At 43.4% G+C, this 1153433-nt stretch overlaps 1 protein-coding gene across 1 annotated transcript; it reads right to left on the reverse strand.

Annotated features, from left to right (window-relative positions):
- Window positions 1-22600: 22600 nt before the first annotated feature.
- On the reverse strand, window positions 22601-960825 carry ZNF804B (zinc finger protein 804B). Its single transcript, XM_086941827.1, has 5 exons — window positions 960088-960825; window positions 616925-616954; window positions 260575-260718; window positions 67188-67318; window positions 22601-30242 (listed from the first exon to the last, which is right to left on the reverse strand). Exons 1-5 carry the CDS (start codon window positions 960196-960198, stop codon window positions 26651-26653), a joined length of 4008 nt encoding a protein of 1335 aa, XP_086797953.1. The 5' UTR covers window positions 960199-960825; the 3' UTR covers window positions 22601-26650.
- Between the last annotated feature and the right edge of the window lie 192608 nt (window positions 960826-1153433).

Here is a 1153433-nt window from a genome sequence, read left to right on the forward strand (position 1 = left end):
AGAATACATGGAAGAGGATGCAGTAGTTCGGTCTCTAGATGCCTCCATGGCGTTTGATTATATAGAGTGGCCATACTTATTCGAAGGACTGAAAAGGATGGGATTCGACCTGAAGTTTTTGGGATGGATGAAATTGCTCTATACAGATATACAGGACCAAGTGCGAGTAAACAACTACACATCTCGTGCATTCACGTTAAGAAGGGGCACCGGCACGGCTGTCCTCTGTCCCCATTGATCTTTTCCCTCATGTTGGAACCTTTGGCTGCCTGGGTGCTGCGAGATGTCATGGTAAGGGGCTTGAAATGCGTGGATGGTCAGGAGGCATGAATATCCCTCTATACTGATGATATCTTACTCTATCTTGCCTCCCTCTATAGATCTATTCATAGGGTGCTGAATATGTTCAAAAATGTTGAGAAATACTCTGGCTACGCAATAAACTGGAGTAAGTCGGTGTTGTTCGTGCTCATGGGCCAGGTCCTGCGCCTCTTAGTGGATTGCACGGTTGAGGTGGCCAGGGAGAGCTTCCACTATCTGGGAACATATGTAACTTCGAGTCCCACCATTTTTTATAATCATAATTTAGGCCCCCCTGTTGGCCCGGCTGCGTGCAGGTGTAAAGCATTGGAGGTCTCTACCTCTTTCCTTGGTGGGCAGAGCTGCCCTTTTTAAGATACTGGCCCACCCACATTTTCTATACATTCTTTAGAACTGCCCACACTGAGTCCCAGATGTCTAACTTTCAGGTGTAGAGAGTGAAGTCCGAACGCTGCTATGAGACAGTAGGGCCCCTCGTAAAAAGATTTTTTTTCAAAAGTTGAAATTTTTTAGATGCTGACATTTAACACACATTTGCTGCACACCCATGCAGGATGATATTCTCGGAAACAGACTTTTCATACACTTACACTTCTTCATAAGCACATTATCAGGCCCTTCAACATTCTGTACAAGGAATAAGTTCACTACGCAAAATGCTGTTGTTTGTTGTCTGCTCAGCAACAGCTCTGCAAGGGTAGAATAAACAATAACAGCCAGAATCAAACTTCGCTATGGAGAGTATGGATGATGTTTATTATAATAGGTCTCTGAGCCCCTTGTTTTGGGAGAAGAGCATTTTGCTGGCACTGTTGAGGTCGCCCTATGCCGAAATTCTAGCCCAGCCAGCTAAGCCATGTTAGCATCCTGAGAAGGACGGTAGCCTGCTCTGCATCAAAGACAGGCTCCCAGATGACACATACCCTCAGGTATATTAGGAGTAAGACCACTCTGGGGCATTTTGGCATATCTGCACATGCTCTACATATTAGGATAGGGAACACTGGGTGGGAGATAAATATAATTATATGTATTCATATAATCAATGTAACAGCACAATGGTAGAACTTTTTATTTTCTTTACCATCCTTGAAATGCTGATCACTCTCTTTTGCTTCCTTCTATTAATAATTGTGACAAACATATTACTGCCTCAATAAAAGTTTGAAATGCCAATTTCTGTATTTCTTGTGTTTCCTCTGTGCAGCTCAGAGTTCAGATCAGTTCAGTCAAGCTTTATTCAGCTGCTATATTAAACAGTCATAAAAGTACATAAGTTAAAAGAAAAATACCACATACTATTTACAGTTAAAAGATGAAAAGACACAATACAGTCAATTTACATAGTTCTATTACATTAAAACAAAACTTTTCCTCATATGAAATGCAGCTTTTAAGAACTGGGCCACCCTCCATGCTGTATGCTCATTCTCTAACAGTAAACAATGGTGCATTGCTTCTTGGTACCTCCTAAGGCCCAGATTTCTCAACAAGGGTATAATCCAAGCTTTCCTCAACTCGTAATAAAATTTACAAAATAGGACTAAGTGCATTTTGGATTGAATGGATGTGTTATCACATGGGCAGTGTGAGAAGTTACAAGACCAATCATTCATCTTTGGAAATGTCATCAGCCTATAAATAATACCCAGTCTTAACCTTGTGAAGACTGGGTATTCCGGGAACAACAGATAAGTACTGTTCCATTCCTAGTGTAGTACACAGCAAATAATAATTTCTTACCGTTATTTTAACTGCAGATTCTCCTTATAATCTTTTATTTTTTAAGAACTGCATGCCCTCCTTTTTTAATATTTTTCTTGTAATGTTCTTCATAGAGGATGGGGTGTTAAAATATTCGGGATAACCCAATTTGTTCATGAGGTCATGTATGTACTTAATCCAGGGAATTCTATGTGCCCCGTCCATCTTTAATATATCTTTTAGAATCTCTCTATTCAGGCCCTTCAGGTGCTTACACCAAACTCTATGCCACAAGAGGATTGGCTCTAATTTTACCAGATCTACTATGTGGGGGAGAGGCAGCTTCTTGTGACAATTAAAAGTTGATGTGCTGGACGGGACAGAAAGGATGTACCATATAAAGGCATTTTCAATCTGCTGCAAAGAACTAGTATCCGCAAAACCCCACACCCCAGCCATTCAAATAGCCATAGCGATACATTTGGCTTTAAATATATATAATAGCTCTCAGGACAGTTTCCTATCCAGCTTTCTAGCGAAGGTTGTTAGTGCCGCAGTTGATCTGGTAAAAGCTGTCTTTTTTGTCTGAAATTGCGGCGGTCCAGGAATCTTGATAGTTAAAAAATAAACCTAGGTATAAGAAATTTTTTGTAGTAGCTAACTTTTTCCCATCAATGCACATCTCACGGGTCTTCTGTATCCCTTGCTTGCACCTCATTACGTACGTCTTGGAATTATTAGTTTGAAGTCCAAGGTTGCCCATATATTTACAAAAAACGGCGAGGGATCTCTGGAGGCCATTTTGGGTGCGAGCCATCAATACGGCGTCGTCTGCATAAAGATGTGCGGGAATCGAATGACCGTTCATTTGGGGAACATCTTTGGCCTGCGTCAACTGTGCTTCTCCGATCCCCTTTATGTAATGACTAGCAGCCCGCCCCGGCATTGCCCGGGGGCAGAAGGGGGCTGGGGGCTGCATTTTGAGTATTTGTTTAGTCCCGGCCGGGCCCCCCGCCCTCCCGCCCCGACATTGCCTATACCGCTTCCCGCCCGCCTGCCTCCTGCCCGCCTCCCGCATCCCGCCTCCCGCCTCCCGCCTCTGCCTTCCCTCAGGTTTATTTGTTTAGTACTGGCCGGGCCCCCCGCCCTCCCGCCCCGACATTGCCTATACCGCTGCCCGCCCGCCTGCCTCCGCCTCTGCCTTACCTCAGCCGCGCTCTGGACTTAGCCCCCACTCCCGCGCCCCCGCCCGGACATTGCCCGGACCGCCTCCCGCCTCCCTCCTCGCCTTACCTGAGCCGCTGTGCCACTCCTCGCCGCACGTCACTCCTCACCGCACGTCGCCGCTCGTCACCGCTCCTCCCCGCCTGTCGTCATCACGCAGGTGTAGGTCGCGGTCAGCGCTACGTCGCGGCCGGCGCTTATTTTAGGGGACTACTTTGTTTTTATTCTTAAATTTTTTAATTTAGGTTTATTTTTTATTTTATGCAGCCTATGTCCATCTACACACACTGAGGTTTACAACAATGTATTGGGTGTGTGGATTGGCGCTGTGGTTCACGAGTTTACCTTGCCAAAAGGTTTCTGTTCTCTCTTTATAATAGTAGTATAGATTAAAAAGGAAAGGGGCCAGCACACAACCTTGTCTGACCCCTCTCCTGACTGGGAAGGGTTCACTGCATTCTCCGTACTGACCAAAGTGGATAGTTGCTGAAGCATCAGTGTAGAGGCAGCGTAGAAGAAAAATAATTTGTGAGTCGACTCCCATAGCTTCGAGGAACTCCCAAGCCTATTATGCTTCACTGAATCAAAGGTCACGGTGAGATCGACGAAGGCCAGATAAAGACTGCCCTTTTTTGCTCTGATATATTTACCTATCACTAAGGAAAGATTTGGAGACTGCTCGATTGTACCCAGGCCCTCGCGGAACCCTTATTGTAGGTCTGGTAAAATCATCTTTTCCTCAGCCCAACCTGCTAATCGCTCCAAAATGACCCTCCCTAGTATCTTGACAGTAGAATCAAGGATGGAGATTGGTCGATAGCAGTCTGGGTCTTCCCGATTGCCATTTTTAAATATTGGAATAATAGTAGATTTTTCCCAGGTATATGGGAGAGTAGACCGTATACTGGCATTAAAGACCTGAGTTAATATGGGCCCCCACAGGGTCACATTATGTTTATACAGATCAACTGGTGCTCCATCGGGCCCAGGGGCTTTTCCGCCAATGCTTACTGCCAAGCCCTAGTGATCTCATCCAAAATAATTTCTAGGTCAATATTTTCCCAGTTACTTTGGTTTAAGACTTCCTTGTTGCTACCTGTTATACCCTGATCACTATATAGTTTAAAAAAGTGGGTAATCCTATCTTTTTTAGTAATGGCTATCATCACAGTAGGTCCTGTGCTAGGTGCTAAAAAAGGGGTTCTCAGGACCTTCCAAAAAGTTGTACTATCTTTCATTTCCGCTGCCTTATGTAGTGAGTCCCAAGCCTTGTTACAGAGGGACTGTTTCCTTTGTTTTATAGGCCTCCTGTATTCTAATCTGGCTTGTGTGATATTGGGCAGGTACCTAGGCTTAGTGTGGCGAGCCTTTTTTAGGTTAGAGTAGGCCCTAGTACACCTTGCATTAAACCATCCATAGCGTTTCGGCCTAATATTAAACTGAACTGTCATGAGGTCTCTAACTACCCTGGTAATTACTTCAGAACAGTTCACTATGGATATATCTTGGGCATCCTCACTTAGGCAGGTCTCTATCTCAGCCCTAAACTTCTCTAAAACATTTTTGGTTAACAAGTCTGGTTCAACCCGGGACCACTTTAGTGAAAATCCATTTACTGAGTTCACTTCTACCATTCAATGCCTACAGGAATTTAATCCACACTTTTTCTGGATATGGAAGATGTGTATTAAATCTCAAAATAAGGGGGAAGTGGTCACTTAAAGCGACTTCGCCAACCGCACTACATAGTAATCAGTAAAAAATCAAATGTAGTGGCAGAGCCTCTCCCATTAAATGTGGGCAAAAAAAACACTGCCTGGGTTACTACCAAAAGGGTTAGATCTGTTTCCACAATTTCCTTGGGGAATCAGGGTTGTCATGTTATGAGACTGCACATGTCATCCGGTACCTTGTGAGGTTTATGGTTACAGATGGTAAGCTAGCCAGGACTAAGGTCAACAAATCCTGATGATGTGCACATACTCAGTTATGCATAGTTTAGACGTTTATGTTGTCCAAATGCACAGTCTTACCGAAATAGCATGAACTGCAAGACAGTCTGAAGGTAGGCGCTGACTGGGCTCAATCCACTTATTGTATCCTACTTTGAGCCGGTGTCCCATGACTAGATGTCTGAGATTGATGCTTCGATCTTTTAGGCGCTAGTATTTCCATTCAACTTGAAAAATTGCTTACTCCAGTTGAACTGATTGGATTTTTGGCATTTTTTGGTGTCAGAGAAATTTACTCTGTTTTTCTAAATGGGTGTGGAATTTTTCTTGTGTTGTATTTTCACTCTATTACGGTTTGTGTTCTGCATAGATACTTTACACTTGGCCTAAAAGTTAAGCCTGACTGCTTTTGTGCAACCTGCCGGAGGGTTAAGCAGAGGTTAATTTACTGACGTATGTGGTTTACCCTGACAGGGATTTTGGCTGTGGATTGAGCAAGGTTAATACCCCACTCAGCCAGCGGCCCAATTTGTCATAGCCCCCAGCATATTCACTTGCTTGGTATCCTTCCCATCCCCAGCACTTCTTCTGTGTTCTGTAAAATGTACTGAGGTATCAAGGCTTCTTTAAGGGTAGGTAGGAAACCAAATTTGGAACCTGCTAATGTGTGCAAATCAACTACAATGGGAGGTCTATGCCTAATGAAAACAGAGGATTGTCACATGGCATCAGTTGTCACAGAAGGTTTACTTATCAGGCTTGCCATGCCCACCCAAAATGGGTTACTCTAGAGCTCTGTTAATTATATATTGTATGGAGCCTGGTGGATCTACGTTGGTCTCACTGATAATACGGCTCTTAGATATGCTTTGGTATTTGCATATCCATGTTAAAAATTCTGCACATTGATACATGCAGGGACCCTCCTAAGGAATGATGCAATCTAATTACACCATTGTGAGGTATGGGGGTGCATAATTCTAAATAACTTGTTGGGTGCAGACACATTTTAATCTTACTCAACCTTACAGAAAAACACCAGACTTCCATGCTCATAATTTCAGAGACAGACAACTGATGCATTGCAAACAATGCTACATAGGTGGAAGCATGTTCACTCTCTCTATAACACTGATTATTTCAGACATCATGAAATAGGGAAGCAGTTCAAAACTTTAGTCTAGGCTTGTTTCATAACTCTTCACTTATGGGACTGAACACCACACTGACTTGCAGGATCAATTGACTTTGGAATAACTGGCAGAGGACTGGTCCAGTATGCTTCACACACACACAACTGTGACATAACGGTGGCACAGTTTATATTTACTTATTTCAAAATTCTTCTAGCTTGATAATGGATTCCACATTGAATCCACAGCGCCCAACTATTGCCTGATGACCACTGATGGATATGTGCAAGCCCCAGATGTGACTTCATGAATATTTGATGGCCTTGTTAAAAACTATCAGTTTATTGGCTGGATGAATGGCAGGTGCTTATGACTAATAGTGAAAGCGCTTCCAGATCCTCCCCAAACAGGTCATTCTGCAGGCAACAACTTACATGATCTGTGCCTCATAACATTGGAAGTGTGAAATAACACATATTCTATTCTCGTATTATTCTTAAGTTTGTATTTTATGATTGCATATTTTCCCATTAGAAGGTACCCCTGCTGTTTTACTAATTTTATTGGGACAGAGCTGGAAGATGATCATCACTCAATAGGGCATAGGATGATCACCAAATGCAGGTGATATTGCATAGTTTTCCATAGAAGTGCTAAGTGCAAACCATTCAGGTAGTTTAATCTTTAAATTAGTTGAACCTTGATGTTTTGTGAACACTAAGGACTAACATACTTAATGGACACTTTCAAGTGCAAATGTGCTGGATTGCTATACTATTTTTTAGGAATGTATATGTTTCCCAGATGTAAATTTGGATAAAAGTGGGTGTACCAATTAGTGGAAGAAAGTAACAGAAAGCAGACAATTTAAACAATTAAATTCACCCACAAAGCAACACATAGTGGGACAAGTTAGATGTTTCACAAATCCTAAACAAAAATGTTGCTCCTGTTGCCGCTTGTACGTTTTTGATGCTGATCTAACTCGCCATTATTTGGAAATGCAGGTAAAGTAATGTAAATATTTGTGAGTCTTTTGTAAACAAAACAAAAAAGATTGATATTCAACAGAGCAAGACACATACTCCCAATACAAAATGACTTACTTCCTCTGCAAGGAAAATATGAATTGTTTTATGTAACCCCCTGTCAAGGATAGAGACTTGGATTTTGGGCAACATTTGCATAGTCCGTTCAAGTGACATATATACATTTGCACCCAGACTGTTTCAGAAATGGAAGGAGTGGTCTGAGAATATCGAATCAGAGCTGTTTTATACAGATAGAACTCCAACTCCTCCCCACCAGTCTCCATTACCGAGACTCTTGCTCAGCTAGAGCACCTTGAAGAATAGAAAAGGCTCTTTATAAAACTCTAAAATGAAAAGTAAATAAACTTACAGTTATAGCTCTAAAATATGTACGGGTTATGTTGCTCCTCTTTTTCCTGATCATTTGCTTATCGACCTAAAATAGCACTATGCATTATCTTAAAGTAAGGCACTTTTTACCTGTGTGTCTTTTTTTGATTATGGCCATTGTTACATTCTTAAATGAATGAAAAATAGATACTGTTTAGAGCTGGTCACAGCACCGAGACAGCCTTGCTTAGTGTTACAGAGGACCTCCGTACCATTCTTGACACCGGCAGAACGGCAGCACTGATCCTGTTGGATCTCAGTGCTGCCTTCGACACGGTGTCACACGAGGCCCTCTTGATGAGATTGGAGGAAGCTGGAATCACAGGTACGGCCCTGGGATGGTTTAAAGACTTTCTTGCAAACAGATCCTTTAAAGTCTCAACCCCCCCTTACATCTCTAAAGAGCACAACATCGGACAGGGGGTGCCTCAGGGGTCATCACTGAGCCCCACCCTGTTCAATGTTTACGTCCGACCACTAGCAGAAGTGGTTAAACAGAGTGGTCTGACGTTAGTATCTTACGCAGATGATACCCAGTTGGTGGTAGCTCTCAATGGTAACAACGGTCTGGAGGCCCATCACTTCAAGCAGACCCTTACTGACATCACCAACTGGATGACGGCGAATTTCCTCCAGCTTAATGCGGGGGAAACGGAGATACTGCTTGGGGAAAAATACCGCATCCTAGGGCGAAAATTGGTGGCCTGATACTTTAGGCCAACCTCCCAAGCCCAAGGAATGTGTAAAAAACCTGGGAGTCTGGGTCGACTCAGCATTGAAATTCACTCACCAAACCAAAAAAGTCTGGGGCAGCCGAGCGCTATACAAATCCCAATAACATAACATAACATTACACCACAGATATACATTTGGATTACAATAGTGTTGCTTTTTCTCTTTCTTTGGATTGGTTTTGCAACATGCCCTTTTTACAACATGGAGAAACGCTGCTTAGATCTATCATGCTGTTGCACTGGATTTGCAGACTTTGTGCAATGCTCCCATTCCATGGAAGCATTTAAACAATCAGACATGTTCAAGAAAATACATTGTTTTAAATTTCTGCAATGATTTTAACAGCAAAATTGCTTTTAGATGCACTTTTTTATGGGCTTTTTAGGCAATTTTTTAAGAATACATTTTGGCTTTCATTCTGATAAAACTACTAAAGATCACTGTACTTTGAAGACTTTATAGCTTAAGTGACATATTCTAGCACATGTCTTTATTAAGATTTAGTCGTCTTAGAAATAAGGAATGGGTGTTGTGTGGTTACATAGGCCCCAGGAAAAGAACACCACCATTTTACATGTTCACATTTAAAGTTGACATCTTTTAAACCAGAGAAACCGTAGATAATTGCGGTTCATATAGAACGATTTCATTAATTAATGTAGAAGCTAAGATTCTAGGGAAAATACTTGCCTCACGGCTAGTCACGTTAATCTCCTCCTTAGTTCATCTGGAACAATCTGGCTTTATGCACTCAACATCAGGCGTCTCTACAATGTGCTAGCACATCGAGAATACATGGAAGAGGATGCAGTAGTTCGGTCTCTAGATGCCTCCATGGCGTTTGATTATATAGAGTGGCCATACTTATTCGAAGGACTGAAAAGGATGGGATTCGACCTGAAGTTTTTGGGATGGATGAAATTGCTCTATACAGATATACAGGACCAAGTGCGAGTAAACAACTACACATCTCGTGCATTCACGTTAAGAAGGGGCACCGGCACGGCTGTCCTCTGTCCCCATTGATCTTTTCCCTCATGTTGGAACCTTTGGCTGCCTGGGTGCGGCGAGATGTCATGGTAAGGGGCTTGAAATGCGTGGATGGTCAGGAGGCATGAATATCCCTCTATACTGATGATATCTTACTCTACCTTGCCTCCCTCTATAGATCTATTCATAGGGTGCTGAATATGTTCAAAAATGTTGAGAAATACTCTGGCTACGCAATAAACTGGAGTAAGTCGGTGTTGTTCGTGCTCATGGGCCAGGTCCTGCGTCTCTTAGTGGATTGCACTGTTGAGGTGGCCAGGGAGAGCTTCCACTATCTGGGAACATATGTAACTTCGAGTCCCACCATTTTTTATAATCATAATTTAGGCCCCCCTGTTGGCCCGGCTGCGTGCAGGTGTAAAGCATTGGAGGTCTCTACCTCTTTCCTTGGTGGGCAGAGCTGCCCTTTTTAAGATACTGGCCCACCCACATTTTCTATACATTCTTTAGAACTGCCCACACTGAGTCCCAGATGTCTAACTTTCAGGTGTAGAGAGTGAAGTCCGAACGCTGCTATGAGACAGTAGGGCCCCTCGTAAAAAGATTTTTTTTCAAAAGTTGAAATTTTTTAGATGCTGACATTTAACACACATTTGCTGCACACCCATGCAGGATGATATTCTCGGAAACAGACTTTTCATACACTTACACTTCTTCATAAGCACATTATCAGGCCCTTCAACATTCTGTACAAGGAATAAGTTCACTACGCAAAATGCTGTTGTTTGTTGTCTGCTCAGCAACAGCTCTGCAAGGGTAGAATAAACAATAACAGCCAGAATCAAACTTCGCTATGGAGAGTATGGATGATGTTTATTATAATAGGTCTCTGAGCCCCTTGTTTTGGGAGAAGAGCATTTTGCTGGCACTGTTGAGGTCGCCCTATGCCGAAATTCTAGCCCAGCCAGCTAAGCCATGTTAGCATCCTGAGAAGGACGGTAGCCTGCTCTGCATCAAAGACAGGCTCCCAGATGACACATACCCTCAGGTATATTAGGAGTAAGACCACTCTGGGGCATTTTGGCATATCTGCACATGCTCTGCATATTAGGATAGGGAACACTGGGTGGGAGATAAATATAATTATATGTATTCATATAATCAATGTAACAGCACAATGGTAGAACTTTTTATTTTCTTTACCATCCTTGAAATGCTGATCACTCTCTTTTGCTTCCTTCTATTAATAATTGTGACAAACATATTACTGCCTCAATAAAAGTTTGAAATGCCAATTTCTGTATTTCTTGTGTTTCCTCTGTGCAGCTCAGAGTTCAGATCAGTTCAGTCAAGCTTTATTCAGCTGCTATATTAAACAGTCATAAAAGTACATAAGTTAAAAGAAAAATACCACATACTATTTACAGTTAAAAGATGAAAAGACACAATACAGTCAATTTACATAGTTCTATTACATTAAAACAAAACTTTTCCTCATATGAAATGCAGCTTTCAAGAACTGGGCCACCCTCCATGCTGTATGCTCATTCTCTAACAGTAAACAATGGTGCATTGCTTCTTGGTACCTCCTAAGGCCCAGATTTCTCAACAAGGGTATAATCCAAGCTTTCCTCAACTCGTAATAAAATTTACAAAATAGGACTAAGTGCATTTTGGATTGAATGGATGTGTTATCACATGGGCAGTGTGAGAAGTTACAAGACCAATCATTCATCTTTGGAAATGTCATCAGCCTATAAATAATACCCAGTCTTAACCTTGTGAAGACTGGGTATTCCGGGAACAACAGATAAGTACTGTTCCATTCCTAGTGTAGTACACAGCAAATAATAATTTCTTACCGTTATTTTAACTGCAGATTCTCCTTATAATCTTTTATTTTTTAAGAACTGCATGCCCTCCTTTTTTAATATTTTTCTTGTAATGTTCTTCATAGAGGATGGGGTGTTAAAATATTCGGGATAACCCAATTTGTTCATGAGGTCATGTATGTACTTAATCCAGGGAATTCTATGTGCCCCGTCCATCTTTAATATATCTTTTAGAATCTCTCTATTCAGGCCCTTCAGGTGCTTACACCAAACTCTATGCCACAAGAGGATTGGCTCTAATTTTACCAGATCTACTATGTGGGGGAGAGGCAGCTTCTTGTGACAATTAAAAGTTGATGTGCTGGACGGGACAGAAAGGATGTACCATATAAAGGCATTTTCAATCTGCTGCAAAGAACTAGTATCCGCAAAACCCCACACCCCAGCCATTCAAATAGCCATAGCGATACATTTGGCTTTAAATATATATAATAGCTCTCAGGACAGTTTCCTATCCAGCTTTCTAGCGAAGGTTGTTAGTGCCGCAGTTGATCTGGTAAAAGCTGTCTTTTTTGTCTGAAATTGCGGCGGTCCAGGAATCTTGATAGTTAAAAAATAAACCTAGGTATAAGAAATTTTTTGTAGTAGCTAACTTTTTCCCATCAATGCACATCTCACGGGTCTTCTGTATCCCTTGCTTGCACCTCATTACGTACGTCTTGGAATTATTAGTTTGAAGTCCAAGGTTGCCCATATATTTACAAAAAACGGCGAGGGATCTCTGGAGGCCATTTTGGGTGCGAGCCATCAATACGGCGTTGTCTGCATAAAGATGTGCGGGAATCGAATGACCGTTCATTTGGGGAACATCTTTGGCCTGCGTCAACTGTGCTTCTCCGATCCCCTTTATGTAATGACTAGCAGCCCGCCCCGGCATTGCCCGGGGGCAGAAGGGGGCTGGGGGCTGCATTTTGAGTATTTGTTTAGTCCCGGCCGGGCCCCCCGCCCTCCCGCCCCGACATTGCCTATACCGCTTCCCGCCCGCCTGCCTCCTGCCCGCCTCCCGCATCCCGCCTCCCGCCTCCCGCCTCTGCCTTCCCTCAGGTTTATTTGTTTAGTACTGGCCGGGCCCCCCGCCCTCCCGCCCCAACATTGCCTATACCGCTGCCCGCCCGCCTGCCTCCGCCTCTGCCTTACCTCAGCCGCGCTCTGGACTTAGCCCCCACTCCCGCGCCCCCGCCCGGACATTGCCCGGACCGCCTCCCGCCTCCCTCCTCGCCTTACCTGAGCCGCCGTGCCACTCCTCGCCGCACGTCACTCCTCACCGCACGTCGCCGCTCGTCACCGCTCCTCCCCGCCTGTCGTCATCACGCAGGTGTAGGTCGCGGTCAGCGCTACGTCGCGGCCGGCGCTTATTTTAGGGGACTACTTTGTTTTTATTCTTAAATTTTTTAATTTAGGTTTATTTTTTATTTTATGCAGCCTATGTCCATCTACACACACTGAGGTTTACAACAATGTATTGGGTGTGTGGATTGGCGCTGTGGTTCACGAGTTTACCTTGCCAAAAGGTTTCTGTTCTCTCTTTATAATAGTAGTATAGATTAAAAAGGAAAGGGGCCAGCACACAACCTTGTCTGACCCCTCTCCTGACTGGGAAGGGTTCACTGCATTCTCCGTACTGACCAAAGTGGATAGTTGCTGAAGCATCAGTGTAGAGGCAGCGTAGAAGAAAAATAATTTGTGAGTCGACTCCCATAGCTTCGAGGAACTCCCAAGCCTATTATGCTTCACTGAATCAAAGGTCACGGTGAGATCGACGAAGGCCAGATAAAGACTGCCCTTTTTTGCTCTGATATATTTACCTATCACTAAGGAAAGATTTGGAGACTGCTCGATTGTACCCAGGCCCTCGCGGAACCCTTATTGTAGGTCTGGTAAAATCATCTTTTCCTCAGCCCAACCTGCTAATCGCTCCAAAATGACCCTCCCTAGTATCTTGACAGTAGAATCAAGGATGGAGATTGGTCGATAGCAGTCTGGGTCTTCCCGATTGCCATTTTTAAATATTGGAATAATAGTAGATTTTTCCCAGGTATATGGGAGAGTAGACCGTATACTGGCATTAAAGACCTGAGTTAATATGGGCCCCCACAGGGTCACATTATGTTTATACAGATCAACTGGTGCTCCATCGGGCCCAGGGGCTTTTCCGCCAATGCTTACTGCCAAGCCCTAGTGATCTCATCCAAAATAATTTCTAGGTCAATATTTTCCCAGTTACTTTGGTTTAAGACTTCCTTGTTGCTACCTGTTATACCCTGATCACTATATAGTTTAAAAAAGTGGGTAATCCTATCTTTTTTAGTAATGGCTATCATCACAGTAGGTCCTGTGCTAGGTGCTAAAAAAGGGGTTCTCAGGACCTTCCAAAAAGTTGTACTATCTTTCATTTCCGCTGCCTTATGTAGTGAGTCCCAAGCCTTGTTACAGAGGGACTGTTTCCTTTGTTTTATAGGCCTCCTGTATTCTAATCTGGCTTGTGTGATATTGGGCAGGTACCTAGGCTTAGTGTGGCGAGCCTTTTTTAGGTTAGAGTAGGCCCTAGTACACCTTGCATTAAACCATCCATAGCGTTTCGGCCTAATATTAAACTGAACTGTCATGAGGTCTCTAACTACCCTGGTAATTACTTCAGAACAGTTCACTATGGATATATCTTGGGCATCCTCACTTAGGCAGGTCTCTATCTCAGCCCTAAACTTCTCTAAAACATTTTTGGTTAACAAGTCTGGTTCAACCCGGGACCACTTTAGTGAAAATCCATTTACTGAGTTCACTTCTACCATTCAATGCCTACAGGAATTTAATCCACACTTTTTCTGGATATGGAAGATGTGTATTAAATCTCAAAATAAGGGGGAAGTGGTCACTTAAAGCGACTTCGCCAACCGCACTACATAGTAATCAGTAAAAAATCAAATGTAGTGGCAGAGCCTCTCCCATTAAATGTGGGCAAAAAAAACACTGCCTGGGTTACTACCAAAAGGGTTAGATCTGTTTCCACAATTTCCTTGGGGAATCAGGGTTGTCATGTTATGAGACTGCACATGTCATCCGGTACCTTGTAAGGTTTATGGTTACAGATGGTAAGCTAGCCAGGACTAAGGTCAACAAATCCTGATGATGTGCACATACTCAGTTATGCATAGTTTAGACGTTTATGTTGTCCAAATGCACAGTCTTACCGAAATAGCATGAACTGCAAGACAGTCTGAAGGTAGGCGCTGACTGGGCTCAATCCACTTATTGTATCCTACTTTGAGCCGGTGTCCCATGACTAGATGTCTGAGATTGATGCTTCGATCTTTTAGGCGCTAGTATTTCCATTCAACTTGAAAAATTGCTTACTCCAGTTGAACTGATTGGATTTTTGGCATTTTTTGGTGTCAGAGAAATTTACTCTGTTTTTCTAAATGGGTGTGGAATTTTTCTTGTGTTGTATTTTCACTCTATTACGGTTTGTGTTCTGCATAGATACTTTACACTTGGCCTAAAAGTTAAGCCTGACTGCTTTTGTGCAACCTGCCGGAGGGTTAAGCAGAGGTTAATTTACTGACGTATGTGGTTTACCCTGACAGGGATTTTGGCTGTGGATTGAGCAAGGTTAATACCCCACTCAGCCAGCGGCCCAATTTGTCATAGCCCCCAGCATATTCACTTGCTTGGTATCCTTCCCATCCCCAGCACTTCTTCTGTGTTCTGTAAAATGTACTGAGGTATCAAGGCTTCTTTAAGGGTAGGTAGGAAACCAAATTTGGAACCTGCTAATGTGTGCAAATCAACTACAATGGGAGGTCTATGCCTAATGAAAACAGAGGATTGTCACATGGCATCAGTTGTCACAGAAGGTTTACTTATCAGGCTTGCCATGCCCACCCAAAATGGGTTACTCTAGAGCTCTGTTAATTATATATTGTATGGAGCCTGGTGGATCTACGTTGGTCTCACTGATAATACGGCTCTTAGATATGCTTTGGTATTTGCATATCCATGTTAAAAATTCTGCACATTGATACATGCAGGGACCCTCCTAAGGAATGATGCAATCTAATTACACCATTGTGAGGTATGGGGGTGCATAATTCTAAATAACTTGTTGGGTGCAGACACATTTTAATCTTACTCAACCTTACAGAAAAACACCAGACTTCCATGCTCATAATTTCAGAGACAGACAACTGATGCATTGCAAACAATGCTACATAGGTGGAAGCATGTTCACTCTCTCTATAACACTGATTATTTCAGACATCATGAAATAGGGAAGCAGTTCAAAACTTTAGTCTAGGCTTGTTTCATAACTCTTCACTTATGGGACTGAACACCACACTGACTTGCAGGATCAATTGACTTTGGAATAACTGGCAGAGGACTGGTCCAGTATGCTTCACACACACACAACTGTGACATAACGGTGGCACAGTTTATATTTACTTATTTCAAAATTCTTCTAGCTTGATAATGGATTCCACATTGAATCCACAGCGCCCAACTATTGCCTGATGACCACTGATGGATATGTGCAAGCCCCAGATGTGACTTCATGAATATTTGATGGCCTTGTTAAAAACTATCAGTTTATTGGCTGGATGAATGGCAGGTGCTTATGACTAATAGTGAAAGCGCTTCCAGATCCTCCCCAAACAGGTCATTCTGCAGGCAACAACTTACATGATCTGTGCCTCATAACATTGGAAGTGTGAAATAACACATATTCTATTCTCGTATTATTCTTAAGTTTGTATTTTATGATTGCATATTTTCCCATTAGAAGGTACCCCTGCTGTTTTACTAATTTTATTGGGACAGAGCTGGAAGATGATCATCACTCAATAGGGCATAGGATGATCACCAAATGCAGGTGATATTGCATAGTTTTCCATAGAAGTGCTAAGTGCAAACCATTCAGGTAGTTTAATCTTTAAATTAGTTGAACCTTGATGTTTTGTGAACACTAAGGACTAACATACTTAATGGACACTTTCAAGTGCAAATGTGCTGGATTGCTATACTATTTTTTAGGAATGTATATGTTTCCCAGATGTAAATTTGGATAAAAGTGGGTGTACCAATTAGTGGAAGAAAGTAACAGAAAGCAGACAATTTAAACAATTAAATTCACCCACAAAGCAACACATAGTGGGACAAGTTAGATGTTTCACAAATCCTAAACAAAAATGTTGCTCCTGTTGCCGCTTGTACGTTTTTGATGCTGATCTAACTCGCCATTATTTGGAAATGCAGGTAAAGTAATGTAAATATTTGTGAGTCTTTTGTAAACAAAACAAAAAAGATTGATATTCAACAGAACAAGACACATACTCCCAATACAAAATGACTTACTTCCTCTGCAAGGAAAATATGAATTGTTTTATGTAACCCCCTGTCAAGGATAGAGACTTGGATTTTGGGCAACATTTGCATAGTCCGTTCAAGTGACATATATACATTTGCACCCAGACTGTTTCAGAAATGGAAGGAGTGGTCTGAGAATATCGAATCAGAGCTGTTTTATACAGATAGAACTCCAACTCCTCCCCACCAGTCTCCATTACCGAGACTCTTGCTCAGCTAGAGCACCTTGAAGAATAGAAAAGGCTCTTTATAAAACTCTAAAATGAAAAGTAAATAAACTTACAGTTATAGCTCTAAAATATGTACGGGTTATGTTGCTCCTCTTTTTCCTGATCATTTGCTTATCGACCTAAAATAGCACTATGCATTATCTTAAAGTAAGGCACTTTTTACCTGTGTGTCTTTTTTTGATTATGGCCATTGTTACATTCTTAAATGAATGAAAAATAGATACTGTGACACTGCTTTATTTGTGAAAAACTGTTTATTGCATTAAACTACATTTCCAGGAATTCCTTGGACAACCTATAAAAGCTGCACTCTATATACAACAATCAGTGCAATGATTTCTGTTATAGTATACAAGACTTTATACAGAAAATAGAAAAAGATCTTTCATATAATACATAATAGGAGCCTCTATGCAGTTTAAATATAAACTGAATACTTTATATCATACAGGCTGAAAACTGCATGCGTATGTTACATTTTAAGTGCAATTTCATGAAGGTGTACAAAAGTAATTGAGAATGAATAGTTACTGATAAGACATCCTTTGATTATATTGAAGGAGACCAATGTGAACCGTGAAATGGAAAATATCTGACTAGAAAATCATGTTCATTAGACATGAGGTTAGCAAACAAAACAAACCCATTTAATATGCATTTGAGAGAGTGTAAACTAGTGATAATCATGTTTTGTTATTCAAATGGAATCAAATAATTGGGAATTTAAATGGAACTGCATTTGTGTTCTTTTTGGGGTGACATAACTGACTATACATTGATTTCCATACGAAACTACGTTTTGGAAGTTGTGCATGCATAGAGGTCAACTCGGAAATGCAACAGTGTCTCTACAGTAATTCTGTGCTTTCAAATGTAATTAGGAATTGTTGTAACCATATTTCAATGGAAGTCATATATTGTGTTATTTTGCTTTGGACATTCTACATTAATTAAGGAATCCTGTGCTGTAGGTCAACTTCAACATCTTAAATAAATGGTTTCTCTGTTCTAATATTGCAATATATCTTTTGCAGCAATAATCTGTGGTTAGATGCCAGTCGGACATGATGCTATAGTTAAAATGTAAGAAACATTAAAGGGTGCATTAACAGTGGCCTGTAAAATGCAAACAAAAATATATATTGTCCAGTAAACTTGTGAAAATGTGAGTGACACTATTCACCTAACATGTTATGAGAGCATGGAGGTCTCACTTGGGATCCTAAACTTAAGCATTCAAAAAAGATGTATTTGCTAGGTATGAAAGATATAACTTTAATAACTATGAATTAATTTTGTTGTAAATGTTCTGATATATGCAGACACAAATGTGAGCAAAACAATGAAAGGAAATAAACAAAAAACACAGAGGTATAAATACTTTTACCTTGATTCCTTCCTAACAACCACAGAAAAGAGAGAACTTTGCTGGGAACAGGTTTTAATTTCATATCTTCCTTACTATTTCCTTTGTGTATTATGGTAGAACTCTTTTAACCCTGCCGTACAAGGTAGCTCACTTGATTGTACAGGAAAAACGTCTTCAAACAAAACCATTGCTCCAGTTAGGAAACAGAGGTGAACATCTCAAAAGCAGATTAACAAAGACTGCATAAGACAACTACTATTTTCAACGTTTGTCTATTGATAGACATTGCCTGCAAGAGAGAGAAGAAATACTGATAATACTCTAGGTACATATTTTAAGATCAGATTGTTAGGTTTGCATAGACACAATTTTCACTTTCACATACTGTAACAAACTTGCAGATTCCAGTAGTATACCATGGGCTAGACCATGGTAACACATGAACATAAAAAGAGCACACAATATAGGCTGCTTTGATATGATGATTTCGTATCCAGTCAGTTTAACATGCATAATAAACATAACCTCCCAAGAAACTGACTCATTTCAGTCTTATGTGAGGTGCATGCCTTTTTGTTCATATTTTACCCAATATAGCTTGCTTGTTTCCTTCTCTAATAAATGAATACCTTGTATTTAATTCAAGTGTATTTTCAATACAAGGCTGTAGATAGTAATACTGTACGTAAAATAGGATTTTTAAAAACAAATTAAAATTCAAAAGTTTTTATCTATCAAGTCAGGAGAGGAGTTGGCCTAACGGCTAGGGCGGTCAACCTTGAATCCGGGGAACTGGGTTCGAGTCTCGGCAATGACGCTGAACATCCTGTGATCTTATGCAAATCACTTAATCTCCCCGTGCCTAACAAAGATGAATGTGTCCTCATGTAACACAACTGGTGCTATGTAAAGCGCTCTGATACCAGTACCGAGTCAAGTTTGCGCTACATAAAACTCTGTAAATAAAAAAAGTCTAATTTCTAATTACTATGCTAGAATTGCAATTCAAATCAGGAAAGCAAAGTGTTCAGGGCTGGATAAAGTTGTTCCATGTGGTGTGGAATAGAAATAGTGCCTGTGGCAGTTTCTTATGGAACACTTTTGAGATTATGTTGCACCGGCTTTTGTTTTATGTGTGACCTCAGCAAGTGTATAAACAACTTTTACTATTCAGTAATTTCATGTAAAGGACTGACCACAAGAAAAAAGGCCCTAAAGAAAACTATTGAAGTTACTTGATTTCAGTTTGTGTTTCCAGTTATTCAGGTGACATTAACAATTTTGTTGTATTACATACTGTAAAAAAGTTGTTTTGCACAAGTTGGCAAAATCCTATGCGGTTCTAGTTTTGATCTTTTTATGTAATTAATAATTATTGGTGTTCATCATGTTGTAGCAATAGCAACTTAGAATGTGTTTCAACATATAAGCAGTAATGCCCTGAACATATGCTTGTTGGAAGGAAGTCCTCATGGATGCTTTTTTGCTGGCCACTCTTTCAACAATGAATCAAATATATTAGAAGTAAGGTCCATAACTTGTATTAGTAGTTTGCGACTTTGCCCTTAAAACAGGAAACACACAATGAATAGATTTTATAAGTCTGTATTGACAGCATTGTGCTAATCCTATTCTTAATAAAAAATCTCTTATAAAAATAGATATTTGAGTTGAGCTGATCAAGAGTGGTGATGATGTTGTATATGCACTTTGTATAAAAGGGCAGCTCCCACTTAAACACAGGAACTATCCAGACTTACAAACTGGTGCTTGTAATAGAATATAAACACTGCATTGTTTGAATATTTAAATTTGATTGAGCAGTTTACAAGGCATGCATACAACTTTATTTCAGTCTTACAAGTTTTGGGGATGAAAACTGACATACAATAATCCGAGAGTTGATTTGTAAAAAGGAATATATTTTACTGATTTGCTGATGCAAACTGTTCATACCATCTACCCAATCAATTACTAATGTTGTCATCTGGATTTATGAATGAAGAAAGATATGTTAGTGATACTTTTCCAAAACTTAGAGAATCTTCAATGTAAGATGAAAGCATATTATCAAATGCTACACATTAAGAATGGATGTTTACATGACAAATGCACTTGCAAAGCATTTTGGAGAAGCTGTTAACTGGAATGATGAGGCCCTGAACAAAAAATGCCTAACAAGTACAACAGAAATAGTAATATTAGCATTTCCACAAGCAATCACTCTCACCTGAAGGATAATTACAAGATTCAATAATCTATTTGAATAAAAATATTTTTAGAGGGTATGCATCACCTGCTACTCCTCTAATCACTAATTATTATTATTATGTTTGAGCTTGTAAAGCGCACTGTTACCCGGAGGTTTCCTGGCGCTGTGTAACGCTGGGGAACCCGTCCTGGCTTTCCCTGTGGAAATTCCAGAACATATATGGTGGATGATACGAACTTCATCCATTCTTCCTATTTAATAGTCATTAAACACAGATCTAAAACAGCTTACAGCTTCATCATCGTAATCATATTTAAAAAGTTGTTTACACTAGATTTTTTTAGCTCACTTACCTTTTATCCTTCAATGCTGCTTGGTAGGAATTCAATGTATTCACTACCCATTCTACACCAAATATTCTCATTTATTGCTCTTTAGCGCTGTATGCCAAGTCTGATATCGGAACATCTACGTTAGATGTAATCGCTGAGTTCCAAAATAAATTTGCAGACCACCTAGCCTGAAAATGATTTTTTCAATGCAAATAAGTCAAAGCGAATGAATCAGCAATAACAGTTGTCAAACACCATCCTATTGCAATATTATTGATGATGGACAGAAGAAAAATACACACCAATTCACCTTAAAAAACCATATCAGGATGAGATACCAGCTACATCTCAGATAAAGATTATGAAAAATAGCTATATGATGAAAATCAGTTTCAAAAACTTAATGGCATTGTAAACGCACAACAATTACTGGGAACATCCCATATTTTAAATGAATATGTATTGAAGTTTCATAACATTTCAAATAAACAGGCATTTTACATTTTAAAAGCTGGAAGAAATGGTCATTAGTGAAATAAATGGGAGTGTCCAAACAGTCAACACAGATCCTTAACTAACACTCCAATCAGGAGTTGAAGACATAAATACCCTTTGTCCAACTCATCACCCAAAACAAAGTTCATTCATAATCTGTCTGTTCTGGTATTGAACTGTAACTTTCAGTAGTAATGTTGTTGAGATTCTACATAGGTTATGTTGATTGGTATGGTGCACTAATCATCCAGGTGCTAAGGCAAGGTGCGTGGTCCCAAGGTGCTTACTTGAAGAGTCAAGTCTTCAGCTTCTTGCGGAACTCAGGAAATGAGGAGGAGGCTCTGATGTGTTGATGGAGTTTGTTCGATGTTTTGGGGGCAAATGTAAAATGTAAAACATCTAAAAGTTTGAGCACTAAACTGCAATATCTATATGTGCATCAGAATGGACAGATGCATAATATTTGATTACTTTTATAAATTTGCCTTGGATTTCTCTGTATCATTTGAAAATGTCAATTCTTGATTCTATTGCATCCAAAGATTTAAGTATTTAACTGCACTAGTTCATGCTGAATCATGAAGCAGGGTTCTTAATTTTTCAGAGAAATTAAAGATCTTATGTCTTCTCTGCATAGCACAGACGTGCTTGTATTAGAATGTTTGGTTGAGATGTTTTGCTGGAATTCACTACAGAGCATGATTAATACATTTCTAATCCTTGACAGCATTTGCGCAGTAGCTGGAAATTGCAATTAACCTATGTGCCATTGACTGCTTTACAGAATTCATTGTGTGGCACTAATGGTGTTAAAAATGCAAAACAAGGGTTCTGGTTACACAAAACATTGGCTTTGCATGTGCAAATTGTTATCCTTAAGTGCAGATGGTAAAAATCCAAAGTTTTTGGCCATACGGTTTATGTATCTTTGTTCTGTAACATTTCTTTGTACTTGGTGAAAGAAAATTGAAAATTATGGTCAAAGCACCAAGGCCCCTATATATCTGATACTTTCCTCGTTGACATAGAATGGGCAAAATCTTTTGAAACATCAGTCCCACATTCTTTCTTGATATGAAATGGTGATAATCACTGTGAACAGCATAAATACACAAACATATATTCTGGAATGTGGTGTACCAACAGTTAATGTCCACTTACTTAATTTATCAAGAATAGTATTTCAACATAAAAACACCTGAACCATGAAAAGAGCATACTTGTGTTTGGGTACCTTTACCTTTTCTGATGTTAAATATCAAAACAATTGAAATTAATGTAAGATTCACAAATTTGCATCGTGTTCAGGTCTTCTGCAATGATTTGATGGAAAGTTTGAAGATGCTTTATCTCATTACACTGGGTCAACCCTGACATTACTTTTTCTGATAATTTCAAAAAGGTGCTCTTGTTTGCCTTTAAATTTGACTTAAAACTGAGCTCCCTGAGAGAAACTGTCAGTTCTCTGAAGAATGTTCAACATAAGTGAAAACCACTGAAAAAAGTAAAACAGAATGATTATATTTTATAAGCATGTTCCATTAAATGATTATTTACTTTTAAATTATTCTACTGTTTAGTTTCAGTGGCAGAAGGAATGTCTATTCGATAATTCAACTGAAGAAGTGTTAATATTCACTACAAAATACATGGTATACTATGAATATGTTCAATAAAGCTTTAATAAATGAATAAGCCGCTATACAATTTGATCTGGCCTTTTTTTCTTTCTAAAACATGAATGCAGTTGTTTCTTCATATTTGTATCGACGAGCTTTGCCTGGATCTGTAACGTCAGTTTTCTTTGTCAATGAGCTTTAGAGCATGTATCTTTGCACATTTTTTATAAATTCTATCACACAGTCCCTGCCTCCTATTCCATCACGCTGGTATATTTAAAGTTGGGTCAGAAGTAGCAGTGAACTAATTCTATGCAACCATGCTCTGCTATTGTACTCACTTTCATTTTGATAACCTAATCAAATTCACCTTGATTGTTTTAGCGTTGAGTACTTTTTCATATTTCATTATATTTCCTACCCATAATTTGTGCTGCACTAATATATAATTCACTTGGTATTTGACGTTCAGGAATTGCAAATTGAATAAAAGTTTTAATAGCTGAAGTTGAAACTGTCTACATTGTGCAAGTTATGATTTGCCTTGGAAATTGAGGTATTGATTTCCAAATATGTGACAATATGTATAAGAGGAATGCAGAGAAAAGAGCACAGTCAGTGCTGTAGTTCAATATTATGAAGCTTTTAATACATAAAAAATACATAATTAAAAGGCCTATGATTTTCAATGACCATCACCGCCAGGAAAAACCTGGTGGTAAGTGGCAATGGAAAATGCTTAATTTCCCCTTGCCATGGGCGGAAACTTCTATGGCAAGGAGGGTATAGTTTTCTTTTTTTTCAAAAAACAAATCATTCTTTGGATCTCTATTTTGTTTAAATGGAAGTTTCCCATACTGTTCCATTATGTTGACAGAGCTGTCCATCAAACATGCAGTATATCAGCAGGAACCACTGGGGCTTCTGTCAATGCGGGAAATCTCTGCTAGGCTGACAAAAATTCTTAAATGTGGCAGTGGCACCTCTGTTGGGGCGTCAGAGTAATGTACTTTGTCACCCTAGTGGAGGAACGGGCCTCCCACCAATATAAACTGAGCCCTTAGTTTGTATTCTATTTGAGTCAATAATTGAATGAAAACACAGGTATTTTCACTTTAGTTTAACATTAGTTGATGGCCCTCACTGGATAGATGTGTATTTTCTACACATGAAATCTTTAAATAGTTGTTCAAACACGAAATAGGTATGTAAAATGAAACATGTAAGTCATTCCTGCTCATGGGTGTCTTTTCAACTGATTTATACATGTGTAACAAGTACGTTAGAAGAAACGTGTGCGAGAGAATGCTGTCAAAGAAAAAGCGCTCAAATTCCTGTGCTCATAATCCTTCAATCGAATACTATATGAATTGTAAATTTCAGGTCTAGTGTCAGGAAATTTGAAAGTAAATTTATTCAATTCGCTCTTTCCAGTTAAATGCATTTTCTTCTATTTTGTATCCACTACCTGTGAGCCCAACTGTAAAATATGGGTAGATAGTGTGCATTGCCTTACTTTCAGTAGCACTTACACTTTTATATTTTAGCTATATCATGTATTAACAATTGCATGAACCCCTGTACAAATTAAATTCCTGCTATGCCTATAAGATACTGTATGTTGTGAGAGATTTGTTAGACAAGATGCACATGTAAAAAACATGCATATGTAAATTAAAGAACATAGAGAAAATAATAGGATATTGAATTTGATTTATTATATTTGTTGTGACTGCATTTCTTGCATATGTGTTAACAAACTAGGGAGTTAATGTGACCTAACGAGGTAAACAATGAGCTCTCAATACTTAATTTAATAAAATGATCATGGTTTTAGTTACTGAAATATGTTCTGCTTATTTTAGCAAGTTTGTGGGGAAATATTAGGTCGTACAATTTCATTCTCAGAACTAGTCTTAGCAGGGGCCGGCTCTAGGGTGGTGCAACCAGTGCCACCGCACCAGGTGCTGACTTTCGGGGGGCACCAGGTTTGCAAGTTTATTATGGTTTTTGAGCAACGTCTAGTTCCTTTCCTCCAGCAATTTTCAGGCAACAAAAAAAATGTCAAGATAACTCCTGTAGAGAATGTTCTTCCTGGACAGAGAACCGAGTTTTGTCTAGCTGAGGTTTTGACTCACTATAAAGTAGTGCAGAGGGTTATTATGCCTTTTGCAAAGAACGTTTACCATGCAGATCACAAAGTGCATATAATGTAAATAGGTCAGTGGATTACTGCTTTTAAAAGAGACATTGTTTTCTTACTTGCAATTTATGAACTTTTGTCAAAGAACTTCATGCATACTGCAAAGTATAGATTAGAGCACAGATTAATGTTGCAAAAAGGATTAATATGGGTAAACATTGATTCTTATCATTAAAGAGAACTCCAAACTATGGTATTCCTTTTTAAATTCTGAGTTTGTGCTTCTCTACACCAAGCACTATTAAACTATACTGCTTACCAGCTTGGATACCATTTCACTCCTACACCTTGTAAGTCTCTGCTTTATGTAACATTTCCTATGCACTGATGTATAAAGGTATGATTAATTGTCTCTGTGTAATGTATGTGTGATGCAAAGTGCTCTGACACCCTACACTGGTATGAGTGACGTCATATAACGAAATAAATTAATCTCAGAGAGAATGGTTGTGGTGACCTGGGCACTGTTAAAGGGTGGTGGTGAGGGAATCCATGGTGGAGGTGGTCAATGTGCAGCACCAAAAATAATTGTTGCATCGGGCACCACCAGTGCTAAAGCCGGCCCTAAGTTTGAGTGGGATACAGCCACATTTTTTTCTCAAATGTGGGTATCTCTAGCTGCAGACCAAAGAATACAAACCTGGTTCAAATTATTTAATCACAGGGACATTTTGGCCGGGATTCATCGTCGTAATCTGGAAGAATTTAATCTCTAAACATACTCTTTGAACAAATACAAAATATTTGTTCTACTTTAGGCTTCCTTAAATTTTTAAACAAAAGGTTTATGAGAAAACAGAAACATCATCATGAAATACCATTTCCAACGGTGAAGTCTGAATTACCGGTTGGTAGGTAGAATTGTTTTTAAAACAAGCAAGCTTTTTTCTGAATTAATGCTGATGGTGCTATTGTAATAGCAAAACCAACACATTTCTTTTGTTTTCTGCTCGCATGCCTGTCTATCTTTAACACAATATAATAATTATCAACTAGGTCATTTTATTAAACACCTTCATCTTTCTTTATATGCAAACAGCTGAAAGAGACATTAAAAGGGGATAGATGTGCCAAGGAAAATTATCTGCCCATCTTAATGTTATACCTGTACAGACACATATGTGCAAAATTGTTCTTTGACAATACAAAACACATGTAAATTTCCTTTTTGCTTTTTAAGGAAGTGTTTCTGCAAAGTTCTACCGAATCAAGGTCAATGATGTTTTGACTGGCATGTATCAGGTGTTGGCAAATAGGAAAAAACATTGAGAACACAGTTGAAATGTTCTAATAAATCAAAAGACACTTTCACGTGAGAAATTCACGGTAATGTCCCCACACACAAATACATAAAATACTTTGTTTTAACGTTGACCATTGGCAATTCTTCTCATCTTCCTTGCTGTGGTTGGTTGCTTGACAAGTGATCTTATGAGTCAATTCGTTTATTCTGGTTCCAATCAGAGGGGTTGACTTGGGGCTGAAAGCTGCAGTTCGTGCCCTTGGAAGAGCGGGTGGATTAAAGGATGGAGATGGATAGCAGGGGAGGCTCCTGTGCTAATGTGTGGAGAAAACAAAGTCGGGATCAGAGCTCCATGCGGCAATGCCTGCAGGGTCAGTTGTCCGGGCTGAATGGTGGTAGCGGAAAACAAATGCAGGGGGTGACCAGTGAGGAAGGTAGTGTGTGTCGGAAGAACAGCTGGCGCCAGATGAGAAAATGTAAGGGGTGCGAAGTGTGATTGTGATAGAGGGTGAACATGAGTGAGAGGAAAATGAGCACTGTGGGGATGCATAGAAGCCGTGAGAGCGCATCTCTGCAGGAGGGTGTGGTGAATTGTGGTGATGGAAGTCTGCTGCTGCACAGGGATTGGTTGGAGACCTGGGGCTGTGGAAAAACTAGTTGGTCCATTAACAGGAAATACTTTGAGGTGTTTTGCCAGGAGCTGTGAATGCATATGCTGCTGTGCTTGCATCTGAAGGAACCTATATTGGTCAATTTCATCAGGTGAAAATGGTACAGGTTGCTGGGATGGAGAAGGGGAGGTTGGTTTACTGTACACTTCAAACATGTGCTCCCCATCGCTGTAGTTCTGCATAGACCCATCATAAAAGTAATTTAGCTGCTCTTCCAATGGGCTTGGGTTCATGTTGACATCTTGCAGCTCTAGTCGGATTTGTTCTTCTTTGGTCTCCTGTGTATCAGTCACAACTGAATATCTATTAGATGGCAAAATGCAAGGAAAATCATGTGGGAATGGGTCACGGCTTTCCATAAAAGGCTTCACTTGACTAATTAAGGGTCTCGATTGTTCTTGTATGCCTGCCTGTAGGTCTGCGTCAAGGGCGTGACATTGCCCTCCAATTCGCATTAGGTCTGTAAAATGACATGTGTCATTATCAGTATGCGGCGTCATAGTCACTTTACATTCCTGTGACTCTTCACTTGGCACGTTTTCCTCTGCGCTCTTGCTCTTCATTTCACCATCTTCGCAGTTTATAACGCGTGATGTGTCAACGGCTGATGCTTTCTCAGGCAATGGTAAAACGGATGTGCTTTCAACAGAAGGTGAAAGCTGCACTGTGAAGACACCTTCTGAGTGGTTGCACAGCTCCACTGAACAATCCTCCGAATTTTCTTTCAATGTACTTGTTGCATCAAGCTCTTCCCTAGGATGCATTCTGTCTTCAAGCAGCAATACATTTAGTGACTCTCTCTCTTCCAGCAACGGTTCTCCTGCTGAATTTTCTGATAGACACTTGTTAGAAATTCTGGAATGGGAATCATCGTTGATGGATGTATTTTGTAGTGTTTTGCCCTTTTCTAAATTATTTGGGAGATCCATGTTTGCCTTCAAGCAATAAGCCCTCTCTTTGGAGTAAACATCCGCCATGTTGGGATATGATCTTCTATGATTCGAACTTTCACAGCTACTTCTTTGTCTGGAGTAAGACCTATCACAACTCTGCTCTCTGCTACCTTGGTGTTTGCTTTTTGAAAGTCGAATCTGTGTTTTCCTCCGCTTTGACCGGTGTTTGCTGTGTGAACTTCTATGCCTCGAACTCTTTTTAGACTGTTTGTGCTTTTGTTTTTTAATACACTGTTTGTCTTTGTGTTTCTTTATTCTGTGGCATTTAGTTTGAGAAATGTGGTTGGCTTCTTCCTCAGAAGTCAACATGTGTCTGTGCTTTCGGTGTTTGCATGGGGCTTCTGCACAATGGTTGTGTCTTGTTTTACAACACCATATGAAATGGCTCCTATGACAGAGTTTACTTGATCCGTGGCCAAGGCAGGGGCTGCTGCACCTGGCTGTGGAACTGATTATGGAGCATTCTGAGTAGGTAGAGTGTCTGCTAGATGGTGACCTCTGAGAAAAGGGGAGAGCCCAGTCCTTTGAAATTGAGCATCCATCACCATCATACCCTGAGATTCTGTTATGATTAACTCTAATTAAATCTTCGGTGCAGTCCTTTTGCACACCATTTAAATTCCTAAAACACTGGAACTGTTTTTGTGTAGATGTGCACCGGCATGGGGATCTATTCTCACCTTCTGATTTGCTGATGGCACAGCTGCCCGTTTTAGGTTTTTTCATTGACGTGCTTGAGAGATGGAGGGGAATTTGGTCATTCACGCATTCAATTGAAAACAAGTCACTTAACATGTGTTTTCGCTTCCTTTTGAGGGAATGTATTGCTTCAAAATCACATTTTTCAGAAAATTTGAAATTCGGGCATAATGCAGGCGTGTCCTCGCTCAAAGTTTGCACATTTTCAGTCCAACCCTCTTGATTATCGTTTGTGTTCTGTTCGAAGATCTGCGGAGACAACCTGTTTGAGAAACATTTTGTCTTTGGTTGTGTTGATTGATCATCTTGCTCAGATGAAATGTGCTCATCTTGAGATAATCCTGAGGCTTCATTACCGATTAAGGTCTTAACTTGGAAGGATCCGTCACAATGATCATTACCACTTCCACTGTCTTTCTCACCTGCACTCTTTCGAGACTGTTTAAAATCAAAATACAATGGATTGCAACTGTAGGAAATGGAAGGCTGGGTTTTTGTGAAGAGGACTAGCTCTGTGGGCCACTGAAAGACTGTGTTGCCATCTTTGCTTATAACATTGAGGAATGGCAATCCGTTTGGCTTTACTCCATTCATCGTTGAATCGTTCATAGGAGTGTCCTCGTTTTTGCTTACTGATTCCTCACTCCTGAGATCTGTGGCTGTTTTCAGACTATTGGCACCACATTCCATCTCTGTTTCCTGCCCCTCTGTAGTAGGCTTTTCCTTTGAGCTCTCATCTGAATTGTCCATTAGCAATGTATAGCTGTGCTTGTTGCCGCCGATTTGTTGATTTTGAAAAACCCTAGTTTGGCACTGCAGAGGTTCATTGGTCTCCGAAGACCATCCAGTCACTTTTTCTCCATTTGCATTGTCAGCATCTTCTGCAGAGCCAAATCCAATCAAATCTGAAAGATGCATTTTGGCTTTGAGGTTTGGCATCTGATGGCCCACAGCTAGTTCTGGTGTTTTGTTCAAATAGTCCTTCTCACCGGAGATATCCTTCATGTCTGCTGGGATTTTGATTGGCACAGTGCTGCCAACTTGGACTTCAGGTGTGAGTGGTACGTTATCATGTTTTTTTGCTGGTTCATCAACCAAAAGTGCTTGAGATCGGGAGTTGTCAGCTGCATGCTTTTCTTTCAAGCTCTGTGGTGCTTTTCCATCGGATGCTTCTTCCAAGCTCTCATTGAATACTGATGCAGATGACTCTAGCTTCAACTGGGCTTTTTTAGAAAAACAAAAAGAGACTCCTGCCCTATGATTGACTTTGTCTCCATTCGGGAGGGGCTGTAAAACCTCGCTCCCAACTGCCAATGTAAACTTCTGCTGCTTTTCAGCAATGTTGGCGGGGGCGTTGTGCCCTTCACATGTGACAATAAGTCTAGCACCTTGTCCACTTCCAGCACTGTCTGTGAAAATCCCTGCTTGTAATTGGTTTCCAATTGCAATCCTCGGGGTCTGGAATATTGGCCCTCCTCTGGAGACACTAGGGGAAAAGATAAGGGGGACCACGTTAGTTGAATACATACCAATGAATTCTCAGGATACTGCATAATACATTATGCTACTAAAAGTTTATATGAAACAAGATGTTCCAATATAATTTATCAGTAGGCAATCAATTTACAAGTAAACATATCGCTATGGTGCACAGAACATCAGGTGATAAATGCATAGGTGTGAATGTCTAAAAATGAACATGCAGTAGTGGTGTGTAGGAAAACACTTACGTAGTGTGTTCAGACAGAAGACAAAAACAATGAAGTTTCTCTAACAATCACTAAGATAGGTAGTGGTGGTCTAAAAACCGCACATCCAGTTCTATTTAACAGTACAGAAATGTATACATTTTAATACACAAAACGTCTGAGAATTAAGGTGCCAGTCAAGGTAACAGGATCATCCCACTACCAAGGATGTCTAATCAACAGGTACTAAATACCTGCTATTGAGTGTATACTGAATAACTTGTACCTTGACACTCTTCTATTTTTCGCTATCACCAATTGTGGTGTATTGTAGGGGTGCTTACAGTCAAAAAGGTGAGTTATGAAATAAGAAGGGAGAAGAAAGAAGTAAAGATAAGTCAAAAAGGTGACAAAAATGTGACATTGCAGTTACTTGAAACATAACACAGTATACGGTATATGCATTTGTCAAGACTTGACTGTCAATGAAAGATAAGTTAAGAGAGGTGACAAAAATGTGACATTACAGTTGCTATAAAACATAACACAATGTGCTATTGATGCATTTGTCAAAAAATGACTGTCAAAGAACACCTGAGATGTCTCTGATGGTGTCCGTGCTTGCTCTCACTTGCAGGGTGCAGAGGGCCACTCTCCGAACATTCCTCCCTGAGGGCACGTCTTGCTGTGCCTGGTGCAGTCTATCTCAGCACTTGGGCTTGAGCAGGCAGGCTTTCTCTTCCTGTGGAGCAGTGCTGGGATTCTGTTCATTCTTTGTTCTGAGGCGCCCTTTTTACCGGGGCGGCACTCTCTCTCCCTTTCTGCTGTCTCCATTGCCTCTTAGACCTTGTGTGAAGTGTTGGAGCAGGAAGGCATTTACTGTGAGTGCACCACTGAAGCTGGTGCAGAGTGCCAGTCACCAGGAATCACTGCAGCTGTTGCCTCTCGCAGGTTGGCGCAACAGTGAGGGATCTACAGGTGCATTAGGTCTGGTGCCCCTCTGGCCTTTTCCAGTCTCCTCGCAGAGTGGGGTAGGTGGGTGGTGCTCAGTCAGTGGTGGGGAACGTGGCTGCCACCCATGTTCATCTGTAATGGAGACAGTACACGCATCGGGGCTTATTTGCATCCTTTGCGTGGGCGCAGTACCACGCGTGGCCACTAGATCGCAGGGCAACGTTTCAGTTTACCGGCCCCAATAGTCTTTCCAGTAGGTGGGTGATGCTGCAGCTACACTGACTTTGCTGGTGCCCCAGGAGTTCAGGCAGGCACAGTGCGGGAGGGTGCTTAGGATGCAGACGGAGGCCCACACTGCGCCAGTGAGATAGGATGGCTCCTGTTGTGTTGAGGTCTGCGCCCGGGCTGTGGTGTGCTGAGCATATATCCTTTTTTTTCTAACTGTGCGACTCCCCCGCAGTGGGACCGGCAGTCTCTTAGACCCTGCAAGTGGCAGGGGGGTTGAAGAAGCAGGTACGGGCCACAGTAAGCTCCTTACAGGTGTTGAACATCTTCTGCCTTGGGGGCCTGCTCCTTTCCGCTGCACCTCATGGTTCACTTGAGGCGGGGCTGGGAGGAGTGTGACAGAGCCGCTGGCCTTCTCGCGCAGTGGAGACCTAGGCCTACTAGTGGCAGCACTCTGTTCTTGGCATGTTAAGGGCCGGGTCGGGTGCAGTCTTTGTGCTTTTCCGCTTTGGGTCAGTGCCACTCCTCCTCTTTGCTGCAAGGAGGATGCCAGTCTGGTCGCGCTGGGAGGCTGTGGGGGCACACACAACAGGAAGCGCCACCTGTATCTTTCCTGCATGCGTGGGCGCCGGGAATGCGGTCTCGAGGCCTGCACGTGCGTTTCTGCCAGCAATCTTCTTGTGTAGCCCACGTTGGACTGGGGGTGGGGTGATCCACCAGTAGCGCAGAGTTCACAGTGTATTCTGCTGGGGCAGGCTCAGTCCTGGCTTGTGGGGGCCGTATTGGCAGAGACTGTGACCGATTAACTGCAAGCGTAGGAGTCCACTTGCAAGGGCATGTCAGGAGCGTGCCTCGTGGTGCAATTTGCATACTGCGGCAGGGCGGACTGTCTCCCCTGAAGTTCCCCTTGCAGGGGCTGCCACTTCCCATGCAGGCCACAGGAGCTTTCCTTGCGCTGCGGACTGTGCATGGCTTTGCAGGTGCTATGGACGTGGCTGACTCCACTACAGCTTTTAGCCAAGCTGATTTATTCTTTGCTCACCTGCAGGCACTGCATCTGTTGACCCACAAGGGCACCAGAGGAGCCCTGGGAAGAGGATCATTGTCTTAGCAGCGAGGATCAGCGGTGTGGGTTCCTCAAGCATTTTATGAGTTGCGACACTGTCCTTCCTTTTCCTCGCACTCAGGACATGTTCTGCTGACAGCAGGAGGTGCCCTGGACGGGGGCTAGACTGTCCCCCTTCCAGGTGAAAGAAGGAGCTGCCAGCGCATGCACAGGTGTCGACCCGCTTGTCGCCAATGTGGTGTTGGGCCTCAGGCCCACATGATGGCAATGGACGACAAGGACACCAGGTGGTATAGTGTAGTAACTGGCCACAAGCACGTTCACTCGGGGCCTTTTATTGAGGGGGCCACGTCAATTGTGGCACCAGTGATGGATGGGTGTGGGGTGCAGTGTGTCCAGCCCTCGAGAAGGAGTGGCTGGGATGACAGCTTCCTTCGGGACACTAGTATGTGTCTTGCAGGACACTACATTCACTTTCCTCTGCTAGGAATGCATGGGCATTGTTAGACTTGTCAGCCACAGGGTCTTCTCACAAACTTTCTCCCTTCATCTCTTCTTTTTTTCTAAACCAGTCTTTGTTGACTTTCAGAACTCTCTGCAATTTACCACTGCTAACCAGTCCAATAATGCTTGTACTCTCCCCTTAAAACATGGTAAAAGTGGTGTACGCCCAACTGGCACATTTAATTTACTTGTAAGTTCCTAATAAATTGATACTACATGTACCCAAGTGTGAAGTCAGAATTCAATGAACACTCTTTGATTGAAGATTAATATACTTTATTTATATTTCTAGAAAAGCTCATTACAATGACCTCATCCAGATGATCTCTCCAACCACTCTCTCACTTCTGTACCATTCCAGAAACTCCCTGATACTTGTTGGTTCTACATTCCCCCTGACATCAACCTTACTGACATGAGTTGGATACCACAACTTTTCCTCCTAATAACAACATTAAACAACAGAAGTGTTACGTTCACATTGAAGTGTAGAAATTCCATTATCTAGATTTCATTATATACATAGCATGAAAATGTCATTGTAATTGATAGGAACTATTTAATCAAACTTAATCCTTCAAACAAGAAGGGGCCATTGTAGTGCAAATATCGAGTACAAAGGAATATTAACTGCCTATATCCATACATGGAACAGAACATTTCATGACTCTACTTAGATTCTACATGTTATTATCCTCCATCTTAATTGCATTCTTGAACAATTTCATTACTTTCAAAGATCTATTAAATTTGGAATATTTCGTACTTGATTTTGGAAGTCTTATTTTGACCCAATCTCCCACAGGCACCACTGTTCTCTTAACTCTTTTACGACAATCAAATTCACATTTCCTTTCTATCATCTTGCATTTCTCTCTGTGTTCCACATCACTCTCTGCTTCCCAGTGTAACTTCTCTTCTTCTTAACCTAATACAGGTACATCATACAATTGGGTTACCTTCCCTAAAAGAGGTCAAAAGAAGATCTTCCACTTGAAGAGTGAGGAGTCAATCTGTACACTCTCACTTTCTCCTTTAATTCCTCCATCCAACTTTTGCCACAGACCACTGCACACTGTATGCTTTATTTTAAAACGTTGTTGGGTCGCTCAATCATCCCATTAGTTTCTGGGTGCTACATCCCCATTTTTCTGCTTATGAGTTATTCTTCTTGCTGACAGATATTCCTCCATTTTCTTGAAGTCGATTGGACACAATTATCTGTTGACAAGGACGAGGGAAAACCCTACTGAACAACTCATCCAGAAAACAAATGACATCACTCCTCTCAATTGAATCAACAATTTGAACCTCTGGGCATCTTGAGTACATATTAATGCAAGTCAAGATGTAAAAGTCTGTTAGACCTGGCTCTTTTGGTGTCATTTCCCCTGTCTTTTTGCTTCTGACCTACTGTTGTTGACTATGTGTTGAACTTTGTTTGTGTGGGTTTTAGGACTGGGTATTCTTTCACTGCTGTCCAATGCTAAAGTGCATATGCTTGGTGTCTAAAATGTACTGGTATTTAATTTCTCCCCGATTGGTGATTTGATTTACTGGTAAGTCCCTAGTACAGTGCACTACATGTGCCCAGGATCTGTAAGTCAAATGCTACTAGTGGGCCTGCAGCACTGATTGGGCCACCCACATGAGTAGCCCTTTAAGCATGAACCATGCCTGGCACTGCAGAGCCTGTGTGTACAGTTTTAAAGTGCCCTGTCGACCTGGCTAGTGCACCTGCATTCAAGGCCCAAACCTTCCTTTTTATTACATGTAAGGCAACCCTATGTAAGGCCCTAGGTAACCCCATGGGAAGGGTGCAATGTTTTTAAAAGGTAGGACACATTATTTTCAGTTTTACATGTCCTGGTTGTGCAAAACTGCTAAATTCGTTTTTCACTTCAGCAATTCAACATATCTCCCATAGGTCAGCATGGGAACTTTCTTGTAACACTTTACAAGTGTACCTTCCAATTGGGAACTTATAAAACATTGGTTATTTGGTGTCTCTGGACTCACAATTTAAAAAAACATTTTTAGTGAAGTTGCTTTTTAAATTGCAGGTCTAAAAATGTCACTTTTAGAAAGTTGGCTTTTTCTTATTTGAACCATTCTGTGCCTCAGGTTGTCCCTAGAATACAAGTCTGGGTTGGATGACATATGGGCTTTATGAATTCACTCTATACAATCACACACAGAGGGAGCTGAGGTATGTCTTGCATATCTTTATGGGCACCAGTGAGCTGATAGGTCTTCCTCAGCTAGAGTGGTGGAAGGAGCTGGCACTTGCACCTGAACCGAGCTGTGTCTGTCCCCTCGCAAAGAGCTGCATATCCCCTTGTAGTGTATCTTGAGGCAGGGCCAAGAATGGTAGGGTCTTATGCACAACAAAGACCTTTCTATGAAGTCCCCCTACTTCAAAGGTTAAAATGGGTATAAGTACTGGCAGAGATTTGGGGGGAGGGGGTTCTCCCCTTAAAAAACATTTTTAAAAGAGTGAACAAATGGTGTATTTTCAAGCAAATCTGTGAAAGCAAGAAGGTTATAAGACAATTGTGAAAGTGTGGTAATGACATCAGTGCAGAGATTTCTTATGATAATGATGTAGATAGCTGCATATTCAGTATAACAAAATCATGTTTAAATCACTGTAGAAGAATTTATTTGAAGAGGTTTCCTAGTTTTAGTGTTGTCAAATAATTTAAATAAATGGTAGGCATTAGCACCTGCTATTGTTACTCACTATAAAATTAGCTGATTTTGCTATGTGAAGTATGTGACAATCTTGCTGTGCTTCAGAATGCGTGTAAGGAAATACTGTGGGATGTAAACACATTTCTAACTCAATAAAATTACCTGCAAATAAACTGTATAAGTGTATCTAAAAACAGAGAGTTCATTTTTCTAACTAGCACAGGATGAGCAGCACAGTGATTTAACACTGAGTCATCTGTTATGGTGCTCATGTAAAGCACTCCAAATACCTTAGTGTCGGGTTTGCACTATAAAAAGCTGCAAAAAAGAAAGATTTTTACTGCAATATGAAAGCCTAAGTCTTTAGATATATTGCAGTAGGCACTAATTAAAACATCACGACTTGCAACACATTCACCTCCACTTAAACTTAAAACTCTTTTTTAGAAGATATTCTATAGCATCTTGCAAGTAGGGAGGCCTTACAGAAGCTCTCCCTAGCGAGGGTACTGCTGGGGCTGCGAGCAGCTGAGGAGACAGGAGGAAGCACGAACTTATGCTTACTGATTTTAGGATTTTATAAATACATTTTGGAACGATTTTATTCGTTTTATAAAATCGCCGTTTCTGCATTCTGGGGGCTGTTATAGCAAGGGGAATTGAATAAACAGGCACTCTGACACCCTACACACCTTTACTTTCCTTTAATCGAGCCTCAACCCGCTTTTGTTTCATACTTCACTCGGCGGTGGGCGCCATCTTGAGTGAGGAAGGCAAGGTCAGCGCTCAAGTCGGGCCGGCCTCCCGCCCTCCCACTGTATTTAGACGCGCCTTGTCCAGCGCTCCCCGCCTTACAGAAGCTCTCCCTAGCGAGGGTACTGCTGGGGCTGCGAGCAGCTGAGGAGACAGGAGGAAGCACGAACTTATGCTTACTGATTTTAGGATTTTATAAATACATTTTGGAACGATTTTATTCGTTTTATAAAATCGCCGTTTCTGCATTCTGGGGGCTGTTATAGCAAGGGGAATTGAATAAACAGGCACTCCGACACCCTACACACCTTTACTTTCCTTTAATCGAGCCTCAACCCGCTTTTGTTTCATACTTCACTCGGCGGTGGGCGCCATCTTGAGTGAGGAAGGCGAGGTTAGCGCTCAAGTCGGGCCGGCCTCCCACCCTCCTCCTCCCTATATCATGTGTCATCCGCCCAGACGGCGCAGCAGGCTGGCGCAGCGGGCGCGCCGGAAGCGCGCCGAAGTCGAGCCAAAGTCCAGCCCGTCTGCGCCCGTCCGCGGCCGGACGGGGCGCGGGGCCACAAACCCTGGCAGTTCAGCTCTAAACACCATAAGGTATGGCCGACACGCACTACTTGCTCTACAACCCGACACACCTGTCGACTGCAAACACGCCATGCCTGCCCAGTCAATTATAAAATGCACGAGGTGCCGCTTTGAACCTCTCCCTCTAATCCCAGACACTAACTCAGGCCCTATCATCAAAGCTGCACTATTGAATTGTAGATCCCTACGGAAGCATGCTCTAGAAATCTACCACTTACTAGAGGACCAAAATCTTAATATCCTATTCCTAACTGAAACCTGGCTAGATGATCACTCGGACCCGGATATTATCCAGGCCATGCCCAACGGCTATTCCCTATCTAGATTGGACAGGAAGGACGGCAGAGGAGGCGGCATCGCCATAGCCACAAAAGCTCCTCTAGTCTGTTCCCTAGTACACACTCAGGTTGATCACAGTGAAGCCGGCACCTTCACAATAAACACTAGCCCCAATCATTCGATCTCTGGTATTCTGATATACCGTCCACCAGGTACACTATATGAGTTCACATCGACCCTAATGGAAGCGATTACTCATCTAGCACTGAGGAAATCCAGACTGTTAGTGCTAGGGGATCTCAATGTTCATTTCGAAGATCATTTAGATAAAAACGCTGATGATATCCGATTGGAATTGCAATCTGTTCAGCTTGATCTAAAAAATAAAGAACCTTCTCATCAACGAGGACACTTACTAGACCCCGTTTTTGGAAACTGGCAGGGAGTGCATACTTCTGATCCTATACCCATACCTTGGTCGGACCATGATATTATTCCCATCACAATCCAGCTTGACAGAACGGAGATTGTTCGTCATCAATCCCTGCGATACAAACGAAGAAAATGGAAGAACTTCTCTCTTGATTCATTTAAGCAAATTGTTCATGACGAAGGCCCTCCCAAAGGGGTTGACTGTGAGGCAGCTAATGACAATTTAAACAATATCGTCACTAAGGCCCTGGACATCACAGCCCCAAGTCGCACCCTGTCCAATGCCAGGAGGCTTAAGAAAACTGCTCCTTGGTTTAGCCAAGAATTGCAGGCCATGAAAACGGCCTGTAAGAAACTTGAGAGAGCTTGGCGCCAGAATCTCTGTGCAGATATTAAAATACAATATAAAACAGCACAGAGAGTATATTATAAATCAGTTCATCTGGCCAAAGCAGCGCATTATCACACCCGTATTATGGAAGCAGGCAATTCCTCCAAGGAACTGTTTCTGATATACAAAGAGATATCCATAGTGGACGTGACCTACCCCGCTCACAATGATTCTGTGGAAGCGTGCAATAATATTGCACAGTATTTTGCAGGCAAAATCCATAAAATCTATACTAGTTTCTCTAACCAGACAGATTCGGCCACGGACTTCATAGAAAATGACAAACTTGTAAATACACCTGTATGTTTAAACTCTTTTGTAGTTCCTTCTTATGAAATCTTGTCCAAAATGTGCAACAAAATCAAATCGGGATCTCCTAGAGACCCGGCACCCCCGAAAATTTTAGCTGAAGCCTTTCCTGTATTAGAACCTCATTTTAGGCACTTATTACACACCTCCTTTACTACCTCCTGCCTTCCGGAGGAATGGAAACAGGCAATAGTATTACCCATTAAGAAAAAATCAAACATCAGCATGGACATAATGGACAACCTGCGACCCATATCCCTGCTACCTTATGTGGCCAAGTTAGCAGAGAAAATCGCTAACAGTCAACTTATGGAACATCTTGAGACCCATAATGTTCTCCATAAATCTCAGTCGGGTTTTAGAACTGGCTTCTCTACGGAGACAGCTCTCCTGAGGGCCACTGAAACCTTACGTGAGGGAGCAGATAAGGGAAAGACAATGGCCCTCATCATGCTTGATCTCAGTGCCGCTTTTGACACTGTAGCACACTCCATCCTGCTACAGTGTCTAAATAAAGCGGGAGTTACCAACAAGGCACTGGGGTGGCTGAAATCTTTCTTGATTAACAGGACCTTCCAAGTCCAAAGAGGAACTTTCCTCTCTGACAGGGTGATGCTGGAACAGGGGGTTCCTCAGGGCTCCGCCCTGAGTCCCACCCTGTTCAATCTCTACATGGCCCCTCTGGCAGAAGTGGTGCAGTCGTTCGGCGTGGAGCTTGTCTCCTACGCCGACGACACGCAACTCCTCATATCGCTGACCCATGCTCCTTCTAAGGAAGCTGATAACTTCAACGCCTGTATGTCCAAACTGGCTATGTGGATGAATGAACACTGTCTGAAACTTAATGGGACAAAAACAGAGGTCCTCATTATGGGAGGCAATGAGGTTAAATGGACGACAGAGTGGTGGCCCAGCTGTCTGGGTCCTCTGCCCTCGCCTACACGAGAGGCAAAGAACTTAGGTGTATGGGTGGACAATAAACTGTCCTTTGACAGCCACGTAAAGAAGACTGTTGGCAAGTGTTTTGGGGTGATGAAAACCCTCAACCGCACCCTCGACCTGTTACCCATTAACTCCAGGCGTACCATGACGCAGGCATTAATAACGTCCCGTATTGATTACGGCAATGTACTACTCATGGGGACATCAGTGAAAAACATAAAAAAGCTACAGTTTCTACAAAACTCGGCAGCTCGCCTGGTGCTTAGGCTTCCCCGTCGAGCTCCTTCACGTCCCACTCTAGCAGCCCTCCACTGGCTACCGATCAGTAAGAGGATTGTTTTTAAAGCTATGCTCTGGTGCCATAAAATAATTCATCACAGAGCTCCTGCATATATGTCTGATTTGGTGTCTGTGTATGAACCTAACAGATCTCTTAGATCCAAAGGAATGGGTCTACTCAAAACTACCTGCCCCAAAAAAGCTAAAATGGGTGGCAGATCATTCCGCACCTTAGCTGCCAAGCAATGGAACCTCCTGCCTCTAGATATCAGGCTGGAGAGTAATGAAATCGTATTCAGGAAGAAGCTGAAAACTTGCCTCTTTGCTGTGTGAACTGGTTCCTTCTTCTCTCTTCCTCTGCTGCTGCATTCTCTCTCCATAGCGCGGGGACACACCGGGAGGTGTTACCAAGCGCTCTACAAACTCCTTTAAACTAAACTAAACTAAAGTAGAAAACCATAACAGATGACAGTGTATTCTGTCACTGTGTGCTGCAGATCAAGCTGCATAGCACATCTGGGAGCTCCTTAGCCTGGCCACAAGGCTTGCATCAAAGGCAAGGCTAGGGTCTCCTGGGATTCATCTTTCCAAACGTTTACACTACACTCTGAGGTCATATATACTTCTTTCCATTTGGAGTCTGCTCTGTTACCAGGCCTCTAGTTGATGTCCTGATAAATTCCTTTAATTGTTTGCTTGCACAGGACAGGGGCGGAAAAGGCTGTTTTCCTCAAACCACCAGCCATTTGTCAGGCCATAAACACTGGGCTCAGGGTAAACTACTTTGGAATCTGAAGAATAAATTCCATGTGTTTCATGCACAGCACAACTAGTAGAGTGAAGCAAACAAAGATGCCAGGGCATACAATCACTTTGTTTAACATATCATGATATATCACTGTGAGGAAATGAAACCAGAGAGTGAGAGTCCCATTCATTCATCTGCAAAAACCCCACCACAAATAAATGAACAGAGGCGGCAGCATGATGCTGAAGAAACTCAGTGTGTGACATGTCAGCCCATGTTATATATTAGGTATAGATTTTCCTTGAACGTATTTGGTCCATTAGAGTGGTTTCTAAAAATTCTTTAACTTTCTTTTCTAGCCATCGATACTAATGTTTTGCCAAATAAGCACCACTGAATTACTTAGGGAATGGCCTGACCTATCTTTGCTCTGCTATCAGCACGTTAAGCATTGTAATGTAAACACCTCAGACCAGACATCGTTATCCTATTATGAACACAGAATATTAGTGTGAAGGTGGCGTGGAATTAAATTATCATAACTGAGACAGTCTACCAAGCGTGACACTGCAATTGCAAACTGAAGGCAAGGTAAACTTACAACACATGAACACATTACATAAAAGTGCTCTTTAGCCAATAATGACCACAGCCATAGTAAAAGAAAACAGACTCAATTTGTCAACTGACTGAACTTAGTTTATTTGTGATATATTTCATCTTAGTTATTTAATTATTTTTACACTCCTACTCCAAGTGCTGCTGCCTTGAGGCTGGGCACATAAGTGCTAGAGTGATAGAGGTGATCAGGTCAGAAGGATAATGCCTCTCTCTCTCTAACTACACCTCTTTGCTTCTTCGTTGTGTGTATCGTGCATGCTGTGCCTGACACTGTCTGTGATAGATCAATGTATTGCTACAGAATGTAGAGTCAGTCCAACTTATTTAATGCCGCAGTACCATTTAGCATGAACACTGCCATCCATTACTAGCTGTTCCTACAGCCCTTCATGCCTCACTTGATCACACTTGGTATGTCACTCTACAGGCCATCTCACTGCAATACCTTGGTGGTGGCAATTACAAATGTGCACAAAGTCGCTTCAACAAAGAAACTAAGCAATCAGCATGCCAAAGGCAGAAACAACCTAAGGGCCAATCACTAAATGGTGTCTCTGATTCCAAGTGCTGATGCCTTGAGGCCAGGTCTGGAGCTGGGCATGCGATGTGAGAGTGAGAGAGGTGACAGCTCTGATGATGAGAGGAGGTCAGAAAGAAATAGCATATCTCTCTCTCCTTCACTCCACAGCTTTGCTTCCTCGCTGTGTGCCCAGAGCATGCCCACGGTGACACTGACTCCATGCACTGCAACTGCAATGCTGTGTGCTGGCAATGGCTCAAAGAGTCAAGAGCTAGAGCATGCCCGAACAACGGCAGAGACCAATCACTGCATGGGTATATCATAAAGCCATACAATGAATGGTCATGCATGAGTTCCGAGAGAACCTTCCACCCCAGGTTTTCTCAGAGAGGCTTAGTAACTAACAGCATTTGTGAGAGCCAATACAGAAACTGCTCTCTTACTTTTATGTTATCAACACAGCATGAGAGCTGTGTTGGGATTGGCCTGGACAGGCAAAGGTAGCACTCATTAGGAGACCGGGGGCTGCAGCTATGATTCCCCCGCCTCACTAACTGAGCATGTCAGGGAGGCCTCTAGTGCTCATGTCAGACTTGACGCAGAAATGCCAGACATGTGCACTGCCAAATAGTGAGTAACTGCTGCAACAACCGCACCATCATGTTTACTCTACCCACCTTCCCCAAACATTTAAAACAACTGGCCCGAAGCTGAGAGATTCTGACTGCCACGGCCAGGAAAAATACTTTGTAGTATATTTTACATTTACATTTAATACTGGGGGGGGGCACGACCTGAGGCAAGGGGGGGGGTACAAATAAGAGGGCAACACCGCAAACATCCTATATGAGGAATCTCCCCTGAGTGCTGGGCTTCTGTCACAATATATACTTAGAACACTTCTAGTCTGAGGACTTTCTGCCAGGAAGAGGAGCTGCTGTCCTGCCTGGAGGAACTGCCCCTTTGCTGCTTGATTTGCTGTGCTGGGCTGCTGCCTGCTGCTTTATGTCTGGGTGTGAGAGGTCTGGTATTTACTCTCTACATCCTGCATCTATAGGTTATCCAATTGCTTGTTTGGGCTTACCTCCTTTTACTGAAGTCTCAGGGACAGCAAAGACTTCACCTGCATCTTGCAACCCGCACCAGGGCTCCCCTCCTGTGAGTCCTGCTCTGCGAAATGGTGGCAAATCTAGTCATGGGCCCTTGGAAAACACATTGACCACCAAGTGTCATTTCAGACCCAGAGCAATCCTGCGAAATCGAGTCATCGCCACTAGCCACACCAATGCAGCGGTTCCAGCTCACTGATTCCTAGATGCATCAACCTCAACTTACAAATCAGCCCCAACTTTGCCAAAGCATTGCCGCTGCCTGCATTGAAGCCGTGGTCAATGCTCACAAAGTTCATGATTCAACAACCTCGATTTACAACACAGCCGCGACTTTTTCACAGCACCTCCAAAGAACCGCTGCTACTTGAGTCTCGGACACTGCATCACCAATGTCCATGTTGCACCATCATGACTTCGATGCATTCCTTTCTCTGCATTGCTTCCAACCGATGCAGCACATTCTTCCCAGTGGTTTGACATTGATGCCACGGAACCGACGCACGATGTTCTTAACATCGACATATAATCAATGCTGCGTCGCCTTCAGGAACCAGGGTCATGCACCAGTGACTGATGCATCCCTTCTGTTGCGCATTGCATCGTCCATAAGCATAAACAATGCAACGACTTAGCACCGCCTTCAGGAGCCAACGATTCACCGGAATCTGTGATGCATCACCTCCTCTGCGCACTGCATTGTGAACGATTCTCGATGCATACAAGATACGGTCAGCAGGCCTGTGTGACTCCTGCATCTGGCCTGGCCTCCACTGTGGTCAGGCTTTACTTTAGGATTTGTCCTGGTCAAGCGCAACCAGATACTGACTTCTAAGCACTGCATTTTGTTTTAATCTTGCAAAATTCATATCTTGCCTTATGTATGTTGTATTTTTGTGTTTTTGGTCTTGTTTTATTCAGCGATATATTGGCTATTTTTGTAAACGTGTGTGGCGTACTTTTGGAGTACCTTTGTGGAGTTTTCACTGCGTTACTGTGTGTGTGCATAAATACTTTACACATTGTCTCTTTAGTTTAGCCTGATTACTCTTGCCTAGCGGACACGGGATGAGTGCAGGTAAGCCTTTAGTGTGAACTACACTTAGCCTGACTAGAATGGTGGTCCCTACTTGGACAGGGTGCATACCTCTGCCAACTAAAGACACATTTCTAACATGGTCCACACTAGATATCTATATCAGACCCACAATATCTAGTGCTAATTCTTTCCTGGGGCCAGAAAACAACTTGTGCAGATTCATGGGTAGAGAGTGACATTTCACGATCCTGTCACTACACAAACACTCACTTCAATCTCTCACCTTTTGTCAGGATTCCAGCTGATTGCGCCTGCCGAGAATAATGAATAGCAATGGACTACTACTCCCAGAAAGCTTAGCGAGGAGGTGCGGTTTAAAGGAATCAACGCGCGCGGCCGTGCGTGTGCAATTCCTTGTTTGTTTTGAGCCGGGAGATTGAAGACTCGAGGATCAGTTGTTGGCGGTTCCTGTTCGTGGCTCAGGGAGAGGACTCACCCTGTAGAGACCCGGAACGTTGGAAGCAACTCGCCGCCAGGTAGGGAGAGAAGAGTCGGGTTTGGTCTATCTCTCTGTTTGGATTCAGGACATTCAGAACTTATTTCACGGAGCCTTGCTGTGTCGGTTCATGAGGTAACAAACCTTCTAAAAAGCTCCAGTGTATATTTATTCTCTATACTGAGAGTCGCTTTGGGGAAAACCTGTACTACTCAAGTAACTGAAAGGATATCGGAAGCGTATTGATCCCCCGTGAGGAGCTCTGGTACTTTGGTTTCGTGCTTGTGTTTGTTCTCATGATTACAGCTCATTACTCCAAGGAGGAGGAGCGCTGCACTTTCATTACAAATTCAACAAGGGGTCGCTCATAAACTATTGGAATAGGGCTTTTTAGGTACATGAGCGCTGTTACAAGACATTTCATAGACTACTTACATTTGCTGCTTAACCCACATCAGGGTGTTGTCTGTTGTTAATCAAGTTTTCCAGAGCCGAATAGAGGCCTACATGGTCGTCTCAATCTGGATGTGAACATTTGGGATTTGAGTATTCTTTGGCACAAGGTTCTGCATATCAAGGTATTTAGGAATTAGCAAGACCTAAATTAGAGTAGCAGGGTATATGTGTGGAGTGTATTAATGGTGTCCGCTTATGTGTTACAGAGCCTTTGTTCTGCAGCCCCCTTCCGTCCTTTATCCCCTGCCTGATCTGACTAGAACTCTGTGTCTTAAAGTCAGAGTTCGGAACAATCTGGAAGCGGAACCTTTATAGCATCATCCTGAGCCTGAGGAGATAGAGAAGCCTGACACCTTTCTTTCAATCATCAAATCCATCCCAGGCCATGAACAATCCTCATGGATTCTCTCCTTGGTCTTGGAAATACCTATATGACTTTTGTGCACTCTATTGATAACCTGTTGTCTTAAAACTGTGGAGGAAATCAATCTACTGCCTCGTAATAACAAACCATCCTTGCAACAAAGTTCATCCTTAACATCCTTAAACCAATCTACCTCCTGAATTTTTGCATCTATAACTTCACAAACCTTCCATTCATCTTTGTCAAATCCTCATCAGGAATATTCCTATCATTAGGATTCCTCATCTTCCCATCATTACATAGTCTTTCCTGAAAATTACGAAGAGGAGACTGGGTTTTCTGCAAGCTCCCCTACGCCATGAGGGATATATTAAGTCCCAATATAACTTATATGTCACCTAACCTTAATCTAACTATGGAGGAAGAACAGTCTTCTACTAGCAGTGATTGCTTTAGACAATTTGACAGGCCTCTTCTGCCCAGAGTCACACTGGCCTCTGCTCTCTATCATTTCAGAAGTTATGAATCTGCTCAAAAGAGAGAGTAGGGACCCTGGTAGCATTTTTCTACCACGTTTCAGGGACAAGCTTTCTTCTTTAGCTAAAGACGACACTGGAATTCTGCAGGCCATGACCAATGACCCTCACCTATTGAGTCTTATTGGAAAGCCCTCCATACTTTCAGAAAATATGCATTTAGCCGATCCCATTGATAAGATGGTAGAAAGGGCTCTGAAAGGATCCAAGGTAGGGCTGAATGTGGCTTTGATGTCAGAGAACTATGTTATTTACACCTCCCAGTTGCTAGTCATAGGAATTTTAGGCACTCTCTACAGCATTCAGGAGGGTGAAGCCTTTGTGCAGTTGTTGGGATATTTATCTGACCTGATCTATGATAATTTTTTTGTATGTTTTCTAAAGATGCCCTATAATGGGGATCATTTGTTTAGAGAAGAGGTGTAAGAGGTGCTTAGAAGTCATAAGTACCAGAAGCACGCAACTCTTTTGCAGAAATCTTCCAAGGATAGAAGCTGGAGATCTGAAAACTACAGAAAGAAGAGAACTGATTTAGAATGGATCAAGATTCCAGGCAGGATTTGCACAATCTAATGCCCCTTCATGACAGTCAGGAGGCAAATGTGGTCAGAAACAGGTCTCCAGTCTAGTGCAGGGAGTTGGAGATTGCAGATGGTGCCTCACTTCTTCATTTACAACACAACTGAAGAGACCATCTATTGGACAACTTGGTGCTTCGGATAGTTTTGCAGGGTTATTCCAACGAGGTACCTTCCCAGTTTCCAGATCCCCATTTTGTGAATAGCCCAAGGTCATTGGATCCAGGCAAAAGTGATTTTCTTCAGGAGAGTAGGAGATTATTTGTACATTAGTTGGGAAGAAGGCTATATTTACTGTTTTCTCTCAGGAGTAAGGTATTATCAACCACTGATTTCTCAATTCTTTCATTCCAAGAGTACAATTCAGGATACATACAATACAGCTGGTAATTCCTTTAATCAGAGTAGGATAAGTTTTCTTGCTCTACTGCCTTTTCAGCCATATGGATTTTTCTCTTGAGGTTATACATTGACAGTAGCCTCGACAACCATTGAACCTCAAATAGAGGTTCAAAGCTCAGCCAGGCTGTAGCTATACACATGTGAGCTGGGACATTGCTACTGATAGAACAGAAGTTTCCCTCTTTCACTATTATTATTATGACAAATAAGTAAGAAAATAAGTGTGACAATATTTTACATAAATAACTACAAACAAGTGTTACGCTTCACATTTCTTAAAAATGACAAATTGCAACTCTGATTTAGGTACTGCATATCATATTTACGTTTACTTAATAGATGTGAAATGTTAAAACTTTAATAAGTCTCATCTTGTGATTATAAAATGAGATCATAGAGTGACTAAGGGATTTTACATGCCACATTTAAAAGTTCCATGTGCTAGAAATGAAGAGTACTATATGTTAATGTTAATGTTAATGTTAATGTTAAGCTACATTTGTAAAGCGCACTGACACCGGAGGTTTCCTGGCGCTGTGCAACCTTTACACTAAAAATGACAAAAGAAAAGTGGGTGTTACACGAGTTTTAGATAAAATAACATCTGTGAATTCTTTAATTAAATGTACTTATCACTGTGCCTACTTTAATGACACGTATGAAGAAGAGATTTATATGCATAATTGCCATAAGCGTGTAACAGTGACATTTTTAAACATTTTATGATTACGCTATGGTTGCATGAAAGTATTAATATTTGATTGAAATGTTAATTAATGCATTTAGTTGAGGGATTAATATTATTTGCTGTTCAACGTGAGATTTATATTTTAGTATATTCCATTGTGACAGAACTAGTCTGAAGCTTATAGGCACTTTTAGCAAAGATGCCACTTGTATTCAAACCCTCAAACAGATGCTTGGGGAAAAAAACGATCGCAAACTACTAGAGCATGATCTCACTTACCTTCTGAGTATTTTATTGTTCATCTGACTAAACTGACTAAACTTACAAGGATTAAGGAAGCTACGTAATGTTCTTCATCTAATTTTCCTGAATTGTATACTTTATACCTACTTTATCATCCTCACCCTATCGAAGACGACCAATGGAGCAGAGAAGTCCGACATTTTTGATGATATTTAGGGGTGTTACCCTGGGAACCCATGGAGTGCAATTAGACAGATTTTAGAACTGGACTAGGCTAGCGATTACGCACCTATGATGCAGCACTGAGGCGGACTGCTTGGACATCAAAGCGCAAACCACACTGTGATGTAATACTGCGATCTACATTTGTCTGGTAAGCTAGCATAGTGGAACCTTTTCAGTTGAAATGGTTCACTGACTTCAAGGTTATGGCAACTGACTGAGACAGATCTCCATCTTTAATGAACTGGTAACTTGGAAATATCCGAGCTTTCCCCATGGTTTGTTTGAGGCTCAACTCATTTCCTACCGATCCACATTCTATTGTCACCCAAATCTCGCTCAGCTGAGGAAGAGTTTCCCTTTGTCCTTGGATCTCGCAGAGTTAATATTTGCTGTATTAAACCAGATTATTTTGATTTGAGATCATATGTCATTTATTTAAAATTCTTACATTTGAATAGAGGTTCTGAACTCTGTGATTTAAACTAAACTTTGCTGATTCTGTCTCATTATTTACTTGTGAGTAAATCTTCTAATTGATATACTTTTGTATTCCGAATATTGACTTACCTAAAACTTTGCTTAGTAACAATTTGAGTGTAGCTATTACCTTGTTCATGGTCCTCACTTGGTAATTGGCCACCCTCTGGATATATCCAGTATCTTTCAGCACAAAACAAAATCCACTGGAGGATCAAGAGAGCATGGTGATGGCCAAATGCCAATTGATGAACAATATAACAGATTAGACAAACAGTGGGGAAAGTTCCTGGGCCCAGTGCGTAACACTACAACACTACAAATAAAGAGTATGACTGTCGTTCTGTGCCCCTAGAGCACTCATCATTCCCAAATAACACCAGCTGTGGTGAAATCTCGACATGCACTTTTAGGGCAGCTATTATACAAGTATTGTCCCTTTCTTTGAGTATGTTTAATGAACAATACCTGTTAGCTCCCCCGCCATCAATGACAGAGAGAGTCCAGTCGCTTTACCCAACTAAACATTTTTGTGGGTGTATGGTTAAGACCCCCTTTAATGTGGTACAAGCAGTTACAGTTTGTTTTGGGAGATCTGCTGAGATTAGAAGGTTTCACAGCCTTTTTGTTAATTTTGAACCTGTTAGAAAGGGAGAGAAGCCATCTTCGACTACTTTATCAATATGAGTCAAACTGGTTATTTTGATTGTCTATCAGGGTGGTGTCATGAAAACTCCTTTTTTTTTAGAGACTATTCCAACAGAGACATTGCCACATCCTGGGCTGAGTGGATCAGAGGTCTCTGTGGTGGACATACTCAAGGCTGCAACTTGAGCTTCTCCACCCACATTCATTGAACAAACATGTATAGCTATGACGTAGCTCAGCAGTATGAATAACATTTTTATACTTCTATTTTGAAGGGTGATATATCTTATGGTTAAAGAATTTCTTTTAGTTCTTTTTCTAGCTTTTGAGTAGATGGAGGGATAAATACCTGTAATCCCATGTCTGTCTTTGAGCATTCCAGGTGTACATTTGTTTTATTTCTTTTATTTCACCGTTAATAAGATGTATAATGCCTCAGGATAAAATGAAAGCACAGTAAATACAAGTCTGTAAATAATGCAAAATTACACCCTAATAATAGCAAACATTGGTTTGATGATGAATGCCGGAAAGTAAAGGCCAGTATTAGGAAACAGGAGAGACGCCTTATAGGTAACTTTAGTGATGAAGCGGCATTAGAACTTAGGAAATTAAAGATAAAATATAAGTCAATTATTAGAGATAAAAAAAGGATCTTTAAGGATAAATGTTGGGGGAACCTACTTGAGATAATCGAAGAAAAAAATGTCAAAGGTTTTTGGAAGTTAACACAGGAATGCACGGGAAATGTCCTAGGGACCCTGTAGTGCTCCGTGCCAGAGGACAAGTGGGTGACCTACCAAGAGGAAATTTATGGTAAATAGCCAAGGAGGGAGGGAACAATAGATGACATCTGGCTCGAAATAAGGGAAGAAATAAAAATACGCTTCTCCCCAGACCTAGTTAGAGGTATAATAACTAGGTTAAATCTAACACGGGCAGCGGGCCCAGATAATTTACCAGCTATCATTATAAAAATGAACATAGAATGGTGGGTGGAGTTTTTTTCTAATATGTTCATAGAGATTTTAAACACTGGCAAATTCCCTGATAGATGGAAAGGGGCAATTATTAGGCCAATACATAAAAAAGGCGATGTAAACTCCCCAAAAAACTTTCGCCTAATAAACCTTCTGGACATAGGTGAAAAAGTTTTTTCCAAAGTAATCCTAGGTTTACTAAAGGAGTGGGTGGATGACAAACAGATAGTACCCCCAGAACAGGGGGGTTCAAAGAAGGCCACTCAATGGTCGACCACTGTCTTTCGTCCATTGCACGGAAGTCGATTGATCAGAGGGGTAATTTATTCTGCTGTTTCGTGGACTTACGTGCAGCTTTCGACGTGGTGGACAGGGAGCAGCTGTGGTCAACACTGGTAGGGTACAAAATACAGGGTGACCTGTTAGCCCTAATACAAGCATTGCACACAGAGAATTGGGCACAGATAATTTTGGATGAAGAGGGAGGATTGACTGAGAGAATCCCAATTGGAAACGATCTAAGACAGGGGTGCGTACTCGCCCCCCTATTGTTTGCCCTATTTTTAGCAGACCTACCCCAAAATTAAGAGAGGTTAGAGGGGCGAACCCGAAACTGGGAGGAAACCAGATATTGTGCCTCCTCTATGCCGATGATCTGGTGATTATGGATCAGACGATAGGCCTCCAGAGAAAATTAAATAGGTTTAAAGAATATTGTACAAGTAAAAAATTAGTAGTAAACATGGAGAAGACAAAAATTGTATGCTTTGGAAGGAGGAAATCGAAGTTCTCATGGTACCTTGGCACAGTCTTGCTTGAAAGGGTAACTGACCATAGATATTTGGGAATGTGGTTTTCTGGTACCCTGAAATGGTATACACACTTGCAAGCACTAAAAATGAGGCCAATGGCGTCTGTGAAAGGCCTAAAAAGATTTAATAATACTTACGGTGAAATGTCAGATAGGCCGGTTCTAAAAGCCTACCAAGCAATTGTCTCCCAACAATTTTTCTACAGAGCCGAGGTCCTCTACTTAAGTGGTAAGACCTCCTGGGACAGAGAGGAGGGAAATATACTAAAAAGCCTATTCCTGCTGCCTAAATCATCTATGGTGCAGGAAGCAAGACTAGAGCTGGGAATTACCTCCTGGGCTATAACTGCTTGTATGGACCTTGTACGTTTTTGGCAGCGATTGAGAGCAGGGGAGTTTCTTAATATCTCCCAATGGGCCAAAGAGGAAATAGCCACTAGAGAGCTACCCTGGGCAAAAGAGACTAGAGCGTCAATAAGTAATGCATATGGGGTGCTCGACCTGAAGGTATGCTCGCCGCAAGACCTTATAACTATTGGTAAGAAAGAATTAAGGTTTCAAGGGGCCGATATGTCTCATATCTATGATCGGGAGTACCTTTTACAAAAGACCTCGGTAGCCCACATGTCATTGGTCTGGGAAAGCGACCAACATTTCCCCTATGTGGACCGGCTACCAAGTTATAGCCCAAGCGTGAAGTATTAAAAATGCGAATTGGGATGAACAGAAGTTATGCGAATAACAGGGTTCGAAACCTAATGATAGGATGTAATGGCAAATGTACTTGCACATTAGGCACCAGCTGCGATATTTTACACATTTTACTAGATTGTTTGAGGTTTTTAGACATATGAAAGGAGTTTTTATGTCCTATTTTTAAAAAGTATAAGATTATGAACAGGATGCAAGCCGTTAACCTTTTGGTGGAAAAGAGGAATTTAGATATAGCCTGTGCTTTGGGGAGATATATGAACAAAGTTAAGGTGTTCCTCAAGTGCACAGAGTAAAAACTAAAAAAAGCCCCACCTTAACATTACATAAAGGTGGAACAATTAAGGGATAACAGAAGTACGTGCTGCATGTTGAAGGAGATGATGTATAGGAATGAATTAAGTGATTTTAATAACTCAAATGTCATAATACTCAGATTTTTTTTTTAAAGTTACATTATAAGTACTTTGAGATGTAATATGTTTCGTGATACCGCTGTGTTATGTTTTGTTGTTCATCTTTTTATCAGTATAAGAGGTAAAATGTATTTTTATGGTTGTAACAAACCAAATAAAGTTTCGTTTGACTGACTGTATTAGCTTAGCCATACCTGAGTCACATAAGAAATAGGAGGAGTGTGATGAAGAGGAGGTAATGGTTGGTTTATTTACCGGATGTTGCGTCAGAGTAGAAGAGTTTTATAGGTAACTGCTTTGGGGATATAGATAGCAGAGAAAGGTTGGGAAGGTGTGGTAGGTAGCAGTAATGCTGCCACATTACGTGGTCATGTAGGTAGTGGGATAATAGAGAAAGAATCTTAGTAAGGAAGCTTACAGATAAGTAATTGGTTCAAAAAACAAGGCAAGAGTGATTACACTTGAACTATTTTTTTCGCTTGAAACAAGACACACGAACGTTTTCATATATGAAAATAGATTTACAAAACTTGTTTCAGGAATTTGCTTGGAAAGGCATGGTCAGTGCCTGCTCTCATACATCATGTATAATTAATCTTCATGCACACTACATTTTTGTCTGTGAACGTGGGTAAAATATATAAATTGATCGCAATTAGCATTTTTAATTAAGAGCTTACATTTTTTTTACCCCCTACAGTATACATAATTCAATGCAACATACAGCTGTCTTGTATTTTGAGAGATTAATCAGGTTTGTACTATTTAAAGCAATAATACAGAAAAGAAAATGATTAAGTATTAGCCCTGGGCGTCCGAATCGGCTACGCCCGCGGAGTAGGCGTAGTGTTGCCTCCTACGCATTTTGCGTAGACAGCGTAGCCGGGCAACACTACGCCCACTCCGTGTGCGTAGCCGAGTCGGCCGCCACCCGCCTCCCTCCCGCCCTCCCCTACATACATTATTTAAGCAAAATACCCTAAATAAACAAGTTTAAAGCAGTTACCATGTCCGGGGCTCGTCCGGGGCTCCCTATTGGAATAGCGTCCCGTCATAGACACCAATGCGCATGCGCGGGCGGCCGCGCATGCGCATTTCTCGGGAGAAATGCGCATTTCTCGGGAGAAATGCGCATTTCTCGGGAGAAATGCGCATGCGCGGGCGGCCGCGCATGCGCATTGGTATCTTTGACAGGACGCTATTCCAATAGGGAGCCCCGGACGAGCCCCGGACACGGTAACTGCTTTAAACTTGTTTATTTAGGGTATTTTTCTTAAATAATGTATGTATTGGAGAGTGGGCGGGAGGTGCGTAGTGGGGCTACGCAGAGTGCGGGAGTGGGCGTAGCTTCTTGCCCATTCCGCGTAGCTCCGCTGAGCCCCACTACGCCCACTACGGCCGGGGTTATTAGGTATCATTGTTGTGCATTTGGTGGATAGCATATGTGTCCCATTTTATTAAGTGAGGTGCTTTAGGAATACAAGCACATGATAGGCTTCTCATGCTACCGGATCTGAGATCAAATACTTTTGATAAATACCTTCAGATCATTAAGATAAATGTGCATTTTTTAAATATAAAAATTCAGATAGAAATAAAGTATGTATAAAAGCTTAGTAACATGAGAGTTTTCTTTGGCCTCAACAGGTATATTCAGTATTCTTTAAGGAGCACATTACAAAGGTTGCATATTTGTTTGCTTTTGGAGACATTCTTTCAACTTCCAATTTTGTTTCTGATTTTTAAATTGATTAGTTCTAAAGAAAGACTCACAGACTGTTTTATATTATAAAAGGAGATATGTCTTTGAACTTTGTTAGCACTCTAATAATAAACTACACTCTTTTATTGAACACGTGTACTTCTCTGCTCTTTGGTTACAATTTACAAATACATTTAGCCAACAAGGTTGCACTTAGAATGGTGAATATGATTTATAAGGCAAACTTTACCAGTGGTTCATAAAATAGTATTTGGCCCTAAGAAATGTGTTTACTTTCACATAATATTTTACTTTTGTAGCCAAATAATTTGTGTAAGTCTAATCGATCGAATGGGTATTGAGTGTGTTCACACCCTGAAAGCTACATAAACACCCACAAACTAGCAATTACATGGGTGCCCACAGTAGTATGGATAGGCCCCCATTTTTGATGTGGTCTAAAATGTACCTCTGTCATGAGCAGGTATACTGTTTCCCTTGCAGAAATATATGAAGAAAAATGTAAGTGAAAATAAACTGAGATTTCTTGGCCACTTGGTCGGATCATATGCTCATGAAGTTTATCATCCTTACCACTTCAACAAAATTTAAGGAGGTCAATATGGGTCGAGATATTTCCCTTCAGGCCTGGAATAAAGATGATAATAAGGAACTGACAGAGGCCTTAAAATCTTCTTATCCTGTAGTAACTGGTGAATCAAACGAGGCTGTGGCCAGTTTTTCCAATTGGATAAAAAGACAGCAAATAAACTCGCCCCACTTAGAGTAGTCAAAAACTACAGAAGACTCCCCAAGGCTGGATGGTATTCACTAAAGCTTAGAGAATTAAAAAGAGGCTGTCGAAAACAGGAGAAAGTCTGGAGGGGTAACTACTCCCCAATAGAAAAGACTTATTATAAGTGCCGCATCTTGGAATATAAATCGGGGGTTAAAGCAGAAAAATACTAAATACTTTATGGGAAAAAGCAGATCAGCAAGCAATTCTGCCAGGGAGATTTTTAGAACAGTTCAGTTGCTTTCACATCCTCCTAATGCTAACACTTTGGTATCAATGTAAAACCTATGTGATATTTTAGCTGGATCATTCCAAATTAAAGTGGCGGCTGTCCAAGGGGATTTCAAGGTAGGTCAAAGTTCTAGTCATATCCACAATTCATTGTATTCTCAAAACATAATATTTGCTCTCCAAGGTCACAGTTTTGTACTATTCATGGGTTATGATTAAAAAGTGTTGCAATTGGGTTCCGCCCATTCAATGCACCCAGATCTTTTGTATTTTCAATCACCCGGTTTTTAAATATTCCTGTGGGTTAATCTAACCCTTGGTAATCACATGGAAAATGGACCGCACATGTTTATCGCCAGTGTCCACCTTTAAAAATAGGGCTGCTGCAATGAGGTAAGGGGCACTTGGCTAGTTACAAGTGATCACGTGGGCACACATGTGAGGATTGCATGTTTGAGACTTACGTTTTGCGCAACCAGGTCTGCACACAGGTAGCCTAGTGCAAAGAGGACTCTACTGGGTTAAATACTGAACTGTGGTAGGCCTTTTAATGCTAGTTTACACCACAAGGAAAGTCAGCGTGCTTTATTGTTTTTTCTGCAGTGACTCTTTATTTTACAAATAAGGAAAACTAGAGTGGTTCACTTTCCTTTGGCCTACAAATTCCAGTAACCTATCAAACTGGGGTGGATCATGTGAGCCAAAATCAAATATGCGCATTCTAAGAAGATGATTGCACCGCTTATAGATCCGCCAAGATTGTCATATTTCATTAACTCATTTTCACAACTCAGTCTTTTTTCACCCTGGTAAGCCAAGTTAATTGCATTTCTCTCTAGCAGCAGGAACAAAAGCTGCCTGCACAAATCCAGCGAATAATAGTGCTTCACTAAACACCTGAGGAGGAAAGGGTTGGAGGGTGAAGTAAATGCATCAATTAGCTGTCTCACTGTATGAGGGATAAGTCAGGCAAAGTCCAGTGAGCAAAGGAGTGAGCCCAGACCTCTGGAGCCAACAAAGGAGGAGTTTCTGCTTTGAGGTTCTGATGGTAAAGGCCCTGGCAGTGATGTCAGCGAGGGGCAGAGCTGAGGCCCCTAAAGGAGATGTGACCAGTGTCTCCTGGATGATGCCATTTTGAATTGTCCCAGCATGTTTTACACGAGGGTTCGGACTGGTGGAGAGGTGATATGGCACCCCGAGATTGGCCAGAGGTGCCTGGCTTCTAGAACTCTCTGCCTCCACTTAAAAAGTCTTGCACAAGGGTGAGAGCTTTCTCTTGTTTGTGCTTTTTCCTGGACACTGGAACTGGAGATGGTTGCCATGGCTAACTGGAAGGAAGATTGCTCCTCTGGACTAAAGACTTTGACTAGAGTTGACCCCAGGATCAGTGATTTTCTCCCCAGAACCATGGAGGCTGGTCCCCCTACACTCCCTAAGGACTAATTGGAGGAAGACGTGGACTTCTATGCCAAGGAGGAGAGAAGCACCAGAGGAGAAAGCGGAAAACAAAACTGGTGCCAGGACCAAGGGGAACATCTCCATGTAGCGTTCAAAACCTTAGAGACTAGGAGACCTAAGGAAACTGCTCCACATTGTCAGCGTTCACCACCAGGAGCACAATGAGCCAAATATCATGCAAAATGTCCCAATAGAGTCTGAGATACATATAGAAGGATTTAGCCTTTGACCTGCCAGCAAGGTCTCAGAGAACGTGGACCTTCTCTGAAATGCTGAAAAAACCTGTAGGATGGGCCAGGAGTCAGGACCCGGGTGCATCCACAAGGAGTATCTTATAATATTAACCGTGGAAGGAGGCATGCATGGGGCCCCCACCCTACAGTCCTGGAGAACCAGAGATCCCAATCACTGGGCTAGTTTTAATGTATGTGGTCCCAGGCCGCAAACCCCAGGCCCCACCAATAACAGAGATGCGGGGAGCACTTTCACAGTCTCTTGGAGGACAAGAAGGAGCCCGGGATCATGTCTCTGGGCCCCAGCGATGCAGACAGGAGTAGCAAAGTGGTGTTCCCCTGAGAAGAGCAGGGGGCCTGGGACTAAGCATGGGCTAATTTTGCAAATTTGCATTTCGCGAATTTGCGAATTTGCGAACTCGCAATCCACAAAATTCGCGAATTCGCAGATTTTGTGGCCTTTTTAAATGGGGGGGTCTTCTGTGCAAGTTCAAGTGCCTCTTGTGTGTATATATGGTCAGAGACTGATCAGAGCAGCAGATGAAGAGAAAGAAGCTCCTGGTCACAGGAACAGCACAAGGATTGCGCTCGTGAAAGTCAAGGATACAAAGGCCTCTATCCAGCATCACAGCTGATTTTTTAGGGCAGATTTGGGAAGAAGGCACACCTGCCCAGCCTCGACGACGCTCACAATTGTTTTTGGGCTGATGAATGAGTCACTGAATTTGAGCTTCAACTAGTTCCAGCGACCATGTGTGTGTTACTATGCAATCGTCCCGAAGGGCGCAGGGGTCCCTTGAGTGACCTATCATGGTGGGTAAATTGCGGGAAGACGGTGCACACCGCGAGTGTGTGAGCAGGACCAAACGTGCGGGGCTTCCATGCGAGTTCATGCCTCTTGTGTGTATAAAAGGTCAGAGACCAATCAGGAAGCACTAATAGATAAAATAAAGCAGGTGCTCGAGCACCTGCTTTATTTTATCTATTAGTGCTTCCTGATGAAGCTAACTTAGCTAACTTAGTAACTATTTTAGGATGGCGCTGGCAGCTTGCCGGCGCCATCCTAAAATAGTTACAACTCAAAGCTTGAACTTTTGCCCCCCAAATCTGCTGCTCGCGAATTTTCGGTAAATTTGCGGGAGTTCGATGATTGCGGATTTACCGAAAATCCGCGAAATCCGGGAGCGGAACGGATTTTGCGCCCATGCTTACCTGGGACCCCATCTCTGGGGTCTACAGAAGAGGATTGAGGGAGTGCCTCAGCACTCTCCCAATGGAGGATGTGCAAGTGTCTGAGGGAAGTGGATGGCTACTATGGTGTTAAATACTCTGCCCACAGGAGTGGGCAATGGGTGAACAGCTGCAGACTCCTGTGGGCAGCATAGAAGATGCTGCCTATTTTGGGGAGCTGGCTGGGACAGCCAGGGATGGTCTCTCTGGGCAGCCCCCAGTCTGTTACAGCATCTGGGGTGCCCAGGTTGGACTTGGCTGCCTCAAAAAGCAGAAAGTCTACTAGACACCAGGGGCTGCCCACCATGGGTATAGTTATGCCCACCTCAATAACAGAGATAGTCTTTTGGCCCCCTTGGGGGCATATGGGGGTAATAAACACCAAACACCCCCCTGGAAGGGCAGAAAGCCCACTAAACACTCTTTTTGTTTAAAATAATAATTATAGGGAGTGGGGGCTTCCCATTAAAGGCATGGCTATGACCCGTCCCTAAAACTATAGTAAAAGTGTCACTGCCCCCCCCTGGAGGCCAGATAAGGGTGATTACCCCCAATCTACCTTCTGGGGAAAAGAAATGGTACAAGACAACAGTTAATGTTTTTTCTTTAAATATGAGTGTAGGTGAGGCAAGATGGCGTCCTCTGCAGTGGCTGTGTGAGTAGGCTGTGGACTGCCTCGGTGTAACCTCTCACCTGTGGCCGACTTCACCCATCCAGGCGTGGTGGTTTGCTGTTGCCGTGTCGAGATTCATGGTGGCTGGCATCTGAGGTGTCCTTTGTGGGGAATAACTTTAGCGAGAGTCTTGGGTGGAGAGGCAACACAGCGTCGGGGGAAAAACAGCGTCTTCGGTGGTTTCGCTGACTCGGCAGGGACCTGGAGGAGGAACCACGGAGTGAGAACGGGAAAAAGTGCAGAGCGGAGCGGAAAGTGTGCAGAGGTGAGCGGTGGCCGAATCCCGGCTATTCCTTGGGCTGATTTTTGGCTTTTTTTTATTTTGACCTCGATTCGACCTTATTGGAGTGAGAGACAGAGCTGGGAGATTGCTCCAAAAGGTAGAGGGGCTAAAACTCACGGCGCTGCGGCAAATAATTCTGTCCCTCCGGGGGACTTGACCAGTGGGGCTGGTACTCCTAAGGCTGCCCCGAATTAAAAAAATGGGGCCAAAGAAATACCTGCTCGCTGTGAGGGAATGAATATGTGGGGGTCTGTGGCACAGTCTATGGCAGTAGGCTCGGTGGATATAGTTGGGGGTAACGACCCTGACACTGTGGGACTATTGAATCGATCCCTGCAATCGCCAAGGAATGGGCAACAAGATATCTCTAAAAAAGACTGCGTAGTGCCTGTATCTTCTATAAAAAAGTGGCGTCTAGTGGCAAGGTGGGGGTCTAAGCCCAAGTCAATCAAGTAAGTCCACCCTTGAATCAATCAGACACTTAATGGTTCGGAGGGTAAGAGAGCCCCTGGTTCATTGATGGCAGCGAGTGATGTTGTTATGGGGGATGCCGCTACTAGTACTATATCAAGTAATATTGTGGGGTCATCAACTGCAGACAATGTGGATACTATTATCTTAGAAGGGCAGGTGCAACAATGGCCCCGGTGTGCAGGAAAAGATGAGCGATGTAGATTCTGCTGGGTCAGGTGGAAAATGTTATTCCATGTCGGACCTTTCGACTGTTTCCGGAAATGTTTCAGAGAATGACAACGATGATAAGGGCAATGACAGCCTGAGTGTAGCCGGGGACTGCGGGGATGAGATAGACTCTCACCTAGGTGAGGATGATTCCTCTTTGGAGCAATCTGCAAACCAAGAGACTGTGAGGAAAATACAAGAACATGGGGAACAGATATGAGGATACCTCTGGTCCAGCCTATCTGGAATAGTACACTTGGTATACACTCTGCCCAGTCAGAATCAGCTGTTGGTAACCCTGGTGAGGGCAGTGGTGAGATATCGCTAAATACAATTTATGAAATTATAATGGCCCACAGGGAAGAGACAATGGCAGAAGGCCTACGCACACAGGGGGCAGTGCGTAAATTACAAAATACTAACCATCGAATTGTAAAGTCTTGCGCTGAGATAACTACAAGGGTCGTGGAGGCAGAAGAACGTATTTCCGGGGTAGAAGATTCATTGATAAAACAACAGTCGACCATCATAGAGTTACAAAAGACTAGAGTGGACATTGATTGGAAGATCACAGGTAGGGGAAATAGATCAAGACGTAATAATCTTCGTATTTTGAATGTACCCGAAAAGCGGGAGGGTGAAGATGTGGGACAATTTGTGGTGGAAATGTTTAAAGAGGACTTCCCTGATTTAAAAGACTGGAACTGGGAGACGGAGGTTATTCGTGCACATAGATTCCCCTTTGTTATACGTACAAGAGTGGGTGGGTCTGTTGGAAAGGCACAACCTTGTGCTATTCTAGTTTGTTTGAACAACTATTTGCTGCGCAAAGCATTATACGATCTTGCAAGGCCAGATAAGCGTTGGTCGGGCAAGGGCTGCAAATTTTTTGTGCACCCTGATTTTTGTCCTGCTACAGTGAAGCAAAGGTGGAGATTGCGGCAACTAATAGCTTTTCAGGCTGAAGGAGGGCAGGCCTTTTTACTAAATCCCGCCAAGTTAAAAGTTATCTTTAATGGAAACACTAAGTACTTTACATCAGAGATGGCGCACAAGAATATTGGAATACAATGACAAACGAGTAAGCGACAACACAGGACAAGTTAGAACATCCCTTGTGACTAGTTAGCAGGCCAGCTGTTCCCTTTTTTTGGGGGGGGGTATCTTATTTTACAGCATATTGCTAATATGTGTGCAATATTATGATATGTAGTGGTGTATAGCAGTCATGATGTAGTATATACAGTATAGTAGCTGCTAGGGTTTTTTTGGGAGGAGGGAATGGGAAATGCAAGGTGTAAGGTGCTGTAATTAATCTAGATAGCTAGTTGGTAGTATAAAATAAAAAAGGAGAAAAATATGTGGGCACCAGGGATGAACTGCTGAAGTGTTTTTGTGACGGATGGGCCACGGTGAGGGTTACGGGGGGGGGCAGTACACAAACACTCCCCATTACTGAGGACATGGTCCTTACGCCTCGATTTGGGTGGGGGGTGTCGTTCGGGTTTGGGGGAGAGTGGGGGGATGGAGGGCTTTGGAGGGGTTTGGGGAGAAAAAGAAAAATAAGTCATGAGTACATATTTCTGATTAAGCAACAGGTGAATGTGGCTCAGGGACAAAATGTATGGAGAGTAGATGACGGATAAAGGTATCAGACTGGGCTCTTTGAATGTTAGGGGCCTAAATCACCTCAATAAAAGGCAGCGTGTGGCAAGCGAATTGCAGATGCTTCAGTGTGACTTAATGTGCCTTCAGGAGACTCATGTAGCAACGGCCAAGAGAAAAGTGTTAGCAGAGCTGGGGTATACGGTTTTGATGTGTACTGAACAATCAATTACATCAAGGGCGGTAGTAAGTTTGGCAAAATAACAGATGGTTAGCTCTGGTAGAACATTAGCTGATAAATATGGAAGATGGACCATAGCTGAGTGTATTTTTGGAACGTCAGATTTTACAATATGTTCTTTCAATGGCTCAAATTTTGATGAGACAGCGGTTTTAGAGCTACTTAATGTTGAGCTGGCGCTATGGCCAACACCCCTTATAATTTGTGGTGATTTTAATATTCATCCTGCACCCAACTGTGTTCGCAATCCGAACTACAGGTACACTGGCAAAAAGCCAAAAGAATACAAGGCTTTTCAATTGCTTGTCAAAGCACATGGCCTGGTCGACGCTTGGGCTATGTTAAGGGGAGAAAACCCAGGGTACACTTTTTATTCATGCACGCATCAAAAACTTGTGAGGCTCGATTATTTTTTTTGCTCCGGCTCATCTTTTGAAGGACGCCAAGATACAAGTGTATCCAAAGGTCACTTCAGATCATGGTCCCCTTATATTGACTCTGGCTAGCGTTCAAATAGCCTACAAGCCACGTTGTTTTTCATTTGATAGGAAATTATTATTAGATGAAAAGTTTATTATTCATATGAATAAATGGATTGAACATTTCTTTCGGATTAATCGTGGGAGTGCAGCTGTAGGATATGTGTAGGACGCTTTTAAAGCGGCCTTTAGGGGGGAAGTTATTAGCCATGGTCTGTATAGGCAAAAGAAAGTTAGTAGTATTTTGCAGGCACTGTATCACACACTGAGGCATGCAGAAGAAAAGCTTATGGTGGCTATACATGATGGTGTAAATATCGGAGATTTTGCAACAGAAGTTGCTAGATGCAAGTCCAAAGTAAATCTGCACTGGAGTCAAGAGGCAGCTAAAAAGCATCTAGTGAATCAGCAATTGAACTATGAATATGGAGAGGCAAGTGGTCGATGTTTGGCACAAAAGGTGAGCGTTAAGGAAGCAGCTCAGAGAATTAGTGCAGTTTGTGATTTGAGGGGGAATCGGGTAGAAACGGAGGCGAGGATACTAGAGGTTTTTAAAGATTTTTATGAAGTATTATATTCTGGAGTAGAATATGATCAGCAAAAGTCTGAGCCTCTGTTGCAGCGTTCCTGTGAGCGAAATTTAGATGAGTTGGAGGCGGAGAAGTTAGAGGCACCTATAACTAGGGGTGAACTAGAAAAGGCCATAAATAAATTAGCAAACGGGAAGGCAGCAGGGCCGGATAAAATACCGCTGGAGGTGTATAAAACTTTTTTGGGTGTCCTGCAGGAATATCTGTTGGAAATATGTAGAGAGGCTCAGGCGGGGTCATCTCCGGCAACTTGGGATGATGCAAACATCATTGTTTTCGTGAAAAAAGATAAGCCTCCGGAGATCCCGGCCTCATACCACCCCATATCTCTCTTGAACGCAGATGGCAAAATATATTAAAAAATCCTAGCAACTAGACTTGCGGAGGTAGTAACGCCACTGGTATCAATTCGGCAACATGGTTTTATACCTAAGCGGGGAACAACGAACCATGTCAACAGAGTAATAACACTTCTGGACTACGCGAACTGTAGAGGGGAACCGTTTAGCCCTATTTTATTAGATGCTGAGAAGGCTTTTGATCGTGTTTCTTGGGGGTTTTTGTGGGCGGTAATGCATCAACGGGGGTTCAAACAGCATTTTCTTACTGCTATACAAACACTTTACCGCAAGCCATTGCATAATGGGTCTTGAGTCCAAGACATTTTTAATTTCGCGTGGCACAAGACAAGGATGTCCTTGTTCCCCTTTACTGTTTTCCCTTTATATTGATCCTTTTTTAAAAATGTTATAAGACAGCCCCAAGATAACTTCAGTTAGATTGCAGCAAGATCAATTTCGCTTTCTTGCCTATGCCAATGACGTAGCAGTAGTAACAACAAATCCAGCAATGGTTATGCCTGAAATAGAGCAATTGGCGGTACAGTACGGGGCAGCTTCTGGCTACAAACTGAATTCTACAAAGACACAAATCTTATGCACTAACATACATGCATTTGTGGATCAAAGGGTAGTGGAGGAAGTGGTTTATTTGGGAACAGGATCCGGGTTTGTCTGATGGCCTTGGTTGAATCTAATTGGGGGCGGTTGGTATAAGAGACTCGGAAACAATTGGATCGTTGTGAGTGCCTCCATTTGACTATGGTGGGAAGATGCAATGTTCTTAATATGATGATCTTGCCGAAAATATTATATTTTTTTTGGGCAGTCCCTTTAGAGATCCCGCGAAGTACTCTTGCTCTTTTGCAGTCGATATGTGCCAGATTTATATGGGCTCAGGGCAAGGCACGCAGAGCAATGCGGTTTAAGGCCCTACCTAGGGAACAGGGGGGATGGGCTGTTCCAGATTTTACACTGCACTTTTACGCATGTATGATGCAACATATGAATATACTTTTGACTGGTGTTGAACCAGCAACTAGGGTGGAATCCCCCTCCATCTATCAAATGTTGCTAGGCAGTGATGCCAAAAATTGACTGTTCATTAACGTGGACGGAAGTTACTATAAGCGCACTCGGTTTAAGGTTATTATTGCTGCTTACAAAGTATGGTCAGTTGTTAAAAAAAAGTATGGGGTGGAGAAGATATCTTGGTATACGCCATTAACAGCAACTACTCTTTTTCCATCAGTATTTTCTGACCGGATGATGTGTAAATGGAGGGGCAAAGTTCTGGTAAATGACATGAAATCTTTCGACCAATTAAGTGATCAATTTTATTTACCTCGGGCTGACTTCTTTAAATATTTACAAATTTGTGATTATTTTTTAAAAGCCAGATGGAGAATTCAAGCTAATCCCCTTGTTGAGGCAGTCAGGAAAGGTTCACGGATCGGCTCACGTAATACTTTAATGTTGGATACATTAGATACCGACTTGGAAGCTCAAAATCATAAATGGGACAACTGATTGGGGTGTCAGGGTATCCAACTGGAGACTTCCCTAGAGCTGGCTGGGTGATTATTCATGTCAGCAAATCTGCAAGCCCAACATTTTAAAACAGTGTTCAATTAATATTACATGCAAGCCAAATTGTCTGAGTGGGGTTGTATAAATGGGGCTAAGTGTTTTGGCTGTGGGATCGAAGCTGCTGATATTGTACATGTATTTTATTCATGTAGGCACTTATCCACGTTTACAGGGCATATAGAGACATTTTTGGGCGAGATTTTGGGGGTACCTATACGATTATCTGCCACTCAGGTTCTGTTGGGGATGGAAAAGGGATCAACAGTTGATATCTTACCCATACATTCTGTATATTTGATTTTTATTGCTACTGCCGTTGCAAGGCTCTGTATCGCATCAATGTGGCTACAAAATGACCCCCATCTTTTGAGTTATGAAGGGCAAGATTTCTGTCAACTTTTAATTTGGAATATAGCCTTTATGCCATGAAAGGCAGATGGAAAAGGAAACTAGGTTGCCAGATATGGGGGACAGTTATGAATTATATGGAGGTATAAAAGTATTGTCTTGTGCTTTCATTATATTTCTCTCTCTTAGTTTGAATGATTGCATTGTTGTTTGTCAGATAGTAGCAGCTATAACAAGATTAGCTGTGATTAGTTTTGTAACTATAGGTTACGGATATCTGGGATTAATGTATAATTCTGATATGTAGTACTATGTGTTCTTTTTGCCTTTGCTGTGAACTACTTTTTCTTTGAGAGACATTATGTTATTTGTTAAATATATGAATATATTTGTACTCATGGACTTTAATAAAAAAAACAAAATTGCAAAAAATATGAGTGTAGGTGCTACCCACCATTGGCATAGCCATGCCCCACCCAACAAGAAAGATAGTATTTCTGCCCACTGGGAGGCATATGGGGGTAATAATCACCCCCAATCTGCTCCCTGAAGGCTCCATAAAGCATACTACAAGCCAGGGAATGTTATATTTAAATACAGGGTTGGGGACTGCCCAGCCTGGTCATGACTATGTCTCCACTCCAGGTAAATGCTCCCAATCTGTCCCCCTGGAGGGGGCAGGGAGACCCCTAGAAGCCAGAGCACCTTTAAAAAATATATATTGGGGTGGAGGCTGCCCACCATGGGCAGGCAATGCCTTCACTTACAGCTAAATGAGGCAATAGTCTTTCTGTTCCCTTGTGGGGAAGATTGAGTTCGTTATGCTTGATGTGCCCCCATTGGGGGCAAAAAGCCCAATAGAAGCCAGGTACAGTTTCTTTTCATAAATATAGAGGTGAGGTCTGCCCAGTATGGGCATTGTTATGCTTGCATCCCAAGTAAATTGGGCAACAATCTTTCAGCCTCTTCTGGGTCAGATGGGGTCATTACCCCTGATATGCCCATGGTGAGGGCAGACTCCAGGGAAAGTTTTTCTTTTTTAACTTTAGCACTGGCCCAACATGGGCACTGCAATGCCCCACTCCAACAAGACAATTAGTCTTTATGTCCTCCCTGGGGATCTGTATGGGGTAATTACCCCAATATCTGCCCCCTGGTAGGCAGACAGCCCACTAGAACCCAGGGAGTTGTTTTTTTAAAAAAGGGTGTGGGCTGCCCAGCCTGGGCATGGCTATGCCTTCAGCCTAAGTAAATAGGGAAAGAGTCTTTCTGCCCCTCCTAAGGGGCAGATGGGACAATTGCCCCCAATCTGCCATACCAGAGTAGGGTTGGCTGATAACCCACTAGAAGCTAGGGAACATAGGGCTGTGGTCTGTCCATCATGGGATGGCCATGCCTTCATTCAAAACTAAAGAGGGCAACAGTTTGTATGCCTTGGAGAGGTAGATTGTGGCAATTGGCAACGACTTGTCCATCTGGGGGAGCAGAGAGCCCCATTTCCGTTAGAGTACTAAGTCCACTCACACAAGTAGGGTAGCTCTTATATCCACACAAGTGGGGTGATGCTGAGGGGTAGAAGTTTGTGGATTCCTGAAGTTTCCATCACAGAAATGTAATGAAAATGTTTTGCGGGTATAAAAACCTCATTGATTCCACACAAAGCACACCACCCTGGACTCCCCTAATTGTCTAGTTTTCAAAAGTGTGCAGGCTTGATAGGGTTCCCTGAATGCCGGCTGTGCTAGAGCTGGAAATCCACATATACCCATTTGTAAAACCTTTACCTTGTTGCGTTTTTGGCCGTTGCATGTAGTGGGCACTAGGCCTACCCACATAACTGAGGTACCATTTTTATTGGAAGACTTGGGGGAATGCTGGGTGGGAAGAAGTTTCTGACTTCCTGCAGATTCCAGAACTTTCCAGCAAAGAATTATGAGGAAAATGTCTATTTTTAAGTCAAAGTTTGAGGTTTGCAAAGGATTCTGTGTAAAATAACCTAGTAAGAGCCATTCAAGTCACCCTCATCCTGTATTACCCTAGCAGTCTAGTCTTCAAAAAAGTAAGGTTTCTAGAATTTCCTACTTGTCTGCTTTGCTACGGCCCAAAATCCACAGCTACCCACATTGCAAAAAAAGGGTCCGTTTTGAGTGGACAAATGAGATGTGTCCATGTTGCATTTAGGGCCGTTTCTTGACACGTCTACTAGGCCTACCAACACAAGTGAGGTACTATTTTTATCTACAGACTTAGGCGAATGCTAGGTGGAAGAAAGTTTGCTGCTCTCTGCAGATTTCAGAACTTTCCAAACAGTGTTTTTTTTAAAATCAGTGCAAAAAAGGGTACGTTTTGAGTGGAAAAATATGATTACCCATGTTAGATTTAGGGACGCTTCCTGTTGCATGCACTAGGCCAATCCACACAAGTGGAGAGACAATGATAATATTAATAATAATATGAGAACAAGAAAAACATTATTATTGTTTTTATTATTACTGTCATCATTATTGTTATTGCTATACCATTTGAATCTAACTACGTTCTCCTCAATGTTTAATTTTTTTGACTGGCAGGGAACTATGTATGACAGTATAGACTTCCTAACAACAGAAGAAATGGCATAACATTTCGATGTTAGAACACAATTGTGGGGAAGGATGTGTTAATTTTAGTTCCAGAAACAGACCTTTATTATATAACACCCTTATCAAGCAACACAGCATGGTCCTGACAGAGATAGGTGATAGTAGCAGCGCTGCACTGGATTATCAATGACATATTTACCATTCTGACTGTTTCCGGAGCTCTGCAAGCTGGTGGAGGCGCTTGAGTGCTTTTTCCTGTTTCCTTTCATCTTTCCATGACTTTGAAGCAACATTTCGAGCAAATTCCCTTTGCTTTAATTCTTTTAATCTCTGTATAAAAAAGGAAATCAAGAATATATCATCCAAAAAAGTATACAATAAATATTGACAATTTGAAGGCTTACAAAAGAGAGCATGTCTGTAACCTACTCATGAAATATGAATAAAGGATGATAAAGGGTAGGGGTGGATAGAAGGCGAAAGAAAAGTAGAGATGAAAGGATTTCCCAAATAAGGAAGCATTAAAATGGATATTTGAGCCACATTCACCTCTGAATATAAAACGTTGACCTCTCCGGAGCACCTGTTTCACCATATATATGTATCCAAACATACACTATTCGGCTTTCACAGTCTCAGAAATAGATGTGATTCACGGACCAATATTTTGTAAAGACAAAATAAATCAGTAACGCTTACAGTATTATCTACCTCATTTAGAGTTTGAGAGTTACAATGGTCTAAAGGACCATGATAACTTTTCTAATACTGATGCTTTATCCCCCATTTATGGATATTTGAATTATAGAGGTGCTTTGCTGTTTCTTCATCAATGATGTGGATAAACAATTCCAAATGTGTTTCCCCTTACCATTAGCAAATTGTTGGTTGTAAATGCAAGGCATAAAACTGTAACATCTTGAAGTTACCATGCTACCACATGTGATTACTAATAATTCTTGAAAATCTCTTCTGGAGGTAATACAGAGCGCAAACCTAATTACACATGGATTTTATTAGCGAAGAATATGGAAGAAAGCCTAAGCATGTGAATACCCTATGAGGTACAACACACTTCATATATAGAAGTAGATAGCACTAGTAGTCTAGTAGTCTTAGACACCTGATTTAGAAACACTATTGTGTACACAGCAGTGAATTTGGTGTGCAACACAGCACTTTCCAACTGCAATGCCCCCCAAAAATGATTCAAAATGCATTGGAGCATAGCCAAGAAAATCTAGAAGTTTCTGCATGATCTTCAGGCAGCGTAAATTGTAACTATGGGGGGACAACCACTGCTCTGTGTTTAAGAGCCAGGAAGAACTTGGGATGGCAAATAAAAACTCTGTATAAACAAAAGTCTCAAGTGACCACACTCAGAGTCACTAATGCCACAACATGTTTAGGGCATCTGAGAAGGATTCAGTTGCATTAACAATGGGGACATAAACTCCAATTACCTTACATTAGGTAATTGTCTCAATGAGTCAAATAATTTAAGTGAGACTTAACCTAGAGTGAGTATGTGTGTTAACAGTAAATATACATAATTAATGTATGACAGTAGAATTCTGATGTCACTGACCATGTCATGAGTGATATAATGTGTGGTCATAAGCAGTGCATTGTGAGAGCGCAATTTATAGTTAGCTAAGCTAACTAGAACTGCTGAATTTTGTACGAGTGAAATGTCAGCCCAACTATAACGTCCCTGTAACCTTTGGTTTTTCATTGAATTTCTAAGGTTATTTTATTTCTATTTCCTAACTATAATGTCCCTGTAACCTTTGGATTTTGAAATAGTGGAGCGTTATATAGAAAGGGGTCAGGGCTTTCTACCAGCTCTCAGGAATTCCTCTGTCGGACTTACAGGAGGTACCAGTTGGCTTCTTGGTCCCTCGGGAGTCCAGTAGACTTCATCCTCCAACCAGTAGTGCACCAGGAGCAGTGTTTGTAGAGTGGCCTCTTAGCAATCCTGCTGTGTGGGACTTACTGGAGGTAACAGAGGGGTAGTTAACCCCAGTACCTCCCGTATTTATTTTATTAATTTATTGGATTTGTAAGGCGCTACAGCTACCCATAAAGGGTTTGCTGAAAGTTTCTTGGGTGGGAAAGCCCGCTTTCTCTACCACTCTGCAAACACCCCTCCTAGTGCACTGCTAGTTGGAGGATGAAGTTCCCTTGGCTCTTTAGGGTCAACAGTACATCCCACACAGCAGGATTGCTAAGACCTGGCAGGAGGCCATGCCCCTTTTCTCCACCAATCTGCAACCATGCCTCCTAGTGCACTACTAGTAGGGGGATGTAGTCCCCTTAGCTATTGAGGATACTTTGAGGCCTACGACCCCTCCTGTTACCTCCAGCAAGTCACACACAGTGGGTTTGCTGAGAGGTTTTTGGTGGACAAGCCCCTTTTCTACACCACTCTGCAAACACTGCTCCTGGCACACTACTAGTTAGAAGATAAAGTCCCCTTGGCTCTTGAGGGTCCGTGGGGGCCAACTAGCCCTCCTGTTAGCTCCATTAAGACCCACTCACCTGGATTGCTAAGAGGTAATCAGAGGCCATGCCCGTTTTCTACACTACTCTGCAAATGCACCTCCTGGCGCACTGCTGCTTAGAGGCCGGAGTTCACGTTTGTCCTGAGGCCCTCAGGAGGCAAGGTGACCTCATCCCCCCACCAGCAGTGCACCAAGAGGTGTGTTTACAGAGTGGTGGAGAAAAGGGGTGTGGCCTCTGAGGACCTCTCAGCAATCCCACTGTGTGTTGCTTACTGGAGGTAACAGGAGATCTTATTGGACCCTAAGGAATCTCAGCAGCCAAAGGGACTTCATCACCCAACAAGCAGCCTGCTAACAGGTGTATTTGCAGTGTGATGGAGAAAGGGTGTGGGGCCTCTGGTGAGTTGTTTTTTCTCTGTATTTTAGGGAGGAGAGCCATGCCATGTGCCCCCCCTTCCCTGGAACACATTGTGCCCCAGGGACCCCATCCCACTAAGGCCTGCCTTTTTTATTTTATTCTATTGAAACGGAGAGTGCCAAGCGCCCCCCCCCCCCATGGGCCATTTTTCGACCCAGGAACAACATCCCCTTGGGTCAGTTCCCTTGCTTTTTTTAAAGAAAAAGGGAGGGCGGCCACATCCCCCCCCCCCAGGCACATTTTGGCCCCAGGGACCCAATCCCCCGGGGCCTGGCCACTAGGCTGGGTACCCTGGTCCTAATCCAGTGCACCCACAGCAAATGTTGCAGCCCCTGACATTGCTTTGGGATCCAGGGAGCTGTGGATCCCAAAGCAATGTCTGTTTCCCTGCTCGCTTCACAGTGGGCAGGGAAACACACACTGCTCCACTTTCAGAAAATGAGAGCATTTTTGTTCTCACTTGCTGAAAGCAGAGGGTTTGTTATAACTTGGTCAGAGTGGTGCTCCTGCCAAGCCACTGCAAGCTACAATGTACAGTGGGTGGGCACCCCAGGACATTGCTGGAGATGGCCCTGGGGGATGGTGTTTCCCAGGGCCATCTAGGGCTCCAGGAGGTAGGTCACGTGACCCCCCTCCTTTGTTAAGTAAGCATCAGGAAGGTGGTGGTCCCAGAGCAGGGGGGAAGCAATGAACCCCTTCATAAATCTTCTAGTACCCCGGGGGTTGAAGGTCCCTAGGGCTGCGTTGGGGGGGCAGAGCCCCCATGCATTATTTATTTTAGCCCCAGAGAGGTGGTGGTGTTCGGGGCTGCTGGAGGGCCTTCCCTGCACTGTTTAAAAAAACCAATGATGTATGTGCCCGGGGAGAAGGTCATCCCTGCGGCTGCGGGGGGCTGAGTGGGCCCCCTCATTTACATAGAAAAGTGCCCTGGGGAGATGGCGGTTCTCTGGTTTTGATAAGCCCTGGGAGGAAGGCCCTGTGCACAACCTCCTATATTTATTGTATGCCCCCTGGACCAGGCCCACCTTGTGGTTATATGAAAGCAAGCACTTGCTTTAAAAAAGATCAGGATTTTATAGACATTAAAAATAAAAATGCTGTTATTCCATGGCAGTGTCTTAGGGGGGACCCAAGACCATAGCTTGGGGGTTAGGGTATTCCTACCCTGCCCCATTTTTTTATTTTCTTTATTTTCACATTTGTTTTGGGACTGCACAGCTCATCTTTTTCACGAACGCTTTGCGACCAGAGATATCACTATAATTTTCATCTTAGATTTCTCCAAAGCTACTGAACAGGTTTACACTAAATAAGCAAAAGGCACTTACTTGAACCAACAGCTACCTCCCTGCCCAATTTGTTGCAAGTGTGTAGATGTGATTTAAGGTTGTTATGGAAACTAACATTACCAATTCACCCTTATTCAAACCACAATGTCTCAGTCCCCACTGCATGGATCACAGCCACACTTTCCATGACACAGAACCTACCTTGACAATTTTGGGGGGAAATTTCATGAAGATTGGTCAAAGGAGACCAAAGTTATAGCCAAGACTAACTATAACTACCTACTTTTGACAGCCAATAAGTAATTAATACATATATGTGGAAAATTAGAGAAATTGATGTACATAAACAGCGTTCATTTCCCTTTTCCCGCTCCTCTCCCTGTAAGCACCATGAATACCGTAAAATGTTGACCGCATCGCTCCGCCAGCAAAAGCCCGCGCCCATGTGTATAAGACAGCCATTTTTAGGCACCCTGGCCTTTTGCCAGCTCATTAGAATCACCGGTTTCTCTTCTGAACGTATTCGAACCCCCCCCTCTCTCACATGCATAGACCATGAAACCCTCTCCCTCTGCGCGACCCTGCCCTGAAAGGCAACCCTCCTGCTTGACCCACACAAACCCCCCCATTTCCTCTTGAAGAAGCATCCTTCGCCTCGGATGACATAGCCCTCCCCAGCTGCACCTGACTACCCCCGCTCTCTCATGTACGGGTCATAAGACCTCTCTCTCTGTGCGACTCAGTCCCTGTGCACACCCTGGCTCTTCCCCCCCCCCTCCCCTTCTCCCTCACACGGGCAAGTCATAAACCTTCTTCTTCTGCAAGACCCTGTCCTTGGGAGTCACGGCCGCGCCTGACCAACACCTCCCTTCCTTTCATGAATAACCCCTCTGTTAGTAAACCCTCCCTCCGCGATTGACTGTCCACACATGTCTGAGGTCATCGCCTAAGCCAGGAGATACTGTTTACTGCTTATTGTATGGAATCACTCCTCTTCAAAGGACCAACTATTGATCCTGGCCACGCCACCCCCTGGGCTACGATCAGGCGCACACATCCTAAAAATTGGCGGAACACTCAGCTGCGTAATTACCCTCCCCTCTTATCAGCAGGTCAAGGGTCCCTATTGCGAACATATGTGGGGTAGGATTGACACGAGGATTATGGGGATGTCTTTTCCGTGTTTCACAATGTCATGATTGTAATGTTTTGTAAGGTATAAAAGACGAGGTCTCAGCTCACTTGTTAGAGCACCTCCTGAAAGACACTGTGTTTCGTGTCCGAAATGACAGGCTCTCCTCATGAGTAATAAATCCTGTTCTTGTGACTCCTGCTTCCAGCGCCCGTCTCTTTATTTTGGTACTATTCAGAATGGAAACTAAGAGGCGACTTGCGCCAGCCGCCCGGGCATCGATACTAGTCTGAGCTCGCTTTCAACATATAAATATAGATATATATCCTTATCGACCATAAACACTTGCCCTAACAAAATACCCTTGCCACCTGAACACCCCTACCCACATTATACCCTGATAGACACATGCCACCCAAATACCCCACCTACCCTAAAAATACCCGTGCTACTCAGATCTCCTTACCCACCTTAAACCCTAAAATACCTCTACCACCCAAATACCTCAACCCCCCCCTAAACCCTGAAAACAAAATATTCTTCCCAACCCTAAACCTTTTAAAATACTCTTGCCACTCAATACCCCTACCACCCCAGAACCATGATAAGGCCTTGCTAATCAAACTCCCCTACTAAACCTAAAAATACCCTTGCCACTCAAATACCCTTACCCACTCTAAACCCTAAAAATAACCTTTTAAAACCAAATACCTTTACCCACCCTAAACCTTAAAAACACCCTTGTCACACACATAACCCTCTATCACACTTGCCACCAAAAAAACGTACCCACCCTAAACGTACCCTTATCACCCAAATACCCTTACCACCCTAAACCTTAAAAACACCCTCGCTGCCCAAAAAACCCTTACCCACCCTAAACCCTAAAAATACCCATGCCCCCGAATACTTTGACCCATCATAAACCCTAAAACTCCCTTGCCACCCAAATGCCTCTACCTACCCTAAACACGGATACACCCTTGAAACCCAAATATCCATAACAACCCTAAAAATACACTAGCCAATCAAATACCCTTACCCTACCTAAACCCCCAAAAATACATTTGCCACCCAAATCCCCTACCCACCCTAAACCATCAAAAAATACCCTTGCCACCCCAATACTCAGATGCCACTGTTGGTTAAACACCTTTAATTGGTGTGAGTAGTTCACAGCAATCCAATCGCTTCAGTAGTTCAAAAGCGTCCGTTTCTGCCGGACGCGTTTTGAAGTGTAAAATCTCTTTCTCAAAGACACGGACGTGATGAATGTATGCACGCCATGGATCTTCTTAATTTATGCAGATTAGCCCACCCTGGATGGGCCGCCCGTACCTGACAGAGCGAGACATTCTGGGCCCTGTAGTTCATGGCCGATCGTAAGTCAATCCTGCACCATTTACCACCGCATATTTCAAGCCCACAAATGGGCCTCAGAGCTCCAGGCCCACTCTCAATCCAGTATAGCATAAATTAAAGGTTTTTAACCAACGGTGGCATCTGAGTGATTTCCAAGCAAGGGCAACCTTTTGTAGCAACGATATATATATATATATATATATATATATATATATATATATATATATATATATATATATATATATATATATATATATATATATATATATATATATATATATATATATATATATATATATATATATATATATATATATATATATATATATATATATATATATATATATATATATATATATATATATATATACATATATATATATATATATATACTATATATATATATATATATATATATATATATATATATATATATATATATATATATATATATATATACATACATACATACATATATATATATATATATATATATATATATATATATATATATATATATATATATATATGTATATATATATATATATATATATATATATATATATATATATATATATATATATATATATATATATATTTATTTATTTATTTATTTAACACACAGAGTTGCCTGCTAAGAGAGGACCACACCGGGTAAGTTTTCAATCTTGCAGCTTTTTCTTGAGCGTTGGCAGGGAAAGAACAGACATTGTTGTTGCAAAATAGTCTGGTCGACGCATTTCGTGCATGGATAGCACTTCTTCATGGGGTTCTGGGCTTTGGCAGAGAATGAAGTCGGCAGTTTTTCAGCAGACCTTTTAAAAAGGAGTTTCTCCGCCCATGTGGGCATGGCCACCACTGTGGCCTGATGCTAAACGTAGTGCTGAATCTTCTTCCAGTGAATCACCGTGGTTCAATCCTGCATCCTGCAATTGTTTCCCAAGTGGGTGCGCAAACAGCATGTGCGTTTCTTGAGATGCCACTCACTTCACTCAAACGCACTTCCCTGCCTGCGGTAGAAATGCCGGTTGACACCTCTGCAGGACTGCACACAGCGCAGCGGGGTCACTTGCGGCTCAGGTGGTGCCGCAAATATCAAACACAGAGTTGCCTGCTAATTGCATCACACATTATATCACACATGACATGGTCAGTGACCTCACTGATTACATAATTGATCACATCTTAAATGATATCACTGATTACATCATTCAGTGGGTATGTTTAGCAAATGTTTCTGAAAGTTAAAGATATATTCAAAGCTACTGCACAAGTTAAATTACTATTCTTTTTGTACTATTAATGAGTGAAATTCTCAGTTGCGCTGTGACTATCAGATTGGGGGTGGGTGCATGAGTGGCTGTATATATATATATATATCAAAACAATAACCTTTCATACATTGAGTGATGCATAAAATATAAAAAAAAGAAGCAGGGAACTTTGGGTAGTTCCAAAGTTTAGGTAGAGAGCAGCACCTTTATAGAGCACCCTACAACACCATAGTCACTCTGAAGTTGGTTACCTCAAATGTCTGTTTCTCTAACAACGTACATAAGCATAGGATCAGCACGGTGCCATCCATGTCAAGATAGAAAGGGACAACGTAGTTTGCCATTTTTACAGCAAAGTCTTTAATCATAGGATTAGCACAGTGCCATCAACGCTGAGCTGTAAAAAGATAAAAGCCATTTACCACTCCAGGCACAAGATTACAGCTTTGAACGAGTGAAATACCAACCAATCCAACCTGAAATCTATAAAAGTAACCCCTTGACACGTGTTTTGCTATAATTATAGCTCTTCAGAGAGGTTTAGCTTTGTCCAGACACAAGGGAGCTATAAATATATGTAGGTTATGGTCATTTGTTGCAATTGTTGTAAAGCACAGGAATTTGGCACGTTCACTTACAAAATGTATAAGAAAAATAAGAGCGATTGTAATGGTCAAACATCCTGGAGAGTTTTGGATCACCTTTCTCCTATGTGCCGCTGCATGGTGGATTGACTAAATTGGTAAAGTACATGAGTGGTAAAGAAGCACCCTTTGTAATGAATGTATGATAGTGTTATTGTTTGGTTCCTGCCACGTTGTGAAGGCAGTTTCCAGATAATAGGAGGTTGGCAGGTGGAAGAACTTTATGCACTAAGGAAGGATGTGGAGATACAGAACACGCAAACCGAAGTCGGAGAGTGGGCAAAAAAGATCAGAGTGTGCGTTTCAAACAGTGAAAAAATTAAGCCTGTGGGAAGTGAAAGTATGCTGGTAATGTACAAAGGAGGAGGTGGAGGAAAAGTAAAGGTAAGGCAGAAATGGGAAGGAAGTAAAGTGTTCTTTTGATTGAAGAAGGAAGGAGGAGGTGGAGTGCCTCTTGCTAGTGGTCTAGAAGCAGACAGTATTTTAGATTGAGGGGATAAAAAAGAATGGTCTGTATAGGTTAGTGTGTCTGATACTGAAATGGAGGGGGCGTGGAACAAGGTGGGAATCGGATGAGAAGCATGATGCATAGCAAAGGGTTGAGAGATTTAAAAAAAGGAGCCGGAACTGAGATAGTGGTACATAGTTAACAAGAGGCTGGCAAACAACTATAATAAAGTTACTATTAAGGTCCTGCTGGATAGTGAATTCTTGTATTTCAATACTCAATACTATTGCACTAAACAGTGGCTCAGAAATAGTGAATTCAAGGTTTAGGGTGCAAATGTAGCTGCATAGACATATTCACAGTTCCAAACGCTTTCCTGTGCTATTGTTCCGTTTCACTGTTGATGGGATGACAAATGCTTAGGTGGAGGTGTTCATGCCTCCGCCATTCTCGATGCAACCTGTCTGCCAAACTGCTGCTCTGGTGGGCTGTTACTAAAATGTGGTGGGAGGAATTTCGGCAATGCAATGCCAAGCAAGCTACTATGTTATGGTTGCCTGCTCAGTATGTGTTTTTAAAGAAAGAAACTGCTATAAAGAGGCTTTCCCCCAAAGAACTAAGACTATGGCATTCTGGGGGTGTTCTCCGAGTAACTGAAAGAAGTTGTTTATTTTTCCTGTTTGCAACCACCTTGCCTTTCATAATGGTCATGAACATATAAACTGTGTTCGGAGGCCAAAGATTGGGCCAACAGATGCGACTCCACCGCTGGAAACACAGTGGACGAGTGCAGCCAGTGTAAGCCTTTACCAAATAAACTGTCAAGGAAGGCATGGCAGTGCATATCTGGTTTGTAAACATGATCAAACTGTTATCGATTAGGCTGTGGCCTTATTTTATTACGGAAAAAGAAACTGTAAGAGAACACATTTTTAGTTGGAACTCCCTTGGCAGATTCCAAGCTAACTACTCGAATAACATAATATCAATAAACATCTCTTAGGTCAGCGCCAAGCGACCCAAGATTTGGGTTAATGTGTGCTTTGAGTAGGTTACATTTTGATCAAACTATTATTAGTGAGCTATGAAACAAGTCCCGGTTTAAAAAAGAAATAGTTGGTAGAGGCAAACATCCTCTTTGATTATTGACATCAACATTGATGATTGACTGGCCAATCAAAGGGAAATACAACGGCTGATGGGGAGGGAAAACTCAAAGAAGTCTGCCTGGAAAATGCCTGCCATTGGGGGATTTTTTCATAAAGTTTACTTGCTCTGTTCGTCATTGCTTTGGACCTTTATGTTCTTGATCTCCTATTTATATTGCTGTTTGAGTATCTGCTTCTTCAACAAAATCGAATTTCTCTCTGACCCCTGTTTATGCTCCTCTGTGAGCTCCAACTTGTCATAGATGTGGCTCTGATCACTCTGGCCGCCAACCTGGCTTGTGAATTCTTTCTATCATCAGTTAAAACATACATGTGGAGAAGTGTGGCTCAGGGGTTAGAGGCGGCAGACCCGGAAGCTAAGATCGGCCCTGGACCAGGGTTCAATTCCCCGCCTCGGTGGGTCTTGGGCTCAAAAATTCCACGGACTCGATAATTTTCGCTCTGGTGCCTACTCGACTCACGGGTTCACACTATGCGACACTGGGCAATAGCTTGCTTAATCTCCACAACGGCCCCTCGCGGCGGGATGCCTGGCTTTCACCTTGTGGGTACCCTGCCAGGGTTATCTCACAGGGGAATACCAGGACGGGTTCCCTAAGCAAGCGCTTAGATACCGACCTCGGTCAGTGATTTGCGCTATATAAATACATGTACATTTACATTTACATATACATCAATTTTGAAGGTCTGGACACAATTGCTGCCAGGTTGTTGATTATTGTACCTTTTATGTGCTTAGGTCTGGTCCTCTTTTGTCTCAGCGAGAGCCAGTATCATTTTACATTATACATATTCAACTCTTACCACGTGCAAATGTAAAATTATTTTGTGTTGGTAAACCTGCAAGGACGATCTCTGACAATAGATTTGAGTTTAAAGCTCCATTCTGAACTTCAGAATTAAAATATATAATCTCCCAAAACCTTGAAATACTGACCTATTAAATGGATAGCAGGGAGTACTTTATGGATTTATTGTATGGGATTACTGTATTCTTTTGCATGAAAAGTACACTAATCCTCACTGTCCATTGATCAGTAAGGTGAAATATTAGTGATGCTTCTGAACCTATATATTGGTGTGCCTCAAAGAGGAACTTTAAGGATGAGGTACATTGCCATAAAGCATAGGCAAATTATAATTCAGTTACTCCATATGGATTATTTACCATACATGTCATTGTTTATCAGCACTGTAATGGTTAGGTCAGCGCTTACATATGGTTTATGAGGATGTGCAGCATATGTGAAGAACCCAAAAACCACATTCTTGATTGGTTGGACATATGGTGAATATTTCCCAAAGTTATTCACTCACTGAAGCTAGCTTTATTATTCAGTGATTTTCTTATCCCTCTCAATAAACTTCTCAAAAAGGTTATTAAGAAACCTCATTAGGCCCCAATTGTTGATGTTTTTTTTTACTTAAGACCCCAGCCTTCCTCTAATGCCAGAGCAGGCATCGGATTTGCCTTAGATCCAGATGGCTTATTTTTCGCCAAACAATCGATGTCCAATTTCTATCTGTTTACAGTTAGCCTCTGGCATTGTGTCAGTTCTTCTCAAGTCTATTACTTCTTCTCTGTCTGAGGGATATGTGACAAAGATATGCAAAAAAGATGTGGTATTCCCCATTGAAAAAAGCAAGCATGGACCTCAGGGATCTGAAGACTCTCAAACGAATTATTTTAGGTCCAGTAGTTTTCAAATTGTAAACTTTCTCTAGATGGTATCAGAAGTATGAAAGATATTGGCTAGGATTATCATTTGGTATATACTAATTGGAAATTTCGTGGTATTAACTTGTTGTTTTCTTTGTGGAATCGCCCCTGAGGAGATTCTATGGGCATTATCTACCAAAAGGTACAGTAACAGAACCCATTGCTTCTTACTCAGTGTGGAAGATGAGTAGTTGTGGTTGGAAAGGTCATCAAGGGGTCCTATGTGGTGCAGCGCAAAGATGGCCCACCCTTTATATGTCACGAACAAATCACGGATACTTAACAGATACATGAATGTGAACTTGGCACATGTTTCTTGTGTGGTTTAATGAATTGGTGCACCTGACAGTGTTATTAAAGATTGAATTCACTGTAGGATTAGCGGATACTCATTGTTTGTTTTAGCAAAACTGATTGATATATTAATTGAAGTCTTGATGAAAATAAACCATCCTTACTTAGTAGATAATGTACTTACTTTAAATATTAAATTCGACCTTCATAATGTGTGCTTTCATATTGTGAATAACATTTATTTATTAGAAAATTAAATAGAAACTATCCTCATATATGAAGAATGTGATTTTCCTTAAATAGATAGAGTATGCAATGTGTGCATTAATATTTCATTTATCGAATTTAAATGTAGTTTTTAGCCATACTTTCACAAGATTATTTTAAAAGATTTACCGTACGTTACTTGTAATGTGAATATAATGCACTAGAAACTTATATTCATGTGTGTTGTAATGTGCACACATATATTAAGTTGCACCATTGAGTTAAGGCCTTAATTTGCTCTGACTAGACCTGTGTTTTAAAATACTAAATGAATAATTTGTTTCCATTTTCTGCTAACGTTTCCTGCGGGTATTCACGTGCTCTTTAGTAGGAGAATAGATATATTATAGTACGAGCGATAGAAGAGAGAGGTTGTGAAGAAGACCTTGATAAAAGAACATGAAGACCAATAGCATCAACTGAAAGGCTTATTAAGCAATGTTGCAATTTAACCTGTGCATGAGAAGGAGATGTCATTCCCATGTTCCTCTAATGTTGCAGTTTTGCACATGAGAAACAGACGCGAACAATGGACCCCTGAAGGTGCGTATAAGTGGGTGTTACCTAGAAGACTCTTGTGTGCTATAATTTAGTGTTCACACCATTGGAGGTGAGACCCCTTTTTGACATACCTTCAGAGACTTTCCCCTGAATGCTTAATAACACTCTGAGAGGTTTGAACCTCTATGCTTACTTTGATTCTATACTAAGTGTGGATTCGGCTAACACTTATTCTCTGACCATAGAAGACTCTTAACCGAGCTTCTGAAATGCTGACAACTTCCTTACTTAACCCCTTCGATGCTGATGACGAGCTCAGCTCGTCATCAGCCACGGTGGGCGTGTGCGGATGACGAGCTGAGCTCGTCATATAACGCGGCTTTTAGAAAAAAGCCGCGTAGCGGAAAAATAACCGCCGCAGCGATGCGGTTAATTTTCTCTGCCTACATCTTATTTCCTTTATGGAAATTCTTGATTTTGAGATTCGTTTGGTTTTTAGGGTCATTCCTTTTGCTGGAACTCTACCATAAGTGCTTTAGATGTATCCATGTATAGACATCAAACCTTGCGACTCTTTTCTGAGCAACAGATACTTTTTTTAATCTTTTACATTGTTGTGACTGAATTGCTTGTTTGCCTTACACGGGTCCTCCTACATTTATTTCTCAGGTTGGGACTACCTGTTGGTATTTTGTAATTTTATCGAATGGTGTTAAGAATTGTGTATCTAACTTGATTTTGAATTTGTATTAACCCATCTTAACTCAAGCTACCACAGTCTAGCCAAATGAGTTGCACTGTTAAATTAATTTGATTGATGTCAATAGTTAACTCACATCACCTTGCAGTCAGACAAAAAGGTCCATCAGAGGACCAATGGTAAGCAAGTCGGCCCAGAAACGTCTGCATCATATACAAGAAGGTAATATTGAGATACAACTGCTTATTCATTATAACTATGGTTACAACCACTTATTTACTATAGTGCTTAAATCAAGTTTGATCTAACCATTTTAAATATATGTCATGGATCATAATTTAGCATTTTATATGGGAAAGGGTAATTTGTTAGGCTATGTGTTTAATCAGTGTTTCATTGTATACATTGTTTTACTCATACATTTTAATGTTTTGGTAGTAAACATTCTATTTGCTTCAAGAATCAAACCAGCTATTGCCGCTTGGGTTTATAGAAGCGTGTGTTATGTCACAATAAACCTTGAATGCATCCATTTAAATTCACTGCATTACTCAACAGAACAGACTGCCAGGCGAGTTGAAAGAAGGAGGGGGATTCTATTTTCATTTTAATGCTCATAGGAAGTAGACCTCCAGACTTGCATTCCAGTGCTGTGTAAGACGAACAGACGATGCAGTCTTCAGGAAATGTCCTCGGGTGACACTTGGCATGTCTTAGCTGTCACTGAGAAATGCTTGCTCAGTCGCACACATATTCATGAAGACAAACAGAGGTAGTTTCTATCTGTCAGGGATGCAAAGAACATTATGGAGCTACGGCTATGCCTGAGAACTGATGCCATTTCAGCAATTTGAGAGAAAAGGCGGCAATCTACAAAGATACTGGTATTTTACTAAGAATAGTACACCTGACTGTATTTGGTGCTCTAATGACAGCTGTGCATTTCAAAGGAAATGGATAAAACACAGCACTTACAGGTTCTACAGTGTCTATTTCTCTTTCTCTAGAATATACATTTACAAGGCTAGTATTTATACTTGGGAAATCCACACGTTTAAAAAGGTAGCAATTAGAAATGCAATTCAGAAAGTTATATTGCACTTGTGCCTACATTGTGATTGCCAAAGCATCCCATCAGTGGTGGTGGCGGCTTCCGATATGAAGTGGGGTGGGCTCAGGGTGGCGGGAAACAATAAAATAATTAATAAAAGTACACTAACCTTTCTGCTGCCGGCCTCCGCCTCTGTATACTCTGCTTTCACCCCTCGCCTTAGTGTTCTTCTGCTCCAGGAACTGCAGTCCATGAGCACATGCTTCTAGACTCCACTATGGCCAATCCTAGGGCTTCTTGAGAAGCACTGGGATTGACCTGAGTGGGCTTGTTTTCTGCTCCAAAGGGGACTGGAAGCCTGCGCCTGCTGTTCTCTCCACCTGGCAAACCAGCTCGGGTTGGGGAGATTTTAGCGTGCATGTTGGTTTGGCTGTCCTGAGATGGCTGTCCAGACTGGCATGCACACTGACAGCAGTGCCCTGTGCCCGCCACTCCTGCTGCTGATGGCCCCACCTCTAAGACTCAGCTGACAGCTCAGGCTCCTACCGATAAAATAAAATGATAATAAAGCAGTTTTATTAATTTCTTCATTATCATTTAATTTTAAATTTTGAACTGATGCCTCTAGCAGTGGGGCGATGCCTCTCCGTCAAAATGGAGGAGCTGCCCAGCAGTGTGACCTTTGGTAAGGTCTGGCTTTAGTGCTGGTGGTGCCCTGTTGAACTTTATTGGTTGGCATCGCCCAATGAGTTACTTCTCCACAGATTCCCTCACTTCCACCCTCTAGCCATGCCCATCATCTGTCTATAACCCCTCTTTCTCAGGCATTTCATTTGTTTTGCAGCACCACGCATACCAGTGTAGGGTGTCTGAGCACTTCACATAACACACATTATAAGGAGTCAGTGAAACACATGTGTATAAATCAGTGTATAGGAAATGTTACAAAAAACAAAAATTACTTAATGTGTTGGAGTCACATCGTCTATACTGGTAGACAGTATATTTTGAGGAGTCCATGTTGTGGAGGAGCTCAAATTCAGAATTTAAAACGTAATACAGTGGCTCAGGCTGGCTTTACTATCAAAAGTATCTCTGTGACAAAAGCAGTAGCCCATTGAGCTATCTACATAAACTACAGTTCTGTGATCTGCATGATACACTTTACTTGCAGAAATAGAGAACTTTGGAATCGTGTTTAGATTCAGAGTTCACTATTGCCCTTCATGTACCTTTGATTACCTCCTCTGGTTTCTTTTACTTTAGCCTCCTTAAGTAAATAGTTGATTTTTTTAAGGTTCTAAAAAATGACGAGGAGCCTATGTGCAATTTTTTTCACATTCCTCTGGCTGGCAAGCAGGAATTATTTATTGGAGTATGCCTCAAAGTCTTTTTTCCTTCTGTTGCAGATAACCAGCTATTTAATGTTTGTAAAGCATGTATAAGGTATGTTTTCCAGAGGGTAAAACCATTGGAATAGTTGAATTTGACTACATTTCTTAGACTTCCATCTCCCTTTTTGTTTAGCAATGTGACCTAATACCCCATCTAGGGATACCTTTTTTAGGTAAAGGCTATCCTATCATGTCTTTACCTAGATATATTACATGATGGATTAATCACTTTCTACCTTGCTTTGAGCTCTGACACTCTCTCGATATTACCCTTAACTGGCCACTTTACTCCTACCAAGCATGAATTGAAAATTTCACTTTCAGGTCCACATGTGCTGTACCCTTCATGTGGGGTTTCTATTTACACTAGCACATGCTTAATTATTTAAAGGGTAAATTAAAAATAATATTGGCAATAATCTACAAACAAATCCCATTAAATCTTCTATTCTGGCAGCTTTGGTATGGTATCCGCTTAATATAGTCAGAATTTTTGTCTAGCATAAATAATGCACCCTAAATATTGTCTACAATAATAGAGCCCCATTGAATTTAATTAAAAAAAACTCAAATCTAATGGGAGGACAAGTTTGTGGACTATAATTAGGGCACCACCCACTCCATCTTTTATCACAGTGTGAGGCAGTTCATGTTTTGAAAATCTTTTTTGTGGTATGTAAACTGTCCGCAGATTCCAAGCACTTAAAGACCGACATAGTGAGTATTTGTTTCAGGAGTTCAGTGTTTCTTTCTGAATCTCACCCCTACATTTATTCCCCTCCAATCAACCCAATGACTATAAAAGAGATCCAATCACCCAGCCTATAATTGTCCCAAGCATTCAAGCATGAAAGACAGAAATATCCTTCAGTCTGTATTTTCAAGTGAGATAAGTCATACTAAATATATTCAGTGAACATTATGTCCAAAAATCCCAAGTGGCAACTCTTCTATCCACTGGTGTACTACATGAAAGAGCCTTTTGAAGTGGTTGCTGAAAAGCAGAAGAATTATGAGGAGTGAAGTGTACTCTGACATGCTTGTCATCATAATGCACTTTAGCTCTATAGGCAGAAATTATCTCATAAGTGCTAGAAGAATACAGGATAACTGGAATATAGCTTCACCACTGGTTATAGTCCAGTCCATAGCGTATTCTGCTCTGATTGTAATATCCAGCACAATTGTTTCTTGTTAAATATCATGATACAGACTACACAGGACTGGATGCTTTGCTGTGGCAGTGAACACCAGGAACACACAGTTTCAAACTACAGGGCATGACTAACAGTGCTTGGGACAATTTCATCCTGCTTCCTGTATATGTACTTCTGGCACATTCACTGAAAACCAGTGTATAGATAACTGTTTCACTAGAGAGAATATTGTGACACGATATTATTTAAAACTCCGAACATATGCGGCTTGGCCTATTCAGCAGGCTGGAGCAACAGCAGAGGGGAAATGATAAAAAATATAGAAACGTTTTATCTACCTGCACAGGACCTATGGAATATTCTTTCAACAGAAACCTGCTTATTCATTATTATTTTTAAACTGTGCCCTAATGTTGGTAGAGGTAATCAACACTTTGTGGTCAATGAAAACCAATCGAAGTGGACACCAGATAATTCTGACATCTTTAAAAAAGGTCTTTTATTGCTAGGCTATCAAAAGTGTTAGCAAAAAAGGTAACCAATGACTACTAAATCCATGTTATCACTATATTTCTCATATTGGTAAAACTATAGGCATATTGAAGCTATGCTTCTCCTATGTAGTAGACATATTATGTATAAGAAGTTGATTATTTGGATCTGTAAAATACATCTTTTGTACACTTTGGAAATAGTTTATAGACATTACGGTAGACAAACACTTTGTATTCAGTTCTGTTTTACGGTCTGTAAGTTACTAAAGACAGCCACTAAAAGAACAATTAAGTGTTCACATAAATAAAATCTTTTTTATTCTGTCTTTCTGCAGTTCTGAGCACCTCCTTTCTTGTTTCTCCTCAGAGGGCATCTACCACATTTGATCAGTTTTGGTTTTCACCTAACACTGGTTATTGCAAAGATTGGCTGTTAAAAACTGGTGTTTTTGGTTGAAAGTGGTATGCCACCTGTCCAAGAAGGAACCGTAATTCTAGTCAGGGTAGATCACAACATATCCTACATTATCCTGTGCTCACCCTCTGGTAGCTTGGCACAGAGCAGTTAGGCTTAACTTAAGAGGAAATGTGTAAAGTATTTGTGCAACACTTCATACAACAATACAGTGAAAACACCACAAAAAGACTCCATACCAGATTAGAAAAATAGATTATGATTTCATGAATAAAACAAGACCAAAACAATGAAAATCTGGAGAGCAAGGTTTAGGCCTAGCAAGAGGGTTTACTTGCCAGGTAGACATGGCAGTGTGGCTCAATGATTAGAGCGACAGACCCTGATGGAGAGGTCTAGCCCGGGACCAGGGTTCAATTCCCCGCCTCGGCGGGTCTTGGCTTCAAAAATTCCACAGACCTGATAATTCTCGCCTTGGTGCCTATTCCAATCATGGAGTCCCACTCTGCAACTCTGGGCAATAGCTTGCTTAATCTCCACAACGGCCCCCACAATGCTAAGGATGCCTGGCCTCCCCCTTGGGGGTGCCCAGGAGTGGACGCCTCACAGGGAAAGCCAGGATGGGTTCCACAGCGGTATTCGTACAAGTGCCTTGAGACCCTTGTGGGTGAGTAGTGCGCTATACAAGTATCAATTTACAATTTTTATTTTACAATTTACAAACTGAACACACAGGCTCTACGGGGGCAGGCCTGGAACATTGTTAAGGGGCCACTTATGTGGGGGGCACAATCAGTGCTGCAGGCCAACTATTAGCATTTCATTTATAGGTTCTGGGTACAAGTGGTGCGCTTTACTGGAGACTTTTAAGTACATTAAATATGACAATTGGGGATAAGCCAATGCTACCATGTTTAGGGGAGAGAGCACAAGCACTTTAGCACTGGTCAGCAGTGGTAAAGAGTGCAGTGTCTGAAAACTAGCAAAAATGAGTTCAGAAAAATGAAGGGTGACCAGCAAAAAGTTGTGAGAAGATCACCCTAAGGCTGTCAGGTCTAACAGGGACTTATTCATTTATGGAACTATACTGTAAATCTAATGGGTGCTCTGCTATTAATGTGATGGATTTCACCAGTGGTGCTGGAACAATTTGCAGACTGGGGGAACTGCCATCAATGTTTCATCACTGAAGTCAGAGGGTTTGAGAAAAATTCAAGGGTCACACAAAGAAAAAGTGTGGCAAACGAATCCTGCCTATTCAGCAGGAGAGTCGTAAGGGTGTAGTATGTAGCCGGGGGTATAGTTTGGAACACACAGTCACAAATGCATTAATAAATCATGGTCTGGTAGCATGCTATCATTTAAAAGCAGCACAAACATGAAGTTGTACTGATAAAACCATACCGCGCACAAAAGAATGGGTGAAAACTGAGTTTCAGTGACTATCAGGTGAACATCATTAAGTAAAGTGTCTTGATTTATTTTGATACTAATCAAATCTTTGTTTCCATCACACCTCAGAATAATAACAAATGTGTTTCCTTTGTACTTTTATTACTGCTGATGTACGGTTCATGCACAGATATTCAAATGACATCTATCTCTGAACACAGAGGAATTCAGGTAAGATAAAAACGCATCTTTATTACTCATTCACCTTCTACACTGCAGCGTGGTTATCTTCGGGGTGCTGACGAACCCCCAGCACCCCTACTTCAGGTGCCTATGGACATACCACATAAACCTAATTACAAGTGGATTAAGATACACTGTTCTTTCATCTTCAGGAATTCACCAACTTCAATGCGTTGATGTTTCTATTAACCATATGTCAAACGTATACATTTATTTTAATAGTGAAAATAAAAGGATTAAAGAATGTAAGCTGTGTCTTGAAAACAGATGGATCAGGTAAAAAAATACATTCTGTGTTGACAAAGTGTAAGCATGCCTTTGACAGCACAATATATTGAGGGAGCCTCAGGACCACATTTGTATGGATAAGAGCGCGCAGTAAACCCGGCAGTCCTTGAAAGAAGAAAAAGAATGTTCCTGTTATCAGGTGCACCTACTGATCTTGGAAGGGCATGAATCTACAAGATCTGGATAACACGCTTATCCTGTGAGCGCGCCGCCTGAATTTCAGTAGATTTCAGTTTTTCTGTCAGGCAGCAAAGGTATTTCAATGAACACTGCAGCTGTTGTAGTCACCGCGAAACTTAAAGATGAATCCTAAACTCTGAGCAACATGACCAAAGGGAAAACATTAAATGTGCTTACATGAGTTAAAGCAACTAAGCTACAGCATTGGTATAGTTCAGGAAATACGGAAAGAGCAAAGTACGAATTAAGTTGTAGATCCTACTCAAAGATAATCTTGTATTTAACTTTAAATAAAACACCTATCTGCTATACTTTAATTGAATGAGTGCAAAATATGTGATATGTCCTACTTCAAACATTGAATGCTAACTAACAATAGTTCAATATGCTTCTGTGATGCAAATTCCTTGTAGAAGAACTACATTTTCCCTCTAATCAAACCTCCACAACTAAACATACTGAGAATTTGAGCCCCATTCCAGAAGGATGGTAGCGCACGTAAAATGCTAAATGATCACAAATGGGCCCTTAAGTAGTGAAGAAGGGGAAGCATTGGGACCTAGTGGTCACACTAACGTGTTTATGTTTGGTGATTTAGTGAAATATCTGACTTAGGTAACCAAAAGTCCGCAAATGACCAACTGCAGGATATCTATGAGTGGTTATTTGATGTATCTCTCATACAGCTGAGGTGGTAACTACCACTCAAGACAATGAAAATTTTCGGAATTACGTCAGACGACTGGGATAAAGATCTGGCACCAGCCTGACAACCAGTGGCGTAACGAAAGTTGAGGGGCCCCCCCCTGTCTCGCACACAGAGGGGCCCCGCTCCAGATTTAATCTGGAGCTATTGGGCCTGAGTACTGTGCTGAGGGGGTCCCCTGTAGCCAGTGCCCCCCCCCGCACTGGGCATCCCCAAGGTGAAGACCAGGCATCCCATTGCGGTGAGGCCGTAGTGGAGATTAAGCAAGCTATTGCCCAGAGTTGCAGAGTGTGAACCCATGATTCGAGTGGGCACCGAGGCAAGAATTATCAAGTCCGTGGACATTTTTGAGCTCAAGACCCTGCTGCGTCGAGAATTGAACCCTGGACCCGGGTCTGACCTCTGCATCAGGGTCTGCCTCCTCTAACCAGTGAGCCACACTTCTCCACATATCATGAGGTTTTTAGAATTGAATGTTAATGGTTGGCAAAGGTATGCACCTAAGCAAGGCAGAACCCACCACTCTAGTCATTGTAAGGGCGTTACACAAACGATAACCACTGCTTAGACCCTTGGTAGCGCAATCAAGCCCATCCCAGAGGCAATGTCTAAAGTGTTTGGACAACACCCACTCACACCATTGACACACTAGGCACACCACAAAAAGAGACTCCACACAATGTTATATAACAATATCCATTCTATTACACATAAAAAACATTAGCCCACAATCACAAATCACTTTGCCAACTAGGCAACTTTCAGGACACCACATAGATCATAAATCACTTTGCCCCATGGGAATGGTGATGACATTATAGGTAGTGTAATAAGGTAATTGCTAATAGGTTACACATGTTAGAAACCATCATTTGCACATAGTTCCACCTTACATCAGCTTTTGAAAAATATCAGTACTAGTTATTTTGTTACTGGAAGGCATAAACAAGACAAACTACCAACTTTCATTTGTATATGAATTTCCCATTCCATATCACCGTACTCATGCTGGGTAAAACAGTTGCAAGAAAACCGTGGGGCAGCCCCCTTGCACTGCTACAGATATTTGGGAGATAACTGCTCCCCCACATGTAAGTGCAGCACCATGTAGGCAAACAAAATGGGGGGAGAGGAGACCTCCCTCTGTTCCCTCCTGCATATGCAGACTTAGTGAAGGGCAGCTGCCCACGAAGAACAGGCAGCGCAGCTGCTGTCAGCCAGCGGATGTGGTAAACTTTCCCCGAGATAGGGGGCCTCTGTCGAAGTCTTCCCCCATAAGGTGGCCAGAACACAATGCCCCCAAAGGTCCACAATGGAACTTTGGTCAGCAGTAAAGGGTCTCGCCCTACCCTCGGCATAGCGTAGTCCCTCCTCGAGCTGCTTCAGACCCCAGACAGGACAGGCAGCATGGCAATCCTGGATGCAGCTGCCCATGACCATGCGGTGCAGCTGCTCTAGACAAGGACAGCTTCCCCAAGATGAAAGAGAAAAGCAAGACATGTTCCTTGCTGCTGGTAGTGCAGTGCTCACTGCCTTGGCCCTCGGTCCGGCAGGCGGCGTGGCTCCTCCAGGTGACCCCTTGGGATATGTGGTCATCGAGCTCTATGGAGAGTGGTGGTCGCATTGGCCCGGGCTGGTTCTCGCTGCTACTGCAAACAGCCTAGGTGTCGTCGATGCTTTCCTAGAGACGGGGCCCCACTGAAGGGGGTTATTTACAGTGCAGTCGGTGCTTCACCCGCAATGAGAGCCCGGCGCACTGAGGGGAGTGCCAAGTCCATAAGATGGGCTCTCCACTTGTTAGGGTCCAGCAATCATGCGGGGATAGGTAAAACACTGATCCTCTCCTTGGGAGCAACGTTCATCATCACACAGCGAGCAGTATGAGTCCCAAAAGGGCCCCCAATGCCGAGTAGCCAAACCTGAAGTGTTCCACACACGCTGAACTGCAGAAGAAAGCCACAGATACTGTTTTTCCTTGGCAAGGCTCACAGCCTGCACTTGGCAACTCCTGGCTCCATGGAATAAGGAGAAATTAGCCATATGTGGGGAAAAGGACACAATAAAGTGATCTTCCAAGTTTTTTTTTTTGCTAAAAGGGTCCAGACCTTTGTCTGCTCCAAGTAGGAACAGGCACTGAAGGCTGTCCTACCCAACACAAATCAGGGGCAGCACACCTCACACAGCTTCTCTAGCTCTTCTCCCAGGTAGATCCTTTTTAGATAAAGCACCCATCTTTCCGGAAGTCTTTTATATCCCTGAGACTTCCAACAGGAGGCCAGCACACACACGCCCTCGTAGATTCTTCACAAGTAGGATACCCCAGCAGGGCAAAAAGAGTCAGTCCTTTTCCTCTACCAAAGACAGAAGCAGCAACTGCACGCCAACCCACGGCTCACACAGAAAAGGTAGGGCTCCGCACATCGTCCTTCCGCTCATCTTCTTGGCAAGGTCCTCTTGATTCTTGAAGTAATCTAAAGTCCTGGGGTTTTAGGTCTGATACTTATACCCCAAATTGCCATTGTTCCTCTATGTGACAATGGTCTCTGAACCCAGTCCAATCCAGCCCTGTTCTCCCTGGTGCAGCATGACCACAGGGGGTGGAGACAGCATTGTGAAAAAGAGACATAGATAAATTGAGGTGCAAGCAAAACTCCTCCCAACACTTCACATGCAGACCAGGTCTATTCAGCCAAGTGATGAATCACCCAGCAAAGGCAGAACACACCTCAACCCCCCACCCCACCCCCCACCCAGTTACTGTCTAGAATTAATGCACATCCCCAGATCCTGTCACTCCAAATACCAGACGCTGAATACACAAACAGTCAGAGGCACACAGGATGGTAAAGTAAGAAAAGGCCCATTTTCTTAAAGTGGCGTTTTCAAACACAGAATACAAAAACCCACTTCTCCAAAAGGTGTGTTAATAAAATCTGAGTTCATAGATCCTAAACTCAATTTCTTTATCTCCCCCCTATGGAAAGTTACACATGCAAATTATTGCATGGAAAAGAGCAGTGAACAGACAGGTGAAGCACATTTCATTCACGAGAGATCTTGAAAGACTGCATCACCATCCAAATCTTTCCACACTGGATGCCTCTTACAAAGTGGGAAAAGCACAGCCTTATTTTGAGCAGGCACTATCAGTTCAAACTCGAAAAAGATCACTTATATGAGGCTCCTTGCATTACCCATTGTGGAGTTTAATCAAAGTTGGGCCCGTGTGGACAAATTAGTAGCATGCAGACTTTGTGACTACCATCAGGAATCCTGGTATCATTTGCTGTGTTGCTGCCCAAAGCTAGCCAGTGAGAGGCATCGCTTGGTCATCCAAATCTGCAGAGTTCAGGGCCTCAAGCGATGCAGCGAAATCTCGGACTTGTGTTTTTCGTCTACAGAAAGTCAAATAGCAGCACGGCTGGGGAAATTTACAGACCTAATCCGTGCAGGACTGTCCGCAAACGCTGAGCCGCAGAAACAAATCTGTAGGACTGGAAGCAGGGGAGAGGTGGACACACCTTCGTCTTAAAAATGAACGCACTTTGTTCTAAAACTGTATTGCTAGAATATGATACTATAATGAATGTTTTAGGTCAAATTAGACTGTGGCAATAATCAGGGGTTTTAACCTATTTGGTTTTTAGATAAATATTTTAGAATGTTAGCATATTGTAATGATTTTAATTAATCGAACAATAAAAGCTTTTTCACGTTTCACATGCAAATTGTTACAAAGCAACTCCCATATTAGTCAATGGGACAGATAGCCTTTCATTAGTGAAAAGGGAAATACACAGGATTTCATTATCAGGACATGTCACACACACCAGTACATGCCCTAAGTTTCACATACACTTCACCCTGCCCATGAGGGTACATTGGGCCCACTTTAGAGGTGCCTTACATGTAAAGAAATGTAAAGTTTGGTCCCGGCAAGTGGGAGCCCTTGTCGGGGCAACATGGCAGATTACAACTAAGTATGGGCGGAAAATTTGTTCAGCTCGTGGAATTAGCGAATTGCTGGCAATTTCGCAATCCGCGAATTGCGAGAAATTGCCCAAGAAACCGCAATTCGCGAGTTGGCAGATTTTTTTTTCTGGTTCGTGCTTCAAAAATACAATCTCATGCGCGCGGCATTGACTTACCATGATTCTGTGTTCGCTGATGAGTTTTCCACCCTGTTTGCGTGCACTGCGAGATTTTGGTAGCTGGACGAGCGACGCCGCGATCGCGAACACGTCATTGCGACCCGTAACAGGAAATTGCTAAAGCGAACATGTCATTGCGACCCGAAACAGGAAATTGCAAACGCGAACGCGTCATTGCGATCCGAAACAGGAAACAGGCATCGCGAGCAGGCTGGTTAAGTGGAAACAACATGTTCGCGACCATAGAGACGTCATGCTCAAGTTCTCGTTCTCGAACTGGTAAAAAAATCTCACGAATTCGCAAAAAAAATAACAAGCTCGTGGAATTTGGCGGATTTTTGCGAATCGCAATTACGAATTCGAGCGAATTTGCGTACCGCGAATTCGCAAATTCCACCCATGCTTAATTACAACTGCATGTGCAGACACTGCAGTGGCAGGTCTAAGATATATTTGAAGGGATACTTATGTGGGTGCCACAAGAAGTGCTGCACGCCCACGAGTAGTATTTCATTTACAGGCTCTGGTACACTCCGTGCACTTTACTAGGGACTTACCAGTAAATCAAATATACCAATCATGGATAACCAATCATTTCACAATTTTATACAGAGAGCATATGCACTTATCAGCAGTGGTATAGTACCCAAAATTCTATAGCCAAATAAAACAGGGTCAGAAATATAGGAGTTAAAAGGCAAAAAAGTTTGTGGGCAAATCTGTCAAAAGTGCTAGGTCTAAAAGAGGTCTTACAAACCGGACCAAAGCATGTGGAACTCAGTTTTGGCTCTGCCATTAACCGTCACTCCCTTGACAGGGTTAAACTCTGTCAAATGTTTTATTGTTGTACTTTGCTCATATTTTCATGGTTTTTAACATACATTCCTATTCTCCTAGCTGTATTTAATCCTGATCTGTCGATTCTTGTGCCCCCCATCACCGCCACAAGGCTAAGGTCCTCATTTACAGCATTCCAGAAAGCCTTCAATATTTGATGGAGACCCTCCAAGCTGCATTCTTCCCCTGCCAAGGTGTGCTTTGCAAGGTATGGTCGTCTAGGTCAGCAAATTAGTAATGACCTTCTTACGTGTTGTTAGAGAGCCCTGAACTCATTAGGATCTTTGCATTCTTTTCATACCTAAACATAATCATTACCTAACAGGCCTTCATTACATGGCAGCCCATATGGTATTCTTATTTTTTGATCAAAAACTTTTCTGCTATGTATATTAAGACCAACTTTGACCAAAAATTCACACCATAGCAGGAGGGAGGTGGATTCTCCAGCACCCTAGTTGTTTTGTAGCTTTTTCTCTAAACTTAAAAAGGTGCATTACACTCTGAGCTTTACCTATGCTATTAAAATGGGAGACAAATATGCACTATTGTTACTTGCATATTTGGAGTCTACCTAGGAACGGTTTTCCTGGAGTTCACTACAGCATATATCAAAACGTCTGCCGCCACCCGTTTGCAGTACACAATTGTAATCATTAAACACCAGCAGATGACATTTCCATACCCGCCCAACCAAACCACTGCCATCCTAAATATTTGTAAAATGGTGACTGGAGTGTCTCAATGTCATAAAAGGAGATGGGTTTTATACGAATTGATTATGTGATCTTATTTAACCACAAAGATCCACGCTTAATCTGGCACAGGTCTATTTTCATATAAGGTTTTACATGACCTGGTTTAGAGCACTCCTGAGTGGATAGGATCATAATCCCTGTTGGAAATGGCCCTTTTTGCAGCTCCACAAGCAAACATTTTGCCTTCAACCTGCCTTTTTTTCTGACCTTGTTTTTGTGGGCTTTAGAACTCTGGGCACTTTACCACAGCTGGTCTTTCTCTAAAATTGGGTAACATTGGGTTATCTACAATTGGCATATTTAATGTATTTATAAGTCCATAGTTAAGTGCAATATTTGTGCCCAGGGTCTGGAACTTAAATGCTTCTAAAGGGCATGCAGCACTGATTGTACCACCCACTGCCATAGCCCTTATAACCATGACTCAGGCCCGCCACTGTATAGATTGTGTGTACAGTTTTAAATTGTCATTTCGACCTGACAAGTTAACCCACTTGCCATGCCCAAACCTTCCCATTTATCACATATAAGTCACCCCTAAGGTAGGCCCTAGGTGGCCCTTTGGGCAGGGTCCAGTGCAATTAAAAGGTAGGGCATGTACTTTTGAGTTTTACATGTCCTGGAGTGAGCACAGGTAATTTAGGTTGTGCATCTGACTTACCCTCACTAGAATTGTGGTCCCTACTTGGACAGCGTGCAAACCTCTGCCAACCAGAGACCAGATTTCTAACACTCCCAGTGAAGTTTCACTAGGACATGTTGAACTGATATAAATATGGGCTTCAATATAAGGGAAACATTTATACTTCCTAGCTTTAATATGGCCGCTAAACTAGGACACTGGCATCTGTAGACGTTTCTCTATATCCAGTTGAGTTGACCTCATAACATGTATTGCACTGTGGCGGTAGATCCCACCTCAATAAATATAAATATGAACAAACTGCATCCAGACTCTAACAATCAGGATCCTCAGGGTCAGGCTTGTATTACTCTCTTGACAAAGTGAGTAATAAAAGCTTTGATACCAAGGTTTTTCAGCTATTTGGCCCCTAAGCATGTTTTTTTTGACTGTGGGTTGATGCTGCATAGTTATCTGTTTTCCACTGCAGATTGTGACATTGAGGTCAACCTGCCTGTGCAACCTATGGGGTCAAAAGTGACCCATTTCTATTTTGAATTTAGATGTGTATACGGTGTCAATTACTAAGTCATGCTCTGACCAGCTCTAAAAATTTTAAAAAGCACAGCATATCAAATAATGGTCATGACATATGGACCCGTTTGAGTTGTTTATAATAAACTGTAAATTGGGGGGGGGGTGTTTTCACATGGTAGGTTACACTTATTGGATAAATGATACTATACACAAACTAAAAGTGCATGTCAGTAAAGCTTGCAACACAAGTGCTACAGTGTGCGGTGCATTACGTACTACACAAGGTATGAGGTAATGTTAACAATTTGGCAAAGGCTATCACGTTTATCATCTACAGTGTTTACAGAGCTGAAAAGCTGGGTAATTCTCTGGTTCTTAATCAGCACTTGTATGTGGCTAGAGTAAGAATATGGTTTCTATTTGCACCATTTCAAACCTATGATAAGAATACATAATGGTTGAAAATCAGGTAGTATTGTGGGACTTTGTTGATCTTGACAAATGCTGGATGACTTTTTTGGTAATCAAACACCAGCTGAAACATGTTGTCCTCGGGACACAAAAATCATAAAGTAATCTGTTTACATCCCATTTTAGGTTTTATACATGCCAGAATCAAGTCTGTATGTAGTGGTTTTGGCAGGGGGACCCGAACAGTCAAATACTAGAGAGGAATCTCATCTGCCCTTGAAAAACAAAGTTATAGACTGGCTGACTAAAAACAGACCGCTCCCGGGACACGCTAGTAGTGAAATCTTGCATGTTCGAAGGGTATCTTGGATTGGTCACAGGCCCAAGAACATCCTGGGAGATTGTGTTTTGGTAAATTTTAGGGATGTACGGGCTGTATCTCATATTTGTGATTGGATGCAGCCCAATTCTGGCTCAGTTATACAATCTCTACCACTATTGTATTTTTAACCCCCTGGCCCCACGCGCTGCAGGACAGCTACTGATTTAGACTGGAAGATAGTTGGGTCCTGTGTAGGGGTGGGGGAAAATAGGGGCAGGTATGGAGTAGTCCCTCCACCCTTTGATATTTATACACAAAATAGATACAGCTATCTGGACACGGTTGACTGACTGGAGCACAACAATGAGGATCCCATGGGGTCACTCCTGGGGACAGAGAGGGCAAAACGACGAAATGGGCTAAGAGGGAATCTCCTGACAATTGCAAGCATTAAGAGTAAAGGAGGAAGTTTGGTAAATATAGCTTCCCATGCTTCCCAAACTAATCATCAACCACCTACTGCTATTAGTATCGAACCCTCACCAAAAATACCGCTTGAGCGCTTCCCAAACACAGCAGTTGAAGATAGCCCATCGTGTCCCGTGGTGCTTGGAACAAGATTCCCTGAAGGGGGACAGAAGGAGTCCGCTTTGAGTACTGAGTCAGGGAGAAAGGGAGGCGCACTGAAGATATTATCATGGAACGTGGCAGGTCTGCCTAACAAAATGACTTGCCCTGACTGGGGATCCTTTGTAGACAAAAATGATGTGTGTCTCTTTCAAGAGACATGGGCCCGTGAAGAACATTGCCGGTGGGGGGTTTGCCTCAGTCCACGTCCCGGACTTCTGTGGGGGGAAAGGTCGACCGTCAGGTGGTCTTACTATCTGGGTTGGGATGCACTGCTATGACAGTAACCACCCATTCACAGGATGTCCAATGTGTAGTTCTTACATGGCCTAACTACTTGAAGCTTGCCCTCATTAATGTCTACTCCCCCCCCCGTGACTATAACCAGTGAGTCCAGGACCATTGAGGAGTTGTCTCACTTCTTGCACACCATCCTGAGCAACATTCATCTTTTTAGTGGGGGGCGACTTGAATTGTCACTTTGAGCCCCTAGAGGGCCTGAAGGATGAGGTTTTAGTGGCAGAGGAAGACTATTGGTCCATACCTGTGACCCAGGCTCCATCTCCGAGAGCATGGTCTCCTCTAGCCATACAGATTATGGCTCTTATTTTAAATCATTCCCTATGAGCCTGTAATGGTTGCACTCCCTCTGATACCCCAGCCAAGTGCACCTTTAACAAACCAGGCCAGATGTCACGCCTTGACTATATCCTGGCAGAAACACGCTTATGGCCATTAGTTAGAGATTTTTATGTAATTACGCGAGTGGAGAGTGACCACAATGCCCTAATTTCAGAGCTGGGCCCACTCAACATCAGTGAGAACAGCACCACAGCCCCTGGAGATCCTGATGACAGACTTACTCTCACCATTGACAGGCGTAGAGTTAGATGGCAAGAACTAGTGGAACATCCGGAAGATATTTGGACACTCTAAAGCAGGATTGTCCCCCTGTTTACAGAGGTTGATGTGATAACTACACAACCATTAACCCCTGATTACTCTACAAAGATGCAGGCTCTTCATGTGGATCTAGTATCCAATCCCTCCTAGCCCTTAACCCCGGCCGCTCCCCCAACTGCGTCCAAGCCGCTCCTGGACGCACCCATGGACCGTTCTCCTGCCTCTCCTGCAAATTTAGCGGCACCGACAACATCTCCGCTGCGACCACAACACAGATTCCCGACCCCAACCACCTAGAATGCATCCTTCTCAACACCCGCTCGGTCCACAGGCACGCCATTGACCTTTGGAATCTACTAGACACCATCTCCCCTGACGTCGCCTTCCTAACGGAAACATGGATGAACGCTTCCTCCGCCCCTGACATCGCCATCGCTATCCCTGAAGACTATAAGATCACTCGCAAGGACCGCGCCGACCATACAGGAGGAGGAATCGCTATCGTCCATAAGAAATCTATCCGCATCACCACCAGCTCCGACGCCAACCTCGCTAACTCCGAACACCTTCACTTCCAGATCCACATCGACCCCAAGACCACACTCAGAGGCACCCTCCTCTACAGACCACCAGGACCACGCGCAAAATTCAGTGAAGACATCACGGACTTCATCACCCCACACGCACTCCCCTCCAAAGACTACATCCTTCTGGGAGACCTCAACTTCCACCTTGAAAAGAGCAACGACCGCAACACCGCCACCCTCTTAGACAACCTCGCCAACCTCGGACTTAAACAACTGGTCACTTCCCCCACACACATCGCAGGTCACACTCTCGACCCCATCTTCACCTCCAGCAACCATGTCTCCTTCAGCCACACTACAGATCTCCTCTGGACTGACCACAGCTGCGTTCACTTCACCTACAACAAGCCGAAACCCATCATCCACCTCCAACCAACTCTACAAAGAAACTGGAACAAAATCACCACAGAGCAGATCTCCACATCACTCCTTCAAACCTCCCCAGCCCTCTCTTCTAATGCCAACGAAGCCGCCTCCAACCTCACCCTTTGGTTATCCAACACCGCCGACACCTTAGCACCTCTGAAAAAACGTCAACACAAACTTGGCATCAAGAAGGCTTCATGGTTCAACGACGACCTCAAGAAATCCAAGAAACTGTGCCGCTCCCTTGAAAAGGCCTGGAAAAAAGACCCATCCACCAGCAACAAGGACGCCTTCAAAAGCGCCATCCGTACTCACCACCAACTGATCCGAAAAGCCAAGAAAACAGCATTCAAAGATCGACTTGATAACAACGCCCACAACAGCAAGGAACTTTTCAACATCGTCAAGGAATTTTCCAACCCCTCGGCCAACTCCAACGACATCACCCTCTCTCAAGCCCTCTGCGACTCCCTAGCCTCATTCTTCCACAACAAGATTGCAGACATCCACAACAGCTTCGACAACCAACCCGGAAGCCAACCCACCCCACCATCAACTGACCATCTTCCCCCCGTTAACACCCTTAACGCCTGGAACCCAATCTCCACTGAGGACACCATCCGCCTGATGAACTCCATCCACTCAGGATCCCCCACAGACCCTTGCCCCCACCACATCTTCAACAAAGCAGACTCCGTCATAGCTCCGCACCTCCGAGACGTCATCAACTGCTCCTTCAACTCCGCTACCTTCCCAGAAGATTGGAAACACGCTGAACTCACCGCCCTTCTGAAAAAACCAACAGCAGACCCCACCGAACTCAAAAACTACCGCCCCATCTCGCTTCTTCCATTCCCGGCCAAAGTCATCGAGAAAGCTGTCAACAACCAGCTCGCCGCCTTCCTCGAAGACAACAAATCACTCGACCCCTCACAATCTGGCTTCCGAGCCAAACACAGCACTGAGACCGCCCTCATCGCAGCAACTGACGACATTCGAACTCTACTGGACAATGGAGACACAGTCGCCCTCATCCTCCTCGACCTCTCTGCAGCCTTCGACACAGTCTGCCACAGCACCCTTTTACAACGCCTCAGAAACATCGGAATCCAAGGTAAGGCCCTGGAATGGATCACCTCGTTCCTCGCCGGAAGAACCCAGAGAGTCCGCCTCCCACCATTCAAGTCCGAGGCCTCCGAAATCATCTGCGGCGTACCACAAGGATCCTCACTCAGTCCCACCCTCTTCAACGTATACATGAGCCCCCTCGCGGCCATCGCCCGCCAACACAACCTCAACATCATCTCTTACGCGGATGACACTCAACTGATCCTATCTCTCACCAAGGACCCCAGCACCGCTAAAACTAACCTACACGAAGGAATGAAAGAAGTCGCCGAATGGATGAAACAAAGCCGTCTGAAACTGAACTCAGACAAAACAGAAGTCCTCATCTTAGGTAAATCCCCCTCTGCATGGGACGACTCTTGGTGGCCGGAAGCCCTCGGAAATGCACCCATCCCGACAGACCACGCACGGAACCTTGGCGTCATCCTGGATTCTTCACTCTCAATGAACAGACAAGTCAGCGCTGTATCCTCTTCCTGCTTTAACATTCTTCGCATGCTCAGAAAAACATTTCGCTGGATCCCCCCCGAAACAAGGAAAACAGTCACCCACGCTCTAGTCACGAGCCGACTGGACTACGGAAACACCCTCTACGCAGGTACCACCGCGAAACTCCAGAAGAAACTACAACGAATCCAAAACGCCTCAGCCAGGCTCATATTAGACATCCCACGCAACGAACACATCTCCGGTCACCTTAAAGACCTCCACTGGCTACCCGTCAATAAGAGGATCACTTTCCGACTGCTTACCCACGCACACAAATCACTCTACGACATCGGACCAGATTGCCTCAACTCCCGACTGTCCTTCTACACCCCCTCCCGCCAACTCCGCTCTTCCAGCCAAGCCTTCGCCACTGTACCTCGCATCAACAAGACCACCATGGGAGGCAGATCCTTCTCATACCTGGCTGCCAAGACATGGAACTCACTCCCCGCTTACCTTCGTCTCACCCAGAATCACCTAGCTTTCAGAAAGCAGCTTAAAACGTGGATATTTGACAAATAATCCACCTCCCCTTCCTAAGCGCCTTGAAACCCTCTGGGTGTGTAGTGCGCTATATAAATGTTTTGACTTGACTTGACTTGACTATTTAACCCCCGGGTGACTAAGAAGAACAAAAGGGCTAGACAATGCACCTGGTTTAATGCAGCATGTAGGGCGGCAAAGTCCGAATTAGTACGGGCTTTAAAGGAAAACAACAGTAAACCTGAAATTAAATTCAGGAGAGCGCACTATAAATGGCTGATAAAAATGCGCGAAGGAGCAGTGGGACCATGAGAAGTGGGCTAGCTTATCCACCGCACTAGCAACCAAAGATTCTCAGAAATTTTGGTCAATAGTTAATAATGGCTCGGAAGAACTAAAACCTACAATTGAATCGAATATAGCAGGGGAAGCGGGGGAGACCACTTCCAAGCTCTTTACCGCAGCGTGCACCAGTCAGATGTTCAGGAATTTTTACTGGCATACCCAGCTTTTAATCTACATTCAGAGGCGGAGGCAGATTTTACGCTTACTGAAGTGTGTAATGCAATCTCCAAGCTGGCCCTATGTAAAGCCCCAGGCTTAGACAAACTTCCAGGCGATCTCTTCAGGCACGAACCGAGGATATGGGGTCCATATTTTCAGATTCTTTTTAATGCGGTCCTGAACGGCATGGTGGTGCCCTGTACTCGGCTGGGAGCAGAGATACAGCCCGATTCATGAAACGAAATTGCGCTCGCAAAGGGGCAGATTCTGAGAATCTGGCCCTTTGCGAGTGCGATTTTTGCATTTGGGATTCATCATCCCAAATGCAAAAATCGCTATTTGCGAAATCGCATATTTGCGAGGAATTGGATTTAAGGAATCTCTAATAGAGATTCCTTAAATGCAATTCATCACCCAATTTGAAATTGCGAATTCGCAATATTTGGTCGCAATTTACCATGAAATCTGACTTTGTGGTAAATTGCGAAAAAAGAGTAAAAAGCCCTTTAGTGCATTTTTTTCTTTTGCCTGTTACACACACACATGTCCTTTGGACATGTGTGTGCGCAACACCTGTTTGAATTTGCATTTAAGGGGTGCTACAGGGTGTCCTTTGGACCCCCCTGGCACCCTTTAAATCGCTATCTTATTTGCCTTTTGGCCCATAGGAATGAATGGGGAGTTATTCCTTATTTGCGATTAGCAATTTGCTAATCGCAAATAAGGACTGTGTAGGAATCGCATTTAATTTTGCGATTCCTACATGAATCCCGTTTTGCGAGTCTGTAATAGCGATTCCTTATGAATCACTATTACAGACTCGCAAAACGGGTCTTTGATGAATCTACCTGCTAGTCCCTATCTTTAAAAAGGGTTCTCCTCTGCTCCCAGCCAACTACAGGCCCATCAGCCTTATAGATGTCCCCCAGAAGATTTTTGCCAGGTTAATACTGGACCACTTGCAGGACTGGATGGAGGAGCACACAATCCTTAGTCCGTATCAAGCGGGGTTTAGAAAGAACACCTCCACTATGGACCAAATCTTTCAATTGTCACTACTGTTTTGGAAAACTGTGAGTATAGAAGGTGGCAGCCTCTATATGGTGTTCGTCGACCTCCGCTCGGCTTTTTATCTAGTCCCCCGGGGGCAACTATGGATTGTTCTCCTAGAATTGGGCATACCGGTCCCACTCTTGACCATACTGATAAGGTTACACGAGGCGAATTTCGCCCAAGTCAGATGTGGGAAAAATAGTGCACTGTACGCAAGATTCCCCGTTGGCAGGGGGGTTAGGCAGGGGTGTGTGCTTGCACCTACCCTGTTTTGCCTCTATGTTAACGGGGTAATCTTGCACCTGAATGGAGTGCAGAATGATGATGCCTCAAAGTTGGCAGGCAGCAGGGTTCCTGCGATTATGTTTGCCGACGACACCCTCTTGCTATCTAAGTCCCCAATGGGGATCCAGCGCACATTGGATGGCTTTGAGGAATTTTGCAGAGGAAGGGGTTTGGAGATTAACTCGCTCAAAACCAAGTTCATGATTTTCAACCTCCCCGCAACCACTCGCCCAAATCCTAGTCTAGGTACATCAAGGCTGTAAAGGGTCTTGACTTTTGATTATCTGGGAGTTACCATTAACGAGAATCTGACGAGGGGCCCCCAGCAAATCAAGTCTCAACAAAAATTGGCCCAACTTGTTGGTGGCATCCGGAAGCTATCCAATACTTCCTCTATTAAACCGGTTGGTCCACCATTGGAAGTATATAAAATGCATGCTAGGGGTGCGATTATGTATGGCGGGGAACTTTGGGGATACTCCTGCAGGACTGAAATAATTAAGAAAACAAATTCCTAAGACAGTTGCTAGCGCTACCATCCAGCATTCCACTCCTGCTGTTAAGGCTTGATTTGGGGCTTAGGCCTATTGACGAGGAGCTAGCGCTCAAACCCCTAAGGTTTTGGCGTAGGCTCTGGGTGACACCGGAACTTGCACACTATAGGCAGGAACTTATAGAAATACTAAGCCTTCCTGGAGCAGGGAAGATTCCCTGGCTCAAATTTATAAAGATCAAATGCGCAAGGCTAGGATTATTTGCCCTATGGTCTGACCCAGAGAAAGGTTCCAAAATGATTACTCGAAAAAACCTTACGAAGATTTATTGTGAAAACAAACATGGTGCTGCTTTGTCTGACTCTCTAGTCGGCACTTTGACTGCTTCCTTTTTTAACTGTTAAAGATTTTTATCATTTTGAACAATGTATGGATGAAATTTATCCTACTTTGGCAAGAAAACTGTGTATACAGTGGAGATACAGTGTCCTACCTTTGCGAGCCTTTACTGGTAGGTGGCCATCACCAGCTTTGGAAAATTGTCCTGGGTGTAACTGTGACAGGGAAAATGATCTGCACGTTCTCTTCTTTTGTCCAGCTTACCAAAAGTACAGGAAGTATTGGCTCGTACCCCTTTGTAAGAATCTGGGTTTTTTACACTGTATGTATGCTTTTAGAGTCCTAAAAACAGACACATCCAGACCCATTGTTTTTGCGGTTTCCCAATTCTGGGTAGCAATGTGGCACAAGCGAAGGTTCTTAATTGTCAAAACCTGAATGTGATCATGACACGCAGCCTTTAGAGCTTCGATAAATTGCATTGTTTTTTGACTTTGATAACTTTTTTCTTGCCATACTGCTCCCTTTGGGAAATTCATGGGGAATCTTTGTCTTCTTGGTATATTGATTTAAAATTTCACCCATGAATTTTGAATTTTACTGTTTTGTTTCTTTTATGGCATATTGCCGAAATAAAGGTTTTATGATGATGAAAAGGCATGCATTGTAAACGCATGCGTGAAAATGTCATTCATCCGGTAGTAAAAAAATCCCACATTTGTTTTTCACTTCTACCTCTCTCATAGGAGAACATTGGGTTAACATATTACATTTAATAGGTGCTAACTCTTGATTGGGAACAGGTGAGCATTTCATGTTTGGTATCTGGGAAATTCCAATAAAAAATTCTATTCAATGGTAAAGTCGGATTTTAAGTTACAATTTTGAAAATGCAGAATCCATTTAGTGCCTAAAGACTGTTCCTGGGTCACATGACTGGGTGTAATTGGTAGTAATTCGGACATTGTTTATTCCTTCCAGACAGCCACACAAAAGATGGAGTAGGTGTGCCTGGATGGGCCGCCAACTGACAGGATGGGGGGTGGAGCCGGCATAACACCACATGCAAGTGACTAAGACTGTACTGCCTTCACACAAATAACTTGTCACCACTGCATTGTTGATGCAGCCATCTTGGGGCCAGGAAAGTGGAGGCAAGAAACTTCAAACACTTTAAAGGGAATTCTCTAGAAACTTCTCCTACTTCAAAGTGGGAACCTGATATAAATATTGGACCAACAGAACCAACTCTTCAGTACACATCCTGAAGACTTGGAAGATGTACTGCTGTGCTGTTTTGCTGCTGTCCTCCTTCCTGAGTGAGTAGGACTGAACATTTATCTTGAACCTAGGACCACAAGAGGGACGTCAAGGGCTTATTGGCTGGCCTCATCATCAGAGCCTAAGGGACGGTATACATGCCAGAAACCTTGAATCCAGTACCTTGACTGTGCCAGCTGTGAGCCCTGCCCTCCCAAGGGCTTGACCCTTGGATTTGCTCTGTCAGCCTGAAGTTGCTCTGTCAGCCCAGCTGTGGTCTCATCAGTACCGAAGCAGCACAGTGCATCAGGATCGCTGTGCAATCCTTCCACAATGCAGGACTACACATCGAAGCATCCCCGATGCTCATTAGAATTGCCACTGCAGAATGCCTCCTTGAAGCAGGCCTTCCCATCACAAGGGCCTCATCAATGGTATTAGACCTGGTATCTTATGGCATTATTTCCCTTGTCTTTTAGCTTCTGACCTCCTGTTTTTTTGACAGTTTTTTACTGGTTTTAGAACTCTGATCCCTTTACCTCTGCTGATCAGAGCTAAACTGCAATTGCTCCCTGTGTAAATTGTATTTGTAATTGGTTTATCCATGATTGGCATATTTGATTTAGTAGTAAGTCCCTAGCAAAGTGCACAAGGCATGCCCAGGGCCTGCAAAACAAAAGCTACTAATGGGCCTGCAGCACCCACATGAGTAGCCCTGCAAAAATGTCTCATACCTACCATTGTAGTACTGTTTTAAACAGCCATTTTCACCCACTTGCTAGTCCTGTACCTTCCCTTTAATTACATGTAAGGCATCTGTAAGGTAGGGCAAGTTAGTCCTATAGGTATGGTGCTGTGTTTTTAACAGGTAGGACATGTGCTGTTGTATTTTACATGTGCTATTTGTGAAATTCAGCTAATTTCATTTTTCACTTTTGCAAGGACTATCTCGCCTATAGAGTAACATGGAGATTGCCTTGAAATATATTTTAAGTGTAATTTCCCATTAGGAGCTGATAGGGATTTGGAGTTTGGGTACCTCTGAACTCACAAAAATACATCTTTAGGTGAAGTTTGGTTTTAAATTACGTGTTTGAAAATGCCACTTTTTAAAAGTGCCAATTTTCTTGCATAAACATTATGTGCCTCTGCCTGTCTGTAGAATGTATGTTTGAGTTGGCTGACAGTTGGGCTCTTGTGCATTCACTCTAGACAGTCACGCAAAGGGGCTGAGGTGTGCCTTGCCTATCCTGATGTGCCATCTCCCGGCTAATGGGCATCCTGAGCTAGAGTTGTGTGAAAAATTGTTACTGATACCTGAATGGGGTTGGGGCTGGGCCTGTCTTCACACAAAGCTGTCTCTGCCCCCTGTAGTCTGTCTGGAGCCAGGCCTGGAAAGGCAAAGTCTTGTGAACTACAAAGACTCTCCTTTGAAGTTTGCCTTCTTCAAAGGCAGAACAGGGTATGAGTATTGGACCTCTGACACCCCAAAATCAGAAAACGTCTGGATTGAGGACATTCTAGCATGAAGAAGAGCTAGATGCTCTAGAAGGGACTGCCACTATGCCTGTTGCTTTGTTGTGCTGGCCTGCTGCTTCTCTCTTGGAAATAAAAAGGACTAGACTTGATTTCTATATCCTGCTTCTAAGGTTCTCCAAGGGCTTGTGCGCCGCTTGTTAAGACTTCAACTATTAGTACTTGGGCTCTTCTGTTGAGAGCCCTGACTTGCCGGGTGGTCCAAATTTCAATTCCTGGGCCCTAGAAAGAGTAACCAGGTGAGAAAATCCATGCATCGACTCCCAGCACCTGTTTTCTTGATGCAGCACCTGCCGTGCGGTTGAAAGATCAATGCAGTGCCTGCTTTGTGACTGAAGAATTTATGCCATACCAGCTTTGCAGCTGAGAAACAAATGCAGCATGAGTCCCGAGTACTTTCACCGAAGTCCATGGCACCCGCTCCAACTCTGAGGCAGCACTGGCATCGCGGCTGAGAATCGAAGCAGCACCTGCTTCGTGGCTATGAATATGATGCAGCACCTCCTTCACCATTGATGCAGTGTGTCTGGATTTTCGATGCATCGTCCCTCAACACCAACTCTTAATTGACACTGGGCTGCAGTAAGGAACTGAGGCCATGTGTTGAGAATTTGATGCATCACATCCCCTTCCAGTAAGGAACTGATGCATCACTTGCCCTACCTAGCAGTAAGGAACTGACGCATTACCTTCCTTGTGGAGTAGGAAACTGATGCAGCACTTTGTTTTTTGGTGTCTCACATCCCCTGCGCTGGTTTCATATTTGACGCATCTAAGGTAGTTTGAGCTATAAAGAACGCATCCATTGATTTCTATGGACTAAACTTATGTAATCATTTAAAAGTGATATCTTGAATTGTGTATGTTAGATTTGTGTGTTGTTTTATTCAAATAAATATTGTCTATTTTTTTAACTGATGTGGATGCCTTTTGTAGTATTGTCACTGTATTACTGTGTGTGTAGAAAGAAATGCTTCACACATTCCGCAGAGTTAAGCCTCAATACTCGTGTAAAAAAATATTGTAAATTGATACTTGTATAGCGCACTACTCACCCACAAGGGTCTCAAGGTGCTTGTACGAATACCGCTGTGGAACCCATCCTGGCTTTTCCTGTGAGGCGTCCACTCCTGGGCACCCCCAAGGTGGAGGCCAGGCATTCTTAGCGTAGTGGGGGCCGTTGTGGAGATTAAGCAAGCTATTGCCCAGGTTTGCAGAGTGGGACTCCATGATTGGAATAGGCCCCGAGGCGAGAACTATCAGGTCCGTGGAATTTTGAGCCCAAGACCCACCGAGGCGGGGTATTGAACCCTGGTCCCGGGCTAGACCTCTGCATCAGGGTCTGCCGCTCTAATCATTAAGCCACACTTCTCCAAGCTACCAAGAGGGTTAGAAGGGGTTATCTTAATTATGTGACTTCCTTACCCTGACTAGAGTGAGGGTTCCTACTTAAACAGTGGGAAAACCACTGCCAACTAGAGGCCTCATTTCTAACAGATGGCATCTTCGGAAATGACTTAGGACTCCACATTGCAAGCCCTGACACTTCCCCAGAGCCAGCCGGTGCGCGACGTGTCTTTGACACTGGGCCTTGCATCACAGCCCTTCAGCTTCTTGGGACCACGACTGCATAATGCATCTCCACCCCAGGACCTCGCTTCATCTTGGCTGCACTATGTATCCTCGACGCTGGGCATCTCATCCCTCCACAACAAGGATTTAAGGTACACTTATACCGGGGTGTAACTGGGTCCCTGTAGACGGTGTGCGCCCCATCCCAGTTAGTCTGAACTTGCAACATTGTCTCTGTTTAGCGCCACAAGATAACCAAAGTTTGTGCTTTCTGCTTTACTGCACCATTTTACCATAAAAGTTTAAAAATGCATATCTCTAATTCTGCCAATTAGATTTTTGTCGCTTTGGTGCCGAATATTTTTTTTTATTTTAATCTATTTTTCTAAATTGATGTGACATTTTTCTTGTATTAGGTTTTCACTCGGTGTGCTGTATAAAAACTTCACACATGACTTCTGAGTTAAGTCTGACTGCTTTTGTGACAAGCTGGAAGTGGGGCAAGCATAGGGTAACCTAACAGATTATGGTTGCTGCTTTAGTAGGTTTGCACCCCCTCAACCAATAACACAATTCCCCAAAAAGGGAGATTCAGTAAGTTTAGGAGGTTGCTTCTCTCTTTGACAAGACTTCCTCAAACTTTGCCTTGCTAGGTAGAATTCATACACATTCTAGCAGGTTCCTCAAGTTTACTATAATTAATCAGCAACATACTTTGTAGTCCCTGTGAGATAAGCTGAATATTGGTAAGGTACACCACAGAAAACAAAAAAAGGGATGGACGGGAATGTGCCATTGAACAATCTCACATGGTTGTAATTCATTGTTTTGTTTATTATTTGTAATGCCCTAAGTGTGCCTGGAGTGCCAAAATGTGTCTCTCATACTTCCTGTGAAGCAGGACCAAAGCTACACCTCACTGAAAATGCCTACGTAGGAGGAAACTGGTGTATGGTGGCTTACGTTCCTATCCAGAGGGAACCTGGCCTGCAACTTGGGAATGGACTGTGTTTTTTACTGAAGCAGGACCAAGACTATTTGGCATGTGGCAGGTCTTTGTCTCAAGTGATGTAGTTGGTGAAAAACGATGGGAAAGATTGTGGCTGTGGTCCATCAATAGTCGCTTGATTAATTCAATCATTTGTTCCATTGTGTTTGTTGCAGAATACTAGTTTGAAACACCGGGAGTATCAAGCTGAATATTCACTAATCATTTTTTGACTGAAAATCATATTTCATATCACTCAAAATGTTACTGCTGAATTAATCTTTTATTTTTTAGGTATCATTGTCTCTGACTTTGACAGTATGGATGAAGTAAAACACTTGTTCAAAGTATTCATTGAATCATTTATACTATAAAAAAAAATATATACTTTATGCATTTTGGCCTCTCTTTTATGTACAAATTTAGTTTTCACACAGTTTAATTTGGATTTTGTGTGACTGATTGCTTTCCAGTGAATAATGTTATCGATATATTTTAAATAGATTAACAACACTTAAGGCGTGACGCCTTTGCGTGTGACTGTTTTACATAGTTTTATATTATAAAACGGAAACTTAATGGAACAATAAAAATGACAATCATTCATAGTTAGCCAAAATTATAATAAACTATAGCTGCTTTAAGTTGAACATCTTTTGGTGCCACATGTGATCATAAGCAACAAAAGAAGAAAAACATTAAGTTAAAAAAATATGTAGAAAGGCGTTGCTGTATTGTAAACTGGTCACTGTTAGAGCTATAAATTCAATAAGTTGAGTAAAGCCTAGAAAGGAGTCGATATTTTATAAAAGTTGGTCTCTCAGGAACAGGTTACATATTTTTCTGTTGCTCACTTTAACAAGCCATAGAAGGTTTGTTTTTTTCACTCTCTACAAACATTTTATATTTTCTCCCGGCTGTCGATCTGTTTTGCAACAGTAAACAACCATGAAATATTCCGTATCGAAGGTATAATGAAGTTGCAACAGTGGCAGTTCCTGTGATAATCTTAAAATCTGAATAGAGACTTTGTTTACTGTCTTTTGTAATAAAAACATGAACCAATGACAAGCAAGCCCCTCCTCGCACCAGAGACAAGCATATAGGACATGGTAGTTATTACAGCTTGTTTTATTAAAGCAATAATTTTGTTTATGTACTAATTTTGGTGTTCGAGGAGGGTCACACTGCGTTATCACCTGCAGTAAAGGGATTCTCTAACAGCTTCGTCTTATTCCTAATGTCCTCACCCCAAGAGCATAATTTAGGGAGAGTTGAGAGAAATCAGCCTATTTTACTTTTCTTGGAAAAGGTCACAGTTTCTTCTTGGGACTTGGAAAACCTAACATATGTGACCCCGATCATTTCAAGTGAACGCTACATTTGCATTGAAAAAACGGGACATTGAAGCCACTGAACGCTATTGCTGTGTTAAAAATGCATTTTCTCTCTTAGCTTGTTGTGAAATGACTTCCTTTGTGCATTATAATATTGTAGTGCTCCGTAGGCTGGAATACCCAGAGTCTGCTGCAAGCTGACATATACAGACGAATATACAAATACAATAACATTGCCCGTATCTTTATGTATTTCAATGATTGGAGAATCATATAGCCCCACCGGCCTGGCCGCCAATGACTTGATGAATGCTTGGTACTTGGCAGTAAACCGGAAAAGCATGGAACCTCGAAAGGGGTCTACTTAATTTAGGAATTATGGTGACACCTTGAAGTTAACAGTATTTCGTGCCGGTTCTGCTTTATTATTATAACCCATCTGATACGAATATAAAAAATAACTTTCTGCATTGATGACATCCTTTTGAATCTAAGGTAGACCACTCGCACATAGTTTTTAAATACAGTAAAAGTTATATATTCTTGAAAGAGATGGCATGCTATTCACACACACAGCTTACTTTACCGGGCAGCAAATTAGGAATGTTCTGCCCAGTCAATGTTTCTCCTTTATCTAGGACGAGAGACAAAGAAGGTAAACATGTGTGATGTGAGGTCTTTCATGCATGCCAGACCTGAAGTCAGTGAAGATTTTTTACTGATGGCACCCCCAGGAAGCAGGGTCCGTCTTTGGAAAAATGCCATTAATTAGCACTATATGGTGGCTCTCAACTCTTAGAGGGCATGTAGGGGGTTCTTTCTGTCCAGGAATGCTTTGTTCCATATGGCAGAGCAGAACAGAACTGATGACGGATTAGGTAGCCTTTTATGCAATTCCCTTTTGCATTGGCTCAAATGCAATTGCTTTCATGATGGCCAAGACATTGATGGGTCTGCAGTCTGCATTTCCCGACCTCCAACTGGGTCCTACTGGGTGCATTCCCACATCTGATAAATTGACATTAGACTCCAGGAAAGGGATTATTGCCAGAGGTACAGCCTAGTTCCCCCCCAACCCATTCCAGTACCAGAGGGCATTCATACAACTCTCTGCCCAGTCAAGAGTCAAAACTGTCCATTCATAGCTTTCCAACATCCTGCCCTATGACCCTCATTAACCCCTCACTATCACTAGTTGCTCACGGCAGGTGGGGTGTGGGAGCAGAAAAGACTCAATGTATGGATAGCCACGCAGATAAGGTGTCCCACATCAGTATGGTTGTTACCCATCTTTTAACTCATTTATTATTGTAGAATGCAGAGGAAGAGTTACTGGCCAGAATCAGAAATTTTAGTAGCAATAATTCTGGAACCCTTTACTGTGGAACGCGTATTCAGCCCTGGGTCTCCCCGGGGCTTGGGGGCTCAGAGCACATCTCCCCTTTCGCATTATAAAATTAAGCATCAGGTAGGTGGTTGTCCACGAGGCATAATTAAGCCCAAGGAGGGAAGCCCCGTATGCCCTTTCCTTAAAAAAAAGAAAACCACTGCCCCCGGGACCTAGCCTACACAGGGGCTATTTAATGTAAACGTGAACAGGAAACAACACTTCTTTTTAAAAAAAAGTGTTGCCAATTTGCAGCTCCATCCAGTTTCCGCAGCACAAATTGAATTTAAAAAAGTGGCACTGTCAAGGTCATAGCGGGCCCCCAGGACCACAGTTAGGGGTCAGGGTATGCCTATCCTGCCCGTTTTTCTTTTTTTAAATGCTTTATATGGAACTCAGCTGAAGCACAGTCCCAAGATGGCTTCCAACACTTCCTGGTTGAAGTGTTGCCAGTCAATCAGGATTTGAGCACAGGTACTACTGAATCCTCGGAAGATCCCGTCCTTAAATGGAAATATTTAGATTTCTTTTAATACCTCAAATGCTACTAAAAAGATTTACACCAATTCACAAAAAGGTTGCTTTCTGAACCAATGGCTACTTTCCTGCCACATTTGGTGTTATTCGGTTCAGCAGTTTGGGATTTTGCATAGGAAAATACATTTGGGACTCCCAGTCTTTCTCGGACCCTGCTTGCCGGATCACCCTGAAACTTTCGAGACAGCAGCTGAAGTTTGCGTTGCACTAGTTTTGAACATTTCGTGAGGATTCGTCAAGCGTCACCAAAGTAATCAGCAAAACAGAAAATGCTGTACCTGTGAAAACAAGGTGTGTATATTAATATAAATATCTCCTGTTGCTGGAATCCTTATCCCACAGGGGTGGGAAATAACAGGTATGGACCACAACCAGCTTGGTGGAATATGTGCTTAATTTTAAGATGACCACCTCCGCATGACGCGTATCGACCGGGTCTCCCCGGTCTTGATCACATGGGCAGGCATGTATTTGAATGGTAGCAAATACATCCAGTTATATTTTGGGGTGTGAACCAGAAGGTGTATAGAACTCGTTGCGCAACATTTATATTCGGTGCAATTGCTATATTAGTTTTGAACTCTATAAACTGTATTTAGTTCGTAACAATAGCACATAATTGGTGCCACGGTGCAACATATACAATTGGACATTTAATGTTAGATATAATTTTAACTTGCAGTGAAAATGTGTTCATTTGAATAATGATGAAGTATGAAGCAGTTCTTTATTATGAAATGTTTTCTTAACGTGATATGCACAACATTACAATAGAAGGCACGTCCTATGGATGAGTGAGTAACAAACACAATTCCTTCTCTGTTTCTATGTATCACATTTTAAATTGAACATTGGGAATGGATTACATGACCGTGAAGAAGGAGAAATCTGTAACACGTCATTTATTGCCATTGAAATTAGATATTTTGCAGCACTTTGGGAGTCTATTCATCCTTACTGACTAGAAGGAGTCATTTTGCAATATATATATATATATATATCATGCCAAAGGTTGCCCAGAGATGAAGCCGCACTCCGTGGTAGGGTAGGTAACAACCTTTATTTTGAACAAAGGCTGCTTCTCAATCTGTAATTTTGTCCCTCGGTCTGACGCGTTTCAGGGATTCCTTCCCTTTCTTCAGAGACCACACACGAGCAGCTTCATTGTGTGCGCCTGCACTGTCCTCCGCACACAAATGCAATTTTACAAGTTGGCCTCAGGTGTGCCTTTTAATCAATTACCTTGCGCAATGTGTTCTGGGACCTGCAGTTCATTCTTGCACCTTTTGTCCCTCCGGTGGGTTAGTTGCTCGTGTTATTTAAAGGGACCAATGCTGCAGCCCTCCATTGAGCCTCTGATTGAAAACGCAGCCTGTCTGATGAATTCCTTCCCACGCCGATCGTGAAGGGAAACAGTCTCCCCCACGCAGACACAGTTCATTGAAGAGGCGGTGCGTCGCTTCCACGGCCTGGAACCGCCGTGAGTATTTCATGCCAAAGGTTGCCCAGAGATGAAGCCGCACTCCGTGGTAGGGTAGGTAACAACCTTTATTTTGAACACAGGCTGCTTCTCAATCTGTAATTTTGTCCCTCGGTCTGACGCGTTTCAGGGATTCCTTCCATTTCTTCAGAGACCACACACGAGCAGCTTCATTGTGTGCGCCTGCACTGTCCTCCCCACACAAATGCAATTTTACAAGTTGGCCTCAGGTGTGCCTTTTAATCAATTACCTTGCGCAATGTGTTCTGGGACCTGCAGTTCATTCTTGCACCTTTTGTCCCTCCGGTGGGTTAGTTGCTCGTGTTATTTAAAGGGACGAATGCTGCAGCCCTCCATTGAGCCTCTGATTGAAAACGCAGCCTGTCTGATGAATTCCTTCCCACGCCGATCGTGAAGGGAAACAGTCTCCCCCACGCAGACACAGTTCATTGAAGAGGCGGTGCGTCGCTTCCACGGCCTGGAACCGCCGTGAGTATTTCATGCCAAAGGTTGCCCAGAGATGAAGCCGCACTCCGTGGTAGGGTAGGTAACAACCTTTATTTTGAACACAGGCTGCTTCTCAATCTGTAATTTTGTCCCTCGGTCTGACGCGTTTCAGGGATTCCTTCCCTTTCTTCAGAGACCACACACGAGCAGCTTCATTGTGTGCGCCTGCACTGTCCTCCGCACACAAATGCAATTTTACAAGTTGGCCTCAGGTGTGCCTTTTAATCAATTACCTTGCGCAATGTGTTCTGGGACCTGCAGTTCATTCTTGCACCTTTTGTCCCTCCGGTGGGTTAGTTGCTCGTGTTATTTAAAGGGACCAATGCTGCAGCCCTCCATTGAGCCTCTGATTGAAAACGCAGCCTGTCTGATGAATTCCTTCCCACGCCGATCGTGAAGGGAAACAGTCTCCCCCACGCAGACACAGTTCATTGAAGAGGCGGTGCGTCGCTTCCACGGCCTGGAACCGCCATGAGTATTTCATGCCAAAGGTTGCCCAGAGATGAAGCCGCACTCCGTGGTAGGGTAGGTAACAACCTTTATTTTGAACACAGGCTGCTTCTCAATCTGTAATTTTGTCCCTCGGTCTGACGCGTTTCAGGGATTCCTTCCCTTTCTTCAGAGACCACACACGAGCAGCTTCATTGTGTGCGCCTGCACTGTCCTCCGCACACAAATGCAATTTTACAAGTTGGCCTCAGGTGTGCCTTTTAATCAATTACCTTGCGCAATGTGTTCTGGGACCTGCAGTTCATTCTTGCACCTTTTGTCCCTCCGGTGGGTTAGTTGCTCGTGTTATTTAAAGGGACCAATGCTGCAGCCCTCCATTGAGCCTCTGATTGAAAACGCAGCCTGTCTGATGAATTCCTTCCCACGCCTACCCTACCACGGAGTGCGGCTTCATCTCTGGGCAACCTTTGGCATGAAATACTCACGGCGGTTCCAGGCCGTGGGAGCGACGCACCGCCTCTTCAATGAACTGTGTCTGCGTGGGGGAGACTGTTTCCCTTCACGATCGGCGTGGGAAGGAATTCATCAGACAGGCTGCGTTTTCAATCAGAGGCTCAATGGAGGGCTGCAGCATTGGTCCCTTTAAATAACACGAGCAACTAACCCACCGGAGGGACAAAAGGTGCAAGAATGAACTGCAGGTCCCAGAACACATTGCGCAAGGTAATTGATTAAAAGGCACACCTGAGGCCAACTTGTAAAATTGCATTTGTGTGCGGAGGACAGTGCAGGCGCACACAATGAAGCTGCTCGTGTGTGGTCTCTGAAGAAAGGGAAGGAATCCCTGAAACGCGTCAGACCGAGGGACAAAATTACAGATTGAGAAGCAGCCTGTGTTCAAAATAAAGGTTGTTACCTACCCTACCACGGAGTGCAGCTTCATCTCTGGGCAACCTTTGGCATGAAATACTCACGGCGGTTCCAGGCCGTGGAAGCGACGCACCGCCTCTTCAATGAACTGTGTCTGCGTGGGGGGGACTGTTTCCCTTCACGATCGGCGTGGGAAGGAATTCATCAGACAGGCTGCGTTTTCAATCAGAGGCTCAATGGAGGGCTGCAGCATTGGTCCCTTTAAATAACACGAGCGACTAACCCACCGGAGGGACAAAAGGTGCAAGAATGAACTTCAGGTCCCAGAACACATTGCGCAAGGTAATTGATTAAAAGGCACACCTGAGGCCAACTTGTAAAATTGCATTTGTGTGCGGAGGACAGTGCAGGCGCACACAATGAAGCTGCTCGTGTGTGGTCTCTGAAGAAAGGGAAGGAATCCCTGAAACGCGTCAGACCGAGGGACAAAATTACAGATTGAGAAGCAGCCTGTGTTCAAAATAAAGGTTGTTACCTACCCTACCACGGAGTGCGGCTTCATCTCTGGGCAACCTTTGGCATGATATATATATATATATATATATATATTGTCACAGACAAAACAGGTTTCAGAAATGTTATAGTTAGGCCAACATTTCACTTGTACCTAACCTGTAAAATTCAGCTATTCTACTTAGCTGAGCCAACTATAACTCTATAACCATCTATAATTTGCTGATGACATCACATATTACATCACTCATGACATGGTCAGTGACAACAGTGTTGACATAAGTGATGGGATCATCCAGTGACAGAGTTTTTCTATAAAGTTTAAGAATGGTATATATGCTTACGGCTTCCGCTCCACTGCAATACAGGAACCAACACCACTGGGGGGTCCGCTTTTTAATTTTTAAACTTTATTGCAACATGGTATGGTATAGCATGATGCATCTTGGCAATTACAGCTGCGTTGTTCACAATACCCTCCACATTATATACATTACTTGCTGGCTGTCACCAGTAGGTAGTTATAGTTAGGACCTAGTTTTCATAGGGAATGCGTTTTTTCTTTTGCCATATCTTTGATGCTGTTTGATGAATTTCCCAAACTAATAGCGTGCTCAGGTCAGCTCCTGAGTCCTGGCTTCAAAGTTGCAGGGTGATTTGTCAAGCGGATGCTGAGAAAAAGGGGATCCCAAAATACATTTTCTCCATGCTAATTTCCATAGAAAACTATTGACACAGCTACAGCTCGAACTGCTGAATGGAATTGCACCAAATTTGGCAAAAAGGTAGATCTTGCTTGGTCCAGAGTGCATTCTTTTTGTTAAATGGTGTAAATCTGTTCATTAGTTCCTGAGAAATTAATTTATTTATAAATATTAATATCTTGTGTTCGCGAAGGAACCGCAAACCCTCCCAATCTCGAGCCCAATTGACTGCCAACAGTTCCAACCATGCAGTGTTGGCACCCATCTTGTGACTCGGTTCAACCAAGTCACAAGAAAAAAGGTAAAAACACAAAAAAGGGGGCAGGGTAGAAACACGCAAACCCCCTAGGCCTGCTCAGGGTGTCACACAGGGAGCCTGAGGGGCAAATAAAACGTTTGTTTACAAAGAATTCTGCAGGATTCACGGACCCTACGCAAATCCTGCAGAATTGTTTTTTTAAAAATGCAGCCCTGTCTTCCGTGCTTCATTTTCTTGAAGCCTTGGTTGAGCCAAGTCCTGGGGGCAATGACTGATCAGTATGCCCGGGCCTGTGGGGGGCCCCTGCAGCCCTGAGGACTACCACCTCCCTGGGGCTTTTAAAAAAAATAGCATGGGGGATCCTGCCCCCCTTCGCTTCCCCAGGGACTGCCACCTTCATGGGGCTTTCTTGAATAATGGGTGGGGGGCCTTGTGGCCCCCAAGCCCTAGGGCTTTTATTAAAAATAGCATGGAGGCGCCTGGCACTCATGCTGCCCCAAGGCAGCACAACGATGGAAGGGGGATGCATGGCCCCCTATCAAGGGCCTCTATGGCCCTGGGGACCGCCACCGCCCAGGGCCAACTCCAGCAACATCCCGAGGTGCCCACCCCGGGGACATTGCAGTTTGCTATGGCATGGTAGGAGGACTGCTTCCATCATGCCATAGCAAACATCTGCTTCGCTTCATGGAAGTGAGAACAGTAAAGCTGCTTTTGCGTCCATGAAGTGAAGCAGAATCGATTATGGGCTTGTTAGCAGCTCCCTTTGCCCAAAAGCAATGCCAGCTCCCACAGGAGGTGGGGAACCGGCAGGGACTGTGTGGGCATAGGGGCCCCCCTCGCGGTCCCCAACCAGAGGCCAAGCCTAGAGCGATGGGGCCCCTTCGCAGAAAATGGCCACTCGGCCCCCTTCCTTTTGTTATATATATTTTTTAAATGGCCAGGCCCTGGGGCATTGGGTCCTCAGGGCTAAAATCAGCCTGGGAAGGGGGGCTTCATTACCCCCTTCTTTAGAAAATGTTTTGTTTTTTAATTGCCAAGCCCACAGGGATGGGGTCCCGGGCGAAAATTGGCTTCAGGAGGGGGGCCACGCAGCCCCCTCATTTGAATATTGTACAAAACAATTGAAATGGACATGCCCCAGGGGATGGGGTCCCCGGGGCAAAATCAAACTGGGGAGGAGGGCGCACAGTCCCGCTCCCCGTAAAAAAAATCCTAGCCCCGGGCATGGGGTTCCCGGGGTGCCACATGGCCCCCTCCTTTTAAATATTTTCTTTTTCTTAAATGTCCATTGTTCAGGGAGATGGAGTCCCTGGAGCCCAAAATGTTCAAGGGAAGGAGAGCCACACAGCTCCCATTCCTAAAATGGGCTCCGGGAAGGAATCATTCGCTATCCTGAAAGAACTTTCAAAACCACCAGTACAAGATCATGGACCCCCCTCTGACCCTATAGCCGATCAAGAGAGATGCCAACAACTGGCTAACTTTTTTCAGGACAAAATACAATTAATCCTGGATTCAATTCCCCCCTTGTACCCGAGGGAAGAAACCGTTTCTCCTCATTCGACTTCTCTCACCGGCCTATCCACATGGGGCCAGGTCACCTCAGATGAAGTGCAAACAACGCTTAACTCTATGAAAAGTGGCTCCCCTAGAGACCCGGCTCCTCTTCGGATGCTTAAAGAGGTAGCCCCTTCCATCATCCCCGCCCTCACCCAGTTGATTAATACGTCACTTCAACAGGGAGTTGTGCCCCAGAGTTGGAAGAAGGCAGTGGTAAAGGCCTTATTAAAGAAACCCACTCTGGACCCTGATAACCTGGCAAATTATCGGCCCATTTCCTTACTCCCAGGAGTAAGCAAAATTGCGGAAAAACTCATCAATAAGAAACTCTCAGAGTATTTAGAAGCCAACAACAAGCTAAAAAACTCCCAGACGGGCTTTCGACCAGGACAGGGCACGGACATCGCCCTCCTGGCGGCGGTAGAGGAAGCCAGAACGCTGCTAGATGGTGGAGGATCAGTGGCAGTGATCCTCCTCGACCTTAGTGCAGCGTTCGACACCGTGGACCACCAGCTCCTCATCGAAAGGCTGGCAAAAGTTGGTCTAGAAGGCACAGCCATATCCTGGCTCTCATCCTTCTTGACACAACGATCCTATCAGATCTGGGAGAAAGACGCCCGCTCCTCCGAAATGCCCCTCCAATGTGGTGTGCCTCAGGGCTCCTCCCTGAGCCCTACATTATTTAACATATATATGTCCACATTGGAGGAAGTCATTACCCCTTTCGGAGTGAGTGTCATCAACTACGCTGATGACACCCAATTAGTGGTGTCGTTGTCCCACCCTCAACAACAGAAAGCCGATCTCCTTAACTGCCTCACGCAGGTCCATCACTGGATGAATACATCAGCGCTAAAATTAAACGGGGCAAAAACCGAGGTCCTTGTTCTCGGCCCAAAAGGAACCTCATTTCCGTTGGACATGTGGCCAACATGTCTAGGTCCCCCCCCAGACCCAAAGACAGAGGTAAAAAGCTTGGGTGTCTGGATCGACTCGGAGCTCTCCTTCGCCCCACAAGCAAAAAAGGTCGTAGGGACCTGTTTCGGTCTGCTTAAATCCTTGAGGAAAGTCCTGCCCCTTCTTCCTCCGAAATCGCAAAAACTTTTAGTCCAGGGTCTTATTATATCTAGACTGGACTATAGTAATGCGATCTATTTGGGTGCACCGGAAGCAACATTGACTAAATTGCAGAGGATCCAGAACACCGCTGCTCGGATCATTACCAACACCCCGGCCAGATCTTCGGCCAAGCCTGCCCTCAAACTCCTGCATTGGCTCCCCATAAGGGAGAGAATTAAATTTAAAGCCCTGTGTTTGGTGCACAAAACCCTGAATAACCAAGGCCCTCCAATTCTCCGAAACTTCATTACCCCTTACATAGCCACAAGAACCCTTCGCTCTAATGCAGAAAACCTTATCAATGCCCCAAGGTTTAGGAAAGCACGATCAGGAGGAAGACGGTTCGCGGTTCATGCGGCCCGTCTTTGGAACTCCCTCCCACGAGATCTTCGTCTGGAACCCCACTACCTCCGTTTCAGGAAACGATTAAAAACACATCTTTTCCCCTAGCCCTTATGCTCCTCCCGTTAACTCAGTCCTCAGTCATGTCTCTTAGGTTCCTCAGCGCTGGGATACTTCCGGGTGACTATGCGCTTTATAAAAATAAATAATAATAATAATAATAATAAAAAAGAAAGTGGCAACTCACCGGAGTCCTCGCCCCACCTTGCACCAGTCTGCAAACGCGCCACCTGGTGTGCCCTGGGTTGGGAGATATAGTCCACATCACTGGTGAGTGCCCTTAGGGGTCAACAGGCCCACATTGGTACCTCCAGTAAGCCCCTCATAGTGGGATTGCTGAGAGGTGGTCTGGGGCCAAGCCCCTTTGCAAACGTGCCTCTTGGCCCACTGCTGGTGGGATAATGAGGTCCCTTTGTGTCCTGAGGACTTTAGGACTGAAGTAGACTTCATCCCCTAAGCAGCAGTGTGCCAGGGGGCGTGTTTGCAGAGTGGTATAAAGAGGGGGCGTGGCCTCTGACTACTCTCAGCAATCCAGCTGTGTGGGGTTTACTAGAGGTAACGGGAGAGCTGGTTGGCCCCCAGGGACCCTCAGGAGGCAAGGGAACTTCATCTCACAACTAAGAGCTTGCCAGGAGGTGTGTTTGCAGAGTGGTGGAGAAAGGGGGCATGGCCTGTGTCCACCTCTCAGCAATCCCACTTTGTGGGGATTACTAGAGGAACAGGTAGGCTAGTTGCTCTCTAACGACCCCCAGCAGTAAAGGGGACTTTAATCCCCATCCATGAGGGCACCAGGGAGCGCGTTTGCAGAGTGGTGGGAAAATGGGGCGTGGCCTGCTATGAGAATTTAGCAATATTGCTGCGTGAAATGTACTAGAGGTAATTGGAGGGGTAGTTGACCCCCAATGATGTCCTATGGGGCCAACTGCCTCTGCTGTTACTTCCAGTGAGTCTCACACAGTGGGATTACTAAAAGGACTTTTTCCACCACTCTGCAAATGTGATTGATGGCACACTACTGGTTGGGGGATGAAGTCCTGAGTTTCTTTGGGGTCCAAGAAGCCACGCTGGTACGTCCTGTAAGTCCTAAGCAGTGGAATTCCTGAGCACTGGTTGGAGGCCAAGCCCCCTTTCTCCACCACTCTGCAAACACGACTAGTAGTTAAAGAAGCATTTTCAATGTAATAGGTCTCGCATTTGCGAGTGTTTAAGCTATTGGCATTGTAAATGTAAACATTTTTTACTAATATTTTTTGGAGTGCATGTCCATTGTGTGTAGTGGAAGTATGTGGTATGTTGTGCAGTGAAATTATGTGAATAGAAGTATGTGCTATTTTGTGTATAGGAATTGTGTAAAGTGGGATTATGTGTTATGGAGAATAATTATGTGGTATGGTAGTCTGTATTGTGGAGTGGTAACCTCAGGTTTAGTCTTCCTCATTTTCATAGAAGCTAAACTATAAACTCAATGAGACAAAAAAGAAGGAACCACTGAGGAGAACTTCTGGACCGTCAGAGGTATAAGGGGGGCCACTGGAATTATGTGACTGTTCGGCAGCACCAATTTTTGCATAATTATCCAGTTTCCACATTTCCAACAACTCATCATCTGCTGCATAATCTGCAGATTTGAACAAATCAATTTGTTTCTATCTCAAACGTTACCAAAAATGCAGCGACAAGTGCTACAGCATGGTGGAAGGCCCTTTGCTAAGCTGGAATGGTCACCTGGTACCTATTGCTAAATGTGGGTGGTAAATTGGTACTAATGGTGTGCAAACCCGTCTTGCTTCTTTCTGCCCCTCTCTTGGATATTTCTGCATTTCTCGTGCTTCTTTCTGCACCTTTCTTCCTTATTTCTGCACTTCTCTTGCCTCTTTCTGCACATCTCTTCCACTTTCTGTATCTTCCTTCTTGCTGCACCTCTGTTGCTTCTTTCTGCACCTCTCATGCTTCTTTCTTCTGCACCTCTCTTGCTTCTTCCTGCACTTATCTCTTTCGGCACCCCTCTTCCCTATTTCTGCACGTCTCTTGCTTCTTTCTGTATCTCTCTTGTCTCTTTCTGCACCTATCCTAACTTTCTGCACCTCCCCAGCATCTTTCTGCACCTCTCCTGCCTCCTTATGTGCCCCTTTTTCCTCTTTCTACACCCCTTTCCCCTCTTTCTATACCTCTCTTCCCTTTTTCTGCACCTCTGATGCCGGGTTCTCTCTGCACTTCTCTTGCTTCTTTCTGCACCTCTCTTGCCTCTTTATGAACCTTGCTTGCATCTCTCTGCACTTCCCTTGCTTCGTTCTGCACCTCTCTTGCTTCTTTCTGCACCCCTTTTGCCTCTTTCTGCACCTTTCTTCCCTCTTTCTGCAGCTCTGATGCCTCTTTCTGCACTTCTTCAGCCTCTATATACACATCTCTTGCCTCTTTCTGCACACCTCTTGTTTCTTTCTGTACATCGCTTGCCTCTTCTGCATTCTCTTGCCTCTTTCTGCACCTCGCTTGCCTCTTTCTGCACCCCTGTTCCATCTTTCTGCACCTCTGTTGCTTCTTTCTGCACTTCTCTTACCTCTCCCTGCATTTCTGTTGCTTCTTTCTGTACTTCTCTGAGCTCTTTCTGAATTTCTGTTCCTTCATTCTGTACTTCTCTTGCCTCTTTCTGCACCTCTGTTGCTTCTTTCTGTACTTCTCTAGCTTCTTTATGTATCTCTCTTGCTTCTTTCTGCACCCCTCTTGCCTCTTTCTGCACCCCTATTCCCTTTCTGTACCCCTGTTCCCTCGTTCTGCACCTGTTTCCTCTTTCTGCAACTCTTTTGCTTCTTCCTGCAGTTCTCTGGCCTACTTCTGCACCTCTGTTGCTTCTTTCTGTACCTCTCTTTCTTCTTTCTGCACCCCTCTTGCCTCTTTCTGTACCCCTCTTTCATCTTTCTGTACCTCTCTTCCCTCTTTATGCACCCCTGTTCCCCCTTTTGGCAGCTGTTTCCTCTTAATGCAACTCTTTTGCTTCTTTCTGGAGTGCTCTTGCCTCCTTCTACACCTCTGTTGTTTCTTTCTGTACTTCTCTTGCCTCTTTCTGCACACCTGTTGCCTGTTTCTGTACCTCAATTGCCTCTTTCTGCACCTCTGTTGCCTCTTTATGCACCTTTCTTGCCTATTTCTGCACCTCACTCGCCTCTTTCTGCACTTCTCTCCTTTTTTATACCTATCATCTCTTTTTGCAACTCACGTCTCTCATCACTTCTCTTGCTTCTTTCAGCACCTCTGTTGCTTCTTTCAGCACTTCTCTTGCCTCTTTATGCACTTCCCTTGCCTGTTTCTGTACCTCTCTTCTTCTTTCTAAACCTGTCTTGTTTCTTTCTGTACCTCTTTTGCCTCTTTCTTTACATCGCTTGCCTCTTTCTGTACATCTCTTGCCACTTTCTGCACCCCTCTTGCCTGGTGCTGCACCCCTCTTGCCTCGCTCTGCACCTCCTTCCTCTTTCTGCAGTTCTCTTGCCTCTTTCTGCCCTTCTGTTGCTTCTTTCTTTACTTCACTTCCTTTTGTCTGCATCTCTCACTACTTTCTGCAACCCTTGTGCCTCTTTCTGCATCTCTTTTGCTTCTTTCTGCACTTTTCTTGCCTCTTTCTCACCTTCTCTTGCTTCTTAGTGTACCCTTCTTGATTCTTTCTACACCCCTCGTCCATCTTTCTGCACCTCTCTTGACTTTTTCTGCTCTTCTACTGCCTCTTTCTGATCTTATCTTGCCTCTTTCTGTACATTTCTTACTCCTTCTGCACATTTCTTACTCTTTCTCCCCATCTCTTGTTTTTTTCTGCACTTTTCTGGCTTCTTTTGGTACTTCTCTCACCTCTTTATGTACTCAAATGGTATGTGCTAGCTGTCAAGTTTTAAGGTCTGCATGCTCTCTTGACTGAGGTATATATTTACTTACACATGTATTTTCACGTGTTATGCATCTGAAGATGGTAGCTTAAAAAGGGAGTAGCTTCTCCTGTATGTGGTTAAATCTTCTCACTTCTGCTCAGGCATTCGGTTGCACAGGAGACATGTCTTATGTATATAGGTGTTATAGAGCCCCTCAAATATACTATTGAATACTCCTGTATTATGAGCAGAAAGAAATATACATCTTTTATATACAGTATGCTGTTTGAAGCACAGGTATTCAAATATTTGTATGTTTATTTTCATGCAACATGTCACTAGGTAAAAGCAATGCATATGTTCACAAACTTGGTCAGACTTACAACAGTGATATGGTTAGGGTTGCTGTTTTACCTTTGGTAGGCCTAACAGTCTGAGCAGTCGATGAATAGTGAACCTTCAAGAGAAAAGTGAGGTTTAAGTCCTCTCAGTAGAAGGATTAGTGATTAGGCTACTTTGTATGAGTCTGTGGGCAGGTATAGTCGAAGTAGGCCTCTTTCAGCACCTATGTTGCTTCTTTCTGCACTTCTCTGGTTTGTTTCTGCACCTTTCTTCCTCTTTCTGCATTTTTCTTGCTTCTTTCTGTACCTTTCTTCCACTTTCTGCACATCTCTTGCCTCTTTCTTCACTTCTCTTCCTTCTTTCTCCACCTTTCTTCCTCTTTCTGCATTTTTCTTGCTTCTTTCTGTACCTTCCTTCCAATTTCTGCACCTCTCTTGCCTCTTTCTGCACGTCTCTTGCTTCTTTCTGCACCTTTCTTTCTCTTTCTGTACATGTCCTACCTATGTAAGCATAGTTTGAAATTAGCATTCAAAAAACCTTGGAAATTTACTGAAAAAAACGCAGGTTTCAGGTACGTTATAGTTAGGAATTAGCATTTATAAAAACCTTAGATATTCACTGCAAAAACCACAGGCTTCAGGGATGTTATACTTAGGCCGACATTTCACTCATACAAAACCAGAGGAATTCAGCACCAGAGAAAAACACGGGCAATAACCAAATGACTATAACTCACGCCCTTGCAGCGCACTGAAAATTGTCAAAAGAGTCTTTCTGTTCACCACGTAACAGAATCGTGGAAAGTTCAACGCTTAGCACTGCAGTCCTGGTTTCTATCAGATAGGAACTTAAGAAAGTGCGCGGATATTTCTTACAATCAACAATTTGCTTTGTTACAGATGGTATAAGGAGAGATAAGAATGTTTTTGACGCTACTGCTATGTCTAGCTGTTGTTCCATTGCTAGTTAGACAGATCTTCCCCGACTCAAGGTGGGAACAGATCTCTCATGCTGGACTTTTTCCCTAAGTATAAAAACTTATGTTGAAAACTTTTCACATTTACTGAACTCCTACTGAACTCCTACACAAGTTTGAATCTATGCTAATACCTTCTCTGCCAACAAATCTAACCCCCATTTAGAATCTATGTTTAGAATAGCAAAGGGAAGTTTCTTTGTGGAACACCTATTTGTGACAGTTTGTTTTATTATCATTGTGGCTGTTACTGTTCTGTATCTCATGTTACTATGACTAAAAGTATTGTGACATTTCAGTCTGCAAACTGAATTGCCGCATCTTTTGAACTTTTTTTTAGTTCTACCTATATACTGGATTAACCGGGATTCTAAAATAAACAGATATAATCATCATTATTGATTCCTGGTCGTTCTATTGGAATCACATTGACTTTATAAGTTGGAAAGATATTGTCTTCTTTACAGTGCTTCAAGCCAACTAACAAAGGTCCACACAACCAATGGAGTAATATATGTGACGATTTTGCGAAAAGACTAAGGTGTCACAGCACACCATCAACCTTAACCTGCATCGTTGCCTGAAAGAGAGACAGCCATACCTTCTCTTGCTCATCTAGCTATGCACATGTGTGAGCCATAAACCTCTTCAATGCTTTAGGTAGGAAAGAAAGGCCATATGTGGTGCTTCCACTTCCTTCATTGTCTCAGTGGTATTTTATAAATGTTAATCATGAGCACTACTAATATTAGTCGGCAGATGTTTCCTCTGTGAAAAAGTAACCCAAGCTGTCATGTTATTTCATGAACCATTCTGAAGGTCATTTGTTAAATCATTAAAATAATTAATTCCTACGCTATCTGCAGCTTGCTGCAGCATTTCGTTTTATGCTGTCACTAACTACACATATTGGTTCTTCATTTGTAAAAAGACATCAACATAACAGTTTGATTCATGTGGGCACATTAGATTCAAATCACCACAAATAATGGGATGATACACACACTATGGGAGAGTCACAAATGCATTGATGTGTGTGTGGAGCTGTACCACCAGAGTACTATTTACCCTACTCATAAATACCTTGGTGAAGTGGCCCGAAAAGTCGACAACACTATTAGAAAAAACACAAAGAAGGCAAATCCTTTTTATGTATACTAATTATGAATATTTGATGGATATTCCCATTTTGTTGGTGTGTGAAAAGTTAAACAATTGATATTACAACTAGGGAAAAAAACTGTATGTAAAGCACAACAAATAATTAAAAAGTACAACAACTAATTAAAAAGTACAAGGTTGAGTTTATTTCTAAATGTACATATTCATATTAAAAAGACTCAATTCAAAATCATATGCACTAATTAATTCTAAAAAATCAACAGTCATACATAAATAGCTTATATTAAACAAATTTACACCAATTTATACATAGTAAAACAGTGGCGAAAAATGCATAACATCGACGCGCGTTTCGGCGTTAACAGAACGCCTTCATCAGGAGCCACAATCAATCTGTAAGACATATGCAGAAGAAATTAAAAACATGAAAGGGACATCAAATGACTCCCAACATACAAATCATTGTACATATTTAAACTGTGCTTACATAACAAAAACTCCCTATAGAATGCAGCTGAACCATATAGCTACACAATATTTCCCATTTTGTTCCCATTTTTAAAAGTTTCGGGAACAAATCACACATGCATTTAACAGTAGGTGAAATAGTACTACAGATTTTCTACTTAACATGCTCAAATGCTTTTGTGAGAGCCTTTAAGAATCAGCCTTCTTCTGCTTCAGAATAATGCACTACACAATGCAGCATAGGACTCATTCCAAATGCCAATATAGAACTGAGTGCAAAAACTCCCATGGGAAATAGTGATTGTGCTACATTGTCAGTAATTGCGCCATTTTCCACTTTTGTGCTGGGCAATACTGAATAAAATTTGAAAAATGTAATTGTGCATTACATTAGCTCTCCTTACACTGTTGCATGTGCAATTTTCTCTAGGTATGACATGGAGGTAAAAATCACGGGCAATAACCACATGACAGATATTTCTAATGTTGTCTTCTTTACAGTGCTTCAAGTCAACTAATAAAGGTCCACACAACCAATGGAGTAATATATATGATGATTTTGCGAAAAGACTAAGGTGTCACAGCACACCATCAACGTTAGTTAACCTGCATCGTTGCCTGAATGAGAGACAGCCATACCTTCTCTTGCTCATCTAGCTATGCACATGTGTGAGCCATAAACCTCTTCAATGCTTTAGGTAGGAAAGAAAGGCCATATGTGGTGCTTCCACTTCCTTCATTGTCTCAGTGGTATTTTATACATGTTAATCATGAGCACTACTAATATTAGTCAGCAGATGTTTCCTCTGTGAAAAAGTAACCCAAGCTGTCATGTTATTTCATGAACCATTCTGAAGGTCATTTGTTAAATCATTAAAATAATTAACTCCTACGCTATCTGCAGCTTGCTGCAGCATTTCGTTTTATGTTGTCACTAACTACACATATTGGTTCTTCATTTGTAACGAGACATCAAAATAACAGTTTGATTCATGTGGGCACATTAGATTCAAATCACCACAAATAACGGGATGATACACACACTATGGGAGAGTCACAAATGCATTGATGTGTGTGTGAAGCTGTACCACCAGAGTACTCTTTACCCTACTCATAAATACCTTGGTGAAGGGGCCTGAAAAGTCGACAGCCCTATTAGAAAAAACACAAAGAAGGCAAATCCTTTTCATGTATACTAATTATGAATATTTGATGGATATTCCCATTTTGTTCCCATTTTTTAAATTTCGGGAACAAATCACACATGCATTTAACAGTAGGTGAAATAGTACTACAGATTTTCTACTTAACATGCTCATAAATGCTTTTGTAAGAGCCTTTGTGAATCAGCCTACTTATGCTTCAGAATAATGCACTACAATGCAGCATAGGACTCATTCCAAATGCCAATATGGAACTAAGTGCAAAAACTCCCATGGGAAATAATGATTGTGCTGCATTGTCAGTCATTGCGCCCTTTTCCACTTTTGTGCTGGGCAATACTGAATAAAATTTGAAACATTTAATTGTGCATTACATTAGCTCTCTTTACACTGTTGCATGTGCAATTTTCTCTAGGTATCACATGGAGGAAAAAATCACGGGCAATAACCACATGACTGAGCGCAATTTTCAAGTAACGCTTTATGTGACACTCAAAAAGAGGATGCGTAGTTTACAGAAAAAATGAGTTAGATTTACGGGTTGATATACGGAGTCCTCAGAGGGGCAAAAGCATTTATTCCAACTGCTGTTGTGCAATATGGGGGACTCCGTAAGATGATGATCAACATTATACCTGGAAAAAACCATGCACATTATGATTACTGTAAGCTGAATTCACTGCAGATACAATGGGATTAAAAACAAACCCCGGCTTGTCCATAGTGCGCAGCTCTGTTTCGTCTTTCTTAAATGTATCCAAAAGCTTATTCTCCTGTTTGAGGTGTTCTCACATACTCATTGAATTATGTTTAGCAAAATGCTCCAAGCAGCTTTGGTGTGTCAATCAAGTCAAAATGTGACCATCTTCAACAATCTGATGATTCAGAAAGCATCATCTTCTGTGGATGGGTTGGTGGAGAGAAATAGCATGGAATATCACATACTGCAGTTTTCATCAGAATGCTTTCCTGCACTTACAAGTGAGTCACAGTGCAGAATACATAGTAAGGTGCCAACTGCTAGTGAGAAGTACAAGGCTGATCAATGCACAAAACCTTGTTTTTTCAAGCTGTATGATCATTACTTCACCATTAAACATTTTCCCTAAGTTAATGTTGGTTGATCAAACTAACTGAAATTTACCAACGTAACATTTCTAGTCAACACTGGTATGTTAGAAATGTAATGAAGGAAGCAATGATTTCTGCATGTAATGCCACATTACACCCTCAGGGGTCCTCCTCAGCTCAGTCTTAAAACACGGTGAGGATGCCCCACCCCAGACAGGCTATCCACACTCTAGTCTGTTTTCTATCTTAATAGAAAAAATGTAAAGGCTACTCCCATCCTCCACCATTTCTGTTTAAGTTTCCGTCCAGAATAGGTTAAACAAATGCTGGTGTTATTTATTTAAATATTAAGTTCTACATGAATGTTACACCCCTGATGGTAACTGTGCATGGTATTTAATCACTTATCATTGTGCTGTCAGTGTTTTTTTGTGTGCTCCGCCCACAGCGGAGCTCCTCGCTCATGTGTATGGGTGTATGGGTTTTGTAGGAAGTTTTTTTCAGAGTATGCTGCGGTATGCTGCCTTTGGGCCATTCAGGTGCTAGGCAATTTAGCAGCACTCTGACCTGTGGAAACTTCTAATTAGCAAAGTCACCCACGGGGAAGGGGGCATGCCGTATCTAAAGAAAGCGGGTCTTGTAAAGGTCGGGAGGTGGCTGCTTGGTTACAGGGATAAATAGGAAGTGGCTTTTAGCACTTCTTAGTTCATGGTTATTGTAGTCATGGCCACAGGGTTTCATGATGGAAATGGACTCTCAGGAGGGGTCTCCGGGACCTGCTGGGGGTACAATAGCACAAAAAGGCATGTGCAATCTTTAAAAATAGAGGATTTGTTGCAAATTTCTAAATCAGACCTCCAGTCTATGATTAATCAGGCAGTTGAGGATGCATTAAATGATCCCTATCCCAAAAAACAAGAAGGGGAAACAGATGATGAGGATGTATCCCTTAAAGGAAAATATGACCAAGGAAATGTTTTTTCAACACATTGAGATATATCAGAGAGGTCCTTGATTTTGAGCCTAAAACCGTGACAGAAGATGGTTTATATGCACAGTATAGCGCTTCTTTGGTTGACGGTCTACCGCACCATGATATCATAAAGGAGCTCATAACAAAAGAGTGGAAAGATGTTCTTAGACAAGAGACATCTGCTTGAACAATTTAATAAACAATTTCTTCAGTTTCCAAAATATATTGCTATTTTGATGTGAAATGACCTCAACCTCATCTTTGATACTTGAAGTCTCTAACTTGGCTGATCCAGTTGACAGTAAAGTAGATTCATCTTTGAAACCTTCTTACGCACCATGTACTTTTGGTTTGCCTGGTAGCACATATCCTGCTTATACCTCCCAAGCGCTGTTAAAGGAATTTGAAATGCTACTTGATTGCCTAAAAGGAAAGGCTCCTCCAACTCCAATTCTGGCCCTGAAGGGGATTCTGTCTTAATACTTAACTGATGTGACTGCTTACAAATTTTGGGCAATTGCTTTTGCTTCTGGAGCTACGGTGGCTGGGCGCCAGACTATTTGGATGAAACGTTGGACACTCAAAACTAACCAGAAAACATTAGTCAATAAACTTCTGTTTCTAGGCCCTAAGCTCTTTGGTGGGGAGATACAGGACATGGTCCAATGATCTGCAGAGGAAGAAAACAGCTCAAACCCTTCCGTTTTTTTCAAGAAGAAAGTATTTTTTCACAAAAAGAATGTTCAAGGGCAGTAGGATAACGGTCATCCCTTTTATGGCCTGGCTCAAGGTCGAGGAGCCACATTTACTACAAAATCCCAACCACGGAGACAGGGTGCTCAAGAACCAAGTCAGAAATGACGATCGGGAGGCTTTGGTTCTTTCTTCCTCCGTGGAGAGGTCTGTTTAAGGATCAGTGGGTCCTGTCCATTATTCATGACTGCTATCAGATCCCGTTCCATTGCCATACTCCTCTGTCTTCAGGCCTGCTCCTTTATCATGACATCTTGTGAAAAGAGATGCTATGCTCAGTGGGCTCCAGAAAAAAAGCAGTGGTGCCAGTTCCCATGGATCAAGAGGATTTGAGGTCCTACACAACCCTCTGTTGGGTAAAAAGGTCAGACAGCTCTTTTTGTGCCATACTGAATTTGTACAACCTCAACAAATGTGTAACGTTGGATGCCTTTCAGATGCTGACACTTGAGTGCATCATTCCGTTGATTCAGAAGGCTTTTTTTAGCTACCCTCGGTCTTGAGGATGCATATTTTCATGTACCATCCCACACAGACAGCCAGAAGCTTTTACAGTTTGCAATGGACAGGATACACTGTTTCATTATCTTCACTTCAGTTTGCCGACCTTGCTACAGACTTTCACCAGGGTACTGGCTCCACTTGTGGCAGTTTTACAGCTTAAAAGAGCCTCTCTCTTGCTGTATCTTAATGACTGGTTAATGTGTGTTTCTCTTCTCCATAAGGCTCAGGAAGCAGTGAAGCTGACAATCTACCTTCTGCATAATTTAAGGTTCAAACTGAATCTGACACAATCATATCTAGACCTGGTCCAGTAGCAGCAGCTTATTCATGTAGTTTTCAACACACAGACAGGAGAAGTGTTTCTCTCTCATGACAGGATCAAGTCATCACAGACTAATGATCAGACTTTACGGTCCTTTCCATCGGCACCAGCCAGGTTCAGGATTTACTGGCTGCCGAAGCTCGGTAGAACCCTGGTCATGCCTCCATCTAAAACCTCTGATGAACTATCTTCTGACTTATTGGGATCCAACTTCGGCAACTATGACATTCAAGTCCCATTGTCTCCGGCAATTGTGCAGGAGTTGAGTTGGTGGCTTCACACTCCAAATCTTGAGAAGGGTATCCCTTTTCAGCTGTCTCACCCGGTGCTGTTGACAATAGATGCCAGTTTGTGGGGTTGAGGAGGACCCTCTGGGAGAGAAGGAGGCCGAAGGGCAGTGGGCAGAACCAGACAGACCCCGGTCCTCCAATTGGAGAGAGTGGGCTGCAGTGAGGAAAGCTGTTCACATTTCTGAACCCTAGCTATTTGGGTCAAACTTCGTGCCTTGAACAGACAATCAGATGACAAGGTGCAATTTGAATCGTCAGGGGGGCACAAGCTGTCTTCAATTCTACTCCTTGGCTCGGTTGTTTTGTTCTTGGGCAGAGTTACATCTTGTAGTCTTGAGAGCAGTTAATCTTCAGAGGGGATCACAATTATCATGCCAACAGTCTCAGTTGCAATCTCTCCTTATCAGTCCTGTTCCACCTGTCTCTGCCAGTGTTTCAAAAGCTTTGTAATATTTTCAGGGTGCCCTAAATAGATCCATTTGCTTCCCCTCACAATTTTCTTCTTCCAGTTTTATGCAGAGAAATAAATTGCCCATAGGAAACTGAAAGCATCTGACTCCTACTATTTACTAGGAAACACATGTATTAAGGAGTCTAACACCCCAAACCCCCTTCTGAAGGTACAACCCGGTGCATGCAGTAACACCCCACTCTTTGGTATCTATATTTACTAGGTGCACTATGTACCTCATCATTATCTAGCCTTCTAGTAAAAAAAATAATTTTATAAAGTAAAAGTAAAACTGCACCCTTTATCTGTTATTCGTAAAGTGATGAATAACAACACATTTTTGCAACTCATCTGCACCCGAAGAGCTGTTTCTTCCTTGCGCATTGAATGCTGGAGCAGTGTTCAGATTGTGTTTAAGATGCGGGTGGAGTTAGGGGCATTCGAACAGCAAAGGGTTGCAAGACTCACTGAATAATAGCCATTGAGAGAGGCATGTGATGAATTGATGTTTTAGGGCCTCACTGTGAGTGTGTTTGGACTCAAGAGGGAGTTAATAGCGACAACAATGAGCTAACGGGTAAAAAACGTTCTATAATTGTTGCGGAAACAAATTCCTGCACCAATTTCTGCATCATACTCCGCTTTAACTTATAATCAAAGGTAATTCCCTCAGAGAATTGCCAATTCTTTTTTTGCTGGCAGTTCTCAGGCTAATACCAGACCAATTACCTGCCCATTTGTAATTGCCACTTTAGGGATAATTCCATAGTGATCCAAACGGAGACCAACCACAGTTTTCATTTTGACAAAGCTATGGACTTTTAAACTTGCACTACATCCACGTAACTTACCCCACTATGTTATAATGGTGCACCTAAACTTGCCTCCAGTGGCATGTAAGTTTAGATTGATCAAGGAGAAGCCCTGGATCCTGCTGTAACTGTTTTGTTACCTTAACATCTGGGTTTTTACTTCGTATTAGTTATCTCGATGATCAAGATGTCTATTACTCTGGCAGTCGTCACACTGCATGTTTTTATCAGAGGCCCTTGCTTGGCATGCAAGTTTACAAAGGCAATGGAATGGGTTGTGTTTAGGGGTGAAGAGGGTTTTTAGAGTTCAGGTGTGGTTATGAATCGGGAGTGTGTTAAGGGTTCAGGGATGGGTGGCACTTAGGGTGCGGAGAGGGCTTTCCGGGTTCAGGTACAGGTGGCGCTTCTGTGAGGAAAGGAGGATTGTTTTTTTATAGTACTGGGAAGGTTGGTGCTTCAGGGGCATTGGGGTGGTTAGGGTTTGATGGATAGGTGGCACATAGGGACGAAGAGTGTTTTTATGTTTTAGAGATGGGTGAACGTTACATTTGGAGAGAGTTTTTTAGGTGCAGCAATGAGTGGTGTTTAGGGTGGAGAGTGAAAACTATGGATGTAGTACTCAAAAACATATATTTATTAAATGCTGTAAGAAAGACAATATTTTTTAACACACATAGTCAAATATTGAATTCAACGTAATAACTTGCGTTGTACAGTCAGTTGCACAAAGATTTGTGGTAAAAACCATGAAGTTAAGTAGAGCAAAGTAAAGTTTCCCGAGGTAACAACTGATACACCTTTTATTACAATTGCATGCATTCCTCGCCACAGGGGCAAGGATGAGGCAGTTAACGGAATGAAGAGGTGTACGGGTAACAAGGTCAAATCTGTGAATTAATTTAATCGTGGAACTTTATTGTGATATTTAATTGTGTTTTATCGTCTGGATTCCGATTGGTTTTAATTATTTTGAGTGTTTTTTTTATTGCTTTTGAACTTTATCTTTGCCATCACCTTTAGTCGTCTGGAGTAATAAAAAGGTGACGGAGAAGCACTTTACAACATTTGTAAATAAACTTTAAATAAAAAAAAGCTCTGTATTGGCACCAAAGGGGCCCATCAATTGCTAATTTTTAATTAACTGAACGTAATTGCCAGATAAATAAAGCCTAGAAAATTCACCTGTTCATTCGCACGATATTTATTAAGAGATTAAATATTTATACACACACACATTCTGTAACATTATAACTTGAAACACATTCCGAATTTATCTCTTTCGACCCACCTACTCACAAAGAAGATGATCTTGGGTTTTAAAGAGATTCTTTTTTTAGAAACACATTTGTTGTAGTTCGGCATTCACTAAATGTGGACTAATTGTTTGAAAACATGTCTGCTGACAGTAGGACGACAATATGTAGTTTTATATTCGCAACATTTAAGCAATCGCCCTATGGGAGGGGGCTTTGGGGAGGGGAAACAGCAGGACTGTCTGCTAGCAGCGCGCAATCCGAAATACAGCTTTTGCTATGGTCTCTGGGAAAAGTACATCGCCATAGCAACTGAAATTCTGCAAATAACCAAAAACGTTTGATATATAGTTTTAAACTGTAAAAATGCAGTCCACTGAAAGAACTATGCCTCTTTAGTCAATAAAAAGGTAAAATGTTTCCCATTTTAGCCAGACACATTTTTCCACCCTCACACCTGTCCTCCCAGAGTCTTGATCTATCATGAGGGTGTTCATTCCATAAATTACTGTGTACAGAGGGAACAGCGTCTGAGCAAAGTAACTAGGAGCTATAAAAATGTCTCCTGGGTTTTGTTCTGGCTAGTGACAAGCTATGACGCACTCGAGTTGCCAGTGGTGGTGATGACCTTTCGTCAGTAAAATGTTGGCATGGATGGAAATGAACCGTCTGTTGGTGTAAATACACTAATGCACGGCAAGCAATAATGCCTCTTGACATAGGATCTGGGTGTTCAGTTCATAACTGTGTGAAGTGTTGTCATGATACCTGAGACCGGCTGGTAATTGCTGGCAGCGAGCAACCACCCACTTTCTTTACATGCAGTGGGAACACGTTGTCGGCTGAATGGAACACAGGAGGTATAATTAAAAGTGCTTGTAAAGGTTTATCGCTTTAGAAAAGAGGTAGGCACGCTGAGAAGGCGTGCGTTCGGCTGTATCTGACATGGGCAATGAACATTGCAGTCAACTACATTTCGTTTTCCAAAGTGCAATACAAACAACCAGTTCTCTTGAACTTTGGAGGACACTAGGAAATCATGTTGACTGAAGGAGGATTGCTTTTTTTTACTGTCAAGATAGAAAAAAGCTGTCCATCCTCCTGTAGATGGGATGGAGTTATGCACTAAATATGCTTTATTTTAAAACATCCAAGGCAAACCATGTAGCTGTAGTAACCTCTTCATCCCCCTTTCCGTCCCATTGCTTATCAAGGAGGAGCGTGTCTACGGTACAGAAACTTTTATCTAGCAAAGCCAACATATTTCCCCCAATATGGCCTGCCGACCCGGCCCAACATGCATAAAAGGGGAAGTGCGTCACACACACATCCTGAATACCGGAACAAAAAAAACACAAATCAATCGCCCAAACAGAAACAGGGAGGGAGGGACTGGCTCAGGAAGGGAACAGGAAGACCAGGACTTTGATTAAGGAAGCTTACTGGTCAGTAACGGGGCATTCCCACAGGGAGTAGCTTGGAAGAGTGGGGGGCATGTGGGCGGGGTGAGTTTCCAAGATCCCAACAATCACGCTCTCATATCATGGGAAGATAAATTATTTGAGAAGCAGAGCACAAGGGGGCTTATGGGGCAGTGGGAACGGATAGCAAAGTAGATTGTTAGGGTTACTTAACCCCTTAATTGCTGCCGTCGGCCAATGGCCGACGGCAGCACTACCTGCCCAGTGCTGCCGTCGGCCATTGGCCAACAGCGCCCCACCCACGCACGAAAATGCCCGCACCGTGGCGGAATTACCGTTAAGAGACGATGAATTGTAAAATAACCAATAGCTGTAAGAAAGTCAAGACGAAGTGGAGAGTAAGAGTGTGTGAGTGTATATATGTTTTTGTCTGTGTGCACGTAAAAATCCTAGGTGAAATCCGATAGCCACCTCACCATACCCAACTGAAAACACCTATACCCAACTATTTACAAGAGAATAACATTTTTAGGGGAGGTGCAACATCCCAAACACCCCCCACTGAAGCTACACCCCTGCTAGTTCTTCATAAGTACTGTTTAAATATTATTCAGTGTACAGTAACCAGTGTAAATATTTAGTAATCAAGCATTAATTAAGATTTTACCAAGAGCTGGTCAACAGAAAGCCCTGAAAAGCAACAGAAGTGCAGGCCAGCACTGAGAAGACCTACTAAAGTGCTTTGAATCTGAAATTTAGAAAACGGCAAGTTCAATTCCAACAAAAAAGAGCCACTTCCTTCTTCTACCTCAATGTTTTTTTCTTACTTCCTACAATTCACAATATTCAAATCCCGCAAAGCGCTTAATCTAGCTGCTAAATTAAAAGCCCCCTGCTCTCACATAAATCCATGCTCTACTGTGTACCCTAACTCCCCCTGCACCTGGTATAAAAGATATAATAAAAACTTTCCACAGATCTGGAATCATATCTGACACTATAAAGTATGCTCTTATCATCCCACTTTTGAAAAATTCAAATCAAATGCAGACCCACAAATCTATTTTAATTAGTCTTTAAGCAACTCTTTGTTTTGAGTAGGATCTCCCAAAAAAGAGAAGATGTAACAGTTCCAAGTACTTGCAGTTATGCCACCTCCTCTACAGCTGCCAGTCAGCATTCTTTCCCTCTAAGGGGTGCAGAATAGCCATAATTGACATAATTGAGAATAACCTCATCTCAAATAATATATTGTATAAAAGAACATCCACACTACTTGTTGTGTTTATAGTGCCTGGGGACGGGGGGGATTGGGGGTGCCGCCGAGCTCTTTGCCGGGGACGGTTTTTGGCCGATATTGGTATAGGGCCGATATTGCAGCTATGCTGCAAAAATGGCCCTGTAACAAAAATGGCCCCCAGGGGCCCGAAACCAGCCCCCACCCGTGCAGCGCACCGGGGTTTCCCGGTGCCCGCTATGACCAGTCCGGCCATGTAAAGAATACATTACTGTTGACTTTGTGATCCCGTTCTCTGGGTTTCACAATTGAGCAGGAATAGGGGACATACACTATTCTGAATCAAATCTTTTCTCTCCAAATGCAGTCAAAAATGTCAACATCTACACCTCATGGCAGGACGTCTCAAATAGTATCAAGGAATTTCAAAAAGTATGCAGGTGAAAACCAAATTAATTTTGACTAGAAACCAACCCAAACTAAAGTCCTGAAATCACTTTGTGCTTCAACCGTTTCCTTCACCAGATGGAGGAGACCTATATCTACATCTGGGAGCAGGATCATCATATGGGAAGAGAATGAACCTGTCTCACTGCAATTCCACTAGTCGGGAGTTCCCGGTCTCGGACCCCCATCCAGAACCCTTCGGCTAGAGACAATGACATACTATTTGATCTCAAGCAAAGTTTAATTTCACATGTTAAAGTGGTTATAGGGATACATTTTCAGCTTTCCCTACTCTAGACAAAACTGGCATTACACCAAACTGGCCAGTAGGTGGAACTAACCAGAGCCCTCATAATTTTTTGCCTAAACTATTGTAGCATCATTAGCACCACGTTACACAAAAAATCCATTGGTAGACTGAAAAGACTGTAAGTCAGAATGAGACTTTGTCTACATTAGTGGAGCCAAATCAAGCTGACTGAAATCGTTTCACTGGCTACCAGTTGAAAGGTTGATCACGTTTGAATGTCTCCTGCACTATCCAAAACGCCTGCTAGGACAAAGCCCTGTCATGTGTGCCAGGGCTTTTCTGGTAATACATACATTCTCCATGCAAACCAGTCCTGATCGTATGTAGCAAGAGGGGCACTAACTGTTTAAAGAGAGAAGGTGTGAGCTTGGAAAACCAATGTCTAAATGGTGATCCTAACAAGTGTGTGAAAGATTGCCATAGTATTCTAGCTACAGTTTGAGAGTTGTGGTAACAAAATAATAGAAACAAGGCAGAAAAGAATATTCCATTCATGAGTCTGGAGGACTAAATGTGTGTACTGATTAGCACCACAAGTTAGTCAAAAGGAAAATTAATTGCATTTGCTTGCCTCCTGAGCATGTCTTTAACAAATGGATTACTTGTGCAGATACATGAGGCTGTTTGTTAACCCCCAATAGTAGAGAATTATTTGGGAGAATGCTATATTTATTTAAGGATGTGGGAGGGGCAGAAATGTTGACAAAATTACCAGAGGGTGCTATTATTTGATTTTAGACCTGACAGCTTTCAGAGGTGTGCAGAGATAGTTACTTGGCTTGGCAAATGTTAGGTTGGGAGAATACTAATATCTCTGCCTATGGAACCAAGACACTGATAGCATATAGCAAGATGACAGACAGATAGCTAGATAGATAGATAGATAGATAGATAGATAGATAGATAGATAGATAGATAGATAGATAGATAGATAGATAGATAGATAGATAGGTAGATAGATAGATAGATAGTGTTAGACCTGACATCCTTGGCCTGGTAATCCCCCAAACGTTTTGACGTCGCATATCTCCTTCGCTGTATTTGTTTTTTTTTGCTAGCTTTAGGACCAGTACTAAAGTGCTTGTGCTTTCCTATTAAAAGATGGTAAAAGTGGATTATACCTCTTGGTACATTTAATTTACCCATAAGTCCCTATTAGACAATACTACATGTATAAAGGGCTAGTAAATGGAATGCTAGTGAGCCTGCAGCACTCACTATGCCACCCATTAAAGCACTTTTAAACTGCCAATTCGACTGGCAAAATACATTTTTTGTCGGCCATAATCCTTCCTTTTTAGTACATACAAGTCACTACTAAAGAGGCCCTAAAGGCTTATATGCCATGGTGCATTGTATTCAAAAAGCAGAACATGTGGGTTTAAGTTCTTTTCTGTCCTCTTAGTGAATACATCCTGAAGTTGTTTTTACTGCTGTAAAGCCTAGCTCTCGTATTGACTAACACTGGGTTATCTCATTACATTTAATAAGTGATAACTTTTGATTGGGAGCAGATGGAGATATGGCCTTTACACTCTAATTGTAATTTTAAATCATTGTTATTGCTACAGTGGGATTTTAAGACACAATTCTGAAAATACCACTTTTAAAAAGTTGGCTTTTCTTTTCCTGACCAATTGTGTCTTTTACCAATGTCCTGCATCACATGACAGTAAATGGCTCTGCTGTTAATGTTTGTGTATTCTCCCAGACAATGACACAAAAGAGGAGTAAGTGTGGGCGGGATGGTTGGGAGCGGAGTTGTGCTTTACCCCATTTACACTTCAAAGGGCTTGCCTTCAGCAGACACAAAGGAACCAGACTATTCTTTTGTCACCCCAGACTTCTTGGAGCCTTGACAGGGGAAGGAAAGAACATTCGAGAACAAGATTTGGGGGTAGTATAGAGAATCCCTCCACCTTAAAGGCTGGCACCAGGGGAAAATATTTCACCTCCAGAGTCACTCATCAGAGCACTCCTGGACATGTGAATATTAGAGAAAATGGATTGCTGTGCTTCCTAGAGTACTACCCTGCTTCTTGAGGCGTGCCTTGCTCCTCACTGGACTGCCCTGATGTATGTTTTATGTGTTCATGTAGTGAACAACTCACAAATGTGTTTTTCCTTACTGTTAGCCTGATCTCTCCCACTGGATAACATGGAGTTATCTTAAAATGTGTAATATGTGCTAAAGTTCGATTGAAAACAGCTAGGGATGTAAAGTTTGGACTCAAATTAATTGAAATTTATAATCCTCTTTAATGGTAAAGTCGAATTTTAAATCACAATTCTAAAAATTACTCTTTTAGAAAGTTTACATCTTCTTGTCCTAATCATTTGGTGCCTGCTGCCTGTGCCCTGGGTCACAAGACAGTGAATAGTATGGCCGTTACCTTTGCATATTCCTCCCAGACAGTGAGACACAGGGGGACTCGGTGTTAACAGGATGGGGTATCCTGTCTGGGTAGGTGGAGGGGAGCTTCTCTCAGACCCACTTACATTTCAAAAGGACGGTATCCAGCACACATGCAACGGAACCGGGCACCAATATTTTGCCATCCCAGACTTCTTGGAGCCTTGACAGAGGAAGTGAAGAACTTTCAAGAACCAGGTGTGGGAGTAGTAGAGAGAATCCCCAACTTCAAAGGCCGGTACCAGGAGCAAATATTGGACCCCCGGAACCACTCATCAGAGCACTCCTGGACATGTTAACTCTAGAAAAGAAAGATTTCCTTGCTCCCTAGAGGACTACCATGCTTCTGTAGGCCTGCCTTGCTCCCCAAAGGACTGCCCTGATACTAACTGATGACTACCCTGCTGCATGAGGACTCTCCTGCCCTCTCTCTGAGAAGGAAGAGTGGACCTGCTCCCTTCATCCCAGGCTAATCTGAGTGAATCCAAGGGTCCATTGGCTGACCTGTCTGAGATCCAGGGCTCCAGAGCCCTCCCTCTACCTGCCCAGCTAGCCTGTTGTACTGAATCTGCCTGGCCCTGTAATTGATCTGCATCAGTCCTGCTGGTCTCTTCTGGAGTGATTTTCTGATCCCCGGGAGGTGCCTCCTGAGGTCCTGACCCTTGGATGGCATCAGTTGAGCTCCTCCTGTGAATAAAGGAGAAATTCTGTAGTTTTGGGCTCTACGCAACCGTGACCAGGCCCATTCATGCCGTGACTCTGCTGCCTGCACTTACTACCAATGCAAATCTCTGGTGAACCATGACTCACTGCACAACAGCAACCACAAGCAACGACTGGCAATGCACAATCTGCACTTCACGCCACAGCAACGACAGTCACTGGTGAGCCCCAATGTGTAGCTCCAGCAAGGCCATTCCGTTAAGCCCGACCAGCTGTTTGTGCTACATAGATGACAGCCCAGACCACTAGGCCTCCTCTTTTTGCGACATCTTTATCAATGCAATTTCTGAAGATTATATATAGTTGATAAAAAATCATCTGGAATGCTTACTTTACTATTTTGCCTGACCACTTAATTCCCACCTTGAAAGTGAGAACCAACAGCTTGCAAGGCCAAGAGAAGTTACATAAAGTTGTGATCAAGAGTGAGGTTTTGAATTTAGGCTTTTAGCGTCATACCTCTCATGGAAAACGTCTTGTAGAGCTCCTTTTTTTTGGTGGGTAGGGCAGATAAAACAGATATTTGGAGAGGGCTAAAGCAGATGGGTTCTACAGGGGTGAAGATGTAATTTACTGCTTGGCAGGAATAACTCATCCATTTTATGATGGAAATGGGCAGAGCATGTAGTATTATTAGGTTTTTGTGTGAAAGGTATTCTGGAATAGTTCTTACACTAAAGCATATTACGAGAACAGGAGCGATGTGTCACTGCTGCATATCCGGTCCCTGGAAAAAACAAGCATTTTAGTATAGTTCACTGTAGAGTCAATACAAACAGTTGACTGGTTTTAGCCCACAACAGGCCCTGTTTGACTCACTCTTAGTAGAAATAAATCTTTAGGACAGTGACAAAAGAATGCTTCATACTTCGCTGCAGTATAGAATCCCTGCCTCTTTGATAGATGGCTCTAGAGAGAGGTTTCTCAAACTCTCTCTCAAACCTCTGAGGTTGAAAAGCTGGCATAATTACCTGGTGCACTAGGCCAGTGGTTCTTAACCTGTGGTCTGGGGATTCCTGATGTCCATAAGCTCACTCAGGGTGCCCCAACTACTTAAAAATGTAAATAATATTAACAGATGAATGAAGTGCATAGTAACAAATAAGCAAAATATAGCATTGGAAGCATAAAATTAGGGGGCTCATTAGGATTGCGGTTAATCCGCATCCTCCGTGCCCGCAGAAGCCACCGCCGGCCCGGAGGATGCGGATTAACTGCTGCGGTCTGAAAAAAGACCCCCCGCCAGATTAGGATGGCTGGGGGATCTTTTTTCCGTCTGCCGCTTTTCCGCCGCGGTCGCCTTCCGACCGTGGCGGAAAAGCTCTAACATGGCTGGCGGTGTCCATCAGACACCGCCAGACATATTAGGATGTTGGTGAGCCTATGCCTTTCCACGGCGGCATTTCCACCGTTGAAAGGCATACAGACTTTTCTTTAGGGGCCCGTTGCGGGCCCACAGGGGTGAACAGGGGGTGGGGAGTGCACTTGGGGGGTACCTATGGTACCATCCTGCCTTTGCGTGCATGAAGCGGCAGGCACCATGCGGTGCCTGCAGCTTCGTGCACGCAAAGGAAAACATGTTTTTTTAACATTGCGGTGGGTGCTGCTTCAAGCAGCACCCACCCCAATGTTAAATATACAGGATGTGACCACCAGGGTGGCGGTCACATCCTAATCAGCACGGAGGGACCGCCGCTGCCCCTGCGGACGGTCCCTCCTCCTCTGGGGTGGCGGATGGAAGCAGGTCCGTCCGCCATCCTAATAGGCCCCTGAGTTAGTATTCCCAGGTTGATTTGTGGGAGCAAAGCAAGTGCAACAAACAAGATGTAAAATGGATGATGAGTGGACTCAATTGAATTCAGAAAAGCTCCAACCTTCCCATTAATATTACAATGATATGTATTTATGAATTAAATAAACTGCTTAATCATTTATGTATTTGTTTGATTAATGCTTGTGTCTATGTTGTTTTGTATCTTTTTTTTGCAGCTCAACTCTCTGAAAATGATTAGGCTTTGGTCCCCGGCTTCCAGTAATGACTCACTGCGGGTCCCAGGAGTCTAATAATGAGTCAAAGTTTCGGGTCGATAGTGATGGAGCCCTGTTGGATACACCAAGCGGAAGGCCCCTATCAAAATTTTACCTTCACACTTAGAAACTTTTCTGGAGCTTTTTCTTCCAATGGCACTCAGCCGTCCACATCAGGCAGGGTTTCAAGATGGTTCACCGACATGACTTTCCGAGAGGCCCAGTCAAATCCTGGAAGTCCAGAGCTCCTGAGCTTTCAGCAGATGAACCTCAAATCCTGGCTGTCTCAGGGTTGAAGGTAGTCTGCTTTATTTTCGCAGTTTGATCGGTCACCTTATCGGAGTATTTTCCCAGAAGTTCTCCAAAGTTCTTCAAACTTCAGGATATGCTTCCTGAAGATCTCCTTGTAGATTCAAAGTGTCCAAATCACCAATTCAAATGTCTGGGAACTCCTAGGTGGTCTCTGGGATGACTGGATCATAAGTCCTATAATGCACCTTGCCAAATCCTTAAAAGTCCACCGGACACATTCCAGGATGGGGACTCTTGATGGAGATGATGCAGGTGGGCTCTTTTAAGCTGCAGCTTGCAGGGAGTGCACTCTTTAATCCTTCCTGAAGCAAGGCACAGTCCCCGGGCTGTAGTACAGAATTGCGGGGCTGACACAGTTATTGAGAGTGCAAAAGGGTGCAGATTCCAGCAGGGCAGTCCTTTTCCTTGTAGTTTCAGGCAGCATATCTGAGAGACGATGTACCCTCAGATGTTTATTCAGGGCTCTGTGGCAGAAAGCAGCGGGCACCCTTGTATAAAGACGTGCTGAGTGCCACCCAAACGAATAGCAACTTCCTCCAAAGAGTGTATCTTCTTGCCCCACAGAGCACTTTACTTCCAAAATCCAAAATGGATGAATTCTCTTCGGAGGAGGAAGACCTAGCTAAACCAACCTACCTTGCAGCTCATTTCCATTATCTCTCCTCCCCCTGACCTCTGGACATTCCTGTTCTAAACCTGCCATCTGGCTGGGGTACAGGATGTGGGGGTATGTATGCCTGGCATTCCTTACTGCTCTGCAACAGTTTGATTTACCCAGCCCCCTCTTCTGGTCCCATCCTCCCCATGTCCAGAGCTCTCTCCCTCAGATAACCTCTGCTCCTGCTAGGCCACCTATCACCTAATAAAAGCAGCCTGACTAAGCCTCTTAAGGCTGACCGATCAGCAGCGACCACTATAAGTCTGAATGTTTGCTTACAGAAGATAAAGTTCCATAACTTCTCTTTTGTACTGGTTATGATAATTCCAACAGTGGCATGTTGTTGGATTTGTCAATACCAATCTTGCAAGTCCTTGAATTATGTTATACTCCTTTCCTAGCAATATTTATATCTAAATAAAATATTGCAATGTTAGCCTATGCAGTTAAGTATCTACATTAGGAAATACTTAAATGGGTTGGTTTCCCCTCACCAGGGCATATAAAACACATGTTATTACTCCCCTGCTTATAGTCACAATAACCTCCCACCACTGGGTCCCCTAGGAGAGACATTGGGGGGTACCAGATATAAGTTGTAAAAATAAGGTACATTATCACTTTTAAAGGGCCATACTACCAAAGTCGAGTTTGCACACAATTTTAATTTTTAAAAGACAGTCTGCAAGGCCAGTCTACCTTTAAAATGACAGCAGGTGCTGTGCATTTAACACATGCAAGTGCAAGAAATCTGCTGGCGCCTAAAAATCCATGCTTTATTACATACTAGGGATTTATATGTAGTTTAAACCCCCCTAGCCTGATTATTTACCAAGGACTTATAGGGTCTGCCAGTACCAATTGTGAGAATTTACTTTTAAAGACAGGCTGCAAGACAGGACTGCCTTTAAAAGGACATCAGGCACATAGCAGTGCACACATGTAAGTGCAGGAAATCTGCTAGTCCTCTAAACCTCCATGCCCCATTATATACTATGGACTTCTAGATAGATTGCACTCCCTGGCCACATTATCTACTAGGGTCTTTTAGGGTCTGTCATTGCCAATTGTAAGGGCACAGTATTACCAAGCCCAGGGTCAGTCACTTACCACCAGTATCATTCAGCACGATAAATGGTGCGAATAGGGGAAAATGACAACTTTTTCACATCATGAATAAAGAATGTTGGCACTCTAGCTGTTCATTAGAACTCTGTGGTAAAGCCGCAGTGAAACACTGGAGAATCGACTAACAAACTGCTGATGGAAATACATGCTTTACTCAACAGAAAGCCATCTCTCATGGATGAGGAAGATATTTGTGATCTTATTTTTAAAAGCCCTCATTTTGGCTTCTGGAGCACAGTCAGAATTATTTTCATGAGAAAATCACAAGAGAAAAGCATTTTCTCCCACACATGGTGAATCGAATTCCAGAAGAAGATCAGCATTTTCCACGGGTAAAATTTCCCTTAAGACTTAGGATGTTGCAAAAATCTGTTATCACCTTTTCAATAAGCTTCTTTTTGTTTCCTCACATCCAGGAATTTTCTAAAATGCATTAAATGGAATTTAAAAAACGGAAGACCCTTATTTAAAAAAATAGGTGCCCTTCTTGTATCCTTCCACCTATATAGTTCCATGCAACCCATACCATGTAGCAAACAATTTTGTGAATTTCCCCTAAACTATTATGGGCATCATTAACAATAACAATAGCATCCAGGAGGAAGGGCACTACCAGGTATTTATTAACCACAGTGGGGTAGGAACTCAGCTTTGCCTTGGACCTTCTCACTTATCGCTGGTCAATAAATACCTAGGAGTGTCCTCCCACTTTGACAGCTCCATGAGGAATGTTTGCATTGATGTTTTCGTTTCTTTTTTCTTTTTCCAGCTATTTTTCAATAGCTGGATGTAAATCCTTGTGATTCGTTTCTTTTTCTTTATAAACCATTTTCCTTGTTGCCTACCATGGATCACTAAATTAAGTCTGAAAAATTGCCTGCCTTCCAAATTGCTTCAAAGAAAATGGCTTTTCTTCTGTTTCTTGAATCCAAAAACTTAAACAAACACTAGATTTCCAAGTTTAATTAACTCGGACTGATTAAAACTGCCATTGAATATTCTGTAATGTGTGTATTTTTAACCTTTTCTTTTTGTAAATAATGTTTTGTATATCTTTTTGAGTGTGTAATGAGTTTTTGCTTTATTTTTAGCCCTGAAGAAGTCTCATTTATGAGATGAAACGCGTTGGCTAAAAGGAAAAATTTACATGCAATTCTGGATTTTTAATCTGTTGTTGATCATCATGATAAAGAATTGAAAAAGAAGCACCATTCAAGTCCCGGTTTATTATGAGACTCACTTCTTGATTTACTGAGGATACCAGAGACTGCTTAAGACATTTCCTTGATATGTGCTGATTCCATATTTCTTCCATTAATATGTCATTAAAGCTTGAGCAGGTTGGAGGAACTTTCAATATCATTGAAATAAAGTAGTATATATTCAAACTGTCACCTTTCCCTAAAATGTAGGACAAAACATTACTGGTACAACTTCAGATAACTTTGTAATTCTGGTAGGAAACTTGCAACAAAATGTTTTTTTAAACTTGGAACTTTCTGATCTCATCATCACAAAATTCATTACACATATCAAATTGAGTCTTTTAAGATTATATAAAGTCTCAGCCACACATGATAAAAAATCGAACAGCAGCTTTAATTCTCACGGGTTCATGCAAATCACTCTTTTGTTGAGCCTGCCCAATAATGTTAACCAGTCAGAACAAATACACAGTTTATTGTACCAATATAACATCCTTGAAACAATATACTTTTATGAAGAGTTAAATTAAGGTGACAGTAAATTGTTTGATGGCTTAAATAAAATCCCAATGCAATTAAAATTACAACTTACACTTAAGTAACACTATTTTTATTAAATAACTGCATTGTTTGCCATCATTCATTTTGTTTACATTCTCAAATGAAAATTTGGAAGAATCGTATGATGTTTATCTACCACCATTTGACAACGAACACCTGCTGCTATCAAGACTTGAAATGATAGATAGGATTTACATAGGTCCAAAGTAAATCTTATTTTGCAGGTGTAAAACACAAAGTATAGTAAATAATAATGTGTTAGCATGCTAGTGTTTTTCACCATTTACTATATGATCCTCCATTTATAAACCACACTAACCTTTACAAGTATCCCTTCACCCTAACGTTTTGCGTGAGCTAAAGTGTTCTTGTCAAATTTGAGCTCTTCTTAGTAATGTGTGCATTGTAAAATGAGTTCTACTATGATAAATAATTCAATAAGTAAAAACAAGACTGCAAAAATATTCTGCAAATGTACACTTTTATAGCCACCCTTCAAACGTGTTCCATGAAGCCCACAAGGAGTTTGAAGCTACCTAAAACATTAAAAAAGATTACAACAGATAGAATTTATGTGACTAAAGATCTGATATGGAGATCAGCAGACAAGCTGCTCTCTGTCATAAGTACGGCAGATATCCTGTCTGCCGTATTACAAGTGCATTATATCCAATGGCACCTGTAATACAGCAGATAGGATACCCATCACATTGGTGATGGAGTAGCTCGTTGCTGAACTCTAAATCAGACCCTAAGATTTCGGATAAAGCTGCAAATTCCTTGTAGATTAGTAGATTTGAATTCTCAATTGTATTTAAAAATATCTATTTTATAATTGATGGCTACATTTAAATTAAATGTACCTGTTTTCTTTTTTATGGAAATCACTGTCTGCCTACATATACATAGACTCATATCTCAAATTCATGAAACTATAAATGACCGGCTGAGTCACCACTATGGCTTTCCAGGGCCTGCATTCCTTGCTGTCATCGTGATCCCAATGAGGTGCAAAAGTGTGTGGAACCAAGCATTGTGTTATAAGTAGGCAGTTATTTGTGGTATGTTTCCATTAAGATTAGATTAGATTAGATTAAACTACTTATAAAGTGCATGGCTGCCTCAGCATTATTTAATATAGTAGTAGTGGTGCTGGAAACATCAGCTTCTGTTCATTTCTCCCATGCTCAGTCAGATGTATCTTGGTTTCAGTGGCACAGTGACCATGTGACCCATGTCTGGGCATGCCCTTGCAACTTAGGGTGGTGCATGAAACACACAAAAGGTGATGGGAGTAATTCTACCAAAGCGATTGCCAGTGGTTAGATTTATTGCAAGCATTCCTCCAATCACGTTGCATATGCTTCCATAAAATGAAAGCCTACTTGAGGATGCCACAAACGGGATGACTCCTGGATCATGGGCGAAAATAACAGTATGGGGAATGGGGAGAACCGAAAATTGGATAAGGGAGGAATGAAAAAGGAAATGCAGAGAATTAGCATTCAAGAATCAACATTGATATGTAAAAATAAATGTATGGTTTTGGGCAGATTTTTCTTATTAGAATTGATATTAAATCATTTTTTCTTATATTGCTGGGGGTTGCTCCACTGCCTTCAGCCTCCCACAAAAAAAAAGAAATGCTAGGTGGTGCCCCTGTCCCATTCAGAAGCCTCATGAAGTTGCATAAAAAAATATAGTAGAATGTCCTTATTGGGTATTATGTGTCACACCTTTAGGTAGCAGTGAATAATACATAAGCAACTGAAGGGCAGGGAACCACAGTGTCCCAGGTGGGATGCCAGGAACACTGTAAGGTAAAGGGCCCTGGGAGATGGGGTCTCCTGGGCCAATATCTGCTCAGCGGCGAGGCACGTAGCCCCCGCACCTTTTAAAATAAACTCAGGCCTCACGAGCCTCCGGAGAGGTACTTTGCATTCCTTCCTCTTGTATTACAATACGATCCCAGGGGATGTGGTGCCCAGGGCTTTTAGAGGCTTGGTGAGAGGGACCAGATGCCCTTTTCCCTTCAAATGTATATTGACCCCGGGGTATGTGGTCCCAGTATTCTTTACATAGCTTGGGGAGAGGCGCAGCATTCCCACCTCCCCCTTATAATACAGGGTGGGCCCCGGGTGATAAGGTGCCCAGGGCCAAACTCCTCTCAGGGTGGGGGCCTCATGCATGCCTGCTCCCCAAATAGACATATATTTGAACTCCGGGCCCTGACCTGCCCACAAGGTCAGAATAATTTATCAAACTAATGGGGCTGCTGCCATTTTTTTTCTTGCTGATCCCACAGGAGTACCACTGGATTGTGGCAAAAGATAAAAAAACATTTATAATTTTGGCCCAAGCATCTATTTAATTTTTACCTCATGGGGGTCCCTCTGAGACCCCACCCATACAACCTCGCCACAAGGGCTAGGGGGGCAGGGTATCCATAACCTTGCCACTTATATTTTTTTCCTTTAAACATTTTTAGGACCGGGGACTAAGTCCCAGAGTCCCGTAAAGGCTGGCTGTGATCATGTTGCTGGAAGCCAATCGGAGCGCTTACTTCTGCAGGACCCAACTCCTGCAATCTGTGTTAGTAATTCATCTATGTGCTTTTGTTTTTTAAAACATTGTGGCCTCAAAGTGAAACATTCCTTGTTAAATATGAAATCGAATGAGAGTTGCATTTGAAAATTCGTTGTCAGCTAGAAGAGCTTTCCTAACATAGTATCTGAATTTGGAACTAACTGCCATATGCACTGGCGTAACGAAAAGTGAGGGGGCCTCCCTGCACGGTACTTAGAGGGGCCCCCTCTGGGCTCAATCAAGAGCTCTCCTGCCAGAGTGTAGTGTCAAGAGGGCCCCTTGGAGCTAGAGGTCCCCCGCACCGCAGAGGATGCGGGGGCCTGAGTTACGCCCCTGGCCAAATGCAAAACGTAGGTATTGCCCTAGTTTCATTTGTAATAGCTATATATTGTACTGGGACATTAGCATTTAGAACTGACATTTACTTTGAGCAGAGGGACGAGGGGGGTGGGGGGAATTCAAAGAAAACCTTGCCTCAATTATGCATAAATCTAACTTTACTAAGATAAACGCTAAGCCTAAAACTGAATGGATAGACCCTGACCATGTCTGCAGTCACTCCCACAACTCCGTATGCACAATGTGCAACGATAAACTCTTCTTTAGAGGGCAAACTGCATACCAAGGGGGAATGAAATCACTACGTACGAGAGTATTCTTAGTATTCACAATGCCTAAACCTGTAGTGGAATGTATGTGGAATGTTAAGGTGCAAGTTAGTCACTAATGCACGTACTGAGTTTACACACAAGCCCTGTACCAATGTTGTAGAGCCCAGGTAGCATGGGCACGTCCTGGTGCTATTGTTTTTTTTCTCTACATTTTCTAAAATTACATAGAATAGTACAGAAAAGTTGAGGATATACAATATAAGGCGGGCCCACTTGTTATTTTTTTGATTACTCATCATTTAACATGAAGAAAAAAAACCTATGTTTTAAATCCAAGTGGGTAGAATCAGAGCGCGGTATTTACTTCATCCGATAAATACTATCACAATATATGTGCGTCCAGATTCTAATTCAGTGAGTTGGGCTTCTTTTGGTGTCACTCGATAAATTCTTTGGACCAATGATGGACCTAAAAAGGCCTTTATTGTACTTCTGTGTCTCCATAATCTCTTATGGTTTTGGCTACGGGGGATCTGGGAAGAAGTCATAAAATTGAATAATTGTGACCTCATTACTGTTGCGAATAGTTTATTTTGTATCTGTGGAGAATGTCACATGGTCAGGTTCTGAATTACTTGATTATGTGTTATTCTGAAATGAACAGATGAATAATTGTTTAATGGTCATTAGGCAGGAGCAAGCCTGCCCTTGCAAATTGAACGAATTTAATTAGTACTTTGTTACAATCACTCTTTTTGGAATGTGTTCTAAACTAACCACCTGCTCAATCAGCAGCAATCACTCCTCATTGTTAGGGACCAAGCTGCATGTTTCATCCTTTGATTTTGCAGCTCATAATGATGCATTTACTGGTCTTGTTACGTTCATTTTTTATTTTCCTGATTTCAGGCTGCCTTTCCTTATTTGTTAGGACCATTGTTGTAAGGGAAATCAAATGTCAATTTAAATGTGAAGATTATTCTGAATTATGACGACCAAAGTTATTGAGTGTCCGTATTCCGGTTTTGTGTCTAATTCGTACAGTTGATTTTTAATAGCTAGTAACAGTATTTAAATCCTCCTTGATTACTAAGATTTTTGTTTAGGACACATTTGAAAATACTCTTCATACCTATGCCACTTACACCAATTGTATTTAGCTCCCTATTCAGTTCAACAATAAATACACATGTGCCATCGATGACCTACAGCTTCCTTTAGGAATCCTGTATGGGCGGCCACAGAGGGAGCAGACATATCACATGTGGGACACATGTTTTTAAAAGCAGCGCCTTCCCCTTTCATGAAAGCAGGATATGTTAAAAAGTGAGCATTGACGGCTCCTATGGATCTTGGCTGTGCCATTGCCTTCCACAATGCTTTTTTGCATTGTCATGCAAACACATGCATGGCCGTCTATCGCAAAATGGGTTTAAAAATGACCCATTCCAAAATGGACGCCGATTCCCACGTATGCATGTGCACGGGTACTTTGTGATATATTCTCATGCATGCATTGTGATGCATGCATCAAGCCATATGGTGGCCATATTTTACTTCCTGTATCATGTTAGAGTAGTAATTTAAAATTTTGAAATAGTGAAAAATGAAAACAAACAAAAAAAGGAAGTACGTAACTAAAGTAATACAGGAAGTGGGATGGGGAAGACACAGGGAGCATAGGGAAGGAAGAGAAGTTGAAAATGGAGTAAGTACATCTGCAGCAAAAAAAGCCAAGAAGAGAGCACAAAAACAAATACACTACATGGAGTGCTCAATAGCATATATTAAAGAAGAGCATATATTAAAGAAGAGCATCCTCAGGTAAGCAGTGGAAGGATAGAAAAGATCCAATGAAAACACTGTCAGATCAAAATTCTTCTGGGCCTGCCTGGTAAACACACGAATAGGAAGCCATCCACTCAGGAACAAAAATAACTGATTTGACAAAGCCAGCCAGTCATGAGTAAAAGGTTGACCCTGAGCCCACTCTAAGTATATGTTAAATTGAAAAGATTATGCCTTGCTAGCAGACAGTTAAAGCCGTCTATACACAAGGCCTAAATAAAAGTTCGGGAAAACAAGTGCAAGGTCGGGTGTTTACTTTTCATTGAAGACCACCATCCCTACATGCACAGTCATTCACAGTGAGGGCGTTCAAATCGAAATCTAATTGATATTCATTAGGCAGGTCATTATTAGTACAAATTAAGGCAGGTCCCAAAAAGTTAGTCAGCAAATTGCACACATTTTTTGTGATCTCATAAGTACATTTAAGCTTTCCCTGAACACTTCAAATATTTCTCCATGGAGGTATGAATGTTAACGTCACCTATGCTTTGTGATGTGCATGAGAGACGGATCACAGCTTCCATCAATTTTGTGAAAAACGTCTGAACATCCCATGAGTGTATTTGAGCGAAATGAAGAACCTCTGTATCTCAACAGTAAAGTTAGAAAGTAAAAAAGGGGGTGAAAATGCATTTAGCATGTTTTATTTTGTCAAGTTAAAACCCAAGAGCATAGAATCCAGTCTCAAATATGCTGGAACTGAGTGATTCGAAGTAAATTGTGTGTAACCTTCTTCTGCTGAACTACGTCATTGAAAAGGACCAGCAGGTCACATTGTGCTGGGCGGGGTTTCCAAAGCTGCAGGCAGTGAGATTGCATCATGCGTCCAATCAAGTAGCATTATCATTTAGACTAAAGTGCGTGGTATGGAAAGCATGCTTGAATGTTCTGTGCCAGCTAAAGCTGCCGTGTCAGGTAGCTCACAATTGGTGTTCTAGTGAAGATGGATCATTCTACACCACTGCTGTCCCACTTTGCAAAAACGCAATATTGACCCTCACTACAGACAGATGACAAATACTGGCACCGTGAGAGTCTCAAAAGTGCTTTTTGTCATTGCACTTCTAAATATTGTCAATCAGTATGCTGTCTTTCACTTATAGATACAAACCACTTATATAATATTTTATGATGCATGCAAGAAATTCAGCAGGTATGTAGGTGGGTCTAGTCAGATTAAATAACTATGCAGCACTTCTGCATTCCACTGCTATGATACTTCCTGGCTTCACTGCAGTATTTCCTCAATACTGAACATCTCATGCTTAAATCACAGGGTTTTCCCTTTAGTATTGCCAGACAGGATGAGTCTTGAAGTTAAAGAGTTGCCAACAATTTATTATCTTACCATGTATGTTATGAATTTGAACCTTGATGACGAGGAGTATTAATTAATTGGCTAGCAGCAACAGGTTGTGGTTTTGTTAAATATTTCTTAGGAGTGTACCCTATAATGCCCTAGCTTAGTTGCTGTCAGAACCTCTTTTAGAGGGCCACAGAGCAAGTAAGGGTTACTGGGCCCAAAACTTGGGGGTTGGGTATTTTACTCCTGCTCTCCTGCGTCCTGACCTACTATAGGTTCTGAGTAACCGGGATAAGAACTACCCCTTTAGCATTTGACTCAGTGGTAGCATGGTTCTAGCAGTCCAAGGTTTTTCAGTGGACAGCAGGTGCAAGGAATGTAAAGGCTCAAGACTCAAATTTCACAAAGGGACCCCAATTATCTGATTTCCAGTACAATACTTACTTTTGATAAGACAAACCGTATGTTTCACCCATGAGCTCAAACCACCTGAAGCTCAACCTCGACAAGACTGAGCTGGTTCTTGTCGGGGGTCCCTCCAACCCTTGGGACTCCTCCTTTTGGCCTGTCAGCCTTGGCAGACCTCCTTGCCCTGCTAACTGTGCCAAAAGCCTGGGAGTCGTCATTAGCAGTGACCTCTCTATGACACCCCAGATTAGCGCGGTAGTCTCCTCAAGCCATTTCCAACTTAGAAAAATACGGAAAATCTCCCGCCTACTCACTTCCGAGGCCCTCATCCTGGCCCTGCTTGCGCTAGTCATATCGAGGCTTGACTATGCCAATGCGCTTTATGTAGGCCTTCCAGCTTACCAACTCAGGAGGCTTCAGTTGATCCAGAACCAGGCTGCCCGCCTGATTCATTTCCAACCAAGAGATCAACATGTTCGCCCCCTCCTAAAAAGCCTCCACTGGCTTCCGGTAGCCGCCCGCTGTAAATTTAAGCTGGGCTGGATCATCTTCAAATCCCTCGCTGGTCAGGGTCCCCTCTTCATCTCTTCCCTCCTCCACCCCTATGTTCCCTCTCGTACTCTCCGGTCTTCCCAATTAGCCTTGTTATCAGTTCCTAGATACAAGAGGAAGAAACACGGCGGCCTTAAGTTTTCTTTTTTGGCCCCCACTTTTTGGAACTCCCTCCCCCTTCCTCTTAGGTTGTCCACTCCTTATCCTAAATTCAGATCCTCCCTTAAAACTTTTCTTTTCACTGAATCCTACAAATAACTGGCTTTTCTGCTTCCTTATCTGCTCTCTCTATTACAGCGCCAAGAAACCTAACGGTGTTAGTTGCGCTTTAGAAATTTATTTAACATAACATGTAAAGTACAACATAGCACGCTAAGCAATGAACACTTAAAGTGTCTGAGGGCTAGCACGTTAGTGCTGGCATAGACAGTGCCCCACGTGGATCCTTTCCCTCCCGGAGGCGGGCAGTAGTAGCTCACCGGACTGCCCTGTGCGCTCCTCATACCAGATTGCTGGAGGGGGAGGGTTGCGTGGAAGAGGCACGTTGTGGATGAGACTCTTGCGGGGATGAAAAGACCGGACAACAGAACCCCGCACTGGATGTATGTGACTCCCCTTGGTTCGGAGCAGGCTTGGTCTCCCCCATACCGCCTGAGGCAGCGCTGGGAGCTGGAGTTTGATGCTTCGTGAGGGCAGCATCAAGGCACGAACGGGAGTTCAGTGTTTTGTGATAGAAATAATCCTTGTACGATTCAAGCAGTCTCTCCTCCAGCCGGGCTGCAGACATTATTTAGCGAACTCGACCCGAGGTCCCCCCCAGCGACCAGCCTGCCTAGCGGCGGAAGCCACCTACGCCCTCACTGCGCACGGAGGTGCTTAAAGGACAGCCTGAGCCCCGGTGGAGCGGGGGTCCAACTAACTGTTTTCTGCGGGGCAGTCATTGGAGCTGCTGCCCAAATCTTCTTCCCTGCTGTTGCTCGCGCTGGTTTCCTACCATGCCTCAGCCCACAAGACCGCAGTAAGGCGAGCGTGGAGTGGGGAAACTACAGTGACCAGCCTGCCTAGGGGCGGAAGCCACCTCCGCCCTCACCGCGCCCGGAGGCGCTTTAAGGACAGCCGAGCCCCGGTGAGCGGGGGTCCAACTACCTGTTTTCTGCGGGGCAGTCATTGGAGCTGCTGCCCAAATCTACTTCCCTGCTGTTGCTCGCGCTGGTTTCCTCCTGTCGCCTCAGCTCACAAGACCGCAGCAAGGCGAGCGTGGAGTGGGGAAACTACAGCAACCAGCCTGCCTAGTGGCGGAGACCGCCTACGCCCTCACCTCCCCCAGAGGCGCTTAAATGACAGGTGAGTCCCTTATCGCGGGACCGCACGCGGGCCGCGCTGGACTAAGCCCGAGACAAGGGCAGAACCGTCTGTGGCTGTCTGGGGCCGAACGAGGCTGGGCTGGGCCACACCCCCTATACTTCTCTGCAACTATCGATACTGACTGGTATTTACTCTTACTTGCTCCACATTTGTGGGTGCACACCCTTCATTGTTCCTATTCTTTAGCAGTCAAAGCTTGCCCCTACATGCTCAGGCATAGCTAGTAGGGTTCTTTCACTGTGCTATCTGTCACTGTGACTTTTTAAACAACTTGTAGTTTAACTTCTTTTTAACATAAACTGTGGTTTAGCTGGGATTCTCCCCCTTCTTTTCCTCCCATACCATGAGCAACATGGGTAAAAGCAATAAGGCGCTTACCTTGCGTCCCATGACCAGACAGCTAGCTGCCTCGACCCAGCCTTTACCTACCCTCACAGCAACTAACAAAATGCTTCAAAAAACGATTGGAGTCATCTCAACTGCAATTGAAAATACTGAGAGACGACTCTCTCTCACCCCGGTGATCATTCCTTTCCCGCATGGAAACTCAGTTGTGTAGCAAATTACACCTTTGTGGTAAGTTACTATAAAAGAGAAGTTTAGAAATACAGAAAAGTAGTGAACTCAAAAGTGTAAACTAACACTGAAGTGCAGTTTGTGAATCAGGCCTATACGGTAATAATGTGAAAACACAGGAAAATTACCAAAACATTTATAGAAATAGAGTACATTTTAGTAAATAGAATAACACCAAAACAACAAAAATTCAATGAGTAGAACTTAAGATATACATTTTTGAAGTATGAATTTAAAATTACAGCAGAAAGCACAAAGCGCCAACCTGAACAACTGCTCATGCTAGACGGGGTAAAAGGTGGGGCTAACCAAGATGGAGTGCAGCTTGGATACAAGGACCAGGTTTGTCCTGGTAGAAAGTTTGCCTTCTGACCTGGAAACTCAGCGGTGGAGCAACCTGGATCCAACGCAGGCTCTACGATGGTGGATTGTGGTACAGTGAGGTCCTGGTACAGTTGTCTATGAAGGCAGGAATGCACAGAGAGGGATAAGTCTGAAATACATGCCCAGGAAGTCCTTGATGTCCATTGGATGCTGCTCAGCGTCGGTCCTGATGAAGCCCTCTATCGTCAGACTTAAAACGGGGTTATCAAAAGCCAAAAATCTTAGCACAATAAATGGGTGGAACTCATTTGCAATAGCCCCATTGCAAACAATCCCACAGTGCCTGTCTCTATCTAAAATCAAGATGGCAGAAACTTTCTTCCCCTGGGCTGTGCCCATATTCCAAACCTAGAGTTAGGCCAAGGAAAGAAACAACCCCTCCTCTGTGGTCACTCAAAACCAGATCTGAGATCAGCTCCTCTCTCACTGGGACTGGAGCCTGAATTTCTCGGACGCCAAAAGAAAGTTAGGCCTCGGTGTGAGCTACATCTGCCAGTGACGTGTTAAGCATCCTTTGAAGTTATGTAAGGAGCTGTGAATAGACCCAGGCCACCCTTCCAAGGGAAGATCAACCTCTCCCCACAACTAAAGTATGTGCTCATCCCTGGAAGCCAGTCTACACCTCATAAAGAAGCTGTTCAGCTCCCATGTAAGAGTTGGAAGCCCAGGAAAATGGGCTTCTGGAGGCTTTAGGCAGGCAAAAGGTGACTTTTTAAATGTACCTTTTGTAAAATGTGTTATAAATGTGACTTCACTAATGAATTGGGTTTGTAATAAATACTTGAAAAAGTAGAAGAATTACCTTTCTATCTGATTCCTAGGGGGTGATAACAGTATTTAACTTTTGTTAGACCTGTCAGCCTTGGTGTGGTCTACCCCCAAACCTTTTACCTCCTTCCCTCCTGTATGCTGAATTTTGTTTTGTTGACTTTAGGACTTTACCACTGCTAACCAATGCTAAAGGGCTTGTGATCCCTCCATTAAAGATCATAATATGGATTACACCCGATTGGCAATTGAAATTTCAAAGTGGTCCCTAGTCTATGATACTGCATGTGGCCTGGGTCTGTAAATCAAATGCTACCAGTAGACTTGCAACATTATTGTACCAGCCACTTAAGCAGCCATTTAAAACATGCCATAGGCCTGTAGTGCAGTTATAAACTGCCAATTTGACCTGGCAAACTAGACTTTTTGCCACATCTAACCCTTCCTTCTTAATACATATCAGTTACTCCTAAAGTAGGCCATAAGCAGCCTATAGGGAAGGGTGCATTGTATTTTTAATAAGTGATAATATTCGATTGGGAAAAGTTAGGGGTGTTAAGTTTGGACTCAAATCAATACGAATTTAAAATCCTGCCTAATTTAATGGTAAAGTCAAATTTTAAATCACAATTCAGAAAATGGCAATTTTGCAAAGTTACATCTTCTTATCCTAATCATTTTCTGCCTGCTTCCTGTGTCCTGGGTCACATGACTGTGAATAACATGGCAGTTGCCTTTGCGTATTCTTCCTAGATGGTGAGACACAGGGGGACTGGGTGTTAACAGGATGGATCATCCTGTCAGGGTAGGGATCTGCTCCCTGCCTCAGTTACATTTGAATATCTCCACCATGTATGAATATTGTACCTCTTAACCCACCTCTTCAGTACACTCTTGGACATGTGAAAAACTTCATATGGACTGCCTTGTATACCAGAGGAAGGCCCGCTGCCTGAGGTATGCCATGTACCACAGAGGACTGTCCTGCTACCAGAGGACTGCCCTGCTACTGGAGGCCTGACTTGTTCTTAAGAGGACTGACCCTCTGCTTCAGGCCTGCCTTGCTGCTTGAAGGAGAGAGGACCATCTCATTGAACCCAGAACTACCAGAGAGACTCCCAGGGCTAGTTGCCTGGCCTCATGTGTGAGCTAAACGGACATAAGCTCCAGAGACCTTAAACACTGCAATTGGCCTCTGTTGGAGTGAGTCCTAACCCCCAAGTGGTGCCACCAGGTCCTGGCCCTTTGGAAGTGGTTTTAGAAGTGGTGCTCAAATCTAACCCTAAAAGTTGGGACTTAGAAGAAATGTTCACCAGAATGTGCCTGAAAAACCGACAGAAGTCCAGGTCCTGTTAGCCAGCCAATCTGCCCAAGGTGCATCGCTGGTTGGCCTGACTTTTTGATGGCCCCTGTTATGATTCTTCTCAGCAGCGGCAAATCCTGTTCAGCAGAACCTGTGAGCAATGGTATACAGCGTCATTGACCCCTCTTCAGCAACAGCTTGCAACTTCATCCTGCTGGGGGTGTTTGACTACCAAAAAGTTGCCTAAGTCCAAAGATAAAAATCTTCACCGGTCTCAGTGGTGACAGGCGTCCTATCAATGGCGGAGGCCACCTCTTCGGCCCAGAAATCTGCATTCTCTTGTGCAGAACTTTTACCCACCCCGAACGACAGCTACATTGAGACCTTGCTCACAGCTCGCAGGCAATAACTACTCATCAGACCCAGTCCGCTGCCTTACCCCACTGAACTCAACCTCCTCTTGAACTTTTCTTTAAAAGATTTTCTAAGTTTAAAGGTGAGCCAAGACCGGGCCAAGTCCACCTCATGTATCTACAGCATGCTTCATCGGGGTCGGCCTTAACTTTGCACTTTGTCCCAGTCTTGTGCAACTAAATACCTGCATCGATGCTTTGATCTTTTATGCACTATTTTTCACTAAAAACTTTACAAAAATCATAACTGGTTCTATTGATTTAATTTAATTTATTTTTGTGTCATTTTAATTATTAAAATTGTCTCTATTTTCCTGATTGCTGTGGTGATTTTCTTGTGTTGTGTTAATAATGTATTACTGTTTGTGTTCTGCATGAATATTTAAAACATTGCCTCTAAGGTTGGCCTGACGGCTTTTGTTCCAAGCTACCAGAAATTTAAGTACAGGTTAATTTAGTAATTTTGTAGGTTCACCCCGACAATGATAGTGGTTGTTGCTAAAGAATGGTTTCACCCCCTCAACCAATAGCCTAATATCTCAGAAAGTTAATGTTAACTCTCAATGCTTTCTTATGGAACAGCTAACCCTGCTACAGTGAAATTAGCTTGCGTTGCCTTACCACTGTACGTGTATGTTTTACATTATCTTTTACGTGTTGTAATTTTAATTACCATGAACCCAGCATTAATGGACAGCACGGCTTACTAAGCGGGGATTTATTCACATTGAAAAGACATATCAAAGAGGTTATTTTGATAGGTTGATTTTGCAGTTTAAATCTGCAGCAAGGTTACTGTTGATATGTTTTGCATTGTCTCTTTAATGGTGGCACAATATGATCTGCAGCCCACTAGCGTCTTTAACTTACAAGCCTTGGGTATATTTTGCACCATATACGAGTGTCTTATAAGCAACTTAAATTAGCCAATTAGGAGCATAGCTAACTTTAACATGTTTTAGGGTTTTAGGGGTCAAAGCACATGCACTTGGGCCTGGTAAGAAGACCCCCCCCCCCCCCAGTGAACAAAGTAAAAAAAAACAGCAACATTAGTCCAAACAGTGGGGGTGATCTTGCCGAAAAGAGGCATTTTCTTAAACTTATCAAGAGCTGGTCCTTAGGGAAAAGCTTTAGCCTTTACCATGAGTGTGCAAGTGAAAAATAAGAAATTAAATAATGTTAATTGCACAAAAGACTTCCCTAATGGGAACTATGGATGGAGTAAGAGGTTGTTTATTAAAATGGCATGTGCAAAGTCCCAGTTGCCCTTTCTTTTGCAAAGTACATATACCATTTCACATCCTCAGCGTAAAGGATGACATAAATAAACTAGAGGAAAAAAAGATTTCTTTCAACTCCCATACAGAGCAAATATTGGGGGCCCTGCAGCCTACAAGATTAATAAGATTCTAAACATACCACTTGTACATGTTTAAAAGAAGTGTACACAATTCTTCCAATTAAATGTGACGCTTGATCAACATGTCCCTGACCCTCAAAAGAGTAAAACTTATGTTGCCCAAATGACTGGGGGTTTCCCGACACTAATGCAATCTAGAATAATGCTTATATATTGCATGTCATTATACAAGTTATGGAAGGAGTGAGCTTCTTACCGGATTGCATAATATGAATTATATTGATAGTATTGAATAAAACTGGATGGGACTTGAAACCATATGATTAGTAACAACTCTTGGACCTCTATATAGACCGTGGCCAGATTTTAAGAGATGGTTTTTATGCTATCAAACAACAATTGGCATGGAGAATCTGCTTGGGGAAGGCGCATCCGCATATGAACTTCGACTGTTTTAATCCATTTCTCTTGGTTGTAATGGTTTTATTGTGTACTTTTATGGTGTAAACTGAATAAAGTTTTTGACTTGAATTGGACTGACAGGTGCAGACATATGCTTTCACTGTGAGTAAGACACGAGTAATGTGTTTCATTTATTGTTTAATTGGTGTTGGACCCGGCCCTTTGGGCAGGTTCACCCCTAGACTTTTTGCTTTTTCTTAGCCTGTTTCTGGAACCTGGTGTTGGTGATTCTAGGCCTCTGCGCACTTTTTCACTGTGGTACAGTGTAAAGTGCTGGAGCTCTCTGTATGAAGGGTGAGTGACCTGCCCTCCCATAGGAATGAATGGGGAATATGTATGCCCATGGTAGTTTCTGTTGTGTGGGGAGTGCAAGGGCGAGTTTGGTATGTATGAACTCATGAGAATGAATGTTGCAAAATTATATATGCGGCATGACTGTGTCTAGTCTAGAAGTACTACTTTTGGAAGTTGGCATATTTGTGTAAGTTGGTGCTAGCGTGTGATTGGCTGGTGAGTCTGCCCAGGAGTGCCTGGGCCTGCTGGTGGATGGACTATCTGGTTTGAGTAGGACAGGGTCTGCAGGGTCTGCAAGGCCCCGGAGGAGGGGGTCTGAGTCAGCCGTAGATGAAAGGCCCCATCTGCTGTCAAGGATGGGAGGAAAGAGCGTCTGGTGGTGCCGGGCCGTGCCTGCCGCCCACCCTGCTGGCTCTCCATCCTGATGGCCCACTGTCACCTCTGGCCCTGAAGCTGTAAGGAAGACGAAAACCAGAAACATTCCAGTACTCAGGGCCCCTTGCACGAAGACTTCAAAGTACTTCAAAGGCATTTCTGTGTATAAGAAGGGGCTGTGTCTCCCTCCAAGTCGTTCTTGTTCTTGCTCTTGTGGCTGACTTGAATCTACCAGGGGTGGGCGCTGCCCAGCCCCTGGATGCCTGGATTCCTGGACTCCTGGGGGACCCTTCTGCCCTGCCTGGGCTGAAGGGGGGACTTGGCTTTGCCCCCTGGGGAAGCTCTGGGACCTTGGCAGCATGGAGAAGCTGCCTTTTCCTGTGGAGAGCGCTGGTGTTGATTTCTAGCGCCTGGAGGCGCTGTGCTTCCCCCTGAGCGCCTGGGAGCGCTCTGCCTGCTTTCTAGCGCTTTGGAGCGCTTCATTTCCCCCAAGCGCTTGAGTGCGCTTTCTCTGGACTTTCTAGCGCTAGGAGCGATTTGATGCTCGCTTCTAGTGCTGGACACGCTGAGGCTTCTGGCCCGTATTTATTTAATTATTTACGAGTGCCCACCTCGATCTGCTACGTTGAAAACAAACCACGAAGGGGCCGCGACCGGATTGGCCGAGACCCAAGGAGAGACGCGCCCTGATTGGCCGGTGCCCCGGAGAGTCGCGCTCCGGTTGGTCGAGACGCCTGCAGAGGCTCTGGCGTCACTGGGGGCTCGCCGAAGGAGCCGCGATGGGATTGGCCCATCGCTCGTGACCTGCTGGAGATGAGGCGGCGAGGAAGAAAGGTGGCGGCCGGTTAACAGGGCTCCCGTGTGCCGAGGGAGCCCTGCAGCGAGAGAAGAGACTGCCCCCGGGAGCCTGGCTGGCTCCACTCTGCGTCCCGGTCCCGAGACGGGGGACCGGGCCAAGCGAGGAGAGTCTGCGAGGAGCAGGAGCTCCTCCGTGGCCGCCGAGGCCTGCCCCCGCCGCACAGGAGACCCGGTGCGTCTGGGCAGAGGGCCGGGCAGAGTGGGGCAGAAGGGAGGAGGGGCGCCGGGACACGTTGTCGGTGTCCGCCCCCCCCCCCCAGTGGCGCGAGAGCGCGCCTGTTGTCAGTGCGAAGCCACGAGGGCTTCAAGGGCGGCCCCAGTTGGCAGTGGGTCGCCCCAACGTGCGTGAGCCTAGAGAGGCTCAGAGGGGCCATATGATGTTTACGAGCCCGTTTGGCTCCAGAGAGGGCCATACTCGATAGAGGGGGCTTCGGGGCACATTGTCGGTGCTCGTCCCTTCCTGCCTCCGAGTGTGAGGGTTAGAGTCCGGTGAGGCTCATGGGGGCACCATTGTTTTAAGAGCCTGTGTGGCTCCAACGTTTGGCTATTTGCAGTAGCAGAGCCTCTGTGGCTCCAACGTCTGGGGCATGTGCGATATGCCCAGAGCCTGTGTGGCTCCAGCAGTGGCGCAGTTGGCGCCTAAGGGCCAGTGAGGGCCCTGGCGCAGTTTTGTTGTTCCCCAGTTGCCCAGCACTTTGTGGGTAGCTGCCACGTTTAGGCTTTTTGTACTTTGAGACTGGCACCCTGACATTGAGACTCAGGGCGTCTGAGCCCCAACAAGGCCGTTGGCCTAGGGACTGCCACAGGTAGTGGCTTATGTGAGTTTGCGCTGAATGTGATCTCGTGCATCATGCGTTATTCCTGCACCTCTGAAGGTTTTTAGGCCTCATGTGATTTTTGCGCTATTGTATTACTCTGGCACCTCTGAATGTTTTTATGCATTATGTGTCTTTCTTTCATGTGCTTTACTCTTGACACCTCTGGATGTTTCATGCATTATGTGTCTTTCTTTTCATGCGCTGCACCTCTGAATGTTTTAATCATCATGTGTCCTCTTGCGCTGCACCCCTGAATGTATTTTGATTGCATCATGTGCCCTGTCCTTAACACCGCTGAATGTGTAGGTCTATACATCATGTGTTTTCTTTCTTTACTACTCCTCTGAATGTATATTCATGCATCATGGGTAATGTGTTCTGATTTATACCCCTAAGTGTATTTTATTCTTAGGTGGTTGTCCTTTTTAGTACAGGTGGTCCTAGTGAGGTCCTGGTTCCCTGCGTGACATGCTCCTAAGGGGTTTAGGGTTGCGTAGTGTGTACTTACCTGTTCCCAGTAGTTACTGGATGTGATTCATAACTGTTACTTTGTGCTACAGTGATTTTATATTCTTTAGTCTACGTTCTGATAGTATTTCATTTCTACTAAAGTGCTGATTGTGACAGTGGCCCATGTGGCCCTGTCTTGTGAATAATCCCATGTGAATATTGACCGTGCCAATTGGCACCATGTATATGTGTGATTTTATCTGATGTGCTTTGACAATACAAAAGGTAATTTTATAATAACCTTGTGTGGAGTCTCTTTTGTGGTGTGCCTAGTATGTTGTTGCTGTTGTGCGCTGACGCAAATGCTTTACACATTGCCTTCGAGTTTAGCCTGACTGCTTGTGCCAAGCTACCAAGGGGGTGAGCAGAGGTTATCTTGGCGTGTGACTTCCTTGCCCTGACTAGAATGGTGGTTTCTGCCTGGCTTTGGCGTCAGCCTTAGCCTACCAGAAATAGCCAGTTCTAACAATTGGATATACATCCAATTATTCTAGAAACCGTTGCTCATCCCAATACACTATAATATATAATTTTTAATTAATAACCTTGTTTTTTTTTTTAACACAGTCTATTGCATTTAATTTCTCGACTGACCTGAAGACCTCCAGGACAGCAAGTGACACATGTTCTAAATTGAAAGACAGAACTGTGTGCATTGTTCATAATCTAAAGATATGTGAATTGCATACAAAATAATGAGGACAATAGGGTAATTCACTGTCTTTAAAATGAAACTATAATATGTAGGTCCACTACCACTGCGCGAAGTATTGTAGGATGTTGCAAGAATTAGAAGTTGAGCGTCTTCAAATTGTTTCTCAAAATACATAACTGCCCCATCAAGTATTCCAATTTGCAAAAATGAGAAAGTCGGCATGTCAGAAGTAATATAGCTGAATGAATGCACTCAGTAATGCGTTGATGGGTGATGACATGCACAATGTCTTTGTGATTAATGCACCCTACACTCATAAAAATGTGTTTTATACGGTGCTTTAATATAGTACTCTTGCTGCTTGTAAATATCAAGCGTTAGTTACCATTGCTGTATTCAATGTAACATAACAAGAACTTCCGGATGAGCCTTACCTCATACGCCGACGACACCCAATTGGTGATCGCAATTAAGAATGATGGTGAGGAGGTAGCCGCCAGGTTCCAAGAAGGCATGCTTGCCATCAAGGAATGGATGTCTGAGAACTGCTTGCGTCTCAACTCTGATAAAACAGAGGTCATGATCTTTGGAAATCTATCGCCGCAGTGGTCCACTTTTTGGTGGCCGACCCCACTCGGAGCCCCCCCCAGAACCTGTGCAAAAGGTCAGGAATTTAGGAATTATATTCGACGACAATCTTAATTTCTCTAACCATGCCAATCAGGTTGCGTTGTCTGCCTTCTACAAGCTTAAGATCATTAGAAAAATCCTGCCCTATCTTCCTGAGAGTACTAGGAAAACAGTGGTGAGTTCCTTAGTACTCTCATCACTTGATTACTGCAATGGATTATTTGTAAATGCCCAGGCACGGGTGGTGGCCAAACTGCAGCTTATACAAAATGCTGCCGCAAGGCTACTAGCTGGCATTCCTAAGTTTCAGTCCACCAAGCAAGCGATAAGGAACTTCCACTGGTTAACAGTGAGAAATCGCATTAGATTCAAGACCTTGTGTCTCACCTAGAAAGCTCTTAAGGGCCATGGACCAGCATTTCTCAAACAGAAACTCTTCTATTATTTACCTAAAAGATCCTTACGATCTGAACAGAGACATCTACTGGCAGTGCCACGCACTAGGACGGTGACATGGGGCGACAGATGTTTTACCAATGCTGCAGCCAAACTTTGGAACACGCTTCCAAAGGAAATAAAATTGGCACCCTCGCTACTTCAATTCAGAAAACTGGTAAAAACCTGGTTATTTGACCAATAAACTGCTCAGGACAATACTTTTTAAGGTAGATACATGTTCAATCCGAGATTTTCAGCAAAGTCATAGCGCCAAGACACCCACGGGTATATGTTGCGCTTTATACATTTTTAAAATAAATTAATAAATAAATAATATAACATCATCGGAAGGATGACACGCTGACCTGACCTTGCCCAGAGTCTAACTTGTGACTTGAAGCTCAGGCAATTTTCAGGGGCAAGCCGAAGCAGTGAACCATCCCAGGTAACTGAGGAGTAATTAAAGTATAAGATACACTACATTTTGTCACAACATGAAACATTGCATTAATGGTGCCAAAGGTATGTGCGGAAAGTCACATTAAAGCATTACACTTGATCATTAAAAACAAGTCTCTCCTTTCAGCGAAAACACAAATCGGGCATGTCACTCTGAAAAAGACGTATTAAGGAAAAAATAGATGCAATCTGATATGGATTGAAATGTATACCATGCAGAGCTTTGCAATCATGAAGCAGCTCACCACATTTGACAGTGGGAACCCAGGCGTGACGCATAATTATTGCGGACAAGAACAGAGACAGATTAACAGCATCATTTTCTTCATAAAATTTGAGCTTGCGAATGTTCAAACCTTTTAAACTCCCCTCCTGTGATAGTGCATTAGTGCACGCTTATCGCAGCCCCCCCAGTGGATGTCGATGGAGCGCGGGGGGAATGTCATGCCAGCACAATTAAGGAGCATCTCTAGAAAGCCTGAGGTGAAAGGTTTACACAAAAACAACCGATAAACTATTCCAGAAATGACAGCACCTTCAGCATAATGCATATCTTACACTATATTTTTCTTGTCAAAGCACAAATATATTAAGTCTGCAGGTGAAAATGGTCTATCCGTTATTGTGGGTTGAGTGTGGGAAATGAATAATTTTCTACATATTGTACCAGCCAAACGTTCCCTGAGCTGTGCAAGGTTAAACATAAGAAACACGCCAGGACTGGTGTACTTGAGCCGACAGAGGCAAATGTTCCATAAAATACCCCTATGTGACAAACACGTTCCTTCTTGCTCTAGTTCTCCTCAGATCTGAAAATCATACTCGTATATTAACTATCCTAGCAGGGGCGGCTCTAGGGTCATGGTGGCCCTGGGCAGGGAACGTAGGTAGGGGGCCCCGAAAAAGGGGGTCCGGGTGGGGCAGAGCGCGGAGGCCAGTAAAGGGGGGGGGAGGGGTCAGGGTGTTTAGAAGTGGAACTGAGCCGAAGGCTGTCAAATCCCTGCCAGGGGCCGCCACACAAATATGTATCCATCCTCAGAGGATAAATATATTAAGGATATATATTGGTGTGGTGGCCCCTGGGGTTTGGTGGTCCTGTGCAGGTGCACAGCTTGCACATGCCTAAGGCCGGCCCTGATCCTAGTGTTCCGTAAGCTTGTACTAAATGCTTCTGGCTTTCTAAAGGTAAACAGAAAATCATATAGAATGTTTTATTATATGCCGATCAAGGTATTTAGTTTAAATAAGATTTTAATTGATGGCAACTTAGAGTAATGCAGGGTGCATCCCCACAGTGAATTGAGATGTTGATACACCAGTAAAGAGCTCAGGTCACATGAGCAGTTGGGCCAAATGGATACCCCTTGAATCCACCGCACAGAAGGTGGACCATGTTCCGCATTTTGGCTCCTGAACAGGGTTCTTCACTTTAGATGTCCTGTATGTTTTCGGCATATAAAACCCTACTTTTTTGCACTAATTTGATTATTAACTTACACTCTTCATCATCACCGTTACTATTGTATTGAAGAGAATTGGTTGAAACAGGCTCCATCAATTATTATTGTGAAAATGTATACTTTAACGAATACTAACACGTCTTACATTTCTTTGCATGCCAACATGAAATATCCCTTTTGCCACTATAGTCACAACGCAGTAGTAAATCAAGGCTGCTTGCTAGTCCTCCTGCCTTTTTAACTTATATACAAACAGTTCCGCTGAGGAACTCCTGAACATTGTGGTGGACAAAATGATAACCCAAAGGACTTTGGTCCAAATACTATATGCTCAAGATACAGTGCTCCTGGAGACTATTTCCTCCTATAGAAAACTACTGGAAAGAGAACAACATCTCATTTACTACTACCAACCATTGAAGCTTAATTGAATGAACTATAAACAACCAATAATAAGGAAAAAAACAATAAGGATACTCGGCAATAGGCACATCTGAACCCTAACAAAATGTTTGCATGCCAACATAAAGGATCCCTTTTCCCTCTATAGCCACATGCTCCCATTGTTTATTATTCTTCACATCCAGAACTCAAGAGCACATGTTTCCCGTGACACTCCTACTCCCTTTCATATTTTTTGCTCTGGTGGCACTCAAATAAAAGTCTTACTCCAATGAATGCAAAGGCCTAAATATCCAAATTGCAAATACATTAAATGAAAGAAGGGTGCCTAGTTCCCAGTCAGCCACACACTAGATTTGTATTGGATTTGGCGCTCCTTTTGATTTCCTTGGTACATTTTACATTATTCCTGAACCCTATATAACATGTTCTTCTTTTTACCTAAATTGGTTTGAGAAATGCAATTTCCTTTTCCATATTATTAGTTATCTTGTTTTCTTTTCAGTAATAACGAACCACACACATTAGTATCTGATAAAGGCATTTCAGCTTGTGCCGTGGTACTAAGACTCAGCTAAGGATTCCATAAGGAAACTTGTCTAAATAACAGGAATTAGATAATTTTCATTTATTTTCTGGGAGTTCTGCCACAAGTTGTATCTTCCATTGTTTAACAATCCATTTCTCAACAATAGTCATATTGTTGTTTAGGAAATATGAATGGTCATCCTATATGTTGTAACTTTTACTGGACCCTATTTTGCTGGTTTTAGGATTCTGTGCATTCTCCCCTTCTAACCAAAAATAAAGTGCCTCTGCTCCCATATAAACATGGTTAAATTGGCCTAACCTAGACTGGCGTATTTAACTGTCCTCTAAAGCCACCGCACATGGTGCGGCAACAGACCCATGACCTGGGCAGTTCAATATCACTGGTGGACAGCAGCACCAATGGTCCCATCCACTACAGTGGCAGTGAAAACATGGCTTTAAGCCTACAATAGGTAGCCTGACAGAGTGTGTGCACCCTGCTGCCTAGGGCTATCAGATCTACCTTTTGACAGCTATGTGAACGTGATTTTAAGTATTGAATATGTCACCGTTAAGCACGCCTTGCAGCACAGAAAGTAGGGTACATAATATTTAAGGGTGGAATGTGTGTAATATTAAAATGCCATGTTCCCCCAGTGGCTAGTCTCAAAATTACATTATCACGGGCTGGGCTGTAATTGGCACATGGAAAAATCAAAGTATAGATTATACACTGTAATCAATAATGTTTCTTTCATCTGTACCAGCGACAGATTCCATCCTAAGACTTATTTTTCTATTTAATAAAAATCCAATCAAATGGTAAAGTCAGACTTTGGCTCCGGGGACCTCATTCCCCAGGGACCCCATTTCCAGGAGCCCAGCACATTTTTTATGGAAAGAGGGCACTGGTCCCCCCCTCCCTGGGCTGATTTTGGCCCCGAGGACCCCATTCCCTGGGTCCCAGCATATTTAGTGGGAGAGAGGGCCACGTGTCCCCATCCCTGGCCCTAGGGCCCAACATTATACTTATGGGAGAGAGGGAATGCAGCCCCCCTCCCTGGGTCAAATTCGGCCCCAGGGACCACATACCATAGGCCAAGTTGTATTAAAAAAGTTGGGGGGCATGTGGCCACCCTTCTGGGCTGATCTCAGCCCAGAGAACTCCATTCTCCGGGGCTGGTCTAAGTTAACAAGAGGGGGGGCACAGCCTCTCTCCCAAGCCTATATGAGCCCCATACCCTTGGGCAAGGCCAAAAACAGGCTAGTGCCCTTGTGTACCCACAACAGCCTCATTGGAGGCTGTGGGGAGAGCCCCAAGTATCCTGTAGCCCTAGTCGGCTCACCGCATCCAGTAGGAGCCGGCATTGCTTTGGTCTGCAGGGAGCAAATAAACATGTGCTCCCTGTGGGATGGATAAGAATGTAGACCTATTTCCCTGCCAGCATCATGGCAGGCATGGAAACAGATCTGAACTTTGCTCCCAGCTGGCAGGAGCCTCTTTAAAGTTGCTGCAGGCTGGGAGCGGACTTCGTGTTTGCTCTTGCTTAGCGGGGCTTTGAAATTGTTCCTGCCAAGCGAGAACAAACAAAGGTTTCTCTGCCCAAACCAGTGCAGACAGAGAATCCCGGGACATAGCAGGAGCTGGCCCTGGGTGATGGGTTTCCCCGGGATATTAATGGTCACCTGGCCCTCTCCCATTTCAAATTGCGGGAAGTTTCGTGGTGCAATCCTCCTCCTCATTATTGAAATGGGCAAGTCCTGGGGTGATGCGGTCCCGGGGGCCAAATTCGTCCCAGGGTAGAGTGGCGAACTGTGTGCCCCCTCCCCCTTTTAAAACCACAGCTGTGTACTGGGATCCCTTTGGCCAAAATCGGTCCAGGGAGAGGGGACGTGCTGCCCCTTTCCCAAATTATAATCAGCCGGGTATAGGGTCCCCAGGCCAAAATCAACCCAGGATAGGGGCTGTGTGTACCCGCACTATTACCATGGGGAATGAGATCCAAGGGGATCAAATTGGCCCAGAGAGGGGGAACAGGGCACACAGCCGCCCTCCCATAAGTTATAATTGACGGGCCCTGGGTGATGGGATCCCTAGGGATGGAATTGGCCTGGGTAGAAGGGCCACACACGACCCTCTCCCCCCAATTGTAGCTATAATCCCTCCAGGGGCCTATAAAAATCAAGCAACTGTTTTTTTTTGTTTGTTCTTATCATGCCGTGGATTTGCTGATTCTCTGAGGATTTACATTAAAATAAAAAATAAAACATTTTTTGCCCCAAGTGGGGTCAGGGTATTTCTACCATCTCCTCTACTGGGTTGTTTTTTTGCATTTGTTGGGGACTCAGGCTGGCTGCCAGACAAGCATGGCCTGGGGCTTTCACATATAGGAGGCTAATAAAGAGCAGCCTACCTGAGAATTATTTGTGAATGGTCTCAGGTTAATTAGATAAAAACTCTGCTCATACGGATAAAACTGTTGCAGGCCAGTCTTTGTGGGATATGGTGTGACTTTCCAGGAAACACAGGATTCAGAATCTCTACTAAGTCCGGCTGTAAGGACAGTGCTGGATGTCCGGGGCTTCAATCAATCAACCAATCAGGATTTGTAGAGTGCAGCTCCTTGTGGCCTCCTCCACAGTGAACTGGAGTCTTCGCGCCAGCCTTTGAGAAGGGGACTTTTTCAGCAGAGCTAACCTGGTCCTTCCATCTGACCCGCGCTCCATGATGTATGGCCCCAACTTGTGACTTACCCCAGTCTAGCATGAACAGATACCGAGGAGTGGAGCTTTTAGGTGGTATACTCACCGCAGTCTCTGAAATTGCACAGATCTATTTCTACTTTAAATTGTAGTCTATTTTTCTAAATTGGTGTGGGATTCCATTTGTGTTGTATTTTCTCTTAATTATCTGTGTTGAGCGATGCATAAGTATTTTCATATTACCTCCAAGTTGAGGCCAACTGCTGTTCTGCCAAAATACCAGAAGGTTAAGCACAGTTTCATTTAGTGACTTTTTGTGGTTCACCCTGAAAGGGAATGTGTCTGTTGCTGGAGAAGGCTCACACCCCCCTCAACCAACAGCCCAATTACTCCCAATGAGTGATCGAAGAACATATTTATTATATTAGAAACTTAGATTTAAATGTGATGATTGATTACGCTTTTTAGAAATTTTATAAAAATCTTAATGAGATAAAATTGGACTCTGAGGAATAACTGCTTAGGAGGATCCCCAATCGGAAAAACCGAACACTCAAGTGTCCACTGTAACATTATAGGAAATTGTGAAAGTAGTTACATAGGTACCCTATTGTAAAGCCTAGGGAGAAGAAAAGTTTAGTTCTGAGCTCAGAAAAAGGAAAGGGTGAGCAACGCTACTACAGCTGATTATTTAAGAACTATGCAGGTAAACACCATTTGGAAATCAGTAAATTTTATGAAGGTGGAATAGGATATGGGCTGTGCTGTTCTTGGAGGTTAAAGACACCCCTAAACACAGATGTCTAAATGTATTTGAAGTTTTCAGAAAATAAGTTTGCATGGGTGATTTGCCTTTTCGTTGTGCTCAGCCATTGTGTTTAATTCCTGGCAGAAATATATTGGCTAAGATCTACTACATTAAAGAAAACTTGGATTGTTAGGTGCAGGTTTACTTTTATTGTTTCACCTAATATTCAATGAAAACCCCTTTGTTGGATATTTATGATGTTTGCATAATTTATCTGGCTGTTGGAGACAGTCAAGTGATGCAATTCGATAAGGCTAATAGGAACTTTGAAGTTTAGCAAGGAACACTTTTGTATTTACTCACACAATGTAGTACTCTGACATGTTTATTGCACCATTGATGCTTTTAACATGGTTCTAGACAATTTAGAAGGCCTAAAGTGGAACATTGATTGGAAACATGGAGGGATTTTCTAAGGTCCGAGGTTACTGCATCAATTTAGAAAAAAAGTTATCTTACTCAGTGCAATGTTTTTTGTTTGTAGAACTCATGTACGTTAGAGTTTCATTGCCCTGTAGAGGACAACAACTCAAGCAAGTTTTTAAATGGTCACACAAATAAATCCAGGTAGAATGAGGGAAAGAATAGCATAAACACTTGTTAAGTCACAGGAGAAGAAGTAAAGATTTTGGCTTATTTCAAAAGGTCAGAGAGCGAAGATCAAGGGGACGTTTATTCTATTCCTTGGAGCAACTACAATTAAAAAAAAGTCTCAAAAAGAGACAAATTTGATTCTAGAATCTACAGCATCCATTGACCCAGAGACAACAACAATTGCTAAGGGAAGTGAAATTGGAATTTAAAAATTAGTCCATTCCGTTTTCCCTCCCGCCGCACTCCCTCCCTTGTGCTGCTTTGCCGTTGCAGTCCCGCCCACCCTTTAGAACGCCCGCACTGGGGCGGAATTGCTGCCGCAGTTAAGGCGTTAAGAAATGTGTGAGGAATGGAGAATGGCCAGGGCCAAAGATTCGAAAGTTATTTGACATGCCAGCGGTGATTGTTGTTAGTAGGAAAGCTCTGCTCCCATCACTGGCTTCATGCAGGAGATTGGCAGTGGTATTTTGAATCAGCTTGAGCTGTCTGATTATATTTCCAGTAGTCTTGGATAGACAGAATCTACCTTGTTGAGGCAGTACTGAATTAGGGCCATAGCTAAGGGGGTGTGGGTGTTCGGACAACATATTAAAATGGAAATATCGGTTGCTGACATATTGGAGAAAAAATATTGGGTCAAATGTGTGTGTCATTGGTCATAACAATATGTTGGGCAAAATACCAAGTGAATACTAATGCACTTAAAACAATTTTCTTAAAAGAGTTGAGAGTATTGCTTTGGGTGTAATAAGTGATCTTATCAGTGATGTCATAAATGATATCTATTAACGTCATCACTGAGTGCATGACAAGGACAATATTTATGGTTGTTTATCCTAACAACAACTGGCGAGTTGCAACGCTTTTTTTAGGTTTTGCTTTGTAGCTATAGTTTCACTTGTGTTTTTTAAGGGAAAGACATATATGCATCTAAAATGTCTATATGTACTATAGTTATGCCTGTAATGGATAAGAGAGAGAATCACCTGACATCTGCAGTAAGGCATTCTGCGTGACAACCATGGAAAACTAAGAATAGATTTATGGGATAGAACAATGCCTTACAATGTTCGTACAGTGTAAAATCTATTGTCTAGTGCAATGCAATCATCATGCTTTGCATCAACATTAACAACTATCAAATTATGAGTCTCGGGAGCCTTTCCAATTTAAAAGGGGTTAAATTGACCATTTACATGCTAATAGGCATCCACTTGAAAGGGGAGGAAATTAGATTTCATAGCATCCAGCATTTAATGACAAACTCAGCTTATCTTGTCATTACATTTTAAGAAAGTGCTTAGCGTTATATTTCTACAGCTTCCTTAAGTACTAATGATTAAAGGAATCTCATTATTCTCAACAAAACGCGCTGCATGAATACAGCTAATTTATTTGCCCATTCCTTGCCAGCACTAAAGTATCCCCGCATTTACTGTTCAGCAGGTGCACAACATCCTCAATAAAATATATCGAACTTCATAGTCGTGTGCGTCGAAAATAAAGAGTTGTATAAGTTGACATTTAAAATTGGAATGTGTTGCCTGGAGACAAAAACCACTCACCAGGATGTGTTCAGTGGCATTTGATAAATCCGTTTCTGCAACCCAAGCACAGTTTTACTGCTAGCAATTTCTGCTACATACTTGCAAAAAATCTACAAATAACAGCGTTATGGATTAGCAAATCTATTTTACTACAATTTAAAGCATCATTGTGGAAGGTGTTCTAATTGCAAAGTGCAATTATCATTCTAAAATGTGTTTATAGTAGGAGAGAGTTTTTATTGTGAGATGGCTGAGAATTCATACCACAAGTGGGTCATTGCATTCCCTTAACATGAAGAATGCATGATATAGTAGTTCTACAAAATATAAAGGATCTACTATTGCTGTATGCATTCTGTAATTTCGTCAACGTTTTTTATTCCGTTAAAATATATTAACCATTGTATTTGTATTCTGTGCTCTTTATTATGAATAAAAAAAAAGTAACAAAAAAATAAATAAATTAACCATAAGCGTTCCAGAAAAATACAGATACATACGCAGTAAACAGTACGAAATATATAGGAAAACAATTAATTCACATAAAATACATCAGATATTACAATGGAGCAATAGGCTCAAGATCATAACCAGTACCTAAATCACCAAAAACGAAATCTGCAACCCATCCTGGAGGAATATTTCAACCATCAAATGCCCTTCTTGGGTTTACAACTGCAAAAAACATGAACGTTCATCAGACAATCAGTGCATACATAAGAGAGCGGGACGTACTGTGAATCCCCTCCCCCCACCCCCCCCACCAGCCTGGAGAGGCAAAATAAATAGTGCTGTTGTAGTGCTCACAGAGCCTAACTAAATGTATTGTACCTTGTGGAGCCAATGAGTCGCCGGCCCAAAGACCCAGCTTTCTAACATCGTTTCACTTATTGAGGACTGCCAGCACCCTGTGCATTAGGTTCATCCGAAATCTTATCAGCAAAAAACGATGGGAACAATTGCTGAGAGATAACAGGTATGGTTCAATTCCAGGACACATTTTCAAAAGTACATGCCCACGTACAGAAGGCTTGAAGAGTTATTACCTCTCTTCACAAGATAGTGCTGATGGGCCCAAGCCAGGTCAGAGTTTAGAACAGAATTTGAGTATTTAAATTGGCCTGCCAACCCAGCTTGGCAAAGAAATCCATGACCAATTTCAACCAGGGAATAGTCTACTATTTATCTAATGCAATCAATCAAAGGAGCCCTATTTAGCTTGCACTCAGGTCTGATCCCGAGTGCAGAGTCCTGACCAATGGAAGAGTGGACAGAACAACGCATAGGAGCCTCCTACAAAATGTATTTTCTACAGCTTACAAGCTTAGGTGTGCATGGATGGGCTAGATAAAGCCCTTCTTATTAGGGGTGGGTGAAGATTCTGCTTCACCAGCAGGCTTTGTGGAGTTTAGTCCAATCCGCATTCTACTTGGAATGTGGAGCTCTAGCAAAACTTAGGGCTGTGTGGTGGAGTTGTTTCTTGCGCATAGTCGCCAACATTAAGTTGGCAAGCGCAAGCCAGAATTTGCATCCTGTAGCACGATTTTGGATGCTAGAATGCCTCCCCTGCAAGATTTCTCAACAGAGTAGGTCATGGCAGGTCACGACCATTCACATTGAGAAAGCTGCCTCTCGATCACAAAATTCACTCAAGCAGTGCTCTCTGGCATGACACATGTTGCAGTTTGTGCTGATTTTACAGCACGAAACAAGCTCCCAGCACAAAATATCTGCAAGAGGAGCGTGAAGTGCCGAATTCCATCAACTCACAGGTCTACATGGAATCCTACAGAGGTTTTCAGGGTTGGCCAGTGCTTGTGGCGTTTTTCTCCACGGAATTTCTCTGAGGTACAAAAAACCTCCACAAGATTCCTCAAAGTTCCTCAAGCCAGTAAAATCCAGGAGGTCGTGCTGATTTTTAGCGCCAGACGTTTGTTCCGAGTTGCAGAGTCAGCAAGAATGGCACCTTGCAGCGCACCAGAGGGTACTGCTTCTTTCTGCCACTAGAGTAGAATTTCTGCTCGAGCAGCAGTTTTTTCAACGTGAATGATCACAACCTTGTGTTTTTCCAACTGAATGTTGAGTCGTGCCTGCAAAAAAAGTTTTGCCATGTAGCACAGAATTTTCCACCCATCCACTTTTTTTATGCTACTCTGTGAGTTAAGACCACCCCTACTCCTTCCACTTGAATAAGCTGCGTCCTACCTCAACAAAAAGAGCTGCACACCTCCTGTTAGTCTGGAGTTAGGATAGGGAAGGCAGGTTGCCTGGGAACTTCAGAGGGAGTTTCTAGAAGCTTCTCCTACCTTTCATCGGAAGGAACCAGGTATTAATATTGGACTCCAGACAAAAGGCTCTTCAGTATACTTCTGGATCTGTGGATACTCTGCCAGGAAGAAGGACTTCTGTGTTGCTGAAAGGACTGCCACTCTCCTGGACTACTGCCCTGAAGGACTACTGCCCTGGTGTGCTGACTTGCTGCGCTCTTGCCTGTGTGAGAAGGACTAAATCTGCATCAGTTGAATCCAAGACCACCAGAGTGACTACAGAGGCTATCTTGCTGACCTCCTGACTTGAGCCTCAGGGACAGAAGGCTCCAACAACCTTGACAGAAGCATGTGGGCTCTGCCATCTGTGAGAATAACCTTCCAAGTGGTGCCACCCCAGTCGTGGGCCCTTGTAAGTGGCCCTAAGGTGCTCTGCCGGCCTATGTCGATCAGACAGAACCAATGCATCTCATCCATTCTATAGCAAAATCCCAGCAGAACTGGCATATCACCACAGCTGCATGCATCAGAAGTGCTGCTAAGTCCCACATCATATTGCAGCCTGTTGCCCCATTGGAACAGCCACTGAGCAATGAATCGTCAGTGCAGGCCCTCCCACTAATCATCAACATCAGCTTTGATGACAACACCAGACTCAGCATTGCAGCCTTATTATTATTATTATTATGTTTCTTATATAGCGCCAGAATCGACCCCCGAAGGGGTATCTCCGCGCTTGCCTTGGGAACCCGTCCTGGTTTTTCCCTGTGAGATAGCCCCTACAGGGCACCCCCAAGGTGAAAGCCAGGCATCCCGCCGTGGAGGGGCCGTTGTGGAGATTAAGCAAGCTTAATGCCCAGAGTTGCAGAGTGTGAACCCATGATTAGGTCAGGCACCGAAGCGAGAATTATCGAGTCCGTGGACATTTGAGCTCAAGACCCTGCCGCGTCGGGAATTGAACCCTGGTCCCGGGTCTGACCTCTGCTTCAGGGTCTGCCTGCTCTAACCAGTGAGCCACACTTCTCCACAGCCTAGCAGGTCCTCAGAACCTACCCCTCGCCTGACTGTGCAACGCATCTTTGATGCAGATCCTCACTATATTCCACAAACCAGAATTGAAGGTACTTTGTTCAGCGGACCTAGCTGGGTTCCTGTAGCTCACCATGTTCCATTGCAGTTGGCCTGAACTTGAGACTTTGTCCCAGTTCAGTGTGACCAGATACCCACAGCTGGCGTTTTTTACTTTTTAGCACTATTTTCACAGAAGTCTTTGAACTTGCATTTCTCCAGTTCTACTGATTGGATATCAGTACATTTGCTGTTGAATTATTTATTAAAAATAACTCTATTCTTCTGGCTTGCTGTGGGGTCCTGTTTGTGTTGTGTTTTTCACTTCATTACTGTTCGAAGTGTTGCACAAATACTTTCCACATTGCCTCTAAGTTCAGACTTTACACATTGCCTCTAGGTTTTGTGCCAAGCTACCCGGGGCTTGAGCACAGGTTTACTTAGGGTTTGCTTGGGGGTCACCCTGACAAGGATTGTGGTTGCTGCTTGACTAGGGCTCACACTCCAGTTAATCAACAATCCAATTTCTTACAATAATAAATTACAATTGTACAGTATGGAGTTCAAAAGAACCACAAATCTAGTTTGTTCCAAATGGAAAGACACTCTAAATGTACACATCAATTTCAACTAGGAGTAAGATAACACCCCATTATAAGGGTGAATATTAAAGTATTGTTTTTTCTACAGACTTCCCCAAGATACGGGGCAGTCTGTAGAAAAACCAGTATGGTAACAAAGAGAACGCAGTAAGGGTACACTTGAAGCCTGTCCCAAAACCCATGGTGCTACCGCATGCAGCTAACAAACGCTTAACAATCCCATCTAGCTACAGGCCTATCTCCTTGCTGCCTTATCCGGTAAAACATTTGGAGCGGTTAGTTAGCCAAACTTATCACAAGTTTTAGAAAACAATCATTTGCTAAATGAGGGTCAATTTGGGTTTCGTCCCGTACACGGGACAGAAACAGCCATAGTGACAGTGTTAGATTAACTTAGAATGCTAGCTGACACTAGCCAATAGGTAGTACTGATGTTACTGGACATTTCAGCTGCATTCAATACGGTCAATCACAATGTCCTGTTAATGAGACTTATGGATGCTGGAATTAAGGGCATGGCACTGAACTGGTTTCGGTCGTTCCTTTCGGGTAGACAGCAGGTAGTGGCTATTTCACCCTTTGTATCTAAAAGCAGCTTTATTCGGCATGGGGTCCCTCAGGGATGGGCAATAAGCCGGATTCTTTTCAAAATATACCTGCATCCACTTATTCCCATTATTAAGTCCAGTGGAATAGAATTAGTGAATTACGCAGATGAAACACAACTTGTCTTTTCAATGGAAGGGAATCAGGGGGTATCATTGGACAGATTGGATGAGTGTATGCAGAGAACTGCCAATTGGCTTAGGGAAAACTCCTTACAATTTAATGGAGACAAAACTGAAATTGTGTACTGTACACCAAACAAGACAGCTCGCCCACTCTCAGTTGACTTCTGTCCCACCTCCACAGAAAAAACACTAACTAAATCCAAGACAGTGCATAACTTAGGGGTGCTGTTTGACAGCAATCTTCAGCTAAATGTCCAAGTGAATAAAACAGTTGGCACCTGTCTATCTCTACTTAGAGCTGTTTGAAAAATACTCCCATTATTGCCTATGTCCGCCAGGGTACAGGTGGTGAGGAGCGTCATCTTGAGCAGACTAGACTACTGTAACATCAAATTCCCTGATAAAGAAACTTCAAAGAATTTAAATCCCTGAAGAATCTACATTGGGTACCGATTCTGAAGAGAATTCAATTCAAATCACTCTGCATTGTCTTTAAGGTAGCACATTGAATGGGACCTAGACCACTGCAGAGCAAATTTACCTGGTATATGCCATCTAGAAATCTCCGATCAGCAACAGCAAATCTGGTGTGTACATTGAGATTTCGAAAAACCAGGCTTGGAGGCAGAGCATTCAGCTCTGCAGCTTTGCTGTTGTGGAATGAACTCCAGATCGATCTTAGACAGACCAAGAACTTGCTGCACTTTAGAAAAAATGTTGAAAACTTGGCTTTTTCCTAGGGAATAGTGTAACGTAGCTGCAGTTCTAACTATTTTCATTGTGTATGGCTGGACATGCGCACAGCGGAATTCATGGTAATCTCAGCGCCAGGATCCCCGTGGGGTGACAGTGAGCAATATAAGTTTGGCTTACATTACATTGCATTACAATGTATCCTAATTTTCAATTGTGAGCAGCCTTCCCTCACTCCCTCCAGAACACATGGTATACTACCAACAATGACCACATATGGAGTTGCATTGGTGGCAAATATAAAACTGCACCTTCAGGTGTGACACCTAAACCTCTAGAACATAAATCTGAGAAGGCCTGGAGGACATTATCCATGGGGGTGGCCAGGGAGAGAAGGGGGCGGACAGAAACAGGCACATTAGGTGCAAGGTCCACCTGGGTTACAGCAGGGATTTCAACAGAAGAAACAGCCATTGTTTTAGTAGGCAACTCCATGAAGTCACACTTGCTCCCAACAAAGATATGTGAATTAACCCCTACTGCGTAGCATATCTTGTTAGATTTGCCATGCAACAAGACCCCATTAACTGATCAAATAATGTCAGGTTCTATCCGCATAAACACTGCTGTCCTTAGGGTTGCAAGATCCTTTTCAATAGTTAATAATCTTTGTATACATGTATCAAAACAACTGTTAAAAAGTCTTCAAATTTGGCCACCATTTTTTCCACTAACCGCTTGTGCAATTTATTATCCGACTTTCATGGGCTTTCATTGGAAATAGGCCACAACCGGTGGAAGGCCTTACTAGCCTTGTTCGCATCAACCTAGTTTAAGCCCAGCATTTTTTTTCCCGTTTACAAGCGGGAGGATTGGTAGCCGATAACGTCTATGCCCTAATTATAACCACTGGGCTGATACCAGACTGAGGAATGAGGCTGTGAAAATCAAACTCAAAGGAGCTGGTTGAGTGCTATTTGACCGTACTGTTATTAATAAAAGGTCAATTGTAGGGTAAAATGTCTGCATACCCAATTGGGAAGTGATGTGCATGTTCAAGACCAGGTAAAGACAATTCCTCTCCCACAGTGGTAATTTCATCACTGAGGGCACCTACAGCCAAGGTTCAAGAATTCATAATGATGGATTTATTTCCTGACCCTTTCAGGAACCCATTAGAGTTATCAGAGGAGATAAATAAATAATAAATAAATAATAAATAATACGGACTGGGAGAGCTTTGCCGGTTTTCTAGCCACTCCCATTGTTGTTGGACTCCAAGGCACAGGATCCTGGTCGGCATCCAGTGGCAGGAGGAGTGACTGGATGAGGGGCCATAGGGCTTTTTATCACACTCTTTGGCCCTGGAACCAGGAAGCCCTTCGGGGCCAGCAGCAACAGATGGACCAGACTCAAGCACAGCCACAAGCTGATATTCAAGCACAAGCTTTGACAGCACCCCTCTTGTCCTCAACCTCCCAAAATATGGCAGAGAAGTTAATATCTAACCCGGATCTCTCTTTAGTACAGGATGCCGTTGATAAAAACAGGGAGTCTACAATTGAGACTCCGGTGAACCCGGGCTCATTACACCCCCATTTTCAATTCACAGGCACAACTTCAAATAAAACTGCAAATAAGACCTCAAGGAAAGTACCATCAGAGGCTTCATCGGCTCCATTAATTCCTTTGGTACAGTTGGATCCCAAGGCGGGAGGCATGAGAATGAATACCGATGCTTCGTTTGAGAACTCATGCCAAGGCTCAGAGACAAAAGGGATGCACCAGCTAGATATTAGAGATATGTTGAATTTAATCTTAGAAGAGATCCGTGAAATGAAAAAAACACAGCAAATAGAGATTGCTGATTTGCATTTGAGACTTGGGAAAATTGAGGAAACAATGTCTGGGTTCCCGATTAGACTGCAGGAGGCTGAAGCGAGAGTTGCCGTACTAGAGGATCAAATAAATATGGCTATGGGAGAGGCCAAGAGAGCGGCAAAAAAAATAATTCTAGAGAGTAAACTGGAGGAGCTCAAGAATCATTCTCGGAGGTCAAACCTCAGGATCGGCGGGGTTACCAAAGATATTGAAGGCTCACAACTTATCCAATGGGCAAACTCATTCATTAAACAGAAGGTACTGCCAGAGTTTGAGGGTGACCTCACTATTACAAGAGCTCATCGAGTACCGGCACAACACTTTCCTAATTCTACCATTCCCAGAACTATCTTGTTAAGTTTCGCGGACTTCCGGGTCAAGGAGAGAATTCTGTCAAAAGCAATCCAGAAGAGACAATTTGCTGTGACTGAAACCAGTAAATGCTGTATTTTTTCTGACATGACTGCCGCTGCCGCACGGAGGAGGAAATCATTTGTTAAAATTCTCCATCTATTTAAGGCCCGCAGTGCACAAGCATCAATTTCGCAGCAGTTGAAACTGAGAGTTTGGGTGAAAGGGAAGTTTTTTTATGTTTTCAGATGTAAAAGAAGCAATAGCTCTTTTGAAGGAGATCTCGTCAGGGTTGGCAGGGTCTAGCACTGAAATATGGTTATAAATAGTAAATGATGTGTTTTCTTTTTAGCCAGTTAAATTTGGTTGGTTTTGAAAAGGATTGTGGGGGGGGGTTCTGGGGTCAGTCGAGTTAACTCAGAGTGTAATTCCATGACACCCAAGTGGGTAGATAGGAGGGGCGAAATCTGGTTAGGGTGGTTGGTAGGGGTTCTTCCACATTTTAGGGGGGGGTTCTTTTCCGGGGGGCTTGGAGGGCAGGGTGGGTTGGGTCAATTGCAGTAAAAAGAGTAAGAGCAAAAGGTACAGATATTACTTAATGAAAAGCTTAAGTTTATTTAGCGTTTAGAAACCTTGATGGAAACTAACAAATGTAATATCCTATCTGTTAACTCTAATGGAATTTTAAGCAAACAAAAATATGGCGCCCTTATAAAATGGTTGATATCTTTTAATCTCCAAGTGGTGTTCTTTCAGGAGAAGCAGCTAAAGTTAAATGCTCCTAAATAATTTTTACCCAGGTTTTGTTCTCATGCATTTTTTGCATCGGCGGTGTTGGCTTTGAGAGGAGTTGCCATCTATTTTTCGAGATAATTATCTTGAGAATTTTTACAAGTTCAGAGAGATCCACAGGGGTGATGGATATGAGTAGTGGCTAGGCTACATAGGAAAATTTAGAAACAATTGAAACCGAACACCAAAAGAATGATAGAAGCCCTTAAACTTGAATACCAATTAGTAGACCCCTGGCACAATAGTAACCCAGATAAAAAAAATTTTACTTGCTATTCGCATCGTTCCTGAACTGCATCTCAAATTGATTTTTTTCTTATATCTAGATCTCTACAGGTCTCCAAAACAGATAGCGGGTGTAATCCCTTCATAGACCAATAAAAAGTTGAGCTTGAAATTGTATTTGGTGTGGAAAACAGAGAGCGGTCCAGGTGGCAGCTGGACCGCACCCTGATCCAAACTCAGGATTGGGTAGTGGGCTTCAGAAAATGGATCTCAGAATATTTCAAGATTAACGATAATACTGCGGAGCCTTTCTCTGTGTGGGTGGGTTCAAAGCGGCAGCTTGTGACCAGATCATCGCCTATACAGCTGCCCAGGCAAATGATAGGCGGCATAAATTTGCTAAGTTACAAACTGCAGTTGAAAAAGAATATGCCCTTCAGCTCCAGCAGTATCCTAACCAACTTGAGCAGGCGAGAGCGGCTCTGAGAGACTTTTTTGTATTGGAAGAAATTTGCAGTTCCAAAATGTACCAGCAAAATGTGTATGAAGACAGTCAGTTAGTAGGGAAACTATTGACAAACTCAACAAGAGACCGGAGTCAGCAATAATAGTGAAGGTACGGGACCCCCAGACTGGCCAGGAAAAGGTCAACGGTGATAAGATTTCATAGATTTTTTTAGAGCATTTTCACCGTATTTATTCCACAGAGTATTTAGTGGGGGAAGAACTGATCCAGGATTATTTTTCTAATATAGATGTTTCTTAAATTTCAGACAACCGGATCAGTCAATTAGGATTTGATATAAATTCCTCAGAAATATTGGCTTCTATTAAAGTAACAGCTGGGGCAAAAGCATGCGGCCAGGATGGCTTCACCATCGAATTTTATAAAACCTTTTCAAACAAATTACTGACACCCCTGAAAAAACTTTTTAACTATATTAAGCAAGGAGGGTTAGTGCCTGCAACTTTCAAAGAAGCGATAATAGTGTCATTTGTCAAAAAAGAAAAAAATCCTGAGGATGTAAACTCTTATAGGCCCATTAGTCTTTTAAAATCGGATTATAAGATTTTAATGAAAGTATAGGCCAAACGCTTTTTATTTGCTGCCCAGGAGGTAATTCATAGTGATCAGACAGGTTTTATAGCAGGAAGATCTATGGCAGCTAATACTGAGTTTTTAATACAGGCCTTGGACTATTTTAACACCAATTTAACCCCAGCATGTATTTTAATGGTCGATGCTGAAAAAGCATTTGACCTGGTTAATTGGACGACCCTGATTTTTTCCCTCGGCCAATTCGGATTTCCAGCTCAGGTTATCGATATGTTAAGTAATATTTATCAAGGCGCCTCGGCCCAGGTATTAATTAACACAGACCGGGCATGATCGATAAAAATAAACCGAGGGACTAGACAGGGATGTCCACTTTCGCTGCTGCTTGTTACCTTTTTTATAGAGCCCTTAGTAATTAAAATCAGAAATAATGCTGCTATTCAACCCCCTAATTCCACGAATGGCTAAGCTGAAACTTTTCGCGGATGACATCATTCAATATCTGATGCCCAATAAAGAAAATATGGAAAGTATACTGAGGGAATTTAGAGATTTAGAACAAATTGGGGGTTATAAAATAAATCCTAATGAAACAGAGGTCCTTGCCCTCAATGCTGATCTAAATCTTTTTTCATCTTGTTTGTGGGTTCAAGCCTCTAATCAACACCCAGTTAGATATCTTGGCATATATGTAACCAGTCAGTACCATCAGCTATATCACCTGAACTATACAAGAATGAAAAATAAAATTAAGAGACTTTTGTATCAGTGGCTTCTACTACCTCTCTCACTTCTGGGCAGGGTTTCACTAATCAAAATGTCGATATTCCTGCTGTTTATATTTTTATTTAGTTATGTCCCAATAAAGATTAATTCATCCTTTTTTAAAGAAGTGGAAACGATGCTTAGAGGTTTTATCTGGGGGAAAAAAGTATCCAGGGTCAAGCTGTCGGTAGTACAACTATCCACCGACCAGGGGGGCCTTACTCTACCTCATTTAAAAACGTATTATGAGGCTGCCTTTTTAGATAAAGTGGCAGGATTGATGGGATCCAAATGTATTAGAGACAGCTTCTTCTTTGATAAAATGCTACAAGAAATTGGTTCTCAAACTCAAGTGTTTTTAAAAACCTCCAAACTTCCAAAAAAGGTCAGATACAAGACCTTAAGGGAATATTCTTTTAGACTTCAGTCCTTTATCAAAAAGATTGGCTCCTCAGGCGTACAATATCGGAGTTTGAGGGAATGTACCAGCCTAGGTCTCTAATTAAGGACAAGCCAGTTAACGAACTGGGAAAAATGTGGGCTACGGGAGCTAAGACATTCCGTTATTCAAAATAGGATGGTTGGTTGGCAAGAGGTGATGACAAGGGCAAATAACCCTAGGAGACCCATCTTTTCTGAATATCTGCAAGTTGTTCACTTTTTAAAAAATATTAATGGCCTTTTTGAGTCTCCGAATGAATTGGTAGTAGCCCTTTAAGGGGCCAAAATTAATGGCAGAGAAAATTGGTACAGGTTGCTACACCGCCAGAGACAAACTTCTTTGATAGAAAGCCTTCTGGGCAAAATAGACCAAGAGACACAATGCGCTTTTTCAGGTAAGGATTGGGAGACCCTATGCCATCTAGGAAGTAAATCCTTGCACGCGACGAATTTTAAAAGGATGGCATTTCTATCACGCTGGCTCGCTTATTTGACTCCAGAGGCCCTGGCGAAAAGATATCCGGAAGTTGAAAACAAATGTTTCAGATGTCAAGCCAATGGTCAGGGCGGGTGGCACCATATTTTTTTTACTTGTCCACGGTTGGAGCCCTTTTGGGAGGCAATTCTTGCGGATATAGAGCTGGCAATCAGGAAGAGAATTCAGCCTGATGCCTAGTTGACCCTATTCGGTATATGTAAAGATAGAATGATGTTAAATAAGGCTGAGGAAATGTTTGTATTTATATGTTTGTACTGTAGCCCACCCCTTAATCCTTCAGAACAGGAAATCCAGTGAAGCTCCCTCCCACTTAAAGTGGTTCAATAAAGTGAAAAGGACTCGTAATTTTGAAAAGGCATATGCAAGTCGGGTGGGGGCCATTAGGAGATTTGAAAATAATTGGAAGTATTTTGAAAACCTAGAAGAGTTAAAGGGTGGGTGATTTATATTTGATACTGATATTGATACTGATGTTGAAATTGTAGCAGTCTTTGCGATTCAGAACACTAGCACTTTTTCTCTGATGGTTGCACTTTAGAAGCATTAGAACTTTTATGGTTATTGCACTTTGTAATATTTGCACTTTTTTTGCTGCTGCACTTTGTTGCACTTTTTTGCTGCTGCACTTCATCACAGGTTTTTGGACACTGTCTCTTTTTAAACTATTGCTGATGATATTGGCTGCTACAGTTTTATCTTTTTAATCTTGTAATAACAGGAAGAAGGTAATTAATGTTTTTAAAAGGTTTCAATAATTGTGTTTTTGATTTTGATCGCAAAATGTATATCATGTACAAAATGCTCTGCCCAATAAAAATATATTTAAAAAAAGTTGAGCCTGTTCCTTACAGTTAAAAGTGGCTGATCTTACTATGTTACATAAACTTACACTCTGTAACTTTCCTTAACCAAAATGGAGAATGAAAATTTAGCGATAATAAACACTTTTCTGTTCAGAGCTTTGGTGTCTTGCCAGTTTTAACATGGGATTTTTAATCTGAGAGAAGTAAGACATATCCCATATCAAGTGCATTAATTTGAGCATGCCACATTAAATTTGAACCTGGACCCTACAGAAAGCTAATTAAATTATAATACCATCAGGTTAGTAATGTAGTTCTTGCCCTAAGTAGTTGTCCCAGACTTCTCTGAGCTTTTTGAGCTATCTGTGGTTGATGTAATTGAGAAGCTATTCCAGTAGTTACGGTTGGCGTTGTTATGATTCAAGAAATATACATCTACCTTTCCCTAGGATATAATGGTGAATCTTTTTGAGCTGGTGAACCTGTTTGAAAACAGACCGAATATTTGGACTAGTGAGGTCATCATTCCAGTTACAGCCGCTATTCAGCGATATTCCCAGATATTTTTAAATGTTCCTCAAAATGGGTTTCCAAACAAAAAACTGTAGAAGACCCCTAAAATTGTTTATATTGATAGCCTTCATTTTCCCAGCATTAACCTGCAAATCAATATGTTTTATTCTTACCTTCTTTAATTAAAGGTGACCAGTGTTTTTTTCTTAATGCCCTTAATAAGAGTTGATGTTCACATATGTTATCGGTTTAATTATGATCTTTAAAATCTTCAAAGGTTCCTAATTCTGTGCAGGTATTGTTAGGAAACATTAACGCCATTACATTTAGTTACAGAAACCATAACTTGATCCAATGTCATGAAAATCATAACTCTCCTAACAACGGAATTTTGTGTAAACCTGTTTAGTAGTTTTTGAGTTAGGGGCATTTACATTACAAAACGTTGTTTGGTCGGCTTCCAAAAATTAATCACTATTTTGTGTGAACCAGTGATGTCGGCATAAATGGAACAGTGGCGTAAAGAAACTTGAGGGCACCCCCTGCAAGGTATATGGACGGGCCCCCTCTGGACTCAATCAGATGCTCTAAAGCCAGAGTACTGTGCTGAGCCCTGCAGGAGCTGCGCGGGGGGGGGGGGGGGGCTATGTTACGCCACTGATTACTGGAAATAATGAGTGGTGATCCTGCTTTTAGACTGCATGACTAGTGCCTTCTACACTTCTGCCTTTCTCACCACAGTGTGAACAGAAGTAAGGCTACATTTTGCAGTTTCCAGGCAAAAGGGCAATTGCCCTTGAGTATGTAGGCCCATGAGGCAGGTTTTGACACTTGCAGGCCGGTATTCGACCTCCAGGAGTGGTGGTGCATGCTACGGATCAGGCGGCAACTTGAATGAGTTGCTCTGGTTCTAACATTCAGAAGTGAGCAAGCAGCCCCTGCTGCATAATGAATACTTCTTGGGCCCATATTTTTTTCCTTTATGCACGTATTAAGAGTCTTTGTGGTGCTGCCACTATGAATGCCATTGTGTGACGTGCAAGGTATGACTTATTGAAGAGCAGAAATTCGTGCACAAACCTAGAACTTGTGATACTTTTTGAGCCATTGGAATACTGTGTACTAGATCAAGTTACACAATTTCCAAATGTACAAGAATCAGAGTGAACACTTAACACTAAAACGGGGGCTTGGGTGAGCACTGCTTGTAAGAGTAGAGCAACCAGACTGTGTTCCCATCTGCAATGCATGGTGCCCATGCCATCTAGTTTTATAGTTACTCATCTTAAAACCTAGAATCTATGGTTCTAACCCTAGTTTTTGGATTAGCTGTATGACCGTGTGATTCTATCGGAATCCCTTAATGACCTTGTGGTTCGAACTGTAATTATCTTTAGAATAAATTAGGTAAAAAACAACATAATTAGTTTTGTTTTTTAGAGACCCTTTTTACACACACACACACACAAACACACACATCTATTTAATTTGAAAAGTATTACTGTGAAACCATGCATTTTTTCTAATTGTTGTAAAACGTGGTATATTTTGAAACTTTGTAAACATTATTGCCTAACTGGGATTTGACATTACTATTTCCCATTGTTAACATACTCCACAGATGTAATGCACTTTCTAATTTCTAAGTACAAGAAAATAATATTGTATAGTTATTCTACTTTTTGTATGTGTGTTATGTTTGATTTCGTTGCATTTCCTTAACATTATTTTTCCTTCAAAATGTTTCCTCTGTATATAAAGTTATTTATATGTCCATAAAAAAGGAGTTCGTTAAAAAATAAATTTGCATGATTTGGTTTCCTCCTTTGTGTTTCTCAGTTCTCGTTTTTCCATTAATTCACTAGACAGAATGGTTTTCTGTAAGAATGCGATAACCGTATGAGCAGTCTGGATATTTTGCCTCCAAAATGCCTGGCAAACGTTTGCTGAGATCCTTTGTAAGGGCAAGATGGTTCCAGGATTAAACAAGCTTGTCTTCAGAGCACTATGAAAGGAACATTTATTTAAACCCAATCATCATATTATGTATAGACCTATGTATAGCTTGTTCATTTGTTTGGTCAAATGCTATAAGTTAGGGAAAAATTAGTGGCTACGCCTTTGGCTACCGGCCCAAGTTTGATAAGCCATTCGTAAAATTATATCCTAGAAGCCTTGCTGCTAGCAGTTTAACATATTTGGTGTAAGGTGAAAAACAACCCTTTAGTAATAATCCTCAGTAAGTGCTTCCTATATTATTGCACCCAATGTACCAGTCAGGGATAATAGAAAGTAAAGATGTAAGCAAGCATGTTTTGCCCCAATCATTTTGCATGTATGTATGGGTCAAGCTTATCACAAGAGAATATGTTGAGCCAAAATTTAGTTCATATTATAAGTGTCGGCCATAAAATTTCAGATCAAAATGGGTGGCGCTAAAAATTCGTCTAAAAATGGGCGTTGATGTTATATTGCTACTTTAGGCACCATTACCAATATCCAATTACACGGTTTGCTATTATTTAGCATTGCATTTACCAACATGTAGCATAATGGATGTCCAGAAAATACTACTATGTCATAAATAACATGATAAAATGACAAATTTCACATTGATTATTAGCATGAGAAAATAGGCTTGTTTTGCATCGTCAAAGGAGAACAATAATCATGTTATGGTCATGTATTCTAAAATATTCCTTTTTCCAATAAAATCCTGCAAGCATTGTAATGGGATGTGGACCATTCCTAACCAGACATCCTTCTTAGTCTTCAATAAATTACATAAGATCTGAAAATTGCAAGATGCAGGGAGATGAACATTTTTAATATAAAAGTGAATTATTAGTGGTATAAACCACCACTAGTCGAAGCAATAGTATGTAAATAATTGGATGAGTATCTCCCTGCACATTTTTTCACAGGAATTCTTATATATGCTAATTGGAACATCAATATTTATTCTTCTGATAATGAGTTCAAGCTGGGCTTGTTCTACTCCTCACCTTTGACGCGCAAAAGAACCAAAGTAGAACAGCCTCTAATGCTGAACTACTATCAAAGACACTGATTAACTATGAAACACAATTGTCTTAAAAAAGGTCTATAAAATGGATTGTAATAGTCAACTTTTAACTATTTCTTCAAATAACTAACCCAAGAAATCCTCCTGACATTTTGATGAAACAAGGAGGACTAGTTCATATCCCAGTTTATTATTTAAGCAATGATCTTTTTTTATTTTACTGTTCTGTGCTTTTCCTTTTTAGTGTCCATTAAGCCTATAACCACACCATATTAAATGGTCTGATAAGATTCCTTTCCAGTATTAAAATCATTCTTAGATGAATAGGTGACTGAGAGCTTGCCAGGGATTGAACACTCATATCATGCTTGCTTTTTGATTTTGCCTCTCTCTGGGCAGTATAAACACTAGGAGGAGGCCCAGTGTTCACTACAAACACATTATCATCCCACTGAGTGCACAAAATACGTTTGGGTGACTTAAGGACCCTGATTGGACACAAGGGAGAGCTTGATTATAAATGTTCAATGGTGCTCAGTGTATCCATAATATTTTTTAAACAAGAAGACACTTCATTTCAATGTTAAGAATCATCATCGTCAATTTTTTGCAGAAATAAATCTGTAATGTTAACGTGTGAGTAGTTCGACTTCTCTATACCACCCTCTCATTATCCTTTTTGTAGTGGGTCACTTAATCGAACGGGCCCCATGTTGTAAATGTGCTGTGCAAGTAGAACTGGGCGAAACACACATTATGTCGCCCTAAATCATGTAATTTCGGGGAATTTCAAGTTAATTTTGTTACGCAAAATTCCCAAAATGACTCCATAATGCCACTGCATTATTCATGGTGAAAATGTTCCGAACGAGAACTGCTGTTATTCCCAATGCGTTTGTTCAAATATGTCCTTGCTCGCAAACTTGGCATATGGACACATCTTGCACTTAAATGAAATGTGAAATGGCCGAAGTTCATTTCGTGCAATGCGTAATTTTGCATAATTTTTGTGAAATTCTGTATAATTATACCGAAGCAAATGGCCCAAATTTTACACACCACTGGCACTAAGGTTTCAACCATCAGTGGCATAACATTCAGTAAAAATCAGTGGTTAAGAACCACCTCTGGGAGTCACCCCTTAGTTAGTTCAGAGGCTGAAATATGCACTGTAGTCAGTCACACTGTGCAATGTTGGTATGGGCGATTTCATAATAAATGCCACCTCTTTACTATCTCCATAACGGGTTTACTAGACTTAGATGAAAGATGTATTTTACCCCAGTAGCATCTTTGGTCACAGGGGGAACATCCTTTAATTTCCCCTCACTGGATAGTTGTGCCAAATGATGGTAATTTCTCAGTAAAAGCACTATAATCTTTGGATATATGTCTGAATGTATTCTTGTCTGCCAACACCCTGAAGCCTCTTTAACCCTTTCGATGCTGATGACGAGCTCAGCTCGTCATCACCCACGGGTGTTGTGTGCTGATGACGAGCTGAGCTCGTCATAGTGCCACTAAAATGGCATTTTCCAGCACAGGGGGGGGAAAACTGCCAGCAGCCATGTGGTTAAGGGGCACTGAATCCTTAGTGCTCAATAATGATGATTCAATGGGGAGAGATTTACTCATCCCTGGAGATTTTGGTCTGTGGATCCCCGTGTGATGAACTCTTCTCTCCTCCCCCTAAATTTTCTACACCATATACTAGGGACTTGTAGGCAAGTTAAATATGCCAATCAGGGGTACGGCCTTTTAGCCATGTATAAAGGGAGAGCACAGGTTCTAAGTCAAGCATAGAAACAGGGTAAACATTAGAAGGAAATCATTCCAATGAAGGTCATTTTCTGCACCCAGACAATATTTCCACATACAACAGATAAGATCAGACCTTCACTCGGGTAACTTTAGGCAGTTTCAATCCTATTTGCTGGGCCTTCTCCTGACTATCATCTTGTGTAGAGGTGTCTTACCTACAAGTTGTATTGAGCTTCTACTAACAAGACTTTTTACATAACTCTATACATTATTTCTAGTGTTGTGTCTACATTTTTATTAAAAAAATAAAGTCAGCCCTAATGGTGCATATGGTGAATGAAAAAGGGTGGTTGTTTAGGCATATAGACAGTGAAAGTAATAATTCATGAATATATCTAAAATACAGGCCATACTTTTGGTTGTCAATTTTTGTTTAATTCAATACCTGTAAAATAACTACACCGTTGTTTACTTGGATGTTCTCTTTGGCTCCATGTTTGCTAACTCAAACTAGCAAATAACCATTAGAATTGCAACAATTTATTTAATTACCTGCTCCCTTAATTAAAAAAACAATCAAATCAGTTGCTCTCCTAAAAAATAAATCAGTTACAAAGGAAGCAAGAATCTCCAGACAATTAGAGCACCACTGTGGAAAGACTGGCTGTAGCAGCAATTACTGTTTACTTATCTGTCACAAAGGCAAACTGCTTTTGGACAGTTATGTACTTAGGCTATGAGACCATGAAAAACGCCTGATTTTCTGAAAAGGCTATTTCATCTACCCATCTAGGTGTAAGTAACAATTTAGACTGCTGTATTCTAAATTGACAAATGTTAAATATAGATTCAGGAACAACAGAGAGAAATGGTATGGTTTCATACATTGGAGATATTACGTGTGGCAAAGGAATCAAGCCTAAATTGTTAACCAACGTCTTCCTGCGACCTTATCATCATGTATTATGTTGAATTTCTACCTTTCTCTTATGCATGAACTTGCAATGTTATGCAAATGGTATCACTGTATTCCACATTCATGTTTTCCCACTCTTCTGGACGATTGTGTCTATGATAATGGTGGGAAGGCGATGATGATCTTGTTGAAACTATCGACAGCATTTGACACCGTAAACCATGCAATTATGTTACAATCTATGAAGGAAATCAGAATTGAAGGCCCAGCTCTCGCAGATAGAGATCAGTCAGTCACCCTGGGGAATTTTGTATCTGATATAAACCATTCTCACTACTCTGTGGTGTTCCCCAGGGATCATCACTGAGCACTATATTTTTTAATATTTATGTGGCCCTTCTGACAAGGTTGATACTTTCCTTTGGGCTTGCTCAACACAAATTGTCATTTCCATCTTCAATGATGTTGACGAGGCGCCACGCCAATTTAACAACTGCATGGGTGCAGAAGCAGAATGGATGAAAAAAAAATTCATGCTAAATTCTGATAAAACCGAGGTCCTTCTTTTCGGCAAGGACACAACGTTTTAGGACCAATCCTGGTGACCTCAGATGCTTGACCCTCTCCCTATCCTGGCTTCGTCAGTCATGAATCTGTGAAGTATCTTTGACCCTAGTCTTTCTTTTAATGCACAAATCAAAAGCGTATTTCCTCTTCCTATTGTCTGCTGTGCATTTCAAAGAAAGTTCTTCCTTTTTTTTCCATACAAATTGCAGAAAACCATGATCACTGCTTCAGTCCTATCCAGGTTGGACTATTGCAATGCCCTACATTTGGGCAAACACCATTGCTCTTTCAATAAACGTCATGGTCTACAATATGCAGTGGCACAACTCTTAAAAAATATTCCCTAGTTCAAATCAGTCTCAGAGAATATAGTTGAATTCTATTGGCTCTCTGTGAGAAAAAGAGTGATGGTCAAGGCCCTATGTTTGGCAGATAAAACTCTGTATGGCAAAGGTCCAGCATATTTGAAAAGAAAGCTCTTCTGGTACTCCCAGAAGAAGCTTTTGTTTAGCAAACTCGAGGACAATCATTATTGTTAAAATCAGAAGAGAGTGCTGGGGAGGGAGAAGCTTTATTAACATTACATGTCGAATGTGGAACAATTCAACCTACCAGTTTAGAGCTCTGCCTAAACTGTTCAGTTTCAGAAAATATCTGATATTTGGCTGCTCTTCCATGTGGTTTGATTCAGATATAGGCTCTTCCTGGAGGTAAATGTTTAGGTTTCTCTCTGTGCACACCTTAATGTAGCAGACATCAGTGCCAAGATGCCTTTGGCATTCGTGTGCTAAATAAAATATTTCAATATCAATCTCTCTTTTCTCATCTAGTCACAATCAGTTTCCCTAAAGGCTATGGGAAGTGTTTCCATTCACTATATTACCTAATGTGTCTCATTCATCAAAGTATAAATGATATGATCTCTATATATGCCCTTTCCATACCGCTTTCATCCAATATCTGAGCCCATATTTAATGGCGATGCACAATAAAGAATACAGCAACACAGATGTGAGATCATACTCCAGCCTCTCTCTCTCTGACTTCTTTATCTTTTCCTCATGGTTGCAGCCATCAAAGCTTGTGATATAAGAACAAAGTTTCTTCAGGCCAAGACCAAGTATGAATGAGGTCAGACTGAATAATGTGATGATGGGCACTTTATCCAATCTTCTATCACTGGTAGTGGTCCTCTGTTTTATTCACGGAGAGGTAGTGAATTCTAATGTATTTTATGAATGCTTTCAGTTGTATGGAAGGTATGTGAGGGGGACTGGCACTTGATTTATAGAAAGTTCTCCTTAAAATGTTAGAAAATCTTCCAGGTTGAATTTTACTGTAGAAAAGGGGTTTCCTAATACAGGCAGGAACTACATCTCATTTCAGGAACAGTAAGGGGATAGAGAGTGCAAGCTAGTGTAGGATATATAACTTACCACTGGTGTACCCTGATTTTGTTATCCCTAGCTAGGTTTCCCCAGATTACAAATCGCAGCTGAACCAAAGAGAACATCTTTACTTGCTGACATGGGGGGAAACCAAAGTGTTATTCCTAGTCTTTGCTTGTATTCCTGCTTTGAGGTCTTGGCCCAGAATAGTAGGTGGCATTTTCTAGTGTGGTTTGGAGATATAGAGAGGCCCCTGTTTGCCTAAGACAGACTGACTGACCAGCTGGAGACCTGGCTCCTGCCCACTCGTTGCTTAGAGATCATCCGGTGTGTGATGAGAGGAGTACTGGCCTGGTCCCTGCTATTTTAAAGCTTAAATCCTTTCTGAAGTGCTGATCAAGTATTTGGAGAGTGATAGTCCATGTGGACTGAGGAGTCCTGTTGTAGCAATCCATTTCTGAGGCCTGGAATACAGTGGGAAGGGCCCCTGTTAAATCGTGTGCTTGGCAATCTTTTGTAAATGATTTCTTTTTAGAAATTGTTCACATAGCATGTATTAAAGAATGCCTTGTCCCTGGGGACCTGTCGTGAATCTATCATGAAGAACGGATGTTCAACTGGAAATTCTAGTAACTTTTTACATCATCAGAACATAAACCTTCATATTTTCCCCAAAAAAATTTAATTGACTTTTGCATCATACAGCATATACGGGTGATATATACATATTGTACTCAATACAGAGTTGATCAACAATTAGAAGGCATCAGTAAGAGTAAAATGTTCCATTATTTTATGAGTCTTCATTCACCCCAACACAATCATCTTAAGCTAAGAAACTTACATGTCTAAGACTTATCCTCTTTTGCCCATTCCTTGTCCAGTCCTTAGAATCCCCGGAAATTCCTCCAAGCCCCCCATACTTTTTCCCATTATTCTGGGCATCCCGCTCTTGTTATACCATCTACTCAGCTCTCTGACACCATTCCATGTCAGACATTCAATCCCCTATGATCGGGAGTGTTATCTTGCAACATGCCCTGGCTATATTTTGCTTGGCCACTCCAGCTGCCAGTGTCACCAATATGTTCTGATCTTTAGGCCTAGGTTCTTTTCCCAATTTTTCAGTAATAGCTCTTTTGCATTTGTCGGACCTGTGCTAGATGTTACTTGAGTCAACACCTCTGTTATCTGCTTCCAATAGTCTTGGATCAGAGGACAGTCTCAAAAGAAATGGAAAAATGTACCTTCCTGGCAACAAATTTGCAAACATTGTAGGGTCACTGCCTTGTCAGCCCTAAAAGAACTGCCATGGAATTATAGAATCTTTGCAAGATCAGCAATTGGACAAGATGAAATCTAATCCCAATAGCAATTCTTTTTGGCTTTGTATTAGTCTGGTCCATTCCTCATCCTTAATGTCGTCTAGGTCACTCTCTTATATTTATCAATAAATCTGGGGAGTTATTAGGTAACTTCCTATACACCAATTAAATACCTTTGCATGGCATGGGGCCTGGCAAGAGTCGGCCCTCTAGAGGAGTTTATTCTGGCAACCCCGCCTCCACCAAAAGTGGCATCTCGTAGCATGGCCCAGTTGCAGGTATCTGTAATGGGCATTTTCGGTCATGTTGTATTCCTGCCATAGGACCGTAAAGGATAATAAAGCCTGTCCCCTCTATACCTGGCCTAGATGTTCTATCCCAATTAGTTCCCACCTTGAGAAGCCTTTCAGGCCTCCCACCTATTTCAGCAGTTCACTCTGCCACGATAGGGTCTGGTCTGTTAGTTTACTGCACCACCCCAAAACTGTTGCCTACCTTTAGCCACTGACAACCGCCTTGTCATATAGCTAATTATTTTCTATATACTGTGTTAAGTTAGCATGAGCTTATTAAATGTTTAAACGCCATTTTTCCTTTTTGCTTCATTTTTCACACAACACATAATTGTTGTTTTAGCTTTTAACCTAGAAGAGCTCCGTGATCTACTTGAGAAATAATATGTTATTGCTCTGATATAAGTTTTGCTCGGTACACTGTCTGCCCTTGAGTGCTGAAGGCTCCAAGGAGAACTCGACACAGTGTTGTTGTGAGGTCTGATCTTCGCACCTCCATAGACATAACACACATGCTGCTGCCAAAATCTGGCTCTAGGCGGGTTTTATATTGTTGTGCTGAACACACACGTAACACACTTGATGGTGCTTTGCATGCAGAGAGCTGGCGGAAGATGATGTGATCCTCTGCCACTGAGGTTTTGAGATATGGGCCCGCCCTGCTAAAACCCTTCATAGATATAAAATACTATGCTAAATAGGGAGGGTAAGAATTAGGTATTGTTAATTCCTATTCATTACAGCATCTTAGTATGCTGTCACCATTCGCCTTTTATGGACTAGTGACTATGCTGATAACTTTGTGCTTATAATATGTTTGCTTGTATTATATAAGATACTGCGTTTGAGAACCCTGCATTAGTAAATAAATATTTCAAATATGCACGTGTCCTCATTGACTCCACGTTCTGGTTTGAAATGATTATATAGCGAAAGAGTGTTCATGTGTTCCACGATACCTGAGGTAATCTAAGTTCATGTTCTGGTTTGTCTAAATATTGGGAGTTTGTTATGACCAAGGAGACACTGTAGCTAGCTCGGTAAGGGGATTTTGGGTACTGAGGTGAGTTTTGGGCCATCCTAATTCACCGAGGTTCCAGGTCTCTATGCACAGTTCTGTAGGAGAACGGAGTTCCCGCTACATGGCGCCCATACGTTGTTGGCCTTATATCATGACACTGCAGTAGTATATCATTCAATCCGTAACCCCTTCACTGCTGTTTCCGGAAAACGGTGGTGTCGGAAAAAAACTACCTATTTTTGAAATAGGTCTTTTCAAGCTTGATTCTTACTAAAAAGGTTTCCTTGAATTACTACCCAGTTGTGCTGCAAAGTTTCCTTTGTTTTTCAACTTTCCTGTGCTGTCATGGCCTAAGCCGTGGACATACCGCAGCATAGTCGCATTGCGGTGCGAGATCATTTGCAGAATTACAATGTCCCTTTGGAAGGCTTGGCTGTGATAATGGTGGTGAGTGCAGATGCTGCTTACCCTTACAAACTTTTTTATTCGTGGGTGACCTTTCCGGAGGTGGACGCTAATTATCGTGTGTTCCACACATACACTCCCACGGCTGTACTTAATGAGTATACTCCGTACAGAGCACAGCAAGTTCCTATTGAGGTTTGGCAGCATCAAGATTGGTTTGGGGGCGCTCCGGGGTTGGGTCCTTTGTCCATTCCAGGCGCTAGTTGGCCTGTTTTGGCTGGATTTACTCCTCATCCTCTACACGGCAATTGTACCGTAGCTGAACTTCGACGACTACACGTAGTCGCAATTGCCGTGATTAGAGCCTTAGTGCATTACATGGGCCGTAATCTTCCGGGTGGAGCCCCGGGAGGTGAGGCGCTTCCGGCTGGACAGAGTGGTTTGAAACTCAGTCCCGTCATGGTCAATGCCGTAATGGGCAAGAAGCCCCAGGATAAGGATGATTTTCCTTTCTGGCTTGCCGAGAAATTTGACCAGCTGGAAGCTGTATTTCCTAATACGACTCCTGGTGAAAAACACCGGATTCTTACACTTAGTTTGCCGAAAGATTTGGCCCCTGAGCTCGTTGACTGGGAGACCTGGGGTAAGACTTTTGCAGCGGTCTATGCAAGGTGCTACGGCACCCCGTCTATGTCAGTGCTGTCTACGGTCCTTAAACGTGTTCAAGATGATTACGGACCGGAGTCTGCGGTTGAGTTGGGCATGCGCCTGTGTGGCACCTTTTATGTGGTTTGCGATCTCATACTTGCTAATGTCAAGGGGGATGCAGTGAACTTTCAGGTTGCTAATGCTTCCCGATGCCGAGAAACCCCAACAGTTAGCGAAAATTATTGTAGCGGCTTATAAAACCGTGGGTCGCAATAGTAAGGGTCTTAAGCCTTTTTCGGTTAAGGAGAAAAAGCAGCCCCAGGGACAAACTTCGGAAACGGAAGTTCAGCCCAAGTCCAAGAAACAAAATTGGCCTAAAAAACAGAAACAGGGAAAGCAACAGAAAAAACAACAAACACAGGTTTCTCGTCCTGCGTCTCCGTTGCCTGCGCAGTCGGAACGTGTTTATGACTTGCGCGATCTCGCGACGATTAAATCTCCTGAACGATTTCAGGCTTCTGACCAACGCTCTCCTCGTTCCTTTCAGGACTCATCGGCCCGACTACCGGTAGTAGAGGGGGCGGCAGGGGATGGGGTGGCAGAAGGACGTGACCAGCCCAACCCAAAGAAAGGGTGCAGAATGGCAGGAAGGCTCGACATCGAAGAGACCGCAGTTTGCCAAGAAGAAAGTCGCAGCCTTAACAGCGCATCGATATGCCACAGATAGTGAGAATGTGGCTTCGGAATCTGACGTGGGCTCTGACCTTGCTGGACTGCGTTGCGGAGATTACCATAGTGAGAGAGGCCCTGCGTCCACTACTGAAGGTGCAAGCGACTGATACTTATGTTGTGATCGAAACAGCTGATACAAGAGTTGCTCCCCCTGATAGACTTTTTGAAATTGTCCTGTTAATCGAAGGTGACATACAGCGAACCATTAAAGGGGTATTTTGGGAAAATCTTTCGTCTACATATGACATTTTGCTTTTGGAGGCTGACTGGCCCCCACCTTTTGTTCTCGCAGCTCTGCGAGGGGAGGAGGTAATCCTCCCCAGTTTCGCGAACACAGTCTCGAAAGAGGATGCGCTGCATTTTGCAGAAGAGTGGGCTCTAGCTCTAGCGCCGGCTGTGTACCGCAATCAATGTGGTTGGGATAAATTGTCCGCATGCCACGAGATTCCTTTACGGTCTCAGCCACAACCTCAACCTCAATATCCCATATGGCGTGAAGCTAAGGTTTCCGTCGCGGCTATCCTTAAACAATTGGAATATCAAGGTGTAATTGAAACATGTGTGTCACCAATGAATAACCCTCTTTTTACTGTGAACAAGCCAGACGGTTCATATCATTTGTATTGGATTACCGGCATTTAAACTCGCATTGCTGTAACTGTGCAGTACAGAATACTCACGGCTCTGCCCTAGTGAATAGTCTTGTGCGTAAGCGGTTTAAAATTATGCTCGACATTTCCAATGGTTTTTATGCCCATCGATTGGATGGTCTAAGTTCCCAATGGACCTCCTTTACTAGCGGCGGTGTTCAGAAAACAATGTCGGCGTTTGCCTATGGGCTATAAGAACAGTCTCTGGATTTTTACTGCCCGCATAGTCTCTCTTTTGGAGAGAATCAACCCGGATGCTTGTTCGTATGTGGATGACAAATATCTCACAGACGACGAACTTTGGGAGCATCTGTGTCGAGTCAACGGGATCATTTGTACCTTTGGAAACTTAGGTTACAAATTCAACTTTGCAAAATCGCACATTGCAGAGTACACAGTGTTCTTTCTGGGCTACGAGCTCAACAATGAGGGAAAAGGATTAGCTCCTCACTTCCTGGAGAAATGCGCACAACTGCGCGCTCCGACAACACTGAAAAAATTACAATATTTACTGGGGTTCTTGAATTTTGGAAGAACATACATTCCGGAATATGCCCAGCGTATCAAGCCTTTGTATGCTTTGATACAACAATATTTTTTCAAATCATGCTGGCTGCCTGAGCATTCAGCTATTCTGCAATCCTTGCAAGCTGATCTGCTCGCTTTTAATTTCTTACAGACTCGTGATAACCAGACCAACCTGGTGATAAGAATTATCCCTGGGATGGTAGGTTTCACGTACCTGACTTTTAATGAAGAAGACACAGTACCTATTGCTTACAAGTCACACTTGTACCCCTCGGCTGAATTGCGCTTTTCCACTGTGGAGAAAGTTTTGACGGCTGTGCAGATGGCAATTCTTAAGGAACGTGCCCTGTCACAGGGGAAGCGCATGTTGGTTGTTACCCCGAGTCCTGCCTTGGAGCCAGTCACGAAAGACAGTGTACCAAATTCCAAAGCTTTGCACCCTCGGTGGATTCAATGGGCTGCATCTTTGACATCCCAGGATGTCATGTTCATTTTTGACGCCTCAATACGGTCGCAGGAGTACTTTCAGTATGAATTCGTTCATCCGGCTCCTTTAGCAATGCGACCCTTGGAGGATTTCCATTGCATCATTTACACTGATGGTTCGGCGCAGGTTGCGCATGGTTCTAAACATGCCTACGTTTCCGCATGCGCCATTGTGGTCGGTGCCATGGTGAACGATGAGTTCAAGTCCAGTGTCGTGCACACGCAGACGCTAGGGGACTGCACCGCACAATTAGCAGAGCTTCATGCTCTGATGCTTGCATTGGAGTACGCAGATCCTAGTGTGACAACTCTAATCGTAAGTGATTCTTACTACTGTGTCCAGTCTTACAATGAGAACTTGTTCTTTTGGATTCAGAATGACTTTCGTGATTCCAAGGGTAGCACAATAAAACATAAAATGATCTGGGTCCGGGTGGCTGAGCTTAAAGAGCAGTTGCCACTTGTGTTTGTGATTCATACTCTCGATCATCAGCGTGTTGGAGTTCACGCTGTTGGTAACTCGCTTGCTGATGAAGCGGTGAAATCTGCAGTATCAAAATATTTAGTTGCAGCAGTTACGCGGTCCAAAAGTAAAATAGATGACATCTTGGCGGCTGTAGCTGCCACTGAGAAGGGAGGTAAAAATCCTGCTGGGTTCCCTTCGAAGTACACATACCACTTAAGTCCCCATAAGGTTCCTTATGTGAAAATTCCTGATGTTGGGGAACGTTTGATACCCAACTCGGATCGCAGGGCTACCTTGATTACAGCGGCGCATGAAGGTGTAGTGTCTGCGCATGCGGGCGTCTCGGCCACTGTAACTCAGCTACAACAAAGGTTCTGTTGGCGGGGACTGTACAAACAGACGCGCGATTATGTCCTTCACTGTGACATTTGCCAGCAGATAAATCCTTCGATTGCTGCGCGTCCGCCTCAGACACTGTTGTACATATCTAATAAACCACTGGGTTGTGTTTATTTAGATCACTGCGGTCCTTTTTCTTCTGATACTGCGTATAAATACATCTTAGTAGCAGTTGATTCATGCACACGCTTTGTGTGGGTATGGCCCCATCGCAGCGCTGATTCACGGACTGTCATAAGAGATTTGCGGGTCTTTGTAGGAATTTTTGCCTGTGGTACCTTCCATTCGGATCAGGGTCCGGCGTTCCCCTCTAAGGCATATAAGGATGCTATGATTTCATTGGGGGGTCCAAGTCAAGTTTTTGTCTCCGTACAGACCTGAGGGTAATAGTGTAGTGGAGCGAATCAACCGTGACTTAAAGCAATCTTTGACAGCACGAGTTATAGGCACTGGCAGAAACTGGTTGGCCCATCTCAATGGCGTGCAGCGTGCTCTAAATAATCTCCCTAGATGGTCTCTGGGTGGGTGGACCCCGTACGAAATGCTCTTTGGTATCAAGATGTATGTCCCACACCTCGACGGTCTAGACTGCGTGGCCCAAGCCACGGCCTTTGACGTATATGAATATAGCAATGTTTTACAGGATCTACAGAAGACCAGAGACAGTCTTGCTAAGGAACATTTGCCCTCCACATCGGATGATGTGTTGCAGATCTCGGTAGTTGGCTGGCTACCCAAAGTCTGAGAACTGGTTCGAGAGAAGATCGATAACAAGAAAGAATTTGGTCCTTCCTATCGAGCACCGGTTCCCGTTCTTGGAGTGAAGGGCACAAGAACAGTCATTTTACCACCACTTCCAGGTCGTAAGGAAAACAGGTTTATCTCTATTGACAATGTCAAGATACACAGGGTGGCCGATTCTTCATAGTATGACACCGGCAGTCTCCTGTCCTTCGATTGTGAGAAATTCTGTTTTGGCCACTACTTCTAATGCTGAGCCAGGAGTGGCCCTCGAGATGTCTGCTGTTTCCAATCCTTTATTGAATACTTATCCCGTTAATAACATTGATGACCTAGATTATGCCTATCCTGCTGATTTGTCGATGCCTGATTTACAAACACGTTTGGCCACAGAATCCAGATTCTCCTTTGACTCTGTTTCAATGACTTCGAAAAAACCCTCACGTTTTGCAACCTACGCTACGTTATTTAAAAAACATTTTTTGATCCCTCCATGGACATATATTTGGCTGGTACTTTTTTCAGTATACCTTTTTATGTCAATTGGTTTTGTGTTTTATTTTTTCCGTCTGATTGATGGACACTATGTCGAGGAGAGAACATGCATTCAGCATCTTAATGGAACTTTGACCCCCCGTTCCTCGTCACATTCTGCACACAGACTGAAGAGAGACTTGAATTTTGTAAACATCACTGCTTGGCCTGTTCTTGATGGGATTGTGTGGGATGCGGTTAAATTTCAAATCCATGGCCCTACAGAAGTGGTTATTGTCCCTAATGTACTGAGAGTGAACATGGGGGATGTGGTTAAACAACACATACGTTCTGATGGTTTTGATGTTCAGGCCGTAGAATCATTATTCTCTGATTTAAAGTATTATGCTGCCTTTGATGCTGAAGATTTATATTTAGAATCTGCTAATTATGGTGAATTATTTTACTTCCAATATTTTGGTAACCATTTTCTGCATAAAGCGAGTTCCAGAAGGGGTACTGTAATTACACAAAGTGGGAACACTGCCCAGTACCATTACAAGGCAGCTTCAGTACATTTTTGAAATAGTACACTTATTTTACCGACTTTAATCAATCAAGTCCTGAGTCCTTTTATTTTAAGATGACACAAAAGTCCATCTCCAAAGTTAGACTTACCGATACTAAATTGTTGTATTCGTAGTCCTTTCTAGACAAACTAGCTTTAGAGGGCTACGAGTTATGGAAGGAAACCATTGACCTTAAATCGGTTTGGGGTTCTAAAAGTTGGCAGGTACAAGGCACTGAGGCTTTGCACCGTGCATGTCTCATCCCAAATCATATGTTGTTTTTAAATTCTACCATTTTCCAGACAACATGCTTTGGATTGGCTACTTCAAAAAAATTACCCCTTCTATTCCTGATTTGGAAGTATATTCCGGTTGGAATAATTTCACACAGTTTTCCACTCGACAATTGCAAACATTAATGCACAATTCATCCTTTAATGTATCCGGTTTGGATCTGAAGGGTTGGCTGATGTGGCACAGAAGCTCTGATTCTTGCCAACGTCGCTTTTTGGGTTTAACTAAAGGTTTTTCACAAGTCAGGCCTGATCTACGTTTTGATACTGACCATACTGTCACCACTTACTCAGTTGGCAAATTATGTCAGAATTGGCTACAACATTCTACTTTAGCTGCTGTTAAATTACATCTATCCAAGCTGACTGATGATGTGGATTTAATGATTTCATAAAGGGCCCGGCTAGTGGTAGATCTAAAAGATGGATTTATGAGATTTACAATGAAATCTGGAAAACTTCACAGGTTGAGGCTGCTAAGCGCCTAAGGGCAATTGATCAAGCTAATTTGCAAAAGGTGCTTGCAGTTGTCGATAACAGTATTAACATGCTTTCTTCCCGCATTTATACGTTAAATAATATTGTATCTTCTGTTGTTGATATTGTACATGATGAAGTGTCTGTATTATACCATGGTCAAAATCAATTGCGTTCTATTATGCAATTTGCATGGACCCTGCAGACGCTTAAGGCTGGTAGAGTGCCTTGGAATTACATGAATGTTTCCTCCCTCTTTGCCCCATTTAATTTGACTGACAAACAGCGCATGTTTTTTATGCGTGACACGTCCTTTTCCATGTTACACATTGAGAGGTTGGAATCTTTACCTTTCTCTGTAGCTGAGGCCACTGCTGCAACGTGGCTTATCCACGGATTGATCACATTACCATTTGCCTTGTACAAGTTTACTAATTGTATGCGATACATTGCGATAGGGAGATATGAACCATTAGGGAGCTCATTCCTCCATGAGGCATGGTCTCTCCTGTTCACATATAGGTGCCTGAAAGACGAGAATGAAGTGTATCTTAATGGGGAAGAATCTACGGAGTCACCTGACCATTTGTTGATATGCAGGCACATCCAGTTGCATGGTTCCTGTAATCAGGACGGGCCTAATTTAGCTTGTGTATTGAAAGGAACTCCGGTTCCCGCAATTGTTCCCATATTCACATTACTGGCGAATGGTAGGTATTTACTGTTGAATAACAAAGAGTTTTGTGGTTTAATTAAAGGTATCTCTTATGTGGTAACTGTATCAGAACATGTCGTCTGTTGCAAAAACTTTCTGTATCCCCCTGTGCATGGGAATTCATATGTTTCCATCTGGCCGCGCATCCCAACCTTGAAAGCCGAGTTTAATGGTATGAGTAGAATAAGAGCCCTTTTGTCTCAAAAAGAGGTGGCCCTGAGTTCGGCCCGAGAAACATTCGTCCTTCACATAGCTAACACGCGCACAGTGGTGCAGGCGCTTTTAAATACTGATTTACCGTTACATTTCAGTGAGCTGGTTCATCAAATCTTTAATGCCTCCTCCACTTTTTTAAATTAGTTAGCAATGGTCTCGTGACTTCATTCGAGAAAATATTTGGAGTCATCCCTTCCTTCTTTCATTCTATATTTTCAAGTCTGTTTGGTGGCTTCCCTGTTTTGCTGGCATTGGCTGCAGGCGTTTTGGTGATATTTTGTTTTATTAAACATGGATGCCCATCCTGCGTTAGAAGCCGCAGAGCCCCTCCTACCGCTGTTTCGCAACCGGATGCTTGATTACTATGGCACCCTGCCGCTTGCGACTTTAGGCACGGCATTTGGATTATCGTTTCGGTTTTCCTATTTCACATCCCTGAATTCTTTGCTGGTGGGGCCCCCTCTATAGTCGGTGTTCCAACACATGACTTTAGTTTTCACCAAATTGGCGAGATAACCTGAAATCAAGCTGAACTCCTCCAACAGGCTTTCGAGGCGTGGAATGGATATCTCTGGATCGCTAGTGTATACTATAACATCGTCAGCATACAATGCTATTTTACACTGATAGTTTTGTGATTTAAACAGGCTGATGGTATCATCCAACCTAATAGTTTATGCTAAGGGCTTGATGTAAATATTGAATAGGAGAGGGGATAAGGGGCAACCCTGTCTGGTCCCTCTCTGGATGTCAAAACTGGGGGTCAGGGAGCCATTCAGGAGGATCTTCACGAATGCTTCTCGATAACAACTCCTTAGGGTCTGCACAAAAATAGGTCCATACCCATAGCCTCAAGGGCCCCCCAAAGGTATCTCCAACACACCCGGTCGAAGGCCTTAGCAGCATATAAGGCCACTACTGCTAAGGGATCTGCCCTCGTCTCAGCCACATCGATGTTGCCTATCAGTTGTTGTGTCTGCTACTGAATAAATCTCTCTAGCATAAAACCCTTCTGGTCAATACTAATCAGGCTTGGTGCCAATTTCGCTAATCTTCCTGCCAGAATGCTCATAAAGATCTTATAATCGGCATTCATCAGGGAGATCGGATGGTAGGAATCATGCTTCAGTGGGTCCTTTCCTGGCTTCAATATTAAAACGACCCTGGCTTTTAAATTAAATTTAATTATTTTGTCTACTTTTGCCGTGACCCACACCCCCAGATAGACTGCTGATTCTGCTTGCCTTGCATCCTCAAATTCCACGTTCTGCATGTGGACTTCAATAGGTTTATCCCTATTCAGGCTATACCCTAATAGCCTGCCAAACCTTCCTGTTATTTGAGTAATCTCCTCTAGAGCCTCCTCTGGATCTGTTGTTACAATTGACACATCATCAGCGTAAGCCAGACTTTCTGTCTGATACCCCCTGGTGAAAATAGGTTTAATTTTAACTGCCTGGGGCAGCTTCTCCAAGAGCGGATTAATATGTAGAGCGAATAAAATGGGTGTGCAGGGGCACCCCTGCCGGGTTCCACTGGGTATTGAGACCTCCCCTGACTCCTTGCCCATCACGTGTATCCAAGCTTTTGGATCTCAATACATTGCTCTAATCGCTCTTTAAATCCATGACCAAACCCCTTTAGCTCCAAAATCCCCCACAAAAATTCCCATGTTACGCGATCAAACACCTTCTCGGCGTCCAGAAGGATCATGGCCATCTGTCCCCCCGTTTCTGACATAATATCAAACAATGAAATTTCTCTTAGAATATGATCAGTTGTTTGCCTCCCTGGTATGAAACCATGTTGTCACGGGGAGACCAGATGACCAATGACCCTTCCTAACCAAGTCGCCAAGATCTTAGAGTATATTTTTATATCTGTATTGATTAGAGATATTGGTCCATATGACCCTGGGTTGTCTGGAGGTTTCCCCTTTTTTGGAAAGATGACAATTCTGGCTTCTTTCCATGACTCCAGAATGTTTCCATTATGCTGAATCCCCTTAAACACATCTAAGAAGAGGGGTATTATTACCGTACCCAATACTTTGTATAGCTCAAGGGGTATTTGGTCAGGGCCTGGGCCTTTCCTGCAGCGAGGCTCTGTAGTGCTATTTCAGCCTCCTCTTGTGAGATCTCTGGTTCCAGTTCATCTTTTAAATCTTCATTTAAACCCCCCCAAGTCCTCTTTTGTCACAAGCTGTTTAATATCATCTAGTGTAATACTTTCCTCCCTACCACCTTCTTCAGAGTATAATACTTGATAATAGTCTTGAAAGGTTTTAACTATGTCATCAGGGTAAGTATATTTCCTCCCCCCTATTAATAGCTATGATCTGACTCTGCACTGACTTTTGCCTAGTGCTAAGAGCTAGTCTCTCCCCAACTAACTCTCCACTTTCATATGATTTATTGCGGCGGGACTGAAACTCTTCTGCTTATTTTTGTGCAAGCCACCTATTTATCTCTGCCTTAATAGTCTTAGCACCTTACTCTGCGTTGTCTCTCTTCCCTGCCTTATTAAAAGTGTGTGCTCATCCTCTGCTACCTTCAACCTTTGCATTAGTTCTGGACTTTTTACTCTGCGTATTGCTCATGTTCTGGCCACAAAACGAATAGTTTCTCCCCTCACACCTGCCTTAAACTCGTCCCAAACTGTTATTCTCAAGGCACTATGCATATTAATATTAAAATAGTCAATTACCCATTGACTTATATGCTCAATATATTCCCTGTTAACTAGTAGCTTCTTATCGAAAGTCCAATGTCCCCTATTCTTGAAACCATCATAAACTTCCACCCCCAGAACTAATGGATTGTGATCCGATATGACCTTAGGTACGATTGTTAGTTAGCCTTATTAAGGAGGTCTATTGTACAAAAGAAGTAGTCTATCTCAATATATTTCCTATGTGGGAACGAGTAATACGTGCTACCCGAGCTCTGAGGTGTATTTTCAGCTTGCCACATGTCCACTAATCCCTGGCTCATTATAAGTAATGTAAGTGCCCTACATACCTTTGGTTTTTGCCCTTGGTAACTCCTTTGGTTATTAGCACCCGGTAAGGATCTAGAGCAACATTCAAGTCCCCACATAGAATAAGGGGTATAGCCCCTGCTGCCAATTCTACCACAAGATCTTCAGAAATTTGGGGATCATCATAATTTGAACCATAAATCGAACATATAGAAAACCCAATCCTAGCTCAACTATGACTCACCTCCCATGTTTATCTACTGCCTTACGTTTGACAAGGCCCAGTGACGTTCTGGCTAAAATGGCTACCCCTCGGATATTCGATGTTTGTGATGTCGCTGCCATTAGATTATAACCCTTAATCCCCATCAAATGCCTTTTGTGCCAAGGAAGATGGGTCTCTTGAAGACAGATAACGTCAAATGCATGTCATTTTACCAGCTCCCCCAATTTGCCCATTTTAGTTTCATCATTGAGCCCTGCCACATTTATTGAACAGATATTTATTCTCCCCATCTTAGTTTAATTCTACCCGTTCCACCCCTTTCTTCCCCATGGCCCTGTCCTTTTTTCCCCTGTATTCATTCCTCCAGGCTCCTTTGCAGTTTTCAGGGCGGGGACACTCTGTTTTGAGTAACCAGGCGCTTTACAAATGGCTTCTATTCTATTCTATTCTATATGTATTAGTCATCTTTTCCCAATGATTTTCTGCAACATTTTCCCATTTAAGCAACTGCTTTTGTAAGTTACATATCTGTTTTTCAGCTGTACTTCTTCTCTGAGTGTGTTTTTTCCAAAATGTACCTCCTGCCCCCTCCATCCCCCCGCTCCCCTCTCCTCCCCCCCATCCCTCCCCATACCCCCATCCCCTCTGGGAGACACCCAGACATGAATCTGTGTATGATGACTGCTTCGCATCAACACGAGTGCCTGTTTATAACCCATCATTTTATTCAATATATGCTGTGCAACTACAATAAATGGCCTCTTACGATACCTTAAATATATTGCCTTCGAAAGAAAAGAGGTAGAACAAAGTCCAAAACAAGAGAGAGAAAAAACAACAAACCCAGGGAGAGGACACCCAAGAAAAAGATGATAACAAACGCAGTCATTTCTATTTGTAATCTTTTCCGACCCTTCTCATGATGTTAGGCTGTTGAGGTATTCCTTAGCTTTCATCTTGGACAGAAAAATACGGGTTTCCCATTCCAGATAACCTTTAGCTTTGCAGGATTGTTTAAAAAAGCCTGAGCCCTTTTATTTTGGAATGGTTTGATCATCTGCCTTAGCCTCCACTGTCTTTCAACCGTGGTATGACAGAAGTCAGGGCGGACGAAATTTGACACCCCATTCCTAGTACGTTTTGCCTTGGGCCATGCCTTCTCCAACACTGCCTGACATAGCAGGAAGTTACCAAAGTAAACTAATATAGCTTGTGGCAATGACCCTGATCTAGCTGGCTGCTTTTGCACAAAGGGTACCCGATGTGCCCGCTGAATTTCTAATGACCAATTCCAGTTCGTGAGCTCAGGGAGCGATTCTATAAATAGATCAATGACATATCTGGGTACCACTTCTGGGGTGAAATAAACTGAATTAAATAGGCTATGGAGTACCGGGGAAAGTTCATCCAAAAGAAGTTTATGTACTTCGTTGGGGAGAGCATCCAAACCGGCTGCTTTTTTGTTTTTAGACCTCTTTATTTGATCCCTGATCTCTTCGATTGTTATGGGAGCATCCAGAACGTCCCTGGAGGATTCAGTTAAAACGGGTAAAGGTTTATCACTTAGCCAGGAAGATATCATATCCTGGGAGGGGTCCAGATTCTCCCTATACAAATCTGAGTAGAGAGAATGAAGGCATTTTTGCAATTCTTCGGGCTTACTAGATTTTCCACCACTACTATTGATAATAAGTTTATTGATATTATTTTTTGAACAATCAATCCTGGCCTTCCAGGCTAGTATGGCTACAGCTCTTTCCCCATATTCGAAATTTTCCATGCTCCTCACTTGCCATTGTGTCTTACATTTTTTATCCAGCTAGCGCCTATGGTCCTGCCTGGCCTCCTCCAAATATCGTCCTACCTGCTTCAGTTTTTCTGCATTCTCCCGATTGATGTTGCCCCTTTCCAGTTCTAGTTCAGATATCCTACTCTCCCTGGCCTGTAGTTCCAGAGTCTTAGAGGTTATTAGACCTTGTAGCATACCTCTCAAACTGGCTGTATAGGCTTCCCAAACATAGTCTATTGATGTGGAGCCTAGATTAAATGAGAAAAAATTCTAGAGAATCTGTTCTGATAGACTGAAAAATTCCAGGGTACGACAACATTGACCTATTCAATGTCCATCTCATTTGTGGGCTATTGTTGTCCTTGGAATATAAAAACAGAAGGGGGGGCATGATCAGATAAATGGGTACATATATATTGCAAAGGTAATCTAAAATGTCCCTATTAACTAAAACCTAATCTATTCTAGAGGAGTGATGGCATTTCTTGCAATAAAAAGTGAGTCCTTGGGCATCACCCATCTTAGCCCTCCAGAGATCTACCAAGTTTACATTCAATAACAAATTCTTCACAAGCCTGCGTGACCGGCGGGTCCCTATAACATGACTCAAGTTAGATCTAGCTTTAGAAGGATCAAGTCGGACATTAAAATCACCTCCTATAATTAAGAGAGGATTTGCCTTGATCAGTTTATCTTGTAGTTTACCTAAATATGTGGGGTCATCCGTATTTGGACCAAAAAAAGAAGAAAACGTCATCTCCACCCACTCAAAATCCAACAAAGCCATGATCCATCTTCCTGTTTGATTTGTCTGCACAGATTTAATCCTACAAGGAGTCCCTTTCTTCACCAAAATTGCAACCCTGCGACTATTTATTGATTGCTGAGAGAAACAACAACACTGTATCCAGGGAATTTTGAAACAATGATCTGTGACTCAGTTAAGCTCAGGCGAGTCTCCTGCAGAAGACAGACCTGTGCTGGGGAAAGTTCTAAGTTCTTAAAGATCAACCTGTGCCTATGCGGGCATCTCAAGCCATTCAGATTCCAGGAAATAAAACAAATTTTGCACCCCCGTTTTAATATTACTTACCATTAGTATGGGCACCCTTTGCATGAATTATATGGCATTCCTTAAAGAAAAAAGGAGATGAGGAATATTTTTTATTTTTTTCCCTGTCTGCTCCCCAACCTGTGCTCCCCCCCTTCCCCACTCCCCACCATGACCCCTAGCCCCCCCTGCACCCTGCACCCTGAGAAACCCTCCCTTCCAATAGGCAACACCAAATCGGACACCACCCCCTGGGCTTAATTTATTAACATTGAATTGTTAAATGCTTAGGATCTAGAAACCGAGCTCTCAAAAAACCTCTGCTTTCTCCTTTATTTCTTTCCCTACTTCTCGTGTTGTATATTTGCTATAAGGGTATCTACTTCTTACGTTGAACGAATCATGTGCATGTGGTTGTTCCACATCACACTTAGTGTAGCGGGGAACCTCAGTTGGGCCTTGGCCCCTTGACTATTTAGCTCTGCCAACCTCTTCCCTAACTCCCACTGTCTTGTGGCTGTTATGTGAGAAATGTGGGATCTGATGGAAAAAGAGAAGGGCGATAAATCTGAAAATGGGGAAGAAAAATTACCCCTTCCTTTAGAGCGGCAGTCAAAATTAACTCTGATCAGCAATCTTGGCAGCGAGGATGTATTTTTTTCTGGTTAGGGTCTGGACCTGTTCCTCCAGCTATTTAGTCATGGACTGAAGGCCACTGATTTGAGACTCCTCAGTCTTCACTTTATCTACTATTTTCCTGACATCTACCCTTAGCTGATTAACTTCTGTCATGGCTGCATCTAGTTTTGGCTCTATTGTACCTCTCAGGTACCTTACGCCTGCCATTGTTTCTCACAAGGTAGGTTCTTCCTCTGGTTGCACAGTCTTCCGCATTTTGGGAAGTTCCCCCCAAAGGGGGCCATAATCACAGTGTACTTATCAAGTTTATCGGACTGTGTGGGCTTGGCCCAATGATTTCTGACCATTCTGGCTAGAATGCTGGGAGGTACTCAGGGTTCAATACCAGGATGCACTTGATACTGGGCACATTCACCAATTGTCAGTCCTTAAGCAGGCACTTTGCCCATACAGTTTGGTTCGGGGGGCCCAGCTCTTCGAGTCATTTGATCTACAGAGCAGATTGTAATTGCAGATGGCCTGTTGGATCTGTTCACTGCCCCTCGCAGGTGCCGCACTACACCAGGGCCTCCTCGCTCTACCATCCAGCTTTGGTTCTACCACAACGGAGGTAGGCCTCACTCTTATGGATACTTGTGAAGATCAGCAATGCCCACACCCACACATGTGAAACAGTTTGCTGCCAGCCCCGTGCCAAAGTACCACCGCAACCAGGATAATAGTATGTTATATTAAATTAAATTTATGTTATGTTATATTATGTTATGTTATGTTATATTAAATTTATACAGCGCACAGCTACTAAAAGTGTCCCGGCGCTAACTCCAGAAAGAATTAAAAATTATTGATACTCCGATGTCAGTCTAAAACTGCATCGTTTTTAGTTGTTTTTTTTTTTAAAAAAGCAATGGGTCATGGATACTCCTTAGAGCCATCGGTAGTAGGTTTCAAGCCAGGGCGGCTTTGCGGACAAATGAGTTGCCGCCAAGCTTCCGGCGGGTGAACCAAGAATATTGAATTAGCAGCTGATCCGATGATTGCCGGTGCCGGGAGGGTTTATAAAAGGCATATCGCTTCTGCAAATAGCTAGGGCCAATGCCATGTAGAGCACGGTGAGCCATGGAAAGCATTTTAAATTTAATGCGAGACTCCACCGGGAGCCAATGCAGAGTACGTAAATGAATGCAGACACTCTGTCTACGAGGCAATCCCAGTAGCAGTCTGGCGGCTGCATTTTGGAGTACTTGAAGTTTCCTGGTCAAGTAAGCCGGACTGCCAGCCAGCAAGGCGTTAGCTTAATCTAGGTGAGACAGAATCATTGCTCTGACCACCGTCTCCTTAGCGCTCACTGGCAGTAGAGGGAGGAATTTCTTCAAGATTTTAAGGGTCCCAAAACAAGTCCCTGTCAGCTTTTTTATCTGAGAAGAAAAGTTCAAGTACCTGCCCGCTCGTCAGAAAGGAAAGGGCATCCACCCAGTAGGACTTCACCGGAGCTCTTCATTAGTTGCAAATACCATTAGTATGGCTACTGGCATGTTGGTTCCCCGACATGGGCCACCACCCTCACAGAGCCACTATCAAGTGGTAGCCCCCGATGTGGTCACAGGGGGGCCTCTCACCGACAATGAGATCCTGCAAATTGTCTTGGATGGGGCCACAAACCTAATTGGATCCTTCCGGCGGTCTGCTCCAGGCCTCTCCTGGCCCCGGTTGTCCGATGTTCACCCTGCTCACTGTTCCCCACCAGGTGAGTGCAGCATCTACCCCCCCCTACCACACTTTCACTGTTGTTGTCACTAGTGAAACCACTCCTGGCAGTTCACCGTTGCTGGCAGGCCATTTTTGACGTGCTAGCCACTCCCAGGTTCTGCTTCATTTCTGAACTTGCCACTTTTCCCACACTGCCTCAGACACAGCCGGCCCTCGTCTCACCATGGGGGTCTCCAAATAGCAGGATCGTCACCAACTCAGCCCTGGTGGTGTCTGTGATCATTGCTGAGCTTTCTACCACTGGCACTGTACGGATTGGGATGGATTTGAGGAAATAAATCAGTGGCAGCTGCGGAGATAGCTCAGTGTACAGCCATCTTGGTTGGCAGTTGGCCATGCCCTCATGAACCTCCATTTTTGGGCTGGTAAATAGATTCACATAAAATCCATTGCACATTTTTCAAACTGTGAGCAAGCAAAGCTGGGACCTAGTTAATAAAATTGCCTGCTTAGATTCACTGAGTGTTTTGTTGGCTCAGAATGTTTCCTAAATGTAAATGATAATCCTTCACTGAGCCAAACCCCAAGTATTTTATCAGGAGTGTGTCTTTACGGTTAGTCTACACGGGTTGCTTAATTCATCATCTACCTTCTGGAGAAAATGTAAATATGTTTTCATTATTTTTACCTGTCCTATATATTATAACTGTTTTTTTCTTATGGATTTAGATAGGTGGATAATAGAATGTCCGGTAGGTCAAAGATCCCCAAAACCTCTTTCAAACAAAGAGGTAAACTAATTTGTTTGGGGAGAAAGGAAGAAAGAAAGAAAGAAAGAAAGAAAGAAAGAAAGAAAGAAAGAAAGAAAGAAAGAAAGAAAGAAAGAAAGAAAGAAAGAAAGAAAAAGAAAGAAAGAAACCAGCAAACAAATAAACAAAGGAAGAAAGGAAGGAAGAATAAACAACAGATGAGAACAATGAAGCACATAACAAGAAGAAAAACCTAACAGATGTCGTTTTAGAAATGTATGTTGAAAGAAACACATTGCGCAGCATGACGCTTTTACATATAGAAAATCAAAACTATATGTTTTATTAAAACATATGAAAACGAAACCAAGGGTTAAGTGAGGGCTTCTTCCTGCTGGGAGCACAGCCGTGAGTGGGAGGTAGAGAAATCTTAAGAGGAAAGCATTCCGCTAATGAGAACCAATTAACTAAAACAACATGAAAGAAAACAAACCTAAAGTAACTCAATCAACAAAAACACACACTAATACCTACCACAGTCTTATATAATATCTAGTCTTTATTTACCAGCAGGGGGTTATATTTTGAAGCTTAAATTGCCCGTCTTGGCTCACTTTAAAGATGTCCTGCAAGACTGTTGTACATATCAAGGTGTAAATGAATGTTCACTATTAATTTAATGAACAGAAATGTTAAAGGACATGTTCAATTACCAAGTTTTGCTTTCTTGAATTAACTTATGAGAAATGGTAATTCGGTGCATGTATGTTTCAATCCATTCACTTTTCCCCCATACTTTTTATAGAACGCGCATTGCCATGGAAACATGAATTGTATATCATAGCGTAGTACTGACAGCAGAAAAGTGCACTTGGGCGTTCATAATGGAATACAGTTTGTTTTGGGAGAGCCATATGTTTCTGCAGCACAATTTGCTCATTTCCAAGACAGTTTTGTATAATTAAAGCATTTGAAATATTCCTTTATCTGCAAGAGGCGGCCATGTGGAAGAAGCAGTCTCGATTATGTTTCTGCAACCTAAAGACTTTCAAAATAAAGTATAATAACTTGTTTAGGATAAGATAAGTCAAGTGGTTTGGCATGCACAACTCGTAAAATCATAGACCTGTGACAAGAATTCTCCTGGGCTTTCATGTTAGGACCATAACATACCGTTCACCAGGAGAGCACCGGACAGTCATGCAGGACGGTCATACTGCTTCTCTGTGACTCCTACATTAATCACTAGGAAACAGGTGTCCGTAGACACGTACATTGACTTTTCGATAGATACTCCTTCAAAGATATAAGCAGTACTCCCTACTTCTTATGCGTTGCGTAATTTCTGGGCAGAACTAGAGCTTAAAATTGATGTTTAAAAATCAGATGCGATTGATGCAGAGGAGACCTGCAATTAATCACAAAACTAACTTCTGCAATGTGTTATGGAAGGGTAAAATATCTGCAATTTTAGAGGGTGTTGTTTTTTTCTGACATTGATGCTATTAAAACTTTGGGCAGTCAACTTCACTTTGCCGGACTTCTAGTCTGTAATACATCATAGCATGTAATGTATATCCATGAACCTCTTAAACACAAGGAGATGATGGAGGGAACACTGAACCTTTTCAGACTTAGAGCCCCGGCCACAGATCAGGGTTGAATCCATCATCATTCTTCAGTTCACTTTGACACCCCAGTTCAGATCCAGCCATAAGCAAATCAGTTCTGACCCTGTTCCGCATGGGAACAGTAATGTAATGTAAATGTATTGGCATTTATATAGCGCACTACTTACCCGTAGGGTCCCAAGGCGCTTCGACCGCTTCGAAACCCTTCCTGGCTTCCCTGAGAGATGGTCCCTTAATGGGTATCTCCAGGGTGAGACCAGGCATCCCCGGCGGTCTGGTGGGGCCGTTAGTGAAGATGAGGCAAGCTAATGCCCAGAGTTGCCGAGTGTGATCGCTGATCAGAGTGGGCACTGAGGCGAGAGAATTATCGAGTCCGCTGACCCTGGTCCAGAAACCTGCCGCGCCGGGAATCGAACCCTGGTCCCGGGCCGTCCTCTGCTCTCGGGTCTGCCGCCTCTAACCAGCCTAGCCTCTAACCTCTAACCAGTGAGCCACACTACTACTCCAGCCCACACTGCCAAGCCAGGTCTTCACCTGGACCGGAAACAAGCATCCTGGGACCGGTATCAGGGTAACACCCCTCATCAGCCAGGCTAGCTTGAATCCAGTGGGAAAGTGAGCCAAGGACCCACGTCTGGGCATACTCTGCCAACTAAGGGTGAACAAAGCAAACACAAGGAGATGATGGACAGAGCTCTGAAACTTTTCAGATACTCACCCCCAGTCACAGATCTGGGTCGAATCCATCATCATTCTTTAGCTCACTTCGCCACCTCAGTTCAGACCGAGCTATATGCAAATCAGTCTGAACTCTATCCTCATGGGAACAATCCAACCCGAACTGCCAAGCCAGGTCTTCCCTGGACCGGAAGGGAGCATTTTGGAACTGGTTTCGGGGTAACACCCCTCATCAGCCAGGCTAGCTTGAATCCAGTGGCAAAGTGAGGAACAGACCCACGTCTTGGCGTACCCTGCCAACTTAGGGCGAACAAAGCAAACACAAGGAGAGGATGGATGGAGCACTGAAACTTTCATGCACTCGTCCCCAGTCATGGATCTGGGTTGAATCCATCATTGTCGTGTTATAAGGTAGTCCCTATGTTAACTATGGGAAAGATAGGCCCTGTGGTAGTGACAAATGAGTGTAATAACATTTCACTACCAGGACATCTAAAACTTATTAGTACATGTCCAACTTCTTAAACTCACTGCACCCTACCCTTGGGGCTGCCAGGGCCTACCTTTGGGGTGACATAGGTATTAAAAAAGAGGTTTGGGCCTGTCAAGAGACTTGCCAAGTCGAAATGCCTCTCTAAACTGCACACACAGGCTCTGCAGTGGTAGGCCTGAGCCATGTTTGAAGGGCTATGGCAGTGGGTGGCAAAATCAGTGCTCCGGGGCAATTAGTAGCATTTAACTTACAGGGCCTGGGCATGTGTCAGGCCTTTTACTAGGGACTTATAAGTAAATTAGGTAAGCCGATTGGGGATATGCCACGTTTTAAGTAGAGAGCACATGCACTTTAGCATTGGAAAGCAACAGTGAAGTGTTCAGAGTACCAATGCCAACAAAAACTAATTAAGCAAAAAGGAAAGGAGGAAGGCAAAACATTTGGGTGTGACCCTGCAAAAAGGGCAAGGTCCAACACCTGTCCTGCTGTATTAGCCATGTTCCAATTCTTAAACACAGGACTACAGAGTGATTCTATAGGCTGGTTGGCCAGCCTCGTAGTCAGGGACAGAAAAAGCTCCAACCATCTTTCGCCCACACCTGGACCCAGCCTGAGTGAGTCCCAACTCTTCAAGTAGTGCCTGCCTAGTCCTGGACACTAGTAAGTGGAGATCAAGATGCCCAGCTAGCCAACATTCTAAACGTAGAGCTTGGTAATGATGTGGCTAAAACTGATCTGCGAATAGAGAGTAAACCAGAACCAACCTGATTGCCTATCAGTACAAGGTGTAAAACTGGTTGGCCTGAATTTTTCGCAGCTTCTCCGAAGTTCTTCTCCGAAGTAGCAAATCCTGTTAATTGGCACTTTGCATAAGGCATATCCAGCACTGTGATCCCCACATCAGAAAGAGCATCCAGGTGGTTCAGCTGGCAATTGTTTAACTCCAATAAAGAGACTAAGGGGGTCATTAGGATAGCGGACCTGTGTCCGTCCACCACCCCGAGGTAGAGGGACCGTCCGCATGGGCAGCAGCGGTCCCTCCATGCAAATTAGGATGTGACCGCCAACCTGGCGGTCACATCCCGTATCTTTAACCTTGCGGCGGGTGCTGCTTGAAGCAGCACCCGCTACAAGGTTAAAAATGCATGTATTGCATTTACATGCACAAAGCGGCATGTACCGCGCGGTGCCTGCGGCTTTGTTCATGTAAATGCAGGAGGGTACCATAGGTACCACTCATGTGCACCCCCCACCCCCTGACACTCTGGGGGCCCGCAACGGGCCCCCAAACTGAAAAGACCACATGCTTTTCCACGGAAACACATGTTTCCTGCCCCATCCTAATACGGCTGGCGGTGTCTGATAGACACCGCCACCATATTAGAGCTTTTCCGCCATGGTCGGAAGGCGACCGCGGCGGAAAAGCGGCGGACGGTTTTCCCATCCGCCGATGACCCCCCAGCCATCCTAATCTGGCAGGGGGTCTTTGGAGGCACTGCTGCGGTGATTCCGCATCCTCTGGGCCGGCGGTGGTGAAATCACCGCAATCCTAATCGGCCCCATAGTCTGAACATGCAAATCTTCCCTGCAACTTCTTCCAGTGGCTCACCCAACAAAGATGCTTCCTCCTTGGACACGGCCTGCAGCCTTGCCCATCCCAGCTTCTACGTTATGAGGATTTTTGTTGAAATTTGTTTTAAATCCAAAGTTAAGATCTCGAGGCATTTACCCAAACGGAATCTCAGATTGACCACTAAGTTTATGGTGTTTATTCCAAGATTCAAGCGCAAGAGAACGGGTGGTTCCCGTTTTTCCATCCTTGGCCCTACTCTTTGAAAGTTCCTGCCAATGGACATTAGACTGACATCTGAGTACACCAAATTCAGGAAACAACTGAAACATGGTTGTTCACTCTAATCTATTGTTAGTAGTCCTTAGGAAATTTCTCCCTCTCCTTACAGCGCCAAGAGACCTTTGGGTCTACGTGCGCTTAACAAATTCCCTAAAAATAAACATAAGAACCGACTGGGCCCAATCCACGTTTTGTATCCGACCCGGGCTCCATCATAGTCGGCCATATTTTCCAACTTTGACCCAGTCTAGCACGACTAGATGTCAGTGGTTGGCATTTTGATCTTTTGATCTTTTAGGTTCTTTTTATTTTACTTTAACATTTATAAATTCATAACAAGTTCTACTGATTGGATTTTTGTTGTTTTTGTGTCAAATATTTTACTAAAATGTACTCTATTCTCTTAAATTTGTGTTGGCTTTTTTATGCGGTATCCTTTCACTTTATTACGGTTAAATTGCTGCATAAATTCTTTATAGGTTGACTCTAAATTAAGACTGCCTGCATTTATTAAAGCTATCGGACGGTAAAACACAGGTTAATTTAGTGACTTGTTGGATTGGGTGCTGGCAGCGGAAAATGGCAGCCAGTAGTGAGTAACTGGTTGTGAGTCTATGGACTGTGGGTCATGAATGAGAGAGATGAGCCACCCTGGGGAGCAGACTACTGTAGAAGGTGTAGCTATGGGAAATTGCAGGGGGTAGTCAGCAGATTGCACCCACCAATGCATTGGTGCTTCTGAACTGGTCCTTTGCGCCAGGGGGCTACAGAGAGGTCAGGCAGTGTTTCATTCCCTGGGACAATGTGGGAAGGGTCAACGCAGTTAGGAAGCTGCACATCATAGTGGAGAACATGAATCATTGAGCAATGTAGATTGTGCTGTAGTGTTTCCTGACTGGATGACAGCGTTGAGAAACATTCTGAGATGTGCTTCTGCTCGAGTCTCAAATGGGGAGTTAGATGAGCAGGAAGGAATGTTTGGAGTATCTGGAACAATGGAAGTGGTGGGTGAGGAGAAGGTGTTGCTCCACAATTAGTGTCTGTGGGAAAGGAGGGGGCTCTGCGGGGAACTGAAAAGTGAACTTTCAGCCTGAGCAATGTAGATTATGCTGAAGTGTTTCCTGACTAGATGACAGAGTTGAGATACATTGCAGACGTGCTTCTGCTCGAGCCTCAAATGGGGAGTCAAATGAGCAGGAAGGAATGTTTGGAGTATCTGGAACAATTGAAGTGGTGGGTCAGGAAAAGGTGTTGCTCCACAGTTAGTGTCTGAGGGAAAGGAGGGAGCTCTGCGAGGACCGAAAAGTGAAATTTCAGCCTGGGGTCAGTCAGGAGAACCATAACTTGGAGAGTATAGTAGTAGTGCCGGGTTTTGTGGTGAAGTGACAATTGGACTGGGGTGTACAATGAAAGATGCTGTTACTGTTGCTGGTTTCACCAAACAGGCATGGAAAAATATGGACTCTCAGTTGATAATAAAAAAGCATAAGGGCTCGAAGGAAAGGTGTGAGGTCATACAAGCAGAAGAGGATAAATTCCTGCAGGGCCCTCAAAGACCAAATGTAAGACCATCATTTAGTGCTTTTTTCAAAATCAACAATCAAGGTTTACAAAAGGCTGGAACTAGAGATCTGATGGCACTGGGAGCGGGCAAAGAGATAAATGGAAGTATCACTGAGCAGTTTGTGACCAGCGAGGAACGAGAGTGGTCATGGATGAGGGAGGTAGGGTGACTTCAGGTCCCGGCCCATGAAAGCAGGGGAACAGAGGAGGGGTGAGAACCTGCAAAAGATTTGAGGTACTTACCAGCATGCCAGAGAGTGGGATAAGACCTCTGAATTGTGTAATGAAAGCATGAGAGGAAATGGGGGCATCTAAATGAGACAGATGCGCAGGGGGCAACACGAGACAGGGTGAGGAGGATAGTATCCAGCAAGGTATGTTGCTAGAATTATCAGTAGAGATGAAAAAAGTTTTTGTGAACTTAAAAGCAAATCATAGAAGTTTTCAAAGCATGTGCAGCATTTGAGAAAAGGTAGAGTCCCTGGCTGATGGTTCTGAAGCCATTGAAAAGGCAGTTCATCAATTTAGACTACCATGGGGGAACTTGCACTGAGATAAGGTAGTTAAAACAAAGATGAATTGAGATAGGGGAAAAGATGGAGACATTAGAAAAACAATACAAGGAGCAATAACTTAAGAATTGTCAATGTGACAGAAGGAGGATAAGGTGGTGATGTAAAGTCCTTTGTTGTAAGTTTGCAATAATTGCTGGCTTGGACATAGATTTATCAAAGGAGATTTAGAGAGTGCATAGAGATTCTTTTGAGGCCAGTTCTGGTTGGAAGAAAGGCAAGAATATTCTTGTAAACTTCTTAACATATTCAGTGGAACGCGGATACTTGAATCTGATCTTAAATCTGGAGTTTTGAAGACAAAGGATTGCTCTTTCACCATTAGGTCGGATGTATCCAAAGCAAAACAACAAAGGCAATGGTAGTTAGGCAAATAAATCGATGAGCTAAAATCATTAGGAGCAACCGCTAGAGTGAAATTCCCTGCCTTACAAACAATTATACATAATTCCATGCATAACTTTAGGGTGCCAGAAGAAGTGGATCAATGTATGCACAGTTAAAGCAGGAGATAATGTAGTTATGGTTAGGGTGAAGCTCAGTCTTGGAGCAGAAGTATGAAAGATAGTTCCGTAAGGTAGGCTTTAACTCTGATATAAGATATGTCAGAAAAAAAGGGGAGGATTCCCCATTGAGCAGTGGTGGTTGGGAGGAATTGAGAGAGACATCAAGCAGGGAGCATAGGTAAAAAAACTAAAATTAAAATCTTCGTACCACTATGAATTATAGATGTAGGGAGGAAAATAGCAGTTTAATAAATATGCATTGTTGTGAGAGGGATGATTGGTAAGGAAGATAATCTCGCTAGGATGTTGTCAGTCATGACATGGGATGTCCGTGAGTTAAAAGGAAGGCAGTAGCAGCAGATGGTAAGACAATATCTCAAAGATTATAATGCATCAATAATTATCCTTCAAGAGAGACATCTATTGAGGGAGAAAATTACAACATTTTATAAGGAGATGAGGTGGATTGAGTGAGGGATAGGTACTAGTCAGACATGTTGTTCCAAGGGAGAAGCCATTCTGATAAGAAAGATAGAGGGTTAGAGGTTGTGGATTATAGAGATAACACCAGGGGTAGATGAGGATACAAAATACATATTTGACCGTGCAGTGGTGTAAATAAAGATGGAGGTTAGTACGCAGAAAATAGAACTTAGATTGATGTCAGAAATGAACATGTTGTAATATCATGAAGTAACATCAGAATTGAAAAAATGTTTAGAAGAATTTTTTCTTTCAAACATTGGGTAGTACAATGCATATCTAAGAGGTCAGTTGATTTCTATGAATTGCCAGGAAAATAAAAGGAGTAAAGAGAAAATTGAGCAGTTGGTGGGGAAATACTTAGTATACAGAGAGAGTTGAGAGAATGCAGATGACGCAGTCTATATTAGAAGCCCACTTGGAAAAGCAAATATTGAGGCAATGGAAAGTTAGTAAGGCCCGCTCTTTCGAATATGGTAAGAAATGTGAAAAGGTGAAAGCTCCAGGACCAAATAGTCTCCCTTATGAGGTTTATGTAACTTTGAACGAAATAATAGATCCGGTGTGGAACACTTTATTTAGCAGTATTCTAAACTCTTATTGCCTCTCGTATCATGGCAGGATGCTGTTTTTTGTCTAATTTTGAAATCTAACATGCCTCACAATAGGTGCGAGTCATATAGGTCAATTATCACTGCTGAATTGCGACTACAAAGTCTTTGCCGCTATAATGGCAAAGAGATTGGCTAAGTTAGTTGGCAAGCTGGTCCTTGGCGATCAGAAGGGATTGATGCCAGGAAGATACTTGCATGAATCGACTCACTCGCTTATGAAAGTGAGGAATTTGGCTACCTCCAATGCCATATCATTAGCTGTGATCACGTTAGATGCTGCAAAAGCATTTGATCAAGTTAATTGAATACATTTGACAGCGGTATTGAAACACTGAGAACTGGGGATATCTTTTGTAGTGCTATATAGCTTTCCAAGGGTTAAAATTCTGGTTATTAAGAGCTTATCTGATCATTTGAAGATCATGAGAGGAATATGGCTAGGGTGTACGTTATCCCCACTCCTTTTCTAACCTATTTCAGAAACCCACAAAGCCTCAGGTTAAATGCCAGTATTGTACCCTTTAGTAGTTTTAGGCTTATAAAGGAGCTAGCCTTGCATGCAGATGATTTGATTCAATGTACATCAGACCCAGTAAATCATATCTCAAAATACAAAATGAGTTTGTAGTCTTTGGTCAGTTCTCAGGATACCAAGTGAATAAAGATAAAACTGAGATAATGGTGTGAAATCTTAATTGGTAGGGTTGTGATGGGAAATAAGCTATTGAATACTTAGATAACAGAGTATTGAATGATTTAGAGAACTTGGCAGAGTGGCAAATTTAAAGAATGTAAAAGCATGTTGCTTAGATTAAATAAAATCTACCCTTAAAAATGTACAGCCACACTAATCTGATTAAGAATATGACCCTGCCCAGGTTTACCTTTCTTTCTGACAACATTGCGTTAGCCTTCAATGAAAAGGTGTTACCAATGTTTTAGGGGGAAATGAGTAGTTTCATATCGAGTGCCAGAGGTGCCAGTATAGCTTGGAAAAAACATGAAAAGAAGCTGTTCAAAGGGGGTCTGGCCTTACTTAATTGCAGTTATACTGCTGAGCATTTCAATTAAAGAACTGTAGAGTACTGATGGGAACACCTGTTTCAAGTCTGAAAGGGAGACAATGGGAGATCCTTCTGGAGAATTTAACAGAAACATGGTTTCACAACAAATTCAGGTCCTCAGTTTTAAAAAAAATAAAAAAAATTAGCTTCAAGCTCTCCCAAGCAGCAGGCAAGCTGGTGTATGATATAAAAACACTCATGGGTATTACATTCCACTATCGCCAATCTGGGACTCAACAGTGACTCCAGAGTGTTTTATTGATGAGCTGTGTGGTCCCATTAGAAGAGATGTAATCAAGAGCTGGGGGGACTTGCTGAGTGAAAGGAAACCACTTTCGTGGGAACAATAGAGGGAAAGAGCATTTGGCCACTTTTCTGGGATTAAGTACATCCAGATAACTCTGTGCGTCAAGCTGCTCAAGGAGATTCATGCAGAAAGTTCATGAGTGGAAGAGGATCTGCAGGATATTCAGCCTAAAAAGAAAGAAGTCTTTCTTTGGTATTGGAACATGGTGATGACTGCAGACCGAAGGGCAGAGCCACCGTGTGGAGTCTGGGAGCATGACGTACAACAAGGAGCTGGAGGAGATATGGCAAGTATCTTGGAAATTGTTGTATGTTATGGTGAAACCTGCTCCATTGAAAGGAACCATCACTTTACTCTTTATAGAAGCTATTGATCTCCAGCACAATTGTAAATTTAAGAGCACTAATGTGCAAGATGCAGGTTGAAGGGGGCTAATACCATGTACATGTTCCTGGACTGTCCAGGTCTTGTCTTCCATTGGCAAGATGTGAGTACGGTTTTTAATGCAATATTAAAATGAGATCTACAGGTAAGTCCCATCCTGAAATTGTTTGCAATAGATAAAAATGGTTCTTGCTAAAATCAGTAACAATAGAAGTGTGTTACTGTTCTACTTGGTCATATTAGATCAAAAGGAATTCTGAAATAGATGGATACAAGCTGAGCCCCATTCAGTGAGGGAGTGGTTGACAGCTGTTGCTTATGTATGCAGGCTGAACAAAGTGGACATCAACTCCAGAATTGCATTTATTGTGGTAGCCATATGAAGCATGGCAGTGGAGATATAGGGCGAAAAAGGCCAATGATTATACCAAGGCTCTCTCTATAAAGGGTTAGCCCATGTCTATGCATGTGAATGAGAAATTTGTTTAAATGAATCCTACCCAACTGTATCGCACCAGCTTGGGTGTTACCCATGTACCCCCGGTCATTGGCTGTATAAAACATTCTTGGTAATAGGAGGACATCATTCTTTTTACTTTTGTGGTTCACCCTCACAGAGAGAGTGGGTGTTGCTTTAGCAGGGTTAACAGGTCACTCAACGCACAACCACATTTCTCACATTGAGGTGCCTACTGGAACTACAGGAGCCTTTTACTAAATTTACTCCAGTCTTGCTTTTGACAACTGCCTCTGATACTCTTAATCATCAGATCTTGGTATTTTACCTGCAAGGGGTCGCCACCTCATATTGTCCATTAATTCTGCCCATCACTGAAAAAAGTTGAAACTGATCAATGACAAGTTAAATCAAAAGGGCTCAAAAGAACTAAGAGGAAGAAAAGTAGTAATTAAAAAGAAAGTGACATCCACTTGGACAGTTTTCCATCTGCATCTACTCTTTGTTCTGTTAGGGCCTTACATTAGTAACTGGTCAATCAAGTATCCTAGAATTTCTTCTTGCCCTAATCCGGTCTCTAATAAAATATCTAGGACAATAGAGCTAAAAATTCATCCATTACCAGGGGCCAAATGTTGATATAAGATCTAATGGGTGCATCCAAATGTCTTCTTTCACAGTACCAATAATATCTTTCTTAACTAAACCTCTATGATAGAATTTCCTATATGGGCAATGGCTGTCTAAGTAAAAGTCCAAGTGGCAAATGCAGTTCATAACTCCCTACACAAAAACCTAGATTCGAACCAACACCAGGGACCAATATCTTATGGGACTTTAGTAATGGCAGCTATATGTAGGCAGGAAAAGGATCTAATCATGCCTCTTGCTTATAATTCCTCACACTATGGACAACTTAAAAATAGTATTCCTAGTGTTTTGATAGCAGATTTCAAAATTCTAAATTATAAAACCCATTCCTGCTCTAAAAATCAATTGCCCCATACCTACACCTTGTACAAACTTGAGTTATGGGTTGAGGGGGGTAAAACGCTACTCAAGCAGTAACCACAATCCTTGTCCGGGTGAATTGATAAGCAAACCCCAGATCAACTTGTGCTCAACACTCTGGTATATTGGAAAAGAGCAGCCAGGCTCAACTCAGAGGCAATCTGTAAAGTATGTGTGCAACACTTCAAACAACAAAGAAGTAAAAAGAATCCCACGCCAGTTTACAGAATTAAGGTCATTTTTAATAAATAAAACAAGACCAAAACAACAACAATCCAATCATTAGAACTGGAGATATTATAGCCTCATAGCCAGCCATAGCGGGCTATTCCGGCTATTAAAGGCCCGCTGCACCATTAAAGGCCCGAGCTAAGGGCGAGGGACTTTAACAAAGCCGAGGGACTTTAAAAGCCGGTATAGCCGTACTACGAAAGGCTATAAGGCTAGTAGAACATTCTGACACTAGAGGGCAGAATGTTCTAACAAATATGCCATAGCCTTCAGGGAGCGCGAGGGGATTGAAATCCCCTCAGGCTTCCTGAAGTATCTGTTCACAACCAGAGCTGTGAACAAGGAATTATTGGAATGTTGGAGCTTCGGGCTTATACCAGCCATTATAAGCCCGGAGCACTCCATTGTTTTCAATGGAGCTACCAACATTCCAATGCTCTAATCTACTTTAAGATGTCAGCAAAAATAGTGCCACAAAGTGGCAACTGTGGATATATGGTCACATGTGAAAGTAACAAAGTCACAAGCTCAGGACGACCGTGTTGAAGTACATGCCAGCTACATGGATCAAGTTAGGCCTGCTGAACAAAGTACTGTAAATAGTGAATTGCAGAGTATTGTAAAGGCCCGCGTCGGAGATGTGTTCCGCAGCTTAATCAATGACTAAATTCTGAGATGCGTCAAGGGTGCAGCGCTAGATCCATCATTGTCATTGAGGAACCCATCGACCAGGGCTTGCGTTATGAAGTTCAGCATTGAATATGGACTGTGGACGGGGGGTGATGCATCGGTTTCTGGAAGCTGCGATGCAGAGTCCTGTGTCGTCACCAAAGCTGCCATCAACAAGGGATGCAAGGGCCAGGATGTGTCCAGTATGTGTTACACAGCAGAGGTTTCGATGAGACAAGAGGCTGCAATGCTGATCTTTGAGACGGAGGAGATCCATGCAGTGGCAGCAAATCGTTAGTTCTGCCTCGAAGTTCCACGTGCAGCAAAGACTATGCATCGGTTCCGCTGGATCTTTGGAGCCGGGCAGAGCAACTTAGGCCCACTTCCAGTGGTTCAGATCTGGTGTGGTACTACTTAGCATGTTAATTTATAGTCTACTGTGTCCCGTTTGTATTTCCACAATTTCCTTGCATGAATTTCTTTAGCATGCTAATTCAATTTCATGTTGATCGTATCCAGAGTGACATTCCAGGTTTCTGCGTCGTCTTGGTTTCCTAATTGAGTATTTAAGTCATGTATTTCAGATGCCAAATTTTTAATATTTGCGACAATACCTCTATACGCAATAAAATGAGGTCTAAGAACATTTGTTCAGAATCGCGTACCAGCGAAACATGACATTTTTATTGATTTGAAAGAATATTGGTTTCAATGCCATCCATAAACAATGCTGTATGCATTTCACTTTATGGTATTGTATGAGGGCTGTAGCCAAAGCTGTTGGCTAACCTCTTACTTCATAATGTAATCCAAGTGTCTTAGTAATTGAGTAACAGTGCCAGGTGAGGTGTCAAAAGTCCTAGCTTCTTGGAGTAAAGAGCAAATATCTGCTGCCTCTTGCGATGTGTAAGATTTTGTTTCAGCTTTGTTGTCAGTAATGTATGCTATGACCTCAAACAATATGTTTAATGGGTGCTGCACAGTGAACAGAAAAAATATTTAGGGAACCAGAATGGTACAGTACACGTAAAGCTTGCTAGATTATTCAAGATAATCAATATACATGTACTACTCTGTAACGGAGCCTGCCCGTCTGGTTATCCAAAGGCTATCTAAAAACAGAGTGCTCTATCCATGTAAGCCCATAGGCTGCATTAATAAAGTTTGTACAATTCCAATAATAATTTATATAACAAATTAACTCCAATGTATAAAAATGTATAAATCATCATATCAATGTATCATTGATTGCCTTTCAAAACAAGAATGAGGATCCACTCTTGGAGACATTCACACTAGCTATTGTATCAGCAGTTGTATACGCGCTTAATCAATACAATGCTGTGAAGAGGGAAGAGGTGTGGCGCCGCGGTAGGGCGACTGACTCCGGAATCTGGGGACCCCTACCGGCGGCAGATTAGCCCAGCACCATGTGACTCTGGGCAATAGCTTGCTTAATCTTCCCGACGGCCCCCAGCGCCTAGAGACCCTTACGGGTGATTGTGCGCTTTACAAATGTGGATTATATTATTATATAAATCATGAGCTAAATATTAACAAATCCAAAACCATACTAGTTTTAGCACTTTACTGCCAACATTTTCTATAGAAGGGACATCTCTGGATTTTGTATCGGGGTATAGACTTTTGGGTGTAATTTTTTATTCCAGAGGCTCATTTAAGAATCAGTTTGCTGCAATTTTAAACATTAATAATTAATTAATTGTTGTGTTTGCTTCCCTGCGGAATACTTCAAAAGGCCTGTCTCTTCAGCCAATCTTGCAAGTAATGACGGCTCCGTATGGCCCTCCTTTGACATATGGGATTGAAATATTGAGAAGAAAAGCTGACAAAATATAGACGTCATGGTAGGAACTTATCATCGCCTGGTTAACTTACCTCTGCAGGCTTCAGCAGCTCAAAACTGTTTAGAGTTTGGCCTCAGGAAGCAGAGAATATGCAGCCTTGCAGCACATTTGAAATGTTGTTACAAGTTAAAAGTTGATACAAGATCTACGCTTAGAACAACTGTGTTGGAGGCAACAAGTGAAACTAGAAATACTGCAGCACATGAATATTTTAACCTAGCTCTATCCACTTTTAAGGCAGAGAAAGTTGGGTCTAAACCATTTCCCAAACTGCATTCAAAAGACTTATTAATTGAAAAGGCAAAAATGTTTCATCTTCAATAGATAGAGAGGTGTTAGCTTTTAGAGCCAATGCATGGATGGGTATAGGTTCATATGGCCTCTTAGAATTTCCAACATATTTAGCAGGATTTTAAATTCAAAACTAAACTTTTTGCTCTTCCAGCTTAAAGACTTGCAAGTTCATTTTAATTCACGGTCTTGGATGAGATTGTCTAAAGAGACATCATGTTGACTTTGTGATTATTATAGGGAAGACATTTGTCACATTGTTTCCTCCTTTCCAGCCCTAACGGAAGAATGTAAAAGTCAGTTGAGACAGTTTTTTTAATTGGAACATTACAAAAAACATGTCAGCAGGCATTTAAAGCCTGTCTCCAAGGGGAAGATTTGATATTCTGCAAAAACATTTTGAAATGTATGTCCATTGCTGAGTCCAAATTTACAAAGTGTGACCTGTACTCGCCACTGACAGTGTTACATGCTGAGTGTATGAGGCCTATCTACAGTGTGCTCATTTTATTCTGAACAATGAATTTTACTGATATGTATGTTTGAACTTATTAAACAAGATGGTTTTCACTGCAGTTATAATTTAGTCTTATGATGAGGAAAGGATTTTATCAAAAGCACATTGCACTTTTCTGCCTATTTTGCACAAATTGTTGTTTCACCACTAATATTGTTAGTAGTATACTCAAGGCGTTATAGCACTAAGTAAGAGTAATAAGGTTTATGAATTGTAAAAATTGCAGATCAGTGCCCTGCTAATTAGCTCTCACTTTGAAGCTTATGAAAGAATCTTGAGGGTTTTTAACTGTTTTAATATGTTTTTTAAATGCTACTTATTGATAATGTATTATTTGGTGATTACATTGTATTACATTGTACGTTTTAATTAACTGAACAATAAAGTATCATTCACTCACTCAATCAGGATTACTAATTATCAGCAGCATCGCTATACTCATGTTAATTCACCACCTTCTTTTATCCTTCATCTAGATATGAAGAGCTTCTCTCTGGCAATAATGTGTTTTTTTCCCTTAATGATTCAAGCTCTACAAAGAGTTTTATGTTCTGTATTAAATCTAATGGAGAAAGTGGAGGTTGATCTTGCCAACAACGCTGTACTAGAAAGGTTATTGTTCAACAAACTGTGCAAAAAACGCTAGTAAAACGAGCTGAAAATCATTCACTGTACAATAACCCATCTATCACCATAATTTGCAAATGCGCAAAGGAAAAATAAAATAAATTTGCCGTAGGTGAATGAAGACATATAGCCTTGAAAATAGGTGTATAAGCATGCCTGTCATTCTAACATACAAAATGCAGACAATCATCAGATATGTTCCCATTCAGCAAAACTTGAAAACAAACCCTATAAGCAACTCAATCACCTACAGAAGAAATCTTGCAATACTGTCTGCTCCTTAATCAAAGATTTGGACCACAATATTACACAACAGGCTTATGCCCTTCAACAGAAGGTACATAAAGTCAGTAATGATCATGAGAAAAGTCAATAAGTCTTTGCAATTTTCAAACAGTATGGAAAAGCAGCAGTCAAAAAGGAGAATATGGTACATACATCGTAAAATTGGAAAAGGCACAATAAAGGCAAGGCAGGGTACCAAGAAACAATCTTGCTAATATAGGTATACTATCTCTGGCAAATATTTCTCTTCCTCAAATAATTAATGAATATAGCTAAAATGATAATGGGAAATCCTGTGACAACTAGATTCAAATACAAGGGACTAATCCAGCTGACAGTCAAATTTAAATTCAGCAAACCATGTTTGTCTTCATTGAGAGTTCAGCCCATTAATCAATTAGGGATTTTGTAGTTGGCTCGAATGGTCCCATACATGACTCCTTGAACTTTAATGCTATCAAAATTAGTGCACATCCTACATCTCTTCAAGGAGGTATACACTATTGTTTCTTCAAGGGACAGTTTTACTTCTAGTGTTGCTTAAGAAACAGTTTATGTTTACTGAATTTGATTATGAATTTGGTACACTGGCACTTGTCGAAGAAAAGATACAAATACCACATAAAATTACATAAGGGTGAAAAAGATCAGATGTTTGATATCAAACCATCAGACTGTCTCTGCTAATTTCCCAGTCAGCACATTCCATATGCTCATTGATCAAAATCTACATAGGTACCACGGGGGAATGTCAGTAAACCTTTTAAATGGACAAAGAATGTACTTAAGAGAGGCCACACAGTGCATGCACTCTGACCTCTAAAACATGTTAAAAGTAGCATTACTCCTAATCTGCATATTTATCTTTCTTATACATTAATAGTACATGGTGTCAACTATACACAGCGCCTGCAAAGTAAATGTCACTAATAGACTAAAGAAGACATTTTGCCACCAATGGTGTGACAGTTCAAAACATGACTGCATACCTAACATAGTAGCCGCTCGGAGTAGTTTTAAAACTGCAAATTTGACTTGTCAAAATAGCACCATTTGGCAGGTCGAAACCCTCCTTTTCAATAATAATAAGTCAGCCCTAATAGGTTTTAAATGCCCATAAAGCAGGGTGCATAGTAGTTCAAAGAAGGACATGTAAAGGTTTACTGTTAAATATGACCTCACCATGACAAGACCTTAAAAGCTTTTTTCACTGTAGCATGGTTAGCAGTTCCGCAGGAAAGCTTTGGGATTCAAGAATACATTTAATAATGATATCTCTGCTTAGGAAACAGCAACAAAGTTCATTTTGGGACTTTTTAAAATATTTATTACAAGCCTAACTCACAGGTATAATTAGATTAGTCATACATATGTAGAACAATGTACTTTTAAAAGTCAAACTTTACCTTCCTAAAGCTTCTAGAAGCACATTTGCATGAAATTCCAACTATCACTCAGGACCTGAATATCCCCTTGATGAGGTGTGAACTTGTTCTCAGAGATGAGACAAAGACATTGGGTGTGGGGGGTGACTTGTTTGTTTGGCAGACTGACCAATTGGACTGTGCCCAGCATCGTAATTAGATTCAAATGGACCTACCCTGTCATCTACAGAGATATCCAACACCTGGGCCTACCCCATCCCTTGTACCCCTAGTCAGCCAGGCACTAACCCAGGGGGAATAGAAGCTACTCCCAGAACCGATTTCGAGTTATCACAAAGTACAGATAACCAATATTCCTAGCCCCACTTCTAGAAACATTTTGTCACGATGGATTTAGATAGAGAGCAAAACTCTGGGTTAGTTTGCGGAAGGGCACAGAGGAACTGCTACAAAGGTGGGGAGGGTTTCTCTGGGACCATTTTTCCCTATTGGTTGGGGATGAGCCAGGGGTCACATCCACCACAAGCTAGTGCCAGGCACAAATGGGGCAATCCTGGGCTTCAGAACACTACTGTACATGCAGAACAAAGAGGAATGTCTGTTGAGATCTGTGAGGAGGCTTGAAAGGCTGGACTTGCTTCCACTTGTACCCAGGTCAAAGAAGTGAATTCCAAGGGTCAGTGGTACGTCACAGAGAGGGGGGATTTCCAGCTTTGAGGAACCTCGTTACGCTACAGCTTCCTGCCTTGTCCCACTGGCGCAATCCATTCTCCAAAAACGTGAGTAAATCTGAACTTAGAAATCTTTAACGAATGAAGGCAACAAAAGTATCCTGCAGGCAAGGGTCATTCCTATGGTAAGATCTTTAAGTTTCTCTTACTCTGAGCTTTCCCACCAAAGGTCAGCTGCTTCACTGAGGCCTTGTTTGATGGACATCTGGCCTCATGGAGCCCTTCTCAGTCACAGCCTGCTGCTTTTTTCTACTGGGAACTTTTAACTTCGATTTCAGAGACTAATTCTGAAGGTAAAACCTCTGATTAGGACAAACCTGGTTTCAATATGCCTAGGTCCAGGTGAAGCACAACCATATGGCTGCAGTTGTCATTTAATGCTTTTTAGTGCTATTTAACACTTTAGAAATGACTATCTCTGCTTCCTCTTATTTGATTGATATCATTTAGATATGATTATGTTCAGAATATTCACTATTTTTAAAAATTGGTGTAAGATTTGTATTGTGTTGTGTTATTGACATTTTAACTGTTTTTGTACTTGTTGCACAAATTTTCTTAAGTTAACCCCTTCCGTGCTCCCGTCGGCTGTTGGCCGATGGGAGCACTCCCTCCCCAGTGCTGCCGTCGGCCAACGGCCGACGCAGCCCCGCCCACCTTTTAGAACGCCCGCACCACGGCGGAAAAACCGCCGCGGTTAAGGCGTTAAGCATGTCTGCTCTATGCAATAACTAATAGGGGTTCCAGCTGTGGAACGAAACAAGTTGGCTGATGTCCAATTTTTAACTTCAACTACAATAAAAGATATTTTGGATATACTTGGAGCTCACTGACTTTGTTCTGGTGCACCTTCCCTCCTATATAAAGGGGTTGAGCTCATATTCAAAACACTGAAAGCTTTATTGGAACGAACAAGAATCATGATATTTCATGTGGTGGACTACCATCCACCACAACTAGTAATCCATTTCCTCACAATATAGAGGATAGTTTGTATCCTACTTAAATATATGGGGTTATATGTGGACACAACAACGAGAATGTCATTCAGACCGGGAACCCTTGCCAGACGACTCAGATTTTTTTCTTTTTTATCACCAATACCTCTCAAATTATGTGATTATTGACGCAAGTTGGCGGAGCGACGTTGATTGCCTGGTAAATAGTGGATAAACTGGATATGAAAGGTTCCCAATTTTAAAAAGTGATGTTATAAGTGTACCTATTAACACTACTGTTCAGACTAAGGCCTATCATAAGCAAGTAGTGCCTTTGAGTTTTGGTTTAGTATGCTGTTGAATAGTTAGGCCAAGATTCGGTTTTGTTCTTATGTTATGATATTACTCACTTGTTCTTGAGATTTCCATTTTTTTTAAAACGCAAATGCATTTGAGAAAATGGGTAGTTTTAAGAAACAATTTGTGAATTCCTGTACTTCCTTTTCGCATCAGTGACCTGCCTGTCAAATCTCTTGTATCTTACAGTCTTCCTTGAAACTGATTAATGGGTTTATCATGGTAGAATAAATATTTAAAGAGAGTTGTAATGAAGTTTATCACATATGACAGGCAGATTGTTTAACGGTGAAGATGTCATTAAGTTCCAAATATCTATCAAAATTTAAAGTGTAAAGAAATGCAAAACGATTAATAGAACAGTAATCCCACGGAATTCTCCTGTTTTTATGATAAGATTACCAGTTAGAAAGTCTGAATTATCTACGTTTTTTTTAAAGATGTGAACATTCGTGGAACTCGGAGACATACAAAAAGGTATAATTTAAGAGAGTTCTACTTCCATGTGAAAAGTGAGTACTCTGAGCGCAGCGATTGGAGCCGACCATTTAAGAAGCAGAAGCAAACTCGTCAATAAACGAGAATATAGCAAGCTAGTAAAATCTATACACGGATAAGTAAATTAATACAAAGATAAACAAACGTGTATAAATGCTGACTTCATGTCTGACAATGGCAACCTAATGGTAACTATCAGCTAGATTCATGAAAGAAAAATCGTCTCACAAAGGGCCAGATTCTGCGAATCTGGCCCTTTGCGAACCCAATTTTTGCATTTGGGATTCATCATCCCAAATGCAAAAATCGGTAATTGCGAAATCGCATATTTGTGAGGAATTGCATTTAAGGAATCTCTATTTGAGATTCCTTAAATGCAATTCATTTACCATTTTTGATTTGCGAATTCGCTATTTCTGGCCGCTACTTACCGCGAGGTCAAACCTCGTGGTAAATAGCGAAAACTTAGAAAAATGCATTTAAATGCATTTTTCTAAGTTGCATGTTACACACACACATGTCCTTTGGACATAAGTGTGCGCAACACCAATGTAGATTACATTTCAGGGGTGCTACAGGGTGTCCTTTGGACACCCCTGGCACCCTTGAAATCGCATCCTTGTTTGCGATTAGCAAATTGCTAATCGCAAACAAGGAATAACTCCCCATTCATTCCTATGGGCCTTCACAAATAAGGAATGTGTAGGAATCGCAATTTATTTAGCGATTCCTACATGAATCCCGTTTTGCAAGTCCTTAATAGCGATTCCTTAATAATCGCTATTAAGGACTCGCAAAACGGCACTATGATGAATCTAGCATATTTATGTTGTGAGCACCCATGGAAACGATATATCTAACTGGTTTTGTGTGGTAATGTCTTTTTTTCCACAGAATACATTTACTCCTCGGCAACATTGGTTTTGAAGCTCAACGTGTTACAAAAATCAATGGTCATCTTTAATTATTCATCTATGTATTTGTAGAACCCGACTTTTGTCAGGAACAATAACAAAAATAGAAACGACTGAACTACACATTAGCATGAGTGGCTCGAGGGTTCTCTTGAGGCAAGCAGAGTCAGATGTCATGCACAGTTGAACCAGAGGAGCTTTTGGATATACTGCTTGGAACGCTCTCCCGCCACAGCGGGATTTAAACCTTTGCAGTACTTTCAAACTGAAGGGCTCCAGAGTCTTGAGATAGAAAGTAGGGAACAATCACATCGGGGAGAACACTGAACCACTTTATGTCTTGGGGCCAACACTTTGAAATGGATGTACTGATAAAACGATCGTCAGTGAAGAGTATGTTGTTCAGCAGAGTTGTGGTAAAACTTGTTTAGCACACACGGAAATGGAAGACGAACCGCCATATTTTGTACAATGTCCCAGTGACTAGGATAGATGGTCTTACCACATTTGACGTGGAAAAGTATTTGTTGTTCCTTTTATGGTGGGATGCTTTTCCTTAGGAATGAATGAGAAGATGTATTTTATTTTAGTAGACAAGAACAGAAATCAAAGAGTCACTTGGAACCGGCATGTTTATCACCATGTCTTGGCTGACCATGGTGACCAGGTTTTTTCGTCTTAGAAACATGGGTGCGGAGGCTGCCCACGATGCTAGGCAAAGCCCCATGGCCAAGACTGGTCACTTATGACCATTAAGATATTATCCTTGCCACAGTTCAGCTTTAGGAATTGTGAAGCCAGCCAGTCATTGATGGCAATAAGGCATTATTGTAGACAACCCTTACTGTCTGATGATAACATTTTAGTGGCTGAGGAGCGATCCTTAATATTGAAAGTTCAAATAATCTGTCCCCCCAATTGCTGAATATATGGGTTGAATAGAATACATGGGAAGACCGAGTGCTAAGAGGCCGCAGGTAATCAATCAGATGTTATGTAGAACAAAATGGGGGTAGTATAACTGTCTGTTCCTTTTACATTTATAGACCCAGAATCATTACAAGCATCAAGATCATTAGAAGCATCACGATGGCTAATTAAATATATTGAATCAACTATGTTGAACGATGTTCAGAGATCCAGCCGCAGGAACCCTGCCTGCATATCCTGGTCCCTGTAGTCCTCTAACTGATCTACAATTTCAACCAACAAGGCCTCTGTGCCCTGCCTTGTGCTGACACCACCATGTACCACTGCAAGACCCAAAAGATATCCAAATTGTTGACTAGCCCTTTGGCTAAGTTTTGTACAATGATTTTTTGTGCAGATGAAAAAACAGTGGTGAGCTTTTAGTTTTTTGCATGTTGGAATCAAGGTTATGTTTCTTTTTAATCAGCACCACGTCTTCTCTTACAAGTCTCATGGACAATGCCTGAGGCAAAGCAGACATTGTAAACTCATAGATGTGTGAGTTGATGGCAGGCTCCATTGCTTGCAATTATTTCGGAAGGTTGTTGCTTCTTTATCTGTTTTATTTATTTTCAATATGCTTTCTTCTTTCAACTACTTTTTCTGTGCGGTCCTTGCGAGCAAGATGAAGTCAGCGTGGGTTCTCGCTGCTCGGCTGCTCACGCCGGACACAATATGATCGGCTAGCCGCCCCACGCCTCTCAAAGTAATGCCGGTCTGTCACGCACGCTGGGTACAGAGGCTGAATGGAGCACTGATGCTATCTTCCCGTGGAGGGGCCCACTTACAATTGATTTGTGGCTGGCAAAACTTCAATGGAGTAACCCGCATGGCTTTCCTGATTTTAGCTGTCACTCTTGCCGATCCGAAAGTACGAGCAGTCTTTTATTCTATTGCGGCAGCAATACTTTCTTCCCCTCTGGTCACTCCCGCTGTTTTCACTGCTGCCAAACGGATCCTTACGCAGCCGGACCCTACCTTCTCCTAATTTCCAAGGAATCAGACTTGGCAGACTCGACAGGAGTGCTGTTATGTTCCTGAAGGTCCGCCCCCGATGTCCCGAGGGACGGACAAGTTGGTCATGTGACCGCCCTATAATAAAAAGAGGTCGAGCACGTGCGAGGGCGTTCAGATAGAGACGCGCCGACCGAGCAAGCAACTTTATTCCCAGTGTCTGGCTGAGTTTATTCTAGGGCCACGTGTTAGGCCTAGTTAGGGGTTAGATGCCCCTTTTGAGTGTAGGTCCCAGAGAGATCTCCCTAGGGCTCTCCCATCCCCCCGGTATGCCCGACACAACAAGTGCCACGAGCACCCGGGGGGCACGAAGAGGCGCTAAGCTGAAAACACCTGGGGCTTCCAAGGATTCCGTGGCTGCTACCGCTGTCACCGAAGGAGCTTCTAAACCCAGGCCTGAGGTTAGTGCTGATAAAAAACTGTCGGCAAATTATTGGGCAAAACAGGGGGGGGCCTTGCCTAGAGACTCAAAAAATACTGACACTGCACACCCTCCCCCCGCCAAAATCTTCTTGGGCACCAAAAATTTAATACGCCAGCACCAACTCTAAAACGTACGCATCCCCCACTGGGACTACACCCTCAGGGAACTCCAAGCTGGGATTGCAGCAAGAGGGGAGTACAACGGAAAGCAGGCCTAGTGGAACTTTTTCCAGCAGCCCATGATTAATTGCCGCTTAATCCTCTACTGAAGCAACTAAGCCCATAGGGGACCAAGACATCCCCTCCCAGGCCCCTGCCCTAGCTCAACCAGCTATCGACTCAATCCAATCCTAGACTCTCCCTGCAACTCAAACACAGGCACCGGATAAGGGATGTAGTGATGCCAGTCTTACTCCTGATTTGCAGTTGGCAGGGACAAATAATGTCATCCAAAGCTTAGTGGTGGCCCCCGGCTCACAAATTCCCTGGTCTCCCGTCACAGGGTTGGAACACTTCTACTCAGTTTCAGACAGTACACCTACCTCATCCAACGAGGGTGGGTCCGAGGACGCCAGCGAAGGTGATAGCGAGGTCTCTCACAAGGACACAGTCACTGTTCAGCGCCCTAAAAAACCTATAAGTAAGAGTAAGCACCGCAGCCAGCTGAAGTGGGATTACTCTGGTTCTCAGATGACATATCCCCTTGACGAAGACTATCTTAACTCAACTCAGTGGGGAAGTTCAAAAAGCTTGCAGGCAGATACTGAACCCTCTCTAACCTCCATACTAGCCTCCATTAAGTAGTTCCACGAAGAGGTTCGGGCGGATAACCGTGTCGCCAAAAAACGCTGCCAAGAAGTTGCAGGGTGGCTTAAGGCGGCTGAACAAGACTTGTGCTGATATCAGCGACCGGGTCTCCATGGTGGAAGCTCGAACTGAACACCTGGAATCAGAATTCCTGGCCACTAAACAGCAGGAGGAGTCCAACACAGCTTGCATGGTCGACCTGATGTCTAAAATGGAGGAGCAGGAACAACCTCCGCCTGCTTGACTTTCCGGAGGGGAAGGACGCTTTATCGTCAAATTGTTACAAGACTACTTTCCAGATCACCTGGGCTGGGACTGGGACCATGAAGTACCAAGGGCGCTCCATTTTCCTTTCCACCAGAAACGGCAACACAGCAGTGGTAATTTGTCAGGAGGGCAACCAAGGGTATTCCTCGTCTACTTCGGAAACTTCCTGCTTAGACAGATGATATACGACCAGGCTCGCTTCAACTCCAAGAAAGGAGCCAATGGAATAAAACATTTTGCCAAGCCAGACTTCTGTCATCAGACAGTTGAACGAAGATGGCGAATGAGACAATTATTCTCCCCTTTCCAGCGGCAGGAAGCGGAAGTCTACCTCATGAATCCAGCCAGGCTCAAAGTAATCACTAACGGGACCACCAAAGTCTTTCTCTCTGAAATAAAAGCTGGGAAGTATCTGGAGGAGCAGAAGTCCAAAAGAAGCAACAGATAAATATCCTGCTCATTGTGTTGTCAAGTTTAGCTGGATGCCTCCTGACATTGCCTTTTCTGCTTTCTTGCGGTTCTTTCTCTCTTTGTTTTCCTCTTCTGTTCTACATATATTAATGCACAAGGGGCTACTAGCCGTCTTGAAAATATAGTATTGCTTTTTCTTTTTTTTCCGGCCTGGCAGGCAGTCGGGGCTCATGATGATTGCCATCATTCAGGTCTTACCTGATTGCTCGAAGAAGGGGTGGGAGGGTCGGGGGGTGGGGGGACGGGTCAGACACCTTAATAGAAAAGACTGGCACAGAAAATTTAACGACTTGCTTTTTTTGTATTTTTTGCACACACACATCCTTAAAACTTATCCTTTATGGCATTAGACAGGATTGTAGGAGTTTGACTACTTATCGTTTTCATTTTTTTTTCTTATGAATGGCTAATATAGATACATTAAGAATCGTTTCTGTCAACATCAGGGGGCTTAATGATCACTCTAAAAGACAAAGTGTGGCGTTGGGGCTCTGTTCTTTTGGGAGGGACATCAACTGTCTGCAAGAAACCCATATTGAAGGCTCTCAGAAGCACCTACTAGACACCCTGGGGTTCAAAGTCTTGGAGGCTACTACACAGGGCTCTAAAACTAGGGGGGTAGGAACTTTGGCAGAGAGAAGACTTTCTCATACTATAATTGAGTGCCATCTCTCTAATAGCCCCCCTTCACCCTCTGCTCAATCTATGGAAATAACACGGGTGATCCCGGTGTCATTAACCTGGTCTCAGGTGAACTAGTGCACTGGGCCACCCCCATTGTTCTTTGCGGCGACCTTAATTTACATCTGCCTTGCGACTTGGAAACTGACAACAACTGGAAATATAAGGGTAGGAAGCCCTTGGTGTTTCAGGCACTGGCCAATCTTGCACAGGCACATGGATTAAGAGACTCTTGGACCAGACTAAATCCATCCCAGCCCGGTTACACCTTTTTTTCCGCCACACATCACACCCTTGTTAGGCTAGACTACTTTTTCCTTTCATTTTCACTCATTAACAAATGCACTATTGAAATAGCACCACATTTCATGTACAACCATAATCCTCTTATCATTAACATCAAGGGGCTTGGCAAATGTAGGGAGGCTTCTACCTGGAGTTTCAAGAAAGCTCTATTACATGACCCGACGTATCAAACACATATGCAAAGATGGATACAGGAATTTTTAGAAATAAACATTGGCTCGGCTTCCTTAATGACTGTTTGGGACACGTTAAAAGCAGGGATCAGGGGCAGGACCCTTATATTTTCAGTTGATAAAAATAAGAAAGAGAAGCTCCTGATAAGTAATATACAGGGGAAGCTAAAGATAGCCGAAACTACATTAGTCCAATTTATTAAAACGGGACAAGATATCGAGAAAGTTCAGAAAGAAGTAGTTCTGGCCAGAGCTGAAATTGGGGCGATTCTTGCGGAGAAAACTGCCGCAAAGTGGGCAAGTACATGTGAAAAAAATTATGAGTGCAGTGTTAGTATCGGGCACCACTTGGCTGTCAGGACTAGGCAACAGGTCTCCAGCAGCGAGATACATACAATCAAACTCCCATCAGGAAGTGAGACCAATGACTTTGATCTCATATAGAGGGGATTTCAGGATTTCTACTCTAAGCTATATACTGAGGAAAATCATGGTCTTAATGACACACTTGAGAGCGAGATCGCTCGTTACTTTAGTTAGATCGATCTTAAAACACTTACCCCAGACAATAGTGATCTACTAGAATTAACCCTAACTTGGGAGGAGATTCTGGAATCCCTCCCCAGCCTCCCCGATGGGAAAGCCGCCGGCTTGGATGGTATCCCAGTAGAGTTTTATAAGATTTTTTCCCCCCAAATTAAAACAATTTTTACAGAGGTAGTAACTTCTATCTTTAATGGGGCTTTGCCTCCAGCCTCGTGGTCCAAAGCCAGAATAGCAATATTCCCAAAAAAAGACAAATCTCAATTGGAGATGAGCTCTTACAAACCTATCACACTTATTAACTGTGACTCAAAGATCTTTTCCAGGGTACTAGCAATTAGAATTTCCTCCGTGGTCGAGTCTCTAGTATCAGAATGGCAACACAGGTTCATCCCGGAAAAAGGCACAACAGAGCATGTCAGGCAAGCCATTACCCTATTTCATGCGGCACAGGCGGCCGGAGACCCGATGTCATTAACACTCTTGGACGCTGAAAAAGCCTTTGACCGGGTCTCCTGGCAATTTCTGTGGGCCGTCATGAGCAGGATGGGCTTTGAGCCAAAACTCAGACAGGCGGTACAAGCTCTCTATATGAAACCGATGGCCTGTGTCTCCATTAATGGACAAATAACTGGGCTATTCGACATCTCCTGGGGTACCAGGCAGGGGTGCACTTGCTCCCCTTTGCTGTTTGCCCTTTATTTGGACCCCTTCATCAAACAAATTGAAAGAAATCTTAATATCCCCGCAGTCAGTTTCCATGGCAGTAATATTAAAATCATGGCCTACGCTGATGATCTGGCCATTACTTCGCCTAATCCCTCAAATTCCATAGTGGCTTTAGAAACTCAGGCGCAAAAATTTGGAAGGCTGTCTGGCTATGCCTTGAACATAAACAAAACACAAATAATAATGAATAGCCAAATTTATTGGGCTGACTACAGGGTAGTTCCTAAGGCAAAATATCTAGGAGTCTCCATCTTCTCCAACCTGGACGAGATTGTTACAGACATCTTAGCTCCACTTGCCGTACACACCAGGAAGGCATTGAAACAAATTAACAACCTACATCTAACCCTTGTTGGCAGATGTAATCTCATAAAGATGACATACTTTCCCAAACTTCTCTACTTTTTTCATACAATACCCCTGGAATTTCGCAAAGCAAACCTACTGAAATTCCAACAAATATTCACACAGTTTATCTGGGCATACTCCCAACCTAGGAGGGCACTAAGGCAGTTATGTCTACCAAAAGAACGAGGAGGCTGGTCCTTTCCTAACATTACACTATAGTACTGGGCCTCTGTTCTACAGTACAGCTCCGAACTGGTAAGAGAGTCACCTTTCCCCCATATATTTGGGCTTGCCTCGCCTTTCCAACTTCTATTGGGTGAACAGCGCTAGGGCTGTTTACTCCGAGAACGATTCAGAAAAGGGGGTGGTGATGAACAGAGTGTCTGAATTAAGCAGACCACTCTTACCCAGTCCAAAGATCAGGGCTTGATCCATCACCGTTATTTAGCTCACTGCACCATCCCAGCTCATAACCTGGCTATATGCAAATCAGTCTGTCCCTGGCCCAGTGCATCATGGGAACAGGGCAGACCAAACTACCAAGCCAATTCACCGGAAAGGAGACAAGTTTCCGGGGACCGGTTTCTGGCATTTCAGCCGTCGTCGGCCCGGCTTGCTTGAATCCTGATGGTGCAGTGAGCAAGGGACTCATGTCTGAGTATACCCTGCCACACCTATAGTGGCCAAAAACGATTCAGAAAATGGGGTGGTGATGAACAGAGTGTCTGAATTAAGCAGACCACTCTTACCCAGTCCAAAGATCAGGGCTTGATCCATCACCGTTATTTAGCTCACTGCACCATCCCAGCTCAGAAACTAGCTATATGCAAATCAGTCTGTCCCTGGCCCAGTGCATCATGGGAACAGGGCAGACCAAACTACCAAGCCAATTCTTCACCGGAAAGGAGACAAGCTTCCGGGGACCAGTTTCTGGCATTTCAGCCGTCGTCGGCCCGGCTTGCTTGAATCCTGATGGTGCAGTGAGCAAGGGACTCATGTCTGAGTATACCCTGCCACACCTATAGTGGCCAAAAACGATTCAGAAAAGGGGGTGGTGATGAACAGAGTGTCTAAATTAAGCAGATCACTCTTACCCAGTCCAAAGATCAGGGCTTGATCCATCACCGTTATTTAGCTCACTGCACCATCCCAGCTCAGAACCTTGCTATATGCAAATCAGTCTGTCCCTGGCCCAGTGCATCATGGGAACAGGACAGACCAAACTACCAAGCCAATTCTTCACCGGAAAGGAGACAAGCTTCCGGGGACCGGTTTCTGGCATTTCAGCCGTCGTCGGCCCAGCTTCATTCAAGCAAACCGGTCCCCGGAAGCTTGTTTCCTTCCCAGTATAAGAATTGTCTTGGTAGTTTGGTCTGCCCTGTTCCCATGATGCACTGGGCCAGGGTCAGACTAATTTGCATATAGCCAAGTTCTGAGCTGGGATGGTGCAGTGAGCTTAAAAACGGTGATGGATCAAGCCTTGATCTTTGGACTGGGTAAGAGTGGTCTGCTTAATTCAGACACTCTGTTCATCACCACCCCCTTTTCTGAATCGTTTACTCTGAGAGACTTCTTTCGGATATTATAAAAGGGTGAGATTTAAGACGTTAATAAATTCTTTTAAAGTTTTTCGTAGTATCCGCAGAATTTTCGGGCTGGGTAGATTTAACCATTATTCTCCCACTTTCAATAATGACAACCTTCCTGCCATCTTTGGAAGGGCCTATTTTTCAGACTGGCACAAGGCCGGCATTCCGAAATTGGGAGACCTCATTACCAGCGAGGGAGTCATACCCTTCACTGATCTATCAGCCAAATTTAGTCTAAAGAAAGTAGACTACTTTAAATATTTCTCCATTCATGATTTCCTCTCCAGGAAGGTCGGGGTGCCATAGGATTTATGGAAGTAGATCTTCTTAACACACTGCAAAACCCCTTGGCCCCACGAATTGGTCTGCTATACAACATTATAAATAGACAGATCCCCGGATGATCTACAAGCCATAGCAGGCAAATGGTACAGTAAACTTGCTTCCCCCAACAGTGTTTTCTTTAACTCACTCACCTTGTCGCAAAATATTTTACTGGCAGCCAAATTTCAGGCTCAACACTTTAAAACCATTTTTTTTGTACCTTACTCCCAGCAAGATTGCAAAGTGGGGGGCTGGCCAAGGCACTCTTTGCCCTCGCTGCTCGGAATTTGGTGTCAATTCTATTCATATATTTGATACTTGCTTAAAGCTCTCTTCAACACTTAACCGCATACAGGAATTCTTAAGGGAAGTCACCACTCTGCACATAACATTAAATCCCACAATTATTATGCTAGGCACACAGTCAGAAACTTTGCGGGTGAAAGGAGAGGGCTTAATTTTTACCGCAATGGCAGGCTGGAGGATCTGTGTGGCCCCTGCCTGGTTCAACCCAGAGCCCCCTTCATTTTCTCAGAGGCTTGCTGGGCTTGTTGCTACTTATCACTTAGAAACAGCTGTCTATGCCAAAAAGGGACGCAAGGGCCGGAAAAAGGGCCTTGAGATGTGGGAAAAACGTACTTCTTGGCTGAAACAGTCAGAATAATTTTTGTTTACTTTTTTGCCTCCTAATGAGGATTTTTCTCAGTTGAATCTTGGCTCCTCCCAGTAGCTGACTCCTGTTATTTCTTCAAAGTTATGCCATTTCAAACACAGGTCTCTAGATTGTGGATAGACAATGGATTGGTGACGTTACAACGCAGGCTATTACAATGCCTGCTGTTACAACGCGGTTTTTACATCGCATACCATTACAACGCATAGTGCTTTTAAGCGCTGGATAGTGCATTATTTAATTTACTATTCCAACTCCAGTCCCCGTGGATAGTAGGGAAGGTGTTGGATAGTAAATTAAATATATTCCCTATCCTAAAGCGCCCCCCAGCGCAATGCGTTGTAATGGTTTGCGTTGTAATGGTTGCGTTGTAATGGTTGCATTGTAATGGTAGTGCGTTGTAATGAATGCGTTGTAAGTGATGTTTCCCTAGACAATTATTTCCTTTTTCTTATTTTTTTTTCTCTCTCTTTTCTTTTTCTGTTGTGCCTTTATTTCCAATTACACGTAGTTCTCTTTTCACTTGGGGGGTGGGGGGTTGGGGTGGGGGTGGCTCTATTTGATGTGAAGTGTCTGTACTTTCATTTATTTTGGCAAGGGAAAAAAAAATCAACTACTTCTTCTGCAGTGCTGTGAACTTAACCTCTACTTTGGTCTGCATCTTAAAACGTATAAATTAAGTGTCTCTCTGGAGAAAAACAAACTACTGTCCAGTTAATGTTCTGCAATATGTTTTAGTGTTTTGTCTGCTAAGGACTCAAATGTAAAGTGAATTTACTTTTGGAGGTGAAGAAAATATGGTTTATTTGACGGGGGTCTTAAGTCAAAACAATGAGTATGAAAAGTCAAAGATGTTCAAGTTCCACAAGATGACGGTCATGTTGCTCTCCAATCTTCTCAGAGAAAAAACTATTGTGAAATGCAAGGCACTCAATGAGCATTTAGAGCAGAACTTGAAAAGTTTTTCACAACTTCAGACGTGGATTTTTAATTTCTGTCCCCCCTCCAGTCGAATCGTGCCCTGGAATTTGACTCAAGTTCCAGTGTTCTGCCAGACTTCAGTTTGTTTTTTCCATGAAGCTCAGAGGGACAACCTCACTTAGAAATCTAAAATGTATGCTACTGTAGCCACTGGAATTTAGAATCAAACTTACCAAGCTCCAGGCCTAGACATGAAGAGAAATTTTGAATATATTGAATATGAGCTATTTAATATGCCAGAAACCTTAAATAAAGGACAATGTTAGAGTTCACTTATGCCTTTATCATTGCCTGCACAACCATTTTACAGTGTTCCTTACTGATGAATGGAAATGCATGAAGCCATTGACAAATCTGGAAAGAAAATGCTTGAAATACAACCCCAATTTGAGTATTCAAGTTCTTTTCATTTAGTTTTGATTTTCTTTAATATTTTTATTAATTTTATTAAGTGCTAGTCTAACTAGATGATGGTTTCATCACAAGAGTGAACATAGATTTTATCAAACTCGGCATACCAACGGCATGAAATTAATTATCATTATATGTGAGAAGCTTGTCACTAATTGCAGCTTTCCTGAACTTTTCCACATTTTCTCAGATTCGTCACAAAACCATTTGAAAGTTTGTACGAAAGGCAGGAGCCATGAGAGTGAAGAGGACATTTTGCAAAATCTTTGTACCTCATTTGCAACAGATTGAGACATTGTGGACATACTGCCATGGATGTATGTCTAAACGGTATGTGGGAAGGAACTTTGAGAAGTAGCCCAGCTACTTACCATGCAGGGCTTATGGATCAGGTAGACAGTTGGCCCTTTTTAAGTATCAGCCATTTTAGAAAGTTCAAAGCTGGTGCAGATCTTCTGAGGCCAATGATGTGGCGCCAGTGGCATTTTGTCTTCTTTCAAATTTGCATGTAATTTCTGCGAGATTAACCCTTAAACTCCATTCCAGTATTCAATGCATGATAGAGAAACACTAAGGAAGAAAGCAATTTCATCTTGAACCAGTCTTAAGTGGATGATCCCAAGAAGGTAAAGGTGGTGGAAGAATCCTGAAAAGTTTAGTTTTACGTTTTGCTTTTGGTGAATGAATGACAAATCTGAATAAAAAATTACCCAGGAATTTCTGACTAAATTTGATGGAGTGGTGGGAGGGCCGAACAAATGGCATCAGGCCAAGGAAAGTGTCCGATGAGCCCCCTGAGAAGGAAAATCTCAGTTTCTATACCTGCAAAGATAATTGCTAATCCACTACGTTTCACATGGAAGAGACAATCCTTGATGAAATAGCAGTTTTCTAGAATCGTTGGTATAGTGATGTGGATTTGGGTATCATGTAATGACCCCTACTGGTAACAAGCAAGGATGAACTTAAAACCAGTACATTAAATATACCTTTATCCAAAGATAGAATCAATCATCTGGTGTTAGGAATGATGATTGTCCCATATGCCTTTATATAGAGCATGTCATTCTGTCAGAGCAAACCCCGAGCATTTTTTGTTTTTTTTTACCCATTGTGTTAGCAAAAGTTCAGAATTGCTCATGAATATTAAAACAACCAGGACAGTAATCAGATACATATTCAAGCCTATGAAAATCAATTTATACTTGCATGACATAGCAAACACACACACAACAAGAGGATCACCTTCAAGTTCCTAACCCACGCTCCTCACCCACGCTCACAAAGCACTCCATAACTCCGGACCAGCCTACCTGAACAATAGACTCAACTTCTACACCCCCGCCTGCCAGCTCCGCTCCGCCAGTCTCGCCGATGTCCCACAAATTTCAGCATACCAACACCGAAGTCAGATCCTTCTCCTTCCTCACTGCCAAGACCTGGAACACCCTCCCCACCCACCTGCGGCAGACCCAGGACCTGCTCAACTTCAGGAAGCTCCTCAAGACTTGGCTCCTCGAGCAGTAGCAGCAGCCACCCCCCCACAGCGCCTTGAGACCCTCACGGGTAAGTAGTGCGCTTTACAAGTTCTGTGATTGATTGATTGACACACAGAGGGATTGGTTGCATATAAAACAATACCCGCTTTCTTTCAATCACTAAAGGTAGCCAAAATGACATCAATATCATCTGATTTACTGCTGCAAGTTTTTGCTGGATATTGCAAACCTGCCTAGGCATTTCACTTTTTGCATCCTCTTGAAAAAGTGGATATTTATTGTTTTGCATGCTAGGTACATGACCTCATAATGGTTCTGGAAGCCAAGCATGTAGTGTTCATAAGGCCTTATTAAAAGTCTGGCCCAGAAATGAAACCTTGCTCACTTGCTCATCTGCTGTAAATCAGTGTTTGAATGGTGGCAGCAATCAAACTCAGGACTGGTTTATTTATGAACATGCAGCTCCAGATAACTTCTCATCATTTTCTTTTGCATGGTATGTCAATATCCTCTGTGGTTTTGTACGGATTCTAGATATTACATACATGTCATAAAATAATTGGAAAAACAAACACCTGAAGACTGGACCAAATATGTATCTGCCCAGGAATCAAATGAAAGTGACATACTGCATAGGAGAATTCTTGACAAAAGTGAAGAAAATTTTGAGCAACTAATGGAAAGGGGAGACCTCTCGGTCACCCCGAACGTATGGCTGGGTGCCCGACCGCCCGGGAAACCTTTGCAGGCGAGGGGCGTGTCCCCGGCCGGTATGCCCAAAGTGGCGTGTTTGGAGAATGCCCCCGCTGCCTAAGAGGATTGTCCTAACACCCGCCCAGAAGACCGAGCAATTTAGGGCGGGAGTGGGATGCCGCCCAGCCTCCCCGCTGCAAGTTAAAAGGCGCGGGGGTACAGGCAGGCGTCCTCTTGTTCCCGCGCTCTGAAGGCTGCACCACTCATCGCTCGTGAGCCCTCAAGGGAACAAGCAGCAGTTTTTTTAACGTGGTAATCGTTGTTCTTTCTGTTTCAGTCGTCGAGGTGTATCTGGGATCCGAGGAGCTGCTGGAAAACAGGCAGAGAGAAAAGCAGAACGTCGGATATGCCTGGAAAGAAGAATGGGAAGAGCTCCGAGTTGGAATGGATGCTTCGCACACTGGTAAACGAAGTGTCGGCGATGGACAGGAAATTTGGTAAAGTGGACCGATTGGGTCGCAGCTTAGCGGCGCTCCAAAAGAAAGTGGAAGCTCAGGCGGGGCCCTCAGGGAGAACTAAGAGGATTGTGGGGCGTGCTTTGGCAACCGTTACTCCAGGGGGGGACAAGGGGAAAAAGAAGAAATAGAAAGGGGGTCCTAGCGAGGTCCCGGTCCCGATGGAAGTTCCGCTGGTCCCAGTAACCCCAGCGGCCAGACCGGTACCTGCACCGGATAGGGGATTGCCAATCCCTGTGATTATCACACCACTGGATAAGGAACAGGTATCCCCCGAACTGGCGATTCATCTAGCGGCGGTATTACCTTGGTTGAAGAAGGGAGGGGGGGGATCCGCGGCTGCGGAAGATCCAGCTGAGGAGGCCAGGCAAATTATCGACCATCTCAGGCAGGCAAGGGGCTCTGGGGCAGGGAACATGCCTTCTATTCCTCTGCAGGTGGCGAACACAGCCGCGGTCGAGAACCAGAATAAGGCGACGGACAAGACCGGAGGTATGACGGAAAATGGTAAGAGGTCGCCCCCAATAATGGGGGAGGGCGCTGTACCTTAGAGACGGGAATGCCTGGCACAACATGTTCCGATGGCCACGAAAGAGATGGTGTGGGCCAACAAATATATTAATATGTTTTCATTGTTGACGAACAATCGAGAATTAGAGTATGCCAAAACCCAGAAGGAATGGTTACACCCAAGTGAATGGAGGGCCAAAATGGCGGAATTCAGGGTGGAGGAGTCTATGATGAATTGGATTAGGGCTTTTTCTGTGTTTGTGGCAATTATGGATGAGCGAACATCAGAATTGTTGGGAGACCTTGCTAGCTACCAGAGCAGGATCACGGGCTTCCATGAGAAATATGGGGGGGACGCATGGAAAGGGTACAATGTGTCGTTTAGAAAAGCAAAAGAGTTTAATGAATCATTGACTTGGGATTGTTTGGACACTGTATCTTGGCATGCGCAGTTCACGCCAGGCTCGGCGGCAGGAACAGGGTCGAGTGCGAATGGTTTCAGGGCTTTTCAGCAGAAACAGCCGCAGCCCTTTCGACCAGCCCACGGGGGAGAAACTCAGTCGAGATCGGGCGGGAATGGGAACAAGCGAGGGGTATGTTGGGGTTTTAACAAGGGAACGTATAGTAGGCTGCAGGGAACATGCAGGTTCAGGCATGCCTGCGCAGGTTGTGGTAACACCTCCCACCCCGAACCTAGCTGCCGATCCAGAGGCAATGTTACCGGGGGAAAAGGGGATACCAAGCAGGACTGACACAGTGGCTCGGATGACTAAGCAATCGCCTGTGGACATTTTGGCTATGACCCCCTGGCTGAGCAAATACCCTGATCATGTGTCCGCCGGGATCCTGCGGGATGGCTTCTCGTATGGCTTCAGGATCCCGGCGGGTGATTTTCCGGGGGCCCCCTTATGCAGGAACCAACTGTCCGTTACGCACAACCCGACTGTGGTCGCCACAAATATTGCAAAAGAGGTTCGCTTGGGGCGGGTTGCTGGACCGTTTGGTGAAATACCAGCTTCCAATTTTGTGTGTTCCCAATTAGGGGTAGTTCCCAAGAAGGAGCCGGGGGAGTTCAAGCTCATACATAATCTGTCTGCACCAAGGGGGGATTCCGTGAATGAGGCAATCGATGCAGGCATTTGCAGTGTGAGGTATGCATCGTTCGATGACGCAGTGGTCATGTTGAATTGCCTAGGCCCCGGGGCACTGTTAGCAAAATCGGATATTGAATCCGCATTTAGATTACTACCGGTTCATCCCAAGGATCAGCATTTGTTGGGTTTCGCATTCCAGGGAGAGTAATACATGGATATGTGCATGCCGATGGGTTGTTCAATTTCTTGTGCTTACTTTGAAATGTTTAGCTAATTTCTGGAGTGGGCATTCTGGAGGGCCTCAGGGCACCAACATGTGATGCATTATCTCGATGATTTCCTGTTTCTCGGCCCGGCGAGCTCTCAGGACTGTGCACGGGTATTGCAGGAATTTTGCGTGCTCATGCGGGGTTTCGGGGTTCCGTTGGCACCAAGTAAGACAGTGGGGCCAACTACCTCCCTGGAGTTTCTGGGTATTGAACTAGACTCCTTGGAGGGTTGCTTCTGTTTGCCGGCAGAAAAAATCGCCAAATTCAGGGCCTCCTTGCTGCAATGTCTCAGGAACGACAAGGTGACACTGCGTCAACTGCAGCAAACAGTGGGACAGCTGAATTTTGCGCTGAGGGTTATACCGATGGCTCGCCCTTTCTCACGATCCATTGCCCAGGCCATGGTTGGCCTCAAGGAAGGGCACCATCGCACGATTGCATCGTCGGCAGAGGTTCGCCAGGACATGCTCATTTGGCTGGCATTCCTGGCGGATTTCAATGGCCGGGTAGTCTGGAGCAAAGCCCCGGCCTCGTCAGTAGAGTTAGGTTTATGGACTGACTCTACGGGCAGGGTAGGGTTTGGCGCGATCCTTGGTAACCGATGGTCGGCCCAGAAGTGGCCGGCATGGTGGGCGGCAAGTGGCTTGACGAGCAACATTGGTTATTCCCGATTTGGGTAGCATTGTGGGCCTGGCCAGAAGAGTTCCGAAACCACTCGGTGATATTCTGGTCTGATAACATGACTGTGGTGGAATGCATTAACCAGCAGGCAGCACGCTGCAAGTGGATATTGCGATTATTGAAAGAAATTGTGTTGAAATGCTCGGCCCTAAATGTACAATTCAGGGCAAAACATGTGCCAGGAGTACTGAATAACGCAGCTGATGCGCTCTCTCGTTTCAAAATGCAGGCATTCAGGGATTGTTTACCCTCAGCGGAGCTAGTGGCAGCGCCATTTCCCGAAGCACTATGGCAAATCGGCGCTCCGGACTACAAAACCTTGTGGCAGCCAGTTTAGTGCCCAGGACAAGGAAAGCTTATGAAGGGGCAATCCGCTCGTAGTGGCCCTTTTTGGGCCCTGCATGGGAGCATAGATGGGGTCAGGAGGGGTCCTTTACCCAATTTTTAGTGGCACTCCATGAGGAGGGCCGGTCGGCGGCAATCGCCAGTCGGTATAAGGCCGCCATATCGTTTATGGCTCAGCTCCAAGGGATCATGGACCCGACGGACTCCTTTATAGTCAGAAAGGCGCTGCGCGGCTGGCAGCGCCTAGAGGGGCGCAAAAAGGATACCAGGCATCCGATAGGATTTGACAGGTTGACCGCCTTGCTGGCTAAACTAGAGGAGACATGCTCCTCAACTAGAGAGGTTGTCCCGGGCAGCATTTGCACTGGCATTCTATGGGGCCCTGCGGGTAGGCGAACTAGTGGCTGCCAATAAAAGGGATACCGAGGGGGGTCAGCGCAAGGACCACACGCAATTGAGGGGGGATTCCCTGCTGATCATGATTGCCAGGTCAAAGACAGACCAGGAGGCCCAGGGGAGTAGCATTGTGTTGCAGCACGCTCCGGGTAGTCCCTGTTGTCCAGTGATGCACGTTGAGGCCTACCTAAAACAAAGGGTGACAACGTGGGGGGGGGGCCTTGCAGCGGCATACTGACGGCACCCCATTAACAAAGTTTCAGTTCCAAAGGGTGCTGGCGATCACGATTGCAGCCGCGGGCTTGAACCTGAGTGATTTTGGAACTCATTCATTCAGGATAGGGGCCGCTACAGAAGCAACGGCCGGGGGTCTGCAGGCAATGTTAAACAGTTGGGGCGATGGTCTTCAAACTGTTTCAAACGTTACGTGCGGTTGCACATGTTGTAATTTATTGAAGAAGTGCACTCACGCTTGTTGTCTTTTGTTTGGATTACAGTTTCACAAGCCTGTGACGCTGGGCGGAAATTGGGACTGGCCCAGTATCAGCTAACCACCACTTCAGGAGCAAGGAATGGAAGACAAGTGGTCTGGGTCGTGGGCCACTCATACGTGAGACGGGCCGCGGACACATTCAGGGCAGGTGATGCGATTCACACATCTGAGGAATATGGTTTCAAGGTGTCCTTCCATGGGAAGGGCGGCTTGTGTATTGACCAACTGCAATGTTTTGTCGAAGAATTGTTAGGGCGGCACAGGTCACCGCCATCAGTAGTCATAGTGCACATTGGGGGCAATGACTTGGTGAGGTTGGGCAGACGGGCTTTAATAGAACACATACTTTCAGCAGTTAGTTGGTTAGCAAAGACACTCCTGGGGTGCACAATAGCTTGGTCACACATGATTCCGAGGAGGCTATGGAGGGATGGGTGGTCCACGACAGCGTTGAACCATTCGGTAAAGAGGGTCAACAATAAAATGGAGAAATTGTTTTGATCTAACCACCTTCAAAGTATACCTCATGGGTGCATCTGGGGGGACCACTGTTATTCAGACAATGGGGTACACCTGTCCACAGTGGGGAATGACATATTGATAGGAGACATGATAGCTTGGCTAGTGGGATTGAGGAGACATGACCTATAGGAGTTGTGGGGGGGGCCAGATAGTCGGTCAACTATCTGGCCTGTGGCGGTTATGTCATGATCGGTGAGCAGTGATTTCAAGGTCCCTAGTGGGGGCGCCACCCATTATGGATGGGAGCGCCTGGGGGGAGGTGGCCATTAGCCCCTCCCATGGGGGGGTTCGGCACCCATTACGGATGGGATCGCCCACCGGGAGATGGCCATAGACCCCTCCCAGGGGGTGACGGCTATATGCCCCTTCCACAAATTTCCCGGGGGCCGGATATCCGCTGCGGCAGAAGAGAGTGCGGGGAAAGGGGGGGGAGTCCACACTGTCCTTCTTACGGTTACCCCGCACGGGAACTCGGACGACCTTAAGATGGCGCCGAGTGGAAGGGGGCCCCCATGACAAGTGAAGTTACGGTTGGCTACGAGGGTAAAGCCCTCTGCGCATGCGCCACTCACCCGAGAGGGCAGAAATTGGGTGATAGGGATCTGACACCGGTTAAGACCTTGCCGTTGGCCCCTAACGATAGGATGTACAAAATTTGTATGCAATGCATGATGTCATGATGTTAGACTCGGTTAGGAAAATCTTTGCATTAGAGATTTGTTAATGTTAGCCTGGATACCTGTCTTCATCAAGTGTAATGAAAGTTGAATTTTGTACATGTTAAATGAAACGTTTTTAATTTAAAGTTTTAAATTTTGTTTCATATTTTAATAAATACGGCCGGGGGGGTCGCGAGGCCCCCTGCCTTCCAAAAGTTCAAACTGTGTCTGTCTCCTACCATTGGGATTGGTGGTGGAAGGGGTGGCGGGCATCCCGGACCATATGGAAAGGGGAGACCTCTCGGTCACCCCGAACGTATGGCTGGGTGTCCCGACCGCCCGGGAAACCTTTGCAGGTGGGGGCGTGTCCCCGGCCGGTATGCCCAAAGTGGTGTGGTTGGAGAATGCCCCCGCCGCCTAAGAGGGTTGTCCTAACACCCGCCCGGCAGTCCGAGCACTTTTGGGCGGAAGGGGGATGCCGCCCCGCCTCCCCGCCTCCCCGCTGCAAGGTAAAAGGCGCTGGGGTATAGGCAGGCATCCTCTTGTTCCCGCGCTCTGAAGGCTGCACCGCTCGTCGCTCGTGAGCCCTCAAGGGAACAAGCAGCAGTTTTTTGACCCACCCACCAGCCCCTGTTGCAGGAATTTGGGAGTGAACAAAGTGGTGATTTGGAATTGCTTGTGATGCAGAAACGTCTTGTCTAGGCCTTTTTCTCCCATTGTAGATTGATTCCAAGATTGTGTATGCAACTGAATACTTGTCTATAGGCCTTGTTTTCCTTTGTAGAAGTGTAATAAACTGTATGCAATAAAATGGTTTCTCTGTCATAGGACCTTTTTCTCCTTAGTAGCAATGTTTATAGTATGTTGGGTACTATTCTGGGACTTCCGCTCTGCAAGGACAGGGGTAGCAGTGAGGAATATATCTAGCTGTGATATAAATTTTGCATAGGTTTTTTCCCACTAGTAGGTCAGTAACTGTCGTATTTATTTAGTCTTCAGTCGGGCGGTAAGGTCATGATCGGTGAGCAGTGATTTCAAGGTCCCTAGTGGGGGTGCCACCCATTATGGATGGGAGCGCCCGGGGGGAGGTGGCCATTGGCCCCTCCCACGGGGTGGCGGCACCCATTACGGATGGGATCGCCGAGGGGGAGACGGCCATAGGCCCCTCATAGGGGGAAACGGCTATATACCCCTCCCACGAATTTCCCAGGGGCTGGATATCCGCTGCGGCGGAAGAGGGTGCGGGGACAGGGAGGGGTGAGTCCACGCTGTCCTTCTTACGGTTACCCCGCACGGGAACTCGAATGACCTTAAGATGGCACCGAGTGGAAGGGGGCCTCCATGACAAGGGAGGTTACGGTTGGCTACGAGGGTAAAGCCCTCTGCGCATGCGCCACTCACCCAAAAGGGCAGAAATTGGGTGATAGGGATCTGACACTGGTTAAGACCTTGCCGTTGGCCCCTAACGATAGGATGTACAAAATTCGTATGCAATGCATGATGTCATGATGTTAGACTTGGTTAGGAAAATCTTTGTATTAGAGATTTGTTAATTTTAGCCTGGATACCTGTCTTCATCAAGTGTAATGAAAGTTGAATTTTGTACATGTTAAATGAAACGTTTTTAATTTAAAGTTTTAAATTTTGTTTCATATTTTAATAAATATGGCCGGGGGGGTCGCGAGGCCCCCCTGCCGTCCGAAAGTTCAAACTGTGTCTGTCTCCTACCATTGGGATTGGTGGTGGAAGGGGTGGCTGGCATCCCGGACCATATTAGACTTCTAGTATTGGTGTTGTCACAGTTGAAGTGTACTAGGGTGTATTTCTACTTATACTTGGGCTAGTGCTGATTTACATGCACTGCTTTCTTCTTTCCAAAGACTTAGGTATTGTTCTTGATTGCTATGTACAACGTAGATCCTGGAAGCGTCATCAAAGTTGTTACTGCAACTGAATACAGTACTACAGAGGGAGTTCCTCATAGGTCTTTCAGCTGGCCATCAAAATCGATCAGTCTAAGTGCTTGTTGCATCTTGCCTTGAAATTGTATAGAATATACTAATGAGCTGTGAACATGATATAAAATTGATGATAATCCATATGTTTTCCTCTTATGCAAAATGTGAATGCCAGACAAGATAAAACAAGTTATTTGTTAACTATATCAAAGTCAGTAGAGAGGATCAAGGCACGATCATGCCCCTATCTCTTGCAGAAAGCGTGAAGTGTCTTATGTTCAATGATGTGCTTTTGGTGCCATTTCATAGTTTTAAGACTAACTACAGGCCAATAAGAATGTTTTCATATCCCAGAAAGGTGGCAAGTTGAGAAGTTCAGTTGCAATGATTTTGGAGACAGGTGATAGGCTAGAGATCAGCCTTTCACCGTCCAGGATATATAACGATTTTCAGTTTTTATGATGAATTTCGGACAAGGGTGAGGAGTTCACAAATTTAGAGATGATCAAAGTGATTGCTGCCTGGCAGATTGTGAGGTTTATTGTGGTGCAGGGACCTGATGTTAAGATTGTGTGTTTCAATATTTGATGATCTTGTTAGTGGTGTGTTTTATCACAGGAATAAACATGTCAAATACAGACCTGTTGGGGATTGGAACAATGACTTCCAAAGTGTAAGAATACGATCAAAGTTGACTTGTCAGATAATGTTTGAGATCATAAAGATTTTTAGGGGTAGAATGAATAATTTGTCATGCAACCCACTAACCAGGTGTGCTGTGCTGAGTTGGGAGGGGGCTAATGCAGAGCCATATTGTCCTACTTCTCCTGTCATCTCCTTAACTGGTGTTGTAAAGGAGGTGCTTGCATTTGATGCAAAGTCCAGTCTAGCTATCTTAGTAGCTTGGACTTTGCATCAAAACCTATGAGTGTTTATGCTGATTCGCCAAAGTAACACTCCAATAAATCTCCCTTGATGCAATGTGAAGCAAATCAGTGCAAAGGGGTGCTTGAAAATAGGGCATGATTCCTATAAAGAATGCATTGTGTGCTCGAAAGTAAGTACCAATATATCACATTGCTTGGCTTCATGTGAATTGGTTTGGCTTTGCAATGGCTCAAAGCTTTAGTAAATCTGGACCTGGTGATTCCTGAATATTGTTTTCAAAATTATTGCCCCATTTAGTTAATGATACAATTTACATGATAGGGTTTTTTTGTCAATTTTGAAAACAATATGTAGGACAAGATACATAAAAAGACAGTACTTTTGCTTTTTCATGAACCCAGTAGAGTTCTCTGGATGAATTATTGACTAAATTTATGTTGTATACAAGGCAAATATGTTTTGCTCTGGTCATAGTCACTTACAACCTACAGTTCTATGTGTAACGTGGTTCCACACGAGGGAGGCTAATTTATCCTTGTTTTCATGAGAGGAGCTATGTCATTTCCCACGACAGTGATGGCTAGAAGTAGGTGTTCCAGACTCATCTGAAGGAGATAGTCTTTTTTGAGAAATGCTGAGAATTCCATATGCCTCTACATTTTTAAGGTTTTCGACATGTGTATCTGGAAAGATAAAAGATTAGAAAGCTCTTTGGAAGGACGTTTATGAAGGACATGGTCTGGCCATCAAAGAGGTTAGTATTTTGTGACGCAAAGAATTCCAGCTTGAAATAATAGCAGGTTAAGACTGTCACCTGCATCCTAGTGGATTATTGAACAGTTTTGGAAATCATCTGCCTTTGAAGGTAAAGTACCAGTAAATGATAGAGAAGTTCAAAGTGGAGATCACTAATTATGGCAAATTCATCCGTTGGAAATGATACAGCAATTTTTTTTACAAGGATTATAAAAATGTACCTGTTCTGAAGTCCTCAGAGAGAACACATTTTGTTTAGAGTTGGTTGCATTTTAAATGCTAAATAAAAGAGCTGGCATGCAGTGGCGTAACTAGACGTTGCGCCACCCATGGCAGTCACTGCATTTCCCGCCTAGCGGCAGCATGTAGGGTTAAAGGGTGTTGGGGGATGCCGGCGAGTCTTGCAATGGCCACCCTGCATGGCTGCAGGTAAGAGCTGGGAGGAGGCTGCCGCCCCCAACACACAGACAGCCCCCCATTGCTTTGCTATTGCTGGCATGGGTCTGTTAAGACCATCTCAGTAAAAGGATGTTAGCTTTCACTTCAATAAGAATTGTTGTAAAGTAATTTTGAAAACTTCTTATTCACCATCAGGGGCTTAGTTTCATGGTGTGTGTTTGGGGTGTGACACCCCCAAGGCACCCCCAAATAAATGTAATCCTGGCTAGGTAGTTGTGTTCAGAGGCCCCGATTCAGGTCTGCTGTGTCCTAGTCAGTTTTTCCCAAAGCAGTGACCTTTGATGTGTAACAGGAGAGAAAGTGAGACAGATCTCCGTCTAGTGGCTGAATTACAAAATGGGAAACCAGGTCGCCTGAAATCAATGGCAGCTTCCCTGATTGTCCACAATATGGGGATCTGGACAATTATTTTATTTTCACAGAGCCTCCAATTTCTTTATTATCACACATGCGAGCACATTTAAATTCAGGGTTCAGGGTGTGTGCTGTACAAGCACCTCTTATGTTTAATTTATTAGACTACAATGTGGCACCATCTATAATGAAGAACATAGGCAACGTTTAAGGATTACATGACTACTGACTTGCCTCACCCATACACCAACTGCACTGTTGTTGTTGGAGCCTTTAGACTTAGTTCATGTTTGAAAACGATCACTTTTAATAAATGTCTGTCTTTGAATTTCGACTGTATAATGTGTTTATATTTGTTGCATGATATACATGCTAGACATTTTCATAGGTTGGCTCTTGCATAGACTCAGAGCCAAGCCAGATCCTCAGCTCTTCTGGTATGGCCACCACTATTTGCAACTTGGGCTTAGTGCATGGGGCTGTCAGCCACTTGATAAAATGATTTGTAAAAGGCAAGGACTGAATGGTAGAGTTGATATGCACTGATTTGTCAACTTTACCATCAAGGCTTCTCAAACCAGAGGTGAAGAAGTGTGTGCGCAATAAAAATAAACTTTAAAAAAGTAATCCCATTGCAGGGACGGGGGAGCAGAGTTGACTTACACCAATTTGTCAATTTTACCATCAAGGCTTCTCATACCAGAAACGAAGAAGTGTGTGAGCATTGAAAATACATTTTAAAAAAGTAATCCCAGTGCAGGGATTCCAGGCCATTGTGTTATACGTGATCATAGTCAAGAATTTCTAGTGAAAATTACCAGACAGAAGTTAGACCAGGGGCATAGCTTGAAATGGGGGGGCGGGGTTGTTTGGGGTGTGACACCACTCAAATGCATTCTTGGCTTGGTAGTTGGGTCCGGTGGCCCACAGACAGGTTTTCTAAGTCTGTGCCGAATGTTCTCATCATTCTTATTTTGCTCAGAGCTTATTACTTGTTTATTTTTTGGAGCGGAGTTTAACTGTATAAAGGGACTGGTTTATCAAACAATTACTAAGTATACACCCCAAGAAGGACTCCGTGAAAGGGTGCAAATGTACCAGGTTTTTAAATTCACAAACACCGACAATAGTAGGCTTGGAAAGATGTGGCAGTCTGACGTTTTCAGGCCCTTACTGTCAATCAAACACCCAAAAGGTGATGGGATAAGTGCCTGCAAATAGTCTAACCAGTGGCAGAAACTTGGGTAGTATTCCTACCCATCGTTTTTCACATACTCCGCCATTATAGACCAAGACCTACTTAATGCAAATCAGTACTGACCCAGTACCTCATGGAAACAGTCCATCTAGAATCTTAGTCATCTCACTCCTCCACCCTACAGCCCACTACGTTTTTAGATAGGAAATTTGAGACTCACACCTCCGAATCTACCTGACTAAGCTATGCCCCTGTTCCCAAGTTCCATTCACCAACTTGATGTGCAAGATAAAACGTGAATGTACAGGACAAACACATGGATGTACAGGATAAAACTTGAAGGCTTGAATATATATAGTTTGAGGCCGATTGTGCCCATATGCACCTGGCCCTTCTTTCTTTATCAAAGTGTACAGTGAAAGTGCAGCTTGCTTTGCTTATACAGTCCAAGAAAAAATGTATCACTCGCCTTTTCGAAAGTCGGTTTTGAAGCTCAAGAAAGGTTTTTTCATAAATCCTTATGTATTTCCACTTTAAAGGTCATCTTTTTTTATTTCCATTATTATGATTATTTTCCTCTGTATATTGTATTTTTTTTTAGTATTTTAATACTAAAAAATAATAAGACTACTAGTGTTACTATACTATTACTTCTACTACTATGTTAATACTAATACTACTATGAGTACTACCATTACTATACTATTACTACTCATATTAACAAAAAACAATAAAATACGGACTATGAAAAATAACGATTATACTAAGAATAATGGAAATATAAATGAAGGCCTCGGAAGTACAAATAAATAAGGGGTTATGAAAAAATGTAGAAAAGCGCGTTATCACTGTTATTATTAGGATTACTATTATTGTTGCTACTGATACTAATTATAGAAAGGTGCATTTGTACAATAGAGCACATTGCAATAGAATTTTTCAGCATTTAAATAATCATTTATTATATTAACTTTCTGATTGGGATTCATGTAATCAACCGTGGAAACATTTAAAATACAATAACGCCATTCGCGGACTCAATTGCAGGACCTGCAGGTTACTGACAGGTCGGTGTAGTAAACACTGAACCTCCTGAGCTATGTTATTGGCTGCACACGTGTTGAGCTTCTTCTCATAACAGCAAAAGAACAAATCACAATCACATACTTGGCACTTGAATTTTACATTTTTCGTCATAAATAGAATATTTCATGAAGATATGTCTCAAAGTTGTTCTAATGAACTACCGAAGCATCGCAGCCTAATGTGAGATCGACCAACATGCTTCAAAGGCCGGGGTATTTAGTAATGGTTTGAGCAGGTCTTCCCGATTGCTTCACTCCCTTGTGTGTATCCGCCATCTTGTATTTTCATGTAAACAACAACGGGAAACCCGGAAGCAAGATTTAAATGCTAATTGCCGGATATGAATAAATTACCAGAGGCCTGGACGCTGATGAATATGAGTTAACAGATTCCTTCCAGCCTCTTGATGTCAGATCCCCGTATGGAGATCAGGTAGTTGAAAGAGTTGCTGGCTCGCTGAGGGATAGCTCTCTCGGCCTGAACTGATTGATAGCTGGTCTCCCCATTTCAATGCATGAGCATTTGCCGCCAGGAGCACACAGGGCTTATTTCAAAGTGGGAATGTTCTAAGTGACATGTTCTTTATCTCCATTGCCGCCCGGTATTGCCATGAATCACTAATATAGGCACCTCGTGTTCTCTCAATGCCTCTAAGTACTTCTCTCTGCCAACAGACCCCGCCTGACCATTTTGCATAAACACGCTGCTGCAGGCTATTGGAAGTTTAATGTGGGCAATAAAGATTTGGTAAACACAATAATAATTTTCAATATGATTTCCCCAAGGCAACTTTGGCAGAACATGTTTGTGTTTATGAGTAATGCATTGGTCATATGTCTTGATATACAAGAGCAGACCCCTGCCATTAACTGTATTGCTAAAGCAAGAGCCATAAATTCTGCATTTAGCTAGCAGCGGGCAACAGCTAGAATACGTATTAAAAGAGTATGTGAGCAAAAATTTAGAATGATATCACTTTTTCTGATAATGAACAGCCTAACATGGAGTTTAAAGGAAGCGACAAGCAAGATTGGCGGCCTTTCTCTAAATGATTCCTTTTCACCTAGTGTGACTGGCACCTGGGTATTATTTTATGCCAGAAATCTAACCTTTACCACAAATAACATACTGTCGTTTTCACTGTGCCCTCAACATTACTTAGAGTCCTTGCTATTTCAAAGATCAAGCGTGTAACAAGAGCCAATAAGGGGCAATAACCCTCCATTAACACCCCTGTCTCTTTATGAGGTCATGTGTATGAATAACGCCTTTGTGAATGTTAATGATGGAAGTATTGCCGCTGTTGCATAGCAAGAAGAGATATGGTGTTGGCGATGAAGCCCTTCGCTGCGGCCGCCGCTCGTCTTTATTCAGAATGAGCCCAGGGATACCAATGTTCAAGCTTACCTGCTTGTGAGCGTGGTCATAAGAATTGATGTGATTGTCAAACTCCTGATGCTTGTGATACTGCTTGTCACATAATTCACAGTAGAAATTCGCCTTCAAGTCCTCGAGAGCATTCGCTATGGCTTTCTCCTTTTCAGCATACCCCTTGAAAAGAAGAAGAAGATGTTGGTGAGGAGCCCAGAGGATTAATGTGGTTCAGCAAACAAGTCTTAACTAAAGAGGCTAGCTCTATGAATGATGCAATGCATGCAATACTACAGAATGAATGACTGACTGCTGGCCCAATGAAACCACTGGCATTCACAATTCTGCATATGAAACATGTCACGTACAAATGTGAAATAGATCGTGGTTGTGCCTTTTTTCTGGGGGGTTGCAGTACAAGGCTTAATGGTATAAACGTATCCAATGCTGCATTTGAAACATCCCAGAAAATTATTCACTGTAAATATAGCGCCCCCCCAAAAAAAAAAAATCTATTGACATTTGAATACCCATATCTTTTTGGACAGGAGGTTTTTTGGGTTTTTCTTTGTTTTCTTTCTTCTTGACACTGCAATTGTATGATGTACAGGCCCTGGCGTTTTCCACTTAAAAACGCACTTGCATCATTTGCCACACAATCATCATCTGCTCCATAATCTGCAGATTAAAAATAAAATCCTGTCTCAAATGGATTAAAAGTTACTAAAGACTCCGGCGACATGTTACTGTGCAGTCGAAGGTCCTTTTAAAAAACGGACTAGTTCCCTTCCTGTTGCTTGCTGTGTGTTTGTGTGTGTTAAACTGGCCCTAATGAAATGAAACCTTTTCCAAGACAGTGTTAATCTGTGTAGAAGTAGCATAAGGAAGCAATGCTATAACCCTATAAAGTGTCTTTTCCTGCCGCATAATAATTTGCTCAACCCTGCTGCATAACTTTATCTTCTCCGGATGCAGATTACTCGAACAGGCGGGTCCCTTAACGCGCAACTCCTAGCCCTTCTTCGTCCCTTGGCCAGGATCTTTGCTACAAACGAAAAAGATTTAAATACCATTTTAAGGAGAGACATAATGGTGGGCCCAACCCTTCAGAAGGCCCCCAAAACTTCAAGAGGGGGCATTCCGCCCGATGTCAATGAATATCAGTGAGATATAGGAGACCCAGAGGTCTTTCATTTCTCAAATTATGCAGGGGGTGGGGTGAAAGAGGTGAGGCGGGCATTATTTTGTGTTAACATGCTGATTTCAAATATCAGCCTTCATGGACACTTCTCACAACTTTTATAGTTCTGACAAATATTCAAGTAATTGACACTAATATAAGTTGCTTTATAAACACGGCTCTGTGACTACTTAACTAACATCTCGCCTAGTTAAACGGTAAACATCCTTTACAAAGCATGCCATTACCCCACACTTTTTGCCCTGCAAAATCTTTTACAACTCAGGGCTTTACACCACAAACCATTACAACGCATTCCCCAAAGGAATGCCCCGGTGGAGTTAGACTAGTAAATTGCGTTGTAATCTGGAATGCGTTGTAATGGATTGGGTTGTAAAGCCCTGCGTTGTAAAGCATTTTGCAGAGTAGAAAATGCGGGACAATAGCACATGTTGTAAAAGCGTGCAGGGTAAAGTGTCCTATTCAGTTACACTTTACTACTTTAGCAAAACCGGAGCTACAAGCTGGAGAATTCTATATTATTGATAGAAAATGATTGAGCGAAGTGCATGATCTATCTATATATCGATCTATCTATCCATCTATCTATCTATCTATCTATCTATCTATCTATCTATCTATACTGATGAAGATTTCACATTGAGATAGATTACAGATAAACTTCCACTAAAGGCCTCAAATGAAATAAAACAGTGGTTACTGGACGTCTTTCCGGACGTCTTTCTTTTCGATGGGCACCTATATTTTGTGGGTGCAATATATTTTCTGAATCACGTACAAAGAGCACTGAGTTATCGAGATGAATATGCAGCTCAGACATATGAATTGTGCCAAGTGACACTAAAGATGCTCATGGAAGACTTATCAATAGCTTATTCCAGGATGCACTCTGAGTATATAGTTCTACTGGTAGGAAGCACAGTTAGGTGAGGGAGAATGCTTAAACGGTACTCATGAATCTGCAGAAGGAAACTGGTTAACATGATTAATAATGGTGTCTACATGATCCCTCTACGCTATCCATTATTAGCTGATAGCTAACTGCTCTAATACAAGATTTATTGAAAGCACGCACTTTCCATTTTGTATTAGGCTCCAATTTGACTAGAGCTTCATTAAAATGAAGTCCGCTCATCCATGAAACATCACTTCAAAATTAAGTGGAAGAAAAGTCCAATCAAGTGCTATCTGGATGCTAGCGATGACTAGTTAGCCGAAAACAATTGGAATTAAATTGCAGACCATTGGGATCCGAATGAACATGGAAGCAGTTTCTGTTTTTTATTTTTTTTCTCTTTTCCTAACTCTGTTTTTTGCTTTTCTGAAATGTTACACATTTTCTTTCTTTCATTCCTTCTATCTATCTTTATCTCTTCCTTTTCCTTGGTTTATTTTGCCTTCCTATCCACTATCATACCTGCCATCTGGAAGAATTTAGCAAAAACTTTAATTCAGTATTTACTCACAATCAAAAGTATTCTGCTATCGATAGCTGGGTACCATACACAATGCCTGCATGTGGTACTGAATGCCCCTGCAGTTCACTAAGCCAACCTCTGAAATGAGAATGTATTTTCGCCAGTATCATTGCTTGCTGGTACTACAATGCAGGACACGATGGATTCCAATAATATCATAAAACAGGACATGTCTCGTGTGTAGTATGCATTTGTCATGATGCACACAATGTCCTTTCAAGCTAGTAATCTAGCAAACATCCAAGTGCCAATATATGCTAACTCATCAGCCATCCTTCCATCTTCCCATGTTCTGGTTTCTTTTGGGATGTTTTTTCATGTGTTTATATTAAATTAGAACATTGGAATGTTGGGAGCTCCACTGCAGACAATGGAGTGCTCCCGGCTTCTTCGGGCCGGTAAAGGCCCGCAGAGCAACATTCCAATGTTCTACAAAGGCTTCTCGAAGCTCGAGGGGGTTTATAATATCCCCTCGAGCTTCGGGAACCCTTTGTTTAATTTGTAAGAACATTCTGCCCTCTAGTGGCAGAATGTTCTAATAGCCTTATAGCCCTTCCTAGCAGGGCTATACCGGCAATTAAAGTCCTGCTTGCTCGTTAAAGTTCCTCGCCTTCAGCTGGGGCCTTTAAGGATTCAGCGGGCCTGTAATAGCCGGTACGGCGGGCTATAATGCTATAATAATGTTTTTTTGTATTATTTATGAGAAAGCATGCCTTGAAAGGATCTCTTAGAAGAAGGTCGTACCAACTTCACTGATTTATCCTAGAATAATATTAAACATTCTTGGCTGAATACAACTATATTTAGGTCACGGTCTGTGCAGATATGCAAACAAAATATGCTTTTAGAAGGTATGTGATTATCCTGAACTAAACATATCAAACTACTAAGCAGCAACATACTGGTATTTACTTCACGGGTTTTCACCCACACGTTTTGCTCTTAAGTAAAGTATGGAAATATTCTTCAGTCAAAATGTTTCCGTAATAAGGTAAATTGTCCGGTCAAGGCCGAGGGGGCATCCCTTGAAATGGGACTGAACGAGTGAAGCTTGGATTTCTTCTGGGATATATTCGGTTGGCACAATGAAGGGGGGCAGCACCTTTAACTGCATGCTCGCATCTCCATTCAGATACAAAAACAGGACACACCTAATTATGTACCGGATATAGTGCACATTGTTTTTGTGTAGGACACCCGGTGGCAGCTACGGCCAGTCCGGCCCTGCCCATAATCCTTTTAAGATAATTATAACAAAGCCAATCACAGCTATACACTATAAATTATACAGAAGATAAGCATTTCCAGTGGACAGTACTGTTGTCTTTTAACCTTTGAAAGAGTTGTACACTTCTTTGGAAGGCAGGCTGTGTTGTGTCAAAACCTGAGAAAAAAAGAACTCTGAATTGCTCTCTTCTTCCTTGGTCACTCTATATCGCAAGCTCTTTTTTTTCTTCATTTCTTCTTCTAGTCTTTCTAGTGCTCATTCCCTTTATAGAGTCAAATAAAAAAGAAAACTCCAATTAAAATGACGTTACAGGTAAAAGCACTGAAAATCTCCAGCTACAGTAAGGCGCACTAACTAGAAGGCATGACCAAGCCATGTACTGCTCATGACCTCATCCAGGACTTTACTGATGTCACCTCAAGTTATGATACTGACAATGATGACAGTCCATGGACAATGAATAATTTGAGATGCCAAGTTTGTGCATGAGCCTGTATAGGCACACAAGCCACTATGTACATCTCTGAGCCATGGGCCGCGACATTGGATCTTTAGATCACAAAGGGATCCGTTTACAATAAATTCAGATTATAATGTATGGGTATTATTTAGATATAATATTTTAGAACAGCAAATGCACCTGCACCCTTACAAACACACGATTGCACATACGGACACTATGATTGCTCCACAAGTGGGGCGGCGGAGGTACCATTTAGATGAGCCTATGTTAACTTGGGCTGCAGGTGTAACTTGCTTCACTCATGCACAACTTCTGCAGTGCATAATGACAACTGGTGCATGAGAATGGAAGACATTGTGTAACACCAACATTAAATTAATTGTATTACTCAGAAGAGACTGCGCAAAGAGTAGTCAATAACACTCAGCAAACATGTCATTTATACCCACAAAGGTCAAGAATCTCACAAAAGTAGGTTGCTAGTTCACAAGGGTGAAACACATTTTCCCATTCCCACTTATTCCTAAATTAGCCCTTGGAAGAAGATCGACATACTATAAATGCGATAACGTGTTCCAGGAATGTTCAAAATGTATTTTGGCCATATACTTTCAGTTCATGTGTGTTTATGACATAGAATGGTGAGTGACTCTAGGAGATCAACGCTCCTTGTCTTTCTGTCATGTAACAGCGTGGTCGTACGTTTGTTTCTGAGTTGGGTGACCCAATCATTCTTCCTTGCTCCTTACAGTACTACAACATGGTAAAAGTAAGAGAGTAACCTTCAAACAAAACTATGCATTAGTCTACCAAGAAGAAAAATGATCAAAATAATGTTCACAGTTTATTTTAAATGACAGGTTGTTGCATCAGGAAAGTATGTATGCCCAAATTAGGTCTATGCGCAACATGACTGACTGACTGACTGAAATGTTTATAAAGCGCACAAATGCTGCGGTGTCTTGGCGCTGTAATACACAGGAAACAGCAATGGAGCAGTTAAGTCTGGGTGAAAAGCCAGGTTTTCAAGGCCTTCCTAAAGCTCATTTTAGATTTTTGGGCACGTAATAATGGGGGTAGCGAGTTCCATATTTTTGCCGCCTGGTGGGAGAATGATTTTCCTCCCCATCAGGCTCTGCTTATTCTGGGCTGACACACTAGGTCATGATTGGCTGACCTCAGAGTTTGAGAGGGTACCTAATGGGACAGTAGTTTGATGAAGTCGTCAGGTCCCTTACCATGTAAAGACCTATGTACCAAACACAGAGCCTTGAATTGAATACGGCGCCTGATCGGGAGCCAGTGAAGCTCCCGAATGGCTTTGGATGTGGGGTGACGTTTGGGGAGGTTCAGTAGCGCCCTGGCCGCTGCATTCTGAATTGCCTGCCATTAGGTCAGTTGTTTTTCACCTGCTTCCAGGTAGAGGGAATTACAGTAATCAATCCGGGACATTACAAGGGCTCCCAACACTGTCTTTCTTAACGTGATCGGGATGTAGGGTAAGACTTTTCTGAGCACCTTAATACTGTAGAAACAGGACGATGTCAGCTGATTAACCTGGGCCTTACATGAGAGATCCTTATCTAGTAGAAAACCAAGGTTCCTGACCTTGTCTACAGGAAGAGGGCAGGAACCTGCCTCGGGAGGCCACCATAGATCACTCCAGATAGATGATTTATGACCGAACTCTATAATTTTGGTTTTATCCATGTTTAATCTGAGAAAGCTGTGGCTCATCCAATTCTTAACCCCGGCAAGGCAGTTTCTGAAGCGTTTAGCCGTGGCTTCGATGGAATGGGAGATTGACACTACAATTTGAGTGTCATCGGCGTAAGACACCAGTTGTAGATCATAAGATCTGATCAAGGCTGCTAAAGGAGTAACATATAGATTGAATAATGTAGGGGATAGTGCCGAGCCCTGCGGGACCCCGCCCGGAAGGGAAAATTCAGTTGATTGTAATCCATTCCAGATCACTTGATGAGTTCGGGCGCCTAGAAAGGAGGCGACAAGGGCCAGAGCAGTACCGGTGAATCCTAGGGTAGTTAATCTTTTTAGCAGAACAGAGTGGTTTACAGTGTCGAAGACGCTGTAAGGTCTAATAATATCAGGGCCGTCCGACCACCCTCGTCCATGGTCTTACGTATTTTTTCGGTGGCCATGATGAGAGCGGATTCTGTGGAATGAAGGGGTCTAAAACTGTGCTGTGGCGGATCTAACAGCTTCTTTTCATCCACATGTCTCATAATTTCCTAATTCATGGCATTTTCCAAGATCTTATCAGGTAGAGGCAGGCAGGATATGGGACGGTAGTGCTTATGTTCAGAAGGATCAAGAGTTTCCTTCTTAAGAATAGGTCTGATACAGGCCATCTTCCAGCTTTTGGGGAATTCACCTTGATTAATAATCTTATTTATCAGGGGAGTCAACACATTTGCGATGCTCTCTGGAATCATATGTAATACATGGGGGGGCAAGGATCTAGAGGGGAGACAGATTTCATCTGGATGAGTAGATCGCATACTTGCTTCTTCTCTAGTAAAGGAAAACTAGAGAAGCAAGAGGTGGTCAAAGTGGACTGTCCTACGTCATTGGTGGATGTATTTGATACCATAGTGCTGAGCTCATCATACAACATTTGTACTTTAGTTTGAAAAAAAGTGGCAATGCCATTAACAAAGTTCTGATCCGGACTAAAGATTGTGTCCCGGGGGCTTTTGACTAAATGGGCTACAGTTTTGAATAGTTCCCTGGAGGAGTTAGAGGAATTTTGAATCTTATCTGTAAAATAGATAGATTTAGCATGGACAATTATTTGTTTATACTCCTGTAGGACTTTTGTATATTCAAGTTTGTTTTTCTTACTGTAGTCTGAGCGCCACATCCGCTCCACTCGTCGACATTTAATTTTAATTGCTTCCACCTCTGCCGTGTACCATTGAGCGGTGGCGGACCGTTTTCTGTTTTTTTTTACTTCCATTGGGGCCAGTTCATTAACCGCCTCACTGATCCAATTGCTGAAGTTAGTTGCCCAGTCCTCGCTATTTCCACATTCAAAGTCCGGGGAGTTTCTGGCCAATGCCTTAGCTAAGGGGTTTGGTTCAAGCTTTTTCCAGGGGCGGGTTTTTTCAGGAGGCATGAAGTTTCTACGCTGATTTACAACATGATATTTTATATAAAGACAATCACACAGAACTCTTTGTAAACCGCTTTTTTTGCCAATTTCCGCATGCTGCAGATAGAAGTGTTTGGAAAATGACCAGTGATGTCTATTTTGCAAATAATCGCTGGCTCGTTTTGACCTTTGAGGTTTGTGAATGTTCTTCCATGTGTCTTCTAGGGGGCATGCACATCACCTACACTAATACTTGGACTGAGTGTGAAAAAGTGCACTTTAATCCAAGCATGTGAATGATTCTGGAAGATGAGGTGAGGTACCACATCAAGGAAAAATGTAATCCAGGAAGAAAGATGCTGATGTGTTGCTCAAATCTACACCTGAACATAAATGCAACACCTTTTGCTCAGGCAAATCAAACTTTACGTTTGCTCAACTTTGTATATCTGATGCGAAATCACAGATTTTCGTTCACAAACTCGAGATGTGCTTTTCAACAGACATAATGCTCTTATTACTGCCTGATGATCTGTCAGGAGACCTGGCTTTACATGGTGGTCAGTGCCATGGGAGCTATTAAGACAAACTTGAGGAAGTTGCCACTTGTTTGATTTTCACAAACATTTACAATGCGTTTTCTACAACAATCAGAGCCAGCCTAGGATTTCTGGGTCCCTGGGTGAAAGGAAAGATGTGAGGCCCCTCGAATATGCATGCAACATCAGAAGAAGTGACATCACAGACAGAATGAGACATCAAAGGACTTCTTTTGGCATCACTTGAAGAGACCTAGTGTGGATAACAGTAACGTATATAAAAAGATAAATATCCAAATGAAATAAGTCCATCAAGTTTGAGCCTGTATTAAGTGGATTACAATAATCACTTTTGAAGGAAAGGCTAGGTGCAGGTCTCACAAAGATGGATATTCTTACACCTTGTGAACTCACGATTAATCCAGATTAATACATTATACAAATTACCGCGCACAGCAGAAAACAAATTGAACTGTATCACTGGTAAAAATTATGCAACAGGGTTTAGAGAGATGAAGTTGGATTCAGATACATTTTTTCATTTTTATTTGAAAGGTTTCATACACCAGACCTATAGGCGTTGCCAGTGTTTGCTAGTACAGTCAGATAAATGAGTTACAGTATTGACATTGTTGTGAACTGTTACATGTAAAATTGTTTAAATTCTGAAAGTATGTGACAAAGACCTAGAGTATCACAATCGTTCATGTTCTCATCTTCACCACTTTCTTCTGCCACCTCAACCCATATATTTCTAAAGTATTCCATCTACATATTTCACACTTCATCTCTTTCCTCTTCCACACGCTTCACTTTCTCCTTCCACACATTTTCTTGCCTCTGCTTCACTTTACCATTCTCCTCTACGCACACACACGAAACACCCATTCACCTGTGTGTACTGTATTTCCTTTTACCTTTACCTTGTCAGTATTTCAACAGGACCTTTGTTCCTCCTTCATACTCTTTTGAATATAATTACCAGTGCTTCCTTTAGTCTTAACTCCATTGCCCTCGTCGCCAAAATGTGGTACATAAACAAGGATGCGTAGTCCAGGTGTAGAAGTAGATCCCTCTTTATTAGCAAGTAGTAAGGTGGCAGGTTACAGGATAGGAAGTTACAAGGAGAAACCCCACCAGGAGAGAGCTACCAGGTCCTCAGCCTCAGATGACCAACTGACAATCTCAACACAGTGAGGCACACTAACATTCCATGATGTCACAGGACATTCTGATAAAGTGGTAGAGAGGGAAAATACATAGAACCATTTACCACACTCTCAATCATGACCTGTTATACTCACCCACTAACATCCTACACTCACACAGATACCTATAGGCATGATGGTTCAAAGTAAGCACACTATTGGTATGTTGCATGGAAAAACACATAAAAACAAAACCCAGGAAAAATAAATACTCCTAGGGAAGTAAAGTAAACAAGACATGTTAACCGTAAATACCAGAAATCTCACTGGCATGGCTTACATGGATTGCTACACAAGGTTTTACAGTCATTGCTGAGAAATCTATCAATGTTTGCTCTCTAAAGGATATGAAAAAAAGAGCACAATATACACTTTTAAAATCAGATTTTAATTACTGCTGGGCAAGAGAGCCAGAGGAACCTGCTTCACTGAAACCCTAACCCTGGGTTTATGCTGCCACCTTTCTTTGGTTCAGCCCTGCTTTTTTAAAGAATGCTTTTCCCGATCCTTGGCCTTGCAGCCATAATTTAGTGCTATGGGGCTGAGGAGAGCGGGCGCCTCCCCTGGCCCTCACAGTGATGGTAACGGGTGCCATGCTCAAGAAAGGACTCACACCCTTAAACTAGGCCTTATTGCTTCCATTGATAGAGTGGTGCAAGCTCCAGGGCATGGGAGCCCTCTCCTGTGCCTCACAGCGTTGCACTGTAGATTTGAAACCCAGGGCATGAAAAAACATTCAGCAAAATGAAAGCTAGACTAAAGCAAGGAGGGCAGCGTAAAGCCAGGGTCGTGCATGGTTTTCATGAGGGAGGTTCTAAGCAGGCGGGCAACTAGAGCCAAATTTCGGGGGGGGCTGGAAAATATTTCAGGGGGGGGCTAATTCTTCCACCACGGGCAGAATGGCTGCAAGAAGGGGTGAACACACAACAAAAGCCTCATTTACAAGTAAATGGTCTTTTAAAGACCTGTTAAGTACTCGCGTACGGTTGCAATTTGATGCTTGCCAGCACGCGAAGCTGTCTCCCCCCCCGGGCTGACACACACGACGGGGGGGACTGAAGCCCCTTGAGCCCAATGGGTGTTGCGTGCCTGGTTCTAAGGGTCTCAAGTCCGGCAGTAATTAAAATCAGACTTAGAAAGGGATCCTTATCGGCTCTCTATTGATGTCCTTTTCAGGGCAAATTACTGCTTTATGTCCCAACAATGACTTCAAACAACATCAATCTACTCCATGAGCTATGTGGCCAAGAGCAGTGGGTTTTGGCCCCTAGGATCAGTATCCATAGTGTAGTGCAATGCAGCCCAAAGAGTGGGGCCCTCCCTTAGGCTGGCACCACTGGATAATAGCTCCAAGGCTGAGTGAAGGGGTCGCATCCCAGTAACTCACTGTAATGATCCAGTTCTGTTAGGGCCAGGACCGTGGGTGCCACGGCCCTGGGTCTTGAAGCTATAGTGTAGAGGTTTGATGATAAACAGCTTAGCAAGCCCTCCCATGCCAGACTGGTCTGTCTGCTCCCTCCTGCACTGGCACAATTCTCCTTACCCTTATTTACAAGCCTTTGCCTTTGCATATATTTACAATTAGCACTTCACCATTGCTTTGTGAGCTCTGCACAGGGGCCAATCATGATTGGACGAGCAGGTATTCTGAACACCTATGTGACCCACTGGCAGCCACTGTGAGCACCTCAATGACCTTCCAACTCACCCCCAGTGCACTCAAACATGGGCAGGTATAAACACCCACCCACAACCTGAACTCACGCAGATACCTTTGGGTAAAATTAGTCACTGTACGCACAATACACGATTAATATATTTCATTAAAAACTTCATCAAAGCAAAATCCAGAAAAAACGGAAAACTCTTAGGCAAGTAAATTAAGCACAACATGTGCAATGTAAACAGGAGCAGCTTCACTTACATGAGTGACTTGGATTACTCTAATATTTTTCCTAGTCATTTTTTAGATATCTTTGTTTTGCCCTATAGATGGTATCGAAATAAAGAACAATATAGACTTCTTTCAAAGTCAGATTTTATTTACTGCTTGTCCAGAGACCCAGAGGGAGTTTCCTCTCTGAAAGCCTTGACCATGGGTTTATACTGCTTAACTTGCATTGTTTTAACCTTGCCTTTTAACCCCATGCATCCGGCGCACATTTTCGCACAGTTTGGGCGATTTGAATAGTGGGCGGGATTCAACGCCCCCGGACGTCTTCCACACACACACACCATGACGTCGAACAGCCGGGGGCCATCCGAAGCATGCAAGGGGTTAATGAATGCATTACCCTGCCTGGGTCTTGCAGCCATAATGTTATGCTATGAGGCCCAGGAGAGAGTCTACCTCCTTGGGGCTCACAGCGCTGAACATTGCTGTACAGAGATCTGATGGGGGTAAGGGGGTTTCAGGTCTTGGAACCCATTATCCAGGGAATGCCAGGCCTAGGGAAGAGGTTCCATCATCTAGATTTCGTAGCACTACATTATGGTTGTGAATCACAGGGCATGAAAAACATTTTAAAAAACGCAGGGCTAAACCAAAGCAAGTGGTACATAAACCTAGTATCATGGCCTTCAGTGAGACACGTCCCTCAGGGTCTCAGGCCCAGTATGATTGAAAATCTTAGTTTGAAAGGGGGTCTTCTCACTCTTTAGTGATGTCCTTTCAATGGTAAAGCACTGTTGCAAGTATTGTGAGAATGAGAAGACCCCCTGCAGGGAAGCAGTCCTAGACCAACAGGGACTGCCCAAAAGTATATTGGGCAGTCAACACCCCAGCATTTCCTAAACCGATTTAAAATTTCTGTGGATATGACCCAGTGCACTCCCCAGGTAGTCAGTCCTTAACTCCTTTGTACAGCCGTCAGAGTTCTTAAGATGTATTCTACTAACACCCGAAAACGGTTTCAAGGCTTTTACAAATGTCAGGTTTTCCAGTCCCATGTATGATGTGCTACTCCTGTCCAGATTTTTACCTTGAGTACCAGGATTTATAATGTTGTGTTATAATGGAATAACCATGACTACAAGCCCCAAAATGCAAAGAAAAAAACTGGACTGGAGCAGCACATCATGCATGGACCTGGGGAACTTGGCAGGGTTGGATGATTAGTGACCATCAACCAACCTCCGTTTTTAATATGCTTTTGAAAAAAAAATATCCTGTAGCCTTTCCTTTCTCACTCACAAGAATGTCGCAGAGTTATATTTCACTAAATTCTCCCACTTTGTACCCAAGGGAGAGAAAAGTAAACACCAATCTCCTTGTTAAAAGAATAAGCAGTTTGTCTGAAGATATATTGTGAATTGTGACCTCTGCCTTTCAACACATAGCAAATGTGACAAGACAAAACTAAAATTTGAACTCAACTTTATGCTCATGCACTTTGGAACTGAGGCACATTAATTAGCATAGTTGTTTTGGAGTGCTACAGCGACCCCAACATCTCTTTTTTAAGCACCTATGAGTACTCCTCTGTACTGCCTACACCATAAATGTACAGACAAATTACATCCCCAGCTGCGTTTCCTAACTACCACTCGGTATGGACTTTGATACCAATTGTGCCAGGACGTGAAATGATTGTTATACTGCATTGCAGTTTTTTTTTTAACAGTTTATATAGCACAAACTCAGCCCAACATCTCTAGAGTGCTTTACAAGGGCACCAGCTATATTGCAAAAATTCTGAATACTTTTTTTTAAGATATGGGAATTTTATGTGATTGGCCAAGAATCCCAGGATGTTGAACTGACACTAGGTCTTGAATCTCGTTCCCAGTTCCATAGTGTAGCTGTGAGAGGCCAAGGAGAGAGGCTCCCTCCCCTGGGTCTCGCTGTACTACATAATGGCTACAAAGCCCAGGGAAAAGACCACCTGGACCTTGACCCTGATGGAGCGCTGCGAGGGCCAAGGAAGGAGGCCCACCTGCCCTGGGCCTAGCAGCTCTGGAAATTGAATTCAAGGCCCAGGGAAGGGGCACATAACCTGGACCTTGCAGCCTGGTGGAGCACTGCAAGGCCCAGGGAAGAGGGCCCACCTTCCCTGGGCATTGCAGCACTGGATACTGGCAGGAAGATCAACGGAAGGGTGCCCTACACCTGGACGATTTACTCTGATCCAATGCTTCATGGTCCAGGGGTTGAGGATCACCTCCCCTGGGCCTCAAAGCAGTAGCAGGGCACTTTGCAAAGCACTGCCCTTCCATCCCAGTTTGATCTGGCTGCTCCTTCCTCCCATCACCCACCTCTTCTTACCTGTGTCCGGCTGTCCTGAAAACAAAGGGGCCTTCTGTTGCCTGGAAACAGAATACAGCAATGACGCACAAGAATTCACAGCAAGTATTTTAACAAGGTGCCCCTGCCACTGTGAGCCAACATAATTGCTGAACTCACTGCTGGTACGTCCTGTACCCAATCTTTCCCTCCCCCCATGTACCACCAGGAATGCCACCACGCCCAGACCTGTGCGGTCAAGACACCTCACTTAAAAAAATACCCTACTAATGTGATTGGGTAGGGGAGTGGCCCAAGAGGAGCAGGTGGGCTAACTGTGAAAATGTGGGCTTTCACACAGAAGCAGGGCCTCATGTTTTTCAGCTGAACGCTGGGCCCTGGGCAGCTGCCCACACTTTCAAGTGCCTAGAGCTGGCCTTGTCAACAATCACTGTGCTTCTAATATTACGCAACCTGTAAGTATCTGTAAGTGGTGTACAATAATTGCTTTAAAGTTTCCCCAATCAGTCCCATTTTTCAAAGGCTGTAAAGGAAGGAAGCTCTTCAGAACGAAAAAATGTTTTCAAGGAAAAGAACATGTGCTATTGCACATTTAAGCACAGGGTTACCTGACAAAGAAGTCTTAGAAACAGGAATCCTGAGAAACTACCAAAGTCCTAGTTTTCGTTTAGAATGCCTGGGAAATTATGAACCACCAAAATACCAGATTGTTTGTGTACACATGCAAATACGCGGCTTTCTGAATTTCTAGTGATTTCTCAATACTCAAAAGACTAACGTTTAAACTGTGGAACAAGCGCTCCGAAAAGGTAATTTATTCTTTTAAATGCATGCTGGTGTGTGTATTTTACGTATATTGTCTGTGAGTCACACATCATGCCACTATTAGTTATAGTAGGTGTAATTTCTATATATGTGCAAAATACCTAATCCTAATGTGCACTAAGAAGACAAGCGTGAACCAAATTTCCCAGCAATGGCGCTTGCCAACTTTTTTTTAATAGTATTATGAATGATACAAGGTTATACCAGCTTTCTGTTCTACACACGTTTATACATATCCTAATTACTCTCCCGACAGCTGTATTATTTGAAAGAGACCACACTGAGTGAATTTCATCTGTATTATTTCGGCCATTCTGAATAGCTTTGAAAAAGGTGCTAGTTCATAACCGTGCCCTAGAGTGTGATAGGTGACTTAGATAAGGGAGGAGCTCGTGCCTCATTTCCAGAATGCTCATCCTGAGTGCTCCAGATTTTCAGCCCCTGTCTACCACCCTCGGCCAATACGAATGGGATAGCTGATTCGAGGGCGAGAGGGAGGATTGTTTACTAGGGAGTATGTGGTGTACCATAATGTACACTCTGAAATTAGGGGCTATACGGGAGTAAGTAGTAGGCTGTAAAGCAGTGGCATCTAAAGGACATATTTTGGGCCACGTTTGAAAACTAGATATGAATTTTATTGCTCAATTTCTGCTATTTCAAGCACTCTTGAAGGCAAACAATATTGCATATAGAGTAACATTTCAGAAACGGTGTCACACAAAAAGAGATGGAATACGTTTGCTTCAGGCTCCAAAAAATCAAAACGGCGACAGGAGGCAGAGATAGAGAGTGCGAAGCAGAGGTCCGGAGCAAGGTTAAGATAGAGAAACCGAGAGAGGTGAGATAGAGAGAAATAAAGAGAACACGTTCCCAGGGCGCTGCTTGGTAGGCGCGGGACCTGGGCAATTGCCCACTTTGCCGGTGCTTCATAGCGCCTCTGCAGTAAAGCACCGGATTACTCCGGCGGTGCCTCATGTTTTAACTTCTGCCCTAACAATCCAGCCCTCACAATCCAGCTGCTTCCAGGCGCCCAGGTGTGTGAGGGAAACACAGCCTATCTGTGGAGTTACCAGCCCCAGAATTAACACAGGGCTCGCTTCAATGCGCTCTTGGACCAACAAAGCCACGGCGACTGTAGTCATGTCGACATCTACTACGACCAATGAGCGCAGGTTGGCTGCACATATTACCAGGCGCATGTGGATTCCAGACAGAGCCCGTGAACAGCTGTTAAAGATGGAAGCAGACGGGGGAAAAATGATGTATTTTCCTGTCATGTGTACATGAAAAATAATGCAAGGATGATTTGTGTGCTTGAAACCCGTAATGCCGCCTCATTTGCATCGATACAACAGTAATTAAATTCGTATCAATTCAGCTCAAAATTACACAGGACTGTAACAAATGCTGATATATTGTACTCATTTAAAAGGGATGCAGCCATTGTACATGGGGCTGTAAGTGCTTTCACTTAGCAGTTCCTCCCGCTGCTACTCCTCATCGTGAAAATGCAATTAATGGTATCTGACATTTCATTTTCTAATACAAGGAAAATCAATGAAAAATGTCATCTAACGGAGTTTTCTCGAACGGTGTTGGTGACACCTAGTCAATTAGAAATCATTTATTAAATACTTGGACTGCAAGAGATATTTAATAGAGTGTGCGGTCTTTAAAGTTTCGCTGGGCAGCAGATAATAGCTGAAACCTGCTTCAGAAATTGATTGGAGCCGCCGAGAAAACTGGGGTGACCGTCAGGCCAAGTCATGCACGGGCTAGGTGGACAGAAAGAGCGGGATCTTTTACTGTTTATTTTATTTATTTATTTGATTTATATAGCGCGTTATAACCCAGGGGTCTCTAAGCGCTTTGTCAGGATCAACACACCGAGCGCAAAGAAACAGCTGGTCATAAATTACAGGCCACCCCACGCTTGCTGAAAAAGCACTGTTTTTAATTTCTTTAGGAAGGACAACAAATTGGTGTCCTTCCGCAGTTCCATTGGCAACTTGTTCTAAGATGCTGGGAGAGTATAGGAAAAGGCACGACCACCCACAGTGGCCAGTCTACAGCGTGGTTGAGTAAGGAGGGTAGCTTCTGCAGATCGAAGTACCCTACCCGGCCTGTAGAGAGTCAGGCGGGATTTCATATAGCTTGGCGCCTTACCATAAAGGGCTTTGTGCACAATGGACAGCCCTTTAAACATTACCCTCTGCTTAACTGGCAGCCAATGCAGTTCTCGCATACTAAAGTCAACCATCAACTTGGTGGCAAATCAAAGAAATGTTCTTCCATTTTCCTCTTATCCCAGCTGCAGCAGCGGCTCCTCCGCTAAGGCGGAGAAGCGTCGTCTCCAAATCCACAGTGCTCAGACTATTTCTGATGTTGATTTAATGCAACATCAGGATTGACTGCAAGAGATTCTGAGAGCCTGTGCCGGCAGAGCACGGAGCCAGATGGAAGCATCTGAGCCAGATCAGAGCGTGGATGCAGGTACGTTTTTATTTTTCTATTTGTAGTCCATCCCCAGTTCTCCCTCACCTCTTTGCCCAAATACCGGCCTCTACTGCCCCATGGTAACCTCGATGTTAGAAATTGGGTTTCTGGTTGCACAAGGTATGCACCCTGGTCAGGTAGAACCCACCACTCTAGTTTGGATAAGCTAGATACAAAACTGACGTAACCTGTGCTCACCCTCTGGTAGCTTTGTACAGAGCAGGTAGTCTTATAAAAAGAGGTAAAGTGTAAGTATTTGTGCAAAACACAGACCCACAGTAACACAATGAATACACCACAAAAAGGCTCCACACAGGCTTAGAGATATAGCTTGTTATATTTTGATTGAAATTACCCAAAACAATAAAACTCTATTTAGTATTTCCCAAATTATCACCTTACATTCATGAAGTAAACACAGTGCCTAAAACATGGGTCTCACCCTGTGTTCATGACCTATTGGTTCCATTAACTGCTAGAGATCTCTTGGAATCATGTCCTTTCAATCAATCAATCAAGCATTTGTAAAGTGCACTGTTTACCGTGTGGGTCTCAAGGCGCTGGGAGGGTGGGGTGGGGGGGGCGGCGCTGCTACTGCTTGAACAACCTGGTATCGAGGAGTCTCCTGAAGGTCAGTAGGTCCTGGGTCCGCCATACGTCGATGGAGAGGGTGTTCCAGGTCTTGGTGGCGAGGTGGGAGAATGATCTGCCTCCGGCAGACGTTCTTTGTATGCGTGGCACGTTGGCGAGGGCTAGGTCGGTGGAGTGGAGCTGGTGGTTCGGGGTGTAGAAGGTGAGTTGTGTGTTGAGGTGTGCTGATCTGGTGTTGTGGAGAGCCCTGTGAGCATGGGTGAGGAGCTTGAAGGTGATCCTTTTGTTGACGGGGAGCCAGTGCAGGTCTCTCATGTGCTCTGTGATGTGGCTGTGGTAAGGGGTGTCGAGGATGAGGCATGCAGGGGCGTTCTGCATGCGTTGGAGTTGCTTCTGGAGTTTGGCCATGATTCCCGCATAGAGGGCGCTGCCGTAGTCCAGTCTGCTGCTGACAAGGGCCTGCGTGACTGTCCTTCTGGTTTCGGTGGAGATCCATCTGTAGATCTTACGGAGCATGCAGAGGTTGTTGAAGCAGGAAGAAGAGACGGTGTTGACTTGCTGGGTCATTGATAGCGATAAGTCTAGGATAAATCACAGGTTACATGCGTGGCTGGTGGGTGTCCTTTGGACTGTGCCCAAGAACCTCATGTTACAACAAAAAACCTGGAAAACCTTGATATACAGATCATCCACCAACGGCATATGCTGTTAGTGTTTTTAAGTTTTCCAAACCCCTCACCTTATTGGTTACATCTTAGTTCACTTTTGCATTCAGAATTTGTTTGCTTGGTATGAGACTAGGGATACTGAAGGCTAAGTGGCAGCAGGTGTATAAAAGCACTTGAAGCACATTGTGTCATTTCATTTACAACCTATATTTCTTTTGATATTTTTTTGATATTTGAAAAGCTTATTGTTTCACTTAAGTAAAACCATAACAATACATTTTATAAAATCAAGTGCTACAGATGAAACTCTTGGTATTTGCCTACATTCGGTTTCCCTGAATCATAAAACTATCTGTTTCTAGTGCAAATATTTTCTTTTAAAATTCAGTCATTTTATTATAAACAATATACAAGTTTAAAATTAAACAAAAGCATTTGTTGGTCCATGTAAAATATGCCTCCCGATGTTCTAGTGCTATTCTGTGTTATGTTCGGGGGAGCCCTCTACCGCAGAGTCAGCCGTACTATTGCCCTTTTCTGGGCAGGGCACGGGTTACATTTCAGACCATATACATGAGCCAGAAGGAACTTTATTAGTAGGCAATTCAAATGAGTGTCAGTTGGATTTCGGGTTACCATGATCGCCGATCTGCAGGTTCTTATGCCTCGGTCGTTCATTGCTTTTTTTAGGAAGATGCCTCGTGCATGGGCTAAATTCGGGCAAATGCAGACAAGATGTATGAAGTTCTCCTTGCTGCTCCCACAAAGTCTGCAGTCTTTGGGTCCATCGTCGACCCAGGTTGGCTGGTCCATGGTAGATGGAAATATTCCCAAGCGTAACGCCATTAGCTGTTGTTTTCTGTGGACCGGAAATGTAATTGTTAAATATGGAGCTGGAGTGAGTGTTTTATATTTGGATATAACCATCCAGGTGTGTTTTCTTGCGCTGAAAGTGGTTTTGTCAGCTAGAAGTGAATGGAATTTTGCTGATTATTTATGGCTTGCTTAAAGGCCGGGTAGGGCAGATTAGTTTCCTAGAGGTTTCTTGTGCAAGTGTCTGTTAAAGCTTTGTATAGGAATTGATTATATGGGGACTTTGCATCAGTTTTTATTTCATCCCACAAGGCCTTGTGCAGTTCTGAAGCTGCTGTATTCTGTTTTAAACTATACCAATGCTTGATAGTTGCATACTTCCTTCCCAGTGTTTCATTTAGTACTCCAAATTCTAATCTGGTCTGCGCTGGTGAAGCACCCTGGTTGATTATGAAGGTTGATTTGTAGATGGCCGTCTGTACTTTGTTCAGCAGGTCCACGTCTTTCCCATAGAGGGCTATGCTGCCGTATGACAGCATAGGGAACACCTTGGCTTTTATTGTTGCCAGTAGGGGTTTGTATGATGGCCCCTTGAGGTTTTTTGTTAGAGACCTAAAGGCGAACAATAGTGCGTTTGCTCTCTGGACAATGTAGGCTTTTTGCTGCTGGTGATTGTGTCGATTGTCAAAGTAAAAGCCCACGTACTTCTAATTAGGCACTGCTTCTATCATTTTTCCCTCCAATTGGGTATGTTGATTGACTGTCCGTTGTCTGGTGATGAGCATTGTTTTGCTTTTTGTGGTGTTCATCTCCAGGTTGTTATTGGTTATAAATTCCGCAAATCCCTCAAGTGACCATTGAAGGCCGATCTTAGTGAAACTCATCAGTACGACGTCGTCCGCGTAGTATAAATGGGTTAGAGGTAAGGTGCCTAATTTGGATGGATGGGATGAAATCTTGTTGAGACTTGGCGCTAGGTCTGCCATAAAAAGGGTGAAGAGATGAGGGGCCAGAACACAGCCTTGCTTAAGCCCTTTGCTGATTTTTCTTGATAGCCCTGCTCCATCCCCCAATTTTACTTCCATCCATGTGTTGGAATATAGGAGCAGTATTCCTCTGAGTGTTTTCTCCGGAATATTCCAACTGCGCAGTTTCCCCCATAAGATATTTCGATCTATGCTGTCGAAGGCCGCCTTTAGGTCAGTGAAACTGAGATGCAGCTGCTGTTTCCTTCGTAAACATTTGCCGGCTAGCAGTGAGAGTGATAAGATGTTTGTCATTGTCCCGCTCCCTTTCCTGAAGCCTGTTTAATTTGGCGAGATTCTCTTTATGCTATCAGACCAGCTGAACAGATCTTCAAGGAGTAATGATGCATACTACTTCGCATCTACATCCAGGAGAGTGATCAGTCTGTAGTTTGCTGAGGATGTTCTGACTTCTCCTTTGAAGGGAGGTGAAATTATTGAGCCTTGCCAGCTTGATAGAATTTGGTTTTCACTTTCTACCTCATCAAATAGTTTTTTTAATCTTCCACCCCAGAAATCCGGGTCAGATTTAAAACCTATTGGGGGATGCCATTCGGGCCTGGAGCTCCACTACAGAGGCTCTTCCTAAGTATTCTCCTTAAGTCTTCCTCGCATAAACCTGGGTGTCCAAGCGTTCTGCTATCTCATTGCTCTCCATTGATTGTGCATCTTCTTGATAGGACAATGAAGACCGTCGACCCATATCTGGGGGTTGAGTTGCACTGCATTCTTCATTCGGGTATGCTACATCTGTGCAGGGAGTTATATGTTGACCACAGGTTGTGGAGCTATTTATTCTTTGTGAGGCCTTCTTGTTGTTAATTTGTTATTCAGAGCATGTATTGGGCAGATCCTGCGTTCTCTGACCCCACTCTAGGTGTTTTGGAGGTATTACATCCAAGAACCTCGTTATTAATAATGCAACCCAGTCCGCTTCTTGGACATTTGATGTTGTTGGGTTTACAGGATGGTTTAGTCCATTGATGATTCTCCAAAATGCACTTGAGTTGGTGTTCTTTGCCGTGCAGAGTAATTTTGCCCAGTAGTTATCCTTCAGAGTTCTTTTGTATTCCCACATTACCTTTTTATATTTTTTCTTGAGATTTCTATATTTGGGCCCAGTCTTTTGATGACATAGTTGTCTTTTTTAGTGCTCTTGCGTTTTTCCTTATTTCTAGTTTGAGTTTAACCAGACTTTTTGGAAGTGAGATATTGTGGGTTGGGGCCCGTATTTTTTCATGAGAAGTGGACATGATTGTTGTTAACTCTTCCGTGAAGCTCTCCCATTTTCGGATCTGGTTACCTATAGTTGTCTCACTTCCTATTTATATTCCCTGAACTTTTACCTGAAGATCTTCAATGTTGGCCGTTGTCCAATTCAATCGTTTCAGGTTAGTAGAGAAGGAACTTTCTACGAATATCTTAGTGTTACGATGTTTGGTGAGCTTTAAATTGAAGTAGATATGCTGGTATGAATGGTCACTTTTTGATGTGAATTCAATTGAAAAATGCTGAACAAAGGGCAATAATGGAAGGGAGACTGCTGTGTAGTCGAATCTTGATGTAGTCAAGCCTCCGAGATGGGTATACTGTGGCGGATTATCGCTTGGAGTTCTCCTATTAAGGAACCATAGTTCAAGATATTCCAAGGTTGTTACCAGTTGTTGTCCAGCTGGAGCATGACGCTCTGTTTTGAGTTGGTATTGTGGTGTCACGTTCCAGAATTCATTGTCTGCAGCTAGCTTTTCGTCCTCATCTGGTGTATGGATTAATTTCGAGTTGAACACAATATGGGAAGCAGGTAATTTAGCTATTTAACAAGTCTTTTGAACCCGCTATGTCATCTACATTTCAGTTATCATTAGTGTCATCTATCAAGGCAAAAATAGCATTTGATGGTGAAGCTATGGGACTTCTGTGACCTAAGCTATATTGCAGACACTTTAAAGAGCAATTTGTTCCTTCTACACACGTACCTATGTAAGAAAAAATCTGGAGGAAAGGCTCCCATTCCTTACAAATCTTTTGCCGATCAGGGTTAAAAATCTACTAAGCTATGATAGAGGCATTCTTCCATATTTATATTCTGTAATATGCTGGCAAAATAGTCAGATAGACAATACTCATGTGGGATTTCAAAGAGCATTTAATACACGAAATGAAGATAAGTTTGAACATGATAAAAATAACAAGCTCATATAGAATTTAAATAAATCTATGTCCTGACTTTTCTAAAAAGTGGAATATAGCCTCAATTTAGCTCGTAAATAAAAATATTAAATCTAAACCAGTTATAAATCCATTTGACATGAAACATTTAAATTCTAACATCTCAATTCATTCACTGTGGCCAGTTTCGATGTCTGCCAGCCTTGACATAGGGCCTTGCAGCCTTCCCTGGTAAAGTGGACATATGTTTGGAAGTAGTCAAGTGTGTGGCCTACAAATCTTTTTTGTTTTGCCAAAATGTACTTTGGAATCAAAGACTTATTTGAAACCTTGACTCATCAGGAAGCCACTTGTTAAATTAGTAGGATTATTTAAAATATATTAATGTCTTAAATAAGATGGTGATAGATGACAGGATACTTCTAGTTGATTACATGTAGATTTATTGTAGAACACAGCTGAGTACAAACCTCGCCAGCTGACCAGACCATCAACTGACACTGGTAGAACACTCTGATACAGGTTAGAACACTCACAAGTATTCTGGGAGGCTGAGGAGGTGAAACACTAAGGAAGGGCTAATGACTACTGTCAGCCATATTACAAGAAGAATCAATATACAACAATTACCCATAGAAGAATTCCAGTGCCTGTAGCTTGCTGGAGTTTATCTGTATTTCTTTAGCATTTCAGGTGGATGAGATCAATAGCCCCAATATTTAAGGTTTTGTCCCTCAGAAATGAATTTGATTGAATGTTGGGAGCCCAATCTAAAATCTTAACCCCTTCGATGCTCATGACGAGCTCAGCTCGTCATGCAGTACACTGCTTGTGTGCTCATGACGAGCTGAGCTCGTCATGAACAATGGGAATAAATCAGAGTTAGCACAGAGGGGGAATTGCTGCAGCACTGATGGTGTTAATTCTCCGAATTTTCGGAAACAGTGAAAATTAACTTCATATTTAAGACATTACACTGAGAAAAAACATTCTGACTTGGGGTCTTTTAAAAGTCTGTCAGTTCAAGGACCTGAGACTTGTGGGGGCACAGCAGTAGCAGTCCACTCACACAGCTACACTAGTGGTCCGAACGCTGTGTTACAACTTTGGCAGTGTGACCACAATTGCGACACTGCCATGCATATTGCACGTTTCAGGACCACCAGCAGTGTCATGGAGGTTCTTCCTCCATTAAACTACTGGTGGTCATGAAGCAATGGGGTCCCTACCGGGCTCTCTCTTGATCCATTCATGGGGTGCATGCTGGGGGGCACATGTGTGCTCCACTAGGTGCATGCACCCCGGTTCCAGCACGGCATGGACTTCACAGTCCATGCCATACTGGAATGCACTGTGGTGGTGCTGCAGCACTGCCTTTCTAAGGTATACATAGGTGCCTTTCAAAGGCACGGCCGAAAGCCCATCCCACCACTCACCCAACAACAAAAAACTCAGGCAGGCTGTGGCCCTGTTTAATTGTCCTCAAGCTGGGCAGTGGTGAGGAGACCCAATCCAGGACCACAAAAATCATAATTGGGCCCTTGGTCTTCAACATCTTTAAATATGGAATTTTAATATGAATGTACACAGTGAATTAAAAATAATTTATTTTGAAAAATGGCAGTTTTGTTTTTGAAGATTTAACATAGAAATCATGATTTGTGTAGTGTGCATTTGCCCCGTTTTCCAATTCACCACTTAATCACTTTTTTGAGTTCTTGATTCAGAAATGGTAAGAGCTGCAATCAACCAGTCCTTTACAGCTTATCATGGCCATTATTTTAATAATTTGAATCAATTAAAAAAAAAAGAAGATTGAAATTTGTACTGGATTGATTTTTATTCCATTGTCTTCCATTGCCTTCAAATTGTTGTGAGATTCCATAAGTTTAAAACTGGTTTTAAGTGTTTTGTTTTTGGTCGTGCTTGTACATTTAATGGTGTTGAGTCATAAAGTGGGAGTCAACACCAAGGTATATACAGGCGCAGCAGGAAACAGGTAGCAACAAAAATAACTTCCAAAAGTAAATTTATAGTTTATATTATCACCTGCCCATGTAGTCGGAAGTATGTAGGCGTATGTAGCATTAAGCATACACTAAAGAAAAGAATATTATAACACATGAGCCATTACCAAACCCAATAGGAGCTATGTGGTAGCAAAACTCATGGAATTGACACATGGGAGTGACTGGAAAAAAATGTTATGTACTGATCAAGTGAAAGAGAACATTGGTCGCAATGACAAAGGCAGACAATTTTGCTAACTTCAATCCAAATATATTATCAGACTGCGAACTCTCTGGCCAAATGGTCCCAACAACAATAAAGAACTGTTTGTAGACTTGGAATTCAAATCAATAAGTCACCAATAACATCCTTTTGCAACACAATGGGGATGTTACCAGTCAAATATAACAAAAAGATGAACAAAATACTCCATCAGAATAGAAACACTGAGAAGAAGATGAATCTAGGACACAGGTTAAGATTGTAAACCTACTGGAGAGTAAAAGAAGAACTGACAAAATCAACCAATGGGCATGTGGAGTGGGAAACTACAGAGGAGTAAGCACAACAAACAAATGTGTTAAGTGAGAGAGTGAATAGATGAATTCAACAACAGAAGTCATAGGAATCTGAAATAAATGTACACAAAACACTTTGATGGAAACGCATCTGATTTTATTTCATTAAATGTAATTTGACACAAATATATCATTTTACACAACCTCTAAGTTTGCAGGAGCTCTTTTTGAGTATTAAGAGTTGATTTGGGGATATTATATATATAGATATAGATAAATTCACAGAAAATAATAATGGTTAAAGTGATATTGTAGATATATATGGTGATAAGTTCTTAGCTCATGTTACAAATCTTCACTGAAAAAACATAGTGATGTTTTAGTTAGTTGTTGAAATGAGATAAAAATTAACATTTATAAACCACAAAACAACTGATGCTCATGTTTATTCAGCTAATTTTAACTTATGCCTCAGCCATGCACTGCTTATGACCTCACTTACTATATCACTTGTGACATGTTGAATTACATCAATGAAGAAATCACTGATGACACCTAAAATGAATTCACTGAAGACACCATTTAGACATTGTGACAGCATCCTACTGGGTTTGTGGACGAGAACTACTCCAACAAGCTCTCCACATTTCTTCCACTAATCATGTGATAATAGACCTAACCTTTGAGGACATGTGGGAGACATGGAAGATCTGTCCATTTGCCCATATGTGGCGAATGTTACATTCTTTTTATTGGTTTTCACTAGACTAACAAACAAAATGTTTCTATACACAAGATAGGGAACATGGCATTTAAACGAGGGACATATAGAAATGTAATATTAAAATGCACCTACAGTGACAAGGATCTAAAAGCTATTCTCACTGTGGAAAACTGAGTGTCCTATGTGGAAAACTACAGTACTACAGTACAGATTAAAATATTAATCCTGCTAATTTGTATTTGGGACCAGCTAGAGAAATAAGTCAACCACTGTTTTTAATATTTATTAAAAACGAATTTAATGATGGAATTGGAGTTAAGATTTTTTTTTAATGAACTTTTGAAAAGTTGCATTTGTCCAGTCAGACTCCTGAAGACTAATTTGCATAACCCAGTTCTTGATGTTGATGAGGTGTAAAAACTGCTCCCTAAGCAGGAACAATTGCCTGGATACGTGGAAGATATGTGTGCCTTTGCAGAAAGACCAGTTAGGGTAGACTTGGGATTTTGTTTTTACTTGCAAGGGGGAAATGCACTTTCACAAGTAAATGTAAGGTGGGACCGAGTGAAGGCAGCCCAGCCAGGCTGGCAAAAAATCCAGAACTGGTTTTGAGCGACCACAGAGGAGATTGCTGTTTTCATGGGCTACACTTTTGGGTTAGTGCACAGAGTCTACACAAGGAGGAATATTATCCCCATTTTGGATTTTGAAAGTAACTTGTACTGTGGTATTGTTCCCAATAGGGCTACCAGAAACTGCTGGGTAGGGTTGTCTCTGTGAACTTTTACCCAGTGGTTAAGGAGGATTGAGGAGTCATCCAAGCTCTGGCTGGTGCCAGCAATAAATGTTGCATCCTAAGGAACCTGCATCAGAATACTCTGGATCTGTGAAAGAACAGAAGGAGGGCTGCACCACTGTTTGAGACTTGTGAGGAAACTAGTAGGGCAAGACCTGCTCTCAGCTGTACTAAGGATAAAGAAGCTGACCTGAACAACTCAACCTGGACTGGGCTTTGCTGGTGACTTCTGTTGGAGTCAGATTTGACTCCCAGTTGATGTGTCTGCGTTCCAGGGTTCCTTGGCTTTACCTAACTGAACTTCTCCTAATAACTCTGAAGGATTGAGGCTTCTAGACCTCCAGAAGACAGGGACTAACCACCCAAGCCAAGCCCCCAAAGAAAAACCAGTACTGGATTGAAAAAAACAGTTTCTCATACTTGGAGTTTCTCTGCTGTAACAAATCTGTTGCAACAATCTGTCGGCAAGAAGTTGTTAAGCTACGTGAAACTCATCATCAGATACAGCTTGCAACCTTGTTGCAATGGAGGATTCTGAACTCTGAAAAAGAGACTAAGTGTGCTGGTGGGGACTACCTGCCCCATGTGTTTTCTTCATGAGGGGTGGAAGGAAGAGGCCCCAGGAAACATTTGCAACTATTTAGCGCATTCACCGTTCCTGCTGCATGGGACGCTGTGTTGGTGGAGACTACCTGTCCCAGGGCAGAAGGAGAGGGGGGGGACACTGGAGGCTATTTAGTGCATTCCCAATTCCCACATACAATGTCTGATTTTAGTGTACTTCCATTAATTGGTAGTGACCATTATCAGTTAAACATACCTAAAGTCAAATATCTTCCTTACCAAACCTACCAGATTTACTAGGTTAGCCACTATATTGTCTCACAGCAGCAACAGATCGATGAAGTGGGCTAAACTCTCATTTAAATTTAACATCATGGCACAAGTTTACATCACATTCAATCTGATCCTTGATCCCCTGGCCGATAACTCCTTTTTTGGAGTTGCATCAAAGTCAGTTTAGTGTATTGAGGCCAATATGCACAACAGAAAGTCAACCTCTCAACTCCTTAATGTTGAAGACCTCTTATTGGAATAATGCCAACTGCAGGGCGGCTAAGTCCGAATTAATCATGGCTGTTAAGCTGTGTGACATATAGAGGACTAGAGCAACAACAGGAAGGTAGATGGAAATTGTTTTTAAAACCAAAAAGAACTGGACAGATGCCAGCTGTGCCCACCTTGTTAAAGCATCTACATCCAGGAACATTGGAGCTTTCTGGCATATTGTAGCTCTTGGTTGTGTAGATGCTTCAAATCCCCCGAAATGTTATCTCCCCCACACACCTTTGGGAAAAACAATTTGTAAATCTCTACAGTGCACATAAGCCACCTGCTAGGATCCCAAACATTAGAAAGGCTTCACTAGATACAGTATCAAATCATGAGGGCACAATTTTCCATTGGACAAACGTATTGTTCCCCTTTTTCAATTCAGAAGATACATGGAGAGTCCTAAACTGAATGCAACCCAATAAGGCTCCCTGCACCAATAACATACCAGGGTATATCTACAACTCAGGGATATCTGATTGGGCTTCATACATCAACAAACTCTCAAACAGAATTTTAGGAGGAGAATGTATGCCTGACTCTTGGCGGGCACCAGAAGTTGTTCTGATGTACAAAAAGGGTGGCAGAAGTAACCCTGGGAATTATCATCCCATTAGTCTCATTGATAACCTTCAGAAGGTGTTTTGTCCTCAAGTTTTGAAACAATTGCAAAACTAGATAAGTGAAGCTAATATATTACTGCACTTACAAACAGGCTTTCGATATATAGGGTAAGCACAATAGACCAGATATTCCAATTTACTTCAATTTGCTAGAAATATCTCCAGTTAACAAGAGATCATTTGTACATGGCATTTCTAGATCTTAAAATGACATTGATTTGGTTCCAAGGAAATATTTTTAATCCACACTACATCTAATGGGCATGATCCCTGTTTTGTCAAATATTATTGTAATATTGCACAAGCCCAAATATGCCCGAGTGAGGTCAGGATCTCAGGGCGAGTTAACTGACTGTATTCCAATTGTGAGAGGAGTAAGCCAGGGGTTCTTGCTCGCTCTACCTTATTTTTCCTTTAAATTAATGATATAATAATTTTTTTGAATGCCTGCATCCTTAATGCTCCAAGACTGAATTGTGCAGCGGCTTGTTTGTTTGCCTATGACTCACTCAATATCTTGCACCCCTATGGGGTTACAAAATCTTTCAACATAAATTTTCAGATATTTGTGATGGAAGGGGATTGGAGATGAATACTTCCCAATAAAAGTGTGTGATCTTTAACCTTCAAAAATCGTTTGGAGATAGTTTCAAGATGAAGGGATCTATACCGCTGAAAGTGCATAGCTTAGATTTTCTTGGTATTAGGCTCAATAAATCCTCTTCTTGCAATTGCATAAATGTAGCACTATAATGTTACGTGATGCTTCTGCAGTCATTAAAAGACATAACATAGCTACTCCAAGATATGTTACACTGGCCATTAGGATTTATTGAGCCAACGTCCAGAGCACAGCCATGTATGGGGATGAAATATGGGAATATGGGAGAACAAAGGAGCTGACTGTTAAAACAAATGCTTTTCTAAGGATCCTATTTAGCTTACCACAAAGCACCCTTTTAATACGATTTTTTTGCATACAGGGCTCAAACAAAGTTGCCTTAAGACCACTATTATTTTTGGATTAGATTGTGGGCAACACCTGAACTAGAATCTTTCAGAAAAGCTCTAATTGAAGTTTCAGGTATGTAAAATTCACTCTCCTACATAAAATATAGCCTTAAGTCTATAAGTATGGAACCAGTCATGGAATCAAAAGATAGACATTGGGAACTCTGCGCCATGCACAAAGGATTCTAGGGTGAATGTTTTTTTTCTTTCAAAATCAGGCTCCATGTCATGCTACCTCTAGAGCTGTCAGTTGCAGTCCTGCAAATCTTTTTAAACAGGAGACAGCCCATGAAACAATCACTACGTCGACAAAGGTTGGTTTTGTAACCTCCTACTTCCTGCCTCAGAACAATGCAGGGGTCCCGGAGGTGAGAAGGCTGCCAAGAGAGCTCCGATCCCTTAGGGGCTGTTTGAGACTACCCCGGGGGTCCTGTGTGGGGTGGTAGAGACTGTGCAGCTGCTGCTGCCTTGCGTTCCTGGACGCCTGTGGATATTCCTGGACTGCACCCTCCCACCTGGTGGTGGACATAGTTTAAAGGTGAGGGTTGCACCTAGGGATGGGTAGCAGATACCTCAGTCTGGCTTGGGCCCCCCTGGAACAGACATATCACCAAACTGTTGGGCCTTTGTGAGGTACTCTGGATGCCTGGCTGAACACCTTTCCCTTGATGAAAGGGAACTTCAACTGTCTTTTCACTGCCTTACTCCAGAGCACCATAGTCAATTTAGTGCTGCACTATGGGCCCTGAGGCCCACAAGATTGTGCTCTGCGTGTGTTTCTGACCATGCCGTATGCAGGCTTGAAGGGTTTGCTGCTCATGTCCAGCCTCCAGTTAGTGGCTCCGCACCAGCTACCCCTCCTGAACTGCTCCTCCAAAAAGGGGAACTGCGTTAAAACTGTGGCATTTCTGTGTCATCCTCATTATCCCTTTCTCCCTGACCATGAATACCTCATGGACCCGGGTGTGAGGAGGTGTGTATGAGAGCCCTGGAGGAGCGATAGAATATGAAATTGAGGTAGACTGAGGGGAGGGTCCTCCTCGCATCCGCCATTATACTAGATGCTATATCTTGCCGATCCTGTCTTACTGGGTGAGGGAGGACATCTGCCTCTGTTCACACAGGGTTTGGCTGCTTGTGCTGCAGTGGTGCCTAGCAAACAGGCCAGAGAAATAGGGGAGGTAAAAATGGACGTGGTATATATCTCTGCTAAGATTTCCGCGATGCCATTAGCCACATCACTGAGGTTGAGGGTCGCATCTTTATGGTTGAAGATAAGGTTGCTGACCTTAGAACCAAAGTTGCCTGTCGCCTCACTCATTCAAATGAACTCCAAGACTACACAGAGGATGTAGAAAACCACTCAAGATACAATCATTTTCACATAGGCTTTATGGAAGACGCAGAGGGTAACTAAATGGCAGACTTCCTTGAGGAGTGGCTCGTCTTGGTTACCCATTCATAAGCTGGTTTTCAGTGGAACATGTCCATCAGAGCGATTGCCCCAGACCTCCTCTTGGTGTCTAGAGCAGACCCATTTGAGCAGGATTATTTAACTTCAAAGATAGAGACTCAGTGAGGCTTGTGCACACACTTATCTCCACTGTCAGAATTAGAAAACTCCGATCTTTCAAGATTACAATCGGGAGGTCCAGGCCCATCACTGATCTTTTGAATCCATGAAGTCGAAACTTCGGGATCTTCATTTGTCCTACATGTTCCTCTTTCTGACACTCCTCAATGTGATATACAAGGAGAAAACACGTTTTTTGACACCTGAGTTGACATGGGATTGGCCGACCACGGAGATTAATCGTTCAACCTTCTCTCCTCCTCTGCCGACCAACTGGGCTGCCAGAGTAGGCATGGATCACCTCCGGAGATGCAGCCGCACTGGATCTTGATGAAGGAGACACAACCCACAAACTCTATCCTCTTCTCTTCGGCGCTGCCCACACAGCAATGGCGAGCCCTTCCTCGGAGGAAAAGCTTACTTCCTTCTGAGTGGAAGAACAATTGAGTCGTACTTCTTCCCCCATATTTAATCACGGAACCGCTCCCATTGGCCGACACTTGAAACTCTGTTTGATATATATTCAGAATTAAGAGTTGGTCTTGCAAATGCAATTACCACTTTATGAACCTTACAGCCACTCTTGTGGCAGCGAACATCAAACAGTCTTTAACCGATTTCTTGGAGCGGTCCTCCACCCTTATCTCTTTAAAGAACTGGGTATAAGTTATAGGTTGGGGCAATGTTTTGGGGTGACAGATTCTTCTGGGTGAAAGTATGGGCTGGGGGAGTGGGGTTTTGAGGGTGGTTATTGTTGCTTTCTCACAATGCTGACACTGTCTTGCTGTTAGAACTGGGGGTCTTTAGTTGGCAGTGGTAGGTACCACTGTCCAAATAGGGACCCTTGCTTCTAGTCAGGGTAAAGAGGAAACCCTCTGAGATAACCCCTGCTCACCCCCTTGGTAGTTTGGCACAAGCAGTCAAGGCTTATCAAAGGCAATATGTAAAGTATTTGTACTAACACTCACAGTAACAGAGTGAAAACACCACAAACTGACTCCACAACAGTTTACAAAAATAAGGAATTTAGGCCTAGATGTAGGTAATTTTATTTTACCACTTCTTAAAAACCGAATTTTACCGATTCGGTATTTAAGAAGTGGTAAAATAGAGGGGGGGGGATGTAGGTATTACAGAATCGGTAAATACCAAAGCGTTGAGATTCGGTATTTACTGATTCTGTAAATACTGATTCGATAATGGCCATTGATTCCTATTGGCATTGAAGCCCATAGGAATCAATGGGCATTACCGAATCGGTATTTACCGATTCGGTAAATACCGATTCCAGCAAGGGTGCAGGGGGTGTCACTTTGACACCCTCTGTCACCCCAAATACAGGCACGTGTGCCATGTGGCACACAGACATGCCCTAAGGGCATGTCTGTCTGTCACATGGCATAGGTGTGCATGCACACATGTGCATGCGCACCTGGATTCGGTATTTTACCACCCAATTGGATTGGGTGGTAAAATACCGAATCTAAAAGGCCTTTGGGACTCAGAAGAGTCCCACCTACATCTAGAAGTTACCGAATCGGTAAAAATTTACAGATTCGGTAAAATTGGCCCCCTACTTCCCAAAAACCCATTTACCGGTCGGTAACGGCCGAAATCAGCTGTTACCGGCCGGTAAATGGCCACCTACATCTGGCCCTTAATCTAAACTACACAAGACCAAAACAACAAAAAATCCAACATACACAGCTCAAGATTATGGTTTCAAAAGAGTTCTTAAAGTTGCGATAAAATAATCCACAGTTGCGTGAAAAGTTCATAGTTGCGTCACATTTAGCCAACAGTACCTTTAAATGCGACAAAGTTCCAAAACAGAAGCTTATGCAGTGGAAAACAAGCAATACCTCACTTCTGAGACCTTGGGGAGGCGATGCGACAACCCCGCTGGATGTAGCGGGCGTGTTGCAGTGACTCTGGTCTGTATAGGGAGGGATGTAATACCTTGTATGTATTCCGGTGTGGAGGTTCCGTAGTGAAAGAGCTTGCAAAGGCATGATGCGATGATCTTTGGGGCTGCGACGATCTCCGGGGCGACGATGCGCAGACCAGCGGTGATCTTCCTCTTGCAGCTCCTCGATATGATGGCTCTGTGACGACACTCGCAGCGACGTAATGCGGTCCTCAAGCAAGTAGTGCGACGATCTCACCCAGTGACGACAGGCTCTGCGACGATACTCGCAGCAATGGTATTCTTCCAGCACTGGACTGGTATGTCCCGCAAACGAAAAATGCGATGACTCTGGCAGCGGCAACAAGCGCTGCGATGATCTCGGCCTTCGTAGCAGTGGGAATTTCCTTGCACTGACGGGGATTCGCTCCGCAAGCGAGTGATGTGACAAAACTTTCGGAAAGTCTTTAAAAGCTTGGTTTCCAGCTTCCAAACACAGGTACAACTTCCAGAGGCATCACAACTGGCCCAAGCACTCTAGGAAGGACTGAACTCCCTCAGCAGAGTTCAGGGAAGCTGGGGTGAAGTCCTTTTGTTCCTGGGACTTCTTAACAGGGAGCCAGCTCTTCTCGAGCCCTTGGAGATTCCTTCAAGCAAGAGGACACTGCACCAAAAACAAAGTCCTCCCCCTCTCCTTGGCAGCAAAGCAACAGCAGGTCAGTCCAGCAGAGCAACAGCAGGACAGTCTTCCTACTTCAGTTTCAGCTTTCTCCTGGGCAGAGTTTCCTTCTTGATTCCAGGATGATCTAATGTTCTGTAGTCAGGGGTCCTGTACTTATACCCCTAAAAGTCTTTGATCCTTTTGTGCAGGAGGGCTCTGAACCCGGTCTGAACCAGTTCTGGGTATTCCTTTGCACTTTGTTTGCCTGGCCTCTCCTTTCCTTTCAGGGAGAGGGGCAGGGTCATCAGCCGCCCAGCAGGAGGTGGAGCCAGCATTGTGGAAGGCAGGCACAGCCCTATTCAGGCCCAGGTGCTATCCCCTCCCACCACTCAAGATGCAGATGCAGTCATTCAGCCCAGGGCTGAGTCAGCCAGCCTCCTGGGGGTTCCCAGCCTCTGTCACTCTCAAACCAGACAGTCAATTCACAAACAGGCCAAGGCACACAGAAAGGTCAGACAAGAGAACAGCAGCTTTCTAAAAGTGCTGTTCTCAAACACAGGATTTAAAAACAAACTTTCCTAAAAGATGTGTTATTAAATTCTGAGTTCAGGGATACCAGACTTGTATGTCCTATCTTGCTCCTATGGGAAGATATGCTGATAGCCACTGTAGCCAGCATTCCCCATGATAGCCTATGGGACAAGATAGACTTACAATAGTGAAAAAAACAAAAATGGCTGTAATTCACTACCAGAGCATGTCACCTGCACAAGTACATGCTCTACCTTTCACATACACTGCACCCTGCCCAAGGGGGTGCCTTGGGCCTTCCATAGGGGTGACCAATGTGTACAGAAAGGGAAGGGTTAGGCCTGGTCAGTGGGGACACTGGCCAGGAGGACATGGCAATTAACAGACTGCACACAGGCACTGCGGTGGCAGGCCCGGGACACCATTTTAGGGCTACTCATGTGGGTGGCACAATCAGTGCTGCAGGCGGACTAGTAGCATCTGTTATCACCAGCCCTGGCACACTCAGTGCACTTTACTAGGGAGTTCTTGGTGACACAAATATGCCAATCATGGATAACCAATCACAATAATAATTTACACAGGGAGCACTTGCACTTTGACACTGAACAGCAGTGGCAAAGTTCCCAAAGGAACTAAATCAGCAAAAACGAAAACGAGCTCAGCATCAAAAATACAGCAGGTAGATGCAAAAAGAGAGGGGGAAACCACGCCAAAGATGCCAGGTCTAAAACTTGCCATGTTTTATTCCTTTTTATTTTTCTTTCGTGTTGTCACGCAGTCCTAACCCAGCCCATCTTATCATCACCACGTGATGTCGTTACCTTATAAAACAATAAAATTATTCATATAAAAAAGGAAATGATAAGATCGAAAAGAATGTGCTCGTTCTGAAACCACCCATCCTTTTGTGGTGAGATGTGTGCTTGTCTCACTTTTTTACAAAAAGAATATGACACTAGTATGAGCCACTTCCATTTTGAATAGTTTTCATTATTCGAATATTCAGGTGTTCATTCTCACCAATAAAGCCCTGAAGGGGTAATTAAGCAAACAGGAATTCCCTTGGAAAAGAGATTGCTGGTGACAATTTTTTCTTTTTTTTTTTCTCGCACCTTACCCAAGTGGCTTCAATGACATCTTGCCCATTACTGTTCTACAAATACAAATGATACAGTAAATTACAATAAACTTTCAATTTGAACATTGAATAAATGCCTGATGAAAGCATATGTACATCATAATAAAATGAGGAACCTAAAAGATTTTGGCACTGGACCTTTACCTGCTGATTCTTTTTTAATTTTGTTCCTGTCAAGTAGTGTGCTGCAATGAGTGACTATTTTCCATCCTCGCCAAATTTTCCTGAATTTTAAGCATCTCATCTCACCGCGAATGTCACCTCTATCATTTTCTGAGCTAAAGATAGTCCATCTTCAGTAGTTCTCCTGTCTAGTGAGATTACCAATTATCTTTAGGCCACACTCTGTTTACTACAAACAGATGGCACATCATCGTTTCTATTCTGGCTTAAAACTTTTAAGAAATGGAAAAACTTCAAGAGCTTGCTAACAAATTACCTTTGCGTTTTCTTGGATATAGACTGGAAAATCTCTCACATAAATCCGCATTAATTGACTCAACATACCCGCGAGAATACAAAGGAGTTCTAATTTAGCATGACACGTGTGCATTCAACGTTTTCATTTATAGTCTGTTGGGTATGCTGAACTAACCTACATGAAATACAATTAGCTGCCAACTAGTTATAATGAGTATTATTGTATGTTATATGTGAACTCCATTTCGAATTTATTTTTTATTGGATGGTGTCATGACGACTTGTTTAAAGCCATACTGTCATTCAGTATTCTCCCTGTGGTTGAGGGTGTAATATAGAAACAAAAATTAGGGCATGAAATAAAGAACAAACGTGTTACATAAAAAAGGAGAACAAATACATAATTATAATATTTATTAGATTTTGCGTGAATATAGGTTTTGAAAGAAATTTGAAATGATAATTCTACGTGCATTGGTAAAGGCTTTATTGGCTTTTCAATGTACTTGTTACAATACAAATGAAAGCACCAATCAGACTACCCTTGCTATGCAGTGATGTGTGGCAAGTGATTATTTATTGAATCTTTTTGAAAACAAATACAAGCTCAATCAAAAATAAAAATAATGTTACTGCCTCCAGTTTTACAGATCTAAGGTAGTGGTCACTTCTAAAAGCATCATGGCGGCTATCTCGCCATTCGGAGAAGACAACTTGGCAAATATCTTACCTGACAGCCTTATTGGAATTGTATGGTTCTCATATTCATGGGTATAGTATTCTAAGATAACCAGAATGTAACTCCTAAATGTACAAACAGCGTTGTAATGGTAAACCAATGATACACTATGCATAATACCATTCCAAGGAAGCCATCAATTTTAGAAGCAGTGTGAGGTGCTATGCATAGAAATTTCTTGCCTGGTAGCAGTGAGAGATGCTGGTTGTTTTGAGAAGTAAAGGGTCAGCCGAAGAATACTGTTTGAAAAGGTTTCAGGTGTGCTATTTTTGTTTTCTGGATAGGATAGGGCTAGGCAACCTTTGTTAACCATTCTTCTTGTAGCTTTGGTCCTTGCCAAATTGCAGACTTTTAAAGTGAAGCAACACAGATCAGTGACACTCAAGAGAAAGCAAGTCACAACAGAGTTTAGCTACGGGCAACCAATAGGGGGCTAGGTCTGATAAAAATGGCAACATACTAATTATTTTAGGGGGTCAAGACTTTGGCAGAAGGTCTCCTAATCGAAGCTGTAGAGAAGGATTGACTTGTCTTCTTGCAAATTTTTATGTTAGTGTACGTTGTTTCTCTACCCATAAGTTACATTTTTCCTGGTGCAATTTTACCACAAAACTAACTTTTGGCATGCCCTTATAACATTGCCTTAAAAAATCTATTCTGTTTATAGAGTTGCAGAAGTGTTAAAGGAGATAAATAGGCAAATTATGAAACCCTTCTGCAAAAAAATAGATGGTACCATATTGAGAAAGCAACCATCACCAGCTGTGTAGTATGCCTCAGTAGGCATAGTTTAACTGGCTAGATCATAGGGATAGTATTTGATCATGAGGACTGTTTACACATGAAATATTCCCACAAAAGCATATATATATTAACTTCTACAGATATTTTTGTTGCTTGGTCAATGTGGAGAAGAGTATTAGGGGTCCAAAAAGCTGCATTCCACAATCCAATACTGGTAAGGTATTTTAGTCTCATCTAGCACAAAACAGATGGATTGATGTACAATTGGACTGGAAGATAGCATTTTATTCAGACTTAGCACCTTTGAATTGGTTTGGTGTAAATTCGATGTTTTTGACAAAAGCCCAAAGTACATTTTATAGCTATATGGGCGTATAATGCCTGATCCAGTTCCCAAACTAAACTTTGAATTGAACTGCTCACAATCAATTTTGTTTTTGAAGAATTTACCAATTTTGCCTTCATTTGTGATCCTGCAGTTCAAAATCAAGGCAATAGTTTCTTCACTCATTGTGAAAAACATGTTGCTGCAATAATGAAGAGTGAAAGCGCAGAGCCCAGTTCATTGAAGAACAAGGGACTCTCCAAAAAGAACAAACCCTGGAAAATCCAATAGGTCTCGCATTTGAAAGGTGATAATTGATCTTTTGGTTTTAGCAATGATTTTTCCAAAGCTGAACAGCAGAGGCAATGTGAAAATAAAATGCTTGCTGCTGATACTAGACATCAACAAAAAGAAGTCAGATTGGCTAACCACAGAGTGATGACCTATGCAAGCTACTGCATTACCCACATGCACATGCTTGTGTCATGGTGTTGCTGTAGCCTTTGTTTTTTTATTTTTTATTTACCGTTCCAAAATGTTGAAAGTCCAACTTAGAGCAGCATTTTAACATATAAAATGTGTGGCCCAGTAGCAAATTACAGCTTTCGGGTCCTTGAAAAGAAAACAAAAATAGACAGGGAGGGGGCTAAGAAAAAGCTGGGTTGGTGGGCAAGCAACTTAGGAGAAAGTGCCAAGCAACAACACAGGTAGGGGAAGAGGAACAATGGATGAGCTGGTGTGAGATGGGGAAAAAATAAAAAAAAAACGGACAAAAGTTGAGCGAATGGGATGGGGCAGTGAAGTAATGAATAAGCTGGGAGTAGCATAGAGAGTGCAATGGGGATTCTTTGTGGGAGGAAAGCACACAGGAGAGAGCAAGAAAAACCCATCTGGTGCTGAAAGAAAAAGACAAATGTATTTCCCTTAATGTAATCAGTGAAACAACATTGCTAATCTAGTCTGAAACACTGCAAAGTAGCTAAGAGCGAGGGGAGAGACAACACATGAGAAGGAAGGTCAGCCATTGACCACAAAGCAAGCACATGAGTTAGACCAAACACAAACAATCATGAGCGATGGGCTGCCCAAAGCACACCTTACGTATTGATAATTTACACAATTCGATTATATACGGCTAAATATGTCAGTAGGTAAGACATACAAATCAAATAATGCAGCATGAATGAGATTTAAAGGCTGAGCAGTCGAATGGGTCAACACATGGCTGTTAGAGTTTGGTCATAGTGACTTAACAGTGAGAGTTCCTGAAGAGTTCTATGGAAAATGCTGACAGGCGTATGCAACAGAAACATTTTGTTTATTTCTTTAAAAAATAATATTTATTATTACAATAAACTGCCATGTACTGCCACTAGGTTGCTGAGTTGGCCTACATTAGCAGCATCCATTGTTGGTAACCTAGATTCACATCAATACCAGCTTTCCAGGGTTTCTCTAAGGGATATATGTACAAGTAATCTATTTGGCAATCATTTGCCCAGTCAGTAGTTACAATGACAACCTGACCTGGATACAGCTACTGTGCTCCACCGTAGGGCACCTTTGATCAACACAACGATGGATTTCTCCCTGGACAAGGATGTGTAAGTAAAATAGTTAAAAGATGGGGATAACATGTTTGGTGTCACTTTGGCTTGTTTTATGTTGTACTCCAAAGTATGAACGGAAACCATAAAATACACTGGAATATAGTAACAACACCTATTCACTATCTGCTGCACAGGGAAATTAAACGATTTCCAGTATCAAATGAATGTTTTGAATAATTGGTGAAAACAGAAATACAACCCTGGTTTCCAGGTCACCAACCTGACCACATCACCCGGTTGGATCAGTAAAAAGAAATTCTCTACTAGTTCGTTTAATACTTAAACTTTTGCAGAAGAGGTTATTCCAGTACATAAATATACAATCTCAAAATGGGATCTGGTGACATGGAAACATTCAAAATATTTTTGAGACATAACCAATTATTAACTCTCCAGAGATGTTCAGTTTCTAGGCAAAGGTTTAATTGAACAACACTATTTCAAGGCACTATGCTCAAAGACACTTTTATAGTTTGTTGTATTAGCTAAAAGATTTCTATTCATTTAAATGTCTATCTGTGGCTCATCCTGTTTTCGGGTTCATATTATACTTGTATCTTCCCCAAGTGCCATTAAACATGGCATCCGTTTTGCTACTATGCTGTAAGAACTGCTCTGGCTTGAGCAGTAAATACAGGACCAGTTCTTGAGCAAGGCAGTAAATGCAAAGACCTCTGACACCACCAACAGCAGTGGTGATAGGCTGGCCCTAGTATCAGCAAATGTTAAGGAAAAGCCACCTTGGGATCAAACCTCCTTGAGCTGTTCATTAATACATGGAGTTGGGAGAGGCACACCATTGGCATATGTCCCCTGTGAGAAAGGGGATCAGTTGGGGTGGATGGTAGTCCAACACAAGAAATAATGTCAGTATTCTGGTTAGGTCCAGTAAAGGTTTCAGAAATGTATCTGGTAGCTATGGCACAAAGCAGACAGACTTAAGAAAATGTGTAAAGCATTTACAAGTACCCAAACAGTCAAACATTCAACAACATAACACAATGAAAATCCAACTCCAATTTATAAATATGGACGTATTTTAAAGAACAAAAGTATGCCAAATGGACTCAAATCCAATAAGTGGAACCAGATATATTAATGTGTTTAGTATGTACCCAAAACCACAAAGCACCATCAGGAAAATGGTTGTGATAAACCAAAGCAAAGATATGGTCTAAGGCCACCTACGTTGGAGCACACATTCGATACGAGTCCCAGGTAGGTCGTTGTCAAAAAGTTACTTTCGGACTTGGAAAATGTTCAGGAGAAATGTGGGCTTCAATGAGTCATTGGAGGGGCAAGCTGCAAGCAGGATCCAAGTCATGGTTCGAAAACAGCAGGTTGCTGAAGACCAGGGTCCCACTGTAGTGATCAACAAAGGTGGAAAAGCTGTGACTGGGTGAAAATCCATGCACAAGAAGGTTTCAATGTTGAGTGGCTTTGACATGCCATCATTCATAGAGAACACCTCTCCTTTCGTTTGGAATTCAGATCTCCTTCAGGGGATCAAACTAGCAATGTTGATCTGACCTTCAATTGGATGTCTTTTGCTTGTTAGCAGTCACTGTCTTTCACTGGTTCTTCAGAAGAACAGTTGAAAAAAGTGTCTAAGCCTCCATTTTTGCAGGTTGGACAAGATGAGTACAGTGTAGCACTGGCCAAGGTTTCCAGTATCTATGGAGTTGCACTTGGGGATCAGCACTCCAATTGAAGCCACCAGCAGGATTCAGAGCAGGTGCAGTTGGCACTGGTCAGCTGGGTTCTTCAGGAAAGTTGGCGCTTTGTGTCCATGTAGCCTATCAAAAGGTCTGTCAACTGACCACATGGATTCCAATTCTTGGTGCTTGGTACAAGTTGAACAGGTCCAGCCCTTAGGCTTCTACTCACAGTTTTCTGAGATAGGGTATTGGGTGTGCCACATTTTTCCAAATGCCAGATTGGGGTAACTCCAGGCCACTAATGGGGGTAAAAGTTCCCAGGGTTGGTCCTACACACTTTTGCAGCACTTCCTGTGCGTTTTACTGTAAAATATCCCACAGTGCCCTTCTCTTCTATAACCGAGGTAGCAGAGCCTTTCCTTCCTTGTGTAGAGCTTCTGTGTCTACCCTAGAGGTGTGGCAAGGGAAATGACCAACCCCTCCACTGTTGTCACTCAAAACTAGTTCCAAGGGCAGTACCTCTTCATCTGGGATTAATACCTGACTGACTAGCAGGACAGTAGGCCCAGGTGTGAGCTATATCTGCCAATGAGAGAGTAGGCTTCCTTCGCGGTTAAGGGCCAGGGGCACAGCCCAGATGGCATCCTGTCAGGAGAAAGGTCAACCCCTCTTTCTCTGTCTCAGGACTGCAAGCCACTTCACACTTAATCATTGAGATACTCAGCTCCTGGTTGACGATGAACAATGGCAGGAAAACCCATTGCCTCATGCAGGAAAAAACTTTCTGAAAGTATCAATTTTCAAAATAGTAATATAAAATCTGACTTGACCATCACTTGGCATGAACTGACTATTAAAATGAGTCCTTGAATCACTTTTCTAGCTAATGCCATACTGAAGTTAGGGCGTCTAAGGTGTTATAATGTATGCTAAGGCTTTTCCATGGAGAGACAGACTTGCCACAATGAAAATGGGTTTTCACTACCTAGATATGTGAAACCTACATGCATATATTCTACATTTAAAATTCCTATGTTCATTTTGGACCTATCCTAGGAGTGACTTATAAGTATTAAAAGAAAGGTTTAGACTTGGCAAAAGGTTTATTTCACCTGGTTGCAATTTAAAGTTATAAAATTGAACTCCCAACCTGCTCACTTTAGTTGTGGCACAATATGTGCTGCAATGGACTAATGAAATTTAACCTACTGCTCATAGGTACACTTGTGTAACATCTAATAGGGACTTCTAAGTAAATTCAATATGCCAATCATAATTATAGATGCATTGGGGCCAGGTTAGCAGTGCCCAGAGACAACGAACCAGCAGCATCTGTTGAAAAAAGGGGGGGGGGGGGCGGGGGGGAGGTGACTGTACAAAAACAAGCATTTTCTTACATTCCCAATTCAAATGACACAGCAAGAGTAGAATAAAGATGGCATGTCAAATTTACAACTGCAACCTAAAATGCAATGTTGCCTTTCCTACGGGAAGGAAGCAAACAAAAAATCAAAACATAAGAAAACCTATTCAAAAGTTTAACACACATGAAAAGGCTCCAAGCCTAAAATCATACAGTAAACACATTATCTGTTTTTGGGAAATAGAATAATTCACCTTACCAATAAAATGAGGAACTTCTGTGTTATGTACAAAAATCTGGCACCGGATTTTAGAGACACAAAGCAAGTATTTTATAGGTTAGTTCGGGAAGTTAGGCTTGATAAATCAAAATGTTCAAAAGTCTATATCTCAAGTAGTTTTAACCGAATTTAGATGCTTTTTTTGGATCCCAACTCTGGTTTTGCATAAAATATATTTAGCCAAGCGTATTTACCATCCTCTAAAACAAAAAGTAGTTACCCAGTAAGTAAAGAACCTCAGTGCAAACTAAACATGGCATAAAATGGCAACAAATAAATTATGTAAAGTGATGACGTATACACCACTCAATTACATACACGAGTATGCATCACCACACATGTATTCATATGAGTCAATTTTGGAGTGGTAAATTAAAAAAATCCAAAAAATTGCATCAAACCAAAATGACTGATGGCCGGAATGGTGGAGCAAGTTGGGGACAAAAGTTAGGAGGTTACATAACATGAACAAAGGTGAAAGTTTTTTTAAATTCTATTGACAACTCCATAATAAAGACTCATGGTGGTTCAAGAAAAAATAATGATAAGTCTTCCAACAATATAGGCTATGCCATAAAGGGCTTATATCATTGCCAAAGGACTTTCCAATTCATGTGCTTTCTCTACGACCCATATCAAGCTGGTACAGGGGTCTTTGGCCTCTCTTTGTATCCAGTACTCATAGCCCAAGGTTCTAGGCCCTTCTCATTTTTGTAATGACTATTACACTATGACAACCCTTCTCCTCTGGTATCCTCTGAGGATTAAGGGAGGGGAGGGAAGGCAGGAAAGTTCATATACTTCAAAGACACTGCGTAGAAGCTTCTCCCACCTTCTAGAACTGTTGTATAGCATTTTAGGACCCTAGTGTAATTTTCCAGATTCATACCCTTATATAGGTATAATTCACATTACCCTTATACAGGCATAGAAATCATACCCATATTTAGACATAGCTCATGCAATCTAAATATAGGCATAGCTACTTCCACCAGTTCCAAAAAGCCACAACGATTTCTTGGAAAACTCGGCTTCAACAGTCAGGGACGTTTCCTTTCTTGAATATTGATTTGTCCTAGAAATCGTGGCGTTTTCAAAGAACTACCATTCCCTTGGGGTTCTTTGGTGAAGTTATTATGTCCGACATTACGTCAAACCAAGCACCTTCAAGGTATAAATATGCCCACACTTGCCCTAGCAAGGACACAGTGGCTTGGAGCAGATAGACTATCTACTTGCCCGACGCAGGTCGCTACAGCAAGTGCTGAAGGAAGCCGACCCTCCAGCTGACGCACTGACAGAGAGGCTGCTTTTCTCTAGCTGAGAATTTAGCTCCAGTGTTTCCTAGCTTCCCTTGCGGGGTGTTGAGAAATGGAGTCCTGAGACAGAGATACCAGACCTCCTTCATTGTAAACCAAAGTACGGAGCTGATTAGACCCTATGAGAAATCTTGGATAGATTCTTGGCAAAGAAACTAAACCACATTTACTTCTTCCCTCGTACTAGACTTAGGTTAGGTACATCGGGGTAGGCGTATTTTAAAAGCACCAGTTTGAGTACTTTTAGACTTTGTTATTTATGTATGTATTTTATGGCTTAGAAACCATACTATGCTTTTACAGTATTATTTTATAATGCTCTTCTTGCTGTATGCATTATACTTTACAGCCAGTATTACGATTGTAGCAGTTCATTTCTTCTGCATAAGAAAGAAGATTGTTCAATAAATACTTTTATTGAAAACGCCTGTCTCTCTATTTCTCTGCACCTCTGATGAAATGAAGCATGCACGATTGACTGAGTAAAATATCTGTCTATTGTTTCCACGACTCTGAAGATCAGTTTTATTCTTGGGGAAACAAAAGTTGTCATGTTTATGCGGTTGTCAGAAACTAATCCCTTCTTGTGTACTCGAGAAAGTTTCTAGTGACCTCTGAGCTACCTGGCACTCACAATTAAGTCTAATATATTCGACAGAGACCTAGTCGACTCAAGTCCTATGTCACATCTATAGGATATATTATTCCAATGCGCAGAGCCTATTGGGAATATAGGAACTACACTACAGAACCAGAGCACTAGGGTATAAAAGTTGGACCTAAGACACCAACTCTTCAGAACACTCTGACCTGTTGATACCTTGCCAGGAAGAAGGACTCATGTGCTGCTGGAAGGACTGCCACTCTGCTGGACTACTGCTCTGAAAGACTGCTGCCCTGCTGGATTACTGCCCTCTTACCCTGCTACTCTGCGGACTTCTGTCTGGGTATACAGACTAGGTCTTCATCGGGCCCAGGGCCTCCAGAGTGACTCACATGGGTTATTTTGCTGAACACCTGTTCAGAGCCACAGGGACACAAAAGGCTTCTTCCATTTGAACCCGCACCGGTACCCGGTCTCATGGACTGCTGGCCCTCCAAGTGGTGCCCCTCCGGTCTTGGTTCCTTTGAAAAATGTCAAGGTGCCCAGGCAGCCAAAATCAAAAAGTGGGGACACTTTTTGGCTGAAAGTGCTGTGAGAACAGGGAAGAGCCCGGCAAAAACCTCCTCACCTATCCGCCTGAGATGCATCGCCGGTCAGATTGACTTTGCAGCTTCTTCCACTACACTCTTCTTCACAACAGCAAATCCTTTTCAGCTGTCATTCACCAAAGAGGTATTTTACCTCACGGAAATGTGTTCGACTACAGCTTCTGCCTCGTCCTACTGGAGATTTTTGACTTCCAATTTAGGGGTAAGTTTGAATGTAGAAATCTTCATTGGGGGTTCGACCCAAAGCTATCCAACAATGACACTCCCTCCTTGGACATCTCCTGCAACATTGCCCCACTAAACTTTACCTTCTCAGAACATTTTCTTCAAAATTTCTTCTAAATCTGAGGGTAAGCGCTGACCCAGCCCAATCCACTTATTATATCCATACCATGATCCTTCACAGTCGTTCATGCTTTTAGATTTTGAACCAGTATCTAGTGCGAAAGATGTCCACAGTTGGCACTTTGATCTTTGAGGTGCTTGTTTTTACTATAAACCTTAAAAACTCATAATTCCGTATTTACTGATTGGATTTTTGCCATTTTGGTGTAATGTAATTTGTTAAAACTTACTCTATTTTTCTAAATTAGTTTGGAATTTTTTGTGTTATGGTTTCACTTTATTACTGTCTGTGTGCTGCATAAATACTTTGCACATTGCATCTAAGGTAAGGCTGACTGCTTTCTTGTGCCACGCTACCCAGAGTTAAACAAAGGTGGCTTTAGTGACTTTTTGTGGTTCAAGGGATTCTGGCTGTTCCTTTACCAGAGCTCACACTCTAGTCAAACAACAAACCAATTTCTCACAAAGGGTAGTTTAAAAACATATACAATTCTTCATATGCAGGCCTGACAAGGCTTGTTATAGTTATAATGTGAATCATTAGCAAATTATACTTTTAATATTTTGACCGCTGAAACGGCAGCCCATGAATACCTCTAATAAAATTTCATTATGTTTGGTAGGTGAACCAGTACTTTAAAGACACAGCACTGTATTTTGTAGTAAAGGAGAAACTGGTTTGATACATATAAATGCTCCTATGACATAAGAAAATAAAAAGTTACAAAATATGTATTTTAATGAAAGCACAAATCGTGGCGTTAAAAGATATACTTTCTCATTGAGAGCTGCACATGGGGCAGAATTTTATGTAAGTAGTTTGGGTGAATCTGTTTTGATAATATAGACTAATGTAGGTGATTTTACCTCTGTTTTATGATCCATATCATGATGATGTACTTCATTTTCACTCACTAGATCTCAGGGTTTGTGTCCATTTCCATTTCATCTACAGTATACTTTACTATTATTTGCTTAACACCTCCCCTCTCTTTATTCTCCCCTAGTGTATAAATCATAAATTATATGCATGATCAAGATAATACAAAAACAGTTACTTCCAAATGAAATGATTCTGAGGCAGAACTAGACATATTGTTACCTACAGGATCTGTGGCAACTATTTATGTATTTTTATGGGTGTTTCAATCAGGCTTGTGGCCACATTCAATTCGTAGATCACTGTTCGCTTGGTCAACACATTCGAGAGTCCGATCATTTCTACTTTAAATTGGTTATGAATATACAAACATGTTTATGCTTAGGTATTTCACAGTATTTTGGGGTAGACATAAGTTCTAAATTCATTTTCAATTGCTCAAACTAGCATTTTCATGGGAAGTACAACAATTATGAGTGGTATAGGAGCAAACAGGCCCTTGAATGAAGGTAATTTACAGGTTGCATCTGCCACCTCTGACTTGTCCCCTGCTATCTCTGGCACTGCCTTTGCGACCTTTGGCTTCAGATGTCCTAAAGGCAGTGACAGAAACAACAAACATTGGTCTTGCTTATGGGTGAGCTACTGACTTTAGCATAGGGTGGTTATAGTGAAAGAGGAGTGTGGGTGGATGAGGAGAGCAGGACTTTGAAATAAGTGCTATGAAGTGACGAGCCATAGCCATCACAGCACTTTTCTTCCTTCGGTCTGTTGGGAGGGAGGAGGAGAAACAGGGATGGGGTGGGTGGTGGGAGGAGAAGCAAGAGGGGGGTGGGAAGAAATAGGGACTGGAGGTGGGTGGGAGTAGAAGAAATAACATGGAAAGTGAAAAGAAACGAAGAAGAACAGGGGCAGGTGGATAAAGAATAGACCACACTGATATAGGTGGGATGGGAATAAGGAACTCATCGAGGGGCCTGGGAAGGTTAAGAAGAAACTAGGGTGGCAGTACTGAGGAGCCTTCCATTGCTAGTACTGTGATTGAGGCAGGGGAAGAAGAAAGAAAAAATATCTAAAATACTACCTTAATCATTGTAGTAGTAGTAGGACCGAATCCATATGAAACAATGAGTGCTGGATCTGTGTTTCAATGAGAGAATAGGAAGTGACGACTGGCATGTGCTGCACAAGTAAGTACCATTTTACATCCACTGCATGGCAGACTGCTTTAAAGTTTCTGAATAGCACAAGTTTTAAGTACTGCTGCTGAGGCAAGATACTGCTTATTTAAAGTCCATGTGGGTATTTGACTGTGTTCAATACCAACCTCCAAAAATGCTAAGATTTATTCCTATTTGGTGACTTTACCAATATTAATGATCTCTATTTCCTGCCTTTCTTTTTTTGCAAAGAACAATTGTTAATAATGCTGCTGAGACAGGATAACTCCATTTGAGATTCCGGTGGGTGTCTTGTCATCTATCTTTTGTCTTTTTTCTTTGTCAGACAGCCCCCATTGGTATTATCTGTTTGTATAAAATTGCCACATCCACCACTCACTCCGTTAGGTATATATGAGAAAGTAAACGTTGCATCATGTTGCAATTTATTTTGTATTTAAAGGATAAATATAAATAAATAAATTGGTGTGTCAATGGTTTCTAGAATGGTAGTCTGTATTTAACACTGGGTGTATCAAAAGTTATATAAGAGTGTGAGGAGGTGCATCGTATTATCACATGAATGATATCATCAGTGATGTCAAATGAGATATCATCAGTGATGTCATTTGAGATGTCATCAGTGATGTCAGCAGTGATGTCACTGACCATATCTTGAATGATGTAATATGTGGCATCATCAGCAGTGGATGGTGGGTGCGCAAAATCTAGTTAGTACAACTATATAGGAGCAATTTCAATGGTTTTTAAATGCTAATTCCCAACTATATAATGCCCGAAACCTATGGTTTTTTAAGTGTATATATATATATATATATATATATATATATATATATATATATATATATATATATATATATATATATATATATATATATATATATATATATTTATATTTATTTATAAAATAATGAATGGGCCAGGTTTTGCTTTCTATAAAGTATTATTTGCAGAATTTACTGTTGCCTTAGTTTTACATTTCAAGCTGTTGTTCAGTACTTAACAAAGCCGTATTTATCCCTACTGTGGCTTCAAAGTTATTTCTAGTCTTACAAAATACAGCATTATTCTGCGTCTGAGTTACTATGTTATTGCATTGCCTGCACTGTTGTATTCCACTGATAGTGTTGGACACCGAGAGCAGTACATCATTCTTTGCATCTCCTTTCAAAGCCTTAGAAATTGGAGCTGCCTTTAATGGCTGCATCTGTCTGCATAATAAATATGTGCTCATCTGATACTTCTAGACATCAGCCATCTGTGCGATCTGTTCTCACATTTGCAATGTGTCATAATCACTCAACGTCACTCTTCAATGCAAGGAAAGTCATATATTTTACTCATGAACGGTCTTTCTAGTGCAGCATTTTTTTTTTATAAATTCTGTATGAAACATATGTTAATGCCGTAGTAGCTAAATCAGAAGAATACTGCGTGATTATCTATTTAACATTTTTTTTACCTTCCACTGAAATTTGATTTATCTGAATTTCCCTCGATCTGCTTCTGAATATTTCTACATATATCAAGATTCAAAATGAAACCATTTTTAATGATGCACTTATTAAAAATAGAACCGATAACCCTCATAATGAAAATTGGAGTTCTGTGTAAATTATTACAAACAATACATTTTAAAATATTAAAAACATAAAACATAACAACAACAATGTTTCGATTTAAAAAAATGCTTCCCCATCTCACAGATTGGGTATCATTTGACAAATACTAGCCAGTGGATGTACATTCAGTGACGTGTGAAGCCTGGGTTTGTGATATAAATGTATTTCTGTAGTAAGGTTGCTATGAAGAGATTTATTATGGACAAACATTTCGTGGTTCGTAAGTTAATACAAACATCCTGCTTGTTTACAGAGATACAAGACGTGCGTTGTTTCACATTATTCTGGGATGAAATTTCGGGTAATCTCCGCTATGTCAATTTGCATATTTTTATTGAAATTCCACAAGTCACATTTTTTCCGACCAAAGAACTGCTCCCCAGGAAAAATAGGAACATCACCTACATTTATTTATTTTATTATTAGTAATTTTTTTTACATGACGTTCATTTGTAGAGTGCACCAATCACACGTGAGGATATCCAGGCGCTTGATCAGGTAAGTGGTCGTATTATCCACACTGAGTTATTCCATGAAACACTTTGATTTAATAGTCACTACCCTATTGAGCGCCCTGTTTTTAGAAGATGGCTACCCAGCTTTATGTCAAAAGGGAGTGGTGTGTGTTTGGCTGAGTAAATATAAAAAGGTCCTGGATTGAACGTGAGGAAAACAACAATTTGTGCATCACTGGCAGAGCAATAATATGAAAAAACAAATGAGGAGATGATGACATGAAGTGAGATGGTGTAGAGAGAATAAGAGAGACCCTAGAAACGTGTGCGATGCCCACACGAAGAGGTATTGTGGGGATCTATTGGAACCTCAGTCTACGAAGACTGACCAGTAGAAAACGCACTTAACAACTGTCAATGATACCAATGGTTGTCAGGGAACAGAGTTGTTTGAGGTGATCCAGAGTGTTCAAAAGCAGCAGTTATGTGAATAAGAATGAGGGGAAAAAATAGGTGACTGCGATGAGCAGTAAAGTTGGTGATGTTGAAGAGTGGTATTTCCATTGAGTGAAGGGCACAGAAGCCACATTGGAAGAGGTTAAAATGTTTGTTGGCTGAAGGATATAGAGTGAACATTTTGCCATCTGGGCACTCCAATGTCTTAGAGAAGAAGGGAGTTGTGACACTAAACAGTAGTTAGATAGGGAGGAAGGTTCAGCTGGGCTTCTTTTCATAGAGCTAAAACCAGAGCGGATTTGAACCACTGAGTGTAGCTTTCATTAAGGATAGGCTGATTGGGCAGTTATGTTAGTTATAGAAGTACATTGCAGGAAAAAAACTAAGATTTAATAGTTTTTGAGCTGAAAGTGTCAGATGGGACAGAAGATGTGTTAACAGATTTAACAAAGAAAATGAATATGAGTTCTATAGGTAAATTAGGGGATATCATAGAGAGTGGTGGAATTGGGGTGATTGTGGTGACGGGATGAAGGATAAGAGTAGAGGAGCTAGTTGGGTTAAGTTGCCGATCTGCATGAGAGATTTTGGAGAGGGTGCGAGTTGACAAAACAGTGTTTTGAAAGTAGATCACTTTAGCATTGTATATATGCTACAGTGATATAGATCATTGGGGAATTTGGTGTGAGAAGACAGGTCAACAGTGTGAATCTGTTTTTTTCTTTAAATAGTACATTGAGTGAGCGGTATTCAGCACAGTTTGTATTAGGTTGTGGTCAGAAGGACAGGGATTTATTGATGGTTGAGAGAGTAACAGTTTGCAAGTCAAAAGGCTATGACCCAGTGTTTTGCTCTTTTTGTGTTTAGATGTGGAATTACTTAATATTATTGGGAGTGTGCTAGTAGTTTAGAGAAGGAGCTCTTCTGTTAATGGATGGTAAAATTCAGCTTGAAATCCCCAAGTAGAATTATGCGATGGGGGTTCACATGAAAGGTTTTCTCCAGGAGGAGGGATTATCCTCTACTTCTAAAATGAAAGAATAATTAGAAAATTCCGATTATTTTCACAACTATGTCTGATACTTGATAAAACCAACCAAGAGAGTAAGTGTACTTAGATTTAGAAATGATGTGGTGAACATAACTAAATGATGTGGACTTGGCTTTTTAACGCCACTTTTCATGTATGGAGGTAATTCTTAAGAGATTGGTAACTATTGTCACTGCCCTCAGTAAATTTACAAGGCTGGTGGAAATGTCACCCTGAAACTCTAGCTGCAGAAATTTCCAGGTGAAACTGAGGATTTCCCATTGAAATCAGACCCCAAATTACTTTTCTACCAGCAATTCCTCATTTTTCAATGGAACCTAGTTGCACCTCTTGTTATCCCTGTTGACTATGATTCCTCAAGTACCCAATTATTGTTAAAAGGTATAAATCAAGGCAACTCATACCAAGGCCCTCAGTGTGTCCTGGACTGTTGCTGTACTCCCTTAAGATCCTTTACAACACCTAGTACAACCTCGTAATAAGTGCACCAGTAAAGGAAAGCTACAATACTTGAAACATGTGCACTGGATATTGAGCCCCCCTTTCTTGAATAAGCTCCCACTATCAATATGGGGCAGCTATAAACACTTTGGGGCCTCTTCAGAAAAGCAGGAGTATTCTTATATGTACTTTCACATGCAAGTGTAAGGGATAGGTTTAGGAAAATGATCTATGTAATGCTAAGGTGAGAGTTAGGGCCTAGCAAAAACCGAAGGGTAAGGGTAATGAGATAGGTTAGGATAGTTGTAAAGGAAATGAACCATGTTTTACATAGTCTTAGTAGAATTTAGAATAAAAAAGTGAGTTACGATAAGGGCATCTAGGCACTTTTATTGTTCAGGTCCTGGTAGGGGCTTCGTTGTGATAGACCAAGCATTCAAAGTAGTTGTAGTTAAAATTTGAGGTAATAGATCCATTCTCAAGGTAGCTAGTAAATTTGGTTTTCTATATCATGACATAAATCAAAAGAAACACCTGTAGTAGCATTTCGTTTGTTCTCAAAGCGGTAGGGAGCTAAGATTTTCAACATAAAGAGCCTTTGTAGTGACCAGTGTTCACAGCTAACAAGCGTTACCTACGAACTCACTCAAATTTGATATCAGACAGGGCATGAAAAAGAGATGTGATCAGGATTGCTTCTATCTCTGCGTCAGGTGACTGATTTAATTAAGGTATTTAGCAAGAAGGGTCCTAAAAAGGGGCAACAGAGCGTTGTACATAGGTGGTAAAATAAGGTGCATATATTCAATTATAGCTGTGTCAAAAACACAATGCCAGCATAGTGTTTGACTATTGTGGCAAAACATTAGTGCCAACGGGACTTGATACTCGGCATAGTCTGTCTCAATAGCAGTACAGTCTTTATTTATCAAATGATAATCATACTCCCACTGCTGGAAATTGGAGATTTACATCACACATAGGTCAGTTCATACCCTGTGAGATGTTTTGTCACACTGTCAACCAATACTCCACAAACCTAGTTTCAAGCCCTGCCAGCAAATTCGAAGCAAACGGGGGAGCTAAACAAGGGCAGGGTTATGCTAAATTGCCATATTTACATTTTGTTTATTTACAAGACATTTCAGGTAAATTATACAAAATAAGATGCAATTCAGTGAAATGCTGATCCAGTTTAGTTCATTAAACTGTTTTTGATTTTATGGTAAAATCATAAACGGGTATAGCACATACAACAACAATAGATCTAAAAGTAGATAACTACATACATTGCAGCACCAATACATAATACAACCTCCTATGAATTATATCAAAAACTATTTAAAAACAGGTAAAGGAAATAGAGTTAAAAAGACCCATATTATCCCATTAGTAACTAAATTCCTTCATTGCAGACTTATTTGATAATTGTAAAGGACACCGGAAAGAAAACAATAAACAAAGAAACATACTTTTGCTAGCAGCTGTAAATAAAGATATGCAGGTCTGGTTTGCCTAAATTGTGCCAGTCTGAGTTACCTAAAGTGTGCCGGGACCACCGGAGGCCAGACATACTTGTGATGTACGTGGGAAAACATTAGACATACATGTACAATATGCATGGAGTTACAGATCTAAATATTATCGCAACTCCAAACATGCAGATTGGGCTAATATTACCAGGCCTCCGTTGGGAACAAAAGGCGATGAAAAATATCTAGCCTTAAAAATGCCAGAAGATTACTAAAATTCAGGAAGAACCTAGAAACGTGGCTCTTTAGAACTTAACTGTATTCATTTCTTCCCAATAAACATATGTTTCAAGGAGCACCTAGACACCCCAGGGTATTGTTGCGCTTTCTAAAAAAATATATATATGTGTGATCAAGGGAGGGATCTCCCGAAACGCATCATGGCGGCATTGGCAAAAATAAAATAATGCACTAAGAAAAAAGCTTGGGTCTACGCTTGTTTGTACGAGTTTTGGAATTGGAGTAAAGACGAGTTTGGATATATATATATATATATATATATATATATATATATATATATATATATATATATATTCCAAAAATAGCAGTCCCCACATTTGAGAGAGAGCCCGAGGAAACCACCTTGATGTGCATCAGACTTTTATTTTAAATGCAGCCTGCGAACAGAGAAACAGGGGGTGAGCAAATTACACCAAGTGCAGCCAAACGCGTTTCGAGTGTCCTCTTCGTCAGTGGCTGCGAAGGCAATGCAGGGAAACTGATTTGCGGGTGCTTCTGCTCAAAACTTCTCCCGCCCGGTTGGGCGTGGCCGTATGGCCTCCTGGGAGATGTAGTCCACACCATGTAGCAACCTCCGTGGGTACGTGTTTCCCTGAACCCATTGTCCTTCAAAGTACTGGTACATCACCTCAAGTTCTATGTACCGTTTTGTGGCTGGCATTTCCGATGTGGCAACGCATCTTTACTGCATTAATGCGTGTTCAATCTCCTCCGTTAGTAGGCAGAATCATATGATGCCGCCACGGACCCGCTCTTGTGAAGCAGTCGGCTCTCTCTCACGACCTGGGCAGGCCGTTAAACATTCCAAAAATAGCAGTCCCCACATTTGAGAGAGAGCCCGAGGAAACCACCTTGATGTGCATCAGACTTTTATTTTAAATGCAGCCTGCGAACAGAGAAACAGGGGGTGAGCAAATTACACCAAGTGCAGCCAAACGCGTTTCGAGTGTCCTCTTCGTCAGTGGCTGCGAAGGCAATGCAGGGAAACTGATTTGCGGGTGCTTCTGCTCAAAACTTCTCCCGCCCGGTTGGGCGTGGCCGTATGGCCTCCTGGGAGATGTAGTCCACACCATGTAGCAACCTCCGTGGGTACGTGTTTCCCTGAACCCATTGTCCTTCAAAGTACTGGTACATCACCTCAAGTTCTATGTACCGTTTTGTGGCTGGCATTTCCGATGTGGCAACGCATCTTTACTGCATTAATGCGTGTTCAATCTCCTCCGTTAGTAGGCAGAATCATATGATGCCGCCACGGACCCGCTCTTGTGAAGCAGTCGGCTCTCTCTCACGACCTGGGCAGGCCGTTAAACATTCCAAAAATAGCAGTCCCCACATTTGAGAGAGAGCCCGAGGAAACCACCTTGATGTGCATCAGACTTTTATTTTAAATGCAGCCTGCGAACAGAGAAACAGGGGGTGAGCAAATTACACCAAGTGCAGCCAAACGCGTTTCGAGTGTCCTCTTCGTCAGTGGCTGCGAAGGCAATGCAGGGAAACTGATTTGCGGGTGCTTCTGCTCAAAACTTCTCCCGCCCGGTTGGGCGTGGCCGTATGGCCTCCTGGGAGATGTAGTCCACACCATGTAGCAACCTCCGTGGGTACGTGTTTCCCTGAACCCATTGTCCTTCAAAGTACTGGTACATCACCTCAAGTTCTATGTACCGTTTTGTGGCTGGCATTTCCGATGTGGCAACGCATCTTTACTGCATTAATGCGTGTTCAATCTCCTCCGTTAGTAGGCAGAATCATATGATGCCGCCACGGACCCGCTCTTGTGAAGCAGTCGGCTCTCTCTCACGACCTGGGCAGGCCGTTAAACATTCCAAAAATAGCAGTCCCCACATTTGAGAGAGAGCCCGAGGAAACCACCTTGATGTGCATCAGACTTTTATTTTAAATGCAGCCTGCGAACAGAGAAACAGGGGGTGAGCAAATCAGTTTCCCTGCATTGCCTTCGCAGCCACTGACGAAGAGGACACTCGAAACGCGTTTGGCTGCACTTGGTGTAATTTGCTCACCCCCTGTTTCTCTGTTCGCAGGCTGCATTTAAAATAAAAGTCTGATGCACATCAAGGTGGTTTCCTCGGGCTCTCTCTCAAATGTGGGGACTGCTATTTTTGGAATATATATATATATATATATATATATATATATATATATATATATATATATATATATATATATATATATATGATCAAGGGATCAAGGTCCCGAAACGCGTCATGGCGGCGTGTTTGTCTGCACAAGGATGAGAAAATAAAAAGATTTGCAAAATCCTACTGGGTCCGGTTTCGTTGTTATCCTGAGCGTTGTTCTGGAATTCAGCGGAGTTCTTTGCATATATATATATATATATATATATATATATATATATACATATATATGTTGTTGCCTGTTAGAAATGCAGATCTATCATTTGGCAAAAAATGCAGCCTTGCTTCAACTTTTGATGCGAGGCCTCGTTTCACAGTTATATGTTCTCCTTTATAATTGCTCAACTAAACATATAAAATTGCATGAAAAACCCAAGTGATGTGTAACAGCCACTTGCATTCTGGCCAATCAGGATTTTCCTAGGCACTGTGACTGATATTCAAATATGTAATGTGCATAATGGTGTACTTTCTGGAATTTCGCATGACCAGTGTAATCCACAGTTCTAGAATAGTAGAAATTAGGGCTGTATGAGCGAGAATTTGCCCATTCTTAATACTGGTCCAATCGCTGCTTTTTTATAGCAGATAGTTCGAAAATTAGATGTGCACTTTTGATGAACAGTCAACCCAGTCAAAATGTTATGTGGACTGACATATTTTCACTGAACCTTGTGCATTTTACACTTCTTTCAATCAAAAATTACCAATAGAAACAGGGATAACCCTGGGTGACTTCAAAGGTACTAAACACCTGGCTCTTCTGATATAGGCAACAAAAAGGATGCTGCATAAAAGTATATGCCTTTTTAAATGACATCTCAGCATTAGAATAGCCAGTCTGACTCTCCACCCAAGTACCGTCTCTCCTGAGAGTATTTTAGTTCATATCTAATTTGATTTCCCTTAGGAATCCTTAGGGGGCAACAATCTGACAGGCAGTAGGCAGATGAGGTGAGGCTTAGCTTTGTGATAAGAGGCTGTCGTAGGAGGGTCAATCGGTGAGAAAACTTGTTACTGGGTACCTATGATCATTTCATATATGCGACAGTCTCCTAATCAGGAGGACCAATCGCTAAGATGCATCTAACTCGAAATTTGTGTCAAAGTCTCCTGTTTCCAGTAATGTAATTGGCTGCAGGTCTAGGTCCGCTTTTAACCTTCCTTAAGAAACACGGCACAGCGCACAGGGATCCATCAACACAAAACGAGACATTATCGATCTGGATGGAAAGTCTAAGCTTGGGGTCAGCACACTTTAAGCCACATACCTACGATCTCCTTTCTTTCCATCCTTGCATAACCATTTGATCATACTTGCAAATCCCAAAATGTATGGGCAATCCTTCACTTCATGTTTCACAGACACGCCATATCTAGTCACTGGATCAATGCCAGGAACGCCGTATACATTATAGACATATGTGTTTGCTCTATTCCTATGACCCTCAAGGATTAGAACCGTCTTTATAGTGCATATTTACATCTTACTTGCCTTAAACCAGCTTTGCTAAAACGACAATTGGAATCTTGTTGTCATAACATTCAAATGCCAGTCACTCCCATAGCCTCCTGTGCACTCCTTACCAAAGGGCAATGTTTACAGTTCCTGTAATGTCAAAGGCTATCACAGAGATGATGTATACCTAATCAAAGGCTATCTGAGTTCATTCTTGCGCATTTGCTAAATGTGTACTTATTAGCATTGCAAAGTCTGGCCCGCTGTTCAGTTTACAAATTAGCCTGTCTTTGGTGCAGCAAAGATTAAGAATTTAAATCACTTTGTTGAAGTAAAATATGTTCCACTCGCAGCTGCCCTCAAATGAATAAACTATGAAATGTAGTGCTAATTCCATTACGAATACTTGCTGGGAATACATTACCCAGACAGTAATGAGCACTTCTGGTGCAGCCGCGGAGACCCAAGGCTTCCTGAAACAACAATTCAAGGAGGTGATTACAGTTTGATGCTGTTTCATGAGCCCTCCTGGGGCATCAATTAATCCCATGAACTCATCCTATAATGCACTTATTTACCAAAAGGACATGAAATTAATGGCAGTCAGGGGCATTTGAGTCCCAGAAAGATGATTTGGGGCTGTTACTGTCTGTTTAAGAGGGAGTGTGTGGCCCTCGTCAAGTGATGCTTCAGCACAGCAATGCCATAAAACCAGGCTCAAAGTAATATTACATTTTGTTATTTCTCACATTATCTTCTCATTGTTGCTTCTATTTTTGGATTCTTGAAGCTCAATGAAATATGTGTGTGTTACTTTAACGTTGTGAATTTGGTACCATCTGCAACAAAAACAGCATTACATTTCATTTGTAATCAATTTCATTGTTACAAAGTGGATTATACGGCACGTTTTGTTAACGAAGGACGCTCTGCAAGCGTTCCAAGGATTGAATTAGTGAAATCATTAACAAGGACCAGTAAATGATGTTTGAAAGCATCTCTGGCATTACACTCTGAAAGTTAACTATGCGGGGTCAAATGGAAAACTATTGTCTTATGAATGACAGATGAAGGCCACTGACTAATGACAAACGTGTTATTTTCTCCGGGCTTCATGTTTGTTATTCGTGTTTACTGTGCTGAATATAAAAAAGGCAGCGAATTCTTCTGCTACATATTAAAATGCTTTCTATTTACAATGTTAATGGAGGGTAACTCTGGGACAAGTATTTTGTGTGGACTTTCTCACGTTTGGAGAAGAAGGTACACAACTAATTCGTATTTGCCTTCGATTTTAGTGTATTTTATTTGCATTTTCCATTACATTTTCTTTTGTTTGTATTTAACTGCGTTAGGGACTTCACTCTCCAGGTGAAGGTACAATTACATTTGAGGTCTATCAAGAAAGAGCAGTTCAGTTCCACTAACTAGCCCTTGGCAGGATGCTACTCGGAGTTTTACTGATAATTACATGAATTTAGCAGATGAGGCTAGCTCCCATGCGATGGACAAGATGGATGTGGAAATTCGGCCAGAAAGTTAAAAAGCAAGTTGAAGTGGCAGTGGCTTGTGACCTCTGACTGGCCGCTTTAATGATGATGCAAAGCATTTTTTGACTAGACACAGCCCGAGAGGAATACATTTCAGAAAGCAAAGAAAAAAGAATGTTTTAATTCTCATAAAATTTGTCGTGATTAGAGACAGAGCCCAGGGACATGTCTTGGTGTTGGCTGTGCCGAGCTCTTGGGCAGAACTTTGGGGTGCACAACAGCTTCTGCTACAGACTCGGCTTCTTCATCACTCAGCGGCCCACAGCATGCATTAATAAGTAAATGGTATCAACACCTCTGGCCTGTCTTGGCTATATATTCAACACGAACATGGTTCATTAGGTGAACATAATCACTTTTACCCAAACATGGTGTGTTTAATTCCCATCCTCCTTATTGCAAAGTAGCATAGTCCATTCATGGCCAAAACGGGGAACTGAAGCTAACTGACTATCCTGTGTCTCAGCGTGACATATTTACATATCCTGAAGGGGAAGGAGAAGCAGTAGTCTGGGGGGCGACTTCTCCCTTCTCGCCAATCTGCATTCCTCTCATCTTGTCATTGGCAGAGCAGCTAGGAGAGATGCAGTGCCCATTGGTATTGGAGTAGCTAGAACAGCACTGCTACACTTCTGGAAATGTGAGTTATCCCTTTGATCCTTCTATTCTGAGAGCAACAAGGGTAGTATTTGAGCGAGGAATTTCGTTTCTAATTAGCTACCTCAGTACAGCCTCAACAGAAATTTTGAAGTAAACATTTCTTGGGAAGTTTTGGCCCCAGAACAAGGTAAAAATTCACCTATGGCAGATTGAAATAGTCAATAACAATCTTTTTTGCACAATATAGCAAATCTACTTGTCCAGTCGCTTCTCCACAGATGTAAATTTACATCTTCTATGATTAAAAGGTCCAATGACAAAGCTTTGGTTTGGAATTTTCACCTTAAAAATTAAAAAAAACACTGAACGTTTTGATGCTACTTTAAAAGATTATTATGAGACATAAGCCTCCTATTCTTTTGAACAATCTTGGCTCTGAATATACAAGCAACTCTTAAATTGACAAATAAAAACTTCCTAGTTTGCATAATTCAGCACAGTGTGCTTATGTAGGTGCAAATGGCAAGACGCACAGTTCACTCCCACAGAGCCGCAATGCATTGAAATATAGCGAAACAGAGTATAGGGGAAAGGGAGAGACCACCAAAGAATCTCGCTGGGCAGTGAGAAGGCATGTGTTTTTGTCTAAGATGAAAAACAGGCAAATACTTGAATTTACTAGCAATAGCCAGAATTGCGAGGTTGTAGCTTCAGAAAGTTGCTCCTTGGAAGAAATTAAAAGCACAGATATGCAGGAGGACAGCCAGAGAGCTAGGGCATGGAAAGTAACTGTGATCTTCACAAATGATCAATTCAACAGAGGCACAAGAAATGGAATATGAGAAGACAAGAAGAATATGGGGTTAGGATAAATCAGGCATTCAGCGTTGCGATTATTTTACTAAATGCCCATTACCATGTGTGGGGAATGAGGCAATGTCATGCAATAAAAGCAAATTGTAAAATATATATAGCAAATCACTAAAGGAACACTTAACATGACATTTAAAACTGATGAAGGCCTTAGCTTTCTAAGATTCAAAATACTCTGGAAGAGGTTTTAGTTAGAGACCTGCAAAAATTATTTGAACTGAACACGCCACATTGGTGGTCAGTGTGCCACAAACAACAATTCCTGAATATTCAGTACACTAAAGTCATAGAGACAAATATCTGCTGGTGTTTAAAAAATTAAAGTTATGTTAGTAAACGTATGGAGTCTATCTCCACCAATGGTAATTCCATGAACTGTGGACCAAATGGACTTTCAGATTATGGAACGTCTGAACCCAAAGACAAGCTCTCAATTCCTGAACACCTGTATATCTCTAAAGGCATACCCAATAGCTGCGATATTTATGAGTCCTGAATGTGCCATAAAAAGGATGAGTTACACGCAGACATAGTGCTGAAGTGGAGCCAAGTATATAAATTGTCTCTTACCATTTTGCACTTTGGTCACAGGAAATGTGGCTAAGAGTCCAAGTCAGTGTTCTCATCGGTTTTGATATCATATCAAATATCAAATCAAGTATGTACATTGGTATTTTACTAAATGCAGAAGTCAAAGGAAAAAATGAATAATATGGTGGAGAAAGAGAAGGAAATGCTTCCTTCCCAATACCAAGCAGGTGTGTGAAGAAGTTACCAAATACTATTCCTGTTCTTACTGAAACATCGGTGTAAGGGGAAATTTTGTTAACATTGCTGACACGTTTCTTCAACACCCACTGCTATCCTCAATGAGAATTCCTTTTAGGATGTTTACCATGAGCTGATTTATTTTCTCCAGTGCCATCCACTGACCCTGAAGCGCGAGCATGTACTTGTACGTGAAAGTCATTCGTATTATCTTAATGGCCCCCACTTGTGCCTTCTATACAGCCATGATATATTTTCTTTACTGTTTTGTTCCGTGCTGTATAGTAAATAATGTTAAGGTGGCATGCCAACTCCCTGCTTCGATGGCAGTGTGATAGCTTAGTACTATTACATCCTACAAATGTATTGAACTTTTATAGTAACATACATATCAAGAGGAGATACTATGCTTATGACAGGCACAGTCGAACAGGTAATTTCTAATGGATGTGACATTTACACTGTGTGTAAACGTCATAACTTTTTCTAACAGAACACTTTTAGCATCATCTTTGTAGGGAGTGAAGCTGGATTGCAAAGGAACAGAGACTGAAAGTCCTAGGTTGACTCATGTTGCAACTTTACAATTAATGAGGCCCTAAACTACTATGCAACTGCATGAGTCACTTCTACTAAGTTGCAGAGACTACACTGAGATATTTCTTGCTCACCTGAAGGAAAGAGTCAGAGGCTTTTGCTGAAATATGTTTGAGAAATTTACTGTTTCACATTTACTAGGAAATTGATAAATAAACTCCATCAATCTAACTCCCATAATTCGTTTTATTTTCTGTTTGATTCCCCTTCTTTATTCTCCAGGGAATATTATGAAAACCCGACAGTTCATGAACGTGTTATAACACTCTTTAGTTACTCTTTACTAGAAAAATTTAACAATTCATTAAAATAACGAGATGTTGTTTATTGGCTCACATCAAATGTGCCTAGAAATGATGTTCGCTTTAATTCTTTTTTCTTAAACTCTCAAAGTATTTATGAGTAGTTGATATAGGAAAATTTAAAGACATAAAACATTTGCTATTTTAGGCCGTTAAAACGCATATTAATTGCAAAAAGCATACCATAGGAATCCATCTAGTTCCTGCCAAAAGCTGTTTGTTAGGGGTGGTGACATTGTGGAAAAAAAAAGTGTAATTTTTCTATCTTTTGCTATTGAGTGAAATGTTCTTGGCTGTATATTCCATGAACATTGAATGCAAGGACATACCTCACAAAGTCACATGAGATGGCTAGCAATAAGAAGAAAAAACCCACAAAATTCATATATAACAAAACATTTAATGAGATTTCACCCATATGCAAAATCATTCTTTGCTTATTTTAGAGGAGAAGACTGGCAGTGATTTTTCTGGTGGTGCCCAAGGCTGCAGCCCAGCACTGCTTTAATGTAGCACTAGCAGTCAATTCTTGTAATTATAACTCACTGGCCTTGCCACAGAAATGGCAGTTGCAGACCCATACTAGACAATGCTCAGTATCAGAAAGTCTTGACTTTTTTATGTCGAGCCTAGGCAGCGTGCATTTGCTATGTGCAGGACCTGCTGCATCCTATAAAGGACTGTACTCCCACCTACTGCCTTCCCATTGGCTCAGTGCAGTGTTGCTCGTCTTTCATGCTTCTTGAAAGGTTAATGCAGTGATATGTCACTTCCCTTTTTTCGTACATGAGCACCCCCAAGTACAGTTTCCTTCCACTTCGATGTTAGTGTTTTATCAGAGAACAATTTTTCCTGTTTCTGACATGCACGCCTTCTGGTGCAGCTGCTTTGCTTTCGGACCGTTACTGCGTCCAGCCACCATTTTGCTTTGGTGTGAGGCTGCAGGATTCCTCTGTTGCACCAAGACAATTCCAGCAATCGGATGCTGTTTAAAGCCATTTCTAACATGTTAAATGGTATTTTAACCAGGGTTTTTTTTTTACCTTTTCTCTGAAGTGCATATTGCACACCTGATCCAGGAAAGGTACAAACTAAAAATCTCTACGAACTATAACAATGTTTAGGTCTTTCACCAGGGTCAGGTAGGCACGCAATATTCCTTTAAGCCATTAAACTGTGTGGTTATGAGGGAGACCTGGAAGTAGGAAGTCTTTCATCGGCTGTGCTTGTTTCATGTCGCACTTGGTATCTGTGCATGGTATAGGGCTGGCTTTAGCTGAACTGTACCGGGCTCACCTGTCTACAAATATTTACACTTCTTAACTGGAGCTAATGTATGAAAGGTCAGTTCCCTTAATCACAGAGTAAAACAGCTGGGCTAAAAAGTAAGATACATTCTGCTTTTGCGTGTCTATATACTTCTCTGCACTTGTAGGTCTTAAAATAATATCCTGCCTTCTCAGGTACAGGTATTATATGTGCTGGTTGATTATGCAACAGTGCAGAGTTCAGGAAAGAGCGATCATTTGAATTGATTTTGAAATGAAAGATATCTTGTTTGTTGAAGTAACATGTCAATACTTTCACATGGATGTTTGTCAGATGCTTCTGGTCATTGTTTTTGTCCTGTGATGTTCTCCTCCTCACTAGTGTACACTTTACTTTAAATGGCGCCTATCTTCTCCTATTAACTGGCAGTCGCTAAGGGCTCATTGACTAGAGAAACCCCCCCTTACCTAGGTTGGGAAAATCTTTTATGCAGCTATTAGGATGGTACACTTAATAAGTACTCAGAGTGTTGTGTGACTGTGTAGTTTATCAGTCCCGAGGGGCAGAACTGGGTGAGGGAACCCGGATTCGGTCCAGTCACACTTTGGAAGCTTAGAGCTAGAACGCCTACTTGAAACTGGCTTTTTGTTTGTTTGATTTCCTACATATAAAAGAGTTTGAATGCAAAGGACAGAACTCTCAAAACATAGTACCCAAAAATGTTTAAGGCACTGTTAGAAATGGGATTTCTGATTGTCTAAGGGCATGCGCATAAGCCAGGCAGAAACCACCACTCTAGTCAGGGCAAGGGAGTTGCACACTGAAGATAACCCCTGCGTACCCCCTTGGTAGCTTGGCACGAGCAGTCGGGCTTATCCCAGAGGCAATGTGTAAAGCGCTTGCGCAACGCACTCACACAGCAGCGATGCACTAAGCACACCACAAAAGAAGCTCCACACAAGGTTATGTAAAAATAGCCTTTGTATTATCCATAAAACACAATAGAACACATCACATATATACACTGTGCCACCAGGCACTAGGTATTATTTTACAGGGGATTATATACATGACGGGGCCAATCAGGCCACTGTCAGAACCATTAGATCTCACTTAGTAGTGGAAATAAAACAACCAGTAACTACTGGCAGCACAGCACTTAGCATATGCAGAACATTTTAGTCATAACTATCACATCTCACATTTGGAGGAAACAACCAGTAATCTCTGGTAAAGGTACACCTAGAATAAACATATTAGGCAACACCTCCTAATTAGTAACAGTACACTACCATAATCTGGGCACCATAGAAATCAGAAACATCATAGTTGTAGCCAACCCGCAACCACTGGTTGGAGTGTTTAACATCAGCGTAAGGTTCAGCATATTATGCATATCTCCGAATCAATAAATCAGGCCCACCTTAGGCCTAACCAGGACTGCACCATGGGCAACCATATCTCTGGGAGCCCACTGGCCCCCAAGGCACTGTTCCCTAGCAGGGGCCCTATCCAGGGCACGCCGCAATTCCACCTCCACACAAGATTGCCCCCGATATCTCTGAAGTGCGCAGTTGCCTGCGATCATACGGTGCAGCTTCACTTAGGGGGGAAGACGCAAAAGCTGAGAATATCCTTGGGGCTTATTCTGCCCCCAAGAGAGGTCTGCCAATGGCCCTTCAGGGCTGAGAACACGGCAATGCGGCCTGAGGCGAGGACGTTCTGGTCCCCTCACAGGCACTCACCTGCTTCCAGCCATGTCCTTGGTTGGCGGGTCTGAAATGAGCCTTCCGGTTTTCACCCCTGCGGACTCATCACGTTTGAGCACTCCAGGCCTGGAGCTCCCAATAGCTCCATTCTTTCTCATCACACGGCCGCACCCTGGTGGCTCAAAGCAGATGCGAGCCCACGAGGCTCGACTTTCCCATGCTGTCGGGGCCCCACCCACATCCAGGCTATATCTTGAGCACTTCCCTCCTCCCTGACTTCTGGGTCCTTTACCCCGGGGGCTGGTTGCCAGGCAACGCCTTGACCACCAGCGGCCACTCCTGGGTGCGCTATTTTTTCTAGTCACAACCTCCGCATATATTTTTAAAGGAAACTGCCTGCAGGATACAGCACTCGTAAGTACAAAACAACAAAGCAAAACACATGCTCTAGGTCAGAGTGAGCCCACACCTGGGGCTCAGGCCACTGAGGGGCAGGCAGCGATGCCCATGCTACAGAAATGAACCTCTCCTTAAATCAGCCCTGCGCAAGTCCTCTCTTTGGGGAACAGACTCGAGAGTGTAAAGTCCAGATCGCTCCCCACATGCTAAGCTCCAAAATCTTCAGGGGCAAAACTGGGCCCAGGCAGGCCAGCGCACAGGGCCCTCTAGCAGAGGGGGAGCCATTCTGGCGCTTCCTACTAGCACCAAGCAGTCATGCAGGTCCAAGTCAGAACCCAAAAAGCACACGTACATGGGGTCACAGCCCCAATATTTATATTCCTTGTGTCCTTTGTTCTGCCCTAACACAAGGCTTGGGAATCCAGTCACTACTGGTTCTGGGAGGGTACTAAAGCATTTTCTATACAGTGCTCACACCCTCCTTTGTCAGGTTAGGCTCTGGCCCCAGACACGCCTCAGGGGGTTGGCTCCAGCATTGTGCCAGCCAGGCACAGACCTATTCAGGGTCTGGGGCTACTCTGAATATAGATCAGGTTCATTCAGCCTAGCACTGACTCACCCAGCCCCTCTGGAACCACAGCACCTCCCCAGTCCCTGTCACTCCAGAACCAGACTTGCAATACACGTCAGGCAGGCACAAAGACACATAGAACACAGAAATGCCAGCTTCTAAAAGTAGCATTTTTAAAAACTAGTGATAATAAATCTGCATACACCATCACGCAGCATTTATTATTACTATTTCAAACATACTAAACTTGACCACGCTGCAACTCTCATATTAGAAATTACCACTGGACACTTGTCAGGGAATCCACAATGCATTCCTATGAGAGGGCAGCCTCACTGCAGTGAGAAACCAAATTGCTGTTTGCCACTACCAGGCCATGTCACACAATTAAGGTACATGTCCTACCTTTTACCTACAATGCACCCTGCCCATAGATCTAGCTAGGGCCTACCTTAAGGGTGACTGATATGTAGAAAAAGAGGGTCACAGATGTGGCACATACTTTATCTGCCACATCAAAGCTGCTGTAAACTGCACGCACAGACCCTGCAATGGCAGAGGCTTAAAAGGCTTAAAAGGCTACTTTGGTGGGTGGTGCAATCAGCATTGCAAGCCCACCATTAGCGTTGAACTTACTGGCCCTGGGTATCTGAGATACCACTTTACAAAGGACTGACAGGTAAATTAAATACGCCAAGCAGGTGTAGACCAATCTTACCATGTTTACCACAGAGAGCACACACAGAGAGCGCACACATACTTTACACTGGACAGGGGTGCTAAAGTGCCCAGAGTCCTAAAACCACTAACACCAGATCAGAAAAAAGACTAGGAGGGAGGCAAAAAGTTCAGGGATGACCCTGCAAAAAGGGCCAAAAAGGGCCAAGTCCAACAGGCACTATTCGCATATTATGACTGCAATTTAATAACTTGCCTCTCTTTGGTTGCTGCAAACTGTTTAGTGCTTCAGAGGACTTCAAAGCAGCAGAAAGGAAGCATGTTGGCACTGTGTGTGTAAATTCATGCCTGTGTTGTTTTGCAGAAGCATACAAGTAGATCCTGGTAGCAACCATTGAAGCCATAGTGCAGATGAGACCAATATTCCAACTGCGCTGATTTTTTCAATATTTTCTGAAGCATGTACCAGTTTTCAAAGTTTGGCTACAGTGTGAGAATAGTTTCTCATTCACCTGTAAGGGATGTAAATGTGATGCTATATTTGCTACAATTAACCATTGAGGAGCTTACTGCAGAGCCCACCTTCTCGCTCCCTCAGACTCCAACCACACTTATCATCTTTTCCACTCCCCTGCTCTTTTTGATCAAACAATAAGGAAATTTATCCTGATCTGCCTTGCCATTCGGTTCTCCGTTATATTCGCTGAGGCATGTGCCTGGCCCACAAACCTTAAATGTCCAATAATATAACTGCAACCTATAGCTGTAATACTGCGTTCTAGTCCCGTTTGATTACTCTGTAAACAGTGTATCTTTCTTTCCTATAACACCGTCTTCAAATATCACTTACATGAGATAACAGTAATGTGAAGTTACAGTTTGTATTGCATGCCATCCTTTTGCATTTTACTAGTAGATACCTGAGAGGGTTAATGCACAAACAACCAATCTACCTATGATATGCAGTTGACACACTGGAGCCCCTTGGGGCTGGCTCAAACTTTTTTGATTCTGTGCTCAATAAAAACACACATTAAAGTTGAGTACTGTTCCGCTCACTTTTTTTAAACCCTGCAAAGTCATCATGAATTGCCCCCAAATCTCACTGACCAAGCTATGTCCCTGATGCACATTAGCCCACTGTGGACTACCTGTGCACAAAAAACCAATTTTCTATCTTCTTTTCCATCTATCCTCTACTGCTCTCACTCTTATCTATTCACCATGCAACATAATTCCACTGCACAAATACAATACACACTCACATCCCAGACAATTCCACAACTAACGATTCCAATTCATCCCACATAATTTCATTTCAAACCACATATATCTATTCCACTCCAAACCTAAACACATAGGTAAAAAGACATTGTCTACAATGCCAATAGCTATAACTCTCACAAATGCGAGACCTAGTGCATAGCAAATGCTTGTTTTTATTGTCTTTCGACTTGGAGAGACATAACCTAGCCACATTTATGTGGAGGAATGGAGCATATCCATTAATAATCAATAGAATTGTTCCTTGTCTAATACACAACAAATTGCTGTGAGAGTGAAGAGCGGCACAACGTACATTAATCTAACAAAAATTCCTACATCTAAGTTTTTTAAAATGCTTTTTGCTAATCAAACCTTCTTACAACACTGGTCTTTAAAAATCATCATAAAAAGAAACCCAAATAATTTACAGGTAATTCATCGATACAATTTTAAACAGGCATTTAATATTTGACATAGAATGTAATATAAATGGTAATCCACAATTTGGACAAATGACTGTTGATGTGTTTTTTTTATTTGCACTGGCAGTTGGTGCAAATGTCATTTTACACTTGACGGCCTATTGTGTTTTAAGGTGTCAAATATTCATTTCACTGTCTGTTTTCATATTTTCTTTTGTTCATTACAATGCTATCAAAAGTTTGTCATTTTAAAAGGATATCAGTGTTAAGTGAACAACAGTAGGTAAGTAAATAAAGACACAATTGCATTTCAAATTGTGTTATATATTTTTTTGTGGTGCAGTTCTTGTTTTCACCAGATGCCCAAAGTCCATATCTGGTCAAGAAACTAACCACATCGCGCAAACAATACCAGATCAGATGCCAACAACATTGGCAGATGGAAGACAAATAATTGCAAGAATTCTTTCATTTTCCCTTCAGGCAGGTTTAAATACTTCAGGATTTACATTGCACAAGTCTTCCAATGTAGCATTCAAAGTAGAGCTCTTGAAGTGCAACCATTCAGGTGGTAAATACCTGCGACAAGGCCCCTGTGCTCTTTTTGATCTTCTTAGGTCTTGCTCCTTTGGGTTTAGGCTACTCTCATCAGTGTACTCAGTCTTTTCAGATATTGTTTCTGGTACTCAAGTTATTGAAGCACTTCTTAGATTTTTGTTTTTATAGCCCTTTTGCCATTCTCCTTGTTGATTGCTTCTCCTTATTCCAGTGCTCGTTCCCAACCCAGGATCTCGTCTCGCAAAGTCACAATCAAAGCAATGCCTCTTGCTGACTTGATCTCTGCTTCTCTTTCATTAAGGATCTCCAAATTGCTCTGGGTACTTGCACTTGAAGTTCTACCCACAGTTCTTCACTCCTTTCGTCCCCTTCTTGCTGAACTAGCAATGGTGTTGGTGGTCTCTCCAATGGTGGTGCAACCACCAATGCTCTTCACTCAGGATAAAAGGTGCTACTTCTGGCTTGCTCACTCTTTTGGGTGTGAAGCATGAATCCAGTTTGGGACTCCAGCACACTTAACAGCTGTGTGTAGTAAGGATCACCAGAAAAGGGGCCTTCCATCTGAGTTTGAGGCAAGTCTTCCCAACATGCTGCTTGATCATGAGGCAGTCACCAGAAAAGAGGTTGTGACACTGTTCTTGATTCGGATCTTGTATGGTAGCAGAGACCTTATGAGAGACAGATCAGGCTACATCAGCCAGTTCCTTACAATAATCCATGATAATATTGTCAGTAATGCTTAAGAGAGCATTTGCGGGAATAGCAGATAATCTCATTGCCCTGACCATCAATATTTCATGAGGAGATAACCCGGTCTTCCTGTTGGGTGTACTCCAAATACTCATCAGCACCAATGGTAAAGCATCTGGCCATTTCAGAGAGGTGGATGCAGAGACATTGGTCAATGTACACTTGATGATACCATTAATCTGTTCAACAATACCAGAGACTTCTGGTCTGTAATTGCATTGTAATCTTTGGTTGATCTGTAAGCCTGTGTAGATCATCTTCATAATTTCTTTGTTGAAGTGTGTTCCTCTATCTGACTCAAGAGACACTGGCATGCAGACCTGATGATCAATCATGTAATAACAATTTTGCTACATTGATGCTGTCACATCTTCCAGTTGGGTAGGCTTCCACCCATCTTGAGAAGACAGACACTATCACTAGGAGACATCTCAGCCCGTTATTGACAAGCATCTTGATAAAATACATATGCATCCAGTTAAATGGGCCATCTGATCTCCCTTGGTGTGTCAGTGTGACATGTGTCCGTTCGCTTATGTTTAGCTATTGATAAGTTACACACCTATGGCAAACCTCTTCAGCCAGCAACCTGAATCTGCAGTTGTACTAATTCGGTCTGAAAAATCTCACCATTGCACCTCTTTTCAAATGTGTGTATCCATGGTAATATTGTGCAATTGGAAACAACAAGCTGTCTGGTAGTGCCGTTCTCCCATCTGCTGACATCCAGGTATCATCTGCATTTTTCTCACATCCTGCTTTTACTCAACTGTTCTTTTTTGCTTCTGATACATTTTCCTGCATGCACCCTCTTCTGCTCATCCCACGTATCAGTGACTTTCATCAACATGGCAAAAGAACTCTCCTCTTCACATGTGAAACATCCATTAATTGAATAGACTAACAAAGCACAATATCAGCGCATTGGATGGCAATGCAACATCAATTTCTTTTGGCAACTGTAGTGTATCCAGTAGGTTCTTCACATGCATCCCATTTTTGATGGGGGTTCCCGAGGATGTAAGAATGCCTCACTATGACCACAACTGTACAAAATCATGGATAACACTAAACTCATACTGACTCTCATTTGAGCAGTAACACTGCAGGATCATGTAAGAGCAATCAATTCAGCAACCTGGCCAGAGAACACTACTGGAGGCCATGAAGCTTTGACCACATCATTTTTGGTGCACACTGCATATGTTGCTCTGAGTGTGCAATCATTGCCTCTCAAGCATGGGCCATCTACGAATAACACATGATCTGGCTCAATCACAGGTTCATCCTTAATGTCAGGGCAGGGTTTGGTACACAACTCCATGATATCTTGTTCACTTTCCTCACAATTTTCATCATTTCTAGACAATAAAATTGAAGGGTTCAACACTGTGCAACATTTTAAAACAACATTTTTCAGAGGATAAAATATTTTGTCAACCTATTATGGGTCACGTATTGAGTTTTTGTAAACAGCTCCACAGAGTCAGGGACCATGACAGTTAATGGGTATCCCACCACTATATCTCACTCTTTTCCAGACTAATACTAACCGCGGCCACCACTTTAAGGCAACCAGAAGGCCCTGCTGCTACAGGGTCAAGGGTAGTAGAAAAATATGCAATAGGTTTTCGAGATTCACAATGTTTTTGTGTCAAAACCGAGAGACCATGCCCATCTCTTTCACTGCAAAATAGTGTGAACTCTTTTGTATAAACTGTCATTTCTAGTACCTGGCCGCAACACACGTTCCCTGATAACTCTAGGACTGCTTTCATACAATCATCCAAAGAATCAGATAATACACACTTCTGTATCAGTAAAGGCTTTGCCAGCAGGGAAAAGTTTGGTATCCTCTGCTTACAGTAGCCAATCATTCCCCAAAACATTCGGATTTCTTTCTGAGGTTGTGGTGGATTTATCTGCAAGATTGCTTCCACTCTTTCTGGTGATACTTTTCTAGCTCCTTTCACAATGTTGTGCCCAAGATAGTGAACCTTTTTTGACAGTACTTCAGTTTTCCTTGGGACACTTTGTTTCTGTTGTTAGCCAGGTGACTCAAGGGTACAATGGTGTAATTTTTACATACATTCTGTGTCTCCGAGACCACAAGCAAATTATCTATATATTGAATAAGAGTGGATCTGTATCGCATTTCCAAGATCGCTAGATTCCTTTTTAAAATCTGGTTAAAGATAGTTGGAGTCTATGTATACCCTTGTGGGACAAGACACCATGTTATCGTTTTTTTCTTGAAGACAAATAAAATAAAAATTGACTCTCTTCATACAATAGCACCGAGAAGAAAGCCTGAGACAGATGAATAATGATAAACCATTCTGCAGTACACGGAATTTAAAACAGCATGGTGGCTGGATTCAGTACCACAGGACAACCGGTCACTACAATTTCATTTATTGTTCTTACATCTTGAACTATCCTATTGTTACCATTGGGTTTCCGTAAACTTATGATTGGACAGTTACATGCACTTCCAAACAGCTCTGTTCTAACAGTGGACCGGGTAGCACCAGTATCAATTAAAAAATGATATGGGGTGGCTGTAAACCTCTGTATCTACATGTGGGTCACTCTGGTCCACCTCTAAGACTGCACCAAGTACACAATCTTCTTCCTCTCTCAGGTCTCACCATTGAAAATTATCTGAACTGGAACAATCAGTCTCAAATAACAGGAACTGCTGCAAGATATTTCTTCTGGAATTGTGGCATGGCATTTTGAAATTGATTCATATTATTTTTTGTATCCAATTTAAATGCATCTAGGATTCCCTATGCTGACATTTGCATTCTCTGGCCAGGCACATTTTGCATTTGCATACCTTGTGGCATTTGTATATTTCCTTAATGTTTTTCAGGATTATATTGACATTTCCTCTTCCAATGTCCAACTTTATGACCTATGTGACAAGCAGAAATCTTATCCACAGATCCTGTTGCCATAGGAACACCTCTACCTCTTCTGTGTGTCATGGGCATTCGTCCTTGACTTCCTTGAAAACCTTTTTGTGGCATCACAACTCCAAGCATATTTCCTTGGTTCCCTACAAAAGAACGGTTCTAAACCTTTTCTGTGCCAGTTTCATCTGAGCCAACATGATTTTTTCTTTTATATTTTCCTGCTTCATGTCTAACTCCTCTCCAAAATATGTAGCGTATCTCAGGATTTCATCAAGCGACTTATTCTGCCAAAAAAACACGTTTTCGGTTATATCCAAACAGATCTTTGGCTTCAGTTCTAGTACAAACTGAGGCACAAAACGCCTCTTATTCAAATAGTGACACATTGATTACAGATGTATTAAGAAATAAGACTGATTCAAACCAGTATAGAGAATTAAAGAAAAGTGTGTTCCATTCAGAGTATAGCCTCTATTCTAAACTAAGGATCTATACAATCCTAACAAGAACCCATAAAGTGTTCCTTCTGGAAAAGAGCAAGTAGATACATCTATGAAAGTCCTCACGAGAACCTTTTGCAAGCCTTCTTTGTTAGCAGCCTGGTGTCCCATCATACAACGATGAGCTACTCTATGAAATGCCCAGACGTGGGCCCCTTGCTCGCTACACCACCAGATTCAAGTTAGCCTGGCTGATGAGGGGTGAAACCCTGAAACCAGTCCCAAGATGCTTGTTTCTAGTCCATGGAGGAACTGGCCTGGCATTTCCGACTGGGCTGTTCACATGGGGAGCTGGGTCAAGACTGATTTGCATACGGCTGGGTTTAAACTGGAACGGCATGCCGTGCAAAAAAATGAGCTTAACCCAGATCTGTAACTCAGGTGAATGTTTGATTAGTTCAACATTCCGTCCATCATCTTTTCATTTAAATTCTGGTATGTCTTGGTTAGATCACAAAATGTAAGCTGCAGCAAGCATTTTCTTTTCATTAATACACCTGTTAATCTAAATACAGTGAACATTTGGTGTGAGGAAAGATAGTTTAGATTTTTTCAGGCAACAGCAAATTTCACAAAAAGTCAAGACCTAGAATTTAGTTATTATGTTATATCACTATTTTATGAAAAACACTTATTTTCGTAAAGGGATAGGGTAGAATAAAAGAATAATGTGGCCTAGTAAGTAGAGAATTATAGAAATGAAGCTTTCTGCAGAACACAGACAAATGTTTTCACATTTGCCTGTTAAATAAAGGCACATTTTCTAATGTTTAACTTATTATTCATTTTCATGTTAATGTTTAGCGTGTTTCTATATTATTGTGTGAGGAACATTTCATAACATTGTTCAGCTTCCTCATGTGACTTTATGTTGTACATGTGTGTCGGTTCCAGTTCTAATTTTCTGGTGTGCATAGTCCAAATGTGAATCTGCCTACAGCTGTTTACTTACCCAAAAGACTAGAAGTAAATGTTTTTCATACTCCAAAAATCAGCTTGCTGTGGGAATCTCAAAAATTCAAGTTAGGAACTGGAAAAAGACATTTAACTGTCACTGTAATGCTGCAGCTAATCTAGCTTTGGACACACATACCCCCAAGGACAGTGTATAGCGCAGTGGAAAGAGCTTGGTAGAAATTCCCAATTCAAATTCCTCATCTGGGTTAATTGTTATTTCATTTTGGAGTGCAAGCGTGTTTAGGCAGTACTTTTCTTGAAGCACCAAAGAGTGAGGTTATGGCTTCATAGATAATCAAACATTTTAGGAAGCATGTGATGTGTTTCCTGTCTTTTGTCAACATCAAATTGTAGTCCTTGCTCTCATACAGTAGAGCAATTACAAATCAAGAGACTTAGTTTTGATGTGTTAGGCCTGGCATCCTTGGCGTGGTTTTCCTTGACTATTTCGCCTTCTGACCTCCTGTTTTGCTGACTTCGTTTTTGCTGGCTTTAGGACCATGGGCATTGTACCACTACTAACCAGTGCTAAAGTGCATGTGCACTCTGCCTAAAACATAATAACATTGGCTTCTCCACAGTTAGCATATTAAATTTACTAATAAGTCCCATGTAAAGTGCACTATATGTGCCCATGGACTGTAAATTAAATGCTACTAATGGGCCTACAGCTCTGATTGTGCCACCCACTTAAGTGGCCCTTTAAACATCTCTCAGGCCTGCCATTGCAAAACCTGTGTCTGCAGTGTTAAATTACCATGTCGACCTGGAATGTTACCTCTCTTGCCAGATCCCAACCTTCCTTTTTAAAACATATAAGTCACTTCTAAGGTAGGTCCTGGACAGCCAAAGGGCAGGGAGCAGAGAACTTAAAAGCAGGATATATCTTAGGTTTTAGATGTTCTGGTAGTGAAATTTGTTTTTACTACTGCAAGGCCTATCTCTTCCATAGGTTAACATTGGGATTACCTTATTACAGCATATAAAGTGTTATAGAAGAAACGAAATATGAAAACACGGTGCAACAGAAGACAACAGTAGAGAGTGTTATTCAGCTATACATGGTGGACGTCTCAGGAACATCAACTCACCTCAACAATAGCACCTGGGCTCTGCCATCTGAAAGTCTTGCCCTGCCAAGTGATGCCAATCCAGTCCTAGACCTACGGAAGTGTGTCTAAAGTGCTGAAACGTCCATAATCTGCACATCACTGTGGTTGCGTGGCTCAGAACTGGTGCATCTCCCTTGATGCCGATGCATGACCGTTGCTGCCAGGATTGAAGACATCACATCGCTAGCTGTGCAGTTCGACAAAACATTGCCTACATCAGAGGGGTTCAACGAGTGCACATTTCCAAATTGCGTTGCTTGGAACCAACCCACTGCCTGCATCCTAAGGATTCACTCTTATGCATCACCTCAGACTTCTCGTGAGCCCAGATAGCCCCAGTTGGTGCTTTACCTTTTAAGCACTTCAGCTCACTTTATTCTTTAGAAATTAATAAGTCGGGGCGTGGCTTACGCGCCGGCGAGTGATGGCGCTGCCTCCTTGAGCTCCGAGGCGACGCGGGACTCTTCAAAGCTTTCCCGATACTTTCCCCGGTCCCGGAGACCAGCTACACGCATCCCCGGACGGCGGAACATGGTCCCCGTGCGTTGCGAGATGCGGCGGCTATTTTAATTGCCGCTTTTGTCACTTTTTACCGCTTTATCCTCCTCAGCTGTTACGGGACGCGAGCGGCCGCCATTTTGTGCATAGGCCTCACACAGGAATAAGAAGTGAGGAATGGTTTCATTGGGGGCACCACATACCGGGCAGCATGAAGTGTTAGTACTCTTCCACCTGCCCGTCAATGACCGCAAGGGGAGAGATCCTGATCTTAACTGGAAGAATAGTTTCCTGTCTATCGGGACAGTTATACTGTCCCAATACTGCTCTAACACAGGTCTCATTTTAATTTCCATGAATCTACCCCCCATTGTTTCCGCGTGTGTACCCCTCCAGAGCTTGTCTTCTCCATAATCCCAGTATATGGCCTTTATGGTATTTTTACTTGGGAATACTTCCCCAGAAGGGTTTTCCCAAAGATTAGAGAGGCCGAGCTCAGCAAGAACAACCCTGAGCATCTTCAACCATGTTATTTTATGGAAAGTGTCTGATTTAACTAGGGCTAAGAACCCGTCGGCATAGTGTTGGATCTCTGGGGTCGTCCAAAGCCGTCTCCAATAAAGGATAGGCCTTAATCTAGCCCGATCAGTAACCAATCTCCTCCCAAGGTCGAGACCAAGGGGTATTAATGGCACACTCTGGGGCAGACCCGTGATTCCCCTCAGAAACCTATTCTCTGATAATTGCAAATTAGGTAGCCTCTCAAAACCCCATACTTCTGCCCCATACAGGGCTGCCCCTAGAGCTTTAGCGTCATAGACCATAAGGACCGGTTTTATGGGCCTGGTATTTGCTTTCACTTGTTCCACCCGGAGCGCCCCTGTAATCTGCTGATGTCTCAATACCGCCTTTTCAATGTGTCGTGACCAACCTGGCTTACTTGATATCTCCACCCCAAGGTAAGTAAAAACATTTACTACCTCTAGCTCGATGTTATTCAGAGATACCTTTGGTTGGGGTCGGCGCCTTTGGGAAAAAACCATCAGCTTTGTTTTGCTAGCATTGACTTCGAGGCCATGCTCCTTGCAAAACATATCAAATATATTTAGGGCACGCTGAAGTCCAGCTGGGGTTTTGGACACAATTAGGGTGTCGTCAGCGAACATCAGGATCGGGACCCTGATGCCCGCTAGCGAAGGTGCATCCACGCTTGCGTCCAACATCCTGTCCACAATACCATTAATGAACAAGGAGAAGAGCAGGGGTGCCATTGCACATCCCTGGCGTACACCCCGCTCGATAGGAAAATTAACAGTTGATTCCCCGTTCCTCCCCCATTGGACCTTTGCAAAATTGCATTCATGAAGACGCATTATTAAAGTTAACAACTCAAGTGGGACCCCTATCGTTTTCAGAACTGCCCATAGCTTGTTCCTCGGGACCAGGTCGAAGGCAGCCCTCAAGTCTACAAATGCGACATATAGGCTGCCTTCGCCAAGGAGTACCGTACCCCACCGCAACATGGTAAATCGGAATATTTGATCCACCGTGCTGGTTGCGCGCCTAAAGCCTGCCTGATACGGGGAAAGGGCGTTATTCTCATCTACCCAGTCCATGAGCTGATTGCCACCATTCAAAAAGTGGTGGGGAAGATGGTGGTCAATCAGGCTTATTGGCCTGTAGTTGGCCGGGAGTGACCGATCACCTTTCTTATAGATCGGTATAATTATTGCCCCCTTCCATATATCTGGGATTTTAGCCCCTTTAGCTAGAGCATTTCCCAGCAGGGTCACATACTTGGCCCACCGTACCTTGTCGTTTTTAAATAAATCAGAAGGGATCCCATCCAAGCCCGGTGCCTTTCCCCCTTGTAGGGTTGAGATTACCATTTCAGCTTCTTTATTTGAAAACAGGTTTCCATTAAAAAATGCCACTGGGATTGGTTCTAAGGCCACAATATCCCTATTCTCTGCATACTGGGGTTTAAAATACTCAAAGGTAGGTATCAGGGACCCCCTGTTAGGATCTACTCCTGGGTCAGGGAAACAACAATTTTTGAAACGGTATACACCCAGGCAGATTTAAGCTACAAGGAACTGGCTAGTTCGTAACACATTTTAATAACAACATGAGATAACACACAAAAATGATAAAAAACAATTAGTACAACAGACTGTTATGATGTCAAAAATCTATCTTTAATTTCGATACCCTTGATAAAAAAGCATAATAAGTGGTTTAGAAAATGTCTCTGTGTATACATGATGAATATAGTCAGTAAATTAATACATTGATAGTAAATGGCAATTCTGATACATTATTAAAAGCAAAACATAAAAGCGAATTCATTAAAAATTGATTCTAAGAATATTCCTTCAGATTTTGTTATACTTGGGCTGTGTCAACGCGTTTCGACAATCTTTTGTCTTCATCAGGACTTTAGAATGTGCAGCCAATTTTTTCTAAATAAAATAGAACACATTTTAGATAAAAGTATGGTCGACATTTTCTAAGTTACATACAGCAACTCTTGTTTTTTTACTGACCAAAGCTAACCAACAATTTACACAAATTTTTATAACAGTCTGCTGACAATTTTTTATATATATATATCTAATAAACACATGTTAGGCATTAGCTCAAAAAAGAAAAAAGATATCAAAGAGAACATTTTCTTAGCCAGGCTTGTATGATGCATATAAGTGATAGTACAGAATCGTAGAGACCGCAGAATGCATTTATTATCACTATTTATGGTTTTACACAGTAAGTGGGTTTTCCCTAACGACTATTTTGAAAAAAGGGGGGCATTCCTATTGATGAAGCCAAGTTCTAATCTATTCCTATAGTACATAATGGAAATGAACTAAGGAAGTATCTCCCTCTAAATCTTGTATTTGTTGATATATTAAACCTGTTGATTCTGACAATCATAATCTAGTGGCCTATTTTGGTAGCTGCTCGCTATCCATGTATCTAAGTTCTTTATTAGTTCTTTAGTTTCTTCCAGATAATATCTTACCTATGCAGAGAATATCTTACCTATGCAGAGAAAGAATATCGCAATGACCTTCCACTGTACTCTTTTTGAGAAGGTTGTACACGTTTTGATGTTGGAAGAGAGACCACTTCTTTATATTGGATGTGATATCTGTTAAAATTAGAAAAATACATGGTGGTTTGGTGTTTTAGTTTTTAGAATATTTTAGTCTTGAGAGCGGAATCATTATTTAGATTAACCCCTATTCATTTCTTCATCTATGGGTTTTACCTGAGAGAGTGGTGTTAACCTCCGTGAGTGGTGTTAACCTCCGTTACCTTCTTAACAGACTTCAATCAAAAGTATGGCCAGGGGTCGATTTCATTTAGTCGACGGCCATAGAACGGTCCAAATTAATTATTATCAGGTGGTGTTTTCCTGTATGGGAAAAGGGAACTCAAATCTACTTGTGTTTGGACTCATATTATTAAAACACATTCGGGTGGTAATGGCAGATGATCATTCTCATTATCACATTATTTACCTTATCTAGTGAACACGGATGGGCCAGACCGGTTACTACGTGATAAAAAACCGGGAACTGTGGGGTGCTGCGTTTTATACAGAGTATCTTTCAGTATTCCCCGCTCTCTACGTGTTGACGATTAGCGATAGTGTAGAAACGTAATAACATTGGATTCGGCAACTTCAACCCTCCTGAAAATTAAAAAACAAACACTCAATGTATCGTCTCTTAGGCAATGTTAAAGGCGGTTACTGCAGATTTATGCTCGCATCCCTTGGTGATTGTTTACCTTTTATGATCAAATCGACATGGCAATAGAAGACGGATGCGCTTGTTTGGCTTCTAGGTCCCTGTGGGTTGATACGGAGCGGTTCCTTCGTCCGGTAACAATATCGTTAGTCAAAACATTCCAGGTGGTGCAGTGACGACCCGAGATCTAGGGAAGGTATAAGAATATCCTTACTCTCTAGTATAGGGATGGTAAACTTCTAGAGTCTAACGATGGATTCCGCTAAAGCGACTTTTAAAAAACGGGTGATAACTAAGTCTGCAGCGAGTAAAGCAGACAGAGCGCTGACTATGTTTTAGCCCTTACCGTTTTTTTTGGAAAGCAAAAGCGTCGTACGTCTCCTTCCGTCAGAGTTCCAATTCAAAAAATGGAAGATCACAGAAAGTCCTTCTTTCATTGCTCTATATGTACTTCCCAAGAAAGAGGCGGGGTTTGTTTTTAAAGGCATCTCACCTATTTTGTAATCCTACCTGGTTCTAAGTGGGGGTAGGACTAAAGTCTAGAGGGATATTGCTTAGTTACATGCCTAAGAAGGTTAGACAGCCAAACTTATTGTATTGGGGATACAAAAAAGATTATATATTTTATATTATTGCGTTTTCCCAAGGCAGATCCTGGTTGAGCCCCTGTTCAAAAGTTCCAAGGGTGAAGATCCAATAGACCTCACGCTTCTTTCTTATTTCATTTCCACCTTGGTTCTCTTGCACATGGATTTTCTCCAGGATGCGCCATCTCATGTCTTCTGGTTTATGTTTAAACTCTGAGAAATGGTTCACAAGGGGGGCTGTTAGTCGTTTTGTTTTAATTGATGACCTATGTTCTGTAAGTCTTGTTTTAATCATGCGAGACGTTTCCCCGACATAGCCCAAATTGCAGGGGCATATGATCAGATATACCACGTTTTTTGTTTTGCAATTCCATAGCTCTTTGGCCCGAATGGTTGTCGTTTTGAATTGCATATTTTCACCAGTTATGATGCTATCACACGAGTGGCATGATCCGCATCTGGAGGTGCCTTTGACTGCATTTGTTCCAGTAATTGATTTCTGGATGAACGCAGTATTTGGAGTCTTGGGTTTGTGGCGAGAATGGACTAATTGATCCTTTAAGTTTCTGTTCCGTCTGTGCGCGAACATAGGTTTCTGGATTTTTTCCTGATCATCTGTAGTATTTAAAAGATGCCAATTAGAGTTGATTATCTGTCTTATTGTTGAATCCATCGTTGAGTGTTTCGTTATACATACTAGTTTGGGATCATTTTTCTGTTTTTGGGAACTCAGTAGCATATCGCGATCATAGAAACGAGCTCTTTTGTAAGCTGTTCTTACTAGGCGATGTGGATAGCCTCTCTGGATGAATTTTTCTTTCATTTTCACCGCTTGTGCGTCAAAATCTCTGATATTTGTGCAATTTCGTCTGACTCTCAAAAATTGAGAGAAAGGTATACTATCTTTCTGGCATCGTGGATGATAGCTACCGAAATGTAGAAGCGTATTACGTGCAGTTGGCTTTGAATATAGGTCCACTTCAAGGGAGCCCTCATTGTTTTGTATATAGATATCCAAAAACTCAACTTTTGACTCATTTATATGTGCCGTAAAACGCAAGTTGTCGTCAGTTAGGTTCAGCCAAAGCAGAAATTCCTTCAGAGTCTGTTCCCCATCGGTCCATACAAAGAAAATGTCGTCTATGTACCGGTACCAATGGGAAACAGACTCGAAGAACGGTGCCATCTCATTGTAGATGAATCTGCTTTCAAAAAAAATCATATAGATATTGGCTATGGAGGGCGCCATGGAAGCACCCATGCTTACGCCCTTGATTTGTAAAAATAAATCAGTGCCGAATTCAAAGAAGTTTTCTTTTAGTACCATAGTCAGACAATCTCTAATGAAAGTTTTGCAACAAGGAATCTGATGTAGGTCAATAAACCATAAGGTGGCTTCAATGGCTTCTGCTTGAGGTATATTGCTATACAAAGACTCTATGTCTAGTGTCACAAGTAAATCTCTACTCCTATTGAATGGCAGATTCTCCACTCTTTTAATGATGTCACCTGTATCTTTCACATATGATGGAGACAAAGAGATATATGGCCGTAGAACTTGGTCTAAGTACTTTGAAATTGCTTCAAGGGGGGTCCCAATCGTAGAAACAATGGGTCGATAGGGTGGATTTTCTTGATCCTTGTGGATCTTAGGTAATCCATATATGCAAGATGTTTTCCTTTCCGATTTATTCAAAAATTCAAATTCCTTTTTGTTTATGACTCCCTCATTTAACGCTTTTGTTGTTAGTTTGTTTATAGTTTTAACTATTCTTTCTGTGGGGTTTGAGTGGATCCTTTTATAAAACGTGGTATCGTTAAGCATTTTTTGCATATTTTCCTCATAAGTGGTGTAGTCCAAAAGGACTATCCCACCACCCTTGTCACTACTTTTGACTATAATTGTGTTGTCATGCTTTAGTTTTTCAAGGGAGTCGTGCTCATCTTTGGATATATTGTATTTGGGTTTAGGGATGAATTTGAGGGCCTGTTCTAATCTTTTTATGATGACCTTTTCAAAAACAGCTACTTCTGGACCTAATTGTTGTAAAGTAGGGGTAAAACTGGAGGGTAATGATACAATATTGTTACCTACATTGTCCAGTTCTAATGGATCATTCATGTTAAAGAACTTTTTTAGTCTAATTTTTCGTAAAAAGGAATGAATGTCCCGGTAAAGTTCAAAAATATTTACTTGTGCATGGGGGACAAAAGTTAAACCCTTAGATAGGAGGGACACATCTGAAGGTTCAAGGACATGGGAGGATAAATTGAAGATGGGGATCACATCCCGTTCCTCCAATATTGCTTGTTTCTTGTCTCTAGGTATCTCTGAGGTTCCGGGGTATATTGGGCTGGCTGATAATTGCCTCTCGAGTGGTTTTGGAACCTGACTCTCTGGCGGTTCCCTCTCCCTCCTCGGTGGCCTAAAAAAGGACGACGATTGTTTCTTTGTCCATTTCTAGGGTCATATGGTCTATCATCCTGATAACCCATGCCTCCTTCTTCTTCTGAGTCTATTTCTGACCCTGAAGAAACTGAAAAGTTTTGAACTTTATATTGATAAGTCTGTGTCTGATTACCTGAAACTGGATCACAGTTGAAGAAACCTTCCACAATGTAAGGATAAGTTTTTTCAACAGAATAAAACCTTTTATCTTTTGTGAATTTATCTTCTTTTCTTTTTCTTAAATAATCAGAGAAAGATAATATATCTTTTTTAATGGAATCCAGCTGTTTTTCTGCCTCTTCTAAAGTGGTAGATTTTTTTAGGTTATCTTCATGTTGTTATTAAATGTGTTACGAACTAGCCAGTTCCTTGTAGCTTAAATCTGCCTGGGTGTATACCGTTTCAAAAATTGTTTAAAATACTCAACCCATGATGACTCATTAACATTATTGTCTGGGTTGCCAGGGGTGCCACCTCGGCCCCACTTCACAATTTTCCAAAAAGTCTGGAGTCCCCTGTCCCAGAAGCTTCCAGCAACTCCTCCCAGTATTCCTCATCCCACTTTTTCTTGGCCTTGTGAATACTAGCATTGTAGCTTTTCCTGGCTGCACTAATCAAAGCCTTATCTCTCTTTTTGAGTGCCCTACCCAGCTCCAATCTGGCTAACCTACACTGTTTGTTGAACCACCTAGCCATTTTAAGTGGGGCTTTCCTATTTACATTGCTTAGTTTAATGAAATGCGGTTTTATAAGGGAAAAGAACGTATCGTGTATAGCTGTTGTCGAAGAGGAACCAGGTGTTACAGGGTTTACTGCCTCCATGTTGGCAATTGCTTTATCCACCTCCGAGTTTATATTATCCATGGATGCCACATTACCCAACACATAAGGCCATATAACTCTTCGCATATTATTGGCCATAACAGGCACAACTTCACTACACGACTCTGAATTATCAGGCGTGACCCCCCACCAGGAGTGGGTGACACAAAGGGGATTATGATCACTTTCTACTCTACCCTTTATTTCCATGTCGCCTATCCCACACCATAGGTTAAGGCTACAAATGACATAGTCTATTCGACTTTTACTATGACCATTGTCAAATGTACAATTGCCACCCTGATCTCTCTTTGTACTTCCATTAAGGGCCCTCAAGCCATATTCCAAACATAGCGCATTCAGTAGCAATATATCTTTTGTCCACCGTTTAACTGGTGCCAGGTTTAGGTTTGGGACGCCCCATTGGACATCTTCTTCCTGTCCTATCGGGTTTTCTGTGTTTTCCAACGGTTCAAAGGTCCTATTGAGGTCTCCCGCCACAACCACTCTGTTTCCCAGGGACCACGTTTCTAAGGAGGTGGATAGAACCTCTAGGGTGGGGGAGTTCCCAACATTGGCACCCCTGGCATAGATATTGTATATGTCTATTATAACCCCCTTTTCCGATGACACTCTTAACAATTGGATATCCTTGCAACCCAGATCAAGCACTTTTATTTTAACTTGCAAACTTTGCTTGATCCATATTGTTAGACCTCCCATGTGTCTACCCCTTGGGCCTCTACTTGCTGGGATACCAAAGTTTAGATATCCTGGGAGGAATATTGGGTTGCAAGCCCATGTCTCCTGAAACAAACACATTTCAAACATATTGACAAAATCTATCCAATTTTGTGACAGTAATCTGGTACCCAGCCCGCAATATTCCACGAAAAGAACCTCCCCGTGGTATTGCCATTACAAATCCCCACGTCAATGGCAGGCATAGACGGGAGGTTAGTCGGGGGGTTAGTCAAACTTCCACAGTTACCTTCCTCTTCTACGACAGAACCCACACAATTAGCATAATTTCCCTCGATAACCCTCACATTTAATGGAGATCTTGTATTACTCCCCAAAATTTCCCTATACCCCATACTATTCCTCCTCCCATTCTCAATTTCCCCACTGGGGATCACTCCATTTGGACCTGATGCTACATCCCTAGTTGTTTCCGGGGATTTCTCAAATTTGTTTACCCCAACCATGCTGTCCCCAGTATCAATGAGGTCAGCCAATTTCCGTCAACATCCCCACCTTGAATTTCCCAACCCATCATAAGGGTTACAAGCTTGTTTATAACAATCATTTAGGCATGGGAAGGGGACATTAAAAGGGTTGTTCTCTATCTGGGGAAAAAAACAGAATCTTCCTTTCTCATTGTTCCCACCAAGATGAGTGTCCACTGATCTTGGATAGAAAAAAGTGAGATCCACAATACCAATCCCGCCACTACTGATACTCCAGCCTGGTCCTGTGATCAATCCTACCATCCTTGGATCTTGAAAGTTAATTATAATGCACTCACCCCCCAGTTTCTTTGGGGTACATCCTATCCAGTTGACCCTTCTAACCCCAATGATCAGACCATCTACTTCCCCAGGCAGAGGTCTATTAACCCTTATCCAGTACATAACCTTGTTTTTTAGCATCTGGTAGGTTTCTCTTTGTCCTTCTAATAAGGGTGGGACATTAGTAAGGATAGCCACATAGGGATAAGAATCAGGAGTGAGTTGTACTGGAGGTGTTCTAGTTGGGGATTTTGTCACACATAATGTTGGCCGACTTTGTTCTGGAGCAACAGGCCCTAGTGGGAGAGCGTTCTTTAGTTCCATGGGAACCTTATTTTTCTCCGATACTCTATTACCATTGCGTACAGGACCAGCCCTATTTTGGACTTGTGGGACTTGAGATGTACTTGTTCCAACACCTTTTTTACAAGAGTTTCTATCATTGCTTACCAAGGAACCCTGGCAAGTTAGCGAAGCACTTGGTGTTGATTGAATATTATCACTAGCAGGGGTGACACTCTTTGGACGTTCATTACTACTCTTTTCTACAGTGCTATGTGGCTTGGTTTTCCCACGATTGCTGTTGGTTACAGTAATCGGTTTATCACTATTAGTCTTACTACTCTGTCCTTTTCCCCGCTGGTTGGTTACAATACTCACAGCAGAAGGATGTGAGTCAACCGTCAGGGCACCTACATCTCGATCAGCTATTTGCTGGTCATTCCTATTATCACCCAATTTGAGACAAGGCTTAATTAAAGATTTGGTAGAAAAAAAATTGTCTAGACTAGCCTGCTCTAGGTGGTCCAATTGATCAGCTAGTTTCCTAAGTCTATCATCAAAAGGATTCAAAAGGGACCGTATTAATTTTTCCAGCTCTGAGAGGAGTTGTGGCTTCGGTATCGGTGTCCCAGGGGAAATAATAACAATGGGATCAGGACCCAATGTTAATGGTGTCCTAGGTGATGCCATTATTGCGGGATCCAAGCCTGATGGCACAACTTCTCCCTTGTCCGCTGATTGCCCAATTGGGTTATCCCCAGTAGTATTACAGGGTTGTGTGTTTGTCCCTAGTTTCCTATATTTCCTTGGTGGTTTTGGGACCTGACATTTCTTTGTAATTACACTCCTTTTCCTTTTGGGACAAAGTTTCAGTTTCGTGGGATGCACTGAAACGCTGGATTGAGGTGTAGGATGTTGCCCAGTGGGTGGATTAGAAACACTAGGGGGAGTTACAGGGAGCGTAGCAGTAACAGTTTCTAAGGGAAAAGTAACCAATGTCTCATTTGTTAAGAGTGAGAATTGTGGGATATCATGTGCAGTAGGCAACGTGATAGACGATAAAGGGGTGACCAATGCAGGAAAACTTTGGCTTTTACTTCTTTCACCAGGGGTTTTCAAAAGCTCAATGGACAGCCTACGCCCCGCGCGTCTTTCTGCCAGGGCGATTTCCCTATCAATATCCTGGGGCAACCGTTTGAAATATGTATCTAGAGGGCCCATAACAATAGCTTCCCCCTCATTCAGGGAGGGCAGCAAAATAGAGCTACTTGTAGTACAAGCCATTAAAAAAAAACCTTTAGCCCCCTAAATATGTAAGAACACTACACTATACAAATGACTATATAAAAATACCAGGTCGGCAAATGTTAGTGGGATGGCCCAGCCCGGCCTCCTTCGGACCCTGACGGCCACAGACGGTCCCGCCCTTGTCCCGGGCTTCTCCCGGCACGCTCCCGCGCCGCGGTGCTGAGTCCTCCCCTAAATAGGTTAATTAGTGTGGAGAGAAGGGGGCGTGGCAGGCGAGGAAAGCGGCCCGATGGCGGGAGGCGAGGGTAGCCGGGACTTCTGGTACACGAAGTCCGGCCCCTTACGCTCGCAGCCTTGCCTGCTGTTGTTGTTCCTCTCGCAGCCCCTCAATTCCAGCAAATCCTAGTGGCGCTGCGGGATCCGCAAAGCGGGTTCCGCAAGGTCTTAAGTTGAAAGCTCAGGAATCCCTCTGCAACTGCAAAGTCCAGCACAGCGTTAGCGAGGTGAAAAGGTGTCCCGCTGCCTCCAGGTACAGCAACCTTTTTAAATTAATGAATGTGAGGGGGGCGTGGCAGGCAAGGAGAGCGGCCCGATGGCGGGAGGCGAGGGTAGCCTGGACTTCTGGTACACGAAGTCCGGCCCCTTACGCTCGCAGCCTTGCCTGCTGTTGTTGTTCCTCTCGCAGCCCCTCAGTTCCAGCAAATCCTAGTGGCGCTGCGGGACCCGCGAAGCAGGTTCCGCGAGGTCTTAAGTTGAAAGCTCAGGAATCCCTCTGCAACTGCAAAGTCCAGCACAGCGTTAGCGAGGTGAAAAGGTGTTTTGTTTATAGCTTCCACTGACCACACATATTTCTGAAGCATTTTGCTGAATCGAAATATTCAGTTATGCTTTTGTGGGTATTGCTGGACATCAGTTCTAAGTAAGAAACCATGAAAAACAGGTGTCCCATGTAGACAAATGACAACTTTTTTAAATGGTCTTGATCTCCCTTCATTATTTTAATTTGATAAACCTGCAATTTTCTCTTTCTTTCCTACATATTAATAGAAAAGGTTATCAGAACTTTAAAAAATCTCCGAAGGCTTTCCCCTCTGCTGGACCTATATGTTTTAAATCTTGTAGGATGGTCTGTGGGTCACAGTTGTGATTGAAATGTATCGCACATGACCAGATGTGGGCACATGGCATTTCATGCTTCACTAAACTGACATTTTTGTTTCTTGGTAGTCAGACTATAGGGACTAGTGTGTAATACCAACTGGGAGCATCGACGCTTGACATTTCCTGACTATACATATGATTTCAAAGTACATTGTTTCCTCTTCATTGGGACTATATTGAGAGAAATAATGTGTTTGATGTTTAAGAAAATGTGTTATAAATCATGTTCCTAAACTTCACATTCGACAGACCATGGTATTGCAGAGTAACACAATAATGTTATTGTATCTTAAAATACCAATCCAATATTTCATCAGCTCTTGGTTTTCATAAACCTAATTACAGCTAATAATAGGCAAGGAAACATGACCTTTGTAGACACCAATTGATTTAGAACATTTGAAAGAATCGCAAGTCTTTATTTTCAAGGAGATTGGCAGGAATACAGTAAAGAGTGCAGCAAGTTAGAAAGTGTACGTTTGAACACAAGGCTGGTGTGACAGCCCCCCCCCCCCCCCAACCAACAGAATTGCCTATCCTAATTACACCTTTGGGAGGAGGACAGAGAATATTCTAAAATACTGTAATGCATGCAAATCTCTATCGCCAACCCAGATGTGAACGCTGAAATAGTGTTTACAGATTCCAACGATGGAGCACACCTGCTGACATCAACAATAAGTACTGACTGAGCCCATCTAAGCTTCAATGTAAGACAATTCACTCAAACGTCTTCTCAGCAAACCGTCAGTCAGAAGGTGAAAGTTGATGATCAGAAAATAAATAATTTTCTACAACTCTGGTCTTTGACAATCGTAATTGTAGATTATTAGTCTTCCCCAAACCATATGTTGTTTGGAGACTCCCTGGGATGCAGACAATACAGAGAACTTTATCTGCGAAATGGGTCTATATGACCTCACATAGCATGCTGTTACCATGCATGGCTTCACCACACTTGTAATACTACGTGTTAACTTTTATAATGTGTTGCATAATGCCGACAGCCTTTAACTCTGACTTTTGTGGTGTTTAATATATATTCACAAGACACCTTCACAATTGTATATAATCTGAGGAGCAGTTGTGTTGGTTCATGTAAATCACGTGTATATATTCCATCAAAGCTACAAATGGCCAATTGGTTACATCCACCTGAGCATCAAAGGTTACTTTAAGTTGTCCATCATAAAATAGTGCCCTTAGGCACCTATAAATAAATAAACAGTCCAAGTGCCCTGTGTATACAATGTGTAAAGGAATTATAGTTTTCAGGATCCCATAACCCATCACTTGTGTCTTCTGCTGAAGTTAAAATTAATGTGCAAAATATACCATACACAACTGAGAGAGCGCAATTTGAATATAAAGTATATCGTAGCCATATCTAGACGCATATGTTATAAACGCAAGAATGAAACGCATACCGTAATGTAAAATTGACGATTATAGCATAAAGGCTAACTAACGTGATAACATGGTATAGAAAATGTAAATATATTCACGTGTTAAACATGCATTAGATTTAGAAGGCCCGTATACATAATGAGTAAACATAGAAATGTGTAGAAATGCTTAAGAAATGTAGAACGTGCACAGTAGAATTTGTGTACGTGTGTAACTTTATATGGAAAGACGTAGAGAAATGTAACGTGGATAAATGTATAAGAGAACTTACATAACGTTGTAACCAAGGAGAATGCATAAGTTATACTCTACGCAGTCGTATTCTATGTGTTATATATTCTATGTAAAATGTATTCAAGTATAACTAAGACTTTTTGCTAAAATACGAATATATAAATGTATGCCAAAGGTTATACTGGGTAGAGGGGTTTTAGGAATGCTAGAAGAGTTTAGGTCATTTGTGATTGTAACCTGACTGACCAAGAGTTCGAAGGAGCATAGTCAAATGTATGTAATTTAGAGGGCTTGTAAAAGTCGTAAATAGCTTGATGTGGACGTGAGAGCCAAGAAGTCTAGCACTTGTTAGATTTAAGGTGACAATGCCGGACGGAGCTTATTGCTCGAACGTGAGGAGAGACACTTTTGAATGTGAACTATGTTTTGACAAGAGCATTCACAGGATCTAGAAGGTTGAAGAGTTGCAGGTATAAGTTAAAGACTTGTCTAAGTTCATATGACATTTGATCCGAAAGAGTCAGTAAAAGTCGCCAATGAGATGATGAAGATGACAACTAAGGAGAAAGGTCAACTTAAGGAACGACGCAAGGAATGGACCAATGGAAGAAGCAGGAAGCTGACATCATCGGGGAAAGTCCGTGGTGGGCGTCAAGGGGCGTTCCACCCACACTGTGATTGTGTATTTTAGGGACAGCACCCCGGGGAGGAAGTAGCAATTGGCGATCAGGAGAGGGCAATCAGAGAAGGGCGAATTGCTCAGAGCGAAGGCAAGGGTAGATGCCTTGAGCAGATGCGCTGAGAGATCAGAGCGCAAGGGAGCAGTAGGCCGAGGACCCTTAGAGAGAGCGGATGGGTAGGCAGATAGGGTACTGCTTCTGAAACTTAAGATTCCTTTAGAGGCTAAGAGAGTTTGAACTTCTTTGGAAGTCAAACTGCTGACACCTTTTTAGGGAAGAAACTTGCGAAGTAGGGATGTCACGTAGCATAGAGTAGGGACAGTTAACTTGATTATTTTATCTTACTGCAGATGACGCAGAAGGAACCACTTCACATCGAAGCTTAAGTTGCTGATATTGTAACTGATTTTGTATTTTGTATACTTTGAGATTTTATCTTGAGTGGATTGTATTGCATTTAAAATTAACTTTATATAAAACTCTTAAACTTTATCAGTTGTAAGTGGTTCTTCAGAGTGGCGTCAGTTAATGGGGTTTGTCTAACCTATGCGGGGGTTGTCTTTTACTCAATGACAGATACAACTCGGTCCGAAATTGACGAATGAGATAAATTATTAAAATGATCATAATCATAAATTGATATCAAAATCTCATTCCCCGCAGTTGGTAGCAGAGGATGGTTATTTTCTTGAGGAAGACGACCTAGGCCAGGTTAGTTTACCCCAAGGTCCCTAGTCATCGACGACCAGAAGAAGAATTGCAGCTGGAGACGGTGCTGACGATGCGTCGAGAGAAAAGCAGCAGAGTCGGTCGAGAGTGAGTATAAGGGTCATGCGTTGTAAGATTGCGGTGTTTTATGTTGTTCCTGTGTTGTGATGTCAAGCGGAGTTGAATGCCTGTAGTGTGATTGGGGGAAGGTTGTGAGCGCGCGCAACCGGATGAAATCTTATGTCCAGAGGACTTAAGTGGTTCGGGTGTATCGAACACCCAGAGTAATTTGTCTACCATTGAAAGGGGGTCATGAGGTACCATTGATTTCCCGACAGACCGATGATAGGGGGAGCGTATGTGTGAGTGAATGAGTAGCGGACGCTGGTCGTACGTTTACTGTGTGTAAGTAACCTATCAGTTGAGGCAAGTGTCCGACCGTAAGAGGAAAGACGCTGTGCCAGTTGAGGTAGCAATTACAGTTAGACTGTGGCCGTACAGTCAGAGAAAAGTGATCGCTTGGACGGAAGTAGTCATTTTTCAGTGTATGAATGAAAACGCATGTGAGATCGTGAGACGAGTTGAGAAACAAGGGAAGCTGCTGAAGAAGAGAAGCGAGAGTCGTACAGGGATTGGTGGTAGTCATCAAGACGTAAATAAGGAAGAGAATTAGCAAGGATCAAAATGAAGTGTTTCAAGGGTTTAGGAAAAATCTTTAAAAGAAAAAGGAGACATTTATATGCCGGAGAAGAAGCTCCACCAGAAGGCACACCAGCTTATCATATGGCAGTAAATGTAGGCTTACACTCGATACTGTGGATTTCCGAGTGGCATAGGCTAACAGAAGGGCAAAAGGAACTGGCGTTTCCAAGATTCGGAACGTTTAAATTAGATGTGTTGAACCAACTGAAGGCGACGATGCTTTCAATGAGACCTTTACCGAGGCCAACACAATTTGAAGCTCTTGGTGTGTGGTTTAGAACAGCACACGAAAGGGGCGTAAAGAGGCGCCAAGAGAGAGTGAGACGATCAGTAAAGGCAGTACAGGATGCCAAATGGGATGAAGAAGCTAAGAAATGGAGAGTACAAAAGATAGAAGCGGACAAACTGTTCACCATGATAGAGGCTACGGGAGAAAGGAAACCTCTAGAACAAGAAGATGAGGAAAGCGAGTCGGAGGAGGATCTAATAGAGAGGTTATTAACAGATAGACCACCTCCATACAGCGGTGAACTTGCGAGTCCCATATTACCGCAAGCAGACGGAGCTAGGTGGGGGGAATATAAATCGATCCCAGTAACAGAGTGGGACGCTAACAAGACTGAGGAAATACCCCAAACTAGTTCTGAACAGAGAGTGGTGGGAAGATTTGTGGTCCAGAAGGTGCCAGAGACGCAATGCGCTAGGTCGTACCAAATGCCGGACGCCTTGCAGGTTCCGGTTACCATAGGCCCTATTGTGTCAATCTATAACCCAGAAGGGGTTCAGCAGGATGAACAGGCACGATGGGACAGAGAAAGAGCAGAAGTGGAGAATAGGAATGCCACAATGAATCCCCACAGGCAAATACGAGCACCAATAAGTCGGAGTACCCCATTAGATTCTGCAACGGGTCCCAGGATAGAACAGGGAGGTCAAAGAGGGCCAATGGATTTGAGAGGTCCTAAACCGAAGTCTTTTAAGGAGTTAAGGGAATATTTGAAAGAATGGGAAACTGTCGAAGAGGCTCGGGGTAGGAGTTTAGAAACGGGACCTGAGTGGAGAGAAGAGGACAACAGGATTCTCTCTCATTGTGGAGCTGGCGAAAGCAGCCCCGAGTGGGAGAGAGGAAGTCAAGAGAGCAGAAGAGATACTTGTCCTACCAATAGCGGCAATAGGCCAATGTGCGAAGACAGAAGTGCAGGGTGTGGCGAAGTGCCTCGCGTCACCTTCAGTGAAGGGGAACGTAGGACACAGGAGTACCGGAATACCTTTAGGTGCACACACCATGCCCCAGGTGAAGATGTGAGACACTGGAGTCACGGAAACATGGAGAGTCGCGAAGCGTCTCGACATGCATCCGGCGATAGTGGACGGAGTCAGGAGAACATAGGGAGTCGCGAAACGTCTCGCCATCCATCCGGTGATCGCGAAAGAGATCACGGGAACATGGAGGGCCGTGAAGGACCTTATCGTTTATTAAGCGACACCAGACAACAAGCGAGTTACGGTGGGTTAGAACAGAACGGTGGATCCTATCTCACATCTGGAGAAACCGAGCCGAAAAGTCGGAACGTAGGGTTGGGGGACGGAGCATTATTCCACCATACCCCACGTGAAGATGGAAAGGCTTGGGATCTAGAGGGGTGGGAACGAAGAGAAGGAAGGAAGACTCCTCATAACTCACCTGTGCTCAGGCGTAGGGCGCATAGTGGAGGTGAGAGGGATATGAGAGAACAACACAGAACTGAAATGCTGAAAGCTGAAATAAAAGCAAAACGACTTGATGTAATGAGTTTGAAGTCAGATTTGGATGAAATAATTGATGGTACAGTGTCACTAGAGAGATTAGACTTGTATACACCAGATGAAATACTGTTCTTATCCAAGGATATTACTCGTAGAGCGAGGTCAGCTCATGAGAACCTATCTAATTTGGCAAACAGGTACATGGTAGACCTGTCGCGAACTAAGGCTTTACAGAGTAACCACAGGCTAACTTGCACAGATCGGGATCTGGATGAGCGTAGAACGATCGCGCTGAAGGTACACATAAGGGAATTGATTTTAAGTATCAGAATATGGAGAGATCTGGATAGATGGGAGGAAAGATGGTCCAAGAAGGGCTCCGTTAGACGGAGTGTGCTTGGGAAGTCCCAGGACGCAGACTTGATGCGAATGGAAGCCTTCCCTTTGCGAGAAATCGCGAATGGAAGCTACGTTCACGTGCCCTGGAGTAGGGGGGATTTGGCGGCATTTACCAATTCCTTCCCAAAGCTTAGGGATAATCCCGTTGAGTGGTACAAACAGGTAGAAAGATTCGTGAAGATCTCGAAGGTACTGTGGATCGATTTGAACACACTGTTCGATATCGTAGTACCCGGAGATTTGTGGACGGCGTGCAAGCTTAGTGTTGAATGGCCTAATTGTGAGCCCCCGAGAGATACTCGGACAAATGGTCCATCAGTTAGAGTCATGGAAAAATACGAGAGAGTAATAACATGGCTAAAAGAGAAAGTGCCAGTGCAAGACATAGACTGGGTAAAGATAGATCGAACTACTCAGGAGCCGAAGGAGACAGTTCATGAGTTCTATGAGCGATTGCTGAAAGCATTTAAACAGTACAGCGGGTTAGATGTGATGGATCCCAAGGACATAGGACAGTTTGTTTCAAAGTTTGTCCTCGGATTGAGACCAGAAATATGCCTAATGATCCAACAGCATCTGATCTGTTGGCAGAACAAACCTTTAGATGAGATTCTGAGGTATGCAAGATACTGTAGTGACGAGATAGATTCGAAGGCTAAGAAACTCAAGGAAAAGTTAATGCTGGTACAAATGCAAGCAGCTGGAAAGGGTGGACAGCGGCAACAGGGAACAGGAGCGCAATCAAAGAAACAGAATAATCAGAGCAGAGATGAGGAAGAAAGACCGAGACCGAGAATGGATATCGCGACACTGAAAAAGACAACTAGGTGTCATCAGTGTAACGAAGTGGGACATTGGCGACGCGAGTGTCCTTACAATGTTGAGTCAGGGGAATTAGAGCAGGAGGAGGAAGAGGTACAGAACAACGTGGTTAAGGGAGCCGCAGCCCCAAAGGGAAAGTTTATCAAAGGGGGGACTCAGACTCCTCGAGCCCCGTTTCCTCAACCACCTCGCATCTCAAACGGAGGGAAAACCTACAGACAGATGCCATTGTTTGTAGGAGGAGAGGAATGCTACTACGTTGATCCACTTACAGGGCAGCGGGCGAATAGGGAGGAAGATTGTACTCTAGGAGCCGCCTTGGAAGTAGATCAGAGAGGACCATACGTAGAGGCTGAAATAGCGGGATGTCCTACAACCTTTTTGGTGGATACGGGGGCCACTCGATCCACGTTGAGATCCGCGGTAGTCCCAGGTCTGCCAATATCAGGAGAAATGGTTCAGGTGGTAGGAGTCGCGAACAAAAGGATGACAAATCCCCTGACCGAACCAGTGTCAGTAAGGATAGGGAATTACAGTGACGAACATCAGTTTGTGATCTGCGACTCTAGTCCTGTGTGCTTACTAGGGAGAGATTTGCTGTGTAAACTGAACTGCACGATACATTGTACACCAGAAGGAGTAGAAGTGCAGACTAATGACGAGGATGCTGATTTTAAAGTCGTAAACTCCAAGGAGTGTGTGGAACTATATCCTACCATAACAGTGGAGGAGCTTCCACAGGACTTGAGGGAGAAAGTCTCAGCTGAGGTATGGGATTTTACTGGGGAAGAAATAGGATTGATCAAAGGAGTGGAACCGGTAAAAATCTTGGTAAGACCCCATGCTGAGTATCCAAGAACCCCACAATACAAGTTGACTCCAGAGACGGTTGCAGGAATAAAGCCTGTGATCGAATCCATGATTAAACAGGGAATACTAAAGGAGATCGTGGGTAGTCCATGTAACTCCCCGATTATGGGTTTGCAGAAGCCTAGTGGAAAGTACAGAATAGTGCAGGATCTTCTAAAGATTAATAACATTGTTGTCTCATGTTGTCCAGTGGTACCGAATCCATCAGTGATATTATTTCAGATACCGTTCCAAGCTGAATGGTTTACCGTGATAGATTTGTGCCAGGCTTTCTTTTCGATACCGTTAGATGAAGAGAGCCAGTATCTTTTCGCTTTCAAACTGGAAGATCGCGTCTTAACATGGTGTCGTATCCCTCAGGGGTATACAGAAAGCCCGTCGATCTTTAACCAGTTATTGAAACGAAATCTTGAGAGTCTAGTACTGCCCAAGAATTCAGTTCTGGTTCAGTACATAGACGACCTCCTAGTTGCGTCAGAAACGGAGGAAGCTTGCAGAGAAGACACCATCACCTTGTTAAATCACTTGGCCGAGAACGGACACAAGGTGTCTCCAAGTAAATTGCAATATTGTAAGACTGAGGTGCAATACTTGGGCCATAGGATTGAAAAGGGAAAGCGGAAGGTGTCTCCGGACAGAATAGAGGCGATTATGAAAATGAACGCGCCTACGACCCAAAGAGAAGTCAGGATGTTTCTAGGCATGGTTGGTTATTGTCGACAGTGGATAGCAAACTTTTCACTGAAGGCTAAACCGTTATTGCAACTGACGCACAAAGGAGTAAGTGATCCGGTACCATGGGACAAAGATTGTTTGATGGCATTTTTGCAGCTGAGGGAGGACTTATGTCGCGCCCCGGCTTTGGGAATGCCAGATTACACCAAACCTTTTTTGCTTTACTGCTGCGAGAGAGAGGGATGCGCTTTAGCGGTATTAGCTCAGATCCACGGAGATGCGCGCAGGCCAGTGGCGTATTTTTCGGCTACATTAGATCCAGTAGCCGCAGCGTTGCCCGGATGTCTCAAATCCGTAGCTGCAACGGGTGTCAGCATTGAGAGATCGGAGAGTGTAGTAATGGGACACCAGTTAGTGGTGTATGTGCCGCATTCTGTGGAATTGTTAATGACCAGGACCAAGACTCAGCATCTGACGAATAGCAGGCTCACACGCTATGAGCAAGTCATACTGGCTGCCGAGAATGTGACCCTAAAGAGATGCTCTGTCTTGAATCCTGCAACTTTGATGCCACTTCCGAATGAAGTGGACGATGAAAATTGTACAGATCATGACTGCCTCGATGTGACTGAACTATGTACCAAACCAAGACCTGATATCGTAGATGAGCCATTGACAGATCCAGACGAAATTTTCTTCGTTGATGGTTCATGCGTAAGAAACGATGTCGGTCAGCTGAGGGCAGCTTATGCAGTATGCACGATTACCAGAGTTATAGAAGCCGCTTGCCTGGAAGGAGTACACTCCGCACAGGTAGCTGAAATTGTCGCTTTGACTCGTGCTTGCTTAGCAGGCGACAAACTTCGAGTCACCATATACACCGATAGCCAGTATGGTTTCGGGGTAGTTCATGATTACGGGCAGTTATGGTCTCAAAGAGGTTACATGACCTCCTCGGGTTCTCCCATTAGGAATGGAGAATTCGTGAGACTTCTGTTAGAGGCTTTGCAAAAACCTATGGCCATAGCTGTGGTCAAATGTGTTGCGCATACAAAAAATGTTGATTTTGTATCATTAGGAAACAGATATGCTGATGAAGTAGCGCGTTATTGCGCAGAGCAGGGATATTCTCACACTGATGTAAAAGTGGGGGGAATCCAGGAAAGAACTGAATTGACAATGTTACTAGATACTGTAGATACATGGGATGAATTAAGAGCAGTACAAGAAAATGCACCAGATGACGAGAAAAGGAGCTGGGAAACAGCAGGTTGCGGAAAAAGTGAGATGCCGACGGAAGGGCAGTATTACCAAATGAACTTGTTAGTCCAATGGCAAGGAAATTGCATGGATCAGCACATATAGGAAGAGATGCTATGGTGAGAGTATTCAGACAGACGTGGTTCAATCCTAAGTTTAGAGTAGCGGCAGAAGCAGTGTGTCAGCGATGTGCGATCTGTCAGCAACTAAATGTGGGAAAGAGAACACCAGTTAAATTGAGTCACATTGGGAGGTCTGGGGGGCCTTTCAATAGGATGCAGATTGACTTTATAGAAATGCCTCCATGCAACAGACTCAGATACGTTTTAGTGGTTGTCTGCATATTTTCTAGATGGGTTGAGGCTTACCCTACACGTAGGTGCGATACACTTACAGTAGCAAAATTGTTACTTAGAGAGTTGATACCGAGGTTTGGGGTGCCATCCTCTTTGGAATCGGACAGAGGAACTCATTTTAATAGTGAAGTGGTGAAGATGCTCACACCTGATAGAAGAACAGGCCTCTCTCCACACAAAGTGCTAATGGGGAGAGCTATGAGGTTGCCATCGGTTCCGACTGCAGCGCTAGTGAACATCACAGACGATTTGATCTTGGACTACTGCAAGGGACTATCTGATGCCGTTAATTCTGTGTCCCTCCAGGTCCAGGCTGCAGAGGTTCCATCAGTACAGGACTTGTGTCATGACCTGAGTCCAGGAGACTGGGTCCTGGTGAAGAAGCACGTCAGGAAGAACTGCTTAGACGTGCGTTGGCGAGGACCATTTCAAGTCATACTTGTAACGAATACCGCAGTGAAGTGTGGAGGTCTGCCAAACTGGATACATGCCTCACACACCCGAAGAGTGCCAACACCTCCAGAAGAAACAGCTCCTCTCTCGGATGAAAATCCGACGGGAAGCAGAGAAGCCATAGAGGGGGAAAACCAAGCTGGGGAGGTGATCGAAGAAACTGAAACTGTGTTGGAACAGGACGACGAAGGTCAGAACACTAGCGGGACCGAAGTCGCCTCAGGAGAAGAAAGTAATTGGGAGTCCGACACAGATATTGAACAGACTGAGAGTGACCAAGAGACAGGTCCTAGAATAAGGAGCGGAAAGACAAAGTGACGAAGCCAGTTGGCCGGAGAGAAGGAAAAGGCCAAGTACGAAAGAAAAGAAAGAAAGAACTCTTGCCCCGATCGCTGAAGAATCGGATCAGGAGGAAGAAACGACAGACTCGGGAACGGAGAGTCCACGAAGATCGAGAAGGGTACGTGTGCCCTGCAGAAGGTACGCCACCCCAGAGTGGACTTATCTAGCAGATGTATTGGGGACAGAAATCTGGGAGAGTGAAGAGCGTGAAAGTAATCGATCTCGATCCATTTGTGGCAGTGGAGATATGGATGTTGGCACCTGGACTCGAGACTGAGGGGTTACTGACTTTCACACTTCCCATACCCCCACATTTGAGTCAAATTCAAGATCTAGTACTAAAAAGATTACAATTTCCAACAGTTGGTCAGCAAATGTCAGAAGAAGAAGAAAAAGTTATTCGCTTTGAATTATTGATAATTGTTGTGGAAGCTGCAGGTCCGAAAATCATTGTTGATGCATAAAAAGGACTTTTGTATGTATGTTATAAAGAAGGAGATAACCTAGCGCCGAGTGGAAAGAAGAATAAAATTAGGGATTACATTTAGAGGACGGAGAAGGGCTAGGATTGTCTGCTGCTAAGAGAGAAAAGGCATTTTTGTGAAAAAGAGACTTTATAGAAAAAAAAAAAAAGCACTTTAAAGACTAAGAAAGCAACCAAGCAACCAAAGACTGGAAAGGAAACCATTTGCTAGAGAACGAGGTACGCTGTTTGATAACATGGAGAACGGCAACCCAAACAGAAAAGCTAGATGTATAGTAGGTACACTTATAGCAGTAGTGATATTTCTCATAATTACAGTAGTGACAATATCTTACATAATAGGACATGAGAAAGATAAAGAAATAGCGAATGTAAAAACTGTAATGACTTTGAAACCTGCTCTTGTGGGAAAGAAGGAGGAGAGCACTGTTATACGTGAAAAGGCGTTACTTGCAGATGAAGCTCGTAGATTACACGTAGACGAGTCACAGGGAAATTTCAGGTCAAACGCATACGCTAAACTATTATATGAGTATATCGATGCCATGGAGGCCAAAGATTGCTACGTTTGTATGCAATTGCCGGCTTCTGTAGACGAAGGCATTAGATATCACCATCTCCCATTGACTTATGGGATAACATGTAGTTTACTGCTTAGTATATTTTATGGTAGAGAAGGATTTGAGTACTACTTTTCAAATTATGATTCGGTACTGCCTGAAATTCCGAATTATAAGCAAATGAATAAGTGGGACTATTACAAAAAGGAGGATAGACTGGCTAAATTCTTTCTTCCTTGGGATACACTAGATACATCATATGCACGTAGAAATAATCTGACTTGCAAAGTGTCAGAGGTAGAGAAAAGGTTTATAGCACAAGTAGATGACCGATACAGAAGGCAGAAGATTCTAAAAATGGCAGGACAATGGAAAATAGACTGGACAGAAGAAGAGAAGGCACATAAAAGGAAAGGTAGCAATGGTCCAATAGCATTGGATAGAACGCAGAAGGGAAAGTTATGCTTAGCTCGAAGCAAGACGTATTATGAGAGTGAATTTGTAGGTGAAGTTAGTTGCGAGCACTCTTTTAAACTAGAGTACTACACGAAAGATTTTATGAAAGGGATGCAAGCTATTCCGAATGTGTATTTTGTATGTGGGAGAAATGCCTATGTAAAACTACCTGATAATTGGTATGGTTCGTGTTACTTGGCAATTGTCTTTCCCAAAATATATCATGCAAAGGATTTGGCGATAATAGAAGGAAAGGCTTCGACGAGAACGAAAAGGGAAGTAGGAGATGCAGAGGTAGTAGGAGATGTATTTGGAGCGATGTTTCCATTGTTAGGCTTGATCCTCAACGATGTTAAAATTAGAAGGTTAGCGACAGTCATGGATAGATTGTCTGCCAGTACTGCAAGGTCATTAATGTTAGTAGAAGGTGAGATGCAGTCGATCAGAGCAATGGTTTTACAGAACAGACTTGCTTTAGATGTGATATTAGCAAAGGAAGGCGGAGTTTGTAAAGCTTTGAAAGTTCAGGAATGTTGTACTTATATTCCTGATAATTCAAAACCACTTGAGAAAGTCATACGGAACATTACACAGATTCATCAAGAAATTGAAGATTTATCAAAAATAAATGTTTGGGAAAAAGTAGGAAATGGAGTGGGAAAGGTTGGAAGTTGGTTTGCTAATCTTGGCAAAAGTATAGTTTGGTATATTTTAAAGCCTGTATTAATAGTATTAATTTGCATAATTACATTAGTAGGATTAGTAAAATTGTATAAGTGGTATAGGTCGAACCAGTTGCAAAGATCGATGAGAGACCAGGAAAGGAGACTAGCTGTTCTACAAGATCAACAGTATAAAAGTCTGAGAGCACTTGAATCGATAAAAAGAGGAACTGATGTAACTAGTTCTGGATAAAAGATGTATTCAAATTGCTTTTAGTGATGACTCCTAAAAGTCATCAAAGGGGGGAACTGAGAGAGCGCAATTTGAATATAAAGTATATCGTAGCCATATCTAGACGCATATGTTATAAACGCAAGAATGAAACGCATACCGTAATGTAAAATTGACGATTATAGCATAAAGGCTAACTAACGTGATAACATGGTATAGAAAATGTAAATATATTCACGTGTTAAACATGCATTAGATTTAGAAGGCCCGTATACATAATGAGTAAACATAGAAATGTGTAGAAATGCTTAAGAAATGTAGAACGTGCACAGTAGAATTTGTGTACGTGTGTAACTTTATATGGAAAGACGTAGAGAAATGTAACGTGGATAAATGTATAAGAGAACTTACATAACGATGTAACCAAGGAGAATGCATAAGTTATACTCTACGCAGTCGTATTCTATGTGTTATATATTCTATGTAAAATGTATTCAAGTATAACTAAGACTTTTTGCTAAAATACGAATATATAAATGTATGCCAAAGGTTATACTGGGTAGAGGGGTTTTAGGAATGCTAGAAGAGTTTAGGTCATTTGTGATTGTAACCTGACTGACCAAGAGTTCGAAGGAGCATAGTCAAATGTATGTAATTTAGAGGGCTTGTAAAAGTCGTAAATAGCTTGATGTGGACGTGAGAGCCAAGAAGTCTAGCACTTGTTAGATTTAAGGTGACAATGCCGGACGGAGCTTATTGCTCGAACGTGAGGAGAGACACTTTTGAATGTGAACTATGTTTTGACAAGAGCATTCACAGGATCTAGAAGGTTGAAGAGTTGCAGGTATAAGTTAAAGACTTGTCTAAGTTCATATGACATTTGATCCGAAAGAGTCAGTAAAAGTCGCCAATGAGATGATGAAGATGACAACTAAGGAGAAAGGTCAACTTAAGGAACGACGCAAGGAATGGACCAATGGAAGAAGCAGGAAGCTGACATCATCGGGGAAAGTCCGTGGTGGGCGTCAAGGGGCGTTCCACCCACACTGTGATTGTGTATTTTAGGGACAGCACCCCGGGGAGGAAGTAGCAATTGGCGATCAGGAGAGGGCAATCAGAGAAGGGCGAATTGCTCAGAGCGAAGGCAAGGGTAGATGCCTTGAGCAGATGCGCTGAGAGATCAGAGCGCAAGGGAGCAGTAGGCCGAGGACCCTTAGAGAGAGCGGATGGGTAGGCAGATAGGGTACTGCTTCTGAAACTTAAGATTCCTTTAGAGGCTAAGAGAGTTTGAACTTCTTTGGAAGTCAAACTGCTGACACCTTTTTAGGGAAGAAACTTGCGAAGTAGGGATGTCACGTAGCATAGAGTAGGGACAGTTAACTTGATTATTTTATCTTACTGCAGATGACGCAGAAGGAACCACTTCACATCGAAGCTTAAGTTGCTGATATTGTAACTGATTTTGTATTTTGTATACTTTGAGATTTTATCCTGAGTGGATTGTATTGCATTTAAAATTAACTTTATATAAAACTCTTAAACTTTATCAGTTGTAAGTGGTTCTTCAGAGTGGCGTCAGTTAATGGGGTTTGTCTAACCTATGCGGGGGTTGTCTTTTACTCAATGACAGATACAACTCGGTCCGAAATTGACGAATGAGATAAATTATTAAAATGATCATAATCATAAATTGATATCAAAATCTCATTCCCCGCACCCCAGTTCTACATTTTATAGGTATTAATATTGTATTTTCAGAAAGGGATACAGGTCACCTACACCACTTATGAGCACTGCAGCAGGAAAGATACAAAACATAAATTATTGGATTAAGAGTTCTAATCAGATGTGTACAATATACCTAGGGTAGCTAGTGAGAAATAATCTAGTTTGAGTGTAGTCACAGTGCAAGCGGACTTTGATTGGGTCAACTGGGGCATTTCAGTACTAGTGATTTGGGACCCCAGTACCTTGTAAAACCCAAGCTTGACACCAAACATCAATTTTAGTACTTTACTTTTTGGGTAGTGAGGTAGAGCAGTGCAAGGTGTACTCAAGAAGGTACTGCAGGCTTGAAACGAGGAACACAGCAATATATAAAATTGGAGCTAAGAAATCTTTGTCTATTCAGTCCATTTACTTTAAAAATATAACCATACTTTAATATACACACACCCACAACAAAATACGACACACAAAGGCACAAAGACGTGTAAGCTGGCAAAATAGAAATACCAATTAAAACAGCTCTTAAAGGGCGCACCAAAAAACTGCATTGCAAGTCACATATCCTCAGGAAAGATCACAGTTGGCAAATAACCCCCAAATACAATCTAGCCGAATTTCTTTTTTATGTCCCTTGAACCATGCATGCACCAGCAGGAATGTAAAAACAATAAGACCAAATAAAAAAGGCTAATCACTACTAAAAAGTCAGGTATACTGGCTTTGGCAGCGTATTCACAATTACAGTATTAGGTCTACAACATTTGCCAAAACTTCTCAATCAATACTAAAAACCTACCAGCTCTCAGCAGAATTCGATCAAATATCTGCTAATCACAATAGACAAGCCAAACGTACTGGCTTTAATACATCTTTTCATAATTAAAAAAAATAAGGCCTCAAACTTCATGACATTACATATCTTTTTCACACCAGACTTCTCAGCAACTCAACACAGAGGGTCGGAAACCTCAGGATATTACAAACCTGAGCCCTAGGGTGACTTCAGCATTGTCCCAGTTCCACCTTGTCCATGCATTCTTCCTCTTTGGGGACTTAAAGGGACACAAGTTTCTCCCTGAATAGAAGGCTTGTGAGGGTTTGATACTTTTCCAGACAGCCCCAAGAGCAATGGTTAAGTTGTGAGGATGATCCATCTCCCTTGATGATCTACAATTGAAGTATGCAATTATCACTCTCAGAAGACCATATGGGATGAGGCAGAGCAGATGTTGCCATGGTCAGGTTATCGCTGGTTATCTTTCTGCTTTTTAACTATTTGATGCAGCCCACCAGTGTCTTTGATCTGCCAAGGGGGATGTTCCTCAATCCTCCAGACCGGTAATCTCAAAGAGCCAATTGCAGTCATTCTGACTAAGAGAAATAAGCCAATTTATGCAATATATACGAAGGGATCCAAATATGTCCAACTAGATCCCATCTAATGACTCCATAACCAATAATGTATATATAAGACAGGGACTAACACCTGCTATTCATGATGCAATCTAGAATTATATTAAAACCTAGTTTACACACATGGTGACGTTTTTAATGATACTTACCAGAGGAGTATTAAAGAGCACCTGTATTATCTACAATTTGTTCAGAGTATAACGTGGTCAAAGAAAGTATAGGCCTGGCTTATTGTGGAAAATATAGACTCCTCTTGGCCATATAAAGATCCCAAATCCACAGATTGTTAGAAGGACCTCTCCTCCAGTCCCAGAATGGAGGAGGATAACTAAATGAAATCGAACTACACACAAGTTGTCTTCCAAAAACGTGTGACAGCAAAAGAGTGTCCATCAACTTTTGGGACCTTAGTTTCTAAACTGGTACTGTCTCACAAGTTTAGAGAAATCAATTAAACCACATGCTCTGCTCCACTCCCTGCCTCTCCCTAGGTAAGAACAATATCACAAATTTAAAACTCTCCAAAATCTCAGTCACGTAAGACAGCCACACAGCAAACTTGCACAAATGACAAATGTCTTAAATATGTTTGCAGTCTATAACCCCTATGGTACATACGGTATGGCCTAAGAAAATAATTAGTGTGACAGCAGGGAGGACATTTGTGCATCCGTGATGGCCTGTGAAACAATGCAATATAGCACGAGTACCAGAGCCTCGGGTGCTTGGCGATGACCTATCCCTTTTGTAAAGGGCCTGAGATCTGGAATCAGCCCACTTCATGTTCTCTCTTTATCAATAACCCCATATATAATAAATCAGTTATCAAATTATTTCCACTTCTTTTCACTGTATGCTCCTCACACGTCTGGTGATCTCAAAAAAACTCTCAACTGATTGTTCATTCATTGCTTAATAAGTATTAACTGTGGACAAACAGGAAGTCAGTGCAGTCTCCGAGAATACCCTCGTAGTATGGGTAAAACACCAGAGCTGATGAGGGAGCTATTGAAAGCCATGCAAAATAGCATGGGGGTACATGTTTCTAGGGGACAGCAGTCAGCTGCAGATAACCACTTTAGAAGAAGTCAGGTGCAGGTACTCCTGTAGCTACCCGTGAGATACATGGGCTGTGATGCTGGTACCAGAGAGGAATGTCTTGTGTTGTTCTATGTGGATGAACATCAGAATTTGTCCTGGCCGGTGGATGTGATGCAGAACCCAGCTGTCACCATTTTGACATTCAATGAGGCTTCTCGTATCCTGGAAAAAGCTTGACAGCAAGCCTCATTCTTAGTGTAGGATGGCAGTGTACAGCAGCCAGAGATGAATGCTCCACAGCATTAAAAAACGGAGCATCTTCTCTCATTACCCAACATAATAATCCCATTCATTTACAAAGGCAACATATTTTACCAGAACTTGCTGATATCAGTTATCATTCACTTGCTCTCCCACATGGCTGCTAATCAGAAACTGAACATGTTTTAATTTAATTTTCTAAGATGTAGAGCCAGTCCGCTACAGAAATTGATGGGCATGACTAATGTAGTTAATGCACTAGCCAGTCTGATAAATTATTGATAGATTTGCCTACAGTTTAACCTCTTTAACATATGCATATTGCATGGTCACTTTAGAATGCAACTGCATGTCAGGTTACACATAACCTGTTAATATCAAATAATATATTGTACATGAGCAGCATCATTTAGGTGGTACTTCCGTAGTTAAAAAATAAAATAAATAAGAAACAGCAACATGACATTTCTCCCTGAAGAAAGCATTTTTAAAACCAAATTAAAATAGGTAAACAAGCCCAGGGTAGGCCATTTGCTCAAGCGAAAATATCCCATTGTACCATCATTTTATCTACAAAGAGAAATTAGAAAATACTTGAATCAAATAAATGGCCCAGAAATTGAAGGATGTTTCAGAAAGAATTCTCACTTACAAACATATAGTTAATGTTACTATGCATAGAATTTACACACACATACTGTATGATAACATCTTCAACACTAATGTACTACAGATACTCTAATAAACCCAATGCACGTACCTAAAATAAATAATTTGAACTGTAAATTAATTTCTTAAAGCATCAAGTCCAAGATGCAGAATCAATAAACTCAATTCATCTGTACTAGAAATACATATTCGCAAGCTATGATAAAACATGTTAATAGTAGGCAATTATTCATTATTATGCCATAGCCTTTATAGATAGCATAGGACATATCCTCAAGTCAGAGCCTATGCGTGCAGGACCTCTTAGATTGCCTGAGCAATAACTAGCCAGCCCTTGGTAATGCAAATGAGTGGAACTGTAGTAGTTCTAAACACTTTGAGAGTCAACATCAATACAAACTTTGAACAAAGTATCGACTATGTAGAGGGACCCCAACACATCTCAGTAGAAAATGGGTGAACAATGCAATTAATCAATACCATGATTATTACTAATAACAATATTAATAATACAACAGCAGCATCTGCGACAATTTAAAAATTTTTTTAATAATGAAAGGAATTTGAAGGAGAGGAGGAAGTGTAAGAGTGAGAAGAAGAAAAAGAAAAAGAATAAGAAAAATAAGAATTAAAAACAAACTATCACAAATGCCATCAAAAAATACATAATTGTTGACATCACATTTCGCTTCAACATTGACATAATTATTGTTATCATCTGTTTGCGTATGTGTTTATACATACTCAAAGCAATGGGCATTTTGGGTTTGATCCGTAGGTTTGATACCGTGATTATGTGTCATCCTATGCATCGACATGCAATCACAGGACACTGGATGTATTTTGTTTCTGTATTTTATGGTGCTCTCCTGCTTAGTATCCTTATAAAATGTGATTCTATTTATTTATACTGAACAGTACACAGTATGACAATCTTTTGGCAAAACTTTATTTTCAAAGTCATTGTAATTTAAGAGACATCATATTTACAAACAGTATCGCCTGTGGTGCTGGAATGTTATTTTGTTTATTTCACGCGCAGCATGCGTTAAGTAGCTTTGCAAAATATTTGGTTGCAGTAAAAATATAGTTCAGATAAAGTAAAAAAAACTCTGAGGATTTATTTTTCTTTATGTGCCAATCACACGCAGCAAAAATGCACTTCACAGATGTAGGGTATTCACTGATTTCAGCTTCTGGGATCATCCGAGGATGAGAAACAGCTTTAGAGCTTTAAATACTGCATTCCTTGCACAGTGGGGCATATGTCATTAGCAGCTCCCGTAGCATGCACTGTACATCAAAAATAAGTGCAGAAACATTGAAATTCAGGCCATTTAAAAAATGGCATTTCAAAAATATTCTTGGATTTAGGATCTGAAAAATATAACTAAGCTAAAACGAGTGGCATGTAGGTGTGGGCGGAAAATCCGTTTCGCTCGCGGATTTTGCGGATTTTCGGGAAATCCGCAATCCGCGAGATTTGCGAATTTCCCGCAAAATCCGCAAATCCGCGAGCAGCGGATTTTGCTCGCACTGCTCGCACTGTTCGCGTGAGTTCGCGCCCCGCGAATAAGTGCAAAATTGCAGAAATACGATCTTAGCAAAACTGAAAGTAACTACTTACCAGGTTCAAAAGTTCAGGCTCATCATTAGTAGCCATTTCCTGTAGTGCTTCCTGAGGGGCCCCTCCAGAGTTCAGTTGCCAGTTGAAACTATTATGTGACCCTGCTCTGAACCTCAGAATAGTTACACATATGCCACAAAGGTCCTGAATTACAGCTAAGGGAGACAAGCAGGAGCCAGGCTGGAGTTAAAATCCATTAATCAGCCCCTAATTCATTATTGTCAGTTGGGGCAGGGCAGGTGTTGTAACTAATTTTGCAACAATGAAAGCACTTAGCAAGTGCAAAAGATCACTAATCAGGGCGCACTAAGGAAGCAGGTGCCAGCTAAAAAAATATTCTGTGACACATTAATCAGCCCCAAATTAATTCAGGTCACTTGAGGCAGGGAAGGTGTGCTTTGCTTTGCCGAAAATAATGTACACTGGACAACCAGAGGGTGTGGTGATGAAACAGAGGGTGGTATGGGTGGGCCAGAGGGTGGCATGAGTAGTCAGAGAGTGGCAGTGGTGACAGAGAGTGGCAGTGATGAAGAAGAGTGTCCCAAACAGGCTGGACATGTAGAAACAACAAGTTCGCGAAACTTGCGACCCGACAGGTAAGTTCGCAATTTGCGACATTGTACAAAACCCTCGCGAACTGGCAGAAACCCGCGCAAACACACAAAAAAAAAAATCCGCAAATTCGCGGGAATTCGCGGATTTTGCGGATTGCGAATCCGCAAATCCGCAAAATTCGCGAACGCGAGATCCGCAAAATTCGCTCATGCCTAGTGGCATGTAATGGATTGTTAGTTACTTCCTTTTGGGGAATTCCCCCTTAATATCAAATCCTAAAACACCCTCCCAGGGAGGCCCTGGGTGCGACTAGTGTGGCCATGTGAGAAGGATTGCTCCCCAGGCACACAGCGAACAGTACAAAGGTCCCTGCTCACATGAAGGGAGCAGTAGGAACATCAGGCTCATTTGGACAGAAGGGGTATTTTATGTCAAGACAGGAGGCTAGCATTATGCATAATACTTTTTTCCCACTTCTGAGCAGCACCTTTTATTTTTTATTTATTTTTATTTATGCGTTTTTATATAGCGCGGACTTTTATCCGAAGGCGTCAGAGCGCTTCACAATAGGAAAAGAAAATTACAAATGAACAAAATTACAAAAGCAGATGATAAGTTACATGAGGTAAAAGTGACAATTGTGAGCAAACAAAATACATGAGGTAGCAAACAGTGCAATACAGGAGGAAATAGTGACAAGTGTGCAAGTTACAAGAGAAAACAAAGTACAATTAGAGGTATAATACTGCAATATATGCTAGACACTGAGACACAAGAACAAACGTTACGTAGGCAAGGGTGGCACTTGTGCAAGTATCAAAAGCAAACAAAATGTGAGAGGTAGCAAACAGTGTGTTACAGGAGAAAAGTGACGAGTGCAAGTTACAGAAGGGTACCATACACAGGTACAAGGATAATACTGCAATAAATGGTAAACACTCAAACTACCAGAACACACTGGGAAGGCACTTCCATAGTCATGGAGAGTAGTTTTCAGTAATGGGAGGTCTTCCTTCAGATAATAGAGAGGGCATGAATTACATTTAGGAGTGTCTTTGAAGGAGGAGAGCTTTGAGGTCCCTTTTGAAGGCCTGGGAGGAGGCGATAGTCCGGAGCTGAGGCGGAAGTGAGTTCCAAATTTTTACTGCATGGCCTGAAAAGGATTGGGCCATCGATCTTTCCTTCTTGAAAGTGGGAGGTTCAAGCAGTACATTTTCCGCATTATGTGATGGTCTCAAGCCTCCAGACAGCTTCAGCTTGTTCGCCAGGTAGCGAGGAGAGGAGGAGTGCAAGGCTTTGTGAGCAATACAGGCAGTCTTGTAGATAGCTCTAACCTCGATGGGAAGCCAGCGGAGGGTGGATAACATCAGTGTGATGTGGTCGCTTCTTTTGGCCCCATAGATGAAACGAGCTGCTGAATGGAGAACCGATCTAAGGGGGGACAAGTGGGATTTGGGGAGGCCAGTAAGAAGAGAATTGCAGTAGTCCAGTCTGGAGAGGACCAGCGATTGCACCAGGGTTTTAAGGTCCTGCTCCGGGAAAAAGCCACAAACTCCCCAAAGAAGGCGCAGTTGGTATCGAGCAGACTTTGCAATGGAATTGATGTGGGAGATTAGTTTTTTGTCGAGTATGACACCAAGGGATTTTGCGCTGTCGACAATGATGGGTTTATTGGTAAGTAGATTCATCTGATCCATCCATGATTGAACCGGGGGAGGAGAGAGTAAGGAGGAGAGGAGGAGGAATTAGAACACAAGATCCCCCCGAATCGGATATCCTCAGCGCATCATCAACAACTTACAGTAGGGCTGTTTCAGTGCTGCAGTTTTGGATGAAGCCGGACTGACAATTGTCAAGAAGATCATTGTCCTTAATATGATGAGAGAGTTGTTTCGCTACACATCTTTCTGTGATCTTCGCCAGAAAGGGTAGATTAGTGATGGGGCAGAAGTTGTTGAGGTCTTTCGCATCAGCAGTGGGTTTTTTAAGCAGAGGGGTGACCTGCCCAGTTTTGAAGGAGGCAGGAAGGGAGCCTTGACAGAGGGAGAGGTTGACCAGAGTGGTCCAATAGGAAAGGGAATGGGTGTAGTAGTCAATGGCAATGGCACTGGGGATGGGGTCCAGAGAATGGTTGGAGGGCTTTGTTTCGCGGATGCACTTGAGGAGGTCAACTTCAGAGATGGGGATCAAAGTTCTGCCAAATGGTTGAGGATTTGCGCTCCTCTAGAGGGGTAGGATGAGCGACCTGATCCACAAGTGATTTCACTTTTTCATCGAAGAATATAGCGAAATCCGCTGCTTGCTTTGAAGAATCCTCCAACTTGAAGGTTGGGGGGGAGCAGTTAGGAATCTTGATGAGATCGAATAGTTTTTTGGGTCTATTTTTGGCTGAGTCAAGAAGTGTTTTGAAGTGTGATGCTTTCCCAAGGAAGATGAGCTTGTGGTACTTAGATCTTGCTGAGCGAAGCGTGGCCAAATTATCTGTGGAGGGCACTTGCCTCCATTGTTTCTCCAGGAGTCTTAGCTGCTTCCTTTCTTCATGGAGGGATTTGTTGAACCAAGGAGCTGAGGGAGTGGGCCTTATCTTTTTGCTTTTGAGTGGAGCGACATTATTGATTTCGACTGCAAGGACTGTGAGGCATTGGGAGGTGAGATCGTCAACATCTAGGTTCGGGTCTAGCCTTGGAAGTGATAACAAATCTGATTCACAGAGGGGTCCGACATCAATATTTTTCGCATCACGGAACCAGGAGGTATCCCTCTTAGGTTGACCAAGGGTTATAGAGTGTGAAAGGTGAAGAGAGAATGGGAAGAGGAGGTGGTCGGACCAGTCTACTTGGATGGGGGTAGTGATAGAGAGCATGCCTGCTTTAGAAATAAACAGGTCCAGGATTGAGCCCTTAGAGTGTGTTGATTCTGTGCAGTGTTGGATAAGATCGTTTGCAGAGAGGAAGGTGGCCAGCGAGTTCGCCGAAGAGTCATGTGGTGCCTTTAAAAGCTCATGGAATCTTAAAACATCACAATCCAAAAAGAACTTTGGCAAACATAAGTAACATGAGGTCACCATCTTCCTCCTCTTTTGTTTGCTGCTTCTGAGCAGATAAGTATACTTTGAGAATAGCTATTTGATTTTTGAGTTTAGATTTGGTGAATGAAAAAGTACGTTTGAAAACCCAATTTATGGGTGTGTGTTCATTTTGATATAGCTTGATTTAAATTATAGTTTGTGCTAACTTATGGTTTTAATATGTTATAGGATTGAGTTTTGAAAAATAAATGAAAAGGTAAGTGCTTAGAGAAACTTATATTAAATGTTGTGAGGAAAAAGATTGAAGACTTTCTAATAGAGCGATTATTGATATGAACTCAAGTTCACATCGAGTTAATCTTCATTTGAATGTGTTTTTCTTTGAGCAAATTTTTGATGAAATGTAGGCATAAGGAAGATCAAATTTGTTAAATAAAAGGTTTTATTGGTGGAATCGATTTATTTTAAAGGGGATGCCTGCCGCTCGAGCATCTCGCTAGCGAGGCAGTTAGTTTTAAAAATGAGCTTGCGCTTACCGTTTTTTTCCTTTGATGTGAGGGCTCGTGAAAAGAGTGAAGAGAGGCCAATGACGCGTTCACGCTTGAGGCGTGAGCGCTTATTGGTTAGCGATTGGTTTGTTATTTTAAGGAATTAGAGCTTGTACAAGCAAAGGGAGGTTGTTTCTAGAGGAAATAGCTTGTGAAGCTGGTTTCCATAGAAACGGGAATCATCTTTCCCTGTCGAAGGAAAGATCGGTGTGAGAGGTTCATTTTTGAGTTTGAGGAAAACATTTGAAAATAGGGAATATTAAAGAGGATTTCTTTAAAAGTGTGAGAGGTGATTATAAAAATGGAGTCATCAAATGAAGAACAGGAGAACATTATTAGAGATATAATTAATAAGGAAATAAAGGACTCTATTCAAGAGTCAGTGAAACAGGTGTTAGGCAAAAGAAGAAATAATGAAGAAGAAGAGTATTTTTCCATTTCTGAGGAAGAGAATGATAGAGGTCCAGGAGGGAAATGTTTGGCTAAAAAGAAACATTTAGAGAAGGGAAAGGATTTGAGTGGAGTCCAAAGCGGCTCAAGAAAGAAGGGTATCCTGAGTGGAACAAAAGAGAGCCAGTTATTTTCTGGAAGTCGAGGAGATGCATCGGGAGATGCACAGAGTGATGAGGAGTTGGATGAATATATTTTAGACTTGGAATATAAAGATGATTTAGAAGAAGAAAAAGAGGGATGTGTAAAGGAGAAGGAAAAGGATACTGTGGTTGATCCATATGGTGAACTGATATTTAATCCTAAAGAGATCAGACACCCAAGGGGGAAGGATTGGTGGTCCCTTGAACATGTGGCAGATTATATGAAAGCTAGATTGCGAAAGCCACTAGAAATAGAGGAGAGAAATATTATGAGAGCGGAGTGTTCAAGACCCTAATTTTGAGGATAAGATTACGATGACTCAATATATCGATCCTGATTTGATTACTTATCTCTTAAAGTTTGGGAAAGACCCAAGAAAGGGATTAGACCTTTCTTTGAAACAATGTCAAGATAACGTTCTTAATATCCTAGGAGCTTTGGCAACATTTTTTGATGCAGTGGAAGAAGCATATTTGAAAGATAATGATCTGGATCTTTCATTACTGCGAGGTTGGTGCCAGAGGGCTATATGCTTTTCAGGAAATTCAAATGCTAGCATCATTTCTGAAAGGAGAAAGACTATCCTTATGAGGATATATCCAAGATGGGAAATCTGGCATATAGGGTGTCAAGTGAGGAAGCCAAAGGTCTTCTTTTTGGAGATGGGATGGTATAGTCTTTATCGAAGTTTGTCAATAATTTCACAAGTTTAGATAGGGCGCAATTTAATATGCGTAAAGTCTTCAGTCACAACAATAGTTTTTATGGATGGTGCGGTAGAAGGGGCCAATCTGCTGGCCATGGAACTAACTGAGCCCATTACCAAAACCAAGGAGGAAGTTATGGTAGAGGACAGAATAATTGCAACTTCCACAAAGAGGAAGAAGCAGAAATCGTGCAAGTAGAGGAAGAGGACAAGGACAGTCTCAAAATGATGACCAGGGTGAGTATGAAGACTGGTATTTTTTCTATACCGAAAGAAGTAGGAGGAAGATTAAAGTATTTCAAAGAGAAGTGGAAGGAGGTGACAAAGGAGGCTTGGGTCCTAGAAACAGTAGAAGGTTTTTCGAGTAGAGTTTGTATCAGTTCTGAAACAGGAAAAATAACCTATGGAGCTGGGGTTTCAGGAGGATCTAATGTTGATAGTAGAGAACGAGGTTTGTATGATGTTAGAGAAAAATGTGGCTGCCAGCGTAGGAGAGGAAGGGAAAGGCTTTGTAAGTACTCTTTTTCTGGTAGAGAAAAAAGGAAAAGGATGGAGGCCTGTAATAAATTTAAGAAGTCTAAACCAAAATGTGATTTACCAACATTTCAAAATGGAGGGAATTCATTTATTGAGAGATGTTTTACAGGAATAAGATTGGTTGGTGAAGTTGGATCTGAAGGATGCTTACTTCACAATTCCGATTTCAGAGAAGAGTCAGAAATTTCTTCAATTCAGGTGGAAGGGTCAGTTATATCAACTCAAGAGCCTTCCTTTTGGTCTTTCTTCTGTGCCATGGTGTTTTACCAAGTTGATGAGGACTGTAGTGGGTATTTTGAGAGAGAGAGGAATAAGAATGATTGTTTATCTAGACGATATTGTGCTAATGAATCAAGATTTTCTGATTTTGAAAGAGCATTTGAATTTTGTAATGAGTTTTTTACAAGATTTGGGGTTTTTTATAAATTTGGAAAAGACAGTTTTGGAACCTGTGAAGAAGGTGGAATTTTTGGGATTCCCAGTGGACACTGTTTTATGTCAGTTACGTCTTCCAGAGAAGAAGGTGAAGAAGATAAAACAAGAGTTGCAGAAAGTGTTGATCAAAGAAAGAGTGTCTTTGAGGAATCTGCAAAGACAAGAGAAAGGGAATCAAAGCATAAGATGTCAGCACTAGAATCTGGCAAGGATAATTGGTTTGTTGAGTTCATCGATTCTGGCAACTTTTCCTGGTCCTCTCCATTACAGAGCTTTGCAGAGATTTAAGACAAATGGATTGTCAAGAGGTTTGTGGTAAGGAGACATGGTAGATATTTCCATGGAGGCACGAGAGGAATTGATTTGGTTGAAAGAAAACATGGAGGCATGGAATGGAAGGGCGATTTTTGGTGTTTGTCCAGATTTTGTTTTGGAGACGGATGCGAGCAATTTAAGTTGGGGCGCATTTGGTCTTGGGAAAGAGACTGGTGGAGTATGGTCTCTTTCAGAGAAGGAAGGACATATCAACTCTTTGGAAATGAAGGCAGGGTTATTTGCTCTGAAAAGTTTCAAAGACAGTTTGGTAGGAAGATCAGTTCTCTTAAGGATGGACAATGTATCTGCTGTTTCTTACATAAACAGACTGGGTGGTACACGGTCGAGGGACTTGGCAGAATTAGCGAAGGAAATTTGGGAGTTTTGTTCATAATACAAGATTGGGTTGAAAGCAGAATATGTACCAGGTGTCTGGAATGTAATGGCAGATTGAAATTCAAGGAATATGGTGGATTACGGCGATTGGAAGCTGAGAGAGGAACATTTTGTACAGTTGATGAAGAGGATGGGTCCATTGGAAGTGGATCTGTTTACATCGAGATTGACCAATCAGCTAGAGAAGTATGTGAGTTGGAGACCGGATCCAGGTGCAATAGCAGTGGATGCGTTTCAACAAGATTGGACAAGGTGGAAATATTATGCATTCCCTCCGTTTTCAATGATTCAGAGAGTTTTAGTTCAGGTAAGGAAACAGAAATGTCAACTAGTGTTAGTAACCCCTTTTTGGAGGAGTCAAGCTTGGTTTTCTTCTGTGAAGGAACTAGCAGTGTCAGACCTATAGTAATTTGGGCTTTCAGAGGACTTTTGAAGAATGTGGAAGGGGAGGAACATCCTTTGGTGGAATCAGGTTCTCTCAATCTTCTAGTTTGGAGGATATCAGGGGTTCGAGAACATACAGAGGTCTTTCAGGAATGGCTGCAGAGTTATTGATTGATCCGGGGAACAAGGAACAAGAAGAAGGTATAGAGGATCTTGGAGAGTATGGCTTTGTTGGTGCGTGGAAAGGGATTTGGATCCCTTGGAAGCAGATGATGTTCAAGTAGCACATTTTTTAGCTCGTCTTTTTGAAAAGGGTATGTCTTTAAGGACTGTTAATTGCTATAGATTAGCAATTTCAGCCGACCATTCTTTAAGTCATGGAACCTCTATTGGTAGGAGTCCTTTAGTTGTAGGGTCATGAAGGGTAATCGGATGAGAAGGCCACCTGATTCGAAATACAAGTCACTGTGGGACGTGAATTTGGTTCTTAAGTTAATCATGGCCTGGCCTAGTAATACGTTTTTGGATTCTAGGCAGTTATCTTGGAAATTAGCCACGTTATTGTGTCTCATTTATTTTAGAAGGGTTTCTATTGTACGGGCGTTGGAAATTTCTCATAGATTTTACCAACCAAATGGTGTGATGTTTGAAATTTGTAAAAGGACAAAAACTATGTCAACTTCTGTGTTTTACCCACTGTTTGATGACTGTGCAAGTTTGTGTGTAGTTAGATCTTTAAAAGAATATGAGAGTAGAATGTTGAAGAAAAGAGCAGATGGGATAGATCAAGTGTTGATTTCTTATGTAAATCCGTATAACGCAGTTTCAAATGCAACTATTGCTAGATTGGTAAAATGTGCAATGAGAGAGGCTGGCGTAGATGTGAGTAGGTTTACTGCACACTCAATACGCGGAGCAATGGCAAGCGAACTTCACTTGCCATTGCTCCGGAGACCCTCCAGGATATAGCGGCATGGATTAGCAAATTTAGCGGCACAAAAATGGAAATTTAGCGGCACAAATATGGAAATTTAGCGGTAATTTTGCAGCATTTTATTTGGCTTTTTTCTACAGCAAACACAGATTTCTTAGTGGGCACTTTTGTAAAAATTGCTGCATTTTTACAAAAGTGCCGATTTCGCAGCAAACCGCGAAATCCTGGAGGGTCTGATTAGTGGAGAAGTTACAGACGTCAAGCCAGGTGTGCGTTGTGGGGGAGGGAAATCCTTTAAAGAGTAATTTTCTTTCTGGATTTCCCTTCTCTTCTTAAAACGCAAGAGCAGCAACATTGTGGTGTCACCAGGGCTTTAAGCGGAAGCTTTTTCAATATTATATGTAACAAGCCATAGTTGCAAATTATTTATCTTATGCAACTAATAACCATTGACAAAGCCAATAGTCCTGACTTATTGTAGGTATGATGTTACTTGTTGTATCATATATCTGGATGCAATGACAGAAAGAGCAAAATACAAGTCGGGCGGCACACTATGCTAAGCACAGATTTTTAGCGTAAGTGTTTTAAAGCCACGGCCTTAATTACATCGGCACGCCCCTTTGAGAGACCCCCGTATTTTCATCCCACTTAAAGCCCTGTAAATACTCATAATAGAACAACAAGGGTTTTTACCTCACAGAAGGATGTTTTCCACATGGAGAAAAAAGTTATAAAGTCCAATTAATCTGAAGGCATTTTCACAAGCATGATTTTTCACTACATATATATATATTTTTTTTTGCAGAGTTTTATATAGTGTGAACTCGAACTTGACCCGAATCGGGTATCAGAGCGCTTTACATAGCACCAGTTACGTTACACGAGGACACACACTCATTTTTGTTAGGAACGGGGAGATTAAGTGATTTTCCCAGAATCACAGGATGTTTGGCGACATTACCGAGACTCAAACCTAGTTTCCCAGGTCTGAGGTCGAGCGCCCTAGCCACATCGAAGGGAAAGCCTACACCAGCCCCCTATTTGAAGATCTAGTCCAATGGGTCTCAAAAGTAGGCCTACTCCCATTCCATCAAACCGGGTTCTGGGGCGTAGGATCAATGGTAGACACCACTGTGGCCCTCTCGTATATAGCCAATAAAGCAGCCACTCACAAAAGCCTGCCCATTGTTGCCTGTTTCATTGACTACTCTGCTGCCTTTGACAGAGTGGTACGCAACAAACTATGGCAAAAGCTTGAGAACTGTAACATTCCCAACAAACTGCTGAGAGCCATTATGTTACATTACACCAATATAAGGGCCTGTGTAAAGCTGTCTGGCGACACAGCAATTTTAAACATTACAACAGGTCTGAGGGCTCAAACACAGCTGTGAACTAGCCCCTATTGTATTCAATTTGTACACAGCAGACTTGGGCTCGGCACTATCAGGCACTAATTTAGCCACTCAGAGGATAGGACAAAATACAATCTTCTTCATGCAATACGCCGATGACCTTGTCCTTTTAGACCACACCAAAATTGACCTCCAGAAGACACTGAACGTTCTGAAAACATACAATGTCAGGAATGAACACATTGCCAATGCGAGTAAAACTTTGGGGGCTACCCGATAAAATGGGCCAAGACGTGGTGGCTAGGGTCCCAAACGATAGAGCGTATCCAGAGTTACAATTATCCCGGACTATGGTTCAGTGACATGCGAAAATCGACAATACACCTGCAAAAGATTAAGACCAAAGGGAAGATGGCCATACATGCCCTTTGGAAATTGAAAGAACTGTCTTGTCAGACTGAGGACATTAAGAGGGTGATCAGGTCAAAACTCATGCCTACCATCAATTACGAATAAACAAAGTAGAATCCACTCAGAGTGGTAGTGGTCCCTAAAGTGATGGGGAACACACAGTGTTGTTGAAATGCCCCTCACACACCAACAGGCCCCTTGGTGTCATACTTCATCATCGGGGCCTTCGCACCCCTCTACGGGATGCGGCGAGCTACGACTCACGACTACGCAGGAGCACTAAGTAGTGAACTATGTGAGAGGGTGTGTTGCTAAAGAAGAAGTGAGTGAGGTGAGGTGAAAGTGAGTAATTAAAAAATACCTGGCACATAGGTAAAAAATAATTTTATTAAATCCTCGGCTGGTATTATTAAAAAAGTGCAGAGTGGGGTTGTAAATATACGTGTTAGGGTATTACAACCACCTCAAAGTGTCAACATGTTTTGAAGAAAAGAAAAGAAAACCTGTAAAAAGAAAGCACAATAAACACAATGGTCTATAGTTCACAGACTAAGGGAAAAGAACTGATTCTCTTAGTGCAAAAGGGTGAACCCAAAATAAGGTTCAAAGAACCCTGTGAAAATAAAATAAAATAAAATACAGGTTTTCTTTTTTCTTCAAACGCCAATTGGGCGCAACTGAATCCACCTATATATAAACATTGTTAGGTACATTACACATTGTTGTAATTCTTTTTAAACACTTTTACATCTACATGTGAGTAAGGTGAGGATATGTGCTTATCCTTGTCCTGAAGAAGGAGCCTCCGCGCTCCGAAACATGTTGACACTTTGAGGTGGTTGTAATAACCTAACACGTATATTTACAACCCCACTCTGCACTTTTTTAATAATACCAGCCGAGGATTTAATAAAATTATTTTTTACCTACGTGCCAGGTATTTTTTAATTACTCACTTTCACCTCACCTCACTCACTTCTTCTTTAGCAACACACCCTCTCACATAGTTCACTACTTAGTGCTCCTGCGTAGTCGTGAGTCGTAGCACGCCGCATCCCGTAGAGGGGTGCGAAGGCCCCGATGATGAAGCATGACACCAAGGGGCCTGTTGGTGTGTGAGGGGCATTTAAACAACACTGTGTGTTCCCCATCACTTTAGGGACCACTACCACTCTGAGTGGATTCTACTTTGTTTATTCACATTACGAGGGAGACTGAATCCACTGACTCTCTCTCTCCCCCCCTTTTTGTTTGTATCTTACCATCAATTACGCTCAGCAAGCTTGGGGTCAAATTATACAAACTACAACGCACTGGTTACAAGCGTGAATTTCAATTACCCTCCCACAAACGGAATACACAGATCAAATTGGAGTTGGGCCTCGTAATACAAAAACTTGAATGCATGGCCGCATTTTCAAAATACTTTTTCCAGATAACATCACCCCCTGAAAACACTATGAAAGCAGTTCTAAAAATGATTTTCGCAACCGGGAGCAATCCATGGCACAACTACCTAAACACAGATGTAAAGAAGCTACAATGAGCTATAGAAGACTGGGTCCAAAACACAATTCCATACTCTGCCATCAAAAAAGCCATAAAATAGCAACTGAACCAGCTTCCTAGAAGGGCACATATGCTTCATTAACAACATCTTACACAACCCAGACCAGACAACCGTATCTGCATCAAGCATTGAGTAAACGCTGTCTGGAACTAATATTAAGGGCCAGGCTGGTGCCTCTTCCAATAAGAGAACTGAACATCCGCTCCAAATCGCTCACTAACACTGTACATTGTACACAGTGAGACTACAAAAAGGAGTTGCTGTTTCACCTGTCATGCTGCTGCCCAGCATTGCATAGCATCCGCTACATGTTTCTGAGGCCAATCTTTCTACACCACGGCATACGTACTGTTGCAAAGGTGCAACCTCTTTTATTCTCTCTGGAAACCGTGTCACATTGGGCAAAATTCGGCAAATTCACCTACTTGTTGTGGACACTGTTAAAGGATAGGCTTACGAAAATGGCAATCCAAACGGCTGGCACCCCCCTTCCCCACCTGACTAGGGTGTAGCACATAGACTATGTCATAGAGTAACAAGCTATGCATTCATACAGAAGGTGCTTTTATGTACATTTTTTAACTCAATGGTTTTATGATCTGATGCAGAACTGAAGGGGTATGAATTTTTCATATTCTTTTGCTTTCTTCTATGTAGACAAAATTGCTTTTGCATGGGTGTAATTGGGAGTTCACCACACTTTTCCACCAGTTCTCTTGGAAAAGTCAGTGAATTCTAAAAAAATTATAAATCTTTACCCGCAGATTAAATCTAGGGGGACCCAGATGTATTATTTAAAGAAAAAGAAACAAACATGTTCATGGAAAGGGTCAAAAGTCACAGGCAGCACAGATGCAGCAATGGACATCTGGATTTCGCTGGCACTTTTGTAAAAATTGCGGCATGTTTACAAAAGTGCCGATTTTGCGGGCACTTTTGTAAAAATCGCTGAATTTTTACAAAAGTGCCGATTTCGCAGCAAATCGCGAAAAACGCAAAATCCTGGAGGGTCTGGCAAGGTAAGCATGTTAGGAGGTAGATTGGAAGATATTATGAAGGCAGCAGACTCTGCCTCTACTTTTAGAAGATTCTATTCTAAATCAGTAGGGCACGTTTCTAAATGTGTTTTAGAAAAGCTTTAAACATGCATAATGCTAGCCTCCTGTCTTGACATAAAATTGCAATTCTAATAGGTTTACTGTTCTTAGAATCGGGATTTTATTAAAGACAAGGAGCCTAGCATTATCCTTCCCACCCTTCCCTGGGTATGAAAGATTTATGTTTTGGAATTAAAATGTCATGGTTCTTTGGTTGAAAAGTTTTTTACTATAGTAAGAAGAATGTTATATTTATTATATATTTTTTCCTTTTGTAGAGAATTAAGTTTTGGACAATTCTCATTTGGATAAGAAAAAAGAATGTTTGAAGAAGATTTAGAAGAGGCAAACGAAAAGAGGAGGAAGATGGTGGCCTCATGTTACTTATGTTTGTCAAAGTTCTTTCTGGATTGTGATGTTTTAAGATTCCATGAGCTTTTAAAGGTGCTGCTCAGAAGTGGGAAAGAAAAGTATTATGCATAAAGCTAGCTTCCTTGTCTTTGATAAAATCCAGATTCTAAGAACAGTAAATCTATTGGAATCGCAATTGGAGCACACTGCTTCACCTCCCAGCACAGTTCGCCTCTTAGCATCCTGGTAAATGCTGTTTAGTTCAGATGCAGCCAAAGTTGGTGCAGGTTAGTGCTGTAACTCTCTAGACACGTGTTTCTGGATTTTTTCCTTCAACAGTAGAGATAAAAAACTAAATTCTGGGGTTGCTGAGAAAGCTGCTGCAATCTTCTCAAGTCAATGCACCTCTCCCTGGTGCACAGGTGCATATCCAAGGATCATTTGCCCAGCACTGAAGGAGGAAATGACGAGGCAGGCAGAGAGCCTACTCCAGCCGCATTGCTTATGGGCTGCTACTGGTCATCTGGACTGAGCATGCCCCAACTAGGAGTCAAGGGTATCCCCAGCTAAGATCCTGCCAAAGGGATACATCCAAAGGTGGGATGATTGGATATGTAAGATAATTGAGAGAAAACCCCTGGGTAATTGAGCACCTCATAAGGCCAAAAAATCCTTAAGAGGTTTAAGCCTGGAAAGAAGCTTATCTTGCTAGGTGGACGTGATAGTGTAAACTGCAATGGCAGGCCTGAGCCATGGTTAGAGGGTTATTTAAATGCGTGGCACAATGAGTGCTGCATGCCCTCTAGCAGCATTTAATTCACAGGCCCAGGGCACATGCAGTGCACGTTACTAGGGACTCACAAGTATATTAAATGTGCAAATTGGGTATTAGCCAATGTTATCATGTTTAGGGGAGAGAACAGAAGCACGTTAACACTGGTCAGCAGTGGTAAAGTGTGCAGAGTCCTAAAGCCAGCAAATGCGAGTTCAGAAAAATAGAGGAAGACAGGTAAAATGTTGGAGGACGACCACCCTAAGGCTGTCAGGTCTAACACCAGCCCACTGTGCAGTGTGCTTAGAAGCATCCCGCCTCCCTTCTAAGGCAGTTCAGAATTAACTAGAACTTTCCAGAACACTCTTGATTCTCTTTCAAACACTCCCCAATAGGCACAAATTGAATCAGACCATTACAAGCTCTGTCAAAGATTGGGAATCAGCCAATGCATAATATTTGTTCTCACTCTTCCTTCTCGAGAAATGTTATACAATATACATCCTAACCAGGCCCGGCTAAATGTGGAAATACTTTGACATTATATCACAGTACTAGGATGTCATTGTGTTAGAACTGGGGGTCTCTAGTTGGCAGAGGTAGGTACCACTGTCCAAATAGGGACCCTTGCTTCTAGTCAGGACAAGGAGATAACCCTCTCAGATAACCCCTGCTCGCCCTCAAGGTAGCTTGGCCTGAGCAGTCGAGGCTAACCAGAGGCAATGCGTTAAGTATTTGTACCAACACTCACAGTAACACAGTGAAAACACCACAAACTGATTCCACAACAGTTTAGGAAAATAAAGATATTTATTCTAAACTACACAAGACCAAAAACGTCAAAAATCCAACATACACAATGCGAGGTTACGGTTTCAAATGAGTTCTTCAGGTTGTAATCAAAGTTCTTTAAGTTGCGTTAAATTAATCCACAGATGCGTGAAAAGTTCACCGTTGCGTCACGTTTACTCACAGTACCTTTTAGATGCAACAAAGTTCCACAAGCAGGAAGCTGGGGCGGTGGAAACAAGCGATGCGTTACTCCTGAGACCCTGGGGAGGCGATGCGACAGCCCCGCTGCAGCAGCGGGCGTGTTGCGACGAATCCGATCTGTATGGGGAGGACGGCAGCTTGCGTAGGTTCCGGTGCGTAGGTTCCGTGGGAAGTCTGTTCTCGCAAAGGCACGATGCGATGATCTCGTAGGGGCTGCGACGATCTCCGGGGCGACGATGCGCGGTCCAGCGGTGATCCTCTCTCTTGCAGCTCCTCGGAGAGATGCTTCTGCAGCGATGTCTGCAGCGACGTGATGCGGTCCGCAAGCAAGCGGTGCGGCGTTCTCACCCAGACGACAGGCTCTGCGACGACACTCGCAGCGATGTTCGATTTTCCCGCACCGGTCTGGTGCGTCCCGCAAACGAAGGGTGCGACGGCCTCGGCAGCGGTGTCAGGTGCTGCGCCGATCTCGACCTTCGTAGCGGCGGGAAACTTCTCGCACTGTCGGGGATGCGCTCCGCAAGCGAGCGATGCGACACTTTTCAGCTTCACAAGTTTCTCAGCTTAGTCTCAAGCTTCCCAGCTCAGATTCAACTTCTAGAGGCCCCACAACTGGATCAAGCACTCTACGAAGGACAGAACTCTCTCAGCAGGGTTCAGGGAGACTGGGGGTGAAGTCCTTTTGTTCCTGGGACTTCGGAAACAGGGAGCCAGCTCTTCTCAGGCCCTTGGAGATTCCTTACAAGACAGGGGACACAGCTCACAGCAAAGTCCTTCCCCTCTCCTTGGCAGCAAAGCAACAGCAGGTCAGTCCAGCAGAGCAACAGCAGGACAGTCTTCCTTCTTCAGAGTCAGCTTTCTCCTTGGCAGAGGTTCCTTCTTGATTTCCAGGATGATCTAATTTTCTGTTGTCAGGGGTCCTGTACTTATACCCCGAAAGTCTTTGTTCTCTCTGTGCATGTGGGCCCTGAGCCCGGTCTGAACCAGTTCTGGGTGGATCTTGAGCACTTTGTTTTGCTGGCTGCATCTTTCCTTTCAGAGTAAGGGGCAGAGTCCTCAGCCGCCCAGCAGGAGGTGGAGCCAGCATTGTGGCAGGCAGGCGCAGCCCTATTCAGCCCAGGTGCTAACTCCTCCCACCACTCAGGTAGCAATTGCTCCACTCAGCCTAGTGCTGACTCATCCAACCTCTGGGGGGATTCCCCAGCCCCTGTCACTCACAAACCAGACAGTCAATACACAATCAGTCTCAGGCACACAGAAGGGTCAGACAAGAGAACAGCAACTTTCTAAAAGTGCTGTCCTCAAACACAGGATCTAAAAACCACCTTTCCTAAAAGATGCGTTATTAAATTCTGAGTTCAGGGATACTAGATACTTATGTCCTATCTTGTTCCTATGGGAAGAAATGCCGTTAACCACTGTAGCTGGCATCCCCCATGTTAACCTATGGAGCAAGATAGCCTTACAATAGTGAAAACGAAAATGGCTGTAATTCACTACCAGAGCATGGTACCTGCACTAGTACATGCTCTACCTTTCACATACACTGCACCCTGCCCAGGGGGGTACCTTGGGCCTTCCATAGGGATGACTGATGTGCACGAAAAGGGAAGGGTTAGGCCTGGTCAGCGGGGACGCGGACCAGGAGGACATGGCAGTTCTAAACTGCCCGTAGGCGCTGCAGTGGCAGGCCCGAGACACCATTTTAGAGCTACTCCTGTGGGTGGCACAATCAGTGCTGCAGGCCCACTAGTAGTATTTGTCATCACCAGCCCTGGCACACCCAGTGCACTTTACTAGGGACTTCATGGTGATACAAACATGCCAAACATGTATATCCAATCAGAATAACAATTTACATAGGGAGCACTTACACTCTGGCACTGATCAGCAGTGGCAGAGTGTCCAAAGCATCTAAACCAGCAAAAACGAATCCAGCACAGCATCAAAAATACAGGAGGCAGAGGCAAAAAGATAGGGGTAATCACGCCAAAAGATGTCAGGTCTAACACGTGTCCCCTCCAGCTGAAAGTGGGGAGAACTACCCACCCTCTTGGGAGTTCTCTTCACTAAGGCGGAAAAACCTGGACAGACCATCAGCGTTGGCGTGTTCTGTACCGGGGCGGTGTTCCACCGTAAAGTCCATTCCCTGTAGGGAGATGGACCACCTCAACAGTTTTGGATTTTCACCCCTCATGTGCATTAACCACCTGAGGGGCCTGTGGTCGGTCTGCACACGAAAGTGAGTCCCAAACAGGTAGGGCCTCAACTTTTTCAGAGCCCAGACCACGGCAAAAGCCTCCCTTTCAATCGCACTCCACTTCTGTTCCCTGGGGAGTAGCCTCCGACTAATGAAAGCTACTGGCTGGTCTCCATTCTCCTCAGTGGCTTGTGAGAGTACTGCTCCCACACCATGCTCTGAAGCGTCCGTCTGAACTATGAACTCACTGGAAAAGTCAGGTGCCTTGAGCACCGGTGCTGTGCACATCGCAGTCTTCAGGGCCTCAAAAGCAGTTTGGCAGGCGTCAGTCCAGTCAACTCTTTTGGGCAACTTCTTGGAAGTGAGTTCTGTCAAGGGGGCGACAATGGTGCCATATCCCTTGACAAACCGTCGGTAATACCCGGTGAGTCCTAAAAAGGCTCTCACCTCTGTCTGGGTCTTGGGGGGCTCCCAAGCCAGAATGGTATCAATCTTAGCCTGTAGGGGCGCCACCTGGCCGCTCCCCACCTGGTGTCCCAAATACACCACAGATCCCTGCCCTATCTGGCACTTACTGGCCTTGATAGTGAGGCCTGCCTTCTGCAGAGCCTTCAACACTTCGCAGAGGTGTTGCAAGTGTTCTTCCCACGTGGAGCTGAACACAGCAATGTCATCCAGGTATGCGGCGCTGAATTCCTCCAGCCCGGACAGTACCTGGTTAACCAGTCTCTGGAACGTGGCAGGGGCATTCTTCAACCCAAAGGGCATGACACGGAACTGGAAGTGCCCCTCTGGCGTTGAAAATGCTGACCTCTCTTTGGCCCCATCAGTTAAGGCAATCTGCCAGTACCCCGAAGTCAAATCGAACGTACTGAGGTACTTGGCAGCTCCCAACCGATCCACGAGCTCATCAGCTCTGGGGATAGGGTGTGCGTCAGTCTTCGTGACCGCATTGAGCCCACGGTAGTCCACGCAAAACCGGAGTTCCGGCGGGCCACCGGGGGTAGCAGCTTTCTTGGGGACCAAGACCACTGGGCTAGCCCAGGGGCTGCTGGAGGGCTCAATCACCCCTAGCGCCAACATCTTGGAAACCTCTTCCTTGATGCTGGCCCTGACCTTGTCAGCTACCCTGTAAAATTTTTGCTTCACAGGCAGACTGTCTCCAGTGTCCACGTCATGGACGCACCAGTTGGTGACTCCTGGGGTCAGGGAGAACAGAGAGGAGAACTGACCCAACACTTGGCGACAGTCACTCTGCTGTTCTTGGGTCAGGGTGGGCGAGAGGACCACACCATCCACTGACCCATCGTGCTCCTTAACTGCCAGGAGGTCAGGGAGAGGATCACTATCCTCTTCCATTCCTGCATCTGTAGCCATGAGCATGGTTACTTCAGACCTCTCAAAGTGGGGTTTGAGGCGGTTCACGTGCAAAACTCTCAGGGGCTGCCTGGGAGTCTTCAGGTTAACCAGGTAGGTTACCTCACTCTTCCTTTCCACCACCTCGTATGGCCCAGACCACTTGTCCTGGAGCGCGCAAGGCTCCACTGGCGCCATCACCCACACTTTCTGCCCAGGTTGAAATTCGACCAGAGTGGTATTCTGGTCGTACCATCTTTTCATTTCTTCCTGGCTTGCTTCCAGGTTCGCCTGAGCGAGTTTCCTGAAGCGTTGTGTCTGGTTGCGGATGGCCAGCACATAGCTGAACACATCCTGGGGGGTTTTCCCACGGGACTTTTCCCAACCCTCCTTCACCAGCGAGAGAGGTCCTCTGACAGGGTGGCCATACAGGAGTTCGAAGGGACTGAACCCTAAGGACTTCTGAGGCACCTCCCTGTAGGCAAACAAAAGGCATGGCAACAAGACGTCCCACTTACGCCTCATGGGCTCCGCTAGGCCCATAATCATACCTTTCAGGGTCCGGTTGAACCTTTCAACCAACCCGTTTCCTTGAGGATGGTAAGGAGTGGTGAACTTATAAGTTACCCCACACTCCTCCCACAGAGACTTCATGTACCTAGAGATGAAGTTGGTACCCCGGTCGGAGACCACCTCTCTGGGGAACCCCACACGGGAAAAGATCCCCATCAATGCACGGCCCACCACGGGTGCTGTGATTGTCCTGAGAGGGACTGCTTCCGGGTACCGGGTGGCATGGTCCACCAAGACCAGGATGAACCTGTTGCCTAAGGCTGTCTTGGGGTCCAGGGGCCCTACGATATCTATGCCCACCCGCTCGAAAGGGGTGCTCACCACTGGGAAGGGTTGAAGGGGGGCCTTCAACTTCATTCCAGTCTTGCCACTAGCTTGACAGGTTTGGCAAGATCGGCAAAAGGAACCGACGTGCTTCCTCATCTGGGGCCAGTGGAAGTGGGTGACAAGCCGGTTTAGGGTCTTGTCTTGCCCCAGATGTCCTGCAAGAGGCACGTCATGAGCCAGACCCATTAGGAAGTTTCTGAAGCGCTCGGGTACCACCAGCACACGGGCTGCACCGGGCTCAGCAAACTTAGGCTCGCTATAAAGTAGGTCACCTTCCCAGTAAACATAGTGATCTTTGACTGCTCCACCTGCTGCCTGATCTACAGCCTGTTGCCGCAGACCAATGAGGGAAGGGCATTCCTTCTGCTCCCTGCAGAACTCCTCCCTGGAGGGACCACCTTCTTGCTGCCAATGGGTCAGCTCAGGTAGGTCTCCCAGTTCGGCCACCTGTTCCCCTGTAGGCTCCAGGGCATCCCCCTCAGGTTCTGCTTCCTCCTGGACCGTGGGAACGGCTGGGGCTGGTTTCCCGCGCCCTCTGCCTCTTCCTCTCCTGGCAGGTCTCTGGGCCACTGTTTGAGGCTCCAGTTCTGCTGATTCACCCTTACTGGCTGCCATAGCACGCGTGGTCACGCAGATCCACGCAGGCAGACCCAACATCTCCAAGTGAGTTCGGTGTTCTATGTCTTTCCATGGAGAACTCTCCAGGTCGTTGCCTAACAGACAGTCCACAGGCAAGGCATCACTGACAACTACCTCCAAAAGACCAGAGACTCCTCCCCATTCAAAGGAAACCTTCGCTATCTTGCAGAGGCGCACTGAGCTGTCAGCGGCCACTACAGGGCGGAGTACACCAGGGATGATTTGCTCGTCAGACACCCACTGACACCTCACGGATGTCACACTGGCACCGGTGTCTCTCAGAGCCTCAACCTCCCTCCCATTGATGGTCACCTTCTGCCCATATTTCTTAGTGTTAGAGGGCAGTAAGGTTTCCGGGACCATCTCTCGGTCTCCTAGCGAGACAAGGGTCATAACTGCTAGCTCTCCCCAATCACTAGAAACCAAATCCCCACCCAAAGCTACACTAGCTAACGCTGGGGCGGGAGCACCAGTGGGTGCGGGCTTCTTCTTGGGACATTTCGGAGCAATATGGCCCACCTCGTTGCAGTGATAGCAGGTAGGGGGACCCTGGTTATTTCTCTTGTCCCGCCTACCCTTAGAGGGCCATGGCTGTTTAGGCTTGGGGGGTTGGGAATCCTTTTCCTGGGAACTACTTTGGGGCCCTTGCGAGAACTCCTTTTGGTTACCCTTGTCCCCCCCACTCTTTTGCTGGGGACCCTGCCCACCTTTGGCTGTGGTACCCACAATTCCTTTGTGGACCCTGGTACTGGACCAGCGGTCCGCCTCCTTAGCAAGCTCAATGGGGTCTGTCAGCTTGCTGTCTAAAAGATGCTGGCGCAGCTCTGGAACACAAAGACTACTCAAGTGCTCCCAACTGATTAAATGCAACAACCCCTTCAAATCAGTTACTTTACTGCCCTTCATCCAACCTTCCAGTGCACGCGAGTACCCATTCACACACTCCATCCAAGTCTCAGACTCTTTCTTCTTGGAGTTTCTAAACTGCGGTCTGTACTGCTCTGGAGTAAGGCCATACCTGAGACATAAGGCCTCCTTCATATTGGGGTAGGTCATGGCACCTGTCAACTCTAAAGGCTCCAGAGCACTCCTCCCAGACGCCTCAAAATGTTTCCACAGGCCCGCCCCCCAATACTTGTCAGGCACATCATTCATCTTCAATGCAATTTCATACGAAGTGAACCAGGCATAAATATCCTCACTCCTATGGTAATTCTGTACCAGGTCTTTGGGAATATATACTTTACCCCCATGCACTGGCTGCGCGCTGCCACCATTAGAACTGGCATCCACCTCCTTGTTTTTCAGATCCAGCTCTTTTATTCTCAATTCATGATCCAAAAGCAATTTCTTTTCCTCTAGGGCGCGGGCCTCTCTCTTGTCTTCCGCTGCCCTTTCTTTCTCCAACTCCAATTGCCTCAGTTTCATTTTCATGACTTCCAAGTCATATTCTCTTATTCTTTGATTTTCCTGTAACTCTTCTGGGGTGAGGCCCCTACCGGAGTGGTTGCTGCCAGCTCCTGAGCCTACTCTGCCCACTGGCAGATCTGTGCTTTGAAAAGCATTTTCTACATCCACATCATCTTCCTCTTGTGCCTCCCAATGGGCTCTCAAGATTCTCTGTAGCTCCTCCTTTCTGTAGGTGCTTTTTATGGGGCACTCAAACTCAAGGCAGAATTTCTTCAGTTGCTCAACTCTGTATGAACACAAATCTTCAATGCAAAACTCTAATTCTGCTTCTTCTGCCCTCTCACTGGGTGCCTTCCCATTCTGAGACATGATGCTTTTCGAAGAGTTACTCAACAACAGAATTCAAAAACTCAAAAACCAGTAGTATGCGGTGGCGTAATGGTCTGCACTCACTAGTGATGTACACCAATTACTGTGGGTCAAGTACAAATACAAGTTCAAATCCCACCGCCGGACCACCAATGTTAGAACTGGGGTCTCTAGTTGGCAGAGGTAGGTACCACTGTCCAAATAGGGACCCTTGCTTCTAGTCAGGACAAGGAGATAACCCTCTCAGATAACCCCTGCTCGCCCTCAAGGTAGCTTGGCCTGAGCAGTCGAGGCTAACCAGAGGCAATGCGTTAAGTATTTGTACCAACACTCACAGTAACACAGTGAAAACACCACAAACTGATTCCACAACAGTTTAGGAAAATAAAGATATTTATTCTAAACTACACAAGACCAAAAACGTCAAAAATCCAACATACACAATGCGAGGTTACGGTTTCAAATGAGTTCTTCAGGTTGTAATCAAAGTTCTTTAAGTTGCGTTAAATTAATCCACAGATGCGTGAAAAGTTCACCGTTGCGTCACGTTTACTCACAGTACCTTTTAGATGCAACAAAGTTCCACAAGCAGGAAGCTGGGGCGGTGGAAACAAGCGATGCGTTACTCCTGAGACCCTGGGGAGGCGATGCGACAGCCCCGCTGCAGCAGCGGGCGTGTTGCGACGAATCCGATCTGTATGGGGAGGACGGCAGCTTGCGTAGGTTCCGGTGCGTAGGTTCCGTGGGAAGTCTGTTCTCGCAAAGGCACGATGCGATGATCTCGTAGGGGCTGCGACGATCTCCGGGGCGACGATGCGCGGTCCAGCGGTGATCCTCTCTCTTGCAGCTCCTCGGAGAGATGCTTCTGCAGCGATGTCTGCAGCGACGTGATGCGGTCCGCAAGCAAGCGGTGCGGCGTTCTCACCCAGACGACAGGCTCTGCGACGACACTCGCAGCGATGTTCGATTTTCCCGCACCGGTCTGGTGCGTCCCGCAAACGAAGGGTGCGACGGCCTCGGCAGCGGTGTCAGGTGCTGCGCCGATCTCGACCTTCGTAGCGGCGGGAAACTTCTCGCACTGTCGGGGATGCGCTCCGCAAGCGAGCGATGCGACACTTTTCAGCTTCACAAGTTTCTCAGCTTAGTCTCAAGCTTCCCAGCTCAGATTCAACTTCTAGAGGCCCCACAACTGGATCAAGCACTCTACGAAGGACAGAACTCTCTCAGCAGTGTTCAGGGAGACTGGGGGTGAAGTCCTTTTGTTCCTGGGACTTCGGAAACAGGGAGCCAGCTCTTCTCAGGCCCTTGGAGATTCCTTACAAGACAGGGGACACAGCTCACAGCAAAGTCCTTCCCCCCTCCTTGGCAGCAAAGCAACAGCAGGTCAGTCCAGCAGAGCAACAGCAGGATAGTCTTCCTTCTTCAGAGTCAGCTTTCTCCTTGGCAGAGGTTCCTTCTTGATTTCCAGGATGATCTAATTTTCTGTTGTCAGGGGTCCTGTACTTATACCCCGAAAGTCTTTGTTCTCTCTGTGCATGTGGGCCCTGAGCCCGGTCTGAACCAGTTCTGGGTGGATCTTGAGCACTTTGTTTTGCTGGCTGCATCTTTCCTTTCAGAGTGAGGGGCAGAGTCCTCAGCCGCCCAGCAGGAGGTGGAGCCAGCATTGTGGCAGGCAGGCGCAGCCCTATTCAGCCCAGGTGCTAACTCCTCCCACCACTCAGGTAGCAATTGCTCCACTCAGCCTAGTGCTGACTCATCCAACCTCTGGGGGGATTCCCCAGCCCCTGTCACTCACAAACCAGACAGTCAATACACAATCAGTCTCAGGCACACAGAAGGGTCAGACAAGAGAACAGCAACTTTCTAAAAGTGCTGTCCTCAAACACAGGATCTAAAAACCACCTTTCCTAAAAGATGCGTTATTAAATTCTGAGTTCAGGGATACTAGATACTTATGTCCTATCTTGTTCCTATGGGAAGAAATGCCGTTAACCACTGTAGCTGGCATCCCCCATGTTAACCTATGGAGCAAGATAGCCTTACAATAGTGAAAACGAAAATGGCTGTAATTCACTACCAGAGCATGGTACCTGCACTAGTACATGCTCTACCTTTCACATACACTGCACCCTGCCCAGGGGGGTACCTTGGGCCTTCCATAGGGATGACTGATGTGCACGAAAAGGGAAGGGTTAGGCCTGGTCAGCGGGGACGCGGACCAGGAGGACATGGCAGTTCTAAACTGCCCGTAGGCGCTGCAGTGGCAGGCCCGAGACACCATTTTAGAGCTACTCCTGTGGGTGGCACAATCAGTGCTGCAGGCCCACTAGTAGTATTTGTCATCACCAGCCCTGGCACACCCAGTGCACTTTACTAGGGACTTCATGGTGATACAAACATGCCAAACATGTATATCCAATCAGAATAACAATTTACATAGGGAGCACTTACACTCTGGCACTGATCAGCAGTGGCAGAGTGTCCAAAGCATCTAAACCAGCAAAAACGAATCCAGCACAGCATCAAAAATACAGGAGGCAGAGGCAAAAAGATAGGGGTAATCACGCCAAAAGATGTCAGGTCTAACACATTGGTTGGTGTAAAACATCAATGCATTGTACATTCTAAGTTGGCTCAATTGTACAAAGTCACAGGTAGGCCATGTGTGTAACTAGATTATATGGGTGTAGAAAAGGAATATTGTAACACGGTCCAATTCTGTAATCATGAAAAGTAAAGCAACTCTGGTTGCATGAACTAATGTTCATTCAATGTAAACACCCAATCGACCAGCAGGACTGGTCAGCACATCCTTACACCACAGCTCCTAATCTCCAACTGACCAAACCCCGATGATGCTCACTATTATATGGCAGAATCCTTTCACAGCACACTCTTCAAAACTCTAAGACACCACAAGTAATTTCCCAAAAGCCAAATATTTTTGCTTTGGTTTTTGTGTTGCATACAGAAAGTAAATAAAGGCATGCCACTTAATCTCTCTTAAACTGTATTTCAGCAAGTAAAACATTGACTAGCTCAGGGTTTGAAATCTATTCAGCTCCCTGCACACAAATGTGCCCTTGTTCATGTGTCAATCGTTTTCAAGATTGACATAGCTGCTAGATTTAGTAATTGTCTTTGTTTTTATGGCACTGTGATTATTACAAATGTATTTATTTTTTATTTTATAAGATTTTGTCTTCGACATGCTTTCTTTCTGTATTCTTATGTGGTGGGTTGTTACATAGAATACCTCACACACACACACACTTAAAATGATATTTGACTTGCTACTCATGCCAAGCTTCCAAAATATGTGAGTATGAAATCCTTGAAATTTTTGATTAAGGGCACAAGAGCTCGGTCACAGTTCACATCAAGACTGAGACGTCTATCCTCAACATTTTCAAGCCAGAATAACTACACAGGGTAGAAAAGAGTCTTGTGAATGCCATTGGAACCAACACCATTTTAGCTAGAAAAGAAGTACGTATCAAAGAATATACATAATTTGAGATTAAAAAAACGACCTAGGATCTTTGATAAACTTAAAGATGAACAGATTGGTTTAATATGTGCCCCACCTTTACCATTTTTGTTAATGGGATCAATTGTATAATCATAGAGATTAGAATATCATCGGATTTGCTTGTATTTTGTACTTTGCCAATAACAGATGGCTCGCCATACTCAGTGGAGTGAGTAAACTGCCTGCACTGTTCGTGCAAATGGCTAATCGCAATTACATATTCTCAAATTAATGCTGGGCCATAAGACTTATTTATGATTCATCCTTCCTTTGAACAGTACATTTGAATAGCATTTGTTCTATCCATTATGTCTCTTAGGGGGAATAACTTCAAATAATAGTTTCTTCTAGGGTGGAGCATAGGACATCATCAGTTTGCCATTCTCTGTGTTCGAAACGCGTTGGAGAAAGACACGTTTTTGAAATAAAAAGAAAATCTAAACACCAAGAGGAGTGCCGCGATATTATATAATTGTGGGGATTTATATATATATATATATATATATCTCCAAACAAAACTTCTCCAGGGAAGAGAAGAGGCAACAGCAGGAGAATCTTTGGGGGACACCTTTATTCAGCAGACAAACAGCAATGCCAAATGTATTTCGGCATATTCAGCCTTCCTCAGCACCAGCAGTCTTTGTGTGGTGAGCACATCTTCCTCACATTTGTATGTCCCGCCTCAAACTGATGCAATGTAATCAGCTTCGCCCCTATGCTCACCTGTAGCAGTTCACAGAATGCCTGGAAACTGCAACTCCCAGAATACTGTGGGTAGACCTGGTAGGTAATGCAAGGAAGTCAAAAGACTATGCGATAGGCAGGGCATTCCTATGTGAGTGTCACCATACTTCCTGCACGTATGAATGTCAAACAAAGAGCCCCCTCCAGTCCCTAACCACATCACCCCCAGTGCAGGATGCCAATTAGCGGGGGCAGAAACTGAAATCCAAGTCGCCCAGCGAAGCGTTAATGACTCCTACACCGCCTCCATTCCTCCTGCCTCCGAGGGGGGCACTGGCAATCCATAACCACGGAAAAGTAATGATCAGCCGCAGTAGAGTCTCCGGAAAAGCCAGGCCACTTAACGTGGGGGCCTCTTAAGCGCGTCTCGGTCACTGCGCTGAAATATCCAAACAAAACTCCTCCAGGGAAGAGAAGAGGCCACAGCAGGGGAGTCTTTGGGGGACACCTTTATTCAACAGACAAACAGCAATGGGGAATGCATTTCGGCATATTCAGCCTTCCTCAGCACCAGCAGTCTTTGTGTGGTGAGCACCTCTTCCTCACATTTGTATGTCCCGCCTCAAACTGATGCAATGTAATCAGCTCCACCCCTATGCTCACCTGTAGCAGTTCACCGAATGCCTGGAAACTGCAAGTCCCAGAATACTGTGGGTAGACCAGGTAGGTAATGCAAGGAAGTCAAAAGACTATGCGATATGCAGGGCATTCCTATGTGAGTGTCACCATACTTCCTGCACGTATGAATGTCAAACAAAGAGCCCCCTCTGGTCCCCAACCGCATCACCCCCAGTGCAGGATTCCAATTAGCGGGGGCATAAACGGAAATCCAAGTCGCCCAGCAAAGAGTCAATGACTCCTACACCGCCTCCATTCCTCCTGACTCCGAGGGGAGCACTGGCAATCCACAACCATGGAAAAGTAATGATCAGTCGCAGCAGAGTCTCCGTAAAAGCCAGGCCACTTAATGCGGGGGCCTCTTAAGCGTGTCTCCGGTCACCGCACTGAAATATCCAAACAAAACTCCTCCAGGGAAGAGAAGAGGCCACAGCAGGGGAATCTTTGGGGGACACCTTTATTCAGCAGACAAACAGCAATGGCGAATGCATTTCGGCATATTCTGCCTTCCTCAGCGCCAGCAGTCTTTGTGTGCTGAGCACGTCTTCCTCACATTTGTATGTCCCGCCTCAAACTGATGCAATGTAATTAGCTCCGCCGTTATGCTCACCTGTAGCAGTTCACCGAATGCCTGGAAACTGCAAGTCCCAGATTACTATTGGTAGACCAGGTAGGTAATGCAAGGGAAGTCAAAAGACTATGCGATATGCAAGGCATTCCTATGTGAGTGTCACCATACTTCCTGCACGTATGAATGTCAAAGAGCCCCCTCCGGTCCCCAACCACATCACCCCCAGTGCAGGATGCCAATTAGCGGGGGCAGAAATGGAAATCCAAGTCGCCCAGTGAAGAGTCAATGACTCCTACACCACCTCCATTCCTCCTGCCTCCGAGGGGGGCACTGGCAATCCACAACCATGGAAAAGTAATGATCAGCCGCAGCAGAGTCTCCAGAAAAGCCAGGCCACTTAACGGGGGGCCTCTTAAGCACGTTTCCGGTCACCGCGCTGAAATATCCAAACAAAACTCCTCCAGGGAAGAGAAGAGGCCACGGCAGGGGAATCTTTGGGGGACACCTTTATTCAGCAGACAAACAGCAATGGTGAATGCATTTCGGCATATTCAGCCTTCCTCAGCGCCAGCAGTCTTTGTGTGGTGAGCACGTCTTACTCACATTTGTATGTCCCGCCTCAAACTGATGCAATGTAATCATATATAAATGTTTTATAAGCACTTTTAGTTTTTTGATAGAAGTAGCGAAAGCCCTTCAGGCAAATAGAAGAGAGATAGGTACAGACATTGAACCAACTCGGCAAAAAGGCAATACGATGCAAAAAGGCCAAGATACAGCAAAGTATCAACCTCAGAGATTTCTGCAGGTATGTCCTTTGATGTGATTTCAAGATAGGAAACTTTGCTCAGACATGCTGATTTTGTGGTTTACACTTTGAAGGGTATGCTTCTGTTGATCTAACCCTAAAAAACATGCTACATTTTCTCTAGAACTGTCATGTTTAGCAACGTTTATTCCCTTCACCTTGGGTTTCGTTAGCATTTTGAAGTTTCACAAGCTTCTAAAGATAGAAGTTGAGCCTTTGGGTTGGGTGGAGTTGGTAACTAGTCCAGTTAAGAAGCATACTTAGTAAAATATACATTCATGTTGTGATCTTGCATGGAGCTTTTGTACGATGCCCATCATGATGCAGACTCATTTGTGAATATGAAAAAGTCTTTGGTGATTCCATCTCAACAAATTGATTTAATTTATTTTCCATTGGATCTGTAGGTAATTTGAAGAAAATTCGATTATCACAAAGGAGAAAGATGCTCCAATGTGATTGTTGCTGCTTTGTTTATCTTGGCTGTGTAGTTAGCAAGCTGGCATATTCCATTTAAGCCATATGTCGGGACTGCTGCTTTGCAGAAAATTGCACAGAATGTTCATTATCTCAGACAGGAAGTGTCTGACTCCATTCCGGAGTCTGGGAAGCTGTAGAAGAAGTCCCAGATCAGATGGAGCCCTTTAATTGCCAGGCTATTAACAACCACCCAGTAGCTGTTCTTATAATATAATGGAGGTCTGATGTTCTGTAATTCTTGCTGAAGCCATTTTTACATTGGAAAGAAGAGGGGATAGTGGGAGTTGAATTGGCAACTGTACTTCACAGACCTCTTTGAAGGATTATGAACAACTCATGTCCAGTATTCAACATTTCAGCTGTACATCTCTTCTGCTCTCTAAGTATCAACCAATTTGTAGTGTGAAGTCAAACATATGAAGTCTGAGAAGCACATCCTGTCATTTAACTTGTGTTAGGCCTGAACGCCTTAGGGGGACCTTTTCAGGTCTAGAAAGATCTAAACGACTGGAAAGCTGCAGTGTCCTACATGAAAATAAAAGATGCCCTGATGAAAACCTTCACCTTAAACAATCCGGGGTCAGTCCATGAAGGTTGAAACGTGTGGACTTATGTTTTCTGTGAGGCCAAGAGTACCCACAGAAGAAAAGGAACACATAGAAAAGTGCAATGTCTGAACTTGAGTGAACAAGTACAGACGTTAGAGTCTCCGACTATTACTCTGACTCCTGTAGGACCACTAAAATCACAAGGTTTCGAGGATCTAGATAGAAGATGTCCAGTCAAACATACAAAATAACTGTAGGACAAAGGATTTCTTCCCCTCCCCACCTTATTCTATCAATTAAGGTAATATTACATTAAATGTATATGTTTTGTCATGTATTAATTTTGTCTTGAGAACATTAGGATGTACTATATCTGTGACTTGTAAATATTGTAATGTGTGTCTACACTGTTTGTGAAAAACGAAAATGAGGTGTATGTTCCAAATGTGTAATGAGGAAAAAACTCAATGAAAAGAAGAAAGAGTTATTTAAAAAAAACAAAAAAGCTCAGAGTTAATAAATATGACTTCTAATGGTTTTGAGAATATTGTTTGGTTTGTTGTGAGAGAGGTATCTTTTGTTATATTAGTTTGCATATGATTCCAGCCTCTCTTTTTTCCAGAATTTGAAGGACTCCCCTCTTTTTTTGCTCTCCACTTTCAGAAAGTAGGCCTTAACGTACTTTAGCCATTTGGTGCCTCTTGCCTGTCTCTATTCAATCTGGGCTCGGTGACAGCTGGGCTTTGCGTAATCCCTCTGGACAGCCACACACAAAGGGAGCTGAGGTGTGTATTTGTGGGCCTTGCTGGGAGATGGGAGGGAGTAGTAGGACAAAGCCTCACACTTACACATGAACAGGCTGTGTACTGGCCACACACAAAGGCTGCATACCCCACTGTAGTGAGTGTGGATCCAGGATAGGAAGGGAGGACTTCTGTGCACTTCAACGTGATCTTTAAAGTCTCCCCCCCTTTTCAAAGGCACAACTGGTTTTAAGTAATCTACCCCTGACACTGTTATTTCAGTACACATCTGACCTGCCAGGAAGAAGTGCTGTGCTGCTAAAACGACTGCCACTTTGCTGGACTGTTGCTTTGCTGGAGTCTTGCCTTGTTGAGCTGCCCTGTTGGCTGTTGCTCAACTGCGTGTGTGAGAAGGATTTAACCTGCATCACTTGAACCCAGAGTGACTCCAAGAGCATGCTGGTGTCCCCCCTGTTCTAAGTCTCAGGGATATTAAAGACTTCAACTACTTGCATCTGGACTCTACAAACTGTGAGTCTGCCCTGCCAATTGGTGCCACCCCAGTCCTGGACCCTTGAAAGTGAGGCCTAAGGTGTTTCTGCAACTTTAACTCATGATCCTCATCGGAACTGGCAAATCTTCAACTGTGCATGCGTCAGAACCCACACATCTTCGCCTTTGTGTGGATCTGAACTTGTGCATCCTCAATAAAGTGTGTAACGGAGTCGGCGCATCAAACTCAGAACCAGCGCATTGCCTTCAGAATCAGCGCTTCTCCTGCTGCAGGATCAGTAACCACACATCGCCTTTAGTACCAGTATCTTGCACTAAGATCCGACAAATCACTGTCATAGCATGGAGAACCTCAAAGCATCTCACCCACTGACTGGCTCGACACAGATGCAGCGCTTGGACAGCACCTTGCATCTTCTTCGAAGTTGACGCAAGGTACTTCGGTTCAGTGAGCCCATGTGGTTATCTGTGTCTGGGCCGCACTCCATCAGGGTTGACCTGACATTTTGACTTTGCCCCGGTCCAGCATGACTAGATACCCCATTTAAGTGCTTCTAATCACTATTTTACGTTTATTCTTTTAAAAAATCATCTCTCCACTTCTATTTGTTGGATTTTTATAAGTTTGGCTTTGTTTTATTTACAGTATTATTCTCTATTTTTCCAAGCTGCTATGGAGGCTTTTTGTGGTGTTTTTACTGAGTTACTGTTTGAACTGTTGCCTCTTAAGTTAAGCCTGACTGCTCATTGCGAAGCTACCAGAGGGTGAGCACAAAATAATTTAGGGTGTTTTGTGACTTTCACTAAGATTGTTGTTCCTGCTTGGACATACCTCTTCCAATCAGAAAACCAATTTCTAACAACTTATATTGGCTGATTTAAATTCCACAGGACTACAGGACAAATCTTTGAAAAAGAGTGTTTACATTTATTAAATGCATCTGATGATTCCAAGCATATTTGAGTAACTGGATACTTCATACAAGTTTATGAAACATTTTAAAGAAGGTGTAGGTATTTCTCAACGAGAACTCGTTCCACCTCACCTGTGTGTTAAGAATTCCATATTGGACACTGTAATTCAGTCAACTGATACAATTCTTTTTCTTCGAGACTTCTCACAGCAACTAATGTCATTATTACCTCCTTGCAATCTGTTTCCTATAATGTTTTATTTTCCTCTTTGCATTTTGGTCTTCTGAAGGATACCAATGGTTTGTCAGAAGTCAGCGTGATTCATATGGTTGGTTTGACAATAAATGTGGATATATAGTTGTCTCCCAAGGCCTTCTTGGTAAAACCTAATATGCCTATCTGCCTTATTTCCATACATCAAATCTCAGATATGAGAACTATTGAAGATTGTGGGTACACAATCTCATTCCACCTCGAGCAATCTGTTTTTAAGAGAGTGCGAATAATTATTTTACTGCTTCTACCTATTAAGGATTCACTGGTCTATTAAAATGAAACAAATAAGTACCCACATCTTTATTTCAGAAATGTTTGTGCAAGAAATAATAGATCAAAACTAGCAGGTGATTTGTTTGCCATAGCCTAGCTGACCCCCCAATCTTGCTCCATTTATCTTTAATTTTTTCATGTCTCAGAAGATGTCCACATTCGTTGAAATCTATAGCCATTACTGTATTATGTTAGAGAACATAGTAATGTGGGATGCTTTCATATAGTCGAATCTTCTTCCTTATATCACACATATCAGTGCCTATTAGACAGAAGTCGGAGGTAGTTCACAGTATGGGGGATGTAGGTTATGCAATTGCAAGTGATGTTGTAGTCTGCTTTCTGAAATTCAAGATGTATTCCCTTTATGGTATTTATGTTTTGCTTGACTCGTTGGTTTTTACCTGATTCACCCAGGTGCATCGTTAAAACATCTAGAACATGGTTTCATTTTATAGTAGAAAGATACTGTATTCATGTCTAAATGTATTTATTTATGTTAAGATTTGTGTTTCTGCTCATGAACAAAATATATTCACACACACAACTCTTAAGTCACATTAAATGGAAGAAGAAAAAATCAGATTCTACTTGAGAGCATCGTAAATAATTATAAACAGTAAAACAGTCTAGACTTCTGAAAGTAAAGTGGTCTCTGGGGGTGCAGGCGTTTGCATTTTGTCCTTTAATTGGCTTTAACTCGCACGGCCCCTAATCTGTGCCTTTTAGTCTGGTAACACTTGCATTCCTCTGCCTGAGCTAAATGAGCTTGTTACAGCGAAAAGGTGTCGGTGTCATGGATATAAACCACATAATGGCTTATCCCTAGGTAGAACAGAGAAAAGTTAATCAAAGCGAGGCAATCACAAACTCTTACAAGAGGAGATAAAATCAATTGTATTCATGTTTGGATCAGTGGACTTTGCAGCCTGTTGACTCTCTCGCCGACTTTCCTGATTATAACAATTTATATTGCTACTTACTATAAAGCATGCGATCTGTGACACAGCTTCTCCGAGCTAATCCGATAAACCAGTTTCGAAAACAATGTTTTGTTTCCCACGTGTGGTGATTTGGTCACAGCAGGCCTGTTACCGTTTCCAAAACACAGGATTCAATCCTAGTGGGGACCATCAATGTGCAGCGTTAGGCAACAAAGGAGAAGAAAAGCAAGTTTCACACCGAGAGCAATCGACCTAAATTGCAGGAAACTATAAGATCATCGCTACTTCTTTTCGTCTTCTTTAAGGGCGGTTGTAAAAAAAATACTTTGCTTTTCAATGAAAGCTATTGATTGCATCTCCACATAAAAAAGATATAAATAAGCCAGAAATACATTGCATATCATAAGCAATGTAAGCGCATAAAGGACAAATCTTACAAATGCAGAGTGTTATAGGACCAGTTTCAAGTACCTTGACATGAAGGCTTCTCTTTAGAACTGATGGAAGGTGTTGGGTATCTGCCACCGTGATCACTGTGTCTTCCAAATCTAGAGGTAACACAGGCTCTATTTCACCACCAACCTCTAAGGTAGGCAGCTGTGTTCACTGTTCAATATACTTGAGACCGAGCGACATGGCGGCAGGCATGCCAAGCTTCTTCATTTTCACGAAGCTTTCATAAACCTCTTGCATCTGAGTGCACATACAGATTTGTGCAGAGAATCCCTGAGGTACAGTGAACGTGGGACTTTGTTGACCCTAGGTGAGCCGACGTCAATATTAGGTGGTTGCTGTTCCTCGCTGACCTCAAACCAGAGGTGAGAGACAAACCTAATAATTGATTAGATCTTAATAAAGCTATGATTACAAAAAGACTGACTATACAATACAACAAACTGAGGAGAATTTGTTCAGTGCGACAAAGGTAGGAGGGGAAATGGATTTGCGTGAAGTAGCAATTTCTTAATTTGTAATTGATTCTGAAAATATTGTGACATTCCACTTCAGTCATATAAATATGTTCTCAAATATTTTAATTGACATGCATACATTGTATTTTCTCCCTGCTCTTATTAGGCACTGTCAAACAAACTTCAGCTATGGATCTATAATGCTCAACAGTAAATTCATTGTGTTGCAGATTCATTTGTGTATCAGCCTTGAGGTTAAGGCGTTCCAATGTGGTCCTATCATAAGACAGGGCTGCATGTTTTCTACAGTTTCTCCGTTGCAACAGCACAAGGGATTGTGATAAATTTTCAATGTCACCTAAATACCTTGAATCTCACCATGTTAAAGAGTTTCCTTTCATGTGCAGTTGCCAAAGTTTTTATGTTCCATTCATAGACCATATGTGGCTTAGAACATCAAGCCTGTTGGTTCCCCTCCAATATCTTGGGTATCATTTGGTTACCCTCACATCTGGCCATCAGACTAGGAGAAGGAGCAGGTGCTCCATCCATACTTGGTCTCCAAAATTCATAAAGTTCATCAAATAGGTTTCCAGGGCTACTACAATGCAACAAATTTGTGAATCCAGTTTTCCCAGCATGAGTAAATGATTTAGTCATTTGCACAATTCACAGCAAATGTGCTTTCCCTGTGTAAAAACATCACCCATGTAAAATATTGGGTGCCCTCCTTCCACCTAGGAAAGATAAGGGTGTAGCGCAACTTTGCCCATCATTTACACTTCACACATATGTCACGGCTCCATAACAAATACATGACATGAAAGCGGATTTAGCACATCATCCTTCTGTGGCTTAACTATAGTAAAATAAGTTTTTCACTTGGCATTAAAACTAAACTGCATTTACCGTAGAACCAGTGAATGTATTCAAACTGTGTTTAACTGTATTAAACAAGAAATTAATAAACCTCACTGTAAAGGTGAAATTCGACTTCCGTAACATTTACTGTTTAGATGGCTGACTAAAAACTATCCTCATATGTAGAATGTGTTTATTCCAGAAATGACAAAGATGCATGTAATGTGTGCACTAATGTTTCATATATTGCATTAAATGTAGTTCTTAGCCATACTTATACATGATTATCCCAAGGATTTTCGGTATGCCCTATGTAATCTGGATCTAATATACTAGTATTTATATTAGCTTGTGTTTAAATGTGCACACACATATTAAATGTGCACTCTTGCTAATACTTTATGTTGACATTCTAGGCCTATGATTCTTCATGCTGCATAAATGTTGGTTTACATTTTCTACTAACATGACATTTCTTACAGGTATTCGCACTCATTGTTAGTTGAAGAATAGATACATTACTGTACTAGTGATAGAGAGAAAGAGCCTGAAAGAAGAAGATCTTGACAAAAAACATGGCGAGCCAGGGCATTAACTGAAAGTCCTATTCAGCAGTGTTACAACATGGCCTGTGTGTGAGAAGACTATGTCGCTCTTATGTCCTGTGTGGAATCCTTTGCAATGGTTGCCGTCTACAACATGAGAAGTGGCGAAAGACAATGGGCCTCTGATGATGTGTGCATATGGATGTTGCCCAAAAAGACTCTTGTGTGCTATAACTTAGAGCTAACACTGTTGGAGATCAGATCACTTCAGAGACCCTTCAGATTCTTTTCAGATTCGTTGCACATCCATCCAGATTCCATTACCACACTTTACCCTGGATATTGAGAGGGTCAGACCTATATGCTTCCCATGATTCTTTGCTGGGTGTGGATTAGGCTAACACCTATGTCCCTGACCCAAGAAGACACTTGACCGAGCTTCTGAAATGCTGACACCTTCCTACTTATTTTTTTCCTTGCTTACTCCTAATTTCCTTTCTGGAAATTCCTGATGTTTGAGATCCTTATATTTTTTTAACCATCCTTTTAGCTGGGACTTTACTTTAGGTGATTTAGGTTTACCCAATTAATGACAACAGTGCTTAATTTGAGGCAGTGGTTTCTGGTCCTCAGCACTGACACTTAATTATCAACACTGGCATTTATGACAGTGCGCCACACTGTCACTGCCTAGGTTAGAGATGAGCACAACAAAAGATGTTTCATAAATCAATACATCTTAAAAATTACTAATACCTGCCACTAAGTCATTCTCCTAGCTTTGTGGGCCCGGAATAGCATGAATTTGCCACACTTGTAGGAGTCTTATACATTTTCTAGTTGTGTTGGCACTGTAATTGCCAGCGCTGACAGGGGCAATGGGAGGTGCAAGCTGAAGAGGCTTCCAAGAGATGGCCCTGGCACTTATTATTTTACAGATTAAGTATTGATCTTTAGTACAGCATCCACATGCTCAAAATTGCATTTTCCACAAATTGCTACGTCATATGCTTCCATGTATTAAAAATCAGACTCCCCTCCTTCGTATTTTGAGAGAAATTACTTTAAACCTCAAGATCCTAGTAAATAAAGACCCTTCTCACATCTCCCGTTCCCCGCTAAAATATAGGGAAAAGGCCATTAACCTTGAATTGGCCTCTTTTATACACACCAACAACCTACTATATGATAAAATTTAGGTTTAAGGTTAAGTTAAGGTTTAGGTCAGCAATGATTGCTGCCTCAGAAGATCTAAGAGCCTCAGTCAGAATGGGAGGTAAGGCTGCTCTCATTTTATTATATTTATCCACAGCATTCGACATGGTCAATCATGACCTGTTGATTGACCGTCTTTTTGATATAGGCATCAGGAGAACAGCTCTTGCCCTCCTAAAATCTTTTTAATCTAAGAGGAAGCAGTATGTTGCTATGAACGGATTTGTTTCTGATGCTTTCTTCTGCCTTATGGGGAGGCTCAGGGCTCCCCCCTAAGTCCCACTATTTTTAATCTTTATTTCACTCTACTGGCTATGCTCATTAGGTCTTCTGGATTCTGGGTTATCCTGTATGCTGATGACACACAAATTATAGTGTCCAGCAACCTGGACAGTACAGCTACCAAATTTAACAGCTGTATGCAGCAAATTGACAACTGAATGAAAATCAATTGCTCTAAGTTAAACTCAGGGAAAACTGAGGCTCTTCTCCTTGGCAATGACATCTCCATCTGGACTCCCAGTTGCTGGCCACAAGAACTAGGTATGCTGTCAACACTAGCAAAGAAAGTCAGGAATCTGGGATCTCTATTCAACAATAAACTGTTCTTTGAAGAACAGGTCAATGCAGTGACTTCTTCAGCTTTTTTCATCTTGAAGTTTGTTGAGACCACTCTGGCGTTGCCAAAATTGGATTACTTTATTATTTATTAGGAGTTTTATATGGCATGAATAAAACATCTTTGGGGTGACACAGCGCTTTACAGTTAGTGTACAACAGCATGGGCAGAGCACTTAACAGAAAGTGTACACAAACACTATATACACTTAAATAGACATGCACATATGGAAAATAGAGACAGGAGCACAAAGTCTAGCATAAATTCAGGATTAAGCATAATCTTTCATGACAAGAATGAACAAAATAGGCAGGAAGAATTGATCAAGGAGAAACTAAGGGGAATTCATAGTGTGAGAGGAGTTTGTTGGACAGTAACATTTGTACTTCTCGAAGATGGATGCGGATGGGTTACATCTGATCTCAGTACCGAGAAAGTTTCACATTTTGGGGGGAAATTCTGCAGAAAGATCAGGTGTAGGTTTTCTTTTACTTGAATTTGTGTGGCTTATGAACTAGGGAACTAGTACTTCTGAAAAATCTGTTTCCACCACATCAAGTCAAGTAAGATGGGGTATGTGGTGTAGCACTTTGTAACACTTTGTGAGTCAAATGGGTAATTTTGAGATGAATCCTGGCCTTGAAGGGTAGCTATTTCAGTGACTGGAGGCCAGGGGTGATATGATCACTTCTTTTTTACCCAGTGATGAGCCTAGCTGCTGCATTCAGTGTAGCCTTCAGTGGGACACGTGAGGTTTTTGGGAAGGCCCATCAGGGTGGTATGACCGTAGTCTTATTTCGATATAACGGGTGCACCGCAGTTGTGAGGTCTGCAATGTTTTTGAACATGCTGCAAGGACACCTCCATATAAAAGTTTATATTATCTCTTGTAGTACGCTGGTAAAAAAAAACATGGTTTTATTTAAAACCCTGCACATGTCATTTAGTCCGATCTAATTAGTGACTGATAAATTAAGATTGATTTAAGGTGCTAAAGCTTGCATGCATAGTTGTCCATTCAGATTCTATCTGGTTAGGTCAGTTACTGAATGTTATAAGTCTACAAGCCTTATCTCGTTTTCCCAGAATCCTGTAATTTACATTAAATAATGTCAATTTAACAAGCCTGGATTAATATTATACTGGAAAGTCAGGCTTTCCAATTTACAACGTGCACCCTTCCATAATGACAAAGTGAGAAATAATCCAGGGTCTAATACATAAAAAACAGATCTTAACTGTTAGAATTGAGAGTCTCTACTTGACATTGGCTTAGATCCTGTCCAAGGAAGAACCCTTATTCTAGTTAAGGCAAGAGCATTGCACAGCCAAGATAACCTGTGTCACCTCCTTGGTTTCTTGGCACGAGCAGCTAGGATAATCTCAGAGGCAATGTGTAAAGCATTAGTGCAAAGACACACAGTAGCTCAGAGTAAACATTACAAATCAACACCACACCAGTTTAGAAAAATAGCCAATCTTTATCTCAATAGAACAAAGCAAAGCAATAAAACTCCAACATACACAAATCAAGATATCACTTTTAGAAGGCTCAAAACAGTTGTCCTTAGGAAACTATGGATGTGTCACCTATCACAAGGTACCTTGCGTGCATGAAAATCAAAGAGGACAATAATAATAACACTCCAAATGCCCACATTTGCACACAGAAATATAAAGAATATATCTGTAGAAGCGCATAGTATAATATGCTATTTATGACCATTACCGATTTTGAAATGGGGTCATGACTCGCGAGCGGCGAGGCCTTGGAGGTTAATGATGCAGCTCCCTCCCTCCACAGGGGTAATAAACAACATACTGCTCTCTTATCTGGATACATTATTTATTCCAAGGTCTTATCTACACACAGTCTCCAAGTCATATTTAGTTACTAAATCTTTCAAATCACTTTGTTAGCATTAATTTGAATAAATTATACCAAAATTAGGCTATGTGAGACTAGACGAAGGACGGTCAAGGTAAAAACCCAATGTGAGATTAGGCAAACCAGCCAGCCTTTTGAATTTCACAGAAGGAATAATCTATCTTCACACGTATATGGAGCACAATCTCCTCTTGTGTAGAATACTTCAATAATATATACAATATGAGTATTCCTAAAAACACTGTTTAAGCGAAGTTACATATATGACATACAAACGGATCCTTCTGAGATTATCTCGTACACCATCCATGAAAAACTGTAACTTCTCCAAAATGGACTGCTATTGACCTCACATTATGTATAGCAATACATGTTACACCCTCAAAGCAATGCTTAAAATAAAGCCTGCCAACCAAGGAAATAAAGGCATGTAAGGACACCAATGAGATGATAAAAATAATTTTGACTGCATCTGTCACATCATGTGTGAAGTAACGAGCATTCCATTTGGGGGGAGAGTTTTGGGTTTTATGGTAATAAGTCGAATTATGGTTTGTTCAGCCGTCCATAGCCCATCATTTCAGGTGGTTGGTGGCATAATATTGTAATCCAAATGTCAATTTAACTGTAGATTTTCAAGGCAATCCCTGATGTTTTCTTTGTGGGGTTTTCTCACGGCATATCCCCTCTATCTTCTATGGAAACAACCACCTATGTTTGGAATGCTTGTTTGTGTACATAGGGGCATAGCATTTGTAGGCTACATGACATTATATTCACCACTGCCCTGTGCCCAACAACAGACGTCCAAGCCCTACTGTGCCTGGACTTTAGCTAACCACAACAAGGGGTTGGCAGCATGGTACAGGAGTACCCAACCTTCCATGCCTTCAATCCCTGTAGAACATGGCATTTTCTCCAACTGCAGAAAGGGTTGGCTGCAGGGCGTGGCATTGCACCAAATCGGGATGTTCATTAAAATGTGCCCAAAGCTTTTAGTCGTGAGAGGGGGCGGTCAATTGGAATGCCTGCCGTTTCACCTGGATTTGTGACAACATTACTGGCTGCCCAAATGCCACTTCTTGCAGCTTCGCCAAACAGAACTAAAGTTCTAAGAAAAGCAAAAAAAGTGTTTTTAAAGGAAACGGAGACTTAACAACTAGAGACTTTGCATTACAACATTGTGTTCTTTTCAGAGAGCATCACGGTTGTGGAATTCTAATCTGAAAGAAACAGCCCTACTGGATATCTGGCATTATTTGTGCGACCATGAAATTGATTTTATGACTAGCTTACAAGGTCGTGTTCTTAACACATACACACAAGGTTAAATCAGAGGTTTATGACCTGTGGTTTTTCATCTCAAATCCATATTTCGCTTCAGTGTAACATAAATCTTCCACCTGCAAGTGACTATCCTGCCAAAACAGCAAAACATTAAAATACAAAAAAAATGTATATGTGCTTTGAAAGAGAAATTACGTTTCCTGCCTAAACAACAAAACTCCATTATTATATTTACATATTTTAAAATGCATAAGCGGAAAGGTAATGCACTGGGAAATAAATCAACACTGACATTTGACGTGTGCTTAACTGAATGAAAACAGGTGCCAATCATGTGGTAGCTTCTCCATAACAAAGTGCTTTTAGCGGGACTGTGACCACTTGTATACATTTGTACTTCTAGGTTCGATAAAATGATTAAAACACATATATTTAATTAAAATCGAAATAAAAATCTTGCAGCAAATTTAGTTGCAGAAGCATTCAAGACATTTGTTAAATGATTTATACCACAGGCCCGCTATCAATTTTGTGGGGGTGAGTGAAATGATTCTTTTCAATTGCTTTTGCAGGCCATTATCAAATGTTTATGGCCTTATATTAATCCTACAGAATCGTAGGGTGTGAGGAATGGAGGAAACAGCGCCCTCACTGTAAACACAATGAAGAACACCAAAAGTGTTTTCTTACCTTAGTTTGCGTCAAAAGGTATGCAAGACTCGATCTTGTAATTAATGACATTTATTTTGGTACATTAAAGCATTACTATGCATAAATTATGGTCGCTCGGTTGCTATAGTGGGTGGGAGCTTGATCTAGAGTTTTGGAATTGACCAAAGTATTAGAAAGAGTGTCCATTTTGCTCCCCCATAAATCAACCAACAATATGAGCTTCTCTATGTGTTTCTTGACAGCTTCTATCTCACTATGAATATAGGTTTCCATATGCGTTTTAAATTCTCCTGCCATATTTGTGGCCCATAACGGGGGCTCCAATACTAGTGGGCTACTTCCACCAGCTACATTGCCCTCAGTCTGAGCCTTTGGCGCTGATCTCAAGGAAGAGTACACTTGCTCCCACCCCCCCACCCCCTTATGGGCTTTTTGTTTCCTTTGACCTCCTTTCCTAATTGCTCCCTCGTATCAGATTTGTGAACGATTACAGGAGTTGCCCCTTCCAAAGCTGGCATTAGATCAGGAGTATTCGACAAATTTACAATCTGGGACAAATCAGATGCTCCTGTTTCCAAACCATAGGAGAGCATGGAGTTATTGGCGTCAAGGAAAGCCGGCGTTATTTGCGTTCTATCTCGTTAGACACAGCCCCTATTGCCTGCTGTAACATTTTATAGATAGCTGTTGGTTTCGAAATGGGTGTGCGCACAGAAGCTTTATATCGGGTGTTGGGCCTTGCAGGCAGAGGCGGGCTCTCCCCCATGCTTGTGTGATAGCTAGGATTGCTCAGAGCAAGAAAAGGGCAAGGAATGCAATTGATCTCAAGTAATAGGAAAAAGCACGCTCCCTGCAATACTTTGAACACTAATTGTGAGAAGTTGGCCTGGTATATAAAGCTCACTAATTCTAGTGATCACTTTGTACCATGCCAAGCAACCCTTATGATGATTGGTTGTAAGTCAACCTTATAGACCAGTTATCCTAATGGTAACATGGACAAAGCAGTCTTAGGCTAAACTCTGAAAGGCATGTGAAGCCAGCTGTATTACCATACACAACCCCCTTGAATACCAAATGAAAGGACACCACACAGATATATATTGAAAATATATATTGATTTATTAACTAAAAGTATCCCCTGGACTCTTTATGAGCACAGAAGCACAAGCGTTAAACACAAGACAGTTTAAAATACACAAAAGTTGCACAATATGGATGAGCCCTAGGGGCCACCTAAACCATATACTAAGAAAGTGGTATAAGAGATACCAATCTGAACGGAAACAGGCCTAGGGCCTTGGGAATCGCTGGAGCTGTTCGGGACTAGCAGTGACTAAGTCGGGAAAGGCCCGCGGGACTCGGGTGCAGTGTCTAAAGTGCACGCACTCACCAATGCAAAGTCTATGGTGCATAAAAAGTACAAAGTTAGTTAGTTCGGAACCTTCTGAGTGACCTAGAAAGCTGAAACTTGAGACACAGGCCCTAGAGGTGTGTACCAGTGTAGGAACACCGGCGGAGCTGAGTTACCTCACCCACAGGAAGCGGGTGCATAGGGTCGAAGTAGTGTCGGGTTTCGTCACACTGGTCGATGGTGCTTGGAGCTGAAGATGCTGCAGGCGGCTCGATGTGAAGAGTTCCAGTGGATCCAAGGGTGGATCTGAAGATGTGAAGACCTGAAAGCAGAGGGGACAAAGTTCAAAGTCACTAGCCAGTGACCACCGTGGAACCAGATTGGAACCAGGCGATGTCGGGTGCAAACAGGCGTTGAGGTGTAGCTTCGCTCTGCAGCCACGTGGACACCGGGGGTTGAGGACGTCCAGGAGTCGGTCACGAACTGTCCCACGCAGGCTTCTCGCTGATGGCGCTGTCAGCAACTTGATCAAAGCAAACAGGCCTTGGCTAATGCAAGCCACCCAGAAGTCAAAAAAGGCTTAACACTCAGACCAGCAAGGTCAAAGCGGGTGCTCCTTTTCACAGGAGCTAGGGCAAGTCTAGAGCAACCAGACCCGCAGTGTAGATTTTCGGTTTCGTCGCCAAGATGGCCGCTGACCACGTGGCTAGTGGCCGAGATGGCGCATCAAGTGGCACAATGCAAAAGGGCCCCATGCAGATGGTGGAGATGCTGGGGGGCTGATCTTTGGTGCAAGGGCTGCTCGGTGGTGGGGGTTCTCAGTCCCCAAAGCACAACATCGAGGATGCCTCTGGTGCTGCGCAGTCAGCTCTTCGGGTGTCTTCCAAGAAGTCTGGTCCCACATCTCTCGGTGCCTCCACGGGTCCCTTCTTTGCAGGGACTGTGAATCGGGCTGTGAGAAGTCTGGGGGTCTGGGTCTTGTCAGGATTTGGGCTCGGGCTCCGGTGGGAGGCGGCGGCAAAGCAGATGTTGATTCGCTGGTTGGTACCTGTGTTCACAGGGTGGCCACTCCTAGGCCACAAGGGAGATTCTCTTCAGTATTCTGTGCAGCAGAATGTCGAAGTCCAGTCGTCTTCTTCGTGTAAAGTTGATTCAGGATGATCTGCTGTGCAATGGCACTGCTCCCACTCTTATTCCCAATCTGAGGGGTGGATCACCTGCTAGGTCCCTCCTCTGGGTGGGACCAGGAAGGGGGGCGGTTACACCCCCTTTCCTTTGTCCAGCTCCTCGCCAGGCCTGGGTCTGGAAAGTCCCAGAACTGGTTTGGACTGGCTTATGCACGGGGACACCTTGTGTGCCTCGGGCATGTCTCAATCTATTCAGCCCTGTCCTACCCAATACACAAAACCCTGTCTGGGGTGGTGCTCGCACCTCCCAAGGCAGGAAACCCTTTGTCCAAGGCTCCCTCGCTGGAAGGACTCCCAGCAGCAGGAGGTCAGACTTGTGTCTGTGGTGGCAGCATCCATTTTGTGATGCTGAGGCTCTGGTTAACTTTAACCGGGGTTAAGGCTACACACATGTTGTGTCCCTCTAGAAGGGTGGAATGCTATCCCCGTCGACAGAACTGTCGAGGGGATAGTATTCCAATTCGTATGACACCTTACTCGACATGTTTTGATAAAGCCAAACCAAAGATAGCAAATAACCGCGAGGATTATAATTCACTTAAGAGTATATGGTATGGCAATATCCCGGAACAGCTTAGGGAGTGGTTCCCGACAGCTGCAGACAGGCTCAGCTCATGCTAGAGCACCATCTCACATATTTCCAAGCACTCTGCCTCCAGGATTGTTGAGGCCTTCCATAGGAGTGGCTGATAGGAACATATGTGTCCAGTTTAAGGTCAGGTATAGGGATACTATACCTAAGTAAGAGGTGATTACACCAACTTACCCCAGCTGAGTGATCAGCCAGTTGTGTCAAATATGGAGGCCAGGCCAGGGGTGGCACAATACATGCTGCAGCCCCTGGTAGGCCTTGGATGCACCTATGCCCTGGGTACCTAGGGTACACTGTTACAGGGGCCAACAAGGTGAACAAATTCCAATTGTGTTATGCACCAAAGGTACATGGAGTCCATTTTAAGGAGAGAGCAATCAGCCTGGGGCCCTGAATAGCAGGATCCCAGGCCAACTAAGTCAAAAACCAGCTAAACACCAGGCAAAAGGTTTGGGGGTAACCATAGTCAGATATCCACCTTCCTACATAACCCCCCCCCCCCAAACGAAAGAAGATAAGGCTATCCTTGTCCAGGTAAGCCTATATTGCCTAAGTGGCCATATAAGGAAGTACCAGCTCTGGCTTGGTTACCCCCTGTCTCATGGTCCACTAAGTAATCCCTCACCCTAAAGGTATCTGAGGGTCTCCACCAAAGGAAATCTCTACCTGTGGTGTGTCTTTGCAAAGTCAAAGGCTGGTGTTGAGATGGAGTACTGAAGTGAGTTTCCTCTGTAGGGCTCAGCTTCCTCCAATCACTCTCCACCATGTGTGCCTTTCTTTCTCTGACTGAGTTGCACTGTGCTCTCAGGGTCAACCTCTGGCTACCTAATGCTGGAGGCTGAGTCCCTCTGTTTGGCTTACTGGAGGGACAGTTCAGGTTTGGGCCCTTAGGGTCCCAGGTTTGGCTGTGCCCAACAATATCCATCTGGGGGAGGTCCCTAACTAGTTTTAAGGGGGATCCCTCAGGAGTTTTTAAAGTTTGCACCTCACTAGGGCTACTAGTTTCGGTGCCCCTAATCTGTTGATGGGGGTGCTTTATTTGACAGGGGGCCCTTTGGGTCTCACTGTCCTTCTTGTCCTCTGCAGCCCTGGGCTGAGTAAGGCAAGGTAGAGAGGGGCAGGTTACCTGCTCTAGACTAGATCCCACCTGAGAAGGGTCCACTGCCATCAGAGGCTCTGTCAGGCCAGGCCTAACAACCTCTGGGACAGTTCCTTCATCAGGGGTAAGATCAGTTCCCTGAGGAGGCTGATCCTTTCCTAAAGTCTGGTGGGAGGGAGATTTCTCTTCCTCCTCAATGCTCTCAGTTTGGGTGGAGTGATCCATCATTTCAGGCTTCACTACCCATGTATCAGTTTGAGTTTGGGCTGTGGCCATCACAGCCCCTCCAACCTTTTCAGGAGGAGACTCAGTATGGATATGGGCTGTTACTAGTACAGCCCTGCTACTCTTTTCAGGAGGGAAGTTAGCTAAAGATGGGGCTGAGGTTTGCTCAGCCCTCCCAACCTTTTAAGGAAGGACATCTTGGATTGGGGCTGTAGCCATCACAGCCCCACTAACCTTTCCATGGAGATTTACCATTCTAGAATGGGTTTGCTGTTCAACCTCAGCCCAGGCTGAGATTTCCAAATCATTACCCAGTAGGCAATCTACAGGCAAGTTTGCTGACACTGCCACTCTCTTTGGGCCAGTGACACCTCCACAGCTAAGATTGACTACTGCCATGGGATGATTGGTTTCTATGCCATCAATGTTTGTCACCTGATATTTGGCATCAGGTAAAAGTTGCCTTGAGGGGACTAGACATTCAGCCACCATGGTGATGCTAGCCCCTGCGTCTCTGAAGGCCTCAACTTTCAAACCATTGATTAGGGGCTCCTGTCTATACTTGCTCAAAGTGTTTGGGCAAGCAGTGAAATTGGCAAACCCCATGCCAGTCTCATAGACAAGAGTATCTGAGTTAGGGGACCTGGATAGGCCAGAGTCCACCTGTCCTCCAAAAGTAAACCCACCAAAATTCTTGGGGGTGCTCCCACCACCTGGGGGACGACTGCTAACAGTGACAGGAGGTGTTGGAGCCTTACCTGGAGGTATATTCTCTTTATTGCCATTCTTGGGACAACAGCTGTCTGTTTTGTAATGCCCAACCTGTTTACAGGTATGACAATAAGGCTTTTTCTGGGTTGTAGAAGTGTCTTGGGACCCACCCCCATTCTTGGAGTTTTGGGGCCCTGGGGAAGTCTTTTCCTTACTTCTATCCCCATCCTTCTCTTGAGGCTTGGTAGTCTCTTACTTTTGGTCACCACCCTGGTTCTTAGGCCTGATCCTGGTTCGGACCCATTTGTCTGCCCTCCTACCCAATTCTTGTGGGGAGGTCAGATCAGAGTCAACCAGGTGCTGATGTAGAAGCTGATTTTGACAATTACTTAAGATTTGCTCTCTCATAATTAAATTATACAATCCTGTATAGTCAGTAACCTTACTTCCCAGCAACCAGCCCTCCAGAGCCTTAGTGGCACATTCAACAAATTCAGTCCAGTCCTGAGTCTGTGTCTTCTGGGTATCTCTGAACATTAACCTGTGCTGTTCAGTGGTTAAGCCTAACCCATCAATCAGAGCACTCTTCAGGACCAGGTAGTTTCTAGAATCCCCATCACTAACTGTGAGGAGTCTGTCTCAGCCTCTACCTTCAAAGGAGAGCCACAAGATTGCTGCCCACTGCTCCCGAGGGGTCTGCTGTACTCTGCAGGCTCTCTCCGTTGCAGTTATCCATTTGTGGATATCATCCCCAGCTTTGTAGGGGGGCACAATCTTACTCAGGTTTCTGTTATCAAAAGACCAGTCTTTATCCTTATGGATATTGCTGCCACCAGTGGGTTCTATTACCCCACTCTCTCTAGGCTGTCTTGCTCTAGCAAGTTTCTCTTGGGCCTGGGCAACCTCTAATTCTTGTCTCTGGATCCTCAATTCAGCCTCTCTCATTTTGGCCTCATGTTCCCTTCTCTGAGGGCTAGTCATCTCCCTTCTGGAGTGACCATGAGAACCTCTAGAAGCATGGGAGTTGTTAGATTCACCTGAGTGAGTCCTTCTCCTCCTAGGCTTCTGGTTAAGTCCACCTGGGGGTCTGAATGGGTTGTTTCCAGATTCAGTCCCAAATAGGCTTAAGCTAGTCTGGTTCAGTCTACTGACCAGTACCTGACTATTTCTGTCATCATCAGACTCACTGCTCCCCCCTTCTGTCTCTTCTTCCTCTTCCTCCTCCTCATCTACCAGGACTATAGGGACAAGGGCTTCTGCAGTGTCATTCTCAGAAGGATGGCCTCCGTCTGCATTCCCTGTGGGGTCTGCCTTAGAGGTCTTTAGAGTCTCAGACTGGTCTAAGAGCTCTCTAAGGTGGTCTGTAGTAGGGGAAGGCCCTGTCTTCAGACCTCTTAAGACACAAAGCTGTCTTAATTCCTTAAAGGAGAAAATAGCAAATTTGGAAGGTGCCCTTGGAGGGTCACTCTCAACAGGGACATTCCCAGTGGAACCCTCTGCTCCAGACATTGCTCTAGTGTGGGTGGATGTGTTGCAATCTACCTACACTGGTGTTTACCTACTAAACCTATCTAGTAGTTGTAGTCAGGGTGTGCTACTCCCTTTCCTCTACAACAACTAAGTTCAGTAGAACTTAAGTATACTAGTCTTGTTTTATATGTACCTAGCAGGTACCTGTATGATCTTTCAAATGATAATCTCAAAGATTGTTATGGTAAAACAACAGCAAGCTCAGATCCCAATCCGCTGCTCACCAATGTGAGAAGTTGGCCTGGTATATAATGCTCACTAATTCTAGTGATCACTTTGTACCATGCCAAGCAACCCTTATGATGATTGGTTGTAAGTCAACCTTATAGACCAGTTATCCTAGTGGTAACATGGACAAATCAGTCTTAGGCTAAACTCTGAAAGGCATGTGAAGCCAGCTGTATTACCATACACAACCCCCTTGAATACCAAATGAAAAGACACCACACAGATATATATTGAAAATATATATTGGTTTATTAACTAAAAGTATCCCCTGGACTCTTTATGAGCACAGAAGCACAAGCGTTAAACACTAGACAGTTTAAAATACACAAAAGTTGCACAATATGGATGAGCCCTAGGGGCCACCTAAACCATATACTAAGAAAGTGGTATAAGAGATACCAATCTGAAAGGAAACAGGCCTAGGGCCTTGGGAATCGATGGAGCTGTTCGGGACTAGCAGTGACTAAGTCGGGAAAGGCCCGCGGGACTCAGGTGCAGTGTCTAAAGTGCACGCACTCACAAATGCAAAGTCTATGGTGCGTAAAAAGTACAAAGTTAGTTAATTCAGAACCTTCCGAGTGACCTAGAAAGCTGAAACTTGAGACACAGGCCCTAGAGGTGTGTACAAGTGTAGGAACACCGGCGGAGCTGAGTTACCTCACCCACAGGAAGCGGGTGCATAGGGTCGAAGTAGTGTCGGGTTTCGTCACGCTGGTCGATGGTGCTTGGAGCTGAAGATGCTGCAGGCGGCTCGATGTGAAGAGTTCCGGTGGATCCAAGGGTGGATCTCTGAAGATGTGAAGACCTGAAAGCAGAAGGGACAATGTTCAAAGTCACTAGCCAGTGGCCACCGTGGAACCAGATTGGAACCAGGCGATGTTGGGTGCAAACAGGCGTTGAGGTGTAGCTTCTCTCTGCAGCCACGTGGACACCGTGGGTTGAGGATGTCCAGGAGTCGGTCATGAGCTGTCCCACGCAGGCTTCTTGCTGTTGGCGGTGTCGGAAACTTGATCAGAGCAAACAGGCCTTGGCTAATGCGAGCCACGCAGGAGTCAAAAAAGGCTTAACACTCAGACCAGCAAGGTCAGAGCGGGTGCTCCTTTTCACAAGAGCTAGGGCAAGTCTGGAGCAACCAGACCCGCAGTGTAGTTCTTCAGTTTCATCGCCAAGATGGCGGCTGACTACGTGGCTAGTGGCTGGGATGGCGCGTCAAGTGGCACAATGCAAAAGGGCCCCATGCAGATTGTGGAGATGCTGGGGGGCTGATCTTCGGTGCCAAGGCTGCTTGTTGGTAAGGGTTCTCAGTCCCCAAAGCACAACATCGAGGATGCCTCTGGTGCTGCACAGTCAGCTCTTCAGGTGTCTTCCAAGAAGTCCGGTCCCTTGTCTCTCGGTGCCTCCACGGGTCCCTTCTTTGCCGGGACTGTGAATCGGGCTGTGAGAAGTCTGGGGGTCTGGGTCTTGTCAGGCTCTGGGCTCGGGCTCCGGCGGGAGGCGGCGGCAAAGCAGACGTTGATTCGCTGGTTGGTACCTGTGTTCACAGGGTGGCCACTCCTAGGCCACAAGGGAGATTCTCTTCAGTCTTCTATGCAGCAGAATGTCAAAGTCCAGTCGTCTTCTTCATGTAAAGTTGATTCAGGATGATCTGCTGTGCAATGGCACTGCTCCCACTCTTATTCCCAATCTGAGGGGTGGATCACCTGCTAGGTCCCTCCTCTGGGTGGGACCAGGAAGGGGGGCGGTTACACCCCCTTTCCTTTGTCCAGCTCCTCGCCAGGCCTGGGTCTGGAAAGTCCCAGGACCGGTTTGGACTGGCTTATGCACGGGGAAACCTTGTGTGCCCCGGGCATGTCTCAATCTTTTCAGCCCTGTCCTACCCAATACACAAAACCCTGTCTGGGGTGGTGCTCGCACCTCCCAAGGCAGGAAACCCTTTGTCCAAGCCTCCCTCGCTGGAAGGACTCCCAGCAGCAGGAGGTCAGACTTGTGTCTGTGGTGGCAGCATCCATTTTGTGATACTGAGTCTCTGGTTAACTTTAACCGGGGTTAAGGCTACACACATGTCGTGTCCCTCTAGAAGGGTGGAATGCTATCCCCGTCGACAGAACTGTCGAGGGGATAGTATTCCAATTCGTATGACACCTTACTCGACATGTTTTGATAAAGCCAAACCAAAGATAGCAAATAACCGCGAGGATTATAATGCACTTAAGAGTATATGGTATGGCAATATCCCGGAACAGCTTAGGGAGTGGTTCCGACAGCTGCAGACAGGCTCAGCTCATGCTAGAGCACCATCTCACATATTTCCAAGCACTCTGCCTCCAGGATTGTTGAGGCCTTCCATAGGAGTGGCTGATAGGAACATATGTGTCCAGTTTAAGGTCAGGTATAGGGATACTATACCTAAGTAAGAGGTGATTACACCAACTTACCCCAGCTGAGTGATCAGCCAGTTGTGTCAAATATGGAGGCCAGGCCAGGGGTGGCACAATACATGCTGCAGCCCCTGGTAGGCCTTGGATGCACCTATGCCCTGGGTACCTAGGGTACACTGTTACAGGGGCCAACAAGGTGAACCAATTCCAATTGTGTTATGCACCTAAGGTACATGGAGTCCATTTTAAGGAGAGAGCAATCAGCCTGGGGCCCTGAATAGCAGGATCCCAGGCCAACTAAGTCTAAAACCAGCTAAACACCAGGCAAAAAGTTTGGGGGTAACCATAGTCAGATATCCACCTTCCTACACTAATGGCCAAAATCTTTGCTCTTGCTAAACCCCTCAACAGGCTAAAATAAACATCAACAGTTTAGCAATGCTCAAACAGTCACATAGAGACTCACTTTACACAACTTGTCAGAAGGGTGGCCCAGTCTAGTCTCATCCAGTCTCAGACGGGCTCAGACGGGCCCGCGCTGCGGGAAACCTACTCCGCTTAGAAAGCGGCTCCTGGTGCTTGCTGATGGCGTGGTTGACAGGCGCCACAGGAGGGATGCCGGGACTTGGAGTCCTTAGACCCGCGCTGGTGGTGGTGAGTGAGTGTTGCGGTTCCCCAGGACCGTAAGGGCATGTAGAAATGGCAGTGTCCAGGCATGGAACATCTGTAGTTTGACAGGTATACCCAGAAATGGGTGCCACTCTCACTCGTTTGTTTTTGCTTGTTTTCGGCAAGGCAATGTTTTAAGTATACAATTCCAAAAAGTTTAGGATTAAGAAAAGGATCTTTCATAGAAAAGATTTAGGGTATCCAATAATCCTTATGCTAGGGTTTGGATTACGGTTAAGATTAGGTTATGGTTAAGAATATATTTCAAGCATATCTTTTCAAACTTTTGGTTTCAAACTTAAAATCATGAATCAAATGTAAGCAGTATATGCGCATTTACACAGAATTTAATGTGCATTTTTCCTACCATCATTGAGTGAGGAGAAAGAACATAATTTATAAGAGGCACAGCCTTCAGTGGTTAATGATGCACCTCTTTTCCCAGAATAACTGTAATAAATAGCATATTACTCACTGCGCCTCTGCGTACGTGACTTATCCTCACTGCACGTCTGCACACAGGACCTATGCTCACGGCACATCTGCATACATGACTCCTGCCCTGCTGCCTTTCACAGATAAATGAAAGGTGTCTCGCACTATTTTACAGCTCACCTGAATAAACATGGACGTTTTTAATCAGAACCAAAGCACAAGCTTAAATCCATTTTGCTCAATCTAGCCTTGTAATGTAGTGATACTATTTAATTCGACCTTTGCACTGTAGTAACAAGTGAGCGAATCTTCGTTTCTAAATAACGAACTGTTGTAAAATTGCTATTTTCACCGAGGTATATCAAGTACTGTAATTTGTGGTGGCAGCGCTAATCGTCAATCTGTAGGGGATAATGCTCGCCATTATCTGCAGATTACTGACACGACTCACTGTCCGGTCAATACATATTTAAAAGGCCTTCAATCAGTTAATCCCTGACACACTTGTCTTTGAAGCTGATACGCTCCATCATTTCAATGCCTACTTAGGGAGTCCTTAAAGAAATGATTATTGACATGGGCACGCCATAATTCCTTCGGATCCTTTCAACTCTGTCGCGGAGATAGATGTCAAAGACTATTTTCAGAATGAGATTTGTCCCAATGACTCTTCTCTGGAGACATCCTAATGAAACTGCCCAAGGATACTAGTCATGCACATTCAAAAGGTTTTATTTTTTTACCAACAAACTATTCTATTTTCCTTTGAATAGTTTAATAAAATATTATATTTTGCACGAATCGCAGTTCGAGATTGAATATTTTGCTTTCTTTATTTAAAAATCAATGTATTATGATCACTATTCTCAAATATTTGTTGTATTTTCTCTGCAATAGTTTGCACGCAATGCAATTCAAGGCAAGCTGTGTTGTTAAAGACACGTACCATCATCACTGCATCCCAGTGAAACTGGGCTGAACTGAGAATCGAAAGTAGCATGGCAAAAATGTTCTAACCAGCCCACTCCCTCCCTCACACCTCCCCTTGCAGAGTCCATTACCTGTCTCCTTCTCTCTCTAGTATGTCTCCACACACCTGCTGCCAAGGCCGGCTTTAGCGCTGGTGGTGCCCTGTGCGACAATATTTGTTGATGCCCCCCAATGACCACCTTTGCCACTGATTCCCTCACTACCACCCTTTAATGGTGCTCCTTAAGTTTCCATAACCACTCTCTCGCTCAGATGCATTTAATTAGGTTTGTAGCGCCACTCATACCAGTGTAGGGTGTCAGGGCACTTCACAGCATAAGCAAATCATGTGTGTAAATCAGTTATCACAATGTAACATAAGACAGAGGACTAGAAGGTGTAGAAGGCCCGTGTCATCCATACTGGTCTGGAGAAGCACATGATCAGAATTTAAAACATACCAACCATTGTTGGGAGGCACATTTTATAACAGAAATTCCGTTTTTTTTACTACATGAACCCTTTTTACAACATTAGAATAATGAAAGAATGGAGAAAAAAATCACAATGCTCTAATCTATACCTTTCCGTTTGCATGCAGCTCTTAGATGACAGTTTTTACCTCACTGTTCAATATTAGGATTTTAATTTATACACTGCAAGTAACACAAGAATCTGACAAAAGCATTGACCTATTTACATTTTATGCGCTTTGTAATCTGCACGGTACACGTCCTTTGCATCAGGCTTATTAACCCTCTGCGCTACTTTATGGGGAGCCAAAACTTCCACTAGACAAAAACTCCGATCTCACTCTAGGGAGAACATCAATCCCCAGAGCTAACGTGACATTTTTATTGCTGTATGAAAATTGTTGGAGGTGAGGAACGGTGCAGCAGGTGCTTTTAAATCTATAATATACTTGCATTACCCGTGCCCCCCAAAGTCAGCACCCGATGCAGTGGCGCAGATCGCACTGCCCTAGAGCCGGTCTGCTTGCGGCTGTCTTTCTTTTCTCTCGGCACTATGACGCCCGCTAAACAGGCCTACAATGGCTCATGACACCAGCAGACCTGCCAACTCGCACAGCACAAATGTGTCTCACATGACTTTGGGTCCTTTCACCCAGTCACCCGGTGAGGAGCTGAAATCACACAGGGTCAGACAATGTGAGTGGGGAAACTCCTGCTGCGTGTGATTCCAACTCACATTGTGTTCAAGGCTAACACAGATGATGTCGGTCAAGGTTTTACAACCTCTCCAGGACGTCAGAGGCAGCCTTTTGGAGGGGGTGTAGGGGTTACTGTGGCTCACAGGGAGAGACCTGCCCAAAGCCCCACTCTCCCTCTGAAGCACTTTGAACTTCAGAGGTAATTGGACATAAGGTCCCACTCCCTCGTTTGGCCCCGCCTCCTCCCGAGTCCCTCCTCTCACACAGTAAGTTTTATAAGTAAGTTGGCAGGTCTGCATCGGGGCAATGCCTGGAGGAATAAAATGCTAGTCCAGCCCTACTCTGACATATTTCTGTGTGCTGAAAATAATCATACCATTACTTAGTTTCCGACCATAAGTTTTAATTTGACCCCCTTCAAGTAGTCATTTGTTATTATTCGTTGTTCAACGCCAGTCTTCCATTTAATATTGCCCTCCATTTTTTTTTCTGTGGTGTCATCTCTCCCATTGAGGTGTCCGCATCTATCAGGTGCTCCATCTTACAAAAAATTCTATTTTATTCCTGCTCACATCATTTTTGCCAGAAGGCAACCATCTTTGATGACATCAGACACTGTCTCTTTCATATATCCACATCCGTGGATGCTCCCTTGACCAGACAGTGACAAGAGTGCTTTCTACAGGGTGCCTGCAACTGTGAGTAGGGATTGGTGTCATTACAACGCAGGCTATTACAACGCCTGCTGTTACAACGCGGTTTTTACATCGCATACCACTACAACGCATAGTGCTTTTAAGCGCTGGATAGTGATTTATTTAATTTACTATTCCAACTCCAGTCCCCGTGGATAGTAGGGAAGGTGTTGGATAGTAAATTAAATATATTCCCTATCCTAGAGCGCCCCCCAGCGCAATGCGTTGTAATGGTTTGCGTTGTAATGGTTGCGTTGTAATGGTAGTGCGTTGTAATAAATGCGTTGTAAGTGATGTTTCCCGTGAGTAGCGTCTGCTTGGCGGTCGGCTCAGCTTCAGCCGTCCTCGTCAAATAATATATATTATTTTTGTTTGCCGTTACTCACTCCGTAAAGTTCTCTACTTTCTTCATTCCCAAAGGCTCTAATGAGAGGTACGTTTTTATCCTGCCTAATATGCAATACCATGTTTTACACCTTGGCTCACCAGTATTTCTTTGCCATTTCCCACTGGCTTGTCAGCACAGTTTCAGCCTTCCAAGTCAATCAATTTTAATAATAAATGCCTTTACTTATTTGCAGAGGACGAAATGGCCTCCATGTACTTACACCACTCAATATTTTAAATACAGTCAGAAATTGTGACATGCATGTATTTTCCAGTATCTGCTTCTGTTATATAGCCAGATATTTTTGATATATCCAAGTGTGCATGCCTCGGATCCTATTTTTTGCTCATGTGTTTGACACAGTGTGCAGTCTATCTGACCCACTCTACTATATGTCTATATTTCGGGACTTCCGTTCCTTTTTTCATTTCTTCAGATTTGTTCTGTAAAGTGAGCGTCTATATTTAATCATTTACTCAGTTTCCATGTTTTGCTTCCGTGTAGGGCGATGGGTTGTCTTTCTTCACCCTCATGAAGATCACCTTCAAATAAGATTTACAGAGGGGGGAAAAATCTATGTCTATGTACATAATAATGTATATGACTGATTTGTTTTGCATAAATATGTATTAGTTCTAACTGGCTTTGTTGTGTGTGTAAGTTACAAATAGCATTGCCTTCCATCTCTTATGAGCTCTGGCAGAGATACCCTTTGGGATACTTTCATAATGTTTACAGTTTTCACTCATTTCTTACTTTTTCATCTGTTGCTGCTATACGAGATACTCAACGCCATTTGGCTACAGGCATCAGATTGCAAGGCCATAGTTAAGGAAAGTACCATGGTTCCATCTGCTTGTCCTTGAAGATCAGTTTGCAAGAGAATATTTTTTAAACAAGGAAGTTTCACCTGATCAAATTCCCACTTAGACATTTGCTGTTCCTTATTGAAAAAATGTCAAGACTATTGCAATTTAACCAAATGTGTTAAACAAATGATCAAGCCCTGATTTTGACAGACAAAAATCTCCTCATGCAATGGAGAATGCCTTCAAGATGGCCGTTCATTTGATCCCAATTGTCACACACTTGAGGTGAAAGTGTAACCTGTGTGTATCCCAACATTCCTTGGGAGGGATGGGAGTCATTACTGTACATGGCCTTTCTCTTTGTATAGAGCCTCCAACTCTTCTAGCTCCTATTCACCATCTCCTTTACTTTTTTTTTTTAAAACGTTTTTATTCACATTTTGACATTTTAATACAATACATACCCCCCCCCCCGCCACCCCCACCCCCCAGCAGACCAAGGTCAAGAAACAAATTCAGTTGAACCACCTTAAGTATATAAGTTGAAGAAGTAAACTCTCACAGCTCGCAAGATTTGATAACCAAGAAAAACAAAAGGAAAAGAAAAGAATGAAGAAAGAGATTCACACATCTGCTTTCTCCTTAGGGATATTCCCTTGAATATATTTCCCTTAACTGTGGACCTCTATCCAGAGTATCAATGGTTCCCAAATCCTCATCCCTCTTTGTTTTTTTTTTGATCCCTTGTTTTTATATATGGCCATCTCCTTTACAATACAATGATGTGGCAAGCATTCTAACCTATGTCATAAACCAAAAAACAAATTCCATTCTGTGTCTATAGGGAAATGTGTTGAGACATATGGCCCTTTGTGACTACTGGAGCGAACTACTCTTTCACAATTTAACAGGTCTTAGACCTTTAAGCATTTTTGAGGCCGGTTGCTGGTCAGCACGAGTAACCTAGAAATGTTGTGGATTTCCTTCCTTGTGCCCTCAAAAGGACTCCTTTCAGGAGTGCTGAATTCATCGAAACAGTTCGCACAGTTACTTTAATCTATTCAGTCCATCATGTGTCATCTTCTACCTAAACACGTTCTTTTTTTTAAAGAATATTCTCTGTGTCCCCCTCAAAATCCAAGTGTTTCTCTGTATGTCCTTGTAGGAGCCAGCTCATGCAGCTTAAGGTTGGAAGACGTTACTGATTTTGGAATCACTTAACACCAATTTGTGACTTGTAGGCAGTTCAGGAAAACAACATGGCAGGAATGGGAGTAGAGGCATGTTGTATTTTCATAATACGAATATTTAATGAACCATCACAATCAGATAGAAAAACCCAGGCACACAAGACTTACAGAAGCCATCAGGTGATTAGCAAAATCAGTTTTGTATGTGGGGGTTTACATACTAAACTGATGCTACCCCTACAGTTTTTCTGCCATTTAACTACAAACGTAGTTATGACCTTTCCATGGTAGATCTGTCAGGTTGTGAATAAAATGCAATGAAATACCTTGAAAACCCACACAGTCACAACTAAGTTGTTATTTATTATTAACGATTCAAAAAGGGGGTGGTGATGAACAGAGTGTCTGAATTAAGCAGACCTCTCTTACCCAGTCAAGAGATCAGGGCTTGATCCATCACCGTTATTTAGCTCACTGCATCACCCCAGTTCAGAACCTGGCTATATGCAAATTAGTCTGACCCAGTGCCTCATGGGAACAGGGCAGACCAAACTACCAAGCCAATTCTTCACCGGAAAGGAGACAAGCTTCCGGGGACCGGGTTCTGGCATTTCAGCCGTCGTCGGCCCGGCTTGCTTGAATCCTGTTCATCACCACCCCCTTTTCTGAATCGTGATTTATCATTAGGCGTGTACACCGTGTTTTCATGTGTTTCTGTACAAAACATACCCCTAAATATTCAATGAGTAAATGTTAAATCGTCCATGGAAAAGTGCACCGTTATCACCCATTTTCAGTAGTTGGACGTGGGAAAGAATGGCAGATTTTTCACGGAAAAATCAATTTCCACACAAGAGAAAAACAATATACATTTGTAAATGCTTCTATTACCATAACCCTCTAAAAACAGGTTTTCTGTCAAAACTCTTTACACTTAAAATCAAACAGTATTTCCCATTACTGTATGCATGCAAACTCCATAACATGTGGATACCCAATAAATATCAGACAAACAGCCCTCCCACCCAGCGCCTTGATACCCTCGTGGGTGGTTCATTGATTGATTGATTGAGCTGTAAATATTTGTAAAGGTTAGGTGCAGATCGACAAATCTGGAGACTTACATTTTTTTGAATCAGCCACATGTCTGAAGCCACTCTCAGCCCTTTTCATTTGGAATGCAAGCTCTTGTTGTCCTTAATCAAATTCTATGTCCAATAGCATTGTCTTTAATGAGGACCATTTTTATGCAAATGCATATTTCCTCAAAGACGAGGCTTCTAACGATAGATACATTCTTTTCTGTGCAACAGAGAAGCTGGTTTATCCTAATTAAATCGTGACATAGAGGCATGAGAGGCATGCCTGCCAAGAAATAGGCCATAAAATTGTTCTCTCAAGAGAACGATATATCAGGGAAATTAAAGTCAAAGTTGTAGGTGAATTTATTTATACAGGTGGGTGCTTGCAGGTAAGGAAGAAGAACAGCGATGCTATCAAAAGGTGCGATGCACTTTCATTTTATACAACACTATATAAAAGATTACTATCTGTTTCTTTTTGCTTTAAGGGGAATGGAAAACTAATCACATCTTAATTCATCAGGATTGAGGACTTGTTGGATGGTCATGGAAACATTGATCGTACCATTAAGGTCCAGAGTAAGTGCTGGTTGCAGTTCCCTTTGCAGTCAAGCTTCGGGTCATATAAGAGGAGAACCCTTCTATTTCCACTGAATCAAACCAGGCAAAAATAGTAATAATTCCTCAACTTTGGAGGCCTTTCTGAAAGTGGTTGTGGAAGCAAAACGAAGTTTCATTATTTCAAAACATTGCTCTAGGCTTATTTATCAGTTCTTCCACTGGGTGGAAACAGAAGTTCAAAGCCATTAATCTCACTGTTTATTGCTCTTTGTTCTTTCAGCTTAAAAAGACTGATAGACTTACCCGGTTGTTCTTTCATGGCATTTTCTTTTTTTTTTTCAATTTCCTGCTGATGTTGCTATTTACATTTTTCTTTTCAGTGCCTTAATTTGTACAGAGAGAGCTTGATTTAATTAGTCTTGGAAATTAATGCTTCCTTTCGACACAAGCAATTCAACTTAAAATTATGAATTTGTTTTGCCAAATAATTTATTTCTCCCAACTGGCAATTAAATCTATATTTAATAACTTTCCCAAAGAAATACAGCCAGCAGTGCAACTAAAACACTGCTTTCCATAATAGTACTACTGGTGACACCCGAACAAATGGAAATGTAGGCACTTCAGTAATAGTGTACATCCAGGTCACTCCTAAAGCTGTAAAGTAGTTGCAACTTTCTGAAGGATGCAATACCCCTGCAACAAATCCATAGAGCACCTGGTACAAAGGATACATCAGCATTGGAGAATCCAAATATGAAACGCATAAGAAGTTTTTGTCTTCTCTCTGTACTACTACACAATAGATACTCAGCTAATGTATTTAGCTGGCACATTGTCCCTCATTTTCTTCACGGAAAGTAATATGCATTCGTTTTAGTGATACCACTCAATGAAGACAATTGAGTTGTAAAATAGCAGAATTATTATTAATTGTGTTTTGTTGAGCGCAATCTACCCGGAGGCCTCGTAGCGCTGTATTGTCTGAGTTAAGGGTGGGCTAAGATAGCCGAGTTAGATGAAGAGGAGAGTTTTCAGATCCTTCCGGAATTTCAGCAGATTAGATTTGTTGCGAAGAGTATCAGGCAAGGAATTCCAAGCCTTGGAGGCATTCCAAGAGAAGGATCGGCCACTCCATCTGGCCCGTTTGGTTTTATTTATTGTAGCTAGGAAAGCAGTGCTGGATCTCAAGGATCTATGAGGGAGATAAGGGGTCGCCAAGGAGCAGATCATAGACGGGGCGGTCTTCCACATGGCCTTGTGCATAATGCACATAGATTTGAATAGGACTCTGGCCTTAATGGGTAGCCAATGAAGCTTCTTCAAGGCTGCTGTGCCAGATTCTCGCCTGCTAAGGCCTAGGAGGAGGCGGGCAGCTGGTTTTGAGTAGTCTGGAGTTTCCTTGTGGTAGAGATAGGAGCTCCTAGATATAAGGAGTTTCCATAGTCCAAACGGGATAGAATGATGGCTTGCACCATCATTCTGCGTGCTTGGAAGGGCAAAAGTGGCAGCACCTTCCTGAGCATCTGCATCAGGCCAAAGCAGGTGGCGGACAGGACAGTTGCTTGTTGTTTAAAATTTAAATTAGAGTCCAGCCATATGCCCAGGCTTTTTATTTGGGTTTTTGGTTGGGGCGGGTTTCCCATGCATGGGGGCCACTCTAGCATAGGACTAGGGATGAGTGAGTTGCCCAGAATCATGAGCTCTGTTTTCTCAGAAGACAAATAAGATACATAGGAACCCCTACATAAGTGAATGCACAGTCCAGCTGTGTATCAGTGTCCACCAAGATTGGCACCCAACTACAAAAATATTGCCCTGCCTCCAATAGCCCATCGCACCTAATTTATGAGTTGTAGAGAGCGTAGTAATGAACCACTTGGTCACTGTAGGTGAACCCAGTCTCCATATGGGAGGCAGTGATGCTCTCCCCTTGAGGCTGAGAGAGGTTGCTTGACATCTATGAATAACACTTATGTGGGTGGGCTTCTGAAGGCCATTAGGCTCCATTCCAAAGAGAATCCTAGGGAGTGTACTGACTGTGTGGCACACGGTCAGCGCGCCATTCGTGCTGCTCCTTTACATATGCTATATATGTGCACAGTGGTTCCTTTGGATTTATTCAGTTAATGAGAATACCTAAACACATGAATGTAATACTGCAAAATAGAAAAAATACAGAAGCAGATCAAACCAGAATGAAATACAATGACCAAGACAGGCAGATTATAACTTTTGTTTCTGAAGTCACCATATAAGTGAATAAAGGCACAAGGTTCATGTGAGGTGGAGGTGCAGAAAAAAACATAAAATCTAAGTGTATTGACAACATAATATTAGTGAACTTTGTCTATTGTGTTATGATAAGCATTTGCATGGTCAAATCTTTAGGCTTGTGGTATTTATCCAATCAGAGTACAGTCCTATGCATAAAAATGTTAACCATACGAATGCCATTTTGTGCAGGGCCTTCATCGGGATTTATTTATTTATTTATTTATTTTGAAAGTTTTATATAGCGAGGACAAGATCCTTGCAGATATCAGAGCGCTTTACACAGAGAAGTACATGAGCATGGTTAAAACAGATACATCAATAGGTCAAATGATACAAGTAGGTGGCAGCTAAGCCCAAATAGGTGGCTACAAGGCCACACATGTGAGTAATAGAGCAGTTAATACAAAATCAAAAGGGTCAACCAAGTAGTATAGATCGTGCAGAGTACTAACAGATAGTAGTTCAGGTGTATTTAGCCATGAGGATAGCTTTTACTTCATTTTTAAAGAGTGTGGTGGAAGAGATAAGTCTTGTTTCGGGCAGGAGAGAGTTCCAAATCCTGGGCGCCATTCCCGAGAAGGAGCGCTTATATGTTTTTTCCTTCCAGAATCTTCGAGGTTTCAACAGAAGCTTGTTTGAGCCTCTGGTATTTCTAGTTCCTCCAGAGATTGTCAGTTTCTGAGCGAGGTATCTGGGTGAGTTTAGATGTACCGCCTTGTGTGTCAGGCAGGCGATTTTCAGATGAATTCTAGCTTCAAATGGCAGCCAGTTCAGGGATCTCAAGTCCGGGGTAATATGGGAGTATTTTTTTGACCCAGTGATGAGTCTCGCTGCAGCGTTTAGAGAAGCTCTTAGGGGTGCAGTTGTAGTTAGGGGGAGTCCACAGAGGGCGATGCTGCCGTATTCAATTCGAGGTATGACTAGTGCTTGTACTGCGGTTTGGAAGTCCTTGGCTGGGAGGTAGGGTTTAAGTTTCCTCAGAGTGTTGATCTGGAAGTTTGCTCCCTTTGTTGCCTTGCTGATATGTTGCTGCATGTTCAAATTGGTGTCGAGTGTTATGCCTAGTGATTTTGCTGAGTCCACGATGGTGGGTTGGACATTGAGTGCAGTTAGGTCTTTAAGCCAAATTTGAGTGGTGGAGGCCTTCGCTGGAGGTGAGATCAGAAGGAATTCTGTTTTCAGGGCATTGAGTTTGAGATGATTATCGGCCAGCCAGGATTGGGTGCATCTGATCGTTGAGTTCAGGAGCAAGATGTCCTTGGGGGACTGTATTTTGAGATAGAGTTGGGTGTCATCAGCGTACATGTGAAAGTGTACATTGGATGCTTGTAACATGGTGGTGAGAGGTTCCATGACTAGGTTGAATAGAGTTGGGGATAGCGAGGATCCTTGGGGGACACCTAGCGTTACGGGTATTGGCGATGACATCCTGTTGTTGCTCTTGAATTTCTGCGACCTGTTGTGAAGAAAGGAGGTGAACCACTTGAGAACAGTTCCAGATAAGCCCATTCTTGTGTTTAGGAGCTCTAGTAGATTCTCATGTTTAACAGTATCAAATGCTGAGGAGAGATCAAGGAGGATGAGGAGGCAGGTGTCGTTCCGGTCTAGCGTTTGAAGTGCATCGTCAATTATGTGAGTCATAGCCGTTTCTGTACTGTGCCCTGCTCGGAAGCCTGATTGATGCGGGTTGAGAAGATCAAATTGATCAATGTGTTTGGCCAATTGTAGTTGTGCACATTTTTCCAGCAGTTTGGCGAGGGTGGGAATGTTGGTAATGGGACGGTAGTTGTTGAGATCAGAGGGGTCGGCTGTAGGTTTCTTTAGGAGAGGTGTGACCTGACCAACTTTTAGTGAGTCAGGTATGCTCCCCTGTTGGAGAGAGCTGTTGATAATTTTAGTCCAGAGAGGGATATGCAGGGGGGTAAAGTCTTTTACTGCTGCAGCAGGAAGGGGGTCCGTGAGGTGATTGGATGGTTTCAGGGTGCTGAGCAGTTTGCCAATTTCTTCTTCTGAGTATGTGCCAAAGGTTGACCATGAGGCATTGTTTTTTGGTTCAGTGGCTGCTAGGCACTGTGGTTTGGAGTAGAGGCTTGCGTCAATAAGGAGGTCGCTCTTTATGTTGTCAGTTTTTTGGGAAAAGAAAGCAGCGAAGTCTTCGCAGGAAGGCGCCTCACGCGCAGTGATGGATGGTTGGGGTTGATCCTTGGATTGTGATCTGATTAGCTCAACCAGTTTTCTCGGACGGTTTTTTGCTTGGTCGAGCTGGAGGCTGAAGAAGTCTGATTTTGAGCGTTTTATTTTCCTGAAGTAGGCGTTTCTCTTTTCCTTTAGGTCTTTTAGGTTCATTGCTGATGGAGCTGATCTCCAGGTACGCTCTGCCATTCGCATGTCTCGTCTATCTTCATTGAGTCTCCCGTCGTACCATGGTTTCGAGATTTTAGTAGAGGTTCTTTTTAGCTGCAAAGGTGCAGCCTCATTAATTATGGAGGTCATAGCGTTGAGATACTGGTCAGTCAGTGTTTGAACGTTCGAATCGCCTGCCGGTGGCAGTAGGAGATTGCACCTGTTAGGGGGCAGAGAGTCTGGGTTGAGTTTCTTCATGTCTCTTTTCCAGACTTTTGGCTTGGATACTTGAGCCGGGTTAGCTTTAACTTTTTCATTGATGAAGAATGTGACAGTATGATGATCCGACCAGTCACAGGGTTGGATGGAGTCGAGTTGGGTGGATTCCTCTTTGGAGATGACCAGGTCGAGGATAGAGCCTTTCACGTGGGTCGGGCTGTTACATATTTGGGTGAGGTTGAGGGCATCAAGGAAGTTTTTAAGACTATTTACCACCGCATCCTTGCCATCATTCCAGTGGAGGTTGAAGTCACCCAGGTATATTTGGGTGAGCTGCTGTCCAGAATTGTTTGAGATCATATCCATGATTTGTTGAGAAAAGGTGGAGTTGGAGTTATCCCTGGGTGGGCGGTAGATGCTGTGAAGAGAACATATCGGTTTGCCCTCACTGATAATGTCAAGGCAGATGTATTCCCAGGTTGTTGGGGATGGTAGGGAAGTAGAATTGACTTTCTGAACAGTGATGTTATTCCTGTAGATGCAGGCAATTCCACCACCTAATTTGCCTGTTCTGTCTAGCCTGATAATGTGGTAGTTGGGAGGGACCAGAATGTCCATTATAGGTGTCGAGGATTCAGTTAGCCATGTTTCGGTCAGGATGATTAGGTCAAGGTCCGTTAATAATAGTAGATCAGCAATTTCGGCAGAGTGTTTCGAGGCCAATCTACAGTTGAGGAGGGTGCATTTGAGACGAGGTGTGATGCGGGTGGTAGATTTTTCTAGCGAGAGAGGGACTTTTCTGAGGTTATTGGGGATGGAGAATCTGCTGTTTAGTGTGGGGGGTCTAAGGGGATTTGAGTGTATCGTGGGAATGTTGAGGCGTGGGGTGGTTATGTGATTTTGGGGGGCTGGGTCGTAGGAGCGTAGAAGGGTGAGAGTGTCACGGTCAGAAGTAGAGTTGTGGGTGCGACGGGGGCGGTTGTTGCAATTGCTAGCTGGGCGTGAGTTCAGGTTGGGGGAGAGTTGAGTGAGAGAGTTAGTCGGAAGGGTGGGGGAACCGTTGGGCGGGGAGGTGTAGTTGTGTGAGGGGGGGTTGTAGGGGCGACGAGGGAGACGGGGGCAGTTGCTGCGCCTATGTACAGTAGTTGACGCCCGGTTTGGGGCGTGTTGAGTGAGGGAGTCAGCTGGAGGGCAAGGGGACAAGTTGGGAGGGGAGGTGGGTGCTGGGTGCATGGGGTGGGTGGCGAGTAGTTCCTTGATGTTGTGTATGTCTTCTTTAATCTGGGTGAGGGTGGCCATGATGATGTCCATCGTGGGGTAGGTGGTGGAGGTGTGGGCGGTAGTCGGAGGTGAATGGTCGACCAGGGAGTTCGTGTGCAGGTGGGAGCCTGGGCTGGTGTATGAGGAGGTATGCGTTGTGTTAGTGTACGGGAAGGTGTTAGGGAAGGGAGATGTTTTGGGTGGGAGGGGTGTGGATGAGGTAGGGAGGAGGTTGGATGTAAGAGTGAGGGCATTGGTGGTAGGCGGGGGGGTCAGGGTGTATGCTGGGCGACTGAAAGTCGTGGTTGGAGAGCAGGAAGGGTAATGGGGGCTGAGAGTAGGAGGGGAAGTGGGGTAGGGGGTGGTCCTGTTGTGGGGAGGGGGAGTTAAATTAAGAGAGGTGTGTTCTGCGTGGTTGGCTAGGGGGTAATGTGGTCTGAGAGTGGGGAGGGATGAGGCGGGGATTCGTCGCCTTGCGTGTTGTCCTGGTGCTGGACTATGTTAGAAGTGTTGTGTGTGAGATCTGTGCTGTTAGGGGTGAGCGGAGTAGTGATGCCCGTTGTAGGTGTGATAGGAGTGTTGATGATATATGTGGAGGTCTGGGGGTTGGTAAAAAGGGTGGGGGTGTGAGCGGAGTATGTGGAGGAGCGCTCTGTGTCTGTGTTTGAGGCGTGTGTTACAACTGCATGGTGCTGAACTGGGATAGAGTGGTTGTGGGTGAGAGATGGGCGATCAGGAGTGGTAGGTGTGACCCTCATTGAGGGGTATGTGGCTGTGAGGTCATGGTCGGTGGGAATGGAGGGGATACGATTGTTGGACCGCGGATGGGATAGGTGCTCTTTGAAGGTGGGGAACAGGTTGTCTAGCAGTTCCAGGTTCCTGTCTGTGGATTGAGCTAGAATAATCCCGTTATTGTAGATGGTGATGGTGGCTCTGCCTGGAAAGAGTTGGGATGATGTGATGGAGAGAGTTAGGCTGTGGGCGGTTTTCCTGGTGGAGGAGACGGTGAGTAGGGTGAAGAACGCTTTTCTCCATTGCGCTCTACGTCTGGTATGGAATAGGATATCAGTGTACAGGGATCCATTGACCGGTGAGAAGTAGGTGTCAGCAAAGGGCGTTTCAGGGTGTGACCTCAGGAAGTTGTGTTTAAAGCGTTTAGCGGCTTTTTTGGTGAGTGACGGTGGGTAGATGATTTTATATGTGTGATTGCCGATAGGATTGCCGATAGGATCCATGTTGCGAAGATGGTTTAGGAGGGAATGGGGGAGTGTAGTATAGTGGTACACATGTGCGGGAAAACAAGTCCATACATACAGTAGATTACATAGTGCAAGAGTATTACTACTGATCAATCAGCATAGCCCACATGTAATAGTGTGCATAGGAACATATACATACAGTAAGTTATAGAATGCAGGAGTGGCACTAGTGATCAATCAATATAACCAGGATATACGAGTGTGCAGCATAGCAATTACATACGATATAACACATTAGAGCACATCTATAAGGCATTACAAAGTACCAAAGCGAAGTAAAATACTGGGAAAGGGTACAGATACATGTATCAAGTTACATGGCTCAAAAGTGACCCTAAGGGGCAGAGGTACACTAGTGATCCACCAGGGATGAATGGCTCCAGAGTGGCCCTAGGGTGCAGAGGTGACACTCGCGTGCAACCAGAGATATATGGGATAGTAGTGGTGCCTTAGAGGGAAGAGTGAAAATTGATGCAGGTTGAGTAGCTGTGCAATAGTGCAGGATACATTAGTAGTAAATTAAGTATGAGGTAGCAGTCTGTGCAAACAATAATAGGGAGACATTCTTTCATATATGAGGTAGCAATCTGCACTAAACAATGATCAAACTAAAGGTAGAAGTATGATACTATGGTCGTAGGCTGGCATTCTTCCCACAAGCCTAAAACACTATAGTCCAATAGAGACTAGTCTAAAATGGCCGACAATTAGCTCCAATCGAGACAATAGTCCTCTGTTTGTTGCTGTGCAGGCAGGGGAGGTATGGATATTAGTCCTCTGTTGGTTGCTATTACTTTGAGCACAGGGGAGGAGATTCCACTTTCTGTTTAAGTATGCAGAGCTCAAGGATAGCTGGGAGGAATTCTTATCTCTGTGTGGGGGAGTTAAGCTGAGGGGCCACGTGAACAACAGAGGTAAGGGGGGGATTTATTACTACAGTTTTATAGCCCCAGCCATTTTGAACAAAGGAGTTAGATTTTTTTTTTTTTAAAAGAGAGCAGGCGGATGGGAGAAGTAAATACCTTAAGTTTCTGTGATTCTTTAAATATTGCCAGTAGAGTTATACAGAGGCACTGCTTTAGCCCATGATTGGCTCAATCCCTTCCACTTCGTCGATGTGTGTGGCTGTATGTACTGTGTAATCTTGAAACTCAGAAACAGGGCTCCCAGCCTGTATTATTCTGATGAGCAGCTCAACCAATTGCCAGGTATACCCCTTCAGCTCCTGCTAGCTCACTTCACTCACTCGCTCCTATTGAAAGAGTTCGTTTTTGAAGTTGAGCTGTGCTTAGCTCTCGCAGGTCCGCTTTGAGATAAGGTGCCCCCACTGTGTTGGCCAGCAACTAGTGATCAGCGACGCTCTCGGTCCTCCAGTCCGCCAGTATTCCTCTGCTGTGGTGTGGGCGGGAGAGGGGGGGGGTTCCGTCGTCCCGGTGCTGATTTCCGTGTCCCGGTGCTGATTTCCGTGACTTTTGTCTCTGTCGGGATGTGTTCCTTGCTTCATGTACCCTGCTTCATGTAGTGAGAGGGGTCCTGTGTTCCTCCCGTTTTGGTCCTGGTCCCAGCTGTCCGCTCGGATTCCTCTGCTGCGGCGGGAGGTGGGGTAGTGTTTGCAGAAAAACCACACGCTGACTTTTGGTGCAGCAGTGAACTCGGATGCTCGGCTGCTGGGGGAAAGCTTCGAAGAGCTTCGAAAACCACACGCTGATTTTCGGTGCAGCTAGTCCAGGTGCCAGCTCGGATTCCTCTGCTGCGGCGGGAGGTGGGGTAGGGTCCGGTGTTCTTTCTGTTCTAGTCCAGGTGCCAGCTCTGATTCCTCTGTTGCGGCGGGAGGTGGGGGGGAGGGGAGGGGGCTCCGTTGTTCCCGGTGGTCCTCCTACCGATCTCAGGGCTGTGTCCAGCGACCTGTAGGGTGCTCTGTTGAGGTAGCCTCGACCCCCTTGGGTCCCAGAGTATCCGTTGATAGACGAACCCCTAGCTCACGATCCCCTAGTTCCCGATCTCCGCATCTGCCTCTGTTCGGGGGTAGGGGAGGGGTGCGTTCCGGTGTGCGTTCTGTATGTACTGGCTGTGGAGGATATCGGGTGGCGATTACCAGCTTCCCGAGCCTCTCTCAGCCCTCCGCTGTCCTTTGGGCTCCTCTGCTGTGGTGCGGTCCGTTTCCAGCGTTGTTCCGCGTCCCAGGGCTTTCTCAGCTCTCCACAACTTCTCTGTTGTGGAGCTGGCGGGTCACAACAGTGTCCAATCCGTTACTCCTGTAACTCTTATTGCTGGAAGGATCGCTGGCCGCTGCTAACAGGGATATACCCAGTTAAGGGATCCCAAGCGCGGGGAGCTCCTTCGGGACGCTCCTACCAGGTGGCCATCTTCCGCAGTAGATTAGGGATTAGGATAACAAGCACTTTTTAGGAGTTCTCAAAAAAGTGATCTTCTAGCGAAGCAAAATAATCCAAAGCAGGCTGTGTCTCTGGTAATATTTGCACCTTTGGTTCTGTTACGTCTTTCAAGTCAGTTTAAGAAGTGATATTTATCACTGATCATTACTGGATGCAAACGCTGACGTCACCAATAGCTGTGCAACATGCACCGTCCATATGTAGCATACCATAAAAAAAACTACACATTCAATTATAACATTTGTTCAGGTAAAGTTAAGGTATACTTTGCTGCATAGTGCAAGAAATTAGTTACAAATCCTGGAATACCCCGAGAAACAGCTAGAGTGAATTTAGGATTATAAAACAAACCATACAAGCTCCTGAAATGGGCCAGGTAGGGTTCACTTCCATAACGCATGCCCCTACCATACACTGCTCATGCGCTTACATGTGACGTCACTGATGACATATCAAATTGTATAATCTCTACTGCTGGCTATTTCAAATGTGCTGGAGAAAAATATTCCAAAATGCTTAGGTAACCATCTTGAGGCCCTGGAATATGTAGGTTAGGAAGAGGCAGGTTTATGATGCTACAATGATAGAAAAGCTGTGATTACCGCTGTTGTAATAGAGATCGCTGCTGATATTTATAGATCTTGCTATATCTTTCATTTGTTTTGACTGGGTACACCACAAGCGTTTCTTCTGCAGGCTGACTGCAGATGATCTGACAGTTGACATCCTCAGCTGCTACTGCTCTTTTTATTCTCCTCAGAACTCAGGTGGACCCCTTGACTCCTTGCTTGCTTTGGTTAGGTCAGACATGAGTGTTTTTATAATTCAATCTAAGTGGAGGCAAACATTTATGCAATTCTGAAAATTTTCACTCATTTAATATCCACCTAGCTGAGGTTTAAAAAGCTGTAATAAAGGCAGAATGAACTTCAGCACTAGAAGTCTTTATTCCAGCAGTTAGGATTAAGTAATACTTGGGTGGCCCACCACATTCAAGTACATGGCAACATAAGTACCCTAATGGTAAATAAATGCATTAAGTTAGAAATATGGTTTAGCAACTGACATAGCTTGAAATCACTTGCCCCAGAGGTTGAGTCTTTGAATGCTACCTGTCTATTATAATTCCAAGAGTACCTGATGGGAAGTGTAGGAAAGTTCTCATTTTTGCCCTGATCACCCCCATTTTTTGACTTATGCTGATGGTTTTTGATACTGAAAGTGCCCTGGGATTTGCTAACCAGGCTCAGGGCCAGTGATTTGTCCTCTGAAGGTATATGGTAATTGGTATAATTCTAATTGGTCATGACAACAGTCAGAAATTCAATTTCTGTTTGGAAGAGGTATGCAAGCTTTCCAAGTAAGAACCATAGTCCTAGTCAGTGTAAGGCAGAAATGGACTTTCAATTAACCTGTGCTCACCCTCTGGTTGCTTGACACAGAGCAGTCAGGCTTAACTTTGGAGGCAATGTATTAAGTATTTGTGCCATGCATCAAACAATAATACAAAGTGAAAACATCACAAAAAGACTCCATATCAGTTTAGAAAAGTAGAGAGAATAATCATTTTAACAAATAAAACACGACCAAAACAACAAAATCTAATCAGTAGAAGTTCAGATGTGAATGTTTAAAGATTAAATGCAAAAATAGCACTTAGAAGCAATTAGCGCTTAGACTGTTAATTGGTTGCACTGGACCGTGACACAGTCAAAAGTTCAAGCCAACCACGATGGAGCACGGGCAGGATACAGGACCCACGCAGGACATGCTAAGCAAAAGTAACTTGATCCTGGTTGCAATCATTGAGTTGTGTCGGTGAACCCGACGCAGTTGGGGTGATGCACCAAATTGCTCCATGCAACAGCAGTGATGAGTTGATACAGTGAGCGATGCACCGGTTCCGAGGTGCGGAGGCTTTGAATGAGATGCACTGGGTGTCTCCACATGGAGGTGATGTGTAAATCTTTTCCATGCAGTGGTAGGATGCGTCAGGTTTAAAAGGTGATGCTGTGGTTCCAAGTGCAATGGGTTGATCTGGTTCCCACAATGGCAGAAATACGTCTATTCTAATTGAAGCAATGGTGTTGGTGCATGGGTTTTGGCAGGTGTAGCAAGTTAAGCTCACTTCCAAGGGCCTAGGACTGGATTGGCACCACTTGATAGAGCAGGACTTACAGCTGGCAGATTCCAGGTGCTGTTTGCAGGTTGAAGAGAGACGTCTTTGATTTTCTTGAGACTTCAGAAAACCGGTGTCAATCAACTAAGCACTTGAGGATGCTTAAGTTCTGGGATGTACAGATACAGGTCCAGTCCTCACTTCCAGGCAAGAGGGCAGCAGGCCAGCACAACAAAGCTGTTCAGCAAAGTGTCAGTCCTCCAGCAGCACAGCAGACCTTTTTCCTGATAGATTGTCCTAAGTTCCAGAAGTGTTCGTTGTTGGTGTTGTCAAAGGACCAGTACTTATACCAAGTTTGGACTTTGAAGTGGGAGAGACTTCAAAGAGATGCATTTAAAGTACACAAGTCACTTTTTTCCATCCCTGGCTTCAGTATCATTACAGGGGGTATGCAACCCTTTATGTGAGAAAAGGACACCAAACTTGGGGGGTGTATCTCTTCTGAATTGGGAATGACACTTATAAAATGTAGTACAGCAATCCCAAAGTTATCCTAGGGGAGAGATAGGCCGTGCAGAAGTGAAACAAATTGAAGAGTATTTCACTGCCAGGGCCTGTAAAACTCAAAAGTACGTTACCTTTTAAATACACTGCAACCAGCCCATGGGCAGTTTAGAGCCCTCCTTAGGGGTGACTTATATGTAGTAATAAGGAAGGTTTGGGTCTGGCAAGTAGGTTAACTTGCCAGGTCGACATGGCAGTTTGAACCTGCACACACAGGCTCTGCAGTAGCAGGCCTGGGGCATTTTTAAGGGGCTTGTGAAATGGGTGACACAATCAGTGCTGCAGGCCCTAGTAGCATCCAATTTACAGGCCCTGTGCATATGTAGTGCACTTTACAAAAGACTTTTAAGGAATGTGGGTCTCTAGTTGGCAGAGATAGGTACCTTTGTCCAAATAGGGACCCTTGCCTCTAGTCAGGGTATGGGGGATACACACTTTAGATAGCCCCTGCTCACCCCCTGGGTAGCTTGGCATGAGCAGACAGACATTCCAAAGGCAATGTTTAAAGTATTTGTACTCAAAACATTTAGTAATGCAGTGATAACACAACAAATGGACATATCATCAGTCTATACATGTAATATGACTTTAAAAAGGGTTCCAACAACTTGGCCCGTAGAAAGCTATAGATGCGTGATTTCTCTCAAAGCACCTGTAGTTGCTAGAAAATCCACAAGGCCAAACATCGGCAGACATGGGAAGCTTCGAAAAACAAAGATGTGTCAGTTACTAAGTCCATGGGGAGGCGATGCAACAGTTCTGCTGCACTCAGAAGAAGTGATGCGTCAAATCTGGTCTGTAGGGGGAAGTGATGCGTCTATTCCGAGACAGTTAGGGTCCGCGGGTGATAAGTTAGGAAAACTTGCCGCACAGGTACAATAAGTGGAAATCCAGGATGCATGGACAATCGATTTTTCGGCATCGAGAGGCACTGCGTTGGTTTCTATAGCCACAATCCTTCAATGCATTGGTTCTTGTTGCAGCGGCAGGTGCTGCGTCGGTTGTGGCAGCAGCAATGCATGGAAATTCTTCTTGCACAATGGTGCTGCATCAGAAAAACAGCAGCAAGAAGAGCAATGCATCGATTTTCTTGTAGTTGCATTGCTTTTCCAGCTACCAACAGCAGGAGCAACCTCCAGAGGCCCAACACAGTTACAGACACCTCTTGGCAGGTCATGACTCCCAGCAAGGAAATTCAGGCCCACCTGGGGGTGAAGTATTTGTGTCCCTGAGATTTCACAAAAGGAGGCAAGCTCTACTCAAGCCATTGGAGATCTTCATCAAACATGGAGGACACAGTACACCGCAAAGTCTTTGCCTTTTCCCTGGCAGAAATAGCTACTGCAGTCCAACCCCAGACAGCACACATCAAAGGGGCAGTACTCCTCCTCCAGTTTTTACACCTCTTTTCATTCGCTAAGGTTCCTCTTGATTCCAGAAGTAGTCTAAAATTCATGGGTTTCAGTCCTAATACTTGTACCCCAAAATGTCTTTGTTCATTTTTGTGCAAGGGTCTATGAGCCCAGTCCAAACCAGTTATGTCCTCACTGGTGCAGTCTGACCACAGGGGGTGGAGAAAGGATTGTGCAAGGGAGACAGGCGCTTATCAGGTGCAAGGAAATCTCCACCCCCTACTCTAAATGCAGCCAAGCCACATTCAACTCAGCTCTGAGTCATCCAGGAAGGGCCAGGCACATCACAACCCTCCCTCAGTGGCTGTCTACAATGAAAGTACATCCCCAGCCCCTGTCACTCCAAAACCAGATGGTCAATACACAAAGGGGAAGAGGCACACAGAATGGTGAAACAAAAAAAGTCTACTTTCTAAAAGCTGCAAGAAACCAGAAAAAGGTAACACGATGGGGCAATTAGGAATGAATGCAATCAAGGGCACGGTGACAGAGTGAAACGTACAATTACAGGTCACTTCACCGAGAACAGCATTTGTAACAACACAGTAACAAGCACTTGTGAAAGTCTATGAGAAATTCCACCATTTACCACTAATGGCTCCGACAACAAGGAAAGAACGAATACATGATAAGATATGTTTCAAACCAATAGACAGTGTGCTCACAAACCCTCTGATAGCAATATGAGCACTAGGGAGAAGCCTGAGAATTGAGCAATGCATGCGCTTATAAAACTCGGCACATCAAATCATGCAGTCATTGGGACAACGATCACAAAGTGTGGAGAAGGGGTAGGCAATGCATAGATTACTTAAAACATAACCAGATTTTTACAGGTTCAAGTGTAAAGATACCTAATATTGGGTAAATAAATCCTTAGGCGAAATGGAATATCTGGAAAAGAAGACATAAGACTTCAGTGTCCACAAAGAAGGGATGGAGGAATAAGACCCCTGAAATCCCATGCACATTAGGTAAGAAAAAGTAGACCCCAAAGGAGGTCATGTTCAATATTTTTAATCTTCAAACACACACACTGAATTTCCTTCAATTCTCATTTATTCCTTTCACGAATTTTAGAACACTACAATCCTACACTCAGAGCCCCAGCCCTGAGGAAGACCTTCTTAGAAATCCTCCTGGTCCCCAGTACGAAGGTCAAAACGCGTCGGCACCCACACAACTCACTCCCTTTTTCACAGGACTCGGAGTATCAGTAAAAAATTGGGATAACAAAAAGGACCCAGCAAGTTTAGCAAAAATAAGATGTCTAAACTTTGAACAAGGTTTGATGGACACTCTGAGCTTAGGCTTTTATAGGACCGCTCAGTGAAAGAAACCGAGGAATACTAGTTTTATGTATCCTGGTAGAGATATGAAAAAAAGAGTTGGATTACCAGAAAATATGACGTATATCTTTGAATGATTTTGTCTACTTACATAAAAACATACATGTACACTGCGCGCTGGTTTTGAATATTGTTCACGGTTTTCAGTAAAATAGTTATATGAAAATTTATGCATGAAAAGTGTATGTACAAACAGAGCACAAAAAATAATAAATTTTTGTTCTTGTAAAACTGAAGGTAACCCCTTTTTTTAAAAAAAGAGAAAAAGAATATTTGAAGAGAACTAGTCTTGTTGTGCTGTTCATTTTTGTAAAGACAAGTATATGTGGTGTTGTATGTCGACCTTAAGTGTTAAAAATGTTTAGAAGTCAGAGCTATGATTTACTGAAATTGACGTGGGTAAAATAGTTAGACCCATGGTACTAGGTAAATTGTGAATTGATGGTCCCAGAGGTACTACTTTGTTACTTTTTGAGTTTACTTTCTAAAAGTGGCATTTTCAAACAAGGAATTTAAAAACCATCTTTACTAAAAGATGTGTTATTAAATTCTGAGTTCAGAGAGTCTAAACGTTACTGCTCTAGCTTGTCCCAATGGGAAGTTATGCTTGTAAGATGTTACAAAGCATTTCCTATTCTATCTTATGGGGCAAGATAGCCTTTCAATAGTAAAGAACGCATTTTGCAGTATTTCACTATCAGGACATGTCACACACACCTGGACATGTCCTACCTTTCACATACACTACACCCTGCCCAGGGGCGTACCTTGGGCCTACCATAGGGGTGCCTTAACATGTAAGACAATGGAAGGATAGGCCCTGGCAAGTGGGTGCACTTGCCAAGTCGACATGGCAGTTCAAAACTGCACACAGGCACTACAGTAGCAGGTCTGAGATACCTTTTCAGGGCTGCTCAAGTGGGTTGCACAATCAGTGCTGCAGGCCCACTAGTAGTATTTGATTTCCAGGCCCTAGCATACTTCAATGCGCTGTACTAGGGACTTGTCGGTAAATCAAATATGCCAATCAGGGAGAACCAATTGTAACAACAATTTATACAGTGAGCACTTGCACTTTGACACTGATCAGCAGTGACAAAGTGCTCAAAGCATCTAAGCCAGCAAAAAGGAAATCCTGCTCAGCATCAAAAATACAGACGGTAGAGGCAAAAATTCAGGGGAAACCACGCCAAAGATGCCACATCTATGAGGACTTATGGTTAAATTAGATATGCCAATTGTGGATAAGTTAAGGTTACCATGTTTTAAGTACAGAGCACATGTACTGTACCACTGGTAAGCAGTGGAATAGAGCCAAGATTCCTAAGGCCAGCAAAACAAAAGTCAGCACAAACAGGAGGTCTAAAAGGGAAAAGTTAGGGGAAACCATGCCAAGGATGCCAGGTCTAAGAACCTACCTGCACGTTCCTAATATATGGTAGGACATGTAGGATTAGACATTCCAGTGGCCTCCATGCTCTTAAGTGAACCCTGCTGTGGTATATGTTGTCTTGTTAAAGCCATTGTGCCTTAAAGGCTGACTTTAAAGCAAACCTAGACCCAAATTCATTTTTGAAATAAAGAGTTATTCCAAATTACAAAATGATCTTTTTATTACTTATAATTTACCCCTAAGGTATGCCGTAGGTCCCATGAGGGTAGGGTGCATTTTTTTAAATAGCTGAGAGACAATAGATTAATTATAACCATTTCAGGAAAGTAGTTTTAGAACTTACAATCCTGAAGTCACCTAAGGCAGCCCTGTAGCAGTCTCTTCTGATTGGTCAGACTTTCAAAGCCTGAGCCACTCTGCTACCTGAGTAGGTGTGAAGAGTCCTGGGGCTGCAACAATGCAGCCATTAAGTTTAATGAGATGTGCATCCTGGAGAATCCAGGGAGAGGAAGGGGACTGCGGAGATAAGTGGGACTTTAAAGGCAGGAGAACAGATTTCATAGGACCCAGGCCAGAACCCACTTCCTTGATCCCCCACCAGATGGCAGCCCCCCTAATTAGATTAGGAGAAGGGCTAGAAGGCAAGTGTAGTTAGATGTTAGCCACACCTTTGGGATGGGTTACACAGACACACACACCAAGTAGAGATTTTCTCAGTCTGAATCTTGTGAAAACAGTGCATTCTGGGTCATAAATATGACCCACATCACAGGAAGTGGTCATAGCAGAAGGAGGTATTTGCCCCTTCTTGCTAGTCCAGAAAGGAAGAAAAATATGGGAGAGCTGTAGGTGCTCCTCAGATGACTGCCTGGAACATCAGAAGAACTGCTTTACTGGACCCTTGGACTGCACCACTGAAGTCTTGCACTCAAAAGGAATGCACCTGTGAAGTCTCAAGGCTTCACAAAGAAAGGACTGTGCCGGAGTCAAAGGAAGAGGAGTGGACTTGCTGATCAGCAATGGTACAACAAAGCTGGCGGACGAAGCGTGCATACCCAAAGAGAGGATCACCCCAGCTAACCAGTTGGAACTGGATTTTTCCTGGACTTTGCAGGTGCATTGTGACTGAGAGATTAAATCGTAGTCCCAAGGGGCAATCCAGAGTCTCTGAACCCTTGGCTGGTGCTACTGGAAACTTCTCTACCTAAAGGAACCAACAAGGAACAAGATCTGAAAATTGGAAACTTTCTCCCAGATTTTGCTGAAAAGCACCAGGAGATGACCGGCTCGACGTCAAGAGTCAAGCCGCCATTGTGGACTCCTGAATGGACCTGACTGCTGGTTTGCCCGACTAAAAGCTCCGGAGCTCCTCGCCATTGATGTAGAGGACAAAGACATCCAGAGGATCACTGAGGCATTGTGCTTAAGCAGGCTGCCATCAGCGAATAAAACTCCCGTTCCAAGGAGCCCAAGGACCAGAAGTCAAGAGAAAAGCTCCAAGAAAAAGACTAAGTTCAAAGGTAAACTTTTGACTGGGACCTAGCCTTCAACCAATCCGATTCGCATTCCATCGCAATCAGCCTGAAAAGTTGATTTTGTCCTGGTCCATGCGACCAGCTAGCAGTGAGTGTCATGGAGTTTTTTGGCTTTGGAATGCACAATTTTTTATTTCTTCTTAATAAATTCATATCTTTAGTCCCCTAAATTGGATATTTGTGGTTTTGGGATAACTTTAAAGATACAAATATTCTCTATTTTTATAACTTGGTGATGGATTTTTATTGCGTTGTGTCAGTTACTTATTTACTGTTTGGGTGATGTTAAATGCTTTATGAAATCCAGTCTCCTTTGTTAAGACTGACTACTCATTTGCCAAGCTACCAAGGGTTGAGCAGGGATTCACTTATTAAGACTTGACTGGACTGGTTAGTGATTGTTGTATTATTGCTAGCTGAAGGTGAATACCCCACCTACCAATCATCCACTTTCCTGTAAGAAGTTGCTCTCAAGAGCACTGCCAGTGATCTGTGCATTTTCATACCTTAATGTAATTATCTTTAAGGTACTTATATTGCTCAACTCCAGATTGGGCTTGTTTTTTTCCCCTCAAATAAAAGGACCCTACTCCTACTATGCAGGTGAAAAAAGGACTGAATTTAACCCGTTTTGAAATTTGCAGTGACATTTCACGCGCCCCGTCAGTCATCGCCAAGTTAAAGTGTACATTCATCCACTATATACCCAGACTGATGCCAGTCACATCTGTCAAAACCTTGAAGCCATTATTTACCCAGACCATGGAGAAGATTTATTAAAACATGTCATTCAACCCACCACAGCAACCAATATTGATGTGTTGCAATGTATGCAGAGGGAGCGACTAGGCTGCGGCAATCTTCTTAAGTAATGGCCACTTTCAGGCTGGCTAGTGCCACGCAAACACACACACTTACACCTTTTCACCATAATGCAAAGCTGTATGTGTGATGTCTTAGCATAGGTTTTGTACTGGAAGCAAACTAAATGCTCATGCATACTGTAAAGCATTTCCCACTTGATATGTGTGCTGTACACTGAAGCACACAGAAAGTTTGGACAATTTGAAGAAAAAACTTTTCTCCCACTTTGCGCCTGCCTCAATTAGGTATAATTTTGTGCTACACTCTTGGTTGCAATTCCTGTTAGCAATTGCTAGTAGGTAGGGCTTTGTGTGTAAAATAATGGATGGTAGTGTGGGTATGTCTTAGTATGCCTCCTTGATGCAATGTGCAGCAAAGTAGTGCAAAGTGCTACTTGACTTTGCCTCAGACAAATTTCCAGTACAGAAAACAAGACTTTGCACTGGTTTGTGTCACTTTTCACTGCCCCAAAGTGTTGATAAATATGGCCTTGTCTCTTTACTTCTCTGGTGCAAAAGACTGCAGCTCACAGTATTGTAAAAAAATACTACCCTTCAAGCGTCCACCTTTGGTAGAAGCCTGAGTGCCATCCCACATTGATTACTACAATAAGAGCAACATGCTACAAAGACTACATAACCTTGCAGTCAGATTGCACTGAGAATTCAGGTTCCACAATAACATCTCAGTTGCAAGGCCGGCCTTGCATTGCATAAAGGACAAATTATGTTCAAAATTGTTTCTGCCCATTTACAACCCATGGTCGTCATTTCTTCTCAAATGTGTTAACCCTGTGTGTTTCATGGACAAAAAACTAGGTCTGCTTTTTAACTGTGCCAGGTACACTGGAAGATCCTTGAGAATATTGGATCCTCAACTTTGGAATACCCTTCCTTTCAATTTGCTCCATTCATCTACTCGGGTGCACCTAATCATCTATATTCACCCACTACTGCATTCATTAACTCAGTCACATTGCAACTAGCTCCCCACTCACTCACCTTGTCCCACCTACCCACTCACATTACCTTCATCAGGCATTTTCACTTACATTCATTATTTTATGAAAGAATGCATGTTTATCTATGCAATCCCCCAGTTCCAATGACCCACATGCATTTAACTACCAAATTACATTTTCTCACCTGCTAACTTGACACCTCATTCACTAATGAACCTGCTCACCGTACAAAAACAAATAAAAAACTCAGTAATAACAAGTGAGACCTCATGTTCCTGTCAGTGGTTGTTAGGTTGTTAAAAAAGGTACTTTGTGAGTGAAATGGTGAACAGCAATGCCTCATTACACTTCTATTAAAGGAGTATATAACATTTCAGATGCTCACATCCATTTAATTGTATTAAATTACATATTCAGTGCGTACCCATCTCTCTATTTTCAATAATACCGTTGCAATGTTTACTTCTTAGTGCTTGTGTTATGTGTCCTTTTTTTTTAATGGAAAACAGAGTTTTAGAAATACGTTTAAAACTTTAAATTCTTGATTATTTTGAATATTGAAAATGTGTTAACCTTGTAGGCTATGTGGGAATAGGACACGTTACAACACAAACATTTAAAACATATGCCATTACAACGCCTGATTTTTCAACGCATGCCATCACAATGCATTTTAAGAAACTACATTTAGAACGCATTCCATTACAATGCATAACATTACAATGCATACCATTAACACGCATAATACTTTGAGGGCAACAATAGGGTAAGTGTTGGAAAGTGTAGGGGTAAAAATTACTATACCCACTCCAGTGAGGGCAACAGAATGGTAAAATGTTGGATAGTGTAGGGGTAAAAATTACTATTCCCACTCCAATGAGTGCAACAGGAGGGGAAGTGTTGGATAGTGTAGGGTTAAAAATTACTATTCCCCATTACTTACCTTATAATGCCTTGCAAAGGCATGCATTATAGTGACATGTATTCTAATGGTTGGGTTGTAATGGCATGTGATATAAAGGCAGTTGCGTTGTAATGACTGCGTTGTAAATGTAGTGGGCTGTTGTTAGATCTGGCATCCTTGGCGTAGTTTCCCCTGTCTTTTTGCCTCTGCCTCCTGTATTTTTGACGCTGTGCTGGATTTCGTTTTTGCTGGTATAGATCCTTTGGGCACTTTGCCACTGCTGATCAGTGTCAACGTGCAAGTGCTCCCTGTGTAAATTGTTATTGTAAATTGGTTATCTATGATTGGCATATTTGTATCACCAAGAAGTCCCTAGTAAAGTGCACTGAGTGTGCCAGGGCTGGTGATACAAATGCTACTAGTGGGCCTGCAGCACTGTTTGTGCCACCCACAGGAGTAGCCCGAAAATGGTGCCTCAGGCCTGCCACCGCAGTGTCTGTGTGCAGTCTGTGAACTGCCATGTCCTCCTGGTCAGTGTCCCCACTGACCAGGCCTATACCCTTTCTGTGCACAATAGTCACCCCAATGGAAGGCACTAGGTACCCCCTTGGGCAGGGTGCAGTGTATGTTCTCCAATTGTCTGAGGCTTAACTCGGACAAAACCGAGTTCATGACCTTCGGTAAACTCTCCCCGGAATGGTCCTCCATCTGGTGGCCTAACCAGCTGGGCTCTCCCCCTGTCCCAGTAGAAAAAGCCAGAAACCTGGGAGTTATTTTTTAAAGCAAGCTGTCATTCAACCTTCACGTCAATAAGGTTGTGTCATCCGCGTTCTTTATCCTAAAGAAAATTAGGAAATTACTGCCTTACCTCCCTACCTCAGCTGGGAAGACCCTGGTCTCTACCCTAGTGTTTTCTAAAATTTACTACGGGAATGCCCTCTTTCTTAATACTCAGAAACTCGTTCTATCTAAGTTGCAGTCCATACAGAATGCGGCTGCAAGAATCCTTCTTGACATCCCCCGCCGCCAGCCTACTACTCCCGCCATTCGTCATCTGCATTGGCTAAGAGTAGAGGGCCGCATTAAATTCAAGGCCCTCTGCATTGCCTACAAGGCAGTGCACGGCGTTGGACCTAAGTTTCTGACTGAAGCGTCTCAGTTGTATACCCCTAAAAGGCAGCTGAGATCCGCCAACACCTGCCTCCTGCCGGTACCTCGCACGAGAACGGCAACCTGGGGAGACAGGCGTTTCCTGGTTGCTACTCCCAAACTTTGGAACCTTTTGCCACTCATGATTAAAACTGCCCCCAATCTGATGAGCTTTCGTAGGCTCCTAAAGACATGGTTGTTCAACCAGTAAGCTTGCTGTTCGGTCCCTCTAGCCTCCACATGCGCCGAGACACCTTCGGGTATTTGTTTGCGCAATAAAAATCTCGAAAATAAAATAAATAAATAAATATGTGAAAGGTAGAGCATGTACTAGTGCAGGTGACATGCTCTGGTAGTGGATGTCAGCCATTTTCGTTTCTCACTATTGTAAGGCTACCTTGCCCATAGGCTATCATGGGGAATGCTGGCTACAGTGGCTACCAGCATATCTTCCCATGGGAGCAAGGTAGGACATAAAAGTCTGGCATCCCTGAACTCAGAATTCAATAACACATCTTTTAGGAAATGTGTTTTTTAAATTCTGTGTTTGAGAACAGCACTATTAGGAAGTTTTTGTTCTCTTGTCTGAACTTTCTGTGTGCCTTGGCCTGTTTGTGAATTGACTGTCTGGTTTGAGAGTGACAGGGGCTGGGGAGCCCCCAAGAGGTTGGCTGAGTTCGCCCTAGGCTGAATGACTGCATCTGCATCTTGAGGGGTGGGAGGGGATAGCACCTGGGCCTGAATATGGCTGTGCCTGCCTTCCACAATGCTGGCTCCACCTCCTCCTGGACGGCTGACGACCCTGCCCCTCTCTCTGAAAGGAAAGGAGAGGCCAGGAAAACAAAGTGCTCAGTGAACACCCAGAACTGGTTCAGACCGGGCTCAGATCCCTCTTGTACAAAGGGAACAAAGACTTTTAGGGGTATAAGTATAGGACCCCTGACTACAGAAAATTAGATCGTCCTGGAATCAAGAAGGATCCTCTGCCAAGGAGAAAGCTGAAACTGAAGAAGAAAGACTGTCCTGCTGTTGCTCTGCTGGACTGACCTGCTGTTGCTTTGCTGCTATGGAGAGGGGAAGGAATTTGCTCTGTGCTGTCCCCTGGCTTGAAGGAATCACCAAGGGCCTGAGAAGAGCTGGCTCCCTGTTAAGAAGTCCCAGGAACAAAAGGACTCCACCCCCAGCTTCCCTGAACTCTGCTGAGAGAGGTCTGTCCTTCCTAGAGTGCTTGGGCCAGTTGTGGTGCCTCTGGAAGTTGTACCTGTCTTGGGAAGCTGGAAACCAATAATTTAAAGAACTTTCTGCAAAATGTAATGCATTGCTCGCTTGCGGAGTGCCTCCCTGTCAGTGCGAGGAAATTCCCGCCACTACGAACGCCGAGATCGTCGCAGCGCCTGTTGCCGCTGCCAGAGTTGTCGCATCCTTCGTTTGCGGGACGTACAAGTCCAGTGTGAGAAGGTTACCATCGCTGCGAGTATCGTCGCAGAGCCTGATGTCACTGGGTGAGTTCATCATACCGGTTGCTGGCGGACCGCATCACGTCGCTGCGAGAGTTGTCGCAGAGCCATCACATCAAGGGGACACGAGAGGAGAAGACTGCGGCTGAGCCGCGCATCGTCGCCTCACCGGAGATCATCGCTGCGCGAAGATCGTCGCATCGTACCTTTTGCAAGCCGCTTCCACCGAAACCTGTACACCGGAATCCATGCAAGGTATCGCATCCCTCCCCGTACAGACCGGAGTCATCGTAACACGCCCGCTACATCGAGCGGGGTTGTCGCATCGCCTCCCCAAGGTCTCAGGAGTGACGCATCACTTGCTTTTCATTGTTACAGCTTTTCACTTGGAACTTTTGTCGCTTCGTAAGGTACTGTTGGCTAAAACGCGATGCAACTGTGGATTATTGTAACGCAACCTTAAGAACTCTTTTGAAACCATATTCTTGAACTGTGTGTGTTGGATTGTTTGTCGTTTTGGTCTTGTGTTGTTTAGATTAAATACCGTTATTTTTCTAAACTGTTGTGGAGTCAGTTTGTGGTGTTTTCACTGTGTTACTGTCACTGTTGGTACAAATACTTTACACATTGCCTTTGATAAGCCTGACTGCTCGTGCCAAGCTTCCAAGGGGGTGAGCAGGGATTATCTAAAGAGAGGTTCCTCCTTACCCTGACTAGAAGCAAGGATCCCTATTTGGACAGTGGTACCTACCCCTGCCAAATAGAGACCCCCAGTTCTAACAGTTGTATTGACTGCATTGTGATGGTTGTTTCCCACTATGTGGACTATATGCAGAAAACAATACTGAGAAAAGAAGTGTAAGTATTACTGTACTTAAAATGTGCTGTCATAATCAAATCAAATAAAATGAAGTGTACATTTAAGAAAAAACAAAACAACTTTGAATTGCAAAGAAGCCAGCCGTTGTGTTTGTTCATTTTTTTCCTGACACTATGATGTAATGATAATGTAACTTTTTTAATAAATATCTCAAAAATTAATGATAAACAGTAAGTGCAAACACATGATATAAAACTATGGACCTTGATATTTTTGAGTTCGGATGGCTCACAAAGTTCCACGTGCTTGTGAAATCTGAAACCAACCTTAAAAGCCAGCTAGGGTTTCGATACCTGTCGCAAAAGTAGCATATTTATAGGTTTCACATAATCACTGTGTTCCTAAAATGTTATAAAATAACAAAATGTTCAGCATGCACAATCTGCTTGTTACGTTTGCAGTAGAAAAGTGTCCTCTCCTCTCCCATAGCCTTTTAAGATGCATCGGACAGCCTTCATATTGGAAATTTCAAAGGGAGGGGGGCACACAATTTCATTCTAATACTCCAACGAAAAATATCTTCCTTAATGGGGTGAAATCACTTGTGTAAAACCTTTTGGTGAAAGTGGCAGTGGCAGGCTAGAAAGTTTTGCGGGTGGCGGGAGGCCCCCTCAGAGTGGAGTTACAGGAGGGAAACGGTAAAATTAAAAAACTTAACTTGCTCCGCCGGTCCCGCGTCTCTGCTCCTGCTCTCCGAGACACAGAAAGCACAGAAAAGGCTTCTCTGACCAATCACAATTCCGCAATGCAGCGTTGTGATTGGTTTTGGGCATCCTGGTTCAATGCTCAACCAGGGAATGGGGGCCTTTGCTTGTTCTCTTAGCAGGCTGGAATGGAGCCTGCATGGAAAGTGTGCATGACTGGTTTTGGTGACCCGAGCGGTCCGACCAAACAGTCACTGCGGACTTAGGAGTGGGCAAACCACTCCTACCCTGCTTCAAGAGGAGAGCAGCCCCACCCACCTCCCCGCCCGTAAAGCAACAGGAAACATAAAATGATAATAACTCAAAGTTATTATCATTTTATGTTTCCTTTGTAGTGCACTTCTTATAAGCAGAGGGGCGACACTCCTTCGCCATAGCGGAGGAGCCACCCCTGGAAAGTGGGTGAGCAGAGAAAATATTTCTTGCCTAGGGTCATTCTTGAAGATAGTTTCAACATTTTGTTTGTCACTTAAATGCTGTGATTGTTTTTTATGTACGTGCAAGTTAATTGCTCGTCATTGATTTCTTAAATTAGGCGTCTAACATCTGCCTGTTTCAGGCCAAACTATGAGATTACATTGTTCAGTCAACTACATATAGCCACTTTCTACCATGTTTTAGAGTATATTAGCCAAAATTCAGCAAAAGACAATTTGATTGATTTCATTTGCTGGCTGTATGATATCAAACTTTAACAGGTCACGCAGTATTTGCTTCTCATCCTGGTCTCTCTGTGCATTTATTTGGATACTTCATTAGTGCTATGGGATATCACACCAAGGGGGCTACAACTTTCACATTGGATACTGGTGCACAGTAGGACTATTCTACATGAAAACATGGAGAAACAGCAAGCATGCTAAAACAGGAAGTGTTGAACATGATTATTATACAGTGGCGATGGCAATAGCTTCAGCCCAACTGCACCTTTTGCCTTTGTTAGATTTTGCACCTTCGTGAAAGACCTACACATTGGCTAACTTATTCATTCAGAACGGTAAAGTATCTAACAACAACTGCATATTAATTATTCAATAATGATGTATGAATAGTATTATTACAAGTATTATTGGTAGTAGAAGTAGTAGCATTGTATTTAGTAGTTCTGTCTTTATATCAGTAATGGTAGAACTAAACCATGCAAAGTAAATGACTATAGTTATCCAAACATGTATACATTTTTTAATTCTAATTTTGTGGTTATGGCATTGCATCACTCCACTTATAATCCAGTTAGCATGTGAAGTATTTAAGAGAGTCATTCTATTAATGTGCATAGAAAAATTGTACACACCTGAAGTGTGTTGAATTACTTCAAGACCACAAACCTTATCGGACAGTGATGTTATCAATTATGTCATTTAACATGTCGAGCGATGTAATATGTGAGAGCATAAGCAGCATGGTGGTGTGCAAGATATAGTTAGCTCAGTAAACAGCTTTTTAATTTTTCAAAATCAGTTTTTTATAATGTTACAAGGTATAACTAGAACATCCCTAACCTTTTTTAGGTGAGTTTCTGTTTTTCATCATATATAAAATCTTGGTATCTTACCCAACTAGAACGTCACTTTAACCGTTGTTTTCATGTAAATTTTTCAGTTTTTTTAACATAGTAAACTATTATTACCATTCCAATTTGAATTTAGTTTTTTTTAACATAAAGATCTTATTAGCATACCTATTATGTTATTTTCATGTTTTTCCCCAGTGAATTTCTGGGTAATTTTCATCATATTCACCTAACACCTTCGCTGAGCATATTTAGTCCGTGAGTGTGTGAGGGTTGGGGTTGGCTGCAGGTGGCCAGGCCCTTCACCTACTCTCAATGGATGCCCACCAACCACCGGCAATTGACTAACCCCAAGTACACAGCCATTGTCAGTGCACGGCGGGGAGCTGGCCAAAGGGACAACTACCCACCAGACAAGGCCCCTTGAGCTCACAGTGGTACCCTGTGGGGTCCTGTGGTAGTATTTCAGAATATAGTGGGACAGTGCAAGCAATAAAATGTGCAGTGCCCTGGCATGTCGTTTACGCAATGGTACCACAAAAAATAAAACTAAACAGATGGAAAATGTGAGGTAGGTGTCAGTGGATGGATTACACAACTATAAGGGGGGGTGAGTCAACAATGGGGTCCAGCTATGAGGCATAGGGCAAGGATCACCACCCCCCCCCCGCCCCCTTCCACCAGCACCCACCACGGGACGTCAGCAGAGGTTTAGCTTGGTCTGTTGTGCGCTCAACACCCATTTACCCTACCCCACATTTTTTGTTGCTTATTTATTTTGTCACCTTTTGTACTATAAAACCACGCAAGCTTCACTTATTGAAGGTTCTGATGTCTCACAGTAGCTCAACTCCTGTAGGCAAAACCTAAAAAAGGTCCACACACTGGCCTATGATGTCAGCCTTTTGGGAACTGACTGATTGCCCTACAGGCCAGTCCGACCCTGCGCTGCGTCCATGTTGTTTTCAAAACGTGGAAATCACTCAAAAATAGCATAAGAGCGGGACAAGATCCTGAGCAAAAATAAATCCTCTCTAACAGCATTCTGCATTCATTGTGGATTAAATCTGGGAGATTAGGATGAGAGCCTTGTTTTTGGTAGCTACAAAGAACAGCGCGTGAAACGCTGCATTTCCATTAACCGAGCACGAAAAGCTGATTGGCGAAGCAATCGCCCCGTATTTGTCTGCCAGAGACTGGAAACGAATGATTTTAAATTGTTAAATCTTGATTTCAATGTATGAAGACAGCCGATTATCTGAATCGGGGAAGTGACAGCAGGGTCTCGGAATGATAAAGCGGCCCTGATGAATTACAAAGATTAAAAGGAATTAAAAGTGGCAGACACAATTCAGGAAAGGGAAGTCCTCAGCTACTATAATCAAAGGATTACCGCAGACCTTGGTTGTGTGTCCATGTTTGTGTAAACCATTGGATAGAATGCGCAGACATCCCAAAAGTTTTCATTATTAAACAATTATTTTTAGAACATACTATTCTTAAGGACACCTTATCCTGTCGCTGCTGCATTTCAGTCATGTCACAAATATTTCCCTCTGTGAAAATCCCCAGGCCACACCAGATACCACTAAATCAGAGGGCGCAGCTACGTGCTGCTACATTAAATGGCTTTGCACATGTTTAAATGGTGCAATATAAAAAGCAATGAGGAGAGTCGCTAAAAAATATTTATTGTACGTGCTTGTTTTTCTCCATGAACCAATGAACCCTGAACATGCTTAGAATAATATGTTGACAAGTGTTGAATGGTCGAAGGACAAATATATATGTATATATACACACCTCGCAGTATAACTGAAAATACATATGTATACATACTATATTAGCAAAAGCGTTGTTTCATTGCATTCGTGAACTAGTATGCCCTTTGATTTCATATTATAGAACTTTTAGCTTTTTTTCTGATGCCAGAACCAACCATTGCTATGTTATAGATTTATATTTGGGACTACAATCAAATATGAAGCTGTATTTGTACTTTCACTATGAAATAATATTTTCAAAAGTAACGCTTTTGGAACTCCACTTCAGCTGTACTCAACACATTATCTCTTGTTACAATATTTCTTTGCAGTGAACTATGACATATCTGGGTTTAAGGGTCCCGTTATAAGTAAGAAGTCATTGTGCCCTAATAGCGACAACTGAGGACATTCACTCCCGGGGTACTAATACTGCAAACGGGAACCAAGTATCCCTTTAAGGTCTTGATTTCCATGGTAGCAAAGTAGAACAGTGCAAGGCCTTTCAGGGAGGGGCTATTTGCTAGAAACTCAGAGCTCAGCAATGCAACAAGTAACGTTCAATAAATCTATATTCCATGAAATTAGAGTACTGATCGAGGGGGGTGAAACCCTACTCAAGCAGCAACCACAGTCCTTGTCAGGGTGAGGCACAAGCAAAACCCAAATTAACCTATGCTCAAACCTCTGGTAGCTTGGCACAGAGCAGCCATGCTTAACTTAGAGGCAATGTGTGAAGTATTTAATCAGAATTTCACATAGTAACAAAGTAAAAACACTACACAATAAAAACCCTACACCAATTTAGGAAAATAAATCAACATTTAATAAATAAATCAAGATAAAAATGACAATAATCCAATCAGTAGGACCAGAGATATGCAATCTTAAAAAAAATAGTGCCAAACAGCCAAAAACACCGCTCTCACCTATCTGGTTGTGCAAGATCAGGAACAAGCCAAAAGTTAATGCCAACCGTGATGGAGCATGGGCGAAATACAGGGACCAGGTAAGTCCTACTGAAATGTTACCGTCTCATTCTAGCGCAGCATCCCATTCACAGTGGAGGGGGCCACAAGGAGAATGGAAGCATCACGGACGGGCATCACTGTAGCACGAAGATCCTGTTATCATCGTAAACAGGCAGGCCAGAGCTTCAGGGTGGCACTGCCTGTAAGATGACGATTTTGCAGTGTGAAGAGTCAGGTTGACAGAACTTTGCATGGCAAAGAGTGTGAGCATCAAGTTTCTTGGCTGCGAAGAGCCCAAAACTTCAATTTGGCTCCCCTGAGGCCACATCAAGGATCCAGGGCCTGAGGGGCACCACTTGGGTGTACTGAAGACCTAGTATCTGAGGTCCAATATTTAAACCAGGTGCCTCCTTTGAAGTGGGAGAAGCTTCTAGTGGTTTCCCTTTGAAGTGCACGGTTTCCTACCTCCCCAGCCCTGAGTCCAGGCTACCTACAGGGGGTATGCAGCCCTTTGTGCAGAGGCATGGCACAACCTATTCAAGTTTAAGTAGGGCTGTCCCCAGCTTCACCCTTCAATCAAGCCAGTGATGGCCCTCCCAGACACATTTAAGCTTTCTATTGTGTGTAGCTGTCTAAGAAGAATACACAAGGCCCATCTGTCGGCTACACCCAGCCATGTGATCCAGAGACAGGCTGCAGGTACTAAATGGCTAAGGCAGGAAAATGCCCACTTTCTTAAAGTATAAATTACAAAATTGTAATATAAAATCTGACGTTACAATAAGAGAACATTTTTAACTACAGTTCCAAAGACACCAAACATGAACTGGTACCGGTTCTTATTTGGAAGTTACAGCGTATTAAATGTAATAAGATAAATCCAATGTTACCTGATGGGAGAGGTAGGCCTTGCAATAGCGAAAAACGAATTTAAGAGTTTTCACTATCAAGACTTATAAAAATGTTGTCCCACTTTAAAATACACTGCACCCTACCCCCTTAGCTATGCAGGGCCTACCCTAGTGGTGACTTATACGTATTTAAAAGTAAGGGTTAGGCTTGGCAAAAGGTATATTTTGCCAGGTCGAAATGGCAGTTTAAACTGCACATACAGGCTGCAATGGCCAGGGCCGAACTGGGAACGCAAACCAGCCCTAGTAATTAAGTTGGATTGGCTCATGGGGTGGAGTGGGGAGGGTACACTGCTGCTGCGCATATGTTACAGAGTCCCGATATTGCAGCACTGCTGCAAGACAGGCCCGCAGTAACAAAAATGGCCAACACCTGCAATGGCAGGCCTGCGAAACGTTTGGAAGGGTTCTGCAAATGGTGCTACAGGTCTACTAATAACATTCGATTTATTGTCTCTGGGCACATGCAGTACCACTTTACTAGTGACTTATAAGTTAAATATTAAATATGTCAATTGGGTATAAGTAAATGTCACTATGTTTTTAAGGAGGGGGCACATGCAATTTAGCACTGGTCTCATTGGTAAAGTGCGCAGAGTCCTAAGGCCAGCAAAAGTGAGATCAGCAAAAAGGGGAGTAGAAAGGCATACCATTTGGGGGAAGATTACCCTAAGGCAGACCGGTCCTACAAGGAGGGTGAAGACAAAGTGTTTGAGTATAACCATGCAGAAAGCTCGATTTGGAACTTTTGAGGAGTATATGTGCACAAAGCACTGAATATTTTCATTTCTTTTTTCATTGCAACCAGCATTCAACTGTTTCTTCAGGTGCCCTGATCTTTTCTTTACTATGCACTGGTTGCATGGGCTGGTTGAGCAAGACTGTTCTCTCTTACTTTCCCTCGCAGCTGTTCTGAAAGTGAAGGGAGAGGGAGCAGGGGCATGTTCGGCATGGTGTGAAAGGGAACCACTCAACATGCCACTCTGCACAGGTCCAGTGGCTCTGCAGAAAACAAGAATAAGTCAGCTGTTCACCCCCCCATTCTTAGAATTTGTGGGGAAATAGCTAAATGTAGGCTTGCACTAAAAATCATCTGTTTCCCCAGGGGAACCTATTGACACAAAAGCACCCAGGGAAAGAAGGGATACATGGTATTGCATTTTCAGGCAACAGGGGGGGTTCAAAAGTCAAGTCAAGGTCATTGTATCGCGCACAAATCACATCCAAGGAGTCTCATGGCGCTTTCAGATGGCTCTGATGAAAGAAACAGATGGTCTAATTAGCTTTTTGCGAAAAGAGCTGTGTTCTGGAATACTGCGAAGATATAGAGGCATTTTATTCCATAAGGCAGGGGCAAGGAAAGAGAACGCACAACCTCCATTTCTGGAGGTCGATATTCTCCAAGACGTCAGTTGTGACTCATTGCTAGATCTCAATTCTCTTAGAGGCAAATACCATCTTAACTTTGAGACCAGTATTTGGGCCCATTTCAGTATATATGTGTTTGTGGACCAAACATAGGTTTTTAAAGAGAATTCGCTTTTTCACCGGAAGGAAGGGAAGGCTCTTTAAACAAGGGACAAATGGGGTTCTTCGAGGGAGATTGAGAGTTAGCCGGGCTGCGGTGTTCTGAAGGACCTGAAGTCTGTTCAAGAGATGTTAATTTATGGATAAAAGGAGTGCATTCCCATAATCCATTTTGTTTATGATTAGACCCTGGACTAGAGGTTTCCGGGCCTCAACGGGGATCCACTTAAAGAATTTCCTCAGACTACGCATTAGTCCAAAAAAGGTTCCCACAATTTGATTGATTTGGTTTTTCATGGATAATTTATTATCCATGTAAACACCCAGATTCCGGACTGTTCCTTGGGCGTTGGGCAGTTTCCCAGGTTATCTGGCCACCAGTCATTGTTACAGTGTTCTGCAGCTTTACCAATGAGCATAATTTCAGATTTGCTGCCATTTAACTGAGGATGGTTGGTGTTCATCCATTCTTCAACATGGATCAGGCAGTTTTTGAAACGTTGTTTGGTTTCATTTGGATTTGGGCCCAGTGTGACTAAAATCTGGGTGTCATTGGCGTAGGACTGAACATCAAAGCCATAGGCTCTGATCACTCTGGCCAGAGGTGTCATATAGACATTGAAAAGCGTTGTGCTCTGAATTAAACACGGAGGTACACCCATCTTTACAGGTCTTTTATGTGCAACGTTCCTTTCAATCTGGACAGCTGTTGTACGCATCAATAGGTAGCTGGTGAATCATTTTAAGGCAGTACCTCTGACACCAATCTCCCATAGCCGTTAAATTAGGATTCGATGGGAGATGGTGTCAAAGGCTGCCGACAGGTCGAGCAGTACAAAAATAGCTGATTGGTGCTGATCTAGAACCAATCTGATGTTGTCCACAACCCCGACCAGTGCTGTCTATGTACTGTGAGATGCCCTAAAGCCCGATTGCGAAGGGTCCAGGAGTCCTTGATTTTCGAGGTGACTCACGAGCTGTTTGTTAACGAGGAATTCTAGCATTTTTCTGAAATAAGAGAATAGTGAGATGGGCCGATAGTTTAATAAGATGTTAGGATCTGCCGAGGGCTTTTTTAGGCTTGGTCTAATTCTAGCTGCTTTCCATATAGTAGGAAAGTCTGCTTCCGAAAGTTATTTGTTGAAAAGACCGGACAGATGTTCTGTCAATACAGGAGTAAGTATGGAAAAGAGTTTGGGGGTGATTAGATCAGTGGGGGACCAAGATTTTATTTTCAGCCCAGCCAACATGATCACATCACTATCTAATATTTCAAACTCATTTAAAACACATGGCGGGTCAGAAGACAAGTTTGTCAAAGCATCAGACTGCGTAGTATTAGGAAGAGGTGGAAAGGAGAGATGAATGGCAGTTGTTTTGTCCTCAAAAAATTCCGAAAGAGCGTCTGTCCACTCTTGGGAATTCGGTATTTCTAACGAGTTTCTGGAAATAGTGAATTCTTTCAAAATTTGGTAAAGTTCTCTGGAAGAATTTCCGGCTTTGTTCATCCGTTCTGTAAGGAAAGCCCTCTTTGTCGCCTTTATATCTCTCATATATCTGGAGTGCAATATTTTGTATGTTTTCCGGTCGGCCTGATCTTTGCTTTTTCGCAACTTTTTCTCAGCAATTCTGCACATAGACTTACTAGTTTTTAACTGCTCTGAGAACCAAGGGGCAGTTCTAGTCTTACACTTGGCTTTGCTCAGCGTGGCAACTTTGTCGAGTGCTATCTCTATCTCCTTTTCAAAATTTTGTGCTGCTATACTTGCAATCATGGGTGGGGATGCCAAATCAAAATGGAAATATTTAAGAAACGTAGGTGGTGTAATTTTTTTCAAAGGCCTGCGTAATGTGAGCTCGCTTTTTGGTGCTACTTTGGTTTGGGCCATAGAAAAAGTACATTTCAGTATGTTATGATCAGTCCAAAGATAAGCTCAAGGGCTTATCTGGGGCTACTGCACCTGCTGCTGGTAATGGTTATAGTTTCTATGTGAAATATCTCTGGCCTCAATGGGCTAAATTACACAGAAGTTGCTTTGTTGGCACATTTCAACCACCATATGTATGGATTGATTATTGGTTCTCTGGTCTTGCTTAGGATTCTGTTTCACAGCCCCTTTGCACTGCTGCTCCTTCCTTCTCAGCAGTAGTGGGCTGTAAGGCCCAGGGCCTTCTCTCCTACTGAGCCATCTCTTGACCTGAGGTCTTCCACCAAAAGCACGCTTTGGTCTTTAGAGGAAATCCCCCGTCCTACCTGCCTCTCCAAGTACCCCGGAAAACAAGGAAGGCTTGGGTCTATATACTATCTGGCCTAGACCACTCAAATTGAAACAACAAAAATACATTGGCCAGGTAGGTTAATTATGACAACAAAGTCTGGTACCACTTACCCAATTGATCTAAGCGGACACACTTTTCATTTAGTATTTTCTACTCTTTTTTTCTTTTTCCACAGAATTCATTCGTATATGTCAAGAGAACAATACTATTTCAGTAGCAAAAATTCACATAAAGTTACACTTTTCACAACATAAATTGGACAATCACTGTGAATGAAACATATTTACATTTACACAATATATACATAAAACACAGACAAAAATGCCTATTGTCAATCAATGTTTGAGGCACCAGTCCTGATATACAACCTATAGACAAACAAGAGGCACTGAGTATTTTTGCTAGCCTGCTTGTCTGTTTATACTGGAACAATAGCAAGTACTAGGGTCATTAAACAGGTAGAATAATATCCACAATCAAAATCCTGACATGCCCTTCTTGAATCTTTTCCCAGTAGTGTGTCAACGCGTTTCGAACCCACGTATTAATGAGGGGCTCTCCTCAGGACCTGGACTGGAGACTGTCCTGTACTGAAATGTCACTTTTGCAGGGCAACAATGTTCTTTTCCAAGGACACTGTGATACTGTATATCTCAAAGTGGGGGTCTTTACAAATGATTCTTTGCTTGTAATTGAGGTGCCCAGCACTGTTTGCTCGTGAACGGGCGGGAAAGAGAGATTTTTCACACTTTACAGTAAGAGATTTCCTTCGAGGATCCGCTTTGATTCCGGCACTCCGTCTCTCTCCTCGCTACTGACTTTGGCGTCTGACATCAAGTCCAAGTACCCAAGCATTTCTGCCTCTTAAATGGTGCCTGGGTGTACAGCAAGAGCAATGGGAAACTTATCTTCAGCATCCATAAACAGGAGCAGTCAACAGATGTTCAAGGTGACTCCCATTACTTCAGAGTAACCAGCAAGCCACTCTCTGGTACGAGTTGGTACTATGAGCCCTGGAAATAGTGTCTAACAAAAGTATAATAACTGCAAGTTTCTTGACTCCCGACAGGTTCATCCACAGTGTAGAGTCTGTGCTCATTCGCCCCATCTCTTTTCAGATGTTTTTCCATGAGCAGAAGTTTAAAAATGCAAATGGAGAGTTCTCATAGGTAGGAGTCCCTACCCAACCCAGAGACATGTCTCTTATCCACAGCAGACTGGCACTTCCAGGGAGAAGTCCATGGGTTGTTCAACCCCCTTCACAGAATTCTAGGAAGACTCAAGAAGGGAGCTTAAAAGGAAAAGTACTTCTGTCTGAGCCTAGCATCATTTACCCAGGTCTAGGTTGCTCTTTACAAGCTTCAAAGTAAAGCACATTCTGGTGGTCATAGTGAAAACTCTACTTGCTCCCCCTTTGTTCACTTTAACACATTCTTCCAGTGTTTACCAAGGAGATGCACTTAATTATTTTATGGAGATTTTACCCCAGCTCCTTTCCTCTGACAAAAGAAGGCTTGCCTTTTAGAATGGGGTTTTGGATTATTCACTGGTGAGCAGAGTAATTAAACTTAATACAATATGGAAGTGTATAACTTGAATTCCATTAAGGCTGACCATTGGAAATGTGTCTACTTTTTAAAGTATGAAACAGACACGCGCAGAGCCAAAGAGAATTTGTGACTCAGAAATAACTAATCAATAGCTTTTCGACCTCAACCCATAGCTTGTCTGCTGCAGTGATACCTGTGCACATATGGCAGGATGAGTCAAACATTAGCCTTCTTCTTTAAGGCTGAACTTGAATACAGACATTTCCTCATGTTCACAGGTCACAAGGGCATACGGCCAGATTCATCAACGTAAAATCAGCTTGCGAAGGGCCAGATTCTGAGCATCTGGCCCTTTGCGAGCGCAATTTTTGCATTTGGGATTCATCATCCCAAATGCAAAAATCGCTATTAAAGAATTCGCAATTTTGCGAGGAACTGCATTTAAGGAATCTCTATTTGAGATTCCTTAAATGCAATTCATGAAACATTTAAAAATTGCGAATTCGCAATTTTGGGCCGCTATTTACCGCGAAGTCAAACCTCGTGGTAAATAGGGGAAACTTAGAAAAATGCACTTAAGTGCATTTTTCTAAGTTCTATGTTACACATGCACATGTCCTTGGGACATGTGTGTGCATAACACCAGCGTCCAATTTCATTTCAGGGGTGCAACAGGGTGTCCCTTGGACACCCCTGCACCCTTGAAATCGCAAACTCAAACTGCGAATCGCTAATAGCGATTCGCACATTGCTATGTCTTCCCATTCATTCCTATGGGCCTTTAGGCCCATAGGAATGAATGGGGAGTTATTCCTTATTTGCGATTAGCAATTAGCTAATCGCAAATAAGGAAGCTGTAGGAATGGCAAAATAAATTGCGATTTGTACATGAATCCCGTTTTGCGAGTCTGTAATAGCGATTCCTTAATAATCGCTATTACAGACTTGCAAAACGGGACTTTGATGAATCTAGGGGATAGTCTGTTAACTATTCTGTGCAGCACCGGAACTTTGTGAAAAGCTGGGTACCGGAGGTCACACTCACTTAGATTTTAGCATACGCTTAGAGAAAGGAAGATTTCACTAGGATGACTCACTCACAGAGGAGGTCCGAAAACTAGAACCTGAAAACCTTTAAAGTCATCACCTTCCATAGTTGTTTGAAATACATTTGGACTGGTTCTTCCATTTGTATATTTGCCATCAACATAAAAAAAATCACAGTGTTATTTAGCACAGAGAGTACAGCATCTTTAAAAAAAAAAAAAAAAGCAATCCATTGATCTTTGGTCATTGATTGCAGAAGGTGACATTGCAGAAGTGCAGCTTTAACATGCTTGCAAAAAAAAATAACACAAAAAATACAAAAGTGGGTTTGTCAGTTTGACAACAGTGCAGTCTATTATTATAGCATGAAATATTCAATTTCAAGTAAATAACCACAGACGGCTGATATTCAGAACAAAATTGGATTCACACGAGAAACTAAAAGAATAAAGGCGGAGTGAGGCTCGTGTGCTGAACAGGCTGAAGCGGAAAGATTACAATTTCAGAAACTGCTGCATGTGCAAACATCAGGCCAGAGGAACAATAGTGCTGCATCCAAGGGTACAACGATCTTATATGAAGGACACTCGCTGACTGCAGGGTTTATGTACTGTGACAAATCATACAATTAAACTGTTCTTCAAAGAGAAGTATACAAATAGGATGGAACATTTTACCACACATATATCATACTTTACTTTCTGGGCAACACGAAAACTAAGCAAATGCAGATCTCATTTGATGTCATCGCTTCATTTTTGGCACCAATTGGCAATAAAGTTCATGGGATTCTACAGGGCATCCAAACTTTTTTGGACAGCTAAATATGCATGTGGGGGGTTTGAGCCTTTCATTTTCACTGCAAAACTTGAAGCATTGGTATTACTTTATGTCATTTGAATTCAATTAAATGAATTATGTTTCAAAGTCACAATAAGAATTCTGTGGTAGGATTACCTTTTTAATAGAGGCTTTGTATGTTTTTGCTTTTAAGGTACTGGTTATGATAAGGGGCAAATTACAAATAAGATTATTGTTATTATTGTTGGTAGTAGGGTATTTAACGTACCCGCACCAATTTATAAATCGATGCCAATGCATGCCAAATGATATCATTTATATTTTCTACAGCGTGTGGTTTGAGGTAGGGCCTTAATCTGAACTGTAAACATTAATGTGGGATTGCCTATGACTCCCTGGGGCTGGACATGTGGGCATTGATAAGTGTTTAAACCATAAAAAGTTCTGACAACCAACAGGAACAGCAAAACCACCAATATGGAGGGAATCACTCTTTGGAAATGCTGTTTTAGCTCCCAATGTCCTCGATTAATCTAATCCATTTCAAAGAGTCAGATATGGTATTTTATGTGGACAAGCGTGCACAAAACGTCTGTAAATAAATGTGACATTTATGATATCTCACATGAAATCTCTTGTTGCTAGGGGCTAATTTTTCCAGCAGTAGAATAATAACAAGAGTGGTAAGCAAAACTAGAAAGCTCCCCGAAAAGTCTTGAGTGTCTACAGAGTTGATCAATTAAAATGTGATCACCTATTGTTCAACATGTAAACACTCATTGACTACACACCTGATGATTTGCCCGTCATAAGGTTGAATCCCAGCAAGACTCACATAAATGTCCATCCTTATCAGAAGAGCTAATTGAGTCCCAATAAACTGGATAATCTTTAAACTCATTTACTTATTCACGTATTATTAATATTATTACCAATATTATTTCCAACAACTTCGGAAGTCTGGATCCATTCTAACCACTGAAACCCCACTGAGGGTCTGAAGGCTACAGCAGCCCAACATGCTGGGATATTTATGTACCGACCTGAAATCAAGGAAGGATGCAACGTTGCCCTAACTGCTGACTTCCAAACAGCTGTCAAGCTTAAAATTTGTGACCTGAATTATAGAGTCTGACCTTCATAACTGAGCAGTGTGCTGGAGGAACATACCAGAAATATATATTGTTAATCTAGTAAGAGCGGTAATCTTGACACTATTTGTTGTGAAAGTTGGCAGACCAGACATTTCATCAATATCTTGAAGACATCCTGACAAGAAACCAAGCAGAACATTTATATAGCACAATTTGTAGCACCTTCTGAGATGACAGAGTCCCTGCTCATTTCCACAGCCTTGGCTGCTAAAGATATCCATCCATACTTAATGAATATGTTGAAAATGTGTTAGAGCCATAGATGTAGATGGGCTCCAAAAATAAATGTGCATTTGATGGCCTTAATCCTGATTTCTAATGGTATGGTTATCCATTTGATCCCAGGTTTCGTGTTATGAAAAATATGACGTTAATGTGTTTGTAGTAAAAGGTCTTTTTAGTTATATCTGGGAATACCATGATATCACTCGTCAATGGGTTAAATTATTCAGTTGATTTTGTACTCAAAATTTCTTGGGTGAGCTGACCGGTGTTAACCATTTCATCCTGGTTTATTAATGGAGTTCAATTGATTAAGGTGCTTAAACAGTGGTAGTAATCTTTTGCTTTCTCTCAGTCACTGTCATTCCATTAACCTTACCACAGGCAGGCACCTAGATCATAAGGTGAATGAAATGTTTGGAAGAGTGAATTTCAATTTGCATAACATGTGCACATTCTGACATGTTCAGTGCAGCTGGCTCAACTAAAGATAATTTTTGGCACATAAATAGATGCAGGTGACCTCCATGAGAAATGAAAGATTTGGATATATAATGCAGGAACACATGGGTACCCTGTCTATGGCAGTTGTGTTGCTTTCTTGAAATTGCTTTGGATAATTCCTGAAAACAATGATTATAACCGTTCAGAAATTCCTTTGAGAACACTGTCTGAAGATTCAACTGTTACACCAGAAGATTGATCATTCTTCCTTATGGCTCTTGGAGTTTAATTCACCTTCTTAAAGGTGTAGCAACCAAGCATATGGACACACATTTTTGACTGCAGAACTCTAGGGATCCTTCTTGATTGAAAAAAGGCCCACCCACATGCAAGTCAATCCGTTCTTGCTGCAAGGCGCTATTCTCCGCTGGGTATCTTCTGTGAAACAAAACGGAATGATCAATGAAGATCTGTATGTTGAGAATCAAGAAGGCTGCTTCATTCTTACAGCACTATGTTTTTTTCACAAGGTGCTGCAGGAAAATGGCGCTGTGGGACCTGGAACCTATCCATCAGGATGAGCGTGAGCACAGGACAGCGTGCTTAGGAGAAATCTTTCCCTTGAACCCTCTTCAAAAACGTTGGACAGATCCCCGACTCTCAAGAGTATGATCAGAATAAGTTTCAACTTCACTTCATTAATTTCATATATGGCAGTGGGAACCTTTGCATAGATATTCCATCTATCAGATTCATCACTGTGTAATGTATAGTTTTCGGGAATTACAAGCCATGCTGTGGGGTCAAAGGTTCCTAACCACAATCTGTCCTCATTTCAAAATTGTGACAAAGTTTGTATGATTACCCACACAGGTTGCTGTGTTGTAATCTGTCTGGCTGGTGCTCTGCATGATTTTGAGATACTCTCCAGGAGATTTCTTGTCTCTGGAGACCGTAGGCACACACCTAAAATGACAATCATTTTTACAAGACAGCCTACTGTCTGTATGTTCATGGCCATGTCAGAACGGATATTTGGTGGCATATACTTAGTAATCAAGAGATACATACATTTTTACCTGCAAACCAATTTGGGCATTGTCTCCTAGTTATCTGTGATAAAATCTATGTATGTATTATCAATGTATCTTCAATTTCCCTGAAGACTGAAAGATGTGTATTAGAGACGTGTTGATGTACTTATAGGTGAGCGATAATCCAGTATGATAATCTTTCTATATGTAACCCCAAGTTTGAAGAGAGCTGCAAATGGATAGTGATAGACCAGTGAGTATGCTATCTTGCCCCTCTTCTCTTGACGTACTCCCTACACCAGCCATTATAAACCAGGTCCTGTAAGTCAGAATCACAATGCAATCCTTTTCAATGGAGCAAGACTATATCATCTATTTCACCATTCCTGCATCAAGGCATTTTCAGTAGGCTAGTTAGCCTGAGAGAATTTGCATAGAAACATGGACACTGGCCTGGGACAGTTTCACTGCCAAATACCTCAACAAAAGAGATGGGTTATTATTCTACCCCCATAACCTTTGTACAACTCCAGTAAGTAGTGCATGGGTTAGACCACGAACCCGGTGGGCATTATGTTTTTTTTGTTTTTGCAGAGTTTTAGATAGCGTGGTATTGACCCAAATCGGGTATCAGAGCGCTTTACATAGCACCAGTTACATTACATGAGGACACACATTAATTTTTGTTATGCACAGGGTGATTAAGTGATTTGCCCAGAATCACAGGATGTTCATCGTCATTGCCGAGACTGGAACCCAGTTCCCCAGATTCGAGGTCAACCGCCCTAGCTGTTAGGCCAACTTCTCTCCCCATGTTAATTTAGATATCACCATGGTACAAGAATGAGAGTGCACATCATGAAATATTTATTTCCATGGAACTGAACTGTATATATGGAAAATGCATTTGGAATTGACTAAATCCTTCCACAAATTCAAGTTTGAATACGAGTGGACAGTTTGTTTGCTACCAAGTGTCACTGTTTCTGGATATACGGCTTCCATATAGTTGAGAAATCAATTTAATCTTTTAAGGTGCTCAAATACAGAGCGAAGGACTAAACTAGAGACAGTAATAATGACAGTTTCTCTTGAAGGAGAAGGAACGATACTCCATGATATTGGAAATGACTAGCTGTAACTGAGACCTGAAGCTAGATCAGTAATACAGCCTGGTGACCTGAGATTGTGCATAATTCATACTAGAACTAAAGGTTAACTGCCCCACATACTGAAGTGTGTCCCTTTGGCTCTGAGGAGTTGCCCAATATAGGAGACCTACTGCCACTGCTCAGCCCAACCATGGGTCATAAGTCTGCAGAGGTTCTCTACATCACCTTCATTTCTTCTCGGCCAAGGCCCAAAATATTATTACTGCTGAGTCAGCAGGTGAGTGAGGAAAGACCTCAAAATGTCACTGCATAGAAAGCTGGTAAGAAGTGTTAGCCAATGCATATTTCGTCCTCTTTCAAACAGCTCATTATTCTTTGGTTTGTGCATTGCAGGAGATATCGCTGTTTCTGCACTTAACCCCTACAGTGCCAGGTGCTAGTGACTTTGACCACTTCTTCTTGTGACTCAGAATGGTTCCTGAGCATGCATTCTATTTAAAGATGTTCTAACAAAATGGGGTGACCCTGTGTCCCTCAGAACCTGGGTATATGTAATTGACAAACAAACGGTTCTGTCGGGTATAGAAAATTTCTTTGGAATGGGCTGTAAACAACTCCAACACACACAAACAAGCAAAAACTCTCTGATAGTAAAGGTTTTTATATTATTAAAAACAGATAGAAGAAAAAGAATTAAAGTGGGAATTACTTCATTCCACTATATTACAAACAGTTGTTTAAAAATTACGTGAATAGTGACTGTAGTGATTCTGGTGACAAGTGCAACAATTGATTAGTGACACTTATTTACAAAACCATATTATTTACAATAGAATTTCAAACAAAGGACCGGGGGAGTTTGTAAACGATGTTGTTTCTGTCGTTTAAGGGGCCAGTTTTGTATTAGTAAAAGTTCCAAGGAAAATCAGTGGTTAATGTCCATATTCCTGGAGTTCACTTGGCCAAATGTTAGAGCGTCGACGTTTCGACCCTGGATGCGCCCCAGTTGGTGGTCGCGACGGGTCTTTATCAAGACAGGGGGGGGGGGAGGGATCGGTCAAGGCGTGATTACTTCCAGAGGGTAGCCCGATGGTCAACCCTTAGTCTAGTCACATCAGCGATCAATACTCCGCGATGTAGTCAAAAGGCGGTCTGAGATTCCACGCCAACCGAGCTGTTCGTGGGAAAAGCTTTTCCCACGAACAGCTCGGTTGGCGTGGAATCTCAGACCGCCTTTTGACTACATAGCGGAGTATTGATCGCTGATGTGACTAGACTAAGGGTTGTAAATAAGTGTCACTAATCAATTGTTGCACTTGTCACCAGAATCACTACAGTCACTATTCACGTAATTTTTAAACAACTGTTTGTAATATAGTGGAATGAAGTAATTCCCACTTTAATTCTTTTTCTTCTATCTGTTTTTAATAATATAAAAACCTTTACTATCAGAGAGTTTTTGCTTGTTTGTGTGTGTTGGAGTTGTTTACAGCCCATTCCAAAGAAATTTTCTATACCCGACAGAACCGTTTGTTTGTCAATTTAAAGATGTTCAGCACCACCATGACACTCTGCCAGGATCTATATCCCTGCTGTTGCACACTGCAACACCAATGTCATATAAGCAGTTGTTAAAGAACAGCTGAGATGAGTGGACAGACACAGACAGATTACAGAAATCTACATTCAACCCACAGTATTGTACTGCATTAAAATAAAATGCTTTGTAACAGACATGTTTTATTCCATTCCTATTAACACAAAGTAAGATGTGGTAATGGTATTGAATTTTAAGTCTACAAATAATGCTAAAATGTTCACATAAAATAATTCAGATAACTCACTGTTTTTTTTTAAAGAATAATGGGAAATAAGTGAAAAAATGAAGCTCATTAAACATCATTATGTTGTTATTTTAAGGAACTCTTTATTATGTCATTAAGATGTTGATCACATTAACATACAAATTATGTAGTAGATCATATACATGCGGAAATGACACTTCATGGTGCACCGGATCTTTGAAACATTAAAAAGCAATATAAAAGACAATTGATTACAGTAATTACGACAATGAAAGGGAGGCTATTAACCTATAATTTACTTAAAAACCTTCAGATATATCAAACCAACCACATCTCAAATTATTTCAGACTAACTCTGCATGCTACGCTCAATCACAATGGGTTTCAACTTCCACATGAATATTTTAAAAATAGCAGTAATATGTTACTCAAATTATTGAAAGCATCAGATGACTTTCTTTACACAAATGACAGCTTGTTTCTTGTCGTGTAAAGTGCTACTGTGTGTTTGTGCATACGATTGGGGGTTAATGATTTTATATATGTATTCGTGTGTTGTGTACGAATCGGTGACAGGATCTTAAAGCATTTAATATGAATACCGTTCAGTACTTTTAAGACAGTGGGTGCATTTCGCATAGGCCTTCCCCCCTACTAAGTTCGTCTGCTCTTGTGCGAATTCATTAACCACATTTGCAAACAGGCAATGTGTGTGTGTGTATATGAAGCAATGCACATCCTTCCTACCTGCAAAAAGTGTGGAATTCCTTAGAGAAGGCCGTGGGAGAGATTGAAACCTGTGTACAAGAATTGTACAGTAATATCTGCATCTACTGCCCAGCCCCTTCCACAAAAGAAGCCCTGACCCAGTGCAGGAGAGCTCTAGGTGAAGTAAATGGGCAGGTCTTGGACACAGGTGTCTGCTGTCTACCTTGCAGATCCTCCTAAAATACTGGACTACAATCCTCTCCCAGACTTAGAGTTAATTCTCAAAATTTTTACTGATAAAGCCATTGTGAAGACATTAATTTGGTGACCCATGTCCTGGAAGGTACTTGGGGGGCCTTAGCAGGCCTCACTCGCGTATCCATATGGTGCACGAAAGGCGATGAATACTGAAGCAGAGGGCGGTCTGGTTTGTTGCCTTACTATTTAGAAGCCTGGCCCAAGAAAGGTGCTGCTGCCAGCCTAGCCATACTCTCTGCATCCCAGCCTAGCCGTACTCTCTGCATCCCAGCCTAGCCGTACTCTCTGCATCCCAGCCTAGCCGTACTCTCTGCATCCCAGCCTAGCCGTACTCTCTGCATCCCAGCCTAGCCGTACTCTCTGCATCCCAGCCTAGCCGTACTCTCTGCATCCCAGCCTAGCCGTACTCTCTGCATCCCAGCCTAGCCGTACTCTCTGCATCCCAGCCGAGCCGTACTCTCTGCATCCCAGCCTAGCCTTACTCTCTGCATCCCAGCCCACGTGTGATCGAGTCCCTCTGTGCACTGAAAACACGCTAACACATTTAACAGAAAGATCACTGCTTTGCAATGTGTTGGTCCTTGTAGCTTTGTAAGACACCACTAATTGAAAAGATATTTTTATTAATAGATCCTTATCTGTAATTTTCAGAAAATACCATAAGTTGTCAGAAATGTTCCAGTCTGTGAGGGAGTGTCCATACAGGGAATCGTACATAAGAGCTGTCTAGAACATAGACCCATATTACAGCAAAGCACACCATGGTGTACAGACAAAAACAGTAATACCATCCGTACCCTGCAATGGAGCACTGTGGTTTGAGACAGTTTGGGACCAAACAGGATTGGGCATGGGTAAAAGACGTGTGTTGGGGGATAGGGAGCAATAACGCATAACATAACATATGACGATTCAACAAAAGTGTGAGAGTCCAGAAGAAATAACAGGACAATGCAGTGCAATGCAATACTATGCAACACTATGCGGTGGAGTGAAATGCAATGCAATATGTGCCATTCATCATGTCTAGGGGCGGGATATAGTGCACAAAGGTGAGTAGGGGGACTCTAGATGCAAGGGATGATTATAAGGGGAGAAGCGCCTCTTTTGCCTTGGTTACAGCACCAGAAACGGGACTGTGAGCTCCACTGAGGACCCAATACTCAGAAGGAGTCAGGTATAGTGTATCTTTTCAATGTGAAAGTGCATCAAGGGGATCCAAAGGGCCAGGCAGAAAGTGGGGCCATAGGTTGTGCCCCATCAAGGTGTCAGTCTATGCAAGTAGGCCGTTCGTGAAAAAAGGGAGTTGGAGGGAAGCTACAAGCACCGCTGATGGACCTCAGGATACAGGCAACAGCCACATTACTAGTCTTCCTTAGGAATCTGTACCAAGGAAAGATGACCAGAATGCAGATCTTTGCTACAGTAAGCAACGTGGCCAGTAAGCTACTCTTATGGTTAGTAAGAGAGGGAGAGTTCTCCATATCATGTAATATGATTAATTGCCTCAGAAATGGTAATGGTAGGCGTAGGGTCCTGTTAATGGTGGTTTCCACCTCACACCATAACGTCTGGATGTGGGGGCAATCACGGAGCATATGAACTATAGCGCAGTCCTCTTAGTTAAAACTTTATTGTTTATAATGGTGGAGTAGGCTGGCCGCATGAAGTCTGTGTGGGGTCCAATACTAGTTATGGAGTGTCTTGAAGAGAGAGAGTTTAATTTGAAATTCACAAAACTCTTTATCCAGGTCTGCAATCAAAGGCCATCCAGTCAAATTTAGGGTAGTCAACATGTAGAGTCCTCTGCCATGAGTCCCATATCTTAGCAAGTTGTGGTTTTATGTATAAGTGGGATATTTAAATCACACCTCACAATAAACTCCAGTGCATCAATTATCTCTCCAGAGGGGAAATTGCACGGGTCCTGCGGGGTAGCCTCAGTGTGCCCTGCAGACTGTGCCGTAGTTGCTCGTATTTACACCATAGGTATGTGGGGAGCTTGTATTTGTCCTAGAGTGGTTCAAAGGAGTGTAAATCACCCTGCAATATTAGGTGATCTAGAGTCAGTATTCCAGATCTAACGGAAAAGGCCCCAGCATATAGTACTGTTGCCTATCCTAAGTGCATCATTCTTCTAGATAGGTGTGTGGTTATTTTCAATCAAGCGTCAGCCTAAAAAGGTTTATGGGTTCTAAACTAGTACTTCATCATTAAGTGAATTAATACTTTTTTTGTGAGGGAAGGAGAGTTTTGGTGTTTGCAAAGTTACTGCAACCCTAGGCTATCATAGGTGACAAGGCATTCATTATTGACCCATTATGAAGCGTCCCCAATCCTGGCTTGCAACATGGCCAAGTGTGATCAGGCGCTATACGGACAGAGGGGATACCACGTCTGGGCTTCCAATTCCTGTTGTTACTTTCTCCGCGAATCTTGGTGGAGAAGTAAGGAGAGATCTTTAAATACATTACTATTCAATACTTGAAGGTTCCATTGGACATTTTCAGTTTAATTCCTAGCCCAGCTGGACATCCACCCTGTAAGATTGAAATTACCTAAAGACCTCGGTTGCTTATATATTTTAAAATCTTTGATTAGAGACTGCGAAATGGACCGCAACCCTCTGGCTTCCATTACATGACTACATACACAGCCAAGGAGTTGATATACTATTCTTGCCCTGAAGAAGTCCCATCCGGGACGAAACGCGTCGCTGTTCGTTTTTCTTCTGTTGACAAATAAATCATTCAAACAAACCAGTCCTCTGGACATCACTATTTGTGCTCTTGCGATAATTGTGTTGTTTTAGCACACCCTTAATTTATGGTGCACCTGTGCTTTTTTTCATTACATGTTTAAAGTTCTGGCTAGAACTGTCATTGTTATGGCGGGTGTCTTATCGGTGTGCACATAATCCCATCTAAGTGTTTAAATAAGGGGAAAATTACAATAGTGGCAATTTTTGTATCAGGTGCATTTCTATGAAGGTTCTGCCATCTACTATGTACTAATATTCTCTCCAGCGTTTGTTTACAACAGTGGTGTTACGCATTATTTTGCCATGTTCAGTGGCCTTGCAACTGCCTGAAAGATTTGCGCAGAATTAATGGATCCCTCCTTCGTCTTGAAGTATAGGTTACATGGGATTTCAAGAGATGTTTTTCGCTGGGAATTTTGTAATAGGAGATGTTAAGAAGCCAAGGTTTGCGGCTCTAATTCAGCAAACCCCAGTCAATGTTCAAGCTATTTGGTGCATGGTCTGGAAGCGATCCCTTCACATGCTCACATTGCACTACCAGGGGTGTCAACTGATGGAGGACTGGAAATAGCCAGTCATGACTACTTCCAGTGGTCTGGGGATACATACTAGAAATCTTTATCAGACACAAGAAGCAGGTGCCATATGTCAAGAAAGCCCTAGTCATCCATAATATCCCGTAGGATCAACAGGACCCATACGGTCCAGTATAGTGTTGGGGTTCAGGCTTCAGTCACCACCAAGAATAACCCATGTTGGCCCGGTTCAGTGGTGAGTGTGTTAAGTTTAAGGAAAAATCTTCATTTTACACCATTGTGTGCATATGTGAAGCTTATTCCCATTATCCTGTTTCCTATCCTTGGTTTGGCAAGAACATTCTTGTCATCATTAGTCCAAGTCTGCAGCACCATACAGGGCAGTTTTTTTTAATGAAAAGTTCTACTCCGCATTTCCTGTAGCTGCTAACAGACGAGGACCCAGAGGGGTCTAAGTTAGTAGTTTTACAACTGTAAATAACTTTGTCTACAAAGTCTCATATAAGTTTGTCAGCTTTAGGAGCTGGAAGATGGGTTTCCAGCAGGAGGGCCATATAGGCCTATTTAGAGGCCAGTTAGGAGAGGAACTTTTTTCTCTTCACATAATGTGTTAAGCCACTAATGTTCACGTATACAATATTAAGAGACGCGGTCATCAATGTGAGGAAGACTGATAAGGAGATGCAGGTGTACTAGATGAGAAACTCGGATTTGTTTGCTGTAGTGACCCCAGAGATAAGTAGCCCATTGGTTACTACTTTTCACTCCCTTTAACGCCCCTCAATTCAGTATTTAGGTCCCAACACCAGGAACTCAGATTCACCCAAACAAAGAAGGACCAAAGAGGAGTCGAAGAATGCAAAAACCTTGGACTAGCTGTGGACTTAGCGCCAAATCCTGCCTGCATGCTTCTGTCTCCTCAATTGCAAAGGTCCGACTCGTACTGCAGCTGTGCATCATCCAAAAGCCATGGAGAACTGCCAGAATTTCACCAACCCATCAGCATCTACCTTGAAGTGAAGGAGCCACCTCCCTGTAGTCACCGACCACAATTTCCGGTTCACCGATCTGCTGATTACCAGGTCCACTGATGCAGCAGCCACCCAGGAGGAGGTCACCATGCTCCAAGGGGGAACATCCCTTACGACGCAGATGTTACCCCGCAGTACCGTTATAACGCGTATTTTAGAATGCAAGTCGTAACCACGACTTGCGCTGGACGGCGCTAAAGGACAAGGAATAGTAGATTTACTATTCCACCAACACCTTCGCTACTGTACGTAGGCTGGCGTTGCAATAGTAAATTAAACTATTCCTAAGTCTGCACCCCTACAGCGCAAGTCGTGGTAACGACTTGCGTTGTAAAATACGCATTGTAACGGTACGCGTGGTAATACCACGTGTCGTAACAACGTACATCCTGCTCCAGGAGGTCAAATCCGTCTCCCCACCAAGACTGAAGATGCCAGGAACCCCAGGTCAAGGCTTGTTCAGTGTCCAGCCTAGACACCAACACCAGCAAGACCGACCTACTGACCTGGGATGTTGGCACCAGAGAGGCCATCATCGAGAGTGACTGTGCTGTCCTGTTTTGTTTCTATCTCCTGGTTGATCCTAAAAGTGAGAGCCTCCAATGCAAGCGACCTGCCCAACAAAATACTACTGCACCTGAGCTCCACAGTCCGAGTCCAAGCCTACCAAAAGTGCACCCTTGCCTGAGAGAACCTCAAGAACCGGGCCTGCCTTTGGGTTCCAACTCACTTCTCCCCAAATCCCCCTTGCAGCATTTTTCTGCTTACAGGTTTTCTCCATAGACTTCAGCAGTAGGGTCCGAGGATTCCCTTGCGACCAGCACCTCTGCACACGGACACACCAAGGCAGGCAAACCAAAACTGCTGTTGGTTCTAAGCACAATGATCCATAGTTACCTCAAGTCCAGAAGAACTACCCTGGAACTTAATTGCAAGTACCCCTATGCAATGTAGGTTTCTCCTAAAAGATGACATTACCGTGTTAGAGGCTCATGCCTCGGACAGCTATATTTTCAGTGTTTTCTAAAAATAGCCAACACGAAAAAGTGCTTACCTAATCTTGTCGATGTTGGAGTCTAAATTAATATAACATTCTATGTTATTTTTCAAATTGGTGACAGATTTCGAGTGTGTGTGTCTCATTTATTGATTCTATGTGTGAAACAAATGCCTAACACTCCTCTCTGATAAACCTAAGGCTGCTCAACCACATATCACAAATAGAGAACCTTGGGAATGTTAAAACAAGTCCCTGTACACTAATAAGTGACACCTGGACACTCTGCACAGTGCACCATGATGGTCCAAGCCGGACGCTCTAGGTAGCAAAAGGATCGCTCACATAAATCCCACTGTACCCTGCCAGTGGATTCTTAAACGTTTCAACTTCCTTCTGCTTTAGGAGGTTTGTGGCCCAGTTGGGCACAGTTGGACCGCATGCACCCCCGTGGAGATCACAAATCTTCAACCGTAGCCAAAACGCACCCAGAAAACATTTGCCCAAACTGAATGACTGACTCCATAGAAATATGTAGTGCATAGATCATAGTGTATTTATTCTTAATGCAAATCACAAGTAAACATGTCAAAAAGAAAGTCACAAAGTCCTGTATGTTTTTGTGCACATATTGCATTCATGCACCATCCTTTCTGGAAATATACATTTTTTCAAATGTACATATTTTAATGCGAGTTGGGTTTTTGGGCGGGGAAGGGAGGCAAAATATATATTGTTAAATTGAAAGATTCCTTTTTCGTTGCAATTTCATTTCTGTACTGGGGATGTGCATTGTGCGGGGAGGTAAAATAGAGGACACTGGAGAGCATTAATCAAGCATGAAAACTTTCATATTTGATTAAATGTGACCATTTTCTGGAGGGTTTTTCCCCAAAGCATCCTAACCATTTATTGTTTGGTAATTTGGCTCTCCCTTTGGTGTAGATATTTTAGACAATGAGATGTGTCTGGCTAGAGGGCTTTATAGAGTCCACAGTACCTCAACACATGCACACACACAAAAACAACACAGATTAAGGTCCAAAAACCTCTGCAGTTAGCCACATATGGTCACTACCTCAACAATAGTGCCACCAAAAATCCATACTGCTTTCTGTTCGAGTTCGACTTTAGGGGGTCTAACTGTTTTAGTGTTGTGCGAAGCCATCCTTTCCTGGACTTTATTGTAGATTTAACCATTTGTGTCCGTCGTGTCAGTTCCGATAATTAATTTCCTTCGTTTTAGAGTCCTACATTGAAATAACAAACAAATCAGGGCGTAAGGAAAAAGGAACTGTCTCTAAATTGAACATATAAAGCCCCCTAATTTCAAATAGTTTCGATAAACCAATATTTGAAATGGTCAATCCACACAAAACTATACTTTTTATCAATTATTTGGCGTCCACCATTGTGCATGCAGTCCGTATTTTGTTGATTATGCTTTTATACCTGCCATACTTCTATGTAGGCTTAATGGGTATGTTTCGCAAGATACACTTTTGCTAGGTCAGCAGACCTCAACCACCGCTGTACCCAGTTCCAACAGACAATTGCTAAACAGTATGAGATGAAGTTGAAGAACATCCAAGGGTTCTTTGTATCCCCATTCAGAGGCTTCAGGCTGGATACCATGTAGCAGGAAATGAGTACTGCTTCTTGCCCTCTCACAGGAGACGTAAATTGTATCTGGTTTTGAGATTGGGGAAGCTTTCACATTGGAAAGTGAATTCAAATCTTTCCCAAATTGAGATATTACTTTTTTCTAGCTGGTATTGCCTTTTCCAAATCTTGTTTATGTCCATATTCACCATTAATTATAGAATATCACTAATAGGATCTAAAAGGATTTGCAAGTAAATGCATGGTGTAACATAATTTATGCAAAGTCTCATTCTAAACATGCAGCATAAACTTTCCCATGCAGGACACGAATACATCCATAAAAAGATTAAAGCATGACTGGGTAAATACGTGGGAACGTGAGGGAATTTAATGATCACAGCATGAAAAAGACATCACTTATGAAGAGAATGCATTTCATGGACATTTCCAATAAACGTTCTATACCAGAGCAAAGTAAAATGCATAATATCGTTTTCACATCACAGCAAATTCAATATGACTTTCTGTAAAATATAATGTTGTGAATGACAAATGTAATAGTGATTATCTTTTGAAGTATCCCAGTGAACATTGCCTCCTTATTTTAGAACTTATTCCTAAGGTGATCCCCCGCTTGCCCCATTAAACACATCAATCCATAGAAGTACAAGTAAAATTGGATAATTTGTCTTGGATGAGACTGCAAACATCATTTTAATGGTGCAATTACCTACCATGTTAAGATAAATTGAAATCATCAATAATCCCTGGAATAGGCAGAGAGTTGCACTTTATTGAAAGGGAGAGGAAAACATAACTCATCATGCATTTTTTTTTTATTTATAGGTCATTATAAATCCAAAACCTCAAAGGAAGTAATATTACCTTCTCATGCACTTTTTATATTTTGTGTCCATCATTATCAACATTAGTTTCTGTTTGCTGGGATGATCTCGGAGTTTGGCTTAATTAGTTCTTGATAAGCTTTAGTGAAATTCAACTTTGATGAAACACGGACATATTTGTGTAATTGGTGATGTTCAAAAAAAGAAAAGTCTACTTTTTGAAGCATAAACCTGCACATTATTTAATGTCTGCATGTTTCTCTGGTTTGGTATTTCAGTTGAAACATCACAAAGGAACAGAGATTATGAAATGTCCTAGTGCTATTCTTTCTTTCTATTCTACTAGCTCTATTAATTTTACATCTTGCACTGTTCAAGTAGGGAACAAGGATACAATTTGCCCATAAGTTTCAGTCAATTACCCTATATTGCTGACTAAAGTAGTCTCATTATTTTTTGTCAGTAAAGAGCAACATTTTTTAAAGTGAAACCGCATGTATAGTTTCTTTGTTAATGTTTTTCATAATTAAGATCCATATTTAACAATATAACCATAACCCCTAGCTTGTATCAATGGGTTAGTGTTGTTTAGAATCTTGGCCCCTCATCACCTTGGACACTTTGAAACCACTACTGAAATCCATCAAATCAGGCTCCCCACGTGACCCAATTCCAATGAGTGTCATAAATCAGATGGATGATTATTCTTTATCAATCATCACAGAGACACTCAATGCATCCATTCAACTTGCTACAGTCCCAGCGGCATGGAAACATGCCATGGTAAGTCCATTGTTAAAAAAGCTCACTGCCGACCCGGAGGTCTTGGCCAATTATCGCCCGATTTCTCTGCTTCCCGCTTTCTCTAAAATCCTTGAGAAACACATTCATGGTGCTCTCACAACATTCACAGAAAACAACTGTTTACTCCACTCCTCTCAGTCCGGATTTAGGGCAGGGTACTCCACAGAAACTGCCCTTCTTGGAGTAACAGAGAGTATCAGGGAACTCTTAGACGATGGCCAAACTGTTGCACTTATCTTGCTGGACTTAAGTGCGGCCTTCGATACCATTTCTCACTCCAGACTGCTAGCCAGGCTGGGGGAAAATGGTATCGGTGGCGCAGCGCTGGAATGGATAAGGTCATATCTGTCCCATCGCACCTTCCAGATTTCTTCCTCCCAGGCCTGTTCTGACACATTTAACTCCCCCCATGGTGTGCCACAGGGCTCAATTTTGAGTCAGCTGTTTTTTAATCTTTATCTCAGTCCACTTGCCGATCTAGCGGAGAGATCCGGTCTTGCCTTAATGACCTACGCAGATGATTCACAGATTATTTTTTCACTTTCAAAGTCTGACCCTCTAGCTCCATCTGTGCTCAATCAAGGTCTTCAGGAAATCTTCAGCTGGATGTCAAACAACCAGCTGAAGCTTAATGGGGAGAAAACGGAGATCCTCCTACTAGGAAAGAATAAGGACCTCTGGAGTGCCCTCCACTGGCCACCGTCTTTGGGCACTCTTCCTACACCAGCTACCCAGGTCAGAAACCTTGGGGTCTCCATTGACAACTCACTATCCATGAAGCAGCAGGCCAATAAAGTGGCGGGCATTTGTTTTACCATCCTTAAATGGTTGCGTAAAATCTTATGGATGCTGCCTCCTGCCACCCAGAAGACCGTAGTCAATGCTCTTATTACATCTCAGCTTGACTACGGTAACATCCTCTACCTGGGCTCAAACCAAGCAGTGTTAAGACGACTCCAACTTGTCCAAAATTCCGCTGCTAGGTTGCTGTGCAAAATCCCCAGAACAGCAAGGATCTCAAAGCACCTCAGGGACCTGCATTGGCTCAGGGTGGAGTACCGAGTTAGGTTCAAAGCCCTGAGCTACATGTTTAAAATTAAAGCCGGCACTGCTCCCAAATATTTACAAGATATTGCCAGTCCCTACCTTCCTAAACCCAGCCTGCGATCTTTAACTGGAGCGAACTTTGCAGTGCCCAGGTTCAAATTGGCTAGAATTGGAGGAAGATCCTTTTCTTATTTGGGGCCTACCCTTTGGAATTCTCTTCCCCCCCATATCCGCAAGGAAGAACATTTCTCCAGCTTCAGGAAAAGCATTAAGACCTGGCTTTTTGACAAATAACTGTCAGTTTGTCCTCCACTCTTCAAAGGTGCAGCTCAGTATCACAGTCTCACTGCCGGGAAACCCTTTGTGGGTATCTGTGCACCTTACAAATGTAAAAAATAAATAAATAAATAAATAAATTAGTGTGTACAGGGCTTTCTTTGCTGATTCTTTTACTTCAAAGACATCTCACTAAATTGTTGATGTCATTGTATTTTTATGCAATTTACTTTATGCTTCAGCATTTTTGTTTAGTATTTTAATAATATTAGCATACTGTTTTTATAAATTGACAACTCTTTTGCAAAGCAATCTTTAATTCTTGTTAATAGTGATTTTTGATTTGCTTTGCACACTTTCTGGCACTAAACATATGCTATTTCATACATTAATCTAAATGCCATGTCATTACTTTGGCATGATTTGATCAGATCTCATGCTTTTGTTCAGCAAGTTGAGAACAAGGCAGCTAGCTTTTTTAGGCTCAAAGTTCAAAACTTTGAGTCTAAAAAAAAACCTAACTATCAATGGCAGCCCACCCTAATGGGCAGAGGGACGACAACCCCCTCACCTTTTACCCAACAAGAAGAGTGTCTGTTAGGTTGAGCGAAGGCCAGTTTGACAGACAATCTTTCTTTTAAAGTCAGGTAACCAGGAGCTAGACATGTGCTACATTCACACGCTGCTGGCTGCCTAAGCTAAGCTTTGCTGGGTTTAAGATGTAACCCCTCCTGTGGGCTTGACCTCTTCAGTCTGGCAAAGCACCTCAAGGCATTCACCTCATTCCACTCTGATGAGTCAGGCACCTTATGTCAACCAGTGAGGGAAGGCAGCCGTCCTAAACCTCCTGGGACCCTTGAGACAGAGCTGTGAAGGTAAGTGTAAGTTTTGTTTAATGTTTGATGTACGCATGCGTGTATGTATGAAAATTTGGTAGTGAGTTGTGACTGAATATGTGTGAGTGCGTGTGCAGGCGTGTGTGTGCCAATGCATGGGTGTGAGTGAGTATGTATGTGTCCGTGTGTCGCCTACCCATCTCCTTGCCTGCTAAAATTACTGGTCAGCCCTGCTAACTATGCAAAAGATGTCAACCATTTCACTCCGAAATTAAGTTGCATCAATTTGTCAGTGCTTGCTTATTGCAATTATTTGATCTTGGGGTTGTCTGTGTTTTCACCTCGAGGAGAACTGGCAGTTCAGAGTGGACTGTCCCTATCAGAGCAGGAACAAGACTGCTCTGCATAAGGTAGATCTCTGCCTAGAGCAGTGCATTGGTAGAAAACATGGTTTGAAATGGCCCAAGCGATCATAAGTGGCTGAGAATAATTCAAACATACCTTCCATCATTTTGGTATTTCGTGCATTAGGATTTGGTATTGATTGTAAAACCCCTACTTATCTTCAGACAGAACTTTCTAAATATAATGATCTTAACTGACGGCTAAAATCAAGGTTGTTCCAGTGCTGCAATGTGGTACAGTTGGGGTTGATATCATCATATAAATGTTATTTGGATATAAATATAACCATAAAAAGAGCACAAAATCACAATGCATGCATTTCATAAAACTATAAAAATAAACACATTGTTATAAAACCATAAGAGTGGTAAAAGAAGGAAAAACATTATTGATAATGCCTTACTCCTCAAATTCCCCAAGAGCAACAATAAGATTAGTTGGGCCCATAGTTCTTAGATCTCAAAACTGCACATAGAGAGCATGAGACAGCAAATAAAACATGTTCATTCGGTAAGAGCTGCGAGTATATCAGCGCCTTCCTAACTTAAGTGAAATTCAGGGATATCAGGGTTGATGTATTTTCCAGAGGATCTGCACTATATAAATGCAGTTTTGTGCTCCCCAGACCAGCATTATTTTACAGATTTAAGTGACTACTCTAAGCTATGAGGCTGTAGCATACCGACAAAAATGTGATAATAGATTGGACTCTTAAAATAAATATTCTTCATGTGTTTTTTTAGTGTTAGAAATTCCACAAAAGACTCCACACCGGGTTAGACAATAGAGCTTAATTTTACAAATATAACAGGACCAAAAATGACAAATATTCAATAAGTAGAATTTGAGATATACATTTTCAAAGGATAAAATATAAAATTGTGCTTAGAAGCATTAATTGCTTAAATGGGATATCTGGTTGCGCTGAACTAAGACAAATTCAAGAGTTTGGAGCATGGGCCGGATACATAGACCCAGTGAGGCCTACTGAACAAAAGTACCTTAATCCGGATTGTGTTGAGGAAGATGCATGGTGTAGCAAAGCAAGGCATAGGTATTCCCAAAGCAGTTGGGGTGATACGTCAATTTACTCCACGCAACAGCGGTGATGCGTTGGTTCAGAATGCAATGCAGCAGTTCTGAGAAACTGCAGTTTCGAAGGTGATACACAAGGTTTCTCCACACAGTAAAGGTAATGCCTCAATCTTCTCCATGCAGTTGCGGTGATGCAGTGGTTCATAAGTAGTGGTTCGGAATGCGATGCACTGGTCCGGAGTGTGGTGGGCCAATCCTGTTCCCACAGTGGCATTGTTGCATTGATTCTCGTCTCATAGCAGAGGATCTGTTGGTTCTGCTGGATCAAACTCTTAGGTCCAATTTCAAGGACCCAGTACTAGGGTGGCACCACTTGCAGGGCAGACTCGCAGACCGTAAAGCCCAATTGTAGGAGCAGGCTGGCCGAATGTCTTTTATGTCCCTGAGATTTCAGATCTGGCTCTTGGAGTCACTCTCAGATCAAGGGATACAGGCCCACTCCTTCTCACTCAGGTAAGAGAGAACACTAGGCAGCAGGGAATCACATTAAGGAAGGAGTCCAGCAAACAGCAGTCCAACAGAGTGGCAGTTGTTTAGCAGCACAGCAGTTCTTCTTGGCAGACTGGTCACAGGTCCAGAGTGCACTGAAGTCTTGGTGTCAGAGGTCCAGTACGTATGCCAAATTGTGCCTTTGAAGTGGGGGAGACTTCAAAGAAGGGTCTTTGAAGTGCAGAGAGGTCCTCCCTGCCTGCCCTGGCTCCAGGCTCCCTATAGGGGGGGTATGCAGCCCTTTATGTGTGGACAGGACACATCCTATTCAGTTGTAGTGTGGGTCTGTGCCAAGCTCTACCCTCCCAACCTGCCAAGAATGGCCCACCAAGTCATACCTAAGCTCCCTTTGTGTGTGGCTGTCTTGAGGGAATACAAAAAGCCCAGCTGTCATCGTACACAGACTGAAGAGAGAAAAGCATCAGGCACCAAATGGCTAAAGTAAGAAAATTCCAGCTTTCTAAAAGTGGCATTTTCAGAATTGCAATTTAAAATCCAACTTCAACATAAGTTGTGGTTTTAAATCGGGATTCCAGAGACACTGGACTTAAATGTATTATATCTACCTAATTGGAAATTACGCCTATAAAATTTAATAAGGTAAATGCCCATGTTATCCTATGGGAATGATTGGCTTTGCAGTAGTGAAAAACGAATGTAAAATTTTCACTACCAGGTTAAGTCAAACTTAAAAGTATATGTCTTATTTTTTACATACACAGCTCACTGCCATTGTACTGCCCAGTTTTGTATGTTTTCAAAAGGAAGGTTTAACCCTGGCAAGAGATTGAACTTACCAGGTCGAAATTGCAGTGTAAATTGCACATACAGACGCTGCAATGGCAGGCTTGAGACATGGTAAGAGCGTTGCTTAAGTGGGTGGCATAATCAGGGCCCACAAGTACCATTTAACTTACAGGCCCTGGCTCAGGTAGTGCACTTTATTAGGGACATACAAGTAAATTAAATGTGCTTATTGAGTATGAGTCAATAGTACTATGTTGAGAGGAGAAAACACATGTACTCTAGCACTGGTTATCAGTGGTAAAGTGCTCAGAGTCCTAAAGTCAACAAAAACGAGGCTAGATAAAGTGGAGGACGAAGGCATAACATTTTCGGGTGGCCCTGCAGAGGGACATTTTTCAACATTTATGCTGCGAGTTGTATCGCTCAATCATTTGCTTGTCTGGAGTCAAATTAAATAGCAATTTGGAAGTAGGTCCATTGTGTGGGCCAAAAAAGATACATAAGTAAGGGAACAATCCAACACATCTTTAGCCTACATGCTAATGCTTAATAAGAGATATTGGCTGATGACAGTAAAGTAGCCTGTGGCTCAAGAGGCAGTTTTCTCTTGTTTTTCGGAAGTGACAACTTTGAGTCACAGTGCTATCAATATTTCTTTATTTTTAGAACTTGAACGCAATGAATGGTTAAATGTATTGTGATCTGTGAATACAGACTGAAACACTTGTGTTCTCAATGATTAATCATTTTTGCATTAAAGATCTTTAAACATTGTAATATTTTCCTGGAGAAGGAAACATTCAATGCAGGTCTACTGGCAACAGCTATATTGGAAAGGGGCGACCTATCGGTCCCCCCGAACGTATGGTGGAGTACCCCGATCCCCCCGGGAAGCCATTTTGGGCGGGAAGCGCGTCTCCGCTGGTATGCCCGAAGCGGCGTAGCCGGGGCGCGCTTTTTTCCCGCCCAAGAGTGGGTTGTCCTAGACACCGAAGCTGTCCACCACGCCCCTGGAGGCGGGAAGGGGCGGGTTTACGCCCGCCCAGAGAAGAATAAAAGGAGCCACAAGTCAAGGAAGCATCCTCTTGTTCCTGTGCTCTGAAGCTGCACCTCCCCGCTGCACGTGAGCTCGAGACGGAACGAAGAGCCAATTTTGAAATTTGTAATGTCTCTCTTTTCTCTTCTAGCACTGCAAATCGCGTTCAGGATCTTTCACCTACGGGGAAAAATGCCGGGCAAGAGAGTCGCAAAGAAGGTCAGCACCGACCAGATGCTCCGGATGTTGGTGAAAGACATGGCAGAGATGAAGAGAAAAATGGCGGCCAGGGACGGTGCGGGAAGGCCAAAAAGACCCAACCCGACGGAGGCCCCGGCCGGAAGAAGGAAGAGGGCCAGGAATGGGTCAAACGAGGACGAGGTCCCAGTTCCGGGGGCTCCCCCGGTGAGCCCTCCTAGACCAGCGGAGATTCCCGCGCCGGCTCCTGCCGAGGGCCAGCGGATCCCCATTGTGGTTACCCCAGTGGACGAAGGGGACATGCCCCCGGAGTTGGCCGCCCAGTTGGCGGCATGGCTGGGTAATAGCAGCGGGCGTTCCGTGGCTCCGGGGGACACTGCTGAGGAGGCCAAGCAATTAATGAGGCAGTTGCGGCAGTCTAGAGAGGCCGCGAAACCTCCTTGTCCGCTTGTTTCCCCGCAGGCTCCAGTAGAGCAACCCGCAGCTGGCACGAGTTCGGCAGCAACGGCGGTTACAGCTTCTAGCTCAGGTAAGCAGCTAATGCCGATTGCGGGGAAGGGGTCTGTACCCTCGAGAAGGGAGAAATTGGCTCAGCATATCCCGATGGAGGTCAAAGAACGGATATGGGCTGAGAAATACGTAAACATGTTCTCCTTACTAACTGACCATTATGAGATTGAGCATGTGAAAGTTCAGAAGGAACTCATGCATCCGAGCGTTTGGCGCGCAAAAATGGCCGCCTTTAGAGTCGATGAGACGATAGGTAACTGGGGTAGAGCATTTGGCATATTCACTTCAATAATGGGGGAACGGAGACCTGATTTGTTGACCGAGTTACCTGTGTACCAGTCACGTATTATGGAATATTCTCAGACATATGTTGGCAATGAGTGGTTTTGTTATGATAATATTTTTCGTAAGGCTAAAGAGTTTGATACGTGCCTGACGTGGGATTGTTACGACTCCATTTCTTGGCAAAAAATGGAAAAATCAGGCATGTTAAAGGCGCCATTGTTGGGGGGGTGGGGGTGAACCTTCCCGCCAACCATCCGGGGCGCCCTTTCGGACAGGGGCAAGTAATGAGCATCACCCAAGTCCGAACGGCAATACAGGTAAAAAAGGGGTATGCTGGAACTTTAACAGGGGAAAGTGTACAAGGCCCCAGGGGTCATGCAAGTTTAGACATGAATGTGGGGGGTGTGGACAGTCTTCGCATCCCGAGACCATGTGCAGAGCCAAAACGGGTGATAACGGTAGTAGGGCAAGCGCCAAACAGGTCTGACATAGTCCGAGGGGCGGCTTTACCTACACCGGTTGATACCATGGCAATGATTCCTTGGCTCAGCGAATACCCTGATCATGTCTCCGCTGGGGTGCTGCGAGACGGTTTTTCTTACGGTTTCCGCATCCCGGTGGGGAATTTTCAGGGTAAAGCACAGTGTAGGAACCAACTTTCGGTCCTGCATAATACGGCAGTGGTGCAAGCAAAGATTGGGAAAGAAGTAGCCCGGGGTCGGGTGGCAGGACCATTCAACACGCCACCAGTTCCAAATTTTGTTTGGTCGCCATTGGGAGTGGTCCCTAAGAAGGACCCGGGTGAGTTTAGACTGATACATAATTTGTCAGCCCCGAGGGATTTATCAGTTAATGATGCAATAGACCCAGGGCTTTGTTCGGTGCGGTACGCATCCTTCGATAATGCAGTCGCCATGTTGAATTGCCTGGGGCCCGGAGTGCTGATGGCCAAATCTGACATTGAGTCCGCTTTCCGGTTGCTCCCGGTACACCCGGACGATCAGCGTCTCCTGGGCTTCATGTTTCAGGGGCGCTATTACATGGAATCATGTATGCCAATGGGCTGTTCCATATTGTGTGCTTATTTTGAAAAATTCAGTTGTTTTCTGCAATAGGCATTCACAAGGATTACGGGTTTTCAGCATGTCATGCATTATCTAGACGATTTTCTGTTTCTGGGGGCAGCCGGGGACACAGAATGTGCACAGGCTTTAAAAGAATTTTGTGATTTGATGAGACAGTTTGGTGTGCCATTGGCGCCAGGTAAGACTGTGGGGCCCTCAACTTCACTCGAGTTTCTTGGAATAGAGCTCGATTCCGAAGAAGGTTGCTTCCGGTTGGCAGAAGAAAAAGTACGGAAATTCAGGGCTTCGCTTGAAGCATGCATTAGAGAAACTAAGGTGAACTTGCATCAATTGCAGCAGACTGTGGGGCAGTTGAATTTTGCCCTTAGGATAATGCCAATGGCCCGCCCCTTTTCCCGCTCGATTGCACAAGCCATGGTCGGTCTTAAAGAGGGGCATTACCGCACGAGGCTCTCGGCCGAGATTCGCCAGGACATGCGCATTTGGTTGGCATTCCTGGCGGACTTCAATGGTCGGGTTGTCTGGACGAAGCCGGCGGTGTCCTCCGAAGAGTTGGGGCTGTGGACAGATTCGGCGGGGAGTATAGGCTTTGGCGCCATCTTTGGCAATCACTGGTCGGCTCAAACGTGGCCGTCATGGTGGCACGAGGGTGGGCTAACAAGTAACATTGCCTTTCTCGAACTGTTCCCTATTCTGGTGGCTTTGAAAATATGGCCTGAGGGGTTTAGGGATCACTCTGTGGTGTTCTGGTCTGATAACATGACTGTGGTTGAGTGTATCAATAGTCAGGCAGCACGATGCAAATGGATTCTGAGGTTGCTCAAAGAAATTGTTTTATTATGTATGCAATTGAACGTGCTCTTTAGAGCGAGGCATGTGCCAGGGGTGCTGAATCAGGCTGCTGATGCGCTTTCTCGTTTCCGTATGCAGGCCTTCTGGGGTTTTCTGCCCACAGCGGACCCGGTGGCGGCACCATTTCCCGAAGCTCTCTGGTCTCTCGGTGCCCCGAACTACAAAACCTCGTGGGAGAGAGTTTAGCACCCAGGACAAGGAAGGCATATGAAGGGGCGTTCCGTTCCTATTGTTCCTTTTTGGGTTCTGCTAGGGGAGAGCGTTGGGGCCAGGAAGAATTTGTCATAAAGTTTTTACTGTCTTTACGCAGGGCAGGCAAATCGGTGGCCACGGCCCAGAGGCATCGGGCCGCCATTTCCTTCATGGCGCGGGCTCATGGTATCCAGGACCCTACAGCGTCTTTCGTGGTACAGAAAGCGCTGCGTGGGTGGCAACGCCTTGAGGGTCGCAGAGTAGATGAAAGGCACCCGATAGGTCTGGATAGGTTGGCCCTGTTACTGTCCGTACTCCCTGCTACATGTTCATCCCAGTCGGAAACAGTGTTATTCCGGGCCGCTTTTGCATTAGCATTTCATGGGGCTATGCGGGTAAGCGAACTGGTGGCAAAAAATAAGCAGGATACGGGGGTGGACTGTGCCGAGAGCACATTCAAGTAAAGGGGGAGACGATGATTGTCTCGTTTGTCAGGTCCAAGACCGATCAAGGCGCGATCGGGGATAGTGTAGTAGTCCAGCGGATTCCCGGATCTCCCATGTGCCCGGTTGCATGCGTTGAGGAGTATTTGGCGCAGAGGGTGGCATCATGGGGAGGGACCTTGCTGAGGCATGCAGATGCCACCCCACTGACGAGGTTTCAGTTCCAGCGGGTGCTTGCAATGGCAATTTCGGCCCCGGGCCTGAACCCGGGTGAGTTTGGGACTCATTCCTTCCGGATAGGGGCTGCTACAGAGGCTACAGCCAGGGATCTGAGTGTGGTAAAAGTGAAACAGTTGGGGCATTGGTCCTCGAATTGTTACAAAAGGTATGTGCGGTTGCACATGTTGTGAAGCTGATATCATGTACTCACGCTTCTTGTTTTTGTTTGGTTACAGTTTCGCAAACCTACGAGGCGGGGCGGACTGTGCAGTCGGCCCGACACCTGGGAACCAGCGGTCAGAGATCACCGGCTGAGGAAAGAGTGGTGTGGGTCGTGGGCCACTCATACGTGAGGCGTGCCGGGGACGTATTCAAAGCAGGTGACATGATTCACACAGCTGGGGAATACGGGTACAGGGTGACCTTCTACGGAAGGGGCGGGCTCTGTATTGACCAGTTTCAACATTTTCTTGAGGGTTTGTTAGGGCGGACAAGGTCACCGCCAGCTATAATCATAGTACATCTTGGGGGCAATGATTTGGTGACCACTGGTAGACGACTACTTCTCGAGGCGATACCATCCACAGTAAGTTGGTTGGCGAGAAGGGTCCCAGGGTGCACGATTGCATGGTCCCATATGATTCCACAAAAGGTGTGGTGGGGGGCTAATTCAGTGTCCGCTATAAATCATTCTGTGAAAAAGATTAATAACAAGCTTGGTAGACTGTTCCGTACCAGTACTTTGCATTCGATTCCTCATGGTTGTATCAGGGGGGACAATATGTATCTAGAGGATGGGGTCCATTTGTCCCGGGTGGGGAATGCTTTATTCATAGGAGACCTCGTAGCCTGGTTAATGAGTTTGCAACATGACCTTTAGGTAGGAGTTTTTGTGGGGGTCCGGATAGCCGGTCAACTATCCGGCCTGTGGCGGTAAGGTCATGATCGGTGAGCAGTCATTGGAAGATCCCTAGGGGGGGGCGTCACTTATTACGGATGGGAGCGCCCGGGGGGAGGTGGCCATTGGCCCCTCAACGGGGAGGCGGTCCCTTCTAAAGGACGGGACGCATAAAGGAAAGGGAAGGCGGTCAAGGCCCCTCCCTGGATAGGAGGGGCTACGGGCCCCTCCTGGGGATTTCCCGGGGCCAGGACATCTGCGACGGCAGATGTGGTAAGTTGTGTAGGGTGGGGAGGGGGGTCTACGCTACCTTCTAGACACCTCACACGAGTCCTCGGACGACCACGTACATAGCGTCGAGTTAACAGGGGCCCCCGTCAAGACAAGGGAAATTGGTATGGCACATGAGGTGCAGTCCTCTGTGCGGCCGCCCCTCACAAGTGAGGGGGGAGTTCTGGTTTAGGGATTTGACACCGGTTACGACCTTGCCGTTGGCCCTTAACGTTAGGATGTACAATTTCAATTTGAAATGCATTTTGTAAGGATGTTAGTATCGGCTAGGAGAACCTTTGTATTAGATATGTGTTAAGGTTAGCCAAACATCGTAATGTGGATATGAAATTGTACATGATATGAAACTGTTATTTTAATGTTTTGATTTTGTTTCATATTTTAATAAATACGGCCGGGAAGGGTAACTCCCTCCCGCCTTCCAAAAGTTCAGAACTGTTTCCGGTTTCCCAATTCTTGGGGATTGTGTTGAGAGGGGGTGGCGGGTATCTCAGCCATAATATTTGTGCTAGATGGTAACATTCTGAAGTTTGTTTTGCTTTTTACTGGCAACTGTTACTACATCGATTTTTTATAGACAATTTTAGTCCACAATGATGCACTGCTTGCAATAAAGAGCAACACAACGACTTTCTATTAATAATTGTGTCTTCTTTAGAATTTAGGACCCTGCAGGTATAATAGACTTGGTGGAAACTTCAAAAAGGGACACATTGATTGAGACCGAACCTCTTGCAAAGAGAATCTATTCAACATCAGCCGTATTTGCTAATTTTGATAGAACATGTCATTCAAAAAGAGGAGGCGGTGGATAGAATGCTGGATTATTGGCCGATTAATGATGAGAGGGTGTTTGAAATATTATCTAATATCATGACCCTAGGTCAACTTGAACCCACATATAGGATGAATAGTGTGCTAAACAGTTTACCATTATAAACACATGGACTGTGGAACAGTACAAGCACTTTTGGTTGGTTGAGGCACTAACTGTCAAAGTGGAAAAAACTAGTGATGGAACAGCTTGCTAAAAGGCACCAAAAAATAATCACAGTAATACTTTTTTGTACCCGAATTTCTTTGTCAGAACAGTGTCTAACATAAATATTGTGTCCTAAGTAATTTCTACAAAAATATCGCCCGATTGGAATTTCTAACAGAATACATTACATGGTACACTATTCTTGGAAGTTATAATTCGAACCTGGTATTTATGCCAGACTGTATTTCTATACATGATATTCAGACATGCAGCCATGCTACAAGAAGGGAACTCATTGGTGGAACAAAATGGAAAGGGGCGACCACTCGGTCCCCCCGAACGTATGGCAGAGTACCTCGATCCCCCCGGGAAGCCATTTTGGGCGGGAGGCGCGTCTCGGCTGGTATGCCCGAAGCGGCGTAGCCGGGGCGCGCTCTTTCCCGCCCTAGAGTGGGCTGGCCTAGACACTGACGCGGCTGGCCACGCCCTCGGGGCAGGCAGGGGCGGGTTTACGCCCGCCCTGAAGACGGATAAAAAGGGACGCAAGACCAGAAGACATCCTCTTGTTCCTGTGCTCTGAAGCTGCACCCCCTCGCTGCACGTGAGCTCGAGACGGAACGAAGAGCCAATTTTGAGCGTTGTAATCTTTCTTTTGTCTTACAGATACTTTGTCGGAGAAATGCCCAAGAAAGGCGGGAAGAGAATGACGACCGAACAGATGGTTCGGGTTCTCATGAAGGAGATGACTGAGCTGAAGAAGCGGGTGGCGGAGAGAGACGGGGAAGGGGGGCCGGAGCGTCCGTCGGCTGGAGCAGCTCCAGGAGGAAGAGCCAAGAGGCCAAGGAGGGGACCAGCTGGGGGAGACGCCCCGGTTCCCTGTACCCCGCTCGAAGCGCCAACCCCAGTACCGGCCGAGGGGAATCCGATTCCTGTGGTGGTCACCCCGGTGTCCAAGGAGGATATGCCGCCCGAGCTGGCAGCACAACTTGCAGCGTGGTTGGGCGACAGTAGTGAGGGCGCCACGGCTGCCGAGGCCCAGGCGCTAATGAAGCAATTACGCGAGAAACGGGATGCAGCCAAGGTGTCCGCGCCGGCTGCAGTAGTCGACAAGCCACAAGGGACGATTGCGACCGCAGATGCAGCGTCCGGTGCAGGTAAGCGGCCATTGCCGATTGCGAGGGATGAGTCAGCACCCTCTCGTAGAGAAAGGTTGGGTCAACATGTGCCTTTGGCAATTAAGGAGAAGATTTGGGCGGGGGAATATGTGAACATCTTCTCGTTGCTTGTTGATCATTATGAGGTGGAGCATGTTAAGGGTCAGAAAGATCTTATGCATCCGAGTGTTTGGCGGGCAAAAATGGCCGCCTTTAAGGTAAATGAGACTATCGGCAATTGGGGCAATGCATGGGGAATTTTTACGTCGATCTTGGGGGAACGTAGGCCCGAGTTGCTTTCCGAGTTGCCGACCTATCAGTCACGAATCATGGGGTACTCGACATCACACCAGGGTAATCATTGGTTCTGCTATGATAATCTTTTTAGAAAGGCAAAAGAGCATAATAAAAGCTTAACCTGGGATTGTTATGATTCTTTGACATGGGATAAAATGAAGGAGACAGGTATGTTGAAAATGCCATTGGTAGGAAGTAATGTTGGCGAATCCTCCCGCCAATATGGGGGGACGCCCTTTCGGTCAGGTACGAGTACCGACGATTACTCGAGACCTGCCGGCAATACAGGAAAAAGGGGGTTCTGCTTCAATTTCAACAGAGGTAAATGTACCAGGCCCCAGGGGTCGTGTAAATTTAAACATGAATGTAGTAGGTGCGGGTCGTCCCATCCTGAGTCCACGTGCAGAGCCAAAACGGGTGATAACGGGGGGAGAGGAGGCGCCAAACAGGTCTAACGTAGTCCGAGGGGCGCCTTTACCTACCCCGATTGATACCTTGGCGATGATTCCCTGGCTCAGTGAATACCCGGATCGTACTTCTGCTGGGGTGCTGCGGAACGGATTTTCGTATGGTTTCCGCATCCCGGTAGGGGACTTTCAGGGTGTGGAGAAGTGTAAAAATCAACTTTCCGTCCTGCAGCATACGACCGTGGTTCAGGATAAGATCCGGAAAGAGGTTACTCGAGGTCGGGTCGCCGGCCCGTTTAGTATACCCCCGGTACAGGATTTTGTTTGTTCTCCTTTAGGGGTGGTCCCCAAGAAGGACCCAGGTGAGTTCCGACTGATTCATAATTTGTCAGCTCCACGTGGTCTTTCTGTAAACGATGCAATAGATCCGGAAGTGTGTTCGGTGCGGTACGCATCCTTCGATGAGGCCGTAGCCATTTTGAATCGCCTGGGGCCCGGGGCGCTGATGGCGAAGTCAGATATCGAGTCAGCGTTCCGGTTGCTCCCGGTACACCCAGACGACCAGCGTCTCCTAGGTTTCATGTTTCAGGGTTATTATTACATGGATAGGTGTATGCCGATGGGGTGCTCTATATCTTGTGCCTATTTCGAGAAATTCAGTAGTTTTCTACAATGGGTCTTCACAAAGAAGACGGGTTTCCAAAATGTAATGCATTACCTTGATGATTTTCTGTTCCTTGGGGCAGCCGGGGATCTCGAATGTGGCCGGGCCTTGGCCGAATTTTGTGTATTGATGAAGCAGTTTGGTGTGCCATTGGCACCAGGTAAGACGGTGGGTCCTGCGACTTGCCTCGAGTTTCTGGGGATCGAGTTAGACTCCAGAGAGGGTTGTTTTCGTTTGCCAACTGACAAAGTGTGGAAGTTCAGGGCAGCCCTGCAAGTGTGTCTAAATGGATCTAAAGTTACGCTGCATCAATTACAGCAGTTGGTGGGACAGTTGAATTTTGCCCTGAAAGTTATACCGATGGCCCGCCCCTTTTCTCGTTCAATTGCCCAAGCTATGGTCGGCCTAAAGGAGGGCCATCATCGCACAAGATTATCGGCTGAGGTCCGCCAGGACGTGCGTATTTGGTTAGCATTTCTGGCGGACTTTAATGGTCGAGTCATCTGGAACAAACCAGCCGTGTCCTCTGAGGAGCTGGGGCTATGGACAGATTCAGCAGGTAGCATAGGTTTTGGTGCCATCTTCGGCACAAAATGGTCGGCACAAAGGTGGCCGACATGGTGGCATGACAATGGTCTGACAAGTAATATTGCTTTCCTGGAACTTTTCCCCATTTTGGTGGCCCTGAGAACCTGGCCAGAAGGGTTCAAAGATCACTCTGTGGTATTTTGGTCTGACAATATGACCGTGGTCGAGTGCATCAATAGTCAGGCAGCACGATGTAAACTGATTTTAAGACTGCTCAAAGAAATTGTTTTACTGTGTATGCAACTGAATGTGCTATTCAGAGCAAAACATGTCCCAGGGGTAATGAATCAGGCGGCTGATGCACTGTCTCGTTTTCATATGCAGGCTTTTTCGGGTTTCCTTCCCTCAGCGGACCCAGAGCCGGCACCCTTTCCCGAAGCTCTCTGGTCTCTCGGTGCCCCGAACTTCGTCACCTCGTGGGAGAGAGTCTAGCACCAAGGACGAGGAAGGCATATGAAGGGGCGTTTCGGTCCTATTTAGCCTTTTTAGGGACTGATAGAGAGAGGCTTTGGGGCCATGAGGAATGGGTAGTGAATTTTCTGATGTCCTTACGTAGGGCTGGGAAATCAGTGGCTACGGCCCAGAGGCATCGTGCTGCTATTTCCTTTGTTGCCAGGGCCCATAGTATCCAGGACCCGACAGCGTCTTTCGTTGTACAGAAAGCGCTGCGTGGGTGGCAACGCCTTGAGGGTCGCAGAGTAGATGAGAGGCGCCCGATAGGTTTGGATAGGTTGGCCCAGTTGTTGGCTACACTCCCTGCGACATGTTCATCTCAGTTCGAGGCGGTATTGTTCCGAGCCGCTTTTACGCTAGCATTTCACGGGGCGATGCGGTTAAGCGAACTGGTAGCAAGGAACAAACAGGATTTGGCAGGGGGTTTGTGCCGAGAACACGTTCAGATCAGAGGAGAGGCAATGACTATCTCCTTTGTCAGGTCCAAGACCGATCAAGACGGGATGGGTGACTGCATAATCATATGCAGGATTCCCGGGTCCTCCATGTGTCCGGTAAAGTGTTTAGAAGATTACCTAGCACGAAGGGTGGCACTATGGGGGGGGACCTTGTTGAGACACGCGGACGCCACCCCACTGACGAAATTTCAGTTTCAGCGGGTGCTTGCGATGTCAATTGCCGCTGCGGGCTTGAACCCGGGCGAGTTTGGGACCCATTCCTTTCGGATAGGGGCTGCTACGGAAGCTACAGCCAGGGGTCTTAATGTTGAACAAGTGAAACGAGTGGGGCGTTGGTCCTCCAATTGTTATAAGAGGTATGTGCGGTTGCACATGTTGTAAAGCTGTAATGATGTACTCACGCCTCTTGTTTTTGTTTGGTTTTCAGTTGCGCAAGCCTACGAGGCGGGGCGGACTATGCAGTCGACCCAACACCGGGCCAGCGGTCAGACATCACCGGCTGTGGAAAAGGAGGTGTGGGTCGTGGGCCACTCATACGTGAGGCGTGCCGCGGACGTATTCAAAGCAGGTGACATGATTCACGTAGCTGGGGAATACGGGTACAGGGTGTCCTTCTACGGAAGAGGCGGTCTCTGTATTGACCAGTTTCAAGCATATTTTGAGGCTTTGTTAGGGCGGACGAGGTCACCGCCGTCTATAGTCATAGTACATTTAGGGGGCAATGATTTGGTCACCACCGGTAGACGACTTCTCCTGGAGGCAATGCTTTCCACTGTAAGTTGGTTGGCGAGGAGAGTTCCGGGGTGCACAATTGCGTGGTCCCATATGATCCCACGAAAGGTGTGGCGGGGGGCTATTTCTTTTCCTGCTTTGAATCAGTCTGTTAGAAAGCTTAATAACAAAGTGAGTAGGTTGTTCCGTTCCGGGACATTGCATTCTATTCCGCATGGCTGTATTAATGATGACAGTATGTATTCGGGGGATGGTGTGCATTTGTCTCGGGTGGGGAATGAGTTACTCATAGGAGACTTCTTAGCATGGTTAAAAACGTTACAGCATGACCTTTAGGTAGGAGTTTTTTGGGGGGTCCGGATAGCCGGTCAACTATCCGGCCTGTGGCGGTAAGGTCATGATCGGTGAGCAGTAATTGGAAGATCCCTATGAGTGGGCGTCACCCAACACGGATGGGAGCGCTCGGGAGAGGTGGCCTTTGGCCCCTCAACGGGGAGGCGGTCCCTTCTAAGGATGGGCCGCCGGAAGGAAAGGAAAGGCGGTCAAGGCCCCTTCCTGTGTAGGAGGGGTTACAGCCCCCTCCTGGGGAATTTCCCGGGGCCAGTGACGTCTGCGACGGCAGATGTGGTAAGTTGTGTGGGGTTTGGGGGGAGGTCTACGCTACCTTCTAGATACTCACACGAGTCCTCGAACGACCTTTAAGTGGCGTCGAGTTTATTGGGGCCCCCGTCAAGTCAAGGGAAATTGGTAGTTGCACTTGAGGTACGCCTCAGTGCTGTCGCCCCTCCCAAGTGGGGGGGGGTATTTCTGGTTAGGGATCTTGACACCGGTTACGACCTTGCCGTTGGCCCTTAAACGCTAGGATGTACAATTTCAATATTTCAAGAAAATGTTTTGTAGGTTGTTAGTTCGGCTAGGAGAACCTCTGTATTAGAGAATCTGTTAAGGTTAGCCAAACATCGCAATGTGGTAATGAAATTGTACATTAATATGAAACTGTTTAATGTTTTAATTTTTTGTTTTAATAAATACGGCCGGGGAGGGTCACTCCCTCCCTCTTCCAAAAACTTCAAGAACTGTTTCCGGTTTCCCTCTTTTGGGGATTGTGTTGAGAGGGGGTGGCGGGTATCTCAGCCATATGGAAAGGGGCGACCACTCGGTCCCCCCGAACGTATGGCAGAGTACCTCGATCCCCCCGGGAAGCCATTTTGGGCGGGAGGCGCGTCTCGGCTGGTATGCCCGAAGCGGCGTAGCCGGGGCGCGCTCTTTCCCGCCCTAGAGTGGGCTGGCCTAGACACTGACGCGGCTGGCCACGCCCTCGGGGCAGGCAGGGGCGGGTTTACGCCCGCCCTGAAGACGGATAAAAAGGGACGCAAGACCAGAAGACATCCTCTTGTTCCTGTGCTCTGAAGCTGCACCCCCTCGCTGCACGTGAGCTCGAGACGGAACGAAGAGCCAATTTTGACCCACCCACCAGCCCCTGAAGACAGCCAGTTGTTTGTAAATAAAATGGGTCAATAATTCTATTTCGTTTACAGGTTGTGGTATTATCGTGTTGATATTGAGTGTGTAATAAAGTTGGTCGATTTTATGTATGTTTTGTGATTAAAGATATTCGGTTTTTTAGTGTCCATTTATAAGCATGCTTTTTGGTCATAGTGGCCAATGTATTGTTTATTTAGTTAGCATTGTCGTATTTATTTTGGTCGGGCGGTAAGGTCATGATCGGTGAGCAGTAATTGGAAGATCCCTATGAGTGGGCGTCACCCAACACGGATGGGAGCGCTCGGGAGAGGTGGCCTTTGGCCCCTCAACGGGGAGGCGGTCCCTTCTAAGGATGGGCCGCCGGAAGGAAAGGAAAGGCGGTCAAGGCCCCTTCCTGTGTAGGAGGGGTTACAGCCCCCTCCTGGGGAATTTCCCGGGGCCAGTGACGTCTGCGACGGCAGATGTGGTAAGTTGTGTGGGGTTTGGGGGGAGGTCTACGCTACCTTCTAGATACTCACACGAGTCCTCGAACGACCTTTAAGTGGCGTCGAGTTTATTGGGGCCCCCGTCAAGTCAAGGGAAATTGGTAGTTGCACTTGAGGTACGCCTCAGTGCTGTCGCCCCTCCCAAGTGGGGGGGGGTATTTCTGGTTAGGGATCTTGACACCGGTTACGACCTTGCCGTTGGCCCTTAAACGCTAGGATGTACAATTTCAATATTTCAAGAAAATGTTTTGTAGGTTGTTAGTTCGGCTAGGAGAACCTCTGTATTAGAGAATCTGTTAAGGTTAGCCAAACATCGCAATGTGGTAATGAAATTGTACATTAATATGAAACTGTTTAATGTTTTAATTTTTTGTTTTAATAAATACGGCCGGGGAGGGTCACTCCCTCCCTCTTCCAAAAACTTCAAGAACTGTTTCCGGTTTCCCTCTTTTGGGGATTGTGTTGAGAGGGGGTGGCGGGTATCTCAGCCATATAGGATATTGGTGATAGACACGACGTAATTGCAACAGCCGAAAATAAGCATGACTGTGATGTGACAGGAATATAATAAATAGACATAGCACTATTTCCACATATCTTCAAAAGAACACCCCTCAGAGTTGCACGATCCCGATATAGGTTTGGAATATGATGGCATTTACATGCTCCATTGCACTTCAAACAAAACATGCTTCCTATGACAACATTTCTTCACCTTAACTTTTCATTGTTTACCCCAACATTTCTAAAGGAGTGTATGGGCCTAAAGTCGTCTCCTCTTTTGATATGATTATCCAGACCTAACCAATATTACGGAAGTAGTGCCATTAAAAGTTAGGAATACCATTGGCTAGATAAGGAAGTATTTAGATTTGTCTGCAATATAAACTGTCTGCAGTATTTGAAATTACTGGTGAACATTGCAAACTGCTTAATGCTGACACCTCATTGCCCTACAAAAAATATTTGTCATTGATGCCAGATGAAATTTACATAGATATTTTGCATAGCAAATTTACAAATAACCAACAGTTTTTACTCCGGCATGTGTGAGCACACTAGTAGTACAAGTGGCATTAATCATGACAAGACAGGAGACATTCTACCAAGGTGTCATGGACACCAAATCACTGAAATACAGGTGAAGAGATGAACAACCATAAAAACACAAATACAATGATTTAGATATTGTTAAGAAACAAAAGGTAGGCCAAATGAACTTATTTGGAAAAGGATATTCAGTTTTAGCCTGTAGGAAAAACAGAAAGCTAAAGAAATGTCAAAGCAAGCCTTTGGACATCCTAAAAAGGTTTCTAGATTGAAAATGAGCTTAACCAATAAGTCATGCAATCAAATCTGACGGCTGCCATCCTAAGTCTGTACATTCAAATTAAAAAATAATATGTATACACAATTATTTTGTGAAAGCCCTGACAGCCTAAGGAGGTAGTCTCCAAAAATGTTTGGCTTCACCCCTCCTATCTTGCTGAATTCGTTTTATGTTGGCTTAGGACTCTGACCAGTGCCAAAATGCATATGACTTCGCCTTAAATATTGGTAAAATTGGCCTATACTTAATTGGCACATTTATTTGATTGCAAGCACCTGGTAAATGCTACTACATACACTAAGGGGTAGTAAACTAAATGCTGCTACTGGGCCTGAAGCACTCACTGAGCCACCCACTTTTAGTAGCACTTTAAAACATGTCTTAGGCCTGCCACTGCAGCCTGAAGTGCAGTTTTAAACGGCGATTCCAACCTGGCAGATTGAACCTTTTGCCAGGCCTTAACCTTCCTTTTTAATACTTATAAGTCCCCCCTATCATTGCCTAACAGCTCCTAAGGTAGGGTGCATAGTATTTAAAAAGTAGGTCATATGTACTTTAATTTTGCATGTCCTGGCAGTGAAAAACTCCTAAAGTAATTGTTTTACCATGGTAAGACCTATCTCTCCCACTAACTAACACTGGGTTACATTATAACCTTTAATATATGTTACCTTTGGATTAGAAGCAGATAGAGATATGCTGTTTAGAATCAAATTAATTGAAATTTAAAATCCTCTTTAATGGTAAAGTTGGATTTTCATTCACAATTTTGAACACAACTTTAGAATATTGGCATTTTCTAGTCCCAACCACTTGGACCTTCTGCCAGTATAATGGGAAACATGACTGTGAATGGCTCTGCTGATTGCAGCTTTGTATTCCTCTCACATGGCAACACAAAGCTAACTAGATGTGGTAGGATGGACCATCCTGCCAGGATGGCTCAGGGCAGATCTATACATGCCTCACTTGCACTTCAAAAGGATGGCCTCCAGAACACAAAGAGACCTGGCACCAGCCCTTTGTCACCCCCAGACAATTTGGACCCTTGACAGGTGATGGGAATAAGTTTCCAGAACCAGATGTGAAGGTATGACTGGGTATCCCCCCCACTCACAAAGACTGGCACCAGGTATACATTATTTGACGCAGAGAACCACTTGTCAGATCGCATCTGGACCTGTGGAAGATTTAGAAGAAGGACTGCTCTGCCGCTGGAAGGACTACCATGCTGCTTGAAGCACTACTCTGCTGCCTGGTGAATGAAGACGGTACCTCCTCCTTGAACACAGGCACAGCAGTTTTATTCCAAGGGCTATCTAGCTGGCCTACTTTGTGATCTACACAATAAGCGCCAGACACCCTGCAACATACCTGCCTGCTGCTGCTGGTCCCTGCTGGAGTGAGTTATAGCCCCCAGGTGGCTCCTTCCCAGGTCCTGGACCCTTGGTGCAGTGGTTAATTTGTAAACAAATTAAGCAGGAGGCAGCTTCCACCGGCCCATTTCTTCTGTTAGCGCCGCCTAAAACAAAACCACCTACTAACCATGAAAGTACGGGGGGGAAGATGTGGCATATTGGCCAGAGTTGCTGACCTCGGAGCTGGGGAACCAGATTTGATACTCGGAGTGGACCCAGCATCCTGTTATATTTTAGGCACATCACCATAAATTAATATATCCTCAACTGGTGCTCATGAAAAGTGTTGATGTTGGTGAGTCAATGCTGGTGCTGAGCACCAGAAACCACCTGCTCAAACTAAGCAGTGCCTTGGTATGGTGCTAAAGTGGGGTCCTACTACCAAAACCCCAAACCTGGGAATTGGTATTTTTTCCAGCAAACACTGCTCTCAGAACTGACAAGGAATCAAGACCTACCTACCTACAAAGCAATCAACCAAAGGTATAACAGGTAAGACTGACTTTGCCACAGCTCTCACTATGTTTTTCTCTGCAGTAGCAAATCCTCTTCAGCTGAAAATTGGGGCAGCAGAATCCGGCCTTGTGAAGCTCTCTTTGGCTGCAGCCTGCAGCCTCTTCCTGCTGAGTGAATCTGAGCTCCAGAAAAATGTCTAAGCCCAACAGTAGAAGTCTTTACCGTACTCAACAACCACGGGCACCCCATAAAAAATGATAACTCCAGCCTGGAAATCCAGGTTCTCCGATTCAAAGCTTTTCCCACCTTGTTGACGCCCTGAGACCTCTTCCTTTGGCTCTTCCTCAGATACAGTCTGCTGCCTTACACAGCTAAGACGTTACCTTCTCAAGAACTTCTACAATAATTTTTCTAAGGCTCAAGTTAAGCTAAGACTGGGCCCAATCTACCCCTTATATGTGACCACTACTCCATTGTGTTCAGCCTTAACTTCTGACTTTGATCCTGTCTCCCGCAAGCAGATACCTGCAGTAGGCACTTTAAATTTTAGGTGCTAGGTTTCACACAAAAAAAAATCATAACTCGGGTGCTACTGATTTATGTTTTTCATTTTCAGGACATTTTATTTCTTTAACCTTTAGCCAACGTTTCTCAATTGGTTTGGAACATTTTTTCATGTGTTTTCACATTATTACTGTTTCTGTGGCGCATAAATACTTTACATATTGCCTTTTTGCCAAGCTACCAGAGGGGTGAGCATAGGTTAATTTTGTGACTATCTGTTGTTCTCCCTGACAAGGATTGTGGTTGTTACTTGAGTCGGGCTTCTACCCCTCATCCAATACACCACTTTCTTACATTTTGCAACAAATGATTTCTGTCATTTCATTTTGTAGAAGGAGCCATAAAGGTTCAACAGCACTACATCTCAACAATATTGAAAAACTGGGAGAAGCACCACTATAATCCACAAAAATACTGAAAACAGGAAACTATTAATTTGTTGTATATATACCAGTGTAACTTTGTGTTATTGTTGATAAACCACTTGTATATTGAAAGACGGATTCATATAAACAGCCTCATACAATCCACGTTGGAAAGTATAATTTTCATTTTGTCAATGAATATTAAAGTATTTGGGGAAACATACTGGAGCTATTTGTTATCTTTACTTTGCCCAGCAAACAAACTTAGCCACTAACTGCAGTTAATGCATCTTTAATGTATGCATTTTTTTTTACATTTCACAACTTAGGTTATGTGCATTTGCAGTTTAATCTGGCCAGTATTACTGCATTCACCCTGCTTACAGCAAGAAGAATTGCATGGCACCTCCACCTCCAAGCAGGACCTTTAATTTGTTATGGGAACATCAGCTAAAGCTCCTCTTGTAGGTCAGAAAAGGTTGGTGGCACTGGTCACATCACTACTTATTAAATGTGCTGTGTAAGTAAAAGTCATCCTTATCTCCTGCGCATTTATTGTGCCGCCACTTCAGCTCTCTGGCTGGTTAGAAATAGTGCAGGGATTGTTAAAAGGCCAACACTCAATAATACTGCATGGCAAATTTTAGAAAGTGTGTGCACTCTGTGTAATAGAGCACTTCAGTAAGCACTGAGTAATAGGTCTGCCTGACAGATTGTTTGGTAGCAACTACAAAAGCACAGCCAAGGTTGCAGAGGTGACGGCGGCATGAAGACGGAGCAATAAGGAACCGGTAGATGCAAAGCCAAACATTTATCCTCGCCACAAATAACATGCAATCTACGTTTCAGTATCTGAATAAAACATTCATGTTAGTTACTTCACAAAACAGTTTCTTGCTGTTACGTTGTACATCCACATTTAAGATGGAAGAAAAAAGCTTTCTGATTGGCATGATTCCATCTTTTTAAATATGTAATAATTTTTTCTTCTATATGTTTATCATTTGTTAATAGCGGTGGAAAGAATGTGGATACATTGTTTTAAAGTTTTGACATTTTGGATTTATTATAATGCTACGGTAATGTTTCAAAGAAAAATAAACAATGAATTGCACGAGAATTACATTAAAGCAAGATATGTTTCATGTTGTTTCACAAGAGAAGCACATGTATTATGTGAGAAAATGGGTTGTTGGTTGATGGGGGGGTCAAACCTATTCAAGCAACAGCCAGAATCCTTTCCAGGGTAAACCAAAAAAGGTACTAAATTAACCTGTTCCCAGCCCTCTGGTAGCTTTGCACAACAGATGTCAGGCTTAACTTAGAAGCAATATATAAAGTATTTATGCAGCACACAAACCACATTATAATGAAAAAACAACACAAGAAAAATCCCATATCTATTATATGTAAAATGTAATAAATTATTTGACAACAACATGACATCTAATCAGTGGAACCAGAGATATGCAATTTCATATATTTCAGGTAAGTATCGCACCTAAGAGAACAAAGCACCACTAGTGGTTATCTGGTCATGCAAGATTGGGTGAAAGTTACGAGTTCAGGCTGACTAGGATAGAGCCCAGCAAAACCAAAGGGGATGATGGACGGGGTGTTGAACAATGGAAGCACTCATCCCCAGTCAACTGATCTGGGTTTAATCCATCATCATTCTTTAGCTCACTACTCCCCACCCCAGTTCAGACATGGCCATATGCAAGTCATATGTTGCTGGAAATTAGCATGCAGATCTTGTCGCCCCAGGCGATCGCTGTAGCACGAAGCATCTGTGGTAGACCTTCCCACAAACTTTTTGCCTTACTCCTCCATTTTGGGTGCATTTTGTTTTCCTGCTTTGTCAATACAGAGGTTGCATCTCCTGTGGCCATATTCCATTCAGCCTGTGGCTCTGGCTCCCGCGATGTCAAAGAGGCAACCTTCTACAGACCCACTGCAGACAAGGCACAACTAAGTGCAGCACACTTGACAATAGACCTTCTGCATTTTGATTGTATTTCTGGACAAACTGTAACACGCATTGAACATTCTTGAGTGCCCAAATTGATATGAACTTTAGATTGGACTCTGTCTTGCTCATTCTGGATGTTTTGGGACATATGTGCATAGCGCTCTGAACAGTATTGATGCGAATCACATAAGTTGTGATGTGTGTATTACGCGTGTGAAAGGGACAGACACCTGCTGAGAGGTGCTCGAGACATTATGCTTCGTTACATTTTTGTTTTCTATTATGTTATGATTTATCGCTGAATTGATTATTGTTGAATTGCTTGATTGGTCTTATGTGTGTTCGGAGTGCATCCTGCAGGCCCAGTTCAAGAGCGGTTAAGCACATTATATGACAATGAAGGAATCACATCCCAGTTGGGGATCCTAGTGCCTGTCGCTGCCTTGAAATATGTAATGCTGAACCTGAGTCAGAATGAATTATCCCCGTGCGCATCACACTACGTAAGGAGAGTCGATAGCTAAGCAGGCGTCAGGTGATTGCATGAACGTTACATATGACTGTTCACTTTAACACATCAGGTCTCGCTGTAAGTGTGTCACTAATACCTGACTCTTGTCCTTCGCTATTAGAACACACAGCTTGATAGTACACTGACAGGGACCCATTGCACCCCCGAAGAACTGGGTGCCTGACTGGACCAGGCAGCAAGGCGAGCAGTCTCTCCCTGTTCTCTCTTCCAATCCCTCCTTCCTTTTGGCATACCTGCCAAGACTCCTGGGACCCAACTGGAAGTGTTGAGAGATGTGCCCGGAGGTCAAGGGCATTTGTCACCCCTGCAGACGTCCTGCCTTTCAGGTGAGTGGCCTCGACATCTGGGTGCATAATAGGTTAATGCTATGTCCTTTTTGTGTGAGCTGGACCAGTGTCTTTTAATGCAAGTGTTGGAGGTGACACTAGGCTCCTCATCAAGCCAAGATGGTCCATCCTACCAACACTCAGACCCTCTACTGTTATGCTGCCTGGAAGGAATACACAAAAGCCAAATGCCAATTGCATATAGTCATATGATCCAGGATACAGACTGCAAGCTCCAAATGGTTAGGGCAAGCAAATGCCAACTTTCTAAAAGTGGCTTTGCAAAATAGTGACTTGAAATTCTACTTTACCATTACAGAGGTTCTTAAATCCTCAGACACCAACCATGATACTCCTACCAGTTAACAAACAAAAGTTATGACTTATTAAATGTAATCAGGTAGCCCTGTGTTATCCTGTGGCACAGGGTAGGCCTTGCAATAGTGAAAAACGAATAAGAGTTTTTCTTTACTAGGACAAGTAAAACTTAAACCTACATACCTAACTATTTAAATAGAACACACCCTGCCTTATGATCAGTTTAGGTCCTATATTATGGGTGTCATTTTAAAAAAAAAGGAAGGTTTAGGCTTGCAAAAGGTTACATTTGACAAGTTAAAATGGCTGTTTAAAACTGTACCCACAGGCTGCAATGGCAGACCTCAGCCATGTTTAGAAATGCTAAGTAAGTAGTTGGCACAGTAAGTGCTGCAGGCCCACTAGTAAAAGTTAAATGCACTGGTCCTGGTACATGTAAGTACCATTTTTGGGTTAAACCAAATTAACCATATTTTTTAAAGGAGAGAACATAAGCACTTAAGCACTGATTAGCAGTGGTAAAGTGCACAGGTTCCTAAACGCCAACAAAAACGGTTTCAGAAACAGTAGGGATGAAGGTAAACCATTTGGGAGTGACTTTGCATAGAGAGTCAAGTCCAAAATATCACAATTACCAGAATTCACAATAGCAGCCATTGCTGTATTGGCCAAATAATGAGTGTAGTTTAAAACATTTAGAAAAAAGTGCTTTTAGCAAAAAGAAGCATAGTCATTTTAAGAAAATAAACCATCAGTTTGTCTCTTTTTCGGAGTCTGTATAAGTCTGCATTATCCAAAATGAAAGTAAGTAAATGAATACCCTCTCCTCAGTGAAGTAATTTAGCAAAGTAATCCGCTGCCGTGGGCCTTGTTAGATGTGATTCATCAGAGGCTGACTCCCGATTGCCGGTTGAACAACTCTACATGTTAAAGGTTCGTTACGAAAATATTATATTTGTTGTGTGTCATTTCAATATAAATATGGTTGCCTTCTCATGGATTATTTTTTTGTATATTTATATAGCGCAAACTCGACCCAAAGCTATCAGGTATTAAAGCGCTTTACATGAACACCAGCTGCATTACAGACGGACACAGTCATATTTGTTGGGCACGGGGAGATTCAGCGATTTGCCAAGAATCACAGGGTGTTGCGCGTCCCTGCTGAGACTCGGGCACTCGAAGCCAGTTCCCTAGTTTTGAGGTCCACCACTCTAGCCATTAGTCCACATCCTCTCAACATCTAATACTCCCACGAACATGTTCATGTGTGTATACAACGAATCTCTGCGCGTCCCTTGTATGAGCCGTGTACATACTGCTAGTTTAAGACCTCACTGTGGCACTGCCCAGCCAGGGCTGCCCACCAGCGCCCCTCACGTCCCCTCCGGTTTCTGTCATTTCTCCACTGACCGCAGAGCCTGGCACATCACAGGGAAGCTCGTGAAACCGGAAAGGGTATCAGAAATGTTATTAATCAAACCTGGAACAGGTCGGTGGAAAAAACAAATAATTGCCTTTAGGCATTAAAGAACTAATTCCCTTCGCAACTTTCCTGTCAGTTCTGATTTCGCTGACTGCATGTTGATCATATCTGCTAACCCTTGCTTGTCTGACCGGAACACAATTCTCCGAGCCTGAAGCCAATTCTCTGCAAAATAAAACTGTTTGTACCGCGAGAAATAATTTTATAAAGTACACTGCCTTCTGTGCCATCTGTTGCAGTAGTTTTTACTGCGCGTCGACATTCTCTTCATTTCAGGAGGGCACACACGTCAACTACATCCATGCGTAAAAGGGAACATCTCTTTGATGCGCAGCTACAAAGTCTATTGCAAAATGTGGCATTATTTTGCATCATAATGTATTTAAGTGGGTAAAAAGAAAACCACACGTTTGCAGTAAGCCTTGTTCGCTTCTAGACACGGGTATCTCCTTCCCAGATGGTCTCTGGCGCTTCGTGGCCTCTGTTGCCCTCCACTCACAGAAAGATGATGAAATAGAGCTCTGAACCACACCCGAGCTTTCCTCCCTCCAGTCTCATCACCATAAATTAGACGTGAGATTTAAGTGAATCCATGAACGGCTGATGACTAGTGACTTGAAGGCTTAGAAATGTGATCAGTGAACCCCGCTATTCTCTAGGAAGGTGCACACTTGGGCCACCAAGGTTTGCAACAGTCCATAATCTGGAAGGATTTTATAGATTCCCTAAGACAGTAAATGGAAGTCTTTTCCCATGCATTCCAGAGACGCTACTGAATGTAAATGTAAATGTGTTTGCATTTATATAGCGCACTTCTACCCTGAGGTCTCGTAGCGCTGAATTCATACCGCTGTGGAACCCTTCCTGGCTTTCCTGTGAGATGTCCACTCCTGGGCACCCCCAGGGTGAAGCCAGGCATTCAAGCGCTGCTGGGGCCATTGTGGAGATTAAGCAAGCTATTGCCCAGAGTCACATAGTGGGACCCATGATTAGACTAGGCTCCTAGGCGAGAATTATCAGGTCTGGGAGATTGAGTCCAAGAGCCACCGAGGGGGGAATTGAACCCTGGTCCCGGGCCAGGCCTCTGCATCAGGGTCTTGATTTATATTACTCAAATATCAGATTTAAATATATTTCGGAAATTATGAGGTTTAAAAAAAAACACATTTTTGTCATGAATATATACTTTCAAAAAGTTTTGGTCACATAGACTAATTCAACCAACCAAAAGTGTCTAATTTAGTAGCTTGGGCTGCACTTCGGAGAGCTACTTACAGTTAGGTGGAGAGCTACCAGTAGCTCACAAGCTACTTGTTAGAAAAGCCTTCCCTAGACTGTCGAAAAACTTCAGTCCAGCGCCCTGAACAGGTAAAGGCCGGACTATACCCATTCATTTCTGTCACCCTATTCAAGACAGGAGGAGTGATCGGCATTGTACGCCTGGGGCTTGGACATTTTGTAGCTGCCATGACAGAACCAGAAGCCAAATTGCTGAACGGTTTTCTCCCACTGTGCACCTTTTAATGGGCAAGGAGGAATTACTAAAGACCGGGGCTAGGCCTGCATTCTCAACAGGATACAGAGTTTCATTGTTTATGTTTTAGTGCCAGCACACTACAATAATTTTTTCAACAGCACCAATGAATCAGTGTGCATCTACAAAGGTACCTGGCTTGCACCAGGTCAACAGGCCCATTTGAACACTCCATAAATGCTGAGGGACTCCAGTGAATGATCTTCATCGCTGCTGCTGCTGCCTAGTGGACAGCTTTAAACAGCCCTTCTTGAACGATGAAACTTGACTTGTTTTGTTGTTTGATTAATTAAAATCATTACAATATGCATTATTAGATGAATTAAAACATACAATAAAAGAGATAAACACCCTTTTGGGGTCATGGCTGGCACACAAACTCCGATTGTGGGGCCAGATTTCACTTGTCAGCAAGGCCTTGAATACAAAAGATAAGGGTCGGGTAGAAAAAATAAAGTACAGCATCTAGAGACATGACCTTTCTGCATTTTAGGTGTGCTCGCTGACTGAAGGGCTTCCACTTGAACCTGTATAGCCAATGGTGAACATAAACCGATTTTTTAGGCCATTTAGTTACCAGACAGTTAAAATCGTACAGAGTTGTTGGAAACCACCATCCAGGACGATTATAGCTATCAGTCAATGGGCCTTGGGATGGAGAACATTACAGTTATGCTTAGACAATATTCCTTTGCTTATGGTATGAGCGGCATATGGCGTCGCGGTTTTTCCACATAGTGGGATCGCTAGACTAAAAGGCTCCAGGTGGTATATGACAATAGACAAAACGAGGGAGCCCTCTGTCTGCAAGTCAGAGTTAAAAGACAAACCATAATCGGAGCTTAGAAATGCTGGTGCATGTACAGCCAGCCCAACTGGGCTCCCCGGGGGCAAGCCACTCCCAGAGAAGGCCTGGCACTCCCTCCTCCCACCCCTCCCCCTTTCCAGCTGAACAATTTCAGTTTCATTCCAGCTTCTTGGAGGCATGGGTGAGGAACCTCATTACCTTGCAAGACAATTGAACTGAATTCCAGTTTAGAAGACGAATGCTGGGTGGCATAACCTGACTTGCAGAGCTCTTACAGCTTGTCCGAAACGTTTTCGCCTGAGCGTTAAGAGGGCCGGGCACACACAAAGCAGAAGGAGCAAAGTTGCATGAATATAGCCGCATAAGTGGCAGCGGTTACTAGACCAAGACTGCTTCCAGGAGGGAACATGGTCCTTTGATGGAAAAACGCCAAGGTGTATGAGCAGCAGAGCATGTTTTCTGATGGCAGAGAACCGAGAAGTCTGATATTGCTGTGGGCCACAGGCCGCAAAAGATGGCAGATCTGTCCGTTCATGGTGTTTGTGAGCAAATTCAGCCTTATCTAAAGTTCTTGATGAAATTGTGGTTGCTCTGTTGATGATCTGCATAAATGCAGCATATGCCATTGTTGTTTCCCAAGAGACCTCAAGTAGCAAGGCTTTAATTGATTGATGAAGTGCCATGAGATCTTATCGTGGGGCTGATTTTCAATTTCCTGACAGCTCAGGAGGAGATTGTGTCCGGTACAGCAGATCTCAGGCTGCAGCACAATTTACCTAAGGACCCATTCCTTACAGGTTCCAGGTGGTGGAGGCCCAACTCTAGCCTGAAATAAAGATGGTAAATGCTTGATTTCTAGAGCAGTTCGTTATGCACCAGCAACATGGCTGCAGGATGCAGCCAGATGGCAAGGAGAGACAATTCACCTGGTTGCAGCAATGCCTGCTGGCCACTGTGCTGACAGATCATCCTCTGAGTATCCGATTGGGAAATGTCACATCAAGCAGGGTAGCAGTGTCAACAGACTTTGCATCTGGCATTTTACCCAACCGCCCTGAATGAGGGTTATGTTTTTCAAATTGGTGGAGACACTGGCTCACCAGAAGTAAAGAGCTTTGTCAGTGAGTGGTAGGAGAGGATGTGTGGTGGTCACCTTGAGCAAAGCAAAAAAGTTTATAAAATATTACACTACGAATAAATAAACTATTTCATATTTCGAGCAAAGACCTGGCTCTAAATATTTTAAAAAAATACTAAACAATAAACTTGCTCACTTGAAAATTGAACCTGAAATGAATGTACCGAGATTATAGACGAAGTAACTTTTGAACTCTATTTAGTAAATGGAACTATCCTTTGTGAAGCACATTAATGAATTAGTAAATCCACCTCAATAATCATAGACTTTCTACACAAATTGATGGAACCATTTAGCAAAATGAATTTCATTTAATAAACAATATTATCTTTCTTGTCACTAGAAAAAAGGTGCCTAGGTTTAGTACTTGTCAGGCAGGAGGGGGTGTGTTGACATGGAGGTGGGAAGGAAACAGGCTGAAGATCTGGAAGGACATGTACAGGTTGCAGCAACAAATGTAAACCTAACTTGTTAGACTCTTGTTGGGCTGGTTTCAAACATTGTACTTGGCAGCTGCAATGCTTTAGCGACATCCTCGCCTCTTTTCAGGGACCACCATTCCCTCACATGTGCGAAAAAATGGATAAAGCAATATTTCTGGCACTCGTACTTTCGTGTTAATTGAGAGACGGGTTTTCATCCAAGTTCCCTTCGTTATATAAATGAGGTGAACACCAGTGCCAAGGATTTTTATCAATATGCTAAATGTTGAGATAATTCCCAATGCTACATCAAAGCAAACGTGCCTTGTTAGAATAACCGCACTTTCTATGACAGGGGATTACAATGTTACCGCAGCGGGCTATGTCAGTTTAATAAGTTATGCACAGCTTTTTCAGATTCATAATGCCTCGGATAAATTCAGTAATAAGTAAGCCTAAATGTTAAATTAAAGTTGAATGTTCACCTAAAATGCCTCTTAACCAAGGTATTCTGTGTCCGGACACACGTGAGTTACAAGGGCAAAGACCATATTTTTTGTGGACAAAATCTGGCTTTACATTTTGTAGATGAGAAACAATTGTGGCAGTTTATTGACAGTGACATATGGTGTGATCTGCCAGTCCCGAGTTCGAATCCCAGCAACACAAATTGAGCCTTCCATCCTCGTGAGGTCAGTAAATTGAATTGGGTCCAAGTAACATCAGTACTTTACAGCACCTTGAAATGTAAGAGGAGTAGTTTGCAGCGTTATATTTTTTAAAAAATAAGTGGTAAACCCAGCTAACAGCCAAGACCTACAAATCTAGAAGGCGATCTCCTCTGGCCAACTCTTCTAGAGCCTTTGTGTTTTAAAAATGACTTGTGACCACAAAGTGTTACCATATTGGAGTCAGAGAGGATTCTCCAAGCCAGTTATTGACTCCATAAACAAGGTCCCATTCAATAATTGACCCCAGACAATGACAGTTTGATTCTTTGAGAAATAATTTTCTGGCAGTTTTTAATCAAAATTCAACAAAAGATTTGATGGGAAATAAAAGCTATGCAGGGACATTTCTAATGTCGGTCCTGCCATTGTAAAATTAGACTAAAGATTGACGGCAATCTGGCTTCTCCTGAATCACTTATATCAGGGTCCCATCTATACTCGGGGTCCTTTGCTGATTCTTAGGACCTGCTCTCAGTTTGAAAAACAGGAGGACCCACACCATGCTAGAACTTCCCCCTTTCCCTCACCCCCATCCCCTGACACTCTCCAGCAGATATGCGTGGCAACTGGGCCAAACTTGGTCCCCTGGCTCAAGCCCATCTCCTCCATTTCCCGGCTCACCTTGTGGAGAACCCCTAAATGACTAGCAGCGGCCACATAGGAGTCTCTCTCCGTCTTCTGTCACCCTTAGGACTGCAGAGCTCACACTTGGGGTAAAACAAGCAGGTCCCAAACTTACTTTAATTTGGGGCATGATGCTAAAAGAATCTAGCTGTTTTGTGGCCATTTACAAGTCCATCATACCCCAATAAATAACAGCAGTTACTAGACCTGGAAAAGAAAACACTTAACCTTCACAAATTTCTCAAGGTTTATGGATAATTTGATAAACTCCAAAATGTAGTGTCGGTCCAGGGCAGAAGACAGCGAAGAGTCCAAAAAAGAGAACAAGAGAACGCTTACCCCTGGCCCACCCTGCTTAAATCTCAACTGACCGACCAGCTGCCTCTGGCCAACAACCAACCCCGCCTGCCTCCTTCGGCCTCAGCGGCGAACACTGCAGCTTGCTCGGGTTCCTTCTGACCAGCCAGGCAAAAGTTTAAAAAATGCACCAGACACTCAAATTGAGCTCACCCCCCTTCTACACGATGGGCAGATTTCTATCATTAGTGCGACCTGAGGTCTGCTTTCGTGAATGTTTTCAATGACTACAGCAGTTAACCAATCAGCCAAATTCTTGTATTTGAAGGATAGAAATTGCAACAACTTATAACTGATCACACAATGGAATACCATATTAATAAAATATAGGCATTACTAGCAAAACACTGAACCTTACATTTTGCAAAGATAAATGTCAGGCGTACAGACTAAGGGTTGTTTGTGCTCAGGGGAGTAGCATAAATATTGCATTGATACATGCCTCAAGCACAGATTAATGGTTATTGCCCCTCAGGGGAGTGATGTGCATTGTTCCAAGAAGACTAATTAGAAACAGTTGAAAGCACTAGTTAAGTTTAAGATGTTTGAACAGGGGAAACGTGTGTTTGAGGGAGAAGTTTGGAAATCCAGAAGTTTGTAGGAAGGTGGGTGGAGAGCAAAGGTTGTTTTGGAAACAAACTGTACAACCTGTGTTGCCCATAGAATTAAAGAAAAATGTATATTCTAAAAAATAGATACTGTTGTCATCAAATCAATTCATTGACACGTTTTAACTGATCATAATTGGGGCTCCTAGTTTTCCGTTTTTACAGATTTTTACAGATAAATACAGACAGAAAACTATTTATTTTCCTGTCCGTAATTATTTTTATATACAGAAAAAACACAGAAAATAGGCCTTCTTTGGATTATTTTTTCTATTGTCAATCATGAGTGTCAGGTCAGTAGGTGTACAGATTGAGATGTAGGGGAGAAGAAAAAAGACAATAGATTTCCTAATTAAGCGTAATTCAGTGCCGATCTACAGTTATTTATGCTATTTTACAATGCAAGTGTTTTTAGATAATTCTATTGCACTGTATACTGCTGAAATCTTTGGGCATTTAATTGCGAGTATACATTTATCAGTTAAATAAATGTGGAAAAATACCCATTGCAGCTTCATTTATAGAGAAAACACACAAATAAAAAGGAATATATACAGAAAAAAAATTACAGACGGAAATGTCGATAAAATAACCACCAAAAAACCGGGAGCCCCAATCGTAATGTAACTCAAATTTGGAGCATATTTATCAAGACTTGTTGCCACTTTATTGTAAGTGATGCTAAGAGGTTCAAAGTCTTTATAATGAATTGACTTTCAAGTCCAATTCTTGTTTGCACTGGGAAGTTGCCTTTAAAGAAATGTAAATAGAGCTTTGCGCTACTTTGCATACATTTATTCCAAGGTGATGCTTGGGCACTCCAACACTATCACCTAAGGTTTCTGACGCAAAGCCAAATTTACAAAGTTAGACCTGGCTTTGCATCAAAAATAATGCCTCCTTGTGGCAGGTGCAAAGGTGGACACATGTTTAGATTTCTCAATAGATTTCCGTCATTGCGGATGTGCTAATCTGTTCCAATGTGTGAACTGCAAAAAAATGTCTAGCCATAGCATTTTGTATGGTAAGGGTATCCCTGCAGTACAAAGTCTAAGCTAGGCAGAACACACAACTTTGCACTATGATGTAAAGGTGTGTGCATAGCACTAGGCAACCTGCTGGTTTGTGCACCAGCCCAGGAGAAGAAAGCAGCAGCAGGCCAGATGTAGTTAATTTTTGCTCTGAGCTGCTCAATACAATGCAGAGTAGCAACTTTAGCTATTTTTTATGCAAATTAGACAGCAGTTAAAAGGCTAAGGTTAGTCCAACTAAAGTAGACCATGACGGATCACTAGCCAGTAAAACACCGAACACAATGTCAGCTGACTAACTTGAATGGAATATCTGTTTAAATCATCATTACTCAATATTTTTGACTGAACGTCGACACGCTTAGCAAAAGGTTCCTTTCCAAGAGTGGCCATTAATATTTCAAAATAATTAAGCAAGGATTAATTTATGATGCTCTCAACGTGGATCATTTTTATTGCGATCATTACGTGGCAAGGACAGAAGACAGATTGCAATAAACTGATTAATTGCACTACTGGGCGCACTTTTAATCTGCTTTGCCAATGATCTGTTCATTTCTTGTAGCAAAATAAAAATTTAACTACAAATCGTACTTGTTTACTTCGGGCGCTTTAGAAGCAAACATGCTCGCTTCTCAGTGTCACATGACATCAATTTTATGTTCAGTTGTAACTTTTGTTTTGGAATACTTAAAATTACCAAAGAGGAGCAAAACGTTTCTATGGAAACACACCAGAATGTTAGCTCTTCGTCGGCTTCTCTGGAAGAAATATGGACACTTTACATGCTCACCATTTTCTGGTCAGATTAACTTCCCTCATTATGTATTCTAGGTTAGACCTGTCTCATAAGCTTTATGTAAGCGAATCCATTCATAAAGAAACACTAGATACTTCTATAAATACCTAGATGGGACTCAGCTTTGTCAGAGAGATTTGGGGGGGGGGCCTGAATGGAATGCAGGGTGGAGGGGTGAGATGTCCAAGGTTCAGGATGGACGGATTCCCTGAGGAACAGGGTCAGTAATGATATGCATTAGCCTGGCCTCTGTCTGGAGTGGCCCAGTAGGGAAAAAACTATGGACTGCAAAGCTATTACGAGCGATTGCCACTGGTTAGACTATTTGAAAGCACTTATTCCAACACCTTTCAGGTGTTTGATTGCCAACTGGCACAGCTTTCTAAGTCTACTAATGGCAATATTTGTGAATTCCAAAAAGTCGTAAATTTGCAGCCATTCAAGGAATATTTCCCTGGGTGAGGATTTACTACTTTTTTGGTAACCCAGTCACTATATGTATTTAAGATCCCGACCCAAAAAGTTAAATAAATGAATTCCTCTTACTGAAATAAAAAGGACAAGAAAAACCAATGCAGGCATAGAAGACCCGACTCCCGGCTGAACTACCAAACCAACAATGGATTTGAGGGATGTCACACCCCAAGCACACCTGCTGAGCCTCTGCCCCTTCTCATTCTGCCTGGTAGTTCTATCTAGGAACTAATGACTACGGTCATGTACAACATAACAGCCTGGAGAGCCTGCCTCCGATCATGTATTTTGAATGTATTTTCACTGCCTGCACTTTTTTTCAACTCTGCTAAAAAAAATGTTTCAAAAACCTAATGGCAGAGCTTTCAAATCCTTGCAACTGGGCAGCGATCCAAGTGTTTAGTCCTCACCTTTTTCCAATTATTTTACCAAGTGTCTGACAGCCCTGTGTGGTACGTTCAAGTCACAAATACAGGAAGGCACACAGGCATAATTTATAGGGAAAGCAGAGCCAGAGTGAGCTATGGGTATGGATTGGGGTTAAGAGTCTGTACAGGAGCTGAGCCATGTAAACAGTCAGCATGTATATTGTGCAACAAAATGTAAAAATACGATACAATCTTATTAGAATTCAAAAAGTGTATCTCTTTAACATGTGGAAGGATTTCACCTTAGTACATCAGGTTACATGCTGCATAGAGAAACGTATGAAAAATGATGGTTTTTAGAAACATTCTTGGCTTACCCCAAACTACAATGACATTAGTGACCCAAGAGGCAAGTAAGTAGTCAAGTAAGCCATACACATGGCCTAGATTCCAATTATAGATGGAGCAACATTACAGTCTAATAAGTTAAATATAAGAGTTGCTACTAAAGTGCAACATCCTGAACTTAAGTCTTTAAAGCGCACTCATGTAATACCTAAAAAAAATACTGTTAAATAAAATCTGTGCTTAGGATCACACAGTTTGAACAAGCAGGGCAGATGGTATTGATTCCAGGTTATCTGGTTTCACAAAATATAAAATTCAGCCACTAGATCAGTATCTTTCTCTCTTTCTCTATCCCATTTACAACAACGGTCTCTCTGTCGGTCCTTTTTTCATTGTGAGCCATCAATAAAATACAAAGCAGAGACGCTGCTATATGAAGCTCCAAGGAAGATGCACAGCCTTCCACCCGGGGCAACTTTCTTCCCACATGAAACTCTGTTGATCGCTCTGGTGAGAGGACCCCTCCTCCTTCCTTTTAAACTTTGTTTTTGACTTTGCTGCCTCCCGTTCTGTGAACAGCTGCCTTGGTGCCTGTGGTCTTTCTTCCCTGATCCCTAGTCTCCGGTTCGAACTCCTCTGCCCCATCTCCTCATGGACAATGAGGCTATGACTTTGCTGCGGACTGCCTTTCTCCCCCCGGACTTGCTGGCTATGACAGCCCTCTTCCTGGACTTTCGGACTTGGACCTTTGTGCTCTCCGCCATTTTCTTCTTATGACTCGCTTCTTCTTCTACCTTTCTCCTCCGCCATTTTAGCTATCTCTGACCTCCCCCTCTGTCCTAGCGACCTTTCTATTGTCTCTCCTGTTGCCTCTGACACACTCCTCGCTGTCTTACTCGTTACTTTCTGCTTCCCCCTCTCGTTTGTCTCACTTTCCTGCCCTTCTCTGTCCCTCCCTTGGTGCTGTGACTGCATCCCCCCTCCGACTGAATCCCCCCTCCGACCTCACTTTATGGAACTCTGCTTTTCTGTATATAGAGATAACTCTAATCACTAGTATTTGCAGTAGACCTTTGTACTCTCTACCACTCCTGGAGTATATCCATTTGTATCCCTTCCCTATGTACATAGAGATAACTCTACTCACTAGTATATGCAGTATACTTGTGTACTCTGTACCATTCCAATGTGACTCTTAGAGTACATCCATCCGTAGCCCTTCCCTATGTATATAGAGATAACTCTAATCACCAGTCTCTTCTTTGTGTGACTTTACATCTTGTACATTTGCATTTTTTTCTGTTTGTATCTTTTATGTAACACATGTAATCCTTAGTCCTTATGTTTTGCAACTGGTTCTTATGTAAAGCGCTCTGCCACCTTCGGGTAAAGTTGGCGCTATATCAAATCGCATTAAATAAATAAAAATAGAAAAAACAATAGACTCGACTTAGAGCTAAATTTATCACAGAAATGTATTATGCCATTAATACTGAACCTCTCAGGACATGGGTAGTGGAGACAGAGGGTTATGTTGGAGGCAGAAATCTGGAAGACGATCACAAACAAAGAATGTGCAGAAATATTTTTGAGGCCCCGGTTGACTACCTGTAGCAAGTCAATGATGGAGATGCTGGTAAAGATGGCCGCCTATTGATGGTATGCCTCTAGTAGGTTACCAGGTGGAATTCCAACAAAAGTGATCTCTGTTGGACGAATTGAGGAAATTCTGGGTTTCATTCATCCTTTACTAAGACTAACTCTAAGGATTCTGGAAAGATGAGATTGATCATATGCATGGAACAGAATTGTGAAGATTCCCAATATACATCATCTTGGGAGTGATAGACTGACTTTCTTATCCCCTGAAATCAGAAAGGGCATCAGTTCATTCTCATGCCAGGTGCGGCTGGACAAATTATTCTGATTAATTAGGGCAGTACCTACTTATAAAAACTGGTTATACTGAGTATGGGACACAATTTGGAAGGAAAGGTTAGCTGTCAGAGGACACAGCTTTGGGTCACTTTGGAATGTCTTTCTGAACACACTGTTAACAGAAATCACGGCGGGTACATGCAGCAAATTTCTGCAAGTCCTATTCATCCCACCAATGATACACAGGAATCCATTTAGCCAGGATTAGTGCTGACCTACAGATTGATCCAATAATGGGAGCTCATCACTATTTATCAAGTAATTTAGCACCTGCTAGGGAGAGGAGGGAAGGTCTCCATGATGGGAGTTCGGGAAGGTAAGTGATCGGAAAGGTTGTGTAGTTTTGTACTTCTATTATTTTTTTAGCACTTTGCTCCATATAATAAGTTTGAGCAATGCATTCGGCAACTGCTCTTCTGTACAATGCTGTTTATTACATCACTACTGACAATCAACAGTGCCCGCAGGCATTGAGATGTACGCAGGTGTATGTATATTAAAACGAAATCTTAAAATGAATGCTATTTCTCAAATGTATGTTGGCTTTCAGCTACAATAGTACATTTCACCTCATTCAAATACTGTATTTTCTCGGTGGATTGGAAATAATATTGGAAGTAATGTAGTCAAAGTAGTCTTTATTCGGCTTTGCATAAAACCAAAAAAGAAAATGCAATAAAATCAGAATCACAACTACACATTAAAAAAAAACAACAGTTGAAACATTTTAAGGCAACTATACAAGATATACAATGTAAGCACAGTCACAGGTAAACAAGTAGGACTTGATTAAACCTACTTTGTGTGTCTAAGCTAAACAGACTGATGATAAAACCCTAGCTCTGTCTTTCATGGATTTCCAGCACCTAACAGCCACCTTAAAAAGGTGGAATAATATAATATATGGTTGAAATATATATTACCATTACTTTTTTATATTCTGCAGGTTCCATTAAAAAACTAATACAGTTTAGTTCTAATTTTTAAGTTTCAAGTTATGTATGTTCATTTAAAACGAATTGATTTAATATATAATAGATAAAAGAAACGTATGTTAAAAATTATATTGTTTTCATTTTGTTACATTTTTCTTTTAAAATCGGAAACTTGAATTTTATTTTTTTACAAAAGTAAATATTTAGGTTTTTATTCTTAATAACTACTATTCTTCGAACTTTCCAAAATACACTTATTGTAAGTTTGCACATTATTATTTAGAAATAATTTACATAGCTTTTTGCAGAATGTTTTCACACCGTATTTTGTATTAGATTGTTGGTTAAGTTTAGGGTATTTAAGTGATATATTTTTGTAGTAGCTATTTTCAAAATCGATATATATATTAATTTTTTTTCTGTTGATGTTTTTTTAGTAGATAGTGTTGCCATTTATATTGAAGGTATTGAAAGTTGATGTTCTGGCTATCAGTATTCCTACAACAATATTTCTGAACCACAGTATTTATTTGAGAAATATTGAGACATAACTGGGCTTTAAGTGCTAGTTTTGTTATGAAATTTTAGCCTCATCAGTCTCTTAGCACTCTGAGTAAATGTTTAAAAGCACGTACCTCAAGGGAAATTGTAGGCAAATAGGTGTAGTTGAATACAATTAGCTTAGTTGCAATAAAGATATAAATGTATTTATCTGTGAGATTTTGTACAGCACTCTGTCACTCCTAATGTATGTCCTCATTGCAATGACGCCCCATCCTCCCGCCATCTAGGGCATAGGTCAGAATGCTGCATTACAATGCAGTCGGTTGGACTGCTGAGGTGGGGGGAGGACTGCCAACCCAGACAGGATCAAAGATCCCATTGGGATGGCAGTCTGATTCCTAATCTCTACAAAGGAGGGGTGCTGCCTACAAAGTCCCCCCCATAGGGAATAGGATATCCCTTTCCAACTGCCTCTTCATGGCTGTCCGACAACCATGAACAGGCAGCCAGAATGTGATTTTGGCGGCCCCTACCAGGGCCCCATCTCCACTCGGCCTCTGCTATGGGGTCTGGAGGGCACATGTGGTTTCCCCCCAAACATCCATGCGGCAAGCACCACATGGGGCCTGGTACACGGTGCATGAATGTTTAAAAACATGCCTTTTCCAATTGCGCTTGTGCTGTGGCCCTTTTCCAGGCTGCAGCAAAAGCTGTCATTGGAAAAGAAATGTTTCCGACTGCCTTCCCTGCGGTCGTATCGTAATATGGTTTGTGGAGCTGCTACCTGTCGGCCGGTCTCCATCTCCTCCGATCACCATCGCAATGAGCCCGTTTAGTCTCTTGGCACTGAGAGATGGTGCAGTTCAAAGGTGGAAATAAGAGTTAATAGGTCACTGTTAAAAATCCAGGCTTTCAAGGTCTTCCTATATTAAAGTCAGGCACATTAAAACATCCTAATGATTATCGAAATACATTTATAGTGTGAACAGCAGGTTCTAGAAGTAGGAATTTCTAAATGCACAATAGGAAGCACAATACACAATGAAAGCAGTGAAAATCAATATGTTAAAGCAAGCCATTGCTCGTGGTTATGCACTGTATACATAAAGTTGCAAAAGCCAAATATTTAAGAAGACCTGATGTCCTCTTGTCTGCATACTTCAGAATCCAGTTGAAGTTTAATAACATAAAACCAAAGCATATAGCAAAACAACATTTATTCGATGCATATTTATTCAAACCAAGAGTGAAACTCACAAGATACTAGAGTAAAGTAGCAGACAGAATTTTCCCTCTGACAGTTACTGTGCAATAAGTAAGCAGTGTTCAGAACACCCACAGAGTCTCGACAAACACCGACGACACCCTCACCACCCCCAAGCACATGCACTTCCAGATCCACACCGACCCCAACACCACCCTCAGAGGAACACTTATCTACAGACCACCCGGACCCCGACCACAGTTCAGCAAAACAATCGCCGACCTTATCAGCACCCACGCCCTCCTCAGACTACATCCTCCACGGGGACCTGAACTTCCACCTCGAGAACAACAATGACGCCAACTCCACCGCCCTGATCGCCAACCTGGAACACTCTCCCTACCAGCCTACATCGGACCCAGGACCTCCTGGCCTTCAGAAGACGTCTGAAGACCTGGCTCTTCGATCAGTAGCATCCCCCCTTCACAGCGCCTTGAGACCCTCACAGGTAGTAGCACGCTTTACAAATGATATAATTGATTTATTGATTGATAAGGAAAATAAGGGAGAATAGATTGTTTTATAATATTGTTCACTCTAAAAAAATATCTGATCAATATGTGCTTGAGATACAAATAAATGTTCTTAGTGAACACTGGAACTGAGACATAACGACAAGTGCATCTGCTTTTAAGCAAGACAATCTTTCAGTTCTAGGGTTTTTTTTCTAGGATTAGAACATGAGAGGTCTCTTTGGTGATAAAAAACATGCAGTGTTCATTTTAGTGTCGTTCAAACTGATGGGAAGCAAATGCATGTTTAATTGCTGTTTGCAAACATATCTGGGGCACCGAGCAATTATATAGTAGCTGAAACATTTTTCAAGGTGAAAGTAATTAGGTTTTCCTGACCCATGATTCGTCAAGTGTGATATATCTAAAATATCTGTGATGAGTTTTGATTACCACTTTACCCTTTCATATCTGCCTTCTGGATTTGTTGAGAAGAACGCCATGCATCTTACTAAGTCAGCTTTAGAAGTAATCATTTTTAAAAATTTAGAATTAAATTTGTTATTGAAAAGGATATGGCAAACCTTTCTTTCCCTGAAAACTGATAAATATAAAGGCCAAATGTTAAATCACAAGAGATAAATAAACAAATGATGGATGTTAAAAGGCAATAAAGTGCTCTTGTGCATTAAGTAGAGCAAAACAAATTAGTTTCCAAATTACAGTAGCAAACACTGTGGAGCTGATTACAAGTACAGTGGTCCTAAGACCTATGTAACGTTAGTGGTTGTCCAACTGCCACCTCCTCTGCAGTCCGACCACTCGATTACAAGCAATCAACGTCTGGTTTAGACTGACAGGGCAAACACAAGGAGATGATGGACGGAGCGCTGTCAATAGGCAAGAAAAAGGAAAATTTAAAGCCACATCTCCCTGTGACTGGTCTGACTGGTCGTCTTTAACCTCATGATTGGGTGGCAAGTGCGTCTCCAGCATCTCAGTATAGCCCCATGTTTCTTGAGCTGTTGTAGCAAAGCGACCCTGCAATCCCCGGCGACCTAGATTTGGCATTGGTGCCGTATTTGAGCCAGCGGCTGCCAATTTTAAGTTGAACTGTCTCATGCTAGAAGCTTCTCGAATGCAGCCCCAAACTCCTCTGGACCCCTTGGACGGAGCCCCTGACACGACTCCTTGTAGCTGGCACACACTTACTGTGGGATTCCGGGCAATTGCCAGCACCTTGCAGCTATCTCAAGCTGCTGGTCCACTATACAAATGGGGCATTTCTACCCTAGGCCGATCAGTCCGAGTCAACTCTGTCTTTTGCCTTTTGTTCTGCAGTTGACTTCAAACTCTGTCATGACAGAAGATTCAACACAACACCGAGCTGCTGAGCCATTAGTCCATACCAGCCATCTGACCAGAGCCAGCCTAGCACGTACAAGATGTGTGCAAAGGGGAGGGATCACAGATGAATGAACGCAACAACAAGCCATGTGTGCTCCGCCTGCCACATTACTAAGTGATGAGAGCTTTAGAACTATTACTTGTCTCATTATCATAAAGGTGGTAGTCACCTCTGTTCCTACTTTGTGGCATAGCTATATTGAAAATTACTGTAAAGACGCATTCCTTTAATGGAATTCTCCATTATACTGCCATTGGGAATTTAAATATTTTGATTTGGAATAGACACCCCCATTTTCAGTTAGTACAGACCAGCATCACAATGGTCTTTTCCTATAACTCACTAGTGCATTTCCCTTAAAAGGTTTGCCCTGATTGTAATCTGATCTAAGACATGTGTTTTTCAAAGATATACTTAAAACAATAAAAAAGCTTTCTCAATATTACATAGAATTTCTGAGGGGAAATGTTTTGTGTTTTAGTGCAAGGAGCTTGTAGGATCACAATCATCAGTGAATTCTGATAATCACAAGTGACATGGAGGACTAAACTATGTAACAAGGTTTTCAAAAGTATAAAGCAATATTACAAATTCTGCAGCACATTCTCTAACAGTATTTTAATCATTTTGAACTAGAAACCACATTTGGTGAAATCTGCAAAATATGTGGCAAATTATGTGCACATGCTCTATATCATCCATTATGTGGTAAATGCTTGAGTCACAAAATTGCATTAAACTAAGGTAAACAAAACCTAAACATTCTAATCAGTGTCCATTGTTGCCCATACCTTGAACAAATCAACTTTTACAAGACAACTGTTACAAGACAACTGTTCCATAATAAGCATGTCATATGAAATATAACCAACAAGTAAAATGTGTAATCTGCCTCACGGTTTATGATGTTACTAATATACCTTGATAACAGTATTGTTCTTGAGTACTCAGATACAAGTTAACAATGCAATACATAGCGATTATTAGCAACTTTTTCAAGTTAACCACCCCAAAACAACTATGGCAACATATACAAATGCTCATCTTATCATAACCAGAACATATAAATATATAATATATATATATATATATATATATATATATATATATATATATATATATATATATATATATATATATATATATATATATATATATATATATATATATATATATATATGTTGTTCCTTGTTTATTACATCAGCTGACAGCGGGTCACATGGTACTCAGGTACTATTCAAAAATGTCACACTCACCTGATCAGCGCTCATGTGATCAAGGCCACTGTGTTGGCCGAAACGTTGTGCATTATTTAATTCAATAAATCACAATAACTACAACAGCAGAACAGCATATTCCTGAGTCCGTTTTTCTCCACTTGATGCCTGCAAGCGTCTTGGAGCGTAAACTTATATATATATACACACACACACACACACTCTTGCACTTTAATTAGAAATGGGTTTTGACCCACTTACATTTTACTTTTTTGACAGCCCAGTTGTTTGCTGTAAGTCTCTCTGAGTCTCACTCACTTTAATCTCCATTAAAATGGATAGGGAATGCTAATTACCAGCGTATGCCTTTTAAGATAAAGTCAGCTGCTGTGAAGCTAGGGCAAACGTCTTTGTGTGGTTGCATATGAACGCACATACATATATGTGGAGGCTGAGAGACTACCTTGTAACCCAGCCCAGTACGCGTTCACTGATAGCCTGTCAAAGAAGAGATCCATCATTGATTAGTGATGATCTGTACAGGCCTTAAGTGGGAATTCATAGTGTGAGTACATACATTTAGATTAAAAGATTTACTGAAAAGTGTGTGCTTCAGTGTATTGTACATTATGGATGATGTCTGCCCCAAAGTATAGTTTCACCATGATTAGGACTAGAGACTAAGGGCCTCATTAGGATGGCGGTGAATCCGCATCCTCCGGGCCGGCGGAAGCCACCGCTGGCCCGGAAGATGCAGATTCACCGCCGCAGCCACATAAAACACCCAACGCCAGATTAGGATGGCAGTGGGATTGCGGTGGGACCAGCGGCAGACGGCAGGTCCGCCCGCCGCTGATCAGTGGGTTTTGGAGGGCTATTTGGTGGAGGTATCTGCAAGACACCGTCAACCAAATTAGGAAGTATGTGTAGACATGCTTTTCCGCGTTGGTTTTTCCGCCGTGGAAAAGCATGTGGGCCTTTGCTTCTGGGGGGCCCTTGCGGGCCCCCAGGGTGAAGGGAGGGTGGGGGTGCACATGGGGGGTACCTGTGGTACCCCCCTGCATTTGCAGGCACAAAGCGGCAGGCACTGCGCGGTGCCTGCCGCTTTGTGCATGCAAATGCAATGCATGCATTTTTAACATTGCGGCGGGCGCCGCTTGAAGCAGCACCCACCGCAATGTTTAGGATACGGGATGTGATCGCCAGGGTGGCGGTCACATCCTAATTTGCATGGAGGGACCGCCGCTCCCCATGCGGACGGTCCCTCTACCTCGGGGGTGGCGGACGGACGCAGGTCCGTCCGCCATCCTAATGACCCCCTAAGTTGGCGCACCAATTTTATGTTAAACCAGTTTCCAAATACGGATCTGACATTAGACTCCACATATCTGCACTCCTTCTGGTAATGCATAATTTATTATTTATTTCTGATTCAGCTTAGATTATGCATTTGAATCACCCTGCTAGTCTAGGTTCATTACTCTACTGCCCAGCAGGAGGATCTATGTCTTCCATGCACACAAGGGACATTTGACGCTGATCAAACTTGTTGCTGGTTGATACAAGTGTATGTACGGCATTTACATGTGCTAATTACTTTTCACATTGCATCTTGCTTTGGAAGGCTCAATCCCACAAAAACATTGGAATGTAGCCAGACCTCTGTAGACAGTCAAAGGAGGGGCTTATATTTGAAGTTTTGGTTGGATGGGTCTAGGTCACTATATGAGTTAGGGGTGTGGCTCAGACTTTCCACTGAACGCTTGAAGTTAACATGTTGGAAAGTTCCAAAATGCTGAGCAGGAGGGTGTGGTCAGGGGTACCAAGAAGCTATCACCATTCGAGGGTTCAGGATGCCAGAAATAACTACTCCAAAATACACATGTAATATGGATTATTCGTTGGCATTTGATAAATGTAATCAACAAAATCTCTGGGAGAATTTGTGCAACAATGGGCATCAGTTCCACTATCTTACATTTTAATATCCCCCCACGATAAACCTTGGCTACAGTTTAAGCTGATAAACAATGCCTAGTCACCAACGTTTTCCACCGCCAATGGGTTGAAACAGTTATGTATCTTAGTGCCACCACTTTTTTGGCTGAATATTTCAGATGTATAAATATTTTCTACTTTTCCGGAGGGATTGGCTCCCAAGCTAGGAGGTAAACGAATTACTTATTTGGCATAATCTGGTGATAATATTTTATTTTCATTGACCCCATCAGGACTTCAATCACAATTACAGAATTTACAAAAATGTAATATTGAAAAAGACATAAAAGACAACCCCAGTGAAACAAAGTGTATGAACTTTGGGAAAGTCCGAAATATTAAATAAAAGAGAACCCCAAAAAATAAATGACAATATTCTGGAAGAAGTATCGACATACAAATATTTGGGCTTAATGGTTGATCCTAGAGTAAGGTGGATAAGTCCTCTTTCCAACTTAAAAACTAGGGCCGGGACAGTGTCACTCTCAGTTGAAAACAATTCATGATAATCCAAGGAGGATATGCAGTCTGTCAATCTCTAAAGGTGCTGTAAACAAAACTGGTACCTACCTTGTTATATGGAGCATTAGTTCTTCCTGAAAAATCCATTAACAATCTGGATGAAATGTATATTAAAAGAGCTCTGATCTTAAACGAATCTCTGTTCATTGCTTTCCCTCTCCAAAACATGACTGGAACTATCCTTGATATCTATAGTTTTTCATCTCTCAGCAGCAATGTTAAATTACTTTTGCGACTGTGCAACAGTAAACAAAGACTCATTGAGATTTTTTCATTTACAATGAGGTAGCAAACCATCAGGATTTCTGTACTGGGTTGAACTTGGCATCTTTAAATAAAACAATCATGGAAAACAATCTACTGCTGTCTGCAGATCTCATAAAATTTCCCTGCCTGGAGCGGTAGAGTTTAATTAGGCAACCTCTCAGGAGTAACGCAAGAGCAGTGGACTTGTTGACATTACAGAAACATCAACATGCTCACTATGTCAAAGAATCATACTCTGGAATAATACAAGATTATTTAGCCTCAAATCTGAATCTAGGATGCAAGCCAAAATGCACGAGGCTCTGTTTCCTGTTGATACCAATAGCCCAAATTGAGGGGTTGTGAAACAGTAGCTGCTTACACTCACAAGCCTGGCAGTTGTAGAACTATAAAGCAGAGTCAATTGAGCATTTATTACGTTTATGTCTTTGTTTACTAGACATACATAAGAAATATCTAAATAATTAATTGAATTTTTTTCTACAACAGATTGTCAATTTATTTGGAAATTAACTAAAGGTTTAGATTGTGCTTTTTGTCATGTTAAGGAAGTGTGATTGCAATGCTTCTCTTATGGAATATTTGTAGATATATTTGTGATTTTTGAAAATATATATTGAATATATTTAATATTCTGATCAATATTTGAATATATTTTATACAATAACGACATTAATTCATTCATACTCCTGATGGTCAAAGCCCACCACCAAGAGCAAAAAGAATACAAAATGATTCAAATTGGCCCAATGAGCTGTGCGAAAGCAGCAGTTATATGAGACCATCAATTAGTTGAGAAAGTGAAAAAAAAAACCTTATGGGACCTAGAAGAGTTTCGTCCAACCCCCCCCCCCCTCCTTGGAAAGACTCACTGTCCACTTGAATGAGTAGCACCTCCTTCATGGAGTTGTTTAAACCTCCACAGGGAGGGCCGAGCCCACAAGAACATTGCCAAGGGAGAAGCAGAGCACTGTTGCACTTTCCACTCATTCCTGGTTCCTCTAGTGCCCCCAGAAACTGAAGATCTTTCAGCGCCACCATACTCTGCTTGCAGGGAGGGCCAGAACTCCAGGACAATGGCAGTTGTTCTCTCCTGCTCCCTGTGTCCAGTGGGATACACCCGGCACATCAAATCCTGCACTTTTTGTTCATAGATTGGAAAAGAGAATGTGCAATCTCTCACCCTCATGTTATATAGTGTGAGAGGGATGGCAGATTTTCCTATAAATTTCAGAAGTGATCTAAGGTTCTTGGGTTTTAGGTCTAATATTTATTCTCCATTTCCTCTTTGTAGTCTTTGTCGCAAGAGTCTCTGAGCTCAGTAGAAACCAGTTCTATCCTTCCTGGTCCAGTTTCACCACTGGGGGCGGAGACAGCATGGTGCAGAGCAGGCACAGCCTATCCAGGTGCTAATGGAAACTCCTCCCACCTCTCTAAATGCAGAAAGGTCTAATCAGGCTGGCTATGAGTCACCCAGGAAAGGCAGGGCAAACCTCAACCTCCCTTCTGACTGTCTGGGATGAATGCACATCCTCAGCTCCTATCACTCCAAAGTCAGACAGTGAATACACAAACAGGCAAAGGAACACAGGATGGTTAAACAAGAAAATGCTCTTGTTCTAAAATTGGCATTTTCAGGCACACAATTTAAAAAACAATTTACTAAAATATGTGTTATTAAATTCCGAGTTCAGAGAGCCTGAACTCCAAATCTCTAGCTATTCCCAATTGAACGTTACACATGTAAAATGTTAGAGTGCAGCTCCAATGGTAGCCTATGGGACAGTCAGCCTTTCAACGGTGAAAAATGAAATACACAGTATTTCACTATCAGGACATGTAAAACACACAAGTACATCTCCTACCATTCACATACACTACACCTTGCCCATGGGGGTAACTTGTGCCTACCTTAGAGTAAGAAAAGGGAAGGTTAGGGCCTGGCAAGTGGGTGCACTTGCCAGGTTGACATCGCAGTTTAAAGCTACACACAAAAACTGCAGTGCCAGGTCTGAGACACATTTACAGGGCTACTCCTGGGGGGTGGCACAACCAGGGCTTCAAGCCCAATAGTAGCATTTGATTTACAGGGTCTGGCACCATCAGTGAACTTTACTAGGGTCTTACCAGTGATTCAAATATGCCAATCATGGATAACCAATGATAATCATAATTTACACAGCGAGCATATGCACTTTTGCACTGATTAGCAGTGGTAGAGTGCCCAAAGTTCGAAAGCCACCGACAAATGGGTCCAAAACAGGGAGTCAAAAAGCAAAATGTCTGGGGATAAATCTGCTAAAAATGGCAGGTCTAACAGTGGGGTACTAGCCCACACATTCTGAGTAGGCCTTGACAGCTCTGATAACTACCCTGAGAGAATAAACTGCTATAAAGGTATACTTGGCTCCCGGTAGAGTGAGATTGCAGACTTATTCCATGTTAAAGTGGATTCACTTTGAAGCCCTCATTATTGTAGGGCTTCACTCACTGCCATTGGTTTGCATTACTGTCCAATGAAGTTCAAATAACTCTTTGTCAGCATGACATGTTCACCAATCTTGTGAGGCTAACCACGATGTTGTCGACCTGGTAGGTCTTCAGTAGATGGATTATGCCACATTCTGTACAAAGTCCATAATGCATTTCACCTCACTTTTATCCATGTTGCCCAGATGGAGCAAACAGTAACCATGAGCGATTCCACTTCAAATTATTTGTTACCCTCATTCTGCCACAACATGCCTCATCAGAGGAGGCTCTTTTTGCATATTTTATAGCAATTTTAGAGTGCACATTCATCTCCAAAGGAATATCCTGGCATTTAACAACAACCCAGCCTAACTCCATCTGTCCCGAACACACATTCTGTGAGGGAAAAACCAAGTCTTCAGCATGCTACAAAAAGTCAAGAGATCATAAGTCAAGCATAGAAAGAAAGGAAGGGGGGGAACAGAGAAAAGCTGCCATATATTTAAAAGAGTGGCTCCCTATGCTAGATCTCATGATTTTCCTACAGTGTACCAAGCCCTGGCTAGCAGTTCAGAGGGCACATACTGAAAGCAGGTCCGGGATGGGAACCCAAAGCAGACCTGGAAATTTTGTTTGATCAGCCCCCGTTCATGGTGGGCTGATATCTAGTGTGAAGCACTGCAGCTTTTTTTTACTAGGGGTTGATTTGCAGCACCGCTGCAAAACCGACCCCCACCCTTCCAGTCTCCCTGGGAAATGCTGGATGCCTGCTACAGCCAGTCCGGCCCTGTGTGTAAGGCAGATCTACCACGTAAGACCGCTGGTCCAATCTGAAAGTGCTCAGTGTGCATGACAAGGTAGCTTAAAAATGGATCTCTTGCGGACCGGTAACCAATGAAGGGATTTAAACAGGCCAAAACCGAACTCCTAGTGGGAAGATTACAAATCAATCTCGCTGCCGAGATATCTTTATATAAATAATCATGTTAGTATTGATAGAGCAGAGATTTCCCTTAGGAAATTTGTAAAAGACGAGAAAGAAAATGACTGTGACAATACTTCATCTAGATGATGACAAAATGTGTGTTAAGCTTCACGTTTCTAGAGAATGACAAAATGCAACTCTGATTTAGATACTGCATCGTAAAAGCACACAGAATGCTAGAATGAACTTATGTCATGTTTACTTAATAGATGTGAATTATTAAACATCTTAGTAACATTGATCTTATGGGTTGATCATGTGATTAATAACAGAGAAATTCCACTTGCAAAATTAACATTTCCTCTTCTAGAAATAAATAATTATTTAATGTTGTAACATGTACACTGAAAATGACCAAAAAAAATAGGTGCTACGAGGGGGCTAGTTAAGGTTGTTTTTTGTGAATCTTTCTTCAAATAATACCCTTAAATTTATGTGTGCCTTTATCACATATATGCAAAAAGGATTTATATGTACTTTACCTATATATTTGTAACAGTGACCTTTTAAAAATGTTGATGTGTACTCCATACTTAAATGTAACCGTTATCATTTGATTGGAGTGTTTATTAATGCATTTATTTGTGAGATTGATATTATATGTTATTCAACATGAGATCCATATCTTCGCAGAATTTCATTGTGAATGAGCTGTACTTTCAAGTAGTTGTTAATATACTAATTGGACTTTGATACCACCATCCTTTTGTAGGATAAAATGAGTAAGGAATTTTTGATATCAGGTGTAATTTTAATGCACCAGAAAATTAAAAGTATCAAAAAATTGCTCCGGTCAGCACATGGCCAAACCTGCGGCAGCACAGGCAATGCAGCCTTTTACAGATGAACTGACTAGGGAAGAAAGAATGACACTAATGGACCTGGTGAAATGTTCTGTGGAAAAATAAGCAAATGTACAGATTGAAAGTACTGACATTTAAAATACTTGAAATGTCCATATCCCAATGGATCTTCCTCTGGTTCTTTCAACTTTGTTGGTGTTACCAGACTCATTGGTTTGTGCCATAAAATGAATTGTTTCAGCTGTTTCATTCAGTGCAAAGGTACTCCCATTGAAAGAGAATGACATGCACTGCAGCATGCATCATTCACTAGGCTTGTGAAGCAGTAACTAATTATTAGAAATGTATCAAATGTCATAATTGTGAAACTTTCTATGCAAATCTCAGGCAGTACGTTATTAAGTTACATACATGGTCCCAAATTATAGAAAAGCCCAGAAATATTACATTGCTCATGGCCTCACAGACTGACATTAAAAATTGTTTGGTGGTAAATGGTATGAACATCCGGTGCCAGAAACAGACAGCACAAACCATATCCTGCGTAATTCGTAATACAGAGAGTCAACGCCAGCCTTATAATTCCTCAGTGGGCTTTACACGCAAGCTGATAAGTACAAAAATATTGCTGAGTTCAAGTCACTTGATACAGTTCTCTAAATGCTCTCTAAAGAACCAACCACTGGAGTGCAGGCAGGACTAGACCGAAGTCAAAATATTGCAATATCACAAGACCTCAGAACTGTTCACAGATTATGAACCAAGAAGTAGTATATAAATAATGTGTGTGTTGGGAGCAGCTGGGGAACAGCAAGAGTACCACAATGTCTGGCTGCCAATAAAGGTCTGGCAGAGATATCATCCGAGCTAAAAATATTTTAGGAAGTCCATTTCTTAACTCTGGACTCAGCTGTACTCTAAACAGATTTGAATGAATGTAATACTCCAAGTGCTATTAATACAATATCTTCTTTCCTTCTCCAAAAATGAATGACAAGAGACATAGGTCCTCCTTACCTGATTACAGCTACTGTACTTTCCAGCAGTACAGATTTTTTTATTCTGAATTAAAGTTAGTATGGCACACACAGGTATGATGTACTGAAGCAGGAATTCTCCATGAACCTCTCTTAGCTCATTCTGTAGGCCAACATAGTACTCCAATCAAGTGTCAAGTGGCTGTGGTCATACGGTCAATCTGCAAACGTTGGAGATTCAATGCTACACCAACCATGTACCTCTTGGCTCACTAATTCAACTGGTCAACAAACCAGGAGGTTCAGGAAAACTTAAAGAAGCTACATTGAAAAATGAACCATTTAATGGTAGTATGCAGTATGTTTGACCCTTTAACTGCTGAGTGATTTTAATACCAAGTCGAATTTGTAAAGGTATTCTCTATTGTATGCTTGGCTTACTCATATAAATAGCTATTACTGCATTTGCAAATCAGTTTGTCTTGAATGTCTTAAAAGTGGTGAGCACTCAAGGATTTTAGAGTAATTCAAATCTGGGCACACAGGTGAGTGAATAGTGGACAGGACCTCCAGGACTTTAAGGCCCTATAGTTTGCACATATGCAAAGTTCATGCAAATTCAACTATTCCTCTCCTGTGACTTCCCCCTACTCCCTGAAAAGGGTCAGATATTCCAGTCTGTATGAGATTTCAAAAAAAGGCAGAAAAATTCCCTTTCAAGTGCAATTGGATTTGGAATATCCCAGACGCCCACGAGGTATAGGATAAGGGATTCTGCATTGAAAAATAGGTTCACTATGGAAAATAATTTAAAAAATCCAAGAAGTGCATTTGCAATTGCTTGATTAACTTTCACATGAGCCAATATACACATGTATGCTGTTAGAAATGGGGGCCTCTAATTGGCAGTGTTCTGCACCCTGTCCAAGTATGAACCCTTACTTTAGTCATGGTAAGGAGCTTACACAGATAGCCCATGTTCTCCCCCTTGGCAGCTTGCCGCAAGCAGTCAGGCATATCTCAGACAATATGTAAAGCATTTCTACATACCCATACCACGAACGGACACCAGATCAGTTCAGACAAATAACCAATATTTATTTGAATAAAACAAGACCAAAAACAACAAAAATCCAACATATAGAAGTAAAGATATTGCTTTTTAAAAGGTTCCAAAGAGTTCAGTCCAGAGAAAAGTATCGATGCATCACTCAACACAAAGTACCTGTGATGCGTCAAAATAAAAGACTAAAACAGGCGCAGGGAAAGTGAGATGCCGGAAAAATATTGCAATGTGATGGTTCCTTGCTCCCATGCAGATTACGTTTTTGATGGCCCTGAGACTTTATAGGAAGCAAGCACACACAAGTCCTTGAAGACACTTGGCAAGCAGGATGTAGAAATCAAAGTCCAGTCCTTCCCCGACCACGACAGAAGCAGCAGGACAATACAGCAAAGCACACAGCAAAGTGGTAGTCCCTCCTGGCAGTTTCTCCTGCTCTTCTTGGCAGAATGACCTCTTAGTCCAGAAGTGTTCTGAAGTTATGGTGTCACAGCTCCATTACTTACACCAGTTCCAGCCTTTGAAGCAGACACACTTCAAAGAAAAGTCTTGGTAGTGACCAAGATCCTGCCCTTCCCTGACCTGGCCCCAGACACATTACGGGGGGGAGGTGGAGCCAGCTTTGTGTGAGGACAGGCACAGCTCTATTCAGGTGTCAGTGACAACTCTTCCCACCACTCTAGCTCAGGAAGACCCATCAACCTGGTGATGTACCATCAGGATATGCAGGGCACACCTCAGATCCCTTTGTGTGACTGTCTAGAGTGAATTCATTGGATCTGAGAGGCAGGCAAAGGTACAGAATGGTAAGGCAAGAAAATGCCACTTTCTAAAAGTGGCATTTTCAAACACGCAATTTAAAAATCGACTTCTCTAAAAGATGCATTTTTTTAATTTTGTGTTCAGGGACCCTAACGGCTGAAATGCCAGAAACCGGTCCTCGGAAGCTTGTTTCCGGTCCGAGGAAGGCATGGCTTGGCAGTTCGGGCTGGACTGTTCCCATGAGGCACAGGGTCAGACTGATTTGCATATGTCCATGTCCGAACTGGGGTGGTGTGGAGTGCAAAAAAACGATGGATTTGGGCCCAGATCTCTGCACTGGGGTGAATGTATGACACTGTTCTGCATTCTGTCTATCAACTGTGGTTTTTGCTGTGACCTGTTGGCCTTGCTACGAGCACCGTCACACTTCTCACCGCAACCGTGGTCCGACACTATCACTGAGCTGCTGCTTGCACCGTGACCGGTGGGGACCGCATGCCGCACCGCCTCACTTCACATAGCCGCCCTGTTCCATCAACACCGATGCTCCAAGCTGGCCTCAATGCTGCTGCCTTCCCCGTGGCCTAGAAGCACCACTCAAAAGTTACACGATGCACCGTCCTGTCCCACACCACAGCCTTGTCCCACCAACACCAGCATCATCGACTCTAGATAGTCTACCAATTACAGCACTTAAGCAACAATGATGTCACTGCTTGCACCATGAACAAAACTCTACTATTGAACAAACTGTTCTAATGAACAATGCGCTGAACTTGATGCTGTGCTCCTATTGCCTCTAAGTGTTAATTTTTTTTGTCTGGTTTGCTTTTGATGTATAATGCCCTTCTTTCCGCCATCACCCTTCCTTCTTCCTTTGCCCGCCCCAATCTCTGCTTGCCCCTGTTGTATATCACCTCACAGTTTCCATGATTTCTCTCACCCTCTTTCCTTTATCTACCTATACCTTTGTAAAGCGCTCGGATACCCTCCGGGGTCATGTCTGCGCTATATACAAATTTTAAAAATAAATAAATAAACTGTCAGCACCACAAAGAGCACCGCCCCACTTTGCACCACAGCCATGGTCTCATCGACCCTGCTGGATGCCATCACCAATCCACTGCCTGCACCATAACCTGAGGGCACCACAAGCTGCACCACTCCACTTTGTACCAAAGCCCTGAGGTCTACAAACACCAGCGCTCCTGACTTCAGCCTCACAGAGTTCGATCTGCAACATGTGGGACTTCAAGGTCCTGAAGCCTTCTGCACCAACCTCCAGAATGGATGCCTCCCAATGTCATCTCTTCAGGAGCTAATCGCACTGTCCAGGACACCCTGCATTTCCAAGGTACTCTTTGTGGGGCTTCCCGACACAGCAGCTGGCCTACGAAATTGCGGTTGGCTTGAACTGTTGGATTTGTTTGTTCATGACACCGTGATAGCCCCGGACGGATCTATTGACTTCAATGAAATGTATTTCAAGTTTATTCTTGCAAAATTCATATCTTAGGAGTGTATGTTGGATTTTTTTTATCATTTTGGTCTTGTTTTACACAGATAAATATTGGCTATTTTTCTAAAACTGTGTGTGGTGTCCTTTTGTAGCATTTTCACTGTACCATTGAGTGTTATGTGCAAATGCTTTACACACTGCCTCGGAGATCAGCCTGCCTGCTCATTCTAAGCTACCAAGGGAGTGGGCATGGGTTATTTTAGAAGTTTAATCCCCCTTACCCTGAGCAGAAGGAAGGTCCCTACTTGAGCAGGGTCCAAACCTGCCAAACACAGTCCCCAATTTCTACCAATGCATTATTCTCATTTTTAAAATATATGGTGTAGCCTTTCCTCCATTATTCAACAAACCAACAGAAAGCTTTTGTTGAATGTATGTAATCACATTACAGATGGCTGCAGATCTGATGCCCTACCACCTGATGATCAGGAGGGATTAACACATATGCTCTTCTTCTCGGATTTGAGGTCATATGGTAATGTATAAAGGTTTTACATTTGAGAGTAGATGCTTATGAAGAAAAAACCAAGGGCATTCATGTTTGGCTTTCCTATATTACAAAAACATATTTCCTGATTACCAGGTTTTGATCTCCTCTGCGGACCTTGACAAGTGTAAATCCCATGAACCTGTTTCCAAGAGGTGCAAAGAAAGCTTCTTCTTGGTCTGGGGATGTGCAGGGGTAGAATAGGAATTCACAGACAAGCCATTGCTGCTCCCTTTGATGATCAGAAACAGACAATGTTCAGGCATGAAAAAACTGTTCAGCAACCCTGTGTTAGGCTCAAGGAGATAATTCTGCATACAGTACTTACCTAATGTACATTAGAGAAGGGCCTGTACAAAGTGATGTTTTTTTCTTCTACTATAATTTTCAGAGAGTACAGAAAGGGGCTATGTTTGTTCCCTTGTTATGGGTATAGGTCACCCAGATGAGTCGTCAAAGTGGAGTGAATAAAAACATGATGATAAAAATGGAAGATGTCCTCCTGGCAGCCTGAAAGAGGTGTGCAACAAAAGAAGTGCATAAGTGTTTTGCATAAGCTGCCATAATAATCTGACCACTGGAGCTCTCAGGAAGCAAACCAAAGAACCCTAAAAGAATCACAGGGTTACCATTTAGTTGCATGTTGGAGTTCAAAGCCTACTCCCAGAATGGGGGTTGTGGTGCAAGGGTAATCACTCAAATATTCAATATTGCCAAATTAATAATGTCCATCACATGAAAAAATGTATCGGCTTATGAACACTAAAATGATAAGAAAATTATCAAAGAAAAAGTGGTGAAAACAGATTTACAGATTCAATTAAATGCTTTTGAAGGAGCAGTTAATAATAATTCTTACAACATACAATGTAAATCTGTTTCTGACTTTCTGGTACGATGTAGACCAAAGGAATCAAAATCATGAGTGCATGCATTTAGTTAGGGATAACAGGATAATTTAGAGTTTGCTGGAATGGATGCTCCCACTCTGTAAAACTTGCCATTTCCTCGACCCCTTCATAAGTATGTAAACATCTGACACGGTCAGTGGAGACATAGTCAGTTCTGTTCAGCCTAAACTTTGAGCTGACAGCCTATCTGCTACTGGGCTGTGGGCTGACACACCGGAATGACACTTTTCCCACCTTAGTTAAAGTGGAGCAACATCACTAGATTTCTCTTTGCAGGATTGCCATGCAAGGCATAGCAATAGCAGGTAGGCAAATTGAAAATGATCATGTGTATTGGTTCACAAACAAACTCCTTATTTGGGAGGACTTCTGAAAACAAAAAAACATTTTCTGGTAAAGGGTGCTGTGAGGTCCTCAAGAATGGCGGGTAATTGCACTGGAGGAGAATACATAAGTTGGAATCAATGTAGACAGAGTAAAGATCTTCTTAATACAAGCTAGGTGGACATACTCTGTGGCTTTCCTTCGGAGCTCTTTTTGTTCATTTTATGGAACTTAACTCTCCAAGCAAGCAGCATTTGAACAAAGTTCCACAGCTTTCGGCAAACATTTTAGGAACACGTGGCTGAAGAGATTGCGACATTTCAAAAGGGTCCTGATGAAGCAAAGTTCAGCCACCTTACGGTCTTCAGCTGATAATTTATAATAACTAGTATAGCTGGGTTCAGATGATTTGAATCGATTGTTGGCAATTTGTGAACTTTGATTTCAGCAAACGAGGCAAGGACCTTCAAAAAGACTTTTCACTCCGCTCACTCTAGCCGAAGAGATGGTTAAATACAGATTTACAAATTTTCAGTAGGGTTCAATGTAGTCTACCAGGAGTACTTCGGTCCTCCTAGCTATCAAGGCCCTGCAGGGCTCTCCATAGTTGAGTTTATCACAGCTAGTAGTCAGTACAGAACAGCAGGCACAATACACCACTAGTTTAAAGGATAGGTTGAAGAGTTGGTTTCTGCACACATGATAGTCCAGATCAGCCCAACACAGAGAAGGTAATGCTCTACTTACTTTTATTGCTTTAGGAATCAGCAATAAGAAATGATTGAATTAGAGTGATATCAATATCATTCAGTTAAAAAACGGCACCAATACAGTTGGAGGCCATTTGCAGTATTAGATTATTATAAATGCTTTTACATTTTCACGTTAATCTTATCTGCCAAAGATTGATTATAAAAAACCTGTATGATATCATTTAGACATACGTGTAAAATCTGGAGATAACATAATACTGGTGTAGTGATGCTACTATAGCCTTAGAGCCCAACTGAGTGGGCTCTACCGGCCATTAAAAGCGCACACCAGTCTTAAAGGCACGACATGAGGGCCTTTAACAATGGAACAGGCCTTTAATGGCCAGTAGAGTCCATCTCTTGGGCTATGAGAACATTCCTACCCTAGAGGGTAGAATGTTCTAACTTGTAAAACAAAGCCCTCCAAGAGCCCGAAGGGTTAAAATCCCCTCGGAATTCGTGAGGCCTCTGATTTTAGCAAAAGCTGTGAACAAACAATGGAATATTGATGCTCCGGGCTTCTCTCAGCCATTAGAAGCCCGAATCGCTCTATTGTCTTCAATGGAGAGCTAAACATTCCAATGTTATAATACTTATTAGAACATTGGAATGTTGGGAACTCTATTGAAGATGGTTAAAAGACTTAGTGCAGAAGTCCTGTGCTTAAGAACCTAATGAAATTGTGTTGAAGGACAGACATAAGAGGTGCAGAAAAGGCAAATGTTTCGAGGGTTCGTACACATGAGGCTGTAAAAAAAAAAGCTGCATCATAATGTGCCGACATTATAAATAAGAGCAAATACCCCAATTGTTTTGGGGAAGGGAGGTTAAAATATATATTATATATCAAACATCCATACATTTAGATTTCTTTGGTTGAAAAAAAAGGAGAAAAAAAAATCATTGTCCATAAATATGTTGCTAGATTTTATCAGAACTACACATTTTTTATGTAATTGATGTCTTTATACTTTCCATATTATAGGTGATTATATTTTCTTGGTGCCTGTCAATTCGGCGTTATTAATTCTGTTTGCGTTCAAGGCTGGGTGAGCATTTAGAACACACTCAAAGCACAGGAAACAAGATTATAATCTAATTTCATACACAAGAAGCATATTTTGAAAGGCTTATGATTGAAATAGCAAAAATACGCAAAAATAATAAGGTCATTCCTTGTTGCTCGCCAGTACTGTCACTGTAGAGGCGGCAGCTTTCTCTTTGACGTTCTTTCTTGAGCGTTACCATAGAAAAGAGCCCCCTGGGTACCGAATGGAAACTTCAGAAGGGTGGTGTTTCCCTAAGAAATATAAGACATATTGTTTACAGAAAATGACATTTGTATTTGAACCAACCATCCCGACATTTCCTGCAATCTTGAGTTCAAAATGAATGCCACCCATTTCGGTATTGACGGACGTAGGAATATTTAACACCTTAGCTGCTTCGAAAGTTCAGCACCCAGTGCTGAACGTTCGAATAACGAGCGCTGGCCAGTCGGCCAACGGTCGTGCGCAGCACTGGGGAGGTAGAGCTTGTGACGACCGTTGGCCGACGGCAGCGCTTAAGTGGTTAATTTATTTATCCAAATCAACATCTTGAAAAGCAATCTTGAAAAGCACTTGAGCTTCAATGTTGGTAATCCCGCGACGGCCGACTTTTGTGCAGTAAAAGGCCACAGACACAAGAACATGTTGCGGGTCAGAATGGTTCACTGGTGGGGGATAGACGCCAAGGAATGAGTGCATATACTACTCTGGCAAGGCACCAGGCTGGTGAGACACTCCTGCAGAAGGGCTGTGGCTTGCCATAATCTCACCCCAGAGTCCCACAAGCAAGGCAACGTGCTAGAGCTTACTTACCATGCTATTTTTGCTAAGGAAATAGTACAGCAGGCCTCTGCAAAAACAGAACTAATGTGTTAAAGAAAAGAGCTGAATCAAAAAGACAAGGTGGGCAATGCACTGCGTTGTAAGGGTGTAAGTTTTTTTGTAAGATATTTACAATGAATCTTTTGTTTTTAAAGGTGCTCCAACTGGTGGCGTAACCGTCCGTCTACGCCAGAATATGAACCTTAAATGTGTGTGAACACGGTCAGTGCGCACATCCCAGTTTTTGGGCACTCCCTCTGGTTCAAGAAAATAGACTCCGTTGAATTTCCGAAATTTATTTAATTTGAGTTAGTCTTTTCATAAGTCTTTCATTAATGGATTACTTTCATCCAGTTTATGTGATTTTACACAAAATCATCGTCGCTCCAATGCATTTCGGGTCGATTACTCGGTAAGCCTAATATAGCCTCTGTCAGCTAGCCTCCGTTACATTCGCACTCGCATACGGAGTGTTTCCCTAACCGCAATCTTTCTTGTTTTTTGACCCGTACAGCATCGCATTACAGCCCTTTGTACACGTGAGCATTTTTTTAACTCCTTCTCCTTTTTGTTGTCACCCGCTACCCGTCCACTGATCCCGTTTACTTTCCTGGGTGCGCCCTTAATTCTCCTGCACATTTAAGCCATCCTGGCATTTCATTCCACATTTACCGGTTTCCTCCATTCCTTCTTGCACAGACTTTCGTTTGTTTACATGCACCATTGGGATATGTTTGTATTGTACACTATTATTTGACAATGAAATCGTGATACAAATGCAGATCGTTCTTATTTTTAGAGCTCCTCGAGAAAGGGTAATCGACCCGAAATGCATTGGAGCGACGATGATTTTGTGTAAAATCACATAAACTGGATGAAAGTAATCCATTAATGAAAGACTTATGAAAAGACTAACTCAAATTAAATAAATTTCGGAAATTCAACGGAGTCTATTTTCTTGAACCAGAGGGAGTGCCCAAAAACTGGGATGTGCGCACTGACCGTGTTCACACACATTTAAGGTTAAAGAAAAGAGCGCCACCTTCCCCAAACAGTCTCAAACATCTGCAATGTCAATGGAATGGCGTTTTACCTGTAAAGCGTCTCTCTGGGTATAGCTGAGGGATGCTGTATGATCTGCGAAAATGCTAAACCTGTCTCTAGCCAGAACTTAAAAAAAGGCACCCTTCTGAAGTACCTAAGACTAGTTCGATAATATTGTTGGGAAAAAGCTCCATTGTGGGCAATGATTTTTAAATTCAAATATTTTAGTGGTTTGACATTTGAAGAACGCCTCCTACTATTACCTGTGAACAAAATATATAGTGTGAGTTTCTGTTTTAATAGGTCACTTTATTCCTCCGAGAAGTCTTGATTGACAGCTTTCCTATTATGTCGGAATGTTTGCACAGTCAGTTCTTCCTTTCACTTTAATAAGAATTGTTGGCTAAAGCAAAAAACAGCTAAAGAAACACTGAATTGTAATGGCACCTATAAAGCTTAGACATTTGCTGCTAATAAATTTGCCCTTTAAACTTTTTGGGGATTTGTTTTAGATATAACAATTAGTATAAAGGCTCTAAGTAAATGCCCCACACACTCGACACTCAATGGAATTGAGCTACATATAGTGTGCATTAGTTACATATTGACTGAAACAGCTATAAAAAAATTCGAAATGGCATTTCCTAGAAGCAAGGACATAGCCATCATTAGTGCAGCAAGTGTAGTTGCACCCGGACCAGGACTCTGATAAACCCAATACCTGTCAATGATGCCTTTCTTTTACTACTCAAATAGGAGCCAAGGGTTTTATTTTCCTTGCACGCTTTCAGTCCACTGTCATCCTTGTTACTCCTTACAATCACAATCATTATAATTTAAGATTTAAAGCTCTATTGTGTAAAATGTGTCCAACACGAATCAGTTATAGGCAAAATGGGCCTGCTCCTATTTGAAACTCGTCCTGCAGATCATAATATGTATTATATGAATGTCAGAATAGTAGAAGCAACATAATTCAGTGCGCACATGAAACCCCTTAAACAGAGTGCTGATGAGCTACAATGCTTGAAGGAGGGAATCTGAAAGGCAGTCACTAGGGTGTATTTCAATACACTGCACGCCTTTACCATGTATTGTAAGTATTACATGGCAAGTGAAATAAATATGTGTGTGTATATATATATATATATATATATATACATATAGATAGATAGATAGATAGATAGATAGATAGATAGATAGATAGATAGATAGATAGATAGATAGATAGATAGATAGATAGATAGATAGATAGATAGATAGATAGATAGATAGATAGATAGATAGATAGATAGATAATTACATTACGTTAAAAAACAAACTGGAAATTCCCTGGAAGAAAACACAAAGGTTAAAGTAGCGTTATCATGAGGTGTGATACAAAGATCGATTCTGGCGAAAAACATAGAAATTGACCATAGCTGTAACTGGTGAATTTCTGAGTTTTAGTTCAAAAAAGTAATGTTGTCACTGTCATTAACCTAACTCTAATATTGCTTAAACCTTTGTTTTTACCATTGAAAATGAACATCACAACATAACGTGTATTTGTAAAGCGCACATTCACCCAAGGCTACCTTGGTGCTGAATAATAGATGTTTATTTTTACCCGGCTCAATGGTGCTCATTTCATCAACCTCAGAAAGATGAAAGGCTGAGGGAACCCCAGGGGTTTGAACCTGTGATCATGAAGTCAAACACAGGCCCCTACAGTGGATGCATTAGTCCACTAAGCCGCCAGACCCGGCTCCCTGGTCCAATTTCATGGGATGGGCTCACAGGACATAGATAGCATGTAAGCCAGTCTCAGGGGATGAGTTTCCCAGGGCACGTAATGGCTCGGGTAGGGGGATGGGGTCACATGCGTCTCCTCCCCATTTTAAGCAATTGTAGTCCGGCTGTGCTTCCCAGGGCATTTAGAGCCTAGGGGAGAGACCATGCAGCCCCCCTCCCCTTTTCATGATTTTGGCTCTAGGGGTGGGCTCCATGTGGACTTCCCCTAACTGATTACAGCTCCTGGGCTCCCTGAAGCTCACAATTAATGGGTGCAGCCCAACTGCCATTTTTCCCCATTTCCACAGGAGACCTGCTTGATTGTGGCATTTTTCACTAATTTTTGTTTTTGGCTGAGGGGTCCCTGTGGTAACCCCCATAGGACATGAGGGGTCAGCATATCCCAACCCTGCCCCCTTATGCTACTGTATATTTTTCACTTCAGGACAAGGTGGACAAGCGGACAGAGTCCCCAAATCCTGTAATGGCTGCCAACAATATGTTACTAATGTTGCTGGCAGCCTTTCAGAAAGCTTGCTCCTGCAGCGGTCTAACTGCCATGGGAGTGAGATGGCCCAAGTGAAATAACGCTCCATAGGCCAATCAGAACACTCTATTTTTTGAATTGGTGCTCCTGTGAGTTTCTCAAGCCTTTCACTTACCCAACCATCCAGATATACAATTATTTTTTTTCTTAATTTCACAACAACTACTGAACAGATTTACACCAAGTCACACACAGCACCATCTGTAAACCAAGATTTAGCTTCTTGCCAACTTTGGTGTAACTACATTAAGCAGATTTTGCTGTAGCCCTTCTTAAATCAATCTTTAGAAAAGTCATGGGGATTTTGCATTCTGGACCCCTTTCTTCTGTTTCTACTTGATGGGTCACTGCGAAACCTTGTAGAGACAAAGTAGTCAAAAAGTAGCATATTTTTTAAACGTTTTGTGGAAATTTGTCAAATGGGGCCAAAGTCACTCAAAAGCTTCCCTTCTCAATCTAAGACCTAAAATAATCATTACCACCCTTCACCACTACCCAGCCATAAACCATATATGCACTTAAACTAGAGAACTACCCAGAGTTATCTGCTTCTTTTTTGCATATTTTATGCATCACTCTAACCCTGAAAGGGTATTGTTTGACTTATACTGGGTGCTGCCTTGTGTCTGGACAAAGCTATACTTCTCTGAGGAGCTCTATTGAGAGTAACACACATGTCAGGGGTTGCTTTTATTGATTTTAGGTTGGCTTGTTTAGTATTTTACCAATACAAAGCTATAATACTGTGCCTGGAGTGGTAAAAGGCTTTTGTCATTTTACAGCACAGCATGGATAGCATTGTGCTTGTCCTATGCTTAAAACCTTTGCTGTAGAAATGGCAAAAGACTTTGTCGCTTTCTATCTCAGCTTGGATGGCACTGCGCTAATCCTATACTTAAAGACTTTGATGGAAAAGCAGATACTTGAGGTGAGCAAATTGAGAGTGTCACTGGTTTTAAGGGTGCTCTATACGGGAGCTACTTTACACCTAAACTTGATAACTACACAGAGTTCTCTGCTTCTTTCTTTTTTCATAATTTATGCGTCACTTTAAGACTGAAAGGGAATTGTGTTGACTTATACTAGGTGCTCCCCATGTTGGGACAAAGCTATACCTCTATGAAGACCTCTAATGAGAGTGAAACTCGTGTCAGGGGTTGCTTTTATAAATTTCCGGTTGGCTTTGTTTGCATTTTACCAGTTCAAAACTGTAATACGGTGCCTGGAGTGGTAATAGGCTTTTGTCATTTTACAGCTCGGCTTGAATAGCACTGTGCTAGTCCTATGCATAAAAAATTGGCTGTACGAATGGCAGAAGACTTTGTCCCTTTCTATCTCAGTGTGGATGGTACTGTGCCAATCCTTTGCTTAAAGACTTTAATAGAAAAACAGACATTTGAGGTGAGCAACTTTAGAGTGTCACTGGTTTTGAGGGTGCTCCATACTTTCCACCTAAACTTGAGAACTACACAGAGGTCTCTGCTTCATACATATATATATATATATATATATATATATATATATATATATATATATATATATATATATATATATATATATATATATATATACTTACATTATCAGTACATACCATGCATTGTAAAGGCAAACAACCTTACCTCTGTGATAAAGGCATTCATGGTAAATGCTGCATAGTAAAGCATTGTGTGGTTATGGGGGCGTTATAAAGGCTATTCTGCAGATGCATGCAGTCCCCAGAGTTCTGCTGCCATATTCTTTATCACAGTCGCTAAAGTTCAATATACATTGTCACAGCAGCACAAAAAACTGGAGCCCAGATTTACTAATGGTTTGTGCTGGAGCTCATGCGGCGCAATCCAGCAGCATTGATTTACTTTTAAGCGCAAAATATGTTTCGTACTGGAAAGCTTGTCTTGTCCCAGGGCAAATTCTGCTATGTGCTGTGTAATGGGTTATGTGCTGTGCGTTCCCATTTGTACAATGCAGCTCGGCAGCGGCCGACTGCACAGGTAAGAGCAGTGGGGTGGGGCAGGGCATGATATAGAGGAAGCCGACAAACAACTGAATAGGTGTTATTTATTTATTAAACTATCCTGTCGTCTGTCGAATTGCCCCCGCTCCCAACCTGCCCGCCTCACTGCCTACCTGTGCAGGCCACCGCTGCAGCTCAGCCTGTTTAAATTCTACGATTTGTTACGTTAAAACCTAATGCATTTGGGAATGTATACTTTCCTGATGTGAATAAACATAGGAGAATCAGGTTAACAATTGGAGTAACAATTTCTAACTATTTGCAGTAGGTATCCATTTACATTTCTTTGCAGTGTTGTAAATGTTTCTGCGCATTAATTGGATATAATTATTTCTGCGAATCTCCAACCAGCTGTGAGAGGAGCAGCGCACATTCACTAATGAACACATTGTTTTGAAAAATACATTTAAAAAAATACAATACCTCAGAGCGATTGAGTGAAAATACAACGCAAACATAATGATGACTAGTTCACACTTGGGATCGCATTTATGGAGCAGCAATGGCATTTAGGAACACCAACCACAGATTAAAGGTACACATTCAATCATAAAGGATTACTTGTTCTACATCATCATCACTCACCTGTTTAAAAGGTCGATTACAAAGAGCTTTGAGAGGGAGGTTAGCGTTAAGCCTGAAGGTTAATTTGCAAATAATTAACTAGGGCATTTTATATGAAGGCCTTTCCAAAGAAGGCTAACGAGCATCTTTGCATCGGTGTCATATTCATGAGACTATGAACATGATTTACTATGGCTATAAAGGGTGGTAATTCAAGGCACAATTATTACAAAATAAGGCAAAACAACAATTACTCATGACACTACAACTAATGTACTAGTAAAACATAAAAAATGATGCCATTCAAGATTAGGTTATGGCAATTATTTTATATTCGTCAGGAAAGAGGAGTGATTGGAGAACGGAGTATTTAGATCCAGAACCTATTGGTCAGAAAGGTTATCAAACATGGTCAGAGAAGTGCCCTGCGCAGAATTATACGATGCAGAAGCCTACGCTGCGATAAATGTGGCTTATGACATTTTGTACCATTGCTAACATGTTATCTAAAACATTTTTTACCTCCAATCATCTCTTAGACTTTGTTTTTGAATTTCAATGTCCTGAGCCAAATTGTAATGAGACTGCAAACACAGAGGTCTGGCTCCTGGTGCCAGACGATTTACTAAGGTATTCTGCAAAGTTCTTGGGGAGAACTGTACAAATAGAGGGCCAATTTCCACCACATTTTTTTGTGCTTTTATTGTGTAGTTCCTGAAACTGAAAACTAACAATAGAATCTTATTCATGTCATTAACATTCACAATTAATGTTAATCCTATTACAATTAGTCTGCCCTCGTGCTCTATGATACACTTATTTCATTCTCTTTTGTGGATTTCTCCCCAATGGACTAGAAAGGCTATACAAAAGTACATAAAGCGTTCTGTCCTCATTATTATGTTTGATGAATATGTACCCATATGTATGGACCCAATCATGAATGAGCAGATTTTATTTGAACAGACATTTTGATTTTCCTTTGTATACCAATATCTCAGTCCAATTCATAAGGCAGTTGTTCAACTAGATATTGGAATAAGTACAACCCGCTGTACATTATACGGATATTGCTTGTCACCGAGGAGATCCTTTATAAGGTCATGGAATGTCAAAGGGACTTACAATATCCTTTTAGTGTACAGCAGAGGGTATTTTTTGTATTCCTTACAAACCATGGTCACACCTACACCCTTCATGCAAATGATTTAAGACCTAGTGTCTTGCTCTGTCAAATAAAACAGATAGTGCGGTTGCAGACATTAAGAAAATAGACAGAATTTGTGGTATAGAACTAAACACATCAAAAGGCAAATAAGGATGTTACAAAAAAGTTAGAATCAGTTTAATGTAAGTCAGAATAAAACACAAATGCTGACCTTCAGTGTGGAAAAAATAAACGTTGCCATACATATTTCCTTTCTGCTGATCACTGCTCGTTTTAGAAAAAAACAGAACAGAAGTATAAAGTCTGTTATAATTTTCTTTGTTTAAACTTCAGCTGCAACTATGTCCTCTGTCCTGTCTTTCATATTGTCTGGCGGTTCTGTCAGGTGGGATTATGATGTCTCAGTTCCATTGTAATAAACCTTTTACTGTGGAGCAGCTACACCGTTTGACTAGACTTGCTACAGCTCAACTGTAATAAGGAAATTAAAGACAGGACGTTATAGAGGGACTGCAGGCTCCCAATTATAATAAAGCTGTAAAGATTGAGCTACTTTTATATTACTTGCATAATGAAAAAGTGGATGTATATTATGTTTGCATTTCACCTGTAAGAAAAATGTTTGTGTCCCATATGTAACAAGGTTTTGCCCTGTATGCAATGCCTCTATAAACTACCTGCATTGCGAAGAAGAGTCAAAGCCAGGCCTATCCCGAAGATCTACTGCAATTTAGCAAGAGAACTTCATTCTGTGCCAAAAAAGCTTTCTGCTTTGGTACTCAGGGAAGCGATGACTTTCAAAAGACTTACTAGACTGTAACAATAACCAATTAATGAATTGCTAGCCTTGCAATTTAAAATAATTGGTTTAAATAGAAAAATTGGAACATGGATTTAATGCTTTTGATCTAGAAAATGATGCTGTCAACAAGTAATCGTAGAGACATAATGCCCAATGCCACACAACGTGCAACTTACTCCCTTAAATGTGGTGTTATCAATAATACAGTATTCTACAGCTCCAAGTCATTCACTGACTGATTCAAAGGCAGTGACAAAAAGTAGATGGTACGTGAAGGTGTACAGGCACTGAGATCTTCGTTCACGTGGAAGAAAGAGCACAGACATTATTGCAAAAGAAAAGATGGATTTTGAGATTTTGTCTAAGGAGAGCAGAGAACAGGTTAGCTGAGGATTGGGAAGAAAGAAGATTGGACCTAGTCTGCTGTCATAGACGAGAATGATCAACAGCCTGTATTGGTATGTCATATAACACAGAACTTAAGAAGTGCCAAGGAAGCAGACATTAACAAGTGAATTTTTATGTATAAGGAGGCAGGTCCCTTAGTATTGACGGATTTATGCACAAGGGATAGTGATCAGATGATGAGGTATTTTATTTTAGATGTCAACAAAATAAATACTGTCAGGGATTCATTATGAGACCTTAAAGAAGAGGTAAAAATAATGCACAGTAGCATAGGAGAAGCTGTACTTTTGAAAATAGATAATCTTGTAAAGAATTCACAACAGGAGGAATTGGTGAAGAAAAGAGCAGTGTAATGGATGTAACAGAGGTGAGTTATCTCATGTTGAATAAAGAAAGGGTTACACTGCCATGCATAAAGCTTAAGAGAATGCAACCAGGAGGGATACATATTAGCAACTGCAGTAAATTATAGAGGTAGAGGCAGCAGGCTACATATCATTTGTATACAGATACTAGGTGAAAAGACATATCACAATGGCTTGAGAATCAAAAATGCAGCCCTTTCCAGAAAGCGGAAGAATGTCAACTTTCAAGTACAGATCCAAACACCAATCCCAAACGCGGCAACACAACTGCCCCAGGGTACACCACCGATCTACGGGAATCAAAACATAACTGTAAAAAACTGGAGAGGAAATGGCGCCTGGACTACTCACCCACAAAAAAACTGGCCTACAGAACGGCAATCAAAACCTACAAAGCCTGCATCAAACTAGCACAGGCAACCTATTTTGAGGAAAAAATTGCCAAGGCAGCCTCCAAACCAAAGGAAATCTACCGCATTGCGAAATCCCTCCATCAACTACCTTTGGCACCCAAGGAATACGGCGATGCCAATACCCACTGCGACAACTTAGCAGAGTTCTTTCTCCGCAAAATCAAAACAATCAACACCTCTTTCTCCCACCACTCCCCTCTGACCAGTAACTCACCAGAGCCTGCGCCACCTCCCCCAGTTACACTTGAGCACTTTCCTCCTCTTGACCTCGCCAACTTAGAAGCAATTATGCATCAGGTGAAATCGGGATCACCAAAAGACCCTGCACCCCGCGCATCCTTCTCCCAATCTTCCATCATATCTCACCCACCATTCTGGACCTACTCAACACCTCCCTCTACACTGGCACTGTCCCACCCCCTTGGAAGCGGTATTCACCTGTTACAACGCATTTTTTACTCCGCACTACCACTACAACGCGGGCATTACAACGCATACCGTTACAACGCATTGCGCTGGGGGGCGCTCTAGGATAAGAGGTAAGTTTAATTTACTATCCAACACCTTCCCTAGGGTCCACGGGGACTGGAGTTAGAATAGTAAATTATACTTACCACTATCCAGCACCCCAAAGCGCTATGCGTTGTAGCGGTATGCGTTGTAAATACCGCGTTGTAATGGTACACGGAGTAAAAGTATGCGTTGTAACGACATACATCCCTTGGAAGCAAGCCATGGTCAAAGCCCTTCTAAAACAATCAAACTTAGATCAGAACAACCCCTCCACTACCGACCCATCTCCCTCCCTGGCTCAGCAAACTCCTAGAAAAACATGTCAACGCAGTATTGACAAACTTTCTGGAGTCAAACACTAGACTAGACCCATCCCAGACAGGCTTTCGCCCCCTCCATGGGACCGAAACGGCCCTGGTTCCAGTGACGGAGGAGGCCAGAAGGATCTTGGACAATGGAGGCTCGACAGCCATCATTCTCCTTGACCTAAGTGCCACCTTCAACACTGTAAACCACAACATCTTACTCCACCGACTCAGCGGGATAGGTATCTCTGGAATGGCAATCACCTGGCTCAGGTCCTTTCTCTCTGATCGCTCCTTCCAGGTATTTGAGAAAGAACACACCTCCACCAGCAAACCTCTGAACTGTGGGGTGCCACAGGGCTCCTCCCTAAGCCCCACCCTTTTTTAAGTTTACATGAGCCCACTGGCTGAGGTCGTCCGCCCCTTCGGAGTAAAAATTGTCACCTACGCGGACGACACCCAGCTGGTGGTGGCTCTAGACCCTCCCTTAACTCACACCATGGCCTGTGTAAATGTCTGGAAGCAGTCACCACATGGATGACATCCTCCTGCCTAAAATTGAATGGGGAAAAAACAGAGCTTATGCTCCTTGGAAACACCATTGACAAGACCATAGATCCAATCTGGCCCCCCTGTCCGGGTCCTCCCCCTCCACCTCCACCTCCACCCAAAGAATCAATCAAACGCCTCGGCATATGGCTAGACAAGTTACTCATTTTTAATCACCAGGCAGCTAAACTTTCTGCCACCTGTTTTGGTCTCCTAAGACTGCTGCGCAAAATCCTCCCTTTCCTTCCCTTTCATGCCAGACGGATTATGGTACAAGGCCTAATCCTATCCCGTTTGGACTGTGGGAACGCCCTATATCTCGGGGCTCCCCAGTCCACCCTGAACAAACTACAAATAATCAAAAACTGCGCAGCCAGAACCCTCCTCCAAATCCCCGGCAAGTCTCAGTTAAAGCCCGACTAAAAGTCCTCCACTGGCTCCCAGTAAAGGCAAGGATTGAATTCAAGGTTATGTGCATCGCCCATCGGTCTTACTGGGGAACAGGTCCAATTATCAACCGCCCCCTTATAACCGCTTACCATCATTACAGACATCTTAGATCAGGATCCTCCTACCTCACCACAATACCCCGATGTAAGAAAGCCAGATGCGGAGGGCGATCACTCTCTTACAATCTCGCCAAGCTCTGGAACGCCCTTCCCCTCACACTTAGATCAGAGCCCAAACTACTGACTTTCCGCGGCTCTGTCTCAGGCCTGACCTCTTGCAGCGCTGGGACGCCTTAGTGTAGCCACCTCGCTTTACAAATCGTCTTTTCATTTCATTCATTCATTTCATTTCACTTGTTTGACATCAGTGCAGGGTAGGTAATACCATTTCAAGTGTAGGAAAAATAGACACTACCTTGAGAATGGAAAGGGGCGACCACTCGGTCCCCCCGAACGTATGGTGGAGTGCCTCGATCCCCCCGGGAAGCCATTTTTGGGCGGGAGGCGTGTCTCGGCTGGTATGCCCGAAGCGGCGTAGCCGGGGCGCGCTTTTTCCCGCCCTAGAGTGGGCTGGCCTAGACACCGACGTAGCCAGCCCCGCCCTAGGGGCGGGCAGGGGCGGGTTCTCGCCCGCCCTGAAGACGGATAAAAAGAGACGCAAGACCAGAAGACGTCCTCTTGTTCTTGTGCTCCGAAGCTGCACCTCCTCGCTACACGTGAGCTCGGGACAGAACGAAGAGCCAATTTTGAGCGTTTTGATCCTTTTCTTTGTCTTCTAGATACTTCCTCGGGGAGATGCCCAAGAAAGGCGCGAAGAGAATGACGACCGACCAGATGGTGCGGGCCCTTTGCAAAGAAGTGTCCGACATAAAGAAACGGTTGGCAGAACGGGACGGGGAGGAGGGTACGGGCCCTGCGCCGGCTGGAGGGAGACCTAAGAGGCCGAGAAGGGTTCCAGCCGGTGGAGACGTCCCGGTTCCCTCTACCCCGCTCGAGGCGCCGACCCCAGTACCGATCGAGGGGAATCCAATCCCTGTTGTCGTCAACCCGACACCCGAGGGAGACATGCCCCCCGAGCTGGCAGCACAGCTAGCAGCATGGTTGGGGGATAGTAGTGATGGCGCCGCGGCTGCCGAGGCACAGGCGCTGATAAAAGGACTTCGTGAGAAAAGGGAGGCGGCTAAAGACAAGCCGCAAGCGGCAGAAGTCGCGTCCGGTTCAGGTAAGCGGCCATTGCCGATTGCAAGGGACGAGTCAGCACCCTCTCGTAGAGAGAGACTGGGACAACATGTGCCTTTGGCTATAAAGGAAAAGATCTGGTCTGGGGAGTATGTGAATATTTTCTCCTTGCTTGTTGACCATTATGATATGGAGCATGTTAAAAGTCAGAAGGACTTAATGCATCCGAGTGTTTGGCGCGCAAAAATGGCCGCCTTTAAGGTGAATGAGACTATTGGCAACTGGGGCAATGCGTGGGGTATTTTCACATCGATTTTGGGGGGACGTAGGCCCGAGTTACTTCCTGAGTTTCCCGTTTATCAATCACGGATTATGGGGTACTCGACATCGTATCAAGGTAACCATTGGTTTTGTTATGACAACCTGTTCAGGAAAGAGAAGGAACATAACAAGAGTTTGACTTGGGATTGTTATGATTCTGTAACATGGGATAAAATGAAAGAATCGGGAATGTTAAGAATGCCATTGGTTGGGAGCAATGTTATTGATTACTCCCGCCAAAATGTGGGGACGCCCTTTCGACCAAGTACGAGCACCGACGACCAGTCGAGGCCCGCAGGCAATACAGGGAGAAAGGGTTTCTGTTTTAATTTTAACAAAGGGAAATGTACCAGGCCTCCGGGATTGTGTAAATTCAAACACGAATGTAGTACGTGTGGGTCGTCCCATCCTGAGTCATCGTGCAGAGCCAGAACGGGTGAGAATGGGGGTAAGGGGGGCGCCAAACAGGTCTAAGCTTGGCCGAGGGGCGCCGTTACCAACCCCGATTGATACCTTGGCAATGATTCCCTGGCTCAGCGAATACCCGGATCGTACTTCTGCCGGGGTGCTGCGGAACGGTTTTTCACATGGTTTCCGCATCCCGGTGGGGGACTTTCAGGGGGTAGGGATGTGCAAAAATCAACTTTCCGTGTTACAACATACATCTGTAGTGCATGAGAAAATTCAGAAAGAGGTTAGCCGGGGACGGGTTGCCGGCCCGTTTAGTGTACCCCCGGTACCGAATTTTGTTTGTTCTCCGTTAGGGGTGGTCCCCAAGAGGGACCCAGGTGAGTTCCGTTTGATCCATAATCTGTCTGCTCCACATGGTCTTTCGGTGAACAACGCAATTGATCCGGAAGTTTGTTCGGTGCGATACGCATCGTTTGATGAGGCAGTAGCCATCTTGAATCGCCTGGGGCCCGGGACGTTGATGGCGAAATCTGATATCGAGTCAGCGTTCCGGTTGCTCCCGGTACACCCAGACGATCAGCGTCTTTTGGGATTCGGGTTCCAGGGGTCATTTTACATGGATAGGTGTATGCCAATGGGTTGCTCTATATCATGTGCTTATTTTGAGCAATTCAGTACTTTCCTGCAATGGGTGTTTACTAAGAAAACGGGTTTTCGAAATGTAATGCACTACCTTGACGACTTTTTGTTCCTGGGCTCCGCCGGAAGTCCCGAATGTGCCCAGGCCTTAGATGAATTCTGTGTGTTGATGGGTCATTTTGGCGTGCCATTGGCACCGGGTAAGACTATGGGTCCCACGACTTGTCTCGAGTTTTTGGGGATCGAGTTGGACTCAAGGGAGGGGTGTTTCCGTTTACCAGCTAGCAAAGTGTTGAAATTCAGGACAGCCCTCCAAGTATGTTTAAATGCACCTAAGGTTACACTGCACCAGTTGCAACAATTAGTGGGGAAGTTGAACTTTGCCTTGAGGGTGATCCCAATGGCTCGCCCGTTTTCCCGCTCGATTGCCCAATCAATGGTTGGCTTAAGAGAGGGGCATCATCGCACGAGATTATCGGCCGAAGTCCGCCAGGACATGCGGATTTGGTTAGCATTTTTGACGAACTTCAATGGCCGAGTCGTCTGGAACAAGCCAGCCGTGTCCTCCGAAGAGCTTGAGCTATGGACAGATTCAGCAGGAAGTATAGGTTTTGGCGCCATCTTCGGCACAAAATGGTCTGCACAAAAGTGGCCCCTATGGTGGCACGAGAAGGGGCTGACGGGTAATATAGCTTTCCTTGAACTATTTCCCATTCTGGTGGCCCTGAGAACATGGCCAGACGGGTTCAGAGATCATTCTGTCGTGTTCTGGTCCGACAATATGACCGTGGTAGAATGCATCAATAGTCAGGCAGCCCGTTGTAAATTGATTTTGAGGCTGCTCAAAGAAATTGTCTTACTGTGTATGCAACTGAACGTGATATTCAGAGCAAAACATGTCCCAGGGGTGATGAATCAGGCTGCTGATGCACTGTCTCGTTTTCACATGCAGGCTTTCTCGGGTTTCCTTCCTTCAGCGGACCCAGAGCCGGCACCCTTCCCCGAAGCTCTCTGGTCTCTCGGTGCCCCGAACTTCGTCACCTCGTGGGAGAGAGTCTAGCACCCAGGACAAGGAAGGCATATGAAGGGGCGTTTCAGGCCTATTTAGCCTTTTTGGGGGCAGAGAGAGGGGGACTGTGGGGGCAGGAAGAGTGTGTAGTACTTTTTCTGATGTCTTTACGTAGGGCTGGGAAATCGGTGGCTACGGCCCAAAGGCATCGTGCCGCCATTTCCTTTGTTGCCAAGGCCCATGGCATCCAGGACCCGACAGCGTCTTTTACAGTACAAAAAGCGCTGCGTGGGTGGCAACGCCTAGAGGGTCGCAGAGTAGACGTAAGATGACCGATAGGTCTGGATAGGTTGGCCCGGTTACTGGCCTCACTCCCTAACACGTGCTCGTCCCCTTTCGAGACCTGTTTGTTCCGGACTGCATTTACGCTGGCATTTCACGGGGCTATGAGAGTTAGTGAGCTGGTTGCAAGGAACAAACAGGATGTGTCGGGGGGCTTGTGCAGGGAACATGTCCAGATCAGGGGCGATGCGATGATTGTCTCCTTTCTCAGGTCCAAGTCCGACCAAGACGGGAGGGGGGACTGCACGATCATTCGCCGGACCCCCGGATCCTCCATGTGTCCGGTACAGTGCTTAGAAGACTACCTAGCACGAAGGGTGGCATCATGGGGGGGGACATTGTTGAGGCATGCAGACGCCACCCCACTGACGAGGTTTCAGTTTCAGCGGGTGCTTGCAATGGCCATTGCCGCAACGGGCTTGGACCCGGGCGAATTTGGGACCCATTCCTTTCGGATAGGGGCTGCCACTGAAGCTACAGCCAGGGGTCTTAATGTGGAACAAGTAAAACGTGTGGGGCGTTGGTCCTCCAATTGTTATAAGAGGTACGTGCGATTGCACATGTTGTGAAGCTGTAATCATGTACTCACGCCTCTTGTCTTTGTTTGTTTTCAGTTGCGCAAGCCTACGAGGCAGGGCGGACTGTGCAGTCGACCCAACACCAGGCCAGCGGTTGCACATCACCGGCTGTAAGGAAGGAGGTGTGGGTCGTGGGCCACTCATACGTGAGACGGGCCGCGGACGTATTCAAAGCAGGTGACATGATTCACGTACCTGGGGAATACGGGTACAGAGTGTCCTTCTACGGAAGGGGCGGTCTCTGTATTGACCAGTTTCAGGCATTTTTTGAGGGTTTGTTAGAGCGGATGAGGTCACCGCCGTCCATAGTCATAGTGCATTTAGGGGGTAATGATTTGGTCACTACCGGTAGACGACTTCTCCTGGAGACTATGCTTTCCACGGTAAGTTGGTTAGCAAGGAGAGTTCCGGGGTGCATAATTGCGTGGTCTCATATGATCCCACGAAAAGTATGGCGGGGGGCTATCTCGATCCCTGCTTTAAATCATTCTGTTAGAAAACTGAATAACAAAGTGAGTAGGTTGTTCCGTTCCAAGACATTGCATTCGATCTCGCATAGTTGTATTAATGATGACAGTATGTATCTGGGGGATGGTGTGCATTTGTCGAGGGTGGGGAATGAGTTACTCATAGGAGACTTCTTAGCCTGGTTGAAATCACTAAAACATGACCTTTAGGTAGGAGTTTTGTGGGGGGTCCGGATAGCCGGTCAACTATCCGGACCTGTGGCGGTAAGGTCATGATCGGTGAGCACTAATTGGTAGATCCCTATGAGTGGGCGTCACCCAACACGGATGGGAGCGCTCGGGAGAGGTGGCCATTGGCCCCTCAGTGGGGAGGCGGTCCCGTCTAAGGGCGGGTCGCCGGAAGTAAAGGAAAGGCGGTCAAGGCCCCTTCCTTTGTAGGAGGGGTTACAGCCCCCTCCTGGGGAATTTCCCGGGGCCAGGGTCATCTGCGACGGCAGATGCGGTAAGTTGTGTGGGATGGGGGGAGGTCCACGATACCTTCTAGATACCACACACAAGTCTTCGAACGACCTTTAAATGGCGTCGAGTCTTAAGTGCCCCCGTCAAGTCAAGGGAAATTGTTAGTAGTTGCACTTGAGGTAAGCCTCTGTGCTGTCGCCCCTCACCAGTGGGAGGGGTAAGTCTGGTTAGGGATCTTGACACCGGTTATGACCTTGCCGTTGGCCCTTAAACGTTAGGATGTACAATTTCAGTGTTTCTAGAGAATGTTTTGTTGGATGCTAGTTCGGCTAGGAGAAACTCTGTATTAGAGAATATGTTAAGATGAGCCAAACATCGCAATGTGATAATGAAATTGTACATAAAATGAAACGTTTAATGTTTTAATTTTTTGTTTTAATAAATACGGCCGGGGGAGGGTCACTCCCTCCCCACATCCAAAAACTTCAAGAACTGTTTCCGGTTTCCCTCCTTTTGGGGATTGTGTTGAGAGGGGGTGGCGGGTATCTCAGCCATATGGAAAGGGGCGACCACTCGGTCCCCCCGAACGTATGGTGGAGTGCCTCGATCCCCCCGGGAAGCCATTTTTGGGCGGGAGGCGTGTCTCGGCTGGTATGCCCGAAGCGGCGTAGCCGGGGCGCGCTTTTTCCCGCCCTAGAGTGGGCTGGCCTAGACACCGACGTAGCCAGCCCCGCCCTAGGGGCGGGCAGGGGCGGGTTCTCGCCCGCCCTGAAGACGGATAAAAAGAGACGCAAGACCAGAAGACGTCCTCTTGTTCTTGTGCTCCGAAGCTGCACCTCCTCGCTACACGTGAGCTCGGGACAGAACGAAGAGCCAATTTTGACCCACCCACCAGCCCCTGAGGACAGCAAGTTGTTGTGCAATAAAGTGAATTTATAAGTTTGTTTTTCCATTCCGTTTACAGGCTGTGAAAGTATCAGTTTGTTGTTGATCATAATAAAGTATGGTGAATATTGTGTAGGTTGTTTCGATTAAAATGATTTGATGTAGTGTTGCATTTTTAGCATGTTCCTTCGGTCGTAGCGACCAATGTTTTTGTAGGTTTGAATAAAAATTGTCGTATTTATTTTTTGGTAGGCGGTAAGGTCATGATCGGTGAGCACTAATTGGTAGATCCCTATGAGTGGGCGTCACCCAACACGGATGGGAGCGCTCGGGAGAGGTGGCCATTGGCCCCTCAGTGGGGAGGCGGTCCCGTCTAAGGGCGGGTCGCCGGAAGTAAAGGAAAGGCGGTCAAGGCCCCTTCCTTTGTAGGAGGGGTTACAGCCCCCTCCTGGGGAATTTCCCGGGGCCAGGGTCATCTGCGACGGCAGATGCGGTAAGTTGTGTGGGATGGGGGGAGGTCCACGATACCTTCTAGATACCACACACAAGTCTTCGAACGACCTTTAAATGGCGTCGAGTCTTAAGTGCCCCCGTCAAGTCAAGGGAAATTGTTAGTAGTTGCACTTGAGGTAAGCCTCTGTGCTGTCGCCCCTCACCAGTGGGAGGGGTAAGTCTGGTTAGGGATCTTGACACCGGTTATGACCTTGCCGTTGGCCCTTAAACGTTAGGATGTACAATTTCAGTGTTTCTAGAGAATGTTTTGTTGGATGCTAGTTCGGCTAGGAGAAACTCTGTATTAGAGAATATGTTAAGATGAGCCAAACATCGCAATGTGATAATGAAATTGTACATAAAATGAAACGTTTAATGTTTTAATTTTTTGTTTTAATAAATACGGCCGGGGGAGGGTCACTCCCTCCCCACATCCAAAAACTTCAAGAACTGTTTCCGGTTTCCCTCCTTTTGGGGATTGTGTTGAGAGGGGGTGGCGGGTATCTCAGCCATATGGTGCGATAGATAGTCAAGAAACAAGATGTCATATGGAATAAATACATACCCACTTAAAAAAACAGTTTAGATGCAGCTATGCCCTTTGGGGTTAAGTTGCGCGTTTATAAGATTGTATTCATTTCATTTCATTTCATTATGTTATGAATTAAATCCGAAAAAAACCTAAATTTACACATTATGGTTAGACTACAATCCATAACTCACTCAATAGCCATTCAAACCATAACCCAAAAACGGGACGCACTGCTCATAACCTCACCCTTAAAGTAACACTTGCAATTACAAATTTGCAAATCATTTTAAAAATCAGAATACAGATCATAATACTCTTACCACTTTGCATGAAACGTTTATGAACACAGTAATATTTATTGGTCTGCGCATGTGCTATTTTTAATTTCTTTTTGATTTCTAGATGTGTTTATTCATTAGTATAGCTATTGTGAGGTTACAAGCACTGTATTTGGTGAGCAAGTTAAGGTTTGTACGGGTGGTCAGCTTCACTTTATGCACACATTTGTGCTGCAGCTCATCAGGGAAGTAAACTCTGTCTGTTCTTGACCGAACAACTGCTGTCAATAAGGTTTTACTTCAAAGGTGAGTGAAAAATATAAAGCTAGTGTTTAGAATATTTGGAAGAGTGAGAGTTTAAAGCAATTTAAACATGGTTGTTGGTATAGAATAACACTTTGAATACAGCAACCTTAAGGAGCAATTCATGAAAGAAGACAATGTCAGTAAATGGGAGAGAGATATTGGAGTATCTTGTCAAATTGCTTCAAAATGACTACATAATCTGACAATTGTGTTGAGAATAGGATGTGTGTAAAATGTGCATACTATTTAGGGAAATGGTCGAGTCTGCGAGGAGGGGTGAAACACATTTGAAACAAAAGAGAATCAAGGGTAGGGGTAAGTGATGACTTGGTGGTTGGTTGCTCCTAGACATGATGGTGAAGAAAAAGTAGTTTCACTGAGCTGGTGTTGAGGGTGTCTAAGAAAATTCTCACTCTGGCTCAACAGTGGCTATGTGTGGACACTGCATCCATTTGGGGGTTGTTTTTATTTCTTCAACTTTCAAAAGTAGGATAAGTTACTTGATGTGGTCAAAATGTATTTGTATTCTGTGTTCTTGTACCTTTCCTTTAGCCGAACACTAAATCAATATCACTGCCATTACTCGTCTTGGCGCTCTACAGTACCCCTTGATATGGACTTAGGTGCATATATCCTGGATAAGTAATGTACTGTTCTTTTGTTGTAATCACTTGGAAATTCTTTCTGGATGAAAGGTGTTATCAATCTCAACTGAATCAGTTTGTGGGCAGAACAAATCCCACATTTGTACAAAATCACATTTCGAAATTTATGAACCGTTCTACCTTCAAGAAATTTTAACAAGGGTTCCCTTGACCAGGGCAAAACTATGACACCAGAAAGTATGACAAGAATAATATTTCTCAAAAAGGAGCAACAAGTCATACTCTGCTTTTAAAGGCTGAATTTCTGCTACCGACGTGTACAATGGCAATCTTATATTTTCCAGCAGAGAATGCAATAAATATGATCTCCTGATTAGTCATATTTGAATAATGTGGTCAAATGGGCGAGGCGTCAAGAAACATTAAATGTTTGTGCTGTATTCATTGTAGGCAATCAATACTGTATTTTCTAATAACCTACAGATGTAATCTGTTAAAGCAAAACATTTTAATGGGAGATCCTTGATTGTGTCCTCCCATTTAGGCTTTGGGGTGTCTTTCTTAGCTTGTAAGTAGCTTTAAACAACATCAATATATCTTCTATGCACTTAATTGTCACGGTTCGGACTGCACACTGTAAAAATTGTATTTGTGAGTGTAAATGGCAGATTGCCTTTCATTGCCACAGGATCTGCAGATATTTTCTGTGGAATTTGTAATTATGAATAACTCCCTTGATATAGCGATTTTTTTCTGCGTCTAAAATTGGGAGAGAGAATGAAGGGTGAGGTGTTTGAGATAATTGAAAATCCAAGTTCATAAAGCACAGTAAATGCACACAAACATATACTTCAAAAAAAACTTGATAGGAGGTTCCCATGTCTACCATAATTCCAACAGAAATTAAACCAGGGGTTTTACCAAAATGAAACTTCTTTGCAAGGATGAGAAAACAGTAAATAAAATATATGCAAAATCGCATTTCACATAAGCAGCGATTATGCAGGAATATGGCTAGAGACAAGCTATGCATGGTGGTTTATTATTTTAGAATGTAAAGAAATGTTTAAGCCTAAACCCATGCCACATAGGTATTCTCATTATTTAAGAAACTTGCATTGTTTAGGATATAAAATAAAAGTGTTGGAGGCCACACATTGATTTCAGGGAAAGACTACAGCATGCTTGTCAAAAATGCTTCTGATATGCACAATACTTAAGGTTTCCCTTGTTTACCTTATTACTATTCCAGAGGGAACCTTGACATTAAGTTGGAGACATGGCATATGTAATTTACATTCATTCAAAGGCATTTTTAAATCACACACCTCTCATCACGGCTTTGTCAATCTTAAATCCGTCCTTGATTAGGAACGAGCGACTTGTCCTTGTCAAACCAAGCATGCATCATGAATACATGCCTAAAATCGAGAAGAAAAAAAAACTACCCGCGCTTGGCAGATCGAGAATACAAATATAAAACCTTGATTTTTTTAAATCGTGCAATTTTCAGATATTAAGTGCAAGGACAATACAATTAAACATGTCTGAATATTCCTAACAGGAAATAATGACCTCCTTCCTAAAATGGCTGCATGGCTCATTGGAGCCAAAATATAACAAAGCAGCAGGCCAGTTCCTACTTCTTGTTAGGCATGGATGACTATGCTGAAACTGCAAGGACATCCTCTTCATCTACACCGCCTGCCTGTCCCTGGATCATAAACGTGGCTGTGCATTGACCTGTGGCTGCAGAACTGTAGCCACATATTTGTCGCTGCCATGTTGCCTCTCAAATGCAGGACTTCTGGGAATCTGGAGCAATGTGTGCTGTAGGAATTACAGCCAGGCGTTTCGGTTGAGAAGAGTAGGAGCTGGTTATTTGTTATTCAAGAAAGGCCAGTCTTCAGTGCTTGGGGCCCCCCCTCTGATAACTATGTTGGAGCCAAATCGTTCCAAGGTTCGACATTTCTCCCATTTACATGCCCCTGTGTGCAATACTTTGATTAAACATGGAATCCTTCTGCCAATGCTCCAGTCATGAGCTTGCAATGTGTAGCACACCAACAAAAAAACAATTTTGGCTCGAGTACTTTGTACGTGATCTATACTTTCAAACATTGCACTAGCGTCCATTTTATGAGACTACAGGAACACAATCCTACTAATTTGCTAGTGTATTCCCTCGAAATATACAGGTGATATTTGAGCTTCATGTGTGATGTAAAGCTATATTGGGCCGGCAGAACACTTAACGATGCGCAGGTTAACCATTCCGGATAAGACACAGATTCCTAAAAGTGCATCATTATTAGTGTCATGTATTGATACACTTTGCCAACATTTCACTTTAACCCCACATACTAAAACATGATGAAAGCGCTGGTTTAAATCTTTCTCTGAGAAACTGGCCTACATGAGAATGTCCAGGAGGCCAGTCTCCATATCTAATCAGTTTCAAGCTGTACAGCCTTGGCTCAATGTTGGTATTTCGGCTGGAACAAAAAGGGAAGTCTCAAAGAAAGCACATGAATGTGATGTGTGTAAAACAACAACCAATACAGTATGAAAAAGAATGCCAAATCAGTAAAACTACAAACAAGATACAACAATAGAAGATAGAAAAATGCGAGGGCAAAAGTTAAATTCAAGATCAACTGAAAAACCCCAAATTGTGGAAAATGTCACAAATAAAAGAGCAAGGACAAACTTTATATTGAAAGTAATCGATGCCCCCCCCCAAAAAAAAGTTTAAGACACTAAAAACATTTCTAGGCGTCCATCAGAGAACTGAGTGGCAGTTTTGTGACCCTGTATGTGTAAGCAGTTAAAAACAAGACTATGGTTTACTCCAAAGACTGTTTCCATCTTTAAGGAATTTGCATATGTAAGCACAATTTGGTTAAGCCACTAGGTCTCCATTTGGGCCACGTTATCTGACCTTTTGACTTTTGCAATGCTTGATGCGGATACTGTCCAGCTTAATCCAAAAGAAGAAAAAATAAGGTTGTTGCTGATATTTAAGAGTTTCTGTAAAAGCAGAAACATAATTCAAAAAAATAAAAGGTGGCCCCAGATAGATACCCATGTTTGACCAGAAATAAACAGGTTTGCACCCAACGCACATTCAGCGTTTGCTTTACTGTATACCAGCCCCGCACACGTGCACGTAATGTCATGACGCTGCAGTGGCCATTATTTATTATAAAAATGCATTCTGGAAAAAAGAACAAACTGCAGCTGCTGGGCTCGCCTACAAAAAAGAAATAGACAAATGGAGCAATGGAGGCGTGAGGGTGGGGGGGTGTCAACTGAAGAGTGGGTGAAGGTGAAGCAAGTAAATGTCACCAAGCGGTGCTGGCAAGTGACGGGAATGGACGAGGGAACAACTTGAGGAGCAGTGAGGAGAACATAAAAAAATAGCAGAGCTGGAGGAGTTCTGTAACACTGGCAGCTCAAAGTCACACTTTGTCCAGCTGGAAATCTATCTACTATTGTCAGCTGTATGTTGGAAATATCCCTTGCAAATCCATGGTAAACACTGAACATCTAAGTTAAAAAAAGAGCCAGTCAGTGAATGGAGATACCGTTGACTGTGACAAGCGTGGAGAATCATGACGCGCGCACTTAGGACCCGGCCTCTCCGGACCCCGCCCTGCTCCTGGTCTCTGGTGATTGGTTGGGCGGACGGCCCAATCGGCGTCCGACCGACCCATTTCCACTCTGGCGATGTCGCGTGACCCGAGTGTTAGGGGGTGGAGACTTTGGGCCTATTTAGGGTCAACTCCCTGTGACTGGGGTCTCTGTTCCCGCTATCACTCCTGGATTCCTGACTGCCCGCCGGTTCCTGGCCATCCTCGAGTCCCAGGCCGGCTTTCCGAAATTCTAGAAGCAGAAGGACTGAGCATCGTTCGTGTAGCCAGGTAAGGGGTCGAGTGCCTCGGGGGGCCTCGTGGGCAGCCGTGAGTCACGGTGGGTGCAGGGAAGGGATTGGAGTGTCGCTGCCTTGCGGGGCTTACGGCTGTGTGCGAGGGTCTTCGTGGTGCGGGCTCCTGCCGGGCGGCGTGAACGGTGCTTAGGAGTGTGGGAACAGGGAACGCAGGGCGCGTTAGGTGCTAGAGCGAGGCAGTGCGAAGCGCGCAATAGTTAGCATGGCGCCAAAAAAGGGTGGAAAAAAGCGAAAGGACTCTTAACCTGAATTAGCACAGATCATGAAATTGCTGCTAAAAAAGTTGAGCAAGGAGACCCCCGATAGCGGGGACGAGAGTGATTCTTCCCGGGGGGAGCAGCCAGAAGTAGTAGAGCAGCCGCGCAGGGGGGTGCGACCGAAGGCTGCGTGTCCGCCATTAAAGAAGAAGGCCAAGGTGCAGCCAAAAAGGTAAGGGGCGAAGAGTAGGCCTAGCCCTGCCCGGGGGAAACAGGACGAGGGATCAGTAGGTCCCGTCCCCACTCCTCCTTTAGATGCAGAGCGGGTCCCTCCTTCTGATCCTGAACCGGGTGTGGTCACACCAGTAGACCCAGTGGGGTCAGTCTTGTCTGAGATTAGGAAGGCGCTGAGGGCGTTGGCTCCGGGGGGCGCAGTACCATTAGTCACGGTCCCTCCGGCACCACTCCCACCGCAGCCGGTGGCCGCAGTGGCAGCCGCTGGCGACCCGTTGGATAGCTTGCTGGCATCAGTTTCCACTCTAGTGGGCCAATTATCAGCCCCAGAAAGGGTATTAGAGAGAGGGAGCGCTGGGGCGGCAGCACCGTGGGTGCCCCCGCAAGTCACAGAACAGGGCTCATTGCAAGATGTGCAGAGGCAGTTGGCGCTGTTAGTCGAGTCGCGCAAAGCATTGCCCAGCGTAGCGAGTGGAGCACAGCCCCCCGCGACAGCGATAGCGGTGCCACCAACAGGAGGTAAGCCTGGTGACACCACGCTAAGGAGCAGCGAGGTGGGAACTAGTCAAGGGAACGTGTTGTCTCAGTCAGGGATGTTGGCTACGCATGTGAGCACCGAAATGCGAGAGAAGATTTGGAGAGGTGCTTACGTAGATGTATTCTCCCTTATCAGGCCGAAGAGGCAAGAGGAGGATTACAAAGACAGGGATGGGAAGGATCACTCCTTCCGAGATCGGAGACCTAGGATAGAGGAGACTATAACCAACTGGTTGTTCGGCTTTCACGTCTATGTTACGGTGTTGTTGGAGAAAAGGCCGGAGTTGGCGATTCCGCTGGTGTTTTATACTAATAAGATTGTTAAGGCGCATGCCACTCAAGGCGGTTCTGCCTGGCTGACATACGATAGGGAGTTTCGCTGGGCGAAGGAAGAAAACCCCTCCATTTGTTGGGATCAGGTTGAGGTCAATGCTTGGTTAGAGAGCGTAAGCAATAGGGAACACCCGGCTAGGCAGCCCTTTCAGACTTCCCAGGGAGGGCCGGGTGAGAAGAAAGGTACATGCTGGTCATTCAATGGTAAGGGGTGCACGTGGCCCCCTGGGCAGTGCTAGTTCAAGCATGCCTGCGATTACTGCGGTCACCAGTCCCATCCTGAATCTAAATGCAATAAGAAAGCCAAAGAACGGGGGGCATCGCCCCTAAGGATATCAAGCCTCCCCAAGTCAAGTCAAGTCAAATAACTTTATTTCGATTCCATATAGAAATCATAAAAGTATACATAGAAAATCACAGTACAGGGGTTTTTTTAAAGCTAATTTCCATCAAGACTCAGTATCTATTTCTAGCTTGCCTTAGGGGCGGGTAGGGTCGGGGGCCGGGATAAAAATCGTACAAGTCCCAAATGCGAATTGGACCATCTCCCTCTTTGGGTTGGGAGGATCGCAAATAGGGGACAATGTTCGTAGTTTTGAATTTAATTAAAATAAGGTCGCCCGGGATGTCTTTGGGCGATGTACCAAGCCACCCCACCCTCCTGACCCTCAATATGCCGCCATCTAAAGCAGGTGGCAATGGTCTGTGTTGTTTTAGTCAGGAGATGGTTTTATTTAACAAGTCCTGATGAGATTCAAATTTGCCCTGAATAGGTGCAGGGACCCCAGAAAGAACAGTCACGAAGAGGGCAGCTTCTGGAGGTAGGTTGATCCAATTCCTGCTTTCATGTGCAAGCCTGGTTAGTCTATGGGGTGCAGGTACGGAGTTAGAAATAATGTTCCGGCCTCTTGGATTGGGTGGAGAGATGAGGGGTTCAGGAATTTGAGCTTTCATAGGTGTTGTGGATTTGAAGTTTTCTTCGATGCAGGGGAGAATAGGGTGAATGGGTGCGGCAGTTGTTTCATTTGAGATTGGGTTCCTTGATAATTTATTTTCAATACCGGTCAACCTGTCTCCCAGCTCATTGATTTTAGTAATCAGGGGTGATAGTGCGGTTGTTAACAATTGTTCGATCTGTGCCAGTAGGGTCAATTGAAGTGGTGAAACTGGGTCAGGTGTTTTGTTCACCGCCTCAGTTGGCAATAATATTGGTGGATTGGAGGGTTGTAGTGAGGGACTAGTGCACATTTTATCGGTATTCTCAATGTCAATGTCATTTACCTCATCGGCATCTCTACCCACTATAGGGGGGGTAGATACATTCAGGGCGTAGTTCGTCCCACACAGGGCATTTAGCTCCTCCCAGATGGACATGATGTAAAAACAGTGCAATGTCAGGATCGATATGAATAGATACAGTACCTCCAAGTTCGTAGCAGCCAAATGGGGTGGCCCGACCCGGCCTCTTCGTGCCTCTGAGGGCCACAGAGGGCCCGCCCTTTGCCCGGGCTTAGCTCGGCGTCCCGCTAGCGTCCCGCTAGCGTCCCGCGAAGCGTAGCAGAGCTGTTTGTAGGCGCCTCCTGGCGCATCTGTCGTGTCAAAGAGCAGCGCCGCCGCTCAGCCTGCCGGGAGATGTGGTCCCGGGGCGGCGGCGCTGTGGACTGGGCAAATTGACTCCTGGTGGTGGCGGCTGTAGTGGGGGCCTCTTCGCCTCCCCCCTTCTCCCAAAGGTTAGTTTTTGATGTCCCCCGCACTCCGCCGAGCAGAGCGCTGTTTGTAGGCGCCTCCCGGCGCGTCTGTCGTGTCAAAGAGCAGTGCCGCCGCTCAGCCTGCCGGGGGATGTGGTCCCCCCTCCCCAAGTCTAATCTGCCTACTCCTGTCGACATTGAGAAATTAATCTTTTGGCTGGGTAGGTATCCGGATAGGGCAGCTGCCAGGATGTTGTATGCCTATGGGTTGTGCGGTCTCCTGCAAATACTTTGAGACCTTTAGCTCCATGCTGCAATGGGTGTTTTCGCAAAAGTCAGGATGTACGGATGTGGTGCATTACTTAGACGATTTCATGGTAATGGGCCCGCATCGTCGGATGCCTGCGCATTGGCCCTAAGCCAGCTGGTGGGGATGTTAAAGGAAATTGGGGTGCCGCTGGCACCGAGCAAGACAGTCGGCCCTGACACGTGCATGTCCTTCCTGGGCATTGAAATTGACACTGGATCCCCCACAGACCCATGCCCTCACCACATCTTCAACAAAGCAGACTCCATCATAGCTCCGCACCTCCGAGACGTCATCAACTGCTCCTTCAACTCCGCCACCTTCCCGGAAGACTGGAAACACGCTGAACTCACCGCCCTTCTGAAAAAACCAACAGCAGACCCCACCGAACTCAAAAACTACCGCCCCATCTCGCTTCTTCCATTCCCGGCCAAAGTCATCGAGAAAGCTGTCAACAACCAGCTCGCCGCCTTCCTCGAAGCCAACAAATCACTCGACCCTTCACAATCTGGCTTCCGAGCCAAACACAGCACAGAGACCGCCCTCATCGCAGCAACAGACGACATTCGAACTCTACTGGACAACGGAGACACAGTCGCCCTCATCCTCCTCGACCTCTCTGCAGCCTTTGACACAGTCTGCCACAACACCCTTTTGCAACGCCTCAGAAACATCGGAATCCAAGGAAAAGCACTAGAATGGATCACCTCGTTCCTCACCGGAAGAACCCAGAGAGTCCGCCTCCCACCATTCAAGTCCGAGGCCTCTGAAATCATCTGCGGCGTACCACAAGGCTCCTCACTCAGCCCCACCCTCTTCAACGTATACATGAGCCCCCTTGCGGCCATCGCTCGCCATCACAATCTCAACATCATCTCCTACGCGGATGACACTCAACTGATCCTTTCTCTCACCAGGGACCCCAGCACCGCCAAAACTAACCTACACGAAGGAATGAAAGAAGTCGCAGAATGGATGAAACAAAGCCGTCTGAAACTGAACTCAGACAAAACAGAAGTCCTCATCTTAGGTACATCCCCCTCTGCTTGGGACGACTCCTGGTGGCCGGAAGCCCTCGGAAAAGCGCCCACCCCGACAGACCACGCACGGAACCTAGGCGTCATCCTGGATTCTTCACTCTCAATGAACAGACAAGTCAGCGCCGTATCCTCTTCCTGCTTTAACATCCTTCGCATGCTCAGAAAAACATTCCGCTGGATCCCCTCCGAAACAAGGAAAACAGTCACCCATGCTCTGGTCACGAGCCGACTAGACTACGGAAACACCCTCTACGCAGGCACCACCGCTAAACTCCAGAACGAATCCAAAACGCCTCAGCCAGGCTCATATTAGACATCCCACGCAACGAACACATCTCTGGTCACCTTAGAGACCTCCACTGGCTACCCGTCAATAAGAGGATCACTTTCCGACTGCTTACCCACGCACACAAATCACTCTACGACATCGGACCAGATTGCCTCAACTCTCGACTGTCCTTCTACACCCCCTCCCGCCAACTTCGCTCTTCCAGCCAAGCCTTCGCCACTGTACCTCGCATCAACAAGACCACCATGGGAGGCAGATCCTTTTCATACCTGGCTGCCAAAACATGGAACTCACTCCCCGCTTACCTTCGCCTCACCCAGAATCACCTAGCGTTCAGAAAGCAGCTTAAAACGTGGATATTTGACAAATAATCCTCCTCCCCTTTCCTTAGCGCCTTGAAACCCTCTGGGTATGTAGCGCGCTATACAAATTTTATGACTTATGACTTATGACAGTGGCGGGTGAATGTAGGTTGCCAATGGATAAGGTAAAGGCTTTTTCCCTAGCCATTGAGGTAGCATTGGCGTGTAAAAAGGTGACATTGCACCAGTTACAAGTGCTTGTGGGGCAGTTGAACTTTGCTTGACGGATCATTCCCATGGGACGCCCTTTCTCGAGGTCTATTGCCAGAGCGATGGTGGGTCTTACCCAGAAACATCACCGGGTGAGGTTAAAAGCAGGGGTGATGGAGGACCTCAAGGTGTGGCGGGATTTCCTGGCAGATTTCAACGGGCGGGTAGTGTGGCCCGCCCCACCGGTGTCCAGTAAGGAGTTAGGATTATACACTGATTCAGCTGGTAGTGTTGGTTTTGGGGCAATCCTGGGCCCTGCCTGGTGTGGGGCGGTCTGGCCAGCGGAGTGGCATTTAGCAGGCTTGACTAAGAACTTAGCCTTTTTAGAGCTCTTTCCCATTTGGGTGGCAGTTACGGTGTGGGCAGAGCGCTTCAGGGTCAGGGTCGTGACCTTCTGGTCCGATAACATGGCAGTGGTTCAGGTTATCAATCGGCAAGGGGCGACTTGCCCACACGTGCTGAGGTTGCTGAAGTTGTTGGTGTTGGCATGCTTGAAATTGAATTTGACTTTTAAAGCTGCACATATACCTGGTGTGGATAATCATGCTGCTGACGCCTTGTCTCGTTCCAAGTTGCAGGACTTCCGAAGGTTCCACCCGCAGGCGGAAGAGTGCATGACGACGTTGCCTACGTCACTGTGGAAAATTGGAGCCCCGCTTTAGCGGGGCTGGTAGGTGCCGCTCTGAGTGATCGCACCAAGCGCGCATATCAGTCGCAGTTTAATGGTTACAAAGCATTTGTTGAAAAGTCGGGTGGGGAGAGGGTCTTCTCAACTGAAACGATGTACGCCTTTTTACAGGTTCTGCGGGATCAGGGCAAAACAGTGTCCTACGCTAGGGCTTCCCTGGCGGCGATAGGCTTCTTTGCTAAATTGGCGGGGGAGCGGGACCCTGGGGCTTCATTCTTGATCAGGAAGGCCTTAGCGGGATGGGCTCGATTAGACGGGACACGGCGGGACTGTCGTAGGCCATTGGATCTCCCGACCTTGATTGATATTTTGGGGGTACTGCCTGTTATTTGCTTGTCTCCATTCGAGGGAATCATGCTGGGGGTGGCCTTCTGCCTGGCCTTTTACGGGGCCTTCCGCCTGGGTGAGATTGTGGGGGCTTCCAGAGTAGATCACGGGGGGGCCTGCAGCTCAGGGATATCTCCATCTCCCCGGGGGGCCTAGTGGTGCGGTTGAGACGGTCCAAAACAGACCAAACAGGGAAGGGGGCCAACATCCATTTGCGGCCTGCCCCAGGGATAGCTGCCTGCCCCGTATCCCGTATGCAAGCGTATCTAGCCCGACGCCCTGCAGGGGGGGGGGTCGGCTCTTTTCGTCCACGAAAACGGGGATTGCCTGTCTCAATACCAATTTAAGGCAGTCTTTGGGTTGGCCCTGGGGAACCTGGGATTGGGAGCAGCGGGCTATTCTTCTCATTCCTTTAGGATTGGCGCCGCAACTTTAGCGGGTGGGGCGGGTCTGCCTACCACCATGGTGAAAGGTGTAGGTCGTTGGACCTCTGATTGTTACAAACGATATGTAAGGCCTGAATTATTGTGATGCATATGTGTGCAGTGTCTAACGGTTCCATCTCTCTCCTTTTGATTAGTATGCCCGCTTCCGTGGTATGGGTAATCGGGCCCTCTTTCATGCGTTGCGCGGCGGTGCGCTTGCAGCGAAGAGGTGGTGAAACCGGCCGCATTGGGCGAGACCAAATTCGTATTCCATGGCGTTGGAGGGATGCGGATCCGACACTTGAGGCAGACCGTCGAGGAGCTCAGGGCACGAGAGCATAAATCGCCGGATTGGATTATCCTGCATTTGGGAGGCAACAACATGGTCGACAGGGGGCGCTTGGCTGTCAAGGGAGCACTACTAGCAGAGTTTGCCTGGCTGGGACATGTGTTCCCATCAACAAAACTAGTCTGGTCTGGCATGATATCGCGCAGGGCATGGGGCCCAGGAGTGCGTCCAAGATCTTTGAACGTCTCAGTGAGGCGATTGAACGGCGAACTAGCAAGGTTGTGCTCAGTGAAGGGCCGCTTGCGCTACCTCCAGCACCGGAAGATTTCCGGAGAAGCAATGTACCACCAGGATGGGGTGCATTTGTCGGATTATGGAACTGATACGTTTATCCAAGAACTCTGGTCATTTATTCTGAACGCAGGTGGGGAGGGTGTCAGACCTGTGGGCCTTGGCCACCCTTGTGGCGGAGAAGAGACCTGCGATCAGTGAATAGTGGCTAAACAAGATGGATGGGAGCCCGCGTGCCGGGCTCTATTGGCCAGCTCTGAGGGGGGATATGGCAAGCTCTCCACTGGGAGGAAGTGACCACCGGCTGGGGAGGCTAGGGCAACAGATTTCGAGCATCCCGGGCGACTTCGGGCAGCCTGGTGGTCGAGAGGTGGGCCCCGGTAATGGCGGACAAGGATAGAAGGGTGGGACCCACCACTCTAAGGGGCAGGTGCACGGCACTTGGCGTAGGATACCCAGTTGCGAGATGCGAACCAGATGGTGTTCCTCCCTTAGGGTTGGGAAGGTGATTGAGCTGATATGCTCATGGAGCTGATATGCTCACCGAGCTGATATGCTCATAAATATAGTTATGTTATAACTTGTGATTTTGATATGCATGTTATTGCTTGTCATGTTTATGCAATGTGTGAATAAACATGGCCTTTTTAACCCCATCTGAATCTCTGGTGATTTCAAATGTGGGGTCTTGCATGTCTAGGGTTGTTGGGCGGCGGGGGCATATCTGGAGGGTACGGGTCCTAAAGCTCTAGCAAATTTGACAACCTGAATAATGTGATGTGTCCCTAATGAAATAAAGGTTCTCATATTAAACCACATTATAATATAGACAAAGTCTGTTTTCAGTTTGCCAGATGTATTTGAAATCACCAGGTCACATCTCCAGTGACAGTATCTGTTTGGCAAAAGGTTATTGGGATACTTCCTTCCAGTTACAAAGTTTTTGCTCCTTTCAAGAATCCTCCAAGTCCTCAAAACTAAATATTGGATTGAGTTATCACATGCACTCCTGTGCTTTTATACTCAAGAACATAATTCAGCCTTAATATCTCCATTACACCTGATGGGATTTGAGATCTATTTCAAAATAATCTGAAAAGGTAATTGTTAACTCCACAAATTGGTACATCACAGAAAATAACACTGTGCTTTCTTCTATCCAGTCCAAAAACTGACCCATTAGGATACTAAAGTATGAAAGAAGATCTTTGGACTTTCGGGTGAACTCTCAGACCTTGGGAATCTGTATGTGTCTGTCTGTGTGTTATTGATTTACAACCTCTGCAAGGTATTGACTGCTGGAAACAGGCCCATACTGAGGAAATTGCTGGAATCTGAAATAGCTTAATTCAGCTCCTTTCACTCACTTTGTTTTTATTTTTCCTTGTATTCTTGTGTTCTAAAATAGCCTAGGTGATGCACATCACTATTATAATAATACCAATATATAAAGAATAGCAAATGCATACATTGTTTACTTTGAAACAGGTACAAAAATAACATATTTATGAAAACAAGTGCATTCCTTTATGTCTTTATCTTCACCTATAAAGATGAACAGCAACTTGCGATATTTAAACCAGATGTAGTATGCACATATACTGTTGACATAAAATCCCAAAGGGGTCTCCTATAGCAATCTAGTTTGCTCTATTCTTAGTTTTTCAAAATTGAAAATATATTTTATCTATGAAAAATATTTAGAAAGTTACATGGTTATATGTTCTGCAAACAGACATACTGCAAAAGGTTAAGTACAATTTTCAAACGTTGCTCTGCAATTCCATATTCTACTTCTAAAGGGCATGGATTAGCCCAGCATACTAATGGCTATTTATGATCAGCCCAGGCAGTTTTTATTTCCAGGCACTTCTAAATGCAAGCACATTCCAATTGTGACCACAGCATGACTGAAATGCTAATTGATTATTAATGAGCTTGAAATAAGTCCCTAGGTTAAAACTATAATATAATGCATATCTCAGCATGCTTCTTATTCAACGCGTGTTCATGTTCTATAAAAATGATTGATCTCTCTCCTGTCTACTCATCTTCTAAAGATACAAATGGCATCTGTCATGAACATCTCTGGTTTCCTTTCAATGAAAATATTAAAAAATATGCAGAGGCTACATTATTTTCCCCATTTATGTTATTGATTCGATTTGCCAGAAAAAAGGTGTCGGAGCAAGTTTGCTGAGGAACATTTGATTGATTTATAAAAAAAAATATCACTCATTCTATTATATCTATTTAATATAAAGTTATCAATATCACTTCGAGATACTCAATATCTCATGTATTGATTTTTAGAAATTGAGGACCAGAGCATTAACATCCGAATATCTGAAACTGAAAATGGACGTGACGTCTTCTGACAGTTGGCATAGACAACTTGTAATCTAACTTTGTGACATTTAAAATAAAACTGTCCAAAAATGCCTGGAATGAAAATAAACGCTTTCACTAAATACATCTCTGTAGAACCCTCTTTCAGATAGTGTGGCTCATAATGAAGAGTGTTCGGGCTGCACTGAAAACCTGTTGGCCGATGTTAGATAAAGGCACAAATTATAGAGCCCCCTCCAGGAGGAGAGTTGCCCCTTCCCATCTCACCCGCTTCCACAAACTGCTTTCTTATTAACCCCTAAATCACCATTGACTAAGTGATTGGTGCCTTATAAGGTCACAGTTTATTCAACATCATTTATACATTTTTGCAAACTTCATGGTCATATCGACTATTCACTTCATGTCCATGATACACATTTACATTTACTGGTCTTTGTACTCATTTTTGATCGCATTATGGACCCAGCCTCCTCAATTTCCCCGGAGGGAAGGGGCCCCCTATCTGGCTTCTGATTCACGGGTCTAATTTTCAACATACTACCGACTTGGAAGATGTCCTTCTGGACCTGTCCGGGGGTGCAAGTGCCATCCCGCCCGCCCTGGACCCTTTCATGGGTCCTCCCTGCTCCCAGGGGTCCCTGCCGTATGGCATTCTAAGGACGTTACTTGAGCATCTCCTGTATCTTTCCTGAGGCTTAGTCCCTGCATTTCGCTCCCTCAGTACCCATAACGCGAGGCATCCCAAGGGTCCTGGGGAGCATCACATCTAATCTTTCCATGGCAGCAGGCTGCCCTTGGCTCCCTTAGTGCCCCTGCAGTGAGTCATCCCAAGGACGCTGTGTGAGCCTTCCATCTACCTTTTAGTAAGTTCTCCTGGGTGGGGGCCCTGATTTCACCCTGGGAGGACCAATCTTGGCCGCCCCCTTCCTAGAGGGCATGCACATGTGGGGGGCGGGGAGCGGCTTTCCGCCTCCGGATGACTTTCAACCCAGGCTCCCATCGGGTCCGGCTTCGCCTTCCCAGCCCGGGGTACAACTCTGTGGTTCTACACAAAGTAACATTTCTGCTGTTTTGACATTGCAGAGCAAGATACTTACAACTCTTCAAAAACCAAATGAAAACTTGGTTGACACCAAATTATCCCAACTTGACAGACAATAGTTATATGGGTCTCCACCAATCAAACAAGGCATGTCAAGTTATGGATCTGGCACTCTCAGCAGTCTGCAGTAAAATCATTCATGTGACTCAACTCACCACCAGAGGAACCTGTATATGTTACAAGGATTGTCTTTTTTTTAAATGTGTGTACCCATGCCTTTAAAACCACACACAAATTCAGTGGTGGCTGGTATTTGAAGGCAGTGGGGGGAGGGAATGCATTAAAAAAAATCACACTTACCTGTCTGCCGCTCTTCTGTCGCCGCTGCCTCCTCCTTCCAGTTTTCTTCCCTGCTTGCTGGGCAGGAAGCAGGATGCACCCGGCTCCCAGCCTCCTGATAGCCAATTACAATGCTGCAATGCAGCATTGGGATTGGTCTGAGCACTGTGGATTGATGCTGAGCCAGAGAATGGGAGACTGTACATGTTCTCCATGCAGGCTGTAATGCAAATTGCATGGAAAACATACAAAGTGCACATGACCGGCCAAATATCGATGCGCACTTTAGGGAGTGCAAACCACTCCTCCACTCCCCTGCTTTATCAGCAGAGCAGCCAAGCCGCCACATTTTCTTACTTCCTGGTTTGTTAAGCCACAATGTGTCAAATATCTGAGTTCTATCTCCTAGCGCTAAGAGACCTGCAGGTGATTACGCACTATATGAACTATAGTTAACATAAAAGTGAGTAAAGAATTCTGCTCTGTCTGCAGAGTTTGCAGAGTTTTGCCCACTTCGTGAGCAATGCAGAGTTCCTAAAATCTTCAAGAAACGACGCAGGGCGGAGTTTTTTTCTTGTGCGGCTAGCCAATGTTAAGTTGGTGAGCGAGAGAATTTGTGCGATAGACCACCTCCCGGAGAGATTTCTGAACGTGGGCCATCGCAGCAGGTAGCTACTGCTTGCGTTCAGAAGGCTGCAGCTATTGGTGGCAAATCGTGAAATAACAAAATAGCACCATTTGAATAGAATGCATCCAACTGGAGTACAAACCAATATCTTGCTTAAATGTCACTAGGGGTATACAGTATTTAACTCCCAATGTCCACCATCTAACTGGACTTTCTAGAGTATTGAACAGCTTAAACATTTCTAGAAACTAGACAAGAGCAGCATATGTTTGGAAATAAATACGTTTTAAGTGGTGCAACAAACTTACCAATAAATATTTGCAGGCTGTGGCACAGCAATTTAAGTTAGTATGCGGTTTTAATAAAGGTTTCCGAGACACATGTTTTCAAGGACAATTCCACATAAGTTTTGGCAGTGAATAGTTCACCCCCTGTCCAGTGCCTTTTATTTATCAACAATCACAATCAATCATCAAATTATTAAAAGGTATTCTTACCGGAGTTTGTTAGTATTATGTTATCTTGATTTGTATAGTACACTAATCACTCAAGTGGGGGTCGAGGTGCTAGACTGCATCCTTGAAGATAGGCAAAGTCCTTCTTGTGTGGAGGCTTTAGAGTGTAGGTGTTGCCCATATTTATTTCCCATTTTGGGTTGGCAAGAGGGGGGACACCACAACCAATGGGGTTCAAGTATTTACCCTCTGCTATGGCAAATTCCTTGGAAGTATGCCATATTTTTGACCCAGAATGTACATTGTACCAAAAATCAAAATGGAATAATATTATACTGCAGGCATGGCTAACCAGTTCCAAAGGTGTGGCTAACTCTTCCTACACTCCCCTTCTAGCCTCTCTCCTAATCTAAGTATAGGGGCTTCCATCTAGCTAGGTATCAAGGAACTTGGGGCTGCTCTGGGTCCTGTGACATCTGTGCTCTACCTTTGAAGTTCAGTTTATCTCTCCAGCCCACCTCCTGTCCCTGGCTTCTCCAGAAAATAAATTTCATCACAATGGCTGTATTGATGCAGCCCCGGACTCTTCACAACTACTCAAGGAGCAGCTTGGCTTAGGATGTCAGAGCCTGCCCAATCAGAAGAGGCTGCTGAATGGCTGTTTTAGGTAACTTCAGAATATTAAGTGGTCAATAACTTTCCTGCCATAGTTATAATAAATCCGGCCATACCAAGTTGTTGGATTTATAGTAACTATTATTTTGATATTTTGAATTATGTTGTAAGCTACTTCGACTTAAATGTTACTTTATTAAAGATTAGAAAGGCTTCGCATGTTAACCTATGGGGCTAGCAGCACTCCAATGGGGAAACCAACTTTGACTTTTTTCCCCAATCAGGGCCTATAAAACATATTTTATAATGTCTCTCCTTTTTATAACAAGGCACCCTACACTTGGTACACTTAGAGCAGATCTTAGGGGTCACATATGTAATAAAATGAAGTTTTGGACTTCGGGAGTACTTTTAGTTCTAAAGTAGACTTTCGACACAGTTTTATTTTAAACCTAGCCTGCAAGGCAGGGCAGTCATTAAATGACACCAGGCACAACAGCAGTGCACACTTAACTGCATTAAATTCACTGGGGTCCCTAAACCTACATGCCCTACCATATACTAGGGGCTTGGAGGTAGGTTGACTTGGCCAAATATAATTACACCAATTACCATGTACCTTTTAAGGACAATGCACTAGCCCTGGGCCCGGTTAGTAGACCCCAGGGCACTTTCAGAGTCAGTAGCCACCAGTATCAGTTAAATAATGGGGTGATTAGGACAAAAAGGACGACTTTCCTTCACGGGGTCAATGACAACATCTCACAAAGTAGGGCTCTGCCTAGCATTGGTCTCCAACTCAAAATCCTCATGCTGCTCTGGAACACAAACTGTACCTCAAGATCTGATATAACTAACCACTAAGGGAAATAAGTAATGACTTGCATGTTTTATGGAAACAATCCCACAAATAAAACAGTGACATCACTTCCACACAAACACACTCCGAAAATTGATAACTCACTAAGAAATACACATTCAAATGCATGGATTACTTAATCACATTATTGTTGATTAATGGGTAAAATTGACATCTCCATCATATGCCTTATACCTTAGATTGAACATCTATGACTTTGTCCTACACCATAGTCACATAACACACTGTTGAGTGTTCCTGCACCCATGAGACTAGTACAAAGATAAATAGGGCTCTGAAATGTTTCTCATCTGCACCAATGATACTAAATGTATAGAACTTCTATAATAGCATTGTCTTGTAGTTGTATGTTAGCACAGTCCCTTAAAATAAATGCAAGCAGCTTATGCCAGAAATCTTCAAAGTCTCGTTGGAAGTAATGTTCCACTGGAAATCGGATGGAGACTGGAAGCTGGACGGGCAGGCTGTATTGTTTGTGGTGTGCAATTCCTTCTAATAAACGCAGTATGGAATTAAGATTTAATGTCTTAATACTGGCGACGAGTGAAGCTGAATTGGTGACCAGCCACACCACCTGTTCCCCTGAGGACCCATGCGTAACATCTGCGCTTGGATTCTGATTGATTTGTATGGATGTATCCAGCCAAGTCTATACCACTATGGGCATTACCTGAAGCATCGGTTGGACATAGAGGTAATTTTGCTTGTTTTTGGAGGAAGAAGGCTTGAGCAACCATACCACTTGAGTGGACTTCTCTTACTAGTATAGGCTTGTACAAAGGAGAGACCAGACTTCTCTTGTGGCAGGCACCAGTGGGGGAGCCAGAGGTACACTCGAGCCGAACAGAGCACTGACATTGGCTTGGTTCACCAGCCAGGAGAATGAGTGCCAACAACAGCGTGGCTCCACGCAGGATGTACAGACCCTTGTCATGACACAAGATGCTGTGATGTCATTGCACATGATGTGAGGGTGGCATCTTCGAAAGGAACAACTCTCCATTAAATCCTAGAGCTTTCATGTGGTTCCTCATTAGAATGCTGATGATAATAGCAGCAATTGAATGGAGACAGTGGAGTAATTTTGACCACGTACACCAGTTTAAAGGGGTTGGGTGCAGTGCTCACTCAGGCATAAAGTGAAGAAGAGAATGTGGTGGCAGTTGCCTCACAGGCACTCAAGAAGGTGAAAGAGCATGTTTTGTGTATTGAAAGAGACCTTAGCCATAGTCTGGGCAGTAGAAAAATGTAGGTTCTATTTGTGGGTCATTCCCATTCAAGTGAGGACAGACCACCGGCCTCTAGTTTAAATTTTCCCCCTTGGCCACAGTGAAAGATTAACTCCTAGACTCAAATCGTGGAGCAAAGGATTGGAATAATTTCATTTTCAGGCTCAATATCTTCCTAGGTCCCGAGTTGCTTGTATTCCGTTTAGGGAGGACCTGAATTGACACTTCAGGCTGGATTGTTCCCATTGGAGAAGGATCAAGAGTGATTTGCATATTTCAAACGGAGATGGCATGATATGCAAAATAACAATGTTCTCGAATGTGGCCTAAGTGACTACCAGTGGGTGAGATTATTTCAAGCATTACATTCATCATATTTTGTGTTTTTTAATGTGTAGCCACCAATATGGCATCTGATGTCTGTGACCTATGAGGAGCCCTGAAGGACTGGACCTTCTCCCTCTTATATCCAGCACGAAGGTTAAGCAACACCAATTGGACCTTGCTGGCGGCTTCTGATGGAGCTGTTCCTGGCATCATAATGTCCCAAGAACCTCAAGTGATCCATTGAAGTTTCTCCAGAAAACCTGAAAAGTTGGGACTTCAAAGCAATTTAGACTTTTAAGACCTCTGGAGCAGTCAAAGGGACTTCATGGCAATGGTGCCCTATTGCGATGCACATTCCTTGGATACAGCATCAAGCTTGCCTCCCCGGACAACATTGCGTTCAACTAAGTCCGAAGGTAAAATCTTCAACTAGGACAAACCCTCTTGGTGTACCCCAGGCTCGCCCTAATAGAGTGAACCTGAATTTATGCCTATGTCCTGATCTACTGCTTCCATGGACTATCACGTGTGCCTCTTGGTGCAATTTCACTTAAACCTTTAAAACCATATTTCCAGTTCACCTTATTGGATTTTTGTGCATTTTGGTATCATTTTGTTTGTTATATTTCACTCTATTGTTCTGATTTGGTTTGGGGAATTTTTGTTGTTTTGTGCATTGGATAGAATACGGTTTTTGTACTGCATAAATATTTTACACATTGCCCCACAATAAGCCTGTCTGCTATGTGCATACCTAAAAGGGGGTTGAGCTCCAGGTAATTTAGTGACCTCAGGCTTTACTCTTACAAGTTAGTGTTATTATTCTTTGTGATGGGGGATCACCCACCCAAAATAATAAAGACATTTTTAAAACCATCTTTAAGAGATGAATGTTCCTTTTTAAACATTGAGAAGTAGAGATCTAAAAATTATATTGATAGAGAAGAGGTCTAACCTAGCATGCATTTGCCATATGTCACAAAAGTGGCTTCAATGGATCCACAGGGAGTTCAATGTTCTAATTGCTATTGATCACGATTACTGTTGACTCAGAACTATATGCTTCATGTACATACAATTTGGTCTCAATATAAAGAATATATCATAGCCAAGTGACCCTTAGACAATCTTGTTATTTAGAAGGTTGTCAGTACTTGTGCAGTGCTTGGACTTCCAACAGTATAAGGAGTGAGCTTAACAACAACAAAAATAAATTGGTATACATTCATATTTTATTACGTAGTACATTATTGCTGACGTTAGTCTTTTCACATCTTCTGAACAGTAATTTACTATAGAGGAATTATTAAATATAATATCATATTGGGGCTGCCTAAAATGATATGGTTGCTTAAGAGGAATTGATAGGATCACCCCATTTCATCAGGCGTCTACTAAAGTGCATGCTGCCTTGATGCATGCCTGCATTGTTCTTCACACTAGATAGCGTGACAATTTTGTATAGAGGGCTTGCTGGAACTCTCTGGAGCACTAAAGTGGGTCTGGGGGTGCCCATGTAAATGGTGTAGTCCAGAAACAGCAGGATAAAATGCTCAGCTTTTTAGTGAGTAACAATTCAAATAGGAGTTTCCAAAGTAAATGTTGGTGATACACAAGACACTCAACAATAAAGCATTTTTATTACTGCCCACTTTAGTTATCGACTAAGACAGTATGAACCTTCTTTTTTGGTAACATGTATAACCAGAATTTGCTACCCTCAGAACATCTGCTTCAGTATTATCTTCTCAAATGGGTTTCTCATTGACTAGTGTATTCTGCTTGTATGTTCTTGCTGCAGGGCTCTGGTTTGAGAAGGAAATGTCCTGTGGGAGTTAAGCCTGAGCATAAAATATTTGACAAGAGACTTTGTCCCTCTGAAGCAGCCCCCTTGCTGGTATCTGGAGTGACTTTCGAACATGAGGTGGGCCCTCATGTTCAATTCTCACTCAAGATATACCAATGTGTGAAAACAGATGCAAAGTCTTGCAGTCAATCATTAAATATGTACCATGTTGATTATAACAGTGTGATAGAGTCTAAAAAGCACTGCTAACCCATGTTCTATTGACCCTTGCTTATGATAAAAAAAATGACAGCAATTTTAAGTCTTTCTCAACACCAAAAAATAAGTGCTCATAGATAGGGACTTTTCAACATGATTTACAATTGTGTGTTAGAAAAGGTCATCATTGCTCGAAATAAAAGGAACATGAAACATGTTGGTGTAATCCAAATAGCCTGTTGCTAAAAGATACTTGTGCAATATGATTTTAAAAATCACAATATATGACGCATTTATATACAGAAGACATGAAAAGTTGAAAGTACACGTTGCACATGATAGGCTCAGTGATACATGATGAAGAGACAAGTGTAGTCGAAGTACTGTAAAAGTATGCTTTAAAACATGAAGATAAAGAAACACATTTATAAGACAGCACTGATACATATAAACAGGTAATATAAATGAAGTTCTAATGCATATGTTGCTTAGCAACGTGTATTGGTGAAAATGTTTATGCTAAGTTTAGTGGCCTAGTGTTTTTCATACTTTTTGCTGCGGATGCAGCAGTTAAAAAAGACGGTGAAACATGTGTAGCAATGAGGTACAAGCTTGATACTCTGCAAAATGATATTAGGGATTTTATAGTATATGAATGAATAAAAAGACATTTTCTATGATACGTTTTGAAAAATATGCATTTATATGAATGTTGTTAAAAATTGTGGTAGTAGGGCATTTCTGATGTATTACTAATTTGTGAAAATATATACATTACTTATTTGAATTGATTTAAAATAATTATATTTGATGTTGGTTTAGAGCTTATTCATTTAAACATGAAATGCTACTCAGGGGCCTTCATGAAATGCTTTCCCTCTAGTACTCTAGTACTGAGCTTTCCCCTGAATTATTAGAATGGATCATTCTTTACAATGTTACTCGTTTTGTCCCGTACATGCTTTCTTTCCCCTGACATTCTTGAATGATTTTATGTTCACAGTGGAATATTCCTGTAGGAATAGATTTTCAGTTCTGGCTGTGGCCCGCAACTTTGTATTTCTTTTCTACCAGTGTTAGGCCTGTGTGGACTCACTAACATTTGTTTCTGATGATTATCATGGAAGATCAGCTTGATGTTATAATCATTTTGGGTAACATGACGTGAACATGAATATGTGATAGTCTTTCAATGGTGGTGTGATGCCACCTCACTGGACTCTGCTAAAAACTCTGCAAAAGAAGAAACCCAAAGGAGGGGCAACAATCGCCATTCAGATTTTTTACTACTTGAGACCTGGATGCTATGCTGATAATTTATTATATTTTGACTGTTTGTCAATGCTACATTCAGTAGCTGATGGTCTGAGACTTTCTTTGCTGAACCATTTCTATGTTTCAAATTTCCATGATATCTTTAGCCTATGCTAATGGACACTCCCCTAATGGACTATAAATCAGAACTTTCCCCTTTTCGTACGACTTCAGCTCTTAGAACTTTTGACTATCCTCTGCCCCGAAAGGTAGTGGGACTCTGTAACTCTGCAACAGCATTTTAATAACTATACTCTAAAGATTTGCCTAAATGTTTGATTCTTTAATGCAAGCTGTGATGTGCTTGACTGATGACCTCAAGAGATTTCTTTTAAAAATTAATTTTGATACTTTAAAACAACCAAATTCATCTGAATCTTTGCTGACTCTGTTATTGAGTCCTGTTGTTCCTCCATTTAAACTGTGCATCTCTGCTGATGTTTTAAATTCATTGTAGAAAGAATTAGCAAGCCTGACCAGAACACCAGGTTTTACTTCTTTTGTTTTGTGTTGTGATTGCAGAGCTTTTGGTCTGCAAAATTCTTACTTGACTTAACTTCTTCAGGAGATTGGATATCCCAGTTACTATTCTTTATTGTTACAGTATGGTCTTAAGAGTGGTGTATATAAATCCGATTTCTTACTTGTGAATAGTGGTTAATTAATGGCCATCATTCAACAGCTACTCTGAAGTTTGATTACCTAATTTCAACCCAAAGATTCATCAGATGATCATTGCCTCAGTTGTAATGGGAACGGTTAAGACTGCATGATCATAAAGGCCCCAGTACGGTTAGAATAGTAAAGAGAGTAAGTGTAAGAACAGAGAAATATTTTTATTCACACTTCATCCAGGAGGAGGAGCCAACAGCGGAAATGGCCGTGCGGAGCTGCAGCTACGTGATGACTACAAGCATTGTAGCACTAAAAGTCTATTTTTTCAAAACTAAACCCATCCAAAAACGAATTTTCTGAGACCGCTGTGTTAATTCGATGTTCTTTACCTAATATCGACCCTTGTAATCTTCGGGACCTGATGTTCAAAATAGCGCTAGCAGATTTTTTATTCGACATGAGCCGGGCTGAGTGCAATTTTAATCCCCTCTGGATTTGACCTGCAACTTGAATTGGCCCTTTAAACTCCCAGACAGTGAAATCCTTGCCGAACTCCAGGGGCGATCAACATCTGACTGCGATTGCCGTAGCTCCGGTCCTGGCTGCGTCCATTTTACACCAACTGACATCGATACTGACACATCGAAACCGGACATCTAAACGGGACTCGTTTTGCTGCCAAGGAGATTGCATGGTGTTTTTGTGGTCTCCCTCTGAGACCCTGCAGGAGCCTCAGATGTGTTGATTGCCCAGGGGAGACTACCACCGCAGTGACTGACACTGCCCCGGCACTGCCAGCAGTTTCGGGAGGTGAGCGTGGCTCCGGAGCTCCTCTTTATCAGAGCAACGGGGTCTGTATAGCAAATCCCTCCTAACTTAGTGATCTGGCCCAGGACTTTGTTTGAGGCCGAAGCCCTCACTGAGATGCCCTCTCTGAGCAGTGCCTGACCTCAAGATGGCGTATAGGACCATCCCTGATCACCACCACAGAGGGCACCTGAGACTTCGGGGCACTCCCAAACCTAGCAGTAAGGGCTCTCCAGTGATGGCGCTCTATTCTGGGGGCATTTTGTGACCTGGGTATCATCTTTAAGGATGGGCCTGGACAACGCCTGACCTTAAGATGGTGCTTTTGTCTTTTTAACTCCATTCCAACGGTCAATAAACAACTAATGGACTTCGTGGAAAAGGCTGCCTTATTGCACGACACCCAATTCGGATTCCGCCCCGCCACTCTACAGAGTCCGCACTGCTCACTGCAGTTGAGACCCTACGGCAGGGGGTAGATGAGGGACACACCATGGCCCTCATCCTATTGGACCTGAGTGCAGCGTTCGACACTGTGGCGCACGACAACTTGCTACAGTGTCTGAACAACGGAGGTATATCCGAAGCTGCACTCCAATGGTTACAATCCTTCCTGACAGGGAGAAGCTTCCAGGTTCGCCAGGGCGACCACTACTCGAGAGACATAGGTTTGGGCCAGGGCGTCCCTCAGGGTTCGTCCCTGAGCCCAACCTTGTTTAATCTCTATGTCTCTCCAGTGGCTTCAATTGCCGTGAGTCACGGACTGAGCATCGTGTCATACGCCGATGACACGCAGCTGGCTATCTCCCTATCGCGTGCACCCGGTCTTACGATGGACAGTTTCAGGAACTGCATGCAAGAACTTGCAGCCTGGATGTCCACCAACTGCCTTAAGCTAAACGGCAACAAGACCGAGGTGCTCGTTGTGGGGGGGAACCCATCTGTTTGGTCATCGGCGTGGTGGCCTCCATGTCTGGATGAAGCTCCCATACCACGCCAGGGAGTAAAAAACCTAGGCGTATGGCTCGACGCTGACCTATCTTTTGGACCCCAAATAGACCGAGTTGCAGGCGTCTGTTTTGGTATCCTAAAAACCATAAGGAAGGTTCTTGACCTCCTTCCTATGTCAGCACGGAAAACACTGGTACACGCCCTTGTGACATCACGCCTAGACTACGGCAACCTACTTTACCTGGGTACCACCTGCAAAGCCATGAATCGCCTTCAGGTAATACAGAACGCGGCAGCCCGTCTCATCCTAAAAATCCCTAAACGTTCAGACACCAAAGCCGCTCTCAAAACCCTCCACTGGTTGCCAGTAAGAAGCAGAGTGGAATTCAAAGCCCTCTGTACATGCCACCGCATCCTGGCTAAGAAATCCCCTATTCCACTCCAGAACTTAGTGACAAGGTATACACCTGCACGCGAGCTGCGCTCCTCATATGAGGGCCTACTTAAGGTTCCTAGGGTCAAAAGAGCCCGTATGGGCGGACGCTCCTTCCGCTATCTGGCAGCAAAAAGCTGGAATTCCCTCCCTCTCCATCTCCGTCTGGATCCTTCCGAATCCAGCTTCCGCAAGAACCTAAAAACACACCTGTTCGCCAGATAACGGATCACTGGTCTCCACCTCGGTCAGAGTTCTTCAGTTGCAGCGCGGGGACACGCCTTGGCGTAACCATGCGCTTTATAAGCTACCCTTAATAATAATTCTGCCTGCAGGCTTCACTGATTCTCTGGCGGCTGCCACCACCGGACGTCGAGCCCCTGATTGGACTGTGCCTTGATAACATCAAAACATTTACCCCACCCACACCTGGGTTCTGATCTGACTGTGGCTCACATCTCTCCTACTCCCCATTTGAACATGACCTTCTTTAAATAAACCCTGATCACCATCCTGACACCGGAGTCCGAGCACTTTGGCTGATGTCCGGTGGAGCTGCCTCAACAGCTATAGAGGAGATCGGCCCTGTTTCACCCCGTCACCTACCCAGCCGGTCTTTGGGCACAGTTTCTCCCCATCTCCATGTCTTCTTTCCTCCTCCTCCCACCTACGAACTACAGTAACATTGCCTTTTTTGTCCTATGTTTTATCTATGCTCTTGTAACAGTAACTTGTAACTCACCTGTCCTCATGTACAGCGTGATACCTTCGGGTCTAGTCAGCGCTATATAAAACTCAAATAAATCATTAAATAAAGCTGCAACATGATCTAAAAAAAGACAGCAATTTTAGGCCCTTTCTCAACACCAAAATAAGTGCTTTTATATAGGGACTTTTCAACATGATTTAGAATTGTACATTAGCAAAGGCTACCATTACTCGAAATAAAAGGACCATGAAAAATGCCGGCCTTTTACAAATAGCATGTTGCTAAAATATACCAAGCTACTTTTCTTTGGTCTCACAACTGTACTTAATCCTCCTCTTCTCTTTTATACTATTCAAGCCTTTACATCTGCTTCCTTTCTAAGTGCATTCCTCCTGGTATATGCAGATTTCAATGGCAGCTAGTAAAATGCTCTTGAATATAAGGTACAGTTTGAAATGAAAGGTGCTGTTTAAAATCAAAAACCTTTTTCCATTTTATTTATGATTTCTTAAGACTTTCCCTCTTTGTCTAAAGCCCATCCACTCAGCTACGAGACGGAAATCCCCAGGTAACCTTTTAAGTCCTGAAGAAAATGTTTAATGGTAGGTATAAGTAATGTAGACAGGAACATTGCACTGAAAGAGCTTTGCATGGCTCCCTTGAAGCAATAATATGTGATGCTTGCAAAATATGCGGAAATATGTGCATAAAATGTGAAAGGGACTAAACCTGTTTCCATTTTCATAAATAAAACAATAATCCAATTTCCATATACTACCAATTTAGGAGACATATTGGTCTGCAAAATACAGCTAGATCATTAGAAAGCTGCTTATGAAAGACCTAACATGCTGAAATTTAAAAAGGAGGCGTGAAGCTGTTGTATTTAGTCCCACATTGAAGCACTCTCTCTATCTTAATTGCTTGTTTTTCACTTTAACAGCTTGGATAAAATTCAAATATGGCCAGATTGAATCAGGCCCAGAAGAGACTTCATAATAATTTCCCTAATAATTACACAATTTATCAAGATTTTATGATATCATCCACGAATTTCCATTCACATATCGCGGCCATAAACTACTTAGAGCAGACGTAATAACGCATTTGAGGCAAATCTAAAACCTATTGAGGATAAACCAGCAATTTCTAATGCAAAACCTGGCTACACAATCATCACCCATATCAAGTTTTTTTTTTTTTAAGTGACCAGCTGGCCACAGAAATGCTACGGACTATATGTGACTTTTCCAGGTTCGGCATTACATTGGTTTAAGTCAAAATCTGAGTTTATATTTACTTAGAAAACGTCTGCACCTTGTTCATAAACAAACTCCTCTACGGTCCTAGTCACAAAACACGCGTTTCACATGTATTTTGTAGGCTTAATCATACACAGGCGTAAATGTACAACTTTGAGAAAGTACAAATATTTCAAGCGACATGCTTGGAATGAGAGGGTACTACTTCTGCACGGGGGTAAGACAACACAATATGCAAATGCACATTTTTTTCTTTATTCCACCTTCCCTTACATTTCTACCACGTCTGGAGGCGTTCGAGGGCATTGTGTGGAATTTACTACTGCACAATTATACACAATAGAGACACATCTTTATGAAGTAGTAAACGCATATTTGGGAAAATGGCAGGCGTAAATAGATTTATTTTTGAAAATAAGCGTAGGTTTCCAGCCATAAATTACTTTGGGACTGAGAGCCCCAAGTGAAAAGTGTATTTTTTCTGGTTGCTGGATCTCGCATAATAAATGTGCAGAATGAGACATGATGCATAACGTAGATATATTCATGTAAAGAAACACGGGAATAGCATCACATTGGATTCGTTTGGATGAGATGCAAAACTTATTTTTGGTGGAAATGATGATTCAAAGTCCAACCTTATTCACGTATAAAATATTTCTGTAGCTCCAACACCATTGCATGAATGCCAACTGGCTTGATGACTAAACTGACATAAAGCAAACACACACCAAGGGGTCGATTCCGATCCGGTAAAAACGGCTCCGGATAGCCATTCGGAACGTTTTTTACGTACGATTCGTACCCTGCAACCTCCCCCGTACGTACGACGAAGTACAATTCGTACCAGCAGCTGGGCTCTGTACGAATCGTACAGAGACCGTACGGCTCTACTCTCCATATGATTCTCACTCGGAATCCGCTGTACGCGACTTATGTACGGTTCGCGGCTGATTTATACGACCCAGCAAGTACGATACTTGTCGGGTACGCACCGTACGACCCTTTTTCTATGGGAGCTGAAAACAGCCGTAAAAGCAGAGTTTGCGCCAAAACAGGTACGGGACGGCCTCCTTCGGGTACGGCGCATACCCCCCATGATCGCAGGTGTACGGTGCATACCCTATGTACGCTGGGTGTACGGCGCGTTACCCCCATGATCGCAGGAGTACGCGCCGTACTCCTGCGATCATGGGGTGTACGCGCCGTACGGTGTGTATGTGATTGTGTGGTTGTCCGTACGAATCACCCTTACCTGATGTGGACTGTACGAATCGTGTCCTGATTCCCCGGTCCGGGTCATACTCGTCGGGTCGTACGGCATGTGTATGAGTCGTATGGAGACGGCTCTGGATGCGAATCATACGGACGGTTATTTTAGCGGATCGGAATCAACCCCTAAATGTGTCTCACTAGATATTTATTTTCTTGTTTTAATTGCTAACTTTTAAATTACAAAAAGCAGTAAATCTCCAAATATGTGATAGAAGTGTGCCCTCAAGACAAATAATCCTCTTCCCTAAGATAACACTGTCACAGTGGTGCAGCATTAATTGCCACTGCAGCTGAACCTTTGCATGAAGCCAAATTAACAAGCATTTGCGTTACAGAAAAAATTGTGGGAGAATGAGCCAAGTTGCCCATTTTAGAGCCTTGTGAATGCTTCAGAAATCAGTAAAGATTCCCCTTTATTCAGTGGTCAAACTGCGATATTCAGCTCACCACTGGTGGGAAGGGAAAATCAACTCAGCCCATGGAAGAAGTATATTTGTGGGCTCCACATGAGACCACATATGGGAGGCTCTTACGTGATAAATGAGTCAGTCAATTCATAAATGAATTAAAGTCTACTTCACATCAGTTACATCCTCCGCTTAAATTTTTGATGTACTCTTCTAACATTTAATTGAAAGGATTAATGCACCATATAAGACAAAAAGCGTTAGCGGGTGTAAATGAACCACATTATGGAAAAACAATGAAGAAGACTTTGATGCAAAGATCACCTTGCCACCAGACTATATCTGTGATGAGTAATAGAACAAGTCTCTGATTGAGTTGGTGTCAAAACTGGAGCGAAAGAGCAGATGAATGTGAGTGAGGGCACTTCTACTGCTTAACTTGACACTTACGAGAAGTAAATAATGTGTTTTCATCGTTATAGAACACCAGGCAGATTGACAATGAATTAAGGACTCTGGGAGCCATTCCGAAGTATTCTCCTTGTGAAAAGGTGGCTGGCTATCGTTAACACAGATGGTCCAGCGGTAGAAAAGACCATGAGAGTGTGAGATGTTTACCTGCACCGCAATTAAGGCTTTGAACACCAAATACAGCTTAGAGGTACAGCATGCCCAGGGGATGCAAGTAACTTTTATTTTGGTTCAGAAGGAGAATCTGGAGTGTGCTTTGTTGTTTTATTACAGCACTAACATATTTTCAGTTGATTTATTTGTAGCTAAAACAGAAGATCAAAATCATGAATTAAGCATCTCTAGGGAGAATAGAGAAGAGCTGCATGATTTCGATTAAAATATTTATCCTTCATTTTTTAACCTTAGGTTGGGCCAAACGACACAAAAACCCCTCAGGCAGTCAAGAGAAGTTTATATCAGGCTATATGCTGTGATAATAAAGTATATATATTTTATTATCACAGCATATAGGTCTTGACTGCCTGAGGGGTGTTTGTGTGTTTTGGCCATACACATATATCTGTTCAATCAATCGCTGGAGGGGGGGGGGCATCCCAGATGTTCACGTTGTTCCGTTGAAGATCCAGGTCTTGAGGTCCTTCAAGAACTTGGAGAGTGTTGGCATCTGCCTGAGGTGGAGTGGGAGTGTGTTCCATGCCTTGGCCGTGATGAAGGAGAAGGAGCGTCCTTCTGTTCTTGTCTTCTTGATACATGGTACCATGGCAAGGGAGAGCTCGGCTGAGGGTAGGGATCTTTGGGGTGCCTGGAAAGAGAGGAAGTGGTTCAAGTATGCAGGTCCAATGTTGTGGAGGATGGTCTGGGTGTGAAGCTTGAAGGTGATTCTCTTCTTGATAGGGAGCTAATGTAGTGTCTGCAGCTGTTGGCAGTGGTGCGGTAGGTTGAGCACCAGTCTGGCAGAGGTGCTCTGGACATTCCAGGGTTTTTGGGTGAGGTTCTTGTTGATTGTGGTGTAGAGAGCATTGCCATAGTCCAGTCTGCTGCTGATGCGGGTGTTGGTGATGGTTTTTCTGTGTTCAAGGGAGATCCGATTAGGAGATGGAAGGTGTGGAATCAGGATCATCATCAAGCGTTGATTTGGCTGTCCATTTTCAGTTAGGAATCCAGGATGATTCTGAGTTTGTGTGCCTGGTCCGTGGGGGAGGTTGGGGGCCACCAGGTATCGTTCCAGGCATAGGGGTGTGGGCCCATGATGAGTACTTCGATCTTGTCCGTGTTGAGTTGTAGGCAGCTTTTCTTTATCCACCGGGAGACTGTTTCCATACCTTCTTCAAAGTTGGTTTTGGAGATGTTGGGTTTGTAGGATATGGAGAGGATGAGTTGGGTGTCATCTGCGTATGATACAATGTTGAGTCCATGGGATCTGATGATGGGGGCGATATACATAGATCTATAGATCAGTGGGTAATTATAGTAAGGACCTTTGTTTTTGATTTGTTATTAACTTAGGAACCATTTGATGAATGTTCACAAAACTTTCCTAAAGGTTTATCCTCCTTTTGTAGTGATCCATGAGGAGGGGGGATAAGAAAAAACAGGGGGGTGGGGGTCCTGAAAACAAATTTCCTCAAACAGATTCCAAAGTGACTGTGTCAGGGAGTGTTGTGACTTCACATCTTGGTCAAGAAAGCATGCTTTTTTTTTAATGGTTTTAATTAATTCAGATTAGTGTTATATAACTGGTCATGGAACCTGGCTTTTTTGCCATAATTCATGGAACATGCAAATTGTGATACTACTGACATTCCTTTGTTTGAAGGATGCTTGCAACATTTCCACTGAGATGTTCAAGATTAGCTAGGGTGTTGTGACCACCAACCTCAGATATGTCCTGATCTCTTCGTTTCCTTAGTGTATTAGATTCACTGGAATATGACTCAAGGTTTGTTATAGTATTAGAAATATTGGGCCAGCTCTAAGGTGAACTTCATTGCTAGAAGCAGATTCACTCCCTGGTGGACCATGGTCCCTGAGGGTTGATCTGGGGATGATCAATAGGTTGGCTAAGTAAAGAGAGGGCTAGCCTTGCAACACCCATATTAGAGTTTTCTCCTTTAATGACTTCTGTAGCATCTGTGTTTCATATTCAAATGATTTACAAGTCTTGCCCACAGTCATAAGATAAATCCAAGGACTCTTTGCTGGAGGTGGACCTATACCTTATGGCAGGATACATTTGGAGACTCAAGAGGTGTGTAGTGCACTCGCTATATTGGAAATTTTAATCAGTCCTGATAATAGAAGTGCACACGGGCTCAGCGGAGTACACCCTACTACTGTTCAAGTAAGATCTTTGTAGTCTTTGTTAAAATGATGACACAGTTGATTAATAAGGTGGATGTGACCAAAAAATTTTTTTGCACTTTTTTAGTAGGAACTCTAAGAGATTAACATCTAAAAAAAAGAACCGGACTGACATTGGATTTTGAGTAAGCAGACAATGGTTAAGCACACACGCATGTTAATATTTTGTTGATTATTTCTTTTTTTATTTTATTATTTCTCCGTGTCTGTGGGTGCCTTTTCATAATCAGGGAGGCCAGTTTTGTTAAGCACCCGGTTCTCTTCGGTTCTAATATCTCATCAGTCTAGGTGTTGGTTACTTTTCACATGTGCACTTTATTATTAGCACAACATATTTCACATATTGTTTGTCGGAATGAAGTGTATGAGACCACCAGTGCAGAGAGAATATTAATACACTGGAGACAAGTACAATACATTACTAGCCTTGTTTCTATGGCTAGATATACTGTTACCGTTGATTTCAAACCCTGTACTTGTTATTTTTTCCTTTTTTACAGAAATAATAATAATAATAATAATACAGACACTTATAAAGCACAACAGCTACCTCAAACAGAGGTGTCCTGGCACTGAAGATGACAGTAGTGCAGCAGAGGACATCCAAAAACCAAGTCTCCGGACCCTAATCCACCCCAAAGAGCCAGGTTTTAACAATTGTCCAGAAAAGGGTCTCAGGTTCTATGGTGCGGAAGTTATTGGGCAGAGAATTCCACAGTTTTGCTGCACCAGACGTCAAAGATCTGCCCCCATACTGACTTCTTGAAACTGGGAATGCACAGTAAAAATTGTGAATTGGACCTCAAGGATCTTGACTGCTTATATCCACGTAATCTGTGTTTTAGATACTTAGGGCATTTCCCATGCATGGCTCGGAATGCCAGTGTCAAGGCCTTAAATTCTATTATTTTGCCCACTGGGAGCCAACGAAGAGCTTTTAGATGCGGATTAGCCCCTGAGAAAAGGACTAGGTTCCGAAATAATTTTATTTTGTACTTTTGTAAAGCAATTTAGCAAATCCTGTAATATGTTTACAATTAGTTGAAACCATGTTTGTGAATGTTAACATATGTAGTGTTTGTTCTAACTGTGAAAGAAATGAAGGAAGATAAGAGACATGCAAAAGCTTGTATCATGTTGATAAGAATAGTATGAATTTGGTATATATTATTCTCTGGCTGTGCACACTGTGTTCAAGTTTAGTTACTTGACCTTTGAGCTTTGGGTACATTTGGATCACATTCAGATAATACTACTCTGGGAATATAAGAGTAAATGGTTATTTCTCTATGCATACTCTACGGACATCAATTCCAAGGTGATTAAAACTCCTCATTAACAATTGGACATTCTCCATTGAACGCTTGTTCTGTGATTATCTGATCACCAATCACAGATAAAAAAAAAAATCAACAGAAACGATGGCACTTAAATTGATACCATCCAATCCCTGAAAGTGTCTTGGGAGTGTCAATCGATTGCCTCCTTTAAGAATATCATATGAGACCTTAGACACATAGATAGGCTCTCCTTCATCTCACTGTTACAAGTGAAGCTGTTCAGTCTCCTTCTTTAAAACGTCCTGATGCAAAATGTACTGCCTGGGTGTTTAGGGACCATACCAACGTTGTGATCTTGGCAGGCAAATGTTCGCTAGTACAGGAATAGAACTGTACACTTGCCTGTGGCTCACTCCCCAAAACCTCAAAACACATTTGGTTTGATTTGAGAGCCTTCTTCACACTTGTTCAATTAGATAATTTTCTTTCCTTTTCCTGCCTAAAGGGACAAAAAAGGAAACATTTTGCATGCCAGCAGTTGAGGTGAGAGATTTGCTTCTTCAGGCTGGATAGACTCCAAGAATTTCTTTTAATTTGTTTATTTAGTTTCTTTAGTTTGCACAAAGCTTTCACTTTTTTCTCACTACACACAATAGAAAATATCTTGTCTTCTGCGATAACCATATTCTTCTCTCAGCAGACTTGTCCTCCTCTAGAGGTTGTGAGTTTTAAGATGTTAAGCCCTCTAAATATTCCTAATAGAATCCTGCGTGGCTTAGAGGGGGCGGGCCATATTTAGATGGGCTTAATCTAGGCCCTGCACGAGACATATTTTCCATGCATCCTCCTGCTACAGGATCCACTATAACTTTTATTTACACTGTTGACCTAATGTTGCAGATACTTTGGAAGGGCATGCCTGAAGAAAGATTGGTTTCATGAGGCTCACCAAGCTCGGGTGTGGTTCTTGATTAGCCGTTTTCACTCCATTTTGGTTGTTAGAAAATTCAAGTACTGGTTTTATTTCTTCAATGAGATCATCCACATGTATGCTAAAAGCATACTTTTTCAGTAAAAAGGATGAAGACACAGGTTTTTGATTGAGTTCATAGGTGATTTCCTTTTTGCCTAGAATGTCCACTAACTATTTTAGCTCCATAGCCTTTGCAGCTGCCCGTTGTTGTGCCAGGAGGATGGAAGAAGCCCATTTCTTGGATTCTTGAGATCTTGTGCACAGACTTGAGAACAGGGTAGACTTAAGAAGTCACTCATGATAGGAATTCCTTCATTTGGCGTATTTGTTATACTACTTAAAGTCAGCTCACAGAAGCTTCCCTCGGGACTGTTTATGTTGCCACAGTCTCCTGTGTAAACTTGTGGCCCTACATATTGCTCCCTTGAGGGCTCCAGGCGTGTCCAGATCTTCCAAAGTCCCCACAGTTTTGAATTCAGTATCTGCTAGGCTCTTTATCGACCTGTTGCAGAGTAAGCCCGAAGCTATGGCAGGAATTAAAATTCGCTTAACACCTCACGACTCTCATTTTGCCCGTAGATTGCATGATATTGGATTTTGCAAAGGGGGATCTGTAAAAGCTTTTGCCGCTGTTTGTCCTACATAGAAGATCTAGGGGACACACATCAAAATGTAGTTTACAGATGCTACCCGAGGTACGTTCAATTTGTATTTCTTTTAAATGCTGCACACAGAACAATTTATTTGCTGGAACGTGCCTTACTGAAGAGCAATGTCATAAAAAAAGATAAAGTGGAGATGCCCGTTTCAGGAATCAGAATTCAGTAAACTCGGGTAAGCATTATTTTATCCATCAGTAAAAACAGAAAGCTCACTTTGCCTGACGTGCTGAAGTTTAGATCACATTTCAGGTACTGATAATAAAAACAGCTATGAAAACAAAGGCTACTCCTATATGATATAATGTGCTGCAAAGCCAATGAAGCATGTGGACTCCTTCAGTGTGCAGCTGATAAACTGGGGAACAAGGCGCATTCTTGATGCTCCAAGACCTCAAGGCACGTGCAAGGAGAACAAGGAATCGCAGCAATAGTACTAAGAACTTAGCCGCACACCAATGAAATATAATTGAAATGTGGACGCGTACACGATTTTTGAAGGATAACACTATTTTTATTTGATGTAGTTACAATAGTAAAACGACTCTAACCGCAGACTTCCCCTCTGAAATGTACGGCATGAACTTGAAACCGGGAAGGGCAAACTCGGCATTCTATCATTATGAAGTCGGTAAAATAAGTAGCATGACACTGAGTAATAATAAGGCCTGTTACTTAAGGGTATTCGAAAAGGTATATGTAAACAACACACAGCGTTCTATTAAAAAAATCTGTCACTCTACACACCGTACTTAATGCAACTGCAAACTCGAAGCAACCAGAGTCAGATAATTACTCACTACATCAAGGATAATTATGGAATAAGGTTCATGCAAATTTATTGTATTTCCGTAGGAAAATGTTAGCATTTAGTAAACTATTTCCACTATTGTAAATAAAAGTCAGAGTGCACAATTTTAATACTCCTCCTACATGATACCAAGAGAAGGCCCGGGTCCAACTTTTACGACACCTTTGCATGCACCTCTATGTGAACGGATTACAATTACTAGCAGTACCAGTTTAATGCAACGAATTGTGTGATATAGTCCACATTTCCAAGTACAGATTGCCATGTCAAACCACTGGCAATTTATTCGGGGAAACGCTCAGTAAATACCAGGACTTGAAGATTTTGGTGTCATAAGCATGAGAATCAGTATGTATTGCTTAATTTTTGGCAACACTTGGATTTCCAAATGCGATTGTATAAACCCAACAGTACAAACATATTCACACATCCGAATTGTAAAGGAGTGTTCAGTTCATATATTTTTATACTACTAACTGCTAACAGGGAAATATTTTAAAAGTGCCTTGTTACTCACAAGGGGCCGGTGCACAAGGAAGGGTTGACAGTGGCAGTGACCATTGGAGATTGTTGGGACGAGAATGTCCCCTTCATGGTATACAAGCATATAACCCTGCCCCGAGTGTCTGAATGTATTTCTATCTGGTATTCAGGCTTTTATTTTGGACTCTGGCGTTACTCTAATCTGGACTGTGCACAGAGGTGTAGGCCAGTTTTTAGCAATGGGAGCTTTGTAGGAAGGTGGAGTATTATGTGGTGATGCTAGTTAAGCTTCACCATGCAATGCTGTCACAAACCCCAAAGATGGTCCTTGGATTCACACTAATAAATTCTTAGCTTATCCCTGGTAGTGTTGCAAAGAGCTGTGAGGCTCTTAACATCTGTAAAGCATTTCAGAGTACCAACATGGACAATAAGTATTTGACACAACTCAAGAGAAATCCAACACCAAGTTATAAAAATAGTGTGTATTTTCATGTTATTTTAGACAGTAAAATGAACGGATTAGCATACATGTAACCGAAGGTATAGATTTTAGAAGCCATATAAAATCAGTGCAAAATAATACAACAGAAATGTGACATTGCGGTGAATGGGAAAAATCACTAGCGACAATCGGTCACTTACAGGTCGAGTTGCATGGTACCCTTGTAGGGTAAAGGAGATGAGGGTCCCAGATCCAGGCAATTACATTCAACTCAATTTCACCTGGCCCATAGAGTCCGGGAGCAGAGTTGTCCTGGCTGTCTCTGGTGGTGAACGGGTGCCCCGGGAGAGCTACTTTTACCGTTTACACAGTGCCACGGGGAACAAGATGCAAAAACTGAGTCATGGCGGGCGTCGGTCGAAGGTCGTGTGGAGTTCCCTCTAGGTGCCGCACTGAGTGAAGGGGACAGTTGCCAGACTGGTAACCAACAAGCCTGGGCAGCAGTAGTCTTTGGAAAAAGGTATTTTAACATACAGTGCTCCAGGGGAACACAGTAGCTTCCGGTAACATTGTCGAAGGCAGGATTAGGCATCCCACAATGCACTTAGACCATCTGGATTTGGGCGATCTGACATAGGACCTGATGGCTAGTGATTCTTCAGATCCAGAGCACTAGTTTAACTTCAGTTTGCAGGAAACTAGTGCCACTAGTCCATGGAAGTCTGAGGCTGCTTCAGGCTTCCACATGGGTTCCTCTGTCTTGCAGAACAAAGAATTAACCTAGGACGAGTCTTGATGAGGCAGTTCCAGTAGCATTGCCACAGGTGCAGAGTATACCCCTTTTGATTAGTGCAAGTCTTGTTGTAGCAGACATAGGTTCCTTCTTTTTTGAACTTCTGAGGCAGGTTGTTCAGAATGGAGGTTCTGGTGTCCAGGGTAGTCCTTAAATCTTAGATTTAGAGGCATTGGGGTGTGGATGCAATTAGACAATGGGCTGCTTGACCCAGAGGCTAATCCATCCCTCTGTGACTAGCCCTCTGGGGGTGTACACCTCCTTGCATACCGACTTTCCTGCCTGCCCAAATGCAAATATGCTTCAGGCTGGCAGAGGACTTTTTCCTCCTCTAGGATGCATATCAAAGGTAGTGCAGGCTTGGAAGCTCACCACCTTCATGTGCCACTCCACTAGCCTTCCTGTGAGGGAGTAGGTGTGACCTTCTTGATCAGGCCTTTGTTCCTGACTTCGGGTACTGATCACACTGCCTGGCAGGAGGTCAAAATGTAGCCTTGTTAGCAGCAAGTGTGGGCTGCCAGTCAGAGCACAGAGAAGCTGGGGCAACCATGTTGGCAACCTCCATGGTAGTCACAGAAGTGAATGCCCTCGACATGAAATTCATGTCAGGGGTGAGGAAACCAGGTGCTTGATCCCAGATACAACATATTTAGGTCCGTATCATAGTGAAGCTGCCAACCTTGGGTTTGTCTGGATGCAAGCCCATGTTTTCTTATAGACAGTCTATCACTTATATTGTCCTTTAATGGTAAAGGGCACTATAGGGACAAATAAGCTTGCACTTTCATCCCCAGAACTCTTAAATACTGCACGCTGACTCTTTAGCTTTAGGAGGCCTTCCTTAGGGATTAATGATATACAGAAAAGGTAGTGCATAGATGTTGCCACATATGATGAGGACACAGTCACGTTTGAACAGTTTGCACTACTCCTGCATTCTGCAATGACAGGATCAGTGCATTCTGCAATGACTGGCTGCTGACAGTAGTTTACTTGGTTCACTCAGGGTGGGGCAAACAGTGCTCCAGGACCAGGAGACCGTTTTACTACCCATGCTCTGAGTACCCCTGGGACCTATAAGGGGGATAACGTTCTTATCAATTGGGGATGCCAATTTATACATAACAGTTTTAGCAAGAGAGAACTGTGGTCAGGGCAGAAGACTGTAGCCCACTATCAAAGTCAATTCACTTCAAGTTTATTTTATGATTACTTAAAGCCATTATAAAAACCATAAAAGAAGAGAGAAAATCTGGGGACAGGGTGCAGCTTAATGGCTAGAGCGCCCGAGTTTGAAGCTGGGGAACCAGGTTCCAGTCTGGTGGGATGCTCAAACATCCTGTGAATATGGGAAAATCACGTAATCTCCCGGTGCCTGAAAATGAATGTGTCTGTCTGTAATGCAACTAGTGCTCATGTAAAGCACTCTGATACCTTCAGGTCGAGTTTGTGCTACATAAAACTGCCACAAAAAAAGAAAATAAAAAGAACAATTCCTTTCTGGAAGCATAAATAACAGGCATTAAATGATATATTACACTTTGATTAAACTGAATGTCTTATTATAAAAGACCCCTTGTCATTCAAAAAACCCATAAAACACTAAAGTGTGTATCAATGTATGTGAGCATTATGATCATACAGTGCAAAGTAGCTTCTATAATAGGACTAATTCATGCCCTTAGAATGAAGGTGTAGTGCCAAGAATGTACAATTTGCACAATAGAACGATATGTTGGAAAATAGACACATCCTGCGATAGGGCGGGACAGAAACATGTTGGGCAAGGCAGAGGTACATTTTAAACAATATATGGATTTTAAAGTGCAAATTAGTAGGCCATGATTTTAATGTACATAGCTTGGTCACAAGCATTGTGTACATTATGCAGTGCAACAATTCAAGCTAAGAATGTAAATGCATTGTTAAAACACAGTCAATATATGGCTTTTTAAGTGCAAACAGGTCCGAAAACAAATTCTGATATGGATAATATATCGTTTTTAAAATACAAATAAAGCAAGCCGTGATTTTGAGGTGCATAGTTGGGTCACAGGCACTGTGTGTGCAACAATACGAGCCAGGAATGCATGTACATTATTGAATGACAGTCAATACATGGCTTTAAAGTGCAAACAGGTTCTCAAACAATTCTAATGAAGACGGTGGTTTTAAAGTGCTACGTCACAGGCAGTGTATTCTTTTACAGTGCTGACAATCGAGGTTTAAGGTGGATTCTTACATCAAAGACTCAGTAAGGCTTTTGAAGTATAAACAGGTTCATAATTAAGATCTGCTCGTTTCAAATACAGGGTGCCCTAATATATTGTAAGTCAGTCGACATGTATAGTAGAAGGCTTTTTTTACATGAGTGCAGCCCCTCTAACTCCGGGCTTTGCTGCACTGGAGGCTGAGCAGTTTTACTGCTGAGTCTGTTCTGCTCAGCCTGTTGGAAGTTCACATTATTTAACAAGTTACGGGCTTGCATTATGAATTTCCTAAATTTTGCCATTTCAGACACAGTTTCCAGGCAGAGAGAGATGGCGGGTTCCATGCCTTGAGAAGATGGGCCTTGGTAGTGTTTGTTGGGCATGTACGAATGCTGGGCAGCAGAGTAATATGTGTGCTAAGGATTCCCTTCTATAATTACACAGTCACAGCCAGTTCCATGATGGATTCAATTCTTTGTTTGGGGGCGGAACCAACCTTGCCGCTAAAATCTGTTTATGTGCAAATGTTCGCATTACCTGGTGGAGATGAGGTTTCGTGTCCAGTTCTCGTGATACGTTAAACAGAAGTTTTCTTATTGCTGATTTGATATGGGTATACTTGATCTTACCTGTATCCCAGTTCCCTGCCTCAAGCTGTAGGCGTTCCTTGGCTACTGCAAGATTTGTGGACTAGAGATTGTTGGTGCTTGTCAGAATTGTTTTTATTAAGGCCTTCATGTTGTTAGGGGGAGCAGCCATTGCCTGGTAGGAATATTTAGCAAGTGCTGCCAAATTTTCCAAGTTTTGCTGTACAAGCCCAAAATCTAATCCGGTGAAAGTGTTCCTCGTATAAGAGGGGAGACGAAATAGCCTCTTATAAGTTGTACACTGGAACTTTTCTAGTGCGGTTCCAAACATTCCTGGGAACATATGCAGGCATCAATGAGCACAAAGAATAGCTTAGCTCGAAGTACCCTGTATATGGCAATGGAGATTGGGCTGTCAAGTGTGATGTTTAACTTGTTAGGGTAAGTGACAATTTGTGCAATACATTTCCTGTAATGTAAGTGCAGAATTTGTCTGCTAGTTTCACCTATCCATACGCCCAGATAATTGTAATGTTGTACACAGTCCAAGTTCTGTGAGCCCAGACCCCATCTAGTCGAACTTTTCTTTGGGTAGCTCCCAAAGATCACAACTTTAGTTTTTTTCCTGTTGGCCACTAGCTCAATCCTACGGTGATATATAATCAGGGTGTTAAGGGATTTTGGCAGACCAGTTTTCATCTGGTCTAGCAGCACTATGTCGTTCGCATAGTGGAATTCTCTTGTCATCAATTCTTAAGGTGGCTAGGGCTGCTTCAGCTAGCACCAAACTCAAATCCAAAGTGTAAAAGGTAGATTAGCATGGGAGCCAGCATACAGCCCTGTTTAATCCTTGGTCCATTTTGATCTTAGCAGGTCCTGGTGTATAAGGACATAATTGTCTGTAGCAACTTCGGGAGATGTTCCACCTCTCAAGCTTCTGCCATGTTCCGGGCAACTCCATCAAAGGCAGCTGAGTAGTTGATGAAACTAGCAAACAGAGGGTGTGAGTTATGGTTTACTGCTTGCTGGGCAAGATGCGAGAGGAAGATGATGTTGTCCACAGTTGACACTCCTGCGTGGAACTTTGTTTGATAGAAAGGTAAGAGGCCTGACTCGCAAGTCTATGGTGCTAGCTCCTGGAGTAATATGCTGGTGTATGCTTTGCCTTCGATGTCCACTAACACTGTTAAGCGATAGTTTCATGGGTCAATGTTGGAACCCTTCTTGAAGCTGGGTTGAAGGATGGATCCCCTCCATGACTACAGGACGTCTGCATGGAGCCAGCACTCAGCGTTCAGTGTTGCTAATGCTGAAGCCCAAAACTGTGTCTCTTCCCTGAATAGTGGCCCTGGAAACCCGTTCTTTTGATGTGAGCAATGCACTCCCTTGCTTGCATGGAGTATCCTATGCTTTTGTCCCGGTGGAATATAGCGTTGGCATTCTGCCAAAGTTGCTGATGTTTGTTTGCCTCTATCAAGTCAAAAATGTTGGTCCACCTGGCTTCCTGCACCTTTTTCCTTTGTTCCCACACCAAATGTTTGCATTCCTGGGCCGTAGACTGTAACTCTTCCTTTGAGTGACTGGTGTTCAGTTTCCTATGTGCTCTTTGTATGGTCCTTAAATGCTGCACACTTTTCTTAATTTCCATTACTGGGCCTATTGTAAAAGTGTTATTACATTTCGTGGCAGAGGTAGAGTTTCTGATGTAAGAAGTGATTAGGACAGAAGTCAGCTTGATCCAGCATATGACCATCACTGGCTTTGGGTGCAAGGTTAGCCAACAGACTCAGCTTGATTTCCAAGTGTTGAACTTTCCTTTACTCATAGCAGACAATGTATTCCTCTGCATGAGTTTGTGTTGTGCTTCGCCATTAGTGGTTATTGGTTCCTAGGAGACTTGCATTCTAGCAACTTCTGGGTGATGTATTGAAGCAGGGTCTATAGTATTTTATCATAAAGTACTCCAAGCCCATTCTACCCACACCTGAGGCATGAGACCCAGATAAGGCCCACCAGCTAGCATATAGGAATCTGTTAAGTTGACCATACTGTCTCAGTAGGCCCAAAATGCCTCTCTGCTAAAATACAAGCTATTTATTCTGCAACACACATGAAGCTTCAGCTCTGTCCCCGAGCCCCCACTCTCTCCTTGCACAAGATGAGCTAGTCTCCCTCCTATTGAGAGATAGCTAACCACATGAACACTGAACTCTTGTAAACTCATAAAAGGTTCCCTGAAGTTATGCAAATCCTGTTTGATAGATGTTCAAATTCATTATGACTCATGGTCAAACTTTTTGAAAAATGTTTTGAAGCATGGATGTCACTTTCGTGTTCTTAAATATTTCCGAGAAGTGACCAAAATGCGTCATGTTTTATAGGTCAAAGCACCTGATAACATCTGGATCATTGAAAGAGTATAAATGATCTGCACACAGTCCCTTCGTCGAACTACCTAGCTGAAATGAAATGTGTGATTCCCCTCAGCCATCTATCTAGGATCCTTGGCTGAGGCTATAATGCTTAGAGTATTTTAAAACTGTCTCTTTCTCTCTTCTCTGCATTTCCATTGATCTAAAATATATTCACATTACATTGCATGAGTTTGTTCTTCACTCCAGAAATGGGTCTTTACATGCCAAGTCTTTGCTAAGTCTTCCAGCTTCAATATTGAATTTTAAAGTGTTTCTTTTTCACTTCATGTTGGAAGTGGTTTCCTTGTAATAAACTGCACCAAAGCCTGACTCAACTACCTGTCTCTGACATATGTATTTTCTCATACTTTCTAGAAGCTCCCACTCAAATTAAGCTGCCTTGGTCCAGTGCCCTAGGATCACAAAATAACTCCCTGTAACAGCATCTAATATGAACTGCAGGGCAGCGGGGTCACTCATTTCGTTGCGTCACCTCTTAGATGGTGATGCACTTACTTAAACCCTGGGACAGAAAAACATAGTCAATGGTAGATTGATTGTTAAAGGAGGAGGGGTGTGTTGAACACAGGTTATTTGTTGTAACTATTGCCTCCACCGATTTGAGATTATAGGTTAGCAGAACGGTGTTAAACTTGATTGTTTCACTGTTGGACCTGTAGTCTGCAGCATCCTCCTCCAGGTGATGCATATTAAAATCCCCCAATAGCAGAATTTCTGAGGCTGGATACGGTGTTAAATTTTCCTGATGCTGAATCATCTAGTCCAATTTGTCCAAGGTGCTGATGCCGTGTGTATTGGAAAAACGTTTGATTATTATTATGATCAAATAGCCAGTTGGGCCCATCAGGTCTTTTAAGATTCCTGCTTGCATCATTTCCGAGTGATTTTTCTGTGAAATCTTTGAATATCTCATATATAGATTCAAATGCCATCCGATGGTCTACTGAATAGTTGTATTTTGTTTGCGGGTTTGTGGAATTTTGCATTAACAGCTAGCAGCACCAGGCTTAATGTCCATGTTCCTGTAGGCAGATGATGCCTGATGTGTCGAAAAATGCAAACGCAGCTCTACTGTGTAGGACCTTATTAAAACCAGCCACATTCCATGTAAATAGGCTAATGTTACTTATTTGGCTTGAATTGTTTTCTTTCTTTATGCTAAGAGCAGATTGGCTTTCATTGAGACAGGCTTCTAGCGACCAGTTCAAGTAGGGGGCGTACAGTGTTTGCAGGGATGTGCTATTGTGAATAGAGGTGACTTGGCGGACCAAATTCTTCATATTTGATCTACATTAAATTTGAAAGTTCTCTTAACTACTTGGAGCCTCGTGCCTTTTTGTTCCATTTAGCAAGCCCTTCTTCTGGCTGGTTTTATCAACCATCAGCAATGGAGCACAAAGAGTGTGGGGTGAACATACAATAACATTTCTACATGAGCCCCCCATATGAAAGGTGATGAGCAGCTAACATATCCCCTGGTAGTACCCCGTATTTAAGTAGAAACACTTGGAAATACCATCTGCATTGGCATGGCCAGTCCCTGGTCTCCGTTCCACTTTAAACTCCATCCACCGGAAGGAAATGGACAACCTCAACAGTTTGGAGTTTTCCCCACACATCTGAATCAGCCATCTGAGAGTCCTGAGGTCAGTGTGAACCTTGAAGAGTCTCGAACAAGTATGGTCTTAGTTTATTTAAGGACAAAACCAGCAGAAAAGGCTTCCCTCTCAATAACAGTTCAACGCTACTGCCCCAATCCCATGTTTGAACAAATAACTCCTTTTATAGTCAGGTGCTTTCAGTACATAACCTCATTCAGGGTTTCAGACACTTTTTGGCACCCTGTGGTCTAGATGACCTTCTAAGGCTGTTTCTTGGAAGTACATTTGTTGGAGGGATTCTGCTCAGGAACAGACCTACGTTTCAGATCATAGAACATCAGTATGTAGGGAACTGAGTCACCATTCAACATAAGTACCTGTGAGCCAGAGGATGACTAGCTATTGTGCCTTACTTGTCTCTCTGGAAATGTTAGGAGGACAAGTGGTTTGGCACCCCAGAACACAACACTTCCAACCCTCTCAGAGTAACAGGACACAGCCTTTCATTCTCTCACTCGCACTTGTCCACAATAGAATAGAAAAGACACTCGAAGGAAGTTTACAATATTTATTTAATCTATCATTCTCAAACATGCATATCAATAATGTCATCATCATGGTTAATAAACCATATACATTAAAGAGCTCTGTCATTTGATGCTAAAGTCAATTAAGTGGATCTCTTGTGTACTATCGCTTATGGCCATGTGGTATTGCAAAACACAGGTTCAGGATCCCCACTGCTACAGCACCAATGGTAGAAGGTATAGTATTATGTTGTGATGCCTATTAGGCTTCACAGTGCAATACTGTCACAAACCCCTAAGATGGCCCTTGGATTCACATTAATAATTCCTTACCTCAGTCCTGGTAGTGGGACAAAGAGTAGTCAGGCTTTACTGTAGTACCATGTGTTAAGTATTTTATCGTACCAACATGGACAATAAGTCCTGGGTCAGAGTTGTAACCTGCATTTTTGCTTGAGACTAGTGCCACTAGTCAAAGTTAGTCTCATGGTGCTTCTGACTTCCACAGAAGTACCTCTGTCCGGGGTATTGAAGAGTTACCCTAGGAAAAGTCTCTATCAGGTAGTTCCAGGAGTATTGCCACAGATGCAAAGTATCCCTCTTTTGCTTTGTGCAAGTCCTGTTGTCACAGACACAGGTCTCTTCATTGGTCCTCTTTGATGCGGGGTGTGCAGAACTGAGTTTTTGGTGTCAAGGGTAGGCCTTACAACCTAGATTTAGAGGTGTTAGGGTGTGAGCGAAAGTCATCAATGGGCTGTTTACCACAGTGGCTAATCCACCCCTGAGATGACCACATCCAGGGGTGTGGGTCATCTTTTGTACCCTGAACCCCCTGTTATGCCACTTTTAGAAATTACAGAAGCCTTTTTTTCAGTGGAAAGACCGGGCTGCCCACCCTGGAGGTGAGTCTAGACCTCTGGGGATGTACATCTCCTTGTCTACCTAACTTCTTGCTAGCCTTGATGCAAATGTGCTTGAGGCATGGGAAGGATTGCTTCCTCCTCTGGGTGTCAGCCCTGATGCACATCAGAAGTGGTGCAGCCTTTGAAGGTCACTGCCTTGATGTGCCACTTCAGAGCCTTCCTAGGAGGGAGTAGCTGTGACCTAACTCCTGCCAGGCCTTTGTCCCTGACTCCAGGGAGTGATCACACTGCCTGGCAGGAGGCCAGAATCCTTTCCTGGTGGCAGCAAGCATTGGCTAGAACAACACAAGAGGGTCTGAGGGAAAGTTTAAAGTCTAGAAAAGGTTCATTCCCCCTACCTCTAATATGTTTAAACAACCGAAGGAACCTACCAGACTAGGAAATACCTATAGATATTTATCTTAAGGTTATCACAGCTCATACAGATACTGTGCTCATATCAAAATCTCGAAAAAAAAGGAAAGAATAAAAAGTGCTCTGAACCACTTAAGGATTAATGGTGCCCCATCACTACACAATGTTGTGTCCACTGTCATCATCTTGGATCAAAATGTTGGGGGGCAACGACTTTACAAAAAGGACTCTTTCCTACATGTTTCATGACACCCTTGGGTTTTCGAGCGCTTTAGAAACAATATAACATAACATAACATCAATCATAAACTATTGTCCCTGCCATGTGTTTAGCACATACAGCAATCTTTGCAGCATATCAAGTTTTGGGTCCGCATATAGATGGCCGGACCATTCATCTGTGTCAATGAGAGTGTGGTACAGAGTTCCCTGGTAAAGTTCCACTGTTATGTAAAATCTGAAAACCTGTGCTGACATCTTATATGTTTGTCGAGTGTGTTTGCCAGTGTAGTTTGTGTGTGTCACATGTGTTGTAGTAGGACTCTGTATAAGTGAGTACTGAAACCGTTGGGATACATTTTGCATGCCCCTAGTTTACTGTGGCACAAGATGAGGGATGAGGTCAGTGTCACCAGAGAGTGGAAATGTATTGGCTGATTTCCTGCGGCTGGAAGGTGGAGATCGAGACCCTGAGGTGAGAAGGATGGGGACATGGCTGTCTTCAGAAATTCCATAAAGACTTTGTTAGCATAGGGCTGCTGATTAGTTCTTCCTGAGTACTGGCATTTGGTTCATGATAGGGGTGACAGACGAGACCCCAGTTTCCATTGTGAGGGAGTTTTAGGTGAGACCTGGCCTTCTCTATGTCTCAGATTGCTGTTTCAGGAAGGCTGATGACCTCCAGGTACAGATAGATCACATTTAATTGTGCCCATGTTGGGGATGTTCCAGTTTGAAAATAGTCTCTTTGTTGTCTGCTGCGAGTGGCATCATTTTACACAAAGACTTTGTCTGGAGAAGCAGTCTGTGAAGGATACTTGAAAGACATCCATTCCAAGCTCATTTTGAAGTTTGAGACAGCGCCTCTACATCCCCCAGACTAAAAAATGTCTATACATTTGGGACCTAAGTGACCTCGTTTTGTTCCAGTTCAAAGTTCTCCATGCTCAAGGATGTGCGTGCTCTGTATAGGATTGTTGTGTGACCCTGGCTAAAGTCTGCTCGTGAGCCAGTCTCCTAAGGTGGAGGGGACATTATCTGAGGAGCTGAGAGTCTGCCTAGTACCTACAAGCCTGCCTGCCTGGCTGCTGAAAGACAAAAGCAGTCTTCCTTGCCCTGCAGGAGGAGACACCGTTGAGAAGTTGTCCAGCATGTTTCTTTGGTGAGAAGCACCCACAGAAAACAGAGTGCCTTATGGAGGAAAACCAGGAACAACTGAAGAGTGTCTCCTTGTCTCTCAGTGGTGCCTGATGAGAACCCAAAAATCTATCTACATCTGCACATAGACCTGAGGGTGGGTGCATTTGTCTTTATCTATGCACCTGGGTGGGCTGCAGCTGCTTCAAAGTGTGCCTTGCCTTTTTTATGTTTCTACAACAGTTTTTCTGGAGGCAGCTACCTCTAGGGTCTTTGGGTGGGAGAGAATATGGAGGGGAGTAATGGGAGGAGTTCCCACAAGAGACTCATGATGGGGAAGCCACCCTGTATGCTGGGTTGAACTGTGTAGTATTTAGTACTGCTGTGTAATAAAAAAATATACTTTCTTTTTTCAAAAGACAAGCACAGGGCTGCACATTAAAGTTACTGTGTCTGTTGGTTGATTATTGATTAGATGCCTATGACCGTTTGACCTCACTACCCAGAGAGTCAATTGAAGAAAAAGTACTTGGCCCAGTTTTCAGGGCCATAGTAGGACGGACTAGCAGTTACAAGGGGCAAACAACCTCAGCCAACACAACTGGGGTCCAGAAGCCCCTGTCAACCCTGGCCCTGCTCCCCTCCCACCCCAACTCCACGCCTCGGAATGGGGTCTGTGGTTATTTTTAATGCATCAGATAGTCATCTGTGATCCCACTTAAATGTTAGAATCATAAATATGTAGCACGTATTAATACAATCAATGGCCTAGAACATGTTTTACACTAAACCCTTTTAATTCCGTAAGTAAAGTTTAAATTGTGTTCTGTATTTCTGATGAAATGTATATGAAACAACTCTGCTAGTAAAAGAGATTACAAGAACCTAGTTCCTAACTAAGCATCTAGGAGGGCAATTTATTAGCAGTCATTTCAAAAGGAGCCGGAATGACTTATTTCACCAGGTACCAAGGTCATGTCCTTTTAGTAAATTATATTAAGAAGCGGTGTCAGGTGTAGCAGAAGGTTAAGATTTCCCTTGAGAACCTGCCACACAAAAATAATGAAGAGGGATGGTGAAAGGTCCATCTCCAATGGAGCAAACATTTTAGTTGCTCGTTTTTTCTGCTTTTCTACAGATACCCCAGGAACATGGCAGCTATTGATAGTCCTGGGTGTGTACATGTTTGCTGCATGTGTACATGTTTGCTGCTGTTAACCAAAATACATGGAACATAAATATGGACAAGCCACAGAGTGGTTGCATTTGGGTCAGAATGTAAAGAAAGGGAATCTATTTGTCAGGAATTAGTATGTCAGAACGCCTGTCAGCCCCTGACACATCATCACCACCTACAGAATCACAAACGAGCCTATCATTTAATAGTATAAACCCGCAGAACGTTGTCCACATCTGCAAACAATAGCATATAAAGCATTATTGAACTGAATGACAGAGCAAGATGAAAGGGAGAGAGAAAACATGAACTGCAAGAGACAAATAATCAAAGAGACGAAAATACAAAGCAAGAGTGAATGAAAAATAAACAGTGTGCGAGGAAGAGGGATAAAGAAAAATAAAGGAATAGGGAGACAAAGAAAAAGAGTGTGTAAGAGACGAGTAGGGGGTGATAGAAAGAATGAAAGAGATGGGCATTTTCATTATTCAAGTTCTGATTGACTGAGTACAGAACTACTTTTTAGGTGATAAAATGCCACTCAAAAAGACCATTTATCGAATTATTATATGGGTATTTATTGTTAAATAATCTTACATGAGCAGGAATGAGTGCTTCATATCAAATGGGATTAATGATGACACAAAGTTATGTACATAAAGTAGTGTTTTACATTTTCTTTAAAAAAAAATGCATTACTAATTTTTGTGGTGCTATGGGAATAAGGCCCTCTTTTCAGGTTATGATAAAACCCTGCATCGTGAATTCCAAACCCGGAATTATTGAGACAATGGTTTCAGTTATTCTGGGATGCAGAATTACTTTACTATTTCAAAATATATTTTATTATCTTCTGTAAAAGGGGGAAATACTACAGAAATTGATGTTTTTGCAATGACTGAAATGACCACATAAATTGAAAGAGAAATAAACAGCATACGTTTTTACAACTTTGCCCCACATTCGTCGGTCTGACTTTGCTAGATTTAATGTCAGGTTTTAACTGGTGAAATGTATCCACAAGAAACATTTATGGAGATGCATTATAGAAACTGCCACCAGAACGCCGTGACATGTGTGCCAGTTGTTTGTGCTCCTGTGCACTGCGGTATTCCAAAAGGGGAAACTGGTACTTGCGGGACTCCTTCCGTAATACGTTTAGTGGTTTAGATGCCGAGAGGGCTTCGCCCCTAGACCTTTAGCCCAGATGGACTAACACACATGGCCAGAGAGTATAAAATAAACGGACGGAAGTCGCTCGAGGCCAGCCAGATCAGCATACTGTGTGGCTGTGGCTGCTATTTGTCTCCCCTATCGGAGGCCTAAGCGGTAGCCTAAGGACCTGTTACACTGGCAACCAGGGTGGGCAACCATTATCCTTGTGCAGCAGCGCTCACCTAATCAGCACACGGAAGACCTGTTCGGTGCCCGACGACCCGGTGGTGTGAAAGGCTGCAGCTGAGGAGGACCCAGGCCGCCCAGATCCAAGGAAGGTGGGAGCCCCAGCGGCGTAACTCTCACTCGCCCGCTGCTCAACAGTAGTGCAAGTGCATGCCCAGCCTGGCCCTGCGCATTCCTTGAGAAACTGTGCAGAGCGACAAGCTCCTGGGAGAGGCGCAGTTCCCTCTGACTGCATCATGCACGGTAGCATGCACATTCGCCGACCGCCACCTGCTGTTTCATCAGTGCCAAAGCACACTGGCCTGCTGCTGGCTGACATTCCACAAGCCCACGGCTGATTCCACCGCCCACAGCCAACAAATAAAAGGCACATTGGACAAAGGAGAAGCATGGACATAAGAAAGAGAATAGAAAAAAAACTGGAAAAGTAAAAAAAGAAACAGCAAAAGCGAAGCAAGGCAGCCCACAGAGAGACCGTACTCAGCAGAGTGAGAAGACAAGCACCCGGCACACCCCAAAGTACCGCAACAGCACAGCACCTGGATAACTGCAAGCCGTGCAGGTGGAAGGATGACTGAGCAGGGATCACATATGGCGCCACTTCATGCACCACAGGTCCAGCACCCTGGACCCCCACTAGTGCAACAAGTACCACAATACTCCCAGATTAATACACAATCTCCATTTAGCGAGCTCATAGACCCAGTCATAGCGTTGCCCAGATGGATATTCTGGTTCAGCAGGATAGACAATCACTTTACGGTGACGCAGGAAACAAATGTAGCAGGAAAGCGGTCCCTTCTGTAGCACTTCCCAGGCAACGAAATTTACAAGTTGTTCGCTCATTTACCAAACACAGCCCCCCCCCCCCCAAAGACCACACCACTGCAGTGACTGCCCTGAACAAGCACTTTGACCCCCAGCTAAACCCAGACTATGAGAGGTTAAAACTGCAACAGGCACGCCAGATAGAGGAGGAGTCAATGGACAGCTCAACGCGTGGCTGTGTAAGCTAGCGAGTACGTGTATGGATGATGTCCAGAACAAAGAAGTGAGGGCTCAAGTAATCCAAGAGTGCCAGCACAAGAACCTCTGGACCCTAATCCTTTGCCAAACCGGCTTCACCTTAGACAACATCCTCTTTCTAGCCAGGTCGTATGACCTGTCCGACGCCAGGTCGACGGCTATGGACATCGCCTCAACACAACAGGTGCAGAAACAGGTCATGGTCAAGACAGAATGGGGAGATGCAATTCATACCCAAAGCAGAAGCACCCGTGAACAGAGGCCAGGGAGAAGCACGCAAGATCATAATGCGTATACTGCGTCAGGGAAGAACACCCACAGGCAGAATGCCCGGCGCAAGGGCAAACATGTTCCAAGTGCAGTACTCCCAACCACTTCACAGTGGCATGCAGAGGAGGCCCACAAAACCGAGGAAACTGGGGATGGAGTCCACCGTTAAAGGCAGTAAGAGTAAGACATCTCTCACTTGACGAATCGGAAAACCCAAAGATGACCCGTACACCAGTTCGACCAAGACAATATCTTGAAGACTCATCAACAGATGAGGAAGGCGAGTGCTACCTCATCTAATTCGCCAGTGACCTCAAACAGAAGAGGCACCCGCAACTCACTTGCACCATCAACATCGCTGGATCCCAGGTCACTGGGCTGATTGACACTGGTGCATCCGTTAACGTGATGGGGTGCCAGCAGTACAACTACTTAACCCAAAGCCAGTGCTGTCCCCGTCGCGTGCAAGAATTCTCATGTATGGCAGCCAAACACCACTGCCGCTCAAGGGGAAGATGACAGTCCAGGTGAAAGTGGAAGGCCACAAGGTCACCACCTCCTGATGGGGAGCCACACAGAGGAGGATCTCAGCCTGGTCACATTTGCCAATGCATTCAAAGACCTACAGACGAAGGACCACCTAGAACTCTTCCTACAACTCTTCGAAGGACTCAGTGTATAAAGAAGGCCCTGATCAAATTACACATTGACAAGGCAGTGAAGCCAGTAGCTTTGAGACATAGTCGAATACCATTCCATCCCAGGCCTCTCGTTGAGAAAGAACTTCAACACCTCACGCAACTAGAAGTCATTGAGAAGGTCACAGGGCCAATGCCCTGATTATCACCCATGGTAATCACGGAGAAACCTAAAAAATCATTAAAATTCGACTCTGCATCTACAGGCGCCTGCCCAACCAGGCGATTGAACATGAAAGGCACTTAACACCAACAATTGATGAAATTCTAGCGGACCTGAATGGATCCCGTCGGTTCTCCAAGCCCGACCTCAATGCAGCATACCATCATTTGAGGCTAGCCGAGGCGAGCAGGTATATCATTACCTTCTCGACCCATATAGGGTTGCGTCGCTACAGAAGACTGAACTTCGGGATCTAATCAGCAGCAGAGATATTCCAAAATACCATCAGGGAACTACTATAGGGTTTTCAGGGAGTGCTAAATGTCTGTTATGACATTCTAATACACTCGGCAACCATGGAAGAACACCGTCGCCACCCTAGGGCATGCTCCAACGTCTGGCCGAACACAGTCTCACCCTTCACCGGGAGAAGTGTTCGTTCTTCCAGCGCTCCATTGACTTTTTTGGATACGTATTCAGCCAGGACGGGGTCAGAGTAGACCCGAAGAAATCGCAAGTCATCCTACATGCCCCGGCACCAACGACTGTGTCAGAGGTTCGAAGCTTCCTTGGGATGGCCACCTACTGTGGACGTTCATACCGAAATTATCCACATTAGAGGAGCCGCTACACGCTCTGACGAAGGACGCAGCCTGTAAGTGGAAGAAGAGGACGCCTTCCAAAAGATCAATACAGCGCTCTTTGGAAAAACCACCATGGCGAATTTTGACACTACACGGATGACAGAACTACTAGTGGATGCCAGCCCAGTAGGACTCGGAGCACTCCTGACTCAAGAAATGGAACCAAGAAAATGCATTTGCAAGCAAGGCTCTCACAGCAACCGAAGCCCTGTATTCCCAGATCGAAGGGGAAGTGCTAGCAATCAAGTGAGCTTGCAATCAGTTCCGCTTATACGTCAGCAGGCATCCCTTCCTAGTGGTAACGGACCACCAGCCACTGGTCCCACTGTTCAGAGGCACCAAACCTCATCCCCAGCCGCTGATTGAGCATTGGGCAATACAGTTGCAGCACTATTGCATGGAGGTGGTATACCGCCCGGGAGCAAAAAAACAACAAACTTTTTGTCACGACACCCGAAAGAAGCAGCAGCAAATGGTGGCGACCAAGAGTTCAAGACAGAAGACTATGTTGACATGGTGTCTCAATGGGCCTGTCCACGAGCTCTTGCTCTCGATGAGATCAAGAAAGAGATCAGCACCTAGGCAGTGCTCCTGCGATTAATGCAGTCGCTCCAGAAAGGATCTTGGGAAGACTTTCTGCAGGAAGCACATGGCTGGAACGTTAACAGACCGTGACCGGCTAGGAAAATTCTGGAAAGTGCGGGACGAGCTGAGCACTGCAGTAGATGGAGTGATACTGAGAGGCTCTCAACTAGTCATTCCGGCAAGTCTGCATGAACCAGCCACCTCCCTGGCCCAAGAAGGACATCAAGGGACTACGCGGATGAAGTCTTGCATGAGGGAAAAGGTGTGGTTCCTAGTACTTGAAGCAGCTGTCAGCATATTAGTAAGGAACTGCAGGCCCTGCCAGCTCACCAGCAGCCAACATTGCCCCGCTCCAGTCATAACAGAAGATCCAGCCACGTCCCAGTGGTCACGTATAAGCCTGCATTTCACGAGCTTCCCAGACAGCCGGCTAACTGCAGTAGTGATCGACGCCTTCACTAAGTATCCCTGGTCAAGGTAATTGTGTCAACATCTTTGGCTAACCTACAACCAGTGCTGGAAAAGACATTCACGTTCTTCGGTCTATCTCAAGAGCTCAAGACGGATAATGGGGCCCCATTCCAGGGGACAGAGTTCAAGTGCATGCTTGTGCGGCTGTGGGTGCATCACCACCGCATCACTGCCCAAGCCAGTGGGCCGCAAGCCTCTGGGGAATCAGAGCGCTTCATGAGGACCCTCAATAAGGTCCTGTGAATTGCAGTTTCTGAGCAGGCTGATCTGAAAGTGACGCTGCACAAGTTCCTGCGCAAATACCGCAGCACTTGACACTGCATGACACAAAGATTTACCTAGTCCCTGATGCTAGCTGAGCCCGACCGGACACCATACAAGCTGCCGATGGATGGACTCCAGAACCATATGACCCCCGCCAACACTCAAGCAGGAAGAGCAACGACAAACAAGCGGGCCAATAAGAAAAGGAAAACCAAGACCAGAATTACCGTGCCAGATGCACAGTATTGGTAAGGAACCGCCGCAGCAGAGGGACGTTCCGCAAAGCATATGAACCTGGGACATTGACCGTGTTGAAGATCAAAGGAAACCTTCGTCACAGCTCAAAAAGGTAATGAAGTCATCACCAGCAATATATCCTGGATCAAACAAGTGCAGGACTCTGGCTCAAACCAACTGCATTCCAGATAGGCAGACAATGGTGAAACAACAGCGGAATACCTGGTACCTCTTCCAGCTGCTGAACAAGCCATAATGAGCCAAGCACACAGTCACCCGTAGCAACAGAGGTCAAGACAAATGTGACCCCCAGCTTGTCATCACAAAGCAACATCCAGATGACTCGAGTAGATTGTCACCAAAGGTACGACCTGAGTCCCAATCAAAGAGCAAGTCAATGACTCACAGACTTTATGTGTTGATTTTGTTTATTATGTTTGAACACTGACTTGGGATGGGATGTAGTGGTCTAGATACCTGATAGGGCTTCGCCCCCAGACCTTTAGCCCGGATGGGCTAACATACATTGTATCACTCTTTGGCCAGAGTATAAAATAAACAGGCGGAAGTCAAGACTTGCATACTGTGTGGCAGTTATTTGTCTCCCCTATCTGAGGCTCAAGCAGTAACCTAACGCCCTGTTAGAATACAGACCACACGGCACAAAATATGCACCATTAAGGTAATGGCGGGCATTCCTTTAATTGACTAAAGCATTGCAAATACGTAGAAGTGCTCCCTGAGAATATGCAAGCACTTTATGGAGGCATAAGGTAGAGAGCGAGGGAGGTGGATAGATAGATAGATAGATAGATAGATAGATAGATAGATAGATAGATAGATAGATAGATAGATAGATAGATAGATAGATAGATAGATAGATAGATAGATAGATATTGAGTTTTGCAAGACTTAAATACAGTTCAAATAATAAGCAACATAAATGCCAATGGCTTGAAACCCTGTGGGTTACGAAAGCACACACTGCTATGGGTTTCTATCAAAGATTTTTTTTTAATGTATTCTACAAAGAATGCACCAAGTATGCAAGTCCCTAATTACTAAAGTCTTTGCTAAGCAGTTTCAAGTCAGGAATCATGAAGGGCCTTGTTAGATTGCAAGGCAGCTACCGGCAAAGTGTGCAGGTTTAGATGTGTTGGAGAACATCATCCTAGGAAAGGTGAACCTGTCCTGGCGGTGCACACTTTATTCATTGCTCTTTCTCAATGGCTTTCCATTTGACAAAATCAAGAACTTGCTTTACACAGATTCCACATTTTATCAGAACAGTTCTGCATTGAATCAATCAGAAACAAAATATGATAAACAAATGAGTCACAACCACAAATTAAATTAATGGCCCTAAACAAAACGGAAGTATTCGCATGCCTATTCTTAATTAACCAACCCGTTAAACAATTATTAACCCCCTTCACAATTTAAAATCGATGTTTGAGATAATATTTATTGGCTTATTAGATTGTTTCCCTTTTTTTATTACTATATTTCTATTACTTCATCCACTGGACACACAACACTTTTCTTGTTTACTACTCTCAAATTTGCCAGGAGAAATATTTTTATTTCCACTTCAACATTAAAAAAAGGAAGATGTTCTACACACAACTAATCAACAATGACAAGGCAGAAAATGTGCTATTTTTCAGTGACGTGCTGAATTGGAACTGAAAAGTAAAGTACAACCTTGCCCCTGGCTGATGAGGTTTGTTTCTCCTTGCCATTCTCAATCCCAGGTGGTGGTGCTAACGGGCAGGATTCTGCCATGCTCTGTACATGAATGTCATTATCCGAAGGATACTTGTTTTGAAGAAATAGGTAAATGCTTGGAAGATGCTTAGTACATGTTCACAGATTTTACAAGTGTATTCTATTTTATTAATCATGCTTTATACTGTAGCATATACAGGAATAAAACAAAAGATATAGAAGCATGTAAAACAGTTTAATAAAGCAAGGATTGATCATTGAATAGTGGTTTTTTTTTAAATATTGCATACTTAATAAAGTATATTATTATAAATAGCAAGTATTTTTGTGATTCTCAGTTGCACAGTTCCGATGGTGCAGTAGATTCATACGTGAAGCTATGCAATGTGTGGCGTAAATTGCAGCATAGCAGGTGAATTATCCAGTACAGAGAACTGCTGGAAGCGCAAAAGGTTATCAGGGTTGTATCATATGGGGATGCTTTTGGGGGCGAGGGCAGAAGTTACATGGCGATGATGTGTCAGGTTCCAATGTGAGCACTGGACGTTTTTTATTGCAAAGGCAGTGAATTGTTTGGACTGCAACTGATGTGATTAGATGAGAGTATTGAAAATGTCCATTCATTGTGGGCGTTTTTTGCGTATAAATAAGTGAGGGTGAATTGAAATGGAGGGGGCCGGTGAACTACAAGTTATGGGAGTGATAGGTATTTTTATGATCGACACTGGAGTAGGAGGTGGATACACCAGTAGATCTTCTGTCTGTGAATTGGAAGGTGGAGATCAAACCTCCCCACCCATCAACGGTGGTTTGATCACACTGAAAACAAGAGTCAACAGTAAAATAATTGCTGCTCAAATCAGCAGGCATTATATCAACCCTGCACCATTGCGTCACAGTAGTAGTCACATCAATATTCGATGGCCCTTTCATCACAACGAAAAGACACAGTAATTGATACATGCTTAATGAATTCTGTCTGTCTGATCTCATGACCCTTAAAGTTCTGACTTTCCAGCCCCAAGTTTTTGAATGACCACATGGTGGAGAGATCTGTAAACTTTACTCAGCCCCAAAAATTAGCATGTCTTGACAACAATCGGTCATCTGCACTTAAACAACATATTTGAACTAATTTACACATTTTTAACAAGTTTGGTTCCCGTCTTCTCGCCACTTTTAATCAATAGGTTAGGACATTTATGTTGGGGTGGAGAAAAGCGTAGTTGTTTTCTTAGCTGCCATTTTTTCTGCCTTTGTTTTTTTCCAGAATAAGGAGGCATACACAGTATACATAGAGATCTGTGTGTTAGATCACTAATCTAGTAATGAAAGTGGTTGTTATTTTCTCCCTCTGGATTGGTCCATGATGCGAAATCGAATTGGTCAAGTACTGTTTACAAATCAGTCCTTAGCAAGAGGCAAAGCAATGGTGCAGAGAATTCATGTAGCAGCCAGAGGCAAAGCGCAGCAACAGACGGCGGCCCTCCCAGTTTAGGCGAGTGTGGTTATAAAAAGCCACTGTATGTTAATCTGCCTCTTGAGGAGATTTTTTCCAAATGTCCTCACTTCGGCCTGACTGAGGATTATCCAGGAGCTTCTATTAGAAAGATGAGAACTCTTTTGTCCGTGTTTGTACTAAGGCAACCGCGCTAGCTCATTACCAGGAACAGCAGCCCCTTCCTCCTGTCTGCACAGCATTATGGTAAAATCACGTTATTGTAATAAAGATGTGCTTTATGTTCAGGATAGCTTACTAGTGGGGCACATTAGGCTTAGAATTGCTACTTACAGTAATGGAACTTTTGCTTAGATAGTGCTCTGCCAGAGAAACCAGTAGCACGCTTAATTTGCTAGCCAGAAAAAGCAGCATTATAAACTGCCAATGAGCTAGCAATGTTGGGTTGCATTCACTGCTACCTTTCTACGCTTAGGGCTGAGTAGGGGTGATTTTCAGGCTACATCATACAGCGATGAAAGACAATGCAGTAGTGACCTGCTATTGTTCTCACTGAGATCTACTGATGTTGATAATGTGTGCCTACTTCACGATCCACTACTCCACTTCTTCACTCTACAAACAAGGTCAGGAGAACCGACGAAGGAATGGAAAATAGTCATATAGGTGCGTGAGCTAGGTCCAAGCATAACACGAGGACATGCAAGCCACACATTAGGTCTTGTAGCACAACAGCCAGTGCAAAATGAGGTCACATGGCATCACAATTAAGCTCCAGGCAGACTTGCCCTGCACAAGAGGTTGATTTATAAACATGGCACATCTGAAGAATATAGTATTGGTAATAAAGTTCCAGTTGATAAGTGCCAGTCTTGTTAGGCTCATCTGCCATGTAGTGGTTAATGAAATCGATCAGTAGCAAACCATCATCCTGGAGGTGGCAATTCAATGGTACATCGAAAGGGAGAATGTACTTAAAACGACAACACGTGGTATCATATGTGGTGTGATTTTAACTCAACACTGCATCATAGCAATCGTCCAATGAGCTGCTGCTTGTCTAGTTTATCAGCATGCGTGTATATCAACAACATGTAAAGTTGCCACATGAGCTTATCTGAAATGGTTTTCCGATCAAATGAATCTAACAGCACCACCGCCAGCATACTCGCATACTAATGCAAATAATAATTACAGTGACTATATTAAACGAGTAGCTTGTGACATTCTCTGCAAAGATCACTTTCTAACTGGAACCTGAATCTAACCTGGTGGATCTCATTGGATTCACTCCTCACCCTCTCAGCATCATGGAGTAGTTAATAAGTGTTCCTTAAACCTGATCAATAGTTCCATCATCACTGTCCAGAGATTATTCACTTCTCTCCATGTATAGTAATTATTATCTATTTTCCTTTCCCCATCACTCACTTCTGACATGATTCAGTGTTGGCGGACAGGTATTCCGTTACTAACGTGAGGGTTATCCCTTCCAATGTATTACAAGTGTGTCAGCATTTAATAAACTAGAAATTGGGCATATGGGATATTCGTCACATCATCACATTTGTGGTGGAGTAAACCGCTCCCCCCAGCATCCAAATCAAGTCCTAAAATGTTATGCTGTTTATAATTAGTTTTAACAGTGCCCGTGAGCCGGCACTCCCACTAGAAATGTGATTAGTTCATTATACATCTTAGACAACTAGAAGCTCAAGAGAAAAGGCTTTGCCCCTGTAAAGACACTGTTAGCATCAATTTTGGCATGCTGACATCATGGCAAGGTGATATTAGGTCATATGATATGTCCAAAAGAAGATAAACAAGTAAGTTCAACCTGTGTGCATCCAAACTTCTTAAATGTACACAGTTTGCCAGACCAAGTCAAGTAGACATTTTTGTATTGGTAGCATAGGAGTTTGTTTGCAGTATTTACTAGGGCAACTAAATGATTTTGTGATGTGGTAATTGTGTGATCACTACACAACCTGGTTGATAATCCCTCCAAAGTCGATGACCAATTACCCGGACCATAGTGAGAAGAATATACAGAACAAAAAAGAAAATTTGCTGCATGACAAAAAATACCCAAAAATCTCTAAAATATGTTATCCATCGAGCTGTGAATACTGAATGCCAGCTACCAAACCATCACACCCATAGTAATCATCTTACTAGAGCGAGAACACCTACAAAAATCAACAACTACATCAGCAGAACAAGTTGAAAACATTAATGTTGCATTGCCCTTATTGCTCCTGATCTGTAGCATAACACCTCATTTCCTATTTCTATTTTCTATTACGATAGCAAGAAAAAAACATCAAATCTTCTAAATCAGGAATGACATTGGCAAACAAGTCTGATTTAAAAGTGACGATACTTTCATATTCATGGACTACTTTCGAAAATATGCACCTGCATGTACCTTCAGGCAATTTCCCAGTTGGCATGAGATGGGTTTAAAGTAACTTATGTGTATTCATTCCACAGACCTAGCTTACCTTGTTTTGTTTTCATATCTGTCTGTATTTTGAGTTGGGAAAATGTCGAAAGCCAAATAAAATAAAGCATTCCAAATGCATTGAATTTATGAACCACCGTGGTCTCGCAGACTTCATGTAGGATATGGGAACAAACATGAAATATCATGTATACATACTATTATATATGTATGGAGTGAGTGATCCAGGCATCAAATATATTATATTCTAGTCAAACGCAAGGACAAAGAAAACATGCAATATTAATTCTAATCACTCTGGTAGGGGTTGGAACATTGAAGGTTAATATAGCAAAACGGTAAGTAAAACTGGGACAAACTTTAAAATGCTTACCTGGAGGCTGGGAACACATCCTTTTGAGCTCTAAAAGAAAAAAAGAAGCATTTGAGTGACATGAAGTTAAAGATTATCAGTGTATATTTAGAAGTCTGGAGTTTAAATAGATTACAATCGTTTTACTGCATAATGTTGGTACAGTGAGGGAGGGCAGGCATAATACGTCAAAGACACAGAAACCCATCCATCATTAATTCAAGTGCAGGAGACACTGCAGGTCTTAAAATTTTACAGCATGCACACATCAGCCTAAAAGTGTTTAATAGCCGTTAACTGATAAAGACTTTGGGTGCAATTAGTAAATAAAAGTACAGAAGTACAGGCAGACATTTAATCCTATGCAGTAATGTGCTGTAACACTTTTTTTTGCACCATTTGCAGGTCTTCAGGCGTACTCCTGGAAACACTTGTAATTTTTACTGGCATTTGTACTTTCCCAATAGAGAACTGCAGGCAAAGTACCATTGCTTATTGGGAAAATCGAGTGGTTTAAGCGGTGTAACAGATGGACCCCTTACAGGAAACCCCAGTAGGTTTAAGGGTGTTCTGTTCCTGGTCCCATTTGAAAAGGAATTTACTGGAACACTTTTCTGTAGAAAATACCTCCATTTCCTGACTGGGCAGAGCACAGTAGTGATTTATGAACGATCACAAAACGAGACGTTTGTGAGTGTTCACTAACTTGCAAGTCTAAGCACACTCACTTCCCATGCATTGGATTTACACCTTCCTAACTGTACACAGTAATGGCATACAACTTCGAGGTGTAAATTGTTAGACCTGGCCCTTTTGACAGGTTTACTCCCAAGCATTTTGCCTTTGCCTCCTATTTTCCAGACCCTGTTTTCATTGGCTATAGGATTCGGGGCACTTTACCACTGCTGATCAGTGCTAAAGTGCATCGCCTCTCTGCGTAAATTGTGACGATTATTTGTTATGAAACACACTAAATTGTCTAAAGGTCTGCGCCATTACTTGGTGCCCAACGGCATCCTCCGCTGCTCACCAGTATCTAAACAAGCTTAAGTGAAGCCTTATGTGAAAGGGGGTGAAACAGGGCCAGCTAACTTAATGGGTGTTGGGAATGTTGGGTTGGAGCCAGGGAGGCAAGGGATTACCCTTGACTGCTGGGATCTGCCTACGGAGGATGAGTTTGTCAGGATGGCAATGGGGGTCTCTTCTGGCTCTCCGCTGGATACCATCCCCCAAAAAGATAGTGGAGCGCATGGTGAGCCGAGCTCGCTCTGGCTTTTTGAAAGGTAATAATAAGCTAGGGGAAGATCAATTTGGCTTCCGGCCAGTCCACGGGACTGAGACAGCGTTGGTTACCGTGTTGGACAACCTTCGAATGCGTGCGGACAGGGGGCAATCTGCGACATTGATTCTGTTGGACCTGTCTGCCACATTCGATACAGTGAGCCACGCTGTCTTACTGGCAAGACTGGAAGAAGTGGGGGTGACAAACGTGGCTCTGCGATGGTTTCAGTCTTATCTGGCAGGTAGATGACAGGTTGTCGCTTTGCCCCCTTTTCAATCAGATTTTTTTCACAGTAAGAATGGGGTCCCTCAGGGATCCTCAATCAGTCCCATCTTATTCAATGTCTATATGCGGCCATTGCTGGATGTTATTAAAGCCAATAATATAAGTGTGGTTAATTATGCTGAAGACACTCAATTGATTGTGTCCTTGGACGGTGACCATGCAGACTCCCAAGAAACATTCCATAAGTGTATACGTGAAATGGTGTCTTGGTTGAGAAACAATGCTCTGCAATTCATTAGTGACAAGACTGAGATTTTGCACTATGGTGTGAGCAGAGTGCCGACAGTCTTGCCATCTGACTTCTAACCCATTCCTACAGACACACCTCTGGTTCCTGTGAGCTTTGTACACAATCTGGGTGTTCGCTTCAATGAGAAGCTTATCCTGGAATTGCATGTAAATAAAGTAGTCAGGTACTGTTACATGCTTATCAGAGGACTCCGTAAGGTACTACCACTATTGCCGCCCCAGATCAGAGACATAGTGGTTAGGAGTGTTGTTCTCAGCCACCTGGATTATTGTAATGCTTTGCTACTGGAGTCCCTGAGTTATTTGATCTCACGGCATCAGAGTATCCAGACGGCAGCAGCAAAACTTGTTCTTATGAGAACGCGCGGGTATTCAACTTTTTTATTTTGGAAAAAATAAACTGCTACTGTCTAGTTTAGAGGGTCGGTCTACATATTTCAGCTATTTATGACCTACAGAGTGTATAGCCTTCCTCAGGACCTAAAAAGTATAAGCTACTTTGTTATGTGTGTGATGACAAAAATATAATACAAATGAGAAATGTAAATGAAAAACTGGAAAGATACACCTTATCGCACCACTTGTTTCATTTCGAGGTACGTGATTTAACCTGTGTGTAAAGTCACAAACAACGTGTTAAGATAATGGTATAGCAGTGTGAAAAGTTGCCGGGAGCTGGTAATAAATATTCAGTCTCCATTATCGGTTATCCATGATTGGTTTATTTGATTTACTGGTAAGTCCCTAGTAAAGTGTACAGTGTGTGTCAGGGCCTGTAAATCAAAGGCTACTAGTGAGTTTGAAGCACTTGTATGTGCCACCCACATAAGTAGCCCTGTAAATGTGTCTCAGATCTACCGCTGTAGTGTCTGTGCACACAGTTTGTAACTACCATGTAGCCTTGGCAAGTGCGTCCACTTGCCAGGCCCAAACCTTTCTTTTCCTTACATGTAAGGCACCTCTAAGGTATGCCCTGGTTACCTCCATGGGTAGGGTGCAGTGTATGTGAAAGGTAGGACTTGAACTGAAGTGTGTGACATATACTAATAGTGAAATATTGCCCATTTCATTTTTCCCTATTGCAAGGCTATCTGTTCCATAGGCTAACAGGGGAATTGCTCTGTAACATTTTACTAGCAACATATTCCATAGGGACAAGATATAAAAAAGGAATTCAGGCTCTATGAACTCAAATGTATTAATGCACCTTTTGATAGAAGTGGTTTTTAAATTCAGTGTTTGAAAATGTTACTTTCAGAAATGGGTATTTTCTTACTTTACCATCCTGTGTGCCTCTGACTGGTTGTATATTCAGCGTCTGGTTTTGGAGTAACAGGAGCTTGGGATGTGCATCCACTCTAGACTGTCACAAGGGGTGTTGAGATGTGTCCTGCCTTGCCTTGTTGACTCATAGCAGGGCTGCATTTAGAGTGGTGGGACTTGAATAGGCGGTGTCTCCTTTTCAAAATGCGGTGTCTGCCTCCTGTGGTCATGCTGCACCAGCGCAGACAGCACTGGCTCGGACTGGATTCAAGGACCCTTGCCACAAAGGGAACAATGACAAAATGGAGTAATTATTGGATCTAAAACCACAGGACTTTAGATTACGTCCAGAACAAGAGGACCCTGCCAAGGAGAAGAGCTGAAGGAGTGTGTGAGGAGACCTGCCTTGTCTGAGGTGAGTGGTGGATTGGCATGCTGTTGCTGCTTCTATCCATGGTAGAAGAACAGGTCAGACTTTTTGCCCTGCTAGGGTATCCTGCTTTGGAAGAAATCTACAACCGCTTATGTGTGTTGGCCTTCTGTTGTAGAAGTTTCAGGGACATCAAAGACTTCCTTTTGCGTGCTTTTACTTCATTCGGAAAAGGTCTGTGCAGAGCCATGAGGTCTCTGACCTCATAGAAAACAAGTGCACTGCTCACTAGCTGTCTGAGCGTGGCAGGATCAGCCACCTCAAAAAAGGTGCTTCAGAAGACTCCCAAAGCGGCCAACAACAAGCCAAGCATTCGGATGGAGGTGCAGCCTACACCTCAGCATCACCCAGCTCCAGCCCCACCTATCGCAGGACGTAGACTTGCAGGTGAACAGGGAATCCAATTGGACCAAGGAAGGAAAAGGGAAGTGTCCTATCGGCACACCAGGCTGAAGCAGGCCCCTCGTTCAATCCCAGGTCAGTCCGCTGAGCAGTAAGGAGCCCTTGATGGAGGTCCTGCTTCGCCCCAGAGGACCCTTGCTGCTGTACCCTCTGCAGCTGCCACTGGTGTCATGCTGCAAGCGGGGTAACGGGGAAGGTTCCCCACTGACGTAGGAGAGGGACATGCCCCCCAAATCAGCGCATACCAGAAGGTGGCATTGTGGTTTCTTGGCAAGTGACGTGGGGTGGAACCTCAATGGAGGTCCCTCCATCCCCTGGAAAAGAAGCGCCCTTACTCTGTGGCCTTCATTGTTAGGGCAGAAAGTGGCATTTTGCTTAAGAGGCCCACATTACCAGTTGTAGGCACGCAGGTGATGCTATGGCATATAGTTTTGGCTGGGACACCCAAGTACCGATTACCAGTTACTTTTAGGGAGCAATTCACACAGGGTCCAAGTTCTACAGCTCCACACGTTACAGGTACAAAATAAGACGTGTTATGTTCAGGAACTGCATCTGAAGCATGGTAATGATCTAGGAGTGATTACTTACGTGACACTCACTCTGATATTAGGCCTAAGATTTCCATGATTGATGACATGTGCAAACATATCAGTATTTCTTTGTTGCACTACATGAACTGCGACAATTGCCTGGTGGAAAAGTAATCTCTGATTTATAGGATGTTATGACACTTGCCTGGTTGGCAAGACAATTATGATTTGTGTCAGTGTGGTCTAATATGTTACATAAACTGCAAAGTGATTTTTAATCAATGCATTATTATGACCATTGCTTATTTGGCAAGGTGATTATTGAATTATGTGACTGCGGTCTAATGTGTTTATTGTATAATACAAAGGATATTTGTATGTACCTTTGTGTGGAGTCTCTTTTTTTATATGTTTATTGTGTCACCAGTGTGTGTGTGTGTGTTGCTCAAACGCTTTACACAATGCCTAAGTCATAAGCCTGCCTGTTCTGCCAAGCTACCAAGGGGGTGAGCAGGGGATATCCTGGGTGTGTCACTCCCTTAACCTGACTAGAGTGGTGGGTTCAGCCGGGCTTAGGAGCATAACCTCACCAACCAGAAACGTCATTTCTAATGTATATTTATCGCATGAATTAGGTGATCTTTCATGACTGCGTAGCTGGAACCTACCCAGACATTCTCATCATAAACGTAGGTTTATGCCTTTGTGAATCAGGCCTCCATTGTACTAGTGATGCCTACATTTTAGAAATGATTAAATATAGAACTTTTAATAGTGGTACAAAAAGTGTTAAGTGGCATGGGAAGGCATCCCACATAGAAAAGCATAAGAATATTTGCATTTATCGGTGACATTAACAGTTAATGAAAATTTTGTATGCAAAAAGAGAAATAAGCCACCTGTACATTTGATCACTTGGAATTTATTCCTAGAAGTTCAAGTGGCTTAAAATCTTAACATAATTTAAAGCATGTCAGCTGTTCGGTAAATCAATGATTTGTGTTATGCTTGAAGTTTCCCTTCATATTGATTTTCACATTTTACATTTGTACACAGATTGTTGAAATCAATAGGAAGAGACAATTGATTGAGGTCAGTTTGTACAGAAAATAAAAGATAATGAAGAGAGGGATATATAAACTAAGCTTGTAGATATAGGTTTCTTCAGGGCAATTGTCTATTTGTGTTGTGTATTCTTTTCTCCCGAAAATTCCATATATATATATATATATATATATATATATATATATATATATATATATATATATATATATATATATATATATATATATATATATATATATATATATATATATATATATATATATATATATATATATATATATATATATATATATGTTTTTTTTAATGAGAGCTTTCAAATCATCTCTCTAAAAGTAAAAGACTTAAATATCCTGGATAAAAAGAAAACACAAAAACATCTCATCTTGAAAGCACTATATACTTTTAATTGTTCATATATAATTTCACTTTTTTGTATTTTTAAGTATCTTCAACATATAAATAAAGGCCTGTATACAGGGCGCCTTATTTGTGATCAGCATCTATACTGAATCAAATAATATGTTGAAACAAACGGAAAAAAGAGTCAAACTAAATACATAATTTGATAGGTGCAAATCACTTGTCCCATGATTACAATTTTTTAGTATACAATATTTCCTTCTGGTACAAAATGTGGCTTCAGACTTTACTGCTGTTTGCTCCTTTGCCATGTTGTTCACTCACATTTACAAAGTCTTACCTCTTCCAAAGGAGGAGAATATATCTGTGATGGTGGTGACCCTCTGTTAAGATTTGCGGAGTCATCTATATACAAGATGGGTCGGGTTAATCTTGCAAAAATGTCTAGTTCTTGCTGACTGAATAGAGTATGGTGCATGATAGATGACTGATTAATGATTTGATAAATCACAGCTTTGTTTAGAAAAATTAGATATTGGAGAAATACAGATTGTTTGCAGATAAGATTAAACATTTGCGCTTTACACCTCTATTTTATAAAAGTGTGCTTCCAAGTTATTTTTTCTAGCCGATACTTTCTTAGACATTCCATCCATCCCTTTTTGTGCTGCCTCACTTGAGTAGCACTCTTTGGGCCTCATTACGGATGAGTGCCCGATCAATATCTTAGCGGAATTGGGACCGACCGACAAGCAGTCAGAGGTCCCTCCTGCCAAATTATTATATGATTACTGTGTAGACAGTCAGAATCATAACTTTTCCCATTGCGGCTTGTTTGGGTTTCAAACATCCATGCCCGTGTGCCAGGCGGCATGTGGTGCCTGGCACATAGGGTATGTATGTTTGAGTGGTGCACCCTTGGGCCCATACCAGAGGTCCTTGGGTGACGAGTGCCGTGCTAGGGGCCACAAAGTCCCATTCTGACCGTCTCGGATTGCCATAAAGACGGCAGCCGGAATGGGCCATCGTAATCCTATAGCAGTGCCTGAGCAGGAAACGTCCATATTGTAAGGGTATAATATTCTGACCAATTGTCCAAAGGGTTTCTTGAGCAAGTCGAAGAGTCAGTCGGTCCCTCCCCCCGATGCCTCTAACCGCCACGCATCATAACGTGGCGGTGGGACCATGGCACCAGATGTCCGATGGACCGCCACTGAAAGGCCATCTAGCTGACATCATAATCGGGTTCTATGTATTGCGATTTATATAGCGCACGTATCACCCGAAGGCATCAAGGCGCTTGCTTAGGGAACCCGTCCTGGTATTCCCCTGTGAGATACCCCTGCAGGGTATCCGCAAGGTGAAAACCAGGCATCCCGCCGCGAGGGGCCGTTGTGGAGATTAAGCAAGCTATTGCCCAGAGTCGCAGAGTGTGAACCCGTGAATCGAGTAGGCACCGGAGCGAGAATTGTCGAGTCCATGGGCATTTTAGGACTCAAGACCCCACCGAGCCGGGAATTGAACCCTGGTCCCGGGCTGACCTCTGCTTCCATGTTTGAGCTCATAGAATCATAATGACATGTCAGAATGTAAACATGCAATAATTGATATTAAGATTAGGCTCTCACTGAATGGGATTTAGTATGTTCTCATTTAAATTGCTCTCCATCACGCTTATAGAACTGTGTTTAATTTCTTATATTATCCATTTATGTCAATCTACGGACTACTTTTTGGACTTCATAATGAAGTCATCATCTTCTCCATTTAACTCACCCCCAACTCATATATATTGATGGTGCAGTACTCTGGGGGAAGAACAAATGTAGCTCAGATTATATGTTAGACCCTGAGGTTCCTTCTTCTGATGTAGTATATGAGGTCATAAGCAATGCAGTGCAGGGGCATGAGTTATAGTTAGCTCAGCTAACTAGAACTGCTGACTTTCACTGGTTTTGTATGAGTGAAACCCGAGCCTAACTATCACTTCCCTTTAGCCTTTGATTTTTTCAGTGAATTTCTAAATATTTTTAAAATTCTATTTGCTAATTATAACAACCCTGTAAAATTTGTTTTTTTAAGTGAATTTCTAAGTTTTTTTAAAGTCTATTTCCTAACTATATTGTACCTGTAACCTTTGGCTTATTATGTGAGTTTCAATTTTTTTGACTAATAGTCATGTATGTAGAGTGGTGGAGGAAGAGGGCGGGCCTCTGACCAGTTCTCAGAAATCAGGCTGTGTCAGACTTACTAGAGAGAATCGGAGGGCCTCTGGGCCTTTAAGAACCCTTAGCATTCAAGAAACTTCATACCCCAACCAGCAGTGCGCCAGAAGGCGCATCTGCAGAGTGGTGGAGAAAGCGGGCGCGGTCACAGAGAACTCAGCAACTCTACTGTGTAGGACTTACTGCAGATAATAGGAGGGCTAGTTGGCCTCCAAGGCACCATTGGAGCAAAAGGGACTGCATCCCCCCCACCAGTGGTATGCCAGGAGGCGCGTTTGCAAAGTAGTGGAAAAGTGGGTGTGGCCTCCCAAATCCCCTCAACAATCGCTCTTTGGGTGTTAAGGTAATTTTTAGGATTCAGGGTTTAGCGTGGGTATGGGTTTTTGGATGGTAAGGGGGGTTTAGGATGGGTGTGGGCTTTGGGGTGCCAAGGACATATTTAGGGTGGGTATAGGTTTTTGGATGCAAAAGTTTTTTTTAGGGTGGGTATGAGTTTTGGGGTGGACAGGGTATATATATATATTTTTTTTTTTAGAGTTTAGGGTGGATATGGGTTTTAGGATGGTAAGGATATTTTTAAGGTGGGAAGGGTATTTTTAGGGTTTAGGCTGTGCATGGGTTTTTGGGTGGTAAGTGTATATATATATATATATATATATATATATATATATATATATATATATATATATATATATATATATATATATATATATATATATATATATATATATATATATATATATATATATATATATATATATATATATAATTTTTTTTAATGTTCTATATGTTGGGGTTATACCTACCTGGTAAGTTTTTACCATGCATATGCCTTTACCATACGTGCTGCAGCAAATCCCTCCTGTGCTGAGAGCCTTTGAGTCCCATTGTTCATGACGAGCTGAGCTCGTCATGAGCATCGAAGGGGTTTCGTTGTAAAGGCATATGCATGGTTGAGATTTGTGTGGTAATGACTTGGATGGTAGTGTCACAGTTGGGGTTCATGATCACGTTGTAAAGTCATGTCTGGTAATGGCTTGCGTGGTTAAGTCATACATCGTTTATTATCTGATGTCAATTTGTGCTGGATTTTTTGTCATCAAACTGTATTGCTTGGGTGTAGATGTCAATACTCCAGGGTGGGGTGGGGGGGGGTTATCGTTTTGACTTCTAGTAACATGAGATTTCAAATGAATTTCTGTAATTAAACATCACATGCCTTGCATTACAATTATACTCCAAATTAAAAAAGAGATCAAATCATATTAGGCAGCAAGTATAGCATAGAATATGTGCCAAGTCAACAATAAGCAAAGTTCAACTATTGATAACCGGGAGTGTAACTTTCTTCTCACTGTACCACCGATAGCACCTTGCAAAGGCACTTACATGGCATAACAATGTTAGTTGTTTTGAAAGTTCCAAAACTGCCTGCATACCTTTTAAATGTATATTTATTGGCAGGTTTTACTTTGCAGACAACCGTAACTTTCATCTGATGAGTGATTCTGAAACGTGCTTTCTTTAAACTTATCTTTCAGAGAAAAATTGCAATCTATAATGATGCCGTGCAATTGTGGTACTGAGCCATTAACTCTATAATCGAGGTACAGTGATGGTATGCACAGAAACCATGGTAACAACAATTTCGCAGTCCCCTTTGCCTCTAATGCAGCTGTGAATATATTACAGTGGATGGTATTTCGTATGTTTTAAATAGAATACCAGGTTGTCAATGATTCCCCCAGCTCTCTCACTGTCCGCCTTAAAAAAAAAAAAAAAAAGTTGTATATCCCTTTTTAGAAAAAAGACCCTGTAGTAAAGATGCACAAAATGCAGGCAGATAAACATTCTCCCTTTGATAAGCAGGCACCTGGAGAATAACACCAGTGCGTTGCTGGGGGTGCAAACAATGGTAGATTCTTTTTAGGCAGGAATGTATTCTAAATGAGGAACAAATGCACTGCCCTTATCATTACTCCAAGAAAGTGAACCACATTCAACAATCGATCATTTTAGTCCTTGTTCAGGTCACGGCACTTTGAGTTGAAGTTTTAGCATAGTTGTATTTATTTCCGACTCATATTTTTTATCCTAGATCCTCCTTTTAACTGAATCATAATCTTTCGGAGTCTCTGACGACATCTATCAGCAGTGCCAATGGCTTTAGGTGCAATGGAGGAGCAAAATACATACCATGGTTCATTAAATTGTAAGTAAAATCAGGCAGATAATGCGGTGCAATGTGGCACAATCTTCGGCAGTGGTAGGTCGTTATTTTGACAATTGAACGGATAATATTCTCTCATAGCAAAGGTTTCGCCTCATCAGTACCACTTTATACTTTAACACAGCAATCAACAACTAAAACCTGACCAGGAAAACTTTGCAGAAGGTCAGTCACTGTAGGACACCACATTTGGCACTTTTTTAGTAATTTTGCTAGAAAAAATGTCTTTTAAGTATGCAAATTATGCAGCAAGTGATATTTCATCTAACATGTACATTATTTTCACAGTGAACCAAAGATGAAGTGCTCTGCTACAGCTGACGACATGACATCTTTCCCTTCCACACATTGACGAAAATAGAATATATTTGCACTACCAGATGAGGGCCCACAGTTGGACACAGGGTACTAGTAGCCATTTTGAAAGAAAGATATGGCTAAGAACCGCCACTTTAGCAAATTTTGCACAGGCGCCACTCCGGCGCCACTGCATTTGTACTGATAGCACCGCTACTTGAGTCCCTCGGACGGTGCTGCCACTGGCACCACAGGAAGTGTATGAGCTGCCCAAACTCCGACACATTGGTCAATGATGTCCAAACTCCAAATCCATGAGAGGAGATCGAATCACAGGCACTTTGACAAACTACGCACTTTACAACTTTCATACACACAAATCAACTTTATGCTCACTCAAAAAGACTTGGAAAGATTCTCTGGGTTTACGTTCTTTCACAGTAACGTTTTATCACTATGTAAGTGAAAATAGTTTTTACCCCTGGGTTTTTGTTCCTGGGAAAGTGTAATGGTTTTAATTAGCTATGCATATTTGTAGTAACATTTGACATCTTAGATTTTGTGACTTCTGATTGAAGACCAATAAACTTAAACAGTGTTCGCTAATATCCTGGACTTTAATATTTTATCTGTACACTTCCAGTGATCAGCACAGTTGTCCACTTACATCTTCAAGAAGCTTGGCTAAGTGAAGAAGAGTCTAGCATACCTGGCATTCTCACACTGTGGAGCAAGTACAGATGTTGTTCGGAAGGCCTCCGAATCAGATTTGGCTTTCCCAGATCGATTTGTAGCCCTTGTTTCTGACCGAATCGCACATAGGTCCGAGCGACCAAGTACGATGCAAAGATCGCATACACGTCGACCAAAACGTTTCCGGGAACCAAACCTGTCCACGCGACTCGTTTGTAGCCGAATCGTGCCGTGAAATGGAGTGGAATTCTGACCGAGTTAGTATGATGCATGATTCGGACAGCCGCTTCGCCTTGATCTCAGCAAGACAAAATGGCTGTCCGAATTGAACTTTGGGGGGCCGAAGCAGCCTGCCCTTCACCCAGGGCCCTCTGAAACGGTCATGGGGTTTGCCCATGGGTCCCCCCATCCAGGCATGCACAGTGTTTTGGGCACAATAGGGGGCCCGGCACAGGAAGTACGCTCCTCCCCCCCCGTTTTTGCTGTGGGAGCATGTGTACGCATCTGTACCTGGCTCCCATAGAGTTCAATGGGAGTCAGAGAGAACTGAGTCCATAAGCATACAGGTGCATTGTACTTGCTCGTTCGGTCTCCCGGAACACATTTCACTCGAAAAAGCAGATCCGAGTCGTACGGAGGTCTTTCCTAGCAAGATTGGAGTCTGGACTGTGTGTTCACAGCTGATTCTGTAGCTTTATGGATGGCATCTCTTGGAATGAGCGTGTATGGGCAAATCCAACTTAAATGTTGAGTAACCAAAAGGTTTAGCCATTTTTACCTCATGCAGTCAGAGCACAGCACTTGTAGGCTGAAGGGCAGGTTTCAAATGTCTAGAGGTAAACTGCCAGCAAAACCAGATTCTTTCCAAGTGGAATTTCTCAGAGAGTAAGGGAATTCGAAGAAGACTTGCTCGCCTGACTGCCTGTTGCAATTCCTACTTACATCTGCCACTGAACCAGCTCCTTTGACATCTGATCACCCTCTGTGCCATCACTGTATCCCTGCGTTAGGTGCTAACCAAAACTGCCAATCTCACATTTGACAACTTGAACTAGATTTGTAATTTAAAAATCCGACCCCACTTTGCACCACACTTTTTGGCAATTGTATCATACACTTCCTTGTCCGTCTGGGCCTCTGTACCAGATCACCATGAGCACTATTTTCTCACCCTTCATAGCACTGCTGTTGCATTGACTTAATTTGAAGTGATGGTCATCATCTAATTCCAATACAAATAACACATTTCGGGTCTCCATTTAAATGATGATCATCTTTTTATGAATTCTTCAGGTGTCTTAGATGTTTTGTGTTATGCAAAAGGATAAAAGGAATGCATATCCTCGAGATAAGTGCCTTCCCCATTAAAAGGGCTCTGAATGTTAAACAATTTGTAGGACTGACGGGACAGGATTTCTGCGATCATGCCTTATTTAATGAACAATAAAGAGTTTCCAGTGGTATACCCGGAAGGGGCAGGGTTTTATTTGGCCCAAGATGTGTTCTTCCACTGAAAGAAGTGTTTGTATTGCACTTTTTGATGTGTGACAAACCCTGTACTCAGCACAGCACGACTAAGTTGGAACTTTTGGTAAGCCAATGACCATGGCTATAGGCCTAATCAATTCATTATGAAATGTTCTGATAAAGATAGTAGACATGAAATATTTATTGTGAAAAACATATGTTTACATCAATCTATTCAAGGACAACTTTTTACTCTGTACAAAAGCCAGCAGACAAGGATTTTGTTACATGGAAACTCACAGAATACCGCAGTAGGCTAGGGGTTTGTTGTCGGGTGTCACCTGTGAGACAATCTGCGGGTATAAAAACTTTGCTCAGCCAGAATCCAGGTCAGGTCCGCCGCATAGTGATTGTATTTTCCTTAATTGACTGTAATTTTCTATACCTTTGAAACTGTATGTGTGCAGTTCTGATGGTTTCATTGTGGAACACCTTGCACTCAAAAAGGTAGGACTGGTTTGGTTATGGTGATCAGCTGTAGGCTTGATTGTGGCTGTGGGAAAACGTATGTTCACTGCTAAATGGCTCATCTGATTAATATGAAAAGTTATAACAAAGGCAGTAGGCCTACCTTATTTTTTCAGAAAATTATATTTTAAAGCCAGGAGGCATTTAACAGTGGGTTGTAGCAGGTCATCATGCCAGCTCGCCCTGAGCCAGTTCTCCTGTCCAGCTTCCCGACAAAACCACTACCTTTTCCTGCCTGTCTACCTGCTGCCCTCTGTTTCTGCCTCCTCTTTCTGCCTCTATTTTGCCTTTTATTCTCGTTTTCCAGCCTCCTGTTTTGCCTTTTTCAGCTTGTTTTCTGCCCTCTGTTTCACCTTTTCTGCTTGGATTTTACTTTTCTGCTTTTTTATGGCTGATTTAGACTTTTTCTGCTTACTTATATACCCTCTGTTTTGGTTTTTGCTGCTCGTTTTTCTGCCCTCTCTTTTGCCCTCTTCTACTCTGTTTTGCCTATTCTGCATGCTTGGTTTTCTGCCCTCTGTTTTAACGTTTTCTGAAAAATTCTTCTCTTTTCCCGCAGTTTCTCAAGACCTTACTCTTCAATAGAGACCTTGCCCCCAGCACCAAGATAACCCCCGAGGGGTGACAGTGCTGCACTCTACAAATGCTGATTGATGGTTGGAATCACATTGGGTCACAGACTAGAGACATGGGTTTTGTTACATGTAATCTCATATATTAGCAGAGTAGCCAAGAGTTTTGGTGCTGGTCACTCACTCTAAAAACCCTGAGAACAGAAGTTTTTCACTGTGATGATTCTTGTTAGGCCCTATTGGGAGGGCTTATACATTGTATTGGCAAGTGTAATTTTGAACATATTTGTAATTTTAGAACTGTATGCAGGAGGAATGGCATCTTAGGCACACTTCGGCCTATGCTGTTTATAGTGGCAAACTAATGACAAAGGCTACAGGCCTTATCGGTTCACTCGTAAAAGTTGTCAGATTCCATATGTGCGATATATTTTCATTTGAAAGTTATGACAAATACAAGAAGGCAAGACCTACATTTTGTGAAAAGCATGTGTTAAACACCATAGGCTTTTGAGTGTAGATTTTTATTACTCTGTATGTAGGTATTTTGTTACACAGTAGAGAGAAATGGAATAGCCACTGAAAGCTTGAGCCTGGCTCAAGTCTGAAGATTTGCTCTGGGTCAGTTTGAGGGCCGGTTGGAACGTCAATCCCATAAACAGCTGAGTTTTCATGTGGCTGCTGCCTGCCACACTTACTATCTTCATGCGCAAAGAGGTAAAAACAAATCATTAAGACTCAAGGTAAAAGATAAATCAAATGGATGCCCATTTGGTGGCTGAATTGCACAAAGCAAAAATGAAAATCGGGTTTAATTGCTGCTACCCCATGTAACCAAACTCTATGAACTTTGCCAAATATTTCATAACAGCAATTCTCCTTTTTCTTCATCATTTATTATCAAAACTTCCATGTGAAATAAATGCACTGAATTCAGTGAAGACTATCACCTTTTACGTGGTTTATTGTATGCTTTACATACCAAATATCTGCAGGGCTCGGCTCATGCATGGGCTGTAATAGTCTTAGCTCAACTCTGGCTCCGCTTGTGCTGTGAATTTATTGGCTTTGCCAACTCTAATGGAATCTCACAGCTTACATCAGTAACCTTGGGGATAGAAGATTTCCACTATGGTATTTGGCTCTATTAAAAGGGCTATTTTACATGTTTAATCATATAATGAGCAATATAGACCAGTAACCAAAGGGCAGATACAATAAATCAAAGCAGAAAAAAGAAATTGCATAAAACAAGAAACGTTAAATATATTCCAATCAATTGCATCCTGCATCCATCCACCCAGACCTGATTAAAGTGGCAAAGTGCAAAAGTGCAAATACAAATTATTATGACATTCGATAATCCTCCTGACTTTAGAGGGCATAAAATCCTAAATACACAATAAACTACCTTTGATGTAAAACATTAAAAAATCCAAACTTCTCAAAATTTCCACAGCGGATATTATCGGTAAAGTGCATTGTGACAAAATAATATACAAAGAGTTGCTTTAATTCATTCTGCCCTGTCAAAAATCATCCTACTATAAAGCTGATACAATACTAAATACAGAATAAAGTGCCTTTGATATAAACTTTAAACATTGAAAAGCCCAAACCTCAGAGGTATTCTTAAAGAAATAATGTCAATAAAGTGTCTTGTGTGGATATCATAAGCAAATAATACCTTTGATTAATTCTGCCCTGCTAAGCCCTCTCAAACGGAATCAATATAATTAAGAATATCTCCAAAATTCCATCCTAAGCTCACTTCTGCTACAGATAGCTAGGTAGTGCGAGGACATGGCAGAAAAGAGAATTTTATCACTTGGATTCTACTAGAAACTATTATCTACTCTACTCCGTGAATGCACAGTGCTCATCATAATAAAATTATCTCCAAATTGCATTAAAGTCCACTAAACCATTTTTTTTGTAAAGCAGATAAATATTCATATTATCTAATTCTAGACAATTTATTAATCCAGTGATCCATAGTGGGAGTGGTTTTAGACTTCCAACACTATAACATCAAGACACGTGCAACTAACATGGCTATGGAAATAAAGTATTGACTAGACCTAGAGAGTACATTGATATTTTGCTAAAATTCAAACAGAGTTAACACCAACTGCAGTTGGATAATCAAGCCAAGCATTTTGCCTAAGGCTGGAAAAATCTGATACCAAAAGTCATAAAGTACTGGCCATGATAAAAAAGTGAGGCCAGTCCCTTGGACCATTTATCTGACTTCTAAAGTATAGGCCTGATGTTGCTGGGTAAATGTTATGTTATATGCATTTCTAAAGTGCAGCGGTTACCCAAAGGTGTCCTGGCACTAGCTACTATCCTCTGAGCACTGACTGTTGAAAACAAATTTACATGTCAAAGTGCCAGGCTTTTAATCCTTTTCCTGAATGCCAGGAGATCAGTACAATTTCTCAGATGGAAAAGAAAGTAATTCCAGGCCTTTTCAGTGCAAGCAATAAAGCTTCTCCCTCCCCACATAGCTTTTTTAGCGGGTGGTGCTGTCACCAATTTAGCTTCTAGAGAGCGGAGGGTTCTTTTGGGCATATTCAACTAAAACTTCTGCTACAGGAAGTCTGGTCCTGTTCCTTGTACGGCCTTGTAAACGGTACATAGGGATTTAAAATGCACCCGTTTCCTAACAGGTAAACAGTGCAGTCTTTTGATTTCCTTGGAAATTGAAGCAAATTTAGATGTGCCAGTGAGCAATTTGCTGACGCGTTTTTCAATAGTTGAAGTTTATTTAGCAGACATTCTTGTATATTCAAGTAAAGATCGTTACAGTAGTCCAGCCTTGACAGGATAAGTGCTGTAACTACTGTCCTCTGACTGTTTTCCGGCAAAAAGCGCAGTATTTTCTTGATCATTCTGAAAGCTTAAGAGGTGGCTGATGCCACTGCATTAACCTGGTCACTAAAGTTGAGCTTGTCATCAACTATGACTCCCAAGTTTTTTGCTTTCCTGGTGGGTGTAGGAAGAGTGCCCAGTATTTCTGGCTTCCAGTTTGGGGTCCAGAAGTTGGAATTGTTTCCAAATAGAATGACCTCAGTTTTGCCCAAGTTGAGCTTCAGGCAATTCCGTGACATCCCCCTTTTGACTGCTTCCATACAATCATGGAACTGTTTAACTTTTCCTAATTCCTGTCCCGGCTGCAGCAATACAACAATTTGTGTGTCATCTGCATGTGAGGTAAGGCTAAAGCCAAATGAGCTGATTGAGGGGGCCAAAGATTATGCAGACACATTAAAAAGTGTAAGGCTAAGAGATGGCCCCTGCACTACTCCACAAGGCAGAGAAAAAAGGTTTGGAGTGGAATTCGCCCAATGACATCATTTGTGATCTGTCGGTTAGGAAGAATTTCAAATCCTATGAAGAGCACTGAAGTTTAATATGCTAACCATCTAGAAATGAAAGCCATTCGCTTAAAGTTCACTACTGGAGGTGCTTTTACACCATGTCTACAATGATCTGCCATTCAACTTGCATTGCTCTACAACCAGTGCTCTTATAGATTTTCTCTAGAGAATTAGTCATCAACCATGAATTCAAATTCTATAATAAAACTCTAGACCAATTCCTTTCACTCATCATTCTACTCCTAACTAATGACTTCATCACACTGTATGAGAACCCTCATTCAATACTGCACATTTATCTTTCAAAAAACTAGTTATCTGTCAGAAATCAGAAAAAAAGACCAAGAACCAACCGAGCTGCAGCTCTAGCTCAACACTGGTTCTCAACCTGTGTTTCGTATAAATATGACTAACCAAAGAAAATCCCTTAAAATCCAATCTTGCTAGAAGTGATTTTGAAATCACCAATCTCAAGTACCTACACTCTAATAAATATGTAAATACACAACATATAGGCATACTCCACTTCTTGTAAAATTGTTTACTGCAAATTGCTTTATTATGGATCACTTTATATCTCCTTTTTTTCAGTAATTTAGCCGTTTTAAAAAAAGATGGTGAATCCATTTCCTATTCCTTGGTCATTTGCAACATGGAAAAAATAATCAAATGATTCATCTGAACGATTAATTCGAACAGCACGATCTAAAAAGGATGCTAAATTAGAATGCTATAGCTGGGGTACATCAAACCTCCCTGCTCCTCATTTAATTGTAAAACCGCTAAATGGACCCTGGGATCTTTATTCTTCCATATAAATGTACTAAATGGAAGTCAACTTCATGAAAATATGAGCTATTAACTTTGATTGGGACGTTACCAAAACTAAATAAAAATAAAGCTAAGATCAACATTTCGATTAGTGAGACATCCAATTAAATACAATGGGTGAGCAGCCCATCTATTTATGAAATCATTGACTTTCCTCGATGTAGTCAAAAGAATTGAAAAGATATGGAAAAACTAGTTTTCCAAAAATCCCCAAATAATGAACTGGACGTTGAGGAATAAGTTATTGTTGCAAACACTGGGAAAGATCGCTCACCACTGCCTTAGACAACAAAACCTCTGATTTTGAGTGGTTATTCTTATAACCACCCACTGCAGAGAATTCCTGGATTCTATTAAGTGCACCTTGAATATTGCTTTTATCAGATTTAAAATACAATCAGTAAAAATATTTATTTTCATCATCCCCTCCACAGGAGGAACTATCACAGGTAGTTGTGAAGTCTTACCACTAGGGCTCAATAAAAAAAAAAATAAAACCTGGGACATTGAGCAGCTTTGACAGGTACCTCTTTTTTTATTGTGACCAAGCCTATCTCCTTAGCCTTTATCAGTATAAGAAAAAGATAGCACGGAATTTATATTGTTTTGATAACTGACATTTTGTACACATTTGAAAAAGTATTGTGGCTGTCTTTAATGGTGTATTTTTATTAATCCTTTTTAAAATCCACATACATTTTATGTGGAATCACACAGATGCATTTGCAGTTTTATATGGCACAGTCTTGAAAGGATGGTATTAGAGCACTTTACATTAGCCCCAGTTACATTACACAAGGACACATTCTTGTTTTTTTAGGCTTAGGGAGATGAAGTGATTTGCCCAGGATCGCAGGATGTTGAGCTGACGCCAGACCCGAACATGATTCCCCAGATTTAAATTCAGCAGCTCTGGCCGTTGCACCATACCCCTCCCCTACTGCAGTAGGCAACAATATTGGTGTTTATTACACCCTGTGACAAACTATGGGTTTATAAGATTTACATGGTTCGAATCCTTCTAAACCATCTGAGATGAGAAAGTATTTTGCTGTGCCAAATTAAATTTTCAAGACTTTTGTAATTTTATGACCGCATTACTGATGTTTGCCTGGTGGGAAGATTAAACTCAATACGTTGGCTTGAGTTGGTTATGGTGACAAGCCAATAATAAATGGTTCACTGGGAAAAGGTATTGCAGATGCCATAGGTCTAGCCTGTTCATTATGAAAAATTATGGCACACGCAGTAGACCTGATTTACTAACTATGTGACACATATGTTAAAAGCAAGCAGACATTAAGGATGGATTGTTTTGCATTAGTTTAAAAACCTGCAGGCAGGAATTTTTTCCATGATAAAAAGTACCTTTTTAGGTAAGGATTTTGATTTTGGATACCCCCTTTTGACACTCCTGGAGATAGATTTGCACTGCAATAACTCTCACTAGAATCTCTTGAAAAGGGTTGATCAGCTTAGCTTAAAACAAATCATTGATTAATACATCTATATAAGTGTATATCTACATAAATATATGGAGGACCTTTGGCCCAGCCATCAGCTTGCTTAATCTCCACAACGGCCCCCACAACGCTAAGGATGCCTGGCCTCAACCTTGGGGGTGCCCAGGAGTGGACGCCTCACAGGAAAAGCCAGGATGGGTTCCACAGCGGTATTCGTAAAAGCACCTTGAGACCCTTGCGGGTGAGTAGTGCGCTATACAAGTATCAATTTACATTTACATTTAACTGAAATGTGGATACCTGTTGCTATGCTTAGTTTGATTATAGTCAGTATAGGCTGTTTAGACAGCAGTTTTATTTTTTTCTACTTGTATTCTTTTAATTTCACTTGTATATGTTGTTTGTGTCTTTTATCCTGGATGTATCAGAGGATGAATGCACAAATGAGTTAGTGAAAAGGTTATTGGATACATGAGTGCAACAATGGGTAAGAGAGTCCATTGCATGATGATTTATTGAAGGCCTCAATCCATCACTGGCACACGCACTTTCATTCAAAAGGAAAACCCATTGGCTGTGCCAATGCTTTTTATTACTGGACTAGGTTATATAAGCTCTAAGATGCACCATTTGACACTTACTTTTTTAAAGCATTCCATGCTGTCAAAAATCAAACATTAGCCATTTAAGATGTGCTTGCAAGTATATAATTTGATCAAAATTCTGAGTCACGTTTAAACATCTTTAGATTCCCATTCTAAATATTCTGTTTCTGTTCTGAAAATGTACCTATTAAAACCACAAAAAGTGCTTTAAATTAAATGGTGTCCCATTCAGAAATAACATCGCTCAACAACCTTTACTGGTCTGTTCCTTTAGGGTTAGGAAATGGCTGATTTGCATATGGTTTTCCCGGTCTGTAACGTTACAAACAACCTAGAGAACAATGGAATGGAATGCCCGGTTACTCACCGGTAATACCCATTACTCCGAGTCCTGGTCTCCCCGTCCCATTCCTGATACATGAGCAGCTAGTCTGCTCTACAGAACCCCTACCTAGCTGAGCTGTTGGCACATCCCCCTAGGATGACGTCACCATCACGTGACTACAAAAGGGGGAAGTGCCGGAAGAATCATCCTGAAAATACCAAAGACAAAGGAACAAAACACATACAATCACCCACAGAAAACCCAAAACAGGGAGGGAGGGAAGGGCTCAGGAATGGGACGGGGAGACCAGGACTCGGAGTAATGGGTATTACCGGTGAGTAACCGGGCATTACCTCCTCGTCCTGGTCTCCCCGTCCCATTCCTGATACATGAGCCCATACCCAAGCACATGGTGATTGTAAGAAGAAAACAGACCAGAAGTATGCCAGAAAAACAGGTCCATTTTAATCACATCAAACAGTACAAATCATAAATCAAGCACTGCAGACAGGACACTAGTCCCAAAGGCAGCGGAGGCCGCCATCCCCAACTCCAGACGATAATGGACAACAAAAGTGTGGGGAGAAGCCCACGTAGCAGCATTGCAAATGTCTCGCAAAGAGGCACCCCTGAACATGGCCCAGGAGGACGAAACGCTCCGAGTCGACCGACCCTGAACAGTAGAAGGCAGGGGACATTGGACAGAATCATAAGCAGCAACCACTGCGCCCTTGACCCAACGAGACAAGGAGGACAAAGAAGGACGAAGCCCTAGACCCGACAGGCCGTAGGTGACGAACAGGGAGTCAACCTTACGGAAACCAGCCGTCCGCTCCAAGTAGATGTGGAGAGCCCTCAACACATCCAAAGAATGGAGGAGCTCCTCCTCAGGAGAGGCAGGAGCAGGAAAAAATACAGGGAGAACAATATCCTCCTGACAGTGAAAAGTGGAAATCACTTTAGGGAGAAAAAACTGACTCGGTCGGAGAACAACCTTGTCAGCGCAGAAGCGCAAGAAGGGGGGGGAGCCATCAGCGCACCAATCTCACCAACCCTACGCCCAGAGGTAATGGCCACCAGGAAGATAACTTTGGCAGAAAGGAATTTCAGGGCCACGGAGTCCAAAGGCTCAAACGGGGGACCCGTCAAAGCCCGTAGAACCAAGGGCAGATCCCAAGGAGGCACAGGGGAACGGGAGACAGGACGTTGAAGCAAGAAACTCCTCAGAAGGCGAGCCACCAACGGGGACACAGATGAAACAGAGGAACCCCGAAAGGCAAGAACGGCAGCCAGCTGCGCCCGCAGGGAAGAAACAGCCAGTCCCAAGACAAAACCATCCCGTAAAAAGTCCAACACCCGCACTGCCTCACAGGATACAGGAGAGAGATCCCTCCCATGACACCAGGTGGAAAAATTCTTCCAGTGACGGGCATAGGACTTCAAGGTGGACGGACGCCGGGAAAGCTGAAGACACTGGGCAACCTCCAATGAGCAACCCAGACCCAGCAAACTCAACTTCTCAAGTGCCAAACCCCCAGCCGGAGGCGACGCAGGGAGGCAAGACTGAGAAGAGGAGCCTGCAGGGGGGAGGGAGACAGGGGAAACCTCCAATGAGGGCAAACGGCAAAATTCAGCAGCAGGGGAAACCAAGACTGCCGAGACCACTCCGGAACCACCAGGAGAACCTCCGCCCGATCCAAACGAATCTTCCGGAGGACCCTCGGAATCAAGGCAAAGGGAGGGAAGGCAAACAGCAGACCCCCCGACCAAGGAATCGAGAAAGCATCGGTCGCCCAAGCTAATGGAGACGGAATGATGCTGCAAAACAGAGGAAGAAGAGTGGAATCCTCCGAGGCAAAACGATCCATCCAAGGAAGGTGGAACCGAAGGACAATCTGCCCGAACAGATCCGGGGACAGACAGAGGGACACCGAGGAGGGGAACACCCTGCTCAAAGTATCCGCAGGCCCATTCTCCTTCCCCGGAAGATAGACCGCTGTCAGAGACAACAGATTCGACTCGGCCCAAAGGCCGATCTCCCGGGACAGGAGAAAGAGAGAATGACACATGCCCCCCAGGTGATTCACATAGGAGCGAACCACCTGATTGTCTGTCTGCACCGAGACCGCCCGTCCCCGAAGGAGAGGAGCGAACCAAAGGAGAGCAAGCCAGACCGCTCGCAACTCCTTCCAGTTCGAGGACTGCAGGGACTCGAATCGGGACCACCGACCCTGACCCTTGGAAGAACCCAGAACAGCCCCCCAACCCAATGCACTCGCATCCATGGACAACACGACCACAGACTGAGGGGGAAGGAGATCGAACCCCCCGGAAAGGGAGAGAGGAGACAACCACCACTGTAGATCCGCCCGAATCCCCGGAGTGACAGGGATCAGAGTCTCGTAGTCCAAGGAGGCGGGATCCCAGTGAGACAGGACATGATGCAACAGGGGGTACAGATGAAGCCTGGCCCAAGGAAGGAGATGCAGAGTGGACGCCATCTCCCCCTGACTCCGCAACCAGAGACGGGCAGACACCCGCGACTGGGAAAGAAGCCAAGAAAGGTGGCGAAACAAAGTCAACTGGCGCTCCTGGGAGAGGAACACCATGCCCAGGTCCATCCGGAAGAAAGCCCCCAGGAACTTCAGGGACTGAGAGGGCACCAGGGAGGACTTCCGGTGGTTGATAAGGAAGCCAAAGGAACCCAGCAGATGGCACACCTGGGCCACAACCGACAGAGCCTGCGAAAAAGAGGGAGAGACAATCAACCAGTCATCCAGATATGGAAACACCAGCAGCCCCCTGGAATGAAGAATACCCACCAGAGGGGCCAGGAGCTTGGTGAACACCCTGAGCGCTGAACACAGGCCGAAAGGCAGCACCCGGAACTGGTAGTGATGGGACTCCAGAGCAAAGCGCAGAAAACGCTGGTCGGCAGGATGGATAGGAACATGCAGGTATGCATCCATCAAATCCAGGGACGCCAGGAAGCCACCCGGAAGGACCAGTGGTAGGATGGACTGGAGGGTCACCATCTTGAAAGGGCGATGGACTACAAAGTGGTTGACACGCTTCAGATCCAGAACAGGACGAAGATCCGAAGTGTCCTTCTTGGAAACCAGAAATAGGATCGAGTAGCAACCCTCGCCCCTTTCCAGAGGCGGAACCTCCACAATAGCATTTTTCTGCAACAGGAGTTGAACACCCAACAACAAAGCTACTCTTCGCAAAGGAAGACGGGGCAGCGGAGTCCGAACAAAACCCGGAGGAGGAGGAGAGGAAAACTCTATCCGGCAACCCTCCGAAACAGTCTGAACCGCCCAGGCATCCGGAACCGATAACCACTGGGCGCGGAAGCACTGGAGTCGACCACCAACGGGCAAAGGCAGACAGTCATTGTGAAGAGGAGGAAGCGGTAGTGGCAACACTGGCAGCGGCCCGGGGTTTGGCACTTCCAGGGGCCCCCCGGCCACGACCCCTGCCTCGAAAGGGCTGAGAAGCGCCACGAGCAGGAGGCCCAAAAGCGCGACGATAACCAAATCCGCGCCCCCGAGCAGGAGGACGGACCGGAGCCACCAGCTTGCGGTTCTCCGCGGACTGCTTGACCATGCCCTCCAGCTGAGGACCGAACACCTTAGAACCTTCAAAAGGTAACTTAAGCAGGACAGACTTCTGCGAAGAGTCCGCCTTCCAGGAACGCATCCAAATATGACGCCGGGCAGCAATGGAAGCACCAGAAGCGGCCGCCGCCGCCCCCAAATTGTCGAAGGAAATGTCCGACAGGTAACGCACCTGCATCTCCATCAAAGACAGAAGAAGAGTGGCATCCTCGCCGTCGTTCAGCAGAACAGACATAGACAGGAAGTCCTTAAGGAGCGACTGAACCATATAGTTGGAATACGCAGTCGCCCGGAAAGAGAAATTAGAAGCAGCATAGGAACGCTTCACAGCCCCTTCAACACGCTTATCCACAGCGTCCGCAGGAAGGGCGTCTTCAGAAACAACCAAACCCTGAGAGGAAAGGCCAGCCATCAAATTGTCCACTTTCACAGCCTGAGGGAACTCATCCGCAAAACCCTCAAGAGGGTAACGTCTGGATAGGAAACGAGGGAAAGAAGACTTGTCCACCTCCTTCCACTCGTGAGACAGCACATTGCGCACTGCACCATGCAAAGGCAAAGTATCCGGAGCAGGCTGGACATACTGTGTATAAAAGTCATCCTCAACAACAGCATCCGCAGGAGGAGAAAAACCCAAGTTGGACCTCACATGGGCAAACAGGTCAGCGAGCTCAGCACCCTGAACAAAACGACCACGGACACCCTCATCCTCACCAGGATCAACATCATCCTCAGGAGCATCTTGTGGATTTAAAGACACACGAGGCACCTTGGGAGGAGGCCCAGCCGCGTCCCTAGCCAGGAAAGCAGCAGCCACAGCCTCATTAATAACGAGGCGCAGGGCATCAAGAGGAGCCGCAGAAGGCAAGGCCGATAACAACCTCCCCCAGGCCTTGGTCCTTTTGGACTTGTCTGCTGCGTTTGATACTGTCGATCATGCCATCCTTCTCGACCGTGTCACCGCAGCGGGCATCCAAGGCACTGCCTTCTCCTGGATCGCGTCCTTCCTCCAAGGCAGGTCACAGGCAGTCCACCTTTCTTATTTTTCTGCTCCCCCACTCCCGGTCACCTGTGGGGTCCCTCAAGGCTCTTCCCTTTCCCCCCTCCTCTTCAATCTTTACATCCGTCCCCTCATCTCCGCTCTTCTCGAGCTGGGGGTCTCTGTGTATAATTACGCTGACGACCTCCAGCTCGTCTTCGATCTTTCCTCCCCAGCTGACTCTCTTCCTAAGTTCTGTTCTACTCTTCTTTTCATTTCCCAGTGGATGAGCTTCAATCATTTGAAGCTCAATCCCGATAAAACCGAGCTTGTCCTTACCGGCGGCTCATCTAATCCCTGGTCCTCTGCTCATTGGCCCCTTTCTTTTGGTCCCCCCCCCCTCTCCTGTCCCCTCAGTCCGGACTTTGGGCATCAAGATCAGTAATGATCTATCCATCCACGCCCAAATCAGTTCCGTTGTGTCTTCTTGTTTTTCTTCCCTCCGCCTCATTCGCAAGATCTCCCGGTTTTTTTCTGTTGACGCTCTCAAAACCATTATCACGGCCCTTATCACATCCCGCCTGGATTATGGCAACGGCCTATACGTAGGCATCCCTGCCTACGAAACTCGCCGTCTCCAGGCCATCCAAAACCAGGCGGCCCGTCTTATCCTTTGTCTCCCCAAATCCTCCCACATCACCCCAGCCCTCAAATCCCTCCATTGGCTCCCGGTTCTTTTCAGGTCCCGGTTTAAATTAGCATGTCTGGCTTTCCGAGCGCATGCTCGTTCTGCCCCGCTTTTCATTAACTCTCTTATCTCCTCCCATGCTCCCAGTCGCTCTCTCCGTTCCTCTTCTCTTTCTCTTCTTCATGTCCCCCGCTTCCGCAAAACCCGAACCGGGGGCACCCGCTTCTCTGTCCTGGCCCCTCAGATCTGGAACAATCTCCCTCTTTCCATCCGCTCCATCCCCATTTTTTCCCACTTTCGCAAAGCCCTTAAAACTTTTCTTTTTCTTCAGGCTTTTCCCGACTAACCTCTCATGGGACCCTCTGTAGAATCTGTTGTGTTCCTCAGCGCCAGGAAGCCGCTTAACCGCAGTGCGCTTTAGAAATTTCTTTTCCATTTCATTTCATTTCATTTCATTTCAAGAAGAAGCATCCGAATCCATAGCGGAAGCCAAAATCCAAACAACACTCCCAACAGGCACAAACAAGGACAAAAAACATCCCAACTAGGACCCCAGATATAGCCGAGGACCCGAGCACCTGTGGGAGGAGAAAAAAACCAGGCCGGCATAAAAAGCCCAGCCAGCCGCCAAAATCGCCCCTTAAGAGGATGCAGGGCACCAAACTCCACAGAACAGCCCCTGCCCGCTATAGCAGGGCGAAAAAGGACCGGAGAAAGCCCAGGAACGGCCGCTGGAGCAGACCAACCCAAGTCAGGTGAGCATCACGAAGCACAAACACAAAAAACGGCCGCTAACGCGAGCCGCGTGTAAAGTAGTGCCCCCAAACAGAGCCGGCCGCTAACGCGAGCCGCGTGAAAGAAACAAGCCCCCAAAACGGAGCCAGCGTGGGGGAAAAGGCAGCGCAACAAGCACAGGCGGCCGCTAGAGCAGGTCGCCGCAAAAACAAAGGAAAACAGCCAGGAGACTTACCAGGACACAGGAAGCCTCCAAACAGCACAGCCAGGAACGCGGTCGTAGACTGCAGAATAGAAAAAACAGGATGATTCTTCCGGCACTTCCCCCTTTTGTAGTCACGTGATGGTGACGTCATCCTAGGGGGAAGTGCCAACAGCTCAGCTAGGTAGGGGTTCTGTAGAGCAGACTAGCTGCTCATGTATCAGGAATGGGACGGGGAGACCAGGACGAGGAGGTAATGTGACCAGGAGCAAGTACCAGTGGATGACATTAATTCACGCTGCTCCATATGCAACAGGAAACTGTCTTGCCATACAGGAGGCACGTTTTATTATGTTACCGCTGTTCAGACCACCATGACCTGCTGTGAAGCAATCAGAGTTCCATATACCAGTATATAAAGGCCCCTACTTTCAGAACTTCACCTGCGGCAGAGCTTTTTAGCATGCCTCTTTCCAAAGCATTTGTCATAATTCCAAAGATCCGAAATGAGAAAAGAAAGGGAGAAGTAACACCCTACACGATGGGTAAGAGGAGAAGGGTAACACAGAAAAGCAGAGTGAAACAGATTCAAGAGAGAACAGGCAGATAGGAATGCTCCTAGAAAGGGACGAGAACATTTAACGTGTTTGTGATACAGGACGAGGTTTCCAGAAATATCCTTTTGGACCTTAAAAAAATTTGAACGTTGAGTGTTGCACCTCGAAGTGACTTTAGCCCTTAACTTCCATTAATTAAACCGGAAAACGGCTATTCAGTTAACTTATTTTTGACTCCATGTACTGAGAAACAATCTCATTGCTTTAATCATTTAAAGGATGTTGACATTTGCCCACGTCCATCAACAATGATTGGTCTCTGTCCGTATGTTGCCTTTTAAACTTAATATTATTAAGTTGACATTTTGTAGCGAGTTTCCATTCAAACAAGTTGTGTAAAGCACAAAACGTACCCTGTAATCACAAAAAAAGGTTGACACTGTTGGCCATTTATAAACCATGTGTTGTTTCCATGGAAAGAAAGAGGCTAAAAAGACCCTAGTTCAGCTTCAAGGCTGGTTTCAGTTGTGCGCGTTGCCAGAGCGCCAGGGTTTGATGAAGAAACACTATTGATTTTAGAGGCCCCACATGTAATGATACAAAGAATGCTCGCTTTCAGCACCCTCGCAGACCTGACTGGGATGCTGAGACATGTATTGATCCAGATTGTCTGGTGATCACAACAGATTGCTAAGTGTTTCACTGATGCAACAGATGAAAAGTAACATCAGAAGGAAAATGTAATTTCTCTGCTCAAATCTATTCTCACATGTCTTCCTGGTTTGCATGGCTAATTCAATTTGTCAAACGTTAATTCAAAGCTGCCTCAGTGCAACTACTAATTTCAAAATGGCTATAACGAACCGTACTATAAAATGGTTGACTAAGTTTTTATGACAATTAAAATTTTGGTTTGGAAATACGTGGAAGGAAGATATTGAAGGGAGAAAAACACATTCACGTGTTTTCACTGATAAACCCCACTAAACTGAGTTCGTGTTTTTTGTTTGTGTCAACCCAAGACATGTAATATTTTAAAAATGTGTACTAGGATCATTTAAAATACAATATTCGCCTAATTAATGAAGCCTAATGTTGATTCTGTGTCTGAAACTAAAAATAAGTTATTCGATTGCGGGAACACGACTAATATAGTAACCCACATAATAAAATATTGTTCAAATATTCATGAATATCTGTCTACCCTTCAACGTGAAAGAAGTCCTTATGAAATCCACATGACTCGAAGAGACTATTCCAGAAGGATTATAACAAACTAAAATTCTGGAGCAGGCCCTTCTCCTGTATTGGATAATTGTTAATCTTTTTCATAGCAAAACATAAATAGTTACTACTAAGAGTTCAAAGTTTAAATCTTCACTTTAAGGCAAGCATCGTTCAGTGTAACCTTTGTGTGTACACTTCATTTCTCCTTCCCCTCTGTGTAATACAGCGTATATCGTATTTAATTTTAGTTTTATTTAGTGAGCCACCTGCCCTGGATGGTGCTGCAACGCATTAAGGAGGTCAGTGACTAATACAGTCATTGTGTATATCCATGATATCAATGCTATGTATGATAAAAGGTTAGACTACAGTAAAGTAGCAGGACCTATATGATCTTAGTGTACCATCTGGGTACATGGAGCTTCATTTTCAAAGTAATTTAGGCATGCAATTCAGCCCTACATATGCAAATCGCTTGCCTCATAAGTGCACATCCACTTTTGCTATATGAGAAAATAGTTTTTACAGTCATATACAATTCCTTGCTCACATAGAGGTTTTTCAGTTAAGAAATCTCTACCTGTGGTTAAGAACTGGGCATTCCAAGAAGGGAATGCTGTGGGAATTTGTAGCACACAAAAACAAACACTAGTAGGAACTGAGAAACAATTTTGTAAATGTTCCCAATCTCAAAATAGTTGAACTTCCCAACTGTCAAGGGAAGGAGTAAAACCCTTTCTGTAGCTTGAAGGGAATGGGAACAAATGTAAACTGAAAGTTGCTTCAAGTAAAAAGCTTAACAGAGTGTTGCAACTTTTAATTTTCCACAGTGTGATAAAATCTGTTTTCTTGTGTTTGCTTTTAAGGTAAAATTATTTTTATTGCATTACTTTAGAAAAATAACTGTTGACTTTCTTAATCTTTGGTAACATTATTACATGTGCAATGGAAGCTTATGGACAAAAGCTTTTCTTGGCCCTTTCTGCAGGCTCACCCCTTAACATTATGCTTTTTCCTCTCCTGTTTTGCAGAATTTGTTTTTGTTGGCCTGAGGAATCTGTGCATTTCACCATTGTTAACCTGTGCTAAAGTGCATGTGCTCTCCCCTCTAAACATGGTAATATATGTCTTGCGCCCAATTGTCACCTTTATTTTACTTATAATTCCTTCGTACGTGGTAATACATGCACCCAGGGTCAGCAAATTAAACGCGTCTTGTGGGGTTGCAGTACTTATTGCGCCACACAATCAATCAATTAATATTCTTTTTCGATTTCAAGAATACAATCACAAAAAGCAAACCGTATAAAACAGAGCACAAAGATCAGAATCAACACAAGTTAAAATGATGCTTGCTTTAAGACCCCAGAAAGATAACGTGAAATAAAAAACAGACTGTAGGTGTATTTATAAACTGTAAATGCAAGTCTTACTTGGGTAAAATTCATAGGCTTTAAAAGTGGAAATATGAATTAAAATCGCAAATGGTTACATTTCGTGCAGATCATGACAATATTGTAAGGTGTCATTGACTGGAACATTTTCACAATCAGACAAAGGCATTATCAATTCCTTGAAACAGCCATGATAAAAAGGCAATGATCGCGGGAATAACTTAAGCCTAAAACAGGTCAATAGACGTCGTTGGTGGCAAGACAAATTCCAGGTCAATTAGGGATGCCGACCGCTCAGAAGTTTCACCATTATTGTGTGGCACACTGAATGTTTGTGTAGTGCTAAGGCTTCATGGTCTACTGCCATCTTGTGTCAAAACACTTTGATTACCCATCTGAAATTGGGGTTAGCTATGCTACTTGGATTGGTATATAGTTAAGGTCTCCCTAAAAATGTCCTATTAGAGGAGATATGAGCCCGCCAGGGAATCAAATGATTACATTTTGTGCAGATCATGACCATGTGTAAGTTGGCATTTTCATGTCCTAACCATTTGGTTCCTGCACCCTATCCCTGGGTCACATGAATAGGTGGAGTAGGCAGCTGGCCTCTGTGTATTCTTTCCAGACAGCCACTTAATAGACGGACTGAGTGTTGGCAGGATAGGCAATCGAAGGAAGAAGGGGGGGTGGAATTTGACACATCCCTACTTGCACATCAAAGACACTGCTTCAGCTCACACAGAAATAACTTCATACTAGGCCATTGGGACCCCAGGCCTCTTGGAACTAGGGCAAGGGATCAGGAAATGCCATACACTCCACAGCACTCTCCAGGACCTGTGGATACTGCAGATGGAGGACGGTGGTGCTGCCAGAAGACTGCTCTGCTGATTAGGCAAGCCCTGCTGCTGAAAAGGAAGAATGGACCTGTACTCTTCGACTCCAAGGGCTAGTTTGCTAGACTTCTGTCCTGAAGTACAGGGACAAAACAAGTTCCAACAATCTCCCTGCAACTGCCCATCTGACCTGATGAATGGCCTGGACATGTAACTGGTCCTGCCTGTTCCTTGTTGGCCTCTCCTGGAGTGAGCTCCTCCTCATCAAGAAGTGTCTCAGTTTGTCTTGGACCCTTGGTGTGGCTCAGCTGAGCTCCTTCTGGAAGAAAGGGATAAGTCCTGATGTTTTGGGCTCTTCACAACTGTCAAAGGGTCTGTTTGCAACAAGATCCTGCAAATCGGCAACATGAATCTCTGGTGAACCCGACTTTATGCAATACATTGACTGCCAGCTATGTGAAATATGCATTTGACCCAACAGCAAGAAGAGCCTGCGATGACCACTAACGTGAAGCTCTAGTAATGATGTTTGTGACGCCCAACAGGATCTTCAGGATACACAAGATCCATCTGTGATGCCCAGTCCGCTCTTCCTGCAACAGCAACGACCATTCACAATGCTCTCCCTGCTCTTAGCACCCTTCTCCAACATGAAAGAAACTCTTCGCGTTGGACTCTAAAAGCTAGATTTTTCAGCAAGAGTAACCTGGTTCCTTCATCCAGTCTGAATGCCTCTCACAACCAGATGACCTCTTGTGGCACTTTCTACTTTTAGGTGCTATACTTAACTTAAATATTTTAAATTGCATGTTTACGGTTTTCAAAATGAGTGTGTAATTTTTCTCGTTTTGTGTTTTCACTTTATTACTGTTTAAGTGTTCCATAAATACTTTACACATTGCTTTTAAGTTTGACTATATGTGCTGAGCTACCAGAGGGTTAAGTACAGGCTAATTTAGTGACTTTTGTGGTTCACCCTGACAAGGATTGTGGCTGTTGCTTGAGATGGGCTCACACACACCTGAACCAACAACCCAATATCTTACAACACACAGCAACAAATTTGTGTTGGAAAAGTTAGCTTTCAACTCCAATGCCAGTTGAGCTGCCTTTGTCTTCCTTGGGGGACTTTAAACATTGAACAGTGATATACAAAAAGAACAACAAATAAACTTGTAAGCAATTATAGCACATTCTTCATAACATATGTTGTCACTAAAACCTCTTATCAAAAGTCTGCATACCGATAATAGTGTGAATATTTAAAAAAACATGCAGAACAAAGTGTCATCTGGTTCAAGACACTCTCCTGCACTGTCCTTCATTAGAGAATAAAAATTGTTACTTACCAACCTCTAGTACGCTACCAAAATAATGCTTTTTAAGGGGAAAATGTAGTGTACATTAATTCTAAAAGTAGTGAAGTCATACACCAACATGTCTAATGATTATTTGGCCAATACCAATTTCATTTTTAGTGCAACATAAGTAGCACGGGAGCAATACACTAATAAGTGACGATCATTGAGACTGAATCTATCTAGTTTTAGTGATATGTCTGTAATCTGATAAGCCTCAAATTAATTCAGAGTCATAGTTGGTTACAATGCAGTCCTACTCACAGTATGTGAACTCTCTCTGTACTCATCATCTTGTAGTGGCAGCCAGCTGTTCACGATTTTTACAGCAAATGGAAGGAAGAATGGTTGACATTAATTACCATGTCCACCCATTCACTACCTTTTCTGCTGTGACATCCAAAAAATCCACATGTAATGGTGCATTTACCAACTTCTGCTCGTTCGCATAATTCGTTGAGACTACCACCAACATTTACTGAAGAATAAACAGCAATCAGATAACAATACTTTTGGTTATCATGATATCCCAACAATAGATTAAGGGCCATATGTATGAAGGTAGCAATTAGCGATTCTGTAATAGCGAGTTTTAAGAAATCGCTATTTCAGAATCGCTTATTGCTATGTATCAAGAAAATTGCAATTTTATAGCGATTTCTTGATATTCCTTAATTGCAAATTCTCAAATTGCGAATTCACAATTAAGGAATACTTTCCCATTCATTTCTAAGGGCCAGGAGGCCCATAGGAATGAATAGGAAATTTGCGATTCGCAATTTGCTAATCGCAAATTGAGAATATATTCAAGGGTGCGGGGGTGTCCAAAGGACACCCTGTTGCACCCCTGAAATATGCATGGGTGCACATGTGGTGCACATACATGCCCTAAGGGCATGTATGTGCATCACATGGCACTTTGAAAAATGCAAAAATATGCATTTTTCAAGGAATTCCCAACTTACCACCAACTAGAAGTTGGTGGTAATTTGCGATTCCTTAAGGCCAATTTGCAATTTTTTTTGGCTTCTTACATTGCATTTAAGGAATCGCAAAATTTGCAATTCCTTAAATGCAATCGCAAAATAAGGAATCGCAAATTTTGCGATTCCTTATTTTGCAAGCAGATTTCCTTGATACATACCATTAGGCAAAATTGCATTCGCAAACGCCGAAATTCTGCGAATTTCGTCGTTTGAGAAGTCAATTTGGCTTGATACATATGGCCCTAAATGCCTATTTCTGTGCGTGAAACTTGGAAATGTCAAAAAGTCAGGTATTCATATGTTATTGAGGTTGCATACATGTGGAACCTAGGTTCAATGATCGATTCTCATGCTAATGTGTACATATTTATTAGGAATATTTTAGAGCTCAGCAAAATATGATTAGGAATATATTTAAGCTCCTACAAAGAGTTAAGCACAAGTAGTGGTTTGGTATAGGTTATTTGGCGCCACTAAGAAAATCTCACAATTGATTTGACTTAGGGGTTATATCTGACGGTGCTAAAAGGTAGAAGGAACCACCTTAATCCTTCCCAACACGGCACAAGCCTTACACAAGCTATAACACTCCTTAGCACACGTAAGTTACAGTGATGTTATATATACAAGTGTTTTCACAGTCTGATACAATCACGAAGAGTAGGTATTATTGGTACATCAGTTCGTGTTTTATTCTTGTTCACTGGAAACTTTCCACACAGCCGACACGTGTTTTGTCGTATTTGGGAATGTAACCCACAACTTTTTCAAGGCTATCTCCAGATCTGTTCTCTTTCCATCAGTATGCGGTGATAATTCCAACCCGCATGGGGGTTCCACGGGGGTCATCTGCTGTATGTTATTCTACGAGTGCAGTCCGATTAGCTCCAAGTATCAGTTGTTACTGGAAGGCTTTCGCCCGTTGTATCTCTGCCCGAGAAGTATTCCCCGTTTACAATCAGCGTATTCCCCGTTTACAATCAGCGTGTCCGCTCGAGCAGATACGCTGATTGTAAACAGGGAATACTTCTCGGGCAGAGATACAACGGACGAAAGCCTTCCTGTAACAACTGATACTTGGAGCTAATCGGACTGCACTCGTAGAATAACATACAGCAGATGACCCCCGTAGAACCCCCATGCGGGTTGGAATTATCACCGCATACTGATGGAAAGAGAACAGATCTGGAAATAGCCTTGAAAAAGTCGTGGGTTACATTCCCAAATACGACGAAACACGTGTCGGCTGTGTGGAAAGTTTCCAGTGAACAAGAATAAAACACGAACTGATGTACCAATAATAACTACTCTTCGTGATTGGATCAGAATGTGGAAACACTTGTATATATATAACATCACTGTAACTTATGTGTGCTAAGGAGTGTTATAGCTCCTACAAAGAGTACCAGAAGAATTCCCATAACTCTGTAAAGCTGGTCTGTCACATGCCTACCAGATGAAATCTTTGCTAGTAAAGTAATGCACGAAAGACATACCACAACGGTTAAGTGGAAAGAGGTTTCTGTATGTCAAGCTATACACAGAACCTGGTAAGAAACACTTCAGCCAGAGTAGAAAGGTTATGCCTTGTAGAATAATGGAAGGTCTAATGAAATCGCTATACGAAAACGTATCCTGTAACGCCGCAGGATTGATGGCATTTTAAAGGGTTCACTGAGATGAGGAATACATGTTGCGATGCACTGGGAAAGGGTCCATGAAATATGTTTTCATACATGCAGTTCTTAGCGCCCAAACAATGTTTGACATCTTTCTGAGACAAACACTCTTTTAATGGAACCATTTTAAACTCTGCCGCTGTACTACAATTTTATGTCTTTACATACTTTTGTACATTAAATGTTTTATATGGACAACTATTCACCATTAGTCAGGCTATCCGTTGTTGTTTGCTTTCAATATGAAGACATAACTTTTGTAAAGTCTCTCATTCTAATTGTTCAAACACTCAGAGGCATCTTAATGCGTTATTTATTTTAGTGGCTTTCTCTTACAACTCTGAGAAATGATTTCGCTCTATTTTTCTAAATGACCAGTGCCCAAAGAAATCCAGGATGCTTCTAAAGTAATCAGATGAAGTAAAATTGCTCCTAAATGTTTAACATTGAGATAGTCACGGTGCTTGAATGAAGATGATGTGTAATTCGACTTAACGCTAGAAATCTCAAATCCAAGTCCCTCCACAGTCACTTGGAAGTATTGAGAACTTAACTGGTCATACCATCCTTTGCCAAACACCGCCCCCCCCCCGTATTCTAAAAACACCTTTAATCTAAAGTACAGCATTTTTATATAGGATTGGCCAGTTCCTTTATTCTAAGGGATAATGCCCTTTTTATTCCCCCATTTCACTAGTAACAAGTTATTTATTACTAATCTGCAGATATCTTTTTTTATTTGGCATTCGCGTTTCTTTAAAAGTTGGTAGTAAAAGGTGGTAATTGTTTTCATAGTAATCTTCCCCAATAGGCATGACTTAGAGGAAAACTAGGGGAAGCTGTTACCATTTCTTCAAGTAATAGCTGATCCTTGTCTACACCGATCTCTGCGCTTATCTCAGTCTCAATGAACAGTAAGAGCTGTCATTCAATTCAAAGGGGTGGTAAGGGCAGGAGGGTTGCCGGCAGATGCTATGGGCCCTGCATCCTCATAGACGATTGGTCCCTCCCCTCACCACGCATAATAAACTCCCAATAGGATGCAAAGTTGTTTGGCAAAAATGCAATTTGAGTGTTTTTTTCTTTTATGCTAGAGAACATTTCGTTTAACATGAGCAAATACTACACAACTTTACGAAAATTAGAATTTTACAGTGGCATTTCTTGAAACTGTATCCCAAGAATCGGAATGCATATTTAAAGTGAGAAGTGTCTATTAGATGTCTTTGGAATACATCTACAGCTGTGAATAGCTGAATATTAAACATTTTAAATTATTTTTCTACCCTCTTTGCGCACAACTTAGTTGAAAGACGTTGTGGTGGAGTGTGAAAAAGGTGGAAATAAAGGGAAACAAGAGTACAAGAGAATATTTCTGTCACATTCATTTTGGGGCCTTCCTGCACTGTGGGCATTCCATGGCAATTAGGAAGGAAACTGATGTCTTGAATAGATTTGCAAGGTATAAACCAAGAGATTTAGGGAATCCCGAAAAAAGCAGACATCTGTGCAAATGACTGTAACAAATCTATAACTAGTAGATTATTTGGAGAAAGTTCATTTTGAGAAACATTGTTTGGATTGAATCCGTCTGGAGATATATTGTCAATGTTAAAACACCCAACACATCCAAGAGAGGCAGTCACAATTATTTCCTGGGTGAAGGTGCACCATTGCCACATGCAAGCTGGAAAAGATGGTGACAGCTCTAAATACTATGTACGTACATTTTGCGCAGTTCTTTTAATTTCACTCTGCTCAATTGAAGTCTCTTAATTTAGGCTTAGAACTATAAGTATCTGTTTATAGGGATTGCAGTTTCAGTGGGTTGCCGCTTGGCACTGTAGTCAGAGTCCACCACCCTTACTTTCCTAGCTGAGATTATTAAACCGGTGTAGTTCCCTCCGAGCAGTATCAGATATTTGTGAAATATTGACAGCCACTAGTATGCTCAGTACTTGCCATGTACACATGCACTCTTGATGATAAATCCAGATGAGGTTTCATCCACCATGGAATCATTCCACTGTGGCTTAAAGACACTGTGAATGCCACCAGCAGGTTACACCATTTAATCTCTTTCTCAACTGTTTTAACAAAGTCTAAGTATACCCTGCACTGTATAGGAATCCCTAAAAATGCGTCTGGTTAGTTCAAATGAAAAACAGAACACCTCACTGAAGCCAACAGCTTGGTTCTTTAACCCTGTGACTATATAATCTCAATGTAATTTCTTGTAAATGATTTAAATATATATAAATATATATATATATATATATATATATATATATATATATATATATATATATATATATTACTTATTTGATATGTACTTCATTTAACCTGATCACCAGTACTTATTGAATAAAAGATTGTGCTTCGTTTTCTTAGTTTTTTTCTCCAAACCTTACAGCATTGGTGCAAAATAGAGGATAGGTTTTCTCCTTCCTATCCTCTGAAAATTGAATCAGGATGCTTGTAGGGTTTCTGTTCAGGGCATAATGGAAATTGAAACTACCTATGACTCATTGACTAAAACTGGAACACACAATGAAACCTGTAAGGTGATGATCACAGATAAGGTTGAGAAAAGCATGTTATAAAGAAGATCGTACCGGGAAGAATTTGCTAGTTATGAGAATAACTATTGTGTTTATGATCCCTTTACTAAAATTGCCCTAATTAAATTCTCTAAAGGAGTATTTTCTCTCAAAATCGCCAGACACCTAGCTTCATTTACAGAGTATTTTGCACATGGCTAACCTCTATTAAGAGATTATGAATAATACGTCAAAATACAAAATACAAGAACCGGGAATTGTGCTTCACATTTTTCATCAATGCAGACATTCCTCTAGTTTCCATAACAGTTCCAGTAAACACAGTTAGAAAGTAACTAGTATTTTGACATGCCAACACCTACTCACCCACTTATAGAATTGTCATGGTTTAAAAAGGCACAAACCTCAGGAGGGGAAAAACTGACAGTCTCTAGAACATGTTGCAGAACAGCAACTGTAGTATCACTGCAAGCCATTTTCATATCGAGAAGCAGTCATCACCACATTACGTTCCTACCCTTCCTGTTATTTTAGGCTTCATAATATAAATCTACAGTCAGGTCACGATGATGCAAGGCCATGGATGACTCCTGACCCACTATTAAAACAACCCCCTTCATCTCAAGAGTTGATTTGAAGTATTTAATGGACTAGAGAAGTTTACATGGCGCATTAAGAATCAGAGTGCAAAACATAATACATTGCAAAACAGCTTTGGGAAATTCTTTTGCAAGCCAATCTATCCCGTTGCACAGTTCATCAACACACCATGGCTGCAATCCAATTGTTCTCACCACACTGAAGCAACAGAATCAGAAATGACAAATTACTAAGTTAGGGGAATCCTTCTTCTGGTGACGGCAGTATCACTACACCATTCATTCTCCATAGCTGGAAATAGAACAGTGAAGAGCCACAGCTTTATTTAATATAGGAACATGACATTTTCTTCATCACTCTGCAAAATATGTCCTTTGTCTCTCACACACTGTCAGTGTATTTCACATGCACTTAGAGGAAACCTACTGTTTACAGCTGAACTGCATTACCAAAGCTCAAATAAAAAAAATATGTTGGCAGAACTGCTGGCTTTATTATTGCATTTTCTTTATCTGGATTTCTGTTCAATCGCCATGATTTGTGGATGCTGGTGTAATTTAAATTCATCTCTCCAAATACAGTGCTGCATTTTTCATTCTGTAGTGGTGCGCCAAAATATAGAATAGGGAGCTGAGGATTACAGTTCTGATGAACACATCTACTGCTGACATATTGACACTGCAATTCCAGATTAGCAGAAGTAGGAGAGAACATCAACTTTCAATTACCCCTTATCAGATAATAGTTTTGTAATACCCACACTAATACAGTACACCACCAAAATACAATCAAGTAGCACATATATACTTTGAAAGATAGACGACTCTCTTCATTAACAAATGGATAGCAACATTGAACTTTTCTCCATTTAGCCCTGGTCCAAACTAGATTTGAAGTGGTGTGAAGTATTTATCAACTCATTCCATTTGACAATCCAGTAAAGGATCACAATCAATACATGCTGCAGTTACAGTTACTATCTGTTAGGTCTTGCATTGGTTATTCAGTATGAGAGACAAATATTGCAGGCCTTAGGAGTCCAAAGTACGTTCTACATCCCTTCATTATTTATCTTGTAGTATATCTTTCAAAAAAACATGTTTTGAAATCGTAATCATGTTAGAAATTCGGTTTTTGATTGAGGGGTGAAAACCCTTCTCACACAACAACCACAATCCTGGTCAGGCTGGACCACAAAAGTCATTAAATTAACCTGTGCTTAACCCTCTGGAGTTTGGCACAAAAACTGTGAGGCTTAACTTAGAGACACTGTGTAAAGAAACAGTAATAAATGGAAAAAACAACACCGGAAAAATACCACACCAATTTAGAATAACAGATAACATTTTAGTAAATTTTTTGACATTAAAACAAAAAAATCAATCAGTAGAACCGGAGGTATGACATTTTCAAGTATTTATTAAAAACGTAGCATCTAAAAGATCAAAGCCCCAACCACGAACATCTAGTCCTGTGAGAAGAGGACAACGTCGAAGGTTATGGCCAACCGTGATTGAGCAAGATTACAATGTACGAAGTGGATTGGGTTCAGTCCCCACTTACATTTGGACTTAGAAGAAATGTTGCAGTCAAATGTCTGAAAAGGTAAAGCTCAGAGGGGCAAGGCAGCGTGAGACCGGGAGAAAGTCACTGGTTCATGCTGGATGCGATGGAGCACAGGTCAAATACAAGGACCAGGTTAGTTCCACTGATGGGCTGCATGGAGCATATCGGCATACCGGGCAGTCATCGATGTAGCATGAACAGCAGGCCTGGTATAGCGCACAGTTGTCACTGTAGTACAACGGTCATGTTGATGGCGGGTCATAGCTTCATAATGGCGCTCTTGTTGATGCTGTAGCACAAAAAGTCGGGGTGGTGGAGCTTTGTGTTGGTGGGCTGAAAGAGGCCAAACCAAGGGTTCAGGGCCTGAGTGGCACCACTTTGGGGTCAGAGAGTTTCTGCAGCTGGGTCTGGGTGCTAGTGCAGGTTGTTGTAAACATGTTATGTCTCTGAACCGGAGCCCGGTAGGTTAGTCATTTAAATCAATTGGAGTTCTGGGTTCACATGCAGGTCCTACCACCTCGGACTCAGGCAGGACCCATAGCTATTGATCTCCCCCTGAAGCGACCCCTTATGTGGTCATATTGGGGTATGTTCCTGTTCTCCCTTTAGGAGAGACAGAGAGCTATGAGCAACTGTAGAACAAAACGGCATTTTGGCTCAATCAAAATACTCCAAGTGGGATGAATGTTTCTAACAATATAATAATGGTACGTAGGGTCAGTTGGATTGACAGATCAAATAAAACAGGGAGTGGGGACTGTATTATTGTTAATTTTGACAACTCTTCCATTGCAGGCCAACTACTATCTAATGGTCAATGTTATTAACAAATGACTGGCACGACAATCGAATTACTTCCCCTGGGGTTCTTCTACAGGCCCTCTTACAGGAGGGGCCTGACACGACTCAATCAAGGAGGTAATAGGCGAATGGGAGATCAATCAAGGGTGAGATTTACCACCAGCTACCCTCCCCCTAGGCTGCAATATAATAATCTCAGTAACCCTAGTATGAACGGGCATGGACTTCCAGTCCAAAACAGATTTGAATTTCTGTCTAGCCTGGAGGCCTGTGATTGACTTAAGGTGTCAGAAGACCAGGGTGGAGGGAAGCTAAATGACCTGGGAGCCAAGGAAGCCATTCCGTGTAGGAGGAGTTTTAATAATGTTATCTCCTGGAATATTGCAGGATTAGCTGCTAAAATGCAGGATTGTAACTGGATTACTTTTATTAGGCAGTACCTGATAATCTGTTTACTAGAAACATGGTCTGTTGAATGCAACCATCTCCTGGAAGGATATTAGGTATATTTTGTTCCAGCCATTACCACTAAGGGGAAGATCAAAGGGGGGGGGGGGGCTTGTTATTTATATCTCCGTGGAGTTGGAATGTAAAGTGCGTAGAGTATCATCTTCTAACCCAGGCATTCTTAGTTTAACTTTAAAAGGAGAAAACTGTATAGCTGGCATGGTAAATGTTTATAATTCAGTAAATTAATGCTCAGATTATAGCAATTTATCTGCTCTGAATGTTTTTATCAACACGTCAATGAGTCATAGTCTGCACAACCTCATGATCATGGGTGATTTTAATGTACATCCTTGTGGTGACCCCCTATTCAAATGTATCCCAGAATTAAATTGCTCTCGAACCTATGGTTTGCATTTTGAACATTCGGTTGAGGGGGAGTTCCTTAATGATATGCTGAATGACTTTGATATGACACCCACCATGGCCCTGATGGACCCCTTTACTAGATTTGGGGTACCCACCTTTAAAGGCCATGGGAAGGGAACATTCATTGATTATGTGTTGATTTCATCCTCTATGCAGTCATTTGTAGATTCCTTTTTCATTGAGGGGAGTGAATTTAGCGATCACAACCCTCTTTCTCTGCGTCTGTTGGGAACATGGATTGTAAATGAGGGGCCTAATCCCAGACAGGGGAGGTTATCCACAACTGATGGAAGGCGCAGACTTAAAAAGTCTAAAATTACCCCTGATCTATTTTATAAAGATATTAAAGTTATCTGTGCAGATGAAATTGTCATCTGCACTCTAGGAGGCAACCAGCACACAAAGGTGCTCAGGGCATTCCAGTCACTTTCAGACAAGGTTATGAAGTTGCTGTCCGTACCAGCTAAAAATCAAACTATTGTGGGCCCTAAATGGTTTGACCACGATTGCTCTAAAGCAGCCAGTAATCTAAGGGTGGCGCTAGCAGCTAAACCAAGAGTACAGGCTAATGTACAAATGTGTCGAAAGGATTATAACACATGCTAGCCAATCGTAAAGAGATACTAAGAGTTGAGGCATGGATTAAACTATTGGACCCTGAAACCCTTAGGAATAGCTCTAAGTTTTGGGGCGTAATGAAAAAACCATTTCTTGTCCAGGAGATGGCCTTGAATGTTATATACCTAAGAGGACTCGGAGGCACATTTTGAGCATCTTTACGACTGTCCTCTAGAAGATACTGTTAGACCGGCACTTGTCAATAGCGGAAAAAAAAATTACTATTGGCAGGGGTGAAATCCTTGAGGGTATTTTAGGATTAACAGCCGGGAAAGCACCCGGATAGACTTATTCAAGTCTGAGCCTTCTTTCTGGGCTCCAACTTTGGAGTCCGTTTTTTAATGCTGCTGTACAAAGTGGATGCCCCGAATTTTGGGGGGTCTCCACAATTGTCCCTGTCTTTAAAAAAAGGTGATAAATGGAGCGCACATTGCTATAGACCCATCTCACTCATAGATTCTATGGTGAAAATAATAGGGGGGATACTGCTGCAGAGACTTTCGTCCTGGGTTGAGGATAATAATATTATGTCCATCTCCTAGTATGGTTTCTGCAGTGGCCGCTCAACGATAACCCAATGCCTTAATATTTTTTTAATTCTAGGCAAATACACAGTGGCACACAGGGGCACCATCCATCTCGCCTTCATGGACTTGTCCTCAGCTTTTGACTGTGTGAACAGACGGAAGCTGTGGCAGTCCATGAGGAAGTGGATGGCGATATTGTTGATTTCCTAGTAGATCTTCATAGCAATACTAGGGCAAATGTTAGATTTTTCCAAGACCTGAGTGTAACAAAGAATTTTAACATCAGAAGAGGAGTCTGACAAGGGTGTATTTTGGCTCCTTTTCTTTTTAATTTTTATATTAACGACCTGGATAGCGTTTTACAGGAGGTGGCGGCTGACTGCCCCAGAGTCGGCCCCCGTGGTATTCCAGTCCTATTATATGCAGACGATGAAGTCCTCATATCTAGGACTGAAAGAGGCCTCCAAGCTCTTTTAAATGTTTTTAAGCCCTTCATGACAGACAGGGATTTAACGATTAACAATTCTAAATCATTTGTCATGCATGTAGGTCAGCAACCCAGAAGGAACTATGTATTCAAAGTAGGTGATGCAATAATCCCTACAACTAAGACGTTCTCCTATCTTGGGGTCCTATTAGACAGTAAATTAAACTGGGGCCCGCATGTTCTTAAAAAGAAAGGGGAGCTTGTTAGGGTGAATGCATCCATTTTTATTTTTGCATCCAAACTGGGGAAAGAACCTACTGGTGCCATGCTGCAACTATATAATGTGAAATCAGTGTCCATGGCTGTATACGGCAGTGAAATATGGGGGTATGTTGCAGGATAGCAGCTCCAGATCGTGGAGAACTCATTTATGAAATGTCTTTTGTGTGTCCCCCCGGGCACGTCCAATCTAGCAGTCCATGAAGAACTGGGGACACAGTATGTAAGCAATATTTTCTCCCTACGACCACTGGCCTGCTGGATAAAACTCTGGCTAAATCCTGATATCCCACTAACGCACTTAATTGTGAAAGACTGTTTGTCTCAGGGTAATGCATTGGTTATTCCATGGCTGAAATACTTGAAGTCAAGTTTTCTCAGATTGTGACTTTCTGAGCTGTTTGAAACCCCGGATAGCATTACTAAGAGGGACCTGGAGGCAACGAAGTTGGCTTACCTCATGGATAGGAAGATCCAGAGGGAAGCCATTGAGATTCAGAAGCCGAATGTCAGAAAATATGTTACGTTAAAACATCTGCATCTATCGAGCCTTACCTAATGGGCACTCTGACCTCTCACAAACATTTTTTATTGACTAGATTTAGGCTGAAACTCTTTTACCCTCTGCTTGTTAGGCCAAGAACTGCTAATTTTAGTAAAGTTGCAGCTCCCTGCGGCTGCGACGGAAAGTCTCCGCAGGATATGCTGCATTTTATGCTTTTATGTAGATTTTATTAATACCCCCGCAAGCGCTATCTGGTGTCACTTTTAAGAAAACTTAATTTTTGGCAGATCAGACCAGCTTTGATGTATCTACAACTCTTGCACAGTGACAGTATTCTCCATGTACTTGAATTTTTAAAATCAATTGTCAAGTATAGAAAATGCCAGGATTTGTAATGGTTTTTACCTAATGAAATTTTCTTATGAGACTGTATATACAACTTCTCCGGAATGCTGACTTTATATTTTGCACTTATTGTATCCTGATATGGCATGTATTTTGAGGAACAATGAATTTTGTACTATTGTATGTGTACTTTTATGGTTTTCGAACAAAACTGAAATAACGTTTTTATTGATATTGATTGATATTTCAATGGTGCTGGGTTGGTATTGGGGAACCCAGTGAGCAAGGCATTTTCTTCATCCAGATGAAAAAGGACGAAGGCTTGAGTGGGTGTTCTGAAACTGTGTGCTTCGCTTTCGTCAACGAGGAGAGTTGGAGCCAAGGTAAGAGGTCTATTATGAGGGTGAATCCCAGAGCTTTGACATTGCCTATCAGCTAGGGGATAAGCTTTATTGGTTTAAGATGGCAAGATGGGTTTGCTATAAAAGACATTTTACCATTGTGCTGATTACAAACTCAATCTTGATGTCAAAGTGTTAGCAAATCTTATTGTACATTAATGCTTACATAAAAGTCTAAAGACTAGTAAGAGAATATGTGTCATTCAAACTATACAAAATATTTAAGCTAGGATGGTACAAATTCAATAGAAGTTACAGTAGTGATACCATATGCAAACACATTTCTGCAGGTGCATCATAAATGCTTTGGCCTGGCAGGAAAAATGTGTGGCATTTGTTTTCCATTTTATAACATGCTGTGTGAAGCCATCCCAACGGATTGAAAGAGACTAACATCTGTGTTATGCGTCTCAGAAACGATTGTACTGTGTTGAGTCACATGTGGCCTTTTCTTACTATCTTTTTTTTGATAATATTTATTTTGCATGCTATATTTCAGCTTGATGATTCACAGCTCTATATATCATTACTTTCCTTGCCCTTCTATGATCCACCGCGAAGGAATAGCACACACATTTTGCAGCATGATGCCTATGGTCAGGGCTGGACTGGCATCGGACATTTCCCTGGGAGGCTCGAAGCGTGGGGGCGAGTTTTGCATTGTTTGGGGCCAGTTTTGTTACTGGGGGCCGGTTTTGCAGCGGTGTGCAAAAATAAGCCCCCAGTAACAAGAGCACCAGTGCTTCATCCTTCCACCCTGGGGGAGGGGGATGGTCCGACAAAATATCAATGGCTGCTTCGGTCCAGCCCTGCCTATGTTCCACATTCGTTTTAGCCCAGTTCACAATGTTGGGAGTAATGCTGTGGTGTGCTATGCCAGCATTGTAAAATCTTTTGAGGTAGCAAGACTTTTTTTAATAGACCTCATTGTGGAAGAGGTCAGTATGCAGAAGATAATCCCAGGGAACACTTACCACCAAAAATTGTTCCCCAAACATCGACTTTCCATGGTGGGTGGTGCCCTCACTCAGTCCAATTAACACTTTGAACACAATTCAGACATTGTAGGTCCAACATCATCATGGAGAGATAATCTATCAAGCCAGAGGTAAATAATCCTTTATATTTAGGGGTCGTCATTAGGGTGTCAATGGATTTTAGGCCAACGTGGCTGCATCTGCATAGGAATAAGCCAAAGCAGCTGTATCACAATGATAAGGAAACATTGTTTAAAAATCCATTAATGTCAGTGACCGCTATGAGACTTTCTGACAGCAAAGCGGAGCATTGTCCCCACAGTGAGTCAACTCGGTTACTATTCAAAAGGTACCTAAACCAAGGAAGAACATGGAGCAATCTAAGTTCACACTATTTTTGCCATCACATGCAATAAAGTTTCGAATCCGTGGACATTTAAGAAAAATAGTTGTTTTTGGATTTTTCTTTAGATTAAGATGCCTTTGTTAAATCAGGATGACTCAATTAAACAGATTTATAAGCAGATATGTTTTGCATATGCTTTCATAGCCATGGCTGCAACATGAACAGCTACGCTAGCTCAGAGCAGACAGCCTTTTTTGTAATTGAAGTGCTAAACTCAATACAAATAACGCAGACTTTCTCCAAATTCATACAGAAGTAGGAAGCAGTGGGTGGGGATTGTCTCACTTTATTTACAATTTTTCTGTCAAAAGTTCCTGCATTAACTGAGAAACTCTGTGGTGTACTTATGAACGTCAAACACCTCAGAAACAATAAAACAGGTCCTTGGCTCATTGAAGCCTTTTTGCTGGTGGGGCCACCAGAACTCATTTTTTGGGACTATCACTTAGTTTTCTTCATCAGATATTCAACGAGAGCACACCAGTGAAAGGGATAAGAAGAAGAAAGAGAAAGACTGCAAACTGTCACAAAGGGTTAAAAAATTAGACAAGGGGGCAGGGAGAGTCTGGTAGAGGATTAAAGATGCATGATGTAGGTTCCAGACTATGCAGCCCTGATATTTGCCATGACAACATGGAACAGCTCCAGCCGCAGGCGTCTGAGCAGAACTTTGGGTACCAGACCTTATAATGTAGCAAATAAGGCACTCACTGCAGCTCTTCATGGCACGGCCTCAGGAGCTTTGTTACACAAACTCAGTACTCATGCTAAAAAAACTGAATAATAAAAAATGTGCACTAACTTTGCTATTTTTATGAAAAATAAAAATAAATCTAAACTTATGTCTGAGTAGAAAACATGATTCTCACTAATTTGGCTGAGTTTACACTTACAAAAATTTGAAAAAAAGGTATTCTCCACAAAAAAAAGAGAATTGTAACTATGTTTGAGATAAAACCTGTTTTTTCCAGGTCATGTAATATGTGTAACACTCACTTCACATCTTTCAAAGAAGGATTATTAACCTCTTCACTGCTGCTGTTTGGTTAACGTCACAAGTTAAGCATCATTCCAAACGTTTGTAGAGGTCTTGTGGAAACATATATTAGTCCTATGCCTTAACTTTCGAACAATGCTCAGTGACTTACCCTAAGGCCATGTGTCATACCTGGAGGCTCATTAGGTCTGTGTAAAGACTAGCATTTGTATCATACATTTTGAATTATTCAGACGCAATAAAGGTGTTACATTTTTTTTACTAAGTGTTCACTATCAGATTATACCACATCGAAGCTAGTATAGAAACCTATTCTAAAATGTGTTTGCCCCAGTCTTTATCATGCAAGCTGTAAAATGGCAGAAATAGGTTTGCTCTTTTTTGTTTGCATGGTCAAAGGGATTGTATTACACAGACCTCACCATTATTATTTTGGTTGAACACCAGTTTTCCAGGATTACATAGATTGCATTATTGCCAGTGCAATTTTGACACTTTCTTCACTCCAAAATGCTGGACTAAATGATTGGTACGCTTGTTGCTGGGCACTTTATTTTTTTGCTAACATTTACTGAGACTGCATATCCCACATCACCTTGACCCTAGGAGGAGGGGTCAGGAGCCAGCCACCTCCCACTGGGAAAGAAACTAAATAGCACCTACAGATCCACAGTGGCACAGGATGTCGTGTTGCAGGGCTCTTTGTGTTTTTTGCTAACATTTACTGGGACTCAATATCCCACATTACCTGCACCCTAGGAGGAGGGGTCAGGAGCCAGCCACCTCCCACTACCAAACGTGCTATATAGCTCCACCAGGTTTACAGTGGCGCAGGGCTCACGTAGGCCAGGCCCGTTAGAGCCAGGAAACAGGGCATGGCCACATTCCTTGGCCTTGTTTTGTGATCACTGCAAGGGGGAAGAGAAAGTCAACCAGTTTACAAGAAGCAGACCCCGATCAATCAAAAAAATGAATAAGCGCGCTTCTATAACATCTTATCTCATCTTGCCTCAGAGGTAGGGGCCCTTAGAGAAGAAATACAAATGCGGAAGAAAGACTGGGTTGTGGTTCTAATAACTGTCCATAACCCCACACTTTATCTTGTCCACAGGATGGAGAAGGAGGGTCACATATCACTCTCGAGTGAGGCATGCAGGAGTTCACCTTTGCATGAAACCCTGGGATCAGCACCCCAGCCAGTTGGCGTTCAGAAAAATGGTGATCAGCCATTTGTCGATCAAAAGAAAGGGAGGATAACTTTGACATTAAGGGGACTCAAGGTTATTTCTACCAGAGTGTACACCATGATAAGGGACCATTTGCTATTCTGTAACTGCCTCCACTAGACCTCCCTATTAAATTTGAATGTTTTTGTATTACAATTGAAATATATTTTGGGTTTAGTGGTAAAGGCACTCAGTGAGGACATTGTGAAAATATTACCTAGTTCCATGGAGGACTTGCAAACTAAGTAATCAAATCTTCAGTGGATAATCTGAAAGGATCCTCCTGTGAGCAAGGCATGCCAATGGCCCACAATGATCCTTGTGGTTCAGTCATGCACTCAGCCTGCCCTGGGGCTCTTGGTACCTGCTGCTATTCAACCTGTGGATGTGGGATAGACATTAGCGGGCTGGATAATGTTTTAACCACTCATCACAATTCTTCATCTCATGATGTGAAAAAGTTGGGGGATAAAGGGCCAGTGCTTCATGATGCTCAATGTTCAAGAGTGATGGTTCTCAAGCCTGAAAGGCCCTTCAGGAATGTAGGAGTTCATCCCCTGCCATTAAGAAAGCCTTTGCAGGTCATATCACATTGTTGCAGCTTTTGCCCGAGTCAACACCTTTAGTTATTTTAGGGGGCGTTACTCAGTTTTATGGTGGTGTGGAGGAATTTACCCCTGAATTAATGTGTATGACGAAGCATTTGTCTGACAACTTTATGGGGCATGGGCAGCAGTTATCACCCCATCTCAAGCGCGGAGATACCCCTTCGGGGATTTATTCAGGCGCTATAAAAGCACATAAATAAATAAATAAAATAAATAATAGTTGCTAGAAGAGTGGGATGGGTGGGCAACAGGGCAAAAGATCTTCAGGAGGACTGTATAGTCCTACTTTAACCATTAGGGCTTTGCTAGATGATTTTTAAATCATAGGCTGAGTGATGATAGGTCTCCAGCAGGGCTTAGAGTTCTTCCCCAGTGTTATTTTTATCCTCCTATTAGATCTGCCCCTCACGATAGGCTGGCAAATTTAAAAGGTGGGGAGGGGCGAAGGTAACAGTACAATCCAATTCCACAGTTCAATAGGTTTCAACCTCTGAGTGAGCTGGATTGTACCGACTGATTGCTCCCATCCTGTGATGGGATGCATCTGGCAGGGTGCTGCAGGGAGCATGCAATGGTCCATTCCCAGTTAAAGACTATTATAAACCCAGGTGCCCTTATAAAAGTAGCCAGCTGGAATATAGCAGGGATCAATAATAAAAAAGATGATGAGATGTGGCTCAATTATATTGGTGGTCACCATATTATTGGTCTTCTAAAAATTTTAGGATGTAGATAACTCCTTCTGTATGGATGGGTTTTCTTTGGGTCAGCTATCCCTTCAAATCACAGTAGACTGAGCAGGGGATTGCTTATTATGGTTTTGTTGGATATTCTGTGTAACTCCTGCTTAGTGGCAACTGGCTCTGATTGCCTGTTGGAGGTTCGGTTAGATTTTAGGAAAGCCCCCAGTCTAGGAATCATACATTTGTGTAACTGTTTTTCAAGGGTTAATGTTAACGAGCACTTGTATAGTCTTAAAAAGATTTGAAAAACTTTAGATGAAGAGTTGAATTTTGTGATGACTTGGTGGCTGTCATCATGGACACTAATAATTTGGAACATATCCCTCAAGGGGTGTTATTTGAGACTATCTTAGCTGAAGGCAACCTGTTAGGTTCCAGTAGCGATCAGGTAGTGCAGATCATCCCATCTTTTAGTGGGAGGGGATGCAATTCAATCATACACTATATTTTCTATATCCATGTGCCATGATCTACAGGGTCAAACACTTTGAGATAAAAAGAGCCAATTTAGCTATCACAATCCACCTTTTTGTTTTAAAGCTAGACTGGGATGTAGGGGTAGTAGCCAAGCCCGATAGTGGGGAAGGGGTCAGGAAAATATCTACTAGGATCAGGGTTGTCAAATTAAGTGGGTCAAGGCTATTCCAGAATACTTTGTTGGTAATCTCCATAGAGCATGTGACTATGATTTTAGAATTTGATTAAACACTGTCAGGTGTGATGAGGAGTTTTTAGTTGCCTTTCATAGGATTTGTGGGCAGGTTGCTAAAGATCTTCAGAGGCAGGGGGGTAGAGTAAATGCTGTGGGACGAAGATGGTTTGTCAATAACTGCTCAAAGGCTCATTGGGACCTGATGAGGGCCCAGAGTTATATTCCCAGGGACAGTACCAAGGTAACATGGAGGAGGAAAGCATATAAATTTACATTGGCACAAAGGAAAAAATAAATAAAATTGGGAGCTTGAGATGACGACCTGCTGGAAAGTGTTTTGAAGAACAGGGTGAAATTCTTGGAGGGTGTGAATTGGCCATTCTTTAAGGGCTCCAGAAATTATATGTTTAGATTGTGTTATTACTATGGACATTTGGGTCTCACACTTTCTGGAAATTATTTATATTAACTTGGTAGAGAAGCAGACTTTAGTCCAGAGTGAATGGCACATGGCTTATACCTTGAATCTGACCGAGATGGAGATCATTAATACTATTGTATCTATGCCCTAGGAGAAGGCGCTGAGCCCTGACATGGTGTCTGCAGATTTATTTAAAACAGAACTGTTAGTATGGGTGAAATGTTTTACTCAAGTTGGCAATGGTACCTGTTGAAAAGGCATCCCTCAGTCCTGGTCTAAGGCTATAAATGTTCCTGTGTTTAAAAAGAGCCCTAAAACTGACCCCAAAGGCTACTGCCCAATTTTCCTTATAGATAGATTCAACTGTTAAGGTCTTTGGGAAATGTATTCTCTCTAGGTTAGTCGAATGGTAGGAGCAGAATAATGTTATATCTGGTCTTCAACATGGGCTGATGCCGGGAAAAGGCACCCTGGACCAATGCCTAAACCTGCATTTGTTCATCTGCAAATATACAGTTGCAAAGAAAGGTATTTTGTACATGGCTTTTATAGACCTCACATTCACATTTGATCAAGTCAATAGATCAGAATTGTGGAGGATGATGATTAACCTATAGGTAATTTTCTCTGGGATTTACATGTGGACCTTGCTGCCACAACATACAGGGATGTGGTCTGGAGCCACCAAACTATCTTGTGGGGTCAGACAAGGCTGCATTTTGGCGCTGTTTTTATTCACTTTATACATTAAGGGACTGGGATCAAAACTGTGTACGGCTTGCAAGGACATCCCTAAGGCTGGCTCTTAGTTAGTGCCCGCCCTTCTTTATGCGGATGACACAGTCCTAATTTCTAGGATTGAAATCATATTGCAACAGAAGGTCAGCTCTTTTGTAGCTTTTATGAGACCCAATTATTCCAAATCACACAAAGGTTGTTGGTTCCAGGAAACACCTGAAAAAAGGGTTTTGGTGGGGTTGTGGAACGGACAAGGGTACCCAGATGTTCCTACCTGGGGGTCCATTTTGTGAGTGCCCCGAATGAAGGCAAAACAGAATGATTTCTCAAGAGCTGCAGCCACTACTTAAACTCACTAAAAGAAGTGGGTCTAAACAGGTACACACCCTTAATAAAGTATACCAGACCAAATGTATCTCGATCACCAGCTATGGTGGCAACATCTGGGGTTATTTGGATATAAGGGACCTCCAGGTTGTTCTAAATAGATTTCTGAGAAATTTGCTGGCTGTCACTCAGACAATACCTGAATATATAGTGCATTAAGAGCTGGGGATGGGTATATAAGTGACCAGTTAGCACACGCCCCTCTACTCTGATGGATAAGGGGATGGTGTAATCCGGCACTAGCCCTCAATCGAATAATTTTTGAAGACTGTTTGGCATTAGATTGGGCATTACATATCCCATGGATCAAATACATTAAGTATATTTCAAGCAAATTGGGACAACCCTGAATTATTTGAGAACCCATATGGTCTCACTAAGAAGGATCTGAGTTGGTTGAGGGATCTTACATTACTTGTTCCTTGTTTGAGCCTTATTTAATCATAATATTGTATTCTCAAATATCGATATTTGTTGACCAAATTTAGATTAAACTTTCTACTCTAGTCCTCAGCAGTCCCGCAAAACAGGCACAAGGTGGAAGAAAGAGGTCCCTGTTCTTGTGATCAATTTTCGCCACAGGCCACCTTGCACTTTATCTTTTACATTGAACCTTATCGATCGCTTCGGCATTGCTATATAATGTCTTTACTTAAGGATCATTATTTTGTGCAAGTTAGACCAGCGATGGTCTACTTACAAATGCTGACAAGTCTTGTAATCTGTTGTAACATTGCAAGTTTTTGACTGGGGCTCTTAGGGTTAGAAAGAAGCTGCCTGTCTGATCTGATGTTTTTTAAGTAATGCATATTTGTTATGAAATCACATTTTGTTTTTATGTATATACATTTTCCATTCGATTTTTAATCCCTTGTCAGATTGTTCATATATTTTTGTGATTGTGTAATGCTACATGCTTTTTATCAATCTAATAAAGATCTGCATCATATTATTATGAATACTAAGCACACTTTACAAAATCATATTAGCATCTGAAACTTTTATGGCCATGTTACATTGAATTAATTTTATTTTATTGTGCTTTAATGTATAATATATTATGCAACCTTGCCCTTGGCTCTTACACTTCGTCCAGATGAACTTGCTGTGTTTATTACTTGCCATGAAGTGACAAGTCAACCGACTTTTTTTTTGTTAAACTATGGAAGTCTCTGTATATTGTGTATTGCATTACAATTGTATTGGCTTTTATTCAACACTTTTTATATGCTGCGTTCTACATGCTTTCTTAACATTTGTTTGTCGAAATGAACCTAAAAAAATGTATTTTGCTTGGTGCAGCATATTTTGCTGGTCATGTGGGGCACATGATGTGGCAAAATTGCACTGGCACAAATGCAACCTTTGCAATCGAGAAATATCCATAGAATGCTCATATCACATCATGTTTCTTCACAAAACATTTTTCTATTAACTGAAACCCACTTTTATTCAATTAAAGGCTTTATGATGAATAATGGAAGTGTTATTTTAAGTGCCAGTCTAAACTCCAAGTAGATATTAGACTTTTCCCAGACAAGGGGATTTTAATTTCGTATTTTATAAAGACTACTGGAGAATCGAAACAAATGGAAATGCTCCACTTAGGCTTCACATTAAGTACCCTCTTCAATGGCATGTTCTGCCAGGAAGAAAACATGCATGAAATCTTTATTGAATAATGTATTCATAATTAAGTAATGGTATGTTTTCTCCATTTCCTTCAAGCAGTAAGGAAAGGATGACATTTGGAAATGTCAGGTTGTTATTGGAATGCCACTTGTAGCAGGCACTTCAAAAAACCCAATATTGAAATTGTTTCGTTGCCTTTTGAGAGAAAGAAAGCGGGTTAAAGAGCCACAATTATTTCATTTTCACTCACTAAAAGTATAACTAAGTACATTTTAAATCTTCAAAGAGCCGTGGAGCGATGACTTTTCGTCAATGAGCAGGAAATCCCGTGGGTGAAAGAGCTTTCTAACCTTGTCCTATTAAGCCATGACACCTAGCTTTGAGCTGACAGCATTCTTATGGGAAACTGCAGTAAGCCTGTAATGATGGCTCACCTTCAGAGCAGCAGTGGCAGTGAGGAAAGCTGTCAAGGGATGAAAGTATATATAGTAAAACAAATCAAACAATTTGATCACATAGCATTTCTCAGAGGTCTTCAAATGCTCACCAAAACTGCCCAACTTGATAGACTACAACATAGTATAGTAAAACACACCAATTGGCCTGGATGATTTTTAAATTGCAAGAGCCTAGTTTAAAGTTGTTCCTGATTTCAGGGGTGTACTTATTCCACATAATTTGATCACGCAAAATAAAACTTCAGTTCATATGTTTCTACATAATTGTCGCCCGTAGGAAATTGATTCAAGCAAAATAATTCTTCTATGAATCTTGTCAATCAATCAGAATTTATAATGTGCTGCCAATTACCTGTGAGGGTATCCAGATGCTAGGTAGCAGGGCTCAGTCAAAGAGCCAGGTTATGAGTCTCTTCCAGAATTCCTCCAACGAGGGTGATGTCTGGAGATGAAGGGGAGTTCCAGGACTTAGTGGCGAGGTAGGAGAATGAACAGCCTCCGCTGATTATACTTTGCATGCGAGTTCGACTCTGTTAGAAATTAGGTCTATAATTGTCAGTGGTTTGCACCCGGTACAAACAGGGACCCTTACCCTAGTCAGGGTAAATGAGTTACATACCCAAGATAACCCCTGCTCACCCACTTGGTAGCTTTGCTCGAGCAGCCAGGCTTGTCCCAGAGGCAATATATTGAGTATTTGTAATCACACACACAAACACAGTGAAAACCCTAAAAAAGGACTCCGCATCAGTTTAGAAAAATATCCAATATTTATCTAAAAAAAAAACAAGATCAAAATGCCAAAACCACGTTATACCAGTCAAGATATGAATTTTCAAAGATTAAATAAAGTTCTGCCTATAAAAATCAAGGGTTGTGCCTGATTAGGACAAAGTTCCTTAGGTGTGTCAAAAATCAAAGATAATGCAATAGGAAGGGAGGCAACAATAAAGGAGGTGATGCTACAAGAGAGGTGATGCATCAGTTCCTTACTGTTGCAGGGAAGGTTATGCATAATTTGCAGACACAATGCATCCGTTCTTTACTGTGGTGGGGTGGCAATGAAGAAATGGTGCCCAGGGACGATGCATTGCGTCAAGTCTTGCTGCATCGATTCCACAACGGTGAAACAGGTGCTGCGTCGGAGTTAGGGTAATGCATCACTGACTTGGGTGAGGCACTGCAACAAATTCATGGGTCTGCATTGGGTCTGCGTTGTAAGCCACAGTTGTTGTGTCGAGTTTTTGATGATGATGCATTGGTTCAGAAATACTCTGAGTCGGTGTGTGGATTTTCATATTTGGATCACCATAACTCACTTTCATGTCACAGGAACTGGATTTGGCACCATATGGCATGACTGGATCTCAGCACAAGATCCCAGGTACTAGTAGGTGAATTTTTTGATGGCCCTGAGACTTTGATGGGAGGAAAGCTCAACTCAAGCCTTTAGGGAACCTTTAAAGCAGGATGTAGAAAGTAAAGTATATGCCTTTCACTCCAAGGGCAGAAGTAGCAAGCAACAGGCCAACACAGCAAAGCAAGCAGCAAAGTGGCAGTTCCCCATGACAACTTAACCCAGAAGTGCTCAGAATCTATGTTGTTAGAGACCCAGTACCTATACCAATTTCAGTCCTTGAAGTAGGCACACTTCAAAGAAAACTCTTGGTAGTGCACAAGACCCTGCCTTTTCCTGCCCAAGCTCCAGGCACACAACAGGGAGGGTGGAGACAGCTTTGTGCGAGGACAGGAACAACCCTTTTCAGGTGTTATTGTCAACTCCTCCCACCACTCCAGCTCAGGAAGGCCCATCAGCCTGGTGATGGGCCATCTGGATATGCAGGGCACACCTCAGCTGACTTTGTGCGGCTGTCTAGAGTGAATGTACAAGCAGCAAAATTGTCATCCTGACCCAGACATGTATTCAGAGGCATAACATTGTTAAAGTAATATCATTTCAAATTTCAAAAAATCGTATTTTCAAACCTGCACTTTAAAAACCAACTTCACCAAAGATGTTTTTTTTAATTGTGAGTGCAGAGACATCACATTTCAACTTTCTTTCAGCTCCCAATTGGAAGATACACTTGTAAGATGTTGCAAGGCAAAACCAATGCTAAGCTACGGAAAAGATAGGCCTTGCTGCAGTAAAAAAATGAAATTGGCATTATTTCATTACCAGGACATGAAAAACACAACAGTACAGGTCTTACATTTTAAATAGTCTGCACTCTGTCCACTGGGCTACTTCAGGCCTACTGTGAGATATGACATAATCAGTAAGACATACACGGAGACTACTTCAAGTATGACTTTATTGAAGCACCTCAGCCGCCTGCTGCCCGCTTCCAACCGTCCATCTCCAGCATTCCAAATTCTCATCATCACAACATTCCATGGTTGTAACATGGTGACATACGTCACTATGCCACTCATCTTCCTCCCATAACAAATCCTTTAAGAGAATTGCAGGATAACTCTAAATAGAACATGAAATCTACCAATCATATGACCCTATTACCTTGTAAAACTGGATAAAAGTTCTAATATGTAACATGTGAGAACCCTGTGAATACAAAGAATGTTATACACATATTCACAACACGAGAACTAGATGATACAATGAATACAAATGATAAGATACTGTCCATTTGAGAATGCAAAACAAAACATTATAAATGAACAGTACTATATATGTGCTTCTATTATCCTCCATAAAAAGAAAATCTTCCTTTTCTTCTGTAAATGAATCGCTGTCTCTCCACTCACCCAGAGCATTGTTCTCACAATGTTTGTTCTAGAACATCCAGGCCAGACACAATTTAGTTGAGGGAGCTCTACCCTTGAATAATTTGAAAGGAGATTTCCCCATAGGTACATGTGGAGATACACAATACCCCCCTACTGGATAGTTCCTTCTTCCAATCTAAACGATTAGCTCTGGCCAATTATATCCATTCTTTTGAAGTTTTGATCACCCTCTCAACAGCACCATTAGTTTGGGTGTGAACTGGTGCTGATATGTTGTGCATTATTCGACATTCATTCAAATAAGACTTTATTTGAGAAAAGCAAAACTGCACTGGATTGTCTGAGAAACGTGGGAAACTTTCTCTTCTGAAAATATTGTCCAGAAAGCCGATTACAGCTGACGATGATATATCACTCACTCATAAAACATCCACCCACCTTGAATACAATTCCACCAACACATTCACATAAAAAATTACATGTTCAGCCTGAAGTGGTCCCAAAATCTATGTGGGTATTTCCTCCAATGGATTAGAAGGTAAACTCCTACAAACCACAGGTACATTATTTGGTCTTAAACCCTTTTCTGACACCACACATTCCCTAACCATGTGTTCCACATTGCGATCCAATGCAGGCCACCAGAAATCTCTACGTACCTGGTCCTTCATCTTCACAATACCCAAATGACCTTCATGTGCCATAATTAGATGTCTTTGTCTCAAACATTGTGGTGAAATTAACTGCCTGACTCTAAAAAAAAAACGAACACCATTATCTTCACTTTAGAATCCTTATCCAGTTCCAACAACCATTTCTCCTCACCGATATACGGGCAAGTTCTTCAAAACTTTCCTCCATTTCCATCTCACCTGATTTTTCTGCATTTACCATCCTAGATAAACAGTTACCTGAAAAATTGTTTGCACCCAGTCTAAATTGTACAAACAAATTACACTCTTGCAAACTTACATCCTACCTGCAAATTTGTGATGAGAAACAGTCAAGCCATTTTTTAGAGAAAATTTCCACTAGATGCTTATGATCAGTTTCCATCATAAATCTCAGAATGGCTTGAATTTATTTATTGCCTAAAACACAGCTAATGACTATCTCTCAATAAATGAATAATTATATTCTCCATCCTTCAGTGTGCTTGACACACATGTAACCAATTTCTCTTTCCCATTCTTCACTTGAACCAATAAAGCCCCATATCCCTTCAAACTCACATCACAAATTACTCTTCTATCACTTTCTGGATTTAATAATTGTAATGAAGGAATTTGACATGGGTCTTTTTCACTTTCTCAACTTCCTCCATGCAATCCTGACTTCATTGAAATTCAATCTTCTTTTTGAGTAGATTTCTCACATCAAATGTTTTGCTTGCAAAATCCTGCACAAATTTACTGTAATATTCTATCATGGCCTTACAATCCACATCTAAAACATATTCCTTTAAACCCTGTTACACACTTCCTGTCTTAACTACACATACATCAGCCTCTATATTCTTTGAGTTTTTAAAACCTCCTCATAACTACTCAATTTTTTCTCTTCTTCCAAATCTTCAACACACTTTGACATGTGTTCCACCCTTTTTGCTACCATCAGTACTGCTTCTAAAGGTGAATAATCTTTTAACCAACGTTTTTCAAGAATTTTATCACTATTACACTTTGGTAACAACAGATTTTGAATCCTCTCTTCCATCGCAGTACCAAATGTACTCACTGTCAGCTTCCTGAGACTGATCACAAATTCTTCCACCGATTCCTTTTTCCAATAACTCTTCAGATTGAAATGATATCTTTTGAATATCTACTGACTCTGGGAAAATCATGTGCATCTAGTTTCACTAAAACTAATAAAAACTCATTGAAATCTGTCTCCATTGGGCAAATCAGGCAATTTTCCTAACTTTCTGCCCCTCGGCTCCAAGAAAATGAAGCAGAAGAGTGGGTATTCTTTCTGCCCTCAAATTAATGCCACAAACTCCATAAAAGTTCATAAATGTTTTCCGCTTACTTCATTTGAATCTTGGTTCACCGGAAGACTGTAAAAAGAACAGTGGAGCAGGCACATTCTGCATTTTCTACTTTACCTCTATTTACTGCTTTTATTGAGCTAAAAATAGCTCAACACTCTTGCCTAACTTACTAATGATGAAGTGTTGTCTGTAACAGAATAAATATTGTATTATCAATTAGCCACTCATTTAACTCTACAATACTTCCAAAGATATCGCTTTTACCCCTTACTCTTATTTATATGTGGGGTATATTCCAAATGTTATGGTCAAACCAGCACTTTTTAACTCAACACACATGCCTATCAGTGCTACACAAATCCAGATCAACACTTGCTGAGTAAATTATGAAGAAATATATGCTAATCGCTACTATAACCACACTGATTGACACATGTGATTTTAAAGTGTGCCAATCACCGTTTTATCACAGATCAAGACGTCCATATCTGCACTGAAATCGTGCCAATCACTGTTGAAGAGAAACAATATGTTCCAACACAAAGCAGTAGATGTCGATGTGGTATTCTGTTGTATGCATAGCCCCACCCAACTTCTTCACGATTCCAGCAATGTAGTTATACCTTTAATTTCCAATAATTTTCCTACTTACGTATTTGAATCCACAAACTATCCTACTAAAACTGAGAACACTCCTTATAATTTATTCATCCCCATTGATCTTTATATGGCCACCAAAATTACCTATTAGTCAATGTCACCAAATTGGAGAGCTAACTATAACATCCACTGAGTATTATCTAGACTTGTACTGAAGCCATCTAGCTTCTGTGTAACCCCTCCCATGGGCGGCTACTTCCTCCCAGACAGCACTGGCCCTTGCCTTTCTCTGTACACAGCGCAAAGTGAGACAGCGAAAGAAACAGCCCTGTCTCACTCTGGGCACATCGCTTATGGCAACAATATGGAAGAGACCACCCTGTCTCCCACTGGACACAACGCTTCAGGACATTTATGCAATGAAAGGAGGTAAGAGGAGCATGTTGAAGAATCACTGCGCAATTTAAACTATAATTCTGTCCCACCAGCCTTTCTCACTTTTGTCTGTACTTTGCCGTGAACAACTCCGCAAAAAAACTGCAAAAACTGCAGTTCTGAGGTAACACTCGTGTCAGAGTTCAACAGCGTGGTCCCTTTAAGAGCTTCATTATTTTCATGGGCTAACACCACAGTTCTGCCCTTCAATTTCTTCACCAAGCTCGTGCACCACGCCTGTCTATGTTGAGGTGCTGTCACAGGATCCCATTCTCAGTCCCGAATGGAAGGTATGGTGTATTCAGAGCGACATACACAGGGGCAACTTCAAGCATTGCTTTATAGATGCACCTCAGTCACCAACTGCCCACTCCCAGCCATCCATCCATCCCCAACATTCCAAAATTCCCCTCATCATAACATTGCATGGTTGTAACATGGGGACATAAGTCGCTATGCCACACCTATCAAGGGCAGGTTTGGGACTGTTAAGTGGTTGCACAATATTAACTAGATCAGGGTTCCGCTCCAGCAGGATCTCTATATAGATCATCTATATTGATTGATTCAGCTGAAATGGGTGCTTAAGTTTCAAATTGTTGTAAACATAATTGAAGCAACATACTAGAGCATGGTTTGACTAAGTTGCCTGGTGATGTGATCACACACGTACAAAATGTCAATGTGACTTGTAAGACTCCTAGAGTACCATACATGGGTGGCAGCACAAATGATTACCATAAAATAGGGACATCTGGTTGTCACACTGGGGCTACCTGGGCATTGGTGGTTTATTATATGGCATATGGTGTACAACAAACTGATATGGATTCTAATGGATGACATCATCATATATACCATAATAAATTCATGTAACCACACATGATTATCTCACTCTCATAATAGTATTACTAACATAAACCTGATTTCCAGAGATACAATGCGCAATTGAGTGTAGTATCAGGTTGTTTTTATAATAATCCCCGTTTGTGCCTTGGAATCCATTCATTTGACCATCTTGAAGCTATCATAACGCACTAGTGTTCACAAGCGTTGTGTGTACAATAAAGCTATTGAAGCCTGCAAGTCAGGAGTAATGTCTGTCTCCTGTTCTGGGCATGCGCAGTCGATTACGCCAACAGACTGATTACACTACTACTCCCTACATGCTTTGGGATGCACACACATGGATGTACTTAATCGCATTTCCTTCACAATATTTAAGGAGAGCGGTCTGGCTTGCACACTCACCTCCGGTTGCAGCTTTCATACTGTGAGGCGTACTGACAGAGGTGAATGGGGAGTCAGGCTATGCACGATTTGAGGTATTCTCTGCTTGCATGTTTTTTCCCATGTTGTGTTTCCTAATCCTTGTTATCCAGTGTTAAAAATGGATGGGATTGCAGATTATTTAAGCAATGTAGGGCACTTTTTTCTGTTTTAAATTCCAGAAGAGTTTTTTTCTAGATTGGTCACCTGGTAGTCACTGACCTGTGACAGTGAGCGGCTGCTCACGAGTGCCTCTTCCTTTTTTAAACTCCATCCTTTGTAGAACATTTGTTTGACTGAAGAGTATTTCTTCATTCTAACCTCAAGGAGAACATCGCACACATGGTTAACTGTCTGATATTAAGCAATCAACAGTGCACTAGCATCTATCATCGTTTTTCAATCAGGGGCATTCCATCCGTTTACCAGTGGGATGGAGCCTCATGTAGACATTAGTTAACGATGCCCACACCTTCAAGACTCAGCACTGCATTTTGTGCTGTTTAAGATAGGCTCCGGGAGTTTGCATATCAGTGAAGGTATATGAGACCTTATCTATCGATCTGTCTATCTGGCAGAATAGGGAACAGTATGGCCACCGACAAATGGTCCCACAATGGTGGACATGTAATTACTGACACTTGTTACAATTAGCAGACAACACCTATTATACGAAGTTGTCTATTTGTGAAGGATATAGATAGCGCAATCACTTTATCCGTTATCACGTGTGCTGGGTTTCTCTGTGATCTTTTTTCCGCAAAAACAGTTTTTGTATGTAAATATATATATCCGCGCATCCTGCCAATAAAAAAATTAATTAAGTGCGGGCCCCGGGGGGCTAAATCTTGGGATCAATGGATTATATGTAAAGGGGGGCCCAGAGGGGCCCCTCAGCCCCGGGGACCGCCATCCCCTGGGGCTACAAAAAATTAGGTGTGGCGGGCTCTGAGGCCCCCCAGCCCCAGGGACCGCCACCCCGGTGTTTCTAACAAATGTGGGAGGGGGGCCATGTGGCCCCCCTCCTGAAGCCTTTTACAGGCCCTGGGGACCGCCACCCCCCAGGGCCGGCTTCTGCAGTGTCCCGGGGTGCCAACCCCCGGGACACTGCTGTTTGCAATGGCAGAGCAGGAGCCTCGCGGCTCCCACCTTGCCATTGCAAACTGCTTTGCTTCCTTGAAGCAAGAGCAGGGAAACCTGCTCTCGCTTCAATGAAGCAAAGCAGATTGCTTTTCCACATGGGGAGCAGCGTGTTAGCTGCTCCCCATGTAGAAAAGCAATGCCGGCTTCCGCAGGAGACGGGCAGCTGGCTGGGAGCGTGGGGTTATTGGGGATACCTCCGACGGTCCCCAAAGAGAAGCTAGACCCCGGGGATGGTCTCCCCGGGGCCATAACTGGCCCGGGAGTGGGGCCACACAGCCCCCCTCCCCATTAAGAAAAAATTAATAATAATAAATCAATGGCCGGCCCCAGGGGATGGGGCCCCGGGGCCTTAAGAGGCCTGAAGAGGGGGGCTACGCAGCCCCCGCCATAAAAATATTATAAAATGTGGCTATGCCCCGGGAGATGGGGTCCCAGGGGCACGGAATTGGCCACAGGAGGTGGGTCACGCGCCCCCTTCCCGTAATTTTGTTTAAAACATTTTAATTGGGGGGTGAGGCCCTGGGGGATGGGTTCCCCAGGGCCCCAAAAAAGTAAAAGAAGGGGGGCACACAGCACCCTTTAAAAAAAAAAAGACGCAATTGTCTCTAGGCCCACCCCCTCACAAACACACTCTGCAAACACGCCCTGTGGCATGTTTTAAACTGGGGAACTAATTCCCCTTCATTACTGGGGGTCCCTGGGGGCCAACTAGCCCACCTGGTACCTCCAGTAAGTGCCACAGGGCTCTGTTGGAGAGAGGTGCTACAGGCCACGCCCCTTTTTACACCTCTCTGCAAAGCAGCCTTGTGGCTTTTTCTGGAGGTACATGGTGGGCTAGTTGGACCCCAGGGACCCTCAGGATTTAAAGGGACTTAATTCCCTAACTTAAAATGCGTCACAGGCACGTTTGCACAGTGGTGAAGGTAGGGGCCACCAGGTACCTCCAGTATGCGCCAAGAGGCTGCGTTGCAGATAGGTGTTGAGTGGCCATGCCCTTTTTTACAACACTCTGCAACACAGCTCCGTGGCGCTTACTGGAGGTACCTGGTGGGCTAGTTGGCCCCCAGGGACCCTCAGTATTCAAGAGGAGTTAATACCCTAACTTAAAATGCGCCACAAGTTGTGTTTGCACACATATCACCTCAGGCCACCTTTTAAGTAGTGGAATTAATTCTCTTTCAATACTGAGGGTCCCTGAGGGTCAAATAGCCCAACAGGTATCTGCAAAATGCTCATGGGAGCTGGGTTGCAGACATGTGTTCAGAGGCCACACCCCTTTTTACACCTCTATGCAACGCAGCTCTGTGGCGATAACTGGAGGTACCTAGTCGGCTAGTTTGACCCTGGGGACAGTTAGGATTGAAGGGGACTTAATCTCTCAACTTAGAACGGTGACAGGGCAAGTTTACACAGTTGTGAAGGGAGAGGACGGGGCCTGACGTGATGTGTGCATTTTAAGTTGGGGAAAAAATTGTACATCAAACCTGAGGGACCATGGGGGCCAAGTAGCCCACCATGTGATTCCAAGAAGCGCCACTGTGCTGAGTTGCAGAGAGGTGGTGCAGGCCGTGCTCCATGTTTACATCTCTCTGCTATGCAGCTCTGTGGCGCTTACTGGATGCACTACAAATTCCAATTTACTCACCTGTTAGAAGGAGAGACCTCTGTGTTGCATCTTTGAGCACAATACTGATTCTGAAAAGTAATTCTAACCATACATACCAGTTACTTGAATTTCCTTCCATAGGCTAACATTGACTGGTTTCACTTCGAAATTCTTCTAAGTGTGGACTTTTGGAACTTTAAAATATTCACCTAAAATCATCCTAACAACGAATTCCAATTTACCCACCTGTTATCAGGAGAGAACCCAGTGCTGCATCTTTTAGCCCAGCGCTGACCCTGAAAAGTAATTCTAGCTGTACTTACCAGTAACTTGAATTTTCTTCCATAGGAATCCATTGTCTGGTTTTCACCAGAAAAGTTTCTAAATGTCTATTTTCACAAACTAAAAATATTCCTAAAAAATCACCTGTATGACTTAAAAGCAGTCTTTCAACTGTATACAGGAGATGCAGCAGTGCTGGATCCAGGATCCACCACTGAGTAAGAAAAGGTAATGATAGCACTACTTACCTGCTAAGTGAATTTCCTTCCATAGGATACCATTGACTGGTTTCACTTAGAAATTCTTCTAGGTGTGGAGTTTTGGAACTTTTAAATATTCATCTAAAATCATCTGAACAACGAATTCCGATTTATTCACCTGTTATCAGGAAAGAACACAGTGTTGCATCTTTTAGCCCAGCACTGACCCTGAAAAGTAATTATAAGCATACTTACCAGTAACATGTATTTCCTTCCATAGGAATCCATTGTCTGGTTTTCACCAGAAAAGTTTCTGTATATTTTCACAAACTTAAAATATCCTTTAAAAATTGCCTGTATGACTTAAACGCATTCGTTCAACTGTTTACAGGAGATGCACCAGTGCTGGATCCAGGATCCACCACCGAGTAAGAAAAAGTGACAATAGCACTACTTACCTGCTAAGTGAATTTCATCCCATAGGATAACATCAGTGATTTTATGTGAAAAAGTTTCTAAGTGTCAACTTTTAAAATAGAATAATATTCCTAAAAAATCACTACTGTAACCAAAATGCTTTTACTTAACTGTTTACAGGAGATATCACAGGACGGCGGTAAGAAAAGTAATCCATAAAGTAACTAATTGTATTTAACTAGAAATCCCTATTGAGCTCAATGTTGCATTGTGTTTGAAATTGTGTTGCAATGTACTTAAAAGTCTATTGCCTATTTGCAAAGTATTTAAACTAAAGTATTTAATTCTGAGAAAGTATATTTTGTATTGTAATGTATAATGTAATTATAATGTAATTAAAAAAATAAAATATCTAAAAATGAATAGTTTAAAAAAATTTAGTAAATCAGTATAAACAATAAATGTAAGAATTAATACATTTAAAAATTGTCATAAAAAACCTTTGAAATTCACAAAAAAAACATAGGTTTTAGGGGTGTTATAGTTAGCTGGGCATTTCACTTGTACAAAACCATTGAAATTCCTCAGTTATAGTTAGTTGTATTAACTATAACTCCCGCACCCGCAATCCACTGCTGATGATGTCACATATAACATCATTCATGACATGATCAGTGACATCACTGATGACATCACTGATGACATCCCAAATGACATCACTGATGACATCATCCAAGTGACAATCCGATACACCTCATCATACACTAGTATAACTTTCATCACTCACTATAAAATATAAACTACCATTTCCATTTTTGAAACCATTGACACACCAACACAAGTTTTCAGAAACCCACTCAGTGATTTGTAGATCTACACACACATTTAAACACTTACCTATACATTCACTCATACATGCTGACAAAAATCATTAGAATAGTATTAAATATACTTATACATCTATATCAACATTACAGAGCAGTACATCTCCTACTCACTTATGCAGTCATCCTACTCACTTACGTAAATAATTGATCATACTTACATTTACTCAGCTACACACTCATACAAACATATCTTTATTTATTGATATAGAAAGTAACTCATACTTAGTGTGTTATAAAATCACTATTAGAAGTATACAGTTTTCCATACATTTAGCCAGACAACCACTGATTCTTACATATACTTATTTATATACACCAACTGTCTCATACAGTGCCTTTTATATTTCAACATTGTTAGACATGTATCATTGAGAAATATACTTACTCATCAACACAACCATAAAGAGATTGTCTCCCCAAATAACTGTTTCCACGTGCAGTCTTAACATCATATACCTACTAAATCAACTATTTACACATCTTTGGACAGTCACACACCTCCCAACCAACCACATACGCATTCACTCTCCCATACAAATATTCACTTAACAAATTAAAAACTAATATAGAGTTTCACATAGGTAGTAACCAACTTATGCAGTTGTTTACACAACACGAGAGAGACAGAGTGATACAGATATTCACACAGTTTAATCACGATCCCATATATTTAGTGAGACACTTTAAATTAGGAACTTAAAGAAACAATCAATCACAGTACTACTAAATGCTCCATCCAGACACTTATACATCCACTCCGTCTTCAATACAGATTCCTATATATATATAATACTTTTTAAAATATAGAAGCAAACCACATTCACTGAATGATGTCATCAGTGATGTCATTTGAGATGTCATCAGTGATGTCACTGACCAGGTCATGAATGATGTAATATGTTACATCTTCAGCAGTGGATTGTGGGCTCGCGAGTTATAGTTAGTACAACTAACTATAAAGGAGGAATTTCAATGGTTTTGTATGAGTGAAATATCCAGCTAACTATAACACCTCTAAAACCTATGTTTTTTTGGGTAAATTTCTAAGGTTTTTTAAATGATAATTCCTAACTATAACATGTCTGAAATCTATGGTTTGCTGTGCCCTCACTGCAACTTGTTCCTCTCATCTGTTAGATTTAGAATATCCTTTGTAGAGTAGATATACAAAACATCCCTCAGCTCCTCCCTCTCAGATAAGGAGTTGTAGCCCTTGATGGGACTAGAGTTTTCCACCAGGATTAGAATCTCAGATGATGAAGCATGCCACCTTCAGTGGGTGAGGGAATAATTCCTGAAAGGGATTAGCCCACAGTTATCTCGGTCTGGTTTTTTCTAGTACCTCTGACTGTTTGCCTCACTATTCAAGACCCAAGGATATCTATGTTGTTTTTGAGTATTGAATCAGGGATATAATCCTTTGCAGGTCTGCAAACATTCCCTTGGACCCTCCTCTATCTTTTTTCATGAACGAATTGGTTGCACTTGCCAGGTCGACATGGCAGCTTAAACCTGCACACACAGACACTGTAGTGGCTGGTCTCAGTCATGTTTGCAGGGCTACTCATGTGGGTGGCAAAATCAGTGCTGCACGCACACTAGTAAATGGTTATAGAACAGGGGTTGACCCAATTTAGTCAAAGGACCTGGGTATTTGATAATATAGAAAACAGTTGGTCCTCGACGAAGATTCACCATATAAAACAATTATTGCATTTGGTTAAGTCAATTTTTTGTCAACCCAAGAGTAAATCTGTACTGTTGGTTAAATAGGTATACTAGCCCACATTGTCAAAATATTATACAAAAAGCACCAAAAACCTTGGGATTTGAAAAGAATCCAATCGGATTAACTTGTTTAATATACAATTCAAAAAAAGAGAGAATTTAGCATATCTTTATACACATATTTACATTAATAATAAACAAAGGTATATTCCTACGATAAAAGAGAGGCGTGTACAGAGAAAGATCAAAGTGTGTGCTCAAGTGAATGATCAAGGAGATCAGAGAAACAAAGTGCAGATTACTTATATACAAGAATTGAGCCTGCCCTAGAGAACGCTTGCAAAAAATGTATTTCTTTTTTACTAGCTTGTAGTTATACAAAATTCCATTGTCCTTAATTTGCACAGTTGGCAAAGGGATTTGGAAATGGGGCGAGGGGGCAGGGATTAATAGGTGCAGGCTCCCACAGGGAATTGTCGACGTTTCGACCCAACCATAAAGCGGGTAGTTCAAATCCTCAACACAGGGTCTTCATCAGGACGGAATATGGGGATGGGGCGCAAAAAGTCTTTCAGAGTGCACGCAGGTTAAAAACCATTGTCTTTGGGCACCCTTTTGTAGTGTATCAACATCCGTGCGACGTTATGTCTGCACTCAAAAATTTGTTGTTCACAGATTGACACCACCGCTTAGTTCGGGGATGCTTTCCAATGAAAAAATAAGTTGAATTGCTAAATTAGCTGTCCAAAGCACGGAGGAATTAATCTTCTCCCAAACGTGCTGCACGACTGGAATTAATCTTCTCCCAAACGTGCTGCACGACTTGCCTGCTCCTCTTCGCGTTTATCGTAGGAATATACCTTTGTTTATTATTAATGTAAATATGTGTATAAAGATATGCTAAATTCTCTCTTTTTTTGAATTGTATATTAAACAAGTTAATCCGATTGGATTCTTTTCAAATCCCAAGGTTTTTGGTGCTTTTTGTATAATATTTTTACAATGTGGGCTAGTATACCTATTTAACCAACAGTACAGATTTACTCTTGGGTTGACAAAAAATTGACTTAACCAAATGCAATAATTGTTTTATATGGTGAATCTTCGTTTAGGACCAACTGTTTTCTATATTAGCAGGCACACTAGTAGCATTTGATTTACAGTCCCTGGACACACATTGTGCACTGTACTAGAGGCTTACTAGTAAATCAATTAGGCCAATCATGGAGAAACCAAATACCAGTACATTTTGTATAGGGAGCACTTGCAGTGTATCACTGGTCAGCAGTGGTAAAGTGCTGAATGTCTTAACACCAGTAAAAACTAAATGTAGTGCAGTGTCAAAAAAGAAGATAATAGGCAAAAAAGACTGGGGAAACCACTCCAAAAGATGCCCGGTCTAACAGACACTCAATGTACTCAATGTACACACAAACTGGTAAAATGCTCTTTGTGTAATGTATGAAAATGTGTAAGTTATATTTATTTCCAAAGGGAAAAGTATTCACAATTGTTCCCATCTCTAGGTATCAAGGACTTATTCTGTGATTTCTTCATAGAAATTATAAAGTCTGTTATGTGCCAACACATTTCTTCATAAACACAGAATGGATAAAAACCCTAGAGACTTGAGCAAGCAGAAGACTAGCTGTGAAGTGTGGAATCTTCCAAAATTAAATTTGCTTTCATAAATTGTAGTGGTCATGTGTGGACACACATGCATGTGTGTATAGATGTATGTTTGGTTGCCTGTGTGACAGAAATGTGTGTGTGTAGCCATGTACATTTTTGGGTCTTTATTATCCCTGTGTATTTAGAATTGGGCAACCTAGTGTGATTTTTCATTTTTCTAAAGTGGAATAACGCCATATGTGTAAGTTTCACAGTTCAAAACATGTTTCTTATTACAAAATTGACCTAAAAATATTAAAGCATGTTTCCCCCATTAAACATGTGAAATCCCTCTTTAGAGTAACTATCATTCATAAAAAATTCATAAAAGTTGACAGGACAAAATGGAATGTTTTAGCGCCATTAATTTACAATGACTTTCCACGCCATTATTCTAGATCAATTGCTGAGTAATGATTATTTGTCTTTCCGTCTGTTTTTAGGGCTATAGCTTCTATCATTCAGGTAAGACCATTTCCTCAGCTAAATTTAGAAACAACAAAGGCATATTTGTTCCTCCCATGCATCCATGAAGAAATACTGATCAAGACAAGTGGCACTGTCCAGCTCTTCGTTTGAATTTTAGGTATCCACGTCAATTAATACATTTCTGATACAAACAACCATAAAATCAATGCATATGTTAAATTGAATCACAATTCAATATAAAATGAAAAGATACATTTCCAATTTCTCAAATCTATCTTAATTTGATATTTGTACTTAAAAACGAGGCAATGAAAAATCAAAGAAAAGGACAGCACCTACAGAAATAGAAATGGGACTCAATAGTTAAATTGCCTCTGGAGTGAATATAAACACTTCCTATGTGGCGAACGATATAGTCTACAAAGAGAAAAGTGCATAATATTTTGAAGTGACGTATTATCACAACAACATGTACTCCTGTTTTTTTTGTTGTATATTTTTACTGAGAAGTACGTCAGTATATAAACAATGCAAAAAAAGAGAGTTAAACAACAAATCAAATTATGACCACACAATAAATTATTATGAAATGTTAACTTCCCGTATTACTACACAGAAAAATCATAATATAGATATTAAGAGATACAATATCTGAGGTACTCATGAAACCTGGAAAGGAAGAAATAGCAAAGGTGGACAAGGGCGGAGATGATGTAGATAATATACAATAAGTATTATACCATATATTATAGATACATAGAAGATAGTGGAGATAAACTCATACAAAGTCACAAATATAACATTTCAAGTGGAGATATTCCTACTAACTCAACAATTTCCAATAGGGATATAGTTAATGGCTAAAACATCAACAAACAGTCTTAATGATAACAGCAACAGCATGAATATAATTAAATATGATAATGAATTAATAAGGAAATGTAAAAGGAAGGAACACACTTATTCCATTTCCTAATTAGAAGGAAAAATCTTAAATAATACCAGAAATTGAATATGTATTAGCTAGAAAGGGTTTCCAAATTTGGTTGAAAATTCCAACATTGTACTGCAATCTATAAATGAGATTTTCATAGGATGCCATGTTATACATTTCAATAAGCCATTCATAATACATAGGACATTGTGGTGTTCTCCAATGTCTTAATATGCACATCTTTGATAAAGTGAGAGCAATAGCTATCAACCATCTGGTTTGGTTTGTTATGGAAGACCAGTATTCCTTCCAAATTGGAGTTCTCCTGTCTTAACTTCTACTCAATCTATTAGAGGAAGATTATAAATGATGATCAATAATTATTCTGTAATCATTGTTACACAACTTGCATTCATTCACATTGGGTCGTGGTCTAGAGAAGCTCAGAACCATTCATAAACGTAAGAATCACATATGTCCTGAGAGTCTTTTTCAACTCTGCATTCTCTCTAATCAAACATCTCCACCAACAAAAAAATCTAGACCCGATTTCTCCTGGTAGATAAAATGTAATGGACAATGGTGGGGCATCTAAATGGTGCCTGCAAATATAAATGAAATATATCCTTTTCAACTTTCCTGCTAGTAATATCAGCGGTTTTCCAAATGTTAGCTCCATTGGTGATTGCTGAAGGATACTTATGGGCATATATGGATTTCATAGCTTCTAACTGCTGAATCCGAATTTGACAAGCAAAATTAAAAAAAGGGTCACCATTGATTACACACATCTAAACATTTTCGAGAGGAAAATAATGCCATCTACCTCCATTTCGAAATGGAACCCTAGATAATATTAAATAGTTTTTTAGCATGTTCTTTGGTAGAAAATGTTCTGAACTTAATAATCATAAGGTCCATTGTTAAAGTAAAAAATTTCTTGATAGATTTCATTCATACTTACGATAAAACTATCCCTCTATCAACATTAAGCAGTTCTACACGTTAAAGCTGCATTGTCTGCACAAGGCAGATCAGGAATACATCACTAACCCATCCGGGGAGTGTCCTCTTATTTCGTCCTAGGAATTCATCACTGTACTTAGAATATATGGAAACAAAAAATAGAGCCAGGGATTACACTATCAAAGGTAGCACTTTAGTTGAAAAGGCAAGCACTTCAACAAACAAAGTACTAGACCGCTCTACCTCCATTCTTTCAAAGTGTATTCTGCTTAACTTGGCCATTTGTCAAGCTGATATTTATAAAAACTAAAAAACTAAATGGACTTTTGGAGGCACTAGCATATTTATATGGCAAAAATTGCAGGTTATGGCCCTCTTCGACAGTGTCCTTAGCCAGACCTAAAGCTGTACTGTATCAATGTCAAACATCTCTTGGAGTATGGCGATTTCTGAACTCCCTGCATAAAGATCTAACAATATCATTTAACAATATATATAACAAAGATATTGGCTGATAATTTTTAGGGATCCCCTCTATTGTCTTTCTTAAAGATTAAAGATTGAAGTGATAATCGAATTGAACCAGTTTAGAGGAAGGTGAGATGTGCTAGCAACATTCAACACATTAGTTAGCAAGGTAGCCCAAAGGTCAATTTCATTTTTATTTATCTCCATCAGGACTCCAATAATTGCATAGAAAGCTTTCCTTTATGGCTTTAATAACCTCAGAAACAGAAAAGTGTAAGAGGATTATTGTCTTTTGGAGGTTCTTCGCATTCAACTATATCTTATACGTGTTAAAATGAGTAACCCAAATGTCTTCTGGTATTTGATATCTAGCTTTAATAATACACAATCCTGAAACAATTAATAGTTCATTATCATCCTATAACTCAGGGATTCACTTATATCTGTATCTGTATTTACGCTATTCCAAGCTTTGTTTCTGATTGTTGGCATTTGATTTTTCTGGTATTACATAATTTCACTTTCAAGACAATATTATTCCACAAAAGAAAATTGTTTCCAGAATACTTAGAGACATGTGACATCACCACAGGTTTTGGTAAAAACATTAATTGCCATTAGGTGTGGCTTGATTAATAGGAGCTGTTTACAACTATTCAGTTTATAAAAATAGGCTGTGAATTATTTTTACTTGCATCAAGGAAGTATTTACTTATTAGTGTAATGGTGTCGTCTCACACATTTAATTCAATGTGAATTATAGAATGAAAATTGAGTTTTAGTGGGGAAGGATGTGGTTCCTTCCCAATTAAAACATCTAAAACTTCTGGCAGGTCCAACCCGCAACTTGAATAAATTATCCTGGGCTCCACTCCAGGTAGTTACAGCAAAAGGTATCCAGGTTTATCTTAAAGAAAAGTGTGAAAAGTACTTAGCAGCATAACAATAAATATCCCACAACCAACTTCTAAAATAGAGAAAAATGGATATGAAAATATTACACTAAACCAACTTAAATCCAGTAAGAGGTAACAGGAAGATCACTGAACAGGATGACACGCCTGGGTATCTCCCTCCGCTCGACTGCATCAAAGATTTTACCTTCTGACTGATCCAACATCCCTAAGCTGAGCATGGCTGGGTCTCTTGAAGATTCATAGCTGTTGATCTAAGTCTTGCTGATGCTGTTAATTTTAGAGACCAATGCTAATCAACTTACAGGAGGTTAAGCTAAAGTAAATATTTATCAAGATTACTTTAATAATGAATTTGATTTTCAAAGAACATTACATATAGTGGCTAAATGATCATATTTGTAGCTTACCCAAACGGAAGACAGCAGTAATATTACTAAATATGAACTTTAGTTTCCCCCCTGGGAGCAGTTATAGCCCTGTACAATGAAAATAACTTATTGGGGCTGGTCACAGTAGAAACACACTGACACTAAATTCTTCTATGTACCACCTTTAAACACACAGCACCTTTAGTAAGCTACAAAGCATACCTAGGGGTGACATATTTAAAAGTAGTTATCTTTCATGTATAAAGGACTATTTTGACAGGCTTGCTTGCAGGTTTAAAAGCTGTAGCAGTCAGGCTACACCGGCGTAATGTCACGTCTCCTTTCTTAGCCCAGTGGATAAACACTTAAAAGTCACATGCCATTGGTGTCTTTTCCTCCACCATGTACTGTAGCCTTACATTTGAGTTAAATACGCCAATTGGAGGTTAGCCAATTTTACAATCTTCTATGAGTCAGACCACATACACTGGGGACTGGACAACAGTGTCCCATTAAGCAAAGTTAAAAACAAAACAGGAATACTGTTCTGCAAAACAATGGGGTTGCTCACATAAAAGGAGGAATTTCTCATCCTGCATTAAACATCTGCATTAGAATTCCACCCAGGAGGGTGGTGGGGGCTAACTTGTGTCAATGACTTTAATAGCTGGAGAAGTAGCATTTTAATACTTTACTTATTGGTAAATGGCTGTTTGTCACTGGTAGTTTTAGGAATCTGCTGCTTTAAATATTGCAGCATTCAAAATGTTATTGGTAAAATGCTTGGAATAATCTCAGCCACTGGTAATTACTTGGGCTGCATCCAAGTCTATCGTTATTTTGCACATCATACAACTTCATTTTTGATTCAGCTGCATGCCAATGCCTTTTCCAAAAGGAACCGTTCAGCTGAACTGGCAAACTGGAAATAGTGCAGCATTTGTTTACATCTTCTACATCATTAGCTAGAACAACAGAACATAACACAAAAAGAAGGCAGAAACCAACGACAGCACAAAATACAACACAAAACCGCCACTGTAAAGCTCAACACAGCAGGTGTGTGCAAATTCTCTTCTTGCACATCACCACTTCTGCAAATCTGTTTTCAAAATGCAGCAGTAAAAGGCGTTTGCACCAAGTATTGCCTCATGTACCGCCAAGAACATATAATAGTGCCAATGAAAAATATTTTATGAAGCAACTCAAGGAGTTCTCTACTCACATAAAGTCCATTACGGAGAATGCAGCAGTACCTGTTAGTAGCATCCCTTCTGAGACAAACTTTTTAAAGAATCTGACACAGTCCAGTACCCTTGCAAATTCCGAAGTGTGCAAGTCAACCATGTGACATAAACAGAGCTGTCTATTCAGAAGACTTAATGCTCCCAACATGGCTAACATTATGCTGTCTCTCATCTAAAGTACATCGATTCAGTATTCTTTACAGAATTCAAGGGTTCATGGCTCCTTTGCTGCAACATGTGGGATGAACATTTATTTTACAGCTTTAACAGTGTTATAAATGTAGGGTTGTTTAATCATTGCACCTTTATAACATTTAAATCATACAGATTAATGAAGTATTGCACTACTTGTACTGGGGAAACAGCCACTACAACGCAGCTGTTTCCACGCTATACTTAACCATGCATGCTTTACAACGCATGCATGGTTAACACTTAAAGCTTTTACCACGCATTCCTTTACTACGAAATATGTAGTGAACGAATGTGTGGTAAAGGTAGAATAAAAGAAAGTGGGCTGGGGGGCTAGGGGGTGGCTCCCCCCCCCAAAAAAAAGAGTTGGTTTAAAAAAAAAAGAAAACTCTTACCTTAAAGACGGTCATCTGTGCCTCTTGCCCTTTGTGAAATAAGCCTACCTAACGGCGTAATAACGTATGTGTGTCTACGTACTGCCTTGTCACAAAAATAGAAAAAGGACCAATTTACTTTGAAGAAGGAGAAGTCCGTCCATGGAAAACTGAGTATTTTTTTTATGTACTAACGTTTAATGATTTTAGAGAACATGTAAGGAATTGGGGCAGGGATCAAAGAAAGCATTTACAATGAAAATGCCATTATCATGCATAGTTATACAACGATAAACGTTGTAAAGGAATGCTTGGTAAAGGCATTTTCGTGGTAAAGCATATTCGTGGTAGTGGCATTCGCATGGTAACGCATGCAAGGATAAGGCATGCGTTGCAACGGAATGCGTTGTAACATCATACAACCCTTGTAGTGTGCTTTTATAATATTGCCAATGCAGAAATATCACATGACTGAAAAGGGAAACTATGCCGGCTTACCGCGTGTATGTGAAAGAATAGATAAACAAAAATATTGGACAAATATGCAGCCTACTTATTATTTACGAATATATTGGTCCACTGGGTGTGAATTTCCCATTATTAAAACTAATGCAGCATACTATTTAAGAACATATTTAAGCTGGAAGATTACTGTATCACTGACATATTTTGTGTACATCCATCATACACATATATATAAATACACACACACACTTATTTCTCCTCCAGCTTTTCTTATGCCTTTTCTACCTCACGATTCGTTAAAGCGTTTTTACTGTTCCTCTTTGTGGTATTGGTGTGCCAACAGGAACAGTGTGAGGTATTTCACTGTTTAAGGCAAATGTCATTTTGCAGGCTTGAGCTTAACACACATTGACAAAAAAGACAATTTTACAGCCCTTTGGTGTAATTTGGTGGCAGAACAAGGTGGCGCACCATCCAGGCCAGAGGAGTTACCTAGCTTTATGGACGTTAGCGTGAACTATAAAAAGGGCCTGGGCACCTTTCTTGTATAATGCATATATTTATAATAGGAGGCTTTAAGTGTGCCTTATATAGTGTATGTACATCTTCTTTCTGAAAGAAAAGTGTTCAGAATCTGCTGCTGAATTTCACTGACCTTCACATCACAGTCATGCACCATGTTAATCAATTTTGGCAGCTTATTTGGGTGGCATTAATGTATATTTTGTCTTGTTCAGGGCTGGTGTACATTTAAAGTGCAGCATAGTTGTAAAGCTCAACGTATTTTAAAACTATGAAATTTACAATAACTTTTACTTAATTTGTGTCCCTGTAAGTTTTTTTAAAGGTTAATATGTAGCCGTGATTAAATGTTCCGGTAGACATAATTGTCAATAGAACCACATGAAAAGTTAGATTTTTCAATAATTTGCATTTTCTATGCGAGACCCAGACTTTTGTTTTTTACTCAACAAAAATCTATCATCAGAAGACTCAGCACGTGGCAATGTTTTTAAATATATTCATCATATAACAAAGTAACTTTTACTGGCCACTTCACCTTCCCCTGAGAGTTCTCTTTTCTGCGCCATATGCCACTCTTCTGAGACAGCATTCTACATTTTTCATAACTCATAAAGCTTGTGAAGGGCTTTATAAGATGAATCAATTTTCACAGACATTGAAGTACCTGGAGAGAAAAATGTCCTAATGGAATACAGGCATGTTTGGTAAATGATTAAAGCTTGTATTAAACAAAATAGATTTATGGAGTTATGTGACACACTGTGCAGTTATTGCTTCTGGCATCTCAGGCCTGATTCATTATTTAGAAGCTGTGAATCTTGATGATTCAGTACACATAATGCAACTGTTCATTTAAAATACATATTTAATGAAATGGCAACAAACATGTAAACCTTAAACACAAAGACCACACAACTCATGACAAAGTAATGATAGTGAGACAATATTTATAGGGAATTCTTTCGGCAATTTTCAGTTGTTTTCCTCTTAAATGTGGTGCTATAGTCCTCACAGAATACCCCTAATTGACAGTGGCATACTGGCCTGTGAGGGCCTCAGACTGACGATGGAAAATATGAACATGTAGCTCAGTGTAAAGACTCCTTGTTTATTGCATCCACATCAGGGTTTTGCAGAAAAAGTTATAGTTTACTGAAATAAAAGGGAAATGACACAGTTCAAAAAGTTGCACTATACATGAAAACTCTGCTGCAGTACCCATGTCTCATAGTTTATGTTTTAAAACATTTGTTTCTAGGAAGTGGTCTATAGAGAGCAAAATTAACGTCACAAATATTCCCATATGCATTTTATTCTTTGTGGAAGCGGAGGCCTGTCCTTGCATACTGACCACTGGAGAAACCCAATTGGATGTTGCCTTACCGCTAGAGCGGTCAACCACGAAGCTGGGGAACCGAGTTCGAGTCTCTGCAACGATGCTCAATATCCTGTGATTCTAGGCAAATTACTTAATCTCCCCGTGCCTAGCAAAAATTGTGTCCATCTGTAGAAGAAACTGGTGCTCATGTAAAGCATTCTGATACCTGATATCTTCAGGTCAAATTCACGCTATATAAAAATATTTAAAAAAAAATTAATTACCCACATTCTTTGCTATTTTTGTATGTGTGGAGTGGACCTTCTTACGACATGTGGAAAATACCTGAAACATCTTCATTTGCAGTTATAGTACCTTCCTATCCAGGACATCCACTTTAGCCCCTGGTGTTGTCATACTTGTGTACTCTTCTGATGATCACAGTGGATGAGTTTGACTTTGCCACTAAGATGTTAGGAGAAGGCCTCTTTTTGTGTGGTCACCTCCATTTCTTGCTGACTGATATTTCTGTCTGATTTAAAGATGACTTTGTAGGATACACCTTTCAGGCTTGCTCCACAGAAAGATTTTGACCTCCAAATAGGAGGCTAAATCGAAAGGTAGCATGACAAAGCATGACATGTGTCTGACACAGTGGCTTCAGCAGGTGTAAGATATGAATTCCTGTGCTCTGAGTTTTCCTGCCAAAATCAATAGCTTAAGTGGACCTCTTCCAAATCCTATCTGTCTTTGAGAGCACTTTGTCGGATTTAGCGTGCAACCTTTCCTCACTGCAGATTCCAATTCAGAGATTAAAATCTTTGATGGGGGCGATCCGCTTGGGGTATCAGACCTTCACTCCATTATGGTCAGCCTGAAATCATGTCTAGGTTCTGGTAAACCATGAACAGTGTCAAACCATGAACAGTAACTTCCTTTTGGCACTTTGTTTTCTTTCTGGCCTAAAACTTTAAAAATTCATATCTCAAGTTCTCCTTATTGGATTTTAATTAGTTTTGTCTCATTTTTTAAACTGGAATTTTTCAGAAATTGGTTGTGGGTTTTTATTGTGATGTGCGTTGACCTTTTTAATTGCTTTGGTATGAATACATACTTTAAATACTTATCCTTAAGTTATGCCATAGCTACAAAGTATTGAGAATATGTTTATTTTATTCAGTGTGGGTGTTGACCTGATAGGATTTTGGTTATATTGCTTGTGAAGGGCTCACATCCTTCCCAATTAATAACCCACATTTCTACCAATACATACACAATATATCTTCAATTTCAGTATAGGATCATGAGATATGGGCCAAGAATGCAAAGACATTTATCAAAATGCATACCAGTTCAGGTAAATCAGAGCCCAGGTTCCTGTCAAAGTGCATTTAACTCTTACACCAATATCCATGAAAAAGGTTTTAGCACTAGTGGCAGATGCAGCCCTTCAGTCCAAAGGGGTTGGGATTGTAAGTTTCCTAGGCCATAATGATTGATAACCAAAATCTGGGCTCTATGAAGCCACTATTGCTAAGTTATTTCTCCAAGACTGCTGCTCAATACTATCTATCACCATGACACCTACCACTAGAGTACTTCCACATGGCATCAGGACCAAGTGATAGCTACCTCCCCTGGAAAAGAAGACTGTATATGCATATTTGTGACAGTTATAAAGTAGCTCCTGCCTGCCCCAAAGTGGTCTCACACCTCTCTTCTCTGCCAACCCACGCAGGTCCTAACAATGATCAATACAAAATGCTCTCTGTGTGCCACTAGAAAGCTCCACTAGCTAGTCACTGACTTTGTGCCTCATGATATGTGGATCAGGAGCAGCACCTGTCTTCCTTGAGGGGTCGGGAAACTCAATCCCTCATCTGTCACTATAGTGGCCCATACCTTCATGGCATACAACTAACTATCTGCTTTATATAACAGAAGATGATGAGAAAGGGATGCTCACTGAATTGCTTGGTCTGCACACAAACAAGTCTTTCATGAACAAGGTCTTGATATGTTGATTTTTCTATGTATAGGATTGCCCCCCTTATGGACCACACACATTCTTATTAAGGATAAATACACTTATATAAATAGAACAATTTGTATTCTGTATTTTTTTTAAAAGGGAGAGCACTTCATATCTACAGAAAGTTGATCAATAATTTTGACTGAAACTATCAAATCTATAATTATGTACCTGAACTTATGACATTGACTTTCCCTTATATAGTGAGCTGACCTGTAGTCCATTACTAAGACAATCTGATCCCATCAAACAAACGTGGCACGGTAAGCAAAAGAAGGATGGATTTAACCCAGATCTCTTGACTGGGGGGTGAATGTTTTGATTTGTTCTGCATTCCGTCCATCAATTGTGTGTCTTTTGCTTTCTCGCCCTAAGGTATGCCCAGACGTGGGTCCTAGGCTCACTGTGCCACTGGATTCAAGCTATCCTTGCTGATGAGGGGTGAAACCCCGAAACCTATCCTAGGATGCTCGTTTCCAGGCCAGAGAGGACCTAGCATGGCAGTTTGGGCTGGACTGTTCCTATATAGCACAAGGTCATGGTCAAGACTGATTTGCATATGGCCAGGTCAAAACTGCGGTGGAAAGGTGAGCAAAAGAATGATGGATTTAACCCGAATCTCTTGACTGGGGGTGAATGTTTTGATTTATTCTGCATTCCGTCCATAAATTGTATGTCTTTTACCATCAAACAAGCAGCAATGACCTAGCTATCACTGGTGGGATGTATGACGTAACAACGCATACTTTTTCGACGCACACCATTACAACGCAATTTTTACAACGCAGGATCCTTTACAATGAAAGCCTTTACAACGCATGACATTACATAGCAGATGCTATTACAACGCATGCCATTACAACGTAAGTCTAAGTAAGTATATTATTTTTTTAACAAATGTAATTAATAAATATTTACTTAATTTTATTTATTCAATTAATTTTTTATTAATATATTTGTAAATATATTTATATATTTTTAAAAATAGTCTAGGTGTTTAAAAATAATATACAAAATCCAGTTAGTGTAAAACCCAAACCCAGCCCTGAACCCTAAAAATACCCCTGTACCCCATAACCCAAACCTAGCCCTGAACCCTAAAAATACTCCTGTACCCCATAACCCAAACCCAGCCCTGAACCCTAAAAATACTCCTGTACCCCATAACCCAAACCCAGCCCTGAACCCTAAAAATACCCCTGTACCCCATAACCCAAACCTAGCCCTGAACCCTAAAAATACCCCTTTACCCCATAACCCAAACCCAGACCTGAACCCTAAAAATACCCCTGTACCCCATAACCCAAACCTAGCCCTGAACCCTAAAAATACCCCTTTACCCCATAACCCAAACCCAGCCCTGAACCCTAAAAATACCCCTGTACCCCATAACCCAAACCCAGCCCTGAACCCTAAAAATACCCCTGTACCCCATAACTCAAACCTAGCCCTGAACCCTAAAAATACCCCTGTACCCCATAACCCAAAACGATATATATAAAATTACTTAAATTAATTTATTTAATTTATTTTTAATTTTAAATGTTTAAATAAAATGATATACTTACCTATACATACTTTGTAACGGCATGCGTTGTAATAGCATCTGCTATGTAATGTCATGCGTTGTAAAGGCATTCGTTGTAAAGGATCCTGCGTTGTAATGGTGTGCATTGAAAAAGTATGCGTTGTAAAAGTTGCGTTGAAACGGTTGTATACCTCACTGGTGTGATATGTATGTTTTATCAAGGTATAAAAAAAGGGGATACATTTTCTACTGTTCATTTCACAAAGTATGTAACAATTTCCTTCTGCAAATGTAATTTGCAGCCATATAAGGGCCGCTGTGGTCTACTGTTGTGAAAAACATTAGTTTTTTCCTTGGTAAAAAACACCTCTGAATTACCTAATTTGCCCTACTAATAATGCTTTCATGTTGCTGAATTGCTGATGAAATTTCTTAAAAATGCTTTTCAGAAATTATTCTCTATGATGATTTTCATGAATGTTCAAGAACATGTTTCTGAAAGAATATTCTGAAAGATTGCAATAATACCAATGGGAAAGCCCAAGGAGATCATTATGGAAGGGGTTCACACATTTTCTAGAAACTCTATACCAAGCTATGACTACATGAATAAGGATATGTTTTTATTTTATTGCTTAGTTGCTTTGAAATTAGCATGTGTGTTTTTGTTGTATTTAAAAATGTAGTTTTTTCACAACCATATCAGGTGTATTTATTTGTTAAGTGATAATGTTGTTTTCCCTCAGACTTTTGTATCTTTGAAGGCAATGGAAATAAAAGGATACATTTGGTAATCAATCAATCAATCAATTAATCAATGCATTTATATAGCACACTACTCACCCGGAGGGTCTCAAGGCGCTGGGGGAGGGGGGGTCCGCTGCTGCTCGAACAGCCAGGTCTTGAGCTGTTTCCTGAAGGCGAGGTGGTCCTGGGTCAGGCAGAGGTGGGTCGGGAGGGAGTTCCAAGTCTTGGCGGCCAGGTAGGAGAAGGACCTTCCTCCTGTGGTGGCTCTTCGGATCCGGGGGACGGCGGCGAGGGCGTGGCTGGACGATCGAAGCTGGCGTGTGGGAGCGTAGAAGTTGAGGCGGCTGTTGAGGTATGATGGTCCTTGGTTGTGCAGGGCTTTGTGTGCATGGGTAAGGAGACGGTAGTTGATTCTCTTGTTGACCGGGAGCCAGTGCAGATCTCTCAGGTGTCCGGAGATGTGGCTGTGACGGGGGATGTCCAGGATGAGTCGTGCTGAGGCGTTCTGGATCCGCTGGAGACTCTTCTGGAGTTTGGTGGTGGTTCCGGCGTAGAGAGAGTTGCCGTAGTCCAGATGGCTGGTGACGAGGGCCTGGGTGACCGTCTTTCTGGTCTCGGTGGGGATCCACCAGAAGATCTTACGTAGCATGCGCAGGATGTTGAAGCACGATGAGGAGACGGCGTTGACTTGTCTGGCCATGGAGAGGGAGGCGTCCAGGATGAAGCCCAGGTTGCGTGCGTGGTCTGTTGGTTTGGGTGCGCTGCCCAGGGCGGGGGGCCACCAGGAGTCGTCCCAGGCAGAGGGTGAGGATCCCAGGATGAGGACTTCTGTCTTGTCCGAGTTCAGTTTCAGGCGGCTGGTCATCACCCACTTGGCTACTTCTGTCATCCCTTCGTGCAGCTTGGCTCTGGCGGTTGCGGGGTCGTTGGTGAGGGAGAGGATCAACTGGGTGTCGTCGGCGTAGGAGATGATGTTGAGGTTGTGTTGGCGTGCGATGGTGGCAAGGGGGCTCATGTAGACGTTGAAGAGGGTTGGGCTGAGCGAGGAGCCTTGAGGAACGCCGCAGATGACTTCGGTGGCTTCTGATCTGAACGGGGAGGCGGACTCTCTGTGTCCTTCCGGCGAGAAACGAGATGATCCATTCCTGTGCCTTCTCCTGGATTCCGACGTGGCTGAGGCGCTGCACTAGGGTGCGGTGGCAGACAGTGTCGAAGGCCGCGGAGAGGTCTAGGAGGATGAGGGCCGCTGTTTCTCCGTTGTCGAGCAGGGCTCGGATGTCATCGGTGCCTGCGATCAGGGCGGTCTCGGTGCTGTGGTTGGCCCGGAAGCCAGACTGCGAGAGGTCGAGGGATCCGTTCGTCTCGAGGAAGGCGGCCAGCTGCTTGTTGACGGTCTTCTTGATGACTTTTGCAGGAAACGGGAGCAGCGCGATGTGGCGGTAGTTCTTGAGGTCGGTGGGGTCAGCTGATGGCATCTTTAGTAGAGCGCTGAGTTCGGCGTGCTTCCAGCTCTCCGGGAAGGTAGCGGCGTTGAAGGAGGTGTTGATGATGTCCCGCAGGTGGGGAGCGATGACAGCATCGGCCTTGTTGAAGACGTGGTGAGGGCAGGGGTCGGTCGGAGATCCGGAGTGGATGGAGTTCATTGTGCGGATGGTGTCTTCGGTGCTGATCGGGGTCCAGGCGCGGAGGGTGGTGGTGGGGGGTGGTGGTTCGGTCGTGGCGTGCGTCGGTTGGGTGCTGAAGCTGTTGAGAGAGTTTGAGATCATGGACATTTAAGCTCAGGCAGTAGTATCTAGAAGAGCATCCCAAAAAAGTGTTGGAAAGAAATATGTGGTAGTAAAAAAAGAAAGATAACTAAATCAATATCAAGGAGATATGGATGAGTGTGTGACTTTTAATCCATCATTTTAGCAAACCCAGAAATATTTGGTTGATTTATTCAATTATGTAGGCATGTTCAAGATAACTTTGGGTAATTTTGGACAGCTATGCAAATCGTCAAAAGGCAAGATTGAAACTTTATTTTGTCAAATATTGAGGTCCTAAATTTAAGGTACATAATAACTATATTTCCTCAAAGTTGAGCAGGGTTAATTTTTAGTTCATAAAATGATCTATGTAATAAATCTGGTGAACGTAGACACTCCCAAATAAAACATTTTGGAAAATATTATGGGAAGTGGTGTTTTTAGTTTTCCTCAGTTACTCCATGCTTGCCCATGTTATTTCCTCTGTGGATTTCAACTTCTATAATTAGCCAAAGTGTGGGGTGAAATACCACATCACATAAATCCATTGAAAAGAAAGGATGAGATTCTGGATATCCCTTATTCAAAGCTTAATACAGTTGAAGGTGTTTTGGGTACGTCAACTTAGTCAGGATTTTCTTTCATCCTCAGTGCTTGCAATGATTGTTTAATTAAAAGAGCATAGAAATATACATCAGACACTTTGGAAGTTATAATTTCATGGTGTAAGATCCGTGCTTTCCATATGAAATCACAGGATGTACCCCATGCCAAATCATACTAATTGGAAATGGTCGGAACAACGTGGGCTCAGCCACGTGTGTTCAAACAATGCAAGCACAACCACGCTTGCCTTAGTCATGCATATGCCGTAGCCACGCATATAAGTTGTTAACGCACTGTCTACTGGCTGGAATGGGCAAGTCCGGGACGAAGAAGGATCAGGAGAGGATGCGGTGAGGTAGGGGCTCACGAGGTGGTCGAGTAGGTTTTGGGGCTATGGGGAGGACGGGGTCGTTTATAGGGCTTAGGGGGTCAGGGCAGTTTTGAGGGCTTAGGGGCGAGTGGTTGGTTTGAAGGAGGGAGGAGGTTAGCTTTAGGTCTCAGAAAAGGAGCTTGGGGCTGTTTTAGGGGTAAGGGCAGGGATTGGGGTACTTTTTAGTGCTTTTGTTGCAGTTTATTGTTCAGGGAGAGGTTGGTTTTCAGGGGTAGTTTTAGGTCTCAAGTTAGGGGCTTAGGGAGCTATTTAGGGCTCAGAGCAGAGGCTAGGGGTATTTTTTGAGCTTTGTAGGCCATTTTAGGGCTCAGGTCGGGGCAGGGGTCGGGAGCTTCACTTACCTTGTAAATCCTAACCACATATATGTCTTTGCCATACATGCCACAACAACACATTTCGTTGTAAAGACATGCGTGGTAAAGGCATATGCATGTTTAAGACCACATGGAACCGGCATGCATGGTAATCGCATGTGTGGTTCCATCACACAACCAAAACAAATACATTTAAAATGTCTAATATATTAAGAAAACTGTGTTCTGCACTTTGTAGTGCAATATGTTAAATAGAACATTACTGATGTCTTGGAGCCGAGTCACAAAGCAATTACGAGTAAGGGAAGTAGTACTTAAAGAGTAGTCTTTTTAAATGCTCCTACATATTTTGTTAGTCGGCCCCAAAACATTTAACTCACTATTAACAATAAAGCAAAGAGTCCTTTCTATTCCTACTGATTGTATATGAATATTGCCTGCTAATATGATGAGCAGCACACAGAGTCTGGGTGATTGTAGACGCAAAGCAATGAGTGAGTCTGTATATTTTCACGTGCAGCGCTCTGCGTGAATATGGACTTAATTTGGATATAATTTTTAAGTGATTATAAGTATTGGCATGCATAGTGCTCTGAGTAAATCTCTATAGTGTAAGGAGCAAAAGTCCATGATGTGGGTTGTTATCAAAGGATAAATACCAAGTGAGTCTGGAGATCATCAATGCAAAAATTCTGGGACTTAAGAAACGTTTAAGAATGTAGCATTGAATAGGTTTGGGAGTTATCAAAATGCAGGTACTGTGCGGGTTTGAGCACTGTTTTGAGAAGAGCAACGAGTTAGGGTAGTTAATAAGCATATTTATCATCATTATTCAAGTTTATTTCTGGGTAAAGCCAATACAACCTCTTACAAAAGAAAGCAAAATCATACATTTCTATAAATACATCGAATTAAAAAAATGAATAAAGCATTTGTGCATTCACACGAGCAAAGTAATAATCGTGCGTACCAATAATTATATGGGGCATATCTGTGAGTTAATCTGGAATTATAAAGAGCAAAGATCTGATTTAGTTTGCATATCTTTATATATGAATCCGCGTGGCTCTATGAGTGTGTCTGTGCATTTTTAGAAGTGACACTCCGAGTCTAGACTCGGAGAATTTGGCTTTTATTAAGAGCAGACCTCCTAATGAGCCTCCATACTATTATGGGAAGTGCTATGCATCAGTCTGGGTATGTTCAACATCAGCACTCACAGTGATTCTGTGTATTGACAAGAGGTTTAAGTAAATCTGACTTCAATAGGAGTAGGTCTCTAGGGTAGTCTGAAAAAGTAGGAGCAGTTCCATGAGTGATTTGAGATTCTCTCACAATGATCAAGAATCAACATTAGTGTAAATCTGTATTATCTAGACTCGATTTGAGTTTGAGTGTTAGCAAAAGCTAAACTCAGAAGGGGGAGTTTTTATTAAGAATAGATCTGAGTGATTCTGAAAATTATCAATACCAACACTCCAGTTATTAATTAAACATCATATCCCCGTGGTATCAAACCATATAGAGAGAGACCTTTTATCTGTGGCAGCAAGGATAAAAAGAGGTAGGATTTAGTAATGCAGACTATTTATTGAACATTGTCATAATATGAGTCAGTCTTGGTATCTCATCAATCACTAAGGTACTAAATATGGCTCATGAAGATTTACATTGCAATTCTTCATAATATTTGGTATATATTACCAGGAATGTACTGTGAATGTGTATTCTGTCACCATTTTGAGGCCAAATTCTGTGGTCCATTAATCTGTGAGTATATTGTTCAAAAGCACACTATACTGAGGGGCACGATCCCTCGGCAACAAAAAGCTAGATTTCTAGAGGGTGCACCAGATTTCCCTAGGTAGCATTTTCCCTGGAATAATATACCTCATGATTTTTTGGCATTTGGATGTCATAGCAGAGAATTCATTAGATACATTATTTCTCTTATAATGGAGTTTACTTCAGTTGTGTTTGATTGAAAATATCGTGTTCTGTTGCAAAGGCAATATCTTTTAGTTCATCAGGGTTCACATTTGGAGCAACTCATTTCTGAAACAATTCTGTAATTAATAAAAATCATTACAACTTGGCTGTGCTAAAATTTGTCTGTCCAGTGGTTATTTCCAGAGATTTATTATCAGCACCAAGCTATAATATTGGTGGGGAGGATGCTCACTAAAAATAACCATATATAAGACTTCAACTTCTTTATATCTACTTCAAAATGCATCATTTGCCCATAGTTTTTTCAAAAATGTGATGAGTGACCACCGTATCCCTCTCTATTTCCATACTCCACAGGATCCTGCTATCTGGATGTGTTGCTCTGCTATGGCATGTGCTTGGTAACTCCAAAATTTGTCAAACGTTGTATGGTTTTATTGAGTTAATGCCATTGTAATTCATCCCTCTCTGAATATTGTAAACGAAATGCTGCTTTGAAGTTTTATGAATGCATCCGGTGTTGGTTAAATTGCACCCAAGTGCTCCAAAAGAATAAGGAGGAATCATTCCACGCATGTAATTAGGTTTGCACTATATCCCTACAAATAACCAAAGTGTAAAAAATAAACTGGAAGCATGGGGATTAAGCAGGGTAACTCTACTATGTAGGGTGAAGCTAGTACCGAAAGTCTAATTGACTTGTGTGTTGATCAGTAAAGATTAAATTTGGTAAGGTGATCTGAGTTGCAGGGACAAGAAACACAGCAGAGAGTGTTAAGATAACTGGTCAGAGAGTGATATTTAGGAACAACAGTAATGAGAGTGCTCAAAGATTGTTGGCCAGACATTTTTCAAAAACAGGAAAATTTCCCCAAGTTTTACATATACCTGGCACATTGATTAGGCATTTGTCAAAAGGTAGAAAAAAAGGATTTCAAAGTGGAATTATTCCTTGCTTCGGATTGCAAGCCAATCTATTAAGGGTGACAAGTATTGCCTAAGGACTGTAGGAAGAGGTTCATGATGACCAATAATGATTGATATTAGGAACAAATATCAGTTACTTGACTTCATTTGAAATGTTTGATGACTACTTAGTTATTCTTTGAAACAATATTTGAGTTAGAGCAGCTGTGGTTAATGTTCTGAACAGATGTGGAACATTTTCTATATGCAATTAAAACATTACGGGTTGGATCAATAACCACCAACGAGATTTAAGTTAATCAAGGACAGTCAAATCCTTATTTAAAATAATATTAACTATCAAGCTAAACATATCATAAGCAGTTTATATATGCACCATGGCTGAAAAGCATTTATACAGTGTTCAATAACATACCCGTCACAACACAATACAACACAAAATCATTTATCAGCCCAAAGCAATTTTTGAAAATTAACTTTCTTAAAAGAGGGTAGTTTTATTCCAGTATCTTCTGAAAAATATTCTCAAATCTTGTTTTGATGAAGCTTAAAGAAGAAAACTTGCAGATGGAACAAAAAAGCAATTACAACTTCAAGGCATATATTATGCCTACATACCTCGTGAGTACCCACTGAAAACCCCTGCTATACAATGCAGCCACTTTGGGCACTAGAGAAGAAAAGAAGCTGACCATCAACACCAGAGATCTATGTGTGCTGTAGACTAGACAATAAGACATATCTGAAAATTAAATAGATTAATTAGAATGATTGTTGGGAAATGTCCCACTCTGAAAGTTCAGCCAAGCATTTGGCCTTCCTTCTCTGCTTTTTCTGACCACCTTTTGGTTAGTACATTAGGTAAACCTTTTGGTTAGCTTTAGGACTCTGAGCACTTGATTACTTCAATCCAGTGCTAAAGTGCATGTGCTTGCTCATCTAAATATGGTAACATTTGCTCATACACAAGTTGCATATTTAATTTACTTATAAGTCCCTAGTAAAGTGTACTACCTGGGCCCAGGGCCTGTAAATTAAATGCTACTAGTGGACCTGCAGCACTGATTGTGCCACCCACTTACATAGCCGTTTAACCATGTTTCAGGCATGCCACTGCTAAGCCTGTGCATGTGGTTTACACTGCCATGTTCACTTGGCATTTAAAACTCCTTGCCAAACCTTAAACCACCCTTTTATTACATACATGTAAGGTAGGCACTAGGTAGCCCATAGGGCACAGTGCTAAGTAATCAAAAGGCAGGGCATGTCGTTTGAAATGTCCTGATGATGAAAAACTCCCAAATGTGTTTTTCACTACTGTGAGGCCAACTTCTCTCAGAGGTTAACATTGAGAATTCCTTATTACACTTTATCAACTGTCATTCCTGATTGAGACGGATTAGATCTGCCATGTTTAATGTCACTGGAATGGCATTGATAAATACTTGTTACTAGTAAAGTTGAATTTTCCCTTACCCTTTTAAAAATGCCACTGTTAGAAAGATGGTGTTTTTCTGCCCTTAACCCTGTGTGCCTACAGCCTGTCTCAAATACAAGTGTGGGGTGACTGGCATCTTGACTTAGTGCATTACCTCTAGACAGCCACACTCAATGGCAGATTAGGTGCAACTGATGGCCCATCCACATATTGATGAGTCACCCTGGGCAGGATGAGAGGGAGGAGCTGAGAATTACACATGAATAGGCTGTGTCTTGTCCCCACACAAAAGGATGCATACCCCCCCCCTGGAGTGAGACTGGAGGCAGAGCTGGGATGGAGGACCTCTGTACACGTCAAAGTCCTTATTTGAAGTCACCCCCACTTCAAAAGTACCACTGCATATAAGAACTACACTTATGACCCAACCACTTCAGTACACTACTAGACCCATGAAGAACTCTGCCAATAGGAGGGACTGCTGTGCTGCTATAAGGACTGACACTCAGCTGGACTGCTGCTCTGGAAGAGGTGCTGCCCTGCTGCCTGCCACCCTTTGCCCTGACTGAGGAAGGACTGGACCCATCTCACTTGAACCCAGGGTAACTCCAAGAGCATGCTAACTTGCCCAACCATTTTAAGTATTAGGGACATCAAATATTTCTCATCAACCTGCAAGAGCACCTGAACTTTGCTTGCTTCAAGTCTTGCCCTGCCAAGTGTTGCTAATCCAGTCCTGGGCCCTTGAAAGTGGGTTTAACGTACTGCAACTGTCTTAATCAATGCATCAACTATATTGAGCCGATCGGAACCGGAGAATTCCCTTTGATGCTGGTGCATCACTACTGCTGTCATGGACTAAGACATTGCATTGCCGACTGCGCAGCACATCATCTCCAGTTTCCAATACATTGCTGAGTTTACCTGACTCTGTGTCGATGCATTACCTTCAATTTAGAGGTTAGAGGACACCGCATCGCCTCTGTACTTCCCACATCGCAACTACACATCCAGGATACTTTGCAGCTGCCCCAGGCTCATCCCTGTATCCAACTTGCGCTCCATCGCAGTCAGCCTGAACGTTTGTACTTACCCCTGTCTAGCACAACCAGATAGCCCCAGTTGGCGCTTTAAGCTTTCAAGCTCTATAATCTCATTTATTCTTTGACAATTCATAACTCCAGGTATACTTATTGGATTTTTGTCAGTTTGGTCTTTATTTGTTCATACAAATACAAGCAATTTTTCTAAACTGGTGCAGAATCTTTTTGTGGTATTTTCACTGTGTTACAGTTTAAAGGGTTACACAAATACTTTACACATTGCCTCGTAAATTAAGCCTGCCTGCTCTGTGCCAAGCTAGCAGAGGGTCAGCACAGGTTAATTTATGTTGTGTATCTGACTTTCCCTGACTAGGATTGTGGTTCCTGCTCGGATATGGTGCATACCGCTGCCAACCAGATACCCAAAGCATGGAAAGGGGCGACCACTCGGTCCCCCCGCACGTATGGCGGAGTGCCTCGATCCCCCCGGGAAGCCATTTTTGGGCGGGAGGCGCGTCTCGGCTGGTATGCCCGAAGCGGCGTAGCCGGGGCGCGCTTTTTCCCCGCCCTAGAGTGGGCTGGCCTAGACACCGACGTAGCCAGCCACGCCCCCGGGGCGGGCAGGGGCGGGTTTACGCCCGCCCTGAAGACGGATAAAAAGGGACGCAAGACCAGAAGACGTCCTCTTGTTCTTGTGCTCCGAAGCTGCACCTCCTCGCTACACGTGAGCTCGGGACAGAACGAAGAGCCAATTTTGAGCGTTTTGATCTTTTTCTTTGTCTTCTAGATTCTTCCTCGGAGAGATGCCCAAGAAAGGAGCAAAGAGAATGACGACCGACCAGATGGTGCGGGCCCTTTGCAAAGAGGTGTCCGACATAAAGAAACGGTTGGCGGAGCGAGATGGGGAGGAGGGTTCGGGCCCTGCGCCGGCTGGCGGGAGACCTAAGAGGCCGAGAAGGGTTCCAGCCGGTGGGGACGTCCCGGTTCCCTCTGCCCCGCTCGAGGCGCCGACCCCAGTACCGATGGAGGGGAATCCAATCCCCGTTGTCGTCACCCCGACATCTAAGGAAGACATGCCCCCCGAGCTGGCAGCACAGCTAGCAGCTTGGTTGGGGGATATTAGTGATGGCGCCACGGCTGCCGAAGCACAGGCACTGATAAAAGGGCTTCGTGAGAAGAGAGAGGCAGCTAGAGTGGCTGCGCCGTTGGCGGGGATAGACAAGCCGCAAGCGGCAGAAACTGCGTCCAGTTCAGGTAAGCGGCCATTGCCGATTGCAAGGGACGAGTCAGCACCCTCTCGTAGAGAGAGATTGGGACAACATGTGCCTTTAGCTATAAAGGAAAAGATCTGGGCAGGGGAATACGTGAATATTTTTTCCTTGCTTGTTGATCATTATGATGTGGAGCATGTTAAAAGTCAGAAGGACTTAATGCATCCGAGTGTTTGGCGCGCAAAAATGGCCGCCTTTAAGGTAAATGAGAACATTGGCAATTGGGGCAATGCATGGGGTATTTTTACATCGATTTTGGGGGAACGTAGGCCCGAGTTGCTTCCTGAGTTTCCCGTTTATCAATCAAGGATTATGGGTTACTCGACAACGTATCAAGGTAACCATTGGTTTTGTTACGATAATCTGTTCAGGAAAGAAAAGGAACATAACAAGAGTTTGACTTGGGATTGTTACGATTCTCTAACATGGGATAAAATGAAAGAATCGGGAATGTTAAGAATGCCATTGGCCGGGAGCAATGTTGTGGATTACTCCCGCCAAAACGTGGGGACGGCCTTTCGACCAAGTACGAGCACCGACGACCAGTCGAGGCCCGCAGGTAATACAGGGAGAAAGGGTTTCTGTTTTAATTTCAACAAGGGGAAATGTACCAGGCCTCCTGGATCGTGTAAATTCAAACACGAATGTAGTACGTGTGGGTCATCCCATCCTGAGTCATCGTGCAGAGCCAGAACGAGTGAGAATGGGGGTAAGGGAGGCGCCAAACAGGTCTAAGCTAGGCCGAGGGGCGCCTTTACCAACCCCGATTGATACCTTGGCAATGATTCCCTGGCTCAGCGAATACCCGGATCGTACTTCTGCCGGGGTGCTGCGGAACGGTTTTACACATGGTTTCCGCATCCCGGTAGGGGACTTTCAGGGTGTAGGGATGTGCAAAAACCAACTTTCCGTTTTACAACATACATCTGTAGTGCAAGAAAAAATTCAGAAAGAGGTTAGCCGGGGACGGGTCGCCGGCCCGTTTAGTGTACCCCCGGTACCGGATTTCGTTTGTTCTCCGTTAGGGGTAGTCCCCAAGAAGGACCCAGGTGAGTTTCGTTTGATCCATAATCTGTCTGCTCCACATGGTCTTTCGGTGAACAACGCAATTGATCCAGAGGTTTGTTCGGTGCGATATGCATCTTTTGATGAGGCAGTAGCCATCTTGAATCGCCTGGGGCACGGGACGTTGATGGCGAAATCTGATATCGAGTCAGCGTTCCGGTTGCTCCCGGTACACCCAGACGATCAGCGTCTTCTGGGATTCGGGTTCCAGGGGTCATTCTACATGGATAGGTGTATGCCAATGGGATGCTCTATATCATGTGCTTACTTTGAGCAATTCAGTACTTTCCTGCAATGGGTGTTCACGAAGAGAACGGGTTTCCGAAATGTAATGCACTACCTTGATGACTTTTTGTTCCTTGGCCCCGCCGGTAATCTCGAATGTGCCCAGGCCTTAGCTGAATTCTGTGTGTTAATGGGTCATCTTGGCGTGCCATTGGCACCGGGTAAAACTGTGGGTCCCACGACTTGCCTCGAGTTTTTGGGGATCGAGTTGGACTCAAGGGAGGGGTGCTTCCGTTTACCAGCAAGCAAAGTGTCGAAATTCAGGGCAGCCCTCCAAGTCTGTTTAAATGCATCCAAAGTTACACTGCATCAGTTGCAACAATTAGTGGGAAAATTGAACTTTGCCTTGAGAGTGATACCAATGGCTCGCCCTTTTTCCCGCTCAATTGCCCAAGCGATGGTGGGCCTGAAGGAGGGTCATCATCGCACAAGGTTATCGGCTGAGGTCCGCCAGGACATGCGGATTTGGTTAGCATTTTTGGCGGACTTCAATGGCCGAGTCGTCTGGAGCAAGCCAGCCGTGTCCTCCGAAGAGCTCGGGCTATGGACAGATTCAGCAGGAAGCGTAGGTTTTGGCGCCATCTTCGGCACAAAATGGTCGGCACAAAAGTGGCCCCTATGGTGGCACGAGAAGGGGCTGACGGGTAATATCGCTTTCCTTGAACTGTTTCCCATTCTGGTGGCCCTGAGAACCTGGCCAGAAGGGTTGAGAGATCATTCTGTTGTGTTCTGGTCCGACAATATGACCGTGGTAGAATGCATCAATAGTCAGGCAGCCCGTTGTAAATTGATTTTGAGGCTGCTCAAAGAAATTGTCTTACTGTGTATGCAACTGAACGTGATATTCAGGGCAAAACATGTCCCAGGGGTGATGAATCAGGCTGCTGATGCACTGTCTCGTTTTCACATGCAGGCTTTCTCGGGTTTCCTTCCTTCAGCGGACCCAGAGCCGGCACCCTTCCCCGAAGCTCTCTGGTCTCTCGGTGCCCCGAACTTCGTCACCTCGTGGGAGAGAGTCTAGCACCCAGGACAAGGAAGGCATATGAAGGGGCGTTCCGGGCCTATTTAGCCTTTTTGGGGGCAGAGAGAGGGGGACTTTGGGGTCAGGAGGAGTCGGTAATACTTTTTCTGATGTCTTTACGTAGGGCTGGGAAATCGGTGGCTACGGCCCAAAGGCATCGTGCCGCCATTTCCTTTGTTGCCAGGGCCCATGGCATCCAGGACCCGACAGCGTATTTTACAGTTCAAAAGGCGCTGCGTGGGTGGCAACGCCTAGAGGGTCGCAGTGTAGACGTAAGACGACCGATAGGGCTAGATAGATTGTCCCAGTTACTGGCCTCGCTCCCTAATACATGCTCGTCTCCCTTCGAGACCTGTTTGTTCCGGACTGCATTTACGCTAGCGTTTCACGGGGCTATGAGAGTTAGTGAGCTGGTTGCAAGGAACAAACAGGATGTGGCGGGGGGCTTGCGCAGGGAGCATGTTCAGATCAGGGGTGATGCGATGATTGTCTCCTTTCTCAGGTCCAAGACCGACCAAGATGGGAGGGGGGACTGCACGATCATTCGCAGGATCCCCGGGTCATCCATGTGTCCGGTACAGTGCTTAGAAGATTACCTAGCACGAAGGGTGGCATCATGGGGAGGGACATTGTTAAGGCATGCAGACGCCACCCCGCTGACGAGGTTTCAGTTTCAGCGGGTGCTTGCAATGGCCATCGCCGCAGCGGGCTTGGACCCGGGCGAATTTGGGACCCATTCCTTTCGAATAGGGGCTGCCACTGAAGCTGCAGCCGGGGGTCTTACTGTAGAACAAGTGAAACGTGTGGGGCGCTGGTCCTCCAATTGTTATAAGAGGTACGTGCGATTGCACATGTTGTGAAGCTGTAATCATGTACTCACGCTTCTTGTCTTTTGTTTGTTTTCAGTTGCGCAAGCCTACGCGGCAGGGCGGACTGTGCAGTCGACCCAAACACCAGGCCAGCGGTCGCACGTCACCGGCTGAGAGGAAGGAGGTGTGGGTCGTGGGCCACTCATACGTGAGACGGGCCGCAGACGTATTCAAAGCAGGTGACATGATTCACGTACCTGGGGAATACGGGTACAGAGTGTCCTTCTACGGAAGGGGCGGTCTCTGTATTGACCAGTTTCAGGCATTTTTTGAGGGTTTGTTAGAGCGGATGAGGTCACCGCCGTCCATAGTCATAGTGCATTTGGGGGGCAATGATTTGGTCACCACCGGTAGACGACTTCTCCTGGAGTCTATGCTTTCCACGGTAAGTTGGTTAGCAAGGAGAGTTCCGGGGTGCGTAATTGCGTGGTCTCATATGATCCCACGAAAAGTATGGCGGGGGGCTATCTCGATCCCTGCTTTAAATCATTCGGTTAGAAAATTGAATAACAAAGTGAGTAGGTTGTTCCGTTCCAAGACATTGCATTCGATCTCGCATAGTTGTATTAATGATGACAGTATGTATTTGGGGGATGGTGTGCATTTGTCGAGGGTGGGCAATGAATTACTCATAGGAGACTTCTTAGCTTGGTTAAAATCGTTAACACATGACCTTTAGGTAGGAAGTTTTGTGGGGGGTCCGGATAGCCGGTCAACTATCCGGACCTGTGGCGGTAAGGTCATGATCGATGAGCACTAATTGGTAGATCCCTATGAGTGGGCGTCACCCAACACGGATGGGAGCGCTTGGGAGAGGTGGCCATTGGCCCCTCAATGGGGAGGCGGTCCCGTCTAAGGGCGGGTCGCCGGAAGTAAAGGAAAGGCGGTCAAGGCCCCTTCCTTTGTAGGAGGGGTTACAGCCCCCTCCTGGGGAATTTCCCGGGGCCAGTGTCATCTGCGACGGCAGATGCGGTAAGTTGTGTGGGGTGGGGGGAGGTCCACGATACCTTCTAGATACCACACACAAGTCTTCGAACGACCTTTAAATGGCGTCGAGTCTTAAGTGCCCCCGTCAAGTCAAGGGAAATTGTTAGTAGTTGCACTTGAGGTAAGCCTCTGTGCTGTCGCCCCTCCCAAGTGGGAGGGGTAAGTCTGGTTAGGGATCTTGACACCGGTTATGACCTTGCCGTTGGCCCTTAAACGTTAGGATGTACAATTTCAGTGTTATAGAGAATGTTTTGTAGGATGCTAGTTCGGCTAGGAGAACCTCTGTATTAGAGAATATGTTAAGGTTAGCCAAACATCGCAATGTGATAATGAAATTGTACATAACATGAAACGTTTAATGCCAAATTTTTTGTTTTAATAAATACGGCCGCGGGAGGGTCACTCCCTCCCACATCCAAAAACTTTCAAGAACTGTTTCCGGTTTCCCTCCTTTTGGGATCGTGTTGAGAGGGGGTGGCGGGTATCTCAGCCATATGGAAAGGGGCGACCACTCGGTCCCCCCGCACGTATGGCGGAGTGCCTCGATCCCCCCGGGAAGCCATTTTTGGGCGGGAGGCGCGTCTCGGCTGGTATGCCCGAAGCGGCGTAGCCGGGGCGCGCTTTTTCCCCGCCCTAGAGTGGGCTGGCCTAGACACCGACGTAGCCAGCCACGCCCCCGGGGCGGGCAGGGGCGGGTTTACGCCCGCCCTGAAGACGGATAAAAAGGGACGCAAGACCAGAAGACGTCCTCTTGTTCTTGTGCTCCGAAGCTGCACCTCCTCGCTACACGTGAGCTCGGGACAGAACGAAGAGCCAATTTTGACCCACCCACCAGCCCCTGAGGACAGCAAGTTGTTGTGCAAATAAAGTGAATCTTATAAGTATGTTTTTCTGTTTTGTTTACAGGCTGTGAAAGTATCAGTTTGGTTGTTGATCATAATAAAGTATGGTGATTATCGTGTAGTTTGTTACAATTAAAATGATTTGATGTAGTGTTGCATTTGAAGCATGCTCTTTCGGTCGTAGCGACCAACGTTTTCATAGATTTGAGTAAAATTGTCGTATTTATTTTTGGTAGGCGGTAAGGTCATGATCGATGAGCACTAATTGGTAGATCCCTATGAGTGGGCGTCACCCAACACGGATGGGAGCGCTTGGGAGAGGTGGCCATTGGCCCCTCAATGGGGAGGCGGTCCCGTCTAAGGGCGGGTCGCCGGAAGTAAAGGAAAGGCGGTCAAGGCCCCTTCCTTTGTAGGAGGGGTTACAGCCCCCTCCTGGGGAATTTCCCGGGGCCAGTGTCATCTGCGACGGCAGATGCGGTAAGTTGTGTGGGGTGGGGGGAGGTCCACGATACCTTCTAGATACCACACACAAGTCTTCGAACGACCTTTAAATGGCGTCGAGTCTTAAGTGCCCCCGTCAAGTCAAGGGAAATTGTTAGTAGTTGCACTTGAGGTAAGCCTCTGTGCTGTCGCCCCTCCCAAGTGGGAGGGGTAAGTCTGGTTAGGGATCTTGACACCGGTTATGACCTTGCCGTTGGCCCTTAAACGTTAGGATGTACAATTTCAGTGTTATAGAGAATGTTTTGTAGGATGCTAGTTCGGCTAGGAGAACCTCTGTATTAGAGAATATGTTAAGGTTAGCCAAACATCGCAATGTGATAATGAAATTGTACATAACATGAAACGTTTAATGCCAAATTTTTTGTTTTAATAAATACGGCCGCGGGAGGGTCACTCCCTCCCACATCCAAAAACTTTCAAGAACTGTTTCCGGTTTCCCTCCTTTTGGGATCGTGTTGAGAGGGGGTGGCGGGTATCTCAGCCATATTGTTAACCACATGATTAAAACAATAAGTCATAGTTGTCTCCCATCTGTTTACTTGTTATTCCTACTTCCGATTTGTAACTAGGATTGATCGGTGAATGTGTCGGGCACAGAAATCAATATGAACCTTGATGTACCTTTTAGGCATAGCAAGTGCAATTTCGAATCTAAAAAAATGCTCGATATGCTGATCTAAGCAATTAAACGACTGCTTTAAGTGGTGACACTCAATGTTACCGAGGAGAATGCTACATAAGGATAAACACGTTTTGCATTATAATTCATTATAAATATTAGAATATGCAATAACCCACCAAACACACACACACACAGAAAAAAATGATTTGACCAATATTGTAAACCTAGGTCTAATTGTTGAAGCAACATGTTCATTTGTACCTGCAATTGCATGTGTGCAGATGTAGGAATTTCAGGAAATCACAAAAGCTTCCAGAAATATACCAGAACACCTGCATCGGTCACAGGTTGTTAAACATGCCCCTGGAAAACAAATTACACAATCCCGGGACCAAACACACTTTTGTATATTTGCTCTTACAAATATTTTCTGAGCAAGTGGATATGCACATGCTAACTTATTTATTTCTCCACGGGCAAAATCGTTTTGTCCCATAGAAAAACCCAGTCCCTTATACCCCCACAATTTTGCTCCAAGTTCTCTTCACGCAGTGTGGAAAAATATTTGTTGTCTGGATAAAATTGGCAAGGGGAGAGAGAGGATTTTTGCACAGTTACAAATGTACACATTCAGGGATGTGCTCAACTTCACTATGCAGTCCAGCCAAAAAACGCATACTTCCTACCCACAATCTTTTTCTTTGAGTAGATTTAGTCACATAGAATTCTTTGTGTGAGCAAGTCCTTTTACAACTGAAAAAAATATCTTTTGAGAATTCCAGAAGTACCTTCACACTCAAAAAAGCCAGCGTTCCATACTAAAATAGCTTTGTGAGTCAGGGTCCCTGCACTTTAACATATGGGAAAAAGGAATACTACCCCTATTCTGATTAAGATATTAAACCGATTCTATACCAGAGGCACAAAAGGATTTTGACACATACACCTTGCAATAGCCACAATAAATATTTACCATTTAATACCAGATAGCATGAAAAACCCAACCATTGCCATGAGTGATGAGCTGTTTAGTAAGGTGCCATTTTTAAATTTGTCATAATATATTTCTTTATAAAATGAAAGCTGTTTGGAACTGTGCCCTTACAAGTCGGCACGTGACATGTAAAATCAGCCTAGGACTATTACTGTAATTGTGCAACATTGGTAGGCAATTTTAACACTAAAGCAAATGTGATGCAAAATAAATGGTCACTCAAGATTAAAGTGCAGTTTCACAGGATTCACGCACTTAACAGGCTCTTGTGAAGACATTTCAGGAATATAATGAAAATATAGCTTTGATTTTGGCATTTATGTGGCAGTTCTGAATCGTTTCACACTGCAATAAACAGCAGGGGCTGAGTCACTTGAAACCTCCTGAGAAGCAGAGAAAGGGGAACGCAGAGTTCACATTTCTGAGCTGCAGAAGCCGTCACTTTTCTTTATTGGTCAGAAATGTTCAGTCTAGCATGCGATGAAGGATGTGCATATTACAGTTAAAGGTCGACATCTTTTACGTGTTCAGTATTTATATAGGCTTTACAAGGGAATACATTGATAATGGAGAGATACTGTTGAAAGAACGTCATTTCTTGTTTTTCAAGTGCACGATAATGTAAACCTCTGAATTTGCACAAATACTCAGTGTTAGTTTGTAATTTTCAAGTGTTTAATTTAGAGACATCAAAAGTGAATTTTCATTTTCTTTAAAATAGCCCCTCAATTTCTGGACCCATGTATAACTCGATCAATGAACCATCAAATGAAAAGGGGGGGCCCTTGGCCCCCCCACCCGCATGGCGGTGCGGCGATCCCCTCTCCCCTTGCCTCCCGGTGGTGTGGGGGCGTGATCTCCCGGCGCCCAATGGTAGCAGAGCCATTTGGTAACGGAACTTATAGTTGACTATTAATGAAATTCCCAAATAAGTCGAGCATCAGTTTCGAATATGCAACATAGCTGTAATTAAACAGAGTAAGTGGCAGCCGTATGGCCACCAGTGAAATATTTCGAAATATAGAGGGGAGCAGGGTGAGAAGGAGGCTTAATAAGCCCAAGAGCTTGGTAAACATCCACGAAGGATATAGGGAATCCAATTTTGTTTTATCACATACAAAAAAATAAAGCCATGTATACTGTCCTTCACATAATCTTACTTGTAATGAGTACTAGGAACATTTCAAATTGAAAGAAATCTCATGTACTGATGTGTACTCCAGAGCCCTTTGCCTTTTCATATTCTATATGTTGAATTCTGTTTAGCCCGTCACGTGCTATCCTCATCTGGCGTAGAGTTATACTCTTTTTTTATTTCGCCGAAGCGCTCATAACATGGGTCTGACCCAGCACTCCAATATGTCACTATGTTTGCTATGAAGGGTTTCAGGACAATGACAACGGGCATAACCTTAGGTGACACTAGTCACACTGGGCTACCCCATGTCCACTAAAATGAGTTATGTAAGCTAAGATGTATGGCATTTCGAGCAACAGCCAGAAATGTTTCATGGGGTCTAATGAGGCACAACAGTTGACAGGACTTTCTAAAGATAAAGCTCTCTTAAAATGTGATAAAAAACAAGAATGTTGATCAAATTTCGACTAGAATTGTCAAATATGAAATTTGAATTACAGAAACTCAATTGGCTCAATGGTATGCATGTTACACAGCTGGAGAAGTGAATCCCATTAAAGATCGCAGGTGAGCTCTATTGGCAAACATCTGCCTGTTAAGAAATTACAGTATTTCCCACAGCATGAAAGTATTAGTGGAAGGATATTCCTGGGCTGCATTAGTCGATCTTAAGTGTTAAGTGAAGCTCACAATTTGCTGTTGCAATACTTGAGACAGGTGGGCATTGTGGTTTATCATTCACCGGGCACTGTGGTTTTACCATGCACAGCCTGACCTTTTGCCTTTTCTTTCCCACAGAGGTGTGGAGATCTGAGACTGGGTGCAAGCAATGCAATTGGTAATTTATCTTGGACTGGATATAGACTTTGAGATCGCTCTAAACCAAGGTCAAGTTTTCCAAGATGTAGCTTACTTCTCACAAGTGATGTTCGGGTATACTTGTCAGTGGGCTACAGGACATTCCTCCTTAAAACTATGCTACTCCTTCTAAACCACCCTTCAGGCTGGATGAAGAGATATAACATAAGAATGCACTATTCTCAAGCTTTTGCATATTATGTTAAAGTTGTACCCATCATTCCTGAAATATTATCTGATTGTAAACATGGTAACATTGGCATACATCTATCTGGCAAATGTATGGACTGCTATGTCCCTAGTATGCAATACCACTGTTAAGCAGTGTGGAAAAATAAAATGCTATTAGTGAGCCACAGCACTCAGCACTGCAGTACCATGCAAAGCATGTCACCAGGACTGACACTGAAGCCCAGGTGTGCAATTTTAAACTGTTGTTTCGACATGGCAAAATAAACTTCGTCATGCCTAAAAAGAAAATTTAAATACTTATAAGTCACCCCTAAGGTAGACCATAAAAGCTCATAAGTAGAAAGTATGACATTTAAAAGCATCACTATGGCAAGGACTGCTTTCCCATAGGTAAAAACTGGTTTACACTATAACAATTAATATATGCCAATTCAGCTTTGGGATTACCTAGAAAATATTTCAAGCACTCCTTTAATAGGAATTTAAAATCCAATCTAATGGTCAAGTCGGATTTTGTATTACAAATTGATGCCCCAGCCCCTGATTCCTCCCCAGTCAGTAGAAAATGGCTCTGGGTGAGGGGAAGGGGTCTCCTCCCTTGACGTTATGGACTGGAAGCTGTGCCCAGCCCCTTCCTGATCTTTAAAACCTTGGCTGCTAATGGTTTTCCCCTCCTGTGCTGCTTTAAAGGCTTTCCCATTGTTCATGACGAGCTAAGCTCGTCATAAGCACATCTCAACCGTGCCTCATGACGAGCTGAGCTCGTCATGAGCAGCAAAGGGGTTAAAGGTTACCTACTCTGTCACTGGCAGATGAAGTTCATACATAGTCCTATCTCTTTTGTCTCTCTAGTCAGGCTGGCTCCAAAACAAGTGGGAGGGGAAGAACAGACCAGAACTGGCTTAAGAAGTGGACAAAGGATTGCCCTTCACCTACACATGGCATTTGTCATAAATGTGGATCCCACAATCCTCTTCTCAGAACATTCCAGCATGTGTGAATAAATCGGAAGAAGATCCTGAAAGAAGACTGGACCTGCCTGCCCTGAACCCAGGAGTGATTCCAAGAGTCAGTTGGCTGTTTTCTTGTTTGAGCTGAAGGAACAGAACAAGCTTTAAGAGGACTGTCTCTATGCAAAAGTCCAGAACACAAATGTGGAGGGTTCACCTGAGTCGATGTCCCACAACATTCCATCTTATTGAGACCTTCCTAAGCACAGTCTTCAACTACTTGGAGCTTACTAAGCTTCATTGATGACCACACTAGGACCCAGCTCGTCAAGCAGGCCACAATTCATATCCAGCTTGCCATGCCAACAACTTCTCAGTGACCACTTTTTTTTCCATAAACATCAGAAAGTAAACTTTCTACTGGGACAAACCTGGTCTTTGCATCGGACCCGCCATCCATAACAGTTGGCCTTAGCTTTTGACTGTGATCTGGTCTAGAGCGAGAAAATACTTGTGGTTGGTGTTTTATGCTTTTTGGCTCTATTTCTATTCAAATATAAAAAATCATATCTCCAGTTCTGCTTATTGGATGCATGTAATTTTTGGTTTTATTATATTAAGTACATTATACTCTACATTTTAAAATTGTTTTGGGATTTTTCTTCTGTTGTGTTTTCACTTTAATACTGTTTGAGTGTTGCATAACTGCTTTACTCAATGCCTCAAAGTTAAGCCTGACTGGTTTTGTGATAAGATTCCAGAGGTTTAAGCACAGGTTTATTAAATGACTTCAGTAGTTCATTTTGACAAGGATTGTGATTATTATTTGAAGTGAGTCCTCAACCCTCTCAACTTATAATCCAATTTCTTACAGTTTTCCTAAACAACCTATGTTCTAAAAGCCAAACATAAAGAGTGAGGGGTTAGAGAAGAGACCTTCATGCCAGGCAACAGAGGGACAGTCCATTTAGAACCATATCACTGGTTCTAATTGAAGGCTGCTTGGGCAGCACTTAGCCTTTGCCTCTTCATTGACTGAATTACCAGTGTAATTGTCATCGGACAACAACAATAGAATCCCTTGCTAGTATATCAAACAGACAAGCACAAGTTTTGTTGTTCAAAAATCGGCTTTTATTTTCTGCTGTGCTAGAAGAATTTGAGTAATGCTTAAAAGTGGCAGAAGGAGGTAGAATCATTATAAATGTTTAACAACAATCAACATTTCCTCTTTTATGTTTTTGGTAAAAGTTGTGGCTGTCATTTTATTTTGTCTACATTGTAGGTACAATTCATATCTAGTACACTAGAATAGGGGTTGGATTTTAAAAGACATCTTTAAAATGTATCCCTTGTGTTCTACTCCTCTTGGGGGTGTTATTCCTCAATAGACGAGGGTTTGGGGTTCCTATAAATATCCATATAATGCCCAATGGGATTGATTGCTGTTTGAAGCACATCTCACTCCAATAGTTCACAGTTGGTTGTGGGGTGGTTGCAGTACAGTTTATGACTTGCATTAGCACACTGACTTAGTCATTGGTGCCAAGGGGTATAGAAAACGGCACTCTGGTTTTCTAGAAAACGTATTGGTGTCTATCTCCTGCGTTCATTCCATTATAAGAGGATTCTGGAATTTAATATATGGGGTATTAAGAAGGTTTTAGGATATTTTGTTGATATGTACTGTGGCAGTAAAATAGAACATCATTTTGACACTGTTACAAACATTTAACTGTGCATTTATTAATACAAGAATAGTAAACTAAACACATAGTATATGTATAGTTTAGCAGAAATAGCATAGTGTAGTATAATATAACAAAGGATAGTATTAGTATACTTAAATGCAGTCTGTTAGGATATCCAAATGCAGACTGTAATACTACAGCTTTATGTTTTCCATTAGAAAATAGCTAAATATGGTCAAGAGTATTTATTTACTGATATATATTACCAGATATAAAAGTATAAAAGAAAAAAATGCACATGGAATTTACTGATGGTGGGAATTTCACATTTTAGGCATAGGAAAACGTCTAGGAAATTGAGACTATCATAGGAGTAACACTAAAAAAGGATATTTCTGCCTTTGTCTGGCTTTTGTGAATTGAGTCAACAGTTTGCATGACATTGAATAGTTTCTGTTTTTCACATACAGAACACTTTTATTGTTACACATAGAGAAATCAGCTGTAGATAAACTGAAAACCATGGACATGTAATGTTATCAAACAAGATACATCCTTTGGATGCAATAGAAATGCAAATGTAATTATTTTAAAATGTGCATAGCTATACTTAGGTCCTGCCCTTTACAATATGTTGTGAAACAATAACACACCAAACAGCAGAATATTAGGTACAGAATATTACAGAAAAGAATGGTTAGAGTGTCCTTCTTGTAATTACAAACTAGAAAATAGTATTTTTATTGCAATGGAACTTAATTTTAACTCACCAGTCCATATATTTGTCAGCCAACGATGCAGCAGAGAATTCGTATTTATTATACATATATTTATATATTTTCAGTGGAAAAAAAATCAAAGGTTAAAGTGATGGTATTGTAAAATATTGTAACAATATCTTTCTTTACTTAATAAAACACTTAAAAAAACCTAATGAGTTACAGTTACTTCAGTTAACTACTCTGATTAATTTCAATATTTGTTCACTTTAAAATGTTGCATTTAAACTGATATTTTTACCTATTTATAATGCCACTTTGTTTTTTCAGTGAATTTCTAGTTTATGATTTTTTATTTGGGACTGTATGTAACTATGGAAAACTCATGCTATGCACAACTTTTAGCTGTATGCAGCATGAGGTTTGCCAAAGAGCCTTCACCCAACCTCCACAGGCAGCCACCATTGGCTGTGGACCCTTGGCTATGCTCAGCGCATGGTTTGCCGCAGGGCCTGGCATGTGGCAAGAACCTGTGACGAAACTGAGTTTTGAGGTACCCTGCTTTTTCTTGCCGTCCATTAGTGGATCACCCTGAAACTTTCCAGGAAGGAGCAGTGGTAGACGACAGTTAAAAAAAAAAGTTTTGTGAAGATTTGTCAAATGGCGCCTCTTATAACTACAATTACATGCACATATATATATATATATATATATATATATATATATATATATATATATATATATATATATATATATATATATATATATATACATGTTCATTTGCTTCTCCATCCCCAATTTATTACACTTAGGCACTTTATTTGAGGAAATGAAATAACCCAGACTTTAGAGACATCATGAAAAGCATTTAACCATGTAACCATTGTGTAACGTGTTATCTATATGCCATTCGCATTCTGGTCCAGTATACATTTTACATGGGTTCTTTAAAATGGAAGGCTGAAAAGGTCCTCATTTGAAATGTGAGGCAATAAATGTCATAGAGGTTGGTGAGCCGAGGGAAACATTTGAACGGAAAGAGAAGGTGTAGAGGAGTATCTATCTTACTTTGTTCTAGCCATTTACAATTCATTTACACAAAAGCATGATAAACATTTTTTAAACTGGAAAATCTGAACATTAACCAGAATTCCTGCAATCAATGTTGTCTGACCAACACATAATTTAAACTGTGCCTAGTAATTCTTTACATGTTACTTTTAACCCCATTCGTTCACCTGAATGCCTTTCCATAGAATGTGCATGCTGCTACAAAAACATTCTAAATTACACCGACCATTTCAATGATCAGATTTTAAATATCAGTGCACTGCCAAGCAAATGTGCACTATTATCAACAAGGAATCAATTAATTCTGCAATATTGGTTTTACACTCCTGCCTGAGTTACAATAATGGATAGTGATCAGGCCTGGAATGGCCGCAGCAGGCATCAGGGATTTCTCTGGGAGGCTGGAAGAGTGGGGCTTTGCAATGGCGGGGGTCGGTTTTGCAGTGTTGGGGGGCGATTTTCAGTGATGGGGCAGGTTTTGCAGTGGTGCGGCAATATCGGCATTGAGTAACAAAAGCTTCAGTGCTTCGCATTTGCACCCCTCCTTCCCTCGGAAAGTTGATTCATCAAAAATGCCAGGGCTACTTTGGGTTCCCAGTTCGGCCCTGTTAGTGGTGCATGTAAACGGCTATACTTGATTAGGTCAAGGTGGTCAGTGGCTGCTGAATAAATGGTGGGGACTGTTAGATTTGCTCTTGAACACACAGAAAGAGCAGGCAGGAAAAGGGAGGTGGTTGGGTCGGCATTTGACCACTTGGAGAACTATATCAAGTTCTTTGGATGTCATAGCTCCGAAGACAGAAACTGAAGAGAGAGCAAAGAAGGAAGTGACTAAAATAGAAAATGGCCTGCCCTGTTCACCTCATCGCCGTGGATGTAATCACCTAATTAGGGAACATCAAGAGGAGAAGGCGATGTAGTGACAAGGAGGGCCAATTATTGCCAAACGGCTTTTAGTACTATAGAGGAGACAAGAAATGTTCAGTGGAAAAGAAACATCTGAAAAGGAGGTCATGAAATAATGATGGGAGGGAGGCAGGGGCAGCTCAGCAGAGACAGAAGACTGTCTTCACAGAAGAAAAAAGTGCATCCGCAGAGCAAGCGACGTAGAGGTTGGACGGTTAGTTTAGTTTACTGCTCTTCAGCTGGTGAGAAGAAGCACAGTTTTGACTTAAGCAGCCGGATTATCTCAAACACTTCAAGAAATTAGGGTGTGGACTTCTTACAAGACAACAATAAACACTGTTCATTCCGTTTTTGTTGTAGAGCGTCAGATGAACGCCTGGAATAATTTAAAGCGAGAGTGATATTTGATGTCATGCGTTCATCCAAACAACATTTGAATTAATTTTTTTAAATACTTCATACAGCAGGACAGCCATTTCTAGAAGAAGCTGCAATTCAGTGCTTAATTTGGGAGGGCAGATGCAGTTGTGGCACACTAGATTTCAGTTTTGGGGACACACACTTATTTTTCTTCCACAGACTTTGATGAAGAGAAACAGAAAAAAAAGCACAAAAATGGAGACAGACAAATATGGAAATCAGTGACGAAGGGTGAAGGCACAGAGAAAATGGAACCGGCAAGAGTGAGATAAAGAGGCAGGGAGTGTCTTGTGATGGATTAAGGAGATACGAGGTGGAAACAAGACTACGCATCCTTGGTATTCACCTTTCTGACCAGCTTCGGACTTCTGAAGAAACCCCCCAATACTTATTCGTGTACAAACTGTGCAATTGGTTGTTGCATAAATTACCAGTACTTTACTGGTCTCGGAACTAGGGACGGGTGAGACCGCTTTCCAAGGAGTCCAACTATTGACCTGCTAGGCCATTAGGGAGACTTAAACCCATTGGACCATCTCTCTGGTTGAGTTAGAGGGCACCTATTCCTTTTGGTTCTCCTTAATTAGGCTTTGATGGTTTTAGACTTGTCACAGATAAAAGGTAATTTCTGATTAACTACTGCAATAGGTTTCTGAGCGCTGAGCTCTGCTTTACGACAGAGCTTTAAAATAGAAGTCTGCACTACTCAGAAGAGAAAGCGATTTGTTCTCATATCCATAGCTAGGACGCTCGACGTTCCTTCCATACACAGATTCTGCAGTGAAATATTTTATGTGCGCAACATGGCAAATCAGCTGAACACTGATCCATTTACTGTCCCCGAGCTTAAAATTTGTGTTTGCTATTAGTAGAGTTTTGCTTGGAAACATCATCCTTTTACACACTAACGGTGCCATATTTTTTTGGAACAGAATATTTGGCTTTCAAGATCATTATTCATGCATTATTGCAGGCGGTTACTGCCTCCCTTTTTTCTGTACAGCATGATGTTCCATTTTCTTTCTGCATGACTGTTGCCACCTAGTGAAGGATTGCTTCTGACAGAAAGAATGTGTTTACCCAGATGCCTTATTAAGCATAGCATCCAACAATAATGCTTCTTTAGCTGCAGAAGGAATTATTCCAGAGTGTCCATCTTACACAAGCACTTGGACTTTATTTACTTTATAACCTGTGCTTCTTAAGTTTATTTTCACAGTGTATGAAATTCTACAAACTATTAACAGCGGGATGACAACATGTTCTGTAAATTAGTGGATTGCATAATTAACTTGCTAGTAGTGAAACCCTATCCTAATTGTGTCAATTGGTAAATGTCACACTGCCAGACCTAATGCGCCCCCTTCCTGGAGACTACACAACTAGCAAAGCATTGTGTTCTTGTTCTATCATCTGCCAATTCTTCAAAGCAAGCATGCTCACGGATCCTATTTTTAGTGAGACATTATCACCTGCACATTTAGGCTTGGCATGCATTGGCGAAAGATCACGCACATCTTATTAAATACTGGGAAAATTCGGATCATTATGTAAATTTCTGTTTGCACAGTGTCCAGAAGTCCAAGTTTTGCTGTAAATGTCTCACTGCCTTAATTTTTCCCTGATCAATTTCTTGAGCTCCAACCTGGTGAAAAGTACCTCAGGAGAATCATGCAGCCAACTCCAATATATAAAGACATGAGTGTGGGGAACACTAATTGAGCATGTACAGCTAGATTCATCAACGAAAAATAGGCTCGCAAAGGGCCAGATTCTGAGAATCTGGCCCTTTGCGAGTGCAATTTTTGCATTTGGGATTCATCAACCCAAATGCAAAATTCGCTATTAAAGAATTCGCACATTTGCGAGGAATTGCATTTAAGGAATCTCTATTTGAGGTTCCTTAAATGCAATTCATGAACTATATTAAAATTGCGAATTCGCAATTTTGGGCCGCTATTTACTGCGAGGTCAAACCTCGTGGTAAATAGCGAAAACTTAGAAAAATGCATTTAAATGCATTTTTCTAAGTAGCATGTTACACACAGACATGTCCTTTGGACATGTGTGTGCGCAACACCAATGTAGATTACATTTCAGGGGTGCTACAGGGTGTCCTTTGAACTCACCCTGGCACCCTTGAAATCGCATCCTTATTTGCGTTTGGCAAATTGCTAATCGCAAATAAGGAATAACTCCCCATTCATTCCTATCGGCCTTGGCCCATAGGAATGAATGGGGAGTTATTCCTTATTTGTGATTAGCAATTTGTTAATCGCAAATAAGGAATGTGTAGGAATCGCAATTTATTTAGCGATTCCTACATGAATCCCATTTTGCAAGTCCTTAATAGCGATTTCTTAATAATCGCTATTAAGGACTCGCAAAACGGGACTATGATCAATCTAGCTGGTAATTCCTTATTTCCTAGAGGGAAACTCCTTGTAATCATGCGAATTTCTTGGTGGACTGCAGGCTCCGGTTTTGCTGTCTAAGCAGGATCGGCTGCCGTGACCAGACCATGATAGCCCCCATGGTCCCTTTTCAGAAGCATCGCCTGCATCAGGAGACTGTCATCACGGCCTAAGTGTTTTGAACAATAGTTCTGTTAAGTTACAAACTTTCTGTAGAGTTCAACATTGGCTATTCCAGGACATTTGGTGGTGTGTAATCAGGTGGCTCGACTACAGGGAGCTTTTACTGCTGCAACACGATCTCCTATTAAATTTGAATTTTTTTAGCCCATTTGAAGCCTATTAGAAATACGGCACGTTATAATGGGTAATGATTACTCATGCCACTGTTTTGAGGCTCTATTTAGTGTGTGTATTTAAATATTATATATATATATATATATATATATATATATATATATATATATATATATATAATCGTAGAAATGGAGTTTTCTGAAGACACTCAGCCATTGTGCATCTATGTCTGTGCCTCCGGTTTCACAGATGCCGCTATTACTATATTTTAAATTAAAAAAAAGAAAAGGCGTCTGGACTCTATGTTTGCATTCACTATAATTCATTGGTGGGTAAAACAGCCTAGCGATATATAAATTGACTGAAAAGTGCCTTAAAACTCATGTCTCATAAGAAAAAATACCCAATAGTAATATCTACCTTTTCTGTTCTATCAATCTTCAGCAGGGTTTCAATAAAGAACAGTTTAACTTGAACTATACATTATAGAAAACAATATCTCATTAGCACTCATGATAGGTAAATCAATACGTACGTCACTATACATTTTCCAGGTAGTTAATCACGCTGCACCAAAGGGACGTCAAGGCTTGCGTTTGCGTGGAGACAAACTTTCACACTGAATTAATTCCTACAGTGCAGCTGAACGTTTAAACATTAATCCCAGGCGGAATGTTTACTGATAAAATATTACCGACGACATCAAGAGAAACCGTACAGAGGCAAAAGGTGTGCTTTAGTCATTCGGGGGAAAACGCTAGTTTTTTCGTCAGGAAGAGTGGCGGCAGGGAGAGGCTAATACGTGAGCATGGCTATCATTTTTAAATCTCTCTCAACAGGCTCAGGGGACGTCCTCTTGCATTGCAATCTGTCAACTTTATCGCTTTCTTTTCAGCTCATGTGCAGGAATGAATAAAAGATTTACAGCAAGTGGACTTTTGAGACAAAGACTGTTTAGGAAGTCACCCATGTAATCTTTTCTTGAGTTTCAGTACAAAACTTTACAATGCAGTGAAATGTAGATCTCTCTATGGTAGGATTCTGAGGTACATAAATGTTATATTTTCTATGGATTTCAAACGGAGCAGAAAGGACCAACATCTGCAGTTACTCTTAGAGGCAGATACTTCAAACCAACGTTAATAACAATGATGGTTGGGCTTAGTTTTTTTTTTATCAGAGTGTTCCTTTTGATACATTCATTATCGATTTTAGAGGGTTTTAACAGAAAGCATTACTTTGATGGGTGTAATCAAACTGTAGCTGAAACAAGTGTCAGAATCTACAACAGAGCAATTTTACTGAAGCAGTCAATCAGTTGGTTTTGGGCTTCACACTATTTCTAGTTGTGGTGTATGTATGCTTGTGTAGTATGTATAAAACTCTTAGCACAGGGTTTGTATACATGTTGTTGGACCTGGCATTCTTGGAGTGGTTTTCCCTGACTTTTTTCTCCTACCTCCTTGGTTTTTGATGCAGTGCTGGATTTAGTTGCTGGCTTAGATGCTTTGGGCACTTTGCCACTGCTGATCAGTGTCAAAGTGTAAGTGCTCCCTGTCTAAATTGGTAATGTGATTGGTTCTCCCTGATTGGCAAATTTGTTTTACCAGTAGGTCCCTAGTAAAGTGCACTGAGTGTGCCAGGGGTAAATCAAATGCTACTAGTTTGCTTGCAGCACTGATTGTGCAACCCACATGAGTAGCCCTGAAAGAGGTCTCAGGCCTGCCACCGCAGTGCCTGTGCGTAGTTTGTTAACTGCCATGTCGACCTGGCAAGTGCACTTTCCAGGCCCTACCCTTCCCTTTCCTTGCACATAAGGCAAACCCTATAGAAGGACCAGGGTACCCCGCTGGGGAGGGTGCAGTATATGTGAAAGGTAGGACATGTACTGGTGTGTGTAACATGTCATGATAGTGAAATACTGCTGTTAGATCTGGGGGTCTCTGGTTGGCAGAGGTAGGTGCCAATGTCCAAATAGGGACTCTTGCTTCTAGTCAGGGTAAGGGGGATACACTCTTTGGATAACCCCTGCTCACCCCCTTGGTAGCTTGGCACGATCAAACAGGCTTATCAAAGGCAATGTGTAAAGCATTTGTACCAACACTCACAGTAACACAGAGAAAACACCACAAATGGTCTCCACACCAGTTTAGAAAAATAAGGTATCTTTATCTAAACTACACAAGACCTAAACGACAAAAATCCAATGTACACTTCCAAAATAAGTCTTTAAAAAATGTTCAAAGGGCTGCACCAAAATAATTCACAGTTGCGTCACTTTTATCCCAAAACACCTGTAGATGCGACAAAAGTTCCTAGCGGCAACTGCAACGTCGAAAAACAAGCGATGCGTCACTCCTGAGACCCTGAGAAGGCGATGTGACAACCCCGCTGCACGCAGCGGGCGTGTAGCAACAGATCCGGTCCGTATGGGGAGCGATGCGATACCTTGTATTGATTTCGGGGCGCAGGATCTCCAGTAGAAGCATCTCGCACAGGCACGTCGCAGCGATCTTCGGGACGACGACGATCTTCGGTGTGGCGGAGATGCATCGTTGATCTTCTTCTGTCACGAAGCCTAGATGCGTTGACTCTGCGATGATATTTGCAGCGACGGGATGCAGTCCGCAAGCAAGCGGTGCAATGGTTTCTCACAGCAATGGCAGGCTCTGCGACGATACTCGCAGCAACAGGAATCTTCCTGCACTGGCGCGATGCGCTCCGCAAGCGAACGATGAGTCTGTTCTTGTAGCGGCAACAGGCACTGCGACTATCTTCATTGCGACTGGAATCTGATCTAATTTTCTGAGGTATGGGTATCTCTTTTTATACCAATATTCTCTTTGTTCTCTGGAGGCAGCGAGGCCTTGGCCTAGTCCAAACCAGTTCTAGTCAGTCCTGGAGTACTTTGTTTACCTGACTCCTTCTTCCCTTTGAGAGAGAGGGGCAGGGTCGTCAGCCACCCAGCAGGAGGTGGAGCCAGCATTGTGGAAGGTAGGCACAGCTCTATTCAGGCCCAGGTGGTATCTCCTCCTACCACTCAAGATGCAGATGGAGCTATTCAGCCTAGGGCTGACTCACTCAGCCTCTAGGAAGACACCCCAGCCCCTGTCACTCACAAACCAGAAAGTCAATTCGCAAACAGGCCAAGGCACACAGAAAGGTCGGACAAGAAAACAGCCACTTTCTAAAAGTGCTGTTTTCAAACACAGGATTTAAAAAACATTCTTCCTAAAATATGTGTTATTAAATTCTGAGTTCAGGGATACCAGACTTTCATTTTCTATCTTGCTCCTATAGGAAGATATGCAGGTAAATATTATACACAGCATTCCCCATTATTGCCTATGGGCAAGATAGCCTTTCAATAGTGAAAAAGGAAATTGGCAGTATTTCACTATCAGACCATGTCACCCACACTAGAACATGCTCTACTTTTCACATACACTGCACCCTGTGCGGGGGGTACCTTGGGCCTTCCATAGGGGTGTCCAATGTGTACAGAAAGGGCTAGGATTGGACAGTGGGAACACTGGTCAGGTCAGCATGGCAGTTAGGAACTGCACACAGTCACTGGGATGGCAGGCCTGAGTCACCATTTAAGGGCTACTCATGTGGGTGGCACAATCAGTGCTGCAGGCCCACTAGTAGCCTGTGAGAGTGACTCGGGAAACTTGCCAATGTCGCATCTTCACCGAAGCCAAGATCAGCCACCTTCCATGCCGTGCATCGTCACCGACATCATTTTCAAGGTACTGTTTCTTTGGGGGTCTGTGTGACTTCACGCCCGACGCCACGATCCTCGCGGGCCACCGTACTTTGAATGTCATACTGTCCTGGCATCGTGATAGCCCCAGTGGGTGCTATTTGATTTCTACAAGCTTATTTTTGAAACATCCTTTTTAAAGACATTCTTCTGAGTAACTCTATGTTGGACTTTTGTCGTTTTGGTCTTGTCAAGTTTAGATAAAGATACTTTATTTTTCTAAAAGGGTGTGGTTTCCATTTGTGTTGTTTCACTGTATTACTTTGAGTGTTGGTACAAATACTTTACACATTGCCTTTGGGATAAGCGTGTCTGCTCATGTCAAGCTACCAAGGGGTGACCAGGGGTTATCTAAAGTGTGTATCCCCCTTACTCTGACTAGAAGCAAGGGCCCCTTTTTGGACAAAGGCACCCCCCTCTGCCAGCTAGAGACCCCCATTTCTTACAGATGCATCATTGACAGAACTCTGTGTGGTCTGTTTCTGAACTAGCAACAATGTTGATTTTCTTGATTTCTTTAATAACCAATGCATTTCTTCCTTGATCCCACTTTTCCCATATCGCAAAAAAGGAATCATTATTCTCTGTGTTACAAATATTTAGAACAAGTCTGGGAACACATTATCATTAACAGTTTGAGGTAATTTAAAGTTCTCTTGAAGGAAACATGGATGTTTAGAACCACTCTTAGCCCTGTTTTGTAATATGGATAAAGGATGTGGGGGTTCTATTCTAGCAACATGGGTTAAACATTTTGGCTCATAGAATTTAAATCATCCATTGGGTCTCGATGTTTGTGTAGTATTTGGAATATTGATCTTTAAATATATATATGGGGCATTAAACATTCTTATTACATGTTTTTCACATATTTTCCACGCTGGAATTCATCTACCTGCTTACCATGATGATCATTATGAATATGCTAAAAAGGCAATTTTGGGAGAAATACGGATCCTTAGAGCCGCGCATTTGAACACTTTTCATAATGCCATATCCCTCTGATAAACGGCTTGTTGTGTCTTCTTCCTTCTATAGTGTTAAAACTTGAATACTCACTTATTTTCAGGGAAACCAATACAAGTAGAAGGCTAAACTGTTTCGTATAATGAGAGCACCATGCACAAAAAATTATGTACGGGTTTGATTTTGTATTCCTTTTCAATTTCTATATTAAAACATTATTTCCTCTCCGTGATGAGAAAACCTATGTAAATTTGCTTGACATGTGATTCTTTTCACCTGACTACCTAATTGGGATAACGTTTTTCTCCTGATGACAGACATTGATTGCAGATAAAAAATGATAATTTGGTAGCAGCAAATTTAATTATGTAATGCAAGGATTGATTTGTTCGCTTCATCTTATTATTGGAAACATTTTGGAGATGGGAATGGTATTTTAAGTTTTTAACATTCAGATGTTGAAAATAGATATAATGTAATGTCAGCTAATGCTATGGTTTATCCATTTGAATATCCTTAGTTTTTTATGGTGGAGTATGTTTGAGGTTTGTGTTACTTCAACAACACTACTTTATGGACTTTTTGAACTATACAGATATCAATTTGAATAGAGAATTCACTAGTGTCATGAAATATTTGTTGGCAAGGAATAATTTGAGAAAAACAAAAGACATTGGACTTTTGATCCATGTGAATGTGGAAATCTATTCATTTGGTTGTCTCCTAATCTTCCATGTTGTTTCATGCCTTTTGACATGTGGGGTGCGATCTATATTAACTGGTTCATCCCAGGACTTGGCACAACAGATCATGTAAGATGAACAATAGCACTATTCGATATCGTGGAGAGTAAAGATCTCCTATGGCGAGGATCTTACTGATACTCAGAAAGACTTTGATTTGGTCGCCTGGCAGTATCTCTGGTAGGTCAGGGGTAGGGCTGTGTTTTCGGGCTGCCATACACATTAGAGACTGCAAACCGTTAGCCAACATGCAGGTAATAGGTATCGAGTCCGATGTTATCAAGTTTTCAAGTTAACCAGGGGAACTAGTTTGCCTTTGCTCCCCTTTATTATTCTCACTCCTCATCGAGCCTTTTGTGCAGTAACAAGTGAATAACAGGGGCATAGATTGTGTCATAACTAATGGTGCGTCACCAAAACACTAGCATATGCTGATGACTTTAACATGGTCACTTTGGATTCAGATAGGTCGATTTGGGTGTGGAAGAGAAAGCTGCTAGTTTTGGCCAAAAATCTGTGTATTTTGTAAATATGTGCAAGACTCAAATTCTGTGCAACGGTGATATTTGCTTTCGGGATTCTCAGAAGATAGACAGCGTGGTCTAGGTGGAAATTAATATAGCACCTAAGATGGACAGTGGCTCATTAAACTATATGTCCACATTGTGTAAAATTAAGGCTGATCTGTGGTAGAGTAACAACTTGCACCTAACGTTAATTGGTCGGTGCACCTTCATCAGAATTCTTTTGCCTTCAAAAATAGATCTGTTTAGATCAATTACTATGGCCATACTATGGCTAAGTGGGGTTTGCCATGAAAGGATTGAATTTGAAATGTTTGCAGAGCACTGACCCTTTTTTGCTCATTACCATTAGGGACTGACAACAGGCCTGCTTTGGTATCTTATTGAAGAAAGGAAAGTCTGAAATTTCGAATTGCTGCAGCTTCAATGATATGAGAGTTTTGTCAAATGTGTTATTTGTAGCAATGTTACAAATGTTGCCGAAAAAATAAAAGTGAAGACGTGGAATAGCTAGTGCTCCTTCTTCCTTTGGCAAATCTAAACTCTTAATTTTGATTCTGTGATGATTACTAGCCCATATGAAAGTGTGGAAAACCTTTTAGCCACCCATTTTATACAAAAGGGTCAAAAGGGTGCTGAATAAAAAACAAGTATAATGGCTATGAAAAAAAATAAAGGGGACATAGGCATTTTAGTTAGACAGGTACAAGCTATAATTGACAAGGCAGCTTTTCCCTCCCGGTTTGGGTTTAAGGGTCTGCACACAAGCAGTCCGACAAACGTTTGGCATGTATATTGTGCAACAAACAATGGCAAAATATAATAAAGGCTCTTTACAATAAAAAGGTGCATTTCTTTAACAAGCAGAGTGTTTCATCTTAGTATATCAGAATACATCATTACACATACAGACATTTATTAAAAAAAATGTTTTTAGAAATGTTCCTGTTTCTCTGGTCCAATAACAATGCCATTAGTGAACTAAGAGGAAAATCAGTAGTCATTTAAGCCCTAAACGTGGCCTAGATAGAGCAACATTACAGTCTAGTAAACCAAGTATAAAAGCTGCTTCTCCAGCACACATTCTGAACTCAAGTACTTAAAAGTGCGCTCATATGTGAAAATAATCACAAAAAAAGGCTCTGTTAAATAAATTATGTGCCTAGGATCATCCAATTTGGACAAACTGGGAAGATGGTATTGATTTCTGGTTATCCGGTTTCAACATTTTAAAATGCAGCCTTCTGCTGGGTACCTTAGTCTCCATCTCCCTCCTCAATTTACATCAATGATCTTGGTTTTGTCTTTTATTCTCGACTCTCAATGAGAAAAATCGACACAGATAGCAGACCCAACTCAGTTCTCTCAGACCAAACTACCAATTTAAGAATGTATTTACATGGGGGATGTCACACCACAAACACCCCTCCCTGAAGCTATTCCATTGGGTATATGAATCAAAACAATCACATGCATTCCAGGATATGAAAATTTGAATTTCGCCCTTTATGCTAACAGTATACTTGACATGTTTTATCTGCTGAAAAAGTCCGGGCAAAAAGCTCAGGTTGGGCAATTTGCCCTAAATAGTTAGTGCCAAGGAAAATACCACCCTACTTGAAAGTTTCACTCGAAACAGAGACAGCACGAAGGTTGTAATCAAGGCCTAGGTATTTTTTTAACTGATTGCTAAAATAAAAGAATAAAATAACTTAATATTTTCGACTGTAATCATAATAGCATTTGGAAAATAGCACAGCCCTAAAGCTTATTTATTATGCTAAGTATACACATATTACGCTTTCATATCTATCCCTCCTGAGACGCCTCTGAAATGCTTTCCTACCACACTCAATGGCTGTTAATGTGACGTCTTTCCAAAACGATGCAAAAAACAAATCCTGACTTTGGTGGTATGGATTATCTTCCATTTCAAGCAGCACTTTAACTATTCAGGAGTTAAAGAACTGAAATTATATTTTCAAGATGCATTGTTTCTACAGATCTAACATAATGATGCAGGCAAAACAACCCCATCTCCAGTAAAGAACATTATATTGCACAAAATCGAAATAAGACAAAAGTAAAACAAAGCACTATCACAATGCATTAATTTTAAGAGAAATGCACAGTTTAAAATGAGACAATCGATGTCTCATTTGGGAGTTCTAATCAAAAACAATGTTCTTGTTATGTGGTTAAAAGACTAATTCAAATGGAATTGTCATATGGGCAACAGATTTTTTGATCAAAGAACTCACTTTCAAAACCGGTCCTTGCTGTGTGTCTCTCTTATCTTTTGCAGTGCACTGAGCACGTACAGAACCAGACAGATGTGCTGCTAATTCTGGCATCATTTATTATGAACGTGTATGCTACCAGCAATGGGCTGCTCCCCTTTGTAAAGATGTTACTGTCATTTATTAAAGTAAACAGTTAAATATCCTGAGCAATTACTGAGGGACAACAATGAGTTTCTATATAATGTAGAATAAACTCTGCCTAACTTAGTAGCCATGTAGAATAAATGGAAAATAATTTAGTTGCCAGTGTTCAATGCACACTCTGGTTTCCACCAGGGCCACTGGCCGTAGCGGGCACCAGGCGTTTTCCAGGTGGGCCGAAAGGATGGAGGCCGATTTTTAAACAGTGGGGCCCAGTTTTGCAGCAGTGCTGGAATATCAGCCCCATGTAACACAAACGAGAGCCCCCACATGCCCCCAACCCACAGGCCGATCTGGCAGGTTTGTGTTCCCAGTCTGGCCCTGGTTTCCACACTTAACTAACATTGCCCGACGCTTCCTTTACTACTATGAATTTAACATAGGATTAATCTTTTAACAAAATATAAAGCTCCCACTAGGATTTCTGGTTGGCAAATAGCCTTTAAGCACTGCTAGGATCAAGCTTCTAGAGAAGAAACAGCAGCAAACAGAGCATTATGTACACATACACAGGTGTAGGTCAGAAGAATAAGACTTCTGAGAAACCCTGACCCATAGAGGTCTAGTTCAGTAGTTACGATGCTGCTGTTGAAGACAAGAAACTAGTTTTAGCATTTTAACTAATATTTTGTTGTACTGAGCCTATCACATTTTCCCTTGTGTCTCACATTGTGTTTTCACATGTAAATGTATAATTCAAAATATCTAATTAATCAACTGGCTAGGGTTTGTACCCATACAAATCCTGGTTTTGAAAGTACATGATAAAATTGATATTTTTACTATTAAGTTTCTTGATTCTATTTTATTATTGGTGATATTAGTGGTGGTAGTTATATAGTCATGTAGTAATAATATGATAGAGTATTTCTTCTTAAAGACCGTCAACACTATTTAATATCAACTTTTCTGGATTGCAGCGATGGCACTGTTGGAGGTACAATTTTGCTTCAATATTTGAACAACTGGTACAAAATGCTATTTTTAAAGTGGGTATTAGGTGCAAATACCTTCATTCCACATAAAATGGAGGGCAAGAGTAGGTTCATAATTGCACCAACACAAGTATGCGTTATATAGTACAAGAATGTTGGTGCACAATTTCACCAGTGCAATCTATGTAATCCAACTCTACTTTAGTAATCAGTTGAGATCCACTACTTTCCAAGTTAGGAACCCATAACCTTGTATACCTACTCTAAAATTTCCAAAAGATGCATACATGTAAAAGAGGAAATTGAAACATTGCGTTAGACCTGGCATCGCTGGTGTGGTTGCCCCTGACTTTTTTGCCTTCTGACCTCATATTGGACCTGATCTTTACTAATATGTCCAATATGATGGTAAATGCCCCACAACCTGTTCTATGGTCAGACCATCTACTGTTTGAGTTTTTAATTACTAGATTTTACTCATCTAATTCCAGCATCCCCCCTACCAAACTTTCCAGACATTGTTCTAAACTTGAGTTTACACATTGGAAAGATGTTTTACTCAGTCCTGAGCTTGAATGGGGATATTGCCACTGTACCTGGCATGTGAAGACTAGATTGAGTCGACACTAGAAGCACTCATCCCAAAAACATTTTTTAAGTCTTCTGGAACCAGAGTCAGTGCTAAATGGTTAACACCAGAGATTAGGGAGCTAAAAGAGGAATGTAAGCGATTGGAAAGACAATGTAGACTCCAATACGATGAAGATAGGAAGGCCACCTATAAAAAAAGCACTGAAAATTTACCAGCACATAATCTGCAAAGCTATATCAGTGGATATATGCTGATAAAATAATCCAGTCCTTACAGCCCTCTAAAAAAATGATTCCCAATCTCATAAATCTCTTTAAACCTAAAGTTGCAGGAGCCGGTCATTTAACCTTTCTAAGGAATAGGTTAGCAAACTGCTCAAAATGTTACTCAGAGGTTAGTTTCATATGTGAGTCTTTGACAGGAAACTTACACCTATACGCTACTACTAAAGAAGGAGCACTAGATAAAAGGTCTCAATGGACTTTCGACCCTCCCTCAGTTGAACAATGATTTAATTAGAGCAGCAGCGAATACAGTCAAGTCCAGTTCTCCTCTGGATCTGGCCCTTATTGATATTTTGCTGAAAAGAAAACATTTCATCATATCCGCCTTGATGACCATCTATAAACTATCACTGGAAAGTCAAGCACCTAACTCCTGGACGCATGCAATCAGTCTGCTGCTGAAAAAGCCCTCCTTAGACCTTGATAAGGTTGAAAAGTATAGACCAATATCATTGCTCCCAGGTGTCAGCAAGATCATTAAATAACTGGTAAATCGTTATATGACAGTTTTTGGGGACTCTCACAATCTCTTGCACTAGACACAAATGGGCTTTTGACTGGGGTGTAGTACAGAGACTGCTCTCTTAGTGGCCTCCAATGATCTCAAAAAGACACTGGATCATGGAGGGACTGCTGTGCTCATTCTTCTTGATTTGAGCACAGATTTCATTACCATCTCCCATGTCACTCTCCGACACAAACTGAAGGAGGTAGGTATTACTGGAATGACGTTAAAATGACTGACCTTGTTTCTTGACAATAAAAGCTTTTTAGGTCAGGGAAGGGCCTTTTCTGTCCAAGGTTAATCACCTCAGATGTGGAGTCCACAGGGCTCATCGTTGAGCCCCACTCTTTGTATTGTGTACGTCGGCCCTTGAGCAGACATTATCTGTTCATTAGGCATTACCATGGTGGTTGTATGCAGACTACACCCAGATCATCGTTTCCCTTTCACTCAAGTCTAACTCCACGTCAGAGAAAAAGTCCATCTGTCTAAAGCAGATGAACAAGTGGATGGCAACTAGCGGTCTCAAACTGAACAGTGAAAAAACTGATGTCATGTTTATTGAAATCAACCCATTGCTCAGAGACCACATCTTTAGACTTTATGCCTGGGTGATCTCTAGGAGTGGGCGGAATTTGCATAATTGCGTCACGCAAATCTCCGTGAAACGGTAAACAATCTCTGCGGAATTGCTTGTTCACAATGCTTTTTTACTGTTTGCAATCACTGTTTGCGTGCTCGGGGGAATATCTTGCAAACACGCATTTGAGAATGCGAACAAGCAAAAAATGTCACGAAGTTGCGGAACGCAGAATTTTGGCCAATTTCGTGCTCTACGCGGAACACGAAATTACCCAAATTTCACAAATTCCGCGAGCGAAACGTAATTTACCACCCAGGCCTAGTGATCTCCCCTTCCCCAAAATGGATATATAGAACCAGGGGGGGAATTGATGGATAAAGATCTGATCATAGCCTCCCAGGCAAAGAAGTGGCTGGCCTTCGAGAGCCTCAGCAAGATGCTCAGATGGCTCCCTGTGGATACTCAGAGAATCGTGGTACAAGGCCTTGTATTTCCACAATGAGACTATGGTAATTCCTTTTACCGAGGCAGTCCCGCCTACGTTATTTGGAAGGTGAAACTTATTGAACCAGTGTACCCAGAGTACTGCCGGGCCTACCAAAAACACAGCCTGCATGCCCAGCTTTAGTAAGTTTCCATTGCTTGCCGGTGAGCAAAAGAATTGATTTCAAAGCTCTGTACATTGCCCATAAGATAAAATATTCTCATGGTCCACATATCATTAGTCACCTTATTACACTGTACAGCAATGTGAGCAGGCTAAGATCCAGCAATCTCTCCTTCTTGGCTACCCCCAGAATTAAAAGAGTGAGAAGTGGAGGTTGGTCATTTGCATACTATGTATCAAAGCTTTGCAACTGCTTCCCCATTTACCTCAGATCCAATGATGGTAACTTGCTAAGTTTCAGGAAGCAACTGAAGCGTCACCTTTTCACATAATCTATTCACTTGTATCCTTCCGAATCCTGTTAGCGCCGGAAAGCCCGTTTCTGGGTAGCCACATGCTCTACAAGAAACTATAACATAGTAAAGTGTACCACATGTGCCCAGTGCCTGTAAATGAAATGCTACTAGGCGCCGGCAGCTGTGTGTGCCGCCCACTTCAGTAGCCTTTTAAACATGTCTCGGGCCTGCAATTGCAAGCCTATGTGTGCAGTTGTAAAATGCCATGTCAACCTGGCAAGCTAACCCTCGTACCAGGTGCAAACCTTCCTTATTAATACATATGTCACCCCTAGGATAGGCCCTAGGCAGCCCCAACGGTAGGGTGCAGTGTACTTAAAATGTCTTTCCCATTTGGGGCAACAAATACAAAACGAACAAATGATGGACGGAATGTTGAACAATATCAAACACTCAATACAGAGATCTGGGCCCAAATCCATCCTTTATTGCTTACCACCCCATTCCAGATTGGACCCTACCATCTGATGGCATGGTGAGCAAAAAGCAATGGATTAAACCCGGGTCTTTGTGAGGGGGGTGAATGTGTACATTGTTCATCTGTCCGTTTTGCAATTGTCAACCAAAATGGGCCAGGCATGCCTAGATGTGGTTCCCATGTTAACCATGCCATCAGAGTTAAGCTATCCTGTCTTATCAGGGTGATACCTGGAATTGGTCTCAGGGTGCTTGTTTCCTGTCCAGGGAGAACCTAGCTTGCCAGTTCAGGGTGGACTGTTTCTGTGAAGAGCAGGATCAAGACCAATGTGCATATGACTTGGTCTAAACTAGGATGGCGTGATGAATAAAATCCTATGGATTAAAACCAAATCTTTGTGACTGGGGGTGAATGTTTGACAATGTTCAGCCTTCCATCCATCATTTGTTCTTTTTTCTGTTGCTGCCCTAAGTGTGAAGGGCATGCCCAGACACTGGTTTCAAGCTAGCCAGGCTGATATGGGGTGATACCCTGAAACTGGTTCCAGAATGCTGGTTTCCTGTCCAGGGAGGACCTGGCTTGGCATTTCTAGCTGGACTGTTCCTGTGGTTAAGATTGATTAACATAAGGGGGGCCCAAACTATAATGGCGTAGTGAGAAAATGGTGGATTAAATTCAGATCTTTGTGACTGGGGGTGAAAGGTTGCACTGTTCAGCATTCCATCCATTATTTTTTCTTTTTACTTTTAGAAGGTTGTCATTTCTTTAATGAGCCATTCTGTGCCTTCTGCCTGTTTCTGAAATGCACACCTGGGGTGGGTGACTGCTGGGCTTTGTGTATTCCCTCTAGACAGTCCCCATGAAAAGAACTTAAGTGTGGCTGATGGGCCATTTACATCCCAATGGGTCTTCCTTGGCAGGGTGGGGCGGGAGGAGCTGATCCTTGCACCTGAATAGTTCTGTGCCGGTCCCCACACGAAGAGCTGCATTTCCCCCTGTAATAAGACTGCAGCTCGGCGAGGAAGGGCAGGGGCCTTGTGCACCTCAAAGGTCTCTCTTTGAAGCCCCCCACTTTAAAGGCAAAACTGGGTATAAGTACTGGACCCCGACACCACCAACTCAGTGCACTTCTGGACCTGAGGATACACTGTCAAGAAGAAGGGCTGCTTTGCTGCTGAAAGGACTGTCACTCTGCTGGACTCCTGCTCTGCTGTGCCTGCCCCACTGCCCTCCTTGCTGGTAGTGAGAAGGACTGGACCTGTATCTCTACATCCCCAGAGCCAAGTGACTCCATTGGTTTGCCTCCTGTTATTAAGTCTCAGGGGCATCAAATAATTCATTCAACCCTCTACAGCCCCTGGACTATGCCAACTGTGAGTCCTGTAGCCAAGTGGTGCCAATCCAAACCTGGGCCCTTGGAGGATGGTTTCCTGGCTTTTTCTATCAAAATAAATGCAGTGCCTACTTTGCCCCAGTCAGAACCGACGTATTCTCCTCATCATGGAGGCATCACCAGTTCAAGGACACCTCAGCTTAGACAGTGCGACTCGACAATGAAACATTGCATTCATCGCTCGGAGGTCAACGCCAACGCATTTCTCCACTGCACGACTCAGAACAGACGCCTCCAACACCTCCTCACAACTTGCTCGCCGATGCTTCCTCTGTGAACGCACTGTTTCAGAAGGTGCTGTGGGGCTCCTTTAGCTGACTCATGCTCCATCGCAGCCGGCTTGATTTTTCAGATTTTACCCAATCCAGCGCGACCAGATAGCCCTGGTTGTTGCATTAATTTTCTAAGCTCTATATTTACAGATATTCTTTAAAAATTCATAACTCCGGATCTACTTACTGGATATTTGTTGTTTTGTAATAAAACTAAGCTCTATTTTTGTAACCTCTTGTGGATTATTATTATGTGTTTTTTCACTGGTTTACTGTATAAATTGTTGCACAAAAACTTTACACATTGCCTCCTAAATTAAGCCTGCCTGCTCTGTGCCAAGTTACCACAGGGTGAGCACAGGTTAATTTATGGTTTGCAACTGACTTACCGTGAGTAGGATTGTGGTCCCTACTTGGACAGAGTGCATACCTCTTCCAACTAGAGATCCAATTTCTAACACGTTGCAGGTCAAATGTGTCGAAATGTCAAGCCATTGGTATCAAGATAAGTTTATTTTAAGTTTATCAATGGTTATTGACATATGGCATTATATAAGTGCTGTAAATGCAGATATGCATTGAGGAGTATTTATTGTAACCTTTTGCAAACATGTATAGGCCGTGTGCTAAAAGAGGATTATATTTCTGTTTAGGCCCATTACTTTCACTGCTTGAAAAGCAAAAAACTTCTTAGAAAGATTTCTTAGAGCCTAACGCGTTGCTTTTGGAATCAAGGGCGACAAAACAACTGAGTATATAAACGTTTGTGTGAAAGGAAGGTGGCTTACACTGAATGAAGCAGTGAAACGGGCGCCTATGCAGGTACATGAGTGAAACAGTCATGGGTCAGAAGTGGAGCGGTCAATACCAGTCAACAGCCATAGTGGAGATGGGAGGGTTTCATGTCAGAGCGCTTCTGGGAGATACATCCAGCTGTAGTTGAAACATTTGTCATTAATTGCTTGATTCAGAATGAAGCTGGGAGGGGAGGAAAGAAGGCGTTCAGATAAGAGAGTTGTCAAGGAACTGTTAAGGGAATGACCTTCTCAGTATTAATGCATGAACAGATTCATCACTGCCTGGCTGAAGATGCACATGTCTTTGCAATGGAAACCAGCTCGCACACTCCTCTGGTTCCACAGGGGCGTCTGTGAATTCTGCAGACATCCAATTTGAGGAAAGGATCAGTGGCTGCGGAGCACATGTTTACACTTATGTAGGGGGCAAGAAAGACGGCCGGGCCTTAGTTTCTGTTTGAAAAACGTGATATTCAAATTAGTTCTGCCAGTAACAACACAATCTCACCCTACAAGCCTTAGCACAGGACATGATATACCCATTGTCAGAATTTGCAAATATAATTAATGTTGCAATAAGGTAATCACGAAATAGTCAATCACTCATTCTTTTCCGTTAGTTATGTAAGCAAAAAAATGCATTAAATTGCTGTATGTAAAGTATTACTTTGCATCTTTTTTCAATTTATACAATTAAGAGCGTACATTTTTTTATAAATTGAAATAATTCCAAATTGCACACGTTGTTTTGCTCTGCAATATAAAATGTTAAAGTGTTACTTTAATGTTTTGTATTGTTATTCGCAGTTAGGAAGCACAACTTTCTCCCCAATGACTGTTTTAAGATAAACATTTGCATTTTAGACGGTTAACACCTGTCCGTTCTGTGAAATGTTCAGCTACAAAGGAAGAACTAGACAGAATTATGTGATAAAAAATTAATAGAAGTAAAAAAAAAAGGGCATTTGACAGATATATAAATTGTAGAAGATAAAAAATGAAATATAATTTTAAAGTGCGGCACTAGTTCAATAACGTGTTTTGTATCTGTCTGCCGAGTGATTTCGCTTACTAACGTCGACTAGTTTGTTCTATAATCCAAAAACGTCTTTCGAATTAAATGTATTAAAGCTTCATCTGTGTTCCCTTCGCAGGCCATGTCTCAAATCCATGAAACAGATCAAAAGGAAATCTGTCGCTACAAATTGAAGGCAAGATTGCAGACCAATCTTGTTGCTCTGAAATTGATTTTTTAAACCTATATGTTCGTGTTAATCTGGAATGCCAGTGGAAATTTAAACTGTGGGGCGCAGCTAAGCTTTGGACAAGTAGTGCTGAAAGGCCGCTCAGCTGGCAATTGCTTCGTTTGTAAAATACAACCCGGTCAAGGTCACAGGTTCAAATCCCTGCAAGGTTAATCTGATCTTTATTCCTTCTGAAGTAGATGAATGGCATCCTTTTTCCTGGTATTTTCTTCGCTGCTTGCTTGCACTATCTAGCATTCGGTAATGAATGTATTTCTGTGCTTTAGAACTGTATACTGAAAATATGTTATCTGTGCGTGTAATACCCCAGCTCTGTACACCCTAATAGGAGGCAGATCTAGCAGTTGTCATGCTGAAAACCTCAAGGGGCCTAAAGAGCATGTTATGGGATTAGGGAGAGAAAAATGATCCTAGGTCTGGACTCGGAGAGATGGATGAACAGTAATTTAACCCCCCCCCCCCCTTTTAACACGGTAGAACGTCGAACGTTATGCATAATTTAGTGTGTTATGTCTGGTACTTGACACACCCATGATGTCCAAGGACGTGGATGTTTGAGAGAGGGAGAGAAGGTTGGCTGACATACCTTGATTACTTCTGCACCATGCATACACAAACAATAAAATGATATATTTCGGCTGCACAAACACAATGAGTATTTTGCTAGAAAACACAATAAAAACTAAAATGTGCATAACATGTTTCCAAGTCATTCAATTAGGATAGGATTGTTCAATCGCCACAATTAATGAAATCTCCTTGTAGAGTTTAAAGATGAAGTTTGTGCATCGCTACGAACAGCAGCAGCCTACTGTCGTTATCCATACATTACTATATTTGTAATGAAGATCTGAAATGTTGGTGTTCCATTCCAATGAACCCCTTGGTTGATGGAATTATATTTGAAGTTAATTGCAACCAACTTATAAATATTCCTAGCAGCCCATTATGATTAACTGTCAGTACATATTAGTATTTGTAAATTATAATGCACATCCAACTATTTGGAAAACATATAGGGTGTGTTTTAAAATCGGTATGAATTGTAATTGTGTCCCTTTCGCCCAGGTGTTCACCTACATTTCATATCCATTTATCACTGCAAATATGAGATATAAATAATGTGTAAGGATATCAGGGGGGGAAAAAACACCCCCACAGTACAATTTGCATCCCAACAAACACCTAATACTGGGCACAAATCATATTTGAGAAGGTATTTTAGTACTGCAATGAGCAACATAAGTGTTGTTAATACAATTTGTTCCTAATATATTTCACACCATGGCTGCTGCTTTATCACAGTGGATACGGGTACCCTGAGCAGGATTCCAGGAGGGGAAAGGTTTGCCTCTCGGGATATACAGGTATTGTACAACTTATCAAATGGGTTCCATGGAAGTTTCCTGATTTCTTTCCACAGCTCACCACGTTTGGAAGCTCTGATTTGAGACTCCATTAAAGGTTACCTATGAGGACTGTCTGCGTGGCCTTGTGTTTCCAGTGCACGATGAGCCTGATCTCAAGTGAAAGATCTTCTCCCACAAGCAAACGCTACCAAAATCTGCAACTTGTACATTTGCAGAGGTCTATGATTCACACAGTTGAATGTGATGGAACAGGCAAAAGAGCAAATTGTGAATACAAACATGGGAGTTCTGAAAGGGTGGACACGGTCAAGTAACGCATAGAAGGAAAAGACCTGCTAAAGACGTCAAAACTGCTGGATGCGAAGTTATTCTCAAAACAAGAGCAATATTTTTAGGCCTTCTGATCTTAAAATATCAATGACACCAATGCACCAAAGTTCCTTGTAAAACATGTTTATTCGATAGAGGTTGTAGATTGCACTGTTACACCTGTCTCTTCTTTATTGCGGACACTTTTAAGACCAATAAATGCATAATTGTTTTTGGGTGCATATAACAGAAATGTGGCTTTACCCAAAAGGCATTACATGCTGTCAGTTACATTACTGATTTTTTCGGATTTACAAGTGATAACATGTGCATCATCCACTTTGCATGGGTTGCACATGTGGCATACCCAAAGTTTTATTTAGCACATATATATATTTATGGATTTCAAATAATATGCTTTTTCAATTAGGACCGGTATGCAATACAATCCAGGTTTTTCTTTACCTTCAGTGTATTTATGATACATTAGCTGAACTCGCAAAAGTGAAGAATTTGTACAAAACACCCTATAAACAAAAAAAGCAGTCTTAGATACCCTTTGTTTCAGTCTATTGAGCAAAAAGAGTACATTGACGACAGACATTTGTCAGATATAGGCAGAACACTGTGCAACACTATAATAGGACCAATGTAATATTAAATATAATGTTGCCCTTGTGGGGGAAGTCAGAAAAAAGGGAAAAAACTGCAAGGTTGCCAGTGTTATATAGATTTTCTGGTCACACCACAACTCAAATTCACCATCATTTTAACTATATTTCCAAATGGCGCAGTTCGCATGCATTAGACACGTTGTACTACATTTTCACCATGACTTAAGGGTCTTCAGTCTTGTATGTCCTGCAGTTAATCAAGGATTGCGCTGGAGATGTTAACAGAGTTTACTTCAATAAAACAATGCATAATAAAATAAACAAATTAAAATTACATCCTAATGGGTGCATAGCGCTACCGGACATCCGTAAATAATATTGGGCTGCACATCTTTTGGCTATTAACCAGGGCACCTACTGTGACGGAAGTGACCCAGTATACGGAATGGATCGGTGGCTCCTTCCGGGCGGGAACTTTGAGGCTGCACTTTACTCTAGCCACTCTAGGTCCATACTCTTAACACAGCTACCCGCAGAACGGCTCGCACCACTAACTCACCGAACCAAAGATATCGAATTTTGAGGGTACACTCACTCTCACCTGCTTTATCGCTTCCTGACCTGCGGCACTTCTGCTACCATAAGCTCACTGACTGCTTCGTTCTCATACAGAGGGCACACCTGGACCCCTGCACTGGTCCTGCCTACACGGATTGCGATCCCATGAAACTCCCACCCGGGTTTCTTCCCTTGACAATAGTGTCCCAAATACAGTCCACGGACACTAGCCAAGGTCCCGAGCCTGTCCGGGTAGGAAGTATCACCGGCTAAGCAACCTCATGATCTTGTTTACTAAACCACACAGCCCTGGGGAGTCGCGGAATTGACATTCCTTTGTGACGAAAAACGTGTCGGCTGGCTTTTCAAGTAAATTAAATGAAGACTGTATACTTCGAAAGACATTGTGGTTCTAGCCTGACAGCTATGATCTGAATGCTAAAGTGTCTACCAGGACACGTGTTTGCTGTATTCTTTTTGTTGTGTGCAGTGGGCATTACGCTTTTTTTGAGCTTTACTCTAGGCCTGGCAGGTACTCACTCACTGGGCCCACGAAGCACTCTGTCCAACTATGGCATATTGTCCAGCAAAAACTGGGGTGGGCCAACACTCTTACAATGGCTACCCAGCTATGGGTCTCAGAAAGGTTGGGCACTCTAGGTCGCACCAAAGGGTTCCGCAACTGGGATCTAATTGGGATCTCCCACATTAAAGACCTATGGTGTCCAGATGGAGTGTGCCATTTGGTTCGCTCCAACGCACTTACGATCTGGCACAGACAGAATATTTCCGATACATGCAGGTCAGGCACTCCTTTCAGACGAATATCCCCTCAGGGACCCAGCCCCCAGAATCCTCTCCCTTGGAGGATAGATTGCTAGATGGCCACCTCCCAGAATGCGCCATTTCACTCACATACAAAAAAACGTATTAACAACTCTCCAGATCCATTACTAACTCTCAAGGGAAAATGGGAGGCTGATGGACTAGAAATAGGTGACGAGGAGAGGAGAAGCATGCTTGCATCCCCTAAGGAAGTAGCTAGATCAGCCATATCTAGAATGATCCAACTGAAAATTCCCCACCGGGTTTACGTTTCTGGCACTAAGCTGAAGCTGATGGGCCGCAGTGAGGATGGACTCTGCAGGAGGAGGTGTGGGGAGGTAGGAACCTTCTTCCACATACTGTGGGAGTGCCCTGTGCTGCAGACTTATTGGAAACAGGTACTCCTCTGAATGCAAGAAGTATGGGGGTGGAGCTACGACTGGAGGTGAAGAAATGCCTTTTGAATATCTGGGAGCCCATGGACCTGCCACCTAGGGGGAAACTTTGGGCGACGCTAGGATTGGCAATCGTGAAGCAAACATAGCTAGGCTGTGGGGGGCAGTAGCGCCTCCGAAACTCAGTTCCTGGAAGACGGATATGGACTGGTGCATGCTCCAGGAGAAGACAGTATATGTGGCACGGGGTTGCCCCCGGAAATGGGTACTGGTGTGGTCCAATAGGAATGACTATAGAGGTAACATATGTGAGCCCCCCCAAATCACACCCATTGAGGAGCTGACTACATTGTGAACTGCTTTGTAATATACTGTTATGAAAAGTCCAATATTGAACATGTTCTGTATGCACTGTGTTTTCCTACGGTACTTATGGGACTACTGTATTCTCTGCTTTTGCTGACCACCACTTTCTCTAAGTTACTAATAAAAAGAGTTTAACAAAAAATTACATCCTATATCAGGAATTGACAAACTTTCTTAGTCGTAAGTATACAAGTAAACACAACTTCATGTTTCAACATGAATTACTTTGCAACACTCCCTGTCTTTTGGTCCCAATACAATAATATATTGTTTTCATAATTATAACCTCCCTTTCCATCGTGTCAGTTCACCTGAAAGCAATTATTTTGTGTACACCTTCTAGAAAAAAGGCGAAGCAATTAGTTTTATCTCATTGCAAATTTCTGCCATTTTTAAATCCATACGCTTATTAAATGATTTCTAATTTTGCATTTCAAATCAAGAAAGCCAATACATTTAGCAGCACCAAGAAATCTAAATAATTCCTATGACCTTAATTAGTGTTCTCACTTCATAAAAGTTTGATTCACATATTGAGCAGTACTTTAGTCCCCTGACAATAACCTTTTGGTTGCTTGATATGCCTGATAAACATTTTAGAGTTAATTGTGGTTGGCCTTTTAAGTACTCTGTGAGGACACTATTAAATCCTTATGTAGCATTTCCCAAAGACACAACAGTATGCTTATGTTAATTAATGTAAGGAAATCCAATTAGGTCAAATTGCTGTTTAACCATTAATCTGAAAAATCATGTTTCTTCAGCATAAACTCCTGGATGAAGCACGGATGAAATGTCTAATAATTCCTCCAAAATGCATCTTGTGTATTCACACAGCCTTTGCTCTTTTAATGATCAAAGTTAGACTTTGAGAGCTCAAGTGTCAGCTGTAATGGCATGGAAGGGATCTTAAATAAATATCAGTGTCTGAGGCTTATGTCGGGCATATGCTGCTGATGTATTCTTACTTCAATCAAAATGTTCTTTTGAACTACAGATTCTATTACAATAAATAATGGTCGCATTTATTTTTTGGCTTAATGTTTACCTAAAATTGTGAATATCATACAAACATAAGTTTTGGTTTAGATAGCTTGAAAGTATTATTTGTGTTTAGTTTGTGAATTGTGCTTACAAGTGAGCTAAATGAGACAAGCCGCAGGAATGTTTACAAGTACACACAAATGCATATAAGTCCTTGGCTTCTCTTAACTGAACACCCATGCCATGCCGATACTAGAGGATGGTGTTGGAAAATGTGGAATACATTACAAAAAAGACACGCAAATACAGGCATTGTGAAAGGCAATTGGAGGCAATAGATTAGAGGAATTTCACAGAATCCAAACTGTAGATTTCCTTCAAGAGGAAGGGCTTCAATCTATTTGGCTATTTTGTTACATCTTTTGTGAGGTGCAGGAAATTAAAAGGAAATTAAAAAAGGGTGTTCTAAAGGGTTGTGCTGTGTTAATGCAGGTAGTTCTTCTTACACCTTTCTATGGCATATCACATGTCAACTGTGGCAAGCCAACCTCAGGCATCTTGTCGGTCAAAAGGTAACCAGCATAATATTCAAAAATCTCACTAGGGAGGCCATATAGTGCTTTGTTTGCTTGTATGACGAGTTAGGAGACTTTGGGGTCCATCACGATTTAATCGATGATGTTTGGTTCAAGAAGGATGCAATCCTAAAAATCTAACACCTTTTGAAGATTCTCCATGGTTTTAACTTGGAAGGATTCATAGACACTAACATTAGCTGTCAAATACAGAAACAGCAACAGTATGGATGCTTTCAGTTTGGAAGCATTCAAAGGAACATGCAAGAAGTGGAAGGATAGCTTCATGGGGCTCCGATGAAGACAGACCAGTCAAGAGGAACATCCTAAGCTTCTGGAGATAGATTACATGCTTTGTGTTTAAGATATGTTTAAGCAGAAGTAAATTAAATTAGAAGCACTCCTCAAAAATTCAGAAGCTAGTCCTAATATTACAAGTGTTTGGAGTAAGTTTTGTGAAGCAAGATCTTCTATTTGCAATATAACATTTCCCTTTGACATCTACTGCATTTCTGGGTAGTAATTCCACTAACAGATTGGGTACTCACAAGGTTGGCATATTTATTGATTTTTTAATTGCTATTGCTTTTCAGATAATTACCTCTAATTGGAAGGATATTTCTAAATTCTCTTTTTCCGTTTGGTGGAACCTTCTTTGTTATCATCACAGACTAGATAGAGCTTCTTCCAAAACTTCTCAGCAGCTTATTCGCAAAGAAGCTCTGTGGTCTTCGCTTACCAACTATTTATCTGCTTCTGAACTTCGTAATCAAGTCAGTTCCTTTATTTTTCAATCACCATAAGTACTGTATAATTACACTTTTGTTCCTTTTTTAGATGCAATCTGATGTCTATAACTTAAATGTTTTAATATATTCACAGCTGAAGATATTCTTCTGTCTCTGCTCCCGTTTCTTCTTTCTTTCTCTTTCCTTTTCCATTCTTCTCCTTTCCCTTCTTTTCTTTTTCCTTTCTTTTCTACCCTCTTTTCTAGGTCTTTCCCTTTTTCAGTTCAAAACTCAAAAATTTTAAATGCTATTTTGTCTTTAGGTACAATTTTTATATTATTGCTTTTCCTTTTCTTAGAATATATGCATGTTTAATATAGAGTTTTATTTGTCATTTATTCCATCAAATCATCTATTCAGTTTGTCAACACACAGCTAATATTTCTATAGGCCTTGCTATAAATTGTATCTATGCTTAAAATTCTTTCAATAAAGCTCCTTAAACTCAACAACAAAAAAATCACAAGCTACCCATATCCACAGACATTCCTATGTTGATAAATGTGTTATTAACATTTGATAAATGGCTGGTGTGACTGGTAGAGACCATACCAAAATAGCTATTTAGGATGGAATTTACAGTGGCAGAGACAGTACTGATTCTTGTAAGAAGCAGCAGGAAATCTTAGTTGTCTAAATGATAAAGGAGTACATATTAGGCACACAATTTGCTAATAAGAACTTAGGCAGTTGGAGTACAGTCTCTACAACTTCATTGGACTACCCCAGTTGGCGCTAGATAATACTGTAGTACACATTGTAGAAGTAAACAGAAAGGTAAAGATAGATCCATGAGCTTTCCCCCCTTATATTAAACAATTCTCTTATGTCCAAAAGGATTATGAAGTGCCCTACCTCGTTTGGATACATTATTGGATTTCTTTATATTTTCATATGAACCAGGTTTCAATAATCTTTCCAATACAACCAAGGCTGGAAGTTACATTGAATTACCAAACTAAAGAGAGTTACTAAAGAATAAATATACCATTCATATAGGGTTAATCATCCTCATTCATGTGGTTTCCAATGTTCTCAATGCATAATTCTACATGAAAATGGTAATTGTAAATAATTCAAAAGAATAATGGACAACGTGTTTCGTCGTATAATTTTGCAATGGGATCATATTACGTTATTCTTCAGATGATACACTACGCTCTTCAGATACCTTGAGCGCGGTAACCTTATCCAAGTGGACCTAAGTGATTCTCAGTTTAAAATGTGTGCCCAGTTCAAACCTTACTACTTACCTGTTAGCTATTTTGTGTGCACTAGCTCTTGCTAGTGAATTACTATAAAAGCCACAACTGGTCTTGACTGCTATTCTTTTCTTTGAGACTTTTAAACATGAGGCAGGAACATCTATTAATGACCCACCTGCTCAGATTCAAGACCAGCTGATTCAACCCTTCCCTAAGTTCTCAGAGCTTATTTATGTTCTCCAGTGTTGAGGCACTAGGCCTCATAAGATTTATACTTCCAGTTCTGGCACTGTTTCAGAGCTTCACATTTGCATCTGTAGATCAAGATACAAGTAAGATTAGTGAGTCAGTTAGGGATAAATGTTATGTGCTTTTGGTGTATTTATCAGTTTTACACCTGAAGTTTGTGTTTGGGACTAGTGTACCAACTGAAGTCTTTTACTTAGTGTTCCAGTGTTAGGAACTTGGTCATTGTAAGAGTCCAGTTGTGTAGGTGCTAGAGATGGTTTTTATTTTATTCTTATCATTTTTTATATTTTCATCCTTATTATATTTAGTTGCGATTCCAGCCCTAAAACGATTAGGAGTTTCCACCAAGTTTTACTCTACAATGCCAAAACTATTTTTTTCTCAATGCACAACGTAACAAATAAAGAGAATGGGAATTTAGCACCTTCCACCATGTGTGTATACCAAGATAGGTGAATTTGTCACTATAACATTTTGTTAACATTATTTCAGTTGAAGAGTTAACAGACCTGTGTTAGCCTTCCTTGTATCACATTCACAACATACCCAAATATACGAAGAACATTTGTACGGTGCATAGTGGTTTAGAGAGAGGGCAGAATAATTCCAATCAGCAGGCATATAACTAGATAGGAAATTCCTGGGTAGACTGTGCAAAACAAGAGTGATTCATAGTTAAGGGAGGATTGCTGTAAAAGCTGCAATATCCACTACAGCTATCTCATGTCAAATACATCATAACAAGTACACAGGACATGACCAACATTTGGAACCTTAACAACACGAGTGTAAAACTAGTACCACAACAGCCCTGCTCTCTATTTGTTTCTACCAATGTGCTTCCACCTGCTTATGTCACTTGTGCCTTCATAGGTCATGGTGGTAGCTGTAAGTAAGAAAGGGAAGCGATTGATCCACATCGCTATTGCAGGACTAAAGAGTAAACCATACATACTAGCCCATGTTGTCCCATGATATAATTTCTTTAAGAGTTAGGCTTTTTTGTAATGCTAGTCCTTTTCAATACTTAAATGAGGAGATAACTCCAGAGTGCTGATTATTGGTCTGTGATTTCAGGTAATGGTCTACTTTCTTTTAGACAGAAAACACTGCATTTGGGTAATGGTTGTAGCTTCATTCACACTAACCAAGATATCCACTTGTTTCTTAGAGGGAGTCAGTATGTAACTGGGTAGGTCTAAAAGAACAGCACCTTTAATACGTCTGATGTTTCCTTAACTATGGAGTTTCATTTGTGTATCCACCTATGACCATGTTAGACCAAAATCACTCTTTTTCACTCTACCTGGCGAAATAGGAGTGCAGGGTCCGACTAAGATAAAGTATGGTACTATTTTATGATGAGATTTAGAGATAGTCGGAAATCAACCCTCAAGATATTGCGATAATAGAGATTGTTTAACTGGGACCAATAAGAACACATCACAAAACGGTGAAAATCCCTCTGTTGTTCAGAAGTTAGAGTGGGGGTAAAGGATTACTCTCTCCATTGATCCATCTTTCACCCTGGAGTCCAAGAGGTCAGGTAGAAGCACACTCTTTCACCATCTGTCACTAACAGCATGATTAACTGAAACCTCTCAAAGTGGGTTTTGGGGTGATTGATGTGAAGTACCTTTTAAAGTTGCCTGGGGGTCTTAAGGTCCCTCAGGTAAATTACCTTTCTTCTCAATCACTTCATAGGGCCCATTCCAATAGCCCTGGAGGCCCCTGGATTCCACAGATTCCATAACCCACACTTCTGCTCAGGCTGCAACTCCACAGTGGTAGAATTCTGGTCATACCACTCTGTCATTACAGCCGGACTGACTTCTGAGCTGTCTGAAGCTTGCTTCCAAAACTTAGCAATTTGGCTCCTAAAGACATGCATGTAACCTACTACATGTTGGGGAATCTTCCTGAGAACTTGCTCCCACCATTCATTGACCAAACTCAGAGGTCCAATAACAGGGTGTCCGTATAGCAGTACAAAGGGGCTGAAGCTAACTCTTCTGTGGTACCTCCCTGTAGGCAAAAAAACAGGCATGGCAATAGGATGTCCCACTTATTCCCCTGGGTCTCAGGGAGGCCCCTAATGCTGCCCTTAAGGGTCTTCTCACAACAAACCCATTTGTCTATGGGTGGTAGGGAGGGGAAAACGGGTAGGTTACCCCAACACTCCTTTCACATGAACTGCATGAATGCAGACATGACATGTGTGCCCCGGTCAGAAATGACCTCCTTTGGAGTACCACTCAGGAAAAAATCCCCATAAGGGCCTTTGTGACTGTAGGTGCAGTTGAGGTCCTCAGAAGGCTGGCCTCTGGGTACTTAGTGGCATGATCCACAAGAACTAGGATACACCTGATGCAGTCTGGGGATCCACACGCCCAACAATGTTGATGCCCACCCTCTCAAAGGGTGTGCCAATGACAGGTAAGGGATTAAGGGGGCTTTCAGACACATCTTCCCAGTAACCTGGCAGATTGCATATGTCCTACTGAATGCATCTGAGGAATTATTGGTCCTGGGACAATACAAGTGAGAGAGAAGCCTTGAAAAGGTCTTATCTTGGCCCAGGTGTCCTGGCTGTATTATCTCACTATCCTAAATTATGGATGGTGCAGCTTTAACATGTTCTTCTTTTTAGAGAATTTGTGGAACTTATCACCACACAAAAGGGGCATACAGTACATTACTTCTTTGAAAGAGTGGCACAGAAATGGTTGCAGACAAGGCACTTAGAAGTACTATGCAGTTTTCCTTTGCTACCAATTTCTGAGCACTGATATAAACTGACATAAAGGACCTGAAGTTTCCTTCACTGTGCTCAGACATTTGCTAGGGAACTTCCTCCAATAGTGTTTTTATTTCACAGCAAAAAAAGAAATCACAAATAAATGTATATATAAAAAACATGTTTTCTGGAGACACAATTTAATACTATAAATTTCGAACAACAACATCAAATGTAATTTTATTAAAGTTCACACCTAGGAATGGTAATTAAAGCAAACACGAAACATTCACAACGCGCTAATTTATTATCTCTACATAGGTTTGGTTCTTATGTGATGCCACACAGATATGTTTAAAGCAGTACCTGAACGTGGGCAAATGATTTATCTCAACCTCCCTTGTAATGGACTGCTTTGATTTGATCAATTGTATGGTGTCAGGTTTTCAGAGACATCAAACAGTGAATACACAGATGCACTCAAAGGACATTGTCTATTTCTTTAGTTATTAACACATACAAAGATGCATAATTATTTTTCAGCACATAAAGGCAAAAATGAAAAAAAATTCCAACCCATGAACGTGTCAAAAACAGCGTGTTCAGCCTTTCCAAGAATCAATTAAATGCAGTAGCAGTCAGTGTCCGGGTATAGTCAATGATCGTGAATGACAAAAAACTAAAATAAAAAAAGTACTTGCCGCATCACTGTTCTTATGCTCCTCTCTGGCTCCAGTCCACTGCAGGCACAATATCCTCGACTTCCCTCCAGCCAATCCTGATGCTGCCCTCATGCTGCCGGTAGCATAAGAGCAGTGTCTGGATTGGCCTGAGTGCCCTCAATTTGTGCTCCCAGTGAGACTGGGAGCCTGTGTCTGCGGTCTCCAAACTAGCAACACAGCTTGGGTTGGAGGCAGCTTCAGTATGCATGTCAGTTAAACCCTCCTGAGACAGCCGTCTAAACCTACACGTGCACTGACGGCAGTGTTTGCAGCCACTCCCATCAGTGCCTGTCATCCTCCCTTACTCTGCCCCCAAAGTTTTAGCTGGGAAATAAAATAAAACGATAGTAAACCCAGGGTTATCATCATTTCATTTTTATTTTTTTGAGGCTGCTGGTGGGGGTGGCAACACTCCTCTGCCATAGCTGAGGAGGCGCCGTTGATTAAATGAAAATGTCGGAAGCTTATATCATAAATAATTTTCACATCAAGTGAAATTATTTGGTAAGCATTAATTTAAAATGGCCTCTCTGTACTCCGTTTTCTAGGAGACTATGATTGATATTTTATTAGAATTCCAAACTGATTAAAGTATGGTGGCTAATTCCAGCCAGTTTATTCTGAATGTGTCTTATACTAAATAACATGAGCCCTCCTTTACGGACTTAAAACTAAAACTTGGATGTGGAAATACATGCTAGCCCTCCAAATCAGAGTGACTACTGCTTGCTCTTTCTTTGTATTCCTTTTTAACAAAATACATACTGTTAACCCCTTCGAGGCTAATGACGAGCTGGGCTCGTCATGGCGCTTACCTGCCGTGCGCGGATGACAAGGCCAGCTCGTCATGTAACGCGGTAATTTCAAATCTGCCGCACACAGCGGGAAAAGCCGCCGCAGCGATAGGGTTAATATGCAAAGTCATTTGCAACGTTGCTGCACAGCTCCACTCTTTTCACCTATCCGTGTTACTCAGATAAACTGTTCTTCATATTCATAATTGTGTCAATTTTTTGTAGACCTTGTGGCGAGTATAAACGGTGATTTACTCATTTGGGGATTAGAGTGGTTATGTACATAGCTAATAAATTAAGTAAATGTGACAGGCTTTTTGTGTTTTCTAAAAGATTGTCTGGCAGAGGTTTGGAGGACTGGACAGTATGGTTGGATGGATTGTGGGTGACACAGGTGAGGAAAGAATAACAAGGCTTGGAATTGTTTTTGCATCATAACTGGGTGACATGCTAAGGTGTGAGATTTGCAAGTGTGGAATGGCATCAGGGCCGGCGCCCACTACGACAATCTTTTTTGGCAACCTGCCCACCCATGACCACCTCCTCATATTGCTGCACTACCACACGGCAGAAGTACCCCTCATCTTTCTAAAGTCCTTCACTCACATACATTTCATTTGATTTAATGCGCTGGTAAAGGCTAGCTTTACTAATTCACTTAGCTATCAACATAAAATAAAGATATGGTGAGTCAAAACTGCCACTAGACAAAAGTCCTATCTCTCGCTCAAGCAGGAACATTAATCACAAGAGTAACCTTGACATTTTTATTGCTGCTTGAAAGCTGGATATACAAGAAACTTTGCAGGAGGTGAAGAGAGAGTTGTGAGCATATGTTCCTCCTTTCCAAACACATGTATGTATCCATCAGTAGGCAAATTCCTTTTTTGGATGTAACACAGTTCAAGTTAGTTGGCGTGAAAGTGGTTCTTTTTAATTGTCACTTGATTGAGTCCATTTCACTCATTATAGAATTTTCATAGAAAACATTGTAAAAGAGAGAGAGAACAGCGGACACGCGTTGCGCCCCATGTGGAGAGTGAGGCCAGGCCTTTCACAAGGCTGTTTATAGAAACGAGACAAGTGCGAGTATTGGGGCATATGGCTCCCAGAAAAGAAGAGGGGGGGACACCAGCCAAGTGTTGAAGTGAGGAAAAGCATTAGACGGTGTGTTTTAGAGTGTTGTTGTTGTCCTACTAAGTACACAAAGTGCCATAAGTGAGAGGTATGAAGAGTGAAAAACTAGATGCCTTTAACCAGAGTTGTAGAAAATGGAGAAGAGTGGCAAGAGAAAAGGGATAAGTCCCAGGTCCAATCCGATAATTCTGAACGAGATGCAAATGTTTGAGAATAGATGGTCATGGACAGCAAGGGAAAGATGTGCTGGCATACAGCATATTGCAGATTGTTTCTGTGCAAATAATACACAAGTGTGGTGGAAGTTGCGAAAAAACAGACTAACCTCATTATGGTCTTAGCCAGAGATCTGGGGCATGCAATATTAGGGGGTTCATACAGGATCAGAGCATGCCTGGTGGTAACAGAGGCTAGACAAATAAAGGTATAATACCTATTTATATTATTCCAGCAAAACAACATGTCGACGTTATGTTCGTACATTTTCAAGAATGGTTGCATAACATTGTCTAAACACCCAAATCTGTAAGGATAAAACATGTTCTGTAAAAAAATCATAGTCCGCATTTGAAAAGACGAAGAAGATAATCTCAATGATTATGCAACTTGGTATATAGAGATACCCAAGAGATAAAAGATACCAAACACGGTCGTTTTGGTTAAAGGATACGATCCCTTTAGTTGGAAAATGGCAATCGGGCTTACTTAATTAGGAAGGGTCATATTTTTTGAGAATCTACTGTGTGTTAAAAGGCTGACAATATCACAAACGTCTGTAAATATGAAATTTTGGTGAAATTGGGAAATAAGATGGCGTGTCCTCATTAATTTCTAGAAGAGAGAGTAGATCCGGTCTTTACTAAAGTCTCCTTTAGATACAGGTTTCTATTTTATACAATACAAAGCAATTTTTTAAATATATTGATCTGGTTGTTAAAGACATATATACATTCATTGTGGAGGACACTGCTTGTTGCAACTGACAATGCTGCGCTATCATTTCTGGGATCAGAGTTATCATGTTGTCGATATTCTGGTGCTTGAACTGGACAACTTATCACTATTAAAGCACGGAGGCAGGGATTACGTATTTGATAATAGTGTATGTTTAAATTCGATTTTGAGCCCTATCTGACATGGTTTAAATTGGGGCAAAGTGAGGAGGAGATGAGACCAAGTTATGCAAGGAGAGAGAACTACCCATAGTTCATGTATTACGTAGCTGATATGCTGAGTGATTCTCTCTATCGCTGTGCTAACACAAGTAGGGAACAGGTCTGGTCAAATGGGCAATAAAGGAGTCACTTATTTCAGAATTTAGTCAATATGGGTTCTCGTCTGGTCACTGGGTAAATCCGCTATTCTGTATGTTACTGCAGGGGTTGCCATTTTTAAATGCCATGTGTGGCCGCGTTAACCAAGAAGTGAACCATCCCAGGTGATCGGGATGTGTTCCTAAGCAACAAGGAATACGCGAAATAGCATGGGTGCGGTATGGTGCTCTATAAATATGCTGTGTGTACCTATGAAGAAGAATGCTCGATTTTCAATGGCCTGATGGTACTGCCAAAGTCATGTTGATTACTTGGACAAGAAATAAGGTAAATTATAGTGGTACTTTCACAATTGATGAAATCATTTATTTTGTACCTATTTCCAATTGATAATGATTTCTTTTGTTTTAGATTTTCCAAGCTTGCGTACTGAGCAGTTTGAACAGGTGCAGAACCCTTTTGGTTGTTGTAAAAACTTCATGGGTTCTTGTTTATTATCCAAAAAGGATGGGCATAGAATGCTCCTCACGTTTCTGCTTCTGGAAAAGATAAGCTGCCGGTTTTTCATGTAGCACTTCTGATATGGTAGGAAAAAGAATCACTGATTTGTTTTCTCTGGTGCAATTATTGTGTAATAGTAGATGTCGTTCAGTGTCAGCAAACCTCTTCTGGGCTTTATTTAGAACTCGTGTTTTGTATCCTCGATTTTTTAGTCGGGGGTTACTTCATTGGAGTTAGCCGTGTAATCCTCAGTGGAGCTACAGTTCATATGAGCTCGGCGGTATTCTCCTACTGGGATATAATTGATGGTATGGTTTGGATGACTACTGGATGCATGAAGAATTGATTTTGCACTGGTTGGTTTCCTGTGTATTTTTGTTTGCAGTTAGTTATTCTTAATCCGATTTTTCTACTTCGTATTTCTGAGATTTCTGATAAGTGATCTAATTCAATGCACCTTGACTTCCACATCTGTCTCATTAGATGCATATTCTAAATACAGAATATTATGCTCAGATGCACAGTACAATTGCTCACTCAAGAAAGGTGTCTTTACCGGGATATTTTACAGCAACTCCATTCACTTCCACACAGTAAAAAGGCGATTTACTCCACCCCCTTGAAGGAGCAAGCGTTTGACAATTCCCAGCGTAAAAAACGGTTCATGAATTCTGAGTTCTGTGCATGTAAGCCTCCACAAACTCACGAGGCAAACCTTCCCTTGTTACGACCTCCACCTTCTCCTTCGTGAGATTCCTTCATCATTGTACACAGTTGAAGCATACACTTATGTAGGAGTAAGTGGATTTACACTAACTACGTACCCTATTGCAAGCAGAACTTTCAATATGACACAGTGCATATAAACTATTTGCAAGGACTCAGAGAAGTTCTGCCTCACTGGCAAGCATATGACGCGATTCTTTATTTGAATCCCCAAGACTAGGTACAAATCAGAAATGGAGGCCTGCAATGGAAACGAGAGCCATCTTCGGATCTGAATTCAAAAAAAGCCTGGATTGAAACTCATGTTTCACTAAGGGAAACGGGCTCTAAACCCAAATAATGAGCAATTTACCAATTGGAATTTTTGCACTGTGTGCAGTAAACACATTCGCGACTTCCAATGCCATGTTTGTTAAACATTATCATTTGGTTCTCTACAGTTGCATAGCTACTTGGGCAGGTTTATGAAGGTGACCAGCATTTAATATATGGCTGGAGTCATTTGAGGTGGCCTGGTTTTGAAATTATTTAGCAACAAGCCTGAAAGGATTCATGTCTTGAAGATATTTTTAGAATTACAAGTCAATATTTAGTTTGCAGATTCATGCTGAGCTGTCAGAGTAGTTTAAGGCATGACAATGCAGTCAAATATTAAAGGACATAATAAAGCAATAGCTAGCAATGTTGCCAATGAAAGTACAGACAGTTCCTATTAACCCCTTTTTTGGGAGTCTTGTCAGTCCCTTCATGGGCTGTCAAGGCTTTTAAAATAGGTCAACGTGATGTGGAAATTAATGATATCCCCTCAATTTTTTGTTGGAATATAGCATTGCCAGACAGGACATGAAATGTTAAGAAGCTCAAAATATTAATTTAGACACATTGCATGGTTTTGAATCTTGAATACGATAGGGCTACTCTTCAACAAAGAATGCAAATATTGTCAATTTCTTAACACAATTTTAATTCATCATGGCCCTTCATACAAAGCATTGCTTCTGACTAAGAGCTAGGGATAAACCTGCCTAGCACCAATTGGAAAAGCACCCCTATTATGAAGCCTGATCCTTATTGTGGCTGTGGATTTCTGTCAATTTTTAAGAATACTTTTCAGAAAGAAACGCAACTGAAAAAAACTAAACAAAAGGAACACGAATGACTTCAAGTAGAGTATAGATCTTTCTTTACCAGAGCCTATTAGTCAACTTCACGTATACAAACCTAACGTTAAACGTCATATGTGGGTATTTACACCACCCTCATATAGGGCAAAATATGTCTGCAAGGAGCACCACTGTGCTCGTCCATAACTGCAGTTTAAATGTGGTGCAGTGACACATGGCAGAGCAAAGTGACTTTGCTGTTTAGGGAAAGCATATGTGTATATATTCATAAGTCATACTAAAGTTTGATATATAAAAATAGCGGACACTACATATGGGGATAAGTGTACTGCCAAAAGCAAAAAATAGCTATTTCACTGTGCATGCATTTGTAGACTTTATTTCAATAAGCCAAAATGAGTTTGCCATAATTATTTCCTATCTTCACTAAGTAAAATGCTAGAAAAATGACAAGTCAAGGTTATTTCTCATTAATTCTCAACATCCAATTAAAATGCGAGATTAGATTTATGATAGCATAGATTGAAAAGTAACTTTGTAAAAATGTACATTAGGATGACTAAACCAGACCTAGCTTATAACTTGTTCTGCCACTCCTCACATCTCCTGAGCTGGAATAAAAATCTTTGGGTGGAAGAGTTAACAACTCTGGCTCAGACGACTGGAAGCTGCTTCTGAGATCAAAAATACCAAATGGCTGTTAATTGCTGACCACTTAGAAGGGATTAAATATCTGGGAGTGGATAGGAACAGCTGACAGAACATGGGACACTTCAGCACTAACTAGTTTGCTTTGGAGATTCAACAGTGTGTTTTTCCTTTTCATTTCCAGGACCATCCCAGACTGCCTGGCTCTAGTCAGAATGGGTGAGAAAACCATGTTTGGCCAGTTCTATTGAGAGTTGTCCTTATCTAAATCGAGGAGAAGCTAAGAAGCAGGCCTGCCTAGTGTCACATGAGTTTTTGGCTATTGAAACAAGCGCTCCTGGGTCAGTAGGGTAAATAGGAAGTGCTGCAAAGGGAGGTAGGGAGACTGTAAAAATAATTAGGTTTGGGTGGTAAAATCTCTCCAATCACTGGCTAGTACAAAGGCTACATTTTCTGAGAAGGTTTGGTCCTGGAAAGAATCCACCTGAAGAAGACCCTATGTTAGTGTTAGACCTGTAAGCCCTAGGGTAGTCTTCCTCCAACCCTTCACCTGCTAGCCTCCATATTTGCTTAATTCTTTATGTTGGCTTTAGGACTCTGACCACTTTAACACTGTCAACCAGCGCTAAAGTGCATGTGCTCTCTCCACTAAACATTGTTTTATTGAATTATCCACAATTAGAATACTTAATTTACCTATAGGGTACCTAGTAGAGTGCACTACATGTGCTCATGGCCTGTAAATTAAACACTACTAGCAGGTCCGCAGCACAGATTGTGCCACCCACACAGGTAGCACTTTAAAAATGTCTCAGGCCTGCCACTGTTGAGTCTGTGGGTGCTGTTTACACTGCCATGTTGGCTTGGCATTAAAGCCCCTAGCAATGCTTTAAACTCCCCTTTTATTACATATATGTCACCCATACGGTAGGCCCTAGGTATCCCATAGGGCAAGGTATTGCACAATCAAAAGGTAAAATATGTACTTTTAAGTTTTACATGTCCTGGTAGTGAAAAACGTTTTAGACTACTGTGAAGGCTACCCCTCTAATAGGTTAAAATTGGCAATTCGTTTTTCACTTTAGAAACTGTAATTCCTGATTGAGAAGGAGTAGATCTGTCATGTTTCATGTCACTGGAATGGTTCTGAAGAATTCTCTTTACTGGTAAAGGCGAATTTATTATTATACTTTTAAAAAGGCCACTTTTAGAACGATACAAAAAGAACAGATGATGGACAGAATGCGAAACAATGCAAACATTCAAAAAATTCACTCCCAGTCACAGATCTAGGTTTAATCCATTGTTTTTGTTGCTTCAAAACATATCCCAGCCGTGTCTTCCCTGCCCTGGCTTCCGACAACCTACAGGGGGTATGCAGTCCTTTGTGTGGAAACAGAACACAGTATATTCAAGTGCAAGTAGGAGTGTGCCCACAACATCCCTCCCATCCTGTCAGCAAAGACCAATCCAGTCACACTTAACCTCCCATTGTGTGCAACAGTCTAAGAGGAAAACACAACGCCAATCTGCAACCCACACCCAGTCATCTGACCAGAGGCAGGCACCAAATGGCTAAGACAGGAAAATGCCAAGTTTCTAAAAGTGGTATTTTCAGAATTGTGATTTAGATACCAAGTCACCATAAGTTAGAATTTTAAATTAGGACTCCAGAGACCCCAAACACAAACTGGTTATCCACTTTAACTTGGAAATTACACTGATACAATGAAATAGGGCAACTCCGATGTTATCCTATGGGAGAGATAGGCTTTTCAGTAGTGAAAATCAAATGTTAGAGTTTCTCACTACCAAAACACATAAAACCTAAACATACATGTCCAACGTTTTGCTGCAACCTGCCCTCTGGCCTATCCAGGGCCTACTCTAGGGGTGACAAATATGCAGTAAAAAGGTGTGCCAAAAGGCCCAGATCTCTGCACTGGGGTAAATGTATGACATTGTTCTGCATACTGTCCATCAACTGTTGTTTTTGCATTTGTCACCCCGAGTGGGACGGGTATGCTCAGACGTGAGTCCTGTGCTCTCCACACCACTGGATTCAAGCTATCCTGGCTGATGATGGCTGATAGCCAGAAACCGATCCTAGGATGCTCGATTCCGGTCCAGGGAAGACATGCCTTGGCAGTTCGGCTGGACTGTTCCCATGAGGCACAGGGTCAAAGCTGATTTGCATATGGCCTTGTCTGAACTGGGGCGGTGTGGAGTGCAAATAAACGATGGATTTAGGCCCATATCTCTGCACTGGGGTGAATGTATGACATTGCTCTGCATTCTGTCCATCAACTGTTGTTTTTGCAAAGGTTCATTTTGCCAGGTTGCATTGACAGTTTAAATCTGCATATGGTAGCCCGAAGACATGTTTAAAGAGCTACTTAAGAGGGTGGCTAATCAGCGTTGCAGGCCCAATAGTGGCATTTAATTTACAGGCATGGAGCAAATGTAGTGCAAATTACTAGGGACATATAAGTACATTAAATATGACAATTGGATATAAGCCAATACTACCATGTTGCAGGAAAGGAGCATAAGCTCTCTACCTCTGGGTAGCAGTGGCAATATGCACAGAGTTCTAAGGCCCACAAAACAAACTCAGTTAAAAGTAGGAGGAGGCAGACAAAAGGTTTGGGATCCTCCTGAAGGGAGGGACAGGTCCTGCACATAACTAGAAGAATACTATTGATTCCTGCTAGAAAAAGGAGACTAGCTTAAGGACTCAAGAACTCCAGAATCCTACTGGCTCTAGGGACTAGAACTGCTCTCCAATGATCAAATGGGTAGCCTCCTGTTTTCCTACGTTAATTACTCACAAAAAAGCAGAACATGCAAAAGACCTGGCTGGGGAGAGACATGCAGCATTCAAGCAAACCCAGAGGAGCTAGGAGCTGCAGTACCAACAGTAGGAACTTCCCCGGAACTTTGAAAAAACAGGAACTTTTTTCCCTTTCCACTCCACTTTTGATTACCCAGGAGAGGGTCCAGAGACTTGCACTAGCAGGTGGAACCCAAAGTTGGTAACACAACCAGGCTTGGAACTTTTGGCCATGGTGAAAATGTAGGGACCTCCCAGACCAACATGGACATCATGCCAAAAGGATCCAGCCTCATGGAGCCAAGTCTAGCTACAGCTACCATTCTTGCCCTGCTAGACAATTGACTTACCAAAAGTGACTATGTCTAAAACTAAAACAATGACTGGGTTGAGGCAGTAACTATATCCCACCCATGAAGCATCCTCAGTGCCTACAAAATCCTGGTTTTTCCAACTCTGAGCTTTTGGTGCTAAAGCTAAAGGCTGCAGTGGGAGATTGAAGACTACAGGGATTTTGCCAGTCACAGCTTTGGAAGATTTTGAATTCCATCTTAGAGACTAAGTCCGAAGCTCAAAAGTTCGACTGGTATGACCCACTTCTTGTATCCAAGCTCAAGTGGTTGGCCTGAAATTAAGCCTGAGCACTACTGGTCAACAACAAACAGAGGCTTTTTATTGGCACTCGACGTAGTCAACTTTTGTGGGGTTTTTATTCTAAAATTAAGAAGAAAACATCATGTCTCCCCCATTTTAATGATGGCTGTGTTTTATTGCTCATTAAAGTTCTCAGGAGAACTACTTTATGTACTCATTTACAGAGGCATTTTTTTCAAATATAGGGGTCATTTTACAATATCATTCATGAACATCTTTTAGACGTATCCCCTATTACGATGTTATGTCCTAAAACATCTCATTTGGTAATATTAAGGGAATAGTCACATAAGATTATCACAAATAGAAGGACTGAGACCACCATGTGCCTTTTCTAATCTAAAGTAAGACATTTTGCAGCCAATTTACAAAGGTATTCATATGTACATCAGGTAGTACTCCTGTAGTACTGCCACAAAATCTGATAAATGCATTTGTGATTTGGCCCCATGTATGCATTCATAAATCACATAGAAATAAAAATATAAATTATTGCTCGTTTAAAATTAAATTGTACAGAAACTCTGGTTAATTACTGCAACGTAAAAAAAAATGCATTGATAGTACTCAAATAAAAAGCCAACTTTAATACATGGAATTTTTGGACTCAAATCTCACCAAAAATATATATAATAAAGAACCAGATCCCTTTCAAAGAGACGAGGAAATGATACAGGTTCGCTAGACATACACAATTTACATATTTTGTATTTATGTGCGCAGTGAAAAAGAATATTACATATCTCATTTACTTTTATTTTAGGTGTTACTTCCTTTATCCGCATCAAAGAACTTGAACAAGGATTTATAGCATAACTCTCCCTGAAGCCATAAATTGTAATAAAAATTGGTTTGCATGACCAGAACAATGAATCCCAGTTCACCCCCTTCATTGCAGGGGAAATCCAGGATGCATCTAAAAAGATAATAAAATTGCCAATTCCCTTATTTTTGCTCAATATTTTTTGTGCTGCTGCTGCTGCTCTATCACATTTTCCATTAACTTAACTTATTGCACTTCATAGAATTCTTCTTTGTTTTTATGCTGCCCAGGTCCCACGCTGGGTATATTTTTATCTGAAATGAAGCTCTTCAGAAAGCAAAAGTTCTTTTGTCGATATTATAAAAACCACATAATTGCTCGCGGGAGCAGCCAATATTTGCTTCTTAAAGACAGGCCAAAGAAAAGTCCACTGTTTGTAAGTCTCCAGACTCGGATCTTGTGCTAAAAAAATGTAGTATTTTTAATTCGGCATCTAGAAAAAGTTAGTTCACTGTAACCTTCAGCGAAACATGGCATAAAAATAATGAAAGAAATATCCATTCCGCGACCTGCTTTTTACGCATTCACCAAAAATTATTTATGCAGGTGCAAAAAATGGCATACATGCACAAATTGTCTTGGGCAGGCGCATCTTGCATTCTTATTTTCAGTAATATCTCTACAAGTTTTACCTAGGATGAAAAAAAGCAAGCCCACAGGTTTATAGGTTTTCCAACTCATATGTGGCAATCCAAATACTTCACCTTTTCCTCAAAGAATGATTTAAAAAAAATAATACATTTTCTCGCGGGAAGATCTTCCTGCTCATTAGATATAAACTGTTACTTTAACAATACTATGACTGGGTTATGACCCATATATTTGCAATTACAGAAAAGTGTTTAAGAACCAATTAAAAGTGTATACATTTTAGCACGGCATGTTCCAACTGTATTTTAAAGTCAGAGCTCTGGTCGGTTGAAATGACAATTGCCACCTATTATGTGCTGTGATTTTTGTTGTTTTTGCATTAAAAGCATGCTAGACTTTTAGGTATTCCGATCTGCTCTGCTTTATGTTAACACATATACCTTCATGTCAATGTTATGTGACCTACCATTACAATATTTAGGAACTGGTCTGCAAATGCCTATAATTTATCAATACCACTGGGCTTGCTTAGATCGCGTTTTGAATTGCTTTGCGATAAACACCTTGGCAATCAATTTACTGTATCATCTAAATGATAGCAAAACATTACAAACTAGCCACCTATATATCTTGAAGCCTATCTAATACTTTATCGAATAATTCGGAAAACAAGGGTAATGCATTAAGCACGGTCACTGGACGATGAAACACTAGAACATCAGTTCAGCTGTAGTCCTCCTCTCCAGTGGAGCTCTGGATCAGCATGGAGTGGAACCAGGAATGCCTTTGCAGCATCTGCATTTAGTTCATCGGTGCCTCAATAATAAAACACAAGCCGCCATAACAGACTACAGAAATAAACATATGATGGGATTGCCTTCAGTAGAATATTAAGCCCCTGTGTGCAGTTGCTCCTCTTCCTCTGCCAAAGCCTGATTGGGAGTTTGCTCCAGTAAACAGCGGCTGATTCGACTTGAGGCACAGTCAGACACCCAGATTCAGTTATATGTTGAGGATATACACTGATTGTACTCACTAATACATGACCAGACCCACAGGAATGTTTCTGTCTTGAGTGAGAAATGGAGGGGAGTCAGAGCACACCAGTGGGGCAGCAAATGGTGGCCGCCTACATTTTGCAATCCCCCCTTGCCCAAAACCGTTGTGAAAAATCCCGGCGTAAAGCTGGACACTGCCCTCTCCTTTGAGGAATATGCAAAGTCTGTGGCAGGGACCTGCTTTGGTATCCTGCGTGGATTCAAACCTATTTTGGGTCTGTTTCACCCCCATACGTGCCAGTTAGTTGTTCATCCACAATTAATTAATTGTGGATTCTTTGTGTTTGATTAAATTGGAAAGGGAGAAAGGATCCACTTTTTCTCTCCTCTCCCCTTTTGTTATATTCAGCTAGTTGTTCATGCCACAATCCTGTCTAGGTTAGACAATGTAAATGTAAATGTACACGAATTTATATAGCGCAAATCACAGAGCGGTTTCTAAGCGCTTGCTTAGGGAACCCGTCCTGGTATTCCCCGGTGAGATAACCCCAGCAGGGTATCCGCAAGGTGAAAGCCAGGCATCCCGCCACCACGGGCCGTTGTGGAGATTAAGCAAGCTATTGCCCAGAGTTGCAGAGTGTGAACCTGTGAATCGAGTAGGCACCGGAGCGAGAATTGTCGAGTCCATGGACATTTTAGGACTCAAGACCCCGCCGAGCCGGGAATTGAACCCTGGTCCCGGGCTGACCTCTGCTTCCAGGTCTGTCTCCTCTAACCAGTGAGCCACACTTCTCCACAATGGAAACAGCCTGTTGTTAAGGGCTAATAAGACTGTGATAAATAGGATTCAACATACTATGAATGCGGCAGCGCGCATTCTATTTGTATTGCCTAAGTAGTCCGGTGTCAGGGGTGCTGCGTGAACTCCACTGGCTTTCCGTGGAGCAAAGAGTCAGGTTAAAAGCACTGTTGGTTATTCATAAAGATATGACAGGCTCTGGCCCGGCGATCCTTAGAAGTTTGGGTTACCACTATGTTTCTTCCCGTGCTCTGCGTACCTTAATTTGGTGCATGTGCAATGTTTCCGTAGAGCCAGAACTGGTGACCATTCCTTCAAAGTGCAGGCTCCAACCTTATGGAACACACTACCTTCGGCTACTAGGAGGACTTCTAATCTTTTAATGTTTAGAAAGGCAGCAAAGGCATGGCTGTTCCAGTAACCTATTCATTTTTCTTTTTTCTTTTCTCTTCCCCTGCTCTTCAGCGCTGGGACGTCTCTTTGCTGGGACAGCCACGCGCTTTTCAAACTACATAACATACCAGTCTGCTTGCTTTGATTGTTAATGTGTGGATTTAAATTGTGAACAAATTACATTGGTTTTTAGATCGAGCACGTTCTATAAAAATATACTTCTGCTCTATGTTTCTTATAATTTATTTAGAAGCTTCTTTAGCTGGACATTAGCAAACTACAAGAAGTGTAAAGCATAAGCATTTGTGATATCATTTTCGAACTACTCAAAGGGGGCAATGCACTCTGCTTGCCACGTTATAAAAACAAAAGCAAATAGCAAAGGTACACCTCATGAATCACACAAGCACAATTTTTTTTTAAAAAACACACACAAATAGCTAGACGTCACACAAGAGCAAACAAAGAAACAGAAAACCAAAAGACTTTTATAACAATACATTGAAAGTACATACGAAATAAAAAAGGTCGTATATTATGACCATTCATTTTTACACCATGTTGAGTACAGTATAGAGAATGGGCAAACAAGGTGGTTGCCATTAGATTGTGGTGTCGCCAGCTCAGAGGCTGAGCACCTCTCTGGTGATGAATCTGATCCCACAACGGAACTACCAAATACGCAGTGATTGATCAATGATCATTGATTCTTCGAAAAAAGAGAAACCAGATGTAATACTGGTAACACTTTTAATAGTAAAATAACAGCAAAGCAGGGAAAAAAGCAATCCAATGTTAACTGTCACACTCCTCAGTGCTATTCCATTCTGATATCGAGTTGGGGGTAGAGCACAGAGGTCCTGATCAGGAGGAGACAAAATGCAAGCCCTGATGCTGCTCTCAATGCCCACAGTGAAGCACAAAGAGATGGCGAGTACAGCCAGACCATTAATCAAACATAGCGGCCACTTACAGAAAAGGGAATAAGGGTGGCCATTAAGTCAATGTCCAGATCTAAAGCTCAGAAACAAGACAGCATTCTGGACAAATTATTTAAAATATTTCTGGGAGTGCTGAACCTGAAGATGGCAAACATATGATTACATCTTATTTACCCCCAAACCTGCCCCCACACCCCACCCCATTTTTAGGTCGAGTCTTTTGCAGCGCGCATGCGCTGCATAGGAAATCGACCTCTTAGAATCACTTCAGCTTTCTTCAAAGTGCGTGCATGTTGTGCTCACACGCTATTGGCCTTTGCGTCTGGCTTCAGCACGCAATTGGCCAAAGGCATGTGGAGGTCTCAGCTTCTTTTCAAAGGTTTACTCCCAGAGCGTTTTGCTGTCCGAAGCCAACAGTGGCACATAGGGGCCATCTGTTTTTAATTAGCATGGGTGCGTTTGGTTTACATGCAGTCTTTCTCTGCCATAAAGCTATTGAGTGCCATTTAATCCTAACCCGACATATTACAACATTACTTTCAAATTCTTCTTGTAAATAAATCTTTCCGGTTCACCTTTCTTCTTTTTTGTTCTCATTCCTGCTACCCTTTTAGTTTCAACTGCTTTCAATCCTATAGAAAGCTTCAACAATGTTATGGCAGTCAAGCGCCTTACATGTCCTCACGTGCTATGGCATTATATTAAGCTAGTGTTAAACACTGCCTACTCCTCCGTAATTCTATTTTTTTTTAACAGTTTTATGACCATTAGACTTGTGGAACATTGTGCCTTCATTTACCTGCAGCCCCCTAGATTTCAGTTGCTTTTTGGGGACAACCGATGTTGAAACCTCTTCCTCCATGCCATTGGCTTGGTTGGTGTGGCAGGCCGCCATACCAGCTACCACCTCATCCTGCAGCTATGTGAGATTCCGAGGTTTCCTGGCTCAGCAAACCATTGCGCCAATACCAAGTTGATGCTCCAGTGAGGGGAGGGGGGATTCTTGCTTACGGCCTTTCGGCGACTTGTGGACTAATGTATTTTCTGCGACGTTCTCCAACCAACTGTAAACAAGAGGCTTCTTAATTATTTTTTTGTGGTATGATTTAAAGCAGGATTTTTTTTAAGTCACGCAAGCAAGAACAAGAACAGGGCTCTGACTAGGTCAATGCATTGGCACAGCAAATAGTAAAGATTTGAGATTGCACGTCGTGCAAATATTTCTTACTTAAACAATTTGCAAATGATCACAATTTTTCATTGACTTCCCTTTTTCATGGATTTGATTGAAAACACTGATTGCTACTTCGTGTACATGATTTGTGGTAGTACGCTTCCAGCACTTCACATTGTGTTGGCACTACCCCATTATGGCCGTCCGTTTAACCCTGCTCTCCCCCACCATGATTTAAATCTCCTATAAACACAGTGAACCGCCGACGTGGGCCTAGCTGCAGTACTGATGTTTTTTAAAGACCCCACAAATCCTACTGCCCCATTAGCCAGGATGGCTGTGTTTTCGGTTCTATGTAATGTTAGTTAAGTCTTATCCTGAATGGGGCCGGGTACACTGGCGTGCCTAGATCTGAAGGATAATGGACACAAATGCAGACAAGGCGCTCCCTTGAAGCCTCAATGGCGCTGACTTGAAACAACCAACAGTGTGATCTAGGCAGATCTCAGTCACTTCTACCTGCTCCTCAACCTCCCCCATCTTTCGAGAAGCCTTCGGACACTAAACAAAACTAAAATGTAAATACATCAATAAAAACGCTCATCATTACATATATTCAGCGAATAAGAGTAAACGCTCCTGAGAAAAGCTTCTCTGCAAAATAGTATCGCTGACACCTGTGAGCATGATAGGAAACTGGGTTGAATTCTAGTGTGGTACAGATAGCCTTTTGTTCTTCTGATGTTGAGAAAAAAGTACCATTGAGGGGGATTAAGAATATCTCTTATCATTTATTAGAACTCCACACAAACAAAGGCACAGATGAAACATATTTAAAGATCCAGTGTATGAGGGTACTCATCACTATGACCATAGCACCTGGATGCTAGCATTACCCAATATAGTTCATACTATGTTCACAAAGGGCATCATCAGTGTAGAATACCAAACTGCATACCTAATTATACTGGTCACTCGATGGATGCATCCTGCAATGACTAACCCACCTGACTGGCTGCTGAGTGAAAAGGACTAGTCAGCACCTGTGCATATCATGGTGCTCTTGACTAGTACAAATCTAAGGCAAGCCACGTGTACTAGTACCTTAGGACCCGAGCCATGCACTACTTCAACAAAACTGAAAACTGAAACAAATTACCATGGGCTCCCTGACAGTCAATTTGGCATACTGACTGGATAACATAAAATGGTAAATGTATTTTTGGGGGATTAGTCTATACCATAGAGGATCTGAGCTAACTGGGCTGTGCTTTTCACTAGCACTACTGCCTACTTGTTAACAGTAGTCCACTATGCCAAGGCTTGTTATCCAAAGATGTCAGAGAAATGTTGGGTCTGGTGAACTGGGAGCTTCTAAAAAGTGTTAGGATGAACAGTAATTCCCTGCACAATTCACCAAGTTGATAATTAATCTGTGCTGGGGAGCAACCACTGAAATATAAGCAAAATGAAATCTGCTGACAATGGTAAAGACTGAACGCAGCTCGAAACATAGCTGCCCCATTTGGCCTCTATTGTTTGCTATTTCTTTTAGAATCACTGCCCACACAGATACATGCTGAAGGAGATATACATGCTAGCTTCAGCAATAAAAGGTACACCTAATATTTGATTATGTAGAACCCATATTGAAGTATACCTAACTCTTTAATCAGACAATCATATTGCTATTTTTGGGATGTGTAGACATTTTCAAGCATCTCCAAATACGGTATAAATAGAAGAAAGAAACTAGAAACATTCATACTAAAGAGGACTTAATGCGTTAGGAGGCTGCGATCCCTCAGTATTTGGGGGTTACAATTGAATTTACGATTTGGGAAGTGGATCAATCAAATTGCATCAATTGCTCTCTGAAGTTGAGTAGGGCTTTTAAAGGACTTGATAAACAGTCGGACGTATAAATCTCACACGTATAAATGCCACAATGTAAATTTTCTTTACAACCAGTCCTCTGCTTTTCAATATCCAAAAGCTTGAAGAATATTGAATGTAATGGTAAATCTATTTATAGAAGCTGGTAATCCAAACTATTAACTCAAATCAAGTTGGGTGCCAAAAACAGGGAATGAATGATAGTATTTATCCATTTTGAACATTATTTCATAATTGCGGTACCAATAGGGTCCCACAGAGTCCTAATCATCAACACCCGAAGATAGTCCTACAAACAATGACTGGAGATTCAGGGCTTTAAGGACTTTACCAGCTAAAGCATGGAAAATGGTATAAATACATCTTTCTACAAATAATGTGTCAGAATTATGGCTTCTGGAATTGGAAACTGCACCCCATTGGATACATTGGTAATCTCCCATTATAGGGAAATCCGAGCTATTCAAGTGCACTTCCCATACATCCTAGTATTTGGGTAAAGGGATAAAAAAGGTGGCTCAACTGTACTGTAGGGATGGAGCACTTTGAGGAATAAAACAATTTTGCTTTCTTTCATAAGGCATTTCCTACATATATCTTCAAAGGAATGACTTTCTGGCATAGGGTACAATTGTAGATCATGCACTATGTATGAGCAATGATTTCAACAACCACCTTGTAAATGCCAAATTGCAAAAGCAAATGCAGATTCAGATTTCTTCCTTCATCAAGATCATGGAAGAATCCAAACCAGAATATATAGATATGGAAATTTCAAATCTCTGGTGGGTACAGCCCAATCAGTTAAAATGTTCCTTGCCCTTGAGTTTGAATCTGAGCAGAATACAATATATCTCAGTGTATAAATTATAGCACACAAATGCATAAATGCGTAAATTCTTTAACATCTACTCTGTCCTGGGCTGGTGCTGTCAAACTGGAGTTTGTGGATTGGGTCATGTAGGAGCTTGAACATTTGTGGAGTTTATTTTCCAAGAAATCAGAAAAATAAGTAATAGTGGCATTCCAACAAATCAAACTAAAGATTAGTATTCTGAAAAATATTTTATGAGAATCAAGGGATCATTGGATGCATTTTCTAAAATGGCATTTTGTCCTTCGTTTGGTAGTACTCCACTAGTGCTATTTAGGAAATACAAAATGCTATTCACTAACCTATGTCGTTGGCCTCCATCTCGCTTATTCTTTCCTTTCTATGCCAAAATCTGTGCACACTTACATCTTCATTGTAGTAGTAGTAGGGGGAGGAACAAGAGGAGTCGCTGGAAAATGGGGTATTGGAATTACGAAATAGGAGGAATTAATGTAGGAGTAAGTAGGGGTTTAGGGAGAGTTAAGGAGAGATTTCGATAAGCATATGCTCCCTCCCACAAAAGCATAAGGCCAATGCTGGTCACAAGCTGTGCTTAAAAAGTTACTTCAGTTAACAAAGGAATCACAAGGTTTTGAACGTCCAGCACCACAAATGACTACTTACAAGTTCTACAAAACACTCACATAAAAAATAATGGAAAGAGACTTAAAATCCCACCTTATAGGAAATAATTTAAAATAAAAATATATATATAAATATACACACACAAACATTCATACATATATACATACATACATACACAGGAAAGCCCCGAAAAAACAAATGTTAAAGGGAGGTTATATATGAGTGAAAATGTCAGTCTCAACATATGTTTTAAACTAAAAACAAAATACTGATTCAGCAGAACCACTGTAGTTATTTTACATGACTATAACTCATGCCCCACCAAGCAAAGTGTTACCTCACTTATGTCACTTAAAATGTCATCAGTAATATCATCAATGCCACAGAACATTTCATGAATGTTGGAATATGTGAGGTCTTAAGCTGTGTTGGAAGAGGGCGTAAGTTATAGTTACTTGAAAAAACTATAACCGTTTAGTTTTTTTAACTGAAATTTTCGCCCAACTAGGACTTCACTTTAACCTTTGTTTTTTAGTGAATTTCTGAGTTTGTTGTGTAATGCAAAGTAGGATAATATTACCATACCTAAATGTAACGTCACTTTAACCTTTGTTTTTTCCTTCTGCATGTTGGGATTAACTGCAGGGCCTGGGCGGTGGCCAGCCACCCTGTGCCTAACACACCAAGAGCAGCCAACCCAGACTGTGCACAGCCTTCAACCATGATATGCTTTTGGTCACAGGTCTAACCACCTGCAGGCAGCTAACTGCCCCACATCACATGCCTTTTGCCTGTTTGCGGCAACCCACTGCAAACACTCAGGCTGTGCCCCCTTTTTGTTTTGCATTTTTCCAATACTGTGAGACATGGGTGTGACAGTGCAGCCCTCTGGGACCCTCCCCCCCCCCCATTGTCCAGGAGTTCAGGGTGCTCTACCCTGCTTCCTTAAAGACTTTTAAGCTTTTTTAAATGGTGGCCACCACATCTTTTTATGTTGTGTACAGTCAATCAGAGCTCAGGCGCATTCAGAAGTTTGTGAGAGACCTACACTTCCATGAAAGTGAGGCAGCCAATGGAAAAAAGGCTGTCAGATTTCTCCGTTTTCAAATTGCATGATCACAGGACTTAGGCAAGCCACCAGCAGACCCAACAATAAAATATACAAAGTGTATTAACATTAAATTCTAAAAAAACTACTGAATGTATTTACACATAATCACTTTAAGGCCCAAGATCTAGCTTTTTTCTAAATGTGGTGTCATTTGGTTTAACTGTTTCCATGGTATCGCTGTTCAGTTTTCCTATGGAGGATTGCATGGGGAAATTGCGTATTGGGACCACCATTTTTTCTTGGTCACTGCTTGTTGAATACCTTTATTTTTCAAAACTGTTGTGGAGTCAGTTTGTGGTGTTTTCATTGTGTTACTGTGAGTGTTTGTACAAATACTCAGCACATTACCTTTGATAAGCCTGAGTCCTCGTGCCAAGCTACCAAGGGGGTGAGCAGGAGTTATCTAAAGAGAGCATCCTACTTACCCTGACTAGAAACAAGGGTCCCTATTCTCTGCCTCTGCCTCTACCTCTGCCAACTAGAGACCCCCAGTTCGAACAGTATTTATATATTTAAAACATGTGTATTTCCATTTCTCTATGCAGAAAGCACACAGTCATTAATGTTGGTGATGTTTCCACCTGAGAACACTCCTACTCTTTGCAAGCATTTGCAGGAGGGGAAACTACCCACAAGCATGTGTTCTGGCATGTTCAGCAACTTTTGCTGGTAGACCTTCCTGGAATGTCCAAAAATCCATAATGAAACAAATATACGATTGTGCATAGGTTCATTTTTATAGATGAAAATTTTTAAGAGCAAAATTCTGTCAGCGTTAATATTGTAAATCAAGCCTAAGACTTTGCTCTTGCAAACATATTTAATTGAACGGCTAAACTGTAATTAGGAGAAATCTAGTGTGAGAAAACGTCAGAAAGTGCTTAGTGAACTATTTATTTGTTCAGGAAAGACTAAAACATTTTGCTCAGCCAAGCATTTGACCCCAACAAGAGGACCACCCCACTTTTCAAGTGACCAAGATACATTTCCATGGAAAAAAATGTATCTTTGATGGCAGAAAATGCGGGCGTATACCTGAAATCGACAGAATCATAATTGCTTTCAGTAAAACAGTGATGCTGACTTCCTATCGACCTTCAACTGTGTTTTGCAGTACTGTGCACCCAGTAGGACAATATAATGGAATATTATCTCCCCACATATGGACCTCTTGTCACCAATACAGATACCCTGATCCATCAGTTATATTCTACCTCATAGTCATTGTGGTCTTTTGGGTGGATGCACTGAATTATGGTGCCTCAAGGAGGACATGAAGCCAAGTGTAGGAGTTTTACCCAATTCCCATGCACAAGGTTATTCAATTCTCAGTAGGAGCCCCATTATTTTAGATGTGGGTTCCTTCTTGTGTCCATAGCAGAAAGACGTGCTGTTTTACTGTGCAATAATAATTGGACCAGACACATTTCTCTGAGAGGTAAACCACATTTTATGGTGTACCTCAGACTTTATGATTCAGATATACCAAGTCTTTAAGAATGTTGCCAGTTTCTCAATTGTAAACATTCAGATAAACCCTTTTAATTTTTAAACAGATTTTAATGATTTTCATTGGTAGAAAACATCAAACATTCCTGGTAATTTCGAGATATACAGTCATTATTGCGGTTTCACCATTACCATCAAAACATTACAAACCACACAACATTCCCCTTCTGCTCCCCCTTTGTACCTCCCGGCATCAACATATGCTGATGGTGTAGGCAGGCGGTGTCCTGCTCTTTCTAATTCCTCCTGGAGACCATCAAAGACTTATTTAGACACTGAGGCCCAATGCCATGGCAAACACACATACCAGTTATTGTATCCGGGGTACCAAAAATCCGTTGGATAAGTGTCTGCTATTAGAGGTTCCAGTTGGAGTACCTGGTGAAGAGGGATCAGGGTGCATCATACAATCCACTAACGTTTCCCAGGCTCTGGCCATTTCCACTGAGCCCCGGCCACCTCTAAGCTCCTTTAGCAGCACTGCTCCTACATAATTAGCCCATTTCTCAAGTTCACTTTGCCATACACGCATCCAGGGTCCATTCTGAGCTTTCCAAATGCGTGTAATTTCCCACTTTGCAAGCAGAATTGCCAGGTCATGAAACCTGCTTGTGGCTTTGTTTTTAGCAGTGTGTGGGAGCCAGCTTAAAAGGCAATGTTTTGGGGTGCATGGGACTTCCCTTTCCATTACATCAGTGAGCATAGCAGTAATTTCCTCCCAATAGGATAGGAGCGTTGAGCAAGACCCAAACATATGTAGAAAGTCATCTCCCTCCTCCATGCACCTTGGACATCTGGCATTTGATGTATTAAAATATCGATTAATTTGTCCTGGTGTTAGATATGCTTTGTGTATCACGTAAACATTTTTCAGCTTAAAGTGAGCATTTCTAGATACTTTGTGTACCCTTTCTAATATTTTGGTCCGATCCTTGCATGGTATGGATTCCCCGAGTCTTGTCCCACTTGAACTAGATAGTAGGAAGTAGCAGCAGATCCCCCTTATTGATGTATACAACTAAGTTACAGCCTTAAAAGTCCCAGCTGATGAGATAACATATATTTTCAGGTCTTATGGTGTGGTGGCTCTACCACCCCCACACCCCAATGCTCACATACCACTCTCATCACTGTTCTATGTAGTAAGAACTTTCCTCTGGGCAAGTCATGTTCCATTCACAATTCTTCAAATGGGAGGAGTACCTCAGATTGAATAGGTCGCCCGACATACATGTTCCTGCCTCCACGGACTCCAATAAGCCCCACCAGCTCCTCACAAGTGGCAGCCCTTCTATGTATATCATAGGTGTATCCGGAGTGTGGGCTCTGAATAAAAGTCTTCTGCGGACAACGAGCCTCGCATCGGTGTATCCGGAGTGTGGGCTCCGAATAAAAGTCTTCTGCAGACAACGAGCCTCGCATCAGTGGAGTATGCTGAATTCAGTTGAGTTCTTCCCATCTGGGCGCCCGAGTGTTATGAGCACTTTAATCAGTGTATGAGCATCTGGTACATCGGGTCTCAACTCACTATTAGGTGTCAGTTTACCTGCCACCCGCTGCGTCAGGCACTGGAGCCGTGCTGTCAAGTAGTAAGGCTCGAACTCTAGCACTTTTAGGCCTTTGTCATTCACCGGTCTCTGTAAAGTAGTTCAAGCTACTCGTCTGCAGTCCCATTCCCAAAGAAAGGCTATAATAATGGAATCCAGTGCAAATTGTTATAGTATATCTTTTATGGTTTTACAAACTGAAATAAAGATTGAATTGATTTGAATTGCATTGAATCTAGTCCCCTAAACAGAGCTTGGGTATGTACACCGGCAGCACTACAAAGTAGTAAAGCAGCCGCGGACGACCTATCATTTTTAGAAGTGCGACTCTACCCGCCACTGATAGAGGTAACGCACCTGAGAATTCTAGGTTTTCCCTGAGAGCTCTCATTGCCTTCCCTATATTTCCTTACAGCAAATCAGTATGGTCATGGAAGACTTACTCCCAGATATTGGAAGCAGAAGGGTTCTCATTGCAGGTCCATCACCTCCTGCGGATAACAGTCAACAAGTGTAGGGAGCACCTGTGACTTTCACCAGTTAACTCTCAGCCCTGAATGCAGAACAAACAATCCAATACCTCACTGGTGCCCATCCGATCTGCTGTTGTGTCATGTAAAAAGATCAGGAGATCATCAACGTATAGGCGAAATGACTGATCCACCCTCATTCAAAACCCCTGTAGGCATCCCCAGTTCTAGCATAGGCAACTAGGGGCTTCTTTGCTAGAGCAAATAACAAGTGGGCAACCCTGTCTGGTTCCCCTGCCCACCTGATAACACTCCGATACATAGCCTGCTGTGCGTACTCTGCCTGTAGGGGTCGTGTGTAGGAGCTTCGTCCAGGCTATAAAGTCATCACCCAGCTGGAAACATCTCATGACTGTGTAGAGCAGGGGTCTCCAAACCGGTCCTGGAGGGCCGGATCCATGCCAGATTTTTGGGATATTCCCATTGAGATACATGTAGTAATTTTTAAAATCTGGCATGGATCCGGCCCTCCAGGACCGGTTTGGGGACCCCTGGTGTAGAGAATGGATGATTTCAAGCTGTCAAAAGCCTTTTCTATATCCACTACAAATATAGCTGCCCCTGTATGATGATATGTGTCATCATCTAGCAAGGCAAGTAGTCTCCATATGTTCGTCACTGTATTTTGAGGAGCCTCGTGTCAAGAAACCGGCTGAGTATCTTATAATTGATCTTTAGCATCAATAAGGAGCAATAAGGTCTTTTATCATGTGCTCGTTTCCCAGGTTTCAATAAAGGAATTATTAGGGCCTCGCCTGTGGAGGCCAGCAGCAAGCCTGTGTCTTAAGCGGTGTTGTTGAGGTCTATCAATTTAGGAGTCAGATCTTCTACATAAATGGTGTACAGATCTACTGGAAGGCCATCAGCACCGGGTGCCCTTCCCTGCGCCATGGCTTTTATCGCTGCACTAACCTCTGGCAGCATAATCTCACTGTCTAAGGCTTCTGCCTCCCCAGGTTACAGTGATGGAAACATCAGTGGTGCCATGAAATGGTCTAAATCCTCACACAGCAACTGAGTGAGCTATGATAGAGTTTAGAATAATAGTCATGGAACTTTTTATAATGTCCACTTACTAATACTGTTTGTGACAGGCCTCCGGTTTGGTATCAAGAATCACTAAGCCCAGTTTAATAGGATTCGCTAGCCAGGCCAGTAGCGTACCTTTGCAGTCTCATTCTGTGTGCTTCATAGTCATATAAGCCTCCGGCATTGCACATGCTCTATCCCTTTTTCTCAGATTTCCAAAAGCTTGGTTATGTATTTCCAGGTGACCTGGTCTTCTCAACCCAACCCTTCGCAATGCCTCATCGGATGCTGAGAGTTCCACTAGTAACATCCGTCTCAACCACATTGATTCAGATCCTGCCCCTAAGCACTACTTCAATGGTGTGCCACTCCACCTATTTAGAGGAGGCAGAGCCATAGTTATCTTTGAAATACAGTTCTATGTGGTTGCCTGTAGCCTTCAGAAATACTGGATCATTCAGGTACTACAGCTTCAGCTTCCACGTTGGCATGCAGGACTGCGTCTTTTCACACGTTAATGTCAATAGGATTGAATTATGATTGGAATCTCTGCAGGATAGATATTTCATGGTTCTTATAGAACCATGAACATCTGGGTTGCAGCGAAATGCATCTAAGCGCACATTGTGCTCATGCAGTGGCAAGATTAAAGTATTCCTTTTTGCGGTGGGTGTAATCAGCCAGTAGTCAACAAGACCAAATTGAGGGCCAGCACATGTGACAGTTCAGCAAAAGAAATTCTCAGATCTATGTTGGGTGCATAAATTCTGATTAGTGTGATAGGTGGCCCATGACAACCACATATCTGCCATTCTGGGTCAATTTTATCCCTGGTGTTCAGAAAAGGGGTACCAGGTCTTATCAAGATTAATGTACCTCGTGCTGAGGCAGAGAAGGTGCTATAGTATGATTGTTCTCTCCACCTGCTTTACAGTGCTGTTCCTTCCTTACACGTCAAATGCGTCTCCTGGAGGATCGCTATCAGAACTTCCAGTCTATTAAGGTACGAAAATACCTTGTATCTCTTTGCCATGGTATGCATCCCCCTTACATTACAGGACATCATTTTCTGGGTCAAAGGACTTGCCATCCTAAGTGCGTGAGTATAATTGATGCATTCAATCATGTTGCAAACATGAATACACTCAGCACCATCCAACTTTGAGATAGGAAGGCACTTACAGGCTACAAACCCATATAAAATCCCCAACAGTTGCACAACAAACTTCCCAACTCCCTTGTCACAGGACAGGCAGGCAAACTCCCCCATCCAAACATCCATTCAGAACTCAAGTGTGCACGAGTGCACCCGCGTCACCAACAACCAAGAGGGGTTGTGAATATGCTGGATTATTCTGTGCCAATCCCTCATCCCAGTAAGCACAATGAACCTAAAGTGCAGGCCTAGGGGGGGCTTGTAAATCAGCACCAGTGCTCCCCTCATTGAAGAATCAGTTAGGTTCGTCAGCAGAGTCGGCAACTGAGTTTGATTCTCGGTCTGAAAACAATTGCCAATCTGCATCATTTACCACAGTGGGGGGCTGGATTTGTTCCTCCACCGCTGCCACCTCTATGGCTTCTTGCTGTTCTTTTGTGGGCCTCCTCTCATAATGGGACACTGACTCAAGAGCTTCTGTTCCTGGATTTTCGGCCTAGTCCACATTTCCACCTCGGAGACCAGTCTGTGGGTGCAGATCAATACAATCCCACACTTTTTTTGGGGTCTTGAAAACTGCACCCTGTCCAGTGTATCAACACTGTCTGGCATGGAACAACATGGCATAGGACACCTCATTTGGGGAAGACTCTCCTTTGCTTTCAGGAACGTTGTCCTTTGCTTTTGCACTTTTTTCATGAAGTCAGGAAGATCATAATTCTACTCTTTTCAAGCTTAAGTTCAACCTTCTGTCTGGCCTGAGCTAGAATATGAATTTGGTGTCTGTAATGTAAGAGTCTGGCAATAACCGGTTGCGGAGCAGCCCCCACAAACGGGGTCCATGGTCTCTCACCAAGGTGTAGAATGGTGAGACCCTCAGGGGCAACTTTGTCCTTCATCCACCTTTCCAAGAAGGTCAGCATTCCCTTCAATCTGTACGGGTGGTCCCAAAATGCAAACATTCTCCTTGTTCCTTTTTCTGCATCCTCCATCGGCGGTTCTAATGTTTGGACCGTCCCTTCCATGGTCACAAGTCATTTGTGTAGGGTCGCCAGATCCACTGAGATCTCCGTGATTATTCTCTCAGCTGTTGGGACTCATTCTGCCAGTTGTTGATAGTCATCTTTAAGGATGCCCAGGTACTCTACCAGTGTATCAATTTTAATCTTCAGGACTTCTCAGGAGGCTGTGATCGTTTGGAGGATTTCCTGCAATGTAGTACCCCAACAGACCCCTGCAACTTTGTGGACAGACCTTCTTTCTTTGTGGTCCATGCAGGGCCACCAAATGGTATAGCAGCAGCATCCAGGTCTCTTTTTCTTCACTTTCCCCAACAGTTAGCGATGGGAAGCGGCTTAAGTGTTTGTCAATGCAGTGTGTGACTACTTGTTAGTTACACCATAGAGGGCCCCAGTATTCCTCAAATAAGTGACTCTGTGTGTTTGGACTGCTCCCTGTGGGTGCTGCAAAACTTGGAATCAGAAGCGGAAGAGCTACTCCTGGCAGGGCTCTGCTATGCTGGGCAGGAGGCGCTGCTATGGCTCAAAGATACCAACTTGCACAGTGGAAACCACATGGGACACTGCATGCAGCACCTCCATCTAGTCGCAGTCACCAAAGAGGTGTGACTAGTGTAGCAGTATTGTGAAAGTGCCCAGAAGGTGAGGGGTGCCATCAGCAGGGGGGATTAGGCATGCCCTCCTCCCCGGTCCATCAGCGCTTATTTTACTAAGTCAAATGAGGCCCTGGGGTTTGACAGCATGGCACTCAGCTACAGTACAGATCCTCAGTTTATGCAGAGCTGCAAGGGTGCTAGTTTGTGGCTCACACTGTGCTCCCATCTTCAACGCACTCAAATCTACTGAGTGTGAGGTCTGGAAAGTTGAGGCTTTGGAGAGCATGTGATATCAGGGCTGGGGTTGCGTTGGGTGTATGGGGAGCACCCACATCTCAGTTCACCTGAAGCAAGAACCAATTTCTCCCTTCTGCTCCCAGTGTGCTGCAGAGCATTTAGCATGGTGGTGCTCCCTACTGAGGGCCCTTGGTTATGTAGTCTGCACTGGACCCAGTATTGCCCAAAGCCGGAGGGAGGGGCACCGTAGCCGATCTTGGCAGTGCAGCAGCCCCCCCTGAGGGGAAGACGGGTGGTCCGCTGGCTCGGTTCATGGGTCAGTAGCACCCCAAGGCTGCAGCCCTCCACTTTCGCAGCGTTCCACTAACTTGTCGCCTGCTCCTGTCCCCCCACTCCTGGCCCCAGAACTGTATCCTAAAATTAGAGAGCCTAGTAGCCTCCAAAGTTGGGCATTTGGTGCTCCTACTCTGTTCCGTCTTCCGCCACTTGCACAGCACTTGCAGCGCAGCCTTTAGGCACAGTCCTCAATCGCCATCTTCTTCACTGCCAGGCTCAAGCAGTGTGATCCGGCCTGCACTGTGATCTGAGTCTGGTGGGCTCCCTCCAGCCATTATAGATTGCAGTGGGAGTCAGAGGACAGAAAACAGCAATCAGTGGCCACCAAGCCTGTCCTATTCAGCAGGATGGAAACGGATGTGGGTATACTGGCACGAGCACCGAAGGAGCGCTCCTCACTCCATCACCACCTGGCCACACCCCCAATCCACTAAAATATTTGTCAATGTTGAACATTTACAATGATTTGCCATCACTGCACAGTTTGTTTTCATTCTGCAGAATGTTAACATTTTGATAAAATAGCAACATTTGAAAATTGCTAATTTAAGGGAGAAATCACCAAAAAATTTAATTAATCCTAATTCTAGTATCGCCCCAAATGGGAGTTGCAATCAATGTGCAAAGTATTCAAAGACCTCAATATTTAAATCTCGACCCATCAACATGGCAGCACTGTTCATGATCCCGCAGATGAGAAAAATGGAGGCAGTGGCTGTCCCGTGAACATAGGGGACCCACGCGTGTTTTTTCACTATGTTGAACATATTCCAACAGTAGAAGAACTTCGCCGGAAGTCCTGCTACAGCGATCAGTGCTTTTTTTCCAAGTTCTGACACCATACCTGCCATCTTAAAACCACAGCAGTGAGTCTTTCAAAACACACGTGGAGGTATTTGACTCTTTCCATTATGGCATCAGAATGTATTCCAATCAACTGTAGCCATGGCAATCAGACTTAACCAGGGAATTGTACCAAGGAGCTTCAAGATATTCACGATCACAATATTAAGGTAGAGTGGTAACCACACAGCACATATATGTACATAAGCAGAATTGCTAAGAGCAAAATGAGGACTTTTACAAGGTTGTAAAATTTCCTAACGCTATAGGTTCGTTGGATGGAAACCCCATCAAACCCACATTCTGACAATGAACACATACACAGAAAAAGAGGCATCATTTCATGAACATTGTAATAATGTAAAGTGACAGGATAAATGTTCTCCCACATAATACTAAAATACCTCAGGTACTGCTAAATCTATGAACAGATAGCGTTTAAAACAGACGGAGATGTGTGGCTACGGGTTAAGTGAGGCAGCATGTATGGGAGCACATTCTAAGAAACAGATATGGTGTGTAGTGTATGTCACAAATACGTTATTATTTGTATTGGACAGATAACCTTACTGAAGCACAGAATTGCTTGATATAATTCAGAACAGCAGCCGCCCCAACCTGACATACAGGCAGAGACATTGTAAGGCTTGGGCAGAGTGGGCAACTGCCCAGGACCTCCTCCTTCCTAGTGCCCCCCTGAGAGAGAGAACATCCTAATATTCCTATAGCTCAACCGCTCTTCTTCTCTCTTCCTCCCTCTTTCCCAGACTCTATTTCAACCGTTGTTGTGTGGAAATGTTTCTGAAAGTTTGCACGGTCCAGGATTGAATTAGCAGAAAAAGGGTAGTATAATTCTAAATTGTTGCAGAATGGGACCCCCAAAATATGTTATGACTTGGGACCCAAACATGTTATGTTAATTTCGATTTATATAGCGCCAAATCACCGACAGGTCTCTTAGCGCTTGCTTTGGGAACCCGTCCTGGCTTTCCCTGCGAGATATCCCCTACTGGGCATCCCCAAGGTGAAGACCAGGCATCCCATCGCGGTAGGGCCGTAGTGGAGATTAAGCAAGCTATTGCCCAGAGTTGCAGAGTGTGAACCCATGATTCGAGTAGGCACCGAGGCGAGAATTATCGAGTCCATGGACATTTTGAGCTCAAGACCCTGGTCCCGGGTCTGACCTCTGCATCAGGGTCTGCCTCCTCTAACCAGTGAGCCACACTTCTCCACCTCCATCTTTATATGATACTGCGTTCAGACCCATAAAGGATTACAACATAGCACAAATCAGAACATGGGAAGTGAAAGAACATACCTCTGGCATGCTGAAAATATGACAAGACTCGTGGTCCTATGATGAACAACCATATGCTACAAGTTAATCCACAAAGGGCATTTTCAACATAAGGCGATCTAATGTCTGACAAAAGATGTTCTGGTTTGTTTATTTTTCAGTACGTGTTCATCCGAATTCGAAGACCACTCTCCTGCCTGGCCTTCGTCTATTTTATATTCAAAATGTTGTCACTGATTCATAAAGGTGAGCTGCTGATGACCAAGAGCAATATCCATGTATTTCTCATATATTTTCCTGTGGGGTGAAGGTTGCAGTTGTTTATAAAAGACCATCAGATGTGAGACATGTTTTTCAAACTATTGCTGATCCATTCCTGCCTGTTAAATGCTTTTGGTTGATAAACATCGAGTGACCCGGGAGCTATCCCTGGATCGAATCCACTGTGACGGAAATGAATACACAAATGGGTAATACATTGCTTCTGTTTCCCATTGTGCTTGCAAATATTTCCCCCCGTAATATTTCAAAAGAAAGTGAAATGCAACATTGGGGATGACCTTGAGGCGAGCTTCCACGTGCCTGTTCAGCGGGTTCACCCGAGTAAACAGCGTTCCCGAAAGCTGTACTTATCACGGCGAGATCCCGTTGTTGTCAGGACGTGAAAGTAATAAGCAAACACAAAGGTAAAAAAACAAAGATATCACATTTATTGTGCGTGTGTCCCTTTTAATTTAAGGTGCTTTGAGAACATCCTTGCTCTACAAAAGAATGGCTTGTGATTCACAGGTGTCCTGCTGGGTAATTGTAGCTCTTCTATTATTGGGAATGGAAATGCTTTCCTCCAAAGACAGAGAGCTTATCTGCTTTACTACAGAGTCCTTGACCTTGACTGCCTGCAAAGATGTGGAAAAGTGCCACATCAGTTCGCAAATCTCGCTGGAGCACAAAGGCAGCATTGTTCTACCAGTGTGTGATTTGAAGATGACCTGGCCTATTCATTACATATCCTTTTAATGACTTATGGGGGGAATACAATGTGTGCCTGGGATCTGAAAAGCGAGAACGAGCAGAAAACTACGTTAAATTAAATGTAATATCGGGATTTAGCATGCTTATGATGTTTACCAAACAAATTCTCCAACGTGAAGGAAAAGAATCAACAGGCACATTTGCTTTGCTTTACTATCAACTTAATATAAGAATAATATTCGTGCATAATTCACATGCATTGTCAAACATTCCCTTTCTAAGTTAGCCTTAACACTGCATAATTACCTTAATATGCAACATCAACAGCATCATTTTTTTGTGTATAATTTCTACATCTTTGTATATCTATGTAAATGGAAGCATAAAACCTATCCAAATTCCCACATGTATATAGAAAAACCTCATCCATCTCCCAGATTACGTGACTGCCAAAAGCAATGGTTAGTAAGCAACAGACGTATATGAAAGACATCTTTTGAGCTATATAGCCACAATGGAAAAAATAGTAAAAGTTAAAAAAAAAGGCGAGGGAGAAAGAAAAATAATAAAATAAGAGTGCAATTTTAATGAGAACTGGAGTGATTAGACAAATAGTATGAGAGAAATACAAACAATCAAATTTCAGCACTATAGAATTAGGCATTCATACCTTATAGTTAGAATTTTATCTTAACACAAAAAATAATAATCTCCATAGAATGTCATCAAATTAAGCAGGTTTACAAATCTCTGTCGTGTTGAAGGGTAAAGAAAATGATGATTTCATTTAAAAAAAAGGAAAGAGGTAAAATCATACCTACCTGGTCTGATTTTAACACACAATATTTCATGAGGCAGTGTAGGAAACATTATCAGAGAACTTTCAAATTAAAGTTAATATTTTAATATTCGAAATGGCAATGCTATGAAAATGCACGCCAATGTAACCATTAGTAGAGGATGAGACCACTTTGCATAAACCCCACCTAAAAAATGTTAACAATGGAAAAACGAATTGATACACTAGAAATTTCAGTGAGTCTCACATACATACCACTATCAATGAATATTGTACTTTTGTACAGATAAAAAACATAGACAATACTGTCTATATGAAGTCCAAAAGACCAACTATGGTACTTTTGTATAGTCATTATATAGATAGACTGAAGCGTAAAACAATCTATTATAAAGAAGAAAAGGACTTGGGTGGTACTGGCGGAACTTGAAGCAGAGAGATTCTTGGTACACTCTTAATCCCAAATAGATATAGACCCAATGCACTCCAAACCATATTCTCATGTGCGTGATTTGCTTCTACTTAAGCCTGGAGGAGGTTTAGAATTTGTTTATGAAAGAAGCTTTACTTCTGTTTTCACCTTTAACAACATCTGAAGTTATACCATCTCCAACAACCCTCTACGAAATAAATGCTGCTTGGGGATCAGTGTTACAAAGCAAACGAGGTTATAAGAAAATGAAGCAAATCTAGCTTGTTTACAAAACACTATGGACTGTCTGACATTTCAGCTTCAGAGCGAGGGAAATAGAAAGAAAATGTTTGTGTGTGAGCATTAGTAGGAATGGAGTGCCACTGTTTGCAGTGCTGTGGCTTCATGTGTGAGGATGATCAGATTTTAATTTGTTCTTGGCACATTTTGCCCATATTTTATCACTAATGTATACAAAGCAATTAATCTTCCTATATTATTATGTAACCGACTACAGTAAGAAGGTTCCCATTAGTTACAGAAATTCTACAATACAATCCTTTCCCTTCATGCAAGATAGAAAACGCTTAGAACAGAAAGGATGGTCAAGAAGTCCTGAAGTAAATGTAAATAAATGTAAATTGATACTTGTATAGCGCACTACTCACCCGCAAGGGTCTGAAGGCGCTTGTACGAATACCGCTGTGGAACCCATCCTGGATTTCCCTGTGAGGCGCCCACTCCTGGGCACCCCCAAGGTGGAGGCCAGGCATCCTTAGCGTTGAGGGGGCCGTTGTGGAGATTAAGCAAGCTATTGCCCAGAGTTGCAGTGTGGGACTCCATGATTGGAATAGGCACCGAGGCGAGAATTATCAGGTCTGTGGAATTTTGAGCCCAAGACCCGCCGAGGCGGGGAATTGAACCCTGGTCCCGGGCTAGACCTCTGCATCAGGGTCTGCCACTCTAATCATTGAGCCACACTTCTCCACTGGCAGTTGGTATGGTAAATCCATACCAAGGGGCTGAAACATGTTGAGCAACACAAGGTAGTGAGGAAGGAACCCTAACAGCTGCCTAGTACTTCACTCCATTTTCTTGTTTCAACCCTGTGTAGGTCAAATACAACTAAATAAAAGAACCAAGCACTTCCGGTCTTAAATCATACCACCCATTGCGATTGAGGGATACGGTCCTTCCTTTAAAAACAACCCATCAACATATAGGAGGGTAATCATTCTAGTATTTCCCTTTCAGAGGGTAGGAATCATACAAGATGGTGATAACGTCTTCAAACCCCTGTATCAGAACCTTTCAAGCCTTGTATTTTAGATGTTACAAAAGTTGGAAGTGAAGCTGGTTAAAGCCTCTTCAAGCTACCTCTGTCCCCACACATGGTTATTGCCCCGGTTACTTACAGGTAATCTTCATTACTCCGAGTATAGTCTTCCTCAACACATGAATAACGAAGTGAGCTTCAGCTCCACATCAGAACCCTCCAAAGCAAAAGTTAGCCTCCCATGCCTCCCATCTCTTCCCAACATGGCCGACCCTATCACCCCCACGCTCTATAAGAGGAGGACAGGCCCAACCCTTCAGCCTGAAAATACCAAGCAGAAACATGAAGCCGATAGCCAAACAGGGAGGGAGGGATGGGAACTCATGTGGCGAGGATGACTATACTCAGAGTAATGAGGATTACCGGTAAGTAACCTGGGCATTACCTCCTAATAAGTCTTCCTCGTCACATGAATAACAAAGTGAGCACATACCAAAGCCAAGCGGCTTCATGGAAACTCACAGGAGACCAACGGCCCAGAAGGGGAAGCCAGCAAAGCAAGCACACCCAATAGACCAGACGAGCAGAAGGACCACCCAAGAGAGAGACAACCATGAGCAGGACAAACCAGTCCTGCACAGAGAGACCCCGGGAGGGCCGAAAACCCAAACGCCTGAGACACTTAGGGCTGCCAGAAATCCGCCCGAACCAAAGACCGAAGGAGGACAGAGATGGCACGGAACCACGCGCACAGAGCCAGAGCAGCAACTGGCCCCGGAACAGAAAGCAGCCCGAACACACCAAGACCGCCCAAGGGACAGCCAAAATTGAGAGGGGAGCAAAAGCCACAACAGTGGAACAGAAAAAAAAGAGGGCATCCCCCCCACAGCGTCCCAACAAAAAGCCACAGCAAAAAAGAGACACAGTCCGACTGAAAGACAGCAACACCGCACGGCGGCCCACCAACCGCGAGAGAGTCGAAACCATCAGAGAACTGGAGCAGCGGAACCGGACGCAATCAAAACACGCAGGCAGGAGCCGCAAGAATGGAAAGACGTGCAGAAGGAACCCAGCATTGCAACCGAACAACCAACAAAACGCAGGGCACCACAATCCCACCCGCAAGGAATAAACAAACGGGACATGGACCTCAGTCGCACCAAGGACCCCAGGAAGGGAGCGCAACACCAAGGAGAGAAACAAGGCAGGCCCAAGGCAAAACAGACCCAGGAAGACACAGGAAACAACTCCTAAGAGACCCGGCCATCAAGGGAACCCAACCAACAGAGCCCGAAGAGCGGAAGGGACCAGGCCCAAGGCCAAGCAACCAGAAAGGAAGCGAACGACCACCAGTGGCCACCATGCAGAAGAATACAAAGAGAACCTGGCAGGGAGGGGAACGCAGCATGAAGGAGCGAGACCGCCCAGCACAGGGACCAAGCGAATCATCCCAGTAACATTCCACAAGAAGGAAGCGAGCTGCCGAAGCAATCACCCAGGCGGCCACACAGCCAACCAACAACCAGGCCCGAACAATGAAGAGCTGACAGGAACAGGAGCCCACAGTGTGGAAAAGCCACTGGTAGAAACACACCAAAGGCGAGAAGGAGCCCAAGCCTTGTCAACACTTCCAAGGAGTAAACCCGAGCCAGCAGGCCGAAACCGGGGACAAAGAGGAAGAGGGTGCAAATTCCACACAGGAAGCGCAGGGCTCCGCCCGGGGAAGAAGAACCGGGAAAACCCAGCAGCCCCGGACAATGAAAAGCACCCTATGAACACAAACCACCCTGGGAAAATGTGAAAGCCACAGCAGGAAGCAAACCCTCGGCCTGTGTAAGAACGAGCCCCCAGAAGCATAATACTGACCATCGAGCTACAGTTCCATGGGCTAACACGCCGCCAATAAGTCAAACGCCCCATCCAGGCTAGACAAGCCCAGATCCCTAAAGCAAGGGAACAGAGGCACATGCAAAGCCGGGAGCCCAAATGGCAAGGCAGATCGAGCCCCCACCGGGGACACAAACCAGAACAAGTGACCCAGTCAAGGACTGAGGAAATATAAATTTTATGGTCAAGTTGTGTTCCCTAGCGCGTACCCCACCGTCTCCATGTACGAGTTAAAGTGCATGTAACTTCCCTCCTGTACCAGCTATGAAGACGCAAATACATTTGCGTCCAACGTCAACATGTCCTCTTTCAGACCCACCCTGAATGGGTTGGATGGTCCGTTCCTAAGTATGCTATGCCAACGTCTTTTTGTAGTGTACTCCAACGTTTTTCAGCTCTAGCTGAGTAGGCCCTGAATTTCTGCCACCGAGCCTCTTTTCTGGCTTCTGACTCCAAGGGCCTCTGCCCAGGCTGCCTCTGCACCCGTGAACTCTGACTTACTTTCAGCGCGGCCTCTCGCGCTCAGCCCAGCCTGCTGCCTGCCAAGATTGACTATAACCTTCGAGTTATCTGTTCCGCTCCTCGAAAATACATTCCTGCCCGCTAGTTTCAGTAAACATTCCCCTCAGCTGCAGAGCCAAAGGGCCGACCTGTCTCTATGCAACTAATTCAAGTAATTCATAGCCTCTGTTGCCATGCTCCCATGGAAGGCCCATGCCCCCACGCTTCTCATACAGACACTCAGGCGCTTATGTACGCACTCACAGTCAGTATAGAATAGCTTCTGCCCTAGAGACCTTTCCGTCCAGATAGCTTAGTTCCTAAACACCAGATATCAGATATGATAGAAGCACAAGTTGATCTGACATGCCAGACTTCTGTCTCTTTCCGTCGGTGCAAATGTCAAGCCCCCTGCACCCTCCAGCTTCACGTCAATCACACGTCATGCAGCTGCGCGCGCATCCAAGCTTCCGATTTTTGCTGACATTGCAACATTTCTGTTAGTGCAACCCCTTTGTGACACCTACCTGTGACGTTTCTAGCACACACCTCTAGTTCACGCCTTCTGATTACGTACTTGTAACACGTGTATACTGTTATCTTGTCTTCTCTCAGCTGTTACGCCCATTATAACTGTTTCATATGACATGAATTAAGTATATAAGCTATGTAATGTAATAAAAGAACGCTCTATCCCTTCTGACACCCCTGTGGTGGTCAGAACATGATATCCTGGTCTAGACCATTCCTTTTTGAGGAATAAAACCCCTAAGAACTCTAACACCACGGACTCTGTTTTCTTTCTTTCCGATTGAGTTATTATTGATTAAGTACTTACCTGCATAGAAATTAAGAGAGTAAATTAATTATTTACGTCATTTTGGCGCCCGAATAGGGACCCCTCCCCCACCTCATGCGCCGGTTGGTGCATTTGCAAGCTGTGTCCCCTGCCATCAGTTAGATGGAAGCTACGCGTACCGGCAGGATTTCCTGCATCTCCCTCTGACCCACGGAGGTGACGAAGACTGCGATCAGTACCCAGACGAGGCGGTGAGGAGTGCGGAGGATCCCGACCAGAGCCTAGCCGAAAGAAGCAAGGTCCGAGGTGTCAAGAGGCCCACCAGGTTTCCGAAATTTTCCGAAGTTTACCGAAGTTTTCCGAAGTCATTCCGAAGTGTCGAATCGAGTCCAATCGAGTTTTCCGAGGCCTTCTGTTTCCGTGCTTCCCGGTGAGTACCATTGCTGGGACGTATCTAGACGGGTTTGGGTACACAAGTCCGGTCTGCACTGTTTTTAGGCAGTGTATCTGTACTGTTTAGCAGTATATCTAGTATTCTGAATTTCTGAATTTTTTGCACTGTTACACCAGTGTATCTGTACTGTTTAGCAGTACATCCAGTATAGGGGGTAGTCATCTATGTCTCAAATGTCTTTTTTTGTGATTTATGTCGTGGTATGAATGTGAATGTGACCGTTTTTTTTATGTGCATTACTGTGTTTCTTGTACAATTAGCTGCACCCAGTATTAAGTAAACTAAGGATTGAGCATTCAGTACTAAGTAAGCAAAATGCTGTTTTTCAACAAGTTAAAGCAGATAGGAACTAGGAAAGGGATACTAGAGGAAGAAATTCCTATCCCCCCTAGGGACACTCCAGGTAACTTTATGTACCATAAGCACGGAATAGATGCCATATTGTATCTAGACTTATGGACTGACTATACTAAACACCTAGACGAAAGACACAGATGGCCCGTTAACGGAACATGGGATGCCGAGTGCATCATGAAGGTAGAGGAAGCACTATGGAAAAAGAAAGCCAGACAATCTCAGAAAGACGCCATAGAATTTTGGCGTAAGGAATCACATAAACGTGCTGAAAGAGCACTCCGTAGAGAAGACAGACTTAAAGAATCAGAGAGAGCCCAAGAAAACGAACTAGTTACCGAGGGGATCCGAGTAAAAACTGAACAGATAGACCGCGCACGACATAATCTTGTAAACGGTATGTATCTTGCGGCCGAGGGTACACCTGAGGCCCTATCAGAAATACCGAAAAACTTACCGCCACCATTGATCCCAACTAAAGTAATGCATAAGACTACTAAAGATATATTCCTAAATTCTTATCTAGAGGATGTAGCACCGGCTTACACCAATCTGCCTGTTCGCACCCCGCCCCCAGATCATGTTCCGCCAGTACCGCGACAGACCTCTCCCGTTCCGCCAGCCCCGCCACTTCCCGCACCCAAAATAGACCTACCGAAACCACGTTTACCTGATCTAACTAAACGACAAATTCAAGTTCAGATACCGACTCCACAGGGAGATACTGCACAAGCCTCCGCTTCAGGAGGTGCGACCGCGGGTCCTCGGACCCCGCCATTGACACACAGATTAAATCTCAGGGATATGCAGAGTCCTCTCACGTTCAGGTCACCCCGCTTTGACGCATTTAAAGAAAACATTTCAGTTTGCAGATACGATCCAGTACCCGGAAAAGACGATCTAATGATACTGGCATCACTACGATTAAGATCTGCTACTGATATCTTGCTATGTTATGTAGGAATGAAGGATCGTCTAGATAGAATATATGAGTTTGTTCAGACAGGGAAAGACCCTGACAGTATTAAGCAGGCCATGGAGAAACAGAAAGTTGACATTCAAGCACAGATACTACGATTTTTTATAAACTGTCTAATAAGAGAACGAGATAGGCCTGGAACAGATCAGAGCGAATTGGATGCACTGAACAAGTGGGGTCAGAATATAGCTGAAGGAAAACATGATAAGGGGACTTGCATAGCCACTATGTACAGGAAAATTAGGAAAGCAGTGCTAGCAGTACACCAAAAAGAGAAAGAAAAAGCTTCCTCCGAGGAGGAAGAAGAACTGGAAGAACCAGAAAGAGCTGCAGATACTATAGCATATGTAGGTAAGGGGAATTACCTTAGGAAAGGCATCCGTCCAGAAAGCAAGAGAGTTTTTTTTCTCTGCCTTGACAAACCCGAATTCTGCTGAACATCAGTTCCAGGAAACTGATAAAAGGCTTCGAGATCGAGTAGGGTACCATGTACTCAATTCTATGGATGAACAAGAACTAGCCCGATCAGCCGTATCATGGGCCGAAAATACAGACATATATAATGATGACACAGTAGCGCAGACATTTCTGAACCTTTCCCCAGACGAGCAGAAATTAGCAGGTATATACATGATTCAGCACCTCCTCATCAAATACAGAAACCATCATTCTGACCCAGGTCCCTTACACGAAACACTAGAAGCGCTACTCATGGATAGATGGAGAGGCTTAAGTACCAAATTAATTCAAATAATTCTAGAACAACGCCGTAGATATGACACTTTTATAAGCTCCGAATATGTTCCCGCCCCGCCTCCAGAAAGAAAAACGTATCACATGCAATGCGGGGGTGGCATTGAAAGTCAGAACCCCTTACGAGAAGTGCACCCTGTTATGGGTACGGATCACCTTTTGAAACGTGTATATGTACACACGCCTCTGACCAAGTTAGAACTGTTAGAAATGAAGAAACTAGTACCGTGTCATGATAAAGATCCCGCAGGTTTTCACAGAGAGCTTAAAGACATGTTACTGATGGGGGATTACACCTATGATGATATCATGAAAATGTTAAAAGTACTGTTGCCCACGGGCATCTACGAGAAACTAAAGGAAAAGGAATGGGAGGTGGGAGACACAAAGATTGCATGGGCAGAGATAGAAGACGAAGAAAGCAAACGTATCCCAGGGGTAGGCCTTGGGGACAAAACTAAAGCATTACCAGGTTTAATAGTACAGGTTCTGCCAAGATTATTGACAACTAGAAAGGAAGATTGGGACGCGATCTTGTCCTGTAAACAGAAACATGATGAAGATACTAGTGACTTCTATTCAAGATTCGAGAAATGTTTCATTATCAATAGTGGCCTCAAACCAAGTAGCGAGTCATATCCGCACCTTTTTGTATCAAAACTAGTCGAGAATTCCCTACCACTAGTTAAAAACCGAGTGTACAAAGTTGAAAGTACTTGGCAGGCAAATACACCGTCCCAGATGTTACAGATGCTCCAATATCATCAGAACAGAATTAGAGAAGAGCAGGATCAGGAACAAAAACGCATGAAAGACACGAAGATGAAAATGTTAGTAGCTCAGACGGTCCCAGCCGACGGTCAGAGGAAGGGTGGGACCCAGACAAGTCACACTACAGCTCCTGTTAAAGGGACATGCAATTACTGTAAGCAGCCAGGTCATTACGTACATGAATGCCCGGTCCTGAAACATAATATAGCAACTGGTAAAACTAAAGAAAGACCGCATCCGCCTAGACAAGACCATAACCAGCATCAGTCTTCACAGAATACACAGAATACACAGCCTATGCATGCTTCTTCACCTCCAGCACAGACAGTAGCGGTACCACAGCCACAGCCCATTGCCGCGTCTCAGCAAGTTTCACAGCAGATGTACCAGTATGCCCAGTCCGCATACCCAGATTATCCCCGATATACATGAAACAGCCTAGAGAGGGAAGGTGGCTTGCCTCTTATTGAAATTCCTGTAGATCAAGAAGGTCCTTATGTACACAGTCACGTATTGGGAAAAGACAGAAAGTTTTTAATTGACACAGGGGCAAGTCGCACTACGATCAGCCATGATGAAGTCCCAGGGGCACCCCTCTCAGGCTCACAGAATGTTTCCCTTGGTTTTTCAGGACAGCCTATTGTAAATGAGGTATCAGAACCAGTCCCCCTGGCTGTGGGTCCATTATCACGTGTTACAGACTTGTTACTTACAAAATCATGTCCAGAAAATCTGTTAGGAATTAAAACATTGAAGGCTCTAGGAGCTATAATATGCTGTTCCCCGGAGGGAGTTAGACTCTTTCTACGGGATTTCAAGGGTCATTATGTTTTGCGAGAATTCGATGTCAGATTGAAAAATGTGCCAGATTACTTGTGGGCAAAAGGCCCAACTGATGTAGGTTGCATGCATATCACCCCATACCGCGTTACACTCAAGGCAGGTGTTGTTTTACCGAGAATCAGACAATACAAATTACCACCCGATGCTGTAGTGGCTTTACTGAAAATCATTGAAGAGCTCATTGCCCAGGGAGTGGTCGTAGAGACCGACTCCAATGTCTGTAATTCACCGATCATTCCGATTCTTAAACGTACCGATCCCAATGCACCGCCAGTATATCGGCTGGTGATTGATCTTCGAGAACTGAATAAATGCATTATTCCACAGTATCCTGTGGTTCCCGACATCTCATCCCTATTGACTGCTATTGATTCAGAAGCAACGTTCTTTACTGTAATTGACCTCAAGAACGCCTTCTTCAGCGTGCCTATTGATCCAGAGAGCCAATATCTCTTCGGATTCAGTTTAAATGGACGCAGCTTCAAATTTTCACGCGCACCTCAAGGATTCACAGAAAGCCCCAGCATCTACAGTCAAGCACTGAAAAGACAACTAGATTGTATTCAAATGCCAGTTAACACCGCTTTACTGCAATACGTCGATGATCTACTGATCACCGCACGAAGTGAGCCCGAATGTGAACAAGCATCACTGACAGTTTTACATTTTCTGGCCGACAAGGGACACAAGGTGTCTCCTTCGAAGCTACAATTCTGTGTTCAGCAAGTTGTGTACTTGGGTCACTTGCTGTCCAAAGTGGGGAGACAGCTCACTCCCGATCGCATTCAGTTAATTGCAAATATGCCACAACCGCAGACACAAAAGGAAGTGCGGGCCTTCATAGGCCTCACCTCGTACTGCAGACAATGGATTCCTCAATATGCATTTCTAGCTAAACCACTCAGTCAGTTAACGACACAGGAGGCAGCGACTTCGACTGCCCTCCCTTGGACTCAGGAACACACACAAGCTTTTGAAGAACTAAAGAAAGCCTTATGCCAAGCACCAGTTTTAGCAACACCATGTTACAGCAAACCGTTTACACTTTTTGTTACAGAACGTGATGGTACAGCATTGTCTGTCCTCACTCAAGAACAAGCAGGTTCACATAAGCCGTGCGCTTATTTCTCAAGTACATTGGATTCAGTAGCCCAGGCACTCCCTGCGTGCTTGAAGTCAGTAGCAGCAACAGCGTTAGCCATCAGAAAGAGCGATTCAATTGTTTTAGGCCATCAATTAACAGTACAAGTTCCACACTCTGTAGAGGTTCTGTTAAACAGAACCCAGACTCAGCACTTGACTATAGCACGACTGACAGGTTATGAATTAACGTTATTCCAGCCACACATAGAAATCAGGCGCTGCAGTATTCTGAACCCCGCAACACTGTTACCTACAATTATGACAGATCCAGCCCCGCATGATTGTATAGAAATCATTAATGCAGTAACCAAGCCTAGACGAGATTTAACAGATGTTCCACTGACAAATCCAGACCTGACACTTTATGTGGACGGCTCATGCCTGAGAACAAATACAGGAGAATTAGTGGCCGCGTATGCAGTGACCACTGAAACTGAGGTTAAAGAAACACATCGTATTGACACATTGTCTGCTCAAGCAGCAGAGCTCATCGCTCTGACCCGAGCCTGTATACTAGCCAAGAACAGAAATGTTAACATATACACTGATTCCCGTTATGCGTTCGGAGTCGTACACGACTTCGGCATGTTATGGCAAGAACGAGGTTTCCTGACCTCTCACGGTGCCAAGATACAACACGGTCCCCTCATTCAAGCACTGTTAGAAGCAATACATTTGCCCTCGGGCATATCAGTCATGAAGTGTAAAGCACATATTAAGGTCACAGATTCTGTTTCCCAGGGTAACGACCTGGCAGACCAGACAGCAAAACATACAGCATTGACTCACACCCAGACAGCTGATGTGACAAAGACAATAGTGCCGACAAAGTGTATGGCAGTCAAGGATCCCGCTCTAGATGTAATTGATATTCAGGCACATGCTACCCCAGAAGAAATAAAGAGATGGATTGAACTAGGAGGGATCCAGACAGATCAAGGTTGGATGACGAAGGGGAAATCTACATGGTTTCTCCCTGACTCTATGGTTCAAGTCATGATTAATACAGCACATAGCCCAGCACATCTAGGAGAGAAAGCGATGTTAGACAGTTTACAAAATCTTTGGAATAATAAACACTTACGAGCAGCCGCAAAACAGAAAGTGCGTACTTGCATGATCTGTTGTCAGTTCAATCCAGGTAAAAGCGTCCCTGTAGAGCAAGGTGGATTTCATCCTCCCGATCACCCTTTTGAAGTCCTCCAAATGGATTATATCCAGATGAACCGTTGTCGAGGATTCAAGTATGTCCTTGTAGTTGTTTGTGCTCTGTCCCGCTGGACCGAAGCATACCCAGTCTCAGACTATACTGCTCCGACCACTGCCAAGCAGTTGGTTCGTGAATTCTTCCCACGATACGGTTTGCCTCGTGTCGTGTACTCAGATAACGGACAGCCCTTCTCGTCCGAGCTAATGAAACAGGTTTCTTTACTGTTAGGATATCAGTGGAAGTTTCATTGTGTCCGACATCCTGAAGCCGCAGGCCTTGTAGAAAGGCATAACCAGACACTAAAGATACGTCTTGCAAAAATATGTCAGGAGAAAGGGGTCGACTGGATAGTCGCCCTGCCAGTGGCACTATTCTACATGAGGATGGTCGCCCACTCAAGATCAGGGCTATCCCGTACGAAGTGGTTTTTGGCAGACCACCGAATATGTGGGGGACGCCCATTCCGAAAAAGATCACTGATGTTGATTGTAACATGTTGACAGATTACCTTGCCTCCTTGATGTCTGCACTCCAATCATGTCGTTCACAGGTTGCCGCCGCCTTCCCTGACAACACTGATGTAAAGCCGCACGAGGTCCGTCCTGGGGACCTGGTACTGGTGCGAAATTTCGACAGAAAGAGTCCGCTGGAGCCCCGCTGGAAATCACCGAAGACCGACCTTCTCACCACGAGGACCGCCGTAAAGATCGAAGGGAGAAAGGGGTGGGTCCATACGAGTCATGTGAAAAAATTTCATGAACTGAAGCCAGACCGAGACTCGTCCACCCCCACCAAAGACTGTGTTGAGCCAAAAGACTTTACAGTTAACGAACGAGAAAAAACTCCCCAAGAGGAGTACAGGTCGAAACTCCGATCTAGCAAGTCAGACAGTTTAATTGTTTAAGTCCTCCCCTAGGTGAATCGGTTAAATAGTTTCTGACATGTATCCCCTAGATCGAGATAGAGAGAGAGAGAGACAAGTTAAGAAAAATGCATATTGTAAATCACTTCGTAGTCACTGTATAGTGACACTATTAATCATGTTTATTCTGAGTATCTTAGTTATTGTTGCTAGCATTCTGCTACCTATCTACTGGCCTATTTTCAGGCGTGAACAATCTGCTTACAATGTCTCTGCTGAACACACCTTTAGTGAATTACCGTTACACGAACTCTCTTACAGACTTGCGCTGCGCAACAACACATTCATTAGTATGTTACACCATTCCCATCAGACTAACAATGCTACAGACTGCTGGATATGTGGCCGACTCCCTCCCTACCAGAATTACAAGGGAGCTCTGCCCCTCTTTCCGTACCCGTTCACTCACAATGGCTCCTGTGGGGCATGGTTTAAAATAATTAATTCTTTAGATCCTGATATTGCTGTTTTCGATGGGGGCTGGGTTTGGGGAAACTTGAACTTAGTCCTGCTCGACGTCTGTTACCCTGATAAGGAGGGACTCCCCACTCGAATAGGAACTGATCTAGAAAATGAAGTATATGGATTAGGTAACTACACAATTAGCCTTATGATCCTTACTGTTGAATCCGAAGCTGCACCAGTCCTGCCCCATATGCTAGTATTACCAGTCACTGGTGAATTATGTGTCCGAAAGAAAGGTTCAGTACACTTAGGTCATAGTAAATGCACTACTGTGGTCGAATTCAGTGATCATGGTAAATCGTCCTTCAAAGCTATCAGTCACTCCTATTTTGTTTGTGGTCATACCGCATACATACGTCTGCCTCCAGATTGGGATGGTACCTGTTACATTGCATTCCTTCTGCCACCTGTTTTCCTAGCTCCCCCTGATTACCATAGAAATACAAATCTAGTAAAGAATAGATCCAGACGAGATATCCCACTTGTCGACTACACAGAAACGGCATGGGAACAGTACACTGATTTTAATAAGGGATTCTTTTTCTTTTTAGGCCCCGTCCAAAACAGTAAATTAATACGTAGATTAACTAGAACACTTGAAGCTGTAGTACATGAAACTGCCTCCGCCTTAGGTAACTTAACAGAGGAGCAATCTGCTATACGGGTTGTAGTCCTTCAAAATCGTCTTGTTATTGACGTCATCTTGGCAGATAGAGGTGGAGCCTGTAAGGTCATCGGGTCAAGTTGCTGCGTTTTCATCCCGCAAAACGCGCCATCTGTCTATCAAGCTATTACCCGTCTGCATAAAATTGCAAATCAGATACATCAGAATCCAGGCACCTGGACTTGGTCCGGTTGGTTCTGGACAACGTTAACTGCTTGGGGATGGAAGATCCTATCCTTCCTAGGTTTTGGCCTTGTCATAGTATTCAGCTGCTGCCTGTGCCTACAGTGTGGGCCGGCGATATGTGGACTGTGTGCCACATCGGGTATTGAACATTCCAGTTTTCTCTCAAATAGACAACGGAAGAGAGATGAGCAAATGATGCTGCAAGAACAAACTGATCAATTTATGATGATTGACATATCATGAAGGGTCCGTAGGGAACAAGGAGGGAATGAGGAAATATAAATTTTATGGTCAAGTTGTGTTCCCTAGCGCGTACCCCACCGTCTCCATGTACGAGTTAAAGTGCATGTAACTTCCCTCCTGTACCAGCTATGAAGACGCAAATACATTTGCGTCCAACGTCAACATGTCCTCTTTCAGACCCACCCTGAATGGGTTGGATGGTCCATTCCTAAGTATGCTATGCCAACGTCTTTTTGTAGTGTACTCCAACGTTTTTCAGCTCTAGCTGAGTAGGCCCTGAATTTCTGCCACCGAGCCTCTTTTCTGGCTTCTGACTCCAAGGGCCTCTGCCCAGGCTGCCTCTGCACCCGTGAACTCTGACTTACTTTCAGCGCGGCCTCTCGCGCTCAGCCCAGCCTGCTGCCTGCCAAGATTGACTATAACCTTCGAGTTATCTGTTCCGCTCCTCGAAAATACATTCCTGCCCGCTAGTTTCAGTAAACATTCCCCTCAGCTGCAGAGCCAAAGGGCCGACCTGTCTCTATGCAACTAATTCAAGTAATTCATAGCCTCTGTTGCCATGCTCCCATGGAAGGCCCATGCCCCCACGCTTCTCATACAGACACTCAGGCGCTTATGTACGCACTCACAGTCAGTATAGAATAGCTTCTGCCCTAGAGACCTTTCCGTCCAGATAGCTTAGTTCCTAAACACCAGATATCAGATATGATAGAAGCACAAGTTGATCTGACATGCCAGACTTCTGTCTCTTTCCGTTGGTGCAAATGTCAAGCCCCCTGCACCCTCCAGCTTCACGTCAATCACACGTCATGCAGCTGCGCGCGCATCCAAGCTTCCGATTTTTGCTGACATTGCAACATTTCTGTTAGTGCAACCCCTTTGTGACACCTACCTGTGACGTTTCTAGCACACACCTCTAGTTCACGCCTTCTGATTACGTACTTGTAACACGTGTATACTGTTATCTTGTCTTCTCTCAGCTGTTACGCCCATTATAACTGTTTCATATGACATGAATTAAGTATATAAGCTATGTAATGTAATAAAAGAACGCTCTATCCCTTCTGACACCCCTGTGGTGGTCAGAACATGATATCCTGGTCTAGACCATTCTTTTTTGAGGAATAAAACCCCTAAGAACTCTAACACCACGGACTCTGTTTTCTTTCTTTCCGATTGAGTTATTATTGATTAAGTACTTACCTGCATAGAAATTTAGAGAGTAAATTAATTATTTACGTCAGGACAGCACAACTGTGCCAAAAAACCAAAGGGGCAAACATAAAACAACAGCTCCAGGTAAACCCAGGTCGACCCCCTACAGGTCCAAAACAGGCCAGATCCATCTCAACCACAGAGACAGACGAGAACAGATGCCCTCATGGCGGAAAGGCCGTAGGCCCAGCAACCCTACGGTGAACAAAGAGAAAAACCACCCAGAAAAACAACAAGTCCCTGCAGGGCAGCGGCAAATCCCAGAAAAAGCAAGGAAAAGCCAACAGAAGCCAGACGGGAAACCCGCCAGCAGGCCCGACCCAGTACAGACTGCGAACCAGGGGATACTAGAACAGAAAAACCACCGGCCGCACCAGCAGACCGGGATGGAAGAGAGTCACTGGGGCCAGAGAAGGGTCACCCACAGGAAACGGTGAAGCCGGGAATGAACCAGAACCCAGGAAGGCTCAGAAACATAGAGACCAACTCGGCAGGAAGGACCCACAAGGGACAGAACCGGGGTCGAACCCTCTGCCAACAAGGCACAAAGATACCCAAAGCACTCCCCGTGGAAGGCCACTTCCAGGGCAGACAATACCAACCCAAACAGCTGGGGGCCCACGCGAAACCAGCTGAAGGGGGACAGGTAGGAGGAAGGCAACCAAAAACCGGAAAACCGGAAACAGGATGGGGAAAACACCAACACCTCACTGGGAAACCAGGGGACCAGGACCCACTGGAGAAGGACCAGCGATACAGCCAAAAATCGACCCTGGAAGAACAGGCCAAAACGCACACCTCAGCAGTGGCGTGTGCCGAACTCCTGGCCCGACCAAGCAGTCATCACCTAAAGGGAGGAGACCAACCAAAGAGCCACAGCACGTCGGACATGAGCAGGGGAGCCTGGTGTGCAGGACCCACAGAGCAGAGACAGAGGCCATCCAGGCAGCAGGAGGAGGAGAGGGTGCCGAGGCCCCTGACAAGAAAAAGCCCGCCCTCCAGGAGCAGAAGCAAACGACCACAGGGCGACCACCAAAGCAGTTCAGGGAAAGACGGACCGGCACTAACATCAGCCCGCCGCCAACAGACAGGCAGCAGCTCACAGGCCCCGGAATCCCCCCGCAGACACCCAACCAGGGACCAACCAGGACAGACCCTGCACCACAATGGAGAGCACGCAGGAACATACAGGGTGGAAGAACCGCAGGCCCAAAGCCCAGAAGGCAATTAGAAGCCAGGGACAAACAGCAAACAATATGAATCCGTGGCCACAAGACATACCCCAAATGCCAGTAACACACCAAGATCGGAAAACACACCCTACAGGGAAAAATGGGTGCAGAATGCGTCTCCACAGAGAGCGTATTACCATCCAACTAAAAACCTCCTGGCAACCGCAGAACAAATAGAGAAAAAAATAGGGCCCAAAGCTGCCATGAAGTGCAGGGTACTGTGAACGCACAGAGCTTAAGGTATCTTGAAGCTGATTAACAGATGATAGCAGTCACCCAACACAATGGCACTCAGTTATCGACCTCAGAAGGATGAAAGGCTGAATTGATCCGTAACCATGAGCACAAACACAGGGCCATATAGCGGGAGCATTAGTGCACTAAGCCACCAGAACCGGCATCTCGATGCCGCAGACCAAAACACCAACATGCACAACCAAAATAGACGTAAACGACCAGCAGGGAAGAACTGCAACAAAAGCAGCAAGTAGAGGCCCAACCACCAGAAAGCACAAACAAGTAATCTGCCAGGACCGATAACACCAGGGCAAAAATGGGGGAAACCAAGGCAAATCAGCCCCCAGATGAGAAAAACAAGGCACCATTACCAACCAAGGAAAGCTGCCAGATAAATACTGCAGCAACTGGTGTCTGAACCAGGAAAGCAAAAATATGCATAGAAATATAACGAACACTCACTCAGAGGACGCAGTGGCACAGCACAATGAGAAGGCAGAGACAAAAAAGTGACAGGCAGCAGAAGAACAGAGATCACCAAACACATGGCACACACAGCCATAAACCACGTTTAGCGTCGTAGCGTGAGAGAGAACGGAGCGCGCACACGTCCGTGCAAGACACCGCAAACAAACCATATGCCCAGAAAGTGACCACAACTCACGAGCCAAAGAATCCCATAAGGACATGTGCCACTCAATGTACATAAATGTACAGGCCGCATGCCCCCGTAGCCCCACTAGGACCGGGAACGCCAGAGGCAAAGGCAGCAGGCACGCTGCAGGCAAAGGCAGCAGCGCGCGGCTCCCGGGAGTGCGCGCGCGTCCAGCCCGTAAAATAAATTCACTGTTTGAAAATGTACCACTACTCTGGAGAATCTGCAGCGCAGAACCAAAAAAACAGACTGAAGGGTTGGGCCGGCCCTCCTCTTATAGAGGTCAGGGGTGATAGGGGTCGGCCATGTTGGGAAAGGATGGGAGGCAAGGGAGGCTAACTTTTGCTTTGGAGGGTTCTGGTGTGGAGCTGAAGCTCACTTTGTTATTCATGTGGCGAGGAAGACTTACGAGGAGGTAATGCAGTGGCAATTACTGTATCATAATGATGTTCTTAAAACATGCTCATCCAAAGTCTGGCCTCTCTGCAGAGAACACACAGCGATAGCCACATATGGGTCAATTGCAATTCGAAGGGGAGGCTGTGAAGGAATTACACAACGTTCAAAATATGGTAAGGGCCAACTGAAAAGTTTTCTAGGAAGGAGAGTCCTTTGCCCCTTTCGTAAACTGGCTTGCTCGACGCGCTTGATCACGGTAATCTAACTCTGGCATTCTCCTTACAGGCAGTGGGCTGCACAGAGGCTGGAAGTGGGTGGTGCCTATTATGGGAAGTGGGTAGTAACATTATAACAAACCTTTTGGGCACCTGCACTAATTAGTATTTATTTACAAAGTAAGCCCTGGTAACAGCACGTTTTACAAATTCCTTACTAGAATAAATAAATGTATTTCTTTCAAGTACCAATATTCTACGTGTTCTAATTCTTTGGATTCATCTATAGAGGAAGATAATTCAGAAAGCGGTGTGCGGTTATGAGGTCACCGAAGAGAATGAGAGAACTGAACATTTTCCATCATTACTATAAAAAACTGTTTCCAGTTACACTTAAGTAATATAGTGCTATTGAAAGAAAATCACATTTAATGTGACTCGCTACTTCACACAGATGCTCCTGTAAATTATTTGGAATTTCGTATATTTTTTTCAATTATATAGATAGCGAACATCAACGGTTTTTAACAAAAAGAAATGAAATGCAAGCACGTATATTTGCTCCATTCTAAACAAGTGCGTCTATATGGCCACTTCAGAGCATTTTAATAATTCAGGACATTAATCATATTTCATCAGGGATTGTAACTGACATTAGGGAATGACAAGGGTCCTACAGGGGCGAAATGTAAGCTCGAGGAGAGACCAAAGTTCAAATCAGAGTGGAGAGAGGCCTCATTATTAGAACGATTTCAAACTATTTAATGAATAATGGGCATTTTAAAACTTTTCTTTCAGCGGGAGATTAGCGAGGGCCCTGGTGCTAGCTTTTCAGTTCTCATTTCTGCCACTTAGAGAGTAAACCAGTGCACTTTTATTTCCTTCGGAGTGCTGACGCTGAACCGTGACTCGGGCCTTTCCATTACTTGAAGCAAAACAGTGCACATCCATTTTCATTTTCAAAATAAACCAGTGCACATCACTTCCCATTCATGAATAAAACAGTGCACATTCCTTTCTGCTACTGGGCCAGCACAGTACACATTTTTTTCTGGTACTTAATACATCAGTTGTCTCCCTTCATTGCTAAAGCAAATCGCCCACATGACTTCCTATTACAGAATAAAAAGTACTCGTTCATTCTATTTCTGGAAGTAAACATTGCACACTTCTTTTCAATACTTAAGAGAACAGGGCTGGTATTTTTAAATTCCTAAATTAACCTGTGCTCCCAGCTTTCTAGTATTGGTGTAAAACAGTGCCTAAGCCGACCAGTGCACATTCCTTTTAATTACGAATTCAAAACAGTCCAGACTCCTTTTTTACTGTATAAACAGTGCGCATCAATTACCCTTATGGAGCCAAACATTGCTGAGTAACATCAAACAGGGCCCTATACGAGGCAAGTTTTTTTTCCATTCATTCTTCTACTGATTTTAAAAATGTACACTAATTTCTGTCACCAGAGACAGACCACGTTTCTTTTTTACATCCGTAACAGTCAAATGAACAGAAAAGTGCAAACATGTTTCAGTACTGCATACAACAGTACGTCTTGCTTCCTATTGTAAAGCAAACAAGCGTTTGCCATGCAATCGGTCTAGCCTTTGGGACCTTATATGTTGTTTTTGCCGTGTTTTTTTCTGTAATTTGTGCCTGTTTTTTTTTTGTTTTTTTTTTAATTATTCCATTGTGCCTGTGTTTTTGGTTTTCCTTCCTTGTTGTCCGCCTACCTCGCCGCCCTCCGCTCTCCCTTCCCGCCACCGCCGCTTTTCCCCGCCCCTTTTTCTATTCTGTACCCTCCCCGCTCCCGCCTCCCAGCTGCTCTGCCCACCCGCGCACTTGGCCTTAAATGGCGACCGTGCGACGCAGGTGAGTGTGACCCACCTGTGGGACACCCCCGCGCCGCACGGCCACCAGCTGCTGCGTGTGCCCCTTGCCTGCCCTCTGCCTCGCTGCCTGCCTCGTTTGCCGGCTGCCGGCTGCCTCCGCTGCTTGTTGTTTTTGCCGTGTTTTTTTCTGTAATTTGTGCCTGTTTTTTAATTATTCCATTGTGCCTGTGTTTTTGGTTTTCCTTCCTTGTTGTCCGCCTACCTCGCCGCCCTCCGCTCTCCCTTCCCGCCACCGCCGCTTTTCCCCGCCCCTTTTTCTATTCTGTACCCTCCCCGCTCCCGCCTCCCAGCTGCTCCGCCCACCCGCGCACTTCGCCTTAAATGGCGACCGTGCGAACGCGCAGCAGTCACGCGCAGCGGGCGTGCCGATTGTGCGCCAAAGGTAAGCCCGTCTACGCCCGTCCGCGCCTGGACCGCGCCCAGTGCCAGGACCCCTGGCCCACGAGGACCCCGACCGACCCGCCTGACGTACTCCGCAGCCACCCTCACCGCTCTCAACACCGGCCGACTCCCAGAATGCCATCAAGCCACTCCACGACGTACCCACGGACCTTTCAGCTGCCACGCCTGCAAGTTCACCTGAATCCGGACCAGCCTCGCACCAGCACCCGCCAAGTCGAACACCAGCAGCACCCACCTCAAGTGCATCCTGCTCAACACCCGCTCCGTCCACAGACACGCCATCGAACTCTGGAACCTTCTAGACGCCACAGCCCCTGACGTTGCCTTTCTCACGGAGACCTGGATGAACGCCTCTTCAGCTCCCGACATCGCCATCGCTATCCCAGAGGGCTACAAGATCGTCCGGAGGGACCGAAACACCAACCAGATGGGAGGAGGCATCGCCATCATCCACAGGAACACCATCCGTCTCACGACCAGCACCGACAACACCCTGACCAGCGCCGAACACCTGCATTTCCAGATCCACACCAACCCGAACACCACCCTCAGAGGCACCCTGATCTACCGACCCCCTGGACCACGCACACAATTCAGCGAGGACATCGCCGACTTCGTCAGCCCGCATGCCCTCCCCTCCGCTGACTACATCCTCTTGGGAGACCTCAACTTCCATCTGGAGAACAACAACGACCGCAACACCAGCACCCTGCTCGACAACCTCGCCAACCTTGGACTCAAGCAACTGGTGTCCACCCCCACCCACCTCGCCGGACACACACTCGACGCAGCCTTCTCTTCCAGCACAGACATCGACTTCAGCCACGCCACAGAGCTTCAATGGACGGACCACAGCTGCGTCCACTTCACCTTCAAGAGAACGACGACCCACCAACACCAGCAACAGGCCGCCCACAGAAGCTGGAACAAGATCACAGCAGACCAGCTCGCCACCTCCCTGAGCCAGCACCCTCCTGCCAGCTCAGCGAACCCCAGCCAGGCCGCCGACAACCTCACGAAGTGGATCAGCAACTGCGCGGACGAACTCGCCCCACTGAGGACCCCGCCTAGCAGACCCGGCAGCAAGAAGGCCCCATGGTTCACCGACGAACTCAAGAGCTCCAAGAAGAACTGCCGAGCCCTCGAGAAAGTCTGGAGAAGGGAACCGACACCGGACAACAGGACCTCCTTCAAACTTGCCACCCGGAAACACCACCAGCTGATCCGCGCCGCCAAGAAAACAGCATTCAAGGACCGGTTGGACAACAACGCACACAACTGCAAGGAACTCTTCAACATCGTGAAAGAGCTTTCCAACCCCAGCGCAGGAAACAACGACATCACCCCATCGCAAGACCTCTGCAACTCCCTCGCTTCATACTTCCACAACAAGATCGCGGACATACACAACAGCTTCAACAACCAACCAACGCACACCATGACCGAACAACCACCGCCCACCACCACCCTCCACGCCTGGACCCCGATCAGCACCGAAGACACCATCCGCACGATGAACTCCATCCTCTCCGGATCACCGACCGACCCCTGCCCTCAGCACGTCTTCAACAAGGCCGACGCTGTCATCGCACCCCACCTGCGAGACATCATCAACACATCCTTCGACACCACCATCTTCCCTGAGAGCTGGAAACACGCCGAACTCAGCGCTCTACTCAAGAAACCAACAGCGGACCCCACTGACCTCAAGAATTACCGCCCCATCTCGCTCCTCCCGTTTCCAGCCAAAGTCATCGAGAAGACCGTCAACAAGCAGATGGCCGCCTTCCTCGAGACGAACGGATCCCTCGACCCCTCACAGTCCGGCTTCCGAGCCAATCACAGCACCGAGACCGCCCTCATCGCCGCCACCGATGACATCCGAGCCCTGATGGACAATGGAGAAACAGCGGCCCTCATCCTCCTAGACCTCTCCGCGGCATTCGACACGGTCTGCCACCGCACCCTAGTACGGCGCCTCAGCAACATCGGAATCCAGGACAAGGCGCTGGAATGGATCATCTCCTTCCTCGACGGAAGAACACAGAGAGTCCGCCTACCACCGTACAAGTCAGAGGCCTCCGAAGTCATCTGCGGCGTCCCTCAAGGATCATCTCTGAGCCCCACCCTCTTCAACGTCTACATAAGCCCCCTCGCGGCCATCGTACGCAAACACAACCTCAGCATAATCTCCTACGCCGACGACACCCAGCTGATCCTCTCCCTGACCAACGACCCCGCCGCCGCCAGAGCCAACCTGCATGAAGGGATGAAAGAGGTAGCCGAGTGGATGACGACCAGCCGCCTGAAACTGAACTCGGACAAGACGGAGGTCCTCATCCTGGGCTCCTCACCCTCCGCCTGGGACGACTCCTGGTGGCCTCCCGCCCTGGGCACCGCACCCAAACCGACAGACCATGCACGCAACCTGGGCTTCATCCTGGACTCCTCCCTCTCCATGACCAGGCAAGTCAACAACGTCTCCTCGGCGTGCTTCAACATCCTACGCATGCTACGGAAGATCTTCTGGTGGATCCCCACCGAGACCAGGAAGACCGTCACCCAGGCCCTCGTCACCAGCCGACTGGACTACGGCAACGCCCTCTACGCCGGTACCACCGCCAAGCTCCAGAAGAGACTCCAGCGGATCCAGAACGCCTCAGCCAGACTCATCCTCGACATCCCACGAACCAGCCACATCTCCGCTCATCTGAGAGACCTTCACTGGCTCCCCGTCAACAAAAGAATCACCTTCCGCCTCCTCACCCACGCACACAAAGCCCTACACGACCAAGGCCCGAGCTACCTCAACAGCCGAGTCAACTTCTACGCTCCCAAACGCCACCTCCGATCAGCCAACCACGCCCTCGCCGCCGTCCCCCGCATCCGAAGAGCGACTACAGGAGGAAGGTCCTTCTCCTACCTGGCCGCCAAGACCTGGAACTCCCTCCCGACCGACCTGCGCCTGACCCAAGACCACCTCTCCTTCAGGAAGAAGCTGAAGACCTGGCTGTTCGAGCAGTAGCGGCACCCCCCCCTCCCCCCCCAGCGCCTTGAGACCCTACGGGTATGTAACGCGCTTTATAAGTGTCACTGATTGATTGATTGATATGTATTTAGGTATGCAGCACATTAGCCTGGGTGCTGAAACATCTACTGTTCTTTAACATGGAGAGCAAGTAAGCACTACAGGTATGGGAACACATGGATAGAAATATTGCCTTCCAGCAGGAAATGGTATAGACCAAAGCTCTGTGTTTAATATAAAATCAGGGCCTTCGGTGGTCATATCTCTAAAAATATGATTTGAAAAAAATATTATTGTCTATGGGTGCTCGTGTAAGTCAATTTCATTGGAGTGGAATCTAGGGAATGCTACTTTGATTCTGGTATTTTACTTACCTCTACTGGTCGTTTTCTATGAAGAAAGTTAAATAGAGGCAGTTGCCAGAAAAAAATTAAAAAAGTCCCTCCGCAGAAAACAATTCTGGTATTTTACTTACCTCTCTCTACTGGTCTATTTCTATCAAGACAGTTAAATAGAGGCAGTTGAACAGAAAAAAGTTCTTAAGTGGAAGCAGACAAGTCCTAGGGCTGATCTCCAGAGCCTCAAAGTACAAACACATATAAGTCTATACAAGAGGTCTAAAATGCTCAACCTAAAAAAAAAATACTTGTTTCCAACATATAGAAGAATGAGGCTCCTTATATAATTAAATAAACAATGCAGCTTGCCTTTAATACAGAATTAAAATTGCATCATTTGCCAACACAGAAAAAAGAGATTTAAAAAATGCTTCGAACAAAGACATAATAACAACAACTGACTGCTACCGCTTACAACCATGCTTCTCCAATTTGCAAGTGCTGTAAATAACAGGTGCTAATATCACCCCATTTAACGATCCCCAATTCCCTTACATTGGAAGGCTAAGGATTGCATCTCCTGGATCTGAAAGTGTGACATGGAGATCACCTCTTTATCAGCAGTGAGTGTGTATCTTGCTGAGCCATCGTGTCGGTTAGATGTAAAGTTTAAAGGTAATCATGCAAATTATGAGATTCAGTAAATTGTAGTCCAACTATCATGTGTTGCTAATTAACTGCACATAATCTCAGTTATCGGTGATGTGACGGTTTGATAAAAGTTCTGAGGTTCTGTGATTATGAACCCGTTCAATAAAGGTCGTCGTATCAAGACGATTTTGGTATCAGCGGACCGCAAATGACAAGTGCGGTATGTACGAGTGTTTTCGTCATGATCGATTGAAAGATACACTGTGTATGGAGGGATTTCGTTCGAACCTTCGGGTTCCATTTTGTGTACGGCAGCCATTTTGTGGTTGCCCTCACATAGGCCGATGACTACGGCCGAACGAGTCTTTGGGACACGTACACCTTTAGCTGACTTCTGTGTGACCTGAGTGAACTGACTCCATTGCCCGAAGCTAATCTTGCTGAGCCAGTTCCTTGTTAGGCAGCTGGTCAGATAGAGATCAAAGAGCAGGACATTGCTGAGTTTATGGTACACGCACCCACCCTTCTATCTTGCTTCTCATCTGTTTCTGTTTCTTCTTTTAATGACCTATTTATGGTTTGGGTTGAGGTCCTTTTATTATGGGTTTGTCCGGCCTGTCAGAGCAAGAATGTTGGATTTTGCCTTGTCATTTATGGTGGGCTGGACAACTGAAAGTGGGCTTGTCATTATACGATATCTTTTGAAATGTCACTGTGCGATTGGACAGTTCATAAGTAATTGATGCTAGCCAGGAATGTGATGTTTAGCATAAAAGACGATGTCTCGCAATACGAAATTGTACAGTCTCTGACGAACCACCCGTGTTGTGCTTCGTAGACCTCTGTTCCTGGTTGCAGCCAATAAACTTGGTCTTTGAAGTCACCGAGAAGTGTCCCATGTCTCTGTTTGCCAAGACAGGAGAACTCGAAGACTTCGGGCGTTTCCCCTAGCGCCGCTGGGTTCTAAATCCCGGTTCTTCAGTTCCATTACACCACAATGGAGCAGCAGGCATTGGGTGTGCACTTGAATGCCAGGGTCGAGAGAGTACCCTAGGCAAGGGATCTTTACTTTTAATATTCTCATATTTGTCTTAGCTGCTTACATTTCATATTGCTCATAATCTGAAATGATGTAGGCTGCCGAAAGTTCCAAACATGCAACCTAGCTATTTTAAACTTGCATTGGGCAAATATTTATTTAATTCGAAATGATGTCATTAAAAGTTTTAAAAAACAAACAGCCCCCTCCACTGAAAAACCAGCCCCCACCCTTCCAGCCTCCAGGTGAAATGCCCGTTGCCCTATGGCCTTTCCGGCCTAGCTCTGCTGAACTGTTGTTGTGTTTATCAGAACGATACCAAAACATTGTATCAGAAATCACGTTTGAAAACAAAAGCGTGATAACAAAAAACGAAAAGGGAGACGATTGGGTTTTTATGCAGACATTAGATCAACGTTTGGGGATATAGGGCGGAATAAAAAAAAATCTGCATAGCGCACAGGGTGAGGAAATATGTTCAAATATTTCTTAGTGAAGTGAGGAAAAACAGACACAGAGTTAGGAACATCGGGGTTTAGGAGTGGACATCAGAAATGGAGAAACAGCGAAGCTCATGTAAATCTGTGGACATGGACAAGAGAGAAATGAAGATAACAGATGGATTTAAAGGTCACACGCAGCAAACCCCAGTGTTCATGAAATACTGAACAGGTAATTAATTAGCAGTCCACTCTTGGCGGAGTAAGTGCGAAGAGCGCTGCCGTTCAACACATTATCAGTTAATGCAAGCGCTTTGATCAATCTACATTTCAAAGCACCGGAGGATTTGCTTTTGTGCATGGAGTTTTGAACTGAGGGAGACAGGAGGGAAATTATCCTGACGTTACTAGTAAGATCTATGCTGATAGACTAAATAATGCACGAAGAAGGGCGTTTCTACAAACACATATAGCACAAAAGTTCAAACTGTTTCAAAATACTTAAAAAATATGAATCCTAATTCAATCGACGAAAAAAAAAACACACAAGATATTTCATTTTATTTTTTATTCGTTTTGTTTATTGCTTTCACATAGCACTGATTCTGCTCACGCTCCTCGGACACAAATGATGGTTTCTTCTCCAAACCTTAAGGGAAAGACAAAACGTCCTGCTTGAACTGCGTTTTAATTAATACTTAACCTATGTGTCAATAAACTAATTGTCTAAAGACTGAACAGAGATTTCGCCGCATGATTTATATATAGTCCATCATTTGTTCTCAGCTTATTGGTAAGAGCAAAAATGACAAATTGCAGACGCTCTTTTCTACAATTAATCCATTACATTTTCAAGTACACGTTCATTCGAGTAGGATTCAACCTACCTTGCCAAAGGGGTTTAGCACTATTTTAATTTCAAGCGCTGCAGACATGAAAAGAGAGAATACATGTAACCCAGAGAGCCAGTTGATGGCACTGGTGGTAAAGTCAAAATGGCGGCCCTTAAGTACTGGCTTTAAGGGTGTGTAATTAAAAAACATAACTGATTTGTAATAGCACATCTGGATTCCTAAATAGGCACACCATGTTAATCTGTAAAAAATGGTACGACTTAAATCCTTATCCCTTCAAATTGATGTTACAGAAGATCCTTTTGAAGACCAAAAATATTGAATTATGCATTTATGTCTGATTGGAATCTCCGCCTTGATTCAAAGAGGAAGACGTGGCTCAGCCATTCTTAATCACTGTACATATGCACAAATGTTTACATACTCTGCTAAATCTCACACAGCGTATTTGACCTGAAGATGTAAAACCTCTCTGTTGAAGCAAACTTCTAGGTGTAAATGTTGCCTACATTATCAATTTGCGTGTTAAAACCCACTGATGCCAGCAGTCCTGGAATTCTTCTGGTTTGCGAGTAGATAAGAAATACTTACATTTCACTTAACACATTGTTCTTATTATCTGAATTATCTACTGCTATAATTAAAACAACTTTTGCATTATCTCCATCTGTTAAGTGAAAAGCTGTCCAGCCTATAAACTCTACAGAACAGTAGAATCACACACTGTCCTGCCTCACAAAGAATCAGGCCGACACCCCAGAAGTAGGGAGGTTGGAAGAGCATTTAAACATTTAAAATTGCCATTGCCACGTGTGCCGGAGTGTCACCTAAACTAAAGAGCTTTGTGTTGGCAGTAATTGAATTTTTGGGCTTAAATGGTACCACGTAAATATATGTTTGTATGAATGGTATTTGAGACGGTAGTAAAACCAATCAGTGATATTTTGATTTGTTGTGGAAAATATTTTTTATAGAAATGTCATTAGCTATATCGAAAAACAGATTGTATGGAGCTATATCAATACAGTAATCATTAAGCAATTTAGCATAAACAAGTGAAAAAAGTTAACAATGTACTGCAATTAAGAAAGAACATTTTTACTTATGACGAATTCAAATGGGAACCGAGCAAGTCGGTTTAGGCACTACAGCAGTTGCCAACAACATGCTAAAATATTGTTGGAGGTAGTCCAGTTCTAAACCCTGAAAATCCCAGGTTTTGGCCTTTGCACCTCGGTTCCAGGACATCTGCTGTGGCATGGGATTCTCTCATTGTATCTCACCCACATTATGCAATAAAATGGTTTTGAGATGCATACCCCCAGATGCTTTGAGCAGGCTGCGAGTGAAAACCTGTTCACAAGTGTGTACACATGAGCAGGCTGAGTGAGGACGACTGTTGTCTGACCCAGCTTGGAATTACAGCACAGGTAGCACTATGGCAGATGTGGCCGAGGCTGGAATTCTTGCATTATATACAACACATTGGTTCAAAGCCCACATAAGGGGTTGGATTTGACATAACTAGATGTGTTTACATATTTCAAAACGTGGAATATTTCTTGGAGCCAGCATTCATGAAATGTATTCTTTGAATTACTTGAATGGGCCAGTTGATGTTGTACTCCCCCCAATGTGCAGCTTGAAGACCCGTGAACTATTTTCAGGAGATTAATGGATCTACTTCTAGAAGAATGGATGTGGATGAAAATCACCGATAGCAGCAACCACCTGTAAAATAGCATGGAGGATGTTCTCAAATGGGATAAAGGAATCACCAGCAGAACTCTGGCTCCAATTACCACGTGGATGGAATACACCACGTATCAGTTTGGGGGGGGAGAGAGAGGGAAGAGGGAAGAGGGAAGAGGGGAGAGGGGAGAGGGGAGAGGGAAGAGGGAAGAGGGAAAAGGGGAGAGGGGAGAGGGGAGAGGAGAGAGGGGAGAGGGGAGAGGGGAGAGGGGAGAGGGGAGAGGGGAGAGGGAAGAGGGAAGAGGGGAGAGGGAAGAGGGAAGAGGGGAGCGGGAAGAGGGAAAAGGGGAGAGGGGAGAGGGGAGAGGGGAGAGGGGAGAGGGGAGAGGGGAGAGGGAAGAGGGAAGAGGGAAGAAGGGAGAGGGAGAGAGAGAGATGTATGACAATTTTGAAGAGAATCTTTGCCCGTTTCCAAGAATGAAACACCGTAGTGGGGCATCCAACACGCGGTTACCTGCAAGCGATACAAGGAGTGGAGGATTATGTGGCACCAGCAGGTTGTGTGGATGGCTCATTAGGCACTTGAAATTCCACCTCTCTTTTTAAATCCCTGAACAATTACAGAAAGCTGTAAAAGAGTCTCCAAAATCAAAGAAATTACCAGTCTGGGCGGATTCACCTATGTCAAGACAGGTACTTTGTACTTCTGGGGACTCCCTCCAGGGTTGGTTGCATCAATTCATGACTCTGTCACAGACCAAGTAGAAGTAAACATGCTGGGGACCCTAAAGTAAAGGGGTCCACTGGACTTCTGTGGACTGCTCCATTGATTGGTGCACTAGGAGTGGGCACCACAATATCTTGCTGAAAGCAAAGCCACCTTAGAGGTGGCAGAAGACCCAGGTAGCTGGTGAGTGCAGGGATGGAGGATGGTCTGCCCTGGAGGACTAGGGGGACTGTTGCCAGGTAGATCCAAGTCAGGAGTCAACCAGGGCAGAACAGAAGAGAAGATTGAGGGTCTTACAGCCAAGTTGTTGCTAAGGAGGAGGAAATAGTGTTAGACGTTGTATAAGAAAACCGCACATTCTCATGAAATACCTAAGGGTCAAAAAGCCCCTGGATATTGTCCCTGGCAGCTGGAATGTGGAACCAGGAACACAGCTGTGAAGTACTGCACCTTCTTAAAACAGAGTAGAGGAGCCTAACATATTGCTTACTTATCTGGCCACTTGGGTGTGGAACTTGTTGATAATATCTTGGATGCCCTGTACTTGTTTACATCAACAGCTACTCGGAAATGCCAGCCAAGATTAGTGATTTGTGCTAAGGAGTACATTTGGGGTTAGGTCCCCCAGGTACCCTCGTGTGCACCCATGCCTGTAAGGACAAGGTCCCCAAACCTCATCTTCATGGCCCAGTGTCTACATCAAAGACCAGAAAAGGAAACAAAGGTATCAAAGTCATAGTGGTCATATTAAAGAACAAATCAAGAGAGGGCAGCATGTCTCAAAAGCCTCTGCAGGCTGCACCAAAAGTGAAACATTTTAGAAGTTGCAAAAGCAGCCATACCAAAGACTACAAACAACAGTCCTCTGAACTAGTTATCAAATTTTGAGAACGTGGATACCCAGACAGGATAATTATCACCACCAAAAAGCGGGCACGTAACCAACAAAGGGAAGCACTACTTGGGGTGAGCACCCGGGACAGTGCAATGACACGCCTGACTTGTGTCACCACTTACAATGTGGCCTCCAATCAAATGGCCAAAATACTCAACTAGAACGGGCACATACTCAACAGTGGCAACATTAAGTGGCATACAAAAAAAGCAAGTAGCCTACGAGACCGGCTGGTCTCAACTAGGCCACCTAAAACCAGAACCTCAGTGCCTAACACAGTACTAAACACATGTGGCCTCCCTGCCATCAAAGGCTCCTACCTCTGCGGTGACTGCAGTGTCTGTCATCTCACCAAAGTGACTAAAATCCTGGACCTAGAGATAGGCAAAACATGGCAACAGCGTAACCACACTAACTGCAATTCAATAAATGTAATCTACTTGATTGTCTGTACCTGCGGCCTATGATACGTAGGCATGACCAGTCGTACGATCAGAACCCGCATTGTCGAACACCATAGCACGATACGGTGCAAAAAGAACATAAGCAAACGGACAGACCACTTCATCCAAGCAGGTCACACTTCCAATGACCTTTAGTGGACGGTAATAGAACAAATTGAATGTCAGAAGATCACTAATGAAAAGACCTTACTGCACAAGGAAGTAAGCTGGATATACTGTCTATCCACCCATGTGACCGGGTTGAATGACCACATGCCTTGGAACAACCTGAACAGGGTCTGAATAACAACAGAGTGTAAATAACTACCCAGTGCCCTGGCACTGCACCTTTACCACCTACCCCTGGTGCACCCTAAATGTACCTTTGTATGTGCCACACCGGTAAAACCCGGAGTTGAGACATGGTAAAACCGTGGAAAAACAACAATCACAAAATGGGTCTGCTTTACCAACGTCATACCCTCATCAACAGTCTTACGTGAAACATTGGTACCCATACACTACACGGTCCTTAGCAGGACACCTCCCACTGCCTTTTCACATAAGCTGTCGGTTTAACAAAGACATAACACCTGTTGACATTACATAGACCTCCTAATCAGTTTAGAGCATGCCATATACATATCCATACTTGATATACCTGGGACTCAGTCTCGTGTTTCTTTATTCATTCAATTATTCCTATATGTGGTACGTTTAAATTTTCAAAATCTTTGGCTTTCCAGTGCCATCCACATATACACATGTTAAACAGCCCAGCGTCATGCCCCAACCAAAACACGAACGGTGTCACAGGCCCTCTTCCACTAATATCCTTTAGTCCAAATTAAAGTGCCAAACAAGAGCAGGGTCGTGTTTTTTTCTTCTGTGTTTACGCCCTTCACAGATGGGAGCGACGGCAGAGCTGAAAAACGGCACGTATGACCAACTAATCAGCCTCCTGCGCTTTCCAATTAGCAATCCAGCAGTGTACTTAAGGACCTGCCCGGCTCCACACACATACCGACGGAGCTACATGATGGCTGCAGCAGGTAGCGAGAAGTGCCCTAGACCTTGAAAAAGTAAGTGGGAAACTCCCTGGTGGCTCCCTTTATCACTGCATTTCCACCTGCTGCGGGCTTACGTGCCACGCTGAGCATACAGGTGATTTTTAAATCCTTCTGTCTTCTTCCTTTTACCGCACAGTGTGTGACTATAGGTCGGGCCCTCTATATGGAACTCATGGGGCATTTCTCCAATACTAACTGAGTAAGATTCCATAGTTTACTCATGTACTCTTTTTGAGCACTTCACCATACGCATATTGATTATCACCCAGTATCGCATAAATAGCCAGGCATTAGTCATAATAGTCACTCAAAGCCATGTCCTGTACTCACCTTCCTATTTGCCTGCATGGAGCACGGACACACCGCTCCTGAACACCTACCACTGTGTACAATATCAGAATTTTAAATGTGTTTCTGTTTGTATGTTTGTTATATTTTCCACAGGAATGCGCTGTTAGAGGATCATCTCCTCTACCACTTACCACACCTTATCGCGTGTGTCACATAAATTGGTATTTAAAATACTTTTAGATCACTCACCTTGCACTACACATAGGTCCTGAAGAAAGTCACACCATTAAAGGGAGCGTGGCTGAAACATGTTGACCAACTAGGATATTGGAATTACCTTAGACCTCCCAAAATATCTGCATCTCCCTTTTATCCGCTGCTAAGGACCCACACATTAAAATAGCCTTTTTTTCTATGGTGGGACCCTTAGGACAGCCTTTTTAACATTCACTCACCCATCCTCACAGCACCCTCACAAAACAATGCCTGCTGTGCTGTAATCAGGCGTTGTAGCACACCCGAGGTGCACTCGGTACCTTGGGTGGGACCCAATGATGAAGCACGTCACCAACTAGGTTGGTGAGTGAGGGCTTTTTTGAAAACACATTGTGGTTCTCTTCCAATACATACAAAGGCTACGAGCACCCACTTCAGAGCTAGTTCTTTTTGATTCAAATGTGAATGTAATGTTAACAATATAAATCAGCATGAAACACAAGCACTTTTTCAACCTATGTCAAAATAATTATCATTTCGAATTTGCTATATGGAGCTCATTAGGAATGCTGTAGTGGGAACAATCAACATGTGTGAAATGTTCTTTGAAAAGAGGCCTATTTAAAATGATTCTTTAAAATAAACAACCATCCCACTGAAGCAATTAAAATTCATTTTAAAATGAAATTGATGTCTTTTTTGTTATTGCTTGGAGAATACACAGAAGAAATGTTATGAAGATAAATGTAATATTCCTTCCTGAGGCTGATTAGACAAGTGAAAAGGGAAACGTGATGCACTGGGACATACTTATTTTTAATGTTAATGAATATGTAAATGGGACAGAAATGAATTTAGCAAAATGGGGTAGTGGAAGCTTAGGACAGTGAAGTTGTAATTGTGTGCTACATTGCAAAGCAGCACAGAAGGAATTTTGAGGTAAATTATCTATAAATAGCAGCTGAACAGCACAAGTGCTTTGCTGGGGAATCTGTGCATTTAAGGGACTTTTTAACAGGTGTGTGCATAATATTGTAGTTAGTTGTGGGTAAAGGGAAGCCCTGTGATGTTAGTGAACAATGTTCATATTAGTTCAGATGCATATTAAAGTAACTCTTCAAAAACCTGTTGAAAGAAAATGGGTCATTAACTGTGGATGGCGTTCAATAGCTTGTCATGTTCAACACACAAGTTCAATAAATAGATGTGGGATCTTGTGAAAAACTCTGGAAAGTATTTAGCTGTACAGAAAAGATTAAAACGTATACAAAAATAACTATAGAAATCCCGAAAACAATTTCTAACAAAAGAGAACATTTTAATTAGAAAATGACACAAAATTAATTAAAATCCAATGAGAACTGGAGATAAATTTAAAAAAGTTTTTGTGGAAAAAGCACCCAAAAAAAGGAAACACTAGGGTCATCAGAACTGATCAGGAATTGGGCACAATGTCAGGAAGACCATGATGAAGCAGAGGTTGAATACATCGCAGACAAATGTTTTACCTTTAATGGAGTCTACGTTTTGGAAGCTTAAATCCTCTGGTGGGGCAGGCTTGCTGGTTGTATCTGCCAAAGTCTCATTGGAGTCCGACAGTCATTTGAAAAGGCCCTACCTAAGCCATTGGTTGGGGCAAGAATTTCACATTTTGTGTCCACTGAAGTCTTCTTGTCATCAGATATTCTTCACTCCTTTGCCTGGTCTAGAGTCCTACTTTTGCACTTTTCTCTTTTTTGAAGCCCAATATCCTTCAAGAGGGTAAACCTGGCATCTGTAGTCCTCCAAAAATTTTACAACTTTGCTAAGAGTTCCGGCTGAAGCACTAGAGGTCTTGAAAGATGAAAAACTTGCCAATCCCATTTTTTTAGACTTTCTTGAGCAGTTCCTCTGGGTGTCTTCTAACACTCCCGGGACCTCAGAGACAGCACTTAGTGGTCTGGACCATGCCAGCAGAGGCCCACAGCAGAGTTCAGATAAGGTCCAGTTGCTACTAGTCAGATGGTTACTCCAAGAAAAGGGCTTCTGTCAGTTTGTCATCTCCCTGCAGCCACACAGGAGGTCAATTAACTGACCCATGGGGCCCGCTACTCAGGCCTGGGTACAATGGGAGTGGGTCCAGCTCCCCAGGATTCCATACAGGTCACAGGTGATCGGTCCTATCGCCTTCTGTTCTTCTCCAAGTCCATAAAATGTTCTGAACAGCTGTTGTGAGTTGTCACTTTGTAGGATTCAATAGCAAGGCGGTGGTAGGGCAACACTTGGACACACCCTAACCAATGAGAACAATGTTCTCAAAGGCAAATGTCTCAATTTGCACCAGAATTCAGTTTTTAGACGTGTCCAAGGAAAGGAGTAGTGCCCTCCTCGTTAACTATACCAAACTGGTTGTGGGACCAGCTCCTCCTCCCACTGGAATAGTGCTAAGCTGACTACACATTACCTTATGTTAAAAAAGAGTCTCTTAATGGAGTTCCTGAACCCTTTGCAACTGCCCTTCCTGAGCATAGCGGAGTGACATACCTTGCACTCAGGTTTTGCTGGCAAAAGGCCTAAGCAATTGTTTCAGATCTGGAAACAGTTTTCACAACTCATTAAGTGGAAAGTTGCTGGGGTTTATTGCGAATTAACCAACAGGAGCTTCAGGCAGAGAACAAGAAACTTTTTAAAAGTTACTTTTACTGTACATTGATCAACATTCAACTTCAGAAATGAATAGTTAAATCATTTGTGTACCTTATCCCAAAGTTAGGCATGTAGACCCAAAGCCATTTTTTCCTTGTCAGTTTAGTGAATAGCACAATAGATGCTGAACTCCACAAATACATTAAACGTTTTATGCATTGGAGTATTGAAAACAGTACCAGTCAGCAAACAATGGAGGTGACCATGCAAAAAGGGGAATTTTCTAACATCTCAAGAATTCACTAAGTTCTCATTATTGTGCTAACAGTGTGTCTTCTCGAACCTTGATATCGACAGTCACAGATGGTCATGAGGTAATGTTCCTATCAAGAGCATAGCAGTCTAATCAAAGAGCTGAGCCGCATCATCTGCTTGTTCGCTTTAATTTGTATCAAATTGACCCTCAATGCGAGCTGGCTGATAATTAGTGTGGATATAGTGGTGTCCCAGAATTTCCAATTCTGGCTAGTATTCTCTGAACTAATTCTAAATATGTTTTTCCGTGGCAATGGGAATAACAGACAAGGATATCCAGAGTCATTTATCCTTACAGTTTCCAACTCTGGAAAAAAGAAATGGCAGCATTTTCTACATACTCAAAGCAAGTGAAACCTACCTGGATAGAGCATTGCTTCTGGGGTCAGGGAGGGATGACTTGTGCTGAAGGCACCAGCTCCTTCTGCTGCAGCAGCAAATACAAGACTGGAAACTCTAAGCCCTAAATTATCAGCAGCTAGAACAGCTCTGCATCTGAAGAGTATTGCAATTTGATGAAATTCTCCCAAAGTTATCACTCTGGATGAAATACCACAGGTTTTATAGAGGGCTATTTCAAAGTTCTGCTCTTTGGTTTGATTTTCTTTGTGCAGGGGCCAGTATTATTTTATTGCGAAAATCAATGGCAGGCCAATTGATTGTGGCTCAGCCTTATTAAGAGGAATAAAAAGGATATTGAGGGATTCTAAGCTAAGGATACAAAGGAGTTGGATGAAGAGATGACACGCTACGACAGGCTCAATAAAAAAAACTACGTTTATGTGGTCTGGAAAGTATATAACTCAAACCATGCTGAGGAGGAACTGATCACTATACCTCAACGGCAGTGATGAGAGAAGACTTAAAATGGTTACATCAAGGGTGGTAACACACGGGTAAATTACACATTTATATTTAATTTCATACCTTTACATTTTTCATGCACAGAAAGTCTCTCAAATTTATATTTTCGGTCTACCACAAGCCACATTTCCAAGGGATGAGGTTTGTAACTTAGGACCAAATGCTCCAACACTGCATTTCAAAAAGCAGCCAGAAATTGTGCACTGACTTTTTGTGAATTCAATTTGATTTTTTGAACCGACCGATGTACTAAATGTTGGGTTCACAAAGCAGTGAATCACAGATGGGTGGGAGGGGTATCAGAGTGACCGGTCTAATTAACAGTAATGACCATTAGTTAGGCAGGTTGCAATTTGCAACGCCCGAAATTGACCACAATCACAAGAATCGTTTGCCTACGAGGGGCGGCAGGACACTATCCTTATGATTACATTTAAAAAGGTGAACTTTGTTTATTTTCAAAGTTGTCTGATTTCCTTAAAGGGAAAAGTGTTGTTTTTTTAAAAAAAATGTTATATAATTACATTTTTTTATTTATCAAAACTTCAATGGGCGTTTTTGTTCCCTGCACTACTGCCTTGTTCTCCCATAGTTGTCACCCTCATTCCCAAAGAAAAAGAGGTACAAAGGGGATCCATTTCCCTTTACGAATTTGTTACAATGCTAACTTGGGAGTTACTAACTGATCAATGGGTTGTGAGTGGAAATGCTATGACAAACTATTGATAGATGATTCAGAAAAGGGGGTGGTTATGGACAGAGTATCTGAATTAAACAGAACACTCATACCCAGTCAACAGATCAGGGCTTGATCCATCACCGTTTTTTAGCTCACTGCACCATCCCAGCTCAGAACCTGGCTACATGCAAATTAGTCTGTCCCTGGCCCAGTGCATCATGGGAACAGGGCAGACCAAACTACCAAGCCAATTCTTATACTGGGAAGAAAACAAGCTTCCGGGGACCGGTTTCTGGCATTACAGCCGTCTTCGGCCCGGCTTGCTTGAATCCTGATGGTGCAATGAGCAAGGGACTCACAACTGAGTATACCCTTCCACGCTTATGGTGGACAAAACGATTCAGAAAAGGGGTGGTGATGGACAGAGTATCTGAATTAAACAGAACACTCATACCCAGTCAACAGATCAGGGCTTGATCCATCACCGTTTTTTAGCTCACTGCACCATCCCAGCTCAGAACCTGGCTACATGCAAATTAGTCTGTCCCTGTCCCAGTGCATCATGGGAACAGGGCAGACCAAACTACCAAGCCAATTCTTATACTGGGAAGAAAACAAGCTTCTGCGGACCGGTTTCTGGCATTACAGCCGTCTTCGGCCCGGCTTGCTTGAATCCTGATGGTGCAATGAGCAAGGGACTCACAACTGAGTATACCCTTCCACGCTTATGGTGGACAAAACGATTCAGAAAAGGGGGTGATGATGGACAGAGTATCTGAATTAAACAGAACACTCATACCCAGTCAACAGATCAGGGCTTGATCCATCACCGTTTTTTAGCTCACTGCACCATCCCAGCTCAGAACCTGGCTACATGCAAATTAGTCTGTCCCTGGCCCAGTGCATCATGGGAACAGGGCAGACCAAACTACCAAGCCAATTCTTATACTGGGAAGAAAACAAGCTTCCGGGGACCGGTTTCTGGCATTACAGCCGTCTTCGGCCCGGCTTGCTTGAATCCTGATGGTGCAATGAGCAAGGGACTCACAACTGAGTATACCCTTCCACGCTTATGGTGGACAAAACGATTCAGAAAAGGGGGTGGTGATGGACAGAGTATCTGAATTAAACAGAACACTCATACCCAGTCAACAGATCAGGGCTTGATCCATCACCGTTTTTTAGCTCACTGCACCATCCCAGCTCAGAACCTGGCTACATGCAAATTAGTCTGTCCCTGGCCCAGTGCATCATGGGAACAGGGCAGACCAAACTACCAAGCCAATTCTTATACTGGGAAAACAAGCTTCCGGGGACTGGTTTCTGGCATTACAGCCGTCTTCGGCCCGGCTTGCTTGAATCCTGATGGTGCAATGAGCAAGGGACTCACAACTTTTGTGCTGTCCCCTTTTTTATAAATTGGGAAAAGTATTGAGCCTTTCCACGACGAAGGAACAGTAGAAGTGGCGAAGGTATGCTTATAAAGTGGTGTTAACTGTTCTGCCCAGAATCCATGCGAAGCTTTGAACACTGATGCAGGGACTCCATTGGGTCCTGGAACGCCATCTGACCTCATTTTTTTCCCTTTGTTTTCTTTTATTTCTTTTTTTTATTTCAAAAGACTTTTATTAGAAGAGATTTTTACAAAAAAGTACAGAATAAGCCGATCGAAGGCAACATTGGTAAGTGTAAACATACGTATCGGTAATAATGCATACGGGCTTGTTATGGCGAATGTGAGCTGGTTATGCATAGGCTGCTTGAGTCTTTGTCTTTACATACCGTTCACATGCACTGCCTCCTTCGGTCAGAAGAGATAGTGTGTAGGGGTAAGTAGGAGTGAGATGAGATGAGAGGGGGAGAGAGAAAAGGACGGACAAGGGTGCGGTGAATAGAGGTTGTATGGCCAGCGATACTTTGCAGACGAGTTGCGCTACGGGGGGTGAGTGCGGGGGGCTGGGGTCTGTGTCGGGACGAGAGGTGCATTCACGGCGGTTTTTGTGAGGCGAGGTATTTGTCCAGGGAGAGCCACATCTCATTGCTGCGTCCAACTTGTGGTGTTTGGTTTTTTGTTATGTTGTCAGCTCCCCTTAGGAAGGTGACCCAGTTGAACCATACTTTGAAAGTGGCCCTCCCTGTATCTTTCCAGTTAGACAGGATTGTCTTCGTTGCAGACGTGAGGAGCTGGTCAATGAGGCTCCTGTCATTGGCAGATTGGATCTGCGGTGACGTGAATGGTTACACTATGCTGAGGAGATCTATTTTTGGAGTGTACCCAGTTACATTGTGGATGAAGTCTGTTACTTTTCCCCAGAAATATTTAACTTTAGGGCAATGGACTATCATGTGTTCTAGGTCCCCTCTCTGTTTCTGACAATTCCAGCATAAGTCGTTGTCAGTTAGGCTGACCGCTGCTAGGCGAGCCGGGGTCCAGTGCGCCCTGTGTAGGAGCCAGAATTTTGTTTGCGCTAGTGTTGAGGTGACTTTGTGCTTGCTAGCCGAGGCCCAGAGGAGGGCCTTTTCTTTCTCGCTAAGTCGCCCCTTGTCTAGTATCTCCCAGCGATTCATGACTTTCCTGTTCAAATTTGTTGTTTTTGACCTAAGTAGTTTGTAGAGGTGTGATGTTTGGTGTGCAAGTTGGTTGAGATTTGACATGTATTGGTGTGTTGTTGGCACCTCTTTGCTTAGTTTTGCTCTGGTGATGGCCGCTTTGATTTTGAGGAAGTTATATAGTTCTATGTCAGGGAGGTCATGTGCCTTTTGCAGATTGGAGAAGGTGGCAGGGGACCCTCGTTCCTCTAGTTGGGATGGGGTGTGAATGCCTCGTTGAAGCCAGGGGGTTATATTAAGAACGCTTTTCTGACCTCATTTTTAAAATCAGGGTAGTTACCTCAGCCACTGTGTTTTGACGACATTATCTTTTAAGTACAGCTGAGTTGCATGTTTACCTACATGCCACTGACATATGTAGTGTTCCCATGTCTTTCTGACCATGAACGTTTGATACTTCTTGTTTTATTTAGAATAGTGTATATGGATTTCAAAGTTGGGAAAACACTTGCTAGATGGTTTTGCTTACACAAAATATTTTGTGAGTGTTTTCTGATTTTATGTGGCATCACCTTTAGTTTGAACTTTCCATCTCTCACTAGAGAATACATTGCAGGTGTTCTTTCCAATCCTATGACTGTCCTTCACCGGATTCTTAAAATTAGGATGTGGAATTTACTGCATTACAACAAATTAAAATTCCACTCAGAGGAACAAAAAAGGTTTGTAACTAGTGCCACGTGGAGAGTTCGCTTGCTGCCGTACACAGGGTTCGATTACTTGTTGAAAGTGTCATTATCAACTCGGTAGGATTTTCTTCAAAATTGTGCTTTACTGAGCCGATTTTACACCACGAAAATGGTAATATCTCAGTGTAATTTTGGGATGCAGTAAATCGCCCCATTAGTAACATGCAACTCGTACTTCGGGTCATTGCAGCCTAAACTGCTCTGAAAGTATTAGCCCTGTCGTTAGAGAAAAAGTATGACCATTCTAGGATTCATGTACCCTTGGAATACTGATAGAAGCCTATGATAGTCATTGTTTTACAGGAGTGCGCACTTAAATACAGTTCATAAATGGGGAATTTTCTGCATGTGAGAAATTCTGGATGCAAGAGTCTGTTGCAATGTGCTTTTGCACATCTGTTTTTCATAAGGATTTTATGCTGTATTAATTTCCATGAGTGAAGCCCACTCAAAGACTCGCACTTTCCAATAGGTTTTCTATTGTCGCCCAATGATCAGTAGAAACAAGTGCACGCTCGAGCTCAATGTAGATGCATCATCCGGTTCCGTACTTGCTTCATCACTTGACTACGTTTCTTCTCCTTTAACACACATGAAGTGGTATGAATTTGATGTTTAATGTACAATGGAAAAGCTGTATTTATATATCAGATTTGCAATGCTTTTCCTCAATGTTAGTAAACTTGTTTTCCAATAACTGAGTTATCCAGGAACACAAATAATGACTCCACCTGATGAGTGACTTACGTACAGAGCACTTTATGCTAAGTATTTCAATAGAAAAAATTGTTTATCTTTTTTAGCAGCATATATTCTATTTTTTATTAAAACCAGGTACAAAGCCTTGGTCTGTACTGTTGTGTATCCTCATAGAACATGTCCTTTACAACAACAAAAAAGTGGACCATGCGCCCAATTAAAAAAGGTACTCTTTCCAGAGAAGCAGTGACAGATTGAACCATGTTTCAAACCTCCAATCCATCTTCCACTGTAGACATACCTAGCCTGCCTTTGTAAGTGGAAAGGATACCATCAATGGAAGTTGCAAGTCGTAAGCACCCTCTGCTCCATTTGGGATCCCAAGGGTAGATAGGTCACTCCATGTCCCTTTCTATAGGGCACCCTGAAGTGGGTGCATTACCTGTGTACACAGTGTGCCTCCCGAGGGCCTCTTTTCTCATGTTCCTGTATCAGACTCCTGGTTATGAACTTTCCCTCTTATTCATAGGGAGAATCTTAAAGGGTCACCCAAAGCATTGTTCGGTCAAAAGGGTGGTCATCATTTCACTTATTTGTGTGAATCAGTTCAGCAGTGGGTTTAGAAATTTAAGGAAATCGAAATTAGAATATCGGTGTTCATCGCTATTTCGCTAATAATACGTTCAGGCATAGAACTGCAGAGCTCTGATTTGCTGTCAACACTTCAACCAGGAAGTGTTGGCAGCTATCTTGGGATTCTGTTTCAACCTAGCCCCACCCCCTAAAAAACATACAAAAAAGAAACGGGGGCATGGTTGGAATATCCTGACCCTCAAGCCTTAGTCTTGGGGTGCCAGAGGGACACAGGCAAGGCAAAAAAAACATTTTTTATAATAAACATTGCCGCAAATTCATGGCAAAATTAAAGCGCAGTCTCCCATGCTTATTTATAATTAAGCCCCCAGGACGGCCAGGTCCCAGGGCCATGTCAAGTTTATTAAATTATAGGAGGAGGCACATGTGGCTCCCCTCCATGGGTATTTTTATGGCCTGGGGACAATCATGGCCCCAGAAACTATGTTGAATTTAATGCAGGGGGCTGTGCTGACCACCTTGGGCCACGGGGACCATCACCTCCCCAGGCTTTAAATAAAATTAATAGGGGTCCACGCAGACGTGCCTAAGCAAAGATGACCACTAATTCCCGAAGGCCATATTTCAATTAAACGCGGGGAAGCACGGACCACCACCAACCCTGGGGACCACCACTTCCCCTTGGTGAAATGTAGGAAAGGAGGGGGGCATATGGCTCCCCTTTTAGAACTATTAATGGCCCTGGGGACCGCCACCCATAAGGCCGGCTCCTGCTATTTCATGGGGTCGCCCACTTCGGGACATAGCTGTTTGCTTTTGCTTGGTTCAAGCTGACACCTTCCATGAAGCAAAAGCAAACACTCCGGTTCCAGCAGGCAGGAGCTGTCAAAGTGCTCCCATTCGCTGGAAGCAAAGGTTTCATCTCTATCCTTGCCCACAGACATGCGTGCAGGAAAAAAGATTAAAGTATTGCTCCGGTACAAAGGGAGCTGGGTTTCCAGCAGCTCCTTGTGTGCAGCAGCAATGCCACCTCCTGCTGGAGGGAGCAACCTGAGACTGCGGGGGCCTTGAGGTTCCCCCCACAGCCCTGGGGTTAGGTATCGAAGGGAGCAGAAAGAAGCAGAATGAAGGTCAAACAAGCAGAAAGAGGCCAGATGAAGGGGAGAAACGAGCATGAAGAGGCAGAATAAAAGTCAGCAATGAGCGAACGAGGCATGATAAAGGTGAAAAAAAGCAAGATAAGTCAAGATAAAATAAATAAACAAGCAAAGAAAGTGAAAAATGAGCAGAAAGAGGCAAAACAAGGTGAGAAAGAGGCAAAATAAATGTCAGAAGGGAGCGGAGAGAGTCAGAATAAAGGCCAGGAGTGTGCAGAAAGAGGCAGCCTAGAGGGCAGGAGCAAGGAGAGAAGAGGCAGAAAAATTACCAGACAACCAGCAGAGGAGGCACAAAACAGAAGGCAGCAGCAGGTAGAAGACTGCAGGCAAGATGGACAAGTGGACTGCCACAGGGGGGCTGCTCTGTGTGTCCTCTTACTTTACTGCGCACCCCCTGACAGACACATAGACTCATGCATCCACTCACAAACCCACTCAAAAACGAGTGCACCCAGTCACTCAGACTCACTCACCCGCGTGCAGATCCACGCTGAGAATCACACAAGCACTCACACACTCACTTACTCACCCACTCGGAGGCTCATCCATCCACTCACAGACTTTCAAAGACACTCATACACCGACTCACAGACCCAGTCAGACCCTTCTACATCTAGTTACACAGCCATGTACACACCGATACAGTCACTCACACCCACTCAAATATCCCATACAGACACTCACACACCCACAAAGCCAGTCGCACACCGACTCAGAGACCCATACAGCCACTCTTTTACACACACACACACCTACACAGCCATTTATACACCCAGTCTCAAAAGTTACAGGTCACAGTAGGGAATATTTTAATGTTGAAATTCAATGAAAACGACAAAGGGTACAGGGACATTTTTGTTAGGAAGTGGAATTTAAAACAGCCTAGAAATTCACTGAAAAAATCAAACGTTACAGGATTAACTATAACCTATGCCTCCACATTGCACTGCTTATGACCTCACATACTGCATTACTCATGACATGGTCAGTTACATCACAGATGATATCATTCACCCACTCACACCCCATACAACCACTCAAATACACATTCACAGACAAATTACACACACATTTGCTCATAGAGCTACTCATACAACCACTCACTCACCCATACAGCCACTCACGCACTCACTCACAAAACCCATGCAACCACTCACATACCCACTCGCAAACCCATACAACCACTCACACATCCATTCACACACCACACAGCCACTTACTCACCCATACAGCGGCTAGCACAGCCACTCACTCACCCATATAGCTACTAACAGAGCTACCCACTTATCCATAGAGCTACCCACTTATCCATACAGCCACTCACACATCCATTCACTCATTCAAAAAAACAATAACACCCATTCACACATACTCATCTATACAACCACTTACACAAATACTTCCCATGCAAAACAGCCACTTACATACCCATTCGCTCACCCATACACCCAGTTCAATAGCCACTCACTTACCCATACATCCACTTACACACACACACACAGACTCATCCACTCATCCCCCATAGAGCCACTCACAGTCAGTGATTCGCCAAAATAGTCACTCACATACCCACTCATGCACTGGTACAGACAGCCACATTGCCACTCAGATGACTTATTAGAAACAATATCACTCAGTAGTAATTTAACTTATACAGTAGCTAAGTATACATCTTTAACTTTCAGAAACTTTTACAAAACACTTGCACTCACTAGATGTTATCAGTGCTGCCATCAGTGATGTCATTTGAGAGGTCACCAAATGATGTCATGAGTGATGTCACTGACCATGTCATGATTGATGCAAAATGTGAGGACATAAGCAGGACATCGGAGGGTGTAAGTTATAGTTAGCTCGGGTAACTATAACTACTGAATTTCATCGGTTTTGTACGAGTGAAATCTGAGCCTAACTAAAATGTTCCTCTAACCCTCGTCACTGCCCTGCACTCAACTCATGCTGTTGTGACGATCCTCTGAGCACTTTGAGCCAGATCTGCCGTCTTCTTTAAACAAATAAACAAATAGTATAAGACGCCCAGCGACGCTCCTTGCGCAATCTGTCATCTTCTTTAAACAAATTAACAAATAGCGGAAGACGCTCGGCGACCTTCTTTGCGCAGACATTATTGACCGCCTTTTTAAACCACCAATAAATATCGGGAAAGGCAGCCACACTCATATTCAACAGTTTTCTATTTGTTGAACACGATAAAGACTGGATTTCTGCAATATCTATGCTACTCTCGTTCCAAAATTTGAAGGGTTCTCAAGATATGATTTTCATGTCCTGAAGATGTTCTCAACAACTTAAGAATAGAGACCGAAACGTCGACCCACGCTTTTTCTATCCAATTAGTAAATAAATTGTAAATAGGTAGAAAAGCTCTCACAATTGTTATAAAGAACTTTTCCTTGATTGACATACATAAAATGTACTTCTTATAACATTGTTATCTATTTTGTTCCCTTTTAATTTCATTTTAAGTATTAAATACAAATTTTTCATATACACCCTCTTTTGCTCTCATTCTCATTTAGATCACCTAGGTGGCTTAATAATATTGATCAAATATTTGTTGATGCAGTTTTGCACTATCGGTACCAAGTGTGTAATGTCGCTAATTGTTGTTTGAAATTTTTCTAAAAATCCAATAGTATTAAAATCCCTTAAAGGTATTTTCACCCTACCATATCTATTGCCCAAACCCTCAAGGGTATATTGAGTTGCTCACTCTTTTGTTACCTTCTTTTCCCAGCCTTTATACAAAAAAAGCAAAATACCTGCATCTGCTCGCAACCTCCTGGCTTGTGACTCCCTATATAAATTAAATAAGAGCGGGGCAAGTGGATACCCTTGCCTTGTGCCTCCTTTCTAAATAGGGGATGTGAGCTTGCCATTAATAATAATCCTTGCCTCAGGATTCCTATATAGCAGCTGGACTGATCAGCAAATATTCTAGGCCAAATAATTAGTTTGAGGACAGAATGCAAATAATGTCAACGTACCCAATCAAATGCTTTATCAGTGTCTAAGGTTAACCCTGCCAACAGGAAGTCCTCTCCCCTTGACATATCTATTGAGCCAATGAGGCCATGAGTTAGCTGAAAAACTCAATGACTACCTATGAAGCCTTTTTGATACTTGTGGACTGAAGGGCCTACCACTTTGTTGAGACCTTTTGCCAGTAAACCAGTAAAAAGGGTATAGTCACAATTTAATAAAGAAATTGGTCCAAATGATTAATACACAAGTTAGGATTTCTTTTGATTTTAAAATGACACTAATTAAAGCCCTCATCCATGTGCTCAGCAGATGATTTTCCCCCTGTGCAGATACCATCAAACATCCTTGTAAGGATTGGCACAATCTTATCTTTCACTGACTGATAGAGTTTACTAGACCGGTCATCTGGGTCTGCTGCCTTATCCCCCTCTACTCACCTTCAGCACCTCTCAGACAACTTCTGAAACCTAAATCTCTTTGCTCAAATAGCTATGTTGCTCAGGTTGGAGCTGTGGAAGTAAGCCAATTCCCTGTAGCATCACTGGCACCTCCAGATCTTCCATATACAGATTTGTGGTAAAAGGACACTGAAGCATGTTCAATGCCCAATGTGTCTGTCAACATCCTTTCTGAGTCTTTATCTTTAACCCCTCTTATCGAATTTCTTCTCTAACTAGTTTTTGTTTTCCAAACTAAAAGCTTACTGCATCTCTCACTAGACTCAAAATGCGCTAGCCCATTGGCACCCTATTTTTACATATTCTCTCTTCAGTATAGTCAGTCAATCCCTCTTTCTCCCGAAGTTTGTTCATATTATGTTGCTACTCCTCGCACCCTCTACAGAATTACAAACTGCCTCTTGCAAAAGCTGTATATGATCCTCCAACTCATGGATTCTATTCCTATTTAATTGCTAAAAGCTATATCCGTGATCTTACCCCTTATAAATGCTTTAAATAAGTTCCCCACAGTATATAAAGGTTCCGACCCCTGACTTAGTTCAAAGAAACTTTTTCTTTCTATTCTTAACTGTTCTACCACTGCTTGATCCAATAGCAGCTTCCTGCCAAGAGTCCATCTTGGAGGAGCAAATGTTTGTATCACTAGCATCTCCGAAATAAGGGCAGAGTAAACAGACAGATGCTCTGGGAGGATATACACCTTCTTCGTCTAACTAGAAATCAGTTCTAGGGACATTACTGTTTTTTTTTATTATGGCGAGTGTACTCCCTAGCTCAAACCCACCATCTGTCTCCAGACATCATATAACACTTAATCATTAACCTCACTTGCCCCTGCACTTTTGTTGGCTTTACCATTTACCTCCATATAGACTTACCTGAAAGGATGTCTAGTAGAGTATTAAAATCACCTCCCAAAATTTAGTGAGTCGAACTCCAACAATTGGTGATGCAGCTCCTGTAAGTTGCCAAGGGCATCTAAATCGGGGCCATAAAGGCCCAACAGGATGTACTGTGAGCTGTACACTAAGCCTTTGGCCACTATTCATCTACCTCCTCAATCCGTCCTACACTCCGCAAGCGTTGCCTGTGTACCACCCTTAATTATGATCATACTGACTGGTCCATGCACATGCATTCTTTTATCAATCTGAATGACTTGATGAGATTCTGACAATCCAAGTTCAAAAGATTGGTTTCTTTGAGGATGAGAACCTGAGCATCTGATCCTGTAAGGTACTCCAAGGTCTTCCTTTGCTTTTCTGTGACTCTAAGCACATTCACATTCCAAGACAGTAAACAGAGTCAAAATTCCTTTAACGTATTCATCATACTCCACCTCTTGCATACCCACCCCTTTACTCCAGGTAAATCTTCTGTCCGATGTTTGACCTCCCCAACAACATCCTACACATATCCTTCCCCTCTCTATGTATAAAGACTAAAATAGTTTTTGTCTTTTTTCCCTCATGCTCCCCACCCTGTGGGCTATTTCCCATCCAAACCCAGACTGCCCGCCCCCCACCCCAGGTAACCCTCACTACTTACCTCCTGGGCACAAGCTAAGTGCCCATTTCAAGCTTCACCTTGAGTGCTATATTCAAACTGCTAAGCTTTACAGGATGTATCTGTTTGAATAGTCTCTACTTCTTCTGGCTCGCTCAGGCTGAGAATAGTACTGTTCCACATCACTTTTAATGTTGCAGGATTTTTTTTCCAGTGGTGCCCCCTCAGCTCCCTTTGGTCTCTTATATGCTTCCCCTATTTCATTGTCCATCTTGGGTTGCCCTCGAACTTTCATGTATTATAGACCCCCCACCTTCAGACTTCCTTCCTTTAAAGCCACTGCCAACATTTGGTCTTTAATTCTGAATGTTTTGAAGTTCACCAGTATTTTCCTCTTGGACTTTCTGTTTAGATTTTTGTCTGAGGTGGTCTCGGTGCACCCTCTGTATATCTGTAGCCAACTCTGTGGTAGGGATTGTAAGGGGAACAACTTTCAGAGTTATATCCACCACAAAAAGATCGTTTGGCGTAGCCGCTGCGAAATTGTGGAATGCCCTCCCGGCTGAGGTAAGACATACTTCTGATCTCCTCCTGTTCAGGAGGAGACTGAAAACACTGCTCTTCCCGAAACCCTAGCTCGCCATTGGCTGCCTTCGTCGTTATGAGTCTGTCAGCGCCATGCTGCCTTCTCTAGGTGAAACGGCGCTTGATAAATGAAATAAATAAATAAATAAAATCTTGCAGGTTACTCCCTTCTCTTCTGTCAAGTTCCTTAAGTATTCTTAAGTTATTGCATCTAGCGTTGTTTTCCAAACTCTCTAGAACCTCCATGATCGGTCTTGTGTTCTCAATTTTGCAAGATCTTCAGTATTTACATGAACTTTGAACCTGGGCTCCACTGTGTACTCTTCCAAAATTTTAGTTCTCTGCATTAGGGACTCCATTTCTCCTTCTAATGCTTCACAAGCACCTTGAATATCTTCCAGATTTCATTTTAGAAATAGCAAACTTTAACCCGATCTCCACCATCAGTGTGTCCAATTATATTTCCACCTTACTCTGTACTGTGGCGACAAGGCTAGCAAATTCTTGATCCTGTTCTTTCTTCAAGCTACCCTCTTGATGTTGTGTTCTTTGCATTTCTTCTAATTCTTCTAGAACCTGAAATTGACTCGCTGAGGGGATCCCCCACCCAGGATCAGTACAATGGAAACCTGACTAGTCAGGCCAGCCTTTTCCATTCCCTCTATGTTGGAGCCTGTGCCCACGCTAGACCAACTGCTTATTGGTCTCCCTTCCTTTGGGACATGCAAGACTTGCTGTGTACCTCCTCTATTCAAGGCCCCCCTCTCCGATCCTCCCCAGATTGAACCCAGAAATAAGATCTCAGTAATGGGATGATCTTTTGCCTAATTAGCGACAAGCAAGCTCTGTCCACTTCTTATGTATCCCTCTATTACCCCCACGAGGTGGAGCACTTACAGACAGGTTAGTTTTAGAGTCACCTTTACCTGCTCACCTATTGCTGATTGCCATAAACGGTGCTGCCTGCACCTCTTTAGCACGTTTGCCTTAACGGGTACCTTCCCTTCCCAGTGTTTGCGTCCCCCCTGTGCGTGCACTAACCTAATATCCACGGTTTGTGGGGGTTTGCCTGGTATGCTTCATGCACTAACCTTCACTCTGGTGTCTATCGTGGGGCAGCAGCTAATCCCCACTGCTAGGCTCCTATCAGCGTAATTCAGTGCTTCCTGTTCAGAAGCAGACATAGCTGAGGACGTCCACCAGCATGCATGACATTGCTCACTGCTCCCTGAAGTGCAATCCATGCCGACACTGGCCGCTCCTTTCCCAGTCTGACTGCTGCGTCTCTCCAGACAGATAAGCCTCCCAGTACCCACGTTGTTCCTTCTCGTGGTCTGCTATTATCATTTGTCCACGAGCGTGCCCAGGGCCTCCAGCCATGCTACAGGATCATACCCTTCTAAGGCTAGTGTGCCTTCTGCTTTTTCTTGCTACAGAGCTAATCTATGTGCCTGCACTCTTTTAGTGCTCCAGTCTGCCAGTATTCGGTTTAGGGAGGAAGACTCATGTTTGAAAAACTAACACATATTGTGAATTAAGAACTGTATTTTTAGCACATATCACATTACGAGGCAAGTTTTGCAATTTACAACAAACAAAAGGCCCCTTTTTCAACAATATAACACTGAGATCTCTAAAAAAATTCATAGAGGGTAACATTTTTTTATTTAATGCAGTGATGTCAGTGATGGCATCTAATAGATGCCACTGATGTCAGTGACATCACTGACCATGTCATGAGTGATGTAATATATGAAGTCAAAAACAGTGAATTGTGGGGGAAGTGCTGAATTTCTATGGTTTTGTGTGTGCGTAAAATCTAAACCTAGCTAGAACATTCCTGTAACCTTTGTTTTTTCAGTTAATTTCTAAGTTTATTTTTTATTCAATTTCTTCACTATAATGACTAAGTAACCTTTGATTTTTAGTGAACTTCACCAGATTTTTGTAATATCAATTTTACTACAGTTTGACCCATGAGTTCAATTTACTTATATATATTTTTACAGGTTTATAACTACATTTTATTCACACATTCATTCACTAAATCGTTTTATAAATAGAAAATAAAAAACTTAAGTAAGGTAACTGGTGTATTTTTTTTTTAATGCAATGCACCAATTTTTTTTGTATTCAATTCATTTTATGGATCCGCAGATCCATTCCCAACCAAAAGCACATATTCAATACTAAAATAACTGCACATTTAATACAAATATATGCTATTGCAATTACTATAAATATATCACTGCTTGTGTGTGGGTGGGTGAGTGAGTGAGTGGCTGGGTGAGTGGGTGGGTGTGGGAGTGACAAGGTGGGTGTAGGTGTGTGTGAGTGGCTGTGTGGGTAGCTAGATGTTTCTGAAGTGGTGTGTGACTGGCACAGTGGGTGTATGGGTGGTTTTGTGGGTCAGTGAGTGGCTCTATGGATGAAAGGGTGAGTGAGTTGCTGTAAGGGTGAGTGGTTGTGTGAGTGGGTGTGTGAGTGCATGTGAGTGAGTGTCCATGTGGTTCTGTGATTGGGTGCACAAGTGATTTTAATGGCCTGTGAGTGGGTGTATTTGTGGGTGTGTGAGAGTGAGCATATGAATGGTTGTGCGCATGGGCATATGAGTGGTGGTGTGAGTGAGTGGGTCTGTGGTTTTGTGGGTCTGAGCGGGTGTGTGACCGACTGTGTACAAGTGGTTATGTAGGTGTAGGTGTGTAAGTGGGTATGTAGATCTCTGTGAGTGGGTGTGTATATGGTTTTGTAGTCTGAGTGGGTGTGTGAGTAGCTGTATAGGTGTGTGAGTGTGTGTGTCAGAGGTTATGTGGGTAAGTGGCTGTGTGAGTGAGTAGGTGTTGAGTAGGGTTGTGGGTCTATGAGTGGATGTATAAGTGGGTGAGTGAATGCTTGTGGAGTATGTAAGTAGCTGGGTGGGTAAATGGTTGTGTGAGTGCATGTCTGAGTGGTTTTGGTGGTCTGTGAGTGGCTGTATGGGTGTACGAGTGGGTGTGCAAGTGGGTTTGTGGCTTTGAGGTATTGGGTGAGTAGTTGTGTTGGTCTATGAGTGGGTTTGTGAGTTAAGATTCACACATTTATTTGAGAAATGGTTCCTTAGAGTCCAATTCTACTAATGATATCCTAGCAATAGAATGACAGCAGTCTGATCAGAATAAGGTGATGGACAACGGGCAGAGCAAAAATAGTTTGCTGCTTTGATGAAACGTTGATCAGTGAAAGTTGGAAAGGAGGGGACTAACTTTATTACCCTTCCGAATATTAGACTTTCAATTTCATAATATTTAAAAGGCTGATTTATTTATAAAAGAAAATGACATTTCGGTAATTTGGGAAAAACACATAGTTCTCGGCCAGAAATGTATTCTTTGCAGGAATCAAAATGTGTACATTATATAACTGATTGCGTGTTCTGGAAATTGTAGTTCAGCACTTTTAGGGAGTTGGAAGTACACAATGAGTCCCTTCAGCAGTAGGAGCATGGTTCACTAAATTGAAGATAATTACTTTCCGAGAATTAACAAGCTATACTTTTCAAGTACGATATAAAAGCATTGTCTGATAAAAATAAAATAGAAACACATCCCCTTGAGTCTTCTTTAATTACCCACGTGTTGCTCACTTCTTGTTCGTGTCATTTCAGGCAAAGATGAAAAACACGCTCACATTTATTAGCATTATTCTTGTTTCATCGTAAAATAATAAATGCAAAAATAATGATCTTCCTCTTCTAGAAAGGCGATTTGTTTAAACCTTCGATTAGCACTCGACAGGCGTAAACATTCTCGACAACTTATTAATTTTTCTAACTTGGAGATGTCTTCAAAATAAATAGAAAAATGTTCTTAAAGGCAAATTAACTGTCTTGACAAGATGAATATGCCACAACACACTTGCCATAACGCAAATGTTTCTTTGAAAATACTCAATGTCACGCTCTAATATACCTCTCATGGGTAATGAGACAAGTACATTACCACTTTGCAATTAACTAAGCCCAACTTTCTCAATTTAAATCTACAGTAATGCCATGCGTCGAGTACAGATTTTAAAATTATGAGACATTTATACAAATCTGACTATTAATCTTTTCCCCAAAGCCCCCAAAATTCCAACAGCCATAACACAAAGGTTTCTTTGAAAACACTACATGTCACGCTCTGATGTACCTCTCATGGGTAATGAGGCAAGTTCAGAACCACTTTGCAATCAACCAAGTCCAACTTTCTCAATTTAAACCTACAGTAATGCCTCGTGTCTAGTAAAGTTTTCAACAAATTAGACCTATTTATAAAAATCTGACTATTAATCAGTTTACCCGAGACCCCAAAATTCAACGTGAAAGTCTAGGGCATATTTTCACATAATTAAGCTATATTTTACAACCTTCACCAAAATAGTGGATTCTCTTACAAATATAGGACAATATATGTCCTCAAACGGTAAAGGAAATGGGGGATTACTAACATGTTTCCAGGCTACTTAACACACCCATAGCACATACACAAGTAACCCGTTTCTAATCTCCACAGAGCAATGCAATAGATTATGGTTATATTTAAATCCTTAAATTGCACTGCATTTTAGTCACTGTATTTCAGTAACTGTTTTTTTATAATGGAGTTAACATTGTGCAATGGGTTAAAGGTATGACAAGCTGGGACCGATTAAACCTTACTCAGCTGAAACATTATCTTTGTTGGTTAATAGACTTGAGGCTGTATCATGCATAGGTCACATGGATGTGGTCTGTGCCATAGCACACCTTTAACAGGATGCACCAGGTACAGAGTAGGTCAGGGCACCTTATTAGAACTAATATGCTTACCCCAGCACAGCTGCAAACTCGCACCTGCTCTGGGCATTACTGAAAGAGGAAGAGGCTGTTGAAGCAGATGGTCTATCCTCCCTTTGCAGGCAGCCTGCCTTTCAAATGGGTCTGCACCCACCAGAGTATCTAGGGGGAGGGGTCTGTGAGACCTCCTTTCCCTGTTTTCAGGGAGTGTGCTGACTGTGAACCAACTCATATGTGGTACAGAATCAGAACATCTCTGACAGCTCTTTTGCCTCCGAGAATGCATCTATGATGGCATGGAGATGCTGAGGCAAAGATTTCCCATAATCCCATGCAAAAGGGGGCATATCCCATTAGGATCACACCAGTGTTAAATGTGTTGGCACAATCTCTACTTCAGAAGGGGGAGTGAAACATTTGCAGCCCCTTCTGTAATACCAAAATCCCCCAGGGGTGCAGATATCAGATTTGCACATCCCTTGCTCCCCAGGGCACATTCCCTTAAATAGTCTCTGTTGTCAATAGCACAGCACTTACCAATCACATATTCTAATCCTAGTGGGTTTATTCAGACTCTCAGACTTTTAAGTTTGATGACATAAGTTATTATTTGGATAATAGTAGCACCTGCTCACTTTAAAGTTGTATTTAAGGACCACTGTATGCTGAAAAGACCCGTATCTCTGAAGTTGCTCCTTGAAGATTTGCATCGATATAGGCTGATGCAGCAGGCTTTGGGGCCACATTTATAGGTGGGTGGAAATGTGAAATAAGCCAAAAGTTGGTGGACATTCCATCTACTTTCTTCAGACCGCCACTCTTTTGAAAGGCACAGGGACCAATTGGTTTACAATAGAGGAGCGACAGCGAACTTTGCTCCTGCAAATCGCCATATCACTGTGGGAGTCACACCACCATCAGCTTAACAGGGTCTAAAAGGCCTGCCTTATTTTTTGTGGGGTTTTCAGCACTATATTTAGGTCAAGCCTGAGCAGCGAATGCGCTGCTCTGCAAGGCATGCAGTATTCAGATATGGACTTGAAGCTCAGACCCCTCTCGACCCATATTTTTCATTGGCTTGTGTCATTGTCCTTTGTAAACTCTGGCTCTTCATTGGTCAATAGGCTTAGCAGTCCCTCCTTGGTACCGCCTTGTCTCATCTTGTAGCCTCTCATAAAGGGAGGCCCTCTTACAGGTGTTGTTCTTTGGTAGGCTTAATTACAGCCTCCGAGCACTATTTCATTTAAAGTGTTTTCACCTGCCAGCTGTTGCTGGCAGGACACGCTGTCTCATAATGCTTTCATTTTTTTTGGCACAGCAAGCCACAGTAGCAGCTTCACCTTTGGTTTATTTGAGGCGAAAAACGCAACTGCATGTTTTTTTGTACTTTTTATTCACTTTTTATTTTTGCTGCTTCCAAGCACCCAATGCTGCGCTCGCACGTCAATAGAGGCAATACCCCTTTCTTTGGTTTTTCAAACAAATGCTTTTTTGGAAACAGCGCTCCATACCGTGCTATCACTTTAATGGGAGCCGCGCCCCCTTCTTTAGCCGCGGCTCATTTAAAGAAAGGGGTGGCTCCTCTTAACCTGCAAGCGCGGCATGGGGTATTTAGAAACAACAAATATTTGCAATGTAAAAAGTCTCTCATTTGCAAAAATTTAAGCTATTGTCATTTACAATGCCAATAGCTCAAACTCTCGTAAATACGAGACCTACTGCATTGTAAATGCTTGTTCCTTTCTGTGATCACCGTGAAAGGAATGGCAGTCACGAACAGGAATCTAAGACCCCCACATGCAGAGGGAAAACCACCCCACCAGAAACAAACAAATCGAGGCTTTGGAGTATTGTTTCTACGATACAAAAAACTTCACATGGGCTGCTCAGACAAGATGCTTGGCAGGCATTGTCTTTTTTGGGGGGAAAAAGCTCTGGTCAGTTGGAACACTAGTGGAAAAAAATCCCCACTACAGTGTCATGGAATTTTAGATATCAACTCTAGACATGAGCCCCCTTGACACATTCTCAATAACCGTGGATTGTGCCTTGCTTTGAACTTCATTCATGCATGTTTCTCGAGTGTAAGACAGTCCTGTCTTTACAGTAATTCATTCATTTGGAATTTTGAAGCAGTGTCCCCTATAAATCACTAGACTTCAACATTAGGATTCAAAATATTTGACACTGGATTCTTGCGCCTTTTCATTTTCTGCAGTCTTATTGAGCAGAGGGGACACTAGAGCTACCGTGAAAAAAACTGGCAGAACTACTTAATCTCAAAGCAAAGTGTTATGTTAGGAGAGTGTGGAATGTTCTGCATTTTGTTACTTCTCACTCATCACAATTGAAAGAAGCCATTAAAATGCTAGACACCAGAAAAAGACATGCATCCCACTCGTTGCCATTTTTTTATTCAGCAGTGGGTTGTGCTTTCCTGGTGATGGGCCGCTGTATTCCACCATAGGCTTAGGCACCAAAAGGCTTAAGAAAAACCCCTGTACCGCCATTCTATTCCATAACACGGGCCAACCCTCTTTCATCTAACCCTAGACATACAATATTGTAAAGAAATGATTGTATTAGTTTGGATAAGGTAAAAATATTTGGCTTATTTTGTACAAATACTATTTTTATTATCGGTTAAAATGGTACATACAAACTTTCCAATAACTACATACCTATCCTATTACTCTTGCGAGTATCATACCCTATCTTTAATCTCATCATCATACTGACATATTACATTGAGGACGTCTTATACCTAATTTTGCATTGAGCTTTAGCAAAAAGTAATCCAGCTTCTGTCCATCATGTCCTAAAAATAGGTCAGTTATAGCTATACACAAAAAAACAATGAGGGGAAGCAGCTGCAGCGCTTAACCAAACAAGCATTTATAAAGGAATATTCTAACCTAGGTAAGAGCGACTGGCTTTACCAATATGTTTTAGCCATGTTGTACAGCAGTGTGGCTACTGTTCAGCAGGGCTGAAAGTTAGTGGGATAAAATAAAGTGGAGTAGAGTGGAGTTATGGAGTGGTGTACAGTTGAGTGTCATAGATTTGGGTGAAATGGAGTGGCATAAAGTGCTCTAGTGTGTTGTGGAGTGTGATGGAGGATGCAGAGAGTCAGAGTAGAAGGCGTAGAGTGGAGTAGAGTTAAGTGGAGTACAGTGTTGGAGTGGAATAGAGAGGCTTAGAGTGTCATGGAGTGGTGTACAGCAGAGTGGCATAGAGGGCGTTGCGTAGAGTGGACCAAACCAATGCAGAGGAGCATAGAGTTAAGTTGATTTTCATAAAGTGGAGTGGCACAGAGTGGAGCCGTGTAGAAGAGTAGAATGGCATAGAGTGCAGTAGAGTGTTGTAGAGTTGAGTGAAGTGGCAGAGAGCATCAGAGTGAAGTGGCATAGAGTGTAGGGGCTTGGGTAGAGTGAAGTGGTGTGTTGTAGAACAGAGTGGAGTAAAGTGGCATGGAGGGAGTTGCGTACTTCATCGTAAAGTGGAGTATTAATGAAGGTGATAGAGTAGAGTGTTTTAGAGTGGAGTGGCAGAGTGGAGCGCAGTGGTGTAGAGTGATGCAGAGTAGAGTAAGTGGCATAGAGTGCAGTGGTGCAGCGTAGGGTGCAGTGGAAAGAGTAGTGGCATAGAGTGCATTGTCATAGAGTGCAGTAGCACAGAGTAGAGTGTAGTGGTGCAGAGTACAGTGCAGTGGAACAGAGTGGAGTGGTACTGACTGCAGTGGCATAGAGTATATTATTTCAGAGTGGAGTGGAGTGATGCATGGTAGAGTGCAGTGGCATAGAATGCAGAGTCGATCAGAGCAGCAAAGAGTGAATTGTAATCGAGTGCACTGGTATCGGGTGGAGTGGTACTTAGAGTGATTTGCTGTAGAGTGCAGTGCCATAGAGTGCAGTGTTGTGGAGTAGAGTGGCATTGAGTGAAGTGGAGTAGATCGAAGTAGCAAAGAGTGAAGCAGAGTAGTGTAGGGTAGTGTAGTGTACTGTGTATTGGCATAGAATAGAGTGGTGTAAAGTAGAGAGGTGTAGAGTGAAGTGGCATAGAGTGGAGTGGTGTAGAGTAGAGTTCAGTGGCACAGAGTGGAGGATTGCAGAGTAGACTGCAATAGTGTGGAGGGGTGCAGAGAAAAGTGAAGTAGGGTAAAGTGAGGTATGCCTGGTGTGGTAGAGTACTGCCATTACATACAACACAATTTCAATTGAAATGACAATTATATTTTCACAGACATACAGTTTTACTGATAAAAATATACAGCACACAAATGTTAATGTGTGGAAAGGTCATCAACTAGTGTTTTGATTGGATCATGTTAAAATATTTGTTTCCTCCAAACTTCAGAATTACCAAAAAAATATGCTTCATTTGTGCTTTTCTAATTCTGATATATTCTGAATTATCTGCACAGTTCATTTACAAACATTTAAATGTTGTCTTTTTGAAAAAGAAAACATCCTACGTCCTTCCCTCAAGCCCACCGCCAATTGTCAGCGTGAATGTCACATAAATCCTCTGACTTTGAAGTCAGAGAAAGAAAAGTAAACACCAAGCTCCCAGGAAAACAGACCCTGATGTTTGACCTCTGCATTTGAATGCACCACAAACGTGACAAGATAATAATAAGAATAAAAGGCTTGATTTCAGAAATCGGGCAGTGGTTGACAAACATAATAAATAGTACTTGGGCAAAGCAAAGAACAAGCTCAAGCTGTACAGACTAAAACAAATAGAGCCAGCAAATAGAAAGCAAGCAAATGTGAGTTACAAATCACAAAGTCAATAGTAAACAAGGGGTAGGATACATTCCCAGGGAAGATTTCCGAATGTCCCCAAGATGTTTTTAGCAAATCAGACAGCTGCGCTCTCTGGTAGGTTTCACATGACAGCACACATCTAGTTACAAGCTCAAGACACAGATAGAGAATTATGAATTAACAGAAATTACATTTTTGCTTATCTATTTAGGATGTTATCTCCTTAGTTTAAAAGCAGAATATGTCAGCAATGCCCCTAGTCATATGTTGTTATCCATGTGTATGGATCCACCAGCAGGAACAAACTGCTGCAATAATTTGGGATGCTACAGATACCTTGCCTTCCAAATAAAGACTACACTATAAGTTTCTTGTATGTGCGAAAACATTAAGTAGAATTCTGTGGCATTTTAGACAATGGCTCTGGTAAACAAAACACCTTATGGTAAAGGTGCTTTGTACTGCCTCATAATATAGATAGAACAAACTGTTATAGGTTTTTGGGAGAAAAATGTAAATTCATCCTGGGGTCTTAATATCAAAAAGCTTGAGTATATTGGTAAATATGAATATTGGAGGCTTCTTCTAATAGATACTCAATTGGAACGATCATATGGAAGCCACTAAAGCTTAACTAGTCTTTTAAATTAGATACCACACTCAGATTGGTGTGACCTTTTCAAGTTCTTCAAGGGTAAAATTGTGTTCTTAGCTCTTCAGTAGCCAGAGTATTATCCATGGATAGAAGTGTGGATTATTCAAGCAGGAAGAAACATGAAAAAAGCATTTTCAAAATGTACCTAAAATCACAATCATTTCAACAGTGAGGGTACAGTTGAACTTTGATGCCTTGAATATTAAAGCCCACCCTCGATCTTTAAGGGTTCTTCATTCATTAAAGCTTGGTGTGGATGGTAAATTCTCCACTCGGTGTGTATAAATAATGATGGAAAAGTATAGTTAGGTAGTTAATTTATGGAGGTTAAATATTAATACAATAGCCAAATCTGTTATTGAATTGAAGTCCCTGTAGAATCCCACAACAATTCAACTTAAGTGGGTTTATCTTTCTGCTGTAGGGCAGAATAGTACTAAATAGTATTTGTTATTTGAGAGAAAAGCCCTCTGTGTCTATGTCACATGATACATTTGGTGATTATCCAATTGTTCCATATACAGAAATGGTTGCAGAAAAGAAGTCTGTTCTCCGATTACAAAAATTAGGATTCAGCACAAACACATATTGGAGGGGGGCAGGGTTTATGAAACGTATACATCTGAAAAATTAGTTTTGTGCATACAATTTAAATCTGAAATGTGATCTGAATTAGCCAGCTGAAAATTTTAGATAGAAAAAATGTACTATAAGAATGTCCTGTTTTTGGTTTACCATGTTGTATGATGATCAAACCGGTTTACTTTTAACAGACGCCAACTGTGGATTGCACTTTACCGGCAGGGTACAAAGTCTGTAACCGTAAGATGCAGTAACACTCGCCAGTACCATTCACTTATGATTTAAATGAAACTGGATTAAGAATAACTCTGCAGACCCAGTTTTACCAGGATAAATATGCATGGAACCCAATTCTGTGGGTTTAACTCTATATTTGATCACCTGGTTTGAACAGGTGGTAAATGACCGCAAAGGTCTTGTGTGGGGCTTTGGTTGCAGAAATTGGATTTTGGTGGGGGAGGGGGTGGAGTCACTGGGATGGTCAGTCAACGGGCTGCTTTAACTTTAGAAGGGGGTTAGACTAGGATCAGGTGGTGCTTGGTCTCACAGTACCTGCCAGATACTTCAGTGATTTTACTGTCCAGATTTTCTGGCAAGTAAAATCACCCCGCTGTTCCTGCACCCAGTATAAAACTTATGGGGGGGGGGGACACCTAGCCAGAAGTCATTGTCACATGGGGATAATGTGCCCCCTCACTCTTAATCGGACATGGTGTGTTGCACAAGGTGCCACACTTGATCCTTAAAGTCATTTTGTTTTTTGCAATGTTGCTATTGCGTTGGGACACTATATTGTGCCAATGAGAACAGTGTGGAAGCACAGAAATCCTAATTTTAGCTGATCAATTTTATTAGATGTTTTATATGGGTTATTGCAACATTAAGTTGAATGTATGTTCTCATTGACAAAATTGGGATGTTTATTAGGTAATGGTGCCTTAATGCATTTTCCACTCATGGATCATTTAAGATCCATGAACAAAGATACTTAAACATGGAAATGCAGTTTTGTTATTTTTAGTATTTTCAACGCTTTTTTACAGGCATCCAGAACTAGCATTTAAATGTGACCTTTACATTTATTTCCAAGAGGGATTTTCCTTGTTTCTTGGGTTTTAGTGCAAATGTAATAATTATAATTTTAAATACTGTGACAACTTGTGTCCTAAAATATGAATTAATTGTTGACCATTAAGAGTCATTTAAGTGCAGGACTTGTTCAGACACTATAACCTGTATGCACTCATGCCAATATCCAGGCACAAAATAAAAAAAGATTTTAAAAAACAAAGCAGAAAATGATAATTTTTCAAAATGCATATAACTTAGAAAATATGATACAAACGAGTGCTTGAGAGCACTATTTTCCTGAAACCTGAGGCATTAGTGGTGTAATCATTAAACAGTTTTGGACAAAATAATAGAGCACTATTTAGAGCACTCAACAGCTAGAAAATGTGTGATTATACAGGAGTCTTACCTTCTTATTGCTGTTACAGTTCTCTTACAAACAGCCTCCCTTCATTAGTTTAAAAGAGGGTTCCCAAAGATGAAATATATGTATGTTCAAATCAATGCAGGGAATTCTGTTGTTGGCATGATAAAGGGGTTTTTATGCCTATTTTAAAATACAATTAAACCAATGTCAACAAACACATGAAGAATAGACTTAATACTAAGGGAGGCTGAAAAGTGGTATAGTAAAAAAGGCAATTTATTAAATACGTTAAAGATGGACTGGCAGAGCCCCTTCAGGATTACTTCCTAGGGTCCAGGACTGGAGTAGCACCACTTAGCAGTTTAGGTCTCACAGATGGCCAAGTGATGGGTTCAGGGTGGTTTGAGCCTTCTGTTCCGAAGGCTCCGGTCAGGATATCAGCCAACTTGCCCTTACTGTTTCTCTCGGGTCCGGGGTTCAAAAGATGCAGGTCCAGTCCTTCTCATCTAGGCAAAAGGGTGCTCAGAAGCACGTCCGCACAGCAGGACAACAGTCCAGCATGGTGGCAGTTCTTTCAGCCGTACAGCAGTCCTTCTTCCGGGCAGAGTATTAACAGGTCCAGAAGCATACTGCTGAGTTGGTGTCTGAGGTCCAATATGTATACCCAGTTCTGAAATGGAAGTGGGAGAAGGTTCTAGAGGCATGCCTTTGAAGTGCACATGTGGCCTGTCTTCCTTGCCCGGCTCCAGACTAACCACAGGAGGTATGACGCCAATTAAGTTGAGGCAGGACACAGCCTACTCAAGTGTAAGCGATGCTGTGCCCAGCCCCTCCTTCCCATCTTGCCAGTGATGGCCAATTCAGGCCCACCTATTTTTTGTTTATTTTTTATTTTACAGAGTATTATATAGGGCGAACTTGACCCGAATCGGGAATCAGAGCGCTTTACATAGCACAAGTTGCATTACATGAGGACACAATCATTTTTTGTTAGGCACGGGGAGATTACGTGATTTTCCCAGAATCACAGGATGTTCATCATTACTAAGACTCTAACACAGTACACCAGAATCGAGGTCGACAGCCCTGGCCGATAGGCCAACTCCTCTCCCTGAAACTCCTTATTGTGTGTGGCTATTTAGGAGAAATATGCAAAGCCCAATTGTCAACTACACTCAGTAATGTGACCCACACACAGGCATCAAATGACTAAGGCGTTTTCAAAATAACAAATTAAAACCCAACTTCACCATAAGAATTTTCCATTAAAATTTCAAAGACCCCAAACATGAATGAGTGTGCCTGCTCCCATTTGGAAGTTACAGCTCATTAATTGTATTGTAGTAACCCCAATGTTATTCTATGGGAACTGTAGGCCTCGCACCAGTGGAAAGCAATATTAAAATAATTTCTCTACAAGGATATGTAAAACTTAAACGTGCATGTATGACTTTTTACATAGATTGCACCCTACCCTCTGGGCTGTCCAGGGCCTCCTATAGGAGCAATTTATATGTATTAAAAAAGAAGTTTTGAGCCTGGTAAAAGGTTTATTTTGCCAGGACGAAATTGCAGTGTAAAACCTCACACAAAGGCTGAACTGAAAGGCCTGAAAATGTGTTTTAATGGCTGCTTGAGTGGTTAACACAACCGGAGCTGCATGTGCACTATTATAATTTAATTTACACACCCTGGGCGCAGGTGGCACCCCTTTTAAATATACCCATTTGTTATATGCCAGTTCTTCTACTACGTTTTAAGGAGAGAGCGCAAGCACTTTAGCAGTGGCAAAGCCTGCAGATTCCTAAAGCACACAAAAATGAAGTCAGTAAAACAGGAGGTCTGAAGGCAAAAAGTTAGGGGAAGACCACGTCTAGGACGCCAGGTCTAACAATTATAGTCCATCAATAAAGTGCATTCCACTAGTGAATGTCTTCATTGGTAGCTCTCCTCACATTATTAGTGGAATGGATAAATTTGCTAACAAAATTAGGTTTTCAATAAATAAGCACATCATGCTCCAAAAATGCTGTTAGTTGCCAGTTACAAACGAAATATCCATGAAAGTGTTCTTAGCATTAGGTCGGTATGATGACAAATATTTCACATATTAGGTATACTGTAGGGGGGCCTTCCATCGCTTCACTGCAGAGTTTATTTATATACATTCCCCCTGCTTCCTACATATGTGCAGGTCGAGCGTGCTTTCCTTTTAAGTTTATAGGCCTCAATATTAGTAACGGATGATAGAGAAAGCAAGCATGTTCACTTTAATTATGAATGCATTTTCATTTTTTAAATCGTGCTATGATTATGGGATAAAGCATTCACCCATCTGGCTCCAGCCATCTGGAACAAACTTCCTGAAACCATCCGCCAGCAGAGCATCTGCTGCTAACATTCAAGGAACGGTGCTCACCCCCCACCACAGTGAGCTCTTGGAGTGACAGAGCACGTGACCTATTAGGCCACGTGATGGCTGGTCACGATTATGGGAAATACGGCAGGCACGCGAAATGAAAACCTCCACGGTAAATAGAGAGCATAAACATACACCCCAAACTAGAGACAACCCGTGTCCCCCCTTCTCGCCCCATATTGTTTTGTGGATATCAAAAAGTCAATTTTCTTCTACCTCTGCAGGTGATCATTTTCACTATATGTCATAATTAGTGCATTTCCTCACACGAGCAATGCGTTTGACCATAAGAGCTAGCTGTAATGTAATCGTTTCAGCCATGAAGCAGAGGTTTCCTCGCTGAGCTCGTGCACGGCGTGGGTTGATGGGACGCAGGCGCGGCCGTTGTGGCATGCATTGGCGCGCCTGTCACTTTCGATGACAACAGCTCGCTTGGAATGCGCGATTGCTGTTGCCACTGCTGATTGCGGTGTGTGCATGCTCATATGGCAGTTGTGACTGTGAGCTCGCCGCGCGGCACGAGGACGCGCGTAATAGTGATACAAGCTGGCAGGACGAAGAGGGCGCCGAGGCTGTTCTCTCTAATCAGCGTTCCCTTCTTTCTTCTCCGCTGCTCGGGGCCGTTCCAAATGCTACGATCTTCAAGCTCACACTTTGGTCTGCCGTAAGCTGTCAGGAGCTCTTATGTTACTTTGATCGTTCATGTGACAGGATGTTGCCAATTGCATTACGTTTCTGCACTGACAGCACATCCAGGGGAGAGCTCATCGAGTAAGTAGCTTACAGTGCTCGCGCATCCGTGGAACCTGCGCGCGGGAGCCATTGTTAATGTTATTAATGGCGCGGGTTGACCTCTTAGCCAGGAAAGTGGATTACGCACTATATAAATCTCTGCCAATGAGACACATTCTTTGGGCCCGGGACACTGGTCTGTATTGATTGATATGTGAATGGTTTTCAGTTATACTGGGAGCAGCAGTTTTCCTGAGAAATGGCGCGCTTTCAAGATCGCTGGTCAATAGTCTTTCTATAATGGAAAGCAGCCGAGTATAGAGAGTGCTTTGTTTATGGGGTAGCTAGGAGTAGCTTTTGCTATCCGTGTGGAGTTGCTTGCAAGCACTGTTCATTTCACACACAATTCCTGATGTGTTAAAAGTAAGCATGTAATTATCCCTTGCAAGCTTTAATGACTGGGGCGGATGACTGAACTAAACAATATACCCCACACATCCTGAAATACACGAAGGGATGTAGTAAATGGAAATATATTTAGGAGAAAAATGTATTTCTTTCCATTGGCATGTGGGTCACATGAGCGCAGGGCAGAAGCCAGATGACATCAGCAGCCCCATCAACTCAACCATGCTGCCCATGCAAGCAAATGCAAAACAGCAACGGCTGTAAATGGGCTACACGTTCTGCATAGGGATGGAAGGGGTGCAAGTCTGAAGCACTGCTACTTTTGTTATGAAGGCCCGATCTTGCAGCACTGCTGCATAACCGGCACCCACCACTGGAAAACCTGCCCCCCACCGCTGCAAAACCATAGTGGGCCTCCAAACTCCAGAAAGCCGGTCTGACAAGAAGCCTAAGGAATACCAACACTCTACTCCTCATCCCTCCAAAGACCCACAAACAAAAAAACGCATCTCCATCCTTCACAGGAAATGCACACAAAATATGGAACGCCATACGATTCCACATCAGAACCAACCCCTCTTACCTAGAATTCAAAAGACAGCTCTAAGACCTCCTCATCAACCGATCTCTCGCAAATGGATAGCCTTAGCCAAACCACAGAAGCCTGCCCACAGTAGCACACAGACACCTTTGATATCGAGACATCTACCTCACTCGCCTCCTGACCACCTTCTCTCCCCTCCTCCCTAGTCTCATCCTGTCACAAGTAATTGTGCTCTCTACAAAGACAGTACATGAAGCAACATGAATCAATGTACATACTAATGTGATACCATATCTTACAAGTGACTTTTTAGTTTTATACAATGGTATTGTTTGATGCTTCTTAAATCCCTGTACAGACTATGGTGAAAATGTTACTCTACGAGTGACAATGTTGTAAAGCACTCCAATACCTTCGGGCTTGGCTAGCGCTATAGAAAACTCTTAAAATAAAACCGTCCGCCAACCTTCCAGCCTCCCGGGGAAACACCCGATGCCCAGTAGGACCAGTCCGGCCCTGGAGGGGCACTAAACAGAGTGTGGAAGGCAGATGGGTTCTCAGAGTGGACCTGGCGGTTTTCAAAGGTCCCCATCATGGACGCGCGAATGTTGGCGTCACTTGATCAATGGTCTGAAAACAAAGGTGTGCATGACAACGTTATTAGCAGCAGGCACAACTACTTGCAGCCGACCTCCGAATCACTTCTAGTTTCATAGTTTTCTGATCGAAAGTTTAAGTGCAATGATGCAAGCTTCACACGTACTTGACACAAGAAGCAGTTCTATTTCATATTTTAATACATGGTAAATATATCCAAAGTCCTTCAGCTTAAAGTAATATAGCTCCCACAGAAGCCGAAGCTTTCCTTTCGCCTCTGTATGTAAACGCAAGGCAGCTGGCAACAAAAACCAGCATATCATCTGTCTGCATACAAAATGATTCATTTTTTCAGAATCTATGCCAATTTCAGCCACCGCGATTGCTTTTTCCATCCCAATTCAGAAGCCGGAAGAGTTTTTTCCCCTCTAAAGTTATAAATATGCCCAGCCTTCTTTAAACATATTCCATTTGAAATGTAGCTTCTGCACGGAGAAGCTGGACATAATTGTACCTTTCTGCTTAACGGGTGTTCAATAATTTTAATGAATGTTATTTTTTGTTTAAATTGTGTATCGATTTATTAAAATAAGTTATTTTTAAACGCTTAGACATAATTGAACAAGTCTGTATAGCATTATTGTTTCAACTCGACACATTGTCACATTTTTGGTTACAACAGGGACCCTTTCGCTGATTAACAAATTATTCTAGTATTCCAACAAGAGGGATTGGAGCAATGCCCAGGAGTGAGAAATCCGTGTTACTCAGTCTGACTGGGGACTCAATCAACTCGTGAATCACCCTCCTCCAGTTCCAAAATTGAGTATAAGAACGAAAGCCAGTGAAGTAAATCAAGCTAGTCTAATTCCTCGTGGACTCTAGTCATTTCTATTGGACACAAATAACATGTAGCAAATCAGAAAAAAAGCTAGCAGCAAAAAAAAAAAAAAATGAAGGTTTTGCTGAAAGAGAAGTCCTATTGTTGTTTATCTAGTTCTGGCTTCTGCTTACCAAGGATTTATCGCTAACACAGCCAATGCATTTTAATTCCTGGCTCTTGGTATCACCTGTAATGATGAGCAATAGGTAATCTTTATCCATTTTCCAGAAGACCGTAAATGTTTCCATGCAAATGGCAATGTGATGATTTAGAAATTGGTGAAACTGTCTTGGATGCTACTGCCATGTGACTCTTCAATACAAAATGCAAAGCATACACCTTTTGGCATGCTGGTTTGTCAAATAGTCGTTATATAGAAAGCAAACAAATAACTTAATTAATCACTCATTCAGTATAGTAATGCCCATCTAGTTGTATGCTGGGATAATAGCCACAATACATTCCAATTAATTTGTACTTGCAAAAAAAATTGAAACTTGTATAGCGCACTACTCACCCGCAAGGGTCTCAAGGCGCTTGTACGCATACCACTGTGGAACCCATCATGGCTTTCCCTGTGAGGCATCCACTCCTGGGCACCCCCAAGGTGGAGGCAAGGCACCCTTAGCGTTGTGGGGACCGTTGTGGAGATTAAGCAAGATATTGCCCAGAGTTGCAGAGTGGGACTCCATGATTGGAATAGGCACCGAGGCGAGAATTATCAGGTCCGTGGAATTTTGAACCCAAGACCCGCCAAGGCGGGGAATTGAACCCTGGTCCCGGGCTAGACCGCTCCATCAGGGTCTGCCACGCTAATCATTGAGCCACATTTCTCCACTGCTAAGATCTCTTAATGTATTTTAGTTTAGAGGTATCTTACTACAGACAACATTTCACCGAAGTCCACTGGCTTCCTAAAGTAGCATTAGGCCACACGCCCCATATAGTGATGTGGCCTGGCAGCTATAGGGGCTAACTTTGGAAAAAAACATGATCTTTGATTCTCTGCAATTCAGTTAATCTTCCTGTGCCTCCTAATAAAAGTGTGCGATCAGTTGGTTTCTGTTACCACTTAACTTTATAGAGTTGTGGTCACCAAATAGTGAAGGTGTCGCCAGTTTTTTTTTTTATTCTGCAAAATTAATTAACTAGACTCGGACCCCAGTAAATAACATGCAAATCCACAAAGAATTTCTACTGTCTTCAGTTCCATAGTCAAAAGCATTTCCTTTACAAATATTCTTTCTTATATAGTGTAGTATAACCTTAGCGATGTAAATTGGACATAGTAATTGTGTGGTACTAAGTGTTTTTTAACTTCCCTCTGTGGAAGAGCAGTTTTATCATTCTCCTTTATTTTTCTTTCTTACGCCCATCATGTGCCATAGTCCTGTCTATTTTGTTCAGGTCATGGATCTCCCAGCATTTCTATACTGCCCAGCGGCATCAAAATAAAAAGAATGCGTTTTAAATGTTGACAAATAAGACTTTTTAAAAGCAGACTGTATTAATCGATCAATCAATGTGCACTTGCTGTGGAAAAGTAGCCAACCAATCTTGTGAGAGGTTTTATTTTAAAGCTCAATACGCTCAGAAGGCCAGATAGAATGATATGTATTGATCCTGAATTAACTCCCTTCTTTCATCACAGATTACATTGTCAATATACACTGCAAAACAAGTTGCATAACATTATATGATTAAAATGTCTGAAGTTTAAGACTTAGGAGCCTTTTACCTTTTAACGAATTCCATATGTTCAATTGTAGTCAGAAAACAAAAATACGCATTTTATGCTTCGTATCAATCAACTACTGTCTGGCCTATGTGTTTTGTGTAAAAAGAAATAATGTGACTTATGTTTTTCCGATATATTCCCATGAACACTGATTGCACAGCACATCAAAAATATTTATATTTTTTAGAAGATGAACGCTGCCGCCTGAATAGCATCAGCAGTCAGTACTATTTACCAAAGCGATTGTTTTGATTGTACATTGATATTTCTTGTATCCCTTGTTTCCAATTCTATATCACATAAAAAGTAGAGAATACTCTTTTCCTTCAGTGTTCTCACCTGTTTACAGCCATCCCTATAAGAAAGAGGCAAAGAGCAGTCTATCATTAACAAAAAAATGTATACCAAAGCTTATAAATGTATAGATAATAGTTCTACACTTGAAGTCATTTTTTGGATAGTAGTGGTGGAAAAAGTCTTCCATCCCTCCCGTGTACATAATATGATCATATTTTGGATATATTATATATATTTATGCAGCATTTGCTAGTTAACCAGTGTTGTGTATTTCGAGGCTATTTGTTTTGAATCTAGCCTTCCTTGTGATTAGCCGTTTTCCAATATTATACTACATAGAAGTCCCTTGCTAACAGATCTCAAAGTCTGGCCTAAAGCATATAACTCCTCTAACTTTTGAATTCAGGCACCTTTTATCCATTTTTCTTTTCTTCACAAGAACACCAACCATTAAAGCTGACTTAAGCAAACAGAGACTATTGATAACCATTAAAACCAAGACCACTGAGAAATAACCCTATCATGAAAGGCAGAATTCTGATGTATGTTTCATGGGAAAATGTCGAACGCAAATGCGATAATGGAACAGATTTCATAAGGCTGAATGGAGGGTTGTCCCATGACCCATGCATCAGATCCATCCCTCTTAACTTATACACCAGAGTCCCAGCTTGAAGATTTATTTTCAGTAAGACCAGCAGATGAAAGGGTTTTTGTAAGAAGTAGCTTGTTCATCGTTTCAAGGTCGTGTAAGAGACAGGGATGCAGAAAAGCATTATAACATTTCAACTCTCTCCAACCAGGAAAATGGTGAAAAGTGCAAAATTCTCAATTTTCTATAATTTTTGTCCTGTTCTGGCAGGTCCTTGATAAAGGCACTTTGTAAAAATATGCTCACTAGCAGTTTTATGCCAGGAGGATGACAAGACTGTGTCCCCTCCATTAGTATGGAAGGGGTACCACAGGGAACCCACCTACTTTGATAGTCACATGGAAATCTGCTAGTACCCCTTACATACAAGATACACATTGTGGTCAGCAAAAGATATCTTATTAATGACGTAAATGTAACACTGAATCAGTATTTAACATTTGTAGATGAAGCAAAAGTACATTTGCAAGTCAAGATCATTTCATGAAACCTTTTTGCCAAGAAGTTACCCAGTAGCACTTTTATTTATGTGATCTGGTTTGCTCAGTACTTTCAACACAAAGCAAAATAATTAATGTAATTGGTATAGAAATTGGCATTTTTACGTGATCAAAATTACATTGAAATCAGTGTAAACCAGAAAAATTACCAAGAGCAAGTAAGAGGACATCACATCATCTTTAAGGAAGATAAAAAAAACATCAGAGTGGTTACACTAGTGGTTTTTGAGAGTTTTTAAACATTTTGAAACGTTGAGATGGAAAGAGTAGAAGCACTATAGAATGCAAGTATTGGATGGTTCATAATGAAGATTCTTGAGTGATAACAGAGTGGAGAGGGGGGCGATTGATGCAAACTATTCTTAATTAGGTTTTGAATGCATATAACTTTGCATACAAAACTGGAAAATTGAAGTTAAAGGGAATCATAGTGCACATATGGAGATCAAGATGTTCGAGAATACATGGAGTTTAAAGAGGAGAAAATGTGTAGTGGAACCTGCTCCGCGATGAGCAGTAGCATAGGATGGTAGGTCAAAGAAAGGAGAGAAATAATAAGAAATAGAATGGGAAAGTGAAGAATAACAAAGATGGAAAGAAAATATTGTAATGTTTATGGTGTTGAAATATATGGGCTTTGCTGCGTTCTGGGGCGATTGACATGGAAAGGAGAATAGATTGTGTAATGGAGCAAAGGAAGAGAAGAAGAAAACAATTTCGGTGTTATAAAACAAGAAGACAGAACACAGGTTTTAAAAATGCAATCTGATCAAATTCAGCAGATCAATGTATGCTCATCAAATGAATATTATTGTTAGGAAACTTTAGGGGCAGGATAGCAGCTGCTGCATAGTGAAAAGTATGAACGTTTTGATGAGGCCTAAGCCCAAGGTCCAGAGTACATATAAGTATAGAATCATGGTGCCAAAAAAGACAGAACAGACTTAGAAGTACCCTCTGTAGATACATGCGGGAGAAAGATTTCACTGGATAGACAGCTTTATAGACTAGGATTTTACTGGATTCTTTTTTATCCAGGTGAAGCTTTGTGAAATGAGACGAGGGCATAGGTAAACTGGACAGAGTCAATTGCAGACTTAGGGATAGGCTGGTTGAGTGGACTCAAAAACGTTCATGATAGTTAAAGACAAGAGGTTGGCCATAGAGATAGGAAACATGAACATGGTAGTTAAGAAGATAAAGAGAAGAGTAATGGTGGCAAATGATAAATAAAGATTACAGTGATACAGAAAGGTGCATATCGAGGTGTACGAGTAGCAGGAGTGAAGCTGCTTTTGGAGCATAATAAGAGAGCACTTCTGAGGGCAACAAAAATAGTGATAGCTAAAGTGAAGGAATAAGGTGGATGGGTGAGGCTTTCAGAATGGCATTCAGGCGGAGCAGTGTCCGATTAGTGTGAAAAAATCGGTCTGACCTGGCTGAAAGTAGGGATAATAGCAAGAAGAAGGGCATCATACACTAGCATGGCTGTTCTATAACATGGCACAAGAAAAGCACAGGAAGGTCGAGGGTCTATTGACTGTGCTTAGTTGCTCAAAGTGGACCACGCCACAGATACCCTTAAGTCTGGTGTCCTGTAGAAGGGCCGCCCGACTGAAAGGCTGTAAAAGCACAGATGAAAAATGGGTGCAGGACAGTACAATGCTGTAGCTGCTTTCTGCCAATGTAAGGCTGCATCCCAAGAAGAGAGACACTACAGCAGTTACCCAGGGGTGACAGATCTGAGAATAGGAAAATGTGACCCAGGTCTTGTAATCTGATTATAAGCAGGTGGATTCAGACAGCTTTAATTTTGAAAACTATGGTAGCAGGAGATGGCTATTATTCAGAAGCAAATGGAGTAAATATGTCAAGCTGGTTCCTGCTGTGCCCTAGTAGGTGTAAAAATGTGTGTGTGATTGCGGAATGAATGGCCTACCACGAATTCAACCTGATTTTGATGTATTATGGCAAGTATGTTCCTCTTCAGCTGATTGCAGAGGACCTTGGCCAGAATCTTCATGCCACTGCTGAGCAGAGATATGGGTAAAACATTCCTGCAGAATACTAGATATTTCCCTGGCTTGGGAATAAGGAAAAATCAATGCACTTTTGTAATCTGAGTGTTGTTTGCTTTTTTCCACTGCATCCGTGTCTCTGTTTCTATGCCTCTATCTTTATTTCCGTGGTCAGGGAAAAGGTTGGTGAGAGATTTTAAGGCTCAGTGGTGCTTATTCCTGCTGCACCCTTTGCCAGTCACACCTCGTTCTTGCTTGTGTTGATTTCTTTCATAAAGTAGTTGGCTATGGCTATGTTTCTTTATTTATTTTCTGTTTATTTTCATTTAGCACCTTTCAGGCTAATTCAACAGAAAGGATGTGCTATTATTAAATTAGAATTAACACACTAAACCATGATAGTTGGATATACATGCACATCATAAGAGATCATCGGTGTTGGAGGAAATAGATTCAGAAAAAATCAGAACATAAAAATCATCATTGTCTGAGAGAAACCCTGATACCAGTAGAATGTTAATGACGTCACTGCATCCTTGCAATACTTATCAAATGGCGTTGTCAGTGCGACCACCATCTGTATGGGGGTCATCCAGGACTCTTTCCATATCTCAATGTAAATGTAGGACATGCCTGAGATGCACAAGATGTATGTTCAGTGGTTAGCTTTTGGGTGATGCAATATATCAACAACTTTCACAAATATTTTCAAACATTGCCACTTTAAGAATGTGGTTACCAAGAGCTAATCTTCAGTTCTGAAAAAGGAAGGATCCGTTCAGGGTTACACATATAACAAAAGAATGTGCCCAATAGTGATACAGAGCCAACTTTGCAGGCGTTTTTGATTTTTTAAAAACGTTTGGATTTTGGTCCAAGTAGAACAGAATAGCTATTTTTCCCTTGACTAGAGGACATATTTGACTACATATTTTGTCAAGATCTTCAGAGACAATTCATCATCCCATTTGACACAATTGAGGTGTCCCCTCTGATACTTGCTCTTTATGTCTGTCATTTGAACTTCTATTACAATGCAAGAAGCATGGTCTGGCATATGGTTGTTGAGAAAAAAAAGAAATGTTGTCTACTATTAGTACGGTCATCCTTGGGGAGGTCTTCCCAAACTTTGCTGATTCTTTTTGTTGGCCTTAGGACTCTGCTGACCAGTGCTAAAGTGCATGTGCTTCTCCTCTAAACATGGTAACATTGATGTATACACAATTCACATATTTAGTTTACTTGTAAACCATATACCCAGGTCCTGTAAGCTACATGCTACTAGTAGCCTGCAGCATTGAATGTGCCACCCAAGTAGCCCTTTAAACCTGTCTCAGGCCTGCCACTGCAGGGCCTGTGTGTGCCGTTTACTGCCACTTCGACTTGCCATTGAAAACGACTTGCCAAACCTTAAACTCCCCCTTTAATACACATAAGGCACTCCTAAGGTAGGCCCTAGGTAGCCCATAGGTAGTGTACTGTGCAAGTAAAAAGGTAGGACATTCACTGTTAGGGTTTGCATGTCCTGGTAGTGAGAAACACTCACATTCGTTTTTCACTAGTATGAGGCCTACTCCTCTTATAGGTTAACATTGGGATTCATTAATTCACTTTTAGGCTGTAATTCCGGATCCAAAAACAGTTGCCAAATCATGTTTTATATCTTTGGAATGGCATTTATAACTCCTCTCTACTGGTAACGTTGGATTTAATATTACTCTTTTAGAAATGCCACTTTCAGATAGTGGGTATATCTTAATTGTACCTGTGTGCCTGCACTCTGCCTCCAATCCAGCATCTGGGGAGGGTGAAAGCTAGACTTTGTGCATTCCCTCTAGACCGCCTCAAACACAGGGAGGTTAGGCATGTTGCTGTACTCATTTGCATTCTGATGGTTCTTCATTAGCAGGGAGGGGTAAGCTGAGACACCTGTATAGTCAGTGTCCTGTTTCCCACACAAAGGGCTTATTACCCCCTACTGGTAATCTGGATCCAGGGCTGGGATGGAAGGACCTGTGTGTACTTCAAAGACCCTCCTATGAAGTCCCCCCAATTCAAAGTCACAACTGGGTGGAAGTACAGGGTCTCAGACCCTACCAAGCCAGTACACCACTGGACCTGTGAAGACCCCTGTCAGGAATAAGGACTGCCATGCTGATACAAGAAGTGCTACTCTGCTGTCCTGTTGCTTTGGAAGAACTGCTTTTCTGCTTCAATGTACTGCCTCTCGCCGGCTGCTTTCTACCCTCGGTGCTGCAGAGGAAAAAGAATGGCCCCTCTCACTTGAACCCAGAGTGACTCCAAGGGCTTGCTGGCTTGCCCCCTGTTCTTAAGTCTCAGGGCCATCAAAGACTTCCAACAATCCTGCATTAGCACATGGACTCTGCCATCAGAGTCTTGCCTTGCCAAGTGGTGCGAATCCAGTCCTGGGCCACTGGGAGTGCTTGTTTCTATGCTGACCCAGCAGAATCCACGCATCATGGACTTTGCACCGATTGGAACGGACGCATTGCTCTTTTATCTCGGTGAAGGTGCTGCCGGACAACATCGCTTCAACAGACAGCCTGGCTCGATGATGACTGACTGTGCCGCTCGACGATGATGCATTACTTGCATCGCAAAGGGGTTAGTATACGAGCCTTCACTGACTGTGCGGCTCAGAACTGACAGCACTTGCATCCACAGGATTGATGATTAAACATCCCATCCTCTGGCCTTCGATGTTGACACTTCCTACATCCCAGGTTCTTTTAGCGATACCTGCGTGAGCCCTGTAGCTAACCTTCCCTCCATTGCAGTCTTCCTGAACTTTGGATTTACCCTGGTCTAGCGCAAACATATGTTCCTGGTTGGTGCTTTATTATATTTTGAATTTATTTTTCACATTTCATAACTCCAGTCCTACTTAGTAGATTTTTGTTGTTTTGGTCTCGTTTTACTCATAAAAATAGACGCAATTTTTTAGCCATTTGTGGGTCTTTTTTGTGGTGTTTTCCACAAATACTTTACACATTGCGTCTGTAGATAAGCCGGACTTCTCTGTGCCAAGCTACCAGAGGGTGAGCACATTATCTTTAAGCGTATATCTAGCTCACCATAATTCCTGCCTGGACAAGTTGCATGCCTCTGCCAACCAGAAATCTAATTTCTAACATCTACCATTTTCAAGGATTTTTAGATTAGTGTTTTTCCGTCTGGAGTAATTAATGCAGATTGTTATTTAGTTCATATATATATTTCCCTATAAAAGCAATTACTATGACTGCCTTTAAATTCTATCCCTAATCCCCAAAAAACCCTCACCACCCGAGGCTCACCAATTGATTAACCCAAAGAACAGTTCACTACCCTACACTCCAGCCATTCCTGAACTCTAAAAGCCCATGCCATACCTATATTCTACCCATTACCAAACCTACAAACCACTCAAACTCCCCCTAGCCCTGACAATCTAAAAACTGCTCACCATACCTAAACTCCATCCATGATCACTAAAATCTGCTCACCTCTTCAACACTCCATCCATCCATCCATCTCTAAGCCCTAAAACTCCTCCCCCCATAGTTTCACCATCTATAACCTAAAAACCCTCACCACCCCGAAATTCAAAGCACCACTGATCCTTCAAATCCCTCACTACCAAAAAACTACCCGGTTCCTTGCCCATGTAAATAGAGAGCGATAGGGAGGCCATGAAAAAAGACAGACTGCACTCATTACAATAGATCACTGATTTTCTTAATTCCTAAGCAAGGGAAATATCCTTTATTCTGCTGGAATTTTTTTACCTACATCTTTGATCAACAGTGTCATGAAGATTCTGGCCAAGGTCCTTGACAATCAGCTGAAGATACATACTGACCAGAATACATACAAATCAGGTTGGATTCGTGCTAAGCGGTTCATTCTGAAATCACATGTACACAAGTGTATACCTATTATGGTGCAGAAGGACAACAGTGAAAATGTAACTCTCTCCCTGAATGATAAAAAATTAATTCAAATGACGGAGTGGGGTTACCATGCAATACCCATGATGGGACTTAGTCTATAATACATCTTGACAAATTGGCTATTCCACAAATCTACTGCCATTTTAAGCAGAAAAACTTTCTTATTACATAAAATAAACATGCAGATTTTCTGCACATCTTACTTTTCCTTGATCACTCTGGAACCATTATAGATAGCAAGAAAGGGGAAAATTTAGCTAGGCATTGATTCAACACATTATATCTCTGAGGTATAAGTAACTTAGAGCAAACAAAGCACCATATTATAGCAAAAGATGGCTATACACTCATATATATCAAAAAACTTTATTTTATTGTTTCATCTATGGATTATATTTTAACTTTTTGTTATTTTTATATTTCATTGACAGCAATACAGTTGTACATCCACAATATATGACAGACGTTAGAATGATGGAGGCAGTGGGGCAGGTGTCAACTACGCGCGTTTCGGCATACATGCCTTCATCAGGTTGCCGTCCATTACACTAAAACAAATATACAATTTTTGTTTGTGAATCGGTAGTGATCTGGGGTTTTTACCCACAGTAGGTTCCTGAAACTGATGCTGTATACAGACTAGTTGCTGCTAACTTAATCCTCTCACATAACCTATATTCCTGCACTGATGTCAACAATCTTGATCTTGCCTATGTTTTCAAGCTTCAATACCCAACTAGTGCAAAAGCAAATTACTTCCAAGGCCGAAATGTACTACTCCTCCATACCTGGAGGACCAATCATTCATATGGATGAGCAGTAACAAGATGATGAGGAGGGATAATCTGGATATTCTCATTGGCAGAGCAATTTTTTTTAAAGGGGGAAACTTATGTGTTTGCTCCGCGGCAGGATACAGATAGTAAAAATGAAGGGGACACCTTGATTCAATTACGTGATGGTAATGTTTCCCATTACAGTGCCTTAGTCTCACCGAGGTGTAGATAGCCAAATTAATTCTATATTTAGCAAGATGAAATATCTAAATTGACAGCATCAAAACTCTATACTGCTACTTCGTCTGTTGGCCGAAGCATTTTGAAACTAGAATCGCAGTATCTAGTGCAACATCTCACAGCTAGCATACCATTTCAATATTGCAACGGAGACTGCAGGCTGCATGATACTGGAAAAATACAATTAGGGGAGAACTTGTGGATCCCACCCAATACTTTGAGGGCAATCATCACACGCAAGAAAGGTCAATCCAATGAAAGGCGTACCCATCAAAGAGGGGCTCAGCATAAGTGGTACCTAGTGAAAACCACTTTTGGAATTTAAAGGCACCTATTTGGCACAATGCTGCATTGTTCATAGGCGGGCAAGTGCTGGACTGGCCCGCATGCAAAAACAAAGGCATAATGATCATAGGCCAACTGTTCGGAGTAGGTATGCAACATTTTGATCCTCCAATAACAAAAAAACCGAAAAGGTAGACACGTTAGGGTGCAACTTCAGAAAATGGCAGAATAAGAAGAAAGAAAAGTTAATGTTCTAGAACAGAACATTTGAATTTCAGTAAAGTTTACAGGCTGTCACTGCATCCCAGCAGTACTTCAAGTTCTTTGTGAGTGTTCCATCAGATCTATTGGGCCATTTGAATCCAAATATTGTACACAATGCTTTACATGTTAACAAGTTAAAATAGTTGGCTTGAATTTTACAAAATATCAAACACCTATTGGTAGTTCCTTAGAACTGTTTTTTTAATAATGTGCATCCTCAACTTACTGTGCAGCGCAGCAAAAAAGAATAATGCGTTTTAGAACAGAAACCCCCATTATTCATCCTTGTTAGCACACAGACTATGTTGATGTCCCAACAGCATACTTCTAACCCACTTGCCTTGGACTCGTATTCACCCCCTGTCCCATTAATACCAAATGCTACATACAGAATTCAGTAGGGTCACCGTCCAACTAAGTTTTCCTCACTCCTAAAAAGAATGTTCACCCCTATTGACTTCAGTGTTATCAAAAGCCGTAAACCGCTGACGTCACCCTCTTTGGATACGCATTGTGTCCAAGAAATACACATTGTTCGAGGGAGTGAAAAGTGGTGTTTAGACTGGTTACCCATCTGGGTTGACCTTAGCTGTGCCTGGAATTGGCAAAGGAAACAGTTATTATGAACGCTGTAAATTATGCATTTTAATTTCACTTTTATTCTAAGTACCACAGACATTATATTGACAGTACTCTGAGATCATCCCACCTGACAATCTTTTGAGCACAGGTAGGCAGACTATACTGATGCAAATGTTTAAGGTGCTGTGTGTTGCCAGTTACAGGTCAATATCGGCCATTGCTGGAATAAGTCTTTGTTCAGTCTAGCAAGTATTACATAATTACACTAGTGCAGAAACATACCTAGAATAGTCATAAATACTAACCTGCTTAAACATGACACTGCCAGAAGAAAGACATTTAGATACTGTACAACCAAATTACCAATCCCTTTCAGTATGTCTTTTCATTCAATCTGTGTATGAAGTTGTGTTTTAAAATATGCCTTCCTAGTTCTGAAGAATTCCTAATCAACATGTGTGCTTTATTGAAAATGTCTTTATTCACCCAGTTTTATTGTAAGGCGCTAGATTGCCATGTCAACATAATGACTGCGCAGCCAACAAAATTTGAAAGGGAATAATTTTCTGCCTACCTTTTGGATAATTACAATACTTTTTCAGATGAATGCCAATCCTTGGCTCTATACAATCACTTAATTGCACATATGACGTATCTATAAATGAATATATATTTGTGCCTCAAAAACGTTGTCATCATTCTGCTTTTCCCTTGCAGCTGTTGGCTGATTTAGTGACATTTTAACGGTGTTAGTCAAATCTCCCTTTGTGACTGGTTTGCTCTGTCTGTACCCTTCACTCTGAAGGAAGTTGGAAGGCTTATGTGATCCTCATGGCTCTGCTGTCCGCATTGGGACTGGTTCTTGGAGCTCCACGTGCAGCAGGAGTGGACGCCTTCTTTCAGCAGTTTCTTCACTCTTAAGAGGAGGTTATCTACATATGAATGAGAGATCAGTCTTGTCCTTTTGTTTCAAAGTGATGCATCCACCCTCTCTAAACGTTTTCCAATGTGGCAGAGCCATGTTCAACAGCTACTCACCTTTCATTTAAATTTGCAGATCTTCTCAACTTCATAAACTCAATCATGAACATTGGTGTAACCAACCAAAGGGTCTTGAATAGTTTGGCTGCTTTATACTTTGGAGAGCATCAACTCAGTATCATAAGAGAATGAGAGGTGTACAACTGTTACCACACATTTTTTACCACGCACTACACTTACAACGCAGACATTACCACGCATACCATACATCCGAATGAGACTATGATAATGTTACACTTCCGTTCTTCTTGGACAGTAGGTACCATCTCGCCATTCTGTAAACAAAAGCTTTTTTTCTCTTACTGTTGGCCTTATTAAGCCTACATTGTACCCTTCACATATTTGTCCATAATTAACCTACACCAATTTACAAAATAATTCCACCAAACTATGAGCAGGTTGATTTGCGGATGATCCTATTAAATGAATGTGTAAGTACATAGGTGCTTGCAGAAGCAAACAGTGTAATATTCTATGAATATAAAATGGCAATAAATAACATTTTACACTCTATGCTAATTATTATCCTTGTTGAATGTGTGGAGAGGCCCTGAGTCACTAGAGGAAAATGTTTGAGAGTGTCATGATGTCCCTCAACCCCCCACAAAATGGTAATAAGTATAAAAATGCTCAATGCGGATTGGAAATATGGGTTATGCCATGAATTTTTGACATCTGTGTTTGTTAAAAACGAAGTTACTCAGAACCAGGATACAAGGAGTAAAATAAATGGAGTGAAATTAAAACCCACTAAAAAGGCCCCGTGACTAGCAGAAGAGTGGTTTTCTTTCATAAAGATTTTGTAAAATACATTCTGTGACCCATTAAGTAGTGTTTTCTTCTCTCGATTAGTGTGGGCAATAAAGACATGGGATTTGGTCTTTGCAATGTAGTCATAAATGTAGGAGTGTGCATTTTATATTTACTTCAACACTTTTTACCTTTTAATAATTGCAGCAGATATGGATCTGGAATATAGAGTGTGGAATATCTCTATACCTTAATATGGTATCCAAAATAAAGATTAGAAAAAATAAATCACCAGGTAAGTATGCATAGATAATCTAAACCCAACTCCTCATCTATGTACCTTGAAAATATGTGTGCATCTTGAAGGTGCACATGAAGAGTTAAAAATAATAAATTGATTCCCCCCACCCCATTTGCACTTATCCTATCAATCTTTTTGCCCTCAATATTTGATCAACGATATTAAGGTAGTACAACATTCCATACTCGACAATCCATTCTGCAACCTCTGCGGTGTGCACAAACGTGGCCCTGTGCTCTAAGCAAGTGCGAAGAGATGCCTCTTGGTGGAACAAAGTCATTTTATTTCTTACATATGCAGTTGCATAATTACTGGAGTTATTAGACTCTCCATAATTTGCAGCCTGGGAAGCCAATTAAACCTCAAATAACCCCTTGCAGACAAGTGGAAGGATGAGGATGGAACTGTACAGACCAGACCGGCTGGCAACTGTCTACATTCTCGTGCTAATGAGCTAGTTCACCTTTGTTAATCCAGCTACCCGGGAGTCACCGAAGTGTAAAATACGAACAAAAAAAACCCAGGGAGTATACAAACAAAATTGGCTTCCATCTTTCAACTGAAATGTCAAAATATAAACCATAAAAATAAAAAAAAGCATCCCATAATCTCAAGTAATTTAATACCCGAGGAGTAAAGTGGGAGCACTTCAGATTGACACAGCGAACAGGGATTAGCTGTGGGATCATCTACTGTTTAATGAAATTGAGCTTATGGGTAATAAATACAAAACAGCAAAGCTGTTGAAAGGTTGAATATTTGTCCTTAACAAGCAGAGAGCAGCACTCGCTGCCCTAATAGGGCATATTTTTTTTATAAAGCAGAGCAAATATTTAAATAAAAACCTTAGCCTTTTCTGAAATGCTGGTCGCGTTTTCCCTCATGCTGCTGACTAATTTCACTGATTTCTTGAGAAAGGAATTTCACGTGAGGTGAGCTTTCAAAGTGAAAGGTTTCTGTGTTGCCGCCTTTTTTAGCTTGCATTCATACACATGGGCACTTGCCGCCACCTTTAAATGCCAGTCCTGTGACATCTTCCCCGCGGCCAGTACAATTGACGATCTAAACTTTTGTCTGGAAGGCATGTAGCAGTCATCTTTCATGAGCCAGAGGCTGCGTTTTCCATGCAATTGATAGAAAATGTCACGACGAGAGAAAGGTCACCGCATTTCCACTCTCCCAAACAAAGCTTTTAAACATTATTTCAACTTGGTTGCAAATGTGGCATTCCCACCTCCCTGGTAGAATGGTAATGAATAACTCAGATGTCTGCATTTTAGATTTTGTCCCATTTACCGTCCAGAGGTTTGCTTTTTTTGTATTCGGATAATCTTATAGAGAAAATATACAGTGTTTAAGAGAGAATAATTTTGCATACATTTCCTCTGGATATTTTGTAAATATTTACAGTTTTTGCAGTCCCTGCTGAAGTTTGGACCAAGGTTCAATTCACCGTAGTTAGTCAGGTGACCAAGATAAAAGAGCAGGTTTAGCACATGTAACATGCATAAAGCGCCTTCGCTCAGTTTTACAGTGGAAATGGATGGGCTGTGTCAGGGTGGTCATTTCTCTTTGCTACTGATGGGTAAACCACCTCCTGAACTCTTACATTCAGAATTTGATTTCTTTTTGTTGTAGAGATACATGGAGCTGTCACATGAGCTAGTGCATTTGTGTTCCAGTTCACATTTGTTGCTATTTAAATTTACAAATGTGTTTTGATATGTATCAGTCTGCGTTGTTAATACCCACTTTTTCTTAACTAAATGTTCCAGTTACCTACTCACAATATTGCACGACCAACATAAAAGCATGCATGGAATTTCCTTGTGTTCTGCTGACCCACTACTAATTGTCCTTGGCATGGTGTGGGAGGTGTCACCCACCATAGAAAGGAAACAAGAATAACATTCATGGCTTTGTTGAACCCAGAGACCAAACCCTTACTGTGCCACCGAGCAGAGTACATTTTAACAGGTTTTTAGACTGATGCCCAGATAGCAGTGCCTGAATGCGGAGGCATTGACATGTTTCTTCACTCAGGTTGTGCATTTTACCCACAACTTGGACAAATCTGCTATTTTCATGTGTATGTCTATTTGTTATTATTAAGGCAAAAGGCCATTAACTGATGGAACTGGGAATACGGATGAATTGAGGTCAGGGACATATATTCCCTAGCACGGAACGACGTTTGGTTATTTTTGTTTATGATATTTGGAGCACATCGGTGGGGGGAGTTAAAGGGAGGGAGGGGGTAGGGCAAGAACTTGCGGGAGGCACTAAATCGAGGAGTTATTGAGATAAGGGATGACTTCTAATGCATACATTGGGGAAGACCTTGATAAGTAGGATGAACAGGATGTAATATATGATGACGTGGTCTACAGATATTGATGTCATTTCACCTGTGGGTACTGAATACCCATGTAATGTATTTCGAATTGTGCCCTCAACTGAACATGTGCCATGTAAAGTTGGGTGTGTGCGTTGAAAAAAAACCCAATAAAAATTACTTTAAAAAAAAAAAAGGCAAAAGGCCGTTGTCCAGAATGGTTTTAAATAATCTCAAACTCTTGACGAATTTCATTCCATTATTTTATCTCACTTCTAGTTTTTACTAGATAACACATCCAAAACACGATTTGTATAAGAATATGTGCTACATAAAACCTAAATGATAATAAATGCACTTAAACCAATAAACACATAAGTAGCATAAATAATTAATTCTGTGTCCAGTCTACAAGGGGTATGGTTAAATTGTTGTTAGTCAGAGCAGGCAAAAATGCTTACCATGTCATGAGAAAAGGTGATATTGATTAGGTCAAGAATACAGAGGCTAACATACAAGATGTAGATTGCATGACATGCTTTTATCAAGGCGAAGGCAAAAACTGAGAGAATGTGGAGATCTGGGAGAGGGTGTATCTCACAGCTACATTTATTGCTCTGGAAAGTAGGTTTTAATCTGTGGCTGCACTTCATCCGAACATATTGTGATTCTTGGCACAATAGATCAACTTCTTGAGCTAAAACATACAATTGTTTGATGCACAAAAACAAAATGTGTTATGTTCATAATAAAAAAAAACAGATATCATTATTCATTCTAATTTGTATCTTATTAAACAACCCATCACATCTCACATTCCATGTCTACAGCCAGCCAAACCTCACACTATAAATGCTTAAAGTAGCACTTACCGTAGTATTTGTCGATACAGGTGGCACAAATTTCCTTTTTAATATTTTTCAGTGTAACTTTCTTGGAAGTATGAAAGGCTGAGTTGCCCCTTTTCAAAGCTACCTTGCGAACTGTTGATAACAACCAATATCAGCAATAAATCTTTAGCTTACTCTAGAAAATTGCTGGCAATGTATGCCCTAAAGCTAACTGCTCATCTACTTCTTGGAGCAACAAATCTTATCTTCTTACGGATTTATTAGCACATGGATCCAGTACTGAAGGCTTTTTTATAGGTGCCGGTGACAGGCAACAGAGGACGTTGTATGTGTGCAGGCCCATCCACAGCAGCAGAAACTGAAGATTGGTAGACAACAGCTGCTTTCCTGCTCAAAGTGGCTATCCCTCAGAGCAAAAGATAAGAAAGTGCAGTTGTAGGTTTAATTTTTTTTTCTCACTTATTCGTGGGATGGCTCACTTGCAGCTATAAGAGCAACTGGAGAAAGGTTATGGCACAGGGTTTTAAACATTTGTCACCTTTTTCTTGCATAGTTTTAGGGTAAAGATGATGAAAGGAGAAAATATGAGTATTTCAAAACTGTTTTGTAATGGCTTTTCCCACAATGGTGCCACTGCAAGCCTTCTCGAGCTTAAACTATTGGATTACTTAAATTTAGTGTACAACTGTTAAAAAGAAAACATATGTCTGAGATGCAGCCTTCGAAATGCAACCCAGGAAGCCCAGATCGTGGGGTAATCCCAGCCCCCTTTGCTGCTCCACTTTTGTTGGGAGGAAAGGCGGGGGAATTAGTTAGATGAGGAGGAGGAGGGTCCCCTCTCAGCCTGCACCACCCCTAGGGCAAGATGAACGCCTCTCCTGAAATTCCACCAGCTTGAGGCGGTGAGAAACCCTCCAATCAAGGATAGAGTAGTGCCTCAAGGATAGGGTAGTGCCTCTTCACACAGGTAGCAGTCACAAGAGGATGTAGACACCCTAAAGTTAAGTAGCCCATTATCCATTACCGATCTAACCATGTAATGACCCTTAATTCAGTATTTAGGTGACTCCTAGAGACCTTGACTTCAGATTCCAAAGACCAATGGAAGACTAAGGAAGACAATGTGTTGCTGAACCAGGAACTGATCCCTGCTGCAGAAAAAAACGCAATAAACCATGCCAACTTTGAAAGGACTTAATTGCGGTCTGCAATCCCTATATGAAATCTGTGGTGCCTCAAGGAACCCCAGAACCCTGCTATGCTTCGACAATTTACTGGGACCTCCCTTTGGGCTATTGGTATTAGTCCCCGGCACAACACGGACCGTGTCAATGCGATTCACACTACCAACCAAAAGTTGCAGCAGCTAAGGTTTGTTGGCCACCACGCTGGTAACAAACTTGTACAATGCACAATGCATCCACCAGCCTGATGGATCCTCAAAGTACCTGTGACCGATGCTGGAAACAGCCCCGCTCCTGTGAGCCTGTTCCCACTCCCTGGTGGCATCGAATGTGTGAAAGCAGCAACTTCGGCATGACCACCCCGACCACAATAGACTGCCCTCACCGCACCTGTTGCTGACCACCACTGGTGAAGAACCAACTCTGCATCCCAAGACCTCCAGCACCTCCAATCCAGGTAACCCAGACCTGCGTGGTGTGTCAGAGCCCTGGGACTTACAAACCTCATACTCCCCTGGAGTAGAACTTCCCCTGAGCTCTGGGCGACCATTGTTCCCCAAAACTCCATGGTGGATTGTTGCTTCCATCTACGGTTTTGGCGGTACTCCGCTATCTACCCAGATGGTTTCTTCCCCTTGACCATGACAGACTCTGTCTGACTGTATTGACTGCTGTTGCTTTAAACCTGTGAGCATTTGTGACTTGAACTGCATTCAGTTAGCAATTGACATACAAAGCAATTATTAACTGTGAATGAAGTTCTTGGTTTCTAGAAATATATATAAAGATACAAGTTTATTTTTTCTAATTAGTCTCCGATTTATTTTTGAGTGAGTCTCATTTATTGACTCTGTACGACAACATATGCTTAGCACAACCCTCTAATAATTCTAACTGCTCACCCGCATTATCACAAAAAGAACATTAAAATTATCGGCTTTTACCTCTGCACACCTCTCGGGGATCCTCTGCGCTCTCTGCACAGTGTACTGCATTTTAGTGCACTATATAGAGAGCCAGGATCTTACGTAAGGTGTCCCTTCACAATGATTTAAGTTGGAGCTGTGCTGTTACATGCTCTGGTATTACATGCTTCTGCCACTCTACACTTTGGGTAATACCAAGAAACTTGCCAAGGTCATGTTACAATGTGTACGTGACATTGTGTTAGTAGTATTGAATAGCACTCATCTGCCATTTTCATAAACTTGCAGTAGATTAATTAGTTATTCTGCTCTGTGCAATTCCAAATAGTACCAGGGTTTGCTCACAGACCACATGTGGTCACCTAATGATGTATTTAGAATATTGTGTCCTCCTGGTCCATCACTGAAACAGTGTTGTCTCCAGCACTTGGTGTTAGAATCAAGCACTACGTTTAATTGTAGCTGCACAACCACATGCAAAGCTGCTTGTCTATTTGGGAGTACTTTGTTAAGTGAGCTCTGAGTGTATAACATCAGGGTGGGAGAGCTGTGTTACAAGGACTCTTTCATATGTTATGTATTTCTTAGTTCAGTGGCTTGTCCATTAGGAAGCAGTTAGAGAGATTCTGTGCATGGTGTTCTGGCTATGTAGTGGATTTACTTTCCCTAATATATTTTTGTTTTACGCCACAATGTTTCCACACCATGGCTGGGGTCATGAGAGTGGATACGGTGTTAAACTAATCAGGAGACAATTCTTGCACCCCCATCTCCTAACCCAGTTTTTTCTAAGCATCATCAGAGCCCAGACCTCAAAAATTTTACATCAGGGCCGGCTTTAGTGCTGGTGGCGCCCGGTGCGGCAATATTTGGCAACCCCATAGGATCTGTTTCCCTCACTACCACGTGTAAAAAGGGTCCCACATCTCTCCATGGTGCCTATCTCAAACTCATTGCTTTTGTTTTAAAGTTCTGGTAAAGTCTGGCTTTACTAATCCACTCAGCTATCCACAAAATACAGATCCCCTCTTTGGAGCAGCCATATTAACCCTCTGCGCTACTTTATGGCGAGTCAAAACTACCACTAGACAAAACGTCATCTCTCTCCCTCTAGCAGGAACATTAATCACAAGAGTTATCGTTACATTTTTATTGCTGCCTGAAAGCTGGATGCAAAAGGAACTCTGCAGCAGGTGCTTTTAAAGTGTACATTATTGCTACACACAGCACCCCCCACTGAGGTCAGTGCCCCGCCAACATTTCAGCGCCCAGTACAGCAGCACTGGTCACACCTCTCTTAAGCCGCCTTGCTCTACATTATTTCATGTTAATGAGTGATAGCACAGCCCTATTTAAATATATTAAGAAATGACCTAGTTTGGCAGGTTATATCTTGCACTCTCTATTTCAGACCCACTCAATGGAAGGGGGCAGAGGAGCGTCAGAGATCAGTGGTGGCAAGGTTTGCACCGGAGACATTTTGGGATGGCTTCCTCGCTATTCATGCAAACGGTCAATCTTTAGACCTCAGTAAGAATGCACACAGATGTTGAGCACGTGGCGTTGCTTAAAACGCGCTCATTGATTATGCAGCCATGCATCTACATTCATACTGAAGATTTATTATAAATTACACCCACACCATATTGCACACGATCAAACAGACCCAGAGGAGAATGCGCGTGGCCTTTTGAGAGCACATTATTACGGCGCACATACTGAGATTTCTTAAATAATTATATTGCACAGAAGTCTCACAAGAAAGCTCCATTAGCGTGCCACTTCAACCTTTCTATCTGGGTAAATATAGCATTTCTGCATAGTTTTAATATTGGCAAATCTTCTACTAATTCCTAACAAAATGCGGATGAAAAGCTTGAAGAATAAACCCAATTTCCAGAGGGAAGGAGCGAAATGGAGGGAATGTTCATGCCACTGTTTCAGGGGCGTCGATTCCTGGGGTGCGTGGGGACCCAGGACCCTTCTGGGTGCCCAAACACAAGGGTGGGGCGGCGGGGGCATCGAGGGCAATGCCCATCTGTGAGATGTGGGAGACTCTGGAGCCCCTCATCACATTCTGCGGGGGGTATCATTTTACTTTGCACCACTGGTGTGTGCACGGGAGTGTAGTTTGTGTCAGGAGGCGAGGGAATATGTGAACAAGATTGGAGTACAACCAAGACGGATTCTTCAAAATATTCTACAGTTTAACAGATAAGTAACGCTCCAACTGTGTGCGTTTATAATGCCACCTGTCGATGTCATAATTCCTGTCTGTGAAGCTGCCACACAACTCTAATGTTGGTGTTTACATCTCTTCGGCATCCACGTGTAATCATCAAGAGGAGCAGATAAAGTGCCTGACATTTTATGCCTAGGAGGAAGAGTGTGGTTTTTATTTCTTCAACTGAATTCAAAGTAGTAAATGTGAATGCCACGCGATAGCATTATGAAAAAGATTGGCGCAAAGATGCCATAATGAAATTACTCTAACATCCTTGGTTAAACATTTTCTAGAAGACGCTTCCTCTGCTCTATTCATCCTAAAAAATAAAAATAAATGAAAAAATCTTCAATGGTATATAAAAAGTAACAAAACGTAAGTCGTACAGAGGTCATGATGACTGAACATATGCAAACACATACAGGACAACTGAAGGTTTACAACGAGAAGTTGCAATGACACCAACGGTGTACAGAACAGCCACATAGTATAAAACGGATCTCGGATTGGATATTGTTAATAATGAATTTAAATCATAACGCATCAATTCTTTGTCATTTACTGCTTACAAACACTGCAACAAAATAATTGACACAATCTTCGATGATTTCTAGTTAAAACTTAGGCACAATTAAGGTTATCATTTACCACACTTTAAAGTATTACTATTAAATGTTCCTGGAATTTGCTAAATAAAAACTGAACAGTAAAGACTAAGCCAATTTGCCTCCAATAATCCTGTAAGTATGAGCAACAGAAGTACAGAAAAGCACTAAGGACTGTTTTATAAATTGCAAGAGGGGAATTGGCAATATATGTTGGAAAAATAAGAATAAGTGGACTACAGTTTCTTCCTTCCATTCTTTGGAACCCGGCTTAATAGATTTAAGACATGCTTACACAATCTCATGAGATATAGAAAAGATCAAAAAGGAAATATTCTGGAATAAAAGGATATTCGAATTTTAGACGAAGAAAGACTTCTGAAAAGTGTTTACATAATACCGATGTCTCACAGCTGCAATAAGTAAATGGACTTCTGACTAATTCGTAGCTAGTTTTCACTTTTTATTTTGTGGTTGCAAGGAAAAATGGGCATGTGTGTGACCTCCTCCAGAAATCTTTTGCTTACCTGTATCCTGGCCTTCACTAGTTGGCTGAAGTTTGGATTTGTCTGCTCACAGCACAAGTACGTCCATTGTAATGTAAATGCATTCAAGCTCCATACACAATTTTAAAGTGAATGTGGCCTGGTTTAGTCAGAGGCAAGGGTTAATGAATGTTGCTAAAGTCCTAGCAAGATTCAGATACATAATGAGTACTTGTACAAGTAGGTTGATGCTTTTTGCAGCCTAGGGATGTTTTACAGAAAGAATAATATTTTATTTTTTTCTACTGTATCACCCTATTTTGTGCTTGAACAGGCAGTACAGCAGTGAATAACAGGACAGGCCAACAGACACATTAACATCAAAATTACATCATAAATGTATGTTGTTATTTTTTAGCTGGCAGCTATTATGCAGTCAACCTTTAGTAAACCAAGGACACCTGCATAAAGCACTTACAGAGTACAAATTCTATTTTTAAGCTATTTTTCAGAAATCATTTATATAGGATGTTTAACATGGTTACTTTTCTAAAGCCACTCTAAATACACATTGTACATTGGAACAATGACCGAGATTTCCAATGTAGGTTAGTGAATTTCCCAGGGAGTCATTGCCCGGAACAGACTGATGCATGGTGATAATGTTGATCCTTTGTTCATGCATCAGACAGTTACAGCCAGTCACTTCCATTTCAATCGAACAAGTTAGCTATGATCTTAAATTTAGTAGGATCGGCTACCAGGAGTACGTTTCATGAAAGCAGTGACCCCAAGCAAGTGAAGTATTTTCCCTCTTAGATAATTAACTATGAATTTTTTTCTAGCTCTGCAAAAATTAATACATTTTTATATTTCAAGCTAAAGGATTAATTTGGTGGTGGATCTTGAGGGGGCAGGCGTAAAATACTGGCAGCTGCCTACCTTTCGCTTCACTGTTTAACTTGGACATTGGCAGGGCTTTGTCTCCAAGTATTGGATCCACCACCAGCTCTGCCACTTGGAAATCTATTTGAGTGGGGAACCCACTAGTGTATGTAGTGTTGGAAGGGCTGCCCTTTTTAAGATGGTCATCCTGACACCACTGCCAGCAACCAGTCATCAACATCCAAGCTGACCTAGGTAGGAAACAGTCTCATATCCCCCTCCCTCACAAAAACAATGTAAAAAAAAAAAAAAAAGAAGATCCTAACACCGTTTTGGGGGTAATTCTTCAAAATAATGTGTTGACAGCTTTGCCACACTGGACCAATATGGAGGTAGTTACTTGTCCTATGCCAAAACGTATATTCCAACCTTCAGGAATCTCAATTTATGGCTGACTATCCACGGAGCACTTTGTGAAGGAGTTAATCCCCTGGTCCAGCTAGCCTGAAAATCTCTACGAGTATTCGGCCTGGGTATTCGGCCTGTTCTCCACCACAGTCAGCCTTAACATCTGACTTTGACCGATCTACTGAACTCAAATTACTGTGGTTAACGCTTTGTGCTTTTTGGTGATATTTTTAATTACAACTTTAAAAAATAATATCTGTGGGTTCAGCTATAGGATTGTTGTTTTGCTGCAATTATATCAATTGAAAATAATAATTTTATTTTTCTAAATTGGTTTGGGATTTTCCTTGCATTCCTTGTTTTACATTACTGTTTAAGTGCTGCATAAATACTTTATACATTGACTGAGTTAAGCATGGCTGCTTTTCTGTGAGGTACTAGAGGGTTAGACGCAGGTCAGGTTATTTAGTGACTTTTGTGGTTCACCCTGACAAAGACTGTGAACATCATTTGAGATGGGTTCTCACCACCCTCAACTAATACTTTAATTTCTTACAACTGCCAAGCCTAACTAAACAAGGTGCGTTGCCACTAGGCTGAAGATTTTAGTTTCTCCCACTCAGAGCTTGACCAGGGCAGTAAATCGGATTCAGCAGGAACTTGTGGAGAAGGTGTCTGGCTGTGTGGAACCCTCTTTGCCTACAGTCTGCAGCCTTGCCTCACTGGAGGAACCAGAGCTCCAGAAAGTGGTTAAGTGCAAACATAGAAATCTTCGAGTGACAGCGTCAATAGTATCTGACCAGCGAAGGACCTCCTTTAGACACCAAATTCAAATTTCTAATAATTTAGAATACATTTATAATTTTAAGACTGAAAGAAGTTTCTTTTAAATAATGGACTGCACTTGTGATGAGAACCAGCTACATTGCAGGCTTAACTGAGAAAAATATTACTGGATCTCATACCGTGAAGTTTACTTTTTAAAATGAAAAGAAAACATCATGTGAGATTTGCTGTGAATGATATATGGTGTCATGGGCACTTCAAAGTCCACTATCTTATGAAATTTAGCAAAGCAAAATATGTGCAAATAAGAAGTCAGTACCTGTGGTAGTTTATACTATTCTTCCATATTTCCCAACCTGTTGCTGGCTTCGTTAACCTTTTGCCAGGCCCAAACCTTCCCTTTTAATACATTTAAGAGGGCAGGGTGCAATATATTTAAAAAGTCAGACATGTGCTTTTTGATTTTACATGTCCTGGTAGGGAAAAACTCCCTACATTCCTTTTTAACTACAGAAGGGCCTGCCTTTTAACTTTTGAATTACCTTATTACCTTTTCTATGCCTCATTTCCTACGGTTGTTTCTGGAATCCTGTTTTTAAATTCTAACTTATGGTGAACTTGAATTTTAAATGGCAATTTTGAAAATACCACTTTTAGAAGGTTGGTGTTTTCCTGCCTTGGCCATTTCATGTCTGTAGCCTGACTCTGGTCACATGACTGTGTGTAGCTGACAATTTGGCTTTGTGTATTCCTCCTAGGCAGGCCCACACAATAGGGAGCTTAGGTTACCCTGGATAGCCATCACTGGTAGGATGGATTTAGGAGCTGTGTACAGCCCCACACACATTTTAACAGGCTGTGTCCTGCTCCTACACAAAGCGTTGCATACCCCCCATAATCAGTCTGGAGCCAACACATGGGTGGCAGGGTACCTGGGGACTTCCAAGGAAACTTCTAGAAGCTTCTTCCCCACTTCAAAGGCATAACTGGGAAAAAATACTGGACCACAGACACCACCACTTCAGTGGACTGCTGGAGCTGCTGATAGTATGCCAGACAGAAGGAATACTGTGCTGTTACAAAAAATTTCCACTCCGCTGCTGCTCTAAATAAACTGCTGCCCTGCTGTGTAGACCTGCTGCCCTCTTGCCTGGATGAGGAGAGACGGGACCTGCGACTTCACCCTTGAATCGAGGATAGCAGAGTGACTCCAAAGGCTAGTCTGCTGGCCTCCTGATCTGGGCCTCAGTGACATACTGGCTCCCTAACATCCTGCACCAGCACCTGGACCCAACTGAAGTGAAGTCATGACGTCCTCCTCAAGTAGAGCCCCCAGGTCCCAGACTCTTATTGTGGCTCAAGGGAGCTGAAATCCAGCTTTTGGGTTCTTTACAACCACAAATTGGCCAGTCACACCAAGACCTCACCGCTCACACTGCGATTAAGCATGAAGCTCCATCAGCCCGAATCTTTGTGCCCCAGCATCGACCGCTTGTGGGGATGGGCAACACAAGGCTCTTGCAATGCCTGCCTGCATCTCCAGCAATGCCTGCCCACGGCTCCAGCATGCCTGCCTGTGACTCCAGCTAGCTCATCGCACTATGCCAACAGCCTCCCGCTATGCTCTACCCGTTCCTTGCGGCCCTCTTCAGCTTGAACAGGACTCTTGGTCCGAACTTGGGAAGGTAAACTCATGTGGCATCTTTTCAATTTCACTCTTTATTTTTGTGCTTTACACACTGACCTGCAAAACAACTTCAAAACAATTTTAGCAGTCTTCTGGTCAGGGGCAAACTCCTTATAGGCCTTGTGCAAAGGAACAAAATCGCCTAGAGACTGAATATTGGCGAAAGCCAGGACTCATCTGGGACAGAAAAGAGGTTTTGGCACCAAAATAAAAGTAGCCCCACCCATTAGTGAACTAGATAGCAAAAAAACGGCTCACGTTTGCAAAGCGGGAAGTTTTAAACATAGGTTGTGTAAATGTTTTGCAACCCATGAAGATTACAAGGATTTGAGCTTGCTGCAGACAAGGTTTGTGATATCAGGGAAATCCACAGTAAAAACTACCTCCACCAGACCATAAAACAGGCCCCAAAACAGCCAAAAAAGGGCCCAAATACAGACCTGTTAAATGGCCCTTCGGACACTGCCAGATTAGCCGATCGTCCAGTTCGACCCTAGATAAAGCATATTTTAGATGCGCGCTGCATTTTCGAATGTTTACTTCGTGTTTTTTTCTGCTTTCCTGGCACTCGTCCTTGATTTTTCAGCTGTCTCGTGCCGAGAAATCGGCCTGAACGTCATCTCCAATTTTATGGGAACCAGGCCAGCTTTCCATCCGATCCCCTGTGGTGGTAATTCATCACCTTTGATAAACACGGACATTGCTGATTTTATGTCACCGGCAAATCATCCTCCAAATAGGACTTTAGGCCGCCTATGATTTATGTTATTCTTCCCATATTCATCACTTCGTCAGTATGACCCTAAAGGCGAAATATGCAAAAATTAACAAGTATATTGAATATGTTTTGCTGCTTAAGCGCACCAGGTCAACACAAGTTCACGAAAGTATCCTTCTTCCTGAAAAGGGATTTAGACTCGGAAATGGATACTCGGAAGACGAGGCTCAGGTAACACCAGTCAAACCTGGGGCAGCCATTAACAGTTGCAAACATAGATCTGTTACAGCGTAAATCTGTTTGCAAAAAATAGCCCTGCCTTGAAGCAGCTTACAATTCAAGCTTATATGGATTTTACATCAGTGTGCTGAATTCTAACGCAGTTCCCAGACTTCCTGTCAAATGTTTTTATTCAAACAAGCCAATTATTTGTTGCACTCGGGGTCCAGGCTCATATGATGAATTGCACGTTCTAAGTAAATTAAGTTCGTCTGAAACTGGTGTAATGGCGGTTCAACTATCATTCCTGCAAAAGCAACGTTTATAATGTTAACCTGCTTTTCACTTCAATTTTAATTCAACCGTTTACACATCGGATGATATCCCTTATTAATATAAAATTGGAGTCACCGGCAAGGTCAATTGCAATAATTTATAAAGAGTATTTACATTGCTACTAAAGTTATGAGAGTTTAGACCGTCAACTAATATTGTTATTTACTTTTTTAATGTCTGTGTCTCTGTTATTTGTATTTATAGCCGAAGACAAGTTTCTAACTTTAAGGAATTAACAGTCTCACGACATCTGATTTCCTACAATTCAAGCTCGTCTCTGCCTGCCAGAATATCTGTCCCTTTCAATGTAGTTTAGGTGAGAGGTAGACAGCAGCGTGTTGCCTGCTCGGTCCACAGGGCCGGACTGGTAACCAAAACCGGCCCTGGCAAAGTGCTCGGCTGTGAGCCCCCCCCCTCCCACATCCCCCCGCAGGGGGGTTGGGGGTGCCGCCGAGCTCTTTGTCCGGGCCGGTTTTCTGCCGATTTTGTTATAGGGACAATGTTGCAGCTATGCTGCTAAAACGGCCCTGTAACAAAAACGGCCCCCAGGGGCCCAAAAACGGCCCCCACCCATGCGGCGCACCGGGGGATTGCCCGGTGCCCGCAACGACCAGTCCAGCCTGGTCGGTCCCTGTAAGACTTTCACACCACCTCGTTTACTCACCTTTTGTTCCTAATCTAAAGTAGGTTAAAGGAAGCTAAAGATACTATTGATTTATTCCCCGCAATCGTTACAATTTTCCATACTCCTTCTTGACTCCCAAATTTCTTCCGCTGAAATCGGACAAGACATGCCATCCCCAAAAAACACAAAGGGGGGGGCACACTGTGGATTTTCCCCGCTTTCATGCAAAATCTGACTCAGGTAATTGGTGTAATTACCGGCTGAAGAATAGCACTAATTATGATAGCCACTTGAGGGTGAAGAAAGGCTCCTCTGTAAAGACACAAAAAGTGCTTGAAAGATTTTCATGTTTTCAACCGAAATGTACCCAGGGGCTGAATTAGGACTTTTACGTGCTGCAGTAGTTTACCTGAAATATGTTAGAGAACTGAGATTATGTTACATTGCGGTGTGGTATGATGTAGTCTGGTATGGTACAGTATGCTGCAGTATAGTGTAGAATGTTATGTTATGGAAACTGGAACAAAGTAATATTTGCTAGAAATGGTGTCCGTCCAAGCAGAACGTAAATATTGCTCGAACACAGCGCATATGGAGCAACCATGCCCTAAATGGTCTCTGGCACCTACGTGTATCTGGAATCGTTGGGGGGGGGGAGAAGGGGACACAGAATTACATTTTTAATTTGTGCCAACACAACAAAAAGGTCCTTCAAATTAGTCTCAGATTTGTTGAAATCTGCATATTTCCTACTGCAGGCACCTTGAGGAATTGCTAGGATATCTTGAGCAGATAGATACCAAACTGTTTCACATGAAAATGACACTAACTTTAAAGAGGTTGTTAGAAATGGGAGTCCTGGTTGGTTGAGAATGTACCCAGACCAGGCAGAACGTAACACTCTAGTCAGGGTAAGCTAAGTACACACTAGGAGATATAGCCTGTGCTCACACACTGGTAGCTTGGCACAGAGTAGTCAGGCGTATCTAAAGAGGCAATGTGTAAAGTATTTGTGCAATACACTCATACAGTAACACTAAAAATAAACCCCATAAAAACTCCACACAGGTTTAAAGAAATAGGTTACCATATTTTGAACATAAGACTAAAATTACAAAAATCCAATGTATAGAAGTCAAAATATGATTTTTTAAAGAATAAAAATAGTTATAGCGCTTAGAAGTAAAGAGCACCAATGGGGGTTAGACCTGGCATCATACATGTGGGTTTCCCTTTTCTATTTTCCTTTACCTCCTGTTATTTTGCTGCGTGTTGGACTTCGATTTGCTGGTGTAGATGCTTTGAGCACTTTGGCACTGCTGTTCAGTGCCAAAGTGCAAAGTGATCCCTTTGTAAATTGTTGTTATGGATTTGGATTTCCATGATTGGTCTATTTTCTTTACTGTTACGTCCCTAGTGCAGTGCACTGTGTGCACCCAGGGCCTGTAAACCAAATGCTGCTAACAGGCTTGTAGCACTGATTATGCCACCAACACAAGCAGCCTTGCAACAAGGTCTCAGGCCTGTCATTACGGTGCCTGTGTGCAGTCTAGTACCTCCATGTCAACCTGGCAAGTGCACCCACTTGCCAGGTCCCATTCTTCCCTTTTCTTACATGTTAGTCACCACTAAGGTACCCCTGTGGTCAGGGTGCAGTGTATTTGAAAGATAGGACATGCCCTTATGTGTGTGGCATGTCCTGATAGTGAAATACTGTCAATTTCGTTTTTCACTATTGTAAGGCTATCTGTCCCTATAGTATAGATTGGGGAGTTTGCTCATAACATCTTATGAGCATTACTGCCCTTGGGAACAAGATAGAAAAATAAAGTTTGATATGCCTTAACTCAGAATATTAAGATGCATCTTTAAGTGAGATTGATTTTAACGTTTTGGGATTGATAATACCACTTTTAGAAAGTACGTATTTTCTTGCCTTACCATTCAGTGTGCCTCTGCTGGGTTGTGTATTGACTCTCTGGCATTTGAGTAACAGGGGCTGGGATGTGCATTCTGTTGAGACAGCCATTTGGGGTGTTGAGGTATGTCTTGCCTTGCCAGGGTGAGTCAGGGCTGGGCTGAATAGACCTGGCTGCAGTCAGAGTAGAGGGAGGAGATTTCTTTCACACCTGAATGGGCCTGGTCTGCCCAGGACAATTCTGTCTCCACCTCCTGCCAGGAAGCTGCACCAGAGAGGATAGAACTGGCTTTGGCTGGGCAAAGAGAGCTTCTCTGCCACAGAGAACAAAGATTTACTATACAAAAAGAGGGGCCTAGACCCCAAACTTTTAGATCACTTCTGGGAATCAAGAGGAACCTTTGCCAAGGAGAAGAGCTGGAGAAACTGAGGAGGAATACGGACCTTTTGCTGTTCGCTGTCTGGGGGAGGCCTGCAATGGCTACTTTCTGCCAAGGAAAGGAAAAAGGACTTTGTGGTTTGCTGTATCCCATGGTTGAGGAAGAACTCCAGGGACTTGAAGAGCCTGCCTCCTGTTCTGAAGCCTCAGGGACACAAAGACTTCACCCCCAGCCCATCTGACCTTCTTTGCTGGGAATTCTGGTCTTCCAAGAGATGCTTGTAGCTGTTCTGGGCCTCTGGATGTTGTTCTGGCTGGGAGAGCTGGAAAAGCAACGCAGTGACAAGAAGCACGATGCATCCGTACTAGTTTCCAACGCATCGCCAAAGAAATCAGCGCAGCACCTGCCTGTGGCTCAAGAAATTGGCGCCCCGATTCTGACACATTCCCTGCTATGCAGCTGCAAGAACCCACACATGGTCCCAGAGCGTAGCATCGCATCGAGGCACCAGGTCTGTCGCATAGTTGGGGTACGCAGTAATAGACTGACGTATCACCTCCCCACAAAGTAAGAAACCGACGCACCACCTCCTCTCCAGTAAGGAACAGACACATCACCTGTCCTGCGCAGCAGTAAGGAACGAACGATCATCTCCCCTGGAGCAAGGAACCAATGCATCACATTCCCTTAGTGCAAGGAACCAACGCATCACCTTCCCTGCAACCCTTTTTGTTTGTATGTGCGACACATCCTAGGTACTTTGTGTGAAAAGTGTCACATCTGCAATTTGCTTTGAACTGAAGTATTTCTACCATTAGAAAGTCATTTTTATTACTGTATCAAGGATTTTTGTCATTTAAGTCTTGTTTGGTTTAGATAAAGTTGACCTATTTTTCAAAACTGGTGTGGTGTTCATTTGTAATGTTTTCACTTTATTACTGTATGTGTTCACAAATGCTTTACACACTGCCTCTGAGATAAGCCTGTCCGCTCACGCCAGCCTACCAAGGGGGTGCGCAGGGGTTATTTTATAAGTGTACCCCCCTTCCTTCCATATGTACGCTGATGGCACTCAGATCTACATAAAAATCTCTTCTCTTGTGGAGATCCTCCCCTTGAATGAGGCCCTGAAGCTGACCGTCAGATGGCTCTCCTCAAGCCAACTTAAACTCAATGCTAAGAAAACTGAGTTCCTTTTAATCTCCCCGCCCAAGAGCAACCCTGAGATCCAGACATGGATTAAAGCCATCACAGCCTTAAACTGTTCTCCAACCATTGTGGATTCGGCCAAATCTCTGGGAATTACCTTGGACCACAATCTGAACATGCGAGACCACGTCAACGCAATGGCCAAATCTGCCAGATTCCACTTGATCTTCCTATGGAAATTAAACCCCTTTCTTGACGCTCCTGACCTAAAACTAGCAGTCCAATCCTTAGTTATTTCTCGACTGGAATATGGTTGCTCCACCCTCTCCGGCTTACCTAAGATCTCGCTGGCTCCCTTAAAAGCCTGCCTCAATGCAGCCGCCAGCCTACTTACAGGCTTTAGAAAATTTGATCACATCACTCCTTACTTGAAAGCTTTGAAATGGCTTCCCATTGAGGCTAGGATCCACCTCAAACTGGCATGCATCACGCACAAGGCCTTACACTCCCCTGCGTATCTTGCACAGAAGCTTGTGATATCTGGTGGAAGCAGAAACTCACGATTGGGTAACACCCTCCTCCTCCGGCCTGCACGCTTTAGGAAAACAAAAACCTACAATCGATCCTTCACCGGATCTGCACCAAGAATAAGGAACTCCCTCCCTCCTGACATCAGAACAATCCCCTCCCTTGCACGCTTCAAAAAAGAGGCTAAATCCTTCTTCATGGGTAAATTCGTTGGTTAAACCCGCTCCTCAGCTACCTAAGAGACTATTGTCTCATCCTGCGACCTTGCACAGGACTTGTGTGATTTCCTGCCTATTGTATGACTCTTGTCTCTGTAAAATGCCCCGATGTATAGTTGCTCCTTTCCCCAAATGTATAGTATTTTTTGTGATCTCCTGCCTACCTTATGACCCCGCAATTCTGGAAGCTCTATGATGTACAGGTCTCCTGTGATGTACTGTGCTCTATATTACCCTTTGAATATGTAAAGCGCTCTGATACCCTCACGGGTCAAGGTCGAGCTCTATAAAACCTTAAAACAAATACATAAATAAATAAATAGATATGAAGAATGGTTCCTACTTAGACAAAGGTCCCTACCTCTGCCAACTAGAGACCCCCATTTCTAACAGGAGGTTATCTGGACGAGCAGGTCTGGGACCAAATCACAAGTTCAGGCCAACTGCAATGGAGCAGGAGCTAGCTACAGGGACCCACTTGGGCCCACTGCACACAGTATCTTGGATCCTGGGGGCGCAGTCTGCATGGCGAGGCTTTGCAAGGCTTCACATCATCCAGTGTCTGGTCTGAGAAGCTGTGTGGCAAGGCATTGCATCATCCAGCATCAGTTCCAGTGAACTGTCAGGTGTGCTGCGAGCCTTTGTGTGGGTGTGCATCTTCCGGCATCGGTTACAAGGACATGTCAGCTGTGTGGCAAGCTTTGCGTCAGTTTCGATAATACAAGTGAACCAAGCACGTGAGTAGGGGTAGAGACTTAGAAATTCCAGAGCCTCAGACAACAGGGGGCAAGCCAACAAGCCCTTGGAGCACAACTGGAGTGAAGGTAGAGTCCAGCTCTCCTTCAGAAAAAATTCGGAGAGCAGCAGGGCAACAAGCAGAAAAACAAGCCTTCCATATCAACAGTCCGGCAGGTCCATGAAGCAGCACAGCAGTTCTTCTTGCAAGGCTTCAGTTACAGATCCAGCACAGTCTGATTTGATGAGGTCAGGGACCAAATACTTATACCCAAAAGAGCCTTTGATGTTGCGGTGACTTTAAAGCAGCTCTTTAAAGTGCACAAGTAGCCCTTTCAACCCAGTCCTGTCTGCCAGGCTATCTGTGAGAGATAATCAGCCCTTTGTGTGGGGGCAGGACACAGCCTATTCAAGTAAAGTGTTAGCCGCTCCCTTCCATCCATATTAATATAGAATCTTTAGCTCAACTATTAAATTACAATCAGCCATTAATTCCTATTCATGCAGAATCGGCAGTGAACTATTACTCAGATTGGCTGGCTTATACCTTTCAGGAATTGTAAGCTGTCCAGAGGGAATGCTCAAAATGTAGTTGTCACCCACCCCAGACATGTTTTGGAGACAGGCTGAAAAGCACACAGAGTTATAAGCACAGAGAAATATCCACTTTCTAAAAGTGACATTTCTAAAACAGTAATGTTAAAACCAACTTCACCAGTATGGAGGATTTGTTATTACAATTCCAAACGTATGAAACATGAAAAAGCTAATCTTCTCTGTTCAGGAATTACAGCTTAAATGTGTCTTAAGGGATACCCAATGCTAACTTATGAGAGGGATAGTCTTCATAGTAGTGAATAAAGAAATAGGCTTTTTGTTACTTCTAGGTCATGCAAAACATACCAGAAAGTGTCATAACTTTCATTTACACAGCGCCCTGCCCCTAGGGCATACCTTAAGGGTGACGTAGGTGTAATAAAAGGGGAGTTTCAAGCGTTTCAAGTAGTTTTAAATTCCAAGTCGAAGGGGCAGTAAACTACACACACAGGCCCTGTAGTGGCAGGCTTGAGTAATTTGAAAGGTCACTTCTGTGGGTAGCACAATCAGTGCTGCAGCCCCACTAGTAGCATTTAATTTACAAGGCCTGGGTATATGGTATCTCACTTTACAAGGCACTTACAAGTAAATCAAATATGCCAAACTTTTGTAAAGCATTTAATTTCACAAACTTTATTCGACAATTAAGTCATAAAAATATACATACATATATTACACAAATGTTCGTTAAAAAGACATTAAAAATCCCTACAATAAATATTTTTTAAAAGTATTAAACTAGAATAGACTATGCCGAATTACAATTTAAAAAGGGGATAAAAACAATTTCATCAACATACATTAATCCAGAGGAATATTGCACAAAGATTCACAAGGGTTAACCCAAGAATGCATGGACAAATACAGCTTAATCTTCACATAATTACCGCTATGTATTTTGTGCGGATTACCCAAGCCCATTTCAAGAATTTAGCCACGGCAACAGCAATTGTAGGCGTCGGGTCTGTAGTTAAAATTCTCAGAGCCTCAGCATGTCTGTGTATCCCAAGCAGTTTACATAAAGGCTTGATCCACATCGTTCTGGGGGCAGTGTACAGGGGACAGAAAAATAAAAAGTGGCTTATTGACTCTTGTTCCTCCCCGCAATCGGGACATCTGTCGATTCCACTTTTGTCTGCCCATTTAACCGTAAAAGATCTTACTGGGAGTGATCCTACCCTAAGCTGGAAATAGAGCTTGCGATCCTGTTGTTTACCAATAATATCCCAATATTGTTCCAGTTTTGGTAGGGCTTTAATGTCCATGAATCGACTAGTTAGATGAGCGGAGAGACCCTCAGACCTTACTTCTGTGATCACCATCTCCCAATATTTTTCTTTTAGGAATTTTTAAGAGGAAAAATTAGCGTTTTCCGGGTCCTCCCATAAGTCAGTCATTCCTAATTTGAAGAGTATCGACTTGATGTTCTTGAGCCAATGAATTCTTTCGCACGTGTCCTTAACCATTATCTCTTTTAAACCATGGGCATAATGCTGTAGTTCTTCTGTTGTCCATAAACAGCGCCAGTAAAGAACTGGACGCAAAAAGGCAAGATCCTGGACCGCCTTTTTTCCAAGGTCCCACATTAGCGGTATTAACGGGGTACTTATAGGAATGCTAGTAGCTTTTCAAAGGAATTCATTTTCAGCTGGCGTTAGCTTTCTAAGGTCTTCAAAACCCCAGAGTTTGGCACCATATAGGGCCGAACCTAGGACCTTCATCCCGTATACTTCCAATAAGGGGCTAATGGGCTTAGTTGTTAAGGAGGTAAATTTTTTTAGAAGGATGTCTGCCTGCTGGCGGAGTTTTAGGTCCGCAATGTCCAATTGACTGGACCACCCCAGGTCTTTCTGAAGGGTGACCCCCAGGTAGGTAAAAGCATCTACCCGCCCCAGCGGGGAACCATTCATATTAATCAGCCCTCTAAAAGGTCTATTTGCCCCGCATGTTTTACGACCAGTCAGAACCATATACTTCGTTTTTGTCGTATTTATTTCTAGTCCCCTATTCAAACAGAAATCTTCAAATCGCTTCAGTGCTTGCTGGAGTCCACTCAGAGTCTTTGAAATGATAAGAGTGTCGTCCGCGAAAATGAGGATCGGGACCAGCTCACCGGACATCGCAGGGGCATCGGTCGGCACCAGGGAGAGGAAATCCGCAACCCCATTCACGAAGAGCGAGAATAAGGTGGGCGCCATGATGCAACCCTGCTTTACTCCACGCTCCACCGGAAAGGGCTCGGTAACCTCCCCCTGGGAACCCCACCGTACCCGAGCGAAGATATCCTCATGCAGACGGACAATCAAACTCAGCAATTTAGGGGCCATCCCCAGGTCCGCTAGAACTTTCCATAGTGTATTACGAGGGACCAGGTCAAAAGCCGCTTTTAAGTCGACAAAAACGGCATACAAAGTGCCCTATTCCAGGACCACGGTACGCCAGTATAACATAATGAACCGGAAGACCTGGTCAATGGTACTTGTTTTTGGGCGGAACCCAGCCTGGAGGTGACTTAAAATATTGTCATTATCCATCCAGGACTAAATTCTGCCCAAAACCAGCCGATCCATGATTTTTTGTAAGCAGTCAATTAGACTTATTGGTCTATAATTGGCTGCAAGTGACTTGTCACCCTTTTTATACACCGGCACAATTTCTGCCCCTTTCCATGAGATGGGCACTTCCATCCCTTGGGCTATGGCGTTTGCCACATACAAAATATAAAATCGCCAGCGCCTTCTGTTATTCAGAAATACATCTGCGGGGACACAATCCATGCCGGTAGCACGCCCCTCAGTGACTTGGTCCAGCACCCTATCCACATCATTCAAGGAGAAAATAGGTTCCTTGTACACAATATGGGGGTAGGCTCCGTCGCTATTATCAGTGGCACTAGCAGCATATTGGGGCTTGAAATAGTCGACCCAAGAATTGCGGTCAACATTATTATGAGGGCTCTCTCGATGTCCTCCCCTGTCCCACTTAAAGATTTCCCAAAAGAGTTTGGGATTCTTTGCAGAGCACGCCACTTTCAAATCCTGCCACAGGCCCTCTTCCCAGTCCTTTTTAGCAGCAAGTTGCTTACACCTGTAGTTCGCCCTAGCCAGTCTTACTGCACCCATGCCAGACAGTTGTAAACCAATTATACCATGTTTAGAGAGAACACATGCACTTTAGCACTGGCCAGCAGTGGTAAAGTACCCAAAGTCATAAAGTCAACAAAAAGAAAGTCAGAAAATAGGAAGAGGAAGAAAAACGTTTGGGGTGACAGTTCAGAGTGGGCCACTTCACAACAGAAGTCTATGATAAAGGTATATGCAGTTCATTACTACATGCTCCGCCACTGGTTAAGAGACACTGAAGATAATGTGGTCACAGACACAAAAATTCACCTGCAGATTAAAAACAAAATTCCAAAATCTCTCCAATTTTTTTATGTAATTTTTCATTAAGTCCACGTAAAAAGAGTATGGTACATACAAACTGAACCATGACTCACTTACTTTACTGCTCGCTCTTGCAGAAAAATGCTTAATGGAAAAACCTTGTCCTTGAGCACCAGTAAAGCACAACGCTTCAGTAACAGCACGTCTTGATTGAAAGAGGTTCCCATTAAATAAACTGGGATCATTTTCAAGTTCTTAACTCAAAGAGAGAGAGAGTGAAAGAGCCCTAAAAGACTATGACCATCAAAATGTATCTCAGTGTGGGAAATGTCTACCGGTCATTGAAAACTGAGTTTTTGAAAGGCTCAACTGTAGACAATTAGCACTGGGTGCAATCACCTTCATGGACAATCCTAAACATTCAACAGATCTTAAGGAAGCGTTTTGGAAGGTGGAATATCAATAGGGGTAAGTCTGCACCTACCACTCGCAATGAGGCCACCAAGGCAATATAAGTTCTAGACAAGTACAAAATAAATTATTCACTTGCTCAACCCTTAGAAGCGGTCTACGAGCATGCAGGCTTAACTTAGGAGACTGGTATGTAAAGCATTTAGAAATACCAATAGATTAAGACAACACACAAAAATCCCACACCAATTTATAAAAATAGGAAATACTTCCATCTTTAAAATGACACCAGAATACCAAAACTCCAATGTAGGAAACCTGAGATATGGATTTTTAAAGATTAAACACATCATATTGCTTTAAACCATAGCACCTACTTGAGACATCTGGTCGTGCTCGACTGGGACAAAGTTAAAGTTTGAGGTTGACCGTGATGGAGCCCAGATCAGATACACAAAAAAGATTTCCTTCAGACCTACACACTTTTCTGGAGGATTTTCTCTTGTCAGTGACCAAGGCACTTCATCAGGCCAGGTTCACTGGCTTGCTGCAGCTGGAGCTTTTGGTCAACTCCTGGAAGTCTTGAGCTCCGGAGCTTTCAGTGGGATAAACCTGAAATCCTGGCTTGGTCACGGTAGAAGGTAGTTGACTTGACACTCAACGTTTGGGTCGGTCTGCTTACAGAGTTTTTTCCAAAAGTTGTTTCAAACTTATGGAACTTCCTTCTGAAGTTCATCTTGAGGGTTTAACATTTCTAAAACACACATCCAAGTGTCTAGAAGCTCAGCGAAGGTCCTTGGAAGTTTGGGACTATAGTTCCCACAAGGCACCCAGCCAAATCCTTAAAAATCCACTGGACACAGACCAGGCTAGGGACGTCTTGAGGGAGCTGATGTAGGGAAGCCAATCCAATCCAAAAATTCTTTATTTCGGCCATATAGACCATAAAAGATGCAATAAAAATACAATACATACATTTAAAATACAATATTAAATACATATAAAAGAGTCTCTTCTCGACCAGCGAGGAATGGAGGATGCAAGACAGTACCATGGGTCAGAGGGCTATTTTCTTTCTGATTATCCATGCTGCCATTAGATATTTAGATATGGCAAACACAATGTGGCCCAGAGTGCTAGTTTTCATAACCCTGTATGCCTGCAAGTACTTCCTGAACCCCAGGTTTCTGCAGAGCGGTGCTATCCAGTATTTCCTGGGTCTGTGATAGGCAGGGCATACAAACATTATATGAAGGTCATCTTCCTCATGGGTGTTGCAGCATGGGCACAGTTTATCACCCCCTTTGGTCCATTTGCAAGTGAAGGTTTTAGTAGGGAGTGTGCCAAACCTCCATTGCACAAACAATTTCCTCGCCAGTACAGGAAAAATAAAATCCAGGAAGGGTTCAAAGACATAAGAATTTTTGGATTCCATAAAACATGTAGGGAAGCTCTGTTAATCTGTTGCTTTCAGGAAGTCCACTCCATAATCCTTTTTGAAGCAAGGCAAAGTCCTCAGTGCTGTGGTTACAAGTGTGGAACAGGAGTAGTCCTTCAAGGAGCAATTCTGTTTGGTGCAGACCAGGCTTCCAGCAGAGCAGTCCTTCTCCTTGTATTTTCAGGCAGCAAATCTGAGTTGCTATGCAGCTCTCACATATTTATTCAGTGATCTGAGGCTACAAGCAGGGGGGACCCATGTCCAATGAGGTGCCTGGTGCCACCCAAAAGCATGAAAGCTTCCTCCAACGTGTGGTATATTCTTGTCCCACAAAGCACTGCACTTTAAATATCAAGATGGAGATTTTCCCTCCTTTGGAGTAACAGCTGGCTAAACCAACCTACAGTTGTGGCTCATTTCAATTAACCCTCCCCCTCCTGAAAATGTAATTCCTAGGCCTGCCATCAGGCTGGGGGTACAGGAAGAGGGGGTAGGCCTGGCTGACATTCCTTACTGTTCTTCTCTCTTTTAAGCTCAGTTTATTTTACCCAGCCCCAGCATAGATTGTTCTCTGCAGCTGTGAAGTTCCCCTCTTCAGACATCTTCTGCGATTTGCATGCCACTTATCACCTCATCAAAGCAGCTTGGCTAAGTCTATTACGGCTGACAAATCAGGAAATGCTGCTAGAAGGCTGGATTTTGGCTCACAGAAAAGAAAGTCCTATAATTTCTTTTCTGTACTAGTTATGATAAATTCAACAGGGTCAAGTTTTTGGATTTATCATAGCCAATCTGTCCTTTAATGACAGATTGAGCCCCTCCTAGCAATATTTATATTTAAATAAAATATTTCAATTTTAATCTGTGGAGCTAATAATCTACAATGTGGAAAACTAAATTGGCAGTTTTTCTCTCACCAGAGCATATAGAACATCTTTTGTAATGTCTCTGCTTATAGTTTCATGGCACCTCATCACTGGGGCACCTAGGACTGCCTTTAAAAATGACAAAAGGCAACATAGTAGTGCACACTCCAGTGCAGAAAATCAACTGAGCCTCTAAACCCCTACCCTATTATATACTAGGGACCTACTGGGATCTGTCATTGCCAATTGTAATTATACCAGATTACCATATACTTTTTTTAATCAGAGCACTGGGCCTGGTTAGCAGAGTCAGTTACAACCAATATCAGTCATAAACTGGGGGTGATCATTGCAAAAAGGCTGACTTTCTCAACAAAGAGGGAATGTGGACAATCAAATGTTGTGGAGAAAGGTGTTTCCCAAAACTTTTAAATGGATTGTCCAGGTCGACTATCTCAAATCATCTGCTTTATTTAACTGCTCTATGGAAATTGGAAGAACATGGGTGGGACTTGAAAAATGAAAGGGTAGAACAACCAATGTCACAAATATTCTGAGACCCAGCGACATGCCAAAAAAGAAGAGTCTTCATGGGTTCTTAAAAATGTTTATTCTGCTCCAATGTGAAGACAAGGAGTTTTAAGATGGCTTCGAAGTGTAGCAACGTTCCCCAAAATCTTTGTTTCATAGTATCATCAAAGGAGATAGTACTCGTAGACCACTAATACATCCGGTTTGAATGTATGATGTCAAAATTTGGGAGAGATGTGTCGGATTATCAGATTGTTTTCAGCAAAAAAGCTGTTTGTCCAGGTCACAAGGTTCAGATAAGCAACATTTGATAGCCGAGTCCAAGAACAAAACAGTATGTTTGTGATACAATTAATTTCTCTGTCACTTCTTGGCTGAAATGAACACTTGCATCAATAGCTAACAAAAGGACCATCTGAGACTTCTCCTGTTTTAGGGCTATATCCAACCTTTGGTATAATTTGGTACTACCTTGCTTTTGTACTCGCTAGATTGCCAAAAGAAAAGGAGTTGAGTTGTTTGTTACAAGCTATCAGCACTTTTAGAACATCTCCAAGTAAGAATTGAGGTGAACCAGACTATCAGCCAGGAGATGAGCAGCAGTAGGCCAAGCTTCACACAAGTGGACTATATATATGTATATATATATACATATATATATATATATAATGCATACAATATACACAGATTTTCCATGCCATGTTGAATTGGCATGCAACAAATGCAGGCCAGGCCTTGCCCAAATTATCCTCATAAGTGAGCCTCTGCAACTCACTTCTCTTGCAAAATATTTAATAGCAAAAGGGTAAGTAGTGAGAGTATTTATAAAAGTACATAGATCTTATTTCTCTGAAAGAAAAGCACAATTCCAAAACAAATAAACCAGGCACTTCGAACAATGTCCCATTACAAAACACATCTGTGCAAATGCACAGTACTTTATCAGATAAGAACACATCGAAAGGTTAACACCATCTAGTTTGTTGTATTTTTCATCTCTACCAGGGACCAAGTCCCATCCTTTTCCCTGTAGTGTGGTCAAGACTTTGCATTCCGCCAACAAAAGCACAATATATGTTTATTTTGAGCCAGTGAAAAATGCATATTTCACATAAAAACGTTTACCAGATACACAACACAATATTTAATGAAAGGATTCTTAATAAATAAACAAGGGTTTGAGATTTTTGCAAAATGAATAGATGTTTTTCATGTATAACAGTTGGAGGTTTCCAAAGAGATGAATCCAGAACTCTGAATGTTCAGCCCCCAATAGGCAATTTTCCAACTATTTTTAAAAGTGATATACGTATAATCTCTTGTAATATTAAACAAAATATCAATAAAGTATTTTAAATATATGATGAACACGAAGGAAGAAGTGTTGTTGTTGCATATTAAATGCAATTTTTCATTAGGTGGACGCAAACAACCTCTTTGGGAAATCAAACCCGACTCCATGAATGTTCCTTGAGAATTCTGAAAGACCAAATTCTGTCATTCATTTAGAGATTTGACAAAAGTTACATTTGCCATAAATTATCATTTGATGGATCCGAATTAGTAGTTCTATGACATATGCATGGGTTACACTTAAAATATGATTCTGGCTCTAAGGACGATAAAGGAGTATGCATGTTCTAGATTACATGAACTGTCGCACATGAACACTTATGAAAACCCCCAAGTGTTATATTTTGAAAATAATATATAATTTGTATTTTTTGTGACATCACTATGATTCCAATCATCGCCTAGGAGAACATTTATGCTTCAATCAGGCAGAGTTACTTGTAACAACATTTCTGGCATGTTAGGGGTCGTCCCTGTGAGTAACATCACAATGTCCATCATACCCAACAGGAACGAATGCAGTGAGAGAATTCAGAAGCAAGCAAAGATGGCTTCCCTCTGCTTCATCTGCACTAAGCACCACCCTTACTTACTCCATTCTAATTGCCCTCCTACAGGTGATTTGCTAGGGAACCATCTCCCATGAGCCCCAGTATTCTCATACGCTCGATTCCACATTCTCCACTGGATTAAAGCTAGCATGGCTGATATGGGGTGATGCCCCGAAACCGGTCTCAGGATGCTTGTTTCCAGTCAAGGGTGGCCCAGGCTGGGCAGTTCAGGCTAGACTGTTCCCATGAGGAGCAGGGTCCAGACTGATTTGCATATCGATGGGTCCAAACTGGGGTGGCGTGATGAGCAACAGAATGACGGATTAAACCCAGATCTTTGTGACTGGAGTGAGTGTTTGCATTGTTCAACATTCTGTCCATCATTTGTTCCTTTTGCTTTTGTTGCCATAAGTAAGAAGGGAATATCCAGATGTGGGGCCTGTGCTCATTGCAGCACTGGATTCAAGCTAGCCTGGCTGATGAGGTGTGATGCCACAAAACCAGTCCCAGGATGCTTGTTTTCGGTCCAGGGCGGACCTGGCTTGGCAGTTCAGGCTAGACTCTACACATGAGGAGCAGGGTCAAGAATGATTTGCAAATGGCTGGGTCCAAACTGGTGTGGTATGGTGACCAAAAGAACGATGGAGCAAAACCCAGATCTTTGTGACTGGAGGTGAAGGTTTGCATTGTTCAGCATTCCGACCATCATTTGTTCCTTTTGCAACTTTCTAAAAGTGCCATTTTCAAAATTGTAATTTAAAATCATACTTTAGCATTAAAGGATTATTCATTACAATTTCAAAGACAAACACAAACTGATTACCCATTCCTATTTAGGAGGTTACATCTTATTGAATGTATTAAGGCACCTCCAATGTTCTCCTATAGGAAAGGTGGGCCTTGTAGTAGTGAAAAACTAATTTAAGAGTTGTTATCACTACCAAGGTATGAAAACTTAAAAGTACACGTCCAACACTTTAAACACACTGCACCATGCCTTCTGTGCTGTTCATGGCCTCCTTTGGTAATAATGAATTGAAAAGGAAGATTTGGGTTACTCAAAATACTTATTTTGCCAGGTTGAAATGGCAGTTTTAAAGCTGCATACACAGCCAGCACTGGCACAGCTGAGGAATGTTTAAAGGGTTTTTAAATGGGTGGCACAATCAGTGCTGCAGGTCCACTGGTAGCAAGTAAATAACAGCCTTGTGCCACAGATAGTGCCACTTTACTAGGGACTTACAAAAAAAGTAAATTTGCCAATTGGTTATACACCATTTCTACCATGTTTTTGGGAGAGAACCCTTGCACTTTAGCACTGATTAGTAGTGGTAAAATGTGCAGAGTCCCAAGGCCAGAAAAACAGTGTGCTAAACAAGTGGGTTGAAGTCAAAAAGTTAGGGGGAAAGCTAGACCAAGGAGGACAGGTCAAAGACAGTCACGCATCCATCCTTAAACTTTTTTTATTCATGCATGCCATTTTGTATTTTCAGACACACACAAACAATTTCACTTAAACCCAGACCTTTGCCAATTGTTGTTTATAATCTACTCTGGTGCATACCTAGCAATCCTTTGTCTCGATTTGGTTGTGTGGATATATTTCTCTTCTGTAGAAAATCAACAGCTAAATTCCTATTTTTCCATGGTGCCGATAGTATGCAGCAGTTTTGGTCCCTAAAATTTGAAGTGAACATAAAACAGGAAAAATCATTTGTAGCCAATCTTTTATTAGGTCAGGTTTTTCAAGCAATATTTATTACAGCCACCATGGTACTGTGAGGATTGGAGTGCTTCCTGTACATGAATGGCACCAACAAAAGGGTTTTAAGCAGAAAAATGCAGCCTAATATATTACCCTTGCCCAGATGCCCGGCAACAAATTATTCAACATCACCAAAATAATACATTTGGGGAATCTTCTTTGTCATTGCCAAGCTCGCATTTACAATGGTAAAGTTTGGGAACACGCAACTCTGGCCTCCTCAAAAAAAACTCTCAACTTCTCCAAACCGACTACAGAGTTGAGCCTTCATCGTGGTGGAACATCTGGACTATGATAACTTTACCCACTCGCACCTCCCCAGGAAACTAATGACCACGCACTGATCTAGAATCAGCCAGCTAGAACATATTTTAATCTCTGCATGCGAGGCCAAATGAAGCCACCCTTTGGAGGACTCTATTGTCTTGGAATAGATGGCAACATTAAATGTAAAGCTCTGTGCACCATCCACAAAGCATCTTGGGGCAATAACACACCCTGACTTTAGAAAATGACCCTTCACTATGTCCCAGCCAGGAAGGTTTTGCTCGAGGTCGGCCGACCTGACTAACCAATGCTCTTCCAAGAGAAGGAAGCACAGAAGCAGGTAATTTGGTATGAAAGGAGGAGACTTTGGAATGTGCTGAACCTAAACTGAAGTTCTGAACTCAACTAAAAACAGTTCAGGAAACTTTTGATACATGAACTAATGAGACTTCAGTTTAGTTGAACAGACAGCAGGGCCTATGCTTGAAGAATATTGGATTTGCATATACCTTAACAAATTTTACAAAGATGTCCCATCTTCTCAAACAAGTTTTTGTTTTCCTGTCGTCAAAGCTTTGAAATAATCGAGAATTGTGTCACAAATGACTTCCTGACAAACATTTTTTCTCATATATTTTTCCTTTCATTCTAACGATATACATTATTATTTACAAAGGAACTTGTCTATTCATAAATGTTGCCAAAAGTTTCCCTAGCACGTGGACATTTATTGTTTACCAAAGATATTTTAAATATTTCAGCTCTAATTAAGGCATTATTAGACAAACAACTAGCAATGTCAGCCAACAGCAAGATTAATACATTTAACTCCAGTTTGGTAATTAGATGACTGAAAAATAAAAGAGCTGTGAATCGGTGCATTTAGAACAATGTTGTCGGGCATCTTATTAGGTAGAGGTGCCCTCTGCTGGTGAGCACACTTAGTGCACCGCCATTCCGTGTTGCGTTTTTGTTTTGCTTTGTTTTTTTCAGATCGTCCACGGGTTGAGGATGTGACCTGCTTCTCTTTGCAAGCCATTATGCTACTACATATTTGATTAATGATCCCGCCAGCCTCCATCACTAGGTATGTGGTGTCGGGTTCTCCATAGCTGTAGCACAGCCCTGGCGTGTTTCCGTGTGAAAGGTTATATTTCATTACTGGTTTGAAATAACGAAACTTGACATTTCCAAATCGTCAACATCTTTACAACGTGTAAAAATGCTGATGAATGTACGGCCCTGGGTTTGCTATTCCTGCTACAAACACAGACATACTATAAAAAAATTGGAAAGCGAGCGCGGGGATTGATAAAAACCGAGAACCATTATATGGTTACATCCTGTCGTTACCATTTAGCCCAACGTGTGATGCGTTTGAGCCTTTCTGCGCCCATAAAATTTCAATTGGCAGAAAAATGTTCACAAAAGCACTTAGCTGACATGGACACAAAGCGTTCTTGCAGTGCAGGAACCTTTTAACTTGTTTCATTCAGACCATTTAGCAGACACAATGGTCTGTAGCTGGAGTTGTACTTACAACACAATAGCAGCAGACAAAACGGCAGACTAAATAAACACTCCGAAGGGATGCGGCGTGCGCCAGCTCTGCTCACACACCCATGAAATTTGATAAAGGTGGTTAAAATATTCTCTGCTGCAGTACTCCGGAAAGCGTAGCCTTAAGCTTGCTGACATTTCATGCTCTGTTAATAGGGAACATGTTAAATCTAAAACTGTTCATTGTGCATTAAGGAAGGCGCACGGCCACGCAGGAGATGCTCATGCAATATAAATATACCGCAGGATCTGCTAATGAAAGAAGTGAGACAAGAGGGGCCTGCTCGGTCCCTGCTGTAGGAAGGGGTGGGTGAGAGGGAGGTGGGCACCCAGCTGAGGCTCCTCCCAGATTCGGGATATGCCAGTGGAGTCTAGGAGAGGATGCGTTGTCGCCGCCGCAATTTACAATGTTCTGGTACATTCCATGTATCTGTCCTCAGTCCTCAAATCTCATTGCACAGCACAACGCGTCTGCATTATCCCAGCCTTCAGTGCAATGTAGGAATTATATGCTCGAGGTACCACATGTACCTACAGCTGGTGTCGAAACGGGTCTGTGGTCTGAGTCACAACCAATCACACCAACACACGCACATTCCAGGCGTAATAGGTAATTGGAACTCTAGTGAATCAGGCAATAGATTAAAGTGCTTCCAATAAGGTGGCTCACGCCTCGAGCAAAGGGTCTTGCTTATGACAATGCCATGGGAAAAATGATTGATGTTTGTGGCATTTGCTGCAGACGATGTGTCTGCCTGCACACACGCATGTGTGTGTGTGTGTGTGGGAGGGGGGGTCCTTGGGGGGGTAATTTGGGAGCGATTTGGACAGGCAACGGCTTAGTGCAGCATTCCCCTACCTGGCTATACACCTTGCACCACCAGTTTAGACCTATCATGACATGGACAGGCCCCGGGGTAGGGGAGGGAAGCGTAGGTGGGGTGGAGTGGTGTGCATCCATCTGGGGGGAGGGGGGGGGGAGGTCTAAAACCGCAGGTTAAGTTACTTCTGGGACGAGGGTCCTCTTTAGGTGACCCTGACCCGAGTAAGTCTTCCTCTGAAAGGAAACGGATATAGCGTACTTACTTTGTTCTTACCCGTTTCAAATTTTGGCCAACACCTGTCTTGGAGAACGGCATCTGACGGCAATAGTCACAGTATGAAATCATTTGCTCCAAATATGTGAATGAGGAAACCTCGTTTAGGGCCTAAACCCGCTTGCATTGGTTTTTTTTGGCCGGACTGTGGGGATTGTATCCAGTCCCATGGGCGTAGGAAGTGTGGGGGACGCGGGGGATATATCCCCCACCAGATTTTGGAGTGGGGGGGGACACGGGGGACAAGGGTGGGGGGGACGAAGGGACAAAAGAATTTCTCCTCTCTCTCCTGTCTGTGGCAGGGCCATTAGCGCGTGAAAGCGCTACCTAATGGCCCTGCACTTGACCTGTCTGGAGTCAAAGAGGCCCCCCGCCCTCTGCCCTTTGTTATGCTGCAGGAAGGCTCGCGTTCTGGGAAGGGCAGAGAAGGGGGGGAAAACTGTCTCTTTTTTTCATTACCCATTTCTGTCTCTGTCTCGCTCCTGCTTAAGTTCTGATTTCAAGAGCTCTTATGTACTCTCTCTTGCATCTCCTTTTCTTTATTTCTTTCTCTGTGAAATGGATCCAAAATAGGCGGATACTTTGGCTGGATATTTCCTCATTTACTGACCGTTTTATAATTCCAAACAAAAACCTTGGGACGGAGAGAAAAAAAATGAAGTACCTAATTAAGCAATACAGAGTGGTCAGCAGACAGGCCAGATTGGTATTTACATCCACACATATTAGAACCACTTTACAGAGTTTGCCAGTGAAAGCGCTTTCTTTTTTTCTTCTTTCTTTGAACAACATTGTTTTCCCATGGTGGGGAAGTGAACCATTCCTAAAGGGACTGCAATACCTGGTTGATGGGTGAAGTGGAAATGTTTAATACCATAGTTTTCAACTGTTTTAATTATTTTAGCTCATAAAATGTGTACTGCGGCTCTGTGTTCGGGGATGTGATTTTTTTTTTTAACCAAACTGCTTACATTTTGAAAGGATATAAGCAATGAACATTGAAACGGGTCCCTTCTGGTGCTGTAGCCATGTCCTGCATTTTTCGGGAAAAATCACTTAAATTTCTGAATAATGAGTTTAAAACGGTTAAGGTAACCATGTTGCTCCTGAATACATTTCACATGATTTGCTTATTCTCGCATTCCTTATGAGTGTTTGCTTTTTTCAGGGTGTTCTTCATTTTTTTTCAGGCAGAATTTTACTGTTGTCTAGTGCATAATTTGAATTTAGTTGCAGCACAATTGACTTGTAGCTGAAGGCAGTGCAAGTTTCTCTCAGTGGGGCACTATGGTGTTCAGTGTGGGAGAGGATGTGGCACTCTGGCCAGAGCTGCTGAATTTGGAACTGGTGCACCATTTTCAGCCTTCATGACCAGTCCACCAGACCGCACTCCTGACCGAGCTCATTCCGATGCTACACCTTAGAAGGACCGATAGACCTTAGAAGCCCTGGTGTCTTAGCACCCGCAGGTGGACCCTAACGGTTGCAAGTGGGAGTTAACCTTGAAGGCCTGTCCACCACAATCCATACTGCAGTTCACCTCCAGTCTTGCGAGCAGGCATACGAAGAAGCACACCCTAGATTGACAGTGACTGTCACTGAGGTCACAAGATCCTGGAGGCCAGTCCACTGCATCCATTGGTACTTCCATTGGCCTTTTTCAGCAGTAGTGGTGCAACTTACCAGGAGTTGGCAATGTAGGATTTGCATGCACACCAAACTTAGGGGGTGATTATAATGGAGGTGGAACCGCCACATCACCCCGTCAGTGACGGTCCCACTGCCATCGGTGACTGCATTTACGCCAACCATATTACAATGGCGGTGGTTCCCTGGTGGTCGGAAAGACCAACCGCCACACACCCGACTGGCTCCTTGAGCCCACCAGTGCGGCGGAGGGGCTCGTGGTTCCTACAATGCTGGTGGTACCTACCATGCTCAACAAACAAAATAGCCAGACAGATTTATTTTTTAGATTTTTGATACCACTCAGCCAATTAGTTCTGGAGGGTCATCTATTCTCTGAGTCTCAAGTCTGAGTTTTTAAATAAATTGTAATACTCGTACACAATCCTTACACCATTTCCATCATTACTATTTTCAGTTTTGGCTCCATCCAGTCCACGTCCTGAGGAGAACCCATGCTAACGTTACGGATCGAAACGCGTTGACCCTAAGCCTGGGAAAAAGAATAAAGGGTGCAACTAGGGCCGTTTAAATCTATACAGTGTCATCCCTAGTTTCTGTAACCCTACAATTTATTTTCCTATCCCTGGTTTAGTAAGACAGGCAGGCAGTGCATTTGAACTGTTTGTCCACCTGTCTTCTTGTACATAATGTAAAAGACTGGTTTCTAATGTGAATTTATTGTTAGGTATTTGATTTATTGTTCTTGGTGTCGCTTGTATGAACTGATTTTGAGCACTTGTACATTTATGCACATTTCATTTGTTTGTATGTATTTTTTCACTGTTCGCTGACTGTTTGATGACATATTCAAATCAAATGTTTAAATGTTTTTCTAAAAATACAAAAATAAAATAGATGACCTCCAGAACGAATTGGCTGGGTGGTATCAAAAATCTAAAAAATAAATCTGTCTGGCTATTTTGTTTGTTGAGCATATTTGAGTGGTCCAAGCCAGTTCAGAGATAGGACCCAAACCTTTCCCTTTGCCCTGGTGGTACCTACCAGGCACCACAGTAAGGATTACGATACCCCTTACCCACCAGCCTATCCATGGCAGTTCACCCACCATGAAATTTTGGTCGAAAGGGACATTGGAGGCCCATAGCGGGCCCCTTTCCCCCAGCCCCCAGACATGGGACCTGGGGAGCATCTAAGAAGCCCCCCTACATATCACTGCACCATGTGGCAGGCACCGCATTGTGCCTGCCACATAGTGCAGTGATATATGTAACATTTCAGGTTTTACATTACGGCAGATGATGCAGCCAGCAGCACCTGCTGCAATGTAAAAGATAGGCACGGCGAACGCCATAGTGGCGGTCGCATTGTAATGCCTATCGTGGCCGCCACCTTGAAGGCCAGCGGTCCCATTCCCCGATTCGATGGCGGACGGACTGAAGTCCGTCTGCCTTCATATTCAGCCCCTAAGTTTGCAAACTTAATGGTCTCTGCTTCATGCACAAACACTTTTAAGATGTGCAGCCTTCTTTCGGGCCACTGGAGTTATGCAGCAATGGAGGCCAAAATTGTCTTGCAGTGTTGACTAAATGATGTAACAATAAAAAGGCTGCAGTGTGATGCGGTGCATTTTATGATACTTTATTATTTTAACCTATTTATACATCCTAACAGCCTCTGCAAAGCTTTTGCCTCATTAGTACCTGTGTAACATACAAATGCAGCAGAGGGAAAGGTGACCAGTCAACCTTTGCAAAGGGCTCTGCACTTCACAGAACATAAGACACATTTCATTTAGTAATTTTTGATCCGTTTGAGCTACAAAATTGTTTTGGTTCAAATTGTTAGATTATGCAGCAGATGATGTATTATGTGACAAATATGATACAGAGATAGTTAAGTTGAAAACATTTTTCCACTTAACTTAATTTTGCCCTAGCATTGTAGTTGATCAATTTATAAGTTCCCCAAACCCAAAAGTCGAGTTTGGGCACAATTTGCATTTTAAAAGCAGTCCTACAACACAGGGCTACTTTTAAACTGACCTCGGGCTTCAGCAGTGCACACATGCAAACACAAAAAGGGCTGCTGGCCTCTAAACTGCCATGCCCTATTATATTCTGGGGACTTAAAGGTAGTTCTAATCTCCCTGCCCTATTATGAACTAGGGCCTTATAAGGTCTTGCCAATCATAGGGATACCCTAAACCATAGTACACCCTAGTGTATGTAGGTGTTTCACAGTATATTTAAGTATCTCTTTCAGAATAGCACTGGCCCTGGGCCTGTTCAGGCAGAGGCCAGGGTCAGTCAGAGTCAGGTACCACCAGTACCAGTCAGCAAAACGTTGGGGAGGGCAGAGGATGGCCTTGCAATGCTAAAGAAGCACAAATTCAGAATTTAAAATACAACACCATGGTTGGGGGGTTTTCTTTAATAATCAGAATTGATTTCTATCCTAATGGACCCATTTTCCAACTTTAGGATAAGGAAAGACTGGGGAAAATTCATAATGTTCTAATCTATACCTTGAAGTTTTCATGCAGCTCTTTGATGACGGTTAATAGCTCACTGTTCAATGGTAGGATTTTAACTTATAAACTGCAAATACCAAAATAATCTCTCAGACAAAAGCAGTAACTCACTGACCAATTTACATGATATGCATTTTATGATCTGCATGCTACACATTCTTTGCAGCAGGCACATTAACCCACTGTGTCTACTTTACCAAGAGTCAAAACTTCCACTAGACAAACCTCCGATCTCTCTCAATAAAGAACATTAATCACCAAAGTTATCTTCACATTTTTATTGTTGCCTGAAAATTGCTGGAGACCAGGAATGCAGCAGCAGGTACCTTTCAAATCATAATGCACTTGCAAACACGACGCCCCCACCCAAAGTCGGCGACCTATGTTTGCTTGGTGCAGCAAGATTCATATACATGGTTCTTTAACATTTGGTCTGATTACTATATGAATGTAAATAACAATAAAGCATACATGAAAACTGTGGGAACATGCCTGCTTTTCTCAATATTTCACTTCGAAAGTATGCGATTGTATTTGTTTAACGGGCAGTGATTTGTATAGGGTCACTGGAAAGTGAACAAGAATGTTTCAATGTCCCCCCCACAATGTTAGTGTCTCCTACGCCCCTGTCCAGTCCCCATATGCAAAAAAGAGCTGATCTTCCTTCGCAAATTGGGTCTTCAGACTTTGCACCGTGGAAGTCCATGTTACATATGCACACCTCATACTTTCTTATTTGAGGCATAGACTTTGCACTTTTTAGGTAAATACATATGTCTGTTGGCAGAAACAACATCGTACATCAGGCTTGACCTTGTTCCCTTTGTAACCGTAGCAGGTTTCCTACAAACGGCAAGCCCACTAAAATGCCATGATTGTTGTAAACTCCTCACGGGTCCTATGTGTAGGGGAGTCAGGTACTCAAAGTAAGGGGAGCTGAGTAGGACAGCCTGCTGATGCAAGTATCCACTGGGCTGCGGAAAACACCCTCAGTGCAAACGACATAATAACAATAATAATAATAATACCAACAATAATAATAATCATCATCATCGTCGTCGTCATCATCATAGCAGTTCTTCTTAAAGATGGCCTGTGACAACTTCAAGTTTATCGAATGATCAGTGTCAAACTGATGCCTACTGCCCAAATCCTCTGTGCTTAAGGGTGCAATGACTACGTTTCATTTAGTCTGTGCTTTCCAATGACACAAACTCAAAGAATTTGAGGAAACGGGTGGCCTTTGCACCCCCCTGCTGTTGCACTGCAATGGTGAGGATACTGTCCTCTCAAAGTAAACATGGTTCAGTTTTTTATCAGGTAATCCATAGTAATCTGTAGTAATCCACGATATTTTTAATCAATTATTCCTCCATCTTTCTTATAATCACTCCAGGGACAGCGATAATGACTTAAAATAGTTTGTTTTATTTTGCATTTTCAAATGTCTATTGCTGCCATATGAGCTTGAACAAAGACACATGCTTATCAACATTCCATTAAGCCGGCATTGTCACAAAAACCCAATGCATTTCGAACATTAAAAGTTCTTCCAGATTACTATTGATTACCTGATAAAAAGTGAACCATGTTTACTTTGAGAGGACAGTATCCTCACCATTGCAGTGCAACAGCAGGGGGGCACAAAGGCCACCCGTTTCCTCAAAATCTTTTCAATTGCTGTGTGGGACGTTCACAGCTGCTGGAATGCACGCACATACTTTGCAACCTAAGTTAAAACAAAAACACACAAAAGAGAAGGTGTGCACTCGCTATTTCATAGTCATTTGCTTTGCAACTCAGCGTCCAACAGTGAAGCTGCACCCCAAAAGAGTACATACTGATGAGTTTAAGGATTTCAGTAAACACGATCACTTTGGAGACAGAACGTAATCACATCACTACGAGCGCATTTTCGGTAGTGTTACTCAGGTCGGATTTCATGAACTTACTATATATCACGGACTTCTAATTGCAATATAATGGGACAGATGAATTTTTTTCTAAGTAATTCTATGATTGTCGATGTTTTCACTCATGCCTATGTTTTTTCGTTAACAAATGATTAGTCACATACGTTCTATTCTGTTGGTATTTATTGTTTTGGCTCACCAGGGAGGTGCATCATGGGGATGATAGTCACCAGTTCGAGACTTTAGGCATTTCAACACACGGTTGGGCACGAGGCTAGTCCAATTAGGAAATAACAAGATAAACATGTGAGAGGAGGCTATAAGACCCGTTACGAAGAGTGGAGAGCTAGTGTTGCTATGATAACAGAAGAAGATTAACACATAAGAAATTGCCGGCTACGGCGCGATGAGGTAAAAGAACTGAGGTTGCGTAGATGGGCATTCCTAATGGGTGGGAGCACAGTTTATATATATTTTTTAAGTAAAGACAATATCAGTTTTCACATGAGATATGTTCGGTTAAAAAAGTTGTGGGAGGAAATGTTTTTAATGAACTTTTTTGCTTGCACAGTGTATATTAAAGGTGGTTTTGTCGAGGGTCCAGGGTTGATGATGCAGCCGTTCTGATTTAGCTTATACACTAAATGTAATGTATTGTTTGCTCATGCAGTTCTTTCTGATTGACTTTCAGTACCCCTGAGGAAGAACTTTTAATGTTCGAAATGCATTGGGTTTTTGTGACAATGCCGGCTTAATGGAATGTTGATAAGCACGTGTCTTTGTTCAAGCTCGTATGGCAGCAATAGACATTTGAAAACGCAAAATAAAACAAACCATTTTAAGTTATTATCGCTGTCTCTGGAGTGATTATAGAAAGATGGAGGAATAATTGATTAAAAATATCGTGGATTACTACAGATCACTATGGATTACCTGATAAAAAACTGAACCATGTTTACTTTGAGAGGACAGTATCCTCACCATTGCAGTGCAACAGGAGGGGGGCGCAAAGGCCACCCGTTTCCTCAAAATCTTTTCAATTGCTGTGTGGGACGTTCACAGCTGCTGGAATGCACGCACATACTTTGCAACCTAAGTTAAAACAAAAACACACAAAAGAGAAGGTGTGCACTCGCTATTTCATAGTCACAAACTCAAAGAAGCCAGTTATTGACCTGCACAAGTTCATCATGGTCTGAGAGATCTTCTTGTATTTGATTCCATGAGCTAACAATAGATTTGTTTTTGTTTCCATTTCCACGCTCCATTTTCTGAACCATTTTACCTTTAGTACACCTGCCTTGTAGCACTCTCCAGTCCAACAAATAACTGGCCACTCTCTACTAGTGGGTGGAATGAGATAGCGTTGGCACTAAGCATGGGCGAATTTTGCGAATCTGGCGTTCGCGTATTTGCGAACTCGCAATCCGCAAAATCCGCGAATTCTCGCGAATTTGCGTTTTTTTGTTTTTATAGTGTTCGCAAGGGTTTCTGCCAGTTCGTGAGGATTTTGTACCAGTTCGCAATTGCGAACTTACTTGTCGGCATGCAACGGTCGCGACTATGTTGTTTCTACGTCTGGTTCATCATCACAGGTTCACAGCACCCTCTGTTTCAACACTGCCACCCTATGTTTCACCCATGCCACCCTCTGGTACATCAATGCCACCCTCTGGTTCATCATCATCACTGTAGATTATGGGGGGAAAAAGCAAGCACACCTGCCCTGCTTCAACTGACATGAATTAATTTGGGGTTGATTTAGTAATGTGTCACTGTTTTAAAATTCCAGTCTGGCACCTGCTTCCTTATCTGTAATTTGCTTTCTGTTGCAGTGCAATTTTTTTTCCAGGACCTTTGTGGCCTACTTATAGATATTCTATGATCCGGCTGTGAGGGTCAGAGCAGGGTCATACAATTGTTGCAACTAGCAACTGAACTCTGGAGGGGCCCCAGTCAGGAAGCACTACAGGGAATGGTTACTAATGATGAATTTGAACTTTTGCACCTGCTGAGTGCTTTCAGTTTAGCAAAACTCGTTTTTCTGCAGAACAGCAAATGTAATGCCCCAAACAAACTTACTTGTGAAAGTTGATTTCTAATTCAAAAGTGATCCAAAGAAAGTCAAAAGGCCTCAAATCCAAAAAAGGGCAGGCAAATGTCAACCTGAGGAGTTATTTTGATAAAAATCATCATTTTCAGAAGGTCTATGCTGCTTGCTAGTGGAATTCTTGTGCAGAATTGCAAATTTTGTAATTTCGCGAGTGCAAGATTGTTGCTGCCCGCCGCACCTACATGTTCGCAATTGCGAACTTACGCCGCACGCCGCAAAATTGTATCACCAAGAAAAAAAAATCTGCTGCGTGCGAATTTGCGGATTTTCGGTAAATTCGCGAGCGTTCGCGGATCGCGAATTTACCAAAAATCCGCAAAATCCGCGAGCGGAACAGATTTTCCGCCCATGCTTAGTTGGCACTGCATGTGTGCCAGCCTGATATGTATTACAGAAGTGGCTGCACAGGCATGTGAGACCCCGCAACCATACCAAGGTGCACAAAGATCTTGTTATGCATTGGAATTATTTGGTAATGTTGATGCCAAGTGCATAATAGACGTATTAAATGCATTGCCCTCGAGTTGCAGTTAACTTTGACTTTATTTGAGGGTCAGATTATAAAGAGACATGGCACAGTGCTGAAATACTCCCAAGAAACTTCTTCCCAGGTACTAATGTGGCCTCTCCTCCTTGGATAAGAAGTCTTTTGTACATGCATGACTTGTAAGAAGATTACATCACAATATAAAACATTGCAACGTGGTGATCACCACTACGAATGAAGATATTGAATAGCTTATGATTGTGTATGCTTCCAATGGAACTAAGTGCAAATCCATTTTCGGATGTTGCGAACCAGCAGCGCAGGAACAATTTTGGCTTCCAGCGCTCAGCTGTCAATGAACTCAGGCATTTAACTGCAGTATCGCTGCTAATCCAATTCTGTGTTGCTTTGTACACAGACCAGCATTTGTGCCAATTTCCATTATTTGCTCTTTGCATTAATCTACAGTATGCGACTGCCAAAATTCTTGGCAGGGAAATTTTCATGATAGGAAGAGTTAAAGCTTGCGCTTTCTTATAAGCACTGCCGGGATCCCAAAAGTACTGCTGTACAATACATTAAAAAATAGACGCCTCTGATGCCTCTTAACGAGATTATCGCGTTTTGTTCCTTTTTAGACACCACCGAGGCTTCAACAATTTCAAACGGTTTACTTCCCTGAAAAATGTATGGAAAAAGTTAAACATTTTAAAACCCTAGAAAAACTTTAGACCAGGATGTGCTATAGAATCGTAATGTTTCTGAGAAAAACAAATGAAAAATAATCCTTTTCATGGATCCAAACTTGACTACACCTCTTTTTATCTGAGCTGGTTCTTTCATAAACTGGACTTGTTCAAAGAGCCAAGACAATATTTTTCCACTACCAGATCATTTTTCCCTGGGCATATCGAGATAAAGATGCCCCTCTACACACGCAAGAATGTCTTTATTGCCTCTGTTCTCGACACTCTGGCTTGTGCATTTTATTCCACCTTGTCACATGAGCAAAATGTGCATTGTCGGGCATTGTAAATGACTTAATTAACAAAAATGCAAATAAAGCAGAATGTCTTTTTTTAGTAGACACCAAGCAAGCTTTTATTTGAACTTGAAGAAACTTAAAAAAGAAATAAAGTTGTAAAGATTAAAGGGGTGAGCACTCAAGATCACTTAAATGGGTGTCCAGTACTGCGAGAGGAATCGAAAACAATGGTACAGAGCTTCTACGTTTATTTTCAGAAAATACCAATTCAGACAACAGATGAAATAAAAGAGGACGAGGTCAGACAAGGCAAATATCAATCCAAACTCCTTCCAAGGTAGGATGCGCTAATTATTTCAAGAATGTCGATTTGTACAGAGCTAAGCTTCTTCACCAAGTTCTACACTGCAGGCACCAACGTGTGAAAAATATTCTTAACTCGCATCCAAATCCATTATCCATGAATTCCCGCTCTCCTTTCTTTACTCATTAGGCAGAGAGAACTACTTGTGAATTGTTGATCGGTGAGGATAATGTTAATAGACCGAGAAACCATATTAAATTTAACTTCCAAACAATGGTTTTATAATCTTATGGTAATTTTGGACATAACCCTTCTGCAAGTGAAACATTCCAAAGCTTCAATAGATCCCAAAAGGTGTAACCATCAAGAATTCAAATGAGAAATTGATTTTTTTTCCTAGCTGACATCTAGTCCTTATAGCAGACGGTATGTTGACAAGACCGCCGAAATCCTCAACATTATTCTAATTCAGCCTTATAAAAAAAAAGATTATTATTGGCAGTATCTCTAGCAGGTTCGCAAGTGAATTAGAAACTCTATGCCTTGGTAAATTATACTACTTTTTCAAGTATTGTAAAGTAGCCTGTGCACATGGAAGCTTTAACACACCAACTATGGCTGGGTGCCATGATGGAAATAAACTGACATGGACAATGTGTTCCGTGACACTACAATGGCTTTATGAGAGTCATTCCACAAATTATAGCCAGAGAAGCTGAAGTGGAAGAGTGGAGTGATGCAATAATTCATACTTTGCTGAGACAGTTAGGAAACATGGACCCATGGAGCTATGTTTACCATCTTTGTACATGAGTAAAGGTCGTCTTCCTCTGGAGTACAGGTCGTTTACCCTTACCATGTGTGGTGCATGGAATGCAAACGGATTGGTTAATTTGTTTTGTATTTTTATATAGTGATGCTCATTGCTTGAGGTTACTTCAGAGCTTTTATTGTTTACATGACAGAATAATCTGCTTCAGCTGGGATGCAGAGGTTAGACTCCAGTCGCATATGGTTGGAATACGGGGTGATGATCTTCTGCTGCAGCACTCATTTAGGTCCAGTGAAAGGTAAGTTTGAAGTGATCACTAGTGTGGAATAGTTTTTGAACCTCATGCACCTTTGATAGGTTCTCAAGTTTCAAATGTAAGCATTCAAAACTTGGGGTTTGAGGACTATGAGGGATCAGCACAATTGTGTAACAAGGGCCCCCGCAGTGGGGGCCCGAGCTTCAGACAGGGGGCCTCAGTACAGAACTCTGGCCTAAGCACTCCTGGGGGAGACCTCCATGTATTACTTAGGGGGCACCCTCAAGTTTTGTTACGCCACTCTTTCAGCATCTAAGTTTATGCCGCATGAGAGTACATTGATTGATTTCATGACTAGTCCAAATTAAGATTTCTACCCGATGTGCAATGAAGAGCCAATGTAAGTATTCTTTACTTCTGCCCCAGAGGGATTTAATATTCTCACAAAGGTCTTTGGCATTCCTTCCTGCATCCTTTGTGGGAGGTCAATATTAGACTTTTAGGGTTGGTTCCATGTGGTTGCACTTGTACACTTAAGGCATGTTCTCTCTGCCTAGTTTTGTAAGGTCTGTAACCTGCTGATGTATTTGTCCCAGAGACTCTTGTGTACAAGGTTTCAATATTCAAGGCATGCCAAGAGTAGTACTCTAGTGAGCTCCACATAGTGGCCGTTTTGGAATAATTGGAGGATTTTATGAAGCAGGGTGAACTGAAAGGTAACTCCAATGACCACAGAGTTAATTTGAGGAGCGATTTATAACCTAGAAATGAATAAAATATGATGCTATCCAACACCCAGCTGTGAGACCTGTTGTGTCTTCAACCACACATATGTGAAATATCAGTTCTCAATCATTGCAGTACTTCACCTTCTCTGTTAGATCTATGGCAGCTTTTCTGTCATCCAAGTGTGAGAATGAAAGAATGTGATGCTCTGAAGCTCATACTGAGGCTGCAGAGAGCATCTTACTTTACAACTAATATTAATCCATGCCATCAGCTGATAATTTCATTACCTTCCCTTTGAGAATGTCATTTGTGCATCTGTGAAGATCCACAGTTGGCAAAAAATGCACAGGCACACATAATGACATGACATGTTATGAGAAATTGCAAAGCAGACCATATGTAGTTAAGGAAGCATTATAGTAATGTAAAATAAGGCAACACATAAACATGCCATTTTATTGAGGTAATAATGGTTCTCTCCTTTCCCAGTGGCTAGTAGCACAGCTTAATGAAATCCAATGTCAGAGTGCCATCCACTTCCCATGATTTCAGAACCTGTACCCTGACATTTTTCATGGAGAAGCCCCACACTGCTAAATTGTATTTCAAGAGTGTGCTATCATTTTGTGCATTAAAAGAGAAACATACAATTTGCAAATGAACGGCAATACTCTAAACAACTAGCAGCCCTACTGTCATAAATGCAAATCATGAGCGGTGTAACTAACATGCCCTTATGACATACATATATGAACTGTGCAGAAAGCACAAATAACAAGGGTCGTGTCCCACTAAAACTTGTACAAATTCTGTGCAATAATAGGCACACATATCTTGCACAAGATAGGACTAACATCTTAGCAGTTATAAGGTTAACCTACGAATATAATGCCAGCACCAATATAGGAACATACAGATATTCATCATAACATGAAAATCAGCCCCAGGACATGTAGTCATATTAATGTACTGTAAGCCGCAGTAGGCATGGTCTTTTACAAGAAACAACTTGGTTTCGAATGAGAGTTTTAAGTTTGTTGTCAATGTCTTTCAAGGGTCCCATATTGACTATTCAGGCTTTGACACATTCTCTTTTGTGAACTCATGCCTGGCATTCCAATCATCATTAAAGTCACCGACAGATGTTCAACTCAGTCTGTTAACCCACAAAAGACAGATGGAACAACATCTCAAAAGGAAACAAGTGTACTTTATGAATTCACATAAAGAGTTACAATCGAAAATAGTTCTTATTTCTATGCTAAATCTGGAGTCCTGTTGAAAAGTACATCAACATTTGATGATTTAGTGTCTCCAACTTTTGATACCCATAAAACATATAGATCTACCTATTCAAATACATGTTTTTCTTCCTGTGGTTAGAGAATAATGTGTCACTGTCTTGAAAAAGAGGTTTTGTTTACTAATGTATTAAAAGCAACATAAATAGATGTGCATTTTCTTTTTACAATACTGCAAGATATTTTGACTGATTAAAATGTGTAAGGTCTTATCTGTTTTGCAAATGCAATGAATGTTGTTGGTCAATTTCCATCAAGTTTAAATGTGTTCATGAACAAGGGTGCTTAGTTATTTTTTTAAATAGTTTTAGGTGTCGTATACCTGCCCCAGAGAGATGCCTGTGTGCTCTACATATGGGATAGAATAATATCAACGATAATTAGTTGGAGAATCAATAAGATAATATTACACAAATACAGTGCACTCGTTGACTGGAGTAGTTCGCAAACTGTACGATGGAAGGAAAGAAGGAAGCTAAAAAAAAGGTGTACATTGAAGTCACAAAGTATTCAGTGGCAGGAACATGTGTAGTTACATAGGTATAAAAAGAGGATGTATTCAGCTACGAGAAGTGCATAGTTTGTACCTGGGAAAGGAAAGGTAGGAGATATGGTCCCAGGAAGGCCAAACGTTAAGGAAAGCTCAGGAACGGTTGAGAATACTCAATGTAACCCAAGAGAGTAGGAGACGAGTTAATCTCTGTCAGAATGCAGTCTCAATTCAAAGTAAGAAAGGTACCATATATTTAGCTATCTGTAATATCTGTGAGCATTGAACTCGGATCCAAATTGGGAGAAAGGTTTTCTCCTATAGAACTTCTATGAGATTGCGCTCTAAGCTTTAGAACAGATAACCATAATGTTTTAATGAACGGAGTGCTTTTGATGATTATTGCATTATCAAATATCCTCTTAGACTGGTATGGGGCTGATGGTCAAATTTACAGAGTATTATCCCTGCTTGTAAACCATGTAATATTTCTTAAACGGATCAGTTGCACAAGTATCTCTTACAATTTATAATTTTGCATGGAAATTCACTGGTCAGCTGAGTTGATAGCCATATTAACTGGAGAGAAATGAATGGAGAATTAGCTCTTAGCTTGGACACACGTACTTTTCAGTGGCAGTGTTTCCCTAGAAACATTTGGTGATTAAACTGCATTTCAACTTTCCTATACACCCAATTACAGGGATAACCTTCTTTAACTGCCAATCTGTCTATTTAGGCATCATCGATCACATTTTTATTCTTTGGTTGCAGCATCTGTGGTTTTCTAATAATTATGTAAAGGGCATAGGATTGGGTTTAGACAGTGGCATACTGAAAGGGCGTCTTTCAAAATGCCTGTCCTGACTCAAATCAGGATACTTCCAAAACAGGGCCGGCTTTAGCGATAGCAGCGACCAGTGCGACAATCGTTTTTGGTGCCTCCACATCTCATGACTGGCATCTCATACTTTCTCGCTACCACTGGGCAAAAGTGCCCCTCATCCCTCTGATCATAATTTATTGCTAAACACCTCTCCCCCCCCTCCCCCCCAGGTCAGCACCCCAGTGCGGCCGCACCAGGTGCACTGCCTTAAAGCCGGCCCTGCTTCCAAAGGGGATCACAATCAAAAAGTGTCCCAAACTCAGATATATACACAAAAAAATGCAATTGGTATAGTGCTACATACAATCAAAGGGTGCTTCATAAACTCGTGGCAAGAGGTGTCAAACATACCAAACGACAGACCTAACCTTCCAGCTGTTTTTCCTCGAACAACATGCCTTTCTTTGTGTTTTTCACCTCTCCGCCAAATTTACGAGCAGTGGCATAGAAAGCAGCACAAATCTTTAACTATTACAATAAGAAAGTACATGTCGACAATTTTTAAATCTCACAGGATTGAAACAATTAATTAGGATTTGCAAAAGACCTACAAATAAGCCTGAAAAAGAGAAAATTCAAAATAAAATTATTTCCTGCTAACATGTTGTCGATTATCGGGACAAAGGAAGCACTTCCCCCATATGGGGTTGTAAATAAAAATAATGACATAAATCATACCTTGGAACATATGAATTGGATGCATTTCAGGGTGTACTCGTATCTTTTTCGTGCTCAGAATGCCTTTATTATGCATTTTTAATGACTTGTTTTCAATGGGACCGAGTAAGAGCCAAGTAGGAAAACACCCTTCTTGTATGTAGATTCCTTATCCAGCTGTGCAATTTTTTTTAATTATCGGTTGCTTCTTGAATTACAGATTCACAATCTGTTTTTTTGAGCACACAACTACTGAATGTAGCACTTTGTCATTGGGAAGTGAACAGCTCCCGTGGTGTTGCTGATGCTGATGCACTGGCACAGCAGTAATCCAATTTAACAATAAAATGCTAATTAGTTGTCACCATTACAGTCTGTCACATTTCTACTTTTAAGACTACGACTTTCCACCTTTTTAGACACTGTTAAACTAAAATAGCAACAGCTGACATTAAATCAATTGACGACTACAAAAAATAAGTTTCTCTTCAATACGAATTCTTAATTGTCACTGAAAGGCAGTTTCCAAAACAAGCCATACCTCAATTGTTATTCTAGGGTTGCTCCCTTCTCAAGAAACAACTTATGGTAAATACAAAACTCATCTCTTAGGTTTTAAATAATCATGCAGTGACGTTTCAATATTGTAGACATTTTGCACTGGTGAAAAGGAAAGACAAAACAACCCTCTATTAATTTGCTGCTTGAGTGTTTCAGAATGGAGAAAACAAATACTGCCCCATTCTGCCACTTCATGGTGGTTGCCTCAACCCCCAGATGGAGAACTTGGATTATGAAACCATTGCCAAAAATACATAACACGTTGTTGCTTTTACTTATGTTAGCTGTGAGTTTAGCAAATACATTCAGGTTAAAGAAATACCGTTTTCAAATAGATCAAGCCAAATTTGCACTATTTTATCTACTTTTGTAATAAAAAGTTGCTAATTGAGGAGCTTCAAGATTAGTCGCATCTTCCTCATTTGAAACAAGTACTTTGCACTTTCTTGTATGAACGAAAATAAAGGGTCTGAAATCAGTTTTGTTTATGTTTGTTCTGGTACGAATATATTTTACCTGGTTATCTATTATTAGAGCTGCTAACTTGATTCACATGCGTTGCACTTGGCCCTTTTTGCAGGGTCATCCCTAAACTTTTTGCCTTTCTCCTAGCCTTTTTTCTGACATGGGGTTGGTGGTTTTAAGAATCTAGGGATTTAAGCACTGCTGTCCAGTGTAAAGTGCATGTGCTCTCAGTGATAAATGTGGTAAGATTGGTCTACAACTGTTTGACATATATAATTTACCTGTCAGTCCCTTGTAAAGTGGATCTCAGATACCCAGGGCTGGTAAATTAAATGCTACTGGTGGGCTTGCAGCGCTGATTGCGCCACCCGACAGAGTATCCTCTCAAACCTATCTCAGGCCTCTGCCATTGCAGGTTCTGTGCGCATAGTGTCACTGCCGCTGTAACATGCCACCTAAAGTGTGTGCCATGTCCAATACTCCCCTTTTGCTACCTGTCAGTCACCCCTAAGGTAGGCCCTAGCTAGCCCTATGGGAAGGAAGCATTGTAGGTGAAAGATAGGACATGTACCTTAAGTGTGTGACATTTCCTGGTAGTGACAAACAGCCATTTGGGTTTCTCACTTCTGTGGGGCTTCTTTCCCATAGGAATGCATTGGGGATTCCCCGATAAGTGTTTCAGTGGTAATCCCTGATATGAGAGAAGCAGCGTGGTCAAGGTTGGTATGTTTGAAATAGTAATAATAAATGCTACGTAACAGGGTAGGCAGATTTATTATAAATATTTTAGAAATGCCACTTTTAGAAGTTGGCATTTCTGTGTGCTATGTGCCTGCCAGCCTGATGTGAATTGCAAGTCTGGCTATTGAGTGACAGGGACTGGTGAGGTGTGTGTGGCTCCAGGAAGGGCAGGGTGAATCAGCGCTAGGCTGAATAGGACATCTGCATTTGGAGTGGTGGGAGGAGAAATCCCTGGTCCCTGAATAGGATGGTGCCTGCCCTCGTGAATGCTGGCTCCGCCCCCCTGTGGTGTGTCTGAGGACGAGTCCCACCTAACAGAGAAGAGGAGCCCCGTCAACAGAGTGCTCCAATTTCCCCCTGAACCAGATTCTGCTGGTTCCCCAAGCCCTGTGCTGGCACAGACAGGGAGATTTTGTGTATAAATACTGGGGCTCTGACCCCATGAAAATGTGCTGTTCCAGGACATTTGAGGGCTTGCTGCTGCTGGGACCCAGGCAGAACTGCCATGGGGCTTACCTCCCTGCTGGAGGGCCCTGTGTGCTGACCTCCCTGGGCCCAGCTGAACTTTGCTTTTGAAACTTGGGCCACCTAGCGCCTAGTGAGCGCTGTGTTTTGCTTTCCTAGGTAGAGGAGCATTTATTTGATGGCTTAACCTGGAAGTGCTGCAACTTGGAGGGAGGGAATCCCAATGTGGGGATCCCCCGCATTGATGCCGTGCAGCGGGTGCCCACCCCCATTTAATGCATATTTGATTTGCGGGAGCCTACCCCGCGTTTTGTGCTTTCAAGCGGGTGCCCACCCCACATTTTGGTGCTTAAGCACGGCAGGTGTCCACTCGGCATTTATGCTTCATTGGCGGGTGCCCACCCCGCTCGTCACATCTAGATTGTAGCAGCCTACGCCGCACTGTGGTGAGCTCAGAGGCGAAGCGGGAGCCCACGCAGCGTTTGTGCACCCTTTTAACAGCGGAAGCCAACCCGCTGTTTGTGGGTCCTAAAAAGTAAAACGGGAGCCTACCTTGCTGTTGCATGCCGTCTGATGGTGGGGGCCCACCCCGCACTTTTGCGCTGGAGGGAGAAGGAGCCCCTGAGAGGAGGAAGCCTAGTGGGACACAGACGTGGGCGGGGCTTCAGGGACGGAAGCGGAAGGAGGCGCACAAGAAGGGAGTCAGCACCTGCCCCAGCAAGGCTCCCGTATGCCGGTGGGAGCTCTGTGTGCCTGCCAGGTCGTGAAGTTTGCGTCTCTCTGAGCGGGGCCCCCATGCGCTTTGGGAGCCCCATATGCCGCCAGGAGAGGAGAGACACGAAAGGAGTCCTGAGCCAGACCGGTGAGTGGGGCTGCACCTTTTGCATCGTTCTGGATGCAAGAGGGGCTCACGGAGTAGTGTTGGTGCCAGGGCTGCACCCAAGATGCCCCGGCAAAAGGAGGCATGGTGATTGCATATTCCTGATGCGTAGGCCATTTGTTTTACAGATGCCCAGAGTGGGGCTTTACTTGGTACACCGTTGGTGTTTCCTGGCTTCCTGAGCTGTCCCGCAACTGCAATGTTGGGGGGAAGTTGGGTGTCTAGGGCCCCAGAATGGGGCTCCCCCAGGCACAATGGTGCCAGCGCTGTGGAGGGCAATCTCAAATTGAGGTGGCAATGAGGGCAAGCCCAGGAAAGGGCCCCTGCTTGTGGAACACTGACCTGGGGACAAGTAACCCTGTGAGAGGTGTACCATACATTTCTGCCACTCATGGTGCTTGGGCAGAATGTGTTGTGCTAAGTGCAGTGCCCTATTGCCAGTCGTTACTGGTTGTTATCATCAGATGTGAAGCTTGTTCCTAAGAGGGGCAAGTGTTTATGTCCCAGGTGATGCCTATGACATAATGCATTTATGTTTAGGATGTGTATGCATAATGTGTTTATGCTGGAGAGGCCTAATGCGTAATATGTTTATGCTAATGAAGTTTGGGCCTAATGTGATTTATTGCCTAATGTCATGTTATGATAGTTTAGGATGGGGTCTAATGCTACTGGGATAATGCTTAGGTCATTATGGTACCAGTAGTTACTGGTTGTGGTTTATATTTACTTACCTGTTCGGATGGTTCTGACCGTGGCCCGATTGGCCTGTATGTAATCCCCTTGGAATATTGCATAGTGCTGGTTGGCACACTGTAAATGTGTGATTATGTTTGTAATGTGTTTATAATACAATGGCTATTTTTTATATAACCTTGTGTGGAGTTTTTTTTGTGGTGTTCCTAGTGAGTTGCTGCGGTGTGTGTGTGTGTATTGCGCAAACGCTTTACACATTGCCTCTGGGATAAGCCGGACTGCTCGAAAAAAGCTACCAAGGGGGTGAGCAGGGGTTATCTTCAGCGTGCAACTCCCTTGCCCTGACTGGAGTGGTGGTTTCTGCCCGACTTTGGCGCAAGCCTTAGCCAACCAGAAATCCCATTTCTAACAACATGTATCCCTCGTTTTCACGAAATAATGAACATTTTCTCTAAATTGACCCCGATGCTTGGAATGCAGTACAACATTGTGTAAAGGTTGTTGTTAAACATACATTGAACACTGCAGTAAATCGGTGCAGCGTACAATGCATGGTATAGAAATGCTATGTACACAAAGAAACAAAAACACAGAAAATTCAAAATCAAATATATGAGTGATTGTTTCTCATTATGTTCCGTAAGTTTGATAGAAAAACTATATATATATATATATATATATATATATATATATAATGAATGGAACTTCTCGGAGTTTGACACCTACATATAAATCCCCTCCCCTTTCCTGCTCGCTACCAACCAACACTGCGTTCCCTTTTACTTAAAATCCCCACAGACCACTTGCTTTTGGTGCCAAAAGGTCGCAGTTTATTCAACTTTGTATGTTTACACATTTGTTAACATTCCTGGTCATAGCAACTGTTCCTCCTTCAACGTTCATGCTATATATTTACATTATTTACATTTCTCTTGCAGTATGGACCCAGCCTCCTCAATTTTCCCTGGAAGGGAATGGACCCCTTGTCTGGGCCTCTGATTCACAGGTCTAGGCTTCAACTTGCTACCGACTTGGAGGGTGTCTGTCTGGACCTGCCCGGGCTGCAAGTGCTGACCTGCTCGCCCTATACTCCCTATACCCTTTTTGTGGTCCCTCCCTGCTCCCAGGGGTCCCTGACCAGTGGCATCCCAAGGCCCTTCATTGAGCATCTACTCTATCTCTCCTGAGTCAGAGTCCCTGCATCTTTCCCCCTCTGTACCCCTGCTGTGAGGCATTCCAAAGGTCCTATGGGAGCATCACATCTACTCTTTCTATGGCGGCACGTCGTCCCTTGGCTCCCTCAGAGCCCCTGCTGTGAGGCATCCCAAGGACACGGAGAGCCTTAAATCTACCTTTTTTAGGTTCTCTTTTTACTACCTTCTTTATGTTTGCTCCGCTCCCCCTCTACCCTTGCGGCTGCGATGCCCACTTCTTTTAGTGTGAGTGGGTGGGATTCTTGGATTTCCTTTGCAAGGGGGGCAGGGGGTGATTGTGCCTGTTTGTGGCCTGCTGGCCATCTTTATCCCCCTCGCCCTAACCTGTGAGTCTCCTGACGGGAGGTGTGGGTGGGTGCCTGGCCTTGGGGGACCAATCCTTGTCGCCCCCTGTCTAATCTTAATTTAAATTAGGGGAGGGGGGGGGCGGAGGACTTCCCAAACCCAGACGGCGTTTGACCGGGCCCCCATCGGGTCGGCTTTGCCTCCTCAGCCCGGGTTACAATATGAAGCTAGATTGAGAGGAAATGCAAAAAAGTATTCTCTTGATTTAACAATGGACATATTCGTGACTAAGTATGACGGAAGCAAAAATATATATCATTAAACACTTTCTTGAATATGTGTGGTATTTTAGATTGCCTGAGAGCTAATGCTGTGTCCCCTATTTCCGGTCTACATCGTGCACAAAGTAAATGTGCGACTGCAATTTTTTTACCCAAACCTGAATGGCTTCTGAATAAGCAGTTAGAATTCCTCTTGAGTTAGCAGCCTAGAATGATGCATGCATATTAATACACATTTGAATAGCCTAGATTGGGTAGTTCCACGTCAAGAGAGGCTCAGTCTCAAACAAAATGTAATGATAGCTGCCCATAAGCATGAAGATCTATTATGTTCAATAATTTATCATGGAATAGTGTCCTTGAGGTACGGTCAAGTATTAAATAAATAGTCTACACATATTTACAATTAATGTACATACACGTATTACTTGCATAACTAAGGGTTCGAACTGCGCTAAAACGAAAAACATCTGGATTTAGAAAAAATCATGGGGCATTTGGTAATATGTAGTGTTCTCTACAACATTTAAAAAATCTACGTCTCAATCTGAAAACATACACACAATAGCATTCTAATTTTTGCTAATCCATAGGACTAATCTACTTTTCTTTTTGCAAGTGTAGAGTTTGCCAAGTAGTTTAAAATAACCCCAGTCTGAGGTCACTGGGATATATAGAGCTCATCTTAAAGCAAATCAGGATTTTGCACTAAAGAGGTTATGAGGAACTGGCGCTACCATAGATCCATGTCCTGCTAATAAGGGATTAGAGAATAAAAGCATGGCCGTCTAACTCCCTCTCAAACACATTTCAGGAGGTTCAACCGTGCGGGACCAGGAATCCCTCTATTCACGTTCCAGTGTGGAGCTGTCCGGCCCTGGTTTGGTACCTAGTGTCACCTCAAAAGGCGGAGTTCACCACCACAACCTCACAGAGGTTGAAGAGTGAAACTGCTGCCCAAGGAGACTGTATGGGAGGACCCTCTCTGCACAATTCATTGGAAGGGATGTTTAATTGAATGGCCCATACTTTCATGGTTAGTGCTCTGAAATCTGCTGTTGGTGTTTAATGGTGCACGCTCTGCACAGAATTCCATGCCTATCAGTGCCAACATAAGACTTACTCTATGCACCAAAGACTGGCATGAGCTTTTGAGCAGTAGAACATGTGTGTAAATATTCACAAAGCTGCACATCCCATACACTAAAGCAAAACAGTATGATGCCCAAAATGGGTGAAAAAAAAAACCTGTAAAATTAGGATTAACTCTAATGGTGCATACAGCTATCCTTTCTCCCACACAAATAGAAGAATATAACTTCTTGACAAATATACATATTTTAAATCCGAAAAGAAGCACAGTCAGGGTCTGGACAGTGAAATAACACATCAATGGATCTTCCCTCAATTTTCCTCATTGTGCAAGCATTAGTTCTTAAACATTATAAACCTGCTCCATAATGCAGGGTTTAATCATTTTCCTAGGAAATGTATCTTAAGGGGGATAATGACAGTGACCACCCACGCAGCACCAAACCCTACCCTAATGAAATGTACAGAAAACTCGAACTTCCTCCACAAATGAACGGGCTGTTGCTCGCAAGTCTCGAGTAATTCCATTTAAATGTAAACTTTATCCCAAAGAAATGCTGAGCTCAAAGACAAAATGCGACTAGGTAAAAAAAAAAAAAAAAAAAAGAAGATTCTCTCATTTAGGTATTTTCGATCATTTTTATAAATATTTTTGTAGGTTTATCTTTTGCTAATCAATTACTATTTTCCATGCATGCTTACCCAATTAATTGTTCCATCGAAATAGTTTCTCTCCAATTATGGCATATTTTTGGCATATCCATGGGTCGTCACAAGCTTATGAAGCCAAGAAGTCACTAACGAAAAAGCGCATCGTTGTGTTGACCTGTGGCTGTGTGTTGGCTTCAGACAAATGTATGTTGCATGTGCTTGCGGAGGAATACATGATACATATATTTTGCCGAGTATACAAGTGCTCTAAGAAGCATGCAAGAAAGAGTCCCTGGTATTTTGACTCCGCCTACCCTCTTTCCGGGTTGGCTGGCGATTTCATCTGCCCAGGATCTAATCCTACAAGGTACCACTGTTGTGTCCAAGCTACAATATGGGAGATTGGTAGCTCATCGGGGTTGCCGAACGGCAACAAACATAGTAGGGCGCTACAGAGAGGCTGGGGCACAGCACAGTTTTTCCAGAAGTTCAAAGGTTTCTTGGAAGCTATAATATGACAACATGTATGTATTTTCTACAGGGCTTATATTTAAATGGGTGATTTCTAGTGCTCGGAACCGAATAGTCCACACTGGCACTTATAACAGTTTGCCACATAATGGCGCAGTTTGTTTAATTTAGAGATGAGCATTACAACCGTTATTTATTAATTCAGTAAACATTAAAATAACTAATACCTCCCGCCCAGGCCAGTCTTCTAACTTTGGATGGCCTCCAAAAGTCTGAATTGTCACACGAGTAGGCGTGTAAGGATTAGTAGTTGTGTTGGTACTGTCATTGGCAGTAGGCAACGGGTGGTACCAGCTACAATGGCCTCCTGAGGAAGGCCTTAGCACTTTTTTTTCAAATTAATCACTGGTTTTCTGAGAGCACTTGAAGTGATCGTTCTAGAACCCGCTTATAGAAGGGTATTAAATGTTGAATTGAAAGTGGATCCGCACTTCAATCTGGCATGTTGTTGTAAGCTAGTTTTATAGTATAAAAGACAAATTTGGCATTTTCCTTCTTACTGCATCCTTTAGAGAATGCAAGAGCTGCTAAAACCGGTCACAGCAAAGAGTCAGCATATGATCTACAAAAGTATCAACTTGCAACGAGTCACTGCTCTAGGTCTGTCTCGGTTTCGACTTTTTTTGGTACCCACATTGACTTGTTTGCTTACCCAAGGGTTTGAATCTAGGTATCACGTCACTGTCTTTATGGCGATAACCCATTTCTCATTGTTAACTTGGAAGACACGTGAACCTGCAGACAGCCATACTGCAACAAAGCCGAGGTGGTTTTTATAGACCTACTGTAGTTACATTATGCAGGCCCGTGCTGGGGTTTGGCACCGATTATTCAAAAACATGGGGGGTGGCCATGACAGTAAATTGTGTTAAAGAGTATACATGTAAGGCCTCAATCATTTCAAAGCCTTCGTAAATTAGTACACGGAGATTTATTTCAATTTAATGTTGTTCTCTAAATCGTGCTATACCAGTCTCTTTGATACTATTAACGCCTGGGGAGATAAAGAGGTGATGAAGGCAGCCAGGGATAATTGCACTTGTTTTTTACTGCTTCATCGGTCAGCTCCAGGAGACAGACCTTGTAAATGGTATTTTATTTGCAATTCTCTGGATGACACACACCTTCGATAGTTTGATAATGTATTACATTTTGCTCTAACCACCTACTCTTCTTGGGTGTCTTATTAGAGAGATTCTCTCAGTAATGCACATGCAAGCGCATGCATTCATCCTACTTTTCATGCTGTGGAGGCTATGAATATATTCACTTATTGACAGGTCTGAATTTTCAGCTGGGATAGAGGGCATATTCAGGGCTGATTTTTTCTCTCGCGCAGATTTTAGTGATCTTGGATGCTTTTTCATTTTGCATAAAAGAAGATTTCCTCAAGTTACACATTTTCAATTTTAGATACATTAAAACACCAGGGTTCTGCATGTGTCATTTTGCAAGGCTCTTTACAGTCTACATAGCACAGAGCAGGGAAGTAAGCATTGGATGAAACATCACTTCTATGGATTTCATAAGCCCATACCCCATGGTGCACATCCCATGGTGCATGGAAGTTGATCCAAGGAGGGCAGGGGGATTGGAGAACTGGTTCAGCTTAAGTTCTAACAGTGATCGAAATATTTTCAACTGTTAGATAATTTGAAGGTCATTGCAGTCCCACCTATTCGGAAAGCTGGTAAAAGTCGAAATAATTCAGGATATCCTTGAATATCAGCTGTCTCGTGATTGCATAATTCCTGTTTTAAATGGGGGTCAAAGTGACTTGCACTTTAATTGCAGTTCAATTTATATGCAATTGTATCATGCCTACCTGTTAGTCATCCTGTTTCAGTTAACTTTTTGGGTTCCTACTACTCAGAAACTTGGGAGCAGATGAGGGTGTTCCCCAATATCACTGATCATCAAGTTCACCCTGTGGTATCCATAACTACAAAATAATGAACTTAATGTCAGTCCAAACCAGGGGCATACAAAGTTCACTATCCCTTTTTGGATGAGGAAGAGTCTCAGTTAAAACCATGGCTTCGGACCAGGATCAAGGTCCGTGAAACTTCCAGGTGGTCGAAATATCCTCAAACCTATAAAAGCTACAACACTAAGGGCCTGATTTTGTGTTCGGCGAGCGGGTTACTTTGGGCCTCATTTAGAGTTTGTTGGATGGGATATTCTGCCACAAATGCGATGAATATCACCAGATCCCACCAAAGTGTGCCAAACTCCCAGCAGGTGCTATTGCGGACTTGAGGGTAGGCTCTTGAATACGTGTGTTTCCAAAAAGGCTGCAGTGCACTCACAGGGACAATTTAAAAGTCTCTTTAATCAAACAGACATGTTTCAGCCATAATGCCTTCCTCAGTGTTTATCGATCAAGGAACATATGAAATGAAGGATTTTTATAGCGCTGTACCCAAAAGGTGTCTAGGCGCTGAAAACAAGAGTACAGGCAGAGTTGCTGTGGAAGAGGTGAATTAAATAGCCCGGGTTTTAAGTCCTTCCTGAATTTAAGCAAATGGGAAGGTAGTTCCAAAGTTTGGTGGTGGCGTAGACAAAGCTTTTTCCTCCCCATTTTACTTTGTGTGCCTTGGGAATGATCATATTACCACTATCTGCCGATCTGAGTGGTGTGGCTGGAATGTAGGATTGAAAGTACTGTGACAGCTGCCCCAGGAAAAGGCAATGTTTGGCATTGAAAGCTATACACAGCACTTTGAAATTGGATACATTTGCTAATGGGCAACCAGTGTAACTTCATGAGAGCACTAGAGACTGATTTTTAGCGGGAAAGGACAAACAGGACTCTTGCAGCGGCATTTTAGGTCATGTGTATGCTGTGCTTGTTGCACTAGTAAATAAGGCATTGCAGTAGTCCAGCCTAGATGCAATTAATGCAGTGACCACTGTTTTCCTGAACTCAAAAGGAATGAACTGGAGCACTTTTTTCAGAACAAAAAAACAAGCAGAGGTGGTTTGATTAATCTGAGAATCAAATGACCGTTTAGAGTCAAAGAGGACCCCCAGGTTTTTTACTCGGTTAGCTGGTGTCGGAAGGGGGGCCATATGAGAAGACCACCAGCTATCTGATCTAAATAGGGGAGAGTTACCAAAGAGCATAAATTCAGTTTTTGATGAGTTAAGTTTTAGGCAAGTATCCTGCATCCAATTGCCTATGTGGCCCATGGAGTTGTGGAACTGGGAAGCAGTGTTGGTAGACAAGCTATTGATTGATAGTATAATCTGTGTGTCATCTGCATTGGACACCAGAGTGAAACAATGGCTTCTTATTAACTTAGCTAGGGGAGTAACGTAAAGGTAAAAAAAGAGTGGGGCTCAACGACGAACCCTGTGGAACTCCGCATAGGAGTGAGAAAGCCGGGGAAACAAAAGCATTGTGAGCCACCATTTGAGATCTATTAGAAAGGAAGGAGTGAAGTATGAGGAGCGCACTATCCCTGATTCCCAATGAGGCAGTCAACCAACACATCATGGTTGACCCTGTCAAACGCTGCAGAGAGATTCAAAAGGATAAGAGCAGCGCTCCCACCTGTATCGAGTGTTTGCCTAAGCTCCTCAGTGGCTGATTGTAGTGCTAACTCGGTGCTATGATGGGCCCGGAATCCAAATTGTGCAGGGTCCAAGATGTCGCCTTCCATCATAAAATTGGATAGTTCTTCATTTAAAAATCTTTCTATTATTTTTGCTGGGAAAGGCAACCTGGAGATGGGTCTGTAGTTCAAGAGGTCACCAGGATCCAGATTGGATTGTTTCAGGGCTGGCGAAATTGAAGCTTTCTTCCATTCCACAGGAAACTGCCCAGAGGATATCATACGATTAAAGATGGGCAGCAGTGAAGAGGCTATGATCTCTGGAACTGAATGAAGAATTTTGGGGGGCCAGGGACTGAGGGGAGACCCAGATTTTACTAGGGAGACTCATTTAATGATCTGATCTAGTGTGATGGGTGAAAAGGAGGGAAAAATAGGTATAGCTGAGCCATCAGAATTTGACCTGTTAACCTTTTGTTGGAATGAGTCTGCTAGCTTATTGCAGTACTGTTGAATTCTTTCATGATCCTGGACATCTGGGATTTAGGAGAGGCTTTGACACACAGTAGCTACGATTTTACAAAGCTGAATTTTTAAACTTTTGCTTTTACTATTAGGGGCCATACTGACACATTTTTTCTGCATTTCAATCCAAATGGCAGTTTAAATGTTAGTTTCAGTTTGTACCAATGCCAACTAAGGGAAGATCGAATATCTTGGTATTTGGCTGTGAATTATGTAATCAGTGAAAATACTGGGACTGCCATTTGGATTTGAATGTAAAGGGTAGCATATCCCCTGTAGCGAGTCTGGAGGAAGAGCAGGGCCTCTGTGCACTTCAAAGACCTGTCTTTGAAGTCTCCCTCACTTAAAAGGCACCACTGGGTATTGGGTATTGGACCTCAGGCACCACCGCTTCACTACAAATCTGGACCTGTGGATACTCAGCCAGGAAGAATGACTACTGTGCTGCAGAAGGACTGCCACTCTGCTGGACTGCTGCTTTGCTGTAATCCTGCTTTGCTGAACTGACCTGCTGCCCTCATGCCTGGGTGAGAAGAAATTGACTTACCCTAGAACTCAGAGAGACTCCTGGGGCTAGTTGGCTGTCCTCCTGATCGGTCGTCTCAGTGGCCTTAAATATTTCCAACCCCTGCACCTGGATTCTGCCATCTAGGAGTCTACTATTCCAAGTTGTGCCACCCCAGTCCTGGAAGTGGGCCTAAGGTGCTTGTCAGCAGAACCAATGCATATTCTTTGCTGACCGACACATCCCCTAGCAAAACCCAAGCATCTCCTTGGATGAGCTGTGCATTCCCAAACAGAACCAATGCATCGCTACTGTTGCATAGATTGGACCAGTCGCAAATAACTCACATCGCTGCCACCTCTCACATCTTGGACCGACTCAAAACCTTTTGCACCACCTCTGTGCAATGTTTTTTCTGGCGCACGCTCCCTTCATCATTAGTCAGTTGCAGACCTGATGACCATGCCCTTTGGTATCACTTTGAATCTCTGTATCGCAGCTTTACCTTTCATTAGAATTGGCACATCGCCTCTACTGTGCCTTGCATCCTCTAGACCGGACTTCGCATCAGCAGCCCAGTTGACAGGATCATAGAGGTTGACCTTGCACCGCAGCCTTGTCTCATATTGGAGCAGATGTATTACCTCTGCTGCTCAACCCATCTCCTGCATGGATCCATGCAACGTTCCGCAACCAGGATTTAAGTTACTTTGTTCAGTGGGACCAATTGGGTACCTGCACCTCCATCGCAGTCTACATTATCTTGTGACTTTGTCCCGGTTCGACACAACCCTATATCTCCAATAACACTTTTTGCTTCTTGGTGCCATTTTACTTATAACCTTTGAAATCTCCAGTTCTCTAATTGGCTTTTTGACATCTGGGTCTTGTTTTATTTATTAACTGTATTAAAGTCTACTCTATTTTTCTAAACCTGGTTTGGGGTCTAATTGTGTGGTGTTTTCATTGATTTACTGTTTGAAGTCAGGCACAAACACTTTACACATTTCTTTCAGGTTTACCCCGACTGCTCTATACCAAGCTACCAAAGAGTGAGCACAGGTTAATTTAGTGTATTGCCTGCCTCTTACCCTGAATAGGATTGTGGATGCTGCTTTACCAGGGTGCTTACCCCAGTCAACCAACCACCCAATTTCTAACAGTAACAAAAAGTAAAAATGCTGTAATCTAAAGGAGGAGTGCAGGTTTTCAAAACTATGAGCAAAAAATGACCCCTTGCAGAAACAAATGTAAAGAAAATCCATGAAGTGAACGAGGAGATAAAAAGCAGAGATGGACCTACCAAACCAACCACTGAAGTGGAATACTTTTTAGGCAGAGGTCGATTCGGCAAAAACAAAATACCATCACTCATAGTGGAGACAGCAAAAAGATGAAGTGAGATGACACATTAGGATGACTCATGCTGTATGTAGTAGTGGCCAGAAGCGAAACGCGAATGAAAGTTTAACAAATCAAATCAACAAAGAGGACATATATATTTATATACATACACACACATATACATATATGCGTTCAAAGAATTTAGCGAAATGCAATACGCCTGCCTCCTACTGCCGGTGCCTGCTGTGGCGGCCAACCCACACATTTCAGAACAGTCCTTTCAATGGGAAAGAAGGCAGCACACCAAAGTTATATCCAGAAGGATTTAATCTGCAAAAAAAGAACAACGAGTTTCAGCCTGTCGGCCTTCGTCAAGACCTGTGGGTTGGGTGAGTCTCCCACCTGGGCATGTTTTCTCTCCTTTGCTGCCGCTCCTATTTTCAACTTTAAATGGCAATCACCTCAATGGGGGATTGTAACTGCCTTTTAAGGACAGTCAGTCCACAGTTAATCCACTTCAGGTGATCTTTCTTGTTAGAACTGGGGGTCTTTAGTTGGCAGAGGAAGGTACCACTGTCCAAATAGGGACCCTTGCTTCTAGTCAGGGTAAGGAAAAAACGCTATTTCCATAACCTCTGTTCACCCCCTTGGTAGCTTGGTACAAGCAGTCAGGCTTATCCAAAAGCAAGGTGTAAAGTATTTGTACCCACACTCACAGTAACACAGTGAAAACACCACAAACTGACTACACAACAGTTAAGAAAAATAAAGGCATTTAATCTAAACTACACAAGAACAAAATGACAAAAATCCAACATACACAGTTCAAGAATATGGTTGCATATGGTTGCAAAAGTTCTTCAGGTTGCGATAAAAAAATTCACAGTTGCATGAAAAGTTCACAGTTGCATCTTGTTTTGCCAACAGTACCTTTCAAAAGCGACAAAGTTCCAAAGCAGAATCTGGTGCGGTGGAAAACATGCGATGCGTTGCACCTGAGACCCTGGGGAGGCAATGCGACAACCCCGCTGCTGCAGCAGGCGTGTTGCGACGAATCCGGTCTGTATGGGGAGGAAGGCGGACTTGTATGGATTCCGGTGCGTAGGAAGTTCTCTCGCAAAGGCACAATTCAATGATCTTTGGAGTTGCGACGATCTCCGGGGCGACGATGCTCGTACCAGCGATGATATCTCTCGCAGCTCCTCGAGATGGCTTCTGCAAGGACACTCGCAGCGACGTGATGCGGTCCACAAGCAAGCGGTGCGGCGATCTTACCCAGTGACGACAGGCTTTGCGACGACACTCGCAGCGATGGTAATCTTTTCGCACCTGTCTGGTGTGTCCCGCAAACAAAGAATGCGACTGCTCTGGCAGCGGCAACAGGAGCTCCGATGATCTCGACCTTCGTAGCGGCGGGAATTTCCTCGCACTGTCGGGGATGCGCTCCGCAAGCGAGCGAGGCGTCAAAACAGAAAGTCTTTAAAAGCTTGGTGTCCAGCTTCCCAACAGAGGTAAAACTTCCAGAGGCACCACAACTGGCCCAAGCACTCTAGGAAGGATCAAACTCTTTCAGCAGAGTTCAGGGAAGCTGGGGGTGAAGTTCTTTTGTTCCTGGGACTTCTTAACAGGGAGCCAGCAAAGTCCTTCCCCTCTCCTCGGCAGCAAAGCAACAGCAGGTCACTCCAGCAGAGCAACGGCAGGACAGACTTCCTTCTTCAGTTTCAGCTTTGACCTTGGCAGAGGTTCCTTATTGATTCCAGGATGATATAATTTTCTGTTGTCAGGAGTCCTGTACTTATACCCCTAAAAGTCTTTGCTTTCTTTGTGCAAGTGGGCCCTGAGCCCAGTCTGAACCAGTTCTGGGTGTCCCTTGAGCACTTTGTTTTCCTGGCTTCTTTTTTCCTTTCAGAGTGAGGGGCAGGGGCATCAGCCGCCCAGCATGAGGTGGAGCCAGCATTGTGGAAGGCAGGCACAGCCCTATTCAGGCCCAGGTGCTATCTCCTCCCACCACTCAAGTTCCAAATGCAGTCATTCAGCCTAGGGCTGACCAGCCAGCCTCCTGGGGCTCCCCAGCCCCTGCCTCTCTCCAACCAACAGGCCAAGGCACACAGAAAGGTCAGACAAGAGAACAGCTACTTTCTAAAAGTGCTGTTCTCAAACACAGGATTTAAAAACAACCTTTTCTAAAAGATGTGTTATTAAATTCTGAGTTCAGGGATACCAGACTTATGTCCAATCTTGTTCCTATGGAAAGATATGCTGGTAGCCACTGTAGTCAGCGTCCCCCATGATAGCCTATGGAGCAAGATAACCTTACAGCAGTGAAAAATGAATTCACTACCAGAGCATGTCACCTGCACAAGTACATGCCCTACCTTTCACATACACTGCGCCCTGACATAGGGGTACCTTGGGGCCATCCATAGGGGTGACCAATGTGCACAGAAAGGAAAGTGTTAGGCCCAGTCAGTGGGGACACTGACCAGGAGGACATGGCAGTTCGCAGACTGCACACCGGCACTGCGGTGGCATGCCTGAGACACCATTTTAGGGCTACAAATGTGGGTGGCACAATCAATGCTCCAGGCCCACTAGTAGCATTTGGCATCACCAGCCCTTGCACACTCAGTGCACTTTACCAGGGACTTCTGGATGATACAAATATGCCAATCAGGTATATCCAATTACAATAACAATTTCTACAGGGAGCACTTCCACTCTAACACTGATCAGCAGTGGCAGAGTGTCCAAAGCATCTAAACCAGCAAAAACGAAATCCAGCACAGCATCAAAAATATAGGAGGTAGAGGCAAAAAGATAGGGGGAAACCACGCCAAGGATGCCAGGTCTAACAATTCTCTTTTTCCTTTCCATCATGGCTATTCCTCTCTTGGCTTTTCCTGACTTTCCTAAACCATTGGTTGTCCTATCATTTTCTTTGGCTGTACTTTTACCATTTAAAGGCTTTAGTCTGGTTGGAGGGTGCATCGCAACAAAGCTGTGTTCCTTAGCTTTAGAAACAGGTTACTGATTGACTGTGGTGTGAGTCTTGGTCAAGCAGCAATCTCAATCCTAGTCGAGAAGCAATCTCAAACATAAAGGACATGAAAAGAAAACTTTGCTCATTGGATCCTACAAATGTTTGTAGACATTTTAACCACCGGTTTCAAACAATGATGTCTTTCATTTGCAACAGAATTAATCCTCCTCTTGGCAAAGTAATTGATTTATTTTGGTGTAAAGAGTACCAAGCCACAAGTGCTCCACATATTCACATGCTGTTATGCGTAAAAGATGGACCTTAATTTGGAACAGACGGTGAGGAGTGCGTCATGTATTTATAAGAACAGTGTGTGATATGTGCCATCCCAAAACACAGGGTGGAAAGGGTTTGAGACAAGAAGTTCTACTGTTTCAAATTCCTAGATATGGGAAGTACTGTCATCAAAAAAGCAGATGCATAAGAAAATTTGACACAAGATTTGTTTTGTATTCCCACAACCTGTAATTTCTGAAAGAAGCGTGAACAGCATTTTGTCTGCAGTCAGACATACACTGACACGGAAATCACCCACAAAATACATACAATCTCACAAGAGCAAAGGCTTCAAAGTATATTAATCACCACCACTCGATCATTCTGAAGATGTGGAATTCAAATACAGATCTACAATTTGTTGCAGACAACTCAATCACTATTGCTCACTACATCACTTCATATATACCAAAACCAGAGAAGACAGATGAAAGATGTGGGAGATTTCTGCAGAAAAGAGTCCTACCAAGAAATTGTACAGTTTCAGCTTGAAAATATTTTCCCACTAAGGAATAGGATCCTAGGAGTGCTTGGAACTGTTGCGCTTGACTAGTTTGTTCTTAAAGCCTAGGGGAATTGTATGGGTAAGTCTAGGCCTTACAAGCAATTGAAATAGAGTATTAAAGTCTTTCCCAAAAATACAGTATCTAGCAGAATTTGAACCAGAAAGGCATACTGAAAACTAACATTTTGGATACATACTACCCAAGAAGGAGTCCAGATCTTCAAAACATGTGTTTATAAAGAACTTCAATATTATACACGTAGAAGTAACTAACTGAAAACAAAGAAGAAGGGAGATATGCAGTATCTGGATGTGACTGATGGGTGGGACCCAACACAGGGCATCTAATGAACTACTAAAAACGTAGTTGCCAAACTCTGTAGAGAAGAGAGTTTTTCTATTTGGCACTTTTGCAGTTGTTCAAGCCATGGCGTGTGGAATCAGATTTACTTGGACATTATGACTGTTAGGAGGATTCTTTCAACACTGTGAAAGGCAGCATTCAGTGTTCAGCCTTTACAACCTACTTGCAAATGTTGACAGATGAGATAGGACAGGAATAATCTATTGCTTTGAGATAGCCAAGGAGACTTCCCCAAGCAGCAAAAGTTCTGGACAACTGACTCAAGATTCTCTTGGAGAATCAATTATTCAAAATGAAGCAACAATAATAATGAATGTGATCTATCCGACCTGCATACCGGCTCCAGTTCCAGCACCCAAGATAGCAATGTGGATGAGCTATTGGGAGAAGCCACAGCCGGTAAGCACACAGTGATCAAAAAAAAGAGAAGCCACCATATCCCAGCAGGCCCTCACCGAGAAGGCACCCCCGCACTAGCTTCTAGCTCTCATGGAGCTGCTTCTTCTTTAAAGGAACAAAACACAACCTTAACTGCGGTAATGGACACTGTGCTGCAGGCAATCGCATCACACAGAGAGCAAACATCAAAGGATGGACGGAAAGCACAACAAGCTCTACAAAAGGTACAAGAAGTGGTACGCAAACTTTCAAAAACAGTGGCAGCATCCAATGCAAGAATGTCGGACATGGAAGATCGAATTGTGGTTATTGAAGCGGAAGCTACTGTAGTGAAAGAGCAGGTTGATGCACACGACGCCGAGATGACTGACGTAAGGTGGAAGCTTGAGCAGATGGAAAATCGTATGCGTCGCAACAATCTTCGAGTACTGGGAATACCGGAAAAAAGTGAAGGAGATGATATACGCGTCTTTATGATTCAACTCTTTAAAGACACCTTTCCTGAGCTATCTTCATGGAACTGGGAGCTGGAAGTTCAACGGGTGCACAGAACCCCTTCTACATTGCGGCCTACCAACTCGCAAAGCAAATATCCCAGGGCGATCCTCGTCTACTTTGGTAACTTTTTGCTACGCCAAATCATTGCAGAGAAAGCGAGACCTGAGGCCCATCGGATCCGAGGCGACATCTCATACTTTGTCAGGCCGGACTTCTGCCACACAACTGTGGAGCGGAGATGGCGCCTCCGTCAGCTAATCAAACCTTTTTTGGACAAAAAAGCTAAGGTCTATTTGAACAATCCCGCCATACTCAAGGTGTTGTATAATGGTCAGGTAAAAATTTTTTCCTCCGAGATCAAAGCAAAGGCTTTTTTAGATAGCTTGACCTAATTTTTTTCTTGAGTAAATATGTTTTTCTTTAAGAGCCCTAAAATGCACCGGTCATCTTGATTACAGTAAAGCCACCGGATGGTGAGCTTTGTTTTGCAATTCCTAAGTTAACACCAACTCCAATGCTTTTCGGATAAATCGCTTAGAATAGGATTAGAATATGCTGTATAATCTATTATCGGTATAATGAATTTCTCTCCTAGCATTTAAGGGTTTTTTTGCATGGCTCATCGGGAATTGCGTGGCTCTAGGATGCTTATTCTTTCATAGCTTTGCATGTTTTCCTTTTTTTTTACATACCCTTTCACTAGCCTACACATGTGTTATTTGAAGTATACAGAATTAATGATAAGGCACGGTCACAGGGTGTCTCTCCATCATTATAGACTCTAGTGAGAGTCTGTTATGCCTCATAAGGTGGAGTTCGTGGGGAGGTGGGGGGGTAAGGCCTCAGGGAAGGCCTTGGGGAGGGGGTTGAGGAGGGGGGGAGGGAAGGGGGGAAACCAAAAAAGAAAAATTGGCAAATTCGGTCATAGACTATGTTGTATTAAGAGTAAAAGCTACAGAAATGTTAAAGAAAAGCAAAACCGTGTTATATATTTTAAGGAGAATGGGTGTTTAAAGCTTTTCAGGCTAGCCTTTCAAATTAATTTATGGGGAGAATAAGTCTCTGTACGTGGAATGTGGCAGGCCTCAATCATAAAGATAAAAGGGCCCAGTTATTTCAATTAATACAACAAAACCCTGTTGATATACTATGTCTCCAAGAGACACATATTGCATATTCTGATAGGAATTTACTTAAACTACCTGGTTATAACTTAATGGCAGCTACATCTCAAACTTCCAAAACTAGAGGGGTAGCCATTTTCGCTAAACCTATAATAGGCCCCCCAATTCGTAAATCAGCTGATAAATATGGCAGATGGGTTATAATTCAGCTTCAGCTGGATATCACCATCTGTGCAATCTATGGTCCAAATTTAGACGACCCTGCTGTTTTTCGAGAGCTCGAAATTGAATTGGCCTCTTGGTCAGGTCCCCTGATCTTTTGTGGAGATTTTAACATCGACATAGGGTTGTCTTCTGGGAACTCTTTATCTCAAAATTATAAAGGGCGCAAACCAAAGGTATATACAGCATTGGATCAGATGATGAAAAGTCACAACCTGGTTGACGTCTGGGGTCTACTCCGGGGGCCAAATTTGGATGGCCATACATATTTCTCTTTCCCCCATAACAAATATGTTAGAATCGATTATATTATGTCAAGCATTAACCGCAAGGATATTATAAAAGTAATTAAATCACCGAAAACTTTATCTGATCACAATGCATTGACCTTTACCTTTGATACGGTTAATTTAGTTAAACCAATAACACAATGGACTTTTGATAGGAGGCTACTGGTTAATCCAGAATACATAGTGTATATTAAATCATGGACCCAGTCTTTTTTCGACTGTAATCAGTTTAGTGCTCCCCGTATTATAGTATGGGACTGTTTTAAAGCAGCATTGAGAGGAGAGACCATTTCATTTGTTGCTAATAAGCGAAAACTAGAAAAACAATCCAATTTGGAAATGATGCAGGAGTTGTCCAATCTTGAGGCCCATCACGCTTCCCAGCTAAATTTGTCTCGTAGAGGCCAAGCCGATCCTACCGCCGATCCTGGGAAAATCTTAAAAAAAATAATGATCTTAAAAAATGAGATTAATAGTACGTTAATTCAAAAAGCCGCGGAAACCTATCAAGCCAATAAGGATAGATTATATGAATCAGGGGAAAATGTGGGGAAGCAGTTAGCACTACGCACACGACAAAAGCAATCATTGAGCAATATTAAAAAGATTGAATTTGAAGGAAACGAGTATACTACCTCCAAAGATATTGTTAAAGCATTTCAAAAATACTATCAAAAACTCTATAGTAGTGATATCTCACATCCTGATAAGGAAATTACAACATTCCTAAATAATTGGCTCCCAGACCATATTAATCATCAAAATATCGATGAAGAAAATAAGATTCATTTGGACAGAGAGATTACGATCATCGAGGTGGAGATTGCATTAGCCGAGATGGCCAACGGCAAGGCGGTTGGACCAGATAAAATCCCATTGGATTTATATAAAATTCTTGGTAACCAGATAACTCCCTTTCTGCTTGATTTGTTTCTAGGAGTCCAATATCATACAATTCCCCCTGAATCTTGGAAACAAACAAATATAATAATTTTCCATAAGAAGGGTAAACCACTCCACCTGCCTTCCTCATATAGGCCTATTTCTCTGATCAACTCCGACTCAAAGCTATACGCTAAAATATTTGCAAACCGTCTGAGTGGAGTCATCGAACGGCTTGTATCCCCGTGGCAACACGGCTTTATACCCGGCAAAGGCACTACAGACCATACTCGTAGAGCCATAACCCTACTTGACATCATGGGCGCCACGGGGGGCGAGATGTCGATGATATTCCTCGACGCCGAAAAGGCATTCGATCGAGTATCTTGGCAATTTCTCTGGAACATCCTGGAAAGTAAAAATTTCGGAAATGCCTTTATCAGTGCCATTAAAGCCATTTATGCCAACCCCACCGCAAAAATTTGTATAGCAGGAAATGAGTCGGAGGTTATTACGATTCAGAGGGGTACAAGACAGGGCTGCCCATGCTCTCCGGTTCTATTTGCACTCTATATAGATCCCCTTATTCAAAAATTATTAACCTCAACATCCATACATCCATTACTTACAGGGTCCTTTTCTACCAAAGTTATGGCATATGCAGATGACATTGCCGTAATAACCACTAAACCGTCTGAAGCAGTCTATGAAATTGAGACAATTACCCAAGCTTTTGGGAAGTACTCAGGGTACTCTTTGAATAGAGATAAGACTATGGTATTGGGTACTAGTAACACTCAGTATGAAAGTACTCTTAGGGTTAATCAGGCCACTTATTTAGGTGTAATACTTTCGACAGAGATAAGTAACATTAGCAATATTAATTATTCTCCCCTCATTGACAAAATTAAAAGCGATCTAAGAAGGGTAGACAGTCTACACCTTTCCATTATAGGTAGGGCCAACTACATTAAAATGAATGTATTTCCGCGCGTTCTATATTTGTTTAGAGCAATCCCTCTGTTACCTGCAGCACACTCTATAAAGATTATAGACTCCCTCATAGCAAAGTTCATGTGGAGTTACGGAAAAATAAGGCGGGCCCTCCCCCTTCTATCACTTCCCCAAAGAAGAGGCGGCTTAGCTTTACCAAATTTAAGATTATATTTTTGGGCATCATTATTGCAATATATGGATCCTCTTCTGACCGCAAAACCAGGAGGCCCAACCTTTATAATTCCCTATATACCATCAATATATGAGCTCAGCCTAGGTAAAAAACATAAGGGACTTTTTTTAAGGCAGGTTGAAACATCTTATTACAAAAAAATTAAATTAAAGACTGTTTTGGATGCTCTTTCAGTCTGGAAAGCTACTGGCAAACATCTAGGGCTTTCCACATATACAAAATATACACCGCTATGGCAATGTAAAATTTTTCCTAATATCCTTAATGATAGTAGATCTCAGAGCTGGGAGCTCCTAGGTATTAAAACAATCAGAGATTTCTTTAGTAATAACCTCCCACTTTCTTTTGAGCTCTTTCAAGCGCGATATAATGTCCCCGCGAACGACTTTTTAAAATTCTATCAAATATCAGCTAGTATCTACAATACCAAACCAAAAATCCTTCCAGATAATATCCCATTATTTGACATTATAGGGAAAAAATCTACCAGAATTGGGGTCCTATATCAGTTACTTTTGGCCAATACCCCAGATGATCTAGAGCGCACGGAACAATCTTGGGCCTTAAAATTAGCTAATCCTAATGTAGACATAGATTTCTCATTAGCTCTCTCAACAAGATATTTTATAGCCTCTAACTTAAATAGAATCATTTATAATTTATATTATACGCCAGCTAAATTGTTTGCATGGGGGCTTAGGAATGACGATAACTGTCCTAGATGCAAACAACCATTAGCAAACCTTCTACACATGTTTGCTGAATGCCCCACATTGGTCACAATCAAAACTATGATGTTGGAATTTTGGACCCAAATTTTTGGGCACCGAATACATGATTCTATAACATTGCTCCTATTGGGTCATGATGACTCTTTGAAACACAATAGAGAAGAACAGGCTGTACTATTTCTGGGATACGCCGTGTTACGGATAATTCTAGCAGCTAGGTGGAAAGATACAGAGCCCCCTTCCTTTAATATGTGGCTCAGTCGTTTTATAGCAATATATAAACAAGAAACTTCAATATATGCCACAAGAGGTAGAAAAATGAGAGCAATAGGAACACAGATTTGGGAACCTATTACTAGGTGGTATAATCAAGAAAGGGGAAATCAGATATAGGGCCTCTAAGTGATTTCGAGCCCACTTTCTCTCTCTTTTCAGTATTCTTTTTCTCAATAGTTATATCTTTCCTTGTGGTAGAGCTTTGTTTATATATATTTATGTATGTACTTTGTAACCCATGTATACCGTATCATCTCATATTACTTATCCTGTATATTTGTGTTTTATGGTTTGAATTTGCCAACAATAAAAAAATATAAAAAATAAAAAATAAAATAATGAATGTGATTGAGAGTACAATGCGGCAAGTAAGAGAAGAAACTGTTCATTTTGAACAGTTAGTAGAACAACTGTGCAATAAACAGAAATAAATGTTAAAGTTAAGGATAAAATTTCTCCAAGAGAAGAAACAAGGTGAATGTTCATGTAGACCAATATTGCTATAAATCAGTGGTCAAGCTGGCACTGGAAAAAGCATTCTAATTAAAGTTCTCACTGGATATTTATAGAAGACTAAATAATCACATTTTTCATGTGAGTAACAGCACTAGCAGGTTTAGCTGCACATACCATTAAAGGAATTCCTTTAAAGTGACTAATAATGCTACCTGTGGAATATGACAAACTGGAATACTAGAAATGATCTGGTGGGACTGGCCATGAGGTATCAAGAGTATTGAAAAAACAGAAGCTTCTAATCATTGAGGAAGTGAGCATGATATCGAACTTAAGGCTTGCCTTCATACACGTAAGAATGTAGCAAATAAAAAATAAAAAAATTGCAATGTACACTCTGGAGAAAGCATTTGATTATTTTCAGTGACCCACTGCAACTTACCGCCATACAAAGACAACCTGTTTTAAAAATACTTGTTCATAATTTAACAAGAAACTCTTTGGGAATTTGACATAGTAAATATTCAGACAGACATACATACATACATACATACATACATACATACACATACCACAATGTGATCCCATTCCCAGCACACACAGCATTGGGTGCAACCGTAGGGGACAAATCCAAACCCTGTATTCAATTTCCAAAACAAAGGACACTTCACTCTAGAATCCAATATTCAATTCCAAATGTAACACTTCACCAACATGTTTCAGCCATGCAGGGCCTTTGTCACTGACATGTGAAATTAAAATTGAATATCGGATTCTATAGTGCAGCGTCCTTTGTTTTTTGTGGAAAAAATATATAGATATGGAACTAGTGAAAAATATGCAACAAGCATCTCATGTGGATTATGGAAATAGTCTTAAGGACATTAGATTAGGAATTCTAACAAACATTGGAAAACATGCTTTAGAAGTAGACTTACATAATTGATAATGAGCAAGATGGCGGCTGCGTAGTTCACCTCGTTAGCTTCTCCCCTGATCTAGACTAACTGAATAGAGCAGGACAAATGCTCGATCTCTCCTTATTTTTGGATCGAGCCAGTTTCAGTCGGCAGTTCAGGTACGCCGTTGGGTTGTTACGGTAAACAGGCATGACCATCTGGAGAAATGCACTTGCGATTGATAATCTCTGTGGCTCTCCTTCCTGGATCTGGCTTCTTTGATCTGGAAGCCCAACAATGCCACCCAAAAGCAGCAAGTAAATCAAGGAGCGGGCGGAGCTTGTGGGTTCAGCCCCTGCATGCATTGCTCCACACAAGAAGAAGCTGCCTTCTGTGTGGAAAACAGAGGAAGGCACTGGGACTGCTTCAGAGAATTTTAACGCTGGAGCAGAGGGGCCGAAGCCAGACCACCCAGGAGCACAAGGGTTATGGACACGTCCTGACCATCAAAAGAAAGACAGCCTTCAATCCCGGAAATCTTTTCAGGTAAGCTTGAAAGACATTTGCAAAATGATCAGGGTAGCTCTGCTGCGTACCCTTTAATTGCACCTGCGAAAGTTGGGGACTAGTTCCTTAAAGGGGTCTGATAGGATTCGGCTCAGGCTCACTTGATAGCTGCATACAAAAGGAAAATGACAGTGAAGGGAGGGCAGAGCCAATTTTGGGCAAGAGAGGGGACAGGGTCCAGGGGTTAGAGACAACTATTTGTCCATTATCAGAAGGAGGATCAAGTTGGACTGAAACCCTCGAGAGAGGTATGCAAGACCCCCTAGGGAGAGACCAAGGGCAAAATGCGGCAGTACAGATGGATGGATCTCAGGTGGGAGTGGAAAGGTTCTTCTCTTTAACGCAGGAGTTGGACCATTCCAGTCTCAGAGAGGAATCAACGGACAATGACTGTTTCGAACTCATCGGGGGATAGCCCGAATGGGAGGAAGTCAAACCCTTCAATGAAAAAGTGACTACCCCTGTCAAAAAAGCACTGTGAGAAATCAAGGAGAACGGATAGAGAGTCGGAAGCAGAGCTAAGCATCACTAGGCAATTGGAGAGGGACTACTTGACGACGTGCCTTATATATAGCGAGAATGAAACAGAGGGATTGAGCACTCTGCAGGGAGAATCCTTAGGAGACGTGAATTGCCCAGCCACTCCCACAATCGATACAATCTACTACATCCTGAAACCGATGCAGTCCAAGGCTAGAGTGGAGCATAAAAGGGCCCATCTGGCTACAAAGAAAATACAAGGAGCAGTATGTAAAGTCAACAAAATATGTTCTGAGATGGAAGAGCAATTATGGGATATGAGGAGTGGGCAGAGGCAGTAGTAGCCACCGTGGTGACAGCAGAGAAATGGCAGAATCTACCGGAGACCCAGCAATATGTATAAGCTGGAGGATTTGAGAATCGCCAACGAAGAAACAACGTACAGTTTCTTGGTCTCGCAGAGAATGTGGAGGGGAACGGCAGCAGATCCTTCATGCTGAAGATGCTCAAGGGAGAGTTCCTTGATCTTGCCCAATGGGACTGGTAATCTGAGGTTCAGAGGGTACATTGCTTTCCTCTAATGCCTAAGAAAAACCATTCTCAACAGACAGAGACCTAGAGCCGTTCTGGTCTATTTCAACAACTTCCTTTTGTGCCATGCTCGCTTTGATAAGGCAAGACGAGAAGCAAGGAGGTCATTTGATGGGCATACCTTCTTCATCCATCTGGATTTCTGCCATGTGACAGTGGAATTGAGGTGGCTGCTTCGGCAGCTATTTCTGCTTTTTCAGTGACTCTGATGTGAAGTCGATCTGTTAAGTCTGGCTCGCCTCAAGATCATCTTTAAGGGAAGAACAAGGACATTTTATTGAAAGGTTAAAGCCCAAGAATATCTGAAGGAGATTACCAATGAGAATGGATTGGGTTGATAAATCCCTGGGCGCCTTGCTTTCTATGTGGATTGGGACCTTTTGTTTCCAGACTGTTTTCTTTCTTTTTCCTTTTTACTGTGGGTATACCTTTGGATTTTTGGATGGATCACCCAAGGTTCTGGAGAGAGCTTGTGGGAGGTCACAGTCTTTTCTTGGTTTCTTTTTATCTCCTATGGGCTTCAATAGGACTTTGGTGGGCTTGGGCGTGTTGGGGGAGGGTGGAGTGACAGGGGCAGTTTGCTGGTAAGTGGTCAGGGTCAGGATTGGCCCTTTTGCTCATGGTAGTGGGTGGGGGAGGGGTGAGGGGTCTTATGGAGAGGCTGTGGGGGACAGATCCAAGCATTTTGTTTGGCTGTGTTTGTACAGGCAGGTGGTCGCCAGAATATACTGCACTATAACAAAAGATGACTAGCCTCAGTCAATACCTGTTGGTTGAACAACTTCCAAAAGAAGCAAAGGGTGAATCTAGAATTGCAGTATTTAAAAGCGGACATTGTTTGCATGCAGGAAACGCATGTTGAAGGATCCCAAAAACATCTATTGGAATTTTCAGGGTACCAAATTAGAGCTAGGACTCTTCAAGGATAGCACACTTGCAGGGTAGCGATACTTGTACGAAAGGGCAGGATTCAATGCACTAGGGCCAGGACAGATAGGTATGTCATATGGGCTATTGCAGAGTGTCATTATACAGGAGGGTCCTTTACACTGTGTTCTTTGTACGGGCCGTGTCACTGATGATCGAGCATTATTGGACTGGCTCTGTGCCGAACAAGCTGGGTGGGCCCTTCCTCGGGTTATCTGTGGGGATTTTAATATTAAGGGGGATGCCCTGCAAGCAAGTGCCACAATTTATTAAGGACGTAAGTCCAAGGTCTTTCGGTCATTGTTGCAGCTTGTAACCACTCATGGGCTTTACGATGTCTGGGACAATAAGGAACCAGTGGATCCGGACTATACCTCGTATTCTTCTCCACATCAGGTGCATGTTTGCCTGGATTCTTTTTTTTACATCTGGCGGGATGGTATATTCTTCCCAAATATCTAAATATCCCTGGGTTGTGTCTGATCACAGTCCCTTAGTGTTAAAGCTAGATATTCAATCTATTCCACAAACTAATGGGTGGTGGGCATTTGAGCGAGCTCTGTTAGATGACAACTACGTTATGGATATGACAACTACGTTATGGATATGAAGAAGTGGATCCCAATATTTATGGCTGAAAATTTGAGAACTGCTCTAATATATGTATAGTATGGGGCACATTTAAGGCAGGAGTTTGTGGGGAAACTGCGCGATTTAGCTGGTCTAGACAGAAGAAGGAGAAGCATTATCCTTAGAAACTCCATCAAGCTTTGCCACGGGCTGAGGCAGGTTTGGTAGAAGCTGTTTCTACCAGACTAGATATTGAAGATGCCCAGCTCTGGGTTATACTAGCTAAAACAGCAATAGGGGATATTTCTGCTAAGAAAGCTGCGGAAAAATATATGCCTTGGAAAAACAAAACATGCAAATTTAATGAAAAGGTGTGTGATACATTAGTGTTTTGAGCCAGACAACAGGCAACTTATAGGGATATCGAGCAAATCCAAGACCCTAAGCTTGGACTGATTTCTGATGTATGGGGGAGATGCTCTGCCTTCCAGAGATATTATCCGCAACTATATGCTAAGGAGACTGTTGATTCAGATGAGATAGAGTCATATTTAGATCATGAGGCCCTGGAAGCATTAAATAGGGAGGACTGCAAGCTTTCAGGTCAACCTATCTCGGCAGAAGAAATTACACTCACAGTTTCTAGATTAGCATCTGGAAAAGCTGCAGGGGCAGACCTTATTAAGGGAGAATTTTATAAAATCATTGCCACCAGCCTCCATGAATATATATGCTTGAGGTACTTTTAGCTATTCAGATGGCCACACTTTCTCCAGATTCATGGGCCTCTACTAAGATTGCAGCGTTTCCTAAAAGTGATAACTGGCGCTGGATTAAGGGTCATATCGACCAATCACTTTCATCAATTGCGACACTAAAATTTATGCTCTAATCCTAGCTACTATTAGATGCTGAGAAGGCGTTCAACAGGGGCTCCTGGCCATATATATGGGCAATATTGGAGCAGAAGGGGCTGGGGTGGGAATTCATTAGGCAGATTAAGGCATTATATATTAAACCAATGGCCAAAATCTCATTATGGGGGGAGAATTAGAGACACTGAATATCCAGCGAGGGCCACGGCAGGGTTGTCCGTGTTCCCCCCTCCTCTTTGCCCTTGCTAACGACCCTCTAATTCATCAAATTAAAGGTAATCTTTCAATCTCTCCAATGACCATCAGGGGTTGGGATACTAAAATCCTGCCATACGCGGATGACCTAGCAATAGTTACCCCAGATCCCACCGGACAGTTAAGGAAATTGAATCGGAGGCTGATCTATATGGCCGTAATTCTGGTTATAGACTCAACATGGATAAAACACAGATACTCATAAATGATGATCTACAGTTTGAGGATAAACATGTAGGCTTGAATGCAATATATCTGGGTGTTAATATTAGTGCAGATACGGATAAAGTGGTAGAGGGTAACTTAGGCCTGGTAATTAATAAAACTAAGAAATAGTTGTATAGGTGGAATAATCTCAGACTCACCTTGATTGGGAGGAGTAATCTAATTAAAGTGATTTTTCTTGTACATTTTTTTATATTTGTTTAGAGCCATACCCCTCGAACTGAACAGTATGTGGTTTAAGGCTTTAGACAGTATGATTGGCTGGTGTTTATGGATTTCTGTCAGAACCAGGAGGGCTCTGAAGTTCCTTTCCCTTCCAAGGGAACGAGGGGGTTGGGCTATACCAAACTTTTGTCTGTATTATTTGGCCTCAGTGCTACAACAATTGGCTCCCCTATTGTTTGGCCTAACTCAAGATTTGGTCGCTGTTAACACTACCACCCGTTTTTTGAGTTGCCCCTTGGTGATGCTTTATCTGAATGCCAATTACGGCAACTAGAATTTGGTTATTTTGAAAAAGTTAGGTTCAAGACCCTAATATATGCATTTCGTGTCTGAACTAATGTTTGATAAAACTTAGGCTTGGCCGGTTTCATTTGTATACTCTACTCCAAGAAAACCGTCTCTTTTCTGACGTATTTCATGATCCCCAAATCAGGCGTGGTGGCGTGGGGGGCGGTGAACTATGGTTAATTCATTCTAGGAGATTTTCTTGATGACAAAGACTTTACCACTTTTGAGTTTTCGAAGATTAATTTCAATTAAGGAAATAATGAGTTATTCAAATGTATACAACTTTTTTTGGGGAAGGAAACAGGAGGGGTGAGGGGTTTAATAGAGTCAAACTTCTAGACGTATTATTTGGAAGTAAGCCTTCGATTAGAATTATTTATAAACTGCTAAATGATAGGATGGGGGATGATATCGAGAAACACACTACCCAATGGCAGAGGACATTACAAACAACAGAGAGTATAGTCTCTCCTCTCTAGAACTAGCTTGCTCAATGCTTTTATCTGCTAATTTACAGATGCATTACAAAACTTGGTTTAACCATTATATATTGTATGTCTAGGTGTATGGAGCAAATTTGGTTCATATGTTGGCTGACTGCCTTGGTTTAGGGAATTTGAGGAGGGATATAACTCACTTTTTTTAGGCCAAATTGGATTTGCGGATTGAGGTTACTTCCCAATTGATTTTATTAGGGATTCAGCAACAGGAAACTTCTCCTTCGGCCCAATCCTTTTTGTTCCTTACCATGACAGTACTCCGATTGTGCTTAGCAACAGCCTGGCTTGACCTTGCTTCTCCATTTTTTAATCAATGGTTGGCATGGGTAATTTCAACACATCACATAGAAAGGGCAGTTTAAGCCTAGAAAGCTAGACTCTCAGAAAAGAGCTCTTCAAATATGGGCCCCACTGAGGGAGTGGCTGGAAACACATGATGAAGGGTGACCGGCCTACCTTGCAGGATATTCTGTAGCATTTGTAGTTGGTTTGGGCTTATTTTTTTTATTGTTGCATGATTTGAATGTGTGGCATTTATATGTTGTCATTGTGTGTACAGGTCTATGGTTTCCACCTGTGCTCTCCCTTTTCTTCTTTAGTATTTTGGCTTGGATGGGGGGTTTGGGATAATATATATATGTCAAAGTTCAACAAAGAATGTTAAAAAAAAAAAAAAAAAAAAAAAAAGTAGACATCATCAGAACTAATGTGCAATTTTATTGAACAGAATTCCATAGTCCGTTTAATGCCTACACTTCAAGAGTACTCCAACTTCTTTCTCCAGTTTTAGTAACTGTTCATTGAAGATCTTTTGAAAATTACAGCAGTTGAAAACAAATTGAACATAAGGGAGTGACAATACTCCTTACAGAAAAACTACAAGCAAAACGGGATTCTTTAGAGAAGTCTGTATCGAGGACTGTGGGATTAGAAAAGTGTTTATCGGTACGCAAGAACAGCTGAGTAATTTTGATGTGCAATTTAAATGTTGAAGATGGGTTAGTAAAAAGTGCAATGGGTAAAGGTGTTGATTTCATCCATTTTCCCAAATAGAGATTAGGTTGAATACTTGGCTATAAAATGTGATCAGATTGATGATGTGAAACAGATTGGTCAATATGTTGCACTTTTTGTGCTAGTGCATGTTTCCACCCTCTCTATCTTATGCTGTAACTGTCCGTAAATCACAAGGTTTAAGTGTAAATGCAACTTTTGTTAATATCGGTAGTACTAGCTAGAAGGCGTTAAAAAGAAAAAAGTGGAAAATAAGGAAGATATTGTAGGATACCAATTAGAAAACAGTTTGGGTGTGAACTTATACGCAAATGTTATAAATGTACCGTTTCATTTACCACATCTTGTAAATCAATTTCAACAAACAACAGGTAAGATATTGTGTTCAGCACTGTGTCATTTGCTCCAATGTTTAGCCACAGAAAGAACTGTAATGCATTCTGCTTCAGGCAGTCAAGACCCTTTAGATATATGTAGGGGATCTGTAATATTTACTTTCAACAGAAAACAAGAGCATAAGAATATATTATGGTCATCCTTCAAGTTTTAGAACAATAAGAAGAAAATATTGATGGCTTATTTGGACTGATTTACAGACAGAATCAGGACTGTGAAGATTGTGATAATTCATCTACCACTCAAATACATCCGGAGCATTTTCTGTATTTAACATTACCAGATTGCAAAACTGTGCCTTTTGAAAGAATGATGAAAAAGGTTAACCAAAATATGACCCGTCCAAATTGCAGATCAGATGTTACGTCTATGTTAATTCTAGGAACAACTGGAAATATCTAATATTAATGCTACACCGATGCAGACAGAGCAGTTAAATCTAAATTAGAAACACAAATGACAAACTTCAATACTGGACAAGTATCAATTTCTGGAAGATTTTATACTAAGCCTGGGCAAAGCACCTCGCTACGCTGGCGTAGTTTGCGAAGTTTGTGCTACTTCGCACTACGCGAATTGCACGTAGCACAGTGCAAACACGCGTAGCGTAGAGCAGCGGTCATTTTTTGCTTGCTCGCAGTCCTCAACGTCAAGTTGGGGACTGCGAGCAAGCAAAATTATATCCCGGCAAGACTTTTTCCACGTTCACGACCAGCAACATCAAGTTGCTGATGGCGAGCTTGGAAAATAAACCTCCTGGCGAGCTTCTCAGGGCGGCAAGGACAGGTTTCTCATTGTGAGTTGTCAAGTATGCTCGCGACCGCTCGCGATGAGAAACTACCAGTCTGCGTTGAGAAAGCTGCAGCTCGAGTAAAAATCTACTCGAGCAGCAGTAAAAGACAGATCGCACTGTGCAAGATGCCGTTTTCAATGATTGCACAGTGCGGACAAGCATCCGGCACTGTGCAATCAACGCGAACAGCGCACTACGCAGTTCGCGTAGTGCTACGCGTAGCTTGCGAAGTGCACTTTGTGTAGTTATGCGTAGCGCTACTTCGCAAACTACGCCCAGGGTTAATTTATACTACATTGTCTATTATCTTTCACAAATGACTCAATATAACATCTGGATACTACACTGTTTATCTCAAGAGTGAAACTGGATTGACAGAATGCATTGACAACAATTTTATATTCAATCTAAGCAAAACTTTCTTTCAAGCTACCAAACTCCTATCTTTTGTCTCACCAACCAAAGTTCTAAGGAGGATTTCTTGGGAAAAAAACGGTGTAAGGTGTTCCTTCGACGTGGATTATTAGTGTTTTGCACATCATTCGTCCTATCTGGCGTGATGACTTTAAATAGTTCTGTAAAAATGAAGAGTCCTTTTATCTTATAAAAAGGAGTTAAACTAAACTAACATCTAAATACTGCACTCTCGTTAACTTGTGAAAGTGGATGGACACAATTCCAACACAGGAACGGTATATACAAACTAAAACGGCCTTTCAAACTACAAAATTGTCTCCTATTGTTTCTTCAACCAAACCTCTAAATACTATTTGTGAAAAAGAAGTAATATATGGGATTTAGCCTACATGGATCATCAGCTTTTTTTTTTTTTTTTTTACGTCATCATTTGGCTTACTAGGGATGAGGTTTTGAAAAGGATCTTTAAAATTCCAGTGTGGTTTATATTTATTAGTAGTATTATACCAGGTATAATATGAAATTAAATATTTTTAAGATATGGTTGTTTAGATTAGTTTAGGAACTGTAGGTAAAACAACTGATTAATGAATTGTAGTGAGTGCAATGTATAGCATTACTAATTCATAATGCTATACTGTACAGTTTTTTTCTACAATCCATATACAATTGTTTTTCACCCACTGTTCAAGGATGAAGCTTCATTCACTACTTTGTTTATGATGAACAAGTATGAAAGCTAAGATGAATAAAAACAGGGAAAAAGAAATGTTTCACTATATTATGATATACTGTTATAGCATAACCAATGTGTATTGTTTGGTCTCTGCAATTGGAAAATGAAATACTAACATATTTATGTTATTTATCAATAGTGGGTTGGAGTGCTATGTCTTTTGATGTCTCAAAGTACTTGTAATACAGAAATATTTTTTAGATATACCCGGGGAGAGTGGTTTTATGCATGTAGAATATTTAGTATAACTTGCCACCACAGTGTTTTCCCATTTTCTAATTATTACATTCAGTGTAGTACAGCATATTTACACTGTGAAAATGTACACCAAGGTAGAGTCTTATACAGCCACTGACACATTCACAGACACCCCAATTACACACCTAATACTGCCAGTCAGTTATCCATTCAATCCCAAACTCATCCACTAACTCACTCTCTGACTTATGAATACATCTACTAGTAAATGAGCTTATATACCCATACACAGATATTATCACACTTAGTTAATTCCTAATACAGCTACTAAAACATGCACCCAATAACCTATAGAGTGCCTTCTACAAGCAGTCAGTCATGCATACAATCAGTAACATACTCATTTACCTTCCGATGCAACTACTCAAACTCTCATGCACATAGCTGTAAAGACATTCACTCACTCCTGTAAACAATGATGTATACATTGTCTCACTTACCAAAACAACTACTAACACAGCCAGTCAGTTGCTTATACAGTTATTGCCTTACATATTCAATATTACATATAGGCTCTAAATACCCCTTTTACTCACTGCTACATACACGCTCACAGCCAATTAATTACTTATGGAGACACTCATACACCTGCCTACTCACTGTTGGACTTGGCCCTTTTTGCAGGGTCATACCAGAATGTTTTGCCGTCCAACTGCATTGTTTCAGACCTGTTTTTTTGTTGGCTTTATGACTCTGGACCCTTCACCACTGCTGATCAGTGCTAAAGTGCATATGCTCTCTGTGTACATTGTGGTTATGGATTAGTGAATCATTGATTGGCATGTTTGATTTACTAGTTGGAACCTAGTACCTTCACAGTGTGTACCCAGGGCATGTAAATCAAATGCTGCTAGTGGGCTGCGGCACTGATCGTGCCACCCAAAGAAGCAGCCTGTAAAATGTAACTCTGGTGTGCCATTGCAGAGCCTGTGTGTAGCCTGGCACTGTCATGTCGACTTGGTCAGTGCACACACTTGCCAGTCCCTTACCTTCCCTTTTCTTACATGTTAGTCACCCCTAAGGTAGACCCAAGATACTCCTGTCGGCAGGTTGCATTTTTTGTGAAAGGTAGGGCATGCTCTGATGTGAGTGGCATGTCCGGATAGTGAAATACTGCCACTTTTGTTTTTCACTATTGCAAGGCTACCTGCTCCCATAGGATGGAATGGGGAGTTTGTTTATAACATCTTGTAAACATATCCGCCCCTAGGAACACGGTAGAAAAAGAAAGTTTGATATGCCTGATCTCAGAATGTTAAAATGCATCTGTTAGGGAGGGTGATTTTTACATCCTGTGTATGAAAATACCACTTTTAGAAAGTAGGTATTTTCTTGCTTAGCCATTCAGTATGCCTCTGCTAGATGTGTGTATTGCATGTCTGCCTTTGGAGTGTCAGGGGTTGGGGAGGAGCAGTGGCTCCAGACAGACTGTTGAGCCAGGGCTGGGCTGCATAGGCCTTGAATGCATTTGGAGGGGTGGGAGTAGCAGCACCCGCACCTTAATAAGGCTGTGCCTGCCTTCCACAATTTTGTTCCCATGAGGCACAGGGTCAAGGCTGTTTTGCATATGGTCATATCTGAACTGTGGTGGTGTGGAGTGGAAAAACACAATGGATTTAGGCCCAGATCTCTGTACTGGGGTGAATGTATGACATTGTTGTGCATTCTGTCCATCAACTGTGGTTTTTGCATTTGTCACCCCGAGTGGGATGGGTATGCTCAGACGTGAGTCCCATGCTCTCCACACCACCGGAGTCAAGCTATCCTGGCTGAAGATGGCTGATAGCCAGAAACCGGCCCTAGGATGCTGGATTACGGTCCAGGAAAGACATGGCTTGGCAGTTCGGGCTGGACTGTTCCCATGAGGCACAGGGTCAAGGCTGATTTGCATATGGCCATGTCTGAACTGGGGTGGTGTGGAGTGCAAAAAAAACAATGGATTCAGGCCCAGATCTCTGTACTGGGGTGAATGTATGACATTGTTCTGCATTCTGTCCATCAACTGTGGTTTTTGCATTCCACAATTTCGGCTCCGCCCCCCCTATGGTGTGTCTGGAGCCAGGACTCCCACAGACAATGGAGTTTTTTTGTGCACTTGCAAAGTGCCCCACAGAACTGTTTTTGTACTGGGCAGAGACACTCTCTGCCTTCAGAGAATAAAGGATTTTTGGGTATAAAAAGAGGGGCCCAGACCCTAGACTTTTAGATCACATCTGGAAAATCAAAAGGAAACTTTGCCATGGAGAAGAGTCGGAGAAACGGAGGAGGAATGCTGCCCCTCTGCCGTTTGCTGTCAGGGGTCGGCCTGCAGTGGTTGCTTGCTGCCAAGCAAAGGAGAAAAGGATTTTGCTTGTTGCTTTATCATCTTAAGGAAGATCTCGAAGGGATTGAAACTGAGCTAACCTCCTGTTCTTAAGACTCAGGAACACAAAGACTTCACTTCTTCTGTCTCTCAGCATCTGGAACTGCTAATTCAGCTGCCATAGAAGCAAATTGCAACAACAACGGCGGCTAGCAACACTGTAACCTGCACAGAATCCGTGGGCATCGCACATGAAGAGCACGATGCACCGCCTCGACTTTCAACGTGGGCCGGACGCCTGCTGCATCGACTCCAAAACCATCATCAACGCCGGTGCTTCATCAACGCAGAGTTGATCCTCGATGTGGGTGACTCCTGAATGTCTTGACATCGCAGAGTCGTGAGGAAAAGCCGCCTCGCCACCCGAGCATCGCAGTAAGGAACAGAGGCTTCACCTCCCCTGCACTGCAGTGAAGAACAGAAGCTTCACCTCCACCGGGGTAGTAAGGAACTGACACCGCTCGGTGCAAACAAAGCATCACCTCCCCGACACTGTGCAACGTCTTGTTTTTCATTGTTTCCAAAGTACTGTTCTTTGTGGGTCTGTAACTCCACGCCCGACACTGCCCATCTTGCGGTCGGCACCGTACTTTGGGATTTCTATCTGTCACGACTTCGTAATACCTCCAGGTGGAGTTCTTTGTTGCTACAAGCTTTATTTGAGTAAATAACCTGTTCTTAAGGTTAACTTAATACCTGCACTGTAGATGTTTGTTGTTTGGTCTTGTTTTGGTTTAGATAAAGATTACTTATTTTTCTAAACTGGTGTGGTGCCCATTTGTAATATTTTCACTGCATTTCTGTATGTATTCACAAATGCTTTACACACTGCCTCTGAGATATCACCGCCTGCTCGTGCCAAGCTACCAAGGGGGTGAGCAGGGGTTATTTTGGTAGTGTATCCCCCTTACCCTGACTAGGAAGAAGGCTCCTTACTTGGGCAAAGGTACCTATTTCTGCCAACTAGAGACCCCCATTTCTAACAAACATCTATAAAGATACTCACACAGTCATTTACACACAGATACAGACTGTGACACACCCAGTCAAGCACTGCTGTAGACAGTACCACAGCCAGACACACACACACACTGATGGAGACACTAACACACCCAGACACACACACTCATTCATACACTAATACATCCATTTACACACTGAAACATACAGTTGCATTCCCAGAAATTCCCGTTTCTATACACTACTAGATCATACACACAATAATACTGCCACGGAGACACCCATACATACACCTATGCTAACACAGACATACCCACTTACTCACTCAGAGAACTAGTTATACATTCACTCAGCCATATAGCTACAAAAACAGTTACTTATTCACCCACACAACTGCGGACACTGCCAGTCACTGACTCATTCACTCTCTTACGCCCCTAGTCAGATATACTGCCATTTGCACACCCAGTAACTAAATTCTACACACACACACACACACACACACACACATTTACCCACCCACTCACCCAATCACTAACTCATTCAGGCACTAACGCACCCAGTCTCTCACCTATGCAGCCATTCATATAACCACTTACTCAATCATACAGGCACTCAAACAGCCATTCACTCACACATGCAGGCAGTCATACAGCCAGTCACTCTCTCATATAATCACTCACACACGGACATAGGGACTCACACGCCCAGTCACTCACTTGTACAGCCACCTATTCACTCATATAGTCACACTCTCATACAGCCTCTCACATACCCACCCACTCGCCCAATCTCACAAATACTCAGATACCCGCTCACTTACTTATACAGATACTAAGACATGCAATCATTCACCTATACAGTCACTGACACAACCACTCATTCACCCATACAACCACTCATCCAGTCACCCATACTGCCACTCACACATCCAGTCACTCATCTATAGTCATTCATGTACCCATTCACTCACTCATACAGCCACCCATGCATCCACTTACTCACCCATACAGGCTCTCACACGCTCATACAAATTCACACAGCCACTCACATACCCACTATCTTACTCATACAGTAGATCATACACCCACTTGTTTACCCATAACACCACTCCTCATGCACCAATAAAAACAATCACAGTCACTCACACACAGGAACTCACCCACCCAATCACTCACTCATACATACACTCATTCACCCAGTCAATCACCCAGACAAGCACACACACATACACTCCCTCACCTATACAGCCACTGATACAAACACTCACTCAATTATAGAGTCATTCACTCACCCATAAAGCCACTAACACACCCAGTCACTCAACGATGCAGCCACCAACAGTCACTCACTTAAACACCCACTCTTCTATGCATACAGACACAGTTTATTTTTTTAACCATGAAAGTTGGATTTAACATGACTTGTTTCTTTAGCAAAAAAAAATCCTGAACCTACTGGATTATTTTTTGTGTTTTTTCGTAAATAAAATGGCAACTTGGAAAAGCACGCTACCTTCGTGAATATCCCCGACACCGGAAAATACATAGTGCAATATTTTGCAGTGAATACGTATCTAATAATTACAAATCTATACTACTATTATAAAGAGGGACTTGCACCTTTTAGCCAGGTAAACTCAGGAACCACAACGCCAATCTTCACACCCGATACATCTATGAAATGTCAGGGTGTGTAGATGGACATAGGCTATATAAATTTAAAAAAAAAGTAAATTAAAAAAATTAAGTTTTAAAACAAAGTAGTCCCCTGAAAGTAGCGCCGGCAAGGACATAGCGCTGGCCATGACGCGACGTGCGTGATGACCGCGACGTGCGTGATGACGACGACGGAGGAGCGGCGGCCCAGTGACGAGTGGCTGTGCAGTGAGGAGCGGCGGCACAGGTAAGGAAAGGGAAAGTTTGAGCTTTTCCTAAACTCTCAGTACGAGACTGTGTGATGCAGGGGGAGGCGTCCCAGGGGGGGGGGGGGTGAAGTGAGGCAGACAGACAACATGTCGATGGCCACAGCTAGGAAAGGAAAATGTCGGAGCGGGAGTTAGTCGGGGCGGGAGGGGGGCCTGGTCCGTGTCCGGTCATGGGCATGCACAGACAATGACGGGGCAGGTGGGGGCCTGGGTGGGCAGATGGCCCTGAAGCCTCATTGCCCCCAGGCAACGCTGGGGCGGGCTGCTAGTAAATAAATAAAATCAAAAATTTATAAAAATCAAAAAATTCAGGAGAATAAAAATGTAGAGTGAATAAGCCACAAACAAAAAAGGGCATGAAGAGGCACAGACTAACACCTAAATGGGTGGCATTGATAGGAGCAACAGGCACAGTGAGGGACGTCAACTGCGAGCACCTCAAGGGTGAGGGCAAACAGGTACAGGGAACACAGGCAGGGTCATAGTACCAAATATGGAAAGGCACAACGATAAAAGGACCCAGGCTGGTGAGAGGTGGAGGGCAAGGGAGGGCACATGGAGTGAAGCTACAGACTGGAACAGAGTAAAAGTGCGGCCAGGTACCTCGGGGGAAAAGTGTGTATTTGCACAAGGAATGAAGGCATATAATGTACACAGAAAAAAAAGAAAAAGACCGACAGGTACATAAATTTAGCCACAGACAGGTACACAGAAAGAAAGCACAGACAATACACACAGGATTGGACACTCACATAGAAAGAAGACATGGACACGAATGAATACACAGTAAAAGAATGTACAGGTATATGGAGTGAATGCCTGGATAGTATTGGTGACAAAGAAGGCACATGAAGGTGCATGCACTGAATGCATGGACATTCACATAGAAAGCACAGGCAGGTAACTGCATTTAGTGAAGGCACAGGCAGGTGAACACACACACATACAGTTGCTGATACATCCACTGGGAGACCCAGAGAAGCTCTGACACCCACTCACACACTAACAGCAACATACACGCACAGTTATGCATACACACACACACACACACACATACAGCCACTTACACACACAGTCAAACACCCACGTATACACTTATGTAGTTAGTCTCACACCCACTCACACTGCCACTTACAGAGCCCTTCACACACCCACTCACCAACCTATACAGCCACTCACACACTCACTCATCAACCTATACAACCACTCACACACCTATTCTCAACGGCTACAGGTTACAGTTAGTAAATACCGTTTTAAACACCTTAGAAATTCAGTAAAAAAAATACATTACAGGGTTCATTATAGTTAGGAATAATGTTTAAAACACCATTGAAATTCACTGAAAAACACAAAGGTTACAAGGATTTTACAGTTAGGAAAATCAATAATAAAAATGCCATATAAATTCTTAGAAAAATCCAAAGGTGACATGGATGTTATAGTTATGCTTACATTTCATTCATACAAAACCATAGAAATTCAGAAGTTATTGTTACATCAGCTAACTATAACTTACGCCAGCCCAATCCAGTGCTTAGGACCTCAAATATTACATCACTCATGACATGGTCAGTGACATCACTGATGAAATCCTCCACAGAACAATTTTTACACCAACTAGCTCCCCATACCTCTCATACACCTGTTCACTCACTCACACACCCATACAAATATGCATGCACCCACTGACTTATTCATAGTGCCATTCACTAACACTCCCACTGACTCACACAGCCACTCACTCATACAAATACTCACACACCCACTACCTCATGCAGATACTAAGGTGTACCCAGTCACTGGGCCATCCACAGTTTCCCATTGAGACTCTCAAAATAACTCACCAATCCACTCTCCCATACAGTCACTGACATGCCCACGCACTCGCCTATTCACCCACTTGCACACCCATACACCTACTCATGTACCCTCTCACTTGCCCATACAAACACTAATGCACTTGCTCACTCACCCACACAAACCACTCATGCAGCGTCTCATTCACCATTTACAGCCATTAGCTCACCCATACAACTGCTCACTCACCCATGTATTTACTGGTACAGCCACACCCACATGGATATACACAGTTAGACAGACACTCATATAAACTAGGTTTTAAAAACAGAATGACTCATTAGTAGTAGACAAATAAAATTAATCATATAACTCAGAATCTTTAGGAAAACATTCACAATCACAGGATCACTTTAGTTTTTTCAACAAAAAAAAAATGTATATATATATATATATATATATATATATATATATATACACATACATACATACATATACACATATACACACACACACACAGGGTGGGATCATGCATTTCCTCATGAATCAAAACCAACACATTTGCATTTCAATGATGAAATCCGTTAAGTATATAGGTATCTGGTATTTATTTAGCATGAACTTAGTCAAAAGGCAGCAGAACCCTATACAAAGAAAACACAGTCAAGGGGTGAATTGGAGGTGTTGACGATTTCTAATACCTTAAAAGTACTGTCAGTGCAGCATGATCTAGTGTTTAAAGAGTATATACTGATTTTGGCTTATTTCATTGAGTTCTAACGACTCAAATTACCGATGCATTCAGACAATTCTCAGACACTTCTGGTTAGACAGTCAATTCGAGACCTGAACAACATATTCAAAAGCTTCAAACATCTCCTTCTGGATGAATACAAGATTTCAGTCCATAACCAGGGTAAAATCCATGGCCGTCCCTGCAGTCCCAATCAGTCAGAAGGCCCAATCCACTGGGAACAGTTATTTAGCCATATAAGAAAAGAAAATATATATATATATATATTTTATTTTTCTCACACCTGACCTTTGACTCCCAGGTGAAGGTAGCAGTCAATAGGACACGCTTCCGGATGTTCATACTGAACAAGGTCTTCCTTCTTGTATTTAAAGACTGATAATGGACCTATCAAGATCCCCTCTTCTGTCCAAGCTTACCAAGACATACATTCTAGCACTAAAGCGGGCTGAGAACTAAAAGGCCAATTGTTGGCATGAACTAGAATTATTTCAGCTGCTTTGAAACTAGTTTATTGACTAATTGTACATCCGAGGATGTAGTTAAAGATCATTTTCTCTGTATACCATCTTGAACAGAAGCTTATGTCGCCTCGAATATCTTCCCAGTGATATGTACCTTCCAAAAAACAGGAGATCGAACCATGATGTGCTAATGTGCATGGGATTAACGAGAGCAATTAAACATGGGCCCAGCATCATCAAAATAATCAGAACTCAACTCCAATATTGTGGTTCCAATTTATTTTCCGCAAAGTAAGGACAGACTTGAAAAATAATTATTAATGTATTCAAGAAGACACATGGAGCCCACAGCACCTAAAAGTCCCCACACCTCAGACTGTGGTACTGAAACCACATAGACAACAAGCGTAAATCTAATGCACAACCATCGGTTTCAAAAATCTGTTCCTTAGACCTCTGGCTAAACTGAACAAAGCAAGAGAGTGACCACCTCCGCCTGCGCTTCGACACTTGCTCGATTCAGCCAATACTGACATGGAAGCACAAACCAAAAGTCAACTATTATACTGTGATCACCAGACAATTAATTCAATCATATGGTGAAAGCGGCCACAAAATAACGTTTACAGTTTCATACAAAACTTTTTAGGAAATAAACTGTTTCATCTTCTCCATATACAGTAGCCACCAGGTGCACATAGAACTTTCAATACATTTTGATGTAAGTAAATTCACTAACACGATGTATTTTTACAATACATATATCTTTTTTTACCAATATATCTATCTCAAGATATGACTGATCAGCAGAGAGTATATATATATCTCAAGATATGACTGATCAGCAGAGAGTATATATATATATATATATATATATCTCAAGGTATGACTGATCGTCAGAGTATGACTGATGAGCAGATAGTACATAAGTTTTACACGTGCTTCATATTGTACATCACTTCATTCAATACATTTCCACATTAGCTCTTCTACGTGTCTGTCAACACATCGGTCTCTTTCCCCATCTTTCTCCTCTACTCCCCATCCTGCCTAAGCTGTTTTTCTTTAACTGCCTACTCGGTCACACATGTAAAAAAAAGAAATATAATCACAGTTTGCAAAGTTCGGTTTTTGCAAGGCACTCATCTCACAACACCACTTGTCTGAACTTTATTTCCCATTTGCTGATCACACATCACAGACTTATCGTGTCGAAGTTCGATAATCAGTTTATAAATAATGACAGCTGCACAATGCGAGAAGGTGAGACTGAAAACAACTTTTCATGCGCCAGCGAAATTAGCTTTAAAACGCATAATTCACTGAAACGTGTTTTTCTTCACACATTCTTCATTTTTTACACTCTGTTGTGTAAGAGAATAATTAAGTCACTACAAGTACCCCAGAAAGTAAATTCATATCTGTCATTGAGCTGAAAATGACACTGAACAAATAAAACAGTGCTCCTAAAAAACCTAGGGTGCATTTCATTGACTTCTTTGGCAGACTTTATTCAAAAGAGTACATCTTAAGGCACTTGGTCCAACAAGGCTTTTACGCGAAGCCCTTCCTTTCCTGCGGACAAAGTGCAGCCGATTGGGTGCAGCACTGTAGCTGTCCACATACTACTCAATTTCTTCTGAGATGCAGGCAAGGCTGTGAGAGAGAATCCAGATTCCCCCTTCAAACAAATCCCATGTGAAATACATTGCTGACTATCAGTAGGTCTTACTGAGACCACTGGTCTTTCGATTGTATTCTCTTTTCAGCTCCAGGAAGCACCAGATTAAAAACCCCTTATCTCAGGACATTCATTAGAGCCAATAGTCCACTGCAATGGGGTATGCTGTGCTATATCAGTACCCCAAAACAACAGAACATAGTGCATGTAGCCAAGTTGAGAAAAAAGCGTCCAAATTTAGAGAGAATGGTGATCTGAGGAGGTTATGCCCACACAGTGCACAGGGCTCGTTCACACAAGTGTGTTATCCAAGACAACCACTGAATCTGCCTCTACTTGTCTTCAGATTGGAACCTTTCATACTCCGCCTCAGTGTGATAAAGGAGAAATTATTTATTACATTATATCTCTCCAGAAAACTGAGTAATACAGTTGACTATGTGGTTGGACGCTACATTTGAAGCAGCCTTCTGAAGACACTTCTTAAGAGCAACTTTTACGGAGTGTTCGATTTTACAATACAGTAGGGTTACGTCAAGTGGGCCTTACAGGGATTAAAAAAAAGGAAAATGCTTGCTGTTCTACGTAATTAAGGACAGTCCTTTTGAAATCAACAATTTACTTGTTGGATTTTGACAGATGTGTTGTTCTGCAAGTCTGATGCATGAAAATAAAGCACTGACAAGTCACATGGTCAAAAACAATTCGGCTTCTGCTCCAGGCTATTGTCTTCGTACGCTATTGATTGATCTCAGGACGATGAATCAATCAAGTTTTGAACCACAACTATTCATTTTCGTCACTTGCTTTGTGCTCACGAATTGCTGTTACTAAAACTTGAACAAATGAGAAGGGAACTTTCCACTGATCACATTGAAAGAACCGGGAAGTGAAAAATGAATTCGCATCCCCCTGATCGGAGACTTAACCGGACACCTACAACTACTACTGAAGCTAGAAGCAGAGGGATTCTTCATCACCAAAAGAGAGATGTTCAATTTATTGTCCTTTTTTAGGTCTTACCTTTGAGGGGGCCCCCTCATTGTTGAATATATAGTACATTCCACAATGAACCGCTAAAGCTTCTTTTAACTCAAGGGGAGCAGCTGTAGACTAACAGGATGAAGACACAAGGTGCAAGTGGGTGTGAATCTAAAAGGAAGGCAAAGGCAAAGCCTAGTATTTCTGGGCAACAAGGACAGAAATACAGACCGTATCTGGTCCATCTGCATTCTTCAGTGACAAAAAGACTTGTGAAGATTGGGTTTTAGTGTTAATTACAAAAAGTATTTGCATCAGTGAAGTACAAACTGAAGAGCATTGAAGCTACGGTCCCTCTCTCCGGATTCATTCTTTTTCTGGAACTTTGCCTCCTCAAAGTTTCGGAAAAGAAAGGTTCTTGGCGTTTTCTTTTTTACAGAAGACATACAAATCTCTCCATTTTAAACCTGGGATGAGTCATGTTGCATCAATTTCAGGCCCGGGATTTCTAAGGTTTGCCACACAACTTATCAACTATTTTGAGAGAAGTTGATTTAGAAGAGACTCGTTACCGTTTCATTATCACCGAAATAACTGAATATTACAGTCTTTCAATTATCACACATATTAAATAAAAAGGCTCGTTTCCTGGGAATCTTATAATTGCAAGAATACTGCAAAATGCCAGCATCTACAGTAGGTGACTCACTTTTTTTAATAAATGTAAAAGTGCAAGAATGGTTTGCTAACCATGCCCCTTACCATGGTTCTGTTCTCTCAGTGGCCCTTTCCCTTTCGAGCAATCACACTCCTTCACATTACACCAGGACTTTGCTTGACAGGAAGCCTGACCTTTTCACATCAGGTTCTTCTCTGGAAGTGCCACTTCCCAAATGGCAGTGTATGGGGCACGCACGGGTCATGGCATTTCACTGACTTCCACCGAATAATATAAACACAGCTCTGAAACGGCCAGGCGCGGCTCAAAAACACCAAAAACGTGCTCCTTGTGACTTACTAAAAAGGACTTCGGTTTTTAAAGCACGCCCTAATGTGTACATATTTGTGGCTAACATTGGTTAATTCAAATGACAGGTTCTGCGGTAACAGGATGAGCCCAGTGAAGTATCCCATTTCATTTGTTCACAACATCTAATATTAGTGATCGCTATCTCCAGGGTATCAGCAATGGATACAATGTGTTCGGCGTTATCTTTTAATTGAAAAAGATAAGAAAAAGCACAATGTAGGTATTCATATTTAAATGTGTTCACATGCGTGCGGTGGCTGTGTGTTCAGCATCCTCCGCATGCCGCCTGCGCCTAGGCAAGCCTACAACTTTTTTTTTGCATGGGAGAAGAAACAGAAATAAGAGGTGCTGTCTACCAGCATAGTTAGTGGTACCTCCAAATTAGGCCTATACGCAAAGAAACATGCATTCCAATGGAAATGGAAGCCACAAGAAGTAAATATATGTCCACACAAAACACAGTGAACCCTCCTGGAAACATCTCCCGTCTTTCAACACACAGAGGGTACATTCAGCACCAGGTGTAACAGAACATGGGGCAAGCACGTGCTGCGATAGGCGCAGAGAACAAGTTTGCATCCCAACCGGTAGCAATGGTGGGTACAAAACACAGTACTCGCACCGCATGCAGGGGTATGTCTTTTGGTGAAAAGGTAAAAGTTGGTAAATCACATGCTTTATTCTGATTTCCTGTCCCATTATACCTGCTTTCAAGTAAAATACAAGCTAAAAACAGCAAAGAAATGCATGACCTTATAGGTATTACACGGATAGCTCTTAATATTGCACATAGCCAAAGATAGGTTTCTTATGACCACCTGCCCCAGGATGGCTCTTTTGGGAAACGGTGATAAAAGGAGGAGCACGTGGCAGACTAGGGGCTTCACTGCTGAGATCTGGAGCTCCACGCATATTGCCTCAGGGACGGGAAGTCATTTCAGGCTATGTGCTGCCACACTCGTTTTATAGATCCAATTTAATACCAGAGCAGCTCAGAGTTATAGCTTAATAGTTCCTAATTCTTGACGTTTGCAGGCAGCCTGCCAAGTGTACTGATTGTGTTTCCCTGCCATCCAGCAGCTGATTCTGCAAATGATATTACAGCAGAGTCCATCCGCAACAGCAGATCTGGAAGCGCCATGTGCACTGAACTTCCTCTTGGCAAGATCTTCCAGCAGGTCTGCTTAAGTTCCACATGGCAGGGAAACAGCAACACCACACATCGCACCCAGGCTGAGACACCTTTGGCACGCAGGTCACATGGTGTGAACTCTTGGGCACATAAGTAATGCGCCATGTGCTCTGGTACCATCTCCCATCATGTCTGTGGCACTGCTTGTAGGGTTATGCACCTGCCACAAAACGGCATGATCACATTTACGTGGTTTCATGTGCATTTAACTTTATTATTGCTGTGATGCGTAGTGCATCTTTATTCACATTTATGAACTTAGAGAATGGCAAATCTTACAGCTTTTTGGTGTGGAAACGTGCCACAAATTTGCCCCCAAATTTCACTATATTACCATACATGTACTTGGATATACACATGAACCTATAAAGAGACTTACATCAGTAATACCTGTGTAAACACACATGCACGCACATTTAGAAATAACACGCATGCACGGATATTCACAATACGGTTAGCCTGAATCACACAGCTTGTATTGCACACATACACACATGTACAAACAAACATATTGCCCAATAATGGCTTTGCAGTGGGGTTTCCGAGAGCTTGCCCTGCTCGGGTGTAGCGTGACATGTGCCAAGTACGCCCGCCGGTAATGCCTGCCCTTACACACACACACGAGCGTCTAAGTAGAAAACAACTGTGCCATTACCGGTAATGAAGTGCCATTCTTCCGCAGAGGTCCCCTGAAGACTCCCTTAATGCCACGAAAGTGCCCATTGCTAAGATGCGTGGAGCTGATGACAAGGTAGTAGCACGCCATACGGTCCGGTGTCTCCCATATGGACCCTGCCTTCGCATACGTGGGCCAGCTCAGCGCTGGCAGCTTGGCCGGATGCAGCTGGAAACATGAAGCCCTCGCATCCAGCGCGCGGGTCCCTGCCAGTCTGCTCTGAAGACAGCCAGCCCCTCCAACTGCTATTGTTATCTGCCGATTAGGAATCGGTGCTGAGGAGGCAGCCCGCCCGCTCAGCGCTGTAATCCCGGCAAGCCGCGAGGAATGGCAGAGCCCCGAGACTGCCCCGGCTTCAGCGGCTCTCCGGGCTCGGTGTCACCGCTCCGCGCCTCCCGGTGGGTGGGTGAGCAGGGCTAGCGGCGGCGTCTGTTAGCTGTCCAGGGTGACAGAGTAGTTCGCAGGCTGCAGGCGGTCTTTCCTCATTACAGCAGCTTTGTCTTAGCCAACGAATACCTCCCATGCGTCGCCTGTAAGAGCAGGCACAAGTTAGCGGCGCACCACTCTTCCAAAAATCACGCAGCCCCCAGCGGCTGTGCGTCTGGTAACGCTGGGAAATTGTCTCACAGCCTGGGCGGCCACATTCAGAAGAAACAAGGCAATTAGTTTAAAACGCCCGATTTAGGGGCGTAAATCCTACCTAAAGAGGAGCGACGATTCCTTGCAGAACTTTCCCCTCTTCCCCGGCATTTCCCCTCTCCCTGTCCCCCGTGTGGGTCGCCAGCATCCCTGTCTGCGTCTTTCGCTCTCCCCCGCTCTGTCTGCTACCTGCCTGCTTCAGCCTGTGCTGGGAGCCAAGCTGTAGGCAGCTCAGCCTCGCCGTCAGCAGCAGCAGCAGCTCTCCAGCTGGCCGTGAGAATGATCAATTCACTCCGAAAGAGGGTAAAGGCAAAGAAACAGGCGCCAATCAGTTCATTGCCTCACAGCAACAACCCCCAGCAAGTGGCATTTAAGTGAATTATGCTATTTGTTTTGAAGAAAACCACCAGGGTGCGGGCGGCGGAGGCAGCAGAGGGAACAGGGCCCCGCATTTCCAACCCGTTCTGCCAGGAACCCCCTCTCCTGGTTTTCCTTGAGGCACCCCAGCCTAAATATTTAATTCGACTCCAATAATCAGCAATCTTCCACTCATTGTGCGAGCAAAAACACGCCCCGCCCTCTTTCCCCGCTCCCTTTCCCGGGCCGTCTCCTGCGTGCTGCTATGTTATTGAATTAATTAAGCGCATTCTCGCTAATGCCTGCCTATTGATTGGGAACCAATTCTACGACGCTTCGCGGAGACAGGCCACGTTTCCAACTCAATCCTCCCAAAGCCTACTTTTCGGAATCACCCCATCTCGCTCCAGTGTATTAGCTTCAAAACACAGCGCGGGAGATAATTCACCACTTTCATAATTTATTGAGTCTTTTGAGAGGTTTTCAATTCTAGCCTGCAACAAGAGAGCATTCTCTCTGCCGCCGAGGCAGCCGCCTCAGATCCGACTCTTTAATAGTGTATGCAAATCCTGTTTGATTACAACAATGCCCGGGATTGGCTTCTGCCGCTATATGGTAAATAGTAATGAGGCAACCCAGAGCTGCTTCCTAGAAATAGTACAATTAATTTTGCCTTTTATCTTACCAATTAATATTCCTGTCTAAACACATTCATCACAAACATGTCTGTCCATGAATGCGCTTTATAGACTGCGAGAAGTTATAGGCCACAGTTGTTGTACAGATGCAATGGACATTTAACCCGTATTTACGCTGGTCACATGGATGGGGTATAGGTAGTCTAAAGAAATGAAGGAACAGAGTTTTTTTTGTTGCAGTTATATATATCGCGAACTCGATTCGAAGGTGTTGGGGCGCTTTACACGAGCAATCCTATGATGCAAGGACACATTTTTAAAGGCACAAGGATGGTAAGAGATTTGCCCAGAATCACAAGATGTTGAGCTAAGATGCCGAGACTCGAACCGCGTTCCTCATTTCTTAAAGTCGGCGGCTCTGGCCTTCCTCGCGACCTCTCCTTTACCTCCAGAGATCACGTAAGCTAGCAACTAACAAGCATTGGTATTTATTTCATTTTCCATGGACCAAATGTGAGAAACAAAATGAGAGGCTTCTCTCCCCATCCTCAAGCTTGGTCCGCTGATGTTGAACACATCTGCTAAATCAAGAGCAAACAAAAGTGCCAAGAGGTTTGACTTGCGTACTGCTTGCATACAGAGGCAAAAACAGTACTGGGGCACATCCACACAAAACTGGAATTGTATCCACTGTAACATAGCTAGAGGCACCCAAGCACACAGTCCCATGAGTATACCTATATCCAGGGCTTTAAGTGGGCCAGGTCTCAGACCCGCAATAATGTAAAAAGAAATGTTGAAACTGTTCCCTCCTGGGCTCTTTGTCCCTGTCCTTAATTTCACTGGTTAAACATTGATCGATTTCTCAGCAAAGACTGGAAAAAGCCTTAAGGTATTCCATGTCAGAGATGCGAGCCCTGTTCATACTTCACGATTTATTTAATCTTGTATTTTCAAAGAACATTTTTTTCAAGATTTTGTGTTTTTGTAGTTTTTTTTACGCTACATGTGTCTATGGGGTTTAGGATTATGGCAGTGTGTGTTTCTTGCAGGGCCTGTCTGTGGTTCATATGCGTGAGCAAGCTACATACAATACTTGGCCTCTCTGCAGAGTGCACAGAGCAATGGTCACATATGTTCCAATTGTAATTGTGGGAAAGTGCATGACAGAGGTACACAGCTGTTGAAATATGGATAGCACAAATGGAAACAAAAATGCATTGCTTACAGGTGAACAGGTGAGTTGCATGCAGGGAGGCAAATGGTGAAGTGTAGGAGGTGAAAGGAAGTTCGAGCAGAAGGAGAGCACGAACAGAGTGTGCTGAAGAGGAAAGAGATGATGTGTGAGATAGGCAGATGGAGATTTCAGAAAGCGGTGAGGAGAAAAAGAGTGTACGTGTCTAACAAAATGAGAAATTGCAGTTGTGAGAAAATGAGACCTAGAGAGATTGAGACACTTCAAGTCCACTACCCCTTTCAAAGATCTTAGGGCCTAATTTAGATCTTGGCAGAAGGGAATACTCAGTCACAAACATGACAGACATCCCGTCTGCCATATTATGATCCCATTATATCCTATGGAGATCGTAATATGGCGGACGGGATATCTGTCACGTTACTGACAGTGTATTCCATCCGCTGTGATCTAAAAAAGGCCCTTAGTATTAATGTTGAATTCACAGCGCACTACCGCTAGATTTGAAATCTTTTCAATTCTAATTGCTCACAACAAAATCAGTGTTGTTATTCACTTATTTGATATAGCTATACAGCTACCCTGATGGAGGCAGTATCATCTGTCAAATGCTAAATTAGACCCAATATCAGATGGTAAAATCTTTGACATCCTACGCATCGCACAGACCTTTATCCTGTTCGACCGCCAACAGTGACTTCTGATTACAGCTTTAATTTCTCTTGCCACTTTTGCCCCTGAACCTTTAAAAAACATTTTTCTCAGATCATTTTCCTTTGCCTTGTAATCACTTTGTAATATTTTTTTTTAAATACAAAATTATTTATTTTTTAGAAATTGTTTCTGGGAGTTTCATTGTGTTGTGTTTTGACTTCTTAATTGTGTTAGTACTAAATACTTAGGAAATATTCTTTAAATTAAGTCTGTCTGCCTTGTGCCATATCTACAAGGGGTTATGTCCAGGTTCATTTATTGCACCTGTGTGTTGCACCTTGTTAGACGTGGCATCTTTTGGCGTGTTTCCCCTGACTTTTTGCTTTCTGACCTTCCGGTTGTGACTCTGTTTTTGCTGGTGTAATGATTCTGCACACTTTCCTCACTACTGTCCAGTGGTAAAGTGCAAGTGCTCCTGTATAACATTTATTGTGGATTGGTGTTTCCATGATTGGTATATTTGTTTTATGTGTCAGTGCCTAGTAAAGTGCACTGCATATGCCAGGGCCTATAAATCAAATGCTGTTGGTGGGCTGCAGCACTGGATTGGGCCACCCAAGCAAACAGCCCGTTAAGTGTAACTCTGGCCTGCCATTGCTGAGTCTGTGCGCAGCCTGGGGCTGCCATGTCGACTTGGAAAGTGCACACACTTGCAAGTCCCTTAACCTTCCCTTTTCAACATGTGAGTCGCCCCTAAGATAGGTCCAAGGTACCCCCAATGGGCAGGGTGCATTGTATGTAAAAGGTAGGACATGCAGTGGTGTGTGTGGCATGTCCTGATAGTGAATGACAGTTATTACTTCATTTTTCACAATTGCAAGGCTACCTGTTCTCCATAGGCCAGAATGGGCAGTTTTCTCATTATATCCTATGATCCTAACTGACTCAGGGAACATGGTAGAAATTCGAGTTTAGTGTGCCTGAACTCAGAATGATGAAACATACCTTTTAGTGAAGTTGCTTTTAACATTCTGTGTTTGAAAATAAATACCACTTTTAGAAAGTAGGTATTTTCTGACCTAACCATCCAGCCTGCCTCTGTTAGGGTGTGTATTAGCTGTCTGGTTTGCGAGTGACTGGGGCTGGGGGAGACTTCAGGAGGGGTGAGTCAGCAGGGCTGAATAGGCACATCTACACCTAGATGGGTGGGAGGAGTAGCACCTGGCTCTGAATAGGGCTGGCCTCGCCTTTCACAATGCTGACTCCACCTCCTGTGGTGCGTCTGTGGACCCTGGCCCACACTGACAAAGGAAGAAGGTGCACCCTGGCAGAATGCACCCCAAACTGGTTTGAACTAGGTCCAGGCCCCTCTGCCTTCAGAGGACAAAGGGATTGCTGGTATAAATATTGGGGCCCAGAACCCAAGACTTTAGAACTCGCTGGAATGAAGGAACCTGCCAAGAAGAAGAGCTGGAAAAGCTGCCAGGAGGAGTACTTCCCCTTTGCTGTATTGTTGCTTTGTTGGGTTGGCCTGCATCTTCTGCTTTTGCCTTGGGCATTGAAAGGACTGGACTGAACTTTCTCTACTTGTGCTGAGTATCTCCAAGGGCTTGAGGCAGAGCTTGCCCCAAGTTCAAGAAGTCTCAGGAATAGCAAAGACTCCAAGCCCGACGCCGTCTACGATGCCGCTGCTAACTCAGTGTCCTGAAGGCACCGCAGAGAGCCCTGCTGCCACGCTGCACCGCGACCCTGGTCTCACTGACGACGCCTGCTGATGCCGCCACCGAGCCGCTCCTTGCACCATTACCTGTGGGAACCGCACTCTGCACCGCCTCGCTTTATGACGACGCCGTGGTATTCCCGACAATGCCGCTCCACGCGGACTCAATGCCACTACTTGCACCGTGGATCAGGGGCACCGCTCGTAAAGTTATACGACGCACCGCCATCATTCCGCACCGCAGCCTTGGCCTACCGACGCAGGTGCCATCGACTCCAGTTGTCAGCCAACGACAGCGCTTCAGCGACAGCGATGCCGCTGCTGCACTGTGACCTGCCAGCACCATGACGAGCACCGCCTTCATCTCACACCGTGGCCATGGTCTCACCAACGACACCATCTGACGCCACCACCAAGCAGCAGCTCGCACCTTGACCTGAGGGCACCGCACGCCGCACTGCTGCACTTTGCGCCGCAGCACCTGACGCCTGCCAATGCCATCACTCCTGATTCCATCAGAGAGGAGATCGACCTGCAACGGGTGTTACAACGAGAGGTTATCGATGAGCTGCATCTCTGAAAGGTAGCGTTGACGGGTCTTTCCAACACCGCAGCTGACCCGCGACGCCGCGGTCAGCCAGAACTGTTTGGATTTGTTTGTTCACAACGCCGTGATAGCCCGGACAGAGCTATCGACATCAAGGAACTGTGTTTTCATTGTATCTTGGCAAGATAAAGACATCTTGCAACGCATCTATCTTTAAAGTACCGTACTGTGGATTTTTATCGTATTTGCTCTTGTTTAAGTATATAAAAATATTGGGTATTTTTCAAAACTGGTGTGGTGTCTGTTTGTAGTGCTTACACTGTATCACTGTTGGTTATGTGCAAATGCTTTACACACTGCCTCTAAGATAAGCCTGACTGCTCGTGCCAAGCTACCAAGGGGGTGAGCAGGGGTTATTGTAGGAGTGTAACTCCCTTATCCTGACTAGAGTGGTGGTTTCTGCCTGGCTTTGGTGCAAACCTTAGCCAACCAGAAATCCCATTTATAACACACCTGACAAGATTGAAGACTTAGCAACTACATGTGTGAGGAATTTGCTTAATTTGCTTTTATGTAATTACGCAAAATACACCAAAATTATGCATAATTATGAATAATTATGTGAAATGCATCTCCAATAACTTGCGTTAAAAAATGACAGAGTAAACACATTTTGTGTTATAAAAAATTACGAACAGCAAGCTGCTTTGCAAAAGCATGCACCCTTTTTGTTTACTCCACCCTGCTCCTGGCTATCTCTAACTCCTGTTTCCCTGCTTTTCAGACCCATTCGCCTCCATTCGCCCAATTCTTGCCCCCTCTGCCCTTTTTCAACTTTATATTCACTTGTTATCACTTTTTAACTGTCCATGTGTATTTATTTTTAGTGTTTTTGTTCCTTGTCTGTCCATATTTGTATATTTTCACTTTACCTTTAATTTCCCTTAGCTAGGATAGAGGCAGGCAGTGCCACTGTGCCCCCCAGGACCCCCAGACATCAACGTTGGCCTGAGTGAATAAACTCTGCCACTCATTTAGTGCAGAGGTTATAGCAGTGAAGCAATGAAGGCAGGACCACTGCACAAAGAAGCAGGTCTGTTGTGACTTTGATATATGGTTGTGCTAGAAATGGGGGTCTTTAGTTGACAGAGGTAGGTACCCTTATCCAAATAGGGACCCTTGATTCTAGTCTGGGAAAGGGGGATATACACACTCTAAATAAACCCTGCTCACCCCGTTGGTAGCTTGGCATGAGCAGACAGGCTTATTCCAAAGGCAATCTGTAAAGTATTTGTGCTCAGAACACACAGTAAATTTTGAGAACAAGGGTAGCCCATAAAGCGAACCTGGGGTGAAAGCGCATTTTAGAGAAACAATGGTTCAGGGGTGGCCTAATAAGGTCCTTAAAAGAATATAGCGTATGATTAATTCACGCTAGGGAGCTAAAGATGTAGGTAAACATAAATACTTTAATTTATTTTCTTTTTCTAACATATATCATGACGTTTCAGGTGCTCATATGAGTGACAAAGTGCATAACGTGACACAAGTGAACATAGTGAAAAACAAAACAAAATGTCACACAACAACAAGGTATAAACCACAGAAATATATACAATGGAGTGGGGGTATTTTTCTTGAGTGGGTCGACAACGTTTCGATCTATACTGATTTTAGATCATCTTCAGGACTGTTGAGCTTCCTGAAACTGCAGAGAGGTAAGTAGGATTAACAAGGGTACCTACACAATCAATTTCTTATCGTAGTGATTCTTGTGCTCCCAGTGGCATGTTTCATTTTCATGCACATTCAGCTTATAATAAGAGGGGGGGCGCTTAGCATTCAAACCAGATGTGTGCTGCGCTTGTTATTACTCATGAGGGTGAGGGGCATTTAGTTGCATGCGATGACATAAACATTTGGAGAGTGACTTACTCGATAGATGGGACAGTCCATCTGAACAGAGAAGTGGAGACTTGAGTCGGTATAACCGGGATATCAGGTGATATGACCGGAATGATTTCTTATCCTGCAAGGGACAGAAGGAAATCAGTGTCTTATCGTAGTGCCTGGAGCGCCGTGCATACGGTCGTGCTGCAAGGCATGTGGACTTACTTATGAACAAATTATAGTGACAGTCCAATTGTCCTGGTGATGGCTAATCTGCAGTAGCAATAGAAGTATGCTGCTGTAAACCAATAGAAGGGGGTGTGGTTAATATCTCATACCTAATATATCAATTGGTAATTAACTTATCCAGCCAAATTTATACAATCTTGACAGGGTATAATTGTTGCAGCGGCCATAAAAGAAATAACTAAACTCATATACACAGTACCAAGTATCAATGTTAGATTGCTCATACGGGCAATTTTGAATTAGAAAATAAATTGTATAATTGAGTCAAGGCACAAGGCCTAGGATGGGCAAGACGTTTCAAGTTGAAACCCACTCGGAGGGTGTTTGACTTACTAGATCCGAGTGAATGCAGGTTTCTACGAGTATAGGCAGTTGAACAAAGTGGCTTATATGTGGGTCCTTCTGGAGCTGGAGGGACAACATTTAAGCATGCGAATTAAAGTCTAGTAAACAATCGGACCCGGGCAATGTGGAGTAAAAGTCAGGACGTCTTACTGGGTTCTATTAAAAACGTGGTCCGTATTTGGGGGTCCGAATAGCGGCTTGCTCGCTATGGCAGAAGGTAGCTTGTCATATTAAATCGAATCGCCTGGAGCAAGAGGGACAACATTTAAGCATGCGAATTAAAGTCTAGTAAACAATCGGACCCGGGTAATGTGGAGTAAAAGTCGGGACGACTTACTGGGTTCTATTAAAAACGTGGTCCGTATTTGGGGGTCCGAATAGCAGTTTGCTCGCTATGGCAGAAGGTAGCTTGTCATATTAAATCGAATCGCCTGGAGCTGTGGAGCAAGATTACAATAATTTAGATACAGCTACAATGATATGATCGGTGTTAGGGCGTGCCCGGTAACCGACTTACTTAATCTCGGCGGTTTTGGCAGCTGGAAAGGGGCGTCCGTGCTCGAGCTCAATGTTGGCGGGCCACCAAAGAGGGAAAACTCCACTCCATTCCGCTATGCAGTGTTCTTCAGAACTCCGTGCTCTACGCGGAGTGGGAAAAATTCACACATGGAGTTGAATGCTGTATCTCATGCTACCTTCCTGTAGCATGAGATACAGTACACAACAAAGTCCTTCTCCTTTCCTTGCCAGAAACAGCAACTGCAGGCCAACCCCAGAAACACAGCAAGGGTAGTGCTTCTCCTCAGTTTCTCCGGCTCTTCTCCCTGGCAAAGGTTCCACTTGATTCCAGAACTAGTCTAAAGTTTAGGGGTTTTAAGTCTAATACTTATACCACAACATGTCTTTGTTCTCTTTGTGCAGAGAAGCCCTGTGCTCAGTCAAAAACAGTTCTGTCCTCTCTGGTGTAGTTTCCTGGCAAGGGGTGGAGACAGCATTGTGGAAAGCAGATCAGGCCCATTCAGGTGAAAGGAAATTCCCTCCCCTACTCTAAATGCAGCCCAGGGTTTTTAGGCCAGCCCGTACTCATCAGGCTCTCTGGGGCCACTGCTCCTCCCCAGCCCCAGCCCCTCCCCCTGACACTCCAAGCCCTGACAGCCAATCCACATCCTAGCAGTGGCACACTGGATGTCTAAGCAAGAAAATACCTACTTTCTAAAAGTGGTATTTTCAAACTAAGAATGTAATAATCACACTCCCCTTGTATTACATATAAGACACCCCTAAGGGAGGCCCTAGGTAGCCCATAGGACAGGGTGCTGCATAATTAAAAGGTAAGACATGTACTTTTAAGTTTTGCAGTCCTGGTAGTGAAAAACTCCCAAGTGCATTTTTCACCACTGTGATGTCTACCCCTCCCACAGGATAACATCGGGGATTCCTTATTACATTTAATACGCTGTAATTCATATTTGAGACAAGGTAGATGTGTCATGTGTTGTACTTATGACATTTTAATGATAAATCCTCTTTATTGGTAAAGTCAGATTTTTTATTACAATTTTGAAAGTGCCACTCTTAGAAAGTTGGCAATTTCCTGCCCATAGCCCTTTATGTCTGCAGTCTGTCTTGGGTCACATGACTGGGTGTAACGGACCAATAGACTTTGTGAATTCCTCCTAGACAGTCACACAATATTGGGATTAGCTGAGCCTCAATGGTCCATCAACTGGCAGGATGGTGAGCACAGCCCTACATGCACCTGAATAAGCTGTGTCCTGTCTCCTCACAATCTACCTAATGACTCTGTATTGTCACTGAAGCCAGCTTGGAGCCAGTAGAATCAGGAAATGCCTTGAACTTAAAAGAACCTTTTGAGAAGATCTTCCCCTTTTCCAAGAGAAGGGATGCAATTAAGAACATCGGTTCAGCATAATTATATTGATGTGCAACGTTTTCGTCCAGAAGATGGTCCAGCGGAAATTATAAACCGTTAGTGGACCGAAACGTGGACGCCTAACATCTTTTTGCTTATATGTGAACCTTTGTGTAAACTTCAAATCTTTACATGATGTTTTGGAAAAAAATAGAAAAAAATTGTGATGTATGGTATTCCACTTGTCCATACAAAAAAGCAAACGATGTTGTATACTACTTGCAAACATGTCTAGAATGTTAGTAGTATTACTGTTGCCATGTTGCATCTTTGAATTGACCATAATAAATATTGGTACATGATGATAATTCAATGCATTGTTTAATGTATGCTCACTTGTTGTGACCAATTATAAACTAGAAACGATTGCAGAATAATTCCTTAGGGGACACCTTTGTATTTTTGTTGCACTGAATCTCAGCACTGCTTGTGCTACAGGGTCTAAATTGCAGGACGGGCAGTATATTTTCCGCCCACTCCTTGGAAATTCATCCAAGATGTTGGCAGCTGTAAGTAATTTCTCCATGGCAAACATCGCTACTTTTGCATGCCATCAAATCCCTAAAAAAGCATTATCAGAGTTGAGACTCACAGCTAGCTTTTGTTCTACTCCCTTAAAAGAGAGCCAGTATGCAATATGCACAAGTAATCTACTGCTTGGCAACTGGTCCACATGTCTTTCGTGTGGTGGATAGACTGAACAGTGCTGTCCTTAATAACTTTGCCAGAAACCGGTCCTAGGATGCTTGATTCCGGTCCAGGGAAGACATGGCTTGGCAGTTCGGGCTGGACTGTTCCCATGAGGCACAGGGTCAAGGCTGATTTGCATATGGCCATGTCTGAACTGGGGTGGTGTGGAGTGCAAAAAAAACGATGGGTTTAGGCCCAGATCTCTGTACTGGGGTGAATGTATGACATTGTTCTGCATTCTGTCCATCAATTGTTGTTTTTGCATTTGTCACCCCGGGTGGGACGGGTGCGCTCAGACGTGAGTCCTGTGCTCTCCACACCACTGGAGTCAAGCTATCCTGGCTGAAGACGGCTGATAGCCAGAAACCGGTCCTAGGATGCTTGATTCCGGTCCAGGGAAGACATGGCTTGGCAGTTCGGGCTGGACTGTTCCCATGAGGCACAGGGTCAAGGCTGATTTGCATATGGCCATGTCTGAACTGGGATGGTGTGGAGTGCAAAAAAACGATGGATTTAGGCCTAGATCTCTGTACTGGGGTGAATGTATGACATTGTTCTGTATTTTGCCCATCAATTGTTGTTTTTGCATTTGTCATCCCGAGTGGGACGGGTATGCACAGACGTGAGTCCAGTGCTCTCCACACCACTGGAGTCAAGCTATCCTGGCTGAAGAAGGCTGATAGCCAGAAACCGGTCCTAGGATGCTTCATTCCGGTCCAGTGAAGACATGGCTTGGCAGTTCGGGCTGGACTGTTCCCATGAGGCACAGGGTCAAGGCTGATTTGCATATGGCCATGTCTGAACTGGGGTGGTGTGGAGAGCAAAAAAACGATGGATTTAGGCCCAGATCTCTGTACTGGGGTGAATGTATGATATTGTTCTGCATTCTGTAGATCAATTGTTGTTTTTGCATGTGTCACCCCGAGTGGGACGGGTATGCTCAGACGTGAGTCCTGTGCTCTCCACACCACTGGAGTCAAGCTATCCTGGCTGAAGACGGCTGATAGCCAGAAACCGGTCCTAGGATGCTTGATTCCGGTCCAGGGAAGACATGGCTTGGCAGTTCGGGCTGGACTGTTCCCATGAGGCACAGGGTCAAGGCTGATTTGCATATGGCCATGTCTGAACTGGGGGGTTGTGGAGTCCAAAAAACGATGGATTTAGGCACAGATCTCTGTACTGGGGTGAATGTATGACAATGTTCTGCATTCTGTCCATCAATTGTTGTTTTTGCATTTACCACAGAGAGTATTACCATGCTTCGCACCACAACCCTGGTCTCACCGAAAATGCCACCCACTGCCACCACCAAGCTGCTGCTTGCACAGTGACCTGAGGGCACTGCACTTCGCACCCCCTCAATTCACATTGCCACCCTGGTATCACTGATGACGATGCTCCAAGCCAAAATTAACACTGCTGCCTGCACTATGGCCTGGGGGACACCGCTTGTAAGTTACACAATGCACCACCCTGTCCCACACCACAGTCTTGGCCCACCGACGCTGGCACCATCGACTTCAGATCCTCTACCAATGACAGCACTTCAGCAACGATGATGCAGCTGCTGGCACCGTGACCTGTCAGCGCCACAAAGTGCACCGCTCCACTTCACACCACAGCCCTGGTCTCACCAACGTCGCTGGATGCATCACTGTACCGCTGCCTGCACCGTGACCTAAGTGCACTGCACACCACACTGCTCCACTTCTCACCGCAGCCCTGACGCCAGCCGAAACCTGGTTCCTGAATTCAAGCTTACAGAATTTGATCTACAATGTGTGTGACTTCAAGGGCCAACAACTCCTGCACCAACCTCCAGAACCAACACTGCTACTTCGGAGCTCATCGCCAGGTCCACGAACGCGGCGATTTTGGCCATAAGATGTGTGCATAGCGCTTTGTTGCTCATCGGTTGAAACAATATTGCCTAATTGTAATCTTGCCATTTTTACTGTGTGTTATTTTAAAACTTACCTGGCAAACTACCTTTTTCACTGCTCCTGACCCCGTTCCGACGCGGCAACGTGCCGATTGATCGGAGGGTCTACCAGTGAGCACCACAGCTTTCACCTGCTCCCTCACTTCCGACGAGGATAGCGGCCCAGTTGTTAGAGCCTCTAGGCTATTTAGGAGGCATTCAGAGGCGCTCTTGCTGCGGGCGCGGCGATTTTGGCCGTAAGATGTGTGCATAGCGCTTTGTTGCTCATAGGTTGAAACAATATTGCCTAATTGTAACTTGCCATTTTTACTGTGTGTTATTTTAAAACTTACCTGGCAAACTACCTTTTTCACTGTTCCTGACCCCGTTCCAACGCGGCAACGTGCCGATTGATCGGAGGGTCTCTCAGTGAGCACCACAGCTTCCGCGTGGTCCCTCACTTCCGGCGAGGTTAGCGGCCCAGTTGTTAGAGCCTCTAGGCTATTTAGTAGGCATTCAGAGGCGCTCTTGCTGTGGACGCAGCGATTTTGGCCGTAAGATGTGTGCATGGCGCTTTGATGCTCATAGGTTGAAACAATATTGCCTAATTGTAACTTGCCATTTTTACTGTGTGTTATTCTAAACTTACCTGGCAAACTACCTTTTTCACTGCTCCTGACCCCGTTACGACGCTGCAACGTGCCGATTGATCGGAGGGTCTCCCAGTGAGCACCACAGCTTCCGCCTGCTCCCTCACTTCCGGCGAGGTTAGCGGCCCAGTTGTTAGAGCCTCTAGGCTATTTAGGAGGCATTCAGAGGCGCTCTTGCTGCGGACAAGGCGATTTTGGCCGTAAGATGTGTGCATAGCGCTTTGTTGCTCATAGATTGAAACAATATTGCCTAATTGTAACTTGCCATTTTTACTGTGTGTTATTTTAAAACTTACCTGGCAAACTACCTTTTTCACTGCTCCTGACCCCGTTCCGGCAAGGAAACATGCCGATTGATCGGAGGGTCTCCCAGTGAGCACCACGGCTTCCGCCTGCTCCCTCACTTCCAGCGAGGTTCGCGGCCCAGTTGTTAGAGCCTCTAGGCTATTTAGGAGGCATTCAGAGGCGCTCTTGCTGCGGACGCGGCGATTTTGGTCATAAGATGTGTGCATAACGCTTTGTTGCTCATAGGTTGAAACAATATTGCCTAATTGTAACTTGCCATTTTTACTGTGTGTTATTTTAAAACTTGTAATTATCAACAAGGACTAGCTTAGTTGTGAGAGGTGACTCAACAGAGAAACGTTTGTGGACAAACCATTTGGTTTGATCATGAAGCCCTCACCCACCAACCTAGTTGGTGGCATGCTTCATCATCGGGCCCACCACAGTGACACCGAATGTGTCCCGGGTGTGCTGCGATGCCTGGTTACAGCGGAGCTGGTATGATTGCTGAGTGTGCAGTGTTGTGGGTGAGTTAAGTGAGAGTTAAAAGCTATACAGTTGGTCCCAGTACCCGAGGGTAAAGAAATATTTTAATCACTGGGCCCCTGTTAGCGTCTAAAAGGCAGACGGACATGGTGGAGTATGGATTATGACCTCCTACGTCCTGTGTGGTCTATATGTTTCAGCCAGGCCTTTGTCTTTTAAACTGGCTTTCCTCAGGACCAAAGAGTATGTGATGGTGAAATAAATAATACTTGATTTAAGTGGTAGTGTTTGTGGAGAAAATGTGTCGCACTCGCTAAGGTGCGGTATGTGTTAGAGGGGGATTCCCTCTTGCTTTACTGTACACAGAACATATAAGACACAGACAAACGTACAGGGTAGAGTCAATTAGCATTTTTAGCTAAGATCACAACATAATGCCGAATTCTAAGGTGTGTGCACGACCTAGATTCGACTAAAACGTGGTCATACTAGAAGTATGACAGAAGTGGGTTTTAGCGTAAACCGGTTGTTTTGTGGTGGGCTAAACAGCGAAATATTGCGAGGTGAGGTACAAGAAAGTATTTTGCATTATTCTCACACTGGCTTGTTGCTGTTAAAGCCTCCTTGGGTCACCTGGCAGAGAAAGAGACCCTGAATATTCATTCGGGAAGGGGGAGAAGGGGAGAAATTAGGACCAGACCTGTGGGGAGAAAGAGCCTACTGCTCACCCAGATCGTCGATGTAGCAATGGGATTACTCACGAAATTGTCGGTCTGGATCCTCCTTGGACCTGTCGTCCTTCTGAGGTGTCCCGAGTGACTGGGTCGGGCTGCTAGCAGAGTTTAAATAGCCCGCTAAACAATTTCCACCTGTAGCTTGGTGAAAATAGAAAAAGGTGCAGACTCGCTGTGTTTGCCGAGTCATCTGGTCACAGCGCATGTGCGCGGAATCAGTGTGTTCTGGCGCAAGCGCACTAGGGTTGGGTTTCTCAAAGTAGTTAAACACATAAGCGCATGCGCGTTGCTGAGCTTACAGTCGAGTAAGTGAATGTTACTAGGGGGCTGGGATACAGGGATGACATTACGGGGATACGGTTTATTGTCATATAATTAATAAGGTTCTGACTAGTTGGCATTGTCATCGACAGCGTATATGAGAGGAATCAGTGTGTATTCTCATTGGCGCTGTAGGGATTGGGTGTCACCTGGTGATTCAACTCATGAGATTGCGAGCTTAGTCTGATAGAAACTGGCAAGGTCAGTCAGTCAAAGCTCAAGGGGAGTACATATATATGTGTTACGAAGTATGGCTCAGGGAGTACATATATGTTAGGAATGTGGGTCGTAGCCCTGCAGCTTAGGGAAGGGTGGAAACAGGCAGAGTTCAGTGTGTTATACTGTCTCATGTGGAGAGGGAATTCCATGGGATGGAATCGTTCAGACCCTCTATATGGGTGGACAGGCGGTATATCCAGCGCTGTTCCTTGTTCAGAAGGGTTTTCTCATTAGACTGGGTCACGCTAAACTGTTCAATGACAGTCCAGGTGAAGTCATTTGGGGTATGGTTATTGGCAAGGAAATGTTCAGTAAGTTTGCTTATGTTCTTGCCGGATCAGATGGTGCTCCTGTGTTCCGTAATTCTTGTCTTGATTTTTCTAGTGGTCATGCCTATGTACCTAAGTCCACATTTGCAAGTTATTAAGTACACCAGATTTGATGAATTGCAGTTAGTAAACTGGTGTTGTGTCCAAGTTTTGCCAGTCTCTAGAGAGAGTGTTTTGGATTGTGACGTAAGGTGGCATACGCTGCAGTTGTTGCTGGGCTGGTGGCCAGTTATTTTAGGTAGGCCCCATGTGTTGAGGATCGTGTTATCTGTGGGTTGATTGTTCGTCCTGGGTCTTGTTGAGACCAATTGGTCTTTTAGGTTCTTGGATCTTTTGTACGCAAAAAGGGGCTTTTCCCAGTTCCTGGTTCCCGAGTTGATAATTTTCCAGTTTTTGTGGATGATATTTGATACTTGGTTTGAGGCTGTGTTGTATGTGGTTACACAGGTGACCACTGGTGTTTCTGGCGGTCTGATGTTTGTTTCCAGTAGTGCTTCTCTTTATTTTAAAACTTACCTGGCAAACTACCTTTTTCAAAGCTCCTGACCCCGTTCCGACGCGGCAACGTGCCGATTGATCGGAGGGTCTCCCAGTGAGCACCACCGCTTCCGCCTGCTCCCTAGGTGCTTAAACAGTTTTGTGATTCCAGACCGTCAGTCGATGCTTCGCATTGTTAAAAGTGTGAAATCAGGTTCACCTAACGATGCTGTTCCACCTAAATGCTTCACTGACATCACAGATGTTTTAATAGATCATATAAGTCATCTCATCTCCCTTTCTTTCTTTGAAAAGCAGGTACCTGAACCTTGGAAAAGAGCTCAGGTTATTCCATTAAAAAAGAAAGCTAATTTGCACGTGTCTCATCTTCAGAATCTCCGCCCAATCTCTCTGTTGCCCTTCTGTATGAAAGTGGCAGAAAAAATTGTAAATATACAGCTTATGGAACATCTGGAGCAAGGGCGATTTCTTCACCCTACTCAATCTGGCTTCAGAGCTCAATACTCTACTGAATCGGCAGTCCTTTACTCAACAGAACTGCTGAGGCAAATAGCTGATAAAGGCCAGACAGCAGCGCTTGTGTTACTTGACTTAAGCGCAGCTTTTGATACTGTGTCACACTCTACGCTGCTGTCACGTCTTACAGAGATTGGAGTTGAAGGAGATGCATATGAGTGGCTAAAGTCATTTTTGGAAAATAGAAGTTTCCAAATTCATTGTCCGCCATTCAAGTCCACTCCCAGACAGCTGAAGCACGGGGTTCCACAGGGCTCAAGTTTGAGCCCTACCTTGTTCAACCTGTATATGGAACCCCTTGCACGTATAGTTGAGTCCTTCGGTGTTAATATTATAACTTACGCCGATGACACGCAACTAATGATTACACTCAGTCAAGATGGAGAAGAGACAGCTATCAACTTTTCAGCTTGTCTCTCAGCTGTAGCGAGCTGGATGAATAATAACTGTTTGCGTCTGAATGGAGACAAAACTGAGGTGTTGCTCATTGGTAAGGCTCCTTCAGCGTGGTCATCAGACTGGTGGCCAGCAGAACTTGGTCAGACCCCTGTTCCTACGGATTCAGCCAAGAATTTGGGAATGATACTAGACACCAAACTCTCGTATGCGAAGCATATCGAAAAGGTTACTGGTAAATGTTACGCAGTTCTCAAAATCCTGCGTAAGGTCCTGGACCTAGTACCGATGAATACAAGGAAATCCCTTGTCCATGCCCTAGTCACCCCACATCTTGACTATGGCAATGCCCTACTTATAGGGCTGAGCCAAAAAGGTCTGAAACAACTTCAAAGAGTCCAGAATATGGCTGCCCGCCTAGTTCTCAACCTCCCACGCAGAGCTTCAGGAAAGGATGCTTTATCCAAATTGCACTGGCTTCCTATAAAGGAGCGTATACTTTTCAAGGCCATGTGCATTTCCCATCGAATTGCACAAGGGAAAGGACCCCCCTATCTAAACAAGCTCCTCAGTATCCACCGCCCAAAACGTCACTTAATATCATCGGGCAGTATGTTGTTTTCAGTTCCTCGCATTTTTAAAGCCAAAATGGGCGGCCGTTATTTTTGTTATTTAGCGGCCTCCCATTGGAATAAATTACCCCTTGAATTGCGGATGGAACCCTCCGAGAGGAGATTCCGCTTGAAACTTAAGACGCATCTCTTCCCTAAAGACTAGCGGTCTGTGTCTGGTTAGAGATTCTACTGATCTGGCTGGTCTGATGGTTTAATGATGGGGTTCGATAGCGCGGGGACACACTGTTCAGTGTAACCAGGCGCTCAATAAATGGCTTTATTATTTTTTATTATTTCCCTCACTTCCGGCGAGGTTAGCGGCCTAGTCGTCTTCACTATTGGGACAACAAATGGAAAAAACATGGTGGCCTTAGGTTCTCCTTCTTGGCCCCCCGCCTCTGGAACTCCTTTCCAAATGAGCTAAGACTAGTAACCAGCTACACCCTACTCGGAACCCTCCTTAAAACTTATCTGCTTTTGCAAGCCTATGAGTAAGGCTCCACAAATCTTCTCGCCATAGTCCTTCCGCTCCTAGCGCCATGAAACCGCTTGGTGTCCGTGCGCTGTACAAATAATTTTAACATAACATAACAACAACACCCTGAATTTCCAAGGTACTGTTTGCGGGTCTTTCAGACACTGTAGCTGGCCGGCGATGCCGAAGCTGGCCTGAACTGTTGGATTTGTGTGTTCATGTCACTGTGATAGCCCCAGGCATGACTACTGACTTCAAGGAACTATCTTTTAAGTAACCCTGGGTGGTGAACTCCGCTCCACTCACAGAGTTTGCAGAGCTTTCCACACTCCACGTTACGCGGAGCTCGCGGAGTTCTGAAAAACTCTGCTTTGCGCAGCAGAGCAGAGTTTTTGTCTTCGCTAGCATTCACCAATGTCAAGCTGGCAAGAATGAGCGAGGAAAATTCCCCTCCCGGCGAGATTTATCCTTGTTCGCGATCGTCAACATCAAGTTGGCGAGCGCAAGCATGGAAAATAAACCTCCCAGCGAGATTTCTCAACGCGGGAGGTGGTCAGGTTTCTCATTGTGAGTGGTCGCGTATGCTTGCGACTGCTCACATCGAGAAACTGCCTGTTCGCTTTGAGAAAGCTGCAGCTCGAGTAAAAATCTACTTGAGCGGCAGACAAGGAAAGAAGGTACCGCTTGCACTGTGCAAGGTGCCGTTCACAATGATTGCACAGTGCGGACAAGCATCCATCACTGTGCAATCACTGCGAGCGGCATTTTTCTATGGAACTCCACCTCTTGCGGAACTCTGTGTAGTGTGATGGAGTTCTTTTGCCATTCTGCGGAGTTCGCATAGTGCAACTCCGCGAACTCCGCCCGGGGTTACTTTTAAGTTTATTCTTGCACAAGTCATATCTTTATTATTGTATGTTGTATTTTTATAGTTTTGGTCTTGTTTTACACAAATAAATATTGGCTAATTTTCTAAAACTGTTGGGGTGCCCTTTTGTAGTGTTTTCACTGTATTACTGTGTATTATGTGCATATTCTTTACAGATTGCCTCTGAGATAAGCCTGAATGCTCATGCCAAGCTACCAAGGGGGTGAGTAGTGGTTATTTTAGAAGCGTAATCTTCCTTACCCTGACTAGAAGGAAGGGTCCCTATTTGATTTTGGACAGGGTACACACCTGACAAACAGAGACCTCCATTTCTAACAATCAGTCACAACAAAATCCAGCTCTGCAGTAAGCTTAACTTTGTGCTCTGCTCCTAATTCTGAAGAGGTGTTGTGGACTGTCGTTCCTTTTGTTGACTTTCCTGTGAAGATTTGTTTTTCTGCTGGGATAAATTTATTTCAGATGCACTGCTCCCCATGAATGCAATCCCTTCACCACTAGGAAATGGGATTTGGGTTTGGTGGTGGTGTTGTAGATCCAGGGTAATCCTCCTCCCGGCCTCTTCCTGCCCAAAAGAAGGTGAAGTAGGTATATCACATTCAATTTTTCCTGCCTCCTCCATCTCCAATAGGGTCTCATCGGTCCTGCAGGAACACCAGGTAATATTTAATTTATTTTTTCAACTTTGTCTGCCTCATGTGAGCTAAATTGAATAAATTAATTATGTTATAGCTGATGTCTCTCCAGGCTCCTTCGGGCCCCTATGAGAGGCAGTGGGAGGCAAGCATAAATTGCAAAAGTGAATCAAATATTAGCTAGTTCCCCGCCAGGGCTCAGGGAACCCCTATGGAAGGCAGGCAAAAATGGAATAAATAAAATAAACAATCGCTGGTATCCCTTCAAGGCCCATGGGATCCATAAAGGAGGCAGCAGAGACAGGCAAAGAGTTTTAAATTAATTAGCTAATAGCTCTAAAAACCACAGGCCAAAATACCAAGGGCTGAAGAACGCAGAGGGTGGAGTATTTAGGAGAAGAAGAGAAAGTTGCAACTGCATGTACAGTCTTGCAGTCTCCATGGAACTGTTCTACTACAAAACAAAAGTGTTTCACACTAAAAAACGAATTACCTGAATGGTCCATTTGGGAATAATTCAACTTAAAGTTGTATGTTTGGGTTAATTTTCAGGGGCCGAAATTAAAGAACTGCTGTTCGCATTCGGGACGCTCTAAAAGATTGTCAAAATGGGTAAAAAAAACCAAAATGAAATATATGTTGATCACCCATGTTAAAAAACTCCTGCTTCCAACTCTAGATCACCTTGTTTCAGGGAACTCATGAACTATACCCTTACCTATAAGTTTCTGTAGCAACCCCATTATCTCGCACATATGTAATTGTCTTCTAGGGAAAAGGGGGATAGGCTTGGATGGGCTTCTCCTCCTTCGAAGCATGAGATGAATATCTTTATAAGTAAAGAGTTGACAATCAGGTCCAGGTCACTAGGAAAGATGAAGAGGGAAAGTGTCCTTTCATTGAAGTCTTAATTAATGTTTCCCAGGTTCTCTGGAATCTGTAACTTCCCCTGACCTGGAACTAATTTGGAGTTCTTGAATTTGCAGACTTTTTCTGTGGCTTCCGGGGCTTTCCATGATGTATGTAATAAACAGTTCCACAGATACAGAACCCCTCAACAATGATTTGTCTGTTAAAGTGAAGTGATTTGAAACATTGCAGAATTGGGTGTATCTGCTTCAACATAACCATGACTTTCTCACGAGTGATATATATTTTATACCTTACCTGGAAGATCTTCATCATAAATTGCTAAGGTTGTGTTCCCCTTGATTGATTGCTGTACATATAGATACAGATTGTGTCAGCACTCTATGGACTCATCAGCCTGCTGCTCACACAGCCCTTGCCATCTTGCCTAAGGCTAGCTCTGCGAAATGTTGCCAGCTATGTAACCTGCCACTATATGACACTAACAAGGCAGACTGATCTCTCCTGCAGTAGTGATGAAGCAATTGGACATTATTTTTAAAATAATGCTAATAGAGCAGTCCATCTAGCATAGTTTCAGATCTCACCAAGCCAGTTTCCAGTCAGTGCTGATGCAGATTCATATTAGTACTATACACATAACAGGTAATTTTAGCAAGACTTGACACATCCAAGTATTGGGGCTTTTTATAGAGAAGAGTTAGAAAGTGGTAGTAGTGGATACTTCCCAGATGCCTGCCTGGAATCTTGCAGTGCTCCTGCACATATTTTACCTCTCCTATATCACAGGGATATTATACTGCTATAACCTAAACAGTTACTATATATATATATTTATATATATATATATATATATATATATATATATATATATATATATATATATGCCACAACGACCCCTTTCCTTGCAAGAAGTCAGAGGCCCAGTGGGGAGCTTTGGAGAAAACACTTTATTTGACCTTTGCGTAGCGTGATGCATTTCGGCATAGAGAGCCTTCGTTGGACGCCATTGCAAATGCTGGTATGCTGCCAAGCCCCTCCTTTAGTCCTCCTATGGTCCTCCCCTCTGCAGGGAAGGTCAGCTGACCCCGTCCGGTCACCAGCAGCTGCAGTTACCTTGTTGTGCACTACAGCTTCCATCATGCACCTGGGTGTAAAGTGCACTTACGGGGATCTTGCTTAATGCGCGCTGAAATACCTTGCCAAATTCAGGGGATGTAATGTCTCTTGGAGCGCCTCCAGATTTCATGGAAGGTATATATATATGCACACATGACTCCCAAGCAGAAACTCTGCTGTAAGACAGTGCAGCTTAACACATACCTTTTCACTATAAAAATGGTTAGAACTATCAAGTTTGGGCGGTGGAGTTGGAAGCGATGCAATGTGATATAAAGAGGGCAGTGTATTGGTTAAGGTAGAACAGCACTCAATGCACGGGGTAACAGCAGAAGCTGCAAAGAGAAGGGAGTACTGGGTGGTGCAAAGAAGGGGAACGCAGGTGTGAGAATTTGTCAGGCAGCAAAGGGGAAACAATGTTAGGTGAGTGGGGGGGGGCAGCAGCATATGGTGCAATATGAGGATTAGTGCCGGTCGCCAGGTTGAGGCAACAATGTTTAAGGGGGGGGCAGCGAAGGGTGCGAGTGTTGGAGCAGCACAGTGTGCAAGGGAGCGAGCAGAAGTGGAGAGAAGGGAGGAGCACAAAGCTGAATCGGAGCAGGGAATGATATAGGTCTGATCTGAACTTTTCAGGGAACCCAGAAGAGAACGGTTCCATCTTTTTAATATCAATAAGTTATTCATGATGGTGAGCATAACATGAAAGGGACTACTTGGTCAGTGTCAAAGCGGTCAGTGAGGTTTCTCTTCTTAAGGGAATTTTGCAAGAAGTGGGGCAACACAGTTTAGTTTACAATGAAAATGTGGGCAAAACATATATGTTTTTTTAAAGGCAATGTAAATAATCGAGGACATTAATTTGAATTTCAAGATGTATACAGCACCTTTCCTCACTTCTACCTTCAACTACGTTTTACGTTTGCATTTCATTCTATCCAAGAAGAGTTGCAGTTTCATATCATAACTGAGAATATAATTCAAAGAAACAGGGTGGGAAAATCGAAAAGTTACACTTATCTCATAAACTCAGTAGGCAGACGGAGGTGTTATTCATGAGGTTGGATGTATTTCAAATATTAAGACACCGGGATTAACACTAAGGTTAATAGATTTACAGATTTATAAACAGACATATCCAAAACTTTACACTAATCTTGCAGGCAAAACTGCTGATTAATGTAATATAATATTTTATCAGTAGATACGGACATGCTGGCACATTCCTTAGTAGAAAGGTCATCTGGCACTGAGGAACGTATAGCAGTCAGTGTGGTACCATACACATTAAATATCACTATAATATCTGTTTTAAGTCTACTAGAGAAAAAAAAGAAATGTATCAAAATATCAGTTTTACGGTTCCTGAAAATACCTATATTTTAATTTGCAGTAATAATGCTTAATTTCACTGTAGGAAAATACATATTTGAGTGGTCCCCACCTCATCTTTATTGAAATTTCTTGCCCACTTTTACTCTGTGTAGAACTTGGCCTTTTTGGCTAAAGTTCCCTAAACATTTTGCTTTCCCCCTAGACCATTTCCCTGACATAGAGTGCCAATTAAGATGCTTTGGGTACTTTGCCACTGCTAATCAGCGTCAAAGTACAAGTGTTGCCCATGTAAAATATAATGGTAATTGGTTGGCCGTGATTGGTATGTTTGCCTTACTAGTAAATTCCCTAGTGATGTCCACTGCGTGTGCCAGGGCTTGTCATCCAAGGGTGTTCGGAGAAGGAAACTCAGGCCTGCAGTGTAGGGCCTGCATGCAGTTTGCTAAGTTTGCTAAGTTAGCATGTTGTCCTGACAAGTGCAACCACTTGTCAGGCCTGACTTTCCCTTTTACATACACATTGGGTAGGTCCTGGGTAATCCCTGGGCAGGGTGCAGTGTAGGTAAAAGGCAGGACATATTCTAAGGTGTGTGTTATGTCCTGACAGTGAAAAACACTCCATTTAGTTTTTCACTGCTGAAAGGCCATCCTGCCCATAGGACAGAATGGGGGAGGCTGGGTGTTGTGTTTGTTAGCCTAGTTTCCTGTAAGTATATAATGGAGATGTGAAGTTTAGTATGTATGAACTCATAGTGTCATAACACATCTTTCTGTCAAGGTAGGTTTGTCACTGTGTTCAGAAACCACTCTTTTAGAAAGTGGATGATTTTTGTGCTTTATGCATTGCTGTGTGTCCCTGCTGACATGTGGATTGCCTGTCTGGATCTGAAAGGTGAGAGGAGCTGGGAGAGGTCTTGACCCAGTGAGGGGTTAAATGGCACCAGGCTGCTCGGGGAGGAGAAGTCTGGGAGGTGAAAAGGCTTGGGCTGGTGCTATAAGCCAATTGACCGATCTCCTTCTGAGTGATTAAGGATCCAGACCCCCAGTATCAAAGAGAGAGAGCTGAAACAGGGAGGGGCACCCAGAACTGATTTAGGGAGGGGCCAGGGACCCCAGAGCACACATGAACTTTACAGACATTAAGGCATATAACTATAAGAGCTGAAACCCCTGAATGTTGGAATGAAACAGGAATGGATTAAAACTGAAAAGGCTTGGACCCATTGTGTGGTCAAGAGGAAACTCTGCTAAAGAAGAAGCAACTGAAGAGACTGCTGTGAAAAGACCAATCCTTGCTTTGTGATCTGGGGCTGGTCTGCAGTTTGCTGTTCTAACCAAGGGAGAGGCTGTTGGGACTGTGCTTGGAGGCGCTGGTCCCCCTGCTTGAAGAAGACTGTGCTATACAGGATCATAAAAGTTTCCGGAGAAGTCCCAAGCAACGCGGTGTGCACGTGCTTTTGCAGCTTTGTCGTGTTTATATCTAGGACCCTAATTCGATATTCCCGATTTATGCCCTTGTGAGGTTATAATCAATAATATCCTGATAAAGGCATAAGAATCAGATCCATATTCAGTAATAGCCCATGCAGTCCAAAGCACAGCACGGCTACTCCCATCGACTCCTAGAAAGCACAACGCGCTCTTTAAACAAACCAAGCCTCCAGCAGCCCGGGAAATCCCCCCTGCTTTTGGTTTGATTTGAACAAGAACTCCTGAAGTCCAGAAAGAACTGTTAGTTCTTAGTGACGTCTTATGTCCAACCTTACGTCAAACCCGGCACCTTCCAGGTATAAAATACCAACAGTTGCCTTAAGCAAACACACTGTTGTTTGGAGCAGAGTGGCCATCTATTTGCCCGAGAGCCCAGCTGATGCGAGAAGCCCACGCAAGCCGCCCCTCCCGTTTGACGCACTGAGAGAGACGCTGTCTTTTTCTCCAGCCGAGAAAATCCAGCTCCGATGTTTACAGCCTACCCTTGCGGGTTGCTGGGATATCGAGTTCTGAGGAAAGAGAGACCAGACCTCCCACATTCTATTACCAAGGTACGGAGCTGACTAAACCCTTAAGAGAATTCTTGATGCAGATTCTTGGCAAAACTATCTTAACCAACTTAACTTAAACTGCTACTTACTCATCCCCTCAGGTACACCGGGGTAGGTTTACTTAGAAGCACCAGTTGAGTACGTTAGTCAATGTATTTATGTATTTATATATTTTATCTATTTTAAAGTATCATATGGCTAAGAAACCATATCAATGCTTTTACAGTATTATTTCCTAATACTACTTTTACTGTACGCACTTTACTTTACTTTAAGTATTGCAATTGTGGCAATTTATTTCTCTTGCATGAGGAAGAAGACTGCTCAATAAATAACACATTTTATTGAAAACTCCAGTCTCTCTATTTCTCTGCATTCTGGTGAAACTAAGTATGCACTGCTGACTGAGCGAAATAGCTGTCTATTGTTTTCACACGACTCTAGAGATACACTCTTATTCTGAGGGAGCAAAGTTGTCATGTTTATGCGATTGTCGGAAACTGAATCCCTTCTTGTCTGAGCCATGGAAGCTAATCCCTCCCTATTCATTCAAAAAAAATTCCAGTGACCTCTGAGCTAGCTGGCGCAAACCTAATTAAGTTTAACATAGTCAGTAGAGACCTAGATGACCTCAGTCCTACGTCTACACTGCTGTTTATGTTATTCCAATGCGCAGAGCCTATTGGGAAAATAGGAACTACACTACAGCTTGAGACCCTCAGAAGTGGTGCCTTGTGATCGTGGGCACGCAGGAGTAAGCTGAGTCTCGGATGTGCAGGGTGTGTGTCGTGATGCAGGCCAAGGCATTGGTGAGGAGTGCCTGGTCGTTGTGTGCATGGGGAGACAAGGTAAGACTCGGACACACAGGGTGCATGCCATGGTGCAGGCCAGGGCGTTGGTGAGGAGCACCTGGGCGTTGTGTGCACCAAAAGAAGTAGTGAGTCTCGGACACGCAGAGTGCGTGTCGTGGTGCACTACAGGGCGTTAGTGAGGAGCACCTGGTCGTCATGTGCACCTAGTGAAGAACTGAGACTAGGATGCGCAGAGTGCCTGTCGTGGTGCAGGCCAGGGCATTGGTGAGGAACGCCTGGTCGCTGTGGGCACCGAAAGAAGAAGTGAGTCTCGGACGCGCAGAGTGCGTGTTGTGGTGCAGCCAGGGCGTTGGTGAGGAGCCCCTGGTCATCGTGTGCACCAAGTGAAGAAGTGAGACTCAGACATGCAAGTACATGCATTGGTGAGGAGCACCTGGACATCGTGTGCACTGGGAGTAGAGGTGAGACTCAGACGCACAGGGTGCGTGTCGAGGTGCAAGCAGAGGGGTTGGTGAAGAGCCCCAGGTCATCGTGAGAACTGAAGAAGAGACGAGACTCGGACGAGCAGAGTGCTTGTCGAGGTGCAACCTAAAGCGCTGGTGAGGAGTGCCTGGATAGTGTGTGCACCGAATTTGAAGGAAAATCTCCCCAGTGCTGAGGGCGGGTCTTAGTGTTCACTGAGACCGCCAGAAGGAGGGCCAGATGATTGGGCCCTTGGAGTAAAACAGCAGCAGCCCAGACTGGCAGCCCCAAAGGAGCTGAGCCGCCAGCCCGAGCTCGCTGTATCCATTGATGGAGTTCTGGATCAATGTCAAGTCAATGAAGGAGGAGAGGAGAGTGGGGTTGCACCCCCCTGGTAAGGTGGATCACCACCTGGGGTTTGGTGCGGGCCCAGAGGGACACTCTCTCTGTCTCTTGCTTCTGTCAGCTGGGAGAGCCTGTTGCTTTGGCTTGGATCTCGGTCCATGCTGACCCATGGAGGGTCAGTACTGGGGCAGGAGTGGGATATAGTACTTTGTGTCATCATTGATCCATGTTCGGGGCACTGTTAATGGAGCACCTAGACTGTCACATTACACTTTACATTATTGCTGCTAACTAACTATCGAACTGTCGCATGACGCCTGACCACATTTGTTCCTGACAAACTACATGCTGGGTGCAGTGTGCACTGCGTTATTTTGCCTTTGCAGAGTACATGATTGTAACGTGGCGCATTGCATTATTTCTTCATCACACAGGATCTGGTTATAACTTGGTGCAGTGCACTATTTCTTCTTTACACAGTACATAAATGTGTTGTGATGCATTGCTTTGTTTCTTCCTGGTACAGGGCATGCTGGTAGTGATACGCATTGCATTATTCCTACTATTGCAAAGTCCATGATTGTGGCGATACGTATGGTATTGTTTCTCTGTTGCACAGTACAAGAGAATATCATTACGCATTGCAATATTTCTTTTCTTTTGCAACGTGTGTGATTCTAGCACTACGACTTGCCTAACCTTTTGGAAACGGTTATAAGTGAGCTTAACTGTTGGTTAGAAGTGGTGGCTTGGATTAGAACCTACCAGTCCACCGGAGGGAATACTACCCATTCTTTCATGTTGATTTTGGATTGTGTGGTCATATCGTATATCTGCTTATATAAAGCTTGTACTCATTTTATAAAAACTTGTGTTGAGTCTCTTTGTGGTGACATCATTGGGTTGCTGTGATTGTGGTTGCACATATTGTACACTCGTGCCTTAGAGATAAGACTGGCTGCTCGTGCCAAGCTACTAAGGGGGTGAGCAGGGCTATCTCAGACGGTGTCCTTAGTTAGCCTAACGTTAAAATGAGGGGTCGTTGACTCCCGCCTCCGGTGAGGGATAAGGACCCCCACTTCCAACACTCTGCCTACTGGAAGGCTGCTAACCACCTCCCAGTGTGTATGACATCACCCCTAAAACATGGCAAATAATTGCCAATACTCAATTGTCTGATTTGGTTTACTTTTTAAGACCACCATAAAACTGCACATAAAGTGCCGGCCATTGTGTGGCTTTACACTATTGACATTGGAAATGTAAACAAGCATTGGCATAGCCAGTAGGTCTCACCTTTGGGACCTTATGTGTTTAGCCAGAGCTTTTGGCTATGTTGTAGAGCATTGTGGCTGCTGTGCATCATGTTGAAAAGAAATAATAAAAAGTGTTAAGCATTTTTGTTCCCTTTAAACAAACCAAAACAACATTATATACTACTGAACAACCTGATTATAGAAAGATTTTAACATACAAAATATCTTCTAGTTTTTTGTACTTGCACTGTTGGCAACTTACCCCCAGCCTTCCATCAAGAAATCATTTAAATAGCAAGATCTCAGCTCTATCCAGACCAAGTTGATCTAAAAAGACCGATATTCTCCGATGCCTCTGCAGTGGCTCCCTAACAAGCAAAACTTGGAGTTTCAAGCCTTCTGCTTAGAGCACTGAAAGCATTTTGCATGTAAGATCAGAGACAAGTCCAAATGCTTCCACCTCTGTTAACTATTGACATCCCTCTGCCCATCATCTCAAAACTGTCCCTACAACCAGGGAAGTATAGACAGTAAATTTGAATATCTGCAAAGGTGTGTGGTTTGCAGCTATAGAACTCCAATCCCCAGTACCTTCCTTTCTTACCAGATGAGCCGAAAAGAGATTGACGCACACCTATTTTTCCTTGCAAGGAGACGAGATGCAAACTAAATGATACCTTAACCTCAAAGCTGAATCCTTTCCTCTCATCTAACCATAACCCCAGACCCTGCTTTTAAGTGCAGTGCCTTGTGAAAACAGTAACATTAAAATGAAATTTGGAATCTAAAACAATAAAGAAAATAAATTAATATCATTTGTTTGGTAGGATTCTTGATGTGAATGCTAGCATGTTCTACTCAATGTTACATGACTCAGCTCCACAAAAAGGCTTGCATAATACCCTTATGAAAGATACATTTTTCAGTTCTGAAGACGCTGGCTGGGTTACTTTACCACTGTGACTGCATTAACCACAGAAAAATATTCTCCACGAATGTAAGCTATCCATGTTGAAAAATATATGTGAGCCTAAGGAGCAGAAAACTCTGCATGGGCAGTAAGTACTCTTCTTCCAGTGACTGGTAAAAGTGTATAATCCAATTTAAGGTATGCTTAAGGGCTACATATGGGCTAAACCCCCCCCATAAGCGTTTTACAACACAAGTGCTTTATTAGGGTGTTCATGAGCACAGAGTGAGGGGGTAGCCGATGTGAGTGGGAAGACAGGGGATACTAATACATAAACAATTCCAAAAGTACAAGACTGTAATATTCAATACCATATAACTTTTTGAAGATTGATCATTAAGAGTAATACAGCGGCTTCCAACTTTAAACATCTTGGAAAGATAGGTATTACATTGTTTTATCCTTACGTTTTACCCGCAAAGGCAGATACGTGCATGCAGCCAATTCAGAGTTTTAAAGACTTATAAAAATGCACTCTTCAATTGGCACATGCATGCTGACGTATTTAAAGGGCAGAGTAGACTATAAACCAATTAAGGATGCTACGAGAGATCGTGTGTAGCTCCGAGAGGAAACTAGAATATATAGCATTCGGGGTAATGGGTGATTAATCCAGAACCAATTTAAGGCTGTAAAGTTTCTTATAACGGGTTGATAGGAATGTCAGCTATACTAGAAAAACAAAGTGAGTGATCCAGAAATAAATATGGGAAAACCAAGTAGGTCCATAAGTGAAAGTATAGAAACAAAAAAGCGAGACTAGGGTATTCTTTCTACCCAGTTTGGTGACCCATTAACAGAGGTGCTGCTTGATTGCACGGGTCCTCTCAGATGAAACCAGGCATAAACCATGCGAGATTTGTAAGTGTATTTCTCTGTGCTGCAGACAACGCCATTAGACCCTCATTTTGATTTAGGATTCAACATGGGTACACCGTCTTGGATGGGTGAACTTCCTTATTCCTGTTTCCGCAAAATGCCTTGTGCTATGGTTCCCTCACAACCTGTATTAATAATGTTGAATCCTCCTCACCAGCTTACATCTGTCTAGGCTTAACTTTCCTTTCACAGAGCCAGACCAGCCGATTCTACCCACTGAACTTAGACTACAACTCCCAGAATGCACTGAGTTCATTAAGGAAAACCCACTACCTGGAATTAGGAGTCCTTGAGACAAGTACAGAAATCTGGTAAACATATACTATGCAGCATATGGAACACAATCCGTGAAATACCACGCACGTAAAGGAAAATGGTGGGGCCATGAGAGCCTAGCAGAGAAGCAATCAGAGGTAGCGGTAAAAGTGTTCAAAGGATAAACATAAGCCCCGGGTGCGCTAGGCAACTAGGACCACATATGCATTTTGAGTAATGAAAGTACGCATGGGATTTATTCATGCCAGATGTTCCCTCAGACACACATTACATGCCACCCATTTCAAATCAGACAGCGTTGACTTATTTCTAATTGACTGGATGAAAAATCATTTAAATATATCTAACTTCCAGAGTGCCACAGTCTTATTTTCAATTCTGAACTTCTGGCAAAACTGACTGCAAGCGTGGCCAATCAGAATGCTGCTTTATTCTGACTGACAGGGTACCCGCCAGTACTGGGAGGGTTTGAGTGCTCTACCGCCCAACAAAGCTTAGAATTGGCTAAAACTGCCCCGGAAAAGACTCTGTAGCTGTTCTACACGTGAACGAGGTTATAACCGTCTAAGCCCAAAGTCTATTAATATCGCCTGGAAGCAAAAGGGAAGATTAGTAGGACTGACTCGTCCCGTATGTTGGTGCTTACGCATCTTTCCATGCCTCCCGAAACTGATCTCATGGAAGGAACTGTGACCGGAGTAACAGCCCAAGTGGGAAGTGCATTACTGCTGTGACCATGGAGAAGAAGTGCGTTCCACTGCCAGTGGGCCAAGGACAGATAGTAATAGAAACAGAACAAGTGCTCCTGCGTTCCGCTGCTTGCTTCAGACAGCTGTAGGCCGTGGGTGGAAACATTTACTGGGAAAGGTGGGACATGCACCCGCCTTTGGCCAATTGCGTGCTTTCATTTTTGAAAGCCACACACAATGGCTAATACTTTGCGTTAAAAAAAAGCCACACGCACAAGTTTGTTGAAAAGCTGGAGTGATTCCAAGAGGTCATCTCCCAGAGTAGCGCATGCGCGCTGCACTAGACGAGACCTGAAAACATTGCATCAGGATTGTCCCAGCAACTCTGAACTGCTGCAGACCAAACTGCCATAAGTACATGCCAGAATTAAACCTCTCTGTCATGTTTAAAGCCTACTCCTACCATTTGGTTACCTATACAATGTGCCTTGGATCCCTCAGGACCTGCCCAGTTTTCTATTGTATGGTCATGTGACAAGGCCAGTATGTAAATGCAATAACTCTGCAGTAACAGAGTGCCAAATTAAGATGTTCGGTGGATGGGTTACTCTGTTGCACACCTGATAGATATCCCTTCCACAGTATAACAAGTGCATTATTTTCAACAGCACTTGAAATAGGACAGACCATGTTTGTGATGGAGTAACCTGTCCCCCTAACTCTAATTCAGGCCTAGAATTAGAAAGCGCTTCTTATTGCATACAGAACATCAGTCTCTTCCCTTGCAGGTGCCTATTTTACTTATAATATCTATAGTCTTAACTTGGAGCCTTCAAGAAACAGTATCTTCAAACTATTATGCTAACTTTTAAAAATCTTATTTATTGGTGTACTTTGAATATTAGTGCAAATGTTCCAAAGATGACTTTTGGTAAACTTTTTTTATCTCTGCCTAAGCCCTGGCAGTCTCCTAAACCGGTTCTATCAGACTTCCATATCATACAGTCACAGCAATTAAATTGACTCCAGCCCACATCTGTCCAGGAGTTGTGAACTAAGGGTGGGCGTAGTTCGCAAAGTAGCGCTACGCGAAGCTACGCGAAGCTACGCGAAGTGCACTTCACACTACGCGAACTTCACGTAGCACTACTCGAGCTGCGTAGTAGCATGTTCGCACTGTGCAAGATGTGTTTTCAATTATTGCACAGTGCGGACAAGCATCCGGCACTGTGCATTCATTGAAAACGGCATCTTGCAGAGTGCGAGCTGTAGTTTTCTGCTGCTCGAGTAGATTATTACTCGAGCTGCAGCTTTCTCAACGCGGACTGGTAGTTTCTAACTGAGAGCGGTCGCGAGCATGTGCAACCACTCACAATGAGAAACCTTACCTCCCCGCGTTGAGAATCTTGCCGGGATGTCATTTTGCTTGCTTGCGGTCGCGAACATGACGTTCAGGACCGCGAACAAGCAAAAAATGAGCGCTGCACTACGCTACGCTGCACTACGCGTGTTCGTACTGTGCTACGCGCAGCTCGCATAGTGCGAAGTTGCGTAAACTTCGCAAACTCCGCGAGCATAGCGTAGTGCTTCCCCAAGGCCTATTGTGAACTACAATCATCGTGGTCTGCCTGGTTAACAAAGTGGCAGCTGCCCAGATGGAAGATTCCTATCAGTAGGTGACATGATCTGTGGCCATTTTGTATGCTGGGTAGGCACAGTGACATGCTCTGCTGAACTGCAGAGGTTCTTGAGCCTTCTTCTGCTGAGCAGGTCATTAGTTCATGCAGAGTGTGGGTGCTGCTTGGTGTGAGGCTTCCCAGCTGTGACGCTTGAACTACATGATACACGCAAGTGACATCAAAACAAACTACATGACCAGATTGCTACAGGACTTTTTTGTGTTCTTGCAATGGTAGTAGCCATCTAAGAGCCATTGAGAGAAGGTTTCTTGTGTTACTGAGTGTTTCATTTTGTATAATGGTCTGCTAAGGTAGAACTGGATACTCTAATGTTTCCTAGCTGTCTTGTCCAAGGAGGGGAACTAAGGGCTTATAAATATTTATTACTTAAGTCCAGCATACATGCCCAAACAACAGTGAAGTAGTATGCAGTTCCTAACATGTGGTGCAGGTAATGGTATGAGATCGAAGGGTTAAACCAATGTGTGAATATTAGGGTGGGCAGGAGAAGTGTATCCTCCTTTCGGAAAAAGACCCTCACACACCCAGCAGGCTAGGTGTCATGCTTCATCATCGCCGACCAGAGAAGGAGCAAACTTGATAAAATGAAGCAAGACACCTAGCTTGCCGGGTGTGTGGGGGTCTTTTTCCGAAAGGAGGAAACACTTCTCCTGCCCACCCTAATATACACACATTGGTTTAACCCTTCGATCTCATACCATTACCTGCACCACATGTTAAGAACTGCATACTACTTCTGTTTTTAACTTCCTAGCTGTGTCATGTTATGAATCCATGTAGAGTACTGGGTGTATGGATGTATATGTCAAAAGACTTTGCCATTTCCCCGTTACTGTTAGGGTGTATAGTTGTCCATTGCAGGCTAGTGAAATGACAGGAATGTGCTGTTTAGGTGGGAGGCTTAGTCAATTATATAGCTATGATAACACATTGCGCAGGTAAAGGCTCAAGATATATGTCTAATGTGTTCTGTCTATTTAGTGTGTGAGAGGAATAGATATTGATATAATTATGCTGTTGAGGTGGCAATGCTTACATACCTATGTTATCAGTAATGTCATTAATGGTGTCATTTAACATGTCATAAGTGATGTAAGGTGTGAGCTCATAAGCAGTGCCTGGTGGGGACACAAGTTAAAGTTAGGTCAGTAAATTATAACTGGTGTGTTTAAGAGTTTTTTTGTTTTTTTAAACATTAGTTTGACCTTATTTTGACTCCAAATTATAACTTTGCTGTAAACTTTGGCTTTTTCTGGGTATTTCTAGGGTTTTTGTAACATAAGCTAAGATCTTAATAGAATATCCAACTATTACATCACTTTGACATTTTTTTCTCCATTGAATACAGGAAAGGCGATGCTGTAATTATGTAGTTGTTTTTTTCTTTTCCCACACCTCCACTAACCCTTTTAACCCTCTGATTTCATGCAGACATTAACATCTCAATGCTCATTTACTTCAGCATGCTCTTCAAACTTTTTTTTTTTTTTTTAAATTTGTTTTTATTGCAGAATTATAGGTGCGACATCGAGGTAAGTCAACCAGCACTCTTATGACATTGCTTAACACATCCACTGCCTTTGAAATCGTACACAGCCATTTAGCCCACATCCCGGAGGCTGGGCGGCGTACCAGTTCGTTCCTGTAATCCGTCATGGTGGACATCGCACGGAGATAACTGGGTAACAGCACAATCTAGTATCTGCTTTTTATATCCCCCAAACTCCCCCCCCACTAACCGTCATAAAATGCAGTTAGGCACCCTACGTGGGCGACCCTAGTGTCATCAGTGCCCACTGCGGCGGGGCCAGGTCTGTGCCGTACTCCAGTAGCTAGCCCTAAAGACAGTCGGCCTGAGCTCTCTACCATGCAGATTGTGCTGCCTAGCACCTCTTATCCTGCAGCGACAACCCCCGCCCCCTAGCCGCAGGAACTCTCCCTAATGACACCCCGATACCCTAACAACACCCTTACAACCTTCCCACCCCCCCAACTTGCTGCTGATATGGGTTATAAATGTCAATCTTGAAAGAAGAGTCAACCACTAGTCAGGCATGTGCAGTCTACCTGCCTATCTCCACGGAACTCCGCCCTCTGAATGTGCCTAGTCTTCGTCCTCAACCAGGTAGTCTCGCAAAGCCTGCACTACCACTTCCCAGGCCCTCGCCATCTCTAAGCTCTCTTCATTATCCGTTCTGGTCGCCTGTCGCATTCTGATCACACTGTCACAGCTGGCCTACTTCAACAACTCGTTCGTCCATCTCCTCACTGATGGGCCCTCTCTGGATTTACAGTGCCAGCCAGGTAAGCTCTCTCTGGGCTAATATAAGTCCCAGATCAATAAACTTGCTCGTGACTTTTGTCTTTGCTGTGTGGGGGAACCAGAGCAGCAGGCATGCCGCCATATCAAAGTCCACCTCCCGATCAGTAACTGCATTCAGAAGCTCTCCCACTTCCGGCCAGTAGCCCCCCAGCTTCGGGCACCCCCACATCATGTGATCCAGCTCAACCTCCGGTCTTAAACACCTTGGGCAAGCCGCATCTTGTACGTGAAAGTGTCGCCTAAGTTTCACTGGAGTCAGATAGGCTCTGTGTAGTACGAAGAAGTACGCCTGTTGGAAGCGGGCGTTCCTGCTACCCTTCTATGTCCGTTTCAAAATGTGCCCCCATACCGTATCTGGTATGGGCTTGCCTATACTTTCCTCCCATTTTGTCTTCAGCGTATGCAATGGCTCTAGACCCTCGTTCAACATTCGAGACTGGAGGCAGGTTACTGCCTTAAACGTGCCCGCAGCCATCACCACATACTGGCAGGCCATGGTCACATCCGGCTCCGCCAGCCCTCCTTTCCAGTGTTTTTGAATCGCTGCGACTACTGCCGCACGCAGGAAATAGTGCCCCTCCGGGAGACCAAACTGGTCTCGGAATTCCCTGAAGGGAGCCAGCTTCCCATCTATATAGAGGTCTCCCACCACCTGTAGTCCCAACTCCTCCCATTCCAACAATGGGGACCAGTCCCCCCCGTGCGGAAGCGCCGTCAGTATCTCAAGTGGGATCTCCGGCGCGTACGGTCGGGCCACCTTTGCTCGCCTCAAACTCCTTAGCCAGCACAGCCGAAGCGTCCTTTCCTCCATGGTAAGGGCTCCCAACTCTAATCTCTCCTGCATTACTATGTACGACAAGACATGCCGCTGGATGCCTGTCCCTCTCGACTGGTCCGGGCCTCTAAATTCTCTAGCAATGCTTTGGGTCAATACCTGCAGTTGAGCCGCCAGATAATATAGTTCAAAGTCAGGCACCGCCAACCCTCCTTCCTGCTTGGGTCTGACCAGGGTGTTCAGTGCTACCCTACGTCTTCGATGTCCCCATAGGAAATCAATAATCATTGTCCTCAAATCTTTAAAAATCCGCTGAGGGATCCAGACTGGTAGAGATCTAAAGTAGTACAGCAGCCGTGGTAGCGCTACCATCTTCAACAATGCCACTCGGCCTTGTACCGATAGAGGGAGGGAGGCCCAGAAGGACATGCACCCCCTCAATGCCCTTATACATCGTCCTACATTTCCTTCCAGCAAGCTGGCGGGGTTGTGGTAAACCCGGACTCCTAAATACGTGAAGCATGTGTCCTCCCAGACAACCTCCACCGTGAGAGGAGGGTATGGTGTGCCCACTCGCAGCGGGAACACGCAAGTTTTGCTCCAGTTCACTTTGAGGCCCGAAAGCCTGCCAAAGCTGGTCAACATCTCCACTGCCCCTTCCAGCACTCTTTCCGTGTCCTCCAGGTAGAGCAACAGATCATCTGCATATAAGGAAATGTAATGCGTCTCCGTACCCCTTCTAACCCCATCGTACATTGCTCCTGTCCGTGCTTGCGCCGCCAGTGGCTCCACCGCCAAGGCGAACAACAGAGGAGACAGAAGCGGGCCTGATCAGTATTGGGGCCATACAGACTACATAAGACCACGTCCCTGCCATTCAACCTCCCTTCCACTGCTACATATCGTCCTTCGGGATCCACTAGCTGGTTCGTGACCTCGAATGGGACCCCCGCTCTCACTCATACCAGCGCCCTCCTAGCGAATGCAGAGTATGTTGTGCCAAACACCTGCCCATGCCATCGTTTCTGTAATGCTGTACATTCTTGTTTGGTTAGATGAGTCTCTTGCAACAGTGCAATTTGGATGCCTCGCCTCACTAAGTAGGCGTGCACCTTGTACCTTCTAGACATTGTTCGAAGTCCACGGACATTCCATGTGATACATTTCAGATTAGGTAACGTCTCCATAGCAGTTAACTCCCCTCCAGTTCCACAGTGTTCGTTGGTTACCCATATCATGGCAGCATGACCCCCCACTCAAAACATCCAAAAAAACTTCCCCAACCCCTCTCCCCAGAACAGGACCTAATAACACCACATCAGCCCCCATCCAAACCTGTAACACAGCACACATACTACTACTCTGTAGTCGCCACTACAGAAAGCCTTAAGGGCAATGAGGGGGTAGTTCAGGGCCGACCAGGGGCAAGCCAGGCACCCACCCCGCGCCCTCGATCCCATACTGCTATTGCCACACAGTACCTGTCAGTACGCCAAGCTCCAAGGCAAGCTAGTCCCTTAGGGCCAGCCGATATAGTCCTCACCCCAATTATCATTCGTTAAATAGTCCATCCGCTGTCTGTGGGGTGACTTTTGGACCAACAGAGCTGTCCACTTCCGAGACGTCACCTCCCGATTTCCCTCCATCGTCTTCGGAGTCCGAACCCATCAATATACTCTCCTGGTACGACCTCGTGATGATTGCTGTCGCCGCCACCGCTCCTTTCCTGTCTGCTGCCATCTGATCGTCCCGCATCGCTCTTTTAAGTTTGTTTCGCTTGCGGATGTGTTGCGATTTTCGGATAGGAACCGATTTATGGCGCTCTCTCTCCCCCTTGTTCTGGCGGTCCGTGCCAGCACGGTACAGTTCGAGCCATGACCACACTTCGTCAGGGGTCTGAAAGAATTGTGTCTTTCCATCCAGGATCACTCGTAGCCTAGCCGGGAAAAGCAGAGAGTATAGGATGCCCTCTTCCCTCAATTCCCTTTTTTGTCGGCTAAAAAGGACGCTCTGTTCTTATGGACCTCCTGGGTGTAGTCCGGGAAAACTGTAACTGAGCTATTCTCCACTTGGAAGGGGCCCTCCGAGCGTGCCCTCCGAATCAGCAGGTCTCGGTCCTTAAAGTGCAGTAGTCTGACCACCATTGGCCTGGGTGGGCGGCCCTGCATGGGTGGGCGGGCCGGGACCCTGTGTGCTCGCTCCAAGGAAAAGAAGGGCGAGAGGCCCTCCGGGGCCACTACTGTTTTGAACCAGGTCTCCAACTAGGACACTGTGTCATCCCCTTCAACTTTCTCTGGCAGGCCCACGACCCTCACGTTATTTCTTCTATTGCGACTTTCGGAATCCTCCACGCGCTTTTCCAGCGTCATCAAGCGTCCCAGGATATCAGATAGTTTGTGTTCCGCGGTCACCACCGCCGGTTTGAGCTCCTGAAGTAGCTGTTCTGAATCCTTCACTCTGTCAGAGAGTTTAGCATGGTCCGCTCTGAGTAGGCCCAATCCCGTGGCGACCTGCGCGATATCTTGGTGTAGGGATTCCTTGGTCGCGGCTATGGCCTCCAGTATCCCATCAAGTCTTTTGTTCAGCCGCTGTTCCTGTGGATCAGTGTCCGGGCAGCCTGCGACCCACCTGCCGCTCCCAGGTCGCGTGTCGGGACTGTCCTCTGCTGCTCAGGTGGGTTGCTACCCTTGGCTGCCATCTTGGGCGTTGTGCGCACCGTCAATTATCTGGCCCCCGGAGGGTCCCCGCCCCCGCCTCCAACCGCTAGACGAGAACAGGCCCCGGTATCTTTTCGCCTCACTGCGATGGTAACGTTCACTTCTGCTGCCGCCCCCACTTCTAGGCGTCAGATTGCCTACTGGTCCGGAGCACTATTGCCAGGCTCAATATGGCTGACCCTTGTTCCTCAGCATGTAGCCCAGGAGTAGGCTTTCACGCGTTCTACCGCCGTTAACAGTGCAGTCACATCCCAACCTCTCAACAGGGTCGCGGGGGGCTCTGCACCAGTACTTGGAGGGACCAACTGCGCGGGGCTGGACCAACCAGCTGTCTTCAGGGAACGTCAAGGGCCGCAGGCTACGCCAAGGCACCACCTCTCATCCGCCTGGCACCCTGTTCACCCACTCCAACGAGTCACCTCAGCACCGTTGTGCCAGCGCTCCACCAGGTATCATCGGGTTGTTCATGGGAAGGGCCAACCGACAGAGGCCACTCTTGTGCACCGCTCACCCTGTCCAGGAACTCCCTTGGCAGCCACCAACCAGCCAAGGAGGACCACCCCCCTCAGCACTCCCGCTCGGTCCGTGCAGGCAGCCCCGAGACCGGGCGCAAGTCCGCTCCGCTGTCCGTCGCACACCCAGCTCAAATACGCGGCACCACGTCGGGGGGCCGCTAAGTACGAGTGACGCAACTCCTGCGCAGGGCTGAGTGCCAATGGCCGCCTTGGTAAGGGTGGGGGATGGGCGTCCTGTCCGCCGTATTCAGAGGCGGCCCTGCGCTCTCACCACCGTTCCCGCTTCCACGGTATTCCGCACCGCTGGGACCTCCTGCTGCCCGCTCCTACCCGGCCTCCGCACTCGCTGCCGTTCAGCTGCGGGCCGCTGCTCCTTTCCTCCCCGATCAGCCGCTGTGGGTCCGGGCCGCCACCATCTTAGCTTGCCTGGGTCGACGCCGTCCATCTCCCGATCTCGGTCTTCGGCACGGTCCTCCGGCCCCCGCTGGCTCTCAACCGCAGCTCCCCACCTCCTGGACGCTTCGGGCAGAGATTCCGCACCTCGACCGGTGCTGGTAGGATGATTCCCAGGATAAGTTGCGGGATCAGGCGCGGAGCTGCAGGCTCACGCCGCCATCCCGATCGGCGTCCAAGCCACCATGCTCTTCAAACACTTGAAATTCAACAGCTCCTATTCAAACAAAATAACACACACAAATGCCTCACTTTTGTCTTTAATGTAAAATGTTAGTGCTCTATTTCTTTATTAGAACTGTCTGGTGATGCTGCAGTTGATAAGTTTGGCGTTAACTGCCAGACTTCTCATTAGGTTGAAAGTACATGTATGAGTGTGCATGTCAGAATGTTTTACTGAAATGGATGAGGAAGATGTGTGAGAACTCATAGAAACTGTGACCTCATTTTAGGTTTCTAAAGCACTAACCATAATTTCTATGACAAAAAGAAACCCTTTATGTTTTCATTTACTGCAGGATCAAAGTAATAATAGTACCAAAAACAAATATTTTATATTTGAGGGGGCTCCTGACCCCCCACACTGTCCCAGTGACCACCACCTCCCCTCAGAGCTGGCTGGGACTGCGGGGGCATGGGACTCCCATCACAGTCCCCATTGTGTGGCCAGACCCTGGAGATGGGGTCCCCGAGGCCAATAGTGACCAGGAAAGGGGGGCCATGCAGCGCCCCTCCCTAAATAATTTCTTTTTTAGAAAGAGCGAGGCAAAGTCCCTGGAGATGGGGTCCCTGGGGCCAATAATGGCTTCAGGAGGGGGACCGCGCAGCCCCCTCCTTTTAAATATATATTTTTTAAATTAAATATGTGGCCATGACCGTGGGGATGCAGACCACGGGGCCAAAATCGCCCATGGGTGGGGGGCCCCGTGGCCCCCTTCCTGTTAAAAAAAAAGCAAACAAATACTCAGGTCCTGGGAAATGAGGAATAATAAAGGGGAGGGGTCCACACAGCCCCCTTCCAAATTGCAAATTTAAAAAAGCCGGCATCTCGAGGGAGGCCCGCTTTGTCCCTGCACCACTGTGCAAATACTTGCTTCTTTCTGTACCCCTATTGCCTCTTTCTGCACCCTTCTTCCCTCTTTTCGCACCTCTTTTACCTCTTCTTGCACCCCTGTTCTCTCTTTCTGCACCTCTCCTGCTTGTTTCTGCACCTCCCCTGCCTCTATCTGCACTTGCCTTTCCTCTGTCTGCACCTCTATTGCTTCTTTCTGCACTTTCATTACCTTTTTCGGCACCCCTCTTATATCTTTCTGCACCTCTGTTGCTTCTTTCTGCACTTCTTGTGCTTCTCTCTCTACCTCTGTTGCTTCTTTATGCACCCATCTTGCCTCTTTCTGCACCTTTCTTCCCTCTTTGTGCAACGATCTTACCTCTCTATATCTCTCATCCTTCTTTCTGCACCCCTCTTGGCTCTTTGTGCACCTCTCTTCCTTCTTTCTGCACTTCTCTTACCTCTTTAGGCACCCCTCTTGCCCCTTTCTTCACTTCTGTTGGTTCTTTTGCACTGCTCTTGCTTCTTTCTGCACCTCTCTTACAAATTTCTGCCCCCTCTTGCTCTTTCTGCACCCCTCTTCCCACTTTCAGCACTTCTCCGGCCTCTGTCTGCACCCCTATTCTCTCTTTCTGCACCTTTTTGCCTGTTTCTACAGTTGTATTGCCTCTTTCTGCAGTTATCTGGCATCTTTTACCACCTCTGTTGCTTCTTTCTGCACTCCTTTTGCCTCTTTCTGCACCTCTCTTGCTTCTATCTGCACCCCTGTTTTCTCTTTCTGCAATTGTCTTTCCTCTTTCTATACCTCTCTTACTACTTTCTGAACGTCTCTTGTTATGTTCTGCACCTCCCTTGCTTCTTTCTGTACCCTTCTTCCCTTTTTTGCATCCATCTTGCCTCTTTCTGTAGTACTCTTGATATTTTCCGCACCTCTCTTCCTCTTTCTGTACCTCTGTTGCATTTTTCTGCACCCCTCTTCCCTCTTTCCGCATCTCTCTGTTCTTTCTGCAACCCTGTTCCCTCTTTCTGCACTTTTCCTGCCTGTTTCTGTACCTCACTTGCCTCTTTCTGCACTTCTGTTGGTTCTTTTCCACTGCTCTTGCTTCTGTCTGCATCTCTTGCAAATTTATGCGGCCTTCTTGCCTCTTTCTACTTTCTGCACCTCTATGGCCTCTGTCTGCACCCCTATTCTCTCTTTCTGTACCTCTTTTGCCTGTTTCTGCAACTTTCTTGCCTCTTTCTTCAGTTCTCTTGCATCTTTTAGCACCTCTGTTGCCTCCTTTTGCACTTACCTTGCCTTGTTCTGCACCTCTCGCTTCTTTCTGCACCCCTTATGTCTCTTTCTGTACTCATCTTCCCTCTTTCTGCACCTCTCTTCCCTCTTTCTGCATCTCTCTTGGTTCTTTCTGCAACCCTGTTCCCTCTTTCTGCACTTTTCCTGCCTCTTTCTGCACCTCTCTTGCCTCTTTCTCTACCTCTGTTGTTTTTTTCTGCACCTCTGTTGGTTATTTTTGCACTACTCCTACTTTTTTCGGCACCTCTGTTGCAAATTTCTGAATCCCTCTTGCCTCTTTCTGTACCCCTCTTCCCTCTTTCTGCACCTCTCGTGCCTCTGTCTGCACACCTGTTCCCTTTTTCTGTACCCCTCTGTACCCCTTTTGTCTGTTTCTGCAACTCTATTGCCTCTTTCTGCAGTTCTCTTGCCTTCTTCTACACGTCACTAGCCTCTCTCTGCACTTCTCTTGCTTCTTTATACATGCTTCTTCCCTTTTTCTGAACATCTCTTGCCTATTTATGCACCTCTCTTGCCTCTTTCTGCACAAAGTTTTGTTCTTTCTGCACTGCTCGTGCCTCTTTCGGCACCCCTCTTGCCTCTTTCTGCACCTCTTTTGCTTCTTTCTGCACTGTTCTCGCTTCTTTCTGCACCTCACTTGCCTCTTTCTGCATCCCTCTTCCCTCTTTCTGCAATTCTCTTGCCTCCGACTGTACCTCTGTTCCCTCTTTCTGCACCTCTTTTGTCTGTTTATGCATCTCTCTTGCTTCTTTGTGCAGTTCTCTTGAAACCATGTGCACATCTGTTGCCTCTTTCTACACCCCTATTGCCTCTTTCTGCCCCCCCCCTTGGCTCTTTCTTCACCCCTGTTGCTTCATTCTGCACTTCTCTTGTTTCTTTCTGTACTCCTCTTGCCTCTTCTGCACATCTGTTGCTTCTTTCTAGAATTCTCTTGCTTCCACCTTTTTGTACACAAATTTACAGAGTATGCTGTTTGAAACACAAGTATTCTAGTATGTGTATGTTTATTTCTATGTAACGTGCCACTAGGTAAAAGCAGAGACACAAACATGAATACCTTCACAAACTTTGTCAGACTTACAATAGTGATAAGCTTAGGATTTCTGTTTTATATTTGGTAGGCCTAACATTCTGACCAGTTGATCAATATTGAACCTTCAAGAGAAAAGTGAAGTTTAAGACATCTTGAGAGACAGATTAGTGATTAGGCAACTTTGTATGAGTTTCATGTAAGTTACAGTCAAAGTATGCCTCTTTCTGTACCTCTTTTAGTTCTTTCTGCACATCACCTTCTTTCTGCACCCTTCTTCCTCTTTCCGGACTTTTTTTGCCTCTTTCTGAATTGCTGTTGCTTCTTTCTGTACCCTTCTTCCTCTTTCTGTAGCTCTCTTGCCTCTTTCTACAATTCTCTTGCTTCTTTCTGCACCTGTCCTACCTATGTAGACATAGTTAGAAATTAGCATTTAAAAACCATAGAAATTCATTGAAAAAAACTGAGGTTTCAAGGAAGTTACAGTTAGGGATCGGCATTTAAAAAACCTTAGAAATTCACTGAAAAAACACTGGTTTCAAGAGCGTTATAGTTAGAAGTTTTCAATTAAAAACACCTTTGAAATTCACTGAAAAAAACATAGGTTTCAGGGATTTTATAGCTAGAAATTAGCATTTAAAAAACCTTAGAAATTCACAGAAAAAACCAGGTTTCTGACATGTTATAGTTAGTTGGACATTTCACTTGTACAAAACCAGAGAAATTAGGCCATTGTAGTTAGTTGAGCTAACTAAAACGTGCGCCCCCGTAAAGCACTGCTGATGACGTCACATATTACATCACTTGTGACATGTTCAATGACATCACTGATGACATCTCAAATGACATCACTGATGACATCTCAGTTGAAACCACTGATGATATCACTGATGACATCAACCAGGTGATCTTCTGATGTACCTCCTCACACCCTAATATAACCTTTGGTATCCCCACTCTAAAATACAAACTACCATTCTCGAAAACATAGGCACAACAATACCAGTTAGTACATACCCACTGACTGATTCCTAGGTCTACACACACATTCATTCACTCACCCATACAGTCACTCATACACGTAGTCACTCATAAATACAGCCACTATCATATGCACTCATACACCTATACAGACACCCACACACCCCCACTCACCCATAGAGTTACTCATACAACTAGTCAGTCATGCAACAAATCAATCACACTCCCATTTACTCACCTATACAGTTATACACACACCACCTCACTTATTCATACTGGCACTAACACATACTTACTCTTTTATACATTCACTGACACGAACACACATTCATCCATACAGCCACTCTCACAATCACTCGCTCTCACATATAGTCATTTATAAAGTCCAACACTCACATATATTGCCTTTCACATATGTAGTTATTCACACATGTACCACTGAGACATCCATTTACTCACCAAAACACCCATATCCTCACACCCACCCATACAGCTATTCACAAATGCATTCTTGAATCCATACACCCAGTGAATTACACACTCACATACCTATGCACAGAGTCACACAGCCCCAACCCACCCACACAGACACTCAGGCACCCATACAGATACTCAGACAACCAATCAATAACCCATATAGACACACATGTTGGTACTCACCAACCCATGCAGCTGCTCATACACCAACTGACAGAGTGATACAGACATTCACACAGTTTAGTCACTAACCCATGCATTCAGTAACACACTTTTAATCACTCACTTATACAATACATCATGCACCTACTGAATCATCTATTCAGACACATTTACACCCACTCATTCTTCAATACACCTTGGCATATATATATATCTATATATATATATATTCATTCACTGAAAAAACCATGGGTTATAGACCATATATAGTTAGGAATTAGCATTTACAAAACCTTATTTTACTCACACAAAGCCATTGAAATTTCATATATAGTTAGTTGCACTAACTATATATCGCGCACCCGCAATCCACTGCTGATCATGTCACATATTACATCATTCATGACATGATCAGTGACATCACTGATGACATCACTGATGACATCTCAAATGATATCACTGATGACATCACTGATGACAACATCCAGTGACTGTGTTTCTGTAAAGTCAAAATATGTCTTACATATTGAAGAATGAGTGGATGTATAAGTGTCTGGATGAAGGATTTAGTAGGTGCATGACTGACTGTATGAGTGAGTGATTAAATGTGTCTCACTGAGTGCATGGGTTAGTGACTAAGCTGTCTTAATTTGTGCATCATTATGTCTGTTGTACTGTAAACTGCTGCATGTGTTGATCAGTAGCTTTATGATTAAGTATATGGGTTATTGATTGGTTGCCCAAGTATTTGTATGGGAGACTGAGGCGTCGATTCCGATCCGGTAAAAAAAATCCCCCGTACGCATCGTATTCGTAGCCGAATCCGTACGATTCGTAAATAACCATCCGACCTGCGTAGTACGATCCTCTGGCGCATATTCCCGTATGAATATCAGTCATCCGTACGAACAACAGTCGAAGCCCCCGTACGACTCTGCGTCGGAAATGTAACCGTATGATTTGTAAACCTGCCGTACAACCACACAAGTACGATCCAGTTGTGGAACCCTGTACGCGATTCGTACGGGCCAAATAAGTCACGCATGAAGATGGATTCGTACGGGATCCCATGCATCACAGCAAGCGCAATCAATACATACCACACGTGTACCCCTCGCGCAAGCCTACGCGACCGCGACCCCCCCCAACGGCCCGTACTGGATCGCACGCCCAAGTACCGCACGCACCCCCCCCCCAACAAGCGTACGCGAGCCCCCGAGCCGCCAACGGCCCCTACAACTCGATCGCACGGCCAAGTACCGCACGCACACACCCGCAACAAGCATGCGCGAGCCCACCGACCCGCCAATGGCCCGTACAACTCGCTCGCATGCAAAAGTACCGCACACACACACCCCCAACAAGCGTACGCGAGCCCCCGACCCGCCAACAGCCCGTACAACTCGCTCGCACGCACAAGTACCGCACGCACACCCCCCCAACAAGCGTACCCGAGCCCCCCACCCGCCAACGGCCCGTACAACTCGCACGCACGCACAAGTACCGCACACCCCCCCCAACAAGCGTACCCCAGCCCCCCGACCCGCCAACGGCCCGTACAACTTGATCGCACGCCCAAGTACCGCACGCACACCCCCCCAACAAGCGTACCCGAGCCCCCCCCGCCAACGGCCCGTACAACTCGATCGAACGGTCAAGTACCGCATGCACACCCCCCCAACAAGCGTACCCGAGCACCCGACCACCAACGGCCCGTACAACTCGCATGCACGCACAAGTACCGCACGCACACCCCCCCAACAAGCGTACCCGAGCCCCCCCACCCGCCAACGGCCCGTACAACTCGATCGCAAAGCCAAGTACCGCACGCACAACCCCCCAACAAGCGTACCCGAGCCCCCCCCCCTCCGCCAACGGCCCGTACAACTCGATCGGACTGCCAAGTACCGCACGCACACCCCCCACAAGCGTACCCAAGCACCCGACCCGCCAACGGCCCGTACAACTCGCACGCACGCACAAGTACCGCATGCACACCCCCCCAACAAGCGTACCCGAGCCCCCCCACCCGCCAACGGCCCGTACAACTCGATCGCAAAGCCAAGTACCACACGCACACCCCCCCAACAAGCGTACCCGAGCCCCCGACCCGCCAACAGCCCGTACAACTCGATCGAACGGCCAAGTACCGCACGCACACACCCCCAACAAGCGTACCCGAGCACCCGACCCGCCAACGGCCCGTACAACTCGATTGCACGCCCACGTACCGCACGCACACCCCCCAACAAGCGCACGCGAGCACCCGACCCGCCAACGGCCCGTACAACTCGATCGCACGGCCAAGTACTGCACGCACACCCACCCAACAAGCGTACCCGAGCCCCCCCCACCTGCCAACGGCCCGTACAACTCGATCGCACGGCCAAGTACTGCACGCACACCCCCCCAACAAGCGTACCCGAGCCCCCCTACCCACCAACGGCCCGTACAACTCGATCGCACGGCCAAGTACCGCACGCACACCCCCTCAACAAGTGTACCCGAGCCCACCCCATCTGCCAACGGCCCGTACAACTCGATCGCACGCCCAAGTACCGCACGCACACACCCCCAACAAGCGTACCCGAGCACCCGACCCGCCAACGGCCCGTACAACTCGATTGCACGGCCAAGTACCGCACACACACCCCACCAACAAGCGTACCCGAGCACCCGACCCGCCAACGGCCCGTACAACTCGATCGCACGGCCAAGTACCGCACGCACACCCCCCCAACAAGCGTACCCGAGCCCCCCCCACCCACCAACGGCCCGTACAACTCGATCGCACGGCCAAGTACCGCACGCACACCCCCTCAACAAGCGTACCCGAGCCCACCCCACCCGCCAACGGCCCATACAACTCGATCGCACGCCCAAGTACCGCACGCACACACCCCCAACAAGCGTACCCGAGCACCCGACCCACCAACGGCCCGTACAACTCGATCGCACGCCCAAGTACCGCACGCACACAACGCCAAAACCCAAAACACCACAACAACACCAAACATGTCTCCTGTGTACACACCATTGAGTAAGAATGAACTGGTCACAGCTAAACAGAGGTCAACACTGACACCCACCCCATATATGACACACCCAACCAATTCAAAATAAGCCACACCCACATCTTCACCTATAAAAGGCTCCACACATACAACCCATCATCCTTTGCAACATACCCATTATAGCAAAGAAACTGAGAGCACACCAACAATTGCAGCCACATACCTTCACACATACACCCTATCACATCTACACCCACACCACCCCCTTCACAATCACAACCACACACCCTCATCCATACACACCATCACCACCTCAATTCCATACACACCACACCATGGGCACACCCAAGAATCCAAAGTTCACCAACCCGGAGATGGAGATCCTTACCGATGAAATCATCAGAGTCGAGCCACAGCTGTTTGGCACATTGGTCAGACAGACCAGCATGGCAGAAAAAACTCACCTGTGGGAGAGGATCATAGACCGGGTCAATGCTGTTGCAGGGCGGATTGCCAGAACAGGTGGTACGATCTGCGGAGGATGGTCAGGAGAAAGATGGACCAGGACTACGCCGCTGCACACCACACTGGAGGTGGTGGTCCCAGCAGTCCTCCTGTATACCGTCCCTGGGAGCAAAAAGTCATGCAGCTGCTGGCACCAGTGGGAGTACACGGAATAGCAGGAGCCGTTGAGCCTGGTGAGTGTACAAGAAAAACATGTGACAGGGGTGGACTTACAACAGTGCCCAGCAGCATGGGGTGGGTGGCCATGAGTCCCAGCATGACTAAACAACATGGGGATTGATGCAAGGGGGAGGCACAAAGGGTGGAAGGTGGAGGGTAGGAGGCTACTCCCATCCCATATGTCCCAGGGACACACCCAAGCACCATGCCCAATGCACAGGGATAGGGAAATATCACACTACATAGTATACTACAGTCGCCAAATAATTTCATGTGGTGGACACACCTCGCGCAATAAACAGACCACGCAGTGTCAGCGTAAAAGGCCATTTCATTAGACCAGAACTGCAAATCTGTACATAACAGTAACAGCAACATAATAATAACAACAAACCCCCACTCACACTGCCCCCTCATTCGTTTCACTCGTCCCGCTTCATCACCAAGCCCTAGAGGCTCCAACCACGCTTTATTCTTGCCCCCCATCACTCGTCATCCAGCCCCACTCCTTGTGTTGTGCCATTCACGCTTCTATCCGCCCTACGAACTCCCCCCCCAAGGGATGGGTGTGCCCGCTCTTGCCCCCCTTGTCCCTTAAAATCCTGACAACCAGTGAACCCCCTGTAGGGTGGTTCACTGCCCCCCCTCAGGGCTGCCCATCCACCACGCACACACCATTCACTCCCTGCTACACCAGATAGCCTCATTCCACAACTTGCTCAACACATCTCTCAACTCCATCATGTAGTACGCATTGCCCAGCTGGGGCAAGTGCACCCCGTCATCCCTGAAAACTAACCGCTCCTCCAGTCGTATCCCGCCATGTGCAATAACCTCAATGTCCTTGTCCGCACAGTAGAGTCTCACAGCCCTATTGAGCTTCCTCCGAGCCTTCTCTATTGGCTCCATGCTTCACAGCCCCTCTCCACACTTTTATGGGGACCAACTCCGTCCAGGCAATGCAGGTCCCCGCAAGCCTCTATTTCAAAACCTCCTGGTCCCGCTGCATGAGTTGTAACAATGGCAATGCAGACAGTTGCACCAGGTTGTTCTCCCCCAGAAGAGTGATCAACAAATCCGGCCATCCCCTCTGTGGGACCACTTTTTGCAAGCCAGGGCAGTAGTGCCACCCATCGCATCCCACTTCTGCCCCACCATTGTACCTCGTGCAAGTGTCCTTTCAGTCCCAGGTTACGGCCGTAAACCTGCTGCTCCGCATATTTGGATGCCCAATGCACGAAGGAGTGGCAAACAATCCAAGTCACTGTCCTACCGCCCGGTCCACCCATGCAACCTACGAAGAAAAAGATGTCAGAACAAGAAAAACAGTCCAAAACAAGCAACATCCTGCCTGGGACCATCCTACTTCCTCACATACCTCTCACAACAGCGCAACTTCCATCGCCCAATCCTCCTAATCCTATCCCTGGACCAACCCAACCTTGCGCCGCAGTTGCAGCCCCAATCCGGAAAGAGTGGGTCCCAAATCCAGCCTCATCCATGCCCAAACGCCTCAAGGCCCTACGCAACACGGCCAACAACTGGCCCGCCGTCACTCTCGCGCCAGATGCATGACAAAAATTCTCCCCACAAAGCACCCCCCTGCCCCCTGGAAAGTTCGCCATTCCAACACTGGGCAAACCGCCACGCCAGACTCTTTCAACCACACCCACTTGCCTCTGCCCAATTGATCTGTCTTGGAGCATCGCAGCCAAATACCCATGCGCCCCTCATCCACACGAACCTCCTCAAACAACCTCCCAGCCCCACTTCTCGTACCCAAAAGCTCAAACACCCTGAACGCCCCGAAAAACATCCACACCATGCACAAGCGGAAAAGACCCACCTCACCCAGGTCATAACTCCAGCCTGACCAACAACTCAAACGTCACCACCTCTCTCAGCCTACCCCCACCCACCCCACTTTCCCTGCCCCAACCCTGCAACATTCTGGCCAGAATCACATCCTTAGTTGGGTCAAAGCCCAGGAACAAAACACAGTAGAACGATATCCCTGCCAACTTTCCAGATATCGTAGCCGCAGTCAAACCCCGATCCATGCAAGCCAACACGTAACTCCTCAGCCCCTGTACCACAGTTGACTCCCCACTCACTACCCCATCCACCGTCCAGCCCATGAAAGTGCTAAATTCAGACCATGCTAAACGATAAGTCCTCCTTGTGGTCGCAGCCAGTGATCCTTCCACCAGCCCAATCATCCTCACTCCCCCAAGGCCCGATGCCGGCCGGCAGCTCGGTCTTGCACGTATCCGCTCCCGGTGCCAGGTGTCGAAAACGCTGCCACTGCGAACGAGACAAAGCATCCGCAATGTCATTATTCGCCCCAGGGACATGCTTAGCCCGAAACACCACATTCAACTGCACACACACCAACATGAACCTCCACAACAGTCGCAGCACCCTCAGGTCCCTTGCCCTCTGATGATTCACCAGCCCCACCACCGTCATATTGTCGACGTGGAAGAGCACTGACCTATTTCGAAATTCCTCCCCCCACACCGCCAGTGCCACCAGCAAAGGGAAGAATTCCAAGAAGGCAATGCTCCTGCCCTGTTTGATCCAGGAGGCCAGCCAGCTCTCCGCACACCACCTGCCATCCCACAAGACACCAAACCCCGCTGACCCAGCCGCATCTGAGTAAATTTGGCATTGCCAGACCGCCCTTTCCTCGTCAAAGTCCTAAGACACACCGTTGAAGTCCTGCAAGAAGGTAACCCATGTCCTCAAGTCCGTCCTCACACCCATGGAGATCCTGACCCTGTGATGTGGAAGCACCGCCCCCGACATGGCCATGCCGAGCCGCCTGCAGAACGTCCGCCCTGCCCGCACCACCCTACACGCAAAGTTCAGGAAACCCAGAAGCTTCTGCACTGCCCTCAAAGGAATCCGCCGTTCCCCCACAGCCCACTCCAAACATGCCAGAATCTCCCTCACTTTGGCCGCAGGAAGGTGCGCCAACCAACGCACCAAATCCAGTTCTATACCCAGGAAGGTGAGGCAACAGCTGGGACCAGCCGTCTTCTCGGGCGCCATAGGCACCCCAAAATGCGAGGACATCTCCTGCAACCACGACAGGGCCCTGCCGCAATCCCCGGTCTCCGCCCGTCCCAGGAAGAGGAAATCATCCAAGTAGTGAGTGACTTCACGACACCCACTGACCCGCACCAAGACCCACTGCAGAAAATGCCTGAGGAGCTCAAACAGAGCGCAGGAGATGGCGCACCCCATGGGCCAAACCTAGTCCACGTAGATGGCCCCCCTAAACTGCATGCCCAAGAGCGAAAAAACTGCCGGGTCAATAGGCAGTAAACGGAAAGCAGACTTGATGTCACACTTCGCCAATTCCGCTCCCGTCCCACACACCCTGACCAGGTGGATCGCATTGTCCACCGACGCGTAGAGCACTCTCGAATCTTCAACTGCAATAAAGTCCTTCACCGAATGGCCCTCCGGCCATGACAGATGGTGAATCATCCTGAACTCCCCTTCCTCCTTCTTCGGCAGCACCCCTAACGGGGAAATGATCAGGTCCCGCAACGGCCAGTCAGTAAACCGCCCAGCCACCCTTCCTTCCTCAACCTCCTTCCTCAACTTAGCAGACACTACCCCCGGCAATTCATTGGCAGATCTCAAATTCTCGGCCCAACGGCGCTCCCTGGGACCCTGGTAGGCCACCCTAAAGCCCTCAGTGAAACCCCAGAAGAGCCGCGCCGCAGCCTCCTGATCCGGGTAGCACGAGAGCCACGGGGCCATCGCCTCCACCCTAACCGGTGTAGGCGCCCTTCGGTCCAGGTTGGCCCTGCCCCCTGGTGTTCCCCCATTGCTCCGAGGGGGTGGCGAGTGTGAGGCACTGCGTAAGGGCATGCTTCCCGCAGCAATTTTAGCACTCGTGCTTGAATTTACAGGGATACCTGGAACAATACCCCCTATTGTAACTCCAACAGGCCCCCATGGAATAACCCCCCTGCTTGGACTGCTGCCCCAAGACAATGGTGCTGGGCACTGTTCCACCCCCGCCCCGCCTTGGGCGGGACGCGGCGGAAAAGACCGACACACCACTGGTAGGCCGCTGGCCGTGTGAGTGGACACCGTGGAGTGCGACAACGCCATCCACAGCATCCAAAGCTCCTGATCCACCTCCCCCCAACACATCTCGGCTTTCGCGCTAACCCTTGCTCTAAACTCCTCATCATAGCTTAACCAAGCAAAACCTCCGAACTGCATCTGTGCCTTGCGAATGATATCCATGTACTCAAAAAGTGCAATCGCCCTGTCCAAATACCTCTGGCAATAAACACTGGCATAGATCAAGAAAGCTGACGTCCAATTCTCCATCGTCACCGGCACCCTAGGGCACCTCGTCAGCTCCCACTCCTCCTCTTTAGACCCCTCCATAGCCTGTACCTCCCTATGGAGCAACTTAAAGACATCGACAAACTCATGTTTCCAGATCCGCTCCTTGAGTTTCTCCAAGAGATACGACCCCAGAGGCATCGCCAGCCCCATAAATGGGAGCTTCTCAGGCACCTTCACTCCCTTCTCATCCTTACCATCCCCTTTGTCCGTCTGCACCCCCAAAGTCACCGACTTACCATCCACCTCCTTACCATCCCCGGGTGGATTGCCCGATGGCCTCACCGCCTCCCGCACTGAACCGTCCCCCACACCCACCGACCTGCAAGTCCTCTTCCGAACTTCCCCCCCCGCGGGGCGTCCTCCCAAGCTGCCCACCAGGCACCCTCATCTGTGAGTGCCGAGGTCCGCTCCCGGGGCCGTCCTCTGGACTCCGTCACCTGGACTGCCGCCGATCCGGCATTTGTCTTTGTTGCCGTTTTGACCTGTAACACACCAAGGTCGCCGTTGGCCGCTGCGCCGCCTACGCCTTCCAAGTCATCCCGCACCTCCCCGTCTTCCAGCTCATCACTCTTGGCACCATAATCCAACTCAAGCACCGGTTCCAGATCCACACCCACATTGTCCACCTCCTTCACCGCACGTTTCACACCTTTCTGCACACCTCCCCGCCCACACACTCAAGATCCACCACGCGTTGCAGGTGCCCGAGCCCTCGGTGGAGGGACAGCCGCCGTGGACTGCCCTACTGCTTCCGTCTTGCGTCTTGGAGCCGTCTTGCGCCCCGCCAGGCACCCCAGGGCTCTGCCGACAGCCGCCGGCTTGGATCCCCGCCCACCCCTCAGGTCGCTCAAACCTGAGCGGGCCCCAGCACCATCGGGCCTCAAAGCCATCCTGGCCGTCCCTACACCGGCCATACCCCCCCTGGGGGGTGGACCTGCACTGCCTTCCTGGCCCTGACCCTCCTAGACTCCTCCTCCCTCTCCACTTCCCTTTCCTCCTCAGAGGTCGGGGTGGGAGGGCCCTCAACCTCATGGCCCCACACAGCCCCCACCCTGGCCCGTGTCTCCTCGGCCCACCTGACCTCCTGAATCTGCTCCAAGATCCTCTCTCCCCGGGCCCTGTCCTCCCAGGAAGCGGCACCCCAGATCCGAGGGGGGGGATGCGGGCAGTAGCCAAAAAAATCAGCCCCCTGGGGGAAGAAACCCACCTGCGGAAAACCAGGAACCCAACCAGGCTCGGCAATGGGAACCAGAGTGGGGGTCCCACTCCGTCCCCCCAGGTCCTCCACCGCCACCTGCCTCGCCATGGCCGGCGTGCCAGCCCTAGAGCCGGTGGACAGGTCAATGTGGGCCTCCTCTTCCGGCCCTTCAGACTCTCACAAGGCGTCCCCAAGCACATCCTCCCCAGGATCTTTGAGAGCCGGCTGCCCGGAAAACCCAGGCCCCCCCCCCCGGTGTTCCCGCCTTCTCCAGGGCAGGCCCAGACAGGCTGTCCGCCTGCCCCTCACCCTGCGTAGCGCCGGCCGGCACCAGCAGAGGCCCTTGGAGCGGAAGCGCGGGGGGCACGGCCCTCACGGCCGCCCCCAAGGCCCCAGGCAAAAACTCAAGCAGAGGGAAGGCCCACGGGGGCAGGCTCCTGCGTTTCCAGCCTTGCACCGGGTCCTTGGGCACTCCGCCCCCCCCTCCGTTTGTCAATCCGGGCCCGCAGCGTCCTGCTCATCATCCTGGCAGGCCACCACCGCAGCTTTAACCCCGGCCGAGGCAGCGCGCGAGCCCCTGGTGGCCCCCACCCTGGCCTGGACCAAAACCCCCGGCTGGATAAGGTCTTCCCGACCGGCCCTCGCGAGCAACAGCAAGGCCTCTCGGACCTGTATTGTGGATACCCCCGACAGCTCGCCAAAAACCATGCTACAGGCTTGTACAAAAAAATACCCAGCTGGGGTGAAACAGCTCAAGACGAACTCCTACCCAAACCTGACACTACAGTCCCTCCAAGAATAACTAGCCCTAAACTAACCTCCTTTTGATCTCCCTCCTGATGGTGCCAGGCACAGAAAGAGGAAGTTCCCTTCCTCCCCCGCGCCTAAATACCCACCCACTGACTCCTCCCCTTCCCCTACCTGGCCTATCCCCTGCGCAAAAGACCCCGGGGGAAGACTAGTCTGCGACTCTGCTTCCCCCGGGGCCCGGCCTTCCAGAGAAGCAACATTTTCTGGCACCTCAAGGCAGTGTAGCGAGCAAGCACGCACAAACAACCTGGCTCCATCCCTGTCTCCCTCTCTCTCCCACTACCACTGTCGCCCACTCCCTCTGTTGCCCTCTCCCTCGGTCGCCCCTCCCCCTGTCGCCCCCTCCCCCTATTGCACGCCCTCCCTCCCTCAGTCTGCCTCCATCCCTCTGTCTACCTGCCTCAGTCACCTCACCTCAGCCCCCTGGGCACGCAGACAGTTCCACCCAAGCACTGCACAGGCATTCAAAACACCATAGACATGAATGTCCAGGGACAGCAGTCATCTACTAATAGCCTGCAACACCCACCATTTGCAGTGAACAATGTACTGTGTCAGGACACACATTTGGGAATGGTCTGTAGTACACAATGGGCACAGGTGTAGGCACCACAAGTCTCTCATGTGATCACTGCAAACACAAACACCAGGACAAGGTCACACATCCTGTGCATGAACCCAAAATCACAAATATGCCAGCATGCCACATCAGGGGGCAGCCAAATTATTAACGATGGAGGCTTGCTAATCACACGCAAACTACTGACATGGCCTGTCATACACACCCCTTACAGAAACTCATCACCTGGGGACAAGCATAGGAGTGCAACAATGTCACAATTGTCATGTATCACAACTAAACACTCACTCATATGAATATGCATACAAGTAAGACATGCACATTGCAGAAGCTCCAGTCCATTGTGCCTTCCAAACAATGCACTTGCCCCATCTCATGACTGATGTGGATGCACGTAAGTAACAACATGGACATGGGTATTGACAAGGTGATGCGTCTTAGAGAAGTGACACGTTCAATAGCAATGATCGATAAGTGTGTGTACAGGTCCAGGGGTGTTGGCATTGTGTGGCCATCACGGAACAGCAAAATAAATCCAATGTAGTTGATGTCATGCTAATTTATGATGCCCTGTCTCTTACATCAACATGCTGCATCTAAACTCTGTGCATGCTTGACGCAGGCATAAGGATTTTCACCATATCCTGGATGTTGCGTCAACCTGAGCAATGCTTAACATGTGTTGTGCCGGCAATACAAGACACAGCAATGGCTGTGTCAGTCATTGTCAAGAGAATGGAAGAATGAAAAATACCCCTGAGTACATGTCAATTTACTACCACTACATGCACAACTGAACAATGACAACAATGTAAAGCATGTGGAACAGTGATGCAGATAATGGATAAATAAACACTATGTCACTTGATAGTGCCTTAACAGTGTCTCTCTCTCCCACACACAGGGCAACGTGTGGAGCCCAACCCACCCCAGGGGGGAGAAGGATCCCAGTCCCAGGCTCAGCCGGACACAGACCCCACCGACAGCCAGGCCACTCAACGCACTGTGGATGACCCCAACCAACCTGGCACCTCTGGATACCAAACACCTGCAGCAACTGGACCAGAAACTTCTCTGCCAACCACCGGAACCATTCCCAACACATCACAGCAGACAGGTCAGAGCCTTGAACATGATCCATCAGAGGGCCTGTCTGAAGATGAGGGACACCCTTTGTCGAGCGCCCCTGAGGTGGCTGACAACCTCCACTCTGCCAGCACTCGGGGGGCCCGTCGAACGGATGTGCCCACAAGTGCAGGCGGTGCACATGTGGGTCAGGGTGGTGGCAGAGGTGCAAGGCGGAGGCGGGAATCTGGACAGCCAGCTGCGGTGACCGGTATGCCTGAACTCACTAACATCCTGGAGGCATACCGGCGGGACACCAGGGAGGCAGGCCAGCTTGCGGAGGTCCTCAACCAGGTGAAAGAACAGCAGGCAGAGCAAATAGCCAGGCAACAACAACATTATGGACGGGTGGAGGAAAGTCTGGCTCAGCTCTTGACGGTGCATCGGGAAATGAGCCAATCGCTAAGGCAGATAGCTGCCAACATGCAGCACCCTCCCTGTGTCACAAGGCCATCAACATCACGGCAAAGTGTGACGCCAGCCGCAGGGAATGGGGAGGCGGAGGAGGAGGAACTCTCTGACGTAGCTTCCCATGCATCGTCCAGGCCTGCACCTGAGGGCCCCCCAAGGAAGGTTGGTCGTCCACGGCTAAGACGTTGAGGGGCAGTGGCCCATTCACGACTCCCAGGACACAGGACCTGGCATATTGCCCCTGGGTGCAACAGTATCCCCTATGCGACTCTCCCACATGGACTTGCTGGTCACAGTCTACCCGATGATGCCAAGCACTGTGGCCTGGACTCTGTTGAGAGTAACTGTAAGGCATCTCATCTCCCCACCATTGAACTTTGGATTCAACCCCTTTATGTACAGCACCTATTCACGTTTCCAGCACAAGATCACCAAATAAATACACTGAACCACATACGCATTTGTCGATTTATCTTTGAACCACAGCATAAAATGTTATGTGTGTGCAAATGTATACAATGCAAGGGTATGCAACAAACAGCAGCAATCCACACACTTGTATCAGATTCCGTGTGAGGACACACATCGGTCAGAAATAACTAACAACTACATACATGGATGGCAAGACACAACTGTGTGGGATAGTAAATGCTGGAGGGGGGTTTAGATGCCAAACTGCTATCACAGCCAGGCCCAGGAGAGTCACATTGAGGTGTACAGATCATTGTGACAAAACTAGTTGTCCACGTCGGGAGTACCTACAATTGTGTCCTAGGGTTATGTGAACTATCATCAACATGATGCAGTACTGTGGATGTAATGAATGGCGCAAAGGACAAGGGTGGCAGGACAGACTGTGGGCAATGGGCAGTTGCTCTCTACACAAGCACACCTGAGTAGGTGATCTACCCCTATGTAGCTACAAGTACTAGACTCCTGCTATGGGAGCAACGCATACAGAACAACTACCCACGTCTGACACATACCTACACCAGACTGGGTAAATCACACCACACCCAAGAGATGTGGTCATGGTGTGTGTCCCCTGTGGCAACTTGACTGACTGTGACAGCTATGTCGAAGTGGTGTGACCAGGTTGTGTACTGCCACATGACTGTTAGCAAGATGATTTTTCCTGCTGTGGTGTTGACAAGGTAACAATGTACAATATTGTACCTATGGAAGGTGTGTGTGTGCTGTACACGGCACATGACCTGGTGGTACGTAGACCCAATGTAATGTGAATCTGCATAGTTGTGCCAGTATGTGCTGCACACACAGACACATAAGCTGCAGTGGCTGAGTCTGAAGCATTGTGATACCAGGAGGGTGATTGTCTGGTGTTGTCTGTGTGTAGGGTGGCAGGAGCATGCTCTACATAAGGATGGAAGGAGGGTCATCCTGTGGGTGTCTGTGTACCTGGATCGTGTGTGCTGCATCGTGCCTGTGCATGCAGCAGCAATGAGTGAAGACATGACGGCAGGAGGGCTGTGACAACTTGCCAAATGGGCACATACCGCAAGGGCATTTGCAAGCCACAGAGTTAAATGTGAATGTGAAGGCAGGAGTGTCTGACTCACTCGGGGTCAATGCAAATAAAATGGCACAGTAATGACCAAAGATCACAGTCACTGTATCAGGGCCCTTACAGACTACTGGGGCACAGGACACACAGCGTCAGCAGGTGTAGACTACAGCTAGGGTGTGGAAAGCTGAACAGCTGCTACAAAGCCATCGACCTTATACAAAATATAGTATTACAGCCTTCCCATACACCATGCATGTGCCCGCTGGACACTTCAACACAACAAGCATAAGCATACTACATGCCAAATAGTAAACATGCACATTAGAAGGACATGTCCGTTGATATGAAGGCGGCAGAATCTTAAATATAAACACACGTCATGCACAACATGAGTTAATTACATTGTGAGCCCATGGAGCACTGTCAAACGTACATGTGCATTGGCAAGGACTCAAATTGACACTATTAATGATGTCACCTGTAATGCAGCAGTAATATTGGGTAGAAGCCTGTCAAGGACTGGCCGTACCTTTCTTCATCAGAGTGGTGTGATGCTCAAAGGGTTCCACCTCCAAATAGCCCCTTGGTCTGAGTACAAATGACAGACACAAAAGGGTGATCAGGCGACGGAAGGAGAGGATGGGAACTGCTGGGAGGGAGACCTGAAACAGAGGCAAATAACCATTAGGAGTACATTCCATTGTCACTGCTAATACAAAAACCTCATGTGATACACTGTACCAGTCACACCTGTGAAGTAAAATGACTGGAGACAACATTACATTAGTCATCATGCTATCACATCAGATCCAATGCAATGACACGGACACATAAAACCTAGGACAGTCTGTGATCCATTAGAGTATTGTGAAACGCTCACAAGTGAGCAACCATGCAATGTGACCTATGTTGGTAGAAATACATTCACTGGCTCAGATGCGGTGGACCTCACAAACAAATGAAAACAGTTGGCAATGCTACTTACGCAGACTGTAATATCTGTTATTGACCATGTGTACCCATAAGGGCCATGTAGGCAATATTTACTTCACCCACAACAGCTGTAAGAATCACATATGATGAGGAAGCTAATGACCTACATGCAATGAAGGCTGTTGGACTTGGCCCGTCTGGCAGGTCCGCCCCTGAAGTTTTTATGGTATATGTAACCTGGGGATGGTGATTCCCCCTCTGAGTGCGTGTGAAGAGAGAGCGACCTACCCTTCCATAGGAATACATGGGGAATGGATGAGTCCTCGGTAGTTCCCGATGCGTAGGGTGTGCAGGGTCAAGTCTGGTATGTATGAACTCGTGAGATTGAGTGCTGTGCAACGGTATATGTGGCATGAGTGTGTCTAGTGTAGAAGTCCCCCTTTTAGAAGTTGGCATATTTGTGGAATGTGTGCCTGGCGTATGATTGGCTGAGGCTGGCTGGTGAGCCTGGCTCCCAGGATCTGGGAGGGTCTGCCCCGGTGGTGAATGGAGTGTTTAGCATGCTGATGTGAGGGGAGGAGTGAGCCTGGGTCTGCTTGTGGATTGAATGTCTGGTTTGAGTGTCATGAATGAGGCTGGGTTTTCCCCAGACAATGCTGGCTCCACCCCCTGGGGTGCGGCTGATGTTCCTAGCCTGGCCAGTGTAAAGAATACACCTATAACCAGTTCCAGCTGGTTCTCTCCCTGCCTGCCCCTTCAGACCAGGAATGTGTGTATGAAAAGGGTGCTGTGACACTCTGGACTTGTTCTTGTTCTTGACTTGAATCTACCAGGGGCTGCCGCTGCTTGGGCTCAGGGTTGGCTTGCCTCCCTGGGCCCTGCCCTACTCCTGGACTACTTATGACCTTTTTCCCTTCTAGAGGCTGCTGAGCTCCACCTGAGATCCTGGACTCTATTTGGACTGCTGCTCTTCCTCCAGTATTTACTTCTGACCCCCAGCGCTTGGGGAGCGCTGTTCTTCCTACTTAGCGCCTGGAAGCGCTGCTTTCTGCCCTCGAGCGCCTGGAGCTCTTCATGGAGTTTACCCGCGCTGGGAGTGCTCTACCTCCCCTGCAGAGTGCCGTAATCCCGTCCTAGCGCCTGGGGGTACTATTTCCTCCAGCCGGTGCCACCCGGCCTTTTGCCCTGTTCTTTGGGGTGTTCTATTCCCCCAGCGAGTGCCTACCTCACTAACTGCCCTTCTCCCTTACGGGAACCTAGCCCTCGCCAGTTTCCCCGAGGTCACCGGCCCGGGTTCCTTCATGTTGTCTGTCCCGCGCCGCGCTGGGATTGGCCGCTGACCCGGGACTAGCTGCTGACGTCTCCCCGGGCCGCGCTGGGATGGGACGGCGGCCCGAGGAGCATAGGAGGTGGAAAGGAGAGAGCGAGCGAATGCAGGGAGCCGTGGGAGCCTACTCCGCGCCCCTGCTTTCCCCCCAGGAGACTGACGCTTCCCCCCGGGGCCCCAGGAGCAAGAGGGAGCCCCGGAGAGCGAGGAGAGACCAGCGCGTCTGCCAGCCGACCGGTGAGTGCTGCAGGAGGGGAGGCGGGGCGTCGGGCGCATTGGCGGTGCCCGCCCCTCCCCTCCAGCGCAAGCCCACATGCGCTTAGAGGCCCGCAGGGCCCCCAGTGACGCCGGGTCCCCCAAGGGGGGCCCGCCTGCCCACAGTTCCTTTCCCGAGCCCCGAGAGGGACTCCCCCGCTCATCATGAGCCCTGAGAGGCTCCACCATTGCCCCCCGTTCCCTCGAGCCGGCGAGGCTCCGCCCAGCATCTTTGCTCTGGAGCCCTGGAGGCTCCCTCATGGAGTCATCCTCCCCCGAGCCTGCAAGGCTACATCAAAGCCCCTCAGCGGCCCAGCACTTCGTGGGCCGCAACCACGTTTAGGTTTGCCCCGGGCCCCTTGCAGCCCACTCTGAACATCGAAACTCTAAGGCGCCCTTGCCCCAGGAAGGCCATCTGGCCTATGGGGTGCTACTGACTAATATCAAAGTGATGCTGAGAATTATTCTATGTTGCCCTGCTGATGGGGGCCTCTGTTGTGTTATGTACCTTGTCCCTTCCCTCCTGAATACCCGATGTCCCATGTATGTGATCCCTGGTCAGAGTGAGTTCTACTGCTAGTTCTAGGAAGCTCCCAGTGGATATGTGTTCTAATGCCAGTTCTATCATGTGCATACCCCTGGCAGGGGCCCCTTGGCCCTGCCCTGTACCTTCTTCCATGTAACCCCGGCCTGTGCCTCGGGCCCCTTGTACAATGTGTGTTCCTATGTGTCCTTCTTAATACAAAGACTATTTTCATATATACTTGGTGTGGAGTCCTTTTGTGGGAGGCCCTGGATGTTGTTGTTGGTGGGTGCGTGCGCAAATGCTTCACACATGTCCTCCGAGATAGGCCTGACTGCCCACACAGTGTTACCTAGAGGGTGAGCAGGGGTCGACTTTACATAGGAGTGGCGGTCTCTGACTGGCTGTGGCGCATGCCCTGGCCGGCCGGGGCTCCCATTTCCTACAAAGGCACTCTGTGGTCAGTCTTTTGATCTATCAACATAGCATTACTAAGCTAAACATGAGATGCTGTTAGAAGAAATATCAACTGGAAGTCAAGTTGAACCAAACCACAATATGATACCCTACCATTGCACATGAATGCTGCACGGGACTCGAGAATCATGTGCATGACCGCACTTCACTGGTGCAACACAATAATTAAGATATGCATCATCCCAACATTGTCATGTCTCAAGCAAAACATACATGGCATCATGTGATTCAAAACAGAAGTGCTACTCACTGTGAAGGCTGGTGGAGCAATATTTTCAACCTGCACGGAGGTAACAACATGACAGTAACATGAAATAGTGCAACAAGGGGCAATGCATTCATGTCCACAGATTCACAGGACATTTCTCAGGACATGTGGAACATACAGTGGGCAACACCTACACGACATGGTGGAATGGCAACCAAACTGGACTGTCCCACAAGGTGGAGGCGAGGATCCAGTCTCATTCAAATGCACACAGTGATGCTGCAATCCCCCACAGAGTCTGTGTTTGAGAGCTCTGACACAATGTCAAACCATGGTATGTGCAATGTTGCAGTGGCAATGTCTACACACATTAATGCATCCACCAGAGTATACAACTACAACAGATGACTGTCAGATGGGGTGACTATCCTGTCATGGGAGTGGGCATACATGTAATAAGTAACATATTGTTGTTGCATGTATTCATGGTCGCACTACCTGCACATGAACATGTACCACATGTTTCTACACATACCAACGCTAAACAGCCTCGTATGAGTCCTTACCCAAAATGACTTCTCCACATGTCCATGCATGCTCCGTTGATTAGGCTGACGTTGCAATCATCTTCAGCAATAGCAGGGTGACCACAATGACCCAAACGGACAACAGGCAGGGTGAGCTGTGGATGAGAGTGGCACACAAGGGGTCAAATTCTGTACAATGTCATTCAGACAATGTCCTGTACAATATCCAGTTGTTGTAGTACACCTGTACATTCCAAGTACACACATAGCACGTATGTGTGTTGCATTACATCTGCACCTGTGTGACACAACACTACAGACATCAAAGTGACATTGCATACAGTCTGCTGCATACACATCATGCTACCCATGCAACTCTCTAATACATGTATTACATATAACCAGCTATGACTCACCATTATGAGAAGAAGTTGCGGATGAGGTGGCTCCGGATATCATCTTCTACCTCCTCATCACTGGTATCCTGGGCAAGGCCTTCATCCTCTACGGGCGGATGTTCCAGCTCATCAGGGTCAAGGTAGAGCGGCACAGCCTTCTCCACTACCATGTTGTGAAGCATGCAGCACACAGTGAAGATGTCACACACCTTGCGTGGGCTGTATTGGAGGGCTCCGCTTGTCCTGTCCAGGCACCTGAAACGGCTCTTCAGGACTCCAAATGTCCGCTCTATCACCCGCCTGGTCTTCCCATGAGCATTGTTGTACCGCTGGTCTGCAGCTGTCCTGGGGTTGCGTAGTGGAGTCATGAGCCACGGCATGTTTGGATATCCAGCGTCTCCTGCAAATCCACATCATGGAAAGGAGTGTGTAATATGATTCAGATGAAGAAGGTGTGACATACTGACATACATAGCTGATGAGTATACTCACCAACAAGACATGCCCGGTGGTTGTGCAGCTGCAGCATCATCTGTGGCACCCTGCTACGCCTCATGATGAAAGCATCGTGGCACGATCCTGGAAAACGTGCAGATACATGTGAGATAATCATGTTTGCAAGACACACCACCAGGGCATTTATCGAGTGGTAGTGTTTCCTGTTGCGATACGCCTGCTCCTGAGCCTGTGGTGGCACCAAACTAACATGTGTACCATCAACTGCACCAATAACATGTGGCATGCGTCCCAGGGCATAGAATTCCCCCTTGACATCTGTCAACTGTTCTGGAGTAGGGAATGTGATGAATTCATCAAGGTGGAGCAACATCGCAGCCAAAACATCTGTCAATACACGGCTGAACATGGTCTGAGACATCCCTCCCACATCAGCTATGGTCAATTGGAACGTACCTGTGGCAAAGAAATGGAGGGCTGCCATCACCTTTACCTTGGGTGTCAGCGCCGTTGAATACCTGTGTCGTGGTTGCAGGTGAGCCTCCAGTCTGTCCGTCAGGTCCTTGATCATCTGTCTGGTGAAGCGATAACGACGGATGCAATTGCGTTCCCTCATGGCTTCCAAGTCAGGTAACGGCCGTTCCAGAGGGGGTGCCCTGCAAAACACATATATTAGGAAATGTGTTCAACTGTCTGACTAAGACAATAACAATGTACATGGCACAAGCAACACTGCTTCAACAAATCTAGACAAGTGTGAGTGTGGCGTGGGAGACACACTGTTGTAACATGTTCAAACTCCCAGCCACTCCTCCGTGAACAGTACAAGACCTGTGGTCTGTGGAATGGATATGACATGCATACAAAATATCTGATGGAAAGGTCTTATTGAGCATGACAATGTATCATGTCAGTGACACACGGCATGTGAATGTCAGTAGGAGGTTGTCTGCACATCCAGACAGCTTACAGCAATACACACACCACATGTGGCATCATTTGCACAGTTCTGACATAGTCATGTTGCGGTGTGATATTTCCCTAACTATTACCTGAACATAATCATACTGCATTAATGTTTGATTAGTCACAAATGGTCTGTGATGCCATCACACATATGAGCGCTTCATTAACACAAGTGGCATGGTGTGCGTACATTAGAAACCCTGTAATCACGGCAAGGACACAATATGGATGCTCCTACAGAAGATGTACTGAAATTTATGAACTGGTTACTTATCTTTCGTAACAAAATATCATAATGGAACAGTAGTAAGTAGCATGTTCCCGACTTTGAATACATACCAATCTTCAGACAAATTTGCCTCCCTGGATGCCATCTATGTGAGACAGGAATATTGAGCCATCACTGGATGAAATACGGTGTTGCTGACTGGCATCCTACAAGTGCTTGGCCAAGTATTGCCCGTACCTACAACGCACACTCTGCCAGCAGTTACACAACCATGTCCCACAGACAGTGTGGGAAGCAGACAAAGAGGCATGTGATGTTGTAAGACCTCAGTCCCAGACTCAGGGAGGATGATGACATCTGTCCGTACTGCTCAGACCTCTTGGATACCCTCTACAGCAGAGATAGGGGGAATGTGGTCTGTGATTTGGCGGGCAGGATGCCCATGCTCTCTGGGGTGGGGTGGGAGGACAGGGCACATGGCCGGTCCAGGGAGGGGTGTGGTCATCTGACAACGTGCCTATCTACAGCCAAACATGCAGCGTGCCTGTACATGCAGAACAATATAGATACAGTACATTCCTCAGGATAGGCCTGCAGACGCTCAGCGGAGCGTGACTGCACTTGAAGGACCTCAGTGAGGAGGTTGGTCCTCACCGCGGCAACAGGGAAATGATTGGGCAAGGCTATGGCCGCACACATAAACATTACACTGTACGTTGGCCGGTCATCCATTAACAGGTTCGGAGTAGAGACATCACCAGTGTCTGGCTAGGTGTCCAGACCACTTGCATGCCCCAGTCCACCTGCCCTGTCACCTTGGGACCGACACTCATGTGTCAGTGGGTCTTCAAGACCCTCCCAATACTCTTTGACACCCACTTCATGATAATCAGGCCTGTCATGAGCTGTGGCCGGCTCATAGGAGTTGAACTCCCCCCTGCAGCATTAATGGCGGTATACTGCCGCACAGTTCCCACGCCAGTGCAGTACAGGGTGTGGTATCGGGGACACCACCACCCGAGAACGCCGCAAAGGCTGGCACCTGGGGGACAGTTGCCAGTGAGGTTGTGAGGTGAACCAGCGAGGACCAGGATCAACATTCAGATCCTTTCGGTCACAGCGGGTCTGGCACAAATTCGCCGCCTGCGTCAGGGACGAAGTGAGTGATGGTGTCACGGGCAAATCACCAGATGCGCAAGTGCCCCCAGACGGGTCCACTGGGCCAGAATCCGCCGCGTAGGCCTTTGGTGGTGTGAGGGACATCATGGACATGAGGAGCCGCGTGGGCGGTGTCACCCGAATCCCATGCAGCATTGCACGTGCATTGTGTAGATTTTGAAGTGTGATGACATCTCTTTCACATACATGGGTTACCTGACGACTTGGCCCTGGAGGACTGATGTCAAATCCAGGGGCAATGATGTCTCAACACCCACGCCCAGGCACTCCTCCTACGTCCAGACCACAAGCCATTGTGCTGCAGGGACAACTGCTGGAATCTGAGCGGCATGTGTGACCAATCACACCTGCATTCATATGTCTGGTCCCAGCAGTCGGAGCAGCTCTACTTGTCTTGCTTGACGTGAACACTGTGGAGACACCGACGGTGAGGGTCAGTCACCAACATGAGAGGGTTGCAATCCTCACAGGCTTTGAAATGGACATCCCTATTGGCACCGTCCTTAGTCAGACAATCCAAGTGAAATGGTCAGAAGTGATCGTACTATGATCTTGTTTCAAAATTGAGTTAGGTTACACTTATACGGGACCAGCGCAGGTGTTGTTAATACAGAGGACCTGACGTGAGCACGCTGAGGTCACGTATGAGTACCCAGACAATGTCATCACTGCACACACAACGCCAACAACACACGGTGGGCCGCAGGACATGCCTACCGACACACAAGTGTACTACTGAGCGGAAATTGGCATGTCCAGGATGACACGTGGGGATATTCTAAGGTGAGTAAGATGATACTGTCCTGAACATTTCATATGCAAACAGCAGGCACAATATCACATATGGCACACACATGACGTGGTGACTCAGGGTCATGCTGTGCGTCTATTACACCTCTGACACAGTGGGCATGTTGCTGTCATCATGTGCCAGTTCCCTGTACTGATTGGTGTGGCAGTCCAGTGTTCATGTGCATCGCAATATGTTGTAGACGTTACGCCGGTGCAAAGTGTTGTATTCATGGGATGCACATGTGCTGAAGGAGTAATGACAAGTCTGGCCAGCTCTTCACACATCAACTGAGGCACTAGGTCACAGTCCCTGTGCTTCTTCAATGTCTGCCACACTTGGGGCATGCTGATGTGAGGATGCCATGCTGATGTATGCATCCACATTGTCAACATGAGGGTAGAGTACATCCCTGCTATGTGATTTCCTGGAGTCACACTCCCAAAAACCGACGGACCGTAACTCAATGTTACACTACCAAAGCTTTCATCGAGTGGGGTTAAAACAGAACCTCCCTTTGTCCCAACTGATGCGCGTCAAACGCATCGTGACGTCTGAAGAAACTTGCCAGATTGAAATGAACAACATGGTTGAAAGGTTCAAGGCTCGTGGCTATCCGCCACAAACTCTACAAAAGGCTGTTACCCGGTGTGGAAACATAACCCGTGATGAACTATTGCAGGTTCGCACCAAATCTGAAAATTCCAGAATGGTTGTCGTATCCAAATACACGGTTTTGAGTAAACAGTTCAAGAACATCATTTCCAAACACTGGACATTACTCAGCCTGGAACCAGATTTCCAGGGAGCTTTTGCACAACAACCCATGTTCGCCTATACCAGGGGAAGAAACCTCAAAGAAATGCTTTGTAAACCCAAAACTGAAAGTCAACCGGTCACATACAAGGGTCTGCGCCCTTGCTATAACTGTAGTAACTGCCACAATTGTATTCTGGGGAATGTTGTCAACCATCCCATGAAGGGGTACCCTATTAAATTACAGGTGAACGCCACGTGCAATTCCATGAATGTCATCTATCTCTTGAAGTGCCCCTGTGGCAAGTGTTATGTGGGACACACTGAACGAAAGATCAGGACACGGTTGTTGGAACACAAGAGTAACATAAGGACTGGCAACCTAAAATCTACTGTTGCTACTCACTTTTCAGAACACAATCATACTGTTGCTCAACTAAAATACCTCATCCTGGAGCAAGTACCAGTGACACACGACAACAAAAAAACCTTATTGAAGAGGGAAAACTTCTGGATTCGTTACCTGGCGACCATGCAGCCGCACGGGCTTAATGATCGCATGGAGTTTTTATGCTATTTGTGATTTATCCTGCTTGTTCTCATCTGTCATACTACATACGCCTGTTATCCCTTTGATTATCGTGTTTGTTTCGTGTTTACCTCTGGTGTTCTCTCTTGTAGTTTTGTCAGTGCTTCATTTTCGCTTCCAACTATTTTTTCATTTTTGTTTTCCACTACACTCTTTGTCAATGTGCACCTTAATTCATGTTGTGGGACTTGTTCCGGCTTTTTCGTGTTTAATGTGAATTACACCAGTCCAAGATGGCGCTCACTCCTAGATGCACCTTAGTCCATCTTTCATGTTTACACGCCAGCTCATAACTGACACTGTCCGGTCGCGTTTGCTTCGCGATCCGGGTTGGTGAAGGCGGTTCGCGTTCACAGCGCATATCGTGAGTACCTCTGGTTGGGGGACTGATGCATCATTTCTAACCTTTCGGCGGTCTGTCTGCCGGCGCTTTTGTAAAATTGGGCAGCGTCTTTTTCTTACTTTTGGTTAGCGGGATCTTTTTGAACTGTGTGGCACATGCACGTTATACCATCATTCACCGCTTCGTTTTTACACGGTGATGCACTGGGTTTACCTATCGTGTTTACGTGGGGACACTTTGCTTTATTCTGTCTGTCCACTTGGTGTTCTGTCTCTTATAGGATTATTTTAACATTTGCTATTGCTTGTTCTATTGTCTCCCATCTCTTACTCCTTTTTGAAATGTGGTTATTGTGGTGAGCACAAGTTGAGTTTCTACCTCACACCACCTTGTGACTGTTTATGCAGGTTGTTGTAGATATTTGAACTGGACTTGATTATGGCATTTCTTTTGTTTGTAGAGCAATCCCCTGAGGAAGGGCTTTGTTTTAGCCCGAAATGCATTGGGACTCATAATTTTCGGACTATCATTCTGTTGATGTTAACCTTCATTTTCATTTGGATCACGATGTCTTATACATGAACTCAATGTATATGTACCAAACCATGATGAACTAGTAAACCATTTGGATGAAACACTCATGAAGTTTGCTTTAAATCATTAGACCCGTGTGTCTTTCCTACGCTGTGCACTGGGGGGTCTATCTCTCATCAGGGGTAGCCTTGTATTAGTCACGTATGAGTACCCAGACAATGTCATCACTGCACACACAACGCCAACAACACACGGTGGGCCGCAGGACATGCCTACCGACACACAAGTGTACTACTGAGCGGAAATTGGCATGTCCAGGATGACACGTGGGGATATTCTAAGGTGAGTAAGATGATACTGTCCTGAACATTTCATATGCAAACAGCAGGCACAATATCACATATGGCACACACATGACGTGGTGACTCAGGGTCATGCTGTGCGTCTATTACACCTCTGACACAGTGGGCATGTTGCTGTCATCATGTGCCAGTTCCCTGTACTGATTGGTGTGGCAGTCCAGTGTTCATGTGCATCGCAATATGTTGTAGACGTTACGCCGGTGCAAAGTGTTGTATTCATGGGATGCACATGTGCTGAAGGAGTAATGACAAGTCTGGCCAGCTCTTCACACATCAACTGAGGCACTAGGTCACAGTCCCTGTGCTTCTTCAATGTCTGCCACACTTGGGGCATGCTGATGTGAGGATGCCATGCTGATGTATGCATCCACATTGTCAACATGAGGGTAGAGTACATCCCTGCTATGTGATTTCCTGGAGTCACACTCCCAATGGTGACATGAAGGAGGTCAGGAACGCAGCCTACACAAACGTTCACATGAGCATGTCTGACGCACTGTACATACGCCTCGTTTCCCTATAGCTTTTCAGCCCTACGCGAGCAAAGGTACCCCAATGGTACGTGCGTGTGTATGCCTCGTTTCCCTATAGCTTTTCAGCCCTACGCGACCAAAGCGTACCCCAATGGTACGCACGTGTGAACGCCTCGTTTCCCTATAGCTTTTCAGCCCTACGCGAGCAAAGCGGGTACGCCTCGTTTCCCTATAGCTTTTCAGCCCTACGGGAGCAAAGCGTACCCCAATGGTACGCTTTGCCCTAATCCACTTTTGACCTGCGCTTTGGATGATGTTTGTTTTTCACATGTACTCCTATGGTGCAATGTCTATGTATGCATCTTCCTTTGCACATCATCATGTTGGAGGGGGGGTCTGTGACACCTGTTGGAACCTTACATGTGGCACCACATGTGCACTGTGTCTGCTGTTCTACATATTTAGGCACTGATCTTGAGTCTAAACATGTGTCTTCTGCACGAGTCAGCCTCAGTGGCCTTTGTCCATGGTACTCTTTAAAATAGTCATGTGTTGGCTACAGGTGCACAATGTACAAGTGCAATATTTTGGGCTTATGCATACTCACACTGGGCAGTGCGTGTGTGCATAGTTGCCACATAAGTCAAATGTTCTTTGTAATTACTATTGATGGTCAGTCACACAATGAGGCTTGGGGTGTCAACAGCTGTGATGCCAGTGTGAGGTGATGTTACACTTGGTTCAGGTCCCAGGATGGCATAACATGTCACTTCAGGAAGGACTTTTCCCATGTGGCACAAGGTGTAAGAAAATTCAACATGTGCAGGTCTGGGTTTGGGTGGCTGGGTGTGTAAATGAGCTGTGATGATTCATCAGCTATCCTGTTGTCAGGCAGTCAATCATCATTGTGTCGCTTATGATAGATTTTTCCATTCACTGTTGCTTGTATCCTACTATACATTATGCGTAGTGTCTCTCGCAATTGGCCACAACTAGACATATCATTGTGCAGTGTTCAGTCTCCTGTGACTCATGATGCATGCCATGTTCAGAAATGAAGCCTAATGAATTGTAGCTGACATGTCTGATGTGTACAGGTGACTGATATGTTATTATTCTTCTCCTTGCCCACAGCATCATCATCTGAATCTGGAGGGGACACAGGCGCGGACCACAAAGAGGGACACACCGACAGTGCCACCTGCTTTGAGGAGTCGGAGGGAGGCAGTGGCACGGAGGGTGATGAGAGTCTGCTGGCCGGATGACATGTGACTGACACATCTTACCATGCCGACAACTCCGAGTCAGACTCTCAGGAGGAGGGGGAATATGCAGCAATGGTCTCTCCATCATCTTTGGCTGGCGTCCCCTCCTCCAGTACCATCTCCACCCTCCCAGTCATTAGTGTCCCTAGGGTCCGTGCTAGCAGCCATGTCTCCTTTGTTCCCGGCACCGCAGCCCCTGCCCCTATGTCCCCTGCTGCCCTCAGTGCTGAGACTGTGGACCTACTCCGACAGATTGCAGTAGGTCAGACATCCATACTGACTGTCCTCCATGGACATACACAACTGATTACACAGTTGGTGTCGTTCATGGAGGGCATGTCGTCGGCCATGTCTGATCTACATCGGAGTGTGGCTGCCATAGAGTCAACACTGACGGCAGCAATGTACTCCCAGCAGCCTCTGTCTCCCCCCCATCCTTCAGACCCATCCACCTCTGCCTCTCCCATATCTACACAACATACACGCAGATGCCACAGGTCACACATACCCAGCACACCCACACGTCAGAAAAAGCTCAAAGCTCCACGCACGCAATCTCAAGGGGATGTAGGCACACCCACAGGGAGAGGGGACACAACGCACACACGCATCCACACACCCAGGAGTACAGACTCACAGCCCTCTACCTCCACCCCCAATGTGTCCCCGGGTTCAGGTGGTAGTTTTTCCACACTGGCTGAGGTGTGCAGCCAGGTTTACAAAGCTACTTTTGTCGCTGCACCAGCCAGTGTGGATGAATCCACTACACCTGCACCCACTCCTCCTGTCCTTCCCTCTCCTGTCCATGCGTGCCAGAGGATTCCACAGATGGTGCCCCCATAGTTACCACTGCGGATTAAACGCCATGTGCAGGCAAGTTAGTGTGTGATCACTCCCATGGAGGCACATATTGTTGCTCAGACTTTTTTGGACTGGCCATTGGCCTTTAATGAGCAAGGACTCTTATTTGCTTTTCTTTTTTTGAGCAGCTGAATAAAGCATTTATGTTAATTGTCTGAAGTAGAGTTTGTGTGATAATGTCTGTGACTGCTATGTGCCTGGGAGCTGATGTGATGTTCAAATGTAGGTATGTTAACATGTGTCAATCTCCTCATGGTAATGATGTTCACAATGGTATGTTGTTATGTAACAGCTGGGCACTGGTGGGCACTGGTGGGGGTGTTAGCCACACACACACTCTGATGCTGGGCACTGGTGGGCACTGGTGGGGGTGTTAGCCACACACACACTCTGATGCTGGGCTCTGGTGGGCACTGGGGGGCACTGGTGGGGGTGTTAGCCACACACACACTCTGATGCTGGGCTCTGGTGGGCACTGGTGGGGGTGTTAGGCACACACTCTGATGCTGGGCTCTGGTGGGCACTGGTGGGCACTGGTGGGGGTGTTAGCCACACACACACTCTGATGCTGGGCTCTGGTGGGCACTGGTGGGCACTGGTGGGGGTGTTAGCCACACACACACTCTGATGCTGGGCTCTGGTGGGCACTGGTGGGCACTGGTGGGGGTGTTAGCCACACACACTCTGATGCTGGGCACTGGTGGGCACTGGTGGGGGTGTTAGCCACACACACACTCTGATGCTGGGCTCTGGTGGGCACTGGTGGGCACTGGTGGGGGTGTTAGGCACACACTCTAATGCTGGGCTATGGTGGGCACTGGTGGGCACTGGTGGGGGGGTGTTAGCCACACACTCTGATGCTGGGCACTGGGGGGCACTGGGGGCACTGGTGGGGGGGTGTTAGGCACACACTCTGATGCTGGGCACTGGTGGGCACTGGTGGGGGTGTTAGCCACACACACACTCTGATGCTGGGCACTGGTGGGCACTGGTGGGGGTGTTAGCCACACACACATTCTGGTGCTGGGCTCTGGTGGGCACTGGTGGGCACTGGTGGGGGTGTTAGGCACACACTCTGATGCTGGGCTCTGGTGGGCACTGGTGGGCACTGGTGGGGGGGGTGTTAGGCACACACTCTGATGCTGGGCACTGGGGGCACTGGTGGGGGGGTGTTAGGCACACACTCTGATGCTGGGCACTGGGGGGTGTTCTGCTCACCACTTATACTTACAATCACATTGCAGGCGTATGTGCCACACGTCAATTGCACTGGTGTAGTGCGGTGACGTACCGTACGCCCTGGTCGATGACGTAGGTACGGCCGGTGTCCGTATTGCACTGGTGTAGTGCGGCGACCTGCCGTACCCCGTGGTCGATGACGTAGGTGCGGCGTATTGCGCTGGTGTAGTGCGGTGACGTATAGTACCCCCTGGTCGATGACGTAGGTACAGCCGGTCTCCGTATTGCACTGGTGTAGTGCGGTGACCTGCCGTACCCCGTGGTCGATGACGTAGGTGCGGCGTATTGCGCTGGTGTAGTGCGGTGACGTACTGTACCCCCTGGTCGATGACGTAGGTACGGCCAGTCTCCGTATTGCACTAGTGTAGTGCGGGAGTGTGTGGCGCAACATGGGCAGACATTACAATCGTGTAATGGAGATGTGCGCGTGTAGCAAGACGTACAGGTATGTAGAACCTCGTTGTACTCACCTTCTGCGCCGTCGTCGGTTTCTCAGTACGAGGTGGTGGGCGTACAGAATAGGGATTGCACGGATGATGGCGTCCATGTCCTGCTTGTCGCGTACCGGGGTGCGGGTCGTGCCGAAGTCTGGTTTTACGGTAGTTTTGAGCTGTCGTAGAAAAAGAGCCGTACGGAGTGTGTGGAACACGGATCGTACTTTGTGGTTCGGGAGACGCCGTTTATGTACGTACGGACGTAGCGTCGAGCGTCAGCCGACTGCTATTCGTACGGACTTTCGATTCGTACGGCGTTTTTTACGAGACGTACGGAGTGACGCATTAAGTTGTGATCGTACTTGCACATTCGTACGGGGACGCCTTTGGGTTCGATTTGTACGGGGAAAAACGCCCCGTACAGCAATTCGGAGCTCTTTTTACCGGATCGGAATCGAGCCCCGAGTGTGTGTGTGGGTGGCTGGGAGGTGTATGACTCTGTGCATAGATGTGTAAGCAGTTGATTCACTAGATGTATAGGTTCAAAAGTGCATGTGGAAACAGCTGTATGGGCGGTTGACTGTGTGCATGAGTGTATTGGTGAGTGAATTGATATCTCAGTGCTACATGTCAAAGTAAGTACATATGTAAAACACAGTACATGTGAGAGTTGACATATATAAATAACTGTGCATAAGAGCCAGTGAATTTGTGAGTGGCTGTATGGATCATTGTGAACTTGTATCAGGGATTGTATAAGAGAGTAAATATGTGTTAGTATATGTTTGAATAAGTAAGGTGTGTATAACTGTATAGTTGAGGAAATGGAAGTGTGATTGATTCTTTGCATGACTGACTAGGTGTGTGAGTAACTCCATGGATGAGTGACAGTCTGTGAGTGTCTATTTACTCTGAGTGTATCTAAGAATATATATTTGAGTCTGAAGAGGTTCACCTTATTATCACATTAATGATGTCATCAGTGATGTGATCAGTAATGTCAAATGAGATGTCATCAGTGATGTCATCAGTGATGTCATTTGAGATGTCATCAGTGATGTCTTCAGTGATGTCATCAGTGATGTCACTGATCATGTCATGAATGATGTAATATGTGACATGATCAGCAGTGGATTGCGGGTGCGCGATATATAGTTAGTGCAACTAACTATATATGAAATTTCAATGGTTTTGTGTGAGTAAAATAAGGTTTTGTGAATGCTAATTCCTAACTATATATGGTCTATAACCCATGGTTTTTTCAGTGAATTTTCAAGGTTTTGTAAATGCTAATTCCTAACTATATATGGTCTATAACCTATGTTTTTTTCAGTGAATTTCAATGTTTTTTTAATAGCAGATATCAAAAGCTGTAAAATGTCAAGTACGTGGTAGGTAAAAACATTTTCGTGTTTATGCACGCTGCTGTGCTTTGAACGCTGCCCCCCCCTCTTTTCTTTTAGGAGTATTCTCTCTTTGCAGATAGTGAAGGGTAGGTAACACAGGCCTTTGCCCCCGTTGTAATCCGCCGTGCCTGCTTTCCTCTCAATTTGATTGATTGTTATCCTAGCATTTATTGTTTTGGAATTGGTTCTCTTTGGTTCATTCTCTATTTACAAACAAGCACAGAGTCGCAATACTCTGTTTAGTCTTTGCAGATAGTGAAAAATCGTTAAAAAAACTAAAGGAATAAAGCAAAATCAGTAGGCCACTAATGGGATCTCTTTTTGACCTCGCTAAAATAGAAACATTATGAACAACCCCTCATGAGAAATACGAAACTAGTGAGAGGAACTGAGCTCGACACCATGATGGCTGCAAGACAGCTCGGCTCCGCCGCCCACCCCACCCAAAATAACGACAAACTCTATGCAAATATTATAAATATATACAACACACCAGCAAAGTAACAGGGTAAAACGTTTTATTAAATAACTATTTACATGGCAGCCTGCTGCAACATCGATCCAAACAAGCCTTTGTATTTGGGACTCAAAATCAACAAGTAACAGGGTAAAATGTTTTATTAAATATCTGTTTACATGGCAGCCTGCTGCAACATCGATCCAAACAAGCCTTTGCATTTGGAGCTCAAAATCAACCATCAATAGTAAGATTTTCATAGGGGAGTGTAGGTTCATGGTTTTCCATCCACAGACTAAAAGCCTGGAGTGGGAGTGAAAGAATAATAACTAGGTAAGAAGGAAGGCAGAGGTTGTGGTAAGGACTCTGGATATAGTATGTTGCTTGGACCCTGTCAGACGAAGTCTTCCTCGGAATCTGATGCGATGATATAAGGGCCCACCTCTCGATACCTCCAATTCTGATTGTAATTATTACACAGAATATTGAAGTGATCAAGCGGGGGGAAAAGGGGAGTTGGGAAGGGACAGCTGGGAGGGAGATCTGAAAAGGAAAAAGTTAGACACACACTAATACCTATTTACTTATATTTCAGTAAGTTTTCCTTAATGCAAGCAGCAATCTAAGCATGGAGTTTTCATGTAAAACTAGATTCACTTCACAAAATTCTGTGGAATAATATCGCAATTAAACCTCTTGCAATTTGACCTTTTATACTAATTATTCTCCAAATGCTTGATATTTCTTTGCACATAAAACATCTGTACTTTTCTGATAAAACTCTCTCAGAAAAAATAGCACGATTTACATTATCTTCTGTAAATTGTTCACTGTTAGATAGTATCAAAACCTTTAAACTTGTTCACATAGCACGAAACTGTGTATTGCCAAACACTCTAATTTTGTCTTGTTATAGCTTCATAATCAAGTTACATGTAGAAAACATAAGCAAGAGATTTATCTTGTTTCTGTGCTAAAACAATAACTTTCTATTCGAAATATTATGTTGGGTTTACTTTAACCCTGGGCGGAGTTCGCGGAGTGGGGCTTCGCGGAGCTACGCGAAGTGGGCGAGAAACTACGCCCACCTCCGCACTCCGCGTAGCCCCACTCCGCAAACACCACTGGCCGCCAGCCCCGCCACCCGCCTCCCTCCCGCCCTCCCTAAATACTTTGAAATAAAAGAATCAAATAATTTAAAAAGCACTTACCTTGCCGCCGCTGCCCGCCGCGTCCCCGGGGCTCGCTATCTTCCATCTTCTATACTAATGCGCATGCGCGGGCGGCCGCGCATGCGCATTTTCTCGTGAAAATGCGCATGCGCGGCCGCCCACGCATGCGCATTAGTAAAGCGGACGGAAGACGGAAGATAGTGAGCCCCGGGGACGCGGCGGGCAGCGGCGGCAAGGTAAGTGCTTTTTAAATTATTTCGTTCCTTTATTTCAAAGTATTTAGGGAGGGCGGGAGGGAGGCGGGTGGCGGCCAGCTACGCTCCGTCTGCGGAGCGTGCGTAGTGCCGCCTGGCTCCGCCAGCTCCGCAAAATGCGGAGTAGGCGGCACTACGCACACTCCGCAGACGGAGCGTAGCTGGCCGCCCACCCCTAGTTTACTTCATACCAAAAACATTGAAGATTTCTAATTCCTTAAATAACATGATATAAAAAACTGAAACAGCGTTTAAATGTTTCTTGCTCTTTAGATTCTCTAAATACAAAAAATAAAAACCTTTTTGTGCATTAAATTGCCTTCATACCTAAAGAGTACGACCTACTCTTAATTATAGGTTCATCTGCAAACTCTGGACCCCAAAGGAAGAAATTCCTAGAAGAAATCCGGTCCAAAACCACCTTCTCAAAGACTGCCGGAGAAGTTACCAACTCAAGAAGCTCCTCCGGAAAGGTCTGCTCCAGCGCGGCACACACGAATCTGCATCAAAGGGTTAAACAGCATACCAAAACACAGAGCCTGCCTGGAATCAACCTCCTTCTCAGAAATCTCCAGAATAGTGAGCACAGATCCTTGGGTGTGGTCACGTACATCAACGTAACCACACCCGCGTAATTTTCCCTGCTTGCGGCGTTGAAATGCGACAGCATGCCAAATTGCACGCATCTCGCGGTACGCAGTTGCCAAAGTGCACGCATCTCGCGTACCCTGCTAAACCTCACTCATCTCGCGTACCCTGCCAAACCTCACTCATCTCGCGGACCATAGGGAATCAATGGAATTTTTAGGGCAAAATACATTTCCAAAGTTTAGCCTGCCCTAGCCCTATAACAAAGCAACCACCAATGTCCAGCAGGGGAAGACCCATGAGTCTTTCCACATAAACGTTTGGGACATGGCCGAAGGCCAAATGGGGCGGGCCCTAGACCGCAAGCGCCCCTGGGCCTGACAGTATTCCCCCCTCCCTGGAGCGGTCTAGGGCCCAGCTTCGAGGGATGAAGGAGGTGGAAACGTCGCACCAAGCGAGAGGCATGAATGTTCTCTGCCGGTTCCCAAGAATCGTTCTCAGCTCCGTAACCTTTCCAGGAGACAAGATACCACAATCTGCTTCTCCTTAGTTTAGAATCCAGTATGTCCTTTACCTCGTATTCCCAGTTACCCTGAACCAAAACTGGCGCTGGCCTAGTTGCCACATTTTGTCTAGCTGGTTTCAAAAGGGATGTATGGAACACTGGATGGATTCTCAAAGTTTTTGGAAGTAACAATTTGTACGTTACTGGATTGACTTGACGAAGTACTGAATATGGTCCAATAAACTTAGGATGAAACATACTTTTTCTTTTGAAGGTTAAGTTCTTGGTAGACAACCAAACTTTATCCCCAGCAACATATCTTGGACCAGGTCTATGATGTTTATCATACTGCTGTTTGTACTTTTCCTTACTTTGTAGTAAACGTTGGTGAGTTTGTTGGTGAACAGTTTGCATATGTTGTATAGCATCCTGTACTGCAGGTGTATCACTTACATGTTTGGGCAATACTAAAGGAATTGTGTTTGGTAAATAGCCATAGAGAGCCTCAAATGGAGATGACCCAGTTGAAGAATGCGGTGATGTGTCATAAGCCATTTCTGCAATCCAAAGCAAATCATACCAAGATCTCTTGGAGTCTTCTACGTAACATCTTAAGTATTGCTTTAATGTCTGATTTAATCGTTCAGTTTGACCATCAGTTTGGGGATGGTAACTAGTAGACATATTAGATGTGATTTGTAGACTTTGACACCATTGCTGCCAGAATTTAGATGAAAACTGAGACCCTCGATCAGACAGTAACACTGAAGGCAAACCATGTAATCGCACAATGTTTGTTAGTAGTATTTGCGCTAATTGTCCTGCTGTTGGCAATTTTTTACAAGCAATGAAATGGGCATATTTTGTTAAACTGTCCACTACTACCAAAATTACTGAATGAAGATTCACTAGTGGTAAATTTGTGATGAAATCTAAAGAAACATGTTCCCATGGTTTGATTGGTGTTGGTAAGACTTGTAACAAACCTTTTGGTTTGCTATGATCAGTTTTAAATCTAGCGCATGTTTCACAGTTTTGAGCCATCAAAGAAACATCCTTTTTGAGAGTTGGCCACAAAAACAAGTTTTGAATCTTTTCTACAGTCTTTTTTGGACCTGGATGTCCTGCCATAGGATGGGAATGTAGTCAATTAAAGACCTCCTCATGTAATTCCTTGGTTGGAAGGTAGACTTGTTTTCCATGAAATGGTATTCCTTCTTTGATTGTTTGGTTTTTCTTCTTGTTATTCCATTTCTCCCATTGTGATGGAGGAAAATTCTCATGTATATTGTCTAAGAACTGATCAGCATTCAACAAACAGATCACTTTGTCAGGTTCTATTATTGCTTGTGGAGTTCCTTCACGCTTATGTAATGTTGAGTCTTTCCTGGATAAAGCATCCGCCTTTTTGTTGTCTTGTCCAGGTCGATAGGTTACTATGAAATCATATTCTGCAAAGAACATCATCCATCTCATTTGTCGTGGAGTTAACATTCTGGCTGAACTCATGAATTGTAAGTTTCTGTGATCTGTATACACTGTTACTGTGAATTTTGCTCCCATAATATAATGTCTCCATTCCTTAAATGCTTCAAGTATTGCAAGCAACTCTTTCTCTGCAATTATGTAATTCTGTTCAGCTGCATTCAATTTACGAGACATATAAGCGACAGGATGCATTTGACCAGTTTTGTGATGTCTCTGAGATAAAATGGCTGCAATTGCAACATCTGAGGCATCCGCTTCGATTATAAAAGGTTCATTCACATCAGGATGCATCAAAATTGGGGCTTCAGTAAAAGCTTTTTTCAAACTTTGGAATGCTTCATTTGCTTCTGTAGTCCATTCGAACTTCACCTTTTTTCGTAACAGACGAGTTATGGGAGCTACGACTGCTGAAAAGGGATTGATAAATCGTCGATAGAAGTTTGCGAAGCCCAAAAAACATTGCACATCTCGAACAGATTTTGGGATTGGCCGTTCTGCTACTGCCTTTATTTTTCTATCAGTCATTTTCATGCCCGTTGGTGTGAGCAGTACTCCAAGAAATTCGACCTCAAAGACATGAAAATCGCATTTGGATAACTTGCAATACAGATTGTGTGATTGTAATGCCTTTAAAACTTGTTTGACATGACCTTCGTGCTTTTCTTATGAATCGGAATAAATTAAGATATCATCTATATAGACAATAACAAATAAATCTAGAAAATCCCGTAGAACATCATTGAGGAAAAACTGGAAGGCTGCTGGCGCATTACAAAGACCAAACGGCATTACCAAATATTCGAACAGTCCATATCTAGTTTTAAATGCAGTTTTCCATTTGTCTCCTTGTCTGATTCTCACCAGATGGTATGCTCCTCTTAGATCAAGCTTGGTGTAAATTACTGCTGTTTTTACTTGATCTAAAAGAACTGGGATTAATGGTAAGGGATATTTGTTTTTGATGGTGATTTTGTTCAAAGCCCTATAGTCAATGCACGTTCTTAATTCACCATTTGCTTTTGGAATAAAAAACAAAGGGGAGGCGGCTGGTGACTTTGAAGGACGAATGAACCCATTTTCAAGATATTGATCCAAGTATTCTCTCAAGTGTTGATTTTCTGTTTCAGAGAGTGCATAAATCCTACAGTTCGGTACACATGAACCCGGCATGAGATCGATTTGGCAATTATAGCTGCGATGAGGAGGAAGGACTGCTGCTTTCTCTTCACTGAATACCTCCTGAAACATTTTGTAACATTTGGGTAGAATTGTCTCTTTTTCTTCTGCAGTAGCAATTTGACTGATTGTTTTTGTGAGAGTTCCCATACAAGATGATTGACAAAAATCAGATTGGAATACAAGTTCTCTCTTTTGCCAGTCAATAATTGGATTATGTAGACAAAGCCATGGCATTCCTAAAATAAAGCCGTATTGAGGTGCTTGGATTACATCGAATTGAACCTCCTCTCTATGATATCTCTTTTTTGAGTCTTCACAACACATTATTACCTTTGAGGTTTGCATGGTGACTGGACCTCCGGACAAAACTTTTCCATCTACGGCTTGGACTATTTCAGGAGTGTCTTTTTTCTCACAGATGATACTCGAACGCTGGGCGTTTCTAAATCGACAAAGTTTCCTGTGGCCCCAGAGTCAATTAAAACTTCCATTTGACAGATTTTGTGAATCAGTTGTATTTGAACTGCTAATCGGAAATGTGCTTTGTAATTACTTACACAAGAGTTTATTGAAGGGTAAGCAATGGTTCCCAAGATATCCCCTTCTACCAATCCTGGGCATGTTAGTTTTCCGACTCAAAGTCTTTTGTTTCCAAAACTGACACTTTACCTGTGGTTGGAGTTTTATTCTTAGGTTTCAACATACAATCTTTCACAAAGTGTCCTTTGCGTCCACAATAGAGACACTGTCCATTTTTGCGTCTATTCTCTTTCTCGTCTTTTAACAATGGTTGTCTAAGGGTTCCAATTTCCATTGGTTCAGAGCTAGATTCAGAATGTGTGAACTGAGTTCTGGGTTTAGTTTCACTTTTCCAATTAGGTTTCTCTCCTCTTTTTTTATCACCCCTTCGTTCTGATAGTCTGTGATCCAATCTCAAAGTTAGATTAATTAAATCTGAACAAGTTGTTGGTTGTGGGTCAATTTGAGCTAACACATCTTTCAGATCGTCCTTCAACCCTTGATAGAAAAGTGCTGCTCTTTTTTCTTCAGGCCAAGAGGTTTCTGCGACCAATCTATTAAAATGTGACAAGTAGGCAATGAGATCTCAATTTCCTTGTCTTAATTGTAACAGTTCTCGATCTGCAGACAAAGTTACTGTTCGTCTGTCGAATACTTTCTCAAATTCTTCTACAAAGCGCCGCCAGTTATACAATAGAGCGCTATCTTGACGTACTAGCGGAACTGCCCAATTTGCAGCATCTCCAGACAGATAAGAAATTAGAAAAGCTATTCTGGATTGAGGGGTGGGAAATTCTGCAGGTCTACAAGAGAAATGCAATTCTATTTGTGTTAAAAATATTTGAACCTTAGAAGGGTCTCCTGAAAAACGTTCTGGTGCAGCCAGAGGAATTTGTGGTGGAACAGTTACTGATATATTTGTGGAAGCTCTAGTGTGAGTGTTCAAAATCTGAATATTATCTACTTTATCAGACAACAATGCTGTAGCAGCCATAGTTTCATTTAAATCTGCCTGCATTTTATCTATTGCCGCAAGTAAATCATCCATGGTGGCCATTATGTCAACACAGTCAGATCGGGAGGAAAATAATTTGTGGGCTCACTATTCTGTCAGACGAAGTCTTCCTCGGAATCTGATGCGATGATATAAGGGCCCACCTCTCGATACCTCCAATTCTGATTGTAATTATTACACAGAATATTGAAGTGATCAAGCGGGGGGAAAAGGGGAGTTGGGAAGGGAACAGCTGGGAGGGAGATCTGAAAAGGAAAAATTTAGACACACACTAATACCTATTTACTTATATTTCAGTAAGTTTTCCTTAATGCAAGCAGCAATCTAAGCATGGAGTTTTCATGTAAAACTAGATTCACTTCACAAAATTCTGTGGAATAATATCGCAATTAAACCTCTTGCAATTTGACCTTTTATACTAATTATTCTCCAAATGCTTGATATTTCTTTGCACATAAAACATCTGTACTTTTCTGATAAAACTCTCTCAGAAAAAATAGCACGATTTACATTATCTTCTGTAAATTGTTCACTGTTAGATAGTATCAAAACCTTTAAACTTGTTCACATAGCAAGAAACAGTGTATTGCCAAACACTCTAAATTTGTCTTGTTATAGCTTCATAATCAAGTTACATGTAGAAAACATAAGCAAGAGATTTCTCTTGTTTCTGTGCAAAAACAATAACTTTCTATTCGAAATATTATGTTGGGTTTACTTCATACCAAAAACATTGAAGATTTCTAATTCCTTAAATAACATGATATAAAAAACTGAAACAGCGTTTAAATCTTTCTTGCTCTTTAGATTCTGTAAATACAAAAAATAAAAACCTTTTTGTGCATTAAATCGCCTTCATACCTAAAGAGTACGACCTACTCTTAATTATAGGTTCATCTACAAACTCTGGACCCCAAAGGAAGAAATTCCTAGAAGAAATCCGGTCCAAAACCACCTTCTCAAAGACTGCCGGAGAAGTTACCAACTCAAGAAGCTCCTCCGGAAAGGTCTGCTCCAGCGCGGCACACACGAATCTGCATCAAAGGGTTAAACAGCATACCAAAACACAGAGCCTGCCTGGAATCAACCTCCTTCTCAGAAATCTCCAGAATAGTGAGCACAGATCCTTGGGTGTGGTCACGTACATCAACGTAACAACACCCGCGTCATTTTCCCTGCTTGCGGCATTGAAATGCGACAGCATGCCAAATTGCACGCATCTCGCGGTACGCGGTTGCCAAAGTGCACGCATCTCGCGTACCCTGCTAAACCTTACTCATCTCGCGTACCCTGCCAAACCTTACTCATCTCGCGGACCATAGGGAATCAATGGAATTTTTAGGGCAAAATACATTTCCAAAGTTTAGCCTGCCCTAGCCCTATAACAAAGCAACCACCAATGTCCAGCAGGGGAAGACCCATGAGTCTTTCCACATAAACGTTTGGGACATGGCCGAAGGCCAAATGGGGCGGGCCCTAGACCGCAAGCGCCCCTGGGCCTGACAGACCCTGAGATGCTTCGATGTCACTGCCTTGCACAAATGGCATAAGTCCTGGATGTTGGGTGCCATAGTTGAGGGTTCCGAGCAGCGCTTGTAACACTGTCTGAAGCTTATTTGCACCTGCTGCAGCTTCACTATTCTCAAAGTAAGTGGGGGCTGTTTGTGGACCTGACTGCATTGGAAAACAATGTGATGCGGTGCCTCCCTGAACCGCTTGACGGAGGCCCCCGAGATAATTGCGCCTGCTCCACACCTTGTCCCACAATCCGTTTGACCTGAAGACATGTCCTGCGGTGCCCTGGTCCGACCATCACATATACCTGCGCCAGGAGACGGCGTGGGGTGCACTAGAAGGGAGAGGCGGCGCAAACGAGCCTCCCCCACCTCCCCAGGTGGAGGTTTCTCAGCTACACCCCAGCGCTTCACTCGACCAGCTGACTTGGGCCCGCTCTTGCGACACAGTGCCTCGCTCGGCCAGCTGAATTGCGCCTGCTCTTGCTATTACAACGTCTCACCCGCCATCCAACGGAATTGCACCCAATCTTGCGGTACAGCGACAGGCGGCTGCTACGGAGCTCACGAAATGGCGGTCGGCTCCACAGACTTGGGCCTGGCCTGCAAAGATGGCTCTGGGCAACCGTGGAACTCGGACGCTAGATTGCTAGAGCATGGGCCCCATTCCAAAAGAGTCCCCTCAGCCTTGAAGATTCTACAATAGTCACGGGACCCCCGACTCCCGTAGACTTCCGGTGGAGAGCGACTGCCATGATTGCTCGCGGAATGGCCACGACGTAGCCACGAGATGGTGGTGCTCTCATGCTGACGCCAGCGTCAGTCTGAAACATCCAGAAACACTGTAGACTACCAATTCGATCACTTCCGGTGGAGCCCCAACGTGACCCGGTAGGGAAGAACTTGCCCTCCTTTTGACTGATGGTTCTTGTTGCCTGTCCCCTCTGTTCTCATCTAACGGAACCTTTTTGGATTGCTGAGTGAGAAAAAAAAAGGTGGGGCTTTCATCATTTGGGAAAAAAAAATGTTTCAATCCAATGAAAAGTGTTATTTTTAGGTCATATGATCAAGCATTTCATCATTAGGAAACCAAAAGTAAAATGAACCAATGAAAAGTTTTATAAACAAGTCACATGACCTGTTATGCGGCTTTGGGCTATAAAAAGCCTACAAAATCCGTTGGCCTGTGAGGCGGCGTCAGTAGCGGACCGATGTGCGAATAGGCCGAAGGCAGCACAACGCGCCGAGATCCGGATGGCACCGAGGTGGTGTCCAGCAAGTTGCCGCACTGGTGTGGCCAACCTACAATGCTGCGCCGAAAGACGGCGTGGGGTGCCCGGGGGGGGAGGCGGCGCGGATGTAGTTTATGGCCCCAACTGTAAAGAATCACCCCTGTTCAAAGGAGTTACAGTAGATCAAGGCCCCCACCTCATGAGATCCGTCACACCACACGCGTTCCTACTATCTGATAACGATCCTGTATTGTGATTGGGGATGGGATTCTCACTGTAAGGGTGTGTGGGACCGAGCCTGAAGTGGAAGATTCCAGGGATGCCTTTTTGTACATCAAAGTCTTCACAATTATGTGTCACATTAAAAATATATAGCACTCCAACAAAGTAGTAGGATTATAACACTTTAATAACTTATAAATATATACAACGCTCCAACAAAGTAAACACGTTAAAAAAAAACTTTTTAAACAACTATTTACATGACATTGCTTTAACCAGGATAGACAAAGAAATGACACAGTGATGTAAAAGTTTCTGAAAGAAATGCCAAGAACGTCCCATGTGAAAGTGAATTTTATCTGGCAATTTTTTTCTTTTCCTTCTCATGAAAAGAAAGTTAATGCCAGGTTCGTTACCTGCCTCATCTGCAAAAAAAAAAACTCTCGAGAGGGACCGAAAAAAAATATAGCTATGGTAATCATACCATGCATCGGCACATGGAGAGGTGGCACCCTCTTAATTATTCTAAAGCACAACTTAGAGATTTGGTGGATAACCCCCGACCGGCAAAAACATCCACCAATGACTTAGCAATAAGTGAGTCAGAGGCAAGGGAAATGGTCCCAAATCTGCAAAAGAACTTTGGGCAGATGGGATTGACTTGTGTGCATGTGGAAAATTAATTTCATGCGGAGAGATGAGTATTACTTTAATAAATAGATCATATGAAAATCATCAATGTCCAAAACGTCCTAGAAAGTAATTTTTGTCATTTTTGAGGAAGAGAGATAACCTACAGTGGTACGGGGTCGTTTTCGTTCGTACTAGGGGGGCCAGGTGACATTCCTTTGGGGTGGCTTAGGGGCATTTAAAACAACTTCCCTGATACAGGTAGCATATAAAGTAGAGGCTAAATACCAGGATCTTTATCGATTGCTTTATGCTGTACAAAAATGAAAAACACATACAACAAACCTGGACCATTCATATTTTCAATGTTTCTGCGTACTATACTTTTTAACCCTTAACTAATTGAGCTGCTTCATTTCACCTGCTTTTTTTTTTTTAAATCGGAAACAGTGGCCATTTATTCGAAACTTACCAATCTACGCGTTACAACTACGTTTGCTTTTTCCACAACCTTTAATAAAAATGTTGGTGCCCAAGTACGGGCCTAGAACCCGTGGGCCGGCCACGGAGCAGGCTGGAACTGTAAATGGGGGGGGGGTATTTATTTGTGGAAAAGATAACAGAGTCAGTGGTCGTTGATTTCATAGTAAAAAGTGCAACAAAATCATATCGATAATTCATTGTGAGCAAGTACCAAAAGTGTCGAGAATTCGAACCTTCAATAATAAATACAGTAATCAATGATGCATTAGAGCTTAATATCAATTCATTGTTCGAACGTGTAATCAGTACCCGTCCCATGTCAATTCATTGTTCGAACGTATAATCAATACCCATCCCAGATCAATTCATTGTCCGAACATATAATCAGTCTTATCCCATATCAATTCATGTGCTAAAAACTGCATACATATCTCATGATATCAAGGCACAACAAGGAGTTGAGAGTTTCATTTGTACCGGCGCCATTTTGGGTGAGGTCAGGAAGGTCCAAGTATAGTCAAAATGTCTCCACCAACTCGTGGTTGGACCGGGACCTCTTTCGGCAGTCCAAAAGTTTTCTTTGAAGGGTAGCAGAGGGGACTGGCGACATGAACCATCAGTCAAAGTGGGGTGGGAGGCAACAATCTCTCCTACCGGGTCATACTGGTGTTCCACCGGAATTGATCAAGTTGGTAGTCTTGCAGGATTTTGATCATTTCAAGACTGAGTCCGGCGCCGGCATGAGCGCGCCGACGTCCCTTGGCTACGTCGTGGTCGTTCCGTGGGTGATCATGGCAGTCATTCCCCATCGGGGGTCGTGGGCCCCCGTGGCTCTTATAGAATCTTCAAAGTTGAGGAGAACGTTTCTGGACGCAGGACTCATTTTCTAGCTGAACTCAAAAGTGTTGTTGTACCCCAAAGGTAAACGAGACCCCCGCTGGGTGAGCGGAGCATCATTGCCTCGCAATAGTGGACGAGACCTTTTGTCGGGTCAGTGGAGCGCCGCTGCATCGCAAGAGTGGAGGAACCCTTGTCGGGTGAGTGGAGCGTTGGGGGTGCAGCTGAGGGGCCCCCACCTGGGGGGGTGGGAGAGGCTCGTTCGCGCTGCCTCTCCCTCCCAGCGCACCCCACGCCGACACCTGGCGTTGATATCCGTGATGTCCGGACCAGGCGATAAGAGGGGGGGGTCGGAGGCAGAGGCAAGACATCCCCCCGTGGCCTGCAGGGCGCCGCTTCAGGACCGAACGGGGAGCTCATACCAAGCCGGGGCCAGACCAGGAGATACGAGGGGGGGGTCGGAGGCATGTGCAAGACATCCCCCCCCCAGTGTTGTCGCAGCCATTATTGAAAAAAGAAGAAGTCCCATCGGCCCCGGCTCCTCTCCTGGTGCACCTTACGCGACGACCCTTTTGTTGGGTGAGTGGAGCGTTGGGGGTGCAGCTGAGGGGCCCCCAACGTTCGCGCCGCCTCTCCCTCCCAGCGCACCCCACGCCGACACCTGGCGTTGATATCCATGATGTCCGGACCAGGCGATAAGAGGGGGGGGTCGGAGGCACAGGCAAGACATCCCCCGTGGTCTGCAGGGCGCCAGAAGAGAATGGGAGGACCAGTACATTCCGGGCCGACCATCCCACGACTTCTCCGGCTGATGGCGGCAAGTCAGGCCCCGCCCTGCACGTGTCGAGGCCTCGTCTTCCGGATGGGCGTAACCGTGGACCTGTTGCACTTCGGGAGTTTCCGGAATGGGGGTAGGTATCTGCTGATTTGTATCTATTTCATGTTACCGTTATTGGGCGTGGTGGGCGGTGGGACAGACATGCTTGGAGCAGTGGGGGGGGTGGCGGAGGTTAGCTACCTCGTGGCTGCCGTAACGTCAAGCTTGGCTTCTCTCACCACTTTCATGTTTCTTATTTCTAGCGAAGTCAAAAACTCATCAGTGGCCTACTGATTTTGTTCGATTTCTTTCCCTTCCTTTTCAAGTGTGTTTCATGCTAAAGTTTCTGTTTAACAGGATACAGTGATTACTTCGTATTTTACATATGTCTTCTTTATTAGGGGTACTCTCCGGTTGAGACAGATGATGTACCTCTAATAAATGGTCCGGGTGGAACTAGTTTCTCAATCAGTGGGGAGTAGATGGGCATGACAGATTACAACGGGGGACAAAAGTCCGCATTACCTATCCTTCACTATCAGAAAACAGAAACAACAATGACAACTAATAGTAGTGATATCCTGAGCGGGTGATGGAACTGGGATTGTTAATGGAAAAAGTGATGTCACTGACCATGTCATGAATGATGTAATATGTGACATCATCAGCAGTGGATTGCGGGTGCGCGATATATAGTTATTGCATTTAACTATATATGCGAATTTCTATGGTTTTGTAAATGCTAATCCCTAACTATATATGGTCTATAACCTATGGTTTTTTCAGTGAATTTTCAAGGTTTTGTAAATGCTAATTCCTAACTATATATGGTCTATAACCTATGGTTTTTTCAGTGAATATATATATATATATATATATATATATATATATATATATATATATATATATATACACACACACATATATATATACATGTCTGCGGAATGGGAGAAATTGCGGGAAGCGGCTGCTTTGGATATATTTGTGGACGCAGACACCAGTACTGCGACAAAGAGCAAAAAGGCAGAAACAACGACAGTCACTGATAAAGATAACAGTATTAAAAACCTATGTGCTGAACTAGAGAAACTTCGAAAAAAGGAAGTTTCAAAATGGTGGGAGATAAAATCACTGCAACGATACCTGGACGTGGGCAGAGTACTACGAGGACTAAGAATATTAGTTGCCCCCACCTGTGAGAATCCTGATCCGGCCATGCTGCAAGACTGGGCGGACAACAATGCCCTAGCATCCCAAAACATGCTTAAAATACTTATCAAGTATGTGGCAAGTGACCGGGAGAAAATAATATTAAGGATTGAAGAAATAATGAAAGATTTGGAGTCAAGGGATAACCAAGATGAAATAACTGTGGCACTTAAAGAAATAACAAACAGACTTTCCAAATTGGAAGAGGAAATAAAAGAAAGGAAAGCGATAAAATTTCAAAGAGACCGAAATGACTATGTAAATGGCCGAATCTATACATTTGCTAGAAAATTTGACAACATAAAAAGACAACAGCTATCTGCAACAGCAAGCGGGTCACAAATGACACCCGCCACGAGTGGAACAGACCTCAGTACCTCGTTGGAGTCAGATCCGGAGAGCATCAGTTCCTTAGTCCTCACAGGGGAAGTACCAAATCCGGCCGGGGAATTGGCTTATTTTCGTTTACAGCGCCTCAAATCTCTAAGGCCTCGGAAACAGTCACAAACAGAATGGAACAAAGGGAAATCCAAGCAAGAAACAAAACAAAAAGCTGAAGAAGAAAAGACAGGCGCTGGGGGTGGCGGAACCACAAAACAAACAAAGCCAAAATACAGAAAAAACAGGAAACGATAATGGATGACAAATTAATGAAAGATTTGGATAACACAGTCATTAACTTGACCGATCTGGAACTAACAACAAGAGAAACTGAAATACTATCATTGGGATTGACGTTTTGCACTTCAACTAACTTTGATTATACTCAAACCCGGATAGATCTGTTCCAATATATAAGGAAGCTCAAATTGCAAAAACATTTTTTAAACAGTACCAACAAAAATACGGGTCCAGAAAACATAGGCCAAGGAATCGCTGAGACTCTGAGTATTGCGGACATGGCAGTATTAGGAGAAATGAATGCCCTGGAATATGATGAATCCCTTAGCCAAATGACACCAGGAGAAATAGCAAATCTAGCGGACTTAAGCACGCACCAAACTGTACAAACGCAGTTTAAACCAAAATCCATATTTATGCCTGTACTGCTTAAAGATGGACTAGACCTGTTTTCAGAGAATGTAATTAAAGACCTGAAAGAACTATCACTACTAAGCACACGACAATTCTGCATGAAAGACCATAACAAGAGAATGGAATAAAGTGCATTGATTGCCAAAATACAAAAGAGATCGGATATCGTTGTGCGGTGGTCTGACAAAGGTGGCAATGTGGTGCTATGGCCACTCAAAATGTACAATGAGGAAGCAATGAACCAATTGCTTGATCAAGAATGTTACTGTAGAGTGAGCCCAAACATCATAGTGGGTATACAGGAGAGATATCACTGTGACTTATACAAATGGAGGAATTTGGGGTTAATAAGCAAAGCAGAACTGGCTTTCCTCAAAAATGACTATCCAACCACTCCCCAGCTATATCTTATACCCAAAGTTCACAAAAATCCAACGAAGCCACCTGGAAGACATATTATTTCTGCCATTGGCAGTCTGTTTGAAAACACCAGCACATATGTTGATCATTTTCTCCAACCATTTGTTAAAGACCTTCCAGCTTATATACAGGACAGTGGTGACTTTTTGAGACACGTATATGATTTACAGTGGGAAAGGGATTTTGTGTTTATGTCATTAGATGTACAGGCATTATACACGAGCATTAGACACATGGATGGGCTGAGGGCTTTGGAATACTATTTGAACAAACGTCCAATAGCATTATACCAACACTCGTTGATGTTACTACAGATGGTAGAATGGTGCCTGAATAATAACACCTTTTTATTTGATAAACTGCATTACAAACAACTGCAAGGTTCGGCAATGGGTACTTGCTTCTCCCCCAGCTATGCGAATTTGCATATGGGCTGGTGGGAGGAGCAGGTATTAGCCGTTAAACACGAGGTGAAGATGTCAGAAAATGTGGTGCTATATAAGCGCTACATCGATGATATCTTTATCCTCTGGAGGGGCACCATTGAGAGTGCTGAGGCATTCGCCAGAGACCTGAATGAGAACAGCCTGAATTAAAAATTTACCAGTACAACCAGTAAGGAAATGCTCCAATTTCTAGATATAGAAGTTTATGTACAGAACGACAGAATCCAGACAAGAACCTACAGGAAACCAACAGCAGGCAATGCAGTGCTTCATGCACAGAGTTTCCACCCCACTAAACTAAAAGAGTCCATTCCATATGCAGAATGCTTGCGTATGACACGTAATTGCAGCACAGAGGAAGGAGTCACCAAGGCCAAAAAAGACTTATTTGAAAGACTAAGTAAGAGAGGGTATAAACCACAAACCCTCAAAAAAGCCGAGAGCAAATGTAAAACTAAAAACAGGAAGGATCTATTATTCAGCAATGACTTGGAGAATAAAACAACATCAACAAGGGTGACTGGTAACCCCCCAAGAATGATTACTGGCTACAACATGTACCACAACCAGGTCAGGAGAATTTTGCAAAAACATTGGCCTCTTGTTAAAAATGATCCAGTAATAGGACACCTGAATGGGAACAGACCGAGTTTAACATTTAGGAAGGCCAAATCCATGCGTGACCAATTAGTGTGTAATTCCCCTACACTAAAAAAAACAGTCACTTGGCCCCCGCCACAAAAAGGCTTTAAAAAGTGCACGAAGTGCAAAGCCTGCAAACAAGGGTTAAAAATGAAGGAGGTCATTGTACCTTTTAGGAATAAACCCTATACCATCAGGGGCGGCTACTCATGCAAAACGGAGTATGCCATATATGTCCTGGTCTGTAGTTGTGGCAAACGCTATGTTGGGAGTACTATTCACCAAGCACATGTGAGAATTCTCCCACATTTGCGTGCTATTACAAACAACGATCAAACGTATCCTGTGGCCAGACACATAAATACCAAACATGATGGGAATATCAAACATATCTCCTATTATGTGATAGACAGTGTCCCTAAAAACCCAAGGGGTGGAAATCGCAGACTAGCCTTACGACGTCTTGAGTCAAGATATATCATCTTGCTAAATTCAAAAATCCCAAATGGATTGAATTCAGACGAAGCCATGACTGTCCACTTATAAATCCAGAGCAGGACCCTTCCCGACAATGCAATCCCAGTCCATTTTAACTCTGCACGTTCGAAAATTATAATTTAGTTTGAATTTTGAGTCACTAATTGTGCTATTATTTTGTTTTAACATGTATGACACATATTAACACAATGTAACTACATGGTATGTCAGACACAGCAGAAGCAGAAAACTTATACATATGTCAGGCACAGACATGAGCAAAAACGTTTATATGTATATGCATCGTAGCGAGTAAGTCCACTTGGAGAGAATGTAGAATGCAGTAAACACATGATTTAGTATTATTATTTAATTAATTTGCACGTGCACCGGAGTGAGCCAACATGATTTGCAGTATTTAATTGCTTAGCACTAGCTCGCAGTCATGTTAACTTTGGAAGAAACGTAAACCAGACTTAAAAAATACATGATACAATGATATCATATTGCTATATTTTGTAAATAGAATGGAGATGATAATAATATTTACATTTGCAATGTGTCAATGCCGAAAGCGGGATAATATGTAACCATGACGGTTTTGACCTTTAAAACTACAGAATCTTCTGTGTCTATGCAGTAGTGTGTTCAACCATGACTCACTGGTTGCCATAACCACGGATAGCCTATCACATGTAAGGTCTGTTCGTGATGTGTCAGCATGTAAAGCGTTATAAAAACGTATGTCAATTACAGCAGAGTTAAGTGAGCAAGGCGGAGGCTTCCGCCGAAACGCGTCTGTGCAGCATGTCGGATTAAAATCTTTTCTTGAGTCAAAGTCACGGAGTCAGTGCCTTCCTTTCATCAGAGGGAATCGGATTGGTAACCAATATATATATATATATATATATATATATATATATATATATATATTCACTGAAAAAACCATAGGTTTTAGCCCATATATAGTTAGGAATTAGCATTTACAAAACCTTGAAAATTCACTATATATATATATATATATATATATATATATATATATATATATATATATATATATATATATATATATATATATATATATATATATATATATATATATATATATATATATATATATATATATATTACCTACTGGCTATCGCCAGTAGGTATATATAGTTAGGATTATTTGTCTATGGAACTTTTGAAAATTCTATGTCTAATAACTTTGGCGTTTGTGGACGGAATCGGCTGAAATTTTCAGGAAAATGGCACATTGTGTTTCTGAGCAGCCCCCGAAAATTTGGGGGGGTTTCGTCAAGGGGGGGCCGAGAAAAAAGGGGGGTCCCAAAACGCGTTTTTCCCATGTTAATTTCCATAGGGCCTTTGGCCTCACTTTTAGCTCGAACGGCTGAATGGATTTGCACGAAACTTGGCAAAATTGTAGGGACTGTTAGCCCGATGTGCCTTTGCTAGGTCTCAATATATGTGCTCCAGTGGATTTTGAGAAATTAACGTTCAAAACAAGATATATATCTGTAACAGCGCTCCGGGCTGCGCTCCGGTCCGCTTACTTTTCGCGAAACGGAACTTTGCGCGCAGAAAGCTGATTGGCTCTACGGTGTCTGTCAATATTCTAAACAGTCCGGAGCGGCCGCCATCTTATCTCTCGGTAGGATCGAGAGAGAAGAAGAGGTGAAAAACGAAGGGGGAATTTAATGAAAGGGGGCAAGGTATACCTCTCTTGACCCCCTAGGAATGATGTTGGGGTTATTAAAGGGTCCCGTGGGGAAAATAAAAAAATATATATTTTTCACGGTAGAAGCGCTTCCCGGGCCGCGAACTGGGCCGCAAACTGGTAGCGAAACGGGAATTCGCCATTTTGTGTTTCGTTTTAATTAAATTACTAGGTATAAGGGGGTGCGGGAGACGTATCCTGACCCCTTATGTTTTCTGAGGGTGGCTGAGGAGGCTCATATATGTTGATACATGTCTTCCAGCGGCTGCGCGTGAGCTTTTTTTTTTTTGCTGCGTGACGTCTGTTAACGTTCGATTCGATGGAAATCAGGAACTGTTGTCCGCCATTTTGTCACTGCAAGTTAATATTTTGTTAAAAATAATTGTTATAAATTATTCCTTATTGATAAACATTGTTTGCGCCATCTTGCCTTTTTTGCAATGCCACACTTTTGTTGAGCACGGCAGCCATTTTAGATGCCTTGACCAGACCTACTCTCTGCACGCCGCCGATCCTCAGCATGGCTCCCCACCCTCGCAAGCATCTCCCCCACGCACTGGTCACCCCCGCTCTCTCTCTCATGCATGGGCCATATACTTCTCCCCATCTGCGCTGCTCTCCCTGAGAATCACACCCTGTGCCCGCCCGACACCTCCCTTTCACCCTATTCACTACCGCACCCTCTGACACTCCTCTTCCTCTGTGTCCGATTGTCCAGGCCGGACCCAGGCTATCACCTAGCCCTGCGGATGTAGTTTATGGCCCCAGCTGTAGAGAATCCAGACATACCAACCCTCCCGATTCAGGCGTGAGACTACTGATTTCAGTGCTAGTCTCCCGCCTCCCGATTTCTGCAAGCAAAAACCCGGGGGCATATTACCAACAACTAGCGATAATTTTTGTCTCTAACTTGTTTAGAGACAAAAATTATCGCCGCACATCGGCGATTTTTATCGCAGATAAACCTTGCTATTAGCAAGGTTTATCGCAAATGCGATAAAAAACGGCCGCAATGCATGAATATCGCCATGTTATCCACCTCCCATTGGATAACATGGCTAAGAACTGCTCAGGTCAGGTGTTAGCTTTTGGAGATATTCGCGCTTAGCGCGAATATCTCCAAAAGTTGGTAATAGGAGATAGCGATGTTAGGGACTGTTTCCAGTCGGTAACATCTTGGCACGCCCACTTTGCATGTCATTAGTGATAAATATCACTGACATGCAAAGCGGGGCCCAAGATGGTCGCTATCTCCTTTTAGCTGTCACTAACTGGTGTTAGCGACAGCTTGGTAATAGGGAGATCATTTTATCTCCGCTTTCTTGGCTTTTAAAGCCAAAAAAGCAGAGATAAACCCCCTTGATAATATGCCCCACGATTCCTCGGGGGTTTCAGCTGACAGGGCTTGGTATTGTGTTACGTGGTAATTTTTCCAGGAAACGTCAGAGGGTCGATGCAGGGGTTCTAGAAGGGGTGATAAACCATTTAAGCCTCATGAACAAGCGCATGGTCTGTTAATGATCTGTGAAGTACTCGGGGCGGCGGTGTGTGTGTGTCCTCTTTCAGGAGCGGGCGGGGGAGGGGCACTGCCAGCAACTTGCCAGGCCAGGCAGTGTTCAACACTTGCATCACCCTTTCTCTGCCTGCTATTGCGCTCCATGCTTCGGAAAGGTAAGAAAAAGAACGTGCATTTGAGTTTGAAATGTCCGATCCTGTAGCAGTACACTTGCAAAGCCAACACATGACAATAACCCGATTCAAGGCCCCATTCACCCGATTTTTTAAAAATATATAGCACTCCAATAAAGTGGGATTATAAAACTTTATTAACTTTTAAATATAACGAACGGAACAAAAACTGTAACAAACATTTAAACATTTTTGACAAAAAAAGCAACAATGGTCAGAAGCTGTCTTTTGTGCGAATAGTCCCAAGGCAGCACAACGTGCTGAGTTCTGGACGGCACCCAGGTGATGTCACCTGGGTGCCGCACTGGTTTTTGGGATCCTACAATGCAGCAAAGAAAAACAGCGTGGGGCGTCCCGTCCCCGGTGGTGCGGAGGAGGCCTCGTCAGTAGCGGTCTGTTGTGCGAATAGTTCCAAGGCAGCAGAACGCGCTGAGATGTTGATGGCACCCAGGTGATGTCCATAAACTGCTGCACTGGTTTTGGTATCCTACAATGCTGCTCCGAAAATTGGCGTGGGGCGGCCCGGGGGGGGGGCGTGGGGGAGGCGGCGTGAACGGGCCTCCCCAGGTGGCGGCCATCCAGCTGAGTTGCGCCCGCTCTTGCGGCTACAGCGTCTCGCTCACCATGTTGTTGAGTTGCTCCCACTCTTGCAGTGCAGCGATAGGCGGCTGCCACATGACTCTTAAAATGGCGGACGGCTCTTCGGTTTTGGGCCTGGTCCACTAAAATGGCCCTGGGACACCTTGGAACTCGGACGCTTGCCTGCTAGGGCTTGGGCTCCATTCTCGAAAGCGTCCCCTCAGCCGTGAAGATTCTACAAAAGTCTTGGGGGCCCTCGACTCCTGCAGGCTTCCGGTGGGGAGCGGCTGCCATGATTGCTCGCGGAATGACCACGACGGAGCCACGAGATGGTGGTGCTCTCATGCTGACGCCAGCTTCAGTCTGAATCATCCAGAAACAAGGTGGGGCTTTCATCGTTTGGGAAAAAAAAATGTTCTAAACCAATGAAAAGTGTTATTTTTAGGTCATATGACCAAGCCTTCCATCTTTAGGAAACCAAAAGTAAAATGAACCAATGAAAAGTTTTATAAACAAGTCACATGACCTGTTATGCGGCATAGGGCTACAAAAAGCGTAGAAAATCCGTTGGCACGTGAGGCGGCGTCAGTAGCGGACCGATGTGCGAATAGGCCGAAGGCAGCACAACGCGCCGAGATCCGGATGGCACCGAGTTAGTGTCCAGCAAGTTGCTGCACTGGTGTGGCTATCCTACAATGCTGCGCCGAAAGTCGGCGTGAGGCGCCCCGTTGGCCTGTGAGGTCGCGTCAGTCAGTGGGGGCTGTGCGTCTCCCCCAAGATGGAGGCTCCTCGGCTGCAGTGCGGTGCCCCTTAGCGTTTCACTCGCCGTCCAACTGAGTTGCGTCCGCACTTGCGGCTACAGTAGGCCAAAGGCAGCACAACGCGCCGAGATCCGGATGGCACCGAGGTGGTGTCCAGCAAATTGCCGCACTGGTGTGGCCATCCTACAATGCTGCGCCGAAAGACGGCGTGTCCAGCTGAGTTGCGGTCACTCTTGCGGTACAGTGACTCGAACGCGCAGAGATCCGGATGGCACCGAGGTGGTGTCCAGCTAATTGCCGCACTGGTGTGGCCATCCTACAATGCTGCGCCGAAAGACGGCGTGTCCAGCTGAGTTGCGGTCACTCTTGCGGTACAGTGACTCGAACGCGCCGAGATCTGGATGGCACCGAGGTGGTGTCCAGCAAGTTGCCGCACTGGTGTGGCCATCCTACAATGCTGCGCCGAAAGACGGCGTGTCCAGCTGAGTTCCGGTCACTCTTGCGGTACAGTGACTCGAACGCGCCGATATCCGGATGGCACCGAGGTGGTGTCCAGCAAGTTGCCGCACTGGTGTGGCCATCCTACAATGCTGCGCCGAAAGTCGGCGTGGGGTGCCCCATTGGCTTATGAGGTGATGTCAATAGTGGACCGATGTGTGAATAGGTCGGAACCAGCACAAGGCGCCAAGATCCGAATGGCAAGTCCTGGATGTTCAGTGCCATAGTTGAGAGTTCTGAGCAGTGCTTGTAAGACTGTCTGAAGCTTATTTGCACCTGCTGCAGCTTCACTATTGCCCTGGTGTGGCCAAAGGTCGCACATGACATAGGCGGCCGGCTCCCGAGGTCCGACGGAACTTTTTTCCTTTTCCTTTTTGCTTCTTGTCCCACAATCCGTTTCATCTGAAGACATGACCAGGTCCCTGAATGTGTGCAGGGGGACGTTATTGATTGAATCAAAATGGCGGCTTGACACAAAGCTGACTCAAGCGTTGCTGTTGATGCTATACAGACAAAAATTGGTTTTCAGTTTGTACATTCTTCAGGATTTTTTTTTCCATCCAAGGCTGATTGAGAGTTTGTAGAAAAATGGCTTCAGATTTTCCACATACTACTCTTCAACATTCTTCCTAAATGTAACAATGTGAGACTCACTAGGAGAACGGCTGTTTATGTTTCCTTTCAAAATGCTGCCAACAATATTTTCTGAATGGAAGACACCATCTTGTAGCATAAAGGGCCGAAAGGGGTTCTGGTCTGGCCGATTGTTGGTGGAGACATTTTGACTATATCTTGGACCTGCCCGGCCTCGCCCAAAATGGCGCCGGTATAAATGGGACTCGTAACTCCTTGTTGTGTACTGGTTGAACAACCTTGATATCACGAGATATGAATGCAGTTTTGATGCTCATGGCGGGCGGGGACGAGAATTGATTGAATATTTCGACATCCCTATTGATATTAAGTTCTGATGTGTTATTGATTACTGTACTATTGAAAGTTCGAATTTCAGTTTGCTCCGTGGCCGGCCCACGTGTTTATAGGCCTGTATTTGTATGCTGACATTTTCACAATAAAGGTTTTTAAAACAAAACATGGTAGTAGTATTTACATTGGTAAAGTTTTTACTTTTAGTCACTGTTTTCGAATCAGTAAAAGGCAAGTGAAATAAAGCAGTCCAATTACATGACGGATAAAAGGTATAATATGTAGGAACGCAGTAAAGATAAATGGTCAAGGGCAGTTGTGTTTTCCTCTCCTGCAACATAAAGTGATCGATAAGAATCTGATAATCAGGCGTATCGGCGACTAAGACAGCAGGCCGAGTCTCTTTTACTCAACGGCTCCATCATGGAACGAAGAAACGCCCTTTTTCTCGAAAAAGGAATATATTTTACTTGCAGGACAGTTGTAAATTTTCCGGGAAAGTACATTAGCCTGGAATATTATAACATATATGTTATAAAAAAAAAAGTTCGAAACCAATAAAAAGCGTAATTTTTAGGTCATATGACCAAGCTTTTCATCATTAAAATAACAAAAGTAAAATGAACCAATGAAAAGTTTTATTAACAAGTCACATGACCTGTTATGCTTACGTTACGCGCTGCGCGCCGCGCCCCGGATCACTTCCGGGTGCGCTAACGCGGCGTGTCATATAACGCATTACGCGACAACGTAGGTCAAGAATATAGTCAAAATGTCTCCACCAACCAGCGTTCGGAACACAACCCCTTTCAGCAGTCCAAAAAGTTCTGTTAAATGACAACAGAGGGGACAGGCAACAAGAACCATCAGTCAAAGAGGGGAGGGCAAGTTCTTCTCTACCGGGTCATGTTGGGGCGCTACCGGAACTGATCGAATTGGTAGTCTACAGTGTTTCTGGATATTTCAGACTAAAGCTGGCGTCAGCATGAGAGCACTACCATCTCGTAGCTCCGTCGTGGCCATTCCACGAGCAGACATGGCAGCCGCTCCCCACCAGAAGCCTGCGGGAGTCGGGGGGCCCCCAAGACTTTTGTAGAATCTTCACGGCTGAGGGGACGCTTTCAAGAATGGGACCCAAGCCCTATCAGGGAAGCGTCCGAGTTCCAAGGTGTCCCAGGGCCATTTTAGTGGACCAGGCCCAAAACCGAAGAGCCGGCCGCCATTTTGAGAGTCCTGTGGCACCCGCCTATCGCTGCACCGCAAGAGCGGGAGCAACTCAACTACATGGTGAGCGAGACGCTGTAGTCGCAAGAGCGGGCGGTAAACAGCTGAATGGCGGAAGAGGCACAGTGTAGCAAAAGCGGGCGGAATGGCAACTAAAACGGTAAAGGGGCGCCCCACTACAGCGTGTCTTCGGGTCAAACGGATTGTGGGACAAAGTCCAGAATAGAAGAGTCATCAAAAGGCAAAAAGTTCCGCCGGACCCCGGGAGCCGGCCGCCTATGTCGGGGGCGATCTCAGGCTACACCAGTGCTATAAGACTTGGGGAGGGGGTCGGAGCCAAGCGCCTTCTCCGAGTCCGTGCCATCACACCGCCCCTCGGGGGCCTCCGTCAAGCTGTTTAGGGAGGTACCATATAACATTGTTTTCAAATGCAGTCAGGTCCACAAACGGCCCTCACTTACTTTGAGAATAGTGAAGCTGCAGTAGGTGGAAATAAGCTTCAGACAGTCTTACAAGCACTGCTTTTCTAAACATTTTTAGATTTTTTTGTATTTTTGCACAGTTTTATATTTTTTTTTTGTTTTTGATGGAGGGGAAACAACAAAGCACAGGCATTGAAAAAGGCTCAAACTCAGAACTCTGAACTATGGCACCCAACATCCAGGACTTGCCATCCGGATCTTGGCGCCTTGTGCTGCTTCCGACCTATTCACACATCGGTCCACTACTGACATCATCTCATAAACCAACGTAATGTAAATAGTTATTTAATAAAATGTTTTACCCTGTTTCTTTGCTGGTGTGTTGTCTATATTTTTAATATTTGCATAGGGTTTGTCGTTATTTTGGGCGGGGTGGGTGACGGAGCCGAGCTGTCTTGCAGCCCTCATGGTGTGGAGCTCAGTTCATCTCACTATTTTCGTATTTCTCATGAAGGGTTGTTCCTAATATTTCTATTTTAGCGAGGTCAAAAAGAGATCCAATTAGTGGCCTACTGATTTTGCTCGATTACTTTTATTTTTTAACACGATTTTTCACGATTTTTCACTATCTGCAAAGACTAAACAGAGTATTGCGACTTTGTGCTTGTTTGTAAATAGAGAATGAACCAAAGAGAATCAATTGTAAAACAGTAAATGCTTGGATAACAATCAATCAAATGGAGAGACAAGCAGGCACGACGGATTACAACGGGGGTAAAGGCCTGCGTTAACTACTCTTCACTATCTGCAAAGAGAGAGTACTACTAAGAGAAAAGAGGGGGGGGGTAGCGTTCAAAGCACATCAGCGTGCATAAACACGAAAACGTTTTTACCTATCACGTACTTGACATTTTACAGCTTTTGATATTTGCTATTAAAAAACCAATGAAATTCACTGAAAAAACCATAGGTTATAGGCCATATATAGTTAGGAATTTGCATTTACAAAACCTTGAAAATTCAATGAAAAAACCATTGGTTATAGAACATATATAGTTAGGAATTTGCATTTACAAAACCTTATTTTACTCGCATAAAACCATTGAAATTCCATATATAGTTAGATGCGCTAACTATATATCGCGCACCCGCAATCCACTGCTGATGATGTCACATATTACATCATTCATGACATGGTCAGTGACATCACTGATGACATCACTGATGACATCTCAAATGACATCACTGATGACAACATCCAGTGACTGTATGTTTCTGTAAAGTTAAAATATGTCTTACATATTGAAGAATGAGTGGATGTATAAATGTCTGAATGAAGGATTTAGTAGGTGCATGACTGATTGTATGAGGGAGTGATTAAATGTGTCTCACTGAGTGCATGGGTTAGTGATTAAACTGTATTAATTTGTGCATCATTATATCTGTTGTTCTGTAAACTGCTGCATGTGATGGTCAGTAGCTATATGAGTAACTATTTGGGTTATTGATTGGTTGCCCAAGTATTTGTATGGGAGACTGAGTATGTGTGTGAGTGGCTGGGAGGTGTGTGACTCTGTGCATAGATGTGTGAACAGCTGATTCACTAGATGTATGGGTTCAAAATTGCATGTGGAAACAGCTGTATGGGTGGTTGACTGTGTGCATGAGTGTATTGGTGAGTGAATGGATATCTCAGTGCTACATGTCAAAGTAAGTACATATGTAAAACACAGTACATGTGAGAGTTGACATATATAAATAACTGTATAAGAGCTAGTGAATGTGTCAGTGGTTGCATGGATCATTGACAACTTGTATCAGTGATTGTATAAGAGAGAAAATATGTGTTAGTATATGTTTGAATAAGTAAAGTTTGTATAACTGTATAGTTGAGGAAATGGAGGTGTGATTGATTGTTTGCATGACTGACTAGTTGTGTGAGTAACTCCATGAATGAGTGACAGTCTGTGAGTGTCTGTTTACACTGATTGTATCTAAGGTTATATTAGAGTCTGAAGAGGTTCATCGTATTATCACATGAATGATATCATCAGTGATGTCATTTGATATGTCATCAGTGATGTCATCAGTGATGTCATTTGAGATGTCATCAGTGATGTCATCAGTGATGTCACTGACCATGTCATGAATGATGTAATATGTGACATCATCAGCAGTGGATTGCGGGTGCGCGATATATAGTTAGCGCATCAAACTATATATGGAATTTCAATGGTTTTATGCAAGTAAAATAAGGTTTTGTAAATGCAAATTCCTAACTATATATGGCCTATAACCTATGGTTTTTTCAGTGAATATATAAATATATATATATATATATATATATATATATATATATATATATATATATATATATATATATATATATATATATATATATATATATATATATATTCACTGAAAAAACCATAGGTTTTAGCCCATATATAGTTAGGGATTAGCATTTTCAAAACCTTAATTTACTCGCACAAAACCATAGAAATTCGCATATATAGTTAGATGCAATAACTATATATCGCGCACCAGCAACCCACTGCTGATGATGTCACATATTACATCATTCATGACATGGTCAGTGACATCACTGATGACTTCTCAAATGACAACATCCAGTGACTGTATGTTTCTGTAAAGTTAAAATATGTCTTAGATATTGAAGAATGAGTGGATGTATAAGTGTTTGGATGATGGATTTAGTAGGTGCATGACTGACTGTATGAGTGAGTGATTAAATATGTCTCACTGAGTGCATGGGTTAGTGACTAAACTGTCTTAATTTGTGCATCATTATGTCTGTTGTTCTGTAAACTGCTGCATGTGTTGATCAGTAGCTATATGAGTAACTATATGGGTTATTGATTGGTTGCCCAAATATTTGTATGGGAGAGTGAGTGTGTGAGTGGGGGTGGCTGGGAGGTGTGTGACTCTGTGCATAGATGTGTGAGCAGTTGATTCACTAGATGTATGGGTTCAAAAGTGCATGTGAAAACAGCTGTATGGGCGGTTGACTATCAGCATGAGTGCATTGGTGAGTAATTGGATTTATCAGTGCTATATGTCAAAGTAAGTACATATGTAAAACACAGTACATGTAAGAGTTGACATATATAAATAACTGTGCATAAGAGCCCGTGAATGTGTGAGTGGCTGTATGGATCATTCTGAACTTGTATCAGGGATTGTATAAGAGAGTAAATATGTGTTAGTATATGTTTGATTAAGTAAGGTGTGTATAACTGTATAGTTGAGGAAATAGAGGTGTGATTGATTCTTTGCATGACTGACTAGGTGTGTGAGTAACTCCATGGATGAGTGACAGTCTGTGAGAGTCTGTTTACACTGATTGTATCTAAGGTTATATTAGAGTCTGAAGAGGTTGATCGTATTATCACATGAATGATATCATCAGTGATGTGATCAGTAATGACAAATGAAATGTTATCAGCGATGTCATTAGAGATGTCATCAGTGATGTCATCAGTGATGTCACTGACCATGTCATGAATGAAGTCATTTGAGATGTCATTGAAGTAATCAGGGTTCCCAAGGCCTACATGTTCCGAAGATAACCCACTTACATTCAAGAACTGTTGGCACGGAAACTGTAAAAGTCAAAGAACAAGTTTATTAAGACCCCATGGGGTGGTGGTACACTCATACAGCACCCTTCGGTAATGCAAGAGGTATCACGCCGAACATCGGTGTGCCCCTTCTTTTATATGATTCTACAGGTAATAAAACGTACACGCGGCACAAAGTTACAGAACATTATGTACATATAAGGGCATATTACGGAATACTGCCAGCTCATTGGAGGGTTTCAAACCCACTGGTCAGTTTGCGGCACATTCCTGAGGAACGACTGGTCAGTGTGAACTGCGCATGTGTGACTTGACCAGTACTAAAAATAGCCTGTTGCTGGGCAGACTGAAGTGGTCAGTGGAACGAACAACGGACTAAAGGGCACGCCGGCCACGAGGCCGTTCATGATCTAAGATGGCCGCCAACACATACAAAATGGCGTTTCTATGTATCGCTAATTTAAGCGGGAATCGTGTAGCAAAGCTAAGCGCTAACCCAGCCATCGTCAAAATACGACAGACGACCCTTTTAGCGTTTAGCTGAAGCTACCTCATAGTGGACATAGTCAGGGTGTTCATCTTCTATATCAATTAGCATTATTTGTGTTACTTCTTTATGAAGCATCATTTTATCATGGGCAAGAGCTCGTCTCGAGGGTACAAAAACTGACAGGCACATAGAACAAAAAACTGGGCCACACTGGATACATAAACAAATAGAAAACAGAATTCCCACAATAATACATAGAATCGTTAACAGTTTCCATCCCCAGGTGGTGAGTATTGACCAGAACCATCCTGACAGAGTCCAAGTACCATATGGCTGAGATACCCGCCACCCCCTCTCAACACAATCCCCAAAGGAGGGAAACCGGAAACAGTTCTTGAAGTTTTTGGATGAGGGAGGGAGTGACCCTCCCCGGCCGTATTTATTAAAACAAAAAATTAAACGTTAAACAGTTTCATATTAATGTACAATTTCATAACCACATTGCGATGTTTGGCTAACCTTAACAGATTCTCTAATACAGAGGTTCTCCTAGCCGAACTAACAACCTACAAAACATTTTCTTGAAATAATGAAATTGTACATCCTAACGTTTAAGGGCCAACGGCAAGGTCGTAACCGGTGTCAAGATCCCTAACCAGAAATACCCCCCCCACTTGGGAGGGGCGACAGCACTGAGGCGTACCCCAAGTGCAACTACCAATTTCCCTTGACTTGACGGGGGCCCCAATATACTCGACGCCACTTAAAGGTCGTTCGAGGACTCGTGTGAGATCTAAAAGGTAGCGTAGACCTCCCCCCAAACCCCACACAACTTACCACATCTGCCGTCGCAGACGTCACTGGCCCCGGGAAATTCCCCAGGAGGGGGCTGTAACCCCTCCTACACAGGAAGGGGCCTTGACCGCCTTTCCTTTCCTTCCGGCGGCCTCTCCTTAGACAGGACCGCCTCCCCGTTGAGGGGCCAAAGGCCACCTCTCCCGAGCGCTCCCATCCGTGTTGGGTGACGCCCACTCATAGGGATCTTCCAATTACTGCTCACCGATCATGACCTTACCGCCCGACCAAAATAAATACGACAATGCTAACCAAACCAACAATACATTGGCCACTATGACCAGAATAATCATGCTTATAAACGGACACTAAAAACCGAATATCTTTAATCACAAAACATACATAAAATCAAGCAACTTTATTACATACTCAATATCAACATGGGAATACCACAACCTGTAAACGAAAATAGCATTATCGAGCTATTTTAAAACCACTGGCTGTCTTCAGGGGCTGGTGGGTGGGTCAAAATTGGCTCTTCGTTCCGTCTCGAGCTCACGTGCAGCGAGGAGGTGCAGCTTCAGAGCACAGGAACAAGAGGATGTCTTCCGGTCTTGCGTCCCTTTTTATCCATCTTCAGGGCGGGCGTAAACCCGCCCCTGCCTGCCCCGAGGGCGTGGCCAGCCGCGTCAGTGTCTAGGCCAGCCCACTCTAGGGCGGGAAAGAGCGCGCCCCGGCTACGCCGCTTCGGGCATACCAGCCGAGACCCGCCTCCCGCCCAAAAATGGCTTCCCGGGGGGATCGAGGTACTCTGCCATACGTTCGGGGGGACCGAGTGGTCGCCCCTTTCCATATGGCTGAGATACCCGCCACCCCCTCTCAACACAATCCCCAAAGGAGGGAAACCGGAAACAGTTCTTGAAGTTTTTGGATGAGGGAGGGAGTGACCCTCCCCGGCCGTATTTATTAAAACAAAAAATTAAACGTTAAACAGTTTCATATTAATGTACAATTTCATAACCACATTGCGATGTTTGGCTAACCTTAACAGATTCTCTAATACAGAGGTTCTCCTAGCCGAACTAACAACCTACAAAACATTTTCTTGAAATAATGAAATTGTACATCCTAACGTTTAAGGGCCAACGGCAAGGTCGTAACCGGTGTCAAGATCCCTAACCAGAAATACCCCCCCCACTTGGGAGGGGCGACAGCACTGAGGCGTACCCCAAGTGCAACTACCAATTTCCCTTGACTTGACGGGGGCCCCAATATACTCGACGCCACTTAAAGGTCGTTCGAGGACTCGTGTGAGATCTAAAAGGTAGCGTAGACCTCCCCCCAAACCCCACACAACTTACCACATCTGCCGTCGCAGACGTCACTGGCCCCGGGAAATTCCCCAGGAGGGGGCTGTAACCCCTCCTACACAGGAAGGGGCCTTGACCGCATTTCCTTTCCTTCCGGCGGCCTCTCCTTAGACAGGACCGCCTCCCCGTTGAGGGGCCAAAGGCCACCTCTCCCGAGCGCTCCCATCCGTGTTGGGTGACGCCCACTCATAGGGATCTTCCAATTACTGCTCACCGATCATGACCTTACCGCCACAGGTCCGGATAGTTGACCGGCTATCCGGACCCCCCACAAAGCTCCTACCTAAAGGTCATGTTTTAACGTTTTTAACCATGCTAAGAAGTCTCCTATGAGTAACTCATTCCCCACCCGGGACAAATGCACACCATCCCCCAAATACATCCTGTCATCATTAATACAGCCATGCGAAATAGAATGCAATGTCCCAGAACGGAACAACCTACCCACTTTGTTATTAAGCTTTCTAACAGACTGATTCAAAGCAGGAATCGAAATGGCCCCCCGCCACACCTTCCGTGGGATCATATGGGACCACGCAATTGTGCACCCCGGAACTCTCCTCGCCAACCAACTTACCGTGGAAAGCATTGCCTCCAGGAGAAGTCGTCTACCGGTGGTGACCAAATCATTGCCCCCTAAATGCACTATGACTATAGACGGCGGTGACCTCGTCCGCCCTAACAAATCCTCAAAATATGCTTGAAACTGGTCAATACAGAGACCGCCTCTTCCGTAGAAGGACACCCTGTACCCGTATTCCCCAGCTACGTGAATCATGTCACCTGCTTTGAATACGTCCGCGGCACGCCTCACGTATGAGTGGCCCACGACCCACACCTCCTTTTTCACAGCCGGTGATGTCTGACCGCTGGCCCGGTGTTGGGTCGACTGCATAGTCCGCCCCGCCTCGTAGGCTTGCGTAACTGAAAACCAAACAAAAACAAGAGGCGTGAGTACGACATTACAGCTTTACAACATGTGTAACCGCACATACCTCTTATAACAATTGGAGGACCAACGCCCCACTCGTTTCACTTGTTCAACATTTAGACCCCTGGCTGTAGCTTCCGTAGCAGCCCCTATCCGAAAGGAATGGGTCCCAAACTCGCCCGGGTTCAAGCCCGCAGCGGCAATTGACATCGCAAGCACCCGCTGAAACTGAAACTTCGTCAGTGGGGTGGCGTCCGCGTGTCTCAACAAGGTCCCCCCCCATAATGCCACCCTTCGTGCTAGGTAATCTTCCAAACACTTTACCGGGCACATGGAGGACCCGGGAATCCTGCGTATGATTATGCAGTCACCCATCCCGTCTTGATCGGTCTTGGACCTGACAAAGGAGACCGTCATTGCCTCTCCTCTGATCTGAACGTGTTCCTGGCACAAACCCCCTGCCACATCCTGTTTGTTCCTTGCCACCAGTTCGCTTACTCGCATTGCCCCGTGAAATGCTAGTGTAAAAGCGGCTCGGAACAATACCGCCTCAAACTGAGATGAACATGTGGCAGGGAGTGTAGCCAACAACTGGGCCAACCTATCCAAACCTATCGGGCGCCTCTCATCTACTCTGCGACCCTCAAGGCGTTGCCACCCACGCAGCGCTTTCTGTACAACGAAAGACGCTGTCGGGTCCTGGATACTATGAGCCCTGGCAACAAAGGAAATAGCAGCACGATGCCTCTGGGCCGTAGCCACAGATTTCCCGGCCCTACGTAAGGACATCAGAAAATCCACTACCCATTCCTCGTGGCCCCAAAGCCTCTCTCTATCAGACCCCAAAAAGGCTAAATAGGACCTAAACGCCCCTTCATATGCTTTCCTCGTCCGTGGTGCTAGACTCTCTCCCACGAGGTGACGAAGTTCGGGGCACCGAGAGACCAGAGAGCTTCGGGGAAGGGTGCCGGCTCTGGGTCCGCTGAGGGAAGGAAACCCGAGAAAGCCTGCATATGGAAACGAGACAGTGCATCAGCCGCCTGATTCAGTACCCCTGGGACATGTTTTGCTCTGAACAGCACATTCAGTTGCATACACAGTAAAACAATCTCTTTGAGCAGTCTTAAAATCAGTTTACATCGTGCTGCCTGACTATTGATGCACTCGACCACGGTCATATTGTCGGACCAAAATATCACAGAGTGATCTTTGAACCCTTCTGGCCAGGTTCTCAGGGCCACCAAAATTGGAAAAAGTTCCAGGAAAGCAATATTACTTGTCAGACCATTGTCATACCACCATGTCGGCCACCTTTGTGCCGACCATTTTGTGCCGAAGATGGCACCAAAACCTATGCTACCTGCTGCATCTGTCCATAGCCCCAGCTCTTCAGAGGATACGGCTGGTTTGTTCCAGATGACTCGACCATTGAAGTCCGCCAGAAATGTTAACCAGATACGCACGTCCTGGCGGACCTCAGCCGATAGTCTCGTGCGATGATGGCCCTCCTTTAGGCCGACCATAGCTTGGGCAATTGAACGAGAAAAGGGGCGGGCCATCGGTATAACTCTCAGGGCAAAATTCAACTGTCCCACCAACTGCTGTAACTGATGCAGCGTAACTTTAGATCCATTTAGACACACTTGCAGGGCTGCCCTGAACTTCCATATTTTGTCAGGTGGCAAATGAAAACAACCTTCTCTGGAGTCTAACTCGATCCCCAGAAACTCGAGGCAAGTCGCAGGACCCACCGTCTTACCTGGTGCCAATGGCACACCAAACTGCTTCATTAACACACAAAACTCGGCCAAGGCCCGGCCACATTCGAGATCCCCGGCTGCCCCAAGGAACAGAAAATCATCAAGGTAATGCATTACATGTTGGAAACCCGTCTTCTTTGTGAAGACCCATTGTAGAAAACTACTAAATTTCTCAAAATAAGCACAAGATATAGAGCACCCCATCGGCATACACTTATCCATGTAATAAGAACCCTGAAACATAAAACCTAGGAGACGCTGATCGTCCGGGTGTACCGGGAGCAACCGGAACGCTGACTCGATATCTGACTTCGCCATCAGCGCCCCGGGCCCCAGGCGATTCAAAATGGCTACGGCCTCATCGAAGGATGCGTACCGCACCGAACACACTTCTGGGTCTATTGCATCGTTTACAGAGAGACCACGTGGAGCTGACAAATTATGAATCAGTCGAAACTCACCCGGGTCCTTCTTGGGGACCACCCCTAAAGGAGAACAAACAAAATTCTGCACCGGGGGTACACTAAATGGGCCGGCGACCCGACCCCGAGTAACCTCTTTCCGGATCTTTTCCTGAACCACGGTCGTATGTTGCAGGACGGAAATTTGATTTTTACACTTCTCTACGCCCTGAAAGTCCCCTACCGGGATGCGGAAACCATTCGAAAATCCGTTCCGCAGCACCCCAGCAGAAGTACGATCCGGGTATTCACTGAGCCAGGGAATCATCGCCAGGGTATCAATCGGGGTAGGTAAAGGCGCCCCTCGGACTACGTTAGACCTGTTTGGCGCCTCCTCTCCCCCCGTTTTCACCCATTTTGGCTCTGCACGTGGACTCAGGATGGGACGAACCGCACCCACTACATTCATGTTTAAATTTACACGATCCCTGGGGCCTGGTACATTTACCTTTGTTGAAATTGAAGCAGAACCCCCGTTTTCCTGTATTGCCGGCAGGTCTCGAGTAATCGTCGGTACTCGTACCTGACCGAAAGGGCGTCCCCCCATAATGGCGGGAGGATTCGCCAACATTACTTCCTACCAATGGCATTTTCAACATACCTGTCTCCTTCATTTTATCCCATGTCAAAGAATCATAACAATCCCAGGTTAAACTTTTATTATGCTCTTTTGCTTTTCTAAAAAGATTATCGTAGCAGAACCAATGGTTACCCTGGTGGGATGTCGAGCACCCCATGATTCTTGACTGATAGGTCGGCAACTCGGAAAGCAACTCGGGCCTACGTTCCCCCAAGATTGACGTAAAAATTCCCCATGCATTGCCCCAATTGCCGATAGTCTCATTTACTTTAAAGGCGGCCATTTTTGCGCGCCAAACACTCGGATGCATAAGATCTTTCTGACCCTTAACATGCTCCACCTCATAATGATCAACAAGCAACGAGAAGATGTTCACGTACTCCCCCGCCCAAATCTTCTCCTTAATTACCAAAGGCACGTGTTGACCCAACCTTTCTCTACGAGAGGGTGCTGACTCATCCCTCGCAATCGGCAATGGCCGCTTACCTGCACCGGACGTTGCATCTGCGGTCGCGATCGTCCCTTGTGGCTTGTCAACAACTGCAACCGGCGCGGACGCCTTGGCTGCATCCCGTTTCTCGCGTAATTGCTTCATCAGCGCCTGGGCCTCGGCAGCCGTGGCGCCCTCACTACTGTCGCCCAACCACGCTGCAAGTTGTGCTGCCAGCTCGGGCGGCATATCCTTGTTGGACACCGGGGTGACCACTACGGGAATCGGATTCCCCTCCACTGGTACTGGGGTTGGCGCTTCGAGCGGGGTACAGGGAACCGGGGCGTCTCCCTCAGCTGGTCCCCTCCTTGGCCTCTTGGCTCTTCCTCCTGGGGCTGCTCCAGCCGACGGACGCTCCGGCCCCCCTTCCCCGTCTCTCTCCGCCACCCGCCTCTTCAGCTCTGTCATCTCCTTCATGAGAACCCGAACCATCTGTTCGGTCGTCATTTTCTTCCCGCCTTTCTTGGGCATTTCTCCGACAGAGTATCTGTAAGACAAAAGAAAGATTACAACGCTCAAAATTGGCTCTTCGTTCCGTCTCGAGCTCACGTGCAGCGAGGAGGTGCAGCTTCAGAGCACAGGAACAAGAGGATGTCTTCCGGTCTTGCGTCCCTTTTTATCCATCTTCAGGGCGGGCGTAAACCCGCCCCTGCCTGCCCCGAGGGCGTGGCCAGCCGCGTCAGTGTCTAGGCCAGCCCACTCTAGGGCGGGAAAGAGCGCGCCCCGGCTACGCCGCTTCGGGCATACCAGCCGAGACGCGCCTCCCGCCCAAAAATGGCTTCCCGGGGGGATCGAGGTACTCTGCCATACGTTCGGGGGGACCGAGTGGTCGCCCCTTTCCATTATCTGGATGTATTTCAGCCGCTATCTTATGTAGTTTAGTGATGGCATCATATACAGAAGGTGAATTATCAGGTATGTAAACGCAACAGCTACTTCCAATGATTCTACATGCCCCCCCACGATCAGCTAACACTACATCCAAGACCATCCGATTCTGAAGCGCAACAATTCTAGAAATCTGTACTTCTTCAGTAATGTTTCCAAGTGCAATTGCGGTATCATTAGCCACAGCCTCAACAACACGAGTTAGTCGTCGGATCATTCGACTGTTCAAAGCTGCCCCAACGAAAGAGAACAAACCCAAATTGAAGTCCACATATTGTTGCAAGGTAGTGTCCGTTTGGTCAACATCATCCAAGATAAGGGAGCGTTTATCACGATTCAAGACAAAGTCGTGATAGAGGACGTAGTTGTTGTGATACATGGGTGGGGCAATAAATACAGGCGGCAATACAAAAGACACATAGCAAGTGCCTGTCCATCCCAAAGGAAGCTGATGATAACCCTTCGTTCCACAGATAAAGTAAGTATTTCGGGAAGTGACAAACGATATACCAGTAGGACTATCAAACGTAAGTATAGTGTTACATTCACTTCTCCCAACAGAAATTACACCTTTATTACGTATACATAGGTCTGCTTTGGTAGCGATAACGTTGATAACATGCGCATTCGATACATTGACATTTCGCTGGTTGCTATACATTCGTGAAGCAGACACGTTGTCAGGGCGGTACTCCTCATATTCAAATCGAGTACCCTCAGCTTGTGGATACCCATCCCGATCATGATGGCACAATTTATTCAAACGAAAAAGCACTCCCCCTTTTGTGGGCCATCTCAAAGTAAAGAGGAGAGTATAAAATGCATTACAAGACCCATTATGAGAAAACGGTAGAGGGATGAGTGGAGTACCCCCTTTCTTCTGATGCCCAGGCAACATCCCACACACCCAGCAATTTGAAGTGTTCGTCATATTCTGTGTATGATGTAGGATCTGAATGAAACTATTGTTCAGATAAGTCTGTCGGTGCCGTTCTTCATGATAAGGCAGGGTAAAATGGAAATGTTCAGATGGAGCCGGGGTAGTCGGCAGCAAATGTTCACGTGCAGGTACCACAAGTTCGACTACCCAGGCTATTGCCGCAATAACTACGATAGTCAGAACAAAGAGAATGGCACCCACAAGTCTCTTATCTCGCACTGCTGATAATGCCATAGTTCTGAAAACCTTCGCTGAGTCTCAATAATTCGATTTAGTCACAAAGTGTCTCATACACATACGTGTATACCAAAAAAAGAAAAATGTGGTGCTGAACTCCGAGGTAGCCGTTGTTTTCTTCTCCGGGCCAAGACGGGTGTCGCTACACTGGCAGAACTGATCCCCCCCCCTTGGAATTCCCGGTTTCCGTTTCACAAACCTGGAGCGGTAACCAACCAGTTCAAAAAGGCAAAAATCTTCTTATCGAGGACGCAAGTTGTAGCGTTCTCGTCCGGCAACAGTGTGGTCCGGGAAGGCTCCCTCGACTTCGGCCGACGTCACAGCTGGGCTCTTCTCTTTCTCCAGGATCTCTTTGTAATCGGTCAGCACAGCAGGATTCACCAGGTCCGGAGAGACACGGCGACAATGTGTCGAATGCACCCACCGCTTCCTGTTAGTCACTCGTACAACGGTGCGGGTTGCAAGGAGGACCTGTTCGGGGCCCTTCCACCTGGGCTCCAGACTGCTTGCTCTATCAAACGACCGAATCATCACATGGTCACCAGGACGGAGATTATGGCCCTCTCCAGTAGAGTTATCAGGGAGCGCTTCTCGAACCTGTTGGCGAATAGAGAGCAAATCATTTGTTAATCGTGCCAAATAATCACTCATCATAACAAGGCACATCATGTATTAATCGCGGCTTGGGCACCCCCCAGATATTCATAGGGCGCCCAAACACCACCTCATAGGGCGTAAGGCCAGTTCGTGAGTGGGGTACTGATCTAAGAGAGAGAAGTGCTAGCGGCAAAGCATCTGGCCACTTCAACGATGTAGACGCCACAATTTTGGCCAGCTTAAGCTTCAATGTTGCATTGTACCGCTCAACCAGACCTGCTGACTGAGGCTGGAATTAGGTGTGGGCGGAAAATCCGTTCCGCTCGCGGATTTTGCGGATTTTCGGGAAATCCGCAATCCGCGAGATTTGCGAATTTCCCGCAAAATCCGCAAATCCGCGAGCAGCGGATTTTGCTCGCGCTGCTCGCACTGTTAGCGTGAGTTCGCGCCCCGCGAATAAGTGCGAAATTGCAGAAATACGATCTTGGCAAAACTGAAAGTAACTACTTACCAGGTTCAAAAGTTCAGGCACATCATTAGTAGCCATTTCCTGTAGGGCTTCCTGAGGGGCCCCTCCAGAGTTCAGTTGCCAGTTGAAACTATTATGTGACCCTGCTCTGAACCTCAGAATAGTTACACATATGCCACAAAGGTCCTGAATTACAGCTAAGGGAGACAAGCAGGAGCCAGGCTGGAAGTTAAAATCCATTAATCAGCCCCTAATTCATTATTGTCAGTTGGGGCAGGGCAGGTGTTGTAACTAATTTTGCAACAATGAAAGCACTTAGCAAGTGCAAAAGATCACTAATCAGGGCGCACTAAGGAAGCAGGTGCCAGCTAAAAAAATATTCTGTGACACATTAATCAGCCCCAAATTAATTCAGGTCACTTGAGGCAGGGAAGGTGTGCTTTGCTTTGCCGAAAATAATGTACACTGGACAACCAGAGGGTGTAGTGATGAAACAGAGGGTGGCATGGGTGGGCCAGAGGGTGGCATGAGTAGTCAGAGAGTGGCAGTGGTGACAGAGAGTGGCAGTGATGAAGAAGAGTGTCCCAAACAGGCTGGACACGTAGAAACAACAAGTTCGCAAAACTTGCGACCCGACAGGTAAGTTCGCAAATTGCGAAATTGTAAAAACCCTCGCGAACTGGCAGAAACACGGGCGAACACAAAAAAAAAAAAAATCCGCAAATTCGCGGGAATTCGCGGATTTTGCGGATTGCGAATCCGCAAATCCGCAAAATTCGCGGATTGCCAATCCGCAAAATCCGCTCATGCTTAGCTGGAATACAGCGTGGAACTTCTGCTGAATCCCTAACCCCTTCAGTACATATTCCACAATCTTTCCAACAAAGTGAGGCCCATTATCGCTCCACAGAAATTTGCAAACTCCAAAGCGAGGAAAGAATTCCTTAAGCAACACCTTAGCTGTTGTCAAAGCCGTGTTGTCTTTCGTGGGGTAGGCCTCAACCCATTTGCTAAAAGCACATACCACCACTAAGACGTACTTCAGGTTATTGCAGCGCTCAAGTTGGATGTAATCCATTTGGAGTACCTCAAATGGTGCAGAAGGTGGAACGAACCCTCCTTTCGGAGTATGGGTCCCCTTTCCAGGATTGTGTTGTAGACATACCAGGCAGGTCTGCACTACTCTCTTTGCAGTATTAGCAATCTCAGGATGTTCTCAAACTCGTGTTAAGAGCCGAGTGATTGCAAGAGCTCCGACATGCGCCAGTCCATGTGTCATCTGGACCATCGCCTGCAAGTAAGCTGCAGGCAATTTCCACTTTTCCATGTCTTTGCTTCTCCAACAACCCTCGTCATCTAGTACCCCATCTGCTGCCCATGCCGCAAGTTCAGATTCAGTAGCTGATTTTTGAATATCCAATATTTCTGCTCTAGCATCACTCCATCGCTCAGCCTGCGATTGTACCACATACATGGGAGAGCTAGTTCGGGACATAGCCGTTTGTCTAGCTATGCTGTCTGCAAAGGCATTTCCTTGACCCACTTTCTCCGTAATCTTTTTGTGGGCACTGCATTTTACTATCGCTACTTTCTTTGGGCCTAGCAGCGCATTTAGGAGATCACGCACTAGTTCTCCGTGCATAATGTGTTCTCCGTGAGATGTCAAGAACCCCCGTTCTCTCCAAAGTAGCCCAAAGTCATGTGCCACTCCAAAGGCGTACCGGCTGTCCGTGTATATGTTCACACATAAACCGGCACTCAGTTCGCAGGCTCTTGTTAGGGCTATCAGTTCTGCTGCCTGAGCCGACTTTTGTGGTATCCTAGCTGTTTCTACCACTGTCTTAAGTGTCGTGATCGCATAGGCTGCGGAAGTCGTTCCATCTGGCAGCCTTAAACACGATCCATCAACCCACAGTTCCCCATCCACATCTGGAAGTGGGACATCCTGTAAGTCAACACGACCCTTTGTCTGTTCCTCGGTCAGGAAAACACAATCATGATGTTTTTCTTCCTGACCCTCCTCAGCCGGATAGGGCAATAAAGTGGCAGGGTTCAAAGTAGCGCATCTTTTCAGTGTAATGTGTGGCGCCAAAAGTGTCAGCTCATATCCTGTTAGCCGTGCACTCGTGAGGTATTGGGTCTTTGTTTGGTTTAACAGAGCATCTACTGCGTGAGGAACTAACACCAACAATTTGTGTGATAACACTATTCCCTCACTCTGTCGTATGGCCACTGCTGTTGCTGCTACCGCTCGAAAAAACCCAGGCAACCCTCGTGCTACAGGATCCAGAACGGCAGAGAAGTATGCACATGGTCTCTGCTTATCCCCGTGTAATTGCACTAATACTGACAACGCGCACCCATCATTCTCGTGCACGTACAATGTGAAAAGTTTCGTATAATCTGGTGTGCCTAACACGGGTGCGGAACAAAGGGCCTGCCTCAGCTGTTCAAAAGCCTTCTGACATTCATCTGTCCACTCAAGGGGCATTGGTGTAGCTTTGGACAGTAATGCTAGCAAAGGTTTTATGATATGTGAAAAACCCATGATCCATTGTCTACAGAAGGATGTCAACCCTATGAAGGCACGTACATCTCTCTGCGTGCGTGGGACTGGTGTGTCTAAAATTGCTTGAATTCGATCAGATGTTAATGCACGCCCCTCCTTAGACAACAGATGACCGAGGTAGGTCACCTGAAGTCTACAGTATTGAAGCTTCTTCTTCGAAACCTTATGATTATTCTGTGCCAAAAAGGAAAGCAACGCAAGTGTACTCTGTTCACATTGTGCATAAGAGTCAGCAGCCAGCAGAAGGTCATCCACGTACTGGATAAGAGCAACGCCAGACTGCAATTTAAAGGAATCCAACTGTCTTTTCAAAGCCTGACTATAGATGCTAGGACTTTCAGTATATCCCTGGGGAACACGACAAAATCTATACGATTTATTATTTAGCGTAAAGCCAAACAGGTATCTGCTATCAGGATGAACAGGGATAGAAAAGAACGCATTCTTCAAATCAATTACACTAAACGTGGTGGCCGTTGGTGGAACCAAAGTAAGCAGGGTCGTAATATCGGACACCACCGGGTATTGAGGAATGACAATTTTGTTGATCTCTCGCAAGTCAATGATAAAGCGATAGATTTTGCCGTCAGTATCTCTCTTAAGGATCGGAAGAATAGGGCTGTTGCAAACATTATAAGGGACCTCCTCCACAACCCCTGCAAAAATCAAATCCTGAACAATATGTGTCAATGCAATTTCACCTTCTCTCGAAATCTTATACTGTGGCACTCGTGGTAGAGGGGCCCCCTCCTTAACAGTAATATGTATCGGTGGAATACGCATCTCTCCCACATCCGTGTCTGAGGTCGCCCATAACGTGTGCGGGAGAGAGGCCAAAGCTGAAATATCTGAAATTACGTAAAACCTGTCGGGGTCAGGATAATTATCATTCAGGATAACCCGCACTCCCTCCGGAGCGCAACGTATTGTCGCTCAAAAATATTTAAGCAAGTCAATACCCAGGATATTGTCTGGGGTATGGGGTGATAACAGAAATTGGCCAAAACTAAAGTATTTGTCAAGACATAGTGCAAGGGGCTTGGACAATGGGCTGGGGGAGGGTGTGCCATCAAACCCTACACATGTAATCATTTCGCCAGACAGGGGAGCCCTCGGAACCAAGTTTTTCGACAAAGCGCTACGTGTAGCTCCTGTGTCGACTAGAAATTGATCAGTAGAACCCAGAATACCCGCTGTTACATATGGACCCTGCTGATCTACCGGCACTTCAACTGATTCCTTACCCCATCCTACGCAGTCCTATGCATGCACATAATCCTGGTGCTCCACATTCTCTCCCTCCGAAATCTGATATTGATTCCGCCTATCAAACGTATTTCGTTCATCCTGGCCACGGCCCCTCTCCTCAACCTTTCCACGATCACCTCCGCCACCTCTCACTCCCGTATAACCTCCTCTTGACCTTCCACCTCCTCGACCACGCTGACTACGCTGCTCACGAAGTACCGGACAATCTTCGGCCCAATGCCCAAACTCCTTACAATAAGCACACTGATCCTCCGCTATGTCCGTACGACCATACGACGTATTTCCTCCACCCCGTCTACCTCTATCATTCCCTCTACCCTGTGTTCCCCGAACCTGCGCCAACATCACCTTCGTTTTCAATTCCTTCGCCTTTTTCTCTACACTTTCTTTAGCCTCCAATTCCTGCCGCTCATAGTACTGAGCCATAGTTAACAAGGACGCAGGGGTCGCCGTGGCCCAGGAACTTTCACTCGACTTCAATCATTTCGCAATCTCCGGTAGGAGATTAGCCACATACTTATCTACAAACAAATGCCGACCCGTATCATCTGTCAAAGATTGACCACTGTAATCATGAAATGCCTCCTCAAAACGTGTAAAGAAATCTGAGACCGTTTCATCGGGTTTCTGCTTGCACGACGTCAACATAGTCCAATCAATCTTTTTAGAAGGAACAAGCGTCTTTAATTTAGTCAGAATAGCTGCCGGGAGATCTAAAATTAACTGACAAGGCTTACATGCTGGTTCCCTGTCTAAATCTGCGGCATTAATTTCTTTCCATGTGCCCCCCAATATCGTTTCATCATTATTTTTACGAATTTGCCGCCACATATCAGGTGGCAGAATTAACCCAAAGAACAAATCTATATCCACAAGAGTCATCACACAAGACGAAATAGCCCCTTCCACCCCTTCATAAAATGCCGCCGGGTTTTTCCGAAGATCAGGTAAAGAATTTTTCAACGCCATTATGTCTGCTCTATTCCACGGCGTATATACCCAATTATACACAAAATACCCTTTCGCATCCTTTGACAATTTATCATCATCTGTACCTTCCCCTTTAGGTGGAACATACAGAGGCGCAGCTTCACGCATAGGCATAACATGCATTGCAGAATTCTTATCTGAACCCCGGAGAGAACACTCCTTAGTCAACTCGCTATTCTTCGACTCAGACTCCTTTTGCCTCCTTTTTCGCTCCTCCCGCAAGTTGACTGTTTCATCCCGCAGCTGGATCAATCGCTTGAAAAGGTCGTCGACATCTGAAAGAGCAAGTAAACCTTTATCCAAATTCTCACGATGTACTGAGACAGCTTTAGGTTCTAACACGTCTGAAAAATCACGATACGCGACAACAACTTCATCCGCCAAAGAAGACAAGAAATACATTAACTCAAGATCCGACCACTTACTCCTCTCCGCAATCACCTCCTCCTGAGAAACACATTTCTTATTCACTTTACGAGCCCAACTACGTAAATGTGCGGACCTCTCCGTAGAAAACCTGAGAGCAGATACACCCTTCTTTTCCAACTTATCCTGCCCCTCATCACCTGAATCTTCAGCTGGGGCCGTCGGTGAAACATACGGAGGCGGCGACCGATCTAGTAATGAAAAATCATCAATTTCATTATTAAGGACAGGGTAAAGCGGTCGGCGGATAGGAAATTGACCAGTCGTCTGCAATTTACGTTCCCGTTCCTCCCTTTCTTTCTTCTCCTGAACCTCTTTCTCCTCAAGCTGTAAAGCCTTATCCCGAGCAGCCTTGCGCTGCTCTTTGTCCGCCAAGGCAACTTCACGCTTCATTCGCTCGCGCTCCGCTTTCTCCCACATTCGCACGCAATCAAACATGTTTTGTCTAGACCTGCGTTGAAACAAACATTGCTCTACAAACTGTACTTTACGTAAATCGAACGACCCATGTAGAGGCCATTGCAATTCAGGATCGGCCTTTGTATACTTATGCCATAATTTGCTGTACATAATAGGGGGAAGGCCATGCTTAATGTACATTTCACGATTTGGTGTTCCCTCTGGGGGAGCCGGCTGTGCTTCCGCTAACCTAATTGAGGTACCCTCTCCAAGACAGCACATCCCTCGGAGTGTGCTGAAAACAGGCATGTTCAAAAAGTATCACGAAAGTGTGACACCGTGTAAAAAGGCACTTACAGTACTTCACACCAATGTGCCGCTCAAAGGGAAAAAAACAAAGTTAGAGAAACATCTCTACATGCCTGCCTATGTGAAGTGCACTACACATATAAGTTCAAAGATCACAAATTCACAATGTTAGCTAACTCAAATCAAAACATAGGACTTCGGCAAGCGTCCGAGGACTACCTTACCGATCACAAATCACAGAATTTCAGTAAGCGTCCGAAGACTACCTTACCGAACACAAATCATAGAACTTCAGTAAGCGTCTGAAGACTTTCTTACCGAACACAAAGCTTACCCAAAGTCTCAAATGCCCAGATTCCAACTGCCAAGGTCTTGTAAACCAAATCAGCCAAACGGCACTTTCTCAGCGATGCAGACACTTGAAAAACTCAGTCGGAGACCGGCGCCACCTGGAAGGTCAGATCGGAAGGAAAGGAAAAACACCGTGGCAGCCAAGACTCGGGTCACTCGTGGCAGCGCGCGTCCATGGCGAGTTTCCAAGCCTTCGTCACGACCTCTCCTTCGGGCATCCGAGTCGCTGATGAGTCCCTTCGTGGTCGCCAATTTGAAGTAATCAGGGTTCCCAAGGCCTACATGTTCCGAAGATAACCCACTTACATTCAAGAACTGTTGGCACGGAAACTGTAAAAGTCAAAGAACAAGTTTATTAAGACCCCATGGGGTGGTGGTACACTCATACAGCACCCTTCGGTAATGCAAGAGGTATCACGCCGAACATCGGTGTGCCCCTTCTTTTATATGATTCTACAGGTAATAAAACGTACACGCGGCACAAAGTTACAGAACATTATGTACATATAAGGGCATATTATGGAATACTGCCAGCTCATTGGAGGGTTTCAACCCCACTGGTCAGTTTGCGGCACATTCCTGAGGAACGACTGGTCAGTGTGAACTGCGCATGTGTGACTTGACCAGTACTAAAAATAGCCTGTTGCTGGGCAGACTGAAGTGGTCAGTGGAACGAACAACGGACTAAAGGGCACGCCGGCCACGAGGCCGTTCATGATCTAAGATGGCCGCCAACACATTCAAAATGGCGTTTCTATGTATCGCTAATTTAAGCGGGAATCGTGTAGCAAAGCTAAGCGCTAAACCAGCCATCGTCAAAATACGACATCATCAGTGATGTCACCAGTGATGTCACTGACCATGTCATGAATGATGTAATATGTGACATCATCAGCAGTGGGTTGCAGGTGCGCGATATATAGTTATTGCATCTAACTATATATGCGCATTTCTATGGTTTTGTGCGAGTAAATTAAGGTTTTGAAAATGCTAATCCCTAACTATATATGGGCTAAAACCTATGGTTTTTTCAGGGTATACACCCGTTACAACGCATCTTTTACTCCGCACTACCATTACAACGCGACTTTTACAACGCATACCATTACAACGCATTGCGCTGGGGGGCGCTCTAGGATAGGGAATAAGTATAATTTACTATCCAACACCTTCCCTAGGGTCCACGGGGACTGGAGTTAGAATAGTAAATTATACTTACCACTATCCAGCACCTCAAAGCGCTATGCGTTGTAATGGTATGCGTTGTAATGGTCGCGTTGTAACGGTAGGTAGTTGTAATAGTATGCGTTGTAACATGGTACATCCTTTTTTCAGTGAATTTCAATGGTTTTTTAATAGCAAATATCAAAAGCTGTAAAATGTCAAGTACGTGATAGGTAAAAACTTTTTCGTGTTTATGCACGCTGATGTGCTTTGAATGCTGCCCCCCCCCTCCCCTCTTTTCTCTTAGTAGTACTCTCTCTTTGCAGATAGTGAAGGGTAGTTAACGCAGGCCTTTACACCCGTTGTAATCCGTCGTGCCTGCTTGTCTCTCCATTTGATTGATTGTTATCCAAGCATTTACCTTTTTACAATTGGTTCTCTTTGGTTCATTCTCTATTTACAAACAAGCACAAAGTCGCAATACTCTGTTTAGTCTTTGCAGATTGTGAAAAATCGTGTAAAAAAATAAAAGTAATCGAGCAAAATCAGTAGGCCACTAATGGAACCTCTTTTTAACCTCGCTAAAATAGAAACATTAGGAACAACCCTTCTTGAGAAATACGAAAATAGTGAGATGAACTGAGCTCCACACCATGAGGACTGCAAGACAGCTCGGCTCCGCCACCCAAAATAACGATAAACTCTATGCAAATATTATAAATATATACAACTCACCAGCAAAGTAACAGAGTAAAACATTTTATTAAATAACTATTTACATAACTATTTTATACTTTTTGTTGCCTGATCCGGCTAGCTCAATCGATCGAGTATGAAACTCATAAACTCTGATAGCAAGCGTTGCTGCTGATGCTATGCAGACAAAAACTGGTTTTCAGTTTGTACATTCATCAAGATTTTTCCATCCAAGGCTGGTTGAGAGTTTGTAGAACGATAGCTTCAGATTTTCAACATACGGTGTGGTGGCGCGGACTGGGAGGGGGCGCTTGGCTCCTGCCCCCTCCCCAAGTCGTGTTGCCCTGATGTGGCCTAAGATCGCCCCCGACATAGGCGGCCGGCTCCCGGGGTCCGGCGGAACTTTTTGCCTTTTGATGACTCATCCATTCTGGACCTTGTCCCACAATCCGTTTGACCTGAAGACACGCTGTAGTGGGGCGCCCCTTTACCGTTTCAGTTGCCATTCCGCCCGCTTTTGCTACACTGTGCCTCTTCCGCCATTCAGCTGTTTACCGCCCGCGTCTGAGTTCCAAGGTGTCCCAGGGCCATTTTAGTGGACCATGCCCAAATCCGAAGAGCCGTCCGCCATTTCAAGAGTCCTGTAGCAGCCGCCTATCGCTGCACCGCAAGAGTGGGCGCAACTCAACTACATGGTGAGCGAGACGCTGTAGCCGCAAGAGCGGGCGATAACCAGCTGAATGGAGGATGAGGCACAGTGTAGCAAAAGCGGGCGGAATGGCAACTGAAACGGTAAAGGGGTGCCCCAGTACAGCAGACGAGCCTCCACCTGGGAAGGCCCATTCACGCCGCCTCCCCTCCCCCGGGGCGCCCCACGCCGTTTTTCCGAGCAGCATTGTAGGATGCCAAAACCAGTGCGGCAACTTACTGGACATCACCTGGTTGCCATCCACATCTCAGCGCATTCTGCTGCCTTGGGACTATTCGCACAACAGACCGCTACTGACGAGGCCTCCCCCCGCACCACCCGGGACGCCCCATGCCGTTTTTCGGAGCTGCATTGTAGGATACCAAAAACCAGTGCGGCACCCAGGTAACATCACCTGGGTGCCGTCCAGAACTCAGCACGTTGTGCTGCCTTGGGCCTATTCGCACAAAACACAGCTACTGACCATTGTTGCTTCTTTTTTAAAAAAATGTTTAAATGTATTTACTGTTTTTGTTGCGTTGTATATATTTATAAGTTATTAAAGTGTTATAATCCTACAACTTTGTTGGAGTGCTATATATTTTTAATGTGACACATAATTGTGAAGACTTTGATGTACAAAAAGGCATCTCTGGAATCTTCCGCTTCAGGCTCGGACCCACACACCCTCACAGTGAGAATCCCCTCCCCAAGCACAATACAGGATCGTTATCAGATAGTAGGAACGCATGTGGTGTGACGGATCTCATGAGGTGGGGGCCTTGATCTACCGTGACTCCTTTGAAGAGGGGTGATTCTCTACAGCTGGGGCCATAAACTACACCTGCAGGACTAGGTGATAGCCTGGGACCGGCCTGGACAATCGGACACAGAGGAAGAGGAGTGTCAGAGGGTGCGGTAGTGAATAGGGTGAAAGGGAGGTGTCGGGCGGGCACAGGGTGTGATTCTCGGAGAAGAACAGCGCAGATGGGAGGAGGTTTCTGGGCCATGCATGAGAGAGAGAGCGGGGGTGACCAGTGCGTGGGGGAGATGCTTGCGAGGGAGGGAAGCCATGCTGAGGATTAGCGGCGTGCATAGAGTGGGTCTGGTCAAGGCATCTAAAATGGCTGCCGTGCTCAACAAAAGTGTGGCATTGCAAAAAAGGCAAGATGGCGCAGACAATGTTTATCAATAAGGATTAATTTATAACAATTATTTTTAACAAAATATTTAATCGCAGTGACAAAATAGCGGTCAACAGTTCCTGATTTCCATTGAATCGAACGTTAACAGACGTCACGCAGCAAAAAAAAAACGCTCACGAACAGCGCAGATGGGAGGAGGTTTCTGGCCCATGCATGAGAGAGAGAGCGGGGGTGCACACAGCAAAAAAAAAAAAACGGTCACGAACAGCGCAGATGGGAGGAGGTTTCTGGCCCATGCATGAGAGAGAGAGCGGGGGTGACCAGTGCGTGGGGGAGATGCTTGCGAGGGTGGGGAGCCATGCTGAGGATCGGCGGCGTGCAGAGAGTAGGTCTGGTCAAGGCATCTAAAATGGCTGCCGTGCTCAACAAAAGTGTGGCATTGCAAAAAAGGCAAGATGGCGCAAACAATGTTTATCAATAAGGAATAATTTATAACAATTATTTTTAACAAAATATTAACTTGCAGTGACAAAATGGCGGACAACAGTTCCTGATTTCCATCGAATCGAACGTTAACAGACGTCACGCAGCAAAAAAAAAAAGCTCACGCACAGCCGCTGGAAGACATGTATCAACATATATGACCCTTCTCAACCACCCTCAGAAAACATAAGGAGTCAGGATACGTCTCCCGTACCCCCTTATACCTAGTAATTTAATTAAATCAAAACACAAAATGGCGAATTCCCGTTTCGCTACCAGTTTGCGGCCCGGTTCGCGAACCGAGAAGCGCTTCTACCGTGAAAAATCAAATTTTAATTATTTGCCCCACGCTACTCTTTAATAACCCCAACATCATTCCTAGGGGGTCAAGAGGAGTCTACCTTGCCCCCTTTCATTAAATTACCCCTTCGTTTTTCTCGATCCTACCGAGAGACAAGATGGCGGCCGCACCGGACTGTTTAGAATGTTGACAGACACAGGAGAGCCAATCAGCTTCGCTACGCAAAGCTCCGTTACGCGAAAAGTATGCGATCTGGTGCGCTATCTAGGACGCTGTCACAGATATATCTGTTTTTTTAAACGTTAATTTCTCAAAATCCACTGGAGCACATATATTGAGACCCAGCAAAGGCACATCGGGCTAACAGTCCCTTTAATTTTGCCAAGTTTCGTGTAAATCCATTCAGCCGTTCGAGCTAAAAGTGAGGCCAAAGGCCCTATGGAAAAATGAATGGGAAAAACGCGTTTTGGGACCCCCCTTTTTTCTTGGCCCCCCTCTTGACGAAACCCCCCAAATTTTCAGGGGCTGATCAGAAACAAAATGTGCCATTTTCCTGAAAATTTCAGCTGATTCCGTCCACAAACGCCAAAGTTATTAGACATAGAATGTTCAAAAGTTCCATAGAGAAAAAATCCTAACTATATATACCTACTGGCAACCGCCAGTAGGTAATATATATATATATGTATATATATATATATATCATTCTTAAACTTTTTAGAAACACACAGTGACTGAATGATGTCATGAGTGATGTCATCAGTGATGTCATTTGAGATGTCATCAGTGACGTCATGAGTGATGTCACTGACCATGTCATCAGTGATGTAATATGTGATGTGTCATCAGCAGTGCATTGCGGGGGCGAGAGTTATAGTTACCTCCAACTAACTATGATGACCTAATTTCTTTGGTTTTGTACGAGTAAAAATTCTAACTAACTATAATGTTCGTACCTGACACCTGTTTTTTTCCTAGTGAATTTCTAATTTTTTTTAAATGCTAATTTCTAATTATAAAGTCCCTGAAACCCATGTTTTTTCAGTGAAAATTTATATCAGTGACTATCTGTCTGACTACACAAACACGTTTTTGCTGGGGCTACTAGAAACTATGTTCTTCTTTCTTCAGACCATCCTCCTGTTTCCTTAGCAGGCCTGGCCCTGGAGTCTAGGGGTAAGGAGGACTGTACCAGCAAGAGATAGCTTTTCTGCTACACAATCAAAAGTTGAAGGACATTCTGCTGGCCTTTCATTGACTAGTCATCTTGAAGGAGGAGGAGACAGCAGTGATAGCTTCCTCCAGTAGTTAGCCAGCAGAACACAGGGCTTGTGATCACATCACCTCCACCACTTAACCAGTCAAGCGTACTGTCCCCTGCAGCATTGTACCCCACTACCCATTAACTACAGATGTCTTCCATTCAGTGGTGTTATACGCTCTGAAAAAAAAACGGACCCACAAGGACATTATAAAAAGTCTGCAAGTTTTATTAAGAAATTTTCAGTAGAGCAGGGATGGGCTGGTTGTGGGTAGTGTGGGTGGTAACAGTTGGAAAAAGGGTAGTTTTCTATTTTGTTTTTGATTACTTTAGGTTTAGATAGTGTTGTGGGCTTGTTGCTTGTGAAGTATGTTTGAACATTTGAGAAAGGGTAAATATTTGGAATTAGTGTTCTTTAGGGTTTATGGAGGGGGCAGGTTTGTTTTATTCAACATATGGTTTCTTGCTATTTTTAAATAGATTATTATTACTAGTTGTTTACATTAATGTTTACTGAAGCATCCCCGTTAACTAAACCCAGGAATCATCACCTACTTTGTATCCAGCAATAGGCTGGCCCCTATACATGGTCCATCAGAAAGAAATTGTCCTAATGTGCATCACCATCACCTTCTCTCTAGTCTCACTCTACCTGAGCCAATGCTTAATTTGAGCCGGTGGTTTAAGCTGGGTCCACCGGCACTCATTTTAGGGGAACCTCGCGTATTTTCCCTCATCAGACTTTCATCCAAGAGCAAATGAGCGAAAAATACAAAAGGGGGTAAGTAAAAGGGAGAACAGGATGGGAAACAGTAACAAAGGGAGAAAGCATGGATGAAAAAGGACAATCAAGAGGGAAATAAGAGGGCATTGATTGTCTAGTTAAAGGTAGAATAGAGACTACTCACCTTGGTATTCAGCATACCGATATTTATAGTTCTGGCCATGAGCTTCTGATCAAAATTTTGGGCCTTGGCACATCTTGTTTTACAAATAAAGCACCGACCTAAGCTCACTTATAAGCCTACCCCAATGTAGTTGGACTGCCCCAAATTGACCATGCTCAATATTTGCCCCCCTTCATGACTTAATGACACTTGAGCACCCAGCCTCCCTCAGTAATAGCTGTGTACTATCCTATTCTCTGCAGTTACTAGTAATTAGTGCTTACATTTACATCTGATAGTCACATTATGTACTTTCAACCAAACCCAATCACTCCCTCCTTTCGCTTCTTATCTGACCAGAAAAATCTAGCAACTTTCCCAAAACCAGTGAGTAGCTGTTCATGCAGACTAGTTGTCAAAGGGGCTCACTGTTGATGACTCAAGGAGGCTCAAACAGGGAAGACATCACAGGAAAAACAGGGTTCTTCTTATTTAGAAGGGGGAAGGGGAACCAGCACAGCAAAATATGTTATTCTTAACAATAAAACTAAAAGAAAAGACATAGAGATTGGAAAATCTAGGAAAGTAATGATCATAGAAATTAATAAACATTTAAGTCACTAGAGGAGAATACTTCAACAAAATCTATGTGTAGATTGATTCGAAGTAGGGCACAAGGTCCAAAGAAATTACACAATAGCTATCCATTGTGAGAAGTTGGCCTGGTATATAATGCTCACTAATTCTAGTGATCACTTTGTACCATGCCAAGCAACCCTTATGATGATTGGTTGTAAGTCAACCTTATAGACCAGTTAGCCTAGTGGTAACGTGGACAAAGCAGTCTTAGGCTAAACTCTGAAAGGCATGTGAAGCCAGCTGTATTACCATACACAACCCCCTTGAATACCAAATGAAAGGACACCACACAGATATATATTGAAAATATATATATATTTATTAACTACAAATATCCCCTGAACTCTTTATGAGCACAGAAGCACAAGCGTTAAACAAAACACAGTTTAAAATACACAAAAGTTGCACAATATGGATGAGCCCTAGGGGCCACCTAAACCATATACTAAGAAAGTGGTATAAGAGATACCAATCGATAGGGAAACAGGCCTAGGGCCTTGGGAATCACTGGAGCTGATCGGGACTAGCAGTGACTAAGTCGGGAAAGGCCCGCGGGACTCGGGTGCAGTGTTTAAAGTGCACGCACTCACCAATACAAAGTCTATGGTGCGTAAAAGTTAGAAAGTTAGTTAGTTCGGAACCTTCAGAGTGACCTAGAAAGCTGAAACTGGAGACACAGGCCTAGAGGTGTGTACCAGTGTAGGAACACTGGCGTTGCTGATTTACCTCACCCACAGGAAGCGTGTGCATAGGGTCGAAGTAGTGTCGGGTTTTGTCACGCTGGTTGATGGTGCTTGGAGTTGAAGATGCTGCAGGCGGCTCGAGGTGAAGAGTTCCGGTGGATCCAAGTGTGGATCTGAAGATGTGAAGACCTGAAAGCAGAGGGGACAATGTTCAAAGTCACTAGCCAGTGACTACCGTGGAACCAGATTGGAACCAGGCGATGTCGGGTGCAAACAGGCGTTGAGGTGTAGCTTCTCTCTGCAGCCACATGGACACCGGGGGTCGAGGACGTCCAGGAGTCGGTCACGAGCTTTCCCACGAAGGCTTCTAGCTGTTGGCGGTGTTGGAAACTTGATCGGAGCAAACAGGCCTTGGCTAATGCAAGCCACGCAGGAGTTGAAAAGGCTTCTTACTCGGACCAGCAAGGTCAGAGCGGGTGCTCCTCTTTACAGGAGCGAGGGCAAGTCTGGAGCAACTAGACCCGCAGTGTAGTTCTTCGGTTTCGTCACCAAGATGGCCGCTGACCACGTGGCTAGTGGCCGGGATGGCGCGTCAAGTGGCACAAAAGGGTCCCACCCAGATCGTGGAGATGCTGGGGGGTTGATCTTCGGTGCAAGGGCTGCTCGATGGTGGGGGTTCTCAGTGCCCAAAGCACAATGTCGAGGATGCCTCTGATGCTGCGCAGTCAGCTCTTCGGATGTCTTCCAAGATGTCCGGTCCCACGTCTCTTGGTGCCTCCACGGGTCCCTTCTTTGCAGGGATTGTGGATCGGGCTTTGAGAAGTCTGCGGGTCTGGGTCTTATCAGGCTCTGAGCTTGGGCTCCGGCGGGAGGCGGCGGCAAAGCAGACGTTGATTCGCTGGTTGGTACCTGTATTCACAGGGTGGCCACTCCTAGGCCACAAGGGAGATTCTCTTCAGTCTTCTGTGCAGCAGAGCGTCGAAGTCCAGTCTTCCTCTTTGTTTAAAGTTGATTTCAGGATGATCTGCTGTGCAATGGCACTGCTCCCACTCTTATTCCCAATCTGAGGGCTGGATCACCTACTAGGTCCCTCCTCTGGGTGGGACCAGGAAGGGGGCGGTTACACCCCCTTTCCTTTGTCCAGCTCCTCGCCGGCCCTGGATCTGGAAAGTCCCAGGACCGGTTTGGACTGGCTTATGCATGGGGACACCTTGTGTGCCCCGGGCATGTCTCAAACTATTCAGCCCTGTCCTACCCAATACACAAAACCCTGTCTGGGGTGGTGCTCGCACCTCCCAAGGCAGGAAACCCTTTGTCCAAGCCTTCCTCGCTGGAAGGACTCCCAGCAGCAGGAGGTCAGACTTGTGTCTGTGGTGGCAGCATCCATTTTGTGATGCTGAGGCTCTGGTTAACTTTAACCGGGGTTAAGGCTACACACATGTCGTGTCCCTCTAGAAGGGTGGAATGCTATCCCCGTCGACAGAATTGTCGAGGGGGTAGTATTCCAAATCGTATGACACCTTACTCGACATGTTTTGATAAAGCCAAAATAAAGATAGCATATAACCGCGAGGATTATAATGCACTTAAGAGTATATGGTATGGCAATATCCCGGAACAGCTAAGGGAGTGGTTCCCGACAGCTGCAGACAGGTTCAGCTCATGCTAGAGCACCATCTCACATATTTTCAAGCACTCTGCCTCCAGGATTGATGAGGCCTTCCATAGGAGTGGCTGATAGGAACATATGTGTCCAGTTTAAGGTTAGATATAGGGATACTATATCTAAGTAAGAGGTGATTACACCAACTTACCCCAGCTGAGTGATCAGCCAGTTGTGTCAAATATGGAGGCCAGGGGTGGCACAATACATGCTGCAGCCCCTGGTAGGCCTTGGAAACACCTATGCCCTGGGTACCTAGGGTACACTGTTACAGGGGTCAATAAGGTGAACCAGTTGCAATTGTGTATGCACCTAAGGTACATGGAGTCCATTTTAAGGAGAGAGCAATCAGCCTGGGGCCCTGAATAGCACAATCCCAGGCCAACTATGTCGAAAACCAGCTAAACACCAGGCAAAAAGTTTGGGGGTAACCATAGTCAGATGGCCACCTTCCTACATAACCCCCCCCCCAAACGAAAAGAGATAAGGCTATCCTTGACCAATTAAGCCTATAATGCCTAAGTGGCCATATAAGGAAGTACCAGCTCTGGATTGGTTACCCCCTGTCTCATGGTCCACTAAGCAATCCCTCACCCTAAGGGTATCTGAGGGTCTCCACCATAGGGAATCTCTACCTGTGGTGTGTCTTTGCAAAGTCAAAGGCTGGTGTTGGGATGGAGTACTGAAGTGAGATTCCTCCGTAGGACTCAGCTTCCTCCAATCACTCTCCACCATGTGTGCCTTTCTTTCTTTGACTGAGTTGCACTGTGCTCTCAGGGTCAACCTCTGGCTACCTATTTATTTATTTATTTATTTGTGGTTTTGTATAGCGCTAGAATCACTCCAACAGGAGTATCTCTGCGCTTTTGACCGGTAAATCTGCGAACATACTGAGTTTATATACTGATGAGTTTAGATTTCATTTTTGAATAGGATAGTTTTTAAAGCTGGAGGCTGGGTCCCTCTTGTTGGCTTACTGGAGGGGCAGTTCAGGTTTGGGCCCTTGGGGTCCCAGGTTTGGCTGTGCCCAACAGAATCCATCTGTGGGAGTTTGAATTTATTTGAATTTAAAAACATTTGTTGAGCGCACTTATTCCCAGCGGTTTCATGTCGCTTTAAGGATTACGACCAGCAGACAGCAGCAGGAATGGGCATACTAAGTGGCAAAGGCGCTAGAAAAGAGAAATGTTTTCAGATTTCTCCGGAACTCTAAGTAAGAGGATGAAGTACGAAGCGTCAAGGGGAGGGAGTTCCAGAACACTGGTGCAAGGGTCGCAAATTTCGCCCCGCCGGCTTTCTTTTTCTTGAAGCGGGGTATGGTCAGGAGTGCCATGTGGGTTGAACGGAGTTCTCTGCCCGGTAAGTAGGGCCTGATGGCTGAACTGATGAACTCGGGGGCAGTGCCCATCCTGGCCTGGAAAGTGAGGCAGCCTAGTTTGAATAGGGATCGCTCTCTCACGAGCAGCCAGTGCAGTGCCTTTAGCAATGGAGTGGTTCGATGGTATTTGGGCAATCCTTGAATCAGGCGGGCAGCCTGATTCTGCACTAACTGCATGCAATGTATGGCGTAAGCCGGCGCCCCGTTGTAGATTATGTTTCCATAATCAAGGCGCGAAAGCACCATAGCCATTTCGATGACCTTCAACGCTTGGATGGAGAAAAAGCGAGAGATTTTCCTAATTGTCCTGAGAGAAAAGAAGCAGGAGGATACCACCGAATTAACTTGGGAGTGCACAGAGAGTTGTGAGTTGAGCAGAATCCCAAGGGTCTTGACTTTAGGGACCGGGAGTGGGGGAACACCAAGTGAAGGGGGCCAAAATAATGGGGACCATGGACTGCAACCACCTCCAGTCAAGACTAACTCAGTCTTGTCTGGATTGAGCTTGAGGTGGTTGCAGTTCATCCAATCCTGGATGAATAGCATAACGGTTTGGACATTCTGAGCGGACGAGGGGGAATGGGAAAGATTGAAGATTAGCTGGAGGTCGTCGGCGTAGTTGAACACCGTGACCTCCAGCTGCTGCAACATAAAAATGAGGGGGTAGATGTATAGATTAAACAAAAGGGGGGAAAGTGATGAGCCCTTGGGGACGCCACACTCCACCTTACGGGAGGCGGCAGTGAAGCCAGCAAGGTGGACCACTTGAGCCCTGTCACATAGGAAGGTCTCAAGCCATGAGAGGGCTAAGCCCTCTATGCCCACCGCCTTGACACGGGTGAGGAGGATGGAGTGGTCCACCGTGTCAAAGGCGGCGGACAGGTCCAGGAGGATAAGGGCCTGCGAGAGATTGGTGTTGATGCCCTCGCGAAGTCCATCCATTACCGAAATCACTACCTTCTCCATGGAGTGTAGCGGTCGGAAGCCCGCCTGGCGGGGGGAGAGACAGTGATTTGCTTCCACGTGAGCGCTCAGGGTGGTGGTGACATGAGTTTTCAAAACCTTTCCCAAATAGGGCAGCAGGGAAATGGGGCGGTAATTGGAAGGGGATGAGGGGTCGGCACCAGGTTTTTTCAGGATTGGAATAACGACCGCTGCTTTGTGAAAGTTGGTGACAACACCATTGCTGAGCGAGTCGTTAAGGAGTGTGAGGGGGGGACAGGACAAGTTAGGTAGATCTCTCTAAGGACGTGAGCAGGGCCAAAGTCCAAAGGAGAGCCCGTTTTTACCCGTTGGAGCAACGGGGGGAAGGGAGTCCGTGGTCAGAGGAGGAATGATGGTCAGTTTAGAGGCAGTGGAAGGGGGAGAGGGGTTGACAAATGTAGGTGAGGGAGGGGGTATGTTCATTTTAATTTTTGCAACCTTCTCAAGGAAAAAATCATTGAGCGAGTTACATAGATGTTGGGAAGGGGGGATCGTGGCCGTGGCTCTGTTGGATAAGGCTAATTCGTGTACCGTGGCAAAAATTTCTTTGGACTGGGACTCGGCCGCTAGTATCCTGTTAAAGTAAAAAGCTGTCTTGGCCTCGAGAATGGCTTTTTTATAGGTCTGGAGGACAGAGAGGTATGCGATTTTCAGTGTAGGGCAATAAGCTCTCCTCCAAAAAAGAAGGTCCCTAACTACTTTTAAGGGGGCTCCCTCAGGAGGTTTTAAAGTTTTCACCTCACTAGGGCTACTAGTTTCGGTGCCCCTAGTCTGTTGATGGGGGTGCCTTATTTGGCAGGGGGCCCTTTGGGTCTCACTGTCCTTCTTGTCCTCTGCAGCCCTGGGCTGACTAAGGCAAGGTAGAGAGGGGCAGGTTACCTGCTCCAGACTGGGTCCCACCTGAGAAGGGTCCACTGCCATCAAAGGCTCTGTCAGGCCAGGCCTAACAACCTCTGGGACAGTTCCTTCATCAGGGGTAAGATCAGTTCCCTGAGGAGGTTGATCCTTTCCTAAAGTCTGGTGGGAGGGAGATTTCTCTTCCTCTTCAATGCTCTCAGTTTGGGTGGAGTGATCCATCATTTCAGGCTTCACTACCCATGTATCAGTTTGAGTTTGGGCTGTGGCCATCACAGCCCCACCAACCTTTTCAGGAGGAGACTCAGTTTGGGTATGGGCTGTTACCATCACAGCCCTGCTAATCTTTTCAGGAGGTAAGTTATCTAAAGATGGGGCTGAGGTTTGCTCAGCCCTACCAACCTTTTCAGGAAGGACATCTTGGATTGGGGCTGTAGCCATCACAGCCCCACTATCCTTTCCATGGAGATTTACCATTCTAGAATGGGTTTGCTGTTCAACCTCAGCCCAGGCTGAGATTTCCAAATCATTACCAAGTAGGCAAACTACAGGCAAGTATGCTGACACTGCCACTCTCTTTGGGCCCGTGACACCTCCCCAGCTAAGATTGACTACTGCCATGGGATGATTGGTTTCTATGCCATCAATGTTTGTCACCTGATATCTGGCATCAGGTAAAAGTTGCCTTGAGGGGACTAGACATTCAGCCACCATGGTGATGCTAGCCCCTGTGTCTCTGAAGGCCTCAACTTTCAAACCATTGATGAGGGGCTCCTGTCTATACTTGCTCAAAGTGTTTGGGCAAGCTGTGAAATTGGCAAACCCCATGCCAGTCTCATAAACAAGAGTATCTGAGTTAGGGGACCTGGTTAGGCCAGAATACACCTGAGCTCCAAAAGTAAACCCACCCAGATTCCTGGGTGTGCTCTCACTTCCTGGGGGATTACTGCTGACAGTAACAGGAGGTGTTGGAGCTGGCTTTGGAGGTATATTCTCTTTATTGCCATTCTTGGGACAACAGCTGTCTGTTTTTTTTTTTTAAATCTTTGTACTATCATTTTTACATTTATTTTTTGCAAGCAATACAGGATTAATTCAGTAATAGTAACCAATCGAATCAAAAATGTATAAAGCCAAAATAATGTCCAGACTACCATCAGTAAGCATAGAGTATATCCGAGTCAAATTTATCAGGAACTAAATATAATAACAAATTATAATTATCAAATCAGCTCCCCCTGAATCCATTGCCGAATTGGGTCCCAGATCTTCATTCCCAGCATTCTTTTCTTTTTACCGTTTGTGCTATATATAGCTGTCTCTATATTATATGCTGCTAATAGGCGAGCTCTCCATGCTTCGAATGGAGGGGGGAAGAGCTAATCCATTCTTGAGTAATACATGCTCTCATTATAGCCATAGATATGAATATGAGCCCTTTGTGCCCCTCGAGTAGGACTTCAGAGGTTACTCCCATTAAGACATGTTCCCCTGTTAACCTAAGGGAGTAGCCTAACACTTTAGTCAAAAAGGTCTGAATTGCCTCTATAAAGGGGACTAGCAGCGGACATACAAAAAACATATGCAGGGAATCAGCAGCATGTAGCCCACACCTATTACATGTTATGCCCACCGTCGCACCCCATTTTGAAAATTTTAGCGGTGTATAATATAAGTCATAAAGAGCCATGTAGTGCTGTGTGCAGGCTCTGCCAGTGATCAACACAGTGTTAGCAAGTGCAATTGATTCTTCTAGACAAATAGTTGCTACCCCTAACTTCTCTGCCCACCCTGAGGCGTGGATTTCTAAATCATCAGGGCATAATGTCAGAAGAGCTCTATAATAATATCCAATCCTTTTTTTGGTAAACAGGTAATCAATCAATGAAAACCTGGTCATACCTGACACTTCCACAAGTGACAGGGAGTTCAAAAAGCTATGTATTTGTAGATATTTAAAATAGTCCTGATTTGAGAGGTTATATCTAGTTGTGAGCTCAAGGAAAGTAAAAAGCCGATTATTCTGCCATAGATCATTCACCCCGTGTATTCCTTTATTTCGCCAGCGAACCTTTGCCAGATCTTGAAACACAGATGGAAATATTTTACGAGCATTAAAGGGTGTATAAATCGAGAGTTTCCTAATTCCCAAAAGTTGCCTGACTATCTTCCAAACTCGGAAGGCTGCTTTCAGCGTCTTAAATTTAGTTTTTTTATAATAACTTGGCTTTATATTTTTTAGGAAGCATCCACGACATTCTTCGCCCATTATAAGTTCATAGATGGAGGGAGATTGACTCTGTGGGATCCTTACTTTTTCACCAATAATCAGAGGGGAAATAAACTGTAAAACCGACGCAACATAATAATACAAAAAGTACAGGATGCCCCACCCCCCCTAGATTTGAGTAGAACCATCTTTTTATAGGATCTACGAGGTTTCTTATAGCTCCATATAAACTTAGATGTCATCCTTTCCAATTGCTTAAAGAACATCAGTGGGAATTCAAGTGGGATAGAACGATACATGTAAAGAAACTTAGGAAGTATTGTCATTTTCAATACATTATTTCGGCCAATTAAGGATAAATGAAAATGGTCAATCCGTTCAAGTGTAGCATTTGCTTTTTGAAAAATCGGGTTAAAATTCATAGCTGGAATATCTGAAATAGGAGAGGTAATTTTAATACCCAAATAAGTTGGTACCGAAACCACTGGGATCGATGAAGGGGGTGTCTGGCCTACAAATAAGTTTTGAGTCTTAGCTATATTCAACTTGTGGCCAGAGAATACTCCAAAGCGAGTAGCAAGATCTTCTATAACTGGCAAGGCTTCCTGAAGATTGTTTGTGAGCACCACTATATCGTCAGCGTATGCAATCGCTCTATATTTTGTATTCGCTACTATGACAGGTGGGATCCCCGGTGCTGAATTCAATTTATTTAAAAATATGTTTAGATACAACGCAAACAAAAGTGGAGAAGCAGGGCAACCCTGGCGGGTGCCTCTAGAAATGGAAAAAAAATCAGATTTTTTTAAACTCAGTTTTATGCAAGATGTAGGTGATACATATAGCGCTTTTATGGCCGAGATGATCCGGGGACCAAAACCTTTAATTGCTAGCATCTCCCACAGATATGGCCAGGCTACCCTGTCGAATGCCTTCTCTGCATCCAACAGGGTAATACCAAGGCTCGTTGCCTCAGCTCTGTCCATTAAAGTGATTACACGCCTAACGTGATCTGAAGTGTCCCGAACAGGAATAAAGCCATGTTGAACCGGCGAGACTATTGTAGAGATTACCCTTGATAAGCGAGAGGCTAAGATCTTCGAAAAGATCTTGCTATCCGCATTTATAAGCGAAATCAGTCTAAACGACAAGGGAAGAAGAGGGGGTTTGTCTTTCTTTAAGAATGCCATTATTATAGAATAACTCCATGATGGAGGTGCTACCACATTTTGTGCTTCTACACATGTTTGCAATAAATCTTGTTTTAAAAGGGCTCTAAACACTCTATAAAATTCTAAGGGTATACCATCTGGCCCTGTAGCTTTCCCAGTAGCCAGAGAGAGAATAGCCATTTCTATTTCCTCCCATGAAATTTCAGCCTCTAAAGCTATAGCTTGAGTATCAGTTAATTTTGAAATATTATCCGACCCGCAAAATTTTAGCAATGTCTCTGAAGAATATGAAATATCTTCCTCCCTGTAAAGTTTACTATAAAATAAGTGAAAGATCTCCAAAATATCTTCAGGTTGACTATAAATTTGACCCGAATCATCTTGAATCTCCTTCACATTATTGAATGTTTCCTGCTGTCTGAGTCTCTTAGCCAATATCCTTCCTGTCGTTTCCCCCATCTCATAAATTTGTGAGCGAGATACTGCAAACTGTTCAGCAAGTTTCCTTGCATATATCTCATACAGCCTGGACTTATGAATAGCCAATCTTGCTTTAATATGCTCCGTATCCTGAGCTGTACTAATAGCGGATATTAATTTAGCTTCCCACTCTTGTACTGCCCTGTAATAGGTGGCAAGTTTAGCTCGGGAGGACTTTTGTTTATTAATAGAGTAGGACAAAGTTTCTCCCCGGACTGCAGCCTTAAAAGAGTCCCAGACCATTTGAGTGGTAGCTGTGCCACGATTGACATCAAAGAATTCCTTAATCCATGTGGACATATGCTCAATATACACAGAGTCTGCCAAAAGTTTACGTTCGAATGTCCAGGAGTTTCTCTCACGGGGTAAGCCATGACCATATTTAATCTCTATTAATATAGGATTATGGTCCGAGATTATTCTCGGGAAAATCTCAAAAAGGATATTGTTTAATAATATCATGGAGCTGAAAAAATTGTCTAAACGTACCAGCTTCTGATGTGGGGCAGAGTAATATATATATCCAGGTGACCCATCTCTCGAAATAAACCCTACATCCACCAACCCAAACTCTGTAACTAAGCCTCTTATTGCCTTGTAGGTCTTACTCTTGAGGCCAGTATAAGGATTTTCTGAGGTTAAATCAAAGTCCCTATCTATATGAATATTAAAATCCCCACACAATACTAAAGGAGTAGGCCATGCAGCAGTTCTACACTTAAAAAGTTAAGAAGGTCGGAGTCGTCAACATTTGGGCCATAAATTGAGCAAATAGTTAAAGGTTTGCCGTCAATATATAATTCTAATATGACCCATCTTCCATACTGATCAGTTTTGATTCGGTTGCAAGACCCTAACCCTTTTCTAATAAGTACTGCCACTCCCCTAGTAGTGGTTCCTTGGCTAGTACACCCCACAAGGCACATACCCGGATCATTAAACCATTTTCTATTATTCCAGCTCAATGCGTTTCTTGTAGGCACAAGATATCAATTTTCATACTATGAATAATTTGGGCACAGATACCCCTTTTTTGCTTGTTGTTCAACCCACAGATATTCCAAGAACATATCCTTAATTTATCCATTTACTTTTGTATTATTTTCTGTTTTTGTTCTCCCCTCGTTATATATGTCACAATTTTGTTTAGACACCCCGACTTTATCCAGAATTGAAACAAAAATCAAACCATCTTCATCTAATTTACAATCGCTGTAACAAATTGCATTAATCCTGTTCTTGCTTGCCCCTCCACCACACCCCACCCTCTCCCTGACCCCCCCTCCCACCCCCACCACCAACACCAACCCCACCCCAAGAAAGCAAAGGGACTGATCAGTCCCTAAAAGTGATGGTCTGAGAAGCATATTGCGTCTCGCTGTGCGCTCTCATCTGCATAGCACCTATCTGGTAAAAAAAAAAAAAAAGAGAAAGAAAAAATTAATGGCCTACCCATTAGAGACTGAGAATTAAGAGTCCTAACAACTCAATAGGTGCGTTATAATCCCAGTATAGTCCAAATATTATCAGTTTTTTCAGTCACTTAGTAGAAAGAAAAGAAAAAAAAAAAGAGGGGAAGCGAGGAATAAAGACAGCATCTAGTATATCAATTCAACTCATTTTTCACATTGTAGATAATAAGTCTTTTGCTGCACATTCTGAAGTGAGAAAATGGGTTATTTCCTTGAATATTACTTTGAGTTTCGAAGGATTGAGGAGCAAGGCTTGTGCGCCTTTTGCCTGAAATAAAGGAATAAGTTGGCGAAGTTGCCATCATTGTTGAACAGTTAAGTGGCAATAGTCTGTCCGAACAAAGAAATCCACACCCTTCCCCCTCCGTTTACGATCCGGTCGGGCCAGATCATACAATGCTTCGCGTGCCAGGAAATTGTTCAGAGATATCAGAATGGCTCTTGGTTGATTCTTTGAAGCTCCACCAGAGTTTTTATTACGCTGAAATGGGAATCTGTGAGCTCTCTGAAGCTCCCGGTCCCACTGCCACTGGGTTAACTCCGGAAAAGCCTCAATAAATAGTTCGATAATATACTGCCTAACATTGGATCTCTCAACTCCTTCAGGAATACCCAAAACACGCAGATTGTTGCGCCTAGACCTATTTTTTAAGTCGACTAACTTCCAGTTGAAGTCCTCTTTTGTAGTAGCCAGCGTAATAAGCTGTGCAGCCTGTTGAGTCATAGCATCTTCAATAGCTGAAATTCTCCCCTCAGCCTCTTGCACTCTAGTAGATGTTTCATTGCAGGTTTTTATCACTCTTCTGAGATTATTTTGAAGTTTGCGCACTGCAGCCTGCGTACGCAAATTCTCGGCTCTGGTTTCTTCCCGGTGCTGCACCATTACTTGATGCAGCGTATCCAAAGTAGTCCCAGTTACCTGCAACCTCTGAGACGTATTGGCCACTACTGGTGAGGTATTCTCAGCAGGGGTAGCCAGAGCAGGGGATCCCAGGTTGTTTTCATGTTCGTTTTCCACTTGTGAGGCCCCGCTACCTCTGCCTACCTCTCCTCCTCTGAGTATCGTATTATCCGTAGCCCCCCTTTCCATTCGAGCAGATAGAAGCTCAGCATTATCTAACCCATCTTCTATGGAGGAGATGGATCTTTCTTGTGCCCCACCAGTTATACTAGAGGTGCTATCATCATCCCCTGACTCCACGCCCAAGCTTTCTGACTCTAATGCAGTAGATAAATCTGACATTGAGTAGAAATTCCCAGCAGAGTCTATTGATTGAGTATCCCCTGTGATTTCAGTCTCCTCCTGTAAATCATTGTCCATTACGACGTCTGGTTGAGAGTTTATTCCCTGAGAGGGGGGCATAGAATGAGTTCCGGAGTCAGTGTGAGAATCAATGTGAGTAATTTCAGTAGCTGCATTGCTGCTAGTATCAATTGGGCAGTTTTTAGTTAACTGAGGAGGCAGATCAGCTGTAGTTTTCTCCTTCTCTCCCTTCTCCCTGTTTAGTGCTTTATTCCCCTTTCTAAACATAGCAGGTATCTTTTTGGGAGTCTCGCCACTACAGTCCCCAGAATGCATTGGGGCAGCTTCAGGCGGAGATGGAGCTGGAGTTGTTACTGGATGATCCCCCTGCACAGGACGCGGTACATTAATCGATATCTCCTGCACAGTACCAGAACATCCTGGCTTACCCGTGGCATTAGTTGCTGCAGTCACTGCCCGTGTTTTTGGTTTGGGGCCCATCATCAGTCCTCGTCTCCGCTGCCGCCTCCCCAGCGCTTCCTCCCGTTCCGCCAAGCTGCCTGCAGTACCCGGTCCCGCCGAGGATTCCTCTGGTCGATGTGTCTGTACTCACAGGATAGCTTCAGCACGGGTCTGATCAGTTCTTCCAACAGGTTTCGCCGAGGGTCCCCCGGTCCAGTGCAGCCGACGTCCGGGACCCGAAAAAGCCGCCACCAAATGCTGCCTCGCTGAGTCAGCCGCTGACCGCCAGGCGGCTTGCAGGTACCGACGATACTTGCAGCGGAGGTCTTGCCGCATACCCCTCCATTAGTGCGATAAGAATCCGCAGCGCATCCAGTGCAGATGAGGGGCTTGACAGCGAGAACAGGTCTGCCGCTCACTCGGATGCCGATGCATCCGCCATCTTGCTTTCTCTTCTGTTTTGTAATGCCCAACCTGTTTACAGGTATGACAATAAGGCTTTTTCTGGGTTGAAGAAGTGTCTTGGGACCCACCCCCATTCTTGGAGTTTTGGGGCCCTGGGGAAGTCTTTTCCTTACTTTTATCCCCACCCTTCTCTTGAGGCTTGGTAGTCTCTTTTTTTTGGTCACCACCCTGGTTCTTAGGCCTGATCCTGGTTCTCACCCATTTGTCTGCCCTCCTACCCAATTCTTGTGGGGAGGTCAGATCAGAGTCAACCAGGTGCTGATGTAGAAGCTGATTTTGAAAAGTACTTAAGATTTGCTCTCTCATAATTAAACTATACAATCCTGTATAGTCAGTAACCTTACTTCCCAGCAACCAGCCCTCCAGAGCCTTAGTGGCACATTCAACAAATTCAGACCAGTCCTGAGTCTGTCTCTTCTGGGTGTCTCTGAACATTAACCTGTACTGTTCAGTGGTTAAGCCTAACCCATCAATCAGAGCACTCTTCAGGACCAGGTAGTTTCTAGAATCCCCATCACTAACTGTGAGGAGTCTGTCTCGGCCTCTACCTTCAAAGGAGAGCCACAAGATTGCTGCCCACTGCTCCTGAGGGATCTGCTGTACCTTGCAGGCTCTCTCAAGTGCAGTCATCCATTTGTGGATATCATCCCCAGCTTTGTAGGGGGGCACAATCTTACTCAGGTTTCTGTTATCAAAAGACCTGTCTTTATCCTTGTGGATATTGCTGCCACCAGTGGGTTTATTACCCCACTCTCTCTAGGCTGTCTTGCTCTAGCAAGCTTCTCTTGGGCCAGGGCAACCTCTAACTCTTGTCTCTGGATCCTCAGTTCAGCCTCTCTCATTTTGGCCTCATGTTCCCTTCTCTGAGGGCTAGTCATCTCCCTTCTGGAGTGACCATGAGAACCTCTAGAAGCCTGGGAGGTATTGGATTCACCTGAGTGATTCCTTCTCCTCCTACGCTCCTGGTTAAGTCCACCTGGGCAGGGTCATCCTTGCTTCAGTCCCAAATACACTTAAGTTAGCCTGGTTAAGCCTGCTGACGAGCACCTGACTATTTCTGCCATCATCAGAATCACTGCTCCCCCCTTCTGTCTCCTCTTCTTCTTCCTCCTCCAAATCTATCTGAGGAGGTCCAGTGACTTGGTCATCGTCCTCTACCTGGACTATGGGGACAGGGGCATCTGCACTATCATCTTCAGTGGGAGAGCCTCATTCAGCTTTCCCTGTGGGGTCTGCTTTAGAGGTCTTTAGAGCCTCAGACTGGTCTAAGAGCTCTCTAAGGTGGTCTGTAGTAGGGGATGGCCCTGTCTTCAGACCCCTTAAGATCCATCTTGGTTGTACTTAAACGGCTCCCGCGGGCCCTGAGCTGACGAGCTCTTGGAGACGCACCTGCGCGCCGGAGAGGCATCAGGGCCTGTGACGGTTACTTGGCGGCCTTCTCATCCACCCCAAACACTGCTCTGCTGACGAGGGAAACTGTCCCGAAACCCGGGCCATGTCTCGGGTCCAGAGAACTTGGGGATAATGAGTTACTACTCGCACCAACTGTGGTGAACTACTTTTTACTCGTCCATCTACATGCACTACATGTACCAGAGTGCTAAGGGGCGACCCGGAGGAGAGGCTAGTGGTGTGCGATCCATCTTGGTTGTACTTAAACGGCTCCCATGAGCCCTGAGCTGACGAGCTCTTGGAGATGCACCTGCACGCCGGAGAGGCATCAGGGCCTGTGACGGTTACTTGGCGGCCTTCTCATCCACCCCAAACACTGCTCGGCTGATGAGGGAAACTGTCCCGAAACCCGGGCCATGTCTCGGGTCCAGAGAACTTGGGGATAATGAGTAACTACTCGCACCAACTGTGGTGAACTACTTTTTACTTGTCCATCTACATGCACTACATGTACCAGAGTGCTAAGGGGTGACCCGGAGGAGAGGCTAGTGGTGTGCGATCCATCTTGGTTGTACTTAAACGGCTCCCGTGAGCCCCGAGCTGACGAGCTCTTGGAGACGCACCTGCGCGCCGGAGAGGCACCAGGGCCTGTGACGGTTACTTGGCGGCCTTCTCATCCACCCGAAACACTGCTCTGCTGACGAGGGAAACTGTCCCGAAACCCGGGCCATGTCTCGGGTCCAGAGAACTTGGGGATAATGAGTAACTACTCGCACCAACTGTGGTGAACTACTTTTTACTCGTCCATCTACATGCACTACATGTACCAGAGTGCTAAGGGGCGACCCTGAGAAGAGGCTAGTGGTGTGCGATCCATCTTGGTTGTACGTAAACGGCTCTTGTGAGCCCTGAGCTGACGAGCTCTTGGAGACGCACCTGCGCGCCGGAGAGGCATCAGGGCCTGTGACGGTTACTTGGCGGCCTTCTCATCCACCCCAAACACTGCTCTGCTGACGAGGGAAACTGTCCCGAAACCCGGGCCATGTCTCGGGTCCAGAGAACTTGGGGATAATGAGTAACTACTCGCACCAACTGTGGTGAACTACTTTTTACTCGTCCATCTACATGCACTACATGTACCAGAGTGCTAAGGGGCGACCCGGAGGAGAGGCTAGTGGTGTGCGATCCATCTTGGTTGTACTTAAACGGCTCCCGCGAGCCCTGAGCTGACGAGCTCTTGGAGACGCACCTGCGCGCCGGAGAGGCATCAGGGCCTGTGACGGTTACTTGGCGGCCTTCTCATCCACCCCAAACACTGCTCTGCTGACGAGTGAAACTGTCCCGAAACCCGGGCCATGTCTCGGGTCCAGAGAACTTGGGGATAATGAGTGACTACTCGCACCAACTGTGGTGAACTACTTTTTACTCGTCCATCTACATGCACTACATGTACCAGAGTGCTAAGGGGCGACCCGGAGGAGAGGCTAGTGGTGTGCGATCCATCTTGGTTGCACTTAAACGGCTCCCGTGAGCCCTGAGCTGACGAGCTCTTGGAGACGCACCTGCACGCCGGAGAGGCATCAGGGCCTGTGACGGTTACTTGGCGGCCTTCTCATCCACCCCAAACACTGCTCTGCTGACGAGGGAAACTGTCCCGAAACCCGGGCCATGTCTCGGGTCCAGAGAACTTGGGGATAATGAGTAACTACTCGCACCAACTGTGGTGAACTACTTTTTACTCGTCCATCTACATGCACTACATGTACCAGAGTGCTAAGGGGTGACCCGGAGGAGAGGCTAGTGGTGTGCGATCCATCTTGGTTGTACTTAAACGGCTCCCGTGAGCCCCGAGCTGACGAGCTCTTGGAGATGCACCTGCGCGCCGGAGAGGCACCAGGGCCTGTGACGGTTACTTGGCGGCCTTCTCATCCACCCGAAACACTGCTCTGCTCACGAGGGAAACTGTCCCGAAACCCGGGCCATGTCTCGGGTCCAGAGAACTTGGGGATAATGAGTAACTACTCGCACCAACTGTGGTGAACTACTTTTTACTCGTCCATCTACATGCACTACATGTACCAGAGTGCTAAGGGGCGACCCGGAGAAGAGGCTAGTGGTGTGCGATCCATCTTGGTTGTACTTAAACGGCTCTTGTGAGCCCTCAGCTGACGAGCTCTTGGAGACGCACCTGCGCGCCGGAGAGGCATCAGGGCCTGTGACGGTTACTTGGCGGCCTTCTCATCCACCCCAAACACTGCTCTGCTGACGAGGGAAACTGTCCCGAAACCCGGGCCATGTCTCGGGTCCAGAGAACTTGGGGATAATGAGTAACTACTCGCACCAACTGTGGTGAACTACTTTTTACTCGTCCATCTACATGCACTACATGTACCAGAGTGCTAAGGGGCGACCCGGAGGAGAGGCTAGTAGTGTGCGATCCATCTTGGTTGTACTTAAACAGCTCCCGTGAGCCCTGAGCTGATGAGCTCTTGGAGACGCACCTGCGCGCCGGAGAGGCATCAGGGCCTGTGACGGTTACTTGGCGGCCTTCTCATCCCCCCCCAAACACTGCTCTGCTGACGAGGGAAACTGTCCCGAAACCCGGGCCATGTCTCGGGTCCAGAGAACTTGGGGATAATGAGTAACTACTCGCACCAACTGTGGTGAACTACGTTTTACTCGTCCATCTACATGCACTACATGTACCAGAGTGCTAAGGGGCGACCCGGAGGAGAGGCTAGTGGTGTGCGATCCATCTTGGTTGTACTTAAACGGCTCCCGTGAGCCCTGAGCTGACGAGCTCTTGGAGACGCACCTGCGCGCCGGAGAGGCATCAGGGCCTGTGACGGTTACTTGGCGGCCTTCTCATCCACCCCAAACACTGCTCTGCTGACGAGGGAAACTGTCCCGAAACCCGGGCCATGTCTCGGGTCCAGAGAACTTGGGGATAATGAGTAACTACTCGCACCAACTGTGGTGAACTACTTTTTACTCATCCATCTACATGCACTACATGTACCAGAGTGCTAAGGGGCGACCCGGCGGAGAGGCTAGTGGTGTGCGATCCATCTTGGTTGTACTTAAACGGCTCCCGTGAGCCCTGAGCTGACAAGCTCTTGGAGACGCACCCGCGCGCCGGAGAGGCATCAGGGCCTGTGATGGTTACTTGGCGGCATTCTCATCCACCCCAAACACTGCTCTGCTGACAAGGGAAACTGTCCCAAAATCCGGGCCATGTCTCGGGTCCAGAGAACTTGGGGATAATGAGTAACTACTCGCACCAACTGTGGTGAACTACTTTTTACTCGTCCATCTACATGCACTACATGTACCAGAGTGCTAAGGGGCGACCCGGAGGAGAGGCTAGTGGTGTGCGATCCATCTTAGTTGTACTTTAACAGCTCCCGTGAGCCCTGAGCTGACGAACTCTTGGAGACGCACCTGCGTGCCGGAGAGGAATCAGGGCCTGTGACGGTTACTTGGCGGCCTTCTCATCCACCCCAAACACTGCTCCAGGGCCGGCTCTAGGCTCATGGTGGCCCTGGGCAGGGAGCGTAGGTAGGGGGCCCGGAAGAGGGGGTCCGGGCAGGGCGGAGCGCGCAGGCCCGTATAGAGGGGAGGGGGTCAGGGAGTTTAGAAGTGGAACAGAGCCGGAGGCCGCCAAATCCCTACTAGGGGCCACCACACAAATATGTATCCATCCTCAGAGGATTAATATATTAAGGTTATATATTGGCGTGGTGGCCCCTGGGGTTTGGTGGCCCTGTGCAGGTGCACAGCTTGCACATGCCTAGAGCCGGCCCCGACTGCTCTGCTGACGAGGGAAACAGTCCCGAAACCCGGGCCATGTCTCGGGTCCAGAGAACTTGGGGATAATGAGTAACTACTCGCACCAACTGTGGTATACTACTTTTTACTCGTCCATCTACATGCACTACATGTACCAGAGTGCTAAGGGGCGACCCGGAGGAGAGGCTAGTGGTGTGCGATCCATCTTGGTTGTACTTAAACGGCTCCCATGAGCCCTGAGCTGGCGAGCTCTTGGAGATGCACCTGCGCGCCAGAGAGGCATCAGGGCCTGTGACAGTTACTTGGCGGCCTTCTCATCCACCCCAAACACTGCTCTGCTGACGAGGGAAACTGTCCCGAAACCCGGGCCATATCTCGGGTCCAGAGAACTTGGGGATAATGAGTAACTACTCGCACCAACTGTGGTGAACTACTTTTTACTCGTCCATCTACATGCACTACATGTACCAGAGTGCTAAGGGGCGACCCGGAGGAGAGGCTAGTGGTGTGCGATCCATCTTGGTTGTACTTAAACGGCTCCCGTGAGCCCTGAGCTGACGAGCTCTTGGAGACGCACCTGCGCGCCAGAGAGGCATCAGGGCCTGTGACGGTTACTTGGCGGCCTTCTCATCCACCCCAAACACTGCTCTGTTGACGAGGGAAACTGTCCCGAAATCCGGGCCATGTCTCGGGTCCAGAGAACTTGGGGATAATGAGTAACTACTCGCACCAACTGTGGGGAACTACTTTTTACTCGTCCATCTACATGCACTACATGTACCAGAGTGCTAAGGGGCGACCCGGAGGAGAGGCTAGTGGTGTGCGATCCATCTTAGTTGTACTTAAACGGCTCCCGTGAGCCCTGAGCTGACGAGCTCTTGGAGACGCACCTGCGTGCCGGAGAGGAATCAGGGCCTGTGACGGTTACTTGGCGGCCTTCTCATCCACCCCAAACACTGCTCCAGGGCCGGTTCTAGGCTCATGGTGGCCCTGGGCAGGGAGAGTAGGTAGGGGGCCCGGAAGAGGGGGTCCGGGCAGGGCGGAGCGCGCAGGCCAGTATAGAGGGGAGGGGGTCAGGGAGTTTAGAAGTGGAACAGAGCCGGAGGCCGCCAAATCCCTACCAGGGGCCACCACGCAAATATGTATCCATCCTCAGAGGATTAAGATATTAAGGATATATATTGGCATGGTGGCCCCTGGGGTTTGGTGGCCCTGTGCAGGTGCACAGCTTGCACATGCCTAGAGCCGGCCCGACTGCTCTGCTGACGAGGGAAACAGTCCCGAAACCCGGGCCATGTCTCGGGTCCAGAGAACTTGGGGATAATGAGTAACTACTCGCACCAACTGTGGTATACTACTTTTTACTCGTCCATCTACATGCACTACATGTACCAGAGTGCTAAGGGGCGACCCGGAGGAGAGGCTAGTGGTGTGCGATCCATCTTGGTTGTACTTAAACGGCTCCCGTGAGCCCTGAGCTGACGAGCTCTTGGAGACGCACCTGCGCGCCGGAGAGGCATCAGGGCCTGTGACAGTTACTTGGCGGCCTTCTCATCCACCCCAAACACTGCTCTGCTGACGAGGGAAACTGTCCCGAAACCCGGGCCATATCTCGGGTCCAGAGAACTTGGGGATAATGAGTAACTACTCGCACCAACTGTGGTGAACTACTTTTTACTCGTCCATCTACATGCACTACATGTACCAGAGTGCTAAGGGGCGACCCGGAGGAGAGGCTAGTGGTGTGCGATCCATCTTGGTTGTACTTAAAAGGCTCCCGTGAGCCCTGAGCTGACGAGCTCTTGGAGACGCACCTGCGCACCAGAGAGGCATCAGGGCCTGTGACGGTTACTTGGCGGCCTTCTCATCCACCCCAAACACTGCTCTGCTGACGAGGGAAACTGTCCCGAAATCCGGGCCATGTCTCGGGTCCAGAGAACTTGGGGATAATGAGTAACTACTCGCACCAACTGTGGTGAACTACTTTTTACTCGTCCATCTACATGCACTACATATACCAGAGTGCTAAGGGGCGACCCGGAGGAGAGGCTAGTGGTGTGCGATCCATCTTGGTTGTACTTAACCGGCTCCCGTGAGCCCTGAGCTGACGAGCTCTTGGAGACGCACCTGTGCGCCGGAGAGGCATCAGGGCCTGTGACGGTTACTTGGCGGCCTTCTCATCCACCCCAAACACTGCTCTGCTGACGAGGGAAACTGTCCAAAAACCCGGGCCATGTCTCGGGTCCAGAGAACTTGGGGATAATGAGTAACTACTCGCACCAACTGTGGTGAACTACTTTTTACTCGTCCATCTACATGCACTACATGTACCAGAGTGCTAAGGGGTGACCTGGAGGAGAGGCTAGTGGTGTGCGATCCATCTTGGTTGTACTTAAACGGCTCCCGTGAGCCCTGAGCTGACGAGCTCTTGGAGACGCACCTGCGCGCCAAAGAGGCATCAGGGCCTGTGACGGTTACTTGGCGACCTTCTCATCCACACCAAACACTGCTCTGCTGACGAGGGAAACTGTCCCGAAACCCGGGCCATGTCTCGGGTCCAGAGAACTTGGGGATAATGAGTAACTACTCGCACCAACTGTGGTGAACTACTTTTTACTCGTCCATCTACATGCACTACATGTACCAGAGTGCTATGGGGCGACCCGGAGGAGAGGCTAGTGGTGTGCGATCCATCTTGGTTGCCCTTAAGACACAAAGCTGTCTTAGTTCCTTAAAGGAAAAAATAGCAAATCCTGATGGTGCCTTTGGAGGGTCACTCTCAACAGAGACATTCCCAGTGGAACCCTCTGCTCCAGACATTGCTCTAGTGTGGGTGGATATGTTGCAATCTACCTACACTGGTGTTTACCTACTAAACCTATCTAGTAGTTGTAGTCAGGGTGTGCTACTCCCTATCCTCTACAACAACTAAGTTCAGTAGAACTTATGTATACTAGTCTTCTTTTATATGTACCTAACAGGTACCTGTATGATCTTTCAAATGATAATCTCAAAGATTGTAATGGTAAAACAACATCAAGCTCAGATCCCAATCCGCTGCTCACTAATGTGAGAAGTTGGTCTGGTATATAATGCTCACTAATTCTAGTGATCACTTTGTACCATGCCAAGCAACCCTTATGATGATCGGTTGTAAGTCAACCTTATAGACCAGTTATCCTAGTGGTAACGTGGACAAATCAGTCTTAGGCTAAACTCTGAAAGGCATGTGGAGCCAGCTGAATTACCATACACAACCCCCTTGAATACCAAATGAAAGGAAACCACACAGATATATATTGAAAATATATATATATATTGAAAATATATATATATTTATTAACTACAAATATCCCCTGAACTCTTTATGAGCACAGAAGCACAAGCGTTAAACAAAACACAGTTTAAAATACACACAAGTTGCACAATATGGATGAGCCCTAGGAGCCACCTAAACCATATACTAAGAAAGTGGTATAAGAGATACCAATCGATAGGGAAACAGGCCTAGGGCCTTGGGAATCACTGGAGCTGATCGGGACTAGCAGTGACTAAGTCGGCAAAGGCCCGCGGGACTCGGGTGCAGTGTTTAAAGTGCACACACTCACCAATACAAAGTCTATGGTGCGTAAAAGTTAGAAAGTTAGGTAGTTCGGAACCTTCCGAGTGACCTAGAAAGCTGAAACGTGAGACACAGGCCCTAGAGGTGTGTACCAGTGTAGGAACACCGGCGTTGCTTATTTACCTCACCCACAGGAAGCGGGTGCATAGGGTCGAAGTAGTGTCGGGTTTCGTCACGCTGTTCGATGGTGCTTGGAGCTGAAGATGCTGCAGGCGGCTCAAGGTGAAGAGTTCCGGTGGATCCAAGTGTGGATCTGAAGATGTGAAGACCTGAAAGCAGAGGGGACAATGTTCAAAGTCACTCGCCAGTGACTACCGTGAAACCAGATTGGAACCAGGCGATGTCGGGTGCAAACAGGCATTGAGGTGTAGCTTCTCTCTGCAGCCACGTGGACACCGGGGGTCGAGGACGTCCAGGATTTGGTCACCAGCTGTCCCACGCAGGCTTCTTGCTGTTGGCGTGTCGGCAACTTGATCAGAGCAAACAGGCCTTGGCTAATGCAAGCCACGCAAGAGTTGAAAAAGGCTTCTTACTCGGACCAGCAAGGTCAGAGCGGGTGCTCCTTTTTACAGGAGCGAGGGCAAGTCTGGAGCAACCAGACCCGCAGTGTAGTTCTTCGGTTTCGTCGCCAAGATGGCCGCTGACCACGTGGCTAGTGGCCGGGATGGCGCGTCGAGTGGCACAATGCAAAAGGGCCCCACACAGATCGTGGAGATGCTGGGGGGCTGATCTTCAGTGCAAGAGCTGCTCGGTGGTAGGGGTTCTCAGTCCCCAAAGCACAACGTCGAGGATGCCTCTGATGCTGCGCAGTCAGCTCTTCGGGTGTCTTCCAAGATGTCCGGTCCCACGTCTCTCGGTGCCTCCACGGGTCCCTTCTTTGCAGAGATTGTGGATCGGTCTTTGCGAAGTCTGAAGGTCTGGGTCTTGTCAGGCTCTGGGTTTGGGCTCTGGCGGGAGGCGGTGGCAAAGCAGACGTTGATTCGCTGGTTGGTACCTGTATTCACAGGGTGGCCACTCCTAGGCCACAAGGGAGATTCTCTTCAGTCTTCTGTGCAGCAGAATGTCGAAGTTCAGTCTTCTTCTTTGTTTAAAGTTGATTTCAGGATGATCTGCTGTGCAATGGCACTGCTCCCACTCTTATTCCCAATCTGAGGGGTGGATCACCTACTAGGTCCCTTCTCTGGGTGGGACCAGGAAGGGGGGCGGTTACACCCCCTTTCCTTTGTCCAGCTCCTCGCCAGCCCTGGGTCTGAAAAGTCCCAGGACCGGTTTGGACTGGCTTATGCACGGGGACACCTTGTGTGCCCCGGGCATGTCTCAATCTATTCAGCCCTGTCCTACCCAATACACAAAACCCTGTCTGGGGTGGTGCTCGCACCTCCCAAGGCAGGAAACCCTTTGTCCAAGCCTTCCTCGCTGGAAGGACTCCCAGCAGCAGGAGGTCAGACTTGTGTCTGTGGTGGCAGCATCCATTTTGTGATGCCGGGGTTAAGGCTACACACATGTCGTGTCCCTCTAGAAGGGTGGAATGCTATCCCCGTCGACAGAACTGTCGAGGGGATAGTATTCCAAATTGTATGACACCTTACTCGACATGTTTTGATAACGCCAAACCAAAGATAGCATATAACCGCGAGGATTATAATGCACTTAATTGTATATGGTATGGCAATATCCCGGAACAGCTAAGGGAGTGGTTCCCGACAGCTGCAGACAGGCTCAGCTCATGCTAGAGCACCATCTCACATATTTCCAAGCACTCTGCCTCCAGGATTGATGAGGCCTTCCATAGGAGTGGCTGATAGGAACATATGTGTCCAGTTTAAGGTTAGATATAGGGATACTATATCTAAGTAAGAGGTGATTACACCAACTTACCCCAGCTGAGTGATCAGCCAGTTGTGTCAAATATGGAGGCCAGGCCTGGGGTGGCACAATACATGCTGCAGCCCCTGGTAGGCCTTGGAAACACCTATGCCCTGGGTGCCTAGGGTACACTGTTACAGGGGCCAATAAGGTGAACCAGTTCCAATTGTGTATGCACCTAAGGTACATGGAGTCCATTTTAAGGAGAGAGCAATCAGCCTGGGGCCCTTAATAGCAGGATCCCAGGCCAACTATGTCGAAAACCAGCTAAACACCAGGCAAAAAGTTTGGGGGTAACCATAGTCAGATGTCCACCTTCCTACATCCATGCCCTACCATTTTTTTCAATGTATGTTTTTCCTCTATGATTGTCCTATCTGGCCACATTAAGGGGGCTAATGTGGCCAGATTTGCAATTTTTTGAAACCTCTTTAACATTGCTTATACCACATCCGCCCTCCCAAGTGTGAAATGTGTTAAAAGTTGAAAAAAGATAACACACAATGTATCTCACAACTTAGGGAAAGTAGATGAGGAGATCAATAAATGGATTGGTAGGTGGAATTCTGGAGAAGTTTAGAGAGAGAGAGAGAGACAAGTACAGCATTCATCTATCCCCTCTCTCTTGGAAAGAAGATAACAGTTAACGTATTCAAACATTATTTAGCAGCCTTCAGATTCACAAGCTGGTCCTAGGATACACAGATCAAAAATGTTTGTTATAATAGTAAAGGAAATGGTATAATAATAAACAAAATAATATTGTACATATATATAGTACATCTTCACTCTTCTGGTATTGTCTGTTTTCGTAACCGCTGAAATGCATAACATCAGGAGCCACATGGAGGTTCCTTGGAGAAGAGAAGACTTGTGGGATCTGAAAAGACAATAACAATATTTGAGAGTCAAAGTAAGTATGGTGCTCAAAGAGAGTACAGTGCATCAGCTGACATATGATTAACTAAGGGCCAATTTAGTAATGATTCCAGACAACCAGCTGCATGTGCCTTTAATAAATAATCGCCCAAATAATAAAGAAAAGTTTAGCTGTGCCCTTTATGTCCACTTATATGCACTTAGACTTTGCCACACGTGCCAATACTGTGTATTTTCTGTAATAAATCACCTCTTTGCAGTCTGCATGGTATTCCTCTTTGAGGCTTTCTTCCTATTGCAATGGAGAGACATTAGTCCTTCTCCTGGGTGTTATTGATCAGACTTAAACATGGTATTTCTTCCAAAAAGAGACAGACCTAATGAACAAGAAATAAAAAGAAAATGTGTTTTAGTCTAGTCAATGTAAATGGAGAAGTTTGAAAAGAATCAGGAAATGCTATAGTGTAATTGACAAAACACAAATAAAATAACACTTCCGGTGTTAATCTAGAATGATTAGCCAAACCTTACATGTTCGGTTCACTTACGCCTGTCTCATCTATCACATGAATCATCATTTGTCATTCTATGATTCATGTTCCCTTTTTCTTTTTTATTCAAATCCTTTTTTCAAAATATCATAATAATATTACAGGTGACTGTAGATGGCAATGAGCGTGTGCAAGAGTATGAGTAATAACGCTTGAAGGCAAATACACGTGGACGAGGAGATGTTGAATATGCAGAACAGTATTTGCACGGGGACCAGGTATCCTGTTACAGAGCATGGAAGATGTAACAAATATTCAACATACTATACACTCACAACAGAACAAAATGAAAAAAGGGTAGACCTCACCCACCTCTACTCAGCTAATTCCCAACAGGTAGGAGAAAGGACAGAGCCTGGGATGTGCAGACCACCCTACAAAGAGGAGCGAGATGCACCAATACCTTCCACGTGGGTCTGAGGAGGGCTCTCCCAAGGCGTTTACCTCTTTTAGTCGTAAAAGCTGCAAGGTTTTTAGTCTAGGGGGGTGTAGAGCATAGAATTCTAATCTAGATATATAGTTAATGAGTGGGTGCAAAGTAACTGAGAAGTTGTTTCCATTGGGTGTAGGTGGGCGTGGGAGAGGTGTTCCATCACCAGAGTAATATGTGATGTCATCAGCAGTGCATTGAGGGGGTGCGAGTTATAGTTACCTGAACTAACTATGATGGCCTAATTTCTCTGGTTTTGTATGAGTGAAATTTCCAACTAACTATAATGTTCGTCCCTGACACCCGTATTTTTCTCCGTGAATTTCTAATGTTTTTTAAATGCTAATTTCTAATTATAAAGTCCCTGAAACCTATGTTTTTTCAGTGAATATTTATATCAGTGACTATGTGTCTGACTACACAAACACGTTTTTGCTGAGGCTACTAGAAACTTTGTTCTTCTTTCTTCAGACCATCCTCCTGTTTCCTTAGCAAGCCTGGCCCTGGAGTCTAGGGGTAAGGAGGACTATGCCAGCAAGAGATAGCTTCTCTGCTACACAATCAAAAGTTGAAGGACATTCTGCTGGCCTTTCATTGACTAGTCATCTTGAAGGAGAAGGAGACAGCAGTGATAGCTTCCTCCAGTAGTTAACCAGCAGAACACAGGGCTAGTGATCACAACACCTCCACCACTTAACCAGTCAAGCACACTGTCCCCTACAGCATTGTACCCCACTACACATTAACTGCAGATGTCTTCCATTCAGTGTTGTTATACACTCGGAACAAAGTCAAACTGACCCACAAGAACATTATAAAAAGTCTGCAAGTTTTAGTGGGATATTTTCAGTGGAGCAGGGATGGGCTGGTTGTGAGTATTGTGGGTGGTAACAGTTGGAAAAAGGGTAGTTTTCTATTTCGTGTTTGATTACTTTAGATTTAGATAGTGTTGTGGGCTTGTTGCTTGTGAAGTGGGTTTGAACATTTGAGAAAGGGGAAATATTTGGAATTAATGTTCTTTAGGGTTTATGGAGGGGGCAATTTTGTTTTATTCAACATATGGTTTCTTACTATTTTTAAATAGAGTATTATTACTAGTTGTTTACACTCATGTTTAGTGAAGCATCCCATTAACTAATCCCAGGAATCATCACCTACTTTGTATCTATAAATAGGCTGACCCCTATACATGGTCCATCAGAAAGAAATTGTCCTAATGTGCATCCCCATCACCTTCCCTCTAGTCTCACTCTACCTGAGTCAATGCTTAATTTGAGCCGGTGGTTGAAGCTGAGCCCACCGGCACTCATTTTAGGGGATCCACACTTATTTTCCCTCATCAGACTTTCATCCAAGAGTAAACGAGAGAAAAATACAAAAGGGGGTAAGCAAAAGGGAGAACAGGATAGGAAACAGTGACAAAGGAAGAAAGCATGGATGAAAAAGGACCATCAAGAGGGAAATAAGGGGGCATTGATTGTCTTGTGAAAGGTAGAATTGAGACTACTCACCTTGGTATTCAGCATACCGATATTTGTAGTTCTGGCCACTGGCTTCAGATCAAAACTTTGGGCCCTGGCACATCTTGTTTTACAAATAAAGCACCGACCTAAGCTCACTTATCAGCCTACCCCAGTGTAGTTGGACTGCCCCAAATTGACCATGCCCAATCTTTGCCCCCCTTCATGACTTAATGACACTTGAGCACCCAGCCTCCCTCAGTAATAGCTGTGTACTATCCTATTCTCTGCAGTTACTACGATTTAGTGCTTGCATTTACAACTGATAGTCACATTATATACTTTCAACCAAACCTAACCACTCCCTCCTTTCGGTTTTATCTGACCAGAAATATCTAGCAACTTTCCCAAAACCTGTGAGTAGCTATTCATGCAGACTAGTTGCCAAAGGGGCTAACTGTTAATGGCTCTAGGAGGCTCAAACAGGGAAGACATTACAGGTAAAACAAGTTTCTTCTTATTTAGAAGGGGGAAGGGGAACCAGCACAGCAAAATATTTTATTCTGTACAATAAAACTAAAAGAAAAGACATGGAGATTGGAAACTCTAGGAAAGTAATGATCATAGAAACTAATAAACATTTAAGTCACTAGAGGAGAATACTTCATCAAAATCTATGTGTAGATTGATTCGAAGTAGGGCACAAGGTCCAAAGAAATGACACAATAGCTATCCATGCCCTACCATTTTTTTCAATGTATTTTTTCCTCTATGGTTGTCCTATCTGGCCACATTAAGGGGGCTAATGTGGCCAGATTTGCATTTTTTGTAACCTCTTTAATGTTGCTTATACCACATCTGCCCTCCCAAGTGTGAAATGTGCTAAAAGTGGAAAAAGATAACATCACAAACGTATCTCACAACCTAGGGAAAGTAGATGAGGAGATCAATGAATGGATGGGTAGGTGGAATTATGGAGAAGTTTAGAGAGAGAGAGAGACAAGCGTAGAATTCATCTATCCCATCTCTCTTGGAAAATAGATAACAAGTTATCTTATTCAAACAGTATTTAGCAGCCTTCAGATTCACAAGCTGGTCCTAGGATACACAGATTAAAAATGTTTTTGATAATAGTAAAGGAAATGGTATAATATTAAACAAAATAATACTGTATACATATAGTACATCTTCACTCTTCTGGTATTGTCTGTTTTCGTAACCGCTGAAATGCATAACATCAGGAGCAACATGGAGGTTCCTTGGAGAAGAGAAGACTTGTGGGATCTGAAAAGACAATAACAATATTTGAGAGTCAAAGTAAGTATGGTGCTCAAAGAGAGTACAGTGCATCAGCTGACAAATGATTAACTAAGGGCCAATTTAGTAATGATTCCAGACAACCACACAACCAGTTGCATGTACCTTTAATAACTGATTGCCCAAATAATAAAACAAGTTTAGCTGTGCCCTTTATGTCCACTTATATGCACTTGGGCTTTGCCACACGTGCCAATACTGTGTATTTTCTTAAATAAATCACCTCTTTGCAGTCTGTAGGGTATTCCTCTTTGAGGCTTTCTTCCTGTTGCAATGGAGCTCCTGTGTGTTATTGATCAGACTTACAAATGTTATTCATTTCTAAAAGAGACAGACCTAATGAACAAGAAATAAAAAGAAAATGTGTTTTAGTCTAGTCAAAGTAAATGGAGAAGATTGAAAAGAATTAAGAAATGTTGTAGTGTAATTGACAAACAGAAATAAAATAACACTTCCAGTGTTAATCTAGAATGATTGCCCGAAACCTTACATGTTCAGTTCACTTACGCCTGTATTATCTATCACGTGAATCATCATTTGTCATTCATTGATTCAAGTTCCCTTTTTCTTTTTTATCCAAATTATTTTATATAATTTTTTTAAAATATCACAATAATATTACAGGTGACTGTAGATGGCAATGAGCGTGTGCAAGAGAATGCGTAATAACGCTTGAAGGCAAATACAAGTGGACGAGGAGATCCTGAATATGCAGAACATTATTTGCACTGGGACCAGGTATCCTGTTATAGAGCATGGAAGATGTAACATATTATTCAACATACTATACACTCACAACAGAACAAAATTAAAAAAGGGTAAATGTAAATGTATGTATTGCGATTTATATAGCGCACGTATCACGCAAAAGCATCAAGGCGCTTGCCTTGGGAACCCGTCCTGGCTTTTTCCCTGTGAGATAAACCCTACTGGGCATCCCCAAGGTGAAAGCCAGGCATCCCGCAGCGGGTGGGCCGCCATAGTGGAGATTAAGCAACTATTGCCCAGAGTTGCAGCGTGGGACCCCATGATTAGAATCGGCACCGAGGCGAGAATTATCGAGTCCATGGACATTTTGGGCTCAGGACCCTGCCGCGTCGGGAATTAAACCCTGGTCCCGGGCCTGACCTCTGCATCAGGGTCTGCCGCTCTAATCAGTGAGCCACACTCCTCCACCTCACCCACCCCTACCCAGCCAATTCCCAACAGATAGGAGAAAGGACAGAGCCTTGGATGTGGAGACCACCCTACAAAGAGGAGCGGGATGCCCCAATACCTTCCACGTGGGTCTGAGGAGGGCTCTCCCAAGGCAATTACCTCTTTTAGTCGAAAGGCGGCAAGGTTTTCAGTCTAGGGGATTGAGCATAGAATTCTAATCTAGGCATATTGTTAATGAGTGGGTGCCATGTAACTGAGAAGTTCTTTCAATTGGGTGTAGGTGCTTTGGAGACGTGTTCCATCACAAGAGTATGCCAAAGCCTGTTGAAACATAATTCGATAGGTGGGGCCTCTTTTCTTTTCCAGAACAGAGCGATGTGCTGTTTTCCAGTGCCTGTCATAATAGTCCTCCATTCACAGTGTGTCATTCGCCCTAGGTGTGTGAATTGAAGGCCCAGGAGCAATGCCCCTCGGTCGGCTGAGATGGGATGGGCAAGCGTGTTCTTGATATTGGCGAGAATTTCTTTCCAGGTTACCTGTTTCAAGCGCCTCACCCATCTATCAATGCTTCCTTTTTAGGGCTCGTCCTTTCCTATTCCGCAGGAATAGGAAACGAGCCCTAATGCAGTCAAACCATTTCTTAAGGCCAAGGGCTCTCAGAGGATTTTGGGAAGTGCAAGCCGCCTCGTGCACAAACTTGCCTGAGCCTTCTGCCTATCAGCCTGCCAGTTCTCCTCCCCTAATTATTCATTCCACTTGTGACTCCCCACATCAAAGCCTCAGCCTCCCTCCCTTGCCATTTGCTTTCTAACCAGCATGCCTCGCATAATTGCATCAGACCCGACACTTCAAAGGAATGCGCCCGAGAGCCACTTTCACGGCCGTGCATTTCTCTTCCCCCCTCCCCACAGCAATGCCAGGAGCTTGTTCTTCACTTTTTCTTGTTTGTGAAATCTTGCGTTGTTCATAAATACATAAACAACATGCTTTAGACGTCTTCTTTTGTCCTCAACACTAACACATAAGTTACCCTGGTGCCTCGCCACATGTCCAATTGCTCTTTTTCTGGTAACACCACGCGCACAATAATTGAGTTAGGCTGGCGCCCATTGCTACAAAAGAAGTGCTTCTCCTCTGCATCCGTAATGGCATTTTGTATATAAAGTTGCCTTTAACCTTTCTGCTCTATATGTTGTTAGGAGCATTTTGTGCTAAATTGCAAGCACAGCATGCGTGTGGTCTTAAAAAACACATGTGCATAATGTGCACGCAGTTAATTTGCCGTTATCACAGCATATTAAAAAACACGTGCGTAATGTGCACGCAGTTCATTTGCCGTACCAGTGCATTATAAAACTATTTACAAAAATGCCGTACTGCTTATTTGCATAACCAATATGACGCAATGATATACTAATCCAGTCCTGACGCTCAGCCACATTTCAAATTAAACGCACAATTTTTTCAGATGTACATTTTCGATGCTTAAAATTGCATTAGCTAAAGTTGCGATCTAGCTTACGGTTCTCATTGTTAATAGCATTTTGCCCTTAAAGTTACCTCACCCTTCAGCTTTAGCTGTTTTAAAATACATCAAGGTAGTCAATGTTGTGCGTCCAGCTAGCGCCATATAGGTGATTTGTTTCTCTTTCTTAGCGCCTCAAAACATAGCACTTAAATTGCTATGGCCCCATTGGCCCGACACATTTCTAATATTTGCCCTTCTTGATAACAACTCATGCAGAATGCTTATGTTAGCCTGACGCCCATTGCTACACAAAAACTGCTTCTGTGCCAGGCCTTGTGCTTTGGCGTACATGCGTTATTAAGCATTTTTACAAATTTTGGTTGAAAATATATGGACGCAGACAATGTTGCACATCAATCTGTGAACGCGCACTTTTTCAGCTGTACATTTTCGATGATTAAAATTGCATTAGCTAAAGTTGCGTTTTACCTATGTAAGCTAGCTGCCGTAATAGCACTTTTCGGCTTTAACAGGTTTAAAATACATTGACTAAATTTACGATCTAGCTATGTATGCAGCTTTGCTAGCACGATTGCAGTCATTAGCTTTAGTTATTTGAAATGCATCAAGGCAGACAATGTGGCGCGTACAACCAGCCACCATAAGGACAGTATAGGGAAAATCTAATTCTGAACACTATATCGGTTCCTACAGAACTGTTCGTTTATTGTAAGGGCAATACTGAATATTGAAGATTCCTTAAACATCAACGGGCACTTAATATTCCTATTCATGAAGGTAACTATTAGAGATGTTTCAAATGTGTCAGCAACCACGTCAAACATGAGATGAATTTTGGTTGAAATATTATTCTTAACTGAGTCATTCCTTGTCCTTATACTTCATGTCCTAATACTTCATGGCTTTGCCTTTTAATCGTGTGAACCCATTTTATCCAGAAGAATTCAATTAAGAGATATCTTCAGATTTAATCAGGTAACAAATGGGAATTAAAATTGAGACATAAGTTGGGCGTTAGGAATCGAAATAACGTTTGGAATTTAAATAACATGTGTAATTTAAACGTGCACTAGAGAATTTTACACCATGATTAATTTAGATGAAGTCTGATCTATAGTAGTGATATTGACGCTGGTAACATGGCTACATTGATATTGCAATGGTGTTGGCGCCAATGACACACACTTGAATAAATGTAAACTTTGAGAATAGCTAGATGGCCATTTTAAATGGAGTCCTTTGATTAGAGTGCGAGCCATTCTTAATGTCTAGCGTCCTATTCTTTTTAAATACAACCTAACAGGAAGGCCTTCTTCCCCTTTAGGTAAGAACAATCTTTATAAATGGCCTTTATTAGGCTTCCTTTCTCCTTTTACCATCTAAGGACCAGAATATATATTGTATATATACTATCTATGTATGTTTCTATGTGATTCATCTTTGATATAATGATGTGTGTACATATTTTTTCTTCATTGTAAGCTAATTCCAAGACCACGTAAAAAATTAGTGTTCTTTAAGAAATGGGAAATATGCATTGCAAAAGAATTCCAAGATCATGTAAGAAATTAATGATTTTTAGGAGATGTAAAATATGTGTTACATAAGGATGCGAAAAATTGACCTTTGTTGTACATAGTTTGCTATTTGGTTTCTTGTCAATGTCTTGTTCTGTGCGGTGAAATGTATTATAAATTCTTTCTGGCAGTGAATGTAAGTGCAATCTATCAGATCAAATGAAACATATAATTTTAAACACAAGTAAAAGTTTTATCTGTTATCCTTCTATAATTCTAGATATGTGCTGATAAGGTGCTGTTAAGGTCCTGATGAAGGCACTCTGTGTCGAAACGCGTTGACATCGACCTGAACTATCAGCCGTGGGAGCCATTACTGTTCCCACCCTGTCTGTTACGATAAAGAGATTAGTCTATCTGTCTTCTCTTATTGTTATTGTTTACCTTATTATTAATAATGTAATAATTTTTATCAATTTGTATCCATGGAATTACATTTTATATGTGATTATAATTAATGGTTATCTTGCTTTCTTTTACTTGTGTTCTTATACTTTTGCACTACATTGTGTGTGTTTTTTGCCAGTTTGATACTATTCCTGATTGCCTGGATATTGCTGTTCTCAATTGCGCGTACAACTAGCGCCATATTGGTCATTTATTTTACTATAAATTACCGGACAATTTTTGATTACATTAAATGACAATAAGGATAGCTCAATCAAATGAGAGGCAGAGTCCGTGGTATCTGAGTCATACGGGCTTTAATGAAATGCCTCGAGGCATGGGACATCGGGTTCCATCACCACTAAGGTTCAGGAAGGGACATTCAACATTTTATTAACATCACACATTATATATAGTAAAACAGTATAATTGAAATGAATACAGTAGGCGTAACAGGTGAAAAGAGAGAGATAAGAACACATGTGCGTAACAGGAGGCATGTAAGAAGGCGTACACATGGGCGTGCACTGGACATGTCAGAGAAACGTCACAAGAAACGTCACATGTGGGTGGATGCTTAGAGAAAGTTTGCAGAATCAGCAGAAACTTTTGGCATACATGCGCGCACAACTGAGCATGACGTGTAGCTGGGGAGAGCTGGGGGCTTTGACTTTAGCACTAGTAGAGGAGACTAATGTCTGGGATGTCAGAACGACCTGCACTTAAAGCATATCTGATATCTTTATGTTTGGAGGATGTAGTGTCTGAAGTAAAAGGTCTCTCGGGCAGAGGCCGTTCATCACTGAATGCTAGTGCGTGCATATGGATCTTCATGTGAAGTGCGGGGGCCATGGGCCTACCATGGTAACGGGAGCAGTAAATTACTTGCATGGAGACAGGAAGGCAGGGCTCTTTGCTCTGCAGCCGGGAATATGTTTACCTATTTCACTAGACTGGAATGTGTTTTCGAGGAGGCAGAGCAGATAACTTGTAGGTAAAACATCGTCTTGGCAAGCAGACCAGGCCGAGCCGGGCACCGCTTCGCCGAGCAGGAAGTAAGGCAGAGGTCAGGGATGTATACCTAAACTGTAGCTTTCAGAGGCAGAAAAGAACTCGGAGCCTCGATTAAGGGTCTGGCTCGACTGGGCCAGAAAACATGGGGAAAACGTGTGCTTTACTCAAAAGTGTACCATGTAAAGACGTTGGCACCATAGGCCTAGAAGCCTATTTAACGTGATTTTCTTGGGGGACTGTATAACTGACATGTTAACGTTGGACGCAAATGCATATGCGTCTTTCTAGCAGGCACGGAAAAGGAATTACATGACATACATGGGACACGTGTGTATGGATAGGTGCGAGTGGGGGACACATTAGCTACCTAAAAATTTCTATTTCCTCATTCCCTCCTTGGCCCCTACTACACCCATTAAGATATATCTATTTTCATGAGACCATCTATCTGTTCATATAACATCATTTGCTCTTCTTTCTTTATTCGGGAACGGGAACTTGGACTGGGAATACAAGCTGTGGCGCACAAGCCGCAAATCGCTGGCCCACATTGCAGACAGAGACAACAACTGAATAGGATAAGTAGTATTATTCCTAGGAATGATAGTAATTTCCATCCCCAGGCGGACATCACACTCCAGAGCCAACCGGACCAAGTCCAGGTGCCTGGATTCTGGTGTATCAGGTGAGCAATTTCGTGGAGCCGTGTTATGGCCTTATACACGGATGGCGCGTTATTAGGAATAAACACGCAACAACTGGATCCGATCACTCTACAAGCCCCGCCCCTATCGGCCAGGATGACGTCAAGGACAAGACGATTTTGAAGAACAACAATTCTCATAGCAGACTGCTCTTCGGTCAGGTTACCTAAAGCAAAAGTAGTTTCGTTCACTACTACTTCAAGGGTTCTTGTTAACCTGCGTATTATTTTACTGTTCTGGACAGGACCTATGAACCAGAAGTATCCTTTAACATAATCCTTATACTGGTCCCATGCTGATTCGGAATCATCAATAACAGGAAGAAGGTCTCTTCTGTGTCTAATATGCATAAGGCGTGTATTTCGATGATAATCAGGTGGGGCTAGGAAAACAGGTGGTAATAGGAATGCAATATAACACGTCCCATCCCAATCGGGGGGCAGATGTACATAAGCGGTGTGACCACAAATAAAATAAGAATGGCGAGAGGCTTTGAAAGTAGACTTTCCTTTATCGCTGAATTCGACCACAGTATTACAATCACTGTGTCCTAGATGTACTGAACCATTCTTTCTAACGCATAATTCGCCTTTCACTGGCAAAACTGATATAAACGGCAAGTTCGAATTAGTCTCGGACTGGACGTTCAGGATCATGAGATTGAGGGAAAAATTACCTAATTCATACACTTCATTTTCTAGGTCGGTCCCTCTCCTTTGGGGAAGACCGTCTGCGTCTGGGAAACATGCTTTATTCATGACTGTATTCAGGTTCCATCAACCATGCTCCACATGAACCATTATGTGTAAACGGGTAGGGAAAGAGGGGCAGAGCTCCCTTGTATTTCTGATACGGTGGGAGTCGGCCACATACCCAGCAATTGGTGGCATTGCTGGTCTGGTGAGTGTGGTGTAACATACGAATGAATGTATTGTTGCGCATTGCTAGTCGATAGGATAATTCATGAGGGGGCAGGTCACTGAAAGTGTGCTCTACAGAGTCATTAGAGGAATTATGTGCATGTGAACCAAAAGAAGGAAAGAATTCATGTAACATGAAGCTTATACATATAATCGAAATGCTCAGAATAAACATGAAAATTAACGTTATGATACATCTGCTGTGCAAGTGTTTGCAATATTGTTCTCTCTTTTCGATTCGCCTATCTCTCTGACTACTTGGGTCTATCTTATTCATGTCAGAAACCTGTCTAACCGCTTCACCCGAGGGGGACTTAAACAATTAAATGCTGTCTGACTTACTAGACCTCAATTTGGCTCGGTACTCCTGCTGCAGAGTTTTCTCTAACCGGGGGAGTTTAGAGTCAGTGTCTGAAACGGGGCAGTCTTTGATTACAGTCTCTGGACACAATCCATAAAACCGCTTCACGTGGCTAGAGTGGAGCCACCTTGCGACCTTCCAGTTTCACTGCGGTCCTCGTGGTCATCAACACCAGCTTTGGCTGCTTCCACCTTGGCTCCAGAGGGCTTGTACGATCGAAGTTGCGGACGTAGACATAGTTCCCTGGAACGATTTCATGCGGTTTTACTTGGGTGTTGTCCGGGAAGGCAGCCGCAACCTGTGAACGACAAGATAGTAGTGCAGACATCAAGGAAGCTAGGTAATCTGTCAGCATGTTACTGTCAACATCCGTGATTTTACGAGGCATAGGCGTTCCCCACATATTGGGAGGTCTGCCGAAGACCACCTCATAGGGAGATAGTCCGGTTCTGGAATGAGCTACCATACGCATATAGAAGAGGGCAACTGGCAATGCTACTATTCAATCCACACCTTTTTCTGCACAGACCTTTGCTAATCGTGTTTTCAGAGTTTGGTTGTGACGTTCAACTAGACCAGCTGCTTCGGGGTGTCGTACACAGTGAAATTTCCACTGGTAACCTAACAGGAGTGATACCTGTTTCATAAGTTCGGACGAGAATGGCTGTCCATTATCTGAGTACACGACATGGGGCAAACCGTATCGGGGGAAGAATTCACGAACCAACTGCTTGGCAGTGGTCGCGGCAGTGTAATCTGGGACTGGGTAAGCTTCTGTCCATCTGGAAAGGGCACATACAACTACGAGGACATATTTGAGTCCTCTACATCGGTCCATCTGGATATAATCCATCTGGAGGACTTCAAAAGGATGGTCAGGAGGATGGAATCCACCTTGTTCCACGGGAATGCCTTTGCCTGGATTGAACTGACAACAGATCATGCAGGTACGCACTTTCTGTTTTGCTGCTGCACGTAAATGCTTGTTGAACCAGAGGTTCTGAATGCTGTCTAACATGGCTTTTTCTCCTAAGTGTGCTGGACTATGTGCTGTATTAATGATAACTTGAACCATAGAGTCGGGGAGGAACCATGTGGCTCTTCCCTTCGTCATCCATCCCTGATCTGTCTGGATCCCTCCTTGTTCAGTCCATTTCTTGATTTCGTCTGGAGTGGCATGTGTCTGTATGTCGAGTACATCTAGAGTGGGATCCTTCACTGTCATACAATGTGTCTGTGATGATATTTCAATCTTTGTCGGATCTGTCGGTATGTCTGTTTGAGTCTGAGCTGTGAGTTTAGCTGTTCGATCTGCCAGGTCGTTACCCTGGGAAATGGTGTCAGTGACTTTCGTATGTGCCTTGCACTTCATGACAGCAATGGATGCAGGTAAGTGTATTGCTTCTAATAGAGCTTGAATGAGGGGACCATGCTGTATCTTGGCGCCATGAGAAGTTAAAAAACCTCTCTCTTGCCAGAGGACGCCGGAGACGTACTGTGAATCTGTATATATGTTTACTTTCAGGTTCTTGGCTCGGATGCAGGCTTGAGTCAGAGCAATGAGCTCCGCTGCTTGGGCAGACAATGTGTCAATACGATGTGTTTCTATGACTTCAGTTTCAGTGGTCACTGCATAGGCGGCCACTAACTCTCCTGTGCTTGTTCTCATACATGAACCATCCACATAAAGTGTCAGGTCTGGGTCGGGTAATGCAATGTCTGTCAAGTCTTGTCTGGGTTTCGTTACAGTATTGATGACTTCCACGCAGTCATGTGGTGTCGGGCCAATTGTGCTCGAGGGTAACAATGTGGCAGGGTTTAATGTATTGCAACGTCTGATCTCTATGTGTGGCTGAAACAATGTCAATTCATATCCTGTCAGTCTTGCTATGGTCAAGTGTTGTGTCTGGGTTCGGTTCAGAAGAACTTCAACGGAGTGTGGAACTTGTACTGTCAGGGGATGTCCTAACACTATTGAGTCGCTTTGTCTGATTGCTAAAGCTGTTGCTGCAACTGATTTGAGGCACGCAGGCAGAGCCTGGGCCACTGGATCTAATGTACTAGAAAAATAAGCACAAGGCTTGTGGTGTCCTGCTTGATATTGTGTAAGCACAGATAATGCTGTGCCATCGCGTTCAGTATCAAAAATTGTAAAAGGTTTGCTGTAACATGGTGTCGCTAAAACAGGTGCTTGACATAAGGCTTTCTTCAATTCGTCAAAAGCTTGTGTGTGTTCCTGAGTCCAAGGGAGGACAGTCGAAGTCGCTGCCTCCTGTGTTGTCAACTGTATGAGTGGCTTGGCTAGATATGCATACTGAGGGATCCATTGTCTACAGTAAGAAGTGAGGCCAATGAAGGCCCGTACCTCCTTTTGTGTCTTGGGTTGTGGCAGATGTGCAATTAACTGGATACGATCTCGTGTCAACTGTCTCCCCCACTTGGACAGCAAGTGCCCAAGGTATACCACTTGCTGGGCACAGAATTGTAGCTTCGAAGGGGACACTTTGTGCCCCTTTTCGGCCACGAAATACAAGACAGTCAGTGACGCGCGCTCGCAGTCACGTTCGGTCCGTGCTGTTATCAACAGGTCACCAACATATTGCAGCAGAGCAGTGTCAGTAGGCATGTGAATACCATCTAGTTGTCGTTTCAGGGCTTGACTGTAAATACTAGGGCTTTCCGTGAACCCTTGAGGTGCACGTGCAAATTTGAAGCTTCGGCCATTTAAAGTGAATCCGAAGAGATACTGGCTTTCTGGATGAATGGGGACACTAAAGAAGGCGTTCTTGAGGTCGAATACAGTAAAGAACGCTGCTTCGAAATCAATAGCCGTCAATAAGGAAGAGATGTCTGGCACTACTGGGTACTGAGGAATGATGCATTTATTTAATTCTCGAAGGTCAATCCCCAATCGGTAGACTGGTGGTGCATTTGGGTCAGTTCGTTTAAGAATCGGAATGATTGGAGAATTACATATATTGGAGTCAGTTTCTGTAACTACTCCTTGGGCAATCAGTTCGTCAATAATTTTCAGTAAGGCTGTTACAGCCTCGGGGGGCAATTTATATTGTCAGATTCTGGGCAGTACAACTCCTTGCTTGAGTGTAACACGATAAGGTGTAATGTGCATACAACCTTCATCAGTCGGACTTTGTGCCCATAAATGCTGTGGTATATTTTGCAATCTTGGATCAAAATCTCTCAACACATAATGACCTTTGAAATCACGTAAAAACAATCTCACTCCTTTCCGGAGAACAACATATTACTGCTCCTAGAGCTTTCAACGTTTTAATACCAAGCAGATTTTCAGGACATGCTTTTGTAAGTAACAAGTCTGTAGTACGGGACAATGGACCGACTTCTAGGGAAACTGGCTTTGACACTTCGTTAACAATAGGCTTTCCTGAAAAACCCAGGGAAACATTCTGTGAGCCTGAGAGGGGTGCCCCTGGAACCTCGTCATGACTGATGGTAGTTCTGCTCGCCCCTGTGTCAATCAAAAATTTTCTGTCTTTCCCTAATACCTGACTATGTACATAGGGACCCTCTTGATCTACAGGAACCTCAATAAGAGGCAAGCCAACCTCCCTCTCTAGGCTGTTCCATGAGTACTGCTGATAATCGGGATAATCTGACTGTGCGTACTGGTACATTTGCTGTGTGACATGTTGCGTGGCAGCAATAGGTTGGGGTTGGGGCACAGCTACTGTCTGTTGTGTATTCTGTGGAGGTTGCGTGTTCTGCGGAATATTCTGGGGAACATGTTCTTGTCTAGGAGGACGCGGTCTTTCTTTCGTCCTGCCAGTAGCAATATTATATTTCAGAACAGTACATTTGTTTATATAGTGACCTGGCTGTTTACAATAGTTGCAATTCCCTTTAACGGGAGCCGCAGAATGACCTGGCGGTGCTGTACCCTTTTTCTGACCGTCAGCTGGAACAGACTGAGCAACTAGTACTTTCATTTTCGTGTCTTTCATACGTCTCTGTTCGTGATCGTGTTCCTCTCTAATTTGGTTCCGGTGGTACTGTAGCATTTGTAACATTTGAGAAGGGGTATTTGCTTGCCATGTACTCTCGACTTTCAGTACTCTATTTTTAACTTGTGGTAAGGAATTCCTGACTAATTTGGTTACAAAAAGATGTGGATATGATTCACTACTTGTTTTCAGGCCGCTATTAATTATGAAACATTTCTCGAATCTGGAATAAAAATCACTAGTGTCTTCGTCTTGTTTCTGTTTGCAGGCTGAGATTGCATCCCAGTCTTCCTTTTTTATTGCCAATAACCTCGGCAAAACCTGTACTAATAATCCTGGTAATGCTTTAGCTTTGTCCCAGAGACCCGTACCTGGGACTCGTCTATTTTCTTCGTCTTCTAATTCAGTCCAACTAATCTTTGTATCTCCCACCTTCCATTCTTTTTCTTTGAGTTTTTCGTAAATGCCGGCAGGCAACAATACCTTTAACATTTTAATAATATCGGAATACGTATAATTCCCCCATGAGTAGCATGTCTTTTAATTCACGGTGGAACCCTGCTGGATCTTTATCATGACAGGGCACTAATTTCTTCATTTCCAATAGTTCCATTTTAGTCAAGGGTGTGTATACGAATACTCGTTGAAGCTCACCCCCTGCGGTCTGGACGGGATGAACTTCTCGTAAGGGATTCTGTCTGTCTATGTAAAAAGGTTGTCTTACTGGGGGTGGAACAGGAACGAAATGTGGAGTCAGAAAAGTTCTGTATTTATGGCGTTGTTCTAGAATGATGTTAATTAAATCGGTACCTAGGCCTCTCCATCTTTTTAGGAGTAATTCTTCCAATATATTATATCGGGGACCTGGATCAGAATGCTGACTCTCATATAATGTAATGAGATGCTGGATCATGTACATACCAGCTAGTCGCTGTTCGTCTGGGGAAAGAGTCAAAAATGTTTGCGCTACTGAATCATCTTTATATACGCTGTTATTTCCAGCCCATTGTACTGCTGATCGTGCTAGTTCTTGTTCACGCATGGTACTAAGTTCACTGTAACCTATTCGTTGTTTCAGTACTTTATCAGTGTCTTGAAATAGATGTTCAAGAGAACATTGTTCTGGTATGGGAGAAAGAAAACGTTTCTTGCTTTCTAGACGTATGGGTCTGTCAAAAGGTCTTGCTCTACCTACGTACGCTATTCTGCCTGTGTCTTCTTCTGTATCATCTATATCTTCATCCTCTGTGATTTCATCCTCCTCTTTCTCGGCTTCCCTAGCTGCTTTTTCTTTTTCGTGTATTACTACAATTTCTTTACGGATCTTTCTGTACATGGATTCTACACAACTTTGTTTATTATGTTTACCATCAGCTATATTGTTACTCCAATTAATCAGGATGTCCATCTCTTCTTGGCTTGTACCTGGTCGATCTCGTTCCCTTATCAAACAATTTATCAAAAACTGTAAGATCATTCTCTGTGTCTCAACCTTATGGTGTGCCATGGCCTCGTGAATGCATTCTGGTCTCTCCCCTGTTCTAATGAAATTATATATGTTATCTAAATGTTGTTTCATATGTGGTAGAAGAGACAGATAGTTTGTGACTCGTCGTAAACGTATTGAGAATAGCATCATCTCGTCTTCGCCTGGTACTGGATCATATCTGCAATCTGTAAGGTACTGTCTAAGGGTTGCGAATGATGCCGCTTTTGGTGTACGTTGTAATGCTACTTCTCTAAGTGTCATTCGTTTTACTTGAGGTGGGGTGACAGGTTGACCTCCTGCTGCGCCTCCTGAAGTGGAAGCGTAACCATCAACTAACTGTGCTATCGGTGGTAGTAATGGAACTGGTCGAGTAGGTGAAGTAGTAATAGGTGCAGGTAATGTAAGTTGGCCATGTGTTGCTGGCGTAAAAGGATTGTTAGGACCAGTGGCAGGAGGAACGGTAGCAGGTGGGACAGTGGGAGGGGTCGTGTCATCCTGAACAGGCTGTTGTGGAACATTATTAGGAACATTATTAGCAGGTGGTACGCGTACATTGGTATATTCTGGAGCTACATCATCTAAATAGGAAGAAAGAAAAATGTCCGCTGCGGTCTGTTTATGACGTAATTTAGTTGGGACCAATGGTGGTGGCAAGTTACGGGGTACTTCCGGGGTCGCCTTGGGCAGGCCCTCGGCGAGAACAGGATACATGCCTGTAATAAGGGCATTTCTTTGTCTGTCTTGTTGTTCTATTCTGACTCGTTCTCCTTCTTCTAGTAACTCTCTTTCTCTAGCTTTTTCGGATTCTTCTCTACTTCTCTCTGCTTTCCTGATTTTTTCTCTGTTCTTCTATGCGCTTCTTTACGCCACAATTCTATGACATCTTTCTGGGATTGTCTGGCTTTCTTTTTCCATAATGCTTCTTCTACTCTCATGATGCAATCAGCATCCCATGTCCCTGAGACAGGCCATCTATATTTCTCTTCCAGATCTTTTGTGTACTCCACCCATAAATCTAAGTACAGTATGGCATCTAAGCCATGTTTGTGGTACATAAAATGTCCTGGAGTGTCCCTAGGCGGGACGGGAACTGCTTCTTCGAGTATCGCTTTCCTAGTTCCTATCTGACGTAGTTTCGAGAACAGCGGCATTTTTCTTTAAACTGACTTGAACGTGAACACAATAAACATAGTGATGAATAGCAAACAATCATTCATACCACGACATTAAACACATTAAAACATTTTAGACTGATATTTACCTGGTACATAGAAAAACATGAATACTGAAATCTCGAGATATAATACTAGAATACTGAATCACTAGATGCACTGCTAAACAGTACAGACAATACCGGTCCCATAAAGAGACACGTCATTACCGTGTTCGTCTGGACTGGACCGGATCTGTGTACCCAGACCCGTCTTGACCGGGCACAAATTAATGAACCCGTCTAGATGCGTTCCCAACAACGGTACTCACCGGGAAGCAAAAACTGAAGGCCTCGGAAACTGGACTGGACTGGGCTGCTACGACATCTGGCTGCTACTACGCATGCGCTTCGGAACAGGTGGGCCTCCGGATACCACGGACCTTGCTCTCTCGACTTAGGGCTCTGGTCGGGATCCTCCGCATTCCTCACCGCCTCGTCTGGATGCCGGACCGCAGTCTCCGTCTCCTCCGTGGGCCTGAGGGAGATAGCAGGAAAACCCGCAGGTGTGCACTGGATCCGTCACAGCTGTAGAAGGGGTCAGGGGCCTGCGTTACATCACCGGCGAGTGGGGAAGGGGGAGGTCCCTGTTCGGGCGCCAGAATTATGTGGTAAATTAAATTACCAGACAATTTTTGATTACATTAAATGACAATAAGGATAGCTCAATCAAATGAGAGGCAGAGTCCGTGGTATCTGAGTCATACGGGCTTTAATGAAATGCCTCGAGGCATGGGACATCGGGTTCCATCACCACTAAGGTTCAGGAAGGGACATTCAACATTTTATTAACATCACACATTATATATAGTAAAACAGTATAATTGAAATGAATACAGTAGGCGTAACAGGTGAAAAGAGAGAGATAAGAACACATGTGCGTAACAGGAGGCGTGTAAGAAGGCGTACACATGGGCGTGCACTGGACATGTCAGAGAAACGTCACAAGAAATGTCACATGTGGGTGGATGCTTAGAGAAAGTTTGCAGAATCAGCAGAAACTTTTGGCATACATGCGCGCGCAACTGAGCATGACGTGTAGCTGGGGAGAGCTGGGGGCTTTGACTTTAGCACTAGTAGAGGAGACTAATGTCTGGGATGTCAGAACGACCTGCACTTAAAGCATATCTGATATCTTTATGTTTGGAGGATGTAGTGTCTGAAGTAAAAGGTCTCTCGGGCAGAGGCCGTTTATCACTGAATGCTAGTGCGTGCATATGGATCTTCATGTGAAGTGCGGGGGCCATGGGCCTACCATGGTAACGGGAGCAGTAAATTACTTGCATGGAGACAGGAAGGCAGGGCCCTTTGCTCTGCAGCCGGGAATATGTTTACCTATTTCACTAGACTGGAATGTGTTTTCGAGGAGGCTGAGCAGATAACTTGTAGGTAAAACATCGTCTTGGCAAGCAGACCAGGCCGAGCCGGGCACCGCTTCGCCGAGCAGGAAGTAAGGCAGAGGTCAGGGATGTATACCTAAACTGTAGCTTTCAGAGGCAGAAAAGAACTCGGAGCCTCGATTAAGGGTCTGGCTCGACTGGGCCAGAAAACATGGGGAAAACGTGTGCTTTACTCAAAAGTGTACCATGTAAAGACGTTGGCACCATAGGCCTAGAAGCCTATTTAACGTGATTTTCTTGGGGGACTGTATAACTGACATGTTAACGTTGGACGCAAATGCATATGCGTCTTTCTAGCAGGCACAGAAAAGGAATTACATGACATACATGGGACACGTGTGTATGGATAGGTGCGAGTGGGGGACACATTAGCTACCTAATAATTTCTATTTCCTCACCTGCTAGCACCTCAACACTAACAGTTAAGTTACCCTGGCGCCTCGCCACATGTCCTATTTGTTCCTATCCTTGTAACACCTAGCGCACGATAATTGAGTTAGGCTGGCTTCCATTGCTACAAAAGAAGTGCTTCTATAGAACGTCTTCTTCTCTGCATTGGTAATGGTATTTTGCATATAAAGTTGTCTTTAAGCCTTCTGCTTTATATGTTGTTAAAAGCATTTCGTGCTAAATTACTAGCGCAGCATGCATGTGATATTAAAAAGCACGTGTGCGTAATATACACGCAGTTCGTTTGCCGTTATTTGTGCATTATCAACCATAAAATTAATGCTGTAATGCTTATTTGTATGCCCATTATGCTGAAATAATCTACTAGTTATCCGTTTCTTAGCATTTTATATGTAGCTTTTCTGTGGTGAGCCCTATAGTTTGCATTGTTAATAGCATTTTGTCTATAAAGTTGCCTCACCCTTCAGCTTTCGCTCTTTTTAAATACATCGAGACAGTCAATAGGGCGCGTCCAGCTAGCGCCATATTGGTGATTTATTTCCCTTTACTAGCTCTCCAGTAACATTTGTATATAAAGTTGCCTTTAACCCTTTTGCTCTATATGTTAGGAGCATGTTGTGCTAAATTGCTAGCATAGCATGCTTGTGGTAATAAAAAACAGATGTGCGTAATGTGCACACAGTTCATTTGCCGTTATCACACCATATTAAAAAACACGTGTGTAATGTGCACACAGTTCATTTGCCGTTACTAGTGCATTAAAAACTATGAAAATAAATGCCGTACTGCTTATTTGTATACCCAATATGATGCAATGATATACTAATCCAGCCCTGATGCTGAGTTACATTTCAAATTTGTTATATTCGTGGTAACACGTCACGCACAATAATAGTTAGCCTGCGCCTATTGCTATAGAAGAAGTGCTTTTATGGCTCCACACCACCGCTCAACTCCTCACCACCGCTCAACTCCACACCACCGCTCAACTCCACACCACCGCTCAACTCTACACCACCGCTCAACTCCACACCACCGCTCCATCCATCCATCCCCCCTCCATCCATCCATCCCCGCACTCCATCCATCCCCGCTCTACACTCCATCCCTTCCCCGCCCCACACTCCATCCCTCCCCCGCCCCACACTCCATCCCTCCCCCGCCTCACACTCCATCCCTCCCCCACCCCACACTCCATCCCTCGCCCACACTCCATCCCTTGCCCACACTCCATCCCTCGCCCACACTCCATCCCTTGCCCTCTTGCCCTGCCTCTCTCTCGCCCTCCCTCTATCTATCTTTCGCCCTCCCTCTATCTATCTTTTGCCCTCCCTCTATCTATCCTTCGCACTCCCTCTATCTATCTTTCGCCCTCCCTGTATCTATCTTTCGCCCTCCCTCTATCTATCTTTCGCCCTCTATCTATCTATCTATCTATCTATCTATCTATCTATCTATCTATCTATCTATCTATCTATCTATCTATCTATCTATCTATCTATCTATCTATCGCCCTCACTATCCATCGCATCACCACAGCATCACTCAGGGGCACCACAATATCACTATGCTCTACGAGAGCATCACTGAACGCCACAGCATCACTCAGAGCCACCACAGCACCAATCTGTGCAACCATTCGACAACAACTGATTCAAAAATGTTCTCTCAATGTTTCAAACTTTATTACAAATGTCACAAACATTTTTTAATATTTCACTTCTGTTCTTGTATTTTCATCACAATAAAATAAAATAAACATAATCTTCCAAAAAGTTATTTGCAAAAGTTTAAGCTATTGCCATTATAAATTACAATAACTTTTATTTAAGTATTAAATATTGAAAAAAATACAACCCATTGTTATTTTTAATATTAATACATCTAAGTCATGTAAATACAACCCATAGTGCATTATAAATGCTATAGGTGTCACATTTGCAAAAGTTAATACTATTGGCATGGTAAATGACAAAGTTATTAATTTAGCTATTTTCAAAACAAAAACATAAATTAAAAAAATGTCATTTACAATACTAATACCTCTAACTTTACTAATTCGAGCCCTATTGCATTGCAAATGCTTGTTTTCAATGGAAGCAGGGAACACAAGGAGTGTGTTCCATTGAATCTTCACTGACAGCCGAGCACAGGAGTGAAATGTTAGGCACAGGAGGCATTTTGTTCGATCAGGAAATGAATTCATGATTGCAATCCTGCTGAGTTCTGGTCACCCTCCTTTTAACCCATGTCGATACGTTAGTAGCTCTTGATCCAAATAGACATCTGCCTGCTCCTATGAGTAGCATTGTGCCATCTTTTCTATTGTAAAAAGTTGTTGCCGTTTGCTGTTTCTTATTTTTTTTTTGTGGCAGTGCACGTGGTTTAAGTCCTGGAACATTTAACATAAACAAATCCACTTCAGAGCTTTGAATTGAAAGCGCTTCTACTGCTGCTTTAGTAGCATGTGTCTTGCAATGATGATTTTTTTTTAACACTGGTGGGTGCGGCTGTAGTTTTGATATTCTTCTAGACTCGGAGCCACCACAGCGCGCTCCAGTTGTTGAAAGGAAAGCACTTCTGCTGATCTATGCCTCGACGTCGCGGTCTCTCATTTTGCAGTTTACTCTTTTTCCTGAAGATGTAATTCTTATAAATAGAGACATTCAGAGATGAAAAAGGAAAAGAAAGTGGGAAACCCTTTTTTACTATTTTGCCGTGGATCCAGTATAGTAGCACAGACGTACTACAGCCTTTGATCTGTGACCAGGACAGCTGTTTCTTTATTAACATTCGCACCTTTTGCAAAGGTCCTGCAGCATGTATAAAAAGACTATAGTCTGGTTCTCGGTACAATCTTTCTTTCTGACTCCTCATGTTCAAATCACAAAAGACACTAGCATTTAGATCAGGCACTCTACTATTTCCAAGATAGTAACCTCCATCATTGTGGTTTCGACACTTGCATTCCATTTTGTTTGTAGTACAACATTATTGAAGAGTATATACTGATAAAACAGGTATCGCAGCAATTAGAATTTGGAGCTTCCGTCCTTCTGTATGAAATCAATTATAGAGAATCTGTTAGCATGGTAAATGAATGAATGAATGAATACGCATTTATATAGCGCATGGCTACCCGGGGGCATCCCAGGGCATCAAGACACCTAGTCATTCCTCACTGTTCAGGGATAAAGGAAGGTTTTCAGCAATTTCCTGAAGCTGAGATAGTTAGGTTCCAATTGAATGGAGTCGGGAAGCTGGTTCCAGAGTTCTGCAGCATGTAGTGAAAAACGTCGGCCACCCATACGTGCCGGTTTAATCCTAGGGACAGTCAGAAATTTTTTATGGTTCGATCTAAGAGTCCGGGTGATCTGATGAAGTTGAAACATAGGCTTGATCAAGGCCGGTCCGTTGTCAGAAATGGACTTATAAACAGTGCACATGCCTTGAACCAGATCCTTTGCTGCACTGGCAGCCAGTGCAACTGACGTAGGGCTGATTTTGCCGAACTCCGCTTAGGGACATCCATTAACAGCCGAGCAGCGCAGTTCTGAACAATCTGTAGGATATTGATAGTTCCCTGAGGAGTGCCCAGATAGACTGCATTCGAGTAATCAAGACGCGATAAAATAAGTGACTGAACCAGAAGACGCCTGGCTTCAAAAGGAAGGAGACCCAGGATCCTCCTTATCAGTCTAATCAGGCCATCGCAGGTGGCGGCAACCTTACGAGTTGTACAAGGAAACTAAGATTAGGATCAAGCCATACGCCCAGACTCTTAATTTGTTTTTTTGGGGAGGGGGGGAGGCCAAGGCAACTAGGCCAATAAAGGATCTAAATTGGTAGGGACCATATGTCCTAGCATCATAATTTTGGTGTTGGATCCATTAATTTTAAGAAAGGACGAATCCATCCATTCAAGTACTTTGGTTAAACAAGAAGTAAGGTTATTGTCAGATGTATCATGCCAGGAAAGGGATACCGCCAACTGGGTATCATCGACGTAGGTGACCAACTGGACCCCCCAGGGAAGTACCACCTCAGACAAAGGCCTCATGAAGATGTTAAACATGGTAGGGCTTAATGAGGATCCCTGGGGAACGCCGTACTGCAGGGGGATCTGTGTGGAAATTGCCTCATATTCAAACACAGCAAAAGTTCTGTCCATGAGAAAAGACTGCAGCCACTTAAGGGCCATTCCTGATACCCCCATGTCGCCCAGTCTTTGAATCATGATAGAATGATTTACCGTGTCGAAGGCTGCGCTGAGGTCTAACAAAATAATGGCAGTGCAGCTTCAAGAATCCACGATTTTCCTAGCTTCTTCAACGATGGCAATAATGGCAGTCTCTGTGCCCTGCTTGCATCTAAAACCCGTCTGGGTGGGGTGCAGGGCTTTATTATTCTCGACAAATGTTGCTAAAAGCCCTGCTGGCGCTGCAATTCTTGTGTGCTTGATTGTTTGAAATCCTGTTCATATTTTAAAGAGTGCTATTTTAACTATTATTGTGTGACGTGGGGCATTTTGCATTTAATTTTGCTCACATCACAGTTGAAAGGGAGATTTAGAAAACATTAATCTTTGCGGGGGCATTTTAAAACTTACTCTTACTGTTCAGTGCCTTTTATCTGCAACTGGCCCCGGTCCGCCGCGGCTGCCGTGACGTTTGTGCGGAGGACGGTTGACTTGATTCCATTATCCGACGCAATTCCGACTTCCGGCAGAACGCGGTCTAGTCGTCAGCCGGAAGGAAAGGTATTTAGGTAAACGTGTAGCTGGCGCGCAGTGGACTGTGAGTAGCCCTGCTGGCGCCACAATTCTTGTGTGTTTGATTGTTTTAATTCCTGTTCATATTTTAAATAGTGCTGTGTTAACTATAATTGTTTGACGTGGGACATTTTGCATTTAATTTTGCTCACATCACAGTTGAAAGGGAGATTTAGGAAACATTAATCTTTGCGGGGGCATTTTAAAACTTACTCATACTGTTCAGTGCCCTTCATCTGCAACTGACCCCGGTCCGCCGCGGCTGCTGTGCGGTTTTTGCAGAGGGCGGTTGACTTGATTCCATTATCCGATGCAATTCTGACTTCCGGCAGGACGCGGTCTAGTCGCCCGCCGGAAGGAAAGGTATTTAACCACACATGTATCGGCCGCGCGGTGGACGCGTGCAGCGGGCGCGCCTAAGGCAAGCCTGTCTGCGCCCGTCTGCGCACAGCCAGGACCAGGGGCCAGAACCCCTGCTCAAAGCACAGTTAATCCCCGTAATATACTAACATATTCTAGATCAACTTTGATCAATCTAAATTCACATATCCATCACAATTGTGCGGATTGCATCAAGACTTCACCCGAACTGACAGAAGGGCCATTCACTTGTTTAAAATGCAAATGGTGTAGCCTAACGACTACCGAACCTGCCCACCACATAGGGAACAAGGGCGCAAGAATTAAATGTCTATATTTCAATGCAAGATCAGTACAGAAGCATTCACAGGAAATCTGGGACTCTATTAATGAACTGAACCCTGACTTAGTTTTCATTACAGAAACCTGGTTAAGTGATACTAATGGCCCTGACATTGCCACTACCTTCCCCCCAGGATACAAAATCACACGCCAGGTTAGACAAGGGAAGAGAGGAGGGGGACTTGCCATCAAATTTAGGGATAATTTCACCTGTCTCCCTATGATGAACATGAACTACTAGCTTTTCAGATATCTAAAGACAATTACATTCTATTAGGAGGAGCTGAAGTCTATAACCCTCTGGGACACTATGCAGACTTCAGTGCAAGGCTACTCTCACAAATCTTCTCAGCTTGTCTCAAATATAAAAACTTTATGATAATTGGGGATTTTAATATTCATTTTGAAAAAACTGACAGTCTTGCCGCCATACACCTTAGCAATGACATGTCTATACTCCAACTTAAACAATGGATTCAAGGACACAGCGCAGGCCACACATTGGACCTGCTGTTTGCTAACATAGATACTACTCTGATTGAGGAGATCAAACCAGCAACATGGACAGATCATTCTTAAATTTTCTTCTCGTTTGATCATGCTATGTCAGCCGCTAGGCCATCTTTATTAATGCCTGAATTCTATAGACCTTGGAAACGTATCACTCCTGATGGTTTTAAATCTCATGGGCCTGCTAGCATCACCCGGACCTTCTTGGCACTTCATGCACGAACACTATTGCCCAGAATTTGGAAACTGGGATTAGCAACACGCTGGACCTATGTATCCCTAAAATTAAATTGAAAACATCGAAAAGAGTTACTTCCCAAAAATGGTACACCACTGAAATTAAAGTACTAAAATAAACTGCTAAAATAAGGAGCACATATGGCAAATGTCTCGTTTAGACATTGACAAACTTATCTAAAAGAATGAGCTCAGAGCGTACTACTTAGCCATAAAAAGTGCAAAAAAACATTATACACAAAGAATAAATGAAAATGGTAATTCTGCAAAGAATTATATACAATCATAAATGAATTATGCAAACTCAACTGCCTGTCCCAAGCATTATATCCTTCAATATGGAACTGTGAAATGATTAGTAATTATTTTACTGATAAAATAGAGGAAATATATGCTACATTCAATACTAGTGACAGTATGAAAGCATCTACTTGCTTCCCTGAAAATTCTGAAAATTCTATTAACCTAAACAGCTTCACACCAATAACAGAAGATGAAGTGGCCAGGACCATGTTAGAAATTAAATCCGGCTCACCCCTTGATCCCTGCCCTAATTTCATTTTTAGACAGCTTATATCGATTTTAACCACTGCCATCACGCAACTTTTTAACAAGTCTCTGGAAACAGCTGTGCTTCCGGAGATATGGAAACAAGCTATAGTTATTCCACTGCTAAAAAAAGCGGGTTCGAATGTAACAAACCCAGCTAACTATAGACCTATATCCCAACTCCCCTATTTCTCGAAAGTGCTGGAAAAACTCATAAATAGACAACTATCTGAATACTTAGAGGATAACAACTTACTGGACCCAACTCATACAGGATTCAGAGCTACTAACAGCACAGAAGCCACTCTACTGGCTGTTACCAACAGCATTGGAAATTCTCTGGACCAGAGTGAAGCTGTGGCCCTGATCCTGCTAGACATGTCTGCGGCATTCAACACGGTCTCCCATCATCTTCTACTAGAGAACTTGCTAGAAAAAGGGATATAAGGGAAAGCGCTTGAATGGATTGGCTAATTTTTGCAGAATAGAACGTAAGTGGTACAATTAGGAGCCTTCCTATCCAAATGCAAGCAACTCAAATGCTGTGTTCCGCAGGGAGCATCCTTCAGCCCCACTTTGTTCAACGCCCATGTATCAGCTTTGGCGCAAATTGGAGCACAGTGGGGTCTGGGGGTATGCTCCTATGCGGATGATATGCAACTTATAATTAGGCTTGGGAAGGGGCAAGCAGACAGCAAACTGAGGCTCAATAATTGTCAAACAGAAATGGCCATATGGATGGCAGACCATTGCCTCAAACTAAATGCGGACAAAACCCAGATTTTATTGTTCGGTGAGGCAAAACACATATGGGACAACTCTTGTTGGCCTGCCACAATGGGAGGCTCTCCGTCACCTAAGCATTCAGCCAAAAATTTAGGCATCACAATTGTGGACACACTATCCATGCAGGCCCATATTCGAGCCCTGTGTGGGAAACGTTTTGCAACACTAAAACTCCTAAGAAGTCTCTTTGCATGGATCCCCTTAGACAGTAAGAAATCAGTCACACAGGCCCTATTGGTAAGCAGGCTGGACTATGGGAACGCACTTTTTGCAGGCATGCCAGACTACCTATTTCAATGACTGCAGGTAGTGCAGAATGCTGCAGCTAAACTAGTATGCAGGAAGGGCAAATACAGCTCCGCCAAAGAATGCTTAAAACGACTTCACTGGCTGTCCATGCGCCAAAGAACCCGCTTCAAGCTTTTGGGCCATGCCCATAAGACACTCAATAATAAAGGACCCATTATCCTTCAAAATAGGTTACACTTCTACCTTCCTGCCAGACCTTTAAGATCACAACATCTTGCTCTTGCCATAACAAAGAAAATAAAAAAGAATAAAGCAGGAGGTCGCACCTTCTCTTACTTGGTGGCACGTCATTGGAATGAACTTCCACTGGAACTTAGATTAACTACTAAATATAATCTCTTCAGGAAGAAACTTAAAAACACCTTTTTCCTAAATACTGACCCACGACAATTGGCTAATCCAGCTTTCATCTGTTACTAGAGTCCTTAGCGCCGTGACATCCTTTGGGATAAATGCTGCGCTTTATAAATAAATTAATAAATTATAAAATAATAAAGAATTAATATGCTTTTCAGCCAGTTTACCTATACCTGGTAACAGAGAGATGGGACGGTAATTCGCCCAGTCCTCAGGGTCTAAATTAGGTTTCTTTAAAAATGCCTTCACTCTTGCCTGCTTCCATGACAGCGGGACCAACCCGGCCGCAAGGGAGGAGTTAATTACATCCCGGATGACTGGGGAAACAGTCTCCGAGACCAACTTAAGGGTGGAGGGCGGCGCGGCATCAGCCGGGGAGCCAGACTTAACATTCCCCAAGAGCCGCTGCAGAGTGGCTAAATCAAGCAGAGCAAATTCCTCCAATCCAGCATGAAGGTCGAGTGGGGCGGAAGGTATTTTAGGCACCACATGCTGAAACAGCGAGTAGATATTAGCAACCTTAGTAGCAAATAAATTTGCTAACTCATCACAACGTTTCTGTGCATTTAATGGCTCAGTAAGAGGGCCAGGAGGGGTGACCAATGATTTGAATTTTATTTTAATAATAATAGCTAGATTGTGCAGTTTTATTTTTATTTTTATAAATCCGCAATGCAGATCTATAATTGCCCTTACTGACCTCGGAGAAGTCCTTCCTCCATTTCCTTTCAGACTGCTTGAAGGCTTCTTTAAGCGATCTTTGTTCAAGAGTATACCCGGAAGTTCAGATTAAGCATGGAAGGATGATCCCAAGATGGCTTGCACTAAACATGATATTATGTCTTGAACAGGCATTTTTATTCTCCGTTGGTCTACTGCATTTTTAACTCACTGCATTTTTAACTCTTTGGTGAACTGCCTACTTTTAAAAAAATGGTTATAAAAATCTTGAATGAATTGTATAACAATGTATTTCTGTGCTTTTATGACTGCTTTTCTGACAGTCGAATAAAGGATTTTTGAATTGAATTTATGAGTATACCACGCTTTTTTGTTAGTGCCAATGCGATGACAGAGTTCTGTTTTAGGAAGGGTAAGGTTCAAGGAGGACTCCAACCAATTATTAAAAGATGCATTCGCCATTATAGGGTTAGAGCAGAATGTCGGAGTAGAAATATTAAGGTTCCCTACCCAGTTTTTCACTGGAAGATTGGACCAAAGGCGACTCCGTTTTTTTGTTTTTATGACGGGCTGTGCCCGATCTGGAGGGGACCAAATAAAAGATAAAAGAACATGGTCTGACCAAGGGACGATAATGGAGTCCTTCAAAATAATATTATCAAGATTGGTGAGAAAATGATCGAGCAGATGGCCTGCTCTGTGGGTAGGGCTGGTGACAATTTGTTTTAGATGGAGCACCTCTAGAAAAGCCATAAGGTCTTGAGAAGCAGGGTATCAGGTTCATCGAGGTGAATATTAAAATCACCCAAAATAGAAAAATTAGGGGTAAGACTAGCGCAGTTTATAGCAATGTCTGGAAGATCATTGCAAAAATTGGTGTATGCTCCAGGTGGACAATATAAAAGAATCCCTGAGAAGGTACAAGTAGGGGAGAAACTGATAGCAAAAGAAACACTCTCACACTCTGAAAGAAGGCAGCTACTTGACCTGCAGCTATAGATATTTTTATAAATAATTGCAATCCCCATGCCCCGACCACTATCCCGATCTTGTCTAATAATAGCATAATTTGGAGGTAGAGCCTGGACTACATTGGGATCCGAGTCTGCATTCGTCCAGGTTTCTGTTAGAAAGAGCACATCAGGGCATCTTTCTTCAAGAAGCAAGCATAATTCACCCGCATGCTTGGGAAGGGAGTGACAGTTAAGAAGTGCTAGAGAGTATGACTTTTCTTTCATAATTTTTGACTGAGGAAGTTCAAGAGGTATGAATTCAAAATTGCAGCGCAGGCAAGAGTTCTGTGCTTTTTCAAAAGACATGATATGTGAACATCTAGTAATTCTCTCCCGTCTAAGTCCCAGAAGCTGCTCCTTATTATAGCTAAACTTCCCGGTGGTAGTTTGTACAGGGCATCTGGCCCCTGGACCCGTCCTGACGCGGACGGGCGCAGACGGGCTTTCCTTTGGTGCTCCTTCGGTGCGTTGACGGTGCGTCCGCTGTTTGCGTACGCTGCACGGAGGCATGCCAATCTTCTTTTATGCTGGCGCAGAGCGCGTCACAAAGACTAGCCCGCTACCCTGCGTACCTCCCCAAGATGGCCGGTCGATTTGTCCGGCAGCCTCCGTGGGCGTGTAGCAGCTCAGCGCCTACTCGGCTGAGTGAGAGGGGTGAATGCGGCAATAAGTTAAAAGGTTAGCAAATTGACAAATTAAATTTAAGTTTTAAAAGTATATACGTACAAAACAAAACAGCTCCCGGCTTCCGCCTCAGGAGTGAATCTAGGTCTCACGCTTGCGCAGAGGTTCCTTCTTTTATCCTGGCGCAAAGCGCATCACAAAGACTAGCCCGCTACCCTGCGTACCTCCCCAAGATGGCCGCTCGATTTGTCCGCAGCCTCCGTGGGCGTGTAGCAGCTCAGCGCCTACTCGGCTGAGTGAGACGGGTGAATGCGGCGATAAGTTAAAAGGTTAGCAAATTGCCAAATCAAATTTAAGTTTTAAAAGTACATAGGTACAAAACGACACAGCTCCCGGCTTCCGCCTCAGGAGTGAATTCAGGTCTCACGCTTGCGCAGAGGTTCCTTCTTTTATGCTGGCGCAGAGCACGTCATAAAGACTAGCCCGCTACCCTGCGTGCCTCCCCAAGAGGGCCGCTCAATTTGTCCGACAGCCACCGTGGGCGTGTAGCAGCTCAGCGCCTACTCGGCTGAGTGAGAGGGGTGAATGCAGCGATAAGTTAAAAGGTTAGCAAATTGCCAAATTAAATTTAAGTTTTAAAAGTACATATGTACAAAACAACACAGCTCCCGGCTTCCGCCTCAGGAGTGAATCTAGGTCTCAACTGTTTCCAGGATTTAAAGAAATGAAGGAAATGTGAGCAAAACCTTTAAAAGGTGACCAGTATGTGAATCTATCAATCAATCAATCAATCAATCAATCAATCAATCAATCAATCAGGGAATTGTAAAGAGCAGCTACTCACCCGAGAGGGTCTCAAGGCGCAGAGGCGCAGCTCCTATATGTTAACGGTGATTCGTCCAATAGCCAGGTCTTGAGGTCCTTGAAGAACTTGCAGAGTGAAGGAGTCTGTCGGAGGTGCAGAGGGATGGTGTTCCAAGCCTTGGCCGTGCGGAATGAGAAGGAGAGCCCTCCTGTTCTGTTCTTCTTGATATGATATACCATTGCCAGAGAGAGTTGGGCTGAGTGAAGGGATCTTTGGAGTGTGTGGAACGAGAGGCAGTGGTTCATGTGGGCAAATCCAGTTTTGTGGAGGGCTTTGTGGGCGTGGGTGAGAAGCTTGAAGGTGATTTTATTCTCAACGGGGAGCCATTGTAGTGTCCGTAGGTGTTTACTCATGTACCAGTGGCTTGGTAGATTGAGGACTAGTCTGGTGGCGGCGTTCTGGACGTTCTGGAGTTTGCGGGTGAGGTTCTTGTTGATCCCAGCATACAGTATGTTGCCGTAGTCCAGTCTGCTGCTGATGAGTGCATGTGTGACGGTTTTCCTGTGTTCAAAGGTTATCAAGTTGGCGGTCTTTTGGAGCAGACAGAGGATGTGGTAGCAGGAGGAGGTGACAGCATTGATCTGGCGGTCCATTTTGAGTTCGTAGTCCAGGATGATTCAGAGGTTGCGTGTGTGGTCCGTGGTGGAGGGTTCCCCAAGGGTAGGGGACCACCAGGTGTCATTCCAAGCGTCGAAGTGTTGGCCCATGATGAGTACTTCGGATTTGTCCGTGTTGAGTTGTAGGCAGCTGTTCTTCATCCACCTGGCGACTGTTTCTATTCCTTCTTGAAAGTTGTGTTTGGAGGTGTTGGGTTCGTTGGATAGGGAGAGGATGAGTTGGGTGCTGTCTGAATATGATACAATATTCTGTGTTATTAACTATTTCTTCTGTAAGGAAGTCCTTAGGTTGATGCAATGACCTAAATATAGCGCTGTGAAGTATCCTCCATCGGCCATGCCTTTGACAACAAATAGCCTTTAGTAACCCTCTTGCAGGAGAACCAGTGCTCAATGATGCATATATAGTGTTTATATTGACAACTGGCCAGCATGCCTCTTTGTGAGGTAGATGGACTGACAACTCTCTTCTTTATTGCCTTACCAACTAATTCCAGCCCTTGATGGTGCTCAGAGGCACAGCAGCAAAAGGTCTAGCTTGGAACCTTTCGTTTGAGCAGAGGATCACCACAAATTCCAGCATACCCTCTTCTTTCCACCAAAGAAAATGAGAAGAGAATATTGCTAATATTGTGGCAAAAATCCCATTTTTAAATAGATCAGCTGCTATGATTCCGGTTGGTCGGGTGGGGTGGAAGTTTGGCCACAGGTTTCCTTCTCAGATGCTACTTTCATGTGATTGCATGTTGTTTTTTTCAAATGAACCAGTTGGCCCCTGGTGTTGTAAAAGTTCTCTTGCACTTGACACAACACACTTGTTTGTGTCAAATTGTGCAACTAGCTTTGTGGTCCTCATGCAGACTAAATATAAAGATGATTAAAACTGAGGGGAGGAGTAGCTTCGTCATCAAGCCAGAAACACTTGTTGTGGAATAAGGCAGCTGTGTTTGTATTTTGCTAGGGTGGGCTGCGACTGCAGTAGGGATTGTGGTTGGTTCAAGTTTTGTTTTTTTTGTAAAGATTGTAGCAGGTGTCGTTGGTGGTACTACATGACTCACATTTGGATAATTTTAAGTGATTTATAATTCCTAAGGGCCACTCTCCATATAAACAATCCATGGTTCACCTTCCTCCCTTCCAACTAAGCTTTTGACAGTCTTCCTTTACACTTGCTTCCAGTGTTGGGCTAAAGGGGTCTACTCCATATCATCATCATCTGAAGTGGAAATGTCTTTTTTCCTTGGAGGAGATGATGAAGAGGTCTAGATGTGGAAGACCAGTCATAACATTCTGCAGCAATTTAAATGTCCTGCTCCGATACTACCTCTGGAAGATCGAGTGTTGCAGACTCTTGCTGCTATTGAGTGCTCTTGGAAGCTGGAACAGTTGAATTTTAGTCTCACTGCTCTCTGCCATGACCGTAGTTCCAAACACACAGAAAAATATCTGCTGTGGAATTGGTGGTGTGGTACAGTTGTTGATCCTGGGGTTATACTCCTCCCAGTATCTGCCTGTTCAGAAGAGGTTTATGAGATTATTGGTCAGCAGCATCAGCACTAGCACTCATGAAGTTCTCTTGTCTGGTTTTCAGTTGAGACACCACATGAGAGAGTGAGGAAACAACCCATATGGAGGAGATGGAAAAAGTGCAGATGAGACTACAGTGATAGAAAACAATAGCCTTCCAGTTTCGGGGCTGAAACTTGCTACAGGTTGTTGACTTCTAGGTCTGAGTGGTTGAACCCTAAAAAATCCTAATGAACGCAAAAGACCATGCCTGGCAAAATAAGCTGTTTCTACTCTACTGCTTGATACTATGATTCCATTCCTTCAGTATTGTTATTATTCCCTTTTGTCAGTTGCCTCAGTCCCTCCTCCCAGTTTCATTTACTGATCCATGTTTTACCTTGGACTGATCTTGATTCTCAACATGGGTATAGTTTTTGTACTCAATCCCGTTATCCTCTGTGATTAGGCTTTGGTGACAAAGAACCAGCTTTTTGGACTTGGTCCTATATTTACCCTATTTGGTTTGGTGACTGCAATTCTACCTTCCAGTAGAGAGGTGAACAAGTCATCTTCAGTTCCCCAGCAAGTTTCCAGGTTGCCCGAGGGCTAGTTAAAATGACGCCTCCTTTGACAACGGTTAAGCCATATCAACATTTTTGCCATTATTTCCCATTATAGAAGCCTACTTTTGGTAATCTATTACACACTGGGCCAGATGTACAACCCACCATTTTGCGACTAGCAAATTGCGTCGCATTTGCGAATCGCAATTTGCGACTCGCAAATTTGGATGTGTAATAGTGTCTCAAACACTGTTAGCCATTCCTAATGGGGCCGCAAATTGCATGCCTCATGAATATTAATGAAGCTGTCGCAATTTACGTCCCCATTCGGAATTGCTAGCACTCCCAGGGACGGTGGTCTGCTGGGGTCAGCAGACTTCCTTGTCTGGGACTGCTTTTAGATAAAACAGTCTTTTTTTAATGCAGCTCATTTTCATTAAAGGAAAACGGGCTGCATTTAAAAAAGAAAAGTAAAACTTTTCATTTTAATTTTTTTAAGGGAGGCAGTGGTCCCTGGAACCACTGCCTGCTCTTAAAAATATTTTCTCACATACTCACAAAGGGGAAGGGGTCACCAGGTGACCCCTCACCGTTTACGAGTGGTTTACAACCTACTTGAAGTAGGTGGTAAACTGCGAGTTGTTTGCGGCCGCAAATGCAGTTGCAAAATAATTGTACATGGTATGGTGACTCGCTATTAGTAAGGGACACTCCTTCCTAATAGTGGGAGTTGCAAATGCTATTTTGCGAGTCAGTGACTTGCAAAATAGCATTTGTACATGTCATTACTACTTTTTGCAGTCGCAAACGGGAGGATCTCCAGTTTGCCGCCGCTAAAAAGGGTTGTTTATCTCTCCCACTGTCTTCGATTTATTTTATTAAGAAGGAGTGTTAGGCTATCACTGCAACACTGTGTCATCCTGTACTGCAGAAAATCCAGTCTAGATCTTCTAATAACCATCATGCTAGAAACAAGTATCACCCCCTTCCCCTTCTGTGGAGGTACTCCCTACTCTCCTGGAGTGATTAACCTTGCTTTCCTTTGATCACTGATCAAATGGTCATGACATTTTGCCAGACATCCCAATAATGATACAGAGGTCAATCCTTTAGAGGTTGTAGCATAAGTGATTAAAAAGATACAAGAAGGACTAGAACGTGATCACAAAGGACAATCCTTTCTGTTAAAAAAACATGATCAGTTTTCAGGTACAAATCAACCAAACACACCTCCATGTGCCTCAGATGGGGTGTAATCACAGCACAAGTAATGCTGCAGCGGTTGGCAGAAAATCCATATCAGGATATTCTTATTCTCTTTCTTCGTCAACAGCAATCACTTGGTGTCCCTCCGGGACTCACAAGTAAGGAGGGCAGGCAAATGGATTAAAATAAAAACCACAAGCATGTAATACAGACACTATGATCAGCCACATGCACAAATAAATATGTTAGGTAAAAATATGAGCTTCTGAAGGACCATTATCATTATTGCATAAAATAAGTAGTAATCAGTCCCACTCACTTGCTGCACAAAATGGCTGCCCATGTTCAAATCCTAAGAACGAGGCATGAAGTACAAAGAGAAAATGGCAAACATACACTGCCCCGTGAAATGGCGGGTGCTCACATTGCAAGCAAAGAAGAAGCCATGAAGAAAAAAGATACACACACTATGGTTCCGCAAACTGGTTGTCACCTGTATAACAAGCAAAGAAGTAAGCATGGAGAACATAGAAAACATGGCTGCTCTACACTGGCTGGAGCCCCTTCTTCTCTCAACACAAATGGGCATAATTGCAGGAGAAATTCTTGTATACAAATGTATACCCAATATGTGCCTGCCGCCCCCTAGCCCCGTGAGCCTATACACACCACCAGTAAAGCAGCAACAGCAATGTAAAACAAAATTCGATTTAGATAAAACTATAATAGCATAACAACATGGAAACGCGGATTAAAATAGAAGTTAAGCATTCCCCAAATACAAACAGCTCTGGGCAACAGTTACCACTGCCAAAAACTTTTAAAAGCTGCATTAAAACAAATTATTCAACCATCTCATGCATACACAAACCGATACACAAAATAGTGGTGGACATGAACATAGGGAAGAAGGTACCTGAGTAAAAAGAAAATCGCTACATAAGCTTGGACTTTTGAAGCCCTCCTCTTTCCCTACCTAGCCAACAACAGGCATATGCAAACAAAAAATAATCTTTGTTTGGCATTAATTCAAGGCCACCCAGAATGCCCCAAATATTATAAAATATCTCTATCACAGCAGTAGTGAGAATCTGAAAAATGCATGGAAAAATACATTAATGCTTCATGACAGATTAGTCCGAAAATAGTAAAACACCACAGTATAATCACAAATCTAGACATAGAACACAAGAAAAAGGAAAAAACATATGACCCTAGACCGCCACCATTCCTGACTGTCCATTAGTTTTACATGCTCATCAATCCCATATGGACCCACCTGTACCACCTGCCCCAAGCCACAAATAACTTGAGAGAAAATCAAAAAATAGGAAGAAAAATAATTGTAATCTTAGTCACCTCTGTCCAATGTGTAATGACGGCGATTAACTCTATCGTCCATCTTGTTTATATGTACCCTGCCCTTAGATGGCCTTTGAAGAAATGGATTCTCTGTGTGTGTCATCTGCCGGGGTTAAGATTCTTCCAGCTAGCAATAAGGATATAAACACCCAACATCATGTAAGTCGTAGTGAATAGTATAGCCAAGTACCTGCATGTAGCTTGGATAAAACGTAACCGTGTAGGCCTAGTGCCCAAACCAGCTCTTGAGGGTGCATAAATCTCTTAGATGCCATTTGATCGTTTGTAACCAAGTCCTAGCTGGTTGTTAGTTAGGAAATATGTTTGTAATCAGTGTTGTAGTTTGAAATCATGCTTTTATTTTTAGCTGATTTTAATCTCTTTTTAACCTATTTATTTTAGTAGAGGATTGTTAAACTATTGAATTGTTGATGATATTTATGTATGTGTTTTATAGGTTTGTAATCTGAAATAAACAGATTTGATGATGATGAATTGTGTCGGTCCTCCCCCCAACAACAAACTGTGAGAAACTGTGTTTGTGTTTAAGTGGGGTGTTAACCTCGCTCAAGCAACAGTCATGATCCCTCTCAGGGTGAATCACAAAAGTCACTAAATTAACCTGTGCTTAACCCTCTAGTAGCTTGGTTCAACAGCAGCCAGGCCTAACTTAGCGGCGATATGTAAAAGTATTTATGCAGAACACAAACGGTAAAAAGGAAAAACACAACACAAGCAAAATTCCACATCAATTTAGAACAATAGAGACATTTTTAATAAATTATTTGACACCAAAATGACAATAATTCAATCAGTAGAACAAGAATCATGAACTTTTAAAGTTTTAAGGTAGAAAATAGCACCTAAAAGATCAAAACACCAACCACAGACATCTAGTCGTGCAAGAAAGGTTTTTAAAGTAGAAAACATGGCCGACTGTGATGGGCCCAGGTTGGATACAAGAAGTGGCTTTGGCCCGGTCAGTGCTTACCTTTGTACTTAGAAGAAATTTAGTAGAAAAATATCTGAGAAAGTAACATTCATTGGGGTTTGACTGTAGGCGATGGCCTAGGTGGAGGCATCGTCATCAGGGAGCCAGTATACGAAGTCAGTGAAGATTTCTACTTTTTGACTTGACCTCTTTTTCTGAAGTTGAAAATCTCCTGTGGGACGAAGCTTCAAACTGTAGCCAAAAAGGGGTCTACAAGGCTGAATTTTGCTTTTGCGAAGGGCCGCTAAACAGGATTTGTTGCTGAGAAGAAGAACGTAGCAGGGGCTGCCTCAAAGCCATGTCGACCGGTGATGCACCTTGGGCAGATCAATGAATTGGTAGGTGGCGGTTTCCTCGTGATTCTCAGAGGACGTTTTAGCCAACAATTTAATTTTCGAAGTCCCAAGTTTTAGATATTGGCTATCTGAGCTCATTTAGCACCACTTTCAATAGTCTAGGACTGGAGAGGCACCACTTGCAGAATTGGGACTCACGCAGGCTGGGTTCAGGTGTGGGTTTAAGATGGTTGGGGCCTTTTCTGTCCCTGAAGCTCTGATCAAGAGGTCAGTCAACTATCCCTTGGAGTCACTCTGGCATTCCTGGGTTCAAGTAGTGGAATAGGGCTCAGAAAGCAGGGCAGGCCTCTGAGGGGTCAATGTATGCTTAAGGTAGCATAACAGTTCTTTCAGGTGAAGAAAATCAGTCTTCTGAATTACACAGCAAGTCACAGCAGCAGACAGTCCTCTGAGAATCTTTCCATAGGTCCAGTTGTGGACTTAAGCGTGGGTCTGGGTCTTGTGAATTCTTTAAAGTAAGAGAAGTTTCCACAGTTTGAAGTGCTTAAAATGTCCTACCTCTCCCGCCCAGGCTTCAGCCTGACTACAGACACAATAAGGAAGTGTAAAGTCCTTTGTGGGAAGGCAGGACACAGCCTACTGATTTGCAAGTGGGGCTGTGCCTAAATCTGACCCCCAATCCTGCAAGTGACGGCCCATCCAGGCAAGCTAATCCCTCTATTATGTGGCTGGCCGGGAGGAATATATAAAGTCCAACTACCAACTACACCCAATCATGTGATCCTGGCACAGGCCACAGGCGCAAAATAGCTAGGGCAGAAAAATGCTAACTCCAAATGAGCTACTGTCAGGATAGGAGCATCTGCATTTTGCGGCACAACCGCATATCAAGATAATCTTGGCGATTTGTTTGCCACATTTCATATGGGCATCAGACTTTTCTGGATGCACAGTGTATGATAATTTATCACCCTAATTTCTGGAACCTCCAAGTGAATCACACCAATCTGCATCATTGCGGTGACCACCCATTTAACGGGAGCTGTGAACTGACCTGGTCTGCCTCTGTAGGCGCCTGCAATGGTTGTCTCTTTTATTTCCATTATCCTGATGAACACCCGCATGCGGAGGTCTAAATTTACCCTCAACGCTTAAGTCAGGCTGAAACATCAACACCCTCAGTCTATTGCCTGTATTACGCTATACTGGTCCTCCCCAAAATTGGATAATGCATTCTAAATAAAGTAGCATCATTCTGTAAAGCGGACATGGAAGAATGCAATACGATTGTTTAGTAGACAGGCCCAATCATATTGGTTTACTTTTACTAGCATTATTGCAACCAGTTCCTTTTGTGAAAAATGTTGATACTATGATCTTCAACTGTCTCCTTTTTGACTTTTCCTTCTTCCACTCACCTCGCACATGAGCACTTTTTCCTGCACTCCTTCCTAGAGCGACTGTCTATTGATATATCTTTGTATGTTAGATTGATTATGCTATTTTTATAATAAAAGAATGTAAAGAAGATTTTGTCACTATTATTCAGTTGTGTTGCCTTTCTCTGTGGTGCATTTTAAAGAGTATTTGTTCCTCTCTTGTGTAATGAGTATGTGAAAACTTCTCAGTGACTTAGCTAATTTATTTCAAGAGTCACTGCCTCTTTGGTTTTTCTAAGGAAGGGTGTCAGTACCAATTGTTGTCCTTACCAACTTTTTAAAATTGGCATTTTTAAAATTATGACTTCAAATCCAACTTTACCATTAAAGAGAATTTAAAATTGCAACTTCTTAGACATCTAGAATGAATGTCTCACTTGCTCCTGATCAAAAGTTAGCACTTATTAGACGTAAGAAGGCAATCCAATGTCATCCTGTGGGAGAGGTAGGCTTTATAGTAGTTAAAAACGAATGTAAGAGTTTTTCACTACCAGGACATTTAAAACTTAAAAGTACATGTCCAACTTTTAAGTTACAATCAATTCTTCCCTGTGGGCTACCTAGGGTCTTTCCCATGGAATGCCTTATTTGCAATAAAAGGGGAGTTTAAGACTTGACAAGGGGGTTATATTGGCAATTTGAAATGCCTTTTTAAAACTGCATACAGGCTGCATGGCAGACCTGGGACATGTGTAAGGGGCTACATAGGCGGGTGGCACAATAAATGCTGCAGGTCCACTAGCAGCATTTAATGTACAGGCTGCGGATATCAACTCACTATAAACTTATAAGTACATTAAATATGCCTATCAGGTGTAAACCAAATTTACCATCTTTAGGAGAGTGAGCACAATAACTTAGGAACTGGCTAGCAGTGGTAAAGAGCACGGATCCTAAAGCCAGCAAAAACAACTTCAGAAAGACAGGAGTGGGAGGCAAAATGTTTAGAGGAACACCACCCTTAGGGTGGCAGGTGTAACACAAGCATTTTTGCAAAGTACTGCATTGAACTTACTTGATTTTCCCCAAAAAGTTAGACATACAAGAATGGATATTGCATCAGAGATTGCAGACAAAGCATCTGTGTGTGCTTACCCTCCACAAGGCAAATCCAAAATGAACAAGGGCTGAACAAAGAACAGGAAGAAGTATTCATGACAGGAAGATAAAGTTCATACTGTATGCACAGTGGCCTTAATCTCTAGTGAACTTCGCTGTGTAATCAATATGTTTTTTAAAGATGCATTTTGCACTACAAAATCACCCAGATCGTAATCTCGGGTAAAAATTCAACATTAGAAAAATGATGTGTTGATTATATTGGTGCCTGCATTAAACAGCATCTTCTTACGCTGGATCCGTTGGCGTTGTTCCCTTTCTCCCATGATAGGGTTTTTACTTGAACGGCACTGTCAGTTACTCAATGGGCTTAATGCCATAATCTCATTCATTATGCATCACTTCTATAATGTGAAATGCCAGAGATTACACCAAAGTAACACAAATTACACCTGCATTTAGCTCTATTTTGCAAGTGAGGGTGTTAGGTAATGTGTCAAATGTCAACTGTTTGATATGATGAGGAAGAAATATATATTTTCAATATTCATGTAGTGGGAGTCCTCATTAACTGGAGAAAGGAGAACTGTCATTATATTTTGCTTAGACATATATGTGCAGCATTTGGGGCATGTAAGTGTTTTTTATCATCTATGTTTTAGTAGCTCTTGGGCTGGCCTGTGGAAGAATGGCATTCCAAGAAAGATGCAAGTCTACGAACCAGAGCTACACAATCTCATGGCAGTAAATAGTGAAAACATTCATAGAATAAGCCGGAGACATGGTTTCTGTTTCTTCACATGAGGAAATGGCAGATGGGGGAGGGCATGGGGTATCTGATGTCAATCTTGACTCTCACCTGTACTGTCACCTAGGCATGAGCGGGAAATCCGTTGCGCCCGCGGATTTTTGGGAAATCCGCAATCCGCGAATTTTCCGGATTTCCCGCAAAATCCGCAAAAAAAATCCGCGGACGTAACGGGTTCAAAAGTTGAACCCCCACTCATGTCACTATTTTACAATGGTGCCAGCAAGCTGCCAGCGCCGTTGTAAAATAGTTACAAAGTTAGCTTGCACAGGAACCACTAGATAAAACGAAGCAGGTGCTGCTTTATTTTATCTAAGTGCTTCCTGTGCAAGCTAACTTTGTAACTATTTTACAACGGCGCTGGCGCCATTGTAAAATAGTTACAGCTCACTCAAGGGACCCCTGCGCCCTTCGGGGTGATTGCATAGTTACACACACATGGTCGCTCGAACTAGTTGATGCTCAAATTCAGTGACTCATTCATTAGCCCAAAAACAATCGTGAGCGTCGTCGAGGCTGGACAGGTTGGGCCTTCTTCCCAAATCTACCGTGGAAAATCAGCTGTGATGCTGGATAGACTTTGCATCCTTGACTTTCACGAGCGCAATACCCGTGCTGTTCCTGTGACCAGGAGCTTCTTCTCTTCATCTGCTGAACTGATCTTTCTCTGACCTTTTATACACACAAGAGGCACATACATGAGTAGGCACATTGTGTTCGCACGGGTTTCTGCAAGTTCGCGAGCGTTTTGTACAATTTCGCAATTTGTGAAATTGTACAAAACCCTCGCGAACTTGCAGAAACCCGTGCGAACACAAA

This window comes from Lissotriton vulgaris, chromosome 10 (genome assembly GCF_964263255.1).
Source record: "Lissotriton vulgaris chromosome 10, aLisVul1.2, whole genome shotgun sequence".
NCBI lineage: Eukaryota > Metazoa > Chordata > Amphibia > Caudata > Salamandridae > Lissotriton > Lissotriton vulgaris.

Bases quoted from the DNA above. Each gene is read 5' to 3' on its own strand.
- ZNF804B (XM_086941827.1), bottom strand. From the start codon at position 960,198: ATGGCGTGCTACTACCTTGTCATCAGCTCCACGCATCTTAGCAATGGG. The intron at 616,955-960,087 runs GTAATGGCACAG...TTTTTCTTTTAG, and splicing joins AGAATGGCACTTCATTACCG to AGCTCAAAAGGATGTGTTCC. The intron at 67,319-260,574 runs GTAAGCTTGAAC...TTTTTTATACAG, and splicing joins ATGACCACGCTCACAAGCAG to AGATTAAAAGAATTAAAGCA.